An 845,552-nucleotide genomic window follows, 5' to 3' on the forward strand; every position below is an offset into this window, starting at 1 on the left:
GTCTCTTCAAAGTCTTCAGGTTGAACATGAACCAACCAAGTTTACCACCGACCTCGGAGTACTAATCACGCTTTCGAAGGCTCCTATTGCTATGACTGGTCGCACATATTGATTATAAATAGAGAAATGTCCATAGCGTTGATTTTTGAGGGGAAGTTGGAGTATTTTATTGGTGCACCCCCAAACCTTCCACTGTTGACCGCTGCCCCTCTTACATCCTCCACAAACTCTTCGACTCTTCTTGCGTCTCGTCTTTATGTGCTGACTAGGACTTTTCTTCGCCAACTGAGCGTCAATTGATTAATTAGAGTTCATCTAGCAACTAGAACAGTCGTCAATCATGACAGTCATAGCCGAGAGCGGGCTTCGTCCCACGAAAGGTATCCATTGCCCAAGAGAACTACATACTCTGCAGTATGATAACACATGCTAGTCTGGACAACCCTCATTACTAATACGGCCTATCTGACGGGCCTCTTGACCTTGGAATACTCTCTCCGCAAAGTGGGCTCCAGGTATCCGTTGGTGGCTCTCTATACAGACACATTCCCCGCCGAGGGTCACGAAGCCCTCGATGCCCGGGGAATAATGAAGCAACGTGTCGAGTATCTCTTGCCATCAACACCCAAAGAATACATCAATGACCCACGTTTTTACGATTGCTGGTCTAAGCTCACGCCGTTCTCGCTCGTGGAGTATGAGCGCGTAGTGCAGCTGGACAGCGACATGCTCGTCCTTCAGAACATGGACGAGTTGATGGAGCTCGAACTAGACGAACCAGAACTGAATGGCAATGGGGATCGCGTATTTGCCGCTAGTCATGCCTGTCTCTGCAATCCGCTTAAAAAGCCTCATTACCCGGTTGACTGGTAAGAGTGCTCATTCTTATCAGCTATCAACTTATTTTCGCCGAAATGGATGCAAATAAATATACCCGTATTTCGTTTCTGACAATTTCAAAACAGGATCCAGGCCAATTGTGCTTTCTTTTCTCAGCATGATAATCCGGATGCTGCGCAGGATATTGGTGCTCCACCAACCACGGGCCTTGGCATTCCGAATGGTGGCCTCCAAGTAGTGAATCCGTCGAAAGGGATTTACGAGAAAATTGTTTCTCAGCTCGCTTCCTCTGCAACTTCAAGTTACGAATTCGCCGACCAGTCTCTCCTCGGAGATATGTTCTACGGGCGCTGGGTTGCAATCCCATATATCTATAATGCTCTCAAGACCCTGCGTTGGGAAGGCGTGCATGACACTCTCTGGCGCGATAAGAAGGTGAAGAATATTCATTACATCCTCAGCCCAAAACCGTGGGATGAATTTCATGAGGGTCTTCAGAAAAGCCAGGACCCATCGCATATGTGGTGGATTGAAATGAATGAGGACAGAGTCAAGGATGAGGAGCAGAGGGGCAAGAAGGATGGATTCTGAGCTCTTGAGCTCTTTGCATCAAATTACTAGAGAAAATGAAAGTATATAAAGACAGTAGCATATTGAAGCAACACTGAGCAAGATATTTAATACTGTGGTTCAACGAACTGAACTCTTAGAAGTGGCATCCCAGACACGCGGTGGCAAGTTGAAACTCGTCTCTTTCCATTTCACCGATCGCATTACTACTTTGTAGGCTGGTCAGATTAACCTCTTCATTGATAATTAGTGCCATCGTTATCTCTAATCCAAGAAAGCTATTATCAGCCGCAGGAAGATGGACAAAGGTTTAGAGTACACTTTTCTCAACATTTAGGCCAATTCAGGTCGATTCAAACAGGTGGTATGGGCCGAACCATAAGTAGCAAACACCTCTTTCAGTGTGTTAAAAATCATCCTCCTTATCAGACCATAATGAGCTGTGCATAAGCACTAATGCAAATGGAAGTTTGACTAATTCTATTTGTGTAGTGTTTGACAATCACACTTGCCCAGCTTATAGTATTATCTCTACCTCTGTACCAAAATGTATAGATATTAGCGCCAGATCACGGCAGGGTCTTTACGACTTTAATAGTACATAAACTATTCGTCAATTACTAAAAATGGCGGCCCCTAGTGATCGAAGTGACTAGGTCGCGCCACGTATATGACAAATTCGGAGTTAGAAGAGTGCCAAGGCAAAATATTATAGGATGATGGAAAGTAGGCGCATATGGAAAGCATCTAGCTGAGTCGGTAGTTGCCTTGACCCACTGTGGACATGTACTTGGTTTCCAAGGTTATTCAAGCACTTGATATATAGAATTTTCTTACGTCACAACCTCGATTTACTGCATACTTCGGCCTATTGATTTGGGTAAATTTGGTCACCTACCATGTGGTCTAATTTGCTTTATATTAGGGAGGGGGATATAAGTAAAATTTGTCCAACTTTCAATCCAATCCAGGCATAGTATCAGATCAGCTTGCTATGGCGAATGAATCGAATATGGTAATATCCCATCAGCTCCTAAATCCATAAATCACTGTATTGGCATACCTAATTTATATAGACTGAGCAAACAGCTCCCTTCATAGTTGATTTACTGGAAGCATCCCCAACAGGCAACTCAAAGTCCATACCTCAAGCTGAAATACTGTTCCCATCCACATACCGGACTAGTGAAGGCGATTTGGCTCCCATGGAATCCAATGAGAGGAGATTCCTTGATTCCGAGCTGTCCGTCGCTCGGCTCGATTGTATATATAGACACCTATGTGTTGCTGGGCTTCCTTTACCACCTCGGTCGCTACACCATCAAATCGTCTTGCAGCGGGAAATAACAATTTCCGAGTCGATGGATATGCACTTGATCTGGACAGATGCACGATTATTTCTCAAGCCGATTCCACGATTCCTCCTCTCAAAAGATTTTTGGAATAAATATCTCAATTGTGAACTAGGCTGCAAGTGTGTCCAGATGAGAGGTAGGTACTTAGAGGTCCTTTTTAGCACAAAACCTTGGAATAACTAATTTAAAGTAGAAGATTGCACAATAAAAATACAGCGAAGAGTTGCTCTTGGCTTCCTACTCACATATACGGGCCTCATAACTTTTGAAAGCGACTTTGCTATTGCAAAAGAGAAAGGCCTACTACCAAGGGAGGTCACAGGATGGACCGACTGGCGCAAGTTCGTGGAACAGATCATCACACCATCAATATATAACAATATCCACCGACGGTTTTACTATGGTGAGCTTCGCCTTCGACGGCTAAACGCTGTCTACTTTTTTACGAGGTTGCAATTTTATAGGAAGCAGTGGAAGAACTACTACGGCTTCCTCGGAGACCAGATGGGTTGGTTGGCTACGACTACCATCTACATTGCCCTCGTGTTGACTGCAATGCAGGTTGGGCTTGCAACAGATCGACTACATACAAATTTTCAATATATGAATGCGGCGTATGGGTTTAGTGTGCTCGCAATTTTAGGGCCCTTGATTTCTGGTGGTCTTATATTGATAGTGTTGGTGATTATGGTTTTTGTGAACTTGCAGGCTACAAGAGTCATGTCTGCAAAAAGGTTCAAACATATTAGTGATTGTGAAAATCGAAAGGTCTGATGTTGCTTGCGTAAAATCAATGAGTATATTGCCCCCTAGGGTCCCGCCATCGTTGAAGGAATTAGATATTCAGAGGTATATGGCCTAAAAAATATATATCAGAGGGACATGTATTCGACAACAAATAATCATATAGCGGCCAGACAACAAATTACGGGTATGGCACATAGCTAACGTGAGTCAAGAATCTAATGGCAATATCCCGTAGCTCGTCCAGATCAAGCACAAATTCGTCTGCCGGGTTTTATCGCAGAAAGACGAAGGCTATTCTAGATAACTCTTCGCAGTTGAAGAAGATCGGATGTTGCTGGATAGGAGGAATAGGGAAGATATCGCGTTCTTCATCCTTGTAAGGACTTCCGGTTATTTGCGGGAGCAGAATATGGATTTTTGGGGCGATATTAGAAAACTCCATGGATTTTCTGAGAAAGACTTAAGACTCTGAGGGTGGCTAAGGAGCAATATAGCGAGCATGGCCACCCGCTTTTTTCTGGAATGACGACGAGGATTACAATAATGTAAATGCAGATAGATTCATGAGGTTATGATACAGCCAAACCCACTTATAAGCAGGATCTTGGATTTTAATACTCTATTGGGATCAATGCGATGTGCCGTTAAAAAAATGCATTCCAAGGGTCTGCGTTCAAGTGCCAGAGCCTGTGACACAATACGCCTCGCCCAACTCAAGAGTACCGCAATTATTTTTTATACTCAGATTCCACTCCTAAAATTGGGCAAACATGATGCCATGGCTCTACCCCAGGAGATACCTCTCTGTATAAAGTGCCACATATAGCACGATGAAGTTGTTCCTGTAGGATTCTCTCAGTCAGCTTTCACATCCCTCAGCATCTCATGCTATTAAAGTGACATCTTACCACTAATGGTCAGTGCTGGTCGCTGGCCCCTCCACGCTGTAGGCATCATTTGCAAGCAGGTCAGTACAGCTACTATTGATACTGGGATTCCACTTCTGCAATTGAGCTAAATACTCCTATTTGATCGTGCAAAATTTTCATCGAGCTGTACCACATACCGTCGGTAGCATACGGAATTCGCGTCTGATGCCGTCGGCGCTAGCAGAGCTACCATCATTATGCTTGTGGCGGCATTGCTAAATGTGGTGACGTCCCAGTCTGCCATTACCACACGCAGTAGCAGAGCTCTGGCACCAAATTACTGCAACTGCTGTTGACACTGGAGTTGATGTCTTTGAACAATAGAACGAGATAGTGTTTTCGAGTGCGATAGGAAAGCATATACCACCGGATTACACATCATAGTACTTCCCGCGCTTCGTTGTCGTGCTGGACGCTGTCGGTCCAGCTAGTGCCACCATTAACTTTGCGTATACCACTATCTATGTCCTATTGCACCTGCCACCGTCGTGCTGCTTCAAGAGGCACCTCCCAGGAATGCTGATACAGATATTGGTACCAGTCAGGAATTGCTACATCTAGTGTTATAAGTGTCCGTGATGCTGATACATGTATCGCTACTGGTGGCGGTGTAGGTGGTGCAAGTATATTATAAGCACAGGATCTGGCTGAATTCGATATCGTGCAGTCGGGTAGGATCTGATTGATGGTTTCCAAGGTACCGGTGGCCATCCTGTTGTTATGGGCAATCTTTTGAAAATTGCCGCCGGAGGCTACTATAAGTTGGCGTACTCTGGTAGGAAAGTTGATGATACGGTGGCCAGTTTCACGTCAGCTGGGTATAAGCTCCCATAAGTATATTATATTGACACTGATCGCAGCAGTTCGGCGGCGCTGATTTGATGGCCCAGCATCCGACAGCTTCTTCGCGATGCACTTGCATGTCAGCCCTTTCCTGTACAACGACACAGCTAACAGGTAGGCAGGTTTCTACGCTCATAAAGCGTTCCATGGACAGTATATCAACAATGCCAGCAGCGTGGACAGAAACTTGATACGACAGCCGACCTTCATATGCAATCAATATTTCCAAATTACAAGGTAAAAAAAAAATTCGGAGGCAATGTCAGATGACAAGTCGAGCCACCAATGATGGTAGCTTGTCATTTTCGGACACTTCTTTATTTAGCTCGCAATAAGATATACAAAGAATAAAACCAAAAAAAGAATGAAGCACGTCAACATCTCTTATCAAGCAGCAAAAAAGAGCTACCCTCGGCCTTGATTTGAACTCCCTCAGAAACTCCATGAAAACCACCTTGACCCATCAATGACATAAGCGACCCCGTCTTTAAATCATACTGTGAGTTGTGAGATTGGGCCTATATATATATATGCATCTCTCCGCTTCTATGGTGCTGTTTTAGTGTAGCTTGTTTCGCTTTGGCCCGCTTGTAAGGGGACACTTCTTCTTCAGCGGCAGATCGCCTGTTATCTGGAGGAGGCGACTTGGCCTTTTCGAGGACTTCATTGTCGGAGTCTTCCTCTGTCTCAAAATAGGATTTGCAGAGCTTCCAGAGTTGCTTGGCATCGTTTGGGTAGAACCGGAGAACAGTGGCATGTGTTGTCTGAAAACAGTATCGGAATGTTGCGGTTGATGCCCCGGGCCACTGTAAAGGCTCCAACTTGGCAGTCTTCATTGGACCCACGAAGAATGGCGAGATGAAATCCTTCAAAAAGATTCTTTTGTAGAGCCCGTACTGTTTTGCGACATCGCCCTCTTCTTCACTCTCTTCTTCTTCTTCATTCTCTTCTTCTTCATTCTCTTCTCCTCCATTCCCTTCTCCTCCATTCCCTTATCCTCCAGCAACAACTTCCAGATAGTATTGAGGATACTTCGGGAAATAATGCTTTATATTCTTTAATGGTTGGTAAATCTCTATTCCGGTTGCCGCTTTTACGCTCTTTTTTGTTCCGGTCTCCCAAGTCGATGAAGTACTAGATATCGACGGGCATAATTATTAGTCTAGGTGATGAGATATAACCGTATTAGTGGTGATAGGATAGGTATAGAGAAATTGTATTAGCCACTAATTGAGGTACAAAATTAATCAGGCCGGTGTAGTCCTAGATTATGAGCTATATTTCAGATATATTCAACCACCCTAAATAGCCAAAAGAAACATAAGAATCAAAGTACCTGTTTACCTGTTTACCTTTAAAGTATTCTCACCTTTTATCAAAGCCCTCTTCTAATTTATCTTTATAAGCCGATATGAAGGCTCTAATTCTTGCTCTAGTGAAGAGATATAATTAAAGAGTCAGAAGAATGATGACATTAAGTAATCCCGGCATAAAGTAACAGTGATCTACTTACCACAGAGATGAAATAGTCCTAATGAAATCTTTCTAAGTAAAACTGTGGTTAGAAGACTCAATGTTTTCAATGGTTCCTTCTACTATCAGCGACCTCTTAATCCACTAGTTTAAAATTAGTATAGGCTTATGCTATTAGAGGAAATCAGGACAGAAACATAGGCTCCCATTAAATATCTCACTTCGATCTTCTAGCACAATGCTAATCTACATATCTTCTTCGAGGCTACTAAAAAATCGCCTATAAATAATAGAACTAATTTCATGACTAGTTATCCATTTTCACTAACCCGTCCTCGAGCGGAATGAATATACTAACGGACAAATTCTTTGATAAGTTTATGATCAGGAACATTGGTTTCGTGGCCCTTTTTATGGCTTCCTTTCCCATTTTGTTCGAGGAATCTAGAAGCAGGCCAGTTTTTATCCGCTTCTCATTTACATCAAAATTAGTGGGAGCCTTCTCTTTCCTTAGCTTTATATGTTGTTGGTATATCCTGAGTCCTCTGAGTCTTTGTCGGAACATGGATATTGCAATCCCGCAATATCATAGCCCGGAACGGAACAAACAGACCCCCGAGTCACGGGGGAATGACTATTAGGAACTCGAGTAGCTAGATGAACCGAACACATTTCACACCACCTTGCGCGCCGTATATACTAAGAATCTAGGACGAACTATAGCCTTTTCCAGTGTATATATTGCAACATGTGAACCCTGTTCTTTCAACGTAGCTGATCGACAGTCTTGGCTAGTCTCTTATCTTTATCTCGAATCGCATCTTCATTTGCATACGCTCCGAAGACATAGCCATTTCCCTATAATCGTTTATAGCGTTTCTCTTTTCTCGTTGATCATGATATTATCTCTAGCCTATAGGTGACTAGGTGAAAAGGTGCCGATAAGAGAAAGCAAGTTAAGTATACATAAGAGAATGAGTGATCGATCCCTAAGTAAGCAGGGAGCAGCCAATCACGCTCACTAAGTAGGTATTGTTGAATGGAGTAACAATTTTAAATATCTAGTAAATTAGATGAAATTTTTTTTGGGTAATTACTCGTCGCGATCACATCGTATTTCATCATACATCTCTTCGCAACGGCTTCAGAAGCACTTTATCGCGAGAGAGCAATGTCATCAATTCTCATGATCATCTTGACTGTCTCTGCTGCCAGCTCGATGGCACTGGTGCTCACCAGCAGTGGCTGCAAAATGTTCTCCTCTGTAATATCATCCTTCACGCCACCACTGCGGATGCTGACACCAGCGTTGTGCTGGCCCTGAGCGTGACGGTGACGAAGCTCGGTGACGACCTTGATCGAATTAAGACCAGCGTTCTCAGCAAGTGTTGTGGGAATAACCTCCATGGCCTCGGCGAACGCCTTCCAGCAAATGGACTCGGTGCCAGTGAGCTCACGGGCTCGCAAGGCCAGAGAGTGTGCCACCTCAACCTCTGGGGCACCACCACCAGCAATCATAGCACGCTTCTTGACGAGGCAGCGAATAACGCAAAGGGCATCGTGCAGCGAACGCTCAGCCTCCTCCAAGATAAGGCTGTTAGCGCCACGGGCAACAATGGACACAGTCTGGTTGATAGGGGCGGCAGTGGGAGGTTGCTTGATGCCGGTGATCTTAACGTAACGGGCACCAGAGGCCTGGACCTCCTCGATGAGATCAGCAGTACCAAGCTTGTCCTCGGTGAAAGAGTCGACATTGGCGACTGGCTTGCAGCCGAGACTCTTGCAAAGGAACTCAACTTCGTCGCGCTCGATGTCTTTGATGGCGAGGATCTTCAGGCGAGAAAGGAAGTGCAGAGAGAGATCGTTGACAGCGTCGCGGAGGATAGACTTTTGGATCAGCAGCACATTACACTTGGTCTTTTGGATCTTCTTGACCATATTGAGCAGGTACTGGCGCTCCTCCTTCAGGATCTTGTCCATCTGGCGGTAGTCGTTCACCACAATTTGGTTCTCCATCTAGAAAAGAAAGTCAGTCCTGGCTCTGCACTGACAATCCAGATTTTAACATACGTCTGGCTTAGGCGGGCTCAGCTGGAACTGAATGAGACCGATCCGGGCCTTTTCGATTCTTGTCGGGCCACCGCTACTCTTGAGGACCTGTTGGTTCAACACCAAGCCATCGATCATCTCGCTGTCCTCAATTGTTCCGCCAACCTTCTTCACGATCCGAATGTTTCGCAGATCAACATTGTCGGAAGTTCGGGGGTCAACAACCTTCAACACTGAGTCAACAGCCATAGGGCCTAGGAGGTTGGAGTGCTGGGAGACAATCTTTGACGAGAGTGAGGTCGAGGCGGCTTGCAGGAGAGTAGAACGGTCGGTCAGGTTGATCGGACGGGACATGTTGTGGAGGATCTCAACGGCCGCTTTGGCAGCGCGCTGGAAAGATTCGGAAATGACGGTAGGGTGGATGCCCTTGGACAGCAATTTTTCGGCGGCACCGAGCAGACTGCCAGCAATGACGACGACGGAGGTAGTTCCATCACCAGCCTCGACATCCTGGGCAGCACTGAGGTCGACCAGCATGCGGGCAGCGGGGTGCATGACGCTCATATCCCGCAGCATAGTATTTCCATCGTTGGTCTGTGGGGGGTTAGTCGGAGGTCTCGCCGGGGTCTAGGGTAAATGCGTACGATAATAGTCTTTCCCTTGGCGGTTTGGATCTGTAATTGCATTAGTTTCATGTCAAGGGCAAATGATCAGGGTGTACCTACCATCTTATCCATACCCCTGGGTCCCAATGACTGCGTTCATGTTAGCCCCTCATCTCTGTACTTGCGATTAGAATTGACAATGCATACTGTGCGAATAGCATCGGCGACAGCTAGATAAAAAATTAGTATAGAGCTTGAATCAATGGCTTTGTCATGGGCATACCTCGAGCTGCAAGAATGTTGGATTGCCGAACGGCCATAGGCTTCTCCTTGTCCTGCTTGATATTAGAAATCGGTCCCACAAAACAGAGGTTTCGACGAATCGCACCTTGAAGGAGGAGTTGTGAGACGCTCCCTGAGGAGCTACGGTCGCCATTTTGAATATTGATATTCAAAAACAACCAAAAGAAAGAAATAAAAAGGAGAGAGTTGGGTTGGCGGAGGTGGAGGACACACAGGAAATTCTGCGAGATTCTGGGGCGGTGATAAAGGCTTGGCGCGATTAGTGAGTTGAGAGCTCGGCCACCGCAGCTCTGTTGCATCACCAATCCATCCTTTGCGTGCCAAACAAACCTCCATTCCTCTTCAATTCTCGGGGATTATTACTATTATTTGTACTTCTTCACTTAATTTCGCCTTTGATTCTCTTCTCGTCGCAACTGTTCTAGCTCTTCGGCCCTAGGCTGTCAACATCTCGCATCATGCCTAGCGCTACTGGCCAGAACTGGGAGAAGTATCAGAAGAACTTCGCAGACGACGATGAACCGGAGAAGAAGATCACACCCCTTACAGATGAGTAAGTTATCCTGATGCATCCATGCACACTATCCGCCCACAGTTTGTTGATGATGAGGTTGCTGACGTCTTTGGCAGAGACATCGCAGTACTTAAGACCTATGGCGCTGCGCCCTACGCAAATGCTCTGAAGGAGCTCGAGAAGAAGATTAAAGAGAGACAAGCAAGCGTCAATGAGAAAATCGGCGTTAAGGTGATTACTTTTCGAGCTACACCTCCACTCTAACCCCCCAGAAGCTTACACCTGTTCAGGAATCCGACACTGGACTCGCACCTCCACATCTCTGGGATGTTGCTGCCGACCGACAACGGATGGCCGAGGAGCAGCCACTGCAAGTAGCTCGATGCACAAAGATCATTCAGGATGAGAAGGACGCGGATAAAAGCAAATATGTTATCAACGTGAAACAAATTGCCAAATTCGTGGTCAACCTTGGTGAACGTGTCAGCCCAACAGATATTGAAGAGGGCATGCGAGTCGGGTAAGTATTTCTGTTCGATTTTGATTTGCTTGCAGCTACTGATTTGATGTTACAGTGTCGACCGGAATAAGTACCAGATTATGCTGCCTCTGCCTCCCAAAATCGACCCCAGCGTGACAATGATGACCGTCGAGGATAAGCCGGATGTTACATACGGTGATGTGGGAGGTTGCAAAGAACAGATTGAGAAGCTACGAGAAGTTGTGGAGATGCCCTTGCTATCACCGGAGCGATTTGTGAACCTTGGTATTGACCCACCTAAGGGTGCTCTGCTTTACGGTCCTCCTGGTACTGGTAAGACTCTCTGTGCTCGTGCTGTGGCCAACCGAACCGACGCCACCTTCATTCGCGTTATTGGAAGTGAGTTGGTCCAGAAATACGTCGGTGAAGGTGCCCGGATGGTTCGTGAATTGTTCGAGATGGCCCGCACGAAGAAGGCCTGCATTATCTTCTTCGACGAAATTGATGCTGTCGGAGGTGCACGTTTCGATGACGGTGCTGGTGGTGATAATGAGGTCCAGCGTACTATGCTGGAACTGATTACACAACTGGATGGTTTCGATGCCCGTGGCAATATCAAGGTGATGTTTGCAACCAACCGACCGTCCACTCTGGATCCTGCTCTGATGCGTCCTGGTCGTATTGACCGAAAGATCGAGTTCTCTCTGCCAGACGTTGAGGGCCGAGCCAACATTCTGCGTATCCACGCCAAGAGCATGTCTGTCGAGCGAGACATTCGATGGGAGTTGATTTCACGACTCTGCCCCAACGCTACAGGTGCTGAGTTGCGTAGTGTTGCAACCGAGGCCGGCATGTTTGCTATTCGCGCTCGACGAAAGGTCGCAACTGAGAAGGACTTTTTGGCATCGGTGGAGAAGGTGATCAAGGGTAACCTAAAGTTCAACTCCACGGCCACATACATGCAATACAACTAGAGATCTGCAATGACAATTGCATGAGAATGGTGCTTGTGGATGTATGATCATACTATCTTTTGTATTTGGAGTTCTAGTCGACTTCTAGAGGAATCAATAGTCTAACAATTTCCAAGTTGAGTGTAGAGCCATAAGCTCCAGAGCTGTTGATTGGCAATGAGCTAGATATTCCAAAATTTTCGGAGACTATCTACAAGTTTGAGTGAGATACTTCCAGAGCTTTTTCCAAGGATAACTGTGGCAACTTTTTTATCTTCTCAGTCGTATGTACTCACTTTATCCCGCACCTGGACACTGGGCAACTGTTCGACCTGATATAATTGTAGCTCGGGAGGTTGCAAAAAATGATCACTTAGTTCTTGGACTTTGAACAAAGGTCATCTCGATGCTCATCATTAAAGAAGAAATTCAATTTGGAAAATCCTAATTTATACACAAAGTTTTCAAATCAGCTACAAAGGTATTGATATCTCTTATTCTCGTGCGGATGCTTGACATTGGATATACTAGCACGTGACGTCTATGGGGAACTCGGGAAGAAAGTATATCCGCGGGGTTCGGCTTCACGGAGCAGCTCTATAATATATCATTGAACCCGCGCATGATAGTATGAGTTACATGTCTTTATATTAGCCAATTGGATGCATATTCACCTACTTCTCATCATAGCCAATGGCCATGTAATACATTGTACAATGCCAGCAATAGATAGAGGTAAAGTCCTTAGCTACCTCGGCAATAGCAATGGTAATCAGTCCTGTTCTGATTGGCCAAGACACTCCCGTTTCCCCCCGGCGCTCTCGTCCGCAGTAAAAAATGCATTATGTCAGCCACTCAAACCGCCATCCCGAATTGCATTCCAGCGAAAGTTGAACCTGGCCCTAGAGTTCCCCAGTCCAACCTCTCCCCTCAACCCGCATACCTCAACGGTACTTTCTCTTCTTTGGGGTAATTAGAGACCTTCTCTCTTTTGACCCACCACGATGAGCTCCCTGAGCTTGCGGAGCATTGCTCCTGCCTCAAAGGTTAGTAGCCTTCAACTATTTTCGGCCCGGGATCGCATCAAGCTCATACCTTTTTGCCTACAGGTTTCCCGCATTTTGAGGGATCAGAGACGCCTTTTCTCTTCTACAAGGCCTGCCGGTACGCATTGGGATTTTTCGATTCTCTTACGCCACGATCTTACAAACTAATACAATTGTCGGCAGCCCGGGTCTGGACTGGTAACAACCCTTTGCGCGCTAAGGCTGCCAATGGCTACATCTCCGAGAAGTACCCTGTCATTGTAAGCCTATACTGTCGCGGAAACGAAGTACAGAATATATGAAAATCTGACCAAATCAGGACCACGAGTACGATGCCGTCGTTGTTGGTGCCGGTGGTGCCGGTCTTCGTGCTGCCTTCGGTCTTGCCGAGGCCGGCTTCAACGTTGCCTGTGTCTCCAAGCTCTTCCCTACTAGAAGTCACACCGTCGCTGCCCAGGGTGGTATCAACGCTGCTCTTGGAAAGTAGGTTTCGCCTTTATTTATCTGTGTCAGATGGCACGTGCATGAAACAGGATAGCTAACTCGACTACAGCATGCACGAGGATGACTGGAGATGGCACATGTACGATACCGTGAAGGGTTCAGATTGGCTCGGTGACCAGGATGCGATTCACTACATGACTCGCGAAGCTCCCGCCAGTGTCCGTGAATTGGAGGGTTACGGTTGCCCCTTCTCTCGTACTGAGGATGGCCGCATTTACCAGCGTGCCTTTGGTGGTCAATCCAAGGATTTCGGCAAGGGTGGCCAGGCCTACCGTTGCGCTGCCGCCGCTGACCGTACCGGTCACGCTCTGCTGCACACTCTTTACGGCCAGTCTCTGCGCCACAACACTAACTACTTCATCGAGTACTTCGCCCTTGATCTCTTGATGGAGGATGGTGAGTGCCGCGGTATCATTGCTTACAACCAGGAGGATGGTACTCTGCACCGTTTCAAGGCCCACCACACTGTCCTGGCCACCGGTGGTTACGGACGTGCCTACTTCTCCTGCACTTCTGCCCACACTTGCACTGGTGATGGTATGGCCATGGTTGCCCGTGCTGGTCTCCCTAACCAGGATCTGGAGTTCGTCCAGTTCCACCCCACTGGTATCTATGGTGCTGGTTGCTTGATCACTGAGGGATCCCGTGGTGAGGGTGGTTATTTGCTCAACTCCGAGGGTGAGCGTTTCATGGAGCGTTATGCCCCTACCGCTAAGGATCTGGCTTCCCGTGACGTTGTGTCTCGTTCCATGACCCTTGAGATTCGTGAGGGCCGTGGTGTCGGTCCCGACAAGGATCACATTTACCTGCAGCTTAGCCACTTGCCCGCTGAGCTCTTGCACGAGCGTCTGCCCGGTATCTCCGAGACCGCCTCCATTTTCGCCGGTGTCGATGTCACCAAGCAGCCCATTCCCGTCTTGCCCACCGTCCACTACAACATGGGTGGTATCCCTACCAAGTATACCGGTGAGGTTCTGGGAGTTGATGAGAACGGCAAGGACAAGGTTGTCCCTGGTCTGTACGCTTGCGGTGAGGCCGCCTGTGTATCTGTCCACGGTGCTAACCGTCTGGGTGCCAACTCCCTGCTCGATCTCATTGTCTTCGGTCGTGCTGTTTCCCACACTGTCCGTGACCACGCTTCCCCTGGCGCTCCGCACAAGGAGCTGGCCTCCGATGCCGGTGCCCAGTCAATCAAGGACCTTGACTTTGCCCGTAACGCCGACGGTCCCAAGTCCACCTTTGAGGTCCGCAACGCTATGCAGCGCGCCATGCAGACTGATGTCAGCGTGTTCCGTACCCAGGAGTCTTTGGATGACGGTGTCAAGCGTGTTAACGAGATTGACACCTGGTACGAGCAGGTTGGCACTAAGGACCGCAGCATGATCTGGAACTCTGACTTGGTCGAGACTCTTGAGCTCCGCAACTTGCTTACTTGCGCGTATGTATCCCCTGTAAAAATGGGTTATGAACAAGAATCAATGCTAACTACCTACTTCTACAGTACCCAAACCGCCACTGCCGCCGCTAACCGCAAGGAGTCCCGTGGCGCTCACGCCCGTGAGGACTTCCCTGACCGTGATGACGAGAACTGGATGAAGCACACTCTCACCTGGCAGAAGGAGGCCCACGGCAAGGTCGAGCTCGGCTACCGTGAGGTCAAGTCCCAGACTCTGGATGAGAATGAGTGCAAGCACGTGCCCCCCTTCAAGCGTGTCTACTAAGTGTTTTCATACTCTGTTTGACAGTTGAGGTCAGATGCAAGGAATATACCACGGATTCGATTCAGACGCCGCAGATCGATCTACAGATGCGGCGTCGATGAATGTGTCCATGAAAAGAGCATATTTTCTGTTTTGTGTTAACTTACCAACCTGTATAGCCATATTTTCCTTTTATCCTATAGGCGAGTTGGTGTACTGAGTGATTTTTTCTCAGTTTCTCTGATATCATTGGAATTTCTTTTTTTTTAACCTTGATTTTCCTCTTAACCGATAAATCTTTCGTAGGATCCATCATCGCTTTCAACCATTTCACTTCGTCTTTTTAACCTTTAACATTTGACCCTAGATCTATTCTCGATGGCTTCGGAACAAAGCAACATCACTACTCCACCACACATCTACAACTCCGCCTTTGTGTCAAGTCTATTTCCAAAAATGTTTCAGTGTTACTATCGAGCTGGTGAACTGTTTCAGCATTGGAATATATCATGAAACTGAATTTGGTCAAAGACAGTCCAGGAGGCAGGACCCCTTGACCCGTCAAATAATGACACCAGATCGAGTACGAACAAAGAACTTGCCTTTCATCTTCCAGACTCGACCGCCACCTTGATGCTCAATACTCTCTGCTCCCAACATCCATCGATGCCACTAACCAGAGTCATCTCATTCTTTTATCCCAATATTCTATCCTACACTCATTCACTCACCCATGCCTCGCTCGTTGATTCTCGAGCAGAGTTGATTAAAAGGCATCTACATCTATTCTTCCTGGTGGATAATCTGCGAGATGGCGGACGAGACCTGCACTGGCAATAAGCTCTGGTATGTCTGTATTGCAGGGCACTTTCGAGGATGCTGCTCCAGCAACCCTTGTACATCAGGCATTTGTCCAGACGATGACACTTCGAGTCTTTCTGTGACTTCGGTTTCGTCAACATCCTCTAGTATATTTGAATCACCAACGGCAATCAGCACTGCGATGACATCTACTAAAGAGGTAGACTCGAGCTCTGCAAGTTCCACGAGCTTGACCTCCACTCCTATCACTGGCGTAGACTCTCTGGGCGCTTTGCTGACTACCACCACGGGTACCCAGGCGACAAAAGCTTCCGCTGCAACTTCAACTTCAAATTCCACTCCAACCAGCCCCTCACGCAATTCTAGCAATGTCGGTGGAATATTTGGGGGCACTGTAGGGGCTGTGGTGGGCTTGGTCCTCTGTGGCACTCTGTTTTTCATATGGAGGCGTAGGAAACGCCAAAGGGTGTTCAATATCAACCTGCACCCATCAGTCTCCACGTGCTCTCTCCACAAACGAGAAATAACTCCAATAACTAAGACAGTTCTGTCAACAGGTGATGAGAATCAACCTTTACGTTCAGATGATGAGCGCGAACTTGATCGTTTCGCTCCGGGCGAACATAAGCCCGAGAGCTCAGTGTTAACGAACTCCGTACTCCCGAGATTTTCAACAGCAAGATCAAACCCAGGCATAAGCATACATAATCCTGACACCTCAAACCTGAGCCTTACAATCCCAGCGTCCAGTTCCACGCCGTCACTAAGCTCTGGATATCCCACGATTGAAGACCTGTCACAAGTCCATCCGAAGAAACATGTCAAACCAGCCGAGCTTCCTGCTTCTACGCCCAGGGGGATTGGATTCACTCCAGAACTATACGACACTGGATTCTACCGCCAAAGAGCAGAATTGGCCGAACAATCCCAGAGAGAACTGATCAATATACCACTCGAACAAAGAAGACGGCAGAACAAGCCCCGATCCCGACATCATAAACCGGGCGCAAGGTCCTGCGACTCATCATCGCCTCGTACCCCGAGCTCTGCTACCAGTAATGAAACCATGAGCCCTAGACTCATGAGCCGACAAACAGCGCGGAGAGTATTAACCACAGAAGGGGTTGTTCTAGGAGCAACACTAGACTCTCACGACAGCGCTGAACAAGACCACATCCTGAATCCAAATAGGCTTAATACAGCTGACCACGTGATGAGCTTTATGGATTATGAGCTAGTGACTCGGTCTGCTGCGGGGTTATCTACTGAGACGTCAACAGAGGGCCAAACTATTCCCACTCTGACTACTCTTGAGGAAGATCCTCTCTCCCCACTAGGCGATGCTCCGCCTGCGTATAATGCCGAAGGGGCAGTCTCGCAGGTCAGAGACACCAAGTCTCCACATGGCACTTTGGGATGTACAGCTCGCAGAGAGTAATTTGTTTTGTCACATTTTCGCATTGGGGGTTGTCGCTGCCAATATTTGACCACATTGGGGTCTAGTTAATTTCCTATGTCGCAGTAGATTATATCTTACCAAGCTATTTAGGTCTTTAGAAAACCCCAGACTATTGTCTAAATGAAGCCTTGGCTACTCTAGAAGCCATACTAGTCGATATCAAGTTAGCATCGAAGCAAAGGAAAGACAACAAAGAAATAAGCAAATTGAAAGTGGCAAATAACCCATGCATCAAGTCTCTTCTTACAAGTCATAACTGCCATGCATGGTTTGCTTACTTACAGGGAGTATCTGCCCCCGATGCTGCGACAGAACGCCCTTATCCTCACATAATTGAAGTTTTGCTTTTTTTCTACATATGACATGTCAAAAAAGATTCCAACCTTACAAAGAATGAGATAATATATGGTATGATTTGGTCTCGACTTTTTTGTCACTTATGCACCGGAGGAACAGAGGGGGCAATGAAATGAGCTTTTCGCAGGATAAGATCTATATGTTGATCCGTTTATCACACTTTTAGGACCAGAAAAGCTGGAATCGGATATATTTCCACTCCGTCTTGTCCAGATGTGAGTTAATCACAGTCAAGCACTCGGTTTAACTAGCATCATTAGCATGACTAGCATGTTTGCTACGTACATGGATGTTCTGCCCAGATTACCAAAATTAGCGCCGAGCCCCTCACTTGGCTTTCAATCCATCCTAACATTTGCTGGAGATTCTTCCTCTCTCAGTCTCACTTCTTCTGTTTGTTGTTATTATTATTGTTATTCGTCTTCGTCTTCGCCTTCGTCTTCTTTATCTCTCATGGTTCCTTCTGAGGTTGACTTATCTACACCAATTTACCCAACTTGACCATCGTCTCTTCACACCCACTGAAGACTTAACACCCCGCTTGATCTAAAAAAAAAAAAGTTACAGCTGGAGACATTCTCCCAGCCTCTTTTCCTCCTAGAAAGTCATTCTATTGCAGTAAATACCGTACCAATACACTGTCTCGAAAAAATCCTTCACGAACGTCAAAACACTTCACGCAATGGCATCTCAATCCACATCCATGTTGGAGTTCCAGACAAAAGATACCACATTGATTAGAGATGCAGAAGAGACTTCAAATGCTGTAGGGATTGCAGAGACTCTAGAATATCAAGAGTTTCCACAGGCCGAAGCCACTCCATCAGAACTGGATGCATCAGTGTCCGAAGAGGCATCGGTGCCAGAAATCGATCCCGACACCGAGTACGAGTATGATTCAGAGGACATCGATATAATACGAATATCAGATTTGCAAGAGCAAATGAAAAGTTTGTTCCATGCGCTCCTCTCCCGCATGTTGAAGTTTAAGATTATGGAGCCTGCGACAGACTCTGAACCTGATCTCTTCTTCAAAGCCGAAATCGCCAATTGGATCGATGATGTGAGGAGGGCATGCGATCAGATGAACACAACTGTGCAGGTGTTCGATGAGAAAGGAGTCAATGAAGCTATCGATGAGTTGGCCAATTTGATCGTCGTCATGAGCAGTTGTGTTGATGAAAGTGATCGCATCAGCAAAGCGGCCAACATTAATTTAAGCGAGGTCAACTTGGGCGCCCTCAATATTGGATCAACTTCTGAAAAATGAACTGGGGGATCAGGATTTGGACTGCGGAACGAATTGAGAGTGTATATCTCTTAGATACTCTTTCGACACAAGTGAATGAATTTTCGGGTACCAATTTTATTCCCCAAACATGGAATCATATATGCCACCTCTGATCATCACATATTATCTACACTGTACATACAAATACAACCCAGCCATTACCTACAATCCTCAATAACAGTCCACACAACCGTCGATACAACTGAACCCCCAACCTTCTCCATAACCTTCTTACTAGCAGTGTTATACTGGGCAACATCAGCATGCGTCCACCCCTGCACAGCAGACTTCAACCCCTCATCTTCAATGCCAGCTTTTTCCGCACAAAAGACCCCACCATCAGCCATGCCCCGTCTCATAGTCTCCCTAGACAAAGAAAGCGCAAGACCCTTTCCCCGATGCTCAGGCTCAACATGCAACGTCGCCAACGAGCCTTCCACGCCCAAAAATGCCCACGCAATAGGCCACTCCTCGGTCGTTTCATCGACACGCACTTGCGGTGGATCATAGTAGATCGCTACACCGGGCATAGTGGACAATTGGGCTCTGGAGCGTGGGATGTGCGTGCGACTCTGCACTAGATCTAACTGGGAATCAAGGACGCCTGTACGGCCCTGTCGATCGGCGAAGCGATAACCGGGTGGGAGGACAGCCTCGCTCTCGCCTTTCGGCGGAGTGAAGACTGATCTCCGGAAGAGATACTTCTTGTACGGTGGGTTATCGTAGCGGTGGATGCGTAGACCAGCTATTGGGACTGGGTCTATGTCATTACCCTCGTTGTCTGTGGGGGCTGGAAAGACACCTGAGTCTAGAAGGAGATTGAATAGACCCGTGTGAAGGGATCCTATCAGAAAAGCCCGTGGATCTGGGGCTGGGATCAGGGGTACGTCATTTTCAATATCGGACTTTGCCGGCGAGGTAGGAGTTCCAGTTCCAGTTCTAGTTCCAGTTCCTATTCTGGGGACTCCACTCAGGGATGACAGGTATTCTGGTAAAAGGTTTGCCTTGACGTATGCTAGCAATGCTAGTAATTGGGCTCGTGTTTGACGTAATACGGCTGGAGGAGCCGTCAGAGTTGACACGCTATATTTGGCCTCATTTTGGTCTTGGCCTTGGCCCGGGGTAGTGGAGATCGATGATGCAGCAAGCCTGGATAGGGACAGTTGGGCAGCAGAAGAGTCAGGACTAGTGGACCCGACTTCAGGGATAATGGGGATGATTGACGTGTGCTCCGCTTCTAGGCTGGAGTAAACGAGGATTTGGATCTCTCTCCCACGAAACAGGTCAACTACGGCAGCCTTAGAAGTAATGAAGTTAGTTCAAAGTGAATCTTGGGCTTCAGCGATTTAGTGGGATCCATAAGCTATTTTAGGTTGTACTTACGAGCCATGGGGTGTCAGGGGAAGATCCCTGGAAAGTAGCCAGGATCTTGGCTGTGGGGCTTGGATATGTGATAGAGTGCTGTATACGACGAGTAAGGACAACAGAGTAGGGAAGTTGGGCTGCTAGAAGCGGCAGGATTGCGGAAGCATCTTGTTCGTAGATTTGAATCATGGCTTAACCCGACGGTTTGGATACGTAGATACGCAGTGCGATGTATCAGTTCTTATTTCCCGTATTGCTTATTTTAGCGCATGTTGTGTGTAAGTCCGGGATAATGGATACTGGGAACTCTTAAATTGAATATTTCAAAAAAAGAGCAGCTAGTCAAATTAGTCAAAAATAGCCAATTGACAGGTTGACACATTGTTTTATATTAATTTTAAAAAACCAAGTGAGTCACGGGCTGAAAAGGTGGAGACTTGGAAGGATGAGGCTAATCCAAATGTAGTAAGTATAGGGCTTCTAGATCAATTCCGTTTACGACATATCCCGTATATGACAAGTATACAGGTGCAAGTCAAGTAGTTTAATTCCATTTGTCAGATTACTAAATTATAATTATTTCTTAATTACCCGTGGCGGTGCAACTATTGATTTGAGGTCGGATCACTAATCACGATTATAGGCTGACATCTATACTTTAATCTACCAATCGTTATTTGACCCATATATTCCCATATAGAAAATTAGTATGTGATGTTTTGATTTGATATTTTGGGCTGCCTTGAAGGCCTGATAATTGAAAAATTAAGAGAGAAAGAGAAAAAAAAAAGAAAAGAAAAGAAAAGAAAAAAATAGAAACAAAATAAACGACAAATAGTTATAATATCATCATGTAGGGGGGACCTTTTTAAGTATCACCTGACCAGGGACTGCGAGTCCCCACCATCCAATCTTCCATTGCAAGCCATTCACTCCATCGCGCCTCTGCCGCCCTAATCTCCTCTTCGGAAGGGCCCCGCAGAGGTCGCAGAAACGGAGTTTGTTCATCCGGCAATATATCGTAGGCAGCTTTGGTCGACGCCCATCCAGAGCTCTTCGCTGTGAAGAGATAGTTTGTACGCTCTTGTTTATAGATACATCCAATACCAGCTTCCCAATTATCACCAAAGAATGCACGCAAGGTGGTCGGAGAGTCCTGTGCCGTAATAATGAGGCGTCGCACATAGAGTCGAAGAGAGACATAAGGCATAGCTGTCTCCTGAGGGCGTTGCGCCGGCAGACGGATATTGACAAAGGCAGCCACAGACTGCACATTGGCGGTAAACTGGCTTGACTCGAGGAAGTATTGCATGCATTGCTTGTAGTGTGGATACCAGCCGGCGGGGTCTACTCGGCCAAACTCGCCCTCGTGTGAGAGGGATGGCTCCGGGGAGATATTGCCTTCGCCTCCATGATATTGTTCGCGTCTATCGGCCGTGCATTCAGCCTCTTGTTCAGATCCTAAATAATGGGGACGTTTCAGAATGTATGCACAGGACACATTCCCCCCACGAGGAATGGAGAATGAAGTAAATGAGGAAAGACATACGGTGTTCGTGAGAATATGGGCCGTGCCAATCCATGCGAGAGTTTTCCCAGCGCTCTCTTCCAGAATCTTGCATACTGAGAGACATGATTTGACATAGAAGGATAGTGGATAAACAGATAGTGAATTAAAGATTTGGACATTTCTGGGGGAAGGCGACTGGGTCGCTCCTTATAGGCGTTTTTTTTTTTTTTTTTTTTTAGAGGCCTCGGCCCTTCATTTCACTAGAAAGTAATAAAGTAATAACGGGCAGGCCGGGGGTAGACAGGCCGCCCCCATTGCGGTGTGATGCTGAAAATTATCACATTGTGAAGATCAAGGACCAGTTCGGGGTATGGGGAAGGTGGAGTCAGCAGATTAAAGTCAAGTCACTTTGATCAGTATCTCTTAAGACGAATCAAGAAGCCACAAGCTTGAGCCACATCTGTATGATTCAGTAATACCTAATGTGGCTCGTGCAAGGGGTTAGTGGCTGTGTTTCGGTGGAATCCGAGGATTTGCAGGTTCCGACAATTAGATTGTCAGGCACCATAGATCTTCGTCTAGCTTGTTCTTAGCTTCTTTAGCTTGTTTAGCTAATACTTAGCCTGTTTGGCCTATTCAGCTTCTTTAGCTTGATCTAGTCTTGCATTAGTCTCTCAATAGTGTGGGTAAGCCCACTCACTATCGTTTGAAGAGCCGGGTCTTGGATCGATTTCGTATTTGGAGATCTTCCTATTCCTGAATCTAAGAATCTTCGTTCAGAGCTGCTATACGGAGGTGAGCTTTAGCCTTTCCATTGACGTGTTCGGCATTCTTGTCGGATCCTGAATCCTGGAGAGCCCCGCCCCATTCCTTCTTGATCTTAACCTTAGATAAAATATGATGTATCCTAAACTTCGGATATGTCGGGAGGCTGGGGTAAAGGAGTTCAACCATTTTCCATTTCCATCTGAGAACGGAACGTGGAACATGGAACAAGAACGAGGAAATGAACGGTGACATTCTCTGACACGCAAGGGATAGAATAATACAAAAGTACGAGACTAGAAAGGCAACAGTATTCCATCTTACAGGGATATCGCCTGTTATTGCTTTCGCCTGAATTCGTATCTCATAACTCGGTCTATCCGATCGATCTAGTCAGCTCCACCAATGGTATTTCCTTCCCCTTGGCTGGGTTCGATTACGTCGGTAAATATTATTTTTATTTTTAATTCAAATTATCTTGACGTTCGTTGTTTGAGATTGACTCCACTCAAATTCGGACCTGATCTACTTAAATCTTCCAGCTGTTTAAATACGGCCTTGTCTCATCATTTCAACTGCACCGACGATCAGACAAGACAGTCCTGTCTCTTATCACGACTTCCATCTCTAAATCCCCGCCAAATAATACATCTCCCCAACCATCACTATGCCTCACCGAATGTATCTGAACAACTATGAACTCTACGTAAGTTGTTTTGTGTTGAGAGTGCCATGTCCTCGATCTAATGAATATCTATAGAGTTCCCGTGAGAGTCTTGAGAGTCGTCGCTCGCCACCACCACCAGACAGCCAGCTCCTCAATCCTTTGGCAACTCTCTACCCACATGTTGCAAACATGCAGCCTCGGAACAGCACTTACAACTTTGATGGCTACCGTGATACAGGCTACTTTGTTGCCGCTTATACCACAAACTCCAACCAGCCCTCTCCTTCATCTCCATCTCCGGCAGACAGCTGTAAGTATTACTCTTCTTTCTTCAAAGATACTCAGATACTAACATTCAATCCAGGCCAACCACCATACCGTCGCTTTGTCTCCAGACTCCGCCGACTGCTCAGCCGGGACGATTTGAAATCTCCTGGTCGTCGATTGAGATCGCGTCCTGATACTGCGCGGCCTGATACAGCCAGACCTTCCACTGCACGACCTTCTACAGCATGGTCTAATATGGCGCGACCTACTACTGCACGACCTACCACCTCTCGGGGCTTGCATGACCTATTATTCTAAAGTGTTTTCTGAATACTTTAAACGAGACACTCATTATCTTTTCTTTCACTTTCGTTTTATTTCCGCATGCGAGCAGTCTTTCTGAGTTCTCTTTTCTTTGCTGTTCATTTCTTGTCTTTTTGATCGTCGGACCTCAACGAGCGGGGGATTTCTTGTTTGATCTTTTCCAGAAGCGATGTTTTAGCGCAGGAGGTTTTTGTGATTGAATGTTGAGTCGGCTTTTTGAATTTTGTATATACGAGGGAGATTTCCCTCAATCTGTTATCCACATGAATATTATTACTATGTACAAACCCAGACATTGAATTCTCTCCAAACTACCTATCTAGATGGGCATATTGAAACGGGTGGTTCAGTAAGTTACTTACCCAGGTAGTATCAATCGACGTGGGTCTGGGATCTGCGCAGGTCCATGGGCGGCTGAACTCCAGGGCTGAGAGCTGGATTTGAAATCAGAAGAGAAAAAAAAATTAGTCTGCGCCCAAGTCTAATAGTACTAAACACTAAGATCTAAGGTTTCATCCTCCAAGGCGGGTACAACCTTAGCTGGATATACCTTGGCAGACACATTGATTAGCCTTGAACCTTCATGTTCCATCTGGACCGGGCCCCTGCGCAAATCATAGACTCAATACGCACTATTGACTGTCTATCACAGGGGAATAGACCATGGATTAACTTGCTCACTTCCGATTTTTCTCTTAGTCTTTAGCCTAGCGTGCATATGATATGTGTGCGCACGAAGAACTACTAGATGATTGTAACCCTAAATCCCAACTACCGACTCCACGGGTTGTCCCGACCCGTGCCGATCATAGCCAAGACCTGAGCTTTTGGAGATCACAGATCGCCTGTAAATATATGTTCTGTTGTGCAACACAACTAATATTCTAGTGCTGGAAATCCGGTGCGGGTTTTATTGGATGGTCGCAAAGGAGAGGGATGGCGGATATTTGGAAATTACAGGTGAGAGAATCGGAACCTTCGAAGATCCCTTCAATTCATTGGAATTCATGTTTACTTTTCTCAGTCTTCGAAAAGCCATCTATCAGTACCAAGAATCCAAAGTGATGTGTGATTCCAGTCGAACTATTCCCCTGGTTTCTGACGCTAATGTCAAATCCATAGATCCTGATCCCTGGTTTGCACAAACTCGTGTTGAACCATGCTATATCGGGGTTTACGATTCTCCAGCTTGATCGACCCACTTTTGTGCTTTTTGGTGTTTGTGACGGATTCCGGTTGAGTGGTTACACTCTGGAGTTTACACATCACAGTGATCAATGTCCACGGGTAATTAATAACATGTCGATTTTCAAGCTTACTAGGTTGGTTATTGGTCAATGTTTTCATTTTAAGTTCTCGGTCTTGTTCGGGGCCAAGACTTCCTACAAATCACTTTGCTTCTTAAGCTATGCACTTCGACTAGCCCCTGAATTACGTACTTTGATAACATCACATGGCAAGGTGCCATCTTTCATTCGCTTTCGAAGAAGCATTGCATCATCTCCTCCTGGGCTGATTTGAAATCAGGTCTGCTGAATCCGATTCCACAGCCGTGGGTCGGTTTCCAAGGTTGTTCTGAGCCAAGACTAATTGATTAATTGATGGTAGATCACAGACAGCAAAAAAGGCCTCAACATATAGTTTGCTTATTGGACAATTCTTTGGTAATTGAAGCCTCCCGAGTTCTATTCTCATCGATAGTAGCACCTGACTACCAGGTATCTCCTAGGTGACAAGGTTGGGATGCATAATCTACCATGGATGACACCATTCAACTATTCCATACTCAATATCATATCGACCTAGAGTGAATTATGTAGGCTCTCAATATTATGGGTTGACATACATGGATGATATCACTTTTCATGACAAGGCCTCGTAGTTTTCTTAGTCCTTCTTTCCATACACAACAAAGCATCTACGATACAAGGAGCGCATGACGTGAGCATAGTTGCCTCAATTCAACTCATGACATAGTCATGTAACGGCCTTGCATAAATCTCCTGTAGATCATTTGACAAGTACCTGAAACCCGACTCCCAAGGAAGATCCAAGGTTGACATGAGCAACTCACCTTGGCACTCAGCAAGTTCACTAAGTCTCCTATGTACATATCTAGCCCCAGTTCCTTGCTGATGGGATAATGTATGTTTAGGCAAGGAGGCAACCGGAGCTTCCAAGGAAAAAAAATAAGTTTCCAAGGTTAGAGATGAAGACATCATGGGTAGTAAATTTCCGTGGAAACCCAGGTTTCCGATGAAAGCTTTGTCTGTATCAACTATTCCAAGATTATTCATCGCCGATGCTCACTCGCCTTTTTTTGTGTATGAATAAGCTCCAGGGCTGCGAACATCACTCAACACTGGCGGGGGATCCAACGCAACAGCTATACCCATTATGCAATCCTAAATCTGATAGAATTGTGTTTTTTCTTTTACTTGTGCATAAAATTACCTTTGTAGTCCTGTGACATCCATCCATAGGATCATCTCGTCGGATGTGAAATAAATACTTACCTCATATGTCCTTTATCCATCTGTACTTGACCTTGAAAATACCTAGTTCATATTCATGGTAACTGCATCTCAAATATCAACGTTGGAATGATACTCACATCCAGGTCTGTTCTCCCTACGCCCAGGTGGATAGTTTCTCCAGGGCTGAGGTCCAACCCTGGAAAAATATATATCTACCTAGCCCTTCCGGCCCGGAGAAAGCTTGCTTGTAATCTTGATGCCGAGAAGCCGCCCCCGGAATAACATCCCGCTTGCAGCGTTATATATACGAGCCGAGAACCGCTGAGCAATATATCTAGGCCTAGGTATTCCATATGCTATACTTCGTTCCACACTTCCAGGGCTGGGCCGTATTAAGCTAGGAAGATCCCAAGGTTTCAATCTTACATGCCCGGGGACCATGCACAGGTGATGATGGCTCGAAACTCGGAATTGTGGAGTATATTAGACGTACACAAGTAGCTCTGAGGGCAGATACGGGTTGAAATTAGGTGACTAGGTGTACCTAGGTATGAAGTTCAGATTTCTTCGAAGCTCGACGCAAGATATAAAGGTCGTTGACTTCCATGGATACCTAGGTTCCAATTTACAAAATACATACATCTATAGACCCTGCTCAGATATCCTGGGCCAGTCTTCGACCCGTGGACTGCCAGATCTGCCTAACTGCCAGGTGCTGATCTACCTGGAATACAGATACAGATCTTAAAACGTAGCATTCGTATCGACCATTAAAAAAAGGGAGACGGGAAATTTTTGATTTTTGATTCATTCAGGGGAATAATATGAACGCGCGCCGAACCAAGTCCCATTTTCGAGCGATTCCCTTAGATGTGGGTGTCGTAGGCGATGGGCACAACAGTCTCGGGGGCGTTGCCCTCCTGGGAGACGAGGTGGCTAGTGCGGGGGGTAACGGCCTGGCGCTTCAGGTGGACGTGGATACCCTTCTCCTTGGCCTCCTTCTTCTTGAGGGCGTTCTCCTTGACACGGTTGATGAACTCCTCGCGGGAGCGGGAGTGCTGGACGTGCTCAATGCGGACGCTGATGCGCTTCTCGAGGTAACGGTTGTTGACCTTCTTGTAGAGCAGGACACCGACGGAGGACTTGGTGACATTGTAGACGACACCGGTCTTACCGTGGTAAACCTTGTGGGGCATACTATTGAGGTCTCAGTTATTCATGTTCCATCTCAAAATGTGTGCAATCGGTATCGAAATGTTGAGCGCTGAGCGCGTTCGGGCGGTGGAGTGTGGAAATTTTCAATCGGATTGTACTGACCCCTTCTGGACGGCACCGTTGACCTTGACATCGACGATATCACCAACCCTATTTCATTTCGTTAGATTCCAATTTCGTAGATTTCGTAATTCGGGGTTGATCGATCGTACCGGTAAGTCTTCATGTAGGTAGACAGACGGATCATACCGTGCTCCTTGAAGCTACGGCTGAAGGCATACTGTTCATCCAATTAGTATGCTGTCTCCATATTTCCCAATCTCTATCTCTGGCGGCAATTTGTCGATAGAAATTAAAGCCGAGTAAGGGTGTAGATCGAACGTACCCGAGTGCCGGCGCGCAAACCGTACGAGTGAGGCATGTCGGCGGTTGTGTGGTTGGTGCTGGTTGGTAAGTCGTCGCAACGGGCTGGCCTTCGTCGAAGTGAAGTGCAGATTCGGTGTGGTGGAATAATCGGCTTAGGTAATAGGGTTATGCCCCAACACATGATCACTAACCACATTAGGTACTAGCGCCTTTTCGATTAAGCGACTCTCCATCCCAGAAAAGAACCATGGTCAATTTGTGATTTCCTTCCCTAAGTGCGCTTCACGACAATCTTCGACACCCAGCAACAATGGCTCCGTGAGTATTGTCCGATCAGCTTGCGCTTTCGCATTGCATTTCTAATTGGTATTTTTTCGCTATACAGCCGTGTCTGCACCAAGACCTACAAGGTCCCCCGTCGTCGTAAGTCCCACCTCTATCGAAATTGAAGAAGACGAGAAAAATTCATCGCGTGATCAATATACTAACTTGTTTGCAGCCTTCGAGTCGGCCCGTCTGTTAGTACTCTCCGGCCACTGAACAGAAGCGTGCTTCTGCTCATGTCGTGTGTTCCAATGTCTAATCTTATTTTCATAGTGACTCGGAACTCAAGGTTGTCGGCGAGTACGGTCTCCGCAACAAGCGTGAGGTCTGGCGTGTCCAGCTTACTCTGTCTAAGATTCGTCGTGCTGCTCGGTATGTGGAGGAACAATTCTTGAAATGCGACTGGGGTCTCGGTGCGACCGTGTGGCTTCATGTCAATTTCTGGGCTAGACCCTGAACTAACATTTCTATAGTGAGCTGCTCACTCTCGATGAGAAGGACCCCAAGCGCCTGTTCGAGGGTAACGCCCTTATCCGCCGTCTGGTCCGTATTGGTGTGCTCGATGAGGCCCGTATGAAGCTCGATTACGTTCTTGCTCTCAAGGTCGAGGATTTCCTTGAGCGTCGTCTCCAGACCTGTGTCTACAAGCTCGGTCTTGCCAAGTCCATCCACCACGCCCGTGTCCTGATCAAGCAGCGCCACATCCGTGTTGGCAAGCAGATCGTCAACGTGCCCTCCTACATGGTCCGCCTCGACTCCCAGAAGCACATCGACTTCGCCCTGACCTCTCCCTTCGGTGGTGGTCGCCCCGGTCGTGTTCGCCGCAAGAAGGCTGCTGCCGCTGCCGGCGGTGACGGTGATGCCGAGGAGGAGGATGAGGAGTAAATTAGCCTCTCCAACAAAAAATTGACGAGAGTCCGGAATCAAAAATAACCATCAACTTGGCTTAATTCGGAATCCTGAATCTCCAACGTGCTCCATGTAATGATATCCCTTGTAAATTTTCATTGAATTTTCTCATGAACCTTTCATTGTGGGTATATGCTCCATACTCCATATAAATAGTAGATAATTAAGCGCCAGTCCCCCACATTAAATCGTAACTTAGTCGTTCATCTGGGCTTTAAACACCCGACCCCACCATTTCTTTCAACGTCTCCTCGGCCCCTCTATACCACCGGCCCATCTCCTCGAGGCCATCACTTTCACCCTGCTGCTTCTTCCGTTGCGCTTCCCGTGCCTGTGAAATTGCCTCTGCCTGTCTACGCTCCAATACTGTACACTCCCGCTCAATCGCCTCAAGCTGTCTCGTCTTCCGCGGCAATGAATTCTGCACAGCAGCAATCTGCCGATTGAGCGCAGCTAATTCAGCTTCCCGTTCAGCTAGTAATGCAGTAGTCGCAGGGAGCGGGAGATTCTGAGATGAGCGAGGATCAGACGAGTCCATATTAGCGACCTGTTTCGCACGGAGACTGGCGATAGTAGACTCGAGGTTTTCGATAGAGTCAGGAAGTGTCAATAGCTGCTCCTCATGGATTTGAACATTCTGGTAACCTGCCAATCCAATTGGTTATTTCGTTTGACGAGCATAGCCTATAAATCATAAAGATAACTCACGACTTGCCAACTCTCGCCCGATCTTCTCCATTTCCTCAATCAAGAGGCGGGCCTCTTCCTTCTGTGACTTTAATTCTGCCTTCACCAAAGCCAACTGCGTTTCTAACTCGACATTCTCCGTATGTCCGACGACTAAAGGCGGGTCGCCCACAATTGCGCGTAAAAATTTCTCTTTAGTAACTTGCTCGAGATAGGAAAATCGAAGTTTGGAAAAGAGTTCCTGTATAGACATTAGAAGCACGTTCATACTGTGGGCTGGGCCTGCGCGTCGCGGGCAAACCTTGTAATGTGTGAGATCCGCCTCGAGAGAGGCTGGTGTTGGGTCGCTGAGAGCCGAGATGGATACGTCTGATCTTCGCTTCGACGGTGATGTCTTGGATTCGCCAAAGGCTGAAATAGGTTCTGAGATGCGAATGATCGCGAGGTGGGACTTTAGATCTCCCTGTTCTTGGAGTTGTTTGAGCACATCACGCGCATTGACTATGTCAGTCGACATTTTTAGAGGAAATTATAATTCTCTATCTCTGTCTGAAAAGTATATGAGTGGTTTCCAGGCGAAGGAAATTTGTCGATCGCGGTTGCCGCATCCATTGTAAACAGATAAGATAATTGGGCGGTGAGTCGCCACATTTTGGCCCTCAACTCACATTAACTGGACAGGCCATACTTCTGCTTCTTACAGTATCCTTCTAATTTGCTTTTTGATTCCCAATTAAAAGTACTCTTCATCTGTTTTTATTCACTCTTTATCTCTATTGCGCCCACGTATATACATCCATTATGGATGATGACTATGTCGCGCAGCTTCTCGCCAACGAGGCGCGCGATGACAACGACAAATACGCAAAGGAAGGCTTGAGTGCATACACATCTCGCAGGTAGGTCTCAATTTCCTACAGCTCCAATACTCACCTTGACTATGGATCTGACCGACTCAATCACCAGACCCAAAGGCAACGCTCCAAAACCCAATACCCGATTCCTGCGTCACCTTATCAAGGAGACCAATAATCATAATACAGCGCTGAAACGCAAAGAAGAGAGAGAATCAAAGGAAAGGATGCGTGATTTAAAAGAACCCTCGGGCCTTTCCAGAAAACACGAGATGAGTACTCGGGAGAAAGAACACAGGAAATATCGCGAAGATCGACATGGGCGTTTGAGTCGCGCTTCGACACCGGAGAGAGAGCGTTCTCGAAGACACCGGCGGAGGGATATTCATGATGATAAAGCGAAGGAAGAGCGCCGGGACCGTTCAGAGCACCGCCGAGAACGTCGGAGTGAGAAATCTAGGTCAGATCGTCGAGATCGAGATCGTTCGCACTCGAGGTCTCGTAGTAGATCTCCACACAGTCACCGCAGCTCCAGACGCCACCGCAGTGAGCACCATCACCGTCGATCCGAATCGACAAATCCGCATAAAAAGCATATAGAGCGCTGTTCCAACGCCGAGGACGATCATAAAAGTCGCTCTTCACGACGCGAACACAAATCACCACCTCCGAGTAGCACGCGACACTCACGAGACTCAGGAGATGAGTCCGATCCTTTAGAGGATATTGTCGGACCTCTGCCACCACGGAAAGACCAAGAACCCATCCGGTCTCGAGGCCGAGGTGTCTATAAATCCCACTCAAGTACCATGGACGCCCATTTTGCTCTAGACTACGACCCTACGCAAGATATACAGCGCGACGACGAAGAAGTATCCACCACTCAGAAATACTCCCGTCGCCCTGTTGCAGGCCTCATGACTGCGGAGGACGATTGGGACATGTCCCTGGAGGCAATAAGAGATCGATCCCGGTGGAAGCAGAAAGGTGAAGAGAGACTACGAGCAGCTGGGATTAATGAAAACGTTATTGAGCGATGGAAGGGCAATGCCGTCGCTTCTAAAGTGCCCGTTGGTGAACGTGGCCCGAATGATGTTCGGTGGTCGAAAAAGGGTGAGGATCGCGAATGGGATCGTGGGAAGTTCGTGGATACTGATGGTCACATCAATGTTCGCGCTGCTTGGTCTTGACCTTTCCAAGCGACTTCTTCTTGGTTATGTTTGATACCAAGTTTTTAATTAGGCTTTTGCCAAGTCTAAATAGGTACCTCTGTCATATAAAGATTCAAAGCTCAATCGGTTCAAAAATCGCTAGTTAGGTACCATTGAAAGGGTCTAGATAAGTAATATTGTGCTTCAGGACTGTTAGCATCAGTTTACAGAGTTTTAAGGCCGGTTCTTGAACAACTTTGGAAAGCAACAATGACTATGCACAAGAACACTGTTCTAATAAAGAGTACCGCTAATTCGTCCCCCTTAACAGCCCGAGTCATAGTAGAAAATCACGTCAAAGAGAAGCTACCAATTTCTTTTGTAAACAGACCAAAATGAAGATGTTGCTGTTTGTCTGGGCGTTCGAGTCGTTGCCTGGCTAGTCAGGCTAATATAGTATATATACACCGGGCGGTGAAGGATACTGCCAATTTTAGAGATGAGTTCCGCATATTTGTCATAGTGCGGAATCTGGAGGAGCTCAACTGCCAATTATGTTACATGGTGCGATGTTAGCGCTATCAGTCATCATTTAAAATCATATTGTTCAAATCCTGGTAGGCATTTTGTAATATTATTTCACTTCTCGGCATCTGATTGATAAGATCTATCCCGGGCCATTACACCTATCCTACCTAGGTATCTAATATATAACTCTAATCAGCACATTATTCAACCGTTCTCAATTTTTGACCATTTCTAGGTTTTAAAGGTTGACTATTTCAGAGCAGATCTTTTCACAATGACTGATCAATTCGCATTCAAGTACCCATCGCCATTAGCGGGGTATGGGAACCTCGAGCCACTGTCTGAGTGAGTATCACGTCGCCAGGTGACCGCGGCGTAAGACTAACAAGACCATAGCGAGAGAAACGAAGATGGAAAGTCGCTGAAGAACCCTCAGCACGGTATCCTGAGTAAAGCATACGAAGAATTCCCAGACCCTCTAAGCAAAGGTCGGCGCGGGGGATTTGACATCCACATCTACCATTTCCAAGTGAGCACCGAACCGCTAAACATGTACAAGGCATCTGATTATCTAACCGGATGCAGACCAATCCAGACCAAGTGGCTCATGCAAGAGCACTCTGGGAACGAATCCGGCGAGAATGTAATTTTTTCTTCTTTCTTTTCCCCCGAGGTCATCTGGACCATATACTATCAACTCCATCACCCCTCACTCCCGACTCCCCCGGAATATGATATCACTTGCTAACTATACGTATAGTCCCCGAACTACGGATATATAGATTTTTCGACAGACCCGTTGGCCCGCACCCAGTCGCCATGTTTGAAGTGAATCTCTTCACACCTGCCCAATTTGGCGCATTCATTCCTTGGCTGGTTATCAACCGAGGTCCTCTTAGTGCCCTTGTACACCCTAACACTATTGATGATGATGAGGAGCGAGATCATACTCAGCGCGCGACTTGGTTGGGTGAACGCATTCCGTTGGATTTGACTCTCTTTAAGTTGAGGAAGGAGCAGGAGAAGGCGGAGGAGGAGGCCAAGTTGGCGAAGAAACAGGAGTAGTTGCTGTATTAATACCAATGCTGTTAAATGTATAACATTGCATCGCTAGTGCATAATTACCAATCTACGAAAGGGGCCGGTTAGGTATTGTGATGGGACTGGGCGTTCAATACTTCGTACCCATGTGGAAGAAATACCAGTTTTTATTGGACTTTGATGTAAATCAACTTCACTGAACGTACCCGAAGTACCTAGGTCAAAGCAACATTTTGTGAAAAATGGGGATCTCAGGATTTTTCTAAATACCTAGGTACATATGATTGTACAGATAAATTGCATTTAAGGGAAGGTTCAAATATTGCAACATCAAGTGACCAAGTCAGGCTTGGTCAGGAGCCAAATTCCCGTGCATGAATACTTAACTTCCAACGTGTGCGAGCCATAAAGACATCAGGACAAGGTAAACTCGAGGATAATTTATTCAATTTATTGCCACATTCCAGTAAAATCCCTTTGATAGCACCCATCCCTCTCATGAGCCGAGTTAGATCTGTACGTAGCTGCGATTATTGTTCAGCTCGGAGAGCCACGATCTACAGCATACTTGCTATGGTGCATGAACTAGATTGAGAACCAATCAATGTGACTCGTGTCTACAGTAACTCGATCGTCCTCTTCACTCCGATGGTCACTCTGTCACTCAGCTGAGCAGGTGCGTTCATGAGGTTTCATTTTATATTTGGGAAACTAGCCTTCTTCTAAGGCTGCCAGAAGCCGTGTTATACTCTAGAAACATTCCACTAGAGCCGCGTGAGAAAGAGTCTTCGTCTTAATCTACCTAAAATTATTGTTATTAAGCTATACTGAACATCTTCAGTTACTGCCATGCGTTTGCTTTTGCACCTGCTGCATGTGGCACTGGTCCAGCTGGCATCTCTACCTATAGTTCTGTCTGTCACGCCAATCAAGGCCAGAGACGCCACTATCCCACAATACGTTTACGACTATGGTGATTACCATTGGATGTTCCTCCACTCCATAGATATTGACTGACAAGTGGTAGCACCATTGGTGTGGCTCCATAGTCAGGATCCATACAAACCAAGCGACCTACAAATACAGCTAGACAAGACAACTCCCCAGAAAAACTGGACTGTACTTGCTGAGGCACCGTCACCACTAAATCTGAGTAATTTAAACAGACTGAACGATCTGGGAAATACGAGTGTGTATTTGACTTCACGCGAAGGCATTGCTGCTAAGCCCGAGCCAACCTGGTTTCATGGTATCACCCCAGACGAGGATGGCCGTACAGGGAATGGGACTGCATGCGCAATTATTGTGGTGGACCACGGTAAAGAGGCAGTTGATGCGTTCTACTTCTATTTCTATGCGTATGTCCACGCTCTCTCTATATCATTCTGGCACTTCTAATTTCGATCCAGGTACAATAAAGGCGACAAGGTTCTTGGATTGGAGTTTGGTGACCATATCGGTGACTGGTGAATCACCTTTTCATGAGTTATAATGAATGAAGGGCTAATTCCAGACAGGGAGCACAACATGATCCGTTTCTCAAAGGGCTCTCCACAAGCTGTATGGTTCAGCCAGCACTCCAGCGGCCAAGCATTTGCTTACCACGCCCTCGAGAAGGAGGGCAAGCGACCCTACGCATACTCCGGAAACGGAACACACGCCAACTATGCGATAGCCGGGTAAAATTTCCCCTCATGAATTGAAAGTGTCATGGTCAAGCTAACAAGGACAGATCACACGACCACACGATTCCAGGCGTCAATCTACCCACTGGTTTCCTCGTAGATTATACTGACCGAGGTAAATTATGGGATCCAACTCTAAACGCCTACAGCTATGTCTATGATCCGTCGACCGCAACGTTCACATCTGGTCCTGGAGAATTTCCGGTCTCATGGCTGTACTTCAATGGACGGTGGGGCGATGATAAACCGCCTAATGAGCCTACGATCTTCGGTCAAGCTCGGTACATGGCTGGACCTGACGGTCCCCAGTTTAAGGATCTGAATCGCAAGTATGTTTGTCCATCTGAACCTTGCTTAGTTCTTCCATTCCGCAGCTGGGCGATGAATGTGACTTCGCAGGCGACTCAAGTGGTGGTGGATTGAATTGAATAAATAGCTTACATATATGACTTGAGAATTGGACAGCCTCCACGTGAAATAGTCGTCCGCTAATAATATAAAAAACAAAGGTTTAGATTGCGCCAAAAGTAAGAAACAAGAATAAGAGAATTGAAAAAGCTAGGATCTAGATTTAGATTTTAGAATTTAGAATTTAATCCAATCAGACCCGGGATCTTACCTAGGAAGTCTTATCCTGAAATCTGCATACCATCTCCTTCATATAGCCAGAAGACAAAACGTGGCAGGCTGGGATCGTATCAATCAAGTCGCTAATTCTTCTAGTTTCAAGTGGTTGCACCATGTACTAGCTGAGTAGCTCCACTTTAGAAACACTAGTTGGAACTGGGATAAGATGAGTGAGACTGTGCGACAATAATCAATGTAGATAATGGACAATAAAGGAAGTCTAAAGAGCTGAGATCTATGGTAATGATTAGTAATGGGAGAAATCCTGAAGTCAGTCAACGTATTCCACAGCTGTTGTTTACTTATAAAGCGGTATGAGATGGCAGAATACATTGGTCACGTGATATAAACAGGATCCATCGAGGGATGACGCCAATTGTGGATCCTGCAAACAGTACAAACAGCCCCTCGTTTCTTTGCTCACATTATTTACAAAAGTATAAGCGTGATGTAATCATTCTGGGCTGAGGACTAAATAGTTGACAGAACATCCACCACCATGACAGAAATATACAATCTGGAGAACTGTAGATATCAGTCCATCAGTTATTCATATGATAGATCACTGGTAAAGCTGAAACACATCTACTTCGCAAATGTCAGTGGAGTTTAATGTGCACGTGCCAGATATAGACTCAGGGGCCAACTCGTGCTTGATCTACTTCATAGTACATTTATAGAGGATATTTACATTGCATAGTAGGTATACTTCATACCTACCACTGGAGGGTATATCCATGGTATTATTCCAATATCAGAAAACAATACTCGCCAAGTAATCCACTAACAGTGCCCAAGTGGGGTGAGTCTCAATATTTCTGGACTAACGCACCATTACCCCTGAATCCTTGAAACTCTGGATGTCGTTATTTAGTTCAGGTACACATTGAGCATTGTTCAGAAAGTTCATTTCAATTCAACTCCATTAATTCAATTCAATTCAATGACCGTAATATGTATAATTGTAGAACTCCTGAATGCCGTCTGATCGTACTCAAGTCAAGTATCTAGACTTGAGGTCGACTTAGAAAGTAGAAAAGTGTACCCGTACTTTCACTTCCACATAAGAAGCCGTCTCTCCGCAATTCTTGAATTTTGGTTGTTTTCTTCCCTTCCATCCTCTCCTTTCCTATTCTCATGCTCCCAAGTCGGACTTGAGCAGGCCATTTTTCAATTCTCAATTCAAGGAGTTTGACTTCATCTCAGATCTCGATTGATTTGATTTGATTAAATTCCACTTCAACTCACTCCTTCTGCCCTTTACGTCCTCTAGTAGTGACGACAACTCACACTGGCTGCGAGTATTATCCAACTCCTGAGACTGTGCCACTGCGATTCTCGTACTCCAGTTCTCTCCAATAGTAAGTGAGATGTCCGAAAAGAAACAATACTAGGAATAATTACTGATTCACCTTGTTTCAGATTGAATATTAGAAAGTACCATAACAAATTTCATTTTCCATTTTCTCCATTTTCTTTCAAAATGGCTGCTTCCACTACATCGCGCGCACCTCCCGATGCGACTTCCCCTGTTGGTCGTTCTTCACTCGGTTTCCTCCGTCGCTCCAAATCAACTGAACCCGTCGGTGAACGCAAACCTTCTCTGAGTCGCAGAAAGATGAACAAAACACAAGCCATGGAGGAGGAACTACGTCGCCAGCGTGAATCTTACGCGCCGAAAATCGCCCCGCGACTCCCTGATCTCCCTTCGGCCCCACAGCTCGATACGTTTGGTGGTGAGAACAATGCGAAACCGGTCGTACTGCGTCCTCAGGACTCTTTAAGTCCTGTTGCTGCTTCCGGCCCTGTTGATCCTTATGCCCGTAACGAGAGCATGACCCATCGCGGTCGTTACAGCTACGCCAGCAGTGCCATCAGTACCGTCAACAGCCCTCGTCGAGTGCGCCGTCGCAAGGACCCTACCCCATACAAGTAAGTTTTTCCATGTATTTTACGCGATATATGTATCTCTCCTAACTTGATTAGTGTGTTGGTGATCGGCGCGCGCAATTCCGGGAAAACGACATTCCTAAACTTTCTCCGCAAGTCGTTGACTATGCCCCCGCATAAACACCCCACACGGACCCCGGAGGAACTTGAAGAGCTTGAGCGCCAGACCTCCGTCTATGAGGGGTTCACCTCCCAGTATCTGGAGACTGAAATAGATGGAGAACGCGTAGGATTGACGCTGTGGGATTCCACGGGATTGGAGCGCAGCATTGTTGACATACAGCTGCGCGCCGTGACCGGCTTTTTGGAAAGCAAGTTCGAGGAGACACTGGCTGAGGAGATGAAGGTTGTGCGTTCCCCTGGCGCCCGCGACACTCACATCCACTGCACATTTTTGCTGCTGGACCCCGTTGATCTGGACCAGAACATTTCTGCCGCTGAACGCTTCGCCAACGGCACACCCAAAGACACTGATACCCCTGTGCTGGGCGTGTTGGACCAAAACCTGGATCTGCAGGTGCTTCGCACCATTCTCGGCAAAACCACCGTGGTGCCGGTCATCAGCAAGGCCGATACCATCACCTCTGTCCACATGGCCTACCTGCGCAAGGCTGTTTGGAACAGTCTGAAGAAAGCTAACATCGACCCACTGGACATTTTGACTTTGGAGGACCCAGAAGAGTACACCTCGTCTGAGAGCGCCGATGATGATGAGGAGGAGGAGGAGGAAGAGAAGGAGAAGGTAGAGGCTGTGATTGAACTACCGCAGACTGAGTCCTCTGAGTCCAATGATCCCGCGACCGGCGATGAATCAGAGAAGCCCACTCCGACCTCACCTCAAAGCAAAAGCTCGCGCAAGTCTACTTTGTCTGTGTCTGAAGGACCTGGCAACCCTAACGTGCCATTCTCCATCCTGTCGCCGGACCCACACTCCCTCGCATCGGGTGAAGAACCGGTCGGACGACGATTCCCATGGGGTTTTGCTGACCCGTACGACGCAGAGCACTGCGACTTTGTGCGTCTCAAGGATGCGGTATTCACAGAGTGGCGATCGGAGTTGCGCGAGGCTAGTCGTGTGATCTGGTACGAGCGTTGGAGAACCAACCGCCTCAACCGTAATGGAGAGCCCGTTCCGGCCAAACAAGCCTCCGGCTTCGGTGGTCGTATGGGGCCGAGTCGCTTACGATAAACACAGTTTCTGTTTTTGCTTTTACTTCCTGCTTTGCTCCAGTGCTTTCTCATACCCTTTCCCCCTTCGCTTCTGCGGTTGACTTTCCACCGACTATTTTCTTGCTCGATTTGTCTTCCCTGCATTTCTATTCTCCAAAACGAGTCCCAACTTTCACTTCAGCTTGATACTTGATATGTTTTTTTTTTCCAGAAATTCCATCTTTTGAACTGGATTCTTTCCACAAAGTAGCCTTTAACCAATAATATTGCATGTCAGACGAGTCCTGTAGAAGCGAAGAAGCGAAGAAGCGGCTGAAGTTGTATTGTAAATACGAGCTGAGCTGCAGGTGACTAATTCCCCTCTTTCATCTTCTCCTTACAGCTCTGAATTTGGATGATAAATATATACATTTCATGATCTGGAGTGTCGGCTCTTGGAACGTAATGTCGCTTCAAGTCCATGACCCACGGTCGCGCACCCGATCCAAGTCTCCAGGCCACCGCGAGCACTCCCGGTCGCGAGACAACAGACCACACTCCCCCACAAACTCACGTTCTCACTCTCGTCAACGCTCCAAATCCCCTGCAATTGCAATCGCCCAGCCGCGAAAGTATGACGTGAGAGAAGATGAGGCCCAATACAAACGCAAAGAGAGCACACGACATGAGGACTCGATCCGCGCCTCTCGCAGCCCTGCACGCTACGACGTTCGACACTCCAATCCAGACGAGCACCGCAGTCGAGATAGATCGCGCCGACCGGATGATCGATACGACGGTCGCTATGACCATTCAGACGACGACCACATGAGAGTGGTACAGCCGCGTGAACACACCCGCTCGCATCAGCGCATGTCCTCCACTAGCGGCCGCAATTCAAGACGTTCTTCCCCCGATTCATCAGACGATGAACATCTCGCCTATGGCGATGGTCCGGGTAGTCATCCTAGCTATGCCCAACCGGGGAGATACCAGTATGCGCAGCCGTCGCAATTCACCCACGCGCAGCCTACTCCGCGCCAGTCCGACACGCAGATCGATTGGGCTTCTGTGCCCGAATGCGAACGACCAGGCTTCGTGCCCCCGTCTTCGTCTTCACAGGCTCAACCGAGTCCCTCTGGCCCTGGAATGCCGGGTGCTTTCCCTTCTGGCCCTACAGCTCCGACTTTCCCCATGCCTCAGTATTCAGGCACCCAGCAGACTCATTACGCGCCGGTGACTGCGCATGGAGGAACTGTACCGTCTCATCAGCGTGTGCCTTCTACGGGCGATCCAGGCTATGCCACCTCGAACTCCGCCTATGCTCAGCCGAATAGTTATCAGTATGCGCAGGTTGATCCAAAGGTTCGCTATACTTCCAAGACTCAGCCTAAGGTGCCGTATACTGCTTCGGCGCAGGAACAATTCTCTCAAACTTCGGATCATGCAAATTCTGAGCAGTTTGCGAAGATGCCTGAGCAGCCGAGTTATCCCATTCGGTATACTGAGGAGCCCCAGTTCGGAGACAAACACTCTTCGTTGCAGCCGCAGCTGCCACCGCGGCCCAACCAGCATCAATTTGTGGAAATCACCCCCGGTGGTGGGAGACGTCCACATAGCCTGTCTGTGTCGTCGGCTAATAACCTCGCTGTTGCTGGGGCCCCGCAATCAGGCTATCATCCACCTGCCAGTCCCTTGTTGGAGCCATATCAGGGTACTTACCAGTCAATGTCGCCGATGCCTTCTCCCATTGTCATTCCGTCTATCAAAGACGATGAAATCTCCGACGTAGAGCTGGATGGGGCAGCTTCCAACTCAGAAACACGGCGAAAGAAGCACATGCGAACTAGATCGAGTGACAATGAAGCTCGCTACCGGAGCAGTAATGAAAAGATCAGGGAGAAGTCACGAGACCGAGGAGATCGTGATCACAACCACCGAAAGGAAGATAAACATCGCAGTCGCCCAAGCACCCACGACCGACACGACTCAAGCTCGTCTCTGGCAGCAGGCGACTCCCTCGTCCTAATATCACCGACAACCTCACGAAAACGCGTCTCATTCTACGATGCAGACGCCGACGCCGAAGCGATGAAAAATGCCCTCAACCACGCCCGCAGCATCGACAACAAAACTCTCATTCACGTCCTACCCCCACTAAGCAGCGACGAAATCCTCCTCCTGCGGCATGAGTACAAAAACCGCGTCAAGATGCACGGCAAAGGAGTCAATCTCGCCAAACACCTCCGTCTGAAACTGGGCAGTTCCTCCTTTGCCAAAGTCTGCTATGCCACTGCCCTCGGCCGCTGGGAATCAGAGGCATACTGGGCTAACTGCTACTACCAAGTCGGAACATCCCGCCGCGAACTGCTTATTGAATCACTAACCGGCCGCTCCAATGCTGCAATCCGAGAGATCAAGGCTGCGTTTCGCGATACCCGCTACGATAACAGTCTTGAGCGGTGCATGAGAGCCGAGCTGCGCGCAGACAAGTTCCGCACTGCGATCCTTCTCGCCCTGCAAGAGCGTCGCCAGGGTGATCGTGATCCGATAGATCTTCGCCTCGTCCGCCAGGATGTATCTGATCTGCACCGCGCGCTAGTTGCTCGCGAAGGCGGTGAAACCGCCATGATCGAGATCATTGTCGTGCGGAGCGACGCACACCTGCGCGAAGTACTTCGCAGCTACGAGGGTATATACGGGCAGAATTTTGCGCGGGCGATGATAGCGAAATCAAGGAATCTAATAGTAAGATCTTCATTCTACTAGCTCTTTGAATACAGAAACTAATTTACGCTCTAGGGAGAAACACTCGCTCATATCCTCAATGGCGCTATAAATCGTCCCATGCGGGACGCCCTCCTCCTCCACCAAGCTCTTCGCGAATCGCGTTCCGGCCGTGAACGTTCTGAACTGCTAATATCCCGCCTCGTTCGTCTGCACTGGGAACCGCGGCATATGGAACTAGTCAAGAGCGAGTATCGACGTCGATACGGCGATCTGATTGAGGAGGCGATCGCGGAAGAAGTCCTAACAACGAGCGGCGGCAGTGAATGGGGAGAATTTTGTATTGAACTCGTTCACAGTTCGAGGCCTTGATTGTTCATCTCTTTTCTGCACTTCTTTGTCTCTAGTTCGGCTCTGTTCCGTTCGTTTTTCTTTTTTTTTTTTTTTTTTTTTTTTTTTTTTTTTTCGTTTGATCCGATATATATCAATGAATCACTACAGCTTATTTTTTGACTTGAGCATGACTTTTTGCCTTTTCAGAGATCAGTTAGTCTATTCTCTTTTTTTTCTTGTTCTTTCGATCTTCCTGTCCAGGTCTTTTCCGCGGTGGACCTCTTGAAGGAGAATCCGAAGCCGCGATGAACCTTTTATATATATCTATATGCCTATTCTCATAATTTAGTCTTTTTAGCTCCTCGACACTTTCCGCTTCTAGTCCTGCTCTATTACTGTCTACTGCCGCTGCTAGAGGCGATTTCTGTTAATAACGCAGCTAAAAGATGTGAAACGCTAGTTTTTTTTTTTAACATGGTATTGTGCCGAAGGTTGGATGTGTTTTGTGACACCAGGGCGGGATACCGAGTCTGACTTTGGAAACATAGACTATTTAGAGATAGGTAGATACTAGGTTGTAGTACGTACTTTGTAAGGTTATCTGGTTGTAGTAAGCCGACATGGCAGCTGTCTCGGGCTAATATCGGAGCTATCGGATTTCAAAAATGACCAATGCACACTTCTACGCTTTTGTTTTTTCTTCTCAGATGGCACGAGACTCGGGTGAATATAATCAAACGCCATGTTCCAAGGCTCTTTGCATGCTGCATAATGTGCTAGGTAGCTAGGGGAACCCAGGCACCTGGCATTTTTGCATATGTTTGAAAGGGTTGGATTTGGCTTGGCTTGGGCTTAGGGCTAGTATTGATTAGGTAGGACACGGATCAAACCGTGTTTTATGACTTGGGCTCAGACCGTCAAGCAATGTCAAGGATTCCAGGGCTTGAGTCTATCTCATGTGCCTGGCTCTACTTTCTGGGGATGGATATGGAAAATAATTGGCTTTTGTATTCGAAGATGTCGGTGAGGCTCCCAAGGTTCCAGCTCGTATGCTGGATTCCAAGGTTACTTTCGGAACTTGGAACCTCGATATTCAAGTCTCCATGGATCCAACCATGCTTGAGTTCAGTGTTCTGCGTTGAAGTAGTCCCTGGTATATTGGAATTATTACCTGGTATACAGTTTATACTCCGTGTCTTGGTACATGTGCGAAGTATAGAACATGACCGAAATATCTACGGATGTTACATCGTGCCGTCTGGAAAGGGCTCCAAAATTCAACATTGCAATTGTTTACGGATATACAGTCAGATCTTTATCTACAATGGATGATTTGTCGTCTTTCCCATTGTAATGTACTGGATACTCGATCTATCACAATCGTTATCGAGAGAAGGAGGTTGGTGTGCGGGCCAAGTACTAGCTACTTATACTACAGCGTTGAATACCGGAATGCATCAAGTACTCGATACCTGGTACCTGTTTCCAGGGCCTGTTTCACGGCGGTCAAAGGTCAACTGGTTCCACGAGCTAAGTTCTGACGCGTTAAAAGGGATAAGCTGCAAGGGGAGCCTCTCCGATTTGACTCCTGAACGCCATGAGTTGAATCTGCAGGTCCCCAAGACCGGTTTTGAATGCCATGTTTTCATAGAATGCTCCTTCTTTACTGTTTTACGACTCTACAGATCTACTGACTCTACTCTTTTGCTTGCTATACTTCTACCCCCTATTGTAATTAAATTCCTCGGCTGATCGTCATTTCCCCGCATTGATCGGACTAATTAGTGAGACTTTTAGATCTTTAGATGCTACCAAGTAAATGCTAACTATAGCGACCTGTAGTGCATAGAGCGCATGATGGTATCACGCTCTTGCCCTATGTAGTCAACAGACAACCTTCCTGGAGGAACTTCATTTCTTCCAACTTGCACTTGGAAGATAGCGCACTCGTTTATTCCATCCCTATTTGTTGCATTGCTCTTTTCAAGTCATCTGCATTCATTTAGTCTTTGCCCAGACTTCACAGTCCCATTAGTTTTACTGAGTTTCATACTATACTCCACCGTTGATCCCCCGCATAGACGTTGATGATCGGTCATACTTCCAACTAGTTCAAGGGTATTCGGAGATAGATCTCCAAACGGAGTAATCCAGGTGAATTAACGGACTCTATTTCTCCCTTGAAACCATCCCCTCGCATCCGTTTTTCCCGTCTCCTTGCTGTCTGCCGTCCAGCCGATGCAGGCCGCATGAGATCTGAATTTGGGACTGACGATCAGCAGGCTTCGTGCTCGGAACCCTTTTATGGCTTTATTTTCAATAATTACAGTCTCCATTGCACTAAGCCTCGTTCACTCGTGCCCACTGGACTCTAGAGTCGAAGCATTCTGGTTTCTGGCATGCGGGCTGACCTATACTTCTCTCCTTGCCAGTGAGACCCCCCTTCTCTCCAAATAATCCACTATAAAAATATCCCTGGCATGCCAGTAAACAAGTTGATATTATTTTTTTCTCCTGCAACGCGTCCTTCCGAGTTGCTTGTACAGCTGAGACCTTCTCCGAACTAATTATTGCTTTTACTATTTTTTTTTTCCTTTGCTGATTCCACCTCACACTCCTTTGTTATCTTCTGTTCGCCATACATAATTCACACGCATACTCTTTGGTTGATCGTTGATCCCGTCCAATCCTTTCCCAAGTTTTTCTCCATTCGCCATAATGCAGTTGTCGCATATTGGCCTGCTGCTCGCGTCTTGGGCCACTTCGGTCCTGGCTATATCGTCCTTTGAGCCTGCTCGTCCGCCATCGTTGCCTCTGGCGGTTCGATCTCCGTACCTGAGCACTTGGCTCAATGCTGGCAGTGATGGTGGTAATGGTGGGTACTTGGCTGGTGAATGGCCTACCTTCTGGCAGTAAGTTGATATTGATACCCGTACATATGGACTACCACTAATGATTTGAACAGGAACCAAGTCACTGGGTGGTGTGGATTGGTTCGTGTTGACGGTGTGACCTACACTTGGATGGGCTTGCCTGGCTCGACTACCGTTAACCAGACTAATTTCGAGTATACCTCGACTAAGAGCATTTTTACCATGAACGTGGAGGACAAGTTGGTCCTGAACATTACTTTCTTGTCCCCCATTACGCCAGATGATTTCAAGCGCCAATCTCTTGTTTTTTCATATCTGGACATTGAGGTTGCTTCTCTGGACGGTGCTGAGCACGATGTCCAAGTTTATGCGGATATCTCTGCAGGTGAGTTTTGACGATATTGCCCACACATTTATAATGTTGCATTTCGTTATTAACGTTGTTTAGAATGGGTCACGGGAGACCGAAGTGCAATTGCGCAATGGGATTATGGTACGAACGATGGGGTTGCATACCACAGGGTGTATCGTCAAACCCAGCTGGCCTTCTCAGAAATTAATCAACAGGCTGAGTGGGGCTACTGGTACTGGACCACTGACGCTTCTACTTCAACGACCTACCAATCCGGCAGAGATACGGTGGTTCGTGGCCAGTTCTCGTCTAACGGCACTCTTCCCAACTCCGCTGACACTAACTACCGCGCCGTCTCGAATGAGTGGCCCGTCTTTGGGTTTTCAAAGAACCTGGGAAAAGTGACCAGCTCCCCAGTTAACACGTTGTTTTCACTTGGCCTGACTCAGGATGAGGCGATTCAGTTCGAGGGCAAAGAGGCTTATGCCCCTGTGCAATCTCTGTGGAAGGCATACTTTGATACCGATGTGGCTGCAGCTACCTTCTTCCACAAGGACTATAGCACTGCCAGCGATTTATCAACTACATTTGATAACAAAGTGGCCGCAGACTCTATCACCTCCGGCGGTGAAGATTATTTGGTGCTTACCTCCCTGTCAGCCCGACAAGCATTCGGTGCCACCCAGCTGTGTGGAACTGAGGACGAGAAGTACCTGTTCCTGAAAGAAATCTCATCCGATGGCAACTTGAACACTGTCGACGTTATCTTTCCGGCCTATCCAGTTTTCTTGTACGCCAACCCAGAGTTGTTGAAGCTGGTGTTGGACCCGCTCTTCGAGAACCAGGAGGCTGGCCGTTACCCCAACACTTACTCTATGCACGATATGGGCTCAAGCTACCCCAACGCAACTGGCCACAAGGATGGATCTGACGAAGCGATGCCCTTAGAGGAGTGTGGAAACATGCTCATCATGACTTTGGCATATGCCCAGAAGGCTGATAATTGGGATTACGTGTCTGACCACTACAAATTACTCAACCAGTGGACCGGTTACCTTGTGAATGAGGCCCTGTACCCAGCGAGCCAGATCTCTACAGATGACTTTGCAGGATCTCTAGCGTGAGTTTGAGCATTCCCAAGCTGTGATGCGGCTACTAACAGACGCAATTAGCAATCAAACCAACCTCGCCCTCAAGGGTATGATTGGAATCCAGGCGATGGCCGTCATTGCCAATGAGACTGGTCACTACGCCGACGCCGCCAACTACTCTCAGATTGCCACGCAGTACATTGCTGAGTGGCAGGATCTCGCAATCAACAAGGCTGCCAGCCCACCGCACACAACTCTCAGCTATGGCAACGCCAGCAGCCACGGTCTTCTGTACAACCTGTACTGTGATAAACAGTTAGGGCTGAACCTCGTTCCAGAATCAGTCTACACCATGCAGAGCACGTTCTACCCGACAATTGCGAACAAGTATGGTGTACCTCTCGACACACGTCACACTCTCACCAAGGGTAAGATCTTCCTTCTTTCTCGATGAAAAACTCTTACTAATGTTATCAACAGCTGATTGGCAGCTATTTGCTGCAGCCATCGCGTCAGCCGATACCAGGAATGAGATTATCGCGGACCTTGCAGTTTGGGTCAATGAGACACCTACCAACCGTCCCTTGACAGATTTATACGATACTATCACTGGAGAGTAAGTTTCATCCTCTATACCTCACACTGAATAGATCAATCATGGCTAACCATTCCCAGCTACCCCTCTTCCGGACCCACTTTTGTCGCCCGACCTGTTATTGGCGGCTCTTTTGCTCCCCTCTTGGTTTCTTCATAAGCCCGCTGTCCCTACTGTATATTATATTATATATTATTCTTGACCGCATTACTTTCCAACCACAAAGTGCCTATTTAGTTGTCCTTGTGAAGAGATGCAGACTGCTCTGCTCAGCGTATGTGGACTCAAAGCCTTGAAGGTCGTAACGCTTGGTAGTTACCCAGGTAAGGTGTAGGTGCTCCTTGCTCTCTTGATCTTACGGGCTTTTATAAACAGAACTGGTATGGTACTGTTGGAATATGGAACAAAACAGTCATGTGATCAAATTGTTACTATATAATAGATAACAAACTAAGAATGAAAACCAGACTTTACAACCACTTCAAAGGCCACACAGATATCATAGGGGCGTAAAGCGTTACCTATGATAGGTGTCAGAAGTGGGCGTTAGCCTCATCACCTTTATCGAAAAGCTATTTCACACTTGATACAGGTGTACCGACAGGTACCTTGGTATCTACACCGCTATCCACAACATTCTCTTCCTGAACTGTCTAACACCATTCTCGTACGCTGACAACCTCCAATATCTACACAAAAAAAAAGCAACTCCTTCATTTTGGCCCGTCGGCCTATTTATATTAAGAAAAAGTAGCTGATAGCTTCTCTTAATTGAACTTGTCATCCTTTTATGCAAGGACCATGCCAATTGTTTCTGTAGCTCATATCGTTTTTGCACTTATGCTTGATAGGTTCTATCCCATTTTAGATACTGCTCACCTTTACCATTATCCCTCTTGGAAAAGGGAAACTGGAACTTGAACTTTGACCTTGGTTTTTGAAATGGGTTGTTACTTCAATTATGGATGTCTGTGAGATAAGGAATTGGATGTACCATTTAAGAAAATATAGCAAGAGCAGTGTCATCATTGTGAATCGATGTAATCGTTAATCAGGTCCCCGCGTAAGTTACTCATTCCAGTTATCGAACGAACGGATCAGGTCTAGAAGGGAGTTAGCAAGTCAGTCACAATCACTACAGCCTGTAAGAAAAAGAACATACCATAATAGACCATCATTCCCTCAAGATGCACATCCAGTGAGATCCGCTCGTCAACGGTGTGGACATTAACCCTTCCCCCCGCGCGAGACGGGCTCCACCGATATATATTCTTCGAGAGAGACCAGTAGAAGTGCGTGTCTGTGTTTCCGGTCATGAAAGCGCCCGTGACAACGACGGTCGGCGTCGAGCTTGATGTCTCACTCGATCTAGCAGTCTTCTCGAGCGGGTTAGCATGCGACTCGAAGACGCTGCGCGTAACACCCGCAAACCTAGCCCAGGTATTTGACGTGAGAGGATTGGTAGGGGAAATCGGGGCTGGGACAAGGGGGTCATTGAGAGGGTGGAGGGTTAGAGTGCGGACGTCCGAGTCAGACAAGACAGGACTTGGAAGACCGGGAAAATTGACGAGTAGGGTGATATTGTGACGCTTCGCGATAGGCGTGATGATGCGAAATGCGCGATCACGAATCAAATCAGGCGTCTGGTGCAGTGCTACACGGTAGTTTACAGTCGCGGAGATCTTCTCAGGCAGCGCATTCGTCTTAACACCGCCGTGAAACAGATCTGCCGCCTGTGATGACTGAAGCGTGTAGCGCACGGAGGGACCGCGCGATGCAGCCACAGCTTCACCCAGCGTAGCGGGGTCAGTGCTGTTCAGTTTTGCCGAGAGCCACGACTCGACGTGCTCAGGCGAGTAGCGCGCTTGACACTCGAGCATGCTGTACGCCGGGTGCGACGAGTCCAGCCAAGCCGTGAATAGATCTTTCCGCTCAAGCTCGTACAGAATCTCAGACATGATGCCGATGCCCGTATGCGCTGGTGGCACGGAGCTGTGGCCGCCCGGAACAGCGAGGTCAAGGACGATATCTACCGCGCCCTTCTCGCCGACGCCTGGAAGCGCGTAGATGACTTCGTTGTCGCCGCTGCCGAGACTCTGGAGGCCCATGCCGCCCTCGTCGAGGATGAACTCGAAGCTGTCCTTGCCGTATATCTCTTCGAGAGCTGGCGCGATCGTGCCAGCGCCTAGCGAACCGCGTGACTCCTCGTCGAAGCCAAATGCCAGCACGACTGTGCGATTGGCTTGCCAGTTCTGCGTGATAAGGTCTTCTAAAACGGACAGTAGTCCTATCAACACGTTCTTGCAGTCGCTCGCGCCGCGGCCCCAGAGCCACTCGCCGTCGAAAGCGCCAGCGAAGGGTGGGTATGTCCAGTCAGATGGGTCGTCGATTGGAACGACGTCCTGGTGTGCCATAAAGAGAAGTGGCTTGCGGGTTGTATCTTTGCCTTTGAATGTGTATACCAGGCCGAGACGGTTGATATGCTCCACTTCAGCGTGTTTGTGTCTGTAGCCGTCAGGTCGTCGTCATATGCGTTGATTCTACTCGGTACATACACTAGGGGAAACAGTTCTTCCAGTAACGTTTGGAATTCCGCAAAATTCGCAAATGCCTCATCGTATGGATCCTTTGCATAGTCGCCGACGGTGGTGTCTACCTGCACAGCTTTAGACAGCCGATATACCTGGCGAGCGCGAGATGCCTCATCCTCGAGAAAAGTCAATGCATCATGGAAGCCATCGTTGGGCTCAGCGACCTTTGCTGCTTGTGGGCAGGTATCGTGTTTGGAGCGGGAGAGATCGGCATCGAAGATGGTCTGCTGTGTGGGGATGTTCAGGGCAATGGATGGCAAGGCCAATCCCAATAGAGCAAAGGCTCTCATTGTTTTATATTAAATTTTTTAGTTCGAATTGAAGGATCCTGAAGGATTGTAATGAAGATTTAATGGGGGCTTTGAAACGGGTCATAGGCCATATGAAGCGATAGCTGCTATTCAGCTGTTTTCTATACATCACATGACGTACTTCAGTTACACGAGGAACCAATATTATGCATAGACAACGCACGGGAACTGGTGTGTTCGATGTTGTGCTTATCTTTCCCCCTCACTCTAGCGGCCGATGCCGTCGCATGTCTGTATTTGGACAATGTTAGCCGAGTTGTCGGCAGAGCGAGATGTTGTTATCCGAGAGATGAAAAAGCATTATTATTATATTAACATTGTTATATTAGCTATCCTGCTACTCAATTCCTCAAGAAGAAAGAACAAAATTGATCAATAAAATGTCGAATTTCTCAGCCAATCAGATCCATTTCCTCCCGAAGCTTCTTTCGGGCCCGTCCCGTGATCTATGACTAATCATTGGTTGTTTTGATAATAACGCCCGAAAATGGAATATTTAGACTAATACCTATTTAAACCAATTAGATAGCTTTTCCAACAAATGATAAATCCGATATGATGGCGCCACTGTGTTGGAATTGCTCTCGGAGACTGCTCTAGCTCATTTATCGATTTTCATTGTTCAGCACACCATAGACAGCTTCTTCGGGAACTTGGAAGTCTCTTAACCCTGTGAATTATACCAGCTGGTTATTATGGCTTAAGCTCTGCTGCATCAAGTCTAAAGAGCTTCAAATGGAGCTTCTTGTGAAACTCCTTCTGGGTAATAAGATCGGCTTTAAGAGCCACCTGCTTCAATTGCCTAGTGATATTAGCTCTCGTAGACATTTTCCAGTGCGTTTTCGTTAGTGTGTAATCTAGTCTGAACCTTTAGTACTAGCTTAAACAGTTGTTGAGCCAGTGTTGATATCACAAAGTACTATCTTACCACATGAAGTATGAAACCTGATTAATAGGTGCGGCATAAAACTCGTTCCACTTCAGGTTTGTAACCCTATCACTACCATCCTTTATTTTCTGGAGAGCTCTTAGGAAACGTCCTTTTAATATATATCAAGTAGATGAGCTATTATAGAATATATGAGTTTAAAAAAAAGAGGCAAAACAGGAGATCTACCATAGATGCTATTTGGGTTAGATAGGTGTAACGGTGTGGGGAAAAACGCCAGTGAGAACTTGGCATCAAGCTATTTACAGGGCGGTCGAATCCCAGTTGAATTGGTGACGAGCCAACTACGACGTAATGTTCACTGGAGAACCAACGTCGATCACTGGTCTTTGTTGAAGGCAAATTCAGCGGTCGGGAGCCAAGCGAGCCGGCGATGGATCAAAGATTGATCGCCCGACGATCACGAAGCGTAGGATTTGCATATTTGATGACCCCTGTTTTAAGTACCCTGACGGATCTTCAACAATTGTTTTTGGAATACACTGGATGATCCCTCACTCTGTTGATATCTGTAGTCTATCTCAACATTAGTTCTTCTCTTGTTTACGGTCATCCATCTGTATTGGATTCAACACTTACAATATGATAGTTTCCCAGCTTCAACTATTAATTTTGTATAGCTCACCCCCACCCAAAAAGGACAGTACCCTTTATTGGTAGTGACAAATAGCTTATGTTCCCGAGGAATTTGTTTCTGGGGCATCTTAAAAGTACGGAGTATACTAAGACCTAAAGCAGCGAATGATTAACTCAGTGGCGACATGGCTTAATGGAAGCCAGTATTTATAAATGCAGCACGAATCAGACCTGCAAAAGGGTCTGTTTTATGCTGCCATATCTATGATTCTTGAAGCCCTAGCATTTCTGTATTTTTTTTTGTTCTGATCAGGATTAGAGATATATGAGCGACTAGACGGCCTCGTCTTCAAATTTCATGTAGAGCATGTAGTAGATGATTATTTGTTATTCTGTTTCATTGGTTGGAATACTGGTAAGCATTAGTGTTCCACAAAAGCGGTTAGAGTTATAAGCCAATTATAGCTCTCGATTCTACTCCACTTTGTATACGCTTAAACTACAGTGGAATAAAAGGGGCTCTAACGGTTGACGACGGAAACAGTCGAAAAGTACTGAAGTAATTACAAAGTAGTTCGGTTGAGTTAATTCCCGAACTTCGAACTCGTTTCGTATTTTCATGTTTTCATATTTTCAGCCCTAACACTACACAGTAGTTCCTTAGCTACGGTTCTCAGGAATGGGATGGTCCACTAGTTGACTCCATAATTCAGTGAATTAGTGTTTCAGAGCTACACCAAATAACTTAAATGTCATAATATCCATTTTCAAGCTCCATAAAATGGTGGGGCTTGAACCCCGTAGCGTTCACGTTCATGTTCACGGGAATGTCAGATCCTGACCTTTTACTTTGTTATTACTTCTGTTCTTTTCTTCTTTTCTGAACTCTTCTTACCTTGAGCTATCCTTATTTTCCATCCTTGAAGGTGAAGCCTCGGTGTATATTTTATATCTCAATCCCATTCATTTTACAACATTCAACAACACTCCATATACTGGACTTTTTTTCTTCTGTCAAACCTTACAAACTTCATTCACTTTCCACTCTCCTGCTCGACTATATTCACCAGTTCAATCATGCGTTCTCAACTCCTTGCCGTTCTGGCCTCCCTGTCGCTCGCTTCGGCTACCTCCACTCTCGGCTGCTACTCAACTGTCTCCGGCCTAACCGAGACAGAAACATTTCAATTCCAGTCTATTAGCTACTGTTCCAACCGCTGTGACGGGGCCAGCTACTCATATGCCGTCCTTCAAGGCACAGAGTGTTCATGCACCAACGATGCACCACTCTCTTCGGCCAAGGTAGCTTCCAGCGAATGCGATACCGCATGTCAGGGATGGCCCGTCGACAACTGTAAGTGGCTAATAAAAACAACCAAAAAAAAAAAAAAAAAAAAAAAAACAGTTAAATCATATAAACAAAGCGCTCATCAAATCAATAGGTGGTGGCGACGATACCTACTCGGTCGTTAGTACTTCTGACATCATCGTTGATTCAGCCTCCGACGCCACAACCGCAGCCTCCTCCAGCATCCCTACTAGCATCGCTGCTGCTACTGTCATCGTCGCCCCGGCTACTGTTAATACTTCCCTTATGCCAACTGGTATTATTACCGCTCCCTCTAGTGTGGGCGTTGTGAGCTCTACGATTGTCAAGTCTGCTTCGGCTATTGCTACTGCTACTGGATCCAGCACTCCGACTCCTACTACCAATGCTGCTGGCTCTCTTCGAGTCGGCTCTGTTGCCGGTGTCGTTGTTGCAGGTCTGGGCTTGATGCTGTAATGGGTGCCATTTGTACATTTTGGAGAGTGCTCAGGGTTGTGGTTGGCTTCGTGCTTGTATTATTATTATTATTATTATTATTATTGCCGCCGTTGTTGCTGTTGCTGCTACTGTTTTATATCCCTGATATTTCTGATTCGCGTCTCTGTTTTGGAAAGAGCGGACGTGATTTGCTTAAGTCGCACTGTTGATTTGCTGTGCAAGTCGAACAGTTTCGATTGATGTGGTCTATCTAAGCTGGGACTTGGATGTCTGCATTAATCAACTTCGCTCGTTGGGAAGATTGGTGGGAAAAAACACACAAAAAGAAAACCTCTGTTAGACGCAGATTCGTATGCATCCGAATCCCAGGCGGGTTTTGATAGATACAATGCCATGGATAACAGAAGATGGAGTGCCCAAAAGAACATAAAGCTAAGATAATTAAACTATACACCCGAAAACCTCGGTAAAAAAAAAAAAATGTGCGAGAAGATAAGGATGTCTACTAATTGCAAACACTCTCATTAACGGTTCTTTGGATAGTTTTTACCCAGTTTTATACCCACAAACGGTTGTGGGATAGGTTGTCCAGAACTGATACAATGTTAGCTCAATTTAGAAAGAAGAAAAGTGAGGACTTACTCATAATAATTTCTGGCGACAGTTCGGGCGCGGTCCTTCAGAGCTTGCGCTTGTCGATAAGGCTTGAAGACCGGACCGCCATCTACGGCTGGGCATTCTCGGTCTGCTTCGAGGATAAGGGCCCATTTGAATCCGTGGGTGCCCACCAAGTCCAGGAGCCGTTGATCCTCTTCTGTTGTCCAATGAGCACTATGACCTTGACGAGGAGCCCGTGTGGGATTCTCGGCCTCACGAGAAGTGTTCCGAGCAGCCCACGCAGTGTCGCGGTCCCGGCTCAGTGGGCCGGGTAACTGCTTCCGTGCGTCGTACGGAGTGTTGTCGCTCATCTTCGGGTTGTGTGCTAGAGTCAGCACGAGGACGCTTGGCTGGGGAGCGCGAAGAACCCGCGTCCGATTGAATGGGAGATACCCGTGTTGCTGATTTCTGAGCCGCAAAAATGTTGCCACTGCTACTTTGACGTGGCGGCCCATTAGTTCGACGCTGTGAAAGATGTTGGCGACCTTTTAAGATTGTTTCGTATATGTCATCTGAGCTGGCGGGTGAGTGAGTCTCAAGATGTGTCGTAGGGCGCTTCGAGGGATGTTCCTCGCGATGAGTCTCGGGATGACTTTCAGGCGTATCATTGTCAAGCTCATCTTCCAAGTGGAAACTATCGACGAGGGTCTCAGACTCTGCAAGGGTAGTATCTAAACGAGAGTTCTCTTGCAATTCACCCAAGGCAGAGAGTTTTTCTCTGAATGGAAAAGTTAGCATTGCTAAAAGACGACTTCGACTTGGACCTACATCATGCTATTGTCAGTGCCGGGAATTTCAAAGGACCGGTCATTGATCTTTTTGATGAGATCAGGTGTCACGTCCTCAACTGATGGCTGGGACTTAACACTCGACTTCAGGCTGTCGCTGACAGCTGCCAGAAGGCGTGCGGTATTCAACACGATGCGGGTCCAGGGGTATGCAGACATTAGTTCTGTAATGTCCAACTTGTCTTCGAAGATGACGATGAGAAGCAAGTCCTCCAGGTCCTGCACTCTCTCCAACACTTTATCGTGGAAACGAGTCGGCATGCGGTTGTCTCCATTCAGGAACTGGGAAGTCGAGGCGAATCCCCTAATATAGCGAACAAAGTTGTCTTTACTTCCCACTTGTTCTTTGAAGACTTGTTGTAGAGTGGCAGCCGGGTCAAACACCTTCTCCTTTTGGCGTGTCTCCAATTCGGCAATAAAAAATTGAGTGCGGATCTCTAAAGCTAGATCAAACACAGCACCCTCAAGCTTTTCGCTGAGTTGTGGAGGTACGAATGAAGCAGGAAATATGCCTTCAAGGGCCCGCACGGTCTCTTTCGCATCCTCAGACTTGGGAATTGCAAAGAGCACCTCCAGGGCAAGCCGAGCACAGTTTGCACTGTACAGGATCGGTGTGGGTGCCCAGTATATTTTACCATTTTTGGTAAGCGACGGAATCATTTCGGCTACGCCGGTCACATCGATGAACATGTTTTCGGTAAATTTACCCATGCGTTCTCTCAGTTTGGCATCCAATTTGGTGAGACGCCGATTTGTAGATTCGTTAGGACCCGCTAGACGTGCCTCCTGGGCGAACTTTACAGCGAGTGCCGGGCGCTTGTGGTCGGAGATCAGCATGTTCAGCATAAGAGTGGACGCTTGTTGCAAGTCGCCCAGCTCATCGATTAACTCGATGGGATCGACATGTGTCTCATAGTCACAGGAAGATTCGCGATTAGCACTTGGAGATGACTCATGGGTAGGGGATTCATCCTCAGGGGATCTCCTTGAGTATGAGGAGGATGGAGAGTCAAGCTTTCGGGAAGAGTCCATGTGAGAGTCCTTTCGCGAAGAGTCCTTGTGAGAAGAATAATCCTTACGCGAAGATAAATCCTTACGCGAAGAAGAAGACTCTCTTTGGTACGAAGAGTGGCGACTCTCATCAGAATCACTGCCTTCATTTGCTAGACGGCATTAGTATGGCAACGGAAAGTAAAAAAAAGTGGCATAAAATTGGCAAGGAGATGTAGCCGTGTAAGACGTGTAGTATGTAATGGAGACGCGAGGTACCCCGCCAAAAAGTGCATACTGCGGAAATAAAGGCTTTGTTGACATCCAAGAACTCACAGTTTTGACTCTGCAGACGCGCCGGGGTGGTGGGTCCCAATGCACCAGACATGGAGGCGGTGAGGGAGTATATACAGTTGAAAGGAGGATGACAGGTATTTGCTGCCGTAGGAATGACAGAATCAATGGAATTGAAGCTGGGAAACAGAGCAACTGTTTCAAGCTTAAGGTGCGAGCTGTGAGAAATAAGAGCGAAACTTCGTGAGATGGTGCAAAGAGAAGAGTAAACAATGGTGGATACCCGCTTAACCCTAGTTGCTCTAGGCGGTAAGCACTACACGCTAATCCTATTCGGGTAATTCTGGGTGTGAATACCCTAATACCCTAATACCCTACCAACTATGAATTCGATTGCTATCAAAACAGTGCAAACATGATTGATGCAAACTCGCACTCACTATGCCGCAACTACCGTTAAATCAATGGATCAATCAATACAATAGGCCCTCGAGTAAAAACTCAGCTAAGAAACTCGTTGGTAGAGCCATGCGCAAAAAGCTAGAAATGCTGCCACTTTAACATACCAGCGGTAATTCTACACAGAAGGTCACCTGGGCATATTCTTTGATAATATATGGCATTATTAGATGTAAGCTCAATTATCATGGATTCCTCGAGTACCTGACTCGAACGTGGTATAGATGCTCGTGAACACAGACCAGGGATATAATTGAAGATACCATTAACTAGGCATACGTTGATATGCCGATTTTTTGAACAGGAACAAGCTCGAAACATCACATACATGATTTTATTCATCTATAAATGCAACATTCAGAAGAACCCTTCTATTAAGTAGATGACGCCGAAGATGAGGAATGCCGTGGCACCACCCAGTGTCACTGTGAAAGGTTAGGTTAGCCACCGAGTCGTAAGCAAATCGGAAGAGAAGGGGAATACATACCAACGCGCATACTGACACGGCCGGCAATCGCACGGCCACCGATGACAGCGGCAGCAGTGCAAATGCCGTGACCGGTGATTGCACCGATCGTCACCCACCAGTAGTCCTGACCGGCGGCCATGGCAATGGTGGCGATCTGACTACGGTCTCCCCATTCACCGAGGAAGGTCATGACGAAGGTTTGCACCCACGCAGGGCTGAGGAGGAGGGAGAACAGGTTGCTGACGCCGTTCATCATGTCGTTGAAACGGCGACGGTGGCTGGGGGAGGTGCCACGAGAGGAAGAAGAAGAAACACTCTCTGGGGGAGAAGGGAGTCGGTTGTGCGAGCCACGAGACTTAGGGCGGCCACCGGCGCGGCCAGCCTCTAGATTATGAGGGGTGACGGAGGAGCGACGACGACCCAGGCGAATTTGCTCCTGTTCCTTCTCCTCCAGCTCCATCTCCACTTCGCGCATTTCCTCGCCCACGCCTTCGTCAGGGGACATCTCGCGGCCTTCCTTGAGCATCTTGGCGCCGAAGACCAAGAACAGAATACCTGCCATGAACTTGGTGAGGGTTTTGGGAATGAGTGTGGGCACGGCGTGGCCAAGAACGGCCGAGAGAATAGTCATGGTGATTAGGGCAGAGAAGGCGGAACTGAAGACGACCAGACGTGGGTGTCTCATGGCCATCAGGGCTGCGACGAGGAATGTTTTGTCGCCGATCTCAGAGACGATAATCATGGTAAATGAAAATATCAGAGAGTGAAGTCCATCACTTTCCACCGGTACTGAGCTCTTGCTGTAGGTGCTAGACGAAGTGGAAGAGCCCAAGCCACTAGAGCCGAGCTCCGCAGCCAGGGGATCGGACTTGGCTTGAGAGGGAGACTTGGGATGAGGGATATCGTGTGGCTTTCCAGGAAGATCGGCCGGTTTCTAGCCGAGTGTTAGCGATAGGGTTTATAGGGCTTGTCAAGTATACAAACATACCTCGAGCATTCCAAGGGTATCTGCATCAGCAGACTGGCTTCCACTTCCAGACACCTCGCCGCTGTCAGCAGCAGACAACTTTTTGGTCTCGCTGTGCGGCAGGGGGGCGCCTCTTTAGGTGCACCAGGCACCTTCTCCGTCTTCAGAGTATCTTTCGCCTTATCCGATACTTTATTCTCAGTGCCCCTAGTGCCTTCTTTAGGACCCGCTCGGGTAGGGTCATCCATGACGCCGCTGTTCGACTGCGGGATAGATTTTCCGTCGATACCGACATGATCTGAGGAGGGGACAACAAGTTCTATAGAGTCATCACCTCCCTTGGTGTTTTTGCGATCCCGCTCTGCATTCGTTTCAACCCACGGACCCGCATGTGGTCTGCCATCTTTGCCGTCCACGGGGGCATCCACAGGTTTTGGCGCAGGGTCAGCATCGACATACCGCGAGTCGAGGCTATAAGCTGGGCGAGATGGCGAAGCAGTTGGCTTGATGCTCGACTTGATGGGTGTTACCGCATTGGAGAGCGCCGGAAGGAGGAGAAGGATTAGAGAGGAGGATAAGTTGACCCTCATTATGGACGAGAGGAATTGGTCGGAGGATCAGTGAGAGTTAGGAAAAGTACGATATAAGAGTCGTGTTTTTTAAAATCGCTTTGAAAATAAATGAATCGGTCGGGGAGTGTTGATGCCACGAATACGAAAATAAGTAGAGGCGGGTGACGCAGCGAGAGCAAAAATGGACTAGCCTTTGCATGCAAGAGAGATTGAAAAGTTATTAAGACAGATTATCCCGGAATTGAAGAGAGAAACGAATGAAGACGGGGTTAGAGAGTGTTGCAAGTTATTACTGTTGCTTTCTGCAAAGGGGCTCCACGTGATCCCGCCGGAAGCGGCCTACTGCAGCCTGAGCCTCATAGTTTATTCCTCCTTCTCCCTGTCAAGCTTAGAACATATAAGGGTGATTTCCAAAATTTAATTACGTAGATAAAGATCACCACTGAAAATCCTGAAAGGTAGAAGGCACCTCTTAGAGCAGAACCTCCAATTTTGAAGAGGTTAAAGCTAAGGATGTCTCGTTGAAGGATGAATTAAGACCTATACGAGCTCTAGTATTTAAGAGGAAATAACTCTGAAACATTGCGAAATACATAACTTAATATTGAACAATAAAAACCTGCTCAAGAAATTTCATGTTGCTGGTATTACTCATAAAACACCAAGCATCTAACTTCAATGCTCTGTCTCGCTGGAGATGCCGCTGGTGTCTGTGGATCAATAAAAGCAGTATGGCCCGTCGCATGGGCAATATCAGTCTGTCCGTCCGTCATGAGAGAGCTTCTGGAATCAAAACATTTAATCAACAATGCCTCCTCTGGCGTCATATCCTTCACATAAAACCACCGATGTGAATCATGAGGAGTAAGAAGGTATGTCTCCCCCTTAACCTCGTATCCATCTGTCGATGAATGTGATTCAGGATTAGCCATGACTTCTCCAATCTCCTCATATGCCTTAGGATACAAGAGATCAACCCGGTTAAAGTCAGAAAGATTGGTGCTCCGCCAATCGATCAGGGCTAGAGGGAAATCTGCAGCTGCGTTTTCAATTGGTCGCCAGACGTTGATAATTTGGTATCGACCTTTCAATAGCTCTTCTACTTCGTCTTCTGGCGTATGACGACGCACTCTCAATTCAGCAGCGGCGGGTGTTTGGTCGACGTGTACTAATTGGACTGGAGAGCGAGCTGATCCCTCAATTCTCCGTCTGATGGTGTGGTCAAATATGACTACCTTTTTCACACCAGGCAGCTTATCTCGAAGCAGGGCTTCTATTTCAGCGTAATATCCTGATTTCACTTGCTCTTCGTCTGTGAACAAAGTCTCCTTTGCAGGTGCCTTACACACAGAGAATCCGGACAAGTCGGTTGAAAATTCAGACTCTCTGCCTCGGATATTTTCCACTGGGCGTTCTTGGTCTATCAATTTAAAAGAAAATCCAGGCCCGTCGACTTTACTCCATGGTTTTTTGAAGGCTTCTGTGGCATGAGGATCAAATGAAGATGGATCGAGGTAGTTGAAGATAGCAGTGGTCATGTTGGCTCTTGCAAGAATTGGTGTTTGAAATAATATAAAGGAGGTAGCTCTCAAGATTTTAAACCTCCGGAGAAACTAGATTCATGAGTGATTACAAAAGAATCAAGAAGAACTGATGGCGTGTTAGCTGACTAGTTCCTTGATTAATAATGCACCGGGTGGGGCTCCGAGTCCTCGATCGCTGACGGATGTCATCTTTCCAATGTTTGAACTTGGCGATAAGCTAATATAAATCCATTTTTGAGGTCAAAGTAAGATTCATACGGCATCTGCGAGGGTCCTCGGGATAATATAAGCGTTGGTACAGCTCAGGCAGACAGGATGGTGAGTACACCAAGAGTACAATAGACAGGCGTCCATAAGATATGTATATGGAAGAGAGTAGTTTTTTTTTCACTAGGGTAGATCTTTCCTTCGCCCGTCACTGTCGGTTCTGAGAATTATGGCTCAGTGCCCTACATGTTATTCTGCTTTAAACTAGTGAGGTAATTAGATAGTATATCTCCCGGTAGATATGAAATCTAAGTCCAACATGCTGGGCCCTTGGTCAGCATTTCTGATATTAAGCAAGGCAATGAACGCATAGGCTTTCAGTTTTGAAAACATATATTGCTAATTCGATGATTGATTTTCCTCCAAGCTAGACAGTACTATTCTCTCGGGATTCTATACAATTATCCAAAGCTTCAAGGCTCAAGGCAGTTGATGGTATGAAGACAATATTGACTCTTGTAGGATCATTGTCTGCTTGAAGCTTTTGATCTTTGCTGATGCTGGCAAAATTCATTATTCGTCATCAAATCATTGAATTTCTGATTGCCATTTAACCAAATAGTAATATAAATCAGGCATCAATATTCAGGCATTACATCAAGATCACCTGACTTAAGTGAATAAAGGTCCGAGCGCACCACCCCTTATAAACAAGTCTTTTCGCACTGGAGTGTCTCCCTTCTTCTTCTTCTCCAGCTCTCTTTGCCAATTGGCTTAGATCAAGTGTAGTATCTGTTCTTTTCAGTTTAATCTCTGAAAGTCTTCTATTGGAAGACACATTGATTATCCTTATTTTTGATAACAGTGACCAGCCTCTGTGCTTGCGCATGCTGGACGCACTGTGTCACTGGGCTTACACTACCCCCGGTTGATGCGAACCTCTTTTTCACCAACTGCTTTCGACTTGTCCGATCAATTGGAGAAGAAACTGGCATGCTAAAACTCCGTATGGAAATGTGTAAATTTTAATGATGAAATTGCCACCGCCACGGTTTCACAGTTTCAAGCCACAAAATGACGGTTGTTTCCTATGACGAGTGATCGTCTGCTTTCTCTCCATATGTGGCCAAGTCAGGCCCTGAGGCTGAATCTGATTGGTTGTTCAATTCCTTTTATGTCTTCTTCTTTCTTCCTCTTCCTTTCTCAGTCTCCACTTCTTCGTCGCTACTGATGAGGTGGAGTAAGAGTCGATCACATTTCCACTAGTCAGATCGGCATCCATACACCTTGACGGTTAAGATCCTTCTATGACTGTGTGGCAGAATTACTGATCTGGCTTTCGGATGTAATTCGCCCTTCTTTTGCATCTTTCCTGTATGACTAACGACTGATTTATCGCGTGTCTAGCTTACTGCGTCTTTCAAACCGAACTTGATCCAACCTGCTCAGTACCCAACTTCAACTAGGCTTCTGTTCCACCTCTCACCTCCGACTTTGACGGAGTCCCCAGAATGCGGACGTGACCTCAACATTCTCCATTTTTGCGATCATTTCACAACCATGGAGCCCCTCTCGAGAGCTCAGAGGAAGGCCGAGCATAATACAGACCGGAGACTACGTGAACTCTACCGCTTCTACGATCCTGTCAGACCTACAGGCATTGTCCCTTCATGGCAGACGAATGTGGAAGATGGTTTACCTAGAAGTACCGGAAGTCCAATACCCACGTCTTCGCCAGATGGATCACGAAGTTCCAGACATAGTTCGACGGCGCCCTCCTCCATTGCAGCTGGCCCGGAAACGTTGGTCCTGGGCACATCCAACAAAACCCTCACATCGTTTGCACAATTGGCTGCATTACGCTTAAATGCCGAACGTGCTTTCATATGCGTTCTTGGTCGGAATAAACAATATGTCCTGGCTGAAGCAACTCAGTCTCTCAATTTGAGCGAAACTTCAGCGCATGACGACAAAGATCAACTCTGGCTGGGCTCGACGGGGAGCCAGCTGACGTGGAGCATTTGCCGAGTAAGTATATAGGACCCAGCATGACTATCGACTGTCTTCCAAACCCCCCGATACGCAAACCAACACCATGAAGGCGCCGAAAAACAGAGTAAGGATAGATTGTCTGATTGGTACGACAGGATACTGTTGCGCTTCCACCCCCCGACCCCGAAAACTCTCTATACAACTTCCTGGTCGTAAACGATATGGCTATGGACGAGCGATACCAGCAATTGCCGTTTGTCCAGAACGATCCGAATCTTCGATTTTACGCTGGAACCCCCTTGACTACCGAAAAAGGTATCAACCTGGGCTGTTTCTTTGTGATGGACAAGAGTCCGCGTGATGGACTGATGCCATTGGAAAAAGACACACTGGGAACACTGTCAGCACTGGCTATAGATTATCTGAAAGTTTGCCGAGAGGCTTCAGAGGGGCGGCGGGCAGCCCGTTTATCTCGAGGACTAAGCTACTTCGTTGATGGTAGCTCAAGTTTTGTTAACACGACCGAATTATCACGTGCGGACAGCTGTGGCCCACACTCGACAAATCCATCCTTCGAAAATTGTATCAGCATGCCTGGAGACAGCCCGGGAAACTCACCACGGACAGTGTCCCAGGCATCCCATAGAAATCCTCGGTCACCCAGTATGACCGCTCCGTCAGTGAGCTCCCAGTTCTCCGATTCAAAACAAGAGACGGGCACATCTGGTGGGTTGAGCTCGCTTCCAGAGTGGATTACCAGCAGTAGTCGAAATCCACTTCCTACAGATGATTCGCAAGGTAACTCTTGGTGTTTTCGTCGAGCTGCAAATCTCCTGCGTGAGAGTCTTGATCTGAGTAATGAGGGCGGCGTGGTATTTTTCGAGGCAAACAACCACAGTGCCTTGGCAGAGAATGATATCAGTGGAAGCGACTGCTCGTCAAGTGACTCGAGCGGTCCTGCTGCAATTCTGTCTATGTCCACGAATGACGAACCATTCTTTCCCCATACAGGTTCGATGACTGATTGCCCGACGGCCAGTTTGGATCGGTCTTTCTTAACATTACTTCTCAAACGTTATCCGAGGGGAAAGTTATGGTCGTTCCACCGCGACGGGCTGATCACGTCGTCCGATGACGATGACAAAGTGCCTCGCAATGGGGACTTTCTAGCTCCGAATCGTTCTCCCACTGATAGACCGACCTTTGATATGTCCAATCCTTTAGGGAAACGACGAAAGGCAGCAGAGAATACGATGCTTAACCAGTATTTTCCCAACGCCACTCAGATCATCTTTGTACCTCTATGGAGTACGATAGGGTCTCAGTGGTTTTCCGGTTGCTTTTGCTGGACAACCCTTGAAACTCAGGTCTTTACCTCTGCTGTGGAGCTAAGCTCTGTCATGGGCTTTGGTTCATCTATCATGTCAGAGTACAGCCGAGTCGAGTCACTAATTGCAGACCGACAGAAAGGTGACTTTATTGGGAGTATCTCCCATGAACTTCGAAGTCCGCTCCATGGAATTTTAGCCGCAGCTGAGTTCCTGAATACTACTAATCTCAATGAATTCCAAGATTCATTGCTAGAGACTGTCAATGCTTGCGGCCGGACATTGCTCGATACGATGAACCAGGTGCTCGACTTCAGCAAAGTCGTCTCACTTGAGCGCACCTTGAAGTCGCTGAAACGAAAGAATGAGTCGCCACTTGACTTCAAAGGAACTCGCAAACTTGGGTCTCATCTGGACTCATATGTCATAACAGATCTTGCGATCCTGACCGAAGAAGTCGTAGAAGGCATTTGCCTAGGTCATACGTATGGCCAAAACTCTACTGCCTCCGCCGATTTACCCATGCTTTTCTCGAGCAACGCTCCGAAACCACGGAGCCATCAGTCTAATGTGGAAGTAGTTCTGGACATACAGCACCGCGACTGGGTTTATAGAACTCAACCAGGTGCGCTGCGACGAATTGTGATGAATATCTTCGGAAACGCAATGAAATACACCGATTCTGGGCGGGTATGTCTCAGCCTTGAGGCATCCAGCCACTCTGAAGGTCATTCTCGGCGACAGGGACTCGAAGATATGGTCACTTTAACTGTGTCAGACACTGGTAGAGGTATATCTGAAGAATTCTTGCGTGGGCGACTCTACACACCCTTTGCTCAAGAGGATACATTGGCTGTGGGAACCGGTCTAGGGCTATCTATTGTGCGCAGCCTTGTCAAGTCTTTGAATGGGCATATACGTGTTCGCAGTCGTATTGGTGAGGGCACTGTCGTTCGCGTGTCTCTCCCCTTGGCCCGATCTGTGGGAACAGAAAGCCCATTTGTCGAGACTGACAGCCATTCTCCGCATCAAATGGAGACCCTGACCCAATCAATCATGCTTCGCAAGGATTATCCGGGAAAGCAGGTCGCTATTTGGGGTGTAGAATCTGCCCAAGTGGCAGAAGATTCATCTTGGGCTGAGATTGCCCGCTATATGACCGATTGGTTCGGTATGAGAATTGTCAACTGGCCCCCTTCAGAGCCCATTGATATTCTGCTCGTGAAAGAAGACCACCTACATGAATTGCGCAAGTATGGTCTTTCAACGGCGCTGCCGGCCCTTCTGGTCCTTTGTCACCGCGCAATGGATTATAGCGTCGTACGTTCCGAATGGATACCTCTTGCTTCTTCGGTAGATATCATTCGGCGGCCCTGTGGGCCACATAAGCTGGCTCGTAGATTGCTGAAGGCACTTCAGCACGCGCAGTCAGCAGCTGTCACGCCAATATCTGTCTTGCATGATCCCATGGATTTGCCTATACGAGTACCTTCAACCTCGCATACTGCCGTCTCTTCTCCCGTTATTCATCCCCTCGTGTCACCGACAATTTCCGAATTTTCTACGGAAGTCGTTGACGCAAGTGAAATTTCGCCTCCAGTGCCAATTGCCAAAGTAAAGGCCATGGAGACATCCCTGGCACCACTGCCAGCAGAAACTCCCGCTAGTCCTTCGCAGACAGCACGGATTCTCGTCGTAGATGACAACCGTATCAATCTGAACCTCATGATGACACTCATGAAAAGACGTGGCATCACGGAATTGGTAGGCGCCGAAAACGGAAAGATTGCTGTTGATGCAGTTGAGCAGATGCCGAATGGTTATGACATTATCTTCATGGACATTTCGATGCCAGTGATGACGGGCCTTGAGGCAACAAGGGCAATCCGTTCACTGGAGAAAGAGCATGATGGTCGCAAACCAGCAATCATTATCGCGTTGACTGGGTTGAGCAGCCCACGCGATGCATCCGAGGCCATGGCATCTGGTATGGATCTATTTCTCACCAAGCCTGTTTCTTTCCGGGAAGTTTCGCGTCTCCTAGATGAGTGGGAGCAAGATGGGCTGGTGAGTAAGCAGAGGACTCCCTCGTAGTATCCTTGTAAATTGGTAGGCTTTATTACTGGAATGAGTTCTTCGCTTTTCCTAGTCACCTCTTTGCTGCCACTCCCTAAGTTACATTGATTTTGGCATATCCCCTTTGCACCTTTTATGTTGTTTGATTCTTTCTCGACCTAAATTTTCCCACGCTTCGATATGACATTCGTCTTTCTGAGATGACTTTGACGAATCGCACCTTCATCTTTTCTTTCAATTTTACCCTCCAAAATATCTATACCCCTTTTTTTTAACGTTGGCAGGTTGCATCAAGGAGCTACTTCCACCGGAGTATCATTCCTATCAAAAGTGTTACTCCTCGGTGATCATGTATTTGAATTTTGTCTATGAATTTCACCCTTTCAACTTGGATTTGAACTTGCAGAATTATATGCATTTACGACTCTCATTTTGACCAGACCATATGTACACCAATGGGGGAATGACTTTGATGTTGAAGAGACTTCCTAGGTCAACAAGAAAATACATATATCTCACATAAAATATTCAACACGTCACTATACAGAAGCGTATAGAATATCGCCCATTTCTTCTTCACTCGGCAAGTCTGACGGAATATCAAGTTGAGAAAATATCGTGCCAGACGTCTGGTTGAGAAGGATATCGCTACCAAAGACACTAGCCAACGTAAGTAGAATGCACAAGCGCTAATCCAAGAGATTAAAAAGAGACCCACCGATCATAAAACTCACTCATAGCATCAAGCCCAGACAACGAAGCATTCAAATCCTGTAAAGAATGCCGAGGATCCGAATGATCAGGAAACAACCCCCATTCCATAAGCTCAAATAACACCTCCGAAATCATCATCTCACCAAATCCTGTCGTCCCCATTGCCTGCAAAACCTGTAGACACTTACAAACATTATTGAATTCTTTTTCAGCCTTCGTTAAAGCAAACAGCGCCAAGAAAACCTGAAGAATATCCAACGCATAGAAGAAGTCCAGCGCGATGAGCTTGGAATGTAGATCCTCGCTAACCATGCCCTGTAGAATATCTAGCATTTGCTCTGCAGATACAACACAGGCTATAGTAAAGAACTCGAGACTGTTTAGTTCCGGTAGCTCTTTCTGCTTCTTCCGGCAGACGAGTTGATAGAGGAGGAATGGGCGCCCGACTAAGATGCGGGTACTATGGTATCTCAAATGTAGGATGGAAATTGGTCTGCGGTACAGAGGAGCAGCCATGACAGAGAGACGCAAGTGTGGTGTGAGGGTATTCTCCCATTCTGTCAAAGAAGCCATTATATCTTGAACTGTATTTATTTCTAGTTTAAGGCCGAGCATAAGTGGGTTTTTGTATATGTGTTTTCGGGCTGTTTTAGCTATCTGGCTGAGTTTGCTGCAGCTTTGTAAATAGTCTGGTGGACTGTATGGGCCGGATGGCAGAATCTGTTCAAGTTAGATATGGGGAATGGAAGTGAGGGAAGAAAAAAATGCAGTACCGCTTCAGAGGGGAGGGGCGGATAGAAGGAATCTTCTGTTGCACATGGCTTTCCCAGGCGCAGTGATATATCTTGCTCGAATACAACGAGAGACCACCAGATGCGACGCGCGTGTTCCTTTTCGACTCGACCATGCGAAGTGGTGTACTTGTCGCAGTGCAAGCCTAGAGAAGTCGCTATCTGAACAGCTAGGCTGGTGTAAAGGTACGCGGTATTTGAAAAGCCTTGTGATTGCATCGCGGTTGCCTGTTACAAAATCAGCCTCCAAACATCGCAATGCCTACCAAGGTTAACCTGGAGGTAGAGCAAGAAGATACTTACCAATAGGACCATAGCACGAACACTGTCCAGACTCGCTTCATCACAAACACCCGCAAGAAAAGACTTTGCGTATTCTAGATACTCGGCTGGAGCAACAACCTCGTGAAGATTCTCAGGATACGATGATCCCAGTGTTGCAATTGAGAGAATAGAGTAGAGAGAACATTTCCATGATGCGGTTTGGTTTTTCTGTGGAGTGCGGTATGTCTCCTCTAGCTGGTTGTAAAACCTCTCTGAAGAGTAAAGCCAATAAAGACAGTGGACCTCTTCAAAGTACCGCATTATAAGACGTTGACATGCTGATTGAATAGGTAGGGGGATATCTCTTTGTCCAGGTTTCTGATTTGCGAGTGGCATTCTCACAGTTACCATTCCGGGAATTAGATCTGGAATTGGAGGCGTATTGAGGCCGTCATTCTTGAAGCATTTTATTGCAGCGTTGAATGAGACACCAGACTCAGAACCCATGTACCCTAGATGGGGATGATTATTAGCGCGGAATAAGGGTTGTATATAAGGTAACTAGGTGTCAACTCACGACACTGGCCTTGGGAATCGGTAAGGAGACAGCCTAATTTCTGATGCAAGTGCGAGATATCCTGTAGTATAGCCCTCTCTGTATCAGTACTGGCAATCATATTAGGCACATGTAAGGAGCTAATCTCAAAATACTCGAGACAGTCGTCTGGAATTCGACTGGTACCCGCGCTAGGAGGTACAGCGGGTGAGATCGAGATAGGTGACACGGGGAGATCATGAGTGGCCTTTTTGCAATTTGAGGCGATCGAACGCAGGTTCTCCGGCGTAAGCTCAGTTTCAGGAAGGTAATATTTGACGATTTCCTGCATGTTGCGAAACTCTTCTTCCGACACGAAGTAGAACGGCCGTTGTCGTCCCTTGGCTGGGTCGATGTGGCATTCTGATCTTGTACTACTACAGTAATCACATGGTCCAGGGACTGAACAGATCAGATAATATGTTGTCAGTTATCCAGAAAAAAATAAAACGATATGCCGAGGTTAGATCCGGTCAATATTTACCTGGATTATTGCACTAGAACATTTGTTAGCTTGTAGATAATACATAGAAGTATAGCTAGCTTTACCTTTGTCTTGCGACTCCTACAACGGTCACAGCTAATTGCCGTCCGACCTTTTCTTGGTCTCTGGGTCGACATGGTGTGATGATTGACCTAGGTATGAAGGGAACTACTGATTTAAGGTAAGGCGTGGGGCGCTGCACCCCATACTCGGCAGTTGAATATGCGGGGATTTGCGGGGAAGTGGGGAAGCAATGATATCAATATCTAAATTTCATTCACACCTACCAGTGGACCTGTCCAGTTTGGTAAGAAACAGGCATTCCTAATAAACTACAGGGATTGCTTCTACTCTGAAGCGACATATCATTAGATAAACTGATAAATACCTACTGTGGACTCTAAACTTCTAATCGATCAAAAGCCCCAGTCTGTGATAGTCCTTGCCGGTGGGGCAGTGCTTGGATCTCCTATATCGCGCAGCTTAGGGGCCTGCATATCAGGTTCAGCTACATCCTCGCCTGTGATAGGATGCTTATAATGAAAAGGAATGACTCGTGTATCAGGCCAAAGAGACACGTCATCAAGTATCTCATCCGGACCAACTACATCAACAGGAAAAGTCTCCTTGTACAAGGGGATATAGTTGGTGCAATTCTTCCAGCCAGACTCAAAAGTACCATGCCAAAATGGGTAGTACCGAAGCCGCAGGATCTTCCACTTGTCACCCTGCAGGATGTACTCGTTCTCGTACAGTCCTCCTTCCCACCACTGGCGAAGCCCACCTGGGAAATCAGATGGAATGGATTGGTGGGTGCCCGCGCTCATCAACGTTCGCGCTCGACCTTTAGCTCTCCCTGCTTCTGGATCGAAGTCGATAATATCTTGCGCCATTAGATGATCAAGAAGCCACCCTTCCATAGGTCCGTTACGGCCGTTGACAAATCTGTTTGCAAATCGCTCAAGGTAAAGACGGTTGACTCCCTCTTTTCCATGGAAGCGGCCATTGAGAAACTGGACGTATGTGTCTGGGTGATCGGCGAAGAGGTCCGCCACCTGCTTTCATAAACTATCTGTGCATAACTTCTTCACAGGTGTGCCTTCTTACCTCTTTGTACAGACATTTGTCCAGATAGTAACCATATTTATGGTGGAGCTTCCGAACATCCGACTCTCCTGGACTGATATCAGTGAGGCTATACAGAAACCTCCTTTTCCAGATTTACCTTTGAGCTTGGCCAATTCGTACGAGAGCTGCTGCACCTGAGTAATCAAAGCCGAGGCTTCAGAAATCTGGGTAATTCCCGCCATGGTGCGAGATAGGAATTATTGACGGCGAGAGAGATGAAATTTTTCACGGAGAGTTCGTATTGAGACCAAATCTAGTTCATTTGAAGTACCTTTTAAATCATATCAGAGCTTGCTGAAAATGATGCGAGGCCGCCCCTCGGAGAAATGAAGCCGAATTTTTGAAGCTTCTAGAGTAGCAAAGAATTATCGGTTTCAAATAACGACTGAGTTTGCGAATCATCTATAACCAAGTTTACAGCCGACATGATTGACTTGCTGATAACATGTCGGCAACAATTAGCGATGACAGGGCGTAAATTGTGGAGGAGCTTATGTGCCAGCTCCAAGATGGTCTGGCTTGATTGAACAGCCCACTTGCCACTTCACTGTACTCCTTCAGGATTCAAGCAGTACTTGATACTCCGGATTTCTACTCTGGATGAGGCTATCAATAAGCACGAGTCATCAACCGACTACGATGGCAGAAATTCAAGAAATTGAAGGCAGTAATGTCTTTTCTCTGATATGGGAGGAGAAGGTAGTGGTGGCAGTCTCTATTTTCATCGCCATGGCCCAGTTTCAGTATGGATATGACTCTGCTGCCGTCTCTGGTTTCCAGAGCATGCCGGGATTTCTCACCATCTTTGGCTATGTTGATGTATTTTTCTCCTGGAACTATGCCTGAACACTTACTGAACCATTTTAAAGCCAGATACTGCCCTAGGCTATAATCTCAGCACTTCAGTGCAGACCCTGATTCAGAGCCTCATGCAGCTCGGCGGCCTTGTTGCATGTCTTTTCATCTTCAAATATGGAGGTCTGATCAGTAACAGGCTAGGGCTCTGGATTGGATCCCTTGTATCCTGTATGGCCATCATCCTGCAGATAAGTAGCATCCATATCGGGGCCCTTTATGCCGGACGTCTGCTTCTCGGCCTATCGAACGGCTTTTATCTGACCTACTCTGCCACCTACCTCGGCGAGATTGCACCCACTCATCTCCGTGGTTCAGCTGTAGGCCTGGTCACCTTCCAGACCTCATTCGGTGCCTTGATCGGAATCCTTGTCGACAACTATACTACACAATATTCTTCCAAAATGTCATACCAGATTCCACTCGGAGTCATGTTTGCCATTCCAGTCGGACTTTCCGTCGGCCTCTTCTTTCTGCCAGACAGTCCACGGTACTATGTGCGTCATGGCGAGGAAGCAAGAGCAGCAGATGCAATCCGCAAGCTGAGAGGGATCAGCGACGAAAGCAAAATCAACGCCGAGCTCGCTAAGATCAGAGAGGCGTGGCTGTTGGAAAGTACTTCAACCCAGTTTGTGCGTTTTGTTGACGCATTCCGTGGACCAGACCTGAAAAGAACGATTCTCAGTATTTGCTGCAGCGTTGCTCAGACAGGCAGTGGGATAATCTTTTTCTCCAGCTACTCCGTGTACTTCTATGCCCAAGCTGGCGTCACGAACGAGTTTGTATGGGTGATGATGAGTCTCGCGATTGCACTCACTGGAAACATGAGCGCATTCTTCGTCATTAAGTATATTGAAAGACGAGTTTTGTTGGGAGTTTGCTCTGTCATCAACGCCGCTCTGATGTTCATCATTGCGGCCGTTTATACCAAGTTCGGCGTCGGTTCGTACACTGCTGCCCAGCTTCTGGTGGCGATGGGAACTCTTTTCACCTGGACATATGGTGTCGGTCAGGGCCCTGTTCTCTGGGCATTGACGATCGAGATTCCGTCTCAGAGGCTGCGGTCGAAAACGGTTGGTCTTGCGGTAGGAGCTAATTATGTGTTCGGATGGTTGGCGACGTACTGCACACCATATTTCATCAATCCTGGATCATTGAACTGGGGCCCAAAGTACTGTTATATTTGGGGCGCCAGTAATCTCATCCTGGCTGTATGGACGTTCCTGGTTATACCTGATTTGAAGGGAAAGAGTTTGGAGGAAATCAACAATTCCTTGCCTGTGTTAGATGAGAAAAAGTCAGACGAGACTGAAGTTTCTGTTGAACACTACCAGAATGAAGATTCTTGGTAGGCCAGTAGCTGAAATATCTTATCTTCCAAAGATTCTGTGTAATTAATCAGTGCGAAAGTGGTATGAGAAGTGTCCGTATTGTCATCCTGTTTACTTTCACCGTTTTCCTCAGTTTCTATCATCCTCTCTCTGCCTCTTTCATCTCTCTCACTTCACTCACCTGACCAATTCCCTAAACACATTCATCATGGACCTCTCGGAACTTTCGGGACCCCTGGTTGAATCTGGCACGATTTATATCTCGGGCGAGACGTTGCTCACTAGTTCCAACGAATTTCGAGCTCAAACTCTTGTCAGACTTCCAGTCTCAGATTTTAAGTGCAGGCCTTCACTAATAGATGAATATTTTTAGGCTGATATGAAAGCCCAAATCTATGAAGTGCGCCGCACACTCATCTCCATGCAATCCTCAATCGAAGAGATGGGGGTTCCAGACACGTATAACATTCGTTCCAATTTTCTCCTACCCTGAATAAATATTTAGTAATTTTTCGATTTAGCGACGCCAAAGTGGAGGTACACAGCTATATTCAGATGCTGCATGAATACAATGTACTCAAGGACATTGCTTGGCTTCTAATCGGCATCATAACAGAAATTGAGGGCGTGCCATTTGCGACCGTCTTGTCGCGATTCCACGCGATTGAATCTGTTTCGGAACAAAGCTAGATTGTGTGGATACCTTTGATGCTCATCTTAAAGGCACTTTTGTCTTGTAGGGAGCTAGTCTTTCAATGGTACTTCTGTGGTTTTCAAATCATGTTCAATCAGATCAGCTATCAACTATCGATGCAAAACACACAGTTTCATGTTTAGACTAGTAGCTTTAAACTTATACTGATAATGTGTTGCCAAACTAAATCTCTAAGGGAAGCTTGAATAATTGAATTGCATTCTCCCTTGACACCTGATCCTTGGTCCTTTCATCAAGATCCACAGTTTTCCACCAGTCCTGCGCTTCTTCTATCTGATCGTATGGTGTATCTGCAAGATATTTGAGCTTGATTCAACAGAAATGAGGAGTAACCTACCAATCGAATATAGACACCTCTCAGCACCGAGTTCTTCGATGCAGAATTTAAGGCCTAGGGTTGAGAAATTCCCAGAAGTCGTGATGAACACATTTTTCTGGAAGTAATATTTGTAATCCTCTTTCGATGGACGTGCAACTTTCTTGCTAGGTTTATTATACCAATGTGAGGCTCTCCAGAGATTGAAAGGAATACTGTAGTCTGTTACTTTTCTGCTTCATAAAGAAAGAATATTCGGTTCCTACTTTTCACCTAGATGACCGACCACGATTTTCACGCCAGGGAAACGATCAAAAACACCTGCAAAGAATAAATTAGCATATCTCACGTCTTTTCCACAAGATTGTCACGTACCTGAAGCGCAGATAGCATAGATGTGGAACGAAAGGTCCAGGTGAAACTGGACACCTGCACCAAGTAAATGCATTCGATCACAGTATGCATACGCTGGTGATTCAAGATGTTTCGATGTCGGGTATCTGGGGTGAAGGTAGATTGGCACATTCAAATCTTCAACCTTCTTCCAAAATGGATCATAAAAAGCGGTATCAAAGTACCCTTTGCCTGTTCCATCAACACCCAGGCTCTGGAAGTCGTTCAATAAACCCCCAAAGAACTTCAAGTCCTTAACAGCCCGCTCCAACTCTGCCGCAGCTTGAGAGGGATCATGCATAGAGAGCGCTGCCAGTCCACCAAAGCGACTGGGATTTTTTGCAACTTCTCCTGCCAGCCAGTCATTGAAATCTGTGGCTGACTTCTCAGCTAGGGCCTGATGGGGAATTCCTTGACAGCCGGGCGATGTCAGTGACAGTAGCATATACTCGACACCTTTTGCGTCCATTGCCTGAAGTCTACGACCGTGGATATCCATCAAACGGGTTCTGTGAGCTGTCACTGCCTCTGGACCTGCATTGCCGGGTGTGAGGATACTCTGCGCCTCCTCTAGCAGCCATGCGGTGCCGGGACTAATCACTGCTTCCTCAACCGCAATAGTACCTTTTGCGATCATTTTTCTTGAATCTTGGAAATTGATGAGGTGTATTGAGAAACTCTTGAAGGAAATATCTCCTTTCTAGAGAAATTCTTTTTCTAAGTGATTCATTATTTGATTCTCCGTTACCAGTTCGGCAAGTCTGTGGATTGGCTGTTTCCGATACTTCGAGTACACCATCGGCATCAATAAGCCGAGGACGCTCAGCTTCAACCCGGCATCAGACCACTCACAGCGCTTGGATCGTCTTCAATAGAATTAAATACAGTCATTAGAGTTGATCAGGTTGGATCAATCTGGAAGAAGGTAGATCTCAACGATTCAATTGCGACAGAAAGCTCGACCAAACATGGCTCATATGTACGACATTGTCGATTCTGTTGACTATCCATACGTCAGCGGGTGGAGGAAAGGAGATCAAACCAAGTATCCCCAGACAGCAGTCTTCCAGACATTTAATGCTCCCTTCAGACTTGAGGGCGATATCCTTGACCTGGAGGTGGACGGCACCATTCCACCAGAGATCAATGGCACCTTTTACCGGATACAGCCAGATCACAGATTTCCACCAATATTCGAAGAAGACATCCATTTTAATGGCGATGGCAATGTCACGGCTATTCGGATTGAAAATGGCCATGTCGATTACAAACAGAGATATGCCAGAACAGACAGATTCCTCGCCGAAACCGCGGCTAAGAAGAGCTTGTTCGGGAAGTATCGTAATCCATACACGGACTCTGAGTCTGTCAAAGGAGTTATTCGCACGGCTGCAAACACCAACATTTTTTTCTGGAGAGGTATGTTGTTAGCCACTAAAGAAGATGGTCCACCGTATGCTATGGACCCAGTGACTTTGGAGACGATTGGTCGATATGATTTTGAAGGTCAAGTGCGAACGCCCACTTTTACTGCCCACCCAAAGTTCGATCCTAAGACTGGCGAGATGATCTGTTTCGGATATGAAGCTGGTGGTGATGGCAATGATGGCTCTTGCGATATTGTCGTTTATACTATCGACCTAGATGGAACTAAGACAGAAGAGGCGTGGTATAAAGCTCCATTCTGCGGCATGATACATGATTGTGGCATTTCAGAGAACTATCTTATTCTTCCCATGACGCCTCTCAAGTGCTCAGCCGATCGACTCAGGAAAGGCGGTAACCACTGGGCCTGGGATCCAAAGGAAAGCCAGTGGTATGGCATTGTGCCAAGACGAGGCGGTAAGCCTGAAGATATCGTTTGGCTCCAGGCAGAGAACGGTAAGATAAATTCATTAATCCGATACCGTTCCTACACTGAACTTAATCACAGCTTTTCACGGACACGTCGCTGGCTGCTACGAAAACGAGGAAGGCAATATAGTCTTCGACATCACAGTCTCCGATGGCAATGTATTCTTCTATTTTCCGCCTGAAGGAGAGTCCGCCAGCAACCTCGCTACTAGAAACAGACTGACGAGCGTCACTCATCGCTGGATATTTGACCCAAGCACCAAGACAGGCTCACATGTGAAGCCCGAGATTCTTTGGAACACCAGTGGGGAGTTCTCCCGCATTGACGATCGATATGTCACAAAGAAATATAACCACTTCTGGCAAGCCCGGATTGATCCCACGCGTGAATACGACTATGCCGTATGTGGATCCCCGGCTGGAGGGCTCTTCAATGTCCTTGGTCACTACACGTGGGAGGGTCAGATGGAAGATGTTCTATGGGCAGGACCACGCGCCACGTTCCAGGAACCCTCATTTATTCCAAAAGATGGGGGTGGTGAAGGAGAAGGCTGGATCATTGGATTTTTGAATCGCCTTGACGTTCTTCGGAATGATATTGTCATTGTTGATGCACAGAGTGTTTCTGCGGGACCGGTTGCAACTATTCACCTTCCGTTTAAGCTTCGACTGGGGCTTCATGGAAATTTTGTGGATCATCGTGATATTGTGGCATGGCAGAAGCGTCGGGTGGATGGAGGTGATGTCGGTCCGGTAAAACCAGCTGAAAAGCTACTTGATTGGCAGCTGAATCATCAGTATTCGGCTGGTTATAGTTGATTCTTATGTGAATTGAGCGATGGCGTGGTTTCTCAAGTCTTGACCCGAGACTATTCTTGTAAATAATTTGAACTGTAATCAACTCGATTATTTTAAAGAACCTCAGAGTCTTGAAAGCTCAATTTTGTCTTCCTCAAGTACCCAATTCTATTTTCAGGTGGCCTAAGGTTCTAATTTGGGCTTGATAGTATATATGGAAGCAATATTTTTGTGACAAATTGGCATCAACAGCTGCACAATATCTAGGAATGTATCAGTTCATCATTTTTAATAATTATCGTCTTGTGAGAATGTGTTATATGGCCTTGAAAAGCCGATATCCTTTTTTCATTTTGCAGTGACATAATCTCGAGCTGGCCTTAGATCAGGGTCATAAAGGGAAAAAATGAGTGCATAATTCACCTCCAAGTCGCTAGAGTACAGCGGTGAAGATTCTCGCACCACCTAATGTGGTAGCTCAGTCTGAGACGTGCTGTCTCTATGAAACCTTCAAAAACTCTCAAGTCTCATATCTCACTCATGAGCTTCTCGAGTAGTGATTGGATGATGAAAAGTGGACCTATATCACTTATGTCAGCTCCGATGCTGAGTCATCCATTATAACCAGTTTTGAGTCGAATTTCACCTCATCTTTCTTTCCATCCCAGTAGTCAATACGCTGAATAGTTAACCCCTGAACGTCTGGAAAACGTTTAGTTAGGGGTATCAGGATTTGGCCCCAGTGGATCGGGCCAGGCATAGTTCCATCCGCGGCCCGGGCCCCGTGTCAAAATCCCCGGTTAAGATCGCTTCAACCATGGTAACAGACTCTTAATTTGTGTTCGTTTTAGATATATTAATATACTTCTATGGCTCTTTTGTATGATCTATTGGTCTTTCCCAACTCAAATTTGGAAACTGGTCTGATCAAAATTGAAAATATTTGTGGCTTCGATACTAGTGTCTTTAATCACTGATTTATGAATGCTTAATGTGTACTAGCGTCCAATGCCAAGAGCCTTTCTGTGCTTACACGATCTAGGAAACGTCTAACTCAATTTTGGCTCAAAGGTTTCACGAATTATAGATAGACTAAGAGCCTAAAATATGTTTTCAGTGGCTATATAGAGCTGTTCAAACTTTGGAAGCATCCCAATCTTGTCGAGGTCATCAATCCAGCTCTTGATAGAATTCTCCTTGGCTTCATCAAGGTTAAAGGTGAGAAAATTGAAATTTTTGCATATGTCAGACCCGCGTTAGCGTGGGTCCATAGTAAATTGGCAACTTATTAAGTCAGAAAGCGGCCGGTAGTTCATCTTAGTTTTCCAGCCTTACTCCCTTTGGAAGGTGCATATATCTGGGAATACTGATAGACAATTTGCATGTTTGAAGAGTGTACACTCATGAAGCTATGCCCAGTAATCATCATACGTCCTAAGAGTTAATTGTACACTCATTCTCAGCATCATTTTCAAGGTTGAAGTCTGGAATCTAACTGTGGTCTCCTTTAAAGAAGACAATTTTCAGTTTCTAAGGGGGTCACTAAATTCCTAGCATTAAACTTACAAAGGAGTAGAATATTCTACAGTAAGCCTTAAGAATGTTTAGTTGTTGGGGGCCAAGCCTAACTTGATGGAGGATAGAAAGGAACAATTAGGGTACCCACATTCGGGAAGAACTTCGAAAATATGAAATCGAACACTCGGAAGATAGATCGCATCAGATTACAAATTAACGATATCGGAACTATTGATCGAGCCGAGCGGATGTCAACTACTCCGAGCCTCGGCAGACTTTGATAGAGGAGTGGCAAAGCTAGGCAACACGGCAGGGGCCGCAACGCGGCTACTTTGTATAATGGAAGCAGTACCAAAGGAACAGGAGTGAAGGAACCGAAGGAATCAAGTGAGATTGTTATTTGGTATAATGTGCGGGGTACGTCAGTCGCTAGACTCATCGGAAGAATGAACCCGGCATTACGATCAAACTATTAGCGCGCCAAACTAGAAGTTAGGATGACAAAGAAAATCCTCCATAGCTTGGTTCAGTTCAAATATGAGACTGCTCCCCTATCTAGATTAGAACTATCATTGCTAGAAGATTACGAACAATACATAGGTATACAAAATGACTATAACCTATCAAGCAAAGCCAGAGTCCATTGAGACTCGACTTTACATCAATGGGAAGGTTTGTTTGGATCATCATACTTCAGTGGGTAAACAGTGTACTGATATTGCTTATTTAGTTCGTGGAATCGTCCGACGGTCGCACGTTCGATGTAGTGTCTCCAACAACAGGCGAGAAGGTCGCTGAAGGTAATTAGCCCTGAGACTCCATAGTCTGGAATCAGTGCTAATATTGCTTTGATTTTAGTTTTTGAGGCAAGTGAAGAAGACACAAATGCTGCAGTCGCTGCCGCCAAAGCAGCATTCCCAGCATGGTCTGCCCTCGCCCCAGCTGAAAGGGGAGCCTACTTCAAAAAGCTAGCCCCTCTGTTCCTCGAGTCTCACAATGAGCTTGCTCAACTCGAGGCTTTGTCAATGGGTCGTCCTGTTTCCATGTATTTTGAGTCTTTCCACGCTGCTGAGAACCTGTATCACTATTCTGAAGCAGGGTTCGGAAATGTTGGAACTTCAAGTCTGAACACCCCCGGCTTTGTTAACATGACTCTGCGCCAGCCATTTGGTGTTACTGCTGGAATTATCCCTTGGAATGTGCCAGTTGCTTTCCTGATCATCAAGTCGCTGCCAGCTCTGATGGCAGGAAACACTGTGGTGATCAAGAGCAGTGAAAAGGCTCCATTGACAGTGAGTTTTATCCATTCATTATCGCTTTTTTGACTTTTAATAGCTGATAAATCATCTAAGTCTGCCTTTGCTGCTACCCTGATTGATAAAGTAGGATTCCCACCCGGTGTTTTCAACATCATCACTGGTCACGGTCACATTTCCGGCAGCGTGCTATCTCACCACATGGACGTGCGGGTGCTGAGCTTCACTGGATCAGCCAGAACTGGCCGTATTATTCAGGAGGCCGCCGCCAAATCTAACTTCAAGAAGGTTATCTTGGAGATGGGCGGCAAGAGCCCTGCCATCATCTTCTCTGACGCCGACATCGAGAAGGCAGTTGAAGAGACTAAGCACAGTATCCAGTGGAACAGTGGACAAGTCTGCATGGCAAACTCCAGAATCTATGTGGAAGAATCCATCGCATCAGCCTTCATCGAGTTGTTCAAAGAGAAGTTCTCCGCAGTCAAGATTGGTGACCCATTGTCGCCTGAAACGACTCACGGCCCCCAGGTAGATGAACAACAGTTCAAGAACGTCCAAGCCTATATCGAGGGAGCAAAGAAGGATGGAAAGATGGCTATTGGACAAGATTTCTCAGAGTCCTCCAAGGGGCTTTTCATCATGCCTACCATCTTCCTTGAGACACCAGAAGATGCCAGGGGATTGAAAGAGGAGATTTTTGGCCCTGTTGTTCACATCAACACGTTCCGCGACGAGGCGGAAGTTGTTAAAAAGGCGAATGATAATGAGTATGGGCTTTATGCTGCTGTATACACAAAGGATCTCAGTCGTGCTCTTCGCATGGTGAAGAACTTGGAGGCTGGAACTGTTGGAGTGAACTGCACTAGTCCTACCGCGGCGGGAGATATGCCATTCGGTGGATATAAGGGAAGCGGTTCTGGTCGGGAGGGATGGACTGTTAGCATGCTAGAGAACTACCTTGAGGTGAAGAGTGTCATGATCAAGGTCGATGACCTTTAAAGCTCTTTAGGTGTTCTATGAATTAATTAGTTTCTGTTTTGATAACATCTGAAATATTATCTTTCCATTTTTCAACGGAATAAGAGGACTTGAAAAGGTCCAAATTTTCGTGTCAGGCCCCGATTGAATTTGTACCTAGTGATTTTGAGGCTATTCACACAAAGGCCCACTTTCTCATGATACGATCACGACCAGACCCTGATCTGCGCCCCACTTGTTTACTCTGAATAACTTCATAAAGGCAGGGGGGATGATCAAAGGACGCAAAAAGAGGACATTATGATCTACTTTCTAAAAGTCATATAATGAACTTTAAGATGATTGAAAGATAGGGGAGAGTGTCTGATTTAGCAAAAACTCATAACTACCAGGCCTGTTACTAAAACTTGTATACCGGTGTTTTGGGCTTTTATGAAGGAAGCACGACCAGAGCCGCCTACTTATGGTGCTATGCTGCTCACATGGACGTGCATGTGTAGTTCTTCTAGTCTACAAATGCCTCAAACTGGCTTTTGCGTCTTCAAAATCATATTCAATTCATCATTTAGTCATGATATTGACAGCACCTTTTCAATTTCTATATGATGGTACCTGCTAGATTTGATTTTGACGTCAAAATCAAGGCCCAAACATTAAAATACCGCCACATGATACTCTTACAGCTTCCGGACATTGGCGATACTGTAACCAGTCGGGTAAAGGTTCGAGTAGTCAAAGTAGGCCTCGTAAACACCAGTGACATTTGTCTCCTTGACGCGGAATGAGTCGGAAAGGGAGCCACTAGTTTCCTCATACATCGGCCAGTTGCCATAGAAGATCCAGCTATTGCTGACTGCATCAGATGGGGTCTCGATGCCGTTGCCAGTGAAGCCAACTGGAAGGACTTCGTCCGCAGTAGGACGGATGTAGAAGAGAGTGTCAGCATCAAGAGTCACGCCGTCAGTGGTGGCGGTAGCAACGATCTCGCTGTCACTGTACACGACTAAAGAGAAACATGTTAATATCATCGACTGATACACTGTATCCATGGTTTGCGCAACCTGAAGTAGGGATGAGGGCGGTTCATACATGTGACATCAGTAGTGACGGATCCCCAGGTCCATGCCGACGAATCACCGAAATAAGCGATTCCTATACGCGGTTAGATTTTAAGGTTAAATGATTGATGTGAAGTGAGCAGTACCATCAGAGTAGAAAAGCGTGAGGACGGAAGATTCAACACCGTAAGCACCAATCTGGAACGAATCGGCGCGTTTCTCAGCCACAGCCGGTGCTGACAGAGCACTGGAGGCAAGAGCCAAGACGTTGGCAAGGGTAGTGAACTTCATGTTGATTGAACTTTGAACTTTCTGATGTGAGGAAAAGTGCGAAATTGTTGACTCTAAACAGTGGCTCTGCGCCTTGTTTTATAGTAGAAAAACCAATGCCCGGACCACATATTAGTGAAGCAGTAGAGATGACGCGGCCGAACGAGCACTAATTTAGCTTAGAGTATTATGCATAGCCTAAATTGTCTCTTGCGTGCTCTAATTGGTACCCGCTTCATTTCAGGGTTCTTTTCTCGTTCCATTCAGCATGGAAACCCTTCAGTTGATTACTTTGATCTCTCACATCATTACGAATGGCCGCCATTACCAAGTAACCATAAGTTCTAAGGTTTTAAAGAGCCACTTTCATGGCTGTTGTTTTGTATACGCCGAGTAAAAGTTCAGAAATCCGAGGCCTATTCTCAATGACTGATAGTAAATTAGATGTATCAGATGGCGTTGACATAATATCGTGAAGGATCAATATTTGAAGGATCAATATTTGAAGTTAGAAGTTCCAGAGAGAATTTCAGAACCAGTTAGGTTGACAAGTTTAATTGCAAGGTCTCCACCTGGGCACTTGGCGGTAGTAACGGTCAAGCTTGACTCAGCATTACACAATGATTTGCGAGTACTCCGAGCCAAAAGTGATATCCACCATAAATCCCACGAATCCCCCTCAATATGAGTGATGGCTCTGAAATCCTTCATGGCCCTCGTCTGTCCATTTTAGGGTCTTGGCAGAATAGGGCACTATCATTGGTTATTGGCTCTTACCGCTTATTATGTAATTTAGTAAAAGTCATATGTAACTAAAGTAAATCACATACGACCCGTGATTACATACAACCCGTGAATTAGACCCACTTTTATTTCATCTTTTACATTATTTATCCCATAACTCCATTAAATTCAATAAAACTATGTAAATAAACTATTGAATCGGGCGCTGTGGACACGTCTCTCTCCTATGCCCGGTTTCCCGACATATCCCACACCTACGTGGCCGATGGCCTGGTTGAGAAGAAGCCGGGGTTTGGTGTTGGTTTACACCATCACTATTTTCAACACCATTAATTGACGCGTCGATAAGCTGTTGTGCTTCATGGAGCGCAAGACCACCTTCAATAGCCATTCGGCGGTTAGGGCGTGCCTTTTTTTTCTTCTCTTTTATGTTGGCTTTGCGAAGAGCGGCGATTTCCTGAGCTTGTATTGCCACATGTTGGTGTATAGCTACTGCGCCTTTCAAGAACTGGTCTAAGATCTGCTTTGTTTGTGTAGATGGCGATCGTGACACTGTAAGTAATAGAGATTTATGTTGGCGACGTATATCCTTCTGTGACATTGGTGTCTTTGGAGTATAGTTCTGGCTAGAGTCGCTGCCCCGGGATGGTGGTGGTGGTGTTGGTGTACGAAGCGAGATAGTAAGCTTTGAAAGCCCCCTTTCTGGATCAAATGGTGTAATTCCAGTAGCAGCGAACGCATTGGATGCAGATCTAATAGCCTCTTCGCGCGCGATAGGGTAAATAGCTAGGAAATCTCTCTTATCGATAGAGTTGAATCCTAGCTCCATTTGAGAGCTAACTAGCCGGCCATATGATCTCTTTAAAATGGCGAAACAGCCTACATCGAGAGGCTGTAAAAGATGGGATGAATGCGGCGGCATAAATATTGGTATAATGTTGTTCTGTTGGCATGCCTGGTCAAAATCAGGCGTAAGGTGGCTACCATGGCCATCTAGAATCAATAGCCTATATCGCCCCTTCGTACGTGTTATGGTAGAGGGGATGAATAGCTTTTGTAGCCAACGAAGGCCTATTTGGTCTGATGTCCAGCCATTAGGGCTTACTTCAAAGCGCGTATCAGGTGGTAATCGACATCGTGAAACCAACGTTGCATCATGTTTTTGCCCTTGAATATGATACATAGTGGAGGCGCCCAGCCAGTTGAATTTAGACATTCAATAGCCGTAACCCATTCGCGATTCCCGGGTTGTATCTTCTCTCGTCGGCCATAATAGCTAGCTCTAGTAACGATTTTGGCAGTAGCGGTTTGTCCCATCGCGAAACCAGTTTCATCAAAGTTGTAAATGTCGTCTTCATGAATCCCATTCTCGCGAATAGTCTTTTCAACTAAGATAAACCAATCGCGAAGAATCTTAGGGTCTTCTTGTTTTGCGCGCTCAAAATTGTAACGTTTTGAATAGCGAGTTTCGATTTCAGGTGTACGCTTGATGAAGTTTGAAACCCAATTTCGTCCGATTATAAGAGGTGGGTCGATTCCGCGGTCGGCGAGTAGAATATTGGCGATTTGAGCGACATAATGAGGTCTAGGGGCAGATCCACGGTCATATAAAGAGAAAATCCATTTGAGAAGAGTTTTCTCTTCAGATTCAGTCAATTTATGGCCATTTGCGCGCTTCTTGACGCGATATTTAACACTAGATAGGCGATCGTGGAGGGTTGAGCGGGGTACATTAAAGGTAGATGCAGCTTGGGTTGTATTGGTAATTTCGCCATTATTTATAGCTTTAATAGCTAATAAGATCCTACCCTCCTATTCAACCCGTTTCTGAGCTATTTGAGCATTCTTAGGTGGCATGGTGGGTGGTTGAAAAAGTAAGACACGTAAATGACGCGTTAAAAAAAATGAAATTCGCGGGTCGTATGTAATCACGGGTCGTATGTGATTTACTTTACTGTTTGTCTTAACCTTATTTCATAGGTTTGTTGAAGTTATTTAAGGATTCAAGATTGTTCATAACTCGTTTAGGGCTAATAGAAGTGGCAGAAAAAGCGGCAGAAAAGTGGCAGAAAAAAAAGGTTTGTATTTTAATTTGTTAGTATGGGTAATACATGTAATTGAAATACGACACTGGTCCTAATTAGGAATTAGATTCCCCGGGGAAAGAAACTATTCGCCGAGCTGCGAAAGCGGACACTGACGATCAATCGGGGCGAAAATGGGCGAGAAGTGGATCCACCAATTACACCCCGGAATCGATCACATGCTCTCATTGCTGGTAAGGAAGACATTACAAAGTCTGGTTCATCACTTCCATAAAACTTCCCTCTTCTCTAATATGATTCCTAACCTCTACCAATTTCCCATCTCGATTCGCGTCTGGGAGCCACTGTCAGCTTACCATGAGATCAGCATATCTCTTCCTCCTGATCTGTGCTTCACTGTGCTCAGCACGGCCGATCCAAATCCAAGAATCACTCATCCAGCACCAACAAGTCCTGGTCAATTTGGAACATGATAGCACACAGCCATATAAGTTGCAGGGATCCAACATCCGAGAACCTGCACTTCGCAAATACCTTAGTTCTTATCAAGAGACAGAGTCATTAGTGATCTCCTCGCCACTCAAGAAGACTGAAAAGGGGCCCAAATGTTTCTTGGATCGATATGGGAGCTTCGTCGGCAAATATTTTACCCCACGTCATCACAACACTACATCCAGCCAGACTGTTATAATATATACCCACACTGCGAGTATCTTCGATATGTTCAGTCGGCACGGGCCTGAATGTGTCATGCTCTCTATATTTGTTCTTTTCCCAATCGCATACTGCCTTCTTGAGTTACTTGAACTAGCCTACAGGTGCTGTACGCGAAAACAGAATAAAGAACAAGAGGATATGTACCGAAGCACAGCTGGAGTGTGTTTGCTCGGTCCAGAGAAACAGCTGCGCGTATGGAGCAATAAACAGCTAGAGGTACTTGAGATGGTCACAGAGAAAATGGAGAAGGATGACTGTCAAACTTGAAGTTACACTCTTTTTCATCCCTTTCCTTGCTGTTACTGATTTTGATACCCACATATCTTTTTTCTTTCTTCTGCGTCCATCTCCGTTGAGAATTCCAGCTGTCTAGTCAACTATTTCCTATATGTCTATGCACAGTGATGATTTCTGTGATTGCTCACCGGAAACTATACTTTTCCACCCTCAGCTGATGATTGCATATTTTTATATCGGTTGCTTCCGTTTATCCAATTGCTTCGAGATGTAGCTATTTCGATCTATGGATGATACAACTACCTGGAGGTAAATAAATGCTATATTAAAATAACTCGGTTTTTATTCAACAGGAAATATGAACGATTACATCAGGAGACTAATATTTAAAAAAATATATATATTCTTTAAGAGATGAATAAATGCTCAAGATGACACATCAAGAATATAAGATGCGCAGGACTGTGGGACGATGACCACGACCACAACACATTGTGCCCATGAGACTTGTACTCAAAACAAGCTCAGGCCCGAAATATCTAGTTAGGGCTGCTCTAGGCGTCAGCCTCGGCACCAACGCTCTTAACACCATTCTGAATAGCAGTCAAGTGCTCCCACTTGTAAGTATCCTCGCCAAGACTCCAGGCCATGACACCGCCCAGTTTCTTAGCCGTAACAATATCCTTGAACTTGCGGGTGATCAAGTCGGCAGTGTCCCAGGTCCAGAAGAGATTGACCTCGCTATCCCAGTAGTACTGGCCGCCGAGCTCCTCGTCGGTCTTGCCATCTGTCTGGGCGCGGTGCCAAGAGTCGGTGATTGAGATTCCCTTACAAGTGCCGTAGTCGGAGAGGCAGCCGGCCTGGCAGAAGTCGTCACCGGTACCGCTGCGAGAGTTAGTTTAACGAATGTGAGCATGGGGAGGGGAAGGAAGTACCAGTTGCCATATTGGCTGCAGCATGAGCCAGCGGGGCATTTTGTGCCCTCTGAGTAACCACACCTGCCATTGGTGCTAACAGCTAGGTTTGCAGGAGCGGGTGCAACAGAACTAGCTTCGAAGGTCAAAGCGCCAGACTTGCCATTGTCGCTACCATCATCATTCTCAAGCTTGACAACCTGGCAGCCAATTGGGTTGGTAGCGCAGTTCGAGTTGGGATCAGTGGTGAACCACTTGGCATAAAACGCAAAGCCGAGGTTGAGCTTCGCGGGATCACAACCGATATCAATATACTCCTGGATCAGATCTAGAGAGCCTTGTACACCGGTGTGGTGATTGGTAACGGGGTCACGACGGTTCATGAGATCGTAGCTCATGACATTGACCATATCAACAGACTCCCAGATCTTAGGGCCGGTCTCGTTAGTGAACGCGATGAGATCCTGCTTGCGACCGGGAACAGCGATGGAAAGTGTCTTGTTACCGATGGCCTCGCGCACAGCAGCGAGGAAAAGAGGGTATGTTTCGATTTCAGAGACTTTGTCCGAGTTCGGGACTTGCTTGTAGTCCTGGCCGTTGCCACCGGGGTACTCCCAGTCGATATCTAACACTGTTAGTTTTGTGCTGTAGCAGCGCTGTTATAGATATATCCTACCAACGCCATCAAAACCATTTGCATCAAGCATCGACGCAACGTTCTTGGCGTACCGCTTGCGAGTCGAATCATCTTTCGCCGCGGAGGAAAATCCTGCCTCATCACCCCATCCGCCAAGTGCAATCATCAGCTTGGTGTTTGGGCCGTAGCGCGAGCGCGCGGTTTGAGTCGACTCGTATGGAGTGAAGGCTGGTGGAGAGTCTTGGTCAAAGAGCTCTGATGGGGCAAAGGCCATGATGGCATGGTCTATTCCCTCGGTTCTTTCTGTACCGGGGAGACCAGCGGTATGATATCTAGAGACATGTCAGCGGGCTTCAAGGTCATTGTCCTATAGTGATACTTACTGGTCGATATACATAGCGAAACGCAAACTAGCGACGCTTTGAGCGGCCAGTAGGCCAAAGGCAATATGCTTAAACATGGTAAGTATATAGGCAAAAGTCGTGCAAAAAGAACAAGAAAGCTGCTTAAAGAGTGAATAAAATGAATCCAAGCGTTGCAGGACTCAGGGGTAAGAGCAGTTGAATGCCAGCAATATCAAGAAGGATTGAATGAAGCCGAGATGGTTACGCGAGCAGGGACAGGCTGTTTAAAGTACTGTAGCATCAAAGTTTGTCTACAATAACATTCCGAGTAGCGCCACAACCGGGGTAAATCGGACCCTTTCTTGGATGTCGGCTCATATCCACGCTTTCACTCCTGAGTGACTGCTCATATTTGAGATTGCAGGGTGTATATTCCATCCCTGCAGGATGGTGGAGCTGTAAGTTAAGCACTTGTTGAGGCTTACAGTCTTGGGAAGGGTCATTGGAATGTCACCAGTGGAAGGTCTAGATCACAACGAAATTTGATGCGGCCAGCTGATTGAGCTGATACGATCTAAGCGAGGTTCAATAGATCGCTAACGCTGTATAAGGCTTTAAATTCATTGGATTTAGCATACCAAAAATGGTGGGCTTGAAGGAGATCAGCATAATAGTATAGGGCATACCAGATCTCAGCGCATTCATATCCCTCTCTCCCTGACATTCCACTGCCATCATGGAATATTCAGAAGTTTTCCCTTGATTGTTCAACACATTGAAAGGAGATATTTCACATTCTATTGATAGCGAGACTGTGAGCAAATGGATACGCAAGGGCCGTGTTATTTAAAGATTGATTCGGGATTATACCGAGGGACCTAGATATAGGCATGAATTACTAGTGGATATTTTGTAATGCGAATACACTGATCTAGGGGTATATAAAGCAAAACCTAGAAAACGCCGATGGACAGGGCAGGGAATTAAGTAAAGGAAAGAAGCCGGTATACAAAGCTTATAGCAGAGCAGCCTCAGGTCCAGTGTCGTCGAATAATCGGACGCGCTGGATCCCAGGGACCAATGACAACATTCTTGTACTTTTGCAGGCTGATAAGCCACCAGCTACAGCCACCCATTGCAAATGCAGTCATGATACTGCCCAGGACAGACCCAATGATGGCAGACGCCCATCCACCACTCAGTGTCATGCCCACAGCTCCACCTGCAACAATGACCAGGAAGAGGGTGAGACAGACATGGCCAGTCCATGATTTCTGCCGCAGTTGCCGACGGAAGATGGGGAACAGACCAAATACCTCCATGGAAAACAGCATGAGACTGAACACGTGAGTGGTCGATGGTAATCGAGATGCAAGCACCGTAGATGCCATCACAGCAGCGTTGGTAGATAGTGAAGCGGGAAATCTGGTAGTAGCACCCGAGCCTTCGCCGCTTCCGTAGTCGAAGGAGAATATGTTCATTATGAGAAGCCAGCAGCTCATCGCCCAGATAGAGTCGCTGGCGGTGGATTTAGTAAGAGATTTTAGGATAGGACTCAGTCCCAGCAGAGCGAAGTAAATTAAGATGGCCGATTTGACCGTTGAAAGGCGCTGGCGGTTGCGAGAGGAAAAGAGGGATGAACGGTCAACGTCCTGGTCGTCCGCCTGAGGTTTAGTTGAGATAGATGCGTTCTCAGCACGACGTAAACTGGGATTTGTTGCGCTGTTCATGCTGCCATTGATATTAGAACCCCCATTTTGTGTCTGCTCTTTTGAATCCTGCACCGCCATGGTCAAACCAAGTCCGTGAATTTGGCTCGTCTTGGTACTATTGGACTGATTCTCAGTGGGAGCATTGGCAGCACTCGCCGTGGAACTTGAACTGGAGTCATCGTCGGCAATTGCGCCATTTCCACCATGTGGCAAATTGGCATGCTCTTTCCAGATCCAATTATCCCAGAGGATCCAACCGACAGCTGTACCGACACTACCCCAGCACACAATCGAAACAGGATTCACCCGATCCTGCACAATCCCAACAAAGCAGCACACGAAGATGACGACGGAACAGACATGTTGCACGATGACTGTCGAGTCAGCGACAAGTGGCCAAAAATCATAAGGCCGTACTCGGGGGTTTCGTTGGAGATGATCCAAGAATGTCTCAGTATCGGTGTAGTTGTCTGGATCTGTGGCGGCACATCATATCAGCATGGCTCATTCAGAAGAGCATCGATCGGCACCAGACACGACCATATTCCACAAACATACAACTTTGTTTGACCCAAAGCAATTTCTTCCAAGCCCCTTTTCGTCTCCTCCGCCCAACTCCCAACTTTTGTACGTCCTTCCGATTCGGATCCACTCCGAGTACCCCACGGGGAGGCCGCAACATCCCAACAGAGATACGGTCACTATCTAGAGGCCGAGGATTATCATCGTAATTTGCCGGAGCCGACCGCGCCCGGGAGAGCGAGAGGGCGAAATATGCATCTGCTGGTGCAAGCCGCTTAGGATCGGGAACCTCCGATTCAGGAGGTTCTGAGGGGTTGGGATGCTTGTCGACGGGATTGGGCGAAGAATGGGGCAAAAGTGAGGGCGGAGAATTCATCGAGTTAGTGCGACTCGCATTAGATCATAGCGTTGGCAAATAAGGACAGTATTTCCACCGAGGAGGTTCGAGTTGGTTGAACGGCGCAGCTCCGGAGACGCGTTGTCACGTGGTACGATGCTGCCCTGATTGAGCAAGAAGATTTACTTTTGAAGGGGTTTGGCCTGATGCAAAAAACGGACCAATGGTCTCGTAATATATAATTATAATTACAATCTGACTATTATAATCTAGAAGGTTCTGGTTTCTATCTAATAGAGCTCTTTTTCGTTTCCAGTTTCTAGTAAGCGTGGCAGTTCTTTTTCTATATCTGGCGAGGATATAATTTATGTAAATATAACTTTCCACAATTTGATAATATTCTTGATGCCTTGAAATGGTGCTTCGAGTATCTGCTTACAATATCATCCCATAGGAAAGGGTGATCGATTCATTGAAGTAAGCAGGCTGCCGGCTCATGTTATGTTTAAGAGCTCGTGAACCGCCAGTAGCAGTCAATCAGTAGGTGTTTCTCGGGCTCGGAAAGTCCGGTTTCAATGATAAGTAATGGTCAGCGAGTTGAATATTAGGTTAACAAAACACTGTTCAACGCTCGAGTTTGTGGTCGTCCAGGGAATGAGAGCACTGATCCAAAACCGATAACTATTGGTCAGTTAGATGAAAATCAGAGTCATATATTGAGAGTGCTGAAAACTGAAGTTTATGCTTTTACATATATTCCACGGCCTAGGAGAGGTGAGGCTTAATAAGACTCGGCTTGCTAGTTCCGTAGACTATGTTGAAACGAATGCTCGAGGTTGACCAGGAAAAGGCGAATGGATTTGGTCCAAAGTTGGAGCATCCTCTTCAATTGCCCATATACTTCGCCCGAGATTGTGGCGATAATAAATTCTGATCGTAATTCAGATATGATAATCACCTTTGCAAAGTTGCGCCTTGCAAGGCATTCAGTGTATTCGATTTCTGATCTCCATCCTTGCAAGATGTCAATTGGTAATGTTATGTCATGCATGCATGCATAATGCATTGAGATCTACCGAGGTAACACAACCTTAGAACCCCTCATAAATAGAAACCCCGCCCTCAGGATCTTCAATTTGTCTTCTAAGAAGTATTTATCTCGCTCTTTGTAAACCATGGCAACAAAATATCAGTTGCCATTCAAGGTGTGTGTTCCCTTTATTTTATCAATCTCATCTGCTAGATGCTCGGGCGTTCGGCGAGATACCTAGCAAGAAAAAAAAAACTGAGGAAGAGAATTTAGTTATCCGATTCTTCGCTTTTGCACTTTGACTCATTTGTCGAAAACAGATGGGTTGAATCAAAGAGTGCCCAGCGATTTGAAGTTATTGGTATGATAGCCCATCTGCAGAAAATCTTAAATTGCTATAGCTATGCAAAGCCTTAAAAAAGAGCCTTGCTAACACCTCTCAGATCCTGGAACTGAGAAACCATGGGCTAGCTGCCCTGCTAGCACCGCTGATGATGTACCTTCGGCCGTGGAAGCAGCTCACAATTCATTCCAGCAGTTTCGTAAGGTGGTCCCGCGACAGCGGGCTGTGTGGCTACTCAAATGGCACGACCTGATAAAGCAAGCCCGCGAAGATCTGGCCCAGATAGTGACTCACGAGACTGGAAAGCCGTTGGTGGAAGCTTATGGAGAAGTTGACTACTCACTTGGTTTCTTGTGGTGGTTCGCCGGAGAAGCAGAGCGCATCAATGGCACCGTGTCACAAGCTGCTGCACCTAATCGTCGGATTTTTACTATCAAACAGCCGATTGGTGTGGCAGCCGCGTTGGTGCCGTGGAACTTCCCTGTCGCGATGGTCCTTCGAAAAGTCGGCGCCGCGATCGCAGCTGGCTGCACGATGGTAGTGAAGCCGAGTCCGGAGACGCCCGTTTCGGCGCTGGTCCTAGCTGAGCTTGCGCAGCGTGCGGGTATTCCAGCGGGAGTCTTCAATGTGCTGACTACTGACCTAGAAAATACACCTTCTCTGAGTGAAGCGCTGTGCAAGCACCCGCTTGTGAAGAAAGTCACATTCACAGGGTCTACCCGTGTTGGCAAGCTGGTTGCAACACATTGTGCGCAAGGCCTGAAGAAGTTGACCCTCGAGCTGGGCGGTAACTGCCCGTTCCTTGTTTTTGACGATGCTAATCTGGACCAAGCATTGGATCAGCTTATGGCTCTCAAGTGGCGTCATGCCGGTCAAGCTTGTATTACAGCCAACCGCATCTATGTCCAGGCTGGTGTCTATGATCGCTTTGCTGCTCTCCTAAAAGAACGAACAAGTGCCCTTGTTGTCGGTCATGGATCTGCCTCTGGCACCACAATGGGTCCATTGACCACGGCTCGCAGCGTTGAAAAGGCTATTGCCCATGTTGAGGATGCTCGCAGTCGTGGTGCAGACATACTGTTAGGAGGAAAGTCCCTTGACTCGCAATCTGGATTCTTCTTCGAGCCAACTATTCTCTCGGGGATGACAAAGGATATGCAGATCTCAAATGAAGAGTCCTTTGCGCCTATTGCAGCGCTTTATCGATTTGACACAGAGGAGGAGGTGGTGGATGTGGCCAATGCGACTAGCATGGGATTAGCCAGTTATGCGTTCACTAAGAATGTCGATCGAATTTGGCGTTTATTGGAAAATCTAGAGGCTGGAATGATCGGGATGAATACAGGTGAGTCTCAAGTTGCGACTGTATAGTCTACGAGGGTATCAACCAAGTACACTGCTGATTTAAAATCTACAGGCAACCAATCGGCTGCTGAATCTCCTTTCGGGGGCATCAAGGAGTCGGGGTATGGCAAAGAAAGCGGCAAGGATGTGGCTGTGAGCGAGTTTCTGGTGACCAAAACTGGAACTCTGACAATCGAGGGGCAATACTAAGTTTTTAAGACTTGAATCGTGGTAGAAAGAGAGTCGAGACTGATATGATTGGAATTTCAATTCGATTTGGTATACGCTAGTAGGTTATAAATCAATGATATAAAACACAGCTGTTTGCTCAACTTTGCTGGAAGTGTGATTCTGGTCTAAAATTTGTTAAAACTCATCTTGAGCATCTAAATGGCATAAAGAATGTTGCCAAATTGAACTTACAGAGGAGGTTGCTGTGCATCATGACGAAAGAGAACGTTATGGGAAAGGTTTCAAAAGAGACTGCTAACTAAGCTGGTAGATTAATGTAAAGATAAATATTAAATATTTGAAATAATTGGGTCATTCAATTCCAAGGCCTCGTGGTAAGCTCAAAAAGGATGAAAAATGAAAATAGACGAATAACAAAAGGAAGAAGATTGGCAAAAGTTCGCTCATCCTCGAGACGTCCCTCTTAGCTTCAAGCTATAACTATGCTGCCTGATGCAACCTCTACATGCATATACAGAGTAGTGAGAAGTAGTCAAGTGGAGCGAAAAAGTGGGTGTATATTTTACCTCCTATCACCTCTCCGTCTTCCATATCAATACTAATAAGCGGGATAACTTTAGTCCGCCTTTGGTTGGTGTAAAATATTAGATTATTCTTTTTTTTTTTCACATCGACATCCACCATGGAAACAGTTGATTCTTTTCGACATTTTGTACAATCCTGTCCACACATTGACGGCCATGCGCATAATTTGTTAAAATCCAATGTAGCGTGTGAACTGTCCTCATTATCGACGGCCAGCGAGCCAAGTGATGACACATTGATCCATCGCAACAGGCCATCTCTGTCATCCCTGCGGGCTTTCAATAATATCTCTGAGCTCTATGGACTCTCCCGCTGTTCTCCTTCCGAGCAGCAATTGAATGACACACACAAACAATTGGTTCGCCAAGACTATGAAGGCCTCATTAGGACATGTCTCAAAGGCACGCATACACTCATCCTTGACGCGTCTTTGCCTTTAGACTCTGAGGTCGACAGTGAGGATCAGGAACCCTATAATTGGCATGACCAATTTACCACATCGCCAACTTCACGCGTTTTGCGTATCGAGACAATGGCCGAGTCTCTGCTTGTTGATATAATGAGCGAAAACCGCGTGGCAAATGAATCAGTGTGGAGCCTGTTTCGCCGGAGATTCCGAGAAGCTTTGTCTACTGCCATTCAGGATACGAGTATCGTTGCATTCACAACTGATATTTGTTCGCGTACAGGTCTGGACATCGATCCCCACACAGCAGGGGATGATATTCTGACCGCTTCGCTGTATCGCACCCTTGATTTAGGGACCAGAAGTTCTGGATACTATATAGAAGACAAGCCTTTGAATGAGTGGTTGGTGCAGCAAACACTCAACATTCCAAGGGCAAAACCTCTTCAGTTCCATGGGGGCTGGTCAAAAGAACCGTCAACCGTTCCAAATAGGCTCTACAGTTTGCCTGCTCCCAAGCCAACTCCAGCCCTTCTTGAGCCTCTGATCGCTAATCATTCAGACGGACCCAAGATTGTACTGAGTTTGGCCTATCCTTATGCGAGGGATGCGGCGTATCTGGCATCCTATTACAGAAATGTTTATCTGGATCTAGGCGAGGTTTTTCCTAGGGTCAGTCGTGAAGGTCAAGAAAATTTCCTCAGAGAATGTCTGGAAGTAGCACCGACCACTCAGCTGCTCTGGAGTAGCAATGGAATTTGGCAACCAGAGTCCTTTTGGTTAGCCAATAAGCAGTTTCGGCAAGCCCTTGAAACGGTACGTTTGAAAGCTCATGGTGGGAGTTATATGTTACTAAACAATGATTCTGATATAGGTTCTTGTTGATTATATCCAGCACGGTGATTTGACCATAGAGCAGGCAAAACGAACTGCAGTGGATATTCTCTTTAACAATTCAAATGACGTGTATCATCTTAGGTTAAAGGCAGAGGCGCCATATGATATCTAGTGAATCTTCAACAGCGTCGCCTATCCCGATTGCTGTCATGACATCCAATCTCCTTGTTACAGTCTCAGCAATCAATTCACAATTTATACAAAACTCGATTCTCTAGTTTATACTGCAGCGCTTGAGGTTCGACATGCTCCTGGGATCTCTGCTGAACGATTCTATGATATCACTCCAGAAACTGACGAATTCTGTCTCGTTTATGTACATTCACCGTAATACAGCCGAAGCCCGATCTAGATTTGGCGAATTGCCAAACCTGCGAAGCGCCTATGTGCAATATCGCAACGGATTGTTGGGTTCAAGCCTGAGAGATCAAGTGATTCATTCCACAATCTTTCCATCAAAATCTAGTTGTAAATCGGAACTCAGCTCTGATAGAGTAGGTTCTACCAAAGTTTAAGAATAAAGATGAGAGAAATGAAAATCTAAAGGTGTATTATCACTACTCGCAAATTCATGACTCTGATTGGCTCTGATTTGTTTTGAAGGAAAATGGCGGTGAGAAAGTCGGTCAGAGAGTCGGTCAGATGTAATATATGTAACCTAAATACGATACTGGGGCCGAATTGCGAATTTAGTTTCCCGAGTAAAAATAGAAAAGGGTTCCCCCAATGATTCCCAATTACTTGGACCCATTTCTATCCTAATCGGGAATCACATATGAATGCATTCAAGGGTATTGACTTTTATGTGATGCGTTCAATTTTATTTGCAGTGGCTTGTTATGTAGGAATCAAAGACAAAATTAATTCAGCTCTGAGAGCTGTTCGAAGGTACGGAGTACAGATATCATTTTTATCGGGTTTTGTCCTTGTTACATCTTCTTCCATGGTTTCTTTTAATCTCTAAAGTTAGAAATTTCCCTGAAATATCTCACCAAGTATGCTCCCGGTATTTATTCCTATCACTAAGTTGTTTTAACTTAGACTGAAACGCCCAGGTATCTTACCAAAGAAAGACTAAACTCTGTAAAAGACTATTGCTTCAAGCTAGCGCGGACCTAGACTCTTCGGGTTTCAGCTAACCGAGTCTTATAATAAAGAATATCGGCCATCAGATTGAATCAGAGCTCGTCAATTGGTTACTAAAAGCAGGGTGTGATGCTTTCTCTAAGAACTCTGGAATTGATGTAATTGTCGCTCGCTTAGCGAGCGTAGCTAGCTAGTCGCTCGTTACTGAGAACAGTGAGCTCCAACGAACCGCTACTCAACACCGTAGACAATCCACCGGTCTGGTAGTGGATTCCTACTAGTTGAATATTGCAGTTGTTTTGAAGTCTGCTTTTTCATTGATGAAAGAACTAGCTACTTATAGTATATGGGTGCCCCTCTGCCCTGGACGAATGTCAACATTTGTCCGAGACAGAAGAGACGGTGAAGACGGGACATTACTGTCGCGAATGCGCATCGCTCAAGGGTGTCGTTTGCGATGAATGCGTATCGTTCAAGGATGCCGTGATATACTAATCTAGTTCCAGAGTCACTGTCTTGGCAGAAGCTTTTTCGGCCGAAATACTTTCCGTCTGTTGATGGCCTTGTTTCTCGCAACAGTAATAGCAGCATTTCATATCTCGAGTTCATAGATTATGTCTCGGCCTATTCATCATCTTTTGGGCCAAAGATCATCTCACTGATAACTTCTTGAGCCTGAACAGGAGAGTAGCTGGCAGGTTTGGGTTGTCCTTTAGGAGGAAGAGTAGTTGACCTTCGTTCCGACGAGAAAATACCTTTAATAGGTATACTATCTCCCAGTGTGATTTAGATTTAGGACTATTTAATTAGTTATCTAGCTACTCTCTACGTAATCTTGAATTATAGGATCTTGAATTATAGGACACGACATTTCTAACGAATTTTCCACAACAAATTGAAATTCACTCGTAAAAATGCTATAACTGATTGTATCGTTTTTCTCGGGGCATAGAAATACGCTCGTTGATCCCAATCGGAGTATTTCTACACGGACTTGCATTGGAATGCAGAAACTTTCGTCTGCCGTGTAACCTGACTATCATTATCAAGAGAGTCGTATTAATTAAAGAATAGTGGTACAACATAGAAGAGGGGAAGCAATTGATACTTACATAGGTGGGGAATGAGCGTCGGTCCTTAGTCACATTGGTAAAGTATCACTTTCACTTCTAAAGCTCTAAGCCACATTGACTTGGGAGATGCGATTCATTTTTAGTATAGCTGAGAAATTCATTGGTAATGTACTCTCAAGTATGAACAGCCCTATAGGAAATAATACTTGCACGGCAGCAAGTGTGCCTTTCATGATCAGAAGGAAAGAATCAAGCCACAGGAGCATTAAAGATTGGACTTTTGACAATCTTTTGTGAAGAAGTACCCTAGGGTAGTGACATGGAAAAATTATGTTACTTTGAAAAAGTACTATGATTATTACAAAGTACGAAGTCTTCGCATAGAGTCCGAGGATAGAAGCTAGTATTTATCAATACCAATAAACAGAAAGTACTCTGAGCTCAGACCTTTGAATAGCTCTCGCGATATGACCCCGAATATATTTGAAAACACACTTATATCCTACACCGTGTCCCTGGAATTCACTTTTTGAGGATTTCAGCACCTGGAACTGGAGTGGACCGCTCAAGCTATCAAGATCGGTAGCGATCTCGGGAGATATAGATGTACGTAGCTCTCTCTACTAGACCATTCAGGGGTCTTTTCTAGACTTTGACAATTCAAATTTTACTTATCAACTCGTAGTCCCTAAGTAAAATTAAAGTCCTGAATTTCAGGGTGTGTATCAGGTAGATTTCGTGCGGTCTAGGTAACATTTCCTCTGTATATTACTAGGTTGACGAGCGATGCACTTACATACTAGAGGTTCACACTCATGACTATCAATGGTTGTATTGTTTTGGCAGGCTTTGAGTATCTAGGTAGAGAGCGAATTCGAAGTACAGGCCGCAGGCCTGGTATTCAAGTACTTTCTTCGCGTAAATATTTCTTCTTTTCCTGTTTCGAGATGGCTTGCCCTATTTCAGCTCGCCAGCTTATGTTAACAGCTGAGCAAGCTAGCAATCACTACGCTCCTACTTTTTTGATGCCAATGAATGGACTTAGCGGAGTGAATAGTATCATTCAATTTTAGTAGAAAACAAATCATTCTTCTAGGATATATACTAACCTTAGAAGGCTGCGCGATTTAAACATGAGTTATTAAAGTGGGATGATAATGTGTATAAAAGTGGGGCAGCTCCCAAGGCACCATAATGACTGCTGTTGGCCGGATTGTACTGACAGTCCCAAAGTAGAAGTGAAGTGGAACCGATAACCTAAATAACCAGACATGCAGCGTGACAGTAGAGTCAGTCCATCTGTAACGCCAAGAAAATATCAAGATAATGGTAAGACATGAAAAAATATATATTAGCACATCGATCACATTCTGCATTGACACCCTACGGATGAAATTAGCTTTGATCATATTAGCCATATCAAGCTTCATTGTCAACACCTTGCACAGCATTAGGATGGCAATGGTAACACGTATATCTCGATACCATGTGCGAGCTTTTCGAGAGAGTTTAGTCTCAGCGTGCGCATGTCTTAAGAGCCCGAGTACTTGTTTATTGGGGTATGTATAAGATAAATGAAGTATTCGCTGTTCTCGAGCAAGGGCCAGCTCTGGAATATTTCAAGATATTGGTCGGCTTCAATTGACTCGTAATAATCAGTAAAGCTCTTTTCTGCCTATACAGCCAGGCAGGCTCTCACGCTTGAAGCAACCGACAATCCGTCTCATATGGAAAGCGTTGCGACAGCCGTATGAAAACAAGGCTGTCAACATACGGAAAGTATTTCGGCCGAAAAGCTTCTGCCAAAAACTCTCGGTTCGGAATAACCACTCGGAGGAACTAGATTAGTATATCACGGCATCCTTGAATGATATGCATCGTCGCAAACGACACCCTTGAGCGATGTGCATTCGCGACAGTGATGTTCCGTCTTCACCGTCTCTTCTGTCTCGGGCGAATGCTTACATTCGTCCAGGACAGAGGAGCACCCCCATATACTATAAGTAGCTAGTTCTCTCCATTAATGAAAATAGAGACTTCACAACAACCACAATATTCAGTACTGTAGAAACCACTACACTTGGTGGTTTGTCTACGGTGTTGAGTAGTGGTTTGTTGGAGCTCACCACGCTTACTATTCTCAGTACGATATTCGAATATCGCTCTTTTGAGCGACAACTGCACTGATAGCCAGCAACCATTTCTCTTAATAGTATCAAATGGGTATTTTCGAGATTCGGCACCTAGGAGAACGAGTGATACAGGAGTTGGCATCGACAATATCAGGCTAGGGTCAATATGAATAGCGTGAACAGCTACCTAAGATTTGGTACAAATGAGAGTTTCCTTATAAATCATCTTAAGTTTGAAGTAATGGTGCAGAGAAATAGGAAGTTAATGGAAGACGAGATTTTTCTCAGAAAAATGTCCTAAATAACAACAGGCTCAGAATAGTGGTAGCCGGAGGGAAGCCACCTGAGCTATAAGTAACAACTATCAGCAGGGGAACTTGTTGGGAAGAAGCTAAGGCTACAGTACTCCTTGGCTGGGCCTGGTAATAGTAGTAGTAGTAGTTATATTAACGTCGGGCGAGAGGGACCGGGCTAGTCCCGGTCCCTCCCCGGAACCTCCCTAATGGTATTCCGACGCGCAGCGTCGGCGGACTGAGCTGCGGTGTCTAGACTAACTATGGCCCCAAGGGCTAGTCTCCCTGCAGTTTGCTTCGCCGTTTGGAGCTTCCCCGCTTTTTACCGTGTTCTGAATGAAGATTGCGGCCGGCCAGTTGGCGTCGCTTTCCTTTGAGAGTATTCCCTGTGGAGTCCAGCTCCATTGTAGTCATCTCGTAGTAGCCATACCAACCACGTCCGAGAGGGCCCTCTGAGGGACTCCCTTACGGTGCCAGGCAGGATCTGCGCCTACGGGGGAGGGTTTTAGAAGGTGAGGTGGGCGGGTTTTAGAGAGGTGGGTATTGGTTGGGGCGCCAGGCCCCGTGCTGTCAGGCCCTGTCGGTTTGGTGGGCTGGGATTACCTCGTGCAGATGTTTTCATAGAAGCCGGTAACTTCCACAAGGCCTTTAAAGTCCCCCGGCTTAAGGGATTAGAGGTATCGTACCGCCTCGTTCCTGGTGTTGGGTGAGGAGATGGGCCGTAAGACCATCGGTTAAAGGTGCCGTGTGTCTTGCGGCAGAGTGCGATATGCTCCGGGGGCTTTTTGCGTCTACAGGAGCATTTAAGCTTGGCCTCATCATGGTGAAACTTGCGGTGATACAAGCCAAAGTCCCTGTGGCCCAACCTGAGTGCGAGCCACCTGTACAGGGTGGGCCTGCTTAGTTCAAGGGCCGCAGGGGGCTTGACGTGGTATTCCGCGTGGTCCGTTATTTGCGGTGGTTGTTGGACATTCTGGCGTATGCCCCGTCCCACCAGGTGAACCTGGCCTCGTTGCGCAGGCCCCAGTATATGGTCCTGGTCCCGCTGATGGTGGGCTGCACCCTCATTTATAAGTGCGTCTGCTGCTTCATTGCCTTCGATGTTCTTATGCCAAGGTAACCACTTGATCTTTACAGGGTGTGCTTCCATGGCCTCCTGGCATGCAAGGAAGGTCCATGAGGACGACGAGGATACGCTCCCTCGTGTGCACCAAATGACCGAGGTGCTATCGATGCACAGCCAGATAGTGGCTAGCGGGTGTCTAGGGATTTGGAGGGCTGCTTTTAGGCCACTCTAGGCCCCTATTGCTTAAGCGTCGAAGACGTGGGACCTGCTGTCAATGGCTCCCGACGATGTCAGTAGTTGCCGCTCATCTTGGTAGACCGCGTATCCGTAGCCCACTCTCCTGCCATCCTCGTTGTGCTCGGACCCGTCGGAGGAGACTGTGATGTCCATGCCAGGAAGGCTGGCAGCCCATGTCTTAAACTGTTCTGCCGCTGTGTCCTTGCCGACGCCTTATGTAGGGTTGGCTGTGCTCCCCGGCAAGTAGTGAGGCGGGGTGAGGATAGGTCGTGGGATCGGAGAAATGAGGGTCCCAAGGCACTGGGTGAGAGTCCAGGGTCTTTGTCGGCTGCCAGAGCCGATCCCGCGGGTGATCATAGGCGGGGTGAATCGTTTGGCCAGGGGGTGTTGTTGGTCCTGGTAGTCGTTGGGAGGAATGCATGCCGCATTCTGCATAGCAGGTCATCTATGATACTCTCCACATATGACGCCTTGAATGGTTGAGAAAGAACACACATGACTTCAACCTTCATGTTTGAGGTATAGAAGTTGAGAAGAAGTCCTGAGTCGACTATGTCAATGCTTCAATGATCAGTCTCACCGCAATATTTGTTCTCTGGGGAAAACTCTTAGGGCGAGCGGGGATTTAAAAGATGATGCAGCTCGAGGCGTGGAAACAACCCTGGAGAGAAGACTCCCTGCACAGGTATGCTTCTGGAATTGAAGGTAGCAGCTGAACTAGCATCGATACCGCCAATTCGTTGATCATCTTGTCAAGAATGTACAAAACTTCACGCCACCCACAATGCATCTCTTCATCGTGGGGCGCCACTCTCGCTGGCACGGCGGCTAACAAGTCCGATATTATACTATCTTTAAAAGCTCCAAGGCTCAAAAGACGCAGATTGGTCTCGGCCAAATTCAAGTAGCGACGCGGTAGTAACAAAGGGTGATATGGTATAGAAGGTTGTACGGCGAATGTTGTACCATGAAGGGTATCAACTCAAGTTAGCCTTCTTGCCCTTGCCATTATTTCATGAGATTTAGCTTGTTTAGTTGTAGTCTCAGTCTTCTCCAGGTGATCTAGCCTATCTTCCGCCAGGAGAGGTTCTGTATCAGGTGAAGAGTGCTTTTCGCGAAGCGTTCTCTGGAGTACCGATAGAATGGACCACATGGCTGAGCATCATTAATATGAGTGACCTTATGGCGAGCGGATATCAGGGTTTGGTAGGAACCTTAAAATGAAATTGATTGTGGAAGGAGAAAGTTGTTGGAAGTGGAAGATCTCGATATTTAAATCCAGATATCCTCCCAGATTGGAAGTTAATGTAGTGGACGTTGAATGCAAATAATGAAGTAAAACATTGGGTCCTGAGAGCAAAGTGAGATAGCGATGAAATCAAACCGAAAGTGATGCAAAGGTGAGAGGAAGTTAAACTGAGACGGAATACAAAGACGAGAACAAAAAAATTGCCTGTAGGCTGTTTTGGTACATATGTACAGTCTTTTTACATAGCTTCTAATTTGACATACATGACCTCATATTCTCTCAGCCAGTCACCTGTCAGGGTAGACCTACCCAGTTTCATGGTCCAACCACGTACTCATACACCTACCTTGACCGCAACCTGCCAGAGTCAATATCGCCCTTCCATTGGCCTCTCCTGTCTCACAGCATGGTCCACCACCACCTCCACCCTCCATCCCCACCGTATCCCGGCTTGCGACCCTCACTTGCGCCGGGGCTTGCGGGCCTGGCGTGGTTTGGGGGAAGCCAGTGTGGCTGGAGAAACGCGCGGGCGAAGTTGGTACCGCGAGGGGGATCCCGCAGCAGCCTTCTTGACCTTCTTACGCGGAGCGGATGGGGACTGGGATCGGGCCCGCTTAGTTGCGACCTCAGTCTCCTCTAGGCTAATAGGCTCATCTTCTGTAGGGTGAGGGGGGTAGTCGCCCACGTTAACCCAATCAGCCCACGCAATCTCCACCGGGACGACAGGAAGAGCATTGTGCACTACCGGCGGGGTGGTGTCGATTTCGCCGTACCTATAATTAAAGGTAAGTATGGATTGAAGTGAAAGATTGTTGCCGATAACGTACCCACGGAGGGGAAGACGCTGCCAGAACGTGCTATGAGTAGCAATTGTCAGCAAGGGAACCTTTCAAGAGAAACTATATCTACTGTACTCCGTAGCAGGGTCTTCGTAGTCAGGGATAGGAATGAATGCAGGATTGTGCATGACGGGCCATCTAAAATTTATCGATTGTAAGTAGGCATGGGCGAACGACGGGTAAGAGCTAGTTAAGATGAGATCAAAATGCTATACTCCTCTTGGTAAACTCCACTACTTCTGCGACGCGCCGCTGCCACTGCCTGTGCCTCTTCGAATGGAGACAATTCCTCATGGGGGCTGAGGGAGGGCACATTGTCTTCATTGGCGGAAGATTGTGCAGGCAGTGTTGCCCACTTCGCATAAAGATCGTTGTGAGTATGTTCCATCTCCAACGCGGCATCTGCATCCAGCTGCTCGTCGACGAGACGTTGGAACTCTACGTCCGAGAGTGGATTATCTCCGAGCATACATATATTCATGAGATCTAGGTCGATCTCAGTCACGTTGAGGTCGACCAAGGTTGACTCCATGTTTGTTGTTGAAACAACAAACAAGGGGAGGGATATCCAAGTAGTGGATAAATTTGGAGAAAAGTGCAATTTTTGGGATATTTCACACGCTTGTGAGAACTTGATTAAGAAGATGATCTTCGTGTGGGAAAAATTGAGATTTTTCTTTTATACCAACAACTTGTGGGCACACCTCACTTCAGTCACATGTGCAGTGGGCTGGTATCTACGAAGAACTTTTCTTTTTCAGTTAAGAGAACAACAAAATGTTCTCTCTTCCTCCATTAACCGCTTAATTAGGTATTAGTGTAGTCGGTGATGATTGAATATCAATTTGATATTGGTAACTCGTTCATCCTGATATTGAATTGTTCATATAAGCTTTACCATAACTTGATGGCCACAAAGGTTGACACGTATGAGAATAGTTGCTTCTATACATCCCGACAGATAGGTAAACGAATAGCAGATGTACTATGTTTAATTCAAGAAACTAGATTAATTGGTTGAAGAACTGACGATTCCCATGTCTGATATCGATATGGATCTATTTCTGTCCATAGTATCAGATTGAACACTGAATATAGTTAATAATGAGGCAGCAGCAAAGTGATTGGGAAGGTCTAAATACTACTTTACACTAAAAGAAACTAAACTACATCGTCTCAAATCCATCTCATTGTTGGTTTCAAGGCCCTAAAGTGAGGATCTGATATATGGGAACCATGGATTCAGGTGAACACCAAATATGGCTGAGTGAACTTGAGGTCAAAGTAGTATTCAGTTACTTTAGATTGGAACTTATATTAACAACAAATTGATATGAAATGGATTCAGATTCATTCTGAACGGTTCTAAGCCTCTCGATTATTGTGTCTTCTCCTTGGACAGCTGATGTATTGTACAGATGAGTTAGTTCATCTCAAAGGCCAATGAGTTCTTGAAAGTCCCCATGAGCAGTAATGTATATCTTACTGTTCAACTGGAGAGGAGCAGCTCAGTTATTACAAGCTTAGTTTAGGTATAAACTTGGAAGGCACGCTCATATCTTGAGGTCTTATGTTTTGGGTATATAATGTTTCAACCTAGAGAACTGGATATCTATTTTTCCATTGAGAGACAAAAATGGTTGTAAAAGTAGGATATTTTCTAATAAATTTTGGAGGCCTACCTATTAATCTACGTTGTCTCTGATTCTGAGCCCTCTTGCTTCAGAGTATGGTTTCTGACAATGTTCTTTACCGCCTGCGGTACTGTTCCACCGTCAATGCTGTTTCTTCGTCCCCAGTTCTCTGGCTGGCGACGGATGAAAGCCCCAACAGCTCCCAAATAGCCCTCGTGTCGCAAGAAATACGCTTGCTTCTCACCCTTCGACCAGAAGCGAATGGCATATGAAAGCGTGTTCATTGTTTGCTGGTGTCCCCGAATGAAAGAACCTCCGAAGTAAATGTGCTTCACCTGGTGTTTCTCGGACTGCAGATAAGCAATCTGGCCAATATTGTTACTAGAGAAAGTCAGTTTCGTCTTGGTATGGAAGTGTCCTGCTAAAGCATACCTAATCGCAAAAAGAAGGCTTCGACCCATGTCTTCGGGACGGAAATGCATGTCGCCATCACCCTTGTAATTCTGGTCAGAGTCGTCATTGCACAGGCCTTCGCCGTCCTCGGCACCTGCTTCAGCGGCATTTTTTAAACGAAGCACTTTGCCAAATGTGCTGGCAATTGCGGTACTCTTGAGTCCAATCTTGGTATAATCCATCCCATAGATGTCTCCGACCAACATATCGACTCCACTGTTGTCACCGCGGTCCGCCATAGCCAGCATGTCGTCAAAGGTGCGTACACCAGTCAGTAAGGACATGAGACCCCAGAATGTGCCTCCACCCAGGTGTGTTCCACCGACACGCTCAAATTGACGGGGCCCAGATACCTTAATCATGGACACACCAGAGCCGATATTTACAAGGAGGTAGGGGTAGACGTCCGGTCGAGCTTCGGCATATCGCATGGGTTCGGGGTCAGAGTCACTGTAAGTGAAGACTTCACTGGGGATCTCGGTGATGAAGAAGTCTAGGCCTAAACATAGTTAGACGTCATTGGATCCAGTCATTCTGAACACGTGGGGATTTACCGATGATCAGGCATTCCATTTCTTCTTCCCGCAAGATATTCACACCAAGGGCCTCTTTCAATTGATCGTAGAATTTGTATGCGCCTCCTCCAGTAGCCACAACACACAATGCATCTCTTGTAGATGCATTGCGCTGTTTGTGTTCCTCGTTTAATTGTCGGATGAAATTTATGCAAATGTCGATCCGGTGGGTCTCGAAGTTGATGAAATTCAAGCGACCTCCATTATCAGCCGCATCAAGCTCTCGTGTGAAATAGACTAGTTTGGCAAGAGATCCTCCAATCTAGTAAAAGTGGTGGTCAGTTACACTGCGACTTTCTCATCTTCATTCTCGCGTCTTTTTTTTTTTTTTTTTTTTTTTTTCCCTCTTCCTGGAGAGTGGATTGCGGGGACACAATGCGGGGCGCGAACAGCTTTGCAAGCTCCAGGACCTTCAAATATTCAAGGGTAACTCACATCGACGGCGACATGGCTGACGACTCCTGTATGATGAGGAAGTCTGATATCTTTATTTTCGTAATGTACCCCATCGGCTTCAGGACTACGCGACCGGGGTTCGTCGTCCACAATGAATGCCCCCGTGACATTAATTTTCACCGATCCGGGATGGATGAGAGCTCTTGTGAGACGAGACTGGACCCTGTCACGGTCATGATCCTCTGTACCCTCAAGACTTGTCATGATGAAAGGAGTGTAGATGTAGATGGAAAATGTGCGGGAGCTTTGGAACGTAGCTGCCGTGCCCAGGCTTACTGCGTATTTCTCCTTCTACCCGTTGATTTCTCCACTTGCTTAAACCCGCAACTTCCGAGGTTCATTGAAGTGGTTATCCGATTTCTTCTTGTTGTAGATTTATTGGTAATGGAGTGAGTGATAAGACGGTACTCATGTTATATAGATACTCTATCTTTTAACTTCAAAATCCGTGCTTTGATCACTTTAACCGCAGGCCCTAGCTTTAAGTGGGACCATCAACTTTCTGCCAGAAAATTCCAACTTTCTCATAAGGGCTTGTAGCTCAGATAGAAAACGTTGAAGTTCAAATAGTCAAGGTCTCTCAATTAAACTTCCAATCTTCCAGAGAGAGAGAGAGAGAGAGAGAGAGAGAGAGATCTTACCATAGAGCCTGTCATAGTTAGGTTTTCAAGCTTTTTTACCTCCACTAAAGACTTCTGCCGGCTTGCCCATATCTAATATAATATGTATCCCTGATCAGCTAAAGTAAATAGCTTGTAACCCTGGGGAATTGGTTTATTAGGCATCTTGAATGTATGTTGAGAATGTCCAAAGGCAAGGATCATTGATTCATCAATAGCAACTGCATTTGATGGCTCCCAATATTTCAAACATGCTTCTCGAATCCTAGAAGCGAATGGCTCTAGCTTATACCACCACATCTGATTTGGTTTTAGATGTAATCATAAAGCCTTTTGGGTAACAGCCTCAGGATCAGGGTCAGAAACATGGAAAAACCGCTTAATTTGTTGAAAACGACCTAATCGAGATATTTTCGAGGTAATTGGAAAGGTGATGTTGTTGACCAATACATCTCTATTTGTGGAGCTTGATAAATACCCATATATATCCAAATCGTAATAAATAGCTTTATCTCAGAGGGTGTAGTATCAGACCAATGCCTACCATGATAACTAGCACCCTTTAGATTTGCATATCTATTAGTATTTAGAGATACTAGGGTAAATGAAGCGTCGGTAAAGAATAGAGAGAAGAAACCGAAAGGACTCGTAATTCGGTTTCCATGTAAATTGATATCAGGAGAAGAAGGCTCTAGAGGCATTTCAAGAGGCTCAAAAAACACGCTCTCAGGAAGCATATCAGCCAGCAGTTCAGGTTCTTCTTTAGGCGATAGTTTAGGCGATCCAGCTACAGATGAGCTAAGGATTATGTCGTCCATATTCATCATGAAAATACTGGAAAACGCGTCCAAAAACACGTAAATGGAGAGTGGAGAAGGGAGTATGGTAAATAAACTCATTATGCGTGTTCTTCATTATAAAAATATCTTAGTGTCAAAGGACCGATTCCAAGTTTAGTTTAGTGCATTATTTGTCAGCTCTCATACGTTCTTTACTACAGCAAATTTTACTGCTGCGAATACACACACATATTTTTGACTACTCTGTTCCTATTTGCTCGCACGAATCCACTATTCAGTTCTCATTCGATACTTAGTAATATATGATAGCCAATTATAGTTTCAGGCTTCGCCAAGGCGCTAATGGTTACCATTTTGACAGTCAAGGGGATAGTTTATCAGACCCTAGAAAGACATGCTAGGCATAATCGCCCGAATAAATATTTACCGTCCAAAGTAGCAGGTTGATGATCCTTCTCATCTGCAGTACGGTCCTTGGGAATATTTTGACTTCTAATAGATCTTGTCAGTGATCTTAACAATATGAATAGGGGCAACAGTGAACTAGCGGGCTGCGGTTCTCTTAGTCTAGTAGGCAAGTACCCATTTTGGAGGCTAAAAAACCCTGCGAGTGGTCAATTTCATTTCCTGCTTCTTATCAAGTAGTAGAATAGTCTAGTGTAGCTTTATTATAAGTGGCCTGATTGTCTCTAGGCGAGGTTTAAGCTCTCTCTGCCCTATAAGTTGCTTCTTCTTCTCTTCTATCTTCAACTTTTTGTTATTTGTTCCGATCCATCTTCGATCACCATGTACAGCTTGTCGGCCTGCCTACTTGGCTTAGCCATTATAGCATGTACCCATGCATTGAGTCTTGAAAAGAGAGACAATCCGGCAGTTCTCGCGATGCCAATGGTACACGGCAGTTCGCGTCAGCTCTCTAAGCGATCAGAGACTGCCAGTATCAATCTTGCCCACGAGAAGGATGATGTAAGTCCAGCGCCTAGGACTGGAATCATCATCAGGCTAATCACGCTTAGTACACCGCCTATGTCGCAAATATGACTTTTGGCACCCCACCCCAACATTTCTTAGCTTATGTTGGAACTTGGGGTAATGGCTGTTGGCTTGAGAGCGTCAATATCTCTGATTGCGATATATTTGTTGACAAGTCCAGTTGTGGTGGATATGGAGCATACAACGTGACTGCTTCAACCACTGCAAGAGATCTCGACGAGAAATTCGTGTATAATGATACTGAATTAATGGGAAAGGGGGGCTTCGTGACAGATATTCTGACCATTGGTGGGATTACATTGGATACTATGAAAATGGGGATCGTGGACGAATCCACCGACTACGCTGACAGTGCGTCGAAAATATCTCAACCCAAGTATAATCACTGACGTCTACTTGTCCAGATACCTTGAGTCTTGGATACGGAAATTCGTCTTCTATCTCCCTGACCCAGGCATTAGTTGACGCCGGTACCATCAACTCTCCAGCTTTCAGTCTTTGGGACCAAACAGCTCTGTTTGGCGGTGTCAACAAGGCCAAATACAACGGCTCTCTCTACACCTTCCCCATAGTCAACGGATCAGACCTTGAAAAAGCTTTTCGTATCAATTTAGACGGAATCTCTATCAACAAAACAACATCCTTAGACTCGAAAGACTTTCCACTCGACGCTGTATTTGACACTTCCGTTTATATGTCCTACGTGCCCAAATCCGTGGCTCAGGCCATTTATGCCCAAGTTGGCAACACATCCGTTCCAGATGATGTATTCGGGCAGGTCAACTTCTCGTGCAGTGCAATAAATTGGAACACGACAATCGATTTCAAATTCGGGGAATTGCAGCTCCAATTCTACCTCACCGATTTCATGTCCGGTTTCTCTGATTCCACTTTTTTTGATGTGTATGAGCCAGAGGGTGATTGTTATTTCACTATCCTCGAGAACACCCTTCTTCAATATGAGGGGAGCGTGGTCTTGGGTTCCAACTTTATCAGCTTAGTTTATGCAGTCTTTGATCTTGAGAACGATGAAGTCTCATTAGCGAAGCGTTCCTGGGACCATGCCCCAGACGATATCGTGGAAATCACATCGGCTAAGAGTGATACATCGGTCAAGAATGATGCGAAGAAGAACTCAGGTGCGTGCCTCCAAAAAGGCTTATCGGTAAGCACCTTGATATTGAGTGCTACTATGCTTATCCTGGCTTTGTAACTTGACCTTACTCTGAGCTAATCTCTCTGGTTTTCAATCAATGATGCATCAAGATAAATAGGTCATATATAAACCATATAGTAAAGGGCGTGTCGTGTATGGAGCAGTTGGAATTAGGGCTAACATATCACAGCGCAATGCTCATGAGTCGAAATGTCTTACGTTAATGCTCAATAGAAAAATGTGCTGTTGTTTTACCGACTTGTAGTATACTTGGAGATGACGTCATTTGATCAATAATACCCAGAACTTCATTAAAGTCATCACATCTACGATTGCAGCGTAGGTCTTGGCAATTAGATGAATATTAATATTACCATGAGCTTAAACACTTGTCAGACTCATATCTGAATCATTCTTGCCTGTTGGAGCTGAAAACGTCCTGGAGGATTCAATCAAGTGATTGCTGGGTCATGTTAGTTCCCCGCGGTCAAGTGGGACAATGTTTATTTTCTTATTTCAATATTATCGGTTTTCTGACAGTTCACTACGACAAAATGTCTCAAAAGACCGGTAAGTGCTTCTTTAGCAACCATACGACTTGGTACTACCCCAATTCAAGCCAATGCTGATATTCTCTGTTCTGTGACTAGCTATCATCTCCGTCTATGACAAGACTGGACTCTTGGATCTGGCCAAGGGTCTGATCAAGCAGAATGTTCGCCTGGTTGCATCTGGCGGTACCTCCAAGATGATCCGTGAGGCTGGCTTCCCTGTCGAGTGAGTACACAATGTTGTTTCATTGTTCATTGGATTGGAGATACGAATCGATCGAGCATAGGGTCCAAAAAAAGTATGAGTCTGACTCATCTACTTCCAGGGATGTCGTTTTTATCACCTACGCCCCCGAGATGCTCGGTGGCCGTGTCAAGACTCTTCACCCCGCTGTGCACGGTGGTATCCTTGCCCGTGACATTGAATCTGACGAGAAAGATCTCACCGAGCAAAATATCTCCTAGATTGACTTCGTCGTCTGTAACTTGTACCCCTTCAAGGAGACTGTCGCCAAGGTCAACGTCACTATTGATGAGGCCGTTGAGAAGGTTGATATTGGTGTGACTCTGCTCCGCGCTGCGGCCAAGAACCACAAGCGTGTCACTATTCTGTCAGACCCAACCGACTACCACGAGTTCCTTAAGGAGCTTGAGGCCGGCCAAATCACCGAGGCCAGTCGCAAGATGTACGCTCTCGAGGCCTTCGAGCAGACTGTCGAATACGACGCTGCTATCTCTTCCTTCTTCCGCAAGGAGTACGCCGGCAATGGCGTTCAGCAGCTCTCCCTGCGCTACGGCACCAACCCCCACCAGAAGCCCGCTTCCGCCTACATGGCTCATGGCAAGCTGCCCTTCAAGGCCCTGAACGGCTCCCCCGGCTACGTCAACCTGCTCGATGCCCTTAACGCCTGGCCTCTGGTCAAGGAGCTTAAGCAGGCTCTTAGCTTCCCCGCTGCTGCCAACTTCAAGCACGTTTCCCCCGCCGGAGCTGCCATCGGTGTTCCTCTCAATGAGAATGAGCGTAAGGTGTATATAGTGGACGACATCCAGGGTATTGAGTCATCTGGTCTCGCCCAAGCCTACGCTCGTGCCCGTGGTGCCGACCGCATGTCTAGTTTCGGCGATATTTTCGCTCTGAGTGACATTGTTGACGTACCAACTGTCAATATCATCTCTCGTGAGGTCTCTGACGGTGTTACTGCCGCTGGTTACGAGCCCAAGGCTCTTGCAATTCTCTCCAAGAAGAAGGGCGGCAAGTACCTCGTCCTGCAGATGGATGAGAACTACAACCCTGACCCCGAGGAGAGCCGTACTCTGTACGGTGTACAGCTGACCCAGCACCGCAACGATGTTATCATCTCGCCCAGTAAGACATTCACCAACATCATCACCCCCAAGGGTCAAACTACCCTTCCCGAGGCCGCTCTCCGCGATCTTACTGTTGCCACCATTGCCCTCAAGTATACTCAGTCCAACTCTGTCTGCTATGCCCTCAACGGTCAGGTCATCGGCCTGGGTGCTGGCCAGCAGAGCCGTATTCACTGCACTCGTCTTGCCGGTGATAAGGCCGATAACTGGTGGATGCGCTTCCACGACCGAACCATCAACCTCAAGTGGAAGCAAGGTACCAAGCGTGCCGACAAGAGCAACGCCATTGACCTGCTCTGCTCAGGCCAAACTCCCCGCCATGAGGCCGAAAAGGTTGAGTACGAGCGCGTCTTCGAGGAGGTCCCTGCTCCCTTCACCGCTGAGGAGCGCGAGGCCTGGCTGTCCAAGTTGGGCGAGGTTGCCATCTCATCTGATGCTTTCATAAGTTAACCCATTACTATTGGCTTTAGGATAATGCTAACCCCTTCATTAATTCCCCTTCATCGACAATGTTTTCCGTGCCGCTCGCTCTGGAGTCAAGTACATCGCCGCCCCCAGCAGTAGCCAGAACGATGTCCCTATCTTCGAGACTGCTGAGAAGTTGGGTATCACCTTTGTTGAGCAGTCAACTCGTTTGTTCCACTACTAGAGCTTGAAGTGGCTTGAAGTGGCTTTTCTAGTATAGTCCCATATAAAAGAGCCAAAATATCTTAGATATGATGATATTCTTGTTGATAGCTGTTTCGAATTTATATATCCCGAATTTTCACTAAACTAATCTTGATACCTACTCAATAATAGAATATGATTAGTATAGATTAAACCATAATAATCAAAAAATACGTACGGTTGATTACATCTTGGACACACATCAGACATCTCCTCGAAAAGTTCACTCCATAAATGGCCTAGTCCATGCCGGTTTAACTTAAGCTGACCTAGTCGATATGGGAGCATCCGTGCCTGGTGGGCAATCTGGCCATTCTTAGCAAAATTAAGTAGTAAGAGGCGCCCATCCTGATAGGTCTAGTTATCGTGATCGATATAGTCAAATGCACCAAGGCGCGGAAAGATAACAGTGCCAGCTTGTGTCATAGCCATCACGCTAAAATCAGCTGTTTCAAGGAAGAAGCTTATAGGCAGGTTCTCTGGTGCTAGGAGTCGTGTATTAGTATCAGGACTTATATTATCAGGATCAAAGATAAATCCTGGGAGCTGTGGAGTAGGGTCGTCATTATAACTTAGTGGATGACAGTCACCATAAATATGTATATATAGCAGGATCAAAAGCTTGGTGATACGGGAGTAATTTTCCGGCTCAAAAGGTTTATCAGCAAGACAGATAAATCGTTTAGAACAATATACGCCAGAGAAACTAGACAAGTCAGGTAAGGATGTAGACGTATGTAAATAACGCCCATTTTTCAATTAGAGCCCGTCGCTGGGCTCTGTCGTCCTCTGGGCTAGGAAGGTGTCGGAGCGACACTCGCTCGTTGAACACAGTAGGTATGCTTGTACGTACGTGTTGCTGGAGTTGTAAAGTGTGTCTTATTCCAGTCTATCTATTCCTGAACTAAAAGAGACTCCTCTGCCCCACTTGGGGCTGGTCGGTCCAATTAGGAGTGAGAGTATCCGTCCAATCAGAACGGATACCTCAACTCCCATTGTACCAACAGAAGGGGATTATAAGATTCCTAGATCTATATTATTATAATAAGTATTATTATAAGATCTAGAATACCTTCAAAAACTGGCACCAGCCTTTGATTTCTTGTGCTATATGCACGCGACTATAATCTCCATCAGATTGGGGGGTGTGCTTCACCGGTTCTGCCAATTCCACATTCCATTCTATTTTACCCAATATTTCCGACCCACCATGCCTAAAACCTCTGAATCGACTGAAGCCCGTCTCTCTAAGGCCTATGATGCCGCCAAACGCGAAAAAAAACCCCAAATACCTCTAATATTGCGCGCGAATTTGGTGTCAATCGACGTACTCTCCATAACCGCGTTAAAACCAATGCGACCGCGAAAACTCAACAAAAACCAGTCAATAAGGTTTTTACCGATATCTGGGAGGAGATTTTAGTACGCTGAATTATCCAGCTAACTAATTGGCGTATGCCACCAACGCCAAAACAGGTCGAGATGTGGGCAAATCGCCTGCTTCAAGATTCTAGTTCTGGAGATACTGAGGATACTAGAACTGTTGGGCCAAATTGGGTATATCGCTTTACTAAGCGTCTTCCTAAAGGTCTAAAACTAGGTCCTCAGAAGCAGAAAATCAAGGATTCTAAGCGAATGATGGCTGAAAATCCAGCTGAGATAGATCATTGGTATGATCTGCTTGAATGTGTGCTTCGTGGTGTGCCTTCGCGGTTAATCTATAATTTTGATGAGTGTGGTTTTCAACCTAGTGAGGTGTCATAGGTTAAGAACACCTGACAAATGATGTTTAGTGTAGGATCAAGAGTGGCACTATATAAGTAGAGCCTACGTATGATTTCGTGAGAGCGAAATCATTATAGTCTTTTGGCTCAGTGGAATGGACGTGAACGCAGGCACGATCCCTTGACAATATGGTTTATAGGTCCTCTTCGTAAACACCATGATGAACGCACACCATCTCCACCACTCTCTTCCTCTAGTATTGAATATTCTCCGCCAAAAACCTTAGCACGACTTCAGATGAACCAAAAGAAGATTATCAAGCATATTGATATAGACCTCAAACCAAGGGTTCAAAGGGGTCTTAAATATCTTACTCGCCATTCCCAATTGATCCAAGAAGAGTGTCGAGATCTTAAGATTACTGTTGAGAATATTAGGGTTGCGCAAGAACCAATTCGGCGCTCTAAAACCAAACGACAGCTTAACCAACCACCCCTCCAGCAGACTGGTGTATTAAACCTACACCATGCAAAACGCTCTATGAAAACCAGGAAAACCAAGGAGTTACAACTAGAAAAAAAATTACAAGAACAGGCCCAGGAGCAGGTTCAGGAGCAGATTCAGGAGCCAATTCAGGGGGCAAATGGCCAAATACTGGCGGCGATGGAAAGGGATATAATATATTTTAAACAGATGCAGCAGAATTGATAAAGAGAGAGTAAAATAATACTTTAAATTGGCAGAACCGGTGAAGCACACCCGACACGGATAATGAGCTGCAAAAAAGTGTCGCACAAGTGATCATTACTAATTCGCGTCTTGGCGGAAAAACTGTTTACAATCGCGTCTCATCTACCTCTCTCTTACTATACACGCCATTGAATTTTACCCTCCGCCATAGATACCACTACCTTTCTTTTTTTTTTTTTTTTTTTTTTGCACGAAATGCCGTAACCCCGTCTTATTGATGATTTTGATATCAATAAGCAAGTTAAGTGGAAAAACCTTTTCAATCGTAATACAAAGAAACGTTCTCTTCAGCGCGATGATTGGGATGAGTTTATCCATTGTTTTGAGACACCAAGCTCAGCTAGCAGCTTGGCGCCAATTCCAATTTGACACCATAACAATGGTTGATGATCAGGGAGAAAGGTTTGCGAAGAAGTGGCTTCAGCATATCAAAGGCCAAAGGGCTCAGACCCAGAAGGTAATTGATGAAGCTAAAACCAACCCTAGTTCGAAAAATACAAAGTAGCGCATACAAGCGTTATGTTAGTGGGATTTGAAGTTTTACAGTGCCATAATCGTGACGCGAACTCCATTCTTGCACATGTGGTAATAATTCTCTGATAATGACTCTTATTAGTTTGGAATATTTCTTGTTTTTACTCTATATTGTTTTTCGTAGTGAAGGTTTGAAGCGTGAAGTTCTCGAAATTGATGGTAACACGCTAACATTCTCGTACGGATATGGCGCTAAAACGCTTTAAGTGCCCTATCTACCCGCATCTAATCAGTAGATATGATCGTTCTAGAACGATTGTATTATTGACAACAGTCCACCCCACACCTTGATATTAACACTTCGTCAATGCTTTCAATCAATGATGGTTGGTGCATTGAACATGCTTAGCTAGAATTTGCTCTACGAATGTTTCATTAAATTTTGACCATCAGAAGGCCAAACATCCGCAGCATCCTAAAGATCTAGTAACCACTTCCCACCGTATCATATTTCTAGTCGTCGCTTCGACGCCGTAAAGCACTCATTCTCAATCCTCGAGGCATCAAGGTCTCTGTATTATTATACTTAATGAAGCGATTGACCCCACCTGTTGTATTTTAAATTTCACGAAAAGGTCCGCCTCGAGGTTTCAATCCTTCTTCTGTTCTGCTCCGCCATTATTCATTTCCCCCTCCCTTCCCATCGTCATTTTTTCTTCAAAATTACAAATCAAAACTTCGAACATTCTTCAAAGAGTACCCTTTGCGATCGCCATTGAGGGAATTGTCTGATCCAATCCGCTAATTGACCTTGCAGTCTGCCAAGAAACAAACAACATCAACACTTCTTCCTTGTGACACCATGTCTTCTGATGTGGCTTATAGCGATGGCCCTCCTGAGAATTACGATATGTTTGTCGATGCTCAGGCTGGTGACATCCAGGCTGCCGACATCCTGGCCGCCGATATCCTGGCTGGACATTTTCAGACAGGCGATGACTTAGCATGCACCACTTATGGTGGCAATGATCCGGGCGGTGACGTCCAAAATGGCGACGAAGATCTCAAGCCCCCTCAGCAGCGCGGCTGGATTGAACCAAGCGCCTACGATTACGAAAGTTTCGCGCAGCATGGCGCCACAGCTAGTGCTATGTGGGCTGGCGGTGCTGCTCGCTATGAGTGGCAGGACGACTTTGGTGATATCGCTCCTCGCGACCTCCAGCTTGAAGAGGAGCTGTTTAATGGTAACAACTCCTCGTCCGCTGGTGACCACATCCACAAGTATGCTTGCTATCCACAAATGCTTATGTTTACGCTAACTTAATTTAGTCTTAACAACGTTCCTCCCGTCTACGCCGAGAGTACTAACAAGGTTGACCCAATTGACAGCGTAAGTCCAAGTTTTACTCGACCTTCATTATTAGTTCAATGCTAATCTATACTTCAGTGGGAGGATGCCGGCCTGCACCCTACAGTTCTCGAGAACATCGCACTTTGCAAGTGGGAGGCCCCCACTATCATCCAACGTTGCACCATTCCCGCGATTACGCAGAACAAGGACTTGATCGCCGTTGCTCATACTGGTTAGTGACAATATACCCACTCATTATCCGTTCAAAAACTAATTTTTTCTAGGTTCTGGCAAAACCGGTGCATACTTGATCCCCATTTGCTCTAAGCTCATGGGCAAAAAGAAGAAGTGGGCTGCCCCACGCCCTCGCCCTGGGTCCGGTGATGAGCGCCTGCAGCGAGTCACCGCTGAGCCTCTTGTGCTCATCTTGGTTCCCACGCGTGAGCTAGCAACTCAAATCTTCGATGAGACTCGCCGTCTCTGCTACCGTTCGATGCTTCGCCCCTGCGTCGCTTACGGTGGTGCTCCCATTAGAATGCAGCGCGAGGATCTGCAGATGGGATGTGATCTCCTGATTGGTACTACTGGTCGGATCCTGGACTTTATGAGCCAGCCCCATGTGCTTTCGTTCAAGCGCATCAAGTTTGTTGTGCTTGATGAAGCTGACGAGATGCTGCACTCAGATTGGCAGGAGGACGTTCGCCGCATCATCTCCGGCGGTGATATGAATGAGGATGCTGACAAGCGTATCTTGCTGTTCTCGGCTACTTTCAGCAAGGCATGTCGCGAGGTTGCCTGCGAATATCTCGACCTGGACTATATTGGCATCTCGATTGGCCGTCCCGGTAGCTCTCACGTCAACGTGAAGCAGCAGATTTTCTACGCAGAGCGCGAGATGAAGGACAAGGCGTTGTACGACCTTATTCTTAGCTGCCACCCTGCCCGTACCCTGTGCTTTGTCGGTAGCAAGGCTGGTGTCGACCATGTCGACGATTTCCTTTTCCATATGGGTATCCCCGTTACCTCGATCCACGGTGACCGTACTCAGCTGGAGCGTGAGGACGCAATACGTTCTTTCCGCGACGCAAAGTCGCCCGTGATGGTTGCCACTGGCCTCTCGGCCCGCGGCCTCGACATTCCGCGCATCATGCACGTTATCAACTATGATCTCCCTCGTACCGAGCACGGCGGTATCACCGAGTACATTCATAGAATTGGACGTACCGCTCGCATTGGCAACTTGGGAGTTGCCTCCTCGTTCTACAACGAGTATGACGAGGAAATTGCCAGTAACCTGGTGAAGGTTCTTCTTGAGAACAAGGAACCCATTCCGGATTTCCTGGAAGTTTTCCGTCCCAAGGGTGATAAGCTTGTTTTCGAAAGCGATGATGAGGAGCCTAACTCCGGCTCTGATACTGAGAATGGTGGAAGCAATGACGGTGATGAACAGGCTGCTTCTTGGGATGACGAGGACTCCACCTGGGACGATAAGCCTCCCGCCACCAAGAGCAAGAACGACGATGACTGGTAGTTTACCATCCTCGTCTTCTCTGCGACGTGTTTTCTGGGTTAAAATACCCTTGGACTATTCTCCTTCGGCCTTTTGGCTTCTAAAAAAAATGTATCTTGTTTTCTTGCGTTGCGATCAGTAATTCTAGGTAGAGATGAGTCTGCCTCTACTAGATATCACGATTGTCTCCCCTTCCCACTTGATTTTCGCCCCAGTCTGAGCTTTTGATTTCGTTTTTGATTGATGTTATGGAAAATTCTCCATTTTTCCTTCGGATTATTTCTATATGTTCTAATTCTCTAGTCCCGTAGAGATGTTCCTGGCTTGGCATTTTCCACTTGCCCTAACTAGTAGTTCAGCTTCGCACTTGCTAATTCATAGTCCTTTCCCTAAGCTTTGCTTTTCATGGCACAATTTCGAAGTCTTCTCTTGTAATCCTCTCAGCCTTCTCTTATCACAGAGTCAGTTTCATCATTTCGTATTCTTCCACATCGTGATACAAGATGGGGTCTTGTTCATTCCTCCTTATTTTCATCCCGATTGTACTCGCATTGCTTATTCAAACAGTCGCATGTCTTCATCAAAAAGTAACCGGGTCGGCCCATTTGTATGAGACCCGGTATACTACCCTTATTCCTGCGGAAATTGCGCCCACGACGTCCCTGATTATTGACACCTTTCAAAACCCAACCCACAACGATCTGGGGTTCTGGCATGGTGCTGGAGAGGGTCTGACTACGGAATATACGCCGGGATTCATTCGACTATACCCTACAGACCCGGATCAGAACTTTCACACACAGTTTGAAACGAACGGATGCTTCAGCTTGCTCCCTTGGCAGAACCAGTTCCTTCATGTTGTCTTTGATGGCTCGGAAGACTTCAGCATCTCTATGAACGAACATAACTCTGATTGCTACACGTACCGCAGTCCGTTTCCTGGCACCCCAGATAGTGTGGAAGCAGCTCGGTATGTGATGAGAACCAGAGGTGACTCGCGTACAGATGGGCCCGACAATGAAGATGGCCAGAAAGTACCGGCCAATCCGACAAACACAGGACCCCCATGGTCAAAGAATGGCCAATCTCGAAAGCCCAAGTGCGACGAGGAAGATCGTGGTCCTACTTCTCCGGAAAAGACTGAGATATTTGTTCCCCTGTCTCATTTCCGAATCAATCATAGTCGCGTCGTGTCTATTTCCTTTTCTGGATTCTACAGCAACGTGTCTATGGCTCTTCATCGTATCGAAATTGTTCCGAAAGTCCCACCACCCTCCCCGGAGAATCAGCACTTCATCATACCTGAAAATCTACCCACTGGCACTTTGGTTCTGCGCTGTTCTCGCCCCAACTCGTTTGCATTTGGAATCGATGACGGGTCACCTCAGTTTGCTCAGGAAGTCATGCGAATTCTTGACGCAGAAAATGTCAAGGTAACGTTCTTCGCCGTTGGAGCTGGACTCAGCGACAAATCCACCAACTTTACAGAATTTTACAAAGAGATGCTCCAGAAAGGACACCAAGTTGCATTGCACTCAAATACACACCCGAAGTAAGTTATTCCTTGATCTTTACTCCGTGGAATCGGAGCTCTAATATCTTGAAGAATGGAAGCTTTGCCAACTGCGGCTAAGATTGACGAAGAGATTGTCGATACCCTTCGAGTCTTCAAGGATCAACTAAACATTGAGTGTAAGTCACCTTTTCCCAACTCACCGAAACTTGAGATCTGAAATCTGACCCTGGAAACAACTAGCACGATACTTCCGACCACCATTCGGAACCATAGGAGCCCGCATGAGACAAGAGCTCGCAAAATACATCCACAACCCTTATATCGTCAATTGGACTGTGGACATTGAAGATTGGAAATGGGCCAACACGTCTGTTCCAGAAAGACAGCTTCAAGCATTCTATCGCGGCGTTGCCATGGGTGGTAATCTTGCCGTGATGCACTTTTTGAACCCAACTACCGTGGACTACCTCCCAGAGTTCATACGACATGTGAAAGAGTCCGGGCTTAAGATCATGCGGATTGATCAGTGCTTGGAGGACCCCGACAGTCCACCGCTGTGAAAGAAAAGACATTTGGATGTTGAACACTCGCTTTATAGACCCATTGTTATTTTACAGCCCTGTTATTGGTTATTGACAAAGCATATATACCCTTGAATTCAATGCTTAGGTATCTGTTTTGGTTTACTATTTCCATGCGTACTTCGAAAGAGAGAGAGAGAGAGAGAGAGAGAGAGAGAGAGAGAGAGAGAGAGAGAGAGAGAGAGAGAGAGAGAGTGTGTGTGTGTGTGTTATTTTGATATAGTGTATCCAAGCTCAACCAGAAGAGCAATGCAATTTTCCAACGCCAATGCCCGAGTATAAGCTCAGGGGCTAAACCCTCCAAAAGAACCAGCGCTATGTACATAGTATAACCCAGATCCAACACTATGAAACCCAAACTATGGCAAAGAAAGAGACCCTAAATTCAAAAAGCCGAAGTCAAAGAAAACCGTAAATCCTAATCCAGATAGGAAAATGATCACAGAGGTGGATCTACAGCCCAAACTCAGACTGCCGACACAGCCCTTTCTCATCCATGATATTTCGAATACGAGATGTCAACCACCCCGACGTAGATTGGCCGTGCTTGGGGGATACGCCGAGACGAGGACGATCATTGGTAAAGCACTTCCCATCGCGGAAGGAGTATTGCACGCAAAGCGGCTTGGTTTCGCAGAGAGCTTCGCACTCTTCGAAGGTAGATGCCACCAGGTCTTCTTGCTCGGAGAAATTGTCCCAGTTGAGTCGGGAAGGGTGTGCTGCGATTTGCGGGAAGATGAATTCGCGGAACATGTCGCTGTGAAGGAGGATGCGCTTGTTTTTCTATTTAAGACGTCCATTAGATATTTGGCTTGAGGGAAGGGAGGAAAAAGGAAACTTACATCATGCCATCGCTTTTTTTCGAATTTCCAAAGGTCTTGAATCTCAGTTGAGCTGAGGTGGTGGAATGCGACGGAGGCATAGCACCACGGGTTTCGGTAGAGTGATTGATCGAACTCGTCCAGCTCGCCAATATTGGAGTTTTGAAGTATGGGCCACGAGTAGAGTAGCTGCACACCCGCATCAGCTAACACCTTTCCAAGAACGCAGTCGCCAGCCCAGTGTCCATTTGTGAATTCGTCTAACTCAGCACGGCGCGCTTCGTACTCGTTTGATGCGGCTGTCAGCCCGGAGTTGGAGAGAATGAAGCCCGAACCGCCGTGGGCGAAGATCACGTCTGCAATCTGCGTCTCTGTACCGATGTAGAGCGGGTCGCTAGGATTGAACCTAGCTAGCCAGGCTAGCAGCGTCGGCCACGAGACGTACGTATCAGCCTCCATGAAGACGAACCACTTCGCGTCCGGCTTAGCCTGCAGCGCCTCTTGCGCCATGGGCAAGAACTTCCACTTATCAAGCTTCCATCCGGGGTTATTTGGTTTCCCAATAGCGGAGTTATCTTCGTCGGCGAAGTCGTTCTGCTCTAGACCCTGGCGCCCGGACCTGGCGATCCGGTTATAGATATCGAAGTCTGGGACCCGCTCCATGACTTCAGGGTCCATCGTGCGGAACGCATCATGGATCGTCACACCCTCGATAACCTCTTCGAAATCCGAATAAATCACGTAGTGCGGGATGCAGCGCAGGGTCGTCTGGAAGTGAATCGGGACTTTGTCGCGAGCTTCGGTAACACCTGTCTTCATCACGACCAATACGTCATCGATACCGGGGAAGGGTGGGCATATAGGGGCCGGTTCGCCGACATATTCGGGGTTGGTGCCGCTGCTGGAGCTCGTCTTCGTCTTTGTATTGCCTGATGGAGCTTGCAAGTCTGATTGTAAAGACCAGACATGCCATAGGAAGAGGAGGACAGCTCCGGCGGCTACGACTGCGAATCGACGGCTGAATCGACGACGGGGGACCATGCTGGGGTTGTTCAATCGCCTGCACCTGCTGGCCAAGATGTCATCTTCCGTAAGAACAGGTCTGCATCAACCTGGGAGGTACTGCGCCACCGATCTGCAGGCCGCGTTTCCACGTTTCCCGTGCTGACTGAGTGTCAGTAGGAATGGAGTGGGGACTCGGAATATCGATAGACCGGATCTAGACTTTTGATATTGTTTTATAAATATGATTCTCATTAATTAAAATCAAGGGGTCTCAATTGAGACATCGAAAAGCTGAGGTATGTGTTCAGATTGTTCCTTTTATCTTAGATTTTTTTCCCTGTAGATTTGCCACAAATACTTGTCGTTTTGATGAACCCCCCTTGATCGGCATAGATCTACTCGCTTTCAATTCCCCTAATTCCCTTGTGGCGTAAATCTAGATTGATTGGCTGGGAACTCGGAATTCAACTTCTCCTGGCTGAGACTCCAAGGGCTAGATATTTCAACCATATTTGGAGGGCAATCTGTATGGAGTCTAACTAGGTAATCGGCATGCGTATGATATGGATAGGTATGCCCTTGAAGCAAGGCTTGAGACCTTATATCCCTCGAATAGAATGCCATTAAAATAACCTAAAAACGTACCATTACTATTGTATTGCGCACAGTGTAACTCCGAAGAGTTATGTTTTTAATATCTCATCTCATGCTCTCATGCTTGTGCTGTATTCTGTTCGATCATCTGTTCGTGAAGCTTGACTAGCTCCGGAATGATCAGACTCTCAATTTCGATGCCGTCTCTGCTCTCTTCAGATTCGAAGCTCTGCTCTGCATCATCAGTTTGCACCTCCTTGAGGACCTCAGCAAGACCAACCTGGTCTTCAACACCAGAAAGACTCTTGCTGCGACGGGATTTTGGAACTCGAATCCATCGCTCATGAGGCGCTTTTGGAGTAATGAAGACAACCTCCCACTTTCTAGTTGAGAGCAGATTCCCAATGACGAGATGGTGTGAGTAGCGTTGCAATGCCGTCTTTGCCTTGTACACGAGGAGGGCCGGGTCCGTTTCAAGCTTGAATGAAACAACCATGCAGCCATCTGGCGCCCAGCCATCGACCAGTCTGTGCAAGAACTTAGGAACAGGATCAAGATTGATGACAAGCATTTTGCTGTTCTTCGGGGGCTCTTCATTCTCGCCAGTGTATATATCCTCTGATCCGACAGTACTAGCCGGGTTCAGGTGTGCAGGCAACTCCGAGGACTGGATTTTATGCTCAGCCATCCGGCTACGGGGGATAAAGAAGTCGCTGACAGCCGCAGCGAGGTAGAAGAGCGCATTGGGGCCCAGTGGCCGCATAAGCTTTGCCAGGGACCGGAGCTCGAACATGTACTCAGCCACTGTAGTGAAAGGAAGCAAGAGGAGTAAGTTGTTCTTTTTAGCAAAGCGGTACTTGCGCAACACGTCGCGCATCTCATCTTGGTACTCGCTGCGCACGACGATGCGGCCGTGGTCATTCTCCGAGTCCCCTTCTGGTTCTGCCTCGCCCATGAAATCCAAGAAACAGTTTGTTGAGTGACTGTAATGCCGAGAGTATGGCAGCAGACTGTACTGACGATGCAGGAATATCACAGCATAGCCCTGTTCGAGGAAGTACTCGGCTGATGTAGCGCCACGGGTACCGGCGGAGAAGTTGTCAATAAATCGTACTGTCTGTGTTTCCAAAGGCACAGTTGTACCACCAGAGGTGACGAGCACTACCCGTCGGCCAGCTTCGACGTGGCGATCAATGAAGGCGCGGGCAAGAGCTTCATGTCTAGGGAGTGCCTTGGGTGGTGGGTATTCATTAAAGTAGACAGACTCAGCCTCTGCTGGCTCCATATCACCAAGTGTGGTCATCTTGTACTTCGATCAGAATGATGTGGAACAAGATGTGATCTAGTTCTAACCTCAGCTCGTAAACCGTCACTAAACGGTTTATATGACTAGTAGAAGGCCTCGCCCCTCAAAGCCCCTAGCATATGCAGACTAATGCAACCAAATCACTTCAAACAGGCGGGGTCTTGGGGTCCGACCGAAGAGATTGACCTGAACAACTTCAATGGCTGATGCAAATTGAATTTCTGGAAATATCTGAACTTCGGAGAACGCGTCCCGGGCGTACTGAAGCGAGTATTTTTTTTTAAAAAACGGAAAGAATACTAACTGTTTGCGGTACCCCGCCATCTGAAGATCGATTTTCTGATTCGGGTTAGCGCAGCCGCTGGACCGATAAAATACAGAGTATAATACAGAACATAGAATATGATAGAAATGACTAAGGAACAGGAGTACTGACTCTACTGAGTAGGATAAGTATTGTGCATATCTGGGACTACTAGTTCGAATGAGCAGCTATAGTATTGAGCTCTATGTCCTAGAATGAGGGTACCCTTAATCATTGCAAGTACCGACTGCGCAAAGCTTGACTAATAGTGCTCATGCGACTTGCCATGCCGCCATATTGCATATTGCTCATAAGAGCCTCTTCCAACGCAGATTGTGTGACGCTAGCGTCTAGACAATAGATATGGAATCAGTAATCAAAAAATTTTAGAAATCGATCGAGCTCAGAGGATCCCACTACAACATACGTACCGTCCAAATCACTGAAGCTGCTTCCCATACTGGGGGTTCCGTCGCTAGTCTCATGACCAGACTTGCGAGGACTCAGCCGGGATACGGAAGAGTGTCTCGGACTCAATGTGCCAGAGATATTACCAGTCTGTTGACCCTCGCTTCTCGGTGCACTCACTTGAGCCCCAGAGCTGATAGAGCTGGTAGAAGACTCAGATGCCGCAGTATTGCGAATACCAGATCGCTCTGCTTTACGTCGCCGAGCAGCAGCTCGCTCGGCATCCAATCTGAGAGTTGCACTGAGTCCTTGAGTTGGCCGATCTCTGGTAGAATGATCAGTTTCTCGCGGCATCGGCAAGAATGCAGGAGTGTCGTCTTCGTCATCCTCATCGTCCCGCAGACCGATGCGGTGGGTAGAGAATGCGCCAAATCGATGGTACTTCGGCCCTTGAGGGCTAGTTTCTTCCTCAGAATCAGATTCCTCTGAGCTTGATGTGAGAACTTCCTCTGCTAGTATGGGAGAAGGTAGATATGACGCGACGGGCAGTTGATCCCGTCGGGTTGTTGAGGGTTGACGGTCCATATTCTCCCAGCGTTGATCTTTAGCCTCACTCGTTGGTGTATCGTTTCGAGTGGGATCCCGCAATCCTCGCAGCTGATTGACGGTAGTTATTGAGTTAGAGCTAGTGCGCTGGGCGTGGCCAGTAGAAGCTACAAATGGTGTTAGATGTATTGCTCATGTCCATGAGATAGCAACGTGACTCTAACCTCTCTGTGCTGCTTCTTTTTGGAGGGGTGTCGGTCTGGTGGGTTGTCGAAACCCAACTGTGCTGCTTTTAGGAGCCGATGTAGCTAGTGCCGTGCTCCCAGAAATAGATCCCGGTCCGGGTGAAGGTGAATTTGAGTGTGACATGGGACCTACTTTGCGCATTTGAGCACGAACCTGTGATAGCTGGCGATCGTAAAGCCATGCGGCCTGCTGCAGCAAGAACTGCAAAGTGACGTCGAATCTATCCGCCCTAAAGTAAACATGTTCGCATCAGCCAGCTCTCACTGATGGGGTGATGAATAGTTACAAGGCTTTCCCTGTCAGGCTGTCAGCGAAATCACCACATTAAAGATTAATTCGTTAAATAAATACGTACAGTCGATGTCATCTCCCCGCGATGGTCGAGAAAGAATATCCCATAGCGCTTGATCTTTCCCCGCATTCCATTCCACCTGGTACAGTCAGTAGATGAAAATTGCGATAAACTAGAAAACTTACCGGTGGTGGATCAACAAAGTCACCCCGAGGAAATGGAAGTCGGATAAAGACTGTGAAATTTGTGTTACTGGGGCCTGCCATTTCAGCCTTCTGAGCTGCAGATAGCGATGAATTGGTGAAGCAGAGCTTCAACAACGGTTGAAGCTTAGAACGGCTTGCCTGTCCACGGTGAATGGTCCAGGATGCACTTCTAAGGGATATTGTGGGGCGTAGGTTAAAGGTATATTTAAGTCTGGATCGTGGTCTAATGGGACAACAAGACCTCCAACCCCGAAGCTGGTGAACAGTGATGAATGCGGAGAGTAACGAGGAGTATTTATTGGCTGCAGAGCTGCGTGGCGATAGCTGACATTACTTGTGTATCTAGCTGATAAGCTTTCTATCCGGCGATAAAAGCGGTTGATGGGCCATATTGCCACGGACCTCGTCATTCTTAACATCTACATTACATATTAAATACTCAGTATGTAATTTGATTGGCTTCTTCACTTTGTTAACTACCCCATGGAATGACTAATCATGTTTTTTATCAGCAATGGATGAAGCACCTTCTGTCATTCCATGTTCCTCTGACTACCTAATAAGTTAACGAAGGTGCAAAGTCATACACTATCTCACTATCAGCTCAAAAAATTGAAGAACAGCTACACTCATATTGATGGTCCAATACCCTTTAGATTTTGACACGGCCACCACCAAGAATATGGAGCTGAACTCGAGCTATAAAATCTCGCCGACTCCTCAGTTTCTACCGAGAACTTTGCTGAAGATGGGAGCCAAATTGACTACAGAAGCATAGTAGACTCGGATGAGGAACTTGACGTCCATGAGTTCTGTGAGCCTATCGAGAGATATGCAGACGGGACTTATTATCCTCTACACATCGGGGAAATCCTGGTTGATACCTATCGTATCGTGCATAAGCTAGGATGGGGAGGGTTTTCCACCGTCTGGATGGCACAAAATATTAAAACGCACTCAATGGTTGCGCTCAAAATTAATGTTCCTGGAGATGTAGGAGATCAGGAGCTCAGCATACAAAAGGAAATCCTTCTTACGGTCGAAGATTTGTCTCACCATTCAACTTTTTTGGACACGTTTACTCTTAAGGGCCTAAGAGTTACACACCTGGTTATCGTATCTCCTGTACGGGGCCCAAATCCTTACTACTACTCTTCTATGCCGATGAAGACAAGGATGAGCGCCGCAAAACAATTACTTATGGCCATCAAGTCCCTCCATGATACTGATATCGTACTTTGTGGTAAGTAGATACTTTTTAAGAATACTCCCAAGAGCTAATATAAGTTTATGTAGACCTGAATAGCGGCAGTGTGCTATGGGATATTGGCGCCATTAACGATTATAGCCAGGAAATGGTCTACCGAGAATTTGGCCGTCCTCGAAGAGCGCTACTAAGCTCAGATAATTGGAAAAGTGGAGAGGTAGTCCAGCCAGTAAAGGTGAATCCAGAATTGCTGAGAGGAGCTAATATCTTTCTCTCTGACTTTGGGTTAGCAATCAAAAAAGGGTCTCCAGTCAAGTGCAAGTGGCAGTTACCTGCCATGTTCTGCGCTCCCGAGCGATTTCATGGTATAGGCCCTAGCTTTGCCAGCGATATGTGGAGCTATATGTGTCTCTTCGCACAATTTTACCTTGGTTATGTTCCCTTCGAAGGCAACGCAAGTATCACAGCACTATCCAGCTTTTCATTCCTCATCGGTCCTCTACCTTTACAGTGGGCTGGCAGGTATGAAGTAGGAGGTACTACCTTTAAAGACAATTGGTATGATCAATCACGAAAACCAAGAACTTTGGAGGGTATGATCGAACGGTCGAAGCCTAAGGCGAGTGCTGCTGAGCGAGAGTTGGTGCTCGTGGTATTTCAAAAAGTATTTACATATTTGCCTGAAGATCGCCTGACGGCCGCGGAGCTTCTGAAGGACAAGGATTTCAATGCTCTCATGAGCATATATGAGGCCTAAGGAAATGAAGCTAGCTAGACATGGCTTTCAGCCAGAGATAATATAACCATACCTTTTTTGCTGAGCTCGCCCACCACCAAGTGACAAAATTCTGGAACTACAAAAAAATGCTCGTACTTGAAACTGAATTTTAATGGGTAACTAGATTCAATATTTGGCTCAAGAAGAGTCTGAAGTTTTGACTTTCCCTGGAATTATGGGAGAAGGAAAGACGGCGACGAATAATTATTTTATTGAAGACAGAACGAAGTACTTTTTTATAACCAATTTGGAAACCCGTCCCCCTTAATTCTGACACTCAGGCAGCTATTATCGGGTCATAAACAGCCTGGGCTCCTAGGAGCATGGCCGACTAGAAAAGGATAAGAAAATGATAAGTAAAAGCTTGCACATCAGAGGACTATTGCCGGCTGATAGACTCTCAGGAGCTGAAAGTTCGGAGCCTCACAAATAGATACGGTCACCTATAGAAGCATGAGCTTACTGTTGCTAGAAGTGGCTTTATCGTCTAATCCTGTAAACTTGGCCACCAGTGGCTATTGCCTCAGAATAGAATGCAAATTGTCTTGGCACTATGAATCTGTACGGCCCCGATTAGGAAATCATGGAGGTACTAGAAAGAGTGCTCCCAGGAGTATATAGTAGCTCTGATTAGCTCGTCAAGTAGCAGGCTCCATTGTGGCGCTTAACTGCAGTAAGATTACTAGGATGGATGGTCATATTGATGATGCCAGTGCTCTTTTGATGGGACAACGGAGGTAATTTAGTGAGGGAAGGTGGCATGTGAGCCGGGCCCGTGTAGTACATTTTATTAAGGACGATTTGTGGACTGCTCACCAGGTTCTGCTCAGTGAGCACAAAGCGGCAAGGTCTGAGCACTAATACGGAAGGGGAACGCCAAGAACTAGCATGAGAAAAGCGGTACGTAGGCACTCTTAGATATGTTTATGCGAGTTTCCGATATGAAAGGACTGATTTTTGTGGTAAACTAATACCATATATATCTCTCTCTACAATAAACACCTAAAATACCTTAGTTTCATCCGGCGTCCCTTCTATTGAAGGTTTTCTTCCAAATTACATAGTTTGCATAATGCCCTCGGTTCATCCCCACATTTTTACTCTTCTACCCCCACCACTCCACTATGCCATCTTGGAGCTATCTATTAGAAACTCTGGGCTAACCTTGTTGTACTAACCTTCATTATCATGACTATTCATAGGAATGAAGCACCTTTAAGGGATTTCATATTAGATACCTGGGTCCTACTCGGACTTTGTTGAGCTATTACCTCACCTCTATTGCCGATCTCCGAGCTCCTGCGCATTGATGATAGCGAATCCTTTATTCCTTTTCGCGGTAACGACGTGAATTTTTTTGTATTATATCCATGCTATGGGGTAAATTCTGATACAGAACACGCCTTTTCACGTACCTTTTACATGATCACATGATAGTCTAACACCCAATGACTTGTTCTCAGCCGTTCTTAGTGACAGCCATATTATCTTCTGAGGTTCGTCCGAGTTATGTCTCACTTGTGGATACCTTAGGATCTAACTATTCCTGGTACGGCCAGCATCTTGCAACATCGTATCTCTAAATTTGTTTCGTTCCTTGAATTGCTCTTGATTTGTGGACCTAATGCCTATCAGCTTTCGAGTCGTTTCCTTCTTCGGAATAGCAAACTACTAGTGAAATACGTACCCCGCCCAACTTCTTACCATTATGAGCTAGATATGCTACCATCAATATTGCTACGGGGTAGCAGCCCTTATAGGTATGGATGACATGATTTCGGTTTTCACCGCTCTTTGCGCGGCTGATCGATATTTCTGCTTGTCGGAGACTCGGAGCTGTGAATGTGATCAAGTACGCACAAGGACTGTAACCGCGCGTGTGACAAGGACACCATGTCAAGAAACTCACGCCACGAAACAAAAGTCGATTATACTGGAAACCTTCATGAACTGATGAATTAATATCGGACAGATTTGTATCCATATATTTTTATATCCAAGTGTGCTGACCAGTGTGGCATCCTTATCTGACGCAATCTCCGCTTTGCCGCTTGTGCCTGACCTGATCCATCTTACCGAGCCTATGGTTCTTTACCACCCCACCAGCCCTAAAAATCTGTGCATCATGAATTACGACACTCTATAATGTATGTCGGCAGTTACACTCCAAAGCTCATCCCTAGTACGGAGTAAAGAATTAAGCAGTTGGAACTGTAAATAACGGGTCAACGGCCCGAAACTGTCCTCAAAAAACGTGCTTGCCACGTGAGTGGGGAGATAAATTACTATTGGGGTCGGCCCGTGGGTCACCCGGTTTTATTAGAATGACTTATTAATAAATTTTGAGAAAAAGGGTGGTCACGTCCAGTCAGCTTGTTGCAAATTGATTTGTTCACTCTTTCCCTCCCCCTTTTCTGTAGTCGTTCAATCCCTCCGCTTCCTGCAGCATTCTATAGCAATAGAAAACAACACTCCCAACGTGGAGGACATTGCGCCTACAGCTACCGTCCTAGTAATGTGGGCGGGTCGACTTATTCCGTCATCTCCGTGAACTCCGCGCGCTGAAATTCCCCCCCCCCGCTCATGCGCTCCAAATGGTCCGGCGTTCTCGCCAACTGAATATAGATCATGGAGTCGCCTCGACTCGACCCCTCCAATCTGGACGAGGATAAATACCGTGAAGAGGTTTTGCAGTTGGAATCGGCGGAAGCCGAGGAAGAGCGCGCGCAAAAACTTGCCGATGAGGCGCGGGAGCTAGGATTGAAGGTGCCACAGATTGAGGCTTCTGCGGCATTAGCTGCATCTATCGCCTCTGGACTGGTCGATATCTCATCGCCGGTACTATCATCTGGATCGTCTACCGATCAAAATTCTATCACCGACGGTTCCGTTACTACGTCACTCGATCCCGCGTCTTCGCCATTCGATCAGATCGCCATCTCAGTATCAGATACTACGATCGCCTCGGAACGTGCCAAGTCTGGGAGTCCACGTTCAAGTCCGCGCTCTCTGGCTAGCCTGTTCAGTCGACCAACCTCCTACTGTGCAAGCGAGAGCAGGAATCTGATGAGTGGATACGCAAATAATGACGAATGGACGAAGAGCAATCGGCTATCAACAGTCAGCGTTGATACAGCGGAAAAGAAGATGAAGCGACATCACAGCTTGAAGAATGCCATTGTTGGACGCATTCATTTCCGAAAAAAGCGGGCCCCCTCGGCCGCCATGCTTCCACCAAATGCACGGATCACTGTTTCCAGAGGTGAGGGAGGAGTGAACCACATTTTTCTAGAAGGAAAGCGCGAATGCTCAACGAGCCACGAAATGTACACCCCCCGCACCAGCAATGCCGAGTCGTTGTCCAAGCTCGAGGTCCCTATATACGATAAAGAGTCCCTCCAAAGAAGTTTAGATGATCCAGAGCTGAGTGAGATGCAAGAACGGCATCGACTCGAGCGCGACAGACATATGGCTTTCCAAAACGCCGCCCTCGACATTCTCCGAAACCGCCATCAGACTGTTGTTTCAGAACGGCAAAAAGAAAACCACCGCCTGGAGGACGAAAAGCGCGAGCATGTACGATTTCCAAGATAATCGTATTCGATTCTGACTACTAATACTTTCTAGAATTCTGCCTGTGCTATCCGTATCGAAGAACGTCAATTAGCCGTGGAAATGGAGCAGCAGACCGAATTTGAACGGTCCAAAGTGAACTCCCGTACTCGTATCAAGCACATGGAAGGCTACTTCCGAAGCGCGAGTCCCACGCCAAAACCTTCAGAGACAACATCAGAGCCAGCCGGGTCCATCTCACCTTCCAAATCTGACAATACCCCAGCACGTCGCTTCACGAGGCAACAACGCGAGCAGCTAGAACAGCAATACCACGATTACGACACCATGGACGCCCTCCACGACGCACGAGTGAAAGTACTACGAGACCGCCAAGAGATGAAATTGAAAGAAGCTGTTGCTCGAATGCAACGTGAGCTTGAAGAGATGTGCACGAAGCACGTTCAGAGTATTAATGCTTTGCAGGGTGAACACCGCCACGAAGAAAGCACTCTTATTCAAGCCTTGTTCACAAAGAAATGCCTGCTCCGACATCGGTGGAATCTGGAAGAAGCTATCTTGCGTCGTCAACTCGAAGTCCGACACGATCAAATCTATGGGCCCTTGCCACCGCTGTCGTTTTCCGTCATCGATACCGAGATATGATAGTTTCTTTGTCTCCTTACATCCCCCTCTGTTAATATCACCGAGATACCAGCTCAACCGCCATAAACTGGTCCTGTCATCTACTGATTTGACAACGAACATATTTTTTGCCATTTTTATTCCTAATATCTGGGTGGATTTATCCAATCCAAGCAGACATATCGGGCTGCTACCACCTATACCCCTCTTGTTGATGCCCCCCTTACCCTTCTTGTAATAACTTCTCCTTACATTTCTTTCGCTATTTATGCTTTATTTTTGTGTTATCTTGTGGGATTTGCATGTATATACACATCGCATGGTGGCAGCTTTGGCACGTTTGCATAGCATTGGTTTTTTTTTGCGTTACGACGACGACACTTGCTATATGAATTCGATTTTAACTGTCCAATGGTTCATGAAGTAGTATTTGCAAATGGGGTATCACTAGTATTATGAGGCAATAGTATCAAGAGATTGCTGCTCACGATGCTTGCGCAGAGCCAAATTCTTTCAATCGTTCGAGAAGAGTCTCAACTCTTCCGCCTTGTCCAGTCATTGCATCCTCGGTTTGTTTATCGCGGCCTTGGTCGCCGATGACAACGGCCCTCTCAACAACGCCGCCACTAGTCAACTTGAACCGTCCCACGCGTCCATCCTCCCATTCAACGCGCACATAGCTCGCCTCAATGGCAGTCGCTTCCAGTGAGATCAGTCCCGCCTTGGTTTCAGGTGATACCCGCTCGCTCTGACTAGAGGTATCATCCTCAAGCCCCAATCTCTCCCGTAGATGAGCAATCGCGTCAGTCCGCAAATGCCAAGCAACCAACTCACGCCGTAATTCACGCACAAATCCACGCAAGTCTTGCTTGCGCACCTGAGAAGCCTTCCACGGTTTGAGCGCAATCCCCTCGCGACATTCTTCGTCTTCATGCCCCCGCTTCGACGAAGGCAGGTAAGCACTCTCCAACTTCGACATGGAGATGAACGCCGGGATTGTATGACGGTGTACCTTAAACTTCTTCTCCTTTTCTGTACCGTTGCGCTCCCTTTTCAGGAGAATATAGTACGGTTTCTGGAATTTGCCATTGCGTGCGCAGACGTCGATGCGCACACCTAGCATGTTCTTGGAACTCGCTGTCGAACTCGGGTCTTTGAATGGGAATGCAGTCGTGCCAAACGCAATGCGGTAGTGGTTAGATTCAGAATGCTTATCAGCTGCGCGGGCGAGTGGAGATATCTCATCGTGGATTGATGTTAAGGCCGGTGTTGGCTTGCGGAGAAGTTTCTTGACAGAATCGGAGGAAAGGAGGCTTGATGCTAGAAAGCGTTTGCGTCGTTGAAGCTTTTGAACTGGGAAGATAGGTTGATTAGGGCTTATTGCAGCTTGGTAGATTGGCTTGATGCTATGCTTACTTTCTGCGCGGATGGAGGTGATCTCAATGTCTAACTCCTCCTCATGGGGATCGGGAGATGTTATTGAATGGCGCATGAACTGGCTCATAGCTGATTACAAAGGTGGGTTCTCTTGTAAGCGGTGGCTTTCGTCTTTTCTAGTAGAAGTAGCGATGGATTCAAGATGAAGTTCGCGCAACTGTTTTGTTTACTTTGGATCACGTGATCAAATATAAGTTGCGACGAAACCATCATAACCAGTTAGCTGCATTGAATCGTATATTGAGTAGAACAATAGCAAGAACATCCCAGATATGCCATTCTCTATGGCGTCATATCAAGTGGAATTATAGTAGACATATGAAGGACTGTCCCACTACTACTGCCCCATTTTATTGGCGGGGAGTAACTATGGCGAGCTGATGGCACTGTCCAACCTAGAGAGAGTTAGTTGTCAGAGCTTAATCCGAGCAGAAGTGAGACATAATATGAGAAAGTGAGGCCTTCAGAGACCAAATTAAATAGGAATGATTGTACACTTGTTGAACCCAATCCTTAAGACAAAGGGATTGATAAGTAAAACGCCCCGATAAAAGGCCAGCTTGCCTCTCCGAGCAACTTCGCCACTGTTTAGATCTTCCACCTTCATGGATTCATCACCCTTTGCGGAACTTCTCTCTTTTCTCTAATCCTCCATGCATTGGGCATTTTTTTACAATTACTCCGCTTAGCACGGCCCAGGCCCATCAAGTGTAAAATCTTTGAACAGAGCCCAATCTTAGTCTGCTTTAATCTCCACTCTCTAGCCATCCCTTCCTCCAGCCTCGACTCGGAATCTACCACGACCAGAAGCCACGCTTTCTGGCTCGATTTTCTCTAAAGAAACTTCAATGCCACGCAGGGGTGCGTCTCTTTCCAAGCGCCGCTCCAAACCGAGCTTGAAAGTAGCTACAGGAAATGCGAATGGAAATATGAACGACAATCTTGAAATGCGCAAGCGCGACACGTCCACAGAGTCTTCTGCTGGACGTGCCGATAGATTCATGTCGCACTCTAGTTTCACTCTCGATGATGAACCTCCGGTCCCTCCTACTCCAGTCATGACCACCACCAGTTTCCACAACCTCCCCGCGAGCGACCGTCGGAATTTCTTGCTACTATGCGTGCTGTACTTCCTGCAGGGTGTGCCCATGGGCCTAGCATCGGGCTCCGTCCCCTTCCTTCTCAAACCATACCTCTCATATGGCCAGATCGGCGTGTTCTCACTAGCTTCATACCCATACTCGTTAAAATTGCTCTGGAGTCCCATTGTAGATGCAGTGTGGAGCCCCAGGTTTGGCCGTCGTAAGAGCTGGATTACCCCAGTTCAGGTCATTGCTGGACTTGCCATGATCTACATGGGTCCCCGCATTGACGGTATGATGGAGGCGGCTGGTGCAAATGGTGGCGCCGGTGTTTGGAACTTTACGTATTGGTGGTTCCTGCTGGTTTTCTTCTGCGCTACGCAAGATATTGCCGTTGACGGATGGGCCATTAGCTTGATGTCACCACCAAACATTTCTTACGCCTCCACAGCTCAGACTGTCGGGTTGACAGCTGGACACTTCTTGTCTTACACCGTGTTTCTGGCATTCAACTCCAAGGACTTTGCGAACAGGTGGTTCCGTTCCGTCCCCAGTGAGGGTGGCCTGCTCTCTCTGGGCTCGTACTTGAGCTTTTGGGGCTGGTCATATATCATTGTTACTCTGTGCCTGGCCTTCTTCAAGAAGGAGGAGCGCACCAAGGAGCGTGACAGTATTATGGATGTATACAAGAGCATGTGGAGTGTGCTGAAATTGAAGAATATCCAGACCATAATCATTATCCACTTGATTGCCAAGATTGGATTCCAAGCCAATGACGGCGTGACCAGCCTAAAGCTCCTTGACAAAGGGTTTGGTCAGGATAACATGGCATTGGTCGTTCTCATCGACTTTCCTTTTGAGATTATGCTGGGTTATTATGCCGGCAAGTGGTCTACCCAGTACGGCGCTATGCGACTTTGGGGCTGGGCGTTTGTCGGTCGACTAGTTGCCGCGGTTCTCGCTCAGTTCACTGTGATGATTTATCCCAGCGGGCCCGATGTCCCGGCCTGGTACCTTCTCGCCATCATATTAGAGCATGTGGTCTCGACTTTCATGAACACAGTCATGTTCGTCGCCATCTCTGCGTTCCACGCTCGAATTGCCGACCCAGCTATCGGTGGAACATACATGACTCTCCTAGCAACGTTAGTACCCTTATTCCCCACCTCAAAACTTCGAACTAACTCTGTCATAGTGTTTGCAACCTTGGCGGAACTTTCCCCCGTTTCTTTATCTTAAAAATGGTCGACTATTTCACCGAGGCAACTTGCCTCCCTCCTACTGTTGCCCCATCTGCGGATGTCCTCAAGGACGTTCTTGTCACCTCTGCTTTCTCCTGTGCCTTGGAACCCGATAAGAATCGATGTATCCATGGCGGCGGCACTTGTGAGGTCACCCGGGATGGTTACTATATGACAAACATCATTTGTGTGCTTATTGGTACCATCACCTTCTACTTTTTCATCAAGCCCGCCGCTGTTAAACTTCAAAGCCTGCCACTGCGAGCTTGGAGGCTGACATCTGATTCTCAGCGCCAGTAATTTGATAATATACGCTGTATTATATTCTATAAAGCACTCAGTCTCTATAGTCTATCCCTCAAAAAGAACTCCTTCTAACTGATCATTTTCCGTAAGGCAGTACATTCCACCTTTCGACAATAAACAGAGGCTATTTCCCTGTGATCTAAAACTCTCGTGCCGTACATCTTATATTGGCTCCTTGTCCGAGCCTATTATGTACGGAATTTCCCATGCCAGTTCTTAGCGTTCCCCTTCCCTTAAGTGCTCACTCTCTCGCTGCCACAGTACATATGAACCTAGACTTAACTAAACCGCTGTTGAAAGAAGATATCATCGATTATCGAGAAACGTAGCCGCCTTGACACCAAATTAGCGGCCGGTGTGCTGTCGTTAGGTCAATAACAAATATTCTGCTTAGCGCGAGCATTGCGAAAGAAAAGCCATGTTCTTCTAGACAAGGTGTCTAATAGTGTTGATCTCGGAACGAACAAGCTGTGCAAAGTTATGCATAACTATCGTCATCTCAGAGGCCTTTCCTCTATCCTCTACAGTCACTTTAAGCAACTTCCATTCACCACACTCAGATCTTCATAATCCATGTTGCGAGTTTGTGGAAGTACATAATTAACTGCCCAGAGAAAGCAAGATGCAAATGAAAAGAAAAATTCCGATTGCGTCCTACTCTTTGACTATCTCCATTGGTTCGAAGTAGAGTATTGGTGTGCCTCGACCCCAGCTCTATTCTGGGGTTATACAGGGTTCCTTTACTGAAAGAGGCAAAGGTCAATTCAACTAATTGCCATAGGACAAAAATTCCAACCTTGCAGATATTGCATGGCATGAAGAAGAGGATGGAGAAGTATGTCCCCGACGCGGAGGCCCTTCGTAGAAGCTAAAACCCTCCCTTCAACTCTTGAGTTAAAGACAAAGACTAAAGACCAAATCTTAAATCTGGCCTAGAGATTCAGATGAGAATAAGCCGCAGATTTTCTGATGATATAGAGAATTTGATGTCGAAGAAAGACTGAAGATTGTGATAAAAACTAGTTTGACGCCTCAAGGGTCTTTGATCCACCAGGGGTCAAAACGTATCCAATCACAGCCTGTGAAGGTCTATAATTAAAACCCCCTAATTGATTGCTCCACAAAGATGATAATTGATGAACCTCGGTTTGGTGGGTTTCAGGTTTTGGATTCAAGAGCTGACTTGAGACTTGGTGCCTTTTTCTGTTCCTGCATTTCCCATCCATACGACTCACCAGCTCCTCAACAAATATCAACTTCGCTCTCATTCAATCTTCGTGTTTCAAGATGAGAGTCACTATTCATGCCCTTCTAAGCGTCTTTGCAACTGTTGCAACAGTAACTGCGCTACCATCACCCGAGAAGCGAGAGATCCTCGCCTATAGAGCCGTATTTATTGCCCATTCCTCTTTATTAGCCCTAGGATCCCCCGACTAATTGAACACAGTGGGACTTCCGTCTGTACAGCGCTGGAACACCCACCTGCGAAGTCAACGACTCCAACATTGATATAACAGTCCTTCATCGCTACGGTGCCAGCAGCCGGGATTGCCAGGCGCTTTTGGATGATATTTCCAACGGGACCACAGTGAAGAGTCTCGCGTGGAAGAGTCCCTCTGAAGACGACGAGTATGATCTATGTCTCTTCCGCACGGCGGATTGCTCTGGTGGATCTTCCTCGCTGATTGCGTCTATTACTGATGGATGGGAAGTGTGCTACCCATACAGCGGATGGCTTGGATGGAAGGTTGTTTCGCACGGAGGCTCTTGCGTATAGGCCTGTGTCTAGCTGTTAGATGTTCCTACCCTTACTGGAACGAATTGATGTGTAATAGGTCGTATATACCACATGAATAGAGAGTTTCAGAACGAGAAACATGCAAAGGGACTAATTACTTGCCTGCAACTCCCGGGCAGACATATCAAGTAAAAGTCTCGCATACCCACGATGAATCCTTAACGTCCAAGCAGGAATAATCTTCTGCTGATCACCCTCACTTTCAACAATCTCATAGTCATGTGTGGACGCGAATCGGACCTCAACAACCCGTCCTTCCCCCTTCACCTCAAACGGCTCTGAGACACTAAACTCATGTCGACCACCAGACATAAGTCGCCACGGATATCCCCACGCAGCCATCTTCTCAAAGGAAAGTCGCACATTGTCAGGAACCTTCCACGAAAGCAGCAGCCCATTACCATCATTCTCCCTCAAGAACGCGCGCCGAACAACAAATATTCCATTCATTAACTCCCGCGGCGCACCGGTATTATAAGGAGCGAACCCATTCTCCGAATCACCCAGATCACCCGCCTCGTACCTTGCGCGCGTAGCCAGTCCCGCTAGCGATGCCTCGATTTTTAAAATAGGATTTTGAAGCAGAGTTTGAGCCCAGGCATCTTCAAGCGCGGACTTTTCTGTTGTTGCGCCGAGTGCGCGAGTGCGAGCTTGGAGAGCGGAGACGGGGACGCGAGCTGCATAGATATCTGTATATGCGCAAAGTTGCGTACATGGGTTGTCTGGTGTTCTGAGCGCTTTGCTGCTGGCTGCTTTCGGTGGCAGGCTGGGGTATTTTTCTTCTAGGTGGTTTAGGCCCAGGTGGACACCGTATGATGCTGCCGCGGTTGGTACGGCGATGTAGAGAAGTCGGCGGATAATACGCTTAGCCATTTGGAGTGGGTAGTGTTGTGCGGGATTTTTGGGTCTTTAATTATATTAGACAAGAGTGATCGAGCTGAAAGGTTAGGGAATTGAGCTGGTCTTAATACTGAATAGTTGCGGAGTTGCGGAGATTAAGGTGGGTCCGAAATCCATCGATCGCGATATTTTCTTATCCTCACTGGTTCTGCGGTCTTGACTCACCAGCTCTCAACGGCGCAAAGGCACTCGAGAACACAAAATATACAGAAATATAGCTCTGAGAACCCCATATCTTCAACAATGAGTTCTGATGCAGGCTCCGCAGTCGATAATTCTCTGGATGATATCTTCGGCTCTTCCCCTCCAGAGACTGAGCACGAACAACGCGAACCCACCAACTCGAACGAGCTCTCGGACCTCCCATCCCTGCGCCGTCAACATGTGACAGCAGGCTATCGTGACGGGGTCACAGCCTCAAAAAGCCAAAACGTCCAAGCAGGCTTCGACGCTGGGTTCCCCATTGGCGCACAACTAGGCATGCGGGCTGGAACAATTTTGGGTATACTCGAGGGCATCACCCGCGGCCTAGAAGACAAAAGTGCATCAGTGGTGAAAAATCCTGCGCGAGCTTCAGAGTCGAACCCGGCCTCACCTGCCAGGGAGAACCGCCTGCGTACTAGAGAACAGGTTCTTGCGATCTACAATGAAGTGCTAAAAGCATTCGACGTGCAATCCGTTTTCTCAGGGCTGACTGCGGAGCCTTCGACTGGGTCCGGCAAGCTCAGAAAGGAGAAGCCCGAGGCTCAATTATCGCGGAAAGGAGATGCGGTCATTACGACGTGGGAGGGCACAGTTTCTGTTCCGAAGTGGGAGGAGAACATGGATGCCTTGGAGATGAAGGAGGGAGAAAACACGGGAGGAGTCCAGACCGAGCGAATTTGAAGCTCTCTCTCTCACGTACCACGACGCAAGAATATGCGTCCAACAAAAAACTGTCGTATTTCTTATTCGTTTCCCGGGATTCGTGAAGAATTCAACGCTGCAGAGCTTTCTGCAACACGAGACGCCGGCCGACGATACAGTTGTGAGTCAAGGCCCGCCTGGCTGCACTTGTCAAGGCCCGGATGCCGACAGTTTTGAAGCCGCTGCAAGGTTTAGAGTAGACGGCATAGCCGTCGGTCTCTTTATCTTGGAAGGGCTTTGTTTGAGACATGGATCTGGGATTTTGCGCAGGGGATGTATTGCATCCGAGTTGTTTCTTATGCCTATGAACGGAGGCGCCGGAATTGGAGGGTTGAAAGCTCTAGCCAAAACCGAAACATAGGAGCTCCCGAGATCCTGTGCTAAGGGGTTTCTCCACTGAACAAAGAGTACTACTATATGATCTCGACTGAGGCTATGACTGTCAACTGATGACCTGTAAAGGTCACAGATTCTTAAGAAAAGAGAAGCTTCAGTCATGGAATGTCGATGATCACCGCGATCTAGTTTAAGTGTCGAAGATTTTGGCGAAACTTCACCCACCCGAACCCAACTGTGGGCTGTAGAACTAGTCATGACAGTTCAACTGTCAGCTACTTAGTAAGCTGGTTTCCGTACAAGCTTCGACACGCTACTAGACTATTTACCCTCACCGAATCAGTAGACGTTTATCATACTATTCAGTGTTCATGTCAATCATGTGGCCATTGGAGAAAACAAACTATATATACCGACATATTTATCACTCTACTATTAGACTGTCTGCCCTATAATATTGTATAACCCTGCTATGCAATGACGTCATTTGATACACCCTAGAATAGCTTCATATCTCATTTCTGGGAGATGAATTGATAAACTTGCCCACGTGAAAGTAACATTGCTATATGCCCTTTTAATTTGGCTGTCTTTCTCCTATATGATTGAACCATGAAAATACGCAAAATTATCTGTAAAAAGTGGCTAGACGGCGCCAAGCCTGCTTAAGAGCCATTACCGAGTCACTAACCACAATATGAAGTGTAAAGATGGTAGTGAAGACTGAAGAGACCTTTTATCCATACAAGTAGATATCCTCTATTAAGAGCCGAAACAACTGTGGTAATTTTGATATTTAAGCAAGAAACTGTCTTCTAGACTAAACCGCCCTCGACAGGTTCAGGACAAGAACATACAGCGCGTGAATCAATCTGGCCCAAGCTTGAGGCTAAATATCCACCTACGTAGTCGAAGCTTTCTAGCGCATGGTGGCACATCTCTCGAGTCAGCTTCAACAAGAAACAATCAATACATGATATCGCCAAATAACGCCAACATTGTATACTAGAGAGAACTAGTAGAATCGATGCAATTCAAAGGCTAAATTTAGCATATACTGGGTAACTATTTTGCTACATCATCAAGCACATACAAAAGTACCCGACGTTTGTGGCGTTATGTAAGGAGGCCGCTTGATGCTTTTCCTGATTGGCTCTAAACCGCCTACATACTGAACACGCTGTAATGACAAGGTGGCTACCTAATCCTATCCACGGCAGTGAGATCCAGTCCATATCGGCTATCTGTAGACAACGCATAGAACTATGGGGCAGGAATCAATGCCTGCAGTTCGCATTGGTAATCAGAACTACTTGCCTGTTTATCTCCAGCCCAAGTGATCAATCCATTTCCAAATTGCCAACTTGCCACTTCAATGAACGGATCAGACCAGATCATTCCGGGGCAAAAAGTGCTCGGGAAAAGCCTATTTTCGAGGCGTAACTCCATCTGGAGTTCGGGACTCAATTAAGGGAGCTCACACCAGGGGCGAACGCACAGTCTACAACTTTATTCTGAAATCATGGGAGTGTGGAACATCAAAGACTTTCGAATGGATGTATGCAGAGCGGGAAACATCAGGGATCTGAAACCGCCTCGTACTTTTACGCTCAAGCCTCGATGGGCCCGGCCCAGAAGCCAGGCCCACATCCCTGCTAGAGGGTCTGTCCGTACACGGTACTTTTGAGGAGTACTTTTTCCTATATGTACGCTGTCAAATGCACAAGTACGAGACGTGTGTGTTATGAAAGAGAAAGAGAAAAGAATAGAATGTACCTCTTGAGCCTGTGGAGGAATCTGACGAAGAACAAGGAATAAGAGCTGCGTTGTCAAGGGGCTAGAATATTCAAAACTATGTTCATGTCGATGCTCAATTGGGAAGGAGTCAGGACTTGTTGAATGGTTTCCAAATTCATGGGCTCCACATTTCCAACTGAAAGTAAATGAATTTTAGGGATTTTCTCCATCTTGAAGCAGACAATATCAATAAAGCTCCTGTAGTAGTTTTGAATACCGCGGGCCTGAATGGTCTTGAAAGTCCGGTATAAAAATATGCAACATTCCAAAAAACTTGTTCCTAAACGGTATTGCCTAGACGACAGCGGGAAAGAAGATATGAGATGATGGACATGGTTTATTGGTTGCATTTTTATGACAGTTCAATAAGGCAGTAATGATGCCTAGGGATAGCTGTTGAAACCAGTCTTTTGAATTTTTGTAATTGGAACCACATTTTAACGGGTTTTCGTATGTAATTACTCCAAGTTCACATCAAGAAAGATAAGAAAGAAAAACTCTGGCGGTCACAATATAAGCAGAGATGGTAGAATTTCTGGGAAAGACCAATAACACGTTAAGAAATATCGTAAGTGGTGAAGTGCGTCTTTGTATGCAGTATAAGAGACATGAAGTCGTAGGGACTAACGGGGATAAACCACCCCAAGAGAAAAGGAGATCGTGTGAGACAGTAGGACCATGAGCAGTTATTGGTGTCGTGCACTAGAATAGAGGTTGCAGACATGGCGTTGGTGTCTCTAAGGTGGGTATTTCATTAAGATCTGGTTAGAGGGAAGAAACAAGTCCCCTCCGATCCAAGCATAAGACATAAAGTGAGCGTGGAGTGTTCTTTATCGTAGAACAGAACTAATAATAAAAAGACGAGCCAAGAGGATTCGTGGCGAGATCGTTTGCGTGACAGACGAAAAAAAGAAAAAGAATATTGCATGCGACTTTTTTTTCTATCCCAACTCCTTGTAGACCGAACGCATTCAAGAGTCAAGATTAGAGAGTGGTGACGCTGCTGGACTTGTTTGGTGGTCTGGCGCAGTTCAAAAATCTGAGTGATTCCAATAGACGGCGGAAGAAGGGTCGCTCTGAGACAGGTTCAGGAGTGGTGATATTAGAACAAGTCTCCTCGTAACAGAGGGATGTGAGACGTTCCTTGTCGGAATTACAGTACTCGGGAGAGTCGGATAGTTGCCGACGTCTTGATTTGGCCTGGAGGGCGGCTGCAGCGGTCTGGTCTAGATCGGACTCGTTGATGATGCTGTTTTTGCGAGTGAGAGGTTTTTGGAGGGAGGTGTTTGAAGGGGCAACCAGGCGAAGAGTCTGTAGAGGGTGTGTTTGGCCATCACGGCTAGTACTTGGTCGGCTCAAGAAAGACCGATCAAAGCTCGAACCACGGAGTTCGTCCACGGACTCACCCATGCCATCTTCAGGCGTACATGGGAACCTTTCAGAGATTTGGGTATCGTGAGAGTGGCGAAGCTTTGGCTGGGACTTGGCCGCACGGAGCTTGGCTCGACTTCGGACCTTTCGAAGGGTATCGATAGGTTTGCGTGAAATGGATTTGGGGCCAATGGACTCGCTGTCTGAGTCTGATTCCCAAACAGACTGTTCACAGTACACGTCGATTGTGGACATAGATGGCCTTTCCATGGATATGGCTGTCCACTGACGAGAGATTGGGGGAGAACTAGCAACAGGACTAGGAATAGGACTAGCGAAGTCATTGGCAGGTATGAATAGTGCTTGATCGAAGTGGGTGGCGTGCGGCTCCATCGTAACAGGGTTAATCAAACAGGGAGGAGATATCATGGACGGATCCAAGGGTGGGCGGGTACTCTGGCTAGAGTGTTTTCTTCGGGGGCTGTGAGAGCTTGGTGAACGAGCCAGGTCGGGCAAAGTAGGATGCTGCTTCCTCCTTGAGGACATGCTGGAAGAATCGTACTTCATTGCGAGGTTGAATGTAAAGTTATTGAATCGCTCAGCGGTCGTGATAGGGCGAATGGCCGGTGTCAAAGCAGCCACTGGTGGGGGTGGAGGAAGGGAATATTTTGGGGGGTGGAAGCAGGAGTACAAAAAGCACGGCGAGGTTCAATCTGATCCTGGCGTGCGTGATAGTATAGCTTCTCAGTTGCTTGGAGAACAGCGTTGGGACAAGATGGGGAATAATAGGAATGTTTTGATGAGAAAGAGCTACTAGGTGTCAAATCTGGCACTGTACTATCAGATTGAACCGAGCTGAATGAATTTTGGCTGCAGTGCAGAGGCCAATGTTCCTCTTGAGATGGAGTGTAGCGATGGAAGCGTAAACTATTCTCAAGTTCCAGCTCCGCAAGTGTACATGGGCGATTGCGGTCAGCGTATGGCAATGTCTGCTGATGAAACAGTGTGTCCTTCTTGTTCAAAGAAGGGAGATAGTATTGGTTGCTGTCGTCACTGAAACTATCATTGCGAATTTCTGGTGTATAGGAATCCCAAGTTGGCGTCGGCGCCAAAGCTTGCTCGAGGTAGAAAGGATCCTGGTTAGACTTCTCAAGATCCTTGTGGCCCGCCTTAGGGTTATAAGTTGAAACGTGCTTCAATGGTGATTGAGCCGTTGATGGCAAGCAAATGGTAGATCCAGATCTATTCCGGTCGTACAATCCGTCCAACTCAACTGGACAGTGAGAATCTCCTTGAGCCATGGACTTTTCTAACACAATACACGAGAGGAGAGTTCATCCAAGTTAATGGATGGAATAATGAAGAATGGGTCCGGTGGAGTCAGATGGAGAAGTCTGGAGAAGTCTGGAGGAATGAGGGAGCGAAGGTGGAAAGGGGATATGTTTATACATCAATCAAGTAATCTTGGCGGCACTATGAGTGGGCGAGACTCTAGACTGCACAAGGGCCGGGGAGGATAACAAGTGCATGCCAATGCAGGTAAACAAAAGACCGGAGCACAGACGATCATGACCTATCCGACCTTACATGACGTTTCTGCCCGTAGGGATGCAGCAAGGACATAGAGGACCCAGCTCAGCAAGGGTTTAGGGCTTTATAGACATAACATTAGAACATAACATCAGAATATGACATTCGGCCAATAACAACAATCATATGTAATTCAAGATTCACCAAAACAAGTGTATCAGTGTAATAATAATAAATTCTAAGAGTCTCCATCATTAAATTGATCCATCTCAAGTTCCAAACAGTTCCTACCACTGCAAGTTGCCCTCACGGGCCACAGCATCCGATCCTAGGCGTCGGAAGAATGTGAGATATCAGCCTCTCTGCGGCGTCTGCACTAGATTCTGTCGCGGGGATGGCTTTCCGAAGATCAGCCACTAACGTAAGTGACCGTGCAGATCTTTGAGCTCGATTCTCCTTCTTCCCCTTTCATTCTATACCATCCCCATTCCTGGGAACCGCGCAACGGCGTTAACTTCAATCTAATAATAACAATATTCACTGCAACGTTTCATTTGAATGTTGTTGGTCACGACATACTGCGACGTCAGTCTGACTTATATTTTCTCTACACGTAGTCACACGGAGATTGGTTAGTGCTGTACCCATTGCAGGCTCTATCCACACAATTTGATATTTGATATTTGCTTCTACCATTTGCCATCATACGGAGATCTCCGTAGTAAGCACTCATGCATACGCTGGAAGCTGAGTCTGAGTAGTTGTGGATCCGGATCTGTGCTCCAGACTTCCTAGCTTTTGGTCTGCATCAAGGGTCGTTTCCATCCCACTTGGAAGTTCGACAAATCACATCCGGGGAAATTTAATTTGTTAGATTATTGGCCGGATAATTAGGACTTTCGACTGATTAGACCAATCGAGTTTCATGCATTAGCACCTCGGAAGCCGTTGCCAGCTACCAGGGCAGACCTAGGTGGTTTACTCTTCGTTCTGATTTTGATATCATAAGCATACACCGACATCTGAAACCGATCCCAAGATCTAGACTCCCGAGTCCGTGTACATGGTTAAGGTAGGCCCAGTGACTACATGAACCCTTTGTTCTATTTAGCTAGTTTCTACTGAGACTAAGCTCGCTCTGCTTATTCCCCACATTCCAGTTAAAAATGCATTTGCATCCGCTGCACTGCACGGAGCTGTCCAGACCCAGCGTACTCAAGTACATAGTATCTACTACCCCTGATCGACAGAAACTAGAGCCTCTATTTCATCTAATTCATGCACCTAGTACTCAAATCTGTATAACTGACCTATAGCTGGTCAACTTGCCTGCTTCGCTGCACAACCCTCGCATTTTCAGATGTCACATTCTTTGATATGTTAGTTGTGCACAAGATGCATCAATATCATGTAGACGTTCCCCAACAGCTTATCAATAAACACTCAATGAAGATTTATGGATATACCGAGGTAGAGACCTTGGAGTACCCATGAATGGTACTTCTTCCTTACTCCGAGCTCCCCGGGCCCGATCGAGGGTTCGCCCTGGGCTCTTCAGCAGTGCCACCTAGGTCTAAACCTAGGTCCTTAGGCCAGGGAAGTCGTCACCCTGAATCATAATCGATACTGAAGTATTTATCAAGTGTATATACCCTAGATGAAGAAAACGAGGATCTTGTCTTGTTACCGGCACTATGATTGGTCCCTGCCTATAGTTGAGCAAGACCCGACACAATGGGAGACATCTAGTGAAACCGATCTCTCGGCTTTGAACCGCAAGCTCCCGAGATCTTACAATTGCTGCATACTGCAAGGTATTGAAACCTATGAGCCTTCCCTCCCGAGTGCCGTTCACTGCGTCTGTCTCCTTTCCCCTATTCCGGGCCCCTTTTCTCGGATTTGAGTGAACTGCATCCGAGCAAGACCTTATGTCCTCCTTCATGGAAACTTCTTCCGTAGCTTGTATCGTTCCTTGCATGTCCTGGGTCCAGGTCGAGTAGTTTGTTTATTTTCTCCGTTGCTCTGGAGGCATTGTTTTGAACATGGAATGACTTCGGGATTCCTTCAGAAACAGATCTTGGTTGAGTGTTAAAGAGTGGGGAAGCTAAGTACCGTCTACTACTAAAAAGCCCTAAACTCTTAGCTCTGTTCCAAGGTTTCTTTAGCTAAGAATTCAGCCCAATAGTAAAAATAGAATAAGAAATTGTTGATCTATACCTCAACTCCTGCTTACTTCAATTTCCGCTCCCAGTGGTAAGACTACATGAACCATTGGAACCACTGGATCCGAGCCAGAATATCCTAGTATTCTAATGTAGTTATTATTTAGAACTCATAGTCCTATATACAACCTTGAAACTGATATTGGATTATTGTACTATTCTCTGCATGTGGACCTATTAGATCGCGACTAAGTGGGGAGGGTAGAACTATATATATAGATATATATAGCGCCTCATCGATACCCAAGATATTGCCAACGCATACATCAGTAGCTAAGTAAATCTTGAGTTGTACTAATCTTATGATGAAATTAGAAGTACCGTGGCTGTATCTAGTCCCAACCATGGTAGTTCAATGATTTTGCCACACACCTGGTTGTTATTTCCGACTTATTCTGAAGTCTACGAATTTACACACATCATTCAGCTTCAATTTTCTCATCAATATTTGGAAGTCTGCATCCCCAGTCTCAACTTCCTACCTCCACAAGTACCTGCCCATAGGTACCTAGGCTTTATAATAATTCTATTCTGCCCCACGCTGTCATCCAGACTCGTGCAGGCAATTATTGGTCACCAACTTTCTATTCCATATTTACCTAGTTCTTGCTGTAAGAACCCCACCATTTTATGCAGTTCTAAACACCCTCATCTTCACTGGAAATTAATCAATTCTTGTCAGCTGACCGAGAGAGAAAAAACCCATCAAAAAACTGGTCTAAGCGTCAAAGCGACGCAAAAATTGGACCAGACAGATTCTTCTTTAGACGGAATCTCCCGGATTTTCCATTTCACAGCTTCATCTCTTGCACAACTTTGATCTAGATATTGTCATTACGATACGAACTTGAGGGTCTAAAGCTCCAAGGTTGGTCGATGAACACCGGCTCCCATTTGGTCTGCTGCAGCTGCCGCTGCGGCGACCCCAGCCATTTCAATTAACCAGCCACCTCACCCCAAAGAACTGCTCACTCTTTCCCGTTTCAACCTGTAAACCCTCATCCACTCTTGATTGATTTTCATCATTCTCCACGGAGTTGAAACATCTAAAGAACTACTGTTCTTGTACTTTCGCGATCGCGTGACTACTTCGGAGCTCAAGCTCCAGTGACACAGCTTTCAAAGCTCAGTGTCGCTCAATCCCAAATTCAACCACAATCTCTTAGAAGTGTCTCGCCATACCCGCCGAGCGTCTCACGAAGCCTACGACGTTTACGACCCTATTAATCTTACGACCTTTGCCCCTCAGCGCCAGCAGCCCTTGGTCCATCCTTCTTCCTCACACTCTGCGGAGCACCGTCCATCCACGGGTACTGGCTCTCCTCGCCTACTGCGCCGAACTCGCCGCGGACCAGACCTCGGTCACCGTCGAGCATTTTCGCTAGACACTCCTGGTAGACCTCCAGCACAATCCCAACAGGCGCATTCAACGACACCCATCACACGCCCAACCCCGGCAAGTGGAATCGCTGCCCTTCTCCCAGCAGCATCAGAAGCATACACCGACGAGAACGGATCCACCGTCGACGATCCATACGATCTTCTCAGTGCATCCTACTGGCCGTTAAGAACTACCGGAGTCTCGTCCCGAACCGCATCGGCCATTCTCTTCGCGCTCGAAGAAGCCATCCGCCGACCATTCCCCTTCACAATTGATCTGGACGAAGCGAATGCTTCCATGTCAGATATGGTAGGAGTTGCTGGTCCCGCTTCCGCTGGACCCATGGGCAGCGCCCGTGTTCAAAATGGTGGACTACACGTGTCTCAGGGTCCTGCACCAGCTCTGCTGAACCCATCTAGTGGTATGCGTACACCCACCGACATCATGAGACAGCGCCGGGATCGAGAGGCGCGTCGGAAAGCTGAACAGGAGGCTCGCGACAGGGAATACGAGCAAATTGGACCCCAACAGGAACTAGAGCAGCCCACCCGAGCTCGAGCTCCACAGTACGCTGCTAGCGATCCTGCGGCCCAACGTAGTTCGCGCGCCCAACGTAGTTCGCGCGCCCAACGACCACCCAGAGGCCCAGATGTTCCCCTGTCAGCTAGCGCCGGATCTGCATCCACCTTTCTCGCTACTGGGACTCCCCAGGCCGCTGGCCGGCCAGAGCATCAAGTGCCTCCTGGTGGCATCGAAACACCCGATCAATCATCACGACATAAACTACCAAGCCAGCAGAACTTGGCTGCTGGAACGGGACATTTCCGATCACATAGTGCCACTGCTGCAGGCACCAGTGGCCAGACCGGGGCATTTCCCAGGCCCCCTCAAGGTGCTCCTGCAGCCAGCCAACCTGATCTCTCAAATGCACAGCAAACACGACGAGCTGGATTTCCGCACGCCTTTGAGCGATGGGAGACTCTGTCTTCCCACTGGGAAGGTCTTACCAGCTACTGGATTCGCAAACTAGAGGAAAACAGTGACAATTTGAACCAGGATCCACTGAGCCAACAGCTTGCTCGCCAGATCACAGATCTGTCTGCGGCCGGTGCAAACCTGTTCCATGCCGTAGTTGAACTCCAGCGTCTGCGTGCATCATCCGAGCGCAAGTTCCAACGCTGGTTCTTCGACACGCGTTCCGAACAGGAACGCGCGAAGGAGGTTCAAGCCGAGCTGGAACGCCAGCTGAAGACAGAACGACAAGGCCGCGCCGATACATTCGCAGCTGCACAAGGAGCCCAGCAGGACAAGACTCGCGCTGAAGAGCTGCTGCGTGAAATGCGCCGGGAACTCCAAATCTCAAAAGAAGAGGCCCGCCGCGCCTGGGAGGAGCTTGGTCGCCGCGAACAGGAAGAGCGAGACCGAACCAACTCCCTCCGCAATGGAGAGCCCACGCTCGTTGGTGGCGTCCAAGTTGTTCCCATGATCCAAGGCCTACCTTCGCGACACCCCACGCGCCCTCCCACCCGCGAAGGTCCGTACCCCGGTGGACCCACAGCCACCACAATGGGAACAGAATACACGAGCAAGCCCGCCGCGCAGGATCCACCCTCAAGCAATGCATATTATGGCGAAGGCGGGTCAAATTCACCGACCGGCTCCAACCCTTTCCTCGAGCCTCAAAAGTCCACAGCTGCCGACCCAGCTTCTAGCAAACCCTCATACCCTATCTACGAGCCTGGCGTCGTTCCACCAACCTCAGAACCAGATCTCCACTCTTATGTCGGTAGCAGCGAAGCTGACGAGGATTATCAGCGTGACCTGCAGGGTACTGGTTACACGTACCCGCCACCGCTTTCCGAGGGAAGTGACGAGTACGACCAGTTGCCTGCCGACGAACGCACCTACGTCTCCGACGGCGCATACACCTCATCCAGCGGTTCTGCACCCATCCAAGCCCCGTATCCGCCTACATCGGCCGACTACAGTGGATCTGGATGGGGTGTCGGCACAGGATGGGAGTCCGTCACTCCTCGTCATCGACACCCGACACGACTGAGCGATGTCCTTGAAGAAGACGAGCCGAGTCGTACCAGTCCCAGCCGTGCAAGCCGCGCGAGCCAGGTCAGTCGCAGTATTTTCTGAGTAGTCGAGCCAAGCTTTGTGAACCTGCATCCTAATTTATCCGATGCTTAAAGTAACTCGCTTGTTGGCTGGGAGATCTCATATAATCTGTCTGCTTGTTCTTCTCTGTCTACTTTGACCAGTCTGCATAGAAAAGGTCCTTTTCCTCGCATCCACACCCAGCGTTCATTTCATTTCCCTTGACCTCGCCTCTACTTATCTGTCTTCTGTACCCCCTTCCTGGGCCCGTATTCCATATCCCATGCTTGCCTATGGCGTTTCACATTTTCATTTGTGTGCAGTATTTTTATTTAGTCACTACGGTAATCGTTCATAATTGCCATGCTTTTTTCCATTTATCGCCGTGTGAAGCTCAAAGTAATATCCTCCGCTGATTCTATGAACCCTGGAATAATGGACATAAACGAGTACACGCTGGTCATTATACGCCAATGTCTTAGGCACTGTCAAATAGCCGAATATATCACAGTACCACTCACTCTCGCCCAAGAAAAAGACTGAAGAAAAAGGAAGGAAAAAAAAAACGATCAAGTCGGATGCAAGACCTACGACTAGCAATCACCATTTCTACAGAAACGACGAGTCGTTTTGGCCTGTTAACGAAAAAAAAGAAACTGGTAGCATCTCTCTGGTTATGTAGGCATGCTAATACTCTCTGTAGATCTTATCTGTCGATTCAGCTATGGATGGTTGGTCCAGACATGGCTTGATTTTACCCCAAGTATAATACTGCCGACATTTATCGGTTTAGATACAGCTCTCAGGTTTCTAAGATTTTAAGGTGTATATGATTCTTTAATATTTACCTATTGGTTTTCAGGCTTATCTTCCATTCGCCTGTCTATTGATCCCGTTGAATTTAACCTCACTTTTCCTTTTTACATTTAAGGTTTAAAAAGCAAATATTTATACATATGAATACTTGAAAAAGGGTATATCAAGAAGAATGAGGCCCAGCCCCAGAATCAGATCGTCTCCCTCCTCGCAAAACCACCATCATCAGAAAGAAACCCCCCACTAGCGCCTCTCAACTCCTTCTCCAACGCCTCAGTAAGTGCACAAAGCAACCAATCAACCTCACTCTTCTCCCCCAGCAACGGATTATTCTTATCAATCCAGCTCCACTCATGAGATTTAGACTGGCGCCGCTCAAGCTCCTTCTCCTCAGATATCTCCTCTGGAAAGGGAGAAGGCTTGTGTTTTCCAGAGATGAGGGCAAGATAGTACTCCCATTCGTGGTAGCTGAATTCCCTCGCGTGATCACTCTTCGCGTAGTCCATTAGCTTGCGGACTTCGCTGAAGAGGATGTAGTGGTAGTGATGTCTTCTTGCGCCAGCGCTGTCGCCACTTGCTTGGGCTGGTTCTTCTTTTTGGCACTCTTCTGCTTCTTGGCTGTGCTGGAGGGGGGGTATTGGGTGTTTAGGATTGTGTATTTGGTCGTGGAAGAGGTCTTCTTGACTGCTTTGCTCGTCGGATACCCATTTGTTGGCTGAGTGGACGTGGAGAATATCTTTGATTCTGTCAAGGTAGGGTTCGTCGCTTGGGAGAATGGTTATTTCGCCGATGAAGATGGTTATCTCGCGGATGAATCGGATGAGTGTGTCGCCGATATTGGAGATGAGGATTGTAATGGATGGGATGGCAAGGAGAGACCAGAATACGAAGAAGGATTTGCCTAGGTTGCTTTGTGGGTATATGTCTCCATACCCAATTGTCAGCAGCGTCGTGTAGGCGAAGTAGAGCGCTTCGAAATATGTCCAGCTCTGGTGAAGTTCTGAGCGCCAAAAGACTATTGCACCCATAAACCACAAGACTATCCATATTACTAGGGATATACTGAGCGATAGCCATTTATGCTGAACGTTGGCCAGCTGCCGGATGCGACGCATCGTGATAAACTCTCTTTTTTGTCGCTCATGATCACTGGTCTCATTCCCTTCTTTCTCAGCATGTGTCAGATCAGGCACTAACCCACGAAGGTGGTTATGCTCAGAAGAAGCCCGTTTCACAAGAAGCCGGTGAGTGCGAGCGATGAGCACATCTGCCACCTTTTGTCGACCACGTTCAAGCATGAGGGTCCGGATGGACGAGATAATAAGACCAAGAATCACAATGCCACCAATGGCATACGGGAAGAGCAAGCCACGACCCAGATGTGTCGTTGGAGCAAAATTTCCAATCCCAATAGTGAGCAATGTGTAGTCGGCGAAAAAGACCGCATCCAAATATCGCCAACCCTCGACCTTGCCATACACGGCTGAGCCACCAAGCAAATATATGAAGAAGATGATAGTCTGTAGCATCAATGTGCGCTGACTATTCGACAACTTGTATTCGCGGCTATAATGCCCTTTGAAGGCTCCGTATGCTGTCACGACAGACAGAGACGAAATGATGAAGTATATTCCTGCGGCGAATGCGCCGTAGAAATATGCCTGGCTATAGATGAGCCCATCGTTCTCTGGCCTGTGCATGAGCACGCCAAGTGCAATCAGCAGTCCGATCAAGATGAGGGATGATATATACCATCCGATGATGATGATGGGTTGTGCAATTGAGAAGTTGATGCGCCGCGCCATATTTAGTGACAAGGCAAGATTCGCAATGAGTGCAATTGCAAGAGAAACTGCGTTAAACCCAATGACCCTACCAGAATTGAAGGTTAACCTGGAACGCCAATTAATGATTAGTCGCGTACCATTTTGGATCAGGGATGTTTATGCCGCCACTTTTGCTGTCTGGCTTGATTCGCCATGTCTGTGAGAGGCAGCATATATTGAATGCGCTAGCCATGGGACCAAATGTTCCCTAGACAGGTCAATATCTTACATGCTTAGGCTAATATTCTGTAGGTATCATACTGCTGTTAATGGATATACGGTACTCGCAAGCCACCATCGGCCTTCTAATGACTCCTCAAATTCACTATCCTCATCTTTTCCTGCAATATTTTTGCTCTTTATGCCGGAAGAGTTATCTAAGGCGTTCGCCTCATCAGCAATGGCATCATCAAGACCTGGGTCATTCATTTTGACTGAGTGTGTTTCTAAGAGCTAAGTTGGGGGTGGCTCAGAATGATTCAGGAGATTAAACAAGCGAGGCATAGTTGACAGGGAAGAGAGAAGTGAGAAGTGACCCCAAAAAGAAAAAAACCAAGATAGCTTAGAGAATCCAAGCTTTGTGGCAGTTGCAACCGTCATGATCGTCGGTATAAAACCAAGTACGTCATATCACGTGCTGATATCCAGAGAAGCCTATATAGAGACTTGAGAGCTTAGGATTGAACTCCCTACATGTTGAAAACAATCTTGCTGTTCGTAATAATTGAAAGTAAATGATTTCGTTGAAAAAAGCAGAGACGTCTGCTCTATCTTCTCGGCAGTTGATAGAAAGATACGGAATAAATCCGGCTTGAAATTGAAGTGACACCTAGAGAACTCCGCCTCGAAATAAGACACATTGCAACAGAGGAGAAAATTAAAAACTACCTAAGGGATCCAGAAATCAGAACAGGAAATAAAAGTGGGTATCGTAATAGAACAAGGGGAAAGTCGAGGGGCGACAGAAACAATTCGTGAAAAATGTCTCTATCGAACTATAATATTGGTTAGTGGAGCTGCCCGCTTTAGATGTATACATGACTGACCTACAATAACCTCCAACATTATAATGAATCAAAGATGGAACGTATCTTTTTGGTGGCGAAGGCCAGAAGGATAATTCGGTTGTAAGAGTTCTCAATCAAACTAAAGAATCGGTTAGCGCAGCTGGTTCAGATGGATCAATGATTGACCTACATTGACCTCCGGGCATCAAACTTGGAGGGTAGAGCTTGTCGTTCTGTGCTTCAGACAGTCGCACTGAAGAGAATCGAGGTTCCGCATCCTCATAGTAGTTGGCACCGCGCGAAACATTCAAGGCGGGTACCGGTGAGAGAGTGGGCTGAGGAGAACGGCGTGGGGGATATCCAGGAGAAGGAGGGCCAGGAGAGGGACGAGGTGAAATGGCGTGACGCACATCACTGGGGCCCCATCCAGCGCGTGCAGGGACATAAGATCTGAGGAGGTCAAGTCAGTCAATTGAAAAACAAAGAAAGGGGAAGTTGACATACTCAGTTCGGCTGTACAAGCTGGTTGGACTGAGGGGACGATTGATCTGAGGGTCAAGAGCGTGGGGTTGTGAATCGGTGCTGATCATCGAGTCATGCACATCATAATACCGCGCGGGCATCAGCTCAATGGCCGCGCCTACTGTTTCTGGAGAGATGGCCATGCCGATTGGGCCCGAAGATGGCTGGTTTATCGGAATGGCATGGGCGTCGTAAGGCTGGTCGGAGGTTTGGCTATTTGAATCGAAGCTGCGATTGGGGCGAGGAGGGTGATGATAGCCCATGCCTGCACGGGAGCCACGACCTCCACGGGGACCACGCGGGGGGACTGGTCCCAGATAGCCGCCTGTCCCTCCAGGTGCTCGAGTCAGGGTCCCAACTTGTCCATACGAATTCCCTCCCCGCGGCTGATATCCACCTCGACCACGTGGAGCGTATCCAGCAGCAGTGCCACCGCGTCGCGAGGCCACGCTATTGCCAGAGTACTGTGGACGAAGTCGAGGATCCGAAACGTTGCGCCGGGGTTGTCCGCCAGGACCAGCCGTGGCACTATAGACATCAGGATATTGAGCCTGGGAATATTGAGTTTGCATTGGCACATGCTCGCGAGAGCCTATGTTTGAGTTTAACGGAGTGCGGTCATCATCGCTATCGTGTGTGGTCGTGCGGAAAGTAGCAACATTAGGTTCCAAACTGGACGAGGCTGTGATTATGGGTTCCTTAGTCTCGGGAAGAGAATCGGCCGCCATCGTATTGGCGGCCACAGCAGCAGTTGCAGCATTCTGGCGGTTGCGATAGTTCTCACCACTCATCTCCGCATTCTCGGCAATTCGACGCTTCCTGGCTTTGCGACTGACTAGAGTGCGACGCATGGCACATGTCACAACCCCACAACTGACCAGGATTATGGTAGCTCCCAAAACAATCCATCCGCCCCAATTTAAATGGGGCACAAAGAGCAAGATGTCTACCAAGAACGCAAGAAGAGTCACCAGAAGAGTCGGCAGAAGCAGAATGAGGAGGGCAAGTAGGAAGCGAGGCGAATGGGATGGGGCGTGGAAGTGCGAGGCCGCTGCGAGGGCGAGGCAAATGAGGTTCAGAAAGGCTGCGACCGGGTGAACGATCAGAATAGCAGAAAGGGACTTTCGAGTACTCGAAGGGAGATTAAAGTCACTGCCACTGAAAGTAATATCATCTATTGGGATCGTTAGCTACTGGCATCAGACGGAACTGTTGAAGAACAAAGAGCGACTGACGGGTTGAGTATCCAACTTGGATCTTGCTGCACGTGTTACCCTGGCAGTAGCCAAAGACACCGTAATCGACATTATTGTATGTGGCGAGCGGGATTCCTTTGACGACGGGGGTTGACAGGCAAGAGAGCAACAACAGTGCAAAGGAGACCAGCAAGAGAATTGTGAGAGGCGTTGCGGGCTTAAGTAACATGATGATAGAAAAGGGCGAGAACTCGCGCCCTCGGTGACCTTTATCTCAGGCCAAGATAAATAACGAGTGATATAAGCTCAAGTGAGAATGCGACAAGTCGAAGGTGAGGGGAAAGCGAGGTTAGGAATCAAGTCGCGTAGGCGCATGGCAAGACATCCAAAAGGACGAAGTAGGTGGGGTTGGAAAAGCAGAGGCTAGAAGGTGTTTGTTCGGACGAAGATAAAAGCTAAGAGCAAAGAAGGAATAGTAGTTAAAAGTCGAGATGCGATAAGCAATGGAGGCGAGGATGAAACCGTGGGTATTGTGGATGTTGTGGCCTCATTTTCCAGGCCAATACGGGGTGTATCCACATGTGTTTGATCTAGACAAATCTTTCTTTCTTTCTCTCTCTCTCTCTCTCTCTCTATGCTTTTCAATCCCATCTATCAAATTGATATCTTTCAGATTTACAGGACAATCATGAGCCAATTCAACGCTATGACTCTAGTCATAATAATGGCCTTATAATTGGCTGCTGACTCTCGGAGGTGGCGGATTTCCGTTTAAGCCCCGGGGAAGGTATCCACTCACATCACCTCTTTTTCCCAAGTTTGGGATTAAATACCGAAGACGATTGAATATCCACTTGTTTCAACCTCCAAGCTTCGATCTTCTGCAATACTGAAGCAGTCATTTACTTAACTAGCAAAATAATTATTGTCTGTGTTCTATGTACTGACAGTTGGTTCCACTTAGTAGTTCGTTATGAACTTAAAGCTTAATCAGATAAGAATAGATATAAAATACTGTAAGAGTGCGACCTAATCCAACTAGAACAATGTACCTGGGTATCTCATGAAATATTTCAATCAAATGACATGTCTTCTATGTGAAAAGTTCAATGTAAGCATAGAGTGGGGATTATAACTGACTGCCAGTGCTCCAGAGCTGAGATATTCTCGGTCTCGCCGTGCCTTCCAAGGCTAGTGCAATGAAAAGCCCCCTATCCTGGAGCTATCGGAAGCTACAGGATGCCAGGATTGAGCGATGCCCGATGGATTCTCCGCCCCGATGCAACTAGTGGGCAACACTGATTGCGCAATCGACAGACAGAATTCATGTTGATTAGTTCCAGAGACTAACATTACAAGGAAATATCAAGATACTAATACCACTTGGCATCTTCTGGCAAACTCTGGCAAACTCTGGCAATCTAGGCTATCATTAGTTTCAGAACTCGGACCCCTCGCGGCCGTTATGACCCACAATCCCACGTTTATTTGAAACAAGCGGCGCTTGAATCGCAATCCTCTTTATTCATGATGAGCTTAGATTAAGCGAGCTTAGAGCTGTTGGGGGCAGGTAAGATTTCAATAGTCTTGGGATTAAGACGTTCGATCTAGACTCCTGTTTAATCAATTGAGCTTACGGAGTATGCGTGGACTTCAATGGTTAATCAGTTAGTGATAAAACGGTAATATCATTCAATAACCTGTCAACTACCCGGATGCGACAAAAGAACGGGTTACACTGCGGCATTGATTGATTGTTGCAATTATCGACTACTCGCAAACTGACCTTGGGAATACATAGCTCACTCAGCTATACGTCTTCAAAGTTTGTCATTCCCACAGGTTCTCTTGTCCTTTATGACGACAGAGGTAGCATGAAATATTGCCATCATGTTCAAGTCCTCCAAGCTTTCATACTATCCAGGATACCCCGGTAACGATCAAATAGCAGTTTGGAGGCTCCGAGGGTGGGAATCCTAAATCTCTGTACTACAATCGTACCACCAACATCTCAATCACTCCGCAAAGTTGATTGATACTTAAAGATATCGATACACCCCGGCGTGAGGGCTCATATAAAGCCAAGATAGCAGACGATTCAGAGTTAAAGGTTGATCTGGACTAAGCTGATACTACAATAAATCCAGTCAACTCAAAGGGTCAACCTAGTCACTACTTCCAACATGCGCTTCTGGAAAATGTGGCCATGGGCCAAAAACAAAAAATCACAGGACGATGATTTCTCATCCCTCACTGGAAGAGCGACCGTAGTAAAATCCTGGGAAATGGCACTGGAGAACCAATCTCCAGATCGAGGATGCGCGTCAAATCTAGGGCATCGCTACGTAAGGTTCGGGATTGGAGGTGTCGGAAATACGCGCAAGTCTTGTCTTCTTTTACCTGGAAGTTACTTTGAGCTGTGGTTTATTTGTATTTCTGACCAATTCCAATAGGCTCTTATCGCAGAATGGTCGATCCACCCAGAAAATTGTACGGTAATTCTTGGGGGTTGGATTAGGCTGGAGCTGAACGCAATCAGCGCAAGCTTCAACACCCTCTATTTTATCAGCTTTGGCTCAATCAAAACTCTTCAAGTCATTGGTCTATGCTTTTGGGTAACTTCAAACACAAAAAAGCGTAGTCTGGACGTAATGCCTGTGTGATATCAGTACAATAGATCCTGAGCTATTTATACATAAGTGAGAGTTCTAATGAGCACTTTTCTAGTATAGAAAGGAGCTAGTTGCAATGTTACAACTGGAAAGAGACGAGTCAGTATTAAACAATTTTGGAAATAGAAAAATTACATCAGTTAGTCTGCAACAATCTGCAGGAACGATAAAATGATAGAACGTATTTCAAATGAGCCGACCTAGATTTGCCCTTGGAGACTAGCACTGATCGGGGAATCGACTTCCTAAAATCTTCTAAACTTCGATTATTTCTCACTAACTGGTCTTTTATCCAGTCAAATAAAGCATAGAATTTCTATATCTAACTCCTAGTTTGGTGTCAGTCACCAGCCACATGTAGTATCAGCAAGGGGATCATGGTCTAATTCCTAGTACTGTCTCGCCCACTACCAATGAATCACAAGTTTGGTTGCCCAGTCAATCATTGAATTGGGGCTTTCGTAGTCTGGGGTACCAATCTGTTTTGATTCCCAAGGTTGTGGATGTCTTCAAGGTTGATCGTGGCTGCTCATGTCCCTGTAAAGAACACGTAGAAACCACATTAAAATTATTGCTTTGATTCACACGAAGTAAGTCAGCACTGAGAGTAAAGTAAAATAGAACTAAAATCCATAGCTCAATCCTAAAGCGGGCCAAAAGAAAGCTGTCCAGGTGCAACGTTGATCTGTTGTAGATCGAAGCAAGACGGGGTATACTTCGGGCCTTCGGGCCGTCACAGTTCGCATGGAATTCTCGTTTGACGCATTCCAATTTGTCTTGATGATTCTGATTTTATTTTTAATATTTAGTCTGTCTCACTAAACATCATCCAGTGTTTCAATTCTCTCTATTGGCCTGGGTCTGCTAGGATTCACTGTGTGGCTGGGGGAGGCTGGGATCTGTTCACCCAACACTTACAGCAAAACAAAACCCCTCCCCACTATATCTCTTCCCAGTCCCCAATTGACTCAGAGAACTCTGAGTCTAAGGGTAATGTTTTTCGATTAAATATTCTTCGGAATCATCACACATTCCGAGTCCATCATGTCTGACTCTACTGTGCTACGGAACTTCAGTCTGCGAAACGTCAGCTGTATGTGCATATCGCCTGCTTCTTTTTAAAGACATGGGAGGTTGGGAATGACTGCTGAAGAGATATTAACTAACATTTAAAGTAGCAAACAGGCCCCAGGTATATCGAACAGAGTCGGCACAGTCAGCTACCGTACAGTCAGTCGCTACATCAGAAGACTACTTCTCTTTCTCAGATCGAGCTTCAAGTCTAGACAGCCAAGTCACTGCAATGCAGTTCGCAACCCCAGGGTCACATGCCTCTTCTGGGGCATCTTCACCAACTATTCCTCGAATGCTACAGCCAAACGTGATTCGACAGGAACTACCAACAGAAGTATCAACTCCCGCACGCCCGACTACTTCTAGCACAGTTCGCTTTGGACAGGACCAGATTGCGAAGATCAGCCCAAAGTCTGACGAAACAGTTCGACGTGTCCCGAGTGACCATGCCAGTCCAGCGCCAACGCCAGGGTTGGACGACTCTCCATACGTGCGTTTTGCAATTGACCAACTGACTCGGGATGAAAGCGGCCATGGGCCGACAAGACAGGACTCAGTCTCGACCAAGGATGATGACTATCCTATCGACCGTTTAGTGTGGGACGAGGGACTGGGATATTTTACTCGCACTCGCACACCTATTCGGTACTTGGAGACACCGCAGAGGCCTATTCGCAATACTCCATCACCCCAGGCCTTGCCACAAAGACCTGACTCAGTCGACCCGGAAAGCTTTGTGGCGGTCGACCCTCCCGAAAAAAGCCTGATATACCCTGCTTTGGACTATTTGCCAGTGGTCCTTCGGCCTTGGGCTCTGGGTGTTGGTATTTTCTGCTGCCTTCTCATGATCGCCGGTGTCGTGTTCTGCAACGTTTGGTCTCGTCGCCATGATGGAATTTGGTTATATGACGGGACTGATACTTCGAGGTATTTTGTAATGCAGTTTCTTCCTCAAATCCTCTCTGCGCCAATAATTATCTGGACTTTTGTGGTTCAAGCCGCAGTATACCGCATATCACCTTTTGCAATTATGGCGGCCGAGCGCAATCATGGCCACGTTCTACAGGGTCTGCCTATTATCTCGAAAAACTTCATCATACCTGACTTTTCCCATTTTCGATATGGAGAGCCCCTGATTGGGTTTACTCTTTTCACAATCTGGCTGTCCAACTTCTTTGCGATTCCCCTTCTGAGCTGCCTTTTTCAAGCCAAGTTTTACGTCGTTGACGGCCAGGGTCTGTGGAAGTGGTCTTCGGTGCAGGCGATCGGCTGGACTTTGGTGGCGATGTATGGTCTTTTGGCTATCGGTCTGCTGCTACTCCTGGTCCGATTTATTCGTGGATTGACGGGCTTGATGTGGGATCCGGTCTCCATTGCAGACCTGATTTCTATCATCCAGAGATCCAACGTCCTCCATGATTACGAGCACTCTGAGACTGTTCCATCTGTGCGGGAAACGCTTGATCCTCGTGTACTCCGCATCGGCTATTGGAAACTATCCATGAAACGTGATATCTTTTACGGCATAGGCGAGATGGATGCTTCCATTCGCACACCATCACTTCACCAGACAGAGAAAGTCAGGGACCAGCCTCAGGGACTAGCCAAAGTCAAGTTTGATCTTGAAAATAACGGTACATATGCCAACAATCCTCTTGACGAGCACCTCTACTCCAGCTTCACTCGATACCGCTGGACACCCTGGTTCCTACGCAGAGCCACCGTGATAATCTGGGTCCTCATCCTGCTTGCTCTTTTCATCGCATTCGTTGTGGTCAGCTTCGTCAACCACGCAATTGAAGATGGCTTCGCTCCCAGACTGCCAACTCTCCCATCAGTTAGCGCATTCTCCGCATCGAACTTCCTCTACAGCTTCATCCCCGCGCTGATTGGAAACTTCCTATTCCTAGCCTGGCAGCCGATAGACACCTACTTCCGGGCCCTGCAGCCCTTTGTCGAGCTCTCATCCCCTCAAGGAGCCCCAGCAGAGACCAGCATCCTCCTCACCTATCCCTCCTCCCTCCCAGTTCAAATCACAATCCAAGCTATCATCAACGGCCATTTGAAAGTCGCATGGCTCTCCTTTATGAGCCTAATCACCATCGCCATTCCCATTCTCGCCGGCGGTATCTTTATCGCACTTTCATACGGCCAGAATGTAATCCGCATCTCCGCCGTCCTGCCAGCATACTACACCCTGATCGCATTCTGCGCTCTATACGCTCTATCCTTCATGGCTACTTGGCCCGGTCGCCACCGCTACCTTCCGCATGACATCAGCACGCTCGCAGATCTAGTGAGCTTCCTCTATCAATCCCCTCTACTCGCAGACAAGCTACTTCGTGAGCCGCGAAGCAAAACAGACCTCGTCACCCGTCTCATCATCGCCCCTCCCTCTGAGCGCTTGTTCCCATCTTACGGCTTCGGTATCTACGTGGGCCGGGATGGTCGAGAGCACCTCGGCATCGATCGCATCCACCGGCCTGGTCGAACAGACATGCTCATCACCGCTAGATCTTCGAAATAGTCTCATATCTTCGATATTTTGCTCTTCCCCTAAAATTTACGTTGTTATGATTTTCACGTCGTCCTATGAACATACCAATTGAAATGGTTTTTTATTTATGCTTTTTAAATGTTAACGATGCCTTGGGTATCTCATGTATACGCCACCAGGCAGGTCTTTGATGCATAGGCGCTATTGCATAAAGCATATTGTGTTTTTAACGTTTTGATATTCTGATATTTTGATCCATGAGCTGACTGAAACTTTATGATAGATTAGCTAGATATAACATATAATATGAATTCCATACCCTATACTTTTCTGGAGCAGCTTACTGATTAGCACCGACATTGTGAATAGGCGTGATACCTTTCATCATGAATACAATAACGCTCTTAGAAAGCATCTGATTAAGCCCCAGCACGAACGAAACACTCGGAAAGTATCCGATCTAATAACCTTACGAAAGTAATAGCCTTAGTATGATGGCTAGTGAACCTCCGATTCCGTGTAAGGGGTTACTGGATTTAACAGAGAAGACAAATGGGAACAAGAACTCAGTGTATATTTCAAGACTGATTCTTGGAGGAATCATGGGGATGCGGGTACGGATCGGTTAAGTAGTTATGGGTATCAGGAGATCTAGGTATGGAATCAAAAGACACGATGAGCAATGCTGAAATTCGAGTAGAGGTACCTAGAGCGAGCTGCGACTCAAAGGGATGACTTTCAAGACATAGGATTACAGTTTCCACAGAATCCAGAAACATCATATTAATATATTACGGGAAATACTATTATCCCCTTGTTACGTCTCAGTTGCTTGCCTCCTTCCATCATCACTGTCTTCACTCTTGAAAGTAAAGTTTATCAAAGTCCTATGGTCAATTACTTTCATATAGAAACGCGTATCAGGTCAGTGAATAATATGAAGTTTATTGTAGGAAGTTGAAGTCAATTGATATGAGGCAGAATATGCTATTGAAAAGTGGGACATGCATGAATCTACGTTATTAAGGTATTCAAATACAAATCCGTTTCCTATTCTAGCAATCCTTCACAATTGAGGAACAACTGGTAATTCAGCCGCCATTGCTTCCTTTCTGCCTAATGGCTTTGGCGTGTTGACTTTTGAGGATCCCTAGATAAAAGCGGTATTAATAATACTTCTTTCTAGCCGCAGCCTTCTCCACCTCATCGGTGATAGTGAGCTGGTCTCCGCAGCAGCTAAGAAGTACTGCTATCACTTCTTTACCACTACCCTAGTTCCCAGCTGCAGCCTTTACCACCTCGTCGGTGATATTGATCTGGTCTCTGCAGTGCTCAAGAAGCATTGCAATCACTTCTTTACCACTCGTCCAGTTCCCAGCCGCAGCCTTCACCACCTCTTCAGTGATATTGATCTGGTCTCCGCAGTGCTCAAGAAGTAGTGTTATCACTTCTTTACCACTCCCCAAGTTCCCAGCCGCAGCCTTCACCACCTCGTCGGTGATATTGATCTGGTCTCCGCAGTGGTCAAGAAGTAGTGCTATCACTTCTTTACCACTCGTCCAGTTCCCAGCCGCAGCCTCCACCACCTCGTCGGTGATATTGATCTGGTCTCCGCAGTGGTCAAGAAGTAGTGCTATCACTTCTTTACCACTCGTCCAGTTCCCAGCCGCAGCCTCCACCACCTCGTCGGTGATATTGATCTGGTCTCCGCAGTGGTCAAGAAGTAGTGCTATCATTTCTTTACCACTCGTCCAGTTCCCAGCCGCAGCCTCCACCACCTCGTCGGTGATATTGATCTGGTCCCCGCAGCGGTCAAGAAGTAGTGCTATCACTTCTTTACCACTCTCGTCGTTTCCAGCTGCAGCCCTCACCACTTTGTCGGTGATAGAAATCTGAACTCCGCAGTGGTCGAGAAGTAGTGCCATCACTTCTTCACCAATCAACCAATTTCCAGCCGCGATTTCCACTAGCTGTATAGTAACATTCCCTCCTTGACTTAAGAGGGCAGCAACAGCATTTGGATATCTTGACATAATAGCACGTTCAAGGGGAATTTTACCTGAAGCGTCCTTGCAATTAATATGGACACCACGAGTCAGCTTCTGTGTGTCTGATTCCTGAAATCCCAGCTCAGAGGCGTAATCTACTAAAGTGGAAATCCCCCACTTTGCAGCTACGTGAAAGATAGAGAAATCATTCGGAATCGATAGGAAGAAATAATCTATTGACCTTGCGTTCTCTAGCCACTGCCCCCGGCAAGGAGAATCAATCTGGAAGAACTCCGCTTGTGGACACTGGACCTTAAAATATTCCTTGCCCATGCGCGCATGGTTAACCCATTCTAAAATTGCATAGTAGGAAAAGCTGTTATACAGTTGATTCGTGCTGCGGAACTGCTCAATGAGCATATCAACACAGCGATATGCAAGGCGAGCATGTGCTTCGGACAATTTGATAAAGAAGCCTGACCCAGTCCCAACTAGATAGTCCTTCACTGATTGATGTAATAGAAGCACATCTTCGTCCTGGATGATTACCAATAAGCGGCAAGACTCGATGTATTCATGTGTAAACTGAATCCTTGTCTCAGCGTCCTCTTCCTCCTGTTACAGTTGGCATGCTTCAGAGAGCTCCGACACTGTTAGTGGTCGGGAACATACAGCCACACAGCTCAGGAGGAGTCGAGTATCATTGCCACTGGTCTCGTTTTGCTCCAAGGCGGTGTCGAGAAGCCTCTTTTAAACTGCATGAAGACCCTTAGGCATGTCTTGTAAAAATTTGATGGCGAGGTATGAAGGGATATCTTTTAATTCGTCACACGCTAAGCCAATCCAGAGGAAAGTACCCTCGGCTTTGTATCTGAGAATATCGCGAACTTGCTCTCTGACCTTTTCGGTGTACTTTTTTCTTTTAGCCAAACGATTCACTCGATAGTCAATACAAAGATCAATGTCTTTCTGTCTCTCAGTGAAAGAAGCTAAATCTCTATTTGGGAACATTTGCAAGCTCTCGCGTATTTCCGGATATGGCCTACTGGTGATCAGTATTCGAACATTGGACGAGACTTTTTGACTCTGAAAATTTTCGAGTTGTTGTAATAGGGTCTGTTGCGATTCTTTATCGCATTCATCCACCGCGTCAATGATGCAGTATGTTCGACCCATACTCTGATCCGCCACCATGGCCATGAATATGTCCCAGAGAGCGTCGAGCGAGCTGAATAGCTTTTTCCCCCGCGTATTATATTCTGGCAGGAGGTGATCAAGAAGCTGGTGGTGCTGCCTAATAAGCTGGTGGAGAAGCCCCCTGATAATCGAGGTCGCGGTCCTTCGTGTATCGAAGCCAGAGTCACAGAAAAAGTAGGCTAGTGTTGCCCCTTCCATGTCTGCCAAGTAAATCGGCAGCCCCTCTGTAAGACATATAGCCATGATCGATTTACCAGTTCCTGGGTTCCCATAAAGCCATAAGACTTGTGCCGACTCACTCTCGGGACCTGTCAGTCCAGGACTTAGCCAGGTAGTAAGCTCTTCCGTGTTCAATATCCAAGCACAGCTTCCGGGAGCGTGGCCTCCTTTCTTTCGTTTCAATGCTGCCCTATCCTCCTTCGGATCTGTCACGAAGAGGTCGCGCCGACAGTCTAAGCCCTTCTCCTTCCAAGTATCTAGCAGTCCATTAGTACAACTCATTGAAATATAACTAAGGCTTTACCTACGTTCACATCCCGTCCCACTATGATATTTCCATTTCCGCTGTTCTGTAATCCATGGCCATGAAAGGAGGATTGAGCGGTATCTGCTTCTACTGCGGGTCGCTTTCCGGGGATTTCCGCTAGTAATTCTTCAACAGCCCGGTAATTCATGGCTCTGTCAATCAAAAGGGGTTTTTTTCAAGCTCTTTGCCATAATCAAGTGCAAAGACAGTGGGGCATTGAGAAGTCTTATGAGGCTGAACTCGACCAAATCTGCGCACAGACCGGTTTCTCCCCGCATGAGCTAAAACGAGTACATATCGATTTAAAAACACCTATCGACTATGTACGGAAACCTATCTTGCGTGCTTTATTGCTATTGAGGATATCAAGATGAGGCCCCGAAGCCCTCAATTCCCCTAGAACTCTGATCCTACGACAACTCAAACCTACTCAAACCTACTAACTAAGATGAAAGGTAGATGAACCATGTCAGCCCAACCAAGAAACGGCATGGTCTAGCCGGCTTTGCAGAGCTTGGCTATGAAGCGTACACTGTCGGAATTGTGTGTGCTCTGGAATTTGAGATGAGCGCTGTCAGCTACATGCTGGACAAAGAACATGTCCGTTTGCCTAGAAAGCCTGGTGATTCGACGCTATATATTCTTGGAGAGCTTAGCGGCCATAATGTGATCCTTGCTAGTCTTCCTGGTAGCCAGGGAAAGAGTACAGCAGCCGCAGTCGCAAAAGATATGGCGCGTACGTTTCCATCGATCGATCTACGCTTGATGATCGGGATCGGGGGAGGCGTGCCGAGTACAAAGAATGATATCCGCTTAGGCGACGTTGTCGTTAGTATGCCCGACAGTCAACATGGTGGTGTGGTCCAATATGACCTAGGTAAGAGCACAGACGATGGCACTGTCCTGAAAGGATTCCTTTGGCCGCCATCCGAGATTTTGAGAAGTGCTGTGTCTATTATACGGTCTGATCATAGAATCCTGCAGAGCAAAATTCATGAGTTCATGTCGGCTATGTTTCAGAAAAGCAATGACCTTAGACTTTCGTATCAGCGACCTACGGAGCCAGATGAACTCTTCCAGTCGGGATATCGTCATGTTTCTTACCTAGAAACTTGTGAGCTTTGTGATAAGACAAAACTGGTCCATCGTCAGTCCCGAGATCCGATCCCTAAGATCCATTACGGGCTCATTGCTTCTGGAGATCAAGTCATTAGGAGCGCCTCAAATGCAGCTGAAGTGAATAAGAGGGTTGGTGGCAATATCTTGTGTTTCGAGATGGAAGCGGCGGGGATTGCGACAGAATACTCGTGCATCGCCATTCGAGGCGTCTCTGACTATGCAGACTCTCACAAGAACGACGCCTGGCAGTATTATGCCGCGGCCACAGCTGCTGGATGCGCCAAAGAGCTACTTTCGTACGTTGACCTGCAGCAGCCTTCCATCACAACTGAAGCCCTTGATCAGAATAAGTCTGAGTTGTCCACTGGCAGCCATCTACCTGCACAATCTATCTTCCGCGGTCAAGAATTCAAAACTCGGGGTCTGGCAATATATCTGTAGGAAAAGACTTAAAAATCAGAGGCAAATAACTCGTTGCGAAGGAACTCCAAATCAACCAATAAAGGTAATGCGGGTGAAAGTCACGGTCATTGATTGGGATACTAAATGGCATTTATCGTCCTCATTTCAATGCTCTAATAGATCTACATTCAGCATCATCACGACCAGTGTATTAAGCAGATGATTTTCCCCTGCTAGAAAGCCAGGTGGCCAGACTATCCCATTGCTTTTAGCAGAATCAACGTTCAAAAAAGCTTCGAAACCATACAATTTTAATACAGAGGCTATTTTTAGTACGTAATGTACAACTGTACTAGAATATGTACTTCCACCAATAGGGATCAGGGGTAAAGTATTTAAAAAGAGGGTTCGAGAAAGATTCTCGACGCGCAAGTGGTGAAACTGACTGCGATCCATCCTAATATTAGTAGATTGCGGCAAGTGGGAGTAAAATATAACATTAGTTGCTTCGATAGTATTTGCGTTAAGCCTGAGATATTAACAGAGAAGACTTAAAAGAAACTCCATCTGGGACCTGAATACGCCGATATTAAAGCAGAAAGATAAAACCAATCATCTCAGTTTTGTATAAAGCCCGAAATCGATCTTTTCAAAATAATTTTGTTTGATAGAGTAAACATATTCTTCCACTTATGAGAGGTAGGCGGATCCGACAGAGTTAAGAGCGCCGTTGGTCAAGATGTAGTTCTCAGCACACATGAAGTAGGCGTAGCGAGTAAGGCCGTCAGTGCTCCCAAGGAAAGGAATGACGTTGGCAAGGAAAGTCTGGGTGACAGAAACATCGGCGATACCGTTAATGTCAGCGTAGAGAGCCAACTCAGTAAGCTGGACCTCCGTAAGACCGTATTGAGCAGCAGCAGCGACAGCCTCGGTGACGAATAATGTTAACTCATCAGCGCTATCAATATACTAGTGCACAGTAAAACCAGCGATACCGCACGAGCTGCAGCCGGAAATGAACTCGCCGAACCAGCTCAGACCCTCGCCAGCGTTGGTAGAGGATGCGACAGGGGGCGAGATAAGCTTAGCACGGCCACTGAACGGGGTGATGTATTTCAGATAAATGCCGATGGCATCAGAAGGTCTCATATAGAATACCGCGTAGAAGAATGGAGTTAAAGAAGCATTTGCCATGTTCTAAGGATTCCCCGAAGCTGGCGAAAAGAAGCAGAGTCAGTGGGGATATCAGGCAAAGGGGGCTGAAAAATTAGGTATCGACTTTGACTAAGGTTATGGAGAAGATTGAATTTTACTTTGCGTGTTCCCTCTTGGCTCAATGCATCAGTTTGAAAGCCTAACGCCGGAAAGATCTTATTTCGGACAAGGTGAAATCCGTCTCAGCACCTTATTCTCCGTGAGTTTTAACTTTTACACTCTCATTTATCTTTTAAAACTACATCTAGATCCCCAAGAGCTTAGGCAGTGGGTTCCATTGCTGGAGAGTATTCATCTTGAATGGACGAGGGCAATCCCTGACAGATCTCCCACCTATCCAGTTCATCCGGCCTTTTTTTCCAGACTATCTGCTTCATTTTACAGCCCTCACGGAAAATCTGGATGTGGATAAAGAAACAGGGTTTACTTTTATCTCGTTAGAAGTACGTTGCTGGGACATCAGCAAGAATATGACATGAGCTACTCAGTCAGAGTATGAACAAAGCATGCAAAATACTTGTAAACTGCTATGAAGTCTCACGGAGTGATTTATAAGATTGTATAAAGTAACTATTTGTGATGAGGAAGACTCCCTCATGAATCACTTTAATGTTCGAATTGGATATAATATAACCAAATGGACATGGTAATATCAAGCGCTACCCAGTTTCCAGTAATGAGTTGGCAATAAACATTACAGCTTGAAATAGATGGCTCTGACACGTTCCAACTGTTGTCCCACCCAAATTATCTGCTCTGGAGGAAGTTCTAGCTCAGGACTCTGGAGATTCCGTAGGTTCCCAAAAATATGCCATCCACTCATTAACGGAGCAATGGCTTGATGAACGGCAGTAACAGGTCGGGTCTCTGAAAAGGGGTACTCGACCAGCCCAGGTTTCATGCGCACAGACTCCATTTGGCTCCCAAGGCAATAGGGCACCGTCGCACAGATATCATCTGCAATAATTTGGATTCTAGCCTTGGCTCCAGCTATCCTTGTGCCGTCTGGATCCTGCGAGGACAGCATTCTAAGACAGCTGATGATGATGCTTTGTACCACCATTAGACAATCGCGGAACATGTTCCATGTCGCTGCTATCCATATGTCTGTGTAACAGTCGCAGCGATTGCGAAAGACTCCTGCATCATGGACGGATTGGGGAATAATGTCTGCTGAGACGGGCTTCCAGTCTGATGGAACAAAGTGCGCCCATGACATGAAATCGACATCAATCTCTGCTGCTCTTGCAAGGATTGAGATGACTTGCGCTTCGTCGGGTTGGTGGGCTTTTATTTGCTCCCACGTGTCTCGCAAATCGACTAGACGTGCTGAGGCTTGCGAGAGTACCTTTCGTGGAGATAGAGGGCCTTGGGGTTGTGATAGAGGCCAGATTGTTGGTGTTGGGATCACGGGGCTGCTTAAACCACGAGTGGTCTTGATCTACGTTGTGTTAAAATTCATGTAGCCAACCTCAGGGTAGGAAGGATGGTGAACTGTACAATTGCAGTTTGAACGGTATCATGAATTGTAGCCGATATATCATGTCCTTCCGAGCTCTTTGGTCTCCTGCTATTGATCAAAGCAATCGCACCTCTCAAGTGTGCTCTCGATGGAAGCTCCAAATTCTGGATAGCGACAAATTCCTTCAAACCGTTTTAGCCGAGGTCTCCATTTGCCTTTACAAGATGGAAAGCGTAATTACTTACTTCATACGTCGATAGGCATATAATAGCCGCAAGAAGACTGTTCAAGTCGCCATCGGTCGTCAAAGCTTCACGAATTTTGGGTAGAGAACATGTGAAATACCGCTGCGCTTCACGCATCAACGATCTCTGACCAGTCCAAGCCCCCACAGTAAAGAAAGCAATAGCTAATGTACTACTGTGCAAATAAGACCCAACCTTAGCATTTGTGTAGATTCGTGGCAACATTCCCAGAAAACCATTACGAATGTGGTTGACTTGAGTTAGGAATATAAACGAGTTGAAAAATAATGGGACCACTGCATCTTCAACTGGATGGTAAAGCTCTGTCGGTATACATGTATACTGAGGCCGTATGTCAACCGCCTCAGTAGATAAATCCATCGAGGCAGCAGGGTTCATTTTCTGCCAAGATGCAGATTCTACATTATCTGCATTCTTGCTAGAAATTGACCTGGAGCTAGCAACTGGGGTTGATCGGCGGGTTGCCACCACTGCGTTCATGAATGATGAGGTTTGATCCCTCAATATCACATCGAATGGGTGTTGATATCCTGGGCATTGACGACCTGTTCGAGTACATTTTTGACAATGGGGCCTAGTTTCATCACACTTTTCTTAAATCAGTCCTATGCTTCAATCTCAGCTGAATGTAAACATGAAATACCTTGATGTGCCGCCGGCGGCAATTTAGACATCCAGTACTTGGTTTTCCGCAGAAGACCATGATACTTCATTGGCAGTGTTTGACGCAGCTAGATACACTGGCTAGACGATGGTCAATTTGATGATTCAATTTGATGATATGCACAAAGCCGTACGGAGTCGCTGGTTTTTGTATACTCAGGCGTAATCCGCGTGAGCCGAGTCTGGAATACGTACTTGCCCTGGAGATAGCTAGAGCCGTATCATTAAAACATGCTTTTTGGCCACTTGATTAGGGGTCAAAGTCTTTCTTGCGATGTAAGACTGTATGTAGCTAGCCTTCGGAGTAAGCTGCTGATTAGCAGATCTCTCACGTGACTAATATGCAAAAGCTCCACCTCCGCAAATTCAACAGTCACTTTTACAACCTCGGATTTCCAATCTGTGATCATTATAGCTGCCAGTTATACATCTCATCGGCTCCTGGGAGATCACTCCATCTTTGACGAGATCGATTTTCGTGAAGCCCTTCCTTTTGACCACCAATCCCGCTTGTCCCCGCATTCCTTCCCCAGTCAATACTCACCGAAGACATGCTCTCCTACTTCGGCTGGGGCTCTAGCTCCAAATCAGACTCTAAGATCTCTACCGTCTCAGGAAATTCAGAGTCAAAACCAGAGAGTGAATCTTCATCCCCAGCTTCCACAACAGTCCAATCACAAGCAATTCAAAAACCCGTAACACAAGACAACACCAGCCTCAAAATCCTCGTCGGTGGTGTGGCCTTTGTCTCTCTCTCACTATTGATAACACGTCGCGCAAACCGAAGGAAAATCGCCGAATGCATTCCACCATTCTACTCCAGCTCGACCTACTTCCAGCCCCAAGTGAACGGCGCAGGTGAGGCTTTGGAGGCACTCAGCCTCGCTACTATCAATGTTCTCTCCTTCAGCACGATGGCCGTTGGCGCTGGAGCATATGCCTTCAATATCAATTCGCTAGATGATGCGCGAAGAGCTATGAGGACTTACATGGATACTGCTGTCGATTCATCGGGCAAGGCGGATGAGGAGCTTGAGAAAGATGTCACAGAGTGGGTGACCAATATGCTTGGAGATCGATTCCAGAAGCAGCTGGAGATTGAGCGTGCGAAGAAGGCACAGAATCCTCCAAGTGGGGATGAGAAGTAGTCTTACCTTGACTGCTATCTGAAAATACTCCACTCTTTCTCGTGGTTCAACCTTCCTTATGTCAGCAGTTGAACTATTTCTATCACAGTTCTCCAAAGAAAAATTCAGCGTTCGTGGAATTCCCTCCATATTGGACGTGGTGAATACTCAGCTGTTAGGATTCTAAGTTGAATAAATAACCCTGTACATTATATTATACATAATTTCTATAGACCCTGCATGTTTTGGCGTTCTCTACGCATGGATTATTACCATGATGAATTCAATATCTAGATATTTTACTTTTATTAATTCCAACAAATAGATATCAATCAAGGCATCGATACCCTCGAAAGCTTCGGGATATCATTCATCCTCAAGCTCCATGAGATAACCGCAAATCCCATCGTCTCTTTTCACCAGGTCGTGTCAAATCTGGGGTTCTGAACTTGTTAGAGAGATGCGATTTATATTCATGTATTCTAGCCGCGAAAACCTCCAGTTCCAACTTTAAAATTGAAAAATATGGCAAATTCCAATGCTGGCTTGCGGATCTCGGCGACAATATGGAAAAGCATTGTGACCGCATCGCTACAACTGACCATGAGCTGTTTTTTGGATTTGTTGAGTTCGCAGGAAATCTCAAAGGTTTTACGGTTGACTAGACGACTTAGCACCCGTCTCTTTCCATTGCATGATTCCAGGAAGTGGAACGGTAAGATGGCCGGAAGGCTGTCGATCTCAAGAGATCCCAGGAGACCCAAATTTTCAACTTAGGTCATATTTCATCCTGGAAATCCTTCATCTCCCTCTCGTCTATGCTGCATGTACTCTTTCCTCGCCGCAGAAGGGCATATTGGGCATAGGTGGGCATCTATTCTTTGATTAATCAATAGAAGCAGCATCATCAGCGTGCATAAAGCGCCTAAAGCACGTCACATATGATACTGCAGGTCATCGCAGTTTGTAGTACTTTGTCGCGCAACAAGTCCTCCGGCATGCCCGACTTTGTCACCTTTTGCCTCAGTTTTCATTTCAATATCAAACTCCAGTGGCTCATCAAAGTCGCGGTAATGCTGGTTCGGGTAGCACCACCTATGAGGATATCGTTACTGTGTCCGGGTAAATCACCTGTGTATGTGCTCAGAGCCACCACCAACAAATTACACACGTGGTCACCTCCATTATGAAGAGTATAAGATGTTTCAGCCTTGGAATGAAAATAAAATCTTTTCGTATTTATTTAATATCCAGGAAGGTAACAGCAATGGGCGGGATCACTGTCGTATTGGTATAAGAATACTAGAAGGCTTGAGCTTGGAAGGAGCAATAGGTCCAGTCATATGTAATTTACCTACATTTCCACGGTTCTGTAGTGTTAGGTAATTGAATGATGTCAACAGGGATATTTAGCGAAAGTTCACTTCACTTTCACTTCACCATCACTTCAATCAGATTTCCTATTTACCAGCTCTTGATCAATCTCTCTCCACTCCTGTCTCAATAGGTCATGAAACTCAGACCATGCCACCTTTGATCCACTATGCTGAAAGGCAGAACTCGTTTTGGCTCTCGAAGCGGACGGCACAGCTCTGCTACAGTAGGATAGGCAAATCGGTTTCATTAAACACATTCTGAGCAGCTTCATCATCAGATATAAATCGCTTTACCACCACTCTCATCAATGACCACTTCATGAATCTCTCCTAAAGTTCCTAGACTGCCCTTATGGGTAGTCTGTTTTTTACTTAATGCAGGTTTTTTGGTCTGCTTGTTGTTCGCTTCTTCTAAATGACCACATCGATCATATAGAAAAAAATGTGATGATGGACCGTTCGAACAGTCCGATCATAATGCTCCTGAATCTCCTTTTTGGTCGGCGAAGATAGTAGATCAGAGGAAGATCCTCGACCTAAATCGATGCGAGATTTTGATTTTGCAAGCCATTTAGCGTCTAGAGAGAGTTAGGGTCGCTATTACTGCTAGATGATGATTGTCGGACTGGTGGCAGATCAAGAGGAGGTAGAAATTCAAGCTGAATGTTCAGCTTTTCTAATACACGATTTAGATTCAAAGGAACAAATCTAGTAGCTCAAAAGCTTTTCTGTCTTTGAAAGCAGCATATATTGTATTAGGAAAGATTTCCAGGAAATCCAGGTTTTAAATTGAGTTGACGTTGAGTCTCATAGCTCGTCACCTTCTCTCTATATAGACGCTTCAAACCCATAAAACGGCCTACATCAAGTGGCTATAAAAGATGCGATTCATATAGAGGTAAGCAAATAGAGATAATATCATGCTTCTGGCATAACTGGTCGAATTCAGGGGTAAGATGGCTACCATGACCATCTAACACCAGAAGACAATACTTCTCTTTCCTAGCCCTGATGTTTGGAATGAAATGCTTTTCTAACCAATCAAGACCAATATTATCGCTTATCCAGCCATCCCTAGAAACATTGATTATGGATAGGAAAATAATATGGACGACTAAGATAAGGAAGGTCAATGAATCGGAATAAAAAGGTGAAAATAAGCTAATGTGATATTGGGTAATTCAAATGGCTTCAATAATCAGACAACGTAAAAAATTTGTGAGTATTTCTGAACCTATCACTTAGCCCTCCTTGGCCATCTCGTCGTAGCGGTGTCGAGCACTTTCCTTGGTCTTGTCCAAGAACTCATGCTGGAGGCCGCGAGTTTTACGTCCGGCCTCCTCGGTTGCATCACCGATTTTACTACCCTTGGCGCCAAGTCCCACGCCCTCAGCATAGGCCTGCTGGGCAATGGGGTCGACTCGTCCAGTTCCATGGACACCCAGCCCAGTACCCTCTACCCAGCCCATACGCTTCAAGAGGCTCGCGCCCTTAGAGTTGGGCTTGACAGGTGCATTGTCCTCTTCCGGTGTAGCCGACTTTTGCTGTCTTCCACTCACTTCGACTTGACCGAAAGCAAGTCGACGTTCCTTAGCACGATCACGGTATTCAGGATCGGGTTGAGCGTCGGTTGTCAACTTCTGAGCTTCAGGAGCAGGTTGGGTGTTGAGAGCAGAGTCCTGTTCAGATATCGATGTATCCTTTCCATTCTGGGTCTCCTGGACCTCTTTAGCACGCCGAGATAACTCAGCATGTCGCGCAGCAACTTTTTTCAAGCCAAATGCTACCACTTCCTCATCCTTGAGGTTGTTGCGGTGCATATCACCTATTCGTACGTGCCACATGAGCCCAATGATGTCCGGTAATTTCTTCATGCATAGCAGGCAAACAAGTGAATCAGGCTTAGGGTCTATGAAAGTCGGGCCGGGGTCCAGCTTGCCTCGAGCCAGCGCTTCTTCGTCCTGTAGATTGTTGAGGTGCACTTCGTCGTGCCATGAGTGAAAGCCGAGATCCTCGCCATCTTCGAAGTCTTGTATACATAGCCAGCAGCAATTAAGCTCGTAGTCCAAATACGAATCGTTGACCGAATTCTCGTCAGGACCCTTTTCGGTTGCAGTAACATTATCATCGGCACTCTCTTCGACATTGTGGAGTTCAGCATACTGCTTGCGCCAAAATTCCAGTTGAGGTGGTGCGAGGTTGGTGTTTATGCTGGCCGCAGGCTCAGCTTTTCTTTTCTTGCCCTTCTCGGCGCTAATAAACCCTTGCGGCTGGCTAGTCTGCTGTCCGTGGGAATTTTCTATGTTCGCCGCGACAGGTTGGACTGCCTCTTCAGTCACTTCCAAAACATACTCACTGGCATAGCCTTGCGGATCCCAGTACCGAAAATATTTTGGTTTGCGGAGATGAGCAAATGAAAATTTGCAGTCTTGGGTGGACGGGTCCGCCACTGTGACAAATACACCACTATGGATGTAATTCACCGTCACCGGCTTGGAAGAGACGGTAAACTTTTCGAATGTCCGAAGTTTAGCCATCGCATCTTGAGCATCCTAGGGCAAAGGGTCAGCAAATCAACTTGGGCCAAGAGAGGAATCAACATACCCGTTCGTTGGCGAATTCGGCAAACCCAAACCGCCAGCTTGCATTTGAGTCGCGATCACGTACAAGAAAGACGCGCAGAATAGAGCCAGATTTGGCACCCAACTTGGCATCACTAGTACTGGATGTCATTTTTGAACGGGGTACATTGGTGTTGATTGGGGTCGGCGTAGGTCGCAGAAGTTTTTTCGCAGCTGTGGCAAGAACCTCTTCAGTGACAGAGGCTTCTAGTCCTCTGAAAATGAGAACATGCGATACCTCCTTCTCAGACACATCCGTCTCGCCGTTGCCTTTCATTTGGACAGTTTGCAGTGCTATAATATGTTCAGCAAATTGAAATGAAGAAGAGTCAGAGTGATCATATGAGCAACTCACCAGGTTTTGGAGCTTTGCAAGATGAGCAAATATTGTGGTGTGCGAAATTGACGACAGAGCACTAGAATAGTTAGTTATTTGAACGAAGTGAAAAATTTGGAGGGGGGAAAAGTAGTTTTGCTCAGCATTGCTCGACGTACGCGCAACGTGGGGGAAACTCACCATTCTGCAAATCCAGTCATCGGCACTCTGCCCAGGGACTCCGTTATCTCTCTCACGGCTGTAAGCAATGCCTACTTTCGTGCTTTGCTCTCCATTTGGGCCATACAAATAAATTGCGGGAAAATTTTGGTCCATGAAGCGTTTCGAATCTTGGATACATTCAAACTTGAGAAATGCGATTTGACGAGAAATTCCTGCGATGAATCCAGGTAAGTATGGCAAGATCAGTTCAACGATAATGGTGTTTAACTCACTGGTATGCCTATCCCGAATAAGACGGACCTTTTCCAATCCAGGAACATCATATTCGCTCCTCAGTTCAGTCTCGATCTGTTTCAAAATCAGTATCTATGCTAAAAAAAAACAAGGGCAGGATATACATCAGGGGATCCAACCCTTAATCAATTTCATGATCTTACTCACATCGATATCTGTCATGTCAACCGGGACCCGCTCCAGTATGACCTCTCGACTCTCCTGGCCGGGATTTTGACGCGAGTAAAATTGGCTGCGATTGTGGTCGCGAGAGTCGCGAGAATCGCGAGAGTATTCCGAACTGCGATTATGGCCGCGAGAGTCGCGAGAGTCGCGAGAGTATTCCGGGCTACGGTTGCGGTCACGAGAGCTGCGAGCGTATTCCGAACCGCGATTGTAGTCGCGAGAATCGTGTGAATACTCAGTACTGCGGCTGTATTGAGGGGATTGATAACCTTCGTGATCACGATCCCGATATCCTTGGCGACCATGCCCATTATCATCTCTACTGTCTTGGTACCGGCTTCCTCGGCCACGAGCATAAGACGAGTGAGATTGGCCTATATTCCAGACCAAATTGCAGGCATTAGCATGTGCTAATTCAAGGAATTGAGTTTATCATTCTGTGGACTCAACTAGTCCAAGTCAGGTCCATGCGGGGAGAATTCAGATACCACCAGGAGATCGCGATCGAGGGCGATCGTCATACATCCGACCATCTCGCTCGTCAGGGTAGCCCCAACGAGGTCGGCAATTGTCATGACGCATCGTGAATGAAGTGGTGAAAACCGCTGTCGAAAGTGATTAGGAAGAGAGAGTAAGAAGAGCAAAGAGCTCCAGGACGGAAGCTCTCGATAAGTGCACGGGCCAGCTCTGGGATTCTGCTTATCGCCATATTTGACCAGCACTATTCCTTGCTATTTTGAATCGATCCTTGCTTTTCCAGATCTAATTAATAGTCTATTCCACTGTTTTTAATATCTACTTATGTTGGGTGCATAGCCTAGATCTGAAAAAAATTACATGTATGGATGGTACTTTCTATGCATCAACATCACGGATGAGATTCATAGTTCGAGTTTTGAAATGGAATATAGACTTCTACGGGTTCTAGCATCTTGATCAAGCTGTGACTTGGACTTGATGTACTACCTATTTGAAATGTCATATAAATGAATGCGAAGTAGATTATCACTGCCAAGGTGCCCTACAACTACTTACCATCGCCGAGTGGGATGGAGATCCATTGGCAGGAAGTACGGAAGTAGGATTTAACAATAACACGAAGTGCTGCAACTAAGACACATATCAAGGTCCCTTCAAAGTACTCAAGTACATATTGTAGTGGGGAGGCAGACAAGTGGCAGTGTGGCCTGACTAAGCAGGATGTGTATATAACTAAGTGATATGTTTTAGAGATCAGACCATCAGACTTCTTCTCCTCTGAGCTTCTCCTAAGTCTCCTTCTTCGTCTCCCACTTCCCCTCCGATCCCTGCGCCCATATGGGGAGTATCTGGTTTCGCAGACCAATGCAATACGGTGGCCCCGTTCCCCATTCTAATATGTAAATACGTAGTTGAATCCACTAAATAGGGATCGGCACATTCAACCTCTCATACTCGATGGTTCTCCGCATTGCCCCGCGGTGGACTCTATGTGGGTACAGGATGACCCTTGTTATAAAGCTCTGTCTGGATGGTTTCTTCACAATCTTCTGTTCACATCTCAGTAACACCAATCACTCAAATAATTAAACCCACTTATCCCAATGACTACCACAAAGCCTAACCACCGGGCCTGGTGGAAGGAGTGCTCGGTCTATCAAATCTGGCCTGCATCATATAAGGACTCTAACGACGATGGTATCGGAGACATTACTGGGATTATCTCCAAGCTCGACTACATCAAGAATCTAGGTGTTGATATTGTCTGGCTGTGTCCATCTTACAAGTCGCCCCAAGTTGACATGGGATATGACATTTCGGATTACTATACCATCGCGGAGGAGTATGGTACGGTCGCAGATGTGGAAAGTCTCATTCAGGGGTGTCACAAACGCGGAATGAAGCTTCTGATGGACCTGGTTGTGAATCACACCAGCGACCAACATGACTGGTTCAAGAAGTCACGTAGCTCTAAAGACAGCGAATATCGAAATTGGTATGTCTGGAAGGCACCTCGCTACGATGAGCAGGGCAACAGACATCCACCCAACAACTGGGTTTCTCATTTCCAGGGTATGTCAATTTGTTTTCATAGTGATGAAACGTTCAATTCTAATTCTCAGTCAAGGGAGTGCCTGGGAGTATGATGAGCCCACAGATGAATACTACCTTCATCTATATGCAACGGAGCAGCCAGATCTCAATTGGGAGCATCCTCCTGTCCGTGATGCCGTCCATGAAATTATGCGATTCTGGCTGAAGAAAGGATGCGATGGCTTCCGCATGGATGTGATCAACTTCATTAGTAAAGATCAGCGCTTTCCCGATGCACCCATCCAGGACCCCCGAACTCCTTGGCAGTGGGCAGACAAATGGTACGCTAATGGACCGCGACTGCATGAATATCTCCAAGGGCTCGGTAAAATCCTAAAGGAGTACAACGCTTTCAGCGTTGGCGAGATGCCTTTTGTCAAAGACGAGAAAGAGGTACTCCGTGCGGTGCAGTTTGACCGCAACGAAATCAATATGATTTTCAATTTCGAACATGTGGACATCGACCATGGAAAGTATCAGAAGTTTGAGCCTGGCAGCTGGAAGCTCACAGACCTAAAGGACTTCTTCAACCGATGGCAGAAATTCATGTATGCCAACGACGGGTGGAACGCACTCTACTGGGAGAATCATGACCAACCGCGATCTATCGATCGTTTCACCGGTGCTGGAGAGGAGCATCGAGTCATTGCTTCAAAGATGTTGGCCACTGTTCTGGCCCTACAGCCAGGAACACCCTTTGTGTATCAGGGACAGGAGATCGGCATGCGAAATGTGCCTTCGGAGTGGGAAATGGACCAGTACAGGGACCTTGACTGTCTAAATCATTGGAAAAGGTATTATTTTTCCCTCTCACTTCCAAGAGTCCAAGCTAAATATTCCACAGATTGATCCAAGCAAGTCCTACCGACATAGAAGCCCAAACAGTGGCACGTAAAGAATATCAGAAGAAGTCGCGCGACAATGCGCGTACTCCGGTTCAGTGGTCATCTGCAGCGAATGCAGGATTCACAGGTCCAAACGTCAAGCCTTGGATGTCTGTCAACCCAAACTACGAGTTTATCAACGCCGAGGCCGACGTCAGTAACCCCAACTCAACTTACCACTACTGGGCATCAGTACTTGGGTTACGCAAGAAATACCTTGACATCTTCGTTTACGGGGATTGGGCACTTATTGATGAAATAAACGAGGAGGTGTTTGCGTATACCCGCCAGTATGAAGATCAGAAGGCTGTGGTCGTGTGCAACTGGACCGAGAAGACCTTAAATTGGGATGCTGCTGGACAAGGAGTGGCCAATATCAAGGAGGTACTTTTAGACAGTTATGAGGGTACTGCTGAAGCGACTCCACGCTTTTCTGGAGGAAAGTGGTCGCTTCGGCCTTACGAGGCAGTTGTCTTGCTTGTTTGAAAATCCACGGCAGCTCATTTCATTACGTACCTTTATAACGTGTAGCTTCAAGTTTAAGACTAAATTTTATAAGAATAAAATACTGGAAAATAACAGAGGCAAAATTGATGTTTTGAGAAGTGAAATGTTTTCGGTACAAAGTTCATAGTAGTTAGTTACTATTACCACTTCAATATCTCACCCCGCAGCTCTTATCAGTAAATTCCGCACTTTCCAATCTCAACTCCATACAAACAATTAAAATCATACAAAAATGACGACCGAACAATCCCTACCAGCACATCTAGACCCAAGTACCTACCCGCGCACCCACAGCGACACCACCAAAAACATCCACCTAACATTAACCTACGCCACTCTCGACCCAAACACCTACCTAACACAAACCTCCTCAACCGCCGCCGGAGCAAATGTGCTCTTCCTCGGTACAACACGCGACACGTTCGAAGGTCGCCCGGTCTCACAACTGAGCTACACCTCCTACCCACCTCTTGTGTTCAAGACTCTGTCCACAATTGCGGAGGAGGCTGTCGCGACACACCAGCTTCTAGGCGTGAGCATTGCGCACAGACTTGGAGTTGTGCCTATCAAGGAAGCTTCTATTGCTATTGCGGTTAGCTCGGGTCATCGGGCTGCGGCTTGGAGGGCGGGTGAGGAGATCTTGGAGGCTTGTAAGCAGAAAGCTGAGATTTGGAAACGGGAGGAGTTTGTTGATGGTGGTATGGAGTGGAGGGCTAATGCTGATCGGGATGCTGAGGGGAATTCGATTGGCGGTTGATCTGATCTGGACGCATTCTGTGAACATTCAGGTGTGTATGATCTAATTATGAATGCGATATACAATGCCAGGGATTTGGAGTGGAATGAAGTGGGCGATCGTGGAAGGAACAGAATTCCAGAATTGTATCGCCCACTCCGTCTGGACTTCTACGAGGTCGAATAACATAGCCTTGGAAGAGATCGGAAACTACGAACTGCTCCATACAATACTAAAATCCAGCCTTCTAGAAGATGGGACTCATGGTCACTAGCTGCCCTACCTAGTGATACGGGGAACGCTCGTAGGCAGTGCAGTCAAAATGCACAGATCAATTCAGTTAGGAAACAGGGTGTCGGAACTGTACTAACAGCAGGGGAATGGAGCTCCGTAACAGAATGTCCAGAAATGAAGATAGATGTAAGCATGAAGGTCTAACTATGAGACGAAGTTCTATCTATTCCTCACTGGCTATACTGCCGCTACTATTCTGACCGCTTCTCACACCGCCCTCTCAAATAATAATACTAGGGTACTCCCCTACTATACCCCACTCAATAATGTTAATTGTCCCCGATTGACGAGGGTGAATCGAAACCAAATGGAAGTGAAATAAAAGCAAAAACCAATATCCTTATCTCTAAGTGTGACCTCTCTCCTGCTCCTCTAGCACCACTTCCTCGTCTTTAGATAGATCTCCTAGATCCTTATAGTACTTCAGTCTAGACCTGTACACGGGTTGTGTAACGAGTCTCTGAAGAGACTGCGCTCCTGGCTCCTGGCTCCTGTGCGGAGCCGGACGAGCGATAGGAGCATCCGGTCCCCAGGACCCTTTCCCTTCCTTAGTTAATTCTTCTTGTTTAAATATCAATCGGATCTTTGCAGCGTACAAATTCCTGCATTCATCCCGTAACAGTACCCTACTAAAAAGTTTCAAGATATTTTGGTCGGCCATAACTCGACTTCTACTAAACCGATTCGTCGGAAATTGGATTCGTATATATATTATACTTGAACTTAGAACTCCTAACAATATGAGCCTCGTACAAGCGATAAAAGTTTCTAAGATTTACTCGAGACTGACTGCTAGGATATACTCACTTGCCTCACTTCTTCTGCCTTTCTGATTAACCGCTGAAACCCTAGTAGATACCAGCTATGTTCGGCAAAAATTCACCTGCATCTTGCAACTACGAGCTGTGCAACTGATATACACTACTGTCGGTTGACTAGGTTATTACCGAAGCAGACAGCTATTGATATCGTTTCTGTACGTATATAATAGGTGTATGCATATTGGGTAAAAGTGAAGTGTCATTCTAAAATGCTCAGGTGAAAGAAGATATAGTAGCTGCCATGCCAAGATCACATGATCTTGGTATGTCAGCTGATATTCGTTCCAACACTGGGCATACTTTAAGAGGGGTAAAACGCGGTCAACTGGTAAAATCAAAGTATCACAAGCTCGCATGGCAGTCCTGAGTTCCAATCTTCTGCCTTAAAAATCAAAGTCTCCATTTTTAACTTCCAAATTTAATTCGATCGCTCGACCCAGCCAATTGCCTTCAGATTGATTTTGTTCGTGTCAATAAGTTGAGTTAACGCATTGCACGGTTTGGCTTTGGTCATTGCGTCTGCTGGGTTGGAGGTTCCATCAACCCACTTGATTGACGCGATTTGGCGGCGTTCATACGCCTGTCGTAGGCATATTACGTATATCATTAGGCGCTTTTCCTGTGTAGACCCGAGCCGCACAAGGCAATCGTACAATGATTTCGAATCGGTGCACAAAACGATTAGGAAGTTCGCCTTTAGCATTTGATCCAAAGTTGACTTGATCGCGAAAGCGATATCTGAACCGTGAACTATGGCGTAAAGTTCGGATGCCAAAACGCTCCTAGTGATTCGTTTATATTTGATCGAGCTCCAGTGAATGATATTAGCGTTGGTGAAGTTATCAATCTGGCCGGGTTCTGTGGTCTTGGTGTTATCGATTTGAACGTTTCCCTTGTCGGCGAGCATAATGATATAGCCAATTTGTGACGAGAGGTCCTTGTTGTTAGTAAATGATGCGTCTATAAAGACAAGAAGTTGGAGTGATTTTATGTCTAAATCGACGAACTTGAGTCCTCTGGCAGAATTTTCTCTTTACCAATTGAGCCGTTTATTCAGTAACTTATAGTCATCTTTGTCTAGGTGGGTCGCTTAGGCAGCGAATGATAAGTCGAACGCAGCTTTAGGTTGACATACTGAAGCTATATAGGCGCCTCTCGCGCGCTCGGCGATGTATTCATCTTTGGTGTTGGCAAGGGAGATCTTATCGCATTGGCCCTTCTGCGCAAGGGTGATGCTTCTATCTGTTGCCAATTCGATGACTCCACCATTGAATTTCAGTGGATTTTCAATGGTTAGTTGTTCGCGTTCTTTCGCCGCGAAGTTTGCCTTTTATAGCTCCTGTTTTTCTGCTTCTGCAAATTCGTTATCTGCAAGGATAAGAGTATCATCTATTTGAAGTCCAACGATACCAAATCCTTTCGAATCTGTTATATATAGAAGACATGGGTTAAATGTCGACTGGTTCATTTTCAGGTTTATCGAATGGTGGGAGTGGTATGTCCTGAACCAGTGGTTTCCGGCTTCGGGGATGCCATAGAGTGGCTTAATAACCTTTAGAATTATGTTCTTCCTAAGCTAGTTAATTAATTCCTGTGGGGGGCGTGTATAGAAATTGTGGTTTAGTATTGTTGTTGACTAAACGTACGCCTAGGAGATATCGCGGAGGTATAATTGTGATTTAGCAGCAGCGCCTTGGTGACTTACAGCGATGCAGAGGATCAGTCTTTAGCTGACGTGTTAAATTATTGGTGATTGAGTCAAAACTAGGTCTTTTTCTTGGTTGTTATAGGCTTAAATGACTAGTCGTGACTTTTCGAATGCTTATTCTGTGCCTTTATTCTTGATATCGTCAACGAATCTTGAGTTGAATAGTTATATACTGGGTGGAGCTTCTGTGATAAGCTTAAAGACCCCTTTTTCAAGTAACCCATTGATTTCTTTTTATCTTAAGTCTCGGAATTAGGTATTAGTGCTGCTCTTATCTTGTAGAAAGATAGTGATAGGTATAGGGTGCTTACATAGGCGGCCTGGGCCACGCTTCTGTGGTTGTGTAGGAGTAGGGGCAAGTTCACGGCCTAGGTTAGACCTTAGGTTTCGGCTAGAGCGATTAGTTAGCTCTAGGGGTTCTAGGGGGAGCTTGGTATCGATATCTGATCTGGTTTGTTTACTTTGGTCTATTCCTTGTAATTCTGGATCCAGATTTTATGTTTCTGAATAGAAGGGTTTAACCACTATCGATCGGAATGCTGTTAGTCCACTTAGTAGTCTAACTATGCAGGTTTTGTTTTCGATTGATAGTAATATATATGGTCTAGTCCAGCTACCTGTTTTTCCTAAATTTCCTTCTCTCTAGACAAGAACTAGTGAATTCAGCGGCAAATCATAGATTACGGTCGTGTTTAGGCTGTTTCTTATGTTTAATGCATCAGCGATTTAGCGTTCTGCTAGGAGCTTCTATATCTCGGCCATAGCCTTTCTGACTACTATAGCACGCTATGTTACTGATGGAGAGGGTGGATCTAAGTTAATCATTCGGGGGTATTGTCGATCAACTACGTTGAAAGGACAGGGTTCACACGTTGCACTATATACACTGGAAAAGGGTATGGTTCGTCCTAGATTCTTAGTATATACGTTGTGCAAAGTGGTGTGAAATGTGTTCGATTCATGTAGCTACTTGAGTTCCTAATATAGTTGTTCCCCCGTGACTCGGGGGTCTGTTTGTTCCGTTCCGGGTTTATGGTATTGCATGATTGCAATATCCATGTTCCGACACTGGAGCAACTTTAAAATCTCGAGTCGCTATATACATGGATCGATAAAATAAATGAATGTGGATAGGTGCACGATATGCCCCCGAGTGCCCTGCATATTGTATCTGTTGGGTGGCCGATTTTTGTTGAAGAATCAGCCTTTGTGCGGGGTAAAGAAAGTGGTGAGTGGGAAAAAAAATAATAAAAAGTGGACAACACGAAAGTGGGCTTTTCCTAGAGAAGCCAGTCTCCATTTCGTCTTCTATCCGTGGTCCTCTCTGGCGGCATTTTACTGATCCCCTGAGATCAGAATGGCAAATGGTATTCTGTTGCCTTATTCATGATAACGGCGGCGTTCGCAGGTTGAGCCGTTGCTAATTCCCGGAAAAAGGATAATATGGCGGACTGCCACATGGTGTACCCTCCTTCTGAGGATTCCAGTCTGCATAAGGTGTTCGGGAAGCGAATCGGATGCGGTAGGAGTCTGATTTGGGCGTTGTGCTTTTCCCGCTGGACGGCTATGTATTCCCTGATGAGCTTTGGGTCATATTTCTTGTCCGTTTCGATCCCCGATTCCGTCGAGTGGATTGTGATTAGCTGTCGGAATGCCATCATCAGGTTGCCAGCTGCCGCCTGGGCTGTTTCGGGTGCGGTTTCTGCCCAGGTGAACGCTGCGTTGGTTGCTCCCGGTGTGCCAAATGGTGCCGATAGTCCTTGACTCGCATGTGTTGCGGCAGGGTCTGCATTTCTGGCGTAGTCCATAAGTGTGTGGAATGTCCAGCTATCGTATTGGATTCCGAACAGTGGTGGGTGACATGTGGCTTTGCTAGCCCCTCTGCATCGGTTGCATTTCTTGCTGGCTATGGTATCGAAAAGGCAGTTGAACGTGGGAAATGTTTCTCCTTCCCAGTTTGTGTTTTTGTGTCCAATGCATCCAATACACGTCATGAACTTTGGCTGTTCTGGTATCGCCCGTGGGGTTGTCGGCGATAATACTATGGCGGGTTCCGCTGGCACTGCTGGTGCTCCTGGGGCTGGGGCTGGGTCTGCTGCTGGAGCTGGACCTGCCGCTAGACCTGCCACTGGACCTGCAGCTTTCGCTCTTTTAGGTCCTCTTGCTCCCTTTCCTTTTGCTTTCGTCACCCTTCCGGCCATCGATCGGGTGGTTTGTAGTGGCTTCTGGGGGTGGCGTTCTTGTGGGAAAAGGAAGGTTTTCGGCAGTTGGGGTCTTCAGATAATGGGTGGAGGAGTGTTCGGGTGATAGACGAACGGAGAAGGAGAAGGGGGCTTTTCTCTTCTTTTATTTCTGGGAAAAAGGGCGATTTCCGTGTCTGATGCGGGGGAAATCAGGGATTTTTCCTTTGACGGTATCGTGTGATCTGGTTTTCTGAAAGGAAAAATGGCCTGGTGTTTCCGTCGCCGAATTGTCATTGAATGGGTGTATGAAAGAAGTATGTTGGATACCGAAAAATGGTTGAAAGAAAGTGGTTGGCGATGATATTTTTAGGGCCGTTTGTCATCGCCGGGTGATGCCCGATTTATGGTGGGTTATGTGGAGAGATTTTCCTCTCTTTTGACCCATTCGACGGTTTTCAAGTTGATTCTGTTGGAGTCTATCAACTTCGTCAGTGCGTCGCAGGGCTTTGACTTGGTCATTGCGTCAGCCGGGTTGGAGTCGCCTTCGATCCAGAGGATCTCCATTTGTCTTCGCTCATATGCCTCACGGAGTGCCATCACGTCAATCATGAGTCGTTTTTCCGTTGTGGAGCCTAGTTTCACGAGACAGTCATACAGGGATTTCGAATCCGTGCAAATGGTGAGTCGGAGGGTGGTATTCAGTATCCGGTCTAGGCTCGTTTTGATGGCGATAGCAGCATCAAAACCATTGGCCATTGCGTATAGCTCTGACGCGAGCACGCTCCGGGTGACCCTCTTACACTTAACGGATGCCCAGTGTAGGATGTTAGCGTTTTTGCCCTCGGCTTCTGGGGTTGCAAGGACAATAACGAAGCCAATTTGCGATGTGAGGTCCGGGTTATTTGCGAACGATGCATCCACGAATGCCAATATTTGGAGTGATTCGCGTTGTAATGGTATGAATGATAATCCTCTCGCTGCATTTTGAATCTGCCATGATAACCGCTTATCCAGGTTATTTGCATCATCAGCTGTTGGGTTGATGATTTGAGCTGCGTGACTCAAGTCAAACGCGGCTTCTGGCTGTGAGACGGTCGCGATGTAGGCACCTCTCGCGCGTTGGGCAATGTACTGCTCCTTGATTTTGGCCGGTTCGTGCTGGGTTTTTCCAATTATGGACAACTTTTTACATTGCCATTTTTGGGATAGCGTGATTCCTTCTGGGTTCAAAGAAATCATTCCTCCATTAAACTTCAAGGGCGTTCCGTGGTCGAGTGTCTCACGGTCTTTTGCCAAGAACTTCGCTTTGTCTAGTTGCTTCTGTTCATTGGTTGCGAAGGCCAGGTTGGCTAGGAAAAGTGTATCATCCGTCTACAGTCCAACGATTCCAAATTCCCCTGCATTGCTCCGGTGCAATAAGCAGGGGTCATATGTCGATGTTGTCATTCCCAGTTTCTCGATATGGTGCGAATGGTATGTTTTAAACCAATGATTTCCAGCTTCAGGGATCCCGTATAATGGTCTGATCACCCTGAGTATCGAGTCCTCTGGTAATCCGAACAACTCCCGGAGTTCACGCGGCGGGCGTGCGAAGAATTTTCGGTTCAGGTTGGTTGTGGATTGCACATAAGCCTGGGAGATATCGCGGAGGTAAAGTTTCATATCCGGTTGCATCGCCGCTATAGCCAAGATGATTCGCTGGCTTGCGCGTTGGATGGTGGGTGATTGGGTGAGAATCGTCTCTTTGCCGGCATCGTTGAACGCCTGGACTACTAGTCTCGATTTCTTAAAGGCTTTCTCAGTGCCTGGGTGCTTGATTTCGTCCACGAACCGTGAGTTGAATATCCGGGTTCCTGGTGGGACGTCGCTTCGTCTTGCGAATTCAAACACTCCTTTTTCTAGTAGGCCCGAAATCTCCTTTTGCCTGGATTTCTCGAATGGCGTGTGTTGTGCGATTTGCAGGTGGATTATCGGGATTTCAACATGCAGCATTTGTTGGAGGCGAGGTTTCTTTGGTTTAGGGGGTTCCTCTTTTTCTTTGTGCGATGCTCTTGTCTCCATCCTCTCTCCCGCCACGTTCGGCCTTAGGTCGGCTGGGTTCTCTGTCTGTACCCTTGTTGGTTCAGGTTGCGCTTCGGTTGCAACATCTTCGATGTCTATGTGGTATGGCTTTACGACAACCGATCGGAAGGGAGTCGGGCCATGTGGTAGGTTCAACGTGCAAGTTTCGCCTTCAAGCGCCAAAAGCGCGAAAGGTCCGTCCCATTTCCCAAGTTGTCCGCCATTTCCTTCTCTCCATACTAATACAGGCGAGTTTAGTGGGAGGTTATGGATTGCGGTGACGTTGGGTCCGTTACGTGTCGCTAGGGCTTCGGACACGTTTCTTGTGGCGCGCATCTTCTGGATTTCCCCCATCGCCTTTCGAATGGCAGTTGCTCGTTGGGTAATCGTGGGTGATGGGGCGTCCAGTTCTGTCATACGTGGGTATGCTCCAAAGACGAGAAGGGTGGGTATTAGACCATGTGGGCCGGATATGTCGTTCGCGGCTTTTACAGACATCTGAAGGGCGATTTCCCTATTAGTACTAGGGATCTCGTTCATGATGATTTCGTATGCCCTTCGGATCTGAGCATGGTATCTTTCGACGAGTCCAATGGAATTATGGGATTCCACTGGGACAGTTTTGACTTGGGTACCGAGTGTCTTCGCATTCTGTTTGAATTCCCTGGATGCGAAGTTCGTGCCTGAGTCGGTGGTAATTAGGTCTGGTGGACCAAGGTATGTGTCAATCCAGCACTGGCGTAACATATCCCAAGTATGTTTCGCTGTCAGGTCGCGTAGCCATCGTGCTGCTTGGAAGCAGGTTGCTTCATCGATCACGTGGAGGATTGGAGAGTTTTCAATATACATTACATCGATGATAATGTTGTAATTGAAGCGAACAGTGTCTGGATCTTTGATGGTAAACCGAAACCTGCCCGGGGAACGTCCGTATCTCTGGCAATGTTCGCATACTTTTGTGAGTTGTTCGAGTGCTGCGACATTGGTGTTCTCGTGTCCTGAGGCGCGTAGCAGCCTATGTAGGCGAGGGACGGACGGGTGTCCAAATCTGCGGTGTAGTCTTCGCAGCTCCGTGTCAGTTAAGTGGCATGCGATATCGGTCAATCGGCTCTCTGTCGTGTCATTTCCGGTTATGTTTGACAAATAGGCCCTGAGTGATTGGTCCCAAACCATGAACGGATGTCCAAACTGGCGTATGATCGGGACTTTTAGGCCATCTTTTCGGACAAGGAGGTTCTCCAGATTGTTCAGGTAGATGCCTAGTCTATCCATGTCTGCAAGGGATAGGAGGAATGGTGTATCCGAGTGGAAAACGTGGAAGGTGAGTGTACCGATCGGGGTCTCTAATGTGACCGAACCAGCCGACGATGCTTCTCCGATTCCGAAGCGAACCTTGATCTGGTTGGCTGTGGAAGTATCTAGAGTCGCTGAGGGGTCCGAATTTTGTAGGGCCAAGAATTGGTTGTGCCCGGCGGTTGATACACGGGCTGCTCCCGTATCAATGATTATTCCCATGAAAGTCGTCGTTGTATACCTGGTTTTTGCCGTTGCGGTTGCGTTGTAACTGAACGGCGATTCCTCCTCGGTTCCTGTCCAGGGTGTGTTTGGTCCTTGGGCCATGGAGTTCTCCTGTTGTGTATAGGGAGTTTTTGCGAGGGTTTCTAACACAATGTTATTAGAGAGCTCTGTTGTGAGTTGTTCCGCAAATCCTGGCGTTAAGGCTCCGTAACCAGTCGTGAAGAGGATTTCATTTTCTGAGTCCGAGTCGTCTTCGGGTCCTATGCTTTTCGTGGTTGGGTAGTTGTTCAGGAATATATCCATTTCCTCATCGCTCTCATCATCGGGTGTCGGCTCCTGGTTCAGTGGTCCTTCCATATCGGTGATGAATTGCTGGTATGCGGGTTTATAGCTTCCTTGTTGATTTCTTTGAAATTTGCTTTGGAATCGTTCTCGGGCCGCGTCTCTTTCTTCCTTGGTGTGGTTATATGAGATACAGTCCGGTTTATAGCAAACACCACATTTCTTGCCGGTTCCCAGTCTATATTTCGTTCGGGGAGGGTTCGTTGATCGTCCAGGCGGTTGTTTTATAGGGTTTATGCGCATGAACTTCCTTTCCACAAAGTTTGTTGTAGGGAGTTCCTCCGCCTGGAATACGGATGGGTTGTTGGTGGCAGGCTCCTTATATTTTCTCTCGTTTTCCCAGGTGGTTATCGACGTCTACATTCCGTTGATGAGTCCCGGGAGGTTCGGTGGTAGGTGTGCCAGGGTCATTCGGCATGCTTCAACTCCTTCACATGCTGAAATCAATTTTTCGTACAAGTATTCATCCGTTCGCCATAAGGGATTGATTACATGTCGGAGCTTATAGAGCTCATTGAGTAGCATCTTGAAGCATTGGTGGAGGCTCTTGTCGGGGTTCTTTCGGATGGTTGTTCTAAGGTTTTGGCTGTCCCATAGTTGTTTCTGCCTTCTATAGAACTCTGGTCCTTCGAAGAATTCCCTAAGTTTCTCGCACGATTCCGCGAAGGTTCTCTCCCGTAGGGAGTTCGTGAAGTAAAACTCCAATGCCGGTCCTTTAAGGAAACTGCCAAATGCGTCCATGTACGATTGTTCCGGGAGTCTCACACGTTGGCAGATGTCGGTGAAGATCTTGATCTTGAAGTCGAGACTAGTGCTTCCATCGTATTTTTGGCTCTCGGATATCGACTTCATGACTGTTGTCGTTTGCCTTACGTAGTTATCTGAGGCAAGGTCGGGAGTAGATCGAGGTGTCCGGGAATGACGACTATTGTCTGGGTCGTTGTTTCCTCTTGGAGTACGATCACTCTCATCATCATCATCGTCATCGTCACCCGGATCGTCTCCTGAGTTTCCGGTGTAGGTCGCAGGTGGTACGCCTCCAATTTGGCTTTTACGCATATACTCTCGGTTGTTTGGGACGTTTATATACGCGTGTGGTTCCGGCCGAGGTGATGAGAAAACATGCGAGGTCCAGTTCTGGGTCTTGCGCTGGGTGGGGGGTATTTCCTTCGGTATTTGGCTTAGCTGGCTGGCTGGATTGACCGGATCTTGTGGGCGTCGGGTGGCGGTCGTTCCCTTTGGACCATCCAGTGTGTCATTCAACTTGTCCTGGAGTGCTAGAGTTCTCATAGCGCCATTGATGTCTTTGAAGGCGTTTTTGATTTCTGCGTCCGTCCATTCATGTTCTTCTTCCCTTATAAGGCATTCCGTTAGGGAGTCGGCCAGTTTTGGTGTCCATCTCACATAAACTCCGCGCTGGATGAGTGTATGGTACACTAATCGGAGGGTGTTTCGTTCGAGTTTCGTAAAGTCCTCCTCGGTCCAGTTCTTGAAGTCTGCTTAGAAGTCGGCCCAGAGTCCGCGGTCCATAACTCCCGTGGTTATATAGTAGGTAAATCGTGTGGTTATATATTCCTCACGCTGATCCCAGTTACATTCCCGTGGGTCAAAACCATTTCTGTGGTAGAATCTGATTTTCTCCTCTTGTGTCATGTTGCCCCATGATTCGTGCGCCTCTCGGTAGGTCTGGTCCCTATCTACATGTTCATCGGGGTACCCTTGGCCTCTGCTCTGGTTAAAAGCGGGTGTAGGGCTAGTGTGTTCCGTGTATGATCCGGGCATACTTGCTCGTGTATAGCTGCCCCGAGTGCGTGGTCTATACGACGGTGTTCCGTCCATAATGATGGTGAGTGGATCTGAACTTTCGTCGTCGTCTCGTGGGGTCAGGTCTTCTTCCGTGATTGGGGAATGGCGTGCGAATTGCCCTCGGTTGTTACGCTTTCGTTCACGGTGTGCAGATTTGATTGACTGTGGTGTCTGGTATGCTGGTGGTGCCATATAGCTCCTGCAGGTGATGCTAGGGGGAGATTGGCTGTATTCCAGCGTGGATCCGTGGAGGAGCCGGACAAGTCACAAGTGGAGAAGTTGAACAAGTCACCAGTGGGTTCTGGTGTCCCACAATTCAAAGAGGGGAAGATTTTTAGGGGTTTTTGAGTATCCCCAGTTTTTCCAATGCGAAAAGGAAAAGTTTTAGTCGAATGTCCTTCGAAAAGTAGTCGTAAAGGAGGTGTTGAAAGGTAGAAACTAGGGTGTAGTTTTCTAAATCAAACTTGAAAATTGTGTTTTTGGAAGAGTGAATGGGCTTGCCGGTGCCAATTCATGCTCTTAACGGTGTTTTATCGTATTTTCTTCGATCGAATTTGGCTTATCGTCGTAACGAGTTTTCGTGGTTTTGAGGATTTTTCACAATAACTTAGTGATATAACCTCCAAGTCTGATTCAGCTCGTCAACTGATCAGTGTCGATCAACTACGTTGAAAGGACAGGGTTCACACGTTGCACTATATACACTGGAAAAGGGTATGGTTCGTCCTAGATTCTTAGTATATACGTTGTGCAAAGTGGTGTGAAATGTGTTCGATTCATGTAGCTACTTGAGTTCCTAATATAGTTGTTCCCCCGTGACTCGGGGGTCTGTTTGTTCCGTTCCGGGTTTATGGTATTGCATGATTGCAATATCCATGTTCCGACAGGTATGCACCGAAGACAAGTAGTATAGGAACTAAACCTCCTGGTCCAGCTATGTCGTTGATTGCTTTAAAGGCCATTTGGAGAGCGATTTCTCGATCGATTCCAGGGATTTCAGCAATAATGATTTGATAGGCGCGGTGTAGGGGGCCGTGGTACCGTTCAACCATGCCAATCGAGTTATGCGCCTTAATAGGCACACTTCTTGTGTTTATGCCTATAGCTTTTGCATAAGTCTTGAATTCCTTGCTGATGAAGTTCTTTCCGGCGTTATGGGTGATCTAGTCTAGAGGGCCTAAATAGGTGTCGATCTAGCATGATCGTAGCTTATCCTAGGTGTTTTTGGCGCTGATATCGTCTAGCTATCGGCCTGATTGAAAGCGGGTTGCTTCGTCAACGATGTGTAGGAGGGGCTGGTTAGCAATATACATGATGTCGACGATGATGTTATAGTTGAATCTGATGTCCTCTAGGTCTTTAAGGGTGAACCTGAATTGACCTAGAGATTTCCCAAACTTCTGGCAGAATGCGCAAAATTTGGTGAGATGCTCTAAAGCTGCTATATTAGGTTCATGTCCAGCGTTTTAAAGTAGCTTTTTGAGCCGATTAACTGATAGGTGGCTAAAGCGATGGTATAGTTGTCTAAGCTTAGTATTGGTCAGGAAGCAAGGGTTTATGCTGAACGATGTGCTTAGGTATAAGGAGAGGGGTTCGTCCTATAGCATGAAGGGGTGTCTAAATCGGCGAATGATAGGTATTTCATTTTGTTTGCCTGGTTTTAAAGTGATGACTATGTTCCTAAGGTTGTTGTAGTATACTCCAAGGTTATCTATGTCCGCTAGGCATAACAGGAATGGAGTGTCTGTATTAACGATATGGAATTGAACGTTGCTAATAGGAGTAGAGATTTTTGCTGATCCGATTAAAGAGGTTGTTCTAATTCCGAATTAGACATTAACTTCGCCAGCTATGGAGGGATCCAATTTGACGTTCTTAATCCTCTGAAGCGCTTAGAACTGACTAACTCCGGCTATAGATTTTCTTGAGGCGCTGGTATCGATCATGATTCCCATAAATGTTTAGGAATTATATCGGCTGGTGGGCGTGGTGGTGTAGCTGAATAGGTCAATGTCTTATAGCGGAGTGTCTCCTTATATAGGCGATGGTTTCTCTGATAACCAGTATAAGAATGCTTTATTAGAGAGCTCTAAGCTTATTTCCATACCCTATTTAGCATTAATTTGGCCAAATGAAGTAAAGAAGCTGTCGATTAGATCATATTCGTCTTCATTAGGGTCTGTTTTGTTGGTCTGGAGGCTAATTATTTGAGCGTCAGCCAAGAGAGCTTCGAAAGCTTCAACTTGTTCGGTTTCGTCATTTCCTTCGTAATAGAGCATGTATTGCCTATATCTCCTGTTGAAATCGCCGTTTTTCTCCTTATTCTGGTTGAATCCTTAAAGGAAATTTTGTTTTGATTGCTTTTGTTCTTCTTTAGTGTGTCGCCAAGATCGACATAATGGTTTTTGGTAGATATAGCATTTTCCCTATAGGTTTCTTTTGGTCTGATTCCTGGTGAGTCCTCTTCCTTGATTGCCGTCTCTATAGTATCGTCTATTGGTGTAGAATGTTTCTTCTGAGGCGAATGCTGCTTACCTCTCGGGGTTTTCTTTCTCCTAGGTGGTGATTGATGACTATAGTTTATTGATTAATACCACGAGGTCTTCTAGTAGATCAGAAAGTGTGTTACTACACACTAGGACTCTTCTATAGGCTGTGATGAGCTTATTGATGAGGTTCATATTGCTCCTGAGTTCTAGGTAAAGACCATGTCGCTTTCTAAGGAGGTCACTAAGCATAGATTAGAAATTCTGATAGATTAAGTTTAGGCTGTTAGAGTTATCGTTTATCACTCTTTATAGTATAATGTCGTTCTATTTGATCAAGTTTTAGTGGTAGAATTCGGGACCTTTAAAGAATTGGCGTAGGTGGTTACACGCTTCTTGGAATATTCACGAAGGTAAATCACTGCTATAGTAATGATCTTCAGCGATTCCGGTGAGCATTATTGGAAATACTGCGTTATAACCGTCTAGTGTTATCCTAACTCTTTTATAGATGGTATAGAAGATATTGAGTTTCTAGTTAAAGCTGCTATTATCTATCCCACTATATCTCTGTTTCTTAGTATAAATCTTTGACATAGAGTTGATCTCTTTAGTAAAATCAGTCTTCAACTTCTTGGTTTTAAAGATAAATGGGCTAGTCTCTGGAGAAAACTGATTAGGAACGCCTAGAGTGTCCTCTGGCAAGGATTTGTCGCTTCCTTGGTCAGGATGACTACTTCTAGGGGCGGACGTATTGATTTTTGGTGTAATCAGGCGGTCCGCTTATGGGGGCAGAGTACCTTATAAAGGCTGCTTCAATCTAGTACAGGTTAGGTTAAGGCGGTGTCTTAGTGCTCTAGTAATCATTGGCATCTTAAATTCCGTGAAGAAGCTTTCAATATCTTCGTCTATCTATTTATGGAACTCCTCTTGTTGGGCTACTATGGATAGTAGGGTGTAAATTGCTATTCCTCGACCAAATCGTGGAACAAATACTCCATGCTAAAGTAGATTCGTCCGTAATACTGTTCATCTTAGAGGTGCGACTTGCTTAAAGTGTTCTGGTTCTTAGTTTTCGAAAAGGTCGCAGTATATTGCCTATAGGTTATAATCTGATGTTCTGTCATCGAAATGCATGTTCTTTTCAATGTAGTCATTTATCTCTCGCTTTATGGCTGTCGCTAAATCGATTTCCTAATCATAGTCATCGTTGATTGATTAAGCTGATTCAGCGGCTGAAGGGGGTGCAGACATAGTATAAAGCAGTATAGGTTTTTCAGAAATGTTAAGATGGTGTAGTAGTATATGAGATAGGTCACTTTTAGGTTTCCTGGATTTTGAATATAGGGATATGCAAGGTTGGAGGGCGAGGATGAGGGGATTTAAGCGGTCAAGGATATATAAGTAAGAGAAATAGGATGAGGGGATTTGGGCGGTCAGGGATATGCAAGTATAAGAAAAATGAAGGGATTTAAAAGGAATAGAGGAAAATGAGAGGGAAGTATGGTAGTGTTTTTCAGTGTTTTTCAGTGTTTTTGGACGTTCTTCATAGACCTTGGGGCTTCTATGAAGTGGGTTCTTAGCAAGATGGTGTAATTCTCGGCGATCGTTCAAGCCTCGAATTATCACGATCTTCTCCTTCGACTAAGATATGGCAAGGACTTAGCGAATCTGGAAAAACAGCTTTTAAAGACTGTTCAACGCGCTCGAGCTTCGTAGATGCGTATTTCCTGATCTGTACGTCTACTGATCAGTGTCGGTTGACTAGGTTATTACCGAAGCAGACAGCTATTGATATCGTTTCTGTACGTATATAATAGGTGTATGCATATTAGGTAAAAGTGAAGTGTCATTCTAAAATGCTCAGGTGAAAGAAGATATAGTAGCTGCCATGCCAAGATCACATGATCTTGGTATGTCAGCTGATATTCGTTCCAACAACTACCTTGTCTGCAAAAACGTAAATTATAAATCGATTCCACTTCATAACTCTCTCTCATGGTGAGGCTGATTTATAACATATTTAGACACAAGCTTCTATAAACCAGCGAAATGATGAATACAGTACTGTATTTAATCAATCTGCAATATATCATATGTTAATCATATTTTCATTGAAGATGTAAATTGATAAATTTGGATTCAAGACCCGAGACTTGATTGAATGCTTTTTGGCAGTCAAGACCTTAGGTAATTAGCTGATAATCTCAATACTAGAGATATTCCTAGCACTGACAGCACCTACTACGCCGACCTGGACGCCTCGCGCATCACGCCCATGGCCTACTTCTACTGGTCCGGGCGCGAGAAGATCAGCGCGGAGATCAACGCCAAGCTCTCCATCAAGGCCGCAGCCGAGTACTGACACCCGCCTCGGCAACCGGCGCCGATCTTCATCGCCCTGGGCGGCGTGTACTACAGCTTCAAGAAGGAGATCAAGCCATTTGAGCGGTACGAGATGCGGTCGCAGGTGGTGGCCTGGGATCACCAGTGGATCTATTTGCTGACGCATTTCGTGAAGACGGGCAAGCGGAATAAGAACAGGAAAAGCATGGTCGCGGCCGTGGCGATGAGCAAGTACTGTGTCAAGAAGGGGAGGTTGACGGTTCCCGTGGAAATATTACTCGCAGCGGGGGAAAGGTGCCTCCTAAGCCTCCGGTGACTGTTGCGGAGGTAAAGAATCATGAGGGAAGCGTAGGTGCAGAGCTCGAGTTCACGCCGTCTACTAAGGCAGGAGGTGAGTGGACGTGGGAGCAGATCGAGGCGCAGCGGCTGCGAGAGTTGGAATACTGCCGGTCGTTCATGGGGATTGATGATGATTTTTAATTTTTATGGGAGCTCGTAAGAGAGAAGTGTGTTTTTTCTTACCAACGTTTAGATGGTAAAAACTCGAGAAGAAACATAGAAATTATGAGATTTAATGATGACTCGTCTATGGTATATCTATTAACCGATCTGAAGGCGTACTGTGAAATCTACACCCCAGTCGCGTACTGGCTTCTCCTCCGCAACGCCGGCCCGTAAATCCAGAGCAGAATTGGGGCCGGGACCCCGATCACGAACCCGACCAAAGCAAGCACCGAATTTCCCCAACCGTAGTGCAGCTTGTCGTTAGAGATACGGGGCAAATAGCGAGAAAGTGAACCCCGTCACGACTGCGCCCCCGCACTCGCCGACGCCGCGTAGGTCGGATACACATCCAAGGCGTACAGCTGGGTGCACTGCGTGCCATACTTGACCCCAATGGCAAACAACGCAATCCCGATACCTGGCATAATCCAATGCAGGTGGTGCTGGGCGCTCCAGTCGTACCACAGCAGCCCGATGGGGACCATCAGGGCGCCCGGTAGCAGCAGCGGGAGGCGGAACTCGGGCTGCGCGGTGCTATTGTTGCGCGCCACCAGACATCGGTAGACAATGCCGATCAGCATAGCGCAGGATTAGGTGCCAATAATATACTCGACGGTGAGGCCGAGGTAGTTCAAGCTGGCGATACTGATCGACTGGTAGTACTCGGTGGTCCAGATCTCGGCAAAGGTTGCCAGTGCCAGGTAAACCAGCCCGAAGAGGTAGGAGATATACAGGGTCAGGACCTGGAATATAGGCTGCGTGGCCAGCAGGATATACGGCCGTGTGCAGGCGACCTACAGCTTCTTGCGTAGGCTCAGGTCCTCTTCCTCCCATTTGGTCCGAAGAGAGGTGTTGCTGGTCTCCTTGCGTAGTCGGGCGGCTTTGCGACCCAATAGCACCGGAGCGTAGGTCTCTTGGAAGAAGAAAGTGGCGACCAGTTGGAACAGGCCGTCGGCGATGCTGACGCTCCAAAAGGTCCAGTGCCAGGAGCTGTACTAGGTGATGAATCCGCCCAGCAGGGGGCCCAGTGTCGGCCCCATCAGGGTGACCATGGTGTAGATACTGACGGACAGTCCCCGCTCCTCTTTACGCCAAAGATCACCCAGAATGCCAGAGGCAATGACACTTGCTGCACTATGGACGAATCAGATCATGGATGCAGGTCGATGAGGCCGAACAAGGCAGGGTAGCCACCCACCTTCCACCGAACCCAGCAAAGAAGCGACAGACAATCAGCTGGGGTCCGGTCTGCGCGAATCCACAAGCGGTATTGAAGGCGAGATATATCAGATTGAATCCCTGCAAGATGATGCGACGCCCATAGACCTCAGACATCGGGGCAGAGAACAGGGGCCCGAAGGCATAGGCCAGGAGGAAGATCGACAGGCTCATCATCTGCTCGAAGGCATGGTGGATGTGCAGGTCTTGCGCGATAGTCGTCAGGGCGGGAGCAGTCATGGAGGTGGAGATGGGAAGGCAAAGGTTGAGGCGATGGCTGTCATCCTCCATCTCATATTGAACGACCAGTTCTTCGGGTTGTCAGGATCATCTTCGCCGTCCCAGGTAACCTAAAGGTGTCAATAGCAGATGGGGGTGAGGTGGGAGGCTTAGATGAACACTGGTTTATGCTAGATGTAGTGTGCAATTGAGAATAACTTACCAGGTTGATACTGGAGTCCGTCTCAGAGGGTGGACATTCCTTGATCGGTGGTGCCTCTTTACTCTGGTCAGGGTCGGCCGCGGGGCCTGCCCCTTGAGACCGGGGAGTCTCCATAGAAGCTTCAAATTTGCAGAAGTCGAGCTGACAGTGAGGATGGACTGAAGCAACGTAAAACCAAACTATAGTACCGAGTGGGAAGCTACGCAGGGCATGGCAATATTCGACCGGAAGAGAGATTGATACAGGAAGAGAGATGGGGTATTGTTGTTTAGGGCTAGTATTAGTCTTGGCGTTTTCTCAACCCAATTTTTTTCCTGGCAAGACATAATGACAGTGATTGACTGCACTAAGCTGAGTTGGCCTCAACGGGCAAATTCTCTTTAGCCGCTAGCTTCTAGACTGATCAGAGAATATGGTAGACTCGTGGAGTCCACCTTGAGACGTGACTAATGACCCCTCCTCAGTTCCTGCTCCACCTCACGCCCATATTCCTGCATTCCTGCAATCCCCTGTTCCTTGCCCTCCTTTCTCCTCACCTCCAAGATTTGAGGCTCAATAGCTCAGCCCCGGTTCATCCTTCGCGTACCTTTTCTGGTTCAGGTTCCACACTATCTTCCTCCCAGGATTCGGATCGACCCGAGCCGAGGCAGGATCAACCAGTGCCCTGATTAGGTGGCTATACATCCTCTCCGGTGGCGTCTTTTAAGCCTTTTGTGGCTGGAGATAGTGGGTATTATATAAGTGGAGCGCCTAACTACGGACCGGGAGATTAATCAGGCGAGCGTGATTGGTGATTGCGTAATAGCAATACATAATTCTGTTACTCCGAACTGTACTGTACTGGGCATAAATTGTAAAAACTTTTCAAAAAATCGATTTCTGTCTATTCTGCTTCGTCTTGGGGTATATTCATATTGCCGGTCCAACAACCCATGGCCCGGACTCTGGTGACGCCGCCCATAACCTTCAATTTTTTTTTCATGCCGTCCTCCTCTAAGTGATAATTCGTACCAAGTCTGGGTTGCTCAAAACCGCAAGCCAGCTTGGCTGTGGTCGACCGTTAGAGTATCAGCAGATCCGGTTACAGCTCTGACGAGCTAGGTGCGTATCCCGTGCGAAGCTTCGAGTGAATACTGCTACACACAAGAGGCATGTGAAGTTGGTAGTGGTTTTGGATCTCTCCTTCTGGTATCAGATGAGGTTGCTTTTGGAGGAAAACTGGCGGCCATTACAGCCATGATCCCAGCATTGGAAATTATTGGAAGATTGCTGTGGCTTTTGTTTCGAGGACGTAGTATTAAGCATCTCATTTAGCTGGCTTGCTTCCTGTTCGTAGAGGTCGACCATAAGATGGGGATCATTGTCTCTGTGTAGTTGGTCATGATCTTGCGGCTACTCTGAGCTGTGGAGGGAGGATCAGCAATTGCTTGTTCAAGGACAGGGCGGTGTTGGTTAGCTTACTTTAGAGGCAGGACCGGCAGGTCAGTGGCTTGCTCAAGGTTGAACACCAGGCTCTCCTCACTCGAGATACTCTCCAGCCCTTCAACGGATGAGCTCTCACCTCAAGCAAATTCAGAGACCATATCTTCGTAGTGCAGGGTATCCATAAGGTCGGGAAAATCGGTTGGTTGACCGAAGTTCTGGAATGGACTTGATAACGCTTCCATCGTGCTCGGCAAGTGTGTCTGTTTGCAGATCTCTCAGAGTACGTGGGTGGGAAGCTGTATCCTGAACATTCAATTTATATTCCATCTGCTTGCTGCGCTCCACCCACATCCACACATGGGAAGGGCAGAGCGTTGGGGTTGCTGCGCGCAGAATCCACTAAGGGGTAAAAAAAAACCATGTTGGCTCAATAGCATTCAAATCAGGCGATTTTCCTGGCCAAAGAAGCTGTTGAACACCAGATATATCAAAGAAGTGTTGTTGAAATGATGCGCATGCGAAGGAGCTTTATCTTCTTGAATAAGGGTATTATGTCTTTCAACCATACAAAATCGATTCCGTCGCCACGTGGCACTCTAGTCGATCACAGATCTCTTGGATATCTCAGGGCAGCAAATCTCTGCTGCAGTTACCTCGGTACAGTCTCTCCTGTTCGATGTTTGTTACAGCAGTAGTAGCAGCAGCAGCAGCAGTAGCAGTAGCAGTAGTAGTAATAGTAGGAGTAGTAGTAGCAGTAGTAGTAGTAGTAGTAGTAGTATTCATTTACACTGACCCCTCGCCAAAGCGATATGCAGTATACAACAACTGATCCACTTCCTGACATGAACTTAGAGCCTCGTCACGGCCTGTCCTGTCCCATTACCGTTCTCGTCATTAGGCTGCCTGTTTGTTACAACAATATTCGAAATCAGTTTTTTCTCTGTCTTCTCTTCTTTGTTATCTCGGGGAGACGCATTAACCCGGGGTAGTGGAGTTACCCCAGCCTTTTCACAGGTTAAAGTGGAGACAATCACAGGCCTTCGTGAGGCTCAAAGTTCACCGTGGAAATTTGGTACAAGCAAGAAAAAAGTAGATCAAAATCTATGTATTTACAACACAATAGAGGCTGCATATCGTTCGCGAAGTTGATTATAAACCTTATCCACTAGGCTAAGAACGGATTCGTTTTTGGTCTAGTTAAGTAAACCAACTCGCGAGGGGTCAGCGTAAATGAAATCATCCATCCATCCATCCATGCTGTACATATTGCAGAACTAATTGGAGATGGAAGAAAGCAGAAACCAAAAGCAATTCGTTGCCTCTAAGAAGGGAAAACAGAGGTGTTCACCCCCATTGAGAACCAGCCATCAAGGTGTGCATACTGTAAATATGGTGTTGCCCCTGACAGACTGACCGGCGCAAAGTTTGTCAACGACAATCTTGTCGAGGGTGTTACATGGGAACGTGCACATTGCAGGTATCCGTACTTGACGACATACAAAGGGGTTGGGGACCCTTATGCTGTGGACTGCTAGAAATATAAACTGCTTCTAGGGTGGTAAAAAGGAGCCATCAAGTGTCGATATCCACGAATGGCTAGAGTATATATGTTTGCTGTGAGCGGCCGAATCAAGAACCTAAGCTTTATCCAGGCATACGGTAAGACCCCCATTTGATTATCATCCCCTATAGGAGGTTACTAGTAGAGAGAGTGACCCTGCGACTGTCGTTGTGAACAAGGTGTAGTTTCCGGGTTCGTTCAAGCCATGCGAATACGACTTTTGAATTAGGTATAACACGGATATACAAATTGCTAACTCACAATTTCTATCGATGCACAATCTATCCAACCCCCCACGGTCGAGGCCTCATCACGACCGATTTCCTCCGAGTCCATCCAGCTCATGCACCTCGGCCACATTGCTGTCCAACTCCTGTATCGGCTCTGGCTTTTGTGCTCCATGCACACCGAGCCCGTAGCTCTGGCCCGGCGCCCATTTCTGCTGCGACATATCCTCGCTCCCGGTACTATTCGAGTAGAATTCTGAAATTGGCCGTCCGCTTTCTGAAGGTAGTCCGGGAGAGAGCGAGGGCAGGCTGATGCCTGCTGAGGAAGTTGACATGTATCTCGGGTCCTTTCCTGCCCCTGTTGTCGTGCTGGCGGGGCTGGAGAATTGCGAGCCTAAATAAACGCAATAAATATCAGCTAGTGGACTTGGATAGATCCAATCCGGAAGGAGAATGGTATATACTATGGTACGGCGGCGCCGGGGATGGATACGTCCTCTGATGCTCGCCCTCGACAACAGACAGCGTGTGCCCGTGCCCACTCATCGCAGCAGCCTTCTTGTTCCTTCTCCGCATGAAGAACCATACGAGCGCTCCGACAATCGCCAGCGCCGCAACAACCCCAACCACGATTCCCGCGATCGCGCCGCCGGATAACCCACCCCCTCCGCCACTACCCTCATCATCGTTATCGCCTGTGCCCTCGTCCTGGAACAGGGTGAATTGATTCCGACTAGCCGAGCTCCACGCAGCAGCAAGTAAATCATCAGCCGAACACCCCGTCTTGTTTGTGCAAGCATTGCTCGAGCAGCAGCCGAGGAAGGGTGGGTCCGTGTAGTTGCAGGTATACCAGTGCCCATTCGCGGAGTCGATGCACGAGTTGGGCAGGATACTGTTGAAGATGGAGGGGTCAAAGGAGGCGTAATAGACGTCGGGGCATGGCGAGGTGCTGTTTGCGTCGACGTTTGTGCATGGGTCCGAGGAGCAGCAGCCGACGAAGTGCGGCGCATTCGGGCACACGTACCAGGTGCCGCCTGACGGGCAGGTGAAGTGATTCGAGCTCGAGTTCGACATTATGATTACAGTTGTATTCTGTCTTGATAAAGACTATTGCCTGCGAGAAAAAAAGAACCTTGGAATGGAAGAATGGAAGAAACCTGAAAACTGCGGGTCAGGAGCGTTCCACAGAGCTAGCACCCTTGCGTTTCGAAGAAAACTCAGCAGGCCCAATGCTGTGGAGAGTTCTTAATAGTAGGATGATTGTTACTAGGTAGAGCTGACTGAGGCTGAGAGCTTGGCTGGGGGTTGCGCCTCGAATTAGCGTTGGAGCTACTGTAGGCGTGGCCGAGGCAAATATGCTGCAAGGCAAACATGCTGCGAGGCAAACCTGCTGCGCACTGCTAGATGCGTTGTTAGCGCAGAGACAGGGCCGAATCTTCTGCTGTTACGGCTGATGGGAGAAAGGGAATTGAGGGCAAGACTAGCACCTAACGGCGGTCGCTTGTATGTATACATAGATTTAGCCCTATGCCGCATAACAACTTTAAGAATCGTTTTCCTCATTAACTATAATATCCCCCTGCTGGGTTCGTGTTTCAACTTTCAACGCCCAACTTTCAGGGATCCAGCCTCAGCCCTAAAGGCCAACGAAGCGGAGCCAACACGGCGTCTTGGCAGCATTTGTGGATATCATATCGCAAAGCTGACATAATTCCCAACTTGAACCAATAACCACCCGGTTGCCTCTTCAACAACTCATTACGTGTTTAACACATAAATATTTAAACCACCTCTTGAGAGATTGGCCCTTTGAAATAAAATTTCTCCACCATAAGCGTAGGCCCGTGCATTTCCTTATATCCTCGAATGCCCTCTGTAAAAATTTATTCCACCTAAGACTGTTCCGCTAAGTCCCGAGCCATCGGGATAGACCAGAGAGCCCGAATCCATAATCATCCTTCACTCCTTTGTTCATGTAACGATCGAGATGTCTATCTGAAGAGCAAGCGAAGCTTCAACATGCGTATATTTTGCTGGAATATCTTTCGATTTCAGAGCATGCATGTTTCATGATGCCGCTTAAAATCCCATATTAGTAAAGAATTTATTCGTTGTAGACGCCATTATGCCAGCTCTACCGCGAGCAGTCGTATCTACAGCATCTTACAGTAAGCACCATTTTGAAATCTTCTTCCAATTGGCCACTAGTTTCTCCGCCCTCGGGAACACCCCTGTTCTCAAACTTTATGCGAGTGGGGTCATTTCGGCCATCATTTCATGAGTTACGTGGCTGCTGCCGCGAAAGCTGGCCTGTCAAACTTGCACCCTCGCTTGACTCTGATTCACCATTCCAATAGGGCCCAACTACGTTTACCCCCCTTCACTACGTTTACCCCCCTTACTTGATTATCAAGGTTTTAAGGCACTGTCAGGCACCAATTTAGTTCTGCCAATATTTCTGCCAGCATTATGGAATAACTATTTAGCCGAAAGCCGGCCACGGTCGTATCTCAACTTAACTCCCAACTTTTCCTTTGGTCGCATCTGCCTAATTTTACAGTTCTGTATTCAGTGTGTTTTCTATTCTGGTTTACATAGTTTATTTTGTTTATTACTGTATCAGTATATGTGTTTATTTCAACCTATATGGAGCATTCAATTTTAACTGGTTGGGTAGTATTGGGAATGCGCGTAATATAGGTTCCATCAGGGGGGATTCAACTGAAGGGGATTCAATAGATTCAATAGAATCTGGCTCTATATAGAGCTCAAATTCGACTTCAGATTCAGAGCTATAATCCATTGGAATGTTATGAATGGAATGAATATGGTAGTTGGAATGGTAATAGTATTAAGATATACTCCGTAGAGATAATTAAGAAGTAAGGCGGTCAAGCGGTAAGTAAAGCGGTAGGGAAAGTGAAGAAAATCTACTGGAATAACTATTGATCCGGTAGAGGGGTAAACGTAGTTACCCCCTTCCAATACAGGTCCCAAGTCTCACGTAATCATCTCAAGGTCAATCCCCCGCTCGAAAAGCAAACGTGCAATGCCCCCTCAGAACTTTCATCAGCAACTATGGTTTACCTTGAAACTTCGGTAATATCTAGACCTTACATTCTGAAATAGAAAGCTTCAAAGAGTAGACACCTATTGTAGGTATAACCCACTTTTGTAATTTTTCTGCCACATACGACCACAGGGTGTGGAGAACAGGGCTTCCCGTCCGCTCAGCCGTACTTAAGCCACATGTACTACGCGCTGAATACTTGGGTGAGTCCTTCGCACCCGGCTCAACCTAAAGCAGCAACAGAATCTCCCTTAGTGTGAGGGTGGGTGATTTAGGTGAGCAGGGTGAGCTCGGGGTGAGGTCGAGAGGACAAGTGAGCAACACTTACTACTATAAGTAGGGGCTATTCTTTCTTTCTAGCATCTTTTTTTTTTCTCTACCAAATTGTACTAGATTTGAACTTTAAGGATGAATTTCGAAGATCTCCAGAAAATTGCTCTTGAGCGTGCCACAGAGTCTACAGGTGGCGGGGCGTGGACCACTTGGTAGGGAATTAAGTTAATTAAATAGATAGATATTGGATATTGTCAAATGAGACTGAATAGTGGATTCGTGCGAGCAAATGGGAACAGAGTATTCAAGAATGTTGTGTGTGTGTATTCAAGTAGTAGTAAATAGCGGTATACTAAACCAAGGAATCTGACTAATAATGCACTAAGCTAAATTGGGAATCGGTCCTTTAACAGATATTAAATATTAGTCATGAATTTGAGTTTTGTCTTACCACTTCCGGTTTAGCGTCATCGAGTCATAATCAAGTCATTTCCTCCAACAGTTCTTTTACTCTACTCTCCTCATCTCTATTCTATAGCGCGACTTATCAGGTCAGGTCCCTAAAGTAATTCTCTCAACTCAAAATGAATTCCGAAAATCAAGATCCCTTTAAAGATCCGCTCCGTATTAAAGCGCCAGTGATAACGTTCCCGCCCCGCCCACCTTACACTGTTCAAGACAGGGTTGCTGTACTCAAGCGTATGCTTAACCCAAGCGATTCTTTATACGTCGAAAACCAAGTCATAAATGTGCAACTCATCATAGACCTTTACGAGAAAGGTGCTCTCACGTTGAGCGACACTATACGTGTCTCAGATGGCCGGGTCGTTGCTAGTCTCGAGGAATCCCGTGCCGGAGGGAAACCGTCCTTCCTTGAGTGCGGAGGGCGAGTGTATCATCAGTTTGCTCAGAAATCACAATATCCGTTTAACCCGATCTCTCAAATGCACGAAGTAAGCTCTTTTCTCTTGATTCCCCTTATCTCGCAAGCCTTTAATAAATTTAGATATACGCTCGTATGCGTATTCCAATTCTTGAAGGAGGAGATGGCTAATATTTTACAATCAAAATACTAAACGACTCTGGTAGTAATTGCATGACAATTTTTCTCAGTGAACTTACAACCCTTGCGATAAGATTACCATGGTACCTGCCCGATCTTTCTTCGATTTTGGTTAAGTTGGCCGGTGGCCAGTACGAGACTCTGGTCAGTTACTATATGGAGCTTCAATTAGAGGATACGAATTCTGCTCCGTTCGGCCCTTGGTTCCTAGAAAGAGTGTTTCAGCGAGATACGCAACACGACACGGACCGCCTTTCAGGCGCCATGCTACGCCAGCAATTCTTTATGGGTACGGGGCCTAATAACCCCGAGCTAAGTGTCGCCTGTACTAAGGGTGGTATGGCCTCGGGTCTCGTTGCTTGATCCTCCAGGGTTATGATAATGTACTTCTATTGATAATGATATAATATAAAGTTGAAGTGGACGAAAAGGTCCTGACTGTTCTGTGTTTTTGTCTGCTAAATTTTTTGCATCCTTGACGCCTAAAAATGTAGCCAATATTACACCAAAATCCCTTCGCAGAGTCTCACGGAACTGCTGGGTCTGACATTATCCTCGTATAAGTCTTCTCAGGTAACCAAATACGAAGGAAACCTTTAATCACCTGGAGTGTACAAGATTTTCTCTGTCCTTTTTTCTTATATTATCTAGAAACCCTTCTTCCGTAGGAAAAGCACAAGTATCAAAAGCCCTCTAGATACAAAAAAAACCCCCAATCGACTTCGAGCTTTAATCAGCGCCCATGCAAGCTTAGTTGTCAGAACAGCTTCTCCTAATCAATGTGGATATAGATAGAGTCTCCAAGCCATCACTCAGACAAGGGACGAGTGAGCGGCGTTCCTTATGTTTCGATGTGATCTTAATGATCGTAACAAACCACAGAGTACTAGTCCGCTCACATAAGAAGGGGTTTAGAGGTAAGTGATAACTTAGAGGAGTATACAGGCAGGTGGACGGGTTGACCACCAACGAGCGTTTTGTCTTATTAGACAATTAAAAAGCCAGATCATTTTTTTCTGTCCATGTGATGTATCATACTGTGTTTTTCGGGGAACTAAAAAAAAAAGCTCGTCGAGTCTAGTGGTAAGGTAGTTGGGTCAACCATTCTATCCCACGGGCGACACCCACCCGACTATTTTCTGCGTTTAAGCCACACGCCGGTCAGTTAGTAGTATGGTGGGTGACCACATGCGAATCCTGACTGTTGTATGTTTTTGTTTTCATGGTTTTTTTTCCACTGTTTTTACAGTATCTCAGTAGTAAAAATTTCCGAGTATGTGCGATCTATCGTTTGCCACCGCATTCCCCAAGATTGAACCTGTCCCTGTCCAGTTGCTGAATGGCCTCTGGTTGTGACTCTTCTCTTGCTCGTAATACTTTTGGATCTCCATTGCTTTTCGCAAATGTACACCAAATTGTGGCCTTACCTATCCTTCGACTATAGTGGTCCTTTGGCTTAAGTGGCTGTGAAGAGGCTAAAGCTAATCTAGATTCAAACTAGACACAAACCCTGTACAGAATCCTTAAAGAAACGTAAAGGAATCATTTTAGAATTGAGATGAAAAGCTCTCGAGCCATGTGATGTTTTCAACCTGAAAGAATGTTGGTCTTACCTTCATGCTCAGACTTAGATAATAGGTAACGTTATTCCCAGTCGGTCTGCCACCTCACAAATAACATTGTCTTCATAGCAGCTCTCTGTGTATCGAGATTCCTAGATATCAAATTGAAATTCTTTTGAACTAACACCAAGCCAAATGAGAATCTCCTCCAAGGCGTTAAAGTCATTCTCAAGAAAAGACTGCTGTAATTTTTCCATGTACCATTCGTATGTACGGCCGACGTCTTCTAGGCTTTCTCCTAGCTTCCGGCAAGATCTAAAATCGATGATAATTGCTCTATCGTTCTCAATCATCATGTTGCTTGGATTAATGTCGTTATGAACCAGCCCTGATGGGCGAAGGTGCCGGATGCCGCTTTCAATGCCCGTGAGAATATGGCTATAGTCACTCATCGCTTCCCGTGTATCTCTTAGAGCTCTCTTCATAAGAGCGCCTGGGTTGACCTCTTTCATGAGCGTCCGAGAATACTTAAGGTAAAGGCCTGTGATTGTGCCGTCGGAAACCTGACAACCGAGATATACAGCAATATTAGGATGTGGGCGCTGTATTAAGAGTTCACATATCTTTACTTCCTTAAGGAAGTCTTTTGCGATCAAATTCTGTCGAGGGCCTTCACTGATCCGACCGTAACTAATCAAGCTAGGCTTTTTGATAAAACAGTCGTTTGGCAGTGTTTTAAGCGCAAGCATAAATTCGATAGAAAATCTAGGCCTATAACCCCATGTAGGAATTTCCTTAACATTGATAAGGCTTTCTGGATCGAAGTTTGATGATGATAAGCGCCCTTTCAGCATCGCATGGAATAAAGAACCCTTTGCTCGATACACAACGAGATTTCCGGCGAAACGGAAGCCTTCATCGGAGTCTTCACAGGACTCGCTACGTTTCAGTAGATATAGTTGCTGGTCAGGAATTGGTAGAGTTGACATGCTTAAATGAACCCTTCAGTGTTATCTGTGGAAAGACTACCTTATGTAGATGACCACTTACCTCATAGTCAGGAGCAGAGAGGATATGTTGGGGGTTTTTCAGAAGTTTTGTAATTTTACTTGGGTGTCCGCTTCTAGGGATGCCCACTAATAGGGTAATCTTATGTTTGGTCCCGCTTATTTTTCGTTCTGGCTCACGCTATACCTGATTCGGCGAAGCTTGAACTGCAGAGGACTACTTCAATAAGACATCAGGTAATATCTATTATCTGAATCCTGATACATCGTAAGGTGCCTGTTCGAAGTCAACTGCTGCACAGCGCCCAAACTACCGCACTGATGTCACAGGTGCCTGAGACTACCTCCACTCCAGCGAGTGCGGGCGCCTCGGCCTCGGGTGCCGAGAAAAAAGCGAGATCAGGGGATGGAGCATCTACTTCAACGCCTAAACTCCGCAGTTGCACCGTCTGCCGGAGCCGAAAAGTCCGATGCGATAAATTGTCGCCTTGTACAAATTGTCGTCGAGCGGGCATCCCCTGTGTCATCCCCTCGTCAGATCGCCCACCAAGATGGGCTCGCCGTCTTCAACGTCCCGTCACTGGCGACGTTATGGAAAGACTTCATCACCTTGAGAATCTTGTCAAGGAATTGAATGGCCAGCTGGAACAGGCTAATTCTGTGAAGTCTCCCACTGCTCTCTCTTCGCAGCCTCCTAGGAGCTCCTCGCAAGACCAAAGCTCGAAGCATAGGCTTGTAGATTCCCAAAGTCCAGACGTTCAAAGTCAGTTTGGTAGACTAGTCATTAAAGAGTCCAATCAGAGTCGCTATGTTGGTACCGGATTTTGGTCCAAGGTCAACGACGAAGTCGGTCTTCGTGCTGCCTCGCTACTAGATTACGAGCTAACTCCTTCTAGATCGATCAATTAAAGATGAGTACTCGAGAAAAGTTAGTAGAGGACTCTACTTCTTCGGAAGAAGAGACATCGATGTCCTCTCAAAACACTCCATCTACTTTGGAGCTTGAAAGATCGCCTTCCGAACGACATGCATTCCTCTTTCGGCACAACTTGCACTCTTCTACTTCGGATCTCCGGGAATATCATCCTCTGCCTTCCCAGATACCTTTCCTTCTTGATGTGTTTGCAGCAAATGTCAATGCTTATGCTCAAGTCATCCATCTTCCGACGGTCACGAAGATGATCCGTGATCTTCGCGGCGATATGACACGACTAACCCCTGCCAACGAAGCCTTGGTCTTCTCCATATACTACGCCACCGTCACTTCCATGGAAGAAGATGATATAAACATCAATTTTGGCACGACAAAAGCCGAACTGAATCTGAAGTATCGTCTCGGCCTCGAACATGCTCTTGCCAAGGCGGACTTTCTCAACATGCCGAACTTAGTATTGGTGCAGGCACTGACCATATTCCTTTTCCTCGTGCGTCGGCATGACAGTCCCACATTCGTCTGGATGATGACAGGTATAGTGATTCGGATGGGTCTGGCCCTAGGCTTACATCGCGATGGATCCAATTTTGCCCATCTGACTCCGTTCGAAATTGAGATGCGACGGAGAGCCTGGGCTTGCTTGGTGCTAATAGATACGAGAGCATCAGAAGACCAAGGAACTGAATTTACAATCGCTAGTGGAAGTTACGATACGAAAATTCCCTCAAACATAAACAATGCAGATATCAACCCAGAGACCAAGGATATGCTCCCTTCTCGCGACGGCTTAACCGATATGACACTCTGCCGTGTCTTTTTGGAAATATGCAACGTTTCAAAGCGGATGTTGAGTCAAACTTCCAAAGCGCTGAGCTTAGAGGAACAAGGTCAATTGGTGAATGAAATCTACGAGAGACTCGAAACCGAGTATATCCGGTACTCAGCTGGCTCAGAGTCGAGCATCGAATATTGGGTTGTTGTTACCTCTGGACGGATTGTCATGGCCAAAATGACACTACTCGCCTACTTGCCTTTGCTCTTCTCCTCGCCAAAGGAACACCTCGCAGCAGAGATCAGGACCAAACTGTTGATCGCCGCGATCGAGGTCGCCGAGTACAACCACGCGTTGAATTCCGAGCAATCATGTCGTCAGTGGCGCTGGATCTTCCAGACATACACCCATTGGTACTCTATCGTTTACATCCTCATTGAGATTTCGCGACGTGCCTGGTCTCCGATTGTTGAACGGGCCTGGATTGCTCTTCACAGCATTTGGCTGATCCCGCCTCAATCCCATGTTAATAAGAACCTCCGCATCTGGTTCCCTTTGCGGAAACTGATGGCTCAGGCAAAACGCCATCGTGAGGCGGAGCTAGCTCGTTTGAGGGGTGATATTAGTGCACAAGCCCAGCTCGAAGAGCAGGATCGAAAAATACCTCTGCCTACGAGTCCTGGACCCTTTCCAGCGGGATCTGATTCCGCTAGGCTTTTCCTGCAACGGTGGCGTGAGTTGGTGCAGGTAGAGCAAAGAGACATGGGCATCAATATCGACTCGGCAAATCTTAATTTGGAATATGGAGGCTCTATCGACCAAAATCTCTCTAAATTGACTTTCGCAACCTTGGATTCAGGTCTAAAGTATGATTTTCCGGTACAACATGGACAAAATGTTGACTCAACACTGGGCCTAGACAACCGGCTTTTCGACTCAAATGTTGTCCCCTGGCTGATGAATGAAGAGGAATTTGGGAATTTAGACGTTGAGTTGGATGTCAATATGGATTTGGATGGAAACATTGACTGGTATAATTGGGTGGAGTCTGCAAAGGGTATGGAGCTGGACCCGAGTCGGCAATGAGGCTTACAAGAAGCAGCATTTATTCAATTTATTCTGAATGAAGGATACCAGATCGCAGGTATGGGAGGCTTAGCCAAGATGACAAGGCAGTTTTGGGGTCTACGAATCCCTTTTCCTTTCACTCATGTAATAACTCACCTACAAGCGCGGTCACCATGATCATGATATCGTTGTCGGCAACATCCACGTATATCACATTGTCAACTCACATTGGTACCGGAAAACTAGACCTAGCATTTCACGCTGGTCCAAGGGACACCTCACTAGTCATTGGTATTTGCCAATACCATCACCTCTCATCAGACATGGATATAGGACTCGGAGACCCGAACGGTTCCCACACCATTGCAATGGAAACAGTTAGAACGGGAGGGAGTCCTCAAGACACGCTATTCATTCCGAATCAACTTTGCTCAGACTCGTCAGACATTGACCTGAAACGAGACGTCTACGGGTGGTGGCTCTTAAAACTTCAAACTAGTGGACGAGGAGACAAAGCAGGTGATCGCGCTGTTCTCATCTGGCAAATACTTTTCGACCAAGGATGGCCAGTTTGATATCCACGTCGATTTTTGACCATCTTTTGCACTTCTGGTGCTTATGCATTTCCTGACACTATATAAGAAGGTTCGGCGCATTAGCTTTGCTTCTGATGCCCTCGATGGAGGCATTGGGGTTCATCGGGTGATTATTAATCTTAGAAGGGTTTCCCCGGGAAAGCAAGCGGCAAATTCTGCTAGTCTTTCTGGTCTATTTCTCTATTTTATAGGCTATCAATATTCATGGATACGCCTCTCCTAAGATTGATATCTATTTTAGAATTAAACTATGGTGGTGTGGGGTAAATTTCATATTCATGAAAATGATTCTGTTTGGACTGGGATTCACTTCGATAGTACCCGAGATCTCATGGATAACAACAGAATGGCAGAACATACATTAGATAGTCAATCGCAAAACATTCCAAGGTTGCATTTATGTACCTCGGTAAGGTAAAAATTTTCCGAAATTCCTATATTAATCTGGCAAGATGGCCGAGATCAAGCGGCACTAGGAACGTGGGATATATCACAAGGTCCACGGGTTCTCTCATCGTTACATAACCCATATCAAATCCAGCACAAGACATCTAAGCCACCCATACTCCGACATGGAGCGTCTAGATTGGCTAGTAAGGTGGAGATAGCCTTAGTATACACAGCGGACAACAAGGAATACAATACTCCGTATACCTATAAAATTGCAATTTCTGTGATCCGTGATTTTATAAAGGTTGTGATATCGGATCTGTACTTGAATTAATTCTGACCTAGTGCGGCCGGAGAAAAAAAAGCGGTCAAATCCAATGCGAGAACGACGACTTGTACGCCGAACCTCTATCTTTTACAAAAACGGCAACTTCTTCATTTCAGCCTGTTAACAAAAAAAAAAGAGTTGCTTCTCTTTGATTGAGCGTGTCATCCTTATATGCAGGGGCCATGCTAATCTTCTCTGTAGATCTTTTTCTTGTTTGCAGTTATGGATGGTTGGCACAAACATGGGTTGATATACCCCAATTGAGATGCTGCTGACCTTCACCGGTATCCTCAAACACGCTATTAGACATGCCCCCGAGGTTCGTGCCTCGAATAGATGTATTAAGATAGGTAGAAAGTGAATAAAAGAAATACATATTAACAGTATCAGGAAGACCTGATTGTAAATACCTTTAAGAATAAGAAATAAAGATCAGAGAAGTACAATCTTAGTATCAGAAGGTTCAATTCTACCTAGGAGAAAGCCTTTATCCCCATTATATATGCCTTTCAATTCCGTAAAGCTATCAGGAACAGAGTATACAGTTACAAGGGTCCATGTCCCATGGTCCAGGATCCTGTAAGTATTAATTGTTGCATCCAAAGAAGTTTTCAAGAACTTTGGCCACTGTTCAACTCTGTAATGTATCCATGGATTGAGCAATGGAAATGCGTTTATGAGGTAGGCAAAGAGCGATTACTGTTCGTTTCATAAAACCCTCGTGAAGACTAACGGTCGGTCGGTACATTGGCAGCCAGTAGAGCTTCCACATTTCTTGCTACAAAGCCGAGGAGCTGTATGTCTCCAGTTTTCAATACCTCTATATATATAATCCTGCAGGTTGTATGAGTGATTGAATGAATATCTAACTCTTTCCCGTGCCCAGGTGACTTATAGGCAGTCTAACACGCCATATTTCCGATGCTATCACTCTACATTAGAGATTGATCTGGCTGGCTTGCTCTGGGTTCGTATTACTGAGTAATCAATTATTACAGCATCTCTCAGTATGTGCAATGGCAATAGCTCAACAGTAATCTCACAGTTCTCTAGTCTCCTTAACAATGAGATTCATCTCACACTTGAGTTTGTTCTTTTAAATCTGAGCACCTTGATTGCCACGGGTATGGCATTCTACCCAGTCGACGCAGTGTATTTATTTGAATCATAAATTGGCCCATTCGACGAAGGTGCTCAGCTCGTCGTAGCGACTCAAGATAGCACCGGTCCTGCCAGAAACTTTCGTCACCTGGTCAGAAAAGCCGTTTGTAGCCCGCATGAGTGTTGCGAAGTTCCATTCATTATGGTCTGGCAATGAGTTAGAAACGTCTAGATCCGCCTTTATCACTCCTGGCACATACCACGCTTGATGTACTCACTACCAGTTCATGTAGCTGTAACGTCAGTCTCTGATGAGATCGTTGACCTTGTTATTGTCTCTTTGTGACCCTTCGAAACTCGTATTCAGGCAATATTTCAGGTTTTGAGTGATACCAAGTCAGTTCAGCTTCACTGAGAATGTGATAAAACCCAACCCGGAAATCACAGCATCCCGACGCGACGCATCGAGGACGCGAATAAAAAAAGTCCATTACAAGATCGCACACTCACGAAGTTCTTGTTGCTCTTCATTTCACTATTAGCCACCTCATCAGGCCTGTTAGGGGGGTTAAGGCTATCACTTGCGGTTGATGACCTATCAGTTGGGAACATCAAGTTAACCAAATGATAAGCACCTGATATAGCCACGGGAATTCATTTACAGAAACCACGAATTCAAATTGCTCTCTGCAAACTTGACCACATCTATAGTGTCGATTGATCACTGACTTAGTGGAGATACCTATATCCGATATTCGATCCATCACTCCCATGTATTAGATCACCATCTGCGGCTAGTCATCAAAGCTAGCTTCTGAGCCTTCTGAGTGTTCTTCTGCCGGGTCCTGTTCGATGTCATCCAAACACGAAGTCTGCAAGGAATTTAGCCTCGACCAAGCCGCATAGAGGCGTTGGAGGGTGCAATGCTTGTAGACATCGTGAATTGTTTTATATATTATGTTTCATTTGGGTCGAATCAATCTCCGGTGCTATGTTTGTATGTGTAGTTGTCGACGGTGATCAAGTTAGAGGACTTGACGCGGGATTCTACTAATACAAGTCCAGTCGCAGCGGCTCAATTCTCCTCTAAGCTCACTATCTATCCCCTTGATTTACACTGCTCCTCACAGATTTATAGCCAGCCTGATCTTCATTTTCAGCCTCGACGCTATGAAATACAGGAATCCAGGGAGTAGCGAATATACTCGTTCGAACTCGTCTGTAATGCACGTTGAAGCCGAGTAGCTGCTAGCAGCCGGCTGATTCGCAGTTGAGCCTGAGGAAATCAAGTCAGGAACCAAGCCGAGCCTCGATATTAATATGGGGCTATTTCGGGGATTCCAAAAATTCCAAAAATTCCAAAGATTCCAGAATCCACATTGAACCCAAGGATCAAATCATCGGCGATTCCCCGAATATTTCTCCCATTTGGGACCGAAAGCACGACATGCAACGCCGACCGGCAGCCGCTCCAATAGAAATGACCGTAAGTGGATCCAAGATCATCCCACTGCGGGGAGTTCGAGTAAATCAGTTCACTTAAATAGAAACGGTGGCCCATAATCTCATTTCTAAAAAAAAGTGGCTTTAAAGTAGACTCATACACAGTTCTTCAAGATGGATGTTGATCGCGTTGCTGTTATCGGAGCCGGGCCTTGCGGTATCGGAGCAGCCAAGTATGTTTTTTTCTTTCTATGTATTCTGCTTATAGACCTGTGATAGGGCTGACATCGGCTAGATACCTCATCGCTGAGAGGAAATTCTCAAATATAACCATATTCGAACAGCGCGATGTGCCTGGCGGCTTGTGGAATTATACTGGAGATGAAGGCGTCACTAATACACTGGAGATTCCCCGCCCAACACCGAGTCAGGAACCGCAACAGCCATCTAACGGAAAATTTATTTCACCTGTGTACGACTCACTGGAAACAAATATTCCAAAGTCCTTGATGCAATTCACCGAGTTTGCTTTTCCGGAGGAGAAAGCCTTGTTTCCAGCACATGCGGATGTGAAGGACTACTTGCATGAATATGCGGAGGAGCTGCGGCCATTTACTCGGTTCCGATCCACTGTTTTGGATGTATCTCTGGTAAATGAGCCTAAGAAGAAATGGAAAGTGACATGGCGAAATCTGGAGTCTGGCTTAGATGAAAATGCATTCTTTGATGCTGTTGTTGTTGCGAATGGACACTATAATGACCCTTATCTTCCTGCCCTTCCAGGTCTCGATGAGTGGAAGGAAAAGTATCCAGGCTCAATCACTCACTCGTCAACCTATCGTCGCCCCGGTGATTTTGCTGGAAAGGTACGTTCAGCATCTTTCAAGCTCAAGTCAAGTACAATACTCACAAGGCGATACAGAAAGTCATTGTTGTTGGAAACTCAGCATCTGGAATCGACATCGCCTTGCAAATAAGCAAGGTATCAAAAGGCCCAGTCTTAATATCTGAGCGAACACCGTCAACTTTATCTCCAGAACAGCTTAAATTCGCCAAGGATCTTCCTGAAATCCGCCTGCTCGATGCTGAAAATGCTCGTGTGCAGTTCACCAACGGCCTTGAAGAGTTTGATATCGACCACATTCTTTTCTGCACTGGATATCATTGTTCTCTCCCTTTCTTGTCAAGCCTCCAGCCAGCCATCGTAACAGATGGTGTGCGACCGCATCATTTGTATAGACATCTTCTGTATACCCCAGAGCCTACACTAGCTCTGATCGGATTCCCACAGCGCGTTGTTCCATTTCCACTAAGTCAAGCTCAGGGCGCATGGGTCGCGCGCGTCTTCTCTGGACGAGTGACTCTGCCTCCTCGTTCTGAAATGGAACAATGGATTGAAGAATGGACTGCAATTCGAGGCAGTGGCAAGGGATTCAGTACCCTGTCTTTCCCTCTTGACGCAGAATACATCAATTCACTGAGCGAGTTGAGTTCACAGGCCGTGCTTAAGGAAGGCCTGGAAAATGATGGACGCGGGAAGAGGCCGCCTTTCTGGGACGAGAAGCAGAAGTGGGTTCGTGAGCAGTTCCCATTAATTAAGAGTGCGTCACTAGCACTGGGGAGCAGGCGGAGTGAGGTCAGAACCCTTGAGGATCTTGGTTTCGATTACCAGAACAATAAGAAACAGACGGCAAATTTGTAATGTCAATGTTTTGAATGACGGGCCTGGATCAAAGCATATCGGATCCCAGACCACCTAGGATATTGACCCATTGTGCCGCCTCCAGTGGAGTAACCGTTTGAACTCCTTCCTCTGGCGCTGGCGCAAGGGTGCCATTATCCGGGAACCCAACCCTAGCCTCGAGAAGTCCACCATCTAGTGCAGCATTAATACTATTCATAGCAGCAATTTGGTGTGAAGCACATCTCTCTGCCACCTTCGACCTCAACGGCCAGACGTAAAAGCTTGCCTCTCCGAGCGTTCTGCTCAGTAGCGCTTCTAGATCATCCTGAATCGACTGTAATCCCTCGGTATCTAAGCTGCCTCCTATTACAGATTCAGGCGATTGGCTAAGAGGAATCGCAGAAGCAGTTTGTTTCACAACAATGTCTGCCAAGCGTTGCGCAATTTGAGATCCCTCATGAGCTGCTTTCCACGCGGATGGGAAGCAGTCGAGCAAAGAAGCCAAGAACCCGATCTCGGGGATCTCTTGCAAAGGAGGGGTTGACCAACTTGTCACGCAGTAAAAGAAAGTTGCTGTAAGAGACAAAAGACGACAAAGATTGATCCAGTTCATGGGTAAATGGCGATGCTCGTGCAGGATCAAACTTAGCTGGATGTACTGCTGTGCTGCCCCTTGTAGTGTTGACAAGTGACTCTCCACCGGAAGACCCCCTTGAGTAGGGCTGTAAAGCAACAAAAGCAGATTTTGATAGCGAACATTGAGCCAGGTGATAGTGGTGTGAAACGGAAGCTGGTCTTGATCCCACATGGCCGAGCTTGAAAGAAGACATCCCTGTGTGTACCAGTCCTCAATTTCGCGTCGGAGACCCTTGTGACGCACCGAACCGCCAAAATCATATATAGCGTTTATAATGCGAGTCTCGAGCTGGCGCAATGCAATAATGTGTCGGCTGACCTGCAGCGCGATCGTGTATTGATGTCCCTCTTCAGAGGCATATTCGTGAATCATAATGCTGGGCAATGGAACTTGCATCCTGTCGTCGGAGAAGCTGAATGGAATGCCGTAAGAAATGCTGATCATCCGATCGAATGCATATATAGACCAGCTTAGTCGACGTCGTAGCTCTAGCGCACGCGCTGTCAGGGTTTGACTGTTTGAGTGCTCATTGACGAGCCCGATCGCAAGTGCATGGCGGGTCAGAACACCCGCAACGGCTCGAGGATCAATATCGTCAGGCTTGAACAGAAGGTATAAACCCAGTAGTAATAGTGTACCTGCCGATTGCTCATCTATGCGACAAAGGCACTCGTGAAGAATCATCTTCAGACATGGGTCAAAGGACTCCTCCTTATCAATATCTTGCGCCTCCCCCGCACGCTGAAGCGTTGTGAAGCCGATCGCCATAATCATTTGCAGGCGGCTCGGTACTAGGTGGCAGGGAAGATAATCATTCTCCGCCTTTTCGCTACAGAGAGAGTCAAAGTCCAGTAAGACTGTTTCGCTGTCTACAAATGGATATGCACGGTGAACATGCCGAAAATAGGCCTGCAAGCATTTTCGGCTCGACGCGACACAGACCGGCCCGTCCTCGTAGTCTTTGGACAAAAGCCTCCGACCACGTGGTTCATCGTCTCTATCGGAATCAACTGTTTCTTCGATAGGTGATCCGAGTGAGGTTGTGTTGTTCGTCCCCAATACTAAATCTCTACCGGTCTCCACCGACTCTATCCGCGACTCACCAACTGGCAAAGTCTGATTAACGAGCTGACTGAGCCAGTCAATCCGCGAGCGCAATTCTCGCTCTCGCGTCTGCGGACTTGCAGATCTTTCCATCAAGGAGCATGGAAGCCAAGCCTGGAGGCACGGCTTGCAAGGCCCCTCTGCGGTGCGGGTGCACCTTTTCTTTTGTTGACGACATCGGCGACATGCCGGCAAAGTGGAGGGTCGTCGAACTGCGGGGCTACTTGAGCTAGTGACATCCGAATTTATCCTGCCCTTTGACTCTGCAGGATTACCTCTGTGGATACGAAAGCGATGAATCGTGCCTTCCATCTTGGCTGTTGAGGATGTGACGGGGTTGGGTTTGCTAGCGCCCGATAAGAAGCGCGTTATTTGAAGGCGAAGCACGCCATTGTCTGTGCCTAGCAATACGGACAATTACTACTTATGAATTCTTATTTTATTCCCATCAATTAAGTACCATGAATTTGGTTATTCTAATACTAAGGAGTAGATGCTTCGCTAATTGGTTTCGAAATGGTAATCTTGGACATACAAACTAACAAATTGCCCCATATTTACCCCTTAGTAATGAATGGTACTATTCCAACAATGTCGTCTCGCCTCACACCACAATCAATCAATTCAACAAGAACTAGCACGATCTGAACGGCGAGAGACTGAAGTAAATCTTGATTTATAGAACCACACACGGTAAGCTATAGAGGCTCATGACGCGAAACCTGAAGGTAAAAGACTAAATGTAATGATCAAGTCAATATCCAATATCCTGGATAATGTGAACGGAACGATGAAATAGCTGCTTTTTAGCCTAGCCGTAACTTGAAAATTCGTGGTATTTATACCCAGACGCCGTGACTAATGTAGTCGTGACAGCTGGTATGCAGGACCGTGGGAGGGCTTCGAAAAGGTACCCGATATCGCCAAGACGATAGTGTGAAGGGTTAAAGCCAATCTTGAATTCAGAACTAGCTAGGCACATGCTGTTTACAAAATCCTTGAAGAACGTAACAATTCGGGGTGGAATCGTGAGATATGCGGTTGGTGGGTCACGTGGTACAACCACGTGATAGTTCACCAGGATTCAACCTGTTACAGATAGTATCAAATCTGATTTGTAGGAAAAGGTGTCAAATCTGATCCGGTTTGGGTACAAATTTGATCTGCACGGAGAAGACTGAAATTCGAGGGTTCTACCACTACGAATCTGTTCTAGTTCTGAGAAGGGTCTTGAACGAGAAAATTTCTGGACTTAGGACGTGCTACCATTGTTAAGGTGAAAATATAGAATATTATGATATTTCTGCTAGTGTCTGCAGCACTACTATTGTGAGCGAGAAATAAATACTGCATACACTAGTATCGGAGAAACAAGTACAAGTACCACGATTTCTGTTTACAAGGCGGATGGGGAAACTCCGAGATAAGCTTGGCCCATTCCACATATAGGGTCACATGACCGTCATTGGTAGTCACGTTGATGATCACGTGGATGATCACGTGTCAAATCCCACGCGAAAGTGGCCTGTGTTTGTTCTGTTTGTATGACCCACTCTAAAGCTGCCCACTCTAAAAGAGCCAGGCCACCGGACAAAGACTGGATACTGAACAGTACAGCGTGAGGGAAGTCTGGGGTAACTAGGCTCAGCTAAATCCAATTGGTTTAGATGGTGAGCCAATGCTCCAATAGTGGATCAATCCCGATAAAGCGCTATGCTTGGGACAATATTAATTGGAGTCGAGTCTTCCGCTCCTTCTAACTGAACACCTTCCAACTGAGTAATACCCATTTCTCATATTTCTTCGCAATATGGAGGCTCTCTCGAAAAGCTTCTCTTGACTCCCCAGTCCATGCAGTCGTCAGATTCCTTTCGACATGGATGGTTTGTCCTTTCTTTCCTCTATGTAATCTTGATCTCTGACGTGAACGATTCTAGAACCCACCGCACTTGATTGCCGACGGGAACACACTGTTACAGATTTCACACAAATGCTCTACAAGAATCGAGTCATACATGTGAGAGGCACGCCTGCTTCTGAAAAAACCATCCTGGCCACTCTACTCGCTCACCACTACCGTGAGATGGAAGTCCCGGTCATCTCGTTTGAGTACTGGCAAGATGGTTGGCATTGCAGAGAACAGATTGCCAACAGGCAGTTAACCGAAATTACAAGGACCTTGATGTTAAAAATGGTGACTATGTTCTGATCCCCGATGAAGGACAGCAGACATACAATTATCGAGGTCTTTGGATTGGTTTGATAAAACGCCGGAGTCATTGCGATCCGGGCCCATGAATCTGCCTATTTACAGCATATGGAAGTCCGCGGAGTGGACCAGATGTGGATGCACCATACTCAGTCTTCAAGGTCGCTAGAATAGCCAAATAGGTATTATGCTGACCTCATAGAAATATCCGACAGCAAACTCTGGCGAGCAGTTTTTGCCGCCGACTGCTTCTCCATTGAGATTTTGGACTGTCTCAATAGGCCTGTTTTCCCGTCAATTACCCCAGAAACTAATCTCTCTCTCTCTCTCTCTCTCTCTACAAATCAATGCATCTCTCTTTCGACCTACTGTTGCCTTGCCTTGTGTCTTAAACGATTGCGCTAGTTTAAACTGCTCCTGTTGTCTGTTTTTTCTCTGGCCTTAGCTTGTGTTACGAAAAATGAAAATACAAATGCTACGTACTGCAGAAGAGGGATACATGGATTTTGCATGGTGGAAAGAGAGAGAGCCCTTTATCTTCTAACGTGCCGGTGTTCCATGCTTGCTTACTTGTGAAGCCGTGGGCAAAGGTGCATACTGCATAGACTATGCCGTGTGTAGAGTAGCAAAAAAACGAAAACATACAACAGTCAGGATTCGCATGTGGTCACCCACCATACTACTAACTGACCGGCGTGTGGCTTAAGTACGGCTGAGCGGACGGGAAGCCCTGTTCTCCACACCCTGTGGTCGTATGTGAAAGGCTTTTCAAGAAGGTGGCTTGTAAAGCTGTTCTCAGCAGTCATGTGGTGTCGCCTAGGTGAGAAATAGTTGAGCGCCGCTTTAGCTTTGCGCGACAAGGATGCATTGGAACAGACTGCCTAGTTGGGATAATAAGCGAATGAGAGGTGGGCGATAGACCTTGAGTGTATAATAGTCTCGAAATACCTGGTTGAGCGCAGTGCTGATAAAAACCTGAAGTAATAGTGACCTATGCCTATTAAGGTATGTTGTGGTGGTATGTATATGATCATTGTAACCACCTTGGCAAAATAGACACTAGACCTAATTAAGCATACTATGAGATGGCGACTAAATTCAATGTTCACTATCGTATAGAATTATATAAGTACTTGCATCGCTTCACATCCTCTGTTCCTGTCTCAACTTTCAACTCTCTATCCTCCTTTAACTTTGAAGTTGGGCCTCCCTATTCTCGGTTCCTCCGTTCTTTCTTCAACTGAGAAGTTGAAACTTCCCTCTGTTTCTATTTCAATCCTCCACCCTCTATTCTTTTCGACTGAAAAACTTCCCATTTGTTATCTAAGAAAATGTCTCGTCGGCCGCCATCTCCTCGCCAGCTGATTAGCCCTCCCGACTCGCCCGGGCAGCGGCGCCGCTTTCTGCGTGCATCAGATGATGCAGAGGGTGAGATGCTGATCGAGTCTTATCTCAATGCATGCGATCCCTATAGATCCACTACACTCATGTTTGCACCACCTCTTCCACTCACTATCGAACCATTTGCTATTCACGAAGACCCCACTCAATCCTTCCACGATGAAATCCATGCTGTCCTTCACAATTTCGGGCTTGGCCCATATTTCATTGTTGGTAAAGCATCAAAGCCGGAATACACTGGGGGCAACGATACATTCAATTTACTGCACGTGCGTATGCCTGCTAAAGAGGATGGATCTCCTCTCATACGTCTTGGACCGTTGAAAGATGCTATTCAGCAGATTCTGCATCAGCATGACATTTATGATATTGAGGTTGAAGTCGCCTTTATCGAGTTGTCACTTCCACCAGTACTTTCCTGTCTTCTTCCAGGCGATCCTCTTGTTGAAGTTTATGAGCGAGAAAAGTTTGCTATCTACGAGCTGGTTAAAAATGCAATTCCAAATGATTGGCAGTTCATTGTTCCGTTGTTTATCCAACGACACGATGCCGAGGCGCGCTCCATGCTTGTTGTACTTGTGAAGCCGTGGGCAAAGGCGGACTGGACAACACTCCGTTATCGGATAATATATCAGCTCAGGGCATTTGCTGGAGGTCGCGTTGATGTTGAATTCGCTCCAGGTGAATTAAAGCCTTTGGTTGGAGAGTCTTTCATGAGAAGATTTCATCCTACCCTTGAAATGGGCGACTCAATCGGTGTTCACCAAGGTGGCAATGTCGGGACGCTAGGTGGTTTCGTGACTCTTACTCGAAGCGAAAAGACACATCATGGTTTCCTGACGAATTATCATGTCATAAGACCACATAACGAACGAGACGGATCCCAACTGGATCAATTTGGTTTATCTGTCGCATCTCCACCAGCCCGCGAGATCCCCATAGAAGCATTTTCCCAATCCGATCGCGATGCAACCCTATCGGATATCGATTGCAGTCTAGCAGAATGGAATTCACGGCATAATGATTTGGCTACCAGAGAAGACCAATACCACATGAGCGGCAAAATGCCGCCAGCTGCACTCCTGGATTTGATTGGTAACGCCCGGGATACTCTCCGTGTGCTCTCGGACCAAAAAGACATTGTTCAAAAAATGCCAGAGCTCCTAGGAGTGGTGCTCCTGGCGTCTGGTAAATCACTTCAGAACGGCAAGTTGTTGGACTGGGCCTTTGTTGAGCTGTCACCGAAGGCAGAGGCCAAGCATTTCAAGCCTAACCTGATGTTCGAAATCCCAGGAAGTCATCAAGCAAGCAGCTACATTCGTAATCAGCCATATACTGTCCCAGCTGGCTTTCCCATAACAGAATTTGGCTCTCTGAAGTTGGGAGACTACGGAGTAAAGCTTGGCCGATCGACTGGACTCTCCGCTGGAGTTGTGAATGGAACAAAAGGAATTTACAACTGGAAAACTACCAGCAAGGCCAGGTATGACCAGCACGGAAACTCTGTGTTGGATGTCACTGAAGAATTCTTGATCATCAGTAAAAAGTTAGCTGTACCCAACATGAGGGCAGAGGACTTTGCTAATGAGGGAGACTCCGGATCTTTTGTACTCAATCAAGATGGTGTGGTCACTGGACTGTTGTATGCTGGCTACTCCACTGGTCGCTATGTGGCTGGCATTGCCACCTGCATGTCCGATGTGCGACGCGCCATCGAGCTAAAGAGTGGGGGAGTGCTGGGTCTTCCTCAGTAAAGACCACGCTTCCTTTCTGTTTCACTACTCCCTTCTTGTTTTCAATTTGATGTACTCCGCTTTGAGACCTTCTTCTAGCTATGAGATGAAGCCGATCCCTAGGCATATGGTCACTCAGCAGTGAAATACCACGGTGATTAATTATCAATCCAATTTGAAATCTTGAGGGCTCTTGCAGAAATCCATTGAGCTTGGTGACGGCTTTTGAACCAGAATGCTTAGCCTAAAATTGATATCATAAATTGTACTATCCATCCTTCCATATATCCTGCTCTTTGATAGTAAGCCGCTCTATCCATTATATTACGTAGGTTATACGTAGCATTTTTCCTTCCCGTAGTGGGGCTTTCCTGGGTCCCATCCCTTACCTCATGATGTAGGTTATGGCATAATAACGGAGGAACTTTGAAAATAGAGAAAGAAGCTTCCTTTCTCTTCTCTCCATCCCCTTCCGATGAGAATAACAATCCATACGTCAATCCATCTTCTACTCTCTTTGAATCTTTCAACATTTATAGTTATGGTCTCGATTCGCAGATATACGTAGGCACTGGGTCAGGTCAGCTGGGTTAAAACTCCAAGCGAGCCCAGATGGGCATGCCAACTTTGCCCAATACCAATATTGGAATATCCCGGGGTCTAAGACTACCCGAGAACAATTTCTCACTGCCACGTTTCGAGATTTATCAGCTTTGATGCTACCTTGGGTCATAGGCTATTGAGAAAAATGGCAAGGCAATTTACAATTCGCCATCGTATTGTGAAAATAACTTTTCTGGTCAACATAAGTATGGAGTAAGTTTAGAAGCCTTGGTGTAAATCTGTCTAAAGCACTTCAATGAAGTCCTTTCTAGGTCTTAGGAGCTTCGTAGCAGATTAAGCAAAATTCTTACTAAATCTCACTACTCAAATGAATGAAATTATATGTCCAGAATATATATGGAATATGGAGATGTATTGGGTCACATATGGCTTATCACGTCAATCTTAAATACCTAGTGATACGAGAAACAGGGACGTCCTAGCTAGTCTACGAACCTAGCTAAATCATGGAGTATGGTAGATGCAGTCAGAGTCCGTCCTCTAGGGGCTGTGTGTGAGAAAGGAAGGAGAACCAAGGGGTAGCTCAAGAAGGTAAAGGTAGTCTGATGGTCTAATCTCTCAACTGAATGCTTAAATACACAATCTCCACTACAGTAGATATCGTATGTGAATGGTAAAGGTGGATGGGATTCTCAATACCTAGGCAATGTCTGCTAACTGCCCGCTCATGTATGGTGTCCAAAGAGTGATAGCAACACACTCTCAATTTTCAAATGCCATAACATGTAGATTGCTCAAGTGGTAATAGAATTTTGGATACCTCAGCCTGATGCTGGGGTTTCATTCTGCGAAGATGCACCGACACCAGGTACCAGTTTTTTACCCTGAGCATTCTTTCCTGCTTTTAACCAATACGTTATGACTGCCGCCTGTGATCTTAAGTTACCAATTGAGGCTCCTCCATAACAAGGGCCTTTGTCACTTTCCGAACCAACGCATTGAACTCCACACCTATGATAGTATCGGAAAAATTAGTTAAGTCCGATTCTCAGTAGCACTTGACTGAAAGTTTGAAGGTAAAAAGTGATTATATACGTACAAGTTGACTTGATGGTATTGTGGGATTGTCAAGACTGTCACGCCGAGCACAAAACCTTGTAATCCTGTAATTCGTCTCGCGCATTGGGTGATGCAGTTGGCCTGCATAGTTTATAAAACATTAGTCATTCCAAAAGATCTTATTTGAAATATGGACAAGAATATGTCATATACGTACGCATGCAACGTCCCATGGCCTCTGGCTCACGGGATCTTTCCAATCAACTGGTTCGTATGGTTGCATACATTCTTCGTCTGAACTTGAGGGTATATCATAATATCCACCTGGAGGACCTCGTTCATGAAGCTCAGAAAGTACCGGAGCTGCGGTGACATATCCTAGGATGGATATCCCAGCTAGAAGAGAAGGCAGATGCATTTTGATGACAAGGAACTACATGGAAAGCAGTAGGGAGCAAGTTTAAATATACATAACAAGACTCTAATTTTGGAAGTCCCATTCTCACAAGGCTATATTTTAAGGATTAGATTTTGCTATTCCTGTTGGGGCTGTGGAAGTTCTACTGCAGTCCTGTTCATTCTTCCATGTATTCTAAATCTACTGTCCTCGGGATTGTTTCCTTCGCACAGTAGTATACTGTATGCTATTGGTTTCCCGAAAGCTACTTTAGACCCGTAGTCGTCTCGGATATAGTGTTTAAAGGTTTAACAGCTTACCTATGTAGCCTTGTGTCACAGGTAGTTAACTGATATAAATTTTATTGACGTACTTTAATCACTTTAACCAAAGTTCATCATATGCACTACTCAGAAAGATCATACCACCTGATCAAGTTGACTTTGAACATTTCAGTCAATGTTTATACAGGTAAGTCAACCCATGTTTTCCAATGTGCGTGCCGATTTTGCCTCTCTAAATCCTTCCTGCTGGATTTCCAGCACCGCCAAGCAGTCTAGGCCTGCGTTTCACCGATCCTGAGTGCCATTGTCAGCCTTAAGAGGGTATTTAGGTAATGAGAATATGAATAGAATTTAAATCCCAAGTTCAATGGAATCTCTTCTAGACTTAAAATAGGGAATTGATACAATCTCCTCAAAAATTGTTAACTAAAACTATCTACCCCAAAATTGAAATTATATTCTATCTCTACACCATCAAAAATTTTACTTGATATCGGATTGGATTGACCTAAAATAGTGTATGATGAGAGATGCGCTATTCATTTATACGTTGATCTTTTTTTTTAGCGGGATTACCCCGCGGGAAGCTAATTTTAATCCATGTGAGTGATGTCAAATTTTTAATCCGCCCCACACATGAAGTGGATACCCTAATCTTAATAAAATTACCCCCAATGGGATGGAAACTGTCTTTAAGAGGACCTTGGTAGTCATACCCATCTGGAGCTCGTGGGTAGGCAAGTGTTCAACAATAGCAGCTGCGGGGATATTATGAAGGCACAAATATTTAGCTTTAACATGTCGTTGTGCCTTTTCTTGAGGCTTCAGTTTCATGCCACTGGCCAAATCCTCTCTAATCTGAAGATACAAGGCTCAAAAAGACGCCTTGTATAAGTGATGAAAGGAAGAGGATCTTGATTGCCCCAGGTGAGTTGTTTCACTATATTTTCTGCGAGCATCCGAAAGTCTTGATAGCCATGGACCTTTGACATATGTGCGTAAAGCCCTCAGTTTGGGAGTAGGTAGGGGTACTGATTCGACAAATCATATTTACCCATGGGGGTGGTTAGTGAATACTGATGAATATGCATACAGCGAATGTCGGCAACTATAAGTATATTCGATCACTTTACTAAGTATCAGTAGACAGATAAATTTAGGATACGAGAGAAAAAGGTAAAAGGTAAAAAATTAGTGGGGAGTGTCAAGGTGATCATGAAAGAGTGCTAAGGGGCCGAGCGAACGATAAGTTATCGACTGTCGTTGTATGGGAAATTCATATAATTTACGGGCTCAATCATCATACGATAATATCTTATGATATTTTTGGATACTTGAAAAAAATTAGTCCACCAATAGATTAATGTATTTAGTAATAAAGTTCGAAAGAAAGGATCGAAGGAGGTAAAGTGGCGAAACAGATTTCGATCCATGCTGTACAACTGCTAATTGTTCTATTCATATAGATAATTTTCCACAAATTTAGATTGTACAGTACAGACGAACGAATATTCTACTAATTTACGTGGGGAATTTCAATGGGTCTGACAATTGAAAGCACAAAAGAAGTGATGCTGTTTTATGCGCGCAAAAACAAGGCTGAATTGCAACGTGCTCTCGACCCTTCCAGCTCAATGTACACGATTTATTGCAGGCATATTTCGTGCATCCATCTCTAGCTACGTGAAGTATGGGATATGCCGCCTTGTTGAGGCGAGTCTGAATCACATATCTAAGTCATAGACTATAGACATAGGGAAAGGCAACGCGAGATTAAGGATGATCTTGTAAAAAGCGCCCCGTCCTGCGACGCCACTTAGATGCAACTTCTTAGTATAAGCTTCCACTCCCGAGTATGGCGAGCTTGTTCCTCGGCTTTCGTTAGGGCCGGGGTGTATTTCATATTCAAGTTAGATCAATACTGTCGGTTGACTAGGTTATTACCGAAGCAGACAGCTATTGATATCGTTTCTGTACGTATATAATAGGTGTATGCATATTGGGTAAAAGTGAAGTGTCATTCTAAAATGCTCAGATGAAAGAAGATATAGTAGCTGCCATGCCAAGATCACATGATCTTGGTATATCAGCTGATATTCGTTCCAAAAAACTCTTAAGTGAAGATTTGTTAACAAAAACGTTCAAATGAGAGCGACTAATTAGGAAAGTACAAGTGTTTAGATGAGAAACCTGACAAAGAGAACGCTTTATGAAGAAGCGATGAAAACAGGGCTCTTTAAAAGTGCTGAGCTCGGGGTTTTGAAAAGCTTTCAAATCGCTAGTTTTGAAGGGGTCGTAAGGGATGGCCTTCTCCTGTTTAAGAGCGCTGAAGAAGAAACATATCACTATTTCCCTCGATCTTTCACCTAAGAGTCACCAAGGATAGCGTTGAAACTAGAAGACTTTTGGTTCAAGAAGATTTATTTAGAATCGCCTTGAGACGCTGAATTAGGGTTATTGAAAATCGATAGTGTGTATATCACTATATTTCAATCTACTAAAACGCAAATATCATCATGGTTTCCGCAATATCTAAGATATCCACTTAGCTTCTAGATAGCTCACTTCCTGCAAAGTATGGTATTGCTACTACTGCCTTAGCAATCATATGGTGCATTTGTCGTCTTGGACAATTATGTCTGGTTGGGTTGATGAAGCTCTCGTAGCTCTTCCCTTGGAGAAGAATCATACGTGCTCCAATACCAGCTCTATTACGGCTTTTAGACATCCCTTTATATTTGAAAGCGGCGATTGTCGTCGTCTTCTTTATCGCAAATATCATCACACTATGCTTCTCAGCTAATTTAATAGCTGAAGTGCAGAAAAGAGCCGGCTGTCTCGCTATGATCCATCTCATTCCCCTATGCTTAGGCTTCACCTTTAGTCTAATATCTCATATCTACAAGGTTCATCGGGATAACATTGAATGGTCCTATCGATGGATAGGCAGGATTTGTCTGTTTCACTGCCTATTATATAGCACGATTTTGACCAGACTCGGCTATATAGCTATTCCAATCTCTGAATCCATTTTAGCAGCAATTGTGGTAAGTTGCTAAAGTCTTGTATCAGGTCTTGCATCAGGATCTAAACCACTCATAGTTTCAATCTAGGCTGCCGTTAGTTTACTAGCAATATTTCCGACAACCATTTCTATGATCTTTCGGCGCCATCCATAACTGATGCTGAAAATCCATTATTTATTTAGGGCTATTAGAATTTTACTATTGGTATTCCACCTACAGCAGAGCCACTCGGCCTATCTATAGGCTATGATCAGTAGTGTCGGTTGTTGGATCATATGGAGTGGTGTTCTCCTAATCCAACAGATATAGAAACATCGCTCATGGAAGAATATCCAGCGTCAAGCTCGAGCGAGATCATCTGATCAACTTTTATGGCTGGAAGTCATGGCTCCTACGTAATTGAAAATTCATGCTGGTCAGCATATATAGCTATAGATGCCATTTTCAGGATACCAGTCTAGTTTTCATCTCCCTCTTCTATATATGGCACATATAGAGGTTCTTCGAGACTCGAAAAAGGAGAAAACAAAAACTTCTTGTCGCTCGCTTGGCGATATTCGAATATCTTGACTGAGAACGGTGAGCTCCAACGAACCACTACTCAACACCGTAGACAAACCACCAAGTGTAGTGGTCTCTACAGTACTGAATATTGTGGTTGTTGTGAAGTCTGCTTTTTCATTGATGAAAGAACTAGCTACTTATAGTATATGGGTGCCCCTCTGCTCTGGACGAATGTCAACATTCGTCCGAGACAGAAGAGACGGTGAAGACGGGACATTACTGTCGCGAATGCACATCGCTCAAGGGTGTCGTTTGCGATGAATGCATATCGTTCAAGGATGCCGTGATATACTAATCCAGTTCCGGAGTCGCTGTCTCGGCAGAAGCTTTTTCGGCCGAAATACTTTCCGTCTGTTGATGGCCTTGTTTCTCGGCCGTCGCAATACTGGAGTAACTCTAAATGTCATTAAAAATAGAGAAACAAGCTTCATCATTTCGTGCAGAACGCGATGCCAATTGTACCAATTTGGGTGCATAAATATCATGTAGGCCGTAATTCGTAAAAGTTGTAGTAGGAAAAACTTAACGTTCGACCCAACCAAGAGTCTCTAAGTCGATCTGATTTGTATCAATCAACTCCTTCAGTGCGTTTCCACACTTCTCCTTCGTCATCGCATCGGCAGGATTTGATCCTCCTGCGATCCACTTGAGCTCCATCTGGCGTCGTTCATATGTTTGACGTAGTGCCATGATGTCGATCATAAGTCGTTTTTCTTGTGTAGTCCCGAGACGTGTGACTACATCATATACTGAGCGTGAGTCTGTACAGAGTGTCAGGGGAATTCTGGGTAAATGCTCCACCGCACGCAGGATTTTATTTAAGGTTTGGTTGACTGCGAAAGCGATATCTACTCTGTGTGATGTGGCATATAGCTCGGCGGCGAGCACACTCCTAGTGACTCTATGACATTTGATGGATGACCAGTGTAGGATATTGGCATTAATGACCTGGTTTTGTCTATATCCATTAGCCATAGTGATGATATATCCGATCTGGCTGCTTGAATCACGATTTCTTGCAAATGATGCGTCAACGAATGCGATAAGCTGTAGCGTGTCTTCTTGAAGCTTAACAAAGTGAAGTCCTCTCGCTTGATTATCGATTTGCCATTGGATACGCCTATTTAATCTCTCCGCATCTTCCTTTTTTGGGTTAATGACTTGAGCTAAAAAGGATAAGTCATATGTGGCTTCTGGTTAGCAAACTGATGCGATATAAGCTCCACGAGCGCGTTAAGAGATATATGTATCCTTTGAAACGATTTTGGTGGCGATGGTCTTTAGGCGTCGGCATTGATCGATTTACGAAATTGTAATCCTGTTTTTGCCTTTTCGGATGATGCTGCCGTTGAATTCAAGTGGATTGACCTCTGTGAGCTTTTAAAGCGGTTTCGATAGAAGCTGCGCCTTCTATAGTTCGTCCTCTTCCTTCTTAATGAATGTAGCATTCGCGAGGATCAAAGTGTCGTCTATCTATATTCCGACAATTCTAAAGTGTTTCTTGCTGTAGAGGAGGCATGTATCATAGGTGGATTGCTCTATTCCTAGCTTTTCAAGATGATGCTTATGGTATGTCTGAAACCAATGATTGCCTGCTTCCGGGATTCCATAAAGGGGCTTTAAGACTTTTAGGACGGTGTCCTTTAGTAAACCAAATTCAGCAGGGGGTCGCATATAGAATTATCGGTTCAAGTCTGATGTCGACTATATATATGCCTATGAGATATCACGAAGGTATAAATCTGAATCGTCTCGCATCGCAGCGATAGATAGAATTATTCTTTGGCTAACATGTTGAATCGTAGGTGCTTAGGTCAGAACAAATTCTTTTCTATGGTCGTTATATGCCTGCACCACGAGTCGTGACTTTTCTCTCGCTTGATCTATTCCTGCGTTTTTGATCTTATCGACGAACCTGGAATTAAAGAGTCGAATTCCTTCAGGCATTTCTGTTCGAGGCACGAATTTGAAGACTCCTTTAGCTAGTAATCCATTGATTTCGCTTTATCGAGAGGCGCGAAAGTCTAGCGTCGGGGTGTTCAGGAAGATAGTATTGATTTCATCTTCCGAATCTTCTTTATCTATGTCTTCGTCTTCTTGGCGCTTCAGACGTTATGTATGTCTTAGTTATTGTAAATTCCTGCCTCTGTTGTCGATGATGACGCTAAATGGTGGATCCTTATGCGGCTATATATTAGGCTGCGTATTAGGCTATGCATCTAGACTATCATGTTGTATACTATTATTCTGTGCGTCTAGTGGCGTATTGGTTTACTGGTCTTCTTCTAGGAATGGCTTCACGATAGTTATCCGGAACGATCTTAGGCCTTTGACGCTGCTATCGATAACATATATGTCTCCGTCGATTAAGAGTAGTGGGAATGGCCCTGTCCATTTTTTCTTCTTTTCTCTCCAGACAAGAATAGGAGAATTTAGTGGCAATCCTTGTGTAGCGGCTATGATGGGTCCATTTCGCATGTTCATGGCGTCTTGAATTTGTCGTTTTGCTCGTAGTTTCTTGACTTCCTATATCGCTCTTGTAATAGCTGCAGCGCGCTGTATGATTGTTGGCGATGGGGCGTCTAGCTCCGCGAGTCGCGGAAACGCTCCAAAAACGAGTAGTGTAGGGATAAGACTATTTGGTCCGACCGAGTCGTTGATCGCTTTCTATGTCATCTAGAGAGCTAGTTCCTTATCAACATTGGCTTCCCCTATTCCTATGGAGTCACTAAGCTCTCGTCTAATGATGTTATAGACTCGTCGTACCATAGCATGGTATCGCTCGACTTTTCCCACAGAATTATGCGCTTCGACTGGAACTGTCTTTGCTGTGGTTCCCATAGTTTTTGTAAGATATCTGAATTCTTTGCTGTCGAAATTGGTTCCTGCGTTGTTTATGATATTGTCTAGGGGTCCTTAGTAAATATCGATCTAATAGAGTCGTAATGCTTCCCACGCATATTTAGCTGTCATGCCTTTTCCTTTTTGTAACCATCTTCCACTTTGAAAGCTTGTGGCTTCGTCGACAACATGAAGAACTGGATCTCCATCGATACTCATTACATCAATAATGATGCTATGATTGAAACATGCGTCGCCGTCCTTGTCTTGAAGGGTAAATCGGAATCGTCCTAGTGATTTCCCGAACTTCTGGTAATGTTCGTAAAACTTGGTGATATGCTTAAGCGCATTCCTCTCTACCTCATGTCCTGCTTTACTCAGAATTGCTTCAAGGCGGGCGACGGCAGGATGCCCTAGTCGTCGGTGAATTCTGCGTAACTTAGTATCTGTTAACAGACATTCGGCAGATCCTTGAACAAATGCTGTGATATATATAGGAGCTGCTTTCCAGAGAAGGAATGGATGCCTAAATTGTCGTTTTACTGGTATCCGAAGGCCTGTCTTCCCTATTAGGACATCTTGTAAATTGTCATAATAGATCCCTAGACGATCTAGATCAGCGAGGCATAATAGGAATGGCGTATCTGCGTTCATGATGTGGAATTGAACTATTCCTATAGGTGTTTTGATGTCTATTGATCCGATTAATCCACTAGTCCCGATGCCGAATTGAACATTAATTTATCCGGCGGTCGATTTGTCGAGTTGGATACTAGGTTCTAGTTTCTATAAAGCTAGAAATTGACTATACCTAGTTGTTGAGTTTCGGGATGCGCCTATGTCGATCAGAATACTATAAAAGATGTCTGAATTATACCGCGATGTGGTAGTGGTGTATATAAATAGATCGCTCTTAGACTCTTAGACATAAGGGCTTATTCTATATAGATAAGCTTGATTCATGAGTTGATTATGCTAGATCTATGTATCTAATATTAGCACCGGCCCAAATGTTGTTAGGAACGTCTCGGAGTTATCATCATTATCACTTGATTCATCGGATTCGGATTCTGATTCAGGTTCGGATTTAGAGTCTGAAATAGTAGTTTTAAAGGCTTCAATATCGAGTTCTTCACCTTCGCATATAACCATATATTATCGAAACTGTCGTTTAAAATCTCTAGATCCATTGTTTCTAGTGAATCGTTCACGATATCGTTTCCTGGCTACTACGCGTTCCTCTGGTGAATAGTCCCATAATCGGCATTCCGTCTTTCCGTCGACCCAGCATCTCCCTTCAGCTCGTGAAGATGAAGAGTCTCTTTTCCAGGTAACCTGCTTCCGTCGATCTAGTCTCTATTTCTTATGGAAGGTTCGATTGGTAATCCATGCTTTATCTGATGTGTCCTAGGTATATTATTAAGTCCTTTAGCGCGCGTTTTCGTAGGCCGCGATTGATGTCTTGAGACTCATAATCATCACGTTTGGATCAGACTATGGTATGGAAAGTATATTTTGATAAGCCGGGACGTTTTGGCAACAGATGCTAAGCTTTTGCGCAAATCCTTCTTCGTTTTATATATATTGACTAAGTGCTAGACGAATTCTGAGTAATTGTTTAGTCATTTGTTCAAAACACTATAGGATTGTCTACGACGGATTTTCTTAGATTGTTTTCGAGAGTGAGATATTGTTCTATTAGACCATCTTCTGGGTCACATGAAGTAGACTCTCAAAGTGTGCCTTGATTTGCCTACATGTTTCTGTAAAGGATTTTGAAGATAAGCCATAGGTGTAATAGAATTCGCTGGCTTGGCCGGTAAACATTACTGAAAGCGCTTTTTCGTATACCTCTAGTGGTAAACCAGAGTGTCGGCAGATGTCTTCAAAGATAGCGAGTTTCAGGTTGAATAAGTCCTCTAAGCCACTATACTGTTGCTCTTTCTTATATGTTTTTCGGATATTCATTGCTTCCTTCGAGTAATCTGTTCGTCGCGGGTCTGGTTGTGGTTCTGGGTATATGTTTTCAGGTCGTCGTTTATTCTGTGTTTCCTAATCTGGTTGAAAAGGTGGTGGACCTCTATTACCGTGATCTTGGCTTAGTAGAAGTTTTGCGTAATACTCCGCTCCTGGTGTGACTTCTCTAGGTCCTGGTAATAACGGATATCGGAGGTTTCCTTGCGCATATTCCTGGTGCCGGGCGTCTTAAGTAGAAAACGGGTTATCCATTCGAGTCGGTCGGACATAAATTGATGTGGTGTCCTCTCGTTCCATTTCCTGTTATAGTTGTCGTATTTCGTCATTTTCCGCTGATTGTTGCATTTCGTCCTTGATCCTTTTAAGTTCCGTATTAACTTGATTTAGGTTATTTGGAATAACTTCAGCAAGAGATTGTTCAATCTCATCCATCGTCTAGTTATGTATTTCACGTGTTTACGCGAGGTCGAAGAGTACTTAGCTTAGCTCGTCTGGGAGCGATGGCTTAACGTATACTCCTCCTTGCATAAGGTATTGTCGAATGTGTGCTTTCAGTTGTACAGGAACTTTTTCCCATGTCTCTATAGGAAAGAATTTGAAGTCAGCGATGAAGTGGTACCATAGTCTTCGTCTGAAAAGTTTCTGTCGTGTATAGAGGAACATCGCAGTCTCGATATACTCAGCAACTTCAAGGAGTGAGGCATTATTAGGATCTTCGTTCATTCTTTGGTCGAATTGTGCGACTCTCTCCTTCCATTCTTCCTCCATAGGTCTGAACAGTTCCTTGATCTCATCAAGAGGTGTAAGGCGTATAGGGAGTATACAGGCGGCGGGGTGGCAGGGTCGACCCCGCCACCCTACCACCCGACGAACTTTTCGTCTTATCGGCCAATAAAAACTCTGTATTTCATTTTTTGTGGGTAATATGATACATCATAATAAGTTTGTCGGGGAGCTAAAAAAAAAAGGTCGTCGGGTAGTGGTAAATAGCCATCTTATGTGGTAATATGCAAGATTTGACTTACGGTGCTTCAACCCTACCACCCCGCCACCTAGCTTCAATTTTCGATAATTTACCAGGAATTTGTAAAATGTTTCTTCCTTCATTCAACAATAAAACAGTCAACTCAATTCAGATTTTGATAATATAGATATAATTATTAAAGGAATTCCCAAGAATAATACTTTGGAACTGGTTTTAGGAACTTATTATCATTTTTTGGAGTTTTCATCTAAAATTATAAAATTTCATAACAATATATCTATATCTGTATATATATCTGTAGACTGTATCTATTTACATCTCAGTCCTTGCAAATCGATTCCTATCTTTTACCATCTTTTACTGATCCTTACCATTATTTACTAGACTGAAGATTTAGGTATTTGCTTTTTTTGTCTATTTATACTTCTCTATATATATCGCTTAATTTCTAAGAATATGATCTCTCATAATTCAATTTATGAACCCACAAATTCTCTTCTATTTGTATAGATTTCTCTTTTTTTTCATTTCTGTTTGCCTTCACTTTCTTAAGAATCTTTATAATTATGGCTGTGAAGGGCTAAAGCTAATCTTGAATTCAGAACTAGCTAGGCACATGCTGTTTACAAAATCCTTGAAGAACGTAAACAATTCGGGGTGGAATCGTGAGGTATGCGGTTGGTGGGTCACGTGGTACAACCACGTGATAGTTCACCAGGATTCAACCTGTTACAATAGTAGTATAATGGTGCTTAGTGATTAGTGCTTAGTGCTTAATATTTTAATTTTAAGGTTTTTGATATCAAGTGATTTAAGAAAAGACTATTTAAGATGTTTATTTTTATACAGATATCCTTAAAATTAAGATTTATAAAGATATTACATTTAATTTGGAAAGATAATAGTTGATATGTTTCAAGAAATCATAAAATCTAGTAAATAATGGTAAGGATCAGCAAAAGATGGTAAAAGATAGGAATCGATTTGCAAGGACTGAGATGTAAATAGATACAGTCTACAGATATATATACAGATATTGTAACAGGTTGAATCCTGGTGAACTATCACGTGGTTGTACCACGTGACCCACCAACCGCATACCTCACGATTCCACCCCGAATTGTTCACGTTCTTCAAGGATTTTGTAAACAGCATGTGCCTAGCTAGTTCTGAATTTAAGATTAGCTTTAGCCCTTCACATACAAAATCCTTCCTCTAACGAGAGTAAAACCCACGACCGACGATAAGAAAAGCGCTCTCAGAAAGTATCTGATCGAGCCACATACGACAGACGAACGAATCGCTCTCGGAAAGAATCCGATCGAGCATACCAACGAATACGAAAAGCTCTTAGAAAGTATCTAGTTGAGCATCCTACAAACGAATTGAAGACGGAAAGCATCCGATTCAAACACGAGAAGAAAACGAATATCTTCATCATCATGGCTGCAAGCGAACCGTCGAGCCCACCCGAGTGGGCCAGGACGTTGATGCAGCACATCAGTCAGACAAGTATTAGTACCGATGAGAGAATTAGAAGACTCGAAGAATTAGTGGTTCGGTCCCAGGAGCGGGCCGCTCCCGAACCACCCACGGAACCACAAGGGATACCAATCGAATCAACCAGCGATAATAACCAGAGTCGACGACCTCGCCCTCGTCTCCCCGACCCCGCGATGTATGCAGGAAACATCTCTGATTGGCCAACCTGGAGAATCTCGATAGAGAACAAATTGCTAGTAGACGGAGCTGCCATCGGTACCCCACAAGAGCAATTCCTCTATACATTTTCCCGCCTAGAGAAAATGGCCGCCAAGAACACCGGAACGTTTGTGAAGACACAACGAAGCGAAGGCAACCCGTATATGCTTCTGGAATATCTTGAGAGGATGTATGGAGACCCTAACGCTCGATCACGAGCAGCTCGGCGTCTACATCAGCTTAAACAGAAGCCCGACCAGCCTTTTTCACGATTCCTTCCCCAGTTAGAAAGAGAGCTCGCAGATGCTGGTGCAACCGAATGGCACGACGAAGCAAAACGACAACTCTTACTAAACGCTCTTAACGAAGATATGACGAATTCGCTTATGAATCGTGGTGTTCCCTATGATTTTATAGGTCTTATCACACGGCTCCACGAAATCGACACTGATAGCGAGACACTGAATATCGCATTAGGCAGACGCCAGTTATCCACTCGCCAGCGAATCCAAAGAGATCAATCAACCATAGCCACAGAGGATAGGATGGACTGGACTCCAACAGTAAACACGAACACCACACAGACGAATTCGTCCCGATTCGTGAACGAAAAGGGACAGGTTCGTAAAGAGGATCAACATCTCGTGGGAAAACGTGCAAAATGGGTCGAGAAAGAAGAACTCCAACGTCGCCGTACAGAAAAGAGATGTCTACGATGTGGTCGAGATAACTGTTGGCAAAGTATATGCCCTTTACTGCCCGCACGGAATCCGAACCAAGTAGTGGTACGGAATGCAGTAGTCGAAGAACCAAGATCGAGCCACCCCCGAAGAAGGGAGTATTCGCCAGCGATCGAAGAAGATGAAGCGGAGAATGATTCGGGAAAAGATTAGCTCCTGCACTAAACCGCGAGCAGGAGCAGAAGGGGGTTGAGAAGCTGCTAAAGAAAGAGGCGTCATTCTATGTCGATGCTAGAGTTAATGGAATTCAATTCGCGAAGACTTTAGTAGACAACGGAAGCGATAGCTATGCATCTATCAGCGGACACCTAGCGCAATCTCTTAACCTTCCGCGTATCCCGATTCCACCGCGAATCCTGAACGGAGTCATCAAGAATCAAGGACGGATCACTCAGGCCACATACTTCGATCTTGATGTTAATGGACTACAACAGCAGAAAGTCTTTGCCTACATCATTCCAAGACAGTCAGACGAAATGATACTTGGGACGCCTTGGTTAAAAGATGTCGACGGAGTTTACGCTGCGAAACGAGGGTATTTAGATATCCATTCGAGAAATGGAGAGCGCATTCGTTGTTGGAACCGTATCGACCCGTCAATCGGTCCAATAAAAGTAAAGAGATTGAAAGTACAGCAATCATCTGCGGGAGAAATCAAAGAACTATTCGATAGCGTTTCGTCGCCGGACCACCTCCGAATAGCCAAAGTGACTATGGACGATATCGACAAGGCGCTGCAACCTAAGAAATTCACCGATCCGAGAGCTAAACTTCCCCCACAATATCTCCCTTGGTTAGATGTTTTTAGCCAGGAGAAAGCAGACAAGCTTCCGAGCCATCGCCCAGGGATCGATCATAAGATACCCTTGACACGCGATGGAAATGGTAACGAATCGACACCACCTCATGGGCCATTATATGGAATGAATAGAGAAGAGCTATTAGTTCTACGAAAAACTCTTACCGATCTACTGGGAAAAGGATTCATACGAGTCAGCAAATCGCCAGCAGCTTCACCGGTGTTATTAGTACGAAAACCTGGTGGAGGCATCCGATTCTGTGTCGATTATAGAGGGTTAAACTCCATAACCATCAAGGACCGTTACCCCCTACCTCTGATTCAAGAAACACTACGAAACATGTCGAAGGCTCGCTGGTTTACCAAACTCGATATCATAGCGGCTTTCCATAAGATCAGAATGCAGGAAGGCGAAGAATGGAAGACAGCGTTTCGAACACGATACGGGCTCTATGAGTGGCTAGTTACACCTTTTGGCCTGACTGGCGCTCCCGCAACCTTCCAACGGTATATCAATGAAGTTCTACGCGAATTTCTCGACGAGTTTGTGTCAGCATATGTGGACGATATCATTATTTACTCCGACGGATCGATCACGGATCATAGACGAAAAGTACGCGAGGTGCTCCAGAAGCTAAGAGATGCTGGACTTCAATGCGATATCGAGAAATCTGAATTTGAACAGAGCTCTGTGAAATACCTAGGGTTCATCATACGAGCTGGAGAAGGTCTATGTGTAGACCCGAAGAAAGTTGAAGCCATTAAGCTATGGGAAGCACCTACTAATATCCGAGAAGTACGTGGTTTTGTTGGATTCGCTAACTTCTACCGGACGTTTATACCACGATTCGCAGATGTCTCTGCACCATTGGTGCAGTTGACAAAGAAAGATACGATATTTAAATGGGACAAGGAGAAACAAGAATCATTCGAGACCCTAAAGGACCTCTTTATCTCTGCACCAATATTGGCTCATTTCCGAGAAGACACCGAAACAATAGTGGAAACAGACGCATCTGGATGGGCGACAGGAGCAGTCTTATCACAAAGACAAGAAGATGGGACACTAAGACCATGCGCCTATCTCTCGCGTAAGTTCTCACCTGCAGAGACCAATTATATGATACACGATAAGGAATTACTCGCTATCATCCATGCGCTACGGGAATGGAAGCCAGAGCTGAAGATGGTCCCGCGATTCGTGGTCTTAACGGACCACAAAAATCTACGATACTTTCATAAGGCGCAGGATCTAAGCGAACGACAAATGAGATGGGCAGACATCCTGGCCGAATTCGACTTTGAGCTACGATATCGACCCGGGAAACAGGCGATCCAACCAGATGCTCTATCCCGGCGAGGACAAGACGAACCTAAAGGAATCTCTGATGAGAGGCTCACGAATCGTTTCCGGAAACTCTTCGAATCAGTAACAATCCGTAACAATAGCACTGAACCAAGTCCACCTTTAGACTTTGATATACCAGTGGCGATGTTTGAAGAAGCAGAAACGCAGGAAGCATGGAATAACGCGCGGAAGGAAGATCAAATATACCAGCAGTTCGCACTCGCACTTGAAAAGGGAGACCGACGAATCCCTGCCGAATCGAACCTGAAAATAAGCCTATCCGAGTGTGACTTAGATGAACGAAATCTTCTACGCTTTAGGAAAAGGACATGGATTCCAGACAACGAACCACTACGCACAACCTTGATCCAGAAGGTCCATGATTCCTACACGACTGGACATCCAGGACGGGACGCAACCTATACGATACTGGCCCGTAGATTCTTTTGGCCAGGAATGACGAACGATGTACGGAGATTCTTAAGGAATTGCACCATTTGCGGACGAAACACGATTTGGAGAGATTCGAAGCAAGGCCTACTTAAACCGTTACCGATTCCACAACGAATCTGGGCCGAACTATCCATGGATTTCATCACAGAACTTCCACCCACTGGGAAAGAAAGAGCGACGAATTGTCTAGTAATTACTGATCGGCTATCTAAAGGAGTGATCCTAATAGATATGCATAGTATTACTGCGGAAAGCGTCGCAGATGTCTTTATGAAGCATATTTATATGCATCATGGTTTACCGATAGCGATCACTAGTGACCGCGGCCCACAGTTCGTAGGGGGGTTCTGGCGAATCGTGTGCGAAAAGCTAAAGATTCGACGCCGATTATCTACCGCATTCCACCCCCAAACTGATGGAGCTACGGAACGCGCAAATCAAGAAGTCGAACGAATTCTACGCGCCTTTACTACGTACGCACAGGACGACTGGGCAAGTTTACTACCTATCGTAGCCATGGCGATCAATAACCGAGACGCAACCTCTACTGGACTATCTCCATTCTTCTTCACACACGGATACCATGTCGATCCAGTCGAAGTGATAGAAGTCCAAGCAGAGAAAGGACCAGAGATCGCAGCGGAAACGTTCACGAACCGGCTACAAGACGCCACCGATTGGGCAAATGCAGCGATGGCTATCGCCCAAGAACGCCAACAGGAACAAGCGAATCGTTCAAGACGAGCCGCTCCAGTCTATAATATCAACGATAAAGTATGGCTAAACCTACGGAATGTACGCACGATACGGCCTTCAAAGAAACTAGACTGGCTTCACGCCAAATACACAGTTCTAGAAGTGCCATCCTCTCATACAGTGAAGCTGGATGTGCCAAGCGGCATACATCCTGTCTTCCATGTTGAGTTAATAAGACCCGCGGCAACGGACCCGTTACCGTCACAAATCGTGGACGATTCGCAACCGCCTCCGCTGTTAGTCGAAGGAGATCTGGAATACGAAATTGAAGAGATCCTACAAGCAAGGACGCGAAAAATTGGACGTGGATCGCGGAGGGAAGCATTAGTGAAATGGCGAGGATACGCAGAACTGACATGGGAACCTATCGACGCAATGGAAAACTGCACAGCTCTCGACACCTTTGAACTACGATACGGACCAATTACGACTTCGAATGGACCCCGGAAAACAGGAGAATAGGAGGGGGGTATTGTAACAGGTTGAATCCTGGTGAACTATCACGTGGTTGTACCACGTGACCCACCAACCGCATACCTCACGATTCCACCCCGAATTGTTCACGTTCTTCAAGGATTTTGTAAACAGCATGTGCCTAGCTAGTTCTGAATTTAAGATTAGCTTTAGCCCTTCACAGATATAGATATATTGTTATGAAATTTTATAATTTTAGATGAAAACTCCAAAAAATGATAATAAGTTCCTAAAACCAGTTCCAAAGTATTATTCTTGGGAATTCCTTTAATAATTATATCTATATTATCAAAATCTGAATTGAGTTGACTGTTTTATTGTTGAATGAAGGAAGAAACATTTTACAAATTCCTGGTAAATTATCGAAAATTGAAGCTAGGTGGCGGGGTGGTAGGGTTGAAGCACCGTAAGTCAAATCTTGCATATTACCACATAAGATGGCTATTTACCACTACCCGACGACCTTTTTTTTTTAGCTCCCCGACAAACTTATTATGATGTATCATATTACCCACAAAAAATGAAATACAGAGTTTTTATTGGCCGATAAGACGAAAAGTTCGTCGGGTGGTAGGGTGGCGGGGGTCGACCCTGCCACCCCGCCGCCTGTATACTCGCGTATAGGAGGTGTTGGGGAGACAGGGTATTGGCCGGGTGTTGGATGTTGTCGCATAGGAGTTCTTGGGTTTAGGTGTTCTGTGTCGCGTTCTGAGTCGGGGGGCCTTCCTGGAGTAGCCATGGTGGAGGTTTCAAAAAGGGATGATGGAGGTGGTGGTCTTTGATCAAAGAAAAGGATGGGTTCTCAGTTCCCTGATCTGTAAACAAAATTGGGAGTGAGAAAAGGTTCTCTAAGAGTGAGAACTGATCAGTGTCGCTCGCTTGGCGATATTCGAATATCTTGACTAAGAACAGTGAGCTCCAACGAACCACTACTCAACACCGTAGATAAACCACCAAGTGTAGTGGTCTCTACAGTACTGAATATTGTGGTTGTTGTGAAGTCTGCTTTTTCATTGATGAAAGAACTAGCTACTTATAGTATATGGGTGCCCCTCTGCTCTGGACGAATGTCAACATTCGTCCGAGACAGAAGAGACGGTGAAGACGGGACATTACTGTCGCGAATGCACATCGCTCAAGGGTGTCGTTTGCGATGAATACATATCGTTCAAGGATGCCGTGATATACTAATCCAGTTCCGGAGTCGCTGTCTCGGCAGAAGCTTTTTCGGCCGAAATACTTTCCGTCTGTTGATGGCCTTGTTTCTCGGCCGTCGCAACACTTCTCAAAAAGTACATTTCATTTTCCGATATCAGCAGGGGTGGACTAAAAGGCTCGCTCTAGACGCGATGGCGGGTGATTTCGACTTCCTAGCATATATATTCGGGCCTTTTTGTCATAGGTTAAAAGAATACCTTGACAAATGATGTTTAGTGTAGGATCAAGAGTGGCACTATATAAGTAGAACCTGCGTATGATTTCTTGAGAGCGAAATCATTATAGTCTTTTGGCTCAGTGGGATGGACGTGGACGCAGGCACGATCCCTTCACACTTTTAGGCACCCACCAGACTTTAGGCAATTCGGGACTGTTCTCTTTATTATTGATGACATTGGTATTTTTCGTATTTTTCCGTTCCTTTGGTAGCTAGTGCATAACAGCCGCGAAAGAAAAACTGTTGCTTAAGCGATAGAGGTGATTTAGAATATCATATAGAGCAGCATTAATGAGTTAGAACTACTCCCTAAAACAGAGCACCTCCCCGACCTTCCTATACTTGCGACAGAGAATAACTTCGACATAAAAAATATCAGATACTACCCACGATCAAATTTCAAATTATGGGTTTGGGATTGTTTTCAGCGTCTTTTCGATTTGGATCGATCACTCACTCATATCAAAAAGCTTAGATTAGCGGATAAACCTGAAAATTTTGGTAATAAATGCTTTAAAAATGGTAGCCTTCGTGGATTCGATATAAGCTTCCCTCATATTGCGTTCTTTTTGGTCCTTATCCAGACTATGTTAACAAAGCAGATCTTGAAAATGAAAATATATTGTCATGATGCTCCTTATGATACCCATAGCCAATTTCCTAGTTCTTGGCGTATTCAATCCTATTTTCAGTGCTTGAATACTCAGATGGAAACTAGAAGCTTTATTAAGAGCCAGTGTGGTAAGATGGCAATTACGGGTAGGTGTCTTCTTGATCCTTATTTGGCTAGCTGAATTTGAAAAACTGATAGTTTCTTAGTCTGTGGAAGCATCTCGACTGGTGAGCATGTACAACGGGCTGCCTTTTCGAGATTGAATAAAGATTTGCAATTGTTCAACCTGGACTTAGAGCCAGGAGTTGACTAGGTGGGTGAAGATGTTGCAATAAGTAATACGCCTTACAAGTCAGATACGAATGCCAGAATCAACCAAAGTATACAATCTCTTGCCTCACCACCAGTCATGCATGGATCCGGAAATAGATTAAAGCCGAAGAGCAAGACAGAAGACCAGCCTCTAGCGACGAGCAAGCCGCTCGAAAATCACAAACTCTTTATCGAACAGAGAATAGCGTCTGGGGAGAGACGATGATATAGTAAAAGGTGGATTACTCGCGGAATTGGGAACTATAGTGTCGGAGTTAAGGTACACACAATTTATTGACGCCCGGCGGCTAAGCCGAAAGGGCAACTATCTCTGATCTAATATACATGTCATAATATATATAGTAGTGTGTCTCCTCAGAGCCCATACATAAAGTCTTGCAATAAATGTCATCTCAGATGTCAGTATCGCAGCAGATTCTCGTGGGTTAGTAAATTTTTTAGTAGGCTGGCTTGAAGGCGCTTCTCCAAGTGTTCAACATCCTATCATCAGCAGTTGAAGCCCGCCTATCATCTATAACACGAGGTGGCTGGTGGGTTAGATCAGCGAGATGGGGGTGATTTATGTTCATCGGCATGGTTAGGTGGCCTTAAGTCGGCCTGTGGCGATGGCGAATCGGATTAAGGCCCGTATTGCCTCTAAGTTCGGCGTCCACTTCTGATCATTGGAAGGTGAATTTCCTCCTAGGAAGTGCTCCACGGTCTCTCTCGCTTGTCCACACCCACACTGGTCCGTGTCTGCTCCGTTGATTCGATAGAGATATCCATTAAGTCTTGCCATGCCGGGTCGGAGTTGAGCTAACTGACATGTCAAGATCACCTGACTCTTGACATGGCAGCTACTATATATTGGATAGAACTAGCTATTCAGAATGACACTTCACTTTTACCCAATATGCATACACCTATTATATACGTACAGAAACAATATCAATAGCTGTCTGCTTCGGTAATAAGCTAGTCAACCGACAACAACCTTTGTACTATCTAATTAATCAGGAAATTAGAGACAATTCCTGAAAATAACTATCATATCATACCTATATTAGTTATTGTTGGAACCAATAGTTATCAGGTGACCTTGATATGTTGTCAAAGGCCCGATTCCATTCAATCAATCAATCAATCAATCAATACTCTATTAACCTGGTGCAGCCTAACTAGTAGCGTATGGCTATGCAGGCGTTTCCTCCGGCGGAAACAGGAGTATTCCGAACGCCAGAATGTCAAGATAGATACAAAAGAAATGTGGCGTTGCGCCATTATAAACCGAAGTCCCATATCCCACTTTTTAAACCGTAACGCCCTCCATGTAATATCGCTTATAAATCATCCCTTCCCTGTTTCTCCTCTCACCACTCCTCACGTCCTTTCCCACTCCTGTTTTCCTCCTTTTGCTGTTCATTGAAGTTAATGATGTATTTTTCTAGAGCTTCTCGTTGAGCCCTAGGTTTCGTAGTTCCTAACACCCAGCGTCTTCACCCCGCTGCGCCATTCGTAGCTAGTTGTCGTAGTCTCCTCTAGCCTGGGTCTTCGTCTTGTTCAGAGTCAGATCCAGCGTCTATATGCCTGAACTGCCCGAGGAGACCTGTTTGAATCATGAATTTGGCCACGTAGCGGGTGGCCTGCGAGTTCGATACTAACATATCGTAGTCGGCCATCTTGTTCATAACCAAGTCCGTCCGTGCCCGGATCTTGGTCAACATCCGCCTCCTCAGGCTCGCGTATAACGGACACTGCAGGAGAACGTGTTTCGGCGTTTGAGACCCTTCTCCGCAGTTACACTCGTCCGAGTCGGCTTCGTTGATCTTGAAGAGGAAGTGCTTAAGAGCAATCCGCATTGATCGCATCTGGATCATCACTGCAGAGTACGCCTTCGGCAGCCCCTCAAATCTCTGTAGATTCTTCTTCTCTGGCACCTTCGTCAGTCTCTGATTCGGTCTGCTAGTTGTTTCCCTCGCCTACTCCCACGCCCATCGTGTCCTCGTACGCGCCCGGACCTCGCGTTTTGCGATCGCCATTAGTCTGGTTCCTGGAGCGTGGCCGGAACTGGGAAAACCTTGTTCCGTCCCCGCAATATTCTCCGCGGCCAGCTTTGATTCAACGTCCGCACTCTCGTTGCCAGGCACACCCGCGTAGGCGGGAATCCAGTGGATTTCGATTGGAATCATATCGACCGCGGGTGGCCGATAGAGCGATCGGAGGGCCCGTATATGGCCATATATTCCTTGGAGCACGTATTGACCCGACGATCGCTTTGGGTTCTGGACTGCTCGGATCGCAGCCTGGTAATCGGAGAAGATGACTATCTTCGTGTACCTGGGGTCATCTATTGAATCTTTCTGGAGTTTGGTGAAGTGGGCGATCGCCATCTCTATCCCGTTCAGCTCCGCAACGTGGACTATTAAGTCATCCTTGGTTCCGAGGTGTCTTCTCAGGACCACCCCTTCGTGAAGGGCAACAGCCGCAGCGCCAATTTGCCTCTTTTTCCCGCTTCCGTCCGAATAGTAGACTAGTGTGTGTTGCTGTTCACACTCCATATCGTACACCGAGGCCTGGGCTACCTCTGGGTCTGATTGGATGATGTATGGGATCCGTGCCTCCTATGGCGCTAGAATAAATGATTTTCGGGTCTCCTATTTGTTTATCGATGACCTAATTTCTGTTAGTGCTTCCTTTAGGACACCTCCCTTCCTAAACCAAAGCGCCTCTAGCGGGCTCCACCCGCTTCTTCTTCTTTCGTCGTTGTTCCTTGCTCGGTCCCGGAGGCTTTCTGGGCGAGCCCATTCTGGCCCTATTTGGATTCGTAATGCTGCTTCCTAGATCCTCTGGTCCACTAAGAGCTTGACTAGGAGCAGATGTAGTTCTATGTTAAGTGCAGCCGCACTTGTTGATTTAAAAGCACCGCTGATCATGATTGCTGAACGTCGTTGAATCTTGGTGAATTCGTTGCTGATTCGTCAAAGCTCTCCTGCTGGAAGCGCTTTAGCTAGTGGGCAGTACCAAGCTGAGAGCCCGTAGAGCATTTGCGGGATGACCACTGCTTGGTAAATCTTGCGCATTACTAGTAAAGGCATGCCCCGGGTGGATCCTGCTAGACCATGTAGCGCCTCGAAGCTTCCGTTGGCTTTCGCGAGGAGCTTCTGTCGGTGCATGTTGAATTTAAGGTGTTTGTCGACATAGATACCGAGATATTTAGCCGACTCTGATGGTTGTATTACCAGGTTGTCGAGCTGGAGTGGCATCTTGGCGTGGCCCTCCTGGAGTATTTTCGCGACGTCCCAGATATCGTCGTTTTGTTGTGCGGTTTCGTCTTCGTTTTCATTCTGTTGTCCTTTCCTCGGGTTTACGAAGTGGATTAATTCAAATTTCTCTGGAGCAAATTTTGCTGCATGTTGGCGTGCCCATTTGTCGGCCTTTTTCATCGCTTGTTTCAAGGCATCGATATTGTCATGAAATGACTCTGATACCGCGATTGTCGCCGCATCGTCTACCCATCCTGATGCTTCTGTTTCTGCGAGAGGTGTGTAGACACAGAGGTCCTGAATCAGTGGCGAATTAAATAGCAGGAATAGGATTGGCGATAGTGAGGCCCGATTCCATTTAGTTAGTCTACTTTAGTCAGCATTGGAATCCCATAATGGGATTCCTTCATTCTATAATCAACACACATATTTTTTCGTTCGCATACTGCGTTCTCATTTGCCCACCAGAATCTAAGGTGGAATCATCTGTCGGTGGATCGGGTCGATCCGCTCCTAGGCACGACCCTGCCCCATGTGGAGATATGACCCACATACTACCACTTGCCGTTGAAGAACATTTCAGTTTGTGGCTGAAAGCGTTTCGGGATGGTGACTTTATACGCGGAATGAAAACAGAGGCTTCGCGATTTTTCCAAGGCTTCTATTGGTGTCTTTAAAAGGAGCACCTTAAAACTACATCAAATAGGCGATCGATTTTCTGGTAAGTTCGATTGATTAACCACTTTAGAAGAAGTTGAGGAGGTGACCAGGTCCCAGATTTCGGCAACGCGATGTCAACATGCGAATGAAATCGACGCCAGCTGATTATGACGCTAAACCCAGACCAGGACAGTCGACGAGTCGCTATCCCAAATTCTCCATATATGAGATTTCATATATCCAACAAGGAAACCAATTTCTACGCGTCGATGCATCTTATCCTTCTTCGCAATCTTTTCTATATGGCAGTATGCGAGACTACCATATAGTCGCAGATTTGAGAGGTTCGTCTTCGGCATCTTGTCTCCTGCGAATGGACGAGCTTCTTCCCAAGGGATTATCCATTTCCCATCCACTTTGGTGGGTGTACGGTTCAGAATATAAACAGCAGCTCTTACTGATTCAGGCCATAATTCCGCTGAGAGCTTCCCTTCTTCAAGAAGAGCTCTTGAGCGTAGTATAATAACTCCGCCTGCTCGTTCCACTGGCCCATTTTGCTCAGGATGTCCAGGGATGATATGACTCACAGTAATCCCTTCTTGTCCAAGAAATCTCTCTGCTGTGATGTTTGCAGCTTTCTCATTATCGTAGTGGAAAGTTTTGATCGGCAGCTTCCACCAGTTTTGGACTATGGCGATAAACATTCTGATAGATTCGTTTGTCTGCCATTTGCCTTTAAAAGTGGTCAGCCAATGCATGTGGATACCATCAACGTAAAAATGAGATATCTATTGCTCTTCGTTGTACGCAATTGACATATGAATCAAATCCCATGAGATTTATCCAAATCGTCCGAAGTTTCGGCCAAGTGGGCGTCGAGGTGCTCGTATAAGATGACAGGTTTCGCAAAGAGATTCTGGTTCGTCTTATCGCTCTATTTCGATGCCTTCTACTAGATTTGGAAGCTGTAGAATTGGTTCTTGATAGACATGTCCAAGGCGTCGATGCCAAAGCTCTTGGCTGGCCTTAGACGTGCGCGGCTTCATCGAACGTCGCGTTGATAAGGTAATTTGGTTTGATGTAACCAGAGCAGTTTGTTTAGCTGGAGGCTTAATCTGAATGAGTCTGTCCTTCTTCAATCTGACGGTCATCATCAGAGGTTTCGAATCTCTCCCTATCAATCATTCCTTGTCCGGCCTCCATTCCCCTCCTTTGTCCGTAAATGCGTAGTAGGAGAAGAGGTTAAGAACAAAATCTGGAGCGTATACTACATCTGAGATAGTAATATCCACTCTTTGATCGGTCACTGGGTGAATTCCGGAAATGACACAGGTTCCTTGTCCAAAAGTCTTTATAGAGCCTTTCCCCATATTTAATCGACCATTCATCGCTTTAAAGTCGATGAAGCTTTCTCTATTATTACACACATGTGTAGTTGCTCCTGTGTCCAGGATCCAAGAGCCTTTTAAGCCTTGGGAGCTGGGTCCAGTCAGGAGTGTGATCTTAAAGGCCTTTGGATCGAAGTTAGAATCATTATATAACTGTCGACGAAAATGGACGACTCTAATTCAGAAAACGATTATGGGTCCCAAATTCAGAACCACTTAGAACCCAGCTCACCCAGATCACTCATGATTCCCTGATGACAGGCCACCCAGGGCGAGACGCGGCATTCGCACTGATCGCACGAGAATTCTACTGGCCTAAAATGTCCGCAGACATACAGCGATTCCTTCGAAATTGCGATATTTGCGGACGCGTCACAGTTTGGAGAACTGCGAAACAGGGCCTACTAAAGCCACTTCCAATCCCAGAGAGGATATGGGCGGAGATTTCAATGGATTTAATCACAGACCTCCCTACCTCCAACTCTAGCGCAACGAACATACTAGTGGTGACAGACAGACTCTCAAAAAGCATCATCCTCGTCCCAATGACCACTATAACCGCTGAAGCAGTTATAGACACCTTCTTTCGATACTTCTACATGTACCATGGTCTACCAACAGCAATAGTCAGCGATAGAGGACCCCAATTTACAAGCAGCTTTTGGGAGCTAGTTTGCAGCAGACTCAAGATTCAACGACGCCTCTCTACAGCCTTTCACCAGCAGACAGATGGCGCAACAGAGCGAGCCAACCAGGAAGTTGAGAAGATCCTACGTGCATTTACAGCATACGCCCAGAACGATTGGGAAATGTTACTACCTATTGTCGCCAACGCCATCAACAACAGAGACGCGACATCCACAGGCATCTCCCCATTCTTTTTCACCCACGGATATCATTGCGCACCCATCCAGCTCGCGAACGAAGAAGACCTCGACGGAAGAGATCTACTCAATGCCTTAGCCCCGCGAAAGGCTGGAGAACACTTTATACATCGACTAGAACGCGCGACAGAATGGGCGCAAGCAGCAATGGCGGCGGCACAAGACTCCCAACAATACCAGGCGAATAAACGACGACGCGCAGCTCCCGTTTACAAGGAAGGAGACATGGTATGGCTAAATTTGAAAAACATAGCCACCCGCCGACCATGCAAGAAGCTCGACTGGCTCCATGCAAAATACAAGGTCCTCAAAGTGCCAACACCACACACTGTGCATCTGCAGCTACCAACCGGCATCCACCCAGTATTCCATGTCGATTTAATCAGACCCGCAGCCTCAGACCTACTACACTCCCAAATGAGCGACGATACACAACCACCACCTATACTGGTCCAAGGAGAAGAAGAATACGAAGTCGAGGAATTACTAGCGATGCGATGGAAGAAAAGAAGGGGCAGAGGAGGCAAGACGCGAGAAGCCCTAGTCAAATAGGTAGGATTCGCAGAAACCATATGGGAGAAACTCTCCAACTTGGCCAATTGCAAAGCCCTCGAAGACTTCGAGGCAAAATATGGGGACGCCGAGCTCAACGATGGGCCAGAACCAGTGAAACTCATCCCAGTCAAGACGAAAAAAAAACGGGAGAAAAGGGATATGTTAGCGGGTTTTACCCGCAGTAGTTTTCCCGCAGGGAAACTTACAAACGCCAAGATAAGAGGAAGACATACAAACGGCGAGACAGGAGAAGATGGAACATAAAAACGAAGGGAGGGGGAAGGGGGATCTATTAGAACGAAGGACTTCCCACATAGAATGTCCCTCCTCAAGTTGATTAATGATATTCATCGATACCTGCCCTCTTTCAGTAGAAGCGCACCAGTACCCTTACATTACGTACATATGTTCCGAAGGTGGAAAGGACCTCGAGAGCCCAAGCCCTGGAGATTTATTCCCTATAGCTCCTCCTTGAAAGGCAAGGGAAGATTCAATCGCTCAAGGTTCCTTCTCACTTCACATTCTGGGCGCTCAGTACAGTCACCCGGTACTTCTTGTCGCCTTCGGGCATATAGGGCTGCACCTCGAGAGGCTGCGAATGTTGGATCAGTAATTTTAGATATGGTGCTATAATCCAGAATATTCGTGTCAAAATTTATATGCGTAGGCGGCGATATAGGCATGAGCTCAGGTAGGATATCTTTTAATAAAGCTAGAAAGCGCGGATGGGTCACACTCTCACCAGCTAGAAAAATATGGGTAAGATGATATGGGTACTTTCGAGGAAGGACCAAGAGTTGTGAACGGATGCGGGACCATAGTGAATCCTGGGACCCATTTGTCTGGAGAAAATGGTCTAGCCCAACCTCGAAATCGAAAAGTTGTGCTTCATCGGAATTCAAAGAATCGAAAGCCATGCCACTAAAAGAGGCTGTAATGCTGGTGTAAAGAACATGCCGACTATAGAATATGGTGAAAACCTGGCTATTAGGTAGATCCTCAAACTCCGTTTTGCAATCCCAAAGATCTTGATAGTATGTGCATATTCCATATCCATTTGCTGCATAGACAGCATCGGCTTCTGTTAATGAATGAGTGTAATAGCGACTATCACCCACCCATGTGCGTAGATTCAAGTCCTCAAGTGCAGCATTAACTATTCGATTCATAGAAATATCGGGGGTCGTAACAGCAACCCTATCAATTTGCTGAGATATTTCTTTTTCAGTGGAAGCTTTGAGTTCTTGGAGTAAATCGCTGATGATTTCAACGTCGTTACGCGCTTTAATTGGTCGACCAAGCTTCTTGTTCAGGCGACGCCATCGAGCGCCCCATGAAGTCGTATCGGATAGAGATAATCGGGAAAGAAAAGTGGCATAGAGAGATTTATCATCGTACCATGGCTTTGGCTTATGTTCGCCTTTAAGGCGCATCATGAGTTGAAGATATTCAGGATGTGCCTGAATCTTGGCTACCTCGGCGATAGTTCCGTTATAGTAATGCACTGAGGCTGTTCTATTATTAAACATTAGAGCAGTGTGATGATGAATAATTATTTCTAAGGTTGCTTACCCATATGAGAAGGTCAAGTCAAAGCCGATCCCGGGAGCATCGTGGATCTGCGTAGGGAGGCATTCTTCACACAACTCCCATACACAGGACCTCCAAGAATCGATGGAAGGTATGAGGTGAAAGCATAGAAGGACTAACAAAAACCTTTTCATTTTAAACAGTGATTTCGATGTCATGGCGTTCAGCACCGACAAAGCATATCACCCAAGGTTCAATCTGGTGAAACGGGAAAATGGAACAAGGTAACTTCAACTAACTTAGCTTGCTTAGTAATGTTAGCACACTCGGATTTCACGAATCAGACCACTGCTCCCTGAGTGTCACCTGATATTCAGTGAGCGTCAAATGGAGGTAGCTGTGCCACACCACATTGTCCCAAATCACCGGAATGTCCAAAAGAAATGTAATCTAACTCTCTCTTATTCAATTCTGTTTTAAATACACTTCTGTCGCATCTGTTCAAACCATTCCGTATCCCTGTCTATTTGAGCCATAACTGACGTGTTTTCTGGTTGAATTGGCTCCTAAATTTGCTCCCGAACTTGCTCTTGGACCTGCTCCGGGAGTAGACATGGGCATTGGTTTGGTTCAGAACACAGGTGAGCTGACCCAGACCTAGTGGGCCTGGGTCACGCACCCTCTAGACCTTGACATTTCCCATGGGACTAACCTAAATTCAGTCCCATAGGAATTCCCACCGGGGGTCTAGTCCCACCAGACCCACTCCATGGGACCAAAGTTTAGTCCCATGGGAGTCCCACGGGAAATGGCAAGGTCTAGTATAGAGTATAGAGTGGGTCTCAAGTGTCAAGGGTAAGGAAATACTATTGTAATAGGTCTATGTATGTTGACACAACTGCTACTTCACTTATGCTACTTATGCTGTGTTTATACCTTAGCATAATTAACATAATGTTAGTGTGACAGACCAAGAGCTACTACGAGTTGTACGTAATAACTGTGTCAATGAAGTCGAATTTTAAGTTGAAGAAGAAAGAAAGAAGAGAAGTGTGACGAATACGGGCACAGGTCGGGCGAAAGACAGAAAGGTCAGCAACGGCTGACCGCCCAACGGCAGGATAGTTAGTTGCATTACGAAGAGGAGAGAAGCTCCTCTTCTTTCTTTCTTTTTTCAACTTAGAATTCGATCTCGTTGACGCAGTTATTTACATACATCACGTAGTAACTCTTGGTCCGTTACAAGAAGAGTGAAGCTCTCCTCATTGTAATCTACGCGGAGTCGCCGCCCGACCTGCCTTTCGCCTCTTCTCATTCGTCACAGTTAGCGGGTTTTACCCGCAGTAGTTTTCCTGCAGGAAAACTTACAAACGCCAAGATGAGAGAAAGACATACAAACGGCGAGACGGGAGTGGATGGAACATACAAACGAAGGGGGATTCATTAAAACGAAGGATATCCCACATAGAACGTCCCTCCTCAAGTTGATTTATGATATTCATCGATACCTGCCCTCTTTCATTAGAAGCGTACCAACCCTTACACATAAGGTTACAAACACAGCAACAGAAGCAGAGACTGACCCGAAGCTAAAGTAATTTCACTAGATGGAAAACAGTTAGCCAAAGGAAGATCGGAACAATTCTTTATCAGCCGATAGGCATGGCCTCGTTTCTCGGGGGAGCTAATTTGTCGGATACTGGACTGGAATAAATTCAACAGGATTCAATCTCAAGTTGACCACACGATGTTTGAGTCTAATGACAACGTTTTCATTCGTGCACCCACTGGAAGCGGCCCCAGATTCTCTGCAGTAATGAGACCGAAGAATCAAAGGGGCACTGTTGACAGATTGCCCGTTTAACGGCGGCTGCTATGTTTGCGGGGTTTGCATGGAATCTTCCAGCCTGGAAGATGTGGATCAATGACTGTACTCCGTATATTCATACTTGTATTTTAGGATTGTGGTATAAATTACCTGGTAAGCTGCAAAACGGATTAATTACAGCTACCCATATCTGGATTAGCGAATCACATGATTAGGGTTTGAAACAACTTCTCTATGTTTTCGACATGGAAGGTGAAAGCAGTCACCACTGTATTGAATTATGGAGACTTAACCAGGAACCGAGCATATTTTCTCACACAGCTACGCACGAGCCACAACTGGTTATCTACTCACGCGAAGAAATTCGGCTTCCAAGACGATGATCAATGCGAGTGCGGTGCGCGGGAGACAGTCGGCCACGTGCTGTTGGAATGTCGAAATCTACAAGATCTGAGGGTGGAATTAAGAAGAAATGTCGGGGACGCGTTTTACAGCGTGTCGAGTCTGCTGGGAGGCTCAAAGGAAGGTGAGAGAGGTAAACCAGACATCGTCTCGCGAACCAAAACAGTCCAGGCTGTGTTGGACTTTGCTGAGGCGTCACAGCGGTTTCGCAGTCGTGCGCCATAAGGGCAGCCTAACAATGGGAGCGGCAAACTGGCAACGATAGGCCGTGGCGAGGCTCGAAGTTCGTTTCAAGAAGTGGATCATTCTAAATGTACATACTCGGATCTATAGTTGTTGTAGACTGCATATCGCGTTGGCGAGGGGTCAGTGTAAATGAATACTACTACTACTACTACTACTACTACTACTACTATCACTGTATTGAATTAGATCAATCACACTCAAGCTAGAGTCGCTTCATTACCGTTCTCATTTTGTCAAATCGCCGCTGAGGCTTAGCAAGATGCCACAGTCACTCCTTTTTTTCTGTGTAGGAGTTAGTACTATATAGTGACAATACTAGCTCACTAGGAACATGATCCCGAATTCCGCGGTGGATTTTTGATGTCACAGAACTGTAATAATGGTGGATAACTTCTGTCTGATGGTGGAGACAGCTTTAGTAAAAACCGTCAATGATCAAGCTCTGCAGACTAGTTTGTTATTTGAACCATATGATATGAAAATATGCGCACGCTCGTAGATGCTCAAGACATAGGAGGATGATCTGAAGTACTTAAGCACCGTCGTGCCAGGTATATAATATCAACTTAGACCAACCAAATCAACAGTCATGGCTTTTTGGAAAACACGAAAGATCAAAATGAAGTTCTTACCACTTCTTCTTCTACCTCAGCTCATCTGCCAGGCTCAATCTAAGGCTGTCTTTGCACATTTCATGGTATGTTGAATTTTGATATTCATTAACCGTAAAAAATTCTAGCGCTGATAGGATATAGGTTACTAATTCGGCAAATTATAGTCTTTCAGACTGGAAAAAAGATATGAACCTTGCTAAAGATGCCCATATTGATGCATTCGCACTAAATATGGCATACTTAGACGAAACCAATGATGCTTCAGTGAAAATGGCATTTTCCGCGGCAGCTTCTGTGGGATTTAAGCTATTCTTCTCTTTTGACTATGCTGGCAATGGAGCATGGGATAAAGAGATTGTGACTGAGATGATCGAGAACTATTCATCAAACAATGCGTATTTCTTATACAACTCACAGCCATTTGTTTCCACATTTGAGGGACCTGATAGTGCATCAGACTGGACCACTATTAAGGAGATTACAAACTGTTTCTTTATGCCTGACTGGTCCTCTGTGGGCGCAAAACCTGCACTTGCCCTAGCCGATGGTGTAGCCGACGGCCTCTTTAGCTGGGCTGCCTGGCCATGGGGAAATTGGACTATGAATACCTACACCGATGCTTCATACCTCCAATACCTTGATGATAAGCCATACATGTTTGCACTATCCCCGTGGTTTTACACGAATCTTCAAGGTTACGACAAGAATTGGCTTTGGCCATCTGATAGTCTATGGTTTGACCGATGGCAAGAGCTCCTTGCGCTTGATTCAACCCCAGAGTTCGTGGAAATAATCTCTTGGAATGATTACGGGGAGTCTCATTATATTGGTCCTTTATACGACACATCTATGGCTGCATTTGAGATCGGCGAGGCAAACTACAACTATGCACTTGACTATCCGCATGACGCTTGGCGTGATGTTCTGCCCTTTCTTATTGATCTTTATAAATATGGCACAGCAACAATGGGTAAAGACAAAGTTGTTTTCTGGTATCGGCCGAATCCAGTTTCTGCTTGCTCAACTGATTACACTACTGTCAACACAGCCTCCCAGCTACAGATTGAGTTCAGTCCAAAGAAAGTGTTAGAGAATAGGATCAATGTTCTAGCTCTACTTCATGACGCAAATTATGGCGTTCAAGTGACTACTGGAAGCTCTTTGTTGGATGTCAAATGGGACTTTAGCCCTGACTCTGGTGTTGGCCCTGGAATTTATTTCGGCAGCGTACCATTTTCTGTGGGCGATGTCGAAGTCACGCTTATTAGAGACGACTTTGAAATTGGATCAGCTACAGGATTGGCAATATCGAGTAGCTGCGAAAATGACGTTGCCAATTACAATGCCTGGGTTGGCAGTCTCACAGGCACCTATGATATAGATGCAAGTACCTTGATTCCTCTGTCAAATCAGACATGTATTAAAGGAAAGGGTGCCTATGACTTTGATGACCTTTGCAGTTTTACATGCAGATATGGGTATTGCCCTGTTGGTGCTTGTACATGTGAGGCCATGGGAGTTGCACGCACGAAGCCTAAGGCTACAGGTGTGACAGGATATCCTGCAGAGGGCAAAGATGCTAACTATGAGGGCTTATGCAGCTTTGCCTGTAACTATGGCTACTGTCCGACCAAAACTTGCGATTCGACAGAGCATACGATGCCTGTCCCTACAGTATCAGACTTTCTTCCTCCAGCCTGTGTTGCAGGAAGTGGAGATGGAAATTATGCTGGACTATGCTCTTATGCCTGTAACTATGGCTACTGTCCAATTCGATTCTGTAAATGTACTGAGACAGGGGCCCTGGTGACTACACCTTCGCAAACAAACGGTAATGGAGAATCAGCTGATGGGGTTACTTCATCCCTTGATGATCTCTGTGATTTCGCTTGCAGCCGTGGATACTGCCCAAATGCAGCTTGTAAATACAAGTCTTCGGGTTCGTCAACCGCATCAGCCACATCATCAACTGCAACTCCCACCGCTGGCAGCACTCAAGTTAGAATGAATCCATATCTCTACTCTTGTACCGCGCGTCAAGAGAAATTGGTTTTGGAAGCATGGGATGAGGCTGGAACCCTTGCTGAAGGACACTATCAATGGTGGCCAAATAACAAATGGCAGCCCGCCATGGACCTATACCTAGGGGTTAAAACCAGGAAAGACTTGTAAGTTTCAGCTCCGTGTTAAGATGAATTGGTTATTATTATTATACTGAATCCTACTATAGCAGCTGGTTGACTGGGAAAGGAAAAGTGATGGGTATGTGTCATACTAACGGATCGATTGATAATTTAACTAACTTGGGTACCTTTTAGATAATATCCAACGAGAGTACTTTATTCATACTTCATCATTAAGCATCGAGCCCCCACGCACGGCGCACGCCTATTTCTACTGTGATGAAAGCCTAGTTCCTGGATACAAGCTTCCTACAAACGGCGTAAGCTGCTCAAAGAAAGGTACAATTGCATATTCGTGGGACGACCGTGGAAATGGCTGGATGACGCACTATGTGGTATTTTGTCCGGTCTTTTTCACTACCAAATTTACTTCCCTTGCGACGGCGGTGATATTGTCTGAGGGCGACTTGGAAAGGCAGCGCACGATTGACGATTGGAGATTAATTCGAGCAGAATCTCTGCTCCATGAAACCTACCATTGGAGAAACACCGTCTCGGTTCCAAGATGCGTTGATTGGGCATATACTCCTCTCGGAGTGACTGGTATTGCAGCGGGCGATGAAAATGATCAAGAAAATGCACTCATGAATGCAGAATCCTACGCCATGGCAGCTATGGCGATCTACGTACAGCAAACCTTTCATTTAGACAGTCCTCCCACCCCTATATCGGCTCCTAAGGCTGCATCGGACAACGACACAATGTATTCCACCTATCTGGAATCGCCTCCAACCTGGTGGATTCCGCCTGTGGCTAATACTTCGTCAACCTTTGCGCCAAACATGACGGATACTGTATTGCTGTCCAGTGTTGGTGCACTGAATAGTGCAACTTCACCTTTCGATACTTGCATGGAGGGTCTCTGGGGGGATATGGATCAGTGCACAACATTTTGTGTCGGAGAGGAGAGTTCATGCACTCAAAGTCCCACAAATGCAAGCGTCGTTTGTGGTGGTTGTTGATAACATTCCGCTCCAGTCTGGTAGGCAACTTCATTTAAGGATTCCAAGGTTCAGATATACCCTTGGATGTGAAACTTGTCACTCTTGCTTTCTATTAGCGGAGAGTTCTAGTGAATAGGTTATAAAGGTGGAAATACAGAAAATTGATCACGGAGGGGCCTGTAGACATTGAATTAACACTGGTCGAAGTCGAGTTTTTTAAGCTAATTGAGATGGATATGATTCGATAGAGGATCAATGACGAGTACTGTACGGTATATAAATGTATTGACAAAGGAATCCTTCAAAATATTTCATGATTGGAACTCACATGCAGGTATCTAAATATAATGAGTAGACACAGAGTCAGACCCATCACACCTCGGATTCCTCGATGCTTTGTTCCGAACGAACACTAGCTTCTCCAATTCAGGCGGTGGTATTCCTGAATCTGAATGATCATCAGTAACCGGCACGCAGTTCAGCACTTCTTTTGTTTCGAATAATTGATCAAAGGAGTAGGAAAGAATTGTACGGCATTGCGATGCTCATGCTGTTACAATTACTTTTAACGATCTAAAGTAAAAAAAAGGAGACTATTAGACAAACTCCCCCCTACGGCATCAAATAGTGGCGCGAAACGCAAATGTAATTAAAGCCAATTTTACTGTATTAGCTATATATGGTGTGTATTTTATATGGCAGAAAATAAAATCGGATTTCTGCTTACCTATTCAAATACCATATTATACCGTATTTTTTCTTGGTGCGTTTTAAGTAATGTCGGAATATAGAAGCACATGTGCTTTGCACTCGGAAGGGACTAGACATGTGCATGGGTTGGGTATGGGTCGAAATTCATACCCATACCCAACCCATCAGGGGTAAGGTAAACCCATACCTATACCCAACCCAACCCATATGGGTATGGGTTAGGTATGGGTCCCATATGGGTATTTTAGTTGCCTTCATGCCTTAATAATGCCTTACGCTAGTCTGAAATAGAGCTAGTTTACTTAGCTAATTATACATTATAATGCATGTAATTTTTGTTGTTTTAATCAATACCATCTATAATTAAAATTCAAACATTCAAAATTTGATACTAATAACTTAACATTAACTAGAACTACCTTCACCAGCATCACCACCACCACCACCACCATCGCTAGGTGGAAGGGCGCCATCATCACCACCACCACCACTATCGCTGGGTAGAAGGGCGCCGTCATCACCACTACCACCACCACCATTACTAGGTAGAAGGGCGCCATCTGTCACGGAGTTGATAATCTGTCAATGGTTAGAATACCGCCTACCATTTGTAGCTTAGCTTACTGCATACTGCCCATTTATTACTGCCGGATTGATGCCTTACGCACTTTCCAACTAACAACAATACTCTCGTCTTTACCATTCCAGACCGCTTGTCACAGGGCGGGCAGGTGAATAGAATTATACTAGGACTGGACAGACAGTATTGCATTAACTGGCAGGCTAAGACGAAGACGTAGCTTGAAGAGCTACATTCAGACAAGGTTCTGAGTTTACATGAGGTTGCGGGTCACGTGGCCCGCACTATCTGTCAAATGGAGGTCGACTACCAAGGAATAGTGGATTCTAGTGGGCAAATGAGAACGCAGTATGCGTACCAAAGAGTGTATGTGTATAGATTGTAGAATGGAGGAATCCCATTGTGGGATTCCAATGCTGACTAAAATAGACTAACTGTAAATGGAATCGGGCCTTTGACAGTAAACATAAGTCAGGTGATCGAGCAAACAGATAATAGCCGTATCACATGAACACCCGACACGTTTTAAGTGTCGGGTGTTCATGCGTGGCTCAACGAGGTCGCCTTGTAGCTTTTTAGATTCATAGGCCGTTTGAAGTATTAATTTGGTCTTCGTAAAACCTCTTGGTCATTTTGAAAGGATAGAGTATCATTGTTTTCTCAGATGAATTTGAGCGGACTTAGATCAACTACCAAACCTGGCGAGCGGCGAAGACAGCCTGATCGATCTAATAGACTGAGTAGTCCGATCTCCGCCTTTCTCGGTTTTTATATCGTGCAAGTGTAGTAAGTAAAGACTGATAAGGTTGTCGTTCAGCTTTTACGCTCTAAGGCAGATTTGAAGTCCCGCTGTAGAAGGAAGATTATCCTGAAGGTATAGGAAATGAACCTACATGCGCGGAGATTCGACTAAGAACCAGCTGATTATGACGCGTGCTGTGACTATTTTGCAGGTCGGCATCACAAGCCAAGGAAAACACTACCTCTTGTTGAGAGGAAATTTCAGAGCGGAGGCCAGATCCATTCGAGGGACCGCCGAGGAGCTGACGAGTCGCGCCCGTGATGCAGGGGAATTCGGAGCTCGGTGATCCAATCCAACGGCAAAAATGCCTCAAAACATAGTGGAGGGAAATTGGGAGGGGAAATGAAAAGCAAAAAGTTGGAGGGGGAGGGACTTTAATAGAACCACGCACGGGGAGCTATAGAGACATGTGGCGCTAAACTAGAATACTTAAAACTAAACCCGAAACGATTTCTACCGTAGCAGTCCGATATGGTGTAGTGGCTAACATCGCCGTCTCTCACACGGCAGCCGGGGGTTCGATTCCCCCTATCGGAGAACTATTTTTTCGACTTTTTTTGCGAACTGTCAACTCATTCAATAATTTTAGCAAGCTAACTAATTCACATGCGAACAGAACACATAGGCGAGTGGGACACCCAGAACACCATAGTAAAGTCCAGAAATCGAGTGTCATATCTCAACAACCATGACTCCGATAATATTTAAATATTCGGTGATATATCACGAAAAGAGACCTCATAAAGAATAAATTCATTTCAAGTAAAGTAGATAGATGGATTATAGTGGTACCATAAATTACATAAATTATAATGTAATTTATCTATTTTAGCTTTAACTACACTTTACTTGATGATTTCTAAATATTTCTTTACATATACATATATTTTCAACTAGAAACAATTCAAATTCAAGATTTAAAATCATTACTACTTGTGGCTGTTGAGATATGACATTCAATTTTTTCTAGTTTACTATGGTGTTCTGGGTGTCCCACTCGCCTATGTGTCCCGTTCGATGTGTTTTACTTTAGCAGGTTACAAGTAAGCCGAACTCTCCGAGAGTGCCAAGCCGAACCTTTCTCCAAAGCGGTAAAAAACTCAGCCGAACCTATCTAGCCTAAATAGGAAGGACATCACATGACAGTTGTGTAAATACCATAAATTAAACCTTGTGTTATAAAATCATGGTCGCATACTGTTGCGACAGCCGAGAAGCAAGGCCATCAACATACGGGAAGTAGTTCGGCCGAAAAGCTTCTGCCAAGACAGTGACTCTGGAACTAGATTAGTATATCACGGCATCCTTGAACGATATGCATTCATCGCAAACGACACTCTTGAGCGATGTGCATTCGCGACAGTAATGTCCCGTCTTCACCGTCTCTTCTGTCTCGGACAAATGTCAACATTCGTCCAGGACAGAGGAGCACCCATATACTATAAGTAGTGAAATGGGGAACGCTCTAGGCAGCACGGTCGGAACGTGCAGGTCGATTCAGCTAGGAAAAACCAACCACAATCACAAGGGAAGGCTCAGTAAGCGTAGGGAGTCAAAAAGTGAAGAGGTGTGTAAAGGTGGACATTCTGTAACTATCACAACTTCTAGATGAATGGTATCAGATGGTTCTGCCGTCTCAGACCGCTTTTTCCTTCATACTGTTTAGGGCTCCCCACTACAGTAGCTAGTTCTTTCATCGATGATAAAGCAGACTTCACAACAATCGCAGCATTCAGTATCGTAGCATCCACTACACTCGGTGGATTTTCTACGGTGTTGAGTAGCGGTTCGTTGAAGCTCACCAATTCTTATTTACTGCAATAAACTCCATATTATCTTACTGCAGTAAAGCCCCGTTCTCAGATATCGGCGACTAGCTAGCTACGCCCGCTAAAGCGAGCGACAGATACTCATTAGCTGCTTTTTAGCCGGCTAAAAGCAGGCTAAAAACTAGCTAATTCCATAATTTTTGAATAATGCTACTTAATCAATGGTTATTGCCAAGTTTAAATGAATGCTATAATAAGTGTAGTGAGGTTATTGGATGATAGTGCCATCTTATTGAGATTCATCGATATTCTATTTGATTCCATTTTTTTCTTTGATGAAATGTGGGGAAATATATATTGTTTTTTCAAAGCAATCACGCGATATCTATCAACAAAAAAATCAATATGTTCTAGAATCTAATAGATTATATAGATTATAGCATAGAAGAGCTGCAAATCCCAAGAGAAATTTCATTCAAACTTCAATTACTATCCATTCCATCAGACGTCTAATCATTTTCTTGACCTACAACTAAGCCTCTATAACTAGCTATTAACTAGTTATTAGCCGCCTAATATGTCGAAAGTGTATATACACTCAGCATATAAGTGGTATCAGGGCGCTGCATATGCTGAAATTGAAGCCCATCTCCCACCTCTGGCACCTGAGTTTTCGCTCGCGAGGGTAATATTCGAATACTATGACTGAGAATATTGTTCAATTTTTACTGCGGTAAAACTGTCGTGGAGTTTACTGCAGTAGAATCAAAGAGTTGGTGAGCTCCAACTAACTGCTACTCAACACCGTAGACAATCCACCGATCTGGTAGTAGATTCCTACTAGTTGAATATTGCAGTTGTTGTGAAGTTTGCTTTTTCATTGATGAAAGAACTAGCTACTTATAGTATATGGGTGGTCCTCTGTCCTGATCGAATATTGACATTCATCCGAGACAGAAGAGACGGTGAAGACGGGACATTACTGTCGCGAATGCACATCGCTCAAGGGTGTCGTTTGCGATGAATGTATATCGTTCAAGGATGCCGTGATATACTAATCTAGTTCCAGAGTCACTGTCTTGGCAGAAGCTTTTCGGCCGAAATACTTCCCGTATGTTGACAGCCTTGTTTCTCGGGTCGCAACAGATACTTTTCTACTTGTACGAATCTTACTACCTTGGAAAATAGCAGAATCCATGGATTTGTTGAAGCTGCTAGTTCGTGCGAAGTACGTAATGGTTTAGGATTCTGTTGCGACAGCCGAGAAACAAGGCCATCAACAGACGGAAAGTATTTCGGCCGAAAAAGCTTCTGCCGAGACAGCGACTCCGGAACTGGATTAGTATATCACGGCATCCTTGAACGATATGCATTCATCGCAAACGACACCCTTGAGCGATGTGCATTCGCGACAGTAATGTCTCGTCTTCACCGTCTCTCTTGTCTCGGACGAATGTTGACATTCGTCCAGGGCAGAGGGGCACCCATATACTATAAGTAGCTAGTTCTTTCATCAATGAAAATGCAGACTTCACAACAACTGCAATATTCAACTAGTAGGAATCCACTACCAGATCGGTGGATTGTCTACGGTGTTGAGTAGCGGTTCGTTGGAGCTCACTGTTCTCAGTAACGAGCGACTAGCTAGCTACGCTCGCTAAGCGAGCGACAGATTCCGTTTCTATTGTCCAGTTCTATAGAGTCAAGAGTTATGTTGTCTTAGTGGTGCCAACAGTAGTTCTGGAACTGTTAGCGGCTTCGGAACTTAAGATAACCAAAGGAATTTTGTAAAGAAAAGGAGTGAAGCTCTAGTTTCCACTTAAGTCTGTACTAAGCGTTTAGAGCACATGGGACACTTCACTGTCACTGTCTCAACATAATAGATTATCCACTGATAATTTGAATAGTGTCGCAGTCTAATTCACTCGAGTAGACATGTTCATTGGGTTGGGTATGGGTCAGAAATTTTACCCAAAACCCATATGGGTTGGGTATGGGTTTGAAGTAAAACCCACACCCAGCCCATAAACCCATCTTTTTGCCAAGACTTTTATTTCACGTGATATTTGTCACCTAGTTAGTACTAGATTGAGGCAAAAATTAGGCACTAAGGCACTAATTACCCTAATTTAGTTTAGGGTGAGGCGAAAATCAGGCATTAAGGCATCAAAAATACCCATATGGGTATGGGTTTACCTTACCCCTGATGGGTTGGGTATGGGTATGAATTTTGACCCATACCCAACCCATGCACATGTCTACACTCGAGGGACTGCTGAAGAGCTAACAACCCGCGTCAAAGATGCGGGGGTTCGGACCTCGGTGATTCGGTTCAGTAGTGTGACGAATACGCCCCGGTGATCATGCGAACCGTATTCTGCCAAGACTCACCGCCTTTGGCGCGTGTTAGTTTTACTGCAGTAGAAGAGAGCTTACCTCTCTTCTTCCCTTCTCTAACTTAGAATCTGTCGCTCGCTTAGCGAGCGTAGCTAGCTAGTCGCTCGTTACTGAGAACGGTGCTTGAGTTCTTACTGCAGTAAAAGGGAATTGGAGTTCACTGCAGTAGAAAGGAGTTGGTGAGCTTCAACAAACCACTACTCAACACCGTAGACAAACCACCAAGTGTAGTGGTCTCTACAGTACTGAATATTGTGGTTGTTGTGAAGTCTGCTTTTTTATTGATGAAAGAACTAGCTACTTATAGTATATGGGCGCCCCTCTGCCCTGTACGAATGTCAGCATTCGTCCGAGACAGAAGAGACGGTGAAGACGGGACATTACTGTCGCGAATGCACATCGCTCAAGGGTGTCGTTTGCGATGAATGCATATCGTTCAAGGATGCCGTGATATACTAATCTAGTTCCAGAGTCACTGTCTCGGCAGAAGCTTTTTCGGCCGAAATACTTTCCGTTTGTTGATGGCCTTGTTTCTCGGCTGTCGCAACAGAATCCGACTTCGTTGACACAACTCCTTGCGTAACAATCCGTAGAGTTTAGGTCCGTTACAAGTAGCAAAAATTTCTCAAAAAATGAGGCGTAAGAAGGACATAAATTTGGAGGGGAAAACTTAAACGAGGGGAAATGAGGGGCTTCCAATTTATAGGACCACGCATATATACATGATTGGTAGAAGATAAATTATTTTTAGCGAGCTAAGCGTTGATACGCTGCAACTAGTCCTCTAGTTTTTAAGGCGAAATAGAGAGGCTATTTATAAAGGAGGCGTCACTATAAAATTGATTCATAGCCTTTATCGCATGGATGGGAATAGTGGAGGTAGCTGGAAATCAGTAAATTGATCATTAATCGTAGTTCTAAAATATGGACATTCTTGTAGTCTGAAAGCTGAGTCAGTATGAGTCAGTTAGTATGAGTCAAGGAAGGGGCCTGATTTTCCGTACTTAAAACCCTTATTTCTACCCCATATCAAGCCTTATCTTAAGCCGCATGTCACACAATTTGTGCAATACCCCACTAACCATGTTAAACCCTCCGTGTTCCATTGATGTGGAGAACGTTTTCGGCCCCACTGTCGCGTCTTCTTGTTTACATGGTTTTGACTTCACTCTCTTGTTCGAAGAATACATCTTCACACTAGCACCCCTAGGCCTTGTTTGTTTCACGGCATTTCTTCGGATTTGGAAGTTACAGGGCGCCTCTGAAAAGGTCAATTGGTCATGGTCTTATGCCGCAAAGGGGGTACGTGACCAAGACAATACTGAACGTTGTTCCCGCTAACTTACAACTTACACAGCTATCTTGGCTACTCTGCATATTATGCCATAGTGTGCTGCTAGCTCTATGGACTCGAGAAAACACTCCCAAAACCAAGGCGACACTAAGCACAATATGTATTACGATCGGCACGTCGTTGGTTTTGATGTACTTGTCTCATCTGGAGCATTTTCGCTCAATAAGCCCATCCACAGTTATCAGTGTTTTTCTCGGCACTACGCTTCTATTTGACCTCACTCGCCTACGGACCTTGTATTCCATGCCGGATTCTCGCTCCATGACTACTTGGTTTGCCATATCGTGGGTCATCAAAATGATCACCCTCATCCTAGAGGCGAGAGAGAAGCAACCTCTGCTCAAAAGAAAATATGAAAACAGCCCGATTGAAGCAACAAGTGGAGTACTAAATCGTGCTTTTTTCTGGTGGCTGAATAAATTGCTTTGGCGTGGATCTAAGGCCCAGCTAACAGTGGACAGTCTTCCAGCACTTGACGACAACATCAAAGCTGCCTCTGATCCTCGCTTGCTCTTCGAAAAATGGAACAAGGGTATGCCCGGAATCTTCATCTTTTCTTATTGAACTATCAATTGATATACTATCCTAGTCAACACTTATCATTCGAACGCACTTCTGTGGACTATAGTGTCTCACTACAAATTAGATTTCCTAAAAGGTGTTCTTCCCCGATTGGCATTTACTGGCTTTTGTTTCGCGCAGCCATTTCTAGTGGAACGTGTGATCAACTTCATGACAGAGCCAGAACATGTCAATTCGGTTAACTATACCTACGGCCTTATTGCTGCCTATGCTTTCGTGTATATTGGTATCGCCGTATGTTATCTGTCGCGGTCGATGAAGGCATTGCTAACAAATTTAGATCTCCTTTGCTGCATACGAGCATCAGACAAATCGTATTATTACCATGGTTCGGGGAAGTTTAGTGACCCTCATTTTCGATAAGACATTGCGTATGAGTACCTCCGTTGTTTCTGATTCCACTGCAAGCACGTTAATGAGTAACGACATCGAACGCATTGCAAGTGGTCTTAGGGAGACTCACGAAGTGTACGCCAGCATCATTGAGGTTACACTAGCTCTGTGGCTGCTAGCACGACTTTTGAATATGGCAATGATTGCGTCTACTATATTTGTTTTCTGTAAGCCTTAACAAACCTAGTTATTGATCTATAGCTGACTTGAGCATTAATAGTATGCTTGTTGGCGGGAGTTCCGCTAGGAGTTGCATGTGGAGACTCGCAAGGAGTATGGTTAGAAGCCGTTGAAGACAGAGTTGCTGTAATAGCAAAAGTTCTCGGGGTGATGAAAAATGTCAAAATGACAGGTTTGACAGAAACCATTTCCACCAGTCTTCGGAACCTGCGATCCGCGGAAATTGAAGCTTCGTTCCAATTCCGCCTCTATGAAACCCTAGGAGTCACCCTATGTAAGTAACTAAATTTGATAATAAGATCTTGGCTAATTTCATAGCGTATGCCTCCTCAACTCTTGGACCAGTTTTTGGATTTGGTGCCTACATCATAATTGCGCGCGTGCACGATTCAGCTACACTTACGAATGGGGTTGCATTTTCGGCACTTGCACTTTTCTCATTGTTGGATCAACCACTGGGAGCTATTGTAAATGGCGTTGAAGATTACATGGCGGTTGTTAACTGCTTCCAACGGATTCAAAAACATTTGTTGGCGAGGGAAAGAATCGATTATCGACTGAAACATGACTCCCAAAGTTCTCTATCATACTCTCTTATTGAGACTGAATTTTCAACTGAACCCCAGGATACTAAGCCATGTGCTATAATTCGAAGCCTCTCCGCATCGTGGGCGGTTGATAATGAGCCTGTTCTAAAGGATCTAAATCTTGACATTCCATCGTCCAAGATCACAATGATCGTTGGACCTGTGGGAAGTGGAAAATCTTCTTTCCTGAAGCTACTACTTGGTGAGATTCCTGAATGTTCCGGTACAATTTCTACCAGCTTTACCCATGCCGCGTATTGCAGTCAGTCGCCATGGATTACATTTGGAACGATACAAGAAAACATAATTGGATCATTATCATGGAACCAAACCTGGTATAACCAGGTGATCAAAATATGTGCTTTAAAATCTGATTTCCAACAACTTTCCGCCGGCGATCTAACCAAGGTCGGTGTTCTTGGATCTAGGCTCAGCGGTGGACAGAAAATGCGGGTGGTATGTTGCTCTAAATTTATATTTACTGGTCTGTGAGCTAATTCATCTCTAGGCGCTTGCGCGGGCTCTTTATTCAAGAGAGTCAGTTCTTGTCTTGGATGACGTTCTGACAAGTCTGGATCGTGAGACAGAGAAAATCATCCTGGAGAATTTATTTTCGGCCCACGGCATTATAAAGCGCTCTGGGCAAACAGTGGTTATGGCAACAAATTCAGGTTCGTGTATCTGAGATTCTCAATATCTCTCTAATTCATCTTCATATACACATCCCATATCCTATGGATGCAAATCTTTTGTCTTTTTTCCCCATTCTTTTTAAGATGAGCTATAATATTGAACTGATACGTCACTTTTGTAGTGCATCATCTACCCTTTGCAGATCACATCATTGCATTCAATGAGAATGGAAGAGTCATTGAAAACGCCTCTTACCAGCATCTCATGAACGCCAATAGTCATATTAGCACCACTTCCGAAAGCTCACGGCCACTGAATACCACACGAGCCTCTGACTTCGTGTTAGATGACGAAACACTCCAGGGATTGAACATAGATGAAGAGCAGACAGATGACCTAAGTCGGCGGACCGGAGATTTGACAGTTTATTTTTTCTATTTCCAAACTATTGGCTGGCCCCTATTGATAATCTTTCTCCTATGCTGTGTTCTGTTCATTCTGAGTCTCAGCTTTCCACGTGAGTTTGCAAGTGTTGGAAAACTATGTTTAATTGATACTGACCTACCCTGAAGAAATATGGCTACAGTGGTGGACCCGTGCCAATGAGCAGCATTCTAACCAACGTATCTGGTATTGGTTAGGTATTTATGCCGCACTTGGACTCTTTTCTCTTCTGATGACCTTTCTTGGCTCATGGTTCGTTGATGTCTTGATTAAGCTAAGTCTTCCCCGTTAACTTTCTATAGGATCATCATAATGATTGTACAACCCAGAACGTCTCGCTGCTTTCACGAGATTCTTTTGAAGACTACTATGAGGTAGGATAATAAAGCCGGTTTTGAGTTTGACCTCTATGGTACTAACTTCCAATCTAGTGCGACAACTTCGTTCTTGACTTCAACAGATATCGGCAAAACCACAAACAGGTGGGCACATACTTCTTCCTCCATTTTTCTCTTCTTTTTAATTAACACATTTTATTATAGGTTTAGTCAAGACCTAGAGCTAATCGACAGCGAGCTCCCTGAAACGCTTGAACGAACTGTCAATGCTGTGTTGAGTTGCATCATTGAAGGATTTCTGGTGTTTATCGGCTCTTCCTACATTACAGTAGCAGTGATCCCATTCTGCGTTCTAGCAGTATATTATTTGGCAAACTTCTACGTCAAAACCTCTCGTCAAATGCGTCTCTTGGACATAGAGGCCAAAGCACCCCTATTTTCCCAATTCCTGGAAGCCCAGGATGGTCTCTCCAGCATTCGCGCCTATGGCTGGGTAGAAGATTACCAGTGTCGCAATCGAGCTGCATTGGACGCCTCTCAGCGCCCTTTCTATCTGCTTTATTGCATTCAGCGCTGGCTGACCCTTGTTTTAGATTTGATGGTAGCAGCTATTGCTGTTATCGTCATATATGTTGCATTATACATGAAGGGCAGTCCCTCTATGAACTTGTTGGGGATTACGCTTTTCAATATTGTCAATTTTAGTTCCACTCTTCAGTCGCTTGTGAGCAACTGGATTCAACTGGAAACTTCTATTGGTGCGGTTGCTAGGATTCGCTCCTATACGCAGCAAACAGTTACCGAGAACCTGGATTGCGAGACAGAGGTTGTTGCTAGAAGCTGGCCTCAACGGGGTTGTGTTGAGATTTCCGGTCTCTCTGCGTCTTATGAGTAGGTTTTCAGATATGTGTTAAGCTAGAATTGCTCTGACTTCCCGGCTTTTTAGAGTTACGTCAGATCCCGTTCTCAGAAATATTGACCTGCAAATACATTCCGGTGAAAAGATCGCTCTATGTGGCAGGACTGGCAGGTTTGTATTCCCTCTTAATGATTTGCAAAAAAGGTACTAAAGAAAAGCTTAGTGGGAAATCATCCCTTTTTTCAGCGCTTTTACGAATTCTGGAACCAACCAGTGGCACCATTTCCATTGATGGTATGGACATCTCAAAGGTCTCCAGAGCACATGTTCGATCTCAAATCAATACCATCCCCCAGCAGCCGTTCTTCTTAAGAGGTTCAATACGACTAAATGCCAACCCAGAGAGTAATGCCACTGACGAAACAATCATATATTCCCTTCGAGTAGTCAATCTATGGTCCGATATTGAATCCAAAGGTGGACTTGATATTGACTGGTCAGACGAACTTTTGTCCTATGGCCAACAACAGCTTTTTTGTCTTGCACGAGCAATGTGCAAGCCCAGCAATCTTGTCATTATGGATGAGGCGACTAGCAGGTGAGTAACGAAGACTCGATCTACACGGCAGCGCTGACATGTTATCAAGTGTGGATTCCGAAACAGATATGCTTATGCAAACTGTGATTCGGGATCATTTCAAGAACCAAACTATCATTGCTATTGTGCACAAACTGCATACAATTCTTGACTTTGATAAAGTTGCGCTTATGGATAATGGGCAGATTGTGGAATTCGATACACCGAAGGCGCTCCTGTCAAGGGAAGGATCTGCTTTCAAGATATTGTTTGACACATTTCACGGCAAACCGGAGTAATGAGAAGATTTTAGAAGATTAGATGTAGAAGAAAATGCAATTTCCCAATGTGGAAGCCGGAAGGTATTTGCAACAACTGAAAGTGATATAAGCAGCAAGACATGGATCGTACATTTAAAAATGACTTTGCCCTTCTTGAAAATCCACATTTACTTCTAGTTTATACTTCGCAGTGCCTGTGCCACCCTGGTACCATGCGCTCAAAAGTCCTCCCCGATCGGTTAGCTCAATCTAGTGATACCTGGGCTACTATCGCTGCAAACGTCTCTCCGTTCATGGCCCTAATCGGCAAACGGAATTCCAAAGAATCTATGCGCAACACCGCATTATGGTATCAGTTTCTGCCACTGGCAGCCGCAGCATTGGGGATCTTGTCCATCCTGGTCAGCGCAATCCGTCTCAGTGGGTCTGGTTTCTTTAGTTGGCTGGTCAGTTGAAAGTCCGAGCCTAGGAGCGAAGCGCTTGTGGAGCTGGCGCCATTGAGTGTGAAACCCGCGAGGTCAATGTGGACACATAGAGTATGGAGATACTACCGCAGTATGACTTGGATCGTGCGGCGATGGTGCGCGGCTAATGAGAAAGATCTGTGGAACAGAGATAGTTCGGGAATTAGGTGAGATGGTTAGATTGCTGGAAAAGCAGCTCATGGATGACCGAGGTAAGCACAATGCAGACAACCTCCACGGCAGCCATCAATATTTCGCTTGCGCAAAGAATTTACTAATGGGATTGAGCTTCGCTGCTCTGATGGTCGGCATTCAGGGCTATTGAAAGGTGGCAGCATAGTGCAAACACTCGCAATAGGACTCGCTGGCACGCTGGGATCTTTCTCTACACAATCGGTCTACTGGCGATAGTTAAGAGCGAAGTTGATGTGGTGTCAAAGTCCATGCCTGAGTGCTTCATTGATGCGATCTGGACATTGAGCAATGCTAGACTTGCGAAGCATCGGCTGACTTACAGACTGACGCTCAATACTTTGGCTGTAGCTCGACCATCCTTGGTGTCTTCAATTAATAAACGAAGAGAGACACTGACTACGATACTGACTGCTGTCTTCTGTGGATTTTACATTGCTTTCTACCTTGGCTTGCGGGTTGCTTCGTGGTGGCTTCCATCCAGTGTGCTTTTCATCATTTGACTCGGTTCTGTATATCAGGGTATGACCCCTCGCAACTTCCTATGGCAACGCCAGAAAGCGAAGTAGATACTGCTGAGCATTATATTGGTATGTTCCGTAATAGATTGTCTGAATCCATACTTGTCACGCTGGGATGTGCTGATATCCGGCCAAGTCAAGTGAATGAAGGACTCAGTACTGCGAGCGGTGAAACTACCCCGGGGTTAGTATGGACGAGTCACCGATGCGTCGATTTTGCTTTATGGAAGGAATTTAACTCCAGCAGTCTCATGCGATATGTGATGAAGATAATTCACGTGTGTTTGGATCATGAGGGCGAGCTCACAACCCATAAGTTTTATATGGATATCGCGGCCAAATTGTTGCATTTAGGCAGGTCAGAATGAATGTCCATACTAACGAGGATAATTGCAGATTGGATGTTGATCAAGAAAGGGTGGGGTTTTGAGGGAGTTAATCGAGCAAAGACAGAAATGGTTAGCTACGAAGTAACGGCGGAGTAATAAAGTCTGACTACATTATTCAGAAAAGAATTCGGAGCCATATGACACTTGTGCTGCGGCAGCTACTAGATTGTTTCTTCTCGGGCTTGATAGCCGTAGAACCCTTTCCCAGGGTCAGATTCATTGGAATTGAGTTAATCATTCACATTAATAGCACTACCGAGGGCAGATAACGTTGCTATTTGGTAGCTTTGATATTGCGGAAATATATCATCAAAATCCTTTGAGGCTTTCAAATTGACGAAACAATTCTCTCTCTCTTGTTGGACTCGATAGCACTTATTCGTCAACTGGATGTAATGTGGCAGGGTAATTGCATTTTTCAATTGGAGATCCACTCAATCTCCTCCAATTTCGATCCCGGTCGAAATAATTTTCGTATTGCTTTAGTGCACCCTCGCGAGCCGTTATCTCATTTTTCGTGTCGGATATGTTGTCTTCAATGATGGGAACTTCCGTAGAAAATATTATCAAATGTTCTGACGATTTCGACGTGATAGTCAGTCGAGTCGGTGGAAATTTCATCTCGAAAAATGAAGATGAAGATGTAGATGTAGATGTAGGGGTTCTGCTTGCTTCGACGTGATCGTGATCGAGAGTGTGGGATGATGATAGGGAAGAACGACAGGAGTTGGAGCAGAAGAGGTTTCCTGACGTCTTCCTACCGCAAGTTGGACACTTTTCATAGAGCGTCGACATTGTTTGTTTTTGTCCTTTTTCTAGTCGAGCGTGGATACTGTATTTAATGTAGACGGTTTCCTGTTGAGATGACGGATGACATTATTTGTAGATCTCGATCCGCCAGTAATCAGTCAGCTCGTATAAAGACCCGACGACCCATACTGAGATTTAGAAACGGCCGTGGGTGGCTTATGCTTCCTGGTCGGTTACTTGCTTTTGGGTGGCCTTAAGTTTGGCAATCCATGGTTGATAATAACTTCACGACGCATTTAGATTTGATGTGGGGAAATTTCCCAAAGGATATGTGATTGTGAGGGAACAAGAATAATGAACAAACTTCAAACTGACAATAATTTGGCCAAGTCAATAGAAATATAATCAATAGAATGACTAAATGGTACGATAACCCGCCAATAGAATTACGGCCTTTTCAAGAAGGTAGCTCGAGTGACTTTGACAGCTCCGCTGGTAGCTATGTATCACACCAAAGATAGCCTCGGCCAAATATGCGTCAAGCTCGGCCCACTCGAAATGATGCCTAACACTGGAGTACATGACTGGAGAAGTATTCATCCAATTCCTGTTCGATGGAATCGCCTTCAAGGATCCCAGCGATATAGTGGTCCGGACGAAGCAAATACCCAAAGTCTTTCTTCAGTCCAACCAAACCACAATTGGAGTTCCACTTGAATCCAAAGAACTGCACATTCATCTTGCAGCACCATTCCACCAACTCTGGTCGCTGGTCACCGTATACATGAAGCTGCCAGCTAATGTCGTGTAATGTCGAGAAATTGTCGGCCGATTCGGTTCTAGTCCATGGCAAGCGGTCACCTGGCTGTACTATTCCCGGGCTATGATTTCTTAGGTTCAAGGGACTTCCCCTATAGGTACAGACAAGCTGAGACGCACGTCGAAAAATTTCCATGCGCGCAGACCGAAACGGTGTGATTAGTGGTGCGGCGTATGGGATGATCCAGGAGCGAAGCATATGCGGGAGGAATCCTGGTGCAGTGAGAGCAGTAAAACCTCGGTCTGTGGCACCAACTATTGTAAGCGCGAAGGCTCGGCGCTCGGTTTCGTATGAATCGAGAAGATTGTTTTTAGACTCTTCTGACATGTTAGGCTTTTTGATTGCCGTAGCGAGCTTCCATGCTAAATTTATGGCATCCATGATGCCGGTGTTCATGCCCTGGCCACCTACTGGACTGTGTATGTGGGCAGCATCTCCGACAAGAAATGCGCGATTGCTGCGGAACTTTTCGGAGACCCTGTGGTGGCTGCGGTATGGTGAGAACCACTTGACATCTTTGATGGCAACTCTTAATGTCTTTTCAATGTCGGGCAGCACATTTTCAAATGTGAGCTCCGGGGTATTTGCTGACATGCTGAGTTGCTGCCCATCATTGCTATTGTCTTTGTCAACTTTAGTACCAATCAGCCGTACACGTCCTCCCTGTTCATATGGAAGGATGAGGTTGAATGTCTCTTCCACAAATGCCAGATGTGCTTCGCCATTAAAAAAGGGGCTCTCATTTCCTTTGGCATTGATATCGGCAATGTAGAACAGCGGAATGTACGTATCGCCTTCAAATTTAGCCCCGATAATATGCCGAACTGTAGAGTGTGCACCATCACAGCCAACAATGTAAGCAGCGCCGCATGTGGTCTCGTTATTGTCTTGGAGTAGTGTTGCAGTTATGGATGACGCGCGATCCACGAAATTCTGTAGTTTTGTGCATCGCTCAACAAAGATGCCCAAAGTGTTCAGTCTTTTCTCGAGAAGGCGCTCGTGGTCATCTTGTGGTATCGCCAGCATATAAGGATATGGAGTCAACTCATTGCCAAAGTCCTTCAATGAGATATGCGCGCGGTGCTGGCCATCAACCCATATATTTGTTGCTGGGATCTTGTATCCGGCAGCTAAAATATCTTCTGCGAGGTTTAGTTGACGGTACAATTCCAGGATCCGCGCATGGACGACCAGCGCACGAGAGTTTGGGGCTGGCGCTTCTGCTTCGTCAATAATTCGAAAACTCAAGCCTTGCTTATAAAGCCATAGAGCTAATACAAGGCCTGTAGGCCCTGCGCCGACAATAAGGACGTCTGTCTGGGGCATGCTGGAGCACAGAAAGACGAGAGCTTACATAGGATAAATAAAAATCACACTCAGGTGCGATTGCGCTTTACGCATCTTTTCAAGTAGAGAGATTGGTTCTCGATGGCCTTTAATCGCTACTTTCCTTCGTGGAACGGAAGACAACTCTCTTTAGTATGATCCTAACACAAAGGTATTGCAGTACGACACGAATAAAAGCTTATGGGCTCCCCAAGTCATCATTATTCCTATCGTTTCACGATATTGTCCCGTTTATTCCATTCCATTAGACCATTATTCAACAAGAAGCTGATCTTCGATATATAGACCAAAGTTTGCAATGCAGTGGATTGGGTTGGGAAGAAAGCTACATGCTGAGCGACTTGCAAGTTTTCCTTCTGCTGTAATCTTTCACAATTTTGGAACTAGTCAGTAGGAAACATTCGTAGCACAAGTTGCTAGGGTAAGATGTTTGATGTTTCAATGCATTTTCAATCATATTGAGGCCTGATATTTCAGGCATACTAGTACCCGATCAATCAGGCGCACATGAAGATCTGATTAATCGGTTGCCTGTTTCAGATTAAAACCGTAAACCCTTTCATCTTATCAAACTTTGCATGAAATTGAAGAAAGGGGAAGGAAATTCAAAGAATTCTTCACACTACGTGTAGAGCTGAGAGCGAGGGCATTTGTGACTTGTCTCGAGGTTCAAGGATCACTGCCGCATACCTCCAGCTTGTCCCTCTCGCTCCGCTATCATGATCATCGATATCAACATAACATGACACCTTTTTTTTCCCGATTTCGTGATGCTGTTTCTCGGAGGGTAAAACCTCCTCCAAAACCAACTGCTTATAAACATTCTCCATGGGAAAGACTTCCCGACAATGTCCTGGTCTCGTTGCTTACATTTTGTAAGTTGAAGGATATTGCATCCTTGGCGTTGACGTGTCACTCGGTGTATTCCAGGCTTGTGAAGAACGAAAGTGCTATCGCTCGTTCATGGCTCAATTTCCGTATAAACATTTGCGCGCCGCCTTACAACGATCATGATTTTGAAAATGATATTGGTCTGTCGCCAAGTGATGACCTTACATTTATCGCCTCGCTCTTCCCTCCACCGCCACCGTTGTATGCGATTGGTGACGGTCATGAGGATGCTGACTATTCTATCGCGTACTTGGCCGACTTGGAATCATGCTGGACGACATGTATTCGACTATGCTATCATTTGGCCGATCACACAGTCCGACACCATTTGGACACAGACCCAGTCATATGGCAACTTTGGAACTCTTCCAAGACTGAGACAGAATATGTCTACACCAAAGCGGTTGAAACCCTCCAGAAAAAGCTACTTCCTTCAATGTAAGGAATCTAGTCGTAATATCTTTATTTCAGGAACCAAATATGGCTAACATATACTTTGTCAGGGCTTATTGCATATTTTTCCTTGAATCTGCTGCATCAGATGGTTTAGACTTGAATTGTTCTGGTCAAGCCATCTATCTTTCAACATCAATCAGGAGACAACAGGCAATATTGCAAAAGCCGCCCTTTACTGACACCCAAGTTCTGATTTCCACCCAGCACTGTATGCAGCTCATGTGCTCAACGGTCCGTCAGCTTATGAGCCCCAATATACCTCACTCGTCTTCAGAAAACTGGGTCGCTCTACTCCTTTCAACCTGCACACTTAAGAAAATTGTTGAATTCTTCGCTGCAATTGCGAAGGACGAGGAAATGAATGCTTCTCGATCGCATCATCGTTCGTGGAGTCATCGAAAGCAGTACTTGTTGGAGATGCGAGAGACTCTAGGCCAATATATTCCATCGGCCAAGCAAACTCGCCATACAGCATCAAAGAGTAAAAGTGTGCTTCCTACCCTTGATCAAGTATGGTTTGGAGCCGCGTATCGCGAATTACGTCAGCGCGAGGCAATCCCGCATCCGGCTGAGTATCCAATTCATATTCTACACGGCTCCGAGATGATATTAGGCTGCAAATACTGTGACAGATGATAATGCGACCTCGGGCAGCGAGACATATTCAGGTTTTACCGATGTGCGACTAGATTAACTCATTTCAAATATTTGATGAAGCTTTGTTTTTCAACGTTGAAATAGACAGTTATAGTTTAGCCTGAACAATACCATCGATATCTAGTTGGCTGGAACTTTGGAACCTTGCCTAATCGGGGATAACCTCGTTCGGACTTCGGGTTTTCGGACTCCCGACCACTACAAATATCAATATTCAGTCACTCCCTATCGAGTAAGGCCATTTGGAAACGAATACGTGAAGTATAGAAGTTTAAGGTATCAAGATATCTTCAATCTTCGCTTTTAGAGTTACAACTACATGAGGACTGGTGCAATGTCAGCCGTAAGTATCCCCCAAATCCAGGTTCAATAAGTATCGGCCTTCCTGTGTTACCTAGGAACCAATGTGTATGTGTCTTGCTACTTATGTATAGAAGCTAATAGTCTAGTAGTGCGATTTGTGTCACTCAAGAAAGGTGAGATGCCGTCTATCATCTGAGTGGTTGCAAGTCGTTCATACTAAACTAGAAAACCAGGTCAAATGTGATCGTCAAGATCCTTGTTTGAACTGCACGGAAGCTCACGCCGTGTGTTCTCGCACCCGTCAAGCCAGAATCCACAGGCCTCGAGTTTCTCGGTATGTGTATCCTGGAAATGTGATCTGTCAATGAGATAGCTGACCGGGATTAGTCTCGATGCATTGGCCGAGAGATTGGCAAAACTGGAAAACTCCACTGAAGAGAATTTTGTTTTTTCTTCAGCTTCACCAGCTACTGCAATCAGTGAGCCCCGAAATTTACCTCCGTCGCCCCAGGTAAAGTCCACAGACTTCGACCGTGTTTTCAAGAAAAGAAAGCAGCAGCCATTTGGAACACGCTCTGCTAGCGAATCGAGTCGAAATAACTCTGACGGAAAACGGAAAATCCCTCAAATCTCCCAGAGCATCGAATCGGTCACTCATAGAGAGTACCCTTCTCTAGGCGAGACACACGATGCCAGTGAAGCACGCGAGTACATCGAGCATGAGCTTCAATGGAACCCAGCCCTTTCACATGATAGGCGTACTGCCCTAGAGGTCGCGCTTAAATTCGTTAGCCAGCTATCAAATCCAGGGCTTTATCAACAGCAGAATAGTACAGTGGAGCAGTACGTCGAAGTCGAAGATCGCTTGGAACATCCCATTCTCACTCCAGAGTTGTTGTATACGATGCTACCAGGTAAGCACCAGGGCTCTCTTTGAACTTAAATTTCTCAACTACGACCAGCTATTAACTGTACAAGGGCCCGATAAAAAAACCAACTCCCAAGGCATAATTCTCTGGCCAGACCACATATCTAATAAATGCCTAGAACGAATGGGGCTCGCTATTATCGAAGCCAGTGAGAATGAGCAATTACTCCATTTGTATCGGATTATCGTGGCCATGAAAGCTATTCAATGCATCTCGAAGCTGTTACCCCTGGTATCGAGTGAGCGCTTGAAGATTCATTTTCGAACACTGAAGAAACAGTATGAAATGGCTGCGCTTGAGGACTTGAACTCGATTCCCCTCATGACTCCCCCTAGTCTTGTTCTACTGCAAGCCCTCTTATCGGGTGTAGGTTCTCGGCTCCTGTTTCTTGATAGTGTCTTGCTGATCTCTCTCCAGAAAGCCTTGTTCCAGATCTTGGGCGATATGGAGCGCTGTTGGATGGTCACTGCATCTGCCTGTAGAGTCCTCGTTGCACTCAACTACCACAACATCATTAGTACTGTGCCCCAGAATGATGTAGAAGATGATATTCACGCTTGTATATATACATGCTACCATTACGATAAGACACTGAGCTTACTTCTGCTTCGACCACCTTGTCTGCCGGAGCTGAGGGTTAACCCTACGCAGCTGGTACATTTGGATCCCGAGCTACCCACTACGGAAGTAATGATTGAAATAGTGCAACTCGCCGAACTTAAGAGCATCTTCGTTAACACGATTCTCGATACGAAGAATATGGGCGCTATGGAAAAGGCCGGTATCTTGTCTGATATCGTTTTACGAGCGAAGAGCATCTACTCAAATGCTCAAATTGTAAGTCCTTAATAGCTGTAAATTCTTTCTTGAGCAGGCTAATAGATTATTAGTATCGGAGCCGTCAAGAGCATGATTTTCCTGAATTATGGACGCGTTTACGGCGGAATTGGCTTTCGATAGATTTCAACTACTACTCTGCGCTGACCACATTCATCCAAGCCCGCTCCTCGGCTCTGAAATCTCGACTGGTCTGCGAAGATTGTCTCTTCGCAGCCCGAAAGACACTGACTACACTTCAAGATTTGTTGGGGGCAGTTGACGATACGGATTCAGTGGACTCATATCCTTATTTTCTCACATGGTATGCATGCTTTTAGATCTGATTGCATATTGAATATGAAGGTAACAGCAATGCTAACTACCTCGTGATACACGGTATAGGACTATGCTTCTCTTCCCTCTGACACCTTTCTATGTGTTATTTTGCAACGTCGTCGCAACGTCCAACCTCCGAGATTTTGAAATGATCAAAAAGATCACAGATGACTTGCGCCAGTTCACCAAAGCGAATGCCTCCATTGGTAAACTTTACAGACTATTTTCCAAGTTTCTAGACCTCAGTGCTCCATTGATTAAAACGAATCCCGGTGGTTCGTTTGAACAACCCTCTGATGCCACTGATCGGCAAGGACACTCGGAATTTCTTGGTCCTGGTGCGGACGCAATACTGATCTCACCACCAAGTCCAGCCCCTAATCAGATGCCACAATCAGTAGAGGGGTGGAATGACAGTCTGATGTGGGAGCTGTTTGATAATCAGCCATCCCTAGGATGGACAGAGTCGGAGTTATGGGATGCAATGACACAGCTATAGTCTATATGAGCTTATTATAACAATATCTTTTTTTACTTTGATATCCTATGCAATTTTCCCAGTAACGTAATCGGGTGAATCAGATTAGTATGTGAAGGCTATTTACTCATGTAACTCCTCAAAGGACACAGTCCCAATAAAAGAGACAAGCAAGACAAAAGAAAAAGTAGAAGTAAATCAGACGTGCATCCGGGATTTTAGCCAAAAGGAACTAAAGGAGAAAATGCTCGACGTGTGCATGGGCATGCAGAAGGTGGCTGTGGTCTATATAAAACGCGCAGTCCAAGTATTATAATACAGTATTAAAGCAAACGGCTTGAAAATCATGTCTATCATGAGATCAAGACCCAGAGAAGGAAGAAAATCTATAATAGATGTTAGAATGCGGTACTGAGCAGTAATAAAACGGATACTCACCATAAGAATACCAAACATCTTAGCAATAAGCCATCTGTTCCCGGAAACACGAGTCCAATACTTCATCAATTCACGTTGGGCACCTTGCACATTGTCCACAACGTCTTCTGTATTAGCGTCAATGCGCTGAACCATCTCAGCCTGTTCGCTAACCATCTGAGCCAATTGACCGAAGATACCACCGAGTTCATTAATGGTCCTTTCAATGGCTTCAATGGCTTCGCCACGGGCCTGAATGTAAGTGTTACTCGTCTGGCCTTCTTCCATTACCAGTAACTGTTGGTCTGATTGCATTGATGAGCGTCCGAGAGGCGAAGGGTTTGAGGGATCGAGTGTCAAAAGATCGGACGAGTTTCCTTGGTATCCGGGTTGAGGAGTTCGTCGTCCCGATGGATTGTATAAAGGCGAATCGGAGCGCTGCGAGTCCAGGGCAGTGTGCGACTTGGATGAAACGGAAGATACAAAGTTCTCTGTTCTTGTCCGAGACGCTTGAATATTCTTCGTGCGCACTTCCAGGACTTCCTTGAAGCTAGCCCCAACATCTGCGAGCTTTCCTTGCAGCATCACAACAACCTGATAGGAATCAGTAATGTCCATACACTTCGCATCATCTTACTCACGTTGTCATTGTGCTCTCCCTCCTGATCCGTTTTTGAACGGTTCACCTTCGGGTGTTGCGCTTGTGTCAAAGCCTGTAGGCCAGCAATTTGCTGGTTCAGCGAAGCCAAGTCTTGCTTGATAACGTATGTTAATTCAGATATCTCAACGGGTCGGTCATCGAATAAAGTTTTGCGCTTCGCCACTAATTTCCGTGTTAACTCAAGATATCCTTTATGTCTTTGAGATCGCAGACCTACACTCCGCTAGTCGCTGGAGCTTCGCCGTGGTTCCGGCGATTCCTCTTCCAATGTCTCGCGCATGACGGGCGAACTCTGACCGCGCACCCTTTGCATCATGTGCGCCTGATGGAGAAGAATTGGCTTGTCTCCTTTGTGTATCTGTCAACAGTGCCTGGCGCTGTGAGCCAACTTTCGAGGTGCCAAGACGTTTCTGGGTTTGTCCTAAGATAGCGCTGAACTCGCTCGTGCGATCTTGAATCGATGGACCAGTCATTGCGGGAGGTATGACGGAAAGAGAAAGTGAAACTGATATGACGGGTGGGCTCAAGTCAAAGGAAGTGGGGGTCAAGGCGCTGGAACTAGGGTGGTGTTTCGAGTCGTTGGTTGAAATGCTAATCCGTAATCGATAAGGGGGAATGAACGGTAATATGATCGATTGCAGTGGAGGCGTTCAAAGTTTAATATTAGATGAAAGAAGCGAACATAGAAAAGAACTGGGACTCGTAGTGAAAACAGCCTCAGATCTGGAAGAGATTACAGCACAGCGCAATCCGGATTCCCTTCTTCAACCGAAATGAAACACGTCGATCGCGGCAAAGTCAGGTGATGCTTGGCGTACAGCCACTGCTTACTTCAGCGAGTAGATGCACATATGCAGGGGAAACTCGCAGTTGAAACACATTGTTTTCGTACTTTTCTTTTTTAATCTTACATATATTTTCAAACTCGAAAATCTCTTCACTGATATACTAATAGGCTAAAAATTCAAGCAGGTTTAGTGGAAGAACAATTCATCGATCTTTGGAATTTCCTGGGGCGGTTTCAAGCTAGCCGATCGATCGGCGTGCCCGCATAGGCTTCCCACGTCACTCTAGGCGACCTTCAAATACTTAACTGGCCCCCTCGAGTGAGGCAAATATCTCAGGTTTGGGAACATTCAATCTTTAACATCTTCAAACAACCTTCGTTTCGCCGGCACTTTGTGAGGTCATATCGAATGATTATAGTTCTCTAAACCAACAGTACAACTATTTGACGCTTCCATATAATGACAGCTCCCAACTTGCCGTGGCAGGGCCGCGCGGCTCATAACATGTATGTGCAACCTAATACTCTTCGATTGCTATCTCATTGTCCCGCACAACCTTCTAATACGTCATACTAGCTCGTCACCCAGTGTGGACAGCCCTCTCTCTCCCTCAAATGGTAGCGCCACTCCGATCTCCTTTCAAACGAATGTGAATCGCTCAAAGACAAAGCGCTGGGTCGAAGCAAAGCAAGTATCATATGATGGCGGAGACTGGGGTGATGACGACGACGATGAGGAGGATGAGGAGGAAGAGCTCCCCATTCCTGTGCCTGCGCCCCGGCATCCATACGCAACCCACCATACGACCAGCAGCTCGTCGGAGATAAGCTCCAGACGGTTGTCTGGGATTTTATATGGCGCAGGAGAGTCTCGAAGAAGCCCATCCACTGAGCGCAAAGGAAGCGGGGATCAGAGCAGCCATTTTGTCAGACCTGTCGACCACTATAAACGCATGCCTTCGTCGCATGAAGTATCTGAATCACCTTCTCAATATGGAGCTCCACCACTCTCTTTGGTGTCTGGCAACGTTCCCACGCTGGATACCCCCACCGCTTCTTCGAGGACGACACAGGATGTTGCCGCAATACTGCCTGAGGTGAAGCCAATGGCCGGGTTCGGTACCGATTTCTTCGGTGCAGTCAATTCAAATATCCATCAGAATACTCCCACACCACCTCACGGCGCCTCCTTGAGCCACCAGGCCTCTGAGACCTCTCTCCCAGGGCCATCTCCAGGTTTTACCTCCGTAGTTCATCAAGCTTTTGATGTTCCAGAGACTCCGGATTCTACTGCCGAGAGCTTGGCACGATCTGACAGCGATGGAACATCTGTCATCAGTCCGATTATCCCTACTCGTGGGACATACGATGTTAGAACCCCAACCATACATGAAGAAACTGTGGAATTGGGTGGCACGCCTGGCCCTACTGCGAAAGCTGAACCATTGTTTACGCCGGGCCATCGACGCGATATGAGCCTGCCCAGTCCAGATAATGACCCTTCGAAAAAGCCTGCCGTTACTGAAAACTTCCCACCTCCAGCAGGCCAAGCAGAAATCTCACCTGGCTCTCTGTCAAGTCCGATATCCGATGCCACTGTCGACAAGAATTTCATTGCACCTCTCAAAATTGGCAGCAATCTACCGGCTGACGGCTACCGTGGTGAAATCCCTACCATCGTCTCTGCTATGGGCCCAGGAATGTCACCAGACGGCACTGACAATGACCGGCTTAGAGAAGAGATCATGCGGTCCCTGAGCAGAGAGAATTCCCACGAACCGGAACAGCAACCTCAAGCAGAGGAACCTAAGCAACCAGAATCCATTCCGCAGCAGTATGAAAAGTACTGGGACCACCAAACCGGACCCAGTCCTGACCAAGCTCCTAGACCTCTAATCTCAACATCTCATCCTGAGTGGACTGGCAATCATCCTCTGGGATCTCAAGATCCATATGCGCCAATCCAGGTTCCCGGTGTTGGATCTTCTTCAGGGTCATCAGATGCACCAAAAAAACTCAAACTAGCAAGGCGATTCTCATGGGAGTCAACGAACTCTGTGGAAGCGGAAGAATCTAAACCTCAAGTTCCTGACAGCTACTCTTTGCCTCCAGAGGCCGTATCACCAGCCCTTGAGGAGGTTGAACCTATCCCCGAGGACCATATTGCATCAGATCTCTCCAGGGATGCACCGTCAATTGTTGGGGGGATGTCTGACAGCCAGTTTCCAGTTGATAAACCTAGGTTATCACTTATTCTACCGGTTTCGGAAAACAGCTCACTACCAGAGCAAATTTTGGAGTCTGATCATCAGTCACCTCACAGAGACGCCCCTGTAGCCCCTGTTATTGGATCTTTGTCTGTTGATGAGACTAAACTTCAACGTTTCCGTGATATTCTCAAGCTGACAACCCCAGCTGAACGCATTCGCGCCTTCGAACAAACTCGAGATCAGTTTGCCGCTGTTGATACTGGTTTGAACCACTGGCTTCAATTCACGACCCATGCGCATCCAGAGTATGCGGACCTGGTTCAGAGCCAGGGCGTTTCAGCACTCACACGACAATCTCCCACTAGAAGCAAATTCCCCAAACTTTCCCTTGGCATTTCTTCGTCTCGAGAGGATGCTACTCCAGCCAATACAGGTCACTTGAGACGTGGATCTGGTCATATTGGAACTATTGTCAATAAAGACGTCGAGCGGCGCGGTAAGGACTTCCTTCATACCGCAGGAACGCTAGGCGGCAAGGCCGGCGATGTTGCGAAGGGCTTTTTTGCTAAAGGCAGGAGCAAGTTTCGACCGGGAGACAAGGTAGATTCATAATTTTTTTTTCTTTGTTACTCCTTCGTCCTTTTCACGGCGGGTTGTCTTTGGAATGGCTAGCGCAGCGGTGTCTCCCGTCGCTTCGGTTCTACTTATTTCCCCTTACAACCTATTTTTCTTCGATACCACCATGTAATTCCTTTCAATTTGGCATTTGATTCTAGAATGCGACATGATTGATGCATCTAATTTTCCATTCAACCCACTTGCCCCGTTCTTTTTTATGCTCATTTCTGATGGTAACATTGTAGGGTCAATCGACGAGTACTCGCCGAAGTATGATCTTCTCCTTTCCAGCCCATGATAGTGGCTCCAAGGTTAATGCTCTCACACGAAACAACTCTGTCAACCTGGGGAGTCTTCCCATTTTCAATTTTGGTCGAGCTGAGGCCAAAGCCACTGCTGTCGACGGGGGCGATGATCAGCGTGAGGGAGAACGTTCAAGAAAACGTACCAAGTCTACGGGGTCTACGGATTTCCTACGATTCTCCGCCAAAATTCCAAAGGGTACTGCTCACAATACAGAGCGGTCACCCAATGCAAACCAGTCTAATAAAAGTGCCGGTGACGATACCGATGTTGCCAGAAATTTTGAGCAAGAGATGATCGATGCCCTGGGCCTTTCTCCAAAGAAATCCAGCAAAAAACTAGTCAATCCTGAGTTTGATCAGCTTTCACGGATCTCACCTCCAGTGTTCAAAAACGATGATAATCGACTGGGCCCCAAAAAGAGTATGCCGGTGTTAACCGTCCAGCCCTCTAACGGCCTCGGCCTTTCTCACTCAGACCGACCAGCTGTAACTTCTTCTACCCTCACAATTCCCTCCATCCGTGCGGTAGTTCAGGAGAGTAATCCTTCTTCTCCCCAGGACTCAGTCCCGAAAGTACTTACTTCAAAGGTTGCACCTTCACAAGAAGCAAGTCTCCAACCACAACAACCATCAGTCCCAGCACTTGGGGCTGATGATAAAGAGAAGATCCATCTGCCTAGTAGAGAAGTCGACAGACCACCCTCTCCGCCGCAACAAGATAAAACTGTTGATGAAGATCCTATATACAGCCCTCCTCTCTCTAAATCGAAGACCAATGAACCCTTCACATGGTCTGCAACTTCGGGAGAGGACCTTGAGGTAAAGCGGAGGTCCATCGGCGGCGGTCTCCCCAGCATGCATAGTCCCTTGAAGAATGAGGTGAAAAATTCGAACAAAAGTAGCGTGTTAAGCTTTGCCAGCTTCGGTCGATTGAGCGCCAATAGCAAAAGGACCCGATCTTCCAGTCCTGCGAATGAACTTTCGCAAAATGCCGAAACACCTATGAAGGGCAGAAGACACCGACGGTCGTCGGTAGGTGATCTTCTTGCTAGCATCCAGGGGGGATTGCAGGGGCTTCACGAAAAGATTCGACCGGAAGAGTCCAAGGCAGAATCCAAGGCAGAGTCCAAGGCAGAGCCCAAGGATCAAAGTCGTTCACTCAAGCGCACGTTCAGCAGGATGGGTGTAGGTTTCCCTTTCCTCCGTAACAGCTCCAAGTAATACCTTGTTAACAAAATAAAATAGGGCTTTTTCGTGCGTCAACCCAGTTCTGAAAGCTCTGAGCCCCAGAAGAAGGATCATGTCAAGGCTTTGCGAAAGAAGCCCATGCCAGCGTCTCCTCTGAGTCGTCCATCTTTGCAAAATGGATATTCTGTCGAAATTTCTTCCGCTGGAAACGCCCTCCCAAATACCGAAGCGGTTGGGGCCGTTTCCGAGTCACTCCTTCCTACCGACGGTCCCCGCCGTGCAAGTATGCCTTTTCCTTCCAATACACCCGCTGCCTCTGTGACAGCAGGTCGCTTCTACTCGAAAACCGAGTCACCCGAAGTTTCCACCCATGTTGGACGTGCTCGGCAAAAGAGCTTGCCTCTTCTAGACCAGTCTGGGTCTAGTGGCTGGCATCTCCCGCCGCCCGGGTCCTATGTACGTAAACTCGAAAAATGGTTGACCCAGAAAGAGCGGGACGAGCAAGCGCAACGCGAATATTTGTCACCGAACCCACGGGATGTGGAAGAGTCCAGAGAGTCAACCCTCCCAAAACTCGATGTGGCCCGGAAGCCCGACGGGCCTCAGCCTGAGCAGACGCCGATAATCGGTGAACGTAAAGAGCTTAGTGGGTCTGGAGCCCCATCTGCCCCTGATGTCCACCACAACGGGGCCAAGACGGTCAATGAAACTGAACCTGTCGAGCTCGGCGTTCCGAAAATCGATTCTAGCGAAAATATCGTTATGTCGGCGACAGCGTACCCCGAACCAGATTGGATGCCGGTTTTTTGGAAAGATGACTGAGGAACTCAATGATCATCAGACGAAGCCGTGATCTTTCGTCTCAAACTATATACCAGTCCTTTATTCATGGATGATTGGATATCTTGTTGCTTTATTTGCCCTGGTATCCGACATTCTCCAGGGCGGCTGCCTCTTGCACCTAAAAGTTTTACAAAATAGGCTCGATCTCTGTTTCAATTTCGGTTTCTTTCTGCGTATAAATTGCATTTGATTTCTCTTTCTCAGATTCGGTTTTGTCTGTATACTGCCATTCTCTTTCTCCGTCGAGCCTTCTATATTGATCAACCTTGCATACGAATACAAAGCGCACATTCCAAGCTTCCAATAGTGTTAGCGAAGAGGACAGAGCTATCCTTTGTTAGCGACTCAGATCACCTCAAGCTTCCCAAAACACTAGCTGGGACTTACCTAAACAGCTCCAGGTCAAATAGCACGGATGGTACAGCTACTATTTATCTAGGTAGGACGGACTCGAACGGAGTTGGAATATCTTGTGGAGCTGGCGTTTCTCGTGGAGTTTTATACCCCTCACCAGACACGACAGTTTCATCTTTTCCAAGCGTGCTGTCACTGCCACTCTTCCAGCGATCCAGCGAGGTATCAGCAGGCTTCTTCGTGGAGGGCGTTTTGTTGTCAACAACATCACTCGATCGCACGTCACCCAGCTCCAGGTCAGGAAGTCGGCTTGGGCCTTTGTTCCTTTTCTTTCGTCTTTTATTGTCTTGAGGTATCTTGAACAGCCCAGAAATCATCTTATAGATCCATATGATAAGAACCAAGCCAACGGCCACAGCAACCCCTACTATTATGCAAACCCCAGCCCAAGAAGCTATGGTGTCAGGATCAGTCATGGCAGGATCGTCGGCTTCTGAACGCAACCTTCAAAGGTTGGAAGTATAACTGCTTCGTGGGTATTTTTCTAATATTGACGATAACTACAGAAAAGGAGCAGCATTTGACTATTTCTAGACCCTAGCAATCAGGCCCTCTCGAAGTCAGAATGATATAATTCAAGATCCACGGCGTCTACAAAACTTTATGTACACGAATACAAATTCCAGGCCAGGTACAACCTTGGAGCATCCAGGGCATCAAGTAATTGAACCGTGCCCAGGTAGACCATGGAAACTCAAGTGCTAGGTACACGTTGATAAATTACTCGCCTGGTAGGCATAACCAGTGAAACTGTGTTTTCATCTACTCAAGTAGCTTCGCATTTTAGCCCTGGATGTTCCAAGGTTATCGACAAACACTAACATTGAATATACTCATACAACATACGTCCAAGGATATTTCCAGAGCTAGCCCTGGAAATCAACTGGAGTTCTACAATTCTTATGGATTATTTGTTTCTTCCCAGCTTTACCTAGCCTGTAGCATGCCAGTTCTTGGCGCTCCCTTTCCGAATGCCTATCGCTGCTTTTTCTCACTCAAAAGAACTGAGTAACTACTCCTCTGAGTATTATATAAGCTCACTGATCTGCTCATTACTTAAGTATTTGGTAACAGGAGGCAGGACTCAGTGAGCGGTCTGATTCACTCGCTGAGCAAAGCAGGGATTGTCTGGATCGAAAAACACGAACAAAGCCACGTACCTTGGGACCTCAGTAATAGTCCTGAGGTCTGGACAACCTTGGAAGCTACTCAGCCAACTGTAATGGGCCACGGACCTCTCTTCCTTCTCTTGGCGCTAGGGTCGAGGTCCAGCCTGATCCTTGATCTCAAAAGGCAAATTACTCTTTATATTTACGTATTTTTGTTTTCTGCCTGTGACCATGAAATCATCAGTTTCTGCTGGCCTGTCACATCATGAAATAATATTTACATGGACATCACGTGATCAGCCATTAACGAACACAGAAGAAGACCGGACAAGGCTGGAATGGTGATGAAACAAATCTATACTCAAAATTCAGGTCGCTTCGCTATGTATATGTCCCAAGATTTCACTGCTTCGGGCTCTAGGAGCCAGGTATTGTGTTTTGTCCGACCCCGCTGAATGGCAATTTATCAACATATGTGGGGTAATAATACGTATAAAACTGCTAGACACCACCTCAGTTTACAACAACCATCTGGGCACAGTCTCCCCCTATTACCTCCCTAGGTTCAATATGAATTCTCTCAATTTACAAGAAGTGGACTCACTAGAAGCCATTGTAATTATTGACAATGAGCTGGATCCGCTCTCTCCCCGCAGCACCTGATACAGTGCAGATTGAAGGGACCCTAGGAAGTATCGCGATGAAATCAACCCATACGCTAACTGATCGAGGCGGTGCACGCAAAGAGCTGCGAATGGAAGATATCTGCTGTTCAGCGCATGGCCTGTCTATTCTCGTGGTAAGTTAGGCGCGTCAATACACTCTAGGAACATGTGGCTTATTTGCTGTCCATGTCAGACAGCGACAAAAGGAGATAAGAAGCATGCCATTCTCTTCGATGCCGGCCCTGAAGAGGATATCTGGGAGAAGAATGTCAAGAGGCTGCGGCCTGATCTTGCTTCTGTGGAGGTCATTCAGCTGTCGCACTGGCATCGAGATCATTCTGGTTTGTGCCTCATCGTTGGATACAATTGGGCAGGGTATTGATTTCCATGTAACAGGTGGACTATGTCGGGCCATTCGTATGATTAAGGATGCCAAAAAGGCCAAATCTGACTCTGGTGACCTTGTCGTGGACGTTCATCCTGACCGACCAGCCTATCGGGGCATTGCTTTACCTGAAGATATCATCTCTCTCGAGGCAGATCCAACATTTGATGAAATCACCAGTGCTGGTGCTGTACTGGACAAGTGGAGCGAGGCTCACACCGTCCTCGACAACATGTTCCTCATCTCTGGAGAGATTCCACGAATGACACCCTATGAGACCGGCCTCAAAAACGCTGTGCGTTATGACCCGGACGAAAAGGATTGGTTCTCAGATGAAGTCATAGCCGATGAACGCTTCCTCGCATGCAATCTCAAAGGTAACAAAAGCACTTTACCAACGGTGCATAGTTTGGGAGAAACGCTCTGATTATTTCATAGGCAAGGGAATTGTTGTGTTCACAGGCTGTAGTCATGCTGGCGTTGTGAATGCTTCAAAACATGCAGTTGGTCTTATCGGTAAAGCAACACCTCTTCACGCAGTGGTAGGTGGTTTTCACCTAGCCACAAGCGAAGAGTCCCAAATCAAAAGCACAGTGGCTGATCTCAAACGACTCGACCCTGCTGTATTGATGCCAGGTCACTGCTCAGGCTGGCGATCCAAGTTCGCCATTGAAAAACAACTGCCAGGCACACTGGTACCTTGTACTGTCGGTATAAAAATCAGCTTTTAGTCTATGCAGAATCTGCATACCATTCACTCCATGTGGGAGTTCAGTGTTCTGAAGGAGACTGAAACCTCCATGCCAGGGGTTGCTCCTGACAACTTAGTGTTCCAAGGGATGATGATATTTCGTCATTGGCCGTCACTCTTTATGTTTTCCATACCTTTTTTCAAATCTGACATCGTTTTGACCCTTGCTGCATTCTCCAAGCTATCGGGAACATGTGGATGAGATTTGACGTTCAAAGTCTTTCGGAGTAAGCTTGATCCTGTGAAACGTCATTCACATAAATTTCACAGTTTCAACCAAACTTGGACTACCTGCAGTTGACCTTGGCAGGCTGTGTCCACTTGAGGCCTGGATCAGGTATCACAATGATCGAGAGAAAGGAACTGAAAATATACATCTGTATCCAGTCATATCTCTTGGAAGTGCTGTTAAGATATGTGACAATTTCTGGACCCTTCCTACCTAACATCCCAAGATATATTATCAGCCGTTTTCAATACAACAAACAGCCTTGGAATATTAGGATATTTGAATGAATTGAACAATGCGAAGTGAACATAGTATAAAATTAGCATACAGGATATCTTCAGGTGCCGCCCCGCGACTTACCTGTCTAGGTACCTCCAAGCGCAGCATTTGTATCTCCCAGCAAGTACTTCAGATCTAAAGATTAAATTCTTATCGTTTAGTCTTATGATGCCGACTCGTTGCACAATACAGGTCGCACTCTTATCTTATTAACGACTCTAGGCGTACTACAGCCAAGACCTGTTGAAAGCACATTTAATCAAGCCATTGAACAACGCAACTCCTCTTATCAGTTGATATATCACTATCTTGCCCTTCATTCTGGAGTGTTCTTTATCTGACCAAGGATATACCTCATACATGCCTACCATCAGCCCCAATCTTGGACCATTGGTTAGGTACTTGTGCCTACATAGCAGGTACATATGTAAGCGGCCAAAGCACAATTAGCCAAGAACCTTGGAAATTGCTGACTAGAATCGCACCCTTTCCTCGCCGCCAAGATCTACAGTTTACAACGGGATTTAGATGCAGACCAGCAGGCGGCATCAAAATCTTTACCTCCTTTCCTAGGCTATCTTCCACTGTTCTCCGAAATGGTTATGCCAATTTTCCCCACTCCACCCCACAATGATCAATCCACAGAACAACCCTCGCAGATCCCATTACCGTGGCCAAGGGCACAAGAACTTACAAGTATGCCGAGAATATAAGTAATCTGCCAAGACAATAATGTGGGAGGGATGCACGGCGGGTCTTGGCGATGGGTACTAGGCATAGGCAGTCCTGGGCTTACCTGAGTTATGGATACACCCTATAAGTTCCGGCGATCAAGGGGGTGATTGTTACTGTGGAACTGGTAGCAAATGGCGGAGTTTCAGTAAGCTCTGCACGTCGGGATTGATGATGGATCTTCTTATTGAGCGAGATTCCAAGGTGCCAAGATAGATTGACCGGGTTATCGGGGTGAATGATCGTCCATCTATATAACTTTGGACTATTGGATGCCCAGATTTCGTACAGGGGTTGCTCATCTTAAGTCCATCTGAAGTCAATCAATTGACCTTGGCTTCTTGGCGGAATTGCTGAAGTCATATTCATATATCATCTTGAGACCTGGTGTCTGATGAAACCCTGGAACCTTGAAACTTTGAAATATATTGAAACGCCAAGGTCGACCGGAAAAACTCGTTTTTGGAGGCAATTAAAGCTGTGATCAGTCCATCTGCATCCCGAGTTCAATCAATACTAACCAGCCAAGAGCAGTGCCCGACATTAGCTAAGATTGCGAATTGACACCAAAGTAGGATGCTATAACTTTGTAACCCTTGGATGTTTCGGGGTCGACGGCCGACACCAACTCCAGATTTACATAATACGAATAAAACCTAGCATAGCTCATTCAAATGGGACCCAAATTATGAAGTCTGCGATACTAACTTACAACAGTATGTCTATAGATCCGTCTACAAATTCAACAAACATGATCACCAGACCTCGGGACCTCACATCCCTGTACTCGTAGCTTGGCACCTGTAAACGGCCAGCCAAGGACAGTCAACACACACCGTATACACACACACTGTCCATATTCACTTTCTTCTAGAGCCCCAGAGCTTCCAAGACCCTCTTTTCAACAAATGCGTGTATAGTTGGACAGTACTCCGTCTTCCGTACCCGTCTCTCCGGTTCCGGATAGGATATGCATAACCGGCCCCAGAGTTAAATCCTGAAGCCGACGTACTGTGTAAATAATTACTGGAGACCTTCGTCATCGTGCATATGACCCTAAGGTCGGGAGTGAAAGTCCGGGGGGCTGAAGGCTGGGGGATGAATCAGGATCCTCAGACAAGGACAAGCGTACTGCATTGGCCCCGATTAGCCAACCAGTTTGCTCTAACTGCGTATCCATTATATGGAGATCCCTGCTATATATTGTAGGTCTGATTGGATTGGATTTATACTAAGTACGTAATTGTGCTTTAGTCAGCGTATGCACATGTGCTTGGTGGGCATTTTCTTTTTGTTTTGTGCTTTGATTTTTTTTTTTTTTTTTTTTGGCCGAATGGCTGGGCAATTCGAATGTGGAGGCTAGATTGTAGCTGTAATTGTGACTTACTCCTGAATGGTGAATTGTCCCTTAACTCCTTGCACTATCCAAGATATCGGATATAACGGCCAACTTGCGACAGATACAGATACATAACACATTAAAATCATCCCAATGAATCGGACGATCCTCTCGCGGCTCTCAACCAGATTAGACGAGCCGTTTCCAAAATCCACCCCAAGTGTAGTTAGCAAAGGTGGAAAATTGAGCACGCTATGGAGCTAGTTCTGCGCTCGGCTTGGGCTCAGTTCAATAGCGCGGTAACAAAAGGAGAACAAGGACTTGTTTTTCGACCTGGCATTAATTTAGGCCAGAGTTCATAGTGATACGCGCTAAATCAGGCTAAAAAAGAGTTTAGTTCCTCATTGCGGTCAAGATTGGATGTGGGGTTTTGGTGTTGTTTTTTGTCTCCTGACGATCCTGGATTTGAGGAATTGGGATTGTTTGGGAATCTGAGTCACGCGGTGCCCTCAGTTTCCTTTTGTTTTGATTCTATACTCTTTTCAGGATGGAGGCTATCGTTTGAAACTATGTCATCGGGTTTGAAATCTTTCGTTTGTTGTTAGCTGACCTAAGTTAGATCCACATTTGGCTCTCTGGCTTCTTACCCCTTAAAATGTATCCTAGTTGAGGTTAGCTTAGAGGGGCCTAGAGCTTTCCCCCCTTCTTCAGCTAACTATGATGATTGACTATGATGTGCGGACCTTGATGCGGAAATCTACCGAAATCAGTAATGTGTCATGCTCAATTTGAGAATAGCGGTATAGCGGTCTAGCCTGCGTGGTTTTTTGCCTTCGGTCAATTTGCGATGTCCGAAGAAATCCATGGATCTCCCGGTTGGTTGTAGTTATGTTGATCGGCGCAAGGGCTGTATGCGGTCGCAATAGAACAGAACATAACAAAACGAATTGCAAGTATATACCTAAGTAAGACAACGGTGATGACATCGGGGCTCCATCTCCATACTCCATAGATTTGGCAATCTTTCCAATTTACCAGTGCTTTACTATATGCCTAACGTGGAGTATACCATTACAATCCGTAGGGCTGCGACGAACCCCCTGAACGGGTTTGGATTTTCTGTTTGATTGGCCTCGTAGTCCTGGAGGGTTTATAGAAAGCAATACTGATAATTAGATCTTTGGAAGACAGCAATTTCCTGGATCACTCGAGAATGAACAGACAGAACCATTTTTGTGGCTTCTAAATTTTTAAGCCGCTGTCCCTGAACCGGAAAACATGCGACGTAGTTCAAACCATGGTTTCAAGCATGCCACCAAAACAAACAGCAGTGCCGATAATACCGGTTTTTAGTTTGGTTCTTCTTCGGGCTCGGGGCCTGCGTTATCGGGGCCGGGTTTCACTTGAAAAAAAAAGGCTCATTAGAATGTTCCCGTCGGTGTCGGTGGCTCGTTTCCGATGACGGACCGATGTGTTCTTACTTAGCTGTGGCGATAAGAGAGAGAGATAAGCACACCGTCTTAGTCACGAGAAGAACTTCCGTGCTCCAACTAAAGCCCTTAAACTGAATCTAGTATAGAAAGACAAGCCTTTTACGTCGGTTAGCGCAGAGATAGTGAGAGACCGATACAAAAACGATCTAACTAGTACTGTGTAGAACAAGAGATGCAATTCTAGTATGCGTCTTTTATTTGCCGTGACTTCGGTTTTGGATTTGGGTGAAGGATGCGGTTTTACCCCACTCATAAGAAAGTCCAGTTAACAGGGGTATACATTGGCTATTCATATTCACCGGGCATAAAAATTGCCGCTAACCTCGTTCATCTGCATGCATATGACATGGCCAACCATGAGAGTCATTGAGACAGCCTTCAGGCGCGAGAACCGCAATGGGAATGGTCATGCCGAGAAAAGTGCGGAAGAGAAATTAGAATTTCATAGAAACTTGGAAGACATGAGTATAGTACACATAATGTTTCTAGATACCAATATAATGAATGATTCTTCTGTGCGTCGGCCAATTCCCCTTCAAGACAGTTCCCGACGCAAGACACATAACATTCTCTCGAAATAACCTTTGGACAATGAAACCTGGGGTGAACTCCAACACAAGAGATCCGCTTGGCGAACCAGGAGGTTTTACTGTATGGGGGAGGGCGTAGAAGAGATGAGGTCTTGATCATTATTCTCTATCTTCGACACAAGTACGTATGGAATAAGTACAGCGGTGTTTTTATGACCTGGATATTGCCCCAGGTGAATCACGGTGAAGAGAAGAAAGACCGAATTCTGTTCTCTATAGGTTAAATATCCGATTAGCCACATATTCCAATATGCCGCCCCGTTAAAGCTTTTTCCCTGACGTGGTAAACCCTATCGGGACTACTGCAAGTCAAAAATGCCTCACGATCGCAAGGATGACCGACGCTGAGGCCGAGGGTATGCGGTATCGTAATCAAGCAACGATTTGGCAGATCATCAGAAAGTGGGGAAATAAAGTGGGATATAAGTGGCCTTCACGATGCGTCTTCTGGCTCAGACAGGTTAGATTCAGATGCGGGACCCTCTTCTCACCGCAATTGAGCTATCTGATTGAGCAGTGCGAGTAGCGCTAGTCGCGCTACTGTAGGTACACGGCTGCGTGGTAAAAGCCAAGAGAAATATGTGGTCCCCTTCCTGTGATCCTATTCCATTGAGTTAAGTAGGGGGGAAAGGGAAGTATGCATCCAAGGTTGGTGATATTCTGTTCGAGATTTCTTCGTTTTTTTTTTTTTTTTTGGTGGGTGATCAAGCGAGCTGTGTCCGTGGCGTAGAAAGAGGTTAGTTCCTTGGGAAAGTGATCCTATTTCTTCCGTTAAGGCTTTCAGAGTCTTCCTCTTCGGCAGACCGGCAAAGTCGGAAACCTTGAGTCAGCCGATTTTGTGATGTTTGATTGGTTGGAGCGGCCGCAACCAGTCTAACCAGAATGGATAACTTTCAATAAATTCTAGATACAGTACAATACTTGGTAATACAATATAAATTACCGTTATTTACTGTCAGACTATAAATCAACATGAAAGCGGCCCCCGATAAGCAAAGTGACGTTTTCTACAACATCTTGCTTATTGTCTTTAGCTTTATTCCTGGAAAGAGAGTTGCCGATTTCCGAACCATGCAACCAGACCATTCTTTCAGTAAAATTGCTAGTTGCGGTTTGGGTTTTTGAATGGTTAGCTGATTTCCACGGAACCAGACGTTTAGAAGCCTTCTAGAAGAACGCAGAGCTCTTGTGGACCGTAAAACTCACATAGTTCTCCACTTAATAACCGAAGACAAGGAAACAGAAGAGAAAAGTTGGAAAAGAGATATATTCTTACTCTCTCTCTCTCTCCAATCAAAACAATGAATGCGGAACCAAAATGCCGGTGAAAATCCACGGTACTACAGTAAAAACCCCCATTTATTACTATACTAGGAAATCGGGGACATAATGGATTCTGGCTATTCGCTTGAACACGTAGGGCCAGGTACGATAATCAAATTGTTTTTTTTTCCCTTCCCGTTCTTGTCGGTAACAATCTAAAGTACTGACACTCCAGCCCTATTCAGAGTGAACTTTAATATGAGGTTTTTTTTTAACAAAAAAATTTCAATTCTTCTTTCCTTGCTGTAGTACTTACACTCTATTTGACCGCCGGAATTCCCGTGAGACATTTTGAGTCAACACTTGGGCTCAGTTGGGTGTGGTGTTAATCTTTCCCCAGATAATCCCGATAGGCACGACATCAGCGGCGTCGCAGGATTCAGATCCATTCCTGCCGTAAAATTTAAAAATCAAAACAAACTCTTTTGGCAGTACAAGATTCCATCCTTAATCTTAACGTTGGAATTGGGCGACACAAGGCTACTCATATGTTGGGCTAAAAGATATTTTTAACTCCAGGCCTTGAAAGTAAGATTATTCCTAGGCATGCATCCTAGATCTGACGCTAGATGTACCTCTACGCCGAGAACGTCGAGATTCGTGGATCTATGGTATGTACGCTGAAATTTTTCATGTTAATCTAAATCTTGGAAGATTGAAAGCCAAGATTTTACATATCATTCTGCCAGAGTATAAAATGTAATCTACCTCCTACATATGTCTATGGTAGACACAATCCAATGTGGAAACTGCTTTCATATCATTCGTCCCACATACCTAAGTATTATGCGCGGGGTATACAGCACAGTGAATGCACCGTCAATGGGCAGCCGAGGTTCTTCCTAACCTTGAAAAGTCCACTTCGTGCTTTTATGAGTTCGGGGCCCGCTATCATTTGTACGGCCCTTAGCGATAGGGCATCCAGATTCTGGACCCCGCCTACCCCTTTTCACCTGAGCCTATGACCACGGAATATGAATAATGCCAAATCAAAACAATCAGTAATCATCAACCTTTACGAATCATTAAAGCTTGGCTGACGACAGAATAGATCGAAACTTCATTCCCCGGATCGCAAGTTAATTAATAGACAAATTAGAGACTAATTTGCATGAATCTTTTATTTTTTATTTTGTTTTTTTTCCCTCTGCTCATTATTTGTTTTATTTTTCGCCCTTCTTCATCTTGGCGCACGGGGCTACAGGAGGACGAAGCGTAATGACCGCGCATCATGTTGGGATCTCCCTTTTCCCGCTTTCCCTTTTGAGATTTGCTTTGGATTCGGGTTGGGAAATTAGAAGCACCGATGTTGTCCCGAACGTGTGGATCACAAGGATTGTATCACATCCTGATATCGGGACGTCAAGAGTTTAACCTGGCAAGGAAGTTGAGGGCGACAGCGGATGGACAGATAGTCTTCGGCTTTCTCCAAGACTGTCTAGGTCTAGGGTCTAGGGTCTATGATGGTATTTGTCTTTACTATGTACCTTTAATCTTCCGCGGAAACCGGCCTAGCTAGGTACCGTATGAGAAAGAAGAAGGGAAATGACTTGGAAACCTGGAAAACACTATGCTATTTTAACATATTTAACTACACCAAATTTGATGCTAAAACCTACCTAGGTACTCCTAGTCGTTTTATATTATTCTCACTTATGGTAGTACCGAACTATCAAGACACAACTTTAGAGACAAGGTTATTTGATTATGATTAAACTTTGAACTTTCCCAACTCTTTGTTTACAGTGCAAATCAGAGATGCATCTTTGGAAGTCAAATCCTAATTGGTAAAGAGAATGATTTTCAAACGGGCGACAGTTGCATCGTCTACACTATAATTCGGCTCATCCACATTCTCGGAAAAAGGACCAAGCTTAAAAGTCCGCGGATGTTATGCGTGAACTAGGATTCCCTGGTCAAGTCATCTACAAGATCTGGAATCGCAGAGTACGATGGGAGGTGAGATGAGTTCGTATACTCCGAGTACTTCGTTAATGAGTAAACAAAAAGCACAGATTCAATCCTAATTCTATTCTTGAATGGCCCTTAATTTAGGGAATGGCCCCTCCGTGTTGGTTTCAGATCCATCGCGTAGTTCTGAGTTCTCCATCTTGTTTGAGCACGAAGAGACGAGTATCCGTGGGTAATCGAGGTCATCTCACCATCCGTCAAGCAGACTCTACTCCCCCTACTCCCTGTACTCTCTCTACTTTCCATATATTAAGCCGAAAAAGAGCCATACTAAGCGTCGATCAAAGCGAGCTGATGATTTCATCAGTCGGTTTATGCGGTCGGTGATTCGACCCGTGATTCGATCCGTGCTCGGCCACCGAGGACACTAAGGCATATAGCTAGCGGGGAAAATAGCCACGAGCAGCCAATTATGGGGACATATTTAAATAGCGCGTCTGGGGGACGCTGTTTCTCCACGAGGAAGGAGAGGTGCGATGGGAAAAGATCGACCATGGTTGATGAGATACGGAGGAGCGTATAGAGTGGCGGTAAGAGACGAAAAGCGTGGTGATAAAGGAGTAAAGGATATGGGAAAAGGACCAATCTAGGGAAAAATACGGTAATATTACTATGTACCTTTCTATCTCTTTCTATTGACAGTGGTACCTAGGTATGCTTCAACTTGGCATACATATCTGATGGTCTTGGCCAGTTGCGGTGTTTGCCCCCTTGAAGATAAGAGTTGTCAATCTGTGATTGTAAATGTAGATGCAAATGTGATTGTTTAATAGCGTCTCGGGATGATTACAGGCTCCAGACTAGATATCGAAATTGATTCATCGTCGTGTGGTAGAGTAATATTGGATTATCCCGCTGAAAAGAGCATATGCCTGCAAGGGCCATGTTTTGTTTTTCCCTATAATAAACCCCTAAATTCTCCGCGACATTGTTCACATAACAAACACCAAATTAGAACTGTAGAGTTAATTCCTTAGCCTTGGTTTAAAAGGTCTTTTGGGGGCTTCTTGTTTCGGGGAGGAAGAGAGGGAAATTAACAGTAAGTTAGTAGGTAAAATGGAAAATCGCGCATAGTGAGACGTATTAATACACGAGAAATACCATTTTAATACAATATCCATAGGAAATGTGGAGGCTACGGCACTGTTATGCCGGTTGCAATGGTATTGACTTTACACACTACTTTCTACTGTGGCGTGGAAGTTTGGATAGAGTATTGAGTGTGTATCATGTCCGTACGATTGTAACCATGAAAAATACCAATACAACAATCCAATTTCGATATTTCACCCTAGACTTAATCAAGTAACTTACCCCCACGGTCAACCCCAGAGCGTTAGAGGTCGCAGGAGCTCAAGTGGTTCCCGGTAGGGCACAAGGGGGCAAATCCCCCCCAAAAAAAAAAAAAAAAAAAAGGAAAAAAAAAACATGCGGTATCCACATCCTTAGAAGGTACAGTACTCAATAATATCCCCCAGCAACCATAACCAGGTACCAAGTTTACCCTTCATAGAGAACGAACGCGGGTTGATTCTGGTCCCCCAAAATACCTGAAGTCTTTTAATTTCGAAATTCATCATTTTTCCGTTTTCCATTTTTTATTTTATTTTCCATTAATTTTTTCCATCTTTTCTTTTATTTTTTAATTTTTTAATTTATTTTATTTCCCTCACACACACTGGTTCATTATCCACACACCCTTAAAAACCCACTTTTCTGTTCCTCGTCTCTTGTCCCCCCCCCGTATTATAAAGTAGACCTCTCCCTCGTTCAACATTTCCCTTCTTCCCTCCTTCATAGGAACATTCCGTCTCGCGTCAATACTTCCCGCATTGTGTGTTGGTGTTTACCAGTAACTGCTCCAACTTGGGTTACGACAGGCTTAGATAGCCGAATACAACAACAGCAATGGCGTCCAACAACGAGGCGTCTGAGCGGAGGATCTCCTATGCTGTCGACGTTGAGAACGGTGCTCACCGCGATACCCCTGCCGATGGCGGCAACCTCGACGAATACTCTGCTCTGAACCGTTACATCTCGACTGCTCAAAATGGCCGCCGTGGTTCTGCTTCCAGTGCTGGCGGTGCCAGCACCAAGAAGAACAAGAAGCCCTGGTACAAGTTCGGTGGTGCCAAGGACTCCGTTGAGGAGGGCTGGCAATGTCCCGATGAGTGGCTCCAGACTGATCTGCGATCTGGTCTGAGCTCCGGTGACATTGAGCCCCGTCGCAAGAAGTGTGGTTGGAACGAGCTTACAACTGAGAAGACCAACTTCTTCATCACTTTCCTTGGTTATTTCCGTGGTCCTATCCTTTATGGTGAGTTTTGAAAGAAGGGTTCTCCGCTTCAACAATCTTTGATCATGACGCGTCTAACAATTTCCTACAGTTATGGAACTCGCTGTTCTACTCGCTGCTGGTCTGCGTGACTGGATTGATCTGGGTGTCATCTGTGGTATTCTTGCTCTTAACGCTATTGTCGGTTGGTACCAGGAGAAGCAGGCTGCTGACGTTGTCGCTTCCCTCAAGGGTGACATCGCCATGCGTGCCCACGTTATCCGTAATGGTCAAGAGGAGGAGGTCCTTGCCCGTGAACTTGTTGCTGGTGACATTGTTGTCCTCGAGGAGGGTACCGTTGTCCCCGCTGATGTCCGTCTTATTTGCGACTACGACAAGCCCGAGAACTTTGAGCTCTACAAGGAGTTCATCATCAACTCCAACGACGACACTCTCAAGGAGAAGGACGACGAGGATGATGAGGATGCTCACGAGACTCACACCGGTGTCTCTCTGATTGCTTGCGATCAGTCTGCTATCACTGGTGAGTCTCTCGCTGTCGACAAGTACATGGCCGATGTCTGCTACTACACCACTGGTTGCAAGCGTGGCAAGGCCTACGGTATCGTCACTGCCACTGCCCGTCAGTCCTTCGTCGGAAAGACTGCTGCTCTTGTCCAGGGTGCCAACGACACTGGTCACTTCAAGGCTGTTATGGACAACATCGGTACCTCTCTGCTCGTTCTCGTCATGTTCTGGATTCTCGCTGCCTGGATCGGTGGTTTCTACCGTCACTTGAAGATTGCTACCCCCGAGCACTCCGACAATAACTTGCTGCACTACACTCTTATTCTGCTGATCATCGGTGTCCCCGTCGGTCTCCCTGTCGTTACCACCACCACTCTCGCTGTCGGTGCTGCTTACCTTGCTGAGCAGAAGGCTATTGTCCAGAAGCTCACTGCCATCGAGTCCCTCGCTGGTGTCGACATTCTGTGCTCTGACAAGACTGGTACTCTCACTGCTAACCAGCTCTCCATCCGCGAGCCCTATGTCGCTGAGGGTGTTGATGTCAACTGGATGATGGCCGTCGCTGCTATTGCCTCTTCCCACAACATCAAGAACCTCGACCCTATTGACAAGGTCACTGTCCTCACTCTCCGTCGTTACCCCAAGGCTCGTGAGATCCTTTCCCGCAACTGGATCACCGAGAAGTACACTCCCTTCGACCCCGTCTCCAAGCGTATTACCACTGTTTGCACCTGTGATGGTGTCCGTTACACTTGCGCCAAGGGTGCCCCCAAGGCCATCCTCAACCTGTCTGAGTGCTCTGAGGAGGAGGCTAAGATGTACCGTGACAAGGCTGGTGAGTTCGCTCGCCGTGGTTTCCGTTCCCTCGGTGTTGCCGTCCAGAAGGAGGGTGAGCCCTGGCAGTTGCTGGGCATGTACCCCATGTTCGATCCCCCCGTGACGATACCGCCCACACCATCGCTGAGGCCCAGGTCCTCGGTCTGTCCGTCAAGATGCTTACTGGTGACGCCATCGCTATTGCCAAGGAGACTTGCAAGATGCTTGCTCTTGGTACCAAGGTCTACAACTCTGAGCGTCTGATCCACGGTGGTCTTGCTGGTTCCGCCCAGCACGACCTTGTTGAGAAGGCTGACGGTTTCGCTGAAGTCTTCCCCGAGCACAAGTACCAGGTCGTTGAGATGCTCCAGCAGCGCGGTCACTTGACTGCCATGACTGGTGACGGTGTTAACGATGCTCCTTCCCTCAAGAAGGCTGATTGTGGTATTGCTGTTGAGGGTTCCACTGAGGCTGCCCAGGCTGCCGCTGATATTGTCTTCCTTGCCCCCGGTCTCTCCACCATTGTCGATGCCATCAAGCTTGCCCGTCAGATCTTCCAGCGCATGAAGGCTTACATCCAGTACCGTATTGCCCTGTGTCTCCACCTTGAGATCTACCTTGTTACCTCCATGATCATCATTGAGGAGACCATCCGCTCTGACCTCATTGTCTTCATCGCCCTGTTCGCTGATTTGGCTACCATTGCTGTCGCTTACGACAACGCCCACTTCGAGCCCCGCCCCGTCGAGTGGCAGTTGCCCAAGATCTGGGTCATCTCCGTCATCCTTGGTGTTCTCCTCGCTGCCGCTACCTGGATCATCCGTGCCACCCTCTTCCTTTCCGACGGTGGTATCATCCAGAACTTCGGTTCTCCCCAGGAGATCCTCTTCCTCGAGGTTGCCCTTACTGAGAACTGGCTCATCTTTGTCACCCGTGGTGGAAAGACCTGGCCATCGTGGCAGTTGGTTATTGCCATCTTCATCGTCGATGTGCTCTCCACCCTATTCTGTGTCTTCGGTTGGTTGTCCGGCTTCGATGAGACCCACCCCTACGATGCCGCCACCCCCATTTTCTCCAAGAACAACGACGTCGACATTGTCACCGTCGTTGTCATCTGGGGTTACTCCATTGGTGTTACCGTCATCATCGCTGTCGTGTACTACCTCCTCTCCATCATTCCCGCTCTTGACAACCTTGGCCGCAAGACCCGCTCCAAGGCTGACACCAAGATTGAGAACATGATCGCTCACCTTTCCAAGCTCGCCATCGAGTGCGAGAAGGGCCCCGATGGCAACACCCGCTACACCATTGGTGCGCGTGCCGAGGAGGCTGAGGATGACGAGTAAACGGTTAATGAGTTTCACTTATTTTATGAACTCGATACTGGTCCGAGATCAAACTTAATTTTCCTTTTTCCTTTTCATAATCGGCTCTATCCCACCCAAATTTCCCTTTGCTACATACAATCACGCAAACCTGCTCTATTGCTGCCATCTATGTGGACATGCATACCGTGGGATTGAAAAGGCCGTGTTTCTTGTCCTTTTTTCTTCCTTTCTCCCCGTATTATAGACTTTTTGTGTTTGATTTACCCCTTGGTTCTGCTCTTGAGTTGGTGGCCAAGTCTTCTTTACGTGTATGTATGTCTTAATAGTGGGTATTTAGTCAATCAAGGGATTCTAATAAAACCGTCTTTCGTATCAACCTTACCTCTTTGTAATACATTCTTCTGATTTCCATCTTCATTGGCCATCTTAGTAGGTCCAGATCTGTCCGACTTTAGGTGCTTGACCTGCCTTCACCTCACAGGTGGAAGCTCAATTCTCCGTCCCCCAGAATATATGTCCAGTTTCCCCGGTCAGATCTTACTCATGCGGGGGAGAATAACCTTGTTTGCAATATTTTCTGGGGTATGCGGAGATCGTGATGTCTTTAATATGGGTCAATTGAGCCCATCAAGCCTGAAGATCTTCCGACTGTCGTAATGAATAAACATGCTACAGCAAAATGATGGGCAAGAACTTCCACCAGCCGGAGTTATAGCAATCCACAAGACACCGTCCATATCAATGACTACTGCATTCCTTTGAATCTTCACCAAAGTCTCGGACAAGACATCAACAACCTTAGAACGATGCTACTACTCAACCTCCTCATCCTCCTAACACTAGGATGGACACCAACAACCCACTGCGCCGCAATATTAATCCCAAACCTGAGAACCTGCCAAACAACAGGCCACTGTCCACCAGGAACAATCCTAGTCTCAGCAACGAACAGCACTGCCCACTACCAATCAATCCAAGCCGCAATAACCTCCCTCCCACCCGACAACACCAGCCAAACAATCCTCATCCTAGCAGGAACCTACACCGAACAATTAAACGTCACTCGCGCAGGCCCAATAACTCTTCTCGGCCAAACAAATCACACAAAAGACGCAACGCAGAACTTGGTTACAATCACATGGGCAGCAGCAAATCATGACAACACCGGGAGCGCAGTCGATAACGTCTTCTCGAGCGTTCTTGTCGTTGCGCCGACGCTGGATGCTAGTTTGACGGGCTCTGGCACGACCGGATTCGCAGTGCCAGCTGATACGCCGTTTGGAAATACGGATTTCAGGGTTTATAATGTTGATTTTAGGAATACATGGACTGAATATAGCGATGGACCGGCTCATGCGTTGAGTTTTAGTCGCGCGAATGGGGGTTTTTATTATTGTGGTTTCTATTCTTATCAGGATACGGTATGAGCCTGCATTCATCTTTCTCTCTCACACACTCGAAATTGTTAGAAAGGTCATTAACGGACTCCAGGTCTATATCGGCAAACTAGGCAACGCCTACTTCTACAAAAGCATAATAGCCGGTCAAACAGACTTTCTCTACGGCTTCGGCACAGCCTTCATCCAATCCTCAACCCTTCAGCTTCGCGGCTGTGGAGGCGGAATCACAGCGTGGAAGGGCAGCAACACGACTTTTGTCAACAGATACGGCGTCTACATCCTCGACTCGACCGTCACAGCCGCGAACAGCTCGATAGCCACCCAGATCAAGGGTACATGCTCGCTCGGTCGACCGTGGAATGGGCAGCATAGGTCTATCTTTGCGAATAGCTATGAAGACGGAAGTATTAAGGACAGTGGGTATATTGACTGGATTGTTTCGGGGGTGGGGAGGTATAGAGCTGGTGTTACGCTTATGGCTGAGTATAAGAGTTTTGGACCTGGGTTTAATGCTACGGGGCGTGTTGAGGGGGGTGTTGATACTTTGCTTGATGGGGAGACATTTGAGGCGTACAGTTCGCCGGAGAAAGTCTTTCAGGATGAATTGGGGAGGTTTGGGGATGTGGATTGGGTTGATTGGGAAGTTGTTTCTGGCAAGTAGGGTATGTAATTTATGGTAGAGACTGTTTGACTCTTGCTCGTATTAAATCAAGATTTAATGCAGGCCTCATTCTCATTCCCATGTTCATTCCCACTTTGCAACTCTTTCAACTTCCCCAGTCTAGCCAGATGCGCGGCACCAGTATCAGCCCAAACAAGCCACTCACAAATCTTTAACGACTCGCTCTTAGAACAATTACTCCTTTCCCAGGTTCTACCAAGCAGAATCCGATAAACGAACGTCTCATTCCACCTCTGGCCTGTACTATTCCACTTAAATGTGCCCTTCCCGCACAGAAAAATAACTTGATCATCTTCACCATAGGTTCAGGACTTTTCATTGTCGAATCTCATATTAATTATGGATAGGCTCTCGGCCAGGAGAGTAAAGTAACATTTTATTCCTTCTTGCCCTTTGAATGTGCGGCCTAGGAATGGTGCTAGTTCTGCTAGGCCGTGTTCGTGGATTTCAGGCTCGAAGATTAGAACTGAAACTTATAATTATGACGTCAAATTACTATTTTGATATTTACTAGTTATCATAACTCAATCCTTTAACCTCCGGAGATTGGGCTAATAGGGAGTTGGGCGTATAGATTAATTAAATGCCGCTCCGCTGGCCCTCCGGGGGGCCACTACCGTGGAGGCCCACCACTTTATCCTAGATGCTAATGCATACTAATACATGCCAATGGCTGCTAACAATCTATTCTTTCAGTAATCACTCTATCAAATCCTCCATAGCCTCTAGCGTCGCGGTAATACCTCCTATAATATCTGAAACCATGTTCATTACTACTTCAATAGCTTGCTTAAGGATCTATACCTAAGTAAGCCTTTATTTACCCACATAACTTGATGTAATTCTGCCAGTGGCATATAGGCCTATAGTCTTCGTAATGTGCTACAGGGCCCTTTAGGCATATCAGCTCTAACACGCTTATTATATAGTGTGGGTGCTAGAACACTAATACGCTGCACTAAGAATGGCTTGTAGTTATAGGGACGTGGTATTACACTAACATATATGCCGGTAACAGTAGAATTTGCGGCAACGGCGGCAGATGCTATTCGCTAAGTCTATATCAAACCATTTTCCCTAGCAGGAATTGCATATCTCTATCTTACACGCTGCTAGCGCATCACGAAAGGATGTAATTCGAAGCCAATCGACATCAGAGATAGTAGGATCTTCAAGGTTATATCGGCCGAGCGATGGTAAGGGAGTTGGTTGCTGTGTACTGCCGGCAAAGTAGGAGGCGCTCTAGTAGCAGCTTTAGCAGTGGTAAGTCGCTCTCGATAGTCATCGTATGTTTAGAGTACGCAATTGCCCTTCTAGGGGTGCTCCAGCTCCTTCATGTTGTAGTATTGGCGGCATAATTTACTAGTAGGTGCTAGAAAATACGTATCAGGACTGGTAGATGACATTATAGGGTGGGGATGAAGTCTATGAGGCATGGTTATAGGAGCCGAAACTGACATGGTAGGTAATGTTTAACATCATGTGACCTCACTTTTTACCTATGCTAACTAACTTTTAAGAAATATTTTGATAAGTGGTATATGTCATGTGCCTAGGAAGGAATTGTTTATGTTTCGCTTCGCTCAACAATTAGGGGATCCTTTTTTGATGTCTGAATGCACTGCAAAACATAGACTCAACCGACCTAGTCTGATTCCTAGGATTTGCTCATTTGAGATCAACCATAAGATTCCGGAATGAAACTCCCCTCGCGGCCTTGACGGCCTTGCATGCTCATCAAGCAAAAAGATGAAAGATAAAAAAAAATAGAATGGGTAAAAGGCGCAAAATGGAAAGAAAGTTAAAGAGTTAATAATGAACGCCTCGCCCCATTCAAATCATACACATCCTATAACCGATACACGGAAACGGAAAAGTAAATAGAATCACTGGCGCCACGACTTGCCACAGGCCAAGCAAGTGCAGAACAGTGTCATCGGTTCATCAGCACTGCGGGTTTGGGCCTCAGTGTAGGTCACCTTGCGTTGACCACATTTGCCGCACTGCAAACTGGTACTGATACTGCGTTGAGGTTGGGCCACCATGGCCTTATCCATATTCTCCTTTTGAAGCGCGGCGTCCTTTGCCTTTTGCTCATCAGAGCGCAGCTCGTCAGATGTCATAGTCACGAAGCTTTTGGCTGCAAGTTCTCCGCTCAGAACGCGCGTACGCAGGGAGGCATTCGACTTGTTCTTGAGATTTTGGAAGAGACTGCGCAGTTTTGCGCCATATTCCTTGTTCGACTCCGGTCCAAATGCCGTGAATGCTGCAGTTTCCACAGCGCAAGCCTTGATTAAAACGGCCTTGGATGACTCAGTTGATCCAAGACACAGACCATCGTACATCAGTCCCACACAGGCATTGCGCGATTTGCTGTCGGTCTTGTTGACGTCGACACCATCGGCCTTCCACGATCGCTTGTCTGGGGGCACGGACGACTTCGCCTTATCGGAGGAGGGGGTAGCAGCGGTAGGTGTCGATGCACCGGTGCCATTTTGTGTGTGAAGAGGAGATCCGCTGGATCCCCGGCTCGCTGCTGCTTTTGCTTGCTTAATCTTGTTGACTTCAACACGCCACTTAGTAACTGTCGCGCTCGCCATCTGTGCGACTTCCGGGACCTTATGCTGTTTAAACTTGTTCACAACGATGCCGATACGGGTGGATCGCAGAAGCTCCTCCGTTGCCTGAACACCGTCCTTCAATTCCTTGAGTATGCCCACTATCACAGATGCGGGCTCATTCTGGGTTCCGGCCGCTTGCAAGGCCTTTGACTTGGCCGCGATTTCCCTGGCGTCGAGACCCATTTTGGCGGACAGTTCTCGAGTCGAAAATCGCAAGATGGGATGTTCAGGTGTTGTCACAATCTATATAGTAAGCAACTGTTAGATCGGTGCCGGAGTAAAATGCAAAAAAAAATGAAGAAAAATCCGGAACAATAGAAATCGATCAACACAAGATGCGTATCGTCACAGATTTTCAAAAAGACAAGAAAACGGTTCGAGACGGTCTTCCGACAAAATTTTCCTATTGTTCATCTGGGTTATTTGTAGACCGAATCCAGCGCAAATGTGAAACAGCTGCCTTATTCCACTTTGAGAATTATCCTTAATATGAAGGAGGTCGTTTGAATCAGAAAGCATGTGCGCTTCGGTTGCGATTCAGTTTGCGCGAACGTTGAGGGACAGAGCAAGGAGGGGTGAATGAGGCAGCACTTGCCTTTAAAACACAGCTCAGATGAGTTATGTGGGTATATGATAGGTAATGGAGAGGGATGGAAAGATATAAAGAAGCTCGAGTAGGTGACGAAACTGGTGTCGAGTGAAGAGCAGCTTAGATATCGAGAAGTGAGAAGCTCTGAGGTGAGTGCCAAGACTTTGTTGCCCAGGTCGGAAATTTCCCATGCTGCACACCTATAATTTTTTTTTACATTTACATCATTTAATTTACAAATTACTATTCACATATCGAGGCTCCATTAATTAATTCGTCAATCAAGTCTCCTTTATAGCTAAAACACCAAGCTTTGTGCCATGAATATGTAATAGGGATGAAATGAAAAGGGAATTATGTGCATTTATCATCGTTACCGGGGGTATAAATTTTTTTTTTTTTTCGACAAAGAAATGTGGCATCAGATCATAGTCAGGACCTCGTGAGTCAAGTAATTAGACAGCAAGGCATATGCCGAGCCTCCAAAGGTAGGTAATGACTCCAAAAGTCCGTCAAAGGTGTAGAGAGGGGCAGCAAGACTGAAACTAAAGCGACAGTCCAGTCTTGTAGCTCTTCAGATCTATAGGCCGGTTTTGCCCAGCACATCGGCCAGGTCATCAACGTCCTTGTCGGACTTCTGGGCAACGTTCTCCGCTTCGGCAAGGTCGGTATCCTTGAGATCCTTCTCGGCTTTGTGCTCCTCTTCCTCTTCCTCGTCTTCTTCGGACTCATCTTCGTCCTCAGACTCAAGTTCATCAAGTTCATCAACACCCCAAGCATCCTCGGCATCTTCATCGGTGCCGTGCTCTTCCTGGCGAGCCTCCAGGAGCTCACGCAAGGCAACAATGCTGTCGTCTTCGTCGTTGAAGATGTTGCCGTTTAGCTCGACACGACGCAGATTGGGAAGGGAAGTCTTGGCGGCATTGGCGAAGGCCTTGACACCATCAGCCTTAATCTCGTTGAATTGCAGCCGAAGGATCTGCAACTTCTGGTTTTTGTTGGCAGCCAGGGCCTGGGCGACCTTGACACCACCACGAGCAGAAAGTAGACAGTCACCGACACCGAGTTCAATGAGGGAAGTCCAACCCTCCAATACGCTGGCGAGAGCAGTAGATCCCACTACGGTAAAGGTGTTGTCCTGCAGATCCACAACCTCCAGGGAGTGAGCGTGGCGAAGACCGTCCTTGAGCAACTGCGAGATACCCTCCTGTCGTATACCGTTCTGGGTCATCTTAACAGACTTCAGACCAGCAGCGTGCTTCTCGTATGCCCGAGCCCAGGCCTCCATACTGCCATTCTCCAAGCGGTTACGGCCGCAGACGATGCTTTCAAGATAAGCAACTTCCTTGCCTGCTGTGCGGGCCTCCTCCTTGCGCTCGGCAAGCTTGCTCAGAGCATCGGCAATCATAATACCTGCGAAGGGACCGAGGCCGTTGTTGTTCAGAATGAGGTGGCGAAGAGGAGTGTGGAGGGACAAAAATTCCACCAGGGGAGCTTGGGTGTTGAGACCAAAGGCATTGTCGGAGAGGTTTACGGTGTGGACGGTTGGGAGCTCGAGGAGGGCTTTCAGGAGGAAGTCCAGGGCAGGTGGGATCTCGGATAAGAGACGCGAGGTAAAAATATCCGCAAGGTCCGCAACTTCGAGGCTCTTCTGGGTCCGAAGGACGGCGGCTAGACGTTCGGAGGCACCAACACCTAGGGTGTTACCACCGAAGTGGATCTCGGTATAGTCAGTGCTCTCAACTAGAGGCTTGATGTGAGCTTCAATGTCCTCTGCGCTGTCAAGTTTGAGGCTTTTGCCATCAAGCGAGAAGACCTTGGCAGGGGACATGGCGGGGTAGTGGTAGCTTAATGGGAGTAGAGAATTCCGCAATAAAGAAGATTGTAGATCAAGAAGAGATCAGAAAATAGAGGGAAGCCAGGCGATCACGACGGTACCAGACTCGAGAATTGAAATAGTCAGGGGGAATAGGGAGGGGACGAAGTCTAAAATGCGATTGTTTTCATGGAAATTTTGGGCGGCTTACTTAATGTGGCCTAGACCCATAAAATAGTATACGGACAAACATAACAAACATGACAAAGATATTTTATCACTTAAAGAGGCCGCGTCGTGGCCGGCCTAGTGCCAATAGCTCACGCGACCAGTACATTGAATACCTTCCACGTTTCATTTGCCGATTCACAGCACGCGAGAGGCTTGGTCTTAGTCATTTTTCTGTTCTTTCTCTTCAATATTTTGAGACTGCTTTAGAAGAAGCTATCCTAAGACTCTCCAGCCGCCATATCCCTCAAAACTCGACCGTGGATACGCCAAGCATGCTCTCTTGCTAAGACATCAAAGAGTTTTTCGACCTCAAGTTCACAGATAGAGTTACTAGTCTCTTGTTTCTCTTGTTGACGAGGTGGATCCAGATTCTACAAATCCAAGGCCAACCTGACCTTATGAAAGCTTCAGAAGTGACTGAGTATGAGTTTCATTTTGAGAGTGGCATGCGGTGATGCATTTTATCCGGTTTCACTCGCCAATGGCCCGGCCAATCTCGGAACTAGACAACCTAATCAACGAAGAAAGGCCACAGCTGATTCCGTCAGGATATCGTACTGACTACTTAGAAAGATTCTTCTTAAGATCCTTCAAATGAGAAGCTAGACCGACGAGGAACATTGCCGGAACGTGGGGGATCGGATTCTGCGGGGTATGAGGGTTAGGTCCGGAGACACGTGTGACACTCGCCGTGCAGAAGGCTTATGTGCAAAGTCCGGGACACTCTGGAGCCATTTTTCGATATCTGGTTATCATGTTTCTCTAAATTAACGGTTTCAGCAAATATATGCAATTTGTGAAAGTGCTCACTACAAGTCAATCAAGTTAACCAAGAGAGACACCTCTTCTGGTTTCATGCAGACGGGGAGAATGTGATCAGTCCGGACTGACTGATTAGACCGGAAGTTTGTGGTTGCATCGCATCTTAAAATCCTTCACTAGCCTAGACCGAAGGCTTTCTCCATTGGGACCGTCCCGCTGCTTGTTGAGATCAACTTTGTCTTATATTTCACGCTCTTAGGTGTCGGGAGCCAGTGGAATTTTCATGACATGGGCATTTCCGTCTGATGAAGGTAAGGCAACAAGAGTTTTTAGCCCAAAGAGGTACGAGACCGACAATGCTATGGAGCGATGTGAAGAGTAGATGGAGGTAGGAGAGAAGAAGCAGATTCTGCGGGGATCCTACTTATGTAGTAGCATCTAGGTGGTTACTTGGAGAACAGACCTTGTGATCTTGGGTAAAGTGAGAATCAGAATGTGAGTGATAGTGAAAGTTAAATAAAATTTAAGTGATATAATCAAGTGAATAGTGAGAATGATGAGAGCGGGTAGCCTTCGCTTTATCTTCAGATATCTCTTCTCCACAGACAGCCAACAAGGGCTGAGCAGTAGTGAAAAGAAGACTTAAAGTGATCTTTTTTTTCATCAAAAATTCCCCGACCGTCCGTAAAGACAGCCGGAAGCAGTCAAGTTGATAGTTTTCAACCAGCAAAAACACAATCTCGGATTACTCGTCACTGATATGCGTAAAACCCTTGCACTAGGATGAAGAAGAAAAGAAGAAAGACATGGAAAGTCGGCGGGAAGGAAAGGGTTATATACGGGGTTGGGCGGGCGGTGAGGCATCATGCAAGGGCAATTATTACGTAGTCAGTGTGCCTGAGGCCTGAAATCATGCCTAAGGCTTCCAGTAATTAATAATGCTGGTAATCTCACGCCATCCTACGAAGGACGATTTCGCCATTTCCACTCTGTCCAGAACATCTACAGCCGTTATTTGCTATACTTCTTAATCTCTGATTACCTATACCAGCTTATCTCCTCTCAAAATGTCGTGGTTCTTCGGTTCCTCCAAGGGTATGTCATAATGCGTCCGGACTACCTCCGCAGGTCAGCCTATTCAACGGATCAATGCGCAATGCCCTCAATCTCAGCCATAGGCCTGATATTGAACTATCGCTAATTTTGCTCTCTATAGATAATAGCACACCTGCCCCAGTACCGGCCCCGGCACCGCCCGCCCAATCCGACAAGCCCAAGGTATGCTTATCGCTCACCTCGTGCGGATTCATAAACTGACCCTTGCCGCATCATATGATAGCCTTGCTGTGTCTGCAAGGATGAGAAGACCCTCCGTGATGACTGCATGCTATTCTCCAAGTCCGATGATCCTACCAAGGAGTGCAAGTCGACAATTGAGCAGTACAAGGCCTGTATGGCTACCTATGGGTTCAAGGTCTAAGGATTGACCTTCCAAGGCTATCTTGTACTACTATATACCATACCAATACTGTAACATATCATTTGGCGGAGTCAGTTTTCTTATGTGAATACCACTAGCATCCGGATCTTGAAGCAGTTTTCAGCATATAATATCATCTTCAACAAAGCTGTTAGTTTGTGGAGATGAAAATTTGAGAATAACGTAGATTCAAAAGAAATTCTAGTAACACAGGTTTTTCCCTCTCTTCCGAGACTCATATGAAATGGGGTATCAATTATGAAAAAAACCACGACTATCCATCAATGCATCACTGCTGCTTTCTCCGAATTTCTTCGTGGTCGATTTCACGGGACAATGTGATTAGCTTCCACAAGCACCAAAGGTAGGTAATTCCAAATCCACCAGCCCCTATAAGTGCATTCAAAACGATCCAAAGATCAGGCTTACCAGCAGGTGGAACCACATATGCCTCCAAAACATGCCAGGCAATCATGCCGGCATAAAATGAGAAATGTATGAGTTTAGATAGCAGATGGGGCTCGAATTTAAATGAGGGAAATTCTAGAGACGTGCGACTCCGGTATGTCTCGATAGCAGTGGGAGGAAGACCGAGGAGATAGGCCCAAAGAAGAGTTATGACAAAATAGGGTACACGAAGCTCTTCGCGCTTCAGTAGTGGAAACATAGTCCATGAGCCAAGCAAGTTCGCGAAGCCAACCCATGCGCGGTTCTGTTTGCTGAGCCCGCCGTCCGCAGCAAGTGAGAGAGTCATTGGTAGAAGGGGGAGGAGCACACTCTTCTCGTGAACTTGGAAAGAGAACAGGAAAAATCCCCAAGACGCACAGGATAGGGCGGAAAGGAGAAGTGAGGCTCGAGGGTGACGGAAGATAACCGCGCAGGGGGTGACAATTGATAACAATGTGGCAGCGAGCGATGCACGCTGAAGCACCGACGTATCAAAGCCGTTGAGTTTGTAAAAAGTGTGGATCGCGCACCAAGCGTTAGCAACTTTATCCTCGAAGAGGCCGCGCGCAAATGGGAATATGCGATGAACGGTTTGCGCCAATTGGAAGAGTACTGCATAAAGTATAGAGTTTTTGTCAATAGAAACTGGAAGCGATTGCAACAGAGGGGGCTTCGGCGACGATGCGAATACATCTCGAGCCTCGGAGGACATCGCACCAACTATGAGCGGAGCAAAAAGCAGAGCAAATGCGGCGATCGTGATGAGTGAAATATTGACGAGCCTGATTATATGAATTCGGGGGAAAATGCAGACACCTAGGAGATAGGCGAACATGACCGGGGCATAATAGAGCGCCATCTGCTTGAACCCTAACGCGCCAACAAAAAAGATGCAAGCCCAGAGCATGCGCCCTGCTAAGATGGCATCTAGGCTAGCGACAAACAGTCCAAGCATAACAGTATTGTACTGGAAGTGACCGTGGTCAATGAGGATAGTGGCTGGTTGGAGGAGAATGGCCAACAGGGCGATTGAAGCGGACCACGCATGCACACCATGCATCCTAGTATAGCGACGCAGGAAGTTGACGACCGCAGGGACGTAAATGAGGTATTCGGAGACGATGACGGTTGCCCTCATGTAAACCTTCAGATCAGGATGCTCAAAGCCGCGCGATTGGTCCAATGCGAACCATTCCGGGTTAAAAACCGAGCCGCTTCGTGGCATTAGTACCATAATCATCTACAAACAATTGGATAGTCAGAACATACATCTTGCCTAGCAGCCAACTATGGTATGCGGTCAATGGAGGATAGTCGAGACCCCAGTACTGCAAATCGTAGAGATACCACTTTGAGATGGGGAGATGGGTGGTGAGTTCCATCCAATGCCGTTGCGCTTCAAAATCGCCATGCATTGGGGGAACTTGAAAGCCTAGATGGTATTAGAACTATGCCAAAAAGGTTCAATGGACATGAAAGTCTACCAGAGTAGCCCCATAGACTGACGGCCCATCTGAAGAGGCCGACTGCCATGAGTGTGAGAGGAAGTATCAGCCATTGCGAGACACCTGCGCGCGCAGCCCAAAGAAAAGAGACCAGAGGAAAGGCCGGCGATTGAATGCCATCATTCAGCTCCAAAATCAACCCATTGTTGGAACCAGGTGCTGTCGGGGTGTTTCTCTTCTTGCGCGGGCGATGTGAGGCAGTTGGAGGGGCCATCTCGATAAAGGCCAGATAGCAATTTAATAACAGCCCATTGACTGAAAAGACTACTGAGTGAGATTGGTTTGGGCAAGAGTTGGAAGTTTAGCGTAGATAAAGTATCATGGATATAGTGTATTCGACTACACAGTAGTGAAGATCAATGGCTTAGACAGGTATGGAGTACCAAGTGACATGAGACGGAGAACGGACGTTAAGTCGTTCCTGAGGTATCTAGGACCCACTTTTAGATGGGGCGACCTGTCAAACGCTAAACTATATGTCGTAGGCGGTGGAATTTCTGCCATTGAATTTTGCATGCAAACAGGGCAAACAGCTGATTTTTTCAGGAAAAAAAAAAGCAGATAAGCAAATTTTTTCTCAGTTTCTTTTTCTTCTTCCCCCATCCTCTCCAACCTTTTTTTTTTCACCCTTTCATCTACTATCATCCTCACCTGATAGTATCTATCTTGAACTATATTCAAGATCATTCATAAGTATTTATCCCCCTTCCCCCCCAAACAACTGACACAACTGCGTGGGCTGTACTTTCCAAGTACTTCAACAGACTTTTCAGTGGGCTTTTTCACATCGAGGGCTGTGGGCTGCAAATATATCTCGTGGGCTCTGTGGGACTTTTCCTCGTGGGTTGCATTTGAAAAAATTGCGTTTACCGGTCGGACTCTGTGGGCTTGAACTTTGGTCGTTGGGTTACTTAGTGGGCATCTACCAGCTGTGACCAGAGCACTCCTGGAAGCTTTATCTCCTTGAGGGTTATTTTATCACATCCACCACACGGGGTGCATTTTTGAGGGCTGTTGGCTGTTGGCTTCGCCGCACATATCCAATCTTTGACTTATCTGCACCACTGTTTGTGGGATGTGAGCTTGATTACAAGGCCTTACGAAGTGCTAACATTACTCTCTCTAGTCAAAATGTCTAAGACTAAGGTTTCCTCCAAGGCTGACAAGCCCAGCAAGGTCAACAAGGTCAAGGAGGCCGCTGTCGCCAAGACTGAGAAGAAGGCTGCCAAGGTCTCTACCAAGGAGTCTAAGAACAAGAAGAAGGCTCCTACCCCCTCTTCCTCATCTGAGTCTGAGTCTGAGAGTGAGGAGTCTTCCTCTTCCTCCAGCGAGAGCGAGGAGGAGAAGCCTGTGAAGAAGGTTGCTAAGAAGGAGGTTGCCAAGAAGGTTGCCAAGAAGGCTGAGTCTTCTTCCGAGTCCTCATCCGAGGATGAGGAGATGAAGGATGCCAGCTCTAGCTCCAGTGAGAGTGAGGATGAGAAGCCTGCTCCCAAGAAGGCCGTTGCCAAGAAGGTTGCTGAGAAGGAGGAGTCTTCCTCTGAGTCTTCTTCCGACTCCGAGTCTGAGGATGAGAAGTCCGCCAAGAAGGAAGTTGCCAAGGAAGAGTCCTCTGACTCCAGCGACAGTGAGTCCGAGTCTGAGGACGAGGCTCCCAAGGCCAAGAAGGTATGTTATGGAATCTGTCACGTTGTTTCCAAAAGATAAGTCACTAATCTATCACTTTCAGGAGTCTTCCGATTCCGACAGCTCCGACAGCTCCGACTCTGAGTCCGACTCCGAGGCCAGCGAGGAGACCCCCAAGGACTCCAAGAAGCGCAAGGCCGATGATGAGCCTGCCGCCTCTGCCAAGAAGTCTAAGACTGACGACCTCCCCGAGGGTGCCTCCGCCAACCTTTTCGTCGGTAACCTGTCATGGAACGTCGATGAGGAGTGGCTGCAGCGTGAGTTCGAAGAGTTCGGTGAACTCTCTGGTTGCCGTATTGTGACTGACCGTGAATCCGGCCGCTCTCGCGGGTAAGTTCCCCCTTCTACCTGAAATCAATGCTATTTGCAGCTTGCTGATCATGTTCTTTCTAGATTCGGTTACGTCGAGTTCACCAACGTTGCTGATGCTGCTAAGGCCTTCGAGGCCAAGAAGGGTACCGAGCTTGACAACCGCCCCATTAACATTGACTACGCCGCTGCCCGCCAGAACAACGCCGGTGGTGACCGCACCCAGGCTCGTGCTAAGACCTACGGTGACCAGACCAGCCCCGAGAGCGATACCCTGTTTGTTGGAAATCTTCCCTTCGGTGCTACCGAGGACGCTATGCACGAGGTCTTCGGTGAGCAAGGTACCGTCCTTGGTATCCGTCTCCCCACCAACCCCGACGATGGTCGTCTCAAGGGTTTCGGCTATGTTCAGTTCTCTTCCGTTGAAGAGGCCAAGGCTGCCCACGGTCAGCTCCAAGGCTTCGATTTCGATGGTCGCCCTCTGCGCCTGGACTTCAGCACTCCCCGCCCTCCCCGTGAGAACGGTGGTGGTTTCGGCGGTGGCCGCGGTGGCGGTGGTCGTGGTCGTGGTGGCTTCGGTCGCGGCGGTGGTGACCGTGGTGGTCGTGGCCGTGGTGGTTTCGGTGGTCGTGGAGGCCGTGGTGGCTTCGGTGACCGCGGTGGCCGTGGTGGTTACAACAAGGCCTCCGGTGGTATCCCTGAGTTCAAGGGAACCAAGGTTACCTTCTAAGCTGGGTAATGATTTCGCTTTGCATTCTACGGTTCACAGGTGTAAATGGGCATGAGAAGCCCCGGTATTTCTCAAAAGTTATTTGTTTTCATTAGTTCAGCCATAGGATTTGATGATTAATTTTAGATTCATTTACTTATCAAGACGCTCCATACGTTGTCGTAGGTATTTTTCAACCATACTGCCTCCTTGTTAGACCGTCTTTTCCCCCGCATCCTTTGTCAGCCTTGGAATGTCCTTTAGATTGATTTTAAATTGTCAGATTCAGCGGTGGCCTTCAGTCCAAATTTCAAGTCTTTGACTATTAACTACTACTATTAAGTATTATTAACTATTTGTTATTTAATGGCTTCAGAGTATTTAAAGACGTGTTGCCTACTCGGATAAGTAACTTCCGTCATCGGGCAAGCGAATCACCTGCATTGTAGTAGGTCTGATGACCACTATTCAACCTCTCCCTTTCTTCTCTTGATTTCCTACCCGTTTCACCACGTTCCCTTGGTCTACTCTGTTGCAAGATCTTTATCAACTTTGCGCAAAGAACCCTTCGAGACAGTACCAACTATAGCCAAGAGTTTCTGACAGTGGGATCATCTAGAATCTCCACCTTTGATAAGATCTTCACCGCTCCCTGATCCTTTAGATATCAGCCATCAGCCATCACAGCCCATCCTCCCTTTGTTCAATCTCTTACTGATTCCTACTATCCTGACTCCTCTGATCCCTTTTATCCTTCCCGAGTCTATTCTATCTATTTTTGGCGACATGCAACCAAATCATTGCGACCTGCTCAGTCAGGTGCGCGAATCCAGAGCCGCAAGTCAAGTGATACAGGATGGCCAAGTTCACGGTCAGGCCCAACCATCCGGTGCAGTACCCATGAGATCAGAAGGTATGCATTGTGTGAATCCCTCTTAATACTTGGACTTGGAATTTCCCCCTGCTGGCCGTCAAGACCCAAACTATATTTTCTCCGTCATGTACTCACTGCGATATTATATAGACTCGTGGATCGAAGTATCATCTCAACCCTCAACTTCATCACTGTCCTCGACTGCTACAAATGACGATATTATCACCACGGGCTTACAAGTGGACAATCACGAAGCAGGCATGTATCGGCGCCGCCGTCGTCGACGAATACAGGAACTGGCAGCTATCACCACTGCCCAAGTACATTACTCGTCCCAAGAAGGAAGTGTGGCCAGCAGCAGCCAAGACGAATATGAAGAAAGTGAAAGCGAATCAGACCAGCCTATGAGCAGCTCAAATGAGGACATCGATGGCCCAACTATACCTGGATTTCAACCTTCATCTCATGTCGACGATGATTCTAGTGAAGATGAAGACGACTCTTCTACTGCACTCGGAATGGGTATCAGTCCATCTCCCTTCGTACCTCAACCAAACATCTTCAGCCACCCTCCAGTAACTAGTGATCCATCATGGACTCGGTCACACCGCTCTCAGCCCAGCGAGATATCGAACTGCAGTCGCCGTACAGCTATTCGCAGAGATTCTCACACAGCTGTACGATCGTCCCGCCGATCCCCTTACCCAACTCAGCACAGTCCATATAATATGATTTCGCCTTCTTTTCATGCAGATCATGATGCCGCCCTGAGAGCAAGTCTCTCCACTCTTCTATCTTGTGCAGCTGCTGCACGTGGACTTCCCAAGCCAGAAAATCACCAGCCCTTGTCATCAAGCCCTCCGGGTAATACCCAACCATCTTCTTTCCGACTTGTCGGAGAATCAATAGCCATGGGCGAGGAAACTGGCGAGGCTCCGTCTTCGCCTCAATATCCAGATACCAGTCCTTCAATAGCCCCATCCAATCGGAGACACCCTCATGTCACAACATCGCCATCTATCCCCACGAAAGCCAAGCGCCGATCAAGTTCTCCCAAAGATCGTAATGCTTCGACTAAGAAGAGTCGCCGCACTAGTATATCGGAATCAACGGCACAGATTAGTCCAACTGTTATGACTTGGGTCATCAGTGCTGGAGTGGTGGTTCTTTTCTCTGCTATCAGCTTTTCAGCGGGCTATATGCTTGGACGTGAAGTGGCTCGAGCGGAGATGGGCTACATGGGTGATGGCAGTGTTCCAGGGGCACGGTCTTCAGCTGCGTGTGGCCAGGAGGCAGTCCGAGGCGGGCTCAAGCGATTCCGCTGGGGAACAGCTGCCGCCGGGTCTGCAAGCCTAGCCTGATGACTAAAATGGCATGCTCTGAAATGATATGAGATGACCGGGAAGCATAATGACTTTGATGGATGTCATTTCGCAAGTTGGTCTTTCCAAGGAGGATTTCTTCCATTTTCGCCAGATACCATTTTGATTTCTTCCCTGTTTTCGTGCGTTAAGTTTTTTTGTTTCCCAATTAATGATTTACCAAAGGAAATGCTCTATTTTGTCCGCAAAATTTGGACATTTGATTTGCATTTGGAGGCTTGTTCCGCAACGGATTTAGGAAAGCGATTTGATTTCTAATACTCAGTACTACACTACGAAACTCTTTCAAATTCTCATAAAGCCCCCGTAAATCAGTAAAGATCAGGATTCCATACTACCATTGAGCTTCGATACATTCGCAGCTCCAATCTGATCCACCCATTTATCCTTCCGGTGGACATAAATCTCCAAAGCCAACTTCGAACATCTCTCTCTATCCTCATCATCAAGCGTACCCGATTTAACAGCGATATCAACAGGGTAATCACTCGACAACGAGGTAAACGGCGTACCACAATCAGGGCAAAACTCGCGCCGCACCTCTCCGCCCTTATCACTTCGATCCAGGTATAGTTTCGGCGAGCCCCTTGTATATTCGAAGGCAGAATGTGGCACGACAATATTCGCCGAAAAGCTGGAGCCAGTATATCGCTTGCAGCTATTGCAGTGGCAGAGTATGATCTGTTGAGCGAGTTAGAAGGTAGAACTTGCATTAGGGGACTCGTGTGATTGTATTTGCGGGGCTATGCACCTCGGGGTTTTTGGAGGCGGTATCGATGCGGTAAACTATCTTCTTGCACAGACAGGCGCCTGTGAGATATTGAGCCATTGTGTGAAGTTGAATTATATGATTTGACTAGGTGAGGGGAGTTGTTTGGTTCTTGACTGGAGTTGTCGTGTGACAAGCCCTAACTAACTAAGCGTCTGTTACTGTTATCGGTATCGTTATCTGAATCGTTGTCATTATGTATGATTGTACTCCGTACAACGTAGATAAACGATTATCAGTACCTTTCGCGACACTATATGGCTCATGGTAAAACAAATACCCTGTCTGTACAGGTTGTTGGTTTGATACTTACCAAATACCGACGTCATTCAGAAAACAAACAAAAAGTCTCGAATAAACTCTTGCGCTTCTATTTCTAGGCTTGAGTATAAAAAGCAGCTACCACCAGGTCTCTGAAGGATCTGAGAAGGTAGTGGACTGGATATTGAGTCCCTTGCAATCGGCCTCTTTTGCATAGGGTCGCGTCTGTGATGTTATCACCGTAGTTCACAGTTTCAGAACACGACGTTCGATCTGGGTTGCTGATCATTTTATTGGGGTCGATGGCTCCACTAAGCTAGGAATGGTAACGGATTGACGGATTGACGGATTGACGTATTTTACGTAATCCAAAATTGTTGATGATAATATTGGTCTGGATCTTTTTGATGGCGTCGAGCTACACATCCAGTTGGCTCCATTTTTATTTAGATAAATAAAAGGAATTAGATAAAAGAAAAAAAGTGAAAATAGTACTCTAATCCGCTAAACCTCAACAGGAAATATAACGAATTCAACGGATTGAATCCGTCAATCTGTCGATGCGTTACCATTCCTACTCTACTCTAGACAGCACTTGGCGAGAAAGAGATCTGTCTTCGGCCCTCTGGAGTGAAGTTTCGGCCGTATCTCTGATAAGTCCCCCTAGATAAATACCAAATATACACTTTACAGTACCAGGGTAAACGTACACCAACAAGACTTCCGAGACCCGGGTTTTCATGCGAAAACACGAGTAAAAATTCGTCATCGACGATCATTACCATGGCGCATGTCGCTAAAAGTGTTGAGAACGAGAACCCGGTGAACAGATTGTTGTCTTAATGATAGGGGTAGTTCAGTATAGCAGATATTATATAATATAATAAGTAGAGAATATCACTTGCATGAACCAGGGTTTGAATACGCAACGATCTACGAAACGATCTTAGGATGTTATGCCATGGGGACCAGGGTTGTAGATCCCCAAGGTGTTTGGTTGCACTGCATGCATCCATGGATATTTCGATCAAAAATCCCTCGTTGATTCCGATATGAGCAAATTATGTTCATTGTTTCACCTGCATAGCTTCGAGATAGACAAACCAGACTCCGGGGATTCTGCAGTGACACATCACTGGATGTTGCATCAGAGGGAGTCCATATATGTATTACGAGATCGGAGATACGTAGTATAACAGGAATAAGCGAACAAATCAGGACTCAGAATTGAGTTGATTGAAAATTGTATGATGAGCAGGTATAAGTGGTCGGATGGGTGATTGAAAGGTAAATATTGACTATTTACTCGCCTGGGTAAGACCAATTGGCGACTAGCGTGTGTTGTTCAAATTTACCATAATCGAGCTTCAAAGGGTGACAACTCATTACCACTGTTGTTTAGTAATGCAATACTATAAAGACATATACTCTTTTTTTGCTACTACTTATTCAGGCAATGAAATAATAGTGTTTAATACGATGTTCTGAGCTTCTCAGCTTCGCCACACTTTGGTATGGCCTCACAAGCCAGATTCCTTCACTCCTGGGCGTTTTCAACTTCAGATATCAATATCGTTACATTTGGTACTTAATAGTGGACGATTAGCACATACTTAATCAGGCACTCACCGAGTCAGAAGTTTAGGTCAGCCTTGTACAGCCACAATAAGTTGAAATTCAAATCTCTAATGTTGTGCCGTTATTGTGGCTGTGATATTTTTTGATTCTATTGACATCATATGGGAATCAGACTCAAGGATAGAACTCCATGGGTATTGATTGCCCATACCTAGGTAGCTTGAAAACAGTTAGTCCAATAACCAATAATTTTGCATTCGTTTAACTTATCCTCTGCTGTTACTGCGGTCTTGCGAATGCTATCTACTTCGTATCTTTAACTTCCGGGTGTTCTCGTATAGCGAAAGCTACTGGGCCTCTACCACAGCTTGAATTAACTATGGCCCCAATCAAATAGCTGCTTGACTACTTCGTAATAAGTATTTCATTTCCGATTAGCCATAAGGTCCTTTGTGATCCCATGGAAGCTCCACTAAGTAGATCGGAACTGAATAGCTTCTGGCTATAGCCAACAGATAGCTTTCAAACGTGCCCGGTTTCATAATTTTTTAGTGTCATTTCTTTTATTTTATTTTCCCGCTTTCCCCTTTCATATTCCATATATCCTTTTCCCTTTTCCCTTTTTTATTCTATTTAATTTATTTGTGTTTTTTCTCTCTAGTTTTACCTCCTATCCGAGAGCGAGAGTAGCAGTGATCGGCAATGTCGGGTTTTCCACAGCTTGGGCTCTAGAGACTCTGCATAAGAGCCTATTCCATTATTTCGCCCAGGCTGCTGGAGCCTGGGTGAATCTGCCTGGATAGACTTACAATCACAATGATCGGGTTGAATGAGACTTCTCCTTGGAGTTGCACAGCCACATAGGGCGGCAAAAAAAGGGCGGTCTTATGAATAGCCCCTGCCGATACTCATATTAACGCTTAGCTCTGGACAATTGACATCATTTCTAGCTTTTTTTTTTGTGATAAAATTGTTGAGTACCCAGGTGTTAAAGCCATGTAGTCAATCAAAAACCCGGGCTTGCTTCATTGCTACAGGCAGAAACACTGTACCTTCTTCTCCTCAGCATGGTATACCTAATAGCTCAGATCAAAGTTATAAAACAAAGGTCTCTCCCCCATCATCGTCCATCATATCACCATACACCAATCTCCCTGAAGAACAATAGCTTCTGTCAAATTCCACCTAGCCTTCCCTGCCAGCCATTTTACCACCCTACATACTGTGTTTAACAACATACGCCACATATTCAACTATCTTTTGTCCATACTACAAACAAGCCTCGAATTCGAGTTTACCCAATTTAACTCCATAATCCGTTGTTGGAGTTAAGTTATCGTCATGTCTCAGCCATCGTATGCATAATTTCATTCAATCTCTTATCAATCTCACTTGGGTCACATATTTTGAAACTATGCTTATCATGTATTATTGTTTGACCGTGTAGATCATCCCCCGACCTGAAAAAGGATTTAGCCTATATTGGCACAGGACTTTCCGCCCCATCTCCGAACTCCATACCTACGACCCTGCATATTCCCATCAATAAGCTTAAGGCCGCGGCAGTTCCAGTCACCGGCTCTAAGTAATAGGCGGCTCCGGGGCAGCCAATTGGTATACATGCATTGGGATAACGTGGCTTGGCTTATTCTGTCCTCCATCGGTGTGAGGCACAGCTTCAATATCTTGACATCTTCACGCCTTGTTGTTATTGATTCTGGACTTTTAATTGAATGGAGATGTGGGGTTATCTTAAGAGGACAAAGCGTTTCTCATTAGGGCAAATTTTGAGCGTATTAAGGGTTGGGGTTTGATGGGGGCACTGGTGTTTAGATATTTCCTAAGGTTATTTTCATGATTCATGTCATATTTTATGTTTGAATTTACTCTTTTTAGATCCATAGATGATGTGATGTAGTCTCTACTATTGTAACTAGATGCCCATTATCCGATCACTCACCGATTCAACACTTCTCGAGTTGTCAGAGTCGATCCAATCATGTGCGTTCTCACGAGCCCTTAAAATTATTTTTTGATGTTATTTTGCTGCCGAACACTTCACCTGGGCTCTCGACGTTGTAGTTAGAATATTGACCCGTGGAACCTGAGGCGGAAAGGTCCACAGTGGGCCTAGCTTTGAACTTTCGAAGGTCCACACTTGTTCCTCGAGAGACCAAACATCTAGTAATGATTTTATAAGCCCCATGAGTTATTGTATCATATGGATTCCGATTGTATGCCTTGTTTAAATTGTTTTTGATGCTGGCAAATCATAGCCAACCCGTGCCATTATTGGCTTACTAAGATCAACTGCTTATTTAATGACGCACCGTTAGTCGTTCATCAAAGATTCAGCTACTAGTACCGAGGTAAATCCAATGCCAAGCACCTGATTACTAATTTTCGTTCCATTAACTACTCGCCTCACTTTTTGGAAAGCCCCACAACGGCTCCTTCCATTTTTAAGAGATGTTGCCCTATATTCCCAGGTTGACGGTTGTCATGTCTGCGCAACAAAAATGAACCGTTTCTGTGTTCATGCAAGTGATCTTACGCCCTACCCGTTTTTTCCCGGGGGAGTCCCTGTTCAAGGGATTTTTCATTCCTCGAATCATGGTACTATTACATGGTATTCCGTACTTGCTCCATCCCTGAAGCTGTACGTTCACTCGAGTAGTTATGCAACCCCTGCATGACTTGATTCTGGAATATCAAATGTGCAGTATCTGCTTCACCTCTTTTCTTTTTCTTCTTTTTTTGATGTCAGTCAAAATAGCTTCATGTTGTAACCTTTTGACTTAATTCTATCAGTCGAACTCACGTTCATGGTACTCGCCCTGGCCCAGATTTTTTAGTCTCAAAGGTCATAGGTCTCCCCTGCTTGCCAGCAGAGCTCGAACCAGAGTATTCAAATATCTCTCTACCAAATGATGACCCCTGCTCATGTTGCCCGGAGCTGAATTTTTTTCGCTACAATCAACACCCATCGTGCGGACCCTCCTACTAACCCTTTTTTGTATTTCTAGAAGCGAAGATCTTTATCGTCACTCGCTGACTTGACCAATATTGAGAGCTACCAATGACCACTGTCGTCATCTGCTTTAATCATTTTCCCTTCCTCAAATCATTCCTTGGCGTCTTGCTGAAAAACGGTACGTTTACTGTTTATTTTACATAGCTAGTACAAACATGGGCTGATAAGAGATTTTTTGCAAGTTGTCAATGTGGCACATTATCAAATTAAAGGTACAGATTAGGATCATGCAGACATAATCGATTTTAAGTCTGTCCACCTTCATCGTATAGCTCTGAAAGTGCGTAAGGTAGGTCTAATTAATGGAAACAAATTGTTTTAGATTGTTTTAGATTGTTATACGGACGTATGTGGTACACTGCATAGGATCTTAGGGTTTTGAAGGTTTCGAGTATGAGTAAGAGTGAATTTCAAGGTATGGACGTAGGAGACATTGCCCCGACACTGCAATTATAGAAAGTGTTGTTCTTACGTAGACTAAATACTAGGAATTGCTGAGGCCTAAATAGCTTGTTGGTAATAGCCAATTCTCGTTTATGGTAGCCGGAGAAGAACTACTGATTAGATCACTTCTACTTTTAATTCTGACTTCCTCATCCTATTTCTGTCCTTAACGATGGATTCTAGAGGTTCTCTCTGATACTAGGTAGGTAGGACCTGATTGGATTATTATACGGATTCCTAGCGGTTGCCTTCTGACCATCAGACTAGAGATCCCCCCTCTTTTGTCTTGTATCTGTCAGAAATTGGAATCTTTTCCTGAATCAATCCTTCGTTGTTTTATCTAATATCTCAATGAGCACAGGGTCATTATTTACGCTAATTTCGTTCCCTACGTATTACCCAAGTCAGTCCGGTATATTCTCACCACCGCCACTAATTCCTTAATTATTTCCCAACCAATTCCGATCACGTTTTCACAACTTCACCCGGGTGATTTCTAACGGAAATTAGTGATAAAAATCTGCAAGTGCCCAAGTTCATTGCCTAACTTTTTTTTTTTCCCCTCACATCCAGGCCATCTACTATCACCATCCTACTTTCTACGCCCACCTCGCCGTCCATCTGGGTGGCTAACGTATTACCAACATAATTAGATCTTCTTATTTACTTGATACATTATTCCCGCAGCTCAATACCGTTATCATTTTTGTTTTCATCTGTTCTGACCTACCACGCTTTATCCTCTTCCGCCACCATGAGCTCCGGAGATCATTCGTGGACTGGCTACAATTATTCCTATGTCCCAAATTATACTGGCTTAGATGATGGTGCCTCATTTTTCACCGACCCAGTAAGCTATGTCTCAGATGTTCAAGAGTTTCCTTTCCTTTCCTGTTACTTCAGTAATCCGGCCTATTCGACGCCGAGATAGTAGTATAAAAACGAAAAACTAATCATCCATTTGCAGCAGTTCACAACTCGGACAAGCGTCGACCAAGACATGCCCGACTTTATGTTGCCGGAACAACAACAAGAGTCACCATTTGGTGAAATTGCAAGCGATGTTACTGGAGTAAATTCACGAGAGCAAGATATCTCTGAAGCTAAGACTGGAGGCCCCCTTGACCTGGGCCCTGCCCTGGAAACCAGAGTACACCAAAACACTTCTTCACTTGTCCCCCCTTCCAACTGGGGTATACCTCAGTCTGGAACATTTGCTGGAGCCTCCGGAGTCTCCCCCCAACAAGCCCATGAGATTTGTGGCCAAAGTCTTGGTCGGTTATCTACCTTCTTCGAAAAGAACTCATGGAATTTGGAAGAGATAAACTATGCACGTGAATCCCTTGCATCTGCCATAAAATTTCACAATTGGAAAGTTCCAGACTCTACGACCGGAGCCTCAGAGTACTTTGGCTTGGGAGCTAGAGACAAAAAGCTGTTCTACTGCCAAGTACCAGTTGGATTGAATGGCGAGATCTGCAAGGCAGAATGTGATAGTAGTGGTGCCTTCAAACGTCATTATACGATAATGCACTTTCCTTGTCCTAGATGGACATGTCCTGCCCCCAAATGCCCTGAATCAGAAAAAGAGTTCACAAGGAAAGATAGGTTTAGGGAACATCTGAAGAATGTGCACCATTATGAGGAAAAGATCTACACAATGCAGCAGGTTGAACGGTTTGTTTCCAACCGGACTCAGCTAAAGCTGAAGCAGCCTAATCTTCCATCTAAATGTCTTGTTTGTGGAAATAGGAAAGATGGCTGGGATGAGCAAAAGCTTTTTGATTGTGTGCAAGGACACTGCCAGTCAACCCCAGTATCCCCGTCTGTCTCGATCAACAACTCAGCAATCAACGCTACCGGAACTGAGACTCATCTCCAAAATAGCTCAGCTTGGTCAGCAAGCGAAGTATCCAAAGACTTCACCGGCTACACCCACCAATTCCCAAAGAATACATCCTCAGAATACGGCAATCAGGCGAATCAATTGTTTCCAACTCAGAACGATGGGACCGGCACATATTCCACAAGCAATTTTCGGCCACAGTCAACCAGCAATCAAAGGCATCCTGCCACTTCTATCTCCCATGCTGTAAATAGGCAAGGCCGTTCACAGAGTTCTGCATTTGCAAGCAATCGGATACAGAAGCCCATCAAAGCAGTAAAATGTTCTGGATGTGAACACAATTTCAATGGATGTGAAAACCCCAGATGCCAGGGAAGAACAAGATCAAGCAAAAAGTGTCACAATTGTCCTCCTGAAACATCTGCTCTGCATGTCAGATTTGAAGAGGCATCTGTCTCGGATTCAGCAGTGTTTTCCGGGGACACAGGTAACACATCTACTTTGAATTCCCAGGTGTACGATATTGATTCAAGTCATAATCCTTCTTCATTGCAGGATCATAGCTCATGGCCTTCCTACTCAGGACAAGGATTCTCATTTATGGGGCATGATTTTCGTGGATTGTCAAATTCCGTTTCCGCTGAAGATGGGACACAGCGTGTACAGCTCATGCTAGCCATGACTGCTGGTGATGTTGTTGAAATGGACTCTTCCTTCAAACTCATTTCAATGAACCTACATGGAAGCTGCATTAAGAACCTGCCTATGATGTCATCCGCAAAGAGGCTCTCTAAGCAATTACAGTATGGTCTAAAAACTTTGATATGTGGCGACAGTACGTACTCTTCGCTTTGGACGCTTTCAAAACTAACAATATATAGCTTCCGAGCTTGAATCTACCATTCCTGCTGTGACAGATGTTGTCACTGAAAAGGATGATCTCACCATAACGACCATCGAGAGTCCTCAAGCCGTCTTCGAATGCCAATGCCCATGCCGTCTCAAAGCTCAGAGTATGTTATTGTTGGACCAACCTGAAGTGGAGATACCAGGAGAACAACCACAACTAGACTTGGAGGTATTGCCTGAAGGAGGAGGCAAGAATACATTCAGAAACAGAGTCCGCAAGGTAATTAACCTTCTAAGACTGCGCTTCGTCATTCAGAAGGAACAGAAGAAGCAACGCCAAGCGATGATGAAAGATATAGAGCACAGGCTTGAGTTGGCTATCGAACCTGCACCGCACCATCAGAAGCCCGATAAATGCAAGGATGCCGGTGAATGTGAGAATTTGAAGCTCATGCCAAACGATGAAAGTGAACACGACCCTGGAGATGAGTTTCAAAATACTGAATTCGGTGGCACCTAAACCCTGACGCTAGAAGACCTAACTCAAGGGTTGCTGCAATTCAATCAAGCTATGGTTGACTTGCGAAAGTACTACATTGCAACTCTCATCATTTTTTTCTTGCCACTCAACATCCTTCTGTCGTTAAAATACCAGGAAGCCTGAATATACTGTGCCAGCCCGCATTTGGAGGTATGGTATTCATTCTTTTCTGGAGATTCTACGACAAAACTTCCATGGTCATGTGATTATGTGCTCATTTTCCTTTATATTGCTTCATTAATGATGGGTTCACTGCTGGAAAGTGACAGTGTTGAAAAAAAGGTATGGATTCAATACACATCTGATCTACCCAGAAACAACGGCTGATACATTCTCAGCATTCATTGAAATTCTACTTCATGAACGATACTTCGTTGAGATATTCATCATCTCACCGTTTTATCTCGCCTGGGCGCTCTACTGCAGCTACCTTGCAATTCTATGACATGAAGGCTCAGAAGTGGCTTGATTTCTACACGTTGTACCTATTGCGTTCTTTTGCCCTGGCCCAAAATTTGTACATCTCTCTACATTCTTGTTCTTTTCAATTTGTGTCATCTAAGTTTCGTCAGACAGGCACGCTGTGAAAGCATTAATAATATACTCTCCTCACTTTCTTTTTTGGTTCACTAAGGGTCGTACCTACCTACTTAGATACCTACGTAAGTAGATACTCCTACCTGTTACTTGTTCATCAGCTCTTTCAGCCATCGCTCATAAGATACATTTACAGAAATGGTGATAAAAGGCCTTGTTACACATTTTGGGGTATCCGTGTAGCAGATCGCCAGCATAATGAGGACATGACTAGTTTAGCCTGATAAAGTGAAAAGACATTTCAAACCACTTGAATTGAATTGCGCCATCCGGACCTCGGGATACAAGAATGAAAAACAGAACCATAAGCTGGGGGGGGTTTTTGAGACGAAAAGGGCACATAGAATAGAAAGAAAACATAGAAGGTAAAAGAGGTTGATGGACTCACTGGCCATATCAGTAGCAATCAAGTTGAATGAGAAATTTTCCTACTCCTGGCGGCTGCGCTTGGCGCCGTGGGGGTTCCAGGATGCTTCGCCTGCGTTTCCGGCGGCCGCAGGGGCACCCTGAAAGTAGTTTTGGTTGAAGGCAGGGCTCTGGGCGCCTTGAAATCCTTGTCCTGGATGAAGTTAGTAATCCAATATGACTCAGACACTTTGATGAACGTAAATTACCCTGCATGCCCATGTTTCCTCCTCCCATACCACCCATCATGGGGTTCATACCTCCAGCCATAGGGTTCATAGCCATGCCGCCCATCTGGTTCATCGGCATACCCATCTGGTTCATTCCCATGTTACCGCCCATATTGTTACCCATGTGGTTCATGTTTCCGCCGCGGCCGCGCATGCCGTTGCCACGCATGCCACCCATCATAGCACCTCGGTTGAAGTTGTTGTAGGGCATGTTACCCATGGGGGCGCCCTGAAAACCGCCCTGGAAACCACCACCACCACCTTGGAAGCCCATGGAATTGTAGTTACCTCGGCCAAAGTTGTTCATACCCATGCCGCGGTTGTTGTTGTTGTTGTTGTTGTTGTTGTAGCCACCTCGGCCACGGTAACCACCCATGTTCATACCACCACTGAAGTTCTGGTTTTGGGCGTGGCCGTTGTTGGTGAAGCCTCCAGACATGCCACCACGGCCCCCATCCCGGCGAACAGGGGTATCCTTGGGCAGAGTGCGGAAGGGGTTGCTGTGGGGGTTCGTGAAGCTAATGTTGAACTTATGGTTACTTTCAATTAAGGTCTTGGTTGTTGCAGCAGCAGCAGGGGTGGAAAATTCCACGAATGCTTGACTATTTGCAAAATAAAACAGGTTAGCAAGTCAGATTAAATATCATCAGACGAAAAGATGTGGGGTTGAATCATACATACCCTTTACTCTTTCCATTGACCTTGTGCTCACTGAAAGTTACGTCTTTCAGCTCATTTTCACACGCAGCTTCGTTTGCCCAGGCGCGGATGGCATCATCAGTGATCCACCATTGGAGATCTGATATCAACAGGGCAGTTGTCGCATCTGGATGAGGGCGACCTTCATAGTCTTTGCGCTTAACACCATGGGGTCCAACGGTCTGAGGCATTGTGTTAGATTGAGTGGAGCCGGAGGGATTGTTGTGGGTTGATGGAGAGGTTTCTGTAGCGGGTTTGATAGCGGATTCAAGGACAGTTTGGTTGGAATCTGATTGTTTGGGCTCAACCTGAGGCACTGGGGCCTGCGCCGGCTCTGGCACGCTCTCAGCAACGTCTAGAATCAAGTCCGTGTCATCCTGCTTGAAGTCGGCTTGATCATTGGTATTGTAGCCACCTCCATCACCATAGATATCAATGTCGAAGTTATCATCTTCTGTAGCCATTTCGTATTAGAGAAGCCCGAGGCTAGCAGGGAATTCGAAATTTGAGATTGTGCTAAGGTGAGAGATGTTAAAGACAGGCCCTTCTGAATTCTCCCTCCTTATTGCATCAAGGAAAGTACACGTCTGTAAACGCAGGACTTAGATTAGCATGGTGAATGGAACTAGCATTCAACCACAGGGAAGATGGGAAGATAAAAAAAAAAACAACGAATGAGTCGCCATCACAGTCGAACGACATCATGATTGAACGCGCTATCATGGTCGAACGCCTTCACGGTCGAACGTAGGAGATAAGAATCGAGCGCATAGATAAAACAAAAGAGTCCACAGCACAAAAAAGGAGGACACGACTAATACGTACAGTCCAAAACAACCCAGTTATCCTTGTCAATATAAATTGCGCTTAGTTGGCGCGTACAGAGCTCTCTTGAGCTGCACCTATAAGACAACTGATTCAAGCCACAGACCGGCAGTAGCAGCACAGATGGAACAGAAAGATTTGTTGATAATAAAACAAAGGAGAACAGAAGAGTCAATGCCTTGCACTGCACCAGATAGACAGAACGTTGTGAGATGGTGATGAGGTCGGGCGGGAACACGTATTGAGCTTCCAATGAGGTCCAGGTCCGGAACATTCATAATCCGAAAAACCCCAGGAGCAGACACGTCGCCGAACCCTTTCCTCCACCTCTCTTCAATTCCTCTCCTTTCCAACCTTCCTTTCCTTAACTAATCTCCTATCCATCATGTCTGAGACTTTCCAAGAGCTTGCTGATATCCCCAAGGACTTTGTCCGTGAGGGAACACTATTCGTCCGCCGTTGCACCAAGCGTATGATGATCACTGCTCCTATCTCGCAATCATAATAGGTGCTAACTACTATTGTAGCCGACAAGCGTGAATTCATCAAGATCAGCCAGGCTGTTGGCATGGGTTTCTTGGTCATGGTATGTTTCCTCGGGGATTTCTGTAATCTCTGGGTATCTGTACTTCCCTGTGCACATGGGCTAATTGGACTTATAGGGTGCCATTGGATACTTTGTCAAGCTTAGTAAGTTCTGATAATGGCAAATCTCTTGTCACTTGAAGATTCTATGTTGGAATTTCATATTGATCTTGTATTTTCCTCTAGTTCATATCCCCGTTAACCAAGTGTTGGTCGGTGGCGCATAAATGCGAATGATTCGAATACCATGGAGAACACGTCTACCCGATGCTGAGAACTGAGCCGCAAATTTAGGCCTATCGAGCAAATTCCGATGTGGTCATCGATTCATAAGAGAAACTGTGTTCTTCTGCGACTCGGAATACCTTGCTCGTCTATACTTGATTTTTTTTTTTTAATTTTTTTAACGATATGCGGCTGGTATTCTTCACCTTACGCTGGCGCCGCTTTTTTGGGATGCGATGGAGGCATTCATCGCCCTTGTGATACCACATACCATTCTTCTTGTACCAATAGGAGTTGCCTTTTTACTTCGATTCCAATTGACCCCCCTCCATATTAAGGGTACCTTTTTCAAGAAAAAAATATGTATTTTCATAAATCGTTAAGAATGACTGGCTATTCACACAACATCCATCAAATTCACCACTCAATGTTCTCGTCATCGTCGGCTAGAAACAATCGACGTACAGGTCGACTGCGCAATAGATTTTGACGTGATCGTGCAGTCTCGGTATCTCCTCGTTGCTCCCGGTATCGATCAAACTCAGGGATAGGCTTGAGCTTATCGTTGTAGCTTTTTCCAATGGGTGGGTCGCCTTCATCGTCTTTAGCTCCATCATTCCAGGAATGTATGGTACAAGTGCCCGATGAAAGGCCCCAGCCATTCCACGATGTCGCTTTAAATGAATGTCAGCACTGCGACCTTGACTGAGAGGAGATGTAGAAGGCGCTGAATAATTGGAGTAAACATACCTGCTACTACTGGTGCATTTGGGTGCCAGCTTGCATCCCGAACGCAAGTTAGCCAATCCATTTCTGCATTCATCTCATATGGTGAGGCGAATACATCGGGATCGCGGGGCCGTGTGTTTTTGGTCGCTACTCCAACATCTATGGTCTTTGCTAGCGTGGCATCCATGTTGTACACGTATACCTTGCCATCCTCACTACCGGAATATACATAGCGGGAATTTGTGCTGTCGGGCGGCGAAAAGTGGCAGCGGATGAGAGTTTTGAGGACGCGGTGCCCGCGGAAAGTGACAACTGAGCAATCATCCGCATGTGGTTTGTATATCTCGTCCGGATATTGTTCGAAACGATAATCATACCCAGTCGTGTAGTGATCAGTATTGATGGTGTCGAATTTGGATGTGGTCACCATCTTCCGAAGATCCCACAACTTCATGGTCTGATCTTTGGCATTGGAGAGAACGTAACGGCCATCGCCTTTGCTGTCAACGTATGTTATTCCCTCGGTGTGGCCTACAAACACGCCGGCCTCTCGGCCATCGGCCATCGATCGCCGATCCCAAACTCGCAACGTTGTATCATCGGATCCAGAGTAGAGAATGTGCGGGGATGATTTATCACCAAAACATACTGCGTTGACGTGATCCTGATGTCGATTTCTCAGACTGAGAACGGGCTGCTTCGTTTCGAGATCGTAGACAATTACTGAACTTTTTGATGTACCTGCGACTACCTCTCGTCCATCTCCAGAAAACCGAAGGGACCAGATCTGTGGAACATTAGTCGGATATACTTGAAAAATATATCAATTTCATTACTCACTCCGAAATGTGAGTTGCCCCAGCTTTCTCGTCGTCGCCCACCGGGCGGGAGCCCGAAATCTAATACCACCGGATCCGAGTCGTCTTCGGGGTCAGTCGCAGCTAGGTAAGCCTGGTTGCGTATCGAGCTGTAGATAAGGTGCCGGTTGTCGGGACTGAGAGTAGCATCGGTAATAGTCCATTGGCCAAAAGGATACTCGACAGTCTTGTAGTATTTCCATTCGTACGGATTGGATGTGTCGTACATCCGGACCTTAAAATCCTGCGCACAAGAAAAAAAGAAGCTGCCATCGTCGGAAAATTGACCAGAATAACTTTTGCAATCATAGTGGATGATCTTGTCAGCAGCAGATCCTGGGATCATTTGCTATAAGAGCGACATACTGCAATTAGCCATAGTTCTCCGTCGGTTTTTATCAATTGGATAACATACCTGACAGAGGGATTGATTAGCTCGACTGCGTACTCCAAGTGGGTCTACTCCAAGTTCCCGCCACATGAGACTTGTAGCGAAGCCCTGCTTGCGTTTCTTGACCAGGTCGACAAAGTGCGGATCTGTTCCGAAATGTCCCTCCCTCATCAATTGGGTACCCGTGTCATTGGGGACTTTGGGGAGCTGGGGACTTCTTGGCGTTCGTCTTGACCTGAGTGGCTGTCTGAAAGAGCCAATATAGTCGTTCTCATCGGTGTCATCTTCATTTTCCTCTCCTAATTCGTCTGTGATATGGGTGGTCCATCCATTAGAATGGAGAATATGTTGCAGGCCACTGGATGCGAGTATTTCAAACAGCCGGGCGACCGGTACTGGGGGGTATGTGAGTTATCATGCACATTGATAAATGAAAGTGTCCCATTCTTGAACGTACTGGTCGTCCGGTTAACACCACGGTTTGATGGGGTTTCTGTTGAGTTCCCGGTTGGTTCATCTTCCATGATCTCAATTTGTATGTTACCATGTTGATTGAAATTGACTGGCGGTATCTCTGTTTAAGATAGACAAGTCAGATTGAGAAGAGTATATCATTATATTGCCTAGTTGGGTCTATTACCATCGTCCGGTCCTGAATCGAAGACATCCTCATCTTCATACTCCCATTCATCCTCATCGCCCTGGGTTGGTTCGTAATCCATATCTAGTTCTTCTTCTTCCTCCAACCATTCCTGTGCTGGATGCCAGACTGTTGCCTCATTCGAAGCCCTTGACTCGTCGGAAGGTGACTCGTGTGAGCTCATGATGTGGTTGATGAGGAGTGTTTATCGATATCGCGATAGCGGCAACTTGACCGCCGATTTCAGCTTATGTCATCTCCCGAGGTCTCAACTAACTCCATTAACTCCGACACTGCTTGAGACGAATACCTTGCTTGACGTATATTGTTCTGTATTTATGTATTTTTCCACTCCGTAAGCTCAAGACAGATCTGCCAGACTGGAATTAAGATGATCAAATTAGCATGGATATTATTCACGCATGTGAAGCATTCAAATATCCATGTACTAGTCTTTAGAGTAGAGCTCCTAAGTCCTTTGAAGGTTCCAGGCCTAAACTTCTGCAATTTGTCTTGCCGATATACAAATCTTAAGACTGAAAGAAGATGGGTGTATCCAAGTCACTTTTGCCTAGATGGCAATCCATGTTTCAACCTTGGAACCAAGAGATGATCTGTACAATACCGGTCCTCTTCTGTGTAGATGTAAGAGCACCCGTGGGGCGGTACCATTACCTATCTCATCCTAACCTGTACAATCGGACACAACATAAAAGACGGTATATTTAAATATAATTCCCAAATTCGGTTCAACTTATGTCCCTTTGAGGGAATAGTCAGATGAGCAAATTCAGAGAAGATTAGCATAGTCTTTGCACTAAGCATGACACACTCAATCAAAGAGAAAATGTTTTGCTGAGGGTTGAGAAACACTATCTCGGGACTAGTTAAGTGGATGTGATTCTCTATTCAACTGAATCTGTGATGTTATAGGCGATGGAAGTTTTAAAAAAACCAACCTCTGAATGGCCTATATGATTTTGAAACAGACCAGCAGAAAGCTAGACAATCTAAGCCGCGCTGACCGAAGTATCGGTCATAGTGATGGTATTATTGCTTGTCGCTATTTATTTGCTGATAATTGACCCAGGCTAGCTTCCAAGAGCCCAAGGGATTCATAAACTTGAAAGTGATACAAGTTTATATAAGATTGTGAATCGAAAGATCGAAGAAATTCAGATGGTTGTTGACGTGATAAGATATACGGATTAACTATTTTCCCGTCGTCGTCACTGATAACCTACACCCCGCTCCTTTCGCTTGCTGTTGCGGAGCCTTGGATCCTTGTCAATTTGCTATCAGTCTGTCATTTTCCTCTCGAAATTTGACATCTTATAGCAATTCAAGCCTCTACGTACTCTAAATTTCTCATCTCCTACATCACCCCAAATCCTTAGTGCCAACTCCCCACACCATGCAGTCTGTCCCAGAGTCACGCCAACAAACCTTCGAGGAGATCTACGGTCCACCGGAAAACTTCCTCGAAATTGAAGTAAGCCATTCCAATTTCCCAATTTCCATATTTCCCATGATATGCTCCAACTTTTCATGGCTACAATTCAACCCCACTCATCAAGACTTCCTCGTCAATCAGTAAACAAATCTAACCATTCTACCTAATAGGTTCGCAATCCCCAAACACATGGTACATCGCGCAACATGTACACCTCTTACGAGATTGTCTGCCGCACAAATATCCCCGCCTTCAAGCTGAAGTACTCTGTCGTGCGCCGCCGCTATTCTGACTTCGAATATTTCCGCGACATTCTGGAGAGGGAAAGCACGCGCGTCACTATCCCACCTCTGCCAGGAAAGGTATTCACCAACCGCTTCAGCGACGACGTCATCGAACACCGCCGGGAGGGACTGCAGCGGTTCTTGCAGATCGTCGCGGGACATCCACTCCTGCAGACAGGAAGCAAGGTGCTTGCTAGCTTCATACAGGGTATGTTCCTTTTTTGTTATGATGTTTCAGTATTTTAAACTATTTACTGATCATTGTTTTCTCTCTCCTAGATCCAAATTGGGACCGCAATGCTTGGTAAACCCAGCGCATATGGTTCTCTGGTTCTCTTTTCCGGTTTCTCTGCACTTCTGTCCATCAACTCAGCATTTGAGCGTGGTGATTCTCAACCCCAGTACTGCTTTCAATTCTTTGCTTTTTCATATGATTCAACCCCCCATCAGCCTTTCTCCGGTTCCGCTCTTACTGCGCTTCCTCACAGCCTCTTCCATGATTTTTCCACATCTATGTTGAATACATAGTAGGGGGGTCATGTATTTGTACTTTCCGCAAATGCCTCTCGTCTCCCTTCTCCGAATTCTGTTCGATATCTAATTTCATTATACATATTTTCTATATTTCATTTTTGGTCTAATTAATGTTATCCTGTCTGAGGTTCTCCGGAGGGAAATGAAAGTAAAATTTGATTAGCCAGTGATGAGCTCTCTTCAGATCAGTTCGTAACTATTTCCTGTAGTCAGTACTTGGTTTTCTCCTCAAGAAAAGTTGACCCTGGAAATCTGGGGCCTTTCTCTTTTAGGCCACCAACCGCTTTCTTAATTAGGAGTCATTCCATCTGCGGAACGCATAAAACGGAAATACAAAGGATAAGAATTAATATTTGAGAAACACCGCATCTGGAAAACTGGCCATACCTAGGTAGATCTTGAATTATAATGAATCTGCTACTCATTGACAAAAACTGCAAATGATAGAGACTGGGATATCAAATTACAATCAAAAAAGCACCAAAACAAGATTCGGAATGAAGAAGAAAGATAAACCCAGAAAATAAACCCAAAGAAGTTTCAGTTCTGAATACCAAAAGGATGTTTGTCAAATCATCCTATGTCATCCCAATTCATAGGTGCAAGAGTATTATCCTCCCAGGGAGAAGTCGTACCACTGGCCGAACTATCGTCCAAAATGAACGAAATCGGATTAGCAGCCGATGGCTCGAGAAATACTTGTGGTGCCGGCAAGACGGAAGAATCAATCGGGCCTGAATTGACTTGCGAAGCATTGGATGGGTGGCGACTATGGGTAGTTGTAGTGGCATGACGCTGATATGTAGATTGTGATTTTGCCGGGGTTGTGTCACTACTAAGGCCATCTCGAGAAGTCGACCCAACTGCAGCTGCAGATGTAGCCGGTCCCGGGATTTGTTGAAGGGGATGAGATTTGCCGCTAGCAGTACCTCCGTCGCGATATGCATGTGGAAATTTAGTACGGAAGCGGTCCCGAAGATCTGTCGCTCTGCGATGTCCGAGATTGAGCCGCTTATCTTGTTGTATGAGGGTCCATTGAAACCCATGCACGGCATATCCTTTGAGAAGAGCTTCATCTTCTGCCTCGGTGAAAGGTCGGCGAGAGCGTCTTTTCGACACAATTGCTGACTTCGGTTCTGGTATGCCGAGGCTTTCTAGGGTTTTTTGTGGTTTAGTTGAAGTAGCCATAAATTGAGACCCGATTTGAAGTGCTTCGACGATTCCTGGTTCTGTATTTGATGTGAATGAGGACATTGATGTCGATACACTGTTGGCTGAGCTGTTGGAACCCGAGCTTGACTCGAGCCCGATCATAGGGCTAGGAAGCGGAAGGTGCATCTTGATATGTGTTTTTTGTGTAGCTTCGGCAAATTCTGCTCCTGGATTGAGCATTCTGGCGAGTTTATCGCTCAATTGACTCATTGCCTCGTTTGGATCAGAAGCACTTGATAGTATTAGCCAGGCAAATAAAACTAACCTCATTGACTTACCGATATGCCTGTGGACAGCACACTCGGAATCTAAACTTTGTTTTAGCGCTGTAGGAGGAATTGGACTAGAGAATTACATACCGGTCCTTCAAATTAGACGCAGTTCTTTTGTTAAACTTGAGCTCCGGTTGCGCAATAATTGTTGTCCAGTTCCCGATTCCACATTTTATTACACCCCGAAGTAGATCAGTCGTTTCCTCCTTCGTCCATTTTCTTATGTTCTTGCGAGACCGACCCCGCGTTTTAGGAGACAAGGGCTGTTCACCATCTGGCGTCGGAGTGAGGGTTAAATCATCTTGAGAGTTGTGCTTTAAAGGTATCAATGGGTCAAAACTGGGTTTTGGCTCTTGTCGAGCGATAGGCTCCTCACTATCATGGTCATGTACGTCGTCATCATTATCATCAAGATTAGCAACAAGGAGCTCTTCGATTTTCGCTTCTCTTCGCTCTACAGGTTGACCATCTGCGAGTAAGTCATTGACAGCAACTATGTTACCAGTTTCAACAGCTACTTCACCCCGAGAGGGCATTGCCAGAAGCTGGGTAATGGAGCCAGAAGTAATAGATCCTGCTTCAATGGGAGGAAGGAGAGCAGCATTAGGAGGTGGTTCATTCAATCCATTCAAAATAGCAAAGGGACCAAATGGCGGCGGACGCTGCTCTTTCTGTGCCTGGGGTATGGGCAGCTGTAAGTACTCGCCGAATGACTCTGTCTGGAGATCTAATCGACGCCGCTTGCGCGGACCATACAGTGCGTCATCACCGAAGGAAGACGAAAAGGGAAACCGTTCCAAGGCCCGAAGGTTTACGAAAGCTGGTAAGATGGGCTTTGGTGGTGGCTCCACATTAGACTGGGGATCTGAGGCAGATGCAGATACAGATGCAGATACAGATGCAGACTCGGGTGTTTTAGTTCGTGCTGCAGTAAGAAACTCTGCCACGGTTGGTAAACTCGCTTTCACATTGGTCGAGCCAGTTGGTGTCGACTTTGAGATGGTGTTCGAATCCCTGGCCCCACTTGCATTTGGTTCCAGAGGTGATGGGATGCTGAGAGTTCGGGATGACACTGGGGCTCGGATAGGAGCTATACGAAGCTGGGGAAGCTCGCGAAGTAGGGATTCATCCAGAGGCCGAAGGGTTCCGCTGGAATCCATTCTTTCATTTGATTGTTAAAAACAGCAACCTAGCTTAATTTCGCTATATTTGGAGATAATAGATCCATTTTGTCATCCAATGTTGCTCGTCCTGGATGAGTACCAAAGACGTGAATATAAAGCTCTTATCGCGTGTTATCACGTCGTCTCTGGGCGGTGAGGAGCATTTTGCCCAGGCGTTCTACATCAGCTTTGTTGAATTCCCGCTCCTTTCTAGCTCTAATTGTTCTCTCCGAAGAGGAACGTTTACCTTGGGGTTTCCATCCTTACAGATTTGACCCTAATTCAATTGAAAAATACTTTGCTCTCTGAGCCTATTGATGTGAAAAATAGAATTAAGGTAAGCTAGTATTTGCATCCCCGCAAAGCTTCCGGAGCCTCCTTCCTTCATACATTCAACACACAAAACCAGCCGACCCAATACCTCTCGGAATAATGAATGACATTGAATATTAGCTTAATTAAAATGCCGACGATCCTTCCACCATGGCCTCACATCTTGTTCGGTCTCCTTGAACCTTTATCTCTGTATGCCATTCATCCCCAACCAACCCAATCAACTTCATTCTAACAGCACAGAGTCTGCGGAAGCCTAGCACCGATATTTGATTTGCAGGGATTTATAGCAGGCCAAACACCACAGGCTCTTGCTCCAAAAGCACACCCAAGCAGCACCGCACTAGCCTACCAACTAGCCAACCTATACTCCCTACTATTCCTCGTTGGAGTGGCTGTGCTACATACATCCACAGAACCAAGAGTTGTCCGTAACTACTTGATTGGTCTGGCCATTGCAGATGTCGGCCATGTTTACGCTACTTACTTGGGCATGGGCTGGAGTTCCTTTGCCAATGTACAAGGCTGGAATGCACTGACTTGGGGGAATATAGGCATAACTGGCTTTCTGTTTGTGAATCGAATCTTATACTTGTTGGGCATATTTGGAGATTCGAAGGCATCGAAGCTGCAGGACAAGCGGGATTGAACTCGGAATCCATGAATGGAACTCCTATGTGGAGTACATAACTAGTTTGAGCTCTGGCATGTCCGGCTATTTCAATGAATTTAGGTACATACCATACCCAAAGAGCCTTAGATCGAGGGCATTGTGGTATGTGAACCCAAGTGCCACCCATACGACCTCAGTTCCGAGAACGCCACCGGGACCGAGAGATCGACTAGTCTAGCTAAATATTTTGACCTTGAAGGAACCCGCGGACCTTATAATAATCTAACAACCCATCTTCTACTCATCTAATTTCTATGCATACATGTCGATACTTTCTCAGGCATAACGTAACAAGCAAAGACCACATCGTAAAGTCCCGGATCCCAGAGAAGTAATACAGCAATGATTAGAACAAAATAATAAAGAAACTCCCCCGGAAATCCAGTCCTGGAGGGACCAAATAAACGTACTTCATGCCTGACACAATACAACTGCACACCTGCATTTGTACCACACATAAGACGAGACAAACACATCACCTGAGTACCACAAGGATTACCATATCGAGATTCACCTTCTGCATCAGACCAAGCAACTTTCTCAGCGGTTTCAACCAGTTTCATCCTCAATTCTAAAGATTTGTCTTCAAATAATCAAGAACTGACTGGATGGCACAAGGGTTTGGATCACGAATGTGAGGAATGAGAAATGGGAGACCGGGATATTGGTAGTAGTGCTCGCGATAGGCAACAAAGTTATCATCCGAATTCATGAGAAACTGTAACTGTGAGGGTTGAAGGGGTTCCAAAACGACCATGCTCGGGACGGTAGAACCGTTCATGTTCAGCTCATGAGATTTTGCTGTGGTGGCGGCATATCTGCGAAGACCGTCTAGTATGGCCGTCAAAGAGTAATAGTTGCGTTTGCTATAGAGAATCTAGCAAATCAGTTAATAGGTTTTTAGTTCCATGCGGGCTAACGGGTAGTCTGACCGGTGTGGTTTCTCGTAGAAATTTGGTCATCTCCGGTGATGCAGAGCAACACTCCCAGACAGAAATGCTAAGAGTGTGCCAGTTTTTTATAAGACGTCTCACTTCCGGCTCATTGCTAATAATGGCCTGGCTAGATACTCCCTCGAAATCCATTTCATCAGTGCTTGTCAAAATATGAGCCAGATCCGCAGGTACCCCAGAATGGATATAGTCTTCTAGAAGGAGACTTGTCGTGTTGAAAGGCGAGTTCCAGTCCATGCATCGAGAGGAGGCATGCAAATATTGCTGGCGATAGCGGATTGCTAGAACGCTGAAGATCTTCAACATCACTGTTAAACTCGGTGTTTGTAGAGTCCTTAACAAGGCCTGAATGGGACCTGAAATGAATTCAAAACCGAGGTCCGTTGAAATTGGCATTCTCTCGGTAGCTTCAGGTCGAATATTATGTATACATTCTACTAAAGCTCGGCGGGCAAACGGGCTCTTTGAGCGTAAATGCTGTGCGGTTCAAAGAGTTAAGAAAGTTAAAAGTTAAGCAGTCGATTATCGGTTAACGTACCTTTTCAACCTCTACATAAAGATTGATTTCTTCAGGGTGGGCTTTTAGATGGTCGAGGAGGTGAACAAATAGAGCATTATGTTGTAGTAAGAACCAGTCGACGGAAACTGCCTTGTACCCGTATCCGAGAGAGGCACGCACGATCTCTTCGAAAGCGATTTTGCTGAAATGAAAATGACTCTCCGTCTCAATAGCACTGGCAATCTCGCAAGGATCATGGGGATTTAGAAGGTCTGGTGCTGGAGGAAACCAGCTCCAAGGAACTGGCTGGAATTTGGGAATATCCATCCTCCGCAGGATTTCTTCCACCCTTTGCAAATGGGAAAGGCTTTCAAGGAATTGGTATTCAGATGGATCAGAGAGATCAGCAAGAAACATGTCAATAGTATCTGGATTGCGACTCAAAAGAGACGCTCGTGGAAGGGCCTCGTCAGAAAAGAGTCGATAGCGGGCCACCTGGCTGATTTCTGAAATCTTAAACGCCCATAAAATGGTTTTGGCATCATCTTCCCACCAGCGATAGGAAATGTCGAATTGAGGGATCTCGTTTCCAAGTTGGAAAAGAGATGGATAAGACTGGTAAGCCTGGATTGGCTCAGACTCCAGAATTGTCATTGATATAGTTTGTGACATGATCAATATAATTTCTGATTTTGAGCTTGCTTCAATGGCATGGACGGAGTTGAGTGCCGAATGAAGCAATTAACTCTGATGGTACTAGGCTATCACTTTACTGTGAGTATCCAACGCATTGGTTACAGCAGTAGGGTATCGAAGCTTAAATACGCTGGCACTTGGTCACAGTTTCAGCAGTGACTAGACAAAGTCAAAAGGAGAAATAAACAACTGATATTTAAAAGTTGAAAGTTTCAAAGATATGTAGAAGAAGTACGAGTGGTGAGCTTTATAAGGGAAGGAACCTGATGACGATTGGCAGATGTATCCCTGCCGTTGGCCACGTTAGACTCATCACGAGGGGGAAAAATAACGATCATCAACAGATAGGTACATTGAAAACACAGGGGAAGGGGCGTCAAAATAGGAACGATGTCTCCATGGTGAAAAAAAGGGGGAAATGATTGACCTTTCCCCAAACACCTTTACATCTGTACCGGCGTATCCACTGTAAAGAATGGCGCTTGTGCTATGTAACGAATTTTAATTTCATCCGTTGAGGCTGCAGATTGGTTAAGCTTCCAATATCTTATTCGCTTAATTCATTGGTTTTGTGACAATCAGTTCCACAGTTTGGAAGCGGCCCAACTTCCTTTGCTTCTGGAATTTTCCTAGCAATTTTGCCAATATATGATAGAGCACGTTACTCTGAAGTGACTTTCTAATCAGATCTTACTCTCCAGCATCATAGAGCTAGCTACTATACGTTTCATTTCCCGCCAAGTACTTGGGTGCGCACTAAGTCACACTAAGAGTAGCGAGGGATCGGGAAGATCACGATGGAATCCAAATCGGTCGAGGATGACCCGGATGAAGTCATCTACTTTATGATTTCATAGTGAATCATAGGTGGAGTAGTAATGCAGGCAAGCTCCGGCCGGCCCAGAACCAGTCGCCGATTGATTGCTCTAAGTTGCGGTCTGGAGTATGGAATTGGGTCTACGGAAAGAATGCGAGTAAGAGACCTCGGGATATGGACCCACCACGCCGCTGTGGACACAGCATGTACAGTATGGTGTACGGATTACACAGTAAACCTTTCATCCCCCTGAATTTCGATCGTAACAATTCGGTGGCTTATTTATGGCTTAACGCCTGGGCTCCACACTACGTAGTATCATGTATGCACGTACTTTTGAATGGTAAAATAGTTACCCTATGATAGAATGGTTCAAATGTTGTTAAGGTGAAAGGAATCCAAGGATTACCTACCTTATTCGGTACCGGGATTCCAAAGTTGGAGTGTCCAGGTGGCGCCAACGAAAGATACCTAGGTAATCCCCGACCCTATAGCGTTCCCGCCAGGAAAAGATACACAGTGTACTCCGTTAACTCCTGCGGAAAACATCAAAAATGCCACGTGAAATATTCAAATATTCAAGTGCGGCTACAAATCCGGAACCAAGGAACTGGTTTCGGGATCTCGGTAGATCCACATGTCCCAGAGGTTGAGGTGGATCTTAAGACATGCCACTTTTATATCAACTTGACCGTTTACTACTTCGAGTCTTGGTCCTTGGAGCCTTGGAAGACCTTACAAATATCGTAATTATAGCCCCGTCATTCAATGCATATCTGATAATAAACTACCTAGGTATTTTTTCTGCTCCGCAATGTTCTATCCGACACGAAAATGTTCTAGGCCATCCTCAGATCCGGCATCCCCGCCTGTGATTGATACCGTTAGGTACAACATGAGATCATCAGATGTGTAGCTGCCAGTGGTCGATCAGAATCTTGGTATGCATTAATTATGGAGCTGCGCTGGAGCCACCTTTCGTGGAGAACTCAGAAAATGAGATCTGCATTCTCACTGGCTTTGAGTAGTTTCTAGCTTCCATTATCAGGAAGTTACTTCCAGCTATGCATGAAGACATTATTGTGAATACGACCTAATTTCGGAATTCCAGAATAGCCAATTGAGCCTAGTCTCGTAAGAGACATGGCGCTTACCTGGCATCAGCCACATAGAATGTCTCATAGATACCTAATTACCTAGGTAGGTAGGAGCCCTGTACCTACATGGACATCTATTAGTTGAATACCCAAGGTGGTCCATAAGATCAAATAAGGGGTTTACCTAAGTAATATTGGAAGTATCAAGTAAGGATTCCCCACATCTAATTCATTTCTTCAGTTTTGCCACGCGTATTTCTTCATATTGCAAGCTATAACCCAAGGCGGGGTTCAAAAGACAGATCAGATTATTGAAGGTTACAGTATGCACACGACTTCACGTTATCATAGGTTTTCGGAGGAAGAAAAATCAATGAAAAGCCTCGTGATGCGGGCTTGCAAGTGTCCATGGAATATACACAAATTACTTCATATGTATATGTTACTACTTGCATTTGGCACTGAGAAGTAGAAAGAATTTAAATTACTGACTGAAATGCTAGGAATAAAAAATAGGAGTCTCGCTAAACTAGGTGGAAAAATAGAGTAGAAGTTTGATGATACAAGGGGGTTGTCCAGATCAGGAATTCTCTGATCTGACGGCCAGCATGCTGGCTTCTTATACGTCGATCGAAAACGATCGATATGGGGGTTGGTTACTCCCGAGGTTCTGCGACAACTTGAAGGATTTAATCCCCTTCATTCGAACTTATTACAGTTATTACATTCGGCTTATCACTTGGGCACCTATGCAAACTTCATTCCTTCGGAAATCATTTCCACCACTCTTTCCAACCATCATTCTCTTTAGCTTGCTGGTGGGAGTTGCTAAAAAATTATGTAAGCTCTCACCTTGAAATTTCAAACTACCACCACGTCTGCAATTTATTGTCGATCTTTCTAAAATTAAAACCGATAGTAGATAGTAGCTCCATTTAGAACTTCAAAAAATTTTAAGCTGATAGAGGCGGTATATAAAAAGTTGATAGAGAAAAGGTGAAATAAAGTAGTGAAGTTCTAAATTTTGATACTTAATCATTGTTAACGAATAATCTAATTAGGTATAACGCAGTACTTATACTTCAAGGGTAACCTGTCCTATTTTATCTAGGCCTGGGCCTAAAACTTAGGCTTCCCTCAGCTAACTCAGCCCTAAAACCAAAAAATAGTTTTCAGTTGTTATTTTTCAATTTTATTCTAATTCTATGACAATTCTAAATATATCATTGAAACCAAGACGTTTTTGAAAGGAAAAAGTAAAAAAATGTGCAATTTAGGCAATATGCCCTTGTAAATCCTGGAGGTTAAGATACATAGGAGGTTTTCCAACCTCGTCTCAAAATAGTACATGCAATCTGATATAACCCCGTTATTCAAATAAAACGGTGATCGCAAGCCTGATAACGGTCAGCGATCTCGGATCAACTCTGCATGCATTGGCGGCTTAGTTCACATACTCGGTGAAATATGCAAACGAATGCAAGGTGATTGATCGGCGATCTGGATTTCTTGTCCGATGTCGCCTCCGGAGAAGCCATTCGCTGTTCTTCGGGGTTTGAATAAGAGAACAATTTCAAGTTATCTTGCATTAGTCTACAGCTGCCTACCGATGTCGTAACCTTGGGAAACGGAGGTTTCAGCTGGATAGTTGTTATTTTATCAAGGACCCAATGGAGTAAGCCCTAGATGTGTCTATCTAAAACTTTCGAACAGAGTTCCTCGAACGTTAAGTGTTTCTCGTCAAGGATATGGATTAGCAGCCAAGCTTGGAAGGTGATACAGTGCATCAAGACAATGCAAGTCTACTCATCTAAAGTATCAACCGATTTCATAAAGCACTCGAACAAATCTGCATGGATGCATACAGCGTGCATCCTACAATCCATGCATCGGGTGGACAGTGCTGATCAGGCTCCCCTTCGGCTCCGACTCGGGAGTGTTATCCATAACATCCCCACAAGGCCAGGTCAACTGTATTAAAAGTCGCCCAATGCAATATTGGACAGAAATAGGTACCAATGTACGGAAATCATCGGGTTCGGTTCACAGGCATACAATGGTGAGCCCGATGGATGTATTCATTGCCAGATCGAGTAATTATGACTATACCTAGATATATATCTTCACAATTACATTTTACAGACGACAAGAAAATCTACGCCGTGGGCCTCTTTGCCAGATGATAAACCAAACCGCCAGGATTATCCTCACTTGTGGAGCGGAGCTATAACTCCCAACACAAATATGAAGGCAAGGCAAAGGCTTTTGAAGATTTGAATCATAGACAGAAGGAAGAACCCAGGAATAACTTGTACGGTCATTAAATCATTTGAGAACAGGTAATGTTAAAATAGGTATCATATCACTCGGAAACGAGACGGAAGGCACGTCCCGGTTTTGTTTGCTATCGAATCTACGGAACGAAGCATCATTTAGTTCCAGAAAGCACGACCAGACGCCGTTTCTCAGCTACTGTTTTGGTTAAACATGTTTTTTGTATCTTCAGAAACTGAAGATGGTCGTCAAACTCATTGCCAAAGTCCGAAGACATTTAGTTGGCAAGAGCGTGGGCACGACGGCGGTCACGCTCCTCAGCAATGGAGAGCTATGAAGGATATTAGTATATTGCGAAGTAGCAGAGATATAATAATGGTTATAACATACCTTGACACCCTTGCCCTTGGGGAGGGAGATCCAGGGCTTCTCCTGGCCGATGACGAACACGTTGGACTCACGGGTGGCGAAGGTGTTGTCAATAGCGTCCTTGACGTGGACAATGTTGAAACCACCATCGTGGCGCTCACGGTGAGTGACAACACCAACACGACCCATGTTACGACCACCGGTAACCATGCAGACAACACCGCTGTCGAACTTGACAAAGTCGGCGATCTTGCCAGTGGTAATGTCAACCTTGACGGTGTCGTTGACCTTGATAGCGGGGTCGGGGTAGCGGATGCTAAAAAATCAAGTATTAGCAAAACTTTGTTCTGTTTTCTCAGAGCTTACTGTTGCCAATATATGGAACAGATTGTTCCTTGGTCCTCCAACCGATCAACCAAAGCTTGGTCCAACGACTGAATGACACGGAACTGGCGGAGAGTAGACACTCACGTTCGCGCATCGTGCGTAACCAAGAATGGGATCCCGCCCTTGCCAAGCTGAACACGCTTGACCTTGCAGAGCTTGAACTCAGCCTCTTCGGCCTGGATGCGGTGGACGGTGAAACGGCCCTTGGTGTCGTAGACGAGACGGAAGTGCTCGCCGGTCTTCTCGAGGGAGATGACGTCCATGAAACCAGCGGGGTAGGTGGTGTCAGTGCGGACCTTGCCATCGACCTTGACCAGACGCTGCATCATGATGGCCTTGACCTCACGACCGTTCAGGGCGTACTTGAGACGGTTGCGGATGAAGACAATCAAGGGGAGACAGTCACGGAGCTTGTGAGGACCGGGGGAAGCCTTGGGCGCATAGGTTCCGGACATTTTGTCCAAGAGCCAGTGCGAGGGCGCACTAAGGCGCTTTTGGTGCTTCTTACTGTCGAGACATTGGAGTTAGTGACCGCAATTGTAAATTCTTCAAGATGTGAAATATTTTGAATTTTCAACATCAAACGCGTTCAAGCCGGCGATGATCTGAGGACGAGATGGGAATGTCGAATTCAGATTCGTCGCCGCATGTCGATTGAATGAAGATTGGTATGGCACTTACGGTCCACGTCCCATTTTGATGGTTTGTCGATTAGGTCTGGTGTCGAAGGTGTCAAGTCAAGAGAGAAACGGGTCAGCGTTGATGGTCAAAGGAATTTCGCTTAGCGTAGTGTGTGAGCCCTATTTCCACTAGTCCATATCGGGAAAGATTATATAAGCAGAATCGGTATTTCCATTTGTGGACGATCATTTCTTGGCATTAAGAAAGAGCGTGAATTTATTGCGATTTTCACGCTTGAAAGTCTATAGATTTTGTATTGCTAGGTATAATTACGCTGTCGCTGAGAATTTCAAACTTTTCATATATATATTTAAAGGTATCCCTTGATAACAGCTACCTCGGCGTTGAGGATCGATGATCCAGCAGCACCAATGACGGTGTTGTGCGACAAAGCGGCAAAGCGGATATCAAAGTAGCCACCCTCAGCGCCATCGCGGATGCGCCCGACACTGACAGTGTAGCCATTGGAGATGTTGCGGTCAAGTCTGGGCTGGGGGCGGTCGGGCTCATCAAAGACCTTGATGGCAAGCTCCGGGGCAGAAGGAGCACCGAGCTTTTGAGCCTCAGACTGGTACTCACGCATAGCCTGCTTCACCTGCTCAGCACTGGGAGCAGGTCTGTTCTTGAAGCGGAGTGAGACAAAGGCCATGTGGCCATCAGTGACACCCACACGTGTACAAGTGGCACCGACACGTAAACCAGCCTGGTGGTCGAATGCGGTAGCATCGGCGTTCAATGAACCTAGAATCTTCTGGGCCTCGTTCTCGAGCTTGTCCTCTTCGCCGCTGATGAAGGGAATGACATTGTCGACAATATCCATACTGGGGACACCGGGGTATCCAGCTCCGGAGATGGCCTGTTCAGTGAACACTTCAACTTCCTCAACGGGACCAAACTTGGCCTGCAGGGCAGCGAAGGGGATGACGACACCGATGACAGCGCAGTTGGAGTTGCAGACCAGGAAACCCTTCTTGAGTCCATAGTGCTTGCGCTGGTGGGGGATCAGGTCCAAGTGCGAGGGGTTGACGGTGGGGACCACCAAGGGCACGATGGGATCTTTGCGGTAGTTCTTTGCGTTGGAGAAAACGGGAATCTCGGCCTTGATGAATGCCATCTCTATTATGCAGGGTCAGTAGACTGTTTGGTAGGGCTTGTCGGTAAAAAGGCAACCTTACCGGTCTCGCCGGCGATGTCGCTGTTCAAACCGGAGAAGACAAGGTCACAGTCCTTGAAGAGCTCAGCCTTGCATTCACGTACAACGAGATTGCTCAGGGTCTCTGACATAGGGCTAGACTGCTTCCATCGCACAGCATCCTTGTACTTCTTGCCTGCGGAGCGCTCAGAAGCACCCAAAGCATAGAGCTCCAGGAAAGGGTGGTCAGCCAACAGTAGGATAAAGCGCTGGCCCACGGAACCAGTGGCACCAAGAACACCTGTAATTTCTATTAGATCTCATTTGATGCCGGGAAATCTTCAATCCATACCGCACTTCTTCTTTGGGGATGAGGTTGCCATCTTGAGATATCTAAACACAGTCTTGTGAAAAGTTAGTTTTAATCAACTCTGAAGAAGCAGTAAAGGCTGAAATATATAGAATTGAATCTAGTCGTAGGTCAAAATTAGAATTCTTCTATCATGAGATCTTATGAGTCAAGGCTTTCAGAGCTCTGAGCATTTCCCCGCATAGTGGATAGGGCGCGGCTGTGTGCTCAATTGATTCAGGGACCTGAGATGGAAGAATTCTATGCATATATGTTGACAGGAAATAATGAACAAGAGACAACGTACCAATTCGTGTGTTTGAAGAGGATAAATCGGTGGCAACCATGATCAACTGCGATATCGCAGCCGGCCAATGACGCTGCCCCGCGCTGACTCATCGGCGGTGAAATTTACAAGTCCATGATTGGTTGAACTCTAGATATCCCGGAGATGGTGCTTCTCTCCGGATTATGGCTAATATTCTTACCGTTTGGTTACGGATACTTGCATAGACGTTTGTGGACTCTATAATTTGAAATTTGACCATTTGCCCTTCCTGGGCTGAGCTCACTCATTATAATTCATCTTCAAAAATTCAATCATATACATGCACAATCCCATGTCATTCAGACCTACCCCTGCCACCTGCATGGAGGCGCTCCAACGATGAATCGCTATCCCTAGCATGACCTATCATAGTCCATCCATTGCCCTTCAAATGGGTGCTATTGCGGGTTCCGGGGCCCATATTATCGAGCGGGTAGCTCTGCCCCTTGGGATATGGTTCATCGTCTGTTGTGACCGTCATGCTTGTTTCTACATTAATCGATCCAGTGGGGCCAGTGCGGGACTTTGTAACGGTACCCGTTGACTGGGTTATACCTGACGATTTGGATTTATATCGTGAACGGCTGGATGAGATGATCCTTTTGGTAACGAGCTTGATAAGAGGGGCGCAGGTGGGTAGACAGGCTGAGATGACACCAGCCGCCGTCTCGACAACGCACCAGCTTTGCGGATCAGCTAGACTCCAGGAGACATCGTCAAAATCGACGCCGAAAACCAGACTGAATCGATAAATGCTTGCAAAGACGACACTACGAAATGGAGTAGTCAGTATATAGGAGTTAGAAGAGTGCGAAATCTGACTTACAAGCTTCCCGTCATAAAAATGCATATCACTGAAATCCGTTGCCACAGTTGCGCTTGAAGATTCCAGACCAGTCGGACAGGCATGGTAAGGATCAAAATGTCCGTAACAAAGTTCGGTACTCCATTGCCGATAAGCGCTCCCTTGACACTGATGCACTTTCCTGGGAGGAACGGATTGTACGCTTTCGCAATCGGATCACACTGGAATATGGCGACACAAACGATAGATATAACCCAAAGGATTGTGAGTGTGCCTAGAATATAACCTCCGATTTTGATGGACCGCACGGGGAAGATACGACGGTACATCATCAGCACGGAGATTTTGATAATTCCCACTGTTGTGATGTAGACAGGCTCAAAGGCGAAGACCAGCTGCGGAGTATATATTAAAAAGTGCCCTACATGAGACCTGGGTTTTGAAATTGATAATATCTGGGCTCATACCTTGGTAAGAGTGAGCTGGTCACTCTCTCTGAGAGTGCCAATGTGCAGTCCCATGCCATATTGAACACCTTGTCAAGAATGGATGTCAATGAAAGGGATATCTAACGATATCAATCAAAATTGTGATACATACAAGCTAAGTTGATTCCCGCCATCAGTATCACAAAGATCTAGCCCAATGTTAGCCCTCATCTTTGCACTCATGTGGATACGTTTATAGTAGATATGACAGGTAAGACTCACCAATCCCACAACAAGTACCCAATCATCTGCCCCCAGACCAATGAACTTTGTCTGTCGCGCAACCAGCCGAAGAGCAAGAAAAGCAATAGCTAACACTGTTAGCACAACTGTCGTGATGCGCTGCTTCGTCTGAGTACTATCAGTATTCGCATCAGTGGACGTCATGATCTCACATAAACCGGCTAAAATGGAGAAGTGACAAGTCCCTACGAAATAAAACTTGGACGAGAGTTAACGTCACGCTTACATGGGTTAACCGACAGATGCACGGCATATTTAGACGGCTGAAACATCAGTATGAACGGTATTTACGTAGATCTGTATTTTCCAATGACTTTGATAGGCGAGAAAAGTATACTAGTGAACTAGGGGTACCGTAACTAGTTACCATTGACAGATGTGCTATGTAATAAGGCTTGAGGCCCCCACATGGGGCCATGATATCCATGGAATCATAGCGCATTTCTTAGCAAAAGTTCCCTATGTACACAATTTTTGGCCAAGTGATCAACAAACAGTTTCAAAAGTAATGTTGGGTTCTTTACCTATACCACCTAGTATACTAATATTTGAATTCAGACCTACTATCAAGGCTTCAATCCCTATTACGAAAAGCAGATAACCATGGTTACCTACTGAGATACACGTTCATACCTAAGAGTTATGGTACTTGAAGACGGCGACTACTCAATTAGGTATAGTCAGGAACCCGGAACCTCGGGAACCTGTGGCATAAGTTGCGGACTTTTCACCTTCAAAAATACCCAGAAACCGCCTATGGAAACACTAGCATCGTTCTTCAGTTAGCGTCACCTATCAGCCCGCCTCAAATACCTACTGATAGGTGCGAAGGACTGTCCAGAAGCTAGCGCGGCTTCTATTATTGTAAAAAACAGATTTCTTACAAACTCTGAAGTCCCGATAGAGCGAGGAAGGAAAAGGAAGGTGAAAATGTATGTAAGCATAGAGTGTTCCTGCAGGGACAAGTACCTTTTTTCCCATGACGAATAACAAATGCAAGTAACTATTGATTTAGTCCGAGTAAACTACTTGGTAAATCCAAAGTACACCGTGCCCTGGTAAATGAGACCCACTTTTCCTAACGGTTTTTAAGCTTAGCTTGATGGCATGACATATCACATGAATAAAACTATTGAATTGTATGAAACCAATAAGAAAAGAGACTATGGAATCTGTTTATTTGGGCATGTTGATCTCCTATAGCTAGTCTGTCTACAAATACGTGGGCGTCGGTGATGTCAGAAACGAGATTGACTGGTGGCCAGAATTGTTGTTCTTGGCGGATTACAAGGGATTACCAACTCGGCTGTATCGTAACTATGTCTTTTTCACTTTAGATAGGATGGCGATGGCACTAGATATCCGTAGTAAAAATCGTCCGTACTCAAATAGTGGAGTACGGAGACTAGCTAAGAGTGGGATTGTAGGCGAGCCGTGAAAGTCCCTAAGTTTCCCTCGCCCCTGAACTGAGCTGATACATCTTTACTCTGCATTTTAGATTGAACATAAAAATAAACATCCAAACTACTTGCTTACTCGCTCCACCAAAATGACCAATCCAACTTTTGTTTTCTCTACCGGCGCCTGGATTAGGTCGGAGTTCTTCGATGAGATCCGTTCTAAGCTTATTGCACTCGGTTTCCCTACTGAGTGTAAAAGTCACCCTTCCATTGGCGCTGAACCACCAACCAAGACTTTGGCTGATGATACTGCTTCTCAGCGCGATTTCTTGACGCAACTTGCTGACGAGGGTCGTGACTTGATTGTTGTAGCTCACTCTTATGGCGGTGTTGTTACTTCTTCCTCTGTTGAGGGCTTGGATAAAGCCACCCGTGAAAAAGAGGGCAAGACTGGCGGTGTTGTGAAGGTTGTCTATATGGCTGCCTTTGCTTTGGATAAGGGTAATAGCCTTTTAGATATGCTTGGGGGTAAACCTCTTCCGTTTATGCATATTGATGTAAGTCATTTATACTTCTTCGATTCTGAAATACAAATATCAATATCGAGGGTTATGAGTTCAAAAAGATCACTACTAAATTCTATAGGGCGACTACGTTCGCTTCGTTGGCGATGCTACCACCAACCCCTGGCTTGATATTCCCGAGGAAGACCAGCAGAAGTGGGGAGCATTGACGACGCATACCTCACGCCTAGTCTTCGGTGGTGAGTGCACCTATGAGCCTTGGCATGATATTCCCTCTGCCTATATCATCTGTGAGAAGGATCAAAATCTTCCTCCGCCCCTCCAGGAGCTATTTGCTGCCAAGCTTGCTGGACCGGACAAGACCTTCCGTCTTCCAAGTTCACACTCGCCATTTTTGAGTATGCCTGATCGTCTGGCTGAGATTTTGCAGAAGATTGCAAAGGAATAGACTACTTGGTCTTCTTACTTGTCAGATCTAATTCAAGGCGTCTTGCCACATAATTCCACCACTTAGTACGCATAGGCAGTAACCCTTTAGTATTGAGTATCGGTGCGAAGATCTTCAATAGTCTTACTTATACATAAAAAGGCAAGGCTCGTCACAAAACAAGAAAGAATGGGGCTGAAATTATACCGTGTACCATAACGGCTCCCAATCGTTATTTACCTTGGAAGGATCCAATGTGGGTAAACAACCCGCTCTACCGTTGATCGCTCCATCTACATAGTAAAGTGGAAAGTCTGTAAGGGTGATACTTGGTAGTAGAAGAAGGTGAAGGGTTATTATAGTTCAGTAGCGTGTTTTTTTTACAATACCATCCATAGAATTAACAATGTAAAAGAATTTTCTGAGCCAACAAAACCATCAAGCCACCGAATCAAAGATCTTGTCAGGGTTCAACAGCCAATGTGGATCAAGGGAGCGCTTAATACTACGCATCACATCAATCGTCTCCAGTCCAAGTTCTTTCTTCAGAGACTCCTTTTTGCCTAGACCAATACCGTGTTCACCCTGCAAGATGTCAGTAAATCTGTACTAGTTAGATGTAAGTATACGCGAAACATACCGTGCACGAACCCTCCATTTCAAGAGCTCGATCAACCATGTTGTGAACCATATTCTCAACTCGTGCCTTTTCTGCCGGGTTAGTGCCGTCAAACATGATACTTGTATGGAAGTTGCCGTCGCCGATATGCCCAAGAATGCTAGCGAAAAGATTAAGGTCGGCCACTTCCTTTTGCGAAGATTCTAGCGTCAAGGTTAGTAGTCATGTACTAATTAAAGTATGAAACCTATCCTCACCGATGATATCATGCAGTCTAGAGATCGGCACGGCGACGTCGGTCGACCAAACTTCAGATCCTTCTTCGCGAAGAGCCATCATGCTCCATAAAGCTTGCTTGCGCGCTGACCACAAGTCATGTGCCTGCTTCTCATCCTGAGCGAACTCGAACGACGCAGCATTGTTACTCTTTGCCAAATTCGTTGTCAGATTTACACTGTCCGCGACACCAGCTTTTGATCCAGAAAACTTGAAGAAAAGAGTCGGGGCCACGCTCCATGTTCTTCCCGTACCACCCGCCCGATTGATCACGTCCATCTGCACATCATCAAGAATCTCCATACACTGCACGATGATTCCTTTCCGAATAACCTGCATAGCCATAGAAGCAGCGTCAGGAAGAGTCGGGAAGGTAACCACTCCGACTCTTGTTTCTTCAGGGATCACAGCCAGCCTCAATGTTGCCTCTGTAACGATACCTAGAGTGCCCTCAGAACCCACGAAGAGTCCAGTGAGATTGTAGCCAGCGGAGGTTTTACGTGGACGTCTGCGAGTCTTGATGATCCGACCGTCGGCCAATACAACCGTTAAGTTAATCACCCAGTCCTTCATAGCGCCGTATCGCACCGCGTTTGTTCCACTGCAGTTCGTGCCCACCATACCGCCAATCATAGCTGACGGACCAGGGTCCACTGGGAACATCAACCCGGTATCCTTAATTTGCTCGTTCAGGTCCATCCATTGGATAGCGGGTTGAACCACTATATCCAAATCTTCCTCGTTGATTTTCAATATCTTTCTCATGAATGCAAAGTCGATCGTCATGCCGCCGTGTGGCGCGGAAAAGTTAGCTTCCAGACTTGATCCCCCGGAGTAAGGGATCATCGGCATGCGATACTTGCTGCAGATCTTGGCGATCTCCGAGACTTCCTCAGTAGAACGAGGGTATGCTATTGCGACTGGTAAGCGGTCAATATTAATACTGGACCACGCCGAGAAGCCGTGCCGTTGAAGTTCGTCTTCGTCGGTACTTATTGTGTCTTCGCCTAGTATCGCTCTCAACTCAGCGATCGCCTGCAATTGTAATCGTTAATCAAAGATAAATTTGAGACGGTTCACATTCTCACCTTTTCGAAATCTTTCATCGAGCCATATTGCGGCGTTTTTGCTGGTTGTTGATTCTGGCTGTAGGAAGCATAGCCGTAGCCTAGTCCCGTAGCGAATACGGAGGCCAAGAGAGTCCGACTTGGGCTCCAGAAATACGATGGATTAGTCGATGAGGAACTGGAATTTGAAGAGCTTCCTTCATCCTGACTCGTTTTCTCCCGATTTGTCGAGCTACTTGATATAGCTCTGGACAGAAACCGTGGCGATTGGGGGATCTGAACGATGGAGATCTGATGGCGGGGAAGAACGCGGGGAGCTGGAGCGGGGAAGCTCCGGATCAAACGCATCTTGTTCTGAATAGACAGCAAGTTCTAGAGAGGAGAAAGAGACTCTAGACTATAGTTAATTGAGAATTTATGTCAGAATTCAATTGAGTGGAATCCAAGAACCCGGCACTTGAAGTCAAATATTTCTTGCTACATTGCTGACTGATGATGCAGAGAATTGTCAGACCTCGGCTTTGTTTCCGCTTTGTTTCCACTTTGTTGCCGCTTTTATTGCCGCTTCATGTTCTTCTTGAAAAGCTTAGCTTGTCCTTTGGCAACCTCAAGGGGAAAAAAGGGGGGGGGTTTTTTTCCTTATGTCTATTGCTACATAAGGGAAAATATGTTTTCGGACACCGCCCGCATTTTGACGCGTTTTGTCGCGTAGGCCTATACCCACCTTTTTGAATTATATTTCTTGTACTAACAATGGCTCCTTTTGGCACAGAAATTAGTGGAAACCGCGGTAAAAAGCAAGAACTTTATACTGATCAACGCGCTGGAATCATCTCTAGCCTTGAAAATGGTGTATCGCCAACCAAACTCGCTGCTATTTATGGCTGTACCCGCAGCACAATCTACTACACTCGTGACCGCTACGAAACCACAAAAACCCTTGAATTGCGCCCTAAAAGTGGACGTCCTCCTATTTATAGCGAAGCCGCTAAACACTGGATCTATTTGAAAGCGCGCCGTCATCCATTTTGGAGCTATAGGCGACTTGCTGCAAACACCTCTTTTAATCCCTCTCGACCTACTTTACGGAAAATTCTTAGAGGTAACGGTCTTCCAAAACGACGCCGAAAGAACAAGATTTCTCTTAGCCCTCGTCTTGCGAAAGACCAACTCAAATTTGCTCAAAAATGGCGTCAGGATGTGGATTGGAAGAAATGGATCTTTTCGGACGAATGTTCTGTTCAGAGAACGTCTAACTCTGATATCTATTGGGCATGGATTTTCAGATCTGAGACTTATTTAAGTCAATTTGTTAATCCTAAAGCCCATGTGAAGGATATTTCGCAGATGGTATGGGCGTGTATATGGATTGGTGGTCGTTCAAAGTTAGTGGTTATGGAGCGCGATTCTAGGTCTAAAGGTAAAGGATTTACTAGTAAATCCTATATCAAAGCCCTAGAAAAGGGCCTTCTACCACACTATGAGGATGATGATATATTTCAGCAGGATAATACTAAAATCCATACATCAAAGGAAGCAAGAAGGTGGTTTCGACGTTGGGGGATTCGTCTTGAAAAATGGCCTGCACGATCGCCTGATATGAGCCCGATCGAACCATGTTGGTATCTTCTAAAGTGCAAATTAAGAAAGCTACACCCCGAACTAGTCGAAATGGGCCAAACTGCAGCTGATTGGACCTATTTTAAGGCCTGTATTTGCGAAGCTTGGGATGCCATTCCACAGGCTACAATCGACAGCTTAATTAGGGCTATGCCGTGCAGATTAGCTGCTGTACGTAAAGTCAGGGGGTATTATACTAAATACTGAATACAATCCTTTTCTCTTATCATTTAAATATTTGAATATACAGATTATATAGCTATATCTATAATAATGGTAGAGATATCAGTGGTTGAAGTAATTATATATATTTAAGGTGGGTGGGGCTAAATCCCAACTATCCGAAAACTTATTTTCCATAACGTATCATAGATAAGATATTGAGAGATGTCTAAACCCTAGCCTGGGCCTCATCTTTTTTTTAATCTTCATTTTTTCTTATCATCAGGTCAACCAATTCAATTATTCAATCTTAATATCAATTTTCATTTTCATTTCCTTTCCAAGACATTTCAGCAGATGTTACAGCTGATCAATGACTCCAGTTATCACTGGCGGTCAATATCAACATCGAGATGAGATGAGACATTATTGGCCAATATAAAGGAAATAAGTGGGCCTAATAGTTGATAATTCGAAAGGCGGTGAACACCATATTATTTTGGTTGCCCCGTCAACTGATTTTAGGCGACCACAAGCATCAAAGACGACGAACCCGAGTGAACCGCCAGATGCAGAACTGATCAAAATGGTGGAAGAACTATCTAATTTTATAGCTGAGATTGAGCGAATTGTGACTGCTCCATATATCCCCTTGCTGCTAGTAGGCTGATATCGATACTGATCTGAAGTGTTCAACGTGTTGATTTTAATGATTTAGGATTTATATGATCTGACCAGGCAAAGCTCGTCTACGACTATCAGTCGTTGGGCAAATCAAAAACCATGTCAAGTGGGTTTATTAGCCGATGTGTTGGTAGAGGGGTTGTCCCGTTCTCGTGTATCTCTCCCGCTGCTCTCGATATTTTCATCGTCTGCACCATCTTTTCAAGAGGCCGTGTTGGTTCGACATCCAGTTCTCTTAGATAGTTTGCTAGAGAAAGTGGTTGAAGCTGGTGATTTAGATGTGAGTTATATTGGACTCGATTTTTATTTTATATTATGAAATTATGAACTGACCAGCCTAGTATCTATCACCATGCATTTCTTTACTATCTTCTCCGCTTCCGGCAGAGTTTGTTCCTCCTGCTCGAATCACCAGCTTCATCACGTACCTTGTCTCTTCGATGGCCAAGGATCCATGCGCAGATACAATCATGCCCTTGCATCGCTTGATGACCAGCCTTCAAGGTTCCATCTTGAATGACGTCCCTGACGAAGTGATGTCAAGCCTACAGTTAGAATTCACCAAAACACTGCGTAATGTAGATGATCAAATGGGCAATCTCCTATGTCTAGCAACATTTGCCCGAATCGCAGCGACCTCTCAAAATCAACACGGATCAAAGCCCAGACCCTGGCTACTTAACATTCAGCACTTCTTCGGATCAAAGCGCGGTGTGAAGACACTCGATCTGGTCGTTTTGCGTGTGATCCTAGCTTGTTCCTCAAATTATAACAATTTAATACCATCACAGGCTGCTGAGAGCATTCGCCTTGCTATTTGCATTGCAGATGCTGTTGAGCCGACGCAAAAGAATGCCTGGCTGTCCAGTAATGTGGCTAAAATCTCCAAATTATGCGATAAGGTGGCCACAGATGGCCTGGATCAAGAGATTCAGATGATGGTATGACCCCTTTGTACCAGCTTGACCAATTCTATGCTAACAGTGTCACAAGGGAGTGGCATTTTTGCTCTGTCTCTGCCCTGGGGCGGATCTACCCCCTTATGTAAGAAAGCTGGGCTTGCATGTTCTTGTCTCCAAAGGCAGTAAAGGAGCGTTGGGGGCGATGCCGCACTATCTAATTCCCCGGTTAGTGGGCTCGTTAGCTGTAAGTTTCCTATGACTGCTCGCAAGAATTTTCATTCCTAACTTTTGCAGAACTCTGAGGAATCTGCCATCTATCATCTGCTGCGGCTTACATTTGAAACTATACAGTGTGTTGATGTATCTGCCCAAGACTTGTCTGATTTACATTTGGTAAACTTGATCCTTCCAGGATTTCAAACAGCCCAGTCTCCTGTTTTGATATCCGCACTTCTCGATTCGGTTTCTACAAGAGAGGCCATCGTGTATTTGCTCGGGCTATTCCCAATAGCCCCAATTCAACTTCACTGTGGAGGATTACAAGCCTGTTTGTGTGCAAAGACCTCGCTTCAAAACAAAGTCCTGGTCAGCCTCTTTGGGCTCTACTTTGGCGCTGCCATTTCTCGGAGCAAAGAGAATGATGACGTTCTCATCATGAAACGATTTGTGGATCGTGCAGTAGGATCAATGGTCAATCAGGAGTGCCATTTCTCAAAATCGAAACCAAAAGACTTCGTTTCGACAACACAACCACACTACTGGCAGGACAATTTGTCTGCTAAAGCCCCGCCTCGCGACTGGCGCTCTGGAATAGCCGAACCCCTTATGCAAAATGCGCAGTACCTCAACGAAGACATCGTAAAGAAGATTGAAGGCATTTGCGTGGATCTTGAGCGTCGTTGTTATGACGTAGAAGGTCCATTGCGGCGTGTCGAAGAAGACCGAGACCGGTACATTTCTGAAGCCCAGAGGCTGAAGTACCAGAATGACGAGCTAGAAATTCAGCTGGGGCAGTCTTCTCAGACAGTGACCAATCTTCAACAAGAGATTATTCGATTGGAAGAACATGCCAAAGGCGTATGCACTCGGTTGGCAGAGCTTTCTGGATCTCTAAAGTCTACCAAAAAAGAACTTGTGGATGAGCAACATCGCTCGGAAAGAGTGCTCCATGAGCAGCAAGAAGCTGCCCGGACTAGAGAACTTGACTTGATAGCTACATGCACTGAGAAAGAAGATCTGCTTGAAGCGATGCAAGGGGACATGTACCAGCTTGAGTCCGAAATAGAACAGGCTCGACAGGCTTTGGATGGTGTCTCTCAAGAGCGAGCTGCCTTGTTGGAATCTTCTGCCTCATTACAACTTGAAGTAAATGAGCTTCAAATTCTATTAGAGCAAAGCAAACAACTTTGTTCTCAACTGAATGGCGAAATAAATCAGCTGCAGGCTGGTGGTGATAATATGCGGAGCGAAATAGAAACTTTACAAACCAAGGTATGTCCTCATCTTCATAAAATGGCTGATCAAACCTAAATTCTTGTAGATGGATGAGCAAACTCGCGAAAGCAAAAGACTTTACTCTTCCTTGAAAGAAACTGAGCAAAGGTCAAGATTTAAGGCTGAAGAAATGAGACTACAGCATCAAGCTGAGGCCAATAAGGCCATATCTGAGGTGAGTTCCCATAATCTCGCCCTTCAATTGACCAATACTGACTAACACTGACAAAAAACCAGATGGAGAAGCAACAAGAAGAAAACCGTCAGCTCCATACAGAGATTCAAATTGCAGCCGAAGGTTCATCCAAACAGATCCAATCAAATGAAAAGTACATTTTTCAGCTAGAGAACAAAGTACGTTAGCCACTCAAGCCTATTTAACTTCTTGTCCTGACTGAGACAACCAGATCCAATCCCTACGGGACGAACGAGCAGCAAAAGCAAGAGAGTTCTCCGAAGCCCAGCAGCACATCGGAAAGCTGATGAACGTAATGGGATTTTCAACAAACCAAAACTCCCCACCCTCCAAACATCAACGGACTCTAGAAACATCCTGTACCCCCGCAACAATCAATCGCAGATCGACCGTCTACGGCGAAGATGATGCACAATTTGCAGCACCAACTGGAAATAGTCCCGAAACCCCTCACGAACCAAGTCCCAAACGACCGAAGGGAAGCCTCCGCACAATGAACCCATCTCAACATGTCCCGAAACCCCCTGGTGGTGGTGTCACAAAATCTATCTCTCAAAGCACTGGCAGTCCTAAGCGACTCTCTTTTCGACAGCTTAAGCCTCTTGGTGAAGTGAATCCGAACAGTCAGATCCCGCCACATTCTACGAGAAATTTGAAACATAGCCAGGTGCTTGCTCAAGAGTCTATTGCTGATGCAGGTGTGGATCATATGCATGGCCTTGATCTTGATCCCGATCTGGAATTTACCAAGGACTTCATTTTTACTAGTACGGCTTTTTCGGGGTCGAATGAAAACTTAGATTCTTAATCAGGATTCTAGACACTCTATGGCTATTCTCAATGCTTACTTGACCTTTTTTCCTCTTTGTTAAAGTCATAAGAACAAGTTGGCTAACCAAGGTGATTCAAGATAACCATAGCTTAACGATTTTCTTTCCTGAGGTTTTCTTCTGTATACCATGATTTAGGATGGAGAAAATAGACTGCTGGTCATCTGGCTACATGTACTGTCAACTTGTGAAAATACCATATCTGTCTTGTCTGTCTTAATCGGACACAAATTGAGCCCTACTTTGGATCGAACCTCTCGCCTCCTTCCAACCATTGACTTGAGTATTTTCATCATCATTAACTCCTTCAGTTCTGTCTTGGCATATAGTTTTTATTATCACGTCTCATCCCATTAAGCCAATCCTCTTCATTTCTCTTTTCTTTACCTTCTCACCTCTCTTTAATTTTCTTGACTTCCTGGGCAGTCTTCTCGCTCTTCATCCCTCTCATCAACCCCATCTGTCTTCCAACATTTCATTTATATTGAAATATCTTCACTTCTAAGAATTCTTAGTCCTGCTCTCCCCCACTCTCACTTCGCACCCTCATCATCCTCTCCCAATCACTCTTCTACTTCCAAAGCTTTTGATCCTCACATCTCCCCGCTCCTTCAATCCTCTTCTTCCTCTTCTTCTTCTTCTTCTTCTTCTTCTTTTTTTCTCCCTCTCTCTATCTCTCTCTCTACTTCCCAACTACTTCCTACCCAACCTCTCTCAAACGACCTAAAAGCAGTCATGGCCTCGACCTACCGTAAACTGAAACTTTCAATGTGTTCGAACCGGCCGAATATCTCTCACCCCCGGGTCCCAGACATATCGCTGAGCTGGAGGGGCTGGGAATCCGTTGCCGTCAACCTTTTTTGGATTCCCAAAGAAGTGAATACCCATGGTCTATGGCGAGCCTTTCAGGGCGAAGGAACCATCATCACCATTGATATTTTTGATGATCGTCATGGAAATCGGGGTACCCAGGGTCGTATTCGCTTTAAGTAGGTTTCACTACTACCTGGAGATCACTCCAGGGCTCTCTTTCTCAGTATAGTCACTAATCATGTTGCAGGCCTCCCCCGTCAAATGCTTTCTGGGAAAATGGTCACTATGCAGTCCCATTGCGTATGGGCCGTATGGGCAGAGTTGAGATGAAGCTAGAGGTTAGATTCCAGGAGCAGTCCGTTCCGAGTCCAGTTCGCCCTGGTATGTCTTACCCAGCAGTGATTGTAAGTGGCTATATAAAGTCTTAAACTTCAATTTTATTGATTAGCACTAATATATATCATTTCATAAAGGAACTTGGTGTGATCAAGCTGGATTTTGGCGTCCTTATGGGCGAGTCTTCAATCTCCTCTCTGCAAACTTTCGACGTGGAAGCATCTCCGGTGTTGATGGTCGATGTCAAGCAGCGGGCTCTTTTCGTCCACTTTAAAACCTTTATTAAGACGCCCGAAAAGATAGACCCCGATGGTGAGGATGACATGTCCTCTTTCCGTCTCAAAATCGGCTTCTTCCAATTGAATCGGATCTGGGAAGTTTTGCATTCTGAGACAAAGGAGCTGTCATTTTTGACTATTCTGGACTCTCCCCCAGTCTATCATCGCAGATTGGAAGATATTGAATCCACCTTTTCTAGTGATACCATTTGGAGAGAATCGGATACCTGGTTTCGCCAAACATCCATTTTCCACAACCCTACGGTAGTAGCTAACCTGACCACTAGGCTTTACAAGCCTGGTCAAATCATTGATATTGGTAGGTTTCGTTTGCTATTAAACTCATATCTTGATTCTTACAGTTTTTAGGTCGATGGAATATGCTTAAGATAACATTTTCACCCGTTGTCGTGAACCAAAGGGTTACAAGCGTGATTCACGCAATCCTCCAAGATCACAACGTCATAGTCAAGGATGGAAGCCATTTCAAAGAGATGCCTAGCCGTGCGCAGCCAGTCTGGCGTTGGATTGACTTTACCGAAACCAAAATGGCCAAGACGTTGCCATACTCCTCAGTCCTAGAGGAATTGGAAGATCAGGATTACATCCACCTAACATTTCCAATTCGCTATCAGCTTGAAGTATGTCTCTCGTGTGGAGTTCTCTCAGAGTACAGAATGACTCGCGAGTTCTTACTGAAGCTGAGAGCTATGGATCCCACTAAGATCTTGAAATTGCTAGAGCATGTGGCTACTGGCAAGAAAACCTATATGGACGCCATGGAAATATTCTACATTCATTTTCCTAAGGGCGTTACAGACTTGAAGATCCCCCGTCATTGCTGTTTCATGCGAACTGCCCGGATCACTCCGAGTACTATTTACTATAATACCCCCAGTGTTGACGTCTCCAACCGCGTCACCCGCCGCTACAAGGAGTTTGAAGATCGATTCCTCCGCGTTCGTTTCACCGATGAAAAGACTGAAGGCCGAATCTACAGTTTTATTACGGACGTCAATGACGAAGTCTACAGTCGAATCAAAAGAACCTTGGCGAATGGCATTGACATTGGCGATCGTCACTACGAATTTCTGGCATTTGGCAATTCACAGTTCCGCGAACATGGCGCATACTTCTTTGCTCCCCTGCCTCATCTTACAGCCGACCATATTCGCTCTTGGATGGGCAATTTCAACCACATTAAAAACATCGCCAAGTATGCTGCAAGACTAGGCCAGTGCTTCTCAACTACTCGAGCTGTTCTAGGCTGCACGGTGGAGCGTCGCGTTTGCGATGATATCACCCGCAGCGGTGAATTATTCACTGATGGCGTGGGCAAGATCTCCAGTTTCCTGGCTAAAATGTCGGTGGAATCGTTAAAGATCAAAACTCCCTTGGGAGTCCCCCCTTCCGCATACCAGTTTCGAATGGGAGGATCCAAAGGCATGCTCACTGTCTGCGCTGAACTCGGCCCTAAGGAAGTACACATTCGTCCCAGCCAGATGAAGTTTGAGACAGAGTATTCTGGGTTGGAGATCATCCGTTGGTCGCAATTCGGCTCTGCAACTTTGAACCGTCAGTTGATACTTGTTCTTTCCAAACTTGGAATCAAGGACGAAGTCATTCACAAGAAACTCCGAATGAATATGGAGGGCTTCAACATGACCATGACAGACAATCTGCACGCAGCTAGTCTGCTCCAAAAGTTCGTCGATCCGAATGAAATCACTATTAAAATGAAGCGAATGGTTGAAGATGGTTTCAAACGCTCCAACGAGCCATTCATTAATGGGCTGCTAGCTTTGTGGCAGTCATGGCACTTGAAGGGCCTCAAAGAGAAAGCGAGGATCCTTATTGAAGATGGTGCAAATGTGCTTGGAGTCATTGATGAAACTGGGGTACTGAAAGGTCAATTTCGAAAGGATATGCCTAACGTCAACTCACTCACAGCAGAACGAGTCGCCGCACTCCCTGAAATCTTCCTCCAGCTTTCTCGCTTCGAGAAAGGCTCTGGTACAGAGATTATTGATGGTCTTTGTATCCTGGCTCGTAATCCGTCGCTTCACCCGGGAGACATCCGTGTTGTTCGGGCAGTCAATCGACCAGAACTTCAACACCTGCAAAACGTAGTCGTGTTCCCTCAGACTGGTGATAAGGATATTCCCAGTATGTGCTCGGGGGTGACTTGGATGGCGATGACTATCTGGTCATATGGGATAGGGATTTAATTCCTGACGAACTCAATTGGTTCCACGAGCCGATGTCCTACAAAAGTCAGAAATCTCCCGACCTTGATCACGACGTGACAGTCGATGAGATAACCTCCTTCTTTGTCATGTACATGAAGAACGACTGTCTTCCTCGAATTGCACACGCTCACATGGCATTGGCTGATCGACTTGACTGTGGTCTGACGGAGCCAAAATGCCTGCGTCTCGCACAGCTGCATTCTGATGCCGTGGACTATATCAAGACCGGAAGCGTTGTTACTATGAACCGTGACCTCCAGCCTCGCCTATGGCCTCATTTCATGGAGAAGAAGCACAAACGCCCGGAACAGATCTACCATTCGAAAAAAATCCTTGGCCAGCTCTTTGACGCGGTTAAACTCATTGACTTCAACCCCCATCTGAGCATGTCATTTGATCTGCGAATCTTAGAGTCCAAGCTTGTCCCAATCAGCGAGAGGTACCTCGAATTCGCCGGTGAACTCAAGCAGGACTACGATAACGCAATGCGGCAAATCATGGCACAGTATGAGATCAAGACTGAATTTGAAGTCTGGTCTGGTTTTGTTCTAGACCATAATTTTCAGTCCAGCGATTACAAGCTCCACGAGAGTCTAGGGAGAGTCTCCAGTGATCTCCGAAAGGTATTCCGTCAACTGTGTTGCGATAAAGTAGAGGGTCGTACCTTCAATGAACTTGCTCCCTTGGTCGTTGCCATGTACCGAGTAACACACGAGGAGACAATGTTAGCACTGGCAAATATGGAAACAGAGAAAGCAGCTGCAGCTGGACTTACCGATGAGGAGTCTGAATCGAGCGAAGAAAAAGAGCCTCCCGTCGCGATGCCTCTGATCAGTTTCCCTTGGATTTTCCATGAATATCTGGGCCAGATCGCTACTTCCAAATTCAAGTTACCGAAGACTGACCCCGATAGCGTAGTTATTGTTTCCCCTAGCTTTGGCTACATGTACACCCATGCTGAGACTAAGCGTGAGATTTGGGAATTTGACCATTCGGTTAATATTGGTCCACCTCCACCTCAGCAAACCCCCCACGACCCTGTTGCCAGTAAGATCGATAACACAGAGGTGGGCTCCGTGGTAGACTCCACAGCCAATGTGAAGGAGGCAGGCGATGTTACTCAATCAAGCTCCATTGAACAAGGAAGGGAAGTTTTCGGTGAAGAAAGCCTTGCCAATACAATGGAAGGTAGCGTACAGGACCACATCCTAGAAAAGATTGAGGGAAAGATTCAGGATGTGGTCGAGGAGAAAAATATGACCACTCTCCACCAGCTGAGTATGAATTTGGCAATCAAGTCCCTGGGAGATAGCGGACAAGAAGACAAGATCGAGGAAATGGTTGAAGAGGCGGCGAAGCCATCTGCACTTGACCAGCTGATGAACTTGGTTAGCAATTCCGTGGATGGTAGCAAGGTGGATAATATCGAGATTTTTGAGGAAAAGCCGTCCGCTCTCGATTAGCTGATGTATTTGGCTAGCAGCACCATGGGATATGGTGGACATGAGAAATATATGGATGATGGTGAGGATGAAATCCCGGTCGCCTGGTGAACTTTGCTAGTAACTGATCCATTGCACCCGGGTAGCTTACAATGTGGGATATGTGGTGGGTGGCTTTCAGACGGCTTTGGATATCCTCTTGCTTCTAAGCTTCAATGATATCAAGGTGTCGTGAAGTATAAAGTACCTACAGTCGTCAAATAAGGTAGAGATTAAATGAAATAAAGAGTCTTGCATCCGAAAAACTCTAGGTATTAGTCATTAAACTGGCGGACTTTACCTCACTATACTCAGCTTTGTAGATAATAATCTATGAACGTAGAGAGGACTTGGAATCGGCAATGATCACTATTTTATTAGTTGATGAGCCATCCTTATTCGGGTATTTCCGTTCAAAGTGACTGAATAAAATAGGCCAACACTCTTAAACTCCATCTTAAATCACTATTAGTATAATCCTTCATCGCCCTTCTTCTCCAATTGATCTATAACAGGCTCCAAAACAGCCTTTGAATGTCGCCACTTCGCTGTATCTCGGGTTCGAGCATAAAACACAGGGCAATCCATGCTATCACAACTAACCTCATCGACTACAGAAGCCCCCATGCAGGACCGACAGACCGCCTCAAGATCAACAACTCGCTTCTCAGCCCTCTGCAACTTCGAAACGACATCCAAAAGCGCAGTGTGGGGGCTCGCGAGACAATTCCCACACACGGAATTTTTCAAATCAGTCATTTTGTCCCTGCAAATGACGCATGAAGATGAACGCATATAAGACTCCAGCGTCTTTTTAGTCATTCTAAATTCCCTGCCTAGGGACGAAGACCCCGCGACAAGACGGATACGCTGGAACTTGGGCATCTCATCATACCATTGCCGAACATTTGCACCGACTAGACTGAAGATCCGTTCAAGAGGTGGAATAATGTTTTTAGTGATGTAGTATTCGGCGTCCAGGTCAATCTGGGCATCTTTAAGGAGTGTCTCGGGTGCAACACACCGATCGATTAATCTTGATCCCGGGGCACCGGTGATCACGATGTAGGGAACACGTTCACCAGTCTGTGGCTCTGAACGTGGATCCTCGATCATGCGTTTGGTGCTTATCATTGCCCCGGCTGGGAGTGTACCACGATCGCTGTAGGTGCCTAGACGGACCTCACGAGCGAAACAAAAGTCTTGAATTGAGACCCGGCCTTGCATGATCTTGCTGCATTGTCGCTGGAAGTAGGATTTTACCTGGCTAAGGTCCGCAGTGCGGAAGAGGAGTTTGATGGCTTTCTCTTCAATCTTCTGCTCTGCGGGTGTACCATCGCGGCGAACGGTTTCAATCCCCTTGGCGTCGAAATCTGGTTCTTTTTGATTACGATGCTCATATTTGAAACCAACATATCGTTTCTTGGCAAGCAGAACACACGGGTGGTACACTTTCTCAAATTTGAGCTTCACTGGACGCGGGTTCGTGTCTGTTACCGCTTTGGCAATCTCTTCGCCTATGTCAAACGCTTGATTGCGGGTGCGGCCCTTAAGATGGATAAACAGACTGTCTGTGTCTCCATAGACAACTTCAGCACCCCATCTCTCTACTGAGTGGATTAGAGCAATTGCCTTCTCAAGCGTCTCACGCCCAGTCTGCACGATACTGTCTGCGATCTCGGAGCATGGCATTCTACCAGAGAATGATGCAGAGGTGTATCCGTATGTAACGTTCGCTGTCAATTTGAGCGCTAGTTGACGGTTGTTCAACAATCGTTGTAGCATCTTGTCATCCTTTTCCGTCTTCATGCCACTTTTTACCATCACGCGAGTCTCAAGAAGTTCCGTTAGCATTTTCGCCAACAGTGACTTGCGCACTTCTTGCTTGGCATACATCATGCCATTTGGTGCAATATTTATCTTGCCTTGCAGCAGCTCCAGTAACCTTGTTTGTCGTTTGTAATCCAAGAAACCCATCTTGTCTCGACCTCGCCAGGGAGCTGCTCTTCCAAGAAATGTTGAATAGCAGTAGTTATAGGCGATCATTACGCTTGGATATAGTGATTGAAAGTCAAGAACCACAACCGGACTCGTGTAAAAGTCACTCTGTGGTTCCATGACAAGTGGTAGACATTCCAGGGCGTTCTGCTGCCCGACCTGCCTCCTGCTTGGAGACACAAGGATAAAGTTCTCTGGTTTGGCTATTCGAAACATCAAAGACTCTACTTTAAACTGAGATCCACGATAGTAGACGGACGAGAAGTCAATACCTAGCAGTCTTGCCTGCTCGCTTGTTCGTGGGACTAACTCATTGGCTTCAAGGATTTCCAGGTTCAACTGCACGCGCGAAGTGAAGTACTCCACAACCCTGAAGATATTGGATGGTTTTCCGCTCTGATACCATTTAGTCAGATCACGATGAGAATAGTGGGGAATCCGACGATGAAGCAGGTGAAACACAACATTCTCCATTGTATATTGCAACAAGCTGCTGACGTCACCTCTCATAGCACGCCAAATGTTGATTATGTGCCGTCCAGTCAACTGAATTGAGGCGGTATGATCCGACCCCCAACGGTCGTCATCTTTACCAAACTTGCCATGAGACTGTGATTTCACCCTAGAAAGCTCTTCGCACAGGTCGAAGTCGTATTTTTTCTTCGCCCGCTCAATTAAATAGCCCCACGAAGCGTTGTGGACTTCGTAGCCTGTAATGATATCCGGATCATTGAAGCGGACAATATCAACCAGTCGGTTGATCAAATCCAATTCTGTAGGCTCATGTTCAATCTCGATTCTCAAAGCCTTTGAGATTTTCGCCTCGGGTCTCGGTTCTTCGCCCTGATAGATCATTCCAACATGAACACCAGGAAGATGACTGTTGACCTCCAGATCGCCATCTTCTGACTGAATACACCAGAATAGACAAGATATCTCATCCTCAGCAGGATTAGCCAGTAGGGTTCCGCGGGTATTGACATGTAACTCTAAGCTCATTGTGCTCATGGACAAGGACTGGTGTTCCACGCCAGTTTTCTTGATCTTCTGTGAATGAGTAATACCATAAGCGTTTTTCTGCGTCGGGCCTTCGATCTGTGACATCGCCTCCTGTCTTTCTTCTGGTAATTGGACGCTGAGTTTGTTGATAGAGCGCTTCGGCGACACTTCAAGTTTTTCGAACCAGTCGATGACCTCGGATCTACATGGAGGCACTGGTGCAAACTCCCACAACTTGGCAGTGCATGACCTTCTTGATTCCTGATCTATTCTTTCCTGTCGTTCCCGGTCAAAGATAATTGGGTCATGAGCGCCAAACATTGCAGGCAGCGAAGCCGATGGATCAAACTCAGGAAGATAGTGGATAGTGTCGCTTTCCAGTCGAAACTCTCGACCGCCATATTCTCTGGGCCATTCGGGCACGTCAGTTTTTTCGCTGTAAAAGGCATTCTGATACACAACAGATGGTCTTCCAAAGTCATGCATAGTCGATTCCACCTCATTTAATCGAGGGCTGGGGAACCGAAGAACATTCAAAGATTTATGCCTTGGGATGTTAAATGCTCCATAGATTTTTCGTTTCACCTCAGTGACGTGTGGATCTAGGGCAAATGTGGTGGGTGTTAAAGAACATGCAGCTCCACTGTCATTACCAAGTTCGCTTGTCACCGATTCCGAAGGGAATGAGCTGGGCATGAGTTGAGATAACCCCAGATCCGACTTTTCAGAATATCCATCTTGACTGAATCGCTTGATCGTTGATGGGTCGTGGGATTCTTTCACCACCGGAAAACTGATTCTGTTTGGCGCGTGCGCCTTGGGCCGAATTGTTTTCTGGGACGATTGGGATGACATTGATCTTGATTGAGATGATGGAAGTTCGAGATTTTGGCTCCTGGTCTCCTCCTTTTTCCCATCTTCATGTTCGGAAAACCCGTTTTTTTCGGACAAATTATTCGACACACTGGGTGGCACATCGCTCCAGAACCTCGGCTTTTTCACTGGCAGTGATATGGGATCAGCATCCACAGGGGATGCTCGTTTCATGTCAGGTTCGCGTGTATAATTCACAGCTAATCCCTCTTCATGCCGAATATCTGGCCTCATAGTAGCTACATCTGGCTGAGAAAGATCATCGAAAATATCATCGTTGAAGCTTTCATCCACTGCAACTCTTTCTGCAGGTTTTAATTCATTGACAAGATCCTCTGATATATCATCCAGCTGATTCGAAGATTGAGCATCAGGTTGAGAAGGTAAAGCGATTTGCTCGTCCACCAAAATCTCAGCCGTCTCATCAGGCTTCAAGTTTCGGTCATCATCTATTCTGTTTGGGAAAAAATCCTCCACACTACTCAAAGCTGTCTTAACACTTTTTGCATGTTGGTCAACATGTAGGAATGTATCGAAAGAAATATTCTGTTCGTTGTCGGTACGTCTCTCATCAGCGGCCATCTGAAAAGCCATGTCTTGGAATTCATCCTCGTGTATCCAGCCTCCCTTAGCCTCGTTTCTGGGGTCGGCGGACATTGATATCAATTCCTCCGGGCCAAATGGAGTACTTCCAGGGTCAGTGATTCCTATCAATTTCTTACGTCTCCTTGTCTCATCCTTCCACAATCCCGCCATACTGGGAACCAGCCGCTCGTTAACAGCAGCCGGTCGTAGTAATTCCGTAAAGTCATGATGCAGCGATCGTTCCGAGATTTCAAGTCGATTTAAAATATCTTGCACGCAAATATCTACCTCTAGAGGGCAGTGACTTTGTTTTTGAAGGGCCGGATCATCAGATATGCTATCGGGGTTGATAGAGCGGTCGTGCCACCGATGATCAAGATTACTGAGCTCAAGCCACTCTGGGACTGGTCCACGGAATTGGACTTTGCTGCAGTTCATGTATGTACACCCAAACAAGTTGTAGTCGCTCATAAATTGTGGAACATACTGCATGTGACTTTCGTAGGGCTGCAACGGCCGTTTCATCACAGCTCCTTGGTGCAATAGGTCGGCAAGGCGATTAATGTAGAGGGGATTGAAAAGATAAATCTTAAAGAAGAATCGGTAGCCAACATGGTAGCCGTAGAATGGAATTCCTTTGACCAGACTAATATGCGCGACGAACGCGGTCCTTTTATCGTAGGCATTCCGCCGATAACTGACAGCCAAAGCATGGTCAATCGACAGGTGGATGGTACTTATTGCAGAGTTTACTGTGGAGAGAAAACAGCTCAGTATCTATCCACGAGTATAGTTTCGAGTATAACATTATAACATACCGGCCTCTGGTTCCAAAGACCCGTTGTATTCGATATAGAGGTAAGGAAATGCGCCATGTATATGCGCACAGACTCGTTGGCCAGTTTCAGTCGCACCAAACACTCGTACCACAGGCACTTTGGGCTTGAATTTCTTATCCAATACGCCATCTCCAAAGGGCAGCGGAGGATCTAGCGCCGACGCGGTCGCCTGGTAATGATCAATGCAGTTGAGGCGAACACAAAAGGGCTCCATCGATCCTATTAGATGCGAAGAAGAGCATCAGCAACATCGCGCAAAGAAGTAGCTGATACTGTAAATGATAAACTGTAGCGGCAACCCTTTAATTAATGACGGCCGCGACTGTCGGTCCCTTCTTTTGACGCGCGCCAGACGCCTAGTCACGTGATGTTTGATTGCCTCTCATGCCGAGCACCGACTTTTCCCTTCTATGTCATCTTTCTGTACCCTCAGAGTAGTGGAGTGCCTGGATTAGTTATATTTCTTCTTAACCAAGATTTCAATCTCAACTTAACTCCCTACAACCTCTCTTCGGCGCACCCGATCTCACCATGTCACGGAAACCAGCTGATGTGGCGTCGAAAGAGCGCAACGAGTACATCCCATCATTCATTTCCAAGAAGCCATTCTATGTCGATGATGAGACTGGAAATGATTACCTGGAGCATCAGCGTCTGCAGAAGACTGCCCAAGACCAGAAATGGTATGACCGGGGGAAGCGCGCTGGTCCAGCAGCGACCAAGTATCGAAAGGGCGCATGCGATAACTGTGGCGCGATGACACACAAGACAAAAGACTGTCTCAGCCGACCTCGAAAGCAAGGTGCTCGGTGGACCGGCAAGGATATTCAAGCCGACGAACTAGTCCAAAAGGTCGACATGGGATGGGATGCTAAGAGAGATCGGTGGAACGGCTACGACGCCAGCGAATACCGTCAAGTCGTCGAAGAATACGAAGAACTGGAATCAATGAAACAACAAGTTAAGGAAAAGAATAAGCTCAAAAAGCTTATGGATGATGAAGACGGCGAGGACCAAGCAGATACTCGCTACGCCGAGGAATCTGACATGGGCCGACACCAAAGTACGGCTACGCGTAACCTACGAATTCGAGAAGACACAGCCAAGTATCTTCTGAATCTGGATCTTGATTCCGCCAAATACGATCCGAAAACACGACGAATGGTTGACATGGGTGCGCAGGATGACCAAGCTGCTGCGCTGTTTGCAGAAGAGAACTTTATCCGTGCCTCTGGCGATGCTGCCGAGTTTGAGAAAGCTCAAAAATATTCATGGGAGTCCCAGGAGAAGGGCCAGGCCCACATTCATCTACAAGCCAACCCCACATCTGGAGAGTTCCTTCGGAAGAAAGAGAAGGAAGAGGGCGAGACTAAACGCCAAGCTGAACAGAAGGCGCTTTTGGAAAAATATGGAGGCAGTGAATATCTTCAAACTAATCCGCTACGCGATACCATGATTGTCGAAAACGAACGCTTCGTGGAATATGACGAATCCGGTGCCATCAAGGGTGCACCCAAGAAAGCCACTAAATCTAAATACCCCGAGGATGTCATGGTCAACAATCATACCTCGACATGGGGTAGCTGGTGGCATGATTTCAAATGGGGTTATTCATGCTGTTTCTCGTTTGTGAAGAACAGTTATTGCACCGGCGAAGATGGAAAGAAGGCCTTTGAGGAAGAAGGCAACATGTTGTTGCTATCAAATAACGATCCTGAAGAATCTTGGACTGGCCAGCCTGCTGACAAGGATGAAAAGAAAGATTCAGAATCCAACGGGAAGAAGCGAACTTTGATGGAGTTGCAGTCTGGGATTACGGAAGAAGAAATCGAGTCATACAAGCGAAGCCGGGTGGCTGCTGATGACCCGATGGCTAATTTCGTAGATCAAGTCTGATCTGGTCAATTTCCTCCATATTTGTCGTTTTGGGCGTTGAACTATGTACAGAATACCCTTTGAGAATTTACTTAATGCGATAAGAATGACTGAGAACTCGACGGTTGCCTACTACCGCCTGCAATATTTCTACTTTCCACACTCAGTAGATCTGAAATTCAATTGATATTAAGTCATGTGATCTCGGCGCATGGATCATGATTTGTCATGAACCTAGATCTCAAAGTCACGGGACTCAGGGCTTGTGCCCTGGCCTGCCCACATCTCGCTTAGCCGTAACTTCACCACCAGCGGGAACCTTAGATACGCCTAACGACGACGACACCGACAACAGCCCTTCAACGGAATTGCCAGGTACGTTTGCATGCTGTAGCTTTGCGATCCTGTCCCTTCTGCTGTTTCCGTCCACTAACATATCGTCCTTTCGCAGTTCCTTAATTCAAAATGAGTACGTTCTATGTCGAAATATCGCGCGAACCTCCGCACCGTCGAAATCGTCCAGCAAACTAACAACCTCTGCAGCTAAGGGTACAGGATCTTTCGGAAAGCGCCACAACAAGACGCACACTCTCTGCCGTCGTTGTGGTGAGTATTACACCTCCCCGATTTTTTCTCATATCCACCCTGGACCGAACAGTCTCGAAATTTCACACAACGCATATGTTATGGAGAGTTGAGAATGACTTTACGGATACCATGGGTGGAATTGGGCTGTTTCAAGACGGGACAACCGCTGACTGGGTTTCTTTTGCGATCACAGGCCGCCGCTCTTTCCACATTCAGAAGTCCACCTGCTCTGGCTGTGGTTACCCTGCCGCTAAGACCCGCAAGTGTACGCATACCCCATCCCTGAGCTGAACATACGAACTCGACCCTTCGATATGAATATGGAATCATGGAACCGAACTGTTAGGCTTACAAACTTTTTATCTAACAGACAACTGGTCTGAGAAGGCCAAGCGCCGCAAGACCACCGGTTCCGGCCGCCTGCGCTCCCTGCGTGATGTCCACCGCCGCTTCTTGAACGGTTTCCAGACCGGTACTCCCAAGGGCGCCCGTGGTCCCGAGAACCACTCTTAAATTTTTCCGTTGTCCAATTCGGCGTCGCGTTTTTCGTTCACGGAGAGGCTGGAAAAGGAATGAGGGGTGGCAACCTGGCATGAAATAGCCTAGCATTACGAGATAGAACATACTCGAAATGCAAAATGGCAATTCCGGAATATGAACGCTTTTTCCCGTGAGCTAGTATGTTGCGTCAAACCCGTCCTTTCTTTCCATTCTCCTTGGAGAGACAACAAAATAAAATCGAGTCTGAAAGGCGGGAGAAAAGTTACGTTGGAATGTGTTGCATAAAATCAAGGGGAATACTCTTATGAATTTTCTTTTTCTTCCCGTTTATGGCTGGCGAATATCCCCCATGTCGTGACATACAAATGCGAAGATTTTCTCTTCCTGACAATGTCTGTTCTAAAGCTTCTACGTCGAGCGTAGCAATATCAAGATCATATCTTGGCTCATATCAGGTAACTGCTACCGACATGCAAATTCAGGATTCCCCACGCCCAAAGACCTTGACTCCACCATCTCGCTGGATGTAGTACAGCAGTTCCTTTTCATCCAAGTTCTCTTCGGTCCATCCACCGCCTCGGCTGATCCTCAGCACACCACTCACATCTCTCGCGGCTCCAGTCTCCAGAGTGCGAAGCTGCATGACAGACCGAGCCCGATGTGCCAAAGCGATAGCAAATGCTGCATGACCAGACTCTATCGGCGAAGCTACCTGCATCCTGGATGCTGATGCGTTATGGACCAGCGGCGAGTCTGCAGCCAGCGTCATAACAGTAGCATAAACTTTCTAATGACATAATGAGTACTTTGTCAAGGTTCAAGTCAATAGATAGAGACTTACCTCCTGTAGACCCTTGATCCACTCTGTCATTTCTGTAGCTCCAATATCCAAGCTTTCACCTGTAGCTGCAAGCAGAAGATCTGGCTGGTCGATGATGAGTAGCGCCTTTTCACCGTTTAATCCCATGATAACGTTGATAATGTCGTGCTCCAGAGCATCTAGCGCAGCAACACCACGTCCAGTGAAATGTAGCTTCTTTGCAATTCCAGGCCCCGTCTGTGTCTGCTTTGGCACATTGCTTCTGTCTGTCGGTTGGGTTGGGATAGGTGACCTCCCTGGTACTGCACCCGCAGACCGAAGTGGCAAGGTTGTGCGCACCTGACCAATATTGACAGCAGGCGGCGTAGACACACTTGCTGGTTGAGGACCACTGAACAATTCACTCAAACCGTCCACAAATGCAAATTCCTTCTTATCAGTCAAACGACCAAGGTCAATGCCCTATTCTTTGTCAGTACATGAATTTTCACAAAGCTTCCATTAGTTGGAAGTGAAAACGCAGTTAGATATACCAATCTTTTAGCCTCAGCTTTCCAAAACTCCCAGCCTCGTAAGAAGCTCACTAGTACGACTGGTCTTTTGCTGCCATGTGGTTCATCGAAGCCAAGTGATGCATTGTTCGATTCCTGTCTAAGGGCTGCGTGTAGAAATCTCAACACAAGCCAGTTTGATGTGGCTCCCAGAATAGATGATATCAGTGTGAGTGAATTCTCAGGCTGAGATGATACATATGGGGTGATGAGGGGTGGTAATGGCGGTTGAAGAGGCATGGTTGCGCAATTGCCTGGGTTCACGCTTTGTTGTTAATAAGAGTTGTTGATGCTGCAGTATCATGCAAGTGCTAATTTTTTTCAGAAATAATCAATATTATTTCCCATGATCGTTCAGCGTTCAATGTTGTGAAGTTGTTGGAGGTGAGAGAAAAAAATGTATGGGGGGTGTGTGATTGGTTGGTTTTGATGTTCCCGGCGAACCTTGGAAGATCAGTATCAGTTTGGGTGTAGGAGGATGGAAGGATGAAGGGAAGAGGTTATGGTGTTTAATAATAAATATAAGCATGTGGGCGCTTAAACAGTCCAAGTTCAATGTTTGAATTTCCATGTTAAAATAAGTAAGGTTGACGTATTCTTTTTTTGGTTTACCAACTGCCCGTCCTGACCTTGTCTAAATATACTTAGGTATACTTCGATTTTATACGGCGGAAATAAATGTCCCCGATGACAACCTCGGCACCTCGGGCTACAGCTCAATTCATATACTAATTAATACTTAGATCTGTTTACTGAATTTCAGTTAAAATACCTAAAATCAGAATTCATCACTCTCCAGGCCTTAATTCTCTTCCCCGGGACTGGAAATCACGGCATCCTGCCTGAGGCACACACTTTAATTTTTAAACATCACATGACTGTTTCCCCACTATTGAGGGGAGTTTGATATGGCTTCTTACCTCGTAGTCCGAACTGGTCCGGTTGTAGTGGATCAATGAATGTTCTAACACTGATCGTAAGTGATTAATATATCGCCTCTAAAAGGAACGACCGTTCCTTCTTATTCGCTTGAATACTCAACTTCCGGAACTATACAGTAGCCGGACCGAGAGAAACGCGATTTGGTTTTACGGCGCGCGTCGAATAAGGAGGAATGCAAGGCTGTACTAACTATTGAGAAAGATGATTCCTATGCTGTGTCATGACCAAAGTTACATACATTGGACATAAGACACAAGAGACTTGACTTGCCTCAAAAGATGGCTAGTACCCGAGACTCCCATTCGTTCGCTGTATGTATTCGATGGCTTGCGGCCCCACAAGAAACGGTTGCAGGATCAAAGCTAATTAGATGTAGTGCGATGAATGCCGGCTGCGGAAGTCGAGAGTATGTATCCTGTTATCCGAGGATGTGATGTATCTAACCCGTACTAGTGTTCGAAAGAGCGGCCGATCTGCTTGCAATGTCGACAGTTGAATAAGGAGTGCAAGTATAGTCCGAAGGTGACAAGAAGTCCCTTGACAAGACAGTAAGTTATTGTCACGAAAATTATGCACACTCGGGATTAACAATCGCAGACACTTGACCTATGTTGAAGATCGGCTGCACTCCTTTGAAACAGCTTTAAGCAGGCTATTCCCAGGCGCAGACTTGGATGCCACTCTGAGACTGCTTTTGCAGAACCAGGATGCTCAGCCAAAACAACCTTCATCCAATTCTTCGTCAAGACACTCAACTCCGGCCAGACCCGAAGCGGAGCGTGTCGAGCCAGCACCAGAGGCTCTTCCACAGCAAGCTGATGGGTTTGACTGGGCTGAGAAGGAGCTCGCTTTGAGTGATGTGACAGATGGAATGGCCGCATTGTCCATCAAACCAGAAGGAACTGGCTATTTCGGTGCATCGTCCAGTGTCGTGCCACTAAGAGCACTACTTGACCATGGGTTTGATTTGAATATCCCAGTCCGATCATCAAGATCAGGAGGCGTGCCTCTCAAGGCACAGCTTTTACAAGGTGCACCGTCCGGATTGATTGAACAGGCATTGATTGATGCGTTCTTCCTCAACTATCACACCAGCTACCCATTCATTCATGAATCCACCTTTCGGTCACAGTTCCATGACCCATCTCTACGTCCTCACGGCACAGCCTGGCAGATCCTACTCAACACGATCTTAGCTCTGGGGGCATGGAGTATTGGCGACGACAGCTCCGATCTCGATGTCACCTTTTATCAAGAAGCTAGGACCTGTCTGCAAAATGCAACTGTATTTGAAACGGGAAACTTGACACTTGTTCAAGCACTGCTATTGCTGAGTAACTATGCTCAAAAGCGAAACAAGCCCAACACCGGCTGGAATTATCTCGGACTGGCTGTTCGAATGGCTATGAGCCTGGGTCTTCATAAGGAGTTTCCAGGATGGAAGATTAGTCTCCTTCAACGGGAGATTCGCCGTAGACTCTGGTGGGGCGTGTTTATTTTCGATAGTGGCGCCGCAAAAACCTTTGGCAGACCCATTCTACTTCCGGAAGAATGTGTCATGGACGCAAAGCAGGCTTTGAATATTCATGACGACGTATGTCAGCATACATACACGGACATCAAAACATCAGCTAACCACCTGGGCTCTAGGCTCTCACATCCGCAACAACGTCAATTCCCACAGAATCGGCTGGACCGACTCTATACACTGGATTGATTGCACAAGCTCGTTTCCATCTTCTTACCAATAGCGTTTACCAGCGTCTCATTTCCAGCCCTAGTATCACACCCGAAGAAACACTCAACCTCCAGAAACCCATGGAGGAATGGTATAACAGTCTTCCATCATACCTCCACTACCCCCTGCAACCTCTTCTCGTACAACCAACTCAACCAGACGCAGACCGTCTCGCTCTCGTCCGCAACCGGATTCTTTGGCGCCACTGGAACCTGCTAATCCTGATCTACCGACCCATTTTACTCCGCTGGTCAGCGCGGAGGTGGGGACCTGTCTCTGACGGGTCATCTGTCAGCTCCGAGAGCTCGAACGAAGACCCATGTGAGACTGAATGTCGAGTTCGCTGCTTGCAGAATGCACGATTGACAATCGCTTCCATTTCTGAGTACATGGACCGTCACGTATGCTCAAGAATAGGCGCTTGGTATATGCTTTACTTCCTCTTCCAGGCCGGCCTGATTCCCATTGTCTTCCTCATGACAGACCCTTCGAGCCCAGAGGCTCCTGGTTGGATCGAAGATATCAGGACGACCAAATGTATTCTCGCACACCCGTCTTTCGGCAGTAATTGTTTCGCCTCCCGTTGTTTAGAGGTCATCAATCGCCTTCTCGGTCCACCTGCCGGGTCTGTTATATCTGGCCTCCCGGCTGAGGACCAACCCCAGCCATTTTACCAGCCGCCTGTTCAGGGATTCGTGTCATTCCAAGAACAGCTGTTCAACGATACTGGGTTTGGGGCTGGTTTGTTCCCTGAGCAGCAAATACCAACACCGGGCGCCATGGACTTTTCCGAGTGGGTGAACTTCCCACCTCCAGGCTGATCTTTTCTTCCAAAGTATTTTCTAAATATTTATATACATAGTTAGGGAGGATGGACAAATGAATTTGTTTAATATAAAGAATTTCGAATGTACATATTCATATAGATGAGGACTTTTTAGATTCAAGCTCCAAGACAGGAACTCAACCACCCAAACCAACCACTCGGCCTCTGAACCAGAGCCAGAGCCTCCTCTTGCTCAAAAGCAGCCTTCTCATCAACCTCAACCCAAGGCTCATCCCGATACCTCTCGGTCCTAAGCGCAGAGATAGAAACAACGTTCAACTCAAAATCCCCCTCCTGTCCCCCAAAAAAGCTCCGAACCATAATCGCAAACCTCTTAACCCTCTTCAAATCCAACGGCTTCACATCATCCCCTTCAAGATCGCGCCCCCGATACGTGGCCCGGAAATCACTCCATTTGAAGAAAAGCACAGTGCCATTCTTTCCATCCTCAGCGTTAACCTGGAAATCGACCTCCCAACTCACAGAGCTAGCTTCGCGACCATCGGGCCGTTTCGGCAGAATCTCGTCTTTGAGCGTGAGAGTGTACTTGCGGGTATCTGCGCGCTCGAGCACTACTTCTATTCCGTCGTAGGCCGATATATCCCAGGTTTGCTCTGTGGTTGCTGTGCGTTGGGAGGCAAAGCCTGCGCCGCCTAGGGTTTTTATGTCGAGATTTCCGTGGAATTTCGCGGTGAGGGAGGTTGGGGAGCAGGTTAGGGTTGAGTGGGAGGAGCCACCGCGGACTCGGTCATCTGAGGATGTCCATTCTTTTTTGGACCATGCGCTATGGATTTTGTTAATTGAGTTGGTTAGGAGGATATAGTGGGTATTTACCGGGATCCACCAAATAGAGGGAGGTGAGATGTTGCCATTTTTAGATGGACTTGTATTTCTAGGTTTGTTGAATCTAGATCGATGAATCTGGATTCTGTGAAGAGTTAGCCAAGGCGGTAAGAACGGGTATGGCGTCATACTATTCAGCAGTCATTTTAACTATTTATGGGGTAAATATTTATTTAATTACTAACTATTTAGGTAGACCTGTACGGCGTACTTTACTTCAAAATCAGATCTATTATAATTTGCTAAAACAATAGCTCATACTCTTAGCTGACCCAATTTGACTCCTTACTGCTAAGTCAGTATTACACATGACCACGATCACGTCAGCCGGTCCGATCCATAACTAATCGACGATATGTAGGTTTTTACAAGCTTAGAAAGCGGAATAGTAAAGATGACTAGGATGTTCAAATGGATGGTTTATATGCTCCGTTTGAAGCATATACCAGAAATCCAAGATTCTAGAGCGTCCAAGATACTTGCGCCGTACGTGATTCTAAACTTGACCAGTTATACCCCATACCTAGGTACATGCCAACATCATGCATTCGTACCAATGTGACCTGTACGCGGGGCAAGATAAATATTGGAAGCTGTGCATTCGGTGGGGAAACCACAAATGATCGATTTCATCCCAATCTAGGTCCCTGGTACCTGCAAATACCTGGTATGATTATATCCCTCAAATGACAGACAAGGAAGTCTTTGACAGGAGTACACCCGGGGTAGTGCAAGTCGTACAGATGAGAAGGTTGTTGTGGTTATTGGATAGAAGGTAAGGATGTGTGTATATCTGACTCAGATCCCTGGAATGTACTAGGTAGCTAATGTAGCAGAGTAATAAAGTACCTTTTTACATAATTTTATAGTAGTCATCTCGGAGATTTAATGGCCTGATTTGAGGTGAGTGAATGTGATCTAAAAGACAGAAGTGTAAATAAATGGCCAAACAAAGTGTAGCGTTGGATGAGAGAATTGACTATCAGAATCAGCGAGATTGAGCTCAAGGTTGTGCAAGGACAAGTGAAACACTCTCATATCAATCAAATCAACTAACTATTAGTAATTATGATAGATCATAGTCTCTCCCTTTGACCCGGAATTCTCCGCACTGAACTGCGCATATGAATCATGAGAGGTGCATGGGAAATATTCCCTTTATTTACACTATTTACTTTATTTACTTTCTAACATTCTCACATTCTAACACACACGCACACACACACAGTCTCACTCTCTTCTTTCATTTTCTTAATCTCCACCTTATTGCAATACAATCTACGCATAGGCCATTGCATTCATCGCATCCACCACAATGTCCAAACCCCTCCGAGTCGGCATCCTACTAGCCGACATAGTCCAACTCCTAGACCTAGCAGCAGTAGACCTCCTCTACATGACATCGCCAGAATACCTAGTAGACCTAGGTCTCCCAACCCCCCTAATAGACCTAGGTCGACCCTGTCAAATCCACTACATAGGCCAAAAGCAAATAAACGCCCCATTAACCTCCCAAACAACAATCCCCCTCACAAACACCCTCACGGATGAAGAAGTCGCGCCAGGAAACCTAGACATACTCTACCTCCCCGGCTCTCCACCGAAGAACATGCCCCCGCCAGAGGCATACCTGGATTTCCTGCGTCGACACAGCGATGCAGGCGTTACCATCCTGTCTATCTGCACTGCGGCGCTCATCGTCGCCCATGCGGGCCTTGCTGCTGGAAGGACGGTTACTGCGCCACGGTTCCTGATTCCTCAATTGCGGAAACAGTTTCCTGACGCTGTTTGGGACGATAGTGTACGGTTTACGCGGCATGGAAATTTGTGGATGAGTGGTAATATTCCCTTTCTACAATCTAGTTCAGAGGGTAGAAGCTAATCAATGTTTTTTTCTCTCTCCAGGTGGAATTACGAACGGACATGATCTTATCGCCGAGTATCTGAGGGTCAATTATCCGGCGCCGCTCGTCAATACTATTCTTGCTGCTGCGGATGTTCCTTTACGGCCGGCTGAGTATGAGACTAAGGCTACTACTGATACTCTGTATATGGTTTGGCAGGTTATGAGGGCTTTACCTTATACAGTTGTGAATATGGTTGTCAATAGGGAATATACGAGGGTGTAGGCGTCTTAAGCATTAGTTTGAAATATCCATCTCTTCTCCAAGAATATTCCAAGGATTGTAGTGAGTACGAGATTGATTTCCACATATTTCAAATAAGCCAGTGAACTTTTCACATCTAGGCATTTATTCCGAGGTTAGAAATATCCGAGATCTACGTACCATGAGGTTGTTCTGAGAGGTAATGTAGGCCATTGGAAAGCACCTGCAGGAACGACCTCGTACTTCTTACAGTCCTTAGACTCCCACAAAAGACCAAACGAAAGAATCCCAAATATAACAAATCACATCTCATTCGCATCTAGGTAAAAAGTTAAGAGAGTCATGAAAGCATATCGGATAAAAAAAAATCAACAATTCAACCGACGTCATCCCTCGGTCCATCAAAAATCATCCACTTTTCCCGACCTCACTCGATTCAATTCAATTCCTCGCCTATTTCTACACCTTTATATTCCTAATCCTAATCCTAATCCTAACTCTGCAATCATAACCAGAATGCCAACAAACCTCTTCATCCTAATCTTCACTGCAAAGCCCCTCGACTACGCCCGATCCAGACACACAGCGCTATACTTCGAATTCGAACCACAAGCAGAAGCCGAACAAGCAGCCGCAGCAACAGAAATAAGCGTAGAAGACGCCCGCGTCCATGCGCATACCTATGCTGAAGAAAGGGTTTCTTCACTTGTTATGGAGATTAAGGGAGAACCCGGCTGCTTTTCCTTCTTTGAGCGTGTTAATTGTGCTGTGCCTGTTTTTGAAAAGGGTTAGTTTATCACCTACCTCATCCCACTTTGAATTTGTTGTTTTCAAATCAATCGGAAGGTTGATTGGTTGTTGAGATTGGAGATTGGTTAGAGTTGAATTGAGTCGAGTTGGGCTGAGCTGATTCCGTTTATAGATCTTGCACGTGCAGTTCGCGTCGCTTCAATATCAGATTCAATATCTATCTCCGCACTGAGAGCGACTGTTTCAAAAACGCCTATTTTAGATGGTGAGCGGGATTGGAATAGTCAGAATTGGATTGGTGATGTACTAGGGCGGTTGGCTGATGTGGGATATTTGGATTCTGAGGTTAGGGATCGAGGGTTGGATGAGATGGTTGATGTTATTTTGGAGGCTGGGGATGAAGATGTTTAGCTTTTTTTTTTATAGACCGAGGTCTTCCAAGGTTGTTTGATATATGTAATTTATCTGAATATAAAGGGAGTAATTTTGCTTTTAAGACTGTATTTATCCGTGGATGCAAGGCTGATATCATATGGTCATTGATAGTTGCAGCTTATGCATATTAGGTAGTCCTACTGCAAGCATCCTATTCCTAGACTCAACTCGAGTAAAGGATGGAAAATAAATTCAGAAGGTAAGAAAAGGCCAATTTAGTATAGGCGTAGTTAGGAAAGAAAAGATAAAGTTGATGAACACGCTCGATAATTCAAAGCGCTGCACCACGCTAAGTCAGGACCTGTAAAAAATGATACGATAAGAGGTAATTCCAGGTAGAGCCCGATTCATACGAAATAAGATAATAGGATTGAGACGTCCAGCATTCACTGGACTGACTCAAGGGTATGAGATAAAGATTATAACTGAAAGGGAGGATAGCTGGGGTGTGCTTCGTTTTTCATCTTCTCGCATCGCTAGGCTCCCAATGAATCGGTTCGAAATCCTGATTCTGGAAATGGGCCTGGTTGTACGGTGAACTGGATCTGTCCAGTTAATGAAAGTGTCCTCCTCTCCGACAAGAAAAAGAGAAGAAGGGGGGAAAACAAAACGAAAAGGATACTGACTTTTTAAAAGGAGTCGTCACTGGAAGCGAATGGCTTAGATTTGGTTTCATGACCAGTGGATTTAAACGGATCTGTGGTCCATCTGTTGACCTACTCGGCAAGGTGGTCATGGGCGGTGGTGCTGAGGGCAGTGGAGATGATGAGACGGGGAGCGAGGGAATGCGAGAGTGGCTCTGCATGGGCGAATGGTACATTTCCTGAGGGGGAGAGACGGGGAATGGGCTGGCTGGAGTTGGGGAGACGGAAGACAAGGGGGACATTGGAGCCATTGCGAAAGCAGGGTCGGTCATGAGATTTGGGATGGACATTAGGTGTGGGCTAACATCAAATGAGAGAGCACTTTGGTCCCAGGGGGAATAGTTAGATGTCATTCCGTATTGGTAGTTGACCACGGGAGCCATGTTTACAGTTGGTTCGGCGCGGTAGAGGATATCGTAGTGGCCGCTGGAGAGAGGTTAGAAAAATGAAGGGAGACTGGGGATACTGTACAGAGGCTACTCACGGCCTGTATAGTAATCTTATTGTGGCTCCAAGAGGGCAATTTGGAGATAACTGATGCGGCGTCACGGTATCACCCTCACTTCGGTCGAGGTAGAGAATCTCGACTCCGAACCCGGCATTTTCAATAACGCCGTCAACCAAGGCTTGCAGGCCATACTCGTCGATCTCACTTCTGACCGTTTCTATCCGCGTGCTGCAGTACTGATCTAAAGGGAGGGGGAGAAAAGCTTGATATCGATGTGGGTTGAGTCTCATCCAAGCACTGGTCAAAAGCTGCGATAGGTTAGTCGTGCTAAGATGATCTTTCTGCTGGGTTCGTTACTCTGAAGTGTGTGATGACGGCATTCGAACTGTATTCGTCGTTGAATGCATTGACGAGAAAAGTCTCGTCTTGTTCGCCATTCTGAATGGCAGCGAGGGTTTGTGCGAAGATCTCTTCGGTGGCATCCACGAATATCTCATATAGGTGTTCTGACTGGCCAACCTGGTCGAGAAGAGTGCTGAGTGACTTAATTCGGGCGAGTTCCTGCTGCACACGTATGTAGTCTCGAAGGGTGAAGAGGGTTTCGAAATAACCAAAAGCCACAGCTGGACAAGTTAGTGATAGAAGCTGCGTTGGGTTTGATGCTGCCTACCTCGCCAGCCACAATTCCCATCGCCTTTCATTACTCGAGTCATGGGATGGGTAACTGTCAGAGCCTATTTTTTTTTTAAAAAAAAAAAAAGTCAGATCAGACGCATGTACAAGAAGACACAGTAAATCTTACACTTGTCTTAGTTACAAGAGTAGGGTCGGCATTGGCATAGTCGAGGGCAATGCTATGACTTGACTGTTTATTGGAGACAAGAGGACCCTAGATAGATCAGCCCAGGTCCAAATAAGAGCAACAAGCTGGACCCACCTGAACGTCTGGCTCAAATTCATTTGACAGTTTCTGGAATCTCTCCATCTCATCGGGAGAGAGGGCATTCATGTTGGCAGAGTTACTCATGACGGGTGTATCACCTAGGGGAAGCAGAGCGGGGGAAAGAGCGATAGCTTCCCGATAGTAGACGTCAAACTTGTGTTTTTCCGGGAATGAATAGTGGGGACTGAAATGATTCCAAGGACGATTTGACAAGGACATCGCATACGAAGGATTAGGAGGGAATGATTGGATTCTCAAATATTGGGTGTGCCCGCTTTCACGACATCTGGCATATGGTTAGTAAGGAAGTGAGTGTGGTATGGAATGAGGTTATATACCGGCAACAGGTGGATTGAAAATTGAGAAATGTTCAACGCTAAATCTAAATCTCAGCGGGGGTGGATCTTAGTAAATTAGGAATAGAAATAGGAACAGAAATAGGAATAGAAATAGAAATAGAAATAGAAGGATAAGAGAGTAAAAGATGCATGAACAGATCGGGGGCTAATAAGAAATAGAAAGTCATGTGAACAAAGATCATGTTCGAATCAAAGCATAATATGATGTCAACAAGAGAAGAAGAGGAAGAAGAAGATCAGATCATCCTCTTACCTCTCTGGTCCTCGAACCACTTATGATCCACCTCAGGGAAAAAAAGAGAAAAAAAAAAAAAAGAACAAAAACAGGTGACATAAAATAGACCGATTGGAACCGATTGGAATGGCAGATAAAGGGGGGTGAGAGAGGACACGAGCCTCTGTAGTATCAAATCGAGGAAAGCGAAGAAGATCGGGGAATAGAACTCAGACCTTTTTTTATTTTTTGCTGCAGATGATCTAGGGGAAAACAGAAGAGAAATGAAGATTCAAGATGGAAATGAACAAGGGTGTAGCTTGTAAGGCTACTGTTTTTCTCTTTTTCTCCTTTTCTCTTTTTTCCTCTTTTTCCTTTTTTTTTCTCTCTTTCTTTTCTTTTCTAGATCCACAATATTTATTAAAATACTGAGAGGAGGGGTGGAGAGGAAGAAAAGAGAGGGGAAGTAGAAACTGATAAGCGCTCTAAGAGGGGAAAACAAGGGAAAAGAAGGGAAAATAAGAAAATAAGAAAATAAGAAAATAAGAAAATAAGAAAATAAGAAAATAAGAAAATAAGAAAATTAGAAAATAAAATAAAACGCACATCAGTGGGCCATATTGCCCATACTTACTATTGACAACACATAAAAAAGAACCACTTCTATTCATAACCTCTTTCCCGGCCTCCGATGTTTCTCTTATGTTAAGCGCGCGCGGAAATTAATTCCTGGAGTGGAGAAGACCTCGAGAATACAAACTAGTACTAGAACCAGTATTTACTGTACTCGTCTAGTATATAAATATGTATCGTACACAGTAAACCCCAGGTAGATTCTGATTCTACCCAAGTAGATTTAGACTATACACTTACCTACATCTACCTATGGATATAATATATTTACCATTATTTACTATATCAGAGAAAAGAAGCGGGGGTTTGTTTGCCAGAATCCACCGCAGTGGCCCATCATTCGATGATCAAGTACTCATGCACCAGCTGGTTGGGTCCACGATAAAATTGTTCTTTTCTTTTTTATCCCTACAGCCCTAGCCAGAGCTGAGCTACCCCCCTACCCATTTAAATTTACTTTTTTAATTGGTCGGAGCTACCTTCCTATCGACTGACTGGACCCCAGGTACGAGAGTAGATCACAGGCATACCTTGCCTTATACCTAGGTTGGTATCGATAAAACCTTGGATGTAATACACAATTAGATTCCACTTTTCAGCCTTGGAATATACTTTGTACGTCGTATACCATTGATTTTGCAAGCTTCCGAGGTCGATCGATTCAGATTCGTTCCAATTCATCCCCTAGCACTCCCCAGTTACATAGTTGCATGATAGCTCCCTTCTTATAGGCGTGTTAAAGAGGAGTTATGTGTGTAATCGCAATATCGACTGCTGTATGCAGTAACCAGTACCCTTGACTGCTCCATATTGCCATCCGGCTACCTGCCTACACTGGTAGATTGGACGGGGGCCGACTCGCCGGTTCCAGGTTCCAGGACTGGATCCATGGATCCGATATGGTCTGTTATGGACATGGATGTTCGAACTCATGATTGTTGCGCAAATGCTCCGATGACTGAGTCAACGTTCCAGCCTTGGAGGGTTCCTGGATGAGGTGACAGGTCGCTTTGAACGGGAGAAGACCTGATTCTGATTCTACGTCGTAATTCTGGTTCATTATAGGAAAAAAAAAAACGTGTCTAGTTCTAAGTATTCGTACCTGCTTAGATTTAAGTTCCCCCGCTCAATGGACTCCAGACTAATCTAAGGATTTATCCCAAGTGGAATGTCGTATATACTAGTGTACACAGTCTGGTAGATCTCGGAGACTCATCCCGTTCTCAGGCCACTTCCCGAGCTTACGTTGCAGTCTAGGCGGGCACAGATGAGCTAGTATAAGACCTGTATTGAAAGTAATACCGACACAGTACAGAGTATACAGTATATATATATATATATATATATACTCTGTACTCTACTTCAACGTTTACTTTTAGCGTCTTATGTCAGAGTAACTCTAAATAGCGGGTCTAATAGCACCAGCTCACATCATGGATATGGATTATGGGTTATGGGTTTATCGATCATGATCATGATAATACTAAGTATGGATGTAGTAATATCACACCGCTCAACCGTTGATACCGAGAGGAGAACGGACTTGTGGGAACAAAGAATCGGTGAGATTGTGTTCCACGTGGCATGTTCAGTTCTAGTCCAGCCTTTCCAATTTCCAGTCTTTTCTGTATTTTTGTAGTCACTGTACTAGACTACGACATTGCAAATTTATGCCGACCATCACTAGGCCCTTTGCCTTTTCGTATGCGGGTGGGTGTTGGAACCGGAGGTCCCGAAACTTCTTTTGTTCTGAGTATGCTGGACGAAAGAGTTTGCAAGGATGAACTCCACTCTTGCAGCGCCCCCATTCGGTCCGCATCAACTTTGTTGGCCATCATTACTGTCCCATTAAGCTGGTCAACCCGCGCATCAATCTTCTTCTCAAGAACCAGGAAGCTCAAGATATCAGTCACTTCGGCCACGGGGATCTTGATGTTCTTCGAGATGAATTGGAGCGAGAAGCGCGAATATGAGGAAATCAACTTCAACACCGCCTTCGTGCGCATGTTGCGGCTGACCTCGTCGATGTTCTCCGCGATGAACGGGTCTGCCAGCACTTCCGGGTTCTTGCTTAAAACTTCCTCGTACGCGTGGATGTCGTCGCGCTGATATGCGTCCACCAGGTTTGTCATCGCCGAGATGCGAGGGTCGTTTCTGTAGGACTTTGTCTCTTGCGAGTCGAACGGGTTGATGTCCGACTCCATGAGCATGGTGGTCAGGACGAGATACGTCAGCACCTGGATGCGCTGAATCGATCCCGCCTCGTCGTAGTTCCGGAATGATTCAAAGAAGGCGATCTGCGCTTCTTCCCAGTTTCCCTCGCTCATGTGCATCTTGCCTCCGCACTCGCGTATGATTCCCATAATCTTGGGATGGGGTACAGCCGACCGCACTCGAAGCGCCCGTTGGTAAAGCGCTTTGAGTCGTTTGTTGTTCTTTGTTTCCGCGTACATCTGGATCTCGAGGGCGTACAGTTCGAGCAGGTAGGTTCCCTTGTTGGGGTCATCCGTGCCATCCTCCAGTTGACAGGCCCGGTGGAGGTCGCGTAATTTCTTGCTGAGCAGGGTGTATTCATTGCGCTCCAGCCAGAGGCGGGATAGTTTAATATTAGTCTTCAGCCAGAGTCGCTCATTGTTGGTGTTCTGGAACGAGTTCAGCGTGAGGGAGTAGAATTCCTCTATGCATTTGTAGGCCTGGGCATCGTCAGATCCCTTCTCGATGTAGTCGAGCATGTTATTGATAGATTTTTCTGAGTAGTTGCGCGTGACGGCGGACTTGACGTAGCTGAGGAGCTCTCGATAGTGTTCGACGGCCTGAAAGGTCAGTTATAATCCGTGAATGGTTGAAGGTGATAAATATCTCACGTCGTCATATCGCCCAAGCTTGAATTCCAGCTTGATGGCCTGTTTTAATCCTTTGAAACCCCTGCAACACAATCAGTCAGGAATCATAACCTTGCTGGTCCAGTTTCACCAACCATTCGCTTTTGTCTTGTTCCAAGGCCGGTATTCCCAAGAATTCGTCCACTGCCTCTTCTGGGGTGTCAACCTTGATCTGTTTCGCATTATAATATTTGTTCTCAATTCCCACGTCGCCTGCCTCATCGGGTTCGGAGTCGTCATAATCAAAGTCATATCTGTCAAGGTCAGCGCCGAGTTTGGCAAGAGTGGCAGGGTACGAACTCTTCCTCAGAATCCTGCATAAAATCATCGTCCGACATTTTGAACAATGGAGGACTTGATTGTAATGTGAAGAGGAGATAAAGGAGTGTGAGTGGAAGGAGGTGGAGATTGTTGTCGCGGGGTTTGGAGAAGCTTGGAATGGCAGATAAAGCTGTCCGCCTTTATCCCGACAAACAACGGAGTTTCGATCCAGCCAGTATAGTGACATTTACACTCAATTTATTAAATTTGATATTTGGTATTTGATATTTGATATTTGTTATCTAAAATCTAAAATCTAAAATCTAAACACTAAGATCTTTAATCCATGGACTATATAAGACTAAACCTGGTAGTTAGAATTGAATTGAATAGCCTAAGCTTTATATATCTATAGAGTAATTTACTTTGTCCTATTGTAGAAGTATCCGCATTGATTTGTTTCAAGGCATCTGATTTTTAAGACATGAAGAGTTTTAACCTCCTCACACTCTTATACTACTCATCAAATTGTCAATATTTAGAGCACTATACCGAGGATTATCGCATATTCACGTCTTTGAATCTTCTATGTCGATTTGTTAATTCAACCACATGGGCTACTTAATGCATAGTAATGGGATGAACCCAGGTTATTGTGGAGTAAGTACGCACAAAACAGATTTTAAAAATAAGGATGGAACGAAGCGGAGTATGACCTTTATATAGGTAAAAGTGGAGGAATAGTCGATACCTCATTCGCCGATCTTAGAACCCTTTTAGAGAAGCGCGATGTCATCAATGAGACGTGGAGCCCCGACTTAATTTCCAGTCCCAGATCTCCTAAATCTTCCACAACTCCTTTAGCACAACACTCGGAACTCCCTCTCTCACCCACTTCATCTTCTCTTTTAACTACAGTCATACCTTAATTAATCCTCTTTATATGCAATGGCGCTCTGCGGACGGCAGAAGGTCGTTCAGCGCAAGATGGTCCTCCTGTCAGTCTCTCGGGGACTCGTTCCTGATCCACATCCACGACTCTCTTCTGACCTACTCCTAGGGGCGACGGTGCTTGCGGAAAAACCTCAGCTCTGAATGTGTTTACAAGAGGGTGCGTAATTCCCTCTCCAACTACCTCCCGATATGGAGCTCCCTGTCTCTCCGATTAGGCCAACCAACTAACACGGACTCGCAGATTCTTCCCCACTGTTTAGTAAGATCTTACTCAGGTTCTATTCAGAACAATGGTCGTGTTCGCCATATACTGACTGTGACGTTCTGCGCACAGCGAGCCGACTGTTTTTGGTATGGGCGCATTGCATTGTCTTATGGTTGAAATACCCCTGGTCGCTAACTAGATGTGTATAGAAAACTACGTCCATGGTACTCTCTCCTTCGATTCGTCATAAACTCTTGCATTGAATTGCTCATGCGCGTCTAGATATCTTCGTCGATAACGTACAAATGGAACTTTCCCTCTGGGATACGGCCGGCCAGGAGGAATTCGATCGCTTGCGCTCGCTGTCTTACGAAGACACGCATGTTCTTATGCTTTGCTTCAGTGTAGGCACACATACCGGAAAATGGGACCGGAACATATACGATTCAAGAGGGATTGCTGACGGATCATAGATTGACAATAAGGACTCGTTCGAGAACGTCGGCTCTAAGTGGATATCTGAAATCAATGAGAACTGCCCTGGTGTGAAAGTTGTTCTAACTGCACTCAAGTGTGACTTGAGGAAGGACGATGAAATGAATGACAATCCGAGCGCCATAACCTTTGATCAGGGGTTGGCCAAAGCTCAGGAGATTGGCGCAGTGAAGTACTTGGGTATGTCGATGCGCTTTACAGATCCACCATCTCAGGAAGATGTGGCTAATTGAGTTTAACCTTTTAGAGTGTTCTGCTGTCCAAAATCGGGGTATCCGTGAGAGCTTCTATGAAGCCGCAAAGGTCGCCCTTGAGGTCAAGCCTGCTGGGGGATCCAGTTCATCTGGCTCACAATGTGTCATTTGCTGAAGTACTTCACAGATGTCTGCCCAGATCCTTCCCGGAGTATTGAAGATGTGCTCTGAAAACTAATCATCTCCTCTCTTTGATTTTACCACGTTGATTCCCCTATGCATTTTATCGCTGACCTCCGGTCATTTTTCTTATATATTCCTTCCTTGATCTGACCTGGATTTCGAACATGTTCATCCTATATTATCCTGCACGGCTCCGTCTTTGGTTGTCTAGCATTTCAGCGAGGTTGGCTTTTTTCGCCCTTATTTCTTCAATTACTGTGATTTATACCCCGTACACCAATTCAAGTGATGCATATTCGTCGAGTCTGTCTGTGTGAACGGTTTTACGCTCAGTCTGGACTCTGTCAGACAAGATACTGTGTTACATACGAGTATCATCGAGTTTTGCACCTCGGTATAACATCAGATCCCGTCTGTGAATGCGGACATGTGCTTCCGGCGCGAGGGAAACTGCCGGGCGGTCAACCGGTACCCGTAATGGATGACGTCATACTACATTTTAGTCTTGTCTAGAGCCCCGAAACATATCATGATCGACCCTGAGCGCTGAACCCATTTCAACATTGAACAGATGGCGTTTTGAATCGTCACTGGTCAGAGAGACGTTTGTAGAGGCGTTTATAAGGCGTTTATAAGGCGTTTGTAGCAGGGACATGTGGAGTGACAGGAGTGTAATTACGGAGTCGCTTAGAGTATTGGTCCCAAATTGATGACAGTATCCCTTCGTACATTTAAATGACGACGAGGAAGCATACATCTGGAGATTCTGCAAGGCAGTCAGCTAATGGATGCATATATATGTACCTTAACAAAGTATGGAGAATATCCCGGGGTAAGCTGTTTGAGTACGTAGGTACTTGTCACCGATGTCATAGTTGTACCTATTTAGTATACAGTGGGTACTTGTATAGCAAGTACTCTCTAGTGAGCTTTACCTTTCCCCGCACAAAGGAAGGAAGTACGTAGTAGGACCTCAGCCTCTGTAAACGTTAGTGATTTACATCTCCGGCTCGGAGGAATTCTTCTCCAGTCCCATTAAATTACCGTTCATCGTTCTCGTCAATCTCGGCAATCCCTGCCTTGTACCTTCCCCCTCTCTTCATCCTTCCTCGTCACTGTGTGACTGTCCTTGAATTCTCATTTTCCATTCCCATAACCCTTTGGTCCTTGACAACTTACAACTCTCTCATCCCTTCCCGCTTCCATCCAACAACCAGTTGGCTTCACTACAACCTTGATAACCCCATTCTATCCTCATACACAATGCTAGGTCCCCGGTTCATCCGCTCGGCGACACTGAAGCGCCCCTTCAGTTCATCCGCTGCAGTCTTCCGTGCCCCCTCCATCAGAGACGTGACAAGTGATTCAGCTGAGGAATTCAATCGACGACAGAAAGAGTTCCGCGAGAACCTGGAACAGGCTCGCAAGAGAAATGAATTGCAAGATAGTCAGTCTGATGATTCCTCTGCTTTGTCTTCTACCCCTTCCCGTGAGTCGCCTCCCACTGCTCCGCATGTGAGCAATGCGAGCAACTATGAACGAGTTCGCCCTGCTTTTGACGCGGCTGAGACCCTTGATCATGATTCATTGGGCTCACTTGCCACCCACCGCTTTCTAGGGCTAGATCAGCAGCAGTCGGAACCCACTAGCAAGCGGGGCCCGCTGTCCTCGCTCATCTACGGTACAAAGGAGGGCCAGCATTACGACAAGGATATCGAGCGCTCCTTCTCCCAAGTTCTTGCGCGTGGCAAATACGTCCACTCCATCGTTTTCCACGAAGTCCAGCCCGATAAAGTCGACGAGTATGTGGAATTGGTCGGCAAGTGGTATCCTCGCATGGCAGGAACGGAAGAGAATAGGGTAAATCTGGTGGGCAGCTGGCGCACACAAGTGGGCGACAATGACACTTTTGGTATGTCGTCCTAATTCTTAAACACTTTGGTAGGGGTTGGCTGACTATTGCAGTTCACATCTGGGAGTACCAGCGCTACGAAGGCTACCACACCTCCTTGCACAACATCTCTACCCACCCTGATTTTCCCGCATTCGACCGCAAGCTGAAGAGCCTGATCAAGAGCAAAAAAACCTCGTTGATGCAGGAGTTCTCCTTCTGGCCCACGACCCCGCCCCGCAAACTGGGTGGATTGTTTGAGCTTCGTTCTTACACCCTGCATCCGGGCAACCTTCTGGAGTGGGAGACACACTGGCGTCGTGGACTTACTGCGCGCCGGGAGGTCATGGAGGGAGTGGGTGCATGGTTTGTTCAGATAGGTGACCTGAACACTGTTCACCACCTATGGCAGTTTGCCGACCTGGAAGAGCGCAAGTTTCGCCGAGAGCAGTCGTGGAGCATTGAGGGATGGGCGGAAACAGTGCATAAGACAGTGCCTCTCATTCAGAACATGAAGAGTCGGATTCTCGTCCCCATGCCGTGGAGCCCCGTCGGCTAAAAGTCGCATAGCGGATTCCTATACTCCACATTACCCGCCTAGTCCCATTGAGTTTATCCTCTCTTTTAACCCTTTTTTTTTCTTCCCCTGCATGAATTCAGCGGACATATTCCACGGGGCATAGGCATTTCTTATTCCCCCTTGAACCCAATGACGTAAGGTAAGGACCTTCATATTTGTACTGTATGTCAGCTATGTATTGATCTAGCAGACTTCAGAGATCAATACAAATTCTCTATCTTATGTCATTCTATCCATGTTATGCTATAGACTAAACAAGACTAGGAGGAACCTTCGTGGCCAATGCTCAAAGTGAAAAGTGGCTTTTTTTCTTTTCTTGTTTTCCCGTTCTAGAATTATCTAGTTCTTCCATACCAGGTTAGACTACATTATTATGACGAACCCTTGAACACAAAAAAAGCAAAAATAAAAAACAAGAAAATAGGAAGAAGGGAAAAGGAAACTCGCTAGACAGTAAATATATTGTCCTCTTGTCTCGCATTTTCCCACCGGTTTTGTCTCTGCTTTAAGGTTGATCCCTCCCCAACCAGCGGGGCGCTTTGACTTTGTTGTTCCCGTGTCCGCCAGACATTTTTCTTTTTGCCAGCTCCGATTTATTCGCTGTCTTCTATCACTCTCCTTCCTCCCTCATATCCTCCTATCCTACATTCTCTTCTTTCTCTGATCGAGCTCCTCCACATACCTATCCTCCCTACCTCGATCTACTTGCGAAACGCGAGCCGCGCGCCTGCCGCTTCTCATCCTTCGAGATCACCGATTCCCCGGATTCAAACAGAGGATACGGCGCATGCGATTGAATTGAAGAATATCCAATTTGAAGATTCCAGTCAAGTTACACTTTGGCTACCCAGCTGAAGGCTTCACAACATGGTGTACATTCGCCAACATCACCTTGCTAACCTTAGAAATTATCGTTATGCCGGTGTTGATCACTCCCTCGTTAGTCGGTTTGTCCTCAAGCCGTTCTACAACAAATGTGTGATTGGGCTTTTTCCCATGGGCATGGCGTAAGTGTAACCCTGAACTTTTACTGTATCGGACTGTTTTTTCGTCTTTTCTCTCTCTCTCTCTCTTTTTTTTTTTTTTTTGCGCAATGGCTTTTACTGACTTGGTTTTTCTTTTTTTCTTTTTGGTTGAGTACAGTCCTAATGCTGTAAGTTCTTTCTCCTTATGCTTTGCGATTGATTCCGATTGAATTTGAATTTGAACTTGGATTGATGTTAATACATTCGCGAATGCTATAGATTACCCTTACCGGATTCCTCTTCGTGGTTATAAACTTCTTTACCGTGATGTGGTACAATCCGTCCTTGGATACCGATTGTCCGCCTTGGGTCTATGCCAGTTGCGCGATTGGTCTGTTTTTGTATCAGACTTTTGATGCTGTCGATGGCATGCAAGCGTATGTTTCTGCGCGATGATCATGGACTACTATTTGGGCTTTTACTGAGACCTTTTTACTATAGACGGAGAACACGACAGAGTGGACCCTTAGGAGAACTCTTTGACCACAGTATGTGCAGGATGCATACGCATGGAGGTATATACGACGGTTAAGCTGACCTTCTCTAGGTGTCGACGCGTGCAATACCGGGTTGGGAGTTGTCATCTTTGCCTCTGTCATGAACCTCGGACAGGGCTGGGTCACTTTCCTAACTCTTTTCGGAGGTAAGTGTGCAATGTAGCCTTGACTTTTCAATTTATTTCTAACGGTCTCCAGCAACTATGACTTTCTACGTCCAAACCTGGGATGAGTTCTACACTCAAATTCTAACTCTAGGCATCATCTCCGGCCCCGTCGAGGGCGTCCTGACCATGTGTCTAGTATACGGCATCACAGCCTACATGGGCGGCGGCAGTTTCTGGCACCAGCCCATGTTGGAGACCTTTGGAATATCCAAGCCTAGCTTCATCTCAAGCCAAGTATACAACATGCCGTTCACCCAGTGGTATATCGTGTACGGAGCCGTCGTCCTGTTCTTCGCTACAGGCTCGAGCATCGTGCACGTTCTGAAGGTTCGTCGTGAGCGCGGCCTGGATCTCATTGCGCCTTTGGTCGGCCTCTTGCCATTGGCAGCGATTTGGATCTTGGTTCCAGCCTACCTATACCTGAATCCAGGTGTTCTGGAGAACCTGACGATTCCATTTGCGCTGTATGTCGGTCTGGTTAACGCGTACTCTGTCGGTCGCATGATCGTTGGCCACCTGGTTCAGTCAGGGTTCCCGTATCTGAACGTCTTGCTCTTCCCGCTTGTTTTGGGTGTCATTGACAGCATCGGTCCTTTGCTGGGCCTTTGGTCTGCCCCTTTCTTGGCGGAAGGTACAGGGCAGGTGGAGTTTGTGTTCGGATGCCTGGGTACAGCGGTTGGTATTTATGGTAGCTTCGTTGTATGTTTATATTCCACTCTCCCCTGCTTGTGTATGCTGTACTGATCAGTCTCTCTTAGTTCGACGTTATCACTACCATCTGCGACCACAACGATATCTGGTGTTTGACTATCAAGCATCCATATGTCGAAGGGTCGGAAAGCAATGGAACAACGAAAGAGGACTCGAAGACCAAATAAGTTATGTGCTGGGTGTACAGTAGCTGTTCGACCGTGACGATTTATGCCATTTGGTAAAGTGCGGGGAGAGCAATTTTATTTTGCGATAGTTAAAAAAAGGGGGTTTGATGTGGTTCTAATGATTTGAATTCAGCAAGTACAAGCTTGTTTTCCGATAGAATATGAGTAGTAATGAGTGACATGAATAGAATACAGACTGAATTGAAGAATACGTATGGAGCACAGATTGAATGAAGAAGATAAGATAAGCACAGGCAGAAACATAAAAGTGGACCAGGCGGAAAGAATAAGGGGATTTGATTGGAAGAACGCCACACCAACCCGAAATAGGTAAGCAAGCGAGGGCACAAACCCTACGCTTTCCCCCAACGCCTCCAGATCTTCTCCTGGGTCCATTTCCGTTAGCACACAAGACCATCGCCGTCAGCGCCATTAATCAACCCCCTCGTTGATCTTTAATCGTCAAGATGGTACGTCCGCATGCTGTCCTTATTTTGAATCGCTTCCCTCGATTTTTTCGATTCAAACACTCCCACACGACCGACCGATCATCTCCGCGAATATCATCGAAAAATATCAATATTCTAACGTGTCTCGATAGGTTCTCGCTGTCGACCTCCTCAACCCCACCCCTCAGGCTGAGGCCCGCAAGCACAAGCTCAAGGTAAGAAGAACCGATGGGAATTGATGAAGTGGATATTCAAGGCGAGATGGAAATGGAGATGGAGATCTGAGAATTTCCGGGACCACTCCGAAATATCGAATATCAATATGGAAATACTCATCGCCATCACCTTTACCATCACCATCGCCATCAACCCTTGAATAAACCACACCATCAACCAATATAATTCCGAAACACCAGTCAATAAGATCGCTAACGCGTCTCAACCATAGGCTCTTGTGCCCCAGCCCCGCTCCTTCTTCATGGATGTCAAGTGCCCCGGTTGCTTCGCCATCACCACCGTCTTCTCGCACGCCCAGACCGTCGTTATCTGCGCCGGTTGCTCGACCGTCCTCTGCCAGCCCACAGGTGGCAAGGCCCGTCTGACCGAGGGCTGCTCATTCCGCCGAAAGTAAACGAGACCAGAAAAAAAAAAGAAACACAATGCAACGAAATTCACCTTTTTCCCCAACACGGTTTTTTTTTTTTGAAATGTCGAAGTTGAATGTTGAATGAAGCGCTGAGAGAAGAAAGTGAGAGGATCAAAATAGCATGGTGTGCATTTAGGATCAAAATACCATCCAAGGTCCTGTTTGAAACTACTCTACCTCTTCTTTTTCCCCCAAACGATGGACAACCAAAAAATGTTATCGTCATGATTAAAATCTTTATTTCCCTGGCATAACACGTGTGACTGCTATGGACTTTTTTTGCTGGACGCCCGGTGCGAGACTGTAAATGTTGAATTGCTCTTCATACATTTTCATATGATTCTTGGATATCTATTCGGTTTTATACTGGATGTAGTTCTGGTATTGTCTTTGCCGAGAGTGTACCTGCTCGAATCGAGTAAGCCGTGAACAACAGTCTTGAAGTATGGTATCAAGGCTTCAAATTCTTTTCGGGCAGAATATCTCATCGAAAACCTGTAGACTGTACCCAACTGCTTAGGTAGTAAAGACAGCCCCATTTCTACTTGAATTTCCCAGATGACCATGGGTCCCGTAAGAGACGTCTTGATAATACCTACAGGTTCCTCCGAACGGAATATGTAGCTTCTCTCCAAGGCAAAGACCTTCTCCACCCCATCATGCTAAGCTGCAATAACGCAATAACTCCGAATTACCTACGATGTATGTACCGGATTTTCCATGCTAGTTCTTGGCGCTCCCCATCCGTATCAGTGCTCTCTTAGCTTTTGCTCACTTAGTAACCACGTCCCTGAGAGCTTATAACTTATGTGACAAACACTGTGATATTTCATCTATTTCGCAATAACATCAGGATTTCGCGACTGTCACGGACCCACGGTCATTACTGCTAACGAGCGGTTATCATCAGCTTGAATTAAGTGCTGTCAGACTGACTTAAGTGCTGACAGATTGACTTAAGTGCTGTCAGATTGACTTCAGTGCTATCGGATTGAGCTAGTCCGAAGCCCGAAGAGTCAAGGTAAGCGTATAAAAGCGGGTGTTTTAACTCTAGCTAGTTGAATCTCTAGTGAATTAATTACTTTTTCTCACTTGGCTATAAGCCCTTCAGTATTCTGCGTCTACCCCGAACTGTGCACTATATACGAAAGGGTTGTTCTAGTCCTCCGTATTCAAGACTCAGGCGAAGCCCACACTACGTCTTACTCTGATTTTAAGCTGACTTCCACAGCAGCGTCATGGAAAGGATCAAAGTCGCCGTTATTGGAGCAGGTAGGCCGAGAAGACAAGATGTGCGAATCTACAACCTGTTATGGAACTGACCCTCGTGAAATCTAGGGCCAACCGGCCTCTCTATGCTGAAGACGCTTACGGAGAACGGGTTCGCCGTCACGCTGTACGAACGCCGCAGCCAGGTCGGTGGAATATGGGCCTACACCAAGAATCCATCGTGGACCACGGCGCTGAAGAGTAATTCCAAGTCCTACTACACACTTTTGACATACTATAGACTTACATAATTTCCAGGCACACAAGCCAACGTCAGTAAATACACATGCGGCTTCTCTGATTTTCCTATGCCTGACAGTGAGATTCACCATCAGTCCCAAATCGAGAGAAGACTAAATTTATGAAGAATATCCGTCCCACATGAATGTGTTCGAGTGGCAGGAGTATATGGAGGACTATGCGCGCCACTTTGACGTGCTCAAGCAATGTGTACTCAACACCTCCGTCCACAAAGTGCACCGCAATACCGATGACACGCGATGGGTTCTGGAACTTGGCCGGGAAGGCGGCAAACGTGAGACTGCCGAGTATGACCGTATTGCTGTCTGCAATGGGTACGAAACCAAGGCATGCGTGCCAAAGTTCGAGGGACAAGAGCTATTTGAGGGCACTATCATGCATGCGCAACAGTTCAGAGAGTGAGTTTTCGGGAGGGGTATACCTAGTAAAGATCAAAGAATGATCTGACTGTTAATCTAGCCCAGAGCCATTCAAAGATAAAAAGGTGGTTGTTCTCGGTCTTTGCAGTAGTTCGGGTGACATAATTCCAACGCTGATGCCCGTTGCATCGCGAGTCTGGGTTTCACATCGCCGCGGATCAGTCTTTATACGGCGCTTCCGAAATGGTACCCCCGTCCATCTGCCCCTTACTTGGCGGTACCGGACGACGGGAGTGGTCTTGGAGCAGTGGTTCCCCTCGTTCGCGCGATTCTGCGGTGATCTTGCGGTCAAGTACCTCAGCCGGTCGATGCTAGGAGGCAAGCCAGACCCGGCATGGGGGATTGAGCCATACCCATCGCCGAGCCTCATTCTACCAGGAGTCTGGGAGAGGGTGTTGCCATTCTTGCAGGACGGGAGCTTGACCTCACTGAAAGGACTTACAAAGTTTGTGGGGCCGAAAAGCATCGAGTTTGCCGATGGGACGGTTCTGGATGATGTCGATACGGTGATTTTGGCGACAGGATATGAGGCGGACTTTTCGCTTCTGTCAGAGGTCGTTGAGCGTAGTCGACCAAACCTGGATTGGTACCAGGGACCAGATATGTACCGGCTTTGGATGAATCTGTTTCCACCTCGCTGGGCCGACTCAGTCGCTGTACTAAACTACAGTACATTCGGAAGGACGAATGGATTTAGCTTCGCTGATATGATGAGTATGGCTATCAGCAGCGCATGGCAGGGCATAGAGCCATTTCCAAGCATAGAGAACATGGAGTGTCACGTTGATGAACACCAGCGCTGGATTGCTAAGAGGTGGCGCATCGAGCCAAACACGCCTACAAGTGCTGTCAAACCTTGGGAGTTCCAAGGATGGCTGCATCGAGCTGCAGGTACGGGAATGGAGAACCTCGGATGGGGCTGGAAGGGTTGGAAGTTTTGGTGGCAGGATCGTGAGATGTACAAACTGATGAAAGACGGAGTTGAGACAGTGCATATGTATAGATTCTTTGAGACTGATAGAAGGCAGGCGTGGCCTGGGTCTAGGAACGCGATTGTGCACGTGAATGAAGTGGTTCAAAAGACATTCCCACTTCCCACTTCAGGAAAGGAATGATTAGAGAGCGTGTCATATTAAAAATCTTGCTGGGGGAATATTTCATCTGGACAGACTAGTCCTTATTTCCTGCGAAGATAGCATCGTTGAACTCTTCTCTATATACACTCAAAGTCCCTTTTTGAATATCTTATCGAATTATCTACAAAGTGTTGAACGATGGGAGGAAAGTCTCAATAAGGCAATGGTGGTGTTTAGTCTCCAGATCATACAATACCAGACCAAAGAGAAGATAGCCTGACAAAGGAAGAAATGAAATTAATTCAAATAAGAAGAAAAACCAACTTACTAACTGAATTGACGAGAAATCAGTCAGTTCTATGCTATGTTTTACCTCATTAAGAGCGATACATTATTAGCTTATTTTGTGCCTCATATTTTGCCCCAATCTTTACCCCTAGTTGCTATGTATTCCCATTTTTTGTCCCATTTCCAGGGTGATATTTCATTTCATCTGATCTTGTATGTAGACACGTTATTAGTATTGACTAGGAAAGTTGAGATGAAAGGAATAAAGACGAATATATTAGTGCAAATAGAGCAAACAACCAGAGGATAAGCTTCTGATAATAAGTGGCCTTTAATTAGCTAAAGATGGCAGAAACCTTAATTTCTGTTTCTACAGAAAGTAATGACAAAAGATGGTTAGTATAGGTACTCCATGGTCCATGGCTTCATGGCGACTGACTATACATGCTTATAGCAGCCAGCTCAGCCAACGACATGTTCGACTGGGAATAGGTGTTGTTGACATGCCCCACACTCGGGGGCCCAAATAGGCCGATAAACCCACTTATCTTAGCTTATCAGCTGATTCCCATCACCGAAGCCCTGAAGTTCATTTTTATCGTCCAAGGACTTTCCTCAGCTCAGTCTTCCTAGTCTTTGATTCTTTCGGCACAATCCTCCAATATGGCAGCAAATCCATCCATAACCGCACGCAAGCCTTTAAAGCTGCTCATGCTCCACGGCTACACACAAACTGGTCCACTATTTTACGCCAAAAGCCGCGCCCTCCAGAAGGCAATTCAAAAGGCATTCCCCCTCTACGAAGTGAAAACTGTAGTCCCAACAGGTCCAATCCGCCTGAAGCCAATCGACATCCCAGGTTACGAGCCCTCTGGTAACACAGACGAAGAAGACGTGGAAGCATACGGCTGGTTCCTCCGCTCAAGCACGGCAACACCCACCCTCTACGCCGGCCTCGAAGACTGCTTCAAAGCAGTAGCAAAGACCCTAACAGAAGAAGGGCCCTTCGATGGCGTAATAGGGTTTTCGCAAGGGGCAGCTCTAGCGGCGATGGTTACATCGCTATTAGAACCAGGCCGGAAAGAAGCGTTCGAGAAATTCAGCAAGGACGAGGTTGATGGAGCGACAGGAATTCCGTACCCTCCTGCATTTTTGGAGCCGGGTTTCGTCCATCCGCCGTTCAAGTTTGCTTTGGCGTACTGTGGGTATCGGGCGCCTGGAGCTCGGTATCGTGGGTTTTATGAGGATCCGGCTATTCAGACGCCGTTGTTGCATGTGCTTGGTTCTTTGGATGCTATTGTTGAGGAGTCGAAGAGTCAGGCGCTGATTGACGCTTGTGCTGGTGAGCCTGAAAAGGTCGGCTGGGTTGTTAGACATCCTGGCGGTCACTTCTTGCCTAGTCAGAAGCCTTATCTTGAAGCTGCGACTCGGTTTATTAAGGGGCAGTTGGAGAAGACTGGGGTTGCTGACAAGGTGGACGAAGAGGATGTTAACGATATGGATGTGCCTTTTTAGAGATTTGTATGGTTGAGACATTAGACTAGATCGTACCTTCTTAGCGTGTACATAAATATACATTGCATTGTATATAGTTTTGTAAGAAGACACCAGTTGACCTACATGATAGTGCCAGTACCGAAGGGTACCTGCACAACCTGGATAGATACCTAGGTAGTGATGTTGGTGATTACGATTAGACCAGTAAACTTCGAGTTTCAATTCCACGTAATGATTCAATGATCTACCGGTATATTTTACACACGTTGGCAGCACTGGTCATCCAAGGTCCCTCAGTCCGATGAAGCCTTGGCCTTTTCGTTAAGAGTTGGCTGAATACGAGCCATCATGCCCTCCTTAGTGATCAAATGATCGATACGCTCCAACAGACCAAGTAAGCTCTTCATATCGCTGCTCCACTCGTTGAGCACATCGTCTGCATCACGGGGCTTGGCGAAGTTGACTAAACGCGCAGGCCGGTCGATCTTGGCGTAGATAGTCTTGGAAGTAACAAGGTCGCTGATGTACTTCTCCGTCTCATCCTCAGTAAGGTCAAGGAGTTGGGTTAACCGACTCATCTGGATGCGGGTGTAGTACTTGGCTACGACACGGACGTTGTGCTCGATGACTCGTTTGCGCAGATCTTGCCATCTCCGGTGAGCTTGGTTTTCGGTGGACGGTTGGGCCTGGGCATCGAACACATCAGTGCCGCACAGGTGAGCTCCGAACTGCTCTGAGACCACGGGCCAGCGCATCAATTCGGGGATGGTGAACAGCTTGATTAGTCGGGCTTCCTCTGGGACCTGGGAGAGTCGTGAGTCTTGTTGAATGCGGTGCAACAGATCTGACTGCTCATTGTCGTAAGGAGACAGGACAATATAATACACAATGCGTGCGAGGGACTAGATATGAAAGTTAGAGATGTCCACAAAGTCCACAATTTCCGCATATGGCTCAACTTACTGCACGCAGGTGCTCAGGGTTCGTCTCAACTGCCTCGGTGTCCAGGACTTCTCGGTAGTGCTTGCACACATCGAGGTACTTGTAGTCGTGGTTGGCCAGAATAATTTGCTGGTCGTAGTAACGCAGCTTAAGATCGGTCACATCGTCAAACACCTCAACCGGGGGATCGTCAGGTCCACGGTTCTTCTCCTGCTCCTCGGCCTCCTTCTTGAGCTTCTCGATCTCCTCGGCAGTCTTCTTCGGTTTGCGGGAGAAATACTTCTTGCCGATCTTGCGAATAAGAATCGTCGCCTGAGTCCAATCTCCACGCTCGATACACAATGCAACTTGTTCCAGAATAAATTCAGTCTTCTCTCGTCGCGACATTGATCCGAATGTTTCCACCTGCAGCTCGCACAGAATGTCTGCTGCGGCAGTAAGATCGCCTTGGGACTTTTTGATATCAGACAAAATGCGGGTAACACGAGCTCGCTCGACTTCGACGAAAATCTTTCAAAGACGTTAGTATCTTTATTTCCAGATTGAGGGGTGGTTTCAGATCGGTATACCTTTCCCTCAGTGACTGTTCGCAGGGTCTCGATAACGCTCAACTTAACCTCAGCGTTGGGAGTGTCATCCAAAAACTTCATTACCGCCTGCACCATTCGTGTTGTGGCCTGCTTGAGCTGGGCATGTTTCTTGGAAAGGAGGAGGACTTGGTCGTTGAGAAGGGCCCAATCGCCCGAGTTCTTGCTGATGGTTACGATAGTAACCAAGAGACGCGAGGTAGTGGCGAGGTCGGAAGACTGTCAAAGAATAGCCTGGGTCAGAGCAGATCTTGAATCGGGGATAAATATGAGGTAGCGTACTTGTCGTGCTTGCTTCTCCAAGACCAGCAGCTTATCAATCGCACCCTGGACATCGGTCTATTTCGAACACGAATCAGTATTCTCATCTTCTAAACAATCCATAGGAATATATGAAGCGCACCTTAGCAAGGATCTCAGCCTCCGGGATGAGTTTGTCGGCATCCTTGGAGTAGTCCTTCTCCGGCTTCAGAAGGCCGGACATGATGACGAAAGTGGGCGACGGCTAGTCGATCTGAGAGAATGAACGGAGTTAAGCCAAGGATAATTGAGAGCGGGATTAGAAACAGGTGCACGAGGCGATGTGGTTGGAGAGAAGTAAGTGATGAAAGATGTTGATGATACTGGAGCTCTCTGGGGCTGGTTGTCCGCCCTGGCTCGAGCTGCAAGCTCCGTCTCACGTGATACAATCAACATACAATCTACAACTCAAGCTGAATCAATACACCACCACGGTACATTTTGACTATTTCAAATATATAAAAAAACGTATCAAATTTGCTTCTTTGCCTGTCTTAATCAATTTGTTATTTTCTAGGTACTGGGAAAGCGACTCCTACACAGTCAACTCGTCTTACACAGTAAGCATGTAATCATATCCTATTCGACGCATGCCTGTATCCTTATCAAATTGTTCTCGAGATCAAGTATCATATTGAATCACTAAAGAGCTTATAGATCTCTGGAGTTGTCGAAATGTACAACTTCCAAAACTCAGGAACACGCTTACCTAAGCCGCGATCTCAATCACGCAATCCTGCACTAAACTACTTTTGGCTGAAGATGTATGTAAAAAAATCACTAAGAGTCATACCCAACTGGCAGTTTAATCTTCAGAAAGCGATTCCAATACTTGCGGCTGTCTATTGATTGCATATAAGCCTTATTACTCGCAATTACTGGCCTTTCTATGTACGGCGGACAATCGATAAATCTTATCAGCCCTTATCGTGAGGATTTTACCCAGTCCGGAGTAATTTCTCGATCTCCGCGCAAGTGTTGCAGATAAGCAACAGAACATATTGAACTATTCAAGAGCTGTATAATTGCCCTGAGCTGGTTATCTGAGAAAGACATTCTTTCTTCTTGGTTTTATCGCCAAGTAAAGTGCTATACATCAAGATCCAGTCCCACGATTGGAAGCGCTATTCACAATGAATAACGCTCTAAATGGATCTGGAGGTCCGGTACCATTGATGACTGCATTGAACACAGAGTCTCAAATACATTTGATCATTGGAACTAATTCTCTGGCTGCTTCACGGTGTGCGAAGAGCCTCCAGACCGGCGCAAAGCCTGTTATCATTGCGCCGGAGACGGCGGACGTGCACTTCACTTTGGCAGAGCAAATTGCCAATGGATATGTGCAGTGGACTCGTCGTGAATTCCAAGAAGATGACTTGACAAGCTTGGGCAGAGAGGAGATTGATAGGGTTGTGGATATGGTCTTTGTCACTTTGAGTGGTAACCACACACAAGGTAGGCTTTCTTGCTGATCTTCGCAGGTAGCTAGTGGCTAAACTTGCTTCACAGGGGTTGAAATATCCAGACTTTGCCGGCGTCTTAGAATCCCCGTCAATGTGTCAGATGCTCCCGAGCTGTGCTCATTTACATTATTATCTACTTACTCTGATGGGCCCCTCCACGTCGGAATCACAACGTCTGGCCGTGGATGTAAGCTTGCATCTAGATTAAGACGGGAGATTGGCGCTTTTTTGCCAGTCAATCTTGGATCAGCTATTGATAGACTCGGCGCTGTGCGACGACGACTTTGGGAGGAGGACAAGGCGGCTGGGCTGTGTGATCTCGCTATTGAGGGCGACGATGACGATATAACAGGCCAAAGGCACACATTCAACAATTTGGTCACGGAGGGAGACTCAGAGGCTGCAAAAACAAGACGTATGCGCTGGCTCTCACAGATCTGCGAATACTGGCCGCTTCGCAAACTCGTCTCAATCACCGATGAGGATATCGATACAATATTAAAGGCATACTCATCTGGCAAAAGTGACACAGTAGTGGCCAGCGGAGACGATATCATATCAAAGAAAGGTAAAATCGTGCTCGCTGGCTCTGGTCCTGGTCATCCTGACCTCCTGACCCGCGCCACATTTAATGCAATCCAGAGTGCGGACATTATCCTGGCTGATAAGCTGGTCCCAGCTGGAGTTCTGGACCTGATCCCTCGCAGAACAGAGGTTCGCATTGCACGAAAGTTCCCTGGCAATGCCGACCAGGCACAGGAAGAGTTCCTACAAATGGGCCTCGCAGCTTTGCAGAAGGGAAAACAGGTGCTTCGACTGAAGCAGGGAGATCCATACCTGTATGGTCGTGGAGCAGAGGAGTTTGAATTCTTCCGTAACTACGGATATGCTCCGGTCGTGCTACCGGGTATCACCAGCGCCATGAGTGCAGCATTATTTGCCGATATTCCGGCGACACACCGCGGAGTTTCAGACCAGGTTCTCATCTGCACCGGGACTGGCAGGAAGGGTGCTGCTCCAAACCCACCAGCCTATGTATCCACTCAGACTGTGGTCTTTCTGATGGCTCTTCATCGGTTGTCTGCTCTTATTGAATCTCTGACCACGTACCATGTGGACGAGCAGTCGCGGTCACGGCAGCTCTGGCCAAAGGAGACGCCATGTGCGATTGTAGAACGGGCATCTTGCCCGGATCAGCGTGTTATTCGTACGACTTTGGAGAATGTCTGCATTGCATTTGAGGAAACAGGCTCCCGGCCACCTGGCCTGCTGGTAGTTGGTGCCAGCTGCCATGTCCTTCACAATGCTGATGATCAGAAATGGGCCATTGAAGAGGGATTTCACGGCTTGGACGAGCTACATAATGAGCTGGACACGGTGAAAGTTATTGGTGAAGAGAATTGATTGGAAACCTGCATATATTAAATCTTGGTTCATAGCTATGGAGTTAAACGCAAACATTGTAAAAAAAATTCAACTCATATATCCATTGGAAGAAAGTGGAAAGCATACCAGCTGCCTTTGATTTTGACACAACCTTTCCAGCCTGGTACTTGAGTTATACCAGCCAATTAAGCTAATAAGCTTGCCCAGATGATTCACTTGGTGCTTCACTTCTCGCTAATTGTCCTAAGAGTTCAACTTTGCTGACTTCTTCTGCGATCTTGATTCCGGAACTGGTACCAATGCGCGTAGCCCCAGCCTTGGCCATGGAAAGACAATCAACCGCTGAACGAACTCCCCCACTAGCTTTGACCCTGCATCCAGCGAAGCAAGACTCGACAATGCGACTCATCAAAGACACGGAGTCGACAGTGGCCCCGCCACCACAGAACCCGGTACTTGTCTTCACAAAATCAGCACCAGCAGTGCCCGCCACGATCGTTCCAGCGATGATTTGGTCCCTGTTCAATTGGGAGATCTCCAAGATAACCTTCAATATCACCGGTGCGGGTGCCGCACTGCGTACAGCGATCAGATCATCGTAAACTTTCGTGTACTCGCCCTCCTTGAGCAGAGGCCAGTTGATCACCATGTCCAGCTCGGACGCGCCATATTGAACGGCCGATTCGGCCTCCTGCACTTTTATGCTGGTGTCTTGGGTTCCTTCATGGAATCCGACGACGCATGCTACGACGGTGTTGGGCGTATTTTTTAAATGAGACGCTGCTCGTGCAACGTGTTCCAGTCTGACACAGACAGAGGCGAAGTCATTTTCTTTGGCTTCGGCACAGAGTTTGTCGATTTGTTCTGGCGTTGCCGGGACGCTTAGGAGCGTGTGGTCGATTAGCTGGGGGATGTTCTGTGGGATTCTTGGTGTGTCCAGGTTTTGGGGTATACGCTCAATTAGCTTGGAGATCAGCTCTTTCCATTCGGTATTGGTTGTCGGTGGGGATTTCATGGTGAGTTCGCAAGCTTTTTCCAGAGTTCATATCAAGGTCGAATTTCCCCTCTTTATTTAGGGATGCAGAATCACGTGAGAAATCTGCAGGTCATCAAAACGGTCTTACACTTTTGATTGGGGAGCCAGGCCGAGGCCAACAGCTACAGATGAGTTATTTTGAAGAAAGAGCGCGAAGAGGTAAATTGCCAGGGATTTTCCAGGGAAGCTCTGCAGAGACGCCTATTTCCAGTATGCGCTTAAAACAGCTACACTCTCCTCAGTTGGCCCGACAGTAAATTTAGCGGCCACAACAGCTCTCACTTCCGCGAATATCATCTACCCGCCCGATAGGTCTCCCTGAACCCGGGGGTGGAGGGCCACCACCTGAAGTACCACCTCCACCACCGCCACCGAAGAAGCCCGTGCCACGATTCAGCCGACCAGGTGTAGGCTTTGAACCATATTTATTGAACCGAGAACGCTGAGCGGTCGCGTACGGATCGAACTGTGAATCATGTCAGTATTGTCACAGTAGCACAGAGGTTGAAAATGGCGTCGTACGGAGAAGAGAGTCACTAAGTACAAGCCGAGGCAGAGGTAGATGCTCTCAAAGAAGCGGGTCAAGCGAACAGAGATCGGCAGGCTGTTCATAAAAGTCAGTGAGATGGGTCTCTTTCGGGATTATTTGAGAGTGACATACCTATCCAGAGTCTGACCTTTGGAGATATACACTTTCTGGGGCTTTGAAGACATGGTGGCAGTAGGATAGAGTGAGGAGGTGGAAGTTGATATTGATGAGGTGGAGTTAATCGGAGATGAAGCTTGGACCCAAAGTATAACGCTTTGCCTATTTAGGTATGTAATGAACTTCGGGAAGATTTATAAGCAATCACCACCTCTAGTTATCTCACGACCAGTAAACCTAAGATTGAATCTAGATCTGACATTGATTTTAGGTAGACAGAGTACATGGTGAGAGTTTAGAGAAATGGTGGACATACGGGATGCTACAACACCTCCTTCATGTGGATGAGCCGGCGGACACAATTTGGAAGCGCGACGTTGGATTCTGCAGTGTCAGGGCCTGGATAAAGACTCAGAGGGAAGGAAAGTTTCTGTCTCTGACTGAGGCAGAAGAATATTGAGAGCCCATGTGTCAGCCGGGACCTTGCTCCCATCTCTCGCGGGATGATCTCAATATTAGCCCGAGACGACTCCGATAGTGCATTTCCCACTTGTCATCCTTTGCGGAAAAACAAATTGTCTGGTTCGTGCCAAGAAAGCCTTCCTTGTCTCAAGCAAACTCGAACATTGAGTGGACAAGGCTGATATAGGTGGGCTCCTGCGTGACATCATCAGGAATATCGGTATCACGTAAACACTGAAGGATTGCCGACGCGGCTAAACTGGCGCTCGCTCGAGTGATGCTCCGGCTAAGTTGCCAGGAGGAAGACTATACATATCCACATACGTGATCGCCGTGGCATTGAAGAGAGGATTCCCCAACCACAGCTAGAGTAACAGGCTATTATAATGGGAGCTACCGATAGCTCTCGCAGGAAATTATGGCGCATGTGCTGTAGCATAATATTGGCAGGGTCCTTTTTGCATTATCCGAGAATGCCCCATCTCCAGTTTCACAGCGCGTTGTCTCATGGAGAAAATATGAGAATAATGAGCTGATCCTTGTTGCCACGGGCCTTGATGGCTTGTTCGCGAACTATATTAAGAAATCCCTTCAACAGATCTTTTCGGCTCACGCCTCGGATAATACCAGACGCCATGGGATGTGAAAGGAGCTATTTGTTCGGCACGATCCTCCTTTCTCCCTCGACGTCTCCATGGAGATACTCCTTTTACTTTGCTACAAGCGCACTTGGACTTTCGCAGGTGAAACAGATTGAGAGTTGAGAGTCAGGTCACGCGACAAGACTATAATTTCTTGATTAGCAAACTCAACTTCAAAATATTAAATCCCTTCTCGAATGACACGTTCATAGGGATCCAGGAATAAGATGTGATGGATGAGATCAAGTCTGAAAAGAACTGCCCATCATTTTTGACGCTACAAATACTTAAAGGTGTTCAAAAGAGGAAAGTCAGGTAGAATCCTGAGCTACCTAAGTATATTGTGCCTAGTTAGGAAGGAAAAAGGTAAGCCTTGAAACCACACAATCAAACAACAAGCAGACCTTTGCAATCCCAGTAACCTTGGCAGCTAAAGCCCTGGAGAAGACCTGTACCTATTTATAAAAATGGAATTCTAATTGATGGTAATTGGGGTGTAGATCTGAAGTCTTTCGCTGCGACTGTGGGTTCCCTGGTATTACGTATAGAATTGACTATGAGTATGGTTTTAAACTTGGAACTAAGTATGGAATTGAGTATGGAATTGAGTATGGAATTGAGTATGGAATTGAGTATGGAATTGAGTATGGAATTGAGTATGAAATTGAGCATGGAATTGAGCATGGTTCCATATTGACCGTCTCCACGGCAGTGGCCCCCGGAGGGCCAGCGGAGCGGTATTTAAAAAAGATGCTAGAGGGATCAACAACCTAAAGCAATAAGGCCTGCGGTATGCGAAAGACTAGTAATACACCAGACAATTCTCAGGGTCCTGAAAATAACGTCCGCACTTCATGGTCCAGTAAAGCTCAAGCGCATACCAAGCGAAGCTATCGGCGTTGTGGATAGCCTGGTTCTTCGGAAGTACAAATCGGGTATTGTAGGGCCCGTACCCATTTTCGAGATCCATGGGTGAGGATCTTAGTGGTGGAACTACCAAGGCTTTGTAATGCATATACTCATGCAAAATCACGCTAGCTAGCGTTTCCATATTCTCACTCACTGCAGCCCCGATAGAATTGCAGGTTACGGCAGAGACACCGGAGTAAGGTTTATCAATACCACCTTTTTTGAATGCTTCGGGGAATATAACCAGACGTGGGGTGGCACCTTCACCATTTATAACCAATGCATCATCCTCTTCTCGGTCCGAGTCCGTTACATATGGGTCGTTCTGGTCAGCCTTAATGGTTAGGCGTCTCAGCACAGAGGCGCCGGAATAATCAGACCCAGCAATTTTTCTAAAAACATCTTGGGGTCGGTCAGCTTTTACCCAGATATAAAGATCCCTCAAGGGTCCAACTAACCAGTCACTGCAGTCTTGTCGTCTGCACGGAAATACTTTGGCAAAATATAGTTCACAACATCATCGGATGCAGACAAGACATAATGCGTCATGTGGAGGATGTCTGATAATGCATCTCTGATCTGAAGCCTCTGCTGAGAATTAAACCCCGTTCCTATAACTCTCGGGTTTTCTCGTTTCTCAATAGGTTGGACATCTTTTGGGCCTAAAGGATTGGCAACTACAGAGACCACTAAGAGGGCTTGTAGCAGGGTGAAAAGCCGCATTTGTTCAGGTCAACTGGAAAATTGGACCGGTGGATAGTTTGAACAGAATTTCAGTTTTTGATGGAAAGTGTGTGGCTCAAAACACTCTGTTCAACGCTTGCTAGGTGTCAATTGTAGAGAAGGTATCCAAAAAGGGCTTCAAGGTTTGATTGAAGTATGTAGGGACGAAAGAAATTCTAATGAGCCAAATGCCCTTCTGAGGTAGCCAGTTAAGTACAGGAATATTAGAACTATATAAGACAGATCCAAAATATCTAATTTATTGCAAGCAAATTTTTTCAAGGGAATAATATGAAACGCGGCACAATTGAAGGAGTAGATGGGCCATGGGCCGTCGGCCGTATGAGCCTTTCTGTGGACAATATAGGAGTATTACATGTATGTAGGGTCTGGCCTTTGAAAAAACCAAATGCGGAAGGTGAATCCTGCGGGATTGGTTGAGATTCAAAAAGATCAGGTTATGCCTATTTAGGTATCTACTAAACCCTTCTTTTTATTTATTAAACATAATTCTTATGTTTTTTCAACCTTGGAATCCAGCCGTATCTGATAGCCACTGGTCCTAGATAGATATTCATGAGCATCTTACATTCCAAGGTTTCCTACCCAGACTAGGACCCGAGTTTGTTATTTGGGTTCTTACCTACCCGGCAACCTTACATGCCTATATGCCTTCCGATACCTGTGGATCTGTGCTACCGGGTTACCTATATACGTACCTAGGTAGGGTTACTACTCTAGGCCACCTAGTTATCTATGCATATACCTAGGTAATCATACCCCGCACTCTTGATGACGTTTACCTCTTGATATCAAGGTTTGAATAGCCCATTTGAATAAAGCTTTGGTCTTACATTTGATCTTAACTTTGAAACTTCACACTTCAAATTTGAATCCTTTGAAAATCTCAGCTGCAACCCAATTTTCATATCGCAATGGCTGACAGCGTTCAAATCGTCAAGGGGTAGGTAGACTCCCTCAATGCTAAGACAATAAACAAATCATTGATCAAACAACTCTTTATAGCAAGCCTGCATTTTTCGATCTTATCAGCAGTGAGCAACTGGTTGTTGTCGAGGCCTTCGCTATATGGTGTGGTCCTTGCAATGCTATCTCCCCTAAAGTGGAAGCATGGAGCCATAAGTATCCTGATGTCAAGTTTGCCAAATTTGATGTTGATGAGGAAGAAGACCTTGCCCAAGAGCTAGGAATTCGTGCTATGCCCTCCTTTTACTTCTTCAAGGGTGATGAGAAGATCGCTGATTATGTGGGAGCGGACGCGAATGAGATTGAGAATTTGATCAGGGAGCACAAATGAGTTAGTGTGACCTAAGAACTTCCCATAGTTTCAATGTTAATCTCTCTTCATTCGGGGCTTGTGTATTCAGGAAAGTTTTCATAGAAGTTGGTCAAAATTGCCACTTCTATTGTATAGCGTACATACTTCTCGTCTTCGAAGGTTGATATCAAGTTCTAACCTCCAGCTGGAATATTTTGAGGTTCTAGAAATAATCACTAAAGTATCTTTATCAATAAATACATCTGGGCATCATGCATGCATAATACCAAGGTCCACATAGAGTCCAGACTTGAAGTTCAACATGGAGTATTGAGTAACAAGTAAAAATATCCAACATCGATACTATCAGATAACGATCTTATCAAGACGCACAGACCGCGTGAATCACAAGCCCCATAGCATCCGCGGATCGGCAACCCGCTCCAACCATCAACGCGAGCAGACAGCCAAAATGGACCCAGGCGACATAGTACCCAGCGAGCCAGAGCCCTCAGTCTTCAACTACGTGCTCTCCTTCCTCCTTGTCGGTGTAGCATGGGGCTTCACAACCCCCTTTATCAGGCGCGCGGCCGCAGACTTCAATGCGCGACAGGAGAGACAGAAGGCGGGAAATAGCGCTTCAAGTCCTGAACGATCGAGATCGCGCTCTGTTGCTGAGCCAAACACGAACAACATAAACACAAACGCGCAGCTGGAGGATTGGGATGATTCTGAGCATGGTGCTGAGCAGAGGTTGATGGGTGGCGTTGGTGATGAGGAGCAGCATTATATGGATGAAATTCCGACTGAGACTGTGAGAAGGAGGAGTAGTAGTGCTCAGCGCAAAGCTGGGGAGAACGCTAATGCTACTGTCGATGCCAATGCCGCTGCAGTGGGCGATGACGAGGATGATGTGCTACTGCCAGTGTCTACTTCTGCCTCTCCATCTAGCTCGCGGTCTTGGTTGCGCTCGAAGATTGTTTCTGTTTTTTGGACTGTTGTTAATCTGCTTCGGACACCTGCATATTCTATTCCGCTAGTCATCAATTTGACTGGGAGTATCTGGTTCTTCTTGCTTGTTGGCAAGCATGGTATGTGGTTTATTGTTATGGAGTAACTGCTTTTTACTGTGCTGGGCTGGGCTAATACTTCTTAGAACTTTCTTTGACGGTACCGCTTGTTAATTCGAGTGCATTCCTCTTCACTGTACTTGGGGAGTGGTATGTTGATCGCAAGGTCATTGCTAAGGAGACTTGGTTGGGGTTGGTTCTTGTGTTGGGTGGGATCGCATTGTGTGTTCATTCAAAGAATCAGACTGTTTGATTTTGGATGAATTGTGTTCCATGGATAGATCTTGGATTTTTCATTTTTGGAGTATATTTGAAGGGTAGTTTTGTTTACTTGTATCATTAGGCAGGCCCAGATAATCTATATGATCTCCATTCCATCCGGAATGGAGAAAGACTCAACTCGTATCTACAGGTACAATACAAACCCACTCTCAACATGCATCCGTCGGCTTGTGAAAAAAAAAAAAAAAAAAAAAGATCAAACATGACAAGGAAATGCGATCAAAATCTTTCACCATGAACATACGGTAGTCGTTAAAGTAAAAAAAAAAGTAAAAAAGTTCGTAGCGCATGCGCAGTTCCAAACCAGACCGGGCCAGCCGTGGTATCAACTTCAATGGCGGGAAAGGATATCTATCGTGAAAACAAAAGGCTGAACGAAGCACAATCGTCACTTCCAAAAACTGCTGAAATCAAACACCTCGGAACGCCCTAACAACTAGGTACCACATCGCACCCACAAATTTGATCATCGAAAGTCCGGCCACACTCCACAGAACGACCTCCATGTAGATAAGAGAACGCTGATTCTGGGTCGTATCAGTGTTTTGACCGTCGGTACTACTGGTCTCATCAAATGTCTGTAGACCAGCGGCGCTAAGCACAACCGCACCGAGGGCAAAATTGCAGAATACCCATGCCAATACAACGGCACTGCGGAATCCCTTGTAGTAGTCTGCTTGACGGTCCTCCTCGGTGATGTTGGGAACTTCCTTTGGTGGTTTCATGGCAAATTTGCCAAGTTCAGCTTCGTACTGCGCGTTCAGATCGCCGTCGTCCTGGGGAATGTTGACGTCGACCTTGCCGCCAGGCTTCAAGTGGGCAGATGGCAGTTTTTCCGCTTTGTCATCACCCTTGGTACCCCATGTAATATCGTGAGTGTTGCAGAAGGCGTAGATGTTGAGCACGTTGATGTAGGTTGGTGTTAACAGAAGGTACTGGATGGAACAGGTGAACATGTGCCACGGGTCCAAGAAGAGAATGGATGCAATAAGCCACATGACCCAGGTTGAGCCGAGCGACACGACGATTGAGAAGAATGTCTTGTTTGTAAACAGCATGCTTACTGTGAAGTGGGTTTCTGCCACTGTTTCCTCAATAGACTTGACTGTAACAAATATGGCGGCGAATGACAGGTATATCATGATGCAGATCCAGAAGTACACCATCGTCATGTAGAATTTGTTTGAACCGCCAGGTCGATTGCCGAGAGCGAGGACGAAACAAGTCACCAGTGTCGCGAGGTATAACCATTCGAAAACAATGCCCAATATCTTTCCGGCAGTACCGAGGAGTTTATCATCACCCAAGTATGTCGTAAGAATGTGGAAGACCAAGAAGAAGTTTCCAATGCCAAACCAAGCGAAGATCATCGAAATAGTTTGGTAAACGAACTCGATCATCAGCGCAAGCTTGCGAAGGAAGCTGTGATCACTGCGGAAGACCTCGTAGAAGTGTGCAATGGCGTACACAGCAGCAAAGAAACTACCGTTCAACCAGCGACGACGCTGCAGAATGAACTCGGCCATACGGTCGGGCACGTCGGTTTCACCAGTCGACGACTTAACATACTGAAGCAGCCAGCGGCATTTTCGTTTAGACACGATCTCGAAACACAGGATTCGATCCTCGGCCAGATACATGTTGGCTGTGAAAATACCCGCATTGGCACCGTGCATCTTTTCTCCCAGGAAGTACCGCTCCAAAGGGCCCTGTCCATTCTTGTCATTCTGTAGTGCGACGAATCGGTATGCGGAGAAAGCACCAGGTAACACGGAAATGAAACCAAAGGAAGACTCCAAAGGCTTGTCCAAAATGTTACTGAGCTTGTATTCAAAGTTTTGACCAGCAACCAACGGATTCAGCAGCTTCTTGCCGGCTGAAAGCATGACCTTGATTTCACCACAGGCACCACCGCACATCGGCTCCACATCGAAAGCCTTCCATAGATGATAAATCGAGTCTCTGCCGGGCTTAGTACCGGCATCAAGCAGGACACAGATATTCGGATCCAAAATACGACCGAATGCTTGAAAGAACCAACGGTGAGAGTTGATTTTCTTCTGATTCTTTTCCTTGAGACAGAAAATCATCTGGACTGGAGGACCCGCTCGCGGTTTCAGGTGAACTTGTGTGCCCTTGATCTCCAAGCCAACTTGGGTGGTGTACTCATAGATATGGGCCGTGACATCTTTGCCATTGACCTGCTGCTTAGCAATTCCATCTTGGTAACAACCCAGACCAGCCAGGACAGCACGAGTTCGGGGGTTAATCTTCGCACGGCCGTCACTAATAACGCAAACCACGATCTTCTTCCATGCGTCCTTGCCCCAGGTCTTACTGGATGTACGATTACACATATGATCAATGTTCTTGAAGACACCGGACATGGTCCGTGCGAATAGGAAGTCATCTTCGTTGTACATGGTCACAACAATGAAGAGCTCCGTATGGCGCGGCTTCGCAAACAGCTTTTGACGTAGAGTGAATCGCTCCTCAAAGAAATCAGCCGGGTCACAGGTTGCGGCGGAATACCGCATGTGGGTGAACTCGTCACGACCAGGTGCCTCCGCATGTGGTACCTGGCTCAGCAGTCTCGGCGCAATAGGACAATCCAAGACCAGGTTGCCGTTGAAAAGCTGCACTTCTTTGACGGTTTTCCAGCGCCTAATGGGAGCAGGACTGGGCGTCGGGCGTGGCTCATCTTCATACCCGGGATTGTAGTCTGGACCAAAAGGGTTTTCCCCTTGGTCCGCCTCGTGCTCCAGCATAGGAGCATTGTCATCATAAGATTGGTGGCGGCCATCTGGGTAGTGACCTAGATCATAATCTTCTTGCGCAGGCGGTTCGACGTTTGGTTCGTAGGGTTGAGTGAAATAGGCGTCATGATGCGCCTCGGGATCGACTGCGTAGTCGGGTTCATAAGCGTAGGATGGAGGTTCACTGTAGCCGCTGTAAGAGTTATGATGGACATGCTCGACTGAGTACTGGCAAAGGCAGTCAGCATTTTTTCCCCCGTCATTTCCTACTACAACACAATTCTCTCGCAAAACTCACAGTAGGTTGCTCAGCAAGACGATCAATTGATGGCATGTGCAAGTGCGCATGAGTTCCATATGGATTATCCTGAAGCTGATAGCTCTGCTGTCTTTCGGGTGAATAGACGCTCTGTCGCTCCGGTGACTGGTAGGTACTGTGCTGTCGCTGTCGCTCCGGTGATGGTGTACGATTGGTATAGCTAGTCAGTTGGGAGGGATTCATGATGGGTGTGTGGTGCTCGTCCCCAAAGGGATCTACGGGCATGTTAGATTGAATATGATCCAATGGTATTCCAAAGTCTGCCAAGTAAGACACAATAGACCAGTTGCGTAAGCACGCTCCACCACTATGCGTATAGTGCGGGTAGATAATGCAGACGCAAAAGATTATATCTCGCTGGGTGGAAGGCAACCATGAAAAAGATGAGGGGAACTAACCAACTCGGTTATAGGACATGATGCCTGGTGCTCTTGTGGGGGAGGATGGAGCTCAGCGAAATGAACCCGCCCCAAATTTGATGGTGTAAGTTGGAGCCCTGGTCGCAGATTGATTACACCAAGAAGTGCAGGTGGCAGATCCCAGGTTCAGCGTTATTGATTGGAAAGTCTCAAACCTGTCCGACTGTTCTCAAACACTCGGCCCGAGTTAGACTTTCAGGATGCACCAACGAGATGAATATGGAAGTGAGATGGAACTTCAGATGTCTCAAGTGAGAAAAAGAAATAATTTCTCAAAAGAGTTGACTTATGTTCGCAAAGATCGGAGAGATTGAAGAGGGACAAATAGGCGATGCTGCATATGACCCGCACTGCCGCAGTAGTGGGTCAAAGGTCAGGCTCAAGTATACACAAAAGCAATATGAGTCAAGTATTAATCAAGGAGAAGAACAACGTCATGAAAACTCAACGTTGTCAACAATAACAAGATCCATAATAAAAGTTGAATGGGGAATATCCACCACATCGTTGCCATCACTGGGCCAACCAATGGCACGGACTCCTACGCCACTTCAACTGCGCCCACTTGTGGCAGTGCATCATTCTTATTCTTTTTTTAGAATACGAAGTATACAATCATGTGATTTCTGTAGCTAATTGGTTCTCTTATTTTGTAGTTCATATCACCGTACCGTTTATGAACAATAAGCATTTTATTACTGATACCTGATTGTGTGGCTGTATTACCTGAACTTATCTTGTGAGTTGCGGGTTACATCAATTTTAGCGTAGAAGAATACCTACGACGTAGGTAGTTACTCCGTATACATTTCCTCTGCTAGGTGGGGATTTCTTATTCCAGATTCCGCTGCTTTAATGAGGGCAGAGTCAGACTAATTCAGGCTAACTGAGTAAATTTTAGTCCAGGCTCAGGCTGAGCTGTTCAGATTTAGTCCGTGATACAGTTATTAGTAAGGCCCTCTGGCAGCACGCTTACGAAGTTAGTCTATACCTCAAGGAGCATTAGGCGCTATAATTCTGTTTATTCGTGAATATCCTAGATACTTTTTGATGGCCTTAAGTTGTGTCAATTTCTTGTTCTATAAGAAACTAGAAAGAGCGGCAATATGAAGGCTTCCCAATACCCGAATCTTTTAGATTAGCGATAACACAGTGCTACCAGACGTTCTTGCTCTCCCAGACGTCCTTAGCAAGTCATTCATTTTTAAGATGCTCTAAATAGTCTGATGCTAATCAATTATAGTTTCCCAAGTTCTGGAAACAGCATATGCCCTGAAAAACGTTACGCAAAACTGATGTGAAGGAAGAAACTACATTGTTCCATAACACTTTAATGACATGCAGTTGAAAAAAAACCAATTCAAAAAGGATTTGTTCAATTATTCGAAGTTTGAATGTTCCAAGGTTGAATCAACCTCCTTGGGCATGGCCTTCCAGATTGCTATGAACGATAACACTGTCAGTTATATTGTTATCATACTCAAGAACCTAGTTCTAATTCATGAATCAAATCCATCAACGAAGATATCTTGTTCGCTGGAGAATGTTGCCCATTTCCGCGAGGCAGCCAGTAACTCTGCCAACCAGCATCAATCGCACCAATATAGTCCTTCTGGTAATCATCTCCTACATGTACACAAGTCCAAGCACCATGTTCATCCAGATTTGTAGGTGTCCCACGAGGAAAATTCTCGCCATCTAGTGCCATCAATAAAGCTTGCCGCCTCGCAACATCAAATATCAAGCGATTCGGTTTTTCAGCTCCAGCTTCATAGCTAGTGATAATCAGATCCAGATCATTACCTGAATCTGGCCGAGAATACTGATTGGCTATACTAGGAATCGACTCTTGCGTGCCGCTTTCTTTTTCAGTAGATCGTTCTTCAAAGCCAGGCAACTCCACACTAGACCGGTCCTGATCAGCACGCATATCAGAAACACGCAAACCGAGTGCTTTCAGCACTGCCGGCACCCTATCATCAGAGTTGGATATCACGCCGATGATCACATTATTGAAGCGACCGCCTTTCACCTGGGATGCTCGGAACTCACGCATTCGCGCAAAAAATGGCGCTACGTCGGGGTAGAGCATATAGCCTTCTGCGCCCGCAAAGCGATTGAGTAGAGCATCTACTAATCCATCTGGCAGATGTGTATTCTCAATATCTGATTTCTGCGTCGAGTCTGCGGATAATGCGTGGGTAAAGCTTCTGCGGATTACTTCCTCCCACCACTGCCTCGGACCACCGTACTTACCACACAGAACATCTGCGCGGCCATAGTTTGGGTACAGGGTGACTTGCTTATGGAAGACATGCTTGAAGGCTGCTTTGAACTTCTGAGGGGTTAGGGCACTACCGGAGAGGCCGAATTCGTTCGCTGTCAAGACATATTGTTCTGGCACAGGTTGACGCGGGTGGAAGAGTGTGTCAAAGGCATCAAAGGTTAAAAGAAGTGAGCGTGAGCGAGACTGAGCTTGAACAAATGAGCGAGCAGTGGTACGGAGAGAGTGAGAAGTCATTTGTAGATAGGGAGGATTGAGTGAGGTTCAATATTAGCTTTAGAGTTCTTATCGCGATGCCGTCGAACCGAGGCCCACGTGGCTAAAGTTACTGTGGACTATTATGGAAAAATTGGATATCACTGTTAAATCTTGATTTTAAATGGCAATGCATGTTTGGCCTTTTCGTATCTTTGTGACCCATGATGCTTATCGGACCACTTTCAACTATGCACTAACTAGCCAAGTGAAAATAAATATTGAATAGCCTCCACTTTGACTCATTACTGGAAAGAAGAGTGGATTCGTGGCGCGCTTACGCGTCCACCAGTCCTACACATCAGATAAACGTGCGCTAACACGATAGCTTATTAATTTTTGATTCTCCATCAAAGCCTAAAGGGGTGCTGGGCTGATACTTCTATCTTGAGTCCATCGCGAACCTGAAGTCGCCAGACTTCTCAGTTCTGGCTATTCGTAACCTCGGATAAGGAAAGAAGACCTTTTACCAAATGCGTTCTCGACTCACCTTGCTATCGATATGCTCGCTACTGAGCATATCGGCGGCAACTCAAGATCTCTCAAGCAGCGATTCCGTCATCGTGAATGCAAACCACATTTTCAACACGATCCACGACTCCTTGCGCCAATGGGGCTCGTCGCTGCATCACAACGGCATGTCCTTCTTTCTTGCGACCGTTCCTGCAGGTACCCAGCTCTACCACGGTACATCCAAGTCGAGTCCTGTGATTGGAACCGAGTGGCTCGCTTTTGAACCCGAGCACGCTATGGTATTTGCGCGGCCGCATGGTCCTCCTCCAGGCGGACATAATGGTGACGATGACAAGGATGGGCATGGCGGACCACCTTTCCCAGATGGCGAGAATAGAAAGGGGCCTGAGGGGCACCGTGGTGAGCTCCGTCGTAGCGATAGGGGACCTCCCGGACCCCCCCATTTGATGAACGCGAGGTAAAAAATGAGGGTGGATACCTTCATACATATGCTGCAGCCAAGCCTCTTCGCCTGCTCTACGTCGACGGAATGTCTGCGGCGAAGACGAAGAAGGGAACCCTTGACTCGCAGGATGTGCTCTTGTTCAATGGAACTATTGAAGAAAATCGCGGAATGGGTGGAGAAGGCGACCGTGCGAAGAAAGCCTGTGAAATGGCCGAAGACGAATGGGCTGGTCGTATCGACGGTCTGCTTCGTATGGAGGCTGGCTTCGAGATTATTCTATGTAAATTCGAGCGTGACTTGACGCCCATCCGCATTATCCAGGTCAATTCCTCTGACCAACCTGGCGCAATGGGTAAAGATAAACGGCCGCACCCTCCTTCCCGTCGTGATTATGAGAACAAGAGAAAGGGTCCTGGAGGTCCACCTGGCGGCCCAGGTGGCCCTGGTGGTGGCCCTGGTGGACCTGGTGGTCATGGACCTGACTCGTCGCGATGGATGCGCGCAGTTGCAGCGCGGTACAATGGAATCGGCGCAAACCGCGTTTCCCTGAACTATGACAAGTTTGTGTCTGCGTTTGCGTACGAGCTAGACCTGTTCCCTGAAAGCACCACTCTCCCTCGTCTGAAACACCTCAACACTTCAGACCTGACTACTATCCAGAAGGAACTCTCTTCCATGATCTTGACTACGGATGCGACAGAAATTTCCTGGAACTGGCAGGCTACCACCGATATGATCTTGACGCGGTACAGCGACGAGCTATCCTATCTTGCCTCAGGCAAGTTCTTGTCTATTGAAAGTTTGCAGGAGCATATCGAGATACTTTTGTCCCCGTTCATTGACTACAGTGCACGAGATTCGACAGAGGAGGCTGAGCGGTGCGCAACCCAATTCCTGCCGCTACAGCTCCAAACTGCGCCAACTGTGTCTGCTCGTGCAGTACACGCTGTTGCTCACAAGGTGTGCTCCACACTATTGGATGCCGGGGCTGAAAGTGACCTCAAGTCTGCGGTGAAAAGAGTGCAAGCTTTGGTTGAAGAATTAGACTGGACAACATGGAAACAGTGCCGTGGCTGCGCAGATAATGAGATCTGCGTGGTGCCTATTTGGCCCATGGGAACAGTCTCTGATTACGAGCACCCGAAATGCAGGGATGCGTCAAATCCATATGACTTTGATGGAGAAGGTTATTGGGGTGGATTCCGTCCTTGAAGGTTCTTTTGATTCTTTTGATGCATATATTGACTTTACAGAATAGTACATAGACGAGCGTGCTTTACAATACCAACATGACTGAATATTCAAACACTCTCAGTTTACCATTTGAAGCTTCAATTGAAAATATATTGAATTGCGGCAATGATGAAATATGAAGTGGCGTTCTATATGCTGAATAGTTCCATTGACCGGCCCGGCAGATGAGAGAAGTACGTAATACGTCGCAATGAATTGGCAACTTAAATGTCCCAGGACCAAACTGTAGATTTTGGAATAAAGATTCAACAGCGGATAAAGGATGATAGAAGGCGAGGTGGTTGCATTGCCGTTCTCCCCTCGATTGTGGGAGAAGCGGGAAATATCTCAGCCGGACTTCGTCATTACTATTTTCTTTCTACAAAACGTCAGAGCTGGAATTTGGAATCTTAACTAATTAAGGACTACTTTTTTCAATATTCTCGCCAACTATCCCCTCTTCTTCAATTCTCTAATCTCTTCGTTCTCTCTTCTCTTCTGTAATACCTATGATAACGTCCCAATAAATCCAACACAATGGCCAAGACTCCCGAGGATCTCCAAATCGCCATTCTGGGTGCTGGCATGGGCGGGTTGACCTGTGCTCTAGGTCTGTCCAAGCGTGGATTTAAAAATATTGACGTATATGAGACTGCTCATGATCTGGGTTTCGTCGGTGCCGGCATCCAGCTTGCGCCCAACATGGCCCGTGTCTTGGACGGACTTGGTGTCTGGAGGGCCATTGAGGCCGAAGCTGTGAACATTGAAGAAACATCTGTGCGGGGTACGTCGCGAGGGACTGGTTAAAAAAGCGGACTTTCTAACGAATATGTCAACAGTGGGTGCTGATAACAGCGAGCTGGCACACGTCAATCTACAATATATCGAAAAGACATATGGTTACAAGCACATGGTTGGTCACCGGGCTTCGCTGTCCAATGGCCTATACAAAGGATGTTTGGAGACTCCTATCAAGTTCCACTTCGCTACCACGGCATCCGAGGTTACATTCGGTTCGCGCCCATCGTTTACTGTTACACCCCGTGATGGTGGTGAGCCTTACAAAGTCGAGTGCGATGTACTCTTAGGTGCCGATGGTATTAAGAGTCAGACCCGAGATGCTATGCTCTCTCTTCTGGGCGTTAACAGCGCTGTTAAAGACACCAACCAGGCCGCTTACCGGATCATGATCCACAAGGAGCAGATCAAGGATGACCCCGAGCTTCTAGAACTCATTAACAGTACACGTGTAACTCGCTGGATTGGAGAGAAGCGCCACATCATCGCTTACGCCGTTTCCAGCAATCAGATCTACAATATTTCTACCACGCAGCCCGATACAAACTTCGCAGCTGCTACCAACGCCACCTACACCACCAAGGGCGACAAGTCAGCCATGAAACGTGTCTTCTCTGACTTCTGCCCGATGGTGCAGCGCATGCTGGATTATGTTCCCGAAGGCGAAGTTTGCGAGTGGAAACTGCGTGTTCACGACCCTCTCCCTACCTGGATTCATGACAACGTCGCCCTGGTTGGCGATGCCTGCCACCCGACTCTTCCTCATCTGGCCCAAGGTGCTGCCCAGGCCATTGAAGATGGTGGTGTACTCGCTGTTGTACTCTCCCGTCTCCCAGACACCACCCCGGAATCCATCAACAAAGCTCTCCGCGTGTATGAGAAGGTGCGTAAGAGCCGCGCTGAGACGCTGGTCGACATGGCTTCTGCCTCTGGCCGCGCTCTGCACTTAGGTGATGGCGCTGCCAAGGAAGAGCGCGATCGCCAGTTTGCTGCTCTGAAAGCTGGTAAGGGTCCTGTTCCGGACAAGTGGGCTGACGCCGATGTCCAACGCAATATCTATGGCTTTGACTGCATCCAGGTAACCGAGGACAAGTTTGAGGAATACTTCTCGCAGATGTAACCTTGGGACGTTCAACTCATACATTTTGTGAATAGTTTTTGGCTAAACTTGTCATTGGCGCTGGACTGAGAGAAATTTGGGCTGTACATTTTGTTGTAGTATACTCTTCGAAAAGTGGTTGAATTTTAGATAATTTTGTTCATAAAGTTTAAAAAATTTCGTCTCCGGCCTCATTTTTTAGATTTCTTTCTTTTTTTTTTTTTTTTTTTTTTGGCTAATTTTGATACCATCTTTGATCTTATCAGAAAGGAGAGGCTCAAGGCGCTTGGCGCAGCCCAGGCGGTATAAATTAGGCATGGCCTGATCCCCGCAATCCCCATTTCCATCTCCAACTCAAGGCTCCCCTACCATTTCAATGCTGCATGCTGCGCAATAATTCTACTGATAACAACTTAATTGACGGACTTTTAATTCAATGCCTTTACCGGGAGTAAAGCTACCCGCTCTTGAATGACTAGAAGTCTGTTTGCTTATGCTTTCGATATCAGACTCCATCTCCATTCCGCGTGTCCCGCCGCTATGCGCCCGCTCGGCGCGTTAATCCCCAATTCGCGAATTCTCCGCGCTTCATATTGTCCCAGGTAGTAGCAGAGAACAACGAATTAGATATAGACGATGATGACGAAGCGCCATCGACTACTCCCATTGCATTTACTCCAGCGCGTACACTAGCGCAGAAAAGGAATATTTTTCCGCGTCCACAAAGGGATTTAATTGAGGATTCGGACGATGGCGAGCTGCTTAGAGATAATGCACATACCCCAGCGCAGTCTTTCAGCACCATTAATCCGCACCGACAGAGAGATATTATCGAAGACTCTGACGATGGAGAACTGCCTAGAGATAGTATTGCTCAGGGAATTGATACGACGGAATTGGCTGGTGATGCCATACACAGCACACCACCAGACGAATTCTCCACTCATGGGCTCCTGAGTGTCCAGGAAAATTCTCCCTTTCGATCCATTCAGGATGACACAAAGCGCCAGCGACTTTCGACCGAAGAGCAACAACCACTGGCGCAAAAGCTACATACAGGACCGAATGTCTACAAAAGACCAACTGCGTCAATTCTATCAACTCCAGGGAACTCAGTAACACCTTTCCGCAGCAAGCCTCGATTTATGCTATCAACAAAGAAGCTACCCAATAACCAGCCTATATTTCGAGCAGAGACACCCTCTGCTCCTGAGGAGACTCCACAACCCGAAAGAAGGAAATTGGCTTTTGTTCTCCCTCGCTCACCATCACCATCTGCGGTAAATGAGAGTATTCCCGCACCGTTCTCACCTTCTTCACGTACCCTGCGTCGTCGTGGTCGACCTCGTTCTGGAGCACCGAGCTATACACCAGGTGGAATGGCCGCTGAAGTGCGTAGCTGGATTCTCGAAATGGGATCCAAGCATGAGCCAATTGCTACTACCCTGGTGCCCGTTGAGTCTCGTAATGACCCTAGTCGATATCACATGTCTGCACGTGTCATTTCTGTCCGACAGGATATGCATACCAGCTCCGGTCCGCTATCATTCATACAAGCTGAAACAAGAAGTGCCCCATCAGATGAAAAGCAAGTTTTCAATTTGGTGGCCATGGGACTGCCTCGTTCGAGGCCATCTGCCCCGAGCACCGGAACAATACAGCCAGGAAATCTGCTTGGTATCCACCGGGGCTTGACATGGACTGTCGATCTAGAATCCTCTCTATCATCCGAACCGCCTGAGAATGGTGGTGCAAATCGGTGCTGGTTAGTAGCGATGGAGTGGGAACTGCTTGATGACGAAACGCCATAAATGCGTATTAAATTTTACGTTAAGCCTGCTACGGATCATATCTTCCTATCTGCATCGATGCCTATTCCATCGAAACTAGACATCATAGTCGTGCAAGTCATGAAACGGTGTCTGTGTCGGCTTCCATGTCCGACGTCTATTTTCACTGTGAAGGCTCACTATGGTAATCCAATCATATCATTTATGCACTATTTATATAATCTTAACTCCAACTAGGTGACTAAATAATAGTAAATAAATATGGATGAAGTATTCAGGGCTGGAAAAAGAGGATCAAGGGACTTCGGGAGCCTCACAGCACTCCAAATCGCATTTATCGACAGACCGGCTCCTTTGTGGTCGTCACCATGTTCAATATCCATAGTAACTTCACGAGCCCGTTCGCAAGATGTCTGACGGGCCCCAATCTGAAGGGGAAAAGTTAGCCTACGTTCCGACGAACTCTCAAAAGAAACTTACACTTGGCAATCTCATCATTCGTAACGTTGTCCATAGAAGACAATCCGAGCCAGAGATCAAGTTTTTCATCGTTGCCACTGTTGGTAGATTGGGCGCTGCTGTCGCTGCTGATAGTTACAGTCACCTGTGGCATCTTCGGGGATATGAGGCTGCGATAGTACGAAAATAAGAACAGAACTGAGGGTAGAGAAAGGAGTTGAGTCCCACTAATCATTACAAATACCCCAGTTATGACAAATGGCAACTCCTTAAATATCTAGGGATGTATTACGCAAAGATTATATAGGACGAAAGCAGAACATGGTACTCAGTTGCTAGTTATGAATATTCAGAGCACACATGTAGAAAGAGCCAATTTAAAGGCCCATAGCCGCCTCATCCAGGTCAATAGCGCGAGCAAACTCGCGGCGCAGCTGACCACGCGTCTTAGCGTAGTTTATCACGCCAGGACGCCAATCGCGCTCGATAACGAGAGCAACGGGCTTTTTCTTCTCCGGCTTAACCGCGGCAACAGCAGCAACATGGGGCTGCGTGGAAGCAGGAGATTGCTCAGTGAGGTCGTAATGAGTTTTGGCAACGGTACGAACGCGGCGGAAGGGATCGTCAGTACCCTCACCACGGGCCACGGCAGCGGCGGCCTTGCGAGCAGATTTGCGCTCATGTATTTCAGCACGGCGACCTATTTCGTGGTTGAGCTTCTGGTTACGGATGTTGATGCGGTAGGCCACATCATCGATGGGGGCTCCCTCCTCCTTTATCATGCTGGTACCGTAGGAGAGTTTGGGGTCAAGTGCCTCAAGCTGCTTCCGCAGGACCGCAACCTCTTCATCGTCTCCGTCAGCGAGAGCCTGGTTGATTTGGCGCTGTAGTTTAACTTTGTCAAGCATTTTTCGCTTGGCGTCCAGGGCACCTTGTCTGCGCAATTTGGTGGCCAGTTCCTCGGCGGTGAATTTGTGGTTGATCAACTGGTGGATATCTTGAACCTTTTTGCTCAACTGGGACTTGGTTTGCATGGGGGTGCCTTCCATGTCCAATGTTTGACGGTAGCGTTGGAACTCGAGCTGGTGAGAGTTAGTTACTGAAACAATGAAGCAACTTCGAAAAATAGACTTACCTCGGTGATCGGCTGGTTGGAACAAGAATTGAAGGGGAACGGTCTGACCGAGTTACCATGGGCCAGTAGCGCCAGCTGCGTGGTAATGAACGATTGTCCGTTGTACTCCATGGCATATTTTTCTTCGCCTTGTTTAATACCTATTGCAAGATATGAGTAACGGGAAATGAGATGTTAGGATGCAAAAGCTGGTAACATACCAGTGATCAGACAGAGACGGTATGAAACCTCCTCGCTGCCCTTGCCTGTAGGTCCAATGTTCGCACGGACGTAGCAGCCAGTGATGGCTTCCTCGAAGCCCGGATAGTTGCAAACTTGGGCGAAGTTGCTGCGGCCAACACGCGCACGTTGGATGTCATGCAAGTCGGCAGGAGGATCATTCTTAGGAGCAGAAGCTGACCCACCAACTCGATCGTCGCCAAGATCACTGTCCAAGCTCATAACATCATCGTCACTGACGTGGGAGCCTGCAGAGGTAGATCCGCGGCGCGAGGGGCTAGCATCGCGGCGGCGAAGCTCATCGCGCTTGCCCTTCTGCTCCCGCTTCCGCTTGTAGGCCTCCATAGCACCGGAGGTCTCTCCAACCTTGCGACCACCCAAAGTGGTCTTCTGACGTGAACTCTTCCGCTGAGTGTCATCACCGATGGAAGCCTTGCGTTTGGCAGATCGATGTTCCTCACGCTCTCGAGTAACAAGAAGGCGGCGGAGGGCCAAGTCCTGGTCATGGCGATCGACTTGCTGGGCACGCTCTGAGAGCAGCTCCTCACGAACAATCTCAGGCATCTTAGAGATCTCCTCCTTTTCTTTCGCGGAATAGTAAAGCTTGTCGTAGGGGAAAACAGGCTTATCTTCCTCCTCACTCATGTCGGCGTCAGAAACGTCGTTAGACTCAGACATCGGGGCAGATTGGTATGAGTGGACAGATTCATCGTTAGAGGCGCTGGGAAGAAATAGAGAAATATCAGTTAGTGATCAGAAAAATAACTGGAGAAATTCACTTTCACTTCAAGTTTCATGCTCAGTCGATGCAATCATGACGGATTAAACTCACAGGTCATCCTCATCATCATGAACGGCCTTCTTTTTGGGCCGCTTGATGCGCTTGGCTGTGCCTTTGTTACCCATGCTGGCGGGTGAGGTTTCACGGTCTAATGAGTGTCGCGAAGGTGAAGAATGACGAGGTGAGTGTTGCTTATTTTGTGGCGGGGAGGCCTCCTCCTCCTCAGAGTCACCGGCCAACGCCAGCAGCTCGGCGTCCAAGTCATCGGCCATTTTGATGAATTCTCTTTGTAATCTTTTTGTACACGTTGTTCACTTCGGTCACTGATGCGCACGCTGAAATCTTTATTCAAGTTGTAGATTCTCAGCAGTCACAGCTAATTGTCGCTTTCTAACTTTATACAGCACTCCTGACTAGGAGGCGCAAAGCAAAGTCAAAACCCCAAGGGGAGTTGTCGCAATCAATTTGAAGCCAAGGATCGGGTATAGATTTCAGTATATCTGTTTCAGCACAATTAGTGGGCTGTATATGCTCGAGAAACAGTGTAGATTAGGACAGGCGTGGAAGGCGTAAAATGTGTTTAAATGAGTGTTACCGCGGGTTGGCCATTTCGCATGACGTTCAAGTGCCAAGACTACAAGCGCGCGGCTGCGCCAAAGCCTTTTCAACATTGGCTGTTGGATATCGGAACAACCAACATCACAACCCCGTCATGGAGTCATTTCCTGCCTTACGAAAATGTGCTCTCGCTCAATGCCGCCAAAGTCAACTTGCTTCACCTCTTTTCCTTGATTTTCTCGCCCCAAATGTCCAGCGAACTAAACGTCGATATGGTACCATTACCGAACCTTCCGCTACGAAGCCACGATACATCTTGAGCAAACAGCAGCGACAATACCTAGATAGTGCACTACGTGTGAATCAGGCAGGGGAACTTGCTGCTGTTCTCATCTACAAGGCGCAGAATCCTATTGTGATTCGCTCCTACCCACACCTTCGGCCCTTGATGAGACATATGTACGACCAGGAAGTCGGCCACCTCAAAACATTCAATACACTCGTTGCCAAACATGAAGTTCGACCAACCGTCATGTATCCAATATGGGAGGTAGCGGCCTCGTTCTTGGGCTGGTCAACCGCCGCTCTCGGTCGTGAGGCTGCCATGGCATGTACCGAAGCGGTCGAAACGGAGATTGGAGGACATTACAATGAACAAGTACAAGAAATTTTGTCATGGCAGGCTGATGCAGAGAAACGTGGAGAGGAATTGGATGATGAGTTGAAGGACCTCTTGGTCACACTTCGGAGGATTCGTGACGAGGAACTTGAACACTTGGATCATGCCGTAGAGAATGATTCCAAAGAGGCCAAGCCGTACGATCCTATTGTTCAGATCATTCGCCGTGGTTGCCGTACTGCTATTAATATCAGTGAAAAGTTCTGATGGAGAATCTTGCAATGATTGAAATTGGCCTGGGGCCTTCTTGATCTATATTCTGTGTTATGTAATGTAAAATACGGCTGTACACCACTCTAAAAATGAACCGTGTCTATTTTGTATGCTTATTTATAGTGCATGTCTATGAACCTTGGAAGATTTTATCAACCCACCGCACCTAGGTATGGCGACCTCACTCTGTACATAGGTGTTGCTGCTTCAGTCGTCGCTCACAGGGTATCATCAAGAAAACAGCCATGCCTCTCGCTCTAAATCTATCATTCCCAAAGGCTTCATTATAATCTTACTCGTCCAAGCCCAAGCTTCTTTCAATCAGAATTGTTCTTCACATATTCCAAAAAGCCTTGTGAGAACCTAACAGTCTGTTGGTAAACCTCTTCAAAACCATTGGCACCACCATAGTAAGGATCCTGCACAACTTCACCACCACCGACCTGGCCATGTAGCTTTCCATCCTCATGGAAGTCACCAAACAACCGCACCTCGGCAACCTTCGTATTTGCAGTCTTCTTCCGCGAGCCAATCACGGAGTCTCGGACATCGAGCAAATCCCGCAAGTTTGATTTGTCCATGGCAAGTACGTAGTCAAAGTGCAGGAAGTCATCCTTGGTCACCTTGCGGGCGGCATGGCTGTACTTGGTAATGCCATGGCGGCGAAGGGTAGACATGGTCCGGGAGTCCGGGGGCTCAAGGCTGTGATAAGCAGCAGTGCCGGCTGAGTCGATCTCGCCGATGATAGGGTTTGCATCGGCCAAGTTGCGAAATACTCCTTCCGCCATTGGGGATCGACCTTCAGGCTATTAGCGTTTGAACCAAGACACAGAGGGGCAGTGCAACAAACATATGTTTCCTAGGCAGACAAATAGAACATTCACAGGAGCATTGTTATCCACCATGATGGGCAATTGTCAATATTGGGCTTAGTTGAGTAGAAAGCGACGAGAAGAAGTCATCTACCTACCGGTGATGGCTTCCGTATTAGTGATCACCCCTCGCTGCTTTTGCTAGCTGAGTAGAACTGAGCACGCTTCTGAGCGGATCCGCTCAGAGAGTATTATATAAGCCCACTCCTCTGCTCACTGAGTTAAGGTAGTGAGTACGGATACTCAAGTGAGCGGTCTGGTTCACTGTGTGACTTGCTAACATAATGCAACACGCTAGTCCCCTTCTTATATCTCTTGTTGCGACAGCCGAGAACCAAGGCCGTCAACATACGGAAAGTATTTCGGCCGAAAAGCTTCTGCCAAGGCAGTGACTCTCGGTTCGGAATAACCACTCGGAGGAACTAGATTAGTATATCACGGCATCCTTGAACGATATGCATTCATCGCAAACGACACCCTTGAGCGATGTGCATTCGCGACAGTAGTGTCCCGTCTTCACCGTCTCTTCTGTCTCGGACGAATTTAAACATTCATCCAGGACAGAGGAGCACCCATATACTATAAGTAGCTAGTTCTCTCCATCAATGAAAAGACAGACTTCACAACAACTGCAATATTCAACTAGTAGGAATTCGCTACAAGATAGGTGGACTGTCTACGGTGTTGAGTAGCAGACTAGCAGTTAGTTGAAGCTCACCAACTCCTCGCCTACTGCAGTAAACTTCAATTCCCTTTTACTGCAGTAGGAACCCGAACACTATTCTCAGTTACGGTATTCGAATATCGCCCTTTTGAGCGACAATAATAACGAATTAATCATCTACTGTCGACGGAATACGCCTGAAGAATAGTTATGCACTTTATTCGAGTCCAGCCTGAAGGGAGACTACTCGACCAAGTCACCGTGAATACGTAGGGTAAATCGACTGTGCAGAAACTACTTTATTTCAATATAGCTATGTAAAACTCGATTATGAAAGCTGAGACGGATAGTTTTCTGGGTATATTATTGTTGGAATATGGAGCAAAATAGTCATGTGACCAAATCGTTACTTTATAATAGCTAGCAAACCAAGAATGAAAACCAGACTTTACAACCACTTCAAGAGGACACATAGATATCATAGGAGCGTAAAGCGTTATCTATGATAGGTGTCAGAGGTGGGCGTTAGCCTCTTGTCTACCATATCGAATAGCTATTCTACACTTGGTACTGGTATACCGACACTTATCTTGCAAGATCCAAGCTTTGGAGAGGCCGAGAGGAAGTTCATGACCGACTATGGCAGTAATATTGAAATTGTGAATGACCCTGATGGATTCAACGCAATCGATGAGAAGACGCTAGTTTTTACTATAGGAGGGTACGATGGATTTTTTCAACATCCAGAAGAGGAATCTAAAGCCAGTCGCTATGATTACCGAAGCCCTGGATGTGCTGCGTCTTGTGCCTGACACACTGAACCTGATAAGAAACCTGAAGAAAAAATACGAATCCACGGAACTAGAAAAGGGATCTTCTTCTGGGGACAGGCTAGCTAGGAAATACATCCAGCTCTATACGAGAAATAAGTAGTTATAGGCTGACGGGGTAATCATGTCATTGAGTCCAATTATTCATGGTTCCAATGAAATTTGTGGTCCTTTACGATAAGAATTATGTCACGGAGTGAACTGCGGAGTAGATGAATCCGTATTATGTGGTCAAATACTATACTCCCACTTCACCACTGATTCCTACAAGAATCAGTTCTTGTTGGAACTAATGGAATCTGGTTTACTGCAGTGAATGGACTCGGGAATTGAATAGAACTAGTGGGATCGGTGTCGCTCGCTTAGCGAGCGTAGCTAGCTAGTCGCTCGTTACTGAGAACGGTGCTCGAGTTCTTACTGCAGTAAAAGGGAATTGGAGTTTACTGCAGTAGAAAGGAGTTGGTGAGCTTCAACAAACCACTACTCAACACCGTAGACAAACCACCAAGTGTAGTGGTCTCTACAGTACTGAATATTGTGGTTGTTGTGAAGTCTGCTTTTTCATTGATGAAAGAACTAGCTACTTATAGTATATGGGCGCCCCTCTGCTCTGGACGAATGTCAACATTCGTCCGAGACAGAAGAGACGGTGAAGACGGGACATTACTGACGCGAATGCGCATCGCTCAAGGGTGTCGTTTGCGATGAATGCATATCGTTCAAGGATGCCGTGATATACTAATCCAGTTCCAGAGTCACTGTCTCGGCAGAAGCTTTTTCGGCCGAAATACTTTCCGTCTGTTGATGGCCTTGTTTCTCGGCTGTCGCAACAATCGGGGTATATCTTATCCCATCGCGGGACACACATCTTACCGCATAACTTATTACACGTACAACGTAGTAGTGATAGTGCATCGATATCCCTGTGAACCGACACTTACAGTTAGAAAAACAGGTGAAGTGAGCTCAGTCACCTCAAATAAGCACTCCTGGCATTATAAAAACCCCGGTTCTAGCTTAATAATTATTATCATACGATAAGGAGAACATGTACGAAGGCCACGAGCATGTCTCCTAGATATAGATAAATTTGATGGCAAAGACTGCCTACAATACCTTTAGTTTAAGGGACGTCTACACACTCAGCTAAGAATCGATGGTAGCACAATAGGGGAGAAGAAGAGAAGGATTGGTACGTGATTAACCAGCTCTCTAGAAGTGCTGCGCAACGCATATTCCCCTAGACGTCATACGCCTAACAGACATAGAAGTTACAGTAAAAAGACTTTTTAAGCAGATTTAAATCACATTCTCAGACCCATAAAAGACTTTTAAAAGCCCTTTCCTAGTCGAATCGTACGAAACAAGGCTCGAAAACTCGGAATGAATTCAACCGCCTTATCCTAGAAGCTGAAGGATGGGGATGGGACGATAGATTGAAGAAGAGCTACTTAAAAGCCACCTTATTCAATAAGATATCCACTGTACTCATTAATGTTCTCTTATATCTTAATACTCAAGTGTAAATCCATGTGATGCGGCAAGTGCAGCACGCTTGACGGCAATGTTTTGAAGATCTTCAAAATTAGACATCTTTCAACATATCAAAATTGACCTCGGGATAAAAATCATGCCAAAGCAAATCAAGGTCTCTACAGCCCCTACCGAGGATTTATGTATTTTTGGTCTATAAGACAAAATATTCTAGGGTAGAGGCAGGGTGCTAAGTTCACCCAAGCTCACACGTCCTCACCATCACCCTAAGGAGAGTTCTATTGCTACTTTAGGGCGAGCTAGGTACTAAGGTGTGGGTACAATAAGCAAGGTGAGATTGAGGTGAAGTTAAGCTAATGCTTATGCAAAAACTCATAGTTTTTACCAGTTTAGAGGCCTCTCAAATAGCGATTGACCTCACTGGACATGTCATCAAAACCGTTGATAACCAAAACACATTTAAGGGTAATCTCTATTTTTAAACGTGCTAATAGGCTCAAGGATACGTTTCTCTTGAGCCTTATTATCTGAAGCCATGGTGGTGGATAGGTTGGTGCGGTATAGGGATGTTAAGAAGAAATTTTTTCATTTGGGGTCCAAGGGGCCGTTACGTTAGCGCTGCCAACATCCGGGCCCCTACTATTAGTCTATCTTGGAGAGCCCCATGCCTTATGATCGATTTTTCGGGAATTAAGTTTCACGCTGGAATGTCCTTGACTACCTACTTTGAGTCGCAAAGCTTTTTGGGGCGCAATATAAAGCGCTGTTTGTGGCCTGGCTACGATATATCACTTCACACTCATTATCTACTAGGATAATGACCTTGAATTGTTGAGTTGTGCACATACCCTTAGGCCTGAGTAAATAAAAGACTTGTTTATCCCTGGCCGTCTTATTTCCGTGGCAAGTGCAATGTATTACATAACTCTCAGGCGACTGCTGTTCTCATTTGCGGTCGCCTTGCTCTTTGCTTCGCTTATCTTAACTACCAAATCATCGCTCCGTGCCAGCTACCTTGCCCGCCGAGCTGACGCTTATGCTCTCCTCAAACACCGCAATGACCAGGGCCATGATCGTGGACATTTCTATCATGAGCTCAGGCCCGAATATAAACACGATGAGATTCATCACAGTCTGCATGAACGAGCTACAATCACATATACTGCAGCTGTCAAAAAAGGAAAAGACCTGATGTCCCTTATGGAGTCCACGATCGCCAAAGCAGAAACTCTCAACTTGGCCGGGACCACCCAGTCAACATGGCTGGCCTCTGACGATCTCGAAACGCAGGGATGGGTACGAATGAATATGGGGACCTTCACGTATAAAGACTTGACCATCGACTTACCTGTATACGGGGACAAGTTGGACGCGTTTTTCTCCTCGATGGGAATCTCCTTCAACAGTTATAGTGCTCGGTATGTGATGAGTATTGATAGTGGATATTACCTAAAAGATTGCGACCTTGCAGTCTGCTTTGTAAGTTTTTGATTTATTCTCATGGTCCTTGCCTTGGAGGAAACGTTACTGACTGAAACCATTCAAAAATAATGATCAGCCATCCGAGGGAATATTCGGCAATATGATAGACATATCCTCTGGCACAATTGTCGCCGATCTGAACAGGAGTCCCTTAAGCATGAACTACCCTGAGGTCACGCTAAGCATCATCTGCCCTATACGACAGTGGTCGGACGCCGTATATACCCAATGGTTAGCTGCCGGGGCGGTTGAATCCACGTCGCTGAATCAAATCGTCCGGGCTGGTATAAACAACGCCGCAACACAAGAATTCGTCATCCAGGCACTCCGTAAGCAGGGCAGTGTTACCGAGATCCCAACGTGGAATGTGGATAGCCAGCTCACCCTGACGCGTGTGGATGATGGGGACTTCTTTGCTGCTATTCTGGGTAGCCCTAATGGAGCAGGATGTGCGTACCTGTTAGCACAGCATAAGGCAGAGCTAGGTATAAAGCAGTTGACATCGGTTAGTATCTGGATGAGCGGGAATACACCGTTCACGCTTACGTCGCCGATTAGTACACTAGAGGGGAATCTGAATCTCCTCTTCACAGTGGAACCCGTGGCAGATCCGATTGATGTTGACTGATTGAGTGTGGCTAAAAGACGCTGTGAGAGTAGAGTTTGGTGCTGGAGAGGCAAAATAGGATTAGAATATAGACATTTTAAATTTCTCTGAGGACAGACGGGCGGAAATAATCTCTTAGTGCTAGAAGTCTGCAAGAAACCCACGAGACATTTCCCAGGTATTCCTTCACATGGCATAATGTGGAATAATTACACATTATGAGTAGTATCCAAAGTGAAGTAAAAAATCGGAGTATCCGCAGCTACAGCTTAACAGCTATGTAATGCAATGAGTGATGAAGCCGGCTGTAAGATTGTGAAATATTTATAGGAGCCAGTTCCCGAATTTAATGGAACGTTCAGGTCGTCATGTTTATTCTTATAATGATCTTGGCTGAATATTACACAACTATCCGGTCGAAAGTTATCCCTCGCCTATAAAAAGTCTTATTTAGCGTCTTAGTATAATCTGATTGTTACCCCAGATTTAATCACATAAATTATGCGGCAATCACCACCCTTAAAAATAGACTATACCAATCTCGGACCTTTAATACTGTTTTCATGTCCCTCTCACAACAATCATTTCCAAAAACCTTTAACTCTTGACCTCTTTTTAATGTCGTCCCTCAACTCTACCACAGACCCCAGTTCTGTAGAAAATATTGGGCCTAGTGTACAATGGAGATCCATCCGGTATCTATTCCACTGGCTCAAATCGATTTGGAGTTTATACACCTCGTGTTTAAGCCTCGCCGCACGAGCTTTCAGTACTTTTTCATCCACCATGAAATGGCAGACCCAACACTATCAAGTGGCACTGAAGCGACATATTGCGTCCACTTTGATAGCTTTCGAATTTTTTTCATCGAGGTCCCAGTAATCGTCTTCTTGATGGTCTTTTTCACGTTCACGGCTACAGCTGTCTTATTTTGGGCTATCTGTTGCGACAGCCGAGAAACAAGGCCATCAACAGACGGAAAGTATTTCGACCGAAAAAGCTTCTGCCAAGACAGTGACTCTGGAACTAGATTAGTATATCACGGCATCCTTGAACGATATGCATTCATCGCAAACGGCACCCTTGAGCGATGTGCATTCGCGACAGTAATATCCCGTCTTCACCGTCTCTTCTGTCTCGGACGAATGTTGACATTCGTCCAGGGCAGAAGGGCACCCATATACTATAAGTAGCTAGTTATTTCATCAATGAAAAAGCAGACTTCACAACAACTGCAATATTCAACTAGTAGGAATCCACTACCAGATCGGTGGATTGTCTACGGTGTTGAGTAGCGGTTCGTTGGAGCTCACTGTTCTCAGTAACGAGCGACTAGCTAGCTACGCTCGCTAAGCGAGCGACACTATCACATGGCTTTTGATCGTTGGCTCGCCAGAAACCTCTAGTTTGAATAAGGTAAGATGATTTTTACTCCTTAAAGTTTAATTCATGAATGACTAATGTTTCTAGTTTATAGAGAAATTTCCCCTAGACGGCCTCGAAATCTCCCTAGTTTCAGATGAAACCTTGATTAAACTTTTTAAAACAGCGCCTGTTCTTCATGACTACCAAGGGACACGAATTGTGCGCTTATCAGAATCATTGATCTGCAAAGGTGGGAGGGGTTCATCGCCGTGCGAAGCCAGAATCATTGAGATCATCGCTAAGGCTGAACAATCAATCCGAGTACCTACTGTCCATCGCGTGTTAAAGATCAAAAAATGCTTTTACGGTTATGAATGCCTGAACTTGATGGAACTTGTGAGTGGAAGATTAGTCCAGGATTGCTGGGAAGACCTAAGTTGGAGTGAACGTAAGGATATCGCCTCTCAAGTAGCCACGAGTCTTAACATATTACACTCCATCTCGCTACCAGATCAGATACCAAGACCTATCTTGCCCGGCCCAATAGGTCCTTATATCTGTTTTGTCCGTGTTCCGTTTTTCACCGATGCAGGGGATGGCCCATTTAACTCAACAGAGCACCTTGAGGCCTGGTTCAATCGAAGACTTAAGATCACCCAGGATTATAAGCAAGCACCCATCGACTCCCCAAAATTTTGTTTTAATAAATTAGTTCTAACAAATTTTGATATTGCGCCTCGCAACCTGATTCTTGATTTGAATGGAGAAGTCTAGCTTATTGACTGGGGATTTTCTAGGATATATCCAGAAGGATTTGATTTTGCAGCGATCTATATACGGAGATCTCGGGCACCAGAGTTTCCGGATATGGTTTTGGAACTGATTCCTGGGTATGAAGATTTGTCGAAGCAAATGCAAACGATTCAATACGCCTTGACAACCGCTCAATGGGTCGATTATGATTGGACGAGGGAATAGTGTATCAAATGCATCAAATGCATTGATCATTAATTGTTGGCTTTACTAGAGATTTGGAAAGCTGAATAAGAAGGGGGTACGAAGGAAGAGAGCAATTTGTCACTCCTTTCATCCTTTTTCCTTGGTTGGCTCGAGAGAGGTGTCATGCTTCGACTCGAACTTCTCAGCTGGCGGAAGGCATAGCCCATGCGGGCCCTTTGAAACAGCCATCGACTATTTCGGATCGTTTTTCGAGCAGACGCTCAGTTTTTTTTCCGTCTTTGGCTGTGAATGCATATCTACTATTTTCTTCCTTAAAATCCAGATCGGGAGCTTATCGAAAGAATATAAAGAGAACTTACCATTATAAGCGAACTGCCTTTTGTATTTGTAGATACTCGAGAGTAGTGCTTCTGACGATTTATCCAATTGCGATATACATCAAATAAAGCCGATAAGCTAGATTCTCTATTTATGCCTGTGATAGAGCCGCTGAGATGTGATTAATTAAATTATCATACGCTATTCCCAATTTGAAAAGGCCCATGGTTTTCGATCTATAGCGGAGGGCGAGTATCTCGCCCCCATTCTTATGCATTAAGCTGTGGGTCCTGTTTTGACTTACTGTATATCACAAATAAACACATTAGTCAACAAAGCCACTGTGTTCTCACAGCAGAATGAGTTCTGATAATCAAAAAAAACATCTTAAGGTCTCTAAAAGCACCTAGGCTAGTCCCAGTTCGTTAAAGGTAGGGCCATTTACGTAATCTTAGTCTCGAGACAGAGAAGGAATTAGGTCTTATGTCAGAGCACAGTTTTTTGCTTTAATTTGATGAAATAGGAATCAGTGAGATTAATTATCCCTTCTTCCTGAATCCTAGACCTTTGGAGGAGGAAACAAAGTCCACCCGTAAGATCCTGCATCCTGATCCAGGTATGTATATCATCTACCTGGTATTCAAGTTTTAACCTTTTAACTGCACACTGACAATATTTTAGAAATCTAAGAATCTTTAGCAATACTATATTTGTCGCAAAATGTGGTGCCTTTCATTGGTTATATTGAATCTATGCCTCTGTAACGGTTACTTTGCGAAAGAACTGAGCCATCTGAACGCAACTTTATCTAAGCGCGATCAGAGCTGGTCTACACAAAATGGAGCAGTAGATGAGTTGGCTAGTATTAGTGAACTACCGGGTTCATTTGACAGCGAGGGAAAATATGTTTATCCTTCTGAGGCGGGGGAAGGAATTTGGATCTACCAAATCGAATCGGCAAGTCGCCCAAACTTGACACTTCCAAGTGCAATTTCTAATATGATTACATTAGGGGTTCCTGGCAAGCTCGGCAAAAGTTAGTCTCTATAATCTCATATTCGATCAGAATACTGACAACAAAAATAGACTGCTGAATTCAAAAATCGAGTGGAATCGACCTTGAAAGTCCTCCCTAATGCAGGAGAAGCCCGAAAACCTGTTTCAGGACACACCATTTGTGTTGCCGACAAGGCGATGGGCTCACGGTTTGGAGTTGCCAAGAAAGCAAAGCTAGTGCCTGTTGCATTTGAGACTTACAATATTGTCAGCTTTACTACCGCGCTACAAATGATAATAAATGATCTTAACACAAATCATCCTGAGAGAAGGAGAAAAAGTGTCATTATGTCCTCAGTTCTATTTGACGATAATAACGATGCCGATTCTCTCACCTATGAAGAAAAAAAAGAAATTGAGATACTGATGAGCACACTGTTCCATATGGGTGTCCCAATTGTGATGGCGGCAGGTAATATTGACTTTGGAGATGAGAGTGATGAGGTGAATGGTATTCCTCAAGTTTTTGAAGATGATGACTTTCCACTACTCAATGTGGGCAGTGCCGATCAATTTGGAAATATTGACTGCACTTCTAAAAGAGGATCTAAAGTTTCCGTTTACCTCGACGGCACTGCCGCTACATGTGTTGCTTTCAAGGATAGCGCGGGTAATTACGTTCCCCAGATTGGTACTTCATATGGTATGTATAAGACATAATGAATCTAAGGTACTAATTAATCACTAATCAATATCTTAGCTGCTCCTCTTCTCGCTGGTATGATCGCCGTCTTCATGTCCCAAACACAGGGCAAGTTTTATGATGCGACGCACCAATACGCTGGTACAAGAGAGTTTGTGGAAAGAGTACGCCATTTTATAAAGACAGAGGCTAGTTATATCAGGGTGGGAGGCGCACGAATGGGCTGGAACATGGCTCCCAAGGCTTCCTAATGACCTAAGGAGCTTCTATATATACCTATGTCGGTTATCTTTCAAGGCTGGTATTTTTCGAATCAACACGACCGTCGATTCTGCCAAACCTCACCCCCCTCAGGGTCCCTCTTTTGACGCAACCCGCGGAAGAACCGTTTGGGAGGAGAAACAAGTAATATAACAGGCTGGTAGTCCCCTAGTTCAAATCGGGTATCAATGCAGTATTTAGTGGCGGCAACCTTGGATGTGGATACTGAAGGGACACCATTAGTTCCACTGATGGTGGAGGCTTGGTGGTGAGAAACGAGCGGCTACAGGCCCACTCGGAACTAGGTGTATATTCATCGAGACCTGCATCCATCGTAAGATATGCATCAATACCCTTAAAATAATCTCGAGTTCAGGTGTTTAGTACATACGACCACAGGGTGTGGAGAACAGGGCTTCCCGTCCGCTCAGCCGTACTTAAGCCACACGCCGGTCAGTTAGTAGTATGGTGGGTGACCACATGCGAATCCTGACTGTTGTATGTTTTTTTGCTTCTGTAATTTTTGGTCTTTTTTTTCTGTATCTGGCAGAGGGAACAAAAGCACGCTTTAGCTTGTATAGATAACCTTGAGCAAAGCTATGTGAGCCGAGGGTAAAAAAAGGAAGTGGAGAAGAATTGAAGTAGAGAAAGATACTTAGTTGTAAAGTGATAGAGAAGTGAAACCGAACGAGAGGTGAGGTGGCGAGAAGTGAAATAGATCAAAATATTATATTCCTAATTAGCTGCGATTTAGCAGTCATTAATCCCATTGTCCCTTTCCAACCAATGCTCCCAGTCCACCTCCAGCATGCTTATTCAATAGCTTAGCTATACTCGAACCACCATTCCGTTCCTTGGCCCGTAGCTGTCTCTCACGCTCCTTCTCGCGTGCCGCAGTGTATGAATTAACAGCACCGCCCTTTTTCGAACCTGAAGTAGTGGGCTTGGTGACACGGTGTGAGTTGTTAGATGAGGACGAGGTCGAGCTTGTAGAAGAACCAGTCGTCACACGGCGTAGAAGCTGTGGGGGGCGGAATCCAATGGGGCCATCGCTCTTTCCAGACTGGAAGGCGGACTTTGTGTTTGATCCCGAAGCTGTTGTAGATGCAGAGTTGGATGACGCTTGGCGTAGCAAAGAGAGGCGGTCGACGACAGGTCCGCGCGTGCGGCGGGGGTGATCTGGCACAGTGAAGCATTCTTTATCTTGCGATGTATTCTCGTGGGAGTCATCATTGTTCGCGACAGGCTCGTCATCAATAGAAGTGTCTTCGTGGAATGTGTCATAATCATGAGTCTCGGTTAAGAAGGACAGAGTTTCGCGGATCTCAGCCAGAGTTGCGGGCTTCTTCGACAGAGCACTGGCTGGGGTACGACGAAGACGAGCCGGACGTCGGGTGGATGGGTCGTCGGTAGATGGTTCAAAGGGCCGTTTGCGATTGTTACTGTCATGTGCAGAGTTGGTGTGTTCCTTAAGAGCTGCGACATCCTGCGACGATTCCACTTGGGATGGGCCATCCTCTTCTAAAATCTCTAGTTCAAAGTCGTCCTCTATCTCGCGGTCTTCGATGGCTCTGAAGAAAGCTGCCTTCTTAGGGTTCTCAGCGAGCTCACCAACCTTGTCGTCAGCGAGAAGGGCACGACGCATTTTGGCGAACTCGCGCTGTTTCTCACGTCGGCGTGCTGCACGTTCGTCATCTGAATCATCGAGATCGAATTCGTCAGCTTCACCACCACGGCGGCGACGCAAAGCTCCGGTGGTGATATCCTTCATCAACTTGGCCACATCCTTCTCGTCACGGTTTCGCTGGTGTAAACTATCTCCCGGGTTAGCAAGTCAGTCTATTATGTGAGGAAAACTCTCAAGACATACGCATTGAGAGCAGCAAGCTGTTTTTCGTCGACTGTTTCGCCGCTATTATCATTGATCATTTGTTGGTCATATGCATTCTCTTCGCCTTCTTCATCCTCACTGGCACCGCCAATACCAGCATATTCGTCCTCGGATTCTTCGGCAGCTTCATCCACAATGTTTTTGGCCTTGCTCGTTTTCTTGTCGTATGGAACAGCTTGTTTCCTTGATGATTTTTTCATCACATTAAAGGCGCTAACTTTGACGTCAAAGTCGTCTTCGGTCTCTTCTTCAACCATAGATAGATCAGCCGCACGCCCTCGGTGAAGGTGCCTGGCTTTTCGATCTGCAATAGGAGACTGAGTTTGACCTAACAAGACAGTGTCCACGGTAGAGACTGGTGGCGTGCCTCGGAATCTCTTTGATGGATCAAAAGGAGAGAATACAAAACCTTCATCCTGAGTTGGATCAGGGAGCTGGGAATATTGTGAGAACGCGTGGCCAGCAGGCGATTCTGATACTCTGGCAATATTCGGGCTATGGATGGTCATGAGGTCTTGTCCGCAGGAATACTCCTGGCTATCGTGAACAAGAATCTCGGATTCCTCGGCACGAAGTCTTGGAATAGCTTGACCGGGCTCTGGGAGGGAGAAAGGAATGTTTGTTGAGGGTGGTTGTGTATCAGATTCGTCATCAGCCAAAGTGCTGGCAAATGCCTGTGTCAAACCCATAGACATATTGGGTGTGTCCATGTCAGGAAATTGAGGCCTCTCAACTGACTGTGCTGCATTTGAAGGAGGCCTAATCGGTGTCGAGGGAACTTGGTTGGTTTCCTCCTCCTCGTCCTCGTCATCACTGACCACGCGGGCCCGTCGCTTGAGCCGGGTTGCAGCAACTTCATCCTCACTATTTGTGGCAACCTCATCTTCATGTTCATCATCCGAAGGTGCAAGTTCAGACTCGTCATCTGCGGAGTCATCTGCTTCATCAGAACCAGATAGCTCATATTCGTTATCATATTCTTCGTCATCGATTCCTTGCTCCTTCTTTCTGTCTGCTCTCTCCTGACGTGCAATGTTATCAGCTTCCTGGCGGGCTTTTTCGACCAAATTTTCCATATCATCTTCCATGGCCGCACGCTCCTCAGCGGTTTCAATAACGACACCCTTCGCTCTGAGTTCTGCGACACGCTCCTTTCTTTCCTTGGCAGCCTGCTGGCGGGCTTTGTATAACAAATCTGCAGAAAGTTCGGCGGGTCCCGTAAAACCCATCTTGCGAGGTGGCGAAGTCAGGTGAGCCAAAGCTTTGAGTTTTATCATTGATGAAGATTCTTGCATCCTCTGCGCCGGTAGATTCTCAAAAACAGTAACGCGGCGAGATTGGGCAGGCAAAGTGACTACCTCAAGATCGTCATCACTGTCTGATTTATCTTTTTGGTGTTGTGCAACTTCCTGGCGTGACATTAGAACACGGACCGGGGGCCGAGTGAGTTGAAGAGAAGACTTCTTAGGTCTGACTGAAAGAGCAGGCGATACAACTTCAATGGGAGAGTGCACCGAGGTAGATTCCCCAAGGGCGGACAGGCCATCAGCTTCTGTCTGGGGTTGATTCACGGCGTCGAGGGGCTCGACCTTCGATTTATCTGAAGGAGCCTCCGATTGCATGAAGTTGAACTTGGCAAACAGGCTTTCCTTGGTGATTTTCTTTTTGGTCTGGGATTGGTGGGCCAGTTGCATGTTGCGGCTTAGTCGCTGTGTCTCTCGGTTCATCTCTTCCATAGCTTTCTTGCTGGCTTTTCGTGGTTGACGAGCTTGTAATAGGAGTTTTTTGGCGGATCCAGTTCCATCACGTTCGATTTCTTCTTCTGACAGAATTTCTGAATTCAACTGCTCCATTTGCGCTCGCTTGACGGCTTCCTCCTCGGCCTGGATCTTCTCGCGTTCTTCGCGCTCTAGACGCTTCTTTGCGACAAGTGCAAGAAATCGGGCATTACCCTTGGGGTTTTCCTCTCTTTCTTCATCTGTGGTGTCATTTTTGTCGCTGGTTTCAGTACCGAAATCCAGTTTCGAGATGCGGGAGCGAGGGATTTGAGTGTCTGATTCGGAGTCGCTATCAAACTCGGCCATCAGAGCTCTGATCTTTTGGCCTGGAGTGAGCATAATTGGTGAATTATCGACCGACATCGCGCGCTCTGAGCGCGGTGGGGAGGTGGAGGACATTTTGTTGCTAGATGCGAGGTGCTTGTCGCGTCTCCTCACTTAACGCGTCTTCGTTATCACGTGATGCCTACCCGATAGGAGATAAGCCTGACGACAGCACCAAACCGGCTAGGATAGCGGTACCGGACTTCTTTACCGCCATCTTGACGGACTTTTTGAGAGCCTTCCAAGGGCGCTTCAAAAACCCGTTCTTCTTGGTGGACTTCAAAATTGGAACCACGGCAGGTGAGTGCTGTCTGACCGGGACAGGCTTTCGCTTCACCGGAGCTCGGGAGAGCCGGTGAAGCTTCATTGATGCCTCATCGGGGGGCGGAGTAATTGACTTTACCTCGTCACAAACAATTGTGACAAGGAGTTTCGCCTCCTGATTTGAGATACGAGCCATTTCTCGCAATGAGGTGGAAGACGCCTTCCACATCTTCTTACGAGATTTGGCGTCCTCTGTCTTGGCCGACGCTGCTTCGTCAAGTTCCCGGAAGATCTCTTCACTCCACTCAATCCGTTGGGCCGTTTCGAAGTCATCAAACGACACGTTACCCAGGGCCCGGGTGAGAATCGAGCGGACTAGGCAGTCCTCCCGGCCACTAGCTTGACCCAACTGCGCGATTGCTTTAGCATAGCAATGCAGTTCTTGGATCTTGGCTAGTGGCTCCGCATTCACCTTGAGATTCCAGCATCCCTGAGACCGGTGAATTTTAGCGCGGGGAGGTAGAGGCAGGTCATCCTCTTTGAGATCGCCCTGGTCCGTCAGATGGTGGATGCCATCTTCCATGTTGTCACCCAAGGGCAGTTGCAACCACTTCTGGGCACGGGGGTCATCCACCATTGGCGACTCACGACCATAATCAGAGCTCGTCTTGCGGAGGTCTTTCTCCTCGACCTCCTTCAAGTACTCGGAGTAAATATCCGAGTACTGTGACTTGGTCACAGCGATGCTGGCGACTAGGCCGATGGTAGAATCGAGTTCTTGCACCACGCTGCTACCAATAGGCAAAGCAGTCGACGTGATAAGGACCTCGTCCTCGACATCATCAGCTAGGTCGAAGGGGTTGGTGGCCAGGATCTCGTCCTCCACATCATCAGCCCAGTTGAAGGGGCCGGTGGCCAGGATCTCGTCCTCCACATCCTCAGCCCAGTTGAAGGGGGCGACGACAGCGAGAGAAATTATGTTGTTAGACTAATTCATATGTTGTTAATATTCATGATACAAAACAGCAACAATCATTTATCATGAAGAATATCAGAGACTCACCATGATGAAATATGGTTTTGATAGTTTCTGAAAAAGCAAATAAGAGTTTGCAAAAGAGATTGGAATAGGCCTGAGAGTGTTGGAAAGGAAGATTGCACATATAAGGGTTCAAAGCGTGTTTAGTGATCGAAATTCTGTTGAAGAGAGATGTAAACAACAAAAGATTGGAAAAGAACGTGAAGTCTTTTCGTGAATCCAAACATACAGTACACGCTTTCATACACAGTACGTATTGCGATGAACAAGAGGTATCTACTGATAAGTATTAAAAATTACTATTCTATGCCAGTGCAACGTATGCACGAAATTAACAATAAATAAGTATTTTCACTCTCTGAGTTTACTTCATTGTAATTCTCAAATTTGATAAGGGAAAATAATATAAAAACTTCGGAAAATATCCAATAACTAAGCTCGATAATACTAAGTTTGGGGCTCACGGAGACGCTCTTTCTCAGCATCGACTGCTACAGTCTCTCGGATACGAACATCATTCATCGTATCGATAAGATTATCATCTGGCTGATTTACAGATATTGAGCCCCGACGGTATCGCGTGATGGGTGCTTGGGGCAGGGCAGAGAGTATGGAAATTTCTTCGTTGACGCGGTCGATCCGCGATCTCTGCTCATCTTCTTCCGCAAGCCACATCCCACGTTGATGACGCCTGATGCGGGGTTCTTCGTCGGTCATATACCGCGAGCGAGGCACTCGAGGATCTTGGTGGTATGAAGTTCTGTCGCGGGGTGAACGACTGTCGTTGACAATTACTTCAGGCCGAGAATTCGGTGAGTGCATCTGAGCGGATGACTCGTAGTGGCAGCGCGAACCCGAGATGTCTGAGGTGCTGTTTCGGGACATAGACCGCGAGCGATGCACCCGAGGATCTTGGTGGTATGAAACTCTGTCGCGGGGTGAACGACTGTCGTTGACACTTACTTCAGGGCGAGAATTTGTTGAGTGTATCTGAGCGGATGACTCGTAGTAGTGGCAACGCGGACCCGAAATGGTGGAACCAGAGGACGCACGAGAGCTGTTGGCTGAGCTCTTGCCTGTTCCGTAGCCCGAGTCAGCGATATCGTAGGCGGAAGCAGAACTTCTGGCTGAGTTATCACGCGTGCCGTAGCCCGAGTCGGTGAAGCTAGGAAAAACCATGACGGGGCGGTGGTTGGACCGCAGTTCGGATGGCCAGACAGAATAACCGTATGCAACGCCTCTGGGCACCAGTGGTAAGAGTTCATAATCGTGAGAGTAACGACGGCGATTACGGCTTCCTATGTCTTGCCGTTCAAGGTAAATGTCATCAACTTCGGTAGTCATATCTGCAACTACCTTGAATTGAGGTCCCTTGTCGTCGTTCGCATCAGTTCCGCTGATGTTATACCCACGGCTCTGACTCCTCCTGGTCCTTGGCGGGACATTCACCTGTTCTTGTGGCTCAGGAGCTTTGGGCTCTGGCATTGATTCTGAAACTGCACGCTCTTTGGTTTCATCATCAACCGCCGTAACTGAGGTCATTTTCACCATCGAAACACTGGCTATATCAACGAGAGACGCTACGTCAACATATTCAACTTGGAGGTGGGTTTTGATGTCGCGAAGGGTGTCGTCCATAGGTATGATGTATCCACCACCAAACGCATCGGCAGCGATGATGTGGCCGTATACCTCGCGGCTTCTCTCATTCACTACCCATGATCCCGAGTCACCATCTGCGATTTCTGCTTCATTGGTTAGCCAAATACGTGCTTAATTCCTGAAGAGGAACGATATTGAGATCAAATACCATACCTTTGCCTCCATCCAAATTCACGACCAATGCGTCAATAAACTCCTTACCAGGCCCCAGCAAGATTCTTGATGGAAGTGCCGAGATAGTCCCTCTCTTGGGCCCTTCTGATCCGCTGATAACAATTACCGACTTCTTAACACCTCTGTAAGTCGATGCAGCTAGGGGCTTCACCAGGTCGCCTGATGTAGATGCCACAAGTTCAGAGGACCCATCTGCGCTTAGGGCCCTGGAACGCAGATGGTTAGGCTTATAACTTGATATCTCGATTAGCGCCCAGTCAAAATATGCAGAGCCACCCTCTTTCTGCCAGCTAGACTGGCTATTCATCTGAGGGCTGTCTTTTGAGATGACCCCCACATTTCCGAATTCAAAGGACGTCCAAGCCGTTAAGCTGTCTTGGAGTATCAACACCTTTTCTGGCTCGTTAGAGGGTGCAGCAGCATCTTCTGTGATTTCTTCAGACTTATTAACGGGCTCTACAATTTCGCTCATCTCAAAGTTTGACTCTAAATCTGAGTCTGAGTCTGGATCTGACTCGGATAGAAGCAATTCATCATCATTCTGGCCTGTGTCGCTGGCTGATTCGACCGATACGTAGTCATCCCAGTCTCCGACAACATGGCCAGCTGTCAAGCCGTATAACTTAAACTCCCCGTTCCGGTCAACGGCTTTGATGATTCCACCAAAAGTAGCTATCTTCTCAACCCCTGACGGGTGTCGAATGATGATTGGTGCGCCACAGAATGTATCTGTGTTAAAGCCAAGACCACCATTGATGAGGGGCACCAAAACGTCGATATCATCATGCTCGGCCTGCTTCGGTTCCGGTGGCCGTGCGTAAATAAGGACCTCAAATGAAGGTAATGTCTCATCACAAGGTCGAACCAGAGATTGAACTGACGTCTTGTCAAAAAATTTGCGCACCCGCTTATACACTTCTTCAGTGACCAGCACCACAATGTGTGGTTTCGCTTGTGCCGCTGACGCCCCGAGGACCATCAGACGGATGGCCATGGCGCGGTGTTTACCTGGGGTCTTGTGGACATACTTGAGGAGGGCCCGCTCAATCTGCGGCTGGATATTGGCAAAACGGGAGATGGTGACGGCTTCTACGGGGACATCGAACTCGGAGAGGTCTTCGGAATGGTTGGCTCCCGATCTCAGCATGCGCGTCTGGGCCACAAACCTGTCGACAGCACTGGACGAACTGCGACTCGACTGCTTGGAGTTCCGGTCAGGCGTCTGTGATTGTGTGAAGTAGCCCGAGTCTTGGTGCTGTTCCAGATCTACTGACTGCAGCCGAAGCTTCTGGACCCCATCTGACAGGTTCTGATCAGACGCCGGGGCAGGCTCGATGGCGACACTCATGTTGGTAGTCGTAGCCTTACCACAACACCTTCAATAAGCATAAAGCTCACAATGAGAGATGGACAAGAGGAAAGGTTGCAGATTTCCTTGATACCTGGTGAGTACTTTGACCCCTGCAGGACTAGGCTGACTCCGCCACACATCTCGACAGTTGCGGTCTCTATTGGGCCAATTACTCTTGCACTGCCGCTTCAATCCCCTAAATCAATCCGTATCATATTTTAAGCCCAAATCATTTCAAATATTACTCATGATGAATTGTGTGTCTTTGTGAACTGTTTATCGTTAACACCGAGACCCCGCGAAATCATCAGTCTTACAGTGAACAGGAAGAGGCCCTAATTAGGACTAGTTCAGATGATCAACTCACTTGAATCAGCGTATCCGCTTGAAAAGGTCGACGATGCCGACTTAAAGCGACTCTGTCAGACTCTCTGGGGGTGGAAATTATGCAGCAGCTGTCAGAGCGGACAGGCGTGTAACGGCCACAAATGCCCCTGGAAGCGAGCGCCCATATTCACAACGTATTTTGCCTTCTACAAGGATTTAACCTCAGCCTACGTCCCGGAGTTACTTTACGGTCACCAGCCAGCGCTTCGCTCGCATGAAGATGTGGCGGATATCATCCGGCTGATCAAGAGCCGGCCGGGCGAAGTGCGGTCCCGGCTCACACGCGATTACTTCTCCCTGCGCGGCGGTGATGACTATACAGATGTCACTAAGCTGCCGCCTCCGGCCGATCAGCACCGCGCCTTCAACACCGTGGTCAAAGTCATGACCATGCTGAACTGCTCGGCGGAGCAGCAGGCGTCAGGCGTGCTGGACCTCGGTGTGGAGCTGGGCACGCTGCCACTACCGTGGCACCACAACATTAGTTTCTCGGATTTCACATTGCGGGCATTCCCCCGGACCGACGTCGGGGACCTGAACTTCTTGGACTATGCCGGTAAGTTGCGGGACGTCAAGTCATCAATCACGGCGCGACGCCTAGAGAGGCTGGCACGGCTGTCATTCCGCGGCACCGACGACATCAGGAACCACCTCAGGTTGGACACGAGGGCTGGTATAGTGGAGATATATCATTACACCAGTGTATTAAAAGAACACCTGGCAGCGGCATCTAACAATGATCACCTGTCTTTGTAGGTAGAATAAGGCCATTCTTCCCTTCCAAAACCCGAACTTACGAATAATTAACATATATGCATGTGCACAGGCCAAACCTCCCATTTCAGGTCGCTCTTGAGGCATTGCACTCCCTCCAGATGGTCCTATTCCCCTTAGGTACGGACTCGGAGCTGATCCTGCGGCGGCTCGTGGCCAAGCACTCGCTGGACCCGGACTGCGTCAACTATGACTTTGCGGCGTACGAGGACGACTTCACTTACCGCCACTTTGGCTCGCGGTTGCGTGAGCTTTACGACGAGGTCGAGAACCCCAGCCCCCGCGGCTTCATGGAGAAGTGGTTTGAGCGCAAGAGTGGTGCGCGCTACGTAATGATGGCCACGTTTATTGGTGTCATCATCGCCGTTATCTTGGGCATACTGTCGCTGATTGTGGGGATTTTTCAGGCCTGGGTGGCGTACGAGGCCTGGAAGAACCCGGTGACCGCGGGGAGCTAATACCACTTATCCTTGTCCAGCTGTCTATGTCGGGCAAAACATTCAACCATATTTCTGCATCATAAGCCTTTTTATGATGATGTTCTACAGACCCAAAAACTGACTGGAACTATAATCAATTCTCAGATATGATTATTGATCCCAAAGCGTCACCACCATGCCTGGTTCACCTCTTCCCCTATCGATCTGTAGGGCGGACCAGGAAGGTCATACCAATCCGACTGTCTGGTCTGGGCTCATATCCATCAATCAGAAGAGGTCCTGATGGTGGCTGGGGGAGCGATTTCTACAACCAAGATGTTTTTCTCCCGGCTTTACTTCTTGGTTGAGTTCTGCGACAGATGGCCTTTCGAGCGATTCGATATCAACCTCGAAGAATTCAACCCAAAGTTGTCGACGCCCCCCAATCCAGTAGTAAGTCTTGAGAAGATTCCAGCAGCTTTTTTGGATCGTACAAGACTGAAAATTTTAGAAGTTCTAAGTTACTATCAGCCACAAGTTACGGACTTGGGATACTAGATTCAATAAAAGTAGACAAAATGGGTTGGAACTCAGTAATAATATTCAAAACTGATTTTCGAGGGAATCAGGAGGGCTTTGTAACGGACCTAAACTGTGCCAGAAGGGATGAAGTTGTGTCAACTTGATTGGGATTCTAAGTTAGAGAGAAGAGAGAAAACAAAGGGCGCGTCTAAAGTACCGGAAGATAAGAGTCACCTGACTCCTTATCTTGCCTGGTTTGCACTCCCAGTCCCTACTAACATCTCTATTCCCAAGTCTGCCTTCAAGTTGTTGACTCTTGAGGAGCGATGCTGGCATCCCTGGATCTGATGCTTCGTCTATTCACTCGGAATTTCACAAATTAACCCAATGTTCTTGACTCATGCAATGAATAAATATTTCAGATTTATTTAGTACACCGATTCGTACCTACAATGTAATTTCCAGCATGTCCATGAATATGTATATTGGAAATTAAATTTGAATCACAACGTTGGAAGGAAAAGACACGCCTCGAAAGTGCTACACTCAATCTTTTACTGCCTTCAGGGCATCCACAGCCACATTGCATCCCCAGCGAACAAGCTTCTGTTCTTTTTCCGAGGCCACGATATCAGACTTGGCAACAATTTTGCGAATGAAGTAAATCAGGCCCTTTGCAATATGTGGTGTATCTTGCACACGCAAGAAGACTTGCATCAAGGACTCTTCATCCTTGACAGGCTCGTCTGCACTGCCCTTATTCTTTTTTTGTGCCTTCTTCTGGGATTGCTGAATGATGCTGATAATAAGAACCTCCACAAATGTTTTAGTCTTTGGTTGCAGATATGCGAAGTTGAGGTTCTTCAAGACCCCGAGTGTCAGTGTCCCATCTGCGATTAGCATGGCGAACATCTTGGCCACATTGACGACTGACTTCACGCTGACACCGCGTTCCTCGTCATCAGCATCGAAATCTGGCCCGGCTTCATCCAGGTCTTCTTGCTCGCCCATCTTCTTGAAGATGTTCCAGAGTGCGAACATGAATGACATTTTGATGCGTCGGCCCATTTCAGCACAGAGACGGCGCGCAATAAGGGTATAGTATGGGTTGTGGGCTTCTTCTTCCATGGCGCAGTGGAGTAGAACACGGGGTATTTCGAATTCCTGCGCGCGTTTCAACCGCAGCTTAAGTAGTCGTACCTGCGCATCTTGGAAGTCATTGGCGGACATGATAGCGACGAAGATTGAACGTCGGACGTCGGTGTTCATGCGATGGGCTTTGGCGAGGTCACCCAAATCGAGTTCAGCTTCACTGTCGTCATCTGAATCAGTGGCATGGATTTTTGGTGCATCTGCCAGTTCCTTGCGAGCGGATACTAGTGGGTCTTCCCTCCAGCTTGCACCCACGAGCCACCATTTACCCTTTTTGGAAGAGTCTTGGATATCAGCGCGGGTAATGTTGATGGGTTCCGAGGCACGGATGACACGAGTGTTGTTCAAAGAACCCAAGATTTTGCGCATCTTGGTAATGTGTTCAGAAGTTATACCTGCGCCAATACTATTCTTCACACGGTTGTTTTTAAGATCTGTGATGATGTCGATCATGAATTTAGTACGGACGGAAAGTTTTGCCTCTCCAACCTTTGCGACTGCGGGCTGAATGAGCAGAACAATGTCCTTCAGTGCTGATGGATCATCTTGTCGAAGCTGGGGTCCAGTATCTGCAAACATTGTTAGATAAAGCGCGACGTGAGTGCTTGTAAGCAACACTTACTCCGAATGACCTTCAACAGAAGCTCGGTGTTTGTCTCGTTGATATCCTGAAGGAAGAGACGAATATAATCGAACATCAATGGACTGCCAATGACATGGAAATTATAAAGTTGCGAGAGAAGAGATAAAAGATTGACGTTCTCTTTTCCCTCGAACTTGCCACGCTCATCACCGTTGGCCTCTAATGTTTCGACAATTCTTTGCACAAACTCCGCACCAACGTCCATACCCATAATCTTGTAGAGGGCTGCGATGAATCCTGCATGAAGGATCATAAATGTGTCTTGAAGGACGGCCCTTTCACAGATGAGACCCATCAGCAAGCTGAGCAAAACAGAAGTGACATTTTGCCGCGGGTAGTCGCGATAAAGCTTCTCGAACTCGGCGACAATAGACATCATATTGGCTTCGGACAACTTGTTCAGGTGTCCCTGAGCTTGGCGCCGTAGTCGAGTAAGAGACTCAGTCTCGGGATCCGCACGACCTCTCAATGATGGCGGAATGTATTTCTGAGAAGGAGTGGCTGTAACAGGAGCCACATATGGGTTCTCTCGCTTTTTGGGTGTTTCATTTTCTTCCTCGTCAAACCCATCAAAATCGCTCCCTGTAACACCCTCCTCATCCTCGTCATCGTCATCATCACTGCCGAATATCTCATCGTCCAGATTATCCTCCTCATCACTGTCCATTTCGCTGTCATCCTCCTCTCCCCGCGCAGCAGCAGCAGCCTGTTCTTGGGCCTTGCGTCGTTTGCTTTGTAGCCAGTCGTCGGCTTCGCGTTTGCGCTTACGAGTGTCGTCCTCCAACTCCTCGCCCACATCTCCCAATAAATCTTCTAGGCCGTCTTCTGCAAAGGCTTTTGGAAGCTTTTTTCCCTTTTTAAGACCAAGCTTCTTCTCCAATGAAGCGATTTCGGCGTCATCTTGGGCCAACTTGGACTTGACGGTATCCGAAATGCGCGGCCGAGAGTCTTCCTCCTCGTCGGTTTCTCCCAAGTCAATCTCCTCTAATTCTTCCTCCTCATCCGACTCAGATTCTTCAACCTTCGGCGATTTCTTTAAAATCGACTTGGCTTTCTTTTCTGGTTCTGAAGTTTTGGACTTGCTCTTGGACACAGGTGGGACATCATCGCTCGATATATCGTCATCTTCGTCCAAGTCAAAGTCATCTTCATCATCATCATCATCAGATTTTTGTTCATGTCGTTGGAACTGCTTCTTAGGCGGTCCAGTAGGCTTTCTTGACTTTTTTTCTGTCCGTTCAGCTTGTCGGCGGTCTTTGCGATTTGCAGGCCCGTTTTGTCGACGCTTTTTTTCGCCGTATGTGTCGCGAATACCTAGTTCTGAGCGTAGGTCTCGTGGCAGAGAAGTCGTATTATGCCGTGGGCGTCGCATAGTGAATATATTGCTCGAATTCAGTGTAGAGAAAAAGATCAGCTTGCCAGAAGACGTTGGCGGTGAAATGAACTTTTCGTCGTCCACCTTTTTCTGCCAGTCAAATCCGAAGGCGGCGACAAGCATAACCCACAGCGGAGTTTCACCCCACGAAGTCCCAATAGGAACAACTAATCAGCTATTGCAATTGCGGCGTGGTTTATTTCAGGCTCATTTCAGTTTATCTCATTCATAATGCCCGGGACGATACGATCAAGTCACGATGAGGTATTTATGACTCCCTTCATATTGCAATTTCGCAATATTTGGCCACGAGACCATTAAGAGTAGCTTCGCTAACTATCATCACCAGTTCTTTTCATCCCTAACGGGTCTCCTCACTCAGGCTTCTAAGAAGTCACGAGGCTCAGTATATTTGAGCCAAAAACCGATTATTGACCCTGAATCCACAACGCCATTGGTTCTCATCCGTGCTACAGATGGCAACACCAATGCGCCAAACCCCAAGTCTACGAGCAAGGACGACAAAATCGTCAAGAACAAATCTACAAAAGTCAAATTCTCGACAGTCGTGAAGACAGATGAGCTCGATGCATTTTATACCCGCTACGCCGAGGTTTGCAAGGCTGGCATGACTGGATTGAAGAAGCGGGATCGCAAGAAGGCCAAGGGCAAGAAGGCCACAAAAGCTTAAAGCCTCGCTTTGATTCTTCCATTCAAATGATGGAGTTGTGTTTGTGATACCATCGCCGGCCAGCATTCACCCATGGCTTCATATTTTATCTGCATTTTATGGCGTTTGCTCGGCCTACTTTATCGGTTTTGTGGATCTTCTCGTAAGCTTCCCTTCTTGGTAGAAAAACGATTGTTCTGCCATAGTCGATAGAAGAGAGAATATATTCATGATATCAGTTGCACCAATGACAAGATTTCAAAGCTTGACAAGCGAAGAAATTTGGGAATTTTGTTAGTAATCACCTTCCTGCGGAGACCATGATAAGAGTACGTACGTATAAGCGGGGAACTAGCTGTTAGAGCCTGAAATGTAGCATGGTTGTTGCATGTATGAGCCGATATCAGCTCCGTCGGGTTACCCGATGCCACTAATCTGTACTTCTGCGTAATGATTATATTCCCCTCATTCAGCATTGCCAAGAAACAACAACATGCCACTGAGCCACGAGTCTTCAATTTTAGTCATCGGAGCAGGAACATGGGGATGTTCAACATCTCTCCATCTAGCCCGTCGTGGATATAAGAATGTTCAAGTACTAGACCTCCATCCAGTACCATCACCTATTGCGGCCGGCAACGATGTGAACAAGATAATGGAACACAAAGAGCTTAAAAGTGCGGCCAATATATCTTAATCGAAGCAAATTCAGAAACTTAAGCTGATAGTCATTACAGGCTCAAATCTAGACCCGATAAGTGCTGCACTGGCAGCTTGCAGCCGCTCAGCGCTAAGAGGCTGGAAGACAGATCCTGTTTTCCAACCCTACTTCCACGAAACAGGAATCATAGTATCCGGCCATACACCAGAGCTGATACAGCATGTGAAAAAAGCCGAGATCGACCCCTTTAAGGCCGATTTCGTCGCTCTCGAAACAGCAGAGGACTTTCGCAGGACTATGCCGCCTGGTGTACTGACTGGTGAGTTCCCCGGTTGGAAGGGCTGGTATAGTAAAGAGGGAGCAGGATGGATCCACACACAAAAAGCCATGGTCTCCGCATATACAGAAGCAAAAATTCTCGGCGTGAAGTTCTCAACCGGCCCATCAGGCCATGTTGTGGCGCTAGCCTACGAAGACGGCGATGTAATCGGTGCCAAAACTATAGACGGCGTTATACACAAAGCAGAGCATACGATCTTAGCAGCCGGCGCCGGTAGTGATCACCTGCTTGATTTCAAGAGACAGCTCCGTCCAACAGCGTGGACACTATGCCATATACGCATGACGCCCGAAGAAGTGACGAAGTACCAGGACCTCCCTGTGTTGTTCAATATTGCAAAGGGCTTTTTCATGGAACCGGACGCGGACAAGCACGAACTTAAGATCTGTGACGAGCATCCTGGATACTGCAATTTTATCCCGAATCCAATTAGACCTGGTGAGACGAAAAGTGTTCCATTCCCCAAGCACCAGATCCCGCTTGAGGCGGAATTGCGCGTGAGGGACTTTCTACAAGATACGATGCCGCATCTTGCTAAGCGGCCTTTGGTCTTTGCGAGGATATGCTGGGATGCTGATACGCCTGACCGGGCGTTCTTGATCGATAGACATCCTGAGCATCCTTCGCTTCTGTTAGCTGTTGGAGGGTCGGGTCGTGCTGCGAAGGATATGCCTACTATAGGTGGGTTTATCTGTGATGCGTTGGAAGGTAATTTAGAGAAGGAGTGGAAAGATGTGATGCGGTGGAGACCGGAAACTGCTGTTCATCGAGATTGGCATTCTACCCAGGATCGTTTCGGAGGACCCAATAAAGTAATGGACTTTCAGGATGTCAAGGACGACGAGTGGACTGAAATATCGGCATAGGTGTATCCTTGAATTTAATACCCTGAATACATTCACCATCCATCTTTTCACTGAATCATATCTAGTTAGTAGAACAAATAACCATCTGCTTTGCTCTTGTCTAGCTTACTAGAACCTGGACTACAAGGACAATTTTTTTGTCGACTAATTTTCCTATGGTACACAGCCAATGAAGCTACGTTTGGCGGACGAAAGTGAAATGGGATGGAAGCAATAAAACTATCCTGAAATCATCCCGAGTGACGTTTAAAAAACAAAAGAAAGTGGAAGTCGTCAGTCGTAGGGGTAAGACTTTATCAACAACCCCGAGCGCTTAAGCAAAGAATTTCTGAGCGGCAGCTCTGTCCTTGGCATCGCGAGCCTTCACAATCTTGTTCACTTCGGAAATTTCCTTGATGATACCGGCATCCCCGGGTGCCAGCTTTGAGGCCACTTCGAGGTCTTTGATAGCCTTGTCCTCCTCCTTCTGACCCAAGTAGGCACGAGCACGGCGGAAGTATGCTTTGGCCCGGTCAGCATCCTTGGCCTTGGCCGCATCAGCAGTCTCAATAGCGTAAGTAGCCCAGTTTTGGGCATTACGCCATTGAGACAGCTTCTGGGCCATCAGGGAGGAGTTGGAATGCAGCGCAAACCGGACAGCCTTCATTTGCTCTCCCAACTCCTTGGGGTCGCCCTCGGCCGGCTCAGGGAACTCATTGAGATAGCGCAAGCCCTTTTGGTACTTTTCTAGACCCATTTCGCAGTCGCCAGACTTAAAGGCGGTGTTTCCAAAGCCTTTAAGGTCGGATGCGATCTTGAAGGCGAGCGGTGCAGTAAGTTCCTCGCCCTGGAAGTCTTCGGGGAAGTCCTCGTACGGGTCGCCAGTGGCGTCAGGCACGCGCTTGAGAGCATTTTCGTAGTCTTCACCCTCCAGCTCGCCACAGTCCACGACAGTGATGTCAACATTGGGCTTGTCGGAGTTGGTATGAACGTTCTCGACCCGGCGCACAGTGCTCTTGCCATTAATCACCTCTCCGAAGACGACGTGCTTACCGTCGAGATGAGGGGTAGGGACGGTGGTAATAAAGAATTGACTTCCATTGGTGCCGGGGCCGGAGTTGGCCATGGAGAGTAAGAAGGGACGATCATGCTTTAGGTCGAAGTTCTCATCCGGGAATTTTTCGCCGTAGATTGATTCACCACCAGTACCGTTGAAAGCGGTAAAATCGCCACCCTGGATCATAAACTGCTTGATGACGCGGTGGAAGATTGAACCTGAAATTTCCAATTGGGTTAGTATCTGCCATTGCGATCGCAATACTTTAGAAGCGCACCTTTGTAGGTCAAGAGCTTTCCCTGCTGGCCGATGCCTTTCTCGCCGGTACACAAAGCTCGGAAGTTGTCCGCAGTCTTGGGGACGACTAATTGTTGGTTAGTGTCTATTCGTGTCAATTGCGCGGAAGGAATTCAAGTCGTACCATCGCCAAACTGTGCGAGGACATGTTAGCTTTGCGATCTCAGTAGGGCCAATAAGAGAAACTCACCAATTCAAAGACTACGCGACTGGGCTTTTGGTCGCCAATCTGAACGTCAAAGAAGACACGGGATCGCTCTGGATGAATCAAGTCAGTATTTATTTATTTTCCGCGCATCGGGTAGACCGGGGTAAGGAGAGGTCCCCGCATGACATACGAGATGCGGCCATTTTTATGAAATGGTGGCGTTGGAGGAAATGTGCAGGGAGGAAATAAAAAAAAGTGGAGCTCAAATAGAAGACGTTTAGTCTTGTTAAGATCGTAAGGTGGAAGAGGGGGAAAGGGAAGAAGAAGTAGAAGAAGTGGTGGGGGAGGGGAAAGCCGCTTTGGTGCTTCAGGAAGCTTCCACGGGAAAGATGATACTATTTCTGCATGTACCATCGCGTTCTATATTCATTTTGATCATATTTTCTCACTTATTCTATTTATTTTCAATTTCATCTCACTTTTACTGCAACAACTCTGGAGGTATTTCAAACCCTGCTGGCAGTGTAAACTCAAAACTTGTTTTTATAGGTCCTTCACTCTCTTTACCCTCATTCTTCCCTTCTTTTGCTTCCTTGGGTTCCTTTTTTGGAGGAGGATTGGTACTGATCTCAATGGTGACCTATTAAAGACTGTTAGTATATCAATATGATTAAAAGAAGAGCACGCTAGGAGGTAATATGTACCACCGCATCTTCACTGCGGAAGTTTACACCCACCGGTCCATCATTCTTGAGCTCCACATCCATCATAGCCTGGAATACTCCATTCTTGACTCGTTCAGGCACATATGAGCTAGCCATCTTGTTGTAGAAGTAGTCGTAAATCTTGCGTGCTGAGTCTGGACTTGCAGCCTCATGGAAATCTGGCTTATTTCCCTTTTTCATGCTGCCGTAGAGCGTGAATTGAGACACTATAAAGCGTTAGTCCAAGAATTGTGTACAATTTCCCAAGTACATACCACATAATACCTCTCCCTCGATATCCTGGACATTCCTTTTCCACTGTAAAGCAAGTCAGATCTATCCTGGAAGCTGTCAAGATCTTATGTCCTTACCTGTCCTTCATTCTCATCAGGCCAGAACTTTGCCTTCAGTACTTTATTCACCAATTTCTCGGCTTCTTTCTCTGAATCCTCCTTGCCCACTCCTGCAAACACCAGGAGTCCTTTGCCAATTGATGATATTAGCTTGTCATCAACTGTGACAGAGGCTGATTTGACTCTTTGTATAACAACTGGTGTATTGTCAGTATATGTCAGTTGCAAGATGATATGATGTACACACGTTTCATTTTGCTTGAATTAATAGTATCTATACAGCAAGAGTTAGTTATTAGGCATTACAACTCAGGTATATATTCATGCCCTCTATTGTTGTCCGTGGGGTAAACAGGCCAGCGATGGATTGGCGAACCTGAAATGAAGTAATAGTACACAGGCTGCAGGCACTAAATGATACAAATTGTGCGCTGTTGCCTAGACTGATTGATTGTTCAAATTCTAGGCATTCAAAAAGTGGGAGATTGCGTCAAGTTTTATCATGCGTCAGAAACGTTGTTGTTTCTTTCCCGTCAACTTCTTCTCAATAGCTACAGACTTATTTTTCACCGCCTCTAACACCGCCTTCCCAAATCAATAGCAACGAAGACATTGAATCCAGGTTCAATTTGTATTCCTCGACATCATCTTCATAGTCACAAAGACTACACATCACACTCCCCACTTCTAATTGACTGTGACGCTACCTTCCTCTGAGCGTTCACATATCCCTCCGAATCCACCCCAACACCAAACAATCGATAGTGACGTGGACGGTCCACATCAGAGGGGTTCAAGATGGCGGCCCGCAAGACACAACAAGAGATTGAAAAGACCTTCAAGAAAGTTGCAGAGGGCATGCAAACATTTGAAGGGATTTATGAAAAGATCCGGTCGGCTACAAATCCCACCCAGCGCGATAAGCTCGAGGACAACTTGAAGCGTGAAATCAAGAAGCTTCAAAGATTTCGAGATCAGATTAAGTCATGGGCTGCTGGCAATGAAGTTAAGGATAAGGCTCCATTGCTGGAGCAGCGGAAGGCCATTGAATCAGTATGTTTGCGACCGAGATACCCGTGGTGACCTTGACTCGACTAATACACTCGAATAGTGCATGGAACAATTCAAGGCTGTTGAGAAGGAGATGAAGACAAAAGCCTACTCCAAAGAAGGCCTATCAGCAGCTTCACGACTCGATCCTAAGGAGAAGGAGAAGGTAGAGGCCTGCGACTTCCTATCTTCCATGGTTGATGAGCTTCAACTGAAGATCGAGGCTATGGAGGCGGAAGAGGAAACGCTACAGGCGCAGATGAAGAAAGGAAAGAAGGACACCAGCAAGGCGAACCGAATGGCGGACATCTCGCGAGTAACGGAACGGCATAAGTGGCACGTCAACAAGCTCGAGTTTCTACTTCGGTCGCTACAAAATGGCAATTTGGATATCCAACAAGTGATAGATCTCAAGGAGAGTATCAAGTACTATGTTGAGGAAGGAGGTAATCTCGATTACTCCGGAGAAGACGAAACCCTGTACGATGACTTGGCTATTGGAGAGGATGTGGAATTGCAATTTGGCATTGCCGGCGACAATGACCGAGTATCCTCACAAGATGCGCTATCTGTGCATGATGACGAACCTGAGCTCAAGCCCAAGCCCAAGGCAGAATCTACTTCAGGAAGACGACCATCTACGCAGATGAAGTCACCCCTCCCTGTCCTTGCTACTCTTCACTCCTCTGCCTCGTCCAATACCACCCCTGGGATGAAACCTGCGCCTCTTCCCACTCGTCCGCCTGGCGAAACACTCAAGTATGCCTCCGCAGCAGCTGCAGCAGCTTCCAGCGATAAGAGTGGAGTAGGTATCTTCCCTCTCCCCCGCCACCCGGCGCGAGTCCTGCATTTTCGCCTATTCTTTCCGTTTCGACAAAGGCCGAGTCGTCTAGTTATTCGCCAAGTGTTGCTTCTGTGCAGCCTGTGCAGCCAGTTGTCAATGCATCTGCAACCATTGCTACATCGCCAGAGGAGCCGATTGGATCAGGACGAACAAAGACGCCCGGCAGAACGAGGGCGCCCAGTACCTCGTCAGCAACCCCGGTCGATAAGTCGACAGCAGCAGTTAACGGTAAGGCCATTAATGAAGGCGCAGTCGAAGGTGCGGGAGAAGGCTCCGCAGCAGGCACAGCATTAGGCGATGAGTCGATCTATCATCTGCCTCCGTGTCTGCAAGATTTGGTACAATCATTTGAGTTGACAAAGCAACGTTCCTCCGTGAACAACTCACAATCAGTGCAACGACTTCTCGCAAATTCATTAACCACCTGTCCGGAACCCGGTGACGCCGACAAGCCCCGCCACTACAGAGCGCAAAACCCCCACAACACTCCCCTCGCCTACCCACAAGAGCCCCTGTCTATCTTCCAAGATCCTCGGTTGTACGATACCGGACGTATCGACACTGATACTCTTTTCTACCTTTTCTACTACCGCCAGGGCACATATCAGCAATACCTTGCTGCCAAGGCCCTGAAGAACCAAAGCTGGCGTTTCCACAAGCAGTATCAGACATGGTTCCAGCGACATGAGGAGCCAAAGAATATCACGGAAGAATTTGAGCAGGGTACATACCGTTTCTTCGACTATGAGAGTACCTGGTCAGTATCCGTTACAGAAACCACCATTTTTTACCGTTACTTGTAGTCACGTGCTAATGTATCGTGCCCGACAGGATGAACCGGCGCAAGGCAGATTTCAAGTTTGTTTACAAGTACCTCGAGGATGAGCTCTAAGCCCCTCGGCTCTTGTGCTTTGGGCCATAGCTATGTTCTTGATGCGATTGCATGCAATTGCCCTGAAATTACATGAACGCCCATCGCTTTTTTTACGTTTCTTTTGATTCCATGACCGTATGAAAAGTGCGCTATTTTCGACTATGGCTGTTTTTTTATGGTTGTAAGAATTAAGATGTATTAATCGGAGGGAGATAGAAGGATCTGTCAAGATATCTTTGTTCGAGCTCGTGTTCGTGTTTGTGACGGTGGTTGTATCAGTCTATCTTATGGCCAGTTTTTCCCTATTTTGCTTTTTTTCGGATATTGGGATGACCCTGGATGGGGATTCAGGGACAAGGGAGTTTTCTACTGTTTTTGAGTTTACCCCAGATGGTTGAGAAAGTCGTCGATTCCATTGACGAAGTACAATTCTGTGTAATATGGTAGAAGTACCTAGGGCACGGTAAATCCTTCAGAGGTTAAAGTACCGATACCCTAGCATAAACCCACTAGTACGTACTCCCTACTACTTGTACTTATGTGGATCTGCTTTAGCCCAGCTGTGCCCTTGTGATCTGCAGGCACGGGCAACTGAAAGAAAGTGAAGAACCAGTAGGAAAGCAATACTATGTCGGCTCCATATCCCTGGCTGCATATACGCCGTACAATTTACTATCATTGACCAATAAGGAATATAGTACGATTCCACTTTGACACCGGGAGGAATGAGCTGCATGATCCCTTGACTAGCGGCTAATGTTTGCGCGATTTTTATTCTAGAATTCAACCTGGAAAAGGAAAGTGAAAAGAAAAAGAATTACTAGAAGTTTAGTGCGTTAAATAAAATTAGATACACGGATGATATCAGAACGGGCCGGTTAATCCCGATATCGTCGATCCTATTCACCCCGGATTGGCGGGAATTTATTAAGATCGTGGATCACGGGATTCACGGAGGACATTATACTCCGTTGTTTATATTAGGGCTATAATCGACAATAAAAGTACTATAATACCTAGGTATATTACTCTCAATAATATAGTATGGTGCTGAGTTCCAAATTTGGTCAGTACACAGTAAGCAGGATCCAACATGGCAAAATCAACATGGCAAGATCAACAAGGCATATCGTTCTAGAATCCGAAGAGAAGAAAAAAAAAAAAAAGAATAAAGACACAACGCCACAACATCCTGAAACGAACATCACGGGCCAAACCTTCCCTAGGACTAAACTTCCCCTCCATGTCAGAATTCAAGACGCTAGAAGTTTTCCAGAAGCCGCACTAAGCACTACAAACACTGTAATTGGACATGATCATCCTTTGAAAAGAGGGGTAGAAGCGCAAGTCTGACCGCTTCTTGAAATCCGTGCAGCTTATCGGGGCCAATCCTCTTGCACCTCTTTTACTTTCCAATCATAATTTCCTTTCTTGTTGGTGGAGAATCGGAGGTCCGTGATGTTGTGGCGTTGAGCTAGAAGGGAAGTCGAATGTTCGTCACATCACGCTAGGCATGTCAGCTTTTGGAATATTGGAACTTGGATTACACTAATGCAGGATCTAGTAGTAATTGCAGAAATCCCGCATGTGTGGTGATTCCAGAATGACGAGGCGGGGTGGGCTGTGTGATGTGTGATGTGGGCTATGGGCTATGAGATGGACCAGTTGTCATTGAGCATGAACATTCAACTAAGAAGTATTGGAACCCGGGTGACTCGAGATGCAGGAAACAAGTTCACTAGAGGGGAAGTTGAAACTTGTCAAAGCTTCTGTACAGACATACTATACCTCTTTCTCTCTTTCATTTGGAATGCTCTGAATACCTACTCGCCCCCAAACGACCAATCATTGTGGATTTTCCTGACTAGGAACCCCCATCGAGGACGTAGAAGGATTCGTACCGGCGTGTCTCACGATGGTTAGTTTACAAGCCCTGAAGATTGGGATTTTCCTTCATTTTTATTTTTATTTATATTTTTATGAATTTTTATTTTTATTTTTTCTTATTCTTTTTCTTCTAGATTCCTGACTTGCATTTCATTTAAACTACCAGACTGCACCTTTAATCTCCTCCAAGCAATCCGCATCTACAATCGCCAATATGCAGTCCAACTTCAACTACGAACAATACTCTCCCTCTCCCTCATATCCATCTTCACCGGTAGATTACTACTTCTATGGAGCTCCTCAAATCTACGACCGGATATACGATATCGACACATGCAGTCCTTTTTCCAGTGGCAAGGCAGAAGTTACTCCAGATGCATACTCCTTCACCAGCTCGCCTTACTTCTATTCTCCTGTGAACGACTACTCCACCTACTACGATGCTCAAGCCATGACAACCAGTGTTGCCAGCCCAGCTAGTAGTACCTGTGGAAGTACCTGCGGCAACAGCTGGAATATGCTTGAGGAAATCCCAATGCCCAGCTTCCCGATACCCATGGCAATAGGCGATGATTCGTGTCCAGACTCTCCACCAGCAACATCCAAGTAAGTATATCCTGCTTGAGACTATCATTTACAGACCGATCTAACAATGTACTAGACCAGCTAAACCATTTGGTTGCGATCAATGTGGAAAGTCATTTACTCGCTTCGCCGATTTGAAGCGTCACCAATCTAGTGTGCACTACCCTGTCTTCCGCAATTGCCCTGTTGGGAACTGCTCCCGCAAGGGAAGCAATGGCTTTCCGCGCCAAGATCACCTGGTCGAGCATCTTCGCTCATACCACCATCTGGATGTGCCGAAGCGACGGGCTTTGAAGAAACGCTCCGCCAAACACATCTCATGACCTTCTCGCGCCTCACTATTTGGGGAAACTTTTGATTTGAACTTTTGATCTTGATCTTATGATATTACGACTTTGCGGCGATTTGTGTTTTTGTCGATTTCGGTCGATTTATGATGGCGCCTTGTTTTCATCTTCTCTTCTTTATCTTTCTTCTTTACCTCTTCTTTACCTTTCTATCGCATCGACGATCTTCTTTTTTCTCTTCCTTAAGCTCAGTGCTTGTTTCCATAGACTTTTTTACGACATTGTATAGAAGTCGGCTTTTTTGTGATTTTGGTGGATTCATGTCATGTCTATAGATTTCTGATTTTTAAGGTAGGGTGGCATTAGCGGGTTCAACATTTGAACATTGGCTTCAAGGTTGGGGTGGGAAAAAAAGGCTGGGAGAATAGAACAACTGAATCTTTGTTTCATCAGTATTTTAACCTATGAGTTGTTTTATCTTGTTTTACCATATTTCATAAAGTCCACGACTCGGTAAGACGATGCATTAGAGTTCATGTCACCTAAACTGACTCGTGTGTAATCCTACTAGTTTGATTTATACTCCATTTCTCCATAATTCAAACCAAATACTTTTTATCGCATTCCCTGATAGGTAGGTTACACGAATAGACCTGGTATGCAATGCAAATCCTGAACTACTATGTAAACCACCGGCCATCCCCGCTCTCTAAAGGCTCCATTGCATAAGCACCCACTTTTTAGCCCCTGCGCAAAATTGATTGTCATAGACGCCTTTGGACCAGACCAAAAAGGGCAATGGCCAAGCGAAAAACTAAAAAAGCCCTATAGAAAGAATCCTTCGATCATAATATTCCGGAACTGGTGGTTAGACAATGCTGAGGGTACTCCCGCCGGGTACATTAGGGAAATCAAGTATAGACTTATTCTTTCTTGGTACTAGCGGGCTGCAGGGGTATTGACTAGTCTGATAGCCTTGCATTCTGATTCGATCTAAGAGCCGAATATTGGAACATTCGAATGACAACACCAGCTAACGCACTGAGGCACTCTCCGTTTTAGGCCTAGCATGGAATCCTTCCAGCGGGAACGGATGCTTCGAATTGTATTCCGTAGCCGTAGATCTTTTTCGCTTATTTTTTGGTACTATATACCCACTTATCTTAGCTTTGCACCTGCAGTAGGCTGACACCAGCCCATTAGCAAGGTACTAACTATCACGCAAGTCAGGCAACCTCGTGGCCTGCGATGGAACAAAAAAAGCGTCGAAAGGTACGAGTTCAAAGCTGAAAAAAGTGGGAACCCTTTGAATTGGTGGGAAACGGTTGACGTTTCTTTCAGCATGCGCGATTTCCAATTCCAGCTCCAATTTTAGTTGAAATTCATGCGCCAATTCCAACCCCGATATCAGTCCAAGCTCTAGTTCTAGCAAGTTTCAACACTCCCAAGGTTCAAACTCCAGACCCAGTTTCCAAAATAGCACATTCCTTAGCATAGTCACTCCACACAGCACAACTATCCGACAGAAATTGCATATCATCTGCCCAAGCCGAAGCCAAAAGCTCCTTTATCTCCGCTTCCCGCTCAACAAATTGTAATGCAAACCCTTGCTCAAGATGCCATCCAATGTGACAGTGCAGGAGCCACGCTCCAGGGTTATCTGTGCGGAACGCTAGAGCAAGATGGCCCCATGCTGGTAGCAGCGCCGTATCGCGCTTGGGTAGCGTCCCCGCCAAATGCACAAGTCCATTTCTACTTGCACTAGCCTTTCCACTTCGTTCGCCTGGAACCTCGTAGCGTCCTGGTCCTTGCGCAACCACTAAAAAATCATGGCCGTGTAGATGAATTGGATGTGGTACGCCGACGGATGTTTCAATCACCACTAGTACCCATTCCTCGGCGTGTGGAACCGCAATCACCGCAGTGGATGGGGATTTGTTGGTCGAGACCAAGTCTGCATATGTGTCTGTGTGGATCTGGCGCAGAGTGGGTTCACTCCAGTTTAGGTACATGCTCGTCCCGTTCAGCTGCCAGCGATAAAATGAGTTAGTTGTTGTGGAGACTGTGGCTGGGAGTGTTTCGTTATATGATTCGCCTCTTTGGTCCGGGAAGGCTTGTGAGATTATTGGGATTAGATTTGAGGCTTTTTCGTCTGTGCAGCTATTGGTACTAGTGGAGTTGTGGGCTGTCGTGATTGGGAGCGTTGGTGGGGTTTCATGCTCGCTTCCACGTGTGTTGTAGTATACTATTCCTCGAATGTTGTTGGCGTTGCTGTTTGTTGAGCAGGCCTTTTGTGGTATAGCTCGCATCCAGAAGCTTTCGTCCGTGCTTTCATTTGCGTGTATAATTATATCATATCGCTGTCCTGTTTCATCGGCATCCAGTCAGAAATCCATGCATATCCGATTCGGAGACCTTTCTATATTGGGCTAGGGCGGGGTTTAGTATCGCCTACCAATTGCAATGTAGATGACCGATGTAGTGTATGGTTTTATTGGAACGAGGTCAGTGGCAATGACCGTCATCAAATGATGATCTACAGAAAACTAGAGGATGATTAGTCGTCCGATCTCATCAATTATGGAGTCTGATAGTGAGTAATACCGAGAATAGTGTGTCACATGCCGCATTACCCAAACGTAATCTGTAGGATTTCCCCGCTTCGAACGAGATATTGAAGCGGAATCCGGTCTGATTGGGATCTTCATCTTCCCCGAAGACATTCACTCCATTGATAAGCCCATTATCAAGCATTGGTGACCCGATAAGCTGTGCCGTATCCCAGAGCTCGTCAACTGTCCGAGCATCCCAGTCGCTTAGTAGGATGACGCCCTTGTCTTCGTCATAGTTGGCACTAGCGGGTCCGTTGATGATTATTCCGCCAAAGGCTCCTTCCCACGTTTGAAGCCCTATATGTGAATGGTACCACGTTGTTCCGTATTGTGTCGCCCGCCAACGATATGTCATTGTGTGACCTGGTGCAAGTGGGCACTGCGTTATGGATACCACGCCATCCATTGGATTGCTGTAGTACTGCCTGATACCATGGAAGTGTATACTGGTGCCGTTGCGCGCCGTTGCGGGCAGTTTGTTGTGCAAATGAACAATCACTGTATCTCCCCAATTAACTTCAAGTGTCGGGCCTGGCACGGATCCGTTGAATGCTAGTGTCCAGCGGGTCCTTCCGTCTGGTGCAATATATACTTGGTCGAGTTCAAGCCAGAATTCTCGGGTAACGCCTGTGTCTGGCGTCGTGGTAGTGTAGTCCGTGTTAATGTCATAGTTGCACCATTGTTGTCGGGTTTCTGGTGTATTTCCTAGACAGCTATCAAAAGATCTTTTCTCAGCTTCTGAAGTTAAGGGTGTCTCATAGAGCTGATATGAAGAAATGGGTGAGCTCCTCGCTAACAGTGCCGACAGGCTAAACATACACCAGAAAGCCTGCTTCATCGTACCTAGGTGTGTAGATATGAGTCTCGCTACTACCATCTAGGAGCTGTCGACAATTTGTACCTGAGAAATACTTTCCAGCCCAATAATCTGGAATAATACAAGTCCGATCGTGCAGGAATCAGGATTCATCCGACCAGGGATCGGAGTGTGCAGGCATGGATTGTCCAGGTGCAATGATCTGCCACGGTTAGTTTGAATCCACATCTGTGCTGTCATGTGGCAGCTAGTGTCTAGCTCGCTGAACCCAGCGATTTGGTCTATGCGGGTAGATGCATATAGATCTGGGTACCTGCTTTAGTAGATGAATCGGTCATAATCAGCCTAGGTAGATAGTATTTTCAATACAAGCCTATATACCCCGTTGATAAGAATGTGATTCCAAAAGTCCAGTCCTAGGAGCTCCATAGTATCTATGTACTTCGATAGTTCTTTCTATCTAGATATCTCCATGTATCAAAATATTTCTATTGCCTCGCTCGCTCCATTCAGAACTTAACCATCAGGATCCACACTCGGTGTAAATCTTAGTTGATATCAAGAGCAATTAAAGCATGGCAGACTGCAGCTCAAGTTAATTTTAGCGACTAGATTCCCATAAGCTCACACATGTGGTCAACGATGAACCCGAGGTCAAAGTAAAGTACTGCCACCCTTGGATGTCGACAACTCCTCAAAATCCGTAAAACAAACACCAAGCGCTTTCCCCGATACATCGAAATCCACCCCCTCCTCTTTCAACCGCAATATCTTCTCATCGCGAAATTTATGCGTGCTGACCCTCCACTCCCCTTTATACCCACCTAACGACCCACCCGCCGCAAGGACCCGGTGACAGGGAACTTCGGGTGCAAAAGGGTTTGTGCGCATCGCGTTTCCCACGGCCCGCGCGCTGGACTTTAGGTATGTTGCCATTGCGGAGTATGTGGTCCAGCGGCCGCTCGGAACGGAGAGAAGGACGCGGTAGACGCGTCGGCGGTATGGAGTTAGAGTTGGATGAAGGGAGATGCGACGAAGGAACTTTTGGGTTTGGATGTTATTTGGTCGGCTGGTTGGTATAAGTCTCTTGAGTTCTTGCTCTATTTTTGCTTCTGTCTCTGCCATTTTATATTGGTTTTGCTTGGTTTGATACTGCTTGGCTGGATTTGTCAGTATGGGATAACTTCAGTGGACGCGACAAGACGCGTTGAACTGGGTTACTGACATGATATTGAGGATATAGTTTGAATTATGGAGTTATAAAGAGAAGGTAGTTCAAGTAAAAGAATGGGATTTAAGAGCTGTCATATAGGAAGTTGCGCCAGGAAGTTGCTCTCAAAGTGGCCAATCACAGCCCCCATCTGATTCCAGCTTCCTCGAGGGGGCAATTTTTTGGAAAACCTCGGAATCAGACGTGGCCAGGTCATTATAAAGGGCTGATCCTATTATCATTTCTATATGACCAAGACTCTACACTACATCACGAAGGAAGATTCGTCAATTAGTTAAGTCCTCGAATCATATCACGTGACATAACTTGAATACAATTAGTTAGTTATTTCCTTCTTGGGATATCCTGAGGCTGTCACGGTGATATCAATTTCATCATTTCAAAGTTTTCCAAAACAGGGAATTTTTGCAATTGATTAAATTTGAAAATATGGCTATGGAAGATGCACGTCCTCAGTCAATTTTGAGTCTTTCCTTCCAGATCTTACGTCGCCTCCTATGGAGCCCTGGAGGGTTTTTCTGATCGGGCCTAGCAAGGCACAGTGAATGACTTTACCCACACTCACTGTTGAAGATCTCAGTAATTTTGCTCTGGTAGCTGATAATTCAATGCTGCCGATACTGTCATTGATTCAATTCGATTGGTATAATACAATACTCTAGCGGCTCCCAACAGTGCCTAATAGTGTTATTCTAAAGAGGAGTCATATATCCCTTGAAATTAGTAGTCCTTATATTCTATAGTGCATATGACGCTTAAATTAAGTGCTATAATATCATAAACCGGCGTAGTCAATATGTAATATCCGATATGGTGTAATTCAGGGGGACGACGAAATTGCTATGATTATGCGTGGCGTTGTTGTAGGAAAATTGAGGAATTACTGCAAAATTAGATTCAAGGCTTCAAAGCATTTAATATGTTCTTATGCACGTCCCCCTCCTACCCTCGTAATATTAGTCGTGGTCGTAATCCACCATGTAGGAATTCCTCTCTTCCCCTTTTCTTACAAGGCCAGTATTCTTATCCCTTAATAGACAGTATTTTTATAATCAATACCCTGCGCCTTTAGACCTAGCCCCCAGTCCGCAAATTGGTCCCAAGTTTCACTGACCTTCAACCCATTGATGGCCGCGCCACTTACGTGAGCAAGCGTCGAAGTCGTCAGCTCAGTTATATATAGGCTTCCGTCAGGAAAGACGACACGATGAGTCCAACTCCTCTGGGTGGGCAACACGATTGAGTTTTGGATCATAATCCTTGGACTTGCCGAGCCACCGGTCGAAAGATCATCTATCTTCACAGTAAATACAGCATTGACGCAAGAAGCACAGAGAGTAGATGACCCCAGTAGCCATAGTTGCGTTGGATCTTGGCCAAATGCGATGTGAATTAGACCTGCAGTACTGCCGATATAAGAGGACATAGCGAACCAATCAATAGTTGCGTCTGCGTTGATGCGTCCAAATGTACCCGTACCTGTAGTCACATTTCCTAGCAAAGTGACCCAGGCGTTACCATCCGGTCCAGCTACCAGGCCAACGGGCGTGTTCCCTTGCTCTGGAGGAACCGTAATCTCCTCACCACTCCCTCCATCGTTCTTGTAATGCCAGATCTTGCTGCTTAAGTCCAGACTAGAGAAGACATGTCCGCTTGTAGGGTGTATAGCAATGAATATTGGACGTCCGCTAACAGCCCAGACTTGGTGTTCATCCGGGTTGTTGATATTAAATCTGACTATGTGCGAGCTATCTTTGCACGCTACCCATAGGCTTCCATTGTTTTCTAAGATTCCGTGGGGTCCGAACGCGGGATAAGGTATAGGGATAGTGTTGATGATCCTTGGTTGGTAGTCGATATCGTCACCATTCGGATCAATGTGGAGGATAGCGCTGTCAAATTGGACAGTTGCCCAAACGGTGGATCCAGAGGAATTAGTCCCGGTGTCCGAGGAGAGTGTTAGTCCGTGTAGACCAGACCATTGATTTGTTACGGTCCATTTGCGAGCGCCAGTAGGCCGTCCATTGTCGTCAAGCGATACTTTGACCAGTCCGCCATCAGTTTGCTGAGAGATGAGTAAAAGCTTATCGCTCAAGGCGACGATTTCGTGGGTTTCAGCAGCAGCCGGGAGAGGATATTCGACCACACTTTTGGCAGGCAGGGTGCCTACAGTGGTGCCACTGACATGACTTAGTAGCCATAGTTGCAATTGCAATATAGAGAAGAGACAGAGCCGCATTCCGTTTTCTTATTTTGGTAGAACAAATTGAAAAGTTTTTTAGGCTCAGAGCTGATTAGGGGAACTGCATTTATAACTAGTCAACTAATAGCTAATTAAATACGGAGTACATAAATATTTCAGAAATTCTATTGTGTAACCAGAAGTGAAATCTTTCCGCTTTTGTTGGTTATCGGGACAGATTTTACGCCAGTAGGCTTTATCTTGTAACTAATCTACTATTAAATAATCGTCTTTTGAGCACTTTTCATCACACTAAACTAGCCGGAAACTTTATCTACTAATTCGGTGATCTCTGGAATTGATAATCTTCATTGATACATCAAATATTTGACTTCTCAAAATGTGCTCGGACTCCAAGATGTTGAGCTCGGAGCAGCTCTCTAGGATCCCGACACCTGAGGAGATGTTAGGAATGACTTTTTCAGAGCGCTGGATTTTAGAAGAAGACTTTGTGCTTTCTGGAAATATCGAAGTACTTCAGGTCTATCGGTACATTTTTGGACGTCGGATGAACGCCTCGAATACGACTTCGCGGTCCTTCTTCGAATTGAGATTCAGTTTCGGGAGAATTCACAATGCCAGTCAACCCTTGAAGAGATGCTTAGAAGTGGAAAGAACACCCGAAGCTTAACGAAGATTATTTCGAAACTTCGTGAAAATTACTGGATGTTAGAACGTAAATGGTAGCACACTCAGTTAGTATTCCCTGCTTATCACCCAGTTGCGCGAGGATTTAGAATCTGGCGATCACACCCAGCCTGGTATATGCATCATCTGCTTTATGAGAATTGTGTTAAAAGAGGTGGATGCTGTGAAAGAGAGTGCAACTGCTGCTGCTTTAACCGAAACGAAGACTTGCGACTGGCCATTGCACTATGGAGTGCATATGCTGCCGGAAAGCTCGAGGCTTTGAACTCAGCCATCAGAAGAAAAAAACTAATTCGGACTTTATTCGCACCATCAAAATGCATCTTGAAAGAATCAATCGATTCTGAATACTATTAATTTCGGCTATATGCTGCGGCTTATTAGGAGTTAGCAGATTGAGCACCACAGGCCCCTCATTTGGTAGGATCGTTACCTCTCCTCAATGATATATACCTCTTCTAGAAGAGGTTGACATAATAATCTCTAAAGCCTACGAATATTAGTTGTTGAACACTTTCAAGAGCAAACTAGGGGTATATCTCTTGATCAGCTTTGTTTATCCTATTGGGTAGTTCAGTAATAAATTATACTGGGGATTACGACGTTCTGTTTATTAATTTCTGTTCTACTTTGATTTATGGGTCGTATTTCCTATATTCTTAAACCTTGCTAATTGATTTTATCAACCTTGATATACCTGTTCAATATCTATGGATATCTAGAACCTGTAGATAGAGTCATCGTAGAATACCTAGGTGCCTAGGTAGTATCCAGAAAACTTTTACCAAGGTTGAATCTTCTCTTATGAGACTCCAGCTCAGGCGCCCTTCCCCTTCATGAGAATCTCTTTAAGGGTTGAGCGATGTTACGAATTCTCCTAAAGCTAAATCTCCACCCGGAAGCTTTGTCTGAGGCTTGTGAGTGTTTGCATGAATTTAAACGCCATCCAATGAAAGAAAGATACTATTAATACGGCGCAATATTCGAGTATGAGGATATACTGGATGACTTGGATTGAATCGCATCGCAATCACTACTCTTTTTATAAGAAAGTTTTAGGCTGGGCCCGAAAGGGCATTCTAACTTGTGGAGCAGACGATATAGTCAATTCAGATGACTTGGATAATTGTGATGATCTGGGCTGGTAGAAGAAACTCAGGCTAGTCGTTTGAAGTAAGTGACTTGACTGGAAAAGTAGATCAAGATTGACCACACCAACTAAGCTAAGTGAGGCTTAAAAGAGGCGAGAGAAATGTTGAAATAAACAGTAAATTAGCCCTAGACTGCGAGGCGATCTTCAAATGTACTGGATCTACAGGTTCCGAATTTCATCTAGTACCAACACCCCTATTTTGCCCTTATATTTCTCGATCATAATGGTCGCATCACGGTCGAGCCATCTCCATCAATTGCTGGCTTTGGCAGTGCCATCTTCACACCAGAGGTGGCGGATTGCTTTATCAAGATTGCTACTTCCGAGAACGAATCCGTAAGTGGCGAGGGATACCAGGCACCTGGAACTAGGATCATGTAGAGCACACTCGAACATCTCCTTCATTAGACACGCAAACACGGCCGTCACAAATTGAGTGGATTTCAATGAGCCATACACTCCCCAGCATCGCTTGCTGTGACTAATAAAGCTTCTCTCGCTGTAGCACTAAATCTGCTCAACTTGGATCGGCCTTCCAAAAGTTCGTCCGCACTATATCCATTAGTTGTTTACGACGCGGTACGATGTCAACAAGGTATCAATGCAGCGCGGAAATGGGTCGGAATACATTCGCTTGAGTATTTGTAGGAATAGAATGCATGCATCGAGGGCGTTGTAGCGACTGTAAGTGTGGATGCTGAATAGACTGTTTGCGTTGGAAGATTGTAGTCGGACTGCTATGTTTTCATCTGATTCTCATCTTGGCTCGCAACAAGGGCTCAGTTTCAAGGCTCTTTGCTGGTATAGGTATCGACCGTGCTAGCACTACTTTCAAGAGCGTTGTTATACCACCTCCTGGTAGCACCGACCGAGGTCTATTATACAGAATGTGCTCACACTCGCTGTGAATCAATGCCGTAATTCTGAAAATGCTCGAGTAGGGCTAAGAGATTCTTCGCAGTGAAGGCGAGTAAGGTAGATAATTTTATAGCAGAAGTGCAAGTTCGGTGGGGTTTTCATGGCTGGCTACTTGGGCACAGCTCTAGAACTACAGTGCACATTTTGTGTGAATTCTGTCGCGCACTGGCTCGGGGATCTGCCTCATGGAATCGGGAAATCTGACCGAGATCACCCTTAGGGAGGGATACCATAATTTTCATCATGAATTCACGATCGATTATCGGAATGGGGTTCCATAGTACTTTGACCCGACCAAGTGGTTGATCTGGGCATGTTATCAGATTGGGCTTGCCTCACGTTTCCCACAAATCGAGATTTGCAAAGGGAGTCTACAGCGAAGACAGGGGAAATTGGAGACAGAATTTGAGATGGAGTCAGGTGGACTGGGGTGTGTCACTGGTAAATCTTCTCGTCATGGAGTGGGACGAATTCCAACAACAGTCGAGGACAGGATACAACATCATAGTCATCAAGGGAACTGTTCATGATGTTTTAGCTTTTGTGACAGAGCACCCGGGAGGCACAGCTATAATAACAGGGGCAAAATTGAAAGACGCAACCGAGATGCTGGAGAAGGGGTATATGGTCGAGGCGGGTAGGTCCATTCTACGCTAGCCGTATTAGGACTGGGTGAAAAGTACCCGTCAGCCGAGTTCTGCCCCACTGTCAGCCGAGCTGTGTTCTGGATCGGGCCCTTGACATCTCCTCCCAGTCACGGGGTTTCACGGGGTTATCACCAAATTCGTTATAAAAATGCAGCTGGCAGTAATTGCTCATCTGAAGGATCTGGCAGCTCTGGGTAGATCCCACGCTTTCTCAGCTATGGAATGACAAACTCAAGCAGGTCTTCAAAGGTACCTGGAGTGGTATTGAAACCATCAATGTCGGTCTCACGAACCCATCGCTTCATCTCATCCACAATAGTGGTAGGACTTCTGATGGCTACAGGTCCGAGACCACCAATGGCAGCCTTCTCCGAGATAACTCTAGGTGTCCAGCGAGGGATGTACTCGCTGGTCTTGGGCAGGGAATTAAGTTGACTGGTGATCCTCCCAGCTGCTAGAATTATACTACGCGCGAGAGCTCTACTAGAGGCTAAGCTCCCCCTGAGCCTTTGGCCAGAGGCAGTGAAAGCGGCCATTTATCTCCTAAACCGAACACCCACCAGGATCGATGGGAATTGGCTTGTCCCCTGGGAAGAAGCACGCAAATTCGCGAATGCAGACTTACAGGGAAGACGAGCTCCTATGCCGAAAACCAACCTCTCAAATTTACGACTTTACGGTTATCTAGCTTACTGCAGGATCCAAAAGATCCCAAAATCGCACAAAATACAGAGGAGAGCCGAAGTTAGATTCCTAGTAGGATATATAGTGTAACAGGCTGGTGCCTGCTTTAGCATTCGTGTCTGTGCCACTCATTCTCGTCACGTGCTCCCCGCACCCGCACCCCTTACATTGCCACATGTCCATAGCTAGTCTCCCTCTCTTCTCTTCAAGCTTAATAAAGACAGTTTGTCGGCATCACTAGTTCTGCATTCAAGATTAGTATTAGCCCTTCACACTAGCCTCTATGATCTTCTAGAGCTCCCGTTCCCTGTGCTGGTTGACTTAGTTCTTGTAGATTTCTTCCTGGTAAGGGCTGTTGTCATCTGTCCTAGGTTTAGCATGAGTTCCAGGTTTGGCATAAGTTCTAGGTTTAGCATAAGTTCCAGGTTTGGCTCAAACCTGGTACTACTTGGGACTGTTATGTCCGCCGTAGCTGAATGACTGGTCTGGCCCAGCTGGCTTACCTATGTGGTGTCCTCTACCGGGCAGACTACTTCTGTTATCATGTCCACATCTATAGACTCGCTGGCAGATAGCTGCTGCTGCCGCTGGAGGCCGCTCCTGGACACCTTGGCCCCTGACTGAGTGGTGGTCCTCCTTTCCGTTTCCTTTCCTTTTGTTCGCGCCCGCTGGATAGCTTGCAGGCTAGACTGAATTGCTTGTGGGCTAGTCGAGTCCTGTGTCTGTGCGGCGCTTTCGCTTTCGCTTCCGGCAGTGGTCAGGTCGCTACCCCTAGTGCCACTGCCCTCACTTGATGATGACTGCTCGACCGGCGTGCCCCACAAACTGGCTGGTGACGGCTGCAGCACCATAGATGGTGTGTTAGCGGAGAAGTGAGCCGGAACCAGGTGGTATCGCGGTCGATATCCCGCCATCTCCTTCATTTTGTCGACCTCGCGCAGCCGGTCAGGGCAGTCGTTAGCCGGCGTGTGTGCTCCTACAGTTAGCACACTTATTTTCTTTTAGCGTGCCGTTGGCCTTGGCGCTGCACTTCTGAGACAAGTGTCCGCCGGCGTAATACACGCAGGTTGGAGACATATTCGGGCAGGTGGCTCCTATATGACCATATTTCTGATAGTTGTGACACTGATGTACACAGATTGCCCGATTATATATCACAGCAGTCAAGCAGCTCCCATCCCAGAAGACTCCCCTATCGATGGCCGTGTTGGCTGGTAGTGGCGATGTGAACTCCGCTACCAGCGATCCCGACTTACCACGACAGTCGAGTGATCTCTGCCTCTCCCCAATCTGACCGATTGTTGGCCAATAGCTGCTTAATGACCTTGTCCTACACGCCCTGTAGATCCTCTGTCCGTGGCGTGTTCACCCCCAGCGAGCGAACATTGATATCGTGGATCACGATACCCCAGGTTGGAAGCAGCACCTCTGCTTTCTTCCCTAGAGAGTGCACCAGCCTTCGCGGTGCACCCGCAGGATTTCAGCTTCCTTTGCTGTCCTCGCAGTGAAGCGGAGATCGCCAGACCTCAGCTGGCGGGCTGCTAGGAAGCGCACAGAGGCCAGTGGCGCGGACCCAATGGTCTTGGCTGCTCGCTCACGCAGCCGGTTTGCCTTGGCAGTCATCTCGACAGGCGTTTCGCGTCGGTAACGGTTGACTGCCTCAGGGTCGTTGAGGCGGACTGTGATCGCTCACCGCCGCGGTCGCAGACGATGCAGAGCCATGAGACGACAGATGGTACGCTGGGGCTGGCGCCGCTCTCGCGATGTCTGCCCAGCTGCCTGTGCTCATCCGAGTTGGCAGATGCCGTTCGGCCACTGCTCTCACTGCAGTAAGGTCTTTTCTCATCTCCAGCGTTTCCTGGCGAAGCTAAGAAAACTCTGCACGCCAGTCAGCACCCAGGGGGTTCTTAAGGAGGTCCCCAGTAAGTTCCTCGATCTATTTGAGGTGCAACAAGACCTGGGTGGGCACACGGTGCCCTGCTTGCTTATCTATATAAGATAGTAACTGCTTTATGTCGTGGTTGGCGTTCAATAGTCTGGCTGTGGTGTCTGCGGGTGCCGTGCGGCCAGCCCCTCCTGAGAGAGTTGGCCACGCGGTCGCCGGCACTGGCATGCTGATACGCTCGAAAATGGTATCAGAATGTAGCGCTGGAAGTAATTACAAACTTCCCGTTTAGAGTGGATCGCCAAAAGGCTTGGTTATGGAGATATTTCAAGAATTCGATATGCCAAGAGATATGTGTTTTTTGGATGGGGACCAAAGCTGCGCTGGAGCTGTATGCAGCAGATGCGCCTAGTTGGGAGATATCTTAGCGGAAACTCTTTAGTGTATATATAGAAACAATTGGATCAAGCCCTGGAGAGATGATTTTATTGGTACTAGATAGACTATTCCTCCTCATCGACCAAGCTCTCTGCCTCTGCATACCTTTTCTCAATTAACAAACCGACAATCAGAATCCGTTTTTTGTCGTCTTCGGGCAAAAGCTTTACCCGATCCTTGTCAAGTAGTATTGTAGCCATCCGATTCAAAAAAAGCGATAGATTTCGGACTCATTGGGTCTTCAATCTCTTGCGCCTGCTCTAGTGTCATCCCGTATAAAGTCGGGAAGTGAAGGCGCTCAAAACTTGTAGGCACGAAACGCTTTGCGGCAAGGCAGTCCATGAGGATATCACCTCCATGAATATAGTTGTTCACGACACGAATACCGTCGGTCCGTTTTTTGTTGTCTGCAGTGATTGCGTCCCGTACTCATACTGACAACGTCCGTCTCTGGACTTTGTATAAGTTCTCCGACACCACACCGAGCTTCTTCGACATGCTTTCGTTGGAGTCCTCCATCTTGCTCATCCTAGATTTCATCTCTCTCATTTCATGCATGAGATCCCGGCCCTTCTCGTTAGCGACGAGTTCTTCCTCCGCGTGGAAATCGATATCGCTGATGCTGGACATCATTTTGAGACGGGCATCAAGTATTGGATTTACGTTTTTTGAAACGACTGAATCGTACCAAATAACAGGATGCTGTGACTAATCAGAGAAAAGAGTTCGTTAGGAATCATGCATTAGGAAAAGTGGGACCAGGAAAGGAAATACAGTTGGAACTCTTTTCCTCGCAGACGCAGGCGGGCTCGGCTCGAACGATCTCTTCTGAGGTACTTCCGTCATAAACATGACGCCACAGAGTTATGTTAGGAAAATAGCAAGCACACAGTGCTATGCTAACTGGAGGGAAGTCAGCAACAGAAGGCAGAGCAGAAGGCAGAGCAGAAGGCAGAGCAGAAGGCAGAGCAGAAGGCAGAGCAGAAGGCAGAGCAGAAGGCAGAGCAGAAGGCAGAGCAGAAGGCAGAGATGGTACTCACAATTCCAGCTGTCAAGGCCTCACACAGTAGTGGAGGTGAGAGAATACGGGAAGGCAGATTTTGTGGCGAGGACAATAGCAAGCACACTGTGCTATGCTAACTGGAAGGAAGCCAGCAACAGAAGGCAGAGCAGAAGGCAGAGATGGTACTCACAAGTCCAGTTGTCAAGTTGTCAAGGCCTCACACAGTGGTGGAGGTGAGAGAAGACGGAAGACAGAAGATGGGAAAGTCAGGTTTTGGGACAAGGGAAGAAGCAAGCACACTGTGCTATGCTGACTAGAGGGAAGTTAGAAAAAGATAGGAAAGGGCATGTTGAGAAAAAGAGGAAAGTGAAAGACCAGGGAAAGCACGAAGAAGGTACCGACCAACCGAAACATGATATACAGGGAGCCCTACAAATATATCGAGAGCTGTAGGGCTCCCTGTAATTGATGGGTATTGTATAATCGTGTGGGGTGATGTGGAAGGAAGAAGGATAGAGGGGGTGTGAAGGGGCTTTATATACCCACCAGATACCACAAAAATTATTCTCCAAGGTAAGTGAAAGTGAAGAACTGAAGGTAGTAAAAGGAAAATATAATATGAATTGTGATTGAAATTATTCTAAGTGAAAATTAGTATTTGAGGAAAGTTCATTATATTCATTGAGTGATTCATGAATAGATGGCATTCAAGTCGTGATCTGTGAATAGATCAAGGACACTATTTTATTCATTTTCACTTTCACTTCGCTATCACTATCACATGTAGTTTTCACCTTCATTTGCCGCAAAGAATGATCTCCGTAGTATCTGGACCATGGGGTATATAAAGCCCCTTCACCCCCCATCTATTCTTCTTCTGTACACACCACCTCCAACTCCTCTCATCATCTGTAAGTGATCTCTCCTCTCTCTGTCAGTGACAACTATCTCTTCTATTACTGATTTCCTTCTAGCTAGCACAGCATATTGTGCTGACCCCTTTCAAGACCTCAAGTTGCTCTTTTCCATTGGGTGAGTACCAACCTGAACTACTGTTATCTGTGCTTTCTGTTGCTGACTTTCCTATAGTGAGAATAGCACAGTGTGCTTTCTTCTATCCAACAACTTCCGCGCCTCCTCATACGACGTAATCTTCCTCTATCATCACCATGGCTTCACCAAGACCCATTTATGATCGTCAACATATCAACACTTCGGAGTTGATGCAAGCTGGTAGCCAGGAGCTCTCGTGGTATAACGCCATAACCCCCTATCCTCCTGGGAAGTTTACAGGCAAGACCCTTCATGGCATGAGAAATCAACGAGCTGCAGAGCCGTCCCTCAATCTGTTTCAGCGATTTTCTACAGACATCGTATGCGCAGTAAAGTACACCCTTCCGAAGGAACAGCAGCATACCACGTTTGTCTCTTCTTCTTCTGGTGCGACGTTGAAATTCTCTATCGGAGGTGGAACCGAAATCCCTCATTTTCAACTGCAACTGCAACTTCGTCTAACTGCAAAGGAAAAATCTAAGCAATGCATCTTCACTATCATTTGGACAGCTTGGAATGAGAGTAGATTTGAGTCTCGCAGGGCTCCAACATACACTATGTCCGAGTCGAGCAAGTTTACATTCTCCGATTCCCTCAAGGATGTCACTTTTGTCCACACCAAATTGAACGAAAGATCGGCTAAAGCATGCACTGGAACTGCTGGTTCAAAAGCATTTGAAATAGGATGGACCTCTCACACCTTGCCGTCCATGATGGAAGGTTTCAACATTTCGAACCCCGAGTTGGAAAAACTGTTCTCGAAAGAGCAGATTCAGACTTTTCGGAATTTCCAGGGGTTATGCCGCAAAGACATCTCTTTGTCTGTCATCACCAGAGTTAACCGAGACGAAATGGAGCAGAACCGGAAAGTTCTGATCGCTATGCCTTGGCCTACCTTACCACCGTATCCTTTTTGAGCATGCTGCTATGTGAGGGAGGCAAAGATGTTCTCTGTTATGAAAGCTATTCCCGCCATCACCGATAGAAGTATCGTTGCTCACCACCAGTCCCGTCTTTTCGGATGGCAGAATATGGAAAGAGGTGGCTTTGATCGCGAAAAGTCGAAACTCCTCCAGCATATGCACACTCCGTTCACTACATACATCAACGAAAGAGAATACGAGACAATACAGATGATTGGCTTGCTACGAGAAGCTGAGGCCCAAAAGAAAACTGTTACTGCCCAATTCGATCAGTTCTACGACTTCGATCTTTTCCGTGCCGCTGATGTGCATGGATCAAATGACAATGGCTTGGATCCCTACTTCTACGCAGTAGTGGAGGCTAAGTTTCTAGCTAAGGGCGCAGGTGATACAGATGCTCAGCAGGTATTCGAACAGGATATGCCCCTTCCAGAGCCCGGTACACCCTTGAAGTTCTCAATTGTGAAGAATGAGCATGACAAGAACAATATTTGGGAAGGAATCGTTGTGTCGTCTCGTGGAATCCCGCGCTCTCATCTAGAGAAAGGAGGCAAGGAAAAGTTCAACGCTATCTGCATACGACTGAAGAGGCCCCTTATCCAGGAGTCGACAGGAATTTTCCTGCATTTGGCAGGGTACATCATGTTTGGATCGCCAGGCTCCCAGATTGTGCAAGCACGCAGCGCAATTCGGTATGCAATGTGGGGCAATGATGATTTCGGAGTTGCCCGCGATAACAAAATCAAGCGGCTTCTGCTAGCCCATGACAATTCGACAATAAAGTATCATCGAACAGATAACCTGATTGACCGCACGACACTTCGGTTTCTCGAAAAATCAAGAATTCCCGCCATCGAAATGGCAAGCAGATGGAGGCAATCGAATCTGCCTTCTCTGACGGAAAATTGTGGTACAATTTCCTCACCCTCGTCACTGGTCCACCGGGAACAGGGAAGACAGCTGTCACAGAAGAAATTGCCGCTCATTGTCTTGAACGGGGTGGCCACTGTTTATCGTATGTGCCTCTAACTATGGCCTTGATGTGATCGCAGACCGTATCCTGGCATATATGCGGAACAATAGAATTCCATCATTCGGATTTTACAGATTGGGAACCGATCACCGTGAATCTCTTGAGATGCAAATGCCGCAAGAGTCCAATATCAACAAAGATGTTGATGACCAGGATGAGGACGTGGGGAATCGTTCAGAAGCGATGCCAGTGTTTGTTACCGATGTCGAGAAGGACCTGAAAGAACGAGGAGTGGACGATAACCTCCAAAAGATTGTTCTTGCCTTGATAGATGGCATTACAGATCTTAGTCACCAATGTACCCTTGGTTTTTGGCTTTCATTGGTTCTCAAGGCCGTGATGGCCGGGCAAAAGGCAATTCTGCGCGTGAAGCTGTCTGACGAGAAAATGGAGTGTCTGTGGAAGTTTATAACTTTCCAAGAACTTCTCAGACGGCAAGAAAAATTGGCTACTGAGACTGCGAGCCTTGAAAGCGACTTCAAGTCGCTAGTTCTTGGGTCTAAGAGAAGGGATCCGCAACAAACACCCGGAGTTTCTCGTGAATGGATAATCAAGGAGCAGAAGCGTGCATGGTTAAAATTGCAACAGCTATATTTGCGTACAGCAAAGATAGTTCTTTGCACCGCTTCAACTGCCGGCCGAAAGTCGCTCCGAGGGTTTAGACCTGATTTCCTTGTCGTTGAGGAAGCGTCACAAATGATAGAGTCTCAGGCTCTCAATGCTATGATGCGACACCTTCCAAGCCTGAAGAAAGTAATCCTCAGTGGGGATGCTTCTCAGCTTCCACCAACAGTTATATCGAGTGCCTCTAACGAGTGCTTTGACACTCAAAAGGTATCACTATTCGAAAGACTGATCAGAACTGGGCACCCTCACATACAGCTTCAAATTCAGTACCGCATGGCGCCAGATATCTGTAAGCATGTCAGCAAGACTTTTACAACTCTCAGATCATGACCCATGAATCCTGTTCAGACAGACAGGCAGGACTCAAATTCGGTCAAAAGATGGCTGAATGGTTTAAGGCTCAGGCTGGATGCTCGTACTTTGTGTCTGTGGGCAAATCAACGAATTGGCACCGTAGAGGGTCCACATCAATTTTAAACCCTGAGTACGTCCAGTTTATTTGCGACTTGTGTCTAAAATTTGTCAAGGATGGGGCTTCAGAAAAGCGGATCTTGGTTCTCTCGTTCTATAACGAGGAGCGGCTAGCTCTGACTTCGATGCTCCACGAAACACTTGGTCTCAAAGACATACAGGTCAAGAGCATCGATGCTTCACAAGGGACTGAGAATACTTTCGTTATTCTTTCGACAACTCGAGTGGGAGGAAACGGAGGCATCGGCTTTGTGCAAGACTGCAATCGGCAATGCGTTGCACTCAGCCGGGCTAGAGATGGTCTCGTAGTGGTGGGAAACGAGTACATGGCCACAGGTCGTTACGGTGCAAATTACGATAGCTTGACCAGGTTGATCGGGGAGCATGGGGCTCAAGGCCGATTGATTCGCGCACAAGGTGACCGATCTCAAGTGTTTGCCGCTCTTCATATCATTGAAGAGGAGTGGGAAAAAGTCCAGTAATGGACTGGGGATATGAGGTTAGGGATATGACCAAATTGATAGCACTAAATTGAGTCTAGCTAGGCTAAAGGTCATCAGAAACTCCATCTATCTCATAAAGTAAACAGTGTTTATAATTCTCCTCGAGTACGTACTGAACTTGAAATGCTCAATACCTAGATGTCCTGAGTAATTAGTGAAGCGGACCCTAAGCGCCGTCACTGAAAGAGAAAAAAGGTAAAGGTAGAAACCTAAATGTAAGTGGATTCGGACAAAGAAGCTGCATAGCACATAAGTGATTAGTATAGCTCGGTTAATTAAAAATTCTAATTGAATTGAAAGATAATCGGAAATTCAAAATGTAGAAAAGAAAAGTTCATTAATCTACATTATCTCTATTATTCCTATAACACTTGAATAAATTCCGGTCTATCTAGTCACTGCTAATTTATGCTCCGCTCTCCTACCGTAACAATTCGTCCTCATTGAAAGAATCATATTCGGGGTCTGGTTCGGCTTCCTCAAACAAATAGCCACATTTCAGTGTCCAAAACGCCTCGGTCACAAACCAAGCATAACTATCGGGATTCCTGATAGCCTTACTTTTAAGACCTTCCTGGAGATCCTCGAGGTGTGTTACCATATAGGGACCATTTGCAATTTCCCGTATCCGCAGAGTCAATGGTTCAACCAATGTGGGCCAGGACATGAGTGCACGTAGAATGTAAAATATAAAAGGCATCGTTTCTGGAGTCACTTTTGAGCCCTTGGGAAAATCACTATATGTTAACGGCTCCTGCCTGTATTGTCCTGTTTTCTTCTCGATGGGTCTTATTTCAAAGATGCCACTATCGGGACAGACAACTATCGACGCAAGTTCATTCTCTGGTCGGTAAAGAATTGCTTTTGTGTTTAGAACTGCGTAATAATCCACTGCGCTGATGGCTTTGGTTTCAACTCGAACTACTTCGTTGATGTCTCTAGGGACATCCAGAAATTTCCCCAGGCCTAATAGTTCGATCGCTGTAACAACCCTACTTGATGTAGAGATGGGCAGCGGTTTACGGTTCAAACCCGTAAACCGCAAAAAACCGCAGAAAACCGTAAAAACCGCAACCGCAACCGCACGTTTTTTTGTTTTGCTTACTATTAAAAAACTGCGGTTTCTGCGGTTTGCGGTTTTCAGTTTTGCGGTTTTGCGGACCTGATTTTCAGAAATTTGCGGTTTAGTTAACTACCCCATCCTTGAAGAGTCTTCAAGGATTGATCCAATCGTACGCCGTACACCTTCTGGTATTCCAATTCTCTTCGTACTATCGTAACTACTCTGTTGATACCTCGACTTCGGCAACTCACCAAGTCAACCCTTACACTCAGAATAAGCAGCCAATAAAATGCTAGCCATAGCAGGATGCAAGCTATCAAGAGGAAGAATACCTCCTCGATATATCTCTAATGTGGCCCTATAATTATTTTCTAGCGTGGTCTCCCCAGCTTGAAATGCGACCGTGGAACGAGCGTATGTTACCCCACCTGCTGGAGTTACTTTCAATACGGGATACCTTTGGAATAATTTCAATGCAAACAGCTGCGTTGAGTAGTAAGGGTCCTTTGATTTTGAAGTTGTTATTTATACAAGTCATTTAATTCAACAAATATAACCATATCTTTTCCTCCAAAGTATGCAAAAGCCTATTGTCGGTTGACTAGGTTATTACCGAACCAGACAGCTATTGATATCGTTTCTGTACGTATATAATAGGTGTATGCATATTGGGTAAAAGTGAAGTGTCATTCTAAAATGCCCGGATGAAAGAAGATATAGTAGCTGCCATGCCAAGATCACATGATCTTGGTATGTCAGCTGATATTCGTTCCAACACCTATATTACATAGAAAAGTGCAACATGCGGCTCGGCTCCAGCAGTATAAATGACTCATATCGAAGACCTTTCGAAGTGCCTAGATTCTCTAGAGTCAAAGAGATATCCGGGGATACTGTAGCCCAAGCATGCAAAAGTGTTCGCCAGTAGCAGGCATTCGCCGCCGGCGAAAGATAGTGCTGGAAGACATTGACGCTATTGTCTGCAATTCTCTCCGCTTCCACGGGATTATCAAGAAGCCCTTCTATGGTCTCTCGTAAATCAGACCAATCTCTCTCTACTTCAACAAAATTCTGCTGCGGTCCGGTTGAAATAAGGAGATAGTGATGGTGCTGGATATACTGTAATTTATGAGTGACAAGAACTGATCGGCAAGCTTGTCGATATTTCAAGGATGCAGAATAAGAGCGGCCTAGTTTTGGGAAAAGATAAATTAGTAAAATTTTAAGGGTATAAAGAATAGATCGTTCCAAAGTAGGACATTACCTTCTATATGTGCAATGAAGCGGTACTTGCAGTGATCTTCCATACTAAGAAAATTTGCCTTGCTTCCCCATTCGACTTCCTTTATATCTCCCCATGGTTGATTTCGGGAGACCTCAAGCAATGTACGTCGTAACTTAGGTGCAAAACTAAGTTTTCCTCGCCAGACCAGCTTATTTGTTTTATTGATCCATTCCGGCTCTTTTTGTCTGATATGCTCGACCACCTGATCGTATGGCCCAATGGAGGCATCAAATTGATCATTTTCCCAAGCCCAGAATCCAAAGTCAGGCATCAGCCAGACAGATTCTTCGGAAGCTTTTCTTGCTAATACCCATAGAGGAGGTTGTTGATGTGATCCCATAACATCTGATAGCTTATCCTCGACAGAAAAGATAAATTCGGTGTTAGGAAGAGCAGTGTTCAGGCCAGACACCATAGCATAATAAATAGAGCTTAGAATCCCTACAATTTTCCGTCGATGGTCTTCATTTCTTGCTTGTACCTCTTTCACGTACAACCTTCCTCGAAAAATTGTGGCTCGAGCCATACCATTAGTCATTTGAATCTGATCTAGATCAGCTTTGCGAGGTCCATGCGGAGACCAAAACTCCTGGGCACGGATAATATCTTCAAAAAGGCCTGGAAAGAAAGCCTGACACTCTGTGTCGTTAAGGGACTGATTGCCAAGGTCCAGGTTAGTGCGAGAACCCGATTCAGCAAAGCATTGTAAACAGCTATCACACTTGAAGATTGTTGCAGTCTCACAAGCGCAGTGGTCTGCGGGAATCAACTGGTTGATTAAAGATGGAATGTTGTCTTTGTCGGAATTGACGCCTAGCCATATTGAAAATACCAAGAGCCCAAGTGTTGCAATCAAGCATATAAAGGCTTTGGAGCATTTATGAACCATGACTGAAGAGGATTCTCTGAAATCTTTTCTCATCAAGGTTGAAGAAAACCTTTAGAAATCCAGATGGCAAGGAGCTAGCACCGAGATAATCGTGACCAGAAATTTATCGAAAATTTCTTACACACAACTATTATCTATTCATTCTGCGGCATATACTCAGATACAGACCATACACACTCCAAAATATTAGCTTAAACCTGCACATATAAGCTACCCCCCCCCCCCCCCCCCCCCCCATCTAGGCACCAAATGTCTCAGTAGTTCTTTTGTTTCTCTACCAGATGACTTCCAAATCCGAATACGGAGTCCAGTATACGAATCATCTTCAAGTGGATCTGTGCTACTGGCGGAATATACCACGAAATTTCCGAAGACCCCACATAGTGTGTGCGAACAATTGCCACAGCTCAGTTCAATTCGATTCAATGTTCTGTTATCCAGTCGTCTAACACCAATTAGTAGTTGAATCCTCGGAGCATTACGCCGAAAATGGCTAGCAAATACTTAGTATGTGGTAGTTCTCTGTAATTGACACAGTATCAGGCCACATGCAATAGCAAAGCTTAGCACGCCACCATCAATAGAGACTCGCTCGCTCGCTCGCAGGTACAGTGTTGTCTGAAAAAAATGGGACAGAGTACAATCAATCAATCAATCAATCAATACTCTGTTAACCTGATGCAGCCTAACTAGTAGCGTATGGCTATGCAGGCGTTTCCTCCGGCGGAAACAGGAGTATTCCGAACGCCAGAATGTCAAGATAGATACAAAAGAAATGTGGCGTTGCGCCATTGTATACCGAAATCCCATATCCCACTTCTTAAACCGTAACGCCCTCCATTTAATATCGCTTGTAAATCACCCCTTCCCTGTTTTCTCCTCTCACCACTCCTTATGTTCTTCCCTACTCCTGTTTTCCTCCTTTTGTTGTTCATTGAAGTTATCGATGTATTCTTCTGAAGCTTCTCGGTAAGCTCTAGGTTTCGTCATTCCTAACACCCAGCGTCTTCACCCCGCTGCGCCATTCGTAGCTAGTTGTCGTAGTCTCCTCTAGCCTGGGTCTTCGTCTTGTTCAGAGTTAGATCCAGCGTCTATATGTCTAAACTGCCCGAGGAGGCCTGTTTGGATCATGAATTTGGCCACGTAGCGGGTGGCTTGCGAGTTTGATACCAATGCATCGTAGTCAGCCATCTTGTTCACATCCAAGTCCGTCCGTGCCCGGATCTTGGTCAACATCCGCCTCCTCAGGCTCGCGTATAACGGACACTGCAGGAGAACGTGTTTCGGCGTTTGAGACCCTTCTCCGCAGTTACACTCGTCCGAGTCGGCTTCGTTAATCTTAAAGAGGAAGTGCTTGAGAGCAATCCGCATTGATCGCATCTGGATCATCACTGCAGAGTATGCCTTCGGAGGGACAGAGTACAAGACCCACTTATTTACTGCCTGGCAGAAAGCTCCAAAAACTCCATAATATTCAATATTTAGTATGCCAACCATGGTTTTTAATAACTTGCGCAACCCTACGCGGCATAGTAATAGCTAGCCGTTCCATAATATCAAAGCTAATATTACCCCAAGCCTGTTGAGCTGTATCCACCAATAGCTCTAATAGTATATAGAGAGCTAGCTCAACGCGTTATTTACATATGGGCGGTGTAATAAACGGTGTAAAAGGGGCTGTGTACTCTGTCCCATTTTTTATCAGACTCTACTTTAACTACATAACTAAATACTGATGGGGAACTAGAGATTACATTACGATTCCTGAGTAGCCACTAGGTGTTGGCCTTGATTTTATCTTCAACTTTGAGAAGTGAGCATCATAGGATTTCTCTTGATCACCTATTCCCGAGGTAGAGGAGTGGTTCAGAGGGAGTGGACCTTTCAATACCGCCCAAACTTGGATTACTTTGCCGCGATTTTATTTTATTGTGCTTTTAAGCTGTTAAAATACATTTCGTGGTTTTCAGGGGCGCTAGTCTAGCGCTAACATTATGCAAGGACTGAAGGACTGTACGGAATAGCATCTCAGTTTCTAAGAGCCTTTTACCGGCCTACTTTACAAAGGCCACACATCACATGACCGAAACGGGGGCAAAGGCAAATACTCATTTCATAGCTCATCCAACTTGAGAAGCGCGTTCACACTTATCATCAACGATAATCGGTATACCATAGAATTCTACTAAGTCTACTTCTGATTGGTTGACCGCCAAGACTTAACAAGGTCATATATAACTACCGATCACCGATCTTGGGAGACCATCTCTCTTGGGAGATTGATATATGCCGATTAGAAGATTCGTCCGCTCGGAAGGAATGGGCTAGATCCACTTTGCAACCTTAAGATGAGTCCATTTACGAAGTTCCAAGGTTAAATACTCAATTAAAATATCTCTTCTCCCGGAATATCTACTTCAACAACTAGACAATGTCAACCGGCAGTATTACATAGAATCTTCTACTCGCTGCGCTCGCAGCCTTCAACTCTTCCTCCCATTGATACCACTAGCATAAGTACATGTATTGACATTTGAAAACACACCTTGCTCTATGTATTTCCTCTCGTACTTTGTCCTCCGTACCTATGGATGTATTATCTCAGCCAATAAAAAATGATTTCCTACGTTAGCTTATTCATACTTAGGTAATCATTTAAATGTTCTTGACGACCTTGGGACTTCAGGAACGGAAATCACACCTAGATAGAAATCACTATGAAGAAGTCACTACCGCTTTGCTAGAAGGCTCAATGCGTGCATAGCATAACTAGGTAAATTACATGCTAAGACAATAATAGGCCCGTGTATCCGCTTTTGGCACCTTGTGAAAGACATTATAATCGTTCGTGGGACTAAATCAAATGGATCAAAGTCTTGACTCGTCTTCGGATAGGCGTGGGAGCACCCTCCCGAGAAAATGATAAATAGCGACGAGAATCCCAGTGTCTGACTCTCTTTCATCATCAACTTCATACCTCATATATCCGAATCAAGGGACCACCGAGGATCCTTTCTGCTACAAGATGCTCAAATCCATGGCTTTCGCCCTTGTGATTGCGGTCACTGCTGCCGCCTATGAGGTTACCTTTGAAAAGCACTTCGCAACCGAAGAGCTGAACAAAGCCTCCCCCTACTATGACCTGTCACCCTGGGGTTATTATGGTGGCCAGCTTCCCAAAGCGTACGATATTACAAGCCACAATTACACCTACTCCCCCGAGATGAGCTTCCAGGAGTTCAACGACATCATTGCTGGGAAGCAGAATTTCTCGTCCACAAATGAGATTTCTGAAGACTCGGGCTTTGAAAAGAGATATACCTCCAGCCAAATGTCCTTTAGTCTTGTCGGTGATGGGGGTCGAGACTCATACGTTGTCAATACCGACAAGACCTGCCGAAGTGGAGACTATCTTCCTTGGTACTATATCCTCGTTTACTTTGTTGATGATGGATACATCACATTCTGGAAGAGCACTGTGTGCAATGGCAAAAAAGAAAGTTTCAATCCAACCTGCGATGAGACGAGTACAGCTGGTCAGCGATGCAATTTTGACTTCGAACCTAACTCGTTCCGTGCCTACAGTGGCTGCCACGACTCATATTCCAGTGATTGCAGCAGCACTTGAGCTGGCTAATGTACCTGGATGCTACCTGGGACATGCTAGTTTTTGATTTCAACAATCATACTAAGCATCCATTACAACTTCGGAAGGCCAAGAACGATCTATATGAAAATTTGTACTTTATTTCAACACTAAGCACCCTTAATTCATAGGGCTAGTACCAGTTTTGAAAATAGACCCATTGACGTACGCCCAGTTGCTTTTCGGAGGTTTACGTGTTCTAAAGTAGTAACTTCACCTCGGTAAAATTACCGAGTGGTTGTAATATATATTAGAGTCCAGGAGGGGAGCTATCCCCAGTTCTGGAACCTCCCTAAGAGGTTTGGAATGAGAGAGGCTACTTAATTGTTGTCCGTACACCAGTACCAAAAGTGGAATAACTATTTGATATGGTAGACAAGAGGCTAACGCCCACTTCTGACATCTATCACAGGTAACGCTTTACACCTCTATGATATCTATGTGTCCTCTTGAAGTGGTTGTAAAGTCTGGTTTTCATTCTTAGTTTGCTAGCTATTATAAAGTAACGATTCGGTCACAAGACTGCTTTGTTCCATATTCCAACAATTGTCTCAAATTTTCAAGAAGAAAAAGGCATAATGCTGCTAGTATTTCAAATTTTCTCCCTCTACTTGCAGGGTATCTGTTATCCCGCTTCTTGTGTGCCCTTCTAACCAAGTACCTTAGATTTTACTGAGTCCCTAATACGACTCCGCGTATTTGTCCAAGCTTTTCCTTTGATGGAATTTGAAGGATTTAGCCGGATCAAAACTGAAACTGTTAAATGGTATTAGAGCCCTTCATCTCAATCACCACAAGAAAGGTAAGTTTTATCAATATCTCGCTTCAACAATAATCTAGTTGGACGATAACGCCTTCGCCGATGCAAAAAAGTCAGCGATATCGGATCGTCAACAACAACGGAACGTCATTATCGAACAATGAAAATATCGCGTTCATCCCTAAGTGCCAAATCGAGAAATCAATTTGTATCATCATAGTTTTCGTTGAGCAACATGGTCCAAGAGCATCACTATCACTAAACCTGTCAGCCTCTAGGGATTTGCGAATACGAGTCTAGATAATACGAAATAACCTTAAAATAAGATAAGTTTCAAAATGATGCAATGATTAAAGGTCGCTGTCGTCGAGAAGCCAGCTCAGCCTTTTGAACGCTCATGATGGAAGCGCTCTCACGGGTCACAGTGCTAGATGGAAAATCTCGACCTTTCGAGCTTTAACTACGCCAAATCGTGGCTATATTACCGTCGCTTCCCGGCATACTTTCCCGTTTTGCTAACATATTGCTTGTAAGGCTATTATTGTGCTCATGACGATAGATACAGTGAATGCAGACACCCCTGGACTTTCGGCTCATGACTGGCTAGTTCAAGATGAAAAAATGGTACACTCTTTTATTTTGTACTATCAATATCTGATAAAAAAGACCTAGGTAAACGTCGCCTAACTATGTTTTACATGGTCGACACCCGAGTACTAGTCGCATTTGAGCCTCACGCTAGCCATAGTTTAGTACAGTGGGTGACGAAATGAAAAGCCTAGGACTCAAAAGCAAAAGCCTGGTGGCTTACTTTTGGAATCCTGTGTCTGCAATTAACTTTGACCTCTTTCTATTAAGCGATTATCAGAAAACCAGCCGGAGAACAGGAAGTCGATCAAAGTATCACTCTAAGAGGACAATTTTGTTTCTGGTACAGAACCTCCAGATGAACATCTTCAAAGCTCGTTATGATTGAATACAATAAGAGAAGCACTAATTGGTTCTCCTTGTTACTAATTAAAAAGACGCAAAAGCAGAAATTTCTTTTGCTGGGGTGGAAAAATCCACTCAATCATAGCGTTTTCATTTCATTCTAGTATAGATCTAATCAAGAAAGGTCATACATGGTCCTCGATCTATATATGCATTGCTAGACGGAAACACCACTATTTCCTATAGCAATATCACACAAACCCATATCAATTCCGCTGTCCTCCCGAGTTACAGCATATCAGATTGCTACGGTGGAGGTTGATTCGGGATTAGTCAACTATTCCAGTTTAGCATCATATGGCTCTGTGGCTCTGTGGCTCTGTGGCTCTCTCATTTCCCATCCAAATCTTTTTGCGATTTCTCTCCTAATTTCTCTCTCTTCTGACCCTCAGCTCTGAAGTTCTGTTTAATATGAGTCAGTGCTCTTCTTGGTTCGTGAGACCGAAGGGGAATGTCTGCTAGCGATAAATCCACAACCGATGGTAGCTCAGGAAAGCAAAGGAGGTTACCGGTATTTCTGTCACTAGTTGGAGATATTACAGAATAAAGGAGCAAATCAAGGGACTCAAAGCCAGAGCTCGACCCCGTGTCTTGAAGAATCTTTTGGAGCTACTCCTAACTTAGATTAGTTACCCCTCATATATAAGGTTCATCATATATAGCAGTAAACAAAGGTCATACAATTAAAAAACATTGAGCATTAGAAATGACATAAGTAGGCAAGCAAATGGTTCTGAACTCTGTTCCTCCCTTATTCAACCGTCGCCAATGATGAGAACAGCTAACCCCCGCAGACAAGCACTAAACTCATTTTCGCAGCCAGGTATTCAAGATCCCGGCGATATTTCTTCTAAAAAAGAGGCCCTGTTTGGTCGATTGTCGTCAGTGATAGTCCTGCGTCTGGAGCGGGTCGATGATCTCCTGGAGCTTTTGGAGATTTGACTAGCTTCATACTCCGCTGCTATAAACAGCTTCTGTGTGCTCCTCAATTGGATAATTTTAGTCAAAGGATCACGAACTCCATCTTTGACTAACGAGATACAGGGGAACACGGTGAGAATGTTCACATCTCGAGCAGTCGTATTCTGCCTATCTGGGATCTCGTTATCACCAGGGAAATGAAAAAGCTCCCAGTCATCATCACCAAAATCGACTAGGTCAAATTCCGTCTCATATCTCTGCTGAGCTCGTTGAATTGGATTCCAAACTTCAGCCGCTTTCCGTACAATTTTCCCTAAACTTATGCGTAATATCTCATATTGGTTATCTGAGAGCAATGTCCATAGATGTGATGACACATTGCGGATCACCATCTGAATTTTTGAATGAAGAATCCTTTCTTCGGCATTGCGATCAATCGAGAGAAGAAAACGTCGGCAGAAAGATTCCTTCTCGCTATCGTTCTCGGCGAGGTGACTGATGATTCTATGAATTTCAGAATCTTCGGGTAATATGTAATTAGGCCGGAAGATTTGTTTGCAAATTTCCCTTGACAGAATAGCCAGAGTCATGGCAACGCGTATTCCTTTAGCCTGGGGAGAGTTTGAGGGCACTAGAGGGATATATTGCTGAACAAATTGAGAGTTTTCTTTTTGAAGCTTATCCCATATTGGTTTGTCCTTTAGATCAAACGAATTAGTAAACATGGTCTTGAAGTAGGCTTGGTTATACACATACCTTCAAAACTTTCTCGTCGATATTATCCCTTAAAGCGGTGGATATCTCGCTTGACGCAAAGACCCACAGATCCGAAAAGCTCGTCGATCTAGGTGAGACAAATTAACATACGAACGCTGTCAAATATTATATGTGATAACCTACATGGAAATTTCATCAAGCTTCAATTGCTGAACAGCGAAACTTTCAATCTTTTGGAGTCGGCCTTGGCTCGATTGTAACTCTTTATTCAATGAGACCTTTTCAGCTTCTAGTTCTTCCTTCTTCTTCTGTGTCAATGAAAGCATTGATTTGAGACTTAATCCAGCAATGTTAATGTTGTCAATGGTTTTCTCTTTCTCTTTCAAGCTCTGTTGGAGTGTGCTGATCTCCTTCACTGATTGAGAAACTTTGTCGTGCTCTAAAGCATATGACGACTTAAGGCTGTCTATCTGCTGTCGAAGCCCTTGTATTTGTTTGGAGTAATCATTGAGGGTTTTATCTTTTTGGATAACTGAGACGCGGAGTGACTCAAGGCAATCAAGGGCTTCTTTTTCCTTTGCCTTTACGCTCTCGTTAGCTGCAAACATTTCCTCTATGGTGACTCGCTTTCTCTCTTTTAAATTGAGGATTTCTTTTTGGGCTTTCATCAGTTCCTCATCTTGAGAGTGGACTCGTTCACGCTGATGGTCGATTTCTTGAAGCATGTTCGACGCGGTTTGAGATTCGGGACTTGACGTCAGTGCATTGAGTTGGCTTAGAAAACCCCGAAGACTATCGGTATTAATGCTCAAAGGGTCCCCATACTGGCTTGCGCTTGAAGGGCTTTGGATACTAGAAGACATGATAAGAAGCCTGTGTTGGGTTCTAAATCGTCAAAGGAATAACAGCTTGAGAAGAAGAATGATTTCTTAATCGGATCAACAGCAAGAGATTCCGACTCATTTATAGGCTTCTTGTCCAAATGACGTGCAAAAAAGTACCCCAACTAAATTTTCCATGGATGTATGGATAATCTCTACAGATTGCGATCATACAGCACATGCGAACGGGTATTCTGAGGGGAAGTCCCATGAGCCTCATAATTGACAGCACAAAAGAAGTGATGCTGCTTTATGCGTGCAAAAAACAGGGCTGAATTGCGACGTGTTCTCAATCCCTTGGGCTTGATGTACGCGAGTCATTGCATGCATATTCCGTACATCCATGTCTGGCTACGTGTAGTCGGAGATATGTTCGCCTCGTTGAGGCAAGCCCGATTCGAATGGGAGATAGGTTATCAGAATTAAGATTCAGGAAAGTCGTTCTTGTCAAAACTGCAAACCAGTGTGCTCCTAATTAAGTGGCCAATAAATCGTTCAATAAGCCAATCATTCAATCATTAGTCATATTCAATATCAGCTTTAACTTTCTCCTTTTCTCAAGGCCCCACTTCTACCGCACTTCACCGTGTTCGGCAAGGTTTCCGAAAAGTGGGGTTAATATGAGCCGCGTTGTACGGAGTACATACTTCGTATATGATAACTTCGTAGTCATTGTTTTCTTATCATACTTTGTTTGTTCTTTAACCTCAAACGCTTGTCTAACCTACCTAAGATGATATCAACTAGCACTGATCTCTATCCTATTGATTGCCCCATCAACCTCATTATGGATGCTCACTCATCTAGGTTGTTGGTACTGCAGTTGAGTCCAGTGATCAAACACAGCGGTCGAGAAACTAGAGTCAACATGTCACCTGAGTTCAAGCTTGTCATACATTTTTCCACGCACATGTTCTGATCTGTCCAGAACTTGATAAATCAAGAATACAAGACAGCTATTTAGTGATAAGTATCTACAAGTTCGGCAAACTTCGTAAACTCTGCATCCTTTTGAAACATTTCCAGCTCTTCTGGATGCGTGCCAAGAACAAGCTCAATACCACCATCATCCCTGATAGGAAAGATAACCAAGAACCGGAACCGTCCATTCCCTCGCTCCACCTGAGGCCTCAAAGACTCCAGTAGACCGTGATTAGCAAAGAACGCATCGCCAAAATTGATTTCGTTTTTCGGAAACAGCATCATATTTGAGATCATTGCATGCATATGCTCGAGTCCCATATTAGCAGTCGAAAACCTACTGTGATCTGGTAGGGATTGCAGGATTGAAAATACGTCATGTACAACTGATGGGGTTATACGTGAAGCAGATTGACGAAGTAAGTATGCGACTTGGCCGATGCTGGTTTTGTCGGAACAAAGTGTTTCGATTGGCATGGTTGACCGGTTGAGGATTAGGAGACTACCCATGTATGTTGATGGTAATAAGGAAGAGAAGTACGGGCGGCCGTCGGTTGGTAGCTCAAGAATGGATACCTCGTCTGGTGAGAAATTCTGCTTTCTAATCTCTTTTGCAACACGATACCGCACTCTGACTGCAGCTCGCCATAGGAAGGCTTGCACAATATCACTGATCGATTTTATGGCTCCCTTCGCTTCGGGATCGGCAATGACCTCTTGCTTCATTTTCTCGAGCTTGTTCGGTCTTATCAGAAACATTGTTGTTTCAAGGCATCTCTCAGCGCGGGGAAGCGGCCACACATCGTGTAAAGTAATTTTGGGGGCGGGAGGTAGCGTATGTTCCCTAGCATTGTCGATGGAGCTCGGTTTTAAGCCTGAGCTTAAGCTATCGTCAGGTGGAAAGAATGGCAAGAAACCCCATGTTCCAGGATCAATCTCCTCAACCGGTCGAGCCCACCCCTCCTGCTCATGGATGATATGCGGCAAGCTATGATTGAAGCTCTCGGGGTCGTACCAGCTGCAAGTAGCCGTATGATCTCCTTGCAGATACCGGCAGTTCTCCCCCCAAGCCTTAAGAGCAACCATAACGCCCAGACCATCAAGGCAGCAATGATTCAAATCAACGGCAATAATACAGCCACCTGAAACAAAATTGACCTGACCCGAGAAAATGTTCGCAGGGAATTTAGGAAATGGATCGTCCCGCAAAACAAGCCCGTCTCTGAAAGCCGATGGTGGGAAACCTGCTTCGCGTAGCTTTTCGAATGATGGGAGAATAGATGAGAGGTCTTTGTATACAAGGCGGTCTCGAGCTGAAGCTGTATTGGCTAATGGGGGGATTGTCACGCAGAGATCGCCTTTTTGGTAGCCGATTTCTTGAGATGAGGCGTACATCATTTTTCCGCTGAGGGCTGGGATCATGTCGAATGTGCGATTAAGCCCTTCCTGGAGATTTGTGAACACTTCTGAAAAGGGCGTTTCCTCGTGCAGGGAGAAGTAGAGTACGATGCCCATGCCGTGGTTGGGGTTGACGTAGTCGAATGCGTTCAGGCGGAAAGACTGTCGCGTCTTATGGTGGGCAATCATAGCATTCATCTTATTAACATCATTATCCTGAACTGTATCGGATGGAACATCATCTTTGGCATCTTTCGCACTCTGAGTCGAAGCCATCAAAGCGAAGACAGTGTCGGCCAAGCTCGCAATGGTTGGATTCGCGTAAATGTGTCGAGGGGCGATTTTTTCTCCCAGCCCTGAGTATAATCGGATTCTCTTGACAGCCGCAAAGACGCCGAGAGAGTCAAGACCAAGTGCAAAGAGATCTGCGTCTCTAAGGGCAACCTGTGATTCAGGAAGTGAAGAGCTAAGGATCGTACGGATAGATTCCTCAATCGATTTGATAGAACTCATTTCCAGACTTATAGCTTCATCGAAATCCTCACTACGTGAGCTGTAGAAGCGCTCAATGAAGTTTTCATACAGCAAAAGGGTAGCTGATCGCTTCACAGTTCCCTTATCTGTTCGGAAGAATGGCTTGTCCGGCAGAGAGAAAGTGACAAAGTCCCTTAGTAGTTGATTCTTGTGCCGAGACATGGAATTGGCCTTTTGGACATATTCCCAGATACTGTTCATAACCTCGGCTGACTTGTTTGATGGGTCCTTCAGCTCAATGAGTAGACCCGCCTGAGGCTTTCCGGTTCCGAAGATAAGACATCCCGCGATAGCTGAGTGCGTGGTCACAAACGCCTCCGTCTCCAAGGGCGATATTTTATACCCATTCGACAAGACAATAAGGTCATCGCTTCTCCCCTTGAATGCCCATAAATTAGGTTTTGTAGGGTGCTTCACATACAAGTCTTTGATATTGATCGAATCATGCTCTGGGAAAGTGTGAAAAATGCCCTGAAAAAGAGGCCAATTTTCGTTGCGATGAATCCAGTGCTCATATGAATCAGCATCAAGCTTTTTGAATTCAAAGCCAGAGTAAGGGTGAAAACAAAACCAGTGCCAGTCTTCTCGTTTGGGTTTCAGATTGCCAATGAATAGACCTTCTGTTGTGCCGGTCAGGTTGAGCACCCTTACTACCTTGTTCACCTTGCCTGCGCTGACAGGGCTGACGGGACCGCCAGATGCACATATGAACTTGCTAGACTCGAGCTTTTCTAAGACTTCGGGGGCTTCACCCAGCTCATCGACGAGGGATGGGACCATGCTCCATATGTCAATCTTTGCATCCACAGCTAATCGTTCCACAAGATTGAGATTTGGCAAAACTCCAACCGGTCCTAGAACACAATGGAGGTTGTGAAGAGCGGGCATCAGGATATCCATGATGATACCAGCGCCCTATTGAGGTTTTGTCAGTTTATCGCTTTTTGAACCAGCGTGGAGGAGATTTACGTACGTGACTCATTGGGAACGATGAGAATATCTTGTCTCCTTCATCCCAACCATCAGTCCACGGAACTAAATCAGTATTCTCGCCCACTGGCGGAAGTAATCGTACTGCATCCATAGTTCCGATCAGCCCGTGAGACCAGGGAATAGGCTTCGGCAGCCCGGTACTTCCCGACGTATGCAGGAGACAAAATGGGTCATTGATGGCCTCTTCAAACGACTTAGTATATGGGAAGGGCTCGGTAGATTCATTATCAAGGAGTTCATCGAGCAGGGGAAGCTGCAGAGAAGTCAATGGGCGTTGTTGGAGAACCTCTTCGACCAAGGGTATCGGAGAAGCGTCGACTGCATTGACCCAGATGTTGCAGTCAGTGCCTTTGAGTATTGCCAAGACTCCATCTGTACTGTTTTTTGGTGAAATAAACTGGGCCTGTCGCGAAGAAATTTAGAGTCTGTCCCTTGACGGTGCGATTTTAGTGAACTTACCGTGTAGCCCGCCTTGACACATGCATACGTCAAGAGGATGTGTCTCAAATCATCTGTATCAGTCAAATAGTCAGTATGGTGTTTTTGAGCTTCTCAAGGTTCAACTCACGTGGTCCGATGTACGCCACTGGCCGAACTTTGTCCGGGGTGCCGACTTGGCCACGAAGCCACCAGGCAGTCTTATCAACTGCCTTGGTAAAGCTTCGGGCAGAGATAGTTTTAAGTTCAATAAACCCATTCACAAGAGTTGCAAGGGAGAATACTGTACGCTCTGGCTCAGTGGCAGCAAGGCTGTCCATGATCTGAGGAATAAGTCTTTGGCCAAAGGGAGTTGTCAAAGTATCATTTTTTTCCTCCATTAGAACAGCGTCATTTTCCACGGTAATACCCAACCCAAAATTTCCTGGTGAAGCTTCACGTGATTGAATCTCTGGTGTGGTGAATTCACTGGATCTCCTGCTCTCAGGTGAAGAGTGCGACACTTCACTAGACGATGTTGAAACTGGTGCTGCATTCTTGAATGCACCACCAACATATTGATTGACCTTTATCGACTTTGCTGATTGGAGATAACGCGCATTTTTCTCGCTTATGGCGTCAACATGGTGGTTTTCTTTTTCCTGGTAGTGACTCGGCCTCCCATCGACGTGGACAAGTTCCAAGCGGTCGTCTTGGTTGAATTCACCCATGGGAGCACTCACCCATACCCCGTCTGCCAATTGAGCAACACTGCAGTGCCATGGAGTTGTGAACCCGGTTTTCGTGTTCAATAAACCGATAGGTATCTTGGTACCGCAGATGGACTCGTGGATTGAAAGTCGTAGGTGGTTGGGTAAAGCGTTCTTGATAGCCTCTGCAAACGCCTGCTACAAGGTCAGTGAAAATGCAATATATAAATTTATAAATGTTAGTAAAGAGTTACTGCTTACATATCCTCTTGTAAGCATCTGTTTGGCCAGGTACTTGCAGTCCCGCTTGTAACTATGCGAAGAGCGATTCTTTCCGCGAGGGAAAATGTATTGAAGGTCTGATTCAAGGAATCTCTTGTATCCAAGATAAGTCAACTTCGTATCCGGATTTGCCGCTATTTCATGGTTGATGTCAAGGTCGACTTTTCCATACTTGTTCAATAACAAGCGACGGAACGTGGTGCAATTTGCCACGTAGACAATCTCGGTCAGTTCCTCTGGTAGGGAAAAGTCGAGAAGATCTCTGATTCTTGCAAATGAAATATTGTCGAATTTCATCTTGGAAACCATCTTGCGTAGAGCTTCACCATATGCCCAGGTTTCTTGGTCAGAAATGCACAGCAGGTCTGCGACACGAGCATTATACATTAGCAATCTTTTGACCTAGATTTGATTGGTAAATCTTTCACATACCATTATAGGTGATGCCATCCGAAATGATTACAATATTAGCGCCAGGAGGGTAAATCTCTTGAATCCGCATGCACGTAGTATTCAAAAGTTCCAGAGCCAGCTCCTCTGCCTTGTCTGGCAAGCTGCCAAGAACCTTGTACACCTTATTTGCGGACTTGAAGGGGAAAGCAGGAAGACAAGCTTGTACCCTCTCGCCTTTGGAGACAAATTGGCCAATGACTGAAAGGAAACCATCTCTAGAATTCTCGATATGTTCCTCCGAGTACTGAAACTTGTTGAGAGCATTCCCCAGAAATATATCAAGAATGAGCTGCGAGGTCTGGTTCACCTTATCGGCAGAGGACAGGGAGCTAGCGCAAAGTGCTTCATCATGTCTTTCATGCATACATGATGGCATCTCGATGGACTTATGAGGATACATGCTCAATGATGACATGCTACAAGGCGATTCTTGGATTGCGTCTCGGCGTTTGAGCATAGACAAAGTCCCGGAATGAAAATACACCGCAGGTGTGTCAGTTTAGCAGATTTGCAAAGATTCAGGTGCAACTCTGGTGAATTTATTGTAACTCGAAGTCCACATTGTCTCTTGAGTAAGACGCCCCGCAACATTTACAGCCTCAATTTACATACAACCTCGAAATCAACGTAAGCCAATCGTTTCAGCCAACATGAACCGCTAGACACATGTCGTTCAGACTCCATCACAATAAAAAGTTCTGGCAAATGGAGACTCTGGCTCAGTTAGGCCAGCCTGTCATGCACTTTGAGGCATTTTCGGTCAAAAGGCGTACTAGGTCCCAAATGGATGATTATGTCTCTTAGAATTCAGAACTGAATCCGCCTTGCCGAGCTAGGGCTTGATTACTAGGTACGAGGGGTTCTATCATGCCAAGTCAATAGAATATATTATATGAGTAAGATCTAAGGCAGATATTCTCTCGTTGGTCAATGGTGGGGCGGTGAAAATTTGAATATCAAAAATGTTTCTGCGCCATGCCTAAACCCCGCCGCAAGTCCCGCTCTAAAATGGGAAAGTATACTACGGGGAACACTGTACTTTTTACTATATTTAGATCAGGCCGTCAATGGCTATGAAGAGACTGAAAACAGAATGACACAAGTCACTAGTAGGTAAATCCTTTTGCACTAGCTTAGAGCATGTTTGAGGCAATTGTGGTACTTTTGCTTCTACTTGGGCCCTATCCTGTGAAGGACAATCTTAGAAGAAAAAGTGTAAACTTCGGGTTGGCCAAAGGAGTTATAGTATAACAATAAGAGAATTGACGATATCTAACGGGGCGTTTCGTGTCGTTTTTGCCTCTTGTTATTGTCATACCTTTCAAAAGCTATCTCAGAAGCCACTCAGTATTATTTTCTCATCCAATACAAGAGACCTCGCCATGGTTGAAGATTTCAGCTCCTTAGAGCTTGAGGCTTCTCGTGAGAAGGTATTCCAACAGGTAAACCTTGAGGAAACCGACATTTCTGAACCGGACTCCAATCAAGAGCACCAATATCCCGCTGTCGGTAAAGTGGTCGTCATTGTTTTGGCGATTTATCTTGCGGCTTTCCTGGTGGCTCTTGACCAGACTATTATTGGAGTGGCCATTCCAAAAATTACAGACCAGTTCAATAGTATTCCCGATATTGCCTGGTATGGCAGTGCCTACTTCTTGACGTCAACAGCGTTGCAGCCTTCTTATGGCAGGATCTACAAGATATTCAGTGTAGGTCAAAGACACTTTCTTGTGTGACTCAAGAGTCTTGCCAAAATTTAATACTCATTCAGGTAAAATGGTCCTTCTTGGCTGCGGTTGGCATCTTCGAAGTAGGATCTCTGATTTGCGGTGTGGCTTCCTCCAGCACAGTACTGATTGTTGGTCGCGCGATTGCGGGAGTTGGAGTGGCTGGTATCTTCTCCGGTGCTCTCATGATTATCTCCATAACTGTGCCACTAGCAAAGAGACCTCTCGTCTTCGGCGTATATGGCATGGTTTGGGGAGTTGCTTCCATTGTAGGCCCACTACTTGGTGGGGCATTCACAGACGGTGCCACATGGAGATGGTGCTTCTACATCAACCTCCCCATAGGCGGTGTCTCCATTGGAGTTGTCCTCTTGGTGCTTCGCCTACCCAAGAATGACAAAGTTTCAGGAGTCCCTATTCTGGAACGAATCAAGGAGCTTGACGTGATCGGCGCAAGCCTGCTCATCCCCGCTATCACCTGTTTAATTCTTGCCCTTCAGTGGGGTGGAGATGCCTATTCCTGGAGAAGCTCACAGATCATCGGCCTCTTCGTAGGCTTTGGTCTGCTGTCTATCCTTTTTGCTGGGTTCCAACTCTATCTGAGCAAGCAAGACGAGAAAAACGCGACAGGTGAGAAAAGTGGAAGAGCAACTCTACCACCTTCGATCCTCAAGCAGCGCACTATCTGGTCCGCCGCACTGTTCGCATTCTTCTTCAGCGGTGGCTTCTTCCTCCTAGTCTACTATGTTCCCATCTACTTCCAGAGTGTCAAAGGTTCTTCTGCCATGACATCTGGACTTCAAGTTCTACCATTCATGCTCGCTACTGTTGTCTCATCCATAGTGGTTGGCATTCTGGTCACTGCAGCCGGCTACTACACACCGTTTTTGATTTCCAGCACCGCAATTGCTGCTGTCGGTACCGGTCTCATGACTCTTTACGACGTCGACATCTCAGATGGAAAGTGGATCGGATATCAGATTGTTGTCGGCGCGGGTATAGGTGCTGGCCTCCAAATTCCAATGACAGCTGTACAAACTGTGCTAAGTCCAGAGGACATCCCTGTGGGAACAGCTGCTGTGATGTTCTTCCAGACACTAGGTGGCGCCATTTTCATTGCGGTTGGCCAGTCTGTTTTCCAGAATGGCCTCATAGCAGGCATTCGTGCTAATACATCTGGTGTTGATCCCAGTGAGATTATTAGCGCCGGAGCCACTGAAACAAGACATGTTTTGACTACCCTAGGCCAACTGAGTGAGTTGGATGGCGTCATTCAGGCTTACATGAATGGATTGAAGGATACATTTCGTGTTAGCCTTGCTCTGATGGTCGCAGCATTTTTGGCGGCTTGCTGTGTTGAGTGGAAGAGTGTCAAAAAGAGCGAAAGCAAAGATGACACAACAGTTCGTCCTTCATGAATCTGTTGTGACTTGCCATGGATTATCATTTGACTTTCTTCTAAGCAAGGAAATCTGGATAAATAACTACAAAGTTTAGCCTTTGCCCTGCTACTGGTAGTGTCTGTTGCACAAAGTTGTCAACGTTTGCCTTTTGATGTCTTGATAGCCATTATTTTTACCCTGATCAGAGTACAAATCAGTTACCTTTCATAAGTTAGATTAAATGGCACACTTTACAGCTCAAGAGGCATTACTCAAGATAGTTGGATACGATGTCCGTTCAGGCAGTGAGAAATGCCGCCGATCAATAGCATTGGTCACCTGGAAACAGCATGACACGATTGGCCCAACTTGCTAGTCCATTTCTCTATGGATCCACATCAAAATCGACCACTTGAGAGCCTCAAACGGGAAACATGTCAACACTGCAAAAGCCAATCTGCTAAGAGATTTTCCCCCGAAAGAAATTAAAAAATTGATTACTTGTCATAATCTGATATGTTTGATCTACACTACCCCTGGGAGCTGAAAATGTGAGCTATAATGAGCACATTTCCCCACTCAGACGTGGCAATGTTGAATTGGGGGATGTAGCAATGGTGAACTGGGGCATCTCGTATATGTGGAGAGTCAATGCATGGTCAGGTGTGTAGCAAAAATTCTTGATAGGCTATATATGGCCAGAACATTTGCAACTTATCATCTTTCTTGCACGAGTCCACGCATGTGATAATCAAGATCAGCGTTGTTTCCAACATGGCGTAAACTTGCATACTTCATCGTAATACAACTTCTTGGTTGGTTCCAACTGTTGGCAAGGCAGCATCAATCTATCTGAAAAGAGCGTACGTACTAGTTATGAACTACTGAACGCCAAAAAAGCCCATATCCGGTGAATTACCTCTCAATATGTTGTTAATATATTTCTGTTTATAGTGCTTGCAATTATTTCTACCCTGGAAAAAGATTGAAATACTCGTCAAATGAATGACTCGGAGAACATCAAAAACAGATGTTTAGATGACGACCCCCTTCACCTGCTTCTTGTCAACATTGTAGTTTTTCCACATGGCAATAGTAGGAAAAGCAATAAGAACAAGAGCAGCCGCAGTAATACACTCATACTTCTGGCTGTATGCCCACGCATAGTTTATCGCGTCCCTTGTCTCGGTGCCAGGAGGATACAAGAGCTGAGCAGCGGGACCACCAGCATAAATAGCCGCAGCATCAGCTTTGGAAGAACCAGGAAGCGCGCTTAGCAACGCTTTCGGAAAAGTATTTGAATAAATGGCAGCTGCAACAGCCTGCCCAAGAGCTCCACCAAGACTAGAAGACAGACTGATCATGGCAATCATTAACGGGACACCATCATGGTCTGCAGCAGCCATGGCAGCCATCTCATCACCGATAACTAGGGTGCCACCTCCAACGGCAATAAATATCTGACACATAACCAGGTATCCGATGTTGCTTTGGGAGCCTCGGAAGTGAATCATGAGCCCAGCACCTAGTAGCATCAGTGGTGCACCGAAGTATAGACAGACGTTCTTGAAGTGTTTTGTCTGGCGAATCCAGATACCGAAAACAACGGCCCAGATAGTTGATCCGACACCATAAATCTGTGTCATGTATCCTGTCTTCGTAGTATCGAGATTGTAGACTACTTGTACGTAGTAGTAGAAGTATTGGTCCCATGTATAGTAGTTGAAGAAAATCACAGCCGATAATATGCATGCTCCGAGGACTGTACGTTTCTTGAATAGCTCCCATTTTATGAAAGGGGTTCTGGAGAAGAAACACTCCCAAACTGCAAAGACTGGGAATAACAGAATTCCGATGACAATCATGGCGATGAAAGTTGGCGAGGAGTATCCGCTAAAGCCATATGTCTCAAGGCTGAACGGTAAAAGAAACAGGATAAAAGCCGCCATGAGGAGACAAGCGCCGACAATATCAAATTCGTGGAAGTAATGTAAGAAGGACTGCATAGCACTACGACCACTTGGGGCCCGAACTAAAAGATTCAATCTTTCGGCTTTGCGCTGGTAGTATTTGAAAACAAATGCAAGAGGCACGAAAATAACAAAGATAGTGACAGCGAAACTGCCATATGCCCAACGCCAGGTAGAATGGGCGATGAATTCCTGCGCAACAACTGGGCCGATAAAAGCCGTACAGACGGTCGGCGTCCCGATGAATGCGTAGGCAAAAGCTCGATTTCGTAGCCCAGAGGCATCGGCAACAAAGACACTCAAGATGAAGTTGACGGCCGTATAGCCGACCCAGTATAGGGTGTAGCCAGCCGCAAACCCATTGGGACCGTCGCATGCGGCCAGCACGATTAGACCTAGAATGAAAACCCCCAGAAACGTGAGGAAACCCTCAGCTCGACCCCACAGATTAAGGGTCTTTGCAATGGGTAGCTGCAAAACTCCGCCAACGATGCTTGATACAATGTAGGCCTGAGATATTTGGGGAGCTGAAGCGAATTTTGCGTAGGCGTAGTAGATCATGTTGCCGCTGATGGACGCTTGCAGGGACAGAACGAAGAAGCACAACCATATCCTAACTTCATGTTAGGCAGGTACCATGTAGATTTGCCAGTGAAAAATGGTTCTGCTCTGGGCAGCTGCCTTCAAAAGGCTTCAATTCACTTACCAGGCAGATATAGTATACAGGGCCGATTTGGACCAAACCAAAGCCATAGCTTCGGCCTTTTGGACTCCAATCTGTGCATCCCGAGTGACTTCAAGGGGATTCTCCAGCACTTCTCTCTCATTTCTTTCTTCTAAGCTCTGGGTCTCACTGTTTTCATAACGTTCACCAGCTGTCCATGAAGTGTTAACTGTCTGCTTGGAGCCACCCCCACCATTATTGGTCGTCATCGTCACGAATCCTATTAGAATACTCCTCCAGTCGAAGGGAAATCGATGGAAAGAAAATTTCTAATAGTGCCAAAGGATGACTTTTCCTCGTTCGAAAAGTTTAATATCATATCGGATTATAGTCTTAAGTAGGGATATTACTCTCGCCCATCACAGTAACGCACTCAAATTCGCGCAAGCTCCGAATTCAACTTGAAAGATGCAAAGTGACAGAAGCCTGCGCCAGACTAGCCCAACGTGGGTAGAAGATGTGGATTTTTGAAGGGGCTCGCGCCCTCAGCTCTGGCTCAAAATATGCTCATATCTTCTCACGCAGTACGATTTGCATTTTGCCAGTTTCTTAAGGATTTATCTGATGGAACTCTGATCAAATAGATTATTTATAGATATGTTTATATTCCAACTGTTTTGAGTATATATCTATGTATATTATTTTCATTGATTTATTTACAGAAGTCCATGTTCTAAAGTTTGGTAATGTTCGTGACTTAGTAGTATCACATTTTTAAAGATTTAACTAAGCAGAAAGGAGCGCATATGTTCAACTTCATTTCATTAAGATACCTAGTTAATGGGGATGACAGAGACGCTATGTTATAGAGGAAGGAAAGAAGATTTAACAGTAGTAACTCAGTATGGTAATATTGTCAAGTCTGATTCTTGGACAACTCAGAGAAGAAGCTATGTCAATCAGTCATAAGTTAGTTATTATGCTAGGTTGTTTTAAGTCTGCAAAGGAGCTTGTAAGACCTATATAATGATTATTTGTCTGTTCACAATGACCGAAAGATTTTACGCAGGCTATATCGATGCTTTCGACGGCCTCTACATTTAAAGCCATATAAGGTGACCTTGTTGGGCCGCGTGCAAACGTCCATTTCTCATCACCTACACCGTTCTGTCCCGTGCTTCCTCCATCCAAATTATTCTTTCACAGTTCTATCAATCCTTCAAGCAGGAGTAAAAACACAAATCCAAAATGATGTTCTATCTCCGAGGTGATTGTAGGAGCTGTGTGTACCCATATTTACAGGTGATGGAGATTTTGTATGCGGGGCTGGACGGTAAACTTTCAGCCTTAACGTACGGCGATGAGGGTATGGGTAGATTCCTTAACGGTTATCGACAAGTTGTATGGATATTTCCTGAAGCTATAGATCCATGTAGTACCAGAGAACCCCCAAATCAAGGAATACGGAAGTTGATCGGAAGTGGAGCTTGGAAGTAGAATACGGAAGTTTTAACCTACTTATGGGGGTTTTAAGGGCTCGGTAACTATAAATACCACATATCGATAGATATAATCTGAAAAGCTGGCTTATTGTTATAAAAAGAAGTAGCCTAGTCGAATCTCTAGTCCTCCAGGGCTGCAATTTGTAAACTAAATCCGACATGTAGAAACGTTTTATAAATTTCATTGGTGAGCACTTGCTATTTTCTTTTCTCCTGAATGGCAATATTTGTAAAGAAAAAGTCTATTTTTTGAAATTGAACAAGATTGAAACAGAGAAAATGATTACATGAAATGCTACATGTAGTTTGCTAGCAAAGCTAGACTATAAATCCAAAAAAGTAGTACATGGGGTTATGAGTTGGAGGATATAGGGATCAAGACGAGTGGCAAGTCTAGAAGTGGATGGCCTTGGAGTAGGTGGCCATGGCAGCCTCCTTGAAGGCCTCGGAGAGAGTGGGGTGGGCGTGGCATGTCCGGGCAACGTCCTCACTAGAGGCACCGTACTCAATAGCCAGGGTGGCCTCGGCGATCATCTCACCGGCACCGGGGCCGATAATGTGGACACCGAGGATGCGGTCAGTCTCGGCATCGGCGATGAACTTGACAATACCCTCGGAGTCAAGGTTGGTCTTGGCACGAGAGTTGGCGCTGAAGGGGAAGCTGCCGACGTTGTACTTGGTACCGGCGGCCTTGATCTCAGCCTCGGTCTGGCCAACCCAGGCAACCTCGGGGTGGGTGTACATCACACTGGGGATGCAAGCGTAGTTGACGTGGCCGTGACCCTTCTGGATGTACTCAATGGCGGCAACAGCCTCCTCCTCGGCCTTGTGGGCCAGCATGGGACCGAATGTCACATCACCGATCACGCGGATGTGGGACTCCTTAGTGCGGTACTCCTGGTCGATGACCAGACGGCCGCGGTCGTCCTTGTCAATACCAATGTTCTCCAGACCCAGACCCTCGGTGTAAGGGCGGCGGCCGATAGCGACCAGCACAACGTCTGCCTCCAGAGTCTCCTCCTTTCCACCCTTAGCAGCCTCGACATCGAGGGTGATGGTAGCACCACTGTCATCACCCTTCAGAACCTTGGTGCCGGTCTTGAACTTGATGCCCTGCTTGGCCAGGATCTTTTGTGCCTGCTTGGCGATCTCAGCATCCATACCGGGTCCACCGATCTGGCCCAGGAATTCAACAACGGTAACCTCAGCACCGAGACGGGACCAGACGGAAGCCTATAATAATGTCAGGTCAGAACTCCGCGCATTCACAAAAGCAGTTTGACTCTCATACCATCTCAAGACCGATAATACCACCACCAATGACAACCATCTTCTTAGGAACCTCCTGGAGAGAAAGGGCACCAGTACTGGAGATGATGCGCTTCTCATCGATGTTCAAACCGGGGAAGGGAGTGGCCTCGGAGCCAGTGGCAATAATAATGTTCTTTCCGCGGACAGTCTGCTCACCACCGTCGAGCAGGTCAACCTTGACAGTGTTGGCATCGACGAACGAACCAGAACCCTTAATGTAATCAACGTTGTTCTTCTTCAAGAGGTACTCAATACCCTTGGTGAGACCATCAACGGAAGTGTCCTTGGCCTTGAGCATCTGGGCCAGGTTGAGCTTGACCTCGCCGACCTCGATACCGCGCTTCTTGGTGTCATGGAGGACCTGGTGGTAAAGGTGGGAGTTGTTGAGCAGAGACTTGGAAGGGATACATCCGACGTTCAAGCAGGTACCGCCGAGGGTTCCACGCTTCTCGATACAGGCAGTCTGTCAAAAGGGTTCAATGTTAGGATTTGCCAACTGCAGAAGAAAATAGCTATTCAACATAGTAACAATCGTACCTTCAAACCTTCCTGACCAGCCTTGATAGCGGCGACGTAACCAGCGACACCACCACCAATGATAACAACATCGTGATCACCTATGGAGCCCGGAGGTCCGAAATTTAGCAATCGCGCCCCGGCAAGCGTGGGAAAACTCTGATCACCCCAGAGCGGTCTTCAGGGTAAAACTCACCAGCATCAGAGGCATAACCACGTTTTGAGCGGCCAATGAAGAGCATAGAAGGAGTAATAATGTGGGAAGGGAGAGCAGAAGGGACCGCGCAGGCGCGGAGGCTTGCTCGGGGCAAAGCCCGGGGTACGGAGCGGAACATATTGAGGAAAAGAGAGGAGAGAGGAAAATCGATTCAATCCTCCAAGATAGCGGACCTAGAGGGCGGGGGAGAATATGCGCAAAGGGGCGGTGATATAGTTAAGGTACACCGGGAAGAAGGACTGAGCTTTTGCGGTATTTTGGGATTCACTTATGTAAGCCCGTCGGGACTATTCGGTAGGGCGCTAGCTTTGCCGGATGACGTTGCCGTTCTCCTTCCTATAACATCTCTAAGAAGGGCTGATGACAATCAAGTTGAATGAAAAAAAAAGGTGCGAAGGTGAATTGCTGATACCTGTTAACAGCAGAATGCATATATCAATAGGATGCAAGACGAACTTTGCTGCGCCTGTAGATCTACGGCATACCTCGGAGAACTCGTTTGAACGCCACAGTTCCCCGCGTCTGATACCCTTACACTACCGAAAGATCATGGCTGAATAAAAGGACCACGTTTCGATATGTGACTCTCTCTTCTGAGTTTCCTGGCCTTTCTGTCTAAAGACAGCTGTCGCTATTATGAGACTACGAACAGTGTCCGGAGCCTAGAAGCTAAACTGACCCCACAAACACAATAGGCCCTCATTATATAACCTTGGCAACGTATACAATAATACCAAAGCAACCATTCAACGAATGTTTTGTCCAATTGGCCAGAAAAATGTCTATGATATGAAAACAAGAATGATAACTAGCGACATCAGGTGAAACCGTAGTCTAATTATAAATACAAATGTTACAAATGTTACTCGATTACTTAAATTAACAAGCCAGAAAATAACTACTGAATATGATACGGTATTGATCTGGAGTTAAGGAACTATCCTATGTATTTCACCAGGTTCGGCTCTTACTATCACCTTTTTCGATTTATACCATACCCACTTTCTTTGAAGCCGAATGAACGTGATCGTCAAAATTTTACGGACCGGTCAAACATTTCTAACTTTTTGTCTGCTAGCCTTGCGCTAAATGGATTGGACACGGGATATTGATATTCCAAGTATAAAGAGAATGTTTGACTTAAATGAACTTCCCGAGGTCTGATAGATCCATTAATCCAGATCCATGGTAGAGTCCGCTCTAACCCTTTCAACATCCAAATTCTAACTCGATTGATTGGCTGGACTTGACGATCGGACTTCCGTTCCCGAGAATCTGAGGCTCAACCTAATCTCAACTTCTCCGAGACGGAATTCCGCTCCCGCTTCTCGCTCGCCAGAATTGAAGTACAAAAGCCCCTACCTCCCGGATCAATATATGCATATTAAATAAAGAAAATCAACATATTCGAGAGCTTCCAAACTCAGAAAGTATAACAACTCTACATTCGAAATGTCCAGCCTCGCTTTATCTCTTGTGGAAGGATTCAAGGGCCGCCGGTCCATCTATCCCCTCACAAACGAGTCAACAGTTTCAAACGACCGCATCGAGGAGCTTATCTCGGAAGCAACCCTCCATTCTCCAAGTCCCTTCAACACCCAAGCTTCACGTGTGGTAGTCCTTTTGAGAAACGAACATGAAAAGCTGTGGGATCTGGCAGGAGAGATTGTCAGTGCGACAGTTCCGGCAGAGCAGTTCGAGAAGCTATATAAGCCCCGTATTGCAGGATTTCGGGCAGCTTACGGAACAGTGAGTACCAATTCAGTGGATACGAAGTTATGTCATAATCTTTGACACTTTGCTAATCGATTTTACAGGCCCTTTTCTACACAGACTTTGCTCCTTTTAATGTGCTTGGGGAGAAATGGCCTATGCTCAAAGAGAAGTTCCCTGAATGTGTGTATCCCGTCCATGGCTCCTGATAAACTTGAAACTTATGCTAGCATATAGGGGCTGATCATGCATCTGGAATGCATCAACTCACAGGTGAGCGGTGAAATGATAATTAAAGTGCTCGCATTGATATGCTAACTTCAATTGTAGTCTGGACCCTTTTGGAGGCTGAGGGGCTTGGGGCCAACTTGCAGCACTATAACCCGATGATAGATGTAGAGGTCTCAAAGCAATGGAATGTTCCCAAGGAATGGAAGTTGAAGGCTCAATTGGTCTTTGGGAAGCCGAGTGGTCCTGCTCGAGAGAAGACTTTCGAGCCCATTCACGAGAGAGTGTTTGTCTATGGAAAATAATCAATTTTATAGCAAGACATCTTTGTTTATTAGTTCGCTTCTTTTAATCATAAATTATGGAATCTATCATGCTAAAGGGGGAATTCCGGAGTATGGGGAATTCCGAAGTATGGGGTACCCCACACTAAATATCGGCTCACCACCTCGGTATAATTCTTATCAGCCCATAGAGATTTAACCGCCGGTTAGCATCTCTTATTCCTATTTAGGTTAGTCTGAACGCCAACATGACGACTTCCAAAGTAGATGGATTCAGAATCCTGTCAGACTCATAAGTACAAGGTACAAGGTACAAACACCACGGTAGCCTCCCAGTTTAGCGAAATCTTGGAAAGAATACACGCATTGCATGATTCACAACGGCTGTCAGATGTATCGTCCCCAAAGACAAATCTCCTTGGTGTGAAACTTGCGCAATCTTGTCTGCAATGCCAGGTACCCCCGCCTACTTTTAGCCTGTTTTACTATTGACCCATCCTCATGTGATCCTATTGGTAACAGCTCTCCCTCTTCCTTGCTCACGTGTCCCTGAGGAATGTAACAGGAATAGACACTGTCGCTCCTTGCTTCTCTGGGATAAGCCTTGGCCGATCCTCGTGGGATACCTTGGCTCAACATGTGGGGGTTATGAGATGTTTGCAGGTTTAAATAGCCGGTAATCTCACGCGACTTTGCAATCAACTCGCTTTGGAGTTAGCTTGTATTTACCGTTTTCACTTACTATTTCTACCCATAACTGCTCGGGTAGTTTTTTCCTCTTACCAAAAACCTCTTACGTGATTATTCTCAAAACCAATCATTATCAAATACAGGCTTCAAAATGAGTGATAAAATTCCATCGTGGAATATTGTCCACCGGCTCGAGAAACGCCAACTTCTCGTGGCAATCAACTGCGTTGCTGCTCTCTCTATTCTCTTCTTTGGATACGACCAAGGAATGATGTCAGGAGTTAACAATGCAAAAGACTATATCGACCTCATGGGGTTCGGCTACACAAAAGTAGAAGATGGCGAGCTAACCCCTGTGGTAACTAATTCACTGCTGCAAGGAGGAATAGTGGCTGTTTACTACATGGGTACGCTCTTTGGTGGCTTATTTGGTGGCTGGATTGGAGATCGAATGGGACGCATCAAGTCTATCGCTGTAGGGGCTGTCTGGGCTATCCTGGGTGCTAGTCTACAGTGCTCGGCTCAAAACAAAAACTGGATGATTTGCGGTAAGGAATAGATTTCTTAATATTGAAACCTGGGCTGATTGATTGTAGCTCGCGCGATCAATGGTATTGGTACTGGTATTTTGAACGCTATTGTCCCTGTTTGGGCTACGGAGACCGCGGAGCATACCTCTCGTGGGCAGTTTATTGCGATCGAGTTTACCTTGAATATTTTCGGTGTGGTTTTAGCCTATTGGCTCGAATTGTAAGTTCTGATAAACCTCAAACCCCAACATCTAAGTCCTAATCGTTTAATATAGCGGTCTTTCCTTCATCGATGGTGGCGAGTCGGCCTTCCGCTGGAGATTCCCCATCGCATTCCAGATCATCTTCTTGCTTATCCTCTTCTCTGCCGTGTGGTTCTTCCCCGAGTCTCCTCGATGGTTGGCCAAAGTAGGACGGGAAGACGAAGCCCGTTATATTTTGCAACGCCTCCGTGGCACTGACCCTGATGGCCTAGTGCGAGCCGAGGCAGAGTTCCTAGATATCCAAAACATTGCCGAAATGGAAAAAACCATCGTACACGGCAACTCTTATCTTTCCATGCTTTTCGGTTACAAATCTGGAGACTTGCATATCGGCCGTCGCGTACAACTAGTCATATGGCTACAGATCATGCAGGAGTGGGTTGGGATCGCGGGCGTCACTGTTTATGCACCGACCATCTTCAGTATTGCCGGGTTTGATTCAACAAAAAGTCAGTGGCTTAGTGGGCTGAACAATGTCTTCTATATGGTATGTGTCGTTTTCCAATGTTGCACCCATAAATAATTAACAATAGTCAGTTTGCGACGCTTATATGCGTTTTTACTTTGGACCGTATTGGTCGCCGGTGGACCTTGTACTGGGGCTCTGTAGTCCAGGGCATTGCGATGTTCCTCGCTGGTGGCTTTTCTCGACTAGCTATCAATGCCAAAGAAGCTGGAATCACGGAACAAGCCAGTTCATATGGTGCGGCTGCTGCTGCTATGATATTTATCTTCACTGCTACATTCGGTGCTACTTGGTTGACTGTGCCGTGGTTATATCCGGCTGAGATATTCCCACTTGCCGTTCGGGCTCGTGGTAATGCATGGGGTGTATTCGGTTGGAGCATTGGAAATGGATGGCTGGTAAGTGAAACGTGAAGTGGAAGAGACTGGATTTCTCCTTAGTAAACCGAATGCTAACCTGAGCTCCTAATTCCTGATAGACTCTCTTGTGTCCTATCATGTTCAATGCGATTGGAGAGAAGACGCTGTACATATTCGGCGCCAGCAATTTGATCACTATCCCGATGGTGTGGGCACTTTATCCTGAGACAGCCCAGCGTTCGCTCGAGGACATCGATCTCTTGTTCGCAGCCAATACCCCCTGGACGTGGGATGCGGAGAAGACATTTGCTCGTCTTAAGGCTGAGAACCCGGGGGCGGTTGCAACGATCAGTGGCAAGGGCGATATGGACCCAGAAACAGGCAAGGTGTTGCTAGATTCGGTGGCTATTGCGAAGGCCGAAGATGATGCCGCTGTAGAGCACGTGGACAATGTTTGAGTTAATCGATGTCGGATCTTAAAGAACTGTTTTACTATACATATCAATGATTCACCGAAGTGGCCATCAATGGCAAATTATGAGGGAATGAAGAAATAGCTTTAAACAATGATGGTAATAATATCTAAAGACTGCTATTGCTGATATAGTATGAAAACTCTACTATGCTATGCCAATCACGACAATCGGGAGAGAATTGATAAAAGTACACATAAAATGGCTAAAAGGACAGTATAGTGGATATAATCAAACAGACCAAACATGACTCATCACTTAGATGTACTGGCGTAAATTAAGGTTATTAGAAACATCGGCCCTCGCTCCTTTGGAACGAGAATATCAGTTAAAGCGGTGTGTAGACTTTTGATCTAGATATAAAAGGAGTGAGAATGCAAAGTATGAGAACCTTCGGAGCTCTTGTGGATGGAACCAGAACCCTCAGTATCTGCGTGGCAAACCAGACTTCGGTCGGCCGGCGTACAACTCAACAGCCACATTGACCCTGATAGAAGTCCGGTATCCAACGTCTGCCACCTCCATCCATCGAATCGTGACGTTTTCAGGACCCTGGTACGGACTGGCTACTTGGCAGACAGGAATTGCGGTAGCAGGATCCATTCTTGATCGCGACTGCGAGTGTGAGATGCAGAAAGGAAGTATGCAAAGTGAAGGTTGCTCAACAATAGGAGCAGAGACGCGGGATGGATGGACTGTTTCTTCACTGGGATTTAGGCCGCCTTTGAAAACCTTGTTGGCGCTTGCTTGGAAGGTCTTAGCTATGTAGTCTTACCCTGCCAGACTAGGGGCGGGTGTGCAGAAAGTAGGTAAGTAACCCAAGACAAAATATATATCCAGTACTTAAGTAACTAGCACCCGCCGACTCGGGTAGTCACCTAGGTAGAGAAGTGAAATTAGCATTGAGAGTGACAGTGAAACTGAGTATCGAATATTCTTTGAGGATGGAAGTGATAGTGAAAGTGAAAAGGCAAGTGAAATTGAGAGCGAAAGTGAATGATCTAAATGTTCAAGTGTAGTAATAGGCAGGATTCGATGCCCCACTATAATACATTCACTAATCGGCGCCAATGACTCTTAAAAACAAAGTACCTATAAGTAAGCAATGAGCACTAAAACTAACTAAATTAAGATGTTTTAAATATCTGCCCAGTTGCACAAGATTTCTTAAAGAAAGTAATAGGGAAGTTTAATGACTGATGAACTCAAGACAATCACGTGAAATGGGGCGATAGTTCAGTTGGGAGAACGTGCGACTGAAGTTCACTTGAGTCATTTAATCGTAAGGTCGCCGGTTCGATCCCGGCTCACCCCATTATTTTTTCACCTTTTTGTTGATATGTTTTTATATTTATTATACAATCTACCTGTGTAAAAGCAGCCAAAAATTACTGTTGATTTAAAAATCTAGTCATACATCTCCTACCTCAATGCCACGAAATTTGCCATGTAATAGCTATCTAAGCCCTATATAGACAGAAAGATCCCTACCTAGGCATGTACCCAGCTGGGTAGTCGACATTATATGATCTTTCGGTTAATCACCATGCATTTGAAAAGGAATATGAAAAAGAAAGTCTGCGTCACGTTACCTTGAGCCTGCCTAGTCAAGCGCTCTGGAGCTAAGCAAGCAAAATTTCAAATTGACTCAATACGCCTTAACAATCTTTGTATGCTATCATGCTTCTCAATCGTAGCCTCTAAGATTGCATACCAAGAGACACTGAAAACGCAAAAAGCCCTCAGCACTGGTAGACTGTACACGCAAAACATTGGATAGCTTCGAATTAATGCTATGGGTAGTGACAAGGGCAACTTGGAGATAAGACAGTAGGATATCATAGGTTATTTTTGTTCCTCAGCCCCTTAAAAGGATTAAATTATGATATCGGGAGAGAGAAAACGGCTGAACTGCTCTTTTTCCACTCGAGGTAGGCTTGGGTATTTGGGCAGCGGAGTTTCCAGGTCAGGCTCAACGGTTTTTGTTGGAACAAGGAACAATACCCTTTTTCGGTTCACCTATGACTACAACTTTTAGTATTCACATGGTTAGATTTTGACGGCCTTTTTTTCTCAGGAAAAAACGGTCGCGGAGTTACACCCGATTTTTCGAATAATCGTAGATCCGAATAAATTTCTGATGGGACAGCCCTAAGGATTTCACCTCAGGATCCTACTCAAATCCTTCTGCGTCTGTGCAGCGGCAAATCCGCTTGATTCAGAGACCTGAGCGCTTTGAATCCGTTTCAAGATCGGGGCCAATCTATTTTTCTTTATAAAAGAAGCCGCTACTTTATCTTTAGACGCGGCTTTCAATGCTGATTATTATGAACATTTTACAGCTAAATTTTCAGCGTTTGCAACCTCGAAATGTTTCAACCCAGTTCATGGCTGGTCATAACCTGCATTCTTTTGAGCTTTTTCAAAATTTGCTCTGCCGATGATATCAGAAATCATTTTTACTGGACAGACTTATCCTGTGAAGATTACATTGACGATTTGAACGACGCCTGGGAAGAATATAGGGCTCTCGCATTCTACGCGACTCAGGAGTTGCTACAAAAGCATCAGAGCATCAATACAGGATATACTATCCATAATTTTTTTAATCCGGGTCGACGACAGATGCAATCATTAGAAAGTGGGTCAACTATCTCTCAATGTTCCAACAACGCAGAACGAATCTAATCCAGGAAAGGCGATTTCGGACAAATGAAAAACGCAGGTTTTGGAGCTAAGATACCCTATGCCCTATACTGCGGCTTTGATTTTGCCTATGTGAGCCAAGACCAATATGGAAACCCCCTTAGTGCAGACCGTAAGCGATCCCCTGTGTCCTCATTGATACCTCTGTCTATTTCTGACTCTTTTTTTCTTCGCACAGAAAGGTATTTTTTTGCTAAAAGATCTCCTCCCGGTAGAGAGATTAAGATTTATCGGACATCAAATGCCAACATGTGTGATGGACCTTCTGCTTTTGCGGAGCTGAAAACTGATATTCTCGTACTATGTCCGAACTTGTGGAAAGAAGTACCAAGTCAGCTCTGTGAAAAAGATTGGGTCATGCCAGAAGGCTCCGCCATTGACTCGAGGAGGACTATTGGATCTGTGATATTCCATGAGTTGACCCATCTTATCCTTGGAAGTATGTACCCGTATGAATTTCTCGCTTAATGACTTCATGCTAACTGATGCTAGCTTATGATCATAGCTATCCTATTGAAGGGTGTCTTGAGCTTGCTCAAACGGATCCACAAAAGGCTCAGAATAACGCTCAGTCCTTCATGTATTTTGCTATAGGTATGGAAGTCCCAATGCCAATCTTAGAAGTTAAAAGGATTAAACGCCTTGCTAACTCTGCAACAGCAATGCTGTATAAGGGAAATGCTTGGTATAATGGAAAGGCACAGGCAGCACATTGAATCATGTTGGCAGGATCTTGGCTCGATGGAAGGATTGGGACATTATGTAGTTCTGATTTCTGGCAAAACAAAGTGCATCTCACAAGTATTTATTGGTGAGTGTTGGAATATGGAACAAAGCAGTCATGTGATCAAATTGTTACTTTATAATAGATAGCAAACTAAGAATGAAAACCAGACTTTACAACCACTTCAAGAGGACACACAGATATCATAGGGGCGTAAAGCGTTACTTGTGATAGGTGTCAGAAGTGGGCGTTAGCCTCTCATCACCTTTATCGAATAGCTATTCCACACTTGATACAGGTGTACCGACAGTGAGTAATATCAACTGAAAATTATTGTAAAGCAAAAAAAAATACTCTAGAGCAAGGAAAAATGACCAATGCACCTAAGTCTCCTTGACTCGCGACGAGAAAGATAGTTTTACTTAATTAGTTGGGGGACGTAAATGTCACAAGTGTAGATCGATAGGGTTAGATGTCAACTGCGGCAAAATAATCTCTAATGATACATCCACGGATGTGTTAGGAAATTGTATGCGGTATCATCACCACAGGGTAGCATTGCCAAAACCTCAGCAGGTACAGCAAGGAAAAGGAATTTGCTCTCATGAAAATCCCTTGATACTAGTTTCTTCAAAGAGGTCATCTTATCTATCATCGCATTGAAGCGGAGTTTTCGAATTGGCTGAACAACGTCAAAAATATAACATGTATCCCTGACTGCGGCGTTAATGTTAGCACAATTATCACATCATCTGGAAAAATGCAGTATTGAAGGAGATAAACGTGTGATACGGACTAGGACTGGTTATTTTTAAGGATATAGAGCACTGAATCTTCGCGTAAATGCTCAACACACCCAGTTAAAGTCCAACTTCCAGCTTATGACCACAGTTTTCTGCACAATCTGAGTAGATATAGATCTTCAGTGTATATCATCTGCGTTCTGATTTGCATTCCGAGTTGATCATTAATACAGATACTCAGCCAATTTGAGCGACAAATATTTCTGAGGGATAGTAAAGCACTCGATCTAGAATCTATGGTGAGTTTTGGAAAGATCTACAACTTCGGCCTCCAGCCTGAGTCTCCGCAGCTTCAATGTTCTAGTTGAATACAATGACAAAAATGCATTGGTAAGTTTTGATGGTTGTTTATTGCTTGTTGTATTTCTTCTGTGCGCCTCTAGAGCGATTTTGGGAGTATATTCTCCACACTGAACCCGGAGGAATTGTGGAACCCTGGCCACACATTGCGACCCGCAGAAGCAAAGGAGTAGCAGGGTCACCAGAAATAGTGTCTTGAGCTCAAACCCAAACCGTAGAGCTACTTACATGACAGAGTCCATAGAAATAGTAAAGAACCCACCTTCCAACTCGATTTTTTGGAAACACTGGGGTATTCGTGAGAGTCAGGAAAATTAAAGCTGCACTGGTACTTGGAATAACCAGACACGCCTTCGACTATCCAGTGATGTATCACTTGTCCGAACGAATTTAAGTCGCAACGACGATAACGTCTTGTATTAGGGTTATATAATTGTCTCGATGGAGATATCAGTTCAGCTTTGGTAATAATCAGCTGTAAATGTCGTAAAGCCGTCCAAAAGGATCAAATCGAATCCTAAACTTGGCCCATTTGGGGAATTTCAGTATTCATCAGACGACAGGGATTGTTCAAACTAGGTAAAGTGTAGTCTGATGCGACGATCTCTCATATTTTGTGATATACCCACCACCTTGCACAACGTATATACTAAGAATCTAGGACGACTCATTCCCTACTCCAGTATATATAGTGCCAAGTGTGAACCCTGTCCTTTCAACGTAGTTAATTGACATTAGGCATCTTGAAGGTGGTTTTCTGAGCTTGCAAGGTAAAGTCGCAAACGACTAAGGGAAACCCGAGAATCGAAATAATAGCATCACCAGTGATACAGTGTCTGATGTTGTGTTCTTCGAGTCACTGAAAAAGGTAGAAAAATGCCCACCTGGGCATACTTTCTCTTCCTGAAGAAGCTTATCTAAGTATCTGAGATGTATTCAGCCATTCTCTATTTGAGGCTATGGGAGGATAATTGAAGTTCATACTTAAAGTGAGGTGCTCCACTTTTATGGCTATTTTGACTACCTTCGGCTAACCTAATTAAGGCTGGCGTATAATCTTAACCACTGAAGATGCTCAGGTGTGGATATCTTGATCTGTCAGCATATAGAAAAGCACTTCACTAACTACCTAAATATATAAATAGAGTACTACGTGAGAATCAGAAGAAATCCACCATCTCACTGCGAAATAAATAGAGAGCAAAATTCTGCTCTATCGATACGCAAGTATTTCATACCGCTATTCACGGCTGAATTGTAATCCTGATACTGGAGGGCAAGAATTTGAAATATCTATAATATAGACATGAAAACTCCACTTATTATAATTTCGCAGGGTCTTTTTATGATGGAGTCGTAGTTTAGATTGTTAGTGTTGGAATATGGAACAAAGCAGTCATGTGATCAAATTGTTACTTTATAATAGATAGCAAACTAAGAATGAAAACCAGACTTTACAACCACTTCAAGAGGACACAAAGATATCATAGGGGCGTAAAGCGTTACCTGTGATAGGTGTCAGAAGTGGGCGTTAGCCTCATCACCTTTATCGAATAGCTATTCCACACTTGGTACAGGTGTACCGACAGTTAGTTACTAGACTTAACACGCGTGTCATATGACCTCGTTAGTCAGGCCGTGGCTAACTTCGAGACACCTTCCCCGCCGATAGACCGCCGACACATGTTCCAATGACACTGACACCTCTCTTCGCTTTCTAGTTCCCTTTCTCAAACAAGATGGCCGACTTTATACCAGCTACCCCAAACAAGATAGTCGATTTCATTTCAGCTACCCCAAACCGATGGGCTCCGAATGACCTGTCACCGAGAGCACAACGAAAGAAGATTCCAACTCCAGAGCAGCACGTTCTAAAAAACTATCTCATCTCCCTAAATCACGGCAGTCGCGGCATACTCCCACAACCTCTCTCTGCCCCTCCGCATTTCCAGAAAGACTTTACACCTTTGGTTGTTCCGAGTGTTGTGCCAGGTGGCCAGTTTACCATTCATGGACATCCAGTCACAATCAATATATTTGCGAGAGAGATAATTCTTCCGTTTGATTTACGCGAAGGTCCGTCGGAGTTTCAGGGAAATTTGGAAATTCTCATGAACATTTTTCCCAATACGACTCAAGTAACCTTTGATGACCGTTACCTGGTATTTACGGTTTGAGAAACTTCCGGATAGGCCATGGCCGAGGAAGGTTGGCGGAGTGCCTTGTTATTTCACTATCGACAAAAATGATAATGGTCCGTATGTCCCTTTAGAGGCAATCCTTCGTTATCGCCCCCATTCTCGAATTCATATCGCGAAACACCTCAATCTTCGAAACAAAACAGGAAATATTGAGCAGATCTTTGGTTTGGTGCATCAGTTTTTTGAAGAAGCCGACATACCCATCACAGAGGTCCAATCATGGGGACATCTCGTGATTATTATTCTCGAAAATGATACGGGAGATCTAATGACTAAAGTTCCCCGCTCAGTCGCTGGCTGTAATTGCTTTTACCTTTTTGAGGACATGATGGATAGGCCCGCAAATTTATCAGCGGAACGAATACGGGAACCGGCTTCTACTCAACCAGATGATTCAGCCTATGAAATTATACGACCAGGTGTGATGTTGAGCTCAGTACCTCATCCTGAACAAGGATGGAGGTTACAAACTTCTGCTGGTGTACTGATCAAGGACCATCTTGGTTATGAGTATATGACCGCTGCTGCCCATGGATTCCCTGGCTTGCTCATGAGCCCTTATGTCTATTGCGCCAATTCGAGTACAATAATCGGTGAGATGATAATTGAGATTAACTCTACAGATATTGCACTGGTGAAGTTGAAGCCCGGTGTTCAATTCCAAAACGAGCCCTTCGAAAATACCGTTGTCCCAGGCGCACTATTCAAGTTGGAAGGACTCTCAACCACAGAGACAACGATTGGAGATTCCATTTTTATGGATACTTCATTTACTGGCTATGTTGAAGGCACCAGAGGTGCTCAGTCAAAATTCAGAGTCCCAAGCGACTCCAACAACCCGAAACAGATTTGGATACAATGTGCATGGGATTACATCGGCCAAAATTCATCGACAATTCTCCCTGACGGTATTTGTGGCTCTGCTATCTGGGATAATAGCCATGATGTTGTTGGTTTTTTCGGTATGCTCCTAAACAGGGAGCCTTTGTCGATTGGTCAATGAGCGTTAGTACAGATTGCCTTGTCAAGAATGGTTACACCTTAGTTTAGTTCAGTAGGGCTGCTCTCATGTATTACTAAGATACAAATTAACTTATGATGTCAATTGTGCTCTTCTTCATATCATATCATATCCCTTCAGCGAAGTCCCCTAGAATACTCAAGTACAACAACAGACAACCGATGCTGGAAAGTATGGTATCCCCTGGGAGTAATTTGACTTAAAGTTTTTCAAGAGCCAATATTCTCTTCTTCTGGAAGTGAATTCTCTTACAATAATAGACTGTTACTATGAGGGGATCGCAAAAGAGCCCTAATTACCTGCCATGCTCCGATGAATATGCACAATTGCCGCACCTCAAGCATTTGCCCTGTACTGGATACAAAAACGCTGCTATAGCCAGCATGGGCCTGGACCGCTTACATTCAAATTCGGCTGGATTGGACCTACCACTTACAAGTCGGACATCACTAAGGGTAAATAGCCTGACAACAGCTTCTTGCACCACGGATACCTGCATCTTGAAGAGCCCCAGATGATCTATAGATAGTGCACATTGATTTTGATTCTTGTCTTATCATCCTCATTATTAGATAGTAGATCTAGGCTATGACTGAACAACCTGTATCAATAGTGATATCCACTTAGTGCAATCTGAATAGTACTTTTTCTTCTATACTTATTCATAGCTCGTTCTATTTTCATCGTCACTCCCTTCTATCTTAGGTCCTCTTCCACTCAGCTCACGTATTAGGGCTACCTAGTTCAAATCTTGTCTTGAGATACTCAGAAAATCCATGCAAGATGAAAGAGGCTGGTATCAAAGGGGGTAGAATAAATCTGCATGCAACATGTATAGATACTGGCTTGTTCGGGCCCCACCTGGGCAATAGCTATCTCCGGACTGTTAGGGCGCCTGGGGTTATTGACCAATCTATTTAACATATATGAAAGCCAAGTGGGTCACTAGTGAGCATATTCATAATTGAGCAACTAAAATCTGCTCTATCACTTCCTCTTTTATCATGAGAATAATTCTGTATTGTGTAATATGTACCTAGGTACTCTTTAAACCTTACAATATTAGCCTGCACCTTCCAAGGGTTCGTTCTATTGACCTGAAATGGTTTACTCGTAGTTATACTGCCCGGGTACTACTAATTCCGTTTTGTTTGAAAGGTCGATAATATTGGACCCACTTACTATAAAAGTGGGGTGTAGATCAGGATCCTATGATCTCATTTCGTACACTACGTTTTAATATTGACAGCAATTGATGAAATGATTCAAGAAATAGAAAAGATAAAGAAATTCGATCACCTGAGACTGATCTGTGCAAATATATCCCTTGTCAAGATCGTGGGTCTTGTTTCCGAGTTATGTACTTCCTCCTGACTAAATGCAGAATTGCAGTCTATTCTTCGGCAGATGTTGTCAAATAGCAAGAGTAAAGTGGCACGGAGTAGTCCTGAATGGCCAATAATATGTGTGTATGTGTGCTCCCTTACTATGGGATTCCTATCAGGATAGTAGGAATGATGACTAATACAATAAAACAAACTAACTGAATACAGTAACCAAATCTTTGAGATGACCACGTGATATCCATAATTACTTCGATTTCAACAACAAACCTAATTTCACGCTTCTTCTTCACTTTTAACATGATGATTCTCGGAAACCCTACCAGCTCACTAATCTTGACTAGTAATTAGCGATAAGGAGCGGTCAATGTTGAAATTTTCCTTCATGTAAAATTACCGGAGATCTTCAAACAGATGCTTTATGCTGAAGGATTGCTAGGGTTTTGGGGAAGGCTGCTTCTATTTTGTATTGGGAATTTCGAGCGGTGGAATTGATTATGTGGCAAGACGCCTTGGATTATATTTAATGAGAAGCCCAAGTACTTTATTCCTTTGCAATCTTTTCCAAAATCTCGGCCACACGATCAGGCATACTCAAAAATGGCGAGTGTGAACTTGGAAGACGGTAGGTTCTGTCCGGTCCAGCAACCTTGGCAGCAAACAGCTCTTGGATGGGAGGATGAAGAAATTCATCCTTCTCACAGATAATGTAGGAGCAGGGAATAGTATTCCATGGCTCATAGGTGCACTCGCCACCGAAAACTGGGCGTGAGGTATGCTTCGTCAATGCTCCCCACTTCTGCTGGTCTTCCTCAGGAAGATCAGACCAGGGGCTTATGGTAGGGTCGCCATTAGAGCGAACATAGTCACCCTATAGAATTTTAGTAGTGTTCTTTTTTGAACTCATACCCGCCGATATTGATATATGTATTTCAGAATGGAAGAAGTAAAGATATAACTCACATCAATATTCATAAATGGAGGAGGGTTACCTCCGCTCAAAAGACTTTTACCCTTATCCAAAGCAAAGGAACCCATATAGACAACCTTCACAACACCACCAGTCTTGCCCTCCTTTTCACGGGTGGCTTTATCTAAGCCTTCAACAGAGGAAGAAGCAACAACACCGCCATAAGAGTGAGCTACAACGATCAATTCACGACCCTCGTCAGCAAGCTGTGTCAACAATTCGCGCTGAGAAGCAGCATCATCAGCCAAAGTCTTGGTTGGTGGTTCAGCGCCAATGGAAGGGTGACTTTTGCACTCAGTAGGGAAACCGAGTGCAATTAGCTTGGAACGGATCTCATCGAAGAACTCCGAGGTAATCCAAGCACCAGTAGAAAAAACAAAGGTTGGACTGGTCATCTTTAGTGCTCGGCAAAGATATCGAATATTCGAAATTTGAATAATTAGTCCGTATTCGATCGAATATTCGATTCATTTGGTCACGTGGTCATACCAAGACTAGGATATATCATGTGATATAGAGCCCGTCACTCCAGTTATATATAATAGACATTCATTTGGTAGAATGTGAGAAGGTATGACACCCTTTCAAATTTTAGAAACAATAGCGCACGCATTCAATTTTCAATAACAGTCTCTGTATAAATCTCTTAACAGAACTAACTTCCTCATCGTCTGACCATTCAAAGAATATTGACGAACACCAATTGTATCCCGAACTTGACTGAACAATCTCTCCACTGATACCTTAGCTGAACATATGGGCGCATACATGACATAATATAGGCGGTGGCAGAATAAATAAAACGAATAAAACGAATCGAATACGAATAATGCTACCCCAATCGAATACGAATTCGAATAATGGCTATCTGAAACGAATTCGAATAATCTAAAAATCTATTCGTTTTATTCGATGCCGAGCGATAGTCATTTTGGCGGAGCGTTTAAGCTAGTAGTAAATATTGTAATTTTCAATTTAAGATGCAGGGGGTGATGAGATTCATAAATGACGTGATTCTTGGCGGTTCCTTGGCGGTTCCTTTATCCAGGTAGTTCCGTTACCCCCCATCAGCCCCCTCTATCTTCAAACACCCATTATGATGCCACCAATTCATTCAAAAAGCAGAAATAAGTCAATCAGGAGATCGAATTGAATCAGTTATTCGAACCTTGAAAATGGAAGTTTTACCTTGGTCGCAGCTGACATAAGCTCATTTTAGGTTCCAAGATCAAACGGCCATCTGGCATAGATCTACTGATCTTGCAGATGAATCTATAGAAAATTGGCTAACTTCTATGAATTTAAGAGGAATAGCCTTTATCTCAGCTTATTAAGGGATATGGCTAATTTAATCTTCGATCGCGTGGAGATGTATATTCTTCCTCTTTAAGCCAAAAATTGGCCATAAGTTATTAAATATCGTATAAATTTGACTTCAAGGCTCTTACGGAAGTACCTCGGTATCATTATAAGAGAGCCCTTCATTCTGAAAAGGGTCAGAATTTCCCAGAAAGGATAACTTCTGCCTTCTGCCTTCTAACTTCTAAATTGGATCCGCTATACGAAGAAGATGATGTTATTTCTCATCATTTACGATGTATGTTATGTTGCCAACTGTTGATGTGCCAAGTCCCACGTGACGCACTGTACGTCTCAACTTGGGCAACGAGGTGGGATTATAAGAACCAATCAAAATGCTTCACAATCTCAAATATGTGTGTGTATTTGCAGCAGTAAATCTAGCTGACTAATAAAGCGAGCTAGACTAAAATAGGACTGGCCATTTGACAGCATGTGTCAGCCCGCGTCCCAATTATTGTCCTTTTATCCCTAGTTTAGGAGAAGTTTCCGAGACTTACAGAGTAGGATCAATCTTCCATTTATGCATATTCTAATTGGTCATCCATGTTCTCTGAAAGTCGACTGCATGTTTATATTCCTGTAATCTGATCCGTAATATAGCTTAAAAAGCTAAGTTTTCGCCTGCCTGTTAGAATTTATTACTCTGCACTGTTTAATCATCTACCTATTGATTTCGAAATGTAAATGCCTGACCCTACCCCGAGGTACTATACCTATGTATAGCTTCTTCCCGATATTAGAATCGTGCCTGCAAAGTTCTCCCTGAACCGCCAACTTTGGCGGCCTCTATTGAAGAATTTCTGGAGTATGTAAATGAATGCCCCGATGACTGGATTATTTATCTGAAGAATACCGATGGGTCACCTGAGAGTTGAGAGTTGGAAGAAGAAATCCAGACCCTGCGCGCCACTATCGCCAAATAAGCTAATGACTCTTTGAAGAATGGAGAGGAATGGAAGGAAATACAGCTCAGTAAGATATTCAATATAATGAGCGGAGCAGGGCGGTGACAATCAGAAATGAATTTGAAGTAAAATTAAGATCAAAATCATGGAGTTTCAAGACTCGACATTCATTGAGACGTCGGGAAATACTACTAGGTTATAATACCCCGTCAAATCGATCAGAATTTCAACAGCCACGTGGTACTAGTTTAGGGCATTCGTACTCCCGGCTCTGTGGTAAAGTGTGGAACAGTAATTAGGCTATGGCGTACATGCCATGTGGCCAAAGATAGGGATATGCACTAGTAGTAGGCCACTAAACCCCGAATTAAAGGAGGTGATTGTCAGATTGGTGTGGGGGCTGAAAAAGGTAGGCTAGTATGGGACAATATCACTCCAAAATTCGCGACTGCAGAAACCATCCGTATTTGATTTCGAGTCTTTTTGTTCTGATAGAGAAGATCACTGTATAGATCTTGCGCCTAGTCGATCGATTACATGTCATGTTTCTTTCTTATTTTATCTCACGGATCAATAACGACGGTGAACCGAAGTGCTGGATCTCAAATTGATGAACACCCGGCAAAAGCTTTAATTATGATACGAAGAAAGTGGGGATATATGAATTGAAACAGTCAAAGCGTTTGTCTGGAGGACTAGACATACATAGTAATAGTAATTCCTCATTAGTTAAGGTAATAGACATGTGAGTGGATAATCCCTGTATAATCAGCCAATAACACCAAATTCTGACCAGGGTCATTCAATCTCATTTCCCAAGATCGTCAGCGCCCACACAGATGTGTTATCTGCAGATAGACTGGTCATAGGAAACAACGATGCCTAAATAGACAGATTTAATAGTTTCTTTCCATTGGCTTCATTCAAGTTGACGAAGTTTTGGTATAAAATAGAATGTTCAAATGCTCAAAGGTGGACTAAATTGACCACTCGCATGTCTCTTACTCTAACTGTTATCTACTAGTTCCATTTTGGTAAGAACGATCTTCTCCGTCAATCCGTGGGAAAGACCAGAGTTATTGTATCCTTCCAGTGGTAATGTTGGGCAATAACGAGTAGTTATGCGGTATCTGGAAAAGTTAATGAAAAGGAATAGTTTTGTGTGGTTTGAACATAATCAATTGCTGGGGGCTAAGTGCAATTTGGGGCGCTAAGTGCCATTCATCACCATATTCACTCATGTCACCGAGCCGTCTTAGCGCAGGATTACCGATAGTTTGGTCTGCAACGCCCCCACAGTCGAAGGATCAAGACAAAACGTTTAAAAGCTTCCCATCCATGGATCAAATCAGTTCAAGAAGTTGGGAATTATACACCTGTTGCTGGCTGACCATTCTACACTTCGTGGCAAAATATGGGCCACTATGGCTCCTCTCAGGGCGGGACGACGTTCTCTATCGTTCTGCTTGTTTTCATGTGTTTTGCCATAATAACGACAATCCTTCGACTCATATCTCGGAAGATGCGGGGCTTGACATTGGGCCTTGACGACTTTTTCACTGTAATTGCAACAGTATGTCCTCTACTGCTCACTGAACCAGATGAAGAAATATTCTGATGAAACTAGCTCCTGGTCTTTGTCGGCTCAATCCACGCAGTTAGCAGTATGGTGCAACAGTCTCGAAAACTTGTGTTGGCGCTTTACTGACATAGATGCCAGCGGTAACGAGTCATGGACTTGGGTTACATGAAGATGTGGTCTCTAAAACCGACGCCCAAACTCTCACAAAGGTGAGATTACACGTGAACTTTGAGAATCAACTCAGAGTAATCCTCGAGATATACTGACTTTCATACTAGTTCCTGCTTATTTACAATATCATGTACGCAGTCACTCTCGGGCTCTTGAAAGCATCAATGATCTTCCTCTATTACAAGCTATTCGGGGCAAAGAAGAGCCTGAGGATATCTGTTTATATCGGCTTGGCGATCGTTTGGGCTTGGGCTGCTAGCACTATATTGGCCAATTTGCTTATTTGCAGACCACTTGCACATGATTGGGACCCTTCAATACCGGGAAAATGTGGAAATCGAAATGTTTTGATGATGGTAGTTGGAACGATGAACATGGTCACCGATATCATCATTATGATCATCCCAGCACCTCATATCTGGGGTCTAAAACTTGCGGTAGTGCGGAGACTGGTTCTGATTGCTACATTTGCCATCGGTTTATGGTAAGTTCCATAATATTCAGCCTCCAGGGCTTTTTTCCACGTCACTTCCCCGACAAAGACTGATATTAATACATTCAATAGCGTCAGCGCCATAAGTATGGTTCGGGTTGTGAGTATTCGACAAATCAAGTTCAGCGATTTATCTTATACACTTCTGCATTCAATGCTATGGACGTGGCTGGAAATAGATCTTGCCATCATCGCGACAAATATTCCACTTCTTCGTCCGGTCGCAAATTTCCTCCTTCCGCATGGTTGGCTAGGAACATCCAGAGATCGATCCCAGTCATATGGTGGGAGATACCAAAGTGGACTGAGTGTAAGCCGGAGAAACTTCTCGCAATTCCAATCGGGTAAAAATGGCAAAGAAGGAAAGGCAGAGGTAACCTCTCACCAAAAATCACTCTATCCCGGAGCCTCTGGAGTGACATGGAATGATGAGGATGAAGATGGGCACTCAGATATCGAATTGACAACGAACGCCGCCCCAGTGGACGGGATTCAAGTGAAGCAAGATTTCAATTTTCATTCAGACGTCGAGAATAGAGTGCTGGAAAATGCACCCATACAGCCCTGGAGCTCCACCTCATTGGGTCCCAAGTGATATGTTTAATACCCTCTTTCATGAACTAAATTTTATTTATATCCTCTTTAATGGCGAACGACTTCATTTTCACACTTTATACAGTATAATATGACCAAATCTACTCACTACGCCGATTATTTTCTACCTTGGTCAGAAGCTTCGTTTATACACTACAGATCTTCTTGAAAATACTCAGAATAAAGATTTGAAACATTTCTGGCAATGAGATAGGGTGAATATGGTTTCGAACTTGTTAGCTCCATATCAATTTGAAGAGACTTTAGTCGGAAAAAGACCGCAGCTGTATGCAGGTTCCAGGTTATATACCTAAGGTAATCACTTGCGAGGTTCTGCTCCGCGGGTTTAAAGAGACTCAAAATTCCATGGAGACTGAATTTACTCCGCGGGCTCTTAAAACCACGGAAATCCGCGAGTTTTAACAACACTTGTCGATTTTCACCATCTGGGTAGTTAGTTTTCGAGAACCTCCCATCAATAGGTCACCAGTCAAAGTGGCATCGAGTTACCAAATTTATTCTCCACGAATCGAATATCTGCCGGTCTTCCTCCTAATGTCTTCTTCGTACAACATACTCCCCCGGATAAGCTATTGATCCGGTCCGATAAGACCTGCCACAAAAGCTAATCTATCCCACTTCTCAATCCCATCCCACTTAGTATTTATCGCTTTAAGTTTGTTTACCATAATGGATGCCGCAACAAAAGCGAGATACGATCTCATCACTGAGAATCTCGCGGAGATTCTCAACCCTGAGATCCTTGAAGAGATTCTAATTGAGGGTAAACGAAACCCGCGCATCTACTGGGGTGTGAGTCACATACACACATTTTTTCCTTTCCCTAGGACGACTCTGATAGCAATGATAGACTGCAACAACCGGCCGGCCACACACTGGCTATCTTGTCCCCGCATTGAAAATCGCCCAACTTGTCGCTGCCGGATGTGATGTCGTTGTCCTACTTGCCGACATTCACGGATTCCTCGATAACCTCAAGGCTCCACTCGAGCTTGTCGAAAGCCGTGCTAAGTACTACAGCAAGGTCATTACGGCAATCCTCCAATCAGTAGGTATTCCTACTGAGAAGTTGGAGTTTGTTCTTGGTAGCTCTTACCAAACGAGCCCCGCATATGTGATGGATGTCTACCGTCTATCGAGTGTGGTTTCTGAACACGATGCCAAGAAGGCCGGTGCAGAGGTTGTTAAACAGAGCGATAATGCTCCATTAAGTGGACTGCTCTACTCTGTTCTCCAGGTTCTGGATGAAGAGCACCTTAAAGTTGACTGCCAGCTTGGCGGAGTCGACCAGAGAAAGCGTGAGTCTCGCCTTATACGAAGTCGCTCATTTGAAAATTTGTCGTACTGATGGAGTTATAGTATTCGTTGCTGCCACTGAGTGGCTACCAAAGCTTGGATACAAAAAGGTATTGTCTTTAATTTCACATGTTTGGGCTGTGGTGATACTAACCTATTTCCTAGCGTGCTCACATCACCAACCCTATGATTCCCGGTCTCAGCGGCGGCAAGATGAGCTCAAGTATTCAAGAAAGTAAAATTGATCTCCTCGACTCAGTCGAGACCATTGCAAAGAAGATTCGGAAAGCAGAAGCTGCTCCTAAAATCGTCGAGGAGAATGGAGTTGTTGCCTTGGTAGAATTTGTTCTGTTGCCCGCAGCTGCTCTGAAGGGCAAGAAGGAATTCCGCGTTGAGCGCAGAGACCAGGAACCCTTGATCTACACCGATATTAAGCAACTCCACGAAGACTACAGGAATGATGTTTTAACACCGCAACTTCTCAAGCCTGCTGTCGCGGCTGGGATCCAGGCCCTCTTGGCACCTATCTCGGCAGCTTACGAAGCTTCACCCGAGTGGCAGGAGATTACTGCAAAGGCCTACCCGGCACCTGTTGTGCAGAAGAAGGAGAAGAAGGTCAAGGATAAGGGCTCTCGCCACCCAGGTGCCATCGCTCATCACATCAAAGCTGAGGAAAAGCCTTCCGCAGAGCAGTAATTTAATCTTTGGTTGGTCAGCACAGATGGAAAAGAATGTTTATCCCATAGTTGCCCAACTAGCAAGACAAGACGACATTCGGAGTCTCTGGCACCTATGTACTATAAGATAAGTTTCCAAAAAGGCCATCTATTATTCGATTAACCATATTTGGAAAGACGATCTCCAGTGTATTGAATTCAACTGTCCAAGGGGGCTATGCCGCTGATTCATTTGGCTAACTTTGAAAGCTTTCTATATTCTTAAACCTTGGTGTGTTTACACCGAATTTTCAATTGATAAAAGCACAATACTACAATAAACTGAAATGAGACATTGAAATGAAAATACCTACCCTTGTCTCTTGTTAAACACATTGTCAAAAAGGCTTCAAAATCATAGCGGGTAAAGGTGGTCCCAATACCCATCCACCGATTCGACACCGCTGACATTTAAGACAAGTTGAATTCGATCGACTCAAGTTTGGTCGATGCGTATGCCCTCCATGAAAACCACCGTGTGCATCAGGCATTGAGTGGGCTTCGACATTGTTCTCCATACTTCTTCCCTGGTTGTTACCAGCATGGCCATAGTAACGAGCGTTCTGAGTCGCTTGCATCATCGGTTCCGGGTTTGAATTCGAATTCGAGGGCAATTGTGGTCGCGAGTGCGGACAGCTTTGAGAATGTCTTGTCTCCGTCAAGTGGCCCCGGTGGTTGCAGGAATGGGGAAGATTGCAGCGATGACAATTCTCGCATATGGATGGTCTCTCTGATTCCGCGGAGCAGGAGCAGCACCGTCGACGGTGCGTTATTTGAGAGGCCCGACTTGCTATGGAGCTGTTTCGAGACCGGGTGCAATTTGGCGAGCAGGAGTTTCTGTTGTTGGTTCTCCAGTGAGCAACGCAGCAGTTTTGATTCGAGCAACATTGACAGGATGCGCCATTGCGTTGTGGGTTGCAATGTATTACGCATATCGTCCTTGAGCTTCCACAGCCATGGCAGGTGGAAGAATGCATGATGACTTTAGTGTTCAATTAGACTTTCAATGTTGAATGTGTTGGGCTAGGTACGGGAAGTTGCTATCCTGTTATATATAGGCTGTTTTGGGGGTCTTCAGCTTCCACATAATCCCTTTCAATGGCCGCTTTTTGCAAAGGAAAAGCTTGCAAGGAAAGTAGCACGAAAAGTACCTAGTTTGCCCTCTCGCTTTCACAAATTCTTTCAAGTATCTGATTCTGGACTAGTAAAAGGTAGTGCTTCTAATTTCGACGGTGTTTGCAGTTCTCAAGTGGCACTCAAAGCATATCTGCCTTAGAAGTTCCCCCTATAGAAATACACAGTCTACAGAGCTGCGGATAGCTGCATGAAATTCGATGGATATTATAGGACTGCGAGAAAAAATTGTTTTATTTTGAGTCATTACTGAAAACTGGATCTTAAATTGAGTGAGATGATTCTTTGTTCAACGATTCCCTTACCAAGTGATCATTCAACGACCATAACATGTCCGGAGGATGTACGAAGTTTGTCAGGGATGGCAATAGAAGGAGCATAGCGCACAATCCATTCCTTCGCAATCGCGTAGAAAGTCTGGCAGACTCTCTCAGTTGCAAGATCCCTAGATTCTGTACCGCACTCAATATAGACTGCCTGCTATTAGTCATTTCAATGTGAAACTATATAGGGGTAACCTACATTTGACTTTCGGCTCCGTGCCTGAACCCCGGAGCGTGAACTGCACACCCCCCTCTAACCACAATGTTAGCATCTGGCTAGTAGGGTCTATCGGTAAATCGGGGTTGCCATCAGCTGTAGAAGAATCAAATCCTTCTGTTAGATCTCTCCATCGAAGGATTTTGAATGGTCCCAATTTCTTCTCAGGGAGGAAAGGACCGCTTCTGATCCCACGGAAGAGTTGAGTCACTAACTCAGGATTTGTAGCCCGGAAGTAATTATTCAATGTTTCATGGAAGCCGTGCTGCGCAAAGAGTTGCTCGAGTTTAGAGTATGGTGTCAACCCCTCCTCCTTCCATTTGGCAGCTGCCATGAGAAACACTGCAGCAGCTGTGATACCATCTTTATCGTAGCAGATGGAAGAAAACATATACCCAAGTGCTTCCTCGTAAGCAAAAGGTACAGTTTGCCCCGTACCTTCAAGGTCTCGGGCTACATTTCCTAGCCATTTAAAACCTGTCAATGTCTCTTGAAATAGGGAACCCCTGGCTGTAGCCAGCTTTTCAAGCATGCGGCTTGATACGGCTGTTGTCAGAAACGTGTCCTTCGTTGGGTCTTCGCTGCTGCGATCCAGGAACTCCATAACATGAGACGCTAATAAGACGCCGATCTGGTCACCTGTGAATTGGAACCATTCGTTGCCTCTTTTCTCGGCTACAGCAAACCGGTCTGCATCCGGGTCATTGGCTATAACTAAAATTCGACCTAGTTGGTCTGCAGTTGTCATGGAATGATCCAGAGCTCCCGCTTCTTCAGGGTTGGGAAATTTCACAGTCGGGAAGTCAGGATCCGGCTTTTCCTGGAGAGGAGCAGACACGAAATCCCTGCTCTGTAACTGGGTACTGCACAGGGCTGGAAGTACTGTGCCTCCAACTCCATGTAAAGGGGTGTATACGAATGGGGGCACATAAAGTTGTGAGGTGACAGTTGAAATCTAGTGTTTCATATTAGTTAATACCTTTGATGGTTGTATGGATATCCATACCGCATATTTTGCGACTTGTTCCTTGTACGGAAGAATGAGTGTCTGGTATGCATCATCATGTAAAAACTCGTTGGGTCTCAGTTCATCCCAAGCAGTAGACCATGGCTGCAAGTTCTCACGGATGAACTGGGCGATGTCTGCATCTTCAGGTCTGTTGATTTGAGCACCATTGCTGGAATAAACTTTGTAGCCATTATCCTGGGGTGGGTTGTGACTTGCAGTCACCATGACACCCGCCGCAGCTTTCCAGTGGTTGATTCCATACGGAACCATGGGAGTCGGTGAGATCTCCGAGAAGAACCACACAGGAATCTGAAGTGCAATGAAGGCATTGGCCGCAAGCTCGGCAAATCGGCGAGATTGATGGCGGGCATCATGGCCAATGACTACTCCCTTTGATGCAATCTGCGGCTTTCTTGTCTTTATGTACTTTGCAAGTCCTTGAGAAGCCTGGATCACCGTCAATGAGTTCATACGGGAGAATCCTGCTGACATGCGACCGCGCAAACCGGCAGTGCCGAATTCGATGCCTACATCTTAATTAGACCAAGACGCGTGAGCAATAGACTTGCACATACGCTTTCGGAGAAGAGTTTCCAACTCTTCCGAAGCACCGGCATCTCGCAGCTTCTCTACCTCCGAGCGAGTCTTGGAGTCCTATATCCGAGTCAAGTCAGGAGATCATGCCACCAGGAAACATTTCTCCGTATTTACCTGATCCCACAAAAGCCACGTCTGAACTAAACTTGAGAGCGGTTCCTGCAATGTGTCAGCCTATCAGAGAGAAAGGAAAACGTCGAATATACCTCAGCCATCATGCAATCCGAGGGTAGTTGTTATGTTGAATGATACTTGATACAGTGGAGTTTCATACATTAGGCCTCCTGGAGACTCCGCCTTTTTTACCGCCTACTATATTTGGAAGATGATATATCACTCTGTATTCCATTACCTAGTGGGGCCTGCCAACTGTCACATTCCATCAGTATGAAGTTGTATATGATACGTTTTGACAGGCAGAATACCAGGCACGGACCAGAACAGGTGCACTAGGGGGCCAAATTAATAAATTTAGTGGCGGTTGAGTACATCAGATAATCACGGGAAGAACGGACGATCAGTTCCCGCTTATTGCTCCACATTCCCGCTTCACTTCTCTCCTGCCTATCCCTAATCTCTGTTTTATTCCTTGCAGTTTATTGAGCGCTGGCTTTCAATCCCATGCTAACTTGCTGATTGCCCGGTTTTTACCTGGCAAACTCGGCCTCGGCCTTAGCAACATCTCTTCAGTCATTATTTACAACTCACATCACCTTCAATGGAGAAGTCTACCTCGCAAGTGTCTCGGAAGGACACTGTCTTGAGTACACGGTACATCGAAGGCCTTATTGCAGAGGGAAATCATGTCTTCATCTTCGAGAAACGCGTTCTAAAGGTGGACGCGTGGATCAAGTTCCATCCCGGTGGAGACAAGGCTATCAAGCACATGGTGGGCAGGGATGCAACAGATGAAATCACTGCGTATGTTCCGAGCCAGGCTTCTTCTTTTCCACTGCTAATCATCGAGTTATTATGAATAGACTACACTCGAAAGAAGCTCGCGAGCGAATGTTGTCATATCAGATTGGACGAATTGAGGGATTGTGGTCCAACTTCAAGCCCCCCATGCATGGTGGCAAGTACCGTCCATACACTGATGAGTCCTGCTCAAGTGAAGAGGACTTGTCCAGCGTAGAAAATTCCAGCCAGGATGGCTCCACCCCACCATCCCCAGTCTTTGATGCATCCGCCCTCCGAAAGAGGAACACAACTGCTACTGTTACACCCGAACCTTCTCTTCCCGCTAACACCGCATGGAAGACAACTGGACCAACATTCCTGGACGCTCGAACTAAAGAAGAATTAGCCTTTGATACAGCCAAATACCCCCCAGTGGATATCGAACATCAGGAGATTGTGAAACAGAAGTACCGTGCACTCCAGCAGCGCATGTTGAACGATGGCCTTTTCAAATGTCGGTACTTCTGTTACTTCATTGAGGCTTCCCGTTATACGCTATTCGCATCCCTGTCATACCTGTTCCTCCGCTGGGGCTGGTACGCCTTCTCAGCATTTTTCCTCGGAATATTTTGGCATCAGCTTGTCTTTTGTGCCCATGATGCTGGTCACATGGCCATTACAGGCAACTTTCAATTTGACAGCATCATTGGTATCCTCATTGCCGACTGGATGGGAGGACTGAGCTTGGGATGGTGGAAACGGAGCCACAACGTGCACCACATAATAACCAATGCTCCCGAGCACGACCCAGATATTCAGCATATTCCCTTCTTCGCTGTTTCACACCGCTTCTTCAATAGTTTATGGAGCACTTACTATGACCGATTCATGACATTTGATAAGCCGTCGCAGTTTCTGCTCAAGGTCCAGAACTACTCTTACTACCCTATCATGTCTCTGGCGCGCTTCAATCTCTACCGCCTGAGTTATGAGTATCTCTTGAAGGGCCAGGCTCCCAAAAAAGGCCCAGCCTGGTTCCACGTTTGGCTCGAGATTGCTGGCCAGTGCTTTTTCTTCTACTGGTTTGTTTATGGCGTGGTGTGCAAAACACTTCCAGACTGGCAGACTCGGGTCACTTTTCTCTTGATTTCTCACATCATGACTTCCCCTCTGCACGTTCAGATTACCCTGTCGCATTTTGCCATGTCTACTACCGATATGGGTCCCCAAGAGTCTTTCCCCCAGAGGATGCTGCGCACTACCATGGATGTCGACTGCCCTACCTGGTTGGACTTCTTCCATGGCGGTCTGCAATTCCAAGCTATTCACCACATGTACCCTCGCATGCCGCGCCACAATCTGCGTCGTGCTCAGAAATACATTTTGGAATTTTGCCAGGATACCGGTATCCCATACGCTATCTACACCTTCTATGACGGAAACAAGGAGGTCATCAGCCACCTTGGAGAAGTTGCCAAGCAGCTTAAACTCATGGAGGAGTGCCGCAAGTCTATCACCACCGAGGGAGTCTTTAACCCTCTCGATTAATGTCAGACGCCCTCTTGTTGTCCAACGATCCAACTATTACCACGACTTTCATTCTTAGGCGATTATGAGTATATTTTACCTACCACTCAAATCTTACATAACTAGGTAGCTAGCATGAGCCAATGATCTTCTAAAAAAAAGACAAAAAAGAGAGAAAAAGAATGGTGCAAATATGCATATCCCAGTTAAAAATAATCTACATGATAGAATATATGAGGGAAACTAAATACTCATCATTTGAAGATGAATATGTCCTGTTTTCCTGAAGCTCTATTAACCAGGTAAACCGCCCCCTCGAGCAATCTTCTTTGCACGCTGCTGGCGCCGATTATGATTAGCCCGACTAGCTTTATGCTCTTCTTTCTTCTTATGCGCATTTTGTTGGCCTTGCTCCCCAGACTGTGGTGGGCGACCACCACGACCACCACCACCTCGCACTCCACGTCCTCGTCCACCTCTCGCTCCACCCCGGCCCCCACGAGCGGCAGAACTTGATGAATCGCCGTCTTCAGATTCATCCTCGTCTTCAGGTCGTGGCTTTCTGTAAGATGTGGCAGTGAGTGATGGCTGATTGAGCGCACCGCCCCCAGCACCACCAGCATCGACTGCAAGCTTATCCTCTAACCTTGTAGCACGCTTGGGATCACGGGATAGCATGACTGCCCAGCCTTCAATGGCTTCGTCGGTCATATGCGTTTCACGCTTGAGCTGGGCGCGCGGTTGGGAACGGCGTGTTACTGAATCTCGAGAGAAGATGGCCGGGTTGGACTTATAGGCACGGAATAAGACTATGTCAATGTTTTCAGTGGCTGGATTTTTGGCTTGACTATCCGCATCGTCTGCGCCGGCTGTATTGTCAACGGTGCCGCCCACGTCTGCGACATCATATGTGTCGTCACGTTCATCATCGTCAGAGTCGAATGCTGCTAAAGCCGAGAGAATCGCTGCCTTTTGAGCCGTGTGCTCGCTGCGATCTGCGAGGACTTCGTCCGCAGTAATATCCGTTCGGCCGAAGCGCAGTTTCCCCTTGGCTTTGTCGGAGCGACTGAGCTCTGCGATATCGACATCGTTGTCGAAGATGTTGTTCCGGGCAGAGACTGGCGCCAGAGTAGGTGAGTGCATTGCAGGTGGTGTTGACCGGGGCGCTAGATGTGTGTGCTTGGACTCTGCTGGGGGAGGAAGTTGTTCGGATCGATCAAGGCCTTGGAGCTCTGGTGGGAGCGAGTCATCTAGAAGCTGGGCGACTACGGTTTCTGGGTTTTCGTCGTATGCATCTAGAAGCCTCACGACGAAGGCAGAACCCAAATCTGGGAAAAGGTCTTGGACCTGCGAAACGAGCGACATTTTGTGTGCATGTAATTCTTCCGGAATCTGGAGCCCAGACGAAGGTTCTTTGCCCTTGTCGGTTTTCTTTCGCCTTTGGTAGCGGTGATGAAAGATCTTTGCTTCTGCTTGGTATACACGCAGGCTCGACAGAAGGTCCTGCCCCCGTTTCTGAGGGTGACAAGAAAGATACTTATCCAGCCGTTGTAAAAGATCTGAGCTGCAGACCAGATCCGAAAGCATCGTTGGCCCAGATTTAATATTGGGTGTTCCCACTCCAGCGGCAGCCTTGAGACTAAACAATTGGTCTAGCAACAAAGACAAATTGATTGAAGGCTCCTTTAATAGAGATACCAATCCAACGTAAACATTCGCGACTAGAATTTTGGGAAGCTCTGGCCTTGTGTTTTTTGATTGATATGCTTCCGTCAACATGTCCAAGAAGTCGGATCCTGCCATCAAGACCTGACCGCAGGGTGGCAATACCGAGGCTAGGATTGTCAAACGTCGAATGTCCAGTATAATCACAGAATTGCCTGCGGGAGAATAAGTAGGTAATTGCTGGATAACGAGAGACTTCGCCTTTTCCAAGCTGGATGATATCTTTTCATGATGCATTTCCCATGCCATGGACATTAATGATTTTAGTGCGTTGCTTGATGGGTAACAACAACATATATCTCCCAAGAGCTGCCAGTTGAAGAGGGCGTCTGGTGGAGATTTTAGACTGAGCATGTATCTCCTTATTGTGAGAAAACATAGCTTCCGAAGCTTTCGGGCCTTGGTTCCAGATTGTAGAACGGTATCCCCTGCAGCGGCATATTGATAAAACGATTCCAGGAATGAGGCTGGAAGATCTGCACCGGCTGCATCTTGGAATTTTTCATCAGAAGAATTTAGACGAATGCTAAGAAGTGTCATCCATGCATCAAGACACGCCTCCCAGTCATCAGATGGGATAGTTCTTCGGACCGCGGGGGACGGAACTGGAGCCAAAGGCGGGAAATCCGCCATTGCAACCCAAATATGGTGAGCTATTAGTGAGGAAAAGCTGTATCGTCTGATCAAGAGACTTTCAAAGAATTGAAATATTGAAAACGGGAGGAACAGCAAATAGAAATACCAAGCTTAACAACCTCATCAAAGTTGTAGATTGACTGCATCGGGACGCCGAACACATGGATGACTCAGCTGTTCCACATATGGCCTAGCGCCATCTAACCGAAAAATGCCAAGACTTCCACGATGAATTTGATAGTTTTTCTCGCTCCACACAATTTCCACTCGGCAATCATCACTTTACCGAACCAAGTTCAGGTCTTGATTGTTATCACTCCTCAAAAACAAAAAAATCATTCAAAATGTCTTTCCAGAAGCCAGAGAAGGATTTCGGCGAGGGCCCCGTACGTTGAACTACAAATTCTTCCATCTTCACTCCGCCGCACATACATTCGTCGTCGCATTGTGGTTGTCACAGTCGCATGTCGAATATTTACTCCGGATTGGCGAATAGGATTATCGCGAGTAGACTACTAATCCCCCTTATAGAAGGTCCACAAGATCCGTATCACCCTCACCTCCCGCAAGGTCGCCTCCCTCGAGAAGGTCTGCACTGAGCTGATCGACCGTGCCCGCTCCAAGTCCCTCCAGGTCAAGGGCCCCGTCCGTCTGCCCACCAAGACCTTGAACATCTCCACCCGTAAGACCCCTAACGGTGAGGGTTCCAAGACCTGGGACAAGTACGAGATGCGCATCCACAAGCGCCTGATTGAGTAAGTTCTGCTGTTTTGATGCCTGTAAGGGTGGCTTGATTATTTGGGACTGACTAGTCTTTCTTTACAGCTTGCTCGCTCCCACCGAGACTGTTAAGCAGATCATCATCAACATCGAGGCCGGTGTTGAGGTTGAGGTCACCATTGCTGCTTAAATGCACTACTTATATTTAAGTACATAGCAATGCCAAAATTTTGAGGACTCCTGGCTCCCTTTATCTTGAACGTAGTGATTTGTCAAAAGTTATCCAAGGTCTGATTAGCATAAACTGGCACTTGCCCTGTGTCAGTAGTATAATTTCGAAACGCATTTGGAATTCTATATTGCAAAATTCACCGCAATGAGAAGCTCTTTAAGACTTCTGGAGGCAGATAGCGTGGTCTACTTCGTTTCCAGAACTTAATGCAAGCTATTCCGAAAAAGAATAGCTCCAGCCCTGGCTTACTCTCAGCCTTACCAGTCTTACTACCAGTTGCACAGGAGAAGGCATACGTCGAAAGTTTGCCCACCTACATTGGGCAAATGAATTAATTCATCACTCTCTTCTACCTCACTATGGAAAGCACGGAATAATTTCACAGCCCTGCCAGCAGGGGCCCGCGTTCAATCTGCTCTTTTGATAATCAGATACGGTTCTCATATTCTGGTGAAGACGGAACGATCAAATCATCATTTGCAAGGATAGAAGAAGAAATCGGATTTTTTGAACGTTAATGGGCTCTTATGACGCCTTATTTCCCCTGGATAGCTGACGACTGGACCTTTTCGCCTCTGATAATAGTGTTACTTTCAAAATATCGAATGCGAAGACTGGAGAGCCTCCAGTCCTCAAGAGTCACTATCCCGAGCTTTTCAATTAAAGAATGTGAATTTTCAAGAAAGGATGAAGCGTTCTAATTCGAACTAATGAGGGTTTCAATGTAGTTCCATTCCCAATTAATGAAGGAGTCAGCGATCGCCATGACTGCGTATAGGAATAGGAAAGTCCAGCATTTAAGAGCAATGTATAGCTTAGCATTTGGTGGGAGGAAAAAATCGACAAATGGTTGGTAAAAGGCTTTAGAAGAGTAGGTTAAGGCCGATAGCAAATTCGATCCACAGACAGAGACGCTTATGCACTAGTGGGTATAATTTGGCTTCCTATGCGACACCTATCAGATATGGTTCCATTTTACCTTCAGTTAACTGGAGGATGAGCCCCCAAGGTCTCCAGAAACAAATACGACCAGAACTGCCGCATACGCAGCACATGCCCCGAAGATTTCAGCCCTCTTTGCATTCGAGGCAAAACGGAGGCTCAAGCCAAATAGAACAGTGAATCCAGCGATCATCCCTAAGCGGGCCTGAGGATTCTTGGTGTAATATAAGCTGACGATGGCGCCCACGAGATCAATGAGAGCAATGATAGTGCTAATCACGGCGACGGCCTGGGAAACATGACGGAGACGGTAATATCTAGTACCGTCATCAATACCTGGCCTTGAGTCTCCCTTTATTATGTTAGTTCGCACTGCTTCCTTTCAAGTGAGACAAGATAGACTACCTCAAGCGGCCAGTAGCTCCGTAAATACCATGACAACATGTCCTCCTCGGGGTCCGTCCTTAGTGCTAATAGATCAATGTTGTCGTCGAGCATTTTCCTGACCTTTCCATCGATGACAGAATTTCCACTACCCTGCTTTTCTTGTCGAAACCACCTTCGAAAGATCCTCAGAAGTCTCTCGTCTGGGCTCTCTAGTGCGGCTATGTTGGACTGAAGAATTAGAGCTTCATCTGCGATCAGTTAGTGGGTTATTAAACCGAGGTGAACGGAAATTGGGCGCAACATACGATATTCCTTTAGTTTAATAGCTATCTGAGCAGTGACCTCCATTCGCCTTTGCACTGGACCTGGTTTTTTGGCATGCTCGTTGAACGTCTCCCATCGCCTGACAGACATTTTTAGTATAACATCCTGGCCTGTAGCTGTTTCATTGTCCAAGTCATCCAGCTCCTTTTCAAGTTCATAAACCTGCGCCTGGAGATATAGGAGATTCCGAGCACTTAGTCGACTGAATTTGCGGAAGATGAACGTTGATTGGTCGGGATCATCTGCGATCCAGCTCGCAAGAGCAGGATAGCCATCGCGAGAAATCCCAAGCTCAACATCTTGTGTACCCATTAAACTGTGTAGATCAAGACTTGCCACGACATGATTAGCTATCTCCTTGGGACAGTTTTCCAGCTCAAATATTGCTGGGTTCCAGGATGAAACGCGGAAATCGCTATCCTTGACGGTCAACACTGTTCAGGATAATACAATGCCACCTTGGAAATACACAAATGAGTGTGAGTTGAGCGAATGGACAGGTCAGATGTTCATATGACTTTCCTGCAGGCTTTGTTGTCGTTGAAGAGAAATGGGGCTTGGCGCCAATTGTTGCCTTCCAGCAGGTCAGGTCAGCCTTGGAGGCTTGGCCACTGGAATCAGCCCAACGAGGCTTCCAGAGTGAAGTGACTTGGCTGTGCTAAGCAAAAACAAAATACAAGGGAAAGAATCTTGGGCTTTGATTCTATCCCAAGGTGGTCACCTTTTCGATTTCCCGTTGCCAGCTTCAAGAATGTCAAAACATCAACCAGCTAAGAGAAAAATCATCAAGAGAAAGGGTAGGGAAGTCAAGCGCCTAGGGCATGACCCAATATCTGAGTTGAGGGGAAATATGGCGTTTCGAGGTAAATCCACTTCCCTCAACATGACGGTGGAACACGAAAACCAACCTTGGAATACGACCAAAGAAGATGCTGACCATCGTACCGAACAAACTGAAGGGAGCGGCTCGCGATAATTCTCTCTGTATAGCAGCCGAGAATATATCCCGAACCACCGCCATGTCGACAATGACCAAAGGTCCCCTCCTGGAAATGCTACAGTACGGCTCCGAGATGTCACAGCATTATCAATCGTTCTAGGGTTGACTTTATACCTTACTTTTGGCTACGGTCGACCAGGACTTATCTTTATGACATTGTATTCCCTTAGACGATCATTACTTGTGATCGGGATTTTCTGCTGCTCATGGGCTGGATCCTACGTTTTCGTGAAACCAAATGAAAACGTTCGACTTGCCAAGGTGATTCGCTCAGGAAAACCTGTCAAAGTCCCGATTGATCAAATTTCCATTGGTGACAAGGTGATGCTTGAGCCTGGGGATTTTGTTGTTGCCAATGGTATCTTAGTCAATGGATACCAAATCAAATGCGAAGAATCCTCATGCATCATTGAGAAAACCCCTGTGAATGATATCTATGATGCAACCGAACGAGGCGATGTTGCGTGGAAGCCAGATCCATTCATTGTTAAAGGAAGCCAAGTTACCCAAGGTGTTGGGTTATTCGTTATTACCGAGGCGTCACAACGCGAGTTCGTCATTACTAAAACGTCACAATGCGAGTTCGTCATATCTATGAAGGTTGATGAAGCCCCAGACAAAGAATCTGCCCCCATACCGAGGGCTTCGGGTCTCTCAGAATTTAATATCGGTCAAGTCCGCTATGAGAAAACCAAAGATGATGGTGAAGGCGAGGTGGAAGAACCAGAAGACGAACTGGACAAACTGAAGGACGACCTGAGCAAACTAGAGGATGGGATCCATAAACAAGAAGACAAGTCAGAGAAACCGGAAGGCGCGACACAAAGGTTTAGGAGATTGTCTAAAAAATCGATTCTTGGTGAAACAACAGGGTCGGAACCACCCACGGCCGATTCAAACCCTCCGTTAGACTACTCAGAAACGAGGGGTCCCTCGATGAGAGCGGGTCAGGTTGGAGATCCAGGTTTTCAAAAACCCAACCGCATCACATACGAACAACTGATCACTGAAGTTCGAGAAATCTATTCAGGGCTGGTGGTGGCGGAGAAGAAGTGTATTGAGATTGAAAAGCAACAGATGGAATCAAAAGCTAAACTATTAGACCATACCGAGGCCGGTGAGGAAGAGGAGAGAGAGGAGGGAGAGGAAAGAGAGGAGGGAGAAGAAAGAGAGGAAGAAGAGGAAGAAGAGGAAGAAGAGAAAGAAGAGGAAGAAGAGAAAGAAGAGGAAGAAGAAATTGATGCAATACGGGACACAAAAGAAGCAGACGAGAAAAAACACAACAACCAATCTTCCGCCGAAATCGTAGCCTCGGGAACCCCAAGCATTTTGAATGACAATGACTTTCGGCTTGGCCTTGGTAGCAAGTACGACCAGAACCACGAGGGTGATTTGAACGATGTGCACGAAGAAGAACATGAAGAGTACAAGGAAAACCATGAGTATAACAAAAACAGTAGTTATGATGCCTCGTTTCCCCTTGAAGAGAACTTGATGGATTGGCGTCGATTCAAACTCCCGCCTTCGCCTCAACCTAGCCCACGAGACCGCGAGTTTTACGTTCCTGGAATGATAGAAGGAATTCCGGTATTCGCTACCCCCGACTTCGGTTCAGGGTTTAATATAGTGTCGCAGGAAATGGCTGAGATGCATGGTTTGACCATCGATACTGGAGATACAGAGTCATATGGGTTGCCCAATGGTGTTATTGGAGCCTTTGTCGGTACGGTCCAGGTTTTTTGGTCTTTCCTTAACGAGATGGAGACATACCACTGCGTCTTTCATGTTTTAAAGACCTGTGTCTGTGACATGATTCTTGGCAGAGATTTCCTCAGCGACACCAAAACATTCACGCAATTTGCTTCTCAGCGAATCCAAGTGAGGTATGGAGGGCACAGTCTATCCTCCATTCAGAGAGTGCTTTTTGTGGATCAGACGAATCCATCTTCGAGGCAAAGACTTTTGGGTGAAATTGACGGGCATCCCATTGGAGGCTTTACTGATACTTCTTCCGACCTCACAATTATCAGACGTTCCACAGCAGTGCAGCTAGCACAAAGGATGGACTGGGATATTGACTGGAACCGCATAACGCAAGTCCAATTTGTGGATGGATCAACTGCTTATACGAGTGGCTTGATACGTGACATCACCTGGGGCTTCGGTGCCGATCCTCGCCAGGATGATACCATTCGTCTTGATCTCCATGTCATGGATCGAATACCTTGTGCCTTAATATTGGACAAATGGCTCCTGTGGGACCATAGGGCTTTCACGAGATACGCCTGTTGTTTCATTGACATTGGCGTTGGTGACAAAATCGGAACCAAGAAACCCATTTTATGGGTCCGTGAGAAAAAAAATCACAAATATGAGCAAGAAAAACCAAGCCCAGCCGACGCGGAGGCAAGGCACAGAACTAGGGTAATGGATGAGATAGAAGAACTGCCATTCGATAAACGCGCCGCTGCGATGGCAGAGGAAATCCGCCGAATTCAGGAATGGGAAGTGCGCTATGGGCCACTAAGTTCCAGAGTCGGCTCTCACGGCTTGCAGGTCGCAAGCACAGCTTCTAGCCTATCTGTGCCTTCTTCAAAGTCGTATCAGATATCATCTACCTCCTCAATTAGCCCTACAATATCAACGACCAAATCAACTGTGGCGACAACTCCTCCACTTAGGTTACCTGGCGGGTCCAGTGGTTCTTCATCGCCACAATCCTTCAGTATGCAGGGTTCCGGCAGCAAAAGGGAAAAGGTCTCTTCGATATTCCGTAGAGAACCTTAGTCGTCCTAGGTTTGAACAATGGCCATACGATAGTGTTGGGTCAGTGATCTTGTCCCCGGACAGCCAGATGGTGGCCTCGGTCTCTAATGATGAGTCTATCAGAATTTGGGATGTCAACATAGGTGAAGAGCTCAAAATTATTCAAGGCAATATCAATATATTGACCCCTATATAGCCTTCTGCCCGTATAGTCAGAGTTCTAATTTGTCCAAACAATATATCAGTATCATACCTGCGAATAAAGAAATTCTTCTCAACTTACTATTTCGGTATTCGGTCGTACAAATGGAATGAACGTGACTTGTGGGTATCTCTTCGAAGCGCCTGTTAAGACTTATTATACCTCCTACTTATCCCTGACATGCTCCGTTCGGAAGTATGAGGAGCGACCCTGTTCTTTCCTTGGGCATTTTCCTTCCACATCTCATGCCCATATCGTCAGTATTCCCTCTTCATCTGAGAATGGAAAGGATCTTCAAACGCTCTTATGGCCACCAGAACTATTCATCTCATCTCTTTTCGCTATGTGTCATCTTAAAGAGCGTACTTTGCCATCTTTGTTCCACTGGCAGCAGAATCCTAATGAGGTTCGATTCACGCTATCGGTGCGCCCATAGCGGACTACATGCTCGAGTTAAAACAAAACTACTCTCCTGCTCTGACCCAATAGCGCCACGAGATCTTTCCCATTGATCAGGTTCATTCTTCTAAAGTCGTTGACGCCACGAATACAGCGATGATAAAAGACTCCACTTCCAGAGGCAATATTGAGATCGCTGCCTCTAGAAAATGTCATCTCTCGCATCGGCTCAGTGGCAATGTTTCTGAAATTACAGATAACCTCTAGACGTAGAGTGAGGTTTACGAGAACACGCAGTTAGATAAGTATCATCAGATATCCCATAATGATTTTTCATCAACCCTCTAGGCTATCACTTTTAATAAATTGTCTAGTCGTGATTAAACAGTAAGTTCTTCCGTGCGCACATTGACTGGTTTACTCTGCCCATCTGCTTGCACAGTATCATCTTCATCACTGATAACCTCATGAGCCTCTAGCCTCCCAATAACACCGCGTGCTCTATCTCTCTTCTCGAGATACGCAATCAAGCCAATGAACGGAAGTGTCAACGACCCCGTCACAAGACTTGCAATATAACCTTTATGAAAGTTCGGTGCAGCGGTTGCAGGGTAGAAGATCAGTGGCCACCAGGTAACAAAGCAAAAGTCGAACGAGTTCATGAATCCTGTTGTGATAGCCCGAAGCTGGAAATCATGGCCTGTCACGTCCGCCATCCACGAGTACCACACTGCTTGAGGTGCGAAAGTGGTGCCGAGAAGATAGAATGCTACGAAGTATCCAGCGTCCGTTGATGGGCTTGAGACGAGAATTGCGGAGCCAATTACAAAGGTTAGTCCTATTGCGATCGACACCTCCCAGCGAGATTGTAGCTTGTCGGAAATCATAGCATAGGCCACTGTGCCTAGAATGGCTGCCGCAGATATGCCGGTCGGGTAGTTGTTCTGCTGGATTACTGTGTACCCTCGAGATGCCATCCAGTATGCCATGACATTGTTCTGTAGGGATTGCACACAAAGGGAGTAAACTATAATCATTAGAAGGGTGTTATATTCACCATAGATATGAAATGAAGGCTTACGCATAAAGATGAAAGGCAAGAGCCAGAACTGCCAGCTCAAAAGGACGCGTTTGAATACAGTTAAATCCCACGAATGCTTCCGAAGAACGCCCAAGCGTGCTATTGCGTGGTCCTTCTCTTCGTCATTTAGGTACCAGGCCGCGCGATGTGATGGTAGATCGGGAATAAATACCCAGCCTGTTGAAATATCAGTCAGCATCTACCCAGAATCCTGGATTGAATGGGAGGTAGCAGGCTTACCGAATAGAGCAACTGGTATAGTCATCACTGACACGATGATGAAGATCCATTTCCATGCAGGAAGGCCACCCTTCCCTGCTAATGTTTCCAGTAGACCGGCTTGAATCCAGCTTCCAGACATTGTGCCTAGTTGACCAAACACGCAAAACACGGCAGCTCTTATGCCAAGTTCAGATTTCTTATACCAAGATCCTAGGATGAAGTGCGCGCCCACACTATTCGCTCAGTCAGCACACGCATGGTACCATTCCAAAATGAGCGATTGGACTTACTATGCAATAGCGGAGAAGCCTCCTTCAATCGCGTTCAAGATAATTACCTGGTACGCATGGGTCATCTTGTATGTGATCAGAGTCAAGACACTCCAAGACACATTTGCTGTCACGAATATGTACTTGGGCCGCGCGATGGTCAAGAGACTTGTTCCCGGCATCTGACAAACGGCATAAACAACCAAATAAGCTGTGCTCATATAATTGTACTCTTTCCCCTTGAATCCCAATGCCTCTTTCATACCGCTAATATAAGCGGAGGAATAGCTGGCTCGGGTAACGCCGAACAGGAACCAAATCAAGGAAAAATACGGTAGCAGGGTCACATCGAGTTTGGAAACAAGAGCGCGATCCTTGGGATCTGTTCCCCAGACTCGGATTTTGAATTTTTCCCAAGCTGAAGCCATTTTTTAGGTGATAAAAAACTGTGCAGTTGAAAGGGGTGTTCGGGTTTCTTTATCGGTCTCAAAGCTGCACGTGGACTCTCCGGAATGTGTATGAATTGATTATTACACCAGATTATGGCTGCCATACGCAATACCACGCTAGACACACGATCTGCACGTTCGGGGCTTTCGGTGTTTTCTCTCCAGTTGAGGTGCGCGAGGGACGATCCGACCGCACAAACTTCTCGAAGTGTTGGTCCTTAATGGTGAAAGATGATGCATGGCAAAAGTCGTTGATAAGAGAGACCTAATGACTAATGATGGTGCGAGATGGCGAGAGAGGATCACCACAAGCGGGGTCCATAACAGTTCACTGGTGTTTTGGCTAGATCATATCTCTTCAGACTCTTCGTATATAAGAAGATAAGAAAAGAGATGATTCAGTGAAGGAGAGTCTTGTCCAAGTACACACTACTTGCCCCACTACGACAAAGTGCGGGGAATTGGGGAAACATTTTTAGTACCGAGGTACTATTTAGTTACTTTGTAAATAGTTAAACTGCATAAGTACAGTTCTTCTCCCTTCAATAGTAGTGCTAGTCGCCTTGCCCATTAAGTAAAGCTGAGTACGCCCCTGGGGTTAAAATAAAAGAAGTGTCCTGGCCCATTGGTATATAAATGAAAGAGGAAGTATGGATTCGGATTGAATGATGTTGCAACACATGTTAGGCAAAGAATAATCCTTGCAGAGAAGCCATAAGAATGGAACTAATATCTGTTAGTACCTACCAGGCAGCCGAATTTTTCCCCTTATGGCTCAACTTTGTCGTGGAGGTAGATGTAGTGATGGCCGTTGACAAGGCAATGAGGAAAACTCCAGTCGGAAGAGCTGTTGCCTCTAACGATGTAGATATGTCAAATAAAACATACCCAGTTGGGATAGCAGTGTCTACCAAAGCACCTGGGACTTCATTCACAATTTCTACAATGTCAGGGGAGCCAGTCAGGTTGGCCTGCACCATGGATATCTGTAGATTTTCGAGATCGTAGACAACATATGCATACCTCAGGAAGTCGTCACTGAGAATAATATCAGGCCCATTGGTGGTTGCAAGATAGCAGTAATCAACACCATCTCTATATAGCGTCTCTGTGAAAGGAAGAAAACCCTCCGAAACAGGAACAGAGATTGTCAAGTCTCCAAAGGTGAAGTATACGGTATTTTTGGATCCGCTGTCACAGCGTACCACAATATCCTATACATCATTGTAATATGTCTCAAGGCTTGTTTCGATGTATTCGATCATCTCAAGCGATAGAGAGCTTGTCGTTGAGCCAGGACCAAGCAAAACTGCATGTGTTAATTGTGAGTCTGAATTCTTTCCGTTGCTTGTTGTGCTGAAGCCACTCAGTATCATGAGAGTTCGGTCTTGCGTGTCCCACTCATTATCCAGTAGAATATCAAAAGTTTTGAGCGATCCAGTGTATTTTGCACTGTCCTCCGAATAAGATATGAACGCTGTTGGGATCTTTGAGGTACAAGCTATATGCTAGTGTATTAATCGCACCAGTCTCGAGCATCATAATCCTAACTATTATTGCAACACTGCCTTTTCTCATCCACATACCTTTTTGCAATACCCGGAATAACGGAGTATGCGGGAAACACGTTACTGCCAGATTCCCTCTTTATTATAGACCGACCTTCTCAAAATTTGCAAATATTACCCTTCAAGCTTTCATCATGGATACCCAGGTATGATTCTCTAGCATGTTCAACTTCCATGATTCCCAATCCTTATCCCTTGGACTCTAAAGGCTGTCCAGATACCATGGATTAAAAGTAGAGCTTCATCCAAAGAAAAGTCTACATTGAGTATAAGAAAGAATCTTCGCAATTTCTCATCTTTACTCATGGTGTAAGCCAAGTCATCTGCTTCTTTTCCTTTTTGTCGACCACTAGACCAAAGTGGGGCACAGGACCAATGAGAATGGTTACGATGCTGTTGGTCCGACATGAAGTGAATCTAGCGAGTTTTATCTATTTAGTTATAGCGAGGACAAGATTGAATAACACACCTCTTACAACTTCGCATCGACGCACCTAGATCTATTCCATCGAGAATACTAGTTGCATATGCACTGCAAGAACGTCACCGTTCCGACAATTTTAAATAGCAAGTTAGAGTATGATCATGACTGCTTAAGGATACCACACCATTATAGATAGCATTTATGTCTGCTGTCATCAGAGATGGCGATAATCCTAGATTAGATCATCATCACCTTCTGTCGAGGTGCTGGCTAAAGCAGTCTGTTTTACTAGGAGTTGTCGAAAAGACAGTGGGTTCTAACTATCAGAAGACGAAGACATAGGTTGAAGAGCAAATTTCAGATAGGGTTTCGGTATTTACATGAGGCCCGAGGCCACATGTACGGTGCAAGAGGACACTGTTACAATTATGGGAATTAGGATCCAATTCCCTCGCCGTCGCTAATGATAGCAATAATAATACATTGAGAAGCAAATTCCTGTCTAGACATAAGACCTGCCACCAATCACATCTATCCAATCATATTCATCATCCTCTTCTCCCTCATCACGAGGGACGTCTCCGCTCTGCGTAGTCAGAGGTAATAACTCACGGGCCTTGTGGCGAGGAGATCGGGCATCGAGAGAGGGCTCAGCTTCTTGCTCGAGCTCTACAGGGTATAGATCCTCGTCGTCATCGTCGCTGTTATTGCCATCGTCACTGTCATCGTTATCGTCGCTTTCGTCCCCAGCACCAGCGCAAAGAGCAGCCATTCTATGCAATTTCCATTGTAATTCAAGAATTGCTATTGAGGGTAAGGGATAGGCGTCAGCATCGGCTGTAGTCATGGTGATCACGTCTCTAGACATGAGCGGCCGCCCGAGGTTGCCACTATATATGCACAATCCTGGACCGGGCGAGTCACCGTTAATGGCGAGTGAAGGGCGGGAGGAAAGGGTCGTTTTCGCCTGCGGGTTTTTTTGGATTTTGATCCAATAAAATTGGAGCCGAATAATGGTACCATCTTGACTTAAGTCTAGTGGCTTCAGCGCGAATAAAGTAGCCCCCCAGTACCGGTGTACATCAGAAGAGAGTGCAAGCAGATTACAGCACTGCTCCGTGCCACTTGGCTCAAGGATATCCCCCTCCCATCTCCGAATTGTCTCTGGATTCCAAAAGGTTTTCAGCAAAGCCCAAAATCCTCTGTGCCGAGAGGTGCGCTTCTCATTTAGGCTATACGGGTATATATGGGCGATGTCTGGCCTGATATCATTACCTGTTATGGCACAAATTTCCTGGTCGCGCTTCATACAACATGCACTAGCTGCTTCACTGCAGCGCTGTTGACACGGGAGATTCTGGTCCTCCGGTAAATTTTTTTTCGGCTGAGCCCTATGGTAGAAGATAAGTCAGAGTGTATACATATTTAGTTATTGATGCAGATAGTACTCACAGCTGAGCACGCCATTCCGCACTGAACGATCAGTGGCAGATTCATATAATTGTCTTGCATTTGGGATGGTCATGAGAAGTTCCTCAGTAGCATGGATTCTCTCAAGGGCCTGGATATCTGAAAGCCAGCAGCCTGCCCAAAAGGAAGTGCTGACCTCTGGGTTCTCAAGCTTTGCCGCGATCATATTGATTAACTCCACGCGACGAGCATCTTCAAACTCTTCTTCTGACCCGGCTCCAAGACCTGAATCATCAGGAGGATTGATATTGGGTTCCATAGTATAAGAAATGGGATAGTTGTCGAATAGGATGAAAAGAGTACGTACTGAGAAGGAGCAGTGGGTTTATTAGAATAATGTGTCCCACTGTAGGGAGCATGATGACGAATCGGAACAGTTTAGTTGACTATAGTTTAAATAAAAGTTTAAATACTCAGTCGATGTAGTCCGCTTACGCCTCTTTATGGTCCTGATAATAATGGGTGGAAGATTTCCTGTAATCTACCATCTATTTGCTTCCGATAATTTTACAGGCTCCTAAGCTAATTTAGACTACAAAACATCAAATTCAACTTGGATCATAGATGGAAAATCATAGTTAGATGATAGTTGATCTAGAGTTTCTGAAAATCTCACATGGTAGCCGTAACTGCACTGTGCGAGTTTCAGGGCTTTAAGGGTCCTGTCAATCAATGAAAGTCCCTGAAACTGAAACTGAAACTGGTTTAGGGAGTATTCTATCCTAGCAATGAGTTATGTTTTTTTCAGTCATTGATCAGTCTTTGAAGGTCTTCTTACTGTGAAGAACGTTCTTGACATGAAGCAGGGAAGAGATTCATGGATTATAAGAGTATTGTCGTTGTCCTCTTGACGGCACAACTTCACCACTTTGGCTCTGTGAGAAATTAATGTGAATTTCGTTGTGGAAGGAACAGCTACTAGTCCATGCTTTAAGACAAACGATTCAAAGCAACCCTAATCTATTCAGGTCAAATATGCCAGCAAGCACAACATTCCGTTCATCTGCGTCAAAGGTGCCCAAGGAATCAGCTCGCGATGCAATATCAAAATTGACATCAAGATTTGGCTCAACCAGTTTGATTCTGTTTGAATCGCAGACATGAGCAGTCTCAAAGCGTATCACAGAATTCCCTCTGGAGGCCCTCTCCAGCCAGAACGTACTAACCAATCTTCGAAAGTACTAGATCGTAGGTGGAGATCCTCCCAGGAAGAGTCTTCGGCTGGATCAAGAGCCCCGTAACAAATCTTGTCCTCTGGCGCTATCGAGATCCATTCCATCATTTGGCGAATATCCTCTTTGAATCCGTTTCCTACTGCTTTAGAGGCCAAATCAGCCCATTCATCGATCGAAATCGGGGAATAAATCGCTCGCTGGCCAGTGACCCGTGTGAAGGTGGAGGCAAATTCGTCTATCCGTAATTTCGGACTGCATACAACATAATTTTTGTCCTTTGTTTTCTCAATGCCCAAAGCAAATACCTCTAAGAAACTCTATTAGTTTTGTACTTCTCATGAACCACAAGTTACTTCTCTTCAGTCTCTCATTTGCAAGGCGTGGGATATGCACCCGGGCTTCCTTGGCGGAAACGACTGCAAGAGAATTGAGACCGCAACTTACCTGCGGCAAAAATACCCACATCATAAACAGGATCAACCCATTCAACTAATTTTGTCGGCGGAATTGGGGGACAAAAACGAACAACCCCATTTGCTATAACAGTGAGTAATGTTTCCTTTAAGAAATTCCCTTTTCAGAACTGACCTTCTCTTCGACAATACTGTGGACGATCTAGATTGGTGAAGAAGAGACCTTGAAGAATGATTACAAGTTCACACAGACGCTTGGTAACAGAAAAGAGGCTCACCAGGAAGAAGGCAAGTGACCGCAGAAAGGTCTTGCTTCGCCAACTGCTCAATGATAAACTTATGATCCATGTGGAAAAGCTTATCAAAGCGACCTGAAGTCGCTTTTCTCATATCTGGTAAGCTACTAAAAACAAAGTGCTGAATTCGGCAGCTCTTTGCGGCAGAAATAATGTTCTTCCCACTTTCAAGCTCCTGCTTCAGGTCATCCTCGTTTTCAACCGTCCTTGAATTTGTCTCACTCGTCACCGCAAACACACCATAAGCCCCAGAGAAGGCTATCTGAAGACTCTCTACATTAAAGATGTCTCCGGTGGTGAGGCTCAGACGGTGGTCGGGTGTTTGAAAATCATTCAATAGACGTTGAGCTGAGACGGAGTTGACATCCCTGGTGACAGCGCGGACGTTCCACAGTTCCCGCGTGATATTACTTAAAAGGGAACTTACTACACCTCTGCCTTGATGGCCTGTAGACCCAAGCACGACTATAATCCGGTTCTGCGCGTTAGATGCCATTCAATTCGATAGAAAATTAGGAAAAATATTGACGAGAAAAGGCTGCTCCAGGGTAGGCAACTTCCAAGGTTATATAATTTTGTCTTTCGCCACTTCACACCTCTTGGCCAGTCTCATTACAAATCCAGGGCTGGTAAATTTGACTAGATGAACCATCTTTCCGTGTCGGAGACTTATGATACCAGATCACGTAATCGGGGAACTGATACCCCGACTTCCCTTCAGAGCTTATGGATAGAAGGGTTCCGTAGAATAATTAGTGTTATTGTCCTTCTTGCTACTCCTATTTCAATTGTTACTCTTTCTACGATAAATTGTATGTGACGACATGGGATACAACAAGAGGGACCAGATTGGGAACCGCCAGAAGGCTGAGAAGGGGAATGGACTCTACACAAGTTGGCTTAGCTAGCGGTCAGCGATCAGCGGAGTCGGTGAGCCGATCCGAGAATCGGCCTCGAGATGATAGCGAGTACCGATCTCTAGAGGCACCAATGATCACTGGGGAAACAGGGATTCCCTGGGTGAGCTAGTTAGAGATCTGCCACTTCCTGATGTACTTAATTCCCTGAGGTCTTCGGACTCTTGTTCCCAATTTATCCTAGTGGAATTGAACCATATGGGATACCACACACACCTGCCCTTTGGTAGCTTTCTCATATTAGTTCTTCTCTTGTTTACGGTAGCCCAACCGTATTGGATTATAACCCTTACACCTACGTTGTGGACTTCCATGAATCCAAAGAACGATAATACGAAGCCTTGCGAGTGGAGCAGTCTCAGATATCTCTGCTACATCAAGCTTATCAAGACACTCATAATAGGTAGTAGCATCCTTCGTAGTGCCTGATTTAATACTTGAGAGAAGATCCTTAATAATGAGATTAAGGATATGAGCTATAAATCGAATATAGCTATCTAAACCATTAAATAAAGGACATGCATTCTTTGATTTGATAATATCAGATAGCTCTATTACCATTCGCTCGTTATTACTAGTATTATCACCCATAATTAAGAGTAGCTTAAAGTGAAGATCTAGCTCAGTAAGTAAAGAGTCAATAGCTTTCGCTAGATTCTCTCCACTATGGGAACCAAAAATCTCTTGAAATTCAAGGACTCTCCTGATATTGAAAGTCCTCTGTAATCCAATGACTAATGATGGCAAGAATTAGGATTTGGTTCTTACAAGTCCATAGTTCAAGAGAAAGGGCAATTTTCCGACATGAAATAGCAAGATATTCCTTAAATTTCGAACGTTGGAAGTCAAATTCTTCTTTCAGGCGACGTAGAAGTGTTGTTCGGGAGGTAAAAGGGAGTGAGACCCCCATATCTTCAATAACAGTAAATGGTTGCTTAGTCTTAACAACCCAACGAAGAATTTTCGTCTTAATCCGCTGCTAATGGTCTAAGGGATTCTCCTTTTTACCCCAATAGGAATAAAGAGAGGAGATTGGTACTATAGCAATAGAGTTATCCATCTCTTAGGTATCAGGGGCCCGAACATCATGGTCAACTTCCAGATGCCGTTGAACATTCGTAAAATATCCATATTTTTTTGAATGAGGGGTGCACCAATTACATGAATTACCATTTTTAGTCTAGAGGGTACACCGAATCTCTCGATCATGAGCTACTTGGTCTTTTATTGAACCATTCTATCGGAAGCTCTTTAACCGAGAGATATTCAAACATCCAATCATGCTTTGATGGTCTTGATCTCTTAGATCTAGCAGTGACATAGGATATAGACTCAGAAGGTGTAGGCCCAAGTGTAGAACTTAAAGACCCAGGTGTAGCTGTCGATACCACCAGACCAAAGTGGGGCACAGGACCAATGAGAATGGTTACGATGCTGTTGGTCCAGCGACCTGAAGTGAATCTAGTGAGTTTTATCTATTTAGTTACGAGGACAAGATTGAATAACACACCTCTTACAACTCGCAACGATAAATTTACCAAAAAGTAGATACATATGCACGAACAGTAAGACTAGTCAAACCATCGTTCCGACAAGGACTGGACTTAAGGCTATATCAATACCGCGAAGAGCTACTTCACAAAGGAAATGTTAACCAGTTCTGATATATTTAGAAGCAGAAAGCTGAGTACTGGAGCCAGAGTACAGGTTAATATGAGTCCACCTAAATAGATCCCTAATCAAAGTTTTCACGTTCAAATACGCCCCTTTGAAAAGGAAGATACCCACTGGTTAACCGTCATGAGCTGGTCTGCAATTGTAGGCCAGACCAAATTGACTGCTGCCTTTTCCAGTTCAATTGAAAATGCCGCAGTTGCATCCGTACTGATTTAAAAGTTAGCAATCTTGTCACACTTCAGCCTTTGATAACGGAAGTAGATTGGAACTCACATCAAAGTGACATGGAAGCCGCTATTCAAAAAGAAGGCGTTCTCAGTAAATTGTCCAATCAAAAAGTCGGGTAGGTGAAGAAAACTTACATTTCACGCGCAGCACGCGCAGTAGACTCTACACATGAGTTGGTGGTTAAGCCTGCCAACACAACATGGGTGATATCATGCTGCCGGAGTTGATACTCCAGATCGGTGTTTGAGAAAGAGCTGGCACTAAATGCATTAGTATCGTCTTGCAAACAGCAGGAAGTCTCGATTAGGATTGCATTTCTAAGACTCACCTGCTGTTCCAGTGTCGAGAGACAACTACATCGCCATTGCTAGGCTGAGGTTCCAGTTCTTTCAGGATCTGGCCACCAAACTCTTCGGAAAAGACAAGATTCTGTTTGGCTTGAATCTGTGAGGCATTCATGTGGTTCCAGCCTGAGTAAGCCCCATCTTTGGTGATTTGGTGAAGACCATAGAAGATAGGAATGCGGGCTTCTCTTGCGCCGGCAGTTAGCTCCTTCATATGTTCAAGAGAGTTGGACGACTCCAAGCTAGCCTTGACAAGAGGATAAAGCTTTCCATCGGGGTGGAGGAAGTCATTGAGCGGATCAATGAGAAGGACAGCAGTACGAGAGCTCATGGTTGCAAATGGATTGAGTTAAAAGTATATTTGATACAAAGCAAGTTGAACCACTGTACAAGTCTGCACTTTTATATCCATTTCCTCGGTGGTTGATTAATAAGAGTATTCATATTCGGCATTTGGTCATTAAGAGTATCAGGGAATGATTATTCAACAAAAAGATATTGATTTATATCTTTGGGCGCTGTGACTTCCATTTTGGGACTAGTGTGACGCACTGGCGGAATGTGGACAATGCAGCTCACAATCATTCTACGTGGTGTACTGCTTCTTGAAATTTACTCCAAATACATATTAAGAAGTGACTGCGCGCTCGCTCGAAAATAAATGGCCCATATTTGAGACTTTCAGGTTGCCTGCTAGCATCTAGGTTGCGCTATGCCGCGTTACCCGGGAGCTTCTCAAGGATGTGATGAATGCCGTAGACGCCGCAAGAAGGTATGGATATCGTTCCGTTTCTTCAAAAATACACTTGGACTCGTATTAATGCTGAAAATATCAAGTGTGATCTTAATAAGCCTGAGTGTCTTCGGTGCTGCAAAGCTGGTATCAAATGTAGCGGCCCGAAAGATTCACGGACGTTCATAAATCGGAACGCTGCAAATCTGACCCAACAGAGTGATAGAAAAGCGCTAGTCTACGCATTACAGCATAGAAGCAGGTCGAAGTCAGCCGCTGCCGACTTTGAGAGCTCGCATAGCTTGGATGATTCTCCATCTCGAAGAACTACGCTAGCTATCACTGAGCCAAGTGATATAATTTCCCATGAGTTCCCTGGGCGCTTGACATTCTTGGCATTGATTGAAGATTTCAAGCCTGTCCCGCTGGGAGGTATCTTCCGCGGCGATAGAATATCGCGAGACGATCCCATTTATTCGAGCGCAGCTTTGTGCATTCGAGCTTTATTGCCGCTCACATCTTTGCGGATTGATTCACTCAATTTTACTATCTTCAGTCTCCTGACAACTTATATGGGAAATTTGAAAAATGACACAAAGCTAGCAAAACTCGCACAATCATCATACACGTCCGCCTTGGAAAAGTCGCGTCCACATATCCAGAAGGTCATAGAGAATGGCCAACCCGGTGCTCAACAAAAGATCAACCTCGAATTGATCTTGCTACTAGCTATAGCTTTTGTGGCATTCGAGGTGAGAATTAGGTCCATAAATGAAGATGAAGTTTATCTTACTTTCCTGATCACTGTTTACTAGTTCGTGAACGAAACAGAATACTCAGAAGCATCCCTTTTGGCCCATATTGGCGGTGTGTTAAGCATCTTAGAGCTCTATGGGCCGTGCAATTTCTCTTCACCGCAGATGTGGCAAGCTTTCAGTGGATTTAGGGGGATATTTGTACGCTTCCAGTATTCACTGCTCTTGCTTCCGCTGACCATCCTACAGCTCTCAGTTAGACTAAGCAACCATTTTCCAACCTTCCTAGCAGATTCAGATTGGATAAACCATCCATTTCTGAATACCAGGAAGACCAGAGTGGAGCTTCTTCATGATATTGCGTTACATATACCACGGCTCCTTTACCAAACAGATCGATGGTTTGATGCGCTTGAGACTTCTACTTCTAAGGATTTCAACAGCCAAAAAACCTCAGACTCTCCAACGCAAAATCTAGAAACCGCTCTCTCGCTTTTAGACGAATACTGGACGGTCTATGATCAAATGGAAGAGTGGCAAAACATCTGGAAAGCTTCCGAACAAGGACCCCTATATTGGCATTCCGATATCCCAATGCCAAGTAAGATGATCGATGTCGACTCAGTTTGTACACCTTCATTCCCAGATGGAACATACCAGATTCGCTTCCAAAATACTCAAAAGGCAGCACATGCAGTTACTTTCTGGTACTTTCGTCTGGAACTTCTTATGGGAATGATCAAACTCCAGCGAAGCTTATTCAGCACACAAATTGAATCATTGGAACAGAACCTGGCCATGGCGGAAAAAACAGCATGTCTGATTTTGCAAACTGCACCATACCTTACATGTTGTTTTGAGGGTGCAGTGGCTTCAAGGGCACCGCTTCGAACTATAGCAAGATATTTTGAGCTGGTAGTTTTGAAGCAAGACTTTGATTTACCGTCAACGAGCATTGAAGCGTGAAGCAAGTATTTCATTCCCAGTCTCAGTACCAAGGTATGAGAAACTGAGAGATGGATCTTGATCACGAAGGCTGGCTGCGATTAAGGCCGTGCGTGGTAGCATGAACGGAAGTTTTCCAGGTAAAAGCGAGATTGGCCATACTGGTCAGCGTATCGGGATGATCCGCACCGAGCTTGGTCTTGCGAGTCTCCGTCACCTGCACCCCGAGTCGATCGGCTTCCTCTCACCCGTCCTCAAGTATGAATGACTCTTCTAACATACTTGTACTAGCAAGGACTTCATTCCCATCGTCATTAAATAATCTCACTCTCTGATCTCTTGATTTTGATGCCATTTCTCTTGTATCTGTGATATTACCGATTCTAGATGTATACCATGCACCTCTGTAAAGCAATGTAGCCCATCTTTGCCGACACCTGGCTGATGCTGGCCGTTGAGATATTGCGGACTTGACATGAGGAAATAACTCCCGGCACTTCTCCCAGTTCTTGTACTCCCCAGTGGGAAACTTTTTTTAAAAAGTGTTGATAAATTTATTCCTTCATTGGTTTCTTTGGCCATAAGATTTAACCATGCGTGTGTAGCCAGTTGCACCAAACGATGCATTGTAAAGAAGGTATTATTCTCACTCGAGGATATGAATGAATAATACCTTAGTGTTGTGACATCATCCTCAAGATCGGATACTGTCGGTAGTCCAGAGTGTTCTTACTAGTCGCATATACTTTTTTATGATGGAACTGCAGTTATGAATAGTGATAAGAAGTATCTTAAGCCTATCCAAACTAAACTAAATACATTTTACTGTCCCACTTCTGTGGCTGGTTGGTCCAATCAAGAGCGAGAATATCCGTCCTGATTGGACGGATACCTCACCCTATTGTACCAACACAGATAATCCAACATAACGTTATAGAAATATTGAGTCAAGCCAATACCCACCATCAGCAAAGTCGTCGAGAAGAAGGGGCAGGGTCATACAGAGCCACCACATGGCGAACACAAAACGCAGCAAAGTACAGGATGGTCTCTTTGCGCCAACTGCTGCACCAGCCGAGCTGACTAGAGCGTCCATTGCTATCTGAATTCCAACACCAATAATCTGGGTTACAAAGAACATGAACGCACCAGAAATTGGATGGGTTTCACCTGGCAAAGCAAAAGATCCTCCGGCGGGCATTGCACCTGATATCAAAAATGTTAGCAAAAGACGAAGACCTCTATATTTCCGAAAATCCTTCAAAGAGCACCATTTCAATGCTGAGATCGAAAGCATTTTAAGCCCGGCATTGAACATGTTGTGCCAGAAGCATCCCCAAAATCCTAAGTATTTTATCTATTAGTCATTATATTCAGACTTAATTGATATGCTCTTACCCAAAAGCCCATGAATATATATGTCACTCAAGCTCCCCCAGAGTGACGGGTGCATCCACGGCTCTCCGTAAGTGCCTATCAACCTTGAGCCAAAAATCCCGACACTTATAATCGCATATATTGCGAAGCACATATCTAGAGAGGCGTATGCGTCTGAAAATGAGAAGATAATAGTAAAGAAAATTTTAACTTGAGGAAACATGGTCCCATAATGTTCGAAGTATGAATGATGCATCAATTGGCTGGCGCAGATGCGCAACAACAAGTAATCCCTTAAGATTTTTGCCGCTTCAGAGGCGAGAAATTTTCTTTTTTGAGCCTTGAAGTCCCAGCCCATAGAGTAAGAATCCTTTTGTCTTCTCCAAAATCTTGAAGGCGTCTCTAAAGCTGCAGCCTGGTCTTCAGATGTATCAATTCGATAATTCCAACCTATGCCGCGATAACTCAGAACAAGGTCCAAGACCCAGAAGATCCGTGCAACGGTGTAAGGTGGAGGGATTGACTCCCATGAATATTGCTGCTTGTGATCGTCATCTGCAGATGAGCCTTTCAGAATTAATCTCTGAAAGTCTGATAGTGGTTCATACATAAGAAGCAGAGTTATTGTCCAAAGGATCAACCAAACGGACAGAAATCCCTGGAGATATGACAGCTGAGTGTGACCATATGAATGTGAGCTAAGTGATGATACAGCTGTGGAGACAACAAATAGGAATGCTATCACTCTGCGTCTGTATGTGGCAAAAGTCACCTCCCCGAAATAAAGTGTGGCTGCCAAAGACATAGGAATTATCATAAATCTGATAATTAAAATGTGATCTCTTCGAATTTCAATCATCTTATTAGAGTGACCGGTGTTCGAAAACATTGGCTAAATAAGGATAGGTTGAGTTTCATCTAAATATTTTGTTGTAGACTATAGAAAGGGTTAATATGTGTCGTCCCATCCATCAATGGCAGATATCACCTAGTAATTATTTGTCGAATATTGAAGTTTCCAGATAGTACTGACGTTGCAGAATTACCTGTATAGCAGCTGACAACTATATAGGAAGTCTGTCGGTTTTTTTTAAAAAAAGTAGCATTGATTATTGAAAAGTATCAAGGCATCTGTAAAGTAGAAGGCACATACCAAGAGATCAAACGTGATTCAGATTACTCTTAAAATAAATAATATATCCACAATTAAACTATTATGACGTAAATGGCTGCATGTACTCGATCTCATGTCTAGGTGCGATCGCTGACCTTCGAAATACACCGTAAATCCTTCTATTATTGGTTAAGATGCACTTGCCTTCAGGTTTCTCCAAGTAATATCTAGACCTGAGGCACTCTGAACACACCGCTCTTTCCATCAGGTTGCCCTGATTCGATTCGAACTTCCCCTTACATTAGATAGTTACCAAAGCTTGTCCGAGGGGCGTTTAATTCTGAAGTCTACTTTTTTTTAGCATATTCTCTATCCAGTCTCAAAAGTATACGTATCACTTGGATCAAGCTTTCAACATCCACGGTCTTGCTTTGAATGACATCATATTATCATTTTGAGAAAAGCTGTTCTTTCGAAGCCAGGATTCGCATACTTGGTGGTGTGACCATAATCCTCTGGATGTCAGCATTTGTCTGTCCCAAAGGCTAGGCCGTGTTTGATGTTTAAAGGAAGCTATTTACCCTCAAAGCTGTTGTCATTCCGTCCAGTCATCCTTGTAATTTTTCTTGCAGGCATATCCTGAAATATTCTAATTACGTTCGATGCGGTTTCATTTTGTCCTGATTGGTCGGTCTGAGCCGATTTTGAAGATAGAATGCATCCATACCATTGTGAATTCAGGATATATCACGCTCAAGATTTTTCTTCATTTTTATCAAATGAATTTTCCTCCAAGATCTCCTTGAAATCCTTGAGCTTGTATGACTGATACAAAATTCTTGTCACAATCCGAGCCAGGAGACTTCTTCTTCCAAAGCGATCCATACAGTACCATATCTGGTGCTGCTTTAAGGAGCGGTCGGCAGGTGAAGGATTGGGAAGCGTGAATAATTCGAGCTCATGCAAGTCATCATCGCTCGAGCTGTCCCTTAAGGCAATGGTTTTTCTGTCACAGAACAAGAATGAGGTTCCTAAAATCACATATTGGCGAGCAATAAAATGCTGTCTCTCTGAATGCCAATTATCTGCCAACCATGCGAGGCGTGGAACCCATGGCCATCGCCGAAATTGACATGTATCGCTCCATACAGCTTGAAGGTCACGGCGAGCAAGGCTTCCGCTGACAGCATGGACGGGGCCTGATGTTCCAAAAGCTAAGTGGGCTAGGAGGCGGTCAACAACCACATCTACTGGTACTTCATCATTCGTCGCCTCTGTTTCGGGTTTTTTGAAATGAGTGGAAACCCGAGCTGTAAAAGACGGCGATAATGCAGTCACTGCGGTAAATATCGTCATAGGACTGGAAAGCGGAAAGCTGAAGCCTGTGTACGGGAACTTTTGTGCCGAGCCGATGATTGGTGGCCGCAAAATAAGGAGCTTGTTGAATATCTTGTTGCGAGAAAAGATGTCACAGAGAAGCCGCTCACTCAGGTTTTTTGCGTATGCATATGCCCATGAAAAATTGTTTGATAGATACTCAAAACTTGATCCGGTCTCCTGCACTTTCCTCCATTCTAGATGTACATCTGGAGTGGTGGAAAGCTGGTATATTTTCTCATCCACCCTAACATCTGTTGGTGTTTCATGGTACAGGTGGGTGTTGGTGTATGCTGTTGAAACATAAACAAAACGCTCCAAGTTTGCTAATTGCAGTGCAAGATTAGCCAACCCTTCGGTAGGACTTATGATATCTTGAGTAATTCTTTCCAATGAATGCACCAGGCTTATAGAAGAAGCGCTATGTACTATTATATGGACTTCATTTCTTAAAGTATTCAGATGGCATAAAGAAAGCCCGAAGTCGGACTTTGTGATATCACCCTTCAATACTGTGACTCGTTTTGGATCTGTCATTTGAAGAACTGTCTCTTCTGATAGCCATTGACTCCATACTTCACGGATGTATCTTTAATCACCATGTAAGTAAGATTTCCATCCATCATCATCGGTATAAAGAAGATAGAATACATACGATAGCTCCCTTCTGCAAATCAAGAATATATGGGCAACAGGAGCCTTTCTTAGAATTCTGTATACCAGAGTGGTGCCAAAGAAACCCGAACCTCCAGTAATAAGGACGACTTTTCCGTTATAGAACTCCCACATTTCATCGACACTCTAGTAGTTGACGCCGAAGTATCAAGATTTAGCAAATTCTCGAAACACGTATTATTTCGCTTTCTTATATAACCTTCAAAGTGCTGAGGAAACAATTACCCACTTTCGCTCCACCCCCAAATATCCTCTCACGTTAGGCATGTTATTTTTCTCCAAAAAATTTGACTTTAGAGTTTTCTCAAATCAAATGTGATTCATGTATCTGGCTTGAAATTCTAGATTGAGGATCTAGATGTGGATTCTGTCAAAAGCAAACTCCCCTTCAGAACGAGATATGATACATCCAAACGCGGAAGGTGGCCATTCCATTTCCTCCCATAAAGTGATTTTTTCTTTGAACACCTAGTGAATAAGAATAAAGATTCAATCAATCAATCAGTACTCTATTAAACTCATACAGCTTAACAGTAGCGTATGGCTATGTAGGCGTTTTCCCGCGGGAATAATAGAAGAATAAAGATTCGGGGACCTATAAGGGTAGCAAGATTCGCGTAATCAAACAGACATTCCTTGCGTTGTACATTATTTAAGATACCTACTTAATATGACTGACCCAAGCATCTGAATATACTGGGCTGTCACATCATTACAGAGAACTATTTAGGAATCTAGTATTCATTTACCTGATCCATGCCTTTGACCCTACGACGTACATTTAAACTACAACTTGCTCGCTATTTGTTGCGGACTAAATTTTGATTGATTTAAAAATAAACGTGCCAATCAAATTAAGGTTTTATTGATGAAAAATCTGCGCATAGATTACTTAAACCGTAGTACGATCAGAAAATGGTGTTGTGATAGATCTCATACATATTCCGGGCTAGCCTGATTTACCACCTGACTGAGTGGCAAAAGAAATTATGGATATATACACCGAATTAGCCTATCTTGGCCGATAAAATATCACCAAACTACAAATTAGCACGTGGCTTACTTACGCAGACTACTTATTTGAGTCATATTGTCTGCAAATCAAGATTCTACGCACTTGAATAACCCTCTTCAGAGTCTTAAATATATCAAACAAAGTCCGTCCTTGATATTGCAAGTTGCAGTTCATGAATCATGAGCCTCATTAATGACCCCAAATTGAAGAATTACACTTCCTCACCCTCTTGTTTATTACTATCATAATGTGAGTTTATTTCATCTCGTTTTTCATCTCGCCTTACCAGGAATCCTGATTGTTTACATACCATATGTTCCATTGGTATCCCAAACAGCTTTGTTGACTTTCGTGCTATACTGGATGGGTAGTCTTGGCATCACAGCTGGTAAGGCTCCTAGATTTATTGATCTTCGTCACAAATGTGTAATGAAAAAGTATAATAGGTTATCATCGGCTGTGGACCCATCGATCCTATGACTGTCCTTCCAATCAGGCTGTTTCTGGCAATTTTCGGGGCAGACCAGCTCCAATGGTCTATTAAATGGTGGGCAAGGCACCATCGTGCCCACCATTGGTATCTAGATACGGACAAAGATCCATACAACGCTCGACGTGGCTTTTTCTTCGCCCATGTGGGATGGCTCATAGGCCACACCCCAGAAAAATGGGGAAAAGTGAATATATCTGATTTGGAAGAAGATCCCGTGGTGATCTGGCAACAGCAGTATTACGTGATGATCGCATTGCTCGCTTGTTTTGGTCTACCCGCAACTATTGCCCATTATGGATGTAACGACTGACAAGGAGGCCTTTTATATGCGGGATTCCTGCGTCTTTTTCTTTACCAGCAGGTCACTTATCTGGTAAATTCACTCGCTCATTCCGAGTGGGCGGGAACGAAGCCATATTCTGATAGAAACACTGCAGTTAATAATATCCTTCTTGGTATATTAGCTAGCGGTGAAGGGTACCATAATTTTCATCATACCTTTCCAACAGACTATCGCAATGGGGTGAACTTTTACGACATCGATTTGTCAAAGTGGCTGATATGGATATGGAGCCACTCCAGTCTTGCAACCAATCTAAGAAGAGTGAGTAAATTTGAAATTGAGAGGGCACAGCAGCGATCTCAAGCAGAAGAATACTGGAGCGTCATGGTCCGTTTGTGGGTGTTGTAGGATTCTCCACTGGGGCTGCACTCGCTGCAATCATATCATCGCTGCTGGAGAAACGAGAATCAATCTGCGGATTTGAATTTAACGTAAAACCAAATGCAATACCTGGAAAAATCTCTATAGCTTGACATCATTACAGACCACACATAATCCGTTCAAGTTTGCGATTTTTTGCAGCGGCTTCAAACTAGAGAACCCCTGGTATTCTCCAATATATAGCCCCAGCATTGAGACACCGACTCTACATGTCGTCGGAAGTTTAGATACAATTATTGGACCCTCCCAATCGCTGAGGTTAGCATCATTTTGCAAAGTTTCCCTTGTGCACTCTTTTTTTGGAACACATTACGTTCCCCGGTCACGGGATTTTGTGGAAACAGTGAAAGAGTTTTTGGAGAGAAGCTTGCGATTGGATAAATTTAATACCAAAGATGTTTGGGAGACTTGCGAAGATACGTGATCTTCAAGTGTTACCACACCATATACAGAAGGGGAAAGCCAAGAACTGAGAAAGGAAATCTACTACCTAGGTGACATTCAGGACTTTAGTAGCAGCTCACATCAGCCTAGCGTATATATCCCCTCGCTCTTCCCCCCTTCTTCTTCTCGTACCACTTCTCATACTTGTCCTTCACGCCTTCCTTGTGCCCAGGGTTGCGTGCCGGCTCAGGCCCGTCTTTCACGGTATCATCCTGGTGATTTTCCTCGTGGCGACTGCCATGATGAGTGAATAACTTTTCCATGAAGCTTTTATGGTGTGGATTCTGCGATTCTACAGTACGTCAGTCATAAGATCAATGGATGATCGTCCACACTTCACGTACCTTGAGGCTGAGACATTTCGTTTGATATATGGAATGGACAAGTTACCTACAGATTTCAAGGTATAAGGTATAGATGAAAGTAATTTTTTGGATCAGATGTTCAAAGGTAGAATCTGTGTGCTTTGCGTGGCGTGACTGTGTTTATATACTGTGTTTTGGGTGGCGATGAAGTACGATCTGACGTCAAGATTTTGGAAATATAACCCCAACCAGTAGATACCTAGATAGGTGAACAAACATGTGAACCAAATGGATACATTCCAAGCCCGCAAGTTAAACATATAGCGAATACTTGGCAATCTTGAAACTTATAGTAAAATTATTTTGGTGCCAGATGGGCTCATACCGCGCTTCGCTCCAGCAATCATTCAATGATGCTCACCAAAACTAGAAAGAAAATAATAGATCAAATCATAGATCAAAAGCCATAAACTGCGCCACGTGCTCCAATACCTCGAAGTTAAAAGTTATAGCTAATCCACTCCGCCTTGGGTGGCACCGATGGAATGATGCCATCCTGCCAATATCCGTTTTCATGGAAGAACTTGTACATGGCTTCGATTTCGGGGGTGTACTCTTCCGCTTTTCCCTGAGAGTCACGCAGACTGGCTGGGTCCGGTGGTCCTTCTGGAAAAATGATCCGCACCCAGGTTTGGTTGTCCTGGGGATGAAGGTAACAGGGATGCTCGTGGAGGTACTGCACTGGTCGCCCTTTCCATTGCACGAGACGGTTTGTGTGAGGATCACGGCGTGTTTCACCTTCTAGCTTGGGAATAGGGGCCAGTTCGTTAGGGTTGCTGGCAGTAACCCACGCCTGTGGGCCCGCATTATTTGGAGGGGTTGGGACGCCTTGGGGAGCAGCGGGCTGACCAAATGGAGTAGCTGATTGGACTGTACCAAATCCGCTGGACACAGGTGCTGGCTGGCTGAAGAAGTTTGATTGTGCTGGCTGGGGCTGAGTCTGGCCGAAAGGATTCGCATTCTGAGAAGGTTGACCAAAGGGACTGGGGTTAGGCTGAGCGGCAGGCTGACCAAAAGGTGAAGCATTGTTCGGGTTCTGATTGACTTGGCCAAATGGAGTTTGGGTTTGGGTTTGGGTTTGCATGCCACCTTGACCGAAAGGAGAGGGGTTATTTATGGCTCGAGCAAACCCAGACTGGCTAAACCCACTAGAAGATCCTTGTGCACCACCAAATGTAGAATTTGAGCCAAGAGTGGAAGGTTGTCCAAAACCAACTGCTTGTCCTAGTGTCGAGGGTTGTCCAAATGGTGTCGGCTGTACAGATTGTCCAAATGGTGTCGGCTGTGTAGATTGTCCAAATGGCGCCGGCTGTGTTTGTGCAGGTTGCGTAGCTTGACCCCAACCCGGAGTAGGGCTACCAAATGCACCGTTGCTTGCTGCAGGAGTCGCAGTTTGAGCAAAGACGTTCTGTGTCTGGGAACCAGAGCTTCCCTCTGTCATATCAATACGATTAGGGTGTTCCTTTTCACCGTCAATAACGTAGCGAACAGCACCATTAAGGTCCTTCAGCGCGGCATCCATCTGCTGAGTTGATTCTTGCCATAGAGTTTGAGCTTGCTGTATAGCTGCCTGTGAGTTTCCTGCTGCAACGGCTTGGTAATGAAGGAGACGCATCTCTTCCATGCTCTGTTCGCGCTGAGGACCCCCAAATAGCTGACGGGGGGCATTTTTTGCTGGGGCATATGCAGAGAAAACCCAGTCTGGCCTGCCTACACCCACAGTCAAGTCATTTTTGATATCATCTGTGGTTATTTTCAAGCTGTTTCCAGGTCAGTGTAAATATTGTGCATATTGTGGGTTTCTTTCTTACCCCGGTGCAGGTTGATTCAGTCCCTTATTGGGTCCGGCACCTAGCTGATCTGTTTCAATGTTAATGAAATCAGTGACTGTGCTTAGAGACGATGAAATTTTAGGTAGAGAGCTAGTGTGTAAATTGATTCGAGTCATGATTGAGGTGAGAGATGAAAATGAAGTGAGTGGAGAAGAATAGAAAGGATGAGGTAGCCTTGGAAAGTGCTACAATTGGAGAGTTTCACTTACTTCCACTTCCAAATGTTGCAAATCTGTTGTCAGATGGCCGTGAAGTAGCAGATGTTTGGCGAGGGTGCTCAAACTTGCAGCGTTCTGTTCAAAAATCAGTTAAGAGTTGTCCTGAGGATTGCACCAGAACCACACACCTCCAAATCTGCAGCGTCCCTGCTGGAAGAAGGTACAGATTGCCATTTTGACAATAAAATGGACGTTAATATTGGTTTGTCTCAGTATGACGTTAAACGCAGGACTTTATTGAGTCGGTATTCGAATAAAGGCGCGTGAAGACAATGAGATATGCTAAGTACACGTGAGCCCGAGGTCAACCGAATGTACCTAGATATCTTATCATATGTCCATGGGAAGTATGAAAGAGGGATATTAAAGTTCAGATACTAATAGCAACAAAGGGATGCTCGCTTAAGGCATTGTCCACCGACTACGAAGAAGTGAAGCTTCATTTTCCGAGATCTCTCAGTCCTTATCGTTCTTATCCATTATCGGCCCCGAGGTCTTTATCAGTTCTTATCGGTGCTTATCGTTTTCCTGAAGAACTTAGATTCTTTAGATTTGTAAAACTGAGGCTATATTCAAAGTGAATTTGAAGACATTCAAGGCACTGTAATAAATGTGCTTCATCTAGAGTGATTGAAAATGTTTCATGCTTTCCCGGAGGTCATCCCAATTGAGACCATCCACCTTTTTACCACCCAAAGATTCCAGGCCTTGCAATCGCCCAGTTGCCAATCTTCGCATCATAAGAGTGTCCTTGGCACCAGGCAGAGTGCTCACACTTCCATCAAGTAGTGTCTCTTCCAATCTTGTTTCCTCATCTTCATCTAATGGCAGTCCGACAAACTCCATTGCGCGCTTGCTCCGTGTTTGCCCAGCTGGTGTCTTGTGAACAAATTCGACTAGTTGTACAAACAGGCGATCGCGATTGTATCCGTCATGTTTACGAGTGAAGTAAAATGCCTCGGTAATGCTCGAGCGACACAATATCTCGAAATATGATTGGCGGACTTTTTCAGTTGCAAGCGGTGGAGCAGCAGTGAGGTAATAGGTGATGGCGAAGCTGTCACTTCTATGTGGAATCTGAGGAATGGTGAGGACATATAAAATCTCATCAGGGAATGTAGGAATGAGAGACGGTTCGGATAGGTAGTCGAGTGCGCGCTAAGAGCGAAGTGATTAGAAGAAACCTCATTTCGAAGATAAAAGTCAAACTACCTTGAGCTGAAGGTGATCCAGGTTCCAGAGACCCTCTATGAATAGCCGGTATTTCTCAGGCAAGTAGCATGATCGCGCAAACTGTGACGCTGCGTCCGGCGCATTGCGACAGTCCTTGAGGATGTAGTAGATCAAGGCTTGTTTGTGATGATCGTCAAGTTCAGATGAGACTATGTGATCGACCAGCGATCGCAAGTCTGAATTGGTCTTAGGGGGATACGTAGTGTTTACTAAAGATAGTGATGGTAAGCTACAAATCACCTCAAAGGGAGTGATATCAAATACGTACCTCCAGTAACTCCTAAAAGGTCTAGTAACCGATCAGCAAAGAGCTGGTTCTCCAGTATCTTGCGGTTGGAGATGATCTCCTCAAAGACTCTGGCATCGTATGAGTACTTCTTATTGAAGCTGAAGACATGGTCGAAATTTCCCCACTGGGCCATTTTGAGATATCAAAGTGAATGCTGTTCAAATCTAAAGACTTAGTGAAGGGATTATTACCGCGAACGTCCACCCAAATAGGATTAGCGCATCAGTTATAGGATTTGTCATTCTATTTTTTGCCAATGCTGATCTTACCCCTCGGCCAAACAACTGAAGAATTGCTTAAGATCATTAATTAGTCGGAAAGTCGGGAAATTATCAGTTTTTTAAATATAATTTATAAATTTCAGCAAAATGACCAACATAAAAAGCCTAAGCCTAACAAATCAATCCTTCGTAGTAATAATGATACTGGGCGGTGAGGCTTCTGTTATGGCACAAAAGGGCGCCTTTCCTTTTTAGGGAACAACGTAAACAACCCACTTTCTCCGCCACTACAGCTCCTCTTTTATTGCATCAACACCCCTCGCGCCTATGAAGTAGGCGCCCCTCCCGATCTGCGCATAATGGCTTCACTTGAAAAGGGTAGGCTTTCACGTCGCTCGGTTCCCCGCCGAAGTTACGCTGTCGAAGATACTTCCGACTCGGAGGATTCTGGAAATGTAACACCCTCAGCCTCGACGCACGATGACGACGATGATGATGATGATGAGAGTACCGAGGGCGAAGATGACTATACACCAGTTCCAAAGAAAGCAAGGCGCACGTCACACCAAATCCCAGAGCCCAAAACGCCTAGTACAGTGCGCCCAGCGCGCAAATCGCGACCATCGATAGCTGAAGAATCGGATGCCTCGCAGGTCACCGATACGGACGAGAATGACGAGAAAGAACAGCCCGATGAGAATGACGACGACGCGACGGATGATTCTGCCAGTGTCGCATCTGTTGAGGCTGACCCCGAGTCTCCTTCCCAGACCGCTGCACTTAAGAGAAAGAGTGTTGAGCCTGTGGAAGCCGATCCTGACTCCCCTTCGAACAAGGTGGCTACAAAAAGACACAGTACGTCCTATTCCAATAAGAGTCGTAGCTCAATCACTTCTAAGGCGGCAAATGACTCACTTCCTACTCCAGAGTCATCTGCATCGCCAGAGCAAACGCATACTCGACGGGATAGTGTCGCACCTCTCGCCGATATTGCCGAGTCTGCTATCAACAAATCGCAGTCCCCATCAAAGCAACATGATGAACCGAAGGCCGAATTTTCCATTATCAATCCAAACTCAACCGTATTGGAAAAACCAATGGATATTGTGATGAAGTCTAGAAATTTGGGTGTTCCCGCACCCGAGGAACCTACAGAACCCCAACCACGAATGATTATTCAAAATTTGATCTTAGAGAACTTCAAAAGTTATGCTGGAAAGCAAGCCGTTGGACCTTTTCATGCCTCTTTTTCATCTGTTGTCGGACCTAACGGCTCAGGAAAGTCGAACGTGATTGATTCGTTGCTTTTTGTTTTCGGTTTCCGTGCTAGCAAGATGCGACAGGGAAAGATCTCGGCACTCATCCATAAGTCTGCTCAATACCCCGATCTCCCCTTCTGTGAAGTGCAGGTGCACTTCGAACAAGTCCTCGATCTTCCTGGGGGTGGTCACGAGGTGATCTCAGGTTCTCAACTGATTATTTCGCGGCGAGCTTTCAAGAACAACAGCAGCAAATACTACATGAACAAGAAAGAGACCAATTTCACCACCGTGACTGCCTTCCTCCGCGAGAAAGGAATCGATCTCGATCACAAGCGATTTCTTATCCTTCAGGGAGAGGTTGAATCTATTGCTCAGATGAAAGCCAAGGCCACAAATGAACACGACGATGGCCTTCTTGAATATCTCGAAGACATTATAGGAACTTCAAAATACAAAACACCGATCGACGAGGCAGCGACCGAAGTGGAAACTCTGAACGATGTTTGTGTCGAGAAAAACAATCGGGTTCAGCACGTGGAGAAAGAGAGGAATGCCCTGGAAGACAAGAAGAACAAGGCACTAGCGTACTTGCAGGACGAGAACGAGATTGCTTCAAAACAATCTGCCCTCTTCCAGATCTACAACACTGAAACTCTGGATAACATGCGTGCTACCGAGGATGCCATTATTCAGATGACAGCAGAGCTGAACCAGGAACTGGAAAAGCACCAAGGCAATGAATCTGGGATCAAGGAGCTTGAGAAATTCTACAAGCGTGGGGCTCATGAGTTCGAGACAATGGAAGGAGAAAGCAAATCGCTGCTCAAGGAGATGGCGAAGTACGACAAAGAGTCCGTCAAGTTCGAAGAGAAGAAGAAATTCTTGCTTGGCAAACAGAAGAAGCTGGACAAGACTATTCAAACGAGTCGCCTTTCTGGCTCAGAGTGTCAGAGTTTGGTTGAGAAATACACCGACGACATCGAGAAGAAAACCAAAGAAATTGATCAGCTAGAGAAGGAAATGAAAGTGGAGGAGGAAGAGCTGACCTCGATCCGTGAAAGTCTCAAAGGCAAAACTCAGGGCATGTCAGACCAGATTGCAGCCAAACAAAAGTCACTCGAGCCTTGGAACGAGAAGATCAATAAGAAGCAATCCTCAGTTGCTGTTGCACAGAGTGAGCTTGATATCCTTCGTGAGAGAAGCAATGCAGGCGCTGTCTTACTTGAGGAGGCGCATAACAAAATTGCCACTATTCAAGAGACCTTGCAGACCAAGGGAACCGATCTTGAAGAGCGACATGCTCAGAAAAAGACCCTCGAGGCCGAAGTCCAAAAACTGAAACACGATCTGGGCAAGTACATTGCGAGAGAGCCCGATGTTCGTTCACATGTTTCCAACGCTCGACAAAAAGCCGATGAAGCTCGCTCAAGCTTGGCCAGCACGCAGAACCGTGGGAGTGTGTTGACTGGATTGATGCGACTCAAAGAATCTGGTCGTATCGACGGATTCCATGGTCGTCTTGGTAATCTCGGAACGATCGATGAAAAGTATGATGTCGCAATCTCTACTGCATGTCCTGCTCTCGAGAACATGGTGGTTGAAAGTGTGGAAATTGGTCAGCAGTGTATCGACTATTTGCGCAAAAACAATCTTGGTCGTGCCAACTTCATTCTCCTAGATCGCTTGGCTCGTCGCGATATGTCGACTATATACACTCCTGAAAGTGTCCCACGTCTCTTCGATCTCATCAAGCCCAAGGATCCCAAGTTCGCCCCCGCCTTTTACAATGTGTTGCAAAACACCTTGGTCGCCAAGGATCTAGACCAAGCCAATCGTATTGCCTACGGTGCTCGGCGTTGGCGAGTGGTGACATTGGATGGCCAGTTGATCGATGTTTCTGGAACAATGAGTGGCGGTGGTACTCGCGTCGCACGAGGTGGCATGTCATCAAAGCAAGTTGCTGAGACCTCAAAGGAACAGGTGGCTCGTCTTGAATCGGACCTTGAGGAATTGGAGCGCAAATTTCAGCACTTCCAAGAAAAACAGCGAAATGTGGAGTCTCAGATGCGGGAGAAGTCTGAGGAGATTCCTCGTGTTGAGACTAAGATCCAAAAGATTTTGATTGAGATCGACAGTGCAAAGCGCAGTCTTGTCGATGCCCAGCGCCGGGTGAAGGAGATCAGTGCCGAGCACAAGCCATCCAAATCTGATGCATCTCAGGCTGCTGCCCTCGAGCAGCAAATCGAATCCTTGAACGAGGAGATCAAAGATCTCAACGGTCAGAAGAGTGGCATCGAAGAAGAGATCCAGACACTTCAAAATAAAATCATGGAAGTCGGTGGTGTTCGCCTTCGTGGGCAAAAAGCGAAGGTTGATGGACTGAAGGAGCAAATCAATCTCTTGGCCGACGAGGTCTCCAACGCCGAGGTGCAAAAATCGAAAAACGAGAAGCTCATAATCAAGCATACCAAGGCTTACGACACATCCAACAAGGATATGAGTCAAATCGAGGCGGACTTGCAAAAGATTGAAGAAGATGTGGAAAAACAAGCTAATGATGCATCTGGTTGGAGACAAAAGGCCGACGAGGCGCAAGAGGTAAGCCATTAATTATCGGCCACAGCTGAGGAATTCTTATTAACTTTATATCCAGGCTCTTGAGACCAAGAGAGGTGAGCTGAAGGCTCTGAAACAAGAGCTTGATGACAAAACCGCAGAGCTCAATGAGAGCCGAGCTAGTGAGATCGAACTGCGTAATAAACTCGAGGAGAACCAAAAGGCTCTTGCTGAGGGCCTGAAAAAGAGTCAGCACTGGGAGGACAGGATTTCAAAACTGTCTTTGCAGAAAGTAAGCGATCTGGGCGAGGAGCAAGAACCTACAGAACTACAGACGTTCACCAGGGACGAGCTAGCAGCCATGAACAAGGTTGAATTGAAGTCAGAGATTTCCGAGTTGGAGCAGAAAGTAGCACAAGCATCTGTTGATCTTTCAGTCATTGAGGAGTACCGCCGGCGTTCTGCTGAACATGAGTCTCGCTCTGCAGATTTGACTACTGCTCTGTCCACTCGTGACAGCGCCAAGTCTCGCCTCGACGGTCTCCGCTCTGCACGTTTGAACGGCTTCATGGAAGGGTTTAGTATTATCTCTCTGCGTCTGAAGGAGATGTACCAGATGATTACCATGGGTGGCAACGCGGAACTGGAGCTTGTAGACTCGTTGGATCCATTCTCTGAGGGTATTTTGTTCTCTGTCATGCCGCCAAAGAAGAGCTGGAAGAACATTAGCAATTTATCTGGTGGTGAAAAGACATTGTCTAGTTTGGCGCTTGTTTTCGCCCTGCACCACTACAAGCCAACTCCGCTCTACGTCATGGACGAGATTGATGCGGCCTTGGATTTCCGTAATGTAAGTTTATATCCCCTTGAGTTCTTTATTTGTCACTCACTAACTATCATGCAACAGGTCTCTATTGTGGCATCTTACATCAAGGAACGAACAAAAAATGCGCAATTCATTGTTATCTCTTTGAGAAACAACATGGTAAGTTATCTTTTCTTGACTCTTCAAAATATTCAAACTAACGAGATTAAACAGTTCGAACTCGCATCTCGACTTGTTGGTGTCTACAAGGTAAATCATATGACAAAGAGTGTTACAATCGAGAATAAAGACTATATTGAGAGTCGATGACAACTAGGTGGTTAAATTATCATGTTTTTGTTTATGTTGATCTGTCTTTTTATTTTCCTGCATCCATGGATAGGTTACCTGGCTGGATAAGGGTGCTCTTTCTTATGATATCATTGGTTTGGAGTACTATGGATTTGAGTGAATTTTTTCTGCTTATTCTTCAGTTCAAATTCTTCGTAAAAGCAACCATAGTTGAAGAGGCAATGTGGTCAGAAATTTCCAGTCGTCCAGAAAGCTCGTATCAAACAGCTTCTTCATTCTAATACCAGAACACGAAGCTTCATTTTCGTAGCTTCCGACTTGCAGGTATCTTTTTGTTGAATTTTTAGTAAAGTACTCAAAGACCTAAATAAAACTAGGACTTGATAGCGGAGGCAATCATCAATGTCCCATGGACTAATGCAGCTTACTCCGAGATAGCAAGGATATCAAATGATGATTCTGTCTAGTTTCTCGAGGACTCTGGGACTCTGCAGAACGAGCCAAGAGTGACATGACAGGCCACATCAGGGCCTTCTGTTTTGTTGAAAATATCCTTCAGGTCTTTCATCTAGACCTTGGATCCGGGTGATATAGCCGCCCTTGAGGTGATTTGGGACACTTCAATTGCTGGCGTCTCTCTTAACGAGTTGATTTACTTGAAACAAGCTATACTTAAGCAGTCATACACCCAAATTAAGGACTTCTTCTCTCGATCAGACCTCTGAAGTAACCTGTAGCGCTAAATAAGATCTCCATACATACATACATACAAACCCCACAAAGCTAAAGGGGTCGCAAAGAAGGCTCTTCCCCCGCATGCAAAAATAGATTCGGGGAACCTACTCAGATAGCGAAAAAGATCAAGGAACGGAGGATTGAGCTTCCACCTATGAGGTTGACGCTCGGAGAGTCCAAGCACTCCGTGCAGGAACTTTTACAACCTGAAATTCACGCAGTAAAATTAAGGGTTCCTCTGCATCGTAGGCTTCTTGCATGACCCTTTCTTGGCGAGCTGGGCCAGTGCACAAATTACTCAGGATGCTGCAGAACCACAGATTATACCCCAAATCAGTACCATACGTGAAAGCAGAGCTGGTTGCAAAGGATCACATTTTTAGGGACTCAATATCAAGCTAACAGTGTCGACTAACCTTAGATTCTTAATCTAACCACTAAAGTCTAGAGAGTTTGACATTCAGAACACCCTTCAAAAGGACATTGGGACCTCGGCATGACTGGCAAAATCCACCTACAATGGGGACACTATGACTATTGAAAAAGCAGCCTAAGATCAAGTCCATTAATTCACGAATCAAAACTGCGATCTCACTCTCAAGCGCCTGGCACTATCTAGCCCGTGAGGAACCAACCTTCCATGGTTAGGAGTGGTGGGTAAACCCAAGCTAATGCATAGCGATTTTTTGTAAGGGAACAACCATTTCCTCAATTGTTTGTTGATCTCGGGAAAATATATCCCCGCGCGAGGTGACATCCATCACCATCCGCCAGACAACAGAAAGCCTTGGAAGAGATGTTGAAACCACTGAGGCTTCACGAACCGCTTGAAATATCCTCCAATGGATTCTGACTGTGATCCTGTACTGGCCGATTATAGGCACAAGTCTACTTGTCAAACACGGACGTTCACCTAAAATGGATATCTCAGAATATTTTTTCTTGTCATCCCCCGGTCAGCATCAATCTGTTGGCGGTGGCTTTTCGATGTTGCATGACTGCATCAGAATATGCCAAGCAAGATGTCTTTCTGATATTTCACCAAGACATCCGGGGTGATATAAAGAGGCATATTCTCACATATCCATCTGATCTTTCATTCACTCTCCAGTTACAAATTACAGAAAGCAAATATCAACCTTCTTGATCTGTCAAGAAATGAATTGGCACGCACTCTTCTTCTCTGCCATGATGGCAGTGGCCTATGGCCAGCAGGCTGGAACATCGACAACTGAGACACACCCTTCTCTTACCTGGCAGAATTATACTTCCAGCGGTAGCTATACGACAGTGTCAGGCTCCGTGGTGATTGATGCCAACTGGCGTTGGGTTCACTCTACCTCCGGTTATACCAATTGCTACACTGGAAACACGGTCAGTCTCACTTCATCACGCTTCCACCCGCCTTAGATTAGCTAACCAGATTCTTTAAATCAGTGGGATGCTAGCCTTTGCCCCGATGATGTAACATGTGCTGAAAACTGCGCCCTGGATGGTGCGAACTATGAGTCAACCTATGGTGTTACTACCAGTGGCGATGCTCTGACTGTGGGATTTAAGACCGGTTCCAACGTTGGATCTCGCCTATACCTGCTACAGGATGATGATACGTATGAAATTTTCAAGCTGCTGAACCGGGAATTCACTTTTGACGTGGACGTCTCAACCTTGGTTTGTGGGTTGAACGGGGCGCTCTATTTTGTCGCCATGGATTCTGATGGTGGGCTATCCAAGTACGAAAACAACAACGCCGGAGCCAAGTATGGCACTGGCTATTGTGACTCTCAGTGTCCTCGTGATCTGAAATTTATCAATGGTCAGGTAAGAGCAGCAGTCTGATTAGAAAGTGACTTCAATGCTGATGTGTCCCTGTGATGTAGGGTAATGTGGACGGCTGGGTGGCCTCAACTAACGACGCCAACTCAGGCGTTGGCGACCACGGCTCTTGTTGTGTGGAGCTAGACATCTGGGAAGCCAACAGCATCTCAACAGCCCTGACTCCTCACCCTTGCGATGATCCTGGCCAGACAATGTGTGAGGGCACCGACTGCGGTGGTACCTACTCGGATGAGCGCTATGCTGGCACTTGTGACCCTGATGGCTGCGACTTCAACCCGTACCGTATGGGCAACACCAGCTTCTTCGGTCCAGGCAAGGACGTTGACACCAACTCTCCGATAACCGTGGTAACGCAGTTCGTCACATCCGACGGCACTGATACCGGTACTTTAAGCGAGATCAGGCGTCTCTATGTGCAGAATGGTAAGGTCATTTCCAACTCTGCATCTGACGTCAGTGGTGTATCTGGTAACTCAATCACCTCATCGTTCTGCACAGCCCAAAAATCTGCATTTGGCGACACAGACTACTTCTCGCAGCACGGCGGTCTTTCGGCAGTGAGCGCTGGTCTGGAACAGGGATTGGTTCTCGTTATGAGTCTGTGGGATGACCACTACGCCAATATGCTTTGGCTTGACAGTGATTATCCCACCAATGAGCCATCCACTGACCCTGGCGTTGCTCGTGGCACCTGCTCTACCTCTTCTGGTGATCCCGACGATGTTGAAGCTAACTCGGCCTCTGCCAAAGTTATTTTCTCTAACATCAAGTTCGGCCCCATCGGTTCAACCTATTCTTCTTAAGGGCAGAAATTGACTTGTTCCTTTTCTACTACCTCATTTCAGTCAATCCTCTCACCAAACTGTTGTGAAAATCTCCGCGGTACAGAGAAAAGAATATGAGAATCATGGGATATGTGAATTGGAGGGAATAGATATCATTTTGTTATCATTCAGGTAGTTCAATGATATTATACAGTCCATTTGAATAGAAGCACCTCCTGATATCTCTAAAAAGAGCTACACTCAACAAAATCATCATCAGATGCCCCAGTATGTGTATTCACATCAACTCATCCTTCTTTTTATGAACAACGCGGTCTGTACCAGGGGATGTGCTACGATCGAAGATTTCACCATCCTCCATGATTGGAAACTCGTAGTAACTACTTCAACTTGAGGTTTTGCCAGTTGAGGGGAATTTATACTTGCTGACAGCCAGGACTTCGTCGCTACAAGGATTTCAGACCTTCAAGCCTGCGCTTGAAGCAGCATATTCGCAATCCAAATGACGAAATGCGAAAAGAAAGATGTGTTTATATATTGGCTTCAATCTGGTTCTAAAACCCAGCGACTTTTCCGAATTATCGCTGTCGGCATTGCTGTCCGAAACGAAACCTTATATAAAGATTTCAGAATCACGACTTTCATCCTCAGATGTGCAAGTTTTTGTATCTGCCAGACTCCTATCGCTTTTCAACCAAACGAGCTCTAGGTATTGTAATGAATTCGCTCATGATGTTGAGCACTGCTGCAACCTCTTACAAGCTCGACAAATTAGATTGCAAAGAATATTAACAGGCTCCAAGGTTTCTCAGGATGTGTGCACACGTCTACACATGTAGGATTTCCGATGTGATGCTAAAAGATATGATCAAGGTTACCTAACAAAGACTCTAAAAAAGTCAGAAGATAAGTGTCGTCTGGCTGAGCATATAACTATACGTGCCCCTAGAGTCTTTTTAATGTTGCCTTTAGGGGCCCTCGATGCCCAACACTATCGAACAGTCCACAGGTGTGAAGACATGGTAGAAGGATATAGAAGAGAGGATATATCCAGTATACTAGTCTGCGATGGTGAAATTGAAGAAATAAGACAGATTTCACAGCGCCCTGCCTTTACAACTACACCAACAACTTTGGGAGGCAATGTAAGAGCGTAATGCAATCCCGCAGCTGAGCTACCAATTATGCGCTCTTGTGTCCTTGGTTCTCTTCTCTGACTTGAATATGACCATCAACAGGAACAAGACACTGTATTTCTGCTAACGGTCTGGATGATGAGTTCTATGTGCAGAATTTAGGGACTAATGAGCAGAGCTGGACTAAGTACTGGGTTGAGCATGTGGTGTATCAAATTTCAAGATTGTGAAGGAGGTTAAGGATTCCAAGGTTGGGAGACTGGTGTCGCCTTCAGGTATGGAAGTAGATAAGATCACCCAGGTAATGCTGACATCCGCCACTGTCCATAGCTTTAAATGTGAGGAAGAATATTTACAACATGCGGCATTTTTAGTATACTTGTTCTTCGGGTGTGATGTATCTACTTCTACTCCGAACTCCGTAATAAGTACCTGCCCCGCATCTCGATCGTCTCACCTGCATCTTCAATGTGGATATCCTCACCTCTACAAAGGACTTATTATTGAAAAATCTGGATATAATTCATGAGACTCAAGTCATATTTCAGTAATCAAACACTCGGTAGATGTAAACCTAATCCACCAAAGATTGCCGTTGCTACCAAGGTCAAGCTTAGTTTCCCAACCTCCGGTATATCTACCTACCACAAAGCGAATTGACGTCAGCGCGGGATGAAAGAAAGTGGAGATGAGAGAGAAAATAGTAAGTGAGTTTAAGAGTAAGCATTGTCTCAAGATCCTTGAAATTTTGGTAGTCGCCATAAAAAGCGTTTATCACCCGCTTTCAATCCCTTCCAAGGCTTTTTTCCACTCTTAATTAGTGGCTAGTTCTACATTTAATCAGATCTCAGAAATCCCCTCACTCTATTCACACTTCAAAGAAGCAAGCATTAAAGACCCTTTAACCATCGGATGCATCCTAAATCTTCATGGTAAGTAGTAAGTATACCGGCGCAAACCCGAATGGCCCGGCTTGTCCTCGGGTATTCACAACCGCAGCCTCGGGATATAATATTGACATTGCCCCACAGGCTCCCATAAATAACTTGCTTCTCCCACGAGTTGACGGATGCCCGAGCACGATTTCTGGTGGTGCCATTGCGGGTATTGTAATTGGCACTATCTTCGGTACTCTGTTTCTGCTATGGTTGTTGAAGTTTCTCTTCCACATATTCAGTCTCCCCGGAGCCTGGAGTGGTGGTGAGCCCGACGTTGGTTACAGACCACGGCGCTCTAGCTCTGACCGAAGACGGAGGACGTATGTGGGGTATGTCGAAAAGCCAAGGACTAAGCCAAGGAGAAGCACAACTTCTCGGTATCGAGAGGATGTGCGGCGACCCGCAAGGGTATATAGGTCTTGAGATGTGTGATGAGATGGATAAGTTTGTTAATTACCTAGAGTGCGGATTGAGCTATGACTGGAAGAGTTATGACGTTTATGTTTATGAATTATCTGAATACAATGGTGTTTTATGATGGGCATCTTCAAAAGCTAGTGATAAAATGCAGCCACCCATGCAGCCATCCCGTAGACTTTCAGCCCCTGAATTTATACATAGAAATCTCACAATACAGCAAGCCTTGGAACCAAAACTATGCTGTGATAAGTTTGGAACCGTCAGGAATTAATTTAATAATTTCTTCCAATAGTGCTGCCTGGATATAGAATTGAATTCTTAGAAGTATGACTAAAAGTCACTAGTTTAGCTCTGAACATCAATTTCCTCGGGAAAGTTCGAGAGAAAACCGGTTCAAACGCTAGGGCTAATTATGTCTTTCTCTGAACGTGAATTGTGGATTCGTGGTGGATACCATTTCAAGGGAGCCCACCGGGTTCGTGGTCGTCCAGAAGAAAGGGGTTAGGCCGTGAAGGGGAAAAAGTACTTTGTAGTGGATTTACTCTGCAGTCCCATTTCAAGCTTTTCATGTTGACCCTTGAACACCCCTTTCACAAGTCTATTTTCAGTAAGTAGATATGGGACTTGAAATGAAACCAGTTCCCACGACTTGATAGTTCGGAATTTCGGCTAGATGGTTAGCGGTAAAATTACCCCTATTCGGGCATATCAACAAGCACGATACGGGCTAGTATAGTTATCGCCAACAGCGAATATCTACAATTTACTGTCTCTTATTCGTATACCAAGTACTCACCAAGTAAAATAATAATCTCCTGCTTCAGTTCTTATCAGAGACAAATCAACCAATAAACAATTATTATTGAAGTTGCAACGGTGCATCGAACTAAACTAGATCTGGTTTAGTCCCAGGCATAAAGTGGTGAACTAGTCTCGTAGAATATCCACCTTGTCTTCCCCCCTCAAAAGTGCCCTTTGCTTTCTTATCTTTTTTTTCTAACCTGTCCTTTCACTTGAAAATACTGCTGGTGGACAGTCATTTCCACTTTCCGGTCCCTATTCCTGCTATCAATCGCTTTCAATCACTATATAATAGATTTCGAGATCATCAACATCTCGAACCGTTCCGCTCTTTATTATACCCCCTATTGGGCATTTCCAGCAATTAACGCTGTATTTTGATCCAAAATAATACCAGACTTTCACCATGGTGTTGTCCTTGAGGAATCTGGCGATATTCTCGGCTCTCGCCAGTCTAGCCACCGCCCAGACCTATTCCACCTGTAACCCTCTCAATGAAACATGTGGCGACGATGCAGCATTGGGTACCGAGCACACCTGGTATTTTAACGATACTCTCGATTCGACAGTCTGGAACATGAGTACTGGAGTTATGAACATCACTTCAGATGGTGGTGGTTTCACTATATCAGAGGAAGGTGATTCGACACTACTGCAGTCCAACTTCTATATCTTCTTCGGTGTGGTGGAGTCATGGGTCAAAATGGCCACTGGCCAGGGTGTCGTCAGCAGTATTGTGCTGGAGTCTGACGATCTCGACGAAATCGACTGGGAGTGGGTTGGATATAATAACAGTGAAGTTCAGACCAACTTCTTCGGCAAAGGCAACACTACCTCATACGATCGTGGAGAGAACTTCTACGTCGATGACGCATACAACAATTATCACAACTACACGACATACTGGACATCGTCGAAGACCGAGTGGTGGCTCGATGGTGAATTGAAGCGCACGCTGCATTACAACGATTCCTTGGCTCTCTACGGTAAAAATTACCCGCAAACTCCCTGCCAAGTCAAGGTCAGCTGCTGGCCTGCTGGTCAGGAGAGTGCCTCTGTGGGTACAATTCAGTGGGCTCACGGACTCGTGGAGTGGGAAAATGGCCCGTTCACCATGTGGGTGCAGAGCATCCGCGTTCAAGATTTCCACACCGGCAAGAGTTACTCTTATGGAGACAAAACTGGTAGCTACACCAGTATCAAGGTCAACGAGTGAGTTCTTCCTATCATATTTCCTTCACTATGAATCTCAACTTAACATATCTACAGACCTACTGCCAACTCCACTGTCAAGACCGAGATTGAAACAGTAAAGACTCCTTCATTGACATTGTCCCAGAAGTGGGCCAAGCTGAGCAACGGAGTCCACATTGGAGTCTACACTGCTGCCGGTGTAGTCGGTGCGGCCATTGTCGGAGCTTTCCTCTTCTGGTGTCTTAAGCAGCGCAAGCAGGGTCGTCTCGAGCAAGCCCTAGGTGACACCAACTACGATGCCCAGCGCAATGAGATGCAGGCCTACCAGAACAACTGGAAGCAAAGCGAGTGGAAACAAAACAATGGTTACCAACAGGTTAACAGCTAGTAGACGCTTGCTGTCCTTTTTCTTCTTGTTCGCCACAAAAGGGGCTCTGCAAACCTGCTCTCTTTCTGCGCTTGTCTCAGTCTCTCAGACGCCGCCATGACCTTTTTTGGATTTTTCCAGGCTCCTTGTCTTTTACCCCGTTACGTGGGCGTCTGCGATGGTGGCCGTGGGATTTTCTATAACGACCATTTCTCCTCGCTTCGGCTTGAATTCCTGACTCTTTGCTTTTTGTGCGTTTAAATAGTTGTTTTTCTAAACTTCTTGTTGATATCCATCTCTTTCCACCCTCTCTTTACACTGCCGCTTTTGACGGTCAAAACACCTCTGGCGTTGTATGACTGCAACATTTATCCTTCATGTGTTTGGTTTAGAGAAATTCATATATGATCAATCTCACATCCGTACATACCCCTTCTTCCATTGATTTCTCTTACGTCATAAAATTAAGCCACCCTTGCATGTCTCATCGCGGTTCTAGTTCATCTCTGCGACTTTGCCGTATTGTCGTATTTATGCATACGATCTCGATCTCAGTTGGAATTATAGCTGGGTGGATCTTTACAGTAGCAATGACGCGTCTTTTGGCCCAATTCAAAAATTTCAATCTACAAACCATGGCAATTATCTAATCCACTCAGTTTTGTGACACAACGAAAACCGAGCCTTCTCATATCATTACCTGTTTATTTATAGGTGCAATGTACTTGCAAGGCTGCCATTTAAGTTTCAATAATGTAAAGGGGACCTCGAGATACGCCCAGGTGATCATGCGCCAAACAAATGCTGCTTGAGGAGACCATTTCTCCAGATGTTATCGATATCAACGTTCCAACGCACACAAAAATATTAGAACCTTGAAACGAGGTCGACTTCCGAGGTCATTGTGATAATCAGAAAATTGAGTCGTTCTCTACTTTAATGCCCAAGCGATTGTTCAAAGGTTATATTCTATTTGCTGTCCAGGTGCTTTCCATTTATTAATCCCGAGGTCATTACAAATTATGAGGCATCACTCGATCAAACGAAGCAACCTTGAAATTAACATTGACTATCTATCCAAAATCAATACCAAATCAGTGAAAGATAAAACAGGGCACAAAAGGAAAATCCAAATTTCATGGCAAGAGTCTTTCTATTATATATGGGCATTCTCAGCCCTTATACTTCCAGAGCTTCGAACAATGTACTGGTATTGTCGGAAATATCTCGCTTTACTTAGGCAATGGGAGTCTCAGGTCCACCCTTGATAGTAGCAGAGGGAGTCTCCAGAGGTTTAATGGAGACATTATCGGTGACTTTGGCACCAGAGGACTCCTTAGGCTTACCGTGGTGGGGACCACCCGAGGGCTTGTGTTCACCAGCAGGGGGAGTTTCATGTCCACCCTTGATAGTAGCAGCCGCAGTCTCCTTAACCGGGGATCCAATGTGAATACCGGAGGGCTTCTCGTCAGCGAAAGGAGAAGGAGTCTTCTCAGGTTCGCTATGTCCACCGTGGTGGACATCACCCGATGGCTTGTGCTCACCATGGCCAGCAGAAGGAGTCTTCTCAGGTCCACCAAATCCACTATGGTGACCGTGGTGGGTACCAGTGGGTTTCTCACCAGCGACAGCAGATCCGGTCTCCTTGGGTTCGCCGTGGTGGATAGCACCCAAGGATTGGTGCTCACCAGAGGCAGGAGTCTCATATGCAACGGAAGCAGACCACCACGCATTTTCGGCAGATTGAAATGCGAGGAAGTCATCTCTCAGCTTGTCAATGCGTGCTTGTCCGGCTGCCTGGTCGGTTGCAGCGGCTGAGTTATCCCTTGAAATATTGGACTCCAGTTCTGCGAGAAGCTTGAAGTAGGTGCCCTCATTGCCGGAAGCTCCTACCGCGGTAGTCTTGGAGCCAACAGGGTTCAGTTTGTGGCTTGGTGTTGGGGTGCCTGTGACCTCGGCTCCGCTGATGGAGTGATTAGGAAGATGTTCGCGAGGTTTATGAGGGTTGGGAAGGGCAAAGGCAGTACCGGCAAGGCCCAGAGCAGCGATGGTGGTGAAACGCATTCTTATTATGAAGCAGATCTTTAAAGAACGTGATAAATAGATTGGGATACCTTTCCAGGGTTGTTCTTTGGGGGAAAGTAGAGACAGAGAGCTTGGATCATACAATGTGGTTAGGGAACGAGGTTTTTTATACCTAAGTAGCTCGTCATTTTGATCTAATATTCACTTTTTCAGGAATGCTGAGGGAGAATCTAACATAGTGCATCAGGATGCCGCTGAAGTGCTGATCGTCAAGATAGCGCATTTTATTCATCAAATTTAGTGCAGTGGCGTTTTGTAAGATTCCTCTTGATGAAGGATTTTGATTCAAGGACTTCGGGATAATTTCCTTCGCAGTAGAATTGTATAACGTCAGGTTAGATCTTTACTCTCTTTAGGCATAGAATTGTTCTAGTTCGATTATTTTGAAGGGCATCGGCCCCCAAAATCACATCACGCCCCATTCGAGATCAATACGGGACAACGGGGCCATTCATCATCACGTACTGATATGAGCATTTAATATAGCTACTAGACTTCAAAGCAAGGAATTCCTATGCCGAGATTACCTGAGTCTTTTTCATTTTAGTCACCTACCTAGGTATGTAAGAATGATTCATCATCTAGGCTTTAAAGAGCTTGCCAAAAATGACTCCAACGTTTCTTCTATACTAAGCAAGATATGATCCTTCGTGGGGGCTTGTATCATGTTAAAGACTCTGAAGCCTGAAGAAGAAGAAGTCGCACTGATTCACGTCCTAAATACTAATAACCGTTTTCTATAGAGTCGGCCGAAACTGTGCATGTGGGCCAAAAACGCGTTGCCACAGAGCTAGATGCATCATTTAATGTGGAGTAATTATTAATGATAACGTTTTTTTGAGGATCATGTTTTGAGTGAGCGCCCATGATGGTCTCGACTATAGAGCAAAACATGTCATTGCAAGATATAAAACGGGCTTTCGCCCTCTTAGCAGTCAAATAAGTGCAGAATACCCTTGTCAATGCTGCGTGGTATCTGGCATCACATCCTGTAATCTCATTATCTTTGGCCTTTGCAAAAGAATATTTAGCCCCAATCTACGGTACCTCCAGTTGTAGCCAATTTATTTCACAGTTGGAATTTGACTGGATTTCAACCTATTTAGATCTGTATACGATACAAAAAGTTTCCACGGCGGATGTATTCTCTTAACCCATTTTTGAAGTGTTTCTTAGCTAGTCAAAGCGATGGATCTTCACTCGATCTATAAAATCTGAGGATTTATTATAAGGAATTTTATAATCCAACACATCTAAATCTTTTAAAGGCTCTAATTCAATCTTGATTCTCTTACTAAGAGTCAACTGACTATCCGCTTTCATCAGTACAAATCGAGTTTGGCGATGAACAAGCACCGATGGCGTGACAAAAAGCTAATCTCACATTACACTTCCTTTTTAGGAACAATAGTGATGCTTACGAAAATGACATATTTGTTAATGAGTGGGGTTATGTAGAATATGGAATCACCTAACTTTTATATAGACTATTGGATATATTAACACCGGAGGGTCTACTTCGTATAATAAATACACCGGAGGGCAGTTTAAAATGCCAAGTAAGCTCTATAAGACTACACTACCAAAATACCTGTAATCTATAATATAAGGCATGCAAATGAGGTCTAATTATGCTTAGCCAAAGTTCTTCATTGTGGATTCACTATTTGCTGATCTCCAGATAACGTAAAAAATAGCGATTGACACTACTTTCTCACCTGAATTTGAAACCCCACTCTGTCTTATGACACGACGGTCGCGAGGGGATTATGGCTTGTATGTGAGCTTAAAATTTTATATGCTAGGTGAGCTTGGCTAATAATTTGCTTTAGTATCACCAGTGATTTTGGAATTGATCCCAATTGACTTTTTTGGCCAGAAAAAGTATACAGCTCGGAGGACCCCCCGAGAGCTGTATACTTCAGAAAAACTTTATATGAGGCGGTGAAGAAACACGCAACTGAACTGATGGTGCTTTTCTTCAGTGATGCTTCTCCACTGGCTTCCTTGATTTTGACTTATAAGAAAAAAAAAACTTTCATTTTTGGTGATAGATACAACTGTCGCTCGAAAGGGCGATATTCGAATATTGTACTGAGAATAGTAAACGTTGTGAGCTCCAACAAACAGCTACTCAACACCGTAGAAAATCCACCGGGTGTAGTGGATGCTACGATACTGAATACTGCGATTGTTGTGAAGTCTGCTTTTTCATTGATGAAAGAACTAGCTACTTATAGTATATGGGTGCCCCTCTGCCCTGGATGAATGTCAACATTCGTCCGAGACAGAAGAGACGGTGAAGACGGGATATTACTGTCGCGAATGCACATCGCTCAAGGGTGTCGTTTGCGATGAATGCATATCGTTCAAGGATGCCGTGATATACTAATCTAGTTTCTCCGAGTGGTTATTCTGAACCGAGAGTTACTGCTTTGGCAGAAGCTTTTTGGCCGAAATACTTTCCGTATGTTGACAGCCTTGTTTCTCATACGGCTGTCGCAACTATCGGGAAAGCTACTACAAACGTGCTTTGCATCCGCAAGAAACCCTGCATCGTCTAGTTTACTTTGTATGTTCACTCTGCTACATCTCGCAAAAAAAGATCCTCAACGTAACGGAAAAGGTTTTTGGTGGGAGATCACTTATAGTGACATGAAGCTTCTTATGGACAATGCGATGACGAATCTCAAGACTAGCAATATTATTGCTGCAGCTTTTGAACTACGGATACAGTAAACATTGCTCAGATATTAAAGCCCTTGCACACCCCTTGGCAAAATATAAGATGCCCTCTTGATACCAAAAGCTTGGGACTTGAAAAGGTGAAAAGGCCGATTCGGTAGATTTCCAACAACGCAGTATGAAGCTGAATTAATAGTAGTTTTCATGTTTGTATCGCATAATAAAGATAGCCTGAGCATACGTTAATTATTTACATCCATATGAGTGGATGATCAGTTATCCCCACAGCTGTCGTATGGATGAATTTTAGCGCATACCAAAGTGGAGATGGATATATAGATACCATTGGCTAATACTTCTGACCGCCTCCATAAACCCGTAATGGTTACCACCCATGATGAATAGCTCTGATTATTTAACTCTTATTTTATTTATGTAAAAGTACTCCGTACGATAAACACGCAAATGTTGGAAGAGCTATCATAATGTTTAATTGGTAAGACTTGGTATGAATCTATTCCTTTTTAGGTAGACTATATTGGCAGAAAAACTTCGCTAAAATTCATCCATACGACAGCTTAGGGGATAGTTTGTGTTTTACAGCCACACTTAGAACAAAGGAATAGCAAATTGCAGCTAGAGCAAGTGATCTAGAAGACCAGGGAAGCTAGAGTGGAGAGCATAAATGGGAACTTAAGTCTTTGTATAGCTAGATCTATTCCATCAATTAAATTATTGTTGATCGAAGCGGGACTATAATTTAATCCGCCCCTTTCATAAATTACCATTCATTATGGACCCGCCCTAATGTTCGGCTTTTATGCTGATTTATCGTAATTTGGGGCTACGTTGTAGGTTTAAAGTTTTTCGCTGCGACTGTGGGCTGTCTACTAGAGATAGATGAATAAGGTATTAGATATAGAAGTGAGCATAAATATTGGGTTTAAGCAGGGAATTGGGTATGGAATTAAGTCAGCTTTTAAGTACAAAATTGAGCATGATTCTACATTGACCGCGCGTATTGGCCCCCAGAGGGCCAGTGGAGCGGCATTTTAAAATTCTAGAGGCTCAATAACCTAAGGCGCTATAGCCTGCGTTGTGCGAAAGACTAGTAAGATCATCCCTAAGTATGGATACTTCATAAGGGGTGAGACCCCCAATTAAACAGTTGGAAGGATTTGGCCCTCCATATATGTACATATAATAGGCTGAGTACTTAAAGGATTGATCCTTTTGAGCTAAAAGTGGACATTTCAACCCGCATTTTCAAGTGACACAACGCCATACTAAATGTGATAAATTTCGATGCTATATTTCAGCAACCACAACTTCGATATACTCCATTAGTTGCCTCTTTACATTAAATAGAGCACCGAAAATAGCGAATAAAGTTCCAAGCAATAAAACGGTCGCATTATGATATCATCATAAATTACGTTGGAATCTATCAGTTTCAGCCATATATAAATGTATATCTCGATTATTCACCGGGTTTACTTTGATATTCTGGCGCAAGTACTATTTAAGATATCCGAAACATGTCTAATATAGTATCTGGAAGGAATCTTGATTGTCGAGGTAACATTGAGATTTATCATTCTGTATGGTGATCGAGGTGGCCCGCTCGCTTGTAGAGTACGTTATAGGTAATTCTATGCGAGTAGATATGCGATTTACATGGGGCTGATTCCTTTCGCCCCGCCGAGTTCACCCCACCTCCAGCCCTATGATGTTTACAAAGGAGCTCTCTAGTTGCAGGGGGCAGTCTACCTTTATAAAGCTGCTTCGTCTCCATCTATCAACACCAGAAACAACTACAGTGACTTCATTTCAACCGCAACTTAATCAACCCATTTCCTCAACAGGATGCATTTCATTAATTCTGCTCTTGCTCTTGGCCTTGGCCTCTGCTCTCATCTGGTTGCTGCTACCGGGTCATTCGGAATTCAAACGGATGACAACAACGGCTGTGTTGTCCGAGGTGACAACCTTAACAGTGGTTGCTCGGGCACTTCTACAGCTTTCGCCACTCTAGATAGCTACAGTATTGACTGCTCAACCAGTAAGTTTATAAATACGCCCCAGAGCTATCCCGACGTTCCCGTTTATCAATACTAATCCATCAAAGACTTCCAACCCACCATACTGCAACTATGCGATGGTACTAATGTTGATCTTACCGATGCCGTGGACCAGGGCTCTGGCTATTATCTGACCCTGTGGGATGACGATTGGAAGGCTGACGGCTACTGTTATTTGTCAAGCCTCAATGTTGGTAGTGGCTGTGCCCCAACAACCTCTGGCGCTCCTCCAGCTGCTACGAGCGTGCAGCCTGTCAGCGAATGATGGCAAGGTAGATTAATAATATTTGGAAGAACTTTGCACAGTGGTTAAACATGAGCGATTCCTGGAGGAATTATCAATTGATTTATCGGGACACCTAAATGAGCAATTCATTGAATACTTGGAATTTTAGACCCTTGAGGTAAAGGCATCACACCAGTAGATATGTATATTAAGTCACACAAGACTCCATAAAGTCTCATACTTCTTTCAATTATCTGTCCTATCAGCAACCATGGGCTTTTCAATTCTATGTGTCACTCTTAATCGCCCTTTCAATACACTCCGCCTGGTTGAGTACTAGGACAAACTCCACTATTTACTGAAAGTAAACCTAAAGCTAGTTGATATGCTTTTCGAAAACGCGACTTTGGAGCCTCTTGAGATTACTGAATTTTTCGCTCCGGATATGGAGTTATGAGATGAAGCCAAAACCGAGGGCCCTCTTAGACTCTTCTTTGTGCTTTTCTCGCCAGATTTTATTGCGCTATTGTCTTGTAATATGAATAAATCCACGGCTTTTTAAGGCACAAGTCTAGAGAATCTAGCTCATGGTATGAGACCGCAGCTTCTGTGATCTTGATGTTTCTTGCGATCTATACTTACATGGGTGCATATATTTCTCTTAGGAAGGCAGAGTACTGGCAGAGAGTATAACGACCTACTCTGGGATTCGTATAGGTTGTCGCTTAAGCATAAAGACTACTATAATCTCTTGGACGAGAGATCATCCCCAGGTCCGATTTATATAGTAGTGCACAATAGCTATACCCACAGCCGAACTCCCTGTATTCCGTTACAGAGAGATCGAAAAACATTCCATTTACCTTCAATAATTTATGGGTTTCACTCGCTCTTAATAATAAAAGCGATTGTTCTATGTTTTCGATCCTGGTTCCAAAGCTGCAGCTGAAAAGGCTTTAAGACTGAATCTTAAGCTAAATCTAATGCGGTGGCACAAGCTAGAGCCATTTTTATCCAGGATTCGCGCTATCTGTTTGAAATATCAGGAATCTCAAGCGCAGTCACTATCGATGAGTCAATGATTCGTGGCTTTGGGTACTCACAGTAACTTTTACAATGCGCAGTAACCAAATTCTATTAGGGTATAAGCTATTTAGTACAGATAATTAAAGATTCACCTTTTATTGGACATGGGCAACCCGGCAGAGGTATATGATGGGGCTAAAAGAGCTAAGATATTTGACTCTGACTGTCTATGGTATAAGTCTTTCTCTCTTTCTCTCAAACTTCTTGTCGCTCGCTTGGCGATATTCGAATATCTTAACTGAGAATAGTAGACGTTGTGAGCTCCAACAAACCGCTACTCAACACCGTAGAAAATCCACCGGGTGTAGTGGATGCTACGATACTGAATATTGCGATTGTTGTGAAGTCTGCTTTTTCATTGATGAAAGAACTAGCTACTTATAGTATATGGGTGCCCCTCTGCCCTGGACGAATGTCAACATTCGTCCGAGACAGAAGAGACGGTGAAGACGGGACATTACTGTCGCGGATGCACATCGCTCAAGGGTGTCGTTTGCGATGAATGCATATCGTTCAAGGATGCCGTGATATACTAATCTAGTTCCAGAGTCACTGTCTCGGCAGAAGCTTTTTCGGCCGAAATACTTTCCGTCTGTTGATGGCCTTGTTTCTCGGCTGTCGCAACACTTCTCTCTATCTTAGGCAGTTCAACGAGTAGAAGACAGCATTCCAGCAAGTTGAAACTAATATACTATCTTATAGACAATTATTCTACGACTATTTATCTATTTCAATGGCTTTGGAGGATGGGTATTGGTGCCTGTGAGATAACATCACTAACTGCCTCAATAAAGCTTTCCCTACAGCCTTTCATGTACTAAAAGAGTCAAATAAAGCACCATACCGTTTCCTCTATACAGCTCCCATCCATTCCGTCTTTTATATCGCCTAGCAATGTAATAATCCTGTTACGACTTTATCAACAGTCTATGCTATTCATAAGCCTACAGGTTAGATTAAACTTCTTTGAAAACAACCAGTAAAGACCCCGATAAGCGTGAAAATTGCCCATGAGTCATTTAATGTAAGAGTTGACTTGGAGAGTCGCCGTAGTCAAGGTGCAAGTAGGGCTAACTATGTTTTCTATTTTGCCGGAGTGTTGAACCCGCAATATAACTAGATAACTAGTTGTCAAATAGACTGTGACTGGCTGGCCAATCATTCAAATGCCACAAATGAATGAAACTGAATTTTCTAACTAGGGCGTAATCTGGTTTAAATACACACCTGAAAGTGGGTCCCAACCCACTTCCTTTGACACTAGTTAACGTGATGGAACACTCTATTATCTAATCATATTACTTTCCTTTGACCCACTTTTAAATAACTAATCAAAGTGATAGATTGTCAATCGATTTATACAAAGTACTTTTTTTTTTCTAAAGAAGTTAATACATCTAATTCTTATGAATGCTCTATTTCAATTTTGATTCTCTTACTAAGAGTCAATTAACTATGTAAGCTCAATTCTATCCGTTTTAGTACACATCAAGATTGGCGATAAACAAGCACCGATGGCGTGACAAGAGGCTATTCTCACCTCACAGTTGCTCACATTACTCGTACGATAGATCTTGACAGGGGAAAGTTTTCAGAGCCACCTTTTTTTAGAACCACATATATTTAACTTTATTGATCCCAGAGTCTGTCATCCAGTGATTGATTCTTACTGTACTACCATGGCAATCGTTAAGAGCGTAGCTGTTATCGGCGCTGGTCCATCGGGAGCTATCGCAGTCAATGCGCTGGCGCAAGAGAAGACTTTCGATGTAATTCGTGTCTTTGAACGCCAAGAGAAAGCTGGTGGATGCTGGTATGTACTCAATATCAATTAGAAAAGACAGTCTGACAAGAATCAGGGTCTCGAGAGATGATGAACCACCAAGGAAATTCGACTTTGAAGCCTTGGCGGCGCGCACAGCGGATTCGCCTTTAGAGATTCCGGCACAGCTTCCTTGTCGGACACCTGCAATCTCTCAAGATCGCTTTACAGACTCCCCTATATATCCGGGACTAGAGACTAACGTCGATGCGAGGGCCATGGCTTTCTCGCAAGAGGTTATCCCCACTATTAGGTCTGAGTGGTCCATTGTACGCCACGGACCCGAGACTCCATTCCGACACCATTCCGTGATGCAGAAGTATGTTGATGACCTTTTCACTAAAAAAGGGTTTGAAGGTCTGGTTGAGTATCATACCACGGTTGAGCGTGCATTTAAAGAACCCAATCAGAAATGGGGTTTAACTCTTCGCCGTAGAGAGATTCACGATGGGAAATTATCGGATTATTGGTGGATTGAGACTTTCGATGCAGTCGTCATTGCATCAGGTCATTACGCTGTACCTTATATCCCTTCTATTCCAGGTTTAGAGGAATTTGCTCTGCGTTATCCTGGCCAAGTTGAGCATACAAAGCACTACCGTGGACCTGAGAGGTATCGGGGAAAGAAAGTCGTTGTTGTTGGCGCGTCTGTGTCTGCGGCAGATACTGCTGTCAGTCTGATTGAGAGTGCACAAGCACCAATCCACGCTGTCGTCCGTGGTCGATATAACCCATACTTTGGCGATACAGCATTCCAACACCCTAAGATCCAACGCCACCCACCCATTACCCACATCACAGATCGTACTGTATATTTTGAAGATGGCACATCCGAGCCGGACGTGGATCACATTATCTTCGGTACTGGCTTTACCTGGACACTACCATTCCTGCCACAGATCACGACCCGCAACAACCGCGTCCCTGAGTTATACCAACATGTATTCTACCGCCACGACCCGACTCTAGTCTTTGTCGGAGCTGTGAGTTATCTTTCGCCTTATCTCACTGTGGATCAGCTACTAACCAGAAAACCAGGTTGGTGCCGGACTTACATTCAAGGTATTCGAGTGGCAGGCCGTAGCAGCAGCTCGTGTTCTGGCTGGCCGAGCAACTTTACCTTCTGTGGCAGAGCAAGAAAAATGGGAAAATGACCGCATCGCAGAGAAAGGGGACGGCCCTGCATTCACGGTCATCAATCCCGACTTTGAGGCCTATTTCGAAGGACTGCGTGCTCTTGCGGGCGAGCCACGTAACGGGGCTGGACGGCCACTACCACCGTTCGATCAGAAATGGGTGAAGATCTTCAATGAGGGCCATGAGCGACGAAAGAAGATGTGGAGACGTGCTAATCTGGCTGCACGCCTATAGCACTCTACATCCAGTACAAAATTCCAAATAAGCAATCTAGACCATATATTCTCTTTTTTGTACACACTCTGAATACAACTCAACTTACTCTACGGTAACAATGTACATGAAAAAGATGGGTTGAATTTTTAGACTTCTTATTTACATTAAGATAGCACTAAAAGCCATATCTATTCTAAGTGTCCTAAAAAAAGTTATTTATCACTTAATCTATATTTTGGTGTTTATATCTAAGATTGAAAATTGAAAATTTTGAAGTTCTAAAGCGAGTTAACTACCAGTAACCACGTTAGCGGTCATGACAAGTAAAACACTCTTTCCTGGTCAGAAACCAACTGATCAATCATTCAAATGCCAGAGATGAATGGATAACTAACTTTTTACTGTCCTTTCTAACTAGCGCGAAAATCTCCTTAAATACACACCCAGAGTGGGCATGCAAACATGCCAAATATACCAAACAACGAGGAGTTGGCTGAACACAATGTCACCTGATGAGGGGCTAAGGTGTTTTTGCTGAATATCAACCACCCTTCTAGCACTGTTGTTATGGATATCCCAGTATCATTCGGCGGCATGAATTCTGGACTACAGGTGGGGATTAATCACGGCCGGATCACTGCAGAGTTTCATCTTCCACCAAGTACGTCACGAAAATTTTCATTTAAAGTGACCATACTGACCTTGATTATAGAGGTGGACGTCAAGCTACCAATTGCATACGGGGCTGGGTTCGACTCTTACGTTGATCAGCATGAGGCTGAAAGGCACGAGGACGGATATTCTCCATGAAATCAGAGAGTGGGCTTTCGCTCCACAGGGAAAAGATATCTTTTAGCTAAATGGTATGGCTGGGACAGGAAAATCAACTATTTCTCGAACAGTGGCAAAATTATTCAGCCAAGACAAGTCGCTCGGGGCAAGCTTTTTTTTCAAGAGGGGTGAGGCAGGTCGAGGGAATGCTATGAAGCTTTTCACGACAATTGCATGGCAAATAGCAATAAGCATTCCTCAACTACTGCCTTTTATCCAAAAGGCTGTTGATGATAATCCGGGAATCACGACGAAGGCGATGACAGAGCAGTTCAATAAACTACTGCTTCAACCAATGCTAGACTTAGAAAGACTCAATCTCCCTATCCAGACCATGGTGATAGTGATTGACGCACTGGACGAATGTGAAGGAGAAAATGACATACGGTTCATAATTCACCTTTTACCACAGCTACTAAAGTCAAATTCTCTGCGACTACGAATTTTTTTTAACTAGCAGACCTGAATTACCGATCCGCCTCGAATTTTCAAAGCTTGCGAACCACGATCATATAGACTTAGTTCTACATGATACCCCAAAAGAGGTTATTCAGAACGATATATCTCTATTCTTGAACCATCGAATTTCTGATATTAGGAGAGGACGTCTCCTGCCTATAGATTGGCCTGGGGATATAAATCTTCGAAACTTAGTGTCATTATATACTCCGTTGTTTATCTTCGCTGCTACTATTTGCCGCATTTTCGAGGACTCATTTTGGGATCCGGAGGATAGCCTTGCTGAGATCCTTGCACATCGAAATGATGAACCTAAATTAGATGGGATATATCTTCCCCTGCTTAATCGGCTCCTGAATGGAAAAACCGAGGAACGGAAAAAACAACTGGTTCAAGAATTTCACCAAGTGGTCGGTGTGATCGTGATACTGGAGAGCCCGCTGCAAGTGAGCTCACTTTCCAGACTTCTCGGCATCTCCGAGAGGCTTATCCATCTTAGACTGAATCCACTATACTCAATTTTGAGTGTGCCAGATGAAGAAAATTTACCGGTACGGCTCTTTCACTTATCTTTCCGGGACTTTCTTCTAAATCCGGAAACTCGTAAGCGAACTCCCTTTGGGGTGGATACGAAAGAGATGCAACATAGTTTGACTATGAAATGCCTTCTTATGTCCCAAAATCTACAGAAAAACATTTGCAGATTACCGAGTGACGGAGCTCAACATGCAGATATTGATTATAGGACTATCAACCACTATATATCTCCAGAATTGCAATACGCCTGTCGGTATTGGGCACATCATTTAGTGCAAAGCAAAAACCTACATGCCATGATACACGAAGCGTACCTATTTCTTCAGAATCATTTTCTACATCGGATGGAAGCAATGAGCATTTTGGGTCTTATTGCTGAAGTTTTGGGGATCATTCATCTACTGCAGTCAGCCATATATATGAGTTAATGAGATCTTTCTGGAGCCTTTCTAAAATGTCGTTTCCGCTGACTGTTTTAGTAGAGCAAATCTCATGATATGTTGGATTTTCTACACGACGCAAAGCGGTTCTTTCTAAAGTACTGGCAAATGGCTGATGACAAGCCCCTCCAGCTATACAGCGCTGGACTTGTATTTGCGCCAATGAATTCAATAGTTCGAAAATTATTCGATAAAGAGCTCCCTGATTGGATCTGTAAGTTACCAGAAGTGCAAAAAACATGGCCCGCAGAATTGCAGTCTCTTGAGGGTCATTCGGGTACTATTATGTCGGTGATATTCTCTCTAGATGGTAGATGGCTAGCGTCAGGCTCCCGGGACGACACTGTGCGGCTCTGGAATGCTACCACCGGCGCGCTGCAATATATTCTTAAGGGTCATGAAGATCGGGTAATATCAGTGGCATTATCTCCCAATAGCCGGCTCCTAGCATCTGGCTCCCGAGATTCCACTATCCGGCTTTGGGACACCACCACAGGCGCACTATTGCAGGTTCTTAGGGGCCATAGAGATCGAGTCAGATCAGTGGCCTTCTCTCCCGACGGCAGGCTACTGGCATCTGGCTCCCGGGATAAAACATTACGGCTCTGGGATGTAGCTACAGGCGTGCTGCAGAAGAGCCTGGAAGGCCATGAAAATCGTGTTGTCTCAGTGGCATTCTCTCCAGACGGTAGGCTATAAGCATCTGGATCCCGAGATACCACACAATACGGCTCTGGGATGCAACTACAGGTGGTCTGCAACAGACTCTCGAGGGCGATTCAAGTATAGTTACGTCAGTATCATTCTCTCCTAACGGCCAGCAGCTAGTGTCTAGCTTCTGGGATGGCACCATACGACTGTACGATGTCGAGACAGGTATAGTGCAGCAGATCCTTGAGGGGCATTTGGGCATAGTTGAGTTGGTCGCATTCTGTCCAGACGGCCGTTTACTCGCATCTGGCTCCCGGGATGGCATCATACGACTTTGGGATGCCGCCAACGACCTACTTCAGCAAACTCTTGAAGGCCATTCAAGTCTAGTCACGTCAGTGTCATTCTCCTTGACCGGCCAGCAGTTAGCGTCCGGCTCCTGGGACAGCACCATGAGGCTCTGGGATGCCGCTACGGGCGCGCCACAGCAAATCCTTAATGGCCATTCGCAGCCAGTTGAGGTGATAACATTCTCTCCCGACGGCCAGCTACTAGCATCCGGCTCCAGGGACAGCACCGTGAGGCTCTGGGATACTTCCACAGGTACGCTGCTGCAGACATTCGAGGGCCATTCGAATTGGGTGACAAAGTTGGTATTCTCTCCTGATGGCCGAAGACTAGCTTCTGGTTCCTGAGATATGACAGTGAGACTGTGGAGTATCGCCACGCATCTGTCCCAGCAGGTTCTTGAAGGCCATTCAAACTCAGTTGACTCTGTAGCATTCTCTTCCGATGGCCAACTACTAGCATCCGGCTCTCGGGATTCCACTATCCGGATTTGGGATGCCGCCACTGGCCTGTTGCGGCAAACCCTCGTGGGACATTCAAACTGGATTACAACGGTGGCATTCTCTCGTGACAACCGGTTGTTGGTATCTGGACCTGGCCCCCAGAGTACGACCACGCGGAATACGACTATATGGCTCTGGGATCCCGCTCGAGACGCACAAGTGTCCGAACCTTGGGATGGCGCCGTGCGGCTCTGGGACGTTGTTACTGGTGCACTGCAGCAGACGTTTCATGTTGAAGGCAGAGTCACTGCCCTGGAGTTTTCTGGTGACAGCTCATACCTAGTTACTAATCTTGGACCCCTTAATCTTCAGTCCAGTTGTAGCATTCACTCACAAAATATACCTTCGGAGAGCGTCAAAATTTGTCTGCTAGATAGGCAATGGATAGCTCTTCACGGCAAGAAGGCCCTGTGGCTTCCTCCTGAGTATCGGCCTAAGTGTTCGGCGGTGAAAGGAAGAACTCTTGCTCTAGGGTGCGCATCGGGAAGGGTTTCAGTCCCGTCTTTTTTATAAACTGATCTCCCTTATATCGACCTACGTGGAACAGTGACGACGGAAGGAAGCAGAAGAGCTCAGGGCGCAGGTGCTTGGGCCAGAACATTCCGGTATTCTGATTAGTATGAACAACCTTGCATTACCTTGCGGTCATTGGATGAACACGACGCAGCCTTGCAATCAATGGCAGAATGCGTCAGACTACGTGGCCAAGTACTATAGTGTACAGCTGGGGATGTTTACTTTACCGGCCCATGAGAGATTGTGATGGGAAGTTTGTCCTTTACTATAGACCTATCTCTTTGTCTGCATTGAGACCACGTGGGTTTTATGGGATTTCGTACAGACAATATAAAGTTTAAAATCCCCGGATCTTAGGAAACAGGCCAATGATGATACATTTTCCAACCTCTTTTCAGTTATAGGGCAATTACGTAGACCGTTGCTTTAAGTACATCGCAAATGTATAGAAAATAGTTTAGTAGAAATAGCAACTAAAAAGTAGTTAAATTATAACTATAAATTAAAAAAAAAAATTATTCGGCGATTTCACTTTTTGCCAACTCTTCTAGTTGTGGGAGTCCCTCTCATTGACGAATATCCCGTCTTTTCTTCAACTATGCACCGCGCGGACCAGTGTCTGCGCAAAGTAGGAGCGCCGTTATAATACGCTACTTAGATAGAGTCCTGACATCCATGCTGGAGGGCTATCGCTAGGAGAATGTAACCAGACGCGAATTATGGTCTCTTAGTGTCACGAATACCGATTCCGAATCTTAATTCATGGTTAGCGAGGGAGCTTTCAATTCAAGGTAGCCGGTTGCTTTTATAGATAACTCACACTACAAAATTTGGGTTTTGATCTCCTTTAAGCTACTTTTGGCTCACTTTCCACTCCACCTTCCAAGGCGCCGTAGGGGATGAAAACAGAACCAGATCTATATCCTTTATAGGAAGTTAGCCATGGCACAATCCTAATATTGATGTGTCATTACCTTATATCTTAGGCCTCTTTCGTTTTTATTCTTATAGGCCAGGATAAAAGCTCCAATTCTTGCCCCGGTAAATAGATATAACTAAAGAGCTAGCATGATGATAGCCTTGAGTAATCCGGGAATAAACTGGCGATGATCGGCTTACCACATAGAGGACATCATTCAGAGAAAATGTTTCTCGGTAAAACTGTGGTCTGGATCCTCGACATTCTCAATCGTCCCTTCATTTACTATTAATGTTCTTCTTATCCACTATATTCCGGTCAGTCTAGCCAGCATTCCGGTACTTAGTGAGAGCTTATATTAAATATCTCGATCCGGTCTTCCTTCACAGTTTTGATTTATAACTATTCTTCAAATCCACCAAACAGCCTTTCCGCATAATTGAGAACCGATGTCATCACTGGCCGTCCATTTTTACTTTTTTTGCCTGGCGCAAAATGACAATACCAGCGAAGAAATTCTTTAATTAGTGCATGACCTAGAGTAGCATAGCCTGGCCCAATATAGTAGCCATTGATCCTATTTTGTTCATCAAATCTAAGAGAGCAAGTCAGGACCCCATATAGCGGGTACTTCTCACGTACAAGTGCATGGCAACTCACTTCATCTAAAGAAGGATAGCTTTATAATATATCCTCTTGGTTTTAGGTATTCTTTCATCTTTTTCTCGGATAGAGTCCTCGGCTGCATGAGCGCCAAAAACATCGCTCTCTGCCAGTTGCTTTCGGTACTTCCCGTTGGCGGCCTTATCTTGTTGAGCAAAGAAGAGCTTTCGGCCCATGACTAGAAACAAACTCGAAAAACGCCAGAAGATTTGGATAGAAGGAGAGATTAATATAGAAGACGAAGAAGAATTGTGTGAGGGCTTGAGGTGAGGGACATAGCTTCTATTTACACTTCAGTACTTAGACACAGATCTTAATAATCTGATGACCGAGAAAAGATTTTTGTTCTACGCCGTTGCATGGAAGATAGGACGACTGAGCCTTCCATTTTTGCGTCATCGTGCTTTAACGCGTGAGTTCAGACGTAAAACAGGATTGGAAGATGGAGCACCTCACAAAAGGGTATATGGTGGGAAATGAGGGCCATCAAGATATAATTACGAAACAAGAGCATGCTGCATGGTGGGGTCCGTGTGCTCTTTAGGTATGGACTGAGCGTAGACCGAGTGCTCAGTAGATGCCTCTGAGCAATCAGTGAGCAGTCAATCACAATGCCTGAGCACTCAGAGAGTGCTTTCCTAATCAATCATGTGATTGGCACTGAGCAGCTCACTGAGTCTGAGCCCGGACTGAAATTTACTCAGTGAGACTGACTCTGAGCTCCCTCATAAAAGCGGCGGCAACCAGGATAGGAAAGACCCACCCAGTAGAGGAAATATGGTACGTATAGCTACCTAGGTGCGAGCATTATGAATGGTTGCGTTGTTATATACGCCTGATGTATAGTCTTCTTAATCACTCAATACAAACCCCATCAAATCTTCCCAATTAAATGCACCCAAGAAAGGATCAATATCTCCAGGAGGCTAAAGATGAATTAGTACATCAGAAAATGAGAGTAAGACCTTGGGGTAGCCGCTTCAAGGAGTCCTAAGGGTATGGAGATGAGATAACTTACAGAGAAGCCAAGACTGGACGGAAGACCATCCATTTCAGTGGATATAACGTTCAAATCGGAAGTGGACAAGAAAGCAGCAACTTGGTTATTCGCGAAGCTGCCCATGCCGAGAGTGCCCAGGTGCTCGCAGGTAGCATGCCGAGAGAATAGTGTCTGTGCAAAGGACAACACTCGCTCGACTACCTGCAGCTTATGCATTTTTGCCTGGTCTGGCCAGAGCTTGGCTTTGACCAGGGCTTGGATGGTGGATAAGAAGAAATAATCCTTGGCTCCTTTCATCACGAGCAGGAATCGGTCTTCGAGGGAGAGCAGGGCTACTTCGACGAGTGACATCAGCGAGTTTGGAAGACCCGACAATGTGTGTAAGAGGAATGTGGAAGATAAGGAGTTTTGTAGATCAGCTGGGTATGAATTAGTGAGATTGTAGCTTATTCTAAGGTCGAGATAAAATACCACGGGTGCTGAAGGCGTGTAGGGCCTGGCAGACAGAAATGAACGAGTGCAGAGTCCATTCCCCAACCATACAGAGGGATAGTGCTTGTGAGGTTTCGTACATCCGCTTTTGTGTGGATAGAATCATAACAGCCGCGTCTAAACAGGACCGCGCAGACGGGGCAAAGAGCACCTCACGTCCGGCTTCGATCGCAAATGGTGTATGAACAGAGAGCAAGCTTTGTGCTAGCTTGGTCTCGATCATCGCCTTTCGTAAAATCACCTTTTGATGGGTCACAAGGTCGGCGTCCGTTGTATTCCATGTGGGAATTTGCGCGATATGCCGGCTCAATTCCCAATTTAGGCTCTGAATCTCCTCGTATCGACATCTGATGCGAGGGGAATGCATCAGATGACATACTTTCAGTCGAAGAGGGAGGGATTGCGCAAGAGTAGCCGAGAATGAACAATCAGTGATGTCGCCCCGGGGCCGATTCTCTGGGGCTTCCATAGAATCTTCTTGAAGCTCGTCGTCGTTGATATTTAATGCCGGAATGGTGTCATATTCTGAGACTTGAATTGATGGAGGAAGGCCCCGATCTATGGCAATCTGAAGATCCAGTTCCACAATGGTCATCCAAATCCGCCGTCGCATCTCCTTGTTGAACACAGAAATGTGGGCGTACTTGGCTGGATCGCGATGGTAGCCTGCCATCATCGCCGTTCTCACCAATTGGCCCGAAGCCATCCATGCCTGGCTGCGTTTCGCACCCTGAATATTTTGGGCTATGATCAGTAAGATATTGAGCCGAAGATTGTCGATACCAGCTCGCTTGACCTGTGTATTTTTAATCCACTTTTCGGCGTGTAATACCCACTCAACCGCTGTATAGCACTTGAGCAGCACTGGGCTCTTTTCTTGTAGGCTACTGATATCGCTCAGACTCCATGCAATTGAAAATACCAGCAACAGCTGAACAATCAAGGATGGTTTGATTAAAGAGGGGTTATTCACGTTGGACCAGAACAACTCAACTTCCTGAAGAAACGTTGGTACATGTAAGATGCGGCTGGTAGACTCAATGTAGGTCAAATATAAGCCGATAAGTTCGTCCGCCACTGCTCTGGATGGAAACAAAGCAACCAGTGAGGCTACAGTTGGATCTGGGAACGGCTCGCTTAACTTAAGCCTCCATAGGCCATGAGTGACTCGCTCCAATTCAGGTCGAACTCGCGATAGTATTGGATTAGATAACCTGATTTCCTCTGCGAATGGTCGAATATCTGGAAACTGACCAAGTCAGATTCATTTGGTCTTGGTCTTGCTGCTTTGAACATACCTGTGCTATTAATGTGGCAAAAATCCCCGACCCATTGAATCGAGTTTTGGTCTCACGGCCTCGTATAATAATTCGGGGGAGATATCCAGCTGCTGTGATGGAGAAAGCGGATAATATTCCTTCTCCTCCACCTGTGTGGATGTTCCTTGCTCTGGTAGATCTCTCCGTTGAAAGAAGCTAGGATTCACATATGGCTCCTGGCTTACAGCAGCCTTTGGAGCACCAAGAACCGTTTCCAAAAAGCCCCGCTCTTTATGTCGGTGAAAATTCCCATCTGTAGCTGGGCCCGGGCCGGACATTGTCGAAACAAGAGCGTCCGACCGAGTCGGCGGCACTACTAAGCCCGAATCCGGGGTACTCTGACGGGGCATTGCAGTATAAGAGGCGAATGCCGCTACATTTCTGTTGACCGCTACCGTGGTGGGCTGCTGCCATAAAAACCCATCTTCATAAGTACACTCGGTGGGTGTTCTGCTCTTCAGGCAGCGACTGCAGGATGGATATTCACGATCGCATTTCAATTTGCGACTTCGGCATTGTGTACATGCCATAGTACGGCGGCGCCTTTTACGCGGCCGGTTCTGTGTATAATTCACAGAGTCCATAATGGTTGTTGAGGGAATGAATACAAAAACCAGCTTACGTGGAAAAGGCCCGGCCTGCAGTACCTCGATGTGGTAAGTGTGTCCGGAGAACTACTTTGAGTAGTACTAATAGTAGTACTAACTGACAAGGGGAATTCTCGATCTTTTAATAGCGTCTTTCTCTCCACCATATTCCCGATGTTCCGGGAATAACATTGACTACGGGTATACTCTGTATAGTTGCCTTCATTTGAGCCTATCACTACCTGGGTATTAATAATCTAAGTAGAGTCTAAGATCTAGTGTATTTACGTCTACATATTCACTGTTCAGGAACTTCACATTCTATAATGAAAACAGGTGCCCTCATAGAGCCGGACTATTATATGAGCTGGCCAAGGATTCATCCAAGAAAGAAACTTAGAATAACCTATAGGTCATATCATCAGAGATCATCTCTTCAGTTTCGGTCATACCGAGCTACATGTCAAGTAATAACTTCGAAGCGCTGACTACTCCAATACTCCGTCCGAGCCTTACTCGGGCTCGGGCGTAACGGTCATCTCGGAGATAAGACCAGAATTAGATACATTTCTCTGACCTTTTGGATATTAAAAGGAGTTCACTTCTTCCATCTTCACATCAGCCATTACTCTCATCATGCTACGCTATCTTCTAGGTCGTCGGCCACAAGAATATATATTTCCAAAGGTGGACCCAGATCAAGATGGTCCAGACTGCTTGAAAGACTGTGCAGACTGTACTGCCCATTACCCATCCAACATCAAAATTGAATCCTCAACACAATTATACGGTAGAGTGAAAGAGTTTCACTCCCATGTCCTGATTGCTACAGGCCGTTCTGATTGGAAGCAAAATGTCGAATGGGAGAAAGGGAGTCTAATGGAGGCATTTGATCGGTCTTCAGCAAAGTCTGAACGAGGTGTATGTTTCTATATAAACTCCTTTCACTTACTCTGTAGCTGAAAAGTCACAGCGCTTCATGGTCTCAGCATCCAATATTCAACCGCCAGACCACCCTGTCTCTGAACCAGATAGTCCAACATCAGCTCTCATTCTACCATCTTTCACATACGTCGACAATGTCACTCAGACAGATGTACCAGACCTAGTGAAACGATATATCGACAACCATGATGAAGCCGGCAATGAGGATGTCACATCTACAGGCATGACCGTCCGACCTTGTGAATTAGACTACGTGATCCTATTGTGTTCACACAAACGCCGAGATGCACGCTGTGGAATCACAGCCCCGTTGATCAAACGCGAACTAGAACGTCATCTGCGACCATTGGGCTTGCAGCGCGACAGCGACGACTCACGCCCTGGTGGCGTAGGTGTCTTTTTCGTGTCGCATGTCGGAGGGCACAAATTCTCTGCAAATGTGCTTATTTATCGAAAGAAGGAGCAGCAGATGATTTGGTTGGCGCGTGTTCAACCCGGTCACTGTGAGGGTTTGGTCAAGTATACCCTATTGCAAGGGAAGGTCGTTGATCCTGAAACACAGTTGAGAGGTGGATTTGACAGAGAAAAGGGATTGACGAGCTGGTAATATCTCATATCTAAGTATGGATATTCAGACTATGGCATAAATTTCAGATTTGCATACCCAATATAAGCATTCTTACTTATTTCATGCGCGCCAGCCACTTCGGGGCTAAAAGTATACACTAGTCCGAACCAGTAGAATTAAAGAGAAATAGAGTCAAGATCCTTTTTTAGGGCCTTGGATAATCTAGACTTCGGTCAGGTAGTTAACGTCTTGAAATAGTATAGTTTTAGTCTGATTTGTGAAGTACTTGAACTATTTTAGTCTCGGGCCGAAACAAGTCACCGCGTTAATTGATTTCGCGTCGCGACTTCCATTTTTACCTTCCTCCTCATTACAATGGCAGACCACAACCTAACTAAAGCTGAGGTAGCAGATAAAGCTGTTGCTCTTCGTTCTAAATTGAAAATCTGGGAGAAAGAGTTCGCCTCGACCCACGGTGGGAAAAAGGCTAGTCGCGAGGACATTAAGCAGAACCCGGATATAGGTGAGCCAGCCACCACAGGAAGGATAAAGCGCATAGCATGAACTAATAGCCTTTCTTGTCTTCTCCTAGCCGGGAAATACAAGGAATACGGTCGTCTGAAAAATCTCGAGGCCGATCTGATCAGACGAGAGAACCGTCAGAACCGCCAACGCGAATCAGCAAACGCGCAATCTAAAAAGCGGAAAAATCAATCCCCAACCGGTCCAGATGGCTATTCTGATGCCACACCACGCAAGTCGGCCAAAGGCCTCTTAACGACACCCTCCCACAGCCGTACAAAGGGCCATCCCTCTCAACTGGACCCTTACGATTCGCCCTCTACCTTCAGGCGATTATTCAGCCCTAGCACACACCTCCCAGCCCCATCACCTCTGAAAGCTGCAATCGGACCGACGCCCCAGCGTGATGGAAAGGCACTGGGTCTATTCGATATGCTGTCCGAGTCGGGCGGAAGCAATGCGACACCCTCGGCGAAGAGAACCATGAATGCCCTTGGAGCCGCATTCCAAACTCCATCGAAACCGAAGACTTTTGATCCGATTGCTGAATTACCGGAGGAAGAATTAGAAGAAGAGGAGAAAACGCGACTTTCTCGCACACCTGCTTCCTCAACTAAACAATTCTACTTGGCAAACCTATTCGCAACCCCGACTACACTGCGTTACGCTGCCATGGTCGAGGCGGAAGACGAAACGGACACACATAACCAAACGCCCAAAGCCCTTACGGCCGTCCCCCCTGTCAATCAATCAGAAACACCATCTTTCCTGCGCCGCTTGAATCCAGGCCGCTACCCTGCGCCCACTACGAACAATGACACGTTAGGCCTCAGTCCCATCGCGTCGCGGAAACCGCGGCAATTCGCCGGCAGAGGCCTTTCACATCTCGTTCAGGGCTTACGGGCTATGGAGGAAGAGCGCTTGGAAGATGAATGGGATATCTTACGCGAAATTGAAGACGAGCAAGAGGCTATGAACTTCAATGTCCCCGAGACGCAGCCAGAAGAAAAGCCGTATAAGAAGAAGGGCCAGAAGCGAACGACTCGCCGAGTTATTATGCGGCCTGTGAAGCCTCAGCCTAAACCTCGCCCTGTTCCTACCGCGGCGCCTGTGGAAGTGTATGAAGATAGCGAGGACGAGTTGACCGCAGTGCCAGAGACACAACTACCAGAAAACCCCAGTGTTGAAAAAATTCAGAAGAAAAAAGTCGAAGATGACGCGTCCCCAGACGAATTCTCGGACTTTGATCCTGACCTTTTAGATTCAGATGATGACCCTGAGTTCAGCGATAAACCCCAGCCTGCGCCTAGAGCAAAGACCTTCTCTGAGCGCATCAAGGAAGCTGTCGGTATCAATCCTAAACCTAAACCCAAGGAACCCGTGCCAGAGCGTGTGTCGGAGGCGGAAGAGCAGAAGAAGAGTCGTCCTAGGAAGGTCAATCAGGAGGCTCATGCTAACTATCGGTCTTTGAAGATTCGGGGCAAAGCAACGAGTGCGGGGGCGCGTCCGAATGGACGGTTCCGACGAAGATAGAAAGACTCTTGATATTAACGACGTTACGACTGCATTGGTATGGGCTCGCGAATCTACATTTCAATATCATTAATTCAACTTGGTGTCTGTCCGAGACAATACAAACTATGGCCCTAATTATTCTAGTGTCAAAAATGTACCATAGATAGCCCTAGCTTCGCGCTGTTGCTCTGAACTACGAGGCTCCTATAAATAAGACTGATCGGCGTGAACTAAACGAAAATGGACATTGCTTGGTATATATAGCTCCCATGAGTCAGCTAGTGCAATCAGCCGCGTCAAAGTATCATTAATGCAGAACCTTGGAAATTGACCCCAAGCACGAAACACCGTTTGAGCGCGACTTCCAAGCCCATAGGGAAGAGAATGTGACGAGGCTCAGATCAATGCACCAGGGCAACTGGGCAGTATCTTCGCCATTTCCGGCTTCACTTTCACTTCCATTGTTGGGTTGTAGCTTGTCTGACGAACTGCTTCGAAGTCGTCAAACGACACGTTACTCCTTATGAATCCACTGGCCTTTTGACACACGAGAGTCAGCAAGCTTTTATAGCCTGGAGTAATCAATACTTTCTTTCTTGGGGCTTTTTCCTTCTGCCGGGCCATTCGCTGCCCGTTGTTCACGAAGTGCTGGATGGTTACGAGTAGGCTCTTCTCTAGTGAACACTGTATGAGACATAGAAATGATATATAAGTGTAATTAGAGGTGCCTTCGAGAGTGGAAGTGAGAGAGAAACATCCATGGGTCGTCTCAGTTTCACTTTCGCTCTGGTGCGTTTCTTCACTTCGAGCTGTTTTCGCATCAAGTATCGTCAGCATATCTTGATTGTACGAGAGTTCCTGGAGCTTGAATATTATACCTGTGCCTATTCTGATCTCATGGGATGACACGGGGATGCGTTTGCTCTTGGTCCATGAATGGCCGCTGTGAGTTGTGTGGCAGGATATGAAGGAATGGGTACTGGCGGGGAAGACATACAAAGAAACTGCTGATTACAAAGACCAGGGCTACTTTGATAGACAATTCAGATTGAAAAGAAACTCACTCGTTTCCTGGAACGATATAGGCTTAGTTGATAGATTTTATTGTTTGCTCTGTGCTCTTCCATCCTCACCAGTCTTAAATCTTCGATTTTGGAGGGCCCCGACTTATAGTGTGGAGATCCCAAGTTATTGATTACTTCGTGCATCTCTTCTTGAATGCAATGTCGACTGGTCCGGTCTCGAAACTCGTTCAAAAAGGCTCCTATCGTTGCCACCCTTTAGAGATACTCTACGGTGATGGGACTGCCCATTGTCGCGCCGTGAGCCCCGATTACCCCCGCTGTCTGAGCCTGGCATAGAAAAGTCCCTCCGTACATCAGATGCCGATAATTCTATAGGCGGTTCGGAAAGACTGTGATTGTAATTCTGTGGGGATGCACTGCGGCGAGGTTGTTCATAGTTTTGGGATGATCTACGCATACCCCGAATGGAGGAACTTCTCGAGGTATTTCGATACTGCACATGGCGATCCCAGTTTTCCAGGGATGTGTAGGGACTTCGAAGCCAGGCCAACAACTCATGCAAGAACAAGCGGGCATTTTCCCTTCCAAGAAAGTCCTTTAGTAACTCCTCTGCCTGTCCAGCACTGTCTTTAATATCCACTGTACGCAGAATCGCAATGATATATTCAAGTAGAAACTCGGCATTATTTGCCCGACGATTCTCCAGTCGTTGTTGTCCTGGGCGAGGCACATTGTTCAGAGACGTTTCATCTCTCTCAGGCTCAGGGTTCAAAAAGGAGAAGACTTGGAGCTCCCGACGAATCCATTTTCTAGCACGCGATACAAGTGCCTCGTCACGGTTGAAATATTCTGGGAGCACTTCATTATATTGCGAAAGGCGATTTGTTCCAACGCGCAGGGAATACAGCTGATTGGCATAAACATTGCGCCTCACTGATAAAGAATCACTCGGTAGTGGTGTTTGACGGGGAACAGGTCGTGGCCTGCTGGTACGTGCTCGTGGATGTGGAAATGATGAACGTTGGCCTTGACCTTTTACTGGCTCCGTGATAGGGACATTGTATGTCTTCGGACTTGGTGTTTTCAGGTCATATTGGACTGACTTGATTTGTGCGTTACCTATTTGATATTTCAAGTCAGACAAAGCTTGTTAAACGAGCCAACAAATAATAGTATTCGTACACAAAGGACAGTGAGGCCGTTGCTCTAGCCAGTTGATCAGGCATAGATAATCAAAGTTGGTATGATTACAAGGTTTAGCAACGGTAGGCTCTGTGATAGATTCAAGGCATATAACACATGGATTGCCCTCGGCATCTTCATTCACAACCTCATTAAGGGTTTTTTGAAGGACCTGTTGCAGATCTCTTGCCATGAGGAGTGCGGGGGACCAAAAGTTGAAGGCGGAGAATGTGCCGGGCTTATCGTCAATAAATCACACCGCCTAGTCCACCGTTATGCACACCGCCCGGTATAAAATAATATGACCGTTCTTTCCTTCGCGTTCCTGTTGCTTCCCCACTCATCTAGTATCTTCAAATATCGGTTTCGATAATTCCGGCTGCGGCTTGGGGCGAAACTGGAGCTCCCAATTCAAAAATAAAAACGCCATACCCATTTCCAGCTAATTTTAGGTGGGAAATACCCCACATGCGATCAGCGAGAGCTGTCGTTGGTGACAGCTGGGCGCATCGGGCCAGCGCAATGTCCCCAGCACGGATTTCTGTGGTAGCACCGGTCTCACCTGTCCCACGCAGCATCACCTCTCTCAAGCGTTGGTCGGTTGGGAACAAGCTCAAGCTCCCAGGTAGGACTCCTTGGCCACCAGCATCAGATCGAATGGACACTAATGTATCACTTGCCTAGATGTATCCTCAGTGAAGATAATCCATGTCTATGACTTTGACAATACCCGTAAGATATTGCCCCACGACCCATGAAGCCTCCAAAGCACTGACACACGAAATTCACAGTTTTCAAATCTCCCCTTCCCAACCCGAAGCTATGGCACACTTCTACCATTGGCCATCTCACGTCGGCAACTAGTTTTTCAGATGGAGGCTGGTGGCAGAATCCCAGAATGCTCTCAGCTGCTGGTGAAGGTATTGAGCGCGAAGAGGCCAGAGGATGGAAAGGTTGGTGGATCGAGGAAATTGTGAGTGTTACTGGTGCTGGGTGGTCTAAATGATATTTCGACTGACCTATCCAAGCTCGAATTGGTCAAACTCAGCATTGAGCAAAAGGACGTCCTCACAATTCTCCTCACTGGACGGTGTGAAGCTGACTTTTCCGACATTGTCAATCGGATGGTGAGAAGTCAAAAGCTGGATTTTGACATGGTAGTTCTCAAACCTGAAGTTGGCCCTAATAATGAACGTTTTCGATCGACAATGAACTTCAAGCAGCAATTTCTAGACGAAGTTCTTCTCACCTACGATGCGGCCGACGAAATCCGAATTTATGAGGACCGCCCTAACCAGTATGTTTCCATTGAGCTTCCCAAACAAGTTGCTAAAACTAACTCCATTTTAGCACGAAAGAATTTAGTGAATACCTGGAAAGTCGAAATCTGAAGTTCAAAAACTCCGGCAGAAAAGCGTTTAGCGGCGAAGTCGTTCAGGTGCCAGAAGAAGCACACTACCTCGATCCTGTGACTGAAGCTGCTGAGGTACAGCGTATGATCAATAATCATAATATGGCTCTTCGTATGGATGGAGGCACCCTCAGAACCCCATTTCGCGGAAACATTCACATGGAGTCCAAATTCTTTTTTTATGGATATATGATCTCTCATGAGGATACACTGAGGATCATCAAAGAACTTGTGATCCCAATGATGGACGGGCATTCTTCGAACGATTTTAAACTTATGGCCGACGTCATATTGATTTCATATGAGCCCGAAAAGGCCACTTTGGAGCAGGCCGGAGGCTTGGGAAGAAAACTAACTTGGCAGATCACAGACACAGCCATCGTCGATGATTCGTCGTTCTTGGCCCGGGTAGCCCCAGTTCCATCGACTGAGAACTACAAAGTCGAGAGTGAGGAGCCAATTCTTGTTTTGGCACGTCACCGACACTGTCAGGCAGATTATTTCCGAAACAAACCTCAGAACTGGACACCTATTCCATCTGAATTGCGCGAAAAACTGACCTTCCAAACCGTTGTTGGACAGAAAACCATTGCACGTATTGAAGATGAGCGTCGCCAGAACCCGCGCTACAGCGGAAATCAAAGTCGTCGCGGTGGTAACCGCCATGATTTCACTCATAATACATCGAACACAACTGATGATCGCATGGCGAATGAGTCTCCTGAGACTCATCTCAGTCATCATCGATACCATCCATATCAACAACGCCCGGCAGGGGATTTCGAGGATTCTTATCGAGGTACCTCCCGTGGTCGTGGCCGGGGCCGTGGCCGCGGGCGTGGGCCTCGAGGACGGGCTAATTCCTATCGTGGCCGTGGTCGTGGCCGTGGAAACTTCGACAGCGGTTCGATCAACTACTAGGTGAAATGAGGAGCAAAAATATCGATTAGGGAACTGTCGCCTCCTATATTCAACGACATGTTGCAGTCACTGGCACTGTCACCAACCTTATTATTACTAAAACAGCAATAAAATCGAATTAACTCGACTGGAACCGGGTCGGCTTGACATTTAAGGATGCGGGTCCCCCTGTCTCCGGCTGTGGGAGGCAACAGCTTTGTATTCTATTTTTCAGTGACATTTGCCGGGTCTTGTTAAGCATCGGCAACTCTTTGCGTGTTTCTTTATGTCACTGTAATCCTTTCCAGGATGGGTCAGTCATAAACATTGTAACATTAGCTAGTGCAGTTTCTCAACATATCATGACTTATGAGCATAAATGTCGTTTTATTAATTTAATGTCATATATTTCGAGAGATGGACTTCTTAGCCTGTATTTTCCAAGGTTATCTATCTTTAGTGATTGGTTGCTAGAATAGTGTTGCTATACAGGGTAGTAATTTGATATTTGTACGAAATCTTCTCGATATTGATATTTCGAAAAGATAATAAGACAGAGTGAATTAATCTCTCTTCAAGACTGATAGCTAGGTGAATGCAAGACTCCTTCCTAACAGAGAGAGAGAAAAGATCTTAGTCCTCTTGTATGTTCATGAGCCCAGATTGTCCAAACGTTATAAAAATTCCGATTCCATTTCCTCCCAATTTCCTTCCATTTCCCAAGTGAGAGCATTGTCTCACGTTTCATGTCCTACGAGCCTTGTTTCCGTGTGGCTCGTAAATATTATTCGTTTCCCATTCCAGATCTTGCGAAGACCTGATTTAAGTAGTTTGTCGTATCGGATGTCGAGTATGGATAAAAAAGATGCACAGTGTAGGGGATACATAAAAGCAGAGGCAACAATAAACATATGAAGTAAAAAGTAAACATAGGAGATGCAGTCCAGACCGTATCGATTACTCTTCATCTGTTAATTTCCTCATCATACGGATGCTGAGGATCATGACGAGTAGACCGATTGTCACACAGACTAAAAGGACAAAGCCAAACCAACCTAACACCATGGCTGAAGTGCCAACCCCGCTCTTGACGCTGCCATTGCCCATATCTTGAGCGATTGTGGTTGCTGCGACTGAAGCCGTGTGCTGCCATAATACAGAGACTAGAACAAACACCGAAGACACGAAGATGAGAGCAAGTGCAGCTTGGGAGACAGGTCGCGAGGGAAACGGCTTAACTTCAACGTCCGAACCGCTGTCGTCACGTTCCTCGTGCCAGCCGGGGAATGTCGCGAGGAGGATAAAGCAGAAGAAAGCGAGAATAACGGCCACAATGCTATTAAAGATGATAAAATTAGAATTAACGGGGTAACGAGTTGATGCTAGTCAGATGAGCAACTCACAGGAGATACGGGAACACAACTGCGTCCTTGAATGTCGATGCGATCCAAATCAGATTAAGTGGATCTTGATCGGCATTCACAACTTCAGCCAATGCAGTGGCATTGTTGTTACAAATGAACGCTCCGTTGTCAGGCTGAACACAGATACCAAAGTATCCAACACGCACCTCTAGCTCGGCATTACCGACAATGGTTGCTATGGGGGACACGACACTTGGGTCAACCTGTGACAAATCGAAGTTGGGTGCGTAGCTTTTGTAGTAGAGCGAGATTAAGAAGATGCTAGGGATTTGTGGAGACGATGAAGAGCATCCGGCCAAAAGCAGTGCTGTAAATGGTTAGACACATTCCGGACATAAACGTGGGTGACAGAAGCAAACTTACAGAGCAAAATGATTGCGACTGCGATAATGATCATCAGCACGTGGTGGTATCCGATCATAGGAATGAATCCTATTCTCAAGTTAGTAAAACCTCAATGTTTACTTGTCCGGGTTTGTCAACATACGGGCCCACCCTGCTGAGAAATTTGTAGGCATTGTGAGTATTAAAGACCCACGACTGGCCCACCTCTATCTCTTAAGTCAATAGACTCACTCCCCGGATCCCCGAGAAGGAGGAGCTGAAGCTCAACGGCCGAGGCAGATGACTGTCAATCCGCGTCGACGTCACGGTTTCGTACGAAATGTGGAGAGAATTGCGGAAGGTGGAGAGCGAGTTAATAGTCGAACAGGTTCTGGTCGCACGATCAAGTTTTGGAAGTATGGAAAACAATTGAAAATTTGGTGTTTTGTTTTGATTCGAGTCGCGCCTACAAGCCTCAAGATCAAGTCAGATATTCTCGAAGTAATTCTCGAAGTACTGATGTAGTACAACAGCGACGAGTTTTTGGCGGGATTAGAGGAATGTGTGTGGAAAGAATGGAAAGGGAGAAGGAAAATTGCGGCTGGTCTCAACTCACTAAACGGTCAAAGTTCGATCGCGTCAAGGGTTATGGGAGGCTGGGAATGAGATGAAGTACTGGAATCTGGGAGGCTGGGCCAACCGTCTTTGTTTACTCTACCGCTTCCTAGGTAACCATCCCTGACCGCCCTCTAGCTCAAGTGTAGAATCTGCAAAGGATCGCGGCATAAAACATACACTAAACTGTATCAGGCTTAGTTTCTACTGATTAAGTTCTAAGCTCCACCAACAATTTAAGCCCACCCTCCACGCCCTGACGTTGGTGTACAGATCCCACGTTTTAAGGCCGATAAACACATGGCTATTCATATATCTTAATGATCTATTTGATGACACCGCAAGGATAACTTTAATAACATGATATCCGCTCCAAGACAATAACTAGTGACCGAAACCTCTAGGTGGCCTCCAAACTAACCTGAGGCTAACCTGAGGCTAACCTGGGGCCAAGATGTATGCCCAGAGTGACTGTATTCCTTCTAATACTCCATATCCCCAAACCCTAAAATGCCGATCGCAGAACTGCTTATTTAGCAGCGAACGAGAAACGCTTCAAATCCAAAGTCGATGTTTGCTCGGTTGTATCGAGCTCTTCCTCATCTTCACTGTCAGGAACTATATGGTCTTCGCTACCTTGTGCGACAGGAGTTGGCTTGGTATCAGGGAGTTCTTTAGTCTGAGAGTCGATCTGTCGAAGTTTGGTTGGGAAACTGATGGTATGAGCCCGACTCAGTGCTGTCTGTCCAAGACGCTGTAGAGGTGTCAGGCGCGAATGTTGACCCAAATGGGTCTTGATTTGGGCACCCCTGCTTGGAGTCCTGGGTGAGACAGAAACTGGCTTGTCATTGGACGAAACCATGGGAATTCCAGATTCAGACCCAGAAGCTTCGGCGCTCATCCTCGCCTTAAAGGTGAACTTGGAAAGAACAGTAGATTTCTGTGGCTTGACATTGTACTGAAGGGCTTGGTTGAACTCCGTAGCATTTGTAGAATCAGGGTCCTCTGATTGTGGTACCGCGATATTATCAGAATGGATCTCGGACCCACTCACCTCAGTGGGGGCATCATGGCGGCTAGTTGCATGAGTCCCCACCGATTCAACACTAGACTGGGATTCAGAAATGCCCGAGAATATTTCCTCAGCCACCTCATCTGAGAAGACGTCCAACATTGACTTGCGTTGTTTCTTGGTCCGCAAGACTTTCTGTCCAGTAGGGCTATCTGTGAGGGTATTGCAAAAGAACCTACTGCGGGCTTCTGAACGAGCGGGTAGAGCATCATCATCGGCTTCGGAGCAAAGTCGTTGTCTTTTCCAAGGTTGCGATTGTTGAGACGCCCTGGCAGCATGTGCCAGAGATGTGTTCCTTTCAACACTTCGGATCATAGGGCTGAGACCCTGGTCAGAGAAGGCCCGGAATGGAGTCGACATTCTCGCGCTGGAGTTCGAGAGAAAGGGAACCGAGTCTGGCTGCCAGGAATTGTTCGCATTGCGCTCCAGAAGTGATTGCTGGCTTGGCGACGGAGTGAGGGTGTTGGGATCCAGCTCGGCTAGAGGCTGCCTCTTCGGGGTGAAAAACGTATTGATGGGCTTGCGGGGCTTTAGCTCTGACGACGAACCCAATGTCTGGCGGCGAGTAAGACCCAGGAGATGTTTACCTTGAGTTAAAGGTTGTTTCAACAGAATGATTTCCTTTGTCATAGGATCCAAATCACCACAAGCAACACCTACTGCTATTGCTGCCTCCACATCCGCCCCGATGAAGGGCATTTCCTCCAGATTGACGCCTTCCTCTGGTACAGTCAAAGTCACAAGCTTTTTGGCTTCGGGGCAGAAGACCCGTTGGTAAATGAATGTATGTTCAGCTTGCATGAAATTCGCAAGGTAGCCATCTGGAATTTTATACTGTCCATCAAACTTGAGCATCTGAAGGACCCTCTCCACAGTTTTGTACTTCCGAATGCTTCGGTAGGCAGTCTTTAGACCCATCTTGGGAATGTTGGCCAGATAGTCGCATCCGCTGAGAATGCACATGTGCCGAAAGTCTGCATCGCTCCATCCAACTAGACTAACATCCCGACAAGCGGTAAAGTCAGCTCTGTTTATCTCAATGCAGTCGCCGTGTTGATCCAGCTTCGACAAAAGACGTTTCGCTCCAAAGACCAACAAGTCCGAATCCTCGGAAATGATACCATCCACGATTCCCAGTTGTTCCAAATACACCATCTGGGGATCTGCTTCATAAGGTGCCACCACATATTGAACATTCATTTTCTTCAGTTCTTCGATCAATTGACGAGCCATGTAGGGTGTCACATCGACCGCCTTTTGGAACTCCTGGTATGCTTCCGTAATTCTACCCTTTCGTTGCAACTCGAGACCGAGAGACTTGCTCTCTTGGCGACGGAGGTGTCGTTCTTGCTCGGTCCCTGCTTTGCTGGGCAAATTGTCGCCATCGAATACAAGGTAGGGTTTTACTCCGAAAAAAAGCAGCATGCGCACTCGATGTAGGACGAAATCAATGTGCCTAACAAGGAAGAAGTTAAGTGAGTGATGTTCCCAATGATGACATCTATACAAGTACTTACTTTCGCGTTTGTTTCTCCAGGACTAAATCCACAGAACAGGCAACTGTGCCTCGATGTAACCATCCATAGGCGTCGATAGCAAGAGTCTGACCATCAAAACTTTTAATATGACATGGTTTCTGGATGGACTTGAGAAGACCGTGCAACCCTGTAACAATGTTAGCCTTACACTCTCCAGTCTCCCTTTCGTTGACGGGCCAAAAACTGACCCTTGATACCCATTGTAAACAGTGATGTACAAGATGGGTCCACCTATTTACTCGTTCATATAGAGCATGCAAAACCAATTTGCAAGACTCAAAGAGTAGCAACAATAAACATGAGGTAAAGATGGAATACTATACGAGGCCTAACGAGTAAATAACCCCATGGCAGGTGCAGGAATGTTTGATCTCGTTTGTTCCTGCTAGACGCGAAGACGCGATTTGGTTTGGAGAAGGCGGTGACTTTTATCGTTGACCGCTTTGGCCTGCCATCCGTAAAAAAAATAATATTTCTAAATTGCGGGCAGTCCATATTTCAGCCTACGATTCAATCATGCCTGTCACACTTACAAAAGTGCACAAGCACATCTCTAAGAAGCGTGGCAAGGTTGAAGCCCTCCATGAGTTCAGTCGAGATGCTCGACGGTTACGCCGTGCTGGTGCCCGAGATGACCGAGTGGCTTCCTCTAATACGACTACAATGAAGGCTCGCCAGCCATACAGTAAGTGGACGGATGTACACAGACACTGGGCCACAATACTGAACTATAACAGTGGACCGGATTGATTACTTCCACGACGCTGTTGCGTCCCTCGAGGAACCCTTATCTGATTCAGAAATGGCTGAATTGGTCCAGCAGTATGTTCACCAACGCATATCTTTGAAAACTTGACTAACACCATACAGATGCATCAATAGAGATGTGGAGGAGATTGAACAGCTCAAAAAAGAACAACGCAAAGGTCGCCCTCCCACTCGCCGACAAGAGGCCCTGACACAGAGGACACAGACAGAAGAGAAAGAATTTAAGACTGGTTTCTGGATGCCGGACTTAACTGATGCCTCTGTACTTGTGGCGTTGAAGAAGTGGAATGCACAATGGTCAGGTCTCAGTCAAATGAAGTTCATGCGACTGCTACAGTCTGGAGAGAAGAAAGCCTCAAGTTTCCCGCCCAATGGCATGTCATGATAACGGATGTTCTATATTTTCTATACTTGTTACTCTTCTCTCGAGAGGATCATTGGCGCAATATGGCGGTACATAAGACATTTATATCCATTAGTTTCTCTAAAAGCATTCAAGACTCGTTCACTGTTCATTCATTACATTCAAAAATCCAAATCAAACAAAGATATTTCATGAAATAGCGGCAGATCTTCTACTCAAATTTGGCGGTACCAGAAATGGGCAGGTCTTGGCATTAACATCATCGGTCTAGCTCGGCTTCTCTTTTCTAGCTCTTTCCTTCTCATCCAACAACATCAATCCATCCACATTCATAATGCTTTCACTTCGTGCTATCTCGCGCTCAGTCCCGCGCTTCTCGCGCTCAATTGCCCGCACCTCCTTGCGCCCGGCTATTCTCCCCAAGCCCACTATTATTCAGCCCTTCAAGCAGGCTATTAAGCCTTCATACGCTGCATTTTCGACTGCCAGTGTCTTCAGAGATCCTGCTACCGACAGTGAGTCACCCACATACAAAAAGCAGCAATGCGAAATCCCATTTCTATGGAGAGAAACGAAACTGATAATTTTCTATTTTTTTTTAGGTGATCTTGAGCTTCTGGCTAAGCTTGGCGAGGAGGTCCAGCATGAAAAGGCATCCGGTTCCGATGATGCACGGGAACAAAAGGCTAACATTGACTTCGCTCTGAAGGCTGGCCAGTGGGAGGTTAAGGATATTGAGGGTGAGCAAGAAGTCGTTCTGACCAAGAAATTTGAAAATGAGACGTACGTTCATCAATTTCCTTTGAGTTTTGCTCTGAGTTTTTTCGGTTGGCAATGGCTTATCTTAAATTAACTAGACTCCGTGTCACCTTCACCGTTGCTGATATTAACAATCTCTCCGAGGACGCCATGGACGACCTCACTGACGACGCTCTGGGTGATGAGGGCGAATTGAGCGGCCAGTCCGCAGAGACCGAGGAAGGCTTGGCTCCCAGCTTCCCTGCTCGTCTTAACGTCACTATTGAGAAGGCCAACAGCGGTGCTCTGCTGATCCAAGCTGTCACCCAGGACGGCGACCTCCAGATCGAGGAGATCTCCCACTACAAGGACGCAGAGATCGCCAAGGCTCACACCGCTGAGAAGGATTGGTCTCGCCAAAGCCTCTACGCTGGTCCTCCCGCTGAGAACCTTGACCCCGAACTTCTCGCTTTCTGGGGTCGCTACCTTGAGGAGCGTGGAATTAATGTTGAGTTCCAGAGCATGGTCATCGACTTCATCGCCTACAAAGAGCAGAAGGAGTACATTCGCTGGTTGGAGAGTAAGCTTTTTTTTTACATTTGCAATATGTTCCAGAGAACCGTCGCTGACCAGTCTATCTTCCTAGGCGTCCAAAAGTTCATTGCTGCTTAAGTGATAAATTCCCATATTTTCACGTGCTCAACTCTCGTGATTGGAAGCCCTCGAGCCACCAATTTGTGGCTTATGGGGCTATTCATCTCGTTTCCTTTCAACCACTCTCCTCTTTGTTTTTAATGAAACCCCAAGTTAAACGGTTTGTTACGGTGTTAGTCACCTGTAAGGCCGCATATGTACTATTATCCCAAATATATCACCGTCTAAGAAGCTTGATCTAGCCAGAAAGCTCTTTTCACACTCCGTATAACTCACGATTTCAAGGTGCATCTCCTGACACCTGCGCCAACCTCGCGTGATTTTCTTCCAGACTGGATGAACTAGTATTAAAATACCTACGCCCGAAAGAAAGTTCAAAGGTTGGAATGTAGTATTGTAGTATATTGAAAATATGAACTCGTTTCAAACCAGAAACAACAGGCCATAACGTCATGATATGAATTGACGTGCAACCTTTGAAGCTTAGAACTCCATGGGATCAGCCTTCACAGGCGGTGCAGTCTCGTCTCTTTCACGCTTAGATACTCGTTCTCCCTTGAGCAAACCTGCAATAAAGGACCGGAAGTGGTCAATATATGGCTTCAGGCTGGTCTTTTCGTAATCCTGGAGCTTGCGAGCACCCCTTATGTCCGACCCCAGTGCGCTACCTTCTACATCAACGGTCTCCGCCTCTGCAGTGACAGGATGCTTCGCATCGTACGCATCAATCTCGTCCAACAATTCCGTCACAGTAGGAACAGTTAGGGGGTCAAACTCGTCGGCTTTCTGAGGATCGATAGGGACACAAATTCGGCCCGTGCCAGGATGGATAACAAATGGACTCTTCAGCAAATGGATCATTTTCTTGCTAACTTCGGCATCAAGACGTGGGTAGGTATATTCTAGCACAATGTCCACCTTCGCATCACGGAGTGCGGTGGTATTCAACGTGCTGCTTTTTCCCGTCTTCGCCAGTGCATCGATATCGGCCCATTTGCTTGTGCTGGGACGATCTGGAGATGAGTCCCACTTCTTTCGCAAGGCCTCGTTCAAAGACTTATCAGGTAGTAATGTAAGTAATCGTTCTACCTGATCTGCGTTCACAAACGTATCTTGGTCTATCAGAGTAGTTTGGCCAAAATGGCTCTTCAGGATGTCGAGGCTTCGTGCGATGTGGGGATGGAGTGGTCGCTTGAGATTCACCCGTTTGCCGCTTTGTGACCCACCTTTGAGAATTTCGAGATATCCAGCAATAGCTCTGCGGCGATCATCGGGCATGTTACGCGCTCGGGGATCACAAACCCACGCGTGGGCACCACGACGACCGGAGTATACCCAGAGAATATGTTCGAATCCAAAGTCCTCACGCAAGGCAACATCAATGACCTTGATAGCCATAGTCACAAATGCCCAGCATTTGTGACAAATGCTAGCTCCCTTACAGCATGATCTAATATCGTCGTAATCTGTCATATCGATATCGAAGACAAGTTCTTTTGAAATTGGTTTCATCTGACCACCTCGAATAGTTTTGCGATCCCGCGGGTTCGTGGTATAAACGGGTCCAATTTCGAATCGAGATGGATTCATTCTGAGGATGTCCTTTTTGAATCTATAATCGACCGAATCAGTTAATTCGCCCGCCCTGCAGCATACCATGCGGAGTCTTACAAATCTGAGGTTGGGTAAGATTGGTATCTTAGATAGGCGTCATTTTGAAGAGTTAGTGCAAATTCACGATTGCCAAAGTCTTTGGTGGGCACAACGCCGTGGTTCAACCATTGAAACAGGTATCGGAATGGGAAAAGACGCTGATAAAATTGAAGCATAACGTCTGTATCCACGCCAGATGGGGCTCGTGAGGGAGCACTAGAGCATCATGGTTAGTATCTCAGCCATTGGTCATTTACAGCGTTGATAAAGCTTACGCTGCCGGTGCAGGCGCTGGGGAACTCTCCATCTTCATCTTCACGTCCCGTGAGGAAGCCGGAAACTCGTCGTTTTCATCATCGTCAAACATATCCTCCAACTTGACACCATTATCCGTTGAGGCATCTGGAAGCATTTCTTCGTCATTCCGACTAGGAGAAGCCTCGGGTGGTATTGAGTGTGGCATTGTGGGCAGCTGATGTATAGATTTGGTCAAGGGAAGCAGTAGACGCGTTAACGCGACTAGCCACGTGACTTGGTGATTTAGGCGGTGTGCCAATCCAACTTGCCGGATAAGGACGACGTGTCTCTAACTCAGGGCAAGGAACGCAGACCTGAATCTTCAGGAAAAACTTTCTGCAGTCAGCCTGAGTCAGGTACCTGCCGCTTGCAGTCACATCTCTGATGAGTTAGATCTGAGAACTGCAAAATTTGCCTGTTGTACCTACCCTCCAGATTCTTCGGCCAATCTTGCTGTCATTAGGACCCACTGGTTAACAACAACCTGCCCAAGCATAGGAACAGTGCCACTTGCCAATTCCCAAAAGTTCAATATCTGCTTGACACTTAACCGAATTCAGAAAATGATTGTAGCTACCAAGGTCTGAGTCTAATTTTCATTCATGGAGTAAAATCCAATCCGACGCTAAATTTGGATCTCCTCGTCATGGACTGACAGCATATGTGCCACTCCAACGAGTGCTCACTGTCACTGACGAACTCTATGTTCTCTAGATTACATGATATTTGGCTGAAAGAGATATCCACATCCCGCATACATTCCTTCAAGCGGTTGTAGCCAATTGAAATCAATCTGCAATCAACCAATATGGTCTACATTCCTGAACGCCGAAGGGGATCCTCCGATTGGCACACTGAACATCTGCTATCCTTTCGATTCGCCCTTTTCTCTCGATAGCTTTTCATGATTGGCAAGCATCGGGATCCCTTCCAGACAGTTTGGCTCGCGGTGACCGCCCAAGCCCTAATTTTATTTCCCCTCAGTCTCCAATCCGCATTCGGCGCCACAACGTACATTGCCATGGTGCCTTATCTAAGTAAATGCTTTGATTTTCCCATCACTCTTTCATAGACAGGGCAAGATCTAAATGAACTTTTCTGCAGCTGACTTGATATTTATTTTTGAAGTATAGTATAGAGTACATGCCTGTCAGCTGCTTGGAATGTTAAATTTCCTCCATATCACTTACAGTTCTTCTAGATTGGTCTATAATGCGGCCATCCCTACTCCATGTGCTTTTTCCGCATTAGGCCTACTGTGGAGCTCGGATGGATGTCCGACTGAAATGAAACTACACCATGTTACGTTTGCATCTTCATCGACCAGATAGATGTATCATTGCTCGGAATTTTCATCCTATGGCCGTACCCCAGGTGCCTTTGTCATCCACGGTTGAACTGTCAGTACCTGCTTTCAGCCATAGTTAGCAGCTTGTGGATCAGGCCAATTGAACTTTCTCTGTGTTGTGCACAACTGTGGCAGCCATCTTCGTCATGACTTGATAGAACTTCCATTCCAAAAAGCATTTAAACAAGATGATTTCTGCCTCCAGTCAGTTCTTCATCTCTTAATCATCTACAGCTTTCACTCGTTTTCTAAGTTTCTTCAAGGCAATTCCTGTTTTAAATTCTCGAAATGGTCAACTCTTTTGCTCTTTTGGCTCTCGCCAGCCCGGCTCTTGCTGGTGTCATCGCTCGTGGTGAAGACTTGATCCACCCTGCTTCTGCCAGCTCTGCTGTTTCCGTTGCTCCTGCTCCTGCTGCCGACAACTGGGGTGAAACCTGGTCTAAGACTGCTGAGCACGCTGAAACCTGGTCTACTCCTTGCACCACCAGCACCACTAGCACCAAGCCTACCACCACTAGCCATGCTACCACCACCACCCCAGTGACCACTCACCACCATGAGACCACTAGTACTCCGGTGACTACTCACCACCATGAGACCACCAGCAGCGCGTCGACCAGCCCTTGCACCACCAAGAGCAAGGTCACTCCTCCTCCTGAGTCCAAGACCAAGACCAAGCCCGTGGAGACCAAGACTAAGCCCACTCCTCCTCCTGAGTCCAAGACCAAGACCAAGCCTGTGGAAACCAAGACCAAGCCCACCACTGAGTCTAAGGTCAAGACCAAGGCCACTTCTACCCCTTGCACCACCAAGAGCAAGGTCACTCCTCCTCCTGAGTCCAAGACCAAGACCAAGCCTGTGGAAACCAAGACCAAGCCCACCACTGAGTCTAAGGTCAAGACCAAGGCCACTTCTACCCCTTGCACCACCAAGAGCAAGGTCACTCCTCCTCCTGAGTCCAAGACCAAGACCAAGCCTGTAGAGAGCAAGACTAAGCCCACTCCTCCTGAGTCCAAGACTAAGACCAAGCCTATCGAGTCCAAGACCAAGACCAAGCCCGTGGAGACCAAGACTAAGCCCACTCCTCCTCCTGAGTCCAAGACTAAGACCAAGCCTATCGAGTCCAAGACCAAGGTCAAGCCCTCCTCTGAGGTCAAGACCCACACTGAGGTCAAGACTAAGCCATCTCACACTGTTGTGAAGCCTGGCACCACCAGCGTGGTGACCTACGTGACCACTACGTGCCCTGGTAAGTCTCCACCCACTTTTGAACTTATTGATCACGCTATTAACATGCTCTATAGTCACCTCCATTGTTGTTACCTCTGGCAGCAAGACCTATACTGTGCCCATCACTGAGACCAGCACCATCACTCTTACCAAGGCCACTTCCCTTATCAAGGAGAAGCCAGTCACCGGTTTCAACACCACCGTCACTGCCACTCCGGGCCCCACTGCCCCAGTTGTCATCCCCGGCACCACTCACATTGTCCCCGGCACTACCATCGTTAACCCCGGATCTTCTGCTGTTGTTGTCCCCGGCACCACTGTTGTTGTCCCTGGTTCCACTGCCGTTGAGACTGAGCCTGCTGCCACTCACCCCGCCGAGACTGAGCCTGCTGCCACTCACCCCGCCGAGACTGAGCCTGCTTCTCCTGCTGAGACTAAGCCTGCCTCTCCTGCTGGTTCCTCCACTCCCGCTGGGTCCGAACCCGCCGGCTCTCACCCCGGTGAGTCCGAGCCTGCTTCTCCTGCTGGTTCTTCTACTCCCGCTGGGTCCGAACCCGCCGTCTCTCACCCCGGCTCGACCACAGGCTCCAGCACCTTCACTGGTGTTGCTTCTAACGTCAAGCCTGCCGTTGGTTTACTTGCTGCTGTTGTCGGCGCTTTTGCCCTTCTGTAAATCAGCATTGAGCCATGGGAGGATGGTAGTCTCACTTTGACAGCTGTGATTCGCCTCCTACTCCCAAGTACCCATTCTACCTTGTTTCTAGCTATCTTCGTGGTGCAGATATTGAAATAAGCGTCTTGGGGAATCCATTTCTTTTGTTGTTGTTTTTTGTGCTTCATTTGGCTCTTGGTCGATAAAAGAGGCCCGCTTGTTCTTCTTCCACTTTGATGGTGACGAGTTGCTTGGTCATTTCGAGAATTTTTTTTTCCTTGCCTAAAATAATACGTTAATAATAATACACAAAGTTTTTCTATTTTTCAATTGATCTATCTTCCTGAGTTTAGCACCGGTATCATATTAAGTAACTCCAAATACTCTAAGTAATTGACTCGCACTTGGTAAAATAAAACCATCAAGAAGTCATCGCTTATCCCTTAGTCATTTCTAAATGAACTTTTGATTTGGTTTTTACATTACATTTTCCAATGTTATTTAGTTAAAAACACCCACTCGTTTCATGAGACCTACTAAGATAACACGGATTATGATACTTTGATGTAGGTTTACAAAGTTCTTGAAGCTATCCATCGTGATACAAGCATCCAAGGCATCTATCTACCTACATAGTTATTTATTCTGTAGCTGAGTTTCACTTAGTCTTGCTAGATGATTCCGACATCTGAATGTTTTAAAGCTATCTTGAAGCTTTTTGGACAAGCAAACACTTGAGACGTAAATAAATACATGCCTATGTAGATAGATAGGGAGCCCGTAAGCCTTTCAGATAACCTTCGAACAGCCTTGGAATCTACGTTATAGTTCATAAGTTTGTACACACACGGGAATTAGCCCCACCCCAAATATATATAATTACTTCAACCACCTATTTATATCTACACCAATATTATAGCTATAGCTGTATAATATATATTTATATAGGCAAATGACAGAAGAATTGGATTTTATTCCACATTTAGTATACTCTTCCCTAGAATTACGTACAGCGGCTAATCTATATGGCATAGACCTAATTAGGCTACTAATCGTCGCCTGTGGAATGGCATCTCAAGCTTCGCAAATACAGGCCTTGAAATAAGCACAATCAGCTGCAGTTTGGCCCATTTCGACCAATTCGGGGTGTAAATTTATTAATCTACACTTTAGAAGATACCAACATGGTTCGATCGGGCTCATATCAGGTGATCGTGCAGACCATTTTTCAAGACGAATCATCTAACGTCGAAACCACCCTCCTGCTTCCTTTGATGTATGGATTTTAGCATTATCCTACTGAAATATATCAGCATCCTTATAGTGTGGTATAAAGCCCTTTTCTAGGGGTTTAATATAGGATTTACTAGTAAATCCTTTACCTTTAGACCTCGAATCACGCTCCATAACAACCAACTTTGAACAACCACCAATCCATACACACCCGTACCATCTGCGAAATGTCCTTCACATGGGCTTCAAAGTTGACAAATTGACTTAAATAAGTCTCTAATTTCAATATCCAAGCCCACTGGATATCAGAATTTGATGTACTTTGAACCGAACATTCGTCCAAGAAGATCCATTTCTTCCAATCCACATCCTGACGCCATTTTTGAGCGAATTCAAGTTTGTCTTTTGTAAGACGAGGGTCAAGAGGGATCTTATTCTTTTGAAGTCATTTAGGTAGGTGATAAGCCTTAAAGATTTTCTGTAATGTTGATTGGGAGGGGTGAAAATCGGTATTTGTGGCAAGTCGCCTATAGCTCTAGAATGGTTGTTGACGCGCCTTTAAATAAATCCAACGTCTGGCGGCTCTATTATGTATAGGCGGACGTCCAATTAGAGGGCGAGATTCAAGCCTTTTGGTGGCTTCATAGTGATCTCGAGTATTATAGATTGTATTGCGGGAGCAGCCATAGATAGCAGCAGGTTTAGAGGGCGATACACCATTCTTAAGGCTAGAGATAATTCCAGAGCATTGTTCAGTAGAAAGCTCTTGATTTCTACCATGGTTTCCACTAGTTTCTGTGTCAAATAGAGCTTTTGTTAGTAAAATAAATGAAAATTAAAAAAAGTGGGTGTAGACGACGAAAAAAAGCGCTACAACGCGAGTGTGAACAGACTTTTGACCCATTATGTACTATCTAGGTAATCATGTACCTTCAAAAAAATACATTAATACATAGGTACTAAATTAAAATTGTTCAAAAAAGTATATTCGAATATCAACACGAATCATATTTCCAGGCACTATGTCTTGGGCGAATCTATTCCAAGACAACTTTTATAATCTTTCAACAATGCCAAACATAGATGCAACAACCCTTCCTTGTACAATCAGGGGAATCAGGCGGGGGGATTCTCTACCGCAAGCCCTGAAGCTCCTGCTCAACTTCAGCTTTCACAATCTCACGTACACCCTCCCAGCCAACACCTTGGCCAACAGAGGTAGCTCTGCTTTCCCGCTTGTCGAGGCCAACGATGTCTTCGGGGAGAATGCTGGTAAAGTCATAGCCGTCCTTGGAGCGCAATGCCAGGTCAACAGCACTAGCAAACTTGGCGGGGTGGGCTGTGGAAAGAGTGACGTGGTAGACGCCTGGGTTGCGCTCGGCGGAGCGACGGGAGGCAGTCACACCAATGGCAGTGTGCGGGTCGAGGATGTAGCCACCGTTGCTACCCTTGGCACTGCCGGTGGTGATGTTGGTGGGGAAGCTGGTCTCGTAGGTGTGGCGGATTTCTTGGATGGTTTCGTCGTTGCTGACGCGCTCGCTCTCGAATTCGGCCTTGGCTGCCTCGAGGACGGCACTAGGCACTTGGAAGCCGCCTTGTGTCTTCAGGTCGTTCAACCAGGTGGAGACGTGCTCGCAAGCGTGCTTACGGCGCTCCTCAATGGTTGAGGCGCTGTCGGTTTGGAATGCTAGGAACCAGAGCAGACGCTCGAAGTTGCTGCTGACCAGAATGTCCATGGCTGGGCTGTGGGTTTCTTTCACTGAGGCGGTCTCCTCGTTGAGGGCCTTCTTGGTGTATTGGCCTCCGCTGCGGAAGAAGCGGTCCAAGATGTCGTTCTCGTTGGTGGCGATAACCAGCTTGTCAGCGGGTAGACCCATCTGCTTAGCGAACCAGCCAGCCAGGATGTCACCAAAGTTACCGGAGGGCACGACAACGCGCACCTTAGAATCCTTGGCATAGCTGGGCGATTTGATGAGGGAGAAGTAAGAGTGGAAGTAGTAGGTGATCTGAGCCAAAATTCTAGCCCAGTTGATCGAGTTGACGCTATACAAGTCAGTATTTCGTGAAAGTGACCATTGCATACTCAGTATTACTTACGCAGCAATGTTGTGGGTGGAATTGAGGTCGGCGTCGGCAAAAAGTGCCTTGACGATGTCCTGGCAATCATCGAAGGAGCCCTTAACCTTGAGGTTGTGCACATTGGCATCGAGCACAGTGCACATCTGGGCCTCCTGGATAGGTGAAACCTTGCCATCGGGGAAGAGGATGAAAACCGAGCAGTCCTTCTTACCACGCAGACCATAGATGGCTGCTGAGCCAGTGTCTCCACTTGTGGCGCCGACAACAGTCTGAAGAACAAGTCAGAAATATTTCCTAACATCGTATCAACTATACAGGGCTAAATATCATACCAAATGATGTCTATCTTTGCCAGTCTTGCCCTTGTTCTTGCGAACAAGGAAGTATTCAAAGAGATTGCCCAGATTTTGGAGGGCAACATCCTTGAATGCGTGTGTAGGGCCGTGGAATAGTTCGAGGAGGTGGATCTTCGACTGTGAATCCAATTCAACTAGAGGAGTGCGATCCTGGTGGCGAAATGTGGCATAAGAGCGATTGATGATATCCTTAAGATCGGTGGAGGGAATTTCGTCTTGGGAGATGTACAGAGACATGATTTCGAAGGCGAGGTCCTCGAAAGACAGATCGCGCCAGGATGACTCCCATCCAGCAGGCAGAGTAGGGATCTGCTCGGGGATGAACAGGCCTCCATCGGAAGCGAGTCCCTTAAGAACTACCTCCTCAAAACCGAGCTGTAAAATGAAAAATATCGTATAAGTAGTCTGATATGCGGGCAGATGTGCCACCCCACTTCCTGCGGTTGTATGTACTTACACCATACTCGGCACCGCGGGTGCTCAAGTATCTTTGTGAGAGAGTTGGAGACATGGTGTATTTAGAAAATAGCTCAATTGAACTCTGACTAAGTGACAAACGAAGGGGAAGAATCGAGATGGCGATGAATCACCCGCCGTTCTAATGTAGACTAGCGCCTCCGAAAGCGGCGTCACGTGTAGATCGATTGGCTGATCTAACTTTAATTTCTTCTATTTTCGTCTCGACTACTCCGTATTGTGTACTTAATACATTCCTTCATTCCTTCTTCAATGCTTACTCCTCATTAACCAGCACAAATCGGTAACGAGGCATGCCGGCTTCAAAGTCCAAAATTGCCTTGTTAGCATCCTTCATGGGGATCTCCTGAATCCACGGCTCAATGTTCTTGTCAGCTGCAAGCTGGAGCATCTCTCGAATGTCATTAGGGCTACCAATCATGGAGCCTTGAACGTTCAGGCGGCGGTGCAATTTGCGGACTGGGGCATTGAGAACACCATCTTCAGGCAAACCACACTGCGCAAAGGTACCACCAGTGCGCAAAAGGCCCAAGTACTCAGCAAATGGTATCTAGAAGAAAAGTCAACAATATGAAATTTGAGCCTGGAGAACTTCCATCTAACTCACCTTGGTGGAGGATGCAGTGTTGATAATTAAATCAAGTGATCGAGCGTGCTTCTCAGCCCAACCAGGCTCGTCTTCAGTAGCGATATAGAGATCGGCGCCAAGCTTGAGCGCATCCTCGCGTTTATCGTTTCTGCGAGAAATACCAACAACCTTGTCTGCACCCATGGCCTTCGCGAACAAGATAGCTAAATGGCCAAGGCCACCAACACCAATCACTCCCACGCGCTTACCAGGTCCACAGCCGTTGTACTTCAATGGGCTGTAAACGGAAACACCACCACAGAGCATAGGCGCCGCAGCAGCAGAAGAGACACCGTCGGGGATCTTGATGGCGAAGTGCGCATTGGTGCGGTTATATAAAGCGTAGCCTCCGTACGATTTGTCGCCGTTGTAGAATTTGCTGTTGTATGTTCCGACAAGTGCGTGGTCGCAGTAGTTCTCGTCGCCGCTGGCGCAACCCTCGCAATCGCCCTTACGGCCAAGACAGGATTCACTCTGGGCACCGACACCCACGCGATCTCCGACCTTGATAGTGGTGACCTTGGATCCGACTCGCACTGCTGTACCCACTAGCTCGTGGCCAACGACGCATGGGTAAAGGGTGGCACCCTAAAATGGCCTAGTTAGCACTAGTGGAATAATCTGGGAACTTCGTCACTCACCCAACCACTGTGTAATGTGTGCATATCAGAGCCACAGATTCCGCAATGCGAGATTTTGATATCAACGTCTGTTTCTTCCCACTTTTTGGGTTCGAATTCTCCCCAGACCATCTTACCCTCGACGGAGCTAGCGTCAAGGCCCAGCCATCCTTCGAATTTATAGTCGGTTGAAGCCATTGTGCAGTATAGTCTTACAGTATGATCCTGATGAAGTTCTTTCGCATCTCTCTTTCAGGGAACTTTGCCCGTCTCTTTATACCTTCCCAGCCGTTTAGCAATGGCCGCGACCCACAATCTTGAATGCCGATCCACGGTATCAAATTAGTTAAATGCCGGATAAACAAGCTCTCGGTGACTTTTGGTAATCAACTCGGCACGCCCGGAGCACAAATTCGAACTGGACCTACTTTGTACTTCGGCATTGGAGTGGATTCAGGAGGGTGAGTTGATATTGGCTGATGGTTAATGTGCTGACTTACTATACTTAAGGGTTCTACTTCTTTCCATGACCTCAGGATATGGTAGATTTAATCAGCCCTAGAGTGGGCCATGTAGCTTTTCTTCAGAGTCAGGATGGGCATATCATTGCCTAGATGGGCTCGGATAAAGAATTTTATCTCCATAGCGCTGCCAAGAAACCAGTACGAAGCGTCAAGCCATTAAGCATGCCCACATGTGCAATCGTTCATGAAATCGAAGGGCATGAGAGATATTTTCATAGGCATATATAGTTACATGCAACCATTTTTAAGATCCAAAGATGCTAGAGAAAAAAATTAAACACTGAAAGAAGAGAAACTATTCTATCTTGTTCTGTTCAGATCCTCGCTTATGAAATACCTGATGGTAGTAAACAACCAGCTGCTACATTCAGCTAGGGTCGCTTTACTCAAAGCCGACTTTAAAAGAGAGACATGATATCCTCGTTAGTCCTGGGCTGGTTCGTGGCTGGAGCAGGGCTGTCGGAGATATCAAGACCAGAGAACCCATTCATGAGATCACCAGCTGCTCCACCAATGGCGCTCGATGACGGCTGAGCAGCTCCGGAGTCACCAAATACACCTAGTAGGTCGTCCAGATTGTTGCTCGATTGTGCGGCGGGGGCACCGACTGCAGGAGACTGCACACGAACTGGAGTACCAGCCAGACCCTCGAGACCGGACATACCACCTGATGGCTCCTGGTGCGCGGATGCCGGGGCACCGCCGTCGAAATCAATGTCCAGCAGGTTCTCGACGTCGTTTTGTGCCTGTGCAGGGGCTGTAGTACCATTGACTGCTGCGGCAGCTGCGGCAGCCAATGGGTTCTCACGTGCGTTTTGCAGTTGTTCCCTGGGCAAAGGATTAGCAGATTGTTATAAGAATGTTCGTGTGCATGAAGACATACTCGATAGCGGCTCGCTGGACTGCATCGGCACCGAATCGGCCGTGTCCAACAAATTGCTCTGGAGGCTTGTGGTATACAGAAGAGAGCGTGGAGAGCTCCTGGAGAAGCAGGTCCAAAAGGGTCGGCGGTAATGAAGAGATGGTAGTGACAATGGGAGGCTTGTCGGAAAGAACAATGTTCTTTGTGGCGTTAGGGTCACTAGTGTTAGACAGCAAACGCCAGTAGATATATGCTCTGTCGCGAACATCCGGGTTGTCGTTCTCAGCAGTAGCTGCCTGGAGAACCCGTTGAACTAGACCCTGGGCCTTCTCAGGCCGCTTCAGGAAGAGCTTGACCACAGCGGTGAGAATTTGGAGTTGAGTCTTAGAGTCGATTAGCCATCAAACTGCAATGCCAAGTTTGGAGGGAAGACAAACCTGAGAGAACTCCTCATTGAAACCATCCACGAAACCACCCAAAATGTCACCCGCATTACTGATCTTCTCCGCATATTCACCCACGATCCAGATCAGAGCTGCTCTGGCATTTGGCTCATCCAGTTCATCGATGCACTGGCACAGGGTGGGGATGATGCCTTCGTATCCAGGATATTTACGGAAGATATCCTTGATGACAACGATGGCTTCCTGGACGACATAGTTCACCTTGGTATTAATCAGGTCCAAGAGCGTGTTAACACACTTTTCGCTGGCGCTCTCAATTTTGATAGCGACTTGACCAATTGCCTTCACAGCACGTCGAACAAAATCCATATCGACCTCAAGAGCGTACTCCTTCAATTCAGCCAAGAGCTGATCGACGTTCCGATCGCTTGCGATGCGAACCATGATCTCCAACTTCTGAAACTTGACATACTGCGGATCATTATATTTGCAGAAGAACACGCGAAGCTCCTTGTTGAGAATGTCGGGCTGCTTCTGAAGGAGAAGATCAATGTTGCGCAAAGCCACGTATTGCACTTCCGGTGCCGAAGAAACCAACGTCACTATTATTTATTAGCACAAAGGACGGTAATACGCGTGTACTAGAAAACAAACCTAGTGGAGGGGCCATTTTCTTCAGGTATGTCTTTGCCAGCTCCGGGCCAACATTTTTCATGTGGAGAAAGACTGCCTTGACAGCTGCAAGAACTACAGCAGCATTCACATGCTGGAATTGAGGCGCAACTCGTTCACAGATGTGCTCAGACTCTTTGACATCAACCGCTCGGTATTCTGCGAGAGTCGACAAAATGGTCACTCTTCCCCATTCTGTGCACTCGTTCAATGCCATCAGCATTTTTCGTAGTGTGTTAGGTGTGACTTTCAGAGCCTCCATCTCAGGCGCGGCGTGGTGAATTTCAGAGAGCGCTGTCACAGAGTTGGCCACGACCATTGGGTTGGGGTCGCCAATCATCTCCTGTAGCATCTCTAGGAATCCGTTCTCAAGGCACATTCCCGGGTTGAGATCAAAAAGCTTCGCCACACATATAGCAGCCGTCTTGCGAACATATGGCGACTCGTCACGCAGTGTTTTGCGCAGTGGCTCCTCCATATAATCTACCATTTTGTCCACCCGAATACAGCCCATTGTACGTATAGCGAGGGCTCGGATGAGGGGATTTGGGTCTTCCGAGTCCTGTACGAATGTATTAACGGCGAGGATGCAGAGGTCTGGATGCGATTTGGCGTAATTCCTGCGATTTGAGCGATTAGCATATTATTCACCCCCTGGTCGTGGAGAAATACCCACATGAGGTAAAGATAGACCAGTTTCTTCTGCTCTAAATCAGAAGTTGCGATGTTCTTGAGGACGTCGGGGAAGAGGGCCGAAACGTCTTTTCCTAGAGTCATGGCCATAATGGTCTTTTGAATAGACTCCTTTCTGTTGTATTGTCAGCCACGCTACATTATACCAACTTCGTCTGCCTTCAACTTGGCGGACCAATTTGTGGATAAGCGTACCGTTCGTAAGCATATTGGGAGCTGTGTGATAGAGTTAGCTTCGTCCTTCATTGGCAGTCAAAATGACTACTTGTTCTCGGGGCTCCATACACAAGTCCAGATCGCAATTCAAACGTCTCTCCTTTCCGGGGCACCGCAAAGGCGCCACGGATCTTGTTCATCGCCATTCTGAAGTAGTATAAGCTTCAGCAACGACTTGGTCGTGCCTCCGCAAAGGCAGTCGGGGTAGAAGTGGAGGTAGTCGAGTAACGTTGGGACGACTGCGGGGAATCGCGAGCTTTGGTCGCGCTTTGAGAAATTGACAGGGAATATAGCTTCAGAGCATTTCCCCCTCTCTCTCTCAGAAAGAATTAAGGAAAGAAAGGAAGAGAGATTGTCGGGTGGAAGAATTTAGAGGTGAGGATTACCGATAGGGGAGGAAAGAAAGGGTGTCTGGGCGATCAAAGTTGTCCACAAATGGCGGCACTTGGCTGGAACTTCCCAATGTTCCCGCTTTAACCACCTCTCTTGACCTCCTTTTACTGACGGCTATATCAACGCCAGAATGGTGAGTGATAAGGTTCAATCTTAGAGGATAGGATTATCGCATGCCTGACTATATATATAGGCTAATCTCCCTAACTTGCGACGTCTCTTTGTCGAGGCTCGAACAGAGGCTGAGGAGAACGAGTACTCCCGAACGGCGGTACGGCTCTTCCCCACAGTTATATTCCTAGACTTATAACTGATGAAAGCAGTTCTACAACCTCGTTCTATTCATGTCTTCCGTTGCAGTCTTCAGTCTGGTTGCACAAAGAATGAGCGGACAGAAAGCCTCTCGATGACGGATGTATCGCTGCAAAAATACTCCCATAGTGGTGGAATAATCAATACCGTCATAACAAGAATGGCATAATAGCACTTATTGATACACTCATAACGTCAAATAAGCTGCTCATTGGCTCCTCCATTGGCTCCTCCATCGGTTTCTTCATATCAGTCGCTTTCCTCGCCCTCATCTTCGTCATCCAAAAATGCAAGTGCCTGACGTTGACGTCCCCTGGCAGCAGCCGCACGACGTGGAGCTGGGCTATCGCTTGCACCTTGTTCTTCCTCGTTGCCCCATTGCTTCGCACCTTGTTGGATCTGCTCCAGATCGGCCGCGAGCTCACGTGCGTCCCGAATCTCATTGGCCCTCTCCAGAGAATAACGGCCTTTCATGCCAGCATCCTCTAGCATGCCCTTGAGGTGCTTAATCTTCTCCTTTGGTGTCTCGTACGGTGCCAATTCCCGGAACCACATCTTGCGAATGCCGCACTTGACCAGCCAACCCTGTAAACGTTTGATCTCGGCCTGGTCTGGATCAGTGTCTTCTTTGGCCTTCGGAGCCGCCTTCTTTTTTTCTTTCTTGGCATCTGAAGTCTTTTGGCGCTTGCGTTGGGGCTTCGGCTCCTCGTCCAAGACAACGGACATGTCACTCTCGGATTCATCCACATCATTCTTCTTTTCTTTCTTAAGGGTGTCTGCGGAAGTCTGGCGCTTGCGTGTGGGCTTCGGCTCTTCATCCAAAACATCAGACATTTCACTTTCGGACATGGCATGCTTGTTTGAATTTGGTTCGCCTCCATCGTAATCTGCTTCTCCGTCGAACTCTCCGTTAGATTCTTCGGGGGTATCTGAAGCATCGATTGAGTCTTGTTTGACAGGTTTCGACTTAGAACCCTTCTTAGCTGGTACCAATTCGCGCTTTTTCGGCTTTGTGACCTCTTCCTCACTTTCAACAAAATCATTTTCTGATAGCTCACTGTTCGAAACGGAGCTTTGTTTGGATTCGGATGCGGCTCTGGATTTTTTGGATCGAATTGCCTTCTTGAGATGTGGGGGCGATGAACTTCTGATAGACATCTTGTCTTTCGCTTCATCCTGAATGGCCTGTGTGTCGTGTATCACGGTGTATCAGAGCTTGCTAGGACGGTCTGAAATTGGATTTTGGATCTTACCACTTCCTCCTTGATAATCTTGTCACTTCTTGCTTTCCAATCTCCAGTAGTCTTGAAATATCCCTCGTCCAGTCCGAGCTTTTTCTCTGTGGCAAGCCGTACTCTTTTTACGGTTAGATCATCCATTTTGCCTGACTTGAAGATCGCGGCGACCTGGTCGCGTAGCTCTTTTTGCAAGGATTTATCATCAAATACCATGATGAAGGTGTCAATTATTATTGGTAGGTTTTTGGATCGGTGTAACCCTGTGGATAATGCGGCAGATGCGTCAAAAAGATGATATTGAAAAGAGAGAAGGGGAAAATACGCGTTTCTGCTAAATCAAAATTCCAGAGCTGTTTACACGTGATGTACGTAGTTAATGAGGAAGAGCTGACAAAGCTAGGGTGGGGAAGATCATCACTATTTATTTATTTATTAGTTCAGTACTTATTAGTTAGGCAGTTCGACGGGTATCATATCAATATTCAATATATGTAATCGAGACAATCACAGAGGCCACATTCGGTAGCTTGTGATAATAGAAAGAAAAAAGAAAGAAAATTCCACAGTAAGGACATCATTGCCTCCTTTCGTAGTGACAGCTGAGAGAATGGGAGTGATGTACCAAAATAAATAATTTTTTACATGTTTCTCTCACTAGGCGAGATACTTGTCATCGACAGCGAGACCTCCCTTTTGATAAAGGTATATCAAGAGGAGAATGTTTTGGGACTGCCCTAGTAGAGGTCATCTTTCGGGCCAAGCAAACGCGTAAGGACGACAATTCTGTCTTCTGCGGTGGACGCCATGCGAACGGTTCTTCGTAGAATACGAGGGCTGGTTTCGAGGTATCCTCATATTTCGACATGATGGAGACGATAGATGTGAAAAGAAGACAAGAAATGATAATCGAGATGACGTCACATCCGTCCTCAGCCTATCAGTTATTGGCCCACTGATTAAAAATCAACCTCCACTTCGCATAGATCACTTAGCTACCTGAATTATACAATTCATAATGGCTGATGTTTCGCCAGAGAAACAATTCGAAGGCGCTGCTCAAGTGTTCAAGCAGCCCAAGAATTCACAAGACGGCGACTCAAAACCTCTACCTAAGGGCGTCGTTCTGGACAAAGATGGCAAGCCGTAAGGATTACCATCCAGGCACTGTTGAACGCAAGTGACTCACGCTTATAGATGTCGGACCTGTACCTCCGTCGCCTCATGGCGCGCCTTGACCAAACAAGCACAAGCCAAACCCGACACCGCAAGCTCTTCGACATCCACAAAGGCCACACTCGCCACAGCTGCCCTCGCTGCTTCCACCACAGAAAGCACAGCTCCAGAATGCCCACCAGATGTTGAAGCTCTAGGCCGCTCAACGTGGACACTACTCCATTCAATGGCAGCCACTTATCCCGAGACAGCAAACACGCAGCAACAGAAGGACATGCAAGGATTTCTGTCTCTGTTTTCAAAGCTGTATCCGTGCTGGGTATGTGCGGATGATTTCAAGTCTTGGATGGCTCATCCTAGTGGAAAAAATCAGCCCAAGTTGAAGGGTCGTGCGGAGTTTGGGTGGTGGATGTGTGAAGCGCATAATGAAGTTAATCGGAAATTGGGCAAGAAGGAGTTTGATTGTCGGTTTTGGGAGGAGAGGTGGCGGACTGGATGGAAGGATGGTCGGTGTGATTAGGTGGAGGTTTCTCCGTCTCTCCAGAGCTTGATCTTTCTTCTCTATATACTCTCCCCTCTGCTCTGCTCTACTCTACTGTTTTGGCCCATCTCCCACTTTGTACATTATGCATTTTTGGTTGGAACTAGATCTCTACCTGTATTTATAGCATTTGAAAGACTTGTCAATTGAACGAATGGTCCGAGGAAAGGGCGTTTTATCATATCCAAAGAACATTAAAACAATATGAGAAAAAAGCATTCGCGTTAAACTAAAACCGCTAAACAATTAATAATCTCGGTACAAAGACATCTAGACAAGTTGTGCAGAGGAGGTCTTTTTATCTCCTGAATAATGCGCCAAACAAACACAACTTCTCGTCGTTGAAAATGGGGACAGTAAGAGCCCATTTTGTAGCTTCATATCAATAAGGGAAATGAAATGGGAAGAAATCACCGGCGATACTTCGGCTGGGACTTAGTATTGATTAGGGACGAACAGACGCAGACCGCTGGCAGGGGCACCGATCTCAGTCACTTCGGATATCCGGCAAACTGTACCCTTGTACTGCTCGTGGTACTTGGCGCCAGTGAAGGGATCGGTCACACAAGGTGAACCGCTGAAGATGGGAGTAAATGAGGCAGCGCAGATGTCGAACTCGGCAAACTGGTCAAACTCAATGTCAATCGCGTCTGAGGGGTTACGCTCGCATTGAGCCTTGATCTTGCGGGCCTGATTTGAAGAGTTAGTATTCATGTTTCATCAAAAGGAAAAAATGGAAGGTTTAAAATTACCTGATCAAGAAGCTTGGGGGAGCCGCCGTTAGCCAACATTCGATTGGCGAAGCCTAGGGCAGAGTTGTAGTTCCTGTTGGCAAAGGAGAACTTCATGGCAGCCATCAGTGCCAGCTGGCGGTGAGCCACCTCCAGCTTAGGAATGGTAAAGTAGGCAGATAGCTCGAGACTGCGCTTGAGATTTTCTGGATCCGATGTGAGAGAGCGGCGCTGGAGCTCGATGGACATGGCAAGGATGTATTCCCGTGCAGTCTGAATGATCTTCTTCGCTTGCTCGACCTCCGCCTCTGAAGAAACAGTGTTGACCAAGAGTGTGTGGATGATGTTTCTGAAGATTCTCACACCCTCCTCTAGTTTGTTGGCACGCATGGTGCCGTAACCCTCTTGCAGGTCGACACTGGCGATAGTCTCCAGATCACGTGGGATGATGGGGAGAACCTTGCGGCCATCTGTCTCCTCGGTAGTTCTCCGCACATAGTTGACCAGCGGGGGCAGGCCAGGGGTGGCGGGGAGATACGTCTTGGAAGCCTTGAAGATTTCAAGGAATCGGCTCTTGAGGGGGGCGAACTGAACTGCACCAACTTGGCGGTTCAAGAGCTGCATGGCAGTGTCAAAGGAACCGGCAGCGACGTGGTCAGCTGCCAAGGGAGAGTTGCGAGCCCACATATCAGCCTCCGAGCTGCCCGCACCTGCCTCGGCGCTTTCAACGTTGACAAATTCAACGTCCTCTTCAACGTTAATATCATCACCCATATCCCATCCAGAGGCGTCTTCTTCCTCATCCTCAAGGGCTTCTTGGGCAAGACCATGGCCTTGCTCCTCCTCCGCCAGCTCGAAGCTGTCAGCGCCGTTCTCTTCGTCAGCGCCGCCGACCTCACCGAGCAAAGCTTTCTCAAACGAAGAGTGGCCGGCAGCCTTGAAAGGCCAGTTAGCGTTGAAGGTCGAAACAATAGGATTGGGAACGTTCAAGGGCTCTTCGATGGAAGGCAGGACGATCTGGTCCTCTGTGAGTCCGCAGGCCTCGAGGATAGACTCAGCTTCCTCAGTCAAGCCATGTGACTTGGCCGTGAGATAGGCCAGAGGATACAAGTCAACCTCCTTGAACATCTGGATACGATCTTCAACATCGCCGCGGTAGATGGCATTTTGGAAACGGGAGACGAAATCTCCACGGTGCTCTGCAATCTTAGCCATGCGAGCAAGTTTCTCCTGGTCACCAGTGGAAAGGTACAAGAATGACAGCTTGTCAAAGTTCCGCTGCTTTTGATAAGTCATCTCAACAGTCTGGTGATTACCATGGGCTAAAGCCTCTTCTCCCAGTCGGGTCCAGAAGTTGGGGCGGTCAAGCTCTCGAGCCATCTCGATAGCGACGTCCAAGTTTCCGCACTCAAGAGCCAGATCAAAGCGAGTCTGAGGGTCTTGCACGAATTGCAGAGCAATCTCTGGGTAGCCCTTCTTTTGCAGATATGAGATAATGCTCTGACCAACCAAACTTGAGTTCTTGATAATCTGAAGCATTTCGTCGTAGTTGCGCTTGACAAGAGAAAGCTTGAATCGGTACTCAGTCGGATCGATATCCAGGATCTGAGGCTGGGCATTGCGATCCAGACAGTACACACTGCGTCCCTTGACACGGACAAGGTAAACTGTCTGATCAAGTGTGCGAATGATTCCGTTGTCACCGTTGAGAAGAGAGTACTTGACGTGGTTGAGGGTAGAGTAGATCAAAACACCGGCATCGTCCCAGGTGGCACTCTTGATACGAATAGTTTCATGCAAAGTGCTAACTTGCTCAAGAGTCTTGGTAACGATAGTCACATTGTGTTTGCTAAGCAGAGCACAGTAGAGGCCATCATTAGACCACACCACATACTTCACACCGCTGACAGCGACCTCCGCCAACTGTTTCTTTTGTTGAATGTCGAAGAGGACAACGGTGGTGGGAGTGATAAACAGGAGGCAGCCAGTGCCACCGAAGTAGATGTCTGTTGTACCGACCGGATGAGTAATTGTCTTGGTTGTGGAGTTGCTAAGATCCTTGATATCGACTTGCGAGCTTGAGGGGTTGAAGACCGCGAAGCGGTTACGGGCAACAAAGACCGCAGATGTAGCTCGGCCACGCTTGACATCAGTGGGCTCGACCGCCCCAGTAGCGTCACGAGGCAGGTGGATCAATTCGTAAGTTCCTTCATCAGCCGGAGATGTGACAAGAATAGCGCGTTCGGCAGGGTTGTAAGAAACAGTGCGAGGAGGGACCCATGGAGAGCCCAGCTTGCGCAGAGAGAGCATAGGAGGAGAATCAATATTCTTCGAGAAGTCATATGACTTGACGTGTTTCTCCTTTGTGATATAGAAAAGCTGGTTCATGTGTACAGCTGATGCAGGTCGCTCCCGTTCCAATTTAAAGACCATGACACCGGTATCATGTCCCGCAGCAAACAAATTCATCTTGGGGTGGGCAGCGATAACCCAGAATCGGTCTTGGTCACGCTTGAAAGACTGCACGGAAGTCCGTTTGTTGAGATCCCAGACACGGATTGTCTTGTCTTCACCGACGGAAAGAATGAGGTCTTGGTGTGGGTGGAATAAACATCCTGATGCGTTCTGGAAATGGCCACGGCAAGTATCAACTTCCCAGGCCTTGGTATCTATACGTAAAAGTCAGCAAAGAGAAGAAGAACCAAATTTACACAAGAAAAGAACGTACCGCTCATCCGCCAGAGCTTGACAAGTCGGTCATCACCCGCCGACACAATCAATGGCAATGTGGGGTGGAACGACACCCAGTTGACACCACGGTCATGACCTTCCAAAACAAACTTTACAATGGCGTCGGTGTTGCCAAACATATCAGCCTGGTTGGGATTGGCTCGGGCCATCTGATCTTCGAAGGAAATCGAGGTCGGTGCGGAGTGTTTCTTTCGCAGACCGGAGATATCCCAGATACGCACAGACTGGTCGAGAGAGGCAGAGGCGATGAGGTCCTCAGTAGGGTGGAACTGAGCGCACATGACATAGTGATTGTGACCGGTCATGGTACAGACTAAACGAGTCAACCGTCAGTAGCTGTCAGAAGCAGGTATAGTTCAAATAGATACATACTCAACGATCGGTTCTGCCAGTTCCAGATCCGAATGGTCTGGTCATCGGACGCAGACAGAATCCAGGGGAGCTCTGGGTGGAAGAATACCGTGCGCACATAATCCAAGTGTCCATTCAGTGTAAACAAGCACCTCCGAGTCTGGTAGTTCCAGACCTTGATCTTGTAGTCATCACCTCCGGAGACAAACAGGGGTTGGGTAGGGTGGAAGTCAATTCCGCGGACAGGACCATCGTGTTCTTCGAAGCGGTCAATGAGTGTTCCCATGCGGTAGTCCCAAAGCTGAATGGTAGAAGAGTGAAGAGAAACGAGAATCCATGGCCTGGTTGGGGGTTAGTTTCGATGCTTTAAGGTGTGTAGGTGTCCCCGCGGGACAAACTGACCGTTTCGGATGGAATGCGATTCCTTTGGCTCTGGAAGATTTTGACTCAAACTGTGAAGTGGATATTAATTAGCAGCCAAAATTGGACCTTGATCATGCGACACAGAAAGTGGCAATAGAACAGAGGTGGGCGATCGAGGGGCGTACCTTGGTGAGCATGTTTGGAGAGGACTGCATCTTGAATAGTTGGCCGGAGCCGCACCGTACAGTTGCAAGCTCCGCACGCGATAAATAGTTATATCACAGATATAACCAGCGCATCCACTACAAAAGGGAAAAGAGCAGAGTCAAGGCGCAATGTGGATAGCTGTTCTGGAACGAAGAGTAGAGGTAAACTAAACGTGGACTCTATTGTGTAAGCGAACGGCGGCCAATCATTGTGCCGGGCGGTGAGAGAACTAGGGGAACGAGAGTCCGCAATTGACCTAACACTTTATATAATACTACTTCCTTTTTACAAATACTTTGCTGTTATCTTGGGTTTTGACTGGTATGGAGATATTCTGGGGTAATACAAAGTAAGGGAATCGAGGATTGATGATCGAGATGATGAGGGCCCTCATTGGTGATTTGTCGTGTTTCTTCTCCCCACTAGAAGCATCTGGAAACCTCGAACTCAAGATCTGGTGGCTGCGCCATAAAGAGTCTGTGCTCTCCTATTCTGAATAGTTCTTACTGAAATTTAATACTCTCTTGGTTCTTGTCATCTCTTTGTGCCGTCTTCCAGTATTCCGTGAGTGGCTAAATACTTGTCGCCGCCCAACTTGTGACGTGATAATTAGGGCGGCGAAGCCATATACCGTTCCAACGCAGCACATATTTCGCAGTTACTCGGCCTCCACGACTTTGATGGAGGCAATTGATCTCCTCTGATCACTTGAATGAGCCATTAGACACATTACCTTTCCGGATATATACAACTGTTGACCCGGACCACACATACAAAAGTGACTATAGCATGGCTGATCCAGGGCCATACCTACCCACCTCCGACATGTCATACGAAGATTCAAACTCACAAGACACTACAGTCTATTTTCCATATGAGATCGAAGAGCCTGATGACGAGCCGACCTTCTTCATTTCAAGGCCTGGACTGCGACGCCTACCTGATTACATGGATTACTGGCAGCGCGAGCTCATCAAGTGTATAGAGGATCTAAATTCAGATCCGGAGTATGCCGAGAGGATTCTTTTAGAAAATCCAAGGGGCCAGAAAAGAAAGTCAGCAGATACATGTCATCTTCAGACGTCTTCAGACGCGCAATCACAAAGATTCACATCAATGATGAGGTCTGATGAACAGCCTCACAATCCAGGTGCTGGTCCAAGAAGAAAAAGACTGCGCATCAAATCAAAGGAAAATGCTACCACTGTTCATTCTCTACATGATTTCCGCGAGGCACGCTCCAATTGGAGTTCGAGTTCGGGTTCCGAGATCGATGACGATACAATGGATGAATCTGCAGCCACCGATGATATGGATATCGATTAAAAAGCTCCAGTTTTGTTCTTTTAAATTTTTTGACTTGCTTGATGTCCATTGCCAAGCAACGTCATGATAACCAGTCTATGAGCATTGGCAGCAAAACACGTGATGCTTTGCAGCAGAACGGTCTCACAATTCGAAATAAACTCGTGTGAACTCTGCATCCTTCATAGAGTCAAGAAGAAGCGATCACGTCTTCTCAACGACGTCGAGATATTCAGATGTTGAGATGCTCTGTGGGACGTGGAAATGATTATGACGTCATTTTTATATCATTGACTACGAGAGTTTTAAAGATTCATCTTTGCACCTTCAATCTTCATCTCCCTTTCAATTTTTAATCCTGCACCTCTTCTGCCATTCGCCTATCAACATGGCTACTCGCACCTCTTCCCGCAAGGCTGCCCTTAAGGCAAAGGAAGCTATATCAAATACTTCCGAAACTGCTGGAAAGGCAGGTGCAGGTTCAAAACGGAAAGCACCAGCTCAGAAAGGCCCAAAGTCCAAGAAAGAAAAGAAGGGAAAGGCTGTCAACTCGCCTCAGGATGAAGTCACACCGGAAGATGAAGTTACAGGGCCCAAAGAGAATCAGACTGTCGAAAAAGATACGGACAGTGCGCCCGAAGACCGGCCTTCAAAATCTTCTGTGACCTTCGAGTTCAATGATCAGCCTTCAGTTGAACAGACGGAAGACATTGAATACACTATTGAAAAGGGCATAATATCCTTCTTCCTCCGGCCTCGCATCGACATAGAGGACCCTCACAGCTTGAGTGACATCGCTAATAGCTTCTTTGTGCTTCGTCCCATTCCACTTGATGCGGAACTGGACATGTACCCGGCTAATAAGAGCACCCGGTGTCGCCTTGTGAGGCTCCCAAATAAGAGATTCCCCACGTCACCCACAGAAACCGAACTGGCAGTTGTGGATTTCATTGGTGAAACAATGGAAGATCTACAAGAGAAAGAGCTTGCGTACAATATCTCCCATACTGCCACGTTAGGTGAACGTTCTACCAAAGAGGCTACTTCCTATGCCGAAGGCGTCTATACCATTACGTCGACGAAGGGGAAGTCCTACCTTGCCTACAAGCTGACTATTCTGGCTGAATTGGGCGAGATTCAAGAAAGCTTCGGTCTTAGCAAGATTGGCAGTTGGATCGTCGAGTCGAAGAACCCCCAGATTTTGGATATGCATCCTGCCTTACCTTTGCGTGCTATGTATCCTGAATCGTAAGTTACTGCCAAGATCTCACTCATGACGTTCCAGATCACTAATGGGTTTTTATTAGAGTATCAGAGAAATTCGGGGGTATTCAATGGGCTCCCCTTCAGCCTGAGTTCATTGATTATTTCAATGCGCAGGTTCGTATGACCGGTCAGAAGCAGATAAAGTTGCGCGAGGCTGTGACGACTGAAGGCAGCAAAGAGCATACTCAGGAGCTGGATCAACTGGAGCAGCAGAACACGTATCGAGTACAGACTGAACAAGACGATGTCCAGCGAGAGCCTAGTTCTCATCCAGAGAACCACACAATCCCCGGGCCATGTCGACCTCGAGCACTGCATAATTCAAGTTTTAGTTTCGCTGGGCCGGTTGGGCATTAGGTACCCAAGCAGCTGAACAATTGATTTTACGTCAAGTTCATGAACTTTCCACTAGTCCGTAGCATTTCGATTATAATACTATTTTGCTGAAGAAAAATTGATAGAGTGGCGAGTCTCTCGGTACATCCCAGAATTTGAATAGCGTACATGCAGAACGATTAGACTGTGATGACCCCATAATTTTGCACTCGTAAGCGCAATAACATCCTTCAACTCTTTGCAAGCTTTATAGCATGGAGGATATCATCGAGTGACCAGCCCGGCCCGCCGGGAACGATCTCCGACCAAACTTCTTCTGAAACGGCATCGCTGGGATCTAACAAGCTCCAGTTTGGACTAGGCTCAGTCTTGATCCATTTAAAGTCCTCAATTTGGCTCCAATGGTCTTGGTGATCGGGACGATCGTGATCCAAAGCCTAAATACAGAATATAAGTATAGAATTTACACGTGAGATAGGAATATGACCGACATAGGCTTTTGGTATCCGGCCAAAGCGGACATTGGAGCAGGCTTCAATGATGGGATTGCTCGAGCAGCTGAGATAGATGTCCACATTTTTGCAGTCGTGCATTCGGAACTGGCGACATGAAACTACAATGACACTGTTTTCAACTCCGGTTATGTGAGCTGGGCCATTTATCTGGCCGCATATCAGCAGACTCTCATCGACACCGTTGATAGTTAGACTGGTATAGGGATTTCCGTTGACAGAATGGTTTGACATATCTACAATGCAGTGGTGCAGCGAAGTAATTGATGCAGGGACAGTGGATGCCGAGACAGAGCCTGGTACCATGATATGGCGACCATAGTGGTTATCCACCGACACAGAAGATATGCTGCTACCAGGAAATTTTGGAGGGGACTTCATATCCGGCTGGGCAGCCAGAATTGCTGGGATGGATGTGGGTGCAACCTCTGGTTTCTCCTGTGTAGTTGGCTTTTCTGGTTCGTTCAAAGGAGTAGACGGATATAGTGGAGTCATTATGGCGGATGAAGCAACCGACGATCCTCCTGGAGAGCGATATCCGGGGACACTATGACGACTCTCGGCAGCCAATGTGACTGCATCAGATATGGAGATTGCAGACAGGTTTTTCTTTGTCTTGAAGCTGAATTTTGAACGCGGCGCAAATGTTGCACGGACTTCATTCAACTTATCCTGTAGAGCCTTGATTGCCTGTAATGTATTTCAGCATGGCTGTCTCACATCAGAACTATCTTATATGATTGTGTATACCTCTGCGTAAACTCGTTGGTCATAGGTAGGAATATAACTTGCAGCATCTTTAACCTCGTTTGAGAGCCGTACGATACCAGCAAGACAGTGGTCTGTTGCATCGGCACGCTCACCACCTACAAGGGACGTTTCTGCAAGATGATCCATCTTCTCTTGGAGAGCTACGGTCTTTGCATTAGTATTCACCCTGTACTCGGGGAAAGATAATCACATGACATACCTGTAATTTCATGCTGGAAATATCGAAAGAAGCGTTCTTTCAAAGGAATCTCAGACTTCGAGATGATCTGCTTATCAGCCGATAACCGGCGAGGTTGATGTATTTCTGATTCAGCCATTTTGAATAGAAAGAGAAGCAAAATGAAAGGATAGTTTCAATGGAAATTGATGACGCGGGGGAGAAACTAAGTAGAGTAGAATGACGTCGGTTTGATCCCAGCTAAGTCATGCCACCCCGCAGTTCCGAAGAAAAGCCTGAGGAGCAGTGGAGCTTATAAGTGGGTATAGGGACGAATTTGAGATGGCAAAAAATAGAATGCAGAATAGAAATCCGTCAAATCCAGATTCCAGAGCTTCAGCGCACTTGTGGGGTAAAGCCCAACCCAGCAACTTTTGAAGCTATTCCCACAACGCAATTCCCCAAACCAGGTAACAAGTTACAATGAATTTGAGTCACTAGGGGTCAGAACTGCATTACGAGAGAACTGGCGGAGAAAAATAAATCATAAGCTGCATGCAATTCAATGCATCCGTAACGTCGATCAATCCCGTATCTTCGGGATTTAATTTATCCGTAACCCAGGCCACAAGGCATCAAATGTTGTATAAAAGTGGACTCAATTCGATGAAATCAGCCAGAATGAAGAAAACATAAAAGTCAAAGAGAGAGGCAACAGGCAATCAGAATTGGGAAATGAAATGAAAATAGCAGTGGGTAATAGAAAACCATCAGAAGGATCAAAGGACAAAAAGCTGACAAAATGACACATTGTTTAAAAGCCATCTAATGAGCTTCAAAATGATTGGAAGATGAGGGGGGAAACAATGTTACTTGTAAATTTTGGCGAAAACTCACTACTAAGAGCTCTCAAGATCTTATATGATTGGAGTTGTAAGACTGACAATTTTTGAAGTTGTCCAGCTGGGTCTCAAGCACTAGCCTTTTAAGATCAAGAAGTATAGAGAACCACTGGGTTGATTGTGACCTGCTATGCCACCACACTAAAGAACCTCGGAAGATGGGATTTTACCCAAATTTGAAATGACTAACCAGGTCCACAACACACTTATTTAAGCTCTGCACGTATCAGCCTCGAGACAACAATTATCACAATTAATTAACGCGGCAATACATTCGAGGCTACCATCATGTACCGTTCCATTCGCCATGGCCCATCTCTTCCGCTATTCTCTCCACAGCTATCTACAACCTTTCTAAGCTGACTTTTGTATAAACCCATTCTGGAGTAGGAGACACTCTGGGTGATGGGCAATTCTGATAGAAGAAGAGGAGGCATGACCGCGGGATCTGGTGTTGATTGGAAGAGATTCCACCTGAACCACCTGTACATGATGATTCAAAGCAAAATCCTCAAGATATCCTCAGTTTATTTATGCAGAGCATCATGATTTCCGGGCAGAGGGCTAAGATAGAGTTATTCTTTCGTCTGTGCACTTTCTCATTCGTTCTTGTGTTTACTTGAGTATGCTAATTCTTAATTTTATATTTTTTGTACCACCACGCTCAACCTTGGCACACTCACCTATTATTTATAATCCTAGACTAGTTACACGCGTGATACTTGGCTACTACCTGTACTCATCCTTCCGTAGAATCCAGGTTCTACTTTCGCCCGAAGTTCATATTGATCTCGCAATATTACGGCTATTCGGCGTGGGTCAAGTTGAGTTCTCTATTCAGAAATTCCCACTTGGCTCTTCTGCTCCGGAAGTCATATACTGATGATTCAAAAGTTTTCAGTTTGAAATTGGTCTGAATTAAAACGGGCTATCAACAAAGTAAAGCCAAAAATGTGCCGTCATATCAAGCATCATAGAGGGAATACACCGACTCTTCATCTTCAAGGTTGCTGCACTCACATTTGGCTCCAGGGGTAACTTGTAAATCTTGTGTGACCACTCAATCGATTATATAGCCACAAGATATCTGACTTTCCATCTGTACCCGAATGAAATCAAAATGGCCCTCAAAACTTCAAAACTGCGTATTTTCATCACAATATGCCTTATACAGCTGGCTTTCGCAGCTCGATCTGGCTTTCAATTTATGGAGCATGTAGATGCACCACCTGGCTGGTCAAGAGGTGAAGCTCCGGCTCCTTCAAGCTTGATAAAATTTAGACTTGCACTCATTCAACCAAATATTACTGCATTCGAGCAAAGTGTCATCGATATTTCAACACCGGAAAATCCAAGATATGGCCAGTTTATGACGCGCGAAGAATTAACAGAAATATTGAACCCAGATCCTTCTGGCCTCGATCGAGTCCTATCTTGGTTGAAATCGAACAATGTATCTGAAGATCTCATTCAAGTCAAAAGTAACTGGATTACCTTCAACGTTACTATCGCCCAAGCGCAGCATATGCTGAATACACAATTCAATATCTATCATAACGATGAGAGCAACACCACTATTGTCAGAGCTCTTCACTACTCTGTGCCACGAGAGGTATATTCCCACATTCAATTGATCCAGCCAACAACTTGGTTCGGGTATTCAAAACCACAGTTACTGGAGAAACCGGTCGTCACCACACAAGATGATTTGGTCACAGATTGCGGGTCCTTCATTACGCCAGACTGTCTACGGGTCATATATGGCCTATACGACACCCAGGCCAAACCTGATGTCAAAAATCGGCTGGGAATAGCAGGGTTCCTGGACCAATACGCCCGCCACAGTGACTTTTACGACTTCATAAAAGAGTATGCCACCAACTCCACAGACGCCAATTTCTCGATTGTGAGTATCAACGGGGGCTTGAATCGGGAAGAATCCTTCACAGCTAGCACAGAGGCTAGCTTGGATATTCAGTACGCTATTTCCCTAGCATATCATGCCCTGGCAACATACTATACCACTGGTGGTCGGGGTCCTCTGGTACCAGGAGGAAACCAGCCAATTCAGGTCATCTCAACAAATGAACCTTATCTGGAGCAGCTTCACTACCTGATTAGTCTTCCTGATGATGAGCTTCCGGCAGTTCTCACTGCTTCGTATGGAGAAGATGAGCAAACTGTTCCGCCATCTTATGCTACTTCAGTCTGCAATTTATTTGCCCAGCTTGGTGCGCGTGGAGTATCGGTCATTTTCAGTAGTGGGGATGCCGGGCCAGGAGGTTCATGTCGGAGCAACGATGGAAAGAATCGGACAAAATTCAATCCGGGATTTCCTGCCTCTTGCCCATTCGTCACCGCTGTTGGGGGAACTACTGGAGTCAGTCCCGAAAAGGCAGTTGGGTTCTCTGGGGGCGGGTTCTCGGACCATTTCTCACGACCGGAGTATCAGAATAGGGCTGTGCAAGGGTATTTCCATCTCTTAGGTAATAGATGGGAAGGGTTGTACAATCGAGGAGGTAGAGGTATCCCTGATGTTGCGGCCCAGGCGAGTCATTTTGTCATTCGAGACCATGGGCAGTATTTGAGGATCGGTGGCACCAGGTTTGTTTTCTCCTCAGATATAAGCAGCAGTCATGCATACCAATGCTAAACATCCATATGTCAGTGCGTCGGCACCTGTTTTCGCTGCCATTGTTTCCCGACTCAATGCAGCTCGCCTTGATCAAGGAAGACCTCGAATGGGCTTCCTCAATCCCTGGCTATACAATAGCTCTGGGCACCTAGGCTTCACAGATATCGTGGAAGGTGGCTCAAGTGGTTGTGGATCCTCTATTCATGCTAGTTGGAATGCCACAACTGGATGGGATCCAGTGACAGGGTTCGGTGTGCCTTTCTTTGGGAGTCTTCTTCGATTGGCGATGGCTACAAACAATTAACGTATCTACACTGGACCACATGTGTATCCTAAGGTTGATGCATCGCATCAACAAATTTAACTCTTCCAAGGCTGCTAAACACCTAAGTAGGTATGGATGGTATCGGATATGATATATCTATCTCTAGGTCCTTTCGGCATTGGGTATGATATGATATCTAATTCTAAAATTTGCCGCGAGGTATCATAAATGAAGTTTTTATCTGAATAATTTCCGAGTAGCCCTGGAGATATTTTGCCTAGGTAATTGAATGGAATCCTAGTTGTAATAATATCCAAACAATATAATGTTATAATATACAAGTATCTAACGCTACCTAGGTAAATAGTAACGAAAGATGAAATGACATCTCTATGCGGAGTAGTGAAAGAAGTCCACGGGTATTGATGATTTATGAGCTGAGCTGGCAATTGAGCAGGGAATCGATCTACCTGGCTCTAAAATTATTTACCTAGGTGATCAAAGTACTTAAGTTGTGAATTTTTGTCAAATCCCTTTATTTTCCTCCTCATGTTCTATTCATTTTGAAGTCCTCAAGATGGATTTTAGAAAATGTATCATTATCATTATGCCATTTTTTGGGCTCTTCAGTCGCATCCCAACAACATATGAAGATATTCAGAAGTAGATAAGTATAGGTTTCACACGTGAACTCAGCATGTATTCCAAAGTTTATAAATGGTTCAGACTGGATTGAAACCTTTAATATAATACTGTCAATTTCATCAACAACTTGTATTTGTGTACGCCATTTCATGCAAGAAGATATTTAATAGTTAAACCTAACGAAAAGAGAGAAGGGGAGCAATGGCAAGAGTCCCAGTCATGTGATAAGAAGAAAGAAAGAAAAAGCCATAGGCAAGGAAATATGGAAAGATTCGTCCACATATGGGAATAAAAAAACTCGGAAGAAAAATGAGAATGTCAGTCAATATCAAACTAGATGTTGAAGACGTGCTCAGCTATGCCAGGAATAAAGCAGGGCAAACTACCCGCCTAAATGAGAAAGCCGAGAAAGAAGCAAACAAGCAGATGCAGTATGAAACGATGAGAATGGTGCTTGCAAGTGCAACCAGGTTATGAGAACAGATCTTGATCTCATTTGGATGAGAGAGACATTCTGGTCATTTATGTCTAACTTCAAGATGCTCCACCGGGCATTCGGCTTGGGTAGATGCTCCAAGTCCCACCTGCTGGAACAGGAGGTGCAGGAGGAAGCCCATTTGAAGGAGCTGCAGGCATTGCTGAGGAGTTCAAATTGGTCCGGGACCTGGTATTGGTTGAGCTGAGAGAGCGTGGGCTCATGAATGGTCTCGATGGCGAGTTGGAAGACGAAACATGATCACCCAGATAGCGTGTTTGTTGTCGGCCGGAGCGAGGGTCATTATCGTCCTTGGTTTCCAGTGAGAGGTGTTCCAATGAAGGAGGGTTAACAGATCCAGATCGGGAAGAAGTAGATCCAGATCGTGAAGAAGAATACCGGCTATGGTTATAGTGGTTACGAGGAGATGAGATGTCGTTGACGATGTTGATGTTGCCCGAGGCGGAAGGAGCCTGCTGAAAAGGGGATTTTTGCGACTGAGAAGTGCGGCGAGGGTTGCTGGGCGGGTTACTGATTGGATTGATCATCGGGGCCGGCTTGGGATATTGCGCTGGCGAAGGTGTAGCAGAGGCTGCTGAATTTGAAGTTGAGGTTGAAGATGGGGTGCTTGATGTGGGTGTTGGGTCCTTTAGCGATTTTGGTGCCGGGGGTTGCAAGTATGATTTGCGGTTGTCTCGTTGCATCATGCTGATGGCCCAATCTTGCAAGTCGACGGGTGTGCGCTTGGCTGCTTGCAAGAAAGCATCATTGTCATAAAGTTCTCGTGGTGTTGGTCGTTCCTCAGGCTTCTTCAGCAAACACTTTCCGACAAAGTCGTGCAAGATGGGTGGGAAGGCATCACTCTTCGGTAGCTTCGGGGCGGTCTCATGAACAATTTGCTGGAGAAGATCCAGGATACCCATCGGGCCTGCACTGGCACGATCTCCTGCTGATGAGTCTGAGGTATCAAATGGGAATCGCCCTACAGCCAGCTCCATGACAGTCAACCCCACACTCCACACATCTGAACGAACAGTGTAGGCACCACCCTGAATTCTCTCTGGCGCCATGTATGTCGAGGTGCCAACAAAGGTATCAGCGATCGAGTTGACTGTCTCGGTAGCTACTCCGAAATCACAGAGCTTGATCATGCCCCGCGAGTTGACGGTAATGTTGGACGGCTTGATGTCACGATGCATGATTCGGTGAGCTTCGTAAAGATACACAAGACCTGCAAGTACCGATTCCGTGATCTTGCCTAAAACATCGACGCGGACCGGACCAAAATCTTTCGATATGCGGTCAAGAGATCTGTATTCCCACTATCAGCTTGCCCCGCCATCATAATCCTAGAGTTGACTTTACCCGCAATCCATATATTCCATACACAACACAATATCCCTTGCCTCGTTCTGGAAGGCACCGTAGAATGTCACGATGTAAGGCGAGTTACAGTCGTGGCCTACCCGAAGTTCTCGAAGAATCTGTTTCCGCACGTTCTCTTTGGCGTCGACTCGGATGATCTGGGAAGGACGCATAATCAGCCTTGAAAGAACTTGGATGAAGAAACATTTCTAGTGAGTTAAAACCAACCTTCCGGGCCATGATCACTTTCGTGGATGCATGCATCACCTTGGAGACAGTACCTCCATTTCCAGCACCCAGTTCCTTCAGTGTCACCAGGTCTTCGCTTCGAAGGTCCAGTCGGAACTCCAGGCCAATCTCCAGGGTATCTGAGTGTGTGCCCTCAGGATTTCCAATCGCACCAGAGCCCTGACCGTCTCCATCAGTAGAGGGCTTGGGCGTCGCATTGAGGGCGAGGCCCTTGACATTTTTGCGTTTCAAAGTCCGAGCCTTGAACTGGTCCGCCATGGCGAGGATGGAGGGGTTGAGAATCTCTAATCCCTAGAGGATTTCGGGGATTAAGAAAGGGAGAAGATATTGAAGGAAAAAGAAAATCAAGTTTCGGAGGCGCAGGATCCTAAGCGACTAAGATGACTGGAACAAAAAGTGGTCAGGATTGAGGCGCGAACTAGCAGCGGGGAACCTGATATCACCTTGCGATGGGGGTTTATTGGGGGCGCTGATTGGGCCTATAGCATCGACTTTTGACCAACAACACTAAAAAGAATGCTCGGCGGCAAATTGAAGGCTGAGGTCCCCATATAATAGTCAGGGGGGAGATAGTTCATTAATTCAATGAAAACAATATTACATTTGATCTTTAAGGGAAACTGTTGAAACAAAGGTTGCTCCTAGTTTCCCCACTACTGTTTACCCCATAGGACTGTAAATCCCTCTTGAAATTTGTAGTACTTCGTATGTTGATTTAGCCCAATATTGAGCCAATATCTATAGTTCGTGATAGAAGATATTGCTAGCTGACTAGCTATTCCTAATCTCTAGTTTAGTAATGATCCTACTTCCAAAAGTGAGCGCTCCTGATGCTCAAATCACATGACCTTGACGTTCAGCCACATATCATCAATTTCAGCCACAACTAAATCACCGCCACAGCCGCGTCCTCCTTCGCCGGTGGCTCTTCTTATTCTTAACTCTCGACTTCAAGCTTTTCTTTTCTTCACTTTTTCACTTCCTTCACAACCCCCTTTCTTCAGCAACCATGAGTCTCCGTGACTTGGTTGAAGGCGAGGCCTCATTGGATGAAGATGAAAATGATGTTGAGATGACCGGTGATGCTGGCGAAGGCTCCAGGTCCCGTAACCATTACAGCGACTCGAGCGAAGAAGAGGAAGATGATGATGATCCGGAGGCCAATGCCAGAGTAAGTTCAAGCTTTCCTCTCAAAAATTCGAGCTTTACGCTGATGGATATTCTCTTGCGCAGGTTCGAGAAGGGTTCATCATTGACGACGATGAAGACGAAATCGAACATGAGCGCGCCCGGCGCCGACGCGAGAATAAAAAGCGATCACGTCCACGTGAAGAAGAACATCTGGATGATGAGGATCTGGAGCTCATCGGTGAAGTTCCCAATCGCACCCAACCGGCAGAGGTATGACTTTATCCTCTTGTCCGCCAGACAGGAATCGTGATCGACTGACTAATCTTTCCCATTGACGTAGCCCAAGCTCAAGCGCTTAAGGCGACACAAAGACCGTGATTCGCGAGGCAAAACCCACGATATTGGTGATATCTTCAATTCGGATGAAGATGAAGAGCCGCAATATGGACGACACACCCAGGGCGGGATGGACGATATGGGCGACTTCATCGAGGAGGACACTTTTTCGGACGAAGAGGGCCAACGTGAAGAAGATGACCCCGGTGTTGCAGCTCCTTTTCGGGCAACCATGCCCGGTGGTGTCGGAGCATTTGATGTGGCAGGATTGGATGAAAACGCCATTGACGATTTGCGCCTTGCATTCGGTGACGGTACAGACTACATGTTCGCCCTGGAGATTGAAGACCAAGAAGATGAAGAGAAGGAGACGAACGAGCGCCATCTAGACCTCAAGGATGTCTTCGAGCCGTCCGAGCTCAAGCAGCGAATGTTAACGGAAGATGATAATGAGATTCGCCAGACCGATGAACCCGAACGCCATCAAATCGCACGAAAGCCCTACAAGCATGTTGTGTTGACAGAGGATCAGTTCCGGGAGGAAGCTATTTGGATCTCGAACTTGATGCTGCTCAAGAAACGCCTGGACCCAGATTTGCGCGAGCCCTTCCAACGGGCTGTGGCAAAGATGCTGGAGTTCTTGATCACGGACGATTGGGAAGTTCCCTTCATCTTCCAACATCGCAAGGATTATATGATCCATGCTATGAAGGAAAAGGAGCCCAGCAATGATACTGACCCCACGCAAGACTCAGGACAGTACGATCGGGCTGTGAAGCTTATGGTTATGACCGACTTGTGGGACATTTTCGACAATGATCTCAAGTTTCGCGCATTGATCGATAAACGAAATAGCATCCAAAACATCTACGATAATCTGCAGAGCCTTTCCAAAATCAACGATCCGATTATTGAAGACCTCTTGACTGCCACCACCATGGAAGAACTCCAAGATTTACAGGACTACATCCACTTCCAATACCCCACTCAGCTCCGTGACTTGACATGGGTCAATAATGGGGATACCAGGCGCAAGGCTTCCACCAAAAACATTTACGAACGGGTGCGAAATGGCAAGGCCTACGGTCTTGTTCGTGCCTTTGGTATCACTGCCGAAGCCTTTGCGCAGAACGCTTCCAAGGAGGGTCGCCGGCAATATACCGAGGATCCTAGTGAACGCCCAGAGGAGTTGGCGGACCAGTTCGTTGACTCTGACTTCCCGAACTCCGCGCATGTTCTAAAGGCTGCCAAGTCAATGTTTGCAGAAGAAATTGTTCAGAGCCCAAAGATGCGCAAAACCATTCGGCAAGCGTACTACATGAACGGTGTTGTGGATTGCTTCCGAACAGAGAAGGGTTTACGCCGCATCGATGAACAGCATCCGTACTATGAGTTTAAGTACCTGCGCAATCAGCAGCTCAGTGACATTGCCCGTCGCCCGGAGATGTTCTTGCGAATGCTCAAGGCCGAGGAGGAAGGTTTAGTTGATGTGAAGGTACACTTTGAAAACTTTGATCAGTTCCGCAAGCGTCTGTATGCCGATATTGAATCCGACAACTACTCTGAAGTTGCCGACGCGTGGAATCGTATTCGTCGAGAAGCACTGGACCTGGCCCTCGCTAAAATCGAGCGGATCATTAACCGCAGCGTGAAAGAAAATGTCAGACAAGAGTGTGAGAATCACGTCGGCAGGGAATGTCGCGATGCGTTTGCGCAACGTTTGGACCAGGCTCCTTACAAACCGAAGGGAATGGTTCTGGGAACAGTTCCACGCGTTGTCACTTTCACCGTTGGACCAGGTACCGTAGGCCGTGATCCCATTCACTGGGCTTATATCGAAGAGGATGGCCGTGTCTTAGAAAACGGAAAGATCTACGACATCTTGCCTCGAGACGAGATGCGCGGTACGCCAGATGGTAAAGATGTTGCCTTTTTGGTGAAGATGATTGAACGGCGCAAACCAGACGTCATTGGAGTTTCTGGAGTCTCACCCGAGGCGCGTCGCCTTTTCAAGCTCTTGTATGAGCTGGTCAAGGTGAAAGACATTCGCGGAGCACCTTACACAAATGACGAGGATAAAGAAGTCAGTGATCCTCTCGAGGTTATCATCATCAATGACGAGGTTGCTCGACTTTATTATACCAGCCCCCAGGCACGCCAGGACAACCCAGGCTTTACCCCCTTGACTCATTACTGTGTCGGCTTGGGTCGATACATGCAAAGTCCTCTTAAGGAGTACGCATCGTTGGGACGTGACATTGTCTCTATTCAATTCAAGCCTGGACAGCAACTGATACCCCAAGAGCTTCTACTAAAACAGCTAGAAACAGCTCTGGTGGATATGGTCAATCTGGTCGGTGTTGACCTCAACGAAGCTATTCACGATCGTCACACAGCCAATCTACTCCCTTACGTTTGCGGTCTTGGTCCCCGTAAGGCGGCACATCTGTTGAAGGTCATCAACCTGAATGGTGGAGTTGTGAACAACCGCGTGGAGTTGCTCGGTGTCAACACCCAATACCCGCCTTTGACAGTCAAAGTATGGAACAACTGTGCCAGCTTCGTTTACCTTGATTACGAGAACGCTGACATGGACGCTGATCCGCTGGACAACACTCGTGTGCACCCTGAAGACTATGACATCGCACGTAAGATGGCTGCCGATGCTCTGGAGCTTGACGAGGAAGACATCAAGGCCGAGACCGATGAAAATGGCTCGGGTGCAATTGTGCGCAAACTCTTCCGTGACGAACAACAAGATCGTGTCAATGATCTGATCTTGGAGGAATACGCAGAGCAGCTGGAGAAGAACCTCAATCAGCGCAAGCGTGCCACTCTTGAAACTATTCGTGCGGAATTGCAACAACCATACGAGGAACTGCGCAAGCAGTTTGTCATGCTCGGCGTTGATGACATTTTCACCATGCTCACGGGCGAGACAGACGAAACTCTGGCTATTGATATGGTGGTGCCTATCAGCATCAAGCGAGTATTCGAGGACCACATTGATGCCAAACTGGATTGTGGGGTCGATGCGCTGGTCGCAGAGACCGAACTTGGACTGCCCTACGATGTCTCCGTGCGCAGCGTCTACCAAACACACCAGACGGTGTCTGCTAAGGTCATCATGCTAAACAAGAAAAGTTTCACTTGCAATGTGACCTTGCGTTCAGAAGAGGTCACCTCCTCTAGAGGCCGTAGAAGCAACCATGGTGTCGGTGACTGGGATGATGCGCAGGAGCGCAAAGACCGGGAAAGTCAGGTGGACAAAACTCAGCAGGGTGGCCAGGCCATGCGTGTTATCAAGCACCCTCTCTTCCATCCCTTCAATGCCACTCAAGCCGAAGAGTACTTGGGTTCTCACAGCCGTGGCGACATGGTCATTCGGCCATCATCACGAGGCCGCGATCATCTGGCAGTGACATGGAAGGTTGCACAGGGTGTCTACCAGCACATTGATGTTCTCGAACTAGACAAGGAAAACGAGTTCTCGGTCGGCCGCGTCCTGAAAGTTGGCGGCAAGTACACCTACAGTGACCTGGATGACCTCATTGTCAATCACGTCAAGGCCATGGCGAAGAAGGTAGATGAGATGATTCTCCACGAAAAGTATCAGGAGGGCAGTAAAGCGGACACAGGTAGATATACCTATTTTTTCATTACTCTCACTACAGTACTAACAGTTTCTACTAGATCAATGGCTCGAGACCTATACCCGGGCCAACCCCCGTCGTTCGACCTACGTTTTCTGCATTAACCCGAAGTACCCAGGCTACTTCTACCTCTGCTTCAAGGCTGGTGAACATGCACGCCTACAGCACTGGCCCGTCAAGGTGATTCCCCAGGGTTATGAGCTGCAGAAAAATCCCTATCCCGACATGCAAGCACTGTGCAATGGCTTCAAGCTCATGTTTCAAAACATGCAAGCAAGACGCCGTTAATAAGGAAGCAACGTTGAAAGGGAACGTCAGTCATAGGAAAATATGATGCTTCATATAGTCGTTCTTTCATTGTATAGTAATTTTTTCATTCAAGCGGACAAATACCAAGAAATGTACGCCCCTTTAAAGTCTTTCTGTGTCTCCATACAAGGTTGATTTGAGGTATAGAAATGTTCAAGGTTCTTTTAATGTATCAGAGGTTTTGTTGTAGTTCTCTTTAAGTGGGTCCAAGCTAGAATTGTGGGGTATTATTGGCTGATATTGGCTCCATAAATAAGTGGGTCTTGTAGATCTATGTTCTTTCTCTTTCGTCTCTGGCTGTATCTTGCATCCATATTTATATTCATAGTTATCTCTCAGTTCCGTCCACAAATTTTGGTTCTATTATAGTCAGTCTCTGAGTGACGAATCTGAGCTCACGATCTGATTCCGAGGGATATTCACCGCTAGTCAGTATACTTTGAGTTGAGAGCATTATAAATTATATTGAGATCCAACTTTGAAACTATGCCAGATCCTGGAGATGAAAGGATCCATGGGATATATATCTCATTTGTGTGCTGTTTGTATATGGAGTAAAAGTGGGTCTCTTACTTCTGAATAGCTTCATAAATTACAAGTTGGAGATCGAAGGACACATTTTCCAAAAGCCATCTAATGAACTTCAAGATGGTTTGAAAAAGAAGGTAAAGGGAGATTTATGAGATTTGGCAAAAACTCACTCTTACTATGACTTTCCAATGATGGAAAGCTCTAGTGGAGATAGAAAACTTTCAAAAGATGATAGTTTTTGGGGGTTTTAGGGAGACAGCACGTCTCGAACCGAGCTAACACAATAGGGAGTGTGGGCGTCTTAACCACTGCACTATAAGGTCTCGGGCGTGAAATGAACTCCCATTTTTGATATTATAACCCTAATTACCCCCGACTATAAGGGAGATATTACTGAGCAAACGGCGAATAGAGGATCCTAATAGGTACTTCATAATTGAATGACAACTCAAGAGAAGTCCATTCATGTTGGAGCATTTATACTCCGCCAGCAGCTTCCCCGCCCATCAACCTTCCAACCACCAAACATCCCTTTGAACTTCAAAATCACAAACTTCGATCGCAACAGTCATGTCAGAGTCTAGCTTCTACGGTAAGTCTCGGTTTCAGTCATCATAACAAAACTAACTTAATCCAGGTGACGACGCTGAAAAGGCTCGTTTGGAGCAATGCGTAGCAGCTTATGATCCAGAGCCTTTCTGGTCTCAGATTCACCCAAATCTGCTCTCCACAAGACAGCACGAGATGGAAAAACCGATGAAGCAGGAATGTTCAGATCCTGACGCAATGGATATAGATTTGGACATCAAACCAGAATTGGACGTCCAGCCAATTAAACCTTCATTTCCATCACCAAAATCTCTACCTTCCCACAAAAGCGGTCCTAATGAGTCGATCGAAGACTTCTTGATACGCCTCCCACCATCTACAACTATCTCAACCACAGAGCCATGGATTTGGATGTATGGACAGAAAGCCTACGAAATCGAGAGCGGTGACACAGCAACATTCGTGCGAAAGGGCGTAGAAATTCTACGTGCCTTCGAGGAGAAAAGTGCCGAGTTCCGAGCAGCGCATGATCAGTCTCAAGCTACAACCACCGCACCCTTGACGCGAAAGTTGAATGTTTTGCGCAAAAAGCTGCAGGCTGATATACTCTCCTTGGCACGTGAGACGGGTGTTACGGCTGGGAAATGGATGCTTTTTCCGAATGTTCGCGATGTGAATGAGGCTTGGAAGAAGATTGTTGTGGCGCTGGATCAGCAGGAGATTGATGGTGTGGCTAAAGCTGCTACGGATGATGGGTCGGGTCAATCACGTTTGATCTGTGTCTATACCTATGATTTTGAGGATAAGGAGGATTTGAAACGCGTGGTGAAGATGTTGGTCGATAAGGAATTGGTCGACGTGAACGACAAGCCTATTTACTACAAGTGTGATGCGTACACCTATCTCGAGATCACGAGTAAGAATGACTACGGGTTGAAGGCTAGTATGTTCTCCAGTCGAGACATAATCTCTGGAAAAGATTGAATCTACAAGTTGTGGACTCCTTTTATGGACTCCATGATTCTTCATGTTATCGCTGATGCATTGGACTGGGGGTATCTAGGAATTATGATAATTATGATAGCAATAATGAGATGACCTTTTATGGGTCAGATCAGTCGATTCATTCCTCTCCTTGACGAGCCTTTTCCATGACTTTTTTACAAGCCTGTCGGACTTCATCGACACCCTTAACCTGACCCCAAGCATCAAGTAGATGTTGAACCTCTTTCCAGTCATTTTCTGCATCCTCCTTTTTATTTTCAGATATGAGCTTCTCCAACCTCTCCGGCGCCGCAAGCACCCACCTCACAGTCTCCTTCTCAGCCATCTTATTTGATGGCTCGGCGGATCTAGCTTCTTTGATCTGTTTCCGAAGCTCCTCCCCCTCCTTAATCAGACCACCGGCAGTCTCAGCGACAAAGGCAATTGCCGGGCCCAAAGTCTTGGTCATAGTCAACGGAGCACTCCGATCATCCATACTCCGACGCATCTTCCCAATAGTCTCAACAGCCCTGATCAACTTAGAGTAATTGTCATACACAAGCGCTTTCCTCTCCCCGTCCAGAGTACGTATATCTCCCACCAGAGTATTCTCGGCTTTGAGAATAGTCAGCAGCGAAGAGGTAGATAGCAAATGGTCCACGTAGCGTTGTGGGTCGAAATCGGCACTGTCCAGCTCCGTCCCTGACTCCAACGTCGTCGGCTGAGACATGTCCCCCGCGTCTGTGCGGGGAACACTGCGTGAGCGATTTGTTGAGCCATGTGGACCTGGTTCTGAGCCTGGAGGCTTGAGGTTGTAGTAATCCCGGAGGGCAGAGCGGTTCCGTCGGGGATTGGGGTTAGGTGAGAGTGCCCGCGCCGTGGACGGAGTCGACGAGGTGCTCAGTCCACCGCCATGATTGTTATTTAGTATATCGAGTGACGGACGCGAAGAGGGGGGAGCTGGAGATTGGGCACGAGAAGAGGCAACAGAGTGCCGGGGAGAAGATATAGTGGACATGGTGGACGTTGTGATTGTTGGAGAGGAGAGTCCCGCGGAGACAAGATTGACGGGGCTTTAAGCGGTGGTCCGTGCCGGTATTGTTTTGGAGACATCATCCTTTCTTCCACCTCCATTTAAATTTTAAAAAATGGCTACTCCGGAGCAAATCGTAGCTCAAATACAAAACTCGAAGGGACTTACAGCGTCCCCGGCTTGGATCAACTCTTTCCTTGCTTCATCAACAGCTCAGCGCAATACCCCTGCTCTCATACAGACAGCTATATTCCGCATACTAGCGTCAGACTTCCGTGAGAGCTTATCGACAACACCAACTTCACGGTTTCCAGTCGATGTCTACGACACGAACCTCCAAGAAAGGTGCCTGCAAGTCTCAATTCCAGTGCAAGTGCTTGACATTGAAGACATCGGCTCTAGTCTCTGGAGCCAAGTCGAAGCAATAGAGCGCATCGAGCGCGGCGAAGCTATTCGCGGCCGTGAGATCATCCGCACTATCACTGTAGGCGAGGACGCAGATGCTGCAGCGCACAATGCTCCTGTGAGCACCGGATCTGGTCCTCATCGGCTCATTCTCCAAGATGCGTGTGGAGTGAAGGCGGTTGCGATTGAGATGGAACGTGTTGAGGGGCTTTCGTTGGATAAACTGTCTATCGGCTCGAAAATAATGTTGAAAAACGTAACTGTTGCACGTGGTATAATTTTATTAAACCCAAGTTGCGTTACTGTGCTCGGAGGCAAGATTGATGCGCTGGATCGGCCGTGGAAAGAGGAGAGAAAGAGGAAGTTATTAGAAAATATCGCTGCTTTGGAGGCAGATATCCCTTAATAGTATTTTGACACACATATAATACAACTAGAAAACGCTTCCACTAATCAGAGTATCACTATGCTAGGCTTTAGTACGGGAAACAGGTTCTATATCAGGCCGTAGTGAACTTGTACCCATTTGATTCCCATAGAAGCTTCCATTTGAGCTGAAAAAATACAAAGTGAAAATATTGAGGTAAATAGAAGGGAATGAGAGGTGATGGGTGATGGGTAATGGGGAACCATCAGAAGAGAAGACGGAGTGCCCTCCATCTCACTTCGTCACATGGGTAATGGGTAATAGAGGAAAGCGAAGCAATCCCGAGACATCAGAGCAGTATTGATCATTTCCAGCTTAGGTACGTGGAGCTTGCTCCCGCCCTGTCCAGTGTTTACTGGTTCTCATCATATTAGTCTCGGAAAGCAAGGAATACAGTATAAAAAGGCCCAGTCCCAATGTGGGGGGGGGGGGGGGAGTGTAAAGAGACAGAGACAGAAGAAGAGACAGAAGAAGAGAGAAGAGAAGAAAGAAAAGAGATGGAGGAGATACTTAAGGGGTATTCTGGACACGTGAGATTAGAAAAATGAGGTCATTAGATTGCAGACGTTTCGCTGCCTAAAATATTTCCGAATCACTCGTCTCAATTAGGCAATGGGTATACTTCCACACCTAGAATCGGTTTAGATCACGGGAGATGGAGAGCAAATACCCCTCCATCTTCTTCTCCTTTTTTTTCTTTCTGCCTTCTTCACATATCTTCTTTCTTATATTTGGTCCTGTCGATAAAGCCCCTGGGACCGGGCAAGAGGGAGAGCTAGCTTTCCGAGACTAATATGATGAGAACCAGTAAACACTGAACAGGGCGGGAGCAAGCTCCACGTACCTAAGCTAGAAATGATCAATACTGCTCTGATGTCTCGGGATTGCTTCGCTTTCCTCTATTACCCATTACCCATGTGACGAAGTGAGATGGAGGGCACTCCGTCTTCTCTTCTGATGGTTCCCCATTGCTTATCACTTATTCCCTGCCCGTTTAATTGATCTCCTTTCCATATTCCTTTCCTTTACTTTGCTTACTGGAAGCCCAAGTGTCAATGCTTCAGTATCACACACCCACAAGTGCTCATTCAAGGCCTGTCGAGTCAAGCGAGTCATCTATATTGTTGAGCGTTGGCGAGTGTTGGTATTTGTATCCCTAGGCTGACATCAATCTCTTTCGTTGATTCCATTTCATTATTTACTTCTAACATGTTTTGAAGCCCAAACCCAGACAATTATCCAGATTAAAAGCCGGACATCCGTTCAATTTTTCCGTTCGGATGCACGTTCAGGAGAAACCGACAATTACCTACCAAAGCCAAGCAGGAGTAGGGTGCTGTGGCTTATAATAAGCTGGAGCTATGCTTTCCCAACTCTTAAATCTTCAATGGACATCCAAACACGCGCACAATCCCGAAATAAAACTTTGGGCGATTTTCCTTCTATAATGATGAAGCAGAAGGCGCCTGATGAACTCTGAGCTGTGTGAACAATACGATGCAGCTTGAGTCTAGTGGAGCTAGTATATGGACATTGGAATCTTTGGGTTGGAACTGACATGAAAACGTGGCAAGGCCAAATTGGGCCATATCACAGGATTTACTGTTTCACAAATTACAAGCTGAATCACAGTAGCCACCTTCAATGAACAGACCATCAACATTGGCCTGGTTGTATGTTCAGAAGATGTTGCTGCACTTTTGGAGCTAACAAATTACTTTACGAGTTTACTTTCTGTTTACCTGCAATCTACTCTAGATTGAGATCCAGTTTCATCTAAGCAGAGATTGACATCTTAGGGTATTCTGCTGGCTCCAAAAAGTGCAGCAACTACTTAAGCCATTTATACCTACAACACAGGCCATTTACAGCGCGTATTGCGATTCCAGCCAGTCGCCACCTAGCGAACTACCATAGCCGTCTTCAACGAAGAGAATTTTGGTATTCACCCGCCTATAGATCTAGCTGGCATGAGTTATTGTTGCTCTTCTGCCATCACCAGAAGACATTGTTTCGTCGCCGTCGGAGGTGTATCCGTTCAGATTCCGCTCTAAACATTGATATTGATAGTGATCCAAACTTGCTCGATAATGGAAATCAATAGGTCTCACAGAAAAGCCAAGAAGACTCGTCACTCAGCAGTCTAAGGTCTTTTTCCAAAGTTTTTACCAAAATATTTGGAAGTGCTCAGAATTTCCGGCGTCGTTGCAGATTTTCTCAACAAAGGGCATCGCCTAAACTTTCGTGGTCTAATTTGGATTCGGGGTAGAATTAAATGAGTCAAATGAGAAGAAAATTTTCTAAATCAACTATATCTAGACAACTGGGGAAAAATTAGAATCAATTCTCCCTTGTATCGAATCTTGAAAGTTGCGTGAAATTTCCTGATCGAGTATTGAAGTGGATTCTCACCGCCCAGGATTTTCCTGTGGAAGAACGTCTCATCCTATCGCTTTCAAGAGTCTGGTATTGTCAATTTTATGCATTTTGAAGTCTTGAATCTTTAACAGGAAGCCCAGGCTATCATCATAGGGCACATAACAGGAGTTGAAAACTGGAAATTTGCGTTTCTATACTCAGCTAAATCCATGGCAAACATCCATCTACAATCCGCAACCACAGTCTTCCTAGACCAGCCACCAAGCTGTCTAGAATTCTGTCCAGACTTCCCAGACCACTTTGTAGTAGGCACATATCTCTTATCAGAGAATAAAGTGGACGAGCAGGTCGAACAGACAAAAACTGGCAGTTTGCAACTCTGGAAACTAAATCCAAACACAAATGAATTGTGAGTAAAGCCAGGATCGAGATTGTATAGTACTATTGAGCAATCTTTAACAATATCAAACAAGACTTTTGATTCAGCGAGTGGCCCTCCCGTATGCAGTCTTCGATCTTCACTTTCACCCTGGAGATAGAAGCAAGTTTGCCATAGCAGGCAGTACAGGCTGTATTGCCTTGTTCAACGTCTCTAGTAATTCTACAGACTCTTCAACGGAGCCCAGCATCAACCAGATATGGACAAAGCAAGTCCATGAGGATTCCTCCATTCCAGCTCTGTTCCTCGCATGGGCTCCACAGGACTGGCTTCCTGGGAAGATAACCAATGGATTTGCGGTAACGTTCTCCGATAGCCTAACAGCAGTGTTCGGAAGCGAAGGAGAAATTACAGAAGAAAGCCAAATCAACGAACTCGGCTCCTTCCAAGCTAGGCAGATGATCGAGGTGTGGTTCGTTGCATTAGCTTCAATGAAAGAGACTACGTCGCAAGAAATCACACCATTCATGTTCACTGGAAACGACTTTGGATCGCTGCATACGCGTCGGTTCGGGACGAGCACGGATGAAAATGATAGCAAACATGTGCTTGGTCCATTACTGCTTGACTACGATGATCGAGCCCGCCATCATACCGCGGGTGTGACGAGTATCTTGCCACTGCCTGTTCCAATGGTGGATGATGCCCCGATTCTGCTGACAGGAAGTTATGATGAAGGGCTACGCGTTTACCATGCCACGCGCAGGGGAGAGGTACTCGCTGAACAGGCACTTGGTGGTGGAGTCTGGCGACTGCAGTTGCTGGACACGAAGGGTTTGGAGGAAGCGAAGCAATCATTTTTGGTACTGGCGAGTTGTATGCATGCTGGAACGAGAGTTGTGCGGGTTAATCGGACACCGGGACGGAGTCAAGAGTGGGATATTGAGGTTTTGGCAGAGTTCACTGAGCATGAGAGCATGAACTATGCGAGCGGTGTGTGGGAGGGATCGGGGTCGGAGACGTCGTCTGAACTACTATGTGTATCTAGCAGCTTTTACGATCGTCGGGTTTGTGTATGGAGGGCCACAGTATAACAGTTGGCCAGAGGGTAAAGGATTCCCAACCCTTTTAAATGTGAATATCCAGACAGACCAAAGGCAGACCACAGGCGTAAGATGCTAGGAGTTCAGGGTGTGATTGTCACGACTAGAACAAAATCTACAATGCAAAAACGAATATAACCATTCATATACGACCTGGAAATGCCATTAACCTAGCTCATCAATTAAACAATAGTTTCTAGCTCCCGAGCGTATCCCAGTGCGTTCTCAATAACGGTGCCGCTGGCCACCAAAATATCCTTCTCAGATCTTGCAGCCGCTTCAGGCTCGACGGGGAAGTATATCCGGCCATCCCGGAGGATCCAGCCACGCTGTTTAGCAAACTCAATAACTGCACCCTCGGAGTCGAGGAAGAGAAGATTCTTGGCATTCGAGATGGGAAGGGAGGGATAGGCCTTCTCAGAGCAGCCAGCAATCTCGTTGCGGATGGTGCCAATGAGAACCTGCACAGATATTCCAGTCAGTGAATGAACCAAAAATGATATTCCCTCAAGAAAGAGAAGGTAAGATGCTTACATTTGAAAACAATCCAAAGTCTTCAGATGGCAGGTTCACGGACTTTGTCTCCCGCCACACCTTATCATAGCTTCCCTCCATCAAGTTGCGCTCCAGCTCAACGGGGTACTTGATATAAGCGTCATCCTCAATATTCTCACCCTTCAAGCTAGCCTCCTCTACTAACCCTTCCAGCACAGTATGGAAGTTGGCACTGTCACCCATGCTCAGCAGAAGCAACAAGTACAACCCTGTGATCTTGCTGCGCTGGCTCTTGCCAAATTCAGGCCCTGAGGAATTCTGTCCAGGAAGACCGGAGTGTCGCTCAAGATCATAGAAGAGCTGCAGTTGCTGATAATATCTTGTGAAGGTCTGAGGGTCGGTTTGACGGATTGAGGCTAGGGCACCGAGCTCGAGGACATCCCGAGCAAGAGCGACAAGCTGTGGAGGTGTAGATGGAGTTGGGATCAAGGCATTTTGCAGAAGGAGGGCGCGCTTTGCTTTGGTAAGAAGATCGTTGGCAACATCCAGCTGTTTGCGCTCCAGAGCATTACGAAGCTCTGGGACAAGGGTCTGTATGTTGGACATGGCGCTGTATGAATGATGTGATGTGATGAGTTGATAGGAGATTTATTGAGAGACCAGTGATTAGATGGTAATGATTACAATGGCAAGAAAGATGTTCGAGATGCTCTAAGTTGTTGGTGGTGAGAGTTGGCGAATGACCATGACGGAGCGGAGCTTCTGTGGGCGGTCAGCTGCATTATGTCACGTGACATTATGTAAACAGATTAGGAAGCTTTGTCACGTGGATGGTTTCATTGTGACTAAGCATTGAAATAAATCGTTAACTAACTAGTTAATGATATTACAGCTTACTGTAAATTTTAATATTATACTCTAATTCCGTTTCCTACTTGGTTAAAGTTGGTTTTTCATCCCTCAGCAGGAAAGTGAATTTAATTCACATTCTCATAGTATGGAATAATTAATCTGGTGAAGCAATACGGCATTCAACCCTAGGCTGGGGTCCAAAGGGTATCAAGTTCGATTTAGTCCACGGATGGTATTAGAGAGAACCGATGCCCAGCTGCCTCTGGCCCTCTGCGTTGGTTTGCACGGGATTCCATTTAAGAAGAGATTTGAAGGAGAATAGTTCAATAAATGAAAGTTACGATGGGCACGGGTATCAGATGAATAACTCAGAGTATTCCTCACTCTAAGCCCTGGGGAGAACTATACGAAGCATCAGCATCGGGTGGGAAATCAGAAGAGATTCCAAAGGAGTTTTATGTAGAGATGATGGAGAGAGGAAGGAAAACCCAGCTTATATACCCAAGAGCCTTGAATGTTTGCTAGCGCCGTCACTTAAATTTGGAAGTGAATGAAACTCAAGGTCTAATCTTCTCGTGAATGGAAGAAGGTATAACAATATGTTATGTTGATATTGAATAATAAGCTAGAATAGTAAAAGTATGAGTTGATAATAGTTTATTTCAATTCCGGGCCAGCCAACGGACTTGGGGTAGGAGGTGCAGAATTGGTGTGACTTGCAGAAGGGGCAGTAAGATCGACCTTCACTGAGCCCGTTGAAGAACTTGTGCCAGATTTTGCTCCACGAGTTGATGAACTTCCCCCACGACCATTTGTTCCATTATTACTAGTTGTATTGCCATTGTTGTTATCGGTAGCGCGCTTATGATCTCCAGCATCGTTCTTTTTGGCACCGCGAGCCCGACGAGTGGTACCGCCCCGAGATCCAGGCCCACGAAGAGGCAGACCTGTATCTTGTGAGATCGGTACAGAAGCTGTTGCAGAAGCTATGGCCACATGGGAGCTGGCTGCATTCGCACGCCCTCGACCTGTCCCACGACCCCGCCCACGACCACGTTTGACCGTACCATCCGCTCTGTTATAAAGTTAGCTTAGTTGAATCAAATGGAGGATAGGAGAAGTTTTTAAATGAGCAGAATAAAGTACGTATAGCAATACTGTTGATCACTGACCTTTCAATCTGAGCTGTCTCTCCGTCACGCACGAGCGGCCCGCTGTATACAAAGAATCCATCTTTGCTAGCAGCAGCAGCCGCCTGCCAAGACAGCTCAGTATCGTCAATGAAGCCATCGTCCTGGTCGTACTCTTCGACCTTCTTGCGGCGGGGCTTCTTTTTTCCCTCCTTGACTGAGGACGACTCGTCATTCTTTCCACCGATCATGGAAATATCACCATCCATGTCGCTGTCTTGATCGATATCGGCACTTTCCTCATCGAGACTTTCGCCGGCTGCCTTCGCCTCCAATGCGTTGCTTGCAGCTATCACTCGGGCCAAATGGCGTTTGCGAGCCGCTATGCGAGGGTGCACGGCATCAAATCCATACTTCTCTTCGGCCATGCGCAGAAAGTTAACGTGGACATTTCCTCCGCTAATATCAACTTCTATATCGATGTTCACACCCACGGGAGGTGGGCTATCATCCAAATTATCATCGGCTCCCCCGAACAGGGCACTGCTGATCCGACCCGAGCCTTGAGGAATTCTGGGTGTTTCTTTGGCTGCCTTAGCAGCGGGTGCCTTTTCCTTCTTTGCGCTGGGTGCCGGCTGCTCCTTTGGGTCAATATCCATTGCGCCATCAGACGACGGCAACACGGGCTTTTGAGGAGTTTCTGTCTGTGCCAAAGGTCCCGGTTGATTCTGCACTTGCGCCTTGGGCTGCGACTGTGTTTGTTGGGGTTGTTGCAAGGCTGGAGGAGAAGGTTCCTTGAGTGGCGATGATTGTTTTGAGGTCTGTTCTGGAGCAGCGTACGGAGTAAGATAATTTGGACGCGCCAGTGGCTGTGGGGTGTGAACAGTCCCATGCGACAGAGATGCAGCCATTGCAGGTGAGTTTAGAGAGCTTGGCGTAAAAGCCGGGGCAACGGGAGGCGCTGCAGGAGAGAGAGCAGTGGAGACATGACCAGACGGGGAGCGATGGGGTGTATAGAGCTGCTGCGAAACCTGTCCGACAGGGGGACGGTCGATAATGCTGGAGATAGCTGGCGATGCGCTAGCACTGTAGTTGTTCCGCGGAGACAGTGCATGAGCTGAGGGGGAGTAAGCTGGTGCAGGTGAAGGGTTGTCAAAAGCCGATCGAATGGGATCAAAATTCTGACCACTCGTACGTTGCGGAACTGGAGCGGGTTGCTGTGCAGGCTGTGCAGGCTGTGACTGCTGCGGGGGGAATTGCGGTAGATAAGATCCGGGACTGGTAGACTGAGAAGTATGCGAGTATGGAGTTGTAGCAGGTTGGGCAGGCTGGGGATGTGTTGAAGTATGGGGCAGCTTCGAAGGACTTGAGTCGATCGGGGTAACAGAAGTAGCAGAAGCAGGAGGAGCCGCCAGCCCCGAAGTAGGTTTGGGAGTTTCATCCAGCTTGGGCTTCTTGCGTGAGGAAGCAGTTGACTTCTCACGAGGACGACGAGTCGGAGTAGCTCGGGCAGGCTTATCTTTCTTATCCTCTTTTTCCTTTTTCGTCTTTTGTTTATCAGCAGGAGTGTCAGTCTTGCGACGCGACCGTCTGGCGGAGGGACGAGCTTGGTCAACTTTGGTGTCAAGATCCATGGGTGGATCGTCCTCTTTTGTCAAATCATGAACCTGAGGAGCAGACATGGCGAAAAGAGATGGAAAATCAAAATGGAAAATCAAAATCAGACGCGACAAAATGAATTCGGATGAATTTAAACGTGGCTGATTGATGGCATTCGTTGACGCGTTTGGAAGGTTGTGGGTATCAGAAAACACAAAGAAAAGAGCAAATCGGAAGGTTGAGGTTGGGAAAACAAAATCAATCGGGTCAGAAACTTAAGATAGAAGTGTGTAGATAGAGAAAGCGAAAAGAAGAAGGAATTGGGGAAGTGTGGAGGTGTGGAAGAAGAAAAGGAATTGAAGAAGAGAAAGAAGGAAAAGAGAAAGGAAAAAAAAGGGCAGAAAGGGGAAAAACAAGGAGCGAATTTGATGTGGTCGATTTGGCAGTTGTTCTTATTACAAGTACTGATACTGATAGTTCGTGAGGGGAAACGGTGCCAGATATACGAGGAACAACTGATATTGAGAATATAATAAATCAGAAGGAGTGTTTGAAACGAGTGTAGTTTGAATCGAGGATCTTTTTGATCTACTCAGCTTGAACTACTAAGAATCAAAATGGCTGAAGGTGAACTGTTACTCCAAACTACAAATGCCCCATGCGCGCGGATCTGGCGTTAGTGGAGTCGCAGCTTAGACCGCTTATAGACTTACCGTACCTCGACCTCATCCTTGATATCTCGATTGTAACGATAATATGCTGATACTTACTATTGAAATTAGAAATCAGAGTAACTGAATGATTATTCCTTCTCTTCATATATGAGAATTATCTCTGTTTTTACTATCTTGTCCGGAGGTGAGTTCCAGGGCACTCAGTAACGTTCGCAACTTGTCATCTATATTTTCAATATCGTAGCTATAGGACTGGCGCCCCGAATAAACTTTCTGCGCTCTCGCTCAATCCATATTTCATGTTATCGTCAGCCATTCAACTCGTCCCTTGAATTTACAAGATTGATTTTGGAAGTGCAATACAACCCGTTCGGGACTAGCTTACCCGCTATTTATACTAACCCAATTAGGTTAGATAACTGTATCTTCATTTAGGCTTTTTTTGAGCCGCAGAGCTGACTAAGTTATAACTTCTCTTCTTCAGCTCACAGCTTATCATGGCTTTTCGAGGTGAACGATTCGTCCTGGATCTGGACGACGAGGCCAGTCCTCCCGAAGATCCTACTCCTTCTCCATTCTCCCTGGTTGGAGAGATCAAAGAGCGCGAGTCCATCGCCGCCACAGCTCCAAAACCGCCGACCCCCACTGCTTCGACAACGGGCTTCCCCGCCCATCGCCAGCGCAAAAAATTTACATCCTTCAAGCAGCGCCAGGCTGAGAAATCTGCTGTATCAAATAATCCTACACAAGGTCTCGGGTCTCCACCAGTTCAAGATGACAAACAGTCCATTGCGGAGGAGAACAGCCGGCATCTAGCTTCTATGTCAGATGCGCAGGTTGAGCAGGAACGAGATGAATTGCTAGAGTCGATGGACCAAAGCCTGCTGGAACGATTTCTTCGCCGAGCCAAGATCAACGCAGATGAAGAATTTACTGGCGACTTTCCACAGCCAGCGTTAGACAATGCGGCGGCATCAACGTCCAAGAAATCGGTCTCTTTTGATATTCCCTCCGCCAACAACCCACCTCCGAAGGCGCCTCGATCTGATGTCAAGGAATCATCTAAACCATATGTATATGATGACGCCGCACCCACTCAAGTGCCTGAGGATCTTCGCCCCGCCTCCGAGTACCCATCTCTCGATCCGGCCACAATAGAAAAGTTCCACTTCCCCCAACCAAAACAACCAAGGCCAATACTCGACCCGTCTTCCCCCAACTTCCTGTCCGATCTTCAATCACACTACTTCCCAGAAATGACACACAATCCATCTGCACTATCATGGATGCAACCACTCACCAGCGACAAGGAAGACCCAGATTCAACCTCGGCCTACCATCCAGACAGTGAGGCCATCTCAGTTGCACCGTCTGCGCTCCGCTTCTCACTGGTTGGAAAAATTCTACCTCCATCAGTATCCCTTTCCCTTCCCACAAATCTTGGTTTACACCACCACGGCCAAGATCCACACGCAGCGGGATATACAATCCCCGAACTAGCCATTCTATCACGTTCCACTTTCCCGGCTCAACGATGCATATCATGGCAGGTTCTTGGCAGGATTCTCTTCCGACTGGGTTCGGGCGAATTTGGTGAGCGTGGCGGGCCGCTATCGGAGGGGTTGTGGTTTTGTATTGAGAAAGAAGGTGTTGTGGCAGGCATGCTGGCTGAATCTGAGGGTGCATCTGGACAGAGTATTGATAAGTCTCGTGGTAAGTCAGATGCAGAGAACGATGTTCTGATGCCTTCTGGTATTGGTCGTCATGCCAGTGCTGCTGCTTGGGCGGTTGAGGGTGTTTGGCTTTGGCAGAAGAGCGGGGGTGGAGACCGTGGCTTGTTGAAGAAAGGTCAGATTCGCAGCAATTAATGATTACTTCATTTTTACCTGGTCTTATGTCTTAGAATAATGAGTGTTATACGATTTTCCAGAAAAAAAAACTCATGGTCATATCAAGCGATCAAACTTCATGATATCCAGAATTTCACTATAATGGATTTTACAGAGTATTCGGAATAAAAGCCACTACAAAAAGAATATGAGGAGTTAAGCTTGGAATGAGAAGGCATGTATGTTATATTATTATTGCTAAAGTAAAATAATTGATTATTATTGAAATGGTAATGGTACCTTCATTTACTTTGATGATACTGGAAGTATAAACATATTGTCTAATTGGGAGTGATCTGGAAGTACACTAGTCAAATCGATCTAGACTAGCGTACGTGATCTAGATCACGGGAATACTGGCCTATAAGCCCCCCTTCAACCACTTCTTCTACCTTTTTTTCTTCCTTCTTCACATATCTTCTTTTTTTATATTTGGTCCTGTCGATATCGCCCCTGGGACCGGGCAAGGAGAGCTAGCTTTCCGAGACTAATATGATGAGAACCAGTATATACTGGACAGGACTGGAGCAAGCTCCACGTACCTAAGCTAGAAATTATCAATACTGCTCTGATGTCTCAGGTTGCTTCGCTTTCCTGCCCATTACCCATTTGAATAGTCCATTTCCATTTCCTTTACCCATGTGATCAAGTTGAGACAGAGAGCGCTCTATCTTCCCTTATGATGATTATTTCTCTCTTTCTTTCCCACGTCTCTATCATTTTTACTCACATTCTCAATTTTCCAATTCCATTTCCATTTCGTTTTGGTTTTTGATTTTTCCTTTTCACTCTTCCCTCATCTCCCTCCCACTTCCATCTTCCACCGTCTGTCTTCATCTCTATTTTCGCTTCCATTTTCATTTATTTTCTCACTTCCCCTCTATTTTTCTTTCTTTTCCACTTTCATATCCATCATCATCAAATACCCTACATATTTTCTTGCTCTTTTGGGTTATCTATCTTATCAACATCTTGTGAGAAGCTAAATGAGTCCTCCATATTCGGTTTGTCCCTGTATCTCTCTGTTTTGATTCTAGCTGATATTTTTTACAGTGATTGTCGATTCCCTGCACATAGTGTATGATCTCAAGATACTACTACGCTGTTGTTAGTTTGGATATCATGGAGTATTGTACACCAGTCTGAACATTTTTATATGGGGCTCATCAAGCAGCCACAATTTGAACTTCTTTCCAGGTAAGAACCCGTAGAGTGGCTCGATTTGATAGTGCAATATGCGCTACAATTGTGTGAAAGATTTCCCCATGAAAGGCGAGGGTGGAAGAGCTTACCATTAACTCGTTACTGAGAGGAATCGTGGTTCTTCTAGGTTCGAATAGCTCATGAAGCCCTGGTACCAATCTACAAACAACCAACCTCCATAATACTAAATTCGAGCCCATGAATCTCTAGACCAAGAGGTCAACGTCGTTATGACACAGAATGGGTCGAGCTATTGATTGGAATTTCAGGTATTGAATTCATGTCCTGACTTGTCTTTGTGTTTCCGTTTCGGCTGTATACAAACAAACTATTTATTACCTTGATACAAAACCCAACGATGATTCCAAGGCCTCTTTTACCAAACCACTTTCTGAACCCAGTTATGCTGTCCGTGAATCAAGTAGATGAGACTGTTTCTGGAATTCCTGATATCCACCTCGATTCTGGCCGAGGTATAAACCCATCCGGTTCAACTGGGTAGGTCCGTCCACCGGTGGAGGTCAACATCTTTCTGCATATCTTACTGATCTGACCTTCGGAATATATACTGGACGTGGGAGTATTGTACTTAAATTGTAAATTTATTGAAATTGGATGCATTACCTATGAGGGATATCATACCGTTTTATGATACATGGAATATTAAAACACTCACTCAGCTAAAAGTCGTATACAAAAAGTGAAGACTACACCAAAACTCCGCTTCACCGATAAAACGTAAAGCCTATTAAGCGCTGCAGGTTCGGTTCATCGAACATTCGGCATTGATCACACCCTCATCCTTAATCTGCACGCCCCAGATCTTCCATCTCAAATCCTCGATGAATTCCCTCCGTAACCACAAACCAGATACCTGTGTGTGTGTCTGTGATTGGCCACCATCGGCTCTTTCTTCGACCCGAGAGCGATCAAGCCACTCGAACAGAAGCTTGAGTTGAAAGATACGATCACGAACTTCATCTGGATCGGCACCGCGGCCACGTGCAGACTGAATTATGTTGTGCACTGTATTAGACAGCGATAGCTTGACATCGACGGATGAAGTGCGGAGCCAAGGGGGTGCGGTCACCATATGGGTACAAATGCGAGGCGACGGTAGCGGGAGCGAAGTTGGAAGGACAAGGGCACGTTCGCCGATGTCAAGATTCTTCAGTGATGGAAGGTGAAAGACCCAGTCCCAGGGGCTTTGGAAAGGTGTCGTTTCTGCAGGTGGTGAAAAGGATGACAGGGCCTCGCGGTTGAGCCAGGTGGAGGGTGGAAGACCCCTAGCAGGGGTTGCGACAGCTGTAGATGTTGGTAGAATGTCCTGTGCCTCGCTTAGGGCGATGAGAGTAGATGCAAAGACTGAGGTTTGGGTGGAAGCCCCAGGAAGGCTGTAGGTCATTTTGCGGCGGAGGTACACTGACGGGTCTCCATGGCGGAATTTGTCTTGAAGAACATTATCTTGGGTGAAATCCAGGACGAGGGGCCAGTGATCTGAGCCTTGTACCTCAATTTGTGCAATCCCGGCAGGGTCGGGAAGTAGACAAGGAGCAGAAAGTTGGTTAATTGAACCGTTATGGGATGTTATCGTGATGGGAATGGTAATAGGCCGGCTAGTATCAAGGTCACGGGGAATTAAGCAGCGCGGCTCCGCAGCAAGAACCCACAAGTGGCGAAAGGCTTGAAGGTGACATGTGTTGTCAAGAACGCTAGTTGGGAAAATTGGATAAAATGCGCAGAGGAGCGAGGTCACGGCAAGATCAGATGTGCCGAGCGTGTAGCTACCTCCGCCAAGGAACAGCATGCCAATTGCCATGTTCGTTGCCATGTGGCTACCGTAAGGAGTGTCGGGGTCGATCCTACCATGAAGAGATCGAAGACGCCGAAATAGGACCAGATCTCCAGTACCTGCCATGACGGCGGAGGCAGCCAGAGAAACCACATCCTGGCAGTTGCGAACCGAGTTGCGTGCTAACTTGGCATCATAGTTCTCCGCTGGGAGTCGACAAATGCGAATCAATTGGACCAAGTAGTAAAGCAACAGGTCCCTCGCATGAAGGTCACTAGAGCCAGCGAAGCGAAGCCCAAGAGCTAAACAAAGACCGGCTATTATATTGAAGAAAGGCATGTCTTCACTACGTAGCTTAGACACTCCACGGAGTCGGGACCGCCGTCGATAGATCTGAGGCAGACTGTCATTCAGCCAATCAGTGTTAGGCTTAATATTGTCCCACATGATAAGGTGTCGTGCCAGGGTCCGCAGAAGGAACATATCAGGCCGGACATAGTCATAGCGCTCGGTAGTATCGGGAATGTCGATTTGCTTGGCCAGAGTCGCATCGTTGGTTTTCATGAAAACTATGGCCAATGCAATCGTAGCACCTGCTGTAGCACGGTCGAGCACATGTGCAATATCAACGTTTTTAGTGTTGACAGCGATTGCCAGCAACCGCTCCATGATGTGCATGTCGCGCAATCCCCGTAAATCTTTGCCCTTGCCAAGATTAATCAAACCAAGCGAAAAGCCCGCGGCCAGACGATATCCTTCACCTCGAAGGCTCTCTTGCAAAGTGAACTGAGTAGACTGCTCATCCTGGTCAATGTTTTCCAATTCTGAGAGCATAATCTCGCTCATCCGCCGATGTTGAGAGCCGCAATAGACCAAGCCAATACCCATGATACCAGCAGCCTGTGTAAGCGGCGAGATATTCAGCTCTGCCGCGCCGAGAGGCAACATTCGTGTGACGTGGACAGATAGCAAGCGGGTGGTAAGCATGTCCATCGTACCGAGATATGAAGCCGAAAGACCGAGTAAAAGACCGATGGAGGTCATGGTGTGTTTAGGAGTAAGATACTTGAAAGAAACCCACTTGGCGAGTGACCTTAGAAGGCCATTTAAGCCCAAGGCTAATAAGAATCCAGCATGTCTGTTGGTGAGCTCTGGTGGCTTGTTGAACAGGATCCACGATGTATCTATTCCCTTGGAAGCTTTGGATATTGCGAGTCCTGTGGACACGCCGTTATGGAAAAATGCCCAGCAGATCTTCTCTTCTGTGAATGCTGCTCTGTCAACACTGAGCGTAACGTTGGTTGGTGCCATCACGCACTGCATGTTGAAAGATGGAATGGGCAATTTTTCCGTTAGTAGCGGAAGTCTGCTACTGAAGCTTAGCATGGCGCGACCTGTAGGAATAGATAGAGTCCTAAACGACACAATGTGTACAAGCTCTTTCTGTGCATCAAGTAATTGGGTTTCTGTCCAATCAGGTTCTGGCACGCACTCGGTCACTGGCGCTTTTGTTTGATTAAGAATTCGAGTTGCTTCTAAAAAGCGCTTATCATCTCGGAAGATGAGCCTCGTCAATAAAGCCCGGTCAGCCTCAGCAGAGGCTTCAAAAGCACTGACATTGTCAATTTCCAATGCCGAGGTGCTGACATAGTGATAATCGCGCACAGCGTCATGAGAAACGACTGGCTGCGGGAGGGCTGCTAATGAACGAGCATTGGCGGGATTCATTGATATGTAAAGATCTTCACGGTCTATGAGCTCCAAGAGCGAAGAGTTCCACGAAGTCGAAGCCTCAAATTGTGCCTGCATCATCACCTCATAGAATTTTGCACTGAGACCTTCCGGTAAAGTGTCGATGATACTCTTAGTGAAGCCCCAACGATGAAACAGTTGAATCTTTTCCAAGGAGGTTGAGGCAGCGCGAACTTCAGAAAAGAAACCATTCAGCGCAAACGTCCTCGGGGTGATATTAAAGCATTCTCGCCAAATGCGTCCCTTTCTAGGGGTCAGCTCTGTGTTATTGAGAACATCAAGAAGGGTGATAAAGGGAGAGACCGCTCCGCTGGCAGCCTGAATGATGTGGACAAAGACCGAAGAAGGAGGGTAGGGTTCTGCATGGACACTCAGCCGGGTGATACGAGAATCTTCAAATTTCCAGCGGTCCATGCTCGCCATTTCAAGTCCATAATAAGCATCCTCGCTCCACTTCCAGGATTGCCAACCCAACCAGCCACCGATCTGCGCGAGGACAGGCGCAAGCAGTCCCAATGGACGTCGGGATTCTTCAGCGTCACAAGTAGAAAGCTTCTGTTCTTCTCGAAAAAGGTGCAAGCCAACGAGTATCTTACCCAGCGCAGTGCTCCGGGTGGTGTCTGCAAACGCATCAGATATCGGCAAGTATCCAGCGCGGCCGGTAGCTTTGGCGCCCTGTTGACTCTGGGAAAATTCGCGTGTGAGTGAGATGCATCTCAAGAGATACGAATTAGGTCGGTATGTGGATTTGCTTCCCATAGATTGTTCATTTTTAGGCGTTCGAGATGCTCTTCGGGCTACTGGTTCCTCAATCGCATCTTGCTCCACGATCCAACTCCAAGCACTCCCTATCATCCACGGCGCCACTACACCAGAAGATGAAGACTCCGTGTCCAGCATGGCTTCCCAGCTTTCTAAGTCCACAAGACTGCCACTGCTTGATCGAAGCAGTCCTTTTTTTCGGCGTGTCCGCTTGACTGGTGGTTGGACTGGCGGCTTGATGAACGGGACTGCGAGAGAGAATAATACTATAACCATCGCTGTCCATTCAATGTCACTTTCGAATTCTTCCTTTTCTCGAAGCCATTTCATCACCTCCCACCAGGCTAGCTGTATGCCATCACCTGCTTTCTCCGTATTTCGTAGAACAAACTTGCAGACGCTCAGAACTTTCTTAACGATATCATTGCGTGGTTCCATTCGTATTTGAAGTCGGTGGCGTTGTTTGTTCGTATCCACCAAATCGATCTTCCCCTTCGAAGATGCATGATCGAACCCCTCATGAACAAGCTCAGAGTCAGCCATGACACGGTTGACGCCGCTTTCTCTCGGGCGGCTCACGAGTTTATTGGACGATATTCCATGGGGTTCATACAGCTGCAGCGGACAGGGGATGTCCACTTTTATCGGACTACCCCAGAAAGAGTGCAATGACAATAGCGGTCGTCCATTCTCAGGCACAAGCAAGGCAATGATTCGTGATATATCTCCATCGGTAACTCTTGCAACATCCAGAACATTTGGATAATTTTGGATACTAACGGAGTGTACACGCAGTGGCCGCAGTGAACGCTCAGGAAGCTTACCCTCCTTGGAAGATCCCGACTTTCGGTTCTTTGAGACTGCAACTCGTTCTGCTCTCAGGGTCACGATGGTCATATCTCGTGAGTCTTGGTCAACGATACAGACAGCAATGGTGGAAGTATTTCCTTTACTTGCAGGGCCATAATCTGATGAAGACAATGTGGATATTTTCAATCGGCGGTGCGAAGGTGAGTTTTGAAAGGACCCCGTGAACCTGGCGGTGAAACTCTCGACCTTGGACAAGAGAAGTTCTTCGGGCAAGCCTGTCGCCGAATCACGGCTGGCACTGTTTTCAAATCGATCCGATAGAATATCGTTGTTGAGTGATTCCAGCACCTTATCTACTGGAGCCTCAAAACTACCTGCAGCGCTGTAGACTGATCCGGCTGCTGGGGGTAGTGAAGCACGAGGGTTAAATCCAAAGCTCACACGAGTACTTCCCAGTGATTGCCTCGACCCGCCATGGATTATGCTGCTAGATTGACTGCCACTGGCTAGATCTGAAAACGTGATACGATCCTGGCTGTTGGCCAGATCAGTTCGTGCAAGTAGTGAGCTGACTCTTCTAGAACTTTTGCGCGGCACCCCAACTTCTCCAAAATCTTGGGCAACTCTTGCGACTAAGTCCTCTTCGTCATCTAGCTTAGATTCGGTTACCTGAGACGCATTCCGGTTGTCTGTCAAGTGCCCAAAGCTTTCACGAGCTCCTGGTCGACTGGCTGGGGTTGTCGAACCAGTCGCAAGATTGGAGCTTCTTCTAGTAGAGAGCCTTCCTTCCGTATATCTCCGAGTCTTTTCCTTGATTGAGCCACTTGGTTTGTCACCTCGGTATCTGGCTGTCCAGATTGTGTAGAATGCAGTTGCTGTGTTTAAGGTGATTACGAGGATCAACGGGCTTCCTGGAACTTGGTGGAGGCTCGACAATTCATCTTTAGGAGAAATGTAGATAACTTCATCCGATGGGTCTAGTATATCTAGCCCTGACTGCCGTCGCCTATTACCGTTGGCACGGTTTTTTATCCAGTGAGAAGCTTCCGATGTCACAACCAAGCCCATTTCCGAATGAGGGTCAATAAGTGAAAACACGCGTGGGAGGTCGGAGTCTGGGTAGGGGTTTGAGGAGCCGTACCCGACAGAGGAAAGTCGCAGAGACGCTCGCTTTTTGCTAGAGGTTGGTATTCCCGATTGCGAGGGCATAGGGTTGAGGAAGTAATTCACAAATGGATTTGCTTCCGTTTTACTTTCCGGGATCTTTCTCTGAAGAAGAATTCCACGTGGAGTTGCAAAGACGGAATCAACCTCAAACTGAAGAGGAATGGTATGACTGTTCCCTGTAATAAAGAATATGTGGGCTTGTGACTTGAGAACGACGACCAAGGCTCTTGATAATTTCTCATTGGGCCTAGGATCAACAACTACAACTGGTGTTTTTGCATTCAAGTCCAATATTGTTCCTGAATTTCTCGAAGTAGAACCATATTCGCGTCGTCGGCCCGGTCCTTGTCCCGGCGCATTTGTTTTTGTGGTCGTGTTAAATGGATTCGCATTCTGTGTGGCTGCAGATCGATTGACTTCTCCCTCTGCGAACTGAGTAAACAAAGCGTGCCGTATCTCCTCTTGTTCAGCATCCAGGCGAAAGACTCGCTTTACCATCCCTGCGCGAGACCATACAACACAGTGTTTAGTCCATACCAATTCATCATCGACTGAGCCAGCTGAGCCAGTTGAGCTAGTTGAGCCATCATCAATGCTTGTTGACCACTTGTAAAGATCTTCTGATGGGTCTGGGGGTAGGATTCCTTCTGTGACTAGGTAGGAGAGCGCGGAGGGTTCGTGGAGACCAAGTGATCGCGTGGAAGCCATGATGGGCTGTTTAGTAGCTGATATAGCATTCGCAATGCACCGTCACAAGCAAGTTTCTGGCTAAAGCTGCTGTGATCAGCATTTCGATAGTTTAAAAAAAAAGTGCATCAAATTGAGGTGTTATGTTTACGCAATCAAAGAAGACCCATCGTGCAAATGAAGTATTTCTGGCAGAATACCTCACCGTCTTTACTTAGGCACTAAGATCATACCAACCGCCTACCTTGTTTAGAGCTTACCCCCACTTTGAAATATACTTCGTTTCCTCCTAACAATATCTACTGTGTTGTAAGATGTAATTTCATGAGCTTGATATGCTATATAATCCAAGGTTCTGACATCAATTCAATATATACTGGGCACTTCTGAGGCTCAGTCATGTTTTCAGCTACATATTATATGAGAATTTTTCTGCCGCTTGAATACACAAAAATACATCAAAGTATATTTCAATACATATAGAATACTGACTTGCATGATGGGTCTTATTTGATGCCGTAATGCTGGCAAGAGGGGCATTGAATGTTGGAGTGGACGCGCAGGAACGCGGGATCAACCTTGCCTACTTCCCGAGTTCTTTCCTCTAACAACTTTCATCCCTCCCACTCCACCACCACCACATACATCATTTACTTTTCCACCGACTTTAGTTCACCTTTTCATTTCAGTTGTACTCCAAGCAGTTGATCAGTTGATCCAGACTCTCATATCATTGGTATCCACCTTATTCATTACCCTACGCCTTTCGGTGCCTGTACTTGAAGCTTTCTCTCCTGGTTAGCTCGGTATCATGCCTTCATTTCCTGAGAATCCGCTAGTCCGGACCAGAGAAGGTTGCCTCCAGCTAAGGTATTCACTTGTGCTTCCTCTTTTGACTGAAGCTTAGTGACTGATGTAATCGTCCTTCAAATTTTTTAGCTATCGGCTCCCACACCGTGTCAATGCCGCTAAAGGCTACCCTCTTCGTGCTCCGAACGGTTCTTCAATCATTATCTATGGTAGTGATAAGGGATTGAAGGTTGTATGGAGGGGAGGACGTCAGTTTTCTGAACTTAAGTCACCTGAGATCTCACGACAAGATAAAAACGCTAGTGACAATGGAGGTGATACTGTGATGATCATTGACTCGGACGATGAGGCTGAGGCTGAAGCGCCGCCTTCTCAGGAATTGCCTCGCTATGAATTCTCCTCACAGGAAAGTGAGGTTGATCCTTCATTTCCCTTTGAACCGATCCTCCGACAAATCGATATTCATCTAGGAAGCGAAATTCTCGATCTAGCCATCCCTCGCGTCCTTTCCGAGGAGTCACGCTCGCCCCTTGACCCATTTCCCCCCATTCTGAAGACTACCATTATCGTGGCCGCGGTATGCGCTGATCTCTCGACCCGAATCCTGACTCTCCCGCTGTGTCCTCCTCATCCTAAACAAATTGATCCTAAGAGTTGGGAAACCCAATGTTTTTCTATCAACGGCGTAAGCCACCAAGATGTCCCTCGTGGTGTTTCTCTCACTTTTACTTGCCAAGAGATTGAAGAGGACCAAGGTCACAATTCTCGGGATCGACCCGGAAAATGGGACGTTTTTGTGGCCACCCATTCTGCTGAAGGGTCCGGTGTTCTTTTGCTTCATCGCATTCCTATCCGTGAGGAGTCATCTGGCTCATATCGTTTGCTTGCGGAGGAAACATCATCTCAGCGGCGACTCTTGCCCTCTCCAGCTCAGCGAATTGCCTTCAACCCCTCAGCTTACCCATCCACTCGCCACTCTAACTTATTGGTCGCATTCCATAGCGGATGTGTCAAGATTTACTCCTGCTTCTCCTTCAAGAAGCCTGCGAAGGTGACAGCGCGCCGCTCGTCGAATGCAAATGAAGAATATCAGACTTTGGACACCGAGGGCCGATGGCTTATCAGTCTGTATCCCGGTTTTGAACCAGGGTCTACTGGTTTTCCGCGTCGAAAGACCATCATTGATGCTGACTGGGTCCTGGGTGGCCAATCGATCATGGTTCTTCTCATGGATGGTGAATGGGGTGTCTGGGATATTGAAGGCACTGGTCCTGGCGCAATCAAGGGCCCTCTGCACCGCCAGGCAAATGTTCAAGGTGTGAGTGGCGGCTCACTTACTGCATACGCTGTCAGCGGTCGTATTGCGACCCAACCATCCAACACACAATCAGAAACTGAGCAACGACCGCGTTTCGCACCGATGACTCCATCTACAAAACGTGTCCGTGAAGACACTCTCCTCAAGGGATCTCTGAGAGCAGCTAGTCCGTCACTCCGAGGGCAGATCTCCGTATTCCAGACGAACTCGTCACAGGAAGCACTTCCTGATGAGTCCATTCTATTGCGCCACGGTCTCCAGAGTGCAGTGATTCCCAGTTTGCTTTCTCTATGGCGCAACGCTGTTCGATCCACAGGTACTCTTGATGCCTCCAATCGATGCAGAGTTACTCCTTTCCAAGATGTCAACATGATGGGGGAGAATTTCCAGGCGATAAGCCACCTCCCCGCGCCAGTGCGCCGCTCACGAGCTAATGATCGTCCTCTCTTTGACGTTCTTGTTGCTGCTGAGCATCAGATTATGATTATTGCACCCCGTCTAACAGAGTCCCAGGAACTTCCAAAGGCACAGGCCAAAAAAGAAAATACAGCTGAGGACGATCAGAAGAAACTGCGCCAGGGCGAATTAGATGTCGAAGGAATGGGCCGATTGCTAAATGGTATGGCGAGTGGGACTGGATCGGTACGCATCGCGACTAGTCCAGTGAAACGAGCCCGCATCTTCGCTTGATCCTGCATCGATATCAACCATAGACGATACCCATGTTGCAATGATTGTTTTCCATCACCAGTTCTCACTCAACTTTATTTATTCTTCTAGGCCTTCCCTTCATTCGCGCTGACAAGGTGGAGCGCGAGGCGAGATCAATGCCTTGAAGTTCCTGTCTTCGGACGGGAATAAGCTCTGTATCAGATGCGATATATCAAATACCATTACTTGGTGCGCTCGGCGCATTAGCCTTGGGCCTTGTGTCCTGTACCCAACTTTGTCCTACGGAGTTCCTGCTTTTCCTCCCTGTCGACATAGACATCGATGCTATCTTCGGATGACTTCTACATAGATGTCTATGGAGGCTCGACTTGGATTTGTAGTCCGGAACAAATTGGGTGCACAAGTTGGCTCCGATGGAACATTAACAATAATCAATTATCAAACTAGAAATAAGTACACATCTCCATAGTTTATTGCAGAACCTTGGAGCATAATAAATAAATTAGGAGCTCTTTTTGACCCACTCTTTATAGTAGGAGCAGTGACAATACGTTATTAAGTAAAAATACGTAACTTACTAGTTTCTGCCCTTTGAGCTGTGAGACAGAAGGCGGTCAATCACTCCCAAGTATTTAGTATTCTTCACTGTAACTTACGCCGAGCATCAATAATTGTAAAATCAAAACAAGCGCACTGCAAACTTGCTGGCGTTGGTTTAGCATCATTGCCTACCAGCCTTGTAAATTTTTCCTCCTCTTCATTTTCCCCAATATCCCATCTTCACCAGTACGTTTTTGTTCAATATTGAATATCTTCGTGCTTCTACAGGATACCTCGATAAGATAAGATAAGATACAAGACATAACAATGGTGCAGTACAACCTTCCCCCACTCTCTCCAGGATATTTCTACCAGCAATCGGCCATGACAACGTCCAAGGCAGCCTTGAAAGAGGTTCGGGAAACTTTGGAAGCTGGTAAATATGGTCCTGCAGCAGTCAGAGCTTTGGAACTGATTCAGAAGGACCCGAATAACTACTACTTGTACGTGGGATTACTGGATTCCTTTCATTCTTTGAGGCTGACATACTTCTCATACAGGAAAGTATTTTTTGGTGTCGCGAACGAGAAATTGAACCAACTTCAAGATGCGGAGACTGCTTTTAACCAAGCGACTAACCTCAACCCCAGTGATCCACTCGCTTGGCAAGGATTGATCACCTTGTATGACCGGTGGACCGGCGGTAAGAAACTGGACCAATTTCGACATGCCGTCCTCCAGCTCGGTCAGATATATCAGGAAAGGTATGTACTACTCAATTGCGGGCATCTCTCTTTAATAACACTTGGTTACAGAAACCTACCCGACCGCTGTCAAGATATCGTGAACAGATACACGAAGGCAGCCCAGAAGAGTGGCACCCCGCTCCAATACAAACAATCTCTTGAATTGCAGATCCCATCCTCCCCTTTGTACGAATTTCTTGAAGGCCGACTCCCGCGGCCCTCCCAGACCTACAGCCGTCTGGTCGATATAACCGAGGTGGAGGAGAAAGAGTGGATCAATCGCGAAATTGGTGAGCGCAGAACGCGACTCGGTGCTAAACTTGACGAGGTCACAATCGAAGTGAAAAAAGAAGCTTCCAAAAAATTTCAACTCGACCAGCTGTACAACGAGCTGATTAGCTGGTCGAACGACGATGTAGTCCGACGAGAATGTGAGGAGAAACTCCTGGTCCGCGCATACGAGGGACTCGCATTTTTCTCTGGAAAGCAGAAGGACAAGCAACGCCGAAATGTCGAAAAAGCTGCTAAGGATATGGTCATCATCAAGCACCCTTTCCAACTTGCCTGGGATATCTTTCTGGAGTGGCAGGACATTGAAGAGTATTCGCAATACGATGTGGGAGTCTTACGCCAATATATTGAATTCTTTGAGTCAGGAGATTCAGGTCTGGCTAAGATCCTCAAAGCGTTTCTTGCAAGTGGACTTTCTCCCTTCCCGCCAGATGAAAAGGCAGCCGACGATGATGAAGCCTCGGCGAAGGACCCCGAAAATTCTGAGAGTTCCGATGGTGATCCAGTCACTGCCGATGAACTATTGCTCCTGATGGTTGAGGGTTTCGAGAAGGCCCCTTCTTCTATCATTGCGCACCGGATTACAGCAGATTTCTACTTCTCAATTGATGAATATTCCACCGCTATCGAAACAGCTCGTAAGGGACAAGTCTGTACTTCCGCAGTCGTCAATTACACTGGGGGGCTTCTACAAAACCATGATGATGCTCTGTGCACCACGCTCGCCAACTCTCTGATTCATTATCAAGCACCTCGTTACCACCTTGAGGCCAAAAAACTCTTCGAGGACATTCTCAAGAGAAAACCATCTTCTACCACCTGCCTTCTAGGCGTCGGCTTGGTCTTGGAAATTGATGAGCAGTATGAAAATGCGGCAGATTTCTTTCAACGTGCCTGCGAACGTGATCCTTCCAATATCAAGATTCGCGGGGAACTGGCATGGTGCAATGCCAAGGCTGGAGATATGGAGGCCGGGCTTAAAGCCCTGCAAGACGTCCTCGCAAGGGTCATCGAGGAACAGCCTGACAACAAGCCGTTGAAATCTGAGCTTCTGTATCGCATTGGTCACTGTCAATGGGAGTTAGACCCATCCCCGGCTGTCCGAAAAGATCGCAAGGGTGCTTTTGCAAACTTCCTAGCCTCTATCACCGCCAACCTTAACTACGCCCCGGCATATACGAGCCTGGGTATCTACTACTCTGACTATAAGGGCGACAAAGTTAGAGCACGCAAGTGCTTCCACAAGGCTTTTGAGCTGTCCTCGTCGGAAATCGAAGCCGCGGAACGTCTTGCAAAAGGATTTGCGGACCTCAAAGAGTGGGAGATCGTAGAGGCTGTTGCCCAGCGAGTGATTGACTCTGGAAAGGTTCAGCCTTCACCTGGCTCGAAGCGTAAAGGGTTTAGCTGGCCATTTGCTGCCCTCGGAACAGTTCAAATCAACAAGCAGCAGTACGCCCAAAGTACTGTTTCGTTTCAAAACGCCCTTCGAGTCTCCGGTGATGATTATTATGCTTGGGTGGGTCTGGCTGAAAGCTACCATCATTCCGGTCGATACATCGCTGCGACCAAGGCTTTTGAGTATCTGCAGACCCTGGAATCTAAGCTCTCAAGTGAAGACCGTGAAAATGTCTGGTTTGTCCATTACATGCAGGCAAACGTGAAGAGAGAGCTTGGTGACTACACGGATGCTATCGACAACTACCGTGATATCCTGGCTACCCGCGCGGGTGATCTCGGCGTCTCGGTGACTCTTCTGCAAACTCTGGTAGAGAACTCGTGGAGATGTCTCCGCTCCGGATTGTTCAACGAAGCCGCAGAGCAGTCGATCAAAGCCCTCGAACTGTCCAGCAGTATCGTCGAGACTCGAGCTGACATTTCCAACATGTGGAAATCAGTCGGTGATGCCTGCGCCAACTTCTCCTACATTAAGAAAAAGACAGGGCTCCTCTCTTTCTCGAAGTGTAAGGCTCTCATCACTACTCAACTTGACCCCGTGGCACTTGATCTCCTGAGCGAGGTTGATGGAGTGGGTAACAGTTGGCTTTACGAAAATGAAGACTCCCATTCTTCTGATTTCTGTGTCTACATGTCTATCCTGGCTTACAAACGTGCAATTGATGCTTCCATCAATGATCCCTATTCCCAGGCTATTGGATGGTACAATCTTGGCTGGGCTGAGTATCGCGCCTATCGCCATAGTAGCAAGGGTAAGAAGCCTCGCAAGTTTCTCATGGCGGCGATGCGCTGTTTCAAACGAGCCATTGAGCTGGAAGCTGGCAATTCGGAGTTCTGGAACTCACTGGCTGTTGCTACCACTGAACTGAACCCGGAGGTGGCCCAGCATGCTTTTGTGAGAAGCTTGCATCTGAACGAGAAGAATGCACGAGCTTGGTGCAACCTCGGAACATTCTATCTCATTCACAAGGAAATTCAGCTGGCCAATGAAGCTTTTATGCGCGCCCAGTCGATTGATCCGGATTATCCCCAGGCCTGGATTGGCCAGGGATTCGTCGCACTCAACTATCTTGACACTGCGGAAGCCCGAAGTGTCTTTGAGCATGCGTACGAAATTTCCGGATCGACTGCTGTCCTTGCCAAGCGTCAGTACACGCTCTCGCTATTCGACCAGCTCCAGTCTGGTCCTGCGTCGCACGAGGTTTCCGAACTCATTCAGCCATTCTTTGCCCTTCATCAGCTCTGCATCCAGGATCCATCTGATTTGACCTTCACGCACCTTTCTGCCCTACTTGCAGAGAGAATGGGGGAGACTGCCGATGCCGAAGCTAGTCTGGAAGTTGTGTGTGCGGGTATGGAGGCTGAGTACGAGGAATCTGAGTCCGCAGCCTCGCTCGAGAAATACGCACAGGCAAATGCAGATATGGCTCGCGTGCTTCTGGCAAACTGTGAGTACGAAAAAGCTATCGAGAAGGCAGAGCTCGCGCTCTCCCTCTCCGGCGAGGAAGATGCGGGCCAGTTTGATGCTGAGACGTGCAGCAAGCTCCGTCTGTCCGCATGCCTGACTGCCGGCTTGGCATACTACTACACTAAGTCTATGGACAACGCTATTGACATGTTCCGTGATGCCATCCAGGATTCTAACCACGACCCGAATGCGGTTTGTCTCCTTGCCCAGGTTCTGTGGGCCAAGGGCGGCGAAGAAGAGCGCTCGGTTGCGCGCCAACAGCTTCTTGACTGTATCGAAGCCCATCCAGACCACGTCGGTGCTGTCACTCTCCTTGGAACAATTGCTCTCCTGGATAAGGATAAGGACGCGATTGATGCCGTGGGATCGGATCTGTACGGCATGATCACGAACGACAATCTTGATCTTCACTCCCGAGCCACAATTCTCAAGCTCTTGGCTGCGATCTCTATGATGGGCTTCACCGAGACTGACGAGATTTCCAACGAAACTCGTCTCATCGGAGAAGCTACAGCTGCTATCATGCTGTCTCCCGACAAGCCGCAGGGCTGGATGGAGCTGTCCGCGGTTTCGGGATCCTCGTATGCCGCAGAAATGGCCGTCAGCCGATCTCTGCGCTCTGTGCCACCTCACGGAAACCTAACTGCTGATGATCTCAGCAAGGCTTATGCACAAACTGGTATGACCGGTGATGCCTTTGTCTCTATTATGGTTGCGCCATGGTGCCGTGAGGGATGGGACGCGTTAACCGACTCCCTGGGTAATACTGCGGATTAGATGTCCTGAAAATGGTTACTGGGAAAGAGTCTAAAGGATCGAGAGAAACGGAGAATGAGAAAACCATTGTATGGATACTTTCATATGTACTTGTAGTCATGGCTTAGCTTTGATACTCATCCTCTTAATATGAATTCTCACGGTCTGAAATAATACAATCAGGCCCTCAAAAATATACCTGGCCAATGGCCTTTTCATCTTCCTGGCTTTGTTTGAGTGCATCCCTACACTCAACGTTTACCCCACAAATCAAGTGTCTTCGAGCTCTTACCAATCTACTGGGTGGTGATGCTTGAACTCATTTGTCTGTTTGAGATGCTGAAAATCGCACGGGATATGTCCTTTCGCAGAATCATTAGACTCGCACTAAAATCTACAGGAGCTAGAATGCAGAGTATATGCTGATTCGGATAGCTAGCGTGGCACGTATGAAGAGGGGAACTCCGAGATTCAAAGAACCCTAACCTAGTCATGTGACTCAGTCCAGCTTTTATAGGACCAACTAGACTATGAACAGGCAATATGAATAAAGACTTAATGCCTTGACCACCTTCGTTTACAAATCCTGTTCTTTCCTGGCAATTTTTCCATCTCAGAACGAATCATTTAGAATCTCTCTTATCTTCCTCATCACTAGCAACAAAGGTTCGAAGAATTTGCTTCCCCTCGGCAGCATCATCCTCCTCCCATGGCTTGAGTCCAAAAGACTGCATGAACCGGGTCCAGCCACCATAGGATTTGACAATGACCCTTTCGGCAGGGGAAAGGGGTGGCTCTTGTTGCCGTTAGTAAGTCTAAATCAATTTGATAATACTCGCTCATCGAGGAACTTACGAAGAGTGTCGGTAATAGGCATTTTTTTAAGTTCGCGTGGCTTAGAGGGTGAAGTGTTGTTGGAACTGAGCAGTGTTGTAATTTGGAAAGAGGTAAGCGAATTTAAGCAAGGGGATAGGCTAACTTCGCTTATGTATCTGTCGGGTGAGGCTAACGCCCACTTCTAACACCTATTACAGGAAACGCTTTACGCCCCTATGATATCTTGTGTCTCTGAAGTGGTTGTAAAATCTGATCTTTCATGCATGGTGAGGACTAGCTATTTATCCTAAAAGTTGCTCTTCTGTCTGAGACGAATGTGTTCCATCGTCTAAGACATAAGAGCCGGTAAAGACAGGACATCACAGTTATATGCATACTGTTCAAGGTTGTTGTTTGCGATGCACTTCGAACAGGGATTCGTGATGTGGTCTAAACCGGGGTATCGTTGTCCGATGTCCCAACAGTGAGGGAAGTAAAAGTGGAGTAAAAGAGAGCAGAGCAACACGCCTTTTTAGAATTTCAGATGAAATGGAGAGAATTCTAGGAGAGGTGTATGTGATCGATTCTTGTAACTCTAACTCTAGAAGCGCTTGGTATATGTATATTCTAGTCCTGGAGGCCACGATATTAAATACTAAAAAGAAGATTCAAGAAGATATATATATATGCAAAAAAAAAAAAAACGAAAAAAACACAAGACATTTTAACATTCAATTATATAGAGCAGATATGTATCAATCAGTCTCAAAAACCGGAATAACTCCAAGCCAGCTGCCACGAGCACGCTCATCCCAATATCCATCTTTACCACCCTTCAACCGCCAGGCAACTTCTCCATCCGAGTCATCATTCACAGGCGTGAACCAGCGCGGAACCCAGCTCTCACCCGCAGATTCATATGTACGTCTACGGGATCGCTGGGCTTCCTCAAGCTGGACCTTGATCTCTTCGGCACGGTCAAGATCACCTTCTTCCAGGGCACGCTGATCAGGTCGTAAACGGGAATCTGTGACTGGGAGGTGGTTTTCTTCAATTGAGGTGACTTCGTTCAGGGAGGCAGCGAAGGATGTCAGACCGTAGTGTTTTGGTGCATTGGGCACTAGGTCCCCTGCTTTCCAGATTGTTTGGCCGGTTGGCGAGCCGTCACGGGTTATGGTTAGGGAGGTTGGCCAGGAACCAGTCATACCAAGTGGGAGGGGTTTGTTGTGAGTGTCTATGGCGCGAATAGAGACCTCCTCACTGCGGCCGGAGAACATGCCGCCAGCTTTGAAGCTGGACACTGTGCGCTGGCCGGTGGACTCGTTTTGGACTGTTAGCTCACCGACTGGCTCAACGTACTTCTCGCCGGCGATGATGTTGCGCAGGAACGAGGTAGCAGGTACCCAGCTGAAGCGTTCACCGGTAGAATGGAGAACGACTCGAACACGACCGTCGGTTATAATCTCGGCGGACTTGCCCCAGAATTTTTGGCTGGGCATGGGGGACTGCGAAAGACTCCATTCACGGCTGTCTGCTTGGTATGCGAGCTGGACGGGGCGGTGGGAGACCTTTTCGGCAATGAAGCGGAATCCTAGGTCTTCTCTAACGAGCTCGTAGGTTTCGCCCAGCATGGGGTTGAAGGGTTTACGAATGGAGCGTTCGCGGACCCGGCTGCTAGACAGTGAGGATAGAGCAAATGCAGTGACATACATCAGTCGCTCAACTTGATCAGACGTTTGAACAGCTTTATCCAGTAGCGTTGAGTACTCCATAATCTCCGCACCACGCTGAAGCAATGATAGAGGCTCGTTCGCGGAAACAGGCATGGATATTTGGGAGAGATCCTTGCCAACGTTCTTACGCAAGAAGCCAATGAGACTAGGGGGTAAGACGGTTGGGGCAGTGATGTTTTCACGGCGACGCACACGATCCAAGGGCAGCGGAGAAAGGGACTTTGGACGAGCAGGGAAGAGAGGCGAGGCATCACTACTATCATGCGGAACTTCAGCCTCTTCCTCACTGTCTGAGGGTGCGTCGTCTACCTCCTCGTTCGCAGTGACTGCACCATCATCGCCGTCGTCCTGAAGTGTGAGAAGCTGAGATCTGTCACCATCAACGGCATCAAAGAATTCCTCTGACATGTCCGAATCCATACTGCGACGAGAAACAATGGTAGCCCGTTGCGGATTTGCCTGCGCTTGTCGTCTCTCCCTACTCTGCGCAATGAGGGCAGAAAATTCGGAGACAGTATTGTCAAGATCGCGTAGCACTGCCATCAAATCGTCATGTACGTGGTCCGCACCGTCAGTATTGCTCGCAATACTAGCGGGCCTGCCGCTGCCATTCTTGGGGACTACCAGCTGAGAAGAACTAGAGTTAGTTGGTTTGACACTCGTGTTAGAGGCCCCACTGGCTTTGCGTTTCCAGAAAGGTCTCCTGGGATCTCCAGCCTCATCGCTGCCAGGTTGGTGAGGACTAGGGGACCGGCCACGACCGCGTTCCCGTGCAAGGGGCGTCGGGACCGGAGACGTATAATATTTTGGATCAGTGTCTTTAGCTAGCCGAAGCACCGCATCGCGTGTCGCAGACAGTTTGCTAACAAGGCTCTCAACACGCGTCCATTCCTGTTCCTCGGCAGGTGAGGGAGCATGCGCGGGGCCCGTTAGACTTAGCTCCGGGGCACCACCAGCGACAGCTAAGCTTGACTTTTCCTTGGAATTCTGGGTGGAAGCCTTCTCCAGAGCGCGTCTCCACGCTTCAAAATCATTGTCATTGATCGCGCGCAAGTGCCAGATCTCAGTGCCAGAGTCGATGGAGATCTCGCGCGATGTGTCGTTGGTAGCCACCGCTGCTAGCGAGAGTGGAATTGCACCCCGCAGTGCGGGCGAGTTTGGATCATGATAATACGAGAGAGTGGATGTGTTATAATCAAGAGCGAAGTACCGGCGTGCCCAGCCCTGATGCCGTTTGCGCCGGCGCTTCTGCAGCAATCCGGTGTGCACGACTGACGGGTTCGGCAGGTCCGCCTGTTGAGCGTTAGGAATAGAGCGGCTATTCCCGCGTCGCCTGTTACGTGGCTGGGGAAGGGATTCTGTCGACCCCAGGGGTGGCTGTCCGATCGGATAAGTAAGGATTACGGCGGTAACCGTCTTAGAGACCTGCTTTGAGAAGGTATTGTCAAAGACCAGCGCATAGTTACCAGCCTCGCTAGCCGTCACATCGTATGTCCCTTTCGTGATCCTATCAGCCTCACACTTTCCAGTCCACTTGATTGACTTGAGGCCAATTGCTGTAAGCTTCTCGACGACCGTGGACTGCGCGTTGCGGGACCCCGTGGTCGCGGGCAGGTTCTCGTTAGAATCATTGCTTTGAGAATCGGAGGCAGGCAGTTGGGAGGCCAGTCCATTTGAGCCACCTGGGTGCTTGAATAGGCCGAAGTTAATCGATTTCTTGTGTGGCTGGATCGTCCATGAGATGGTGTAGCCGGCACTGACGTTGATCCAGCGAACAAAGTAGGACTGTAGAAATGATGTCATTATCTTGAATTACTCACACGCTTCCAATCCCAAGGCTTACCCTGCTATTGATCTCTAGATCCTCCATTGCTGCCATGGTTGCTGAGCCTGAGCAGCAGTGTGTAAGGAATACGACAGCCGTCGCAGTCCGATGTTTGGGGTTTCTTGCGGAGGAGGCGGGGGTAATGCTGACGACCCACCTGATAACATTCGACACAGCTCTGGGCACTTGGCAGAACTTGAGAGGTCACTAGGAAATAAGATCATTAAGATGGTCCATGAATCTAAGATGAATGTGATCAGCAGAGAAATGCGAAAGTGAATGATCAAATGACCCGCTGATTTCACACGAGGGAAAGATATTCATGTACGTAGACATCAGCTTGATTCAAATTATTTCATGATCTTAATTCATATTAGGCCCAGAATCAATATTCAGATATAAATATAGGTTTATAAATGGGCAACCTATGTACTTTTAAACATCCATTATTCCACCAGTTCGACTACATAAGTATTTAGGCAGGTATAAGCACTAGGGGTTCGCAAGGCTCTAGGGTTTGCTTATTACCACATGATATGCTGTACATGGTAATGCTGATACCTGTTCAGCGTGCTGGCTGGATGGTTGAGCTTTGGGCGTCAAACCGGGTCAGCACAGCTGGCACGAAGATTTATAGATACGACCTAGAAATGACCTCTAGCTCTACTCCATGCAGAAGGAAGTATTTATCACCCCAAGGCTGATACCATAATAGTCATATCCATGCTCGTTTCTGTAACTAGTAGTTGAAGGGTCGCGAAAAAGCAGAGGAAAGAAAAACCAAAGAGTCAAACGAAACCATAATCCTCGTGATGAAAGAGAGAGAGAGAGAGAGAGAGAGAGAGAAAATAGAGACAAGGATCCAAAACAAAACATAACATCGTGAATCTGACAGAGTGCGCCATTTAGTCCGAGTCCGAGTCTTGCGCAGTCCAACGACGCGAGTTGCGCATCTTAGCCGCCTTCTTTGCGCTTGGGCGATTACCCGAGAAAGATGATGCCTCTGACATACGCACCATCACAGGCAGATTATCGAGGACAGAACGATTGCCTTGGAAATAGTGCTCGACAAATCCACCCTGCAGGGTACGGCGCAGAGAGTTCAGACGCACCAACTTCCACCAACGATCAATGCTCATGACACCATGCTGGCCGATCTTGACGGTGAGTGTGCTGCCGTAGTGGCGGTTGGTATCTTGGTCGATAGCCATGTTGTAGCGAGGTCCGCGACGCGGGTTCTCGACAGTTGTCAGGATAGACGCAAAGTTGCTGTGGAGGGACTTTTTGTCCTTCTTGCTGATGCGCTTACCGTGCACAGTGGCCAGAGACTGCAGCTGACGCTCCATCTCATACGTGTTGTGGTAAACTTCGTAACGTTTAATAAGCTTAGGTCCAGTTGGATCCTCGTTGACATGATCTTCATTGTCCTCGGAATCGCTCTCATCCTCTTCCTGAGGGGTGTAGCTTTTCTCGTAAAGCAGGGCAATGTTTTCACCGGCAGCGATCTGCACTCCGGAGTCACTGCTGTCTAGTTGATCCAGGAAGACTTGAGCTGCCTCATCACTTTCGCCCTCAAGGTCTTCAATATCAGTGGCAAGGAATCCCCAGATTTGCAGTGCGGCAGTCACGCTCACAGGGTCGTCAGCAGCGTCGATAGACTGGCCGTCTGAGGCAATAATATCCAAAAGGAACGTCATTTGGTCAAGAATGCCCTCCTCGCCGGCACCACCGAAAATGGTGCATGCGCCCAGGCTCTGGATTGCAGCTGCTTTGACTGCATTTGAAGCATTATCCCGGATGGTTCGTGTCAAGAGCGGCTCCGCATTCTCGAAGACCTTGCTGTCACTCGAGGTGATAACAAGCAGCTCAATGGCACGCAGAGCCAAGGTGACTTCACGAGTGCTAGAGTCGGATTGAATACTCTTAGCAAATGCGACAAGAAGGTCGGAAACAAAAGGGCGAATCTCTTCCTCGGCATAATGATATTTAGTCAGACGACCGAACGCCGCCAAAGCTTGTTCGCGGCCTTGCACGCTACTGCGCTTCCGGTCAAGGATCTCATGGATGATGTCGATGAGCTCCTGGGCCCAGTCTGCATTATCCTGTTCGGGATTCTCATCGTCAAAAGATCCGATGCTGTAAAAGACCTGTCAGTATATAGTCCAACTCTAACAAAAAGTATTTTATTAATGGCGGTGACATCATCCCGCCACAAGCGGGACCGCATCTAACTTGGAAATGCAAAATAGGAAATAACGAGATAGCAAGAAAATGAAGAGGGCAAAATATAAGAAAGCGAGTCGTACCTCATGGCTGTATCATCCGACAGAAAGCCCGCATCTTCCTCATCAGACGGATTGCGGCTTGCGTTTTGCGAAGACTTGGGGGAGTTGGTAACCGATCCTGCGCGAGAGGCGGCGCGAGAGGCATCACGGGAGGCTGCCTTGCGAGAGACTGTCTTGCCGCTCTCAAAGATCTGACGACGCAGGTCAGGCATTTTGAAGTAGTAAAGAGGAGATATTTGAGCTCGGAAGTAAAAAGTAGTGGGATAGGGTCTATCCTAAAGGAATGGAGCTATCGTAAAGAGAAATCTCGAGATTGAGAAGGTAAAAATGTACATCATTTATCAAGAAAATCATATGGAATCGGGGTCAACCAAAAGAGGAATAAGAAAAAAAAGTCGAAGTGGAAGTAAGTCTGAATCAGGGCTGGTTCTCAGGGCCTCACCGCCTTTAGACCGCCTTATATCGCCGAATGAACCGTGGTCATCATATGAGTATTCATTGGTGCTCAGGTGACCACTGAATACTGAAAGTACAAAGTTTCTGATGATTCTTCTATGCTTTTGTTTTTTTTTTTCATTTTTTTTTTCATTTTTTTTTTTTTTCAAATTATATCCATATTAACTATGGCCATGAAGTAGCTTTGATAGTTATCATTATGATCCGATTTTCTTTTTTCTTTTTTTTGGCGAGATTTATCGCCTATCGTGCATCTATTCCTTAGGCTGCTTCCGTTGCATCTCAGGTAGCAACTCAAGAATTCGCTGGCTCTTTGCTCCTTCGAGATATGTCCGACCCTCGCGCGACTCATCCTCGTCTTCGTCGTCGCTCAACTCCAAGTCCACCTCCAAACTGGCCTCGTAAGCTCCCTGCACAGTTTCCTGTTCCACCCGTATGCCGTTTCGGAAAAGGACCTGAATGCATTGTACAAGTCGAGAAATTTCTCGTCGAGTCTGCGGCGTAATCTCATCGTTCTGGCTAGAATAGATGGAGCTAGATACCATCTCCTCCATGCGCGTAATAGACACGCTGTCCGTAGTTGACGGCGCAGCTGCTCCATTGGCGGGCTGGTAGATGAAGATATATCCATTCACGCCGAGAATAATGCAAACATCACCACCACCATTAGAAGTGTTAATTGTGAGCCACTGTCGCCGAGACCGCACAACACCGCCGGTTACTTTGGCTGAACCGGACTGTCCTTTCTTATTACAGCTAGGCTTGCCGCTGCCTCCAGTCCCGGTCACAGCGAGAAAAACACCATTCCGAAGCTTTCCATACTTGAGAGATCGAGTATGGAGCGTTGCTGAGCCATCCTGATTCACACCCTGTACTTCAGCCATCACAAGATCTCCCTCACTAAAGAAATTTCGAATCTGAAGTTCATCCGAGCTAGTTCGCCGACGCAGAATACCACCCGGTAGGTTAATCGAAGAGAGAGGAAGATTTGCTAGTAGCGGAGCGGCAACATCGACCTTCCACCGCCGCGCCTGCACCTCGACAATGCGACCCACAACTAGATCACCGATCTCGGGTTGGTAGCGGGCGCGCAACGGGGTGACTGAGAGTAGTTTGTTCGTTGCCTGGACAGTACCTGCGACAGTGGCGATAATGGTAGTGGAGAGGGGATTTGAGAATGTGCCGTGACCTCTAGATACTTTGTTAATAGCTGATTTTGTTAACTTGCGCCCCGCGCTCTCGTTGTGCGGTCCTTTGGAACTTGGGTTGTATACCTCATCCATTGAGGATCGTCCGCTACAAGTCCACCCGGAGTCACAAATCGCTCCTCAAATCCGTTCTCCCCTAGGCGGGCCCGCTTGTGTGGTCGTGAGACGCTGTCGCCGTCCATTTCGACGTCGGAGTCCGATACATTTGACATGGATTCATCAGAATCAGACTGGTATGGACCAAGGTCCTCAATCGTTGGTGGTAGAATTGTAATAGCCATAATTTATGAAGTTTGACTGATCGGTTAAGATGTCAAAGCGATCAAGCAAGAAGCTCAAATATCGAAGCACCGAGACTTTCTTTTATCACGTGATTATCCACAGTTCCATTTGTAGGGACATCTGTGTCCGACATTTTGACTACTTCGTTACTATCGACTGGTACATTAATTTAGTGGTTTATCTAGAATTTCTCGTAGAGATCTTACTATTAAATCTAGAAACTTGAAGAAAATTGTATTGAGGTTTGCAATATTCAGGTTCCTTACCTCGAGCGCAAAAACCAGTCCAACGCCTAAGTAATACATAGTTGAAAGTGAAGCAAAGTATTAGATCATACTCCGACCCGTCAGGTCTTCTTGACGTTTCGATTGGAAGGAGGCGTCGCATCATCTTTCTTCTTTTTGGATCTGTTATTACCACCCTTTGGTCTGTATCCAGTATCTTCATCACGCTTACGCTTGTTCTTGGGTGTTGGCTCCACGTCCATTCCATCTTCGTCAACCTCCTCCTCTTTCTTCTGTACTGGTGCTCGTTTGGATCGACTGTTCGACGGTCTTGATGCAGACTTATCGGAGGCCGCCTCGTGATCCTGCATGCTTTGAGGTTGATTACGACGCAACCAGTTGGCAACTGACGCCGGGTTCCGAGCCGAAGCTTCCTTTTCGCGCTCAGCAAATGTAGGAGGATCAGGAATCCGCGCGAGTTGTATGGCTGCTGCCTCATCGCCCAGCTTAGCATCCAAGGCCAAGTAGTACTCTGTCTCATGCTCCGGAGTAAAGTATCCCAGTGTCCGCTCAACTCCAGTGGGCAATTTCTCTTGTTCCAGCGAGCTCCCGGGGGTATGTGACAGTTTAGCTAGAGTGCTATACTGCTGGGCTGGGAGAAATGCTTTGTTCCGTTTGATGCTGTCTTCAACCTGGCGGTAGGCATTCGTTGGGAAGCTGCCATTGGCCAGCCTAGCTTTGGCCTCTTTCAACGCGCTTCGGGCGAGCGTTTCATCATTTATAAGAGATGCAATACCAGAGTTTTCGCCCGGCGGCAAAAAGGAGGTGTCGTCTGGCATGGCCAAATCGTAACGGAGAGTGGGAGACACATGAAGACTGTCATTGAATTCAAGAAGCACCTCAAGAAGTTGACTATTCTGGCAGTTAGATATATCGATTCAAGGGAGACTCGGTGTACGTCATACTCATTCTGTTCTTGAATGCGCTTGGAAAGGTCCTCGATACGTAGCTCCTCGCGGATCAGACTCTCATTCTCTCTAATTCCTAATTCGAATTTGACCTTCATCTTTGCATATTTCTTCCTGTATCACCATTAGCTCAAATTGCATTAACCTTTTCGAGGACGACATACTTGAAAGACCGCACCGACTGCTTCATAGGAGGAGCGTCTGGCAAGTTCATTGCCAATTCGACATCTTGCTTTTCATGCGCCATAATGAAGGCTGACAGTGTTGGTAGATGTTGGCGGAAAGGAAGGAGAACGGCTCTTGAAAGATGGAGGTGGAAGGGCTCCGCGCCAAGCAATAGGAACTGCGTGAATGGAAGTTCTGGTCGGCCGTAAAAAAATTATTATCGTAGATTAAATCTAGAGAAAAAACGATACACTTGGAACTTTTCGTTTCAACCAATTTTTGCAGAAATTAATTTTTATCGAGCCTATAGATAAGCCTACATCATGACTGAAGTCGTTGAAGGTATTCAAAAGAAGCGAAAGCTTCAGGACGGCCCCGAACTCGAGATTGATATTGCTGCCCCCGAACCACAATCCAAGAAAGCTCTACGCAAAGCGAAAAAAACCAAGACTGAGGCTCCTGCTGCTGATTTTGAAGAGGCACCGACTCCAAAGGCCAAATCTAAGGACATTTCCGAAAAAGACAAGCGCTCCAACTACGGAATCTGGATCGGCAACTTGGCTTTCTCCACAACCAAGGACGATCTACGCCGATTTTTTACCAATGATGGCTCTATTGCCGATGACACTATCACTCGCATCAATCTCCCCAAGGGCGGAGAGCGATTTGGAAAGATCCAGAACAAAGGTTTCGCCTACGTGGATTTCACTACCGACAAGGCCCTGCAAGAAGCATTAGGCTTCAGTGAGCAACTCCTCACTGGTCGCCGGGTATTAATCAAGAATGCAAACAGCTACGCCGGTCGACCTGAGAAAACTCAAGAACAGCTGAATGCAAGCGCCGCCGCTGCTAATTCCGGCAATCCTCCTTCCCGTCGTATCTTCGTCGGTAATCTGGGATTCGATGTCACCAAAGAAGCCATTGAAGAGAATTTCGGCAAATGCGGTGCGATAACAAACGTGCATATGGCAACTTTCCAGGATACAGGAAAATGTAAGGGATATGGATGGGTGGAGTTTGAGGACATTGCTTCTGCGGAAGCAGCGGTGAGAGGCTATGTGATGGTTGCCGAAGACGAGGAAGAGGAAGAGGAGGAGTCCAGTGATAGCTCAGACCCTGAGACTGAGAAGAAGCCTAAGAAGAAGTTCAAGAAAATCCCGAAGCAAAAAGTTTGGGTCAACATGCTTCTGGGCCGCCGTATGCGCATGGAATTTGCAGAGGATGCGGGCACCCGCTACAAGAAACGCTTCGGCAAAGACAGCGAGAGCAGAAAGGACGAGGATGGCTCAGAGGAGCGTCCCCGAGCCAGGAAGCCTAGGCAACCGGTTATCGATGAGTCACGGTATTCTAAAGAAACCGTGCATCGACTTAGCGGTGCAATTGTTGAAGCAACTGGCAAAAAGACCACCTTTAACTAAATCCATGCAGTGTTGACATCTCTGTTCTCACAATGTGGTTAGTCTAATTCGATTTGTTGGGCCGACAAATAACTGGTCCAATGGCGTTGGGGATATTTGGGGTTTTCTCATGAAGCAAGGATTTGATCGGCAATATGTAGTATGCAGTGGCATTGACGTGGCATGTTGTGTATAATCTGGCCACTTTCCTCGCTCAAACATCAAATTTTGCCATAAACAGCTGTTGTGGTGCTGGTGCGGAAGAAGTAAGCGTTATCAATCAAGGGTACTCCGTACTAAATTAACCGTACAATATGTGCCGAGGTATATGACCCAATGTTCCAGGTACCTGAGATAAATCTCAGGTGAGTTTTACCTAGATAAATGAGGTTTCACGTAATCTAAAGTAATTCTCAATAAACTCCCAAGGGGATCGCACTTAGAACTGAGTATAGGACTGTTTACCTCGTTTTATACCCCATAATCATGAGAAACCTTATCTACATTGAAAAAGCGGCAAAACAAGCACACCGCCTAGCACTAAGCCTCATTGGGCTTGACGTCTACTGGCGATGTCATGGGCTTTGCTGGATCTCAATAACTATCTTCTTCAACATCTTCTCTTCTTCTTCTTCCACCCCACTTGCTCTCTTTTTTGCCCTCTTCAAATTCTTTTCCACTTTGGCTTTCTTTCCCCCGAAGTGCTCTTTAACTCCCTTTTTTCATCTTGCATATCATTGTTTATCTTGTTTTTGTGTTGTGATTCCTTGGTCCGGTTCCACGCCTTTGCAGCATTCCAGCCCTTTCGTCTCCGTCACCCACACCTCCCCGATTGGCTGATACGTCAATTTCTTTTCACATACATTTGTCAATTCTCTCTGGAGCTATCGTCATGCCTGCTCGTCATCAAATTGGGGCTAGCCGCAGACAGAGAAAAGATGACGACGGTGAAGATGAAGACTCGTTGGTGGGCGATTTGGAGGATGAATCCATGAGTGAACAAGGCTCGTTAGACAGCGAGGATGCCGATGCTGAAGGTAGCGATAGTAGCAGCTCTACGTCACCTACCAAACATGAACCCAACTCTACTGTGTTAGAAACGGAGGCGATGCTGAATGAACTGAATATATCCGATCCCGAGGAAATCCATCGGTTCAGTCAGACCGAGGAAGATCGAATGACAATCCGAACCGGGCGAGCTCCATCCGCTCCATCCACTGGGCCTAATCGTGACACTTTTGCGGCACGCAAGCGACGTGAACATGAGAAATATATGACGGAGCGAGACCAGAATCCTGCTTTTGTTCCTACGCGCGGTAGCTTCTTTTTACATGACAAGCGGACAGCGGAGTCTAACAAGGGGAAATCTCGACCTTATGGCCTCATAGTGGATGGAAACACACGTCGGTAGGCACACAACACATCTATGCACATCGTCAATACCCCGTTAACACCGCTTTAGAAACTTGTCCAAGCCCGATGCTAGTGCAGGACAGTGGACTCACGACCTTCATGAAACAGTCGCTGGAGCTAATCCTCCAGCTTCTAAGGCCTCCATTTTCCCTCCTTCCGCGACTATTCCTTCTGCTCCTCAATCTGTACCACCAAATCGATCCTTTTCCAGCACCACGCTCATTGGAAATGTGCCCGTTGTTGTCTCGTTGCCGGGCATGACCAAGCCCGTTACCTTCCCTGCAGTACCCAAAAAACAACACACCCGACTCCCTCAGCATAGACCCCCCTTGCGCCGCGATAAACCAGTACGCATCTCATTGCCTAACAGCCCCCCTCGGTATCACTACCCATCGCCTGATCGTTCATTCATTTTCATTCCCCGTGCATTGCGCCCGAACCAGTATCGTGGCCGGGGTCGTGGTGGTAGCTACTATCCTCCACGACGTCCTAGCTCCTTTGGTGGTTCGTTTGGCGGTGGTAGTACATACGCACCTAGTGTCGTTAGTCCACGGTCGTCTCTTGGGATGCCTCCATCTCAAGACGGATACCCATCGCCTGCTGGGTCTCGAATTGAGCCTTACCTTATCAACCCCGTTGCTCGTCTCCCATATCCACCATTCCTCCCCGGTGGTTCATACCTCCAAGGCCCTCCTCAAGGACCTCCGATGATGCCTTTGCCAATGAATATGCCACCTGTGCCATACCGTGAAAGTCGGCCAGCGCACATTCCTATGCAACACCCACGTCCCCAGAAAGCCGTACCTTTGGAGAACATCGAGAACCCCGCAACTTTCCCGTTGAATCCTCCGCAGCCTCAGCAGGAGCAACCCTTCCATCAGCAAGTCCCTTCAGCTAATGATATTGGCTCTGGTGGTACTACTCTGCATGGCCCACCAAGTCATGCCTCGGGGACTCCTCTCTCTCAGATCCCCGAACGGGCGGTGCATGCACCACCGTTCATGCCTTGGAACAACAACCCTGGGATTTATGGATATCCTCCAGGCTACTCTACTGGATACCCCCCAGGGTATCCGATCTACTATCCTGTCCCTGGACCTGAGTATGGATACCATGGGCCGATGAGTGGTATGTCAATACCAAACTTCAGTCCCCAGCAGCCCTACTTCCCCAACTCTGGTGATCAATCACATCCGGGGATAGTCTACCATGAGTCCGGTGGCACGCACTTCTACGACGTTTCTCATATGCATACGAATTCCGATAACGGTTCGGGACCTGGGGGAGTTGTAGGCATGGGCGGCATGATGACACCGCCGGGGATGACATACTCCGGTTACAGAGGTCACAGCTCTGGTCGCCAATGATTGGATCTTGATTTCATTATGTTACTTGGATGTTACTTGGATGTTACTTTGAATGACCCATGTTATTTTCCTTTTCTCTTCCTTTCTTTTCTCTTCTTTCCTTTCTTCTTGCCCACTTTGGCCATGATTTCCATTTCCTTTGCGTCGCTGAATTCCTTGCATTTTTTTTCTCTCTTTCCAAGTCTTTCTAATCTTTTCGATTTGGAAAACTTCTCTAACGCTAGACTTGGATTCAGATGGTGCATTTGAGCGTTATTATCCCCTCAGCCTCCCCACAAAGTTCAACCCCATATCTTACTGATCAGCATGATCTAGGCCATGACCTCATCTTTCTTGTGTTTCTCAACAGAGATATGAAATTACACAAAAGTTCCAATATGTGCCAGTTAAATAGTAGTTTCATTGTAATCTATAGTCTTGTCAACAGCTCTCAAGGTAATCTGACTTTACTTGGAATATTTCATTATACTCACTTCTATGATTCATTCCGTGAGGGGTTTATCGTAATTTATAGTTATCTTGTAAAATACAGGTATTTGACTAATAATACAGTCATCCTTGTTATATAATCATACACCGCCTCAAGCAGCTGACCCCCAAATCCGTACAACTATTGCCCGCTCTTCTTCTTCAACTCTACTTCTTCTTTTCCCAATCATATCTTCCAACCATCTTTCTTATTTCATCATCGTTTTTCTATCTTCACTTTGCTTCTCACTTGGATCATTCAATAACTTGATCACATTCGACATTACCCCGATTCCCCAACCCTCTGCTTCTCTGTACTTCTTATCTTTCCCTACTCACACTTTCGCCTCGGCTTTAACGTCATGTCTACTCCGGCCCTCCCCTCACATCCGGGCCCGGAGCACTTGGTTACAGTCAAGGTCCTCTTTAATGAGAATAATCGCCGCTTCAAATTTCCCTTGAGAGATCTTCGTGCTCAGGTGCTACCACTGAAGGTATGTCTCCACTCTAGTTCATCGAACTTCCGGTCCCATACTCTTATCAACGATAAGTATATCAGCCATCCTATGATAGGAGAACTAATATATCTTCAACGTTTCATTACGATAAATTACAACAATAAACAGATTTGAATTTGTTACTAATGATGTGTGATATAGCTTCGAACACTTCTTGGCGTTTCAGCGGATGAAAACGTCATCCTTGAACGTTATTCCGACAGCGCCGGTGCCTACATTCGGCTGGACAGCGACAACATCCCTGTCTACAAGCAACTCTACCGAGCTGCCAAAGCTAAATCTAAGCTCCGTATCAAGGTTACCACAGTCGGTTCATGGGCACCGCTACCTGCAGGTTCCCCCATGCCGACTGAGCAAGTGAATCAGAACCCCCCGAGACACAGCTATCTCGAAACTGTTCTGAGCTCCCCCATTCTGCCTTCTGCCCTTCAAGTAACACCCTCCTCCACATCTGACTCAACCTCTCTCACCACATCCGCTATCCCGCCGGCCTTGCTAGACACTACCGTGCCTGAGCCTCGCATGCGAAATTTCAAGGCGGAAGAGGACAGTAGCCACTTCCCTATCATCTCTCACAGCTCAGCCAGTGGGATTTATTGCATCGACTGCAATAATTGTCATCGATCCATCGCTAATCAGCACTATCACTGCAGCATCTGCGAGGATGGTGACTATGATCTATGCCCACAGTGTGTTGACGATGGTGTTTCGTGCGGTGACGAGAATCATTGGTTGATCAAGAGAGTTGTTGTGAATGGTGAGGTAACCAACAGTACTACCGAGACTATTGCTCCTCGCCTCTACAAATCGTGTGCCAAGTCACATGCAGACTTGAACGAACAGACGAAGCCTACCGTTCTTCCCGTTAAAGTTGAGGAAATCTCCAAGAAATCTGGCACACAGTCGGCAGAGCCTACTTTAGTATCTTCGCAAATCTCTCAAATGATCAGCCATGTGTATGATGAGCTCGATCTGAACGAGGAGAGAGCTTCGTGCAACGGATGCTGCCATGGTAGGTTTCTACATCATCGTTCTCCATTTTTTTCTCCATTACAGTAGCTAATATCGCATTTCAGAGTACAATGACCGCAACTTGGTGACTTGCAACGAGTGCGAAGACTTTGATCTTTGTGTTCAATGCATCTTCAGAAACAAGCACGGTCATCACCCAGCTCACACCTTCTACCCTGCGTCGGAGCGCAATTCGAATTTGAAAACCATTATCAAGACTCATTGTCTTCCTGGTCGTAAGTTCGAGCACCCGGCTATCTGCGATGGCTGTGAAAAGGTAAATTTTCCCTTCCTGTATACTGGATATAAAGAGAGACTCGCTGACAACTATCTGCTAGAGCATTGTCGGCACGCGTAACAAGTGTCTGGCCTGTCCCGACTGGGACTACTGCTCTAAGTGCATCGAAAATGCTTCTCAGACCCACCCTGGGCACCGATTCGCTCCTATCTATGAAGCTCTTGCCGAGCAGCGTCAGGAATTGGATATCCATTATGGTATCTTCTGCGATGGACCTCTGTGCAAGGACAAGCCAGCTCAGAGCTATATTAATGGCATTCGTTACAAGTGTGCTGTCTGCGCTGATGTTGATTTCTGTGCAAGCTGCGAAGCACTTCCAATTGATCATCATAACCGCACTCACCCCTTAGTCAAGTTCAAGACCCCCGTTCGTGCGGTCACAATTAGCACTTTGTCTGATGGTGCCTTCGGTAGCACGGCCGTCTTGGGTGATACATCAAAGGATATCTTAGCCATCTTGGGTAATAATCCAAGTGAGGCCTCGGTCGGGGCCGTCATCGGTAATAATTCAACCGAGACCTCGCTCTCCAAGAGTATGACCTTTGGGAAGAAATCCGTGGCCGAACCGGTCCTTGTGGAGGTAGAGGCAAACCAGCCGGAGAAGACCATGGAAGTGGAGACTTCGGCTGAGCCCGAGGAGGACTACCGGGCCTTCTTCATGCATGACACTGTCGCTGATGGAACCAAAGTGACTGCCAACGCCGTATTCCAGCAGACATGGACGCTTTACAACCCCGGTCCTTGCGCCTGGCCCGTGGGAAGTGATGTCCGCTTCGTTGGCGGTGATACCATGTTCGACGTGGATGCCGACCACCCATCTAATGTGGATCTTATCCGCCACGCGATGGAAAGCAACAAGCTGGAAGCTCCCCTGGAAGCTGGGCATACCGCTCAGTTCACTGTGTCCCTGCGGGCTCCTTCGCGCGAGGGTACTGCTATCTCTTACTGGCGTCTGAAGCTTCCTACTGGCATGCCTATTGGTCACCGACTCTGGTGTGATGTTCAGGTTACGTCGAACCTTTCTGAAGAGGCCCACACCCCTGACCCCGTGGAGGTGGCTGATGAATCTGTCAAGTCTGACGCTACTGTCCCAAGCAACGTTGACATTACCGAGAGCGGGATGATCTTCCCCAAGTTGGAGAAGGAGTCCCCTGAGACCAGCACCTATGAGACTGCGACCCCTGTCCAGGCCCCTACTGTGTCGAATGCGTCGGATGCCGATATTCTTGAGGATGTCGAGAGCCTTACCTTGGAAGATGATATTGAAACCGATGCTGGCTTCCTAACCGATGAGGAATACGATGTCCTGGATGCCAGCGACCAGGAGTACTTGGAGGCCAAGTCTATCCACTGATCAAATTCTTAGGCTTCAATTCCAATAACGACATGAAACGAGAATGGGAATTTGCGCGATAGGGGATCATTTGGACTGCTTGTTTTCTATTTTTCTTTTTTCTGACTACTTCCGCGATGGCTATTTCTGGATTATGGATCTATTTATCTGAATACTTCAATTTGATTTGCACGGTCACTTTCGCCTTTCACTCCTGCCAAGGGACACTCAAAGCGCCAGAATAACGGTATCATGCATTCATTGATTTAAAGATAGTTCCAATGCATGGCTGATTTGTTCTGGCTATTACAGTACCACGTAGTAGCCCCACTTTAGTGCATACATGGAGATATTTCCCTTTTAAACACAAAGTCCAGTAATGTTCTCAGTGAGGAGAAGATGATACTCCATTACCGAGGTCGAGGACAATGGAGGAGGAGACTCGGTTCCTTCCAGAGGCTCCTTACGTTGTTTGCTCTACTCTATTCATACATCATTTCGACGCCATGATATTCCCCCATGTATTCGGCATAATCCTGATTGCTATTTTAGCAACGTTCTTTCTTCCGATTGGAACTCATATTTCAACAACTTTAGGTGCTTTTTACACCCCGGTTCCGACGGTTCTGGGTGAAGGTCAGGGTCCGTTCTACATTAAAGATACCGTCCATTGCGAGGATGTACACCACTACCATCCTGCGAACTTGCTTTTCACTGCATGCGAGGATTCCAAGGATACACGCTTGGGCTGGTTTCCTGCCGTGGGTCATCTAAAGCCCCAAATGCCAGCTCGTGGATCCATCCACGTTGTTGATCCAAAGGTATGTATGAACCGGTAGTGATTCCGAACACACATAAACGTTTAATAGACAATGCAATCAACTCGATTGGCGTTCGAAGGCTTCTATGGTTCATTTGTGACGCATGGAATCGATGTCATTGAAGACCCTTCACAGAAAGATGCTGTTTACATCTTTGCCGTCAACCATCTGCCCAACCCGGAATACTTCGAGGCAGCTAATCCTTCTGAGGAGATCCCCAAAGCCCGTTCTCAGATAGAGCTATTCCATCATATCCTGCAGTCGGAAACTGTGCAACATGTCCGTTCAATTCTGAATCCGCTCATCACCACCCCGAATGACATCTATGCCGTCAGCCCAACGTCTTTCTACGTTACCAATGACCATTTCTACCGCGAGGGAGCCATGCGTTTGGTCGAAGATGTATATCCCTCCGCAAAATGGTCTAGCATCACCCACGTCCAGCTCACAGATCTGAAATCAACAGATTCAACAGCCGGCCTAGAGGCATCAGTTGCGCTGGACGGACTATGGAACAATAACGGTCTCGGCCACGGCCGTACAGAGCAGGAAGTAGTCATCTCTAGCGCTATAGGTGGTCAGCTATACATTTCCCAATGGCACGAGACCAACAACACTATCTCCGTTCAGACTACTCTCGCCTTTGATTGCGTCGCCGACAACCCAAGCTACTATTCGGATCCGTACCGTACTACGGAAGATGACGCTAGCGGCTTTGTGGTTACCGGCATTACGAGAGCCTTTTACATAGGTCTAGGGGAGAAGTATAGGACTCATCTGAACTCGATTAAGGTTTGGTATGCCCGGCTGAATGGGCAGGGAAATTGGGAGAAGAAGGTGCTTTTTGAGGATGATGGAGAGAGGATTCAGACTGCTAGTACTGTTGTATTGGTTCCTATTGAGTCTGTGGATGGTCAGAAGTTGGCTTGGTGCTTTGTTACTGGATTTATGTCGGAGAGTATGATTGCGGTGAAGGTTGAGCTGTAGTTCTATGTGCTGGACTCCAGCTTGATTTGCTCAACGCTTGCCGCCCGGTGTGGGATATTGCTGGCACTTGACTAGGGGTGGTTTCATATGGTATTATTGCTTTATTATTTGTAGCCTAATAATAAGACTATCAATCAATCGCCTTTTAATTATATATAATTACTTTGGCATCACATAAAGGATATCGATACCGAACTTCGTCATAGTAGAGAATCGCAAATCCCTCCTAGATACTGTTAATACTAGTAACATAGTAAATACCTCATCTACTTCTAGTGGCGAAAGTCGATATTGTTCGGTCGGGGGTTTGGAGATAGCGCTAGAAGCTAGTCTATATAGAGTTAGTTATTCATTAAAACAAAATAATAAATAGGCATTCTGAATCCTTTAGACTCCGCATTTTTGAATTCAATAATTCAAATTTCAAGAGTTGTAGAAGGCAAAGTGGGTCATGTGTTCTGGACTATTTACCTAAGTAGGAATTCATGCCTAAGGTGTCAGTCAATCTTGCGGAGTCAACTTTCGGAGTCAACTTTCGAGGTCAATATTTGAATTTCTTAATTGACCATGTCATCTTTCACACGGGGCTCCCAAGCCCTCATACCCTCTATTAGAGCCCAACACCACATCCACCACCCTCTCACAAAAACACAAACAACCCTCTTCTCAACCACACGCGCATACAATGCAAAGCCACAACCGCCAACCTCAGACAACCACAAAATAAACCCTCCAACAAGCACTCTCCCAGCCCCAATAAACCTACCCACATCCCTCCCCACTTCAGCCAGCACCCCCGAAAAGCTCAAAAACCTCATAAACCACGGCCGCGCATATATAACCTTCTACAAAACAGGCCTGAAAAATGTCTGGCACAACTACCGCGCCTCGCTGCCACACCGCAAAACTCTAGGACTGAGCACCTACATCCCTACCTCGCCGCACAAGTCGCCACATAGTGATAAACTCCATCGCGGCCAGTACCAGCTCGTCCACCGCTCTGCACGCGACGTCCGCCGTATGATCCCCTTCACGCTTGTGCTGGTTATCTGTGGCGAGTTCACGCCGTTGATCATTCCGTTCTTTGGGACGACGATTACACCCGCTACTTGTCGGGTGCCGAAGCAATTGACTAAAGAGCGGGATGCGCTGTCTGAAAGTAAGTGGCGCGCCTTAAGCGCTGTTGCGCAATTGGAGTCTGCGAAGGATGGGTCTATGCCGACGGCTACACCTGCTCTTGGCTCTAGTGATGAGTTGGGGCTTTTGGTTCAATTTGCTGATTTGAATCGTGCGCGCGAGGCGGATGCTGCTGGGGTGTTGAGGGCTTGTGCGGGTCTTGGTCTTGCGAAGAGTGTTGAGAGGGCTGGAGCGCCTTTGCTTGTTACGCTGGTTTATCGGAGACGCTTATTGGGGTATTTGGATTATTTGAGGATTGATGACCGGTTGATTAGGACCTGTGGGGGTGTTGAGGCTTTGAGTGGTGATGAGGTGCGGATTGCTCTTGGAGAACGGGGGGCTATGGATTTTGCGGCGGTTGAACAGAATGAGAAGGAGTTGAGGGTGTGGTTGAAGAAGTGGTTGGATGCTAGGAAAGAGTAGGGCTCAGGTTTGAGTGAGGAATTGTACCACTATAATATTTCGGGATATCTAAATTAGATCTACGGATTTCTGGATTTTAGACTAGAATGTCTTCCAGCCAGTTTGTTCAATCTGTTGATGAAAAAAAAAAACAAAAAAAAGTCATAAAGAAAAATAAGAGATGCCGAAGTTTCACTCCAGCATTAACTTGCGCATCGCTTTCAAAGGTATCGAGTCAATGCAATTCCATCAACAACAGTTGAGCCATATAAATCCGAGTACTCCAAAAAGAAGATGATGAAGAAGATGAAGAAGAATTTTCGTTTGTTGAACCCCAAATTCGTTCTCAGATTTTATCCCCGCTGATTGAGACTGAGATTGGCTTGGGCTTCTCTACTTCGTCGTTCCTTTGCATATTTCAATCCACATTTATTGCACATGTTCCGCTCCCCACTTGGACCACGTCGCCACTCTGGCGTGTTCTTGGTGTGGCAGATGGCGCACGATATTTTAACGTTCGGCTTGCGCTTATTACGCTTCTTACTCCGGGCTTGTAGACGAGCGAGGTCGTCGTTCAGTGCCATGTTCTGTTTCTGTAGCTCCCGTAGCTCGGCCTGCCAGCTCGATCCACGGGTTGGAATTAACTCGTTGAACAAGGTGGCAGGTGCATCATAGGGGGATATGCAGCGGTTTCCAGGTGGCAGTGCGTTTGAGCCGAGGCTTGGCACGTTGGATCTACGTTGTCCTAGAGTACCCTGTCGACGAGGTGGGCGGGAATCTTCGAGGACAACAGTTGCTGTCCTAGAGCTACCAGGAACCTGACCGATGATTTCGTCTGCTGCGGCTGCGACGGCCGTTGCAGATGGTGTGAAAGTACTTGCAAATCGGATTTGCGCGACAAGGAATGACGGTCTACACTCGGTGAGATCTCCGGCGTGAATAGTAGTTTGCGCGGAAAGGAGATTGCCCTTTTTGTCACGCATCTGATGTCGGAACGAGGGGGGGTCACTTGATTTTGCACGGGTGTACATGTCTAGGCCAAGAGCTGCAGCCTCTAGAGCCTGTGATATTATGTTGCCGTCAGACTCCATTTCCATCAGTTCGTGAAGACCTTTTCCGACTAGATCATCCGTCGAGCGACCTAGCACTTTCTTCACTGAAGTCACGAACAATATGATACCAGATAGAGAGATCTTGGCCCAGATGTCGTTCTCCGCCAGTGCAGCTGATGATCCCAATTTGGCAATCTGGTTTAGTGAGTACACAGGTCGTGGACGGCCAGTCATGACAAGCCATTTGCGACCCTCACTGGGATCGATATGCCAAGACCCGTGGCTCTCAAACCATATATACCCCTTATATTTTTGACGGATGCGGTGTATGATACTGATTGGGGCGGAGGTCGTGGTGGCTCTTAGATCCCTCATCACTGGACCGATATCGCTGGGATGGCAGATGGTCGATAGTGGTTTGCCCACCAGCTCGATGGGATCGTATTCAAGAATGTGTTTGCAAGCCTGTGAGAGATATAAGAATTCACCGCTGTTTGAAAGCACATGAATCAGGTCGTCCGAGTTTTCCACCAAGATGCGGTCCATATACTGTCGCGATATTGGGGCGCCGGGGACAGCCGCAGCGCTCAGAATGGCAGTCACTTCATCGTGAGAGAATTGAGTCGGTCGGGCCCTATACAAGTCTGGCGGTGGGACCATGTATATTAATTGTTGGTCTCGTTGGTAATTAATACTATAGGTGCCATCTAAAGACGGTTAGAAAGGGAAAGACAAGTCCTGATATCTCTGAAACTTACCAGGATTTCTCCCAGTCACTGCATCAGGCTTCTCAACCAAATCGACTTGAAAGCCAACATAGTATCGATACTCATTTGAATCCCATTGAATGGGAATCATAGTAATTAAGTTGATGAAGGGCTGGCCGCCCTTGCGATAGTTGATAATACTTGTCTGTATCTCACTACGATCGTCGATGGTTGAGCGTAGGCGATAGACAGTCTGTCCATCGACAAAGACCCGCTTCGCACCAGACTGGACAGCACCACTGGGGGATTGGAGGAACCGACAGTTGCGACCGACAATTTCGGTTTTGTTATAGCCAGTCAATCTTTCAAAGGCTTCTGAGACGTATATAATTGGTTGGTCCTGCTGTAGAATGTCGCAGAGCACAAAAGCACAGGACAAGTCGACGGAACCGATATTTATTTTGGGATGAGGGCGCATAGCGACGCGACTCTATAAAGACCTGAGCCAATGGTCCAAATGAAGAGAGGAACCAAGAAAGACTTACCAGGACTCCGAGAACATCGAGACCACTCGACGAGTAGATGCCAGTGTGGTCCGTTGTACCGGCCTCGGGTGAACTCAGTCCTGGCGATTGGGCTTGAGAGGGTTAGTAATAGAGGTGCAAAGCCTGTGGTGTAACTGACATTTGACGGCAACGGCCCTCTTGGGCTGAATTGCAACTGGGAGTGCGGCACGAGACGACGTATGCTGGTTGTCCTGGCGCCTTCGTTCTTGGGTCTGTCTTGGCGCGCGTGTCTGTGACGGGTCACTAGTCCTTGAAAAGTCCGAGTCCCCAAAGCTGGATGTAGAGTTGGAGCTGGTATTATATTCGGTGAATTGAGGGACATGTTGTTGTTGTTGTTGTGGTGGTGGTGGTGGTGGTGGTGGTTGATGTTGCGGCTGTGGTGGCGGCTGATGTTGTTGCTGTGGTGGATGTTGCTGTGGTGGTGGCTGATGTTGTTGCTGTTGTTGCTGGGGCTGTTGTTGTTGTGGCTGTGGTTGCTGCTGCTGCTGTTGCTGCTTTTGCTGAGGGTGGAGATAATGAGGATTTTGCTGTTGCTGCTGTTGTGGGAAAGGTGAATATGCCTGAAGTTGTTGGTTCATCGAAGCCATGGGCGTTGGTAGATAGTTAGGAGGCATATGGTAAGCGAAGGCGTTTGTGGGATCGGCATTCATAGGCATAGTCACCACACCCACACCCACACCCTGGTTCGCAGGGTCATAGGCAAGCATCACATTGGGAGGACGATCGTAGGGAATAGCCATTTGCCCATCGTGTGGCAACATGGAAAAGGAGTAGTCGACATTATTGTAGGATATCAAAGAGGGGTCATTCGGGAGGGGCAACTGCATATCCTCGCTCTCATCTTCATAGTCAAAAGTGTAGGAAGACATAGCCCTCCCCCAAATATATCATATATCCCTTGAGCAAAATAAGGTCTCGGCCTACGTGGGGTCCAGAATGCGGATGTTCCAGAGCCTCGGGAAAAGATGAACCAGTGGGATGGAATCCGCAAGCCCTAATCCCCACTTAAGATAGGATTGAAATTAAGAAAAGGAATACCCGTGGACCCTTTTGAGTATACCTGAATGAAGGAGTGTTGGTGGTTGAGAGTGAAAATATGAGAAATATGGAAACTATGGCAAATATGAAAAATATGAAAATGGAACTCCTCGTTTTCCTCCAAAAGTACTAGTGTGGACCCTTGTGGCCTCTTCTTCCTTTCCGCCAATCGTTCTTTTTCAATTCTATGATCTCGGCATATTTTCTATTATTATGTTCTATTCTAGGATCCTTTTTCTATTTGATCTGATCTATAGACTACCTAGGCATACACTAGGTATCTAACAGTGTACCCCTTTTATTTCGTCTGATCTAGGAATATTATCAAATTCATTATCGATATCTATACGATATACTACGCGCAATATGATATATCACATGTAGAAATGAACACCTCTTGTCTAAAGGAATATGAGAAGGATGGAAATGGATGGAAAGGGTGTTTGAAGATGAAATTAAACTAAATAATAGAGTAAATTAAAGATCTCAATCTGGGGGCCAAGGAAGCCTATTTTCTATATTTATTTCCCCTATTTCATCTCTTTCTCCCTTCTGTTCTCTACCCCCCACTCCAGGGTTGTATTCTTTCTTTTCTTTTATTTCTAATACTTGCTTTTTTATAAACTCTATTTTCCCAGCCTTACAAACCAGGATATCTTGATATTGACAAGTACCGCTTTTCACTCCCCGGGGCCATGACCGATATCTCAATCACAATATGTGGCGACGGTGGATGTGGTATGTTCTTTGACCTTTCTCTTTAAAATATCGACCCTAAATACCGGGAATATTCCACTCTCTTGATTCGGTGCCAATACCCTGGAAATGAGTTTATCGAGATCTGATATGATCCAATCTGATGCCTGTTTCAATCTATAGGTAAATCATCTGTGGCTTTACGGCTGGTCCGTAGTCAATTCATTCACGAGTACATATCTTCTTCCCTTGTAACTGAAATTAGTCGCTCATCTTCTCTAGATATGACCCAACCGTTGGTAATCGATATTCTTCCGTCACTCGTCATATACTCGACCTAAATTCATCCAGAGGACTCTTACTCCGCGACCCGAACCGTTGACGGTCTCCCCTATTTCCTTTCTATTACCGATACTGCTGGTCAGGAGGAATATCGCGGTCTATGGACCAAATCAACTCTCCAGTCCGATGCGTTCTTGCTCATTTACGATATGACCAACCCCAAAAGCCTCGATACGCTCAACCCGTTCATGGAGTTGATTCACACGGAGGCTGAACAGCGGATTGAGAGCAACCAGCGCATTCGAAAGGAACTCGGTGATGAATGTGTCGGGGTGGAGATGGGCATGCCACCCCCCGTCATCATCGTTGCCGGGAACAAATGTGACTTGAAGAATGAGCGTGTGGTGACTTCGCGTGATGGACTGGAATATGCCCGTAAGAACAATTGTGGATTCCTGGAAACAAGTGCACGGGAGATGGTCAATATTGAGGAAACCTTTGCCTGTGGGTTATATCCCCTCCTCTCTCTCTCTCTCTCTCTTCTTAGTCTTGTTCTGGCTTATGTGGATGAAAAGAAGGAAGAAAAACAAGACTCAGGATCTGGGCTAATGGGCTAATGAGATGACAGTACTAGTCCGTCGTGTTGTTACAGCACGACGTCTTCACTCTCAGCAGAACTCTGCACCCGTTCGTCGACCTCCATCAACGGGGCCCGGGCAGTTGCAAACTACGTTGCCGCTAACTACAGCCGATGGGCAAAGTGGATCAGCTGAAACAAAGTTGCGTAGTCGATGGTGGTCAAGGAAAAACCGAAAAATCTCCGACGCCGAAATAGCGGATGCCCGTGACACACAGGGTGAAGAAGTTGAAGCGCGGGGTTTTATACTCCGACTACTCTGTTTTTGGAAGAGATGACAGGTAGATCATTCCAAGGTTGTTCCCTTCGTTTTTAGATTATATACCATACCCAAATACCCATTTGTTTGTACCTGGCAATATGCCGTGTACCATGTATAGTTGGCTTTAAAGACAGACTCATTTAATTACCTAGTACCTAGTACCTAGTACCAGTACTGTTTATAGACTACCTGTTCCTATGAAACCAATTTCGGAATAGAATCCCGAGATACGGGTTCAGTATGCTTGGGGTAGAAAGTCTAGAACTCCGGTCAAATACCTCGAAATGGTAAAAGGTTGATTACTAATGAAAATCAAAGCTTGTTCGGGTCGATCATTCAGGACAAGTATAATAGCTCTACTTAGATGAGGTCATGACTTCCTGTTTTGATATCTTACCTACCTAGGTACCTGGGTACCCAGGTACCTTGACGCTGAAGAAGTCTAAGTCTAAATTGAAAATAAATTGAATAACCTCCTGACACTGTACACAGTAGCTACTGTACATCCCATGATACTCATAGTTAATTTATCTAATTCCATGAATCCACATTCAAATTCCTTAAATTTAGGTTGGTCACATGACTTGGCGGTGTAACAGAATCGCCGATGATCGCAGAATCCAATATCTAGTAAGAGTAATATATAGTACTTGAGGGAGCATACTCCTTGATTTACCTACGTGGGGCTGTTTGATGGCGCCATGGCGCTATGGCGGCCACGAGGGGTAGATTATAGATACAGATGATAGAGAACTACTGTACGGAGTATTTATACTCCGTAATGGATGATAATACATCTGAACTAGTGATAGTCTATAAATGAAAACGTCATAGATGACTGTCAGCTATACGAACATCTATTAATCATTACTTGACTCTTCTCAATGTCTCTCTCCTATTAGACTTGGACCCTCACCCTGAGTCACCCTGTAATAAACTATAGCGCACCGTTACTAATATATTATCTCCATCATTTCTAAAGCTAGTAGTATAATAACTGTGTTATGGAGCCATGAAACTTGAAACTTCTTTGGGACTTTTTTTAGTTTATTGCCCAAATTAGCTTAGTGGATATTCTGGATTTGTCCAGGTCTGTCTAAGTCGGCAGAGCCTTGCCGAGTGAATTCTTAGTACATTACTTACACTTAGGAGAAGCACATTTTATGCATTCCTAACATTCCTTTAAATTACTTTCTCAATTAGACCATGCTCATAGGTTAAACTATATACTTCCTCAATCTACTCGCTCGGAATTATACTCCCTCTCGGAATCGGATATACGTCAGGGAAATGGAAACCAAAGTCTCCGAGGGATGCTCCGACTTCCGGGCTATTGAACTCTCCAACAAAGTGCCGACTCTTCCTTGATCCACCGATCGAGTAATCCCAAATAAAATAAATGAAAAAAAAAAAAAATGTAAAATTTCAATTAAATAGTAATACCCAAATAACACTTGCCCTGTGATTATTGTGGATCCTTCTACTTCGTTTATGATTCGATCCCCCGATCAACTGTAGGGGAAGAATGCTATATGCGCCTTTAGCTAAAATAAAATAAAGGCTGGTCCCCCCCCCCCCTCTCTGGAATGACTATTACATGACGGTTAATTGAAGGGAGAAACTTCATACCCAAAGAAAAACACACCTTCACTCTACCACTGCACCGTTATTAGATCGTTGACGTCGATACCCGGATATAGAAGTATAGCCCTACGATTATTTTCACTTTTCGACACTGTCACCTGGAATATCACTTCCTTACCTTTCTCCACCTCATTTCTATCATTTTGATACCTTTTTTTCCCCCCTTCTTCAAATCACACAATGGCTGCACGACAATCAACACCATCTTCTGAGCACTCTCATTCTGATGGAGGTGTACGCAAGCGTGTATGCAAGGCGTGCGATCGTTGCCGTCTCAAGAAATCAAAGGTATGTTTTTTAACGAATACGAGGTCATAGGCCTAAGCCTAAAGCTCCTGGTTTCAGAATACTGACTCTCCCATAAGTGCGACGGAGCCAGCCCATGTTCTCGTTGTCGGGCAGACAATGCCATCTGCGTCTTTGGAGAGCGAAAGAAAGCGCATGATAAAGTGTATCCCAAGGGGTGAGCATCATAACACCCGTAAATTAAGAATTAATACTAACATTATATAGATACGTTGAAATGCTCGAACAGCAACAAGTTTGGCTAGTACACGGTCTCCAAGAACTGTATCGTCGCTCGATAGAAGGCGAAGGATGGCCTGGCGACCGTTTGAAACACGAACCGAATGGACACCCACTCACCCACGACCTGCTTACTCGTCTCGGCGCCCTCGACCACGCAAAGGGTGAGCGCTTTGAAGAGAATCCAGAGCTGATGCAGCAGGACCTTTGGCGCCACGGTATGCAGCGCCAGGAATCGTCTGACGGCAGCTCGGAGAGTGCTCAGTCCCCCGTCGCTCGATCTCGCTTCTCTTCCGATGTCTTATCTCAGCAGACTCTGCCTCCTACCCCTCCCGCATATAACAGCCCTTCGACACGTGTGGCCATTAAGTTGGAAGAGCCACTGGCTGTGACCCCTCAATATAACGCCGCCATGTCGATGCAGGGTGTAGTCAACCCGTTGGTTTTGCAGGATAGTTCCCAGCAGTGGTCTACTGGGAATGGATTCATTTCTTTCGACGATATGGATTTGATGAATTCAACCGATTATTCAAATATTAACTTTGAGGACGCCATTCCTTCGCCAATGTTCAGTCGCCAGATGCCTATGAGTTGTGTTTCGTCAGATTATGATGATTTCAACCAGTTCTTGAATCCTAATCCGACAGAGATTACATCGATTTAAAGGACCCTGATCTTTTGGAAAAAATTCTTTTTTTTTTCTCTCTCTCTCTCTCTCTCTTTCGTTTCTCTTGGAATGTTAACGCCGTATGACGTGCATGTATATGCTATACATGTTTTTTTTTTTCCTTCTCCATCTTCTATTTTTGTCAGGGCTACTATTACCCAAATGGTTTGAGATCAGCAATTGGGTTTCTAATTCATGTACAGTGTTGGGCTTGGGGGGTTTTGGAGTTTGGGTAAAAGGTTTCAGCGCTTACTCCTTCTTTACTTTTACAATTCATTTTCACAATATTCAATGGTGATTATTCTATGATCTAGGTACTATATAATACTATTATAGATCTAACTGAGAGATGGGAAGAATGGGAACATTAGAATATTAACGAGGGAATCTAACTCCACAGTCTAAACTTCCAAGCGAAAATCGGAAAATCAGACGGAATTATAATTTAAACCCCTATATATCCTCAAGTTTTGATACGGTATGGAATCTGAATCTAAATCATGCAATGAATCTTATTTCGCTAATGATTTATCATCTAGTATTGATGATCAATAATCCTACCAAGATACTGCTTAACTAAACTTCATTCGGAATGAGTAAGCAAAATCTCCAAATATCCACAATTTCCTCCTTTCTACTCTTTTTTTTACCTTTTGTTTGAAATATCTGACAGCCCTAGTCGTCAGTGGAAAATAACCAGTTGCCCCGACTTACCAACTTTGGTGAATTTTTCCGGACACATCTAAGTATCAGGTAGGAACTAAGCATGAACTAAAGTAGTTCAGACTCAATAATCATCAATGATTATGATGTCTTCGTACTATGTAACCTTCCAAAAGTAATAACTCATATTCTTACTGGACTTAACTCGGCTTTTGATCCCTTGTGGGCTAAAGTTAAAGTCCGGGGTATGAAATATTCGGGACTCCGTTTACTCCGAAGCCGAAAGATAAACCCGTTCAAGGTCCGAGCTAATACCTACTTTGTATTTTTTAGCAGTGCGCGATTTGTGTAAGCACTAGCACTACGGAGAGTGGCCCTTCCGAGTTCAACCCTAATTATTTATTTTATTTATGCGCTAAGTGGAACAAGTATAGTTATGCTGGACGCACACATCATAACTTAGGGCACTTAGGGCACTTGGAACAAACTTGCCTTGACCTTGAACTTGAACCTCGGTCTTTATCACCTTGCCTAGAGTACCTAGGTAGCTATCATAGTTGGCGATGCTGCCGTTCTATAGGTACCCAATACATGGGTGAGCATGTTAGGGCAGGATATACCCGTATAGATCAACGTGGCCGGAGAGAACAAACCTTAGTAATAATTCGAGTTCCCAAGATTCAATAGTTTTTTATACATAGTTATCATACATCATATATTTAATATATGCGTATTAGTTTAAGTGTTAGAAATATATTTCATTCCCTAGGTAACGATATTCCAAGGTTCCAACCTCGGAATTATGGATTACACTAGTTATGCCTTAGCATAATTTAGAGACAGCTAGCTACTAAGTAGTTACCCATTAGCCTAATTTCCCTTTTATTCAAGCTTCGCATTTATCCTGATGGCTGAATTCCGCCTATTGCGGGGTTAACAACGTCATACGAGACCTTGCAAGACTAAAACTACCCAACACCCGGTTCAATATCAGGATATCTCATTGAAAAAAACTTGATCGCCTTAATCATGTCTACTGAACAAGATGCCTTCACCTTTCTTGCTCTGGGTGCCATCATTCAGGAATTCCGCGTCGGTAGTCAGAATATTGTTCTAGGCTTCCCCACTCAGGACCACTACGTCAAGCACAATACCCCACACTATGGCGCCACCATCGGTCGCGTCGCCAATCGAATCAAGGATGGATTTATTCGTGAACTGAATGGTCGTGATTATCAGTTGGCCAAGAATGACGGTCCTAACGCTCTACATGGCGGTGAGCTGGGCTGGGGAAAGCGTGTCTTCGACGGTCCACAGACTGTTACCCGGAATGGTCACAATGCTTTGCTTTTCACACGCCTCTCTCGGGACGGAGAGGAGGGTTACCCGGGTACTGTCGAAGTGCGGGTTTGGTATACAGCTAGTAAAGAGGGCGAGGCGTCTGTTCTGACGACCGAGTACGAGATTGAATTCGTGGGCAACGAGTGCGAGGAGACTGTGGTCAACATTACTAACCACAGGTGAGAAACGTACGTCCCGTCAAACTAGTCCCAAGCTTATCATTCTAGCTACTTTAATCTCGGTGACAACCCTACTATCACTGGGACTACGGCCCAGCTCTCTACAGCCGAATACCTCCCTCTCGACTCAACTGGTATTCCCGAGGGAAAAATAGCCAATTTTCCACTCGATGTGACACAGCCATTCGAATTAAATGCGGCCGGGCCTCATATCGACGATGTCTTCGTCGTGGAAACTGATCCCTCCAAGATTCCGCTCGACACGCGCACTCTGCCGCTCCGCCAGCTCGCTCAGTTCCATAACGAAGGTACCGGTCTTCATCTAGAAGTACACAGCACTGAGCCCGCGTTCCAGTTTTATACTGGCGAGTATGTTGATGTGCCTTCGATTGACGGTGCCCCGGGTCATACTATGGGTGCTGGATTCTGTGTGGAGCCGAGTCGTTATGTCAATGCAATCAATGTGCCGGAGTGGCGTGATACGGTGCTTTTGAAGAAGGGACAGATCTTTGGATGTAAGAATGTGTATAAGGCCTGGAAGGCTTGAGGTGGAATTTTAAGTTCGATCAGTGAGATATCAATATGAAATACCATTGAAGTGAAGAAGGTGGTCTAGATATGATGTAATAGAGGAGTTGAGATTAAGTTACGGCTAGTATCCCCGCTTCAGACCCGCAATCATGAATCGTACATCCGAAGTATTGAGCAAACCCTGCGAACTTATCAACCTATCAATCCCGGCGACGATACCGTCAGCTTCCTCAAACTCACCTGTCAGTGTCTAACCCCTAGAAGACCAGAAAACCTAGCACAGGATATCATCGATTGTAGGGATGGCAATGCTCTTTGATGGGTTTATCGCTACGATTTATAACGGCTTACTTCGCTGAACGAAGGCTCTTGGATGAAAAACAGCCCTGATAACCCCATCTCCCCACCCCCACAATGCCCCAATATCAGCATCACGAAATGGCCCGGCATCATTGACCAAGCAGTATAGAGTAAGAGATGACTATCGTTGTGTTATTTCACAAGTTTACGATGCTGAACTGAATTGTTCGGTGTTCGCATCCTCCCATTCTCTCTGGGCTCATTCCAAAACGATGATAAATGACAGAACGTCAGCATCGTCTGGAAAAACCTATATCAATTCTTCCCTGCTCTTCCTTCGCAGCTCGACACTAACCGCATAGGCAATATGATTACTATGTTCGATGACTAGTCCTGATCAATCCCTTACTTAATTCGATTTCCTTGGCAAGTCATGCAGCTATTGTAAATATTCTGCACGACACTAGCCACCCCGAACATATCTACAAGCTTCTCAAAGAGTTTAGGGATAGTGGATGTGTGGCTCCCGTAACACCAATATTGGGGATCTATTATTATCAGTCAGTAAGTTATCTTTGTTACCCTCTGATCGAAGAGGGTAAATGTGGATATGGGGACTATCATTCATAAACATTGAACATCGATACCCATGGACCTTCCCGTAGACCAACCCGATATCCCGAATTCTCGGCCCGATAAAAGTCTAGAATATTTGGAAACTTGTGGACTTGATGGGATATGTCGATCAAACATCAAACAAGTAATTCTCACGGAACCTATCACGAGACCTATCAAAGCTCAACAAAAGGTACAATCCGTGAATATAGTTGGTCGAACCCCTAACCAATTCTAAGCCGCCAACCCTAATCTAGTTAGAAGTGGTGGATATTGTCAGGTAAACTAGTTTGATGGTGTCTGTATCAGATCCCGATCCATTCTCCTTTTTTTGTTTTCGTGATTACCCAAACTTACGACGTACTCTCATTTGCATTTTCAGGTCCCTGGCTCCATTCCAGGGCGGATCCATCTATCGGAGCCATTCCCGTCCTTACAGAGTATAACCCTACGAGGAATATTCAAAAACTCGGTAATGCGGATCGGCCCACAATGCGCCATACTTTTCCTTCTTCTCTTGTTCTATTCCCCTTCTCTCCCTTCCATTCCCCATCCCCTTGCCACACTACCCACATTATTCACTCATTACCCACACATTATCTCCTTTCTAAGTTAGACAAAGTGGAAATTACTCGACTATCATTGGTACCAAGTAACCATTCCGTAATGTGCTGGTTTCAAACAACTGCATGGGTCCGTGCCGCTTTCCGATGTCGTTAATTCTTTTCTCTACTCTTTTGTGCCGACTACGGAGGTTTTACAGTTACCCAGTTCGTCCATTGTTTTGTAGATCAATGGGAGCAAGTAGGAAGGAAGGGTCAACTTTATTTGATTTTCTTCTTCTATTCTCACTCTTTTTGGTTTATTTTTGGTTTTCGGTTTTTTTTTTCTCTCTGCTTCACTGATGATCATATATCTTAGATTTGTCATATTTCAGTCAACTGTTCTTAATTCGTTTGATTCCAGCATTACGAGATTTATTCTAGATAACAGGTATTGCGGATATGAATGGATATAAACGGATCCATATGGATATATGGATATATGGATATAGGATATAGCCCTAGGAGCATACTTCCGTACGGAGCTAGATTACCAACAAGGTTACCGGTGAATACACCCCACGTGGTTTGCGTTCTGTAGACTTTTTATTTCTCTTTCTTGGGATGTTTTTAGGATCTAGACAGAGCTTTGCGGGGCTGATGTCTCTTTATTTTTGACCCTAGTTAGCCTCCTGCGTCATGGTTCCAAAATTCGTCCCCAAAAAGCTTAGGAAGCTTGACAGCAAATGCTTTCATTCTAGTTATGCTGTCATTATGTATATCCACATGCTATCTCTTACTTCAAAACATCACTAATCTTGGAAGGTTTTAAGATTTACGACATACAAACTAGTTGTGCAGCCTTGTACTTTGGTAACATGAATGGTCTAGACTCTTTATGAGATCCGTTGCTTATTCTCACCGTAAAGCAACCTTGGAATCTATCTACGCCCTGGCAACTAATGACTGACTAACTTAACTTGGTACCCAGATAGGTACGTAGTATGGTTGTCTTAGAAAAATATTTATGAAAGGTACGCTACATGGCAACGTTGATACTTTGTACATCCGGTCTCCATGTATATACATAGGGGATTGATCCTACCACTCCCTGCCTTATATTTCAGTTTTTTTCTCTTTTACCACTGCCCCTGCCTTATTTATTAGGTGTAAAGAGCGATTCATAAGTTAGTCATCTGGAAGAATAGCTATTCCGGGTAAAATCTTGATTTCACAACGAGCTACTCTTACCGCTAAACCGTCCCAGAAAAGGCAAAAATCTAGAAAAACGGCAGAAAAGTGGCAGAAAGCTGAAATAATTCGGATGAACTAATTACTCGAGCTTAAAGGCGAGATTTTTGCTGGAATTACTATTATTCTGGATGACTTAGCACTATTTTGGCCTTAATACCTGAAGACACCTAATAAATTAGGCAGGGGTAGTGGTAGGAGAGAAAAAACCTGAAATCTAAGGTAGAGGGGAGTGGTAGGATCAATCCCCTATATATATATACCTAGATACGTACTTAACTAGGCTCGGAATACCGAGGTTAAAGATACGTACATTAAGAGTGGGGGCGGAGTACAAGGAGACATGCTAGCCAGTAAGATCTGATACTCCATATAAATCATAATCAGATCAGATCAGATCTATAAGATCAAACGTTATTTATCAAATTAACCTCGAATTAAATCAATGTCCACGTGATTCCGCATCTCCGAATCTCTCCGACCCCGTGCGGGGAAGGATCTTTCCCCGGCTGAATCTACAATCTTTCAATTCTACCATCTTCACCATGGCTGCCACTTATGGGGACCTACGGCATCTACTTCCTGGAAATTACAAGCGCTTGATCTCGGCCTGGTTGGAAGAGGACTGTCCTAGTCTGGATTATGGCGGCTTTGTCGTTGGCGAGACGGAGGGTGAGGCGCGTTTGCTGGGGAAGAGTCAAGTTCGTGTTCAAACTGTCCATGGATGCGTGTGACTGAAAGTCGGTCTAATGCGTTCATTTTAGGGTATCGTTGCTGGTGTTCCATTCTTCGACGAGGTCTTCTCGCAATTGGGTTGCTCGTATGTTTAAACGTTTACTTCCATCTGCGCATATAATGCCGATACTGATACTGATACTGATACTGATTGATATGACAGGATTGAATGGCATGTCAAAGAGGGAGAATCCATCACCCCAATCACCACCTGTGCTACAGTCCGCGGCCCAGTCCGCAAAATCCTCCTGGGCGAACGCGTAGCCCTAAATATCCTTGCCCGCTGCTCGGGCATCGCCACAAAATCCGCCAGACTAGTCGCCGCCGTACGGGCACAGGGCTGGACTGGCACCCTGGCTGGAACCCGTAAGACAACGCCCGGCTTCCGCGTTGTAGAAAAATACGGAATCCTGGTCGGTGGGGCTGATCCTCATCGGCATGATTTGAGCCATATGACTATGTTGAAGGATAATCATGTTTGGGCTTGTGCTAACAATAGCGCTGCTGCTGATGGCGGTGGTGGTGCTGCTGCTGGTCAGAAGGGGGCGCCTTCTATCGAGGCTATTGCTGCTGCTATTCCTCGTGCTGTGGTTGCTGCTAAGGCTGCTGGTGGGTTTGCGACTAAGGTTGAAGTTGAGTGTCGGAGTGTTGAGGAAGCTAATGCTGCTATTGGGGCTGGGGCTGATATTATTATGCTTGATAATTTCACGCCTGAGGGTGTGCGCGAGGCTGCGAGGGTGTTGAAGGAGGAGTGGGTGGGTAAGCAGCGCTCTTTCTTGATCGAGGTTAGTGGCGGCTTGACTGAGGAGAATGCGGCGGCCTATGCCTGTCCAGACGTGGATATATTGTCCACGAGTTCCATCCACCAAGGTACGGGCATTGTGGACTTTTCGCTTAAGGTGTCATTGCGGTGATAGTTATCTTTATGAACTGGTTATAAAGAATGAAAAAAAAAAAAAAAAAATAGGTTTCACATTTGATATAGGTAAAGAATATAGTAGGAGTTGAAAAAGAAAGGAAAAGGAAAGGAAAGGTCCAACGCCTCATGATCATTATCATCGCAACATCCATGACGCACAGGTCGAAACACCCGAAAGAAAATAATAAAAAACGAAGGGAAGTGAACATAGTCAAGAACTGGATCAAGAACTGGGTATCGCAACAAACATAAAAATCAATCATGCTAAACCAAAATCACACCTCAATATCCACAGTGATACCACCCTCTCCTTCACTTGAACTTTGTCGCTCAGAGTTAGGCAAACGTCGGGTCTTGACTTCTTCCAATGATGACCGTACGCGCTCTCGGCCAAGTTCACCTTCGAGTCTCTCAATTGCAGAATCGCGCTCCTTGAGTTTCTGTCGCATTCCATGACGGTCCTTGATATTTTGGGCGCGCTCAGATTTCAGCAGCTTTTCCAAATACTGTATTCGATACGCCCATGCTGCAGACGTCTGTGGTGACACCTGTAGAGACGAAGATGAATTGAGGGCGAGCTGCCTCTCGGTACGGTTTTCGCTGCCGCTAGACGAGTTAGCCCTTGTGAGCCCTCGTTCTTCAGCTGCTGAGCTAAAGGATGGGGACCGTGAGCCTAAGGCTAGGACGGTTGCGGAAGCCGCAGAAGAAGAGCCAGGCCTATCACCAAGCGAGTCACTGGCCTTGCTCTTTCGAGACTCCTCTCTGAGGTTATTATTCTCCACTTTCAATCTCACCAATTGAGTCTGCTCAGCACGTAGTTTTTTGACAGCCTCCTCGATAATCTCAAGTCTCCGTACACGATTGCTATACGCTTTCTCAAGTTGGTTATACTGCTTCGATAGCGAATGGTCCACACTTTTGATTCGGCCCTTGAACTCGGCGATCACATTTTCAATGGTCTTGACAGCAAGCATTAGGTTGCGGCCAAACCCTGGCCAGAACAGAACATTGCCAATGACCTCCTGACTGGGAAGGTTGCCATTGATCAGACTGTTGTTATGAGACCATTCAGCACCGCATATCAACGCCAGTTGTTTCCATATCTTGAGGAACATCCCGTTACGCTCCGCTAGTTGATCTTCTAGCTGCTGCTTAGCTGAGTTGAACTTCTTGCGGTCCTGGTTGCGAGCATTTTCCAGCTCTGTAATCCGAGAGGAGTTTTGGGTGAGCGTGCGGGATGCCTGCTGGTGCGATTTGAGTGATTGTTCGAATGACACCTTATCTGCCCGACGGGCTTGTCGCTCGCGGTCCAGGTACTCAGTGAGCTTGCGAACTTCGAGAGCCGAGGATTCAAGAAGAGCATCACGGGTTTTAAGTAATGACTCCTTGTCATTGAACTGGGAGCGCATAGTCTCCAATTCAAGAGCCGTGGTCTCGAGCTCTTTTTGGAGCTTCGTGACGTTGGATATAAGACTAATCCGGCTGCCGCTGAGATCGCCCAGAGTCTCTCGGAGACTGTTCTCGAGATCCATCAGTCGCTCACGCCAGGTGGAAGTCTCAATCTCTTGAGCCTGCAGGCTCTTCTTCAATCGTCGGACATCCTCCTTCGCTGATGAAGCCTCACGATTCAGATCGTTCATCATGCGCTGAACCTCTTGCTTCTCCTTACCACCCACGACTTCACGTTGGTGGCGCTCATCTGCCAGGCGCTTCTCGAGCTCTCTGGTCTTTTCCCTCTCACTGCGGAGGCCGACCTCGCACACCTTCAACTCAGATTCTAAGTCTCCGATGCGAATCTTGTCGCCCTCTTGGTCTTCTCGAAGGAACGCAATCTCGTTCTGCCCAGACTCAAGCTGTACAGTCAACCGTTGTACCGTGGCGTTGGCCTCGAAGAGACTCTTTTCCAAGGATTCCATTTCCTCAACGGTGTCTTCGAGGTCTCGCTGCACCGACTTATATCGCTCCAAGTTCTTCACAGAATCCTCTTCGAGGTGCAGGATCCCCTCCGTGGCCGAACGCATTTCTGCTTTCAGGACCTTTAGACTCTCCTCCTGGGAAGCCAGCTTCTCATTTAGACACTTAATTTCGTCTAGCTTTCCTTCAAGCACATTGTCCAAAGCATCCAACTCGTCCTGCGCCTCCTCACGAAGGTTCTTAAAATTAGTGGCGGTATCTTCGGCGACTTCAACCGCTGTGTCGCGTTCTTCAACGAGCTTGTCGTTCAACATCTCAAGGTTCTCACGATCTTGAACAAGTTGATCACGCTCCTCTAGAAGTTGGTCACGCTCTTTTAGGGTTTCTTCAAGATCACGATTCAGGTTCTTTAAGTCCTCATTGGCCTGGTCGACATCACGTTGGTAAGCCTCATCAAGAGTCTCTAATTCCGAAACAGCTTCACTGAGTTGAGTTTGGAAGCTTTGGTTTTCGAGTCTCAAAGATGACAATTGATCACGAAGTTTTCCATTTATTTCTTCCAACTCATCACGCTCCTCGTCGCTGCGTGATGCGCTGGTTTCATTGCTGCCTCGACGCCCTTGAGCGCGAGATGCAGACCGGTCAAGAATGCTGTCTCCCGCCACTGATCGACTGCCATGGCGTCCGTGGACAAGCTTCAGTTCTTCGATCTCCTGGTAAAGACGTTCCTTTTCGCGGTTACGAGAAGTGAGCATCGAAGTCTGTGCGCTGACCTCCTTCCTTAGTTCAGCATTCTCTTGCTTCAAAAGGTCAAGTTCGACAAAGGCTTTCTTGTCAAAGGAGCTCATTGATTGACGGCCATCTCTTTCATGCGAGATTGTCGAGCCACGCTCACGTCCTGACCTCTGTTGGCCACTGGACATGAGCAGTTCACTTCGAAGACGGATTGCCTCGTCTCGTAGCCTACGGTTTTCGTCCTCGGCTTGCTCGCGGGCTGCTGTCTCGCCGTCTAGCATGTCCTTCCACATGTCCTGCATGAGTTAGTTTACCCAGGTCATAAGAAAAGGAAGAAAATGTCTTACTCGTTCCTCTCTCTCAGATCCAGTGGCTCGATTTTTGGTTAGCGAACTGACCATTTCCGCTAGGCGTCTCTTCTCGCTTTCTTTGGTGATGCTTTCCGATCTCATTCGCTCAATCTCAAGCTCGTAGCTTTCAATTCGTTCTCGCAAATAAATGATCTCTCCTTCTTGGACCGAGACTCGGTCCGCATCATCCGATGCCTCGGGATCGTGGTTCAGCATCGAGCCCTTGTCGGATTTGTTCTGGCGCACTTGCTTCTCCAGGTCACGGATTGTACGTTTCAGGAGTTGATTTTCCTTTTGCAACGAAAGCTTAGCTGACTGGAGCTCAATATTTTCTGAAATCATTTCTGTCACATTGTGATCGGAGCGTTTAGACAAGGCCTCATTGAGGAAGTGAACACGCATCTTCAGGTCGAAGTTTTCCTTCGCAAACCGATCAATGCTGCTGCTCTGTTCCTTTAGTGTCATACTACGGCCACTTTTTGCGAATGCTGGGGTTACAACCCCCGATCGCTTCTCTGGAGATTGCCCTGATTTGCGATAGCTAGTGGAAGCCATACCCTTCACTCGGTCTGCGGCGACTGTATTGCTTTGATTATCAACTTCCTTGGGCTTGGCCTTTGGAGTTTGAGGGGTTGGAGGGTCCTCGTGCTCTGGTTGCTGCTGCTGTGGCGATCCTTCTTCTTTCAATGGCTGCAGTCCTCCGTCCATCTGGCCGACAATAGTTCGTCTCTCCATCATGACGTCCTCGCTATAACCTGAGACGCCTGATGCCATACTTCCTAAGCTAATTGTTCGTGCAACTTGGGCGCGCTTTGTGGGCTGATAGGTGTCCCATTGGTCTGATACACCCGATTGGAGCGTAAAGTCCGCACCAAGAGTAGCATCGCTGCGCGTGGTACTTGTGCCGTCAGTGTTGTTGCTGACAAGGGAAGTACGCGAGAGGCGCTTGGAAGAATGGTTAGGGGATAAGGGGGGGATTGTGCGGAGGAATTGCGACTCGACAGGAATTTAGGTCGCCCGTCACTGGTACCGAAGCTTTGTTCGCCGAAAAGCCGAGGCGACAAACTACGGGATGATTTTCGTAGTTCAGATGGCATGAGTTGTGATTCATCGGCCTGGGACAGCTCGGAAAGTTCGCGACTGTGGAAGATCTTACTATGATCCTTGCCACTTTCAGACGTACTAGATTGATTGCGGTGGGTGTCGCGAAAGATTGCTGACGCTGCGAGGGGCGACGAAGCTGTTGAATCAATAGTGGTGTCGTTATCTGCGCGCATAGATGGGTTGGAGTCAACACGGACGCTTTCGCTGGCATCGGCAACGAAGGTGCTACGAGAACGGATTGATTCGGTGATGGGCTGAATGAAAGACAGCTGAGAAGAGTCTGTCTGTTGGGCGGGGTCGGCATCACCAACGCCGACAAGGTAGGTGTCATCGGCACCAGCACCATCTGTGGCGACGTTAATGGTGGAAGGCGGTTCGGGCATGAAGCTAGATTCTATCTCTGACAGCTTGCGGCGCATTTCATTCTCCTCCATCAGGGTTTGATTGTTGTCGCGTTGGCCATTTTCGCTCGAAGGGGGGAAGAGATAACTATCATCGTAATCAATCAGAGGAGCAGCGCTTGTGTCCTCGACGTCAAGATCAGACATTGTGACTGGCGCGTGGACGGGGGAAAGCACCGAATCTTCTTCAGTACAATAATAACCGTCAATGTCGGATTCGTATTCATCTAGAAATGCACGATGGTTGGCACTCAGGCCGGTTAACTCTAGAGACTCTACAGAATAGGAGTAGTCTGAGTCTGACTCGCAGTAGTCGAGGGAGCTGGAGGATGAATGCAAGATGGGAAGTGGCCCAGGGACCGACATGGCGGCCTGTGTTCCTATGTTTGGGATCCACCACGGAGCAAGGTCAACGAATCAGAACTAGGAAACAAGGTTCTTGTTTTAAGATCAATCGAATTTAGAATTTTGAGTCAACAAAGTGAATAGCAAAGTGATAGTTGAATCAGTAACAATGTAGGAATTAGGGGGGAATACTTAGAAGATTGACAACAATAGCGTCTGTGGGAAGAAATGTCAACGATATCTGGTCTTGTACTCGTGTACTTTATGGATTCAATTTACAAGTGAATGTATTGACTAGAACTCTATTACTTCTATTAATTGAGTCCGAACTGCTACCAAAGTTCAGGTATTCGCATTCAAAAGAGAAAAATCATAGTCTTCGTAGTTCCTCCAAATCATTAAACAATGTAAGTCAAACCCGTATAGAAAAGAAAAGAGGGGGAGGGGAAATAGAGAATAATAGTGGAAATATAAGGATGAAGAGAAAAATAGACAGTGGAGATAAAGGGGATATACAGAAGGGAAATTCAACCAGTCGCTTTCAAAAGTATGTGACGTTCTCTGTGTTCCCTCAGCCTGGAGGGGATCTTTATACAGCACAGGGAGAATAATTGTTAAAACACAGTCTGACAGATTAACGAAGATGGGGAGTAGGAAAATCAGGTCGAAACAGTCAGTGGCTCCGATTCTGGGTTGTTGATCTCGTCGGGAGTAAGATGATAATTGTTGGAAGATGCATAGATCTTTTCTTTCTGGCTGATTGCATTGCGCAGAGAATCAATGTAGGTTCGGAACTTGACAATCTCACGCAGCAGATACGATGACTTGCGCTCCCAGTTAGCCATAGCCTTGTTTGCGTTAGGATGTCGTAGTGTAAATGCGAGGTTCATGGCACCGCGCAGCTCGTTGTGTCTCTGGAGGTCATCTTCGACGTTCTTCACATATGCCTGCAGGGCCTTCAACTGGTCCTCTTCGGTCAGATGAGATGCCACCATACTCTGCTGTGGAGGACTCCAGTCACTGATGTTAACACGATCTGCGGGTAGCTTGGATCGCACACCTTGTTGATCCAGTGAGCTTCGAATAGAGCTCTGTATGCTCGGACGAGAATGGTGATGAGGCCCCGAAGGCGGCGGTGATCGGCTTTCATTACTTCCCAGAGCGCTATTTATGACGGCATCACTCCATCCATACTCAATGTTGCTGATACCTCCAACCAGAGGCTCCTTGGACAATCGAGCACTCCAGTAATTGGCGGTAGATACGAATTCTCGCACAATCTCGGGCGTACCTGCCTGGAAAAGATGTACTGCACCCGTGGGTAGGCTCAAGGCCCACACATGCGGACGTGACTTGGAATACCCAGGTGGTGGAAGGGCACTGGCAATAGTCTGGCGAAGCATGAACTTCCAGATCTCCTCGGCATTTTCTGTCCAGTTTCCACCTCCAACCACAACACCGCCACGCTGCTTCGCTTTCTGTCGCATGGTTTTGGTGGTATTAGAGAAGGAGAACAACCGCATCCAGCCCTGTTGAATGACGGCAAAACACTCGTTCCAATTGCGATCCTTGGCACGCTTGTCGACCGCATCCAAGTGATGCTTGTGTTTGACGCTTCCTTCCTTGGCCCAGGGAGCACCTGCCAAGGCCAACGTCTCGTCTTCCAAGAGTGGAGTGGTTCGTTCAGGCTCATCAAAGCTGTAGATAGACGGGGCGGAATCCTCACGAATGATGGCTTGGCTCAGGGCATTGGCAAATCCAATGGACTGCTGGTAGTCACCGCGAGGGTAATCTGAGCCAAAAGAATCGACAGAGGCAGAGGTGAACTTGCCCAATGAATACTTGCTCCAGGTGCTTGAGGCAGTTGGACTCAAGACAGAAGATTGATCATCCAGGCTGGTTCGGCTGGATCCCATCATAGATGCGGGGTATAGTCGGGTGTTACCGCCCCGAGAGCGAGGTTTGGACGACCATCTTGCGGCGCCATGACGAGAATCGGCTGATCTGCCACGAGGGTAGATGTCCGAGCCGCTTTTACTGATGGTGCTAGGACTCCTGCGAAGAATTCCCGTGGATGGAGTCAGGAAGCTGGTGGTGGATGTCATACGAGTTACCTCGCGCTCGGGCTGGGCACCGTGTAGAGGAAGACGTTCCTTTTGAATTGAGGTGTAGAAATCCTTCAAGATAGCCTCCACCTGCTGCTCCCATACTCGAACATTTCCAATAAAGGGGGTGTTGACCAATGGACCCGCGTCACTGTCGGCCGTATTTCGGTCAGAGTTGTCCATCTCCAGAGAATTACGGCGGGCGGGGTCAATGCTAGAGCGGGTGATGTTAGGTGCCTGAGAGGGTTCAAATAGTAGAGATGCGGTCTTGGAGCGATTGTTCGGTCGCAATGTCTCGAAACCATCTGGGGCTGCATCCATAGCAACTCGATGGATGGTAGGCATAGTGTTTCGAACGAACTGGGATTTGGTCATCTTTTGGTCTATATCGGCCAAATGCAGGTCGGTATTCAACAGGAGAAGGGAATAGCAGATGGTGTGAACAACATCTGTGTAGAAAGTCAGAACACATCGCAAGACAGAAACATATAGAAGAAAGACATACCAGTAGCTTTGAAGCCATGACTTGGATTAGAGTCACACCATCGGGTGGAAAAAGCATCCAAGACTCGATCCACTTGCTGACTTTCTCCCTTCAATACTAAGCGCACACACAGACTTCGAAGAGCAGCCAGGATATTCATATTGGACCAGTTATACAATCTCATGTAAGCTTCGCGAATCATAGCTCGATCAGGGCCACCGAGCCATGCAGCGGCCGGCTCATTGCCCACCACCTGATCTTGACTTTCGTAGAGTTTCAGAGCCTGCTCGCGATCACTTGCCGTAGGTCCATCCTCAATAGCGTCGCCAGGTCCGTCCATCGGGCTCTCAGTCGTTTCATCGAATGGTTTCGCCATATCGTCAATGATCGGGGTATTAGCCGCAGTTTGATAACGCGAGGCCTCAGATGTGGAAGGCGATTCAGGAATTTGGGGTTGGGACTCTTCTTTTACGCTGCTGTCGGGGGCTTCCTGTGTTATTGACATAGAGGAAGACTGAATGCCGCGTGAGGGTTTATCTGAGGGCTTTGGAGCGATAGACGGAGCTGCGCTCGAGCGCTTCCCCTGCAAGGGGGCATCTGCAGATGCGAAGCCGACATCTTCGCCCCTCACGGGTCGATCATCACCGCCACGGCTGTCTGCGAGTGGTGAGCGGTCTTGGCGGAAAGAGCTAGGAGGTTGGAGAGCTTTATTCGTCGCCGAATTTCCTCCAAGTGGAATGAAATCTCGTGGCTTGTCTAAAAGAGTAGGCTCGCGAAGTCTTTTACTTCCTTGACTCGTCTGTACATCATCTGCGAGGTAATCATTCATGACCTTCCGCAGGCTACTCACTGGGCTTGGCTGAGGCTTCAACGAGTCAAAAGCCTGAGGAGCAAGATCTTGAGGGAGTACAATTGGCGGCGGGATACCACTATCAGTGACAGACTTCTTCCGTCTGCGAAAGAAAGATGGTTTCTTATTGATAACCTGTGGAGGTCCCTTGCGAGTAGCGGAGGAAGGTGTCGGCGGACCTGTTGGTGTTTTGAAGACCACAGAGTCTCGTTCCTTCAAATTGACGGTCGCCCCGGTGGGGTCCTTTGCTTCATTATCTTGCAAATATGCCAAATCGTTCACATTCACAATCCCTGTCACATTTGAATTCGGAGAGTCCAAAAGGACTGGTGTAGAGTTCCTTCCTGAGCCGAAAACCCGCCGAAAAAAGCTGGGTTTTTCTTTCAAACCCATAGCGCTAACGCTATTTGTCGTAGTGATGGTCGTGGAAGTGATTTTTGCCGCAGGATCTGGCGATGGGAAAGCGGGCTTATTATAGGAAATTGTTGGACTGGGCGCAGGCAACTCTGAGGAAGAGGGAATTAAAGTGGGAGGATCAAGGTCTGTGTCGCCCGATAGTTGAAAATCATTGTCTCGACTTCTGAGAATGCCAGTGCCAAGGTTATCTGCGCGAGCTTTTCGGATCTGGTGCCCCTGTGCTGATTTCAGACTATTTCGACGTGACGCTGCTAGAGTTCGTGATGTATAGGCAGATGGAATAGTAGAGTTCTCAGGAATCTTGTGAGGTCCAGATGGAATGCCGGGAGTCGGTGCCGCCTCGTCGCCATCATCATCCTCCAGCAAGGATTCTTGGCCTCGGTGATCGGCGTAGGGGACATATTTCCTCGGTCCGCAGTCGAAACTTGGCGAGCGCCGACCCATGCCATCAGAGTCTGCTCGCGTTCGGGGTACGTTGTATCCAAAGTCGGCAGACGAGCTTCCCTTACTGCCCTGCCAAGAATCACTGCTCCTGGGTTTTCTACCACTGCCCCGAGAGCCCATTGTATCGCCACGAGCACTATCTAACCTTCTGGTCAATGTTTGATAACTTGAACTGCTAGTGCTTTGTCGGCTTCTAGTTGCGATGGTAGCAAAACGGGAGCTATTGTTATTAACGTCGTAGTCGTAGTCTGGTTCTGAGGATGTTGAGAAAGAAGAGGCATGGCTGCGATAGCGGCCATGCATTTCCGATCCAAAAGCCGAGTTATACAGTCGATAGTCATCTAGTACAGATGCCTCTGGGGCAGCAAATTGGTCCAACGATAGCAGCATATTGTCCACAATTGATGTACGAGCGGCATGTTGAGGAGAAAGGGACAAGTCGTGGGGATCTCTATCGTCCCCTAACTCGCTCGCTGTCGGCGCATTCTCAATAGATGCGGCGTCCGGGAAGGCATCGCGCAAAGGTGCTTGACCTGGGTACCCGCGTTTTGATCGGTACTTTGCAGTCTGAGAGGGAGGGGTGCGAGGAGGGGAGCTAGAAGCGTAGATATCGCGCAGTTGGGACATTGTTACGACTACCTGGACCCAAGTCAATAGGGTTTCCTAATAATGTAATGAGCATTGAATATTCAGGAGAAATAGAATTCGGTGCATCAATTTATAAGAGGGTACTTTTGCAATACCAACTGATCTCGGTTGACACCCGAGAGATGTCTTGAATGAGCTGTCAGACGTACCTGTGATGCCCAATGCTCTTTTAATGAGCTTTTTTTTTTTTTTTTTTGTTGCCCACAAGGCGATTCTTGAAAGAGACAGGCTATCAAGCAGCTAGGTGGATTTGGATAGAATTGAAGCACGGACTATATTCAAGTCATGGCATATCCGTAAGGGGGTTCAGGGGTGAACGGCAACATGCAGCCCTGAAGTGTGTTGAATTGAGGCGAAGTTGTATGTGAGTTGTAGATTGGGGGATGAACTCCTGAGAAATCGGGGGGAAAGAGAACTAAGAAGGTTAAGAACTAATTCAGACGCAAAATTCCCGAACCACTCAAAATTGGAAAATATATTAGCTGTTCCAGCAGAAGTTACAGATCAAATGATTGAACACAAAACAGACAAAAGACGAAACAGGGGAAGTTTTCATGTATCTACTCTTATCCCTGATTAGCCTCGGTACCGAGAAACACGAACTACGCCGTACGAAGGATTAAACCATCGACTACTAGGGGATATTCAAGGAAGTAGAATCCGGTAATAGATAGATAATATGGCAAGGTGATGTATCTAACAGCCCGAAGTGGATCATCGCGGACTTGATATATATAAATAGTTAGCTAGTATTTCTATACACGGAGCACCTCATGCCCATGTCTTTGCATACATAAATAATTAATCCCTTACTTCATACATGCAGTCCATTACTTACTATGTAGGTACAATGAGCCCTATATTTCAGGTTACCTGTCATTCAAGCCTAATATTTAGTGCCTAAGACGTAGATACTTCCTCCCCTCAATAAAAGTCTCCAGATAGATATAAAGATAGTTACACCAATAGGCTCAGAATAGAACAATACCGGTATAATGGATTTATTACAATATTAGGTAGAAATGTAGAAACCTGGAATTATTACTCTGTGTACAAGAATGAAACAGGCGTTATTTAATAATCGTTTCATCTTATACTCTGGGTTCACGTGACCTGACATAATCCAACACGTCGACCCCAACTCGTTTATTGATCCTTATTTCAAGCTCTCGACTAGAGCTCATTGACCATGAACCCCCACATCTCTGTCCCTCGCCAAAATGCTGGTTCTTCCAATTTTGGCTCCATGCCCAGTCGCGGGTCGACTGTGCGCATGCCGCGTTTCTTCAAGAGGTAATCCATATTCACTTGCATATGAGAGCCTAACTAACATCTGGTAGACTCTTCAAATTTCCCCAGATGGACTTTGAAATGGCAATCTGGGAGATGACTTCTTTATTGATCGCCCCGAAGAAGGTCTTCAAATCCATATACTATCATGTAAGTTTGGCTCCTTACCCGTTGGAAGCTGCAATACTAATGCTGCTCTGATCTAGAAACGTGAGTCTTATCTTCAGTCAAACTACCGATATCCCGAGGATCCCCTCGGGACATCACATTGACGCCCAATTTAAATCGCTTCATTGACGCAATTCATTCAGAAACTAAAAACACCTGGCATCGCCCTGACCCGTCTTTCGCATACCTCCTCTCCTTCTTTCTTCTCCTCACAGCTCTGGCCTGGGGCCTCGCATACACCCCATCTTTTGGCTCTATTGTGCGCTTATCATTCCTCTTCATATTCGTGCACTTCATCGGCTCCTCCCTCCTAGTCTCAACTATCGGCTACTTCATCATCGGCCGATTGTTCGGTCCCAATGGTGCCGCCGCTTCTCTGGCCGGTCTTCGTGGTTCGAGGAGCCGCCGACGAGGCGCTGCTCAGGGCCTGTTTGTACAACCGGGCGAGAAAGATCAATTGGAATTTGGATACTGTTTCGACGTAGGACCGACCCCTCTTCTCGTCACTAAATCCTTCTGACTTGCTTTACCTAGGTCTCCAATCGCGCCTTCTTCCCACTCTATCTTCACCTCTATGTGGTGCAATTTGTGCTTCTTCCCATCCTTACCCGCAGTCCGAGTAACTTCTTGGCTACCTTCTTGGGCAACACACTCTACCTCTCCGCCCTGATATACTACACCTACATCACATTTTTGGGCTACAACGCCCTGCCATTTCTACATAACACAGAATTGCTTCTTATCCCTATTGTCATCTTCGCTGTCTTATGGCTTGTCAGTCTGATTGTCGGTTGGGGCGTTGTCATGCAAGGCAGAAGTGTTGTAGGCCTGTTCTGGGGTGTGTAATTATGTCATAAAGTCTGAACTTGTCATATGAACCCTTCACCCATGTATGAGACCTGATTTTCTATGTATGCATTGGGAAGAGTAATTACCTTTGTTTTGAACTGCATTAGCGCGTTGATGTACATGATTTCTCCTTTTCTGCTTCATCTATCGCATCAGGCTTCCTCAAATCCTGATCTATCTATACACCATCATTATAGATCTCTCGCTTCAAAAGAGCGAGTATTTGTTCTCGGAACAAAGCAACGTAGCCAGGTAATATTTCCATGTAACCATTGAATTTCAGCTTAAGATAGATCGCTAAATCACTTCTTTCTACCCTTTATGGGCTTTCCCATAGCAGCAGCACGCATCTTGTCCTCGCGCTCCTTGATCAACGCAGCCTTCTCCTTCGCTTGCTCGTCCTTCTCCTCCTTTTCAGCCTGCTTCCGGGCCCGTTCAGCCTCACGCTGCTCACGGATGATTGATAGACGTGCGAGATCAGCCCGCGCTTCATCGGTCTTACCCTCCGCGTGCATCTTCAGATACCGCTCACGCGCCTGTTGTGCCTGAATAGCTTCCCGTTCCCGCCGGGAGAGCTGCGACGGGTCTTTCACGACCTTCTTCGGCTTAGCGCCCTCCTCATCCTCGTCAACCTTCACCAACTGTTCCCGAGATTTGGCAGTGTGGTTGGGGTTCGCGGGGAGGCCAGTGTCGGACTCCTCAGAGTCTGATGGGGGCAAATCACCAGGCTGAGCGGGTGTTTGGCCCCGCTTGGCTTGCGCAGCTTGCTTCTTCGCCTTTGCAGCTGCACGACGAGCCTCGCGAGTCACCTCCGCGGAGGCCGCCTGGCCGCTAGGACCAGCTTCATCGCCACTCTCTTCGGAGCCTGACTCTTCGGACGAGTCTTCATCACCACTCGATGGGACTAAGTCGGCTGGGTCCTGAATTGTAGAAAGGAAAAAAAAACATTAGAGCCCTGTTATGTGAAGGCTGAGTCGCTTGGTAGTTTCCAACATACGCGCCATAGACCAACTGAGTTTCCATCTTTGTCAATCTGTTGAATATCTCTGCTGAAGTGCTTGCCTCCTGTTTTTCTAGGTGAGTTTCTCATCACTCCCTTAAGATGGGGTGTTTTGTGTGTGCATACCTCCTCGGGAAGGCTTAGAGAACTTTCCTCCACGACCGCGGGGAGCCATTATGGATATGTGACGTGTGAAATCCGGAAAGGTGGTTGATTGTAGGGAAGGTTTTGCTTCTTCCTTCTATTTAAATCGTCTTATGTCAGTATTCTTCGAGTTTGAGTCGTGTTGAGTCACGTTGTGGAAGTAGCACAGGCATACACCGACAAATAGAGGGGCAATTTGACAAGGCGGGGAAGGGATACAGAACAATTAGAGCAAAGCGAATCACCTCAGAATAAGTGAATATTGAACTTACTTGGGCAGATCGGAAATGTGGAGGAAGTTGAATCTGGAGAAAAAGCGCAACGAATCTACGAATCCAGATTAATCAGTCACATGTTGTTGGATCCACTTCAGTTTCTTATCAATTTTATCAGCATTCGAAGCCCTAAAAAGTTCCATTTTTGATTTCTTTACATAACAGTCAAGCTTAATATCACTTTTATAATTTTTATTCAATTTCGTATAGGATAGGATAAGCATCATACATAATAGATCTAGGAACTGTGAACATAGTGTATGATATCTTTGTTAAGCTTAAGGTGGGATGAGGGCTGATGCTTCTTTCCTCTATGCTCTCCTTGTAGTGTCAGCTGCTGTGTTGCTGAATTGAGAGGCCTGAAAGCATTCATACTTTATGAATACTACCAGGTGTAGTGGTCCTTACTACACTGTATTTGTCTCTGTACTTCCCCATAGGGAGAATTGTTCCTCGCAATATTGAAGTTTTGGAATATTGGTAGCATTCATTAACCGTCGTTGTCTAAAATTCTTTACAGTTCAAGACTCAACAGCTCCTCTAATAGTTTTTCTTTTAAAAAGACAAGCAGAAAGGGAAAATGAACCCGTGACGCCCGTTGGATAGAGAATTTTAAAGAAGATACCAGGGCTCACAAAAACACCGTTTCAGCATTGAATAGGTCCGTGTTTATCAATCCATACTTGGAGCAATGGTCATAAGGAGATACTACCAAGCTAATCATACCTTAAATCTTGTTGACTCAGTAAAAGGTGACCGGAACTCTGCCGACGATATTGGCATGATTTAGTGATCGTGGCTGGCGCTGCTGTTAAGCATCTGGATGGTGTTAATGACATCGGCGGGCTCGAGAAGATGCCAGCTGGCATCAGTTTGTTTTGAGCTGGCACCAACTGTCACCGAGTAGACGTGGTTTTGGGGCAGGTCGAATTTCTGCAGTGCCCGGAACATGTCTGCAAGTTGTTTGTTAGCCAATTCTTATGGCGGAAAATGGCTAGATGAGCAACCGTACCTTCGTCGGTGAAGTCATCTCCTAGGCACAAGATGAATTCGGGTGCCTGGCCCGGCTCATGGCCATACTCATCCACTAATCGTGTGGCAATGAAGCCCTTGTTGACGAACGTGGGTCGAACCTCCAGATTGGCCTTGCCTGCCATGACCTCCACATCCCATCGTTTAGCAACGGTATCCTCGAGTGCCTTCCGGCACTCACGAGCCTGGAAAGCTCCATATTCCGGGTCTGCACGGCGGTAGTGCCATGTCAATGCTACCCGTTTCCGCTCGATGAACGAGCCTTGGGTTCGTTCGGTGTAATGTTGGAACACATCCACAACCTCCTTCTGCCAGCCCATATTTGACTGCTCAGCCAAGTTCTCCCATTCGTCCTCACCAGGCTTACGAATAAAGCAACCGTGTTCAGCACTTAGTCCAAGCTCAGGAATGTGGCCCATCCATTCATCCAAAAAGGCCTGATCCCGTCCACTGATGATCCATACAGCGTTACGTGGGTCTGCCGACAAGGTCTTGAGTGTGCGCAGAACCCTATCTGATGGAATAGCAGCCTGAGGGTCTTTAACAATGGGGGTCAGTGTGCCGTCATAATCAAACATGAACAGTCTCTTGTGGGCCTTGCGGTACTGCTTGACGAGCTTCAACCGATCCAGCGCCGGAGTGGCAACGGATTGATCAAAAGACGAGAGATTGGTTAGAAGACGATGGAGGAATTGGCGCGACCATGTGTCCACTGTGTTTGTAATAACGTGTTTGTAAAGCTTCATATGCTGCTCTTTCCGCTCGTCGGCTGGCATCTGCAGAGCTTGATCAATGGCGCCGGCGACGCCGACCAAGTCCCATGGGTTGATATGAATGGCACTAGGGAGGGTTCCTGCAGTACCAGAAAACTCAGAGAGAATAAGGGGACTGTGATTCATGTGCTGACAGACGATGTACTCGAGGCTCGTGGTGTTCATGCCATCTCGCACAGTGGTGATCAGTCCAAGATCAGCCACGCGCAACAAAGCAAAGTACTCGGCTGGGGTCAAATACTGCGGATAATACTGAACCGGGGAGAAGCTCAACGACCCGAAGCGGCCGTTGATGGTTGAGACTAGATTAGAAATCTGACTGGCCATCTTATTCTCGGGGTCCTCTTTCTCCTCTTCCACGCTAGTTGGACTGGTCACTTGGATAAGAACAACCTTGTCGCGCCACTCAGGATATCTTTCGAGGAAGATTTCGAATGCTTGCAGCTTCTGTGCCACTCCCCGGACACTGTCTAGCCGGTCCCGCCCAACGATGATCTTCCGACCCGCATACAATTTGCGAATACCTGCTACAGTTTTCTCGATATCTGGGGCTCCAAATGCCGCTTGCTGGATAGCACGGGCATCAATTCCAATGGGGAAGACATCCACAGCAACATGGGCACCATATGCATCCACACCTGCGGAGTTTGATTCAAATCCCAAAACACGGGTACAACAGGAAGAGAAGTGGCGAGAGTAGGAAAATGTTTGGAAGCCAATCATGTTGGCACCGAGAACTCCAGTCAACACCTCCTTGCGCTTTGCAAGACAGCGTACAAACTCACTGCTAGGGAATGGGGAGTGTAAAAAGAATCCCAAATAGATGTTCGGAATGCGCTGTCGGAGCATACTGGGCAGAAGGAACAGGTGGTAGTCATGTATCCATACGACGTCACCTTCCTGGTACTCTTCCGCAATGCGGTCCGCGAACAGCTGGTTCAGCCGAATATAATCAGCCCATGCCTGTCGCTCTGCGCGACCATCTGTTGGGCCATGCTGCTTGTAATGCAGCAGCGGATACAGTTCACGTTCGGCATATCGCCGCCATCGCCCTTGGTCTTGTAGTAAAATTGTATCACCCGGTTCCTCCAATTCACTAGATAGCCAAACCGGTAGAACGCGGCCATAGCGCCCAGAGGACAATTGATTATCAAGTCGCTCTCGATCCTCACGTCCAACCTTCAGGCCCTCCACCAGAGGATGTGTTGGCTGCGGTTGTTTCGCATTTACCGGGACCGGTGCAGCCGCTTTGTTGACAGGGGAAGCGTTACTAGTAGGCGGCGACTTGACAGCCACGTTGGCAGACACCTGCTGTAGAGGAGGCTTTGTGTCCACAACGGGTTCAACTTCTCCGGTCCACCCCACTAGGGTGTGGGACCATGGAGTCTCGTTTGATGTCAGATGGGCAAACGAATCGAACAATGCGGAACTGCCGGAGCGTGGCTTGATGGTCTGTTGACGAAATTAGTTAGTAGGCGGTTCTCATATGAAACTACAGATATGAACTTGGTGACGTACCCAGTTCGACCCTGATTGAAATTGGAGCTTATATGGGATGCAGAAGGCAGCGCTGATCAAGCGCCCGCTCAGTTTCAGTCCTGGATGCTGTATGCGCGGGTCAGATTCAGGTGACATGGGTGATGCCTCTCCAATCAAGCTCAAGCGACGCAATAAATCCTGGCCTGCTCCTGGGCTCTTTCCAGCTTCTTCTGATATTGACTGATCAGAAGGACCCACAGGCTCGAATTTGGCTCCCTGGAGGTTGCTGAAGTATGACGGCGCATTGTTTTCCAGTTGACCTTTGTTATTGGTATCCAAATTTGGAATCGTACTGCTAGTATCAGGATTGGCGACCTCTATGGGGTTCGACTGGCCATCAGGTACAGATGCGGGGTTGTCTGCCGGTCCAGACATGGCAAATATGTCTGGATATATGGAATTCGCAAAAGGTGTTCGGATAATTTAAACTACAGAGAAAAATTCAGAATGATAACTGCAATTGCCCTGAATAGTGTTTGTACTGACATGGATGGAGAAACTGGTCGCGTGTATCCTAGAAGCGGAAGCGGGGGGGCGGAGGCAGGCGGGGGAGACCGAAAGGATGGGGGAGTAGAAACGAGGGGTTAGGATGAAGCCATGAATGAATCAGCAAGAAAAAAAGATATGAAAGCACAAGGTTGATAGAGAAGATAAGTTGGAAAGGAGAGGGGGTGGAAAGTTGGAGGGGCAAGCGGTGAGATTAGAGAAGCCACAAGCCCAAACAGGAACTGGTCCGGTATGGATTGGAGTTAAATCGAGTTAAATCGAGTTAAATCGGTACTTGAGATTTTACGTCATGAATATTCTATTCGATCTTTCCTTCCTCCACTCCACATTTTCTCACTTCCCCTTCCACTATTCCACTTTTCAAGTTTCATATTACTACCTATTCAATTACATTCTGCTTCGCCTTTTCTTCCTGCAAGGCCTAATTATATGGCCTTAGGCACCAAAATATACTCAAATTTTCCAGCTAGCGCCCCGTCGGTTGTAAATTCCTTCTGTCACAGACCCCTCGTCATGTCCCAGTGATTGTACATTTGATATGCGGCTTTCCGGCCTCCAATCCTCGCGCTTTTCTCTCCATGTACCCAGGCGACTGCACGTCCCTGGCCCTGCTCAAGACTCGGATGTCTTCGCCGACAGTCTTCGCAAGACCCTAGAGGCCCATCGCTCCTCGAATAGGGCTCGACTCATTCGCAAAGTATATCCGCGAGCCCCTGCATTGGGTTTGTTTCGCCCTTACATACTTCCCAAAAATCGTGCTGGATATCAGCCGCCTGAGCCGCCAGTTGCGATATCAGAAATATCGGCACCGGAATCAACGAAACCGGCAAAAAGGCGCATGCGCGGACACGTGCAAGAAAAAGAGCCATTAAAGAATAGACCCAATGCCATTCGGAGCGCCAATGCGTTGTATAGGCGAACCCATCAACAATGTCCTTGGCTGAGGCACATGGCTGCACCTCCGGCTTTTGGCGATGCGTCCACATTCCTGGATGCGGAGATCCAAGCTCTGGACCGTTACCTTACACCAAGCCCTGATGAGCAAACCCAGATCACTAAGTTCACTACCGAACTCAAGTCGCTGCTAGAAACAGTGGTTTCACAGCCACCTCAGATCATCGGGTCTCGCTGTACAGGTCTGGCGCTTCCGCATTCAAACCTTCATTTCCTCCTGCCTTTCGAAGACATCCCGCGATCTCTAGATCGAGCCCGGCGGCCAAGCCCTACACGACCGCAGATCAGAGATGCCCACATTAACCTACTCCACCAAGTTAAATCGACTCTACAAAGTAGTCCGGCCTTCAAGATCCAGGCCCAGCTATCTGGGAAACGTAAAACTGTCCTGGAGGCCCAACACCTGCCAACGGGCTTACAGCTGCTCTTTCACTGTGGCGAGAGTGTGCCCGCTATCACCGAATATATCCAGGACTACTTAGTCGAATATCCACACCTCCGGCCTCTGTATGTTGGAACGAGGGCTTTGCTTGAGGCACATGGCCTTTTCGGATCTTCTCATTCAAGTATCAGCCCCGTCGCCTTAGCTCTACTCTTGGTCGCCTTTCTCAAGATGAATCACGGCCGCTTTCAAGGTCCTCACCGCCTCGGCGATGAGTTCCTAGCTCTTCTTCAGTTCTATGGCACTGGCGTGGATCTTCAGACCGTCGTGGTTGCAGTCGACCCTCCCGGATTCTTCGACATGGAAACTTTGCGTGCTACCGTGGATGATCATGTCAATGCTGCATCTGTGCGCGGCCAGAAATCTATTCTCAGCGCTAAACGCACAGCTGCTGCGAGGGGGAATCACCCTGCTAATCGAAGACTGTGTATTCAGGACCCGACTCATTATATGAATGATCTCGGTCGGTCCTGTACATGCGCCCCGGAGTTGCAAGGTGTGTTTGCAGCTGCTTACAAGCATCTTCGTCATGCATGTGATGAGTGGAAGGGCCCGTCCGAGAACAGTTCTTCTCTTCTCACAACTGCCCTGCGGGCTAATTTTGATCAGCTGGAGAAAGACCGCCACCAGATCGTGCGTCCAGTAGATCTTGATATAGAGGCCGAGCGTGATGCGGTCCTTGTTAAATAGATAGTCCATGTAAATAAGTTACTTAAATCTCTACTCAGGAACATTATAGAAGCCAAATTATCAGTTCTCTAAAGGTATTTCTTGCTTAAATAGGAACACCAAGAAACACCCTAGCCCATAAAGAAAAGAGACTGTCCACCTTAGAGTCAGGGAATGACAATACACCAATCACAATGATAGCGCTCAAAAACGGAAATATGAAATATCAAGAAACAAGAAATAAGAAGCAAGAATCAAAAGATGCGGTGTGCAGAGATGATGTTCAGTTGCTGGAGGTTTATTAGTATTGAGACACGATCCATAATATAATTCAAAAGACTTACTAGATTTCGAGAGGGGAAATTTGATCCAGGGCGTAAAGCCAGTTTCCACCCTGTTCTTCTTTCTCAAGCCTGAAATTGGTTAGTGGTGGTCTAATAATGTAACCGGACATATAGAAACGTACCAGTCATATGGCCAGAGGATGAGGTGACCTTGGGTCCTGTTCAGCATGTCCTCTGCGCGTTGGTTATCAATAATCTCGTCTGCAGCATGGAATTCTCTTTTGGATCCAATGGTCGTTCCTCTCCGTCGGCGCCTCCGAGGTTGAGATGCAGGAGGGTTTACTATCTCCGGTTCAACCTGCGTCGAGTTTGAGCGGGGCTTTTCTGCATCCTTTTCTGCATCAGTGTTATCATCAACGTTGCCGTTCGCTCCTGACAAATTCGGAACCGATGCTGACTTCTCGCCAATGGCGGAATGTGGTCGATCGGACTCAGTTGTAGTAAAATCAACGGTCCTTAGCCCAGTCTTTTCATCGTTCGACTGTGGGGATTTTTCTGTCGCTGCACCTTCTGTCTTGGGACCGAGGAGGGATATCGGTGAGCTGAGGATAGGCGAACTGAGGAGTGAAGCCACAGCTGATGAACCGGTTCCTGGGGGACCCGCTGGTTTTTGGTTATGGGCAGGAGGCTTCGGGCTAGAAGCAGTATGACCATGGGCGCTTTTCTGGCTCTGCAATTCCGCAAAGCGTTCTCCATATGCAGCATACTCTTTGTATTCCTTCCAGTTCTTCACCTCGTTGTCAGGCATACATCGGAAAACGGACCGGTAGATTTTTGTGTTCTTGTCAGCAACGGCTTGCCAGGTGTCCAAATAGAAACCATCCTTCAGGGGATCTTTCATGCAATCCTTGTCAATAGGGATCTGTTGGCTGAAGCTATCCGTGAACACCCCATTACTGTCCGTCTCTGATTCACGGCTTGATGAGCCGGATGCCTCATGGCCCTGTGACGGTGTATCAGAGCTTGTTTTGGCCTCCGAGTCACGCGGTGCGTCGGCTACGGATGCTGACAAGTTCCGAGGCAGCTTTTGTGACGATACTTTTTTCGGCTGCTCAACAGTGCCTTTGCCTTCTGGAGCGATTGGGGAAAGAAGTCTTTCTTTGCCATCTGGTGTCATCTGCGAGTCTCGACCCACGATTAAGCCGGCTTGTTGGGCGGCTTTCTTCTTATCAAATCCTTCCCCATCCACATCCATTTTGTGATCGTGGTTATCCGTGACACGCGGGTCGGTGGTGAGTCTTCGGTTGCTTTTGAGGTTGGGGTTGTTGCCCTGCTCCCAGTCAACGTCATGATTGAAACTGTATATGCCCTCTGAACGCGAGAGGAACTCGTCCTGGATGCGGTGCCGACGTTCAACCATCTCACGCTCATCCTGTCGCTCATTGACTGAGAATTCCGAATCTGGTGGGTCTCTCGTGCCCGCGGGTCGAGATCCCTCTTCGGCAGCCTGAATCTTACGCAGCTCTTCTTCAGTTTCAATGTCATGCTCCATGAGCTCATCAACATCGATTCCAAGGTGCTCTCGCATCAGGCGCATACGAAGAGTATGCGGGAATCGCCCAACCAGATAGGGCTTGCCGTTCATGGTAGACGAGATCATGTCGGTATCTCGCACAATGGCTGCTACTTCCGAGTCGCGCGATCCCAACATGGATCGTTCATTGATGTTTGCGGATCCAATGATGGCAGCACGATCGTCCACGACCATACATTTTGCATGGATGTAGAGCTGCTCTGTTACCAGTTGATTTCTCGGTCCAATCTTTCCCCATGTTCGTAAGCTGAAGAATTGGATATAGTCCTCTGGATCGATACCCAATGCACCTAGACGACCGAAGATGGAAGTCTCGCCACGGCAAATACTGCGATATTGACATTGCATGATCAGACGCACGCTGGTGCCGCCCTCGCTGTCCACAGTGTTTTGGAAGCCTGGCATCAAGGGAATAACTATGACAGCCCTCCATGCCTCGCCATTCTTGGCTGCTCGAACGATACGTTCCACAAGCGCATCTCCGATCAAGTTCTCAATCTTCCGGCCTTCGATTTCGCAAGTAGTGATGAAGAACTGATTTTCAATGTAGACGAAGTGTTCGGATTCCTCAATCAGTTTGACATAGGCATTCATGATGCTATGTTCCGTGACATCGGGTGTACCGGTCGACCAAATACTGCTGGATCGCAGAACCTGAACCTCGCAAGTTCCATCCAGACCCAGAGCCTCCAGATCGCCTGGAATAAAGTCCGGGGGTGGCAGGAGGAACGGTGTTGGTCGGGTTGGCTTCCGTTGGCGCAAGATGTAATTCCAGCGTTGGACGAAGTGTCTGGCAAGGTCTCGTGCAGGTTGACCCACCACTTGCATTGAAATGTCATGCCAGGGCATTCGAGGCACAACGTTGCGGTCATACATTTCTTCATATGGCTTGTCTAAATCGTAGAAATCTTGAATACGTGGGTTCGAATAGTCCTTGCCCGGCCAGAGCTGGCAATTATCTGCGTCTTTGGGCATATCTGTGGTTTCAAAGCCAGTAGGTTTATCATCCGTCAGCAAGTGCTGAGGTGTATCCCAACGTCCGAAGCACAGATCGATTCCTCCAACAAAAGCCAAAGTGTGATCAATAAGGCAAAGCTTCTCGTGATGAGCCCAGAAGAAGGTGTTTTGACGGAACTGATTTGGTGATCTCTGGACAAAAACGTTTGGATGGAGTTCGAGAAGCGAAAACTTTGAGTATTCTGAATCAATGGGGATGGCGGAGTTGATGTTTCGGTACATAATGATAAAGATCTTCACTCCTTCGCGAGCCTTCTGCTGTAAGAGACGATCCAATCGCCACTTTTGACTGATAGCAGCAGGTCGTCGCATGTATAACTCCGGACTCAACCACCAGTCATGAATGTAAATGACGTCCTTTGCCTGGTTTATCGCTCTTGACACAACCCACATGTAGTCTCGTGCGTCGACCAGCCATTGCGCAAAGCACTTTTGTCGCACTGGGGCAAAGCTATCAAACCGATTGGGATGTATCCAGGGGGTGTTTTCAGCCATGAGGCGAATTGAGTCTTCAAACTGCTGAAGATGGCGTTCGTTTCGGGCTAGTAGCTTCAACTTGCGCTCAGAGTTCTCGAGCCGCAACTGATGATGCTTGGGATGTCTCGCTGACTCCTTTGCTGACTTGGCCAGCTGTTTTGTCTTTTGGTTGCCGATGCTCATCTTGTGGGTTTGGATCTTGAACCAGGGATCCACGAGGAACACATCATAGATATTCATCTCCTCAGGTGAGTCAACGCAGACCACATAGCTGTGCCGTACAAGGAACCACTTGGGCCAGTGTCTCTTCTTGACGAGCGAAGGAGTCAGGGCTCTTCGGAAGTCAAGACCCTTGGATGATTGAATGATCAAAAAGCCCTCCTTTCCATGGTAGCTACCTTCCGCTGCAAGACGGACTCCAAGTGCAGAGAGTTCCAGGAACTTGCAGAGACGGTTGCTGTCTGCTCGGAAGATTAAAAAGCGAATCATCTTTTGCAAGTACATTTCGAGCTTTTTTCGCTGTCTTTCTGGATAAGTTTCTCTCTTGCTGCTCATCCCTTCACCACCCACAACGGCCTCCCCCTCTTGGTTGGTGATGCTGGATTTTCTGCGAGTGAGAGCAGCAGAAGGCCGACGCTGCTTCTTCTTTCCTGGTCTTTCTGTGCCACTCAATGGCTCTGGGCCAGTCTCATATGCCCCATCTTCGTCCTCATCCTCAAACTCGCTTTCCAGGCCACGGACACCTCTCAAATACGGGAAAGCACTCCTAGGGAAGCGAGGAATATCGGGACTATTCTCGCTCGTCCGCAGCTGGATGTACTTTTGAGTTCCAAGATGAAGCTTGTACTTCAAGTGTAGATTGGCAAAATCCTTCAGAGTTCGGAAGATGATCCACTTCATTCGAGTGATGCCACTACCATACTCTAGCTCGACCCTGAACACCAGATGACGATCGCCCGAATGAGAGTCGATGCGGCTGTCTGTGACACGAACCTTCAGCTGTTCTAGGAGAATCGGAATACGTTTACTTCCGTGTTCGTCCCGCTGGAAGAAACTAGCTAGAATCAACGCTGCGGGCACTCCTGAGGCCAGCTCAGCTAGCAATTCTGCCGACTTTTTATTGTCAATTGCACTCTCGCCCTTGCGCCGCCCAATCAGCTTCAAGCCAGCTTTGATCTGTCTCCATCGCTGACCGCTAGTGCTAGTTCCTCGTTCTCCACGGTGACGTTTCCATGCGAACGCTAGACTTTCCGGGTTCTCGGAGGGCCCAGCGAGGCCAGTCAGTCGTCTCAAATTGCTCGGTCGTCGCTCGTCCTGATTCTGTTCATGTGGCCTTCCCGAGTATGTCAAGCCACGGTTCCCAGCCCAAGCAGCACTCCTTTTCCATCGATTGAGTCTTTCGCGGCCCTCGTCCTCAGAGACACCTTCTCGCTGTGGCTGAGGCGCGAAGTCTGTAGTGCTAGCTCTTCGAGGGAAGATATTTGCACGATAGTTTTCAAAAGGGGCGAAAGACGAGGAAAAGTGGAATGAAGGTCTGCGTGGAGTTTTGGGTGTCGTAGGAGCAGTGCGATTCCCAGTCTCTTCTTCCTGGGTCTGTCGACGCCGCAGGATCCTTTTCTTTTTGGGGCGATCACGCTGTTCGCCGCCACTCTCCTCCGCATCAGCATCAATGTCGCTCCCTTCTTCCGGCAATGGCTCAGGGAAGGGAAATTCACCCCGTTCAGAGCCCGGAGTCATCAGATCAGCAGGGGGTGTCCGAAAGTCGCCCATCGCTAGTCCGTTGGTGGAACCGGAATATGAGTGTGACACAAATGAGGACTTAATCTTGTTCATAAAGGACTGTTTCCCCTTAGTATTATGGACCCCATCATCACCATTTAGGGACGCAGGTCGGGAATGCGCACGTGTTTGTGTCACTTCAGGAGCTTCATTATCGGTATCTCGAAATTGAACGCTGGCGGCACGGGATGTAGGGGATTGTACAGGACTGAACGATTGATGTTTCTGGTTACTAGCTGATCGAATGCTCAGGGATGGTGGCTTCTTCGGAGGCAAAGCATCTTGGACTGTGGGTAAAAGTTGTTTCTCCTTGGTTCCTGGAACACATTGGGCTTCTTTTGGTAGATTCTGTGCTTCTGGATCCTTATTCTCCTCCGTCATGTCTGAGCTGATCTGTTTGGGCGAAGTAGGTTGTTTGGCGTCGGTAGGAGATAGAATCAGTGATGCCAGCTTCGTCGGCACATTTGACGAGGAGATAGAGTTGGGCTTCTTGGATTTACTTTCCTTAGAGGCAATATCAGCCCCCTTTTGAGTGGAAGAGGTCAAAGTAGCGTCAGCCATGCTACTATTCTCGATTGGGGATGTCAGTAGTAGCTCATAAAGAGGCGTCTGGAATCCGGTTACGTACGCTCGCTCAATAATTATATGGGATCAATTGGAAGCCTGTCGCGAAAGATGAAAACCTCTACTTATCATTTCTATCAAGCGGATTGAAGAGTTATTAATCCAAATAGTGGACTAACATGGTCCTCTGTTAAAATAAAGGAGAGTTGAATCAGTTAGGAACCGTGGTGGAGTCAGCCCCGTTCCAAAAATGGCTCTGACTGGAGAGAAGGACAAGCTAGCCAAAAAGTGGGCGGTCAAGGGGTGAAACAGCAATATTGGAGTGAAGTCCAATCACCAATATATTTCAGGTACTAGGTGGATATCAAGATTTAATGTAGAAACAATAACCCGAATGCATGAGAGGTTCGGTTGTCAAAAGGAAACAGGTCCCAACATTCCGAGTTCAGTTTGGATTTCTCCATTTTGAGACTTTACTGATGCCTGGTGTCTGAGGTGTCCATATCACGTGCTATAATATATTTTCAAGGTTACTGTTCAATGTTAATACATAGGTATGCCGTAAGTACTTATAGTAGTAGAGTGGATTTTATATGTATAATTTTTAGTTAGTGCTCCGTAGATTTGACTAAGTGGATTCCTGCAGTCTTCCATCAATTGTGGAGAAAAACGAACTGTCGGCCCCTTCTCTGTATATACCCGAATTCCCCCACATATACCCAGGTAATTCCTTGAATCTCATCACGTAGATGTCATATATTTACACATCTGGACAGTCTTTTCCCACCACATGAGGGTCAGCTAATTAGAAACCAAGCCCACAATGACCGATCCGATGAAGACCCTCGACATAGGCCGCCCGAAACCAGCCCCGGTATCACGGAAGGTCTATGCTATTGCTGGTATCACAGTGACAGTCTTTGGACTAGAAGAGCTTCAGTTGGAAGCATCCGATGTCGCATGTCTCTGGCTTCTCCATCCTCGACTCGCGACGCAGGACCGCATGGCCGATGTTGCTGCGTCTACTATCATTGACTGGAATATAAAAAGCAAGGATAACCTATCATCTAAAGGCCTGATTGCAGTCTCGTTTGATCAGCGCAACCATGGCCCCAGAATGGTTGACCCGCTTGCTAATGAGGCTTGGCGACAGGGAAATCCTCGCCATGCCCAAGACATGTTTTCGATCTATCGTAAGTACTATGAACTTGGTGAAGTACCTTAATCTAACCTTATCTATCATATTCTAGAAGGAACTGCACGGGATACATCTTTGTTGATGGATTATCTTGCTGCATATGTCTTCCCTGATGGGAAACATGAAATCTCTCAAAATTTAGTATTAGGGGTTTCCCTTGGCGGGCATGCTGCATGGAGCCTCCTCCTGCACGAGCCTCGCATGAGTGCTGGTGTCGTCATTATTGGTGCCCCTGACTTTCTAAACGTTATGGTAGACCGTGCAAGGTTATCCAAGCTGCCATCTTGGACTAGAAGTACACCTCCTGGCTCAGAGATCATCGGCTCAGAGGCATTCCCGACCTCGTTTGTGGAGACCGTCAAACAGTATGACCCTGCCGGTTTATTTCTCAGCCACGTGGAAGGCGCATCTGGTCTCTTAAGGATTGATACTCTTCCAGAGCCGACAGAGAAAGAAAAGCAGGCCCTTCGACCTCTTCTGACAAAGTGTCTGGCGGGTAAGCACATTCTAAACTTGTCTGGCGGAAAAGACAAGCTTGTGCCTTATCACCGGGGTGAAGCTTTCTTGAAATGGCTCAAGAACGCTATTTCATCAGATGGCTGGTTTGGTGATGGTGGTGTGAACTTTGAGGATATTATCGACGAATCAGCCGGCCATGAGGTAACACGTCAGATGGAAATTGAAGCTATTCGGTTTGTGAGCGAGACGCTAGCGCTAAGTGCAGATAATAAGGGACGAAGAGGTTCAGTTCGCGAATCAAAGATCTAGTTATCCATGTATGTGGGGGTCAGTGCACTATATACCAATACCACACTTTCAAAGCCAATCAATCGATCTGGGTAGAAAAATGCATAAATTTCTTGTCTTAAAACTTCAGACTAACGTCTCAGATATCTACTGAGATCCAGATATAAAGTTCCTCATTCTCAGCATATCATCTACCTAGGTATGGCAGGCGGATAACTCGCTCCATTGTCTCTGCAAACCAGATTCTACGCAGTAGATATTACGAGTCTTATGTGGACCCCAATGACTTTTCTTTTCTCACAAGAGTTTCCGCTCTGCAAAGCCAAATTTTGAAATGCGAGAACGTTATGCATTACTGAAGCTGGAGGGGTGCTAGAATCCTTCATATTTTTTTTAGACCGAACGCAGCTAGGGGTTGTTGGTATTTCCCCGATTCACCCGCCTTCTCTCCGAAAACACCGAATCAACGCTTATGCGACAAGCTCAATGACACCACCAGCGGCCTTGATCTTCTCCTCGGCATCACGGCTGACGTAGCGGGCACGGATAACAACGGGAATCTGGGGGAGGCGGCCCTTGCCGAGGACCTTGGAGTAGCCGAGGGGCAGGAGGTCGATGACGGGAGCAGTGTCCTTCTTGGCGCCGCTCAGGTAGGCATCGCGCTGCTCAGCGGGAATGAGAGACCACAGCTATTGAAAAGAGAAGAAAATCCATGTTAGTCATGCCATTCGGTTCAACAATAAAAATAAAAAGGCGAATTCGGTCCTCCTCCGTAGAATGGGGAATCATTCGGCAATCATTCTTGCACTGCATTGTCGTTCCATGCCCCCAATATGAAATCTTTGCTCCTTTGCCGCAAATTTCCCCTCCATGATTACCAATGGACCGAATTCACTTTGCCTAGTTTCACGTACCTTGTCGACATTGATGGTTGGCTTCCAGAACTGCTGCTTGGTCTTGTGGAAGTAGCGCATACCAACCTTACCAAAGTAACCGGGATGGTACTTGTCCAAGTTGGTACGGTGGTGGTGCTGACCACCGGCCATACCACGACCACCGGGGGACTTGCGGTGCTTGCCGACACGACCGTAACCGGCGGACACATGACCGCGGCTATGAAGAAAGTAGAGATTAGTGATTGTTTCGGCGATTGGGGATATTATAGATGCGCTTTATCGAATTCGATGTCGATCACGACAGTGGAAATTCGAATAGCTAGACAGGAGAGAGCGACTCACTGCTTCCGGGTGTTGGAGAAACGGGTAGGCATCTTGTCGGTGGTGTGTTCGACAAAAATTGGGCGTTGAAGGGGAGAAGGGGCGTGGATACTTCCCAACCAAGATGTTGAATTCCACCCTCGCGGCCCGGCTAGAGTGTGCGCTAGCCACTTCGCTTGTCATGTGATAGGGTCAAGCCCTGTCTTTGGGGCTGAGCTGTGGCTGAATTATCATGTGACTTGTATACACCGCCTTTACTTAACAATTATTCTGCCACTGGTTATCTTATCTCGATCTTAAACTTAACAGTAGCAGTGCGCTCTTGGCACTGCTAGCGCACTGCTACTGCGTCATTATTTAGTTCCACATCATTTTCGACTATGCGTCATCAAAAATGAATTTGTCAATTTGAAACAATAGGAATGAGGCAACGGTGTAAGTCACTTCACAGTTGTCAGGCTGGTTGCTGATTGCAATGGTCACTGGTATCGAATATTGAAACCAATCTCTTTCTATAATCTAAACTCTGAATCTGCTATACTTCTTAGTTGAAAAACAGTTCCATGAGTTTATCATAAATTCGTGTTAATGCTGCTATGATCCGTGAAACGATGATAATTCTAGCGACGTTGTAAATGCATTAGGCCTTTTCTGCAAAAAACTTGGTCAACCTTTGGATAGTCCCCTGGACTGGCCGTGGGGAGGAAGAAACCAGACTGCTCTGAATCCATCCAGGTAATTTTCCTTGAATACGAGGCGTATCATACCGCCGATCGATCATGATAATGGCTGCATAGTCATTGACATGCCGGATTGCCCGACCAATACATTGATTCACAGCCCGCATGCACGAGTTCTCGTAGAAATCTCTGGCTGCTGCGGAAGCGCCTTTGCGCTTCTCTGTCTCTGACCCAGAGCTTAGCTTGTAAGTCTTCTCCTCGATGTATTTCATCTTGGCCTGCCACACAGTACTGCGAATGTTGGGGAAAGGTAGGCCAATGACCAATACAGCCCGTCCCAGTCTATCAGAAAAGTTGATACCTTCAGACAATTTTCCGCCAACCACAGAGAGAAGTAAAGCTCCTGATTTAGAATCAACAGCTTCAGTATATTCTTGCAGAAGAGCATCGGTCGTAACCGTTACCTCGCGTGTTTCATAGAGAATCTTCTTCTTTTGTCTAATTAGACCAAGGATTGTTTGGCCGTTACCATTCTCAATGGGCTTCTTCCACACAGTCAATACCTGGCTCAAATAGTCGTAACTTGGAAAGAATGCCACAACGCCATCTGGGATTACTTGACAAAGTGTCGCTATAGTTCGTCCAAGATCATTGATCTATGTTAAAGCGTCAGCAACCGGACGTCCTCATGAATGCAACCCACATAGTACAGTGTATGCTTACCATCTTCTCAGATCCACGAGCCTCATAGGTAAAGTCAAACTCCGAACCCAAAACTCCCCGAGTCAGCGACTGCGCAACCAAGTTTGAACGTGGAATAACGTGGCCATAGCTGTATGTATCGAGTCGCTCAGGTGGCACGTAGTTGAATAGATAATTGGCATAGTCCGACATCTATATAGTAGTCAGTTAGTTATATATCCACGATGTCGGGAAATATAAATTTACAGGAGACATTGTTCCACCAGCTAGTATCACAGCTCGAGCATCTTCGACGACCTCTCGAAAGTGATTTGTGGGATCGAGAAGCATATATTTCAACAGCACATCTTCTGGGCTCTTTTGGTAGAAGAGCCTCCCCTCCTCTGAAGGGTTCATCAATGGCAAGAGGAAGCTTTGTATATGAAATAGAACAGGCCCAGTTGTCCTGTCTCTGGGTTGACTAGGCTGTGGTTTCTCCGAAGATTCAACATACCCATCCACCTTCCGTGCCAGCTTGCTCTCTTGCAAGTACCGAGATAGTTTGTATGGGTTAATTTGGTCCACTCCTTTTCCTGCCATCAGTTCTGATGCCTTGACCGGGCCTTCTGACGAATTTTGTTGAGAAATTACATGGAGGTGATTGGCAATAGAGCTAACCAGTCTAATTACCTGCGCGACATAGCTGCGATTTTTCCCCTTCAATCTAGTTTTGAATTTGCGTGCATATGTCGTTAGTTGTGAAATGGCTGTCTGTAGTTGCTGCAAGGAGACTGTCACGGAGTGAATGCCAGAAATTGCGTCCATCAGGTTGTGAGCCTCGTCGATGATGACTACATGACCCTTGACGGACAGATTGAGAGCTTCACGAGCGGATTTTTGAAGTAACAGTGGATATGGCAAAGTCACAATCTATTTTCAAAAAGACGTCAGTGTTGAGTTGATTGCAGAGTAAGCGACAGCACTGACTTCACTGTGCTTAATGACGGAACGGGACGCATAGTAGGGACATATCCCCATCTTTTGCCCAACTTTCCCAATGTCCTCAATATCTTTCACAGTGGCTAGAGCATGATCTCTGAACTTGAGAATTAAGGCCTCATCATCCTTGGAAGGTAAATATGGACATTTCTTCTCAGTAGCCACTCCACTTTGCTGTAGATCTAAACACCGCTCATTGATTGCGGTGCCATTTTCTAGGGCTTTGACTTTGGGGTTAATGCAAAGGTTCTTTCTTGAACCAAGGCTGAGATGCTTTACTCGCTCCTCAAGAGTTGGGAGACCACTATCCTTTTCCTCTTCAGGGTCATTCGGGATGCTTGATGGAAATGAAACCCGCCGCAGCTCTCCAGCAAACTGGCTGAGCTGGGAATGGGTTCGAGAGCAATAGAAAATCTTGACTGTATCATCATCTAGATCTTCATCACTCTTACTTTCTGAGAACTGACCCTTGAATCGATCTAACAGGGCCAGAGTGCTGGCAGACAGGCTATCAAAGCCCGAGTTGCTGGGTTTATTCCTCTCATCATCACTATTATAGTCATCTAAGACAAATTGAGACTCATCATCCGGATCAATTCGCGAATCAACCTCATCCACTCGCTAATGGAACTTTAAGTTAGTAGTGGTACATGATGATGACAGAGCTATATTTGGGTTCAGTTGGGTTGACATGCCTGCTTTTTACGTGGCTGGTTGTGGGTATTCTGTGCCTGTTTTAGCCGCTCTTCCTCCAGTTTAATTTTAGCCAGTCGACTTTCAAATTCCTGTTTCTTTTCTGAAATTGCGCGACGAGAATCCTTTTTGGCAAATTCAACCATCCAATCTGGCTCATCGTCGTCGCCTGCAATTCAAGTACTAAGTCAATACAATATAGAGCCCAGTGGCTGTAAACATAGACATTTTATACATACATGCTGCCTGGTTGAGAGTTTCTTGGAAAGCCTTGCGCTTATGATCTCTTAACCAAGTCAAAGAGCCGCAAATCAAGCTTAATGATTTGCCCTAATAGAGTGGCTTAGCAGGTACCTAAGTGGTGTGGCGTATAAGCCGATTGACCCGATGTGGAGTAAATCAACGTACAGTGCCTGTGCCCGTCAGATCGGAACAAACCAGGGGCTGCATTTATTACTTACCAGTGGGGGATTCAAATACTGCCACCTTTCCATCTTCTAGACAACCATACAAGGCCTGCATAAATTGCAGCTGAATGTCATAAGGGGTAAAAGGATGATGGAAATCTTGATCCATGTTTGGGTAGAGTGAGAGTGCCAGGAGGATAAAAATAAATAAACGGTGGAAGTGGAGACCGGGCTTACTTTACCATTATGTACTAAAGTCAAGAGAAAAACCCTGAAAACCCACACCCCATTGGAAACACACTTTATTATTTGGTACAAAAGTAGAAACAATATAGGGGTAATAGTTGTTGGCCATTAGATCTAGTGTCTAGTGTCAACTTCTATAGAACTAGACTAGTGTTATTATTATCTTAGATTTACAACTAAATATTTACAATGTACTATGTAGTGAAAGCGGTGAGATGTCACATGATATGCAACCCCCGCCAAAAAAATAGAATCATCCAGGCATCAATCAGGCATCACTAAGGGTGTTTCCGGACTTTGAGGGGATGTGTCTCTCTGGAATGGTTAATCTAATTATAAATTTATAAATTTCAATAATTTCAATAATATCAATTTCGTCTAAATACTCCCTAATTCTTCTTAATTCCTCGTAAATCATCACATCAGTTACACAGTAATTTCAACTTGGGGCGTGTTCATAAGCCTCGAGCGCAAAGTGGGCTGTGATTCCCTTATTACCCACTAGGTAATATTTAGTATTGCAACTCCCCTTCCCTTCCTTCTTATTCATCTCCACTTCATGCTTTCTACAAACCCTTCCAAAGGCTCCGGTCCTTTTTTCGCTTAAATTAAACACGTATTCTGAACGCGGGAATGAATAGACCGCCGCAGAATAGACCGCCACAGGGCCCTGGACGTGGTCAGACACAGGTGGGTGCGACTTGGTATCCAGGGGGCCAAGACGACTTCTACATGCCAGAGGTCATCTCCCCTGCCCCTCAAAGGTGTGTACTTCTTTCATATGTTCGCCTTAAAACATGATGCCCAAGGTTAGAGTCCTAATTAAGCCTGGCAGGGTCATGCCCGAAGTCCCTGAGAACATGCAAGACAACATTGCGCAAATGGAGTACAGCACTCGTGATCCGCGCCGCGCCCAGCAATCCCCATCGCAGCAGTATCACCAACAGTTTCCCGAGCGCTCTTCCTCCACTGTACAGGGCCAACCGCTACAGGCGCATACTCAAGACCACGGAGCTTACGCGCAATCTGCCACCTACGATACTATGGACCATCCAAACTTCTCTCCTTTCCCCGTTCTGCGGAACCCCCCGCCTAATGTTCCTCCCACGGATGAGCAGCGAGAAGCTAACCTGGAGCGCGCCCGCATCGGTGTCTTGTCTACCACAGACCCGGAAATGCAATTGGCCTGGGCACAGGATGCTCTCGCCTACGTAGAGGTGGCCGCACAGAATGATTCTCGATTGTCTTTGACTCAACCTCCGCGCCCGCATACTCCTCAGGTGGAACGTCAATTGAAAACTGACGCCATGAACATCGTGAGCTTTTTGGCAGAGCAGCGCCATCCTAAGGCTGAATTCATCAAAGGCATGTGGCTTGAATTTGGCAAATTTGGCCATCGGGTTGACCGGAAGGAGGCCTTCCGATGCTATTCCAGAGCTGTAGAGAAGGGGTACGCGCGCGCCGAGTACCGCATCGGAATGCAGTTTGAGAGCTCAGGAGAACCTGAGAAAGCGATCAAGCACTACGAGCGGGGTGTGGCTATGTCAGACTCCGCTTCGTATTACGTATGTCTCTTTTCACGATATTTGCAATTTTTACCTCACATATTCTAATTATTCTCTAGCGTCTGGGTATGATGGTTCTCCTCGGACAGCACGGCCAACCCCAGGACTTCCACCGAGGGTTGGAATATATACGATTGGCAGCTCAATCGTGCGACCAGAATGCACCGCAGGGCGCTTATGTTAGTATTCTTCCCACTCGTGTATCTTGAAAATGTGGGGTATCAGTACTAATTCGAAGCCAGGTCTATGGCATGCTGCTTGCCCGAGAGCTTCCCCAAGTCAGCGTTCCTGAAGATTTTCTCCCTCTTGATCTTAATACCTCTCGTGTCAACATTGAGAAGGCTGCCTACCATGGATTTGCCAAAGCTCAAGTGAAAATGGGTGCTGCCTATGAACTTTGCCAGCTTGGCTGCGACTTCAACCCAGCACTGTCCTTGCACTACAATGCGCTGGCAGCACGCCAGGGTGAACCAGAGGCAGAAATGGCCATTAGCAAATGGTTCCTCTGCGGACACGAAGGTGTTTTCGAAAAAAATGATGAGTTGGCATTCACCTATGCTCAGCGTGCTGCTCAGAGCGGCCTGCCCACTGCTGAATTTGCCCTGGGTTACTTCTATGAAGTCGGTATTTTTGTCCCAGTGGATATCAAAGAAGCCCGAAGCTGGTACGCCAAAGCAGCAGCTAGCGGCAATAAGGATGCCTCTAGTCGCATTGACAGCATTTCCCGTTCCAAGACGCTGTCCAGGAAGGACCACGAGAAAGTTGCTATTTCCCGTATTAAGTCGACCCGGTATGTTGCTCACCAACGCGGAAGCTCTATCGACGCACAATCGGAGAATATTGAGATGCCTGACCCCTCCCGGATGACACTCTCCGATAACCCTCCGTCCTCTCCTTACCCTGATCGACCTGCTTCTCGTACCCGACCTCGACCGCCCGGTCAGCCTAATAGTTACCAAATGCCTGATCATCGACCTAGCTCAGCGTTTGGGGTCAACCCGAATCTTCGCACAAATGGGTCGGGCTATGGTGGTGCACCTAGCCCAGCTATGCATCGCAACCCGTCCTATGGACGCCCACCCTCTGGGCCTGGTGGACCTGGCGGACCTGGCTCAATGGGTTATCGTCAGCCTAGCAATGGTCCGCCCATGACCCCTGTCAGTGCACCAGGTGGACCAATGAGTCCACATGCGAACATGGTCAGTCCTGGTGGAACACCTCGATTGGATATCGGATATTCTGCACCCATTCCACCACCAGGTCAACGACGTCCGCAACCCGGACGATTTGACTCCATGCCTGCCGATATGAGACCAGTCCGGACACCCGTTTCTGCACCCGGTTCAACTATGACCTCGCCTCAAGGAATTATGCCTCCTCCCGGAGTGATGCCTCACGCCGGGCCATCTTCTCGCCCTGGATCATCTCCCCGACCACCCATATCCCCTGCCTCTTCAAACTTCCCTCCTCGGCAGTCATCAACGCCACAGCCACCCAGCGGTCCACCATCCAAGCCACCACAACAGAAACCCGCTCAAAAGCCCCCAGCTAAAGGCCCCAAGACTTTTGAAGAAATGGGAGTTCCAAGTGCAAAGAACGACAGTGACTGCGTAAGTAACTCTGAGGTTTTCCTTCTGTTGGAATTCAAGCTAACTCAAAACAACAGCTGGTCATGTGATACCCTGCAAGTCTGAATTTCATGAGGCTATTCAGAACTTCGCATCTGTCCTTTTTAATATAATACTGGGGACCCAAAAAATACATTATCGCCTGGAAGGCGAATTCCTTCATTTTAACCTACTCAATTTTTTCCACCCTTTTTTCTTCTTTTTTTTCACATTTGCGCTCATGATTGTCTGGCTAGGGGGGCCTTTGAACATATGGTTATTTGGCTGTTTTGATAATTTTAGATGAGGCGTAACGTTTATGAATACATTGATTTGCGTATTAGCATGGTTTCTTTGTATTGGTAATTTTACGTCAAGGCGGCGTCGATTCTCCTCATGCCCGTCAACTCCCCTCATTAATCTTTTGATTGCCACATTCTGATCACTCGCAGTCCCATTTCCACTTGGAGAACGGATCAAGATGGCTCCACGCAAACCCAAAGACGATTCAGGTGGAATAGAGGGTCAGTTTTACCCAAGGTTGGCGTTGAAGAGAGCAGCAACGAAAGCTAACAGCAACAAGATACTAAGATGATACTAGATTATCTGCGTGAGTTTCAGCAGAACTTCCACAATCCTTAGTACAGAGCTAATTTCCTTTTTTCTTGAAAGTTGCCCAAAAGTGTGATTTCTTGGTGGAAGAGAGGCATCATTGCTAACATCCATGGTTCAGTCGTCCTTATTCAGTATGAACATGCCCAGTTGTTCCGCTACAATTCAGTAACGATGTTCACTAACTTCAATTCAAGGCCATCGAAGTCTCCGCAAACCTGCGCAACAAGGTTTCCAAGAGTAAATATATTCTGGATCAACTCCAACTCCATGACGTGCTGACAACAAGTCCAGTCCAAGCTGCCAAGCTTCTACGAGACTTGCATCAGAATGGCGAGATTGAAGGAAAGACTGCAGGTATGGTATATTTCTTTCCTTTAGATAATCATCTACTAAGCACAACTATAGGAAAACAAGTTGTCTATCATGCCATACAGGATCCATCCCAAAGTGCAACTCCTGAGACGATTGCAGCTATCAACCAGGAAATCAAAACGCTCCAAGATGAACTTGTGACTATCAAGACAGGTGAAAAGAAGGTTCGAGCAGCTCTTACAGCTCTCGAGGCCAAACCAAGAATATGTGACCTTCAACAGGAGGTCCACCAACTGAAAGAGCAATGGGATACTATCCAAGCACGGGTATCGAAAGCACAAGGTGATACCCTTCAGATACCGGTTGAGGAGAGAGACAAGTTGGAGAAAGAATGGAAACAGTGGCAACGTCATGCCACGGTACGACGACGTCTTTGCCGTGACCTGTGGGGAAAGTGTACCGAGTATCTACCGGATGACCTGGCGGCCTCTGATCTATGGGTGAGTTGAGAATGAGATCAGCCTTAATAAACTTGTGAATGATGAATACTAAGAAAGACTAGGAGTCACTGGGGCTTGAAGGAGTTCTCCAATGAGAGAAGATCGGGTATTCACGCTGATCACGTCCGTTTCCAGTCACATCATTTGACATGATTTGTGGCTCAGGAGAGCTCGGAGCTCTATGAGATAAGGAGGAAGGGGAGAAGGCAAGGGATTACTGATGAGGCCTCAATGGTTGGATAACATAGCTATTCACATAATAATCACTATTCGCTATCTACTCATTACTATTCTCGTTGAATGTAGGTTCTATGCGGAATGAAGGTATAGAAAGGCAACCCGACGAAGACCAAATCAGATGAGTACATAAATGAATACTTACAAGAAGAGTATATGAGCTGCAAAGGATAAGATTAAGTAGAGATTGGAATTTGCCTATAATCGTCATCTGCCCCTAAAGAGTAAATATGACCCAGTGACTTGATGATGACTTCAAGTTGATAATCTCTCCTTTCACCGCCCGCCTGTCTATTCGGATTTCCCCTCTCAATCTCCGATAAACCCCTCCAACTTCTCCTCCACATCTACCCGGGTGATGCTTTCGGCCTCTCGCTCTCCTTCTTCACAGTCCAATTCCTCCAATATGAGGGGGCGTGCCCTCCAAATGCCTTCTGGTCTCCAGAATGGTCATACGCGCAATACCTCAAGCTTGGATATGGCTCGCAGTCCACCCAACCCGAACAACAATAAAAGTATGGCCTCTCTCTCCCTCTCTCTCTCCCCCTTTTCCGATTCTAAGTCTAATTCTCTTTCTTTTGCCTTACACAGACACCAAACATGTCCCCTGTAAGTTCTTTCGCCAAGGTGCTTGCCAGGCTGGTCCCGCTTGTCCATTCCTGCATTCAACCGACTCGGCGATTGACTATGCTCCTTGTAAATACTTCGTCAAGGTAAGTGATAATCATATGATCAATTTTAATGCTGACTTTTGTGTTTTTTTTGAATACTGACTGTTACTTTTTCTTCTTTGTCCCTAGGGTAATTGCAAGTTTGGCATCAAATGTGCACTCGCGCATATCCTCCCGAATGGACAGAGAGTGAACCGACCAAACGGCGATGGCACAAATGGCAGGGGAGTTGGAAGTCACCTGAACCTGGGTGGTCGGGTTAATCCGACATTTGGAAACCAGGACTCGGCATTGACCAACTCAGTGCTTTCTCAGCAGCGCATGGGCGAACCTCAATATCCCTCGCAGCAAGACGAGTTCCCTGGCTTGCATGCGCAGCAGCCACCTTATGACTCTATCCCAACGATCGATGCGGGGTTGGCTTCCGACGCAGGCTCGAAGTATGGGTCTCCGATTGATGATTCGCGATTCCCCATGTCACCGAACCACCACCATCTGACAGCTCTCGATGCGCCGCTTCCCGCATCATTTGATAGCCAAGGTATCTCTCATGCTGCCCGCTACGGTCCTGTCGCAGCGTCAGTGCCGTCAAAGTTTGGAATAGACCTGTCTCCTCCGACCCATAGACCTGGTCAGCTCAACAACTTCCAAAATCTTCGCGACATAGGTTATGCTCCTGATCTCCGCAAGCAACTCGCTAGCATCGGATCATCTCCTCCGGCACCAGAAGATTCCGCACCCCGATACATGCACTCCCGGCGCCCTATCAAGCCTCGCATGCTCTCTGCTAGCGTTCCTCGACCAACCGCACTGGATGATTGGGATGAGAGCTTCCCAATGGAGGAAGATTATCTGCCTATGAATCTTCATGACGATGTTCTAACACCACAGGAAAAGCTGCGACGACTCTCCCGAACGGATCAAGAGTTCGGCAGTCACCGTGATATTAGTGGCCTTGGTATGACTAGCACTAGTTTCTCCAAGACGGGCTCACCACTTGCCTCGAGTCCTTCTCGATTCGGTGCCCTGTTTGCCAAACAACGCCAGAAAAAGGAAGAGGAATCTGTAGGGTCCTCCTTCCCCCATATTGGTTCCCCCCTGCGAGAATCGTCTTTGAACTTCCTCCCGAGCCCCAGCCTGGGTCCTATTGGCAGCCGTTCCTCTCACGATGGCTCGCCGTTTGTCTCTAGCCCCGGAAGGCAATCATCAATGTCGATGATATCCGAGCAGCTCGGTGGTATGTCTCTTCACCCTGGTTCTGCTCGACACTTATCCGCAGGACCTGGTCGTCTCGACCGAACCATCTCCTCTCCAGTTTTCACCAGTAAAATTGAAGAGGAAGACTCGAGCGACCTGGTCTTCTCCATGGAAGAAGAAGAGGGCAACAAGCGAAATAGCTCCTCATGGCACTCTGATGAGAAGGAGAGCACAGCCGAGGCTTAGCCTTGACATTCTCTGTCGAACAAAGAAAGCCAAAATTATTATATCACGACGACATGGTCTTAAGCGAGGTCCAGTTCCTGGACATTGTTCATATCAAAAAGAAAAAAGAAAGTCATCGGAGTTTCACATGGGTACAGCATAACGGAGCGTCAAAACATCAATCTCCAAATACGGATTCCATGAAAAAAGCGAAGCGTCGGATTCTTTGCCGGCTTAATCTGTCTTCCTCACTCCACTCTTCATAGACTGACTCTGTCATGTTCCTTCCCCTTCTTCATATTCATTTTTTCGAGATCGGTGAATTCGTTTGATTCATTAGACTCATCACAATCCTCTTCTATTGCTAGTTCGAGATTATCCCTGCGGAAAGGCCTTTTGAAATTTAACCATCTGAATCATTTGAATTATCTGTACTAATCTATCTGTCTTCTGTGTGATTTTTATGTGGTTGGCTGGGTATTCAACTCCCTCGTCTTGTTTTTTTTCCCCTTCTCGTACTCTCTTCTGGGAGTCGTTGATCCTCTGCTCCGGTTCCGGTGTTCATCGTTCGAGTGATTTAGTCTTCGTCTGGCCAAGGTGTACATATGGGGAGATGTGCAAATAAACTACAATTGCCGATTCATGAATTATCACCATTAGCACTTAAATTCATGAGTAAATTGATGTTCCATTGGCGCCTACAGCATCCTAATAGTACAAATATTCTCTTAAGAAAACGCCCCCTTATCCATAATCCATGAGACCCTAAAATAGGCGGTCAAGTAAGAACTAAAACAATAAGAAATAAGAGATAAAAAACTATGGAGACGCCTCGACCAGGGGGAATGGATTGTGCGACCAGGCACCTAAGAAATACAGAAACGAGCACACTTCACCTTACGTTGGAGACTTTAGGCATCACCAAGGTACATAGCGTTACCCTTGAGATTCACGTATCTCTCGTTGTTGGAGTTGGTCTGGATTTGTGTAAGCTGCTGGCGAACCAAGTCATCGGCCTGAATTCTGCTCTCGCGAGCCTTTGCGTCGGTAACGCGAGCAAGATCTGCTTGGTCCTGAAACATGGTCTTGTAAAGTTCATCCGTACCAGAATCAACTTGCTTCACCATGCACTCAACCGCTTTTGGGATCAAGGCATTGATCCGGGCGTCGAGAGCGGCTTCTTCATCGACACGCTGACGTTTTGCCTCTTCCTCTCGCTTATTTACTTCTTCTTTGATCTTGCGCTTTCTCTCAGCCACCTTCTTTTGGCGTTCCTGTTGGGTGGCCAGATACTTAAGTGAGTGGGACAATCTTGGTTGTGATGCGGGAATAATGTCCAGGGGCGGGGAAGCGAAGAAAAGCACGCGGCCTTGGTCATCACAGTGGAATTGTTCTCGAATGTCAGCTGGAATGCTTGCATTTGCTGCATCGCTGAGATGGAAAACTTCCACTGTACGGGGCGCATTAGGATTGTAAACTGTAGCTCCGGAATGAACGCGGTTGGCGGGGTATTGTTCGTATGTTGATAATGGCTGGGCTACTGGATATGGTCGGTAAGCCGCAGTAGGGGCTTGTTGCACAAAATTGGCCGGACGAGGGTCAATACCGCTTGGGAACATCCGTTGATTCATCTGAGCCTGGTAAATTGCCGAGGGAATGGGAACAGGCGCTGACTGGGCCATTGGGAGTGCGGCAGAAGGAGTATGAAGCTGAGTTGGTGCAATATTCATTGAACCCGGAATATTGCCTGGAATATGTTGGGTTATAGATTGACGAGGAGTTGCTACCATTGGTGCCGGAGGTATAGTTGGCGGGGGTGGAGATGGTGTTGGCTCCGGTGGGGGAGATTCCTGTGGCAGTTAATTATGGTTGAAATCATGTTTGCTGGTAAGACAACAGTATACTTACATTCTCGTCGCGAGGTCGACGGTGAACGGCTCCCACGGCAGGCGGCGCATTATCTGTTCCCCATGTTGGTCTGGGAAGATCATCTGTCTCTTGGGCATCTTCTTTGAGCAGGTGCTTGATGGGACTAGGAACCTTCTTGATCTTCCGAGGCACATCGAAGAGATCCATCTCATAATCCTTTTCGCGTACCTCATCCGGCAAGCAGCTAGCCCAAGTTTTGATTTTGTTTAGTTTATGCTTCTCCTCGTTGTAACGGGCCTCGCAGACATAGATTTCCTTGTCTGGCGCAAGGTCTCGGGGTCGGCCACGACTATAGCGAGTGAAAAACATCACGAAGCAACGATCCACAATCTCATCGATCCGATGGTCTCGATACTGACCAGTCTTGACCACTTCATTGGGATAAAAATGCTTCTCAAAGTGATGTACCGTTTGTTCGGGCCGATAATACCAGCAAGCATTGATCCATTTCTCACCCTCCGAGTCTTGCCAGGTGCGATAGATTTGGGCAACAATAGGCTTGGTCACATCGTTGGGGTTTTGAATGTGGACCCAGTCTCCTACCTTCCACAGCTCGCCCCGGTGCAAAATACCATCCGGCAAGGGGAAGCGACCGTCTTCCATCAGATACTCGCTGTCGGGTTTCTTCTTCTCCTGCTCTGCCAGTTTCCGAGATTCAATCTGCAAATCGACAGCATCCTTGTAGATTTGACTCTCGGATTCATTATATTGCTTGGCATTGTTGTACATCAGATCTAGGTCCCGCATGAAGTGATCGACGGAGTTGTACTTCTTGCGCTTCGATTTGCGCTTGATAATATCAATGGCGATGGGCTCTCTGATCTCCATGTAGTAGTCTGGATAAGACGCTTTGTCCGGGAGTCGCTCAAAATGGGAGATCTTCAGACCACTTGATCCTTTGAACTTCCGGATTCCTTTAAGAATAGTCTTGATCCGAGTCTCCATCGGAGTATCCACGCGCGGTGGGCGTCCGCGCTTTTTGCGAGGATCTGGTTCTTGCTTCAGCGAGTCTTTTCGACCACGCTTAAAGCCGGGTTTGGGGCCTGGCTTCTTTCTCCTGCGTCCATCGTCATCGGAGTCCTCTTCGTCATCTTCCTCCTCCTCTTCCTCTTCTTCATCGTCGTCAGGGAGAGGGTCAGCATCCGGAATTTCTCCGAGGTCAGGAAAGTCTGACTCGTGCGTGCTGATGATACCATCATCAACAAGCTTCTTGATCTGCTCGCGAAAAACATCCTATTTGAAGCACAATAAGCGATCAGTCGCGTTTCTTCAACTATTGAAGATGGTAATCTTTTTTCTTCTTTTTTTTTTGCTCATACCTTTATGACAAGCGCATCTTCATACGCCTGGGACTTCGGTCGATTGTATGTCTGCGCATTGTGAGGGATCTAGCGAAATAAGAGCGAACGTTAGCTCTGGTGTATGACAGAGACTAGACAAGTACGAATTGCATACCAAGGCACAGTCGCGCACAAATTCTGAAAAATGCTTGTACTCGCGCTTGTTGATCCTTTGCTTCAGAATGCTAAGCGCCATTGGATTCTTAATAATATCATAATAGTCTGGGACGATGCGCTTGTTGACACTGCGATGAAACAGGCGTGATGGGTCGTGGCCGCTGTGACATATTCGGGTTAACACTTCAGACCAAAACCAAGTTCTGCTTGGACTGTTGATACTCACTCTGGCTCACGAAATTCGTAAATAGCCATTGTGACATCCATCATAGCCTTCCATTGGTCGTCAGTGACAGATCCGTCATCCTCGATGGAGGTGACGGGCTTCTCAGGCTGAGGCTGCAAATGTTCGTCCAATTGACTCATATTTTGGTCATGTCAATTCAAGGGTGCATAAACAGAATTGGAGTCGTGAAGATGAAAGAGAAGCTGGTTGCGATCGCAGGGGAGAAGCTGGAAGGAATGTTTTGCGCGGTATTGATGAGTCAGCTGTATATCACACGTACGGTATTGTCAATTATCAGTCCTCGAGTCAGAACAATAAGGATTCTTTATGAGATGAAATATTCTACCAAATTTCAATGTTGTTGCAAACTCTTCAATATTTACCTAGAAATAACAATTGTTTGCATATTCCATCATCCAAGTCGCGCTTTGGAGATATACGGATTAAGCATATACCACTATCTAGGTATAAAGAGCTTTGTTTAAACTTGACCAGGTGAATGAACTTCTCCAAAATTTGAAACTATTCCTGGCTTTGTCTTCATCATACAGAAGACGTCTTAGTGTCTGCAGATAATAGCAAAGAAAGAATGGTATATTACTAACGTATTCTGATGCGAGCTAACTGTACCTTAATCTCCACGCTATAAACCGATACCCCACATTCTAGTCTCGTCATAGCTTCTTCTGTGGAACCACTTTCATCTCAACCTTGGAAGATTCTCTCCTGGCCTAACTGCCCTATATATTCTAGACCCTCAGTGAACATCATGCGGTTGCGAGTTCGTGGCCCTTCAGGTCAGTCAACAATCAGCTTAGACGACTCAGCGACCGTGTCCAAACTGCGAGAACAGATTACAGAGACGACTAGCCTCTCTTCATTCGATGTCAAATACGGTTATCCTGACATCAAACCGCTGGATCTCGACAGTTTTGCATCAGATCAACGGCTATCTGACCTCGGAGTCAACTTGAACGGAGAACAGCTTATAGTTGTACAGCGTGAGAGTGCTTCCCCCGTTCAGCCATCCACGCAGAATATTCCGACGTTACAAAAGCCAGAGAGCTCAGTGGATGACCCGCCAGAGTTGGCTTCCCCTGAACACAGCGGGACTTTTGTTTTACGTGTCATGCCAGATGATAATTCCTGTCTCTTCCGTGCTGTGGGCGCAGCAGTCATGGGTGATATGGACACAATGGTCGAGCTCCGATCGATAGTTGCAGAAGTCATTCAGTCCAACCCAGAAGAATACTCTACCGCAATTCTTGGAAAGAGGCCAGACGAGTATTGCCGATGGATTCAGAATGAGGACTCGTGGGGTGGTGCAATCGAACTGAAGATCCTCGGAGAATATTTCAATATCGAGATTTGCTCTGTCGATGTGCAGACGCTCCATCTGTTCCAGTTCAACGAAGGAGCACCGACTCGGTGTATTGTGGTCTACTCCGGTATCCACTACGACGTCCTTGCACTTTCTCCCTCAGAGCCTCCATACACGCGTGCCAACCCCCTTGCACATGACGACACCAAGATCTTTGATGCTGCCGATCCATTAGTATTAGAGAAAGCGAAGGAGCTATGTCTTATTTTACAAGGTAAACACTATTATACAGACACTTCTGGATTTTCAGTCCGCTGCAACACCTGCGGAGGTACTTTTACTGGTGAAAAGGGGGCAACCAAGCATGCCTCGGAAACTGGACACTATGATTTTGGAGAAGCGACTTAGGATGCTCCAACAGTTACAAAACGAGACTTGGAAGTTGATAGGTATGGCAAACTTAAGCCTTCCATGTTTTTACTTATTTTCATGCGTGACTTGAATCGATATATGGAATAATTGGACATAATATCATGATTACATTAGATAGAATGCATTCATACAATAGAGGAATATGGATCGTAATATATGAACAGCATGATGTCAATCACACAGCCTGAGTCTCATTTGGTAGCATCGTGACTTCATCAGCGGCCTCGCCTTCTCCCACCTCATCCTCGTCTGCAGAATTGTCACTAGCTGTATGACCGCCCCATTCCATATCGTGGTCAATAGGGTTGGTAAAAAGCTCGTGCTGCAAGGCTTCCTCGGCACTGAGACGCTTTGTGGGATCCAGCTCTAGTAATCCAGAAAGAAGGCGTGTTGCCTGTTCTTCACTTTCGGTTAGATCCTCCACGCAACTAGACCATTTCACTAGCTTTTCCCAGCTGTAGCCCTTCTCTCCAATGGTGGGGATGTTGGTCTCAAAAATTTGCCCGTGCATACCAGCGGCTACTTTCATGCGCCGGGTGCCGAATATGCTGGACATTTCAATCATGGCGTCAACATCGTCCGCCGAATTGAAGAAGGGGAATCGACGGCCGAGTAAGGTCAGCAGAATCACACCAACAGACCACATGTCAATCTTTGTAGTTTGTGATGTACATTTGAGAAGAACCTCTGGCGCTCGGAAACCACGCGTGCCAGCCCGGTTTGCTCGCCGTGATGGCCGGGAGTCGTTCTTGGGATACGTGGTCGCCAACCCTGTCCCTATCTGATTCTTAGAATAGTAGCTGGTGGTTATTCTATTACGGCGTATATATTGCTGATGGGTGCAAAGGCACGGGGTAGTCATCTCAGAGCCTTGACGCTAAAAGAGAGAAAGAGGTTAAATCGTCAGAATCTAAGCCTTTGCGATAAAACATGATAACTAACCTCTGCCAGACCAAAGTCAACGAGCACACCTTGTTTCAACTCTGGGTTGTAAAGGAAATTACTAGAAACACATATTAGTAACTAATCCAACAGCATTATGAAAGAGGCGAGGGGATGCTTTACGTGGGCTTGATATCTCGATGTAGGATGCCGTTTTCGTGGACTGCACACAACGCTGTTATGAGTGAATGTAGATAGTGACGCATATCTGCCACCATGAAAGTACGGTACTGGATGCGAAAATCTGTGTGTGGGAAGTAGGGAAGCACGGCAACGACTTGGTCTTGGAATCGAAATGCTGTAATAAGAGGGCATACTGATCGACAGCCACGTAAGTCGTTGAGGAGTTCCAACTCATTTTGAATTCGAATCGGACTGCTTGTGACATATATCTTCTTCAATGCCACATATCGAGCTTTCTTTCGTCCCTGTTCTCCATCCAAGCGTCGTCGTTTTGATGGGGGTTTGGCGCATGCTTCGGGTTCTGTTTGCTGGAACACATCCCAATCGTTATGATAATGATCATAGAGTAGATCCTCTGCCTTGTACACTGTAGAAAATGTGCCTGTAGACATTTCTATTAGTTAATACACAGTTGACTTGCATTGCGATTCGCCCATACCTTCTCCAATGCGATTGACTAATCGAAACCGGTCTGAGATGCCAGGGAAAGTATCCTCTAGTTTGTTCATGTCTTCCCGGACTGACTCTTCTACATCTTCTCCTTCCTCCTCATCTTCATCCTCATCCTCGTAATTATCGTCACTTTGTCCTTGGGGTTCGTCGGTAGAAGGGTGGTTCAAGTGCTCAAGGCCCTTGTCCGGCTGGTATGCGCCGACGAGGCCTTCGGCTTCGAAGAATTCATGTAGAGATGACATGGTGGTAGCAGGACCTGTCAAATCAATAAGAGATAAGAGCACGAGAAACTGACAGAGAGATCAAGATATTAGAGATAACCCCGACGCGCTGGGAATGACAATACGCGCCAATAAATTGTTATTTCCTGTAATTTACCAGGCGGTGAAACTAACAAACACCCGGAAACGGCAAAAGCCAAACACTTTGCATCAACAATCCCGCTTTCCCCTCCTTCCCCCAAACAACCAACACATCATGGAGGACAGAATACAATTTGAAATAAACGAGTCGCTCAAGTACTACTTGAGTGATCCGACTTCCATCCCAACTCCAGATGCTCACCCCGAACTACTCGACTGCGAATCGGATCCGGATCAGCTCTCGCCCGCGCTGATTGACAATGTTTTGAATCAGATCGTGGATGCCGTGGCTGAAAACCCTGAAGGATTAACCAAATCTGTGATATTTGATTCCCTCCAGTTTCTTTTAAAGTGCGCCCCGGTCCCTTCCCAAGTACCCAATGGAGGCTTTCGTCCAGCTGGAACCGACTCTGAACTTTTAAATCCTTGCAGATACACGACCGTCCTCCCCTCGAAATCCCTCAGTAAGATTCTCGACCTAGTTGTGTCTGGACTTTCTGTTGAGGCAGATATCATCCATGGCGACCTCGAATCCGACGAACAAGATGCGATTCAACAACACAAACCACTCCTGGAAATGTACGGTTTTCTCCTCCAGTGGGCCCTATCATCCGTGGAGGTGAAAGCGACCGAGAAGCCTGCGGAAACTGCCCCCGTGCGACGGGGAGGACCTAAATCCAAATCCAAATCAGCCAAGGATGGACACTGGGATTGGACCCCTCAAATACAGATTTCTATGGAGACAATGTGCAAGGTGATGAAACTCAAATTAAGCCGGATCTTTCTGACCACTTCGGATCGCGATACTTTCATTAATCTGTTTACCCGCACCATTTACTTGGTACTGGAGAGCGAACAACGAGTTAAAAGCATGACCATCCGCATGCATGCCTTCAAGGTTCTATGTATTGCGGTCAAGCACCACGGCCATGCATTCGGTATGCATCATGAAAAACCCTGCATTAGCGCATATGGGAGCTGCTACTAACTCATGTGGTAGGTGCCCAAACGTCGATTGTGCAGAGCTTGACATATTTTGAGCATTTGTCGGAACCTATGGCTGAGTTTCTCCACATCCTTGCGGAGCAATACGATTATCCCCAACTTTCAGATGAAATCCTTAAGTACTATACATCGGCTGAACCAAACCTTGATCTTTGCTTACACGGCATAGGGAGCTCGGCAATAAAGAATTCAATTCGAACGACACTCGGGGACCCAAATCGGTTTCTGCATTCATCATCAAGCTATCCGAGCTTGCTCCAAGGTTGATCATTAAGCAGATGACTCTTCTCGCTAAGCAGCTTGACAGTGAAGTAATTATACCCCTCCTCTATACTGCGATCTCGGGAACTTGAATTGACATCTTCATCAGGCTTATACACTTCGATGCGCTGTCATCGAGGTTTGCGGTAACCTCATCTCTGATTTGAGCCGACAAGTAGAACCAAGCGAAAATTACAAAACCCAGATAAATGCCTTCTTTGACGTCCTTGAAGAGAGGTTCCTTGACATCAATCCCTACTGCCGTTGCCGAGCCATTCAGGTACTAATGCGGATCTGTGACTTGGAGCAAAAATTCCCCAAGAGACGACAGCGCGCCGCTGAACTAGCTGCAAGGAGCTTGGAAGACAAGAGTAGCAATGTCCGACGTAATGCCATCAAATTGATGTCCAAACTCGTTGCGACGCACCCTTTCAGCGTCATGCATGGCGGCCAACTCTCACTCAAAGAATGGACTGAGAGGTTAGATGGAGTTGACGCCGAATTGAACGCTCTGCGACCCGCAGAGACCCCGGGATTCGAAGCAGAAATGACCCAGGTCGACCCTGAGTTGTTGGATGATGCAACCCAGTTGCCCGACGAGGAGATGCCCGACGAATCGCCTTCCAAAGCGCCCCGTATGACAGAGGAGGAGAAGTCTGTTGCTATACAAAAAGCAGCAGAACAGGCGGCCACATCTGAGTTGTTGACGAGGCTGCAGCTGACGAGGAAATACTATAACGAGGCTCTGCGCTTTATTGAAGTCCTTCACGATGGGTCTACCGTGGTCTGCCAGTTGCTCTCATCTCGGAACAAAAGCGAGGTGATTGAGGCAATGGATTTCTTCGTGGTTCTCGACGCTTACAAGGTTGAGACGGCTCGCACTGGAATTCGTCGTATGCTCCGTCTCATCTGGACTAAGGGTAATAGCGACGAGGGTAAGGGGGTTCAGACCCATCTGATCGATTGCTACAAAGGGTTGTTTTTTGATGCGCCGGATTCTTTCAGCCCCAACGATGCTGCAAACTACATCGCGCGTAATATGATCAGTTTGACGTTCGGCTCAACACCCGCAGAACTCACATGTCTTGAGCAATTAGTGAGCACTATGATGAGGGGCGGACTCATCTCAGATGCTGTTATTGCCAAGCTGTGGCAAGTCTATAGCATTCAAAAGAAGGAAATCTCAAGAACTCAGCGGCGTGGCTCGATTATTGTCCTCGGGATGCTAGCTCTGGCCGATCCTGAGGTAGTGGTCAAGGAGATAGAGGCTATGCTACGCATTGGACTGAGTGGCCACGGAAGGTCTGACCTTGTGCTTGCCAAATATACCTGCATCGCCTTGCGGCGCATGGTCCCAGGTCGTCAGGCTAAGTCTAAGGATATCGGCATCGCTAAACTTGCCAACGATCACGCCGTTTTGACAAAACTGGTTGCCGTTCTTGAAATTGTTTCCGACAGTAAAGAATGGTATGGCGTAGCTGAGCAAGCAATCAGCGCTATCTATGCTCTATCCAAGCATCCCGATGTTCTTTGCTCTGATATTCTTCGACGAAAAACTCAATTCATCTTTCAGCCTCAACCCCAACATCCTTCTTCCTACACCAATGCTAGCGGCGATGACCAAATGCAGGTAACTGCATCAACTGAGACACAGGAACTCAAACAGAGACCTGCATCAGCAGCCCTCTCGCAACTACTCTTCGTCGTTGGCCATATTGCTATTAAACAAATTGTACATCTCGAACTATGTGAGCTTGACTTCAAGCGCCGCAAGGCCGAGCAAGAGAAGACTAAAACAGCCGAAGCCATTGCTCAGAAGAAAGCTGACAATACCGAGGAGGATGAGCTCGACCTCATTGGAGGCACCACCGAGGATGATTTCCAGGATGCCATGGCTCATATTCGAGAACGTGAGCTTCTCTATGGTGAAAAATCTCTTCTCGCAAAGTTCGGGCCTTTGGTCACCGAGATTCTTGCCAATAATAACTCCTATCCCGATCGTGACCTGCAGGCGGCAGCAACATTATGCATGGCTAAGCTCATGTGCGTGTCTGCCGAATACTGTGAAAAGAACCTCCCTCTCCTGATCACCATCATGGAGCGATCTGAAGATCCGATCGTACGCAGTAATGCTGTCATTGCACTTGGTGACATGGCTGTCTGTTTCAATCACCTCATTGACGAGAACACCGACTTCTTGTACCGCCGTCTTAATGACGACGAGGTCTCAGTCAAACGTACCTGTCTCATGACTCTGACCTTCCTCATCCTTGCCGGTCAAGTCAAGGTCAAGGGTCAACTTGGTGAGATGGCGAAATGCTTGGAAGATGACGACAAGAAAATTGCAGATCTGGCACGCATGTTCTTCACAGAGCTGGCCACAAAGGACAACGCTGTGTACAACCACTTTGTCGATATGTTCAGCTTGCTCAGCGCAGAACGGAATCTGGAGGAGGCTGCTCTGCGTCGCATCATCAAATTCCTGATCGGATTTATTGAGAAGGTAAATATTCAATTTCCGCTTTCACGTTTCCAACATTGAAATACTAATGTTCTATCTCAGGAGAAACATGCGCGCCAACTGGCCGACAAGCTTGCTGCTCGACTACCCCGGTGCGAGACAGAGAGACAATGGAACGATGTCGCATATGCGCTGTCTCTGCTACCGCATAAGAATGAGGATATTTCGAAAGTTGTAACTGCTGGCTTCACCAAGGTTGTTAGCGCAACAGCATAATGGTTATTCCGTGATGTTTTAATGCTCTTCATGACTGTAATATTTTAGGTACTTCAGGGCGTCAGGCTGTCGGTGTTGTTGATTGGTTTTAGGACATATTTATTATCTATCTTGGCTTGTGTTAAGGTTGCGTGATCAAATGCTTTTGATCTTATACAAAACAAGTATTCCAAGTCTTAAATTATACCAAAGAATAGATAATGCCTAATTGTAGCTACCTAGCTAGTAGTGCTCTCCAATGACTGCTCAGGGATGCAATGAAACAAAATCTGGGTGTTCAAACAAAAAATCATATCATAAAAACGAGCATTCAATCCGCCCAGGAGGTACTATTCACAGAAATAAAGGAGCAAGTATGATGAATCCCATCTAGAAATCTAAGTATGTGTAAACAAATAGCCCGGCATAATGTACCAACCACACCAAGAACAGTAACTGACGCCGAGTTCAAATGGTCGCATTCCAGATACGCCATATGTTCTGTATTCAAACGTGAAAAAAGAACTGACATAATGAGAGTCTCTATGCACCCTGGACCTTGCTTTCCTCCAAGGTATAATCTCCAGTTCGAACACCTTGTAAGGCCTTCTGGCCGTCTTCAGTCAGCTCAGGCTTACCCAATGGGGTTACCGCTCCTGTAAAGAAGCGCGGCTTCCATTTCACGTCCTTCTCCTTTCGCTCAGCAGCCCGCTGGCGTTGTCTCTCCTCAATATCCTGTTTCGCCTTAGTCGCCTGAGTGAACTGCTTGTTCACAATGGCGTTTGTGACATCAGACCAGAACTTCAGAGATTCGTTGGATAACTGCTGATCACTAGGCGGTAGGGTCTTGGCTGCCGGGAAGAGAGGCTCAATGTCGATAAGCAGAATAGGATCTTTGCTTCCAGCTGTGGTATAATAAATCTTGCCGTGCCAGGATCCGCTGATTCGCGCGATAACGTCGCTCTCTGCTACGTCTTTCAATCGTGTGGTAGTATCGTTGTCTGGGTCATAACGGAAGATCACGCCCTCTAGGCGGTTCTGGGACCGGCCAATCCACCCTTCTTCCATATATTGCAAAATTGCCTTCAGACGTGTTTTTGGGCATGTCATGTAGCACGTATCAGCGACTGTAATTGCTAGAGCGCCTCGAAGAATACCTCCCAGGTGCGCATCAGGGTGCGTCAACTGGTACTCTTCGTTGTCCCTCTTCTCGATATTGACGAAGATACCCAGGTTGTGTTGTCCGGGGCTTACTCGAATACTAGTGCCAGTGAATTTTGCACTAATCTGATCAAATCCTCGAGCTGAAACACCACGTTCAGGGCAGTCGATGTAAAAGGCGGAAACTGGAGGATGATGGGAGGTCTGTTCGGTCAGATAGCATACTTTGACCTTTTCATCTCCATCATTCACCGTGGTGGCATCAACACCGGGGAGGTTGACTTCCTCGGGGATCGTATCTGGCACGTCCCAGCTGCACTACAACAAGACAAACCAAGACCTTTAGCGCACATCACATGTGAAGCTCTTCAGCAAGAAAACTTACTCGAAAGAATTCTCCTAGGGTTGAGTTGTATGGTTTGCACGGCTTTCCCTTTATGTATTTCTGTAACATCTGTTCAGCGCATGTTCCGTCGTTTGGCTAGTGAAGTCGAATATACCAGGTCTTTGGTAAACCAAAACCTCAACACTTCTAACATCCGCCCTAACTCATCATTTGATTTGCCAATACTGCAACTCAGGAGTCAGCATATAAACGACTTTGTTAAGTGATGTTGCTGACCTGGCAAAGGCCTCTGGCCGATCCAAGTAGTTCCAATATTCTTATCATTCTCATGTCAGCCTTGTTCCTTCAACACGAGGATACGATTGCTCGGTAATACCTAAATTGGGCCGCGGCTCCATCAACTGGGCCGGTAACGAGAAACGAACCGAGGCAATGTCTGTAACTCCTATGAACCTGAAACACAGTTGCATTAGTAAATAGGAAACGTATTCTTCTGTTCAGCTCCGGAGGACTTTCTTGGGAAATGCAGTGCTAGGGGGGAATAATATCATACTTGCGCAAGATAGACAGGAACGTCTTCAACTTGGAAGAGTCATCGGGAGTCTTTTCGGCCACAGCAGATGACATGGTGGAGGGGGGAATGGTGACTTTAATAGACGGCTTGCTTCGGCGGGACAGAGGCCCAGCACAACCAGTATGGAGACACGAGAAGCTTGACAAGGAAAGCAGAAAAGAAAGGGAGAATCAACAGAATAGGAGGAGGGGGTGGCTCGTGGAGAAAGTCAGTTCAGGTTTGGACTCCAGGCGGTGACGACTCAGTGCTATTTTGCCCCAGTGGGGCCAAGTGGTTGGTTGGATCACGGAGTATGAACGGAGTACGAAGTACTCCATAGTTATTTAGCTGTAGTAGTTACTAGTGGCTAGTTTATTTCAATTGATATACCTCTAATACAATACAAAGTCCTGTAATGGTAATTTTGTAGTATACTTGTAACAGTGCTGATAAGACATTTGTATTACGAAAGACTTAAGGTGTTAGTAGCCAATCAGTGAGCCACGAGGGTCTATCAGATTCAGTTTTTGATCATTGCCTCATTTGAAGTAAATCTGCTAGTTGCCGTTTGCGGGCTAGAAATTGCAGCCAAGTCCGTACAGCAGGTCCATAGTCATACCGTCGTCCCGTCGCATGATCTTCATCTGCACGGTGTAATTGTTGCTCCTCTCGAATGCGGATCCTCAACTGCCGTTGATCATCACGGAGTTTTTGCCAATCCTTTAGAAGCTGTTCCGTTGAATGAATTGGTAATGTTGAAGGAGAAATTGCCAAATCAATGGCTGTGCGGGTAAGTTCGAATGATAGGTCAGGCCCCATCACGGTGTCGTTAGGCTCAGAGAGCATGGATTCAAATTCAGGTCCAGAGTGCTTAAGTTGGCCATTCACGATCTCCAACCTCTTCACATTGACCGCCAATTGTTGGATCAAATCAGTTAAAGGATCTTGTACCAATCCTAAGATGGAAAATTCAATCTGATCTTCCTCATATGCAGCCATGCGGTCGAGGATATTTGGTTTGGCAATCTCGAGCCAGTCGCCCTTGAAGTATTCACCTATAACAGTCAGTAAAATATGTATAGTGAATGACACAGCAAGGAGACTTACCAAGTGCTTGAGGTTGGCGGTCCAGGCCATCGAACTTCCATACTTGGCCCATACTCGGCATAAACGCAATAAAGTGGAAAGAGTCTGAATCATCTATTTCTCCTTTCTTGGTTGACTTTTTAGAAGTTGCCTCATATTTGAGTTGAAGATCCGAATTCAAGATGTCCATTTTTCTATCACGAAGGTTAGTCCGCCAGCACAGCAAAGGAATGGAGCAGGCATACCGAGCAAATGAGTTATGCACTCGCTTGACAAACTCAAAGTTGTTGATCGCATCTCCTCGTAAGGCTGGGGTAAATGGCATGGTGAATTCTTTAAAATGCTGCAGCTTTTCTCCCAGGTCGATGTCGGGAATATTATTGACAATGTTCAGCAGCGCCACACTTGCACAGGCATTGCTAGCTGTCTGTATAGCTGTCAGTCATGATTTGATATATCCAAAAGATTGTTCCAAACCTGATTAGCGAACCAGATCCCCTCTGGGCAGCTGGCTTCTTGCTTCTTAGGATCGTCTGCCTGCCAACGGAAAAGGAAAATCAAGCCGTAAATCGGTTTGCTATAGTAAGTGTGATTAGCTTCTACGTTGCAGTTTCATCAAATATTGATTTTGTACTTGAGAAAAGCCATCATCTCTTCATCCAAAGATACCACCTCTTGGACCTTGACACCTTTCACTCCAAATTCTCGAAGCATGACATTGAATAAAGCCTGGAAGTAGTGAGTGTTATAATTTAGAGAGATGAAAGAGCCAGGATGTACACATACTGGCTCTGACTCGATTTCACAGAACCCATTCCAGCTCTCTTTCTCCAGTTTCGTTGCAGGTTGGAAGTCATATTCATCATAGCGTTTTCTTTTGGTCCGTGGAGCCATGGTGTGTTTATAAGATGCAAGCCTCTCGGAGAATGTAGAGAGACGAAAGGCGATTCATGGGGTGGGAAAAGAAGAGACAAGACATAGAATGTGTATTACATAGAGTAGCCTCGCTGACTTGCCGAGCTTCGACGCGCGCTTACCGCGTCTGGGAAACTCCAACTTTTTTGTTTTTATCTTCTTCGTTTAACTCACCAGCTCTCACCTCTCCAATTTGATTCCACTCAACACTTTCGTCAGCTTCAGCTTCTGAAGATTTACCGACCACCTTTCCCATTCCTCCCATTCTCCAGCGCCCCCGCGACCACAGCATGCCATGAACGGCACTCCCCGCCTTACGTCTGCTTTCCCTCAGACACCTCAGACAGCTCCAAGAAGAAGGAAGCTGTTTGAGACCCCTAATCGATCCCAATCTCGAGATTTTCGTGAGAGGAGATCACCTTCTAAATCGCCTGTAAAGGCGCCAGTCCAGCTTCAGACTCCTACGCCTCTCGTGTCTGTTGACTTGATTGATGCGCCCTCACAACGACGTTACGTGGTGGCCTTCTACGTCCTGATCAATGCATTGCGAGTTTATGAATCCTGGACTGCATCCGATGAATTGGACTCCACCTGGCTCTTTCTGAAATGGGTGATGGTGGATGGGATTTTCCTATTCGGCCTGCAAGCTCTGCGCATACCATGGCTCGAGTGGGCATTCCCAACTACGCTAGCATTGTTCCTGTTGCATATGGTTGGAAATATCTTCTTGATGTTCCGAATTCCGGTACGACTTCTTTCAAAAATTGCCTATTTGTTTCTTTTTCGAAAACACCTTCACTAACAGGGCCAGATCCCACTTGGTGCATGGCTTGCTGGATTTGTCAAGGTTGCTTATGATCGCGAACTCTCCATCTCCGAACGCAAGGTTAAACCTGGTGATATTATCCACAATGCCTCCTTGATTCTAGGAAAACAGATCGTGCATATTTTACCTGAAGGGTGAGTTACCGGTCTCTTGGGCACATTTATCTCTATCGAGCTCTTTAGCTAACCTGTGGAAAAGATCTGCGGTTCTCAATCCGGAGCGAGAGGCGCTCTGCCTTGATTCTCAGACCAACATCGTGAACCTTCCGATTCGAGTGAACCAGACCGACCCAATTCTCATCGAAGTGCTGCGTCTCGACCTCAACACTGGCGAAAACGAAACAATAACTATTCCCTCCAAACAATTGAAACAGATCAAGCGTCAGTCTGAAAAGAGACATACGACCCTAGATCCGGTCCCTTATCGAGATCTCTTTGTTCCGATCAAGAAGACTGGTATCTATCGTCTGCAACGAGTGGTAGATGAATCTCAGTTGGATGTCCGTACCCGAATATCTGACACTCTGGTGGTGACCTGCCCTCGTGCTTTGATCAAAAACTCACATACAAATAAATGCAAAGGAGAACTCTCGGATTTGCTGCTCGAGGTCGAAGGCACGCCCCCTTTGAAAATCAAGTACAGTCGTCAGGTGAACCACCAAGACCGTGGTTTTTCGTTCCAAAAAATTCAGCCAGATAATTTGCGCTCTCCATTGTTAAGCCAGAAGCCTAGCGGTGCTCTGTTCAGTATCAACCAGCCGGACATCTCGTGGGCCCAGGCCCAGAAAATCGAAGTCCCATTGAACGAATCAATGAACGTGGGTGGAGAATGGTTCTATGCCATAGAAGAAGTCCATGATGCTTGTGGCAATGTTGCGAACTATTCTGCCATCTTTGAAGACGGGGAACGGCCCTCTACCAAGTCTCTGTCTCAGTGGCATCAGTTCTCAATTCACGAACGCCCACAAGCGTCCTTTTCGGGTTGCAGCGATCAACGACCGCTGGAGGTTGCTCGAGGCGATAGTGTTGATTTACCGGTTGATTTCCAGAAGGTTGGAAATGGCTATGCGAATGATGGTCCCTTTACAGTTGTTTACTCCTTTAGTGGTACCGATGCTGCGCAGAAGGATGGTGAGGCATCGAAAGAAACTAAAACAGTCTCTCTTAAAAGTTTGGATCAAAAGTCAGCCATCAAAGAACCAGGATGGTACACTTTGACATCAGTGTCCAGCCAATTTTGCCCGGGTGAAGTTTTGGAGCCCTCGTCTTGCTACCTACACAACCCTCCTGAACCGGAGCTTTCCATCAAAGCCGAGAAAACCTTTGATCGCTGTGCAAATAATGCGGTTGGCTTGCTTGTTGACCTGGATTTAACAGGCTCCCCGCCATTCCGTCTCCGCTACAGTGTCGAGAACTCGAAAGGAGCATCTACAGAGACTCTCCGAATAGATGGCCTCCGGCATCAACTAGATTTTACTCCCAAGGAAGCAGGATTTTACCGTTACCGCTTCTTGGATATTGAAGATGCCGTCTACTCTCCGCGATCCCTGAAAGATAAGGTAGAAGTTTTGGAACAGGATGTCAAGCCACCGGCTGGCGCTCATTTCCTCGGTTCTACCGAAACACGCAAGGCCTGCTTTGGTGAATCTATCTCGGTGGATGTAGCTTTCCAAGGTGAAGCTCCGTGGACTTTGCAATATGAGCTCTTCCATAATGGCAAGAGAACGAAGCATGTACTGAAATCGGGTGCCGGGCTGGCTACTATCACCACGAACAAACTTGTGAACGGTGGGGAATATACCCTCGCATTGACGAGTATCACGGACAAGTCGAAGTGTAAGCAGACGCTGAAGGATACACTGCACATTTTCGCCCGGTCAAAACCACCCCATGTTGGATTCGGTCAGATCGACAAGAAGAGGAGTGTATCTGCTTTGCAAGGGACGAGGATTGAAATTCCATTGAGGTTGAGTGGTGAGCGACCATGGCTTGTCAAGTACAAGAACGTCGACCTCGACACTGCACCTCTCCAGAAAACTTTCTGGGATGAGAACGGCGATTTGACTGTGGATCGTGAAGGTCTCTATGAGCTTGTTGAAGTAATTGACAACTCTTGCTCTGGATCTGTGGATCAATCTACCAAGAATTTCGAAGTATCATGGATTCCTCGGCCTCACATTGCAGCAGTGGATGGCTCGCCTGTTGGGCCTGGCAGCCAATACATGAAACCTGAGGTTTGCCAAGGTGATGATGACAGTCTTGAGCTCCGTCTCACTGGTAACCCTCCATTTACTATTGAATACGAGCAACGGCGAAAGTCAGACCGAGGAGCGTCATCGGCACGTTCACACAAGCTGAGAACTGCTCTCAACGTCGCTTCTGCGGAGATGGATACTTCTGAGCCTGGTCTATACACGTACAAATTTACGGAGATCGGCGATAATCTCTATGATAATGACCCCAAGAGTAGTTCTCTGGTCGTGACACAGAAGGTCAACTCGCTCCCAACTGCCCGGTTTGATTCACCCGGCCACATCTACGGCTTCTGCAAGGAAGATGTGAGCGGCGAGGAGACCATTCCTATTACCCTCGAAGGTCTTCCGCCATTTTCCTTAGAGGTCACCATCAAGCACCATTCGAATGCCAAACCAGAAATTGTCTCCATCCCTAAGATCAACTCAAACCGCCACAACTTGCCTCTCCCTCGCCGCTATCTCGACCTTGGCCAACATGTGGTCAGCATTCACAAGGTCCGTGACTCGCGCGGCTGTCAAAGGACTACTGAATTCGATGCCTCCTCTGTTCGGGTATCCGTTTCTGATGTGCCTACCATAATTCCACTTGAGTCTAAGGTTGATTACTGCGTGGGTGAAAGACTTTCGTTCTCCCTATCGGGACATGCCCCCTTCGAGGTTTTCTATACCTTTGACGGCGCTCAGCGCAAGGCTCATTCGCAGAACACTAACTTCCGCCGCATTGCTGAACGCCCTGGACAATTCACCATCACTGCTGTCGGTGATGGGGCCAGTGGAAAGTGCAAGGCCCACAAGGATATCACTAAAATAATCCATGAAATGCCAAGTGTGCGCATCAGCCAGGGGCAGGTTTCAGTAGTGGACATCCACGAAGGTGGAGAGGCTGAGCTTCACTTCGAATTCTGGGGAACACCGCCATTTGAATTCACGTAAGTTACCCTGGTTCATCCCTTTTGGTCTCTTTACAAGGTTACTAACAATTCTGCAGCTACATTAGAAGCTCCAATGCCCGCAAGGGCAAGAAGTCAGAGGTCCTTGACATCAAGCATGATATCTCTTACGAACACCGCAAGAGCATCAAAACGTCCGACGAGGGCACCTACGAGGTCGTGGCGATTAAGGACAAATTCTGCTCTTTTTCCTCGCAAGTGCCGACAGGCAAGTCGGACCGGGGAGCTTCATGATTGATAAATGATCATATTCTCATCTGGCTTGGTTGGTGCTGGTACTGCTTTTTTGCTTTTGCTTTCGTTTTTATTTCTTTTTATTTGATAGTTTGGAAAGATTGCATTGCAGCGGCGCTAGCAGGTAATGTACATTCATTCGCCAGGAGGATTTTCAAAATCTAATTCAGATAAATTCCCTAAGCTTTTCTATGCCTTCTGTCTGTAGTTATCAATAGTTTCGATGAGACCTTCGCCCAGACGGGCAATCTCATTCAGGATCGCTGGCTGGTTTATCATAACCTGGTCTTGCCCCTCCTGGGACTCGGCTGGCGCGGTGGAGAACGCCGTCTTGAGGTTCCAACTACGAGGCTTCAGCGTTTGCGGATTCCACAGACCAGCAATTACTCCACAGCGCTCATCCCCGTAGAAGAGTAAGAGACTTTGATTGTAGCATGCTTGGACATCTTGGACAAACGCCTTTACGGCTGCGATCTTGCCAGCGCGACCAAACCCGCTCTCGACCAGGTTCTTATATTTGGACACTGGTGCAGAAAGGTCACCTTGGATCTTCGAGCGAAGATTGATGACAAAATCATACGGTGCAAGTGAGGTCTGAAAAAGATCAGACACATCCAAATCACCGCTATCTCTTCTAATCAGATTCACAGCTGCTTTTGCCAATGCAGACATGCGGCCAGCCACGACCTTGGAGGGCATCTCATATTGGGTCCAGGTGACTCCATCAGTGTCAACATCTGAGGCAACGAAGAGAGCAAGAGTGTTCATTGCAGGGTCAATGTTACGCCAAGCAGCGAACCGAGTGCGAATTGTCTCGGTGATCTGAGGGTTCAGGTCTCCGCTCAGATCGACGACGAAGGGTTCTTGCTGCCAATCCCAACGAGACAGGAAGTGGAGTGTTCGCAGGAATCCAGTCATGACACTAGCAGGGCAATCCCAAGGGTACGGTTGTGTGAACGTTCGGATCGTTAGAAGCTCGATTAATTCGTCACAGATTTGAGCCGAGAAGAGATGCGAGCTAAACCAGTGCTTGACCAGACGGATTGTAGACGAGAGCAGAGGCATGCGAGTGCAGAGGCTGCGAAGCGCTTGAGTCAAACGAGGAGTTTGCACGAAATACTTTTTGTATGTGAAGAGCGCATAAGCAACTTCTTCCCTTTCCCGAGGGCTGACAGTTTTATCTTTCAGCTGGCGTTCCAGAAGCGTCTGCTCGCGGTCATGATGAATTCTTAAGCGGAAAATGAAACCAGAGGTGTGGACGATATCCAGATAAGTATTGTTGAGCACCTTGCTTGATTCGTTTTCCAGGCCGACACGGCACGACGAAGCGGCACCTGATGATTCCAATGAGTCTCCAATCTTCAGCAGAAAAGCGGCTTTCGTCATTTGGATAGCGGCAAAATCATCGGGCCACTTAGACGAGCTTTCAAATTGAAGGACAATATCAGCCGGTTCATTGACTCCACCTGCGCTATGCACTCTGAGGGCGGTATATCTGAGCAATGAGCTGGCTGGAGCGAGGTGCCGGATGGTTAGAGGGACCTCCTCCATGTTCCCAATCGATCTTTCTAAGTCACTGAAGGCCTCGTTAATTGACTGGAAATGAGAGCTGGAATATAACACAATTCCATCCCCTTTATCGAATAGCTTATCATCGTACGCATCACCAGCAAATAGGAAGTCTTCCTCGGTAACCTTGAAATGCCGATGGAGCGTGTAAGCAATAATCTGGTGCACAACAGAGCCATCCGAGGGCTGATCGGACCATGCAAGACTCTCCAGAATATTACCATCTTTGAAACGTCGGAGTTCCGACTTCTCACCCCAGAATTCTCGGAATGATGCTGCCTCCTCCTTCTCCTCTGCAGGCGGACCGTGGTCAACCACACGAGATACATGGTTAGCATCAAGCAAAAGTCCCACAGATAGACCATGGCTTGCTTTCTTGTTCATGGCTTTCGAGCGGATAGACCAAGAGCCAGCACATTGGCTTGAAAAAGAAATGAGTTTGACGCGGTCCCCGAGGGCCCTCGAAAGTGTAGTGAACAATGCATTTTGATCGCGAAGAGCTCGGATTGTATCGCCATTGAACGCCTTAGGTAAAGAAAGGAGGCGGTCGAATCTCAACGCTGGCTCGTCGACCTTCACAATGAAAACTTTGTCGAAATTGTCTTCACGCGACTCATTCAGCATCTTGAGAGTGACAGTCGCCTCTTTTCGAAGGGATGCATAGGACCACGAAGTCATCTTGTAGAGCAGGTTCAAACCTCTGCGGCCATCGTATAGAACAGGTCCGCCATCAGTAACGGCGATGTCTGTGGCGAAAAGTAGAAGAGGAATTGTCAAATCTCTACCAGCAAGGAATTGCAGCGTTGCTTTGAAAATTTGATAACTGCTGTAAGACCGCAGAAGAATCGGTTGTCCAGTGGGCCCGCCACCTTCAAACAGGAGCGACACAAGTGTCGTCCACTCGAACCCCCCAAAACCTCCATTTTGGAAAGATGTACTCATCCCTCGTTGCTGGAGCCAGATGCGTCCCAAGATACACGCATCTCGGAAGGATTCGCATTTTTGAGAGGCCGAATAGAGAAACTTGTGGTATAGAGAGACAGCGGCCTCGGACCGAAGAGACGCGTTGTAGTAAGGAGTCGGCTCGCCAGTCTCCGATTTATCAACGGAAGAGCCTTGTCGAATGTTGCTCTTGGTTGGCAGTGTCCGTGTGATCGGGAACAGGGTCGGTTCGATAGCGGTCAGGATGCGAATCTGTGATCTTGATTTGCTCGAATCGGATTTCGAGGCAAGGCGAGACTCCAATAAGATGATAGGACGAAGACTGTCTCCATCTTGGAAGGTAAATTTGGTGTCTAAGCCAAGGGCATTCATCGGCTCTTGAATGCCAGCCGCCAAGCAAGCGATATAGTACGCTCTCTTGTGGAAAAATCGGTAGTTCACATAATCTTTCTCCTGGAAAATTGAGCAGGGCATAGTCACTGCTAGATCGACTGAACGAGATTCTGCTGTCTTCGCTCCATTTTTCAAAGCAAAGCTCCCCACCACGTTGATATTTGATGGCTTCGCATACGACAGGGTGTATTTGGTATCCTTAGCCGGTCGCGGTTCTGGCCATGGAACCACGATCTCAGACCCTGTACGCAGCTCTGTTTCAGCTTCGGAGATAGACTTCGGTGATCGATCAGGGAGACTTTCGATGGTCTCCTTCAATTTGTGTAGAGTGTCCTGGATCTTCGAGATTCGTCCATCATAGTCCAGTCTCAGTCCACCGAGCAACTCGTCCATCTGCAACTTGAAAAAATTGGATTTATAAAATCCACTAGCCATTGCAAGTTCAGCCGAACCATCTCCCTTTCCTTTACGACCTGAGTGGCTCTTTGTTGAATGCTCATCTTTGCGACCAACATTCAAGCTTAACGGGGTGGTAGCTGTCGGTAGCTGAGTCTGAGAAGATAAATTAGGACATGTAGGTGAGGGACTGAGCTTCCTTCTTTTCACAGTATGTGTCGACATCGTGATGTTAGGTGTCTAGTACAAGCTGGGAGGGAGTGAAGATGTGTAGACGAAAAAAGCTTTCGATAATCTCATTTTTTTTTCTGGCGATAACGGACGGATATCGTGACAACGATACTGTATTAATTACATCAATACTGTCAGAATTCTCCTTAGTACTTATAGAGTACATGATTTGTAGTATATTTTTCCACTATATGTCAGGTTCCTTTAAAGTACTCGGCACTTGCTAGCTATTCCATCGCCGAAGTCGCAACTAAATTATTTTTATGACTCGAACAGGATCACTTACTCTCTTCCACATTCATTGATTTCTCAATTGTTCAATTAATTTATCTCTCTCCTCTCTCTTTCTAGTGTCATTATTATCGCATACAATGAATCAAGTCCTCGGAGGCTCAGTGCCTCCAAACACTGATCATGTATGTCGTTTTGCAGCTCCCCGCCGTGTACCCCTCCATGCTTCTTTTCACAATTGCAGGACACTACAAAACGTAATCGAATTGAAATTTACTAATTCAATATAAAGGCTGTTAGTGTCTCACTACCCACATGGAAATCCAACATCGGTTACGAAGAAGGAGAAGCCTGGGTGGTAAGCAAGATGCAATCCGGTTATCCCCGGTTCTTCGTGCATCTTGGAATCCAAAAGCTCGCCCAAGAGATTGTCCGTCGTGTTGGTAACCCGGAGTCAGAAGCGGCAACTCTCTTCGCATCCCTCAAAACTGCGCGTATCTGCCATTCTTTTATGGTGTCCAAGATCCCCGAAGACCAGTCACAAAAGATCCGGATCGTGAACTTCATTCCCTCTCCGAATACCGAAGCCGGTTCGACCTCAGTCAAATCCTCCTTAGTATGTGTGATTTATCCAAAAGATCTTGCTTCCATTGCCAAGCAGGTTTGGCAGCACTCTGGGTGTGGTATATCCAGTCGACGGGGTGAGTTCTGCATGCGTGCTCTGCAGGATGGTTTTCTGGTAGAGGAAAATAGTACCACGACCATCGACTTAGACACTCAGCGTCCATGCAAGGGCCCTCGGAGGTATCGAGGCAAGGGATCTGTGAATGGAACTTCGCGTGGCCCCTCGACCCCCTCATCGCCAGACACCCCTTCTGCAACCGACGGCATTGAAGATGGACGAGACTACGCTCAGTTTATTGAGGAGAGGTTTGGCCGAAACTTGAGTACTTCTTACGCAAACAAGGCAAAGATTGCTGTTCGGAGACGTATTGCTGGTGTATTGACCGCTGATGTGGAGCTTCCCGAGGCCTTAGAAACCGCAACATCAGAAGGCCGCATTGCTGGTGTCTCGGAAGATGATGTTTACCTTTTCCCCACTGGTATGAGTTCCATTTTTTCCTCGCACCAAACCTTGTTGAGCGCGCGGGGTCCTCTTAAGAGCATTTGTTTTGGATTCCCATATACAGATACATTGAAAATTCTCGAGAAATGGGGCCCTGGGTGTTTATTTTATGGCCATGGCTCCTCTGAAGATTTAGATGATCTCGAAGCACGACTGAAGAACGGCGAACGATTCCTTGGGCTTTTCACTGAGGCCCCGGGAAACCCCCTACTTAGGACTCCAGATTTGGTACGCATACGCTCCCTGGCAGATCAGTACGATTTTGCTGTGGTCGCGGATGAGACCATTAGCAACTTCCTCAATATCAATGTTCTTCCTTATGCCGACATCGCCGTCAGCAGCTTGACCAAGCTTTTCAGCGGGGACAGCAACGTCATGGGAGGTAGCTTAATCGTCAACCCACATGGACAGTACTATCGACGACTGAAGGAAACCTTGAGTCATGAGTATGAGGACATCTTCTGGGCAGAGGACGCTGTCTTTATGGAACGAAACAGTCGCGACTTTGTGACAAGAATCGATAAGATCAACTCCACGTCCGAGGAAATTACCGCAATGCTGAAAGACTCTCCACTGGGTAATTAGCCACTTTTCTGCTTGATTGATCGCTCCTTATACTGACCATTCTAACAGTGAAAGAGGTATACTATCCTAAATACAGTCCCACCAGGCCCCTTTATGATAGTCTTCGTACCCCTAACGGCGGCTATGGAGGTCTCTTCTCTATCACATTTCACTCAAAAGAAGCGACCATTGCTTTCTATGATACTATAGAAGTGTTGAAGGGCCCTAGTCTTGGAACTAACTTTACTCTCTGGTAAGCTATTACCGTTTCCGATCAATCTGAATTTTACTCTGCGCGCTGTACTAACTAGTATCCTTATATAGCTCTCCATATGTTGTCCTTGCCCATTATGGTGAACTTGAATGGGTAAGTGCTTTCTCCATCTTCCCCATGCTGAAACTCGATTCGCTTCCCTATTCTTTGCAGGAATCTTTCTGAACTAACAACTTCCTCCTCAGGCGAAATCTTACGACATTGATCCCGATCTAATCAGAGTCAGCGTTGGCCTGGAAGACGTTGCAGATCTACGATCCACGTTCCAGCAGGCTCTGGATGCCGCGGAAAAGGCTAATAAATAGACAAATCAAGTTTTGGGTGGTCTTATTACTTACCTAGTTATGCTCAGAGGCATCTTTACTACGCTTTCTGCGAAAACAGCAATTTTTAAAAACACATTCAAAGTTACTACCAATCTTAAAGTGATTAGATTTATTATAATGGTTGTAATGAAAGCCCTGACTCTTGAAAAATAACACATAATCACGAATATCCACATTCGTCGGATTATCTAAAAGAATCACCAAAGCAGGACCATCGAAAGATGTGCCGTCTGTCAAACTGATAACACAAATCCAGAAGCCTACACCCTCGTCATTGTTGAGGTGCTTGGGTGCTACATCTTCACTATCCTAAAAAAACTCTCAAGTAGCCATCAACGGCACCGCGGTATAGAAAAGTAAAGTGCAAGTAAGGCTCAAGTAGTCTGTAGGGAGTGAAATGGATCGGACGGTATAATTTTTTGTGTTAGGACCCAAAATCACAGAATTTTAATGAGGAATTCATGGAGACCTGTCATATCGGGAGCGAATTCACGATGGCATTCTGCAAAGGAGGTGAGAGAAATACAAAGATATCAAAGAGTTGTCATAATTAATAACGCCGAGGTAATCCCACCATTCCATATATAAGATCGCCGCAAAGTGGGCAAGAAGAGATAACACGTAAAGTATCATCAAGGACGAGAAAGTAAGAAAGAGCGATCCAAAGAATTATCGTTGTTCGAGGTACTCGCTATTTGACTAGTCACACCATCCCTACTGCCGGTTTTTTTCAGTGCCTGGCGCATAGTTTCAACGTTTAGTTCTCCGCCGAAGCTGGAAGAAACTGGGCTCTGCGTCATTGAGAATGAACCGGCAGTACCATGAGCCCCAAGACTGGGTGACTTATCAAGTCCTTGAAAAGATGTCTCGGGGCTGGTGGGAGGGGATGTTCCTAATCCATGTGAAGAATTCGGCGACTGCATTGGGGATGGAGACCCTCGAAAGGAAAATTCCCCAGTTTCAGCATTTTCGGCATTGACAACGTCCGCAAATGAGATAAAGCTCAGGCGCCGTACATCGGGTGAGTCAAGTGCACCATGTGTAGATGAGGCCTCATCAAAGTCAAGTGTTCCTCCATGATCGAAAATACCAGATGACGCCAAAGACTCTTCGGTGGAAGACACACCGGTGGCGCCTGCAGCGGCATGTTGGTGGATTATATGTGTAACAATCTCAACCGAATCTGGGTCTAGCTGCTCATTTGTTATGGCAGCTGAGGATGCCTCGAGAACGGGTGGGATATAGTTATCTGTTCGAATATGCGCCGGGATCGATGGCGAAGTCTGAAATGGTAGCATGTCCTCCTGGACACTTCGCTCGAATATCTGAGAGGCTGGAGAGTGGAGCCTAGGCAGCTGTGAAGTCGCTACGGGGGATGCTGGGTATTTACACGAGTATTTATGTCGGTCTGCGGTGTTTGGAGTTCGTAAAGCTTCGGGAATAATAGGTGATACAGGCGAGGTAGGGCCACTGCCCGTGCCATTGGCTTCTTCAGTGGAATAGTCTGTAGAGTGGTCCTTCTCAACCTCTCGCTGAGTCCAGGTCAAAGTTGCCGGCCTGGGGGCCCGTATGTTAAGTTGAGCGGGTTTGTCCAAAGAAGAGACCTCATCTGCACCAGTCATTGACTCGCTTTCTCTGTCATTTGAAGTGATAGGACGCCGCAGTTGACCACCCGACATACTCTGAGGACCCGACATGACATAGGAGAGAATCAGGATCTGTTTAGGGCGTTTGGAGCAGCAAGTCGAAACTGAGAAAAACGGCACGGCCTAGGGCCTCTAGAAAGTATTTGCCATAACTTGGATCTGTTTGTAGTTTTCACTGATGCTTTCACGATGTACACAATGAATGGAGTAAACGGTTGAGGAGAACATGAAAGGAAGAGCTTACTTTATGGCAAGGAGATGATGACCAGGTGATCAACTATGTGATGACGGCGAAAGTACTATATACATATTTAATTGAGTAATTTAGCGTATTTATTAGGTATCTAGTACATGTATGTACGTGGTACACTTCTAAGCCAATCAGGTCAAGGTCACGAGACCAAGGAGAAAAGTTCAAGCTTTCCGCAACATCAACATGTCCTACTTGCGCGGAATTTGTCCACCCGTTATACCTGTCTTTGGTGATTTTGAAACCGTTCTTAGTCCCTTTCTCAGACTTACTTCATCAGTCTACAAATCCGAGCATGGCTACCTCAATTGTCACCCCAAAGCGGCCCTTAGTTACTTTGCCGTTTCTCCTTCCTTCTTGCACAAAATCCCTCGCACCAGCCTCCCAGCGCTATCAATCTTCATACAGGCGTACTAAGCTACGTCTCCGCGTCAAGCCTGATGCTTCATTCGGCAAATCAGACCTGAAACAAGACCACATCATCTACAATCCGCCATCCAGTGTTCCATCGGTCTATCACACCCCGACCAAGTTCCTGCCTGTTGATGATGTTCGACGGACAATGCGCACTGTCACTGCTCCAATCGATGTCAATGCTCTCCCAAACTTGCGCACACGCGAAAACAAAACGCCTCAATATAATTTGACACCAACCGAAATCGAAGAAATTCGCTCACTTCGCCTGAGCGACCCGATGATCTGGAGCCGACAAAAACTGGCCAAACGTTTCGGTTGCTCTCCATTCTTCGTTGCTATGGTCTGTGAAGCTAGCAAGGAGAAGAAGGATATTCAAAAGCAGGTGCTAGAAGCCGTTCAATCCCAATGGGGACAGAAGCGGCGGATGGCCAGAGAAGACCGACAGTTGCGCCGGGAGGGCTGGGCTCGTGATGAATGATTTTTCGGTACTTCTTGGATTATCTGTTATCTGTTTTTTCATCTATTTTGGGGCTGGACTTTGCGGTTGTCTGATCAGGATCTTCAACCCAACATCACACAGCTCTATGTACAAAATTTCCTGGGGGTTACCAATGTATTCCAAACTAGCATCAACTTGTACCATCTTGTATCATCATAGCAATTTATCTAAATTCAAAATCCGAGTTCTAAACTTCAAGTACTATCAAAGCAAAACGGGATTTATAGGGCCTTGAGATGAGGATAATTTGTAAGAAAGCATACCATGTGTAAGCTTTGGCTACAAATGATTTAGAAGTATAATCATAGATATCTACTCTTTACTCACTACTAGAATACGGAATACTTCGTTGTGATGGATTTAATATGGTAATAGAGTGGTTTTAGTACACGGTCGCTTGAAGTATGATAGGGCGGTTATAATCGGAGCATATACATAGTAGTTAAGGCTGTAAGGCTAATTACGTGATAAGACCTTCCTCCTCGACCTCTTCGAAATGCCCCTCTTTCCTCTGCATATCCCATCACTTGTCAAACCCGGATATTCTATTCATTCTATTCTTTCTAGAGTTTCTTCTGCCAGGCGACCTTTGGTTTCTCTTTACTCTCGTCGCTTATATTACGGATACATCAGCGACACCAAAATGGCACCTCACTTGGAACCTTTCTTCAAGCAGTATGCTTTCTTCTCCTGCCTTACTATTAACTATAGCTCATCGCATAATCATTTATTAGGGTCGACACTTCGGCGGAGTCTTTCATTGATCGTACGTACTTGATCCTTCGAGCCCATGCGACTTCTTTCTTGCTTTCTTTGGAGCGTCAAGCTCTGTTAGCGGTTCATTCCAATGTCTAATTATAATATTCTTCAAGGTCTCCGGAAGGCTGTTGCAATCCCCTCGGTCTCTGCCCAGGATGAGAATCGACCCGATGTGGTTCGCGTGAGTTTCATGTCAAGCTTCTCGAATCTATAACATCAATACTGATTACTTTTCTTGGCGCACCATAGATGGCTAATTTCTTAGCGACTGAGCTCGAGGCTCTTGGGGCCGAGGTAGAACAAAGACCTCTGGGCAAGCAGCCAGGCAAAGAACATCTTGAACTGCCCCCTGTCGTCATTGCGCGGTATGGTAACGACAAGAACAAGCGCACCATCCTGGTCTACGGTCACTACGATGTGCAGCCCGCTCTCAAGGAAGATGGTTGGGCTACTAAGCCCTTTGAGTTGACCATCGACGAGAAGGGTCGCATGTTTGGCCGTGGTTCCACGGATGACAAGGGTCCTGTCCTTGGCTGGCTGAATGTTATCGAGGCTCACCGAAAGGCGGGCGTCGAGCTGCCCGTCAACCTTCTCTGTTGCTTTGAGGGAATGGAGGAGTATGGCTCAGAGGGTCTTGATGATTTCATTCATGAAGAGGCAAAGAAGTTTTTCAAAGATACTGATGCAGTTTGCATCTCCGATAACTACTGGCTCGGTACCGAAAAGCCATGCTTGACTTATGGGCTGCGCGGCTGCAACTACTACTCCATTTCTATCTCAGGCCCCGCTCAAGATCTTCACAGCGGTGTCTTTGGTGGCTCTGCACACGAGCCCATGACCGATCTGGTCACTGTCCTGTCGAAATTAGTCGACTCCCAAGGCAACATCTTGATCCCTGGTCTTATGGATCTTGTGGCACCACTCACTGAGGAGGAAAAGTCTCTGTATGGTAGCATCAGCTATACCATGGAAAATCTCCACGAGTCTCTTGGCAGCGAGACCGGTATTCACCCGAACAAGGAGCGAACTCTGATGGCCCGCTGGAGATACCCATCTCTGTCGATCCACGGCGTTGAGGGTGCATTTTCTGCCCCGGGAGCCAAGACAGTCATTCCTGCAAAGGTGATAGGCAAATTTTCTATCAGAACTGTGCCGAACATGGAAAGCGAGGATGTGAACAAACTGGTGTTTGACCATGTCAAGTCTGAGTTTTCTAAGCTCAACAGCAAGAACACATTGGATGTCTCGCTGCAGCATGATGGCAAATGGTGGGTTGCCAGTCCGAAGCACTGGAACTTCACCGCCGCTAGTAAGGCTGTGGAACAGGTATTTGGAGTTGCCCCAGACATGACCCGTGAAGGTGGAAGGTAAGTTGGCTCCAATCCCGAAATCATATCTATAACTAGTTTTGAATGGAGACTGACTATTAAATAGCATTCCTGTTACTTTGACCTTTGAGCAAGCCACCGGAAAGAATGTGTTGTTGCTTCCCATGGGAAGCTCTACTGATGCTGCACACTCCGTCAACGAAAAGCTAGATCGGAGGAACTACATCGAGGGCACTAAGTTGCTCGGCGCATATCTGCATTATGTTGCAGAGGAGAAGACCTCCGCATAAATATGTTGATTCAGTGCCAATACTGGTAGAGCTAGATTTGCCGAAATCAAATGACGATTTTACAACATCAATCAAACAAATTCTCTCGCAAACAATATGAAATTTCAATATTGATAGTCCATCTTTCGCCCCCAGACTTCGAGATAGTTCTTCCCGTCTCTAATACTCCGATCTCATATGACAACATTTTTGTTCTCCTGTAGATAGATAGATGTTAGTAATTAGTTTCTCTGTTATTTATTTAGGTAACTAAAGGCTAAATACTAAGTAGTACTTACTACTTACGGAGTAAATATTTATTTAAACAGTAAACTAGTTAAATAACTATTTAAATAGTTGGTCAATTCAATGCCGGCCCCGCTGACTCATCTATCAAAGATGTTTGCTTTTAATGCAAACTATGGACGCGGAAATGGGTTTCGTTCGCGACGCGGTTTCTTTGATTTCTCAATCTCTTTGTCCATTTAAGCTGATAACACCAGAGTGACACCCGTCGCTATGTGATAGTTTCTTTCAACTTTCAATTCACCATATACTGCTCCAATGTCTTCAAAACGAACTCAGGATTCTGTCGACTCCGGCGCGAGCGGGTCTGAGGGTGCCGAGCCAGCTTCGGTACGCGCTTTGAATTGCAGATTATGGTAATTTATGATGACTGACGGTAAAGCAGAAGAAAAGGCGACGTACCTCCGATTCAGAAACCGACACACAATCCGATGACGGTGAAAATGGCTCTCGCTCCTCTTCTCCTGCCGAAGATGAAACACTAGATGATGAGGAGCTCTTGCTTCGTCAAACCCAAATCCTCCAGGAAAAATATGCCAATATTGTTGATGAAGCCAACATTCCTGCCGAGCATGGAATTCTAGAAAGTGTGGACTGCTACAACTTCATGTGCCATGATCACTTCTCCGTGGAGCTTGGACCGTTGATCAATTTTATTGTTGGCAAAAATGGCAGTGGTAAAAGTGCGATCTTGACAGCACTTACCCTTTGTCTAGGAGGCAAGGCATCTGCAACAAATAGAGGACAAAGTCTGAAAAATTTCATCAAAGAAGGCAAAGAGAACTCGAATATTGTTGTGCGGATTAAAAACCAAGGAGACGGCGCTTACCTTCCCGATGATTTTGGAAAGTCTATTATTGTCGAACGCTACTTCTCAAGAAGTGGCTCAAGTGGTTTCAAAATCAAGGCAGCTAATGGACGTACTATCTCAACCAAAAAATCCGACTTGGATTCCATTACTGACTACTTTTCCCTCCAAATTGACAACCCCATGAATGTCCTTTCACAAGACATGGCACGTCAATTCCTGAGCTCATCCACTCCTGCGGACAAGTACAGGTTTTTTGTGAAAGGTGTTCAGCTGGAGCAATTAGATCAAGACTACCGTCTGATTGAGGAGTCTGTTGATCAAATTGAGGAAAAGCTGAGAAACAAAGCTGAAGATATCCGTACCTTGGAATCGCGAAAAGATGCAGCAAAGAAGAAATTGGAACTTTCCGATAAACAAGATTCTCTGAGAGATCGTATCCGGAACCTACGAAGTCAAATGGCCTGGGCTCAGGTTGAAGAACAAGAGAGGGTAAATACGACATTATCATACTATTTATTTCCTAATATACTAACAGATCTAGACTAGGGATTCCCTTGGTGAAGAGCTTACCAAGGCCAATGAGTCAATCGCTAATGCCGAAGCTGACATGGATCAATTCAATGCTAGACTCCAGGCCGCAGAAGCTGAACATGACACAGCTTCGGAGCATGCCTTGCAAGCCGACAGGGATCGAGAGAAGGGTAATATGGACAAAGATAAGGCCCAAGAAGAGTTGGCTGAAATGATGGCCAAACGCCACGAGCTTTCTGTACATATCCCCCTTCCCCCCCCCCCCATCACCACATTCAAGTTGGCTGACACTTTACAGACTGAACAACGCACTGTCAGAGATCACTTCAAACTCGTGGAAGAAAAAGTCTCCCAGCAACAGAAAAAAATTGATGCCGAGATTCAACGTCTAGCCGAAGTGAGCGACGGGGCCTATGCTCGGAGACAAGAAGAATATGACCAGGCTACGCAACGTGCTACTGCCGCTCGTGCTGAAGAAGAGGAGCATCGCGAAGGAGAAGGTATCCTGCGCGAAGAGATCCAGAAAGCCGACAGAGAAGTCCAGTCAGTGCAAAAACTAGTTGATGCCAAGAAAAAAGATATCGAGGATGTACAAAACCGCCTTCGGACTCTTCAGAAAGAAGACGGCCAGAGGAAATCTGGTTTCCATGACAAAATGCCCCAACTTGTCCGGGCTATTCAGCAAGAAACTTCCTTCACCACACCTCCCGTTGGCCCAGTTGGAAACTACATCACCTTGCTCAAGCCAAAGTGGTCATCCATTCTCGAAAATGCATTTGGTGGTACTCTCAATAGCTTCATTGTGTCATCCAAACAAGATATGATGACCCTTTCCAGTCTCATGCGCCGGGTAGGCTGGTTAGTACTCATTCCATCCAAGTCAATGCTGTGGATTTTTACTGACTAACATCATAGCCCCTGCCCCATTCTCATCGGCAGTGATGACTATCTTGATACTTCAGCTCATGAACCTGATCCCGAATTCGACACTGCTTTAAGAATTCTACAGGTAATGCGGCCATCTCCTAAATAATAGGTTGAATATCTAATCTTACATTTTCACAGATTGATAACTCAATGGTTCGATCACAGCTTATAATCCAGCACAGTGTCGAGCAAATGCTCTTGATAGAAGATCTCATCAAGGCAACATCCGTTCTTTTCGGGGGACGGCGCCCCACAAACGTCAAACGATGCTATTCCCTCGATGTAACTGATAGACGCAGAGGCGTCACTTTATCATTTAATCGAACGGGCCTTCCGAGTCAAGCGCCAGTAGCAATGTACAATGGCCAACCACGAATGAAATCGGACCTGGCTTCCCAAATAAGGTAAGAAAGAGGAAAAGAGAACTTTTCATCTTTATACTCCTCAACATGCTAACTTGACCACTTTATTGAATAGCGCACAGCGCGAAGTTTTGGATGATTTGAAGCGGCAGCTCGCCGAATTACAGCAAGAGCTCCAGTCTGCCATATCTCGTGCTAATGACTGTAAAAAGGCTCTTGCTCAGCATGGGCGCCGACAGCGTGACCTTGTAGTCGAGGTACAGAGAATGGATGACGAAGCTGAAGGACTTCGCAATGCCTTGGACAAGGATAATGTTACCGATGGAACACTTGACACCCTCCGAATTATCCTCAAGTCCAACCAGGAAGAACTGGAAACCACACAGGGAACTGTCAATGATTGCGTAACAGCCATGGCCAGCATGATGCAAGACTTGAAACATTTGAGGACAACTCTCAAGGAGAAAACCGACAGGGTCTCGGTTCTTGTGGAGAACTCTCGTGTTGCCGAAAGTGAGCGCCATCGCGTGGACGGCGAAAAACATCAAATCATCATTGAGAAAAATGCGGCCATAGAGCGCATCAAAGAACAAAAGGAGGTAAGAAAGAAGATCGAAGAGAACTGGGCACAATATGCAGAACGGGTTTCGGATTACAACGAAAAGGCCAGCATGGTTTCTCCGAGAGTTCCAGTCGATGAAGGTGAAACTCCTACTAGTCTGGATGAGAAACTCGCGAGATTGTCCCAGGACTTAGATCGCTACAGTCAACAGTATGTTCTCGATTTGCCTAATTGGGGTTTTGCTAATAATCATCAGGCTGGGTGCAACTCGGGAAGAAATTGCTGCTGAGGCCACACGTAGAGAGACAGCTTATGTGCAAGCGATGACACAGGTTGATGAATTGAGAACACTCGCCCAGGTAAATTTGATATTCTTGTGCTCTGCCACCGAGCATGTTCTAATTATTTGCAGATCTTCAAGGACACCCTTAATAATCGCAAAAAGAGATGGGAGATCTTCAGGTCCCACATTTCTTCTCGTGCAAAGGCCCAGTTCACCTACCTTTTGAGTGAACGAAGCTTCAGAGGCCGACTACTTACTGACCACAAAGGGAAGTTATTGGACCTGCAGGTAAGTCATATCTCCCATGAACGGACCATTTGAGCTTTACTGATACCTTATAGGTTGAACCAGATATCACAAAAGATGATAGCACCGGCCGTGGTGCTAAGACTCTTTCTGGTGGTGAAAAGTCTTTCTCTCAAATTTGCCTACTTCTGGCTCTTTGGGAGGCCATGGGGTCCCCAATCCGTTGTCTTGATGAATTGTGAGCCCCTTTTCTGTACTATGTCCCTTTTTCCCCTGTCTAACGTGATTTTAAGTGATGTTTACATGGACCACATTAATCGAAGAATGTCTATCGACATGCTGGTATGTTTCTTCTCATCAATTAGCTAATGGTCCATATACTGACCTTTCTGGCAGATGACTGCAGCTCGACGATCTATCGGACGTCAGTTCATCCTGATCACCCCTGGAACCAGAACAGATATCACCATTGCTGCAGATGTTCGAGTGAAGGAATTAGCGGAGCCTGAACGTGGCCAAAGTACTTTGACGTTCCAGCGGGCATAGTGTCGCTGAGGAGAATGTACGCTCTTCAAATTTATTATTTCTAACAGCGAAAATACCCCATTATTGCCTTGTTCAAAACAGATTTTCCAGTATAAAAGTCTCATTGAGGGTGAAATCGTAGTCACGTGGCCTGGTTCAGTCAAATTAGCTGTAGCAGTGCCAAGAGCGCACCCGAACACTTCTCCTACTTCAGTGATGCGACAGCACTGAGGGGGAATCCGAGGTGAAAGTGAGGCTAAAGTGACGTACGTTTGAGTGTAGTTTAGAACTTTCTCGCCTTAAAGCCACACTAGAAGAGATAAAGTCTGAACAAGCGATGAGTAAAGAAAAGTATCTCCTAGACTAGTCCTAAGTAGTCAATCACTGTATTTTAGTCTAATCATTGGTTAAATAGAATCCCTTTAAATATAACGCCTAGTAATAAATATGTAAATTGTAGTCACGTGACTATGCGGGACCACAGCGCCACGCTTTGGCTTCCCACTCAACCTCACTTTCTTCTGACTTCCAATCCCTTCACGCCTCTGATACTTCTCACACTCTCATCTCCCTGATCCACTACTTTTCTTTCTTTATCACAGAAGAAGGTCTCCGATAAGTCCCATATTTGCGCATCAAGCATTGGGTTACTGATTTTTCTTGTTCGTCACTTTCCGATCCCTCTGAGCAACCGCAGAACGCCAATCCCCAACCTTCTTCCTACTTTTCTTCCTCCTGTGGGATCCCAAGTCTTTGCTTTGTTCTCTTAAATATTAATTCAAGCTAATGCTTTCCTGGGCTCTCAGCTTTTATTCGACGACTTGAAGCCTATCCACCTCATTCAACTCGATTAACCACCTGCGCACATCCAACCTCATCAGCTTCTTTCAAAACCAACCGATATTCTGCTGGCCCGATAAGACACCAGTGGCACAAATAATTTTTGAACCTCAACCTCTATTGACCCGCAATCTATCATCATGGCTGACGCTCTTGCCACTCAGCTCAATAATGTCAAACTTGGGTGAGTCGATATTCATATGATGCATTGACCATAGCTCAACCTTGTCTCTAGAGATGGAAACATAGATCCCCGGCTACAGGACACTCTGAAATTACCTCCCAAAGATACACGCCCACAAACTGAGGTTCGTTCATATTTTACTTTTTTTCTTCTGGAGAACAACACTGACAGGGCTTTCAGGATGTTACCGCAACCAAGGGCCTTGAATTTGAGGACTTTTACATTAAGCGTGAACTGATGATGGGAATTTTCGAGGCAGGTTTTGAAAAACCCTCACCCATCCAAGAAGAGTCAATCCCAGTCGCTCTTACTGGTAGAGATATTCTCGCGCGAGCAAAGAATGGCACTGGTAAAACAGCTGCCTTCGTCATTCCCACTCTTGAACGAATCAATCCTAAGAGCACCAAAACCCAGGCTTTGATCCTGGTCCCCACGAGAGAGTTGGCTCTTCAAACCTCGCAAGTTTGCAAGACTCTCGGCAAACATCTCGGCATTAATGTCATGGTCACCACAGGTGGAACTCAATTGGTGGATGATGTTATGCGACTGAATGATGCTGTTCATGTCCTGGTGGGTACTCCCGGCAGAGTACTCGATCTCGCCAGTAAAGGTGTTGCTGATTTGTCTGAATGCCCGACTTTTGTAATGGATGAGGCGGACAAGCTTCTCTCTCCCGAGTTCACACCTGTTATCGAACAACTCTTGTCGTTCCATCCAAAGGACCGCCAGGTCATGCTTTTTAGTGCAACATTCCCTCTGATTGTCAAGTCCTTCAAGGACAAGCACATGCGCAATCCTTATGAGATCAACCTAATGGACGAACTGACCCTTCGTGGAATTACCCAGTACTACGCATTTGTGGAGGAAAAGCAAAAGGTCCACTGCTTGAATACCTTGTTTTCCAAGCTTCAAATCAACCAGTCAATTATTTTCTGCAACTCGACCAACCGTGTGGAACTCCTTGCCAAGAAGATCACTGAGTTGGGATACTCATGCTTCTATTCACACGCCCGTATGCTCCAGCCACACCGGAATCGGGTGTTCCACGATTTCCGTAACGGAGTGTGCCGCAACTTGGTTTGCTCTGACCTCCTGACCCGAGGTATTGATATCCAAGCAGTGAATGTTGTGATCAACTTCGATTTTCCAAAGAACGCAGAGACTTACCTCCACCGTATCGGTCGCTCTGGTCGATTTGGACACCTAGGTCTCGCAATCAACCTGATCAACTGGGAAGATCGTTTCAATCTCTACAAAATTGAGCAGGAGCTTGGTACTGAAATTCAGCCAATTCCTCAAAATATCGACAAGAAGCTCTATGTTTACGACTCACCAGAGAATATTCCTCGGCCGAACTCTGGCTCCCTCCAACCTCAAGGCACAGGTCAGCAGCCAGGTAACGGAGAGCGTACTCGTCGCCAACCCCATCACCAGAACCATCACCAGAACCACCACCAGAATGGACAATACCATAACCGTGGCCGGGGTAATGGTAACTTCCGTGGTGGCCGCGGACAAGGTCCTCGACGTGGTCACTCTTCTGATCACAACAAGGCCGCTTTTGCTACGGGTCAAGTTGAAGCAGCGGCACCACCAGCACCTGTCTCTTAAAATTGCATCTTCTTTTGAGTCTGTCCATTCGAGGCTTCTCTTTCTCTTCTCCTCGATATCACCTGGACGGACTTGATGCTCTGGGAGTGGGGGGTGCGCTGTTGATCATTTCTCGTCTTCTTTTTTCTTGACTTATGTCAATCTTTCTTGCCCGTCTCTTCATTCCTCCCACATTTTGACAGATGCCTTACCGAGTTACAATATTCTTCTCTCGTCACGACGGCCACGGAACTGATGCGACATTTGTATCATAATACTTCCTTAAACCCCTTCGAATTTTATCGCCCAGGTGGTCTGGGAATGGTGCATTTTCCGGAGCCATGGATCTTTCGTGCCCCTTTCACCTTTTTTCTTATGCGAAGGTCCGTACATAATCATTCGCCTGCCCCGGTTTTCTCCAATGATCTCGAATTCGGTGGCGTTTTTCGGGGGTCTTTCTCTGGACTTTGGCTTTATCATGAAGACTTTCAAATCCCTTTCCGTGCGGCCTCCCATGATCTCAATTACCTACCCCTCAAGAACCGCAACTATTCTCTTCAAATGACACACGACAACACAGTTATCAATCATCACCCCACGCTTTTGACCCTTGGATCTGTTTCCCTGGCTCTACCTTTGGACTGTTCTTAATAAACGAAAGTCACCCATATTATGCTCCAAATGGGCAATCTTCACTTGGTGTGGAAACAACAACAAAAAAAATACAAAAACAAAAATTTTCAGAGGAGTACAAGATGCTGGATACTTACATAGCATTTTGTGGAATGATAAGAAGTCCCTCTGAGTTGTTCATCTGTAGATTCCTTGTATTAGTTCGTCAGTATTGATCTTAGATATTTCCTAGTCTTGGTAAGCTTCAGCAAAGCTATTGAAAAGATAATACGGAGTGTAATGTTACAATACCTCGTACGGTTCGATCTGATAGTAAAACTGCGCACAGTGGAGCTGCGGTAAACCGTATGAGGGTTGATCTACCAAAAATGGAACCCGAGGTCTATTTTCATTCCAACGCACTATCTCAATTAGACTCAAATGGCTACAGCTAGCAAGGACCAGACGGCCAAGGTTTGTCCCAAAATCAAATCACTTTACTAAAAGCTTCAAGCTAACCCACCATGCAGCCGAGTGCTCTGCGCTCCGTTCTCGCTGGATCTACTGCTGGAGCTGTGGAGATTGGTAAGGATCCCAGCCTGTGTAGGTGTCATGGAGGGGAGAGCTAACCTTGGAATATTCTGTAGCTATCACCTACCCAGCTGAGTGTATGATCCTCCCTTAATCACTTAACATATGTTTTCTAACTAATTGGCATCCAGTCGCAAAGACCCGCACACAACTGAATCGCCGACTCCCCGATGGCCAGAAACTACCATGGCCGCCATTCGGCGCGCAATGGTACGCTGGATGCACAACATTGATTATTGGAAACTCCCTGAAAGCTGGAATTCGTGCGTTGATGTTCGTTCAATTCTCAGCTGGGTTTATTGACTGACATAATGCCACCCTTGATAGGATTTGTTGCGTTCGACGCTATCAAAGCCTCTCTGTCAGATGAAAACGGCAAAATCTCAGGACCAAGGACAGTCATAGCTGGTTTTGGCGCAGGCTTCACTGAGTCTTTGCTTGCTGTCACTCCCTTCGAGAGTATTAAGACTCAAATGTCGGTAGTCCTAGAACATTTTTATACTCCTGCGATGGGCACTGTTGACTGATGCACTGGCTCCAGAATTGACGACCGCAAATCCGCAAAGCCCCGGATGAACGGTTTCTTGCATGGCAGCAAGCTTATTTGGCAGGAGAGAGGTATCCGAGGTTTCTTCCAGGGCTTCGTACCCACGACGGCACGGCAGGCAGCCAATTCGGCCACGCGATTCACTGCCTATACTACCTTGAAGCAGTTTGCAGAGGGCTATGTGGCCCCAGGAGAGAAACTCGGGACACTCAGCACATTCGCCATTGGAGGAGTTGCCGGTATAATTACCGTGTACGTGTCAGAAAAGCCGTTCACTGAGAGACTACTTCGCTAACATGAATGATTCTAGTTATGTGACTCAACCGCTGGATACAGTGAAAACGCGAATGCAATCCATTGAGGCCAGTAAGAACTATCGGAACAGCTTTGCCTGTGCTGCAAGCATTTTCAAGAATGAAGGCTTCTTCACCTTGTGGTCCGGCGCCATGCCCCGACTGGCTCGGCTGATTCTGAGCGGAGGCATTGTGTTTACCATGTAAGTTGAAGTATTATTGAAAGGAGACTCTATGGTTGCTAACAGCTTTTAGGTACGAAAAATCAATTGAGCTTTTTGACGTCTTGGATCCCCAGCGAAAGTACATATAAAAGATTGGGCCATTGAAAAATCGGGATGCTATTTTGTTTTTTGTTTTTTTTTTTTTTTTTTTTTTTTTTTTTTTTTTTTGGGGGGGGGGTTTCGAATAGAATTTCAATACTACTTACTGTGAATCTTCTATCAGCATCTTTTAATACAAGTTCAGTAAACCGCTGTCGTTCCTAATTTACATTCAGGTCATGCCCTATTTCTTATTCTTTTTCTGGTCTTTTGCCAAATCCTGTGCGACCATGGCTTCAACCTCACGATCGGCCATCCAAGTGCGAACACTTTCCATCACTGTCTCCAGAGTGTCGCCTCCGCTGAGTACATCATCCAAATTATGGACTGTAACCCCACTGCGGTGATCAGTACAACGGTTCTGGCCGAAGTTGTAAGTTCGGATCTTGTCACCTCGACCCATTCGAGCAACTCCACCCAGAGCTCCTCGCCGGAGCTCTATCAGCTCTTGCTCTCGTGCTTCTTGGCGAGCTTCGGCGATCTTGGCTCGCAGAATCTGCCAGGCTTTCCGTCGATTCGCCTGCTGAGACCGCTCGTCTTGCATCGCGACTACAGTCCCCGAGGGAATATGAGTCAATCGAATGGCAGACTCGGTTTTGTTCACATGCTGTCCGCCGGGGCCTGAAGCCCTCATCCTATCCACTCGCACCTCCTGTGGATCAATATAGTAGTCGCTGTTTGGGTCTTCGAAGTTCAAGGCATTGTCCATGCCACTTGCACTCTCTGGGAAACTTGGGAGCACCATCACGCTGACGGCGCTGGTATGAGTGCGGCCCTTGGTCTCAGTTGCTGGCACTCTCTGGACACGATGTACCCCCGATTCAGTCCGCAGCAAATCATATCCTCCCTCTGCTTCAATCTCGATTACCCCCTCGCTAAGGCGATCATCTGATGATGTATCATCGACGTCGTGCTTCAAAATCGTTGTCCGGAGACCTAACCGGGCACAGAAGGCTATATACATCCGCAACATCTCATATGCAAAGAGTCCGGCTTCATCCCCTCCAGCGCCAGGTCGAATCTCTACTAAACATGGCAGATCCGCGAATGGGTGTCGAGGAATCAACGACTTCTTCAATCGGTCTGATATTGAAGGGAGGGTATCTGTGGTTGAATTCAAGTCTTCCTTCGCGAGCGATCGAAGTTCCTCATCGGTTTCTTTATCCTCCAGCAGGGCGTTCAATTCAACAATAGACTTCCATACCATGTTAGCGATCAGTTCGTGTAGAGGAGACGAGGTACACACCTCATTCGCAGCGTCCCATTCCTTCAGGGCATTTGTCACTAGGGCTAGCTCTCCAGATCGCTTGGCTAGTGTAGCATCAAACGATTCAGCAAGACGATCCGAAAGATCTGTATGTTCAACGGCGAGTAATCGGGCTCTTGTCAACAAAACTGGGGATAAGTTGGAATCTGCATATGGATATCAGCGAGCGGTATTGGAGTGGGAAGGGAAAATCGTAGCACATACCAGTATGGGCTGTTCGTATAAATTGTCTAGGGCCAAATGTTAAAGGCCGTAGCAAGCGGCCGCATCGTAGCATCCTTAGTGAGACGCAAGTTGAATATTTCGGTGATTAAGGAAGTTGGTAATTTATGTTACGTACGATACAGTAAAGGCCACGAACAGTTTCCTAGTTGGATTCTCAAACACTCTCACCCCCAGACTTTCGTTAGAGTATCCCCTCATCCTCCTTTTCCTTTTTCCCCTTCCATTGATCATGTCCATTCAGTTTTAAACAAAAATGCGCATCTCGTTTGAATCCCTGACGGTCGTCCTGGCCTGTCTGTCTACTGGTTATGCCTTCCAGGTTCCCCATGATACGCCACTCTCTGAATTAATCTCCTCCGCGAAGGCGCATCTGGCCAAGGGCGAGGCACGCGATGCCCTGGTCTACTTCGATGCGGCAGTCTTACGCGATCCCAATAATTACATAACACTGTTCCAGCGAGGCGCGGCTTACCTCTCCATCGGCAAAAACTCACTGGCATCCGAGGATTTTGATCGAGTGTTAGAATTAAAGCCCGATTTCGAAGGCGCCCTTCTGCAACGATCTCGTCTCAAGGCTAGGACCGCACATTGGAAGGAGGCACTGCAGGATCTTGAACGTGCAGGGAAGAAGCCGTCGGTCGAATATCAAGAAATTGAGGAGGCACGGGATGCGGCAACCCTAGCGGCTACAGCGGAGGCCAATGGTGACTGGGAAGGCTGTATCATACAGGCCGGTGTGGCGATTTTGAAGGCGAACACAGATCTTTCGTTGCGGAAGACTCGAGCACACTGTCGGTTTGAGAGAGGAGAGGTGGAAGAAGGTGTGAGCGACCTGGCTCACGTTATACAAATTTCCCCCAACTTGGTAGAGCCACAGTTGCAGATGTCTTCAATATTGTTCTATGCGCTTGGAGATAGTGATCGTGGCCTAACACAGATCCGCAGATGTCTCCATACAGACCCAGACTCCAACCCTTGCAACCGTCTTTATAAGCGGGAACGGCAGCTATCGAAACTCTTGGTGAAGCTGAACAGTGCCCTGGAGACGCGCAAGTTTAGTAACGCAGTGAACATTTTAATTGGCACCGGCGACGAAAGTGGTATGATTGCAGATGTGAAGACTGATGTGGCAGAGGCCCGCGAGGCGGGCCATATTCCTCCCGCAGCATCTAATAACCTTTATGTCTCCCTTGTCGAGAGGGCATGTGAAGCCTACAGGGAGGTTAGTGAACCCAATCAACGCTTTAATGTTCTGCCACCCGTCTCCTTGCGCTAACATTGAATTACTAGATGAATATGGTCAAGAAAGCTGGTCCTTATTGTTCCGAATCCCTCCAACTTGTCCCAACCTCCCTCCACGGTCTCTTGTACGAGGCTCAATCCGCATTGGATGGGGATCGGCTGGAGGAAGCTGTGCGCATTCTTAATACAGCTAAGGAGCATCATCCGCACTCTCAGGGTGTTCAATCCCTCCTCCAGAAGGCGCAAGTACTTCTTAAACGCTCAAAACAGAAGGATTACTACAAGGTTCTAGGTGTTAGCCGCGATGCAGACGATCGGACTATCAAACGAGCCTATCGCCAGTTGATAAAACAGCATCATCCTGATAAGGCTTTGTCCCAAGGTGTGGCTAAGGAGGATGCAGAGAGGAAGATGGCATCCATCAACGAGGCATATGAAGTGCTATCAGACTCCGAGCTCCGATCTCAATACGACAATGGTCATGATCCTAATGACCCTGAAGCACAGAGAGGCAATCCACACCAGGGTGGCTTCAATCACGGCCAAGGCGGTCATCAATTCTTCTTCCAACAAGGTGGGCCGCAGTTCAAGTTTTCCGGACAAGGCTTCCCTTTCCGTTGATTTCGCCCCTCTTTGTCATTTTCACACAGCACATACCATGAGGGGTTTTGGGGGGTTTCTTATAGGAGTAGACAACACCAGGTACCTGCCTATCCGTGGCAGTAGTTTGCGGCATTATTTATTGTTTTTGCGTTTTGGGTTCTTTTACAGTAATGGGACAGTAGTGAGAGCAAAATGAATATATATATTTCACTTTTTAGTACTCGCCACTTGACATTAGACCTTGTCCTGGTATTCAACCTCGAGGAGCATCGGTCAGAGGTACGTATTTAACCTGAAAGACCTTCTCTCTATGGATCGATCCGTCGATCTTTTTGTCAATGACCCATATGTACTGTCCTCCACGAGCTACCACACTTGTTCCCTCTTCCTCTGACTCAATTGGAATGAACAGTCGCCCTGGTGCACGTAACTGCTCCATCAATGCAGGATGAAGACTTTCGGCTGCTGCACCGACGTGAATAGCATCATACGGAGCTCCATCTTTCCAACCTAGGCGTCCATCGGCGGTGATCATCTTGACAATTCCAGATTCCTGAAGATTGCGACCTTCTTCGGACTTGTTAATGTTGGTACGGGACATATCAATCAGATCAGATATGTGATCAATGCCAATCACCTGGCCTTGTTCTGGCGCATCTGGACCCGCCACTAGATTGGCCAGAACGTGAGTGAGGTAACCAGAGCCAGATCCGATATCCAGTACTCGGGAACCAGGTTGAAGATGATCGATAAGATACTCACACGCTTGTGCGTGCATATGCGGGGCAGAGATGGTAGCTTTATGTCCAATAGACTGCGGGGAATCCGAGTAAGGCCGCGATGGAGCGTAGTGGGCTCGATCAACCTTAGTTTGATATCAGACTAATAATTCCATATTGGGGAGATATAATGACTCACACGTAACATGGCTTCCTTCACCCGCTTGTTCTTGATCAAGCCACTCTTGAACAGGTTCTCGATGAGCTCAGTATTGGTAGACCCACTACAATACCATGCCATGACCAAGGCCCCTATCAGTCACCTCTTTGGTAATTTAAGTGTGACGTGTCTTTAAGCAGCTGAGCATGAAGTCCTGATGCCAGGAACTTTGGAATGTAGAAGGAATGTTACCATGGAAGCTGTCCACGTGATGAGGCCATCTCCAATCATATATATATATATATATGTATATATAATTTATATTAGTTATGGAAGATCATATTATTAATTATACAACATGTAAAGCCATGTCGATGTCTGGCCCCTGCATGATCATGGTTATTTCGATGTTTCCAATCTTGAAGTGTCTGGATGGATTATGGTAAAGCTATAGATATATCTAACTGCATGTGATTTTCTTTCCCACTTCTTGGCTTTCCCCTTCTGCTTTAGTGCTGAGTGCTTGCCGCTTTTTGCTCACTGAGTAGAACCGAGCACGCTATGAACACAACTAATAGCTAGAAAATATATTTATTTAGTTCCAAATTCAGTAGATTACCTTGGGCACGTGCGGAGTACGATCCACTTCTGCGGGGAAATTATCTTCCTCAACCTCTTCCATTTGCCATTACCATTTTGCATCAGCCCTGGAGATATTTTAAGGCTCTGATTTCATTTTGCATATGGGAAGATATTCAAATCCCTGAATTTTTCCGCAATGCCAGCTGAGCCTGACGCTGTGACTGACTTGGACGAAGCAGCTTGTGCCGACCCCGACACTCAAGCCGATGTGGATTTTATGATACTTGACTACCTAACGTGCATAGCCGTTAGCTCGATATTTAGCAAAAATGACCTGGAAAAGTTAGACTGGACAGTGGATATAGTGAGAGGTAGACACCCACACATCCCTCCACTGCTACACTGGGCTTACAAAATAGCTTTTCACAAAAATTCCACGGCCACGCTTGAAATTCCTCTACCTCAGGACATAGAAATTAAGCTGCAAACGTTGGAGGTGGCTTATGAGCTCTTCAACCATGACACCTCACCAGAAACTTGCTCTCACAGGAGTCATATACAGTTGTCGAAGATCGGTATTGATTTCATGGATCTTTGCACCGCTGCAGCATCCATTGTCTCTGAAACGAGTTGGTTGGACATCTGCGCTCGATTCCAAGTACAGGCTCTCCTGGAAGAAATTAAATCTGGACATGATCTCTCAGAGGATACTTGCAAGCTGCTTGCATGGGCACCAGCCGACCCAGATCTCAACTCAAAATGGTTACACATTCGTCAGAGATACTCAAGCCAGCTTCCACGGCCCGGGGAAGTGTCAACTGGCCATAAAATGGCCTCGGAATCTCCCATCGATGAGTTCAAGGCCATTGTGACAAATTTTCTTATAAATCTCATGACAAAGCTTGATGCTCCCGTCCTTATACAGCTTGAGCGTGGAAAACTATTCGATCTCAGCCGCGAAGAAACCCGTGCGCTCAAAGAGCGAGTTGGTTTGCGCTGAGTGAATTGCAGTTGCAAGAGACATCGGCTTCTGAAAGCAAACAAAGGCTACGATTCAACGTGTCAAACCATGATCCATACACGACAAACCCAGAAACTAGGAATAATAATCAAAAAGAGACCTGCCTATAAACAACAGGTATATTTTAACATCCGATAATCTACAAGGGTGCCAAGGGCTGCTCTAAACACAACGAACATCAATCAACCGAGAAATCGACAGTACAATTGCTTAACCGAGCAGCATGCGACGGGGGTCCTCGATATACTCCTTGACCTAAAATGAAGTTAGAGTGTGACTCGGTGAAAGAAAGATAAAAGGCAACATACCTTAACAAGGAAAGTGACAGCCTCGCGACCATCCAGGAGACGGTGGTCATAAGTGAGAGCCAAATACATCATCTATACATAGGTCTCATTAGCATCTTTTTTTGTAACCGTGAACGAAGGGAAAAAACCCACAGGGCGAATTTCAATCTTGCCATTCACCACGACCGGCTTGTCCTTGATCGCATGGAGACCCAACACCGCTGCAGGAAAGAGTTAGTTCATTCAGAAGTAGAATAAATCGGGTTAGGGATGCAAGTGCTTACCCGTCTGAGGCAAGTTGATGATGGGAGTGCCCATCAAAGAACCGAAAACACCACCCTACATTTTCAAGTTAGCATTTACTTCTAGTTCCCCCACATATGGGCTCATAATATTTCTTACGTTGCTGATGGTGAAAGTACCACCGGCCATATCCTCAATGGTCAGCTTGTTGTCGCGAGCCTATTACAAAACAGATTAGAACCATGGATTATAGACAATTCTGCAGAGGCTTACCTTTTTGCCGAGCTCAGCAATAGATTTCTCAATGGTGACTAGGTCCATGTCCTCGGTATTGCGGACAACTGGTGTGACTAGACCCTTGGGGGTGGCAACAGCAACGCTAATGTCGACGTAGTCACGGTAAACGATGGTGTCACCACCATTGGGGCCCTCAATGGAGGCATTGACGGCAGGGATATCCCGCATGGCCAGAACACATGCGCGCGAGAAGGCGCTCATGAAACCCAGCTTCACTCCAGTCTTCTTGAGCACATCATCTTTGTAAAGCTTGCGGAACTCCATCAACGAGGACATGTCAACTTCGTTAAAGGTGGTGAGAGAAGCAGCAGTGTTCTGAGACTGCTTCAGGCGCTCCGCAATACGCAGGCGCATGCGGTTCATTTTTACCTTTATTTATAGACAAGGTTAGCTTCCAGCAAGAGAAAATTCGGAAATTGGATCAACACGTACCCGACGCTCCTCACGGTTACCCTGAGCGGGCTTCGCCTCAGGTGCGGGGGCCTCCTTGGGCTTTTCGGGAGCAGCAGGCTTCGAGGCCTGGGTTGGCTTAGGCTTCTCAGGCTCAGGAGCGGTCTCCTTGGGCTTCTCAGAAGAAGTCTCCTTCTCCTTGGGCTCGGGAGCAGCCTCCTTCTTGCCACCCTCGGGGGCCTCCCCAAGCTCAATTACGAGGAGATCTTGTCCAACGGTAACGGTATCTTCCTCATTCACGAGAAGCTCTTTGATAGTACCGGATTCCGGGGCATTGACCGAAACATCAATCTAATGCGCAAAGACTAAGTTAAATTTGAGACAGTGTATTCCTTGTTCATAGATCACTCTACCTTATCGGTCTCAATGGTGGCAATCTCTTCATCGCGCTCAACAAAGTCGCCAACCTCTAAAGAAATAAGATGACACAAGTCAGTAATCTGGAGATGCCGAGAATAGTTAGATTCGAGTTACATACGTTTAGAGAATTGCTTCAGAGTACCCTCTGTGATCGATTCAGCCATCTGTGGAACCTGGATCACCTTGTCGGCTGATTCAAATAGTATTAGTACCACTTCTTGATTGATAAAGCAGAATGGAAGGTGCATGATTTACCGTAGGTGCGAATCTGGGAGCCGACGAAAGGCGCGATGTTGCGCGAAACATTGATGCTAGTGACGTCTATTAGTTCTTGGAAGCGACATTTTTGAGATAGACAGGGCATGTCATTACCCTGATGAGACCTGGAGCAAGCCAGAGGTATTGGACGAGATATTAGAACGGGTCAGTGTGGAAAGGCCCTGAATACCACGGAGCCGACTGGGGGCCCGAATGGCCCGGGACAAAGTCGTCAACCGCTGGGCGGAAAGGCGCGCGAGAGGAAGTCGAGCAGCCATGATGTAAAGAATAGGGGGTACTAGATAGATGAAAAAGCTCTGAGAGTTCAATTAAGAGGGGAGAGGGTTTGGAGGAAACAAGTAAAGAGAAAAAAAGTAAGAGGCGGTACGCCCTGCTGTTACTGTAGCCGAAGTCCAATAGCTCCCGAAATTCCGAGAGAAGATACGGATGCTCGGTAACCGGAATAATGTTTTTACTCTCTCTACGGTTATCCATAACCATCTTAAATGCAATTTGTAACGAATGAGGACGTCGAGAATAGTCAACCCAAGAAGCAATCACCTATTCCGGACTGACGCGGATTGTCTAGGAGACTCTTCGCGCTCACACTACTACTTAATTGACTCTATTCATTCTGGTTTCAATTGAATTTGAGTATCATGTCCTCCTTCGCCTTGTCAGTTTGCTTCACCCTCTGAATCCATCCCCCATCCTAGTATTAACACATTCTAGGTCGCTGTATCGGCGGTCATTGAAGCTATCTCTTGACTGGTCTGTAGACCGTCGAGTCTGGCGCGGACAAGCTGGTTATATACGTTCGCTGTTCGAGGCCAACAAGAACATCAGCGACCCTCGTCTGCAAAAGGTACGCTTACCGTATTTCACAGCTTGAAAGCCAAAGTCACTCATAAAGCGAAAAACTTAGGTACTGTTCCGTGAAACAGAAAAATTACTTCAATCATGGAAACACCCTGATCCTTACAGGGCCCCGACCGCCCCCGGAGGTTTGTCTCCAAGATACTCGTTGCAACAGGAGCATACTTCTAATCATTATCATAGGAAACAAATGGGAGAGAAACTTGCCCGCTCGCATTCTTCCCTGTATGTTTCTCACTACACCGAGAATTTCTCCGTTAATATATACTAATGTTTGGTCATAGACGCGGAGCCACCTACTGCCCATTGATAAAAGACAATAAGATTGACGGGCATCTTTTTTATTTGGCTACTCGATAGGACATTGTTTGAACTATCCTAGCAGGAACTTATGTAGACTATAAATTAAGTCGATTGATCGAACACCTCCCAGCTACATTGCAATATGCGTAAATTGATCCTCTGGAATACGAAAGTAAATCTAATGCTCTAATGAGGTAAATGCTGAATCCTTATAGATGGTATACAGAGAATCATACGTGACTATGAAAACGATGATATCTCATGGACCTAGAATCTTTTGATTGATGCGAGCATAAGCTCGTTCTAGTTATCCGTAAAACAGAAATTCTCGAACTAGCTGCAGCTAGAGTTCGTCGGTATCATTCCATGTCCGCAGACATAATGTACAACCTGGAAACTAGTAGAAAATAGAAAACGCAGAGCCATAACGTGCCCGTCCCATAACCCCATTATCGTGAATGAACCAACCCACGCCGGAAAAAAGCAAATCAAAACCGCGAAAGAAAAGTCATCGCTTAAAGCTCCTGGCTACCCTTGCCGGCCTTGGGGGTCTTCTTGGGGAGGAGGTCTGGTGGGTGGTATATTAGTAACAATGCAAATATAACTGTGGTATTGGAGAACATACTCTGATGAATGTTGGGGAGGACACCGCCCTGGGCGATGGTAACGTGACCGAGAAGCTTGTTCAACTCCTCATCGTTACGGATGGCGAGCTGCAGGTGACGAGGAATGATACGAGTCTTCTTGTTGTCACGGGCGGCATTACCAGCCAACTCGAGGATCTCAGCAGCGAGGTACTCGAGGACGGCGGCGAGGTAGACGGGGGCACCGGCACCAACACGCTGGGCGTAGTTACCCTTACGGAGCAGACGGTGGACACGACCAACAGGGAAGGCCAGACCAGCCTTGGAAGAACGGCTATGAAGATTAAAAGTTAGAAAGGTTTCACAGCACTCGACGCGTAGAGTCGAGTTCATATTACAAGTACTTACGACTGAGCGTTCTTGGCACCGCTAGCCTTACCGCCGGACTTTCCTCCAGTCATTTTGATGGTTGGTTGGGTTTTGAAGAAAAGGGAGTTTTAGAGACCGGGAAAGTCGAAGATGAAAGAGAATTGTCGTGGATGGGTAGAAGCAAGAATGGGTGGGATGCGTGGTGAGGGCAGAAGGACTTTATATGGACGTGATGAGGGTGACGTTAGGCTGCATCAAACAATCATTAGATCACGCACTCGCTTAATAAGATCAGCCAATCAAGATTAAGATCACTCCGTTCTTGGTACACTTGATTCGGACTAGCGTGGTACTTTACAGCCCTTACCATTTAATACAGCATTTCCCGCTGGACCCACATACCCATTTCCCAGCTTGAAACGCGTTCCATTCCGTTTAATCATACAGATCATACCATCCTGTTACTGTATTGAAATTCTGGCTCCTTTTCATTTCCAGGATCAACTGTCCTTTGGGCGGTCGAGTATAAAGACCGCGTTCCCCTCACTACCGCGTTCACTCTTTCTCCTTTTCCCTTCCCATTCCATCTCTCCTCGGTCCATCATCCATCTCCTTTTTTCCACACTTCTCTTTAACCACCAACTTTCCCACCTTTATTAAAAATGGCTCCCAAGGCTGCTGAGAAGAAGCCCTCCACCGGAGGCAAGGCCCCTGTTGGTGGCAAGGCTCCCGCTGAGAAGAAGGAGGCCGGCAAGAAGACTTCTGCTGCCACTGGTGAGAAGAAGAAGCGCGGCAAGACCCGCAAGGAGACCTACTCTTCTTACATCTACAAGGGTGAGTTCATCCTTCCATGATGACGCGACTTTATGACGCGAACATCGATGACATGGATATTGAACGCGTTTGCTAATATTTTTTTCCTACTTCTAGTCCTCAAGCAGGTCCACCCCGACACCGGTATCTCTACCCGTGCTATGTCCATCTTGAACTCCTTTGTCAACGGTATGTTTTTACCTTTTGGTCCTAATCTCATAGTCAATGTCCAGTGGTCTAATTCATCTGCAGATATCTTTGAGCGCGTTGCCACCGAGGCCTCCAAGTTGGCCGCTTACAACAAGAAGTCCACTATCTCTTCCCGAGAGATCCAGACCTCTGTTCGTCTCATCCTCCCCGGTGAGCTTGCTAAGCACGCCGTCTCTGAGGGTACCAAGGCTGTTACCAAGTACTCCTCGTCCGCCAAATAAGCGGTCTCTGGGTTTTTCATTTTGCGGGATTGCTTCTTTGTTTGTTTTTTTCCTTACTGCCTCCTGATCTTTGGGCTCTAAGGTGGATGGTTATGGGTGTTTTGCGGGTTTTCTAATGTGTCATGGGATGGTATCGATTTTCTTTTCCCCGATGGGCGAACGTTTTCTGATGGTTACTACTCGATGCGCGCGGTTTGTAACATAACTCCGGTCTGGGGCCGTATTTTTACGGTTTAACCTCCCCTTACTAGAACGCGAAATTCCAAATGCTTGATCGCATTTTCAAAAAATACTTTCTACATTTCTTCTCTAACTTGTAGCAATATTTCTCTTAACTCTCTGATTCAGAATCATCCAGCACTTCCACCTCGTCCAGTGCTCCCTCGCGACCAACTATCTCATTTGACTGCGGAGCCCCCGCAAGGATATGGATGATGGGTTTGCCTGGTGAGGACTGTACTCGTTGTTTCCAGTCGGCCCAGTCGGCTTCATCTTTGATAAGGAATCCGATCAGCATGCTCGGATCCATGTCCTTGATATGTATTCGCCTAAGCCGGTTGGTATGATACGTATCCAGCTCTTCGGTCGTATACGCTTCGCCTGGGTCTCGATGAGGAAGGGTGGGGCGTGTGAGATGAGGGTCCAAGAAGAACAGGTATGAATCCTGAACTCCTACAAAGTAATGCGATGCCGATGGACGTCCACTTGATATTTGATTAGCGGTCTTCAATTTGGTATGTTGGGTCACTGATATATTCACACGTACCCAGCTACTCCCACCGCTTGTGGGTATTCTAAAGCAGCACGTAGTCCATCCCAGTATACCGAGGTGATACGCTCAATCCCAAGTCTGAGCCCAAGCAGAACCAGTGTTGGTTGAATGCGTCCAGAATCACCGCAGGCTATTTTCTTGAATTGATCCTCGTATACATCGGGTGTATCATTCGTTAAATATACCTTCAACTTTGGATCCTCACATTGAATGGACATGGACCTGTTATACTATCAGCATCCACTTAGAAGCCTTCGAAGGGACAACGTACTGGATACATCGCGCAGTGGCTGACGGTCCAAACCATTCCCCGGGGTACTTGCCACACGATTCAGCTCCTCGCTGGACAAACCGATGTATGGAGAAAGGGGCATCGGGGTGATCTGCAAACATCGCCAGTAGCTTTGATTCCTCTTCCGGGTTATTACCTCGGCGCCAGTCTATTTAGTATTTTAGCTGTTGGCCCTTTGAGTTGCTTCATAGTTAACTATCATTACCTCTCCCAAACAGTAGTATACAGAGTGTATTTGCCAACAGACTCTGACCGGATCGAATCATGCAGCCCCATCCTGTATCAGACGTGAAGCCGTTAGAATCCATCAGCTGACTCCGGAGCCGTACGCCCAGCGACATCGATGACGTTGCTTCCACTGTATTGTTTCGTGGGATGGGAGGAAAGCCGGATCGATATGTCATCCATATTCTTGATTCGAAGTCGGCCAAGAAAGTCGCTGGCCAAGCACTTCCGCGAGTATCATTTATTGTTTCCTCCGAGCTTTCAGTGCTATTGTGCACTTCTATCATGGAGTTAGTTTTCCTCTCTGACTTGATAGGTATTGTGGGGTGGTTTATCATGTACCTATCTCGGTTTGTTGCGAGGATTGAGAGTGAGGGGTATATTGTTGACCTAAGCACCAAATCGTAGCCTGTGGCGAAGTGTCATTTTTGGGCTCTGGATCCCAAAAGTATTGCACTATACGCTTGCATTTTTCCAGATCCACCGTCATGATGAGTCCCTTGTATTGTTGTTCAGGGAGGGGAAAGAATGTTGAAGGTTGGAAGGACCGAAGGGTGAAACGGAGATATATATAATAAGGCAGAGTAGAAATGACATACACTAAGTAATCATAGATATGTAAACCTAAAGCAGATTAGACAATAAATAGAATAACTGCCATAGTCACGACTCAATAAAGCCCATATAAGAAAGAAGGTAAGAAGACTAGGTATATGAGCAATAAATAGGTATCTAGGCAGTAGATAGTTTGTAAGTTGTTGGAGTCCACGGGATTGGAATTGGAATTGGTCATCTGGATGTGAAGCTTGCCCTTCAACTTACCTAATTATTTGATGGTTTTGTACTCAATATGTACTCTATTATTTGATAAATACCTATGGTGGTCTCTATAATAATTCATAACTTTTTCATTTTTATTAAATTAGCTATTATTATTTCCGTTGTATTGGTCACCGCCTCCCGCTGTGTAATCCAAGTTGCAGAATGTCCATAATTTCTGCCTACAACTCTCAATGGCCCGCCATAGTAAATCAAAGGCCAAGGCCAAGGCCAAACCAGCCAGAAGGCCTTCTCCAAGTAAAATATTTCCCTATACCCTTGTGCTATGAAGTACTAACTCTTTTGAAGAACCATCGCCTCGACTTTCGATGCAGCAAGAAGCCCGCAACACTGAAACATACAGACGAGGTTTGTCGAGCAGAAAGCTCGGAAACCTCCGGAACATGCCTGTGCAGTTTGTGAGCGCAGGTCAACTGAAGCCGAATAAACTCCAAATTACCACGAATGAAGAGTTAGACCAGGAGAGTGCGATTGAATCGGACGAGCAAACCTCAGGGGTAAAAAACCCAGAAATTGCAAAAATACCGGGAATTCAAGAAGAGCCAGAGCAAGAAGAGCCAGAGCAAGAAGAGCCAGAGCCAGAAGAGCCAGAGCCAGAAGAGCCAGAGCCAGAAGAGCCAGAGCCAGAAGAGCCAGAGCCAGAAGAGCCAGAGCCAGAAGAACCAGAGTCAGAAGAGCCAGAGCCAGAAGAACCAGAGTCAGAAGAGCCAGTGCCAATACCAGAATTGTTAGAAATGCCAGAACCGTCTAGAGTGGATGGTGACAACCTCTTTTTTATCGACACAATAGGACAAAGTGTCCATACGGGACTCCCCGACCCAGTGGTGTGCCCCCACACCGATAGCGAGGAATCGAGCGAGGATGAAATTGTCTTCACCGGTCGAAATCATCCGAGGCCTACAGTCATGGAAACCGATCCGGGTGAGCTCTGGAACTGCTTAGAGCCTCCTGCCTCGCGAAGGGTCAAAAGACCGATTACATCGGAAAGGGAGTATTCACGGCTGGAACAGGTGGAAACTCGCGTCAAACCCCAGGCCCGACAGAGGCAACAACAAAGACATAAATGGTCACCGGATGATCATGATATGTTGGCAGACTACATTGCCAATATAGACCATGAATATTCCGAAGACACTCATCCAGATGGTGGCATTGGCGTGAGTAAATACTCCGGACAGTCAGAGTTATCGACTACAGGATCCCAGAGTTTTCAAGCTCCAACATCACAAATGCCGTATACAGAGTCCAGCGTAGAGGAAACTGCAATGAATGGTACGTTATTCAAAGGCTTTTCCTTACATCGTCTATAGATTTCCCGCTCGCTAGGCGAAACTAACTCAAGAGCAAGCAGTATTATCGAAAATGCACCTGGATATTGAATCAAACCTGTATTCAAGCTCGGAGGACGAAGATCTTGAATCGGATTTTCCAGAGCAATCCGATGTGGACGATAAGGACATAGAAGTGGAGACCGGTGACCTTGAGCTTCTCCAACAACAGGAAATCGGATATTCCACATCAAACAAAAGCAGCCGTAACAGGAACCCATCATTTCCATCAGCTGCAGCATTCGCAGACGCTCTCGAATCTGACCCCTACTATGGCTTCGATATTATGGACTTTGATCGACCAAGTCTACGGAAAAAGAGCAAGGGCAAAAAATCGTTTACGATAGAGGATCTCATAAATTCCGATAGTGAACTTGAACTGCGACTACAAATGGCATGGCAAACGGACCGCAACAAGAAAAAAGGCAGGAAGAAGGAGCGAGAGGAATTGCGCGCGCAGGGATTGTTAGGCAGAAATCCTGGGAATGCAGATTTAAATATCAAGTATTCGAAGGGAATGAATCTGGAGGAACTGATCACAGAGATACGATCATTCCTCCTGTCGCCAAACACCAGGTATGCTGTGATGATACATGTTCTTTTATCCTTGATTTAGCTCACGCCTAATCAGCCTATCCCTGCCACCCATGACCAAGAACCATCGCAAAGCGGTTCATGAATTGGCAACCCTCTTGAATTTGAAATCGAAGTCCACTGGCAACGGTGCTACCCGGTTCACCATGCTGATCAAAACCGTTCGCACTCCCAAGCACAGTCGGAAAACGATTTCCCAGGTCGACAACCTGCTAGCTGGGAAGAAGCTGAATCGTCGTATCTATGGATCCTGGGGATCGGATGCGCTTAAATCAGCGAAGACCACCAGGACGAAACGGGGAGCTTCGGGTGGTGGGGGTGCTTTCTCCTATGCGGACGGAGACGTGGTCGGTGGCTCCGCACCAGAAATTGGTGTTGGCAATCGAGGACGAGCTATGTTGGAAAAAATGGGTTGGAGTAGCGGTACAGCGCTTGGTGCTATCAATAACAAGGGTATTCTCCTGCCTGTTACGCACGTTGTAAAGAACTCGCGGACTGGTCTTGGATAAGATTTCATATGCTCAGTGTGTATGCACCCGATAGAATGACATCCAACTTGATTAGACTACTCTCGTGATAGGCCCTCGGAAAAACGTAAACCTCTGTTGAAAGTCATCGTTTGCTTTTCGTAGTTTTTAATGGTTGCGCATGCTTCTCCCTGATATGGGCGAACAATTTTGTTCTCGACATGAAGGAAGCCTTGCAATTAGTGCACACAATTCCATCAGTTTGCTCAGCGTCCCGGGCGGCCTTCTTTGCTCGTTTCTGCTTGGCTTTTCCAACATGAGGGACAGGTTGTTGGTCACTAAGTCCCATAGTGGTCAGTTGCTCAACCAGGGGAGCTATAAGATCCCCCTGAGCAGTATCAGACTCCGAGAGAAGTCTTGCCTCAATAGATTCCCTCGAAGCATAGTCTTCGTTCTCATCCGAGCCTGATTCTGGTGTTTGTTTTTCAGTGTCAAGGTAAGATCCATGGTCTGAATCTTCCATTTTCTCACTGATCGTGGCTTCTTCTTGTCTGCCAAACGAGGTCGTAACAGTGTTATTATCATGATCGCTGTCTTCCATGATGACGTAATCGGGGGTATCAACACTGGTCGTCGGCTCCAAATCTAAGTCTTCGTTCTCCATTCGCATCTCACGACACATTTGTTTAACAGCCTTGATGTGTTTTTTGCTCCGTTCATGAGCCTCGAATTGCTTCTGACTCTTGAAGCTCTTGTTACATACCACGCATTCAAAGCTCTCGACTTCACTTTCAGAACTCTCTTGATCTTCACTGAAGTCAAGTTCCCGTGATTGCGCCCAGTCTGGAACGATATGATCACGTAGTTTGGCATTATTCATGGCCCGTGACCTTGCCGCCTGGGCAGCAACAGACTGACGGAGAGACTCTTGGCGCTGGGCTTCATTCTGAGCATTGGCCTGGTATCTTGGGTCGCGCTTCTTCACAAAGGCTACTAAAGAACGCACAGCCTCATTGAACTCGCGGATTCCGTCTTCTCGAAGACGACGATTCTCCTTTTCCATTAAGCGTCGGACTCGACGATCTGGCGCTTCAGCGTAACGATAGGTATCTTTCCAAGCGAACGACTTCTTTGTAGCAAACCCACTCCATGAGGCATAGAAGGGGCGTACTACAGACTCAAACCCGTCGTTTTGAGCTCCAAAGGATGGATATTCCGCAAATTCTTGACCTTCCCATTGACACGCTAGTCGCTCCTCCAATGCCAATTGTGTAAACTGCTCACGAAGGCCACCAAAGAAACCAGTGGGTGCATCCGAAAAGTCCATCCGAGGGCTGAATTTGGAAAAGAACTTCAAAACCTCATCGGAAGTTGTGACTCGAATATTATAGGAGTGTTGACCCTCTTCTGGGTCTCCGCTGGAGCCCAAAAATGCGTCACTATGGGAGTCGTACCAGGCACGTTCCTGAGGATCGGCAAGCACCTCGTACGCAGATTGAATTTCGGCAAAAAGCCTTGTGGTCTCTTCAACGTTGCCATAATTTCGATCAGGGTGTAATTCGAGCGCTTTTCTCCTGTAAGCTTTTTTTATTCTGCAAGACGTTTTAGTTTCACAGTTGCGTCGTAGGAGGAAGAGCGCCTACTCGTCGTCAGTTGCAGCGCGAGTCACATCTAGCAGTTCATAGTAATCTGTTTTCTGAGCCGATGGCTGCTCAGTAGAATTTGCAGCATTTGGCTCAGTTGATTGAGATTGACCCATCGTGGTCGTGAGAAGAAGGAAGAGAAGAGAAAGGCGGGGAAGGAAAGAAGAAAAATGGGCAAAATGATGCGGAGCTTCTTAACGCCTTCAACGCGGGCGGGGGCTTCTTTTTGCTTGGCATATTCAACTCTCCTCACTTTCGCACTTTTCAACAGTAAGAAATATTTTCTCTATAATAGGATGCCAGTTTATCAACTTCCAGACGAATGACAGTTCAACACTGGTGTGGATTTCACCCCGTGTGCTCGACTAGCTAACTTGATTGCCCACCATCGACTTTTCTTCCCATTCGGACGACGATCAACTCAGAAACTTCTCACAGCAGAAGAACTCTTCCCTTTCCATTCAGATTATTCAATATCGTTTACAGGAGATGGTTCTGTCTCTAAATCATCTACCGGAAGAAATCCTCCATTCGATTTTATGCTCCTTGCATCCTTGCTCCACCGCTGCTCTAGAACAGACCAGTCGCTATTTCAGAGATGTAGCCCAGAAACGCTTTCTCTGGCGCTACTACTGCAAAAGATATTATACTGCCTGGGATAATAAACATAGGATTCTTCACAAGTTCGCGACTCCTGTGTCTGAGGTCGATTGGAAGGCCCTCTTTGTGCTGCGATACAGAACTGATCGCGCGGTCACGGCGAATCTGGACAGTATTCTAGTTTGTCAAACAGGGCGCATCGAGAAGTTCCGGTGTGTGATTGGGTTTGGTTATGATGCAAAAGATACACTCTTGCGCCATAGTACAATAGAGACTGGGGAAGATCACCTCGCAAGAAGGTAGTTTCTTGGTTCCATATATATCTTGCCTTGTGGCGTGTTCCTCGCTAACTTTGTCAGGTACTACGCTCGAGCGCTTCTGACTTGTCTTTATCGAAATATCGCAATTCCCGAATGGGCCAAGCTCAAGCGCGGAGAGCCCATAGCGCTCGAGTGTGGCTTAGGTGCATTTGATCTTTTTATTCCAGAGAGCGGCTGTGGTAACTTTGATGAGGTAAGGGATTGTTTACAAGTCCCATTCTACAGTTGTTCTGACGCTTATTCAGATTCGGAACAGGCTGACTGAAATTGTCATCCAATTCAACGCATCTCATCCCGATATTGAGCATCTCAGTCCTCGGGAAGAGGCTCTTCTGCTTGCTTCCTGGTTACGAGAGAACAATCTCACCGGTATTGAACAAGGACGGGAGTACCACTCCCTTGAGCATAATTTCTTGGGGCTGGCCCTGAAGAGCTCGGGGCATAATTCTCTCCCGTTAATCTCCGCCGCGATCTATTGTTATGTGGCGCAAAATTTGGGGCTAAATGCCGAACTTTGCCGAATTCCATTCCATGTATATGTCACAGTTACCCCACAGGTGGGCTTTGATATGGATGGGAATTCTCTACGAGACCTTGAGCCAGGCTCTCCTATGTACATCGACCCATCTCGAGAGGCACGTGAGATTCCGGCGTCTGACCTCCGCGATCAATTGATTTTCTTTGGGGCCTCAAATACTGAGCAGGCCGAGGTACTGAGTGGGTCAGTGACCTCTGAGATTATCTTGCGTTGCAGCAGAAATATCTTGAATTCTGTCGATTGGGCGGTTCAACATCCGGATATTCCCTCGGCTGTGGATGTTGTGAGTGCCAAATACGCCGCTCTGTGGTCTTCGATGCTTCTTTCTGGTGTTTCGCGGCCAGTAGACCTACGACATCAATTGCCATGGTTGATGGAACTATTCGCTACCGACTTTCCGTGTGATATCTTCCTGGTGGAAAAGTATATTGCGCCACTTTTTCAAGGTCATTTTGAATATGAACACATTCTGGAAAGCCTTCAGGTGATGCGGTCAGCGGATATGATCCCCAAGCAGGTACACAGACGATCTGCAAAGAATAAGAATATTCGGTACAAGGTCGGGCAGGTATTTCGCCATCGTCGGTACCACTACCAGGCTATTATCACTGGTTGGGATTCCGAATACGGCGCAGGGGATGAATGGATGAGACGAATGGGAATTGATAATCTGCAAGCAGGCAGGCATCAGAGCTTCTACCATGTTTTGTATGCTGTTCCATTTCATTTTTCGTAATTCCATGGCTAACAGACAATCAGGGTCGAGGATCGTACTGTACGGTATGTGGCAGAAGAAAACATCGAGCCTTTTTTCCCTGATGTGACCGAGTTACCTCGTAACCTGCTGAGTCTTGCGGGAAAGCATTTTAGGCGCTGGGATGAAGTTACTGGGGCGTTTGTTAGCAATGTGCGTGATGAGTATCCAGACGACTAGACTAACCAACAAATCTCAAATATCATTATGATCATAATATGATAAAAAATAAAAGAAATTATAGATAGGGCTGTAAGAGCCTACCCAAAGCACCGAATCAGGATCATTGTACAGTTTTGTTGCGAAAAAAGTAGAACATTGTAAAAGCCCACTATTTATTCTGCTGGCAGAAAACTCCAATATCAAATTTCCCAATTTAATAAATAATTAAAAGCCTTTCATAGATTACCAATTTTATCCAACACTCATATGAAAAGGAACACCCAAATGAAAATTTTTCTACTTCTCGATCTTCATATTTAAATTTATCAACCAACCTTTAGAATAAATGGTAATGATATTATAATAGTCAAATTTAATGATTCAAATCTAATTTAAAGCTAAATTTAGCGCTTTAACCTTCGTCCCTGCTGTCTAGATATTATCATAAGCTCGCGCATCATCACCTTTTTCCAACGTGGTCTTAACTTCTCTAAAACTGCTCTAGCATTGAATTTATGCTCGAATCGCTTCATTCTTTTCACCTCTGAAGAGGTAATGATTCCAGGTCGACGATAAGATCTGCGTGAGATCTCATAGCATGCTTAACGCGCTGTAACTAGCCCCCTAACATCGTTAAGCTCCTGTCGAGTAGCTTCTAGCTCATAGTAAAGACTTACAAGCGCCTCTTGTAAGCTTTCCAGCAATAAAAGCTTGCTTCGTAAGGCTATCAGAAGCTCGAAGTAGCTTAAGACCAGCTGTTTTGAAGCGTTCATCAGTTTTTGGAGTGCTGAGCTCTGGTGAATTGCTCTTATCAGATGGGGTAGATGGTCGTCTAGTATCATCATAACTAGGAAGCCCATCACATACCAAAGATGAATTAATAGGCTAGATTCCAGATAATCGAAAACCTAATCGAATAGTTGATATTCTAAAGGTCTTTTGTCGAATTGAATGAAGCGCAGCCAAATAAATCATCTTTAGTAAATTTTGTTGTTCTAGACTCTGTCGCATCTTCGAATGCCAATGTTTATAGATATTGAACACACCAACATCTAAAGGCTGGATGACTTGAATGAGGAGGGATAAAGAATGTAAAATCTTGTGTTTTTCACAAAATTCTATCAACTCCATTGTCTGATGTGATCGAAAGTTATCATATAATAAGAATCGCCAGGCGCCTTTAAGTACGTGACCGTGTAAATTTTGCACAGTGTTGAATCCATTGAAATGCTAATGCATCGGTCATATAACCATTTTCAGAAATGGTTAAGGCCGATATCATCATCATTTAAGGTTATTATTAAACCAGCGTAAAAATAATTGTTTAGCTGAGAGAATGACCACTGGACGCTAAAACCATCACTTGATATAGCTTCAACCGCAATAATAGACTCTCGATTAGTGTTCGTCCCAGAAATAATCTTCTTTAGTTCTCGAGCAATGATCCATTGGTCTTTCCAAACCCAATTTGGAAGCTAGTCTCATCGAAGTTATAGATATCAGATGGTTCAATACCATGATCTTCAATCACTTTTTCATAGCTTCTAAACCAATCTTCAATGGCTGATTTATCAAAGGCTCGCTGACGTTCAATATCAAGAGCTTTTCAGCGCCTCTTTCGATACCCAGGGTTGCGTTTTAGGACACGTTTGACCCATTCTTGGCTTAAAGGTGGTGAAGAAGGATCTAGAGCCTTAAAGATGTTTTCATCAGCTGCGTAGAGCTGTTTAAACTTTGGAGGCATTCCAATTTGATCACGATAATCAGTCCAGTTCTCAAGAGACATTTCCTGAGCTTCATCAAGTCTGCGTCCATTTGGTGGCCTCTCAAATAGCGATTTACCACCCTGGACGCGTCATCGAAACCGTTGATAATTTACATCAAAAGCTCGCGCAGTTGATGACATTGAAGGGTAATCTCCATTTTGAAGGCGCTTATAGCTTCAATAATATGTTTCTCTTGGTCCAAATTCTTAGAAACCATGGTGGGTAATGGTGGGTGATACTAGAATCATTACCTATCATTACCTCTTCAGAGGTAAAGGAAAATTAAGCAATTTGAGCATAAATTAAATTCTAGAGAAGCTTTAGAGAAGTTCAGACCACATATTTAGCTTTGAATTACATTTCAATCATAGAATTTGACTATTATAATATCATTATCAAAGGTTATGTATGGTTGATATGGTTGATAAATTTAAATATGAAGATCAAGAAGCAGGAATTTTTTCATTTGGTGTTCCTTTTCATATGGGTGTTGAACCGCTAAAGTTTATTCAACGAAATCCCTGCGGTAGTGATTGTGTTGATAGATATATTGAGGGACGTGCTAAATAAAACCACTATACACTTTACTTCTACCACTACAATGCCTCAAACCTAAGGCCTATGTAGTAGTTTTAGCAAAATAATCATTCCATAATCTGTACCTCCTTATAGTAGTTATAGGAAAATAATGATTAGCAGAATAAATATTAGCAAGTAGCGTAACCAGATTGAATGATTGTACTAAATTGTTTTTGTCGCTCGAAAGGGTGATATTCGAATATTGTACTGAGAATAGTAAACGTTGTGAGCTCCAACAAACCGCTACTCAACACCGTAGAAAATCCACCGGGTGTAGTGGATGCTAAGATACTGAATACTGCGATTGTTGTGAAGTGCTTTTTCATTGATGAAAGAACTAGCTACTTATAGTATATGGGTGCCCCTCTGCCCTGGACGAATGTCAACATTCGTCCGAGAAAGAAGAGACGGTGAAGACGGGATATTACTGTCGCGAATACACATCGCTCAAGGGTGTCGTTTGCGATGAATGCATATCGTTCAAGGATGCCGTGATATACTAATCTAGTTCCAGAGTTACTGTCTTGGAAGAAGCTTTTTCGGCCGAAATACTTTTCGTCTGTTGATGGCCTTGTTTCTCGGCTGTCGCAACAGTTTTCCCACATCGTCAAAATTATTCTTTCTTCAACGTCTTAGTTACCATGGAGCCTAATACTGACATCGAAAATGGCCTACTGCCCGATGACCTTCCCACAGAGCGCCTTGACCTCTTATTTCCAAATACGTTATGCATTTTATACCGCAACAAACAATCAGCTTTACAAGCGATTTATGACTTCGCTAAACCCACGGCTACCTACGGTAGCTTCAGTTCTTTCATCAGTCAAGATGAATAATGAGTAGTGATTTAGGTCGATGCTTGATTATTCTTCTTTGCTGCACTCATGAAAGGGTTTACTGAGGCATGAGGAAGGTTAAGTCGTGTAATTGAATTTCCATTTAGTGGCGCCAGGATGAGATCTCTGAGAGGGTTTCGAAATTATGGACGATGAGACTGATGAGTCTCAGTTATTTGAAGGGGGTTCAGATCCAAATTAGTTCACGATTAAATAAGTAAATGACTAGCTATTAACATTATCAATAAGGGGAAATGACGAATCTGTAATGATAATAACCCTAATATCTATTTTTGAACGTGGTTGAATGAATGACCTTGGTAATTATTTTATTATTTTGCTGTAACCACTCATTAATAAGGGCGCTTAAATGCCATAGAAGTACTATTTTGCTAAAAACACTATATAGGCCTGAGGTTGAAGACCTTCTGATAGTTGTAGCACTTTTTAGTGGTATAAATCGTGAGGTGGTTTTAAAATGTCCCTATATTAATATATCTAGATTCTATAAATATAGGTAAAAGTTATTCAAAAGTTTTTGTTGCGACAGCCGAGAAACAAGGCTACGGAAAGTATTTCGGCCGAAAAGCTTGTGCCAAGGCAGAGTGACTCTCGGCTCGGAATAACTACTTGGGGGAACTACAGTAGTATATCACAGCATCCTTGAACGAATGCATTCATCGCAAAAGACACCCTTGAGCGATGCGCATTCGCGACAGTAATGTCCCGTCTTCACCGTCTCTTCTGTCTCGGACGAATGTTGACATTCGTCCAGGGCAGAGGGGCACCCATATACTATAAGTAGCTAGTTCTCTCCATCAATGAAAAGACAGACTTCCCAACAACCACGATATTCAGTATTGTAGAGACCACTACACTTGGTGGTTTGTCTACGGTGTTGAGTAGTGGTTTGTTGGAGCTCACAACATTTACTATTCGAATATTGCCCTTTCGAGCGACAGATACTGCTTTAAAAGTATTCAGATAATTTTACTTGTTTTTCTTCTATACCAATAGTAATTTAACCCCTTATCATAACAATTATCCTCTTTTTTGGGGAAAGAAATTATATACGGTACTGTATGTGAATAACCTTGTGGGAGTAATTTACTAAAATAAATTGAGCTTTATATTATCAACGTTATAAATACGATGATATGTGTTTTTGATTTTATTCTTATTTTTGAGAAATTGATGTGTGCTAAAAAAATTAGGCCAGACAATCTCCTATCGCTAGCCAAATATATTCTCTTACTTCTAAAGAGGTAATCAATAATTCTATGTCGGATGATGAAGATAATTTTAGCTCTCATATTGCTCAACTGAGTATAGTGGATTAGATTAGTAATACCCATGGAGTTGAGAACCTTGATTTGGGGCAAGCCGTGTGAGGGGCTAAATCCAATCTTATTCAGAACTAGCTAGACACAAACTGTCACGGCGAACAGCATCTATAGAACTATTACTGTAGAGTAAATTCTGCGTATAGCGATCAACGATGTTCCCTATATAGATCCAGTTAGGCTTTATAGGGCTTATAGCGATGTGCCTGCCTTAATCAGTGCTTTCTTAGTATGGTGTGTGAAGTTGAGCTCTGGGTCGAGCTAATACCCGAGATATCGTTCAGCTGTCTTAGTCGGTTGCATAGTCGCTCTAGGTAAGTATAGTGGGAGCTGTTATGTGTTCTGATCTTGCTGGTGGTCTTTTGGGTTGCGAAAGTATATCAATGCATAAGTTTTTGGGTCGAAAACTGAGGCATGGCGCTTGGCCCATTGATCGGCCTTGCCGCATACCCGTTGGAGCTTGCGCAGGTTGTCCCGAGTTGAGCTTCCAACGACTACATATCTCACGTCGTCGACCCACCCAGTTGGGTCGACATCCCTGTTGCCTAGTTCGAGTAAATCTGCATTATATAGGATGTATAGGATTGGGGATAATGGTGATCCCTGTGGAATGCCTGTGGGTGTTGCGATGCGTTCAGAAATTCCTTCGGGGAGACGAATACGTGTTGAGCAGTTTGTTAGAAAGGCACGGATCCATGGGCCTAGGAAGCCAAGGTGTCGCTTATGTATATTATGTCGTAATCGTTGGTGGGATAAATTATTATATGTATCTGAGACGTCTAGCATGAGCATTGAGACTACACGCTTCCTGCCTCATGCGGTGATGATCCGGTCAAGGATTCGCTGTATTGCATCATATCCAGTAAAGCTATAGTTGCTATGAGATCTGACGCTTTTTCGCTTCTTTTTTAGACCCTTTTGTCGCTCGAAAGGGCGATATCCGAATATCTAACTGAGAATAGCGTTCGAGTTTTTACTGCAATAAAGTGTAGTTAAAGCTAAGGTAAATAAATCATATCGTAATTTATAGTATCACTATAATCCATCTAATTAATTTACTGAAAATAAACGAGATCTTTATAAAGATTCTTATTATATTATATATCACCTAGTATTGATTCTTATAAGAGTTATGGTTGTTGAGATATGATATTTAATTTATTCGATTTTACTATAGTATTCTAGGTGCGCCGTACATGATTTATTTTATAGATAAATGTATTTTTGTAAGTAGCTATTTACAAATAATTAGTCTACTTTTAGTATTATTTAAGTTCTTTAACTAAATCTGTCGGTCAAATCAAATCAATTCGATTCAAACTTCAATTCACCCGATCGAGCCATAGTAGTCGTGTATGTGCTATATAGGCGCTTTATCTATCTGAAACAGGAACTTATGTCTAACGCCCTTTATAAATCAAGTATAAAGAAAGTCTGGGTAGTTGCCCAGCAGGTAAATTCAAATCCTATCACCCTATTCAATTCAATTCAATTCAAAGTTCTATTAACCCGATCGAGCAATACTAGTCGCGTATATGCTATGCAGGCGCTTCAACCGTCCGAAGCAGGAACTTATGCCCAACGCCATTTAGAAATCAAATACAAAAGAAATAGGACTGCTATCCAACAGGTAAATTCCGAATCCCACATCCCTTCTCCCGGTGCCAAACTTCTGTAGAATCTTCGTATTCTCTCCCCAGTTGGCGTCTTCTTCCGCTCCCCTTTGTTGATCTTGTTGATGGTGTATATTTGATGGCGTGGCCTGGATGCTCGGTGTCCAGGTTTTTCATGGTGTCGTTACCCATCGTCTTCCCCTCCTACGCCCATGGCCGCTAGGCCTATAGATTCGTGGCCATCCTGGTCCGGGTCCGGCTCAATTTCAACATGCCGGAACTGGCCCAGCAGGCCTGTTTGGTGCATAAAGTTCGCGATGTAGCGGATCGCCTGTGGGTGGGACATCAGCGCATCCTAGTCCGAATGCTTCTCAGCATCAAGATTAGTTACACTGATTTTTCTCCTAAGCCATATCCTCTGATCGGCGAATAGCGGGCACTAGAGAAGGATGTGCATCGGAGTCTGCGATCCTTCGTCGCAGCTGCACCGATCAGAATCGATCTCATTGATCTTATAAAGCCAGTGGCGGAGGCCAATGCGCAACGATCGCATTTGGATGATGATCGACGCATATGGCCTCGATATTCCTTCATAGAGTCGTAGCACCTTCTTCGTCGGCGCCTCTACTAGCCGCCGTGTCGGCCTTGCTGTGCGTTCTCTCGCCCACTGTTTTGCCCACCGTTCTTTGAATTTGGCGCGTACCCCGCTATGGGCAGCGGCAGCCAATCGGAAGATTTCCGCCTTCGAATTGCTAAACTTTGAATCAACTATAGTCTCCTTCGCGGCTTGATCAGCGTCTTCGTTTCCTCTGATTTCCGCGTGAGCCGGGATCCATTGGATCGTTATTTTCGCTGGTGTGCACGCCCTGATGGCTTGTATGTGCTGGTATATTGAGTAGATCATGTATTGTCCTGATGGGCGCTGGGGGTTCTGTAGCGCCTGGATCGCTGCTTGGTTGTCTGAGAAGATGATGAGCTCTGGAGGGTCTGGACCACCTTCCTTCGCTCGAAATCTTCTTAGATATTGCAAGGTCTCTTGCAAGGTCTTTTGCGTGACTAGTTTCCGAAATTTCTGGAGAGCCATTTCGATACCATGGAGTTCGGCCACATGGACTATGGTCGACTGGCTGTCGCCAAGGTACCTCCTATCATCAATTCCCTCTAGAGTGTTGGTAGAGGCAGCCCTAACTTGTCCCCCTTTTCCGCTTCCGTCTGTGTAGAAGTTTAGGAGTGGTAATTTGTCAAGCCTTGCTAGGGTCGCCCTAGTATCAATTTCATTATGTTCCTGCTGGGCTAGGTCATAGTTATGAATGATTCCCTTTATCTTTTGTTCCTATAGGGCGATCACAAATGCCCTTTTTGATTCCTATTGGTGTTGTCCTGAGCTGAGGACTGTATTTCTCTTCTATCTGAGGGCTTCTAGTGGGCTGTAACCGGAAAGCTTGACCTCCTTTTTCGACCTTTCTTTGCTTAGGCATGGTGGTCTCGCCTATTTAGGTACTGTTTGGATCCTTATGGCTGTTTCCTCCGTGATTTGTCCCATCTGAAGTCGTATTAGAAGGAGATAGAGTTCCACGTCAAGAGCCGCAGCGGACATGCTCTTGAAGGCTCCTCCTATCATAATCGCGGCCCGTTTCTGTATTTTGACGAATTCGTTGATTAGTCTATTTTGTTGGGTGGCCGGGATAGTCTTCGCTTCGGGGCAGAACCATGCTGATATTCCAAAGAACATCTGTGGGATGACTACTGCTTGGTACACCCTACGGAGAGCAAGGAGCAATGTTCCCTATGTGGAGCCGCCGAGTCCTTTAAGGGCCTCTAGACTTCCGTTCGCCTTTCCGATCACTTTCTTGCGGTGTATAGAGAAGTTGAGTTGCTTATCGAGCCAAACTCCGAGATATCTGGCCGATTCTGTGGGCTGTATGATTCTGTTTCCCATCCTTACTGGTATTTTATTGTGTCCCTGGTAGTAATGTGCGTCGAGGTCATAGATATCAATATCTGTCTCCCTCGAAGGGGTCGGTGGGGGCGTCCTTTCTACATTTCGTGGGTTGGTGAAGTGTATTAGTTCGAATTTGTCTGGGGCGAATTTTGCGGAGTGCTTCGATGCCTAAACTGATGCTTTTTTTAAGGCTTTCTCGATGTTGGCCACATTAGAAGCGTAGGATTCCGATTCTGCAAGGATGAATGTGTCGTCAGCCCAGCCATATGATGTGCATTCCCCGTCTCCTATATCCCTAATTCGACACGCTACTAGGAGCGGCGCATTGAATAATAGGAACAAGATTGGAGAGATTGGAGAGCCCTGGGGAATGCCCGATTTTGTTTCAAGTGGTTGTGAAAGATGACCTGGGATTCTAATTCGTGTGGTCCTACCTAGAAGGAAGGACGCTACCCACGCTGTAAGTCCTCCTAGTCGTAGCTTTCGCATGTTGTAGAGTAGTCGTTCGTGCGAGGTGTTGTCGTATGCTCCTGATATGTCGAGAAGGAGCATCGATATCTTTCTCTTGTGTCCCCAGGCCTGGTGTATTCTGTCGATGCCAAAAGACATTAAGTACCTTCGACAGGCCTAATTGCATAGACCACTACCCTAGTTTTTCACCTAGTAAATTCAAGGCTTCAGGTTTAAGGTGCACCAGGCCTCTCCCCGTAGGTGTCTCTTAGTTTGCTCCCTGAGCATACAACACGGGCAGGTTAACTAGGACGACACCGCTTTGATTGACTAAAGTCGATCTCAGGCCCTCAGTGCGAGTGAGGTAGTTAACTCCCGGCTCTCTGTATACCGACACGCGCATCCGTCCTCTCGGGCTATATAGACAGTCTCTCAATAGGTCCCGGCCCTATCGCAGTGGCTGCCATTATACACCACGCCCCGCGAGAGTATGAGCTCACACTCTCGTTTCGCGTTACCTAGAGAGGTCTCCCTCTACTAGGCCGTCCGTGTCTTGCAGAGAGTCCTTTTTGACTTATATACACTCTAGCCAGCAGCGTATGCCGGCCACTCTCCACTAACCAAGCTTGGTCCCTGGTGACTGACCAGGGTCAACAGGCTGCCCGTGGCTAAGCCTTAACGAGTTCCGTCGATTGCCATTAGTTGAATACTAGTATTTTCTAGAATCCTTGTGTGTCTCCTAGGAGGGTGCCCGTGTCTCGACGATGGCCGGTCTAGAGTTTGCCCGTGGCTAAGCCTTAACGAGGTCTCTAGCAAACGGAATCGTCGAGTCTTAACGAGGTCTCTAGGCCTTAAACAAGGTCTGTCCAATATTAGCTTAACTACCTGCGTCACCAGTTCACTACCGCCTCGCCACATCTCGCACGATGTGATCTCAGACCGTATACAAGCTCAGGGGTGTCCTGTCTTCTTTTTAGGGCGACACCACGTTCGCTAGTAATGCAAGACCAGCTTTGGGCCCGAGTGCGAGCCGGGTAAAAAGAAGTCGGATGGTTTTCATATCCAGTATCCCCTGATTTTTGGTGTGGTTGTGCGGTCGGCGCGGGGCACGGTCGCACAACCACGTCGGATTCAATTTGGTCTCCCCAACGGGGATTAACACCGGACACCACGAGAAGGTATGAATACATTGTCCCAGCAGCCTGGCGAGGACTGCTGCCCAGTGCGAGCTCACTGGGGGCAAAACTCGGAGCCTCTTCATGTCTTTAAGATATAACAAAAATGGTGTATCAGCGTAGAAGATGTGAAAATCCATATTTCCTATACACAGGATATCTAGATGGACGAATCCAATTGATGGTGTGGTTCCGATTCTAAATTGCACCTTCACATCCTCTTGAGTTTTGCTAAGAGGAATGCTAGTAATGTTCTAGAGAGCCAAAAACTGCCTATATCCCGCGGTGGATATCCTAGATGCTCCTAAATTAATCATAATGCCTCGGAATAGGACATTAGTATATTATGTCGAGACTATATATATAAATAGATCCTGAATCGAATCCTGAGTTAAATCCTGAGTTGAATCCTAAGTAATAAGTTCCTTAAAGTAGTGTTCACACGCCTTATCCTGGAGCTTTGTTACCAGGTTTTCTGTTTACTCTAGAGAAATCGTCCCGAAGGTGGTGATAAAACTCTCTGAATTCTGCTCCTATAGCCAGTCTTATTTTACATCTCCCCTCATTTTTCTTATATTCCCATCATCTCATCATCCGACCACCCCTCTACTTCTTTCATCACTCATTCTCAAAAACTCTCCTAAATCCAGCTCTTTACATCATTATCCATCATAGTAGCGCAGATCGATTAGTCGGTACGAACTAGAAAATAGAGAAATGGAATCGATATGATAGCACTACATGAGAAATATTTGACGGATAATGATCAGATAGCATACCAAGATATCATACAAGATTATGCTAAGACGATGGAACATCTTTATATCATAGAGGGTCTAACCGACGAGGACCTATAGGCTTAGTATTATAAAGAATTTGGAGCCTTCACCATTGATCATTTCAAGTTAATGAGCAGAGCAATAAAGACTCGTATGCGACGAGCTCTAATCCAACAAGGAGTATTTATTAGACGGCATGGCACACGCCACTCTCTAGCTGATGTCTTATTCGAGGTACTTAGCGAATTTCATACTTGGACAGACGAAGACATCAAACAAGTTTTGATTGAAGTATCGCCAATGATCATAATATCGCTCCGGAATCGATTAAACATAACATCTACTGGTCTTCGAGCTATAGAAGATGCTGTCATAAGACAAGGATTAGTAGACGATATTTCAAATCTTAAAAACATTCCGGTAAACATATTCGATCAATAGGAATCGATCATCAAGATACTTAAGGAGATATAGATAGCTATCACAACAATATAAACTAAAGCACGCTATCATAGTCCAGAAAGAGAGCATAGACCAGACACCGACCTAGGCGATAGAGGATCAGTCGCTAGATTTAGTAACCAGATTCCATACACACCAGAACCAGGAATAGGTGGATAATAGGGAGGATACCAATCAGATAATAGCAGACTTAGCGAAATTGTTCACAATAATCGACCAGTCATCAATAAATACGCAAGAGGACTAGATTAGAAAGGTCATGATAAAGGCCATGATAAAGGAGATGATAAAGGACACGATAATAAGCAATCTAATAAAACCGACTACTCAAGAGAGATCATCACGCTTACAAGAATTTACCTTGATAAGGAAAAGTATGGAGGTTTTGTTGGCTCCTTTAATTACTTCCTCGGCATCTTCATCGAGAATTGTGCAAAAGTAGGGATCCCTAAGAAGGTCTATATACTTGCCTTTTCAACAATGTTGAAAGACCTTACACGAGATCACTATACTACTATATACCTTAGCTCTAAAATATTTGATGAAGCATACAAGAACATTCGGAATTTCTCTTAAGGACCAGAGTTCTAGCGAAAGAATAAGGAGCTATAGGACATGCTCACACTTAAATCTCTTATAAATAAACAACCAGATAAGCCAATTTATGAGTTTTTTCAGGAGCTTATTACAGAGCTTCTTAAGTTGCGATATAGATTTAATCCAGATCTACGGAACAACACATTCTTTTACGACCGACTGATTTCAGCGTGTCAAGGAATCCCAGCTTATCAAGATGCCATCAATAACGCCCTAATAGAGGGTTCTGAATTTATTAATCGAATATAGCGATCAATATCGACTTAGGAAAAAGAGAATCCCTAGAATACAGAAATCATAATAATAGACAGAAAATATTATTACGATAATAAGCCTAAGATAAATGGTTTTCAACCCCGGAATAATGACTTTAAGAGCAATAATCTATTTCGAGGTAGAGGAGGTAGGGGAGGCTATCGCCAACAGGCAAAGGCTTTGTTTTATCTTTAGGAAACCTCATTATCGCTCATAGAAACATAATCCAGCCGAACAGAAAGCACACCGAGATCGTTATCGAGCCAGATTCTAAGGTAACAATAGGAACTTTCAAAAGACGTATTCAGCGTTCATAACCCAGGTCGAAGGGACAGGAGAAGACGAGGAGGATATTAAGATCTTCCAATCTCTTGTTCTTGAAGAAGAAGACTTATTTGATTTACCAGATCCACAGCTGAACAGATTTGTGGGATTTAAAGTCCACAAACCAAATTCTTTTATAATATCGGTTGAATGGTGAAAAAGATAGTTTTCCCATAATGACACAGCTGAAAATTCGCGATGCGAATCACAACTGCTGTCAAATGTTAAAAACTAAGCCTCTTCCTTCGACGCGTGAAAACTTAACGTCTTCTTGATCTGTTTTGTCAAACTGATCAGTGTCGGAACGGTGACGTTCTTATGGTGCATATGCAACTAGTATTCTCGATGGAATAGGTCTAGGTGCGTCGATGCGAAGTTGTAAGAGGTGTGTTATTCAATATTATCCTCGCTGTAACTAAATAGACAAAACTCGCTAGATTCACTTCATGTCGAACCAACAGTATCGGAACCATTGGTCCTGTGCCCCACTTTGGTCTAGTGGTATCGACATAAAGAAGGGGAAATTTACCTGTTGGGCAACTGCCCAGATTTTCTTTTGTATTTGATTTCGGGATGGCGTTGGACACAAGTTCTTGCTTCAGACGGATGAAGCGCCTGCATAGCATATACGCGACTAGTATAGCTCGATCGGGTTAATTGAACTTTGAATTGAATTGAATTAAATTAAAGGCTCCGAGTTTTCTATAATAGCAATATTGATAGAATGATTACCCCCACCGGCGAAATCCCAGTCGTCATTCAATACAGACACACATAGCTATAATAGGACCTAGGAACTAATTCAGGAACCAATTCGACCACATATATTACTCACTTGTCTATGGATAACGAATGCCACTTGATAGAGCTAGAGCTACGACATCTCTATAGGAGATTTGGGCATCCTTTAGTAGCTAAGTTAGATACACTACTCCGCAGCGCCGGGCATAACAGAAATAGAGCGGCTCTAGAGATCTTAACAAAGCACTATAAGCATTGTCAAAGACATAACCGGGCCTTACATATGTTACATAAATTACACTTAATTTCAGACCCTCGCTACACGAGGGTCCGCCACCCAAATGAACTGGATCACCCAAATGGACTATTTTTCTAAATTTCTACAACCACCACCTTTTTAACCACCACTCCACTAAAGATGCCTTCAGATAATAAAGACATTGAAGATCGGATTATTAAAGCCCTCAAATCCCTCCATACTCAATCAAAACTAAATATTACGAAAACTGCACGAGAATTCGCGGTTCCTCGCGGTCAGGCTCATCAGCGTTGGTTGGCATGGTGGAAAATCACTATTTGAACGACAACCTAATGGCTGTAAGCTTAATTGTGCTTAGGAATTAGCTCTTTGCGAATATACCAACTACTTTGGTAAGGCAGGAGTATCAATTAGTCGCGGGCAAATTGAAATTGCAGCCAGTTCAATTCTCAAAGAGGCCCATATATAGACCCAACAACAAAACCATCACAAATCGGCGACCATTGGTTAAAACGTCATCCTGAATACCATCGTCGACGCTGATAACAAATTGATGTTGAGCGAAGCCTTACTCTTAATAAAACTATGGTTGAGCGATAGTTTAACGACTATGAGCGTGTCATCATAGAATATAGTATTTGTCAACAGGATATCTATAACTTTGACGAAACTAGCTTCCAAATTGATGTTGGAAGAGACCAATAGATCATTACAAGAGAGCCAAAGAAGAAGTCATTCAATGGTTCTGTCACCAATCGCGGATCTATTACCTGCTTAGAGGCTCAGGCTACTCTAGCCATAGAATTACAGCGGGGATTTGACAACACAAAAGCTATCATGGCAGCACGCCACGCCCGATATAGTGCTTCTCATCATTACACAGGGATCCCAGGTATCATTACTTCTGATCAGGTCAAAGACATGAAGCTAAAAGAGTATAAGCTTAATGAAAAAGCTCATCAAGATAAGATACGATGGAAGTGGAAGAAGGTATTTGTTGAGATTAGGAAGCATGGAAGGTCGAAAAAAAAAGCTTAAAAATAATTCTTTTTGGTTTTAACTATAGTGTAGTCTCTAATTCATACTATATTTATATAAAATATATATATATATATATTTAGTGAAGTGGTGGTTAAAAAGGTGGTGGTTGTAGAAATTTAGAAAAATAGTCCATTTGGGTGGCGGACCCTCGTGTAGCGAGGGTCTGAAATTAAGTGTAATTTATGTAACGTATGTAAGGCCCGGTTAAAGGGCCACCAGACCATTTCCGATTTACTCTCTAGGACGCGGAGATGAGTTTCAATTACAACATACTAGTAGATATTATATATATAGAGGGATAGTCAACCCCAACTCTCCATATGGTTGATGAAGCCACTCGTTTCCAGGCAGGAAGGTTTCTCAAGGACATAACATCGCGACATATATAGGATACACTCCGAACATGTTGGATTAACACATATCTCGGACCACCTAAGATGATAACTCACGATACAGGCACGAATTTTACCAGCCAGGAATTCAAGACTCTAGCAGCAATAATAGCGATCAAGATAAAGGCTGCTCCAACAGAAGCTCATAACTCAATTAGGATAGTTGAGAGATATCATGCACCATTACGGAGAGCTTACAAGATCATCATGAATGAGCTCGGATCAAAGCCAGGAAGACTAGGCATCATAAGAGATATAGGACGTCAGATGGTATATAAAGCTATCAACGACATCTCTAGACCAGGTGGGTTGGTTCCAACTCTCCTAGTCTTTAGTGCATATCCTAGGATAGGTATTAATTAAATCAGACGCACCTTCTTCGATAGTTGCTGAACAAGCTACGGCGATAAAGAAGGCGACGATCGAGCTTAACAAGATGCGTGCAGAAAGACAGATTAAGGATGCTCTGAACACCCCACAGGGTCCAATAACAACCGCCATTCATGATTTACCCCTATTCTCTCCTATACTAACTTAGAGAGAAAAAGACAAGGAATAGACAGGACCATTTGACTTAATAAGTGTTCACGGTGAAACATGCACTATTCGAACAGATACGAGACCGATAGAGCTTAGATCAACTATGTTTAAGCCATATTTTGAGCCAATTCCGTCACAAGTTACAGAATCTGCTCTAGAGATTCCTATCGAAACTAGACAACAATCCCATCAATCTCCAGTTCCATTTTCAATGAATCTCCGGAATCGACAACCAGCAGCAAGTAATACATACTCTGAAGTTTACGTGCAAGCAGCAGTTATACCAATCTCGAAAGCACCAATAAATAAACAATTCAGAGATACTCGACAGAAGGAGGTCAATGGTTTAATTAAAAAGGGCACTTTCCAAGTAATAAAGATTGTAGACGTTCCAGCCAGAGTAAGGATATTCAAATCGCGATTTCATGAAGAAGTCAAGCATCTTGGAACCGATGATGCATATAAGAAGTCTCGACTCGTTATATAGGCATATAAAAATAGCGGGAAGGTTGAAATTTTAACCCAATCGCCCACAATCCAACGAGTCTCTCAACGACTTATAATCTGCATCGCCGCGATAGGCATTCCGAATCAGCAGCTAGGACTATACTTACAGGACATCTCGCAGGCCTATGTCCAGTCTAGTATAACTCTAAACCATCCTTTCTTCATTCATGCCCCAGACGAATTCAACATCGGAGCAGATTCGGTATTTCAGGTGATCAAGCCACTATATGGCATCCCAGAGAGCGGGAACCATTGGTATCATACTTATCACCAATATCATCTCAACAAACTTGGAAAAGAGACATCCATATTCGATCCATGCCTACTCGTGCGGAGCTCTGATTCAAGTTTTGGTTTAGTAGGATTACAAACAGATGACACTCTCATTCTTACAAATTCTGAATTCACCAGGAACGAGGCAATCGAGCTCAAGAAAGCTCAATTTCTGGCTGAGGAAAAGGAGACACTAACATCTACTCACCCCATCAAGTTCAATGGTGGTGTTATCACCATAGACATAGATACAATCACTTTGACACAAGAGGTTCAATGCTCTAATTGGTTGAAGTTTTATCCTCCGCTATATGTTAATTAGCTACTATTATTAGAGGGAATTAATGTCTAAATAGTAATTTATTAAAGACTTAAAGCAGCGATTATTTTAGCGTTAAATTTGGGAATCAAAATGCCGAAATCGCATCTAATATTAGTATTAATCTAAAACCTATTACTCGATTTTGAATCAGAGCCTAGAAGCAGCCGCCTACCCTTAGCTTAATTATAGAGCTCGCCGCTAGATCTTTAAATAGTTGGCTAAAATTCTAGAATAGTGCGGTTAGCATTTATCATATCATCGCCTGAATTATTACAATCTTTAAATCGATTCCTTAGAGAGTTCTAACTAGGCTATAATAGGCTCAAGAAGTAGATATAATAAGACATAAATCCTTTTGATAAAACTAGACACTTAGTATCGCTACAAGTTTTATCTAAAATATCGAAATTTCACTATATCAATCGGATATATAGAGACTAGCTAAGAGACACCTAGTAATGAAGGGGTGCGGATAGCGCGTGACGAGTAGATAGTAGGGAATGTGTGACTCTAGTCTATTATATATACTCCTTACTATTATATATTTTATTTTATATATTTTAAAGCCTTTAGATTAACAGGCTGGTGCCTGCTTTAGCATTCATGCCTGTGCCACTTATGCTCGTCACGTGCCACCCGCACCCGCATCCCTTATATTGCCACATGTCCATAGCTAGTCTCTCTCTCTTCTCTTCAAGCTTAATAAAGACAGTTTGTCGGCATCACTAGTTCTGCATTCAAGATTAGTATTAGCCCTTCACATTAGATATAGGCTATTTTTAGCTTTAAAGGGCTTTTAAAGTGGATACTATAATTGATGTTTAATATGTTTCCCGGCTAACCTATTATCCTGGTTAACCTATTACCCTATCTGAATAAATAGTCTCTATAGTGACCCCATATTTTTAAACACACACTATGCCACCAATTCGCCTTAAAATAGAATAAAAATTAATAGAGCAAGAGGGCTATATCGAATTAGCTCTAAAAGCTTTTAGAGATGGTAAATATCCTACTATTACAGCTATTGTACGGTCATTTGGCGTCCCACGTTCAACTTTTATCGATCGGCTTAAGGGTGTTGAACAACTAGCTGTTAAATGGTCAGCTTAATATATGTTTTCTAAATTTCAAGAGTGGTTGATGGAGGAGTAACTACTCTCTATAGAATCTAAAAGAGCAGCTCTTATCTATGCTATATATCAAAGCATGGCCAATCTTATCCTCCGATCGCGGATTTCATCTACCTTATATTATCTTTAAAGGAAAGGTATTTATGAAGCATTGATTTAAGGAAAAGGAGCCTAATTAGAGCTTAAATAAGAGATCTAATGGTCGAAATGGTGATCCGAGTAGTGTCGGTTAGCTAGAGATAGATATATCTTATTCCTAATATTAGGAATCGAAGAGGTACAACTGCCTTCTGATCCTTGATGAGCAATCCTCTCATCTAACACCTATTTTCGATAATCTTTATAAGAAGCATGATATTATTACTTTATATATGCCTCTTTATATATCATATCTTTTATAGCCTTTAGATATAGGCTACTTTAGGCTACTAAAAAAATATTATGGCGGTCGTGTTGCGGAGTTGATACAGTATAGAATCAATAAAGATGAGTTCCTTTAGATCTTCCCTGGTACATACAAAGAGCTTTTAAGATAAATACTATGATATATAGCTTTAAAGCTACTATTTTAGTACCTTTAAGCCCATCAGAAATGGTCAATAAGGTAAATATTCGGCTTAAATATCTGCCAGATCTAGAATTACCTTCTGATTGTCCGATATCTTCTAGCTCTGACAGCGACGACAATACTGTTTAGAGCTTAAAACGACTTGAAGGATGTAAATTTCATCTTAATTCTGCTCTAGAGCTCTCCTCTATTTTAATCCCATCTCCTATTAAAAGGAGGTGGAAGACGTTCTCCGATCGCACTACCCGGACGGTCCACCATCATATTCTTCTGCATGATCGCTGTGGCCATTTAGAGAAAGATAATAAGAAACAGACGAAAATAAGAATACTGTTAAAAAAGCAGTTGCCTTATTTAGGTAGTTTAAGAGGTTTAGAAGAGATTCAGAAGCCTGTCATTGAAGAGAATGGCGGTGGAGAGAAATATATATCTGGTGTTGAAGCTGCTCAGAATGATCCTTTTGAGACTGAATTGCCAGTTTTACCCCCTGTCCGACGTCAAATTAACTTCTCAAGGTGTCATAAGAAAGGTCATAGTATTAATAAATGTCAGAATCGTGTTATTTAGTCAATTTAATTATGTTATTATGCTTAAATATGGAATTGAAATTGATGCGTTTTTGGAATTCTGATGGGGTAACGGCTTAACAGGGATAACGGGTTAGCCGGGAAACACGTTAGTCCCTTTAGACCTAAATAAGGTATTATATAAGCTAAATATTCGACTTTCTTTACCTCTACTATACCTCACTGAATATTTGAATTATATCAGTGTCACGGTTGTTGAGATGTGATATTCAATTTTTTCGAGTTTACTATGGTGTTCTGGGGTGGCGGCTCGGTAGTGATGGCGGTTCGGTGGTGATTTACTTTAGCCGAAAAGTATAAGTTATTAGTTATCTATATTTGATAAAGTAAATCACCTAC

At 46.2% G+C, this 845,552-nt stretch overlaps 300 protein-coding genes across 300 annotated transcripts; 160 read left to right on the forward strand and 140 right to left on the reverse strand.

Annotated features, from left to right (window-relative positions):
- Positions 1–340: 340 nt before the first annotated feature.
- On the forward strand, positions 341–1,431 carry N7495_009540 (glycosyltransferase family 8 protein; the record flags this gene model as incomplete). Its single annotated transcript, XM_057212191.1, has 3 exons — positions 341–380; positions 434–869; positions 966–1,431. 3 exons carry the CDS (start codon positions 341–343, stop codon positions 1,429–1,431), a joined length of 942 nt encoding a protein of 313 aa, XP_057059054.1.
- A 2,991-nt stretch (positions 1,432–4,422) lies between these two features.
- On the reverse strand, positions 4,423–4,685 carry N7495_009541 (uncharacterized protein; the record flags this gene model as incomplete). Its single annotated transcript, XM_057212192.1, has 2 exons — positions 4,423–4,515; positions 4,593–4,685. 2 exons carry the CDS (start codon positions 4,683–4,685, stop codon positions 4,423–4,425), a joined length of 186 nt encoding a protein of 61 aa, XP_057059055.1.
- Positions 4,686–5,802: 1,117 nt separating this feature from the next.
- Positions 5,803–6,120, reverse strand: N7495_009542 (uncharacterized protein; the record flags this gene model as incomplete). The annotated part of the gene is made up of 1 exon (XM_057212193.1): positions 5,803–6,120. The coding sequence occupies one exon, from the start codon at positions 6,118–6,120 to the stop codon at positions 5,803–5,805; it is 318 nt and encodes a 105-aa protein (XP_057059056.1).
- Positions 6,121–7,912: 1,792 nt separating this feature from the next.
- On the reverse strand, positions 7,913–9,847 carry N7495_009543 (chaperonin-containing T-complex subunit CCT4; the record flags this gene model as incomplete). Its single annotated transcript, XM_057212194.1, has 7 exons — positions 7,913–8,773; positions 8,828–9,400; positions 9,451–9,480; positions 9,532–9,561; positions 9,619–9,641; positions 9,695–9,746; positions 9,800–9,847. The coding sequence occupies 7 exons, from the start codon at positions 9,845–9,847 to the stop codon at positions 7,913–7,915; spliced, it is 1,617 nt and encodes a 538-aa protein (XP_057059057.1).
- Positions 9,848–10,288: 441 nt separating this feature from the next.
- rpt1 (proteasome regulatory particle base subunit RPT1) lies at positions 10,289–11,683 on the forward strand (the record flags this gene model as incomplete). The annotated part of the gene is made up of 3 exons (XM_057212195.1): positions 10,289–10,459; positions 10,504–10,748; positions 10,804–11,683. 3 exons carry the CDS (start codon positions 10,289–10,291, stop codon positions 11,681–11,683), a joined length of 1,296 nt encoding a protein of 431 aa, XP_057059058.1.
- A 983-nt stretch (positions 11,684–12,666) lies between these two features.
- On the forward strand, positions 12,667–14,933 carry N7495_009545 (uncharacterized protein; the record flags this gene model as incomplete). Its single annotated transcript, XM_057212196.1, has 6 exons — positions 12,667–12,708; positions 12,772–12,826; positions 12,892–12,968; positions 13,028–13,191; positions 13,262–14,650; positions 14,714–14,933. 6 exons carry the CDS (start codon positions 12,667–12,669, stop codon positions 14,931–14,933), a joined length of 1,947 nt encoding a protein of 648 aa, XP_057059059.1.
- Positions 14,934–15,723: 790 nt separating this feature from the next.
- N7495_009546 (uncharacterized protein) lies at positions 15,724–17,172 on the forward strand (the record flags this gene model as incomplete). Its single annotated transcript, XM_057212197.1, has 1 exon — positions 15,724–17,172. The coding sequence occupies one exon, from the start codon at positions 15,724–15,726 to the stop codon at positions 17,170–17,172; it is 1,449 nt and encodes a 482-aa protein (XP_057059060.1).
- Positions 17,173–18,232: 1,060 nt separating this feature from the next.
- On the forward strand, positions 18,233–18,820 carry N7495_009547 (uncharacterized protein; the record flags this gene model as incomplete). Its single annotated transcript, XM_057212198.1, has 1 exon — positions 18,233–18,820. The coding sequence occupies one exon, from the start codon at positions 18,233–18,235 to the stop codon at positions 18,818–18,820; it is 588 nt and encodes a 195-aa protein (XP_057059061.1).
- A 188-nt stretch (positions 18,821–19,008) lies between these two features.
- Positions 19,009–20,395, reverse strand: N7495_009548 (uncharacterized protein; the record flags this gene model as incomplete). Its single annotated transcript, XM_057212199.1, has 2 exons — positions 19,009–20,139; positions 20,225–20,395. Coding segments are annotated over 2 exons (1,302 nt in total), but the record flags the coding sequence as incomplete, so codon positions are not given.
- A 679-nt stretch (positions 20,396–21,074) lies between these two features.
- Positions 21,075–21,840, reverse strand: N7495_009549 (uncharacterized protein; the record flags this gene model as incomplete). Its single annotated transcript, XM_057212200.1, has 2 exons — positions 21,075–21,667; positions 21,756–21,840. The coding sequence occupies 2 exons, from the start codon at positions 21,838–21,840 to the stop codon at positions 21,075–21,077; spliced, it is 678 nt and encodes a 225-aa protein (XP_057059063.1).
- A 638-nt stretch (positions 21,841–22,478) lies between these two features.
- Positions 22,479–22,670, reverse strand: N7495_009550 (uncharacterized protein; the record flags this gene model as incomplete). The annotated part of the gene is made up of 1 exon (XM_057212201.1): positions 22,479–22,670. The coding sequence occupies one exon, from the start codon at positions 22,668–22,670 to the stop codon at positions 22,479–22,481; it is 192 nt and encodes a 63-aa protein (XP_057059064.1).
- A 490-nt stretch (positions 22,671–23,160) lies between these two features.
- On the forward strand, positions 23,161–23,733 carry N7495_009551 (uncharacterized protein; the record flags this gene model as incomplete). Its single annotated transcript, XM_057212202.1, has 3 exons — positions 23,161–23,187; positions 23,242–23,458; positions 23,513–23,733. The coding sequence occupies 3 exons, from the start codon at positions 23,161–23,163 to the stop codon at positions 23,731–23,733; spliced, it is 465 nt and encodes a 154-aa protein (XP_057059065.1).
- A 3,349-nt stretch (positions 23,734–27,082) lies between these two features.
- Positions 27,083–27,852, reverse strand: N7495_009552 (60S ribosomal protein eL21; the record flags this gene model as incomplete). The annotated part of the gene is made up of 4 exons (XM_057212203.1): positions 27,083–27,413; positions 27,534–27,581; positions 27,644–27,711; positions 27,817–27,852. The coding sequence occupies 4 exons, from the start codon at positions 27,850–27,852 to the stop codon at positions 27,083–27,085; spliced, it is 483 nt and encodes a 160-aa protein (XP_057059066.1).
- Positions 27,853–28,107: 255 nt separating this feature from the next.
- On the forward strand, positions 28,108–29,006 carry N7495_009553 (40S ribosomal protein uS4; the record flags this gene model as incomplete). The annotated part of the gene is made up of 5 exons (XM_057212204.1): positions 28,108–28,115; positions 28,183–28,220; positions 28,297–28,315; positions 28,395–28,493; positions 28,595–29,006. The coding sequence occupies 5 exons, from the start codon at positions 28,108–28,110 to the stop codon at positions 29,004–29,006; spliced, it is 576 nt and encodes a 191-aa protein (XP_057059067.1).
- Positions 29,007–29,244: 238 nt separating this feature from the next.
- Positions 29,245–30,234, reverse strand: N7495_009554 (uncharacterized protein; the record flags this gene model as incomplete). The annotated part of the gene is made up of 2 exons (XM_057212205.1): positions 29,245–29,675; positions 29,739–30,234. The coding sequence occupies 2 exons, from the start codon at positions 30,232–30,234 to the stop codon at positions 29,245–29,247; spliced, it is 927 nt and encodes a 308-aa protein (XP_057059068.1).
- A 284-nt stretch (positions 30,235–30,518) lies between these two features.
- Positions 30,519–31,761, forward strand: N7495_009555 (uncharacterized protein; the record flags this gene model as incomplete). Its single annotated transcript, XM_057212206.1, has 2 exons — positions 30,519–30,616; positions 30,684–31,761. 2 exons carry the CDS (start codon positions 30,519–30,521, stop codon positions 31,759–31,761), a joined length of 1,176 nt encoding a protein of 391 aa, XP_057059069.1.
- Positions 31,762–32,524: 763 nt separating this feature from the next.
- On the forward strand, positions 32,525–33,315 carry N7495_009556 (DOPA 4,5-dioxygenase family protein; the record flags this gene model as incomplete). The annotated part of the gene is made up of 4 exons (XM_057212207.1): positions 32,525–32,595; positions 32,647–32,779; positions 32,836–32,893; positions 33,011–33,315. The coding sequence occupies 4 exons, from the start codon at positions 32,525–32,527 to the stop codon at positions 33,313–33,315; spliced, it is 567 nt and encodes a 188-aa protein (XP_057059070.1).
- Positions 33,316–34,140: 825 nt separating this feature from the next.
- On the forward strand, positions 34,141–35,404 carry N7495_009557 (uncharacterized protein; the record flags this gene model as incomplete). The annotated part of the gene is made up of 6 exons (XM_057212208.1): positions 34,141–34,264; positions 34,319–34,649; positions 34,701–34,757; positions 34,809–34,970; positions 35,024–35,305; positions 35,335–35,404. 6 exons carry the CDS (start codon positions 34,141–34,143, stop codon positions 35,402–35,404), a joined length of 1,026 nt encoding a protein of 341 aa, XP_057059071.1.
- A 1,682-nt stretch (positions 35,405–37,086) lies between these two features.
- On the forward strand, positions 37,087–38,742 carry aspE (septin; the record flags this gene model as incomplete). Its single annotated transcript, XM_057212209.1, has 2 exons — positions 37,087–37,535; positions 37,590–38,742. 2 exons carry the CDS (start codon positions 37,087–37,089, stop codon positions 38,740–38,742), a joined length of 1,602 nt encoding a protein of 533 aa, XP_057059072.1.
- A 425-nt stretch (positions 38,743–39,167) lies between these two features.
- anxc4 (annexin ANXC4) lies at positions 39,168–41,801 on the forward strand (the record flags this gene model as incomplete). Its single annotated transcript, XM_057212210.1, has 2 exons — positions 39,168–41,450; positions 41,505–41,801. The coding sequence occupies 2 exons, from the start codon at positions 39,168–39,170 to the stop codon at positions 41,799–41,801; spliced, it is 2,580 nt and encodes an 859-aa protein (XP_057059073.1).
- Positions 41,802–44,480: 2,679 nt separating this feature from the next.
- On the forward strand, positions 44,481–46,832 carry gta1 (glutaminase GtaA; the record flags this gene model as incomplete). The annotated part of the gene is made up of 6 exons (XM_057212211.1): positions 44,481–44,674; positions 44,728–45,020; positions 45,084–46,107; positions 46,160–46,506; positions 46,559–46,694; positions 46,754–46,832. The coding sequence occupies 6 exons, from the start codon at positions 44,481–44,483 to the stop codon at positions 46,830–46,832; spliced, it is 2,073 nt and encodes a 690-aa protein (XP_057059074.1).
- Positions 46,833–47,741: 909 nt separating this feature from the next.
- Positions 47,742–49,554, reverse strand: cps1 (Gly-Xaa carboxypeptidase; the record flags this gene model as incomplete). Its single annotated transcript, XM_057212212.1, has 3 exons — positions 47,742–47,776; positions 47,836–49,178; positions 49,229–49,554. The coding sequence occupies 3 exons, from the start codon at positions 49,552–49,554 to the stop codon at positions 47,742–47,744; spliced, it is 1,704 nt and encodes a 567-aa protein (XP_057059075.1).
- A 2,623-nt stretch (positions 49,555–52,177) lies between these two features.
- On the forward strand, positions 52,178–52,883 carry N7495_009562 (WSC domain-containing protein; the record flags this gene model as incomplete). The annotated part of the gene is made up of 2 exons (XM_057212213.1): positions 52,178–52,454; positions 52,543–52,883. 2 exons carry the CDS (start codon positions 52,178–52,180, stop codon positions 52,881–52,883), a joined length of 618 nt encoding a protein of 205 aa, XP_057059076.1.
- Positions 52,884–53,389: 506 nt separating this feature from the next.
- On the reverse strand, positions 53,390–55,342 carry N7495_009563 (uncharacterized protein; the record flags this gene model as incomplete). The annotated part of the gene is made up of 4 exons (XM_057212214.1): positions 53,390–53,459; positions 53,508–53,872; positions 53,916–54,240; positions 54,291–55,342. 4 exons carry the CDS (start codon positions 55,340–55,342, stop codon positions 53,390–53,392), a joined length of 1,812 nt encoding a protein of 603 aa, XP_057059077.1.
- A 1,068-nt stretch (positions 55,343–56,410) lies between these two features.
- N7495_009564 (TMEM165/GDT1 family protein) lies at positions 56,411–58,079 on the reverse strand (the record flags this gene model as incomplete). Its single annotated transcript, XM_057212215.1, has 3 exons — positions 56,411–56,478; positions 56,541–57,456; positions 57,507–58,079. The coding sequence occupies 3 exons, from the start codon at positions 58,077–58,079 to the stop codon at positions 56,411–56,413; spliced, it is 1,557 nt and encodes a 518-aa protein (XP_057059078.1).
- A 629-nt stretch (positions 58,080–58,708) lies between these two features.
- Positions 58,709–59,599, reverse strand: N7495_009565 (uncharacterized protein; the record flags this gene model as incomplete). The annotated part of the gene is made up of 1 exon (XM_057212216.1): positions 58,709–59,599. The coding sequence occupies one exon, from the start codon at positions 59,597–59,599 to the stop codon at positions 58,709–58,711; it is 891 nt and encodes a 296-aa protein (XP_057059079.1).
- A 1,773-nt stretch (positions 59,600–61,372) lies between these two features.
- Positions 61,373–65,226, forward strand: N7495_009566 (uncharacterized protein; the record flags this gene model as incomplete). The annotated part of the gene is made up of 2 exons (XM_057212217.1): positions 61,373–61,840; positions 61,960–65,226. 2 exons carry the CDS (start codon positions 61,373–61,375, stop codon positions 65,224–65,226), a joined length of 3,735 nt encoding a protein of 1,244 aa, XP_057059080.1.
- A 521-nt stretch (positions 65,227–65,747) lies between these two features.
- On the reverse strand, positions 65,748–67,864 carry N7495_009567 (fungal specific transcription factor domain-containing protein; the record flags this gene model as incomplete). Its single annotated transcript, XM_057212218.1, has 5 exons — positions 65,748–65,868; positions 65,927–66,642; positions 66,696–66,941; positions 67,017–67,489; positions 67,555–67,864. The coding sequence occupies 5 exons, from the start codon at positions 67,862–67,864 to the stop codon at positions 65,748–65,750; spliced, it is 1,866 nt and encodes a 621-aa protein (XP_057059081.1).
- A 608-nt stretch (positions 67,865–68,472) lies between these two features.
- N7495_009568 (nuclear transport factor 2 family protein) lies at positions 68,473–69,366 on the reverse strand (the record flags this gene model as incomplete). The annotated part of the gene is made up of 3 exons (XM_057212219.1): positions 68,473–69,111; positions 69,164–69,231; positions 69,282–69,366. The coding sequence occupies 3 exons, from the start codon at positions 69,364–69,366 to the stop codon at positions 68,473–68,475; spliced, it is 792 nt and encodes a 263-aa protein (XP_057059082.1).
- A 457-nt stretch (positions 69,367–69,823) lies between these two features.
- On the forward strand, positions 69,824–71,391 carry N7495_009569 (uncharacterized protein; the record flags this gene model as incomplete). The annotated part of the gene is made up of 2 exons (XM_057212220.1): positions 69,824–70,003; positions 70,054–71,391. 2 exons carry the CDS (start codon positions 69,824–69,826, stop codon positions 71,389–71,391), a joined length of 1,518 nt encoding a protein of 505 aa, XP_057059083.1.
- Positions 71,392–71,578: 187 nt separating this feature from the next.
- Positions 71,579–72,060, forward strand: N7495_009570 (DNA repair protein SWI5; the record flags this gene model as incomplete). Its single annotated transcript, XM_057212221.1, has 3 exons — positions 71,579–71,683; positions 71,744–71,829; positions 71,892–72,060. The coding sequence occupies 3 exons, from the start codon at positions 71,579–71,581 to the stop codon at positions 72,058–72,060; spliced, it is 360 nt and encodes a 119-aa protein (XP_057059084.1).
- Positions 72,061–72,663: 603 nt separating this feature from the next.
- On the reverse strand, positions 72,664–73,431 carry N7495_009571 (amidohydrolase family protein; the record flags this gene model as incomplete). Its single annotated transcript, XM_057212222.1, has 2 exons — positions 72,664–72,722; positions 72,777–73,431. The coding sequence occupies 2 exons, from the start codon at positions 73,429–73,431 to the stop codon at positions 72,664–72,666; spliced, it is 714 nt and encodes a 237-aa protein (XP_057059085.1).
- Positions 73,432–73,762: 331 nt separating this feature from the next.
- Positions 73,763–75,467, forward strand: N7495_009572 (carotenoid oxygenase family protein; the record flags this gene model as incomplete). Its single annotated transcript, XM_057212223.1, has 2 exons — positions 73,763–74,675; positions 74,728–75,467. The coding sequence occupies 2 exons, from the start codon at positions 73,763–73,765 to the stop codon at positions 75,465–75,467; spliced, it is 1,653 nt and encodes a 550-aa protein (XP_057059086.1).
- Positions 75,468–77,573: 2,106 nt separating this feature from the next.
- Positions 77,574–79,219, forward strand: N7495_009573 (aldehyde dehydrogenase family protein; the record flags this gene model as incomplete). The annotated part of the gene is made up of 4 exons (XM_057212224.1): positions 77,574–77,636; positions 77,695–77,764; positions 77,823–78,256; positions 78,317–79,219. 4 exons carry the CDS (start codon positions 77,574–77,576, stop codon positions 79,217–79,219), a joined length of 1,470 nt encoding a protein of 489 aa, XP_057059087.1.
- Positions 79,220–79,875: 656 nt separating this feature from the next.
- N7495_009574 (uncharacterized protein) lies at positions 79,876–80,547 on the reverse strand (the record flags this gene model as incomplete). Its single annotated transcript, XM_057212225.1, has 3 exons — positions 79,876–80,201; positions 80,288–80,350; positions 80,403–80,547. 3 exons carry the CDS (start codon positions 80,545–80,547, stop codon positions 79,876–79,878), a joined length of 534 nt encoding a protein of 177 aa, XP_057059088.1.
- A 3,125-nt stretch (positions 80,548–83,672) lies between these two features.
- N7495_009575 (uncharacterized protein) lies at positions 83,673–84,299 on the forward strand (the record flags this gene model as incomplete). Its single annotated transcript, XM_057212226.1, has 1 exon — positions 83,673–84,299. The coding sequence occupies one exon, from the start codon at positions 83,673–83,675 to the stop codon at positions 84,297–84,299; it is 627 nt and encodes a 208-aa protein (XP_057059089.1).
- A 524-nt stretch (positions 84,300–84,823) lies between these two features.
- Positions 84,824–86,280, reverse strand: N7495_009576 (uncharacterized protein; the record flags this gene model as incomplete). Its single annotated transcript, XM_057212227.1, has 4 exons — positions 84,824–85,154; positions 85,205–85,808; positions 85,860–86,152; positions 86,204–86,280. The coding sequence occupies 4 exons, from the start codon at positions 86,278–86,280 to the stop codon at positions 84,824–84,826; spliced, it is 1,305 nt and encodes a 434-aa protein (XP_057059090.1).
- Positions 86,281–87,195: 915 nt separating this feature from the next.
- Positions 87,196–88,774, reverse strand: pigc (phosphatidylinositol N-acetylglucosaminyltransferase; the record flags this gene model as incomplete). Its single annotated transcript, XM_057212228.1, has 2 exons — positions 87,196–88,352; positions 88,435–88,774. 2 exons carry the CDS (start codon positions 88,772–88,774, stop codon positions 87,196–87,198), a joined length of 1,497 nt encoding a protein of 498 aa, XP_057059091.1.
- A 1,136-nt stretch (positions 88,775–89,910) lies between these two features.
- On the forward strand, positions 89,911–91,662 carry N7495_009578 (NAD-dependent succinate-semialdehyde dehydrogenase; the record flags this gene model as incomplete). Its single annotated transcript, XM_057212229.1, has 4 exons — positions 89,911–89,942; positions 90,086–90,126; positions 90,209–91,453; positions 91,526–91,662. 4 exons carry the CDS (start codon positions 89,911–89,913, stop codon positions 91,660–91,662), a joined length of 1,455 nt encoding a protein of 484 aa, XP_057059092.1.
- Positions 91,663–92,326: 664 nt separating this feature from the next.
- On the forward strand, positions 92,327–93,520 carry fluG (uncharacterized protein; the record flags this gene model as incomplete). Its single annotated transcript, XM_057212230.1, has 1 exon — positions 92,327–93,520. The coding sequence occupies one exon, from the start codon at positions 92,327–92,329 to the stop codon at positions 93,518–93,520; it is 1,194 nt and encodes a 397-aa protein (XP_057059093.1).
- Positions 93,521–98,621: 5,101 nt separating this feature from the next.
- N7495_009580 (uncharacterized protein) lies at positions 98,622–99,572 on the reverse strand (the record flags this gene model as incomplete). Its single annotated transcript, XM_057212231.1, has 2 exons — positions 98,622–99,378; positions 99,448–99,572. The coding sequence occupies 2 exons, from the start codon at positions 99,570–99,572 to the stop codon at positions 98,622–98,624; spliced, it is 882 nt and encodes a 293-aa protein (XP_057059094.1).
- Positions 99,573–99,632: 60 nt separating this feature from the next.
- Positions 99,633–99,854, reverse strand: N7495_009581 (uncharacterized protein; the record flags this gene model as incomplete). Its single annotated transcript, XM_057212232.1, has 1 exon — positions 99,633–99,854. The coding sequence occupies one exon, from the start codon at positions 99,852–99,854 to the stop codon at positions 99,633–99,635; it is 222 nt and encodes a 73-aa protein (XP_057059095.1).
- A 1,274-nt stretch (positions 99,855–101,128) lies between these two features.
- On the reverse strand, positions 101,129–102,039 carry N7495_009582 (uncharacterized protein; the record flags this gene model as incomplete). Its single annotated transcript, XM_057212233.1, has 4 exons — positions 101,129–101,441; positions 101,496–101,525; positions 101,583–101,645; positions 101,792–102,039. 4 exons carry the CDS (start codon positions 102,037–102,039, stop codon positions 101,129–101,131), a joined length of 654 nt encoding a protein of 217 aa, XP_057059096.1.
- A 1,158-nt stretch (positions 102,040–103,197) lies between these two features.
- On the reverse strand, positions 103,198–104,829 carry N7495_009583 (pantothenate kinase; the record flags this gene model as incomplete). Its single annotated transcript, XM_057212234.1, has 4 exons — positions 103,198–103,522; positions 103,574–104,093; positions 104,149–104,431; positions 104,605–104,829. 4 exons carry the CDS (start codon positions 104,827–104,829, stop codon positions 103,198–103,200), a joined length of 1,353 nt encoding a protein of 450 aa, XP_057059097.1.
- A 2,002-nt stretch (positions 104,830–106,831) lies between these two features.
- On the forward strand, positions 106,832–108,251 carry N7495_009584 (uncharacterized protein; the record flags this gene model as incomplete). The annotated part of the gene is made up of 3 exons (XM_057212235.1): positions 106,832–107,011; positions 107,062–107,389; positions 107,443–108,251. 3 exons carry the CDS (start codon positions 106,832–106,834, stop codon positions 108,249–108,251), a joined length of 1,317 nt encoding a protein of 438 aa, XP_057059098.1.
- Positions 108,252–108,748: 497 nt separating this feature from the next.
- On the forward strand, positions 108,749–110,769 carry N7495_009585 (AICARFT/IMPCHase bienzyme; the record flags this gene model as incomplete). Its single annotated transcript, XM_057212236.1, has 5 exons — positions 108,749–108,764; positions 108,845–108,971; positions 109,072–109,138; positions 109,211–110,530; positions 110,584–110,769. The coding sequence occupies 5 exons, from the start codon at positions 108,749–108,751 to the stop codon at positions 110,767–110,769; spliced, it is 1,716 nt and encodes a 571-aa protein (XP_057059099.1).
- A 3,824-nt stretch (positions 110,770–114,593) lies between these two features.
- On the forward strand, positions 114,594–116,613 carry N7495_009586 (DEAD/DEAH box helicase; the record flags this gene model as incomplete). Its single annotated transcript, XM_057212237.1, has 4 exons — positions 114,594–115,012; positions 115,061–115,121; positions 115,179–115,314; positions 115,367–116,613. 4 exons carry the CDS (start codon positions 114,594–114,596, stop codon positions 116,611–116,613), a joined length of 1,863 nt encoding a protein of 620 aa, XP_057059100.1.
- A 482-nt stretch (positions 116,614–117,095) lies between these two features.
- On the forward strand, positions 117,096–118,668 carry N7495_009587 (polysaccharide deacetylase family protein; the record flags this gene model as incomplete). Its single annotated transcript, XM_057212238.1, has 3 exons — positions 117,096–118,144; positions 118,199–118,284; positions 118,349–118,668. The coding sequence occupies 3 exons, from the start codon at positions 117,096–117,098 to the stop codon at positions 118,666–118,668; spliced, it is 1,455 nt and encodes a 484-aa protein (XP_057059101.1).
- Positions 118,669–119,142: 474 nt separating this feature from the next.
- N7495_009588 (glycosyltransferase family 31 protein) lies at positions 119,143–120,551 on the reverse strand (the record flags this gene model as incomplete). Its single annotated transcript, XM_057212239.1, has 2 exons — positions 119,143–119,472; positions 119,532–120,551. The coding sequence occupies 2 exons, from the start codon at positions 120,549–120,551 to the stop codon at positions 119,143–119,145; spliced, it is 1,350 nt and encodes a 449-aa protein (XP_057059102.1).
- A 676-nt stretch (positions 120,552–121,227) lies between these two features.
- On the reverse strand, positions 121,228–122,412 carry N7495_009589 (phosphopantothenate--cysteine ligase CAB2; the record flags this gene model as incomplete). The annotated part of the gene is made up of 1 exon (XM_057212240.1): positions 121,228–122,412. The coding sequence occupies one exon, from the start codon at positions 122,410–122,412 to the stop codon at positions 121,228–121,230; it is 1,185 nt and encodes a 394-aa protein (XP_057059103.1).
- Positions 122,413–122,950: 538 nt separating this feature from the next.
- Positions 122,951–124,477, reverse strand: N7495_009590 (uncharacterized protein; the record flags this gene model as incomplete). Its single annotated transcript, XM_057212241.1, has 6 exons — positions 122,951–123,069; positions 123,151–123,840; positions 123,898–124,148; positions 124,206–124,215; positions 124,275–124,350; positions 124,397–124,477. The coding sequence occupies 6 exons, from the start codon at positions 124,475–124,477 to the stop codon at positions 122,951–122,953; spliced, it is 1,227 nt and encodes a 408-aa protein (XP_057059104.1).
- Positions 124,478–125,143: 666 nt separating this feature from the next.
- Positions 125,144–126,381, forward strand: N7495_009591 (kinase domain-containing protein; the record flags this gene model as incomplete). Its single annotated transcript, XM_057212242.1, has 2 exons — positions 125,144–125,660; positions 125,714–126,381. Coding segments are annotated over 2 exons (1,185 nt in total), but the record flags the coding sequence as incomplete, so codon positions are not given.
- Positions 126,382–129,030: 2,649 nt separating this feature from the next.
- N7495_009592 (uncharacterized protein) lies at positions 129,031–130,620 on the forward strand (the record flags this gene model as incomplete). Its single annotated transcript, XM_057212243.1, has 2 exons — positions 129,031–129,978; positions 130,030–130,620. The coding sequence occupies 2 exons, from the start codon at positions 129,031–129,033 to the stop codon at positions 130,618–130,620; spliced, it is 1,539 nt and encodes a 512-aa protein (XP_057059106.1).
- Positions 130,621–131,083: 463 nt separating this feature from the next.
- Positions 131,084–132,103, reverse strand: N7495_009593 (uncharacterized protein; the record flags this gene model as incomplete). The annotated part of the gene is made up of 1 exon (XM_057212244.1): positions 131,084–132,103. The coding sequence occupies one exon, from the start codon at positions 132,101–132,103 to the stop codon at positions 131,084–131,086; it is 1,020 nt and encodes a 339-aa protein (XP_057059107.1).
- A 781-nt stretch (positions 132,104–132,884) lies between these two features.
- On the forward strand, positions 132,885–134,659 carry N7495_009594 (SD08430p; the record flags this gene model as incomplete). The annotated part of the gene is made up of 2 exons (XM_057212245.1): positions 132,885–134,263; positions 134,314–134,659. The coding sequence occupies 2 exons, from the start codon at positions 132,885–132,887 to the stop codon at positions 134,657–134,659; spliced, it is 1,725 nt and encodes a 574-aa protein (XP_057059108.1).
- A 1,293-nt stretch (positions 134,660–135,952) lies between these two features.
- Positions 135,953–136,442, forward strand: N7495_009595 (uncharacterized protein; the record flags this gene model as incomplete). The annotated part of the gene is made up of 2 exons (XM_057212246.1): positions 135,953–136,054; positions 136,113–136,442. The coding sequence occupies 2 exons, from the start codon at positions 135,953–135,955 to the stop codon at positions 136,440–136,442; spliced, it is 432 nt and encodes a 143-aa protein (XP_057059109.1).
- A 111-nt stretch (positions 136,443–136,553) lies between these two features.
- N7495_009596 (uncharacterized protein) lies at positions 136,554–137,336 on the reverse strand (the record flags this gene model as incomplete). The annotated part of the gene is made up of 1 exon (XM_057212247.1): positions 136,554–137,336. The coding sequence occupies one exon, from the start codon at positions 137,334–137,336 to the stop codon at positions 136,554–136,556; it is 783 nt and encodes a 260-aa protein (XP_057059110.1).
- Positions 137,337–137,606: 270 nt separating this feature from the next.
- N7495_009597 (Yae1 family protein) lies at positions 137,607–138,248 on the forward strand (the record flags this gene model as incomplete). Its single annotated transcript, XM_057212248.1, has 1 exon — positions 137,607–138,248. One exon carries the CDS (start codon positions 137,607–137,609, stop codon positions 138,246–138,248), a length of 642 nt encoding a protein of 213 aa, XP_057059111.1.
- A 91-nt stretch (positions 138,249–138,339) lies between these two features.
- On the reverse strand, positions 138,340–138,519 carry N7495_009598 (uncharacterized protein; the record flags this gene model as incomplete). Its single annotated transcript, XM_057212249.1, has 1 exon — positions 138,340–138,519. One exon carries the CDS (start codon positions 138,517–138,519, stop codon positions 138,340–138,342), a length of 180 nt encoding a protein of 59 aa, XP_057059112.1.
- A 2,867-nt stretch (positions 138,520–141,386) lies between these two features.
- Positions 141,387–143,074, reverse strand: N7495_009599 (uncharacterized protein; the record flags this gene model as incomplete). Its single annotated transcript, XM_057212250.1, has 2 exons — positions 141,387–142,414; positions 142,465–143,074. The coding sequence occupies 2 exons, from the start codon at positions 143,072–143,074 to the stop codon at positions 141,387–141,389; spliced, it is 1,638 nt and encodes a 545-aa protein (XP_057059113.1).
- Positions 143,075–145,129: 2,055 nt separating this feature from the next.
- N7495_009600 (uncharacterized protein) lies at positions 145,130–149,051 on the forward strand (the record flags this gene model as incomplete). The annotated part of the gene is made up of 2 exons (XM_057212251.1): positions 145,130–145,161; positions 146,642–149,051. 2 exons carry the CDS (start codon positions 145,130–145,132, stop codon positions 149,049–149,051), a joined length of 2,442 nt encoding a protein of 813 aa, XP_057059114.1.
- A 965-nt stretch (positions 149,052–150,016) lies between these two features.
- Positions 150,017–152,080, reverse strand: N7495_009601 (potassium channel family protein; the record flags this gene model as incomplete). The annotated part of the gene is made up of 3 exons (XM_057212252.1): positions 150,017–151,697; positions 151,750–151,859; positions 151,913–152,080. The coding sequence occupies 3 exons, from the start codon at positions 152,078–152,080 to the stop codon at positions 150,017–150,019; spliced, it is 1,959 nt and encodes a 652-aa protein (XP_057059115.1).
- Positions 152,081–152,792: 712 nt separating this feature from the next.
- Positions 152,793–154,605, reverse strand: N7495_009602 (putative pH signal transduction protein PalI; the record flags this gene model as incomplete). The annotated part of the gene is made up of 4 exons (XM_057212253.1): positions 152,793–152,797; positions 152,849–153,108; positions 153,163–154,354; positions 154,416–154,605. The coding sequence occupies 4 exons, from the start codon at positions 154,603–154,605 to the stop codon at positions 152,793–152,795; spliced, it is 1,647 nt and encodes a 548-aa protein (XP_057059116.1).
- A 3,487-nt stretch (positions 154,606–158,092) lies between these two features.
- N7495_009603 (DUF3433 domain-containing protein) lies at positions 158,093–160,649 on the forward strand (the record flags this gene model as incomplete). The annotated part of the gene is made up of 2 exons (XM_057212254.1): positions 158,093–158,141; positions 158,227–160,649. 2 exons carry the CDS (start codon positions 158,093–158,095, stop codon positions 160,647–160,649), a joined length of 2,472 nt encoding a protein of 823 aa, XP_057059117.1.
- Positions 160,650–161,890: 1,241 nt separating this feature from the next.
- Positions 161,891–164,305, reverse strand: N7495_009604 (uncharacterized protein; the record flags this gene model as incomplete). Its single annotated transcript, XM_057212255.1, has 2 exons — positions 161,891–163,219; positions 163,364–164,305. The coding sequence occupies 2 exons, from the start codon at positions 164,303–164,305 to the stop codon at positions 161,891–161,893; spliced, it is 2,271 nt and encodes a 756-aa protein (XP_057059118.1).
- Positions 164,306–164,789: 484 nt separating this feature from the next.
- On the forward strand, positions 164,790–165,890 carry N7495_009605 (uncharacterized protein; the record flags this gene model as incomplete). The annotated part of the gene is made up of 1 exon (XM_057212256.1): positions 164,790–165,890. The coding sequence occupies one exon, from the start codon at positions 164,790–164,792 to the stop codon at positions 165,888–165,890; it is 1,101 nt and encodes a 366-aa protein (XP_057059119.1).
- Positions 165,891–166,541: 651 nt separating this feature from the next.
- On the reverse strand, positions 166,542–167,045 carry N7495_009606 (uncharacterized protein; the record flags this gene model as incomplete). Its single annotated transcript, XM_057212257.1, is given in 2 exon segments — positions 166,542–166,809; positions 166,822–167,045. 2 exon segments carry the CDS (start codon positions 167,043–167,045, stop codon positions 166,542–166,544), a joined length of 492 nt encoding a protein of 163 aa, XP_057059120.1.
- A 715-nt stretch (positions 167,046–167,760) lies between these two features.
- On the reverse strand, positions 167,761–169,274 carry N7495_009607 (uncharacterized protein; the record flags this gene model as incomplete). The annotated part of the gene is made up of 2 exons (XM_057212258.1): positions 167,761–168,507; positions 168,774–169,274. 2 exons carry the CDS (start codon positions 169,272–169,274, stop codon positions 167,761–167,763), a joined length of 1,248 nt encoding a protein of 415 aa, XP_057059121.1.
- Positions 169,275–170,008: 734 nt separating this feature from the next.
- N7495_009608 (uncharacterized protein) lies at positions 170,009–170,605 on the forward strand (the record flags this gene model as incomplete). The annotated part of the gene is made up of 1 exon (XM_057212259.1): positions 170,009–170,605. The coding sequence occupies one exon, from the start codon at positions 170,009–170,011 to the stop codon at positions 170,603–170,605; it is 597 nt and encodes a 198-aa protein (XP_057059122.1).
- Positions 170,606–173,201: 2,596 nt separating this feature from the next.
- On the reverse strand, positions 173,202–176,121 carry N7495_009609 (putative G-patch domain protein; the record flags this gene model as incomplete). Its single annotated transcript, XM_057212260.1, has 6 exons — positions 173,202–174,512; positions 174,565–174,875; positions 174,937–174,997; positions 175,099–175,428; positions 175,522–175,949; positions 176,028–176,121. The coding sequence occupies 6 exons, from the start codon at positions 176,119–176,121 to the stop codon at positions 173,202–173,204; spliced, it is 2,535 nt and encodes an 844-aa protein (XP_057059123.1).
- A 1,001-nt stretch (positions 176,122–177,122) lies between these two features.
- Positions 177,123–178,982, forward strand: N7495_009610 (glycoside hydrolase family 13 protein; the record flags this gene model as incomplete). The annotated part of the gene is made up of 3 exons (XM_057212261.1): positions 177,123–177,591; positions 177,647–178,406; positions 178,457–178,982. The coding sequence occupies 3 exons, from the start codon at positions 177,123–177,125 to the stop codon at positions 178,980–178,982; spliced, it is 1,755 nt and encodes a 584-aa protein (XP_057059124.1).
- Positions 178,983–179,235: 253 nt separating this feature from the next.
- Positions 179,236–179,760, forward strand: N7495_009611 (molybdopterin synthase catalytic subunit; the record flags this gene model as incomplete). The annotated part of the gene is made up of 1 exon (XM_057212262.1): positions 179,236–179,760. The coding sequence occupies one exon, from the start codon at positions 179,236–179,238 to the stop codon at positions 179,758–179,760; it is 525 nt and encodes a 174-aa protein (XP_057059125.1).
- A 15,250-nt stretch (positions 179,761–195,010) lies between these two features.
- On the forward strand, positions 195,011–195,784 carry N7495_009612 (uncharacterized protein; the record flags this gene model as incomplete). Its single annotated transcript, XM_057212263.1, has 4 exons — positions 195,011–195,027; positions 195,176–195,316; positions 195,380–195,535; positions 195,589–195,784. 4 exons carry the CDS (start codon positions 195,011–195,013, stop codon positions 195,782–195,784), a joined length of 510 nt encoding a protein of 169 aa, XP_057059126.1.
- Positions 195,785–196,107: 323 nt separating this feature from the next.
- On the reverse strand, positions 196,108–197,582 carry N7495_009613 (MFS general substrate transporter; the record flags this gene model as incomplete). Its single annotated transcript, XM_057212264.1, has 6 exons — positions 196,108–196,342; positions 196,418–196,551; positions 196,607–196,688; positions 196,805–196,942; positions 197,007–197,317; positions 197,469–197,582. 6 exons carry the CDS (start codon positions 197,580–197,582, stop codon positions 196,108–196,110), a joined length of 1,014 nt encoding a protein of 337 aa, XP_057059127.1.
- Positions 197,583–200,764: 3,182 nt separating this feature from the next.
- Positions 200,765–201,755, reverse strand: N7495_009614 (EGFR-like transmembrane domain-containing protein; the record flags this gene model as incomplete). Its single annotated transcript, XM_057212265.1, has 2 exons — positions 200,765–201,075; positions 201,146–201,755. 2 exons carry the CDS (start codon positions 201,753–201,755, stop codon positions 200,765–200,767), a joined length of 921 nt encoding a protein of 306 aa, XP_057059128.1.
- A 2,853-nt stretch (positions 201,756–204,608) lies between these two features.
- On the forward strand, positions 204,609–205,450 carry N7495_009615 (uncharacterized protein; the record flags this gene model as incomplete). The annotated part of the gene is made up of 2 exons (XM_057212266.1): positions 204,609–204,916; positions 205,162–205,450. The coding sequence occupies 2 exons, from the start codon at positions 204,609–204,611 to the stop codon at positions 205,448–205,450; spliced, it is 597 nt and encodes a 198-aa protein (XP_057059129.1).
- A 1,351-nt stretch (positions 205,451–206,801) lies between these two features.
- On the reverse strand, positions 206,802–207,638 carry N7495_009616 (uncharacterized protein; the record flags this gene model as incomplete). Its single annotated transcript, XM_057212267.1, has 1 exon — positions 206,802–207,638. One exon carries the CDS (start codon positions 207,636–207,638, stop codon positions 206,802–206,804), a length of 837 nt encoding a protein of 278 aa, XP_057059130.1.
- A 339-nt stretch (positions 207,639–207,977) lies between these two features.
- Positions 207,978–210,448, forward strand: N7495_009617 (uncharacterized protein; the record flags this gene model as incomplete). The annotated part of the gene is made up of 2 exons (XM_057212268.1): positions 207,978–208,502; positions 208,553–210,448. The coding sequence occupies 2 exons, from the start codon at positions 207,978–207,980 to the stop codon at positions 210,446–210,448; spliced, it is 2,421 nt and encodes an 806-aa protein (XP_057059131.1).
- A 155-nt stretch (positions 210,449–210,603) lies between these two features.
- Positions 210,604–211,005, forward strand: N7495_009618 (uncharacterized protein; the record flags this gene model as incomplete). The annotated part of the gene is made up of 1 exon (XM_057212269.1): positions 210,604–211,005. The coding sequence occupies one exon, from the start codon at positions 210,604–210,606 to the stop codon at positions 211,003–211,005; it is 402 nt and encodes a 133-aa protein (XP_057059132.1).
- A 3,457-nt stretch (positions 211,006–214,462) lies between these two features.
- On the forward strand, positions 214,463–215,990 carry N7495_009619 (uncharacterized protein; the record flags this gene model as incomplete). Its single annotated transcript, XM_057212270.1, has 3 exons — positions 214,463–214,521; positions 214,584–215,154; positions 215,211–215,990. The coding sequence occupies 3 exons, from the start codon at positions 214,463–214,465 to the stop codon at positions 215,988–215,990; spliced, it is 1,410 nt and encodes a 469-aa protein (XP_057059133.1).
- A 28-nt stretch (positions 215,991–216,018) lies between these two features.
- Positions 216,019–217,383, reverse strand: N7495_009620 (fungal specific transcription factor domain-containing protein; the record flags this gene model as incomplete). Its single annotated transcript, XM_057212271.1, has 1 exon — positions 216,019–217,383. One exon carries the CDS (start codon positions 217,381–217,383, stop codon positions 216,019–216,021), a length of 1,365 nt encoding a protein of 454 aa, XP_057059134.1.
- Positions 217,384–221,253: 3,870 nt separating this feature from the next.
- Positions 221,254–223,077, forward strand: N7495_009621 (uncharacterized protein; the record flags this gene model as incomplete). The annotated part of the gene is made up of 1 exon (XM_057212272.1): positions 221,254–223,077. One exon carries the CDS (start codon positions 221,254–221,256, stop codon positions 223,075–223,077), a length of 1,824 nt encoding a protein of 607 aa, XP_057059135.1.
- Positions 223,078–224,441: 1,364 nt separating this feature from the next.
- N7495_009622 (uncharacterized protein) lies at positions 224,442–225,097 on the reverse strand (the record flags this gene model as incomplete). Its single annotated transcript, XM_057212273.1, has 3 exons — positions 224,442–224,631; positions 224,720–224,820; positions 224,897–225,097. The coding sequence occupies 3 exons, from the start codon at positions 225,095–225,097 to the stop codon at positions 224,442–224,444; spliced, it is 492 nt and encodes a 163-aa protein (XP_057059136.1).
- A 25,495-nt stretch (positions 225,098–250,592) lies between these two features.
- N7495_009623 (uncharacterized protein) lies at positions 250,593–251,858 on the reverse strand (the record flags this gene model as incomplete). Its single annotated transcript, XM_057212274.1, has 2 exons — positions 250,593–251,649; positions 251,707–251,858. 2 exons carry the CDS (start codon positions 251,856–251,858, stop codon positions 250,593–250,595), a joined length of 1,209 nt encoding a protein of 402 aa, XP_057059137.1.
- A 1,868-nt stretch (positions 251,859–253,726) lies between these two features.
- On the forward strand, positions 253,727–254,119 carry N7495_009624 (reverse transcriptase; the record flags this gene model as incomplete). Its single annotated transcript, XM_057212275.1, has 1 exon — positions 253,727–254,119. One exon carries the CDS (start codon positions 253,727–253,729, stop codon positions 254,117–254,119), a length of 393 nt encoding a protein of 130 aa, XP_057059138.1.
- A 610-nt stretch (positions 254,120–254,729) lies between these two features.
- On the forward strand, positions 254,730–257,899 carry N7495_009625 (mutanase; the record flags this gene model as incomplete). The annotated part of the gene is made up of 3 exons (XM_057212276.1): positions 254,730–254,837; positions 254,896–256,922; positions 257,116–257,899. 3 exons carry the CDS (start codon positions 254,730–254,732, stop codon positions 257,897–257,899), a joined length of 2,919 nt encoding a protein of 972 aa, XP_057059139.1.
- Positions 257,900–265,223: 7,324 nt separating this feature from the next.
- Positions 265,224–270,386, forward strand: N7495_009626 (uncharacterized protein; the record flags this gene model as incomplete). Its single annotated transcript, XM_057212277.1, has 15 exons — positions 265,224–265,442; positions 265,498–266,026; positions 266,084–266,310; positions 266,357–266,636; positions 266,690–266,923; positions 266,968–267,692; positions 267,745–267,907; positions 268,051–268,386; positions 268,442–268,565; positions 268,616–268,687; positions 268,745–268,795; positions 268,856–269,542; positions 269,598–269,681; positions 269,734–270,108; positions 270,158–270,386. 15 exons carry the CDS (start codon positions 265,224–265,226, stop codon positions 270,384–270,386), a joined length of 4,335 nt encoding a protein of 1,444 aa, XP_057059140.1.
- A 47-nt stretch (positions 270,387–270,433) lies between these two features.
- On the forward strand, positions 270,434–270,823 carry N7495_009627 (uncharacterized protein; the record flags this gene model as incomplete). The annotated part of the gene is made up of 2 exons (XM_057212278.1): positions 270,434–270,449; positions 270,546–270,823. 2 exons carry the CDS (start codon positions 270,434–270,436, stop codon positions 270,821–270,823), a joined length of 294 nt encoding a protein of 97 aa, XP_057059141.1.
- A 2,426-nt stretch (positions 270,824–273,249) lies between these two features.
- N7495_009628 (putative FAD binding monooxygenase) lies at positions 273,250–274,830 on the reverse strand (the record flags this gene model as incomplete). Its single annotated transcript, XM_057212279.1, has 1 exon — positions 273,250–274,830. One exon carries the CDS (start codon positions 274,828–274,830, stop codon positions 273,250–273,252), a length of 1,581 nt encoding a protein of 526 aa, XP_057059142.1.
- Positions 274,831–275,593: 763 nt separating this feature from the next.
- N7495_009629 (uncharacterized protein) lies at positions 275,594–276,834 on the forward strand (the record flags this gene model as incomplete). Its single annotated transcript, XM_057212280.1, has 2 exons — positions 275,594–276,180; positions 276,246–276,834. The coding sequence occupies 2 exons, from the start codon at positions 275,594–275,596 to the stop codon at positions 276,832–276,834; spliced, it is 1,176 nt and encodes a 391-aa protein (XP_057059143.1).
- Positions 276,835–277,174: 340 nt separating this feature from the next.
- Positions 277,175–279,741, forward strand: N7495_009630 (fungal specific transcription factor domain-containing protein; the record flags this gene model as incomplete). Its single annotated transcript, XM_057212281.1, has 7 exons — positions 277,175–277,198; positions 277,392–277,496; positions 277,532–278,072; positions 278,137–278,453; positions 278,505–278,924; positions 278,978–279,228; positions 279,309–279,741. 7 exons carry the CDS (start codon positions 277,175–277,177, stop codon positions 279,739–279,741), a joined length of 2,091 nt encoding a protein of 696 aa, XP_057059144.1.
- A 332-nt stretch (positions 279,742–280,073) lies between these two features.
- Positions 280,074–281,271, reverse strand: N7495_009631 (t-SNARE syntaxin; the record flags this gene model as incomplete). Its single annotated transcript, XM_057212282.1, has 4 exons — positions 280,074–280,106; positions 280,159–280,731; positions 280,779–280,960; positions 281,016–281,271. 4 exons carry the CDS (start codon positions 281,269–281,271, stop codon positions 280,074–280,076), a joined length of 1,044 nt encoding a protein of 347 aa, XP_057059145.1.
- A 774-nt stretch (positions 281,272–282,045) lies between these two features.
- N7495_009632 (uncharacterized protein) lies at positions 282,046–286,728 on the forward strand (the record flags this gene model as incomplete). The annotated part of the gene is made up of 4 exons (XM_057212283.1): positions 282,046–282,092; positions 282,163–284,395; positions 284,659–285,903; positions 285,964–286,728. The coding sequence occupies 4 exons, from the start codon at positions 282,046–282,048 to the stop codon at positions 286,726–286,728; spliced, it is 4,290 nt and encodes a 1,429-aa protein (XP_057059146.1).
- A 148-nt stretch (positions 286,729–286,876) lies between these two features.
- Positions 286,877–287,480, reverse strand: N7495_009633 (uncharacterized protein; the record flags this gene model as incomplete). The annotated part of the gene is made up of 3 exons (XM_057212284.1): positions 286,877–287,000; positions 287,137–287,176; positions 287,261–287,480. The coding sequence occupies 3 exons, from the start codon at positions 287,478–287,480 to the stop codon at positions 286,877–286,879; spliced, it is 384 nt and encodes a 127-aa protein (XP_057059147.1).
- A 1,420-nt stretch (positions 287,481–288,900) lies between these two features.
- N7495_009634 (MBL fold metallo-hydrolase) lies at positions 288,901–290,053 on the forward strand (the record flags this gene model as incomplete). The annotated part of the gene is made up of 4 exons (XM_057212285.1): positions 288,901–289,071; positions 289,131–289,278; positions 289,334–289,699; positions 289,731–290,053. 4 exons carry the CDS (start codon positions 288,901–288,903, stop codon positions 290,051–290,053), a joined length of 1,008 nt encoding a protein of 335 aa, XP_057059148.1.
- An 8,288-nt stretch (positions 290,054–298,341) lies between these two features.
- On the reverse strand, positions 298,342–298,524 carry N7495_009635 (uncharacterized protein; the record flags this gene model as incomplete). Its single annotated transcript, XM_057212286.1, has 1 exon — positions 298,342–298,524. One exon carries the CDS (start codon positions 298,522–298,524, stop codon positions 298,342–298,344), a length of 183 nt encoding a protein of 60 aa, XP_057059149.1.
- Positions 298,525–299,937: 1,413 nt separating this feature from the next.
- Positions 299,938–302,994, forward strand: N7495_009636 (ATPase P-type K/Mg/Cd/Cu/Zn/Na/Ca/Na/H-transporter; the record flags this gene model as incomplete). The annotated part of the gene is made up of 3 exons (XM_057212287.1): positions 299,938–300,346; positions 300,417–301,691; positions 301,736–302,994. 3 exons carry the CDS (start codon positions 299,938–299,940, stop codon positions 302,992–302,994), a joined length of 2,943 nt encoding a protein of 980 aa, XP_057059150.1.
- A 788-nt stretch (positions 302,995–303,782) lies between these two features.
- Positions 303,783–305,037, forward strand: N7495_009637 (putative pectin methylesterase; the record flags this gene model as incomplete). Its single annotated transcript, XM_057212288.1, has 2 exons — positions 303,783–304,397; positions 304,468–305,037. 2 exons carry the CDS (start codon positions 303,783–303,785, stop codon positions 305,035–305,037), a joined length of 1,185 nt encoding a protein of 394 aa, XP_057059151.1.
- A 1,907-nt stretch (positions 305,038–306,944) lies between these two features.
- On the reverse strand, positions 306,945–307,862 carry N7495_009638 (transcription elongation factor DST1; the record flags this gene model as incomplete). The annotated part of the gene is made up of 1 exon (XM_057212289.1): positions 306,945–307,862. The coding sequence occupies one exon, from the start codon at positions 307,860–307,862 to the stop codon at positions 306,945–306,947; it is 918 nt and encodes a 305-aa protein (XP_057059152.1).
- A 986-nt stretch (positions 307,863–308,848) lies between these two features.
- N7495_009639 (GTPase-activating protein RNA1) lies at positions 308,849–310,099 on the reverse strand (the record flags this gene model as incomplete). The annotated part of the gene is made up of 1 exon (XM_057212290.1): positions 308,849–310,099. One exon carries the CDS (start codon positions 310,097–310,099, stop codon positions 308,849–308,851), a length of 1,251 nt encoding a protein of 416 aa, XP_057059153.1.
- A 2,045-nt stretch (positions 310,100–312,144) lies between these two features.
- N7495_009640 (copper metallochaperone COX17) lies at positions 312,145–312,557 on the forward strand (the record flags this gene model as incomplete). Its single annotated transcript, XM_057212291.1, has 3 exons — positions 312,145–312,172; positions 312,294–312,355; positions 312,417–312,557. 3 exons carry the CDS (start codon positions 312,145–312,147, stop codon positions 312,555–312,557), a joined length of 231 nt encoding a protein of 76 aa, XP_057059154.1.
- Positions 312,558–312,846: 289 nt separating this feature from the next.
- Positions 312,847–314,723, reverse strand: N7495_009641 (dolichyl-P-Glc:Man(9)GlcNAc(2)-PP-dolichol alpha-1,3-glucosyltransferase ALG6; the record flags this gene model as incomplete). Its single annotated transcript, XM_057212292.1, has 3 exons — positions 312,847–314,218; positions 314,274–314,436; positions 314,489–314,723. 3 exons carry the CDS (start codon positions 314,721–314,723, stop codon positions 312,847–312,849), a joined length of 1,770 nt encoding a protein of 589 aa, XP_057059155.1.
- A 917-nt stretch (positions 314,724–315,640) lies between these two features.
- N7495_009642 (putative nucleolin protein Nsr1) lies at positions 315,641–317,231 on the forward strand (the record flags this gene model as incomplete). The annotated part of the gene is made up of 3 exons (XM_057212293.1): positions 315,641–316,174; positions 316,236–316,522; positions 316,586–317,231. The coding sequence occupies 3 exons, from the start codon at positions 315,641–315,643 to the stop codon at positions 317,229–317,231; spliced, it is 1,467 nt and encodes a 488-aa protein (XP_057059156.1).
- Positions 317,232–317,996: 765 nt separating this feature from the next.
- N7495_009643 (uncharacterized protein) lies at positions 317,997–319,445 on the forward strand (the record flags this gene model as incomplete). Its single annotated transcript, XM_057212294.1, has 2 exons — positions 317,997–318,123; positions 318,235–319,445. 2 exons carry the CDS (start codon positions 317,997–317,999, stop codon positions 319,443–319,445), a joined length of 1,338 nt encoding a protein of 445 aa, XP_057059157.1.
- A 342-nt stretch (positions 319,446–319,787) lies between these two features.
- Positions 319,788–320,295, reverse strand: N7495_009644 (GFA family protein; the record flags this gene model as incomplete). The annotated part of the gene is made up of 2 exons (XM_057212295.1): positions 319,788–320,147; positions 320,218–320,295. 2 exons carry the CDS (start codon positions 320,293–320,295, stop codon positions 319,788–319,790), a joined length of 438 nt encoding a protein of 145 aa, XP_057059158.1.
- A 6,011-nt stretch (positions 320,296–326,306) lies between these two features.
- On the forward strand, positions 326,307–328,767 carry N7495_009645 (putative C2H2 zinc finger domain protein; the record flags this gene model as incomplete). Its single annotated transcript, XM_057212296.1, has 3 exons — positions 326,307–326,402; positions 326,520–328,233; positions 328,280–328,767. The coding sequence occupies 3 exons, from the start codon at positions 326,307–326,309 to the stop codon at positions 328,765–328,767; spliced, it is 2,298 nt and encodes a 765-aa protein (XP_057059159.1).
- A 1,046-nt stretch (positions 328,768–329,813) lies between these two features.
- N7495_009646 (uncharacterized protein) lies at positions 329,814–331,183 on the reverse strand (the record flags this gene model as incomplete). Its single annotated transcript, XM_057212297.1, has 3 exons — positions 329,814–329,944; positions 330,000–330,622; positions 330,702–331,183. 3 exons carry the CDS (start codon positions 331,181–331,183, stop codon positions 329,814–329,816), a joined length of 1,236 nt encoding a protein of 411 aa, XP_057059160.1.
- Positions 331,184–331,621: 438 nt separating this feature from the next.
- N7495_009647 (uncharacterized protein) lies at positions 331,622–331,822 on the reverse strand (the record flags this gene model as incomplete). Its single annotated transcript, XM_057212298.1, has 1 exon — positions 331,622–331,822. One exon carries the CDS (start codon positions 331,820–331,822, stop codon positions 331,622–331,624), a length of 201 nt encoding a protein of 66 aa, XP_057059161.1.
- A 107-nt stretch (positions 331,823–331,929) lies between these two features.
- Positions 331,930–332,356, forward strand: N7495_009648 (translocon subunit SSS1; the record flags this gene model as incomplete). The annotated part of the gene is made up of 4 exons (XM_057212299.1): positions 331,930–332,014; positions 332,072–332,130; positions 332,207–332,234; positions 332,316–332,356. The coding sequence occupies 4 exons, from the start codon at positions 331,930–331,932 to the stop codon at positions 332,354–332,356; spliced, it is 213 nt and encodes a 70-aa protein (XP_057059162.1).
- Positions 332,357–332,771: 415 nt separating this feature from the next.
- N7495_009649 (WD40 repeat domain-containing protein) lies at positions 332,772–335,155 on the reverse strand (the record flags this gene model as incomplete). The annotated part of the gene is made up of 6 exons (XM_057212300.1): positions 332,772–333,028; positions 333,105–333,870; positions 333,924–334,289; positions 334,356–334,726; positions 334,789–334,905; positions 334,972–335,155. 6 exons carry the CDS (start codon positions 335,153–335,155, stop codon positions 332,772–332,774), a joined length of 2,061 nt encoding a protein of 686 aa, XP_057059163.1.
- A 1,230-nt stretch (positions 335,156–336,385) lies between these two features.
- N7495_009650 (sorting nexin-3) lies at positions 336,386–337,016 on the forward strand (the record flags this gene model as incomplete). Its single annotated transcript, XM_057212301.1, has 3 exons — positions 336,386–336,463; positions 336,595–336,916; positions 336,988–337,016. The coding sequence occupies 3 exons, from the start codon at positions 336,386–336,388 to the stop codon at positions 337,014–337,016; spliced, it is 429 nt and encodes a 142-aa protein (XP_057059164.1).
- A 799-nt stretch (positions 337,017–337,815) lies between these two features.
- On the reverse strand, positions 337,816–339,886 carry N7495_009651 (telomere repeat binding factor family protein; the record flags this gene model as incomplete). The annotated part of the gene is made up of 3 exons (XM_057212302.1): positions 337,816–338,686; positions 338,733–338,762; positions 338,814–339,886. 3 exons carry the CDS (start codon positions 339,884–339,886, stop codon positions 337,816–337,818), a joined length of 1,974 nt encoding a protein of 657 aa, XP_057059165.1.
- A 466-nt stretch (positions 339,887–340,352) lies between these two features.
- Positions 340,353–340,871, forward strand: N7495_009652 (uncharacterized protein; the record flags this gene model as incomplete). Its single annotated transcript, XM_057212303.1, has 2 exons — positions 340,353–340,414; positions 340,466–340,871. The coding sequence occupies 2 exons, from the start codon at positions 340,353–340,355 to the stop codon at positions 340,869–340,871; spliced, it is 468 nt and encodes a 155-aa protein (XP_057059166.1).
- Positions 340,872–341,466: 595 nt separating this feature from the next.
- Positions 341,467–343,019, reverse strand: N7495_009653 (uncharacterized protein; the record flags this gene model as incomplete). The annotated part of the gene is made up of 3 exons (XM_057212304.1): positions 341,467–341,772; positions 341,828–342,325; positions 342,387–343,019. 3 exons carry the CDS (start codon positions 343,017–343,019, stop codon positions 341,467–341,469), a joined length of 1,437 nt encoding a protein of 478 aa, XP_057059167.1.
- A 4,477-nt stretch (positions 343,020–347,496) lies between these two features.
- N7495_009654 (40S ribosomal protein eS4) lies at positions 347,497–348,682 on the reverse strand (the record flags this gene model as incomplete). The annotated part of the gene is made up of 4 exons (XM_057212305.1): positions 347,497–347,562; positions 347,622–347,916; positions 348,072–348,494; positions 348,669–348,682. 4 exons carry the CDS (start codon positions 348,680–348,682, stop codon positions 347,509–347,511), a joined length of 786 nt encoding a protein of 261 aa, XP_057059168.1. The 3' UTR covers positions 347,497–347,508.
- A 296-nt stretch (positions 348,683–348,978) lies between these two features.
- Positions 348,979–352,157, reverse strand: N7495_009655 (aspartate-semialdehyde dehydrogenase family protein; the record flags this gene model as incomplete). Its single annotated transcript, XM_057212306.1, has 9 exons — positions 348,979–349,784; positions 349,844–350,101; positions 350,153–350,204; positions 350,638–350,711; positions 350,787–351,247; positions 351,304–351,677; positions 351,750–351,817; positions 351,883–351,919; positions 351,993–352,157. The coding sequence occupies 9 exons, from the start codon at positions 352,155–352,157 to the stop codon at positions 348,979–348,981; spliced, it is 2,295 nt and encodes a 764-aa protein (XP_057059169.1).
- A 1,405-nt stretch (positions 352,158–353,562) lies between these two features.
- On the forward strand, positions 353,563–354,385 carry N7495_009656 (alpha/beta hydrolase; the record flags this gene model as incomplete). The annotated part of the gene is made up of 2 exons (XM_057212307.1): positions 353,563–353,970; positions 354,059–354,385. The coding sequence occupies 2 exons, from the start codon at positions 353,563–353,565 to the stop codon at positions 354,383–354,385; spliced, it is 735 nt and encodes a 244-aa protein (XP_057059170.1).
- Positions 354,386–354,802: 417 nt separating this feature from the next.
- On the reverse strand, positions 354,803–356,674 carry N7495_009657 (FAD-binding type 2; the record flags this gene model as incomplete). The annotated part of the gene is made up of 4 exons (XM_057212308.1): positions 354,803–354,949; positions 355,005–355,186; positions 355,241–356,294; positions 356,348–356,674. The coding sequence occupies 4 exons, from the start codon at positions 356,672–356,674 to the stop codon at positions 354,803–354,805; spliced, it is 1,710 nt and encodes a 569-aa protein (XP_057059171.1).
- Positions 356,675–358,694: 2,020 nt separating this feature from the next.
- Positions 358,695–362,192, forward strand: N7495_009658 (uncharacterized protein; the record flags this gene model as incomplete). Its single annotated transcript, XM_057212309.1, has 8 exons — positions 358,695–358,769; positions 358,827–359,072; positions 359,134–359,733; positions 359,786–359,938; positions 359,989–361,185; positions 361,235–361,363; positions 361,426–361,542; positions 361,596–362,192. The coding sequence occupies 8 exons, from the start codon at positions 358,695–358,697 to the stop codon at positions 362,190–362,192; spliced, it is 3,114 nt and encodes a 1,037-aa protein (XP_057059172.1).
- Positions 362,193–362,949: 757 nt separating this feature from the next.
- On the forward strand, positions 362,950–367,353 carry N7495_009659 (RNA dependent RNA polymerase; the record flags this gene model as incomplete). Its single annotated transcript, XM_057212310.1, has 5 exons — positions 362,950–363,203; positions 363,275–363,431; positions 363,501–363,960; positions 364,011–365,767; positions 365,809–367,353. 5 exons carry the CDS (start codon positions 362,950–362,952, stop codon positions 367,351–367,353), a joined length of 4,173 nt encoding a protein of 1,390 aa, XP_057059173.1.
- Positions 367,354–367,839: 486 nt separating this feature from the next.
- N7495_009660 (DNA-directed DNA polymerase zeta catalytic subunit REV3) lies at positions 367,840–372,879 on the reverse strand (the record flags this gene model as incomplete). The annotated part of the gene is made up of 2 exons (XM_057212311.1): positions 367,840–372,578; positions 372,645–372,879. The coding sequence occupies 2 exons, from the start codon at positions 372,877–372,879 to the stop codon at positions 367,840–367,842; spliced, it is 4,974 nt and encodes a 1,657-aa protein (XP_057059174.1).
- Positions 372,880–373,196: 317 nt separating this feature from the next.
- slu7 (mRNA splicing protein SLU7) lies at positions 373,197–374,561 on the forward strand (the record flags this gene model as incomplete). The annotated part of the gene is made up of 1 exon (XM_057212312.1): positions 373,197–374,561. One exon carries the CDS (start codon positions 373,197–373,199, stop codon positions 374,559–374,561), a length of 1,365 nt encoding a protein of 454 aa, XP_057059175.1.
- Positions 374,562–375,005: 444 nt separating this feature from the next.
- Positions 375,006–375,641, forward strand: N7495_009662 (60S ribosomal eL37 domain-containing protein; the record flags this gene model as incomplete). The annotated part of the gene is made up of 4 exons (XM_057212313.1): positions 375,006–375,009; positions 375,084–375,146; positions 375,199–375,393; positions 375,499–375,641. 4 exons carry the CDS (start codon positions 375,006–375,008, stop codon positions 375,639–375,641), a joined length of 405 nt encoding a protein of 134 aa, XP_057059176.1.
- Positions 375,642–376,107: 466 nt separating this feature from the next.
- On the reverse strand, positions 376,108–377,240 carry N7495_009663 (uncharacterized protein; the record flags this gene model as incomplete). The annotated part of the gene is made up of 3 exons (XM_057212314.1): positions 376,108–376,416; positions 376,471–376,911; positions 376,983–377,240. The coding sequence occupies 3 exons, from the start codon at positions 377,238–377,240 to the stop codon at positions 376,108–376,110; spliced, it is 1,008 nt and encodes a 335-aa protein (XP_057059177.1).
- Positions 377,241–378,220: 980 nt separating this feature from the next.
- Positions 378,221–380,501, forward strand: N7495_009664 (putative C6 transcription factor (Gal4); the record flags this gene model as incomplete). Its single annotated transcript, XM_057212315.1, has 5 exons — positions 378,221–378,253; positions 378,319–378,348; positions 378,396–378,490; positions 378,540–379,536; positions 379,593–380,501. 5 exons carry the CDS (start codon positions 378,221–378,223, stop codon positions 380,499–380,501), a joined length of 2,064 nt encoding a protein of 687 aa, XP_057059178.1.
- Positions 380,502–380,623: 122 nt separating this feature from the next.
- N7495_009665 (CIA30 family protein) lies at positions 380,624–381,378 on the reverse strand (the record flags this gene model as incomplete). The annotated part of the gene is made up of 2 exons (XM_057212316.1): positions 380,624–381,290; positions 381,341–381,378. 2 exons carry the CDS (start codon positions 381,376–381,378, stop codon positions 380,624–380,626), a joined length of 705 nt encoding a protein of 234 aa, XP_057059179.1.
- A 1,286-nt stretch (positions 381,379–382,664) lies between these two features.
- Positions 382,665–383,478, forward strand: N7495_009666 (uncharacterized protein; the record flags this gene model as incomplete). The annotated part of the gene is made up of 2 exons (XM_057212317.1): positions 382,665–383,187; positions 383,255–383,478. The coding sequence occupies 2 exons, from the start codon at positions 382,665–382,667 to the stop codon at positions 383,476–383,478; spliced, it is 747 nt and encodes a 248-aa protein (XP_057059180.1).
- A 495-nt stretch (positions 383,479–383,973) lies between these two features.
- Positions 383,974–384,249, forward strand: N7495_009667 (uncharacterized protein; the record flags this gene model as incomplete). Its single annotated transcript, XM_057212318.1, has 1 exon — positions 383,974–384,249. The coding sequence occupies one exon, from the start codon at positions 383,974–383,976 to the stop codon at positions 384,247–384,249; it is 276 nt and encodes a 91-aa protein (XP_057059181.1).
- A 946-nt stretch (positions 384,250–385,195) lies between these two features.
- Positions 385,196–386,896, reverse strand: N7495_009668 (OTU family ubiquitin thioesterase; the record flags this gene model as incomplete). The annotated part of the gene is made up of 6 exons (XM_057212319.1): positions 385,196–385,712; positions 385,771–386,042; positions 386,092–386,357; positions 386,405–386,468; positions 386,537–386,623; positions 386,672–386,896. The coding sequence occupies 6 exons, from the start codon at positions 386,894–386,896 to the stop codon at positions 385,196–385,198; spliced, it is 1,431 nt and encodes a 476-aa protein (XP_057059182.1).
- Positions 386,897–389,535: 2,639 nt separating this feature from the next.
- On the reverse strand, positions 389,536–391,103 carry N7495_009669 (uncharacterized protein; the record flags this gene model as incomplete). Its single annotated transcript, XM_057212320.1, has 4 exons — positions 389,536–390,696; positions 390,748–390,808; positions 390,861–391,019; positions 391,066–391,103. The coding sequence occupies 4 exons, from the start codon at positions 391,101–391,103 to the stop codon at positions 389,536–389,538; spliced, it is 1,419 nt and encodes a 472-aa protein (XP_057059183.1).
- Positions 391,104–391,974: 871 nt separating this feature from the next.
- Positions 391,975–393,049, forward strand: rho3 (Rho family GTPase RHO3; the record flags this gene model as incomplete). Its single annotated transcript, XM_057212321.1, has 8 exons — positions 391,975–392,024; positions 392,087–392,137; positions 392,222–392,239; positions 392,315–392,331; positions 392,395–392,409; positions 392,468–392,589; positions 392,659–392,860; positions 392,928–393,049. 8 exons carry the CDS (start codon positions 391,975–391,977, stop codon positions 393,047–393,049), a joined length of 597 nt encoding a protein of 198 aa, XP_057059184.1.
- A 1,271-nt stretch (positions 393,050–394,320) lies between these two features.
- N7495_009671 (NIPSNAP family protein) lies at positions 394,321–395,507 on the forward strand (the record flags this gene model as incomplete). Its single annotated transcript, XM_057212322.1, has 2 exons — positions 394,321–394,969; positions 395,023–395,507. The coding sequence occupies 2 exons, from the start codon at positions 394,321–394,323 to the stop codon at positions 395,505–395,507; spliced, it is 1,134 nt and encodes a 377-aa protein (XP_057059185.1).
- Positions 395,508–396,395: 888 nt separating this feature from the next.
- Positions 396,396–398,095, forward strand: N7495_009672 (aminoalcoholphosphotransferase; the record flags this gene model as incomplete). The annotated part of the gene is made up of 7 exons (XM_057212323.1): positions 396,396–396,535; positions 396,672–396,681; positions 396,773–396,930; positions 396,995–397,041; positions 397,101–397,196; positions 397,249–397,916; positions 397,976–398,095. 7 exons carry the CDS (start codon positions 396,396–396,398, stop codon positions 398,093–398,095), a joined length of 1,239 nt encoding a protein of 412 aa, XP_057059186.1.
- Positions 398,096–398,562: 467 nt separating this feature from the next.
- Positions 398,563–399,181, forward strand: N7495_009673 (40S ribosomal protein eS27; the record flags this gene model as incomplete). The annotated part of the gene is made up of 3 exons (XM_057212324.1): positions 398,563–398,565; positions 398,697–398,759; positions 398,993–399,181. 3 exons carry the CDS (start codon positions 398,563–398,565, stop codon positions 399,173–399,175), a joined length of 249 nt encoding a protein of 82 aa, XP_057059187.1. The 3' UTR covers positions 399,176–399,181.
- Positions 399,182–400,428: 1,247 nt separating this feature from the next.
- Positions 400,429–402,254, forward strand: N7495_009674 (flavin-containing monooxygenase; the record flags this gene model as incomplete). The annotated part of the gene is made up of 5 exons (XM_057212325.1): positions 400,429–400,462; positions 400,529–400,660; positions 400,718–400,777; positions 400,827–401,118; positions 401,180–402,254. 5 exons carry the CDS (start codon positions 400,429–400,431, stop codon positions 402,252–402,254), a joined length of 1,593 nt encoding a protein of 530 aa, XP_057059188.1.
- Positions 402,255–403,166: 912 nt separating this feature from the next.
- N7495_009675 (alpha/beta hydrolase) lies at positions 403,167–404,018 on the forward strand (the record flags this gene model as incomplete). The annotated part of the gene is made up of 1 exon (XM_057212326.1): positions 403,167–404,018. The coding sequence occupies one exon, from the start codon at positions 403,167–403,169 to the stop codon at positions 404,016–404,018; it is 852 nt and encodes a 283-aa protein (XP_057059189.1).
- A 275-nt stretch (positions 404,019–404,293) lies between these two features.
- On the reverse strand, positions 404,294–406,013 carry N7495_009676 (proteasome regulatory particle lid subunit RPN5; the record flags this gene model as incomplete). The annotated part of the gene is made up of 5 exons (XM_057212327.1): positions 404,294–404,902; positions 404,964–405,452; positions 405,512–405,748; positions 405,812–405,868; positions 405,933–406,013. The coding sequence occupies 5 exons, from the start codon at positions 406,011–406,013 to the stop codon at positions 404,294–404,296; spliced, it is 1,473 nt and encodes a 490-aa protein (XP_057059190.1).
- A 949-nt stretch (positions 406,014–406,962) lies between these two features.
- Positions 406,963–408,699, forward strand: N7495_009677 (putative siroheme synthase; the record flags this gene model as incomplete). The annotated part of the gene is made up of 2 exons (XM_057212328.1): positions 406,963–407,287; positions 407,342–408,699. The coding sequence occupies 2 exons, from the start codon at positions 406,963–406,965 to the stop codon at positions 408,697–408,699; spliced, it is 1,683 nt and encodes a 560-aa protein (XP_057059191.1).
- Positions 408,700–408,871: 172 nt separating this feature from the next.
- N7495_009678 (2-deoxyribose-5-phosphate aldolase) lies at positions 408,872–410,431 on the reverse strand (the record flags this gene model as incomplete). Its single annotated transcript, XM_057212329.1, has 4 exons — positions 408,872–409,710; positions 410,000–410,183; positions 410,240–410,348; positions 410,379–410,431. The coding sequence occupies 4 exons, from the start codon at positions 410,429–410,431 to the stop codon at positions 408,872–408,874; spliced, it is 1,185 nt and encodes a 394-aa protein (XP_057059192.1).
- Positions 410,432–412,268: 1,837 nt separating this feature from the next.
- On the reverse strand, positions 412,269–413,098 carry N7495_009679 (uncharacterized protein; the record flags this gene model as incomplete). Its single annotated transcript, XM_057212330.1, has 2 exons — positions 412,269–412,777; positions 412,834–413,098. The coding sequence occupies 2 exons, from the start codon at positions 413,096–413,098 to the stop codon at positions 412,269–412,271; spliced, it is 774 nt and encodes a 257-aa protein (XP_057059193.1).
- A 935-nt stretch (positions 413,099–414,033) lies between these two features.
- Positions 414,034–414,416, forward strand: N7495_009680 (thioredoxin family protein; the record flags this gene model as incomplete). Its single annotated transcript, XM_057212331.1, has 2 exons — positions 414,034–414,062; positions 414,125–414,416. The coding sequence occupies 2 exons, from the start codon at positions 414,034–414,036 to the stop codon at positions 414,414–414,416; spliced, it is 321 nt and encodes a 106-aa protein (XP_057059194.1).
- Positions 414,417–414,849: 433 nt separating this feature from the next.
- On the forward strand, positions 414,850–415,700 carry N7495_009681 (uncharacterized protein; the record flags this gene model as incomplete). The annotated part of the gene is made up of 2 exons (XM_057212332.1): positions 414,850–415,468; positions 415,534–415,700. 2 exons carry the CDS (start codon positions 414,850–414,852, stop codon positions 415,698–415,700), a joined length of 786 nt encoding a protein of 261 aa, XP_057059195.1.
- A 439-nt stretch (positions 415,701–416,139) lies between these two features.
- Positions 416,140–419,029, reverse strand: chsA (chitin synthase I; the record flags this gene model as incomplete). The annotated part of the gene is made up of 2 exons (XM_057212333.1): positions 416,140–418,713; positions 418,784–419,029. The coding sequence occupies 2 exons, from the start codon at positions 419,027–419,029 to the stop codon at positions 416,140–416,142; spliced, it is 2,820 nt and encodes a 939-aa protein (XP_057059196.1).
- Positions 419,030–420,703: 1,674 nt separating this feature from the next.
- Positions 420,704–421,744, reverse strand: N7495_009683 (uncharacterized protein; the record flags this gene model as incomplete). Its single annotated transcript, XM_057212334.1, has 1 exon — positions 420,704–421,744. One exon carries the CDS (start codon positions 421,742–421,744, stop codon positions 420,704–420,706), a length of 1,041 nt encoding a protein of 346 aa, XP_057059197.1.
- Positions 421,745–422,235: 491 nt separating this feature from the next.
- Positions 422,236–423,893, forward strand: N7495_009684 (uncharacterized protein; the record flags this gene model as incomplete). Its single annotated transcript, XM_057212335.1, has 2 exons — positions 422,236–422,635; positions 422,734–423,893. The coding sequence occupies 2 exons, from the start codon at positions 422,236–422,238 to the stop codon at positions 423,891–423,893; spliced, it is 1,560 nt and encodes a 519-aa protein (XP_057059198.1).
- Positions 423,894–424,451: 558 nt separating this feature from the next.
- Positions 424,452–425,832, forward strand: N7495_009685 (putative monooxygenase; the record flags this gene model as incomplete). Its single annotated transcript, XM_057212336.1, has 2 exons — positions 424,452–424,698; positions 424,754–425,832. The coding sequence occupies 2 exons, from the start codon at positions 424,452–424,454 to the stop codon at positions 425,830–425,832; spliced, it is 1,326 nt and encodes a 441-aa protein (XP_057059199.1).
- A 415-nt stretch (positions 425,833–426,247) lies between these two features.
- Positions 426,248–427,622, forward strand: N7495_009686 (uncharacterized protein; the record flags this gene model as incomplete). Its single annotated transcript, XM_057212337.1, has 2 exons — positions 426,248–426,262; positions 426,321–427,622. 2 exons carry the CDS (start codon positions 426,248–426,250, stop codon positions 427,620–427,622), a joined length of 1,317 nt encoding a protein of 438 aa, XP_057059200.1.
- Positions 427,623–428,437: 815 nt separating this feature from the next.
- N7495_009687 (RNA polymerase-associated protein) lies at positions 428,438–430,467 on the reverse strand (the record flags this gene model as incomplete). Its single annotated transcript, XM_057212338.1, has 4 exons — positions 428,438–429,142; positions 429,196–429,335; positions 429,396–430,135; positions 430,247–430,467. The coding sequence occupies 4 exons, from the start codon at positions 430,465–430,467 to the stop codon at positions 428,438–428,440; spliced, it is 1,806 nt and encodes a 601-aa protein (XP_057059201.1).
- A 440-nt stretch (positions 430,468–430,907) lies between these two features.
- Positions 430,908–431,639, forward strand: N7495_009688 (demethoxyubiquinone hydroxylase family protein; the record flags this gene model as incomplete). The annotated part of the gene is made up of 1 exon (XM_057212339.1): positions 430,908–431,639. One exon carries the CDS (start codon positions 430,908–430,910, stop codon positions 431,637–431,639), a length of 732 nt encoding a protein of 243 aa, XP_057059202.1.
- Positions 431,640–431,962: 323 nt separating this feature from the next.
- Positions 431,963–432,550, reverse strand: ltpA (tyrosine protein phosphatase LTP1; the record flags this gene model as incomplete). The annotated part of the gene is made up of 2 exons (XM_057212340.1): positions 431,963–432,444; positions 432,496–432,550. The coding sequence occupies 2 exons, from the start codon at positions 432,548–432,550 to the stop codon at positions 431,963–431,965; spliced, it is 537 nt and encodes a 178-aa protein (XP_057059203.1).
- A 3,867-nt stretch (positions 432,551–436,417) lies between these two features.
- N7495_009690 (uncharacterized protein) lies at positions 436,418–437,615 on the forward strand (the record flags this gene model as incomplete). Its single annotated transcript, XM_057212341.1, has 2 exons — positions 436,418–436,984; positions 437,064–437,615. 2 exons carry the CDS (start codon positions 436,418–436,420, stop codon positions 437,613–437,615), a joined length of 1,119 nt encoding a protein of 372 aa, XP_057059204.1.
- A 3,966-nt stretch (positions 437,616–441,581) lies between these two features.
- Positions 441,582–442,187, forward strand: N7495_009691 (uncharacterized protein; the record flags this gene model as incomplete). The annotated part of the gene is made up of 2 exons (XM_057212342.1): positions 441,582–441,936; positions 441,994–442,187. 2 exons carry the CDS (start codon positions 441,582–441,584, stop codon positions 442,185–442,187), a joined length of 549 nt encoding a protein of 182 aa, XP_057059205.1.
- A 770-nt stretch (positions 442,188–442,957) lies between these two features.
- On the reverse strand, positions 442,958–446,265 carry N7495_009692 (uncharacterized protein; the record flags this gene model as incomplete). Its single annotated transcript, XM_057212343.1, has 2 exons — positions 442,958–444,011; positions 444,068–446,265. 2 exons carry the CDS (start codon positions 446,263–446,265, stop codon positions 442,958–442,960), a joined length of 3,252 nt encoding a protein of 1,083 aa, XP_057059206.1.
- A 67-nt stretch (positions 446,266–446,332) lies between these two features.
- N7495_009693 (uncharacterized protein) lies at positions 446,333–447,737 on the reverse strand (the record flags this gene model as incomplete). Its single annotated transcript, XM_057212344.1, has 2 exons — positions 446,333–447,442; positions 447,723–447,737. 2 exons carry the CDS (start codon positions 447,735–447,737, stop codon positions 446,333–446,335), a joined length of 1,125 nt encoding a protein of 374 aa, XP_057059207.1.
- Positions 447,738–447,940: 203 nt separating this feature from the next.
- N7495_009694 (uncharacterized protein) lies at positions 447,941–450,677 on the reverse strand (the record flags this gene model as incomplete). The annotated part of the gene is made up of 2 exons (XM_057212345.1): positions 447,941–449,265; positions 449,309–450,677. 2 exons carry the CDS (start codon positions 450,675–450,677, stop codon positions 447,941–447,943), a joined length of 2,694 nt encoding a protein of 897 aa, XP_057059208.1.
- Positions 450,678–451,034: 357 nt separating this feature from the next.
- On the forward strand, positions 451,035–451,823 carry N7495_009695 (uncharacterized protein; the record flags this gene model as incomplete). The annotated part of the gene is made up of 1 exon (XM_057212346.1): positions 451,035–451,823. One exon carries the CDS (start codon positions 451,035–451,037, stop codon positions 451,821–451,823), a length of 789 nt encoding a protein of 262 aa, XP_057059209.1.
- A 56-nt stretch (positions 451,824–451,879) lies between these two features.
- Positions 451,880–452,299, forward strand: N7495_009696 (uncharacterized protein; the record flags this gene model as incomplete). Its single annotated transcript, XM_057212347.1, has 1 exon — positions 451,880–452,299. The coding sequence occupies one exon, from the start codon at positions 451,880–451,882 to the stop codon at positions 452,297–452,299; it is 420 nt and encodes a 139-aa protein (XP_057059210.1).
- A 1,029-nt stretch (positions 452,300–453,328) lies between these two features.
- N7495_009697 (MIF4G domain-containing protein) lies at positions 453,329–456,075 on the reverse strand (the record flags this gene model as incomplete). The annotated part of the gene is made up of 2 exons (XM_057212348.1): positions 453,329–454,503; positions 454,557–456,075. 2 exons carry the CDS (start codon positions 456,073–456,075, stop codon positions 453,329–453,331), a joined length of 2,694 nt encoding a protein of 897 aa, XP_057059211.1.
- A 108-nt stretch (positions 456,076–456,183) lies between these two features.
- On the forward strand, positions 456,184–456,643 carry N7495_009698 (signal recognition particle 14 kDa protein; the record flags this gene model as incomplete). Its single annotated transcript, XM_057212349.1, has 2 exons — positions 456,184–456,216; positions 456,302–456,643. The coding sequence occupies 2 exons, from the start codon at positions 456,184–456,186 to the stop codon at positions 456,641–456,643; spliced, it is 375 nt and encodes a 124-aa protein (XP_057059212.1).
- Positions 456,644–457,115: 472 nt separating this feature from the next.
- On the forward strand, positions 457,116–458,489 carry N7495_009699 (NAD(P)/FAD-dependent oxidoreductase; the record flags this gene model as incomplete). Its single annotated transcript, XM_057212350.1, has 2 exons — positions 457,116–457,299; positions 457,360–458,489. The coding sequence occupies 2 exons, from the start codon at positions 457,116–457,118 to the stop codon at positions 458,487–458,489; spliced, it is 1,314 nt and encodes a 437-aa protein (XP_057059213.1).
- A 313-nt stretch (positions 458,490–458,802) lies between these two features.
- On the reverse strand, positions 458,803–461,281 carry N7495_009700 (uncharacterized protein; the record flags this gene model as incomplete). Its single annotated transcript, XM_057212351.1, has 9 exons — positions 458,803–459,743; positions 459,803–459,889; positions 459,947–459,956; positions 460,013–460,080; positions 460,538–460,610; positions 460,675–460,901; positions 460,950–460,992; positions 461,046–461,224; positions 461,275–461,281. 9 exons carry the CDS (start codon positions 461,279–461,281, stop codon positions 458,803–458,805), a joined length of 1,635 nt encoding a protein of 544 aa, XP_057059214.1.
- A 544-nt stretch (positions 461,282–461,825) lies between these two features.
- On the forward strand, positions 461,826–463,813 carry N7495_009701 (CNOT2/3/5 family protein; the record flags this gene model as incomplete). Its single annotated transcript, XM_057212352.1, has 4 exons — positions 461,826–462,080; positions 462,139–462,882; positions 462,957–463,678; positions 463,753–463,813. 4 exons carry the CDS (start codon positions 461,826–461,828, stop codon positions 463,811–463,813), a joined length of 1,782 nt encoding a protein of 593 aa, XP_057059215.1.
- A 2,083-nt stretch (positions 463,814–465,896) lies between these two features.
- On the forward strand, positions 465,897–466,590 carry N7495_009702 (uncharacterized protein; the record flags this gene model as incomplete). The annotated part of the gene is made up of 2 exons (XM_057212353.1): positions 465,897–466,288; positions 466,344–466,590. The coding sequence occupies 2 exons, from the start codon at positions 465,897–465,899 to the stop codon at positions 466,588–466,590; spliced, it is 639 nt and encodes a 212-aa protein (XP_057059216.1).
- A 1,415-nt stretch (positions 466,591–468,005) lies between these two features.
- On the reverse strand, positions 468,006–470,004 carry N7495_009703 (uncharacterized protein; the record flags this gene model as incomplete). Its single annotated transcript, XM_057212354.1, has 3 exons — positions 468,006–468,919; positions 469,010–469,100; positions 469,159–470,004. The coding sequence occupies 3 exons, from the start codon at positions 470,002–470,004 to the stop codon at positions 468,006–468,008; spliced, it is 1,851 nt and encodes a 616-aa protein (XP_057059217.1).
- A 633-nt stretch (positions 470,005–470,637) lies between these two features.
- Positions 470,638–471,108, reverse strand: N7495_009704 (MGMT family protein; the record flags this gene model as incomplete). Its single annotated transcript, XM_057212355.1, has 1 exon — positions 470,638–471,108. The coding sequence occupies one exon, from the start codon at positions 471,106–471,108 to the stop codon at positions 470,638–470,640; it is 471 nt and encodes a 156-aa protein (XP_057059218.1).
- Positions 471,109–472,244: 1,136 nt separating this feature from the next.
- Positions 472,245–473,453, reverse strand: N7495_009705 (uncharacterized protein; the record flags this gene model as incomplete). The annotated part of the gene is made up of 1 exon (XM_057212356.1): positions 472,245–473,453. The coding sequence occupies one exon, from the start codon at positions 473,451–473,453 to the stop codon at positions 472,245–472,247; it is 1,209 nt and encodes a 402-aa protein (XP_057059219.1).
- A 3,178-nt stretch (positions 473,454–476,631) lies between these two features.
- On the forward strand, positions 476,632–477,020 carry N7495_009706 (cytochrome b5-like heme/steroid binding domain-containing protein; the record flags this gene model as incomplete). The annotated part of the gene is made up of 2 exons (XM_057212357.1): positions 476,632–476,812; positions 476,842–477,020. The coding sequence occupies 2 exons, from the start codon at positions 476,632–476,634 to the stop codon at positions 477,018–477,020; spliced, it is 360 nt and encodes a 119-aa protein (XP_057059220.1).
- A 989-nt stretch (positions 477,021–478,009) lies between these two features.
- On the reverse strand, positions 478,010–479,619 carry N7495_009707 (uncharacterized protein; the record flags this gene model as incomplete). The annotated part of the gene is given in 7 exon segments (XM_057212358.1): positions 478,010–478,496; positions 478,537–478,796; positions 478,841–478,963; positions 478,977–479,185; positions 479,200–479,373; positions 479,391–479,442; positions 479,464–479,619. 7 exon segments carry the CDS (start codon positions 479,617–479,619, stop codon positions 478,010–478,012), a joined length of 1,461 nt encoding a protein of 486 aa, XP_057059221.1.
- Positions 479,620–479,894: 275 nt separating this feature from the next.
- Positions 479,895–480,459, reverse strand: N7495_009708 (uncharacterized protein; the record flags this gene model as incomplete). The annotated part of the gene is made up of 3 exons (XM_057212359.1): positions 479,895–480,058; positions 480,135–480,257; positions 480,312–480,459. 3 exons carry the CDS (start codon positions 480,457–480,459, stop codon positions 479,895–479,897), a joined length of 435 nt encoding a protein of 144 aa, XP_057059222.1.
- Positions 480,460–482,001: 1,542 nt separating this feature from the next.
- N7495_009709 (DEAD/DEAH box helicase) lies at positions 482,002–485,421 on the forward strand (the record flags this gene model as incomplete). The annotated part of the gene is made up of 4 exons (XM_057212360.1): positions 482,002–482,754; positions 482,824–483,816; positions 483,947–484,765; positions 484,825–485,421. 4 exons carry the CDS (start codon positions 482,002–482,004, stop codon positions 485,419–485,421), a joined length of 3,162 nt encoding a protein of 1,053 aa, XP_057059223.1.
- A 442-nt stretch (positions 485,422–485,863) lies between these two features.
- On the reverse strand, positions 485,864–486,109 carry N7495_009710 (uncharacterized protein; the record flags this gene model as incomplete). Its single annotated transcript, XM_057212361.1, has 1 exon — positions 485,864–486,109. One exon carries the CDS (start codon positions 486,107–486,109, stop codon positions 485,864–485,866), a length of 246 nt encoding a protein of 81 aa, XP_057059224.1.
- Positions 486,110–487,288: 1,179 nt separating this feature from the next.
- On the reverse strand, positions 487,289–488,679 carry N7495_009711 (DUF821 domain protein; the record flags this gene model as incomplete). The annotated part of the gene is made up of 2 exons (XM_057212362.1): positions 487,289–487,695; positions 487,770–488,679. 2 exons carry the CDS (start codon positions 488,677–488,679, stop codon positions 487,289–487,291), a joined length of 1,317 nt encoding a protein of 438 aa, XP_057059225.1.
- Positions 488,680–491,704: 3,025 nt separating this feature from the next.
- On the forward strand, positions 491,705–492,307 carry N7495_009712 (uncharacterized protein; the record flags this gene model as incomplete). Its single annotated transcript, XM_057212363.1, has 1 exon — positions 491,705–492,307. One exon carries the CDS (start codon positions 491,705–491,707, stop codon positions 492,305–492,307), a length of 603 nt encoding a protein of 200 aa, XP_057059226.1.
- A 2,598-nt stretch (positions 492,308–494,905) lies between these two features.
- On the reverse strand, positions 494,906–496,579 carry N7495_009713 (uncharacterized protein; the record flags this gene model as incomplete). The annotated part of the gene is made up of 3 exons (XM_057212364.1): positions 494,906–495,697; positions 495,756–495,843; positions 495,900–496,579. The coding sequence occupies 3 exons, from the start codon at positions 496,577–496,579 to the stop codon at positions 494,906–494,908; spliced, it is 1,560 nt and encodes a 519-aa protein (XP_057059227.1).
- Positions 496,580–497,557: 978 nt separating this feature from the next.
- N7495_009714 (transferase family protein) lies at positions 497,558–502,720 on the reverse strand (the record flags this gene model as incomplete). Its single annotated transcript, XM_057212365.1, has 6 exons — positions 497,558–500,365; positions 500,424–500,846; positions 500,903–500,955; positions 501,012–501,765; positions 501,832–502,217; positions 502,285–502,720. 6 exons carry the CDS (start codon positions 502,718–502,720, stop codon positions 497,558–497,560), a joined length of 4,860 nt encoding a protein of 1,619 aa, XP_057059228.1.
- Positions 502,721–503,687: 967 nt separating this feature from the next.
- Positions 503,688–505,450, forward strand: N7495_009715 (MDR family MFS transporter; the record flags this gene model as incomplete). The annotated part of the gene is made up of 2 exons (XM_057212366.1): positions 503,688–504,014; positions 504,077–505,450. 2 exons carry the CDS (start codon positions 503,688–503,690, stop codon positions 505,448–505,450), a joined length of 1,701 nt encoding a protein of 566 aa, XP_057059229.1.
- Positions 505,451–506,448: 998 nt separating this feature from the next.
- Positions 506,449–508,317, reverse strand: crmC (siderochrome-iron transporter crmC; the record flags this gene model as incomplete). The annotated part of the gene is made up of 2 exons (XM_057212367.1): positions 506,449–507,997; positions 508,091–508,317. 2 exons carry the CDS (start codon positions 508,315–508,317, stop codon positions 506,449–506,451), a joined length of 1,776 nt encoding a protein of 591 aa, XP_057059230.1.
- A 1,626-nt stretch (positions 508,318–509,943) lies between these two features.
- On the reverse strand, positions 509,944–511,712 carry N7495_009717 (dihydrolipoyl dehydrogenase; the record flags this gene model as incomplete). Its single annotated transcript, XM_057212368.1, has 4 exons — positions 509,944–510,783; positions 510,842–511,324; positions 511,399–511,478; positions 511,574–511,712. 4 exons carry the CDS (start codon positions 511,710–511,712, stop codon positions 509,944–509,946), a joined length of 1,542 nt encoding a protein of 513 aa, XP_057059231.1.
- A 1,334-nt stretch (positions 511,713–513,046) lies between these two features.
- N7495_009718 (uncharacterized protein) lies at positions 513,047–513,840 on the forward strand (the record flags this gene model as incomplete). Its single annotated transcript, XM_057212369.1, has 4 exons — positions 513,047–513,343; positions 513,412–513,490; positions 513,545–513,580; positions 513,638–513,840. The coding sequence occupies 4 exons, from the start codon at positions 513,047–513,049 to the stop codon at positions 513,838–513,840; spliced, it is 615 nt and encodes a 204-aa protein (XP_057059232.1).
- An 820-nt stretch (positions 513,841–514,660) lies between these two features.
- On the forward strand, positions 514,661–516,585 carry N7495_009719 (uncharacterized protein; the record flags this gene model as incomplete). The annotated part of the gene is made up of 5 exons (XM_057212370.1): positions 514,661–515,057; positions 515,106–515,259; positions 515,315–515,789; positions 515,840–516,166; positions 516,247–516,585. The coding sequence occupies 5 exons, from the start codon at positions 514,661–514,663 to the stop codon at positions 516,583–516,585; spliced, it is 1,692 nt and encodes a 563-aa protein (XP_057059233.1).
- A 438-nt stretch (positions 516,586–517,023) lies between these two features.
- On the reverse strand, positions 517,024–517,203 carry N7495_009720 (uncharacterized protein; the record flags this gene model as incomplete). The annotated part of the gene is made up of 1 exon (XM_057212371.1): positions 517,024–517,203. One exon carries the CDS (start codon positions 517,201–517,203, stop codon positions 517,024–517,026), a length of 180 nt encoding a protein of 59 aa, XP_057059234.1.
- A 2,352-nt stretch (positions 517,204–519,555) lies between these two features.
- On the forward strand, positions 519,556–520,022 carry N7495_009721 (uncharacterized protein; the record flags this gene model as incomplete). The annotated part of the gene is made up of 2 exons (XM_057212372.1): positions 519,556–519,745; positions 519,826–520,022. 2 exons carry the CDS (start codon positions 519,556–519,558, stop codon positions 520,020–520,022), a joined length of 387 nt encoding a protein of 128 aa, XP_057059235.1.
- A 2,850-nt stretch (positions 520,023–522,872) lies between these two features.
- N7495_009722 (uncharacterized protein) lies at positions 522,873–523,310 on the forward strand (the record flags this gene model as incomplete). Its single annotated transcript, XM_057212373.1, has 1 exon — positions 522,873–523,310. One exon carries the CDS (start codon positions 522,873–522,875, stop codon positions 523,308–523,310), a length of 438 nt encoding a protein of 145 aa, XP_057059236.1.
- A 74-nt stretch (positions 523,311–523,384) lies between these two features.
- Positions 523,385–524,337, forward strand: N7495_009723 (uncharacterized protein; the record flags this gene model as incomplete). The annotated part of the gene is made up of 2 exons (XM_057212374.1): positions 523,385–523,391; positions 523,478–524,337. 2 exons carry the CDS (start codon positions 523,385–523,387, stop codon positions 524,335–524,337), a joined length of 867 nt encoding a protein of 288 aa, XP_057059237.1.
- A 1,905-nt stretch (positions 524,338–526,242) lies between these two features.
- Positions 526,243–527,063, reverse strand: N7495_009724 (alpha/beta hydrolase; the record flags this gene model as incomplete). The annotated part of the gene is made up of 2 exons (XM_057212375.1): positions 526,243–526,569; positions 526,662–527,063. 2 exons carry the CDS (start codon positions 527,061–527,063, stop codon positions 526,243–526,245), a joined length of 729 nt encoding a protein of 242 aa, XP_057059238.1.
- Positions 527,064–530,349: 3,286 nt separating this feature from the next.
- Positions 530,350–531,776, forward strand: N7495_009725 (uncharacterized protein; the record flags this gene model as incomplete). The annotated part of the gene is made up of 5 exons (XM_057212376.1): positions 530,350–530,508; positions 530,563–530,599; positions 530,656–530,726; positions 530,796–531,172; positions 531,254–531,776. 5 exons carry the CDS (start codon positions 530,350–530,352, stop codon positions 531,774–531,776), a joined length of 1,167 nt encoding a protein of 388 aa, XP_057059239.1.
- Positions 531,777–532,465: 689 nt separating this feature from the next.
- On the forward strand, positions 532,466–533,788 carry N7495_009726 (tyrosine--tRNA ligase TYS1; the record flags this gene model as incomplete). The annotated part of the gene is made up of 4 exons (XM_057212377.1): positions 532,466–532,588; positions 532,647–533,094; positions 533,156–533,202; positions 533,258–533,788. The coding sequence occupies 4 exons, from the start codon at positions 532,466–532,468 to the stop codon at positions 533,786–533,788; spliced, it is 1,149 nt and encodes a 382-aa protein (XP_057059240.1).
- A 554-nt stretch (positions 533,789–534,342) lies between these two features.
- Positions 534,343–534,696, reverse strand: N7495_009727 (uncharacterized protein; the record flags this gene model as incomplete). The annotated part of the gene is made up of 1 exon (XM_057212378.1): positions 534,343–534,696. One exon carries the CDS (start codon positions 534,694–534,696, stop codon positions 534,343–534,345), a length of 354 nt encoding a protein of 117 aa, XP_057059241.1.
- A 558-nt stretch (positions 534,697–535,254) lies between these two features.
- N7495_009728 (phosphoribomutase PRM15) lies at positions 535,255–537,306 on the reverse strand (the record flags this gene model as incomplete). Its single annotated transcript, XM_057212379.1, has 6 exons — positions 535,255–535,415; positions 535,465–536,437; positions 536,489–537,018; positions 537,067–537,145; positions 537,203–537,247; positions 537,295–537,306. 6 exons carry the CDS (start codon positions 537,304–537,306, stop codon positions 535,255–535,257), a joined length of 1,800 nt encoding a protein of 599 aa, XP_057059242.1.
- Positions 537,307–537,806: 500 nt separating this feature from the next.
- N7495_009729 (fatty acid desaturase) lies at positions 537,807–539,536 on the forward strand (the record flags this gene model as incomplete). Its single annotated transcript, XM_057212380.1, has 2 exons — positions 537,807–538,009; positions 538,069–539,536. The coding sequence occupies 2 exons, from the start codon at positions 537,807–537,809 to the stop codon at positions 539,534–539,536; spliced, it is 1,671 nt and encodes a 556-aa protein (XP_057059243.1).
- A 273-nt stretch (positions 539,537–539,809) lies between these two features.
- Positions 539,810–541,873, reverse strand: N7495_009730 (ASCC2 family CUE domain-containing protein; the record flags this gene model as incomplete). Its single annotated transcript, XM_057212381.1, has 1 exon — positions 539,810–541,873. One exon carries the CDS (start codon positions 541,871–541,873, stop codon positions 539,810–539,812), a length of 2,064 nt encoding a protein of 687 aa, XP_057059244.1.
- Positions 541,874–542,220: 347 nt separating this feature from the next.
- S10a (40S ribosomal protein uS10) lies at positions 542,221–542,786 on the forward strand (the record flags this gene model as incomplete). The annotated part of the gene is made up of 3 exons (XM_057212382.1): positions 542,221–542,262; positions 542,408–542,631; positions 542,702–542,786. 3 exons carry the CDS (start codon positions 542,221–542,223, stop codon positions 542,784–542,786), a joined length of 351 nt encoding a protein of 116 aa, XP_057059245.1.
- A 1,027-nt stretch (positions 542,787–543,813) lies between these two features.
- On the reverse strand, positions 543,814–544,793 carry N7495_009732 (uncharacterized protein; the record flags this gene model as incomplete). Its single annotated transcript, XM_057212383.1, has 3 exons — positions 543,814–544,122; positions 544,176–544,405; positions 544,463–544,793. 3 exons carry the CDS (start codon positions 544,791–544,793, stop codon positions 543,814–543,816), a joined length of 870 nt encoding a protein of 289 aa, XP_057059246.1.
- A 139-nt stretch (positions 544,794–544,932) lies between these two features.
- Positions 544,933–548,258, forward strand: N7495_009733 (retropepsin-like aspartic protease; the record flags this gene model as incomplete). Its single annotated transcript, XM_057212384.1, has 4 exons — positions 544,933–544,960; positions 545,010–545,070; positions 545,472–547,989; positions 548,163–548,258. The coding sequence occupies 4 exons, from the start codon at positions 544,933–544,935 to the stop codon at positions 548,256–548,258; spliced, it is 2,703 nt and encodes a 900-aa protein (XP_057059247.1).
- Positions 548,259–549,228: 970 nt separating this feature from the next.
- On the reverse strand, positions 549,229–550,848 carry N7495_009734 (pantothenate transporter; the record flags this gene model as incomplete). The annotated part of the gene is made up of 4 exons (XM_057212385.1): positions 549,229–549,875; positions 549,930–550,106; positions 550,170–550,384; positions 550,442–550,848. 4 exons carry the CDS (start codon positions 550,846–550,848, stop codon positions 549,229–549,231), a joined length of 1,446 nt encoding a protein of 481 aa, XP_057059248.1.
- A 2,515-nt stretch (positions 550,849–553,363) lies between these two features.
- Positions 553,364–554,590, reverse strand: N7495_009735 (HNH endonuclease signature motif containing protein; the record flags this gene model as incomplete). Its single annotated transcript, XM_057212386.1, has 2 exons — positions 553,364–554,252; positions 554,310–554,590. The coding sequence occupies 2 exons, from the start codon at positions 554,588–554,590 to the stop codon at positions 553,364–553,366; spliced, it is 1,170 nt and encodes a 389-aa protein (XP_057059249.1).
- An 861-nt stretch (positions 554,591–555,451) lies between these two features.
- On the reverse strand, positions 555,452–556,711 carry N7495_009736 (NmrA-like; the record flags this gene model as incomplete). The annotated part of the gene is made up of 4 exons (XM_057212387.1): positions 555,452–555,813; positions 555,951–556,043; positions 556,095–556,142; positions 556,198–556,711. 4 exons carry the CDS (start codon positions 556,709–556,711, stop codon positions 555,452–555,454), a joined length of 1,017 nt encoding a protein of 338 aa, XP_057059250.1.
- A 2,175-nt stretch (positions 556,712–558,886) lies between these two features.
- Positions 558,887–559,712, reverse strand: N7495_009737 (cysteine hydrolase family protein; the record flags this gene model as incomplete). The annotated part of the gene is made up of 4 exons (XM_057212388.1): positions 558,887–559,016; positions 559,083–559,103; positions 559,172–559,297; positions 559,366–559,712. 4 exons carry the CDS (start codon positions 559,710–559,712, stop codon positions 558,887–558,889), a joined length of 624 nt encoding a protein of 207 aa, XP_057059251.1.
- A 443-nt stretch (positions 559,713–560,155) lies between these two features.
- N7495_009738 (Zn(II)2Cys6 transcription factor domain-containing protein) lies at positions 560,156–560,929 on the forward strand (the record flags this gene model as incomplete). Its single annotated transcript, XM_057212389.1, has 1 exon — positions 560,156–560,929. One exon carries the CDS (start codon positions 560,156–560,158, stop codon positions 560,927–560,929), a length of 774 nt encoding a protein of 257 aa, XP_057059252.1.
- A 4,129-nt stretch (positions 560,930–565,058) lies between these two features.
- On the reverse strand, positions 565,059–566,219 carry N7495_009739 (uncharacterized protein; the record flags this gene model as incomplete). Its single annotated transcript, XM_057212390.1, has 1 exon — positions 565,059–566,219. One exon carries the CDS (start codon positions 566,217–566,219, stop codon positions 565,059–565,061), a length of 1,161 nt encoding a protein of 386 aa, XP_057059253.1.
- A 2,311-nt stretch (positions 566,220–568,530) lies between these two features.
- On the reverse strand, positions 568,531–569,393 carry N7495_009740 (uncharacterized protein; the record flags this gene model as incomplete). Its single annotated transcript, XM_057212391.1, has 4 exons — positions 568,531–568,620; positions 568,695–568,794; positions 569,166–569,325; positions 569,378–569,393. Coding segments are annotated over 3 exons (177 nt in total). The 3' UTR covers positions 568,531–568,620; positions 568,695–568,793.
- A 444-nt stretch (positions 569,394–569,837) lies between these two features.
- N7495_009741 (FG-nucleoporin nup42) lies at positions 569,838–571,622 on the reverse strand (the record flags this gene model as incomplete). Its single annotated transcript, XM_057212392.1, has 4 exons — positions 569,838–571,158; positions 571,210–571,258; positions 571,440–571,523; positions 571,577–571,622. 4 exons carry the CDS (start codon positions 571,620–571,622, stop codon positions 569,838–569,840), a joined length of 1,500 nt encoding a protein of 499 aa, XP_057059255.1.
- Positions 571,623–572,069: 447 nt separating this feature from the next.
- N7495_009742 (ELYS family protein) lies at positions 572,070–573,103 on the reverse strand (the record flags this gene model as incomplete). The annotated part of the gene is made up of 3 exons (XM_057212393.1): positions 572,070–572,606; positions 572,661–572,890; positions 572,950–573,103. The coding sequence occupies 3 exons, from the start codon at positions 573,101–573,103 to the stop codon at positions 572,070–572,072; spliced, it is 921 nt and encodes a 306-aa protein (XP_057059256.1).
- Positions 573,104–573,550: 447 nt separating this feature from the next.
- Positions 573,551–578,144, forward strand: smc4 (condensin subunit SMC4; the record flags this gene model as incomplete). The annotated part of the gene is made up of 4 exons (XM_057212394.1): positions 573,551–577,051; positions 577,107–577,859; positions 577,917–577,994; positions 578,049–578,144. The coding sequence occupies 4 exons, from the start codon at positions 573,551–573,553 to the stop codon at positions 578,142–578,144; spliced, it is 4,428 nt and encodes a 1,475-aa protein (XP_057059257.1).
- Positions 578,145–580,019: 1,875 nt separating this feature from the next.
- On the forward strand, positions 580,020–581,503 carry N7495_009744 (glycoside hydrolase family 7 protein; the record flags this gene model as incomplete). The annotated part of the gene is made up of 3 exons (XM_057212395.1): positions 580,020–580,235; positions 580,299–580,682; positions 580,742–581,503. The coding sequence occupies 3 exons, from the start codon at positions 580,020–580,022 to the stop codon at positions 581,501–581,503; spliced, it is 1,362 nt and encodes a 453-aa protein (XP_057059258.1).
- A 2,047-nt stretch (positions 581,504–583,550) lies between these two features.
- Positions 583,551–584,039, forward strand: N7495_009745 (uncharacterized protein; the record flags this gene model as incomplete). Its single annotated transcript, XM_057212396.1, is given in 3 exon segments — positions 583,551–583,749; positions 583,799–584,003; positions 584,021–584,039. The coding sequence occupies 3 exon segments, from the start codon at positions 583,551–583,553 to the stop codon at positions 584,037–584,039; spliced, it is 423 nt and encodes a 140-aa protein (XP_057059259.1).
- Positions 584,040–585,186: 1,147 nt separating this feature from the next.
- N7495_009746 (glycoside hydrolase family 16 protein) lies at positions 585,187–586,362 on the forward strand (the record flags this gene model as incomplete). The annotated part of the gene is made up of 2 exons (XM_057212397.1): positions 585,187–585,992; positions 586,050–586,362. 2 exons carry the CDS (start codon positions 585,187–585,189, stop codon positions 586,360–586,362), a joined length of 1,119 nt encoding a protein of 372 aa, XP_057059260.1.
- A 1,215-nt stretch (positions 586,363–587,577) lies between these two features.
- On the reverse strand, positions 587,578–588,405 carry N7495_009747 (uncharacterized protein; the record flags this gene model as incomplete). The annotated part of the gene is made up of 1 exon (XM_057212398.1): positions 587,578–588,405. One exon carries the CDS (start codon positions 588,403–588,405, stop codon positions 587,578–587,580), a length of 828 nt encoding a protein of 275 aa, XP_057059261.1.
- A 4,572-nt stretch (positions 588,406–592,977) lies between these two features.
- Positions 592,978–593,457, forward strand: N7495_009748 (uncharacterized protein; the record flags this gene model as incomplete). Its single annotated transcript, XM_057212399.1, has 2 exons — positions 592,978–593,173; positions 593,240–593,457. The coding sequence occupies 2 exons, from the start codon at positions 592,978–592,980 to the stop codon at positions 593,455–593,457; spliced, it is 414 nt and encodes a 137-aa protein (XP_057059262.1).
- Positions 593,458–596,183: 2,726 nt separating this feature from the next.
- Positions 596,184–597,697, forward strand: N7495_009749 (uncharacterized protein; the record flags this gene model as incomplete). The annotated part of the gene is made up of 3 exons (XM_057212400.1): positions 596,184–596,317; positions 596,364–597,309; positions 597,365–597,697. The coding sequence occupies 3 exons, from the start codon at positions 596,184–596,186 to the stop codon at positions 597,695–597,697; spliced, it is 1,413 nt and encodes a 470-aa protein (XP_057059263.1).
- Positions 597,698–598,246: 549 nt separating this feature from the next.
- Positions 598,247–598,489, forward strand: N7495_009750 (uncharacterized protein; the record flags this gene model as incomplete). Its single annotated transcript, XM_057212401.1, has 2 exons — positions 598,247–598,340; positions 598,392–598,489. 2 exons carry the CDS (start codon positions 598,247–598,249, stop codon positions 598,487–598,489), a joined length of 192 nt encoding a protein of 63 aa, XP_057059264.1.
- A 55-nt stretch (positions 598,490–598,544) lies between these two features.
- Positions 598,545–599,934, forward strand: N7495_009751 (uncharacterized protein; the record flags this gene model as incomplete). The annotated part of the gene is made up of 2 exons (XM_057212402.1): positions 598,545–598,897; positions 598,932–599,934. 2 exons carry the CDS (start codon positions 598,545–598,547, stop codon positions 599,932–599,934), a joined length of 1,356 nt encoding a protein of 451 aa, XP_057059265.1.
- A 120-nt stretch (positions 599,935–600,054) lies between these two features.
- Positions 600,055–602,062, forward strand: N7495_009752 (WD40 repeat domain-containing protein; the record flags this gene model as incomplete). The annotated part of the gene is made up of 4 exons (XM_057212403.1): positions 600,055–600,634; positions 600,697–601,200; positions 601,303–601,921; positions 601,996–602,062. 4 exons carry the CDS (start codon positions 600,055–600,057, stop codon positions 602,060–602,062), a joined length of 1,770 nt encoding a protein of 589 aa, XP_057059266.1.
- A 2,335-nt stretch (positions 602,063–604,397) lies between these two features.
- N7495_009753 (putative C6 transcription factor) lies at positions 604,398–606,941 on the reverse strand (the record flags this gene model as incomplete). Its single annotated transcript, XM_057212404.1, has 4 exons — positions 604,398–604,472; positions 604,565–604,965; positions 605,018–606,287; positions 606,393–606,941. The coding sequence occupies 4 exons, from the start codon at positions 606,939–606,941 to the stop codon at positions 604,398–604,400; spliced, it is 2,295 nt and encodes a 764-aa protein (XP_057059267.1).
- A 639-nt stretch (positions 606,942–607,580) lies between these two features.
- Positions 607,581–608,496, forward strand: N7495_009754 (sucrase/ferredoxin-like domain-containing protein; the record flags this gene model as incomplete). The annotated part of the gene is made up of 2 exons (XM_057212405.1): positions 607,581–607,865; positions 607,918–608,496. 2 exons carry the CDS (start codon positions 607,581–607,583, stop codon positions 608,494–608,496), a joined length of 864 nt encoding a protein of 287 aa, XP_057059268.1.
- Positions 608,497–608,832: 336 nt separating this feature from the next.
- sld2 lies at positions 608,833–610,512 on the forward strand (the record flags this gene model as incomplete). The annotated part of the gene is made up of 2 exons (XM_057212406.1): positions 608,833–608,980; positions 609,050–610,512. 2 exons carry the CDS (start codon positions 608,833–608,835, stop codon positions 610,510–610,512), a joined length of 1,611 nt encoding a protein of 536 aa, XP_057059269.1.
- A 1,170-nt stretch (positions 610,513–611,682) lies between these two features.
- Positions 611,683–612,894, reverse strand: N7495_009756 (RING finger domain protein; the record flags this gene model as incomplete). Its single annotated transcript, XM_057212407.1, has 2 exons — positions 611,683–612,638; positions 612,702–612,894. The coding sequence occupies 2 exons, from the start codon at positions 612,892–612,894 to the stop codon at positions 611,683–611,685; spliced, it is 1,149 nt and encodes a 382-aa protein (XP_057059270.1).
- A 275-nt stretch (positions 612,895–613,169) lies between these two features.
- On the forward strand, positions 613,170–615,033 carry N7495_009757 (rRNA 2'-O-methyltransferase fibrillarin-like protein; the record flags this gene model as incomplete). The annotated part of the gene is made up of 5 exons (XM_057212408.1): positions 613,170–613,326; positions 613,386–613,433; positions 613,493–613,674; positions 613,730–613,998; positions 614,052–615,033. The coding sequence occupies 5 exons, from the start codon at positions 613,170–613,172 to the stop codon at positions 615,031–615,033; spliced, it is 1,638 nt and encodes a 545-aa protein (XP_057059271.1).
- Positions 615,034–615,969: 936 nt separating this feature from the next.
- Positions 615,970–616,954, reverse strand: N7495_009758 (Fig1 domain-containing protein; the record flags this gene model as incomplete). The annotated part of the gene is made up of 4 exons (XM_057212409.1): positions 615,970–616,348; positions 616,416–616,743; positions 616,800–616,868; positions 616,924–616,954. 4 exons carry the CDS (start codon positions 616,952–616,954, stop codon positions 615,970–615,972), a joined length of 807 nt encoding a protein of 268 aa, XP_057059272.1.
- A 950-nt stretch (positions 616,955–617,904) lies between these two features.
- On the reverse strand, positions 617,905–620,186 carry N7495_009759 (putative exonuclease; the record flags this gene model as incomplete). Its single annotated transcript, XM_057212410.1, has 3 exons — positions 617,905–619,903; positions 619,965–620,112; positions 620,174–620,186. The coding sequence occupies 3 exons, from the start codon at positions 620,184–620,186 to the stop codon at positions 617,905–617,907; spliced, it is 2,160 nt and encodes a 719-aa protein (XP_057059273.1).
- A 315-nt stretch (positions 620,187–620,501) lies between these two features.
- Positions 620,502–621,138, forward strand: N7495_009760 (translation machinery-associated protein 16; the record flags this gene model as incomplete). The annotated part of the gene is made up of 3 exons (XM_057212411.1): positions 620,502–620,670; positions 620,723–620,807; positions 620,856–621,138. 3 exons carry the CDS (start codon positions 620,502–620,504, stop codon positions 621,136–621,138), a joined length of 537 nt encoding a protein of 178 aa, XP_057059274.1.
- Positions 621,139–621,451: 313 nt separating this feature from the next.
- N7495_009761 (MAM33 family protein) lies at positions 621,452–622,527 on the forward strand (the record flags this gene model as incomplete). The annotated part of the gene is made up of 4 exons (XM_057212412.1): positions 621,452–621,632; positions 621,720–621,900; positions 621,975–622,435; positions 622,502–622,527. 4 exons carry the CDS (start codon positions 621,452–621,454, stop codon positions 622,525–622,527), a joined length of 849 nt encoding a protein of 282 aa, XP_057059275.1.
- Positions 622,528–622,992: 465 nt separating this feature from the next.
- Positions 622,993–624,625, reverse strand: N7495_009762 (DNA primase subunit PRI1; the record flags this gene model as incomplete). Its single annotated transcript, XM_057212413.1, has 3 exons — positions 622,993–624,121; positions 624,181–624,378; positions 624,438–624,625. The coding sequence occupies 3 exons, from the start codon at positions 624,623–624,625 to the stop codon at positions 622,993–622,995; spliced, it is 1,515 nt and encodes a 504-aa protein (XP_057059276.1).
- A 1,470-nt stretch (positions 624,626–626,095) lies between these two features.
- On the forward strand, positions 626,096–627,710 carry N7495_009763 (uncharacterized protein; the record flags this gene model as incomplete). Its single annotated transcript, XM_057212414.1, has 2 exons — positions 626,096–627,056; positions 627,112–627,710. 2 exons carry the CDS (start codon positions 626,096–626,098, stop codon positions 627,708–627,710), a joined length of 1,560 nt encoding a protein of 519 aa, XP_057059277.1.
- A 2,345-nt stretch (positions 627,711–630,055) lies between these two features.
- N7495_009764 (threonine synthase THR4) lies at positions 630,056–633,280 on the reverse strand (the record flags this gene model as incomplete). The annotated part of the gene is made up of 7 exons (XM_057212415.1): positions 630,056–630,965; positions 631,020–631,270; positions 631,334–631,732; positions 631,815–631,845; positions 632,095–632,384; positions 632,442–633,050; positions 633,104–633,280. 7 exons carry the CDS (start codon positions 633,278–633,280, stop codon positions 630,056–630,058), a joined length of 2,667 nt encoding a protein of 888 aa, XP_057059278.1.
- A 724-nt stretch (positions 633,281–634,004) lies between these two features.
- N7495_009765 (putative AP-1 adaptor complex subunit beta) lies at positions 634,005–636,599 on the reverse strand (the record flags this gene model as incomplete). Its single annotated transcript, XM_057212416.1, has 7 exons — positions 634,005–634,434; positions 634,490–634,851; positions 634,906–635,474; positions 635,527–636,164; positions 636,221–636,352; positions 636,433–636,453; positions 636,523–636,599. The coding sequence occupies 7 exons, from the start codon at positions 636,597–636,599 to the stop codon at positions 634,005–634,007; spliced, it is 2,229 nt and encodes a 742-aa protein (XP_057059279.1).
- Positions 636,600–636,976: 377 nt separating this feature from the next.
- N7495_009766 (DUF5310 domain-containing protein) lies at positions 636,977–637,256 on the forward strand (the record flags this gene model as incomplete). The annotated part of the gene is made up of 3 exons (XM_057212417.1): positions 636,977–636,979; positions 637,040–637,117; positions 637,170–637,256. The coding sequence occupies 3 exons, from the start codon at positions 636,977–636,979 to the stop codon at positions 637,254–637,256; spliced, it is 168 nt and encodes a 55-aa protein (XP_057059280.1).
- Positions 637,257–637,407: 151 nt separating this feature from the next.
- Positions 637,408–638,609, reverse strand: N7495_009767 (putative transcriptional regulator; the record flags this gene model as incomplete). The annotated part of the gene is made up of 2 exons (XM_057212418.1): positions 637,408–638,343; positions 638,412–638,609. 2 exons carry the CDS (start codon positions 638,607–638,609, stop codon positions 637,408–637,410), a joined length of 1,134 nt encoding a protein of 377 aa, XP_057059281.1.
- An 802-nt stretch (positions 638,610–639,411) lies between these two features.
- Positions 639,412–640,089, forward strand: N7495_009768 (flavin-linked sulfhydryl oxidase; the record flags this gene model as incomplete). Its single annotated transcript, XM_057212419.1, has 2 exons — positions 639,412–639,539; positions 639,591–640,089. 2 exons carry the CDS (start codon positions 639,412–639,414, stop codon positions 640,087–640,089), a joined length of 627 nt encoding a protein of 208 aa, XP_057059282.1.
- Positions 640,090–640,545: 456 nt separating this feature from the next.
- Positions 640,546–644,521, reverse strand: N7495_009769 (coatomer subunit alpha; the record flags this gene model as incomplete). The annotated part of the gene is made up of 6 exons (XM_057212420.1): positions 640,546–640,800; positions 640,863–643,510; positions 643,570–643,905; positions 643,965–644,284; positions 644,346–644,395; positions 644,492–644,521. 6 exons carry the CDS (start codon positions 644,519–644,521, stop codon positions 640,546–640,548), a joined length of 3,639 nt encoding a protein of 1,212 aa, XP_057059283.1.
- A 781-nt stretch (positions 644,522–645,302) lies between these two features.
- On the forward strand, positions 645,303–645,839 carry N7495_009770 (uncharacterized protein; the record flags this gene model as incomplete). The annotated part of the gene is made up of 1 exon (XM_057212421.1): positions 645,303–645,839. One exon carries the CDS (start codon positions 645,303–645,305, stop codon positions 645,837–645,839), a length of 537 nt encoding a protein of 178 aa, XP_057059284.1.
- Positions 645,840–646,206: 367 nt separating this feature from the next.
- On the forward strand, positions 646,207–647,441 carry N7495_009771 (uncharacterized protein; the record flags this gene model as incomplete). The annotated part of the gene is made up of 2 exons (XM_057212422.1): positions 646,207–647,047; positions 647,134–647,441. 2 exons carry the CDS (start codon positions 646,207–646,209, stop codon positions 647,439–647,441), a joined length of 1,149 nt encoding a protein of 382 aa, XP_057059285.1.
- A 209-nt stretch (positions 647,442–647,650) lies between these two features.
- Positions 647,651–649,020, reverse strand: N7495_009772 (putative tubulin-specific chaperone c; the record flags this gene model as incomplete). Its single annotated transcript, XM_057212423.1, has 4 exons — positions 647,651–647,857; positions 647,912–648,622; positions 648,683–648,843; positions 648,903–649,020. 4 exons carry the CDS (start codon positions 649,018–649,020, stop codon positions 647,651–647,653), a joined length of 1,197 nt encoding a protein of 398 aa, XP_057059286.1.
- A 1,862-nt stretch (positions 649,021–650,882) lies between these two features.
- N7495_009773 (S53 family peptidase) lies at positions 650,883–652,701 on the forward strand (the record flags this gene model as incomplete). Its single annotated transcript, XM_057212424.1, has 2 exons — positions 650,883–652,366; positions 652,431–652,701. 2 exons carry the CDS (start codon positions 650,883–650,885, stop codon positions 652,699–652,701), a joined length of 1,755 nt encoding a protein of 584 aa, XP_057059287.1.
- A 1,140-nt stretch (positions 652,702–653,841) lies between these two features.
- On the reverse strand, positions 653,842–655,654 carry ste7 (MAP kinase kinase Ste7; the record flags this gene model as incomplete). The annotated part of the gene is made up of 3 exons (XM_057212425.1): positions 653,842–655,093; positions 655,148–655,305; positions 655,376–655,654. 3 exons carry the CDS (start codon positions 655,652–655,654, stop codon positions 653,842–653,844), a joined length of 1,689 nt encoding a protein of 562 aa, XP_057059288.1.
- A 751-nt stretch (positions 655,655–656,405) lies between these two features.
- spt6 (chromatin-remodeling histone chaperone SPT6) lies at positions 656,406–660,804 on the forward strand (the record flags this gene model as incomplete). Its single annotated transcript, XM_057212426.1, has 4 exons — positions 656,406–656,567; positions 656,630–656,797; positions 656,868–660,501; positions 660,557–660,804. The coding sequence occupies 4 exons, from the start codon at positions 656,406–656,408 to the stop codon at positions 660,802–660,804; spliced, it is 4,212 nt and encodes a 1,403-aa protein (XP_057059289.1).
- Positions 660,805–661,926: 1,122 nt separating this feature from the next.
- On the forward strand, positions 661,927–662,889 carry N7495_009776 (DUF1917 domain-containing protein; the record flags this gene model as incomplete). Its single annotated transcript, XM_057212427.1, has 2 exons — positions 661,927–661,948; positions 661,994–662,889. The coding sequence occupies 2 exons, from the start codon at positions 661,927–661,929 to the stop codon at positions 662,887–662,889; spliced, it is 918 nt and encodes a 305-aa protein (XP_057059290.1).
- Positions 662,890–663,028: 139 nt separating this feature from the next.
- Positions 663,029–663,907, reverse strand: N7495_009777 (COG1/VPS51 family protein; the record flags this gene model as incomplete). The annotated part of the gene is made up of 1 exon (XM_057212428.1): positions 663,029–663,907. The coding sequence occupies one exon, from the start codon at positions 663,905–663,907 to the stop codon at positions 663,029–663,031; it is 879 nt and encodes a 292-aa protein (XP_057059291.1).
- A 130-nt stretch (positions 663,908–664,037) lies between these two features.
- On the forward strand, positions 664,038–664,733 carry N7495_009778 (OB fold domain-containing protein; the record flags this gene model as incomplete). The annotated part of the gene is made up of 1 exon (XM_057212429.1): positions 664,038–664,733. One exon carries the CDS (start codon positions 664,038–664,040, stop codon positions 664,731–664,733), a length of 696 nt encoding a protein of 231 aa, XP_057059292.1.
- A 2,609-nt stretch (positions 664,734–667,342) lies between these two features.
- On the forward strand, positions 667,343–668,606 carry N7495_009779 (uncharacterized protein; the record flags this gene model as incomplete). Its single annotated transcript, XM_057212430.1, has 2 exons — positions 667,343–667,542; positions 667,607–668,606. 2 exons carry the CDS (start codon positions 667,343–667,345, stop codon positions 668,604–668,606), a joined length of 1,200 nt encoding a protein of 399 aa, XP_057059293.1.
- A 191-nt stretch (positions 668,607–668,797) lies between these two features.
- Positions 668,798–669,716, reverse strand: rpnL (proteasome regulatory particle lid subunit rpnL; the record flags this gene model as incomplete). Its single annotated transcript, XM_057212431.1, has 2 exons — positions 668,798–669,076; positions 669,150–669,716. 2 exons carry the CDS (start codon positions 669,714–669,716, stop codon positions 668,798–668,800), a joined length of 846 nt encoding a protein of 281 aa, XP_057059294.1.
- A 903-nt stretch (positions 669,717–670,619) lies between these two features.
- Positions 670,620–672,774, reverse strand: N7495_009781 (uncharacterized protein; the record flags this gene model as incomplete). The annotated part of the gene is made up of 2 exons (XM_057212432.1): positions 670,620–671,037; positions 671,135–672,774. 2 exons carry the CDS (start codon positions 672,772–672,774, stop codon positions 670,620–670,622), a joined length of 2,058 nt encoding a protein of 685 aa, XP_057059295.1.
- Positions 672,775–673,862: 1,088 nt separating this feature from the next.
- Positions 673,863–675,233, forward strand: N7495_009782 (RPAP1 family protein; the record flags this gene model as incomplete). The annotated part of the gene is made up of 1 exon (XM_057212433.1): positions 673,863–675,233. One exon carries the CDS (start codon positions 673,863–673,865, stop codon positions 675,231–675,233), a length of 1,371 nt encoding a protein of 456 aa, XP_057059296.1.
- A 1,972-nt stretch (positions 675,234–677,205) lies between these two features.
- N7495_009783 (anaphase promoting complex subunit 1) lies at positions 677,206–683,448 on the reverse strand (the record flags this gene model as incomplete). The annotated part of the gene is made up of 1 exon (XM_057212434.1): positions 677,206–683,448. One exon carries the CDS (start codon positions 683,446–683,448, stop codon positions 677,206–677,208), a length of 6,243 nt encoding a protein of 2,080 aa, XP_057059297.1.
- Positions 683,449–684,238: 790 nt separating this feature from the next.
- On the forward strand, positions 684,239–686,245 carry N7495_009784 (uncharacterized protein; the record flags this gene model as incomplete). The annotated part of the gene is made up of 2 exons (XM_057212435.1): positions 684,239–684,297; positions 684,367–686,245. 2 exons carry the CDS (start codon positions 684,239–684,241, stop codon positions 686,243–686,245), a joined length of 1,938 nt encoding a protein of 645 aa, XP_057059298.1.
- An 849-nt stretch (positions 686,246–687,094) lies between these two features.
- On the forward strand, positions 687,095–691,504 carry N7495_009785 (SKI complex subunit tetratricopeptide repeat protein SKI3; the record flags this gene model as incomplete). The annotated part of the gene is made up of 3 exons (XM_057212436.1): positions 687,095–687,270; positions 687,328–687,531; positions 687,583–691,504. 3 exons carry the CDS (start codon positions 687,095–687,097, stop codon positions 691,502–691,504), a joined length of 4,302 nt encoding a protein of 1,433 aa, XP_057059299.1.
- Positions 691,505–692,106: 602 nt separating this feature from the next.
- Positions 692,107–692,360, reverse strand: N7495_009786 (uncharacterized protein; the record flags this gene model as incomplete). Its single annotated transcript, XM_057212437.1, has 2 exons — positions 692,107–692,279; positions 692,339–692,360. The coding sequence occupies 2 exons, from the start codon at positions 692,358–692,360 to the stop codon at positions 692,107–692,109; spliced, it is 195 nt and encodes a 64-aa protein (XP_057059300.1).
- A 694-nt stretch (positions 692,361–693,054) lies between these two features.
- On the reverse strand, positions 693,055–695,911 carry N7495_009787 (oxysterol-binding protein related protein OSH3; the record flags this gene model as incomplete). The annotated part of the gene is made up of 2 exons (XM_057212438.1): positions 693,055–695,817; positions 695,876–695,911. 2 exons carry the CDS (start codon positions 695,909–695,911, stop codon positions 693,055–693,057), a joined length of 2,799 nt encoding a protein of 932 aa, XP_057059301.1.
- An 851-nt stretch (positions 695,912–696,762) lies between these two features.
- On the reverse strand, positions 696,763–698,354 carry N7495_009788 (IFRD domain-containing protein; the record flags this gene model as incomplete). Its single annotated transcript, XM_057212439.1, has 2 exons — positions 696,763–697,993; positions 698,164–698,354. 2 exons carry the CDS (start codon positions 698,352–698,354, stop codon positions 696,763–696,765), a joined length of 1,422 nt encoding a protein of 473 aa, XP_057059302.1.
- Positions 698,355–698,852: 498 nt separating this feature from the next.
- N7495_009789 (exosome non-catalytic core subunit RRP4) lies at positions 698,853–700,087 on the reverse strand (the record flags this gene model as incomplete). The annotated part of the gene is made up of 2 exons (XM_057212440.1): positions 698,853–699,789; positions 699,873–700,087. 2 exons carry the CDS (start codon positions 700,085–700,087, stop codon positions 698,853–698,855), a joined length of 1,152 nt encoding a protein of 383 aa, XP_057059303.1.
- Positions 700,088–700,434: 347 nt separating this feature from the next.
- N7495_009790 (uncharacterized protein) lies at positions 700,435–701,527 on the reverse strand (the record flags this gene model as incomplete). Its single annotated transcript, XM_057212441.1, has 3 exons — positions 700,435–701,224; positions 701,278–701,394; positions 701,445–701,527. 3 exons carry the CDS (start codon positions 701,525–701,527, stop codon positions 700,435–700,437), a joined length of 990 nt encoding a protein of 329 aa, XP_057059304.1.
- Positions 701,528–701,768: 241 nt separating this feature from the next.
- On the forward strand, positions 701,769–702,863 carry N7495_009791 (putative RNA binding protein Rnp24; the record flags this gene model as incomplete). The annotated part of the gene is made up of 1 exon (XM_057212442.1): positions 701,769–702,863. One exon carries the CDS (start codon positions 701,769–701,771, stop codon positions 702,861–702,863), a length of 1,095 nt encoding a protein of 364 aa, XP_057059305.1.
- Positions 702,864–703,728: 865 nt separating this feature from the next.
- On the forward strand, positions 703,729–705,622 carry N7495_009792 (uncharacterized protein; the record flags this gene model as incomplete). The annotated part of the gene is made up of 2 exons (XM_057212443.1): positions 703,729–704,249; positions 704,305–705,622. Coding segments are annotated over 2 exons (1,839 nt in total), but the record flags the coding sequence as incomplete, so codon positions are not given.
- Positions 705,623–706,452: 830 nt separating this feature from the next.
- On the forward strand, positions 706,453–709,271 carry N7495_009793 (ZZ type zinc finger domain protein; the record flags this gene model as incomplete). Its single annotated transcript, XM_057212444.1, has 4 exons — positions 706,453–706,584; positions 706,750–707,620; positions 707,685–707,896; positions 707,958–709,271. 4 exons carry the CDS (start codon positions 706,453–706,455, stop codon positions 709,269–709,271), a joined length of 2,529 nt encoding a protein of 842 aa, XP_057059307.1.
- A 407-nt stretch (positions 709,272–709,678) lies between these two features.
- N7495_009794 (serum paraoxonase/arylesterase family protein) lies at positions 709,679–711,058 on the forward strand (the record flags this gene model as incomplete). The annotated part of the gene is made up of 2 exons (XM_057212445.1): positions 709,679–710,071; positions 710,120–711,058. 2 exons carry the CDS (start codon positions 709,679–709,681, stop codon positions 711,056–711,058), a joined length of 1,332 nt encoding a protein of 443 aa, XP_057059308.1.
- A 567-nt stretch (positions 711,059–711,625) lies between these two features.
- On the forward strand, positions 711,626–712,657 carry N7495_009795 (uncharacterized protein; the record flags this gene model as incomplete). The annotated part of the gene is made up of 1 exon (XM_057212446.1): positions 711,626–712,657. One exon carries the CDS (start codon positions 711,626–711,628, stop codon positions 712,655–712,657), a length of 1,032 nt encoding a protein of 343 aa, XP_057059309.1.
- Positions 712,658–712,989: 332 nt separating this feature from the next.
- Positions 712,990–715,830, reverse strand: lreA (uncharacterized protein; the record flags this gene model as incomplete). Its single annotated transcript, XM_057212447.1, has 4 exons — positions 712,990–714,395; positions 714,447–714,885; positions 714,941–715,032; positions 715,080–715,830. The coding sequence occupies 4 exons, from the start codon at positions 715,828–715,830 to the stop codon at positions 712,990–712,992; spliced, it is 2,688 nt and encodes an 895-aa protein (XP_057059310.1).
- Positions 715,831–716,694: 864 nt separating this feature from the next.
- On the forward strand, positions 716,695–717,594 carry N7495_009797 (putative RAS small monomeric GTPase; the record flags this gene model as incomplete). The annotated part of the gene is made up of 2 exons (XM_057212448.1): positions 716,695–716,737; positions 717,047–717,594. 2 exons carry the CDS (start codon positions 716,695–716,697, stop codon positions 717,592–717,594), a joined length of 591 nt encoding a protein of 196 aa, XP_057059311.1.
- Positions 717,595–719,700: 2,106 nt separating this feature from the next.
- N7495_009798 (Zn(II)2Cys6 transcription factor domain-containing protein) lies at positions 719,701–720,709 on the forward strand (the record flags this gene model as incomplete). The annotated part of the gene is made up of 3 exons (XM_057212449.1): positions 719,701–719,808; positions 719,886–719,983; positions 720,034–720,709. 3 exons carry the CDS (start codon positions 719,701–719,703, stop codon positions 720,707–720,709), a joined length of 882 nt encoding a protein of 293 aa, XP_057059312.1.
- Positions 720,710–722,404: 1,695 nt separating this feature from the next.
- On the forward strand, positions 722,405–723,442 carry N7495_009799 (aldose epimerase family protein; the record flags this gene model as incomplete). Its single annotated transcript, XM_057212450.1, has 2 exons — positions 722,405–722,895; positions 722,944–723,442. The coding sequence occupies 2 exons, from the start codon at positions 722,405–722,407 to the stop codon at positions 723,440–723,442; spliced, it is 990 nt and encodes a 329-aa protein (XP_057059313.1).
- Positions 723,443–726,679: 3,237 nt separating this feature from the next.
- On the forward strand, positions 726,680–727,783 carry N7495_009800 (nicotinate-nucleotide diphosphorylase (carboxylating); the record flags this gene model as incomplete). The annotated part of the gene is made up of 3 exons (XM_057212451.1): positions 726,680–726,835; positions 726,899–726,954; positions 727,033–727,783. The coding sequence occupies 3 exons, from the start codon at positions 726,680–726,682 to the stop codon at positions 727,781–727,783; spliced, it is 963 nt and encodes a 320-aa protein (XP_057059314.1).
- Positions 727,784–728,063: 280 nt separating this feature from the next.
- On the reverse strand, positions 728,064–732,658 carry N7495_009801 (putative anucleate primary sterigmata (ApsB); the record flags this gene model as incomplete). The annotated part of the gene is made up of 3 exons (XM_057212452.1): positions 728,064–730,733; positions 730,785–731,685; positions 731,790–732,658. The coding sequence occupies 3 exons, from the start codon at positions 732,656–732,658 to the stop codon at positions 728,064–728,066; spliced, it is 4,440 nt and encodes a 1,479-aa protein (XP_057059315.1).
- A 638-nt stretch (positions 732,659–733,296) lies between these two features.
- N7495_009802 (Sec7 domain protein) lies at positions 733,297–737,564 on the reverse strand (the record flags this gene model as incomplete). The annotated part of the gene is made up of 2 exons (XM_057212453.1): positions 733,297–735,191; positions 735,248–737,564. 2 exons carry the CDS (start codon positions 737,562–737,564, stop codon positions 733,297–733,299), a joined length of 4,212 nt encoding a protein of 1,403 aa, XP_057059316.1.
- A 1,210-nt stretch (positions 737,565–738,774) lies between these two features.
- N7495_009803 (unc-50 family protein) lies at positions 738,775–739,889 on the forward strand (the record flags this gene model as incomplete). Its single annotated transcript, XM_057212454.1, has 5 exons — positions 738,775–738,878; positions 738,926–739,025; positions 739,082–739,085; positions 739,187–739,524; positions 739,578–739,889. 5 exons carry the CDS (start codon positions 738,775–738,777, stop codon positions 739,887–739,889), a joined length of 858 nt encoding a protein of 285 aa, XP_057059317.1.
- A 305-nt stretch (positions 739,890–740,194) lies between these two features.
- N7495_009804 (PDGFA associated 1 family protein) lies at positions 740,195–741,067 on the reverse strand (the record flags this gene model as incomplete). The annotated part of the gene is made up of 3 exons (XM_057212455.1): positions 740,195–740,812; positions 740,890–740,957; positions 741,019–741,067. 3 exons carry the CDS (start codon positions 741,065–741,067, stop codon positions 740,195–740,197), a joined length of 735 nt encoding a protein of 244 aa, XP_057059318.1.
- Positions 741,068–742,097: 1,030 nt separating this feature from the next.
- orlA (putative alpha,alpha-trehalose-phosphate synthase subunit Tps2) lies at positions 742,098–745,030 on the reverse strand (the record flags this gene model as incomplete). Its single annotated transcript, XM_057212456.1, has 3 exons — positions 742,098–742,264; positions 742,324–744,568; positions 744,635–745,030. 3 exons carry the CDS (start codon positions 745,028–745,030, stop codon positions 742,098–742,100), a joined length of 2,808 nt encoding a protein of 935 aa, XP_057059319.1.
- A 670-nt stretch (positions 745,031–745,700) lies between these two features.
- N7495_009806 (uncharacterized protein) lies at positions 745,701–747,248 on the forward strand (the record flags this gene model as incomplete). The annotated part of the gene is made up of 1 exon (XM_057212457.1): positions 745,701–747,248. One exon carries the CDS (start codon positions 745,701–745,703, stop codon positions 747,246–747,248), a length of 1,548 nt encoding a protein of 515 aa, XP_057059320.1.
- Positions 747,249–747,510: 262 nt separating this feature from the next.
- pld3 (phospholipase D) lies at positions 747,511–752,939 on the reverse strand (the record flags this gene model as incomplete). The annotated part of the gene is made up of 3 exons (XM_057212458.1): positions 747,511–747,517; positions 747,572–747,640; positions 747,694–752,939. The coding sequence occupies 3 exons, from the start codon at positions 752,937–752,939 to the stop codon at positions 747,511–747,513; spliced, it is 5,322 nt and encodes a 1,773-aa protein (XP_057059321.1).
- Positions 752,940–753,765: 826 nt separating this feature from the next.
- Positions 753,766–754,908, forward strand: N7495_009808 (uncharacterized protein; the record flags this gene model as incomplete). Its single annotated transcript, XM_057212459.1, has 2 exons — positions 753,766–754,135; positions 754,193–754,908. 2 exons carry the CDS (start codon positions 753,766–753,768, stop codon positions 754,906–754,908), a joined length of 1,086 nt encoding a protein of 361 aa, XP_057059322.1.
- Positions 754,909–755,357: 449 nt separating this feature from the next.
- On the reverse strand, positions 755,358–759,733 carry chl1 (DNA helicase; the record flags this gene model as incomplete). Its single annotated transcript, XM_057212460.1, has 9 exons — positions 755,358–755,576; positions 755,802–756,000; positions 756,767–757,440; positions 757,508–757,678; positions 757,733–758,395; positions 758,453–759,081; positions 759,171–759,326; positions 759,397–759,487; positions 759,638–759,733. The coding sequence occupies 9 exons, from the start codon at positions 759,731–759,733 to the stop codon at positions 755,358–755,360; spliced, it is 2,898 nt and encodes a 965-aa protein (XP_057059323.1).
- A 710-nt stretch (positions 759,734–760,443) lies between these two features.
- On the forward strand, positions 760,444–764,418 carry N7495_009810 (uncharacterized protein; the record flags this gene model as incomplete). The annotated part of the gene is made up of 7 exons (XM_057212461.1): positions 760,444–760,574; positions 760,625–761,375; positions 761,435–761,554; positions 761,618–762,985; positions 763,792–763,834; positions 763,889–763,951; positions 764,003–764,418. 7 exons carry the CDS (start codon positions 760,444–760,446, stop codon positions 764,416–764,418), a joined length of 2,892 nt encoding a protein of 963 aa, XP_057059324.1.
- Positions 764,419–765,004: 586 nt separating this feature from the next.
- On the forward strand, positions 765,005–766,760 carry N7495_009811 (putative spindle poison sensitivity protein Scp3; the record flags this gene model as incomplete). The annotated part of the gene is made up of 3 exons (XM_057212462.1): positions 765,005–765,161; positions 765,238–765,359; positions 765,447–766,760. The coding sequence occupies 3 exons, from the start codon at positions 765,005–765,007 to the stop codon at positions 766,758–766,760; spliced, it is 1,593 nt and encodes a 530-aa protein (XP_057059325.1).
- Positions 766,761–767,650: 890 nt separating this feature from the next.
- Positions 767,651–770,491, reverse strand: N7495_009812 (putative RSC complex subunit (RSC1); the record flags this gene model as incomplete). The annotated part of the gene is made up of 5 exons (XM_057212463.1): positions 767,651–768,589; positions 768,648–769,901; positions 769,988–770,056; positions 770,124–770,308; positions 770,362–770,491. The coding sequence occupies 5 exons, from the start codon at positions 770,489–770,491 to the stop codon at positions 767,651–767,653; spliced, it is 2,577 nt and encodes an 858-aa protein (XP_057059326.1).
- Positions 770,492–771,120: 629 nt separating this feature from the next.
- Positions 771,121–772,080, forward strand: N7495_009813 (ubiquitin-specific protease OTU1; the record flags this gene model as incomplete). Its single annotated transcript, XM_057212464.1, has 1 exon — positions 771,121–772,080. One exon carries the CDS (start codon positions 771,121–771,123, stop codon positions 772,078–772,080), a length of 960 nt encoding a protein of 319 aa, XP_057059327.1.
- A 199-nt stretch (positions 772,081–772,279) lies between these two features.
- N7495_009814 (serine/threonine protein kinase CDC7) lies at positions 772,280–773,924 on the reverse strand (the record flags this gene model as incomplete). The annotated part of the gene is made up of 4 exons (XM_057212465.1): positions 772,280–772,981; positions 773,047–773,107; positions 773,170–773,611; positions 773,669–773,924. The coding sequence occupies 4 exons, from the start codon at positions 773,922–773,924 to the stop codon at positions 772,280–772,282; spliced, it is 1,461 nt and encodes a 486-aa protein (XP_057059328.1).
- Positions 773,925–774,159: 235 nt separating this feature from the next.
- Positions 774,160–778,047, forward strand: N7495_009815 (condensin subunit YCS4; the record flags this gene model as incomplete). Its single annotated transcript, XM_057212466.1, has 5 exons — positions 774,160–774,982; positions 775,045–775,168; positions 775,219–775,360; positions 775,420–777,813; positions 777,874–778,047. 5 exons carry the CDS (start codon positions 774,160–774,162, stop codon positions 778,045–778,047), a joined length of 3,657 nt encoding a protein of 1,218 aa, XP_057059329.1.
- A 522-nt stretch (positions 778,048–778,569) lies between these two features.
- On the reverse strand, positions 778,570–780,160 carry N7495_009816 (putative oxysterol binding protein (Orp8); the record flags this gene model as incomplete). The annotated part of the gene is made up of 6 exons (XM_057212467.1): positions 778,570–779,505; positions 779,573–779,632; positions 779,688–779,757; positions 779,810–779,849; positions 779,910–779,986; positions 780,087–780,160. The coding sequence occupies 6 exons, from the start codon at positions 780,158–780,160 to the stop codon at positions 778,570–778,572; spliced, it is 1,257 nt and encodes a 418-aa protein (XP_057059330.1).
- A 457-nt stretch (positions 780,161–780,617) lies between these two features.
- On the reverse strand, positions 780,618–782,066 carry N7495_009817 (ubiquitin C-terminal hydrolase 37; the record flags this gene model as incomplete). The annotated part of the gene is made up of 5 exons (XM_057212468.1): positions 780,618–781,141; positions 781,194–781,599; positions 781,650–781,749; positions 781,807–781,901; positions 781,959–782,066. 5 exons carry the CDS (start codon positions 782,064–782,066, stop codon positions 780,618–780,620), a joined length of 1,233 nt encoding a protein of 410 aa, XP_057059331.1.
- Positions 782,067–782,382: 316 nt separating this feature from the next.
- N7495_009818 (uncharacterized protein) lies at positions 782,383–786,351 on the forward strand (the record flags this gene model as incomplete). Its single annotated transcript, XM_057212469.1, has 4 exons — positions 782,383–782,832; positions 782,899–783,047; positions 783,112–786,096; positions 786,156–786,351. 4 exons carry the CDS (start codon positions 782,383–782,385, stop codon positions 786,349–786,351), a joined length of 3,780 nt encoding a protein of 1,259 aa, XP_057059332.1.
- A 189-nt stretch (positions 786,352–786,540) lies between these two features.
- Positions 786,541–789,876, reverse strand: N7495_009819 (rRNA-processing protein UTP22; the record flags this gene model as incomplete). Its single annotated transcript, XM_057212470.1, has 1 exon — positions 786,541–789,876. The coding sequence occupies one exon, from the start codon at positions 789,874–789,876 to the stop codon at positions 786,541–786,543; it is 3,336 nt and encodes a 1,111-aa protein (XP_057059333.1).
- A 377-nt stretch (positions 789,877–790,253) lies between these two features.
- On the forward strand, positions 790,254–792,382 carry N7495_009820 (cystathionine gamma-synthase; the record flags this gene model as incomplete). The annotated part of the gene is made up of 5 exons (XM_057212471.1): positions 790,254–790,298; positions 790,406–791,816; positions 791,873–792,056; positions 792,128–792,170; positions 792,263–792,382. The coding sequence occupies 5 exons, from the start codon at positions 790,254–790,256 to the stop codon at positions 792,380–792,382; spliced, it is 1,803 nt and encodes a 600-aa protein (XP_057059334.1).
- A 653-nt stretch (positions 792,383–793,035) lies between these two features.
- On the reverse strand, positions 793,036–794,025 carry N7495_009821 (uncharacterized protein; the record flags this gene model as incomplete). Its single annotated transcript, XM_057212472.1, has 1 exon — positions 793,036–794,025. The coding sequence occupies one exon, from the start codon at positions 794,023–794,025 to the stop codon at positions 793,036–793,038; it is 990 nt and encodes a 329-aa protein (XP_057059335.1).
- A 569-nt stretch (positions 794,026–794,594) lies between these two features.
- Positions 794,595–795,194, forward strand: N7495_009822 (mitochondrial 54S ribosomal protein mL58; the record flags this gene model as incomplete). Its single annotated transcript, XM_057212473.1, has 1 exon — positions 794,595–795,194. One exon carries the CDS (start codon positions 794,595–794,597, stop codon positions 795,192–795,194), a length of 600 nt encoding a protein of 199 aa, XP_057059336.1.
- Positions 795,195–795,687: 493 nt separating this feature from the next.
- N7495_009823 (M20 family dipeptidase) lies at positions 795,688–797,592 on the forward strand (the record flags this gene model as incomplete). Its single annotated transcript, XM_057212474.1, has 5 exons — positions 795,688–795,890; positions 795,950–795,981; positions 796,088–796,155; positions 796,224–797,341; positions 797,409–797,592. Coding segments are annotated over 5 exons (1,605 nt in total), but the record flags the coding sequence as incomplete, so codon positions are not given.
- A 543-nt stretch (positions 797,593–798,135) lies between these two features.
- On the forward strand, positions 798,136–802,145 carry N7495_009824 (DNA repair protein SMC6; the record flags this gene model as incomplete). Its single annotated transcript, XM_057212475.1, has 11 exons — positions 798,136–798,207; positions 798,263–799,177; positions 799,230–800,077; positions 800,135–800,228; positions 800,285–800,550; positions 800,624–801,280; positions 801,327–801,429; positions 801,483–801,641; positions 801,695–801,837; positions 801,893–801,941; positions 801,996–802,145. 11 exons carry the CDS (start codon positions 798,136–798,138, stop codon positions 802,143–802,145), a joined length of 3,456 nt encoding a protein of 1,151 aa, XP_057059338.1.
- A 959-nt stretch (positions 802,146–803,104) lies between these two features.
- dhh1 (DExD/H-box ATP-dependent RNA helicase DHH1) lies at positions 803,105–804,759 on the forward strand (the record flags this gene model as incomplete). Its single annotated transcript, XM_057212476.1, has 3 exons — positions 803,105–803,148; positions 803,200–803,272; positions 803,329–804,759. The coding sequence occupies 3 exons, from the start codon at positions 803,105–803,107 to the stop codon at positions 804,757–804,759; spliced, it is 1,548 nt and encodes a 515-aa protein (XP_057059339.1).
- A 1,032-nt stretch (positions 804,760–805,791) lies between these two features.
- N7495_009826 (putative mitochondrial tricarboxylate transporter (Ctp)) lies at positions 805,792–807,094 on the forward strand (the record flags this gene model as incomplete). The annotated part of the gene is made up of 8 exons (XM_057212477.1): positions 805,792–805,824; positions 805,881–805,953; positions 805,998–806,018; positions 806,073–806,204; positions 806,269–806,416; positions 806,483–806,740; positions 806,799–806,984; positions 807,037–807,094. 8 exons carry the CDS (start codon positions 805,792–805,794, stop codon positions 807,092–807,094), a joined length of 909 nt encoding a protein of 302 aa, XP_057059340.1.
- A 194-nt stretch (positions 807,095–807,288) lies between these two features.
- On the reverse strand, positions 807,289–808,648 carry N7495_009827 (putative mitochondrial translation release factor (RF-1); the record flags this gene model as incomplete). The annotated part of the gene is made up of 3 exons (XM_057212478.1): positions 807,289–808,299; positions 808,351–808,517; positions 808,576–808,648. 3 exons carry the CDS (start codon positions 808,646–808,648, stop codon positions 807,289–807,291), a joined length of 1,251 nt encoding a protein of 416 aa, XP_057059341.1.
- A 201-nt stretch (positions 808,649–808,849) lies between these two features.
- Positions 808,850–810,459, forward strand: N7495_009828 (DnaJ and TPR domain protein; the record flags this gene model as incomplete). Its single annotated transcript, XM_057212479.1, has 2 exons — positions 808,850–809,818; positions 809,887–810,459. 2 exons carry the CDS (start codon positions 808,850–808,852, stop codon positions 810,457–810,459), a joined length of 1,542 nt encoding a protein of 513 aa, XP_057059342.1.
- A 235-nt stretch (positions 810,460–810,694) lies between these two features.
- Positions 810,695–811,470, reverse strand: N7495_009829 (protein-L-isoaspartate O-methyltransferase; the record flags this gene model as incomplete). Its single annotated transcript, XM_057212480.1, has 2 exons — positions 810,695–811,306; positions 811,360–811,470. Coding segments are annotated over 2 exons (723 nt in total), but the record flags the coding sequence as incomplete, so codon positions are not given.
- A 628-nt stretch (positions 811,471–812,098) lies between these two features.
- N7495_009830 (uncharacterized protein) lies at positions 812,099–812,902 on the forward strand (the record flags this gene model as incomplete). The annotated part of the gene is made up of 1 exon (XM_057212481.1): positions 812,099–812,902. One exon carries the CDS (start codon positions 812,099–812,101, stop codon positions 812,900–812,902), a length of 804 nt encoding a protein of 267 aa, XP_057059344.1.
- A 231-nt stretch (positions 812,903–813,133) lies between these two features.
- N7495_009831 (uncharacterized protein) lies at positions 813,134–815,096 on the reverse strand (the record flags this gene model as incomplete). The annotated part of the gene is made up of 11 exons (XM_057212482.1): positions 813,134–813,178; positions 813,232–813,303; positions 813,364–813,431; positions 813,495–813,549; positions 813,613–813,672; positions 813,727–814,119; positions 814,183–814,491; positions 814,554–814,609; positions 814,679–814,750; positions 814,816–814,871; positions 814,933–815,096. The coding sequence occupies 11 exons, from the start codon at positions 815,094–815,096 to the stop codon at positions 813,134–813,136; spliced, it is 1,350 nt and encodes a 449-aa protein (XP_057059345.1).
- Positions 815,097–815,536: 440 nt separating this feature from the next.
- Positions 815,537–815,965, forward strand: N7495_009832 (NADH dehydrogenase [ubiquinone] 1 beta subcomplex subunit 9; the record flags this gene model as incomplete). The annotated part of the gene is made up of 2 exons (XM_057212483.1): positions 815,537–815,683; positions 815,744–815,965. Coding segments are annotated over 2 exons (369 nt in total), but the record flags the coding sequence as incomplete, so codon positions are not given.
- Positions 815,966–816,512: 547 nt separating this feature from the next.
- N7495_009833 (histone H2A) lies at positions 816,513–817,042 on the reverse strand (the record flags this gene model as incomplete). Its single annotated transcript, XM_057212484.1, has 3 exons — positions 816,513–816,565; positions 816,623–816,915; positions 816,990–817,042. 3 exons carry the CDS (start codon positions 817,040–817,042, stop codon positions 816,513–816,515), a joined length of 399 nt encoding a protein of 132 aa, XP_057059347.1.
- A 570-nt stretch (positions 817,043–817,612) lies between these two features.
- On the forward strand, positions 817,613–818,194 carry N7495_009834 (histone H2B family protein; the record flags this gene model as incomplete). Its single annotated transcript, XM_057212485.1, has 3 exons — positions 817,613–817,784; positions 817,881–817,952; positions 818,016–818,194. 3 exons carry the CDS (start codon positions 817,613–817,615, stop codon positions 818,192–818,194), a joined length of 423 nt encoding a protein of 140 aa, XP_057059348.1.
- A 331-nt stretch (positions 818,195–818,525) lies between these two features.
- Positions 818,526–819,973, reverse strand: N7495_009835 (cysteine protease ATG4; the record flags this gene model as incomplete). Its single annotated transcript, XM_057212486.1, has 5 exons — positions 818,526–818,898; positions 818,961–819,188; positions 819,238–819,406; positions 819,464–819,763; positions 819,826–819,973. 5 exons carry the CDS (start codon positions 819,971–819,973, stop codon positions 818,526–818,528), a joined length of 1,218 nt encoding a protein of 405 aa, XP_057059349.1.
- Positions 819,974–820,631: 658 nt separating this feature from the next.
- Positions 820,632–822,754, forward strand: N7495_009836 (uncharacterized protein; the record flags this gene model as incomplete). The annotated part of the gene is made up of 4 exons (XM_057212487.1): positions 820,632–821,480; positions 821,529–821,595; positions 821,672–822,227; positions 822,283–822,754. The coding sequence occupies 4 exons, from the start codon at positions 820,632–820,634 to the stop codon at positions 822,752–822,754; spliced, it is 1,944 nt and encodes a 647-aa protein (XP_057059350.1).
- Positions 822,755–822,857: 103 nt separating this feature from the next.
- On the reverse strand, positions 822,858–824,471 carry N7495_009837 (putative C2H2 finger domain protein; the record flags this gene model as incomplete). Its single annotated transcript, XM_057212488.1, has 2 exons — positions 822,858–824,304; positions 824,356–824,471. 2 exons carry the CDS (start codon positions 824,469–824,471, stop codon positions 822,858–822,860), a joined length of 1,563 nt encoding a protein of 520 aa, XP_057059351.1.
- A 373-nt stretch (positions 824,472–824,844) lies between these two features.
- On the forward strand, positions 824,845–826,747 carry N7495_009838 (uncharacterized protein; the record flags this gene model as incomplete). The annotated part of the gene is made up of 4 exons (XM_057212489.1): positions 824,845–825,254; positions 825,315–825,468; positions 825,521–826,521; positions 826,573–826,747. 4 exons carry the CDS (start codon positions 824,845–824,847, stop codon positions 826,745–826,747), a joined length of 1,740 nt encoding a protein of 579 aa, XP_057059352.1.
- A 9,401-nt stretch (positions 826,748–836,148) lies between these two features.
- N7495_009839 (uncharacterized protein) lies at positions 836,149–836,448 on the reverse strand (the record flags this gene model as incomplete). Its single annotated transcript, XM_057212490.1, has 1 exon — positions 836,149–836,448. One exon carries the CDS (start codon positions 836,446–836,448, stop codon positions 836,149–836,151), a length of 300 nt encoding a protein of 99 aa, XP_057059353.1.
- Positions 836,449–845,552: the final 9,104 nt, after the last annotated feature.

The sequence above is a fragment of the Penicillium taxi genome (assembly GCF_028828555.1).
Source record: "Penicillium taxi strain IBT 34144 chromosome Unknown utg000006l_segment0_segment0, whole genome shotgun sequence".
NCBI lineage: Eukaryota > Fungi > Ascomycota > Eurotiomycetes > Eurotiales > Aspergillaceae > Penicillium > Penicillium taxi.